At 43.6% G+C, this 1,141,735-nt stretch overlaps 6 protein-coding genes across 11 annotated transcripts; 4 read left to right on the forward strand and 2 right to left on the reverse strand.

The window, feature by feature from the left end:
- Positions 1-21,364: 21,364 nt before the first annotated feature.
- Positions 21,365-703,909, reverse strand: arhgap39 (Rho GTPase activating protein 39). The gene is given in 17 exon segments (XM_072252088.1): positions 21,365-21,559; positions 25,866-26,035; positions 53,016-53,107; positions 60,897-61,096; positions 128,306-128,379; positions 150,939-151,031; positions 207,444-208,005; positions 220,044-221,439; positions 277,715-277,721; positions 313,893-313,917; positions 377,131-377,146; positions 379,739-379,774; positions 391,240-391,322; positions 408,704-409,061; positions 439,114-439,161; positions 445,185-445,261; positions 703,774-703,909. Coding segments are annotated over 15 exon segments (3,345 nt in total). The 5' UTR covers positions 439,152-439,161; positions 445,185-445,261; positions 703,774-703,909.
- A 39,021-nt stretch (positions 703,910-742,930) lies between these two features.
- Positions 742,931-758,738, forward strand: c3h8orf82 (chromosome 3 C8orf82 homolog). The gene is made up of 3 exons (XM_072254235.1): positions 742,931-743,080; positions 751,478-751,526; positions 753,053-758,738. The coding sequence occupies exons 1-3, from the start codon at positions 742,949-742,951 to the stop codon at positions 753,499-753,501; spliced, it is 630 nt and encodes a 209-aa protein (XP_072110336.1). The 5' UTR covers positions 742,931-742,948; the 3' UTR covers positions 753,502-758,738.
- A 44,506-nt stretch (positions 758,739-803,244) lies between these two features.
- lrrc24 (leucine rich repeat containing 24) lies at positions 803,245-859,347 on the forward strand. The gene is made up of 5 exons (XM_072254236.1): positions 803,245-803,363; positions 818,451-818,618; positions 834,527-834,805; positions 838,273-838,441; positions 854,589-859,347. Exons 2-5 carry the CDS (start codon positions 818,469-818,471, stop codon positions 855,539-855,541), a joined length of 1,551 nt encoding a protein of 516 aa, XP_072110337.1. The 5' UTR covers positions 803,245-803,363; positions 818,451-818,468; the 3' UTR covers positions 855,542-859,347.
- Positions 859,348-888,711: 29,364 nt separating this feature from the next.
- On the forward strand, positions 888,712-926,206 carry LOC140195605 (leucine-rich repeat-containing protein 14-like). 4 transcript variants are annotated; one of them, XM_072254237.1, is made up of 5 exons: positions 888,712-888,828; positions 893,279-893,654; positions 899,106-899,147; positions 915,108-915,749; positions 922,569-926,206. In XM_072254237.1, exons 2-5 carry the CDS (start codon positions 893,329-893,331, stop codon positions 923,140-923,142), a joined length of 1,584 nt encoding a protein of 527 aa, XP_072110338.1. In that variant the 5' UTR covers positions 888,712-888,828; positions 893,279-893,328; the 3' UTR covers positions 923,143-926,206. The 4 variants fall into 4 exon arrangements, with proteins under 4 accessions (XP_072110338.1, XP_072110339.1, XP_072110342.1 ...); XM_072254238.1 differs by having other exon boundaries at positions 888,712-888,823; XM_072254240.1 differs by lacking the exon at positions 888,712-888,828 and adding an exon at positions 892,564-892,736.
- Positions 926,207-945,601: 19,395 nt separating this feature from the next.
- Positions 945,602-1,054,509, forward strand: recql4 (RecQ helicase-like 4). 2 transcript variants are annotated; one of them, XM_072254242.1, is made up of 25 exons: positions 945,602-945,968; positions 950,561-950,695; positions 967,991-968,024; positions 969,301-969,431; positions 977,759-977,905; positions 979,469-980,667; positions 984,089-984,191; positions 988,536-988,662; positions 991,891-992,013; positions 999,798-999,926; positions 1,009,081-1,009,173; positions 1,012,812-1,012,948; positions 1,023,868-1,023,951; positions 1,025,962-1,026,150; positions 1,027,050-1,027,232; positions 1,035,635-1,035,836; positions 1,038,354-1,038,631; positions 1,040,053-1,040,190; positions 1,041,537-1,041,714; positions 1,045,136-1,045,265; positions 1,045,669-1,045,841; positions 1,046,605-1,046,791; positions 1,049,593-1,049,752; positions 1,051,594-1,051,702; positions 1,053,736-1,054,509. In XM_072254242.1, the coding sequence occupies exons 2-25, from the start codon at positions 950,612-950,614 to the stop codon at positions 1,053,858-1,053,860; spliced, it is 4,443 nt and encodes a 1,480-aa protein (XP_072110343.1). In that variant the 5' UTR covers positions 945,602-945,968; positions 950,561-950,611; the 3' UTR covers positions 1,053,861-1,054,509. The 2 variants fall into 2 exon arrangements, with proteins under 2 accessions (XP_072110343.1, XP_072110344.1); XM_072254243.1 differs by having other exon boundaries at positions 945,602-945,739.
- Positions 1,054,510-1,062,483: 7,974 nt separating this feature from the next.
- parp10 (poly(ADP-ribose) polymerase family member 10) lies at positions 1,062,484-1,120,631 on the reverse strand. Of its 2 annotated transcripts, none has more exons than XM_072254245.1 (11): positions 1,120,408-1,120,631; positions 1,104,951-1,105,142; positions 1,103,585-1,103,830; positions 1,099,403-1,099,633; positions 1,096,533-1,097,398; positions 1,086,308-1,086,520; positions 1,085,498-1,085,615; positions 1,084,308-1,085,333; positions 1,080,192-1,080,328; positions 1,075,322-1,075,490; positions 1,062,484-1,070,030 (listed from the first exon to the last, which is right to left on the reverse strand). In XM_072254245.1, exons 2-11 carry the CDS (start codon positions 1,105,123-1,105,125, stop codon positions 1,069,738-1,069,740), a joined length of 3,474 nt encoding a protein of 1,157 aa, XP_072110346.1. In that variant the 5' UTR covers positions 1,105,126-1,105,142; positions 1,120,408-1,120,631; the 3' UTR covers positions 1,062,484-1,069,737. The 2 variants fall into 2 exon arrangements, with proteins under 2 accessions (XP_072110346.1, XP_072110345.1); XM_072254244.1 differs by having other exon boundaries at positions 1,120,566-1,120,610.
- Between the last annotated feature and the right edge of the window lie 21,104 nt (positions 1,120,632-1,141,735).

Genomic DNA, 1,141,735 nt, shown 5'->3' on the forward strand with positions numbered 1-1,141,735 from the left:
GATCTCCTGGGATTTTCACACACAAAAGTCTCTAGAGTTTACAGAAAATGGTGTGAAAAACAAAAAAAAATCTAGTGAGTTCTGTGGGTGAAAATGCTTTGTTAATGAAAGACATTTGCATTAAAGTGTCTTGTTAATTGGTCCTGATGAAGGGTCTTGGCCCAAAACATTGACTGTTTACTCTTTTCCATAGAAGTTACCTGGCCTGCTGAGTTCCTCCAGCATTTTGTGTGTGTTGCTTGGATTTCCAGCATCTGCAGATTTTCTCTTGTCTATTAATGAGAGAGGTCAGAGGAGAATGGCCAGACTGGTTCAGGCTGACAGGAAGGTGACAGTAACTCAAATAACCATGTGTTACAACAATGGTGGGCAGAAGAGCATCTCTGAACGCACAACATATCGAACCTTGAATTGGACGGGCTACAGCAGCAGATGACCATGAACATACACTCAGTGGCCACTTTATTGTTACCTAATAAACTGGCCACTGACCGTACTGTATATTATCTGCCTGTTATGTGTTCAGACTGCCAAAGGCTCCTTGTCTCCACCCTTTGCCCTTCCCACCACTAATCTATGGGCTGCCTTTTTGTTCAATGGTTATTCCCCCTCCCCACAGGCTAAGCCCACTGCACTGTGTGACTCTGCCAGTTCTGTCGCCGTACTTCTCTTTCCTCCATCAGGGACTTCTGAAAAGGTGGTGCCCCACGATCAGGGTAACACACGCAAAACACCGGAGGAACTCAGCAGGTCAGGCAGCGCCTGTGGAGGGGAATGAAGAGTAGAAGACCCTTCATCAGGGACCCCACCATCCAGGTTCACGGTCTCTTCTCGATGCTGCTATCAGCCAGGAGGTCGAAGACTTTCAAGTTCAATAACAGCTTCTTCCCCACTGAACTGACCCGCGAAACCTTAACATGACCTCACACAATATTTCCCTCCAAGTCTCCTCCACGATCTCCCTCAGCACAGGTGCACCAGGGGAGCTGGCTGCTTTGCCCCTGCTCTACTCGCTTACAGTGGTCTGAGCAGAGCTCCAGTGCCATATTCGAGTCTGCTGATGACACTGCTGTTGTTGGCCAAAGATGGTGCTGAAGCAGCGTGTGGGAGAGAGACTGGAAACCTGGCTGAATGGTGCCACAACAACAACCTCTCACTCAATGTCAGCAAGACCAACGTGATGATTACTGATTACAGGGGGAAGAAACCGGGGCTCCATGAACCAGGGGTCCTCATTAGGGGATCGGAGGTGGAGAGGGTCAGTAACTTTAAACTCCCTAGCACAGGATCTGTCCAGTCCAGGGACCAGCACCAAGGTGCCATCAGAAAGAAGGCATAGCAGCACATAAACCATATAACCATATCCAATTACAGCACGGAAACAGGCCATCTCGGCCCTTCTAGTCCGTGCCAAACTCTTACCCTCACCTAGTCCCACCAACCTGCACTCAGCCCATAACCCTCCATTCCTTTCCTGTCCATATAGCTATCCAATTTAACTTTAAACGACAACATCGAACCTGCCTCAACCACTTCTGCTGGAAGCTCGTTCCACACAGCCACCACTCTCTGAGTAAGGTTCCCCCTCATGTTACCCCTAAACTTTTGCCCTTTAACTCTCAACTCATGTCCTCTTGTGTGAATCTTCCCTACTCTCAATGGAAAAAGCCTATCCACGTCAACTCTATCTATCCCCCTCATAATTTTAAATTCCCCCCTCAACCTTCTACGTTCCAAAGAATAAAGGTCCAACTTGTTCAACCTTTCTCTGTAACTTAGGTGATGAAACCCAGGTAACATTCTAGTAAATATTCTCTGTACTCTCTCTATTTTGTTGACATCCTATAATTCAGTGACCAAAACTGTACACAATACTCCAAATTTGGCCTCACCAATGCCTTGTACAATTTCAACATTACATCCCAACTCCTATACTCCATGCTCTGATTTATAAAGGCCAGCATACCAAAAGCTTTCTTCACCACCCTATCCACATGAGATTCCACCTTCAGGGAACTATGCACCATTATTCCTAGATCCCTCTGTTCTACTGCATCCTTCAATGCCCTACCATTTACCATATATGTCCTATTTTGATTAGTCTTACCAAAATGTAGCACCTCACATTTATCAGCATTAAACTCCATCTGCCATCTTTCAGCCCACTCTTCTAACTGGCCTAAATCTCTCTGCAAGCTTTGAAAACCTACTTCATTATCCACAACTCCACCTATCTTAGTATCATCTGTATACTTACTGATCAATTTACCACCCCATCATCCAGATCATTAATGTATATGACAAAGAACATTGGACCCAGTACGGATCCCTGAGGCAAACCACTAGTCACCAGCCTCCAATCCGACAAACAGTTATCAATCACTACTCTCTGGCATTTCCCATCCAGTCACTGCTGAATCCATTTTACTACTTCAATATTAATACGGAACGACTGAACCTTCCTAACTAATCTTCTGTGTGGAACCTTGTCAAAGGCCTTACTGAAGTCCGTATAGACAACATCCACCACTTTACCCTCATCAACTTTCCTAGTAACCTCTTCAAAAAATTCAATAAGATTTGTCAAACATGACCTTCCACGCACAAATCCATGTTGACTGTTCCTAATCCAGACCCTGTCTATACAGATAATTATATATATCATTTCTAAGGATACTTTCCATCAATTTACCCACCACTGACGTCAAACTCACAGGCCGATAATTGCTAGGTTTACTCTTAGAACCCTTTTTAAACAATGGAATCACATGAGCAATACGCCAATCCTCCAGCACCATCCCCGTTTCAAATGACATTTGAAATATTTCTGTCAGAGCCCCTGCTATTTCCACACTAACTTCCCTCAAGGTCTTAGGGAATATCCTGTCAGGACCCGGAGACTTATCCACTTTTATATTCCTTAAAAGCTCCAGTACTTCCTCTTCTTTAATCATCATAGTTTCCATAACTTCCCTCCCCCATCAGGAAGGTCTCAAAGCTCTACGCTTCTTTTTGGATTCCAGACCTAATCAGTTCCCCTCTACCACCACTCTGCTCCGTCTAGCGGAATTAGTCCTTACTCTTAATAATTTCTCCTTTGGCTCCTCCCACTTCCTCCGAACTAAAGGTGTAGCTATGGGCACCCGTATGGGTCCTAGCTATGCCTGCCTTTTTGTTGGGTTTGTGGAACAATCTATGTTCCGTGCCTATTCTGGTATCTGTCCCCCACTTTTCCTTCGCTACATCGACGACTGCATTGGCGCTGCTTCCTGCACGCATGCAGAACTCGTTGACTTTATTAACTTTGCCTCCAACTTTCACCCTGCCCTCAAGTTTACCTGGTCCATTTTCGACACCTCCCCCCCCCCCCTTTCTAGATCTTTCTGTCTCTGTCTCTGGAGACAACTTATCCACTGATGTCTACTATAAGCCTACTGACTCTCACAGCTATCTGGACTATTCCTCTTCTCACCCTGTCTCTTGCAAAAACGCCATCCCCTTCTCGCAATTCCTCCGTCTCCGCCGCATCTGCTCTCAGGATGAGGCTTTTCATTCTAGGACGAGGGAGATATCTTCTTTTTTTAAAGAAAGGGGCTTCCCTTCCTCCACTATCAACTCTGCTCTTAAACGCATCTCCCCCATTTCACGTACATCTGCTCTCACTCCATCCTCCCGCCACCCCACTAGGAATAGGGTTCCCCTGGTCCTCACCTACCACCCCACCAGCCTCCGGGTCCAACATATTATTCTCCGTAACTTCCGCCACCTCCAACGGGATCCCACCACTAAGCACATCTTTCCCTCCCCTCCTCTCTCTGCATTCTGCAGGGATCACTCCCTACGCAACTCCCTTGTCCATTCGTCCCCCCCATCCCTCCCCACTGATCTCCCTCCTGGCACTTATCCGTGTAAGCGGAACAAGTGCTACACATGCCCTTACACTTCCTCCCTTACCACCATTCAGGGCCCCAAACAGTCCTCCAGGTGAGGCAACACTTCACCTGTGAGTCGACTGGGGTGATATACTGCGTCCGGTGCTCCCGATGTGGCCTTTTATATATTGGCGAGACCCGACGCAGACTGGGAGACCGCTTTGCTGAACACCTACGCTCTGTCCACCAGAGAAAGCAGGATCTCCCAGTGGCCACACATTTTAATTCCACATCCCATTCCCATTCTGACATGTCTATCCACGGCCTCCTCTACTGTAGAGATGAAGCCACACTCAGGTTGGAGGAACAACATCTTATATTCCGTCTGGGTAGCCTCCAACCTGATGGCATGAACATCGACTTCTCTAACTTCCGCTAGGTCCCACCTCCCCCTCGTACCCCATCTGTTACTTATTTTTATGCACACATTCTTTCTCTCACTTTCGTTTTTCTCCCTCTTGCCCATCCTCTGGGTCGCCCCCCCCTTGTCTTTCTTCCCGGACCTCCTGTCCCATGATCCTCTCGTATCCCCTTTTGCCAATCACCTGTCCAGCTCTTGGCTCCATCCCTCCCCCTCCTGTCCTCCTGTCTTCTCCTATCATTTTGGATCTCCCCCTCCCCCTCCAACTTTCAAATCCCTTACTCACCCTTCCTTCAGTTAGTCCTGACGAACGGTCTTGGCCTGAAACGTCGACTGCACCTCTTCCTAGAGATGCTGCCTGGCCTGCTGCGTTCACCAGCAACTTTGATGTGTGTTGCTTGAATTTCCAGCATCTGCAGAATTCCTGTTGTTTCCATAACTTCCCTACCTGTTTCCCTTACCTTACATAATTCAATATCCTTCTCCTTAGTGAAAATCAAAATTGTTCAAAATCTCCCCCATCTCTTTAGGCTCCGCACATAGCTTCCACTCTGATTCACTAAGGGACCCTACTCTGCTCTCTACTTTCTCATCTCTACTTTCTTAGAAGTTTTTAAAGATTCAACATGTCACCTAAAATTTGGACAAACTTCTATAGAGAAGAACAGCCTGAATGATTACATCCTGGCCTGGTATAGAAACACCAATTCCCAGGACCATAGAACCCTAGAAACTACAGCACAGAAACAGGCCTTTTGGCCCTTCTTGGCTGTGCCGAACCATTTTCTGCCTAGTCCCACTGACCTGCACACGGACCATATCCCTCCATACATCTCCCATCCATGTATCTGTCCAATTTATTCTTAAATGTTAAAAAAGAACCCACATTTACCACCTCATCTGGCAGCTCATTCCATACTCCCACCACTCTCTGTGTGAAGAAGCCCCCCAAATGTTCCCTTTAAACTTTCCCCCCTCACCCTTAACCCATGTCCTCTGGTTTTTTTCTCCCCTTGCCTCAGTGGAAAAAGCCTGCTTGCATTCACTCTATCTATACCCATCATAATTTTATATACTATCAAATCTCCCCTCATTCTTCTACGCTCCAGGGAATAAAGTCCAGGGAATGGAAAGCCTCAGAGAAAATGGGGGATAAGCCCAGCCCATCACGGGCATACCTTCCCTACCATTTACATGGAACGCTCTCACAAGACAGCAGCGTCCATCTTCGAGGACCCCCACCATCTGGGCAATGCTCTCTTCTTGCTTCGACCAGGAGGAAATACAGGAGCCCTGGGCCCCACGCCACCAGGTTCAGGAACAGTTACTACCCCTCAACCGCCAGGCTCCTGAACCAGCATGGATAACTTCACTCACCATTACTCTAAAGTGATTCTACAAAGCCAAGGACATTTATTTTTGTTACTCATTTAGAGATACAGTGTTGATCAGGCCCTTCAGGCCCAACGAGCCGCACCATCCAGCAACCCACCGATTTAACCCTAGCCTAAGTCACAGGACAATTTACAATGACCAATTAACCTACTGACGTGTGTGCCTGTGGGAGGAAACCCATGCATTCCACTGGGGGAGTGTATAAACTCCTCACTGCAGCAGTGGGAATTGAACTCTGAACTCTGAACTCTGAACACTCTAAGCTGTAATGGTGTGGCGCTGACCACTATGCTTCTGTGGCGCCCTTCACCTTCGCTGTCCAATAAAACTCCGATAATCCGCTGTCCGATTACTTGGGAATTCTGGTGGTTTGGTATCTGCTTCCTACTGTAGTCCCTAAGAGACTCACCAGGGTCTTGTTATCCACACATCCTTAAAACTTACCGGGTTCATTGGAAAATTCTCAGTTTCACAAATGCATGCATCGTTTGCCTCTGGTTGCTCTTGTAATGGAACATAAAGTAGAACCCCACCCCCCCAATGGTGGAAATGCACTGTCCCTCCCACATCCAGTAATACCAGCCTTTGATACTATCTCCTCAGGAGGACTGAGGAGATATGACCGGGTCCTTCTGGGAGACTGTGGGTGGCTTTTAATCACTGCACAGAAGACTGTGTGTGGGAGCTGGCTACTTGGCAGAACCAATCCACAGAGTATTTCTTCTCCCCTCTTCTCTCTCCTACCTTCCAGGGGAAATGCAGGAGCTCAAAAGCCTTGCGGAGAAGACTCAAGAACAGATTCTTCCCCACTCACCTCTTTCACATCCCCTTCCTGGTGATGTTGTCATGTCTTTGAAAACTTGACTCAACCTCAGTGACACATACAAAATGCAGGAGGTGGCCATGGACCGACATGTTGAAATGGGAATATGAAGTAGAATAGAACTGGTGGTAAGGAAAATCCCTCCTTTAGTGGCAGACAGAGCGAAGGTGCTCAGCAAAGCTGTCTCCCAATCTACGTTGGGTCTCACTGATGTAGAGGAGGTGGCACTGAGAACACTGGATACAATAGACTATCCCGAAAGCCTCACAGGTGAAGTGTTGCCTTACATGGAAGGCCTGTTTGAGGCCCTGAATGGAGGAGAGGGAGGAGGTGAATGGGCAGGTGTAACATTTCTGTTGCTTGTAGGGATAAGTGCCGGGGAGATTAGTGGGGTGGGGCAAATGGACAAAGAAGTCATGGAAAGAGCAATCGCTGTGGAAAGGGGAGGAGGGTGGCGGGAGATATGATTCGTGGTAGGATCCAGTAGAAGATGGTAGAAGTTATGGAGAATTATGTATTTAATTCTACTTTAAAGTTACCACTTTAACATTTCTATTTAAAACATCTCACACTGCCCCATAACCTTGCACCGGCCTGCTGCTTTGTGCTCATCACTGTATTTAATGTTGAATTCATTATTATTGTGCACGCTGTCACCACCAAGAGGGAGAAACTGCTGGAAGTTGGAGAAATCGATGTTCATGCTATCAGGTTGGAGGCTACCCAGACGGGATACATGGTGTACCTTTCCCAGCCTGAGTTTGGCCTCATTGTGGCAGTACAGGAGGCCATGGACCAACATAAGACCATAAGACATAGGAGCAGAATTAGGCCATCTGGCCCATCGAGTCTTCTCCGCCATTCAATCACAGCTGATTTTTTTTCTATCTCCTCCTCAACCCCAGTTCCTGGCCTTCTCCCCGTAACCTTTGATGCCATGTCCAATCAAGAACCTAACAATCTCTACCTTAAATACACCCAACAACCTGGCCTCCACAGCTGCATGTCGTAACAAATTCCACAAATTCACCACACTTTGGCTAAAGAACTTTCTCCGCATCTGTTTTGAAAGGATGCCCCTCTATCCTGAGGCTGTGCCCTCTTGTCCTAGACTCTCCCACCATGGGAAACATCCTTTCCACATCTACTCTGTCTAGGCCTTTCAACATTCGAAAGGTTTCAATGAGATCCCCCCTCATCCTTCTGAATTCCAGCGAGTACAGACCCAGAGCCATCAAACGTTCCTCGTATGATAACCCTTTCATCCCTGGAATCATCCTTGTGAACCTCCTCTGGACCCTCTCCAATGCCAGCACATCTTTTCTAAGATGAGGAGCCCAAAACTGTTCACAATACTCAAGGTGAGGCCTCACCAGTGTCTTATAAAGCCTCAGATCACATCCTTGCAGAATGTCAGAATGGGAATCGGAAGTCAAACTGAAATGGGTGGCCACTGGGAAGTCATCTCTTTTGGCCATCTATTCCCGCCCAGCTTCTCACATCATCACCTGTTCCCCACCCATCCACCTATCTTTCCCCTCACCTGGTCTCACCTACCACCTGCCAGTCGGTACTCCTTCCCCTCCCACACCTTCTTATTCTGCCCCCTTCCTTTCCAGTCCTGATGAAAGGCCTCAGCCCAAAACATTGACTGTTTATTCCTCTCCAGAGATGCTGTCTGACTTGCTGAGTTCCTCCAGCGTTTTGTATGTGTTGTTCCGGATTTCCAGCATCCGCTGATTCTTTTGTGTCGATGGAGTCAGGTGGGAGAGGGAGGGTGGAGATAGAGACCGAGGCTGGGAGGAGGGAGGTGTGGGGGTGATAAAGGGGTGTAGATGGTGGGAGCTGATGGGACAGGAAGGCAGTGAATGGAACCAAACAGGGGAGGTGAAGGGGTGAATGGAGCAGCTTGTGTTTTGGCTCTTTAATGACACCTGCTGTTTGCTTTTATGCATGGCACTGAAATAGGAACTCTCCGGAGATGTTCCCCATCTTGCTGAGTGGTTCTGATCTCTCTTTTTATTTCAGTTTTCCACATCTGGCGCGAGATGCGACCCACGTTCCTCACTGCAGACAAGCGACTTCCAGTCACCAGGACAAAGGACACAAGATCTTCAGGCCAATCCACTCTGGGACTTGTGCTAATATTATTTTGTGACTGTATTTGCTGGACCGTAGTTACTATATTCAAGATTGTTTAATGTCATTTTCAGTCCATAAGTGTAAAGGAGAATGAAATAATTATTACTCTGGATCAGATGCGGGAGAAAAAAACACAATAAGATAAAGAACAGAATAATAAAAGCACAATAAATATAAATACATAGGATCGCTTATATATATAGATTGAGTGTATGGTAGTCATAGTCATAGTCATACTTTATTGATCCCGGGGGAAATTGGTTTTCGTTACAGTTGCTCCATAAATAATAAACAGTAATAAAACCATAAACAGTTAAATAGTAATATGTAAATCATGCCAGGAAATAAGTCCAGGACCAGCCTATTGGCTCAGGGTGTCTGACCCTCCAAGGGAGGAGTTGTGAAGTTTGATAGCCACAGGCAGGAATGACTTCCTATGACGCTCTGTGTTGCATCTCGGTGGAATGAGTCTCTGGCTGAATGTACTCCTGTGCCCACCCAGTACATTACGTAGTGGATGGGAGACATTGTCCAAGATGGCATGCAACTTGGACAGCATCCTCTTTTCAGACACCACCATCAGAGAGTCTTCCATCCCCACAACATCACTGGCCTTACGAATGAGTTTGTTGATTCTGTTGATGTCTGCTACCCTCAGCCTGCTGCTCCAGCACACAACAGCAAACATGATCGCACTGGCCACCACAGACTCGTAGAACATCCTCAGCATCATCCGTCAGATGTTAAAGGACCTCAGTCACCTCAGGAAGTAGAGACGGCTCTGACCCTTCTTGTAGACAGCCTTAGTGTCTGTCCATAAAGTGACATTAGACACAGGAGTGTCTGTACATAAGGTGACTGTGACAGGAAATGATAAAGTAGTGGTGGTTGGGGGTGTGGAGGGGTGGGTCAGTGGGTGGAGGTGTTGATCAGCATTACTGCTTGGGGAAAGTAATTGTTTTTGAGTCTGGTGATCCTGGTGTGGATGCTACATAGCCTCCTCCCTGATGGGAGTGGAACAGATAGTCCAGGAGCAGGGTGGGTGGGATCCTTCATGATGTTACTGACCCTTTTCCAGCACCTCTCTGTCTGCATGTCCTTGATGGTGGGTAGGCTGGTGTTGGTGATGCATTGGGCAGTTTTGACTACCTGTTGTGCAGAGCCTTCCTGTCTGCCACAGTGCAGTTTCCGTACCATGCAGTGATGTAGTGATGCAGCACATTAGGATGTCAATCTCGTGTCTGTGCAGGGACGTGAGTATAGATGTGCACAGTCCAGCTCTCTTTAGCCTCCTCAGAAAGTTGTTGAGCTTTCCTGATTCTGATGAGATGTGCTGTGTTTTGCACCTTGGCCCCAGAGGAACAAGGTTTCGTTTAGCTGTGTACACGTGTATGTTTAAGTGGCAATAAACCTGAAGTTGAACAAAGCAAGGCTTTCTTAACTTGTTTATTCATTATTCACACAACATGGAGCCTCTACATTTCCATGTGTTCTAATTACAGAGTCAGGCCGACACAACACGTTGCTTTAAACCCCGTCAGCCCTCTCCAGCCTGAGCTCGAAGGTCAAGCACTGTGCCTGAACATTCCTGTCCACCAGCAACTTGGGATCAGGTGCAGATCCAATATTTCCTCGCCAACCCCTCTGTATTTCTGCTGACATCCGTCTTAATAAATAATAAATTTCAATTCTTCAAAGTCAACATATAAAATTGGAGAAACTTTACAGTGAAATTAAACAACAAAACATTTACAAAGGTACATGTACTGTATAATCAGAATCTCCTTAAAAAATCCCCTTACATGCAGGTAATTGTTCATGTGCTTTCCCGTGGGATGAGAAACCTTCATTTTCCTTACACGATTATTCTGTGAGGAGATGTTATATTTGTTTTATACATTAAAAGACAAGGGTCACAGAGTTGTACAGCACAGAAACAGGCCATTCGGCCCACATTACCTGTGCTGACCTACTAATCCTATTGGCCTCCATTAGGACTGTGTCCTCTGAGGGGGCAAACCATCTGGCAATGCTGCATCTCAGTGGGAGAGAAAACAGGGTCTCCCAATTGCCACCCTCATTCCTTTGTTACACTCTGTGTGTTCACGCCCAGAATCGGCGGCTGTGCAGCAGACCTGAACAAGGGAAGCAGGCAGCTGTGGTCCTGGGCCAGGCAGGTCCCTCTTAGCGGTAAGAAACCATGGCCCAACTGCAACAAAACACACAGAGGATAGGAAGATCTGACACAAACACGCTTCAGATCTGACACCCCATGGAGTGAAGAATGGGTGATAACTGGGTTCCATCTGCATAGTCCCCCATCCCTTCATGCATTAAGGTGCTCGAGGCAGCAACTCTTTAAGGTCCAAATATATAAAACAACTGATCACTAGTGGTGATCCGTACAAGATCTGTTCTGGAACCCCCTGTTTATAAATGACTTGGATAAGGAAGCGGAAGGGTGGATGACAGGAAGGTTGGTTGGAGATATGGATAGTGTGGAAAGTTGCCAACAGGGCATTGACAGGATACAGAGTTGGGCTGAGAAGTGGCAACTAGAGATCAATCTGGAAAAGTGTGAAGTGATTCTGTTTGGAAGGTCGAACTTGAGGGCAGAGTACAGGGTTAATGGCAAGATTCTTGGCAGTGTGGAGGAACAGAGGGATCTTCAGTTCCATGTCCATAGATCACTTAAGGTTGCTGAGAAGGTTGATAGGTTGTTAAGAAGCCCTGTGGAGCGGTTGCCTTCATTAGTCAGGGGATTGACTTCAAGAACCGTGAGGTAATGTTGCAGCTCTATAATACCACATTTGGAATATTGTGATCAGTTCTGGTCACCTCACTAAAGGAAGGATGCGGAAGTGTTGGAGAGGGTGCAGAGGAATTTTACCAGGATGCTGCCTGGATTAGAGAACATGTCTTATGTACTGTAGGTAGGTTAAGGGTTTTTCTCTCTGGAGCAGAGAGGTGACTTGATAGAGGCGTATAAGATGATAAGAGGCATAGATTGAGTGGACAGCCAGAGACTTTTTCCCAGGGTAAAAGTGGCTAATATGAGGGGGGGACATACTTTTAAAATGTTGGAGGAAAGTAATGAAGGCTGTCAGAGGTATTTTTTTTTACGTATAGGGAGGTGAGTTGGATTGATCTTACAGTAGGTTAAAAGCTAGACACAACGTCATGGGCCAAAGGGCTTAATACTGTGCTGTAATGCTCTAAGTTCTGACTCCGCTGACACTCCCTGCCAGCATCTGTTCAGATGAGCTATGCCCGGCTGCGGGGTGAGGACTGCCTCTGTGTGCTTCCCACAATGACGGAGAGGCCATTACTGCTGTAAACGCGGCTGTGAAAATGGATGGTGACGACATGGGGACATGGTGAAGAGAAGAGGAAGGAGCAGGTGACGTTAAGGGTTGGGGGAGCCGTTAAAAGAGCTTTTATCTGCGTCAGGCTGGGCTCTGCCCTCTCAGTGTGAGGGGCCACAGGAGTTCTAACTGCATGAGTGATTGTGTTATTGTTGGTATATTTTCCCAGCCTTTAGGATATTTTGAGTGTTTATGTACACATATAAACTACTTTGATGTGATAGTCAAAATGTTTCATTAAATTGGCAATTCATGTACTGTCATGGTCACTGTAAACACCAGGACTGTTAATGAAGGGAAGTTCAAAGTTCTGTGAGTATCTCTGTATCAAAATTTGCTCCAAATATCAATGGTCACACTGCATATTTATGAAGAGTTTTTTAAAACCATTCTTGCTGTAATAAATTTCAATAGATATCATGTCTCCTAATTTCCACTGGGTTATTATTCACTCTGAGTTGCTCAAGATGTCACATAACCTCTGCTTGTCATAATTTCCAATTGTGCTCAAATTTTCTAAAATATTACCTAAACGAGATGAAGTACTACTTGGAACATATTGAAAATTCTGTTTATCCATGTTATTTAGGCCTGTTACTGGGGCTAATTGAAGTTACTCTGAAGAGGACAGTAACGTGCCACGCCTGAGAGCAGTGGGACTCTTCGGTAAAGGTCCAAGAAGCAAGGAGCAGGACTCCAATGGGTGGCGCAGTCACGGCGCCAGCTGTTAAGGTCGGGGTTCCATTCCTGCCACTGTTTGTAAGCAGTTTGTATACTCTCCCTGTGACCGCACAGAATTCCTCCGGGCGTTCCAGCCTCCTCCCACATCCCAAATACGCACGGGTTAGGGTTAGTGAGCCGTGTGCGCCACTAGTGTGGTGTCACTGGAGGGCTGCCCCCAGCACAATCCTCGCTGTCTGACTTCACTGTGTGTTTCGATGTATAAAGCTGATGAAGTTTAAGCTTGGGGCTAATGGTTCACTCTGATGCCCAAGCCAAATGTCACAAGGACAAAATGCTTGGGAGCTGTTGGGATTTGTCTGAATACCTTATACCTTGTTGCAGTTCCATTGCACTGGAATATGGGATGGGTAAGGCCACTCCTGCTGCCGGGCAGAGTGACTTCTGTGGACGAGGAGGAGATCATCGAGAGGCAGGAGTGAAACCCTGTCCATCAAAACTGGGTCAGTGAGCTGGATTTCTGGGTTTCCTTAGTCATCAGCACCCTGGCTAATCTGTGTCCCAGGAGCTGTGAGCGGAAGGGGTACCACTCCCTAGTGGGGCACGGCTGGCCTGGGCAACAACTGTCATATCCTGGGTACATACACAGCCCTACAAACAGAAACAGCCCTTTCGGTCCATCTAGTCTGTGCTGAACTGACCTTCACCTGGACTATAGCCTTCCCATCCAAGTACCTGTCCAAACCTCTCTTCAATGTTGCAATCGAACCCACATCTGCTGGCAGCTCATTACCCTCTGAGTGAAGAAGCTGTCCCTCAGGTTCCCATTAAATATTTTACCTTTCACCCTTAATCCACGACCTCTGGTTCTTGTCTAACACACCTGAGCGTGGGGGGAATAGATGAGAGGAGGGCCTCCTTTGTTTTGGGAGAGGGCACAGGGAGAGAGGGCTGGGGCAGAGAGTTAATAAGATACATAACAAATCTTCAATGTCTCCTGCCTCCAGTCTGGAGCCCCCAGTTACCTCTTGGCCCAGCCTGCATTGAATAGAGCTTATCTAAACTCAGGGCCTTAATCTTCAGATATGCCTATCAACAAGAAATCCAAGCTCACAATTCAATGGAGCTTCCAATCTTTTTTTTAAAACATTTCTGCTTCACGAAGGTGGATCTCAATAGCATCTGTTCCCAGCAGTGCATTGTGAATGTCAGCAAGGAGCCTCTCACTGGCAAGTTTATTTAACGGCTGCTCCTGGCTGTGCTACAAGAAATTTGACAACACAAACTGCAGTGTGTTTCCACGTCCTGTGGGTAAAGCCCTCAGATGAACTTTCAAGGACTGAGAAGACGGGGTGCCCTGAGCATCATTGGGTCATTTCCCCATACTCTCAGACTCCCACAGTTGTAGACTGTTGTTCTGAGGATGCTTTGCAGAGAGGTGGGTCCAATAAATCCTTGTACTTGACGAAAGAAAATGCAGCACTTGTAAATCCCTCTCTGTGATCTCAGGTTGTCCTCAAGTAGGGTGCTTTATGAGATAGAACAATTTATATATATTTTAAATACAATGATTTATGAAAGGTTTGTGGCTACAATGTACATGTGTACAATGCACATGCATTTAAACATGTCAATCTCAGCTAATTTCCCAGCTGCTGTTTAGAAGATTGGACGTGTAAACTATGAAATGTATACTGAATGTATATTTTGCTGCCAAGATGCAAAGCTTCAGAGGTCATTTGGTTAAAACCAATGATTTAAGTGTTACCATCAGGAGAAGTTGGGGACACACCAGACTACATATTCTGGAACCTGGAACTCGGGTCAGGAGTGAAATGGAGAGTTGATATTTCAGGTCGAGACCCTTCATCAGGACTGGAAGATAAGAGGGGAGATAGTGAGTATAACGAGGTGGGAGAAAGCGATGGAGCAAGAGTTGGCAGGTGAGAAGGGTGATGGGCAGATGGAGGAAGGGAGAGTAGAAATAGGGTGAGAGGTGGGGGTGTCAAAGGACTGCGGATGGTGGAATCTCAGGGGAAAGGAAGGTGGAAGATGGAACCAAAGAGGGAGGTGGGGAGGTAAGATGGGACAGTGTGGGAAAGGGATCCAGTGGGAGGAGTGCGTGGGTGACGGGCAGACAGAGTTGTTGGGAGAGGGGAAAGAAACAGGGTGATGAAGCTGGGGTGGGTGTAGGAGGAATTGGGATGTAGGAGATCAGGAGGACGGGGGGGGCGGTGAACAGGGGAAAGAAACAGGGTGATGAAGCTGGGGTGGGTGCAGGAGGAACTGGGATGTAGGAGATCAGGAGGACGGGGGGGGGGCGCGGGGAAGCAGGTTACCTGAAATTGGAGAATGCAATATTCATGCTGCCAGACTGTAGATGACCTAGGTGGAACATGAGGTGCTGCTACTCCATTAGGAGATGTGGACACTTTGTACAGGGAGAGTTAAGGCTAAGATGGAAAAAATACCTGAGGAAGAAAGGATTGTAAGAATATGGTGGTTGTAAAAGGCGATAGGAAGTGGCGGAAGACTCATGTATAGCTTAAATACTACCATGGCTAAATCTCTCTTTCTCTGCTACTAGTTGTGTGGAAGGAGGTTATTGTTTTGTATTGGTAGGACTGTAAGTGATTCTTCATCGTTACCTTGAACAAGTGAATAGTGACCAATTTCTTCCCATGTCACTACAGTCTCACCCTGTTTTAGAAGGTGAGCATTTTAAAACAATGTCACCAAAGTTTGCAAATCTCTGCTGATGTGCCGTGGAGAGCATTCTGACTGGTTTCATCACCGTCTGGTGTAGAGGGGCCACTGCACGGAATGGGAAAACGCTGCTGAAAGCTGCAAACTCAGTTAGCTCCATCATGGGCACTAGCCTCCCCAGCATCCAGGACATCTTCCAAATCCTCATTAAGGGCCCCCACCACCCAGGACATGCCCTCTTTGCCTTATTATCACCAGGAAGGAGAATCAGAATCCGGTTTAATATCACTCGCATATGTCATGGAATTTGTTGCGATGTGGCAACAGGAGGCACAGGAGCCTGAAGACACACACTTAACATCTCAGCTTCTTCCTTTCCACCATCAGATTTCCCAACGGACAGTGAACCCATCAACACTACCTCATTATTTTGCTCCCTTTTTTCACAACTTATTCAATTTTATATATTTATTATTGTAGTTTATAATAATATTTTAATATATTGCAGTGAGGACCATCGGGGTCTCTCTTCCACCCATCTGAGATACTTGCCAGGAGTGCTGTGTACACAGAGCTTTAGCATTGCTAAGGATCCCTCTCATCTGTCCCACAATCTCTTTGACCTCCTACCATTAGGCAGGAGGAACCACAGCATTAGCTCAAGAACTGTTAGGATGAGAAACAGTTTCTTCCCCCAGGCTGTTACTGAACTCTCTGTCACCACCCTGGCTTATCACGTTTGATCTGTTAGTAGCGTTATACTGTTTATTTTTAACTTGTGTCATAAATGCACTGTACTATTTATTTGTTGTAATATAACTTTATGTGTTGTGTCTGAGTTGTATGTACTGTGCTGTGCACCTTGGTCTGGAGGAATGTTGTTTCATTTGGAGGTATGGTTGAATGACAATAAACTTGAACTTGCACTGTATCGCTGCCACAAAACAACAAATTTCATGGCATACGTACGCCACTGATAATAAATTTGATTCTGAGGTGTCAGGCTCTCCTCTCTGTGTGAGTCTAGGCCTGACACACTAGATCACCACTCAGTGGGTGTTCAGGCCCAGTGTTGCTGAGGGGCAGTGCTACAATCGGATGAATTGTGTCGTCAAAGTATTTGGTCCTGATGGTCCAAAATGTTATTGCCCTCTATAGATGCTGCCTGACCTGAGTTCCTCCAACATTTTGTGTGTGTTTCTGTGGATTTGCCATATCTGCAGAAAGCTTTACAAAATCAATTCAGAAATATGTGGAGCTGAGAACATAGTATCCCAAGCCCTAGCAGACAGTTCATTAGTTATTTTCCCAGTCTCGCCCTGGGGAAGCTGAAGCCCAATGTCTGTAAGGCTGGAGGCTGGAGGCCGAAGATGGCCTGTCCTGAGAATAGAGGACTCTGTATTGCATTGGGTGTTGTTGTTTTGTCACTTGTGATTTGTGTTGCTCTGCCAAGCATTGTAGGCATAGTACGCTGGCATCAGAATGTGTGGTGAGCTGCCCCCAGCACATCCGCAGGTGTGTTAGTTGTTAATGCAAATGACAGATTTAACTTTACGTTTCGATGTATATGTGATAAATAAATCTGAATCTGGGACATCAGAAGTGGGTGGGGACAGATCAAGAGAGTGAGGGAGTGATTCAAATACCTGTGCATTATGGGTTGTGTGAAGTCCGACCGAGACAGTCCGGGTATCACGCAATGTAGATCACATGACCCAAGGTGCTTGTTGACCATGGACATTGACCCAAAGGATGAGGACTTGCAGAGGAGCCAATCTCAACTTCCACCTCATATCTCCCTCCCAAAGGACAGTCACTCTGATACAGCTTGTTCCCCACAGGGTGCACACCAGGTCTTAGACGCACACCAGGTCTTAGATACACACACACGCCAGGTCTCAGACACATACACGCCAGGTCTCAAACACGCACCAGGTCTCAGACACACACACGCCAGGTCTTAGACATATACACCAGGTCTCAGACACACACACCAGGTCTTAGACATATACACCAGGTCTCAGACACACACACACCAGGTCTGAAACACACACACACCAGGTCTTAGACACTGATGGCGGTGGTGGTGGAGGTGGATACAATAGGATCTTTTAAGAGACTCTTAGATAGATACATGGAGCTTAGAGAATAGAGAGCTATGTGTAGGGAAGTTCTAGGGTAGGTTACATGGTCAGCACAGCACTGTGGGCCGAAGGGCCTGCACTGTAATGTACTGTTCTAGGTTCTATAAATGGAGGAATTGGGGTGTGGGAAATGGAGTGACTAGCATGGACACGATAGGTTGAATGGCCTCATTTACGGCAGAATAGCAGATTAGATTTATTTATTTAGAGATACAGCACGGAACAGGCCCTCTGCCCCAACAAGCCACACCACCCAACAACCCACCGATTTAACCCTCACCTCATCACAGGACAATTTACAATGTTACAAAATTAATGATCTTTAGGCTGTGGGGAAAAACCAGAGCACCCGGAGGAAATCCACACGCAGATGGGAGGTAATGTACAGACTTGCTTATAGAGGACGTCGGAACTGAACTGCGAACTCTGTAAGAGTCATGCTAACTGCTATGTTACCATGGCACCCACTGGGGTATGGGGAATAATTCAGCTCAGCGTTCTGGTAGAGGTGCCTTACTGGTTCGGAGAACAGCAAAGTGATTTTAGCATTCAAATGTCAGTACATCATGCAACTTTTTGATATAAACGCTGGTGACAGGGTCCCGTGAGGAACACCTGCACATCTCTGTGTAACAAAGAAAAAAAACAACAACAGTGTTTCTTGTCTGGAACCTGAATGACTGGTAACATATCGCATGACAGCATTGCCAGGGTGCTGTTGGACAGTCTCTGTCTCCTGCAGGCCACATCCAATGAAATCCTGAAGTGACAGAGACAATTAGACATATAATTCATGTGAGAAACAGGGGCTGGGCTGAGAAGGTGCAGAAGACTTCCCTCGGTTATATTTACTCGACATTTTCTGCGGAACAGTGCCTGATTGCTTCAACCTCCATGGTTAGAAGGTCTTACACTGACTGTCAAAAGGCACAGCTGAACTTTAAAATGGCTGAACAGGGAAGGTAGGACTCAGGTGCTCCATGTTGCTGATGATAAAGTCTTTCAATCTAGGGGTGGCAATCTCTGCTTTGCTTAACTGTTTTGGGCATCAACAGTGGAGATCCAACCCCCAAATCTTGACAAAATTCACAATGTACTCATAGTTCCTTAGCCCATGGACAGTATTGGACAATGTGTCCACCTGAGCTGGTTCAGGCAGAAGAACCACTGTGGTACCTCTATAGTCATGACAGATAGGGGCCAGCTTAGCCCAAAGCCACATTTTGGTTCATGTTTCTGCAGGAACCTCTGTCTTTACAATCCAAGCCACCATGTTAGTGTGTAGTTTTCAGATGAGGGTGGACAGAAAAGGGAAAAATGGGAAAGCTTAGGTGGATGGCTAAAATCACACAGAAAGAAAGAACCTATGTTGGTCTCTAGTATTGGTTCCAGAAGCCTGCGGTGCGTCTAGGGAAGAGGATGTTTAGGATGGAGAGAGAATATTTAGGATGGGAAAGGGGATATTTAGATGGAATGGTTCATATTTAGGAACGGATGTAGATTTTAGGGTGAATGCTGATTTTTCGGTGGATGGGGATTTTAGGGTGGATGGGGATTGTAGAGTGGATGGGGATTTTTAGGATGGATGGGGATTTTTAGGGTGGATGGGGATTTTAGGGTGGATGGGGATTTTAGGATGGATGGGGATTTTAGGATGGATGGGGATTTTAGGGTGGATATAGATTTTAGGGTGGATGTAGATTTTAGGGTGGATGGGGATTTTAGGATGGATGGGGATTTTAGGATGGATGGGGATTTTTAGGGTGGATGGGGATTTTAGGGTGGATGGGGATTTTTAGGATGGATGGGGATTTTAGGATGGATGGGGATTTTAGGGTGGATGAGGATTTTAGGGTGGATGGGGATTTTAGGGTGGATGGGGATTTTAGGATGGATGGGGATTTTAGGATGGATGGGGATTTTTAGGGTGGATGGGGATTTTAGGGTGGATGGGGATTTTTAGGATGGATGGGGATTTTAGGATGGATGGGGATTTTAGGGTGGATGAGGATTTTAGGGTGGATGGGGATTTTAGGGTGGATGGGGATTTTAGGATGGATGGGGATTTTAGGGTGGATGTAGATTTTAGGGTGGATGTAGATTTTAGGGTGGATGGGGATTTTACGGTGGATGGGGATTTTACGGTGGATGGGGATTTTTAGGGTGGATGCGGATTTTTAGAATGGGTCCTTAGATAATCAGAATGGTTACAGTATGGAAGGAGCCACTGAGATATACCAGGTTTCCCTAAGAGCAATCTATTATTCTATTCCACTACATTCTCTCCATAACCCTGCTAATTCTTTGTTTGGCTACCATCAAACTCACCTCCACTTCCACAGCGGAAAATGTGTGTACACATATGCTGAGATAAGTCCCGACATGATCCCCCTCATTACAATTACATGTAAGTCAAGAAATCAGATTTGATCAATATTCTGATCTGTTCTGAAAACGAGGATCTGTGACCCACTGCACATACAGGGGACTTCTTGTGTGGGATCATCCCCTGAAGGAGAGTTGCAGAAACCTAGGAGGTAAGGGTAAGATTGACCTTGGAGTAAGTTAAAAAGTCAGCACAACATCGTGGGCATACGTAGAGTGGACAGCCAGCACCTTTTTCCCAAGACGGAAATGGCTAATACAAGGGGGTATAACTTTAAGCTGATTGGAAGAAAGTCTACGGGGATGTCAGAGGTCATTTTTTTAACAGACTGCCCTTCCAGGACTAATGGTAGAGGCAGATACGTTAGGGACATTTAAGAGACACTTAGATAGGCACATGGATGATAGAAAAATAGAGTTAGATTGATCTTAGAGTAGGCTAAAAGATTGGCATAACATCATGGGCTGAAGGGTCTGTATTGTGCTGTAATGTTCGACGTTCAATCGTTTACTTGCAGTTCTAGAAGTCTAATAGTGTGTGGAATGTTATTTTCCTAACTAAACACAGGGAGGAAATTGCAAGGAACCATTTTCGTATAAGATGTAGAATTCATTCATGATCAGCAAGCAAATGAGTTATGAGTTTACACCTGTGCCCAATTCCTAATAACCAGTATTAATACAAGGAAGTGTTGCATTCTCTCCAACAGCCTAATCTTGAAAACTCTGAATCGGGCCACTGGACATAAAGATAAACTACCAGACCCAATGGGAGTTGCACCTCACAGGGGCAATGCTCCATTACCAGAAACTCAAACCGGAAACAAATTCATACTTGGTCGAGGGAAGTTCCAGATTATTTAGATTGAACAAAATGGAATGAACCAATTCTCTTTAAAAAATAAAAGTCCAATACCTTGAACTTTGTACAAATAAGAGTAGGAACAACATAAGGCTTAGAATAATCTCAGCTAAAATTCACAGCAGAACATGTGGAATGGAAGAATTAACAGTGAAGAAAATGGAATGAGGGCATCTCTCCACATGAAGGGTGTCCTTTGTTTTGCTTTAGCCCTGTATAATTAAATGCTATAAAAATAAAGTTACTTTATAAAGTGGTTTAAAAACCCAAGTACGAATGCTAAACTAAAAAATAAACTATTAGTAAAGTTGGCGATGGACCTGGATGGGAGCATCATACACAGAGAACGAATAAAGCAGCTTCAAAACCAGCATCAAAATTTACATAGAATACTTTTTTTTCCATTTTTTCCCTTTTTTTTTTATAATTTAGACAACACCAACCAGTAAGGGACTGGCAAGAAGACCTCAATTCGGTATAAACAAATGCAGACACATTTTTATACAAGGCTTATCTTTGTACGTTTGTTGATGATATCTCTTCTGCTTTGACTGGCGAACTGGCCTCGCTATAGCACGTCTTCCATGAAACTTGTGTCCAGGTGTTGAATCAGCACTCGCAGGAAGGACATTTCTTTCCGAGTGTTCTCGAATATTATCCTGGGGTTGTTGGACTGGCAGCGCAGACAGTTGGGCGCCATGACCATTGCCAGGTTGTTGGCGTCCATCTTGGTAACAGAGACGTTGGCTGGCTGGGCAAAAATCTGATTGCCAGTGGTCGAGGAGAGAGGGGAAAACACAATTAGTAAGACCATAAGACATAGGAACAGAATTAGGCAGTTTGGCCCATCGAGTGTGCTCTGCCATTCAATCAAGGCTGATTTATTATCCCTCTCAACCCCACTGTCCTGCCTTCTCCTCATAACCTTTGACACCCTTACTAATCAAGAACCTATCAACCTCTATTTTAAATATGACTTGGCCTCCACAGCCGTCTGTGGCAATATGTTCCACAGATTTGCAACCCTCTGGCCAAAGCAATTCTTCCTCATTTCTGTTCTAAAAGGGAACCCTTCTATTCTGAGGCTGTGCCCTAGAGTCTCCCATTATTGGAAACACCCATTCTATCTTGGCCATTCAATATTTGATTGATTTTAGTAAGATCCCTCCTCATTTTTCTAAGTTCCAGCATCTACAGGCCCAGAGCCACCAACTCTCCACATAAGTTCACCCTTTCACTCCCAGAATAATTCTCGTGAACCTCCTCTGGACTCTCTCTGATGCCAGCACATTCCTTCTCAGATTAAAGGCCCAAAACTGCTCACCAATGAGCACATTTACAAGGTGCACTGCCACAAGAAAGCAGCATCCATCATCGCAGATCAGCACCATCCAGCCCATGCTCTCTTCTCACTGCTACCATCAGGTAGGAGATACAAGATACAAGAGCCTTAGGTTCTGTGGAATAACTTTGGATGTTGCAACTTGTCCAAGTGTGGTCTGACCAGTGCCTTATAAAGCCTCAGCATCACGTCCTTGCTCTTATATGCTAGTCCTCTCAAAATGGATGCTAATGTTGTGTTTTCCCTCTGTGGCATCTAAAAGTGCTGATTTCTTAGTTCTTCCAACTTGTGATCAGTTCAGAGTGCCATACATCAGGTAAACAGGCCCTTTGGCCCACTGAGTCTATGCTGACCATCAACCACCCATTTACACTGATCCCATTTTTTAATTTTCCATTCCCATCACTGGATCCTACCACTTGCATCCATACTAGGGACGAGTTAAAACACCTTGTGTTGTTCCACAGAACTGAAGGCACTTGTACCTTCGGCCCAATAGCTGTAGTGAGACGAGAGTTTAGCCTGGATGGTGGGGGTCCTTGATGATGGATGCTGCTTTCGTGTGCTGGTGCTCCTAGTAAATGTGCTCATTGGTGGGGAAGGTATGCCTGTGATGGACTGGGCTTATCCTCCACCCTATCTGAGTTTTTCCATTCCTGGGAATTGCTGTTTTTATACCAGGCCAGGATGTGATCATTTAAGGATATTCTCCTCTATACACTTATAGAAGTTTGTCAGAGTTTTAGATGACTTGCCAAATCTGTACAAACTTTTAAGAAAGTAGAGATGTTGTTGTGTTTTCTTTGCAATGACACTAAGGTGCTGGTCACAGGACAGATACGTTGATGCCAGTGAGTTTAAAATTACTTACCCTCTCCACCTCTGTATCCCTAACGGGGACTGGTTTGTGGACACTTGTAGCCAATAATCACCTCTTTGGTTTGGCTGATGCTGAGCGAGAGGTTTAAGCAGTATCTTACAAAGGTTCATCCTAATTCCTTGCCCTGTTTTTCCATGGCTCTGTTTCTAACGTCTGGACCCCTTGTGCCTCATTAACCATTTTATCGACTTGCTGTGCTGTTCCATTTTCAATGAATTCTGTACATGCGCTCCCCAGTCTGTTGAGCCTTTTTGGACTTGTGCCCCCCAGTTTGTATTACCTCATCTCATCCACCCACCAAAATGAAACACTTCTTTCAAGGATCCCACCCACCCAGGACACTCTGCCTTCTGCCTCCTTCCATTGGGTAGAAGATACAAAGGCTTGTGGGCACGTACCACTAGGCTGAAGGACAGCTTCTATCCCACTGTTATAACACTATTGAATGATCCTCGTTTGGTAAATAGACCCCTGAGTGTCCTTACGATCTCCCTCATTGTTGCTTTGCGTCCTATTGTCTGCCTGCACTACACCACTGCACTTGCTTTGCAACCGTAACACTTTGTTCTACGTTCTCTTACTGCTTTCCCTTGTACTCCCTCAACGCACTGTTGTGATGAAATGATCTGTGTGGCTGGCGCACTAACCTATTGTAAGTTTTTCACTGTACTTTGGTAGATTTGACAATAATAAACCAATTCCTGGGTGACAGGGTGGAGATACATCTCTTCCAAAGGAGATGTAAGGCACTCCTTCACTCCGCTAGCCTGCAGGTCACCCTTGGGCAAGGTGTAGCACCCGCTTAGCCCCCAGATCAGTGTCACGTGAAACCACGGGAACAGGTGGTGGATGGTCGTACGAGCAGCTGGTGCAGATCACAAGTCCTGATTATGTGACCCCTGACATGAAGAGTATTGATAATGGCTGGGGTCATCCGCCTTGTAAAGATTCTGCCCAGAAGAAGGCAATGGCAAACCACTTCTGTAGAAAAATTTGCCAAGAACAATCATGGTCATGGAAAGAGCATGATCACCCATATCATATGACACGGCACATAACAAACAAATGAAACCAATTCCAATTCTAAATCTGATTGCAAATGCCAATTAACTTTACTAATGTTGGGGAGTAAGCACAGCCTACAGGAGGAAGAAGCTGGAGGTCCACGAGCCAGTCCTCATCTGGGGATTGCAGAGAGTCAGTAGCTTTACATTTCTTGGCGTTAACAGATCAGAGGATCTGTCCTGGGACAGGCATATAAGCATCATCACAAGGACTTCTACTTTCTTAGAAATTTACGTAGATTCGGCATGTCACCAAAAGCTTCTATAGATGCACAGTGGAGAGTATCCTAAATGGTTGCATGATTGCCTACAACAGAAATACTAATGCCCAGGAATAGAAAAAGTCTACAGAAAGTAGTGCATACAGACCAGTAGATCACAGAGAGTACATTTACCCACCACTGAGTACTGTAGATTTACGAGAGGCGCTGTCAAAAGAAAGCAGCATCCATCATCAAAGATCCCCACCATCCAGGCCATGCACTTTTCTTGCAACTACGAGGAAGAGGTATAGGAGCTTCAGGACCCACACCACCAGGTTCGGGAACAGTTATTACCCCTAGACCATCAGGCTCCTGAACCAACGTGGATAACTTCGCTCACCATTACTCTAATCTGATGCTACAAGCTGCTCTTTACAACTCATATTCTCAGTTTTGTTTTTATTTGTCTTGTTTGCTCATTGGTGTTTGTCAGCCTTTGTCTGCTTATGCATAGTTTTTCATAAATTCTATTGTTTTTCTTCTTTTCCCTGTAAATGCCTGTAAGAAAATGAATCTCAAGGTAGCATACGCACTATGATAATAAATTTACTTTGAAAGGAGGGAACTTACAAAGTTGTTACTGGGACTTGGCACCTGAGTTACAGGGAAAAGTTGAATAGGTGAGGACTTTATTCCTGGAGTGCAGGAGAACGAGAGAAGATGTGTACAAAATTATGAGGGAAAAAGATAGGGTAAATGCAAGCAGGCTTTTTCCACTGAGGTTGGGTGGGACTAGAAATAGAGGTCATCAGTTAAGGGTGAAAGGTGAAAATTTTAATGGCAACCTGAGGGGGATCTTCTTCACTCAGAGGGTGGTGTGAGTGTAGCGTGGAATGAGCTGTCATCCCAAGTTGTAGGTGCAGGTTCGGTTGCAACATTTAAAAGAAGTTTGGGTAAGTTCATGGATGAGAGGAGTATGGAGGGCTATGGTCTGGGTGCAGGTTGATGGGAACAGGCAGAATAACAGTTCCCTGTGGACTAGAGAGACCAGGAGACCTTTGTGTGAGCTTTAGCACTGTATGACTCTGAAATTTTGAGATGTTTCTTGCTGAGATAAGGAAAACTGTTCTAACCAGAAACTTGCAATGCTAGTGGGTGATGGTTGTGGCTCTTCGGCTGAAGTGGGCAATTGGCCACATTAAGGGCCGGGTCTAGCCTCTTACCTCTTCTTCTCACCTGCCCCCTCCTTCCCTTTCTCCCATGGTCCACTCTCCTCTCCAATTAGATGGCTTCTTCTCCAGCTCTTTATCTTTCCCACCTATCACTTCCCAGTTTCTTACTTCATCCCCTCTCCCTCATCCCGCTAGCTTCACCTATCGCATTCTAACTTGTCCTTCTTCCCCTCCCGCCACCTTCTCATTCTGGCTTCTTCCCCCTCCCTTTCCGGTCCTGATGAAGCATCTTGGCCTGAAACATCGACCGTTTATTTATTTCCATAAATGCTGCCTGACCTGTGGAATTTTCCCACCATTTTGAGGGTGTTGCTTCAGGGCTGGGTGGTGTTATGACTAAGGTTTTACCTGGAGAAACCGGATGAGGTAACCGAGGACCAGGCGGTTGAGCTTGGGCAAGGAGTGGACGACGGCGATGGCTGCCTCCGGGTTCTCGTAGTGAGTGATCGACTGCTCGTAAAATTCGTGTGGGATGAGTGGATCCTCCAGTTCACGGTACCACAATTTCAACAACGAAGCTGTCAGAAAGTGTCACAGAGAAGAAGAACGAGGTGAGGAAATCCAATTTCAGTCTGTTTTCAGGTTTCAGTACCGTCAGCTGTATACAGACACCAGGTTCCACATACTCACTGATCCACATACTCAGAGACCACTTTATTAGGTACACCTGTACTCCTGCTTGTTAATGCAAATATCTAATCAGCCAGTCATGTGGCAGCAACTCAATGCATTAAAGCATGCAGACATGGTCAAGAGGTTCAGTTGTTGTTCAGCCCAAACACCAGAATGGGGAAGAAATATAATCTAAGTGACTTTGGCCATGGAATTATTGTTGGTGCCAGTTGGGGTGATATGAGTATCTCAGAAACTGCTGATCTCCTGAGATTTTCACATACAACAGTCTCTAGAGTTTACAGAGAATGGTGTGAAAAATAAAAAAAATATTCAGCGAGCAGCAGTTCTGTGGGTGAAAATACCTTGTTAACGAGAGACGTTGGAGGAGAATGACCAGACTGGCAACAGTAAAGGCTGATTTATACTTGTACGTACTAGCTTACGCCGTAGCCTACACTAGTGGGCTATGCCGTTGCGAGCATGCATACTTGTGCGTTGGTGTGTCTGCGTCGCTCTGCAATTCAGCGCCAAAACACGAGTTGGCGGTGGGGTTTTTATGTCACTGTGTTGAGTTTCTTGGTGTTGAAACTCAACACCAAGAAACTCAAACTTCAAACAACGGTGACTGAAACTGAAGGAGGGTGAATTTTCTGTGCTTGTCCGGCCACTGAGAGACATGGACGAGGAAATGCATTTCAAATATTTTCGGATGTCGGCAGGTAGATTTGATGATTTGGTTCATCGTCTCCAACCATTTATTTCGCATCAGCGTACACACAGTATACTCAGAGACTGGCAATCACCATTCGAGTTTCAGCTTCAGGTGGAAGTTAACAGGCTGTAGCAGCTAGCTACAAACTGGCGTCAAGCACAAGGTCCTCCATAATTTCGGAGGTCTGTAAAGCTTTATGGAAAGCATTGCAGCCAGAGTTCCTTCCCTGCCCTTCAGTCGCCCAATGGGAAGCTATTGCAGCGTAGGAGGAAATGCGGTGCTACCAAGCGGACCAGTCACAGTTGTTGCGGTCTGCGTCTCCATGACGCGTAGTTACATTTTTGGGGAGGTGCGCGTCAGGCTACAGCGTAGGGTACAGTGTAGGGTACACGGCTACGCCAAACCTAGGGCATCGATTTCACGCACAAGTATAAATTGGCCTTAACTCACCACATGTTACAATAGTGGTGTGCAGAAGAGCATCTCTCAACACACAATATGTTGAACCTTGAAGTGAATGGAGTGAACCTTGAGAAGAAGACCGGGAACGTACACTCAGCAGCCACTTTATTAGATGCAGGAGGTACCAAATAAAGCGGCCACTAAATTATCTGACACCTTAAATGTAAAACAAAATCCCTGGGCTTTGTTGGGGCTTAATAATCCAAATTACTTGACAGGGACATAAAGAGGCCATCAGCATTAACAGTAAATATTACTCAGAATTATATATGTAGAATTAATTACAAAGTAATTATAGATGAGGTATTGACCAGACAGAGAGATCCTGCAGGATTTTCAACGGATTAATTACAGAAGGCCCTTTCAAATCTTCTTACAGAACTTGAGATAAAGTTCCAGTGAGGAAAAAATAAACCATCTTTTCTCTCAGCATGAAGGGGTTTTCTATCAAGTGAAACAATCAGGAGTTTATTTTATCCCTGGGAGTCACAACAAGGCTGCAGTGAGCTGTTGCTGCAGTCTGTTCAGTCTGTTGTAGTCGAGCTTGAGATCACACTATGGTTTAGGTACAGCTAACCCAGAGGCTTTTACATGTTCCAGAAAACAATCATTTGTGTCAATACAGAACTGTTAACATTGTAGAAACTGCCAAGGTAATTCAGAGGCAGTAACAGGATGAGAGATAACAGTGGGTCACCAAGATCTAAAGCTAGGGGTAGGTGTTAAGGAAGGAAGAGAGGGCAATAGAGAGAGGAGGGAGGGAAGGAGAAAGGGAGAGAAGGAGAGAGGGAGGGAGACAGAGTGAGATATATATATATATATATATATATATATATATATAGAGAGAGAGAGAGAGAGAGAGAGAGAGAGAGAGAGAGAGAGAAAGAGAGAAAGAGAGAAGGAGGGAGAGGGGAAAAGGAGAGAGAGAGAGAGAGAGAGAGAGAAAGAAAGGGGTGGTTGGAAGAGAAGGGGTGAATTACAGAGTCCAGACAGCAGACAGCTAAAACTATCCTGCTATTTAACAAGATACTGTTTACACAATGAATAGCAACAAGTAATGAGAACAGAGGGACCTCAACATGAATGTCCACTAATCCCCGAGGCAGCAATACAGGTAGACAAGTTAATTACCAAGGCAGACTGGATATTTCCCTTCATTAATTGGGGCACAGAATATAAGAGCAGAGAGGTTATGTTTTGGTGTTAGGCCACAGGTGGATTATTGTGTGCTCACTCCACTACAGGAAGCACGTGACTGCACTGAGGAGGGTGCAGAGGAGCTTTACTGAGATTTATGGGATGGAACATTTCAGCTCTGCAAGGGTCGGTACTGGGACTGGCTCTTTTCATGTTGCATGTCAATAATCTGCATGACAGAATTGATTGATTTGTGGAGGGGTTGGTAGTGTCGAGGAAGCAGGGTGTCTGCAGAACGACTTGGATAGTTTAAGAGGGGCAAGGAAGCGTAGGGAAGTGTATGGTCATGCATTTTGGTAGAAGGAATAAAGATGCATACTATTTTCTAAATGGGGAGCAAATTTGGAAATTGGAAGTTTGGAACTTGGATACCTGATAGTATATAGATTATGAGAGGGATAGACAGGGTATAGGGTAGATAAGGTCTTTCTCAGGAGATAGAATTGTCAAGTATTGGAGGGCATCACATTAAGATGAGAGGGGAAAAGTTTAAAGGAGATTTGAGAAGCAAGTTTTTTTTGAACACGGAGTGTGAGGTGACTGGAATGGGCTGCCAGAGGGAATGATGGATAGAGGTATGACAGTAATATTGAGAGGCATTTAGATGCATACATGAATGGTGGGTATGGAGGAACATGGAGCATGGATAGGCAGATGGGATTCACTTAAATTGGGTCGTGGTCAGTATAGACATTGTGGGCTGAAGGGCCTGTTCCTATGCTAGTAGTGTAGTGCTTAGCGCGATGCTGCTATAGCTCAGGGAGTCAGAATTCAGAGTTCAATTCCAGTGCTGCCTCTAAGGAGGTTGGATGTTCTTCCTGTGACAGTGTGGGTTTCCTCCCACAGTCCTTTGATTTCTCAAGTGCCTTCGATACCATACAGCCTCATTGCTGGGAGGAAAGCGCCATTCAATGCAGGTTGGCAGTTCCATTGTATCCCGGATAATGGACTATCTGAATGGCAGACCACAGTTTGTGCAGCTTCAAGCTTTGTGTCAGACGGAAGACCATGAGACATATGAGCAAGATCAGGCCATTCAGCCCATTGAGCCCATTCCTGGCTGATCCTGGATCCCACTCAACCCCATACACCTGCCTTCTTACCATACCTTTTGATGTCCTGACCTATCAGGAAATGATCAACCTCCACTTAAAGTACACACACAGGCCTGGCCTCCACTGCAGTCTGTGGCAGAGCGTTCCACAGATTCACTACTCTCTGGCTAGAAAAACTCCTTATCTCCATTTTAAAGGGCTGCTCCTCAATTTTGAGGCTGTGCCCTCTATATCTGGATACCCCCAGCATCCTTCCACAGCCACCCTATCTAGTCCTTTCAACATTGGATAGGTTTCTTTTTCTTTCTTTTTAGGCGTGTGCCTGCGTGTGTGCGAGTCTGTGTGTGTGCGTCTGCGTGTGTGCGAGTCTGTGTGTGTGTGCCTGTGTGTGTGCGTCTGCGTGTGTGCGAGTCTGTGTGTGTGTGCCTGCGTGTGTGCGAGTCTGTGTGTGTGCGTCTGCGTGTGTGCGAGTCTGTGTGTGTGTGCCTGCGTGTGTGCGAGTCTGTGTGTGTGTGCCTGCGTGTGTGCGTCTGCGTGTGTGCGAGTCTGTGCGTGTGTGTCTGCGTGTGTGCGAGTCTGTGTGTGTGCGTCTGTGTGTGAGTCCATGATGACTTTTCATGGCTTTTACAAGGCGGGGAGGGAAGGGGGAGGGAGGGGGAGAGGGACTGAGTGGCTCGCCACTCCTCACACAGACATTTTTGCAGTATTTTTCCCTTTTTTATTTTACGAGGTCGAGTTGCGATCTCGACACTCAACCCGGCACAGATGGAAAGCGTACTCGGGAGCGGACCCGACTGGTTTTGAACCCGGGAACCTCCGCTCCCGGGTCTAGCGCCACTGTCGTTGCACCACCAGCCGGCCCAACATTCGGTAGGTTTCAATGAGATCCCCACGCATTCTTCTAAATTCCAGTGAGTACAGGCCCAAAGCTGCCAAAAGCTTCTTACATGTTAACCCCTTCATTCCTAGAATCATCCCCGTGAACCTCCTCCGGACTCTCTCCAATGACAACACATCCTTTCTGAGATATGGGACCGAAAACTGTTGACAATACTCTAAATGCGGCCTGACTAGTGTCTTATAAAGGCTCAGTATTATCTCCTCTATTCCCCTTGAAATAAATACCAATGTTGCATTTGCCTTCTTTACCACAGACTCAACCTGTAAATTAACCTTCTGGAAGTCCTGCACGAGGTCCCTCTGCACCTCTGATGTTTGAACATTCTCCCCATTTAGATAATAGTCTGCACTATTGTTCCTTTTACCTAAACATTTCCCCACATTATATTCCATCTGCCACTTTTTATGCCCATTCTTTTAATTTGTCCAAGTCCTGCTGTGATCGCATTGCTTCCTCAGCACTACCTACCCCTCCACCTATTTTCATACTCTGCAAATTTTGCCACAAAGCCATCAATTCCATTATCCAAATCACTGACAAACAATGTGAAAAGCAGCGGTCCCAATACTGACCCCTGAGGAACACCACTGGTCACCGGCAGCCAACCAGAAAAGGCTCCTTTTATCCCACTCGCTGTCTCCTGCATGTCAGCTATTCTGCTATCCATACCAGTATCTTTCCTGTAACGCCAGGCAAGATTTCCCTTTACAGAAACCATGCTGTCTTTGACTTATTTTATCATTAGTCCCCAAGTACCCAAAACCTTATTCTTAATAATAGACTCCAACACTTACCCAACTAAGGTAAGATTAAGTGACCTATAATTTCCTTTCAAGCAACACACATCAAAGTTGCTGGTGAATGCAGCAGGCCAGGCAGCATCTCTAGGAAGAGGTGCAGTCGACGTTTCAGGCCGAGACCCTTCATCAGGACTAACTGAAGGAAGAGTGAGTAAGGGATTTGAAAGTTGGAGGGGAGGGGGAGATCCAAAATGATCGGAGAAGACAGGAGGGGGAGGGATGGAGCCAAGAGCTGGACAGGTGATTGGCAAAAGGGATATGAGAGGACCATGAGACAGGAGGTCCGGGAAGAAAGACGGGGGGGCGGGGGACCCAGAGGATGGGCAAGAGGTATATTCAGAGGGACAGAGGGAGAAAAAGGAGAGTGAGAGAAAGAATGTGTGCATAAAAATAAGTAACAGATGGGGTACGAGGGGGAGGTGGGGCCTAGTGGAAGTTAGAGAAGTGGATGTTCATGCCATCAGGTTGGAGGCTACCCAGATGGAATATAAGGTGTTGTTCCTCCAACCTGAGTGTGGCTTCATCTTTACAGTAGAGGAGGCCGTGGATAGACATGTCAGAATGGGAATGGGATGTGGAATTAAAATGTGTGGCCACTGAGAGATCCTGCTTTCTCTGGTGGACAGAGCGTAGATGTTCAGCAAAGCGGTCTCCCAGTCTGCGTCGGGTCTCGCCAATATATAAAAGGCCACATCGGGAGCACCGGACGCAGTATATCACCCCAGTCGACTCACAGGTGAAGTGTTGCCTCACCTGGAAGGACTGTTTGGGGCCCTGAATGGTGGTAAGGGAGGAAGTGTAAGGGCATGTGTAGCACTTGTTCCGTTTACACGGATAAGTGCCAGCAGGGAGATCAGTGGGGAGGGATGGGGGGGACGAATGGACAAGGGAGTTGTGTAGGGAGCGATCCCTGCGGAATGCAGAGAGATGGGGGGAGGGAAAGATGTGCTTAGTGGTGGGATCCAGTTGGAGGTGGCAGAAGTTACGGAGAATAATATGTTGGACCCGGAGGCTGGTGGGGTGGTAGGTGAGGACCAGGGGAACCCTATTCCTAGTGGGGTGGCGGGAGGATGGAGTGAGAGCAGATGTACATGAAATGGGGGAGATGCGTTTAAGAGCAGAGTTGATAGTGGAGGAAGGGAAGCCCCTTTCTTTAAAAAAAGAAGACATCTCCCTCGTCCTAGAATGAAAAGCCTCATCCTGAGAGCAGATGCGGCGGAGACGGAGGAATTGCGAGAAGGGGATGGCGTTTTTGCAAGAGACAGGGTGAGAAGAGGAATAGTCCAGATAGCTGTGAGAGTCAGTAGGCTTATAGTAGACATCAGTGGATAAGCTGTCTCCAGAGAAAGAGACAGAAAGATCTAGAAAGGGGAGGGAGGTGTCGGAAATGGACCAGGTAAACTTGAGGGCAGGGTGAAAGTTGGAGGCAAAGTTAATAAAGTCAACGAGTTCTGCATGCGTGCAGGAAGCAGCGCCAATACAGTCGTCGATGTAGCGAAGGAAAAGTGGGGGACAGATACCAGAATAGGCACGGAACATAGATTGTTCCACAAAGCCAACAAAAAGGCAGGCATAGCTAGGACCCATACGGGTGCCCATAGCTACACCTTTAGTTTGGAGGAAGTGGGAGGAGCCAAAGGAGAAATTATTAAGAGTAAGGACTAATTCCGCTAGACGGAGCAGGGTGGTGGTAGAGGGGAACTGATTAGGTCTGGAATCCAAAAAGAAGCGTAGAGCTTTGAGACCTTCCTGTTGGGGATGGAAGTATATAAGGACTGGACATCCATGGTGAAAATAAAGCGGTGAGGGCCAGGGAACTTAAAATCATTGAAAAGTTTCAGAGCGCGAGAAGTGTCACGAACATAGGTTGGAAGGGATTGAACAAGGGGTGATAAAACAGTGTTGAGGTATGCAGAAATGAGTTCGGTGGGGCAGGAGCAAGCTGAGACAATAGGTCGGCCAGGACAGGCAGGTTTGTGGATCTTGGGTAGGAGGTAGAAACGGGAAGTGCGGGGTGTGGGAACTAGAAGGTTGGTAGCAGTGGATGGGAGATCCCCTGAGCGGATAAAGTCAGTGATGGTGTGGGAGACAATGGCCTGGTGCTCCTTAGTGGGGTCACGATCGAGGGGTAAATAAGAGGAGGTATCCGAGAGTTGTCACTGTGCCTTGGCAAGGTAGAGGTCAGTATGCCAGACTATCACAGCACCCCCCTTATCGGCAGGTTTAATAATAAGGTTAGGATTAGTGCGGAGGGAGTGGAGAGCAGAGCGTTCCGAAGGAGTGAGGTTGGAATGGGGACAAGGTGCGGTGAAGTCGAGACGGTTGATGTCCCGTCGGCAATTAGCGATAAAGAGATCCAGAGCTGGCAGAAGACCAGAGCGGGGTGTCCATGAAGAAGAGGAGGGTTGAAGACGGGAGTAGGGGTCATCGGTGGGGGTGGAAGAGTCCTTGCTGAAGAAGTAGGCTCGGAGACGGAGACGGCGGAAGAAAAGTTCCGCATCATGGCGAACACGGAACTCGCTGAGGTGTGGGCGAAGGGGGACAAAGGTGAGGCTCTTACTGAGAACAGAGCGCTCTGCCTCTGACAGTTGAAGGTCGGAGGGGATGGTAAAGACCCGGCACGGATGAGAGCTGGGATCAGAGGGGGGAGGGGGGAGGCTGGGGGTGTCAGTGGAGAGGGGAGGGTTGGGGTGAGAGGAAGGTGGAGCCTCTGAGGGCCCAGGAGTTGACGGTGGGATCCGAGGGAGACGGGGTTGCAGAGTATTGGTGGGGGAAGGGGAGACGGGAATCACAACAGCAGCACATAAAGACCCGGCCTGGAGTTCACGGCTGGCGTCGCAGTTGGTGGTTGCGCAATCGCTGTGAAGGTGTCCATGGTCGTTGCTGGAGTCCGGGTTTTAAATATGCCCTGAGGTGTTGGAGCCGCCGAGATCAATGGCAGGAGCTGCAATCTGAAGTTCATGCTTGCTAGCGTCGGGGCTGGCAGGCTCTGGAGTCCGTAGATGTAGGATCCCCCTTCCCCCTTTGCCCACACCTCAGCGAGTTCCGTGTTCGCCACGATGCGGAACTTTTCTTCCGCCGTCTCCGTCTCCGAGCCTACTTCTTCAGCAAGGACTCTTCCACCCCCACTGATGACCCCTTCTCCCGTCTTCAACCCTCCTCTTCTTCATGGACACCCCGCTCTGGTCTTCTGCCTGCTCTGGATCTCTTTATCGCTAATTGCCGACGGGACATCAACCGTCTCGACTTCACCGCACCTTGTCCCCATTCCAACCTCACTCCTTCGGAACGCTCTGCTCTCCACTCCCTCCGCACTAATCCTAACCTTATTATTAAACCTGCCGATAAGGGGGGTGCTGTTGTAGTCTGGCGTACTGACCTCTACCTTGCCGAGGCACAGCGACAACTCGCGGATACCTCCTCTTATTTACCCCTCGATCGTGACCCCACTAAGGAGCACCAGGCCATTGTCTCCCACACCATCACCGACTTTATCCGCACAGGGGATCTCCCATCCACTGCTACCAACCTTATAGTTCCCACACCCCGCACTTCCCGTTTCTACCTCCTACCCAAGATCCACAAACCTGCCTGTCCTGGCCGACCTATTGTCTCAGCTTGCTCCTGCCCCACCGAACTCATTTCTGCATACCTCAACACTGTTTTATCACCCCTTGTTCAATCCCTTCCGACCTATGTTCGTGACACTTCTCGCGCTCTGAAACTTTTCGATGATTTTAAGTTCCCTGGCCCTCACCGCTTTATTTTCACCATGGATGTCCAGTCCTTATATACTTCCATCCCCCATCAGGAAGGTCTCAAAGCTCTACACTTCTTTTTGGATTCCAGACCTAATCAGTTCCCCTCTACCACCACTCTGCTCCATCTAGCGGAATAAGTCCTTACTCTTAATAATTTCTCCTTTGGCTCCTCCCACTTCCTCCAAACTAAAGGTGTAGCTATGGGCACCCGTATGGGTCCTAGCTATGCCTGCCTTTTTGTTGGGTTTGTGGAACTATCTATGTTCCGTGCCTATTCTGGTATCTGTCCCCCATTTTTCCTTCGCTGCATTGACGACTGCATTGGCGCTGCTTCCTGCACGCATGCAGAACTCGTTGACTTTATTAACTTTGCCTCCAACTTTCACCCTGCCCTCAAGTTTACCTGGTCCATTTCCGACACCTCCCTCCCCTTTCTAGATCTTTCTGTCTCTGTCTCTGGAGACAGCTTATCCACTGATGTCTACTATAAGCCTACTGACTCTCACAGCTATCTGGACTATTCCTCTTCTCACCCTGTCTCTTGCAAAAACGCCATCCCCTTCTCGCAATTCCTCCGTCTCCGCCGCATCTGCTCTCAGGATGAGGCTTTTCATTCTAGGACGAGGGAGATGTCTTCTTTTTTTAAAGAAAGGGGCTTCCCTTCCTCCACTATCAACTCTGCTCTTAAACGCATCTCCCCCATTTCACGTACATCTGCTCTCACTCCATCCTCCCGCCACCCCACTAGGAATAGGGTTCCCCTGGTCCTCACCTACCACCCCACCAGCCTCCGGGTCCAACATATTATTCTCCGTAACTTCTGCCACCTCCAACTGGATCCCACCACTAAGCACATCTTTCCCTCCCCCCCCTGTCTCTGCATTCCACAGGGATCGCTCCCTACACAACTCCCTTGTCCATTCGTCCCCCCCATCCCTCCCCACTGATCTCCCTCCTGGCACTTATCCGTGTAAGCGGAACAAGTGCTACACATGCCCTTACACTTCCTCCCTTACCACCATTCAGGGCCCCAAACAGTCCTTCCAGGTGAGGCAACACTTCACCTGTGAGTCGACTGGGGTGATATACTGCGTCCGGTGCTCCCGATGTGGCCTTTTATATATTGGCGAGACCCGACGCAGACTGGGAGACCGCTTTGCTGAACATCTACGCTCTGTCCACCAGAGAAAGCAGGATCTCTCAGTGGCCACACATTTTAATTCCACATCCCATTCCCATTCTGACATGTCTATCCACGGCCTCCTCTACTGTAAAGATGAAGCCACACTCAGGTTGGAGGAACAACACCTTATATTCCATCTGGGTAGCCTCCAACCTGATGGCATGAACATCCACTTCTCTAACTTCCACTAGGCCCCACCTCCCCCTCGTACCCCATCTGTTACTTATTTTTATGCACACATTCTTTCTCTCACTCTCCTTTTTCTCCCTCTGTCCCTCTGAATATACCTCTTGCCCATCCTCTGGGTCCCCCCCCCCCTTCCCGGACCTCCTGTCCCATGATCCTCTCGTATCCCCTTTTGCCAATCACCTGTCCAGCTCTTGGCTCTATCCCTCCCCCTCCTGTCTTCTCCTATCATTTTGGATCTCCCCCTCCCCCTCCAACTTTCAATCCCTTACTCACTCTTCCTTCAGTTAGTCCTGATGAAGGGTCTCGGCCTGAAACGTCGACTGCACCTCTTCCTAGAGATGCTGCCTGGCCTGCTGCGTTCACCAGCAACTTTGATGTGTGTTGCTTGAATTTCCAGCATCTGCAGAATTCCTGTTGTTTGCGTTTATAATTTCCTTTCTTTTGCTTTCCTCCCTTCTTAAAGAGTGGAAAGACATTTGTAATCTTTCTGTCTTCCGGGACCATGCTAGAATCAAGTGATTCTTGAAAGATCATGACCAATGCACCCATTACCTCTTCAGCAACTTCTCTCAGGACTCCGGGATGTAGTCCATCTGATCCAGGGCACTTATCCACCTTTGAGTCTGCCTAGCACTTTCTCCTTTGGAACAGCAATGGCACCCACTCTTGCTCGCTGACACTCACGGATCTCTGGCACACTGCTAGTGTCTTCCACAGTGAAAACAGATGTAAAGTACCCATTAAGTTCATCTACCATTTCTTTGTCCCCCATTACTACCTCACCAGCATCATTTTCCAGTGGTCCAATATGAACTGTCACCTCCCTTTTACTCTTTATATAACTAAAAAAACTCTGGTATCCTGCTTTATATTATTGGCTAGTCTGCCCTCATATTTCACCTTTTCCCTTCTTATAGCTTTTTAATTGCCTTTTGTTGGATTTTAAAAGCTTCCCAATCATCCAACTTCCCACTCACTTTTGCTACCTTATGTTACAAGAACCAACACTTATATGCCCTTTCCGTGGCTTTTATGCAGTCCTTAACTTCCTTTGTCTGCCACGGTTGTTTATCCCGGCCATTTGCGAACTTCTTCATCTGCGGGACATATCTATCCTGCACCTTGTGATCTATTCCCAGAAACTCCAGCCATCTCTGCTCTGCTGTCAGTATCCTCCTCCAATCCATGTGGGAAAGCTCCTCTCTCATGCCTCTGTAATTCCCTTTATTCCATTGTGATACTGATACATTTGACTTATGCTTTTCCCTCTCAAACTGCAGTACGAATTCAATCATATTATGATCACTGCCTCCTTAAGGGTTCCTTTATGTTAAGCTTCCTAATAAGATCTGGGTATTATACAACACCCAATCTAGCTCTTTACTCTGTCTGCATTTGGATCCAATCATTGGCTTGTCCTTCCTTACATTTATGTTACACCCATCATCTGCTTGTAAACCTGCTGGCTCATCCTCAGTTCTATCATACAGGTTTCCATCCCCCTGCCATATTAGTTCAAACCACTCCCAACAGCTCTAGTAAACCTGTCTGCAAGAATTTTGGCCCCCCTTGGTTTCAAGTGCAACCCGTCCCTTTTGTACAGGTCCCACCTACCCCAGAAGAGATCCCAATTATCCAGAAATCTGAATCCCTGCCTCCTGCTCTAATTCTTCAGCATCATATTTATCTGCCACCTCATTCTATTCCTATCCTCACTGTCGCATGGCACAGGCAACAACCCTAAGATTACCACCCGATAAGTAGCACTGGGGCCCCACAGAGGACTGCATTGGCTCCCTTCCTGTTTACCCCGTATACCTCGGACTTCAGATACAACATTGAGTCACGTCATCCTCAGAAATTATCTAATGACTCAGCAAGAGAGGACAGGAGTTTGAATAAAGGGCACGGGTGGAGGAATTTGTCAAATGATGCAAGCTGGATTGTCTGTTGCTCAGTATCAGTAAGACAAAGAGACGGTGATGGACTTTAGGAAGACTAACTCTGCACTGCATTGCTCCCTGTTTTACTAGTGGTGAGGATGTGGATGTGGTGAGGGCCTACAAGTACCTGGGGGTGCACCTGGATGACAGACTTGAGTGGAGTACCAACACAAAGGCTGTGTACAAGAAGGGTAAGAGTGGCATCTACTTCCTGAGGACACTGAGGTCCTTTGTAGTATGCAGGCCTCTCCTTCACATGCTCTACCAGTCTGCTGTTGCCAGTACAGTCTTCTATATGGTGGTGTGCTGGGGCAATGGCATCAATACAGGTGATGCCAACAGGCTCAATAAACTGATAAGAAAGGCTGGCTCTGTTATAATCAAACTGGTCACACTGGAGGTTATGGTAGAACAAGACACCCTATGGAAAATTCTGGACAATATTCTTCACCCTTTGCATGCCACCTTGGTTGAACGGAGGAGCACTTTTAGTAAAAGAATAAGACAACTGTGCTGCCCTGAAGAGCTCTATATGAGATAATTCTTTCCCTCGGCATCAGGCTCTATAATGAGTCAATATAGAACCAGGAAATTGATGACCTCCTCCAATCAGACTGTCTCAGGTAACTTATTTTTTTATTCTTACTTCTCTACTAATATTTGTATATTTGTATATCTGTGCACTTGTAATGGTACTGTGACACTGTAACTTCCTTTGGGATCAATAAGGTATCTATCTATCAATCACAGACGTACTGGCTGTAGGTTAATTGGTCATTATATATTGGCCCATGATTTGGCTCGGGTTAAATGGAGGATTGCCGGGTGGTGCGGCTCAAAGGGCTGGAAGGGCCGATGCTGCGCTGTATCTCAATAAAAAAATAGTTTGTTATTGTAAATCGTCCTGTGATTAGGCTAGTATTAAATAGCTAAGTTACTAGGTGATGCAACTCATTTGGCAAAAGGTCCTGTTCCGTGCCATAGCTTTAAATAAATAAATTTAAAAAATGAAAACATGTTCTCTGAAATCAAGTCCCAATCCTGCTGAAGGCAGCTGCTGCAGCCCTAATTTGCCCATCCACATTTCTGCCGAGATTGTGACTTCACTCACCACAATTCCACAGCCTAGACTCATTTTCAATGACTCTGCAACCCATGTTCTCAGTATCTCTTTGTACACTGTTTGTCCTCTTTTGTGCACTGGTTATTTGCCAGTCTTTGTTGATATATAGATTTTCATAAATTCTATTGTATAACTTTCCCACAACCTATGGACTCACACTCAAGGGCTCTACAACTCATATTCTCAATACTATCTGTTTGTTTGTTTATTTATTTATTTATCTATTTATTTCTTCTATTTATTTACTTATTTTTGTATTTGCACAATTTGTCTTCTTTTGCACATTGGCTGTTTGTCAGTCTTTGTGTGTAGTTTTGATTCTATTGTATTTCTTTGTTCTACTGTGAATGCCTGTAAGAAAATGAATCCCAGGGAGTATATGGTGATATACATGTACTTTGATAATAAATTTGGTTCCTTGAGGTTGATGCAGTTGGGGTGGTAATGGGGACAAGCTCCCACTGCCTATTAAGTGCTCCCACTAGCATGCTTTCAAGTAGCCTCTGACAACCAAGTCCAGCTCCTGGCCTTCACGGGTGGCTTAGCTATTAAGCCCGGCAGAACTGTTCCTACTAACAGGAGAAGGCGGGTTACTGGCGCCTTAAAACCAGTCACTCCAGGCAGATGGGGCTCATCAGCTGTGGTTGGCAGCTCACCTAGGAGAAGGATAACTCTGATTTCTAACTTCTGCTGCCTTGTAGCTATACCCACTCATGGTGAAGGGTTCGTGAGCATACCCCAAGAAAAATCCGCAGCTGGAGTCCCTAAGGCAGTCCTACGTTGAGTTGACTGTTGACTGGCAACTCCTGCGATGCTGCTGATACCAAACTGTTCCTTTGGATTCTTCAGATGTGAGGAGAGGGAGAGCTTGCTACATGGGCAACAGCTTGCTCTCCATATCATACTGCCCAGGCTTGCATACCTAGACAGCTAGGACACAACATCCATGGTCAACTCTGCCTAACAGAGATTTCAGAGTATAAATTTACTTTGAACTTTGAAATGTTTGCAACTTCGCCATGGACAGTCCCAAGCCCGGCTGTGAAAGGAGGAGGTTTGGGCATGGGGCTAGCAACCCATCCTGCAAAAACCCAGAGCTACAGAAACACCAACAGAAGCTCATCTTTCCATGGGAGAGAAGAGATCCAAGAAGATGGGCTACACCTAGGGACAATTGGAAGGACAGAAGACTCTGGTGAGCTGCTGTTGGCAGCCTATGCCCCAGTAGGGTTGATGGGCGTTGAAATGCTTGTAAGAAAATGAATCTCAGAGTGGTATATGGCAACATACACGTACTTTGATAACACATTTACTTTGACTTTGAGATGCCTTAGCACACATCTAATCTGGCAGAGAGGGGAAGGTAAGTGGTGTGCTGCTCGCTGCATGTCTACACCTAACGAGGAAAGAGAATCTTCTCTGGGACCTAAAGAGTTATTACAGAAGCAAGAATCAAAATCACGGCAGGAATTCTAAGCAGCTGTCTAACTAATTGCATCAGCGCTATACAGTTACTTAATACCTTCAAATGCAAAGCAACTCCTTCTGAGCTAATAGTGTCTCGGGGGAAAGCACATGCCAAAAGGTGCCTTATATTTAATTTGTTAAGAGTGACAACAAAGCACCAACTTCTTTAATAGTGCACACTTCGAACAGAAGAAAAGCAATGCAATGTCGTGCCATTTCTGAGCGTACCGCTCTCTCATCTCTAGCAGGATGACACGATTGCCGTTCTATTTTCAATGCAGCTGCTGCTAGTTTCTGTGAGTGATTGTCCTCACTGCAATCTACTCTGGAAGGCAAAATCTGCTTCCCTTCTTTCCCTGCCATCTCCCCCTCATGAAGGCACAGTCCCCACAGGAAGAACAATACTGTTCTGACTGCTGTTGTCTCTGCTATTCCCCTGCCTGATTCGGCGAAGAATTTTATTTTATTTATATTATTCAGCAGGAAAGGCCCGTCTGGCACACTGACCTGTGCCACCCAGCAACCCATCTATTTAACCCAAGCCTAATCGAAGGGCAATCAACCCACCAATTAACCTACGAACCAGTATGTCTTTGGACTGTGGGAGGAAACTGGAGCACCCAGGAGAAACTCACGCAGTTATGGGGAGAATGTACAAACTCCTTACAGACGGCACTGGAATTGAACTCTGAGCTGCAATAGCATTGTGCTAAACAGAGCCCAATCTGGACTCATCAATCTCAAAGTCTTAGATCAAGACCGCTGAATGTTTTGGCCATAAACATACAAAACTTTGTACTGCATTTATAATTCCTAAAAAATTATGACTAAAGTTTACTTTTGAAATAAAAAAGCTACTTCAGCCCATCATACAACTTCAAAAACCACTAACAAATGACCTCACTTTCATAAATCCACATTGACTCTACTCAATCCCTAGGTACATTTAAGGGGTAAACAGTTCAAGGTTTAAGGGAGATAAGGGGTGGCACGGTAATGTAGTGGTTAGTGCTAAATTTTATAGAGTTCACTGATTGTGATTCAATTCACGCCACTGTCTGTAAGGAGTTTGTACATTCTTCTGGTGACCATGTGGGTTCCCTCCGGGTGTTCTGGTTTCCTCCCACAGTCCAAAAACGTTCAGTTAGTAAATTGTGGGCATGCTACGTTGGCGCTGGAATTGTAGGGACATTTGCAGGCTGACCCCAGCTCAATCATTGGACTGTGTCGATCATTGATGCAAACAACACTTTTCACTGTATGTTTCGATGTACATGTGACAAATAAAACTAATTTTTGGGGGGATCCGAGGAGAGCTTTTTTTCATTCATTGCTTGAGAGTGTGTGGCAGAAAGTTAATCATTTAGGAACCACAACTGGTCCTTGTATACCGGTGGAAACACAAGACACTGCAGGTGCTGGAATCCAGAGCAAGAAATAACCTGCCGGAGGAACTCAGCGGGTTGAGCAGCATCTGTGGGAGAAAAGGAACTGTCAACACGTTGGGTTGAAGCCCTGCATCAGGACTAAGATTGGAGAGGCAAGGTGGCCAGTGTAATGAGGGGAAGGGGAGTGGTGCGATGGAGCCCCAGGTGAGCGGTGCATTGAATAAGGGTGCAAGATAATGGGTCGGTACTGCCATGTAAGAGAGAGCAGCCAGAGGTTGAGTTGGGAGACAGTAAAACCTTGAGATTTGTTTGATCACAGGTAGCCACAAAGCAAGAAACTTGAAAGAACCTAATTAAAAAAAAGAACAAAAAATAAAAATAAAAGACCAATGCTCGATGCGCAAAAGAGAAAAAAAATTACACAAGCAATTAAAGTGAACAACAGCATTCCGATTCAAAACTAGAGCAGCCCAGAGTAGGCCAAAAGCCCTGTTTATCAGTTCATCATATTAGCGGACACAGAGCACAGCAGCCAGGGCAGCTTTCATAGCCTCAGCGACCATCACAGAGAAGCAGCGAAATCAGCTCTCATCTGGACGGACACTCTGTCTTTTCAGTCTACCTGAGCTGGCATTTAAATTGACCCAACAACAGAACACTGAAAGGCTCTGGCAGCCTGGAGAGATGAGTGAACATCGTGGAGAGCGACTGGCTCTCACCTCCGATCCCAACTCTGGTGTCCTTAAGAGAGGAGTGAAGATTGCACAGAGCGAGCGAAAATGGCTCTTGCCTCTGATCTGGACCAGTGTTTAAATTGTCTAAACAGCATATCATACCTCACACTGGGACCCAGCTACTGTGAAAGGTTCAGCAGCTAGACCACCCTGTCCAGAGACCTGTTCCTGGCCCAGGTTTTGTCACCCAGCCCGAAGCCATTCTTAAGTCTTCAAGCAACACACATAAAAGTTGCTGGTGAACGCGCAGGCCAGGCAACCTCTCTAGGAAGAGGTACAGTCGATGTTTCAGGCCGAGTCCGAGACCTTCCCAGAGATGCTGCCTGGCCTGCTGCGTTCCACCAGCAACTTTTATGTGTGCTGCTTGAAATTCCAGCACCTGCAGATTTCCTCGTGTTTGCGTCTCAAGTCTTCAAATTAGTTTTGCACCCAGACTGATCCAACCTTGCGCCCGGGCCAATTGTACGGGCATCGAAACTTCCCTGCCCAGACCCCGACTTCCCTGACAGAGGCAAACAATGAGAGAAAAGAAAACCTGAGAGGCAGATGGAGTAGGGGGAAGGGAGGGGAAGGGAGGCTACGTCCACACTACACAGGATAATTTTGAAAACACCGGTTTTGCGTAAAAACGATAGGCGTCCACACCAGGCGTTTCTGAAAATACCTCCGTCCACATCAGAATGGGTATTTGGGTGAATCTCCTCCTACTGGGCATGCGCAGGACACACAGAAAACAAGCGAAGAGGAAACGGTATACTTGGTGCGCGTTTGTCCAGTTACAGACCAGAAAAACTTAAAAGGAAATTGCCAAACGAAAGACTTGGTGCATGTTTGTCCAGAAACATTTCCTACAGCCATAGTCTCTTCACCGATGAAAGGGACGACAGCTACAACTAAATGCAATAAGGCTTGTTACTGGGCAACAGTGAAATTTGCTGTTACCTAATTTGCTTGCCTTTACTTTTGCCATGTCTTTGTGTATTATTTTGCTGTATTTAACATGTGCAATAAAACGAGTTACTGGGCAAAAGTGACAATTGCATCTATTGAATGTTTGCACAAGCAATACATTAATAAAGCACCTTGTTAAATGTATAAAACATGTCTGCATCAGTGTTATCTTGTATTTCCATACAACGTTACATTAGGATGTTACACATCTATTGTCAGATATTGTTGTTATGGCAGGGGTCCCCAACCCTTTTTTGCACTGTGGACCGATTTAATATTGACAATATTCGTAAGGTATATTTAACTATCGGGTTAGACACCTGTTTAAGGCGTTTCAAATCAAAAGGAAGAGAGGAACCTAAAATAGAGCCAAGTGTATAGCCCTGAACAGATTGTAATTCCAATGCTACCCATTTAGGAATGGATAGTATATCCTGGTCAAGTAACCAAAATTTCATATGTCGAATATTAATTGCCCAATAATAAAATCTAAAGTTAGGTAATGCTAAGCCTCCATCTCTCTTAGCTTTCTGTAAATGTATTTTACCCAGTCTCGGGTATTTATTTTGCCAAATAAATGAAGAAATTTTGGAGTCAACTTTATCAAAAAAAGATTTTGGAACAAAAATTGGTAATGCCTGAAATATATATAAAAATTTTGGCAAAAAAAAATCTTAACTGCATTAATACGACCAATCAAAGTTAAATATAAAGGAAACCATTTAGATGAAAGTTGAATAATATGGTCAATTAAGGGTAAAAAGTTAATCTTAAATAAATCTTTGTATTTACAAGTAATTTTAATCCCAAGATATGAAAAATAATTATTAATCAATTTAAAAGGAAAGTTATGATATAAGGGAAGTTGTTTATTAATCGGGAAAAGTTCACTCTTACTAAGATTTAATTTATAACCTGAAAAAAGACCAAATTGTGCTAATAGCTCTAAAACAGCAGGTATGGATTTTTGGGGATTAGAAATATATAAAAGTAAGTCATCAGCATAGAGTGATATTTTATGGGACTTTAAGCCCCGAGTTATCCCAGTAATATTTGGAGATTCTCGAATGGCAATTGCAAGAGGTTCTAATGCAATATCAAATAATAAAGGACTAAGAGGACACCCTTGTCGAGTGCCTCGAAAAAGAGGGAAAAAAGGTGAGCTTAAAGAGTTAGTACGGACCGAGGCCACAGGAGAATGATATAACAATTTAATCCAGGATATAAATTTTGAGCTAAAATTAAACATTTCAAGCACCTTAAATAAATAAGGCCATTCTACTCTATCAAAAGCTTTCTCAGCATCTAAAGAGATAACACACTCAGGAACATTTTGTGAGGGGGTATAAGCAATATTTAACAGTGTGCGAATGTTATAAAAAGAGTAACGACTTTTAATAAAACCCATTTGGTCTTCCGAAGTAATAAAAGGAAGTACTTTTTCTAATCTGTTTGCTAATAACTTAGAAAAAACTTTAGAATCAACATTTAATAAAGATATTGGTCTATAAGATGCACATTGAGCAGGATCTTTATCCTTTAATATTAGAGAGATTGACGCTCTATTGAAAGATTCAGGAAGTTTACCAAGTTTTAATGAAGCCTCAAAAACCCTACAGAGCCAAGGGATTAATAAAGGTGCGAAACATTTATAAAATTCTACGGTAAACCCATCAGGGCCAGGAGCTTTCCCCAAATTCATAGAGAAAATAACATTCTTAATCTCATCCGTGGTAATGGGAGTATCTAACATAGAAGACATATCCTGTGAAATCTCAGGGAAGTCCAGATTATCTAAAAAAATCATTCATATATTTAGAATCTTGAGGAGACTCTGATTGATATAAGGAAGAATAAAAATCACAGAAAGTTTGATTAATCCCCACATGGTCAAGTATCAGTCGGTCATTTTGGTTATAAATCTGATTAATTTGAGATTTAGCATAATTAGACTTCAGTTGATTAGCCAACAGTTTGCCAATTTTGTCACTGTGTACATAAAATTCACCTCTTGTTTTCTTTAATTGGTTTACAATCGAGGACGAAAGTAATAAACTGTGTTCCATTTGAAGTTCAGTTCTTTGTTTATATAACTCCTCAGAAGGAGCTATAACATATTTCTTATCAATTTCCTTAATCTTGTCCACGATTACCAACTCCTCCTGCTTCAGCTTCTTCCTCAAAGCAGCAGAATACGAGATAATCTGACCACGAATATAAGCTTTAAAAGTATCCCAAAGAATGTTCACAGAAATATCCTCTGTATAGTTAATTGTAAAAAAAAATCAATCTGTTCATTCATAAAGTTAACAAAGTCCGAGTCCTGAAGCAACAACGAATTAAAACGCCATTGTCTATTATTTTGTGTATTGGCCTGAATTTTAATAGAAAGCTTAAGTGGAGCATGATCCGAAATGGTTATAGAGTCATAATCACATTTAATCACTGAAGAAATAAGACGAGAATCAATAAAGAAATAATCAATTCTTGAATAGGAATGGTGAACATGTGAAAAAAAAGAAAAATCTTTTTCCTGGGGATGCAAAAAACGCCAAATGTCCGTCGACCCAGAATCAGAGAGGAATGAATTAATCAAAGTTGCAGATTTATTAGGTAAAGTCCATAGAAGGGCCGAACGGTCCAAAGCTGGAGATAAACAGGTATTAAGATCTCCGCCTCAGATCAATGAAAACTCATTCAAATTCGGGAACTGATTGAATAATGATTTATAAAATTCTGGACAGTCCATATTAGGAGCATAAACATTAACCAAAACTACCTTTTTATTAAATAGTAGACCACTAACCAATAGAAATCTACCATTCGGATCAGAAATAATATCATGTTGTATAAAAGTAACTGAGGAGTCTATAAAAATAGAGACGCCTCGAATCTTAGCATTGGAGTTCGAATGAAACTGTTGTTCCTTCCAGAATTTAAAAAAACATAGTCTGTCCCCCCTCCACACATGGGTCTCTTGTAAAAATAAAATTTGTGCTTTAAGTCTCCGGAACACTTTAAAAACTTTTTTCCTTTTAATAGAATGATTAAGACCATTAGTATTCCAGCAGACAAAATTAATAATAGACTCCATAAACCCTAAAGTCAACCCACATCAAGGAGGATTGACGATAGGCTCAACCCACGAACCCGGAAAGGGAACAGAACAAATAAGAGATACCGGGAAGAAGAACGCAACCAATACTTCAATAATGTACATAGCCCAAGAAGAAAGAAACTAAAACGTGAAGCCCCTCCCACCACCCCCCACCCCATGACCCCAAGGCTAAATCTAACGCAGACCAGCCCGAAAGAAGCAAGCACTAAAACTACCCCCATGACTTCCGGTATACGCTCCCTAAAAAAAGTGTAAATATAAAAAAAGATCAGCTAATTATAAAACAGTAAGAGAATAAAAAAAAGGTAACTCAATTAAAACAAACACATAATATAACAGAGTAAAAGCCAGAAAATGTAAAAAAAACGCATCAAACCCCAGACCCTATAAGTAAACAAAACAAAAAAAATGAGATTATTAACATAAACTAGTTATGAAGACCTACAAAACAAAGTTGATTTAAAAAAACTACAAAATTTAAGGCCACAAAGGAAATACGTAAAATGACAGTGAGGGAATAACCACCCAGAATCCCCTGGGAAAAAGAAAGGAATGACGCAGTTAAAAGGAAAGTTTAGCAACCATATTAAATAATCAAAAATAAACTTTTCTGCCCATATAGGACAAAAAAAAATTAAGACTGACAAATTCACAACCTCCGCTCAACGGAGATAGTTCAGAAAATTTTTTGATCTTAACCAATTTGGGCTAGCGATTCCTATTTTAGGTAACATATTTTTTCCTCCCTCTTTTATGGATTGTGCTTTTCAAATTTGGAAGACTAAGGGTATTTCACAGTTTTTGGATTTATTTTTAGATGGTTCCCTTATGTCTTTTGAACAATTATCTAATAAATATAATTTATCAAGAAAACATTTTTTTAGATATCTACAAGTTAGAAATTTCCTAAGTACTATACTTTCTTCCTTTCCAATGCTTCCTCCTACATACATTTTAGATACTATAATTAACCTTAATCCATGTCAGAAAGGTGCATCAGCTATTATTTATAATATCGTTATGAAACTTAGGAAAGCTCCATTTGATAAGATTAGGTCAGATTGGGAACAAGAATTGGGATCTATTATTTCCGTGGATGACTGGGGGCAGATTTTACAATTAGTCAATACTTCCTCTATCTGTGCTAAACATTCCCTAATTCAATTTAAAGTTGTTCATAGAGCTCATATGTCCAAAGATAAATTAGCTCGCTTTTATTCTCATATTAATCCTTTTTGTGATAGATGTCCGGGGCAGATAGCTTCTTTAACTCATATGTTTTGGTCTTGTCCTACTCTGGAAACTTTTTGGAGAGACATTTTTAATATTATTTCCAAGGTATTGAATATAGATATCTCTCCTCACCCTATTACTGCTATCTTTGGACTACCTAAAATTTCCAGTAATCTTTCTCCTTCAGCCCGTAGAATGATTGCATTTCTTACTTTAATGGCGAAAAGATGTATTTTACAACATTGGAAAGAGCTTAATGCTCCAACTACCTTTTTTTGGTTTTCTCAGACGATATTATGCTTGAATTTGGAGAAAATTAGAAGCAATCTTTATGACTCTTCATTTAAATTTGAACAGACCTGGAGATCTTTTATTCAATATTTTCATTTAATGTAATATATACCCTTCTTGTTTTTTTTTACTGTTTTTAATGGAGGTCGGGATTGAGGACGTGATTTTAAGTTTTTTAACTCTGTTTGGTTTCAAGTTAGCCCATTGCTTTGCTTTGCTTTTAGTTAGTTGCACGGTGGGTTTTTTTTGGGATTTTTTTTTCCTTTTCTCTATTGATATATATAAAAATTAGTATACTATTATGTTACCTTGGTACGTTATGTTTAAATTACATTGTTTGTATTATTTTTTTTGTATTAATATCTCCTGTAATTTTATTATATTCTAACAGTGTATTAGTGCCTATATGGCTTACCTTTTTGTATACTTATTCAATAAAAAGATTTAAAAAGAAAGAAAGACAATATTCTTGAGGACCGGCCGACCCGGGGGGGTGGGGTGGTTGCAGGGGGTGGTGTTCAAGTGGAGTTAAGCTCACCTCAACATGTCTTTTACAGTTAGGGTTGCCAACTCCCAAATAAGGGACAAAAGTAGCAGTCAAATCCCAGGACACTTGTATTTACCCCAGGAAAGACTACCATAACCATGAAGCCTTGTGCGGGCACCTGTGTGCACATGCGTGATGTGTGCATGCGTGTACGTGCCGATTTTTTTCCACAAATCAGTTTTGGCTTAATCTTCCCGACTATACTGTGCATACATTATTTCTTCTTTATATAGGCTGTGTATTTATCATATCATTCCTGCTTTTACTATATATTAGTGTTATTTTCGGTTTTATGTGTTATTTGGTATGATTTGGTAGGTTATTTTTTGGGTCTGGGAACGCTCAAGAATTTTACCCATATAAGTTAATGGTAATTGCTTCTTCGCTTTATGCCATTTCGGCATGAAAGGTTTCAAAGAAACGCTCTACCTTAAGGGGGAAATACGGGACAAGGGCAGTCCTGTATGGGACAAACCAATTTAGCCCAATATACAGGATGTCCCAGCAAATACGGGACAGTTAGCAACCCTATGTTCAAGTTCAACAGTGCATGACAGGGAATGAGGAAAGGTGCAGCTGACTCATATCGTTTCCTCACAGCCCGGTAGCACATGCTTTGTGGCCCAGTGGTTGGGGACCGCTGTGTTATGGTGTTGGAGGTTGTGTTAAAGAAAACAACGAAATGCTGCGCTGCCACCACCATTTGTTCCGGCACGTCATGACAGCGGTTTTAAAATTAGCCAGTTACCCCGTACACACTACAATGGCCAACTGGCGTTTTCAGATTTAAATACTCTGGAGAGTGTTTTAGAAAGCTACGTTTTCGGGGGAGGAAAACGCCGTTTCAGTGTGGATGGAGGGTCAAAACAAAGAGAAAAATCTTCGGTTACGGATTTATCTGGTCTAGTGTGGACGTAGCCAAAGTTGGAGACAGCTGCAAGAGGGAAATAAGCAGGATCACAGCTACCAGTGCTGGATTCTGCAAAGGAGGTGAGAATGGGGACCATTAGAGGAGAGGTGAATGGCAGTTGCTGAAAGCAAGAGTTCATATTTAAGTTTGGTGAAACAGTAATGGTGTCAGGCGTAGGGTCTGCTTAAGCTTGGTTGCCAATGATAGAGAAGCAGTTTGCACAATGCTTTACAATGCCGGCAATCGGGGTTCAATTCCTGCCACAGCTTGTAAGGAGTTTGTACATTTTCTTCGTGACTGCATGGGTTTCCTTGGGGTGCTTATATTTCTTCCCACAGTCTAAAGATATATGGCTACTGAGCTGTGGGCATGCTATGTTGGCACTGGCAGCGTGGTGACACTTGTGTGCTGCCCAGCACAATTCTATCATCTAAATAATCAACATATAATGTAAAAAGAATCGATTCCAACACAGAACCTTGTGGAACACCAGTAGTCACTGGCAACCAACCAGAAAGGCTCCCTTTATTCCCACTTTTTGCCTTCTGCCTGTCAGCCAAGGCCTTATCCATGTGAGAATGTTTCCTGTAATACCATGGGCTCGTAGCTTGTTAAACAGCTTCATATGTGGCACCTTGTCAAAAGCTTTCTGAATGTCCAAGTACACAACATCAACCGATTCTCCTTCGTCTATCCTGTTGTTACTTCTTCAAAGAATTCCAACTGATTTGTCAGGCAAGACTCTCCCTTGAGGAAACTATGCTGACTACAGCCTATTTTACCATATTCCTCCAAATACCCTGAAACCTCATCCTTAACAATCGACTCCAACCTCTTCCCAACCACTGAGGTCAGACAAACTGGCCTATAATTTCCTTTCTTCTGTCTCTCTCCTTTCTTGAAGAGTGGAGTGACATTTCTAATTTTCCAGCCTTCCGGAACCATTCCAGAATCTCGTGATTCTTGGAAGATCATTACTAATGCCTCCACAATCTCTTCAGCCACCTCTTTCAGAACCCTGGGGTGTAATCATCTGGTCCAGGTGACTTACCTACCTTCAAACCCTTCAGGTTCCCAAGAACCTTCTCTCTGGTTATGGTAACTTCACACGCTTCATAACCCCTAACATCTGGAACTTCCGCCATACTGCTAGTGGCTTCCACAGTGAAGACCGATACAAAATACGTATTCAGTTCATCTGCCATTTTCTTGTGCCCATTACTGCCCCTCCAGCAGTTTTCCAGTGGTCTGATATCCACTTTCACTTCTCTTTTACACTTTATGTATCTGAAGAAACTTTAATGTTATTGGCTGGCTTAAATTCATATTCCATCTTTACCTTCTTAATGACTTTTTTAGTTGCCTTCTGTTGATATTTGAAAGCTTCCCAATCCTCTAACTTTCCACTAATTTTTGGTCTCTTTGGCTTTTATGTTGGCTTTGACTTCTCATTAGTCATGACTGTGTCATCTTGCCTTCAGAATACTTCTTCCTCTTTGGGATGGATATATCTGGTGCCTTCCGAATTGCTTCCCGAAATTCCTGCCAATGCTGCTCTGCTAGTGTTAGAAACACAGAAAGCCTACAGTGCAATACAGGCCCTTCGGCCCACAAAGCTGTGCTGAACATGTCCCTACCTGTTCTTTACCAATCAATTCAGGAGAACTCCTCTCTCATGCCTCTGTAATTCCCTTTACCCCACTGTAATACGGATCAGTACGTATGACTTGTCTTGTATGCAAGACAAGTTTTCACCCATCAACTTCCCAGCTCTTCACTTCACCCCATCCCCATCTCTGGGTTTCAATATCACTTACCACCTTGTACTTCTTCCTTCAGTCCCCCACCTTCTTACTCTGACTTCTCCTCTTCCTTTCCAGTCCTGATGAAGGGTCTCGGCCCAAAACATCAACTGTTTATTCTTTTCCATAGATGCTGCCTGACCTACTGAGTTCTTCTAGCATTTTGAGTGTGTTGCAAGACAGGTTTTTCACTGAACTTCAATACATGTGACAATAATAAACCAATTTACAATTTAGGCAGAAATTCTTTCTTTGGGATTTGCCTTCTGTAGATAGAGAATACTTGGGCAATTTTCCACATTGCTGGACAAATGTTAATGTTGCAGCTGTTCTAGAACATCATTAGAATCAGAAACAGGTTTATATTTGTTGTTTTGAGGCAGCAGTAATGTAAAGACAAACAATCATTATAAATTACAAAATGCATAGTTGCAAAAGAAAGGAATGATGAGGTGGTGCACGTGGGCTATTCAGAGATCTGATGGTGGAAGGGAAGAAGCTGTTTCTGAATCACTCAGTGCATGCCTTCAGACTCTTGCACCTCCTCCCTGATACACTGAAATAATGGGTTGCCGAGTCCCTGAAAGTGCGTCCGTATGTTCAAGGTAGTAATGAGAAGAGGCATGTTCTAGATGGTGAGGTTACTTAGTGATGGATGCCACCTTCTTGAAGCACAGCCTCTTGAAGATGTCTCCAGTGGTGGGGAGATACTGGTCATAAGAGATCAGAACTACTATTATACCTTTTAATACTACTTAATTGAAACACTGAATGTGACCTCAATGTCACTGGATCAGTAACCTAAGACTCTTGGGCTGAAACGTTGAATGTTTATTTCCCTCCATAGATGCTGCCTGGCCTACTGAGTTCCTCCACCATCTTGTGTGTGTTGTTCTGGAATACACATTCAGTAATATTACCATTATGCTCCTGGTCTAAGGTATATTCTGGACAACTCTTTGAAGGAAGGAACTTGGTGTTGACTGGTCAACATGGGGCAATGATTGTGGCACTAATGCTGAAACATTCCTGTGCAATTTCGAAGGTGCCACTGACATTAGGTTGAAAGTGGATGTCCTTCACTTCAACCAGCACAGCCCTGAAACGTGGTATTACCTGGTACGTGGGGATCCGTCAGCCCTTGAGGGATAACCCACTGATCCACTTGCAGCTTGAGAGCATTGACCTCATCAATGTCACCAGGGACCCTGCAGAGAGAAGGAGGTGCACACAGGTCTCAGCAGAGCTAGAATTTTATTCTGAGCTTTACGTCAATGAGCAGCTCCCCTATTACGACCCTCCCCTGCATCCCCCCATGCAAGCATTTCAGCTAACCACCTTTAGTCAACCGCAACACCCCCCCACCACCACTCTCCCTTCCCAACCGAATGTGAAACATGACTGTGGGCCACAGCATTGCTAATAGCAGATTGATAGGCCAGTACAGGGAGAAACATTGCAAGTCATAAAACAAACAGTGAAACTGATGTGTGTCTGAAATAATTTTTCATTTTTAAAAGACTTTGCATCTCTCTAATGCTCAGAATCAGAATCAGGTTTATTATCACTGACATACACATGTTGTGGAATTGTCATTGTGAGGCAGCAGTACAGTGCAAGATGTAAGAAGTATTATGTTACAATAAAAATATAAAAAATAAATATGTAGCACAGAAAGAGAGCAATGTAGTGATTAGTGTTCGAGGGTTCATGGATCCTTCAGAACACTGATGGTGGAGGGGAAGAAGCTGTTCCTAAAATGTTGAATGTGTATCTTTGGGCTCCTGTACCTCCTCCCTGATGATAGTAATGAGCAGAGGGCATGCCTTGGAAAGTGAGGATCCTTACTGATGGATGCTGCCTTCCTGAGGAATTGCCTTCTGAAAATGTTCACAATGGTGGGGATGCTAGTGCCCATAATGGAGCTGGCTGAGGTTACAACCCTCTGGAGCTTCTTCTGATAGTCTTGACTCTTTATTCCTCTCCTGTCACAATGGGGGCACTGGTATCGGGCCCAAATGCAAGACACAGACACTGAAATACAAGGAACAGGACTTGACTAGAGTAGGGACGTAACAGGATATAGACAAGGAGCAGGAACAAGAACGCAGACTTGGGCTAGGAACATGGACTAGACAGGGAACCCGGACAAGGAACTATGAACTAGGAGCCTGGGCTAGGGAAAGCGGGACCAGGACTTGGAACCATGAACTTGGAGTCTGGGCTTGGGACTCCGAGTCACAGACTAGACAAGGACCCAGCACCTGGGTCTGGCCTCGGGGTCGGACCCCAGAATTTAGGCAAGGACATGACATGGCTAAAGGACAGGATGTGGCTGGGATCTTGGATCTTGAGGCTGCAGGCTGGAACCTGGGGTCTTGGAATGTGGAGGCTGATAACTCGGAGGCTGGAGCTCAGAGACAGACTGGGAACTGTGGATCAACAGAGAGCCGGGACTTATCCTTCGAAAAGCCAGGACTCATCTTTAACTTGACACTAACATGAGACTGGACAGTACACAGACATAGAGCTGGGACTCATCCATAGACAAGCTAGGACTCAACTTTATCTCCACACCAAGGTGGGGCAGGTCCACCTGTTGGTTAACGGCAGAATGGCCAGACTTACCCAACAGAGGCAAAGACAAGACAAGACAGATCCCCCCACAGGGCAACGGGAAAACAGCCTGACCTACCCCACAGAGGCAAGGACAAGACAAGACAAGGCAGGAACCCCCTGCAGGGCAACGGCAAAACGGCCTGACTTACCCCATGGAGGTGAGGACAAGAAGAGACAAACACCAAAGAACAACAGACAGTTTCATCCCCCCTTTGGGGTAGCTCCAAGTCTCAGTTCGGCCAGCAACCTCAGCTGGCTATGGAAACAGCCGGATCCCTACCTAGCTCGGAGTGGCTGACAGGCACTCAGCTGGCCCAGGAAACAGCCAAATCCATATTGCAAAGACAGCTCCGACTACCGACAGCAAGGCTCCATGGAGCAATGGTTTTCTAACGTGGCCTAAAGATGGCAAGTGGCCGCTCTAGCCTTCCACGGGCAGGTTGCTCCCAGGGAATCTTGACAAGACAAACCAGCAGCTCACACTTGACCCCAAGGCTCCTTATATCCCAAGCTCCAAGATGGGAATCAGGTGCCTATGATTAATTCAACCAAAACAAGGGACAGCTGGAAAATCCAGTGTCCTGAGTCCACAGACCGGACCGCAAACGGGACTGCAGACTTCACGGACCGGACCATAACATCTCCATAGATGTTGCCTGACCGGCTGAGTTCCTTCAGCATTTGTTTATGTGCTACTCTGTATTTCCAGCATCTGCAGAATCTCATCTGATCCTGTGCAGTGGCTCCTTCATACAAGATGGTGATGCAACCAGTTAGAATACTCTCCAGGGTACATCCATGGAAATTCACTGGAGTCTTTGGTGACATTCCTCAAACTCCAAATAAAAGATAGCCACTCGTGTGGTTTCTTCATAATAATTGCAGGACGGTGAGCTGTATCTCTGCATTTGGGTCTGTTGGTTCTCCTGTAAAGAACCCCTGGGATATGACTAAGTGTGACATGTGGGAAATGTCATGGGACATTGTATAAGCACTTTTCCGTTTTTGTTGAAAAATTTGATGTCTAGTTACAGCATTGTTGTAGATGGGGACCCTCACCATGCAGACCATGCTCTCTTCACACCGCTGCCATTGGGAAGGAGGCACAGGAGCCTTAGGTCCCACACCACCAGGTTTAGAACAATCAGGCTACTGAACCGGCATGGATAACTTCACTCACCTGAACTCTGAACTGATTCCACAACCGACAGACTCTACAGGTCATGTTCTCAATATTATTGATTGTTTACTTATTTGATTTTTTTTTGTATTTGCAAAGTTTGTCTTCTTTTGCACATTAGTTGTCTGTCTTTGTGTGTAGTTTTTCATTGATTCAGCTGTATTTATTTGCATCCACTGTGAATTGCCACAACTAAGTGAATCTCAGGGCTGCATATGGTGACGGATACACACTTTGATAATAAAATTATTTTGAACTTTGAACAGGATTGCAAGAGGCTGCAGAGAGTTGGAGAGTAAGCCAGTTCCTTCACAGGTGCAATGCTCTCCCACGATCAAGAATACTTTCAAAAAGCAACACACACTAAATGCTGGAGGAATTCAGCAAATCCAGCATTTTGTGTGTGTTGCTCAAGATTTCCAGCATCTGCAGAAGCTCTTGTGTTTATGATCTTCAAAAGGCGATGCCTCAAGAAGTCAGCTTCCATCATTAAAACTGTCACCACCCGGGGCATGCTCCCTTTGCCTTGCTACTGTCAGCTAGGACTCACACTCCGCACTTTAACAGCTTTTTCCCCTCCACCGTTGGATTTCTGAACGGTCCATGAGCCCATGAACACTGCTGCAGTATTCCTCTTGCACTATTTATGTACTTATTTTAGTGACATAATAATTTTACATCTTGTACTGTCACAGCTGCTGTAAATTTCATAATATATGTTAGTGATAATAAACCTGATTCTGATTCAGTTTGACTGACCAATCAATTGCCTAGGGGAGAGAGGCTTGCTGACTACCTGCAGAAGGGAGTGTAGGGTGAAACAACAGGTGGGACATGTGATAAAGGTGAATCCTCCAGGAGTTCATCAAATGGGAGTTATGCAGTCCTGGAGATGTTACGTTATGGGATGTTGCGTTAAAGTTGTATAAGACTTTGGTGAGTATTTTGTGTAGTTCTGGTCACCTACCTACAGGAAAGATATCAATAAGATTGAAAGAGTACAGAGAAAATTTACAAGGATGTTGCTGGGACTTGCGGACCTGAGTTAGAGAGAAAGAATACACAACAGTACAGCACAGTACAGGTCCTTCAGCCCATGATATTGTGCTGATCTTTTAAACTACTCTAAGATCAAACTAACCTGTCCTCCCCACATAGCCCTCCAATCTTTTATCACCTAAGTTTGAAAGAAAGCACCCCTAACCATTGAGCACATCTACATTGTAGGAAAGCAGCATTCATCATCAGAGATCCCCACCACCCAGGTCATGCTCTTTCTTGCTGCTGTCATCAGGTAGAAGGTACAAAACCCTCAGGACTCACACCACCAGCTTCAAGAACAGTTTCTACCCCTCAACATAAAAGGGTATAACTGCACTCACTTGCTCCATCATTGGAATATTCCCATAACCAATAATCTCACTTTAAGGACTCTTTATCTCATTATCTCATATTCTTGTTATTTATATTTGTAATTTCACAGTTTGTTGTCTTCTGCACTCTGGATGATCTTTCATTGATCCTGTTATAGTTACTGTACCATTCTATAGATTTGCTGAGTATGCCCACAGGAAAATGACTCTCAAGGTTGTATATGGTGACATATATATACTTTGATAATAAAACTTACTTTGAACTTTGAATAGATTAGGACTTTATTCTCTGGAACGTAGGAGAATGAGGAGAGATTTGTTAGAGGTATACAAAATTATGTGGGGTTTAGATAGGGTAAATACAAGCAGGCTGTTTCCACTGAAGTTGGGTAAGACTAGAACTAGAGGTCATGGATTAAGGGTGAAAGATGAAATATTTAAAGGGAACCTGAGGGGGAACTTCTTCACTCAGAAGATGGTGTGAGTGTGGAATGAGCTGTCAGTGTGGATGCAGGTTTGATTTCAACATTTAAGAGAAGTTTGGATAAGTAATGGATGGGAGGGGTATGAAGGGCTACGGTCAGAGTGTGGGTTAATGCTATTAGACAGAATAATAGTTCAGAGCCAGACTAAATGGGCTGAAGGGCCTATTTTGGTACTGTAGTGTTCTATGATTCTACGAGTTGGATGCATCAGTGACTGAGAAGCTGGACCTTCTGGATTTCGGTATAGATAAGTACAAGGTAATGCATTTTGGAAAGTCAAACTGGCGTAGGACTTACACTATAAATGTTGGGGCTCTTGCAAGTACAATGGAGCAGAGGGACTTAGCTATGCATGTACATTATTCATCGAAGTGGTGTCACAGGTAGACTGGGTGGTGAAAAAGGTGCCTAGCATGCAGGCCTTCATCAGTCAGGACACTGAGCATAGCAGTTGGGATATCTTATTTGAGTTGTGTAAGCTTTTGGAGTGCTGCGTACAGTTTTAGACGCCCTGTTGTGGGAAGGACATGGTAAGACTGGAAAGAGTGCAGTGAACATTTACAGGAGTGTTGCCAGGACTTGACCGCCTGAGTTACAGGGAGAGGTTGGTCAGGCTAGGTCTTTATTATTTGGAATGCAGGAGAACGAGGGGCAACTTCGCTGGTATTTAAATCTATGAGAGGTATAGTTAAGGTGGATGGTAACAGTCTTTTCCCCATGCTGGGGGAGTCCCAACATGAGGGGCTTAGTTTAGAGCAGGGGTGGCCACCCTACGGAATGCATGCCCAAGATGGCACGTGAAAAGTTTTGTTGGCATGAGGCTTGGAGAAACTCTGTGTTGCGTAGACAGCTACTCTGGTAATACCTATAAAACTTTGCAAATACCATTGAATGTTTGGTGTGCTGGGATCTCATATAATATGTGGAATATTATGAAATTATACATTTCGGAAGCCAGAATAATGTCGATTGAGTAGGTCCACAGATCAAATACATTAAAGGTATGTCTTTTGTAAACGGATATTGGAAAATGGACAGTACTAGTTCTTTGACATCCCACACCTTGATTAGTTCTTATCTCAGTCGATTATTCTCTTCATTTGGTCAGTGAATTTGAACTTGGGTGTGATGATGGGGTTAGGTGAAGAGGGGTTGGAGGAGGCTCATTTGAAACGTTATCCAAGTTGTCCTGATAACCTTCAATGGCTTTAACCAAAATCAGCAGAGCTATCTCTCCTGTCCGTGTGCTCTAACCCCCACTGCAAACGTACATCGGGAAGAGATGCTTAGTCTCGGAATATTACAGCTCTAAATCAATAGTGGTAGCTATCTTAGGTCGGAGATTGATCAGCCATAGTCTAAGGCTACGTCCATACTACACCGGATAAGTTTGAAAACAAAGCTTTTTCTCTTCATTTTGACCCTCCGTCCACATTGAAATGGCGTTTTCATCCCCCGAAAACGGAGCTTTTCTAAAACACTCTCCAGAGTGTGTAAATTTGAAAACGACTGTTGCGCGTCGTAGTGTGGACAGGGTAAATGGAGAGAATTAAAAATGCTGTCATAATACCACCAGAACAACAATGCTTTTTCTGCTTCTGCTTGGTACTGCGCAAGCACTGCCGGACGGCTGTTATAACGCGCAGTTTGTGTGAACGGCGTGAGAATTAAATTGTAAAGTGAGCTTTTTTGACTAGATCCCCTAAATTGATTTGATTGAGTCTATTTTTAAAATTATTAATGTCAGAAATACTGCGTAAGTCTGGCGGCAGAAGATTCCACTCTCTTGTTGATCTTGGGTAGAGGACAGCTTCATGTGTGTGTTGTTTACTTTATTGTCTACGTTAATAGCTTGTTTGGAGTTAAACATCTCCACGTTCTCCACTGCTTTGCTGACTTTGTCGTCGTTTGTAACTCGCAGAAACAGCTCAACTTCATTGTCTGTCTAAATGAAGAAGTCCGGTCTGCTTTTTCCAGCAGAGGTATTCTTTATATTCCTCGAAGACATTGTTGTAAACTTTCTTTCGCTGTTGTTGTTGGTACTCTAGTTTTTGACCAATAGAAATAGTACAACCCCGCCGCGGAAACGTAAATATTATACCGTTTCCTCTTCGCTTGTTTTCTGTAGATGTGTTTGCGCATGCCAGTAGGAATAGATTCGCCCAAATATCCATTTTAACATGGACAGAGATATTTTGAAAAATGCCTGGTGTGGACACCTGTCGTTTTTACTCAAAACCTGTGTTTTCAAAATTATCCGGTCTAGTGTGGACGTAGCCTCAGTTCGTGGTGGAGCAGAGTCAGGAGATTGCACAGCCTCCACCAGTCCCTCTGTTCATGGCCCATGTGCTGGGAGGATTGCCAAGGGAATCCAAGTGACGGAGTTTAGATGCAGTTCTTTCCCCAGTGCTGTAAGACTTCTGAACAGTTACCTCTTTCACATCCCTTTCCCAGTGGCACTACTATATTCTTGAACCCTTCATCCTACCTTTCTGTTTTAATCATTAGCCTTATTTGTCACATGTACACGAGAACACGGAAACGTACAGTGAAATGTGTTGTTTGCATCAATGACCAACACAGACCGAGGATTGTACTGGGGACAGTCCACAAGTGTCGCCATGCTTCCAGTGCCAACATAGCATCGCCTCTACTTACTAAGAGGAGGGCCAACTCCGTGCTGTATCTCTGAATAAAATAGGTAATCTTAACCCATACATCTTTGGAATGAGGGAGGAAATTGGAGCACTTGGAGGAAACCCATGTGGTCATAGGGAAAATGTACAAACTCCTTACAGACTGTGGTGGAATTGAACTTGTGACGCTGGTGCTGTAAAGCGTTACACTAACCACTACGCATCACTTTAGTATTTCTCCTTGTACGTCTTCACATAGTGTTACTATTTTTGCAGTGTTGCTCTAGTTATTTCTGAATTTATTACACAGAATAACTATTGGGTGTCACGGTAGCGATAGTGTGACGCTATTACAGCTCAGAGTATTGGAGTTTGAAATTTAAACCTGGTGTCCTCTGTAAGGAGTTTGAACGTCCTCCCTGTGAATGTGTGATTTCCTCTGTGAGCTCTGATTTCCTCCCACAGTCCAAAGATATACCGGTTAGTAAGCTAATTGGTCATTGTAATTTGGACTGTGATTAGATTAGGGTTAAATTGGGGGCTGTTGGGTGCTGGAAGTTGTAACTCTAATTAAAATAAATATTATTACCATGTAGACTCATTTGAGTAAGGAATTTTATTGCACCCTGAGGTATATGACAATAAACGAATCCAAAGACAAGTTTGAAATGAACAAACGGGTTAGTGGAGCCACAAAAAGCTACCTGAAGATGCCCTCAGTCTGTGCTCCATTGAGCTTCAGCACCTCCTCTGAGAGCCGGGTTTGCACCCACGGTAGCTGTCGGTCTGTGTAATGCTCATTCTGCATGTTCATGATCTCTTCCAGGGAGCTGCCGAACATGGAGGGGCAGAAAACGGCATTGGTGGCATGTCTGATCTCATCTGCACTTGGTTTACGGAGACCCTGTGGGGATACAAAACAAACAGCAATGGTTCCTTTATTCTGGAGCAATAAACAACCGGCTGGACAAATTCAATGGCATAAGCAGCATTGAACACAGAACATTACTGCACACTACTGGCCCTTCGTCCCATGATGTTGTGCTGACCTTTGAACCTTCTCTAAGATCAATCTAAGCATTCCCTCCCACATAGCCCTCCATTTTCCTGTCACCCATGTGCCTATCTATGTCCCAATTGTATCTGCCTCTACCAACACCCTGGCAGCACGTTCTAAACACACACCACTTTCTGTGTAAAAAAAACCTACCTCTGACAGCCCCTATACTTTCCTGCAACCACCTTAAAATGATGTTCCCTCATATTCACCATTTTCATCCTGAGAAAATGTCTGGCTATCCACTCGATATTTGCCTCTTATCATCTTGTACACTTTTATCATGTCAAGTCTCATCTTAATTTGCTCCAAAGAGAAAAGCCCTTGCTCGCTCAACCTATCCTCATAAGCGTCCCTGGGAGGAACTCATTACCACCGTCAGGGAGGAGGTACAGAAGCTTGAAGACCCATACTCAAAAATTCAGAAACAGTTTCTTCCCCTCTGCCATCAGATTTCTGAATGGTCCATGAACCCACGAACACTACCTTATTATTCGTTTTTAATATATAATTTATCAATTTTGTATGTTACTAATTGTTCACTAATGATTTTAAAAATATTTCTTATGGTAACTTGTAGTATTTTTTATGTATTGCTGCTATAAAACAACAAATTTCATGACATACATGCACTGACCATTTTATTAGTTACTCCTGTATATCTGCTTGTTAATGCAAATATCTAATCAGCCAATCACCTAGCAGCAACTCAATGTGAAAAAGCACGTGAACATTGTCAGGACGTTCAGTTGTTGTTCAGACCAAACACCAGGTTGGGGAAGAAATGCAATCTAAGTGAATTTCAATGTGGAATAATTACACTGGAAAACAAAGATTTTGCTTCCTGATTACTTTTGGGTGTACCTTATGGATTTTGGGCTGTTGATCATGAAAATCACAATGAAATTGCCTATTTTTGTTATTTCAATTCATAATTCAGGTCAATTAAAATGATGCCCAGAATGTAAGCTGAAAAGTTTTCTGTCTTGTCCAGGCATGCTTAGGCAGGGCAGATGCTGCATGGCAGGGCAGGTTTTAAAAAGGCTGTTCTGAGCATTGTGTTTGCACGTATATCAGTTTGTGATCACATTGATGTGAATGCTCTAAGCGCATAGCATATTGTGTGTACTCATTATAATAAAGTAATTGTATTTTCAGGAGTGCTGTAATAGTAAAATATCTCCCAATGTTGCAACAGCAGTGATACTTTCTGTTATATTTGTGGTGAGTATAAGCTTAAGTCTCAAAGATGGAGCATGACTCCTCTTTTTAAGAAATCCTGTGAGTTCTACTTTGGGTGTAAACTTGGCGACTAAGACAAAGCCTGGGCTCCTCACATTTGTTGCGCAGAATGCGCTGTCGATCTTAGAGCTTGGCTTAGATGTGCTCGGAAGTCAATGCCATTTGCTGTCCCGATGACATGACGAGAGCAGAAGGATCATGTGACAGACTGCAACTTCTGTCTGACATGTGTATCTGGTTTATATACTCAGGACAAGAAATCCATTGAATACCCCAATCTCTCTTCAGCCATGAGACCTGCGGCACATGATGATAGTCTTCCAGTACTGAAGCCACCAGAGACATGGAGTCTAGAGGAGGCAAATGAAGATGTCGTGATGCACAAGTCAGGAATGGAAAACGACACTGATACTGATACAGAACTTGAACACCTTATGTCGAGTGAGCCTCATCTGATAACTCAATCTGAGTTAAGTAACCTGGTCAGAGACTTGGGTTGGTCAAAGGCTCTGCTCTCTGTGTACACATGACTGTGTGGCTTGGCATAGCTCAAATGCCATCTATAAGTTTGCTGATGATACAACCATTGTTGGTAGAATTTCAGGTTGTGACGAGAGAGCGTACAGGAATGAGATATGTCAACTAGTGGTGTGGTGCCACAGCAACAACCTGGCACTCAACGTCAGAAAGACAAAAGAGCTGATTGTGGACTTCAGGAAGGGTAAGACGAAGGAGTGCATACCAATCCTCATAGAGAGATCAGAAGTGGAGAGAGTGAGCAGCTTCAAGTTCCTCAGTGTCAAGATCTCTGAGGATCTAATCTGGTCCCAACATATCAATGTAGTTATAAAGAAGGCAAGACAGTGGCTATACTTTATTAGGAGTTTGAAGAGATTTGGTGTGTCAACAAATACACTCAAAAACTTCTATAGATGTACCATTCTGACAGGCTGCATCACTGTCTGGTATGGAGGGGCTACTGCACAGAACTGAAAGAAGCTGCAGAGGGTTGTAAATCTAGTCAGCTCCATCTTGGGTACTAGGGGTGTATGGGGTGTCAGGGAGGGGTAGCACCTCTGGTGGGGGAACATGTCGCGTCCTTTTCAGGGCGGTTAGTCCACCTTTGGTCCCCACCTGGCACTCAGCTCTCACCTGTGGCTCCCCATAGCTGTTTGCATGCGACAGCGGCCACACCCCAGGCAACGGCTTCGACAAGCCGGCTAAACCAGGTGAGGGTAGCCGATGGGTCTCAAACCCTCGGTGTGATAGGGAGTCGTCTATCCCAGCATGTGAAGACAGACTCCGGCGGATTGAGCGGATGAGACCTATGGAAGGTCCAACGGTCAAGAAGGCGGTCTCTGCAAGCATCGTGGAACGTGTAGAGCAGGACAAGACACAGACGACGTCCTGGTCATCCACTGCACCTAGTCCCATCTCCAGCCGTCTAGACTCTGTCTTGCCACAGGATCCAGACGGGAATTGGGAAGAGAGAGCGAGGCTGACGCTGCACAACTCTCCCACACTTAAATACAAACCACGCGCTAGTCTCGACACCATCATAATGGTGTCGAGGTCCTCATCGACGTCAACGATGGACGAACAACAAACCAACTAGCCTACAAAGTACCCAGGACATCTTTAGGGAGCGGTGTCTCAGAAAGGCAGCATCCATTATTAAGGACCTCCAGCACCCAGGGCATGCCCTTTTCTCACTGTTACCATCAGGTAGGAGATACAGAAGCCTGAAGGCACACACTCAGAGATTCAGGAACAGCTTTTTCCCCTCTGCCACCTGATTCCTAAATGGACATTGAAGCTTTGGACACTACCTCACTTTTTTTAATATACAGTATTTCTGTTTTTTGCACATTTAAAAAATCTAGTCAATACACATAATTGATTTACTTGTTTATTTATTAGTATGTTTTATTTTATTTTTTTTTTCTCTCTGCTGAATTATGTATTGCATTGAACTGCTGCTGCTAAGTTAACAAATTTCACGTCACATACCGGTGATAATAAACTTGATTCGGAAGCAGAATTACTAGATTTAAGACTGCAAGGATGGAATCTGCAGTCACAAAACACAAAAATTTCCTTGAAAGATTTCGATATTTGATACAGATGTTTCCCAGAATAACTAATGCCAAAATTAAGGAAGGCATTTTTGCTGGTCCACAAATCAAACAGGTCAACAATGACAGGCAATTTGAAGAACTTCACGTGGGACCGGAGAAAATCACACGGAAGGCATTCAAGGTTTTTGATGAAAATGTCCTTGGCAATTACAGAGCACCAAACTATATGTTGACAACATGCTTCAAGCACACAAGACATATGAAGTGCAATATGTCACTAAAGATTTTTTTTCTGCATTCAAATTTAGACTTCTTCCCTGCAAATCTTGGGTTGTCAGTTTCAAGCATGGTGAAATGCTGGCTAATTATTGTTGGACACTTAAGCGAAAAGCCTCAGACACTGAGTACAAATGAAAATCATCAACAAAACATTTTTAGCTTAATTGGACTAATGCAAAGTGTCAGCACAGTTATGCAATTAGATGCATTATAGTCAATAAAAATTAATTTCTTGTTTCTCTAAATTTCTACATGATACAGGTAGTCTGAAATTATAATTGTATTCAGCTTCAAGTGGCCTATCATAACCACAAAACATCTCTGAGGGAGCAACACTTTCAAAAAAATTTGCCATCCAGTATCATTGGTGCCAGACAGGGTAGTTTGAGCACCTCAGAAACTACTGATCTCCTGGGATTTTCACACACAATAGTCTCTGGGATTTACAGAGAAAGGTGTAAAAAAGCAAAAAAAATCATGAGTGGCAGTTCTGTGGGTAAAAATACCTTGTTAATGAGAGAGGTCAGAGGAGAATGGCCAGACTAGTTCATGCTGACAGAAAGGAGACAGTAACTCAAATATCCATACATTGCCAACGGTGGTGTGTAGAACAGCATCTCTGAATGCACAATGCTTTGATGGGCCACAGTAGCAGAAGACCATGAACGTACACTCAATGATAATAAGCAACACACAAAATGCTGGAGGAACTCAGCAGACCAGGCAGCATTTATGGAAAAGAATACAGGGCCAAGATTTTCAGGATCTGCAGATTTTCTCTTTTTCCTCAATGATAATAAACCTGATTCTGAAATGTCGAAGTTTCACGTCAAAGCCCTACAACAGGACGGAGTGCAGAGAGGGGAGATGGCCAGCACAGGGAGGGAATGATGAGGGGTGTGATGGGGAGGGGGTGGTGGGTAATTGGTGGAGCTAGGGAGGTTGAAGGATGAATGGCAGATGGAGCTAGGTAGGGGAGCGGGACGGGTAAAGTGGCTGATAGATGGGAGGCAGGCAACAAAGAAAAAGAAAATGGAGCCGTGTGTAGAGAGGGTAAGGTGAAGGCTGAGGCAGATACTGGAAGGAGATAAGCAGGAGTATAAAGATCACCAGTGCTGGGGTGTGATAAGTAAAGGAGGTGATAAGGGGAAAGGTGTGGTAAACTGGATCAGCAAATTTGTGGGTGACATCAAGATTTGGGGTGTAGTGAACAATGAGGAAGACTATCAAATCTTGCAGCAGGATCTAGTCCATATGGAAAAATGGACAATGGAATTTAATACAGACAAGTGTAAAGTGTTGCACTTGGGAAGACTAACTAGGGTAGGTCTTATGCAATGAGCAGTAGGGCACTGAGGTGTGTGATAGAACAGGGGGATCTGGGAATACAGATTCACAATTCCTTGAAAGTGGTGCCACAGGTAGATAGTAGAAAGAAAGCTCTTGGCCCATTGGTCTTCAAAAATCAAAGTACTGAGTACTGGAGTTGGGATGTTATGTTCAAATTGTATAAGGCATTGGTGAGATCTAACTTGGAGTATTGTGTGCAGGTTTGGTCACATACCTATAGAAAAGATGAAAGAGTGCAGAGAAGATTTGCAAGGATTTTGCTGGGATTTGAGGACCTGATTTATAGGGAAAGGTTGAATAGGTTAGGCCTGGAATGTAGAAGATTGAGGGGAGATTTGTTAGAGGTATACAAACTTATGAGGGATATAAAAGGGGTAAATGCAAGCAGGCTTTTTCCACTGAGGTTGGGTGAGACTAGAACTAGAGGTCATGGGTTAAGGGTAAAAGGTAAAACTTTTAAGGGAACATGAGGGGGAACTTCATCACTCAGAGGGTTTTGAGTGTGTGGAACAAGCTGCCAGTGGATGTGGAATCAATTTCAACACATAAAAGAAAGTTGGATAGGTATATGGAAGAGAGGAGGATGGAGGGTCATGGTCCAGGTGCAGGTCAATGGGACTAGGTAGACTAATGGCTTGGCACAGACTAGATGGGCTGAAGGGCCTGATTCTGCGTTGAAGTGTTCTGTAACTCTATGAAATCAGGACTACATAAACGAGGGAGAAGAGCAGAACAGAATAACAAAAATCTACAGTGCAGAGACTGGACATGGGGCTCAACTAGAGGGTTAGAGTCATGACTACTGGACTGGTAATCCAGAAACCAGCAGCAATGATTGAGAGATGTGTTAAAAGTTAATAAAATAAATCTGTGATATAAAAATGAATCTGAGTGATGGCGATCATTAGACTGCTAAGGAATCCGTCACCATCATCCTTGTGGGAACATTGATCTTCAGTGACATAAGTTGCCCTCAGCTATTCTCTGCAATGGCCAAGTATAATCACTCAATGGTGTCAAAGTGTCATCACAAAAGACAGATTAAGAAGAAAGTAGGACCAGCAACCAAGTGCTGGTCTAACCCATTGGAGCAGACACTACAAAGCACACACTGGTGTTCTATTATAAGACATGTTAGCATTCATTTTGAGAGAACTGAAATATAAAAGCAAGGTTGTAATACTGAGAGTTTTTTGGTCAGACTGCAATTGGAGAATTGGGAAGTTTTGGTCACCTCATCTAAGAAAGGTTGTGATGGCATTGGAAAGGGTCCAGAGGAGGTTCAGAAGAAAGATCCCAGTAATGAAAGGGTTAATGTACGAGGAGTGCTTGATGGCACTGGGTCTGCACTCGCTGGAGTTTAGAAGAGTGAGGAAGGGTCGCAGAGAAACATATCAAATATTGACAGGCCTAGCTAGAGTAGACGTGGCGAGAATGCTTCCTGTAATGGGGAGTCTAGGACCAGAGGGCAAAGCCGCAGAATACAAGGATCACACATAAAAGTTGCTGGTGAACACAGCAGGCCAGGCAGCATCTCTAGGAAGAGGTGCAGTCGACGTTTCAGGCCGAGACCCTTCGTTAGTCCTGACGAAGGGTCTCGGCCTGAAACGTCGACTGCACCTCTTCCTAGAGATGCTGCCTGGCCTGCTGCGTTCACCAGCAACTATTATGTGTGTTGCTTGAATTTCCAGCATCTGCAGAATTCCTGTTGTTTGCGTTTTTAGAATACAAGGATGTTTCTTTAGAACAGAGGTTAAGAGGAATTTCTTTAGCTAAGCAGAGGGTGGTGATTCTGTGGAATTCATTGCCATAGATGGCTGTGGACGTCAAGTCATTTGGTATATTTAAGGTGGAGCTTGTCAGGTTCTTATTTGGTACGAGTGTCTAAAGTTACAGGGAGAAAGCAGGAAAAGGGCTGAGAGGGATAATAAATCAGCTATGATGGAATGGCGGAACAGGGTCGATGGGCCGAATAGTCTGATTTTGCTCCGACAGTATGTCTAATGGGTCTAATGCCTAGAGTAGGAATGATATATGTGATTAGTTCACACCATAGGTGTTAAAGTCTGGTTGTTGGAGATGGAAGAAAAGGTGGAAATTCAACTGTAGCATTCAAAAGGGAGGTGGATGTGTGTCTGAAATGAAAGAATTTAAGGAGCCATGGAAGGTAGTTGGGATCCAGCTGAAATCAACTGAGTGGTTACAGACCCAAGGTGTCTTATCCCTGTCATTTCACCACTTTGTGATTCAGTTGTTCCACAGTGATATGCAAGGCTGGAGTGGCATTGCATTAATAAGCCTGGTGCAGGAATACTGCAGCACAGTGCTATAGGCCTGCATCAGGAAGGAAACATAGGAGCACATGAAGGTGGATAAATCCCCATAGCCTGACAGCAGAGGAGGACATTGCTATGTCTGGGATGGAGAATTCTGCATCATAGTTTTCGATGGGTGAGATATCAGATGACCAGGAGATGGCTAGGTATTGTCCCATTGTTCAACACAAATACAGGATCTGTCCTGGGACTGTTCTGTAAGGACCGTTACAAAGAAGGCATAGGAGTACCTCTACTTTCTTCAATGTTTGCGCAGATTGGGCATGTCACCTAAAACTTTGACAAACTTATATAAATGCCCGGTAGTTGCATCATGGGCTGGTATGGAAACACCAATGCCCAGGAATGGAAAAGCCTACAAAAGGTAGTGAATACAGCCCAATCCATCTCTTGAAAGGCCCGCCCCCACCGTTGAGCACATCTAGATTGAACGCTGCCACAAGAAAGCAGCATCCGTCATCAAGGACCCCCACCATCCAGGCCCGGCTCTCTTCCCGCTACTACCATAAGACCATAAGGTATAGAGCAGAATTAGGTCATCAAGCATGCTCCAGCATTTCATCATGGCTGATCAAATTTTCCTCTCGGCTCCAATCTCCTGCCTTCTCCCCATGACCCTTCATGTCCTGTTTTCACTGATTCTAAAGTGTTTCTTTGAATTTACTGTGAACTCCCACATAAAAAGAAATCTCAGGTATATGCTGACCTATACATACTTTGATAATAAATTTACTTTGAACTTTTGAAGTAGGGGTAAAGCCCCGAAAGTGGAGGCTGATGAGCCTTACACCAAAGGTGGGATAGATGAGGTTAGTTTTATTTGTCATACGTACATCGAAACATACAGTGAAATACATCATTTGCATCAATGACCAACACAATCCAAAGAAGTACTGTGGGCAGCTCGCAAGTGTCGCCGGTATCTACATAACGTGCCCACAAACTTCTACATCTTTGGAATGTGGGAGGAAACCAGAACACCTGAAGGAAGCCCATGCAGTCACAAGGAGAATATACAAATCCTTACAGACAGTGGTGCTGTGAATTGTTGTGCTAACCATTACACTACCGTGCCATGTTTGTTGGAGAAGAAATTGCGAACCCTAACTCTTTTCACTTGCTAATCCCCTTCAGTAATAGCTACTTACTTTTTTTCCCTAAAAATGGCTTAGGTCTCTGGCACTTTGATGGTGCAGACCATTTTCGGGGGTAAATTTGTTCCTCAGACAGGAGGACGTAGTTGGAGAAGATTCTGAGTGACAGGATTTATGTTCATGTGGAAAGGCAGGGTCAGATTAGGAGGAGTCAGCATGACTGTGTGCAGGGTAGGTCACGTCTCACAAACCCAGTGAATTAGATTAAGAGGGCAAATGGGTTTAGAGTGAAATGGCGTCAGGGTTAGCATGAACGAGGTGGGCTGAGAAGGTACAGGAACATCAGGACTAGGACTGCCAGACTGAACATAGAATAGTACAGCACAGTACAGGCCCTTCAGCCCACAATGTTGTGTCGACCCTTAAACCCTGCCTCCCATATAACCCCCTACCTTAAATTCCTCCATATACCTGTCTAGTAGTCTCTTAAATTTCACTAGTGTATCTGGCTCCACCACTGTCTCAGGCACTGCCTTCCATGCACCAACCACTCCAAGTGTGGCCTAACCAGAGTTCTATAGAGCTGCATCATTACCTCGCAACTCTTAAACTCTATCCTTCGACTTATGAAAGCTAACATCCCATAAGCTTTCTTAACTACCCTATCTACCTGTCAGGCAACTTTCAGGGATCTGTGGACATGTACCCCCAGATCCCTCTGTTCCTCCACACTACCAAGTATCCTGCCATTTACTTTGTACTCTGCCTTGGAGCTTGTCCTTCCAAAGTGTACCACCTCACACTTCTCTGGGTTGAACTCCATCTGCCACTTCTCAGCCCACTTCTGCATCCTATCAATGTCTCTCTGCAATCTTTAACAATCCTCTACACTATCTACAACACCACCAACCTTTGTGTCGTCTGCAAACTTGCCAACCCACCCTTCTACCCCCACATCCAGGTAGTTAATAAAAATCACGAAAAGTAGAGGTCCCAGAACAGATCCTTGTGGGACACCACTAGTCACAACCCTCCAATCTGAATGTACTCCCTCCACCACCACCCTCTGCCTTCTGCAGGCAAGCCAATTCTGAATCCACCTGGCCAACCTTCCCTGGATCCCATGCCTTCTGACTTTCTGAATAAGCCTACTATGTGGAACCTTGTCAAATGCCTTACTAAAATCCATATAGATCACATCCACTGCACTACCCTCATCTATATCAGGCTTGTTAGACACGATCTGCCCTTCACAAAGCCATGCTGACTGTCCCTGATCAGACCATGATTCTCTAAATGCCCACAGATCCTATCTCTAAGAATCTTTTCCAACAGCTTTCCCACCACAGATGTAAGGCTCACTGGTCTGTAATTACCCAGACTATCCCTACTACCTTTTTTGAACAAGGGGACAACATTTGCCTCCCTCCAATCCTCCAGTACCATTCCTGTGGACAAGGACGACATAAAGATCCTATCCAGAGGCTCAGCAATCTCTTCCCTCGCCTCGTGGAGCAGCCTGGGGAACATTCCGTCAGGCCCCAGGGACTTATCTGTTCTAATGTATTTTAATAACTCCAACACCTCCTCTCCCTTAATATCAACATGCTCCAGAACATCAACCTCAAGCTGATCATCAAGCTGAATAACAGCTTCTTCCCTCAGACTGTGAGAGTAATGAATACTCTGCCATCACTGAAGTCTCATCACTGGGAAAGCGAGCTGTTTACTGTTTACCTGTGCTGTGCTTTTCAACATGCATTTTGAATTATATTTTATGAACTTATTTATAGAAACATTTTGTCTTAGGTGCTATGTGTGATATATGCACTGTGGGACACCTTGGTCTGGAGGAAGGTTGTTTCGTTAGGTTGTATAGATGTACAGTCAGATGACAATAAATTTGAACTTGAACGGACTTGTTCCTGTGCCTGATTCCAGTGTTCCACTGTACTGTGACAGGACAGGCAGAGAAATAGGGTTCTACAATGTGGACTTTAATGCAGCAGTCTCAAAGTCCTGGCATAACGGCAATAATAAATCTTTACAATGTGCATCACAACCGTTAGAGAGCCATAAGTACACTTGAGACTGGAATCCAATCTTTATCAATGAGGGGAAACCATTCTTGGTGATTTATGACATCGTTGGAAGGCCCTGACTTACTGCTTGGTAATATACCGGACTGATAAATGTAGGGGGTCCAGAGCTTGCAAAGCAATAAACAACTCTGCAGTTTATTAATCCAGAGGAACTGCCTATTTCCCCAGTGTCTGCCAGTAAATAACAATCAGCAAGTCCCTTGTATGTGCCCAGCTTCAACTCAGGCCAACGTTGCAACGTGGAGCACTAATCTCCTATGGAAAGGGACCAGAGGGGGTTATTTGGAGACAATAAGCCTGGGCTATTAAACATCTGGGATAACAGTATGGAGACAGGAGTAAACAGCTGGGGGCAGCAAGGGGAGAGGGGTGTAGCAAGGACTTCCAAAAATATCACTTCCTAATAAGTAACAGTTATGTGATAAGCCCATCATGGGTAAAGCCCTCTCCACCATTGAGCACATCTACATGAAATGTTGTCACAGGAAAGCAGTTTCCATCATCAGGACCCCAGCACCCGGACTGTGCTGTCTTCTCACTGCTGCCATCAAGAAGAAGGCGCAGGAGCCTCAGGACTCACACACCACCAGGTTCAGGAACAGTTATTAACCCTCAAACATCAGGCTCTTGAACCACAGGGGATAACTTCACTCAACTTCACTTGCCCAATCATTGAAATGTTCCCACAATATAAGGACTTGTATGCAATATATATGAAGATCACTTCAATTCATATTCTTGATATTTATTGCTGGTTTATTTATTATGATTATTTATTTCTTTTTGTATTTGGACAGTTTGCTGTCTTTTGTATTCATGTTGAATGCCCAAGTTGGTGTGGGCCTTCATTGATTCTATTATGGTAATTTTTCTATTACGGATTTATTGAATATGCCTGCAAGAAAATGAATCTCAGGGTTTTATATGGTGACATATATGTACTTTGATAATAAATTAACTTTGAACTTTGAACAGTTGGAGGAAAGGGGTTTACTGATTCTAGTTCCAGATTCATTTAATTAACTGCATCTTACTGACTGCCTACACCTCACTTTCTCTGTCAAATAGTGACCAAAGCTGTAGAGATCGGAGAGACTGAGTAATAACCAGAGGCTGAGGGGAGACCTTATAAAATTATGAAGTGTCATCACACTTCCAACACCAATTCAATAACCCTAATCCAACTTTACATCTTGGGTGGCAGGGTAGAAACACATCTCTACCAAAGGAGATGTAAGACGCTCCTTCCCTTCACTAGCCTGCAGGTCACCCTCAGCCAAGGTGTAGCGCCAGCTTAGCCCCCTGATCAAGGTCACGTAAGGCCATGGGAGCAGATGGTGGATGGCCGTATGAGCAGATGGTGTATATCACATCCTGGTTATGTGACCACTGACACCAGGCAGACAATCTCTGAAGGGTATTGATAATGGTTGGGGTCACCTGTCTTGCAAAGACACTGCCCAGAAGGAGGAAATGGCAAACCACTTCTGTAGAAAAATTTGCTGAGAACAATGATGGGCAAAGACCATGATCGCCCATGTTGAACGACAGGGCACATAAGGAATGAATGAACTGTGTGTCTTTTGGAACGTGGGAGGAAACTGGTGCACATGAGGAAACCCACACCATCACAGAGAGAATGCACACACTCATTACAGGCAGTGTCAGGAACTGAAACCCAATTAGTGATCTCCAGCGCTGTAATAGTGTCGGACTAACTGCTATGCTACCATGTATGTTACAGCTCAGGAGGACTGGGTATAATGCTGCAGAATATCCTCTGTCTTCCATGTGATGAATTTGTTCCCAGGTAAGCTACTAAATGACCAAATAAGTCCAAATGTTTATTTCTTAGTTGGTAAGGACAGGATATCTGGAATGGTGACATACAATAAGCACTTCTAATTAAAGTCTGCCTTTTTAGAACAACAGTCACATTCTATGTGCACACTCCCAAATGCTCATACTGCAGAAGAAACATTTGCCAAAACAGATTAAAATGAGGAGTTATCACTGTGATCTCGTTTGAATCCAGAACCAAGAAGCTGGATTCATTCTTCAGGGATCCAAGTAGTAATCCAGTCTGGCAGTTCTGGAGCGGTTCCTGGGGTGGAGGGGGGTGGTGGCTGCACTTCCTCCGTGGGGCAATTTCTGGTGACGCCTGTCAAAGTGCTCCGCTCTGGTCACCTCATTACAGGAAGGATGTGGAAGCATTGGAGAGGGCACGGAGGAGAATTACCAGGATGCTGCTTGGATTAGAGGGCATGTCTAATGAGGAAAGGTTGAGCAAGCAAAGACTTTTCTCTTTGGAGTGAAGGAGGATGAGAGCTGACTTGACACAGCTGTACAAAATGATAAGAGACATACTGTAGATAGACTGGACAGCCAGCAACTTTTTTCCAGAAATGACTAATACAAGAGGGCATAATTTTAAAGTGATTGGAGAGAAGTATACGGGAGATAGAAACATAGAAACATAGAAAATCTACAGCACAATACAGGCCCTTCAGCCCACAAAGTTGTGCCAAACATGTCCCTACCTTAGAAATTACTAGGCTTACCCATAGCCCTCTATTTTTCTAAGCTCCACGTACCTATCCAAAAGTCTCTTAAAAGACCCTATCATATCCACCTCCCCCACCATTGCCGGCAGTCCATTCCACGCAGTCACCACTCTCTGTGTAAAAAACATCTCCTCTGTACCTACTCCCCAGCACCTTAAACCTGTGTCCTCTTGTGGCAGCCATTTCAGCCCTGGGAAAAAGCCTCTGACTATCCACACGATCAATGCCTCTCATCATCTTATACACCTCTATCAGGTCACCTCTCATCATTTGTCACTCCAAGGAGAAAAGGCCGAGTTCACTCAACCTGCTTTCATAAGGCATGCTCTCCAATCCAGATGTAGAGGTAGTTTGTTATACAGAGAATGACGGGAGTGTGGAATGTGTCTCTTAGATAGGCATAAAGATGATAGAAAATTGAGTGTTATGTGGGAAGGAAGGGTTAGATTGATCACCGAGTGGGTTAAATGATCAGCACAACATTGTGGGCTGAAAGGCTTGACTATGCTGTACTGTTCTATGTTCAATGTTCTGTGAAGCTATCAGCTACATATCAGTATGGCTGGAAGCTGGGAGGTACTGAACCCTGTGGAATCTAAGCAACACACATAAAAGTTGCTGGTGAACGCAGCAGGCCAGGCAGCATCTCTAGGAAGAGGTACAGTCGACGCTTCAGGCCGAAACCCTTCGTCAGGACTAACTGAAAGAAGAGTGAGTAAGGGATCTGAAAGTTGGAGGGGGAGTTTTGGATGGCTGGTCGCGGAATCAAGCCATAGACGCACAGGGTGGAAAGGCACGATCGGCGGGAATCTGGTGTGTGTGCACCCTTGCCTGGGTGCCAGGTTCACCGCAGAGAAACGATCGTATCTGGAAACGGAGGGGTCACGGTCGGTGACCTCAGATGACATCACAAAGGGCTCGCCTGAAAGCTGACTGCGAAGGTCTGTGTGTGGAAGCCGTTTGAATATTCATTCGTTTTTGCTCTCTTTCTCCTTCCCCCCACTGTCCATCTCCCACAGCAGCGATTACTGTGAACTGAACTGAACTAAATTGAACTGAACTTTGCGTCACTTTGAAACTGGTCATTTACCCCTAGACAACGATAGAGCTTGATTGATCTTGTTATCCTAATTCTGTGTACATGTGTGTTTATCATCGCTGAACTGTTGCATTTATTATCCTTTTGATTAGAGTACTGTGTTGCTTGTTTCTTTAATAAAACTTTCTTAGTTCTAGTAATCCAGACTCCAACTGAGTGATCCATTTCTGCTGGTTTGGCAACCCAGTTCACTCTTCCTTCAGTTAGTCCTGACGAAGGGTCTCGGCCTGAAACGTCGACTGTACCTCTTCCTAGAGATGCTGCCTGGCCTGCTGCGTTCACCAGCAACTTTTATGTGTGTTGCTTGAATTTTCAGCATCTGCAGAATTCCTGTTGCCTGTGGAATCTAAATTAGTTTGCAGAGTGACAGAACAGAAGCCTGCTTGACGTCCTCAACAAACAAAGTTGGAGTTAATACTCACGCATTTTGTGTGTGTTGCTTTGGACTTCCAGCATCTGCAGATTTTCTCCTGTTTATCCGTAATTTTCCAAACTGTTGAACCCACCCCACTTCTTTGTCTGTTTATGTGTAGTTTTTCTGGTAAATTATATTGTATTTATTTTTTCCCTGCAAATGCCTGCAAGAGGTGGTACACTTTCGAAGGACAAACTCCAAGGCAGAGTGCAAAGTAAATGGCAGGATACTTGGTAGTGTGGAGGAGCAGAGGGATCTGGGGGTACATGTCCACAGATCCCTGAAAGTTGCCTGACAGGTAGATAGGGTAGTTAAGAAAGCTTATGGGGTGTTAGCTTTCATAAGTCGAGGGATAGAGTTTAAGAGTCGCGATGTAATGATGCAGCTCTATAAAACTCTGGTTAGGCCATACTTGGAGTACTGTGTCCAGTTCTGGTCACCTCACTATAGGAAGGATGTGGAAGCATTGGAAAGGGTACAGAGGAGATTTACCAGGATGCTGCCTGGTTTGAGAGTATGCATTATGATCAGAGATTAAGGGAGCTAGGGCTTTACTCTTTGGAGAGAAGGAGGATGAGAGGAGACATGATAGAGGTGTACAAGATAATAAGAGGAATAGATATAGTGAATAGCCAGCGCCTCTTCCCCAGAGCACCACTGCTCAATACAAGAGGACATGGCTTTAAGGTAAGGGGTGGGAAGTTCAAGGGGGATATTAGAGGAAGGTTTTTTACTCAGAGAGTGGTTGGTACGTGGAATGCACTGCCCGAGTCAGTGGTGGAGGCAGATACACTAGTGAAGTTTAAGAGACTACTAGACAGGTATATGGAGGAATTTAAAGTGGGGGCTTATATGGGAGGCAGGGTTTGAGGGTCGGCACAACATTGTGGGCTGAAGGGCCTGTACTGTGCTGTACTTTTCTATCTTCTATGTTCTAAAATTAACCTCAAGGTAGCATATGTTAGCATAAGTACACTTACTATAATAATAAATTTACTTTCAAGCCCTTCCATTCCTTTGGTATTGAGTACTGCCTCAGGAAGGTGACATTTATCACTAAGAATCCCCACCACCTATGTCATGCCCTCTTCTCCCTGTTACCATCAGGCAGGATGTGGAGGAGCCTGAAGTTCCTCACTGCTAGGTTCAGAAACAGCTACTTTCCAACGACCTTCTGATCCTTGTCGATCTGCCTCAGCAACCCTAACCCTACCTCAACAACAGAACACTACAGGCCACCTCTTGCACTTATGTTCAATTCATTCATTTTTTTTGTATAATGGATGTGCTCTAAATTCATGGAACAATTTTAAGGTGCTTGGAAGTAGGTACAGAGGGGATGTCCAGGGGTAAATTTTTTATGCAGAGTGGTGTGTGCGTGGAATGGGCTGCTGGCGACTGTGGTGGAGGCGGATACAATAGGGTCTTTTAAGAGCTTCCTGGATAGGTACATGGAGCTTAGAAAAATAGAGGGCTATGGGTGACCCTAGGTAATCTCTAAAGTAAGTACGTGTTCGACACAGCCAAAGGGCCTGTATTGTGCTGTAGGTTTTCTATGTTTCTATGAAGAGTAAAAGAGAAAGAGAAACATTAGCTTTATTTGTCACATCTATTAGTGTGATTACTCAAGTCGAGTATGAGGTTATTCCCTTTAATGCAGTATGCCTGTGTGTGGCTTTATTTTAGTCCGATGCATGGCAGTCACCACATGGTCCTTCACAGATTGGGGTCAGGACCCAGTGGCATGGGATGCAAGATGACAGTGGACCCTTTACTGCTGCAGCGTTCCTCTGCCTCATTGCCATTGTAATGTGTCATCATCTGTCAGCTCCACCGTTGACCTAACCACCACTGGTGACCCTTCCAGGAGCTAAACTCCAGACGGCATTGTTCTCAGGATCTAGGAATTCACAAGTTACTGCACCATGACAAGGTGACAATCCTCAGAGAAGTTGTCACATGTACATCAAAACATTGAAACATACACTGAAATGCATCATTTGAGTCAATGACCAATATGATTGCTGGGGACATCTTACAGGTGTTGTCACACTTTTGGTGCCAACAAAGCATGCCAACATCTTACTAACCCCTACTCTCACCCATATGTCTTTGGAATGTGGGAGGAAACTGAAGCACCCAAAGGAAACCCATTTAGTCAAGGGGAGAATGAACAAACTCCTCACAGATGACAGCGGTAATTGTACCCGAATCCCAAGCGCTGTAAGGCATTGTGCTATCCGCTATGCCACATGCCGCCCAGAGTCGCCTATGTGGAATTCTGTTGTTCTAGGCAGTCAAATGCAAAAAAATACTGCCTTGCCTTTGTCAGAAAATGTTTCCCAAATTGCTGTGGACTGACAATAATGGGTTTATAAAGAGAACAATTTCTGAAAAATCCTTCACTTTGGATTCTATACATCATTTTCTGTACAACAGCTGGCACTGATTAAGTACTATGTGCTCCACAATGAGAGCCTTGTGACTTTTATATATAATATATATATATTCCCTAAGCAGCAATCTGAGCTTGAGTTGTTATATGAACACAAATCCTACTGGAGCCCAAGTGTTGAAGCAATATGATACAGCACAAGATGAAATACATTCTCCCTCTTTCATATAGTTGCAAGGGTGCTGACTGCGAAAGGATTTAGGCAAACTTGATCTGGTTGCTGAAATAGATGTGGCATCGTAATGTTCTGGGAGGGACATGTCACCACATGACACCAAGATTGGCGGTGTAGTGGACAGTGAGGAAGACTATCAAAGTTTGCAGCGGGATCTAGACCAGATCAAAAATGGGCTGAAAAATGGTAGATAAAATTTAATGCAGGCAAGTGTGAGGTGTTACACTTTGGGAGGACAAACCAGGGTAGGGCTTCCACGGTGAATGGTAGAGCACTGAGGCGTGCTGTAGAACAAAGGGATCTGGGAATACAGATCCATAATTCCTTGAAAGTAACGTCACAAGTAGATAGTCATAAAGAAAGTTTTTGTCATATTGGCTTTCATAAATCAAAATATTGAGTACAGGAGTTGGGATGTTATGTTGAAGTTGTATAAGACATTGGTGAGAGCTACTTTGAAGTATTGTGTGCAGTTTTGGAAACCAACCTCCAGGTAAGATTGAAAGAGAGTAAAGAAAATGTACAAGGATCTTGCCAAGATTTGAGGACTTAAGGTGTGGGGAAAGGTTGAACAGGTTAGGACTTTATTCCTCAGAACACAGAAGACTGAGAGGAGATTTGATAGAGGGATACAAAATTATGGGGTGGGGGGTATAGATAGGGTAAGTGCAAGCAGGCATTTTCCATTGAGGTTGGGTGAGACTAGAACTAGAGGTCAAATCACAAACATGAAAAAATCTGCAGATGTTGGAAATCCATGCAACACACACAAGATGCTGGAGGAACTCAGCAGGCCAGGCAGCATCTATGGAAAAAAGTACAGTCAACATTTTGGGCCGAGACCTTTCGGCAGGACTGGAGAAAAGAAGCTGAGGAGTAGATTTGAAAGGTGAGGGAGGGGAGAGAGGAACACCAGGTGATAGGTGAAACTTGGAGGGGGTGGTACGAAGCAAGGAGGTAGGAAGTTGATTGGTGAGAGAGACCAATCAACTTCCTAGAAGGCCATGGGAATGGGAAGTGGTCCCGACAGTGGAGGAAGCCATGGCTAGACATATTGGAATGGGAAATGGGAAGTGGTTCCCTCCACTGTTGAGGCCACACTTAGGCTGGAGGATCAACACCTTAAATTCCGTTTGGGTAACCTCCAACCTGATGGCTTGAACATCGATTTCTCAAAATTCCAGTAATGCCTCCACCACCCCACCCCACTTCACCATTTCCCATCCCCTTGTCCCTCTCTTATGTTATCTCCTTGCCTGCCCATCACCTCCCTCTGGTGTTCCCTCCTCTTTCTTCTTTCTTCCATGGTCTTCTGCTTCCTTCACCAATCAACTTCCTAGCACTTTGCTTCATCCCTACCCCTCCAGGTTTCACCTATCACCTGGTGTTTCTCTCTCCCCTCCCCCACCTTTTAAATCTACTCTTCAGCTTTTTTCTCCAGTCCTGCTAAAGGGACTTGGCCCAAAACGTCGACTGTACCTTTTTCCATAGATTCTGCCTGGCCTGGTGAGTTCCTCCAGCATTTTGTGTGTGTTGTTAGAACTAGAGGTTATGGGATAAGGATGAAAGGTAAACTGTTTAAGGGGAATCTGAGGAAGAATTTCTTTATTCAAAGGTGGTGAGAGTGTGGAATGAGCTGCCAGCAGAAGTGGTGGATGTGGGTTCAATTTCAACATTAAAGAGAAATTGGGGATAGGTACATGGATGGGAGGGGTATGGAGGGCGATGGTCTGGGTGCAGGTCGATGGGACTAAACAGAATAATAGTTTGGCACAGACTAGATGGGCATCTGTGCTGTAGTGTTCTATGACTCTATGAATCTAAGTCATCAGAATGGTTAAGTCGTCAACCAGAAAGTTGACCTGGAATGCTGATGTATTCATCAATCCACTCCATCTTACCAGTGTTTTCCTGGCCAGGTCACTCCACTTCTCAGTGTCCGCACCACACAACCTGCTTCCTTTTGGCTGGTCACGGAGAAGAGGCACTGGGGAAGGGATAAAATCTGTTCCATGGTGGATCAGCTGGGCTCAGTTTAGGTGAAGGCTCCAGTGAAGCACGGTTTTAAAGTGGGGAAAGGAGGTCACTTCTCAATACAAAGAGCAAGGGAGTAAGATTTCATTCTCCTATGTAAACATGTGCAACTCAAAGACATAGAGAGGAGCCTAAATCTTTCTTTGATTCTCTTGACTCTATTATATCTTTTTATATATGGAAGAATAAGCATTCTAGATTAAATAAAATTCATCTTCAGAAAGATAAAAAGAATGGAGGATTAGCCTTCCCAAACTTTAGATTTTATTATTGAGCAGTTAATATAAGAAATCTTACATTTTGGTTATATTACATTAATCATGAGGATTGCCCGATGTGGGTTTTTTGAGAAGCTAACTCTGTTAATAAATTTTCTATTATTTCTCTTCTTGGATCCTCACTTCCTTTGTCTCTGAGTAAGTTAACTGATAATCTGGTAGTTAAACACACTATGAGAATTTGGATACAATTCCGAAAATACTTTGGCTTATTGAGATTTTCTCTTTTGAGTCCCATTTTTTCTAATTATGTTTTTAAACCCTCTATGATTGATGTGGCTTTTAAAGAATGGGATAGATTAGATATTAAATGCTTTCAGGATTTGTTTGTAGAGGGAAGTCTCTTTTCGTTTGAAGAACTGTCAACTAAATATAGTTTACCTAAAACTCATTTTTTTCGATACCTACAAATAAGAGATTTTTTACGGTCTCAAATAAGTACATTTCCTAAAAGTCCTGATAAGAATCTACTAGGTGTAATTTTTAATTTGAAACCTTTTTATAATGGATCTATATCTAATATTTATAATATGCTGTTGGGAATGAGAAGTGTTCCTTTAGATAAAATTAAAAATCTTTGGGAACAAGTTTTACAGACTTCAATTCCTGAGGAAACTTGGAATCAAATTTTTTAATTGGTTAACACTTCATCGTTAAGTGCCCGCCACTGTCTCCTACAATTTAAAGTGGTCCACAGGGCCCATATGACCAAGGATAAGTTGTCTCATTTTTATTTAGATATATCTCCATATTGTAATAAATGTAACAATGGAGAAACTTCACTTATTCATATGTTTTGGACATGCCCGAGTCTTGGAAAATATTGGAAAGAAGTATTTCAAACTTTCTCGATACTTTTCAAAGTAAACTTTAAGCCTAATCCTTTGACCCCTTTATTTGGTATTGTTGGAGGAAAGGATATTATTTTGGAGTCATCTGACTTGTACATTTTGGCTTTTATTTCTCTTATGGCCAGAAGGACGCTCTTGCTTAAATGGAAAGATGCGGCCCCTCCTATTCACACTCAATGGTTACGTGATGTGATGTCATGTTTAAATTTAGAGAAGATTTGATCTTCAATCTCTGAATCTAGCCAAGACTTTCAAACATTGTGGGGACCTTTTCTGAATTATTTTCAAAACCTTTGATTTGCTGTTAAAGCTCAGATGATGACTAATAATTTTTTTTCCCTTATTTTCTTTACTAATCAGCTTCAGTCTTGGCAGTGGGTTAGATTTTTTTAATATAATAAAATTACTATATCTCAATGTTACGAATTAATTAATCTGTATGAATATAGGGTAAGGAGTCTTTATATGCGTTTTAGTATAATGTATTGATATATTTTTTTGTGTACTCTGTATTCTTATATGTAAAATTAACAATAAAAATATTGGAAAGAAAGGCTTGGTTCTGTTATAGGAGTCAAACTGGACAAACTGGAAGCTGTGGTAGAACAAAGGACCCAATGGAAAATCCTGGCAATTCTGGACAATGTTTCTCACCATCTGCATGCTGCCTTGGCTGAACAGAGGATACTTTTAGTTATAGACTAAGACAACTGTGCTGCTTCAAAGAGTTTATTCTTACCCTTCACCATTAGGCTCTATAATGAGTCAAACTATAGCAGGAGAAGTGATGACTCCCTCTTGTTAGCCTAAGGAGACTGTTTGAGGTAACTTATTTTTTATTCTTTCTTACTTCTCTTCTAACCTTTGTATATTTGTATATCTGTGCACTTGTAATGCTATTGTGACACTGTAATTTCCTTTGGGATCAATAAAGTATCTATCTGTCTGTTCCCTGTCCATCCTGAGGCAGATTTTTCTTCTCCTTACGAGGTCCACCAGAGCAAGATAACTGTTGTTGAGTTGACAGTGGTGCAAGGGCACCAATCCAATGATGGACTTCCTGGCTCGTGTAACTAATTAGACCATTAGAACATTCACCAATGGAGCAGAATTAGACCATTCGGCCTGGCTAGTCTGCTCTGCCATTCCATCATGGCTGATATATTTTCCCTCCCCGTCCCAGTTTCCTGCCTTCTCCCTGTAACCTTTGACACCCTGACTAATCAAGAACCTAGCAACCTCCAAAGGAATTGGCCTCCATAGCCATCTATGGCAATGAGTTCCATAGATTCACCAGCCTCTGGCTAAAGGAATTCCTCCTCATTTCTGTTCTGAAGGGACGTCCTTATGTTCTGAGACTGTGCCCTCTGATCCTAGACTCTCCCATTATTGGTAACATCCTCTCCAAGTCCATTCTATCCAGGACTTTCAACATTTGGTCGGTTTCAATGAGATCCCCCTCATTCCTCTCAACTTGATTGCCCAGAACAATCAAGTGCTCCTTGTACGTTAGCCTTGGGATCATCCTCGTGAACCTCCTCTGGACCCTCTCCAATGCCAGCACATCCTTTCTTAGATAAGGGGCCCAAAACTGATCACAATACTCCAAATGCAGACTGACTAATGTTTCATAAAGCCCCATTTTTCTACTCCCTTCATGAGCCTGCGGTAACGAGATAACTGCTGTTGAGTTGACAGTACCACAGGGTATCAATCCAATCAGGGACTTCCTGGCTCATAGAACTAATTAGTAGATTAGTCTGTGATGGCTGTTAACCAAGCAGATCATTGTGACTCTGTACATGTTGTGTACAGGCAGGTGTTGAGTGCTAACAGGCCCAGCATTTTGATAGGCGATGACGGATAAATGAGCTTCATGAATCTGCTGCAGCTTCGTGGCAAAGTAATTTGCAGCTGATTCCAGTCAAATTGCACGTCTGCTCGGGTGAACTGCTTATTAGGATGCAGTCAGCGCATCTGCCCCTGCCAGTGAAATGGTTACAGTGTAAATGACTTGCAGCTGGGACGACAGGAGGCTGCTTTCTATGTTCATTTATGTACCGTGACCTACAATAAGTACACACTGCCTACAGAATGTTGCAGCCAGATTACATTCTCCAGCGATGTCTGGTTAATCTACAGAATGGGGTCACTTTACCAGCACTGGTCTCAAGCACACACTTGGTATCATAAGACCATAAGGTGTAGGGGCAGAATTAGGTCATTTGGCCTATTGTGTCTGCTCTGCCATCCCATAATGGCTGATTTATTATCCCTCTTGACCCATTCTCCTGCCTTCTCCCAGTAACCTTGATGCACTTACTAATAATGAACCTATCAACCTCCACTTTGGATATACCCAATGAGTTGGGCTCCACAGCCATCAGTGGCAATAAATTCCACAGATTCATCACCATCTAGCTAAAGAAATTCCTCCTCATCTCTGTGCTACAGAGTCATCCTACTATTCCGAGACCGTGCCCTCTGGTCTTAGACTTTCCACCCCCCCCCCCCCCACTATAGGAAACATCCTCTCCACATCCACTCTATCTAGGGAGGCCCTTTCAGTATTCAATAGGTTTCTGAGAGATTCTCCCTCATTCTTTTAAATTCTAGTGAGTACAGGTCCAAATCAATCAAACACTCTTCATACGTCAACCCTTTCCTTCCCAGGATCATTCTCATGAACCTCCTCTGGATCCTCTCTAACGCCAGCACATCCTTTCTAAGATAAGGGGCCTAAAGCTCCTCACAGTACTCCAAGAGCAGTGCCTTATAAACCCTCAACATTATATCCTTACTTTATATTCCAGTCCTCCCAATTTGAATGCTATCACTGCGTTTGCCTTCCTTATCACCGAGTCAATCTGCAAGTTAACCTTTCGGGAATCCTGCACGAGGACTCCCAAGTCCCTTTTCATCTCTAATTTCTGAATTAGAAGATCATCTAAACTTTTATTGCTTCTACTAAAGTGCATGACCATATATTTCCCGACACTGCATTCCATCTTCCATGCCGTTCTTGAACAGACGAGCATAACCTGAATCACTACCTCAGTATAGCAACACGATGATCACTTTGCACTCTCCAAATTGTGTTTTCTTGTAAAAGTTGTGTATAGTTATAAACATACAGCAGGTCAGGCAGCACCTATGGAAATGAATAAACAGTTGATGTTTTGGGCTGTGACCCGTCTTAGGACTGGAAAGGAAGGGGGAAGATGCCAGAATAAAAAAGTGGGGGGAGGGGAAGGAGGATAGCTAGAAGATGATAGGTGAAGCCAAGTGGGCGAGAAAGGTAAAGGGCTGGAGAGGAAGGAATCCGATAAGAGAGGAGAGTAGACCATAGGAGAAGGGGAAGGAGGACGGGACCCAGGGGAAGTTGTTAGGTAGGTGAGAAGAGGTAAGAGGCGAGAGTGAGGAATAGATGAAGTGATGAGAGGCCAGAGTGGGGATTAGAAGAAGAGGGGAGTTGAAGAGATTTTTTTACTGGAAGGAGAAATTAATATTCATGCCATCAGATGGGAGGTTATCTCGATGGAGTTGCTCCTCCACCCTGAGGATGGCCTCATCGCAATTCTTGGAAAATTTATGTTTTTCTTGTGAATGCTGCTTATCTGATGCTGTGTGCCTTTGATGCTGCTAAAAGTAAGTTCTTCAAATGCAACCTGACCTGCTGTGATCCTCCAGCATTTTGTGTGTGTTACTCTGGGTTTCCAGCATCTGCAGAATCTCTTGTGTTTGTACTTGGTTAATGACAGAATCACCTTGGTTTCAAGGTTAATGGAAAGATAATTAGCAGTGCGGAGGAACAAAGGGATTTTGGGATCCACATCCGGAGAAGACTCAATGTTGTCCTGCAATGAAACAGGGTGGTTAAGCAGGCTTTTGTTCTGGTGGTGAACAAAGGAGATGGAGCGGAAACATTGGGGAGGGGAGTTATGGGATGTGGAAGATAGACTGAAGAGAGATGGTGGCCTATTTGGGGGGGCAAGAGTGGGGAGGGGGTGATCATGGGGATGGAGAAACACTGGGAGTTCATGCTTGGGAAGGAGAGACTGAAGACGAAGAGTAGTCCAGTGGACGTAGGAATGAATGAGGAGGGAGAAATGGTGGTGGGGGGGTGAAGGACCTGCGGAGGAGGGGGCCCGAAGATGCAGGAGGTACTGAAGATGAGCACAGGGTGAAAAACAAAAGGCAAAAACATGTGGAATGTGAAGTAGGATAAAAAGGATTCAGAAGATGGGAGGGTGTGTTGAACAGTGCCTCAGTTGTCCTTTCAGGAAGCTATGGAATTAAAAATCACAGAGACGTGAGGATAAACATTGAGGAAGGGATGTCAGCACAGAGAGTGATTTACGTTTTGGAGGTGAGAACTCAGGCCCGTCTGTGGTGTCAGGTTTAAGTCACAAATTCCATGGCACCAATTCAGAGAAGATCAGAAGAGTTTCTCCTTGTGCTTTGGCCAATGTTTATTTCCCAGTCAACATCACTAAAACCTTTACTCTGGTTATAATCACACTGTTGATTGTGGAACTACGCCGTTTTCAAACTGGCGGCCAACTTTCCTACTTTACACTGGGAGCACACGTCAAAAGCATTTCTTCTGCAGCCTGTGCTTACGGGCTGGTCAAAGATATGAAAGGTGCTCCATAAATGGGTCTTTATTTTGTAAAAGAAAAAGCATTCTGTTTCCCTTCACCTGTCATGGAACTGAATGTAAGAACATTATACATGGGAGCAGGAGTAACCTTTCAGTCCTCATTTATAGATTAATTTCTGATTTCTTTCTTCAATGTTCTCTTGCATTTCTTGTACTCTCCATAAGCACCTCGTTAGTTCCTACTTGCCTATACTTGCTATATACCTTTTCCTTCTCCTAACCAAGGCCTCAATATCCCTTGAAAACCAAGGTTCCCCACACCTGTTATCTTTATCTTTTATTCCGACAGGCACACACAAGCTTTGTACCCTCAAAGTTTTGGTTTTGAAGGCCTCCCCCTTACCAAGTACACCTTTACTAGAAAACAGCTTGTTGTGGCGGCTCGCCCACGCGGCAAGCGAACCGGCTCCAGCAGTCGCGGGTGAGTCCGCAGCCAGCGGCAACCGAGAGGGCTCTGAGTGCGGGGCAAACTTTGGCCCGGAAGCCGACGTCACTTCCACCCCACAAAGAGAGGGGGATGCTGGGAGTGGGCACTTAAGCGCACGGGGATTGAAACAGTAAATAGTTCAACCAGACCCTGCTCGATTCAGTGTGTTGCTTTCACTCGTTGAATATCAGTGCGACCACATTGGTGATCCCAATGGTCCAACGGCATTTGGACCCAGCATGAACGACTTGGCTCTGCAGAATGCAGTTTCCCTTAAACTGCCAACCTTCTGGACCACTCAATCCCTGGTCTGGTTCGAGCAAGCGGAGGCCCAGTTCCAGGTCAGGCGAATTGTCTCAGATGCCACCAGGTATTACTACGTGGTGGGCACCCTCGAACAGGAGACAGCGGGCCACATTATCGACTTTCTGCATCAGCCCCCGGCAACAGACAGGTACGAGGCACTCAAGGCCCTGTTAATCCGCACATTTGGCCTCTCCCGCCGCGAACGGGCCGTGTGGTTACTGCATATGGACGGCCTGGGCGACCGCGCGCCATCAGCCCTGATGAGCGACATGCTAGCACTGGCAGACGGCCATAAGCCTTGCCTGCTTTTTGAACAGATCTTCTTGGAGCAAATGCCACAAGACATCCGCCTCCTGCTAGCAGATGAAGACTTCAGAGACCCGTGCAGGGTGGCTGCCCACGCGGACATGCTTTGGTGCGCCAAACAAAATGGCAGAACCACCATCAAAATTAGTGCTGCGGCACGGCCGAAAGTCCAGCCCTCCCACACCCCAGCAGTGGAGCACCGAACACCCACACCAAGGGACGGCACCACTTCTGAGTCTTGGTGCTCTTATCATCAAAAGTGGGATTCTGGGGCCCGCCGCTGCCGACCACCATGCTCGTTCCAGGGAAACGCCGGGACCAGCCGTCCCTGACGGCTACGGCGGCTGGTCACTGTGATAGCCTCCTCTATGTTTGGGACAAGCACTCCGGGCGTAGATTCCTGGTGGACACGGGGGCGGAAATCAGTGTCCTACCCCCCTCGAGCCATGATACCTGAACTAGAAGAACAGGACCGGAACTTACGGCAGCCAACAGCAGCACCACCTGTACCTACGGCACAAGAACCATCCCCTTGCAGTTCGGTTCCCGCCGCTTTACATGGACATTTACGCTGGCTGAAGTATCACAGCCATTGCTAGGTGCGGACTTCCTCCGCGCGCACTGCCTGCTCGTGGATTTGAAAGGACGACGATTGGTCGATGCGAAGACCTTCCAGACTTTCTCCCTCGGTGAGGCCAGGTTACCGGCCCCGCAGCTGGACTCTGTCATTTATTCTCACAACGAGTTCGTCAGAGTGTTATCAGAGTTCCCATCTATCATCACGCTGCAGTTTTCCTCAACAGACCCCCAAGCACAGTGTAATGCACCACATCCCCAAACGGGGACCTCCCCTTCATGCCCGGGCCTGCAGGCTACCGCCCGACAAGCTCCGCCTCGCGAAAGAGGAATTCAAGAAGATGAAGGAGATGGGGATTGTGCGGTGTTCTGACAGCCCGTGGGCCTCCCCACTCCATATGGTGCCCAAGTCCATGGGAGAGTGGAGACCGTGCAGCGACTATAGGAGGCTGAACGACACGACCACATCTGATCGCTATACGGTACCACACATCCAAGACTTTACAGCCAACCTGCACGGGCGTGCATCTTTTCGAAGATTGACCTGGTCCGAGGGTATCATCAGATCCCAGTCCACCCGGACGATATATCCAGGACAGCCCTCATTACCCCCTTTGGCCTGTTCGAGTTCCTCAGGATGCCATTCAGGCTCAAAAATGCGGCGCAGACATTCCAGCGCCTGATGGACGCAGTAGGGCGAGGTCTGGACTTTCTGTTCATCTACCTGGATGACATACTTATCGCCAGCCGCTCCTGCCAGGAACATCTCGCACATTTACACCTGCTCTGCCGCCGCCTAAGCGACTACGTCCTGGCTATCAACCCCGCCAAGTGCCAGTTCGGCCTACCCGCCATCGACTTCTTGGGACACCGGATTGACTGCCATGGAGCTGTGCAAAAGTTGAAGCCATCCACCAATTCGCCAGACCCAGCACTGTTAAAGGCCTGCAGGAATATGTTGGGATGGTTAACTTTAGAAATATAGAAATATAGAACATAGAACAGTACAGTACAGTACAGGCCCTTCGACCCGCAATGTTGTGCCGACCCTCAAACCCTGCCTATCCATATAAGCCCCCACCTTAGATTCCTCCATATACCTGTCTAGTAGTCTCTTAAACTTCACTAGTGTATCGGCCTTCACCACTGACTCAGGCAGTGTATTCCACGCACCAACCACTCTCTGAGTAAAAAACCTTCCTCTAATATCCCCCTTGAGCTTCCCACCCCTTACCTTAAAGCCATGTCCTCTTGTATTGAGCAGTGGTGCCCTGGGGAAGAGGCGCTGGCTATCCACTCTATCTATTCCTCTTAATATCTTGTACACCTCTATCATGTCTCCTCTCATCCTCCTTCTCTCCAAAGAGTAAAGCTCTAGCTCCCTTAATCTCTGATCATAATCCATACTCTCTAAAGCAGGCAGCATCCTGGTAAATCTCCTCTGTACCCTTTCAAATGCTTCCACATCCTTCCTATAGTGAGGTGACCAGAACTGGACACAGTACTCCCCAGTGTGGCTGAACCAGAGTTTTATAGAGCTGCATCATTACATCGCGACTCTTAAACTCTATCCCTCGACTTATGAAAGCTAACACCCCATAAGCTTTCTTAACTACCCTATCCACCTGTGAGGCAACTTTCAGGGATCTGTGGACATGTACCCCGAGATCCCTCTGCTCCTCCACACTACCAAGTATCCTGCCATTTACTTTGTTACCTGCCTTGGAGTTTGTCCTTCCAAAGTGTACCACCTCACACTTCTCCGGGTTGAGCTCCATCTGCCACTTCTCAGCCCACTTTTGCATCCTATCAATGTCTCTCTGCAATCTTTGATAATCCTCTACACTATCTACAACACCACCAACCTTTGTGTCATCTGCAAACTTGCCAACTCACCCTTCCACCCCCACATCCAGGTCGTTAATAAAAATCACGAAAAGTAGAGGTCCCAGAACCGATCTTTGTGGGACACCACTAGTCAGAATCCTCCAATCTGAATGTACTCCCTCCACCACGACCATCTGCCTTCTTGAGGCAAGCCAATTCTGAATCCACCTGGCCAAACTTCCCTGGATCCCATGCCTTCTGACTTTCTGAATAAGCCTACCTTCTATCGCTGTTTCCTGCCCTCAGCGGCCCGGATCATGCGGCCCCTTTTCGGCTTGATGTCTGGCAAGGTCAAAGAGGTCACCTGGACAGAGGAGGTGACGGTGGCTTTTGAACAAGCCAAGAACATACTAGCAAACGCCAGGAGGTCCACCCCCGGGTCGACGTCCCCACTGCCCTCACTGTGGATGCCTCTGATGCGGCAGTTGGCGGCGTGCTCGAGCAGCTCATCGAAGGCCAGTGGAAGCCGCTTGCCTTTTTCAGCCGGCACCTACGACCCCTGGAACTTAAGTACAGCGCTTTCAACAGGGAGCTGCTGGTCCTGTACCTTGCCATCCGGCACTTCAGGTATTTCCTGGAAGGGAGGGAATTCACGGTCTTCACAGACCACAAGCCCCTCACTTTCACGTTTGCCAAAGTGTCGGACCCATGGTCGGGCCACCAGCAACACCATCTGTCGTACATCTCGGAGTTTACCACCACGATCAAGCACATCTCAGGGAAGAACAACGTGGTAGCCAACGCGTTGTCACGCACCTCCGTCCAATCAGTGCACTCTCTGTCTCCAGGGGTGGATTATGCAGTGTTAGCTAAGCGCAACGACTGGACAGCGAGACGCCGGCGTACCGAATCGCAGTCTCAGGACTCCGCCTCGAAGACATACCCATTGGGCCCGAAGGTAATGAGCTCCTTTGCGATGTGTCCACCGGGCAACTTCGGCCCATTGTCCCGACCGCTTGGAGGTGCCGTGTTTTCGACGCCTTGCATGGTTTAGCCCACCCTTCCATCCGGGCGACCATTCGGCTGATCACAGACAGGTTTGTGTGGCACGGCCTACGCAAGCAGGTCGGGCACTGGGCCAGGACATGCACACACTGTCAAACCTCCAAAATCCAGAGGCACGCGAGGGCCCCACTGCAACCATTCCAGCCGACACATAGGAGGTTTGAACATGTCCACGTGGACATCGTCGGCCCACTGCCGTTTTCGAGAGGAGCGAGATACCTGTTCACCATGGTAGACAGGTTTACGAGGTGGCCGGAAGCTATCCCATTCGCTGACACGGCCACGGAGACATGTGCCGGAGCCCTGATTACCACCTGGGTGGCACGGTCCGGACTCCCAGCCCATGTCACTTCAGACAGGGGTGTGCAGTTCACATCGGCTTTGTGGTCTGCACTGACACAACTCCTCAGAACCCAGCTCCACCGAACGACTGCTTTCCACCTGCAGTCTAACGGCCTGGTGGAACGTTTCCACAGGCACTTGAAGTCAGCCCTGATGGCACGCCTCCGAGGGCCAGACTGGGTTGATGAACTCCCCTGGGTGCTGCTTGGCTTCCACACGGCACCCAAGGAGGACCTGGCCGCATCATCGGCCGAACTGGTTTACGGTGCCCCGCTCACAGTTCCCGGTGAGTTTGTGCCAGCCCCCCATGGCCTGGAGGACACACCTGCTGGGGTCCTAACTAAACTCCAGGAGCGGCTTGGAACACTTTCCCCAGTCTCAATGTCCTATCACGGAACAAAACTGTCTTTTGTGCCCGAGGACCTACAACAGAGCGAGTATGTTTTCGTTCGCCGAGGCGCGCACAGACCACCCCTGCAGCGGCCATACGAAGGACCCTACAAGGTGGTGCGCCATAATGGGACGACCTGCATTCTTGACATCGGCGGTCGTGAAGAGACTTTTACCATTGACCGTCTCAAGCCAGCGCATCTAGACCTTGAACGCCCGGTTGCGGTGCCACCCCCACGACGACAAGGTTGGCCACCTAAGAGAACTGACAGTGTGCAGGCTGTGGACTCTGCACCTCCTAGCACCGGTTCTGGGGGGGGGCGGGGTCATGTGGCGGCTCGCCCACCCGGCAAGCGAACCGGCTCCAGCAGTCACGGGTGAGTCCGCAGCCAGCGGCAACCGAGGGGGCTCTGAGTGCGGGGCAGACCTCGGTCCGGAAGCCGACATCACTTCTGCCCTGCAAAGAGCGGGGGATGCTGGGAACGGGCACTTAAGCATGTGCGGATTGAAGCAGTAAACAGTTCAACCAGACCCTGCTCAACTCAGTGTGTTGCTTTCACTCGTTGCGTATCAGCGCGACCACACTGTCCTCATCCACACTTGCCAGATCATTTCTGATACCTTCAAAATTGGCCTTTCTACAATTTAGAGTCTGAACCCACGGACCAGACCAATCTTTTTGCATATTTATTTGAAATTAATGGCATTGTGGTCACTAGATGCAAAATATTCCCTTACACAAAATTCTGTCTCCTGTCCTGTCTCATTCCCTAATACCAGTACCACATGCTCTCTCATTGGGACCTCTACGCCCTGATAAAGGAAAATTTCCCGTATACATTTGACAAACTCTATCCCATCTAGTTCTTTTATAGAATGGGAGTCCCAGTCAACATGTGGAAAATTAAAATCACCTGCTACAGTGTCTTTAAAAAGTATTTACCACACCCCCCCCTTGGAAATTTTCATGTTTTATTGTTTTACAACATTGAGTCACAGTGGATTTAAATTGGCTTTTTTTGACAATGATCAACAGAAAAAGACTCTTTCATATCAAAGTGAAAGCATATCACTACAAAGTGATCAAAATTAATTACAAATATAAAACAGAAAATAATTAATTGCAAACAAGAAAAAATTTGCAGATGCTGGAAATCCAAGCAACCCACACAAAATGCTGGAGGAACTCAGCAGGTCAGGCAGCATCTATGGAAAAGAGTATAGTCAACGTTTTGGGCCAAAACGCTTTGGCAGGACTCAATTTCATAAGTATTCACCTTCACTACACAAAATTATCACTGGTGCAGCCAATTTGCTTTAGAAGTCACATAATTAGTTAAATGGGAGATCACCGTGTGCAGTCAAGGTGTTCCAACTGATTGTAGTAACAATACACCTGTATCTGGAAGGTCCAACTGATGGTGAATCAGTATCCTGGCAAAAACTACACCATGAAAACAAAGCAACACTCCAAGCAACTCAGCAAAAAGGTTATTGAAAAGCACAAGTCAGAAGATGGATACAAGAAAATTTCCAAGTCACTGAACATCCCTTGGAGTACAGTTAAGTCAATCATCAAGAAATGGAAAGAATATGGCCTGTAGGCTGTAAATCTGCCTATAGCAGGCTGTCCTCAAAAACTGAGTGACTGTTAAAGAAGGGGACTAGTAAGGGAGACCATCAAGAGACTGTTGACAGCTCTGGAGGAGTTACAAGTTTCAGTGGCTGAGATGGGAGAGACTGTGCGTACAACTGTTGCCCAGGTGCTTCACCAGTCGCAGCTTTATGGGAGAGTGGCAAAGAGAAAGCCACTGTTGAAAAAACTCACATGAAATCTGGTCAGTTGAAACCAAAATTGAGCTTTTTGGCCATCAGGCTAAACGCTACGTTTGGTGTAAACTAGAGACGGCACATCATCAAAAACACACCATCCCTACCATGAAGCATGGTGGTGGCTGCATCATGCTGTGGGGATGCTTCACTGCAGCAGGCTCTGGAAGGCTTGTGAGAGGGTAAAATGAATGGAGCAAAATACAGGGAAATCCTAGAGGAAAACCTGATGCAGTCTGTAAGAGAACTGCGACTTGGGTGATTTGTTTTCCAGCAAGACAATGACCCCAAGCATAAAGCTAAAACTACATAGGAATGATTTAAAAACAACACATTTAAAGTCCTGGAGTGGCCAAGTCAGAGGTCAGACCTAAATCCAATTGAGAATTTGTGGCTGGACTTGAAAAGGGATGTTCACTCATGATTCCCATGCAATCTGACAGAGCTTGAGCAGTTCTGTAAAGAATGGGGAAAAACTGGAGGGTCCAGATGTGCAAAGCTGATAGAGACCTATCCACACAGGCTCAAGGCTATAATTGTTGCCAAGGGTGCATCTACTAAATACTGACTTGAAGGGGGTGAGTAATTACGCAACCAATTATTTTATGTTTAATAATCTCCCTGCAAACTGGTGCAGCATTAACAAATCCTCCCACTAGGATATTAGGACCCCTCCAGTTTGGGTGCAAATTGTCCCTTTGGTTCAGATCTCATCTTCCCTGGAAGAGAGCCCAATGATCCAAAAATCTTACGCCCTCCCTCCTACATGAACTCCTTGGCCATGCGTCAAACTGCGTAATCTTCCTAGTTCAGGCCTTACGAGCCAGTGGCATGGTTAACAATCCCGAGGTCACATTCCTGGAGGTCCTGCCCATTAATTTAGCACAGATGTTCCTTCTAAGGTGTGCATGTGGGCATGCACACACATCTTTTGTTACTAGCGCATAAAGTAATTTAAACTGCGCACAAAAGGTTGTCACCCTCTACCTCATTGGCATGTTAAGCATATTTCACAACTGCACACAATTACATTTCCTTTTCCGGCTTCTGATGTTGACAACATGGAGGTTGTGATGATTTGTCTATGGAATTTAGAATTGCCTTATTTATTCTGTTTTTATTGAAGAAATTATTGAATCACTATGTTGAATTCCAAAGAAGCAAAGAGCATGAAGCAGAAAAGAGCAGATAGTTCAATTAAAGCAGAATGGTTTAACAAAACAGTAGAAACTGCTATCTCGATATTTTGTCAACTAGCTTTGTAATTTTGTTTGACCATTTCAAACAATTGTAATAACACATGAAAAGATTGATATTATTACATGCTGTTGTATAGCATATAAGAAATAAGACTCACTGATGTGCATTATTTTTATTTTTTTTAAACAATGAACAAAAACTGGACTTGGTAATTTATTATCCTCAGAATAGCTTCAGGTTTGCTTCCACTTGAAAGTTCACTGTGCACAAATGTTGTCACCCAGCAAAAGATTGCACAGCACAAGATTTTTGTGTACACTGGTCATTACAAATTAGAGGAAGCATTGCTTAGCACCTAACTCCCTGAACACCCTATGCGGAACCTTGTCACTTGTCCTACCCGTGGCTTCTGGCTACCCACCCTTCCACGTAAGAATGCTGAGGACTCGATCTGAGATGTCCTGAACCCTGGCACCCATGAGCATCATACCATCTGGGAGTCTCCTTCTTGCCCACAAAACTTCCTGTCCATAAGACCATAAGATACAGGAGCAGAAGTAGGCCATTCAGCCATCGAGTCTGTTCTGCCATTCAATCATGGGCTGATCCAATTCTTCCAGTCATCCCCACTCCCCTGCCTTCACTCCATACCCTTTGATGCCCTGGCTGATCAAGAACCTATCTATCTCTGCCTTAAATGCATTTAATGACTTGGCCTCCACAGCTGCTCGTAGCAACAAATTCCACAGATTTACAACCCTCTGACTAAAGTAATTTCTCCGCATCTCAGTTCTAAATGTACGTCCTTCAATTCTATCTCAGAAGACCTTACATGGTCCACTAACACTACTACAATAGTTAAGAAAGCACAGCAACGCTTGTTTTTCCTCAGGACGCTGAAGAAAGCTGGTCTACCTGAACAGATGCTGGTGACCTTTCACCGCTGCACCATAGAGAGCACCTTAACGTACTGCATCTCTGTGTGGTATCTCAGTTGTACAGCAGCTGATAGGAAAGCACTTCAGTGCGTCGTCTCTAGCGCACAGAAGATCATGGAGACACAGCTCCCAGCCCTGGAGAACACCTACAGCTCTCACTGCCTAAGGAAAGCTACAAGCATCTGTAAGGACAATACACACCCATGCAGTCATCTGTTTGAACTTCTTCCATCTGGCAGATGTTATAAGATTTTCTGTGCCCGCACCTCCAGACTGAAAAATAGCTTTTTCCCCAGATCTATAATTGCTCTGAACCAATCGATCAAGCATCATCCATAAATTTGTTATATTGCTACTTTAATACTGGTTTTATGTCTGTCATGCATCTGAGTTGTGCTTTTGTACTGCTGGACATTGCTTGTACTGGCTGGTTACTTGATTTTATTTATTGTTTATTTATTTTATTTGTTGTTTTACAGCATTGAGTATGAGAGTTGCTAACTCATTTTCACTGTATTGGTGCATGACAAATTGTACTATGCAATGACAATAAAGATATTTCAATTTCTATCCTGAAGTCGTGCCCTCTTGTCCTAGACTCCCCTACCATGGGAAATAACTTTGCCATATCTAATCTGTTCAGGCCATTTAACATTTGTAATGTTTCTATGAGATCCCCCCTCATTCTCCTGAACCCCAGGGAATACAGCCCAAGAGCTGCCAGACATTCCTCATACAGTAACCCTTTCATTCATGGAATCATTCTTGTGAATCTTCTCTGAACCCTCTCCAATGTCAGTATATCCTTTCTAAAATAAGGAGCCCAAAACTGCACACAATACTCCAAGTATGGTCTCACGTGTGCCTTATAGAGCCTTAACATCACATCCCTGCTCTTATATTCTATACTCCTAGAAACGAATGCCAACATTGCATTCGCCTTCTTCACCACTGACTCAACCTGGAGGTTAACCTTTAGGGTATCCTGCACAAAGACGCCCAAGTCCCTTTGCATCTCTGCATTTTGAATCCTCTCTCCATCTAAATAATAGTCTGCCCGTTTACTTCTTCCAATAAAGTGCATGACCATACACTTTCCAACATTGTATTTCATTTGCCACTTCTTTGCCCATTCCCCTAAACTATCTAAGTCTCTCTGCAGTCTCTCTGTTTCCTCAACACTACCCGCTCCTCCAGCTATCTTTGTATCATCGGCAAATTTAGCCTCAAATCTATTAGTCCCACAGTCCAAATCATTGACATACATGGTAAAAAGCAGCGGTCCCAACAGCAGGATTTTCCTGGCTTTGGCCTATCTTGTCATGTGTCTCCAGGTACTCTGTAATCTCATCCCTAACAATCGATTCCAACAACTTCCCAACCACTGATCTCAGGCTAACAGGTCTATAGTTTCCTTTCTGCTGCCTCCCACCCTTCTTAAGTAATGGAGTAACATTTGCAATTTTCCAGTCATCGGTACAATGCCAGAATCTATTGATTCTTGAAAGATCATTGTTAGTGCCTCCGCAATCTCTCCAGCCACTTCCTTCAGAACTCGAGGGTGCATTCCATCAGGTCCAGGAGATTTATCCACTCTCAGACCATTAAGTTTCCTGAGCACCTTCTCAGTCGTAATTTTCACTGTACATACTTCACTTCTCTGACACTCCTGAATGTCCGGTATACTGCAGGCATCTTCCACTGTGAAGACTGATGCAAAAGTCGCATTCAGTTCCTCTGCCATCTCTGCGTCTCTCATTACAATATCTCCAACGTCATTTTGTATTGGTTATTGGTCCTATATCGACTATCAACTTTCTTTTACCCTTTATATACTTTAAAAAAAGCTTTCAGTATCTTCTTTGAAATTAGTTGCCAGCTTCCTTCGGAATTCACCTTTTCCTTCCAAATGACCTTATTAGTTTCTTTCTGCAAGTTTTTAAAAACCTCCCAATCCTCTATCTTCCCACTAGTTTTCGCTTCCTTGTATGCCCCCTCTTTTGCTTTTACTTTGGCTCTGACTTCACTTGTCAGCCACAGTAGTGTCCTTCTTCCATTTGAAAATTTCTTCTTATTTGGAATATATCTGTCTTGTACTTCCCTCATTTTCGCAGAAATTCCAGCCATTGCTGTTCTGCTGTCCTTCCTGCTAGTGTCCCTTTCCAGTCAACCTTGGCCAGTTCCCCTCTCTTGCCATTGTAATTTCCTTTATTCCACTGAAATACCGACACATTGGAATTTAGTTTCTCCTTATCAAACTTCAAAGTGAACTCGATCATATTGTGATCACTGTTCCTTAAGGGTTCCTTAACCTTAAGCTCTCTTATCACCTCCGGATCATTACACAACACCAAATCCAGCACAGCTGCTCCCCTAGTGGGCTTAACAACAAGCTGTTCTAAAAAGCCATCCCTCAGACATTCTACAAATTCTCCCTCTTGAGGTCCAGTACTGGCCTGGTTTTCCCAATCCACTTTCATGTTAAATTCCCCAATGATTATCATGATATTGCCCTTCTGACGTGCCATTTCTATCTTCTGCTGTAATTTGTAATCCATATCCCAACTGCTGTTTGGAAGCCTGTATACAACCGCCATTAGGGCCCTTTTACCCTTGCCATTTCTTTATTCAACCTATAGAGACTCTGCACCTTCCGATCCTATGTCATTCCTCTGTAATGATTTAATATTATTTCTTATACACAGGGTCACACCACCCCCTCTGCATACCACCTAACTAATGAATCCCCTATCAGCACAGCTCACCTCTTCTACCCATCTTCCCTTCTGAGTCACAGAGCCAGAGACCTGAGACTGGACACAATTGAAAAGGGTGAATACAGGACTGAAGGTTGTTTCGAAATGCACGCAGTATATGGAATAAGGTAGATGGACTTGCGACACAGTTGCAGATTGACAGGTATGATATTGTGGGCATCATGGCTGAAAGATTATAGCTGGGAGCTAAATGTCCAAGGATGCACATTGTATTGAAAGGCTAGGCAGGAAGGCAGAGGGAGCAACATTGCTCTGTTGGTAAAAAAATTAAATCAAATCATTAGGAAGAGGTAACATAGGGTTAGAAGGGGTTGAATCATTGAGGACAGAGCTGAGGAACTGCAAGGGTAAAAAGACCCTGATGGGAGTTGTAAACAGACCCCCAAACAGTCGTAAGGATGTGGCCTACAAATTACAATGGGAGATGGAAAATGCATGCCAAAACGTCAATATTACAATAGTCATGGGGGGACTTCAATATGCAGGTAGGTTGGGAAAATCGGGTTGGTGTTCGATTCCAGGAGGGGGGATTTCTTGAGTGCCTACAAGATGGCTTTTTAGAACAGCTTGTGATTGAGCCCACTAGGGGATCAGCTACTCTGGATTGGATGTTGTGCAATCCAGAATTGATTAGGTAGGTTAAGGTAAAAGAACCCTTAGGGGAAAGTAATCATAATATGATCGAATACAGCCTGAAATTTGAGAAGGAGAAGCTAAAGTCAGATGTATCAGTATTACAGTGGAGTAAAGGGAATTACAGAGAGAGGAGTTGGCCAGAAATGATTGGGAAAAAACACTGGCAGGGATGATGGGAGGGCAGCAATGGCTGGAATTTCTGGAAGTGATTCAGAAGGCACAGGATATATACATCCCAAAGAGGACGTAGTATTCTAAAGGAAAGATGACACAACTGTGGTGAACATAAGAAGTCAAAGCCAACATCAAAGCCAAAGAGAGGGCATATAATGGAGCAAAGATTAATGGGAAGTTAGAGGATTACGAAGCTTTTGAAAACCAACAGAAGGCAACTAAAAAAGCCATTAAGAAAAGGATGGAATACGAAAGTAAACTAGCCAATAATATTAAAGAGGACACCAAAAGTTTCTTCAGATACATAAAGTATAAAAGAGAGGCAAGAGTGGATGTCAGGCCACTGGAAAACGATACTGGGTAGTAATGGGGGACAACAAAATGGTGGATTAACTGAATAAGTATTTTGCATCAGTCTTCACTGTGGAAGACACTAGCCGTATGGTGGAAGTTCCAGGTGTCAGGGGGCATGAAGTGTGTGAAGTTACCATTACTAGAGAGAAAGTTCTTGGGAAACAGGCAGGTCTGAAGGTAGATAAGTCACCTGGACCAGATGGTGTACACCCCAGAGTTCTGAAAGAGATGACTGAAAAGATCGCGGAGGCATTAGTAATGATCTTTCAGGATCACTAGATTCTGGAACAGTTCCAGAAGACTGGAAAAATGTAAATGTCACTCCACTTTTCAAGAAGGGGGAGAGGCATAAGGAAGGAAAGTATAGGTCAGTTAGTCTGACCTCACAGGTGTTGGAGTCAATTATTAAGGATGAGGTCTCAGAGTACTTGGAGGCACATGTTAAAATAGGCTGTAGTCAGCATGGTTTCTTTAAAGGAAAATCTTGCCTGATAAATCTGTTGGAATTCTTTGAAGAAATAACAAGCAAGATAGACAAAGAAGAATCAGTTGATGTTGTGTACTTGGATTTTCAGAAGGCTTTGATAAGGTGCCACACATGAAACTGCTTAACAAGCTATGAGCCCATGGAATTACAGGAAATATTCCAGCATTGATAAAGCAGTGGTTGATTGGCAGGAGGCAAAGAGTGGGAATAAAGGAAGCCTTTTCTGGCTGGTTGCCAGTGACTAGTGGTGTCCCACAGGAGTATGTGTTGGGACCGATTCTTTTTATGTTACTTGATTTGGATGATGGAATTTTTAGCTTTGTTGCAAAGTTTGCAGATGATATGAAGATAGATGGAGAGGCAGGTAGCCTAGAAGAAGTAGAGAGGCTACAGAAAGACTCAAGACAGATTAGGAAAATGGGAAAAGAAATGGCAGATGGAATACAGTGTCAGGAAGTGTATAGTCATGCACTTTGGTAGAAGAAATGAAAGAGTTGACTATTTTCTAAATGGAGAGAAAATACAAAAAATTGAGGTGCTAAGGCACTTGGGAGTCCTTGTGCAGGATTTCCTAAAGGTTAATTTACAGGTTGAGTCTACGGTGAGGAAGGCAAATGTAATGTTAGTATTCATTTTAAGAGGACTAGAGTATAAAAGCAAAGACATAATGTTGACATTTTATAAATCACTGGTGAGGCCTCACTTGGAGTACTGTGAGCAGGTTTGGGTCACTTATCTTAGAAAGGATGTGCTGAAACCGGAGAGGGTTCAAAGGAGGTTCACAAAAATGATTCCAGGATTGAATGACATCATATGAAGAGTGTTTGATGGCTCTGAGCCTATATTCACTGGAATTCAGAAGAATGAGGGGTGACCTCATTGAAACTTATCGAATGGTGCAAGGCCTTGATTGAGTGAATGTGGAGAGGATGTTTCCTCTGGTGGGAGAGTCTAAAACCAAAGGACACAGCCTCAGAATAGAGGGGCGTCCCTTTAGAACAGAGATGAAGAATTCTTTTAGCCAGTGAGTGGTGAATAGAACATAGAACATAGAACAGTACAGCACATTACAGGCCCTTCAGCCCACAATGTTCTGCCGACCCTCAAACCCTGCCTCCCATATAACCCCCCCACCTTAAATTCCTCCTTATGTCTGTCCAGTAGTCTCTTAAACCTCACGAGTGTATCTGCCTCCACCACTGACTCAGGTAGTGCATTCCACGCACCAACCACTCTGAGTAAAAAACCTCCCTCTAATATCCCCCTTGAACTTCCCACCCCTTACCTTAAAGCCATGTCCTCTTGTACTGAGCAGTGGTGCCCTGGGGAAGAGGCGCTGGCTATTCCTCTTATTATCTTGTACACCTCTATCATGTCTCCTCTCATCCTCCTTCTCTCCAAAGAGTAAAGCCCTAGCTCCCTTAATCTCTGATCATAATGCATACTCTCTAAACCAGGCAGCATCCTGGTAAATCTCCTCTGTACCCTTTCCAATGCTTCCACATCCTTCCTATAGTGAGGTGACCAGAACAGGACACAGTACTCCAAGTGTGGCCTAACCAGAGTTTTATAGAGCTGCATCAATACATCACGACTCTTAAACTTTATCTCTCAACTTATAAAAGCTAACACCCCATAAGCTTTCTTAACTACCCTATCTACCTGTGAGGCAACTTTCAGGGATCTGTGGACATGTACCCCCAGATCCCTCTGCTCCTCCACATTACCAAGTATCCTGCCATTTACTTTGTACTCTGCCTTGGAGTTTGTCCTTCCAAGGTGTACCACCTCACACTTCTCCGGGTTGAATTCCATCTGCTACTTCTCAGCCCACTTTTGCATCCTATCAATGTCTCTCTGCAATCTTCAACAATCCTCTACACCATCTACAACACCATCAACCTTTGTGTCGTCTGCAAACTTGCCAACCCACCCTTCTACCCCCACATCCAGGTCATTAATAAAAATCACAAAAAGTAGAGATCCCAGAACCAATCCTTGTGGGACACCACTAGTCACAACCCTCTAATCTGAATGTACTCCCTCCACCATGACCTTCTGCCTTCTGCAGGCAAGCCAATTCTGAATCCACCTGGCCAAATGTCCCTGGATCCCATGCCTTCTGACTTCCTGAGTAAGCCTACCATGTGGATACCTTGTCAAATGCCTTACTAAAATCCATATAGATCACATCCACTGCACTACTCTCATCTATATGCCTGGTCACTTCCTCAAAGAACTCTATCAGGCTTGTTGGACACGATCTGCCCTTCACAAAGCCATGCTGACTGTCCCTGCTCAGACCACGATTCTCTAATCTGTGTAATTTTTTGCCACGGGCAGCTGTGGAGGTCAAGTCTTTATGTATATTTAAGGCAGAGGTTGATAGATTCCTGATTGGTCAGGGCATGATGGATACAGGGAGAAGGCAGGAGATTGGGGCTGAGAGGATAATTGGATCAGCCATGATGAAATGGCAGAGCAGACGCAATGGGCCAAATGGCCTAATTCTGCTCCTATAGCTGATGGTCTTATGGATCCGACCTCTGTTAGGTCAACACCCCCGAGAGTATCCAAAGTGATATACTTGTTATTGAGGGGAATAGCTTCAAGAGTACTCTGCACTGGCTTCCTAATCTCTTTCCCCTTCCTGACTGTCACCCAGTTTCTTGTGTCCTAGACCTCGAGTGTAACTACCTCTCTATACAGTATGTCCTATCTATCACCTCCTCAGCCTCTTGAATGATCCTGAATTCATCCAGTTCCGGCTCCAACTGCTTAACATGGTTTGCTGGAAGCTGCAGCTGGATGCACTCCTTGCAGTTGTAGCTGTCAGGGACAAATGAGGTCTTCCTGTCTTCCCACATCCCATAAGAGGAGCATTCAACTATCCTGCCTGGCATCTCTACTGTCCTAACTGTGCAAGTATAAAGAAAAGAAGGGAGAAAAGGCTAAACTAGAGCTTTCTTTGCTTTCCCTGACTGAAGCCTCTCTTCGCTGAAGCCTTGAAGAACTAAAGCCTCAAGATCACCACACTGTCCACTCCTACGATGACTGCTCTGCTTGCCCCTGCCTGCCTTTAATTTGCTCTTAATAGCCAATCTCAAACGTGGACTGCCTTTTTCTACCCAGACAGTGGACCTGAGTGAAATCCCCTCCTCAAACTTCTGGTGTCTGGATTGGTGGCTGGTCAAAATTATTTCCAAGGATGGCACAAAATTGGAGATTATCAGTTTAAGGCAAGAATGACAGGTTTGGGCCTAGTTTCTCAAGCAAAGAGGCTCATATTCATCTTGAGGTCTGAAAAACATTTTTTTCTAAGGTGTTCACAGGATATGGATGAAGTTGGCAAATGCCTATAACTATTATCAGTCCTAATTAGCCCAACTCGAGGGGCTAGTTAGGACCTGCACACATTGCTGGTTCCAGAGTCACATATAGTCATACATCATAGAAATGGGCACCTATGCCCAGCATGTCCATATCAACCATCAAGTACCTATCCATGCCTAGATAGAGTGGACATGCAGAAGATGTTTCCAATAGTGAGAGTCTAGGACAAGAGAGCACAGCCTCAGAATGTCTCTTTAGAACAGAGATTACAGACATTTCTTTCGCTGGAGGGTGATGAATCTGTGGAAATCATTACCATAGATGGCTGTGGAGGCCAATAATACTTTACTTTATTGTCCCCAAACAATTGATACTAGAGTGTACAATCATCACAGCGATATTTGATTCTGCGCTTCACACTCCCTGGATTACAAATCAATAGTAAATATTAAAAATTTAAATTATAAATCATAAATAGAAAATAGAAAAGGGAAAGTAAGGTAGTGATAAAAAAAACGAGAGGCAGGTCCAGATATTTGGAGGGTACGTCCCAGATTCCGGGTCGGGATCCGTTCAGCAGTCTTATCACAGTTGGAAAGAAGCTGTTCCCAAATCTGGCCGTACGAGTCTTCAAGCTCCTGAGCCTTCTCCCCGAGGGAAGAGGGATGAAAAGTGTATTGGCTGGGTGGGTCGAGTCCTTGATTATCCTGGCAGCACTGCTCTGACAGCGTGCGGTGTAAGGTGAGTCCAAGGATGGAAGATTGGTTTGTGTGATGTGTTGGGCTGTGTTCACGATCTTCTGCAGCTTCTTCCAGTCTTGGACAGGACAACTTCCATACCAGGTTGTGATGCACCCTAGAAGAATGCTTTCTACTTAAAGTGGAGACTAACAGGTTCTTGATTAATAAGGGTGTCATAGGTTAATGGGAGACAGCAGGAGAATGGCGTTGAGAGGGCAAATAAATCAGCCATGACTGAATGGAATAGCAGACTGGATGGGCCAAATGACCTAATTTGTTCCTATGCTTTATGTTCACCTGTTATGTAACAATGAGGTGTTTCAGCAACAATATTGCATTAACATCAGGAGGACTGTTACAAGCAACAATTGATTGTGGACTGCAGTAAGGGGAATTCGAGGGAACACACACCCATCCTTCTTGAGGGATCAGCAGTGGAAAGGGTGAGCAGTTTCAAGTACCTGGGTGTCAACATCTCTGAGGATCTATCCCAGGCCCAACATATTGATGCAGTTACAAAGAAGGCACGTCAATGACTATATTTAATTCAGAGTTTGAGGAGAATTTTATGTCATCAAAGACAACGGCAAATTTCTACATCTGTACCATAGAAAGCATTCTAAATGGTTATATCACCATCTGGTATGGAGGGGTCACTGCACAGGATCAGAAAAAGGCTGCAGAAAGTTGTAAACTCAGCCAACTCTATCATGGGCAACAGCTTCTCTAGCATCCAGGACACCTTCAAAAGGAGATGCTTTAGAAGAGCAGCATCTATTATACAGGATCCCCATCATCCACGATGTGCCCTCTTCTCATTGTTACCATCAACGAGGAGGTTCAGGAGCCTGAAGACACTCAACGTTTCAGGAACAGTTTCTTCCCCTCCACCATCACAGCTCTGAATGGACATTGAACCTGTGAGCACTCCCTCACTATATTTCCCCCTCTTTTGCACTACTTATGTAATTCTTAAAAATATATAGTTTTTACTACTACATATTGCAACATACTGCTGCCGCAAAACTACAAATTTCACACAACATATGCCAGTGATATTAAACCTGATTCCAATTCTAAAAGCAGATTTGTTTGTTTTAAGCACATCAATCAACCAGATGGACATTAATGACAATCTGATGGCTTCGCAGTTGGGGGTACTGATACAAACTTGGTAATTCTGGATTTTTAATTACTTTAATTTAAATTTCTAGCAGCAATGATGGGATTTGACCTCATCTGTCAGGTTCAATGTTCCAAGAATTAGAGGGCATAAGTTTAAGATGAGGGAGGAATGATTTAGTAGGAGTTTGACAAGCAACTTTTTTATACAGTGCCATGACAGTGTAATGGTTAGTGAGAAGCCATTATAGCTTGCGACGCCGGTGTCCTCTGTAAGGCGTTTGTACGTTCCTTCACGTATGCACGTGGGTTTCCTCCAGGTGCTCCCACAGTCCAAAGATGCACCAATTAGTAGGTTAATTGTAAATTGTCTGGTGATTAGGCTATGATTAAACTGCTGGCAGGACAGCACCAAAGGCTGGAGGGGCCTGTTCTGTGTTGTATCTCTAAATGAATAAACAAACAAACAAGAAAACAAATACACACACACACACAGAGTCTAAGGAATGAGCCGCCACAGGAAATGGTTGAGGTACGTTCAATAACAATTTTTTAAAGATAGGCAGATACATGGATTGGAAAGATTTAGAAAGATTTGGGCCAAACGCTGCCAAATGGGACTACCTTGGATGGAGCATATTGGTTAGCATGGACAAGATGGATGAAGGGTCTGATCCACGTGTGGGTCAATGGAACAAGGCAGAGTAACAGTTTGGTAGGGACTAGATGGGGTGAAGAGCATGTTCTGTGACATAGTGCTCTATGACTGTATGACACAAACTCACACCACACTGTGAAGGAGAAATGAGAGAAAGGAGGCCTCTCACTAATGCCCCTTGAGTGTGGTGTCTGCAGGACGTGTACTGGACTCCATAACTGCAGTTGCATCTTTTGAACCTCAAAAGAGACTCATTCCACCGAGATGCAGCATTGAGCGTCATAGGAAGTCATTCCTGCCTGTGGCCATCAAACCTCACAACTCCTCCCTTGGAGGGTCAGACACCCTGAGCCAATAGGCTGGTCCTGGACTTATTTCCTGGCATAACTTACATATTACTATTTAATTATTTATGGTTTTATATTGCTCTATTTATACTCTATTCTTGGTTGGTGCAACTGTAACGAAAACCAATTTCCCTCAGGATCAATAAAGTATGACTATGACTATGATCAGTTTGATCTGTATTGGAAATAAGTTGTGTAAAGTGGTAAACAAGTAATCCACTGGGTAATTATTTAAGCCCCTAGAGCTGTTTAACTAGTTCAGAAAGCATGCAACAAGGGAATATAACACCATGGGCTCTGCAGAGGCAAACATGATTCAGTGCAGTGTGCAGTGCCCACTCAGTGCTTTGTCTATGGCCAGGGGACCATGATATGCAATGGACAATAGTGAAGATCCATCTTTAAAAGATAAATTACTACAATTAATTATGTTAATTAGGGCAAAGCAGGCATGGTTGGATAAGCAACATCTCATATTCCATCAGGGTAGCCTCCAATCTGACGGCATGAACATCAATTTCTCCAACTTCTGATAATCGTTCTCTCTCCCTTCCCTCTTTTTGAATTCCTCATTTCTGACCCATCTCTTACCTCTTCTCTTCTCCCCACCTGCCTATCAACTCCCCCTGGTCCCCCTCCTTCTTCCATTTCTCCCATGGTCCACTCTCCTCTCCTGTCAGATTCCTTCTTCTTCAGCCCTTTTACCTTTTCCACTTATCACATCCCAGCTTTTTACTTTATCCCTCCCCCACCCTCCAAGATTCACCTATCACCTTCTAGGTTGTACTCCCTCTCCTCTCCCCCACCTTCTTATTCTGACATCTTACCCCTTCCTTTCCAGTTCTGATGAAGGGTCTCAGCCTGAAATGTTGACTGTTTATTCTTCTCCATAGATGCTGCCTGATCTGCTGAGTTCCTCCAGCATTTTGTGTGTGTTGCTCTGGATTTCCACATCTGCAGAATCTCGTGTGATTATGGCTGGGCTGGAGATGTGTAGCAGCTGTGGTACATGGGGTCTGATGGAAACGCTTGATATCCAATTACTACATGTTTACCACTGTAAAACGAAGCTTACATGTTAAGCAAATTTAACGGGGCCGCAGAAATTCAAAAAATAAATAGCAGAAGCTGGAAATCTAAAAGTTCAGGGAATGAACTTAGTATAGTGTACATAGGGGGATTGATACTGCCTGTTCTGGTTGCCAGGATGAGTATAATGCTTTCCTGAGTTAAGGACATCTCCTTGGCACTCAAGAGGTACTTGGGGTGGGTAGTTGTCATGCTCACTGTGGGAATTAAAAACTTATATAGAAAAAAAGTTAACACTACTGAATATTATGACCATGAATGTTAAGTTTTGCACTAGTTCTTCTTTAGATTCAAAATTGTTTAATGTCATTTCCAGTACACAAGTGTAAAAGAGAATGAAATAATTGTTACTCTGGATCTGATGTAGGAACCCACCCCCCACAAAAGACAAAGAACAGAATAATAATAATAGAACACAATAAATATAAAAGTCTAAGATAGGTTATGTATATAGATTGATCGTATGTTTATAAAGTGACACTGGCACAAGAGATACAGACTGACAGGACATGACAAAGTAGTGGTGGTTGGGGGTGTGGAGGTTTGTGTTAGTGGGTGGAGGTGTTGATCAGTCTCACTGCTTGGGGAAAGTAACTATAGCAAGCAGTATACATGAGACCACCTTGGATACTGTTGGTGGAGAAACAACTTACCAGGGGGAATGCTGCAGCAGCCAGGTCTCTGGCACTTCGTCTGGCTCTGTGGCTCAGAGGGGAAAGGGGGAGAAGAGGGGGCAGCAGTGATAGGGGGTGGTTAATGAAGCAGACAGGGGATTCAGTGGGGAAAGGGGATAAGAGGAGGCAGCAGTGATAGGGGTAGTTAAAGAAGCAGACGGGGATTCAGTGGAGATAGGGGAGAAGAGGGGGCAGCAGTGATAGGGGTAGTTAAAGAAGCAGACAGGGGATTCAGTGAGGAAAGGGGTGAAGAGGGGGCAGCAGTGATGGGGTGGTTAAAGAAGCAGACAGGCGATTCTTTGGGGAAAGGGGAGAAGAGGGGGCAGCAGTGATAGGGGTGGTTAAAGAAGCAGACGGGGATTCAGTGGGGAAAGGGGTGAAGAGGGGGCAGCAGTGATAGGGGTGGTTAAAGAAGCAGACAGGGGATTCTGTGGGGAAAGGGGCAGAAGAGGGGGCAGCAGTGATAGGGGTAGTTAAAGAAGCAGACGGGGATTCAGTGGGGAAAGGGGTGAAGAGGGGGCAGCAGTGATGGGGTGGTTAAAGAAGCAGACAGGGGATTCAGTGGGGAAAGGGGTGAAGAGGGGGCAGCAGTGATAGGGGTGGTTAAAGAAGCAGACGGGGATTCAGTGGGGAAAGGGGTGAAGAGGAGGCAGCAGTGATAGGGGTGGTTAAAGAAGCAGACGGGGATTCAGTGGGGAAAGGGGTGAAGAGGGGGCAGCAGTGATAGGGGTGGTTAAAGAAGCAGACAGGGGATTCAGTGGGGAAAGGGGTGAAGAGGGGGCAGCAGTGATAGGGGTGGTTAAAGAAGCAGACGGGGATTCAGTGGGGAAAGGGGTGAAGAGGGGGCAGCAGTGATAGGGGTGGTTAAAGAAGCAGACGGGGATTCAGTGGGGAAAGGGGTGAAGAGGGGGCAGCAGTGATAGGGGTGGTTAAAGAAGCAGATGGGGGATTCAGTGGGGAAAGGGGTGAAGAGGGGGCAGCAGTGATAGGGGTGGTTAAAGCAGACGGGGGATTCAGTGGGGAAAGGGGCAGAAGAGGGGGCAGCAGTGATAGGGGTGGTTAAAGAAGCAGACGGGGATTCAGTGGGGAAAGGGGTGAAGAGGGGGCAGCAGTGATAGGGGTGGTTAAAGAAGCAGATGGGGGATTCAGTGGGGAAAGGGGTGAAGAGGGGGCAGCAGTGATAGGGGTGGTTAAAGCAGACGGGGGATTCAGTGGGGAAAGGGGCAGAAGAGGAGGCAGCAGTGATAGGGGTAGTTAAAGAAGCAGATGGGGGATTCAGTGGATGTGAAAGAGACAGCCAAATGGGATTTTGCCTCCATAGGTGTCAGGGTCTGGGATGTCTCAGATGGGGTCCAGAGAATTCTAAAAGGGGAGGGTGAACAGCCAGTAGTTGTGGTACAATACATATTGGTACCACAATAGGTAGGAAAAAGGATGAGGTCCTAAAGATAGAATATCGGGAATTAGGTAGAAAGCTGAAAAACAGGAATCTCAGGATTGGTGCCTGTGTCAGGCCCCACTGAAAGTAAGAATAGGATGATTGGGCAGATGAATGCGAGGCTGAGGAAACAGTGCAGAGGGCAAGGTTTCAAATTTTTGGATCATTGGGATCTCTTCTGGGGAGGTATGGACTGAACAAAAAGGATAGGTCTCACCAGAAGGGGACCAATATCTTTGAGGGCAGGTTTGATAGAGCTGTTGGGGAAGGTTTAAACTAATTTGACAGGAAGCCGGGAACCGGAGTGATAGGGCTGAGGATGGGATAGTTGGTGCCAGTGTGTGAGACTGTCAGAAAGGTCAGGCAGATGATAGGGCTAAGTTGTTGTCAGTGGGATGGTTTGAAGTGTAACATGGGGACAAAATTGAAAGGGGTGATGAATACAGGACTGAAGGTGTTATAATTGAATGCACATAGTATTCAGAATAAGGTAAATGCTCTTGTGGCACAGCTAGACATTGGCAAGTAGTTTGTTGAGTGATTGGCATTACTGGGTTGTGGCTGAAAAAAGATCATAGTTGGGAGCTTAACATCCTGGGATATACATTGTATCTAAAGTACAGGCAGTAGGCACAGGATCTGAATGGTGGCCGATTAGGAAAAGGGGAGGTGCAACGAGACCCGGGTGTCATTATACACCAGTCATTGAAAGTGGGCATGCAGGTACAGCAGGCAGTGAAAAAGGCGAATGGTATGCTGGCATTCATCGGAAGAGGATTCAAGTACAGGAGCAGGGAGGTACAACTGCAGTTGTACAAGGCCTTGGTGAGACCACACCTGGAGTATTGTGTGCAGTTTTAGTCCCCTAATCTGAGGAAAGACATCCTTGCCATAGAGGGGGTACAAAGAAGGTTCACCAAATTGATTCCTGGGATGGCAGGACTTTCATATGATGAAAGACTGGATCGACTAGGCTTATACTCTCTGGAATTTAGAAGATTGAGGGGGGATCTAATTGAAACATATAAAATTCTAAAGGGATTGGACAGGCTAGATGCAGGAAGATTGTTCCCGATGTTGGGGAAGTCCAGAATGAGGGGTCACAGTTTGAGGATAAGGGGGAAGCCTTTTAGGACTGAGATTAGGAAAAACTTCTTCACACAGAGAGTGGTGAATCTGTGGAATTCTCTGCCACAGGAAACAGTTGAGGCCAGTTCATTGGCTATATTTAAGAGGGAGTTAGATAAGGCCCTTGTGGCTAAAGGGATCAGGGGGTATGGAGGGAAGGCAGGTATAGCGTTCTGAGTTGGATGATCAGCCATGATCATACTGAATGGCAGTGCAGGCTCGAAGGGCTGAATGGCCTACTCCTGCACCTATTTTCTATGTTTAGGAGGTGGGGTGGCTCTGTTGGTAAAAAATGAAATCAAATCCTTAGATGTGACATAGGATTGGAAAATATAGGATCCTTGTGGGTAGAGTTAAGGAACTGCAAATGTAAAAAAGACCCTGATGGGAGTTATATACGGGCCTCCAAATAGTAGCCAGGATATGCGTTACAAATTCCAACAGTTGTTAGAAAAGGCATGTAAAAAAGGCAATAATCATGGGGGATTGCAACATGCAGGGAGATTGGACAAATCAGGTTGGTGCTGGATCTCAAGAGAGGGAACCTGTAGAATGGTTATGAGATTTTTTTTAGAGCAGCTTGTGGTTGAGTCCACTAGGGTAAAGACAATTTTGGATTAGATGTTGTGTGATGAACCAGATTTTATGGTACTAGTCTCTGTAGTATCCAGGACATCTTCAAGGAGAGATGCCTCAAAAAGGCACCATCCATCATTAAGGATCCTTGTCACCCAGGACATGCCCTCTTCTCATTGTTACCGTCAGGAGCAGGTACAGAAGCCTGAAGGCTCACACTCAACGATTCAGGAACAGCTTCTTCCCTCTGCCACCCAATTCCTGAATGGACATTGAACCCATGAACAATACCTCATTGTTTTTTTATTTCTATTTTTATATATATATTTATTGTAATTAAAAGTTTTTTATATTATTATGTATTGCATTGTAGCACTGCTGCAAAGTTAACACATTTAATGATGTATGCTTAATGTAAAGGAACGCTTAGGAGACATTGAACATAATTTTATAGAGTTCACCCTTCAGTTTGAGAGGGAGAAGCTAAAATCAGATGTATCAGTATTACAGTTGAGTAAAGGGATCACAGAGGCTTGAGAGAGGAGCTGGATGAAGTTGATTGGAAAGGAACACTAGAAGGGATGGCGGCAGAACAGCAATGGCTGAAGTTTCTGGGGGCAGTTCAGAAGAGATATTACATTACTAGATTATGAGGACACTCAGTCCTCATTTATTGTCATTTAGAAATGCATGCATTAAAAATGATACAATTTTCCTCCAGAATGATATCACAAGAAAAACGGGACAAACCAAGACTAAAACTGATGAAGATATGCCCCAAAGATGAAGTATTCTCAAGGGAGGATGAGGTGGACAAGGGAAGTCAATGACAGCATAAAAGTAAAAGAGAAGGCATGTAATATAGAGAAATTAGTGGAATGTCAGAAGATTGAGAAACTTTTAAAAACCAACAGAAGGCAACTAAAAGGGACATAAGGAGAGAAAAGATGAAATATGAAGATAAGCTAGCCAATAATATAAAAGAGCATACAGAAAGTTTTTTTTCAGATATACGGTATAAAGAGTAAAAGAGAGGTGAGAGTGGATACTGGACTGCTGGAAAATGAGTTAAAAGGTAGTAAAAGGGGTCAAATAAATGGCAGATGAACTTAGTTGAAGTTTGCATCAGTCTTCACTGTGAAAGACACCAGCAGTATGCCAGAAATTCGAGAGGGGAGAAGTGAGTGTATTTGGCATTACTAAGGAGAAGGTACTTGAGAAGCTGAAAGGTCCGAAATTCGACAAGTCACCTAGAACAGATGGACTACATCCCAGGGTTCTGAAAGACATATCTGAAGATATTATGGAGGCATTAGTACTAATCTTTCAAAAATCAATATTTTGCAAATGTCACTCCACTCTTCAAGAAGGGAGAGAGACAGAAGAAAGGATATTATAGGCCAGTTAGCCTGACTTCAGTGGTGGGAAGATGCTCAAGTCCATTATTAAACGATGGAGTTTCAGGGTACTTGGAGGCTTGAGATAATATAGGACAAAATCAGCATGGTTTCCTTAAGGGGAAGTCTTGCCTGACAAATCTGCTGAAATTCTTTGAGGACACAGCCTCAGAATAGAGGGGCATCCTTTTAGAATGGAGATGAGGAGGAATTTCTTTAGCCAGAGAGTGGTGGATCTGTGGAATTCTTTGCCACAGACAGCTGTGGAGGCCAAATCTTAATGTTTATTTAAGGCCAAGGTTGATAGATTCTTGATTGATCAAGACATGAAGGGATATGGGAGAAGGGAGGAGACTGGGGCTGAGAGGAAAAGTGGGTCAGCCATGATGAAATAGTGGAGCAGACTCAATGGGCCAAATGGCCTCATTTACTCCTATATCTTATGGTCCTATGGTCTAAATAATGGTAAGGTGGACAAAGGAGAGTTAGTGGATGTTGTTTACCTGGATTTTCAGAAGGCCTTTGACAAGATAAGAGCCCATCATATTACAGGAAAGATACTAGCCAGGACAGAAGGTTGGCTGACTGGAAGGAAGCACAGAATGGGAATATAGGGGGCTTTTTCTGTTTGGCTGCCGGTGGCTAGTGGTGTTCTGCAGAGATTGGTGTTGGGGTTGTTTCTTTTCACATTGTATATCAATGATTTGGATGAAGGAATTGATGGTTTTGTGGCCAAGTTTAAGCATGATATGAAGACAGGTGGAGGGGCGGGTAGTGTTGAGGAAGCAGGGGTTCTGCAGAAGGATTTGAACACATAAGGAGAAAAGGCAAAGAAGTGGCAGATGGAATTTAGTGTAGGGAAGTGTATGGTCATGCACTTTGGTATAAGGAATAACGGTATAGACTATTTTCTAAATGGGAAGAAAATTCTAAATCAGAGGCACAAAAGGGACTTGGGTGTCCTCATGCAGCATTCCCTAACGGTTCATTTGCAAGTTGAGTCAGTGGTAAGGAAGGCAAATACAATTTTAGAGTTCATTTGGTGAGGACTAGAATATAAAAGCAAAGGTGCAATGCTGTGACTTTGTAAGGCATTGGTCAGACCCCACGTGGAGTATTGTGAGCAGATGAAGGCCCTTATCTAAGTGTAACCCTCAGGTTGGGCAACTGCGTTAATCTAGGGGAAGACAGCCTCTGGCCCGGCCAAACTTGAGAAATCCTCATTGGGTGGATGCTATGTGATGTGTTCCCCTGTTACAAGTCGGTACTGTACCACGAAATAACAAACATTTTCAATATGCAATTAAACAACTGAGCTTTATAATTCTTAATTTGACTACAGGGTTAGTAAAGCAAACAGGAAGAAAAAGGGCCAATTTTCATGAAACAGTCTAATGTGCACGTTGGGGCACACTGTTTCCCTGTATGTTCATTCTCCATCAATTTCCCCTGGGCATCGTCGACTCCCAACCCTGCTTAGTCCTGCGGTCTATGATTTCCCCGTTCTGACATCTTCCCTCTCCGTCTTCTCCCGAACAAAAGCCCGCGAATACCTCACTCTCGGGCACACAAGAAAGAAAACCACTCCCCTCATGGGATGCTGCACATTCCAAAGCCCCCGTTATCTCTAGTCATAACCCAAACACCCTGCTGCTACAGAGAAACCATTAAATTAGCAGTGAAACTTTTCCCAGGGCATTACGTAAGCAAGATGTGCTCGCATTAGAGAGAGTCCAGAGGAGGGTCACAAAAATGATTCTGGAAATGAAAAGGTTAATGCATGATGAGCATTTGATAATTCTTCACCTGTCCTCAACTGGAGTTTAGAAGAATGAGTAGAGATCACATTGAAACCTATTGAACATTGAAAGGCCTAGATAGAGTGAATGTGGAAAGGATGTTTCCTATAGTGGGGAGTCTAGGACTGCAGGGCACAGCCTCACGATAGAAGGTCATTCATTTTGATTGAGATGAAGAGGAATTTCTTTAGCTGGAGGGTGGCAAATCTGTGGAATTCATTGCCACGGGTGGTTGTGGAGGACAAGTCACTGGGTATATCTCAAGCAGGGCTGACAGGTTCCTGATTAGTCAGGACCGTCAAAAGTTATGGGGAGAAGGCAGGAAAATGTGGTTGAGAGGGATAATAAATCAGCCATGATGGAATGGTGGAACAGACTTGATGGGCCAAATGGCTTAATTCTGCTCATGTCAATGGTCTTATATAAAATGATGTGTGTGTTTGTGTGTGTATATGTATATATATACACATACACACACACAGAATATTACACCTATAATCTATATGTATACTGTATATGTATAAAATACGATGAATAAAGTTTAATTAATTAATTAATTAATTAAGTGTTACGGTGCAGAACAGGACCTTCTGGCCCTTCGAGCCGTGCTGCCCCAGCAGCCACACAAGCCCGGTTAACCCTAACCTTCATCACAGGATAATTTACAATGACCAATTAACCCACCCAGTATGTCTTTGGACTGTGGGAGGAAACCAAAGCATCTGGGGAAACCCAAGCATTCCACGGGAAGGACTTGGAGAACAGCGCTGGAATTGAACTCCGAAATCCTGAGCTGTAATAGTGTCACACTACCATGGGATAATTTATATATTTAATAAGAGATACTGCAGAAGTAATATCAGCAACTAGGGCTCAAATTAAACACAGAATCACAAGAGCACGATGATAATCTGACTTTGGAATGACATCTCATTAGTTTTAGATATTAGAGGTGTATAAAATGATGAAGGATATAGATAGGGTGAATGCACACAGTCTTTTCCCAGGCGTTGTAGAATCAAGAACTAGAGGATATAAGTTTAAAGTGGGGGGGGGGGAGGAGGAGATTTAATAGGAACTTGAGGGGAACCTTTTTCCACCCAGAGGGTGATGAGTGTATGGAACAAGCTGTCAGAGGAAGTGGTTAAGTCAGGTACATTTAAGCATGTAAAAAACACTTGGCCTGCATGGATAGGAAAGGATTAGAAGGATATGGGCCAAATGTTGGCAAGTGGGACTATAGGTTGGATGGGCAACTTGGCTAGCATGGACCAGCTGGACCAAAGGGTCTCCTTTCCTGCTTTAGATCTATATGCAGCCTAGAATGATAAGCTGAAGTGATCCGAAGTACAAAGGTTTGATGAATCTCAACACTATATTACAAAAAGAAGACAATTACGTGTTCTGTTTATTTTCTCATTGTTCAGTTTGTTCCATGACAGACTGTCATCCTTCACTAGAAGGCGTATCCAACGACTTTGCCTTCCTGTACCACTCTGCGTTCTGGGTGCATCACTGTTTCAACTTCTGATCTCCCTCACAGTGAACCTTTCAACTGTTCACACAATAAAATTGTCAGCAATTTCCCCTATATCCTCTGAGTGCCTGGAACAATCTGGAACAAGATGGCGCCAGTGATCAACGTGACCATTGACGACATTCTGCAGACAGCTCACAAAACCACTGCTTCTTCGTTTAAGCAACACACATAAAAGTTGCTGCGTTCACCAGCAACTTTTATGAGTGTTGCTTGAAATCCCAGCCTCTGCAGATTTCCTCGGTTTGCTTCTTCGTTTAAATATGCTTCTGCTCCTGAACTGTAATCTATTTTAATGATGCATTTTTGTCCCAACTGAGTGATCTGGTGCTTTTGCTACCTCCTGGGGAATTTGGCGAGGTTGAGAGCAGAGCATGTGGCCATCATCTCCTAATGAACCCATGGTCGGCTCTGTCACTTCTTGCCAATTAAAATGATGAGCAAAAGTGAAATTGATGAGGACGGGAGTGGAAGGCAAACAGGTGTCCAGTGCCATCTGCCTGCATTTGACAGGCCTTCTTCATGCTCCTGCTGGAGACAGGCACAGGTGTCTTGGGTTCAATCGCGCCTGTGGCACGGCTCTTGGCATGGGATTCTTTTCAGGGGGAACCTATGGTTTGGTGTTTCATGTCCTCAGTGTTGAATACATTCCACGGACTCACTTTTGGAAGACTCTTTGGTTTATGTTCTATGTGTTTCTGCTTACTCTTTTTGGCTATTTGCATGATTTGATCGAGGTGCTTCGGTCGGCACAAAAATATGTAATTAAAATAGAAGTTACAGACTGTAATTGATCGCAGATCAGGAGAGGTATATTTAAAAGAAGTAGTTTGGTGAGCTGCCTGCAGGATGTCTACGTTGGTCACGTTGGTTCTGCGGCTGAGGTCTACAGATATCGATACAGCACCAAACTGAACTGACTCAGTGGCTGTCACTCCTGGACTGTTTCGGGGACTGTGGTTTGATGTTTAATATTCTGTGTGTTATTTGCTTGCTGTTTGCACAATTTGTTTTTTTTTGCATGTTGGGTGTTTGATGTTTCAGTGGGTTCCATGATGTTTCTTGTTTCATGGCTGCTTGCAGGAGGACATATCTCAGGGTTGTATACTGTTTTCGTACTTTGATAATAAATAAACTTTGAATTTTGAATGTCTTCCAGGACAAAGTGCTGAACAAGACAAGCCATCAACATGAGGCTACAGTCCACAATTCCAACAGTTTAACCAGCAAGAATTCAGTTTGACAGGATTCTTGCAGTACAGTGATCAGCACTGCATTGAGCTGGTTAGAATTGATGGATAAACAGGTTTTCAAGTGTTAACAATTGATAAAACTATTAAATTATTCACAAAGGTAGTGTAGCAGTTAACGCAATACTTTATCATGCCAGTGGTCATTGTTTGGGGTACAATTCCCACTCCTGTGTGTAAGGAGTTTGTACATTCTCCCTTTGGCCGTGTGGGTTTCCTCCCACATTCCATAGACATCCACATTAGGGTTAGTGAAATATGGGCAAGCTATGTTGGCGCTGGAAGCATAGCGACACTTGTGGGTTGTCCCCAGCATATCCTCACTGATCTGACTTGATGCAAACAATGCATTTCACTGCGAGTCCTGATGGGGGGTTTCAGCCTGTAATGTCAACCCTTTATTCCTTTCTACAGATATTGGCTGACCTACTGAGTTCCTTCAGCATTTTGTGCGTGTTGCTTTGGATTTCCAGTATCTTCAGAATCTCTTGTGTCACTGTACGTTTCAGTGTTTCGATGTACATGTGACAAATAAAGCTAATCTTTATCTTTCTTGAATATACACAGGTTCATCCACACATCACTCTGGATTTAGATCCCTTCATACTCCAGTAACTAGCTAAAGATGCCATCCAGACATTTAAGTTAAAAAACAGAAGCCACAAGCAATTCCTTTGCTTATTTCACTGTCTTCTCATGACAATAATTCTCTTCCCATTAATAAAACACTCATTCTATCCTTTGGATATTATTCTTAAGTACACACAATACTGTCTGTACTGGGTGTACATTCAGAAATAGAACATAGAATGGTACAGCCCTTCTGCCCATCACGTCTCTACTGACCATGATACCAATTTGAACTGCACATGATCCATATCCCTCCATTCCCTGCCCATACATGTGGCTGTCTGGATTCCTCTTAAACGTCGCCATCATATTTTGTAACATGTGATGTTATAAAATGAATTAGAACAATTTTATTTATTGTCTTTTAACTCCTAAATAACATTGCTGCTCCATCCAGTGTCCATATGTACTGCATGTAAGGAAGTACAAGAGAAAACTCTGGGTATAAATTTGCCAACAGCAAGTGCATTTGGGAATTCAGAAAGACACTCCTGTCTGTTACACACCTTATATGGATTAAGAAGAAGCTGGTTTAGAGCATGAGAGGGGAATGAATGGGTGGTGAAGTGATGAGATAGGAGAGGACTGTGGAAAACAAATGGGCTGAATAGCTCAATTTCTGTGTTACCCCTTCTATCCGCACTAATAGTGAATTATACAGATCCTCATGTTACATCCTTTGGGATGACATATAATTTGTTTTAGATACTACAGGTCATAAGGGACATAGTCTTTTTCTCAGGAATGTGGAATCAGCAACTAGAGGGTATAGGTTTAAGGTGAAAGGGACAGGATAGCTTCCTGATTAGTGAGGTGGTCAAAGGTTACAGGGAGCAGGCAGGAGAATGGGGTCGAGAGGGATAATAAATCAGCCACAATGGTATGGTGGAGTAAACTTGATGGGCCAAATGGCCTAATTCTGCTCCTATGATCTTATGGGTAAATTCTTCCTTGTAAATCTGAATCAACTCCTAAACCTGGCCAAGTAACTCAGCAAGATTGTGTCTAATTCAATTCCCACTTCTGCTTTGAATAACCAATTAAATGCCATAAATCCAGTGTGCAGTCTCAGGTTCTGCGGGATGAGCCTTTTGCTCCTCATTACAGAGGGCCTTTATAAACTCGGATTAAAGGCAACTCCCAGGTCAGGGATTTCAATCACTCTCTCTCGTTTGATGTGTAGGAAATTGGCATTCAAAGTGTCGAATGTGGGATGACAGGATTACATCGGCTGTTGGAGAGGATAACTTTTCATTGATTTTGGCGGCCAGCTGCAATCCTCTGCATCAGTGTGCCTCACAGAGAGCAGGTTAATCACTTCCCCCATAAACATCAGAAAGAGTTACAGGGTTAAATTGTTCTGCTGCTTCTGCCATAGCGCCAGGCAGCTGGGGATAACTGAATCCTATCCAGGACATCTGGGACAAGTCATCTTAACAAGAAAACAGATCAGCTTGATTTTTCCCATGTGCATCGAAACATACAGTGAAATGCATCATTTGTATCAGCAACCAACACAGTCCAAGGATGTGCTGGGGGCATTCTGCAAGTTTTGCCATGCTCTCAGCACGTGACGTGACCTCAAACTCCTAACCCTAATCCACACATCTTTGGAACATGGGAGGAAACCGGAGAGCTTGGAGGAAACCCATGCGGTCTCAGAGAGAACGTACAAACTCCTTACAATCTGTGGTGGGAATCGAACCTTGCTCGTTATCACTGTAAAGCATTATGCTGACTGCTACGCTACCATGCCGCCCCTAGAGAGGACATATAGTACGTTTTGTTGATAGTAATAAGAGAAGAGCCTAAAGACCCACGATATTTAGTAACAGCTTCTTCCCTTGTGCCATCAGATTTCTGATTGGTCCATGAACTCATAAACAACGCAGCTTCCTTTTTTCCTACTACTTTTGTACTTTATAGATTTTTATTCTTTTCATTTGCCTGTCATCTGTCAGTGATAAGAAACTTTGGGGTTGCATGGCAGCGTAGCAGTTAGCATAATGCTATTACAGTGCCAGCTGCAAGATCGGAGTTCAATTCCACCACTGTTATTCAGAAGTTTGTACATTCTCCCTGTGACCATGTGGATTTCCCCTGGACTCCCTGGTTTCCTCCCACGTTCCAAAGATGTACGGGTTAGCACTAGTGAGTTGTGGGCATGCTATTTTGGCACTAGAAGCATGGTGACACTTGTGGCTGCCCCCAGCACAATCCTTGCAGCAACACACATAAAAGTCACTGGTGAACGCAGCAGGCCAGGCAGCATCTATAGGAAGAGGTACAGTTGACGTTTGGGGCTGAGACCCTTCATCAGGACTAACTGAACTAGTAAGAGATTTGAAAGAGGGGGGAAGGAGAGATCTGAAATTATAGGAGAAGACAGGAAGGGGAGGGATAGAGCCAAGAGCTGGACAGGTGATTGGCAAAAGGGATATGAGAGGATCATGGGACAGGAGGCCTAGGGAAAAAGAAAGGGGGAGGGGGGAAAGCCCCGAGGATGGGCAAGGTGTATAGTGAGAGGGACAGAGGGAGAAAAAGGAGAGAGAGAATAAGAATGTGTATATATAAATAAATAATGGATGGGGTACGAGGGGGAGGTGGGGCATTAGCGGAAGCTTGACAATAGACAATAGACAATAGGTGCAGGAGTAGGCCATTCGGCCCTACGAGCCAGCACCACCATTCACTGTGATCATGGCTGATCATCCACAGTCAGTATCCAGTTCCTGCCTTCTCCCCATAACCTTTGATTCTGCTATCTTTAAGAGCTCTATCCATCTCTTTCTTGAAAGCACCCAGAGACTTGGCCTCCACAGCCTTCTGGGGCAGAGCATTCCCTATATCCACCACTCTCTGGGTGAAAACGTTTTTCCTCAACTCCGTTCTAAATGGCCTACCCCTTATTCTTAGACTGTGGCCTCTGGTTCTGGACTCACCCATCAGCGGGAACGTGCTTCCTGCCTCCTGCGTGTCCAATCCCTTAATAATCTTATATGTTTCAATAAGATCCCCTCTCAGCCGTCTAAATTCCAGACTATACAAGCCCAGTCGCTCCAATCTTTCGACATATGACAGTCCCGCCATCCCGAGAATTAACCTTGTGAACCTATGCTGCACTCCCTCAATAGCAAGAATGTCCTTCCTCAAATTTGGAGACCAAAACTGCACACAGTACTCCAGGTGTGGTCTCACCAGGGCCCTGTACAGCTGCAGAAGGACCTCTTTGCTCTTATACTCAATTCCCCTTGTTATGAAGGCCAGCATGCCATTAACTTTCTTCACTGCCTGCTGTACTTGCATGCTTGCTTTCAGTGACTGATGTACAAGAACACCTAGATCTCGTTTGAGAAGTCAACGTTCATGCCATCAGGTTGGAGGCTACTCAGACGGAATATAAAGTGTTGTTCCTCCAACCTGAGTGCAGATTTGATTTGATGCAAATGACACATTTCCCTGTATGTTTTGATGTATATGTGACAAATAAAACTAATTTCTTAACCTCTTAGTCCTGATTCTGATTTGTTCACCCCAACTGGCTCTGACTATGTGCACTGACCCAGTTTCCCTCAGCGGGCTGATTACAGGTTTCCTGCAATTAAAATCCTGAAAAAAAAATAGAAGATACTGAAAAAACTTGGAAGGCCAGGCAGCATCAGTGGTTCTTTTTGTTTTGGATTTTCATCGGCAGAATCCAAGTTTTGTGAAGCCCTTGGAGAGTAAATGGAGGTAACTTCAACTTGAACTGTCGAAGCTGAGAGTAAATGCAGAATAGAATCTGGGGATACGCGAACAAGTATATATCCATTTGCTTCCTAAAACTTAATCCACAATTATATTCATTCATTCATTTTGTCCCGTGCTGTATGACATGGGCAATCATGGTCTTGACCATGATTGTTCTTGGCAAATGTTTCTACAGAAGTGGTTTGCCATTGCCTTCTTCTAGACAGTATCTTTACAAGATGGGTGACCCCCAGCCATTATCAATACTCTTCAGAGATTGTCTGCCTGGTGTCAGTGGTCACATAGCACCTACGCTCTGTCCTGATCTCCCTCCTGGCACTTACCCTTGCAAACGGAACAAGTGCTATATATGCCCTTACACTTCCTCCCTCACCACCATTCAGGGCCCCAGACAGTCCTTCCAAGTGAGGTGACACGTCACCTGTGAGTCGGCTGGTGTGATATACTGTGTCCAGTGCTCCTGGTGCGGCCTTCTGTATATTGGTGAGACCCCACCCAGACTGGGAGACCGTTTCGCTGAACACCTACGCTCTGTCCGCCAGAGAAAGCAGGATCTACCAGTGGCCACACATTTTAATTCCACGTCCCATTCCTATTCTGATATGTCAATCCATGACCTCCTCTACTGCAAAGATGAAACCACACTCAGGTTGGAGGAAAAACACCTTATATTCCGTCTGGGTAGCCTCCAACCTGATGGCATGAACATTGACTTCTCTAACTTCAGCTAATGCCCCTCCTCCCCTTCTTACCCCATTCCCTATTTTATTTATCTATTCATTTATTATTTCCACCCTCCCCCTTTTTCTCTCTCTCTTTCCCTCTCACAATCACTCCTTACCTGCTTTCCATCTTCCTCTAGTGCTCCCCTCCCCCTTTCGTTCTCCGGTGTCTCCAGCTTTGTTTCGCTTTAGCCAATCTACTTTCTAGCTCTTGGCTCCATCCCTCCCCCTCCTGTCTTCTCCTATCATTTTGGATCTCCCCCTCCCCCTCCCTCTTTCAAATCTCTTACTATTTCTTCTTTCAGTTAGTCCTGATGAAGGGTCTCAGCCCGAAATGCCAACTGTACCTCTTCCTATAGGTGCTGCCTGGCCTGCTGTGTTCTACCAGCATTTTGTGTGTGTCACATAACCAGGACTTGTGATGTGCACCAGCTGCTCATACAACTATCCACCACCTACTCCCATTGCTTCATGTGACCCTGACTGGAGGACTAGGCAGATGCTACACCTTACCCAAGGGTGATCTGCAGGCTAGTGGAGGGTAGGAGTGCCTTACACCTCCTTCGGTTGAGACATATCTCCCCCCTGCTACCCACAATTACATGAGCATATCATAAACAGAAAAGATTCTGCAGATGCTGGAAATCCAAAGATCCTGAAGAAGGATCTCGGCCTGAAATGTTGACTCTTTCCACAGATGCTGCCTGACCTGCTGAGTTCCTCCAGCATTTTGTGTGTGTTACACCACAATTACATTAGGAGTTGTGGTGACTAAATGAATGTCAAATATCTAATTCTGAATAGCTTTAGTCAAAAGAAGTCCAACCTTCTCAATTGTGACATTTTCAACTGATCTCACACTTCACTTACTACCCTTGTGTGAAGAAATGATTGTGACGTCACCCTTCAACAGCCTGGTTTTAACTTCATGTTATGGTCGGAACACACTCACCCAGGAAAGAGCTTTTCTTGACACCATTAAGTTGTTTATTTGTCTAAAATTCTTTAATTAAATCACCTCATATAAGCCTAGTTGACTGCCTAGTTCACTGTTATAATAGAACATAGAAATCTACAGCACATTACAGGCCCTTTGGCCCACGATTTTGTGCCGACCACGTAACCTACTCTGGAAACTGCCTAGAATATCCCTAGTGCATAGCCTTCTATTTTTCTAAGCTCCATGTACCTACCTAAGATGCTCTTAAAAGACTCTATTGTACCCACCTCCACCGCCACAGACAGTGCATTCCACGCACCCACCACTCTCTGTGTGAAAAACTTACCTCTGACATCCCCTCGGTACCTATTTCCAAACACCTTAAAACCATGCCCCCTCATGTTAGCCATTTCAGCCCTGGGAAAAAGCCTCTGTCTGTCCACGCGGTCAATGCCCCTCATCATCTGATACACCTCTATCAGGTCATTTCTCATCCTCTGACGCTCCAAGGAGAAAAGGCCAAGTACACCCAACCTATTCTCATAAGGCATGCTCCCCAATCCAGGAAACATCCTTGTAAATCTCCTCTGCAATCTCTCTATATTACCCACATCCTTCCTGTAGTGAGGCGACTAGAACTGAACACATTACTCCAAGTGGGGTCTAACCAAGTTCTTATATAGCTGTAACATTACCACATGGCTCTTGTACTCAATCCCACGGTTGATGAAGGCAACACACCATACACCTTCTTAACACCACTGTCAACCTGTGCAGCAGCTTTGAGTGTCCTATGGACATAGACCCCAAGATCCCTCTGATCCCCCACACTGCCAAGAGTCTTACTATTTATATTATATTCTGTCTTCAAATTGGACCTACCAAAATGAACCACTTCACTCTTATCTGGGTTGAACTCCATCTGCCACTTCTCAGCCCAGTTCTGCATCCTATTGATGTCCTGCTGTAACCTCTGACAGCCCTCCACACTATCCACAACACCCCCAACCTTTGTGTCATCAGCAAACTTACTAACCCATCCCTCCACTTCTTCATCCAGGTCATTTATGAAAATCACAAAGAGGATTCCTGCAGAACACCACAGAATATGCAGAATACGAATTAATAAAAATGTTGGTATTCAATTAATGATGATGACATGGTAGAATAGTAGTTAGCATCATCACTTTACAGTGTCAGATGTAAGGTCGGGGTTTGATTACCACTGCTGTCTGCAAGGAGTTTGTACATTCCCTCTCTGACCTCAGATGACATTCCATTTTCTTCCTACCTTCCAAAGATGTATTGTTAGGATTATTGAGTTGGGGGCATCCCATGTTGGAGGCGGAAGCGTGGGTTGCTAAGCACAATCCTTGTTGATTTGATTTGATACAAAACGACACGCTTCACTGTTATGTTTTGATGTACGTGTGACAAATAAAGCTCATCTCTAAAAAACACAATTTGCTTCTTCTAACTAAAAATTCAAAGTTCAAAGTAAGTCTATTACCAAAGTACATAAATATTACCATCTACAACCCTGAAATTCATTTTCTTGAGGATATTCACAGCAAATACAAGAAACACGATAGAATCAGTGAAAGGCTACACCCAACAGGATGGTCAAACCACCAGTGTGCAAAAGACAACAAACTGTGCATATACTAAAAGAAAGATATAATAATAATAATAATAATAACTATACATTGTCCCAATCGTAATGTCTACAACTGGTGTCATCCCAAAGTCACTACATAATAGCATTAAACAATTAGGGCTACACAGCAATATCTATGTAAATCTTCAGGAAGCCACAATATTAAACATCACTAGAATAGTCCGAAAGTTCCTAGTAATTGACAAATGAGTGTGCTTGGCTATGCCTGTATCTCAGGTTTTACCAACTTGAGCTGAGAAAAAATAAACAGTAAAAACAATAATAAATAATTACATAAGCAATAGATATCAAGACCATGAGATTAAGAGTCCTGAGGTTGTGGGATGCCTGATGGCTGAGGGGTAATAACTGTGGTGTGGGTCCTGAGGCCCCAGTAGCTTCTTCCTGATGGAGCAGCGTGGAAAGAACATGGTCTGGATGGTTGAATAGTTCTAGATTAGAGGTAACTGGGGACTATAAATTGACGAGGAAGGAATGTGGCTTGTTTGTTGTCCCATCCTGTCTCAGTTTACATAAGAGGATTGGCCACTCTGACGAGTTCCTAGACTGCCTGTTCTTCCTGGAACTGCACAGGATCAAGAGTTACCCAAGGAGAGGGAATATAACAGACCATTGAAGTTTTGAAATACTAGCAACTTGTATCGACAGATCTTAGCCTTAGCAGTGTGGATGACCAGCGTGGACATGTAGTTCAACAAAAGACTGTGGGCCGAAGGGCCTGTACTGTTCTATATTCTATGTTTTATCTATCAACACCTCAATGCTACTGTTGTCACCGGTTAATTGAACTCTGAGGACTCATGCCAATTCCTCAATCCTACTGTGCACAAGGCTCCTGTCACTGCATTGCTCAAAATTTTGAGTAGAGAAATGCTATTTTTATACAGAGTTGACCAACTGGTAATCTGTATATGTTCAAATTCCTTATTTGCAAGATCAATCCATTATTCACAATGCAGCTGTCAAAAGTCAATAGAAACTACAATCAAAATGCTACTTTGAAATTAGTAAAGTAATTGTCCTCTAGTTGGAGTACGTCTTGCATCATTCGATTACATCCTTATCTTGCCAAATGGCGCCAGTCCCCTGCTGTGCAAAGGGAACCCACACTCTTCAAAGACCTCTCTTCAGAGGCCTCACTTGTCTGGGTTGACTGCATACTATCTGTAAACTATCCTTGCCTGGACATGACCTTAATCCTTATCTTGCTGAAATTTTCACACTACCACTCAGGCCAATTCACAATTTCACTCAAGCTATTGTGCAGAAAGCAAACCTGACTCCCAAAGCATATTAATTTATTATCCAAGTATGTATATGTCGCCATATACAGCCCTGAGGTTCATTTTTTGCAGGCATACTCAATATACATAGAATAATAACCATAATAGAATCAATGAAAGACTGCACCATCAATCTTGGTGTTCAAGCAGTGTTAAAGAGACAAACTGTGCAAATACAAAAATAAATAATGATAATAATAATAAATAAGCTACACATATTGAGAATATGAAATGAAGGATCACTGAAAGTGGAAACAGTTTAGTGATGGGGCGAGTGAAGTTATCCTCTTTGGTTCAAGAGCCTGATGATTGAGGGTAGTAACTGTTCCTGAACTTTGTCGTGTGAGTTGTAGGGCTGCTGTACCTACTTCCTATTGGCAGCAGCAAAAAGAGAGCATGACCTGGGTGGTGGAGGTCACTGATGATGGATGTTGCTTTCCTGCAACAGTGTTTCATGTAGATGTGCTCGATGGTGGGAAGGGTTTTACCGGTGATGGACTGGGCCATATCCATGACTTCTAGTAGGATTTTCCATGATGCAGCCAGTCAATATATGTACAGGTTAGGGTTAGTAAATTGCGTGCATGCTATATTAGCACTAGGTCATTGAACCAAGCAAAACATTTCAGTGCATGCAACACACATCAAAGTTGCTGGTGAACGCAGCAGGTCAGGCAGCATCTCTAGGAAGAGGTACAGTCGACGTTTCAGGCTGGGACCCTTTGTCAGGACGAAGGGTCCCGGCCTGAAACATCGACTGTACCTCTTCCTAGAGATGCTGCCTGAGTCCTGACGAAGCATCCTGGCCTGAAACGTCGACTGTACCTCTTCCTAGAGATGCTGCCTGGCCTGTGGCGTTCACCAGCAACTTTGATGTGTGTTGCTTGAATTTCCAGCATCTGCAGAATTCCTCGTGTTTGCATTTCAGTGCATGTTTGTTTTGATGTACGTGTCAAATAAAGATAATCTTTAATCCTTAATGTTTATAGGGATAGGACTGACTCACATTTGGAAATGTTCTATGGTTGAGCGAGCTGGGGCTTTTCTTTTTGGAGTAAGGAGGATGAGAAGTGACTTGGTAGAGGTGTAGAAGAGGATAAGAGGCATAGAGTGAACAGCTAGCCCTTTTTACCGGAAACTGAAATGGCTAATACAAGGGGGCATAATATTAAGATGTTTGGCGGAAAGTATAGGGGCAATGTCAAAGGTAAGTTTTTTACGCAGAGTGTGGATGTCAGGGGTGGTAGTAGAGGCAGATGCATTAGGGACATTTAAGGGACTCTTAGATAGGGACACACATGAAAGAAAAGCAGACGGCTATGTGGCAGGAAAAGTTTAGATTAATTTTGGAATAGGTTAAAGGGTTGGCACATCCTCGTGTGCCATAAAGGCCTATACTGGGCAGTAGTATTCGATGTTCTATGAACTTAATAGAGATAGTGGGCATGGTTTTGTACAGGATAGGTCGTGTCTTAAAAATTTGATTGAGTTTATCGAGAAGGTAGCAAAAATGACAGATGATGGTAAACTAGTGGATGCTGGTAGGCTGACCCAGATTAAAGTCCATGAAATCCACACAGACTGGATTCAGAATTGACTTGGCAGTAGAATACAGGGGCAATAGTGGAGGGGCGTCATTTTGACAGGAGGTCTGGGACCAGTGGTGATCAGTGCTGGGACCTCGGTTGTTAGTGATATACCTTATATAAGTGACTCGCATGAAAACGTAGATGTGTTGATTCATAGATAACACAACATTTGGAAGATTGTCAAAGGTTACAGAGCAGGATACAGAGCAGATAGAAATTTGGGCGGAGAAATGGCAAATGGAATTCATTCTGACACAAGGTATTAGGGAAGTATACAGTAAATGGCAAAACCCTTAGGAATATTGATGGACATTGGGATCTTAGAGTGTAAATCTATAGCTCTCTGCAAGTGTCAACACAGGTAAGTAGGTTGGGAAAGAAGGAGTATTGTATACTTTCATCTGTCAGGATGTTGAGTATAAAAGTCGGGAAATCATGTTGAGGTTATATAAACCTGAAAGTTCTTGAGCTGTACTGTTCTATGTTCAGACTGAAGTGCAGAATCCCTTGCTCAAATTGCCATCAAGGTGATCACCTCCTGGACATTAACCAACATGTCCCAAAAGCCATCTCCATTTTCGCCTCCCACATAGTGAAGGTCTTTTCAAACCTTTGGCAGCTTTGACCTCCCAGAGATACAACAAAAAAGCCAACAAAACAAGTCTACATGTGCATTTCAACACAGTACAATGCATATCAGGAAGGAGAATAAGGAAACACATTTACCTTCTTTGCTCCAGTCAGAGCTGATTTTTGTAGCTTCCGGTAGCAGTATTTGGCATACGTGCTAATAGCAACACCTATCAAAGAAAAACATGAGACTATTAGATATGAAAATTGAAAATTGATGTGAGATTTAATGAGGAGGAGAATAAAAAGGTGCATGTGTGTTGTACCTGTAAGAGCATTGAGCACATCTAGATGCAGCATTTATCATCAGGGACCCCCACCACCCAGGCCATGGTCTTTTCTCACTGCTGTCATCAGGAAGGTGGTCCAGGAGCCTCAGGACCTGCACCACCAGGTTCAGGAACAGTTATTACCACTCAACCATCAGGCTCTTGAATCAAAGGTGATGACTTCACTCAACTTCACTCGTCCCATCACTGAACTGTTCCCACTTTCAAGGACTCTTCATCTCTTGTTCTCAATATTTATTGTTTATTAATTATTATTATTTCTTTTTTTTCTTTTGTATTTGCGCAGGTTGTTGTCTTCTGCACACTGGTCGATTGTCCTTCCTATTAGGAGCGGTGTTCTATTGATTCTATTATGGTTCTTGGATTTACTGAGTATGCCCACAAGAAAAGAATCTCATGGTTGTACATCTATTGTACTTTGATAATAAATTTACTTTGAACTTTAAACTTTGACTATTTTTGCTAAAAGATTATTGATTTCTGTACAGCCATTGGCTGGTTTAACACTGATAAGCGATCGGCACCAGGCTCGACAACGCTGGATCAGTAGACTCCCTGCATCAGAGGCATGGCCTAAATCTGTGCACTGTGGTACTCCAGGACATCGGAGTCACCTGCGGTTGCAGTAGGCTCATTAGGCAGCAGATGAGGTAGTTAGATAGAAACTTCAGGGGACTGGTAGGCTATTGGGAGCCTCTGATAGACTCCTGGCTCCCTACAGCTACTAGAGAAAGGATGATTCTGGGAGTGAACTAGCAGGAAGAATACCTTATCCTGCTCCAGAATGGTGGACTACACATTTCCCTCCACAGATGCTGCCTCAACCACTGAGTATAAGACAATAACACCATAAGACATAGGAGAAGAATTAGGCCATTTGGCCCATTGAGTCTTGAGTCTGCTCTACCATTTCATCATGGCTGGTCCATTTCCCTCTTAAACTCATTCTCCTGCTTTCTCCCCATAACCTTTCAAGCCCTGACTAATCAAGAACCTACCTCTGCCCTGAATACGCCCAATGATTTGGCCTCCACAGCCGTCTGTGGCAATGAATTCCACAGATTTACCACATCTGGCTAACGAAATTCCTCCTCATCTCTGTTCTAAATAGGCATCCCTCTATTTTGAGGCTGTGCCCTCTGATCTTAGTCTCCCCCACCAAAGGAAACATCCTCTTCACACCCACTCTATCTAGGACTGTTAGCATTTGAGCATCTCTAGTGTCTTTGTGTACTTCTCCTGATTTACAGTACAGGCAGTCCCTGAGTTACGAACATCTGACTTGTACTTATGAACGGAGGATGGAGAAAGCCGTCCGCCATTTTAAGTCAGATCACGAGGCTGTCCGCCATTTTAAGTCATTGCGTTAACACTGTGTTGAGTGTGTAACTTTGTACTTGACTTAAATTTTTCTTAGCAAGATTCACCCTGACCCCCACCCCCCTTTTCCAGTCAGCACCGTCCCCACTTGTCCCATTTAACCTGTCTCAGTGCGGGTGGACTTTAGGACCCGGCGGAGCTCGGGACCTGCCGCCCATGGCTGCTGCTGAATCCGCAGTGTTTCTGTTCCGTTGACGGAAAACGATCATGATTGAAAATAAAGTGGAAATAATAAAGCGATCGGAAAGAGGTGAAATGCCATCGGTCATTGGAGAAGCTTTAGGCTACAGTTGGTCAACGATCGGAACAATTTTAAAGGATAAAGGATAAAGGATAAAGTGAGAATAATGGAGCATGTGAAAGGCCCTGCCCTGATGAAAGCTACAATTATTACTAAACAACGCAGTGGTTTAATTATTGAAAGACATACATTTCTTACATGTTTTATATGCATAGAAAGGTAAAATATATATTACATACTAAGTCAAACTTTTGACTAACTGACACTAAGTAATACCGGATGTATCTGTTCCGACTTACGTACAGATCCGACTTAAAGGCAGACTCAGGAACGGAACTCGTTCGTAACCCAGGGACTGCCTGTATCTGCATATCTTGTGTCTCCTGTAATAGCCACTCTCTTCCTCTCCTGCCTTTTCTTTTTGGCGTGTGCCTGCTTGCGTGCGAGTCTCTGCATGTGCATGCGTGTGTGTCTGTGCGTGTGTGTGTGTGTGTGTGTGTGTGTGTGTGTGCGTCCGTGATGATGTCTTTTTCATGGCTTCTACAAGGCACGGAGAGACTGTGTGGCGCGCCACTCCCCACACAGACATTTTCGCAGCATTTTTCCCTTTATTTTATGAGGGCGAGTTGCGATCTCGACACTCAACCCGGCATGGATGGAAAGCGTACTCGGGAGCGGACCCGCATGGTTTCGAACCCGGGAACCTCCGCTCCCAGGTCCGGCGCCGATGTCATTGCGCCATCAGCTGACCCCTCTCCTGCCTTTCTAATCTCTATTGATTACACATCTTTTTCCTCTTCTGAACATAAATTATCCATCCTATCCTAGCTTGTTCCAGTGGAAACACTGACAGTCAGAAAACCATAGAACATTACAGCCCAGTGCAAGCCCTTGTGATGACCTTTTAACCTACTCCAAGATCAGTCTAACCATTCCCTCCCACATAGTCCTCCATTTTTCTCTCATCCATGTGCGTATCTAAGAGTTTCTTTACTGCCCCTAATGTATCTGCCTTTATCAACCCCCTCAGGCAGAGTTTCCCATGCACTTACCATTTTCGGTGTAAAACAACTTACCTCTGACACCACCCCCTCCCATACTTTCATTCAATCACCTTAAAATTATGTCCCTTCATATTAGCCATTAGCCTGGGAAAAAGTCTCTGATTATTCACTCTATCTATGCCTCTTATCATCTTGACACCTCTATCAAGTTGCCTTTCACCTCCTTTGCTGCAAAGAGAAAAGCCTAGATCCTCATAAGACATGTCCTTTAATCCAGGCACCATCCTGGTAAATCTCCTCTGTACCCTCTCTAGAGCTTTCACATCCTTCCTATTATGAGGTGACCAGAACTGAATGCAATATTCCAAGTGTGGTCTAACCAATGTTTTTATAGAGCTGCAATATTATCACGTGCTTATTGAACTCAATCCTCCAACTAATGAAGGTCAACACAGCATGCACCTTCTTAACCTTCCTATCCATAGGTGTTGAAATACAGGAGGTTATAATATTCCCCTCCCCGGGTTGGTGCTTTCAAGTAGTACTGGAGACACTGACTTTTAGATGTAAGATTCAAACTTGTTATTGGTTCAGAAGGAGCAACAAGCTTTCTCTCAAGAAGAAACAAAGGCGAGTCACCACACTTCTGGCATCAACATAGCGTGTCCAGTATTTACTAATGCTAACTCGTAAGTTGTTGAAATGTGGGAGAAAACCAGAGCGCCCAGAGCATACAAAATCCTTACAGACAGGGGTGGGAATTGAACCCTAATTTTACAGCTGGTGCTGGAAAGCATTATGCTAACCACTATGCGACCTTGCTGCCCTGTGTCAAGCAGGTAGATACATTAATGCAAATTGTTTTGTTACCTGTAATGAAATCAAAACTCATTACATTGCTCTTAGAAGCTAAGCTAACACCCTGGCTGTTGTCCAACTTCCTTTCTCTTCTATGGCAACTTGGGTTATACTGGCAAATTTGGTAAACTGTTTTATTACTGTCATATTTACCAATGTACTGTGATGAAGTTTGTTTATTATGCCAACCATACAGACCATTTATTACAACGGTACATTGAGGTATTTATTTATTTTTATTTACAGATACAGTGTGGAACATCCCTTCTGACCCAATGAGCCTACTGCCCAGCAAATCACCTATTTAACCCTAGCCTAATTACAGTGACCAATTAACCTATTAACCGGTACGTCTTTGGAAATTTGGAGGAAACCAGAGCACCCAGAAGAAACCCACACATTCAAAAATGCAGAATAAATAAGTTGGCTAGATCATAGGGGGCTAGTCTTGATGAAGGGTCTTGGCCCAGAACGTCAACTGTTTATTCCTTTCCATAGATGCTGCCTGACCTGCTGAGTTCCTCCAGCACCTCACTCAAACCTATCGAATGTTGAAAAGCCTTGGTAGAGTGGATGCGAAAAAGATGCTTCTTTTGGTTGGGGAGCCTAGGACCAGAGAACCCAGCCTCAGAAAAGAGGGACTTCCATTTAGAATGCAAATGAGGAGGAATTTCTTTAGCCAGAGTGGTGAATCTGTGGAATTCTTTGACACAGGTGGCTGTGGAGGCTAAGTTGTTGTCTGTATTTAAGGCACAAGTTGATTAGTCAGGGCATGAAGGGTAATAGGGAGAAGGTGGAAGATTGGGGCTGAGAGGGAAATGGATCAGCCATGGAGCAATGGCGGAGCCTAATTCTGCTCTTCTATCTTATGGTCTTATTTTGTATGTGTTACAGAGGGCTGGCTCATCTCACTTAAGATGTTATCTGTAGAATTATAAACATTGTGATTGTTAGAGTGGATTTCTTTTTGGGTAGATGATTTGTTAACACTTAAATGACTTTGGCCACCAGACTCCTATTTTAACGGTTTGACAAAGGACTGTGGATTGAGTCCACCACAATGGGCTTCCTAAAAGGTGTAAATACCAGATGCTTCTGATAGTTTGACCTGATGCTGTAGTTTCGAAGGCAGTATCACCTATACATCATAAATATTAATTGTATTAATTGTCTTCTATGTTAGCACGGGAAATGCCAAATAAATTTATCGTAGACTTAACTTACATTCCTAAAGGCTGTAGATACCAACCCAGACATGTTGGCATCGGGAGGAAAGGATGGTGTGAGATTTTGTATGTAGCTTCAATAGGAAGCATCGTCTATGCATTGTCTGTAACTTTTTAAGTAGCGATTGCCTTTGTGTTTAGCATACAAATATCGAGCCCACATTTAGCTAGCAGACCTTTCTGCGGAAAGCATCTCCGTCCGTAAGATGTCCACTGTACCTTGTTGTGTCGAATAAAGAAGCTGCTTTTTATCTACCAGCGACTGTCTCTCCAGTAATTTCATCCACGCTACAACAGGGATTACGCGTGTTTACAGTTCCAACTGTGATCAAGACAGAACAGGGCAGACCTACAAACAAGGTCCATCCAGTACGACACCAGAAAACAGCGTTCAAGGAAAGATTCTGAAGGTCAGTGCTGGTTCAATCTTTGTAGCAGAGACTGGGTGAGTGTCTGCTTTATAGGGACATTAGCCACTGGTGTGACATTAAAGTGACTGTGCCAGATATGGATGAATAGTTGCTTCCATTAATAGCAACTGGAGCACTCTCTATCGGACTGCTTCACTGGACACGTCACATTTGTTTACAGTTCAACCCTTTCCCATTCCCAGGATATTACATCAGTACATTGTTAAACAAAGATGTCAGGCTCTCATAATGATGGCATTCCTTCAGGTCCCTCAGAAAAACTCTTGTGGCTGCCCAGTTTGAAACCTGCCTTAAGCTTGTTCCTTTGTGAGATAGTTTTCCATTTATCCAGCACTGGACTAATGGCACTTAGAATGCTTATGTCCCAAGATGCCCTCCAGTAAGGACTTAGGGTGGAAGAAGAGCATGAACAAAGCTCCACATTTCAAACAGAAGAAGAAACCAGATTAAAGAGCTTCGGTTCAACTGAGATGTGACCATAAGACGTAGCAGAAGAATTAGACCCATCGAGTCTGCTCTGCCATTCCATCACAGCTGATCTATTTTCCCTCTCAACCCCATTTGACTGCCTTCTCCCTGTAACATTTGATGCTCTGACTAATCAAAAACCTATCAAATTTGCTTTAAATATACCCAATGACTTTGGCTCCACAGCCATCTGTGGCAATGAATTCCATAGATTCACCACCCTCTGGCCAAGGAAATTTCTCCCTATTCTAAAGGGATCTCCTTCTATTCTGAGAAGATGCCCTCTGGTCCTAGACTCCATCATTATAGAAAACATCTGAGTACAGGCCCACAGCCATTAAATGCTCCTCATATGTTAAACCTTTCATTCCCAGGATAATTCTTGTGACCTTCCCTTCTTCAATGCCAGCACATCCTTTCTCAGAAAAAGGCCAATAACTGCTTACAATACTCCAAATGGGGTCTGGCCTATTGGTTCTAAAGCCTCTGCAATACAACCTTGCTTTTATATTCTAGTCCTCTCAAAATGAATGCTAACGTTGACTAATAAATGGCACGGTATACTGGCTGGAATGGCAGAGGAAGAAGCTATGTAATCATTTCCTGGATGAACATACGGAATAGATATGGGAAGCATACAAACAGCCTAAATGGTCAATCAGGCCTTAACTCCATGTTCCCATCCTCTTATCTTTCAATTCCTTGAGAGTTTAATACACCCATTGGTTTTTATCCTGAATCTGTGATGAAGACAAAACAGAGCACTTCCACAATAAGGTCCACGTCAACTACAACAGTGGCAACCAACATTAAATGGCACTCTTGGATGGAAGGTTCCAGAAAATGTCCAATCTTCGCATAGCTGTGGGCGGCATGGTAGCGTAGATGTTAGTTCAACACTTTATGGTACATGCGATCCGGGTTCAATTCCGCCACTGTCTGTAAGGAGTTTGTATGTTGTCTCTATGACCACCTGGGTTTCCTCCAGGTGCTCTGGTTTCCTCCCACAGTCCAAAGACATATTGAAAGGTAGGTTAATTGGTCATTGTAAATTGTCCTTTGATTAGGCTAGGGTTGAATCAGGGGTTGCTGGAACAGAAGGACCTATTCCGTACTGTATCTCAATTAATAAATAAAAAAAATTTAAATGATTTTTTTTTCTCATTTTAACCCATGTGGATGAGACTCACTAGCTTCAGACACACAGCCTCTTGGCAACTACCCTCTCAAACCCTGTCCAAATCTTCTAAGTCTCAGTGAGAGAATCTTGCATTCTACCAGACTCCAGTGAGTATGGGTCAATGTTACTTAATGCAACAATCCCATCATCCCACAAATCATGTCCTCCAGATGTGGTTGGACATGCCACATCTGGAGTATTACATTCAATTCTGGTTGCCTTGTTGTAGGAAGGATGCACAGATGGTGCAGAAAAGGTTCACCAGGACTCTGCTTGCATTAGAGGGCAGGCACTAAAAGGAGAGGTTGGACAAACTAAGTTTGTTTTTTCTGGAGCGATAGAAGCTGAAGGAGAGACCTCACAGGTTTAAAAAATAATGAAAGACATAGATAAAGCTGACAGCAGGTGTCTTCCTCCCCTCCCCCCACCACCAGGTCAAAATGTCGAATACCAGAGAACATGCATCTAAACTGGGGGGGGGGGGGGGGGAGTTCAAAAAAAGATGTGTGGGGCAAGATTTTATACAGAGAGTGGTGGTGCCTCGAATGCACTGAATAGAGTATTGCTGGAGGTAGATACAATAAAAACTTTTAAGAGGCTCTTAAATAAGACAATAAGGCTGTAAGACATTTACGGCAGAATGAGGCCATTTGGCCCATCGAGTCTGATCGACCATTCAGTCATTGCTGATTCTTCTCTTACCCTCCTCAGCCCAACTTCCCAGCCTTCTCCCCATAACCTTTGATACCATGGCCAGTCAAGAACCTATCGATCTCTGCCTTAAATACAGCCAACAACCTGGCCTCCACAGCTGCCTGTGATAACAAATTCGACAAGTTCACTACCCTCTGGCTAAAGAAATTTCTCCACATCTCTGTTTTAAATGGACATCCCTCTATCTTGAGGCTGTGCCCTCTTGTCCTAGACACCCCTCCCCCAGCATGGGAAACATCCTTTCCACATCTCCTCTGTCTAGACCTGTCAACATTTGAAAGGTTTCAATGAGATCCCCCCTCATCCTTCTGAATTCCAGTGAATACAGACCCAGAGCTATTAAACATTCTTCATATGATAACCCTTTCATTCCCAGGATAATCTCTGAACCCTCTCCAATGTCTACACAACTTTTCTTAGATAAGGAACCCAAACCTGTTCACAATACTCAAGGTGAGGCCTCACCAGTGTCTTATAAAGCCTCAGCATCACATCCCTGTTTTTATATTCTAAACCTCTTGAAACGAATGCTAACATTGCATTTGCCTCCCTCATCACCGACTCTACCTGCAAATTAACCTTTAGGGTGTTCTGCACAGGGACCCCCAAATCTCTTTGCTTCTCAGATTTTTGGATTTTCTCCCTATTTAGAAAATAGTCTACACATTTATTTCTACTGCCAAAGTGCATGACCATGGAGTTTCCAACATTGTATTTCATTTCCCACTTTCTTACCGATTTTTCTATTCTGTCTAAATCCTTCTGCAGCCTTCCTGTTTCCTCAGCACAATCTGCCCCTCCACCAATCTTCGTATCGTTTGCTAACTTGGCAAGAAAGCCATCTAGTACATCATCTAAGTTATTGAACTACAGCATAAAAAGAAGTGGTTCCACCACCAACCCCTGTGGAACACCACTGGTCACTGGCAGCCAACCAGAAAGGATCTTTTTATTCCCACTTGCTGCCTCCTATCAATCAGCCAATGCACTAACCATGTTAGTAACTTTCCTGTAATACCATGGGCTCTTAACTTGGTAGTAGCCTCATATGTGGCACCTTGTGACAGGCCTACTGAAAGTCCAAATATTTAACATCCACTGTAACCCCTTTATCTATCCAATCTCCTCAAAGAATTCCAGCAGGTTCGTCAGGCAATATTTTCCCTTAAGGAAACCATGCTGACTTTGTTCTATCTTGTCCTGTGTCACCAAGCACGCCGTAACCTCATCCTTAAAAATTGACTCCAACATCTCCCCAACCACTGAGGCCAGGCTAACTGGTCTATAATTTCCTTTCTGCTGCCTTCCTCCTTTCTTGAAGAGTGGAGTGACATTTGCAATTTTACATTCCTTCAGAACCATGCCAGAGTCCAATGATTCTTGATAGATCATTATTAATACCTCCACAATCTCTACTGCTATCTCTTTCAGAACCCTAGGGTGCAGTTCATCTGGTCCGTGTGACTTATGCATCTTTAGATCTTTCTGCACTCACTTCTCTCTCTTCACACCCTTCAACACCTGGCACATTGCTGGTATCTTCTACAGTGAAAATTTTGCAAAATACCCATTTAGTTCATCTGTCACCTCCTTGTCCCCCGTTATTATTTCTCTGGCCTCATTTTCTCGCGGAACTATATCCACTCTCATCTCTCTTTTTTTTATATACAGTACTTGAAAAAAGTTTTTTTTATCTAACTTGATATTGTTTGCTAGCTTGTTGTCATATTTCATCATTACCCTCCTAATGATTCTTTTAGTTGTTTTCTAATCCCCTATCTTCCCGCTAATTTTTGTTTTGCTGCATGCAATCTCTTTTGCTTTTACATTAGCTTTGACTTCCCTTGTCAGCCATGGTTGTACTCTTTTGCCATTTGTGTATTTCTTTGGTTTTGGAATACGCCTAGTCTGCACCTTCCTCATTTTTCCCAGAAACTCAAGCCATTGCTGCTCTGCTGTCATCCCTGCCAGTATCTCCTTCCAATTTACTTTGGCCAACTTCTCTCTCTTACAACTGTAATTTTCTTTACTTCACTGAAATACTGCTATGTCAGACTTTACTTTCTCCTTATCTAATTTCAAGTTGAACTCAGTCATATTGTGATCACTGCCTCCTAAGGGTTCCTTTACTTTAAGATCCCTAATCGCCTCTGATTCATTACATAACAACCAATCCAGAATACCTGATCCCCTAGTAGGCTTAATGACAAACTGCTCTGAAAAGCCATCTCATTGGCACTCAACAAAATCACTCTCTTCATTACCAAACTAATTTTCCCAATCTACCTGCATGCTGAAATCTCCCATGACTATCATAACATTGCCCTTTTGACAAACCTTTTCTATTTCCCATTGTAATCAGTAGTCCACATTCCAGCCACTGTTTGGAGGCCTGTATATAACTGCAATCAGGGTCCTTTTATCCTTGCAATTTCTTAACCTATCCAACAAGGATTCAGCATCTTCCTATCCTACATCATATCTTTCTGCTGATTTGATGCCATTCTTTGCCAACAGAGCTACCCCCTACTGCCTACTTTCCTATCCCTCCAATACAATGTTAATCTTGGACATTCAGCTCCCAACTACAATCACCCTTCTGCTATGATTCAGTGATAACCATGTCATACCTGACAATCTGTAAAAGTGTAACAAGATCATCCTCCTTATTTCTTATACTCTGTGCATTGAGATATAACACTTTCAGTGCTGTATTTGCTACCCTTCTTTGTTCTGCATCCCTAATACACTGATACTCACCCTGCTGACTGCAAATTTGTCCTATCATTTGCCTGCCCTTCCTGACAGTCTGACTGCATGTCATATTTGTTTTTTTTTACCATCTGCCTATTCTGAGTCCCTTTACTCCAGTTCACACCCCCCTGCCAAATTAGTTCAAACCTTTCCCAACAGCTCTAACAAACCTGCCCGCAAGAACATTGGTCTCCCTCGAGTTTAGGTCCAACCTGTCCCTTTTGTACACATCATACCTCCTCCCGAAGAGATCCCAATGAGCCAAGAATCTGAAAACCTGCCTCGTGCACCAGCTTCCCAGCCACACATTTACCTGCCAAATCATCCTGTTTCCACCCTCACTGGTGCGTGGCACAGGTAGCAATCCAGAAATTACTATCCTGGAGGTCCTGCTTCTCAGCTTTCTACCTCGCTCTCCAGATTCTCTCTTCAGGACCTATTGCTTTTCCTTCCCATGTCATTGGTACCATTATGTACCAAGACATCTGGCTGCTCTCCTCCTTCCTCCAAAATGCTGTGGACATGATTTGAAACATCCCTGACCCTGGCACCTGGGAGGCAACATACCATCTGGATGTCCTGTTCACGTCCACAGAATCTCCTGACTGTTCCTCTGACTATTGAATTCCCTATCACTTCGCTCCCCTCTTCTCCCACTTCCCCTTCTGCACCATGGACCCATGCTCAGTGTCAGTAACCTGGTCTCCATGGCATTCCCCTGGGAGGTCACCTCCCCACAACAGTATCCAAAACAGGATACCTCTTATTGAGGAAAATGGCTACGGGGTGCTCTGCGCCAACTGCCTATTTGCCTTCCCATTTCTCCTCCTGACAGTCGCCCAACTACCCGCCTCCTGCAACTTAGGGGTGACTATTTCCCTGTAACTCCGATCGATGATCTCCTCACTCTCCTGTACAAGCCGAGGGTCATCCAGCTGCTGCTCCAGATCCCTATATGCGTGTGAATATGCAGATATGTGGACCATAAGCAGGCAGAAGAGATTGGGCTTCTCACAATATTGTGGGCTGAAGGGCCTCTTCCTGTGCTGTACAGTTTTCTGTTCTAAGTCAATGAATGCAATCTGTACTGCCTCTCAGTCAGTGGGTCAGGCAGCATCTGTAATGGGAAATGGACTTTTCCCTCTACAGATGATATCTGATCTGCTGAGTTCTCCAGTAGAATGTTTTTTTTGCTCCAGATTCCAGCTCTGCAGTCTTTGTACCTCCTGAAATCTATTCAAACTTTTGTGCCTAATCTATAGAAATGTAAGTCCAGGTTTACCTGCAAGGTTGGTGGTTAAATACACTGTAGGTTAAAACGGGACATTGAGCTGGCCTGAGAAGAAGCAGATGGAGTTTAAAATGGAAAAGTATGGAGTGATACACCTTGGAAGGTCGAAGTTGAAGGCAGGGTACAGGGTTAATGAAGGATTATTAGTAGTGTGGAGGAACAGAGGGATCTTGGGGTCGACATTCATAGCTTCCTCCAAGTTACCATGCAAGTTGACAGGGTTGTTAAGAATGCATACACTGTGTTACTGACTTCATTAAAGCCTGTATGGATGAGTGTGCGCCCACAAAAACTTACTGTACATTCCCAAACCAAAAGATGTGGATGAACCAAGAGGTACATCATCTGCTGAAGGCTAGATCTGTGGCATTCAAGTCTGGTGGCCCAGACCTGTACCAGAAAACCAGGTATGAGGAGAGCAATTATCGGCCTGTGAGTTTGACGTCAGTGGTGAGTAAATTGATGGAAAGTATTCTTACAGGTGGTATATATAATTATCTGTATAGACAGGGTCTGATTAGGAACAGTCAACATGGATCTGTGCGCAGAAGGTCATGTTTGACAAATCTTATTGAATTTTTTGATGAGGTTACTAGAAAAGTTGACGCGGGTAAAGCGGTGGATGTTGCTTATATGGACTTCAGTAAGGTCTTTGACAAGGTTCCACACGGAAGATTAGTTAGGAAGGTTCAATCGTTAGGCATTAATATGGAAGTAGTAAAATGGATTCAGCAGTGGCTGGATGGGAGACGCCAGAGAGTAGTGGTGGATAACTGTGTGTCAGATTGGAGGACGGTGTGTAGCGGTGTGCCTCAGGGATCTGTACTGGGTCCAATGTTGTTTGTCATATATATTAATGATCTGGATGATGGGGTGGTAAATTGGATTAGTAAGTATGCAGATGATACTAAGATAGGTGGTGTTGTGGATAATGAAGTAGGTTTTCAGAGCTTGCGGAGAGACTTAGACCACTTAGAAGAGTGGGCTGAAAGATGGCAGATGGAGTTTAATGCTGAAAAATGTGAGGTGCTACATTTTGGTAGGCCTAATCAAAATAGAACATACATGGTAAATATAACCATATAACAATTACAGCACGGAAACAGGCCATCTCGGCCCTTCTAGTCCGTGCCGAACTCTTACTCTCACCTAGTCCCACTGACCTGCACTCGCCCCATAACCCTCCATTCCTTTCCTGTCCCTATATCTATCCAATTTAACTTAAAATCACAACATCGAACCTGCCTCAACCACTTCTGCTGGAAGCTCGTTCCACACAGCTACCATTCTCTGAGTAAAGAAATTCCCCCTCATGTTACCCCTAAACTTTTGCCCTTTAACTCTCAACTCATGTCCTCTTGTTTGAATCTCCCCCATTCTCAATGGAAAAAGCCCATCCACGTCAACTCTATCAATCCCCCTCATAATTTTAAAAACCTCTATCAAGTACCCCCTCAACCTTCTACGCTGCAAGGAATAAAGACCTAACTTGTTCAACCTTTCTCTGTAACTTAGGAGATGAAACCCAGGCAACATTTTAGTAAACCTCCTCTGTACTCTCTCAATTTTATTGACACCTTTCCTATAATTCGGTGACCATTCGGTAAATGGCAGGGTAGTTAAGAATGCTGTAGAACAGAGGGATCTAGGAATAATGGTGCATAGTTCCCTGAAGGTGGAATCTCACTTGGATGGGGTAGTGAAGAAAGCTTTTGGTATGCTGGACTTTATTAATCAGAGCATTTAGTATAGGAGTTGGGATGTAATGTTGAAATTGTATAAGGTATTGGTAAGGCCAAATTTGGAGTATTCTGTACAGTTCTGGTCACCGAATTATAGGAAAGATGTCAATAAAATTGAGAGAGTACAGAGGAGGTTTACTAAAATGTTGCCTGGGTTTCATCTCCTAAGTTACAGAGAAAGGTTGAACAAGTTGGGTCTTTATTCTTTGGAGCGTAGAAGGTTGAGGGGGGACTTGATAGAGGTGTTTAAAATTATGAGGGGGATTGATAGAGTTGACGTGGATAGGCTTTTTCCGTTGAGAATGGGGGAGATTCAAACAAAAGGACATGAGTTGAGAGTTAAAGGGCAATAGTTTAGGGGTAACATGAGGGGGAACTTCTTTACTCAGAGAGTGGTAGCTGTGTGGAACGAGCTTCCAGCAGAAGTGGTTGAGGTAGGTTCGATGTTGTCATTTTAAGTTAAATTGGATAGATATATGGACAGGAAAGGAATGGAGGGTTATGGGCTGAGTGCAGGTCAGCAGGACTAGGTGAGAGTAAGAGTTCAGCACGGACTAGAAGGGCCGAGATGGTCTGTTTCCTTGCTGTAATTGTTATATATGGTTATATTTGCGGAAGACTATTTCAAGGGCAAAGAGACAATTTCGAACAAGGTTGAAGACGACATCGGATGCACAGCATCTCTGGTAGGGTCTGCAAGACATTACTTCCTACAAAGCAAAACCCAATAGCATGAATGGCAGCGACACTTCACTACCAGATGAACTCAACAACTGCTATGCACACTTTGAAGGGGAGAACACAACTACAGCTGTGAAGATCCCTGCTGCACCTGATGACCTTGTGATCTCTGTCTCAGAGACCGATGTTAGACTGTCTTGGAAGAGAGTGAACCCTCGTAAGGCGGAAGGTCCCGATGGAGTACCTAGTAAGGTTCTGAAAACCTGTGTCAACCAATTAGCGGGAGTATTCAAGGACATTTTCAATCTCTCACTGCAACGGGCGGAAGTTTCCACTTGCTTCAAAAAGGCAGCAATTATACCAGTGCCTAAGAAGAATAATGTGGGCTGCCTTGATGACTAACGCCCGGTAAAACTCACATCGACAGTGATGAAATGATTTGAGAGGTTGGTCATGACTAGACTGAACTCCTGCCTCAGCAAGGATCTGGACCCATTGCAATTTGGCTATCACCACGATAGGTCAATGGCAGATGCAATCTCAGTGGCTCTCCACATGGCTTTAGATCACCTGGACAACACAAACACCTATGTCAGGGTGCTGCTCAACGACTATAGCTCAGCATTTAATACCATCATTCCCACAATCTTGATTGAGAAGTTGCAGAACCTGGGGCCTCTGTACCTCCCTCTGCAATTGGATCCTCGACTTCCTAACCAGAAGACCACAATCTGTGTGGATTGATGATAACTCCTCCTCACTGATGATCAACACTGGCGCACCTCAGGGGTGTGTGCTTAGCCCACTGCTCTACTCTCTATATACGCATGACTGTGTGGCTAGGCATAGTTCAAATACCATCTATAAATTTGCTGACAATACAACCATTGTTGGTAGAGTCTCAGGTGGTGACATGAGTACAGGAGTGAGATATGCCAACTAGTGGAGTGGTGCCGCAGCAACCACCAGGCATTCAACCTCAGTAAGATGGAAGAGCTGATTGTGGACTTCAGGAAGGGTAAGACGAAGAAATACATACCAATCCTCATAGGGGGATCAGAAGTGGAGAAAGTGAGCAGTTTCAAGTTCCTGGGTGTCAAGCTCTCTGAGGATCTAACCTGGTCCCAATATATCCTTGTAGTTATAAAGAAGGTAAGACAGCGGCTTACCTTATTAGGAGTTTGAAGAGATTTGGCGTGTCAACAAATACACTCAAAAACTTCTATAGTTGTACCATGGAGAGCATTCTGACAGGCTGCATCACTGTCTGGTATGGAGGGGCTACTGTACAGGACTGAAAGAAGCTGCAGAAGGTTGTAAATCTAGTCAGCTACATTTTGGGTGCTAGCCTACAAAGCACCCAAGACATCTTTAGGGAGTGGTGTCTCAGAAAGGTAGCATCCATCATTAAGGACCTCCAGCACCCAGGCCATGCCCTTTTCTCACTGTTACCATCAGGCAGGAGATACAGAAGCCTGAAGGCACACACTCAGCAACTCAGGAACAGCTTCTTCCTCTCTACCATCCGATTCCTAAATGGCCATTGAATCTTTGGACACTACCTCACCTTTTTTTAACATACAGTATTTCTGTTTTTGCATGTTTTTAAAAAATCTATTCAATATACATAATTGATTTACTTGTTTATTTATTATTATTCTTTTTAAAAATTTATTTATTTTTTTTCTCTGCTAGATTATGTATTGCATTGAACTGCTGCTGCTCAGTTAACAAATTTCACATCAGATTCTGATTCTGTTGGTTTTCATTAGTCGAGGGATTGAGTTCAAGAGCCATGAGGTAATGCTCCAGTTCTAAAAAATTCTGGTTAAACTACATTTGGAGTTTTGTGTTCAGTTCTAGTTGCCTCATTATAGGAAGGATGTGGAAGCTTCAGACAGGGTGCAGAAGAGATTTATCAGGATGCTGCCTGGATTAGAGAGCATGCCTTGTGAGGAAAGTTTGAGTGAGCTAGGGCTTTTCTCTTTGGAGCGAAGGAGGAATGAAAGATGACTTGATAGAGGTGTAGAAAATGATAAGAGGCGTGGACAGAATGGACAGCCAGCACCTGCTTCAATGGTAGAAATGGCTAATATGAGAAGACACACTTTTAAGGTAATTGGAGGAAGGTATAGGGATGTGAAAGGTAGGTTTTGTTTACAGAGAGTGGTGGGTGTGTGGAATACGCTGCCAGGGGTGGTGTTAGAGGCAAGCACATGAGAGACATTTGAGGGACTCTTAGATAGGCACATGAATGGTAGGAATATGGAGGGCTATGTGGGAGGGTAGGGTTAGATTGATCTTAGTGTCGGTCAAAAGGTCAGCAGACATGTGGGCCGAAAGGCCTTTACTGTATTACACTGTTTTACATTTTATGTTTAAGCAGAAGGTGGCATCAGTGAGATCTTCTTAGAGAGATCTTTCTTTATTTTCTTCTGCCACACCCATTTGGACAGGAAGTCGTGGCTCTTGGGGTTAATGAAATATTCTTTCTCACTTTTCCTGGAAAAGTACGTGCAGGACTAGCCAGGGGAAGCCGGAAAGACAGCAAAGCGAGAACAAAAAGCAAGGTGGTACAGTTGATGCATTGTGGAAAGGGTAGAGAAAAAATAAGTATAGAATGACTTCTTGTCACATTGTAAATAAACAGATCTTTAAATAGGGGAATGGTCTGGCAAACCAGACTTTATTTCATACATTGCAAAGCAGGCAAAATAATCAGTGTTCTATCAGCTAGAGGTCAGCTGTCATGATATGACCCTTTGTAAGTCCCAAAGCTGTCTCATCTAATACTCCACAACTTCGTCAGATTAAACAGACACTGAAAGGGTTGCTCCTTTTACCAGAACAGTCCATTTCTTGGAAAGCAGACAAAGATTGTGTTCCACAGGGAAAGAGAAACAGGCTTGCTTTTATATTCTGACGTTCAAAGCTGGTGCTTTCTTAAAGCCCATTCACTGTTTTAAAGCAGGAAATAGAGTGGATGTGTACACAGGAAACTCCAAAAAATCCAACAAGATATTGACAAAGTAATATTTTGGTTTAGGGTCTCATTGGAAAGTTAGCACTTTCTATAAATTCTACATACCAATGTTCCCTCAGAATGTGGGTTTCGATTTTGCATTGACACTTCCAGAATCACAGACTCATATAGCATGGAAGCAGGCTCTTCGGCCCAGCCGGTCCATGCTGACCAACATGCCTGTCTAATGTAGTTCCATTTGACAGAGATGACATGAACACACAACATTCTGAGGCTTGCATTCACTTACAGTGGTGCTAGAAAGTTTGTGAACCCTGCAGAATCCTCTGTATTTCTGTATAAATATGACCTAAAATTTGATCAGATCTTCACAGAAGTCCCAAAACTAGATAAGGAAAATCCAGTTAAATAAATAACACAAAACACAGTATACTTGTTCATTTATTTATTGAGAAAAATGATCCAATATTACATGTATTTGTTAGAAAAAGAATGTGAACCTCTGGGGTAATGCCTTCTACAAAAGCGATTTGGAGTCGGGTGTTCCAATCAATGAGATGAGATTGGAGGTGTGGGTTGTAGAGGTGCCCTGCCCTTTAAAAAAGACACACAAAGTCAGGTTACTGTCACAGCCTGCTCTTCTGAAGAAAGATCTGTTTATGTGCACTATGCCTCAATCAAAACAACTTTCAGAGGACCTTAGAAGAAGAACTGTAGAGATGCATGAAGCTGGAAAAGGCTACAAAAGCATTTCTAAAGACCTGAGTGTTCATCAGTCCACAGGAAGAGAAACTGTCCACAAATGGAGGAAACTCAGTACTGTTCCTACTCTCCCCAGGAGTGGGCATCCTGTAAAGGTCACACCAAGAGCACAATGTGCAATGCTGAAGGAGGTGAAAAAGAACCCAAGGGTAACAGCAAAAGACCTGCAGAAACCTCTAGAACTTGCATGTTCATGTGTTCACTAAAATAGAAACACTGAACAAGAATGGGTTCATGTAAGGAGACCACGGAGGAAACCACTGCTCTCCAAAATAAAAACATTGCTGCAAGTCTCAAGCTTGCAAAAGACCACCTGGATATTCCACAACACTTCTGGGACAATGTTCTGTTGACAGATGAGACAGAAGTTGAACTTCTTGGCAGAAATGCACATTGTTAATGCTTAGAAGGAAAAGGGCACTGCACACCATCCTAACTGAAAAGCATGGTGGAAGGGGCATCATGGTTTGGGGCTGCTTTGCTGCCTCAGGGCCTGGACAGCTTGCAATCGTTGAAGGAACAATGAATTCAAAATTGTATCAAGACATTTTGCAGGAGAATGTCAGGGTAGCAGTCTGTCACCTGAAGCTTAATAGAAGTTGGATAATGCAACAAGACAATAATCCAAGAGACAAGAGTAAATCATCAGCAGACTGGTTTTAAAAAAAGAAAATTCGTATTTTGGATTGGCCCGAGTCCAAGTCCTGACCTTAATCTTACAGAAATGTTGTGGAAGGACATGAGGCAAGCAGTTCATGCAACATCCCACCAACATCCCAGAGTTGAAGCAGTTTTGTAAGGAGGAATGGCCTAAAATTTCTCCAAACCAATGTGCAGGACATATCAACAGTTACCAGAAACATTTGTTTGAAGTTATTGCTGTACAAGGGGGTCACATCAGTTACTGGAAGCAAAGGTTCACATACTTTTTCCAACAAATACATGTAACATTGGATTATTTTTCTCGATAAATAAATGAACAAGTATAATGGTTTTTTGTGTTATATTTATTTAATTAGGTTCTCTTTATCTAGTTTTAGGACTTATGTGAAGATGTAATCACAGTTTAGGTCATATTTGTGCAGTAATTGATAAAATTCTACAGGGTTCACAAACTTTCTAGCGTCACTGTACAGTCAGTGAACGCTACCTCACTATTTTGCCTTCTTTGTGCACTGCTTATTTAATTTTTTTCATATATGTGACTTATAGTATATTTTATATATTGCACTGTACTGCTGCAAAAAAGCCCACATTTTCTTATTGTGGTGGTGGTTGCCGGTCATATCCGACAATGACAGGAAACCTGTGTGAGAGGTTTTTAACGTGGAAAAGCTGTTGCACTGGGGCAGTTCCACTCTCTTGACCTTGGAAGTCCGGGTGCAGTGGTACGAGTAGTCTTCACAACCGGCATTTTCCTTGTTTGTAGTGAATGACCATGATCTCTTCTGTGCCTTTTTGTGCCCTCCGTTCTCCACAGAGCACTGCAAAACTGTCCTCCCGGTCATTGGATCTTACTGTAGACCTCATCGAGAGCTGACTTCATATGCTAGGACAGGTGTGTCTCTGTCTGACCAGAACTGAGACCTGCTGGTTACCCTCACCCGGCTTGGCCCACTTGTCAAAGTGACGTAACATGCAGACAGGTATTGGAGCCACAGGAATGTCAGTGATAATAAATATGATTCTGACATTGTTAAAATCCATCTAGTAATAGCTGACAAACTCAATTTAGCTGAAGACAAGTAGGACATGATTCTGCACAGGCAGTAAGCCTGGACTGTGAGGAAACCCTTCATTTAATGATTCCCTCTCTAAAAACGACCTTAGCAGGATAAGGGGAATCTGATTTTATTTCCTTGCCTCCTTGCTGAAGGTCAACATAAAGACGATGTGTCGGGTTCATAAAATCTTCCACCAATCAACAAGTATTGACGTTTATAAAAGGGTCGACCCACTCATCGTCCTGATCCAGACTGGGTGGTTAGAAATTGCAACAGCATACAGACAAAGGCAAATTTACAGAGATTATAGAGGAGAAACTGACATCTGAGACAACTCATGCATCAATTAGGATATCCTTTCATCAAGCCAGTAAATTAATCCTGCAAATTATCTTTAACAATGGACTTTCAATTCCATTAGACAAACTACCCAAGCGTTACTTACAATATCACCCCCACCATCTCCCCGGGATCCCACCTCACCACCCCCAACCTCTCCCCAACTTGCAAATTGCCAAAGTGCAGAAATGGCAACAGATTTGGAAAGAGTTACTCGCCGATAAAATGCCAAGCTGAGACAAACACAGGGACACATGGACACAATGTCGAACAGAATCAAAACACGGAACTATTCCATTGTTTTACCACGGCTCAACCACCACAGGCCTGAGAAAAGCAGCAGAGACTCCATAAAATATGCAGCGACAGATGGATGGCTGGGTGTGCACAAAGGGTTTGGATTTCCCACTCGAGTTTGTCTTTCACACACAGTTCTCTTCAACCACAAAATGAAAGTGAAACTTTTTCTTTGACGGGACATCACAGTTGTGTAATGCTATTACAGTGCCAGCAACACTGGTTCAATTCACGCTGCTGTCTGTGAGGACTTTGTCTGTTCTCCCACATCCCAAAGATGTAAGGGTTTGTCAGGTGTGGCTATTCTATGTTGGAGGCAGAAGCATAGCCACTCTTGCGGGCTGCCCCAGCACATCTTTGGACTCTGTTGGTCGTTGATGCAAACGACGCATTTCATTGTATGTTACATGTACGTGTGACAAATAAAGATAGTCTTAAAAATCTTAATCCTATATTCTTCATTTTATATTCCCACTGAAAAATGGCTCCTGGCTCACCAAGAAAGCTGCACTGGACTGTCCCCAGCTGGGGAAGAGAGATGGTGGTGGAGGGGAATAGTTTTGGGGAACGATTTTGGAGAAGGAGGATGAGTTAAGGGGAGAAAAATGATGAGGAGTGGCATCCAGTTTTTGTGTCAATGGAGAAATTTGCCAGCCAGTAAATAATATTGTGTGGATCTCTGCATCTAGTCACCCTAATACCATTCTGCTTCCATTACAGGAAGGATGTGGAGGCTTCGGTGAAGGTGCAGAAGAAGTTTATCATGATGCTGATCGGATTAGAGGGTATCAGCTACAGAGAGAGTGAATCAAACTTAGGCTGTTTTCTCAGGAGCCTAAGAGGCTGAGGGGAGATCTGATAGAAGGGTATCACAGACGGCTGTGGAGGCCAGTAATTTGGTGTATTTAAAGCAGAGGCTGATAAGTTCTTGATTAGTCAGTGTGTCAACGGTTACGGGGAGAAGGCAGGAGAATGGGGTTGAGAGGTATAATAAATCAGCCATGACAGAATGGGAGAGCAGATTTAATAGGTTGAATCCTTTGTCTTATGGTAAAGAGTCAGAATCCTATACCCTGGGTAGAAATGTCAAATTCATTTAATTCATGCACTTAAAATGAGAGGAGGGAAGTTTAAAGGTGTGTGGGCTATTTTTTAATGTACAGAGAGTGAAGGGTGCCTGGAATGGGCTGCCAGGGGTGGTGGTGGCAGCATATACATTAGTGGTGTTTACAAGGCTGTTAGACACATGAATATTCAGAGAATGAAGAGATATGGATTATGTACAGGCAGATGAGATTTTGTTTAATTCAGCATCATGTCAGCTAAAGGGCCTTTTCCTGTGCTGTACTGTTTTATAATGGCAAAACTGACACTAAACCTACAAGTTTTGCTGAATTTAAGATAAACGGACCTTCTTAATTTGGCAAGCTCACTAATACAATATCACCTCTGTAGAAATCCAGCCTTCCTAAGCAATACACTTCTCTAATGAAAATATCGACGTCCAGCATGCTTGGAATTCCCACCTCTCACTACCAGCCTAATCTTTACAGATGGATCTCTGAATTATTTCGTGATGTTTTAGCATTTCTTTGAAATGGTTTTCTCTTAATTCCACTTTGCTTTCAGAAAATGAATTATCAGTACCAAAGGGAAAACCAGAGAGAAAGGGAATTTGAGGCAATATTAGAGCATGTTATTTAAGGGGAGAAGAGGGAATTTGAGGTGATGTTAGAGAGTGTTACTCGTGCAGAGAAAAAGGAATTTGAGGTGGTGTTAGAGACCATTATCCATGTGAGGACAAGGGAATTTGAGGCGATATTAGGAAGCATTATCCATGTGGAGAAATGGGAATTTGAGATAAAGTTAGGGAGCATTATCCATATGGTGAAAAAAGCAATTTCAGGTGATGTTAGGGAGAATTATCCATGTGGGGAAAGGGAATTAAGACAATTACAGAGATTACAGTGGAAAAGATTTCAATTTGAGATGCAAATGACATCTTCCTATCAGGACTCCAGTTTGTGACAAACTTCTTTTTGAGGATATAAATGAACATTATGGTGAAATTATTTCCTGGAACAATAACATTTTCAAGATTGTCTCAAAGAAGAGATCACATCTCACCATCTGGCTCAGGAAATCCAAAACCTTTCAGCAATACCTTAAATTAGCAGAGGGGCTAATCAAGATTTGCTTCACAGCCCTGGCTGCGTGCCTTCAGGGCGGGCCGTCCCTCTACCCTGTTGCCCTGTGACCCTTGCGCTGCATCGTAAGATGGTGCAAAGCGAAAGGAAGAGCAGTGCAAGCACATGCAGATGGACACTGGGCCGAATCACGCTGGCTTTCAGCCTCAAGGCCTACCATCAGCATCCGCAATACAAGGCTTTGATTTCTTTCGCAATTTCACTCTCTTCTTATCTTTCCTTTCCTGGAGCTCTGTTATGTGCTGTGTCACTGGCAAAATAAATGAAAGTTTCAACAAAATGTAAAAACCCCCCCAAAAAATACAGGATCTGCTGTTTGAACAGGATATCACAAAATGAAATAGAGATAAATCCTTTTGACGTTGCTACCAAATACATCCAAATATCCTGCTTCTTCCTTGTTAGCCCTCCGGTACCCAGACCCCACAAATATTTATCTAATATATTTCAGAATCCACTCTTTTAAAAAAATATTCAAGACGTTAATCACAAGCAAGACTGGCACTTTCCTCTTCTAAAAGTGGTGAGCAACATCCTATCGAGGGTTCCCAACCTTTTTTATGCCATGGGGACCCCTACCATTAACTGAGGGATCCATGGACGCCGGGTTGGGAACCCCTGCTCTCATGGTGTGTCTGCTTCTTCTACTTCAGTGGGCAGATCAGAATTAATCACTTAGAACCCGGGGTCACATTAATGCCAGTCAGGGTAAGGAGTACAGATTCCCTTTACTAAAGGTGGGATGTTACAGCTGCCTGATAATAAACAAAGTCATTAATGATGTGAGATTTTAAATTCAGATTTATTTTACCACTTAAATTTTGGGCGGCACAGTAGTGCAGTGGTTTAGATAACACTTTACAGTATCAGTGACCGGGTAAAATTCTTGCCAATGTCTGTAAGGAATTTGTATGTCCTCCCTGTGGCCACATGGGTTTCTTCTGGGTGCTCTGGTTTCATCCCACAGTCCAAAGATGTACTGGCTGGTAGGTTAATTGGTCATTGTAAATTGTCCCGCGAATTAGGCAAGGGTTAAATTGGTGAATTTATGGGTGCCGCAGCTCGAAGGGCTGTTCTGCATTGTATTTCAATAAATAAATAAATAAGCAAATTTAAATTCCTCAGCAGCATTAACATGATCAAACTCATGTTTCCAGATAATCAGTTGTTGGATTAGATTGTAAAATTGTTATTTTTCTTGTATTTTAACTTTTCCTCTGTTTGCTTGTAATTTTATATAATTACCTATATGTGCGTAATTTTTCAGTGAATTTGTCATTTAGTTGATTCTGTATTGGCATTGTCCATCACAGGAAAAGCCTCCCCACCACTGAGCACTCCCCACAAAGGAGCACTGCCACAAGAAAGCAACATCCATCATCCAGGGCCAGGCCTCTCTTCTCACTGCTGCCGTTAGGAAGGAGGTACAGGAGTCTGAGGGTCCCACATCACCAGGTTCAAGAACAGTTCTTACCCCTCAACTATAAGGCTCCTGAATTGTTATGGAAGATTTCACTCATCTCAACACTGAACTGATTCCATAACATATGGACTCATTTTCAAGGACTCTACAACTCATGTTCTTAGTGTTATTTATTTACTTATTGATTAATATTATTATGTGTATTTGCGGTTTGTCTTGATTTTGCATTGGCTATTTGTCAATCTTTGTGCATAGCTTTTCATTGATTCTATCGTATTTCATTTTATTGTATACATAATTTGATAATAAGTTCACTTTGAATTTGTCTCTACATTTCTCTGTATGTGTCACACCACTAAACCTGACTACTTCATGGGCTGCTACTTACCACTGGAGTGTACTTTATCTCTTCAGTGAGCTGGTTTTAGTATGAGACGATCATGACTTTGTTGTTTCAAAGGTTCAAAGGTTCATTTTATTGTCAAAGTATGCATGTACAATACCACTCTGACATTTGTCTTCAGATAGCTACTAAATACAGAAAGACCACGGGTCTTGATGAAAGAAGACATCAACTCTCTCCACAGCACAAAAAAGAAAAGAAACAAAATTCACAGACCCCAAAAATCCCCCCTGACCCCGTCACTCACAGCGACAGTAATAATCCTGACCCCTTCACTTGCAGAAAAGAACAGCGACAATAGCTCCAAACTTTCATCCGCCCCTATTACACACAAAAAACTAACAAATCTCCCAATCAGCCACAAGAAGGAAAACACTGAAATACTGAAGGAAACCAATATAAAGTACAGACATAAATCTCAGATTGTCAGAAACATACGAGGAGAGCAGCCGTATGAACTCAGTCCTTCCGGAGGGTAACTGCCGACCTGGGTCTGAATGTCGCCGATCCTGGGCTGAATGTGCCGATCCAGCTGTTGACCCCCTCCACATTCACCTCGATACTTCAATCTTCCGCTTCACTTTGAGATGGAGTCGTTCATGACCCCACTCCTTTTCTCTGGCCTTTTCCACGAGTCCTTGGTTCTTTTTGGTCCCCCGTCCCAGCTCTCTGGACACAGCATCACGCTGAATTCTTCGGTTAAGTTCCAAACTATACATCACAGGCTCCAGTAGGTTTCGTAACACAAACAAGATAAGAAGAACAAGCAGAAGGAGGAGAAGAAGTGAAATAATGGGAAAGGTTTCCTATCTGAAAGATGTCACCTGAGAAATTGTTGTCCCCTGGCACCATCTTGACCGGAAGTCCTTTTCTTTGAGAATCTCCTTCGCTTTTTCTCACTCTCTTAGAGTGAGTTGGTTACTGTTACCTCTTATTGCTATGAATTCCTAATATAACAACTAATTACAAGAAGTACGCCTCATTCTTGACCTCCAGATCCAATATGGGCCAGACATCTGGGTTAAAGATGCAGTTCTTAACCACTTTGTCACCATACCTATACAAAGCAAGAATGTAATGCTGAGGCTTTATAAGGCATTGGTCAGACCACACTTGGAATATAGTGAAGAGTTTTGGGATGAAAGGATGTGCTGGCATTGGAGAGAGTCCAGAATAGGTTCACGAAAATGATCCAGGAATTAAAGGGTTAGTGTAGTGGAGCATTTGATGGCTCTGGGCCTGTACTTCCTGGAGTTTAAAAGAATGAAGGGATCTCACTGAAAACTTTTGAATGCTGCAAGGCTGCGATAGAGTGGACCTGGAGAAGATTTTTCCTATAATGGACGATAAGGCATAGACTCAAAATAAAAGTACATCCCTTTAGAACAGAAATGAGAAGGAATTTCTTAAGCCATGGGTTGGTGAATCTCTGGAACTCATTACCACAGGTGGCTGTGGAGGCCAAGTCTTTGGGTATATTTAAAGTGGAGGTGAAGGGTGTCAAAGGTTATGGGGAGAAAGCAGGAGAATAGGGTTGGGGGGGAATAAACCAGCCATGATGGAATGGTAGAGCAGATGGCTTAATTTTACTCTGATGTCTTATGGTCATACTAAACTTCTTCCGCACTCCTTTCAGGGCAGTGATTGCAGATTACGAGTTGTTTCACATACAACTTTGACTGTTTTCTGTGTGAAGGGCAGACTTTTAAACAGTATGTCTGGAACTGTTGCAAGTGGACCACATCTTAACTGGGAGAATGATAACTTCTTGTTTCTCGACATTTTTCAGCACATTATTAATAAGTAATGAAAACAGAGATCACTGGAAATACTCAGCAGGTCAGGCAGCTTTTGCAGAGAGAGAAAGAGAGTTTTATGTCAGTGGCCTTTCATGTGACTTTCATATGTTCTTTGGAAGCTGGAAGCCGAGAGAGATGGCTTGTCCTATGGTTAGGGTGTGGAAGTTGTGGAAAGGCAATGGTTAAAGACAATATTCAGACAAGACTAGCCTTGGGCAGTTGCAGTCAAGTGAGATCTTTGAAGGGACACCACTACTACCTACAGATGAGATAGATGGGGTTGACTGCAGTAGTGTGTACTCAAGTCATACTCAGGTGTACTCAAGACTTTTGACCAAGATAGCAAAAGCAAACAAAGTATCCTCAGGTGACATCTTCCACATGGCCAATTATTTCACTTTTTCTATGTCTTCTGCTTGTTCTTTTTATCTTAAATGTGTTTCAGAAACTGTTGGAACATGTGACTTACAGTTTGGAGATTGATCAAGTGATCTAGCGCTCTACTGTCCCAAAGAAAATTCCAGGAGAGGACCCTGCGCACGGGCTGCCTCAAGGAGAATTCCAGAGATCTGCTGGGGTCGTCTATTGTGTTTGGTGTTCCTGACGTGGCCACTTCTACGTTGGTGAGACCCATCATAAATTGGGAGACAGCTTCGTTGAATACTCTCCTCCATCTGCCAAAAGTGGAACTTCTCAGTAGTCAAACATTTTAATTCCAATTTCCATTCCCGTTCTGACATGTCAGTCCATGGCCTTCTCTTGTGCTAAAATGAGGGTACCCTCAGAGAGGAGGAGCAACATCTTATATTTCATCCAAGTAGCCTCCAACCTGATGGCATGGACATCTATTTCTCTTTCTGGTAAAAAAAATTCTCTCCCCCTCCCTCTTTTTCTATTCCCCACTCAGGCCACTTACTTCTCACCTGCCTATCACCTCTCACTGGGTTCCCTCCTTCTTCCCTTTCTCCTATGGTCCATTCTCCTCCCCTATCAGATTCCTTCCTCTCCAGTCCTTTACCTTTCCCATCCACTGGGCTTCACTGTTTATTCATTTCTATAGATACTGCCTGTCCTGTTGAGTTCCTCCGGCATTTTGTGTGTAATGCTTTCCAGTTATTTTATTATTTGTGTTATTTTATTGTTGGCGACAACAAGACAACTGTGTATGTGTGTGGGTGCGTTGGAAGGAGGAACTTGGCTTGCTTTGACATTTGTCATGCTCTGTGTTCTGCTGAACACTGTGGGCATGATACGTTAGCGCTGGATGTATTGCGACACTTATGGGCTGTCACCAGCACATCCTTGGGTGTGTTGGTTATTAATGCAAATTATGCATTTCACTGTATATTTCGATGTACACCTGACAAATGAATATAATTCTGTTCTGACTGGGGAGAGATTTAAATGAAACACAATTAACGTTGCAATGAGATGAGTGACAGAAGGAGGAAAAAGTTGGGGAGACTGAACGTTGCAAGGAGTAGTTATGCCAACTCGGAGAGCATGAAAATCTGCATTCTGGAAAGTCAAACCACTCTAGAACTTATACTATGAAATTACGATGCCACGCTAGCGTAGTGGTTAGCGTGATGCTATTATAGCTCAGGACATTGGAGTTCAGAGTTCAATTTCAACATCATCTGTAAGGAGTCTGCACATCCTTCCTGTGGAATGCATTTGTTTCCTCTGGGTGCTCTGGTTTCCTCCCACATTCCTAAGATGTACTGGTTGGTAGGTTATTGGTCATTGTAAATTGCGTCATGACCAGGCTAGGGTTGAGTCAGGGGCTGCTGGGGCAGCGTGACTTGAAGGGCCAGAAGGACCTATTCCACACTAACTCTAGGGCATTAGGGAATGTAATGGAACAGAGGAACCACTGTATATGAGTGCATAGTTCATTGAAAGCAGCATTGTAGGTAGACAGGGTGGTGAAAAAGGCCCTTAGCTTGCTGGCTTTTACTATTCTGAGTATTGGAGTTGGGACATTATGTTGCAGATATAGAAGTTTTTGGTGTGATCACACATGGAGTACTGTGTACAATTTTGGTTAAACTGGAAAGAGTGTAGAGAAGATTTACGAGAACACTGCCAGGAGTTGAGGGATTGAGTTATAAGGAAAGGTTGGTAAGGTGGATGGTAACAGTCTTTTCCCCAAGGTAGGGGAGTCCAAAACTAGAGAGCAAAGGTTTAGGGTGAGAGGGGGAATATTTAAAAGGGAACTGAGGGGCAACGTATTCACTCAGAGGGTGATCATACATGGAATGAGCTGTCAGTGAAGTGGTTGAGACATTAGAATCATTTAAGAAGCTCTTGGATAGTTACATGGAGGGGTGGGGCTTGGAGAGATAGTTGTCCGAACACAAGAAATTTGGACTAGCTGTGCGGGCAATGTGGTCAGCATGGACTGGTTGGGGCAAAAGGCCTGTATCCATACTGTATTGCTCTATAACACTATGAAGTAGAACTCTAAATAGGAGGTGATGAACAGATATGAGGAGGAATTTCTTTAGCCAGAGGGTAGTGAATCTGTGGAATTCATTGCTAAGTCATTGACTATATTTAAAGTGGAGGTTGAGGAGGAGGAGCTAAAGACGGCGCCAGAAGTCAACTTCTTCCAGTTCATCTGCGAAAAAGTTTAAGTCCTTCTCCTTAGTGTCTCCTCTTTCCTTTACAAGGTGGCTGGGGTCCTGTCAGAGTCTGTAATCTACATCTGCACTCAAACTGCAGTTCTTCATGGTGGTGGGTTCCTGCTCTCGAAGTTCCCCTAGCAGCCTAGCATTTTCAATATCTCAAGGAGCAGCCTGGAAGACATGCGTCTTCAGGTTGTGGTCTTGTGTGGCTCTGTGGATGACCCAATCCCTTGCCAGTGTTGCCGACTGAAGTGTTGTGGGAGATGGGAATATCGAGACAGCAGTGTACACTGCTGTTGAAAGAAGCGGTGCTGCAGACTGTAACACCGAAACAGCAAGCTGTTGGTCTCCCCTCTTGCTGTGGCATGCATGATCCCTTTCTCTCCCTCGTCAGTGAGAGAGAGGGAGCCTGTGGGATGTCAAAGTGTTGGGATGAACAGTGTTTTTTTGGATAGACTCTAGATCATGGTCTCTTTGGGGCTTTGTTATTGATGGTGGGGGCTGATGCTTTTGCTGAGGCAGGTGGGGAAGGGGGAGGGGGAGGGGAGCTTTCAGGTTCTAACATTTTCTTGTCATTCATTCTTTGAGTTTTTCTCGTTTCGAGGATGTCTGCAAAGAGTAAGAATTTCAGGTGTAAACTATGTACATTCTCTGATATTAAATGGAGCCATTGAACCACTGATTAGGTTCTTGACTAGTAAGAGTATCAAAGATTATGGGGAGAAGGCAGGAAAATGGGGATGAGGGAAAATAAATCATACATAATCAAATGGCAGAATAGACCCAATGGGCCGAATGGCCCAATTCTGCTCCAGTGACTTATGGTCTGATGGAAATCAGAAATACCAGAATTCAGAAAAAAATCATAATGGCAGAAATGTGAGGCATGAGAATGGAGTGGAAGGTTGTCTGAAATCACTAAAACAGTCCAGAGGGCAGCTGGGAGATGAGGTGCTGTTCCTCGGACTTACAAGTGGAACTGGAGTCATCAGAGTCAGAGGTCAGAAATGAGGAATAAGGTCTAGACAGCCCCGCAGACTGAACACCCCAGTACAGAATACTCTGTATGCAATGAATGCAGTACATTAAACTGGCAGTTACACCAGCAGGTCACCACATCACCTGGAAGGACGTATGAAGCTATGGCTCTAGGAAAGACAAAGGGAAGTAAAAGGGTGGTTGCATAAAAAGATGCTAAAAAAAAGGAATGGCTATTGGTGGTATTGGTGGAAAAGTAAACAAAGGAGGACTGAGAATTTATAATGGGAGATAAGGAAATAACACAGGAGTTAAACGACTATTTTGTGTCTCTCTTCACAGAAGCCACAAAAATCTGCTGGAAATACTAGAGTTTACACACATAAAATGCTGGAGGAACTCAGCAGGCCAGGCAGCATCTATGGAGAGGAATAAACAGTCAACGTTTCAGGCAAAGATCTTCATCAGGGCTGGAAAGAAAGGGGGAAGAAGCCAGAATAAGAAATTTAGGGGAGAGGAAGGAGTACAAGCCAGCAGGTGATAGGTGAGACCTGGTGAGGGGGAAGGTGGATGGGTGGGGGAGAGGGGATGAAGTAAGAAGCTGGGAGGGGATAGTTGAAAATGGTAAAGGGATAAAGAAGAAGTACTGTGACAGAGGACAGTGGAGTAAGGAAATGAAGAAAATGTTTGAATAGGAAAAAGCAAAAGAAAAGCTGGTGAGACTAAAGGTTATAAATTTCAAGGACCTGATGACATACAGTACTGTACAAAAGTCTTAGGCACATACATAGAGCTAGCGAGCCTATGACTTTTTCTCAGTACTGTCATAATTTTATGTATAGGTGTCCCCCGCTTTTCAAACGTTCGCTTTACGAAACCTTGCTGCTACGAAAGACCTGCATTAGTTACCTGTTTTCGCGAACAGAAGGTGTTTTCACTGTTACAAAAAAAGGCAGCGCACGCCCCGAGCAGACAAGCTCCTCCCCCGGAATGGCATTCTAGCTGGCATTGCTTAAACACGTGCCTGTGAGCAGCCATTAGCAAGATGAGTTCTAAGGTATCGGAAAAGCCTAAAAGAGCTCGTAAGGGTGTTACACTTAGAGTAAAACTAGACATAATTAAGCGTTTCGATCGTGGTGAATGAAGTAAGGACAAAGTGAGTTTGGCTTGTGGAAATTGACGAAGATGATGTTGAAGAGGTTTTGGCATCCCATGACCAAGAACTGATAGATGAAGAGCTGATGCAATTGGAAGAGGAAAGGATAACAATCGAAATTGAATGCAGTAGTGAACGGACCCAAAGTGAAGTCGTCCAGGAACTGAACATGAAGCAACTGCATGAGATTTTCGCTGCAATGACTGCAGAAAAGTACGACTTTAATTTTGAAAGGGTACGTAGCTTTAGGGCATATTTGCAGGATGGTTTGAGTGCTCACAAAGAACTGAATGATAGAAAAATGCGTGAGGCTAAGCAGTCAAGCATACTGTCGTTTTTCAAGCCTTCCACATCAGCCACAGCAGACAATGAACCTCGACCTTCGACATCGTGGCAGGCAGACATAGAAGAAAATGACCTGCCTGCCCTGATGGAAACAGACGACGATGAGATGACACCTCAGTGTCCCACCACCCCAACCCCCGGGCCGTGGACCAGTACATTGCCGCAGAGAAAGCAGTGGTAGCCGGGACGCACCCAACACATCTTTAAGAAAAAAGTGGAAATAAACAAGCTAATTAATTAGGTGCCGCCCGGCATGTAAATGTCAGCCCAGATCAGAGGCGATTGCCGATTGCGTCACCTCTGATCTGGGCCGACATTTACGTGCCGGGCGGCACCTCATTAATTAGCTTGTTTATTTTGGCTTTTTTCTTAAAGATGTGCTGGGTGCGTCCCGGCTACTGCTGCACCACTGCATGCTTCGTGGATTGGCATCGGCCAATGGCCTGGAGGTTGGGGTCCACTGCACCACCCCAACCTCCGATGACACAGCCTAACACACCATCACCAGTGTGCTCACTGCCTTCCCGAATCCGGTAAGTGATACTACACTGTACATACATTATTTCTACTTTATATAGGCTGTGTATTTGTATGTGTTATTTGGTATGATTTAGCAGCTTCATAGCTTAAAGGTTACTGGAGAGAGTGTTTCTGCTTGGTGAGATTTTCGCTACGGAGAACGGTGCGGCAATGATTATAGAAAAGTATTTCTACTTTATGTAGGCTGTGTATTTATCATATCATTCCTGCTTTTACTATATGTTACTGTTATTTTAGGTTTTATGTGTTATTTGGCATGATTTGGTAGGTTATTTTTTGGGTCTGCGAATGCTCACAAATTTTTCCCATATAAATAAATGATAATTGCTTCTTCGCTTTACGACATTCCCGCTTACGAACCGTTGCAAAGGAACACTCTATCTTCGGATGGCGAGGGAAACCTGTATTGCACTATACTGTTGCCCCCAAAAAAAACAAATTTCATAACATATGTCAGCAAAGATAAATCTGATTCTGATATGGGAGTGCCAGGGGTTGGGGGGGGTAATTTACATAGAACATAGAATAGTACAGCACAGTACAGGCCCTTTGGCCCACAATGTTGTGCCGACCATCAAACCCTGCCTCCCATATAACCCCCACCTTAAATTCCTCCATATACCTGTCTAGTAGTCTCTTAAACTTCACTAGTGTATCTGCCTCCACCACTGACTCGGGCAGTGCATTCCACGCACCAACCACTCTCTGAGTTAAGAATCTTCCTCTAATATCCCCCTTGAACTTCCCACCCCTTACCTTAAAGCTATGTCCTCTTCTATTGAGCAGTGGTGCCCTGGGGAAGAGGCGCTGGCTATTCTCTCTATCTATTCCTCTGATTATCTTGTACACCTCTATCATGTCTCCTCTCATCCTCCTCCTCTCCAAAGATTAAAGCCCTAGCTCCCTTAATCACTGATCATAATGCATACTTTCTAAACCAGGCAGCATCCTGATAAATCTCCTCTGTACCTTTTCCAATGCTTCCATATCCTTCCTATAGTGAGGCAACCAGAACTGGACACAGTACTCCAAGTGTGGCCTAACCAGAGTTTTACAGAGCTGCATCATTACATTGCAACTCTTAAACTCTATCCCTCGACTTATGAAAGCTAACACCTCATAAGCTTTCTTAACTACCCTATCTACCTGTGAGGCAACTTTCAGGGATCTGTGGACATGTACCCCCAGGTCCCTCTGCTCCTCCACACTACCAAGTATCCTGCCACTTACTTTGTACTCTGCCTTGGAGTTTGTCCTTCCAAATTGTACCACCTCACACTTCTCCGGGTTGAACTCCATCTGCCACTTCTCAGTCCACTTCTGCATCCTATCAATGTCTCTCTGCAATCTTCGACAATCCTCTACACTATCCACAACACCACCAACCTTTGTGTCGTCTACAAACTTGCCAACCCACCCTTCTACCCCCACATCCAGGTCATTAATAAAAATCATGAAAAGTAGAGGTCCCAGAACCGATCCTTGTGGGACACCACTAGTCACAACCCTCCAATCCGAATGTACTCCCTCCACCATGACTTCCTGCTTTCTGCAGGCGAGCCAATTCTGAATCCACCTGGCCAAACTTCCCTGGATCTCATGCCTTCTGACTTCCTGAATAAGCCTACTGTGTGGAACCTTGTCAACTGCCTTACTAAAATCCATGTAGGTTACATCCACTGCACTACTCTCATCTATATGCCTATATGCAGTACAGTGCAATACACAAAATTACTACAGTACTGTGCAAAAGTTGTCGGCTCTCCAGCTATATATATTATATATATATACACACACACACACACTTGAGACTTCTGCACAGAACTATACATACTGGATTCATCGTTTCTCATCCACCTGTCTGTGACATTGGTTGAGTTTGCCTCTCTCCAGTCACATGGCCTGACTTGCTGGGAATTTTACAACTTCTACATTTCTTTGTATTAGAGATACTCAGCACGAAAACAGGCCTTTCGGCCCAACTCATCCATGCCAACCAAGGTGCCCATCGAAGCTAGTCCCACTTACCCATGTTCGACCCATGTCACTCCCTCTCAACCCTTCCTGCCCATGTACCTCTCCAAATAACTTTTAAAGTCCAATGAACTTTGTCTGGCAGCTCATTCCCTCAGGTTCCTATTAAATCTCTCTCCTCTCACCTTAAACCTATCCCTGCTAGTTCTTAACTCTTCACGCCTGAGATAAAGACTGCATCCATTCACTCTGTCAATGCTCCTCATGATTTTATACACTTCTATAAGATCACCCTGCAAATTTCCTATGCTCCGAGGAATAAAGTCCTAGTCTGCCCAACCACACCCTGCAACTCATTCCTTATGCCCTGGCAACGTCCTCGTAAATGTTTTCTGCACTCTTTCCAGTTTAATGGCATTGCTCCTATAGCAGCAAGACCAAAACTGAATACAGTACTCTAAGGGTGACATCGCCAAAATCTGTTCAACTGCAGGTAATATCCTAACTGCGATACTCAGTGTCCTGACAGATGAAAGCCAGTGTGCCAAAAGCTTTCTCCACCATCCTGTCTACCCGTGACACTGTGGGTATTCTCAATCCCTCACCACAGTTCTTGTGACCGTTCTCTCTTGTTTAACCACCCCATTAATCTATTGACTCAGTGATATCTGCAACTGAACTGAACCGAACCATATTGAAATAAGCCTTTTGTGTTTTATATTCTGTTTTCGATTGTTTTTTTTGTTGCCGTTTTGTACATAGGGGTGGAGGAGTATTTGATGTTTTTCTACGAACAGGTTGGTTCCATGGTTTTTTGCTTTGCGAATGTCTGTGGGGACGATGAATTTCAGGGATGTATAATGCATATACTTTGATAATAAATGTACTTTGAACTTTGAACTCATCTCCAGAACCACCCTGGTCTCACCTTATCAGAGATATTTCCTTTGTCCTATCCATCCCACCCTCTTTGTCCTAGTCATAGAGCACTACAGTACAGAAACAGGCCCTTTGGCCCATCTAGTCCATGCTGAACAATTATTTTGCCTAGTCCATTGACCTGCACCTGGACCATTGCCCTCCATACCCTTCCCATTCATGTACTAATCCACACTTCTCTTAAGTGTTGAAATTGAATAGACATCTACCACTTTTGCTGGCAGCTCATTCCATAGTCAACACCCATAAAACCATAGAACCATAGAAAGTACAGCACAGAAACAGGCCCTTTGGCCCTTCTTGGCTGTGCCGAACCATTTTCTGCCTAGTCCCACTGACCTGCACACGGACCATATCCCTCCATACACCTCTCATCCATGTATCTGTCCAATTTATTCTTAAATGTTAAAAAAGAACCCGCATTTAACACCTCATCTGGCAGCTCATTCCATAGTCCCCCCCCCAATGTTCCCTTTAAACTTTTCCCCCCTCACCCTTAACCCATGTCCTCTAGTTTTTTTCTCCCCTTGTCTCAGTGGAAAAAGCCTGCTTGCATTCACTCTATCTACACCCATCATAATTTTATATACCTCTATCAAATCTCCCTTCATTCTTCTATGCTCCAGGGAATAAAGTCCTAACCTATTCAACCTTTCTCTGTAACTGAGTTTCTCAAGTCCCGGCAACATCCTTGTAAACCTTCTCTGCACTCTTTCAACCTTATTTATATCCTTCCTGTAATTTGGTGACCAAAACTGAACACAATACTCCAGATTCGGCCTCACCAATGCCTTATACAACTTCATCATAACATTCCAGCTCTTATACTCAATACTTTGATTAATAAAGGCCAATGTACCAAAAGCTCTCTTTACGACCCTATCTACCTGTGACGACACTTTTAGGGAATTTTGTATCTGTATTCCCAGATCCCTCTGTTCCACTGCACTCCTCAGTGCCTTACCATTAACACTGTATGTTCTACGTTGGTTTGTTCTTCCAACGTGCAATACCTCACACTTGTCAGTATTAAACTCCATCTACCATTTTTCAGCCCATTTTTCCAGCTGGTCCAAGTCCCTCTGCAGGCTCTGAAAACCTTCCTCACTGTCTACTACACCTCCAATCTTTGTATCATCAGCAAACTTGCTGATCCAATTTACCACATTATCATCCAGATCATTGATATAGATGACAAATAACAATGGACCCAGCACTGATCCCTGTGGCACACCACTAGTCACAGGCCTCCACTCAGAGAAGCAATTCTCTACCACCATTCTCTGGCTTCTTCCATCGAGCCAATGGCTAATCCAATTTACCACCTCTCTATGTATACCTAGCGACTGAATTTTCCTAACTAACCTCCCATGCGGGACCTTGTCAAAGGCCTTACTGAAGTCCATGTAGACAATATCCACTGCCTTCCCTTCATCCACTTTCCTGGTAACCTCCTTGAAAAACTCCAACAGATTGGTCAAACATAACCTACCACGCACAAAGCCATGTTGACTCTCCCTAATAAGCCCCTGTCTATCCACATGCTTGTAGATTCTGTCCCTCCAATAACTTACCTACTACCGACGTTAAACTTACTGGCCTATAATTTCCCAGATTACTTTTCGATCCTTTTTTAAACAACGGAACAGCATGAGCCACTCTCCAATCCTCCGGCACCTCACCCGTAGACAGCGACATTTTAAATATTTCTGCCAGCGCCCCCGCAATTTCAACACTAGTCTCCTTCAAGGTCCGAGGGAACACTCTGTCAGGTCCCGGGGATTTATCCACTTTAATTTTCCTCAAGACAGCAAGCACCTCCTCCTTTTCAATCTGTACAGTTTCCATGGTCTCACTACTTGATTCCCTCAATTTCACAGATTTCATGCCAGCTTCCTTAGTAAATACAGACGCACAAACCTATTTAAGATCTCCCTCATTTCCTTTGGTTCCGCACAAAGCCGACCACTCTGATCTTCAAGAGGACCAATTTTATCCCTTACAATCCTTTTGCTCTTAATATACTTGTAAAAGCTCTTTGGATTATCCTTCACTTTGACTGCCAAGGCAACCTCAAGTCTTCTTTTAGCCCTCCTGATTTCTTTCTTAAGTATTTTCTTGCACTTCTTATACTCCTCAAGCACCTGATTTACCCCCTGTTTCCTATACATTTCATACAACTCCCTCTTCTTCTTTATCAGAGTTGCAATATCCCTTGAGAACCAAGGTTCCTTATTCCTATTCAATTTGCCTTTAATCCTGACAGGAACATACAAACTCTGCAATCTCAAAATTTCCCCTTTGAAGGCTTCCCACCTACCAATCACATCTTTGCCAGAGAACAACCTGTCCCAATCCACGCTTTTTAGATTCTTTCTCATTTCTTCAAATTTGGCCTTCTTCCAGTTCAGAACCTCAACCCTAGGACCAGATCTATCCTTGTCCATGATCAAATTGAAGCTAATGGTGTTATGATCACTGGAACCAAAGTGCTCCCCTACACAGACTTCTGTCACTTGCCCTAATTCATTTCCTAATATTGCATCCCCTCTAGTTGGTCCCTCTATATACTGATTTAGAAAACTATCCTGAACACATTTTACAAACTCTAAACCATCTAGACCCCTAACAGTATGGGTGTCCTAATCAATGTATGGAAAATTAAAATCCCCTACCACCACAACTTTATGTTTCCTGCAGTTGCCTGCTACCTCTCTGCAGATTTGCTCTTCCAAGTCTCGTTGACTATTGGGTGGTCTGTAGTACAATCCCACTAATGTGGCCATACCTCTCCTGTTTCTCAGCTCCACCCATAAGGACTCAGTAGACAAGCCCTCTAATCTGTCCTGCCTGAGCATTGCTGTAATATTTTCCCTAACAAGCAATGCTACACCCCCCCCACCTTTCATTCCTCTGCCTTGATCACATCTGAAACATCGGAACCCTGGAATATTAAGCTGCCAGTCCTGCCCCTCCTGTAGCCAAGTTTCACTAATTGCTACAACATCATTATTCCACGTGTCAATCCACGCCCTCAACTCATCCGCCTTCCCCGCAATACTCCTAGCATTGAAATATATACACCTCAGAAGATTTTTACCACCACTCACAACCTTTCTATCAGCGGATTTGCTTAAACTTTCAACATCATTTATTTTCACTCCAGCCACACTGTCAGCTCTGGCACTCTGGTTCCCATCCCCCTGCAAATCTAGTTTAAAGCCTCCCCAATAGCACTAACAAACCTCCCTGAAAGGATATTGGTCCCCCTGTGGTTCAAGTGTAACCCGTCTCTCTTGTACAGGTCCCACCTGCCCCAGAAGAGGTCCCAATGATCCTGAAATCTGAAACCCTGCCCCCTACACCAGTTCCTCAGCCACTTGTTCCTCCTCCAGAGCATCCTATTCCTACCCTCACTGGCACCTAGCACAGGTAGCAATCCTGAGATTACCACACTCTGAGTATAGAAGTTCTCCTTCATGCTCCCCTTAACTATTTCACCATTCACCCTTAAGTTAAGACCTCCAGTTCTAGTCTTACCAATCTCAGTGGAAATACCTTATTTGTGGTGACCTTACCTATACCCCTATAATTTTATATACCTCTATCAAATCTCCTCTAATTCTCCAGGGAAAAAACTCTTAACGTATTCAACCTTTCCTTACAACTCAGATCTTCAAGTCCTGGGAACACCCTTGTAATTATTTAGTTACCCCCCACCCTTCCTCTGTTCCTCAGTTAGTTGAGTGGTGTCAAAACAACAACCTTGCACTCAACATTAGTAAAGACCAAGGAATTGATTGTGGACTTCAGGAAGGGGAAATTGAAGGGGAAATTGAAGGGGAAACACACCAATCCTCATCGCGGGATCAGCAGTGGAAAGGGTGAGCAGTTTCAAATTCCTGGGTGTCAACATCTCTGAGGATCTATCCTGGGCCCAACACATTGATGCAGTTAAAAAGAAGGCAATATTCCATTAGGAGTTTGGCGAGACTGGTATTCCATGAAAGACTCTCGCAAATTTCTACAGATGTACCATGGAGAAAGTTGCAAACTCAGCCAGCTCCATCATAGATACTAGCCTTCCCAGCATCGGGGACATCTTCCAAAGGTGATCCCTCAAAAAGGTGGCATCCATCATAAAAGACCCCTATCAACTAGGACATGACTTCTCTTCGTTAACATCAAGGAGAAGGTATAGGAGCATGAAGACACACATTCATTGTTTCAGGAACTGCTTCTTCCCCACCTCCATCAAATTTCTGAATGGACAATGAACCCATGAGTACTACATCAGTTTTATTCCGTCTCTTTTTGCACTGCATATTAAATTTATTTTTATACATATTTCTTATTGTAATTTATAGTTTTTATTATATATTACAATGTACTGCTGCTGCAAAACAACATATTTCACAACATATGCCAGTGATTTTAAACCTGATTATTATTCTAATTCTAATTCTAATACTAAACTAACTGGTTTACTCTCTTTCCCAGTACAGGTGAAAGGTCTTTGATCTGAAACATTAAATCTGTTTCTCACTGCACAGATGCTGCCTGACCTGTTGGTGTTTCCAGCATTATTTGTCTTGGTTTAATTGTCACAACATTGAGCCAAGCTTGTAACACCCAGAGAAGGGTTAACTACGCACTCAAACTGCTCACACAGGTCACTTCAGACCAGAAATTACAATGTTTAATGCAGTTCGTAATCAATGAGATTATCACAAGGTCACAAAAGTACTCTGGGCAATACCCAGTCTTTAATCTTGTGGTCAGCACATCATTTCCTTAAAAGTCAAGACTAAAATTAAGAACTTGGCAACTTTGAAAAACATTTGTCTAAAAGAAAGGAATAAGCTGCATCAATAAAAATGAAAAACAGACAAGGGAACAGGATATAGCCAAGTACAAAAAGCTCATTTTGAAACTGCTTACAATCTTCTCTGTTTGAATTAGAACAAAAGTAGTCTTGTACTTTCTTGGAAAAAAAGTGGAAGTTCTACAATGGTATGTATGAGGAATAGAGGAGAGAACATTTTTGGAGAACAGATGTTGTGGAGGTGGGGAGAGTGGGATAGGGAAGGAATTCTAATGCTCTTTCAAAATCAATCCCGACAATGGGGTTAGCAGAGGGTGTAGGAACGTCAGTACATTGCCAGAATTATTAAGCACTTCTGAAACATCACAAATGGTAAAATGTGCTGCATTCTTGTGCCCCATATACGAGGAAATCCCTGCCTCATGTTTACAGCAACTCACACAAACTGCTGGAGGAACTCAGCAGGCCAGGCAGCATCTATAGGAAAAAGTACAGTTGGCATTTCGGGCTGAGACCCTTCAGCAGGACTGGAGTAGATTCAGAAGGTGCGGGGAGAGGAGAGAGAAACACAAGGTGATAGGTGAAACCTGGAGGAGGAAGGATGGATTACAGAGCTGGGAAGTTGATTGGTGAAAGAGATACAGGAACCTGACAGAAGAGGACAAAAGGCCATGCAAGAAAGAAAAGGGGGAGCAGCACAAGAGGGAGGCGATGGGTGAGTAAGGAGATGAGGTGAGAGAGGGAAAACGGGATGGGGAACACATTAACAGAAGCTCAAGAAATTGATGTTCATGTCATCAGGTTGGAGGTGACCCAGATAAAATATAAGATGTTGCTCCTCCAACCTGAGTGTGGCTTCATCATGACAGTGGAGGAGGCCATGGATAGACATATCTGAATGGGAATGGGAAGTGGAATTAAAATGGGTGGCCACTGGGCGATTCCACTTTTTTCTGGCAGATGGAGCAGAGGTGCTTGGTGAAGTCAGGTGAAGTCAGGCTAAGTCAATCTAAGTCAGGCCTCACCAATATACAAGTGGCCACATGAGGAGCCACGGACACAGTATACGATCCCAACAGACTCACCTGGAAGGACTGTTTGGTGCCCTGAATGGCAGTGAGGGAGGATGTGTTGGACAGGTGTAGCACTTGTTCCACTTGCAAGGATAAGTACCAGGAGGGAAATCAGTGGGGAGGGGCGAATTAACAAGGGAGTCGCGTAGGGAGTGATCCCTGTGGAAAGCAGAAAGTCGGGGGGGGGAGAGGGAAAGATGTGCTTGGTGGTGGGATCCCATTGGAGATGGCGGAAGATGCAGAGAATTATGTGCTGGACCGTGGAGGCTGGTGGGGTGGTAGGTGAGAACAAATGGAACCCTATCCTTGGTAGGGTGATGGGAGGATGGGGTAAGGGCAGATGTGGATGAAATGGAAGAGATGTGGTTGAGGACCCTCGCAAGGCAGAAGGACCCGATGGAGTACCTGGTAAGGCTCTGAAAACCTGTGTCAACCAACTAGCGGGAGTACTCAAGGACATTTTCAACCTCTCACTGCTACGGGCAGAAGTTCCCACTTGCTTCAAAAAGGCAACATTTATACCAGTGCCAAAGAAGAATAATGTGCGCTGCCTTAACGACTACCGCCTGGTAGCACTCATATTGGCAGTGATGAAATGCGTTGAGAGGTTGGTCATGCCTAGACTGAACTCCTGCCTCAGCAAGGACCTGGACCCATTGCAATTTGCCTATTGCCACAATAGGTCAACGGCAGACACAATCTCCATGGCTCTCCACACTGCTTTAGATCACCTAGGCAACACAAACACCTATGTCAGGATGCTGTTCATTGACTATAGCTCAGCATTTAATACCATCATTCCCACAATCCTGATTGAGAAGTTGCAGAACCTGGGTCTCTGTACCTCCCTCTGTAATTGGATCCTTGACTTCCTAACCAGAAGACCACAATCTGTGCGGATTGGTGATAATACTTCCTCTCCGCTGACGATCAACACTGGCGCACCTCAGGGGTGTATGCTTAGCCCACTGCTCTACCCGCTGTATACACATGACTCTGTAGCTAGGCATAGTTCAAATGCCATCTACAAATTTGCTGACGATACATCCATTGTTGGTAGAATCTCAGGTGGTGACGAGCGGGCGTACAGGACTGAGATATGCCAACTAGTGGAGTGGTGCCACAGCAACAACCTGGCACTCAACGTCAGTAAGACGAAAGAGCTGATTGTGGACTTCAGGAAGGGTAAAATGAAGAAACACATACCAATCCTCATAAAGGGATCAGAAGTGGAGAGACAGAGCAGCTTCAAGCTCCTGGGTGTCAAGACCTCTGAGGATCTAACCTGGTCCCAACATATTGATGTAGTCATAAAGAAGGCAAGACAGCTGCGATACTTTATTAGGAGTTTGAAGAGATTTGGCATGTCAACAAATACACTCAAAAACTTCTATAGTTGTACCATGGAGAGCATTCTGACAGGCTGCATCACTGTCTGGTATGGAGGGGCTACTGCACAGTACCGAAAGAAGCTGCAGAAGGTTGTAAATCTAGTCAGCTCCATCTTGGGTACTAGCCTACAAAGTACCCAGGACATCTTCAGGGAGCGGTGCCTCAGAAAGGCAGCCTCCATTAATAAAGACCTCCAGCACCCAGGGCATGCCCTTTTCTCACTGTTACCATCAGGTAGGAGGTACAGAAGCCTGAAGGCACACACTCAGTGATTCAGGAACAGCTTCTTCCCCTCTGCCATCCGATTCCTAAATGGACATCGAAGCTTTGGACACTACCTCACTTTTTTAAAAGTACAGTATTTCTGTTTTTGCACATTTAAAAAAAAATCTATTCAATATACGTAATTGATTTACTTGTTTATTTATTATTATGTTTTATTTTATTTATTATTATTTTCTCTCTCTCTGCTAGATTATGTATTGCATTGAACTGCTGCTGCTAAGTTAACAAATTTCACGTCACATGCCGGTGATAATAAACCTGATTCTGATGGTGGAGGAAGTGAAGCTCCTTCCTTTGAATAAGGAGGACATCTCCTTTGTTCTGGAATTTTAGTTCCACTTCCCATTCCCATTCAGATTAAGTCTATCCATGGCCTCCTCCACTGTTGTGATGAGGCCACACTTTGGTTGGGGGAACAACACCTTATATTAGGTCTGGGTAGCCTCCAACCTGATGGCATGAACATTAACTTCTCGAACTTCTGGTAATGCCCCCCGACCCCCCCCCCCGTCACCTTTCCCCATCCCTTTTTCCCTCTCTCACCTTATCTCCTTGCCTGCCCATCGCCTCCCTCTGGTGCTGTTTCCCCCTTTGCTTTCTTCTATTGCCTTCTGTCCTCTTCTATCAGACTTCCCTTTCTCCAGCCCTATATCTCGTTCACCAATCAACTTCCCAGCTCTTTACTTCATCCCTCCTCCTTCACGTTCTACCTATCACCTTGTGTTTCTCTCTCCTCTCCCCCACCTTTTAAATCTATTCCTCAGCTTTTTTTTCTCCAGTCCTGCTGAAAGGTCTTGACCCAAAACATCGACTGTACTTTTTTCCATAGATGCTGCCTGACTTGCTGAGTTCCTCCAGCATTTTGTGTGTGTTGCTTGGATTTCTAGCATCTGCGGATTTTCTCTTGTTTGTCTCATGATTACAAGTCTGTCCTGCAATCATATCTCTATTTGGACATTACAAAGCACTGCTGAATTGGATGCATTGCACTGTCTAGGGTATAGAACAGTAATATTATCCAATAACCCCTGTTGGAAAGTGCACTGTATACGGCAACCTTTCTCATACCCCAGTGTATGATGCCAGCATCACCTGGTTTGCCAGTGACTTCCAGGAAAGACTGGATGGCAACCAAGAAAGGTTGGTGGCGTTGGAAAGATAGCTGACCTCCAAGAAAGACTAGCATGGGTGCACAAGTCTAGCAAACTTGTGTGCAGCACTACAAGGTACAGATGAATGAAATATGTAATACCCTCAGAGTCTCCCAAGAGGTGGGGAGGATAAGAGACTGAATAGGACAGACATAACTTCAATGGCCAGGACTGTGAAGGACAATAACAAGAAGGCTCAAGCAAACAACACTGACCGGGGAGGCATTCACTGCAAAATGCAATTGCGGCAAAATCTGCAAAAACATCAAAGGCCTCAAGATACACCAAAGTATGTCCAGCTGTGGAACGAAGGCAACTCAAGTGCAAGGCATGTATTCAACATCCGGTGAGACAATGGAGAACTCCAGCCAAGAAGCACTCCATAGACCTGAAGGTCTCTGCACCTGAGCTGGCCTAGTGCCAAACAGAGTGCCCCCTCTGACATCCTAATCCACTCATCAAAGAAGAGATCACATGAGTGCCCCCTCTGACACCCTAATCCACTCATCAAAGAAGAGATCACATGAGTGCCCCCTCTGACACCCTAATCCATTCATCAAGGAAAGAGTGGATCAGATGGCCCAGATCATCAGATAATGTATCTTGGAAGCAGTTTGATGATGACCTGGATTGTATTTTGGAAGCTACATTGGCAGGACCTGCCTACAGGAAAATGGACTCCATCACAGCCATTGTGTTCAACTTTGCTAAAGAGCTATTTGGCCCAATGGAGAAGAAAGGGGATCTTAAACCATCATGGCAACCAAACAGGAGGGAAAGAGAGATTTGCCACCTGAGGAGCGAGATAAAGACCCTGAACAAAAAATTCAAAAACACTTCTCCTGATGAAAAAGGTGGTGTCAAAGATCTAACCAGCAAACTGTGGGAACAGACATTCAAGTTCAGGAGGGTGGAGTAGCTGTGAAATCAAAGAAGGGAGAAAGAGAGAAGGAGAGTGCAGTTTGTTAAAAACCAATTCAGGTTCACCAGGCTCTTCTCAGCCAGCGAAAATCTGGCATCCTAACCAGCTCAAAGCAGGAGATGGAAAAAATTCTGCAGGAATCACACAGTGATCCCCATAGAGGTCAGGGACTAGAATTCAAACCCAAAGTCCCCCAACCAAGAAACCCAGCAACTGAGCTGAACAGGGCAGAGCCCACATGGCAGGAGGTCCGGGATATCATCAAGACAGCAAAGTCATCTGCCACTCCAGGACCAAGTGGTTCACCCTACAAGGTATGTAAGAAATCCCCAAAACTCTTCCGGAGGTTGTAGAAGATAACGAGGAAGATTTGGACTAAAGGCTCTATCCCACCAAGCTGGAAAATGGCTGAAGGATACTTTGTTCCCAAGGAAGAAGATCGACAATCTCCCAGTTTAGGTCAATCCTCCTGAAGGAGGAGGAGAAGATGGCGGCGCAATGCAGCGCGCACAGCCACTCCAGTGAATGATATCTGTAATCCGTCAAGTAGGGTACCGTGCACAATTCTGATTTGATGGACACAGACGTGAGAGTATGGAGGAACGTCTGGAGAAACTTCTGAAATGCCTGCTTTGCTGTCGCTGCTACTGTGTGGTCCAGAATCTCCGGAGGAAAAGGCCCCGAATTCTCGGCTTTGCTTGTTTTAGTGGCTGGGTCGAGGACGAAGGCGCTCGGCAGAGGATGGCACTCGGGAGGCTGTATCGGAGGGGTTGGTCGGAGGCTTGAAGTTTTCGGATGGACGGACTCAGTGTCAACTGTAGTCGGGTGTTTCCAATGCATCGGCAGTTGTTGGTGCCTGGAGGTTTATGGCAGGGAGTTTCTCCCTTTTGCTGCCTGCTATCGGGGACTCGGGAGTCGATCGGGACTTTGAGACTTTTTTTTTATCATGCCCATGGTCTGCTCTTCATCAAATTATGGTGTTGCTTTGCACTGCTGTAACTATATGTTATAATTAAGTGGTTCTGTCAGTGTTAGTCTTTAGTTTGTCCTGTTTTTCTGTGATATCACTCTGGAGGAACATTGTATCATTTCTTAATGCATGCATTTCTAAATGACAATAAACGAGGACTGAGTGTTCTCATAATCTAATCTAAAAATCTCCCTCCCTAGTGCAATATAGTCTAAGACACAATTTTATACAAGACTTTGAAAAACATTATCTTACTAAGTGACATGATCAGGCTCAAATATAGGCCTAGCATGTGAAACCTGTGCTTGGTTTTTGCTGCACAAATACTCAATTCTGGGTCGAACTTGACATCAGTGCATACAGATTTCACCTTCAACTGAAATGAGACGATTTCTATCCTTGCTCTTGATGCTTGTTAAACAAGAAAAAAGCTTGCTCACACATGTAAGAAGTTGAAAACTGCAGCAAAATGCTCATTGAATGGTAGGATGCTTTTCTTTCACAGAAATCCAGAACTTATCCAGGGGCAGGTTAGTAAATCTCATTTTACGTGCACAATCAGATTGCAGCTCACAAAGTTTTCCCACTTCTCTCAAAGTCAAGTTCTCAGGCTGAGCAGAAGGTTCAGAGAAAGAGTCCCTTATCCAGTCATACATTTGTGTTGAAAGGGAGGAAAAATACTGTTTAATTTTCTGCAGTTCTTCCAGGAGATTGGTGTGCTCTTTGTCCAGGTTTTCACACAGTTTTTTAAACATTCTTGAGTTAACTGGTCTTTGTTTAATAAAGTTAATCATTTTCACAGCATCACCCAGAATCTTTTCCATTTCACTTCCAAGAGTTTTTGACATGACACCTCTCTGTGAAGAAAGTAGTGTGTTGTGACACCATCAGGAATTTCATTTGTACAAGAGAAATGAAACTTCTCATGGAGCCAACCATTGATGGGGCACCATCAGTACAGATGTCAACACAGTTCCTCCAAGACAGACCTTTTGTTTCCCAGATATGAATACAAAACATTAAATATATCTTGGTTTTTGCTTGTTTCAGGTAGCTCTTTGCAACAGAAAAAGTTTTCTTGAATTTCACCGTCATTTACAAATCTTTACAGATGCTACAACATAACATTTATTGGTGAAATCTGTTGACTCGTCAACCTGAATAATTCGAGAGAGAGAGGCTAACATCACAGTTGGGCAAGACCATTCAATGCTTGGAAAATGCACTTCGTGCTCCCAATCAACCTACAGTCCTCCCCTCCGTGCAATACAGCACTCACCAATTTTCAATGGCCTTCTCCATCTTGCATCAAAAATTGAGAATGGACTGAAGCAAATAAACACTGTCCTACTGTGCACTGCCATACTGGGCCGAGAGACCTCTAATGAGATTGCTAACATCCAATAATCCCCGGAAAGTGCCCTGTCTAGAGTTTAGAGCAGTGATATTATCCAACAATCCCTGCCAGGAGGTATGAGGCTATTGGCATGGGGCTCAAAGATGAAAGGGTGGCAGAGCGATGCAGCTGGTGGAGCCGCCACCGACAACCACACTCAGGTGCTGTCTGTGGGGAGCTTGCACATTCTCCATGACACCACATGGCTTCCTCCCACTTCCAAAAGACACACAGGTTGACAAGAAAATTGGCCACTGTAAATTGTCCCAGGGTGAGTTGAAGGGTAGAATCTTGTGGGGCGGGGGGAAGGAAGAATGCGAGAAGAAGAGAAGATGGGATTGATGTAGGACGAGTGTTACAGAGTCATAGAACACTACAGCACAGAAACAATCTAGTCCATGCTGAACCATTAATCTGCCTAGTCTCACAGACCTACACCTGGACCATAGCCCTCCATATCCCTCCTACCAATGTACCTATCCGAACTTCTCTTTAATGTTGAAATGGAATCTGGATTCACCACTTGTGCTGGCAACTCATTCCACACTGTCACCCCCTCTGAGTGATTAAGTTCCCCCAACATTTCACCTTTCATCCTTAACCTATTATCTCTAGGTGTAGTTTCACCCAGCCTCAGTGGGAAAAAACTGCTTGCATTTACCCTTTCTTCACTAGATACACTAGTGAAGTTTAACAGACTACTAGACAGGTATATGGAGGAATTTATGGTGGGGGGGTTATATGGGAGGCAGGGTTTGAGGGTTGGCACAACAATGTGGGCCGGAGGGCCTGTACTGTACTGTACTATTCTATGTTCTATATCTCATAATTTTGTATACCTCTATCAATTTTCCCCCCAATTTTCTACGTTTGAGGGAATAGAGTCCAAACTAATTCTACCTTTCCCTATAATTCAGGTCCTCAAGTCCAGCAAAGTCCTTGTAAATTTTCTCTGCACTACTTCAATCCTATTTACATCTTTCCTGTAGGTAGAAAACTGTACAAAATACTCCAAATTAGGCCTTACCAGTGTTTTATACAATTTCAACATAACATCCCAACTCCTGTACTCAGTAATTTCGTACATAAAGGCCAATGTGCCAAAAGCTTTCTTTACAAACCTATCTACCTGTGATGCTAGTTCAAGGAATTCTAGATCTGTATTCCCTGACCCCTCTGCCCTACCATTCACTGTGTAAGACCTATACTGGTTGGTCCTACCAAAATGCAAAAACTTGTGCTTGTCTGCATTAAATTCCACCTGCTGTTTTTCAGCCCATTTTCCAGCTGATGCAGATCCCACTGCAAGCTTTGATAGTCTTCCCCACTGTTGACTACACCCCAAATCTTGCTGTCATTCACAAATCCGCTGATCCATTTTGCCACACTGTCATCCAGATCATTGATAAAGATGACAAATACCAATGGACCCAGCACCAAATCCTGCAGCACTCCACCAGTTAGAGAGGCAACCATCTACTACCACTCTCTGGCTTCTCCCATGAAGTTAATGTCTAATCCAATTTATTACCTCATCTTGAATGCCAAGTGACTGAAACATCTTGACCAACCTTCCATGCAGGACCTTGTCAACGCTTTACTAAAGTCTAAGTAGACAATATCCACTATCTTGCCTTCATCAATTTTCCTGGTAACTTCCTTGAAAAACTTTGTCAGATTGGTTAGTCATGATCTACTACGCACAAAACCATGTTGACTATCCCTAATCAGTCCCTGTCTATCCAAATAATTATATATATGGTCCATTAGAATACCTTCCAATAATTTTCCCACTACTGGTGTCAGGCTCACTAGCCTATAATTTCCAGGCCTATTCTTAGAGCATTTCTTAAACAACAGAACAACATTAGCTATCCTTCAGTCCTCCAGCACCTCACCCCTGACTAAGGGTGTTTTAAATATAGTACCTGCTACAGCCCATGCAATTTCTGCACTTGCCTCCCACAGGGTCCGAGGAGAAACCTTGTCAGGCCCAGTGGATTTATCCACCCTAATTTGTCTCAAGCCAGCAAATGCCTCCTCTTTTGTAAACTGTATAGCGTCCATGGCCTCACTGCTGCTTTACCTCACTTCTTTTGACTCTGTGCCATCTTGATGCAAAAAAATCCATTTAAGACTTCCCCCATCTCTTTCAGCTCTACACATGGATTACCATTCTGATCTTCCATAGGACCAATTTTGTCCCTTACAATCTTTTTGCTCTTAAGATATCTGTAGAAACCCTTAGGATTCTCCTTCATCTTGACTGCTAGAGCAATTTCATGCCTTCTTTTAGCCTTCCTGATTTCTTTCTTAAGTGTTCTTTTGCATTGCTTATACTTATCAAGTACCTCATTTGTTCCTACCTGCCTATACCTGCCATGCTCCTCCTCCTTTTTCTTAACCAAGGCTCAGTATCTCTCAAAAACCAAGGCTCTCTAAACCTGCTATCCTTGCCTTTTATTCTGACAGGAACATACAAACTCTGTTCACTCAAAATTTCACTTTTGAAGGCCTCCCACCTTTGGCAGAAAACAATGTGTCCCAAAACACACTTGCCAGATCCTTTCTAATACCATCAAAATTAGCCTTTCTCCAATTTAGAATCTCATCCCAAGGACTAGAGCTATCCTTTTCCATAATTACATTGAAAGTAATGACATTATGAACACCAGATGCAAAGTATTTCCCTACACAAACTTCTTTCTCTTGCCTTGTCTCATTCCCAATAGGAGATCTAGCATCACAAGTCAAGTCAAGTCGCTTTTTATTGTCATTTCGACCATAAACTGCAGGTACAGTACACAGTAAAAACGAAACAACGTTCCTCCAGGACCATGGTGCTTTCTCTGGTTGGGATTTGTATGTAGTGATTAAGGAAACTTTCCTGAACACATTTGACAAACTGTTTTCCATCCAGCCCTTTTACAGTATGGGAGTCCCAGTCAATATGTGAAAAGTTATATTCACTTACTATCACAACCTTATGTTTCTTGCAACAGTCTGCAATCTCTCTATAAATTTGCTCCTTTAAATCCAGTGGATTGTTGGGTAGTTCAGAATCAGAATCAGGTTTATTATCACCAGCACGTATCGTGAAATTTGTTAACTTAGCCGCAGCAATTCAATGCAATATATAATATAGAGAAAAAAATAAATAAGTAAATCAATGACAGTATACATATATTGAATAGATTAGTTTATAATATAATTTCAATAACGTGCCCACCCATAAACCTCACTAGTTGAGCTCTCCTGTCTGAGCTCTGCTGTGCAATTTCCCTGACTAGTAATCCCACCCCTCCCTCTTTCTTCTTCCTCATGTGCCTTGCGCGTTACACGCTTGGGCAATCATGGCTTTCCACGTCGAACGATCCCTCACAGCGTCAATGATATCACGCACACTTAGATCTGTTAGTTCTTTCACAGTGTCCATATATTTTCTTCTTTGCCTCCCTCTTCCACGTTTCCCAGGCATACGGCCTTGTAACGTAAGGCATTCTATTTTTCCCTTTCCGATGACATGGCCCAGGAATTTAAGTTTCCTCTCACTTAATATTCTCATTAAAGATCTTTTTGTATGGGCACGTTGGAGTACTGTCTCATTAGTTACCCTGTCTCTATATGATATTTTCAGCATTTTTCTAAGAAACCATATTTCTGTTGCTTCTAAGTTTCTTTGGAGTTCTGGTGTTTCGGAAGCATACATCAAGATTGACCAGATCCTCCCTCTTTATCACATCTAAAACAATGGAACCCCAGAACACTGAGTGGCCAGTCCTGCCCCTCCTGCAACCAAGTCTCACTAATGGCTACAATGTGATAATTCCATGTGTCTGTTTTGGCACTCGTTTCCATTCCCCTGCAACTGTGGTCTTAATCTCCACCACCGTGCAGCATTAGCAAACGTTTCCACTAGGATATTAGTCCCCCTGGAGTTGAGGGCAAACCATCCATCCCTGGACGAGAGCCCAATGATCCAAAAATCTAAAGCCTTCCCTTGTGCATCATCCCTTTAGCCACATGTTAAACTGTATATTCTTCCAATTTCTGGGCTTACTAGCATGTGATAAGGGTAATAATCCTGGAGGTTCTCTCCTTTAACTTAGCACTTAACTCCCTGAACTCACTTTGCAGGACCTTGTTACCCTCCTACCCATGTCATTGGTCTCAATCGGTGACTGATGGAGTGTCGACTGCATACGTTGAAGGGCCTGTTTTTGTGATGTATCTGTCTATGACTCTACAATTGAGAATCAGTTTACACATGCAGAAGGGATACTTGTCAAAGCAGAGGAGGAAGCTCCAATTTCAGGTACTGTTTCCCAGCAAGAGTCAGAGCGGATTACAACTGTTGGTCACACTGGGATGAAGCAAGGGAATGCATTGGATGTTGTGCTGGTCATTCAATTTATTATGGACAATTCCTGACCTACAGACACCTGTCCAAACTAGCTGCCATAATATTATTAAATTTAAAAGTCCAACATGTAGGTATGTATAATGTTAAATTCTGCAATGGTAAGTTCTCTCTCCCCACTTCCCTTTCCCTGTCTGTCTCTCTCCCTCCCTCCCAAAGTTTCCTCTGATTATTTTTTACAGCTGTGTAGACCGACCATTCCTCTGAGCAGGAAATTATTACAAGGCCTGAAAACTGTATGGCTCTTTAAATGAACACATAATTATATAAAAGAAAATTCCAGCTGTGCAGCAACAAAGGCTATCTGTGCGGGAGCATTTCAGGTACTGCATGGCCGCACACTGAGCAACTTAGAGGCATCAGAGCTCCCTCCCTTCCTCCCTCTCTGTGTCGCCTTTGGTAGTGGTTCTTTCTTAACAATTCTATGTACTTTGATTCTTCTCATTCCTCTGAGATGGTATGGTTACAGCATCGACCGATCTTGTGTATTTTCTAACTTATGAATTCAAATCCTCTGATGACTTATTTTTCTCTAGCTCTCTGCTTTCTGATTTAAATCATTCAATTAAAATAATTGGTTAATCCATTTTCCAAAGTGTGAAAAAAGCACTTGATTATCAGCAGTAGAACATGGGACTCATTGACGCACACCTCTCTCTCTGCCGCTTTTCTGTCGTCCACATGCTCTTACTTTGAAATTCACAAAGGAGAAACATTTTAAAATACTTCTCCCTCCCCTTACATTCCATTACAAACAGCAGAAGTGAAAGCCTTTCTCTGAAAGGAGCTCTTCTGAGCATTGGGTGGGTTTTCATACTTTATAATCTGGTTAGGAAATCAAGAGTACTCAGAGGAAATCTACATGAGGAAACATACAAAATGGGATGGCACTGTAGGGTAGTGGCTAGCATGATGCTATCTCAGTGCCAGTGACCTGTGTTCAATTCCCATTGCTCTCTGCAAGGGGCTTGTATGTACTCTCTGTGACCGCGTGGGATTCCTCCCACATTCCAAAGATGTATGGGTTGTAGGCCAATTGGTCATGTGGGTGTAATTGGATAGCATGGACCCATTGGGCCAGAAGGGCCCGTTACCATACTGTATCTCCAAATTAAAATAAAATAAATTTCTGACAGACAACAGCGAGAATTAAACCTGGGTCGCTGGCATTACACTAACTGCTACGCAACCCACACCAGATATGTTCTTGAAAAACTATCACATTTATAGAGGGACAGTCAAAAATTCCAAAAACTGAGTGTACTGATCCTCAACATTAGTGAACTTGTTGGCACTAGCTAGTACAGCAGTCAATAATTAAAGTCACACCTCAATCCCGCACTGATTGAAATAGTTCAGAGCTGCAGATGTTGGTGAGTGTAATGTGCAGGCACTTGTTGATTACACGGTAAATTTGAGGGGCATAGTGACACAATAGACTTACTTAGACTGATCCTCCGGAGCTGTGGCAGTGAGAGCGTACAGCAGGATGGGGCTGATTGTCAATACCACCAAGACAGAAGTGGTTTGCCAATGGAGTACCAGTGTCCCATCCACTCTACCTGCCTTCACTGTTGGTGTTGAAAAGCTGTCAGTAGTGTCGTCTTTCAAATATCTGGAGAGTATTCTCTCTGAGGATAGCAGCATTGACAACGACATCCATAGCCGCATTAAACAGGCATCAGCTGCCTTTGGGAGACTTCGGCGTAGAGTCTTTCAGAACAGGAGCCTTCGTCCCTCCACGAGGGTCACCGTATACAAAGCGGTCTGTGTCACCACCTTCATTTATAGCTGTGAAGCTTGGGTAACCCACAGCCGTCACATCAAGTCCTTGAAGCACTTCCACATAAACTGCCTCCAGCGCATCCTGGGAATTACCTGGCATGAGCAGGTGCCTCACACTGAAATACTTGTAAAGACCAACTGCAGGAGTATTGAGGCCATGATCACCCAGCGTCAGCTGCAGTGGCTGGGGCACGTGATAAGGATGCCCCCATGTCGGCTACCCCGCAGAGTGTTATACAGCCAGCTACATCATGGTCGACACTCAGCTGGAGGGCCGAAGAAGCGCTTTAAGAAGAATGCTTTAAGAAGTGCAAGATTAGACCCGAGGACCTGGAGGATGTTGCTGCTGACCGTACCACTGTGTAGGGACGGGGTTCATGTGCTGCGATGGAAAGAACAACCAGAAGACAGCAGAAGAGGGCCAGGAGAAATGCAGCCATGGTTGCCACCACTACCATATACACACGTCCCACCTGCAATAGAGCTTGTGGGTCCAGGATAGGACTGTATAGTCATCAAACATCTCACTGTTAAAGGAGTGGACATCGTCATCGGATTTCGATGGACAACCGAAGAAGACTTAGACTGAATACTAACAGAAGGCGTAGATTAACCTGTGCGAGATACAGGACTGTGTACAGATTAACTTAGAAGAGGTAAATAGGATTGCCATTGTGAAACGTCGCTTAATAATGTGGGCAAGACTCCCTCGGTCCGAGGCACAGATATGAGAACATTGTGCAATGGCGATAGCAGTATGGACTGTTTCTTTGTGGGAACCTGGACACATGAAAGTTAAAGTCATTTTTATTGAGAATGTAGTCAGCCGTGTGGTCATGTAAGGCAAGACGCCTGTAAGTCACATGATTTCAGAAGGCGTACATCAATACGCGTCTGAACAAGCAACAACAGAATGTACTGGATCAAGACAACTTACCATCAATTCTATGGTCATGCCACTCAGGGACTTTGGTTATAATTTTTGTCTTTGTGACTGTTTTTCTGAAATTGTAACCCATATGTGCTGTTTGTGCTACTAGGTACCGTGTGCTGGTAATGTGTTTTACACCTTGGCCCTGAAGAACACTAATTCATTTGGCTATATTTATGTATGGTTGAATGATAAATAAATTTGAACTTGAATGAGATCAACATCTTGCACAAATCCGCAAAGAGCTGGAAATATTTAACAAATATTGAAGGTTATAGTCTGCATATCTCATAGGCAAGGGAACAAAAGTACCGAGCAAACCCAGAGGAATGCTTTGAACATCACAGAGGTAAATAAAGACAAGGATGAGAGCAATTTAAATGGTATTGATGGCACAGACAGTGAGAGAGGAGAAGACAGCAGTGAATTTAAAACTACCAGCAAGGTAAAGGTTCAGCATGCTGTAATGAATATTGATACTGCATCAGTTTGCACAGTAATGGGGCAAGACACCTTCAGGCACCATCTTATCCAATTTCACTAACTAACAGAAATTTCTTACTGTGCACACTCTCCAGAGAGACAGAAGAGAGATGAGGTGCATTGTTGCTGAAGGCGACAGGGCAATCAGGCTGGTGATAACTGCTGCAGACTAAACCAGGAAACTGACAGTGTTGGGAAGGGACTGGTTCAGATCTCTTGTTTTGCATGCCAGTCTATTTCATAATCGTCAATAAAGATCCATTCTAATACTGATTTCTCTGTGAATAACTAAGGACATTAAGGATGGTATCAACTTGAAAGGAAGACATATAATATTGTGAAGATTAGCAGGAAGGTCAGGGGAACCCTACAAACAGATAGTTTTTAAACAAAATAAAAGATGGGGGGGAATAGATAACGATAGTAAACTAGTACTATCGAAAGAGTGATGGGAAATCTCTTTGAAACCTACCAAATATTGCAAGGTCTAGATAAAGTGAACTGTAGTGAGGGAGTCTAGGATCAGAGGGCATGGCCTCAGAATAGAAGGACATTCTTTTAGAACAGAGATGAAGAGGAGTTTCGTTAGCCAGAGTGGTGAATCTGTGGAATTCACTGCCACAGATGGCTGTGGAGGCCAAGTCATTGGGTATATTTAAAGCAAAGGTTGATAAGTTTTTGATTAGTCAGGGCATCAAAGGTTACAAGGAGAAGGCAGGAGAATGGGATGAGAGGGCTAATAAATCAGCCATGATGGAACGGTGGAGCAGACTTGATGGGCCAAATGGCCTAAATATCTATCTTCCTAAGTCTTACGGTCTAGAAGAATAACAAAAGCAGCTTCTGCAAGTATATGAAAGGGAAGGCGGTAAACCCATAGAGCATCAGGCTAGGAAATCAGGAAATAGGAGAGATGCTGAACAACAGTCTATACCTGTCTCCAATTTGGAAGATACAAAAAGCTCTCTAAGTATTCCAAAGGCACAAGGGAAGGAGGAAATCCAAATACAATCTCTAGAAAGAAGATAAATACAAAATGATAAATCGAGAGCCTGGGATGTCCTCAGACCCAGGACCTGCATCCCAGGGTTTTAAGAGGAGAACAGGAAAAAACAGAGTATGCACTGGGTCCTGATATTCCAAAAGTTACCCCAGTTCTGGGAAAATTGCTTCAGACTGGACAACTGCAGTGTAATGCTCCCCTTCAAGGAATGAGAGAAACCATAAGACAACAGGAGCAGAATTAGTCCCTTGACCCATCAAGTCTGTTCCACCATTCTATCATAGTTGATTTATTATCCCTCTCAACCCTATTCTCCTGCCTTCTCTGTGTAACTTTTGATGCCTTTACTAATCAAGAACCTGTCAACCTCCACTTTAAATATATCCACCTTCTGGCTAATGAAGTTCCTCTTCATCTCTGTTCTGAAGGGACATCTTTGTATTCTGAGGCTGTGCCCTCTGGTCCTAGACTTCCCCACTATAGGAAACATCCTCTCCACATCTACTGTATGTAGGACTTTCAATATTTGATAGGTTTCAATGCGATCTCATCCCTCGTTCTTCTAAACTCCAGCGAGCAGTCAGAGTCATAGTCATACTTTATTAATCCCGGGGGAACTGGTTTTCAAGCAACTGTAACGAAAACCAATTTCCCCCGGGATTAATAAAGTATGACTATGAGTACAGGCCCAGAGCCATCAAATGCTCCTCATACATTAATGCTTTCATTGCTGGGATCATTCTTATGAACCTCCTCCGGATCTCAAGGCCAATGCCTTATAAAACCTCAATATGTCCTTGCAGACAGAAAGAAAATAGAAACAGAAAGAATATTATAGACTAGTTAGCCTACCATTGAAAAAATGCTGGAATCCCTTATTATGGCAGTCGTGGTGGGGCATTTATAAAACATAAATTTAGCACAATAAATGGTGTTAAGCAGAGTCAACATGAATTAATTTGTATTTGTTTACATTTATCAGTGTTCTTGGTGGAAGATTAAACAGGTTGAATAAGCAACATCAGCAGAACTAAAGAGCTTATTGTTGACTTCAGGAGGGGGAAAGATGGTGAATATGCTGCAGTCCACATTGGTGGTGGAGAGAGTCAGCAGCTTTAAATTCTTGGGAGTTAACATATCAAATGAACTTTCCTGGGCTCGGTCATAATGATAAGTACAACAGCATCTTTATTTTCTTAGGAGGTTGAAGAGCATGGACTTGTGATTAAGCACTTCAGCTTCTGCAAATGTACTGTTGAAAGTATCCTGACCAGTTGCATCACAGTCTGGTATGGCAATTCAAAAGCACAGGAACGTACGAAGCTGTAGAGAGTTGTGGACTCTGCCCAATACACATCAAGAGCACATCCCTCCCCACAACCGGGGGTATCTACAGATGGCGTTGTCTCAAAAATCACCATCATCTGCTCACATCTCCCATCAGGCAGAAGCACAGAAGCCTGAAGTCCCACACTGCCAGGTTCAGGGACGTCTACTTTCCTTCAACCATTCCGTTCTTGAACTCAGTGGCTAAACCTGAATGGCTACCTCACTACGGCCACTTTGCACTAAAATGGTCATTGTTTTCTTTTATTCTAATTATGTTTTCTTGTAAAAACAGTGTATAATTTATATTTTTTCTTGTGAATGCTGCTTACCTGATGCTATGTGCCTGTGATGTTGGTGCAAGTTCTTCATTGTACCTAGGCATACATGTACCTGTGACGCTCTGGCTAATCAGGAATCTATCAGCCTCCGCATTACATTTTCAGGGCACCGTGGTAGCATAGCAGTCAGCGCAATGCTGTTACAGCTCTGTGCATTCCTGAGTTTGCAGTTCAATGCTGGCACCATCTGTGAGCAGTGTGTATGACCTCCTTGTGTGAGTTCTCCACAGGTGCTCTGCTTTCCTCCCACAGTTCAAAGACACACTGGGTGGGTAAATTGTCCGTGATTAGGTTAGGTTTAATTGGGGTGTTGGGGGTTGCTAAGGTAGCATGGCTCGAAGGGTCAGAAGGCCTCCTGCACGCAGTATTGCCAAATAAACAAACAAACAAACACAGCCAATGAGCTGGCCTCCAAGCTGTGATATGTTGATAATTTTCAGGTTTATGATTAGTGAGATGCCACAAAGATCATTGCTGGGACCTCAACACTATTGATACTGAGATGAAGAAGCTAAGTTTGCTGGAGCCAAATTTGCTGATGATGTGGTGGACAGGTCACTTTGAGAGAGATGAAAAACACCTGAAAAGGCAGATAGGCATGTAAAACAACTGAACAAAATTCTGGCAGGGATTACAATGTAAAGGGGCTAACTTCAGTCAAGCAACAGACACAAAGTGCTGGAGGAACTCAGCAGGCCAGGCAGCATCTATGGAAAAGAGTAAACAGTCGATGTTTCAGGCCGAACCCCTTCATCAGGACTCATTTGTTCACACTTTTCTATAGATGCTGCCTGGCCTGCTGAGTTCTTCCAGCATTTTGCGTGTTGCTTGGACTTCCAGCATCTGCAGATGCTCTCCTGTTTGTGATTTAACTTCACTTGCCCCATCACTGAACTGTTCTCACAACCAATGGACTCACTGTCAAGGACTCTTCATCTCATGTTCTCGATATTTATTGCTTATCTATTTATACTGCATTTGTATTTGCACTGCTTGTTGTCTTCTGTGCTCTGGTTGAGCACCCTAATGGGCAGTCTTCCATTGATTCTAATATAGTTATCATTCTATAGATTGTTTGAGCATGCCCACAAGACACTGAATCTCAGGGTTGTTAATGGTGACATATATGTACTTCGATAATAAAATTTACTTTGAACTTTAAAGATATCCACTTCAATAGGAAGAATATAAAAGCTAACTACTGTTTAAGTGGAGAGTACTGTTTAAGAGTGGCTGGGTAGTGTAGCATTTACCGTAACAACTTACAGTGGCAGAGACCTGGGTTCAATTCCTATCGTCTGTAAGGAGTTTGCATGTTTTCCCCGTTACCAGGTGGGTTTCCTCCCACGTTCCAAAAACATATGGGGTAGGGTTAGCGAATAGCGGGCAGATCACCGATGACAGCCTGACTCACTGGGTTCTGCCAGCAATGTGTATTTTGGTTGGAGTGGTCACGGGTTTGGAAGGTTTTGACTGAGTTTCCCAAATGAGCAGCAGCAGCAGCACGTTTCCACACTGTGTGCTGGTAGCGGGTGGAACGCCAGTGGAAATTACTTCTCTGTCCTAGATTGTGTTCAGCATCTTCAAGAGGCAGTGCCTCAAGAAACCTACATTATGATGGTGACCTTAGATTTATTCTTCTGTCAATGCTGGCAAAAACATAGAAACGTAGAAAACCCACAGCACAATACAGGCCCTTCCGCCCACAAAGCTCGGCCGAATATGTCCTTACCTTAGAAATTACCTAGGGTTACCCATAGCCCTCTATTTCTCTAAACTCCATGTACCTATTCGGAGTCTCTTAAAAGTGCCCACTCCATGCACTCGCCACACTCTGCGTAAAAACTTACCCCTGATGTCTCCTCTGTACCTACTTCCAAGCATCTTAAAACTGTAACAGACACAACACGCTGGAGGATCTCAGCAGGTCGGGCAGCATCCGTGGAAATGAACAGTCAATGTTTCGGCCCGAGACAGTGTGTTGTGCATGTTGCTTTGACCCCAGCATCTGCAGAGTATCTTAAAACTATGCCTTCTCATGCTAGCCATTTCAGCCCTGGGAAAAAGCCTCTGACTCTCCACATGATCAATGCCTCTCATCATCTTATACACCTCTATCAGGTCACCTCTCATCCTCCATCGCTCCAAGGAAAAAAGGCCAAGTTCACTCAACCTATTCTCATAAGGCACACTCCCCAATCCAGGCAACATCCTTGTAAATCTCCTCTGCACCCTTTCTACAGTTTTTAAATCCTTCCTATAGTGAGGCAACCAGAACTGAGCACAGTACTCCAAGTGGGGTCTGACCAGGGTCCGAGATAGCTGCAACATTACCTCTTGGCTCCTAAACTCAATTCTGTGATTGATGAAGGCCATGCACCGTATGCCTTCTTAACCACAGAGTCAACCTGTGCAGCAGCTTTGAGTGTCCTATGGACTCAGAACCCAAGATCCCTCTGATCCTCCACAATGCCAAGAGTCTTACCATTAACACTATATTCTGTCATCATATGTGACCTACCAAAATGAACCACCTCACACGTATCTGGGTTGAACTCCATCTGCCACTTCTCAGCCCAGTTCTGCATCCTATCAATAACAAAGGCCAACATTTATTGCCCATCTCTAACTGCCTTTGAACTGAGGATGACAAACCACCTCTAGGTGCAACAATCATTCTGGGACTCCCATAGTCCCACCACTCACCTTCCTCCTCACCTGTTCTCAACTATCACCTGCCAGCTTGTACTCCTTCCCCTCCCCCCATCTTCTTATTTTGGCTTCTTCTCCCTTCCTCTTCAGTACTGACAAAGAGTCTTCGACCGACATGTTGATGGTATATTCCCCTATATATATCGGCTAACCTGCTGAGTTCCTCCAGCATTTTGTGTGTGTTGCTCCCATACTGATGTCAGCTGGGAGCTCGAAGGGTTAGAATAGTTAAAGGAGTGACAAAACTTTTACATATCAGGAGCATTTTTTAAAAAACTCCAGTGAGTACAGGCCATTTGCCAATGCTGCCTGGGTGCTAACTCTGTGGGCTTTGTCTTGGTGCTCCAGTTTCTTTCCACATCCCAAAGATGGTTTCTGTAAAGGGAAATCTTGCCTGACAAATCTGTTAAGAGTTCTTCGAGGAAGTAACAAGCAGTATAGACAAAGGAGAGGCAGTGGATGTCACTTACTTGGACTTTCAGAAGGCTTTTGATAAGGTGCCACATGAGGCTGCTTAACTAGATAAAATACTATGGTGTTACAGGAGAGATACTGGCATGGATAGCAGAATGGCTGACAGGCAGAAGGCAGTGAGTGGGAATAAAAGGAGCCTTTTCTGGTTGGCTGCCGGTGACCAGTGGTGTCCCTCAGGGGTCAGTATTGGGACCGCTGCTTTTCACATAGTTTGTCAATGATTTGGATAATGGAATTGAAGGCTTTGTGGTAAAGTTTGCTGATGATACGAAGATAGGTGGACAGGTAGGTAGTGCTGAGGAAGCAATTCGATTGCAGCAGGACTGAAAGAATGGACGAACAAGTGGCAGATGGAATACAGTGTTGGGAAATGTACGATAATGCATTTTGGTAAAAGGAACAATAATGCGGGCTAATATCTAAATGGGGAGAAGGTTCAAACATCAGAGGGACTTGGGAGTCCTTGTGCAAGACTCCCAGAAGGTTAATTTACAGGTAGAGTCTGTGGTAAAGAAGGCAAATGCAATGTTGGCATTTATTTCAAGGGGAATAGAATATAAAAGCAAGGAAATAATGCTGAGCCTTTATAAGATACTAGTCAGGCTGCACTTAGAGTGTTGTCAACAGTTTTGGGCCCCATATCTCAGAAAGGATGTGTTGTCATTGGAGAGAGCCCAAAGAAGGTTCACGAGGATGATTCCGGGAATGAAGGGGTTAACATATGAGGATTATTTGGCAGCTTTGGGCCTGTACTCACTGGAATTTAGAAGAATGCAAGGGGATCTCAATGAAACTTACTGAATGTTGAAAGGACTAGATAGGTTGGATGTGGAGAGGATGTTTCCTATGGTAATCCAGGATTAGTGGACACAGCCTCAAAACTGAGGGGTGACCCTTTAGAACAGAGATAAGGTGGAATTTTTTTAGCCAGAGAGTAGTAAATCTGTGCAATGCTGTGCCACAGACTGCAGAGGAGGCCAAGTCCGTGCATATATTTAAGGCGGAAGTTGATCGTTTCCTGATTGGTCAGGGCATCAAAGGATACAGCGATAAGGCAGGTGTATAGGGTTGAGTGGGATCTGGGATCAGCCATGATAGAAAGGCGAAGTAGACTCGATGGGCTGAATGGCCTAATTCTGCTCCTATGTCTTATGGTGTTATGATTAGTGATGGTTTAATTGGCTGCTATAAATTGCCAATTGCATCTCTGTCCTAGTGAATGGTACAATCTGGGAATGGGAGTAGGGGGAGGAGGTAACAAGTTGATGGCAATGTGGGAAGATTAAAATGGTTTTGGTGTAGCTGAGTGATTGACGGTCAGGATCTTGGTAGGCTGAAGGGCCTCTATCACACGTGTTGATGTTTCAAGCCAAAACCTGCATCAGGACTCAGGACAGCTACAGATGAAGGGTCTCCGACTGAATTGTCGACTGTTCACTCATTTCCATAGATGCTGTCTGACCTGCTGAGTTTCTCCAGCATTTTGTGTGTGTTGCTAATGGAGGTGGACCGTGATTCAACTCTATGCAGTAATGTTGGAAGATGACTGCTCTATAAGCCATAAGTTTTGTTTGGACCTGTAGGTCATGGTCTTCAAAGACTCTTTTCCTTAATCTTGGATAGGCTCTAGTAGCACTACTTGTGGTGGTTGATCTCTGAGTCGATGTCTGCTTTTGAGGAGAGAACGCTGCCAAGGTAGGGAAAGTGGTCTACATTTTCAAGGGTAAAAATGTGACTAGAAATGTTAATCACATTTTGGGCTGAGACCCTTCATCAGGACTGGAAAAGAAGGGGAAAGAAGCCAGAATAAGGTGGTGGGAGAGGAGAAGAAGTACAAGCTGGAAGGTGATAGGCCTCTGTGCTGTCTCTATCTGATTCCAGGTAGCGATGAGAAGAAATCTCTTTATCCAGTGGTTGCTGAATCTTTGGTATTCTGTACCCAAGAGGCCTGAGGAAGTTCAATTGGATGGAATAATCAAGGCAGAAATCGATAGACTTGTAGATATTAATGGAATCAAGGGATAGTGTAAGCATGTGGTGGAGATGAAAGGTGAGTCACAATCATACTGAACTGTAGAGCAGACACATTTTTTAATGCTCTTATTATAAAGCTAATGCAAACAGCAGGATCGACATATGGAAAATTTTACAGGAAAAACATTAACTATTAGTTCCCTCTACATGTAATACCACATTTTTCTAATTCAATTCGCTCACTTACTTTTATTATCGTCACTTTCAATTGACACCCCCAACTACTTCTCTTAAAAAGGCAGCTGGATGATAGAAAAATGGAGGGCTATGTAGGAGGGAAGGGTTAGATTGTCTTGGAGAAGGTTAAAAGGTCAGCACAACATTGTGGGCCAAAAGGCCTGTACCGTCCTACAGTCACCACCACGGTACATTATTGCTTAAAGACGTTTAAACAACGTTTAAACAGGACGGTTCAGAAGATCCTGCTGAAGGGCCTCGACCCAAAACGTCAATAGTACTTTCTTCCATAGATACTGCCTGGCCTTCTGATTTCCTCCAGCATTTTGTGGATGCAATTACAAAGAAGGCATGGCAGTGGCTCTATTTCAGTTGGAGTTTGAAGAGACTTGGTATGTCACAAAAGACTCTAGTAAGATATACCGTGGAGAGCATTCTTACTGATTGCATCACCGTTTGGTATAATACAGGATCAGAAAAAGCTGCAGAATGTTGTAAGCTCACCCAGCGCCGTCGTGGGCACTAGCCTCCCCAGCATCAAGGACATCTTCGAAAGATGATGCCTCAAAAAGACAGCACCCATCATTAAGGGCCTTCACCATCCAGGACATGCCCTCTTCTCATTGCCCATAAGGGAGGAGGTGAAAAAACACACACACACACACACACACACACACATTCAACATTTTAAGAATACCTTCTTCCCATCCTCCATCAAATTTCTGAAGGGAAAATGAGCCAATCCATGAACAGTACCTCACTAATTTTTTTGCTCTCTTTTTGCCCTCCTTATTTAATTCAAATGTTAATATATGCATATATTTCTTATTATATTATACATATCATATTAATAATCTATATTATATCTTAATATACATTCCTATTATATCAATATATATTTCTTGTAATTTATAGAATTTTTATGTATTGCACTATATTGCTGCCACAACACAACAAATTTCACGAAATATGTCAATAATTCCGATTCTGGTGATTCTGATTCTACATTCTACATTCCATGTACTTGAACCCCTTAACACAATGAGCAATGGACATCAAGGAGGACTGTCGATGATTCACCATCTTGAAACCTCTACCAAAGGAAACAAACTAAATGTTTTTAACTTGTCCTCAAATAGATACTTGAAATCAACTGTGGCAGTAAAAATTGCAAATTAGAGTGCTTCTAAATAGAGCAAGTAGCTTGATGGCATTAGAAGGAAGTTGAGTGCACATGAATCACAAAGCTAACATACAGTCACAGTAGGCAATTAGTTAAAACAAATGATATGTTAGGCTTTATTATGAAGTACTGGAGTACAAATTTAAAGACAAATTCCCTCAACGACACAGGGAAACTATAACTAGAGAATTCTGCATAGTTTTGGTCTCCATGCTCAAGGAAGGAGATAGAATTAACTCAGAAGGAATGAAACAACAGTTGACCAGATTGGCTCCTGGTATTGAGGCATGGTCCAATGGTTCTCAAAAAGAAAACAAAGCCTCTCCAGGCATTTGATGTTTTGCTTTGGCTGGGGAGCAGAACTGACATGAATATACACTCAGTGACTACTTTAAGTACACTACCAAATAGTGGCCGCTGAGAGTATTTTTGTATGTTCATGTGTTCATGTTCTTCTGCTCTTGTAGCCCATCCACTTCACGATTTGGTGTGCTGTGCATATAGAGACACCCTTCTGCACATACATGTTGGTGAGACCTGATATAGATTGGGAGACCGCTTTGCCGAGCATCGACACTCCATCCGCCAGAAAAAGCGGGATCTCCCAGTAGTCACCCACTTTAATTCCACTTCCCATTCCCATTCCAATATATCCATCCAAGGCCCCCACCACTATTGGGATAAGGCCACACTTAGGTTGGAGGAACAACACCTTATATTTCATTTGGGTAGCCTCCAACCTGATGGCATGAACATTGATTTCTCAAACTTCCAGTAATGCCTCCACCACCCAACCCCCCCTTCACCATTTCCCATCCCCTTGTCCCTCTCTCATGTTATCTCCTTGCCTGCCCATTGCCTCCCTCTGGTGCTCCCCATCCTTTTCTTCTTTCTTCCATGGTCTTCTGCTTCCTTCACCAATCAACTTCCCAGTTCTTTGCTTCATCCCTCCCCACTCCCAAGTTTCACCTATTGCTTGGCGTTTCTCTCTCCCCTCTCTCCACCTTTCAAATCTACTCGTCAGCTTTTTTCTTCAGTCCTGCCGAAAGGTTTCAATAGACAATAGACAATAGGTGCAGGAGTAGGCCATTCAGCCCTTCGAGCCAGCACCACCATTCACTGTGATCATGGCTGATCATCCACAATCAGTACCCTTTTCCTGCCTTCTCCCCATATCCCTTCATTCCACTATCTTTAAGTTATCTATCTAACTCTTTTTTGAAAGAATCCAGAGAATTGGCCTCCGCTGCCTTCTGAGGTAGAGCATTCCACAGAACCACAACCCTCTGTGTGAAAAAGTTTTCCCTCAACTCCGTTCCAAATTGTCTACCCCTTATTCTTAAACTTATTCTAAAACGTTGACTGTACTTTTTTCCATAGATGCTGCCTGGTCTACTGAGATCCTACAGCACTTTGTCTGTGTTGCTTGGATTCCCAGTATCTGCAGATTTTCTTTTGTTTGTACATACATGGTTGTTTAAGTTACTGTTGCCTTCCTGTCAGCTTGAACCAATTTGGCCATTCTCCTCTGGCCCCGCTCAAGATATTTTCACATACAAACCTGCTGTTCACTGGATGTTTTTTCTTTCTTGCATCATTCTCTATAAACTCTAGAAACTTGTGCATGAAAATCCCAGCAGATCAGCAGTTTCAGATAAACTCAAAGCACCCCATCTGGCACCAACAATCATTCCACAGTCAAAGTCACTTCGATCCCATTTCTTCCTCATTCTAATGTTAGTTTTGAACAACACCTGAACCTCTTGACTGTGTCTGCATGCTTTTATGCATTGAATTGTTGTCTTTTCTAGTTAAGCCCTTGTTCCTTAAGGCTGTTATAGCCCGGGGTGGTAATGGGGACAAGCTCCCACTACCTAGTAAAAGCTCCCAAAGGCGTGTGACTCAAATAGCCTCTTACAACTAAGCCCAGCTCCTGATCTTCAGGTGTGGTTTAGCTACTAAGCCCAGCGGAACTGTTTCTACTGACAGGGGAAGGGGCAAAGATGGGTTACTGGCACATTAAAACCAGTCGCTTCAGGCAGATGGGACTCGTCAGCCGTGGTTGGCAGCTCATCTAGGAGAAGGAAAACTCTGATCTCAAACCTCCACTGCCTTGCAGCTATGCCCACTCATGGGGAAGGCTTCGGGAGTAAACCACGAGAGAAAAATCTCTAAGGCAGTCCTATATTGAGTTCAATGTTGATTGGCAACTCCTGCAATACTGCTGGTACCAAACTATATGGGTCTCTGCCATTCCTTTAGGTTCATCAAGTGCGTGGAGAGGGGGAGCTTGCTACATAGGCAACAACTTGCTCTCCATATCGTACTGCCCAGGCTTACGTATCTAGACAGCTAGGACACAACATCCATGGTCAACTCTGACTGACTGAAGCCTCAGAAGCCCTTGTGTTTTCTGTTCAATCTGGCATGGGTTTTCAGCATGCTGTGATTACTTAAAGCAGTCTCCCAGTTAGCACTTATTGCAGGGTCCTTGTGTTTCGAGAATGATTCGTGTCGCAATGTTGCTCGGTCAAGTCATTGATGTTCTTATAGAATTCCTATGAATAATCTCTTATTTCTGTTTCTACATGGGAGTGTTGCTCCGCTGTATGCCTTTGGAACGTGGGAGAAAACCTGAGTACATGGAGGAAACCCATGTGGTCACAGGGAGAATGTACAAACTCCTGACAGAGAGCAGCGTAATTCAACCAGGGTCACTGGCACTGTGATGGTGCTATGCTAACTACTACATTACCGTGTCACAACTTTCAATTCAATGCACCTCTTCCAATCTGTAATATGGCATTCAGTGCTTATGGTGTGCCCATTAGGAAAGCCCAATGCATATAAGAAATGCACTTTGAAGAATACCCAGATTCAGCTGCAAGGTGATCCCCATCTTGCAGATAATCTACCTTACCAATTTTCTTTTCTTTGGGCCTCACATGAATAATTCCAGGAATGAGAGGGTTAATGTACGAGTTGCATTCGATGGCTCTGGGCCTGTACTTTCTGGAGTTTAGAGAAATGAGGGTGATCTCATTGAAACCTATTGAATACTGAACAGCCTAGATAGACTGGACATGGAGAGGACGTTTCCTATAGTGGGGAGGTCTAGCACCAGAAAGCGCAGCCTCAGAATAGAAAAATCTTCCTTTATAACAGAGATGAGGAGGCATTTCTTTATCCAGAGGATGGTGAATCTGGGGAATTAATTGCCACAGACGGCTGTGGAGGCCAAGTCATTGGGTATATTTAAAGTGGAGGTTGATATGCTCTTGATTCGTCAGCGTATCAAAAGTTACAGGGAGATGGCTGGAGAATGAGGTTGAGAGGGATAATAAATCAGCCATGATGGAATGGCAGATCAGACTCAGTGGGCTGAATGGCTTAATTCCTTCCTATGTCTCACGGTCTTATAATCAGTCTTACTTATTTTCTTTCCTTTGAGATCTGGACATGATTGGCATACACAATTTTATTTATCTTGAGAACAGGCTGATTATCTTGCTGCCATCTTGAACTCCTTCAGCTTTTATGATGATGTGTTATCGGGGAGACTCTTTAAACTACTCCCATACCCAATGGCTTGGGAGCACTAGGAGCGACATCTCACAGACCCTGTCTGATGGTAAAGGGATCCAGAATTTACAGCAAACCACTGTGAAAAATTGACTGTGAACAATACTAGCACCAGAAGAAACTCTCCACAATCCTGCTTGAAATAATATCAGAATGAGGATCACCTTTATTTGCCATATACATTTATAATGTATTAGGAATTTACTGTGGTGTGTTGGTGCAACAAAAAAACAATGACCAACAATTAAATAAAGAAAAAAAGAATTCTATAAAGAATTATAAATAAATAAAAGATGATGAAGTTAATGGTTAAAGGATGAATATGGAATAAAATGTGCATAAATAAATAAACAGCAACATGTATTTACAGTGCAAGCAACATTATAAAAAGTGGATTAAAGTGTTTACTGTGCACTGCAGACACTGAGGTAATAGATAGAGGGGGTGGGGTAGGTTAACTAGAATGGTTGGTCAGTAACTGCCTGGGGGAGGAAACTTTTAAATTGGTATGAGGATTTATTTCAATAGCCCTTTAGCACTTTGCAGAAGGGAGCTTTAGCAAAAGGCAGTTTGCAGGGACAGTAGTGTCAGCAATGACTTTTCCTACACACTTCTTTGTCCTGGGCACATACAAGTCCCACAGTGATGGTAGACTGCAGCCAATAACCTTTTCTGCTGACCTGAGTTATAAGGAAAGGTTGAACAGGTTCGGACTTTATTCCCTGGAGTGTTGGAGAATGAGGGGAGATTTGATAGAGGTATACACAATTATGAGTGGTATAGATAGGGTAAATGCAAACAGGCCTTTCCCCTCAGGTTGGGTGAGACTGCTGCCACAACAACCACCATTCAACATGACCAAAGCTTCACATGAGAGTTGTAATTTTCAATGTGTATTTTATAGGGGTGACAAACTTGACCATATAGCACACACTCAGGATACAAAGTGGAACTCAAATTCACAAACCATTGAGACTGCTGCAGCTGAGTCTCCACTGACATAAAAACAAGAACACAGTAAAAAATGGAGAAAATTAGGGGAGAAATTAATCCCCTTTACAGCAGTGAAATGGTTAAGCTTTTAATCTTGGTCTTGTCCTGCGCCACGGTGCTGTAAGAAGTGAACAATGACAACCTGAAAGACTTTTCCTTCACCAAGGACGAGGAACAAGAATTGATTTTAACGTTCAGTCAAGGGGTCCCAGACAGCTGAAGCCCATTGATTTTTCATTGTTTTACAGATCACGATTTCAATGAGAAAAATAGAGCAGCCAGTATGAAATTAAAGCTTAGAAGAAAGGAAAGCTTGATAAAAGAACCACAGTGAAAAGCAATAAATTTGCTTCTGATATAGTCTCACATTTACCAGTTACAAGTACAGTAAAATTTAAAAATACACTCAATGACCACTTTATTAGGTACACCTAATCATTAATGCAAATATCAGCCAATTGTGTGGCAGCAACTCAATGCATTAAAGCATGTAGATATGGTCATGAGGTTCAGCTGTTGGTCAGACTAAACATCAGAATGGGGAAGAAATGCTTATTTGTCTGTTATTTGTCAAGTAGGGTGCCGTGCACAATCCTGATTTGATGGAGATGGATGTGAGAGCATGGAGGAACATCTGGTGAAACTTCTGAAATGCCTGCTTCGCTGCTGCTGTTACTGTCCCTGAGTCCTCAGCTTTGCTTGTTGCTCGGTGGCCAGGGCAGGGTCGGAGTGCTCGGAGAGGTTGTGTTGGAGGGGCTGGTCGGAGGCTCGAAGTTTTCGGATGGACTCAGAGTCCGCTGCGGTCGGGTGCTTCCAATGGTGCTGCATCAGCAGGTTGGTGGCGCTTGGGGGTTCATGGTGGGGAGAGTTTCTCCCTTCTGCCACCTGCGTGAGATGATGAGTCTATCGGGACTTTGAGACTTTTTTTTACTGTGCCCATGGTCTGCTCTTTATCCAGTTATGGTATTGCTTTGCACTGTTGTAACTATATGTTATAATTATGTGGTTTTGTCAGTTTTAGTCTTGGTTTGTCCTGTGTTTTTCTTGTGATATCATTCTGGAGGAATGTTTTATCAATTTTTAATGCATGCATTTCTAAATGACAATAAACAAGGACAGAGTGTCCTCATAATCTAAAAAAAAATGCAATCTAAGTGATTTAGACCGTGGAATGATTGTTGGTGCCATTTTGGGTGGTTTGAGTATCTTAGAAACTGCTGATCTCCTGGGATTTTCATGCACAACAGTCTAGTAGAGTTTACAGAGAATGGAATGAAAAACAAAAATCATCCAGAGAGTGGCATTTCTGTGGGCGGAAAAGACTTGATAATGGGAGAGGTCAGAGGAGAATGGCCAGACTGGTTCATGCTGACAGGAAAGTGACAGTAGCTCAAATAACCATGTGTTACACAGTGGGGTGCAGAAGAGCATTTCTGAACACACAACACGTCAAACCTTGAAGTGGATGGGCTACAGCAGCAGAGCTATAGTAGTGTAGCAGTTTGCTCAACACTATTACAGCTCGGGGTATCAGAGTTCAGAGTTCATTCCAGCACTGTCCCTGAGGAGTTTGTATGTTCTCTCCATCAGCCTTGTCATTTTAGCTTCCAGTTCAAAGTTGAACACATGTTGTGTAATTTTAGTTCTGAAAAAGCAAACACATCCCCATGTGGCAGAATACTGTCAGAATTTACAAATGTCTTGTTCCTCACTTTGAATGAATAACTAATGGAATCGTTTCAAAGATGCTCCTCAGTTATCCTATCAGTAAAAACCGAGAGAGCAGATGGGAAAAAGGATGGTCTTTGCCAAAGTACCAGCACTTCCTTTTTGTTACACAGAGGATCATTTGTAGAAAAGCAAGTTACTGAAGGAGGAGGGACACCGGGGAGAGGTGATGGGCAGGTAAGTAGAAGAGAAGGGGCAAGAGAGGAGCCAGAATGGAGAATGGCAAAAGACAGAAGGGGGAGGGGGTAAGTTAGAGAAATCGATGTACATGCCATCAGATTGGGGGCTACCTAGATGGAATATGAGGTGTTGCTCCTCCAGCCTTAGTGTGGCCTCATTGTGGCAGTGGAATAGGCCCTGGACAGACATGTTGGATGGGAATAAGAAGTTGAATTAAAATGGGTGACCACTGGGAAATCCCATTTTTTGTGGTTGACAGAGCAAAGGTGCTTGACGAAGCAGTCCCTCATTTTACGTTGGTTCCCCCTGATGCAGAGGCCGATGCGTTGGGGGACCAGTTATAGTAGACGATCCCGACAGACTGTCAGGTGAAGTATCACCTCTCCTGGAAAGACTGTTTGGGGCGCTGAATGGTGGGGAAGGAGGAGGTGTAGGGACTGATCTAGGAATTATCCTGCTGGCAGGGATAAGTGCCAGGAGGGAGATCAGTGAAAAAGGACAAACAGACAAATAGATAAGGGAGTCACATACAAAAGTACTTTGGCAGCATCCTGTTTAACAAGGAAGTGATAAATGCAAGTACTGCCATCCACATAAATATATGTAGACAGCGGCCACTTTATTTGGTACCTCCTGAACCTAATAAAGAGGCCACTGAGTGTACGTTTGTAATCTTCTGCTGCTAAAACCCATTCACTTCAAGGTTCAGCATTATGTGCACTTAGAGAAGCTCTTATGCACATCCTGGTCGCAACACATGGTTATTTGAGTTATTGTTAACTTCCTGTCAGCTTGAACCAGTCTGGCCTTTCTCCTCTGACTTCGCTCATAACAAGGCGTTTCACCCACAGAACTCCTACTTGCTCAATTTTTTTTTTGTTTTTCACACCATTTTCTGCAAATTCTGGGATTTATGCATGAACAACCCAAGACAGCAACAGTTTCCGAGATACTCAAGCCACCCTGTCTGGCACCAACAATCATTCCACAGTCAAAGTCACTTAGATCACATTTCTTCCCCATTCTGGTGTTTGGGCTGAACAACAACTGAACCTCTTGACCATGTCTGCAAGCTTTTATGCATTGAGTTGCTGCAACATGATTGGCTGATTAAATATTTGCATTAACAAGTAGGTGCACACATATACCTAATAAAGTGGCCAATGAGTGCATTGTTCCATGCCTCAGTTAGAACATTTCTCAACTTCAAACTAGCACTAGATCAATTACTAAAACTGCTTTCCTTCTGCAAATATCAAAGTAAATTTGGTATCAAAGTACATATATGTCGACATATACAACCCTGAGGTACATCTTCTTGCAAGCATACTCAGTAAATACAAGAAAGATAATAGAATCAATGAAAGTCTGTACCCAACAGGATGGACAAACAACCAATTTGCGAAAGACAACAAACTGTGTAAATACACAAGAAGAAAATAAACAATAAATGTTGAAAATCTGAGATGAAGCGTCCTTGAAAGGGAGTCCATAAGTTGTGGGAACAGTTCAGTAATGGGGCAAGTGAAGTTGAGTGAAGTTATCATTGAGTGATGGTTGAGGGTCAAGTGAGGAATTCTCTGTTTCTTGGTACGTGTGGTTAGAAATAATTTCTAGAGACTGAGTGGAAAATTAGTCCAGCTTCTCAATGGAAGAAGCCAAAGAGTGGTAGTAGAGAATTGCTTCTCCGAGTGGAGGCCTGTGACTAGTGGTGTGCCACAGGGATCAGTGCTGGGTCCATTGTTATTTGTCACCTATATCAATGATCTGGATGATAATGTGGTAAATTGGATCAGCAAATTTGCTGATGATACAAAGACTGGAGGTGTAGTAGACAGTGAGGAAGGTTTTCAGAGCCTGCAGAGGGACTTGGACCAGCTGGGAAAATGGGCTGAAAAATGGTAGATGGAGTTTAATACAGACAAGTGTGAGGTATTGCACGTTGGAAGGACAAACCAAGGTAGAACATACAGGGTTAATGGTAAGGCACTGAGGAGTGCAGTGGAACAGAGGGATCTGGGAATACAGATACAAAATTCCCTAAAAGTGGCGCCACAGGTAGATAGGGTCGTAAAGAGAGCTTTTGGTACATTGACCTTTATTAATCAAAGTATTGAGTATAAGAGCTGGAATGTTATGATGAGGTTGTATAAGGCATTGGTGAGGCCGAATCTGGAGTATTGTGTTCAGTTTTGGTCACCAAATTACAGGAAGGATATAAATAAGGTTGAAAGAGTGCAGAGAAGGTTTACAAGGATGTTGCCGGGACTTGAGAAACTCAGTTACAGAGAAAGGTCGAATAGGTTAGGACTTTATTCCATGGAGCGTAGAAGAATGAGGGGAGATTTGATAGAGGTATATAAAATTATGATGGGTATAGATAGAGTGAATGCAAGCAGGCTTTTTCCACTGAGGCAAGGGGAGAAAAAAACCAGAGGACATGGGTTAAGGGTGAGGGGGGAAAAGTTTAAAGGGAACATTGTCGGGGCTTCTTCACACAGAGAGTGGTGAGAGTATGGAATGAGCTGCCAGACGAGGTGGTAAATGCGGGTTCTTTTTTTAACATTTAAGAATAAATTGGACAGATACATGGATGGGAGGTATATGGAGGGATATGGTCCGTGTGCAGGTCAGTGGGACTAGGCAGAAAATGGTTCGGCACAGCCAAGAAGGGCCAAAAGGCCTGTTTCTGTGCTGTAGCTTCTATGGTTTCTATGGTTTCTCGTACTCAAATAAATTATTTAAACAGTGGTGGAACAAAAAGCCATTCCAATAACCTGTATGAGCAGTGGCATCAAAGTGTGGATGTATAATAAGACATGGGACACATGTATAGTGCAGGATGGACCGAGCTGCCCTGATAATTCATCATCCAAAACATACAGATGTGGAAATTAAAGCACTCTTGAATTAATGCCCCATTCTAGGTAGGGAAATAAAATCGAAGGAAATTTCAAGCTTGAATCAAGGATTAAAAAAAGGACTTAACAGATGCTTCTCTTACAGAGCTGATCAGACGAAGTGGCAACAGAAGCTTTGAATCATCCAGCCTTGTCTACATTTAATTATAATAATCCTTATTAGACATCTTAGACATTTACAAAGGCAGCTGCTTCAGGTCAAGAAACCAAAGGGTAAGTGTTGAAGTTGGGAGAACATATGCCAGTCCTCATCAAGAGGTCAGTAGTGGAAAGAGCGAGCAGCTTCAAGATCCTGGGCATCAACATCTCTGAAGATCTATCCTGGGCCCAATATATTGATGCAAATATGATGCAGACCCAATGGGCCAAAAGGCCTAATTCTTCTTCTATAGCTTATGGTCTTATTAAGGACCCTCAGCATCCAGCATACGCCCTGTTCTCATTACTACCATCAAGGAGGAGGTCCAGGAGTCTGAAGGAACAACCTCAATGTTTTAGGAAAAAGCAGCTTCCCCTTCGCCATCGGTTTTCTGAACTGTCTAAGAACCCATGAACACTATGTCACTATTTTGCTCTCCTTCTGCAGTACACATATATTTCATATTGTAACACAGTAATTTTTTAATGTGTAGCTGTTGCAAAATGACACATTTCATGACATATCCCAGTGATATTAAACCTGATTCTGATAAATGAACAAATGTGTTTTGTATTCATTTATGAGATGTGGGTGTTGATAGTGCGCCCAATAATCATCTCCTATTCCCAAATGCCCCTTGAGAAGGTAGTGATGAGCTGCTGTGGCTTGCTGAAGGGACTCTCATTGTGTTTTTTGACAGGGAGTTCCAGGATTTAGATCTAAGACAGGAAACAGTGCAATCTGAAGGGGAACCTGCTAGTGACGGTGTCGTCCTGAGCCAGCTGCCTCTGCTCTCTTGATGGTAGATATCACAACACTTGGGAAGCTTTGATCTGCAAGCCTTGTACCGCTTTTTAAAAAACAGGTAGAAAGGGATAAACCAAGTACTTAAACTTTAATGGTGGGTAAATTATTGGAATCCATTATTATGGAAAGAATAATTCTTCATTTAAAAAAGGCACCATGTTAATTAGTAACAATCAGTATGGATTTATTAAGGGAAGACTGAATGATTACCGACTGACATCTTTGAGAAAATACCAATGAGAATACTACGTTTGCTGTGGTCAGAAACATTTTTGCAACACTTCTGACAAGGTCCTAAGTTACACCTTAATGGGATTTAAGGGATTAGATCAGATTTATTTGTCACATATACATAGAAACATACAGTGAAACGTGTCATTTTGCATTAAGTTAAATCTGTGTAGGTAATGTTCAGCAGCCCACAAGTGTTGTGACACTTCCGGTGCCAACATGGCATACCCACAACTTACTAACCCTAACCGGTATGTCTTTGGAATATAAGAGAAAACCAAAGTGCCTGGAGTAAACCCAAGCAATCAAGGGGATAATGTAGAAACTCCTAACCGAGAACGGTGGAAATCGAACCCCGATCTTACAGCGTGCTATAAAGTGTTGCGCTAACCATGTCACTCAACAGGTGAGTAGTAAATTGGCTTCAAATGTGCCTCAATGACAGGAAGCAAAGGGTAATAATTGGCAGGTAATGGTATGACTGGAAGGTTGAGTTCATTTGGGCTCAGTACTCAATCAATCTCAGACAGCAGCAGGAGTTTGGGATTCACCTCCTAAAGGATGGTGAAGGCAGGCACCCCTACCACATTTGAAGAGTACTTGGAAGTATAATTGAAAAGGTGTAACCTGCAGGACTGCAGACCCAGTGTTGGAAGATGGGGTGGGGTGGCAGCTCTTTCTCAATTCTCCTGTGACCCCTATGATCATATACATTGGATGAAGTCAACAGACAGAGAAAAATTGTAAGTAATATACACAAAGTGCTGGAGGAACCCAGCAGATAAGGCAGATTTTATGGAGGGGAATAAACAGTTGATGTTTCAGGCCAAGAACCTTCATCAGGACTGGAAAGGTAGGAGGCAGAAGCCAGAGTGTGGTGGTTAGCACAATGTTTTACAGCACCAACGACTGAGTTCAATTCCGCTGCTGTCTATGAGGCGTTTGTATAGTCTCCCTGTGGAATGTGTGGGTTTCCTCTGGGTGCTCTGGTTTCCTCACACGGTCCAAAGATGTACCGGCTGGTAGGTTAAATGCCCCATGATTAGGCCAGGGTTAAATTTGGGGGGGGGGTCGCTGGCCAGCGTGGCTCAAAGTGCCCATTCTGTCCATCCTGTATCTCAACAAATAAATAAATAAATAACAAGGTGGAGCAAGGGGAGGGAGTACAATCTGCCAGGTGATAGTTAAGACCAGGTGAGCAGGAAAATTATGTCTGAAGTTAGAGTGTGGGAGGTGAACAAAACATACACAAAATCAGGCAGTATCTATTGGGGGGGTGGGAAGGAAAGATAATCAATTGACATTTCAGGTCGAGTCCCTTCATCAAGATTACAAAGGGAGCAGTCAGAAACTAGAATAAGAAGGCAGGGATCGGGTAAGAGGTATAAGCTGGCAGGTAGTAGGTGAGACCAGCTGATTCTTGGTGGTGAAAGGGCAAGATAAATACATGCTGAGCACTCGATTATCATTGGCCCTGCGCTCAAGAAGGCAAGTAGAGATGACTCCACTATGCTGCTAACTTGTGCTTTGTAGAAAGTGGTGAGGGCTAGGGGTGTTGGAAAGGTGTGGGTGTGTGTTATCACCGTAGCTCCTGTCGCAGGTAAGCGGCATCCATCATCAAGCTCCCCCTCCATCCAGACCACACTCTCATCTTGCTGCTGCCATTGAGAAGAAGGTCCAAGAGTCCTGGGTCCCACACCACCAGTTCGGGAACAGTTATTAACCTACAACAATTTTGGCTCCTGAACCAAAGTAGATAACTTCACTCACCTCAACTCTGAACTGATTTTACAACCTATGTACTCATTTTCAAGGCCTCTACAACTCACATTCTCGATATTATTTATTTATGTAGTTACTTACTTATTTACTATTTTTCTTTTTGTATTTCGTCTTTTGCACAGTGGTTGTTTGTCCGCCTTTGGCTGTGTATAGATTTCATTGATTCTATTGTGTTTCTTTGTATTTACTGTGAGTGTCTGCAAGAAGATGAAGTAGGTACCGTGCACAATCCTGATTTGATGGAGACAGCCATGAGAAGCATGGAGAAACATCTGGAGAAACTTCTGAAATGCCTGTTTCGCTGGCGCTGCTACTGTGCGATCAAGAATCTCTGGAGGGGAAGGCCCCAAATCTTCGGCTTTGCCTATTGCCTGTTGCCAGGGCCGGGGTTGAAGCGCTCGGCAGAGATGGTGCTCGGCCCTCAGTGTTGGAGAGCTGGTCAGAGGCTCGAAGTTTCCGGACGGACTCGGAGTCAGACCGTAGTCGGGTGCTTCCAGGATGTCGCATCGGCAAGTTTGCGGCGCTGGAAGCTCATGGCAGGAAGAGTTTCTCTTCCTTCAATTGTCTGCGTGAGATGATGGGACTTTCAAGAGACTGAGATTTTTTTTACCGTGCCCATGGTCTGTTCTTCTATCAAATTACAGTATTGCTTGCACTGTTGTAACTATACGTTATAATTATGTGGTTTTAGTCAGTTTTTTTTAGTCTTGGTTTGTCTTGTGTTTCTGTGATATCATTCTGGAGGAACAAATTGTATCATTTCTTAATGCATGCATCACTAAATGATAATAAAAGAGGACTGCGTATCCTCATAATTTAATCTAAGCTAATCTCTGGGTTGTATATGGTGACATGTATGTACTTTGATAATAAATTAATTTTGAACATTGAACTTTGTAACCATGTGTGATTGGTGTGGTTACGTTACTGGTCCCTCAGATAACGGTTGCGGGATCTCAGCAACAGTCATACCACTGATCATCTAGGGTTAGTGTTGTTGAGATGTCTATTGCCCAGTGCTTGTGTGGTATGAATTTTACTTTTCCATTACCACATTCTGTTTGAATCTTGTCTACGTCTTGCTACGTGTTCTGCTTCTTCATACTGTACAAGTGGATGGAAATGGAACATCTCCACTTCTGATCTAGACTGTATGTAGCTGAACATGGATGGCTTTAGACCAAAGAGTAATTCCTGTGGCTAGGGTGCATAACATCCAACAAGTATATCCACCTTCCTACCTGCTAAATACATTGCAGATTTATTCAGAAGTTGCCTTGATACCAAGGGCACTCATTCTCCCTTACCTCCAGTGATCGATTTAAGGAAATAGAGTGAATACTGACAGGACTCAGCAGGTCAGACAGCATCTAGGGGCAGCACCGTAGTGTAGCGGTTAACATAATGCTATTACAGTGCCAGCCAGTTCAATTCTGTCGCTGCCTGTAAGGAATTTGTACTGTATGTTCTCCCCATGACTGTCTGAGTCTCCTCCAGTGCTCCTGTTTCTTCCCACATTCCAAAGATATACGGGTTATCTGGTTAATTAGTTACTTGGGTATAACTGGGCAGTGTGGGTTCATTGGGCTGAAAGGGCCTATTATCATACTGTATCTCTAAATAAGATCTGGTGTGAAAATAAATCAGAATTAATGTTGCATATTAACTGTGTTTCTTTCGCTACAGATGCTGCTTGACCTGCTGAGTATTTCAAATAATATCTGCTTTTAGTTTGGATTCCAGTTTTAATTTTTTAGTATTCGGTCCTTGCCCATGCTTGGACCAAGGCTGAAGTATGTATGTTCTGGAGGTTGTTGTCCTGGCAAAACCCGGGCTGTACTCTGGGGAACCAGAGGAGATGACTTGGTACTGTTAGGATAGTTGATTTATGCTAATGGTGGGAGTTTTAATTTAATCAAAATAAATAGCTAGATTTCATTTACTCTACCATATTAAGAATTTATATGTTGCTTATGTGACCCCATAAATTTAAACTAGTTTGCCAGACAGAATGAATGAATGAATTCTTAGGTGAAACCTGTTTAAAATGATTAATTGTTTTGATAGGGTTTATAGTGGGGAAACTATTTCCTCACATTAGAGAACTCCAGAAATGGAGGCATAATTCCTGAACGGGAGAGAGGCCCCAACAGTGAGATCAGGAAGTACATCCTCACACAGGCGAAAATTTATGACTTAGTTCTTCCCAAAAAACTGCATTCTGGAGGGACTAAAGTTTTTGTTAAGGGAGGGTGTTGAAGCCAAGAGAGACGAGAAACTAAAATATGAAATTAAATCAATGCTGGATGAGTCATTTCTATCTTAACAGAGGATAATATCTCACTTAACCCAGAGCTGGATCCCCCACACTCGACCCTCCTGTTAATTCCTGGACACATTATGGGCCAGCTGGCCTGGGTGCAGTCGTAGGCCACCTGTTTTAATTCTATTTCCCATTCCTATTCTGACAAGTTGGTCATGAACTCCTCTACTGCTACAATGATGCCTATCGCAGGATGAAGAAACAACCTTTTGTCTGGGTAGCCTCCAATCTGATGATATGAACATTGATTTCTCCAGCTTCTGGTAATTTCATCCCCTAGCTCCTTTTCAATTCCCCATTCTGGCTCCCCTCTTACCCCTTCCTTTCTCCTCATCTGCCCATCACCTTCCACCAGTTCCCCTCCACCTTCCCTTTCTCCCATGGTCCACTCTCCTCTCCTGTCATATTCCTTCTTTGTCGGCCCTTTACCTCTTCTACCTATCAATTCTCAGCTTCTTACTTCATTCCTCCTCCCCCGCCCACCCACTTTCCCCCTCTCCTGGTGTTACCTATCACCTGCCAGCTTGTACTCCTTCCCCTCTCTCCCACCTTCTTATTCTGTTTAATTACCTCTTCCTTTCCAGTCTTGATGAAGGGTCTTGACTTGAAATGTCGACTGTTTACTCCCCTCCATAGATGCTGCCTGACCTGCTGAATTCCTCCAGCATCTTGTGTGCAATACTTATATAGATATTAGGCAAAAAGAAGACCATAACTATTGTAACCTATCAGTGTCTAATGACTAATATAGGGAGCTAACTATTACCACCCAGTGGAGATGTAGCAGATAAAGCCACCGAAAGATGTAATATTTTTAGTGCGTTGTGCATTTTCGAGAGCTTACAACAAAGAGGATTCTCAGTGATCTTGTGAGGTTGGGAGACTTTCCAGTTACAAGGGACTTACCTTTAGCGTCATTCACAGGATCCATGTGCCTGTAGATGTAGCCTTCCAGGTAAGAGTGGAATTTGGGAGTCGGAGGGAAGAAGGCCAGGCAGATGGCCATTAATTCCCAGCCCCTGGCGAGGCTCTCATATCTAAAGTTCTCAGTCGTTTGCCGGCACAGCTGGATGTAGAGCTCGTCCCTCAGACCCTGCATGCTCCAGCCCTTCGTGGCGATCTCCAGCGCCACATTAAGCTGATCCGCCTTGGTCCGCCGGTCACCCATGTACATCTGAATGAGCTTGAACACCTCACAGGCCTCCTTCTTCACGCTCCGGTCAGCGGTCATTATCATGGGCTTCTTGATGGACTCGCTACTCCAGGCTAGCATGTTGGCGATGGAGACCTTGCGGCGGAAGATGCCCTGCGTGTGCTTGTTGAAGTGCTTGGAAGCCCAGTTCTCGATGTCCGTCTCGGAGGAAGGCTTACGCAGCATGAAGCCGGGGAAGACGCAGCTGGCGCTGGGCATCATGTTCCTGTTCTGCCTCCCAACGTCGTACTGACTGCAAGTGCCCAGGTCCTCGGACTGCGGGGAGAGAAATGATTCATCAATGTTTCAGATAATGTGATAGAGTCCATTAGCATAAGCCACATTCCCGCTGAGAAATCATTAGAGTATGGAGAAAAGGAAATGTAAAATAAAATGTGAATGCACAGCAGGCCAGTTAGCATCTGTAGAGAGAAAGGCTGGTTAAATACTTGTCCTGTTGACAAATTACACATGAAACATTAACAATCTTATCTCTCCTGATGGAAGATGCTCGACTCACAGCATGCTTCCAGCAGTTTTTGAAACAGTTTCAAACCTTAACACCTTTCCACTGAAGTCCAAGGTGTCGCAGATTCATGCGCATATCTTCCCCTTCAATGCAATATGACAAGCTGCTGGAATTGGTCTCCTCCCACCTAAAATAAGAACTACGCCAACGCATACAATCAAATGACTCACAAAATCACCCACCGAGAGAAACCATTCAACAGCTCCTGCTGACTTGGATTAACCTTTATCCTGGTTTTAGCCAGTAGTAATAAACTGCATTGTTAAATCAGGACCACAGGGATTACTGCCTCTTCCTGTGGGACAAGAAATGGAGCAAACGACCCTCAACCCAAATCTGGTTAAATGGCACAGGAACGTTCCTTTTGAAGTCTTAGGAAAAATGGTCATGTTGCATTCCGGATTGTAAATTGTCCTGTGATTAGGCTAGGGTTAAATAGGTGAGTTGCTGGATGGTGCGACTTGTTGGGCTGGAAGAGCCTATTTCATGCTGTATCTCTAAATAAGTACATAATAATAATAATTATTATTATGACACATTTCACTGTATGCTTTGGAGAATATGTGATAAATAAGTTTATTTGAACCTGAGGGCAAAGCTGAAGGAATCTAACAAAGCAATGAGTTGTACCAGAAAGATCTGATCATAAAGGTGAGGGGAAGGTTCCAGCAGAAGGGAATTAGATGAAGGATCGATGTTTGATGAGGGAAGTGTGCAAGGCAAGAATGGGCCAAGGAAGAGGAAGTGTGACTCAAGTGGTCAGCACAGCCACAATTAGCCAAATTGCCTCTTTTGTGCCCCTGGCTTACGTTTTAGACAGGAATCATTTCACTTTGTCAGCACAAAGGGCCATTGAGGACAAACTCTGGTCAGTTTTGACTGATATTCTATTGAGAAAAAAATCATCAGTAAAAACATTTTCTGACCTGAAACCATTACTCAGGATTGAGGCCAGCTGTAATGAGACATGGAAACATTATGGTGTGACTGTGAGGAACCTCTTGAGAACAGCATTCAGAGATCAAATAGAATTTAACTTTCACTTGGTGGTTGTTTGGTGTTTTTTTGATGCTGACGATTAATAGTAAAGTCGGGTTCTGGCGTTAACAAAATTAACCACGGGGTGAACCACAACCAGCAACTGCTAGAGTCATAGAAGGAAACAGCAGACAACTGGGCCTTCAGCCCAACTTCTCCATGCTGGACAAGATAATCCCATATGCCTGTATTTGGCCTGTATCCCTCTAAAGCAAGATTCCTTCAGATTTTTAGATTAGATTAGCTTCATCTGTCACATGTACATCGAAACATACAGTGAAATGCACCACTTGCCTTAATGTTACATCCCTTCAACCATTCAATTCCTGAACCAGCCGGCACAACCCTAATCAGTACAGTTTAATTCTCTATTCTACTGCCCATTAGGCTGCTGGTGATTAGGGCAGAATTGGAGGTCGTCTATCTCTGGTGGTGTTCACCATGTCAGTAGCTCGGTTTTTACTGCTGTCAGCCATGCTAGTCCTGGAGTAGACTCTGGAATACCGTCACACTCAGACACGGAAGGATTCTTCATTGCTGTTTCTGTGTCAGTTTTGTTTTACTAGTCGGGGTTGTTAGAGTCCTCAGCCGAACCCCTGAACCTGGAGGACCAGTGGACCACTCTTAGACTGGGCTCTACCCTTTGACCTTGTTGGCATGGGTGACTCTACCAAGAGCGGAAGCATAAAGCCCTGACTCCAGTCAACATAGCCCTCCGGGTCACTGAGGCACACAAGCCTCCAAACCTGACAACAAGGTTGTGGTCCTCTTGGAGGAATTCAGCTTAAAGATTAGCTTTGTTTGTCACAGTTACATCAAAACATAGTGAAGTGTGTCATTTGAGTCAAAGAGCATCACAGTCCAAGGATGTGTTGGGGCAGCCCACAAGTGTCGCCACACTTCCAGCACCAACATAGCATGCCCACAACTTACTAACCTGTACGAATTTGGAATGTGAGAGGAAACCGAAGTACCCAAAGGAAACTCACGTGGTCACGGGAAGAACGTAGAAGCTCCTTACAGACAGCAGAATGAATTGATCACTGGTGTTGTGAAGTGGTACACTGACAACCACACCAACCTGTCATTCTATTTAGTTGATTCTAAATTTGTTGCGCCAGAGCCTCTAGTGTAGTTTCTTTGGAATCTATGATGAGACTGATGACATTTTGTTGAGTTAGGAACAATTAAGTATTGACCAACAGGCAGTTCCGTACAGAGCCACAAGTGACACCAAACGGAGCCTCAGTAATGATAGATGGCACTACAATGAATCACAGGTTAGTGTGAGCTTGATATGCAGTCATTCACTGCAGAGCTTTGTACAGTATAGTACGTAGCATGGTAGTGTAGCAGTTAGTGCAGCATTTTACTGTGCCAGCGGTCAGGGTTTAATTCCTGCTGCTGTCTGTCAGGAGTCTGTTAGTTCTCAGTACGTTTTCTCTTCTCAGTACGTTTTGCCCGGGTTCTCTGGGTTCCTTCCACATTCCAAACACGTACGGGTTAGGGCTGTAAGTCGTGGGCATGCTATGATGGCACCAGACACTTGTGGACTGCCCCCAGCACATCCTCAGGTTGTGTTGGTCATTGATTCAAATGACACATTTCACTGTATGTTTTGATGTACATGTCACAGGTAAGTCTGATCTCTCTAATCTCTTTAGATGGCATTGCATTGAGCCACAGTTTTGCTGGAGATTGCACAGACTCAGTACAGAGCTTTACGTACACTTCCCTCGCACACCCACAATAAGGATGCAAACCTGAAGCAGCAGGTGCTTGTTTTCTTCACACACAATAGTCAGCTCCTCACAAACTCATCTCCCACAATAGGCAGCTCCTCACAAACTCATCTCCCACAATAGTCAGCTCCTCACAAACTCATCTCCCACAATAGTCAGCTCCTCACAAACTCATCTCCCACAATAGGCAGCTCCTCACAAACTCATCTCCCACAATAGTCAGCTCCTCACAAATTCATCTCCCACAATAGGCAGCTCCTCACAAACTCATCTCCCACAATAGGCAGCTCCTCACAAACTCATCTCCCACAATAGGCAGCTCCTCACAAACTCATCTCCCACAATAGTCAGCTCCTCACAAACTCATCTCCCACAATAGTCAGCTCCTCACAAACTCATCTCCCACAATAGGCAGCTCCTCACAAACTCATCTCCCACAATAGTCAGCTCCTCACAAATTCATCTCCCACAATAGGCAGTTCCTCACAAACTCATCTCCCACAATAGTCAGCTCCTCACAAACTCATCTCCCACAATAGTCAGCTCCTCACAAACTCATCTCCCACAATAGGCAGCTCCTCACAAACTCATCTCCCACAATAGGCAGCTCCTCACAAACTCATCTCCCACAATAGTCAGCTCCTCACAAACTCATCTCCCACAATAGGCAGCTCCTCACAAATTCATCTCCCACAATAGGCAGCTCCTCACAAATTCATCTCCCACAATAGGCAGCTCCTCACAAATTCATCTCCCACAATAGTCAGCTCCTCACAAACTCATCTCCCACAATAGGCAGCTCCTCACAAATTCATCTCCCACAATAGGCAGCTCCTCACAAACTCATCTCCCACAATAGTCAGCTCCTCACAAACTTATCTCCCACAATAGTCAGCTCCTCACAAACTCATCTCCCACAATAGGCAGCTCCTCACAAACTCATCTCCCACAATAGGCAGCTCCTCACAAACTCATCTCCCACAATAGGCAGCTCCTCACAAACTCATCTCCCACAATAGGCAACTCCTCACAAATTCATCTCCCACAATAGGCAGCTCTTACCCTTTCCAAACACTGGAACCACGGAGCTAAAGCTGCGACGGGAAAGTAACATGATATTTACTTCAAATAACTAAATTGAGCTCTGAGAAACGCAGGAGAGAAGGTGTGTTGTTGATTATTCACACTGAGCTTGGTGGGAGAAGCACCTAGCGACACTTTATGTACATGAAGCCAGTCAATGATTGCAAGCTAATCTTATGTATGAAAGGCCAAATAGCCTACTCCTATTTTTATGTTCTGAGACATTACCTCAGTTTTAGTCCCTCTGTAGAAAGTGCCTGATTTGTTCAGTATATTAGAATTTTATTTTTATTTCCCATTTACAGAATCTGCAGTTTTTAGCTGTTTTGATTTTAGAATTAAACTAACATTATAAGGCTGGACTCACCGTTGTTAAAATAAAACCTTATACCTTTCATTCTGCCTGGTTGGAGGCTATCCAGCTCCAACCTGAGAGTGGCCTCACCGTGGCAGTAGAGGAGGCCATGGATGGGAAGTCATATTGAAATGGGTGGTCACTGGGAGATCCTGCCTTTCTCTGTTGTTGGAAGAACTGCATTCTTAAGCAATTTTGCTCTGTCTACCACAACCAGGATCTCCTGGTGACCATCCATCTCCCTTAAGCTTATAAACACAAGAAATTCTGCAGATACTAGAAATCCAGAGCAACACACACAGAATGCTGGTGGAACTCAAGTCAAGCAGTGTCTATGGAACTGAATAAACAGTAGACATTTTGGGCCGAGATCCTTTTTCAGAACTGGAAAGGAAGGGAGAGACACCAGAATGACAAGGTAGGGGTAGGGCAAGGGGAAATCGGATAGCTCTAAGGTGATAGGTGAAACCAACTGGATAGGAAACATTAAAGGCTGGAGAGGAAGGAATCTGATAGGACAGCAGAGTGGACCATAGAAGAAAAGAAAGGAGGTAGGGTTGCCAACTGTCCCGTATTAGCCGGAACATCCCGTATATTGGGCTAAATTGGTTTGTCCCATATGGGACCGCCCTTGTCCCGTATTTCCCCCGCTAAGGTAGAGCGTTCCTACGAGACCATTCGTAAGCCGAAATGGTGTAAATCAAAGAAGCAATTACCATTAATTTATATGGAAAAATTTTTGAGCATTCCCAGACCCAAAAAATAACCTACCAAATCGTACCAAATAACACATAAAACCTAAAATAACACTAGCATATAGTAAAAGCAGGAATTTTATGATAAATACACAGCCTATATAAAGTAGAAATAATGTATGTACAGTGTAGTTTCACTCAGACAGAATCAGGAAGATTAAGCCAAGACCGATTTGTAGCAAAAAATCAGGACGTACACGCATGTGAAACAGGTGCCCGTGCAAGGCTTCATGGTCATGGTAGTCTTTCTCGAGGTAAGCACAAGTGTCCCGTATTTGACTGCTACTTTTGTCCCTTATTTGGGAGTGAGAAAGTTGGCAACCCTAGAAGGAGGAGTGGACCGCGGCAGAAGGGGGTGATGGGGGCGATAGGCAGGTGAGAAGCGGTAAGAGGCCAGAGTGGGAAATAGAAGAAAACCTACTCTCTCACCTTAAAAAAGACAGGGTAGAGTGAGATTGATCATGGAGTAGGTTAAAAAGTTGGCACAACATCATGGACTGAAGGGACTGCACTGTGCTGTTTGTTCTATGCTTGAGGAAATGTAAATTATTTGGTGAGACAAATAAGACCAGAAACAAGCCATAGTAATAGCAGAAAATAGGTGGGTGGTAACAGTTTTCTCCCCAGGGTAGGATAGAAGAGAAGAAAATTAGGGGGTACAGGGTTAGGGTGAGAGGGGAAATATTTAAAAGAAAATCTGAGGGGAAATTTTTTTGCCGATATAGACTGAATATATGGGATGAGCTGGGAGGAAGTGGTTGAGGCAAGTAAGAGAGTATAATTTATGAAGCACTTGGATAGGTACGTGGAGGGATAAGGGCCGGACACAGGAAGGTGGGACCAGCTGTATGGACACCATGGTCAGCACGGACTGGTTGGGCTGAAGGGCCTGTATCCATGCTGTATTACTCTCAAACTCTAAAACATACCTGACTGCAGTTTAGCAAATTGAAATAACTAGAAAACAACGGCAAGTATTCAGGAACAAACGAAGAATCAGAATCAGGTTTATTATCACTGATATTTGTTGTGGTGTGGCAGCAGCTTCTTCCCCTCTGCCATCAGATTTCGGAATGGACAATGAACCCATACACAACCTCATTATTTTTGCTCTTGTTTTGCACTACTTATTTAATACCTTATATATTTCTTATTGTAATTAATGCTGTATTTTATGTGTTGCACTGTACAACAAATTTTAGGACATTGTCAGTGACAATAAACCAGATTCTGAGATCTCTGAAGTGATTAAAGTCTTCAACCAGTACCAGTCTTCCATCAATATTCCTTGAGATGTTCCACCATCTTCAGTAACTATAGCAACTTAGCACATTGGTTAGTTGTAACAAATTCACCTTGTAATAAATGAGGTGACTTGAGATGCAATTCTATTTCAAAAACAGAAAATTCTGGACATATTCACTCTTGCAGAAGTGATTAAGTTCTAAATCTACAACACTTGCTTTGTGCAATGAAGTCTCATATCCTGTACGGTCATTTCCTTCCTTGGTTATTTTAAAAAGGCAACTACATGATACAAGAGACACCAAGCTGGAAGACCAAGAAACCCACATTTAGTTCAATATCTCAGTGGCACCTCCCCGTGGAAGAGCTCAGGATAAGAAGTCAAAGGAAGTTTGATCACACTGATCAAAGAGAATATAAGCCCCCTCAGGAGGTTCCCTTTAAATATTTCTCCTTTCACACTTAACCTATGACCTTTAGTTCTAATTTTACACAACCTCAGTGGAAAAAGCCTGCTTCCATTTACCCTGTCTGTACCTCGATCGAATCCCCCCCTCATTCTCCTGTGCTCCAGGGATTGAAGTTCTAATCTATTCAACCTTTCCCTATAACTCAGGTCTTCAAGTCCTGGCAACATCGTAAATTTTCTCTGTACTCTTTCAATCTTATTGATATTTTTCCTGTAGGCAGGTGACCAGAACTGCACTCAATACTCCAAATTCGGCCTGTGAATCACCCCAGATATTTATCAGGAGCACTGTGTACACAGGGCCTTTAGGTTTGTCAATGATTCCTCCCATCCGTCCAACGATCTCTGACTCCCTACCATCAGACAGGAGATATCATAGCATTAGAACAAGAACTGCTGGGATGGGAAACAGCTTCTTCCCCTAGGCCATAAGACTACTGAACTCCCTGCCACATCACGTATGAAGAGTGAGTAGCGTTATACTGTTTGCTTTTTAACTTGTGTCGTATATGCACCTTATTATTGTTTAATTTACTCGTGGTAATGTTACTTTATGTATTTCGTGTGAGTTATATGTACTATGTTGTGCACCTAAGTCTGGAGAAACATTGTTCATTTGATGGTATACATGTGTACGGTTGAATGACAATAAACTGAACTTGAACTTGAACCAATGTCTATACAACCTCAGCATAACATCCCAATTCCTGTACTAAATACTCGGATTTATGAAGGCCAATCTGCCAAAAGCATCTCTCAAACAGGCAGCCAATTCAAGTCATCAACTATACCACTTAGGAACTATCTATACAATAGCTCTGGTTGACAGTCATTATTCACTAATAAATTGCAATTAAAACAATACTTTGATATACTTTCATGGATGTTATGCTTAAAAAGAAGACACTTTACTTCCCTCCTTCAATTATCCACTGGGCCGTGCCAACTAATTAAATATCCAAACACAAAGTTAATAATAGTTAAAAATCAAAACATGCAAGTAGGAGAAGACTGGATAGCGTGGCTAAGGTGTGCTGTGGTAAGGTAGTGGTTAGTGTGACGCTATTACAGCTCGGGGTGTCGGGGTTCGGAGTTCAATTCCGGCATCTTCTGTAAGCAAGTATGTACGTTCTTTCCCATCTGAGCATGAGTTTCCTCCAGGTTCTCCAGTTTCCTCCCAGAGTCCAAAGATGTGCAGGTCAGTAGGTTAATTGGTCATTGTAAACTGTCCTGTGATTATGCTAGGGTTAAATCCATGGGTTGCTGCATGGAGCAACTTGAAGGGCTCCTTAGAGCGATATAAATAAGCGATTAACCATTAACCATTACTGGTTGAATCAAGTTAAACACTGGCCTTCATAAGTCAGAGTACTGAGTACAGGAGTTGGGATGTTATATTGAAGTTGTATAGGATGTTGGTTCAAGTTGAAGTTCAAGTTCATGAGCAAACCATTGTTACTGGTTCAGTGCAGAAAAATGTGACATAACACATTCTGAGTGGACAGATGGACACTTAAAACATAAGTGGACAAATTCTCAGATGCCCAAATCCTTAATAAAGGTAAGTAGTTGAAGCGGTTTAAAACAATATGTTGAAGCTTGGTTAATGGTCAGGGTGTATTTAATCTGCCATTTTTAGACACCTCCGTTGACTGATAACGGGGAGGTACGAGGATATTGAGAATCACAGGTATTAGTAATGAAAATGGACCAAGAGACCTTCCATGATAACAGTGCTGATAAAAAAATATATTGCAAGTTATGACAGCTTTCATAAGGTTAAGGGGGAAACTCTCATTTTCAAGTTACTGAGTTGATAACTAGAGGTCATAAATTCCAGAAGCATAAAGTGAAAAAGAAGGAGAGTTTACTTCATGCTACACATTAGGTGCTATCAGAAACAGCAGAGGAAACAGAAACCAAAACGCTCTTTAAACCTTCTTAGTAAGGATCCTGATGAAGGGCCTTAGCACAAAACGTCGACTGTTTATTCCTCTGCACAGATGTTGCCCGACCTGCTGAGTTCCTACAGAACTCTGTATGTCATTTCCAGCATCTGCAGAAGCTCTTGTATTTATGTTTTTTAAAAAGAGATTGGATAAACATTTGAAACATTTAAAAATAAAAAGAAATTCAACTGCTCTGGGAAAGTGCTTATGGGAAAGCTGTGCCGTGAATGGGCTGAACAGCTTCTAATGGTTCTTGGTTTGCCATCTATAATATTAACCTATGTAGGCACAATTCAGAGCTGAAGAATGGTCTGGAACCATCAGTCTAGCATAGCAAGGCTCCTCTAAGGATCTTACTTAGGTCAAGTCATGAGATTACTTCAGATTTAAACTGCATTTACAAGGTGAAGAGTGACAGCCAAGCGGCAATAAGAGCCTATATAAAACAGTTAATGGAATCTCAGTCAGACAACTGCTCATCACCACCCATCAACCAGGACATGCCTCCTTCTCACTGCCACCATCAAGGAGGAGATACAGAAGCCTGAAGACACACACTCAACATTTTAGGAACAGCTTCCCCTTCACCATCAGATTACTGAATGGACCATGAACCGATGAATACTGTACTACCTCACTATTTTTTTTGCTTTCTTTTTGCACTACAGTTTTTTTTAATGATTATGCGTTGCAATGTACTGCTCTGCAAAACAACAAATCTTACGACAGATGCTGGTTCTCATTCTGCTTCTGTTTCCGCTTTTACTGTGGGGTTTCACAGCATCAGAGTCACTGGAATACAGTCAAGAAGAAGGAAACAGAGCTATAATACAGCCTCTAAAACTTCAAAGAAAATAATCCATGTCGACCAATCTCTTCTTAAAGCTCAAGCCCTCTAATCCAGGCAGCATCCTGCTAAACCTGTCCTGCATCCTTTCCAAAGCCTCCACAACCTTCCCGAAATGGGGCAACCATAAATGCATAAAAAACTCCAAGTGTAGCTGCCACATGACCTCTTGAATCTTACACTCAATGCCTCGGCCACTGAAGGCTCACCAGAAATCTTCTTCATAACCCAATCTCCTTGTCTGTCCACTTTCAGGGAGCTATGGGCACGGACATCAAGTTATCTCTGTACATCTACAAATATGCAGCTGAAGGTATCCTAGCTGGTTGCAGTATGGTATTGGACAGCAATTCAGATGAGCAGGAGCGCAAAAAAGTGGCAGAGAATAGTTGGCTCTACTTTCAGCATCACAGGTATATCCCTCCCCACCATGGGTAGTGTCTACAGGAGGCACTGTACCAAGAAAGGAGCATCTATAATCAAAGATCCCCACCATCCGGACCATGCTGTCTTATTTCATCTACCATCGGGCTGAAGTTACAGAAGCCTAAAGTCCCACACCAACAGGTTCAAGAACAGCTGCTTCCCTTCAACCATTCAGTTCTTGAACCAGACAGCAAAACCCTAATCACTAAACTTCAGCAACACTATGCACTGAAATTAACATTTTTTCTAATTGTGTTCTTGTAAAAATTGTGTATAATTTATGCTTAATTGTTGTTTTTCTTGTGAACGCAGCTTATCTGATGCTGTGTGCCTGTGATACTGCTACAAGTAGGGTTTTCATTGCAGCTGTGTAGACATATTTTAAGCATCTGACAATAAGCTCCACTTTGCCTTTGACATGACTTCTTGACTCATACACTCAGTGCCCTAACCAACAAAGGCAAGCACAGCATTAGCCTTCTTTACCACACTGTTTGCATGACTACTTTCGGAGACCTACTGCTGTCTGTAGCGTTTTTATGTACTCCCCCTGACAGCGTGGGTTTCCTCCCACATTACAAAGACGTTAGGGTTAGTAAGTTGTGGGCCTGCTATGTTGGCACCAGAAGCATGGCAATGCTTGCAGGCTGCCCCCAGCACATCCTCGGACTGTGTTGGTCACTGATGTAAACAACACATTTCACTGGATGTTTCAATGTACAAGTGACAAATAAAGCTAACCTTTCCTCCTTGAACACAAGAGTTTCTGCAGATGTTGAAAATCTGGAGCAACACACAAAATGCTGAAGGAATTCAACAGGTCTGGCATTATCTGTAGATGTTAGTAAACATTTCAGGCTGAGGCCCTTCATCAGGATGCACACAATGTACATTCAGTGTTTTGGGAACAGCTTTTGCCATCAGATTTCTGAAAGGGCAATCGACACTACCTTACTATTTTTGCTCTCTTTTTGCACTATTTCTAGGCAGTTTCTAGAGTAGGTTATGTGGTCAGCACAGCATTGTGGGCTGAAGGGCCTGTAATGTGTCATAGATTTCTATGTTCTATGTTCTACTTATTTAATTTTTAACTCAGTGACCACCTTATTAGGTACAGGAGTGGAACTCGGTGAGGTCAACTGCTGTTGCTCATCCACTTCAAGATTCGATATGTTGTGTATTAAGAGATGCTCCTCTACACACCACTGTTGTAATGTGTGGTTATTTGAGATACTGTTGCCTTCCTGTCATCTTGACCAATTTAGCCAATATCCTCTGGTCTCTCTGATTAACAAGGCGTTTTCACCCACAGAACAGCACTCACTGGATTTTTTTTTGTTTTTGCTCTATCAATGCTAGACTGTTGTGCATGAAAATCCCAGGAGATCACAGTTTCTGAGATACTGCAACCACCCTGTGGCACCAACAAACATTCCACAGTCAAAGTACCTGGATCACATTTCTTCCCCTGTCTGATGTTTGGTCTGAACAACAGCTGAACCTCTTGACTATGTCTGTATGCTTTTAGGCATTGAGTTGCTGTCACATGATTAGTCAATTAGATTATTTGTATTAACGAGCAAGTGCACAGGAATATATAATAAAGTGGCTACTATGTATATTTTTTCTATAAATTATTTGTTTCTTATTGCAATTTAGTATTTTAAAGTATTGCACTGTACCGCTGCTGCAAAACAACAAACTTCGTGGCATATATCCATCCCTGATTCTGATTCTCGTGTCAACTGTTTATTCCCCTCCACAGATGCTGCCTGACCTGCTGAGCTCCGGCTTTCTATGGGCATGGCCCAGATGATCTCTCCATACACCACCTTTGCAATTATTATGAGGTTACTTGTGCTGTGCGAAGGCCTACCTGTGATGGGTGTAAGTAAGGCTCCGGTGAAGCCAGGTTGGTCTGCACAGACACACTCTTCTCCAACAGCACCTGGGGAAAGCCGAGCTTCTCAAACGTGTTCCTCTTCCAGTGCTTGCTGTCCTGTTGGGCGAGGGCCTCGTCCTCGCTGAAAGCCCGCACCACAGGACCTGGCATTGGCAGCGGCAGGGCCCCGTCACTCTCGTAGCCCGACACCTCCTTCTGCGAGTCCCAGCTGCTGCGCTGCTTGACGTGGTGGAGCTGTTGAGCCTCGCGTGCGAGGCGGCTCTGGGCTGTGTGCACATCTGGGTAGCCCCGCAGCGAATCCACCTCCGCTCCCTTGCCCTCGGCCTGGCCCGGCGAGGGCTTCTCCAGGGGCGAGTGCCTCTCCTCCGCTAGCAGATGCTCGGGTGCTGGGCTCGCCTCGCCGCAGCTTTCCCCTGCCACACCGCACCCCTCCTGCGTAAGCGAGGGCTTCCTGCTCTTCCTCTTCCTCGTGCTGGGCGAGTAACCCATTGAGGACAGTGAGTCGTGCTGGCTGGACCATGACATCGAGTCCTCGTGGATCAGTGGGCCACCCTGGTGGACAAACCTGGCCTCGGACTCCTCCAGACCGTTGTAATCAGCCGATCTTGACTCTGACCGCTGGAAGTCCCTCCCCAATGACGGGCTATGTTGCAATGTGTAAGAAATAGTGGAGGCAGCACTTGGGGAATACCGATGTTTTGTGCCTGACTTGAATTTCGGGCTGGAGCCAGACTGCTCCACGTACACCAGCTGCTTCACAAGCTCCTTGCCCGCTGGGCTGTACTCTAGGCTCATAGATCTCTCTGCACATTTCTGCTTTGTTAACACGAGGTGCTGGTAGGGGGAATTCTGGCCTTGTTTGGGGGAGTGAAGCATTGGGTGCGGTTTCCGAACTGGGGACTTCTGAGGTGACCCTGCTTTATAGCTTATTCCCTCACACTGTACCTCCATAGGGGGCTCATCGTAAATAGGAGCCTGGTATTCCATGGGGGGCTCCTCATAGAGCGGAGGCTCATAGCCGTAGCGAGGAGACGATGGCTGGGATTCAAAGGAATACTTGCGATGTTGATAATGGATCGGGGAGTGATAGGGCTCCCCTCTGGCGAGCACTGGGGAGCAGCCGCCGATGTGCTCAGCCCTCTTCAGGTACGGGGATGGTTTGCGCTCCGTGAAGAAGACCTGGTTGTCGCTGTCTGACGCAAAGCTGTGAGCGTGAGGCAGCTGGTGGCCCGAGGGTCTCCGTGGCCGTGTTCCGGGCTGGTTTTCCACATTCCCATTACCCTGATGCAGGAGGTAACTTGGTTCCCGGTCTGTGACTTTGATCAACATGCGCTCCCTAGTGCCTGTCATCCATCGGTGAGGCGATGTCCTGCACAGAAAGAGCACAGAGGAGGGAAGGCGTTAATACCAGTGGAACTGATTACAGCCATAGTATATGAAACTACTGTCACATTGGTGCCTGGAGGGCGTTAGGGTTAGAGTTGCACGTTAGCGTTAGGGTGGCACCGCAGTGCAGCAGTTAATTGCAACACTTTACAGCGTCAGCAATCAGCTTTCAATTCCCACCACTATCTGTAAGGAGTTTGACTACGCGGGTTTCCGCCCACATTCTAAAGACTTACAGGTCAGGGTTAGTAAGTTGTGGGCATGTTACACTGGCACCTGGAGCATGGCAACACTTGTGGGCTGCCCTCAGCACATCCTCAGACACAAACAGCGCATCTCATTGTATACCCCGATGTTTCAATGTTCATGTGTAATCTCAGCCAGCTCCATCATGGACACCAGCCTCCCCAGCAACAGGGGTGTCTTCAAAAGGTGATGCCTTAAATTTCAAGTGTAATTGTCATTCAACCATACGTGAATACAGCCAAACGAAACAGCTTTCCTCCGGGGCCAAAGTGCAAAACACAGTTCCAACAGTCACACACAGCTCAAGGCACATATAGATCATATAAAATACAAACCCACAAAAAAAAAGGCAGCATCCATCAAGAAGGATCCCTATCAACCAGTACAATGCCCTCTTCCCATTGTTACCATCAAGGAAGGAGGGAGAGGAGCCTGAAAACACACACTCAACGTTTTAGGAACAGTTTCTTCCCCTCTGCCTTCAGATTTCTGAACAGACTGTGAATCCATGAACACTACCTCACTATTTCTGCTTTCTTTTTGCACTATTTAATTTAATTTTTAAATATATATTTCTTACTGTAATTTATCGTAATTGTTATGTATTGCACAGCATTGCTGCTACAAAACCACATATGTCAGTGATAATAAACCTGATTCTGATTCTGATCTGAGAAATAAAGCTGATCTTTTTAAGATTAAACGCTTCTCCACCCGTGCCAGTCTGCAGCTCGTATGCTTGATTGAACCACTTGGCACAATCTCAACAAACATGTTGTTTACTTGTATCATGATGTACAAAAAATAATTCTTTAACTGGATTTGTTTTGTTTCAGATTTAGATCCATGTTGCTTTGTTCTTCCTCATCATTTGATAGAACCCTCAATTACACCACCATTTCCATCATGAGGACAGATCTAAATTTAGATTAAAACATGCTCTTTTTTAAAGTTATTTGTAGACTGCACTGAGAACAGTCGCAGGAGAAAACCACTTCTTTTTTTACAGGGAGTGGAAATTAAAGGTCTACTTTTGAAAGGATATTTAATTTTAAAACAGAGTCAATCATCTTAAGATGAGGCTTTGGGCTTCTTCCTTTGTTACTGTCACCCAAATCACTGACTGATAAAACTCAGAAGGAGACCATTCAGTCCATCATACCTATGACAGCTCATTGTAAGAATTAATACAAGAGATTCTGCAGATGCTGGAAATCCAGGGCAACACACACAAAATGCTGGAAGAAGTCAGCAAGTCAGGTATTGTCTACGGAGAGGAGTAAACCACTGGCGTTTCAAGACCAGGCCATTCTTTAGGACAGGAAAGGAAGGGGACAGAAACCAGAATAAGAAAGCGGAGGGAGGGGAAGGAATACAAGCTGGCAGGTGATGGTTGAGACCAGGTGAGGGAGAAGGTGGGTGAGTCAGATGAAGTAAGAAGGTGGAAGGGCATAGTTACCTGTCAATTGATGCAAATGACGCTTTTCACTATACACTTCAATGACTCAATGTACATGAGACAAAGATCATCTTTAATCTATATCTTGTTGCACTTCTCCATACCATTGTGGATCAATCTCTTTAGATCTAGCCTGTGGCATACTAACGTCCAGTGCAACCCATGATTGAACAATAATGTCTTATCATGGGCTATATTCCTTTTACCTTTCCTGCAACCCTGAGGCACTTGATATCCTTGTAACTCCTTGTATTTATTTGTCATTTCTCTGATCTTCCTTGGGTTTCATGGTGTTACAATGATTACGCATTTTCACATCTAGACCTCTTGTCTAATGCTTCTCCTGTGGCAACAGACGAGATAAATGCATCTGTTAGCACCATTTCTTTTTATGGATTATATTTCACAGTGAAGTCATTAGTCTGAAGCCGTAAGATTGATCTTTACAGCCTTGCTAACATGTTAATCAGGTTTTTCTTGTACATTTGTTCCAGCAGTCTGAAATCACTTTGTCATCGCGCAGTCTGGGCCCTTTGGCCAACGATGTTGTGCCTACCTATTAAGACCATAAGACCAGAACAAAGAGGAGCAGAATTAGGCCATTTCACCTATTGAGTATGCTCTGACATTTCATCAAGGTTGATCCAATTTTCCTCTTGGCCTCAATCTCCTGCTTTCTTCCTGTATTCCTTCATGCCCTGACCAAGAAAGAATCTATCAACCTCTGCCTTAAATATACATATAGATTTTGCCTCCACAGCTGCCTGTGGCAAAGAATCCACAGATCAGAATCAGAATCAGGTTTATTATCACCGGCATGTGATGTGAAATTTGTTAACTTAGCAGCAGCAGTTCAATGCAACACATAGTCTAGCAGAGAGAAAAAAATAATAAATAAAATAAAACATAATAAATAAACAAGTAAATCAATTATGCATATTGAATAATTATTAAAAAATGTGCAGAAACAGAAATACTGTATAAAGCTTCAATGTCCATTCAGGAATCTGATGGCAGAGGGGAAGAAGCTGTTCCTGAATCACTGAGTGTGTGCCTTTAGGCTTCTGTATCTCTTACCTGATGGTAACAGTGAGAAAAGGGCATGCCCTGGGTGCTGGAGGTCCTTAATAATGGAGGCTGCCTTTCTGAGACACCGCTCCCTAAAGGTGACCTGGGTACTTTGTAGGCTAGTACCCAAGATGGAGCTGACTAGATTTACAACCTTCTGCAGTTTCTTTCAGTCCTGTGCAGTAGCCCCTCCATACCAGACAGTGATGCACCCTGTCAGAATGCTCTCCACAGTACAACTATAGAAGTTTTTGAGTGTATTTGTTGACATGCCAAATCGCTTCAAACTCCTAATAAAGTATAGCTGCTGTCTTGCCTTCTTTATGACTACATCAATGTGTTGGAACCAGTTAGATCCTCAGAGGTCTTGACACCCAGGAACTTGAATCTGCTCACTCTCTCCACTTCTGATCCCTCTATGCGGATTGGTATGTGTTCCTTTATCTTACCCTTCCTGAAGTCCACAATCAGCTCTTTCGTCTTACTGACGTTGAGTGCCAGGTCGTTGCTGCAGCACCATTCCATTACTTGGCATATCTCACTCCTGTACGCCCTCTCGTCACCACCTGAGATTCTACCAGCAATGGTTGTATCGTCAGCAAATTTGTAGATGGTATTTGTACATTCACCATACTCTAGCTAAAGAAATTCTTCCCCATCTCCATTCTAAAAGGACACCCCTCTATTCTGAGGCTTCTGGTTTAGACTCTCCCACCATATGAACGATCTTCTCCACAGCCACTCTATCAAGGTCTTTCACTATTCAATAGGTTTCAATAAGGTCACCCCATATTCTTCTGAATTCTATTGAATACAGCCCTAGACCCATCAAGCACTCTTCATATGCCAAGCCATTCAATCCTGGAATCATTTTTGTGAACCTCATTTGAACCCTCGCCAATTTCTGCACATCCTTTTGAAGATAAGGGGCCTAAACCTGCTCACAATATTCCAAGTGTGGTCTCACCAGTGCTTTAAAATGTTTCAACATTACATCCTTGCTTCTATATTCTAGTCATCTTGAAATGAATGTTAACATTGCATCTGCCCTGCTCACCACAGATTGAACAAGCAAATTAATTTTGGGAGAATCCTGCACCAGGACTCCCAGGTTGCTTTGCACCTCAGTTTTTTTTGGATTTTCTCTCCATTTAGAAAATAGTCAACCCTTTCACTTCTTCCACCGAAGTGCATGACAATATACTTCCCAACATTGTATTCCATCTACCATTCTTTGCCCATTCTCCTAATCTGTCTAAGTCCTTCTGTAGCCTCTCCACTTCCTCAAAACTACCTACCCCTCCAACTATCTTCATATCATCTGCCAACTTTGCAACAAAACCATCATACAAATCATTGACATATTACGTAGAAAGAGTCAATCTCAACACAGACCCTTGTGGAACACCACTAGTCAGTGATGGCCAGCGAGAACAGGCTCCTTTTATTCCCACTACTTCTTTTCTGCAAATCAACCACTGCTTTATCCATGCGAGAATCTTTCTTGGAATATCATCAGAATCAAGTTTATTATCACCGGCATATGATGTGAAATTTGTTAACTTGGCAGCAGCAGCAGTTCAATGTAATACATGGGCTCATAGCTTGTAAAGCAGTCTCATGTATGGCATCTCGTCAAAGGTCTTCCGAAAATCCAACATCAAACAATTCTCCTTTGACTATCCTGCTTGTTATTTCTTCAAAAAATTCCAAAAGACTTGTCAGGCATGATTTTCCCTTGAGGAAACCATGCTGACTATGTCCTGTTTTATCAAGTAGCCTGAGACCTCATCCTTAATAATCCACTCCAACATCTTAGAACATAGAACATACAATAGTACAGCACACTACCGGCCCTTCGGCCCACAATGTTGTGCCGACCCTCAAACCCTGCCTCCCATATAAACCCCACCTTAGATTCCTCCATATACCTGTCTAGTAGTCTCTTAAACTTCACGAGTGTATCTGCCTCCACCACTGACTCAGGCAGTGCATTCCATGCACCAACCACTCTCTGAGTAAAAAACCTTCCTCTAATATCCCCCTTGAACTTCCCACCCCTTACCTTAAAGCCATGTCCTCTTGTATTGAGCAGTGGTGCCCTGGGGAAGAGGCGCTGGCTATCCACTCTATCTATTCCTCTTATTATCTTGTACACCTCTATCATGTCTCCTCTCATCCTCCTTCTCTCCAAAGAGTAAAGCCCTAGCTTCCTTAATCTCTGATCATAATTCATATTTTCTAAACCAGGCAGCATCCTGGTAAATCTCCTCTGTACCTTTTCCAATGCTTCCACATCCTTCCTATAGTGAGGCAAGCAGAAATGGACACAGTACTCCAATTGTGGCCTAACCAATGTATTATAGAGCTGCATCATTACATCGCGACTCTTAAACTCTACCCCTCGACTTATGAAAGCTATCACGCCATAAGCTTTCTTAACTACCCTATCCACCTGTGAGGCAACCTTTAGGGATCTGTGGACATGTACCCCCAGATCCCTCTGTTCCTCCACACTACCAAGTATCCTGCCATTTACTTTGTACTCTGCCTTGGAGTTTGTCCTTCCAAAGTGTACCCCCTCACACTTCTCTAGGTTGAACTCCATCTGCCACTTCTCAGCCCACTTCTGCATCCTATCAATGTCTCTCTGCAATCTTCGACAATCTTCTACACTATCTACAACACCACCAACCTTTGTGTTGTCTGCAAACTTGCCAACCCACCCCTCTACCCCCACATCCAGGTCGTTAGTAAAATTCACGAATAGTAGATTCCTAGAACAGATCCTTGTGGGACACCACTAGTCACAATCCTCCAATCAGAATGTACTCCCTCCACCACAACCCTCTGCCTTCTGCAGGCAAGCCAATTCTGAATCCACCTGGCCAAACTTCCCTGGATCCCATGCCTTCTGACTTTCTGAATAAGCCTACTGTGTGGAACCTTGTCAAATGTCTTACTAAAATCCATATAGATCACATCCACTGCACTACCCTCATCTATATGCCTGGTCACCTCCTCAAAGAACTCTATCAGGCTTGTTAGACACGATCTGCCCTTCACAAAGCCATTCTGATTGTCCCTGATCAGACCATAATTCTCTAAATGCCCATAGATCCTATCTCTAAGAATCTTTTCCAACACCTTTCCCACCACAGACGTAAGGCTCACTGGTCTATAATTACCTGGACTATCAACAAAACCATTAAGACAGTAAGACAAAGGAGCAGAAGTCAGCCATTCGGCCCATTGAGTCTGCTCTGCCATTTTATCATGAGCTGATCCATTCTCCCATTTAGTCCCACTCCCCCACCTTCTCACCATAACCTTTGATGCCCTGGCTACTCAGATACCTATCAATCTCTGCCTTAAATACACCCAATGACTTGCCCTCCACTGCTGCCCGTGGCAACAAATTCCAAAGATTCACCACCCTCCAACTAAAAAAATTTCTTCGCATTTCTGTTCTAAATGTTCTAACTTCAATCCTTAAGTCATGCCCTCTCGTACTAGACACCCCCATCATGGGAAACAACTTTGCCACATCCACTCTGTCCATGCCTTTCAACATTCGAAATGTTTCTATGAGGTCTCCCCTCATTCTTCTAAGCTCCAAGGAATACAGTCCAAGAGCGGACAAACATTCCTCATATGTTAACCCTCTCATTCCCGGAATCATTCTAGTGAATCTTCTCTGTACCCTCTCCAACGTCAGCACATCCTTTCTTAAATAAGGAGACCAAAACTGCCCGTAGTACTCCAAGTGAGGTCTCATCAGTGCCTTATAGAGCCTCAACAACACATCCCTGCTCCTATACTCTATTCCTCTAGAAATGAATGCCAACATTGCATTCGCCTTCTTCACCACCAACTCAACCTGGAGGTTAACCTTAAGGGTATCCTGTACAAGGACTCCCAAGTCTCGTTGCATCTCAGAACTTTGAATTCTTTCCCCATTTAAATAATAGTCAGCCCCTTTATTTCTTCTGCCAAAGTGCATAACCATACACTTTCCAACATTCTATTTCATTTGCCACTTCTTTGCCCATTCTTCCAATCTATCCAAGTCTCCCTGCAGACTCTCCGTTTTCTCAGCACTACCGGCCCCTCCACCTATCTTCGTATCGTCAGTAAACCTAGCCACAAAGCCATCTATTCCATAATCCAAATCGTTGATGTACAATGTAAAAAGAAGCGGCCCCAATACGGACCCCTGTGGAACACCACTGGTAACCGGCAGCCAACCAGAATAGGATCCCTTTATTCCCACTCTCTGTTTCCTGCCAATCAGCCAACGCTCTATCCACGTAAGCAACTTTCCTGTAATTCCATGGGCTCTTATCTTGTTAAGTAGCCTCATGTGTGGCACCTTGTCAAAGGCCTTCTGAAATTCCAAATATACAGCATCCACTGCATCTCCCTTGTCTAACCTACTGGTAATTTCCTCAAAAAATTGTAATAGGTTTGTCAGGCAGGATTTTCCCTTAAGGAGTCCATGCTGAGTTCTGCCTATCTTGTTATATGCCTCCACGTACTCTGTAACCTCATCCTTGACCATCGACTCCAACAACTTCCCAACCACTGATGTCAAGCTATCAGGTCTATAATTTCCTTTTTGCTTCCTTGCCTCCTTCTTAAATAGCGGACTGACATTTGCAATCTTCCAGTCCTCCGGAACCATGCCAGAATCTATCGACTTTTGAAAGATCATCGCTAATGCCTCCGCAATCTCCACAGCTGCTTCCTTCCGAACACAAGGGTGCATTCCATCTGGTCCGGGAAATTTACCTACCTTTAGCCTATTCAGCTTCCTGAGTACTTTCTCTGTCGTAATTGTGACTGCGCACACTTCTCTTCTCTGCCACCCTTGAGTGTCCGGTATACTGCTGATGTCTTCCTCAGTGAAGACTGATGCAAGATTCTCGTTCAGTTCCTCCGCCATCTCCTTATCTCCCATTACAATTTTTCCAGCATCATTTTCTATCGGTCCTATATCTACTCTCACCTGTCTCTTACTCTTTATATGCTTGAAAAAGCTTTCAGTATCCTCTTTGAAATTATTTGCTAGCTTCCTTTCATAGTTAATCTTTTCCCTCTTAATGACCTTCTTAGTTTTCTTTTGTAAGCTTTTAAAAACTTCCCAATCCTCTGTCTTCCCACTAATTTTTGCTTCCTTGTATGCCCTCTCCTTTGCTTTAACTTTGGCTTTGACTTCTCTTGTCAACCACAGATGCATCCTTTTTCCATTCGAAAATTTCTTCTTTTTTGGAATATACCTGTCTTGTACCTTCCTCACTTCTCGCATAAACTCCAGCCACTGCTGCTCTGCTGTCTTTCCCGCCAGCGTCCCTTTCCAGTCAACTTTGGCCAGTTCCCCTCTCATGCCACTGTAATTTCCTTTACTCCACTGAAATACCGACACATCAGGTTTCGGCTTCTCTTTTTCAAATTTCACAGTGAACTCAATCATGTTAGGATCACTGCCTCCTAAGGATTCCTTCACCTCAATCTCTCTAATCACCTCCGGTTCATTACACAATACCCAGTCCAGTACAGCCGATCCCCTAGTGGGCTCAACAACAAGCTGTTCTAAAAAGCCATCTGGCAGACATTCTACAAATTCTCTCTCTTGAGATCCAGTGCCGACCTGATTTTCCCAATCCACTCGCATGTTAAAATCCCCCACAATTATCATAACACTGCTCTCCTGAGAAGCCTTTTCTATCTTTATATCCCTACTACCTTTTTTGATCTTTCCAACCACTGAGGTCAGATTAACTGACCTATAGTTTCCTTTCTTCTGCCTCTCTCCCTTCTCTTCCGGAACCATTCCAGATTCCTGAAAGATCATTAATAATGCCTCAACAATCTCTTCAGTCACTTCTTTCAGAACTCTGGGGTGTACACCATCTGGTCCAGGTAACTTAGCTACCTTCAGACCTTTCAGTTTCCCAAGAACCTTCTCTCCAGTTATGGCAACTTCACACACTTCATGTCCCTGACACCTGGAACTTCCACCATACTGCTAGTGTCTTCCACAGTGTCCGCCATTTCGTTGTTCCCCATTACTACCTCTCAGGTATCATTTTCCAGTGGTCTGATATCCATCCTCTCTTTTACACTTTATGTATCTGAAGAAACTTTTGGTATCCTCCTTAATATTACTGGTTAGCTTACTTTTGTATTCCATCTTTACCTTCTTAATGATTTTTTTCATTGCCTTCTGTTGGTTTTTAACTTCCCACTAATTGTTGCTCTATTATGTGCCCTCTCCTTGGCTTTTATGGTGGCTTTGACTTACCTTGTTAGTCACAGTTCTGTCATCTTTCCTTCAGAATACCTCTTCCTCTTTGGGATATATATTTCTTGTGCCTTCTGAATTGCTTCCAGAAATTCCAGTCATTGCTGCTCTGCCTTCATCCCTGCCAGTGTTCTTTTACAAACCCTACTGGCCATCTCATCTCTCATGCCTCTGTAATTCCCTTTACTCCACTGTAATACTGATACATCTGACTTTAGCTTCTTCTTCTCAAATTTCAGGGTGAATTTGATCATATTACGATCACTTGACGCTGAGGGTTCTTTTATGTTAAGCTCTCTAATCAATTCTGGTTCATTGCACAACACCCAATCCAGTATATCTGAACCTCGAGTGGGCACAACCAGGAGCTGCTCTAAAAAGCCATCTCATAGGCATTCTAGAAATTTGCCCTTTTGGAATCCCGCACCAACCTGATTTTCTCAATCTACCTGCATTTCGAAGTCCCTCATGACTACTGAAAAACTGCCCTTTTGGTATGCATTTTCTATCTCTCATTATAATTTGTAGACCACATCCTTACTACTGTTTAGGGGATCTGTATACAGTATAGCTCCCAACAGGGTCTTTTTACGCTTGCAGTTCCTTAGCTCTATCCACAATCATTCAACACCTTTCGACCCTATGTCACCTCTTTCTAATGATTTGATTTCATTTTTTACCAACAGAGCAATGTGGCCCTCTCTGCCTTCCTGCCTATTCTTTTGATACAATGTGTATTCTTAGACATTAGGCTCCCAGCTATAATCTTTCAGCCATGATTCAATGGTGCCTACAGCATCACACAGCCAATCTGCAAATGTGCTGCAAGTTCATCTACCTTATTCTGTACATAGCGCATATTTAGATACAACACCTTCAGTCCTGTATTCACCCATTTTGATTTTGTCCGCCTTTTATGTTGCAACTCATCCTGTTGACTGTAATTTTGCCCTATCAACACTCTCTTCACTACACATTGCCTCTGTTTGTAAACCAGCTGCCTCTTCTTCAGTGCTATCGTTGGCCTTTCTGATGATACTTCTTGCATTGAGGTACATGCAGCTCAGGACAATGGTCACATCATGCTTAACCTTTCGATTCTTAACTTTGTCTGAGGTCTTACCAACATTTGCCTCCACAAACTCTCCACTAACTGTTCTGGCACTCTGGTTCCCATCCCTCTGAAACTCTAGTGTAAACCGCACCATGCAGCCTTAACAAACCTTCCTGCTAGGATATTAAACTGTAAATCTTGCTTGTTCTAGCCTCACTAGCACGTAGCACGGGTAGCAACCATGAGATCACAACCATGGAGGTCCTGACATTTAACTTAGCACCTAACTCCTGAACTCCTTATGCAGAACCTTGTCACTCACCCTACCCATGTCATTAGTACTGTACCTACATGGACCATGTCTTCTGGCTATTCACCCTCCCACTTAAGAATGCTGAGGGCTCGATCTGAGATATCCGGGGACTCTGCCATCTGAGAGGCAACAAACCATCACGGAATCTCGCTCTCACCCACAGAACCTCTTGTCTGTTCCCTAACAAATCCTCTGTCTCCACAGACTGCCTCTTCTTCCCCCTTCCCTTCTGAGTCATGGAGGCAGACTCAGCTCCAGAGGCCTGACCACTGTGACTTTCCCCTGTTAGGTCACCCACCATCACCTCCCCCACTACACTATCCAAAGTGATTTAACAAGGTGTTGAGGGGGATAGCCTCAGAGGGACTCTGCAATGTCTCCTTTCCCCCTCCTGTCACCCAGTTTCCTGTGTTCTGCACCCTGGGTATAACTACCTCTCTACATGTCCTATCTATCACCCCTTCAGCCTCTCAAATGATCCAGAGTTCATCCAGTTCCAGCTCCAACTCCTTAACATGGATTGTTAGAAGCTGAGGTTGGATGCAGTTGTAGTCATCAGGGACACTGGAGGTCTCCCTACCTTCCCACATCCCGCAAGAGGAGCATTTCACCATCTTGCCTGCCATCTCTACTGTCCTAGCTGAGCAGATATAGAAAAATGAAGGAAAAAACTTGAGCAACATACATCAAAGTTGCTGGTGAACGCAGCAGGCCAGGCAGCATCTGTAGGAAGAGGTGCAGTTGACGTTTCGGGCCAAGACCCTTCGTCAGGACTAACTGAAGGAAGAGTGAGTAAGGGATTTGAAAGTTGGAGGGGGAGGGGGAGATCCAAAATGATAGGAGAAGACAGGAGGGGGAGGGATGGAGCCAAGAGCTGAATAGGTGATAGGCAAAAGGGGATACGAGAGGATCATGGGACAGGAGGTCCGGGAAGAAAGACAAGGAGGGGGGGGGGACCTAGAGGATGGGCAAGAGGTATATTCAGAGGGACAGAGGGAGAAAAAGGAGAGTGAGAGAAAGAATGTGTGCATAAAAATAAGTAACAGATGGGGTATGAGGGGGAGGTGGGGCCTAGCGGAAGTTAGAGAAGTCGATGTTCATGCCATCAGGTTGGAGGCTACCCAGACGGAATATAAGGTGTTGTTCCTCCAACCTGAGTGTGGCTTCATCTTTACAGTAGAGGAGGCCGTGGATAGACATGTCAGAATGGGAATGGGATGTGGAATTAAAATGTGTGGCCACTGGGAGATCCTGCTTTCTCTGGCGGACAGAGCGTAGATGTTCAGCAAAGCGGTCTCCCAGTCTGCGTCGGGTCTCGCCAATATATAAAAGGCCACATCGGGAGCACCGGACGCAGTATATCACCCCAGTCGACTCACAGGTGAAGTGTTGCCTCACCTGGAAGGACTGTTTGGGGCCCTGAATGGTGGTAAGGGAGGAAGTGTAAGGGCATGTGTAGCACTTGTTCCGCTTACATGGATAAGTGCCAGGAGGGAGATCAGTGGGGAGGGATGGGGGGGACAAATGGACAAGGGAGTTGTGTAGGGAGCGATCCCTGCGGAATGCAGAGACAGGGGGGGAGGGAAAGATGTGCTTAGTGGTGGGATCCCCTTGGAGGTGGCGGAAGTTACGGAGAATAATATGTTGGACCCGGAGGCTGGTGGGGTGGTAGGTGAGGACCAGGGGAACCCTATTCCTAGTGGGGTGGCGGGAGGATGGAGTGAGAGCAGATGTACGTGAAATGGGGGAGATGCGTTTAAGAGCAGAGTTGATAGTGGAGGAAGGGAAGCCCCTTTCTTTAAAAAAAGAAGACATCTCCCTCGTCCTAGAATGAAAAGCCTCATCCTGAGAGCAGATGCGGCAGAGACGGAGGAATTGCGAGAAGGGGATGGCGTTTTTGCAAGAGACAGGGTGAGAAGAGGAATAGTCCAGATAGCTGTGAGAGTCAGTAGGCTTATAGTAGACATCAGTGGATAAGCTGTCTCCAGAGACAGACACAGAAAGATCTAGAAAGGGGAGGGAGGTGTCGGAAAAAACTTGAGCATGTATTTCCTTTGCTTTCTCTGACTGAAACCTCTCTTTGTGGAACCCTCAAACAGCAAAAGCCTTAAGATGACGACTCTAACTTTGTCCACTCAGACGACAGCCACTGTGACGATGGCCACTAGGCTTGCCCCTACCTTCCTTTAATTTCCTCTACTAATCAATCCCAAATGCCGACTGGTCACTGGTCAAAGCTTTACCATGCTGCCATGACCTGCTGCTGCCTTTTATCCTTGGCAGTGGACCTGATTGAAGTCCCCTCCTCTCCAACCTACTCTAAGATGAATCTAATCCTTCCTTCCCACATAGCCCTCCATTTTTCTATTATTTATGTGCCTATCTAAGAGTCTCTTAAATGTCCGTAATGCTTCTGCCTCTACCACCATGCTTTCAGCGCATTCCATGTACCCAGCCTTCTTTGTGTAAAAAAGACCTGCCTCTGACACCCCCTTATACTTTTCCCAATCACCTTAAAATTATGCCCCCTTGTATAAGCCATTTCCATCCTAGGAAAAAGTCTCTATCTGGCCACTCAATCTATGCTTCTTATCATTTTATACACCTCAATCAAGACATCTCTCACCCTCCTTTGCTCCAAAGAAAAAGCTCTAGCTCACTCAACCTTTCAAATAATCCATAATAATCCCAATAATCCATTTTGGTTGATTGCACAATGGAATTGTACAGCACAGAAACTGGTCTCTTTGGCCTACCTTGACACCTAGCTACGTTCATCCCATTTTCCTTCACTGGAACATTTCCCCTATGCCTCTCTTGCCTAAGTATCTGTCTAAATACCTTTCAAACCTTGTAACTGTATCTGCTTCTGTAGAAGCCATGAATCTATTTCTGTCTGTCCGTCTGTATTGTTTTTGTGTTGCTCATTTATTATGGGTAATTTGTCACGTCGGTTGGGGCATGGTAGAAATGATTAAGAATAGTAACATATTCACACTTTGTCAAAGTCAATTTAGTCTGTTTAGAGCTCGGGAGTATTCCAGGGAATTATATGATTTTGTTGAATGCTTAGATCACTTATTTCATTATATCGCTATTTTTAGATTCATTAGTTTTTTTATCATTACATGATTATTCATTTTTTTATCGCTTCTTATCAAAGGATTCAACGTAGTTTCTTTGACTTAGACTTCGTTACTGTGGATAGCGTGTCATACAGTGTCAACCCCTGTGCATAGGCTCTGAATGGCTTTGGTTCATTTTTAATTAACACTACAGCCTCTATACCAGGGTTCCCAACCTGCGGTCCATGGACCCTTCGATTAATGGTAGGGGTCCATGATATAAAAAAGGTTGGAAACCCCTACTCTATACCCTCCTCTGGCTATTTGGTCTGAATTAACCACCACCTTCTGTGTGAAAAATTGTCCCTGTGCCCTCCAGTTCTAGATTCCCCTACCCTGGGAAAATGACTCCATCTATCCTATCCACACCCCTCATAATTTTATAAACTTCCATCAGATGCTAATGTTCCAGTGAGAATGAATTTTGACAATCCAATCTCTCCTTATAACTACAGTTCTCCATTCCAGGCAACATCCTGGTGAATCTCTTCTGTACTCTCTCTTTTATTACCACATCTTTCTTGCAGTAGAGCAGGCACATCTATGCACAATTCTCCAAGTGCAGTGTAACCAATGTTTTGTATAAAATGATGTTCCAACTCTTATACTCAATGGCTTAGCCCATGAAAATACCAAATGCCTTCTTCAGAATCAGAATCAGGTTTATCACCATTATCTGAAATGACATGTAATTTGTTGTCTTGCAGCAGTCTTCACTACCCTGTGCACGATTCGCCATCTTCACTGAGTTGTGGCCGGTGAAGGCAGCACGGGAGTGTAGCAAAGTCGCTTTTCACTGCCAGCGATCACCAGTCGAGGTTTGATTCCCACTGCTAACTGTAAGGAGTTTGCATGCTTTCCCTGTGTCTATGTGTATTTCCTCCAGTTCCTCCGGGTTTCCTCTCACATTCCAAGGACATACGGGTTAGGGTTCGTGAGTTGTGGGCATGCTATGTTGGAGCTGGAAGCAGTGGCAACACCTACAGCTGCCCCTTTACAATCCTTGCTGAATTGACTTGACACAAATGAAGCATTTCACTATATGTTTTGATGTTTCAATGTACAGCACATGTGACAAATAAATCCAAACTCTTGTCCTGTGAACTTTCACCACTTTCCTCCTAAGGTCCCTCCTACTTACTTCAGACACATTAACCCTTGTCTGGATTAAACTTCATCTGCCACCCATCTGCCCAACTTTCCAGCTGATCTATGTCCATTGTATCTTTACATAACCTTCTGTTACCCATAATTCCACTAATTTTTGTGATCAGTAATCAGACCATCAACATTCTCATTCTGTCATTTATATATATTACAAATAACAGAGGTCTCAGCACTCTTGAGGTCTGTGAAGATAACATCCTAGTATCAATCCCCTGAAGTAGACCACCCATTGCAGATGTCGGGTCAGAAAAACACCCATTCACCACTACTCTTTGTCTCTAATCATTAAGCCAATTTTGGATGCGAGTTTGCCAACTTGCCTCAAATTCCTTGTGCCTTAATGTTCTGGATCAGCCGACCATTCATGTAAACCTGATGAGAAGTGACCTGATAGAGGTGTATAAGATGATGAGAGGCATTGATCATGTGGATAGTCGGAGGTTTTTCTAAGGGCTGAAATGGCTAACACAAGAGGGCACAGTTTTAAGGTGCTTAGAAATAGGTACAGAGGAAATGTCAGGGGTAAGTTGTTTTTTTTTACGCAAAGAGTGGTGAGTGCATGGAAAAGGCTGCCAGTGACGGCGGTGGAAGCGGATACAATAGGGTCTTTTAAGAGACTCCTGGATAGGTACATGGAGCTCAGAAAAATAGAGGGTTATGGGTAACCCTAGTTAATTTCTAAAGTAAGTACATGTTTGGTACAGCATTGTGGGCCGAAGGGCCAGTATTGTGCTGTAGGTTTTCTATGTTTCTAAATCTCATCTACACCTCACCTATTACTTTGCCATCACGTATTTTCTTCATTGCTCCATTAAAAAACTCAATCAGATATGTGAGGCACAATCTGCCCTGCACAAAACCATGCTGACTCCTGATCTGTTCCCACCTCTCCAAGTAAACATAAACCCTGTGCCTCAGAATCTTCTCCAACAAACTTCCCTACCACTGAAATAAGGTTCACTGGCTTGTAGTTTCCAGGCTTTGTCTCTGCTGGCCATTTTGAACAAAGTGATAACTTTGTTAGCAGGTGTGATAGAATCGGAGGGACAAGAGGGGGAGGTGTTGCATTGCTTGTCAAGAGAAAATATTACAGCGGTGCTCTGGCAGGATAGATTAGAGGGCTCGTCTAGGGAGGCTATTTGGGTGGAATTCAGGAATGGGAAAGGTGTAGTGACACTTATAGGGCTGTATTATAGACCACCAAATGGGAAGCGAGAATTGGAAGAGCAAATTTGTAAGGAGATAGCAGATATTTGTAGTAAGCACAAGGTTGTGATTGTGGGAGATTTTAATTTTCCACGCATAGACTGGGAAATCCATACTGTAAAAGGGCTGGATGGTTTGGAGTTTGTAAAATGTGTGCAGGATAGTTTTTTGCAGAAATACATAGAGGTACCAACTAGAGAAGGGGCAGTGTTGGATCTCCTGTTAGGAAGTGAGATAGGTCAGGTGATGGAGGTATGTGTTGGGGAGCACTTCAGGTCCAGTGATCACAATGCCATTAGTTTCAGTATAATTATGGAGAAGGATAGGTCTGGACCCAGGGTTGAGATTTTTGATTGGAGAAAGGTTAACTTTAAGGAGATGTGAAAGGATTTAGAAGGAGTGGATTGGGACAATTTGTTTTATGGGAAGGATGTAATAGAGAAATGGAGGTCATTTAAAGGTGAAATTTTGAGGGTACAGAATCTTTATGTTTCTGTTAGGTTGAAAGGAAAGGTTAAAAGTTTGAGAGAGCCATGGTTTTCGAGGGGTATTGGAAACTTGGTTTGGAATAAGAGAGATATCTACAATAAATATAGGCAGCATGGAGTAAATGAGGTGCTTGAGGAATATAAAGAATGTAAAAAGAATCTTAAGAAAGAAATTAGAAAAGCTAAAAGAAGATACGTGGTTGCTTTGGCAAGTAAGGTGAAAACAAATCCAAAGGGTTTCTACCATTATATTAATAGTAAAAGGATAGTGAGGGATAAAATTGGTCCCTTAGAGAATCAGAGTGGACAGCTATGTGTGGAGCCAAAAGACATGGGGAAGATTCTGAACAATTTCTTTTCTTCGGTATTCACTAATGAGAAGGATATTGAATTGTGTAAGGTAAGGGAAACAGGTAGGGAAGTTATGGAAACTATGATGATTAAAGAAGAAGAAGTATTGGCGCTTTTAAGGAATATAAAAATGGATAAGTCTCCGGGTCCTGACAGGATATTCCCTAGGACCTTGAGGGAAGTTAGTGCGGAAATAGCACGGGCTCTGACAGAAATATTTCGAATGTCATTGGAAACGGGGATGGCACTGCAGGATTGGTGTATTGCTCATGTTGTTCCATTGTCTAAAAAGGGTTCTAAGAGTAAACCTAGTAATTATCGGCCTGTGAGTTTGACATCAGTGTTGGGTAAGTTGATGTAAAGTATTCTTAGAGATGGTATATATAATTATCTGGATAGACAGAGTCTGATTGGGAACAGTCAACGTGGATTTGTGCGTGGAAGGTCATGTTTGACAAATCTTATTGAATTTTTTGAAGAGTTTACTAGGAAAGTTGATGAGCGTAAAGCAGTGGATGTTGTCGATATGGACTTCAGTAAGGCCTTTGACAAGGTTCCACATGGAAGGTTAGTTAGGAAGGTTCAATCGTTAGGTATTAATATTGAAGTAGTAAAATGGATTCAGCAGTGGCTGGATGGGAAATGCCAGACAGTAGTGATTGATAACTGTTTGTCAGATTGGAGACCAGCGACTAGTGGTGTGCCTCAGGGATCTGTACTGGGTCCAATGTTGTTTGTCATATACATTAATGATCTGGATGATGGGGTGTAAATTGGATTAGTAAGTATGCAGATGATACTAAGATAGGTGGAGTTGTGGATAATGAAGTAGGTTTTCAAAGCTTGCAGAGAGATTTAGGCCAGTTAGAAGAGTGGGCTGAAAGATGGCAGATGGAGTTTAATGCTGATAAATGTGAGGTGCTACATTTTGGTAGGACTAATCAAAATAGGACATACGTGGTAAATGGTAGGGCATTGAAGAATGCAGTAGAACAGAGGGATCTAAGAATAATGGTGCCTGAAGGTGGAATCTCATGTGGATAGGGTGGTGAAGAAAGCTTTTGGTATGCTGGCCTTTATAAATCAGAGCATTGAGTATAGGAGTTGGGATGTAATGTTAGAATTGTAAGGCCAAATTTGGAGTATTGTGTACAGTTCTGGTCACTGAATTATAGGAAAGATGTCAACAAAATAGAGAGAGTACAGAGAAGATTTACTAGAATATTACCTGGGTTTCAGCACCTAAGTTACAGGGAAAGGTTGAACAAGTTGGGTCTTTATTCTTTGGAGCGTAGAAGGTTGAGGGGAGACTTGAGGTATTTAAAATTAAGAGGGGGATAGATAGAGTTGATGTGGATAGGCTTTTTCCATTGAGAGTAGGGGAGATTCAAACAAGAGGACATGTTTGAAGGGGCAAAAGTTAAGGGGCAAAAGTTTAGGGGTAACATGAGGGGGAACTTCTTTACTCAGAGAGTGGTAGCTGTGTGGAACAAGCTTCCAGCAGAAGTGGTTGAGGCAGATTTGATGTTGTCATTTAAAGTTAAATTGGATAGCTATATGGACAGGAAAGGAATGGAGGGTTATGGGCTGAGTGCAGGTTGGTGGGACTAGGTGAGAGTAAGCGTTCGGCATGGACTAGAAGGGCCGAGATAGCCTGTTTCCGTGCTGAAATTGTTATATGGTTCTAATAGTTGTCCTCCAGTTGTCTGGTACCTCACCTGTGACTAACAAAGATACAAAAATTTCTATCAGAGCATCAACAAAGTCCTTCCTTGTTTCCCTTAGCATCATGGAATAGATCTGGATAGGCCCTAGGGATTTACAGTATCTATCCTAATGAGTGCCAATATTTTTCTAATACTTCTTACAGACGTAGATACCCTCCCTTCACTCTCCAGCCTCTGCATTCTTCTTCCTTGTGAATACCAGTGAGAAACGCTAATTTAGAGGCTCACTTGTATTCCCTAGTTTCACCCCTCAGTCTGTTAAGGGAGCTATTCTTTCCTTAGCTCCCCTCTGCTTCTAAAAAAAGCCTCAGATTTTCCTTGATCTTACTTGCCAAGGTCATTTCATGGCTCCTTTTTCGCCCTAATTTATTTCTTAATTTCTTTCCTATATCCCCCGTAAACCTCAAGGATTTGTTTGACAGTAGTATCCTATATCAATCCCCTAAGTCAAGTTTATCTTATCATATTTGTCAAGTGAAGTGAAGTGAAGTTTATTGTCATTTCCACGATAAGCTGCTGGCACAGTACACAGTAAAAACGAAACAACGTTCCTCCAGGACGCTGGTGCTACATGAAACAACACAAAACTACATTAGACTATGTGAGACAGCACAAGGCTCACTAGACTACGTAAAACAACATAAAAACTGCACTAGACTACAGACCTGCACAGGACTACATAAAGTGCACAAAACAGTTCAGGGCAGCACAATAACTAATAAACAAAACAACCTTTTTTGTGCATCTTTTAATGTTCTTATCATATAAGACTTTGAATGGTCCACTTGTACAATAGTTGTGGGATCATTTGAATAGGGTATGATATTCTCCTAAGGCACAGATTCCCAACATGGGTTCCATGGACCACTTACTTAATGGTATTGGTCAACGGCATAAAAAAGATTGGGAACCCCTGTCCTAAGGGATTGTCTATTGGTGGGTCCTCAGGTGGCTGTAGAGGCCGATTTGGCACCCATGTACTCTGGTGCAGTGTGGGTAAAAAGATGGACTCTTAACCTCACAATCTACCTCATTATCTGACTGCACTAAACTTTCTCTGGAACTGAAACACTTTAGTCTGCATTATGATATTGCTTTGCCTTGTGCTACCTCCATGCATTGACAGGATGAAATGATCTGTAAGGATGGCATACAAAACTAAGCTTTTCACTGCATCAGACTGAACTGGTGGAACTCAGCATTTCAGGTAGCATCTATAGGGGTGGGAGGTGGTAAGGAGGGTTATAGTCTGGGTGCAGGTGAATGGGATTAGGCAGAGTTATAGTTTGGCACAGACTAGATGCTGTAGCATCCTATGACTCTATAACACCACTACCTTGCCCAGGATAATCAGGAGGTTGGCTGTCCTGCATCCTGCATCCTCAGCTAACTACCGTGGCTTCCTTAATTTATGGCTGTGGACCAATAGTCTGTCCTTCCTGGATAAACTGAAAAGCACCAGCACAGCAGTATTTCATCCATTTGCTTTTATTGGCTGGGTTTCTCAGTCTCGTAAGAAATTCATGTGGTTCCAGCCTCTGGCTTTGAAACTCATTTCTAAGATTCTGATTATTTGATTTTGTCTCAAGATGTGCACTGAATCTTTATGGAAGGTCTCGTCAGAACTACATTGTCTGACTCATTTATTTCCCAAATGCTGAAAAGATCTGATCCAATCTCTCCAATCACCCCCTTCATTTGATGCAACTGACCTCCACTTCATCACTCGTGCTTTTCAAGAGACTGTTGAACTTCGGTTTATCCTTTGTTAACATTTTCCAAATGGGAACACAGGACAGTGGTGATCTTAAATTCAGTTGGCATTCTTTGAAGAAATAACAAGCAGGATAGACAAAAGAGAATTGGTTGATGTTGTGTATTTGGATTTTCAGAAGGCCTTTGATAAGGTGTCATACATGAGGCTGATTAACAAGCTATCAGCCCATGGTATTACAGGGAAGATTCTAGCATGGATAAAGCAGTGGCTGATTGGCAGGAGGCAAAAAGTGGGAATAAAGGGAGCCTTTTCTGAGTGGTTGAGTGGTATTCCACAGGGGTCTGTGTTGGGACTGCTTTTTTAGTTATATATCAATGACTTGGATGTTGGAATTGATGGGTTTGTGGCAAAGATTGCGGATGATACGAAAATAGGTAGAGGGGCAGGTGGTTCTGAGGAACTTCCCTGAAGGTTAATTTGCAGGTTGAGTCAGTGGTGAGGAAGGCAAATGCTATGGGGGTGTGCGAAGGACTTGCTAGAAGGTGAAGCCAGGTGGGTGGGAAAGGTAAAGGTTGGAAAAGAAGAAATATGATAGGAGAGGAGAGTGGACCATGGGAGAAAGGGCAGAAGGAGGGAACCCAGGGGGAGGCAAGGAGGAGAGTTAAGAATTCTCTCTCTCATTTATGGCTAACATGAGAGAGCAGTTTTAAGGTGCTTGGAAGAAGATACAGAAGAAATGTCAGGGGTAAGTTTTTTATGCAGAGAGTGGTGAGTGCGTGGAATGGGCTGCCAGCAACGGTGGTGGAGGCAGATACGATACGGTCTTTTAAGAGACTCCTGGATAGGTACATGGAGCTTAGGAAAATAGAGGGCTTTGGGTAACCCTAAGCAATTTCTAAAGTAAGTACATGTTCAGCATAGCATTGTGGGCTGAAGGGCCTGTATTGTGCAATAGGTTTTCTATGTTTCTATGTCAGAGTGAGTAATAGAAGACAAGGGAAAGGGGAGGGGAAAAAATTACTGGAAAGAGAAATTGACGTTCATGCCATCACATGGGAGGCAAAGGTGATTTTTTTAGAGTTGAATTTAGCATTCACATTAAGTATTATGAAACGGGACCACTGCACTGTGTTACATCTTGTTCCTGTACCTCTGTTTTGTAATTACACTTTCATGCTCAAATCTGGCTCCCATCACATTTATTTTTAGACTACAAGCCACATGCATCACGTGACTTCTATACTGAATTATAGTGCATCAGTGACTGAGTGCAAGTGCAAAGAACTTATGTGCCTATGATGGAGTAGGCCTTATTTGTAATTGCAAACAGATAAGTTAGATTGAATAGGTGGATGAAGGAAAAGATGAAAGTACTAGGAACATAGGACTTGGATATCCATTTGCAAAAGAAGTAATGGCACAAAGCTGGTAAGCCAAAGAGCCTTGATTGCTGCAAACTTTCCATGCATATGCCAAATAGGGCATGGTAGTATAGTGGATAGCGTAATGCTTTAAGTGCCAGCAACCTGAGTTCAATTCTGGCCACTGTCTGTAAGCGGTTTGTATGTTCTCCTTATGACTGTGGGGATTTCCTCTGAGTGCTCTGGTCTCCTCCCGCATTCTATAGACATACGGGCTAGGGTTAGTAAGTTGTGGGTATGCTATCAAGCTCTTCTGCCTTGCTTTAGAACAACATGCTCCTAGAGATGAATTAATACTCATGTTGAAACCAGTCACCTAGCAGCCATGTTACTACGGTCACGTAAATGTTATAAGAATAGAAGCAGGAGTTTACCTGATTTGTCATTAGCAAATCATCACCCTAACTCCACTCTCCCACTGCTCTTTTACCAGAATGTTGTCTCAAATAAAAACAAACCATTCTGTCCTATTCTGAGAAACAATTCATCCTGTTTTCCCCCGTGACTTGTTACCGTGGTCTCTGGAATTTGGAGAACAAGAGGAGTGTGTTTTAAAACAAGATAATGAAAGGCATTTACTAATTCAAAGCAAAACGGTGATGTTCTCTGGTTGAAGTAGAGACCCAGAGACACAGTCTCAGGTTAAGAACGTCCAGCCTGAGGTAAAAGGGCATTTTTTCAATCAGGAGATTGTGCATCCTGGAGAGCTGTGTAAGCTTAGTTATTGAATACATTGAAGGTTGACTTTGATAAAAGTTTGGACACTTAATAGAATTACAATAGAATTTGACCACTCAGTGGAACTACAACCAAAGTAGATGAGGTGAGGGCAGAACACTAGAATTCCTCATTTCAACACAACCTGACAATAAAACAACCATGCCCAGGAACATAAAAGTCTACAGAAAGTGGTGAATACAGCCTAGTCCATTACAGGCAAAACCCTCTCCACTATTGGGCAAATTTATAAGGAGCACCACCACAAGAAAGCAGCAACCATCATAAAGGATCCCACACTGCCAGGATCAGAAACAGTTATTATCATACAACCATCAGACTCCTGAACCATAGCTTCACTCACCTCCACTCTAAACTGATTCCATAACATACAGACTCACGTTTCAGGGACTCAACAACTCATCTTCTCAGTATTATTAATTTTTTTTATTCGTACAATGTAACTTCTTCATCAAGAGAGTCTGGCTGGAAACATTGACTGTTTATTCTCCTCCATAGATGCTGCCTGACCTTCTTAGTTCCTCCAACCTTTTGTGTGTGTGTTACTCTGGATTTCCACCATCTGCAGAATACCTTATGCTTATATTAAACCATTTGACTAAAGCAAATTGGAATTCAAAGTTGTTTTTGCAAGCTGGGCTGAATGTTAATGAGGTTTGATCCAAATGGAACTTAATGCAGTTTTAAAATTTAAAGCAACATTTGAGAGAAGTAGTTTATTTTCTCAAACATAGGGATCTGGGAACACAGATCCATAATTCTTTGAAAGTAGTGTCACAGGTCAATAGAAATGTAAAGGAAGCTTTTGGCACATTGGCCTTCATAAATAGAAGTACTGAGTACAAGAGTTGGGATGTTATTTTAAGTTGTATGAGACATTAGTGAAGCCCAGTTTTGTGTGCAGTTTTGATCACCAACCTACAAGGAAAGTTATCAATAAGATTGAAAGGATGCAGAGAAAATTCATAAGGATGTTGCCAGGACTTGTGAACCTAAGGTACAGGGAAGGGTTGAACAGTTTAAGACTTTATTCCCTAGAGCGTAGGAGAATGAGGGGGGATTTGAAAGAGGTAATACAAAACTATGAGGGGCATAGATAGGGTAAATATACTGTAAGCAGGATTTTTCCACAGAGGATGTCATGGGTTAAAGGTTATAAATGAAATGTTTAAGGGGAACGCAAGGTGAAATTTCTTCACTCAGAGGATAGTGAGAGTGAAATGAGCTGTCGGTGGAAGTGATGTTTGCGGGACCAATTGCAAAGTTTAAGAGAAATTTTGATAGGTACATGGATGGGAGGGGTACGGAGGGCGATGGTCAGGTGCAGATCAATGGGTCTAGGCAGATTAATAGTTCAGCACATACTGGAAGGGCAGAAGGGCCTGTTTCTGTGCTGTAGTCTTCCATGACTCTATAACTCTCTTAAAATGGACTAACATTCAAACTGCAGTTAGGTCCGTTGTGATGCTACTGACCTGTGCTGAAAAGGATTTGTTTGCAATCTATACACTTGCAGTAATATTTGAAGGAACATGCAAGAAAGAAACGAGGTCTACAACGTGCTGCTGGAATGCAGCCAATTTAAATATAAGGCACAAGACCCAGGACTCTGCTACGCCTTTGCGTCACTTAAACCCACATGCAGAAGCTTAATCAGCGCTCTCAGGAAGCAAGTGTCTCCTGTTGTCAATGGCCACATTGTGTGTCTCTGAAAGGCTCTTATTACAGCTTCCACGTCGCTCTCCTTGATGCACGGTTTGAGATCTGCTCATCATAAATAAACTTTTTTTTGTTAAAGGAACAATTTGGAAGCTGAAAATCAGCTTGATTTACTGTATCCTGCATACTTACTTGCCATTGCCAAAAAGAAACAAAACTGAGAAAGAGCAATCCCTTAATGCACAGCAGGGACGGAGCTGGTTCTGAAACAGCTCAGGGCGAGCTTCTCATTGAAACTTACCAAAGCTGTGGTCTATGGATCTCACTGAAACCTACAGAATATTGAAAGGCTTAGAGAGAGTGGACATGGAAATGATATTTCCTATAGTGGGACAGTCTATGACCAGAGGGCATAACCTCAGTATACAAAGACGTCCCTTTACAACAGAGATGAGAAGGAACTTCCTTACCCAGAAGGTGGTGAATCAGTGGAATTCATTGCCACAGACAGCTGTGGAGACCTAGTCAATTGGGTATCTTTAAATTGGAGGTTGACAGGTTCTTGATTAGTAGGGGTGTCAAATGTGATGGGGAGAAGGCAGAAGAATGGGGTTGAGAGGCATAATAAATCAGCTGTAATGGAATGGCAGAGCAGCTCTGACAGACCAATGGCCTAATTTTTCTGGTCTTATGGTCTTCTGTACTGGAATTCATCTGAAACAAACATGGCATCATGCAAGGAGCACTCAGTAAAGTCAGAACTGACCTTCACCTGATTAGTTACGTCACCTGTGGGGAAGGCTCACAGTGTGCGTTCAGAGCTTTCTGCTCACGCCCATGCCGCAATGTTACAGTCAGGTGCAGGGTCTGACCTGAAATGACCACAGTGGTCTAACCTGCTCACACTATTTGGCTCAAGAAGTTTGGAAGTTATGTTACTGGATTAGCAGAGCAGAGGTTTGCAATAACAATTCAGGAGATCCGGAACCCTGGGTGTGCGCTCGGTGTCTATAAACCCGTGAGTCTGCTGGAGGCTGGAGGCAGCTTGTCCTGGGATTGAAGAACTGTGGGTGTGCCTGTGTGTATATGTTACTCTGTGAAGTTCTGCTGAACATTGTGGGTATGCTATGTTGGTGACGGAACGTGTGGTTCCACTTGCAACCTTGGGTGTGTTGGGTGTTAACGCAAGGATGCATACCACTGTACAGATGATGTATAAATCTGAATCTAAATCCGAAACTAATTCAATGATTTTGAAATTGCTTCAGTCATCAACACTACTCATGCCAAGAAATAACCAAGATGCTGAATTGTGGTAAAATCAAATTGGTTCTCTTATTGCAGAACAAGGGCATACAGCAACCTTCAGCAATGAAGATTTAACTCTCCATATTAACTCAGATAAACATCTCCTCTGAGGAAGGATCTCAGCCCGAAACATCAACTGTTTACTCTTTTCCATAGAGGCTGCCTGGCCTGCTGAGTTCCTCCAGTATTTTGTGTGTGTTGCTTGGATTTCCAGCACCTACAGATTATCACTTGTTTGTAAACGTCTCCTTTGTTTTTTCCCATTGTCATGCTTATCCTCCCATTCTCATGATATACCTCCCTGATGGTCAGTACTCATGCTCCATATCACCTGATCTGTCAAATAGCCATGTAGACTTTTCCTTTGCACCTCATTCCTACCCCAAGATGTGTGGTAAAAACAATAAAAACCCCACTCTTTCCCCAATTAGCACAGCAGGGACAACACGATAGTTTAGCTGTTACCATAACGCTTTACAGCACCAGCAATTGGGGTTCCATTCCCACCACTGTCTTTAAGGAATTTATACGATCTCCCCTTGACCGCGTGGGTTTCCTCTGGGTGCTCCAGTTTCCTCCTACGTTCCAAAGACATATGGGTTAGGGTTAGTGAGTTGTGGGCTTGCTATGTTGGCAGCAACTCTTGCAGGCTGGCCCTAGCGCATCCTTGGGTTGTGTTGTTCATTGACTCAAAGCATTTCATTGTGTGTTTTGACATCTCAATGTACATGTGACAAATAAAGCTAATCTTTTTTTTCTTCTATCTCCATCCCTCTCTGGTTCTCCCTTTCTTAATGATTTCCTGCAGATTCTTCATTTATCTTAATAACCCCTGAACAATCAGCTACCATTTCTAGACACTATGTTGACTGACAAGGGGCATAATTTTAAGGTAACTGGAGGAAAGTATAGGTGGGTTGTCTGAATATCCTTCAGGAGGATGAACCCTGATGATATACCTGGTAGGGCTCTGAAAACCTGTACCAATCAACTGTTGAGAGTGTTCAACACAACTATACCCTGAGTTCTAAGCAACAAACTCCAAGACCTGTGCCTCTGTACCTCCCTCTGTAACTGGATCCTTGACTTCTTCACCGGGACACCACAGCCTGTGTGGATGAGAAATGACAACAGTCCAAATCAAATCCTGCACCTCAACAATGGGTGCTTAGCTCACTGCACTACTCTCTCTTCACCATGACCATTTGGCTAGGCACGGCTCAAACACCATCTATAAATTTGCCGATGACACATCTATTCTTGGCAGGATTTCAGGTGCTTCTGAGGAAGCACCTCAGAAGGTAGATCAACTCAGAGAGGTAGATCAACTGGTTGTGTGGTGTTGCAATAACAACCTTTCACTCAATGTCAGGAAGACCAAAGGATTGATTGTAGACTTCAGCAAGAGAAAGTCGACGGAACACTTACCATTCTTCATCGAGGGATCCACAAGTGGAAAGGGTGAGCAGTTTCAAGTTCCTGGATAACAACATGTCTGAGGATCTATCCTGGGCCCAACATATTGATGCAGTTACAAAGAATGTGTGAAGAACAGTGGCTATATTTCATTAGGAGTTTGAGGAGGCTTGGTACGTGACCTATAACACTCACAAATTTCTACAGATGTACCAATGGAGAGCATTCTAACTAGTTGCATCACTGCCAGGTACGGAGGGGCCGCTGCATAGGATCAGAAAAAACTACTGGAAGTTTTACTCAGCTAGCTCCATCATGGGCACTAGACTCCCCACCATCAAATTCATCTTCAAAAGGCGATGCCTCAAGAAGGCAGCATCCATTATTGATGACTATTTTCACTTTTCCTAGATGCTGCTTGGCCTGCTGAGCTCCTCCAGCATTTTGTGCATGTTGCTTGGATTTCCAGAATCTGTAGATTTTCTCTTGTTTCTGATTCTGAGGTAGGCTTTTTATGCAGAGTGGTGGGTGTGTGAAACGCCGCTGCCAGGGGTATTGGTAGAGGCACATACATTAAACACCTAGATTGTTCTCAGAGTAGGCTAAAAGGTTGGATCAACATTGTAGGCTGAAGGGCCTGTACTGTGCTGTAATGTTCTACGTGGTTATCACAGATAAATTACATGTCCAAGAATGGTGCTTCTGCTAATGGCCCAATTCAGATCCTAATTATGTAAAGCCAAATGCTATTCTTATTAAAACTAAGAAAGAAGTAATTCTGCCCAACCTGCCTCAGCCAGTGATCATCCTCCACATAACCCTCCTCACCGTATCCATGTTTCTTCAACCAGCTTCTCATTAAATACAGCCAATTCACCTAGACTTCCCAGGAGAAACAAGTTGCATACTGTAAACTAGACAATCTCTGGAAAAAGAGATTTATTAAGGACTATCTAATAGTTATGAACACCAGCCTCTCATTCATCCCTCTAAGCACCAACTCTACATCTACACTACCAGTTCTCTCTATAATCTTAAATTCAAGTTTATTGTCATCTGACTGTACATATATACAAACAAACGAAACAATGTTCGTCCAGACTACGGTGCACCCACGAAACACATATCACATACAACACACAGAACAAAATATTACCATGTTATGAATATAATTTAAAATGCATGGAGTACGCAACACAGTAGGCAGTACAGTAAATAGTAAATAACTCGCTATCCTCGTGATGAGACCTCAATGGTAGAAGGGTATTCATTAGCCCCACAACCAGGGGTAAGAAGCTGTTGACACAAAATGCTGAAGGGACCCAGCAGGCTAGGCAGCATCTATAAAACAAGTACAGTTGACATTTCGGGCCGAAACGCTTCAGCAGGACTGGAGAAAAAAAGCTGAGGAGTAGATTTAAAAGGTGGAGGGAGGGGAGAGAGAAAACAAGGTAATAGGTGAAACCTGAAGGGGAAAGGATGAAGTAAAGAGCTGGGAGGTTGATAGGTGAAAGAGACAGAAGGCCATGGAAGAAAGAAAAGGGGGAGGAGCACTAAAGGCAGCATACAAAAGATTAACAAGCAAAACTGTAGCTAATGGAGCACGCCAAGCAGCTTGGATGAAAAATATGGCTTGAGGATGGAAATTTACCTTATATTTTTAATTATATTTGGGAATACAGTACAGAACAGGCCCTTCCAGCTCAACGAGCCACACCACCCAGCAACCCACCTTTCTAACCCTGACCTTATCACAGGACAATTTACAATGACCAATTAACCTACCAACCTGTAAATCAATAGACTGTGGGAGGAAACCGGAGCACCCGAAGGAAACCTAAGTACTCTTAGGAAGGAGGTACAAACTTCTAAAGAGGATGCTGGAATTGAACTCCAAACTCCGATGCACCTAGCCGTAATAGCACTGCGCTAACTGCCACATTACCATGGTGCCCACATTGAAGTGATGCTGGGGGCTGAACTCGGGACCTCATACACGTGTAGCATGCACTCTCCCACTGAGCTACAGACCCAACGTGTTAAGCTATAGCGGTTGATTGGCTTTTTGTTCAGGCTGGAGGAGCAGAGACAGTGCAGTTTCTAATCAGTTCCAGTAAAACATTTTGGATTCAAGATTATTTAATGCCATTTCCAGTACACAAATGTAAAGCAGAATGAAATAATTGTCACTCTGAATCCGATGCAGCACAAACAAAAACACAAAAAGATAACGAACAGAATAATCACAATAAAACATAATAAATATAAATATATAAGATATCCTATATACACAGATTGATTGTATGTCCATAAGGTGACGCTAGGCACAGGAGTGCCTGTACATAAGGTGACTGACAGGAAATGATAAAGCAGTGGTGGTTGGGGGTGAGGAGTGGTGGGTTAGTGGGTGGAGGCCTTACTGCTTGGGGAAAGTAACTGTTTTTGAGTCTGGTGGTCCCGGTGGTCTGGTGGTGATGCCTCTTTCCTGATGGGAGTGGGACAAACAGTCCATGAACAGGGTGGGTGGGATCCTTCATGATGTTACTGGTCCTTTTCCAGCACCTTTCTGTATATATATCCTTGATGGTGGGCAGGCTGGTGCTGGTGATGTGTTGACTGTTAGAGAGCCTTTTAGGGAAAGTATGCAAGTTCTTGACAGTAGAGGTTTACCAGTATGTTTTGTGATGTTTCTAAGTCAGCAATTTAGTGGTGGTGGGGACTGGTAAGGGTGCCGGGTGGGGAGGGGAACTGTGATGACAAACAAATGAATTTTTTTTGCTGATCAGTGCCTTTGGTGGAACTAGCACTCTGTAGAAGAAGCCACTGTGTCATTGTGGGAAGCATTAAGATATTGGCTGGGAGGTCACAAACGGCATGTGCCCTTAGCTTCCTTGTAAGCTGGTTGTCTGACTGCAGTAGTGCTCTGGAATTGAATGCAGCCTTAGACAGGAAAATGCATGTGATCCCATGTAGCTTTCGTGCTTTCCCTTTGTTCCCATTGTTCACCTGGTTTTGTTCTTACTCGCTCCGTTACCATGGTAACACATTTTTAAAGGGTTTCTTTTTGCAGCTAAAGCAGCAACAGCTCAAGCTGCCCAGAGATATTCACAGTCAGTGTTACCTTATAATTGTGAGGGACCAGTAAATAATGAAGCCTGTCATGTAATGACACATGACTACTACTGATACAATACTTCCACAAACCAATTAGCTATCCATTAGTTCCATTCCCTATTCATTCCTTAATAGTCTTGCCGTTTCTTTTCCTTTCGCTGCCTGTCGAATTCGCACCTAAAACCCTTGACTGATCTGTTTCCATTATCGTCCATGCAGTCAACGTTCAGCGTCACCAGCAATCTCTCATGGAAAACTGTTACCACACAACCCCCTGTATCTTAACATAGAACACAGAACAGCGCAGGCCCTCCATCCCATGATGTAGTGACGACCTTTTAACCTAGTCGAAGATCAATCTAACTCTTCCCTTCTACATCTCTCTTCATGTTTCTTTCATCCATGTTCCTATCTAAGAGTTTCTTAAATGTCCCTAATGTATCTGCCTCCAGCACCACCCCAGGCAGCACCTCCCACATATCCACCATCCTCTGTGTAAAAAAACATACGTCTGACATCCTCCCTACACTTTTCTCCAATCACCTTAAAATGATTCTCTGGAAAAAGCCACTGGCTGACCATTTGATTGGTGCCTTTTATCATCTTGTAGACCTCTGTAAAGTCACTTGTCAGCCTCCTTCTCTCCAAATAGAAAAGCATCTTCTGTACATCCCTTTAAATTTATGTCATGTCCTTGAGCAGCCTTCAAAAAGTGTTAGATACAGTCCAGTCCCTCACAGGAAAAGCTTTCCCCACCAATCTACACGGGGTGCTTTCACTGGAAAGCATCATTCATCATTGAGGACCCCCATCATCCAGGCCATGCTCTCTTCTCGCTTCTGCTACCATTGGGTAGGAGGTACAGGAGTATTAAGTCTCACACCACCAGTTCCGGAACAGTTATTACCTTTAAAGTATCAAGCTCCTGAACCAGCGTGGATAACTTCATCACTTCAACACTGAATTGATTTCACAAAAGTATGGACTCACTCTGCCTGCACATGATTCATCTTTCTCCAGTCCCTGCTGGTGCAGGTGCCTGAATAAATAAATCCCTCTTAAATGCCATTTTTGCGTCTGTTTCCATTATCACCCCTGACAGTGTTTTCCAGATACTTACTACGCTGCATATCTCCTTCAATCCTCCCTGCCCCCAAGACTCCAGAGAAATAATGGTAAAATAAGCTCACACAAAATGGTGGAAAAGCTCAGCAGGTCAAGTAGCATTCACGGAGGGGAATAACATTCAACGCTTGCTGCCGAGTCTCTTCATCAGGACACTTCATGTGTATTTAAGATTTCCAGCATCCGCAGCATCTTGTGTTTATAATGGCAATGTAATGACATTGGTTCCTTGAAGTTGATGTAGCCAGGGGTGGTAATGGGGACAAGCTACCACTACCTATTAAATGCCCCCAGTTAGCGTGCACCTCAAATAGCCTCTGACAATTAAGTCCAGCTCCTGGCCCCTCACGAGTCGCTTAGCTACTAAGCCCAGTGGAACCATTTCTACTGACAGGAGAAGGGCCAAAGCCAGGTTACTGGTGCCTTAAAACCAGTTGCTTCTGGCAGATGGGGTTTGTCAGCCGTGGTTGGCAGCTCATCTAGGAGAAGGAAAACTCTGATCTCAAACCTCTGCTGCCTTGCGGCTGTACCCACTCATGGGGAAGGATTTGGGAGTAAACCCTGAGGAAAAAATCCACAGCTGTAATCCCTAAAGCAGTCCTATATTGAGTTCAATGTTGACTAGCAATTCCTGCAATGCTGCTGGTACCAAATTGTTTTGGTCTCTGCCGTTCCTTTGGGTTCATCAGATGCATGGAGATGGGGAGTTTGCTACATGGGCAACAGCTTGCTCTCCATATCATACGGCCCTGGCTTGTGTATCTAGACAGCTAGGACATAATATCCATGGTCAACTCTGACCAACGGAGGCCTCAAACGTCATTAAGCCATTCAGTTCTGCCGATTTCCCCAAACCAGATTAAACACTTAGAAAACAATGCCAATGATCTGATATTACAGTCATTATGTACAATTGGCCAAGTAAAGTTCAAAGGTCAAAGTAAATTTATTATCAAAGTACATATTTGTCACCATATACTGCCCTGAGATTTATTTTCTTGTGGTCATTCAATTTAAATAGAAAAAAAAACACAATAGAACCAATGAAAAACCACACATGACAGAGACAGACAATGTGCAAATACAAAAAGGGAGGAAAAATAATAATAAATAAACAAGCAATAAATATTGAGAACACCAGTTGTAGAGTCCTTAAAAGTGAGTCCATCGGTGTGGAATCAGTTCGTTGTTGGGGTGAGTAAAGTTAGAAATCTGGTTCAGGAGCCTGATGGATGAAGGGTAATAACTGTTCCTGAACTCGGTGGTGTGGGATCTAAGGCTCCTGTACCTCCTTCTTGAAGGCAGCAGCGACAAGAGAGCTTGGTCTGGATGGTTAGAGTCCTTGATGATAGATGCTGTTAGTCTGAAACTTTTAACATATGATATGCCCACAGTTAGAGAATTATTGAATGAGAATTCTGATAAGGGACACAATAATTTGTTTCTGTATTAAATTAGATCTATAAACTGGGGAGTGTAGTGAAGTTGAAATAAGAGAATTCAGTATATTTAGATTGGCAAACAATGAAAGCTTAACACTTGGCTGCCTTAAAGTCAGTCACAGATTCTAATTACTCTGTCAAAACCTTTCACTGTATGGAAGCTACTCTGTCCTTTTGATTTATTGGAACCCTAAAAACTTAACAAGACAGCAGCACAACCACACATATATCTAACTAGTTCCAGTTCATACACAGTCACAATAGGTCACCCAAGCTACAGCCTAATGATACCCTTATTTGCAGTCTGTCATGCATTTGTGCCCAAGGTTAGTCCTTCAATCGAGCAAGCAAGTGAATTATCATCCTCCAACAGAAACCCGTGATGATGTACCAGGAAGCAGGAAACTGCATCGGAATGCAATTAACTACATGGTGAAATATGTTCTGATATGTTGATGAAATATGCAAATGCTTGACAAGCCTTGCGTGGCCATTGGAAAATAAATCCAGAGATTGGATAAAGAAAGATTAGCTTTATTTGTCACATGTACATTGGAACATACAGTGAAATACGTTGTTTTTCGTCAACGACCAACACAGTCTGAGCATTGCGTTGAGGGCAGCACGCAAGTGTCACCACACTTCCTTTGCCAACATAGCATGCCCACAACCCACTAGCCCTAACCCATATGTCTTTGGAATGTGGAATGAAACCTATGCAGACATGGAGCAATGTACAAACTCCTTACAGACAGCAGTGTGAATTGAACCCCAACTGGTGATCACTGATGCTGCAGTTATCCGCAAACCACTATGCTACTGTGCTGCCCAATATATGTATGGACTTAAAGTCATACAGCACAGAAATAAGCCAACAATCTGCTGGAGGAACTCAGCCCGTCAAGCAGCATCTGTGAGGAAAAGGAATCATCAACGTTCAGGGTCAAAACTATCAGGATTCTGACCCAAAGCAGGCCATTCGGCCCAGTACGTCTGCACCAACCAGTGATGACCCATCCAAATTAATCCCATCTGAAAGCATCAAGTTTGTAGCTTTCTGCGTCTGGGTGAGTCAAGTGGTCATCTAGAAATGTCATAAATGGTGTCAGTGACCCTGCTTTCTCTATTCGGCTGCAGTTAAATGTCTACATTGAATTGTACATGATTCTTACCTAAAAGTCATGCACTGAGAAAATGTTTTTGCTTCCAATCTGTTGCTTAGTAGTGAACACTGGGCTAGTGAAGCCTGGCAGCTTGGTGTTTGGAGTTTAGATTCACTGGTCGGCATGACTACACCCAACCAATAGCATCAGCCTTCTGCACCCTCTGCCTCTCACTGTCTGACTGTCTTTGCATCAGCCCGGAGAAAGAGGAAAGTGTCTCCCCACGTTCAACAGTAAGCACATGGAGACATTCCCTTTGTGTGCCCTCTACTCTGAATGTGAAAAATAGAACATACAACAGTACATCACTGTACAGACCCTTTAGCCCACAACCTTTTAAGTGACTCCAAGAACAATCTAACATTGCCATTCCATACAGACCTCCATTTCTCCTTCAACCATGTGTCTAGCTATGAATCTCTTAGATTCTCTAATGTATCTGCCTTTACCGCCAACCCTGGCAGAGCCTTCTGTGCACCACCACTCTCCGTGTAAAAAAGTCTACCTCTGACATTCCCACCCCACTCCACACTTTGTTCCAGTCACCTTAAATGTACCATCAGTGGCCACTGAGTGTACCTTCGTGCTCTTCTGCTGCTGTATCCCATCCACTTCAAGGTTCAGCATGTTGAGCATTCAGAGAAGTTCTTCTGCACACCACTGTTGTAACACGTAGTTATTTGAGCTCCTGTACCTTTCCTGCCAGCTTGAAGCAGTCTGGCATTCTCCTCTGACCTCTCACATTAACTATGCATTTCACCCACAGAACTGCTGCTCACCGGATGCTTTTTGTTTTTCGCACCATTCTCTGTAAACTCTAGAGACTGCTGTCACAAAAATTCCAGATCATCATTTTCTGAGATACTCAAACCACCTCATCTGATACCGTGGTCAAAGACACTGATATCACATTTCTTCCCCCATGGCAATGTTTGGTCTGAACAACAACTAAATCTCTCGACCATGCTTGCATGCTTTTATGAGTTTCTGCCATGTGATTGGCTGCCTAGATATTTGCATTAACGAGCAGGTGTACAAGTGTACCTAATAAAGTACTGTATGTCCTCTTGATTTAGCCATTGCCACTCTGGAAAAAAGCATTGATGCATGAATGAATGGAGAGCTATGGAGGATTGGAGGATTGAAGGATTGCTCGTGGAGTAGATTAAAAGGTCAGCATACATCATGGGACAATGGGACTGTGTTCTGTGTTAGAGCCTTCCCAAAATTTAACCCCTGCACATTTTGTGGAGCATCTTTCTGGTTTCCATGAGACACTAGCTGCAATTTCCCCATCAACTGAAGGATATTGTGGTGTTCAGAGCATCTGCTAGGAAATTTAGTAATGAACGTAGTTCAATTACACTCTAGCAGCTGTCAGTTCAGATGGAGAAGATGAAGCTCTGAGTTCCTGATCCACTCCAGAACCTTAAGTAAAAAAGATGAGATTTTCATTTCCAGTTCAGCTCTGTTTGAAAATGGCTGTCCCTCAGCAGATTAACCCGAGTCCTGAATGCACCCATAGAACGATATACACTCAATGGCTAATTTATTAGCTAAAGTGCTCGTTAATGTAAATATCTAACCAGACAATCATGTGGCGACAACTCAATGTATAAAAACATGCAGACATGGTCAAAAGGTTCAATTGTTGTTCAGGTCAAACATCAGAATGGGGAATGAATGTGATCTAAGTGAATTTGACCGTGGTATGATTGCTGGAGCCAGACGAGATGGTTTGAGTATCTCAGAAATTGCTGATGTCCTGGGATTTGCATGCACAACAGTGTCTAGAGTTTACAGAGAATGGTGTGAAAAATAAAAACCATCTGAGTGGCAGTTCTGTGGGCAAAAAGACCTTGTTAATGAGAGAAGTCAGAGGAGAATGACCAGACTGGTTCAAAATGACAAGGAGGTGGCAGTAACTCCAATAACCACATGTTACAACAGTGGTATGCAGAAGAGCATCTCTGAATGCACAATACGTTGGACCTTGAAGAGGTGGGCTACAGTAGCAGAAGACCATGCCAGGTTCTGAGACGTACCTAATAAAGTGGCCAATGAAGGTATTTTACAACAGAGCAGGGCAATTACCTGAAATACCCTGGTCAATATTTATGACACAACCATCTCACTGACGTCAATTAGCAAGTCCATATCTTATCGTCATCTGCCAAAATGTCCTGTACTAAACCAGCTGCACCATATCCTCATACAAAAGCCATGGGCCAGAATACTTTGGATTTATTACTTGCCTTATTAAAGTTTATATATATTTTTTAGAGGTACAGCATAGTAACAGACTTTTCCGAGCCAACAAGCCCATGCTGCGTGACCAATTAACCTACTATCTGTATGTCTTTGGAACGTGGGAGGAAACCGGAGTACAGTGAGGAAACACAAGTGGTCACAAGGATAACATACAGACTCCTTACAGACAGTGGTGGATTTGAACCTGGGATGCTGGTGCTGTGATAGCATTGTGTTTACCGAATGCCATCCTAAATTATTTAATACTTTTTAAAATCCACTTTTCACATTCTGAGCATCATCACAGAGGCCAGCATTCACACCCCCACTTAATATTACAGTCATAGAGTTATACAGCATAGAAACAGGCCCACCTTGTCATGCCCACCTATTTCCCTATATGTGCTAGTGCCATTTGGCCCATATCCCTCTGAACCTTTGTGGTTTAAACCTCTAAACCTTGCTGCCTGTTCTCAGACAGAGGGCATTGATAAGCTAACCATACCGCAGGGATGTGGAGTCACATGTGGGCCAGATTGGCCAATGGCAGCAGATAACCTTCCCATCAGGACAAGGGATAGGAGTGTTGCTGGTAATGGCCACCTTTTATGATTACTCTGCAACAGCTTTGGAATGAAGGAGTACGAGGGGTGACATGATTAAATTGAATTGAATTGAATTGACTTTATTTCTTACATGCTTCACATATGTGAAGAATAAAAATCTTTACATTATGTCTCCATCTGAATGTGCAATGTGCAAATTATAGCAATTTGTATTAAATAGTATACACAGCAAGATATACAACAGAACAGTCAATATAGCTTAGAAATACAACTGTGTCAGTCTGATGGCCTGGTGGAAGAAGCTGTCCCAGACCTTATTGGACCTGGCTTTAATGCTGCGGTACCGTTTTCCGGATGGTAGCAGCTGGAACAGTTTGTGGTTGAGGTGACTCGGGTCCCTAATGATCCTTTGGGCCCCTTTTTTGTACCTGTTGCTGTAAATGTCCTGAATAGTGGGAAGTTCACATCAACACTTTGAAAGGGAGAACACAACTACAGCTGTGAAGATCTCTGCTACGCCTAATAACCCTGTGATCTCCATCTCAGAGGCTGATGTTAGGCTGTCTTTAAAGAGAGTGAACCCTTGCAAGGCGGAAGGTCCCGATGGAGTACCTGGTCTGAAAACCTGCGCCAACCAACTAGCAGGAGTATTCAAAGACATTTTCAACCTCTCACTGCTATGGGCAGAAGTACACACTTGCTTCAAAAAGGCAACAACTATACCAGTGTCTAATAAGAATAATGTGGGATGCCTTAATGACGATTGCCTGGTAGTACTCACATCGACAGTGAAGAAATGCTTTGAGAGGTTGGTCATGACTAGACTGAACTCCTGCCTCAGCAAGGACCTGGACCCATTGCAATTTGCCTATCACCACAATAGGTCAATCTCAATTGCTCTCTAAACGGCTTTAGACCACCTGGACAACACAAACACCTACATCAGTATGCTGTTCATCGACTATAGTTCAGCATTTAATACCATCATTCCCACAATCCTGATTGAGAAATTGCAGAACCTGAGTCTCTGTACCTCCCTTTACAATTGGATCCTTGACTTTCTAACTGGAAGACCACAATCTGTGCGGATTAGTGATAACATATCCTCCTTGCTGACAATCAACACTGGCGCACCTCAGGGGTGTGTGCTTAGCCCACTGCTCTACTCTCCATATACACATGACTGTGTGGCTAGGCATAGCTCAAATACCATCTATAAGTTTGCTGATGATACAACCATTGTTAGTAGAACCTCAGGTGGTGACGAGAGGGCGTACAGGAGCGAGAGATGCCAACTAGTGGAGTGGTGCCGCAGCAACAACCTGGCACTCAACGTCAGTAAGATGAAAGAGCTGATTGTGGACTTCAGGAAGGATAAGACAAAGGAACATATACCAATCCTCATAGAGGGATCAGAAGTGGAGAGAGTGAGCAGTTTCAAGTTCCTGGATGTCAAGATCTCTGACGATCTAACCTGATCCCAACATATCGGTGTAGTCATAAAGAAGGCAAGACAGTGGCTATACTTTATTAGGAGTTTGAAGAGATTTGGCGTGTCAACAAATACATTCAAAAACATCTATAGTTGTACCGTGGAGAGCATTCTGACAGGCTGCATCACTGTCTGGTATGAAGGGGATACTGCACAGGACCGAAAGAAGCTGCAGAGGGTTGTAAATCTAGTCAGCTCCATCTTGGGTACTAGCCTACAAAGTACCCAGGACATCTTTAGGGAGCGGAGTCTCAGAAAGGTAATGTCCATCATTAAGGACCTCCAGCACCCAGGGCATGCCCTTTTCTCACTGTTACCATCAAGTAGGAGGTACAGAAGCTTGAAGGCACACACTCAGCAATTCAGGAACAGCTTCTTCCCCTCTGCCAACCGATTCTTAAATGGACATTGAATCTTTGGACACTACCTCACTTTTTTTAAATATACAGTATTTCTGCTTTTGCACATTTAAAAAAATCTGTACTTGTTTATTGGTTATTATTTTTTTATTTAACTTATTATTATTTTTTTTTCTCTGCCAGATTACTAGATTATGTATTGTATTGAGGTACTACATTAAAAAATTTCACATCACATGCCAGTGATAATAAACCTGATTCTGATTCAGATGCACTGGGCTGTCCACATCACTCTCTGCAGAGTCCTGCGATTGAGGGAAGTACAGTTCCCATACCAGGCGGTGGTACAGCCAGTCAAGATGCTCTCAATTGTGCCCCTGTAGAAAGTCTTTAGGATTTGGGGGCCCATACCAAACTCCTTCAACCATCTGAGGTAACAGAGGTGCTGTTGTGCTTTTTTCACCACACAGCCGGTATGTACAGACCAAGTGAGATCGCCGGTGATGTGTAAACTGAGGAACTTGAGGCTGTTCACCTTCTCAACCCCAGATCCACTGATGTCAATAGGGCTTAGTCTGTCTCTGTTCCTCCTGCAGTCCACAACCAGCTCCTCTGTTTTTGTGAAATTGAGGGAAAGGTTGTTTTCTTGACATCACTGTGGCCAGCTAATGATTTCTTCTCTGTCGGCTGTCTCGTTATTATTTGAGATAAGGCCAATCAATATAGTATCATCTGCAAATTTAATTAGCACAACTCTGGGGGGCTCTTGTGTTGGGGGTCAGAGGAGCAGAGGTGAAGGAGCCCACTCTTCCCACCTGCTGGCTATCTGACAGGAAGTCCAGGATCCAGCTGCACAAGGCAGGATCAAGGCCGAGGTCTCTGAGCTTCTTGTCAAGTCTGGAGGGACTTATAGTGTTGAATGCTGAACTGTAGTCCAAGAACAGCATTCATACTTAAGCATCCCACCTCTCCAGGTGTGTACAGACGGTGTGCCAAGCTGTGGCTATTTCGTCATCTGTCCATCAGTTTTGTCAGTAGGTGAATTGTAGGGGGTCCAGTGTGGGTGGTAGCAAGCTGCAGATGTAGTCCTTGATCAGTCTCTCAAAGTATTTGTCTATCATTGAGGTCTGTGTGACGGGCTGCCAGTCATTCAGACATATTACCTTGATCTTTTTAGGTATAGGGACAATGGTAATAAAGATGTACAAGATGATAAGAGGCATACATAGAGTGGACAGTCAGAGAATTTTACCGGGGCGGAAATGGCTAATATAAGGGGACTTAATTTAATGGCGAGTGGAGAAAAGTATAGAAGGGTTGTCAGAAATAGGATAAGGATATTCAAGAGAAATTTTAAACCTAGTTCAGCTTTATTTGTCACATTTACATTGAAATATAGAATGAACTACATTGTTTGTGTCAAATCGAATCAGAGAGGATTGTGCCACATTTCTGGTACCAACATAGTATGTCCACAACTCACTATCTAACCCCTATGACTTTATGCCCCCAAGCACACAAACAGACTGTTTGTCGTTGACGCAAATGATGCATTTCACTGTATGTTTTGATGATTCAATATATATGTGATAAATAAAGCTAATCTTTATCTTTAGATATTTAAATCAGAGGATTCTAGGTATTTAATTAATTAATAAGGACATCAGAGGTTATGGGGAGAAGGCAGGAGAATGTGGCTGAGAGGGAAAATAATAATAATAATAGGCATCCGTTAGTCTCGTGAGACCACAGATTTGCGCCTTGGAAGGTTTCCAGGGCGCAGGCCTGGGCAAGGTTGTATGGAAGACCAGCAGTTGCCCATGCTGCAAGTCTCCCCTCTCCACACCACCAATGTTGTCCAAGGGAAGGGCATTGAGACCCATACAGCTTGGCACCGGTGTCATTGCAGAGCAATGTGTGGTTAAGTGCCTTGCTCAAGGCAAGGCTCGAACTAGCGGACCTTCAGATCACTAGACGAACGCCTTAACCACTTGGCCGCACGCCAACACAGAAAATAAATCAACTATAATGGAATGGTGGAGAAAACTCGATGGGCCAAATGGCCTAATTTGTCTTATGGTCTTTTTATTGGCCGTGGTCTCAAGATCAATAGCCCATGCCTGTGGATACTAGTTACTGACCCGCTGTGTGACCATTAAAGCTGCACAAATCATTCTATCTTCACAATCACTAAACAGTGAAGAAACCAGGGCTTTTGTACTGAGCTGCCAGTCCAGAACCGAGCCTGGATTAGAGGTTTATCATTTAATCTGAAAACTTAGCATTCAAATGATTGCAGTTCTCCTCAATTCCCCAAATGCCGTGGATCATCTACATAATCGATATATACCACCAGGCTCCTGAACCAGCATGGCTAACTTCACTCACCTCAACATTGAATTGATCACTGCACATAGCCTATGGATTCACTTTGAAGGACTCTACAATTCATAATCTCAATATTATTTGTTTGCTTTTTTGTATTTGCACAGTCTTCTTTTGCACATTGGTTGTGTGTAGTTTTTCATTGATACTATTGTTTTTCTTTGCTCTACTGTGAATGCCTGCAAAAAAAAAAGAATCTCAAGGGAGGAAATGGTGACATTTACATACTTTGATAATACATTTACTTTAAACTTTGAACATAGTTCCTTCAAGAGGACCACAATCTTGTCATGGTTTGCACGCTTTCGTGCCTCAGTGACCCAGACAGCTATGTTGGCTGGAGCTAGGGCTTTATGCTTTGGCCTTTGGTTGGGGCATCCATGCCAAACAGGTCAAAGGGTAGCAGCTAGACTAAGAGTGATCCACTGGTCCTCCAGATTCAGAGTTTCAGCTTCAGGCTAACAACCCATTCTGGTAAAACAAAGTTGTTACGAATACAGCAATGACGAATTCTTCTATATCTATGTGCACTGGTATTCCTGAATATCCACCTGGGACTTGCATGACTGAAAGTAGTGAAAACCAACAGGAAGCTATCTACATGATGAAGGAAGCCCTGAACACCACCAGAGATGGAGGACCTTCATTGCTGCCCTACATGATAGTGGCGTAATGGGCAGGAAGAAATTTGAACATAATTGATGACTGAGATGGGCACAGTTTTTAGCACTGGTCAGCCTTATCTTCAAAAGCTTATTCCCTTCAAATAACCAGAGGTCGCTTCTACACTAAAGATGCAGCGTACAGTGAAGTTGTAATTAACATTCAGCTAGTAATTAACTGCTGTGCTACCTGGGCCATGACGGGTAAAAGGAATTTGTAACTTTAAATAATTTTTCTCCTCCTTACTTCTGAGGTTTTCACACCAGCCCTGTTCCCCTACCCACCCATCACCGTTCCCACAACCACCCACCTTCCCTCTCAGCTGGTTTCACCATTCCCCACCCACCCACCCACCTTCCCTCTCAGCTGGTCTACCCTTCCCCACCCACCCACCCACCTTCCCTCTCAGCTGGTCTCACCGTTCCCCACCCACCTTCCCTCTCAGCTGGTCTCACCGTTCCCCACCCACCTTCCCTCTCAGCTGGTCTCACCGTTCCCCACCCACCTTCCCTCTCAGCTGGTCTCACCGTTGCCCACCCACCCACCCACCTTCCCTCTCAGCTGGTCACACCATTCCCCACCCACCCACCCACCTTCCCTCTCAACTGGTCTCACCATTCCCCTGCCTGCTTCAGAAGTTCAAAGTAAATGTATTATCAAAGTACACTATATGTCACTAAATACAACCTTGAGATTAATTTTCTTGCGGGAATTCAGAGTAAATGCAAAGAAACACAATAGAATCAATAAAAAAACGCACCCAACAAAGGTGGACAAATAACCAACGTGCAAAGAGAACAAACTGTACAAATACAAAAAGAAAACAGAATAATAATAAAGAAATAAGCAATAAATATTGAGAACATGAGATGGAGATTCATTGCTCATAGTGGCTTTTACAAAAATGTGTTGATGCCTGTTTTAAACATATTTTTTTGGTCACAAGACCCTGCTGGTCATTGAGAACTTAAAGTACTGCAGGTCAAACCCATCAGCAAGTTGCTCATTGGTGGAGAAGCTGAAAGAGGTGGATCTGGTGCAGACCGTGATGCTGTCTGCACCAGAGTGTGAAGGAGGTGTCCAGTCTAACAGCGAGGGACCATTTTAGCTGCTTTTCTTTTTATCGCAAGACCCCTTTGAATATTGTTAATTTGGAGTACTGCAAGTCCAATTCATTGGTTTATTGGCAAATGGTGGGGGTAGTCTGCGGGAGAGCTGTGTGGCCTGGGCTGTAGCAGGGACTAGGCCAAGGCCTCTGGCCCTGGTGTCAGCTGCCTAGGGGGAGGCGGTATGGCATAGCATCCATGGCCCATGCTGGATTCATGCTGCACCCTCCCCCCAACCGTGTTCTCTCGGCAGAAGACAATCTATATTTTGTTTGACTGCAGATTGCTGCAACAATCATGCACTCAGGGACTTGGACTATATTTTTCTTGTGTGACTGTATGTTACTGCTATCTCGTAAGTGCTAAATAAGCCTTATGCTGTGTATGACTGTTGGTACCATGATTTACACCTTGGCCATGGAATAACACTGTTATGTTTGGCTGTGTTCATGAAGGGTAAATGACAAACTTGAACTTGAACTTGACTTGAACATAAAAGGGAGTCCATAGGCTATGGGAAAAGTTCACTGATGCCGTGAGTAAAGTTGTCCCATCCGGTTCAAGATGGTTAATAACTGTTCCTGAACCTGGTGGTGTGGGACCTGAGGCTCGTTGTACTGCCTCCCTATAGGCAGCAGTGAGAAGAGAGCATGGCCTGGATGACTTCTTCTCCCACTTTCTTATTCTGGCTTCTGCACCCTTACTTACCAGTCTTGATGAAGGGTCTCAGACAGAAACGTTCGCTGCTTATTTCCCTCCAGAGATACTGCCTGTATTGCTAAGTTCCTCCAGCATTATCAGTGTACGTTACTCTGGACTTCCGGCAGCTACAGAACCGCGTATCTATGAGTTGTTTCTCCACTGTTGCTGCTCCACTTGCTGCTTATTTCCTGCTGCTATTTCAGATTTAGAATGTGGGTCTATTTCTCATTTTATGTACACTTCCTACCCTGTTGTTACCGATTGTGCGTCAGTGGCTGAATCATCACCGAGTGTTGTCACAGGCTCTATGACAACAGCCAATACGGCAGAATGGGGCCATTTTCTCCATGTAAAAGAAGAGCCTTATTTGTCACACATACAGAGAACTGTGTTGTTTTATGTCAAGGACAACACAGTCTGAGGATGTGCTGGAGGGTAGCCCACAACTGTTAACATGTTTCTGGCATCAACACAGCATTGCCCACAACTTACTGACCCTAACCTGATCTCTGGAACGAGGAGGAAACGGAGCACCCAGAGAAAACCCAGTCATGGGGAGAATGTGCAAGCTGCTTACAGACAGCAGCGGGATTTGAACCCGGATCTTACACCTGATGCCTGTGTAAACAAACTGAACGGCAAAATCTACAACTGATCCTTCCAAATCCCACAGTGAAATAACTCTGGGTACTCAGTCTCCTATCAACCTCCAATCAATAGCTCTCTTCATCAAAAACTCACAGAATTCTGCAAATGCCAGAAATTCCAAGCAACACACACAAAATACTGGAGGATCTCGGCAGTTCAGGCAGCATCTATAGCGAGGAATAAACAGTCAACACTTTGGGCCGAGACTCATTATCAGTCCTGTTTATTCCTTCCCATAGATTCTGGTACTCATCTCATTCTACAGATGATATTGCAGAAGCAATACCACAATTACTGTACACTCAGTGGCCAGTTTATTAGGTACTCCTGAACACCTGCTCATTAATGTAAATATCTAATCAGCTAATCATATGATGCCAACTCAATGCATTAAAACATGCAGACGTGGTCAAGAAGTTCAGTTGTCGTTCAGACCAAACATCAGAATAGGGAAGAAATGTGATGTAAGTGATTTTCACTGTGGAACGATTGTTGGTGCCAGATGGGGTATTTTGAGTATCTCAGAAACTATTGATCTCCTGGGATTTTCACACACAACAACTTCTAGAGTTTACAGAGATGGTGTGAAAAGCATAAGATATTCAGTGAGCAGCAGTTCTGTGGGTGAAAATGCCTTGTTAATGAGAGAGGTCAGAGGAGAATGGCCAGTCTAGTAAAAGCTGATAGGAAAGCAACTCAAATAACCACGTTACAACCGTGGTGTGCAGAAGATCATCTCTAAATGCACAATATACTGGACCTTGAAGTCAGTGGGCTACAGCAGCAGAAGACCACACCAGGTTTCAAGGTGTACCTAATAAAGTGGCCACACAGCGTACTTTGCTACAGAGCAGGGCAATTAACAATGATAAGATGGCCTTCAGAAGAGGTGGAAGAGCTCAAGGCCTGGTGCCAGGCAAATAACCTCTTCCTTAATGTCAGCAAGACAAAGGAGATGGTTATTGACTTCAGGAGAACTTGCATCATTCACATGCTTCTTTACGTCGGTGGCAGAGCAGTGGAAACTGTGAGCAGTTTCAAACTCCAGAAAGTGCACATCTCACACAACCTCGCATAGTCCCAGAATACATTTTACACAATCAGGAAAGCTCACCAACTCTTCTACTTTCTGAGGTGGCTGACAAGAGCCAGACTATGCACATCTGTACTCATGTCATTCTACAGATGCTCAGTAGGGATCATCCTAAAAAATTGCGTCACTGCATGGTACGGAAACTGCACTATGGCAGATAGGAAGTCTCTACAACTGGTAGATTAAACTGCCCAGTGCATCTCCAGCACCAGCCTACCTGCCAATAAGGGCATTTGTATTTACAGAAAGGTATGAGAAAAGGGCCAGTAACATCATGAAGGATCCCACGCACCCTGCTCATGGACTGTTTGTCCCACTACCATCAGGCAGGAGGCTACATAGCATCCACAACAGGACCACCAGAGTCAAAAACAGTTACTTTTCCCAAGTGGTAAGGCTGTTCAACACCTCCACCCCTCCACCCCTCCACACCCCAACCACCACTATTTTATCATTTCCTGTCAGTCACCTTATGCACAGACACTCCTGTGCCAGTGCCATTTTATGGACATTCAATCATCTAATTATAGAATTCTATGTACAGTATTTATATTTATTGTGTTTTTAAAATTATTGTTATGTTCTTTATCTTATTGTGTATTTTTTGTGCTGCATCAGATCCAGAGTAACAATTATTTCATTCTCCTTTACACTTGTGTACAGGAAATGACATTAAACACTCTTGAATCTTGAATCTTTATACCCTGGCTTCTGAGTGTATACGACATAACCATCTCACTGAAGTGGATTAGTGAGTCAATATCTTATTGTCATTTGCTGAATTGTGCTGTGCAAAACCCGCCGCACCATTTCCTCATACAAAAGTCACATGTCAGAAAATTTTGGACTTGTTATTCGCCTTAATATTATTCCTCAATAATATTAAAGAGGATACAAAAAGTTTCATCAGATACATCAAGTGTAAAAGAGAGGCGAGAGTTGGACCGCTGGAAAACACTGTTGGAGAGGTAGTAATGGGGTCAAGGAAATGGCGGACAAACTGAATAAGTATTTTGCATCAGTCTTCACTGTGGAACACATTTAACAGTATGGTGGTCATGAAATGAGTGACGTTACCATAACTAGAGAGAAGGTTCTTGGGGTAGCTGAAAGATCTGAAGGTAGATAAGTTACCTGGACCAGATGATGTACTCCCCAGGGTTCTGAAAGAGGTGGCTCAAAGGTGGCATTGGTAATGATTTTTCAATAATCACTAGATTCTGGATTATTCCTCAGGAGTCTGTTAGGACTGATTCTATATACGTTAATGATTTGGATGACAGAATTGGTGGATTTTTTGCAGACAATACAAAGATAGGTGAAGGGGCATATAGTTTTGAGGAAGTTAAGAGGCTACAGAAGGATTTAGACAGATTAGGAGAATGGGCAAAGAAATGGCAGATGGAATACAATGTTGGGAAGTGTATGGTCATGCACTTTGGTAGAAAAAACAAAGAGTCGACTATTTTCTAAATGGAAAGAAAATACAAAAATCTGAGGTGCAAAGGGACTTGGGAGTCCTTGTGCAGGATTCCCTAAAGGTTAATTTGAAGTTTGAGTCTGTGGTGAGGAAGGCATTCATTCATTCATAGTTAGCATTCATTTCAAGAGGATTAGAATATAAAAGCAACGATATAATGTTGAAACTTTAGAAAGTACTGGTGAGGCCTCACTTGGAGTATTGTGAGCAGTTCTGGGCTCTTTATCTTGGAAAGGATGTGCTGAAACTGGAGAGGGTTCAAAGAACATTCACGAAAACTATTCCAGGTTTGAACGGCTTGTCATATGAAGAGTGTTTGATGGCTCTGGGCCTGAATTCACTGGAATTCAGAAGAATGAGGGGTGGCCTCATTGAAACCTATCAAATGGTGAAAGGCCTTGATAGAGTGGATGTGGAGAGGACATTTCCTATGGTGGGAGAGTCTAAGTCCAGAGGACACAGCCTCAGAGTCAAGGGGCATCCTTTTAGAACGGAGATAAGAAGGAATTTTTTTAGCCAGCGAGTGGTGAATCTGTGGAATTCTTTGCCACAGGTAGCTGTGGAGGCCAAGTCTGTATGTATGTTTAAGGCAGAGATTGATCGATTCCTCATTGGTTAGGGCACGAAGGGATACGGGGAAAAGATAGGAAATTGGGATTAAGAGGAAAAATGGATCAGCCATGATGGCTCATGGTTTTATTATTTCTAATTATTAGATTTTGTTTAATCCATTTTTCACATTCTGAACATCACCACAGAGGCCAACATTTACTGCCTCGCCCCCTCCCCATCCCTAAATGTCACAGAGTCATAGGGCATAGAGTTAAACAACAAGGAAACAAGCCCTTCAGTCCACCTTATCAGTACCCACCTACAGTAAATGTGCTAGTGCTATTTGGCCCATATTCCTCTGAACCTTCTGGTTCAAACCTCTAAACCTTGCTGCCTGTTCTTGAACAGAGTGGGATCTCAGACAGAGGGCATGTGGAGTCACATGTGTGCCAGATTGGCTGACAACAGCAGATGACCTTCCCACCAGCACTCAGAATAGGAGTGTTGCTAGTAAATGTCATCTTTTATGGACCATCACTGATTGCTGTGCAAGGTCTTAGGAGCAAAGGAGGATTGGGGGAGGCGGGGGGGGGGGGTGACATGACAGAGGTGTACAAAATCATGAGGCATAAATAGAAAGGTCAACCAGAGACTTTTTTCAGGGCAGAAATGGCTAATACAATGGGGCATAAATTTAAGGTGATTGTTGGAAAGTATTGTGGGGGGGGAATGTCAGAGTATTTTTTTTCACAGAGAGCGGTGGGTACGTGACTGCCCTGCCAGAGGTGGTGGTAGAGGTAGATGCAATAGGGGCATTTAAGATATTCTTAAATTGGCACTTGGATGAAAGAAAAGTGCAGGGCTGCGTGTGTGTGTGTGTGGGGGAAGGTTAGATTGATCTTGGGGTAGGCTGTAGGTTCAAAGATTGGCACAACATTGTGGGCTGAACGGCCTGGACTGTGCTGCACTACTTTCTAGGTTCTATGAACTTCCTTACTGGATCTTTCAGGGGGCATCTATGAATTGTTTCTCCACTGTTGCCGCTCCACTTGCTGCATATTTCCTGCTGCTATTTCAGATTTAGAACGTGGATCTATTTCTTGTTTTATGTACACTTCCTACCCTGTTGTTACTGATTGTGCGTCAGTGCCTGAATCATCACCAACAAGCCTTGTCACAGGCTCTATGACAACAGCCAATACTGCAGAATGGGGCCATTTTCTCCATGTAAAAGAAGAGCCTTATTTGTCACATGTATAGTGTTTTGTGTCAATGACAACACAGTCCGAGGATGTGCTGGGGGCAGCCTGCAACTGTCACCACGCGTCTGTCACCAACTTAGCATTGCCCACAACTTACCGACCCTAACCTGATCTCTGGAATGTGGGAGGAAACTGAGCACCCAGAGAAAACCCACACAATCATGGAGAGAATGTACAGACTTCTTACGGACAGCCGTGGGAATTGAACACCAATCTTTCAGCTGGTGATTATTTGAACAATCTAATGGCTAAATCTACAATTGATCCTCCTAAATCCCACAGTGAAATAGTGCTGCGTACTCAGATCCCAATCAACTCCTGATCAATAGCTCTGTTAATCAAAACCACAAGAGATTCTGCAGATGCTGGAAATACTGAGCAATACACACAGAATGCCTGATGAACTCAGCAGGTCAGGAACCAGATCAGGAACTCAGCAAGTCAGGAGGCTGACACTCTTCACCAGTTCTGTTTCTTCTTTCCCCTAGATTCTACCTGACCTGCTGAGTTCCTCCGGTGTTTTGTGTGTGGTGCTCTCTTAATCAATGTGCAAGAGGCAATCCCACAATTATATCAGCAACATGACATCCAATTGAATATCTGTGCCACAAACTTGGAAGCCTTGCAGGTTTGATTCCAGTTGGTGCCCAGCACAGCAATATTAAGAGTGTCTGAACCAGCCTCAGCAGTGCGAGATCAAATGGGGTTCAATACCTAACAGAACCCTTACAGAGAAATATACCTGTCTGGCAGCCGAGAATATCATCAGACTTGGTGTGAAGCCTACGCTGTGTAAAAGGATGCCAAAACTTAATGACAAGATTCATGCTAAAATGGATATCTGTGCACTGCAGGTGCGGGCAGCTCAAGCTGCACCGATCCATGCAGCAGTGAGGTGTGATCAACTGTTAAAAGTTATCTTCAGTATCTATTATGTAGTGATATGGTGCAGAATATAGACTCTTCTGGCCCTTCGAACCATGCTGCCCATCCATCATCCCCTGACAATCCCTGATTTAACCCTAACCTGATCAATACAATGACCAATTACACTTGGGAGGAAACCAGAGCACCCGGACAAGTCCCATGCATCCCACGGGGAGAATGAACAAACTCCTTACAGAGAATGTAGGGATGAACTCCAAACTTGGACACCCGAGCTGTAATAGCTATGCCACAGTGGTGCTCTCTATGCTACCTTAGTTCCATTTAAGTCACCAAGCCAATCAAAAGCAAGTTTCATCCAGGAGTAGTAAGGAATGATTTTTGGACAACTAAGTGTGAACAACCTCACACTCAGTGCTAACAAGACCAAGGAAAAGACTGTGGCCCTCAGGAAGAGGAAGTCGAGGGAACACACACTAGTCCTCATTGAGGGGGTCAACGGTGAAAAACGTGAGCAACTTCAGGTTCCAAGGCATCCACATCTTGGAGGTACTGTTCTGGGTCCAACACATTGATGCAATCCTCTAGCTGCCTTACTTTGAGAGGGGTACCAGAAACTTCTACAATTTTCCATTATCGCATGGTGGTGAGCATTCTGACTGGTTGTGTCACAGTCTGGTATGGGTGCTGTAATGGACAGGATCACAAGACGCTGCAAAAGGTTATAGACTCAGCCAGCTCCATCATGGGTTTAACCAACCCCACCACTGAGGACACCATCAAGAGGCAGTGCCTCCAGAAGGTGGCATCAATCACTGAGAAACCTCACCATCCAGAACATGCCTCTTCCCCGTATTACCATCGGCGGGAAGTATCGGAGCCTGAAGACACACACTTGTTGATATAGGAACAGCTTCATCCCCATTTACCATGAGACTTCTGAGTGGTCTATTAACCTATGAACTCTACCTCTATAATTCTTTTTAATTTTGCATTATTTATTTATATTTGCAATTTATAGTAATTTTGTCTTTGTACTGTCCTACTGCTGCAAAACAACAGATTTTAGGTAATATAATTCATTGGTAGTAAATCTGAATGTGGTGGGGCTACAGGGTTGAGGGATATGGTTGAGGAGAGTGGTGTGCGTAAGCTGGGAAGGTGGCGTATTGGTGGGGGAGAGTCAGAAGTGACACGGTGGTTCTGGGCCCCTCATCTAAGAAAGGCTGTGCTGGCTTTGGACAGAGTCCAGAGGAAGTTCACAAGAAAGATCCCAGGAATGAAAGGAGAAATGTATGAGAAGCATTTGATGGCTATTGAATATTGAAAGGCCTAGATAGAGTAGATGTGGAACTGATGTTTCCTATAGCAGGAGAGTCTAGGACCACAGAGCATAGCTTCTGAAGAGAAGGATGTTCCTTTAGAAAAGAGATGAAAAGGAATTTTTTCAGCCAGAGGGTTGTGAATCTGTGGAATCCACTGCCACATACATCTGTGGAGGCTAAACCATTGGATGCTGCAAGGAAGAGATACATTGTCTTGGACTAGATTAAAAGTTTAACACAAAATCATGGGCCGAAGGGCCTGTACTGTGCTGTGATGTTTTATGTTTTATATTTAAAGTGGAGGTTGATAGGTTCTTGATTAGTCAGGGCATCAAAGATTCTGGGGAGAAGGCTGGAGAATGGGGTTGAGAGGCATAATAATTCACCCATGATGGAACGGCAGAGCAGACTCAATGGGCCAAATGACCTAATTCTGCTTCTCTGTCTTATGGTCTAATCCAGTGGAATGGGGCAGGTTGACATGTCCCATGAAAATTTAGATCATAAGACCATAAGACATAGGCTGATTGAGTCTGCTCCACCATTTGATTACGACTTATTATCCCTCTGAACCTTATTCTCCTGCCTTCACCCTGTTTACTATGGAATCCTCCATGGCCACCCCTCATCCCAGATTTCATACCACAAAAGCTGCTGAGTAAATTCCGTCCCCACTGCTTCATTCACCAATTATATTTAATTGGTATCTGCTGATTCATGAGTTGCTGCTATTAGAAATGGTTACCTCCATCTATTATATTGACCAAATTTCCCCTTTACCTTCAGTCTGGCCCAAGGGAAAGGTTTTATTTTTATTTATTTTTAAACAATAAATTTAAATTCTTAAATCTGGCCACACTGGATAAGGGGAGAAAGGGGCTGGGGTGGGAGGTTGGTGGTGAATTTGTCTTCTTTAAATTACAAGGCTAAGCCTCAATATTACTAAAGCCTGGAGGATTGAGTATTTAAAGCTGAGTTCAGCCAAAAACAGCAGAAGACCCCGTACATCCTAAAGACTGGATACAGAAAGGCTAATGGACAACGATTTAATTACCCTTGCTGAAAATGGGAAAAGAATAAAGGTCATATGCCTCCAAATGTAATACCATAAGACTATAAGATATAGGAGCAGAATTAGGCCATTTGGTCCATCAAGTCTGCTTTGCCATTTCAGCGTGGCTGATCCAACTTTCCTCTCAGCCCCTATCTCCTGCTTTCTCCCCGTATCCTTTCATACCCTGAGCAATCAAGAATCTATCAACCTTTGCCGTAAATATACATAAAGACTTGGCCTCCACAGCTACCTGTGGCAAAGAATTATATAGATTCACAACTCTCTGGTGAAAGAAATTCCTCCTCATCTCCGTTCTAAAAGATCAGCTCTCTGTTCTGAGGCCCTGTCCTCAAGTCTCAGACTCTCCCTTCATAAGAAACATCCTCTCCATATCCACTCTATCAAGGCTTTCACCATTCAATAAGATTCAATGAGGTCACCCTTCATTCTCCTGAATTCTAGGGAATACAGACCCAGAGCTATCAAACGCTCTTCATATGACAAGCCATTCAATCCTGGAATCATTACTGTGAACCTCCTTTGAATCCTCTCCAGTTTCAGCACATCCTTTCTAAAATAAAGGGCCCAAAACTGCTCACAAAACTCCAAGTGAAGCCTCACCAGTCCTTTATAAAGCTTCAACATTACAACTTTACCTTAATATTCTAGCCCTTTTGAAATGAATGCTAACATTGCATTTGCCTTCCTCACAAATTCAACCTGCAAATTAACCTTTAAGGAATCCTGCACAGGGACTCCCAAACCCCTTCGCACGTCAGATTTTCGTATTTTCTCCCCATTTAGAAAATAATCAACCCTTTCATTTCTTCTGCTGAAGTGCATGACCATACACTTTCTGACTGTATTCCATCTGCCATTTCTTTGCCCATTCTCCTAATTTGTCTAAGTCCTTCTGTAGCCTCTCTACATCCTCAAAACAAAATCATCAATTCCATCATCCAAACCATTGACCTATAATGTAAAAAGATTTGATCCCAACACAGAACTCTGTGGAACATCACTGATCACTGGTGGGTAACCAGAAAAGTCTCCCTTTATTCCCACATTTCGCTTCCTACCAATCAGCCACTTCTTTATCCATGCTACAATCCTTCCTGTAATACCACGTGCTTGTGGCTTGTTAAGCAGCCTCATATGTGGCACTTTGTCAAAGGCCTTCTTAAGTCCAAGTACACAACAACCAATTCCCCTTTGTCTATCCTGCTGACTATGGCCTACTTTATCATGTGCGTCCAAATATCCTGAGACCTCATCCTTAATAATCAACTCCAACATCTTGCCAACCCCTGAGGTCAAACTAACTGGCCTATAGTTTCCATTCTGTTGACCATTTGTCAATGGAACTAGGTTAGGAAATTCACTACGCAACTCACAATTAATCGAAATTCATACTTTATTGGCTCTGTACAAAAAAACAACCTAACTATGTTAACCCCGGGCCAACAACTTAAAGATGAATTCTACTGTTCTCCCTGTACCAATACTCACTCAGACCACTTGTCCAATTTATAGCACTGAAATAGGGGATCTCTGCTGGCCAGACGATTGATCCTTCCTTCTCCCAGCCCCTGGTGCAGGGGTTCTTCCTCACAATGGTGATTCTCTGGAGTTATCACAGATAGCACAATCGAAGTGACCGTTGGTAACTTGTGGCTTTTTGTTCTTAATCAGCAATGAGCTCAAAGCATTGCAGGCAGGCACCAACCCCAACATTCACAGACTTGCATGTTATATCCAAACAAAGAATATTTCTCAAGTAACTCCTTTTTTGGAAATGATCTCTAGTCCTGCAGATTACCTGAAGCATCATTGCACCTTCTTTAAACCACTGAAAGTAAAGTAACTTAACATCTCACAAAATGGAGGACATAAAACAGTTCCACAAAATGGCAGTCTCCATCTCCAAGTACATGGCAGGAACAAAGACATATTGATCTGTTTGCTTCCATTGTCCTTGGCTCATTCAAATTCAATGTTTTCTTCTATATTTCAGATCCACAATGCCCAACAATTCTTCTTCCTCCCTAGAAGAGTGGAATGACATTTGCAGTTTTCCAGTCTTCTGGAACCATTCCAGAATCGATTCGTGAAAGATCTCCATGATCTCTTCAGCCACCTCTTTCAGACCCTGTGGTGTATACCATCTGGTCCAGGTGACTTAATTACCTTCAGATTTTTCAGTTCCCCAAGAATCTTCTCTCTCGTTATGGGAACTTCACACAATTCATGACTCCTGACACCTGGAATGTCCATAATACTACCAGTGCCTTCCATAGTGCTTCCAGAAACTCTAGCCATTGCTGCTCTGCCATCATCCCTGCCAGTGTTCTTTTCCAATCAATTCTGGCCAGCTTCTCTCTCATGCCTCTGTAATTCCCTTTTTTTCACTGTAATACTGAGACACCTGACTTAAGCGTCTCCTTCTCAAATTCGAGTGAATTCAATCATATTATGATCACTTTCCCCTAAAGGTTCTTTTACCTTAAGCTCTCTAGACAATTATAGTATACTGCACAATACCCAATCTAAAAAAGATGATCCCCTAGTGTGCTCAGCCACAAGCTGCTCTAAAAAGCCATCTCGTTGGGACACTAGAAATTCCTCCTCCTGGACTCTAGGACCAAACTGCTTTTCCCAATCTACCTGTGTATTCCCAGGACTATTGAAACACTGCCCTTTCGGCATACATTTTCTATCTCCCATTGTAACTTGTAGACCATACCCTTACTACTGTTTGGGGGTTTGTATACAACTCCCATCAAGGTCTTTTTACTCTTACAGTTCCTTAGTTCTATCCACAATGATTCAACACCTTCCAACCCTATGTCACCTCCTTCTAATGATTTGATTTCATTTTTTACTAAAAGAGCAATGTGACCCCCTCTGCCTTTCTGCCTGTCCTTTCAATACAATGTGTATCCTTGGACATTAAGCTCCCAGCTATAATCTTTCAGCCATGATTCAATGATGCCTACATCATCACACCAGCCAATCTGTAACTGTGCTGCAAGTTCACCTACCATACTCTGTACACTGAGCGCACTTAAATACAGCACCTTCAGTTCTGTATTCACTCTTTTTGATTTTGTCCATATTTTCCATTGCAGTTCATCCTGTTGACATCAATTTTGCCCTATCAACAGCCTCTCCTCACTACACATTGCCTCTGTCTGTTGTAAAACAGCTAACTCATCTTCAGCACTATCATCTGCCTTTCCTATGATACTTTAGCATGGAAATATAGTATAGGCAGCTTAGGACACTAGTTGCACCATGCTCAATCTTTTGATTCCTAACTTTGTGTGAGATCTTACTAACATCAGCCTCCACAAACTTTCCACTAACTATTCTGGCACTCTGGTTCCCAACCCCTGCAACTCCAGTTTAAACCCCACTGTGCAGCATTAACAAACTGCTAGGATATTAGTCCCTCTCCAGTTCAGGTACAAACCATCCCTTCTGTACAGGTCCCACTTTCCCTGGAAGAGAGCCCAATAATCCAAAAATCTTGTGCACTCCCTCTTACACCAACTCCTTAGCCACATAATAAACTGTATAATCTTTCTAGTTCTGGCCTCACTCACACATGGCATGAGTAGTAATCCTGAGATCACAACCCTGGAGGTTCTGCCCTTTAACTTAGCACCTAACTCCCTGAACTCCCCATGCAGAACCTCATCACTCATCCTACCCATGTCATTGGTACCCACATGGACCATGACTTCTGGTTGTCCTCCACCCCCCCCCCCGAAGAACATGGAGGACTGGATTGGAGATATCCTGGACCTTGGCACCCGGGAGGCAACATACCATCCGGGAATATTGTTCTTGACCACAGAACCTCCTGTCTGTTCTCCTAACTAAGGAATCTCCCATCACCACAGTGTCTCTCTTCTTCCCCCGTCCTCCTGAGTCAAGAGGCAGACTCTGTGCCAGAGACCCAACCATTGTGACTTTGCTCTGTTAGGTCACCCTCCTCCCGACAGTACCCAAAGTAGTATATCTGTGGTTGAGGGGAATGGCCACAGGGGTACTCTGCACTGGCTCCTTAACCCCTTCCTCCCTTTGGCTTAAGTTTCCTGTGTCCTGCACCTTGAGTGTAACTACCTCTCTATATGTGCATCTGGATGCACCTCACAGCTGCAGCTGTCAAGAACCCTGAAGGTCTCCCTGCCTTCCCACATCTTGCAAGAGGAGTATTCTACTATCCCCTCTGGCATCTCTACTATCCTGGCTGAGCAAATATAAAGAAGGGAAGGAAAAAAAAACTTAACCTTGAGCTTTTCTTTCCTTTGCTTTCTCTGACTGAAGCCTTGAAGAGCAAAAGCCTCAAGATCACCCCTCTGACTCTGTCCACCCAGATGACGGCTGCTGTGTTTGCCCCTGACTTCCTTTAATTTGCTCTTGCTAATCAATCCCAAACGCCGATTGCTTGCAGGTCTAAGCTCGTTTTTCGCTGTAGTGACCCACTGCTAAATTTTGTACTCGGGCAGTGGACCTGATTGAAGTCCCCTCCTCTCAAAACTTCTGATGGTCGCTGGTCAAAGCTTTTTTTTCAAACAGTTAATTGTTTGATCAGTTTGCTGTTGTCTCACATCCCTCTGTCTGAGTCAACTTCTCACCACTTATACTTTGCAGCTTTTAAAATTATTTCCCTTTTTGGATAACTTTTGTTGATGACAAGGCTTCAAAGAGCATGACAATGCTTGCTCCAATTACTGATTGGATTGAGGTTACATCACAGAACGTAGAACATTGCAGCACAGTACAACTTTGGCCCAGGACAAGGTACCAATCTTTTAACCTACAATCTAGCCCTTCCCTCCCACATAGCACTCCATTTTTCTATCATTCATGTGCCTGTCCAAGAGTGTCTTAAATGCCCCGAATATATCTGTCTCTACCACCACCCTGGCAGTGCATTCCACGCACCAACCACCCGCTGTAAAAAGCTTAACCCTGATATCCTCCCTATACTTTCCACCAATCACCTTAAAATTATGCACCTAGAATTAGCAATTTCAACCCTCGGAAAAAGTCTCTGACAATCCACTCGTCTATGCCACTTATCATCTTGTATATCTCTACAGAGTTATCTCTCATCCTCCTCTCCAAAAATAAAAGCCTTACCTCACTCAACCTATCGTCATTAGGAAGAGGTGCAGTTGACGTTTCAGGCCAAGACCCTTCGTCAGGACTAACTGAAGGAAGAGTGAGTAAGGGATTTGAAAGTTGGAGGGGGAGGGGGAGATCCAAAATGATAGGAGAAGACAGGAGGGGGAGGGATGGAGCCAAGAGCTGAATAGGTGATAGGCAAAAGGGGATACGAGAGGATCATGGGACAGGAGGTCTGGGAAGAAAGACAAGGAGGCGGGGGGGGACCCAGAGGATGGGCAAGAGGTATATTCAGAGGGACAGAGGGAGAAAAAGGAGAGTGAGAGAAAGAATGTGTGCATAAAAATAAGTAACAGATGGGGTACGAGGGGGAGGTGGGGCCTAGCGGAAGTTAGAGAAGTCGATGTTCATGCCATCAGGTTGGAGGCTACCCAGACGGAATATAAGGTGTTGTTCCTCCAACCTGAGTGTGGCTTCATCTTTACAGTAGAGGAGACCGTGGATAGACATGTCAGAATGGGAATGGGATGTGGAATTAAAATGTGTGGCCACTGGGAGATCCTGGTTTCTCTGGCGGACAGAGCGTAGATGTTCAGCAAAGCGGTCTCCCAGTCTGCGTCGGGTCTCGCCAATATATAAAAGGCCACATCGGGAGCACCGGACGCAGTATATCACCCCAGTCGACTCACAGGTGAAGTGTTGCCTCACCTGGAAGGACTGTTTGGGGCCCTGAATGGTGGTAAGGGAGGAAGTGTAAGGGCATGTGTAGCACTTGTTCCGCTTACACGGATAAGTGCCAGGAGGGAGATCAGTGGGGAGGGATGGGGGGGACAAATGGACAAGGGAGTTGTGTAGGGAGCGATCCCTGCGGAATGCAGAGACAGGGGGGGAGGGAAAGATGTGCTTAGTGGTGGGATCCCCTTGGAGGTGGCGGAAGTTACGGAGAATAATATGTTGGACCCGGAGGCTGGTGGGGTGGTAGGTGAGGACCAGGGGAACCCTATTCCTAGTGGGGTGGCGGGAGGATGGAGTGAGAGCAGATGTACGTGAAATGGGGGAGATGCGTTTAAGAGCAGAGTTGATAGAGGAAGGGAAGCCCCTTTCTTTAGAAAAGGAAGACATCTCCCTCGTCCTAGAATGAAAAGCCTCATCCTGAGAGCAGATGCAGCGGAGACGGAGGAATTGCGAGAAGGGGATGGCGTTTTTGCAAGAGACAGGGTGAGAAGAGGAATAGTCCAGATAGCTGTGAGAGTCAGTAGGCTTATAGTAGACATCAGTGGATAAGCTGTCTCCAGAGACAGAGACAGGAAGATCTAGAAAGGGGAGGGAGGTGTCGGAAATGGACCAGGTAAACTTGAGGGCAGGGTGAAAGTTGGAGGCAAAGTTAATAAAGTCAACGAGTTCTGCATGCGTGCAGGAAGCAGCGCCAATGCAGTCGTCGATGTAGCGAAGGAAAAGTGGGGGACAGATACCAGAATAGGCACGGAACATAGATTGTTCCACAAACCCAACAACAAGGCAGGCATAGCTAGGACCCATATGGGTGCCCACAACTACACCTTTAGTTTGGAGGAAGTGGGAGGAGCCAAAGGAGAAATTATTAAGAGTAAGGACTAATTCCACTAGACGGAGCAGAGTGGTGGTAGAGGGGAACTGATTAGGTCTGGAATCCAAAAAGAAGCATAGAGCTTTGAGACCTTCCTGATGGGGGATGGAAGTGTATAAGGACTGGACATCCATGGTGAAAATAAAGCGGTGGGGGCCAGGGAACTTAAAATCATCGAAACGTTTAAGAGCGTGAGAAGTGTCACGAACATAGGTCGGAAGGGATTGAACAAGGGGTGATAAAACAGTGTCGAGGTATGCAGAAATGAGTTCGGTGGGGCAGGAGCAAGCTGAGACAATAGGTCGGTCAGGACAGGCAGGTTGAATTTCCAGCATCTGCAGAATTCCTGTTGTCTATCGTCATTAAAGAGGTTCTGTAATCTAGGAAGCATCCTGGTGAATCTCCGCTGTTCTCTAAACTTTCATATCCTTCCTACAATGATGTGACCAGAACTGAACACAATGCTCTAAGTGAGGTCTTGCCAGGCTTTTATAGAGCAGCAACATTACCTTGTGGCTCCTGAATAGCAAGACCCTGGGGTACAGGTCCTGAAAGTGGCAACGCAGATGCAGAGTGTTGACGAAGGCAACTGGTAACCTTCCTTTCATTGGTGTGGCACTGGATGCAAGATCTGGAACATCATGTTCCAGTTGTACCAAGATAGAGATTGGTTTTGTTTGTCATATGTAGTTTGAGGACAATCTGTGAATTTCTACAAGAGCTAATGAAATCTGGTCATGCTACATTTAAAGACCATAAGACATACGAGCAAATTAGGCCAGTATGCTCCACTATTCTTTCAATGGCCAATTTATTGTCCCTATCACAACCCCATTCTCCTGTCTTCTCCCTGTAACCTTAGACACCTTTACTAAATAAGAACGTATCAATCTCTTGCTTTACGTATACCCAATGACTTGGTTTCCACAGCCATCTGTGGTAATTAATTCCACACCATCTGGTGAAAGAAATTCCTCCTCATTTCTGCTCTAAAGGAATGTCTATTCTGTCAAAGAAGAGGAAGGAGAGAACAGAATGGTGAGGCAGATATGACACAGCAATGCTGTGATCTGACCTACACGGAAGTAGAACAAAAACCCCAGCCTTAATGTCGAAATACTTTCAACCCTGCTTAAATCCTTTCTGCTGGGAATCTAAGGAAATTTACTAAAGCAAAACTCCACAATTGAAATGGAAGACATCTGTGTTTGGCTCTGCCCCACACACACAAAGCCACAAGTACACATACTGGCTCTGTTCTGTAGCCCAAGATAAGAATAAATTTGCTGCTATACAGAGCACATTAATCCTCTTAATGAAGAGGTTAATCCTTTTGTTACATTCAACAAGAAGGCTGGTGACCTGTTGGAACCTGAGATTTATACTGTTTCTCTGGTTGTCATCTGAAATTCAAGAAGTGATCTGCTGATAGTAGGGGTTGTCATTTACCTTTCATAGGGGAAGGAGATACACAACAGCACAGCAGTGTGTCATAATCCCTTCAATATTTCACTTCCGAATTCCTGCATTAAGAGCTGTGAAGGGAGACGGAGAGGAGGAATTGTCCCAGGAACTCAGCCAGTGCAGCAGAAAGTGCACTGTTGCAATCACAGTGGAACAAAGAAATACAAGAGAAGCAATGAAAAACTACACAACCAATGCGCAAAAGACAAATTGTACAAATAAAAATAAATAATAAGACATAAATGCAGAAAATGCCAAGAGAAACCAGAAACAATCCAAAACGTTACAGGATCTTGCAGCAGTTTAGCAGAATCTGATTACTTATATAGGCACAATCAAGTGGCAAACACCATTCATCAAAATCTTGCCTTAAAATACAAACTTACAAATATAATCACACCTTACTATAAGTACAAGCCTGATCCAGTTTTAGAGTCAGAATACCACAAATTATATTATGACCCATCAGTATTACAGCTAGGACAATCCATAATAACCATCCAGATATAATAATACGGGATAAACAAGCAAGAACAATTTATTTAATAGATATAGCCATTCTCAAACGCACATAACTTAGAGAAATCAATACATGAAAAACACCAGAAATATGCTAAATTAAAAGAAGAAATTGAAAGTCTTTGAAACATGAATAAGGTATACATTGTCCCGATAGTAATATCTACAACTAGTGTCATCTCAAAGTCACTGCACAATAGCATTAAACAATTTAGGGCTACACATAATATCTACGTAAATCTTCAGAAAGCCACAATACTAAACACCACCAGAATAATCCGAAAGTTCCTAGCAGTTGACAAATGAGTGTGCTTGGCTATGCCCATACCTCAGATATTACCTGAGAAAAAAATAAATAAAATAAATAATACTGAGAACGTGAGTTGTAGAGTCCATGAAAGTGATGCTATAGGATGTGGAGTCTATTCAGTGTTGAGCTGAGTGAAGTTATCAGAAGCCTGATGGTGGTAGGGTAATAACTGTTTCTGAACCTGGCGGAGTGGGAACTAAGGCTCTTGTACCTTCCTGCCAGTGGCAGTAGTGAGAAGAGAACATGGAACCCCAATGAGAGATGTTGCTTTCCTGTGGTGGCGTCCCCTGCGGATGTGCTGAATAGTGGGGAGGGCTTTTCCTGTGATGGAGTGGGCTGTGTCTACTACTTTTTGTAGGCTTTTCCGTTATACATTCACAGTGAAAATGCTGGTGGAACTCAGCAAATTTGGCAGCATGTATAGAAGGGATTAAGCAATCAATGTTTCAGGCCAAGATCCTTCATCAGGACATCAGAACTGATGAAAGATTAGAAGAAAGAAAAAAATAGCATTATTTATCATATGTACATTGAAACATGCAGTGAAATGTGTCATTTACTTCAACAACCAACACAGTCTGAGGATGTGCTGGGGGCAGCCAGCAAGGGTCTCCATGCAACATAGCATCCCTGAAATGTCGAATGTTTATTTCCCTCCATAGATGCTGCCTGACCTGCTGAGTTTCTCCAGCACTTTGTGTGTGTTGCCGAAGATTTCCAGCACTTGCAAAATTTGTGTTTTCCTTACTCCAATTGTGTTCCTGCTTATAAAAAAATGAGTATAATTTGTATCTTTCTTTTGAATTCTGCTTACATGTGACTATGTGCCTGTGATGCTGCAGCAAATAAGTTTTTCATTGCGCCTGTGCAACCATGCACTTGTATGTGTGACAATAAATTTGACTTTGAGTTTGATTTCAGAACAGCATTTTAGACTATGAGGAATTTGTTGACAGACCATCCTGAATTCTGTATCTCAGTGAGTGTGAGAGGCAGAGTTACTAAACATCTTCACAGTGGAGATTGACAGGTATTTGAAGAGCTGACAGGGCAAGGAGTAAGGGGAGAGAGGGGAAAAGTTGTGTTGAAGACAAGACTGAATCAGCTATGATCTTATTAAATGGTGGAGTAGTTTCAAGGAGGTGGTTAGCCTGCTCTGGGGCACATATATAACAATGCTCACTTTCTAAATTTCATGATCATGTTGCATACTTATTTGTCTTCTTGTGCCTACTGTTCTCTCTCAGCCCAAACATGAGAAACACACTAAAAACAACTTGGGAATCATAATCATGTAATACTGAAAAATTGATTTAAAAAAAATACTCAGGCAGCCGAATATAAAAATGTAAATTCTCAATATCAAGGTCCAGAGTTAAAAAAATCATTGTTGAAGTACATATATGTCACCGTGTACTACCTTGACATTCATCTTTTTTTGCAGGCATTTAAAGGAAAATAAAGAAATACAGTAGAATTTTGCAGAATGTTGGTAGTTTGGGTTGATTATTTGGAAGTTTGCGCTCTGATGATGGTTTCTTGATTGGAGCTGAAACGTCTGCAAACATTTTGCCAAGCTCGTCGATCCACCAAACTTCCAATTGCAATACAATTTATGGAAGAACGATACATAAACAAAGACTAACAAACAACCAACGTGCAAAAGAGGATAAATTATACACATTAAAAGATAAGGAAAGAAAGAAAGATTGGCTTTGCTTGTCACTTGCGCATCAAAACATACAGTGATATGTGTTATTTATGTCAAATCAAATCAGCGAGAGTTGTGCTGGGTCCCGTCGTTCTCATGTTGCCATGCTTCTGCTGCAACACAGCATGTCCACAACTCCTGAGATGTGCGAATGTGAGTCATAAAAAGTCCTTGAGAGTGAGTTTGCAGGTTGTAGAATCAGTTCAGAATAGTGGTGATTGAAGTTAAGGAGCATAATGGGGGAATGGTAATAACGGTTCCTGAGCAAGATAGACCTTGCAGCAAACAAAAATGCACTCAATCTCAGTTTAATAACAAAGAAATGATTGTGGACTTAGAAGACTAAGATGAGGGAACACACCAGTCCTCATAGAGGGATCAGAAGTGGAGAGAGTGAGTAATTTCAAGTTCCTGGCTGTCAATATCTTGGAGGACCTAAACTGGACTCAACATATCGAAGCAGCTATAAAGGAAATTCAGTGGCTATACTTCATTAGGAATTTGAGGAGATTTGGTATGTCACCAAAAATACTGGCAAATTTCTACAGATATACCGTGGAGAACATTCTAACTGGCTGCATCACCATCTGGTATGGGGGTGGGGGGTGAGGGGTGGGCAGAGCTACCGTATAGAACTAGTCAGTTCCATCATGAGCATCAGCCTCCATAGCATAAAACCATAGACCATAAGACACAGGAGCAGAATCAGGCCACTCAGTCCATCAAGTCTGCTCCGCCATTCCATCATGGCTAATCCCAGATCCCATACAACCCCAGACACCTGCCTTCTTGCCATATCCTTTGATGCCCTGACCGATCAGGAAACAATCAGCTTCCACCTTAAGTATATCCATGGACTTGGTCTCCACTGCAGTCTGTGTCACAGCATTCCACAGATTCACTACTCCCTGGCTAAAAAAAATTCCTCCTTACCTCTGCTCTAAAAGGTCGCCCCTCAATTCTGAAGCTGTGCCCTCTAGTTCTGGATACCCTCACCATAGGAAACATCCTCTCCACATCCAGCTTATCTAGTCCTTGCAACATTCTGTAGGTTTCATGAGATCCCCACACATTCTTCTAAATTCCAGTGAGTACAGGCAAAACGGTCAAATGCTCCTCATATGTTAACCCCTTCGTTCCCAGAATCATGCTCGTGAATCTCCTCTGGATTCTCTCCAATGACAACACATCCTTTCTGGGGCTCAAGACTGTTGACAATACTCTAAAGTGCGGCCTAACTAGTGTCTTATAAAGGCTCAGCATTATCTCCTTGCTTTTATATTCTATTCCCCTTGAAATAAATGCCAACATTGCATTTGCCTTCTTTACCACAGACTCAACCTGTAATTTAACCTTCTGGGAGTCTTGCACGAGGACTCCTAAGTCCCTCTGCACCTCTGATGTTTGAAACTTCTCTTCCATTTACATAATAGTCCGCACTATTGTTCCTTTTACCAAAATTTATTATCATACTTTTCCCAACACAGCACAAATGAGAGCATCCTGACTGGCTGCATCACTGCCTGGTATGGGAACTGTACTTCCCTCAATCACAGGGCTCTGCACAGAGTGGTACAGTCAGCCTAGCGCATCTGTAGATGTGACTTCCCACTATTCAGGAAATGTACAAAGACAGGTGTGTAGAAAGGGTCCGAAGGATCACTGGGGATCCGAGTCACCCAAACCACAAAACTGTTCCAGCTGCTACCATCTAGGTAACGGTACTGTAGCATAAAAGTCAGGACCAACAGGCCCCAGGATAGCTCTTTCCACCAGGCCATCCGATTGCTTAATTCATGCTAACACAACTGTATTTCTATGTTACTTTGGCTGTTCATATTTAACCATCTTGTTACTGTCCTGTTGTACATACTATTTATTATAAATTACATATTGCACATTTAGACAGAGATGTAACATAAAGATTTTTACTCCTCATGCATTTGAAGAACGTAAGTAATAAAGTCAATTCAGTTCAATTCAATTCAATTCCATCTGCCACTTCTTTGCCTGTTCTTTCAATTTGTATAAGTCCTGCAGCAATTGCATTTCTTCCTCGGCATTACCTACCCTTCCACCTATCTTTGTATCATCTGCAAACTTTGCCACAAAGCCATCAATTCCGTGATCCAAAGCATGGGCCAACAATGTGAAAAGTATTGGTCCCAATACTGGCCCTGAGAAACACTACTAGTCATTGGCAGCCAAACCAGAAGAGGCTCCTTTTATTCCCACTCACTGCCTCCTGCCTGTCAGCTATTCCTCTGTCCATGCCAGTATCTTTACTGTAACACCATAGAATTTTATCTTGTTAAGCAGTCTTGTACGTGGCACCTTATCAAGTGCCTTCTGAAAATCCAAGTAAATGACATCCACTGCCTCTCTTTTGTCCACCCTGCTTGGTACCTCCTTGAAGAATCTTAACAGATTTGTCAGGCAAGATTTCCCTTTACAAAAATCATGCTGACTTTGACTTATTTTATCATTAGTCTCCAAGTATTCCAAAACCTCATCCTTAAAAATAGACTCAAACACTTTCCCGAGCACTGAGATTAGGCTATCTGGCCTAGAATTTCCTTTCTTTTGCCTTCTTCCTGTCTTGAAGTGTAGAGTGACACTTGCAATCTTCAAGTACTCCGGGACCATGTCAGAATCAAGCAATTCTTGAAAGATCATGAGCAATGCATTTGTTATCTCTTCAGCAACCTCTCTCAGGACTCTGGGATATATTTCATCTGGTCCAGGTGACTTATCCATCTTAAGACCTTTCAGTTTGCCTAGCACTTTTTCCTTTGTAATAGCAATGGCACTCACTCCTGCTCCCTGACACTCATGGACATTGCTAGTGTCTTCCACAGTGAAGATAGATACAAAGTACTCATTAGGTTCATCTACCATTTCTTTGTCCCCCATTACTACCTCACCAGCATCATTTTCCAGTGGTCCAATATCAACTCTCGCCTCCCTTTTACTCTTTATATAACTGAAAAAGCTTTTGGTATCTTGCTTTATATTATTGGCTAGTTTGCCCTCGTAGTTCACCTTTTCCCATCTTATAGCTTTTTAGTTGCCTTTTGTTGGATTTTAAAAGCACCCCAGCCATCCAACTTCCCACTCACATTTGTGACTTATATGCCCTTTCCTTGGCTTTTATGCATTCCTTAACGTCCCTTGTCAGCCATGGTTGCCTAACCTGCCATTTGAGAACTTCTTCCTCTGTGGGACATATCTACCCTGTGTCTTGTGAACTATTCCCAGAAGCTTCAGCCACTTGTGCTCTGCCGTCATCCCCACCAGTATCCTCACCAATCCACCTGGGCAAGCTCCTCTCTCATGCCTCTGTAATTCTCTTTACTCCGTTGTGATACTGATACATATGACTTGTGCTTTTCACTCTCAAATTGCAGTATGAATTCAATCATATTATGATCACTGTCTCCTGAGGGTTCCTTTACATTAAGCTCTCAAATAAGATCTGGGTTCTTACACAATGTTTAATTTAAGATAGCTTTTCCCCGAGCAGGCTCAAGCTGAAACTGCTCTAAAAAGCCATCTCATAGGCCTTCAACAAATTCTCTCTCTTGCGATCCAATACCAACCTGATTTTCCCAATCCCTTTGCATACTGAAGTCCCTCATTACAATTGTGTCATTACCCTTATTACATGCCTTTTCTAGCTCCCTTTGCAATCTAAACCCCACATCTTGGCTACTATTTGGAAGCCTATGTATGATTCCCATAATGGTTTTTACCCTTGCAATTTCTTAACTCCACTCATAAAGATTCAACATTCTCTGACACTATGTTACCTCTTTCTAAAGATGTAATTCCATCTCTTACCAACAGAGCCACACCACTGCCTATGACTTCCTGCCTGTCCCTTCGATACAAAGTATATCCTTTGATGCTAAGCTCCCAACTATGGCCTTCTTTCAGACACAACTCAGTGATGACCACAACATCATACCAAACAATCTGAAATTGCGCCACAAGTTCGTCCACTTTATTACGAATGCTATGCACATTTAAATACTGCACCTCCTGTCCTGTATTCTTCGCCCTTTTGAATTTTGCCTCTGTGATACAATTTAACTTTTTGCTCTGTATGCATTTGTACCCAATCATTGCCTTGTCTTTCCTTAGTTCATGTTACAGCAGACATCCCACTCTGCAAAAACTCATTTCAGGGAGGTAGCACCATCAATTTGCGGGAGACTTCTGGGAGAGGTGGGATGTCTGCAATAGAGTAGCTCTTTAGCAGTTGGCCAGCTAGTTTAAATAACGTCAGCTATGCTAATGAATGAATGACACCTGTTAAACTCACCTCAACATGTCTTTTATAGTCTTAACCCACCATGGGCAATAGAAAAGTCACTGTTGCAAACAGTGCAGCGAACAACACTGTCATTATTTTTGACCCCTATTAGGCAGGGGTACACTTTAGTGTAGTCTGGGGTGACGTACATTTTATATTTTCTTTTTTTTTCTGGAACACTCTGCCATGGTGCTCTCGCTCTCTCTCTCTCGTGGTCGCTCTCGCGTTCTCGCTTGATTTCTTTCTTGCGCTCTCGCTTACTTTCTCTCGCGCTCTCTTGCTTGCTTGCTCTCGCGCTCTCTCTCTCGCTCGCGCACTCTCTCGTTTTCGCTTGCTTTCTCTTGCTCGCTCGCTCTCAAAAAAATTGATTTCCGTGACATTGTATATAATTTGCAGGCATCAGGGAGCCACTATTCATATGCAGGAGACTCCTGGAACTTCCGGGAGAGGTGGGATGTCTGTTACAGCCATCATCTACTTGTAAACCTGCTGGTTTATCCTCATCTATATCATACTGGTTCCCATACCCCTGCCATATTAATTAAACCACTCCTGCCCGCAAGAACATTGGTCCCCCTCAGATTCAAGTGCAACCCATTCCTTTTGCATACGTCACACCCACCCCAGAAATCTGAATCCCTGCACCCTGCTCCAATTCTTCAACCACGCATTTATCTGCCACCTTATTCTATTCCTATCCTCACTGTTGCATGGTACAGGCAGAAATCCTGAGATTACTACCTTCGAGGTCCTGCTTCTCAGCTTCCTTCCTAACTCCCAGTATTCCTTTTTCAGGACCTCCTCCCTTTTTCTATCTATGTTGTTGGTACCATGTCTACCACGACTTCTGGCTGCTCACCTTCCCATTTCAAGGTATTGTGGACGCATTCAGAAACATCATGCACCCTGCAACTAGGAGGCAAACTACCATCCATGTTTCGTTTTTGTGTCCACAGGATTGCCAATCTGTCCTCCTGACTACAGAATCCTCTGTTACTGCTGCCATCCTCTTCAGTTCCTTACTCTTCTGAGCTACAGGGCCAGACTCGATGCCAGAGGCAGGTAGATCCTTACCCCCTCTCAACAGTACTCAAAATGGAGTACTTATTGTTGAGGGATGGCCACAGGGGTGCTCTCCACTATCTGATGTTCTCCCTTCCCTCTCCTGATACAGAGCATCTTCAAGGAGCAATGCTTCTAAAAGGCGATATCCATCATTAAGGACCCCTATTGCCCAGGACATGCCCTCTTCTCATTGTTACCATCTGGAAGGAGGTATAGAAGCCTGAAGTCACCCACTCAGTGATTCAGGAACAGCTATTTCCCTTCTGCCAATGATTTCTGAATGGACACTGAACCCATGAATGCTACCTCAGTATTTTCTTATTATTTTTTTTGCATTACTTATTTAAATATATTTACTGTAATTCACAGTTGCTTATCATGTATTGCATTGTACTGCTGCTGAAAAGTCAACAAATTACACAACATATGCCGAAGATATTAAACCTGATTCTGATTCCGAACCTGGTGGTAGGCTTCTGTATCTCCAGTCCAGCGGTAGTAATGAGAAGAGAGCATGACCTGGATGGTGGAACATCGCTGATGAATTGAATTGAACTAAATAGGACCTATTTTGACAGCTTTCACACCTTGAAGACATCACAACATCCCAAATTGTCTTACAACTAATAAAGTACCTCCTGTATGCTGTTGTAGATCTAATGTAAGAAGTATTTCTTATAAATTTGTTTCTTGAAATCACTGGATGTGACTCCTTGCAATAAAATGTTTCTCGGCCCAATGGAGTGCTAATAACGCAGCATCTTGGGACTCTATAGCACTTCTCTAATACAGAGAAGAGTAGCTGATTAATGTTGGAAGAGTCTCTTCTTTATCAGATCTGTTCTGCCCATTATAGATGTATGCAGTGCAGAACATGCATACTCACTTTGAATGGTTAAGTTGTATTTGTAATATTAACATGACCTTGAAGAAATAACTGAATAACATCAGTGCATTTAACACTAAGGAACTCCCAAATCTCATAGAGACTGCAGTTCAATCCTTTCGTATTCTGATTCTTGAGAGCTGACAATTGTTTGGGAAGTTGATGTCACAGAAGATGCTTTAATATTCGTTGCAACCAAAGGCCAAGTTACCTGTAAAGCCCTAGGCCAAGCTCTTCACACTATTACAAGCAGACTCTGCTGGCAACATTTAACTTTCTAACATTGAAATTATCTCCAGATACCACAGGCTATATTTATAAATCTCCTAGGAATCATGCAACGCTATTTTCTGGACATGGCAATCAAACCAGAACTGCCTTTACGTGAATAGAACTGATAAGATTAGCTTTATTTGTCACATATACTGTATATTGAGGCGGATGAACATTTGGGAAGAGAAATGGCGATTTCTTTAGTTCGCCCAACGGAAGGCAATAGCAAACCACCGTTGCTAGATACTAGGTTTCCTAGAATCTATTTGCAAAGAAAACCATGGTCAAACTCACAAAACGTATCACACAACAACAGCGTCAAGAGGATTTTCAAGACAATTCTGAAGATGCTTCGGTTGGTAGGGTTGATTCTGGGCAGCAGGGGATCCCCGACCGTCATCAAGCTACTGCTCATAAAATTCAAGTAACACAGAAGAAAATTATTGCCACCTGAAATGTAAGACCCCTATATCAAGCAAGAAGATTGGACAATGTGGTAAATGAAATGGAAAGACTAAAAATTAACATTATGGGAATTAGCGAAGTTCGTTAGACAGGTGCTGGAACATGTCAGAATAGAAATAAAACACTAATTTATTCTTGAGAAACATTCCATACTAATGGAGTAGGAATTCTTATGGATGAAAACATGGCAAAAAGTGTTTTAGGACATTGGGCAATATCAGAAAGAGTGCTCCTTGTTAGATTCAGAGGACAACCATTTGATTTAGCAATTACACAGGTATATGCAGCCACAACAGATGGAACAAATGAGGATATACAAAAGTGGAAATAAATTCTATGAAGAGCTTGAATAAGCAAAGAATGGATGGAAATCTCAAGATATTGTTATTGTCATGGGAGATCTAAATGCTAAAGTAGGACAAGGTGCTGATGGAAATACCATAGGAAAATTTGGACTAGGGGAAAGAAATGAAAGAGGTGAGAAATGGGCAGAATGGTGCATGATGAATAATTAGGTCATTACGAATACCTACTTTAGAAACCATCCAAGATGCTTGTGGACCTGGAAAAGTCCAGGTGATAACACCAGAAATCAAATTGACTTTATTACTATAAACCAAAGATTTAGAAACTCAGTGACTCAATGCAAAACATATCCAGGTGCAGACTGTAATATTGACCATAACCCAGTAGTATGTCATGTAAAAGTAAAACTTTAAAAACTAAAGAAGTAAAAACCTGAACAATCCCTTGACTACTCGCAATTAATTAAAAGAAGAAAACTTAAAACAAAAATTTACAATTGAAGTAAGGAATAGATTTCAAAGTCTAGAAATAGAATCTGTTGAAGATAATAGCAATCATGTAGAAATGAAGTTTAACTCTCTGAAGGATGCCTTGGTAGAATCAGCAAAGTCAGTGATTCCTAAAAAAGGAAAAAGCACAAAGAGTAAATGGATGACAGGTGAAATCAAAAATCTGATGGAAGAAAGGAGACCGAAGAAAGCAAATCCTATAGAATATAAGTTCTTAGATAAAAAAGTTAAAAGCTTATTTCAAAAAGCCAACGAAGCATGGTTAAACCAGGAATGTGAAAAACTAGAAAGAATCCCTATTATTGATCCAAAAAGATTACATCAACAAATCAAGAATATCACTGGTAAAAAGCCCCTCTGTTCTTCAGGTGGATGTTTGAAAGCAAAGGACGGTACCATTATCATGGAAAAAGATGAGATTATGAACAGATGGACTGGGTATATTCAGGAATTGTTTGAAGACGATCAAGGTGAAAAACCAGAAATTAAGAAGAAAATTGAAGGTCCAAGTATTTTAAAATCTGAAGTTCATAATGCAATAAATAAGATGAAGAAAGGAAAGGCAGCAGGTCCTGATGAATTAGTAATAGAACAAATTATCGCCCTTGAAGAAAATATTGAATTGAAAAACTTACTGATTTAATCAATGACATTTATGAGACTGGAATAATACCAGAAGAGATGAAAAAATCAGTATTTATCACTCTTCCTAAGAAACCTGGAGCAGTAGAATGTGAATTACATACAACCATAAGTTTAATGAGTCATAGCACCAAGATACTTATAAGAATTTTGATGACAAGAGCTAAAAGTAAGATACAAGCTGAAATAGGTAAAGAACAATGTGGTTTTGTGAAAGACAAAGGTACAAGAAATGTAATATTGATGTTAAGGGTACTATCTGAACGAGCTATTCAAGTGCAAAAAGATCTGTTTGTTTGTTTTATCGACTACACAAAAGCATTTGATAAAGTGAAGCACAATAAGTTATTTGAAATATTACAGGAAACTCTAGATCTAGGTTCGAAAAACCTCCGCCTAATCAGAAATCTGTACTGGGAACAAACTATCGCTGTAAGAATAGATGGAGAAGTGAGTCAGTTTACAAAAATCAAGACAGGCGTTAGACAAGGGTGTGTTTTCTCCCCTGATTTATTTAATGTGTACAGTGAAACAATATTACAAAAAATAAGAGACATCTTGGGAATCAAAGTTGACGGTGAAAACATCAATAATTTCAGATATGCAGATGACACTGCGTTAATTGCAAGTACGGAGGAAAAACTACAAAACTTAATTGATATTGTTGTTGAAGAAGGTGCAAAAATGGGTCTATCTATCAATTGCAAAAAGACAGAATTTGTGGTGATATCTAAAAAGAAGGAGAATCCTATCTGCAGGCTGAAAGTAAACGGGGAAGACATAAAACAAGTACAGAACTTTTTCTACTTAGGAAGCTGGGTGACATCAGATGACAGGTGTGACATGGACATCAAAAGAAGAATAGGGACGGCAAAAGACACCTGTACAAGAATGAAGAGGATACTGACCAACACTAAACTAGGCACGACAACCCGCCTCAGAGTAGTGAAATGTCACTTTTATCCAGTTATGTTATAGGGATCAGAATGTTGGACAATATCTAGTACCATGAGGAAACAAATTGAAGCAGTAGAGATGTGGTTTTTGAGGAGGATGCAAAGAATATCATGGACGAAACAAATATCTAACGAGGATGTCATGAACAGAGCAAGCACAAGAAGAAAAATATGTATGAGATCATGAAAAGGCAACGTAACTTCATTGGACATGTGATTAGGAAAGAGGAATTAGAATGCGTGGTAATTATGGGAAAGATTGAAGGGAAGAAAGTAAAAGGAAGGCAAAGACAAATGATGATGGAGTCAGCAGCCAGAGAACTGGAAACGAATACCAATGAATTGATCCACTTGACCCGAAACAGGAGTGTGTGGGCCATGGCAGTCAAAGCTCAAACTGGGCACGGCACCTGATGATGATGATGATGACTGTACATTGAAACATACAGTGAAATGCCAATTGTATGGGAAGCTGAAGTCAAGTATGACAATTTAATTTTCAATGCAACATATGTTCTCTGTTCTCTGGATTGACAAATAGTCTTTATTTATGATTCAATATCATTAATGGTTACTCTGCCTTCTATTAAACTGGGTGACGTGAGCAATCATTTCAACTATTCACTGACTCAGCATACTTGCCAGAGAACAACGTCCTAAATGGGTGGACAATTAGAACCTGCTTTGAACTGCTTTAGAGTTCAGCCAAAATATTATTTTGAATCCGCTCAAATTCAAGGGATGAAACAAAAAGTTTCTTGGTGAGGACCTCGGGGATTAAGAAATTATACCACAGAGTGGTACAGAACCTTACAGGCTCTTGGGCCAACAATGTTATGCCGAACCTTTGACCTGCTCCAAGATCAATCTAACCCTTCCCTCCCACATGGTCCTCTATTTTTCTATCACTCATGTGCTTATCTAAGAGTCTCTTAAATGTTCCTAATGTAACCAACCATGTGGCAGAAATTCAATGCATAAAAGCATGTTGACATGGTCAAGAGGTTCAGTTATTGTTCAGAACAAATATGAGAATGGGGAAGAAATGTGGTCTGTGACTTTGACCTTGGAATGATTATTAGTTCCAGACAGTGTGGGTTGAGTATCTCAGAAACTGCTGATTTCCTGGGATTGTCATGCTCAACAGTCTCTAAAGTTTACAGAGAATGGTTTGAGAAATAAAAAAAAACATCCATTGAGTGGCAGTTCCATGGGTGAAAACACGTTGGTAATGAGAGAGGTCAGAAGATAAAGTGCAGACAGGCTCAAACTGAGGGGAAGTGACAGTAACTCAAATAACCACGTGTTACAACAGTGGTGTGCACAAGAGTATCTGTACCTTGAAGTGGGTGGGCTACAGCAGCAAAAGACCATGAACATACACTGAGCAGCCACGTTAGTAGGTACCTCCTGCACCCAATAAAGTGATCACTGAGTGTATATGTGTGTAAGTTGTGTATATATTGTTGACAACAATGTGAGTTTTACGTAAAACCAAAGTTCAGAATTATTTATAGCACTGGAGAAATACATAAAAGAAATAATAAACTTTAGCTTTATTTTTATAGAACCATACAACGATAGAAACTACAGCACAGAAACAGGCCTTTTTTGGCCCTTCTTGGCTGTGCCGAACCATTTTCTGCCTAGTCCCACTGAGCTGCACACGGACCATATCCCTCCATACACCTCCCATCCATGTATCTGTCCAATTTATTCTTAAATGTTAAAAAAAACCCCGCATTTTCCACCTCGTCTGGCAGCTCATTCCATACTCCCACCACTCTCTGTGTGAAGAAGCCCTCCCCATGTTCCCTTTAAACTTTTCCCCCCTCACCCTTAACCCATGTCCTCTGGTTTTTTTCTCCCCTTTCCTCAGTGGAAAAAGCCTGCTTGCATTCACTCTATCAATACCCATCATAATTTTATATACTTCTATCAAATCTCCCCTCATTCTTCTACGCTCCAGGGAATAAAGTCCTAATCTATTCAACCTTTCTCTGTAACTGAGTTTCTCAAGTCCTGGCAACATCCTTGTAAACCTTCTCTGCACTCTTTCAACCTTATTTATATCCTTCCTGTAATTTGGTGACCAAAACTGAACACAGTACTCCAGATTCGGCCTCACTAATGCCTTATACAACCTCATCATAACATTCCAGCTCTTATACTCAATACTTTGATTAATAAAGGCCAATGTACCAAAAGCTATCTTTACGACCCTATCTACCTGTGTATACCTGTGTATTTATACTGTCCTCTGCACACTTAAAACAAAGTAAGCTCAAAGTTCAAAATAAATTTGTTAACAAAGTACATATAAGAACCCTGAGATTTGGTTTCTTGCGGCATACTCAGTAATTCAGCAACCATACTAGAATCAATGAAAGACCACACCAACAGGGCAGATAACCAATGTGCAAAACTGCAAATGGAAAATGAATGAAACTCACTTAAGTGATAATGAGCATGGAAAACTAAAGAGAATGGGCTTCACTAATTTGTTTTTCTCCTCATATAAATCAGGACACGGGAGAGGAGTTGCTATTCTTACCTCAAGCAAGCTAAATTATGAAAAAGTATTCTAAATGGGAGATAAGGAGGGCAGATATATTCTGGTAAGGGGGAATATAGACGGAAATTCAGTTACTCTATTGAATGTATATGCACTCCCAGGAAATGGTATTAGTTTCTTTCAGAAAATTACTAATATTATGGTAATGGAAACAGAAGGTCTCCTGATATGTGGGGGAGACTTAAATTTACAATTACAAACAAAGTTAGACTCTTCCAACAGAAGAACCTATGAAACAAAATCCTTACATAAGAGAGCTAATACACTTTTTGAGGATGTTGGTCTGACTGATATATGGAGGGACCTTTTCCCTGACAGAAGGGATTACACTCATTATTCTGCATCCCCGCCCCCATTCTGTATGTAGCTTATTTCAGAACACTTGGAAAAGACAAAGACAAAATAAACACCTGTGGAATTGGGACAATAAATGTAAGTGACCATGCATCTATATATTTATCTGTCGATTTTCACCTACAACCAAAGAATATTATTTGGAAACTAAATTCAAGTCTACTCAATGATCCCTACTTTAAGGAACAAATTAAAAAAGAAATTGGTGCTTACTTAGAATTCACTGATAATGGAGCAGTTTCACCTCCCATTCTATGGGATACTCTGAAGGCTGTTTTAAGAGGGAAAAATATAGCGATATTTTCATATAAGAAAAAAAATAAGGAATTAAACATTAGAGGAATTACAAAATAGGCTGAAGGAACTAGAAAGAAAACACAAATTGAATTTGGCATAGAATACATTAGAGGAAATTTTAAAAATTAAGAATTAAATTAATAATTTGCTACTCAAGAAATCAGGAAAAATTTAATGTTTCTGAAACAGAGACATTATGAAAGTGGATCTAAGTCTATGAAAATACTGGCGTGGAAACTGAAAAAAAAAGATAGCAGAAAATACAATTCATAGAATTAGGGATCTAAGAACAAAAAAGATAAAAAAAATAAGCTAAGTGAAATTCAAGAAGCTTTTAAAGTGTTTTACAAAACTGTATATTCCACAGTTCCAGGGGGAAGCATAACCCAAACTGACACCTTCCTGAATTCTCTAGAGTTATCCACTTTAAGCGAAGAACAAAATAGAACGATGACTGCTGACATAGCTGAAGTTGAACTAAAAGCTGCAATCAGCAGGCCTAAATTAAGCAAGTCACCAGGATACGATGGGTATACCATAAACCAAAGGAGCAGAAGTCGGCCATTCTCCCCATCGAGTCTGTTCTGCCATTTTATCATGAGCTGATCCATTCTCCCAATTAGTCCCACTCCCCTGCCTTCTCACCATAACCCTTGATGCCCTGGCTACTCAGATACCCATCAATCTCTGCCTTAAATACACCCACTGCCGCCTGTGGCAACAAATTCCATAGATTCACCACCCTCTGGCTAAAAAAATTTCTTCGCATTTCTGATCTGAATGGGCGCCCTTCAATCCTTAGGTCATGCCCCCTTGTACTAGACTCCCCATCATGGGAAACAACTTTGCCACATCCACTCTGTCCATGCCTTTCAACATTCGAAATGTTTCTATGAGGTCTCCCCTCATTCTTCTAAACTCCAAGGAATTTAGTCCAAGAGCGGATAAACGTTCCTCATATGTTAACCCTCTCATTCCCGGAATCATTCTAGTGAATCTTCTTTGTACCCTCTCCAACATCAGCTTATCCTTTCTTAAATAAGGAGACCAAAACTGCCCACAGTACTCCAAGTGAGGTCTCACCAGCACCTTATAGAGCCTCAACATCACATCCCTGCTCCTATACTCTATTCTTCTAGAAGTGAATACCAACATTGCATTCGCCTTCTTCACCACCAACTCAACCTGGAGGTTAACCTTAAGGGTATCGTGTATGAGGACTCCCAAGTCCCGCTGCATCTCAGAACTTTGAATTCTCTCCCCATTTAAATAATAGTCCACCTGTTTATTTCTTCTGCCAAAGTACATAACCATACACTTTCCAACATTGTATTTCATTTGCCACTTCTCTGCCCATTCTTCCAGTCTATCCAAGTCTCTCTGCAGACTCTCTGTTTCCTCAGCACTACCGGGCCCTCCACCTATCTTCATATCGTCAGCAAACTTAGCCACAAAGCCATCTATTCCATAATCCAAATTGTTGATGTACAACGTAAAAAGAAGCAGCCCCAACATGGAACCCTGTGGAACACCACTGGTAACTGGCAGCCAACCAGAATAGGATCCCTTTATTCCCACTCTCTGTTTCTTGCCAATCAGCCAATGCTCTATCCACGTATGTAACTTTCCCGTAATTCCATGGGCTCTTATCTTGTTAAGTAGCCTCACGTGTGGCACCTTGTCAAAGGCTTTCTGGAAATCCAAATATACAACATCCACTGCATCTCCCTTGTCTAGCCTACTTGTAATTCCCTCAAAAAATTGTAATAGGTTTGTCAGGCAGGATTTTCCTTTAAGGAAGCCATGCTGAGTTCTGCCTGTCTTGTCATATGCCTCCAGGTACTCTGTAACCTCATCCTTGACAATCGACTCCAACAATTTCCCAACCACCGATGTCAAGCTAACAGGTCTATAATTTCCTTTTTGCTTCCTTGTTCCTTTCTTAAATAGCGGAGTGACATTTGCAACCTTCAGGTCCTCCGGAACCATGCCAGAATCTATCAACTTTTGAACGATCATCGCTAATGCCTCCGCAATCTCTACAGCTACTTCCTTCAGAACATGTGGGTGCATTCCATCTGGTCCGGGAGATTTATCTACCTTTAGACTATTCAGCTTCCTGAGTACTTTCTCTGTTGTAATTGTGACTGCGCACACTTCTCTTTGCTGCCACCTTTGAGTGTCCGGTATACTGCTGATGTCTTCCTCAGTGAACACTGATGCAAAATACTTGTTCAGTTCCTCCGCCATCTCCTTATCTCCCATTACAATTTCTCAGGCATCATTTTCTATCGGTCCTATATCTACTCTCATCTGTATACTGCAGAGTGGTACAAAGAATTTAAAAATGACTTAGTTCCTGTCTTACTCCCCATACTGAACTGGGCTCTAAAAAGGGCACAAATGCCACCCAGCTGGAAGGAAGCGATAATCTCAGCTATACCAAAAGAAGGTAAGGATAAAATGGAATGTGGGTCATTTAGACCAATATCTGTTCTTAATGTAGATTATAGATTACTTACCTCCATCATGGCCAAATGATTAGAAGAGTTTCTACCCACACTGATACATAATGATCAGACAGGTTTTATACAACAACACCAAACACAAGACAATATATGAAGGACACTTCACATTATGGATCATATACAAAAAAATAAAATTGAAGCAATAGTGATAAGCGTGGACGCTGAAAAGGCATTTGATTCAGTTAATTGGAATTTTCTTTACAGAGTTTTACATAGATTTGGTTTCCATGACACAATTATTAAAACTATACAGACACTATATGACAACCCTGCTGCTAGGATTAAAATCAAAGGATATTTATCAAATAGTTTTACCCTAGAAAGGGGCACGAGACAGGGTTGTGCATGGTCACCTCTACTCTTCGCATTATATCTGGAACTATTAGCTCAATACATCAGACAAAATGAAGATATCAGGGGAATTACTATTAAAGGAACAGAGCATAAATGGGCCTGTTACGCCGACAACATTTTGATCTATCTAGGGCAACCAACATACTCTTTACCTAAATTGATGCAATCCTTTGAACAATATGGTCAATTAGCAGGATACAAGATTAACATAGATAAAACCCAACTACTTTCATATGACTATAGCCCTCCAAGAGAAATTGAAAGTAGATATCCCTGGGCATGGCAAACAGAGTCCATCAAATATTTAGGCATCATTATGCCAAAAGATTTGGCAAAATTATCAGAATGCAATTATCAGCCATATATAAAAAAATTAAGGAAGATATAACAAGATGGAACCTAATTCCTTTTTTAGTCTCAGTTGAAGGATTGAATCTATTAAAATGAATATACTGCCCAGACTATTATATCTCTTTCAGACCCTACCAACAGAGACTAATCAAAATCAATTCAATGAATGGAACAAAATGTTATCATGATATATATGACAAGGTAAAAGGCTTAGAGTTCATCTCAAAACTTTGCAATTAGCCAGAGAAAAGGGGGGATGGGGCCTACCTTCTCTTAGAGATTATTATTTTGCAGCACAGTTGAGAGCTGTGATACGTTGGTGCAACCCATCGTATGACGCTCAATGGAAAAACATTGAGGAGGGGATGCTTCCCATCCCCATACAGGCAAATTTGGCTGATAACAACCTACAAAGGTACATAAATACTATTGATAACCCAAGGGTGAAATGGACTCTTAAAATATGGAAAACTATTATAAAAGAATATAAACTAGAGAGAGATATTGCCATTCTTAAATAGTGTGCATATGACTTGGATTTTACGCCGAATAAACTGGATGCTAGATTTAAGGACTGGACAGTTAAGGGAATAACAGTTCTTTACAATATAATGAAAGAAGGAACACTGTTCAGTTTTGAAATGCTTCAAGAGAAACACTTACTAGAAAAACATGACTTTTATTGGTATTAACAGATGCGACAGTATGATAATAGGATGGTTAAAAATGTAACCAACATGTTTGATAGAGCTATTGAGAAAAGCATTTAATTCAGATAACGGTAGTAGAATCATTTCAAGTGTGTATAAGGGTTTGTCAAATCTTAAAACATATTCGACTTCATACATTAAAACAAAATGGGAGAAGGAAGGAGGGATAATAATATCTAAGGAAGAATGGACAATAATATGGAGGTATCAATGGAAGTGTACCAGTTCACATAAATGGAGGGAGTTCAGATTTAAAAACTTGATAAGGTATTTTATTACACCCATAAATCCCATTATGATAACCTCCCTGTTTGCTGGAGAAATTGTGCAAATCAAAATGCAAACCATTATCATATTTTCTGGGAATGCCCCGTTATCAAAGGCTATTGGAGTGGGATACACAATGCCCTACAAGACATCTTTAATTGTGAAATACCCTTAGAAAGTAAGACCATATACTTTGGGTATATACCTCAAGAATGGCTGAAAAGAGATAAATATTTAATTAATATACTGCTGGTGGCTGGTAAAAAAACTCTTACCAGGAAATGGTTATCACAGGAGAGCCCAACTCTAAATGCATGGACAGAAATTGCAATGGACATTTACAAAATGGAGAAGATAACAGCATCTGTTAATCATAAGTTGGAACAATTTGATTCATACTGGGAAAAATGGTTTAACTGCATAACACCTCATAGGCCTGATTTTATTCTCACAAATCAATGAATATGTTGTAAAAAAAAGATCACTTCCTACTTGTACATAGTTTTCTCCTTTTGCTTGTTCTTTCTTTCCTCTCTTTTCTCTAGGTGTATACCTCAGATAAATATTATGTGGAGATTTGTGGCATATATGACTATATGATATATATGTACAATATCTGAAATACATCTTATGGAAATGTTTGTTTGATGATGAACTTCAATAAAAAATAAATTACAAAAAAAAGGAAAATGAATGAAAAAAAGAAATTAAAAAAAATAAATGAACAATAAATATCAAGAATATGAGATGAAGAGTCCTTGAAAGTGGGAATAGTTCACTGAATGGGCAAGTGAAATTGAGTGATCTCTTCTGGTTCAAGAGCCTGATGGTTGAGGGGTAATAACTGTTCCTGAACCTGGTGTGTGAGTCCTGAGGCTCCTGCACCTTCTTGCTGATGGCAGCAGTGAGAAGAGAGCATGTCCTGGGTGGTGGGGGTTCCTGGTGATGGATGCTCCCTTCCTGCGACAGCACTCCATGTAGATGTGCTCCATGGTGGGGAGGGGGAGGAGGAGGAAGGGTCTTTTCCCTACTGGATTATGATCCTGTACACATTTACTAACCTCCTCCATTTTCATAAAACACATAGTTAAATTTTAGGACAGTTCTAATGACCAATGGGAGAACTGAATTAAGATATAATTTCAGTGGCTCCAGTATTCCTTGTGGTTTATGTAAAGTTTTGGTATTGTCAAATTTCAACCCTTGATATGATTCTGACTAGGAGGCATACATCACGATAGCACAGCGATTAGTGTAGCACTATTACAGTACCAGTGACTCAGGTTCAATTCCTGCCACTGACTGTAAGCAATTTGTACATTCACCTCATGACCACATGGGTTTCCTCCAGATGCTCTGGTTTTCTTCCACATTCCAAAGATACATGGGTTAGTAGGTTAATTAATCTCATGGGTATAACTGGGCAGCGCCGACTCATAGGGCCAGAAGGGCCTGTTACCATGCTGTATCTCTAAATAACTGAATAATAAATTTTGGTAATATGTATTAATAATTGTCAGTACTTTCATAATTAATCTATAATGCAGCTGAAGTAGATGTACTAGCATTAACTACTCAATAGGTGTGTCAAAACTTGACAAGATTTCTTTTGGTGAACTCAATAAACGAAGGAAGGCGTTAGTAATACAGTGGATACTGAGTGGGGCCATCGATTAATCAGTGCAGTTGCTTATTTGGGACAACTCTTGAAGAGCTAAAAGTAATTGAGAAAATTGTCAGGATTCTCTTTACTTGGATACTATGTCACTTAATTGGGACAGGAAACTGTTGCCAAACAGTTTCTAACTAATGTCAGTCACATGCACTTGTGTGGCCATTAGACACTACACTGTGTTAGAGTGAACAGTTTTTAAATAGCGTCAGCTGTGTGTGTTTGTATTCACAAAACTGATTTTTTCACTAGGAGTTGGCAAGAAATAAGCAGTAAGACAATTCAGAACTGCTTTGCTCACTACGATTTCAGCATTCAGGCCAGCATTGAAAATGAAACCATTTCCTGCTTCAACAAGTTAAGAAATATAAAGAATTTGAAGGTATTGACAATCAACTTGAATGTTACAATGAAAATGAAGATTTGGGGGATGCAATCATTGATAAGATCATATGAAGGTAGTCTATTATCTGTACTAGGTGTCTGTGCTGATTTTATTCATTTACAGTCAATCAAAAGAACACAACAGCATTGAATTCCTTCTTCGATAACTATTGAAAACTAATATACAGTTTTATGGTACTATAGAGGTACTGGGTAGTGCTCTAATTTATCCTGTATTTCAATTGAATACATAATTTGTTACTGAGTTTGCCTTTTTTTTATACCTTTTTAACTAGTTCTATGAAACTTCGGTTAATTGGGGCAAAATGTACTGGTCCGGATGTGTCCAAATTAACCGGAATCCACTGTGTATATTGAGTATATTATAAAATTTCCTCAAGCACATATTAACTAATAAGCAATATAGCATAACTTCTCAAGGGAGGGTGAATGTCAGACTGTATGCTTCATATGTTTTTAGATAGTTGAAATAAAATTTTCACATGGAAAGAAATTGATCCCACTATTTTTCCAATCTTCATCAGTTACTGTCAGTTTTAATAACCTGAAATCCAAATCCAAAATATTACAGTCAATTTCAGAAGGACTTCTGAAATTGCTTCCTGGTCAATTATAATAACTCAATTACCCAGTCAGGGCTGTCTGTGAAAGCCAATCAGCCACTCAGAGAGAGGACAGGCTGACCGCAACCTTCTTGACATCCACTCTGCCATTCAACTCCAGGATGATACTCGGTGCAATTTAATAAAAAGTAGTCTTCAACACAATCCTGTTCTGCTTTTTGAAGGTCAATGCTCAATAGTGAAGAGTCTACAGATGGTGAGAAAAACAGCATTATTGCTGATATCATAAAAATGCTGATAGAAAATGCCGATGACCACTGGTTAGTTAGATTTAATATACTTTCTGTGGCTTTATAGCATTTTCAATATTGGTTGCCCTATGGCATACAGATGCCTTGTACTAATTTATACTCTCTTCACTTTCATACATCTTATTTATATGAACAAAAAGATGTATGGGTAACATAGAGCTACACAGGCCCTTCAGCCCACAATGTTGTGCCAACCTTTTAACCTAGTTGAAGATCAATCTCACCCTTCCCTCTCATATTAGCATCCATTTTCCTTTCATCTATGTGCCTATCTAAGAGTCTCTAAAATGTTGCTAATGTATCTGCCTCTACCTCCAGCCCTGGCAGCACATTAACTTACCTCCGACATATGCCCTGTACTTTCCTCCAATCACCTTAAACTATGCACCCCCCCCCCCAACCTATATATTAGCCATTTCCACACTGAGGGAAAAATTCTGAAGTTTCTGGCTGCCCACTTAATATTTACCATTTATCATTTTATACAGCTATATCATCTTCCTTCACTTCAAAGCGAAAAGCTGTAGAATGCTCAGCTACATCTCCTCTGCATCCTCTGTAAAGCTTCCACTCTTTTCTGTAATGAAGTGACCAGAACAGAACACAACATTCCAAAGTTAAATAGAGTAGCAACGTTTTAAATGGCTTTGAAATATTTTATGGCAGGGATAAAATACAAAACTGGACAAATTCAGTCAAAATAATGGGATAGAAGAGTCAGACGAGGGCAGCAGCAACACACCCAAAGACTTTGGACAGGGAAGGAAGGTGGCAATTGTAGCAGTAGTTAGTAGTACAGATTTGTAAAGAGTGACGATACCACTTTAGAAAAGAAAGGGGGCTGTATCCAAGGAGAGGAGAGTACTACAATATCAGCTACCATGGCCATCAGGAAAGGCTGTACAGGAGTCAGTTGTATGATGGAACTGAACCCAGGGAAGTAGGAAATGTGTTTCTCTTTCATTTGTTGATTTTCTAGTTATGTGGTCACCGCCAGCAAGGCCAGCATTCATGGCCCATTATTAAATACCCTTGAGAAGGACATGGTGAACTTTCCTACTGAAGCACTGCAGTCTTCCTGGTGAAGGTACTCCAGTAGTGCCATTGGATTGGGAATTATAAAATTTAGACCCAGCAATGATGAAAAAAATAGCAATACAATGGATTCCAGTTAATTGAACCATCAGTTAATTGGGCAGCCATTTATTTGGGAAAAATCTTGAAGCACAAAAGCTAATTGAGAAAATAGCCAGGATTCTCTTAACTTATTTGAGACATTATGCTGCTCAATAGGGACAAGAGACTGCTGCCAAACAGTTTCCGACTTGCATTAGTTGTGTGCACTTGCATAGCCGTTAGACACTACACTATGCTTACAGTGAACAATTATTACATTGCATCATTCGCAAATGTTTGGGTTCAAACAACAATGATTTTTGTTACTGATAGTTGGTGAGAAATAAGCAATAAGACAATTCAGAACTGTTTTGCTCACCAGGGTTTCAAGCATTCAGGCTTGGAGGTGCCAGAAATGTCTGGGAGTGAAAATGAAATGATTTCACTACTTCAACAACTTAATAACTGCAAAGATTTTGAAGGTATTGGCAGTCATTTTGAATGTTACACTGAAACTGAATATTTGGAGGATGCAATCACATGACAGCAGTGTATGAAGGCATTCCATTATCTGCACTAGGTGTCCGTGCTGATTTTGTTAAATTACAGTCAATCAAAAGAGCACAGCAGTGTTTTATCGTACTGTAGCGGTTCTGGTAGGGTTCCAATTGGTTCTAAATTTCATTTAAATCTATAATGTGTTACACAGTTAAACTTTAGTTTTTCTTTTTTATACCTTTTTAATTATTTCCATGAAATCGGTTAAGTGGGGCAGCCGCTTAATTGTACCAAAAATATACTGGTTCCAATTAACCGTAATCAACTGTATTTCCAAGTCAGGATGATGGGCAACCATATATGGTAGTGATTCCAGATGCCTCCTGCTTGGTGGTATAGGTTAAGGATTTGGGAGGGGATATCAGAATAGCCAAGCCAATGCTTGCTTTGCTGACCAGTGCACATTGCAGTCTCTATGTATCATTGGTAAACAGAATGGATAGATTAGTCACAAGTACATTGAACTATTCAGTGGAATGTGCCGTTTGCGTCAACCACCGACACAGTTCGAGGATGTGCCAGGGCAGCCTGCAAGTGTTGCCATGCTTCTGATACCAACAGAGCATGCCCACAACGTACTAAGCCTAACCCAAACACCTTGGGAATGTTGGAGGAAACCAGAGCATCCAGAGGAAAGCCACGCGATCCCGAGCAGAACGTACAAACTCCTTACAGACAGCGGTAGAATTAATCCCAGGTCAGTGGCTCTGTAACAACGTTACACTAACCACTATGCTATTACCCACCCACAGTGTTGGTGCTCAACAGTTCTAGTTAGCTCCCGTTATCTGTCTGGGTGCCAAAATCTCCGAATGCAACTCACTCCCAGGCAACGTGAATGAGTCAATTCAAGACAGCATGCACTTTACATATAGGCAAGAAAAGAAATTTTCATTTCACAATTGTTTGTGCCTGGTAGTCATATCATTTAAACTGTCTTGCAATATTTCCCTAAGTTTTTGAAAAGATACTTTCAGTTGTCCCAAGTATTTTTATTACTCACATTCCGAGAATTTTATGGTACAATATTACAGAAGAATAGGGCCATTGATCACCCTGGGAAAGCTAAGATATTCATTTCTGATTCTCAAGAAATTCACTTGAGGAATGTGATACATACAATGAAAGAGAAATAATGTTTAAACATCCTAATACAAGTGAAACATAGATTAATAAAGTTGGTTGAACAATTGTTCCCAGTGACCATAATTACATAATTCAAGCACCTTACCTTACACAAGCACCATCCAGAAAGATGTGTTTTATATACAGGTTGAGTCCACTTGCAAACCAGGTTCTTTACAGTGAAGCAAATTACATATAGGAGAGCAATAGAATTGTCATCCCATAAATGAAGTGAAGGTGCAAACTAGGTGTACACAATGTGAAGTCCAAATAGATTCAAATTTTCAAGAAAAACTAGTACATGCCTTCCAGAACATTCCAATCCTTGGGCTATAAATTCACTTAGGCAGCTTCACAATAAGTGCTATGCAACTGAAAATCGGGTTAACTCAGAAGACAGCAATTTTGCACAGATTTCTCTCTGCTAAAAGGGAAACCTATCTACTCATTTCCCAGTTTGATTTTTGCTCTTTTTGGCACATTTTTTGGTATAAGACCATAAGACCATTAGATATAAGAGCAGAAGTAGGCCATCTTCCAATCCTATATCACTTCTTTCTACTGATTTGATGACATTCTTTTTCAGCAAAGCCTCGCCACCCCCTCTGCTTACTTTCCTATCCCTCCGATACAATGTGTAACCTTGGACATTCAGCTCCCAACTACAACCATCCTTCAGCCATGATTCAGAGATGGCCATAGCATCATACCTGACAGTCTGAAATTGTGCAACAAGATTGCCCACCTTATTTCTTATGCCCTGTGCATTGAGATATAACACTCTGAGTGCTGTATTTGCTACCCTTTTTGATTTTGCATCCCTAATGCATCGATACTCACCCTGTTGGCTTCAATTTTATCTTATCATCTGCCTGCCCTTCCTGACAGTCTGACTGCATGCTATCTTTGCTTTTTTACCATTTGTCCTATCCTGAGTCCCTTCATTCTGGTTCCCACCTCCTTGCCAAATTAGTTTAAATCCTCCCCAATAGCTCTAACAAACCTGCATGGAGAATATTGGTCCCCTCGGGTCCAGGTGCAACCTGTCCCTTTCGAACCGGTCATACCTCCCCCTGAAGAGATCTCAATGATCCAAGAACCTGAAGCCCCACCTCTTGCACTAGCTTCTCAGCCACACATTTATCTGCCAAATCATACTATTTCTACCCTCACTAGCACATGGCACAGGTAGCAATCGAGAAATTACTACCCTGGAGGTCCTGCTTCTCAGCTTTCTGCCTAGCTCTCCAAATTCTCTCTTCAGGACCTCTTTGCTTTTCCTTCCTATGTCACTGGTACCAATACATATCAAGACATCCAGCTGCTCTCTCTCCCTCTCTAATCTGCTGTGGATGCGATCTGAGATGCCCCTGACCCTGGCACCCAGGAGGCAACATACCATCTGGGTGTCCCATTCACATCCACAGAATCCCCTGTCTATTTCCTCTGACTATTGAGTCTCCTATCACTACTGCCCCCCTCTTCTTCCTCTTTATTCTCTGCACCACGGAGCCATGCTCAGTGCCAGTAACCTGGTGTCCGTAGCATTCCCCTGGAAGGTCATCCCCCACAACAGTATCCAAAACAGTATACTTATTTTTGAGGGGAATGCCCACAGGGGTACTCTGGGCTAGCTGCCTATTCACATTTCGATTCCTCCTCACAGTCACCCAGCTACTTGCCTCCTGCAACTTCAGGGTGACTATTTCCCAAAACTCTGATCAATGATCTCCTCACTCTCTCGCACAAGCCGAACATCACCCAGCTGCTGCTCCAGATCCCTAACACAGTCTTTAAAGAGCTGCAGCCAGATGCTCTTTACACAAATGTATTTCCCTGGGAGTCTCTGGGTCTCCCAGGACTCCAACATCCGGCATGAAGAACACATAACGGCCATTTACTACACTAGGTACAGTAAGAGCAAAAGAGAGGAAACTTAACAGAAGCTTACCAAGAGCCAATGCCTCCTTTGAGTCAAAGCCTGACACTCCCACTCTCATCACTGGCCTACTGCCAACAATGGCTGCCCTGCTTATCCTTTCTGTACTTTTATTTAATTCGCTGTGCTGTGCTCCCACCACTGATTGAGCCTCCGGAATGTCCGAATGTCTGGGAAGCTCTCCTTTTAAACAAATATTGCCAACCTGCAAGAAATCTCGATGCTGTGCTCTGCTTCCACCGCTGATTGGGTCTCTGAAAATTAAACCGAGCTCCACACAAGAAAAATCATCTTCAGTGAATTCTTTGACCCCATAGTTCTTAAATAATAACAGTCCATCTCTACTTACAGAAAAGTTAGGTTTTATTGACCTGTTTCCCTAAAACTCTGCTGTTTAAAGTACCAAATATCAAGCTACATTCCTAATCCTCAGTGAGCTCCCTGATCTTCTAAATAACCTTCTAAATCAAATATAACCTACACGTGCCATATCAGCTTTGCCCAAAGTCTAGGCTCCTCAACTCAGAACCATTTCTGAGGCTGCTGCTGAGCTAGACTGTAGTTTAGTTTTCTGCTCATTGCTGCTCAGTGTGTCAAGTCAAATCAACAAAATTGTGCTGCGGACAGCCCACAAGTATCACCACACATTCTAGCACCAACATAGCATGCCCACAGTTCACTAACCCTGACCATACATCTTTAGAATGTGGGAGGGAAGTGCAGAACCCAGAGGAAAACCAAGTGGTCTAGGGGAGAACATACTAACTCCTTACAGAGAATGGCATGAATTGAACCCCAATCAATAATCACTGGCACTGTAAAACGTTGCACCAACTGCTATGCCAGCGTTATGTATTTTATGTATCCAGTTATTCAGTCTTTATAACAACTAAAATTTTCCACATGGCAGATTTTAAGCAGTTTCCCCGTATCCTCCCTTTTCTGAATAAAAGTACACATTGAACGGATCCTTCCCTGAATATGGGAAATTCTCTCACTGGTTATTTACGTTAGGAACCAAGGAGGAAATCCATCAGGGTCCAGAAACCTGTCAGCCCAGAGCTCAGTGCCACAGCCCCAGTATTTATATTTCCTTACTGCTACATCAGGTATGTTGCTTCTAGTCTCCACGGTAAAGAATGATGCAAAATAGCTGATTAATTGATCTGTCATTGACTTGTTTTCCATGATTAAATCCCACACTCGCTCCCTGTAGGACCAGTAGTGCACTCATTGTTAATGCTTTCCATTTTCAAATATCTAGAGGTGTTTCTTCTATATGCTTTTATATCTCTGGCTAGCTTTGTCTCAAACTTAAATTTTTCTTCCTTTTTAATCTTCTGATGGGTCATACTTTGTGGTGGGGTAGAGATACATCTCTAGCAAAGGAGGTGTAAGGCACTCCTTCCTTCTGCTAGACTGTAGGTCACCCTTGGGCAAGGTGCAGCACCTGCTGAGCTCTCCCCTTCCTGATCAGGGTCACTTGAAGCCATGCAAGCAGGTCGAATGAGCAGTTGGTACATATCATAAGTCCTGGTTATGCGACCACTGACACCAGGCAAACAATCTCTGAAGAGTATTAGTAATGTCTGGGATCACCCATCTTATAAAGGCTGTCCAGAAGATGGCAATGGCAAATGATTTTTGTAGAAAAATTTGCCAAGAACAATCATGGTCATGGGAAGACCACGATCGCAAACATCATATGACACGGCACATAATGAACAAACAAACAAATTAGTCAGACAGCATGGAAACAGGCCTTTCAGCCCAACCAGTCCATGCCAACCAAGATTACAATCTAAGCTAGTCTCAGTTTCCCGCATTTGGCCTATATCCATATTATACTATTAAACTGAACCATTTGAACTAACTTTTCCAGTCCAAGTACTTGTCCAAATACTTTTTACATCTTGTTTATGTACCAGCCTGAACTGCTTCATCTGGCAGCTTGTTACATATACTGTCCAACTCTAGGTGAAACAGTTATCCCCAGGTTCCTGTTAAATTGGGTGACACAGCAGTCAGCATAACGCTATTAAAACACAAGTGAACCGGTTCAATGACACCACTATCTGTAAGGAGTTGGTACGTTTTTCCTGTGCCTTGGGTGCTCCGGTTTCCTCGTATGTCCCAAAGATGTATAGGTTAGTATTGGTCACATGGGTGTAATTCAGTGGCAGGGACTTGTTAGGCTGGAAGGGCCTGGGTATCCCTAAATAAAAAATAAATAAATTTCTCCCCCCTTATCTTAAACCTGTGCCCTCTGGTTCTTAATTCTCCAACCCTGGGAAAACTGTGTGCATTCACTCTATCTATTATAATTTTTTAATTATTCTGTCTTGCCACCTCTCTGCACAATTACATATGTCTCTTTAAATCAGACATCTCCTCCTTCATTCAGATCATCCAATACATTGTAAGCATTGGAGAGGATCCAGAGGAGGTTTGCAAGAATGATTCCGGGAGTGAAAGTGTTAACGCATAAGCATTTGATGGCTCTGGCCTGTACTCATTTGAGTTTAGAAGAATGAGGGGCGATCTCATTGAAATCTATCAAATATTGAAAGGATAGATAGAGGATGTGGAGAGGATGTTTCCTATAGTGGGGGAATCTAAGACTGGAGGTCACTGCCTCAGAAAAGAAGGAAGTCCATTTAGAACAGATATGAGGAGGAATTTCTTTAGCCAGAGGGTGATGAATCTGTGGAATTCATTGGGTATATTTGAACCAGAAGTTAATGGGTTCTAGATTAGTAAGAGTGTCAAAGATTACGGGGAGAAGGCAGTAAAATGGGGTTGAGATGGATAATAAATCAGCCATAATAGAAGGGCAGAACAGACTTGATGGGTCAAATGGCCTAATACTGCTCTTATGTCTTATGATCTTATGGCCTTCTATTCAAAGCCAGCAGCAGGAATCAAACCCAATGTTACAACTGGCACTGTAAAGTATGGCACTAACTGCTGCACTACTGTGATAAATTACGTCTCTCAAACCCATTACATGCTCTAATACATGAGAAAAATAAGAGAAATGCAGATATTTATCAATATTGTGGTTAAATCATTGAAATCTGGATGCACCAACTCATTACCTTCACTCATTTACTCAATAACTGTCTTAACATGCCATTCACTTAGAAACTGTGATAATCACCCGTTTCTGGAAATGTTACTCACCAATCAGATTAGTTACAAATTATTTAAAGGATGTCATGAATTACTACATTTTAAAGTTTGAAGGATGGTGCAAATTTCCTTTGGTCAACAAGTTTATTTTCAGAACTATTATGAATAAAGCGGATGAGCTTAGAACGTGGATCAGCACTTGGAGCTATGATGTTGTGGCCATTACAGAGACTTGGATGGTGCAGGGGCAGGAATGGTTAGTTCAAGTACCAGGCTTTAGATGTTTCAGAAAGGACAGGAAGGGAAACAAAAGAGGTGGGGGCGTGGCACTGTTGATCAGAGTTAGTGTCACAGCTGCAGAAGAGGAGGAAGTCATGGAGGGGTTGTCTATGGAATCTCTGTGGGTGAAAGTTAGGAATAGGAAGGGGTTCAATAACTCTACCGGGTGTTTTTTATAGACCACCCAATAGTAACAGGGACAGCGATGAGCAGATAGGGAGACAGCTTCTGGAAAGGAGTAATAATAACAGGGTTGTTGTAGTGAGAGATTTTAATTTCCCAAATATTGATTGGCATCTCCCTAGAGTCAGGGGTTTAGATGGGGTGGAATTTGTTAGGTGTGTACAGGAAGGTTTCTTGACACAATATGTAGATAAGCCTACAAGAGGAGAGGCTGTACTTGATCTGGTATTGGGAAATGAACCTGGTCAGGTGTCAGGTCTCTCAGTGGGAGAGCATTTTGGAGATAGTAATCACAATTCTATTTCCTTTACCATAGTATCGGAGCAGGATAGGAACAGACAAGTTAGGAAAGTGTTTAACTGAAGTAAGGGGAAATATTAAGCTTCCAGGCAAGACCTCGGAAGCATAAATTGGGAACAGATGTTCTCAGGGAAATGTACAGAAGAAATGTGGCAAATATTCAGGGGATATTTGCGTGGGGTTCTGCGTAGATATGTTCCAATGAGACATGGAAAGGATGGTAGGGTACAAGATCCGTGGTGTACAAAGGCTGTTGTAAATCTAGTCAAGAAGAAAAGAAGAGCTTATGAAAGGTTCAAAAAACTAGGTATTGTTAGAGATCTAGAAGATTATAAGGCTAGCAGGAAGGAGCTTAAGAATGAAATTAGGAGAGCCAGAAAGGGCTATGAGAAGGCCTTGGCGGACAGGATTAAGGAAAACCCCAAGGCATTCTACGAGTATGTGAAGAACAAAAGGATATGATGTGAGAGAATAGGACCTATCAAGTGTGACAGTGGAAAAGTGTGTATGGAACCAAAGGAGATGGCAGAGGTACTTAATTAATACTTTGCTTCAGTATTCACTACAGAAAAGAATCTTGGTGATTGTAGGGATGACTTGCAGTGGACTGAAAAGCTTGAGCATGTAGATATTAAGGAAGAGGATGTGCTGGGGCTTTTGGAAAGCATCAAGTTGGATAAGTCACCGGGACCGGATGGGATGTACCACAGGCTACCGTAGGAAGTGAGGGAAGAGATTGCTGAGCCTCTGGCAATTATCTTTGCATCATCAATGAGGATGGGAGAGGTTCTGGAGGATTAGAGGGTTGCAGATGTTGTTCCCTTATTCAAGAAAGGGAGTAGAGATAGCCCAGGAAATTATAGACCAGTGAGTCTTACTTCAGTGGTTGGTAAGCTGATGGAGAAGATCCTGAGAGGCAGGATTTATGAACATTTGGAGAGGCATAATATGATTAGGAATAGTCAGCATGGCTTTGTGAAAAGCAGGTCGTGCCTTACGAGCCTGATTGAATTTTTTGAGGATGTGACTAAACCCATTGATGAGGGTAGAGCCATAGATGTAGCGTATATGGATTTTAGCAAGGCATTTGATAAGGTACCCCATGCAAGGCTTATTGACAACCTAGAACATAGAATAGTACAGCACAGTACAGGCCCTTCGGCCCGCAATGTTGTGCCGACCCTCAAACCCTGCCTCCCATATAAGCCCCCACCTTAGATTCCTCCATATACCTGTCTAGTAGTCTCTTAAACTTCACTAGTGTATCTGCCCCCACCACTGACTCAGGCAGTGCATTCCACGCACCAACCACTCTCTGAGTAAAAAACCTTCCTCTAATATTCCCCTTGAACTTCCCACCCCTTACCTTAAAGCCATGTCCTCTTCTATTGAGCAGTGGTGCCCTGGGGAAGAGGCGTTGGCTATCCACTCTATCTATTCCTCTTATTATCTTGTACACCTCTATCATGTCTCCTCTCATCCTCCTTCTCTCCAAAGAGTAAAGCCCTAGTTCCCTTAATCTCTGATCATAATGCATACTTTCTAAACCAGGCAGCATCCTGGTAAATCTCCTCTGTACCCTTTCCAATGCTTCCACATCCTTCCTATAGTGAGGTGACCAGAACTGGACACAATACTCCAAGTGTGGCCTAACCAGAGTTTTATAGAGCTGCATCATTATATTGCGATTCTTAAACTCTATCCCTCGACTTATGAAAGCTAACACCCCATAAGCTTTCTTAACCACCCTATCCACCTGTGAGGCAACTTTCAGGGATCTGCGGACATGTACCCCGAGATCCCTCTGCTCCTCCACACTACCAAGTATCCTGCCATTTACTTTGTACTCTGCCTTGGAATTTGTCCTTCCAAAGTGTACCACCTCACACTTCTCCGGGTTGAACTCCATCTGCCACTTCTCAGTCCACTTCTGCATCCTATCAATGTCTCTCTGCAATCTTTGACAATCCTCTACACTATCTACAACACCACCAACCTTTGTGTTGTCTGCAAACTTGCCAACCCACCCTTCTACCCCCACATCCAGGTTGTTAATAAAAATCACGAAAAGTAGAGGTCCCAGAACAGATCCTTGTGGGACACCACTAGTCACAATCCTCCAATCTGAATGTACTCCCTCCACCACCACCCTCTGCCTTCTGCAGGCAAGCCAATTCTGAATCCACCTGGCCAAACTTTCCTGGATCCCATGCCTTCTAACTTTCTGAATGAGCCTACCATGTGGAACCTTGTCAAATGACTTAAAAAAATCCATATAGATCACATCCACTGCACTACCCTCATCTATATGCCTGGTCACCTCCTCAAAAAACTCTATCAGGCTTGTTAGACACGATCTGCCCTTCACAAAGCCATGCTGACTGTCCCTGATCAGACCATGATTCTCTAAATGCCTATAGATCCTATCTCTAAGAATCTTTTCCAACAGCTTTCCCACCACAGAAGTAACGTTCACTGGTCTATAATTACCTGGACTATCCGTTCTACCTTTTTTGAACAAGGGAACAACATTCGCCTCCCTCCAATCCTCCGGTACCATTCCCGTGGACAACGAGGACATAAAGATCCTAGCCAGAGGCTCAGCAATCTCTTCTCTAGCCTCGTGGAGCAGCCTGGGGAATATTCCGTCAGGCCTTGGGGACTTATCTGTCCTAATGTATTTTAACAACTCCAACACCTCCTCTCCCTTAATATCAGCATGCTCCAGAACATCAACCTCACTCATATTGTCCTCACCATCATCAAGTTCCCTCTCATTGGTGAATACCGAAGAGAAGTATTCATTGAGGACCTCACTCACTTCCACAGCCTCCAGGCACATCTTCCCACCTTTATCTCTAATGGGTCCTACCTTCACTCCTGTCATCCTTTTGTTCTTCACATAATTGAAGAATGCCTTGGGGTTTTCCTTTACCCTACTCGCCAAGGCCTTCTCATGCCCCCTTCTTGCTCTTCTCAGCCCCTTCTTAAGCTCCTTTCTTGCTTCCCTATATTCCTCAATAGACCCAGCTGATCCTTGCTTCCTAAACCTCATGTATGATGCCTTCTTCCTCCTGACTAGATTTTCCACCTCACTTGTCACCCATGGTTCCTTCACCCTACCATTCTTTATCTTCCTCACTGGGACAAATTTATCCCTAACATCCCGCAAGAGATCTCTAAACATCGACCACATGTCTATAGTACATTTCCCTGCAAAAACATCATCCCAATTCACACCCGTAAGTTCTAGCCTTATAGCTTCATAATTTGCCTTTCCCCAATTAAAAATTTTCCTGTCCTCTTTGATTCTATCCTTTTCCATGATAATTATAAAGGCCAGAGAGCGGTGGTCACTGTCCCCCAGATGCTCACTGACTGAGAGATCTGTGACCTGACCCGGTTCATTACCTAGTACTAGATCTAGTATGGCATTCCCCCTGGTCAGCCTGTCCACATACTGTGACAGGAATCCCTCTTGGACATACTTAACAAATTCTGCCCCATCTAAACCCTTGGAACTAATCAGGTGCCAATCAATATTAGGGAAGTTAAAGTCACCCATGATAACAACCCTGTTATTTTTGCACCTTTCCAAAATCTGCCTCCCAATCTGCTCCTCTGTATCTCTGCTGCTACCAGGGGGCCTATAGAATACCCCCAGTAGAGTAACTGCTCCCTTCCTGTTCCTGACTTCTGCCCATATTGACTCAAAAGAGGATCCTGCTACATTACCCACCCTTTCTGTAGCTGTAATAGTATCTCTGACCAGTAATGCCACCCCTCCTCCCCTTTTTCTGCCCTCTCTATCCCTTCTAAAGCACTGAAATCCAGGAATATTGAGAATCCATTCCTGCCCTGGTGCCAGCCAAGTCGTTGTAATGGCCACTACATCATAATTCCATGTATGTATCCAAGCTCTCAGTTCATCACCTTTGTTCCTGATGCTTCTTGCATTGAGGTACACACATTTCAGCCCTTCTACCTTACTGTCTTTACACTGTTTATTCCGCTTCTCTTTCCTCAAAGCCTCTCTGTATGTTAGATCTGGCTTTACTCCATGCACTTCTTTCACTGCTCTATCACTCTGGGTCCCATCCCTCTCGCAAATCAGTTTAAACCCTCCCGAACCATGCTTGCAAACTTACCTGCAAGGATATTGCTCCCCCTCGAGTTCAGGTGCAACCCATCCAATCTGTACAGGTCCCACCTTCCCCAGAAGAGATCCCAATGATCTAAAAATCTAAAACCCTGCTCCCTGCACCAACTCCTCAGCCACGCATTCAACTGCCATCTCCTCCAATTCTTACCATCTCTGTCACGTAGCACTGGCAGCAATCCAGAGAACGTCACCCTTGAGGTCCTGTTCTTCAGCCTTCTGCCTAATTCCTGAAACTCACACTTCAGGACCTCATCCCTCTTCCTGCCTATGTTGTTGGTCCCAACATGTATCACGACTTCTGGTTGCTTTCCCTCGCGTACCAGGATGTCGTTCACCCGGTCAGAGACATCCTGGACCCTGGCACCCAGGAGGCAACAAACCATGCAGGTGTCCTTCTCACGTCCACAAAATCTCCTGTCTGCTCCCCTGACTATAGAGTCTCCAATGACGACAGCTCTCCTCTTCTCTGTCCCACCCTTCTGCACCACAGGGTCAGACTCAGTGCCGGAGGCCCTGCCACCGTGGCTCACACCTGGTCGGTCGTCCCCGCCAACAGTATCCAGGACGGTAAACTTATTATTCAGGGGAATGGCTACAGGGGTGTTCTGCACTACCTGTCCGCTCACCTTCGCTTTCCCCCCTCTGACTGTCACCCAACGACCTGCTTCCGACAGCCTAGGTGTGACTACCTCCCTGTAGCTCTCATCTATGACTGCCTCATTCTCCCTTATGAGTCGAAGGTCATCCAACTGCTGTTCCAGATTCCTTACACGGTCTTCCAGATCACCCAGCCGTGTGCACTTCTGGCAGATGTGACTCTGCGGGAGAGGGGCGTTCCCCCAAGACTGCCGCATCTCACATGAGAGGCACATCACCGTCTCAGGGGGCATTGTAAAAACTAACTGCGAGCTAGCTTGTCCTCCGCCTCTTCTCGTCGAAGCCTCTCGAGTCAAAGCCTCAAAGCTCCACTCCTTCACTGGCCCACTCACGCTCTGGCCGCTTTAGAAAGTAAGGAGGCATGGGATCCAAGGGGACATTTCTTTATGGATCTAGAACTGACTTGCCCACAGAAGGCAAAGAGCGGTTGTAGACAGGTCATATTCTGTATGGAGGCTGGTGACCAGTGGTGTGCCTCAGGGATCTGTTCTGGGACCCCTACTCTTTGTGATTTTTATTAATGACCTGGATGAGGAAGTGGAGGGATGGGTTAGTAAATTTGCTACTGACACAAAGGTTGGGGGTGTTGTGGATAGTGAGGAGGGCTGTCAGAGGTTACAGCAGGACATTGATAGGATGCAAAACTGGGCTGAGAAGTGGCAGATGGACTTCAAACCAGATAAGCGTGAGGTGGTTCATTTTGGTAGGTCAAATATGATGGCAGAATATAGCATGAATGGCAAGACTCTTGGCAGTGTGGAGGATCAGAGGGATCTTAGGGTCCGAGTCCATAGGATACTCAAAGCTGCTGCGCAGGTTGACTGTGTGATTAAGAAGGCATATGGTGTATTGGCCTTCATCAATTGTGGGATTGAGATTAAGAGCCAAGAGGTAATGTTGCAGCTATATAGGACCCTGGTCAGACCCCACTTGGAGTACTGTGCTCAATTCTGGTCGCCTCACTACAGGAAGGATGTGGAAACCATAGAAAGGGTGCAGAGGAGATTTACAAGAATGTTGCCTGGATTGGGGAGCATGCCTTATGAGAATAGGTTGAGTGAACTCGGCCTTTTCTTCTTGGAGTGACGGAGGATGAGAGGTGACCTGATAGAGGTGTACAAGATAATGAGAGGCATTGATCGTGTGGATAGTCAGAGGCTTTTTTCCAGGGCTGAAATGGCTAGCATGAGAGGGCATAGTTTTGAGGTGCTTGGAAGTAGGTACAGAGGAGATGTCAGGGGTAAGTTTTTTTACACAGAGAGTGGTGAGTGTGTGGAATGGGCTACTGGTGGCAGTGGTGGAGGCGGAAACGATAGGGTCTTTTAAGAGACTCCTGGATGGATACATGGAGCTTAGAAAAATAGAGGGCTATGGGTAAGCCTAGGCAGTTCTAAGGTAAGGACATGTTCAGCACAGCTTTGTGGGCCAAAGGGCCTGTATTGTGCTGTAGGTTTTCTATGTTTCTATGTTTCTAACTCACAGATCAATCTCGCGTGATCCTTTCTCCTCTGGTCTACTCTCCATTCCTATCAGTTTTCTTCTTCATCAGCCCTTACCTATCTCCTCCCAGCTTCTCACTTCATCTCCTCCCCCATCCACCCACCTATCTTCTTCTTACTCTCACCTATCACCTGCCAATTTGTACTCCTTTTCTTTCTCCACCTTCTTATTCTGGCTTTTTCTCCCTTCCTTTTCAGTCCTGCTGAAGGGTCTTGGCCTGAAATGTTGACTGTTTATTCCCTTCCATTGATGCTGCCTGACCTGCTGAGTTCCTCCAACATTTTACGTCTATTACTTTGGATTCTGTCACATTCAACACCACAGACAAAGAAGATTCAGAAACAGCTATATCTTCTTTTATCCCTCAAATGTACAGAGCCATTGTACCTGACAAATGATCATCTACATAGACTTAACTAACTTAAAAGTTCATTGACCTGATAAGTTAACTCTCTTTAGTCTCTTCAGACTTCCCTGATCTGGTGAATACTTCCAGCATTTTCTGTTTTTAAGCTCAAATAAAGATTAGCTTTATTTGTCACCTCTACATCGAAACATACAGTGAAACATGTCGTTTGTGTCAAACGACAATGTGCTGAGGGCAGCCCATAAGTGTTGACATGCTTCCAGTGCCAATATTGCATGCCCACAACTTACTAACCCTAGCCCTAATCATACGTGTTTGGAATGTGGGAGGAAACCAGAGCACCCGGAGGAAGCCCACACAATCATGGGGAGACTATAAACTCATTAAGACAGCAGCGATATTGTTCAGGGCACTGTATTAAGGTCCTGACCGTTGATGGTACATAGAGCATTAATAGTGACTTGTTACAATTATTTGGATAACATTGTCAGACTTTCACACAAGAGGGATATTCACAGCTGGGATACCTCATCTTCATCGAATAATCTGTACAAAGTTGGAGATTCATCAGAGACAGATTCAGGTCATGACGAAGGGCCGAATGTCGTATTTCTTCAGGTCTTATGATGAAAAGCTTGCAAGACCTCATACAGTTATTAGCTAATCTTAAGGACCCAGGTGGCGGGGGGGGGCAGGGTACACCAATGCAGATGCTTAATAGTTCACTGTTCTAGGTGCCCAGGGGAGATGCTTGAAAATCAAATAAATATGCCAGGTAGCAACCTCAAAATTTTCTAATAGAATTTAAACATTAATACTCTTGGGTGAGCAAACATAATTCTCTTTATGTATAAATAAATTAGCTCCAGTTCTCTAACAAACAGTAATTTTTTATAACATATCACTTTATGCCCTGTATCATGTTCTTATGATATCCATTTTGGTACATTTCCAATAACATGGTGCAGAAAGACTTTTAACATTCTGATGCACAACCGAGTGTACCTATTGGGACTGCCTGTCTCAATAATGATTACATGGCATTGGAGTGATCCACAGCTCAGAACACTTTTAAGTTCATGACTGCAGTCGGATTCAATCTTTAACAGTCTATACTCAGATCAGACTCAAATTCATTTATTTATCACACGTACATCGAAACACAGTGAAATCCGTCATTTGTGTTAACAACCAACACAACCCAAAGATGTGCTGGGGGCAGCCTGCAACTGTTGCCACATATTCTGGCATCAGTATAGCATGCCCACTATGTCCAGTAGAATAACAGAGCACAACAACAATACTATATACTACGAACAAAATAAGCCCCTTTCCCACCCTTCCACCTACTCCACACACACAGACAGGTCTCCAAGCTCGGAACAAGCAGCCTCTGGAGTCCTTGGCCCTGGACCCTCAGATTTGCAGACATTGGGCCCAGACTCGCAGACACAGATCACACACATCGAAATTCCAACTTTCAGACAAGCTAACTTTGGATTACCCCTTCTGGGCTTCTGTACTTGTCAAATTCAGTCTGTGACCTTCAGTATTTACACAGGGACTCGCTGATCACTCATATTTCTTTTACTCTGAGCCATTCTCACCACAGCAGTCACTGATCAGGTCATTTGTGGAGACAATAATTGATATGGAATCCAAGCTGCAACTAAACGTTGCACCTAACATCCCTGTTCAGTACCAATAATCACAATCGCAGTATATGTCCCTTGTGAGCTGTCACAGGGAAGTTCCTAGTATGCGTCCATGACATTCCCAAAGCAGTGAACCATAAAGCATCTGCGTCAGTGTTCTTTCTCAGAATGACCAGTGGGTCAACGAGGTTGGTCAGCAACTGAACCAGATTTCTCAAACACCTAATCTCAATGTCATATCTTCACAAACTCACCAACCAGAACAGCATGGATGAAAATAGCGGTAAATTTGAGGGACTAAGGGAAAGGCAAAGGAAATTTGTTAAATTGGATAGCTCTTGCAGAAAGTCTTTGTCTTTGTCAAGATGCAAAGACAAAGGCTAGTGTAACGCTTCACAGTGCCAATGATTGCACTTCAATTCCCACTGCTATCTGTAAGGAGTTTGCAATTTCTCCCCTTTTATATTAATATTAATTCCACACAGAGAGTGGTGGATACATGGAATGCACTGCCAGTGAAGGTGGTAGAGGTGAATACAATAGGGTCTTTCAAGAGCATCTTAGATGGGTACATGGAGTTTCGAAACATAGAGGGCTAAGCGTTAGGGAAGTTCTAGGCAGTTTCTAGAGTAGGTCACATGGTCGGCACAACATTATGAGCTGAAGGGCCTGTAATGTGCTGCAGATTTTTATGTTTTTATGTTTATCTATTGCTCTTTTTGTTTTTTGTGCTCTTTGTGTTTATTGTGCTTTATTTACGCTACATCAGATCGGAGTAACAAACATTTCATTCTCCCTTGCACTCATGTACTAAAGAATGACAATCGACAATCTTGAATCTTGAATGACTGCGTGGGTTTCCTCCAGGTGCTCTGGTTTCCTCCCACATTCCAAACACGTACGGGTTAGGGTTACTAAGTTGTGGCATGCTACGTTGACACCAGAGGTGTGGTGACACTTGTGGACTGTTGATCATTGACTCAACAATGCATTTCACTATATGTTTCGAAGTAAGTGTGAAAGATAAAGCTAATCTTTATCTTCAGAATCAAGGTTGGTCACACAGGCTACACGGGCCCTATGCAGCCTGATCTACGACATTGTTCCTTTTCATTTGATTTACTCACCACACTTGGAGATAGGATGGAAGCTGCAACGTTTACTAATCTAGCACCTTCTACCGAGCAATTACCAACCATTAGAAGAGGTGTTTTCTTATTCACAATAGTTGTGAAGGTGTACAATGATGACTTTTCACTGAGGGCTGCATCTTTTTTTATTTTAATAATGAAGGTTGCTAGGAGAGCATTACTACATGGTAGAATAGGCTGAATCTGTCCATTCACAAATTTCATTTATATAATATGGTTAATGAGGCAAAATACTTTGCTTCAGGGCTGCACAAGCAATTAAAAAAAATAAAAACTTAGCTAGAGTGAGGAATCTGTGGAATTCATTGTCACAGACAGCTGTGGAGGCCATGCCACCTGGTATCCCCCTATTTAATCCAAGCTGACAATTTACAATGACCAATTAATCTACCAACTGGTACGTTCTTGGACTGTGGGTGGAAACACACATGGTCACAGGGGGAACATACAATATCCTTACAGGCAGCTATGGAACTGTAAAGCATTGGGCTAACCATTACGCTACCGTGCCGCCTTAATCGGAGGTGTATGGGCTATTGATTAGTCATGATGTCAAAGATTATGGGGAAAAGGCAGGGAGAGTGGGGTTGAGAAGGATAATAGATCGGCCATGATGGAATGATATAGCAGACTCGAGGTACTGAATGGCCTAATTCTGTTTCTATATCATATGGTCTATTGAAAGAGAATGCCAGAGGACCAAATAGTTGGTCAAGCAAATAGGTTTTAAAGAACAGCATAGAGAGGGCAAGAGAGGCAGTGCATATTGAAAAGAATTTGGTCTTTATGGCATGCTGGCATGATTAAATTAAATGGTCAAGCGGTCAGCAACAGAGGATTGCTGTCATCTAGATGGGTTCCAGAGGGAACCAAACAGAGTTTACAGAGTTAGTGAAGGGGAAATCCATGGAGATAACTGTAACATGTGGGATCAGATCAAAAGCCAGAAGAGATCAACACCAATTGTGTGATGGGTGAATAGGGCTTGGCAGGCTCACGTGCCAACAGCGGACTCTTGGATGAACAGTTCTTCAAGGGTGGAAGTTGACAGGTTGGTCAGGAGGATTTTGGAAGGAAGAGGTATAGAGGAAACAATGGGACGGAGGAGGTTTCTGTCTGTCAGGCAATGTTATAGAAGAAAACCAAGGTGATAGATTGGCATTGAATTTGACCCCAACAAACATACCTAATGTCTTTTGAGTCTAGCTTATTCCCAATACCCAAGGATAAATTCAGTGGCATCAATAAAAAGAGTCCAAGCAAAGCATCTTCAAAACCATAGATACTTTTTCTCTATAGAATTTAGAGGCCATGGCATCTTTCAGTAGCTGCAATCAGGCAGAAGGTACAGAAGCCTGACGTTCCACACCATTGGGGTCAAAAACAGCCACCTTCCTTCAACCATTTGATTCTCGAGCCAAATAGTTGTAAATATTATGTATACTTTTTGTTTATGTTTTTTTTATGAATGCTGCATATATGATGTCATCACAATCTACCTCACTATGATCTTGCACTTTATCATTTACCTGCGCTGCATTCTTTCAGTTCCTTCATCATCGTTATCAGGTGCGATGCCCAGTTTGAGCTTTGACTGCCATGGGCCACACACTCCTGTTTCGGGTCAATTGGAGCAATTCATTGGTATTCATTTCCAGTTCTTTGGCTGCTGTCTCCATCATCATTTGTCTTTGTCTTCCTCTTGCTTTCTTCCCTTCAATCTTTCCCATAATTACCATGCATTCTAACTCCTCTTTCCTAATCACATGTCTAATGAAGTTACATTGCCTTTTCATGATCTCATACATTATTTCTCCTTTTGTGTTTGCTCTGTTCATGACATCCTCGTTAGATATTCGTTTTGTCCATGATATTCTTTGCATTCTCCTCAGAAACCACATCTCTGCTGCTTCAATTCATTTCCTCATGTTACTAGATATTGTCCAACATTCTGAGCCATATAACATAACAGGATAAATGTAACATTTCAGTACTCTGAGGTGGGGTTGTCATGCCTAGTTCAGTATTGGTCAGTATCCTCTTCATTCTTGTAAAGGTGTCTTTTTGCTATCCCTATTCTTCTTTTGATGTCCATGTCGCACCTGCCATCTGATGTCACCCAGCTTCCTAAGTAGCAAAAGTTCTGTACTTGTTTTATGTCTTCCCCGTTTATTCTCAGCCTGCAGATAGGATTCTCCTTCTTTTTGGATATCACTATACATTGTCTTTTTGCAATTGACAGATAGACCCATTTTTGCACTTTCTTCAACAACTATATCAATTAAGTTTTATCGTTCTTCCTCCGTACTTGCAATAAACACAGTGTCATCTGCATATCTGAAATTATTGATGTCTTCACCGCCAACTTTGATTCCCAAGATGTCTCTTATTTTTTGTAATATTGTTTCACTGTACACATTAAACAAATCCGGGGAGAAAACACACCCTTGTCTAACGCCTCTCTTGATTTTTGTAAACTGACTCACTTCTCCATCTATTCTTACAGCGGCAGTTTGTTCCCAGTACAGATTTCTGATTAGGCGGAGGTCTTTCGAATCTAGATCTAGAGTTTTCTGTAATATTTCAAATAACTTTTTGTGCTTCACTTTATCAAGTGCTTTTGTGTAGTCGATAAAACAAACAAACAAATCTTTTTGCACTTGAATAGCTCGTTCTGATAGTATCCTTAACATCAATATTGCATTTCTTGTACTTTTGTCTTTCACAAAACCACATTGTTCTTTACCTATTTCAGCTTGTATCTTACTTTTAGCTCTTGTCATCAAAATTCTTAGAAGTAAAAATTCTATTGCTCCAGGTTTCTTAGGAAGAGTGATAAATGCTGATTTTTTCATCTCTTCTGGTATTTCAGTATTCCAGTCTCATAAATGTCATTGATTAAATCAGTAAGTTTTTCAATTCCATAATCTTCAAGGGCGATATTTTGTTCTATTACTAATTCATCAGGACCTGCTGCCTTTCCTTTCTTCATCTTATTTATTGCATTATGAACTTCAGATTTTAAAATACTTGGATCTTCAATGTTTTTCTTAATTTCTGGTTTTTCGCCTCAATCGTCTTCACACAATTCCTGGATATACTCAGTCCATCTGTTCATAATCTCATCTTTTTTCATGACAATGGTACCATCCTTTGCTTTTAAACATCCAGCTGAAGAACAGAAGAGCTTTTTTTTATCAGTGATATTCTTGATTTGTTGACGTAACCTTTTTGGATCAGTAATAGGGATTCTTTCTAGTTGCTCACATTGCTGGTTTAACCATTCTTCTTTGGCTTTTTGACATAAGCTTTTAACTTTTTTATCTAAGGACTTATATTCTATATGACTTGCTTTCTTCCATCTCCTTTCTTCCATTAGACTTTTGACTTCATCTGTCATCCATTTATTCTTTGTGCTTTTTTCATTTTTAGGAATCACGCTGATTCTACCAAGGCATCCTTTAGAGCAGGGGCCGGCAACCTTTTTGCCTCTGTGGGCTGGATCGCGTATTAATGAGCGGACGGTGGGCCAGATAAATGCCATAAAAAACTTGAAATATGGGAATTATCCATTTAAATACATCTAGTTATGTTTTGCCTTAAATTAATGAATAATGCATGCTAGAAAATCAATTGTGCTTAAGGTTGCCTACCCCCACTTTAGAGAGTTAAATTTAATTTCTACATGATTGATATCATCTTCAACAGATTCTATTTCTAGACTTTGAGATCTATTCCTCACTTCAATTGCAAATTATTTTCTTAAGTTTTCTCCTTTAATTAATTGCAAGTAGTCAAAGGATTGTTCAGGTATTTGCTTCTTTAATTTTTTTAATTTTACTTTTACATAACATGCTACTGGGTTATGGTCACTATTACAGTCTGCACCTGGATATGTTTTGCATTGAGTCACTGAGTTTCTAAATCTTTGGTTTATAGTAATAAAGTCAATTTGATTTCTGGTGTTATCACCTGGACTTTTCCAGGTCCACAAGTGTCTTGGATGGTTTTTAGAGAAGGTATTCATAATGACCTGATTATTCATCTTGCACCATTCTACCCATTTCTCACCTCTTTCATTTCTTTCCCCTAGTCCAAATTTTCCTATAGTATTTCCATCAGCACCTTGTCCTACTTTAGCATTTAGATCTCCCATGACAATAACAATATCTTGAGATTTCCATCCATTCTTTGCCTGTTCAAGCTCTTCATAGAATTTATCTATATCCTCATTTGTTCCATCTGTTGTGGGTGCATATACCTGTGTAATTGCTAAATCAAATGGTTGTCCTCTGAATGTAACAAGGAGCACTCTTTCTGATATTGCACAATGTCCTAAAACACTTTTTGCCATGTTTTCATCCATAAGAATTCCTACTCCACTAGTATGGGATGTTCCTCAAGAATAAATTCGTGTTTTATTTCTATTCTGACATGTTCCACCAGCTATCTAACAAACTTCGTTAATTCCCATGTTGTTAATCTTTAGTCTTTCCATTTCATTTATCACATTATCCAATCTTCCTGCTTGATATAGGATTCTTACATTCCAAATCGCAATAATTCAGTTCCTTAAAGTTGTTATAGCTGAGAATGGTAGTGGGAGCAAGCTTATTAAATGTTCCCAATGCCGTGCAACTCAAATAGCCTCTGACAACCAAGTCCAGCTCCTGATCTTCACGTGTGGCTTCGCTACTAAGCCCGGCGGAACCGGTTCTACTGACACGAGAGGGGGTAAAGGCCGGTTACTGGCACCTTAAAACCTGTTGCTTTGGGCAGATGGGGTTTGTCAGCCATAGTTGATAGCTCATCTAGGAGAAGGAAAGCTCTGATCTCAAACTTCTGCTGCTTTGCGACGATACCCACTGATAAGTAGACCTTGAGAGTAAACCCGAGGGAAAAATCTGGAGCTTCACCCTCTGCAGGCCACTTTGGCTGAACAGAGGAGCACTTTTTGTAGATGACTAAGACAATTGCGCTGCTCCAAAGAGTGCTATATGAGGTCATTCTTACCCTCAGACATTAGGCTCTATAATGAGTCAACCTATAGCCGGGGAAGTGATGACCCCCCCTCCTGTTAAACTGTTTGTGGTAACTTATTTTTTATACTTTCTACTTCTTTTCCAATACTTATATCTGTGCACTTGTAATGCTGCTGTGACACTGTAATTTCCTTTGGGATCAATAAAGTATCTATCTATCAAGGCAGTCCTGTGTTGAGCTCATTGTTGACTGGCAACTCCTGCGAAGCTGCTGGTGCCAAACTGTATCAGTCTCTGCCATTCCTTGGGGTTCATCAGATACAAAGAGAGGGGGAGCTTGCTACGTGGGCAACAGCTTACTCTCCATATTGTATTGCCCTGGCTTGGATATCTAGACAGCTAACACGCAATATCCATACAACAGGAATTCTGCAGATGCTGGAAATTCAAGGAACACACATCAAAGTTGCTGGTGAATGCAGCAGGCCAGGCAGCATCTCTTGGAAGAGGTGTATATCCATGATTGACCCTGACTGACGGAGGCCCCATAAACTCTTTTAGTAGTTTTCACGGTTTATTCTGCATTGTGGTTCTCAATGCACTGTGTAATAATCCAATCTGTGTGAACAGTATGAAAGACAAGCCTTTGACTTTGACCAAGAGTGAAACAAACAATTAGCATATTTGCTGTAAGTCTAAGACAATGATATTGTCCTGGGAGCTCTGAATGATAGGCGCGCCTAGGACAATATCATCCCAGTCTACAATGTTCTAAGTACAGCGTTATACAGAAATGATGTTGCTTTAACATTCCTAATGTGGAGCATTAACCCTATGAGGGGCACAAGGATGACAGATATCGACAAGTGTTCCCACCAGAGCTCTGGATCAATGCAAAGTTTCTAAGAATGTATTTATTTATTTGTTTAGAGATACAGAACGGAATAGCCTTTCAGTCCTTTTGAGTCGTGCCACTTAGAGATCCCCAACAACCCCTGATTTAACTCTAACCTAAGCACGGGACAACTTACCATGACCAATTAACCTACTAACCGGTATGTCTGTGAGAGCACCTGGAGAAAACTCACATATTGCACAGGGAGGGCATAGAGGATGAAGGGATTGAACTCCAAACTCTGACACCCCGAGCTGTAAAGGCATCACACGAACTACTATGCTACTGATAGTTGCTGGAGACACAAGAGACTGCAGATGCTGGAAGCTGGAAGAACAGAAAATCTGCTGTAGGAACTCAGTGGGACCAACAGTATCACTGGGGGAAAGCAACTTGAAACAAGGTAATGAGGATTTATAACACATGGTCAGACTGCAACTGGAGTACTGAGAACAGTTTTGGGCTCCTTATTTAAGAAAGAATATGCTGGGATTGGAAAGAGTTCATGAGAATGACTCCAGGAATGAAACAATTAATGTAAAAGTGGCATTTGATGGCTCTGAGTCTGTCCTCACTGGAGTTTAGGGAAATGAGGGGGCATCTCATTGAAACTTCTGAAAAACTGAAAGGCCTAGACAGACTGGACATGGAGAGAATGCTTCCGTTATTGAGAGAGTCTAGACCAGAGGGTACAGCCTCAGAAAAGAAGGACATTTCTTTAGAACCTAAGATAGCTGTGGAGGCCAAGTCATTGGGTATATTTAAAGTGGAGGTTGATAGGCTCTTGATTAGTGAGGACATCAAAAGTTATGGGATGAAGAGTTAAGAGGGAAAATAAATCAGCACTGATCGAATTGTAGAGCAGAGTTGTTGGAACGATTGACCTAATTCTGTTCCTATGCCTTATGGGCTTACAGAATTCCTTCTCTCCCATTCACTCCACAAAGACAACCGATTGAGTTCCTCCAGCAGATTGTTTGTTGCTCTGGAAATAGTTGTCACTCTGGAAAAAAATCTATTGTTAGTGGCATAACTCTGAAATAAACAGCATTATGCAAATGAATTTCTGGGCACTGATACAACTACTCAGTGAAAAATCCTTATTTACTATTCCATTTCACACACTGGTTCTTTGCTTTAATCCTTGAACCATGGGCTCAAATTGAAAAACAGCTTCTGGATACACAAAGTAACTTTTCATTTTGTATGACTTGAAGGCTCCACTTTGAAATATTTGCAAATATTTTACTTTACCTAGTCTATTATGTTAGAATCTGGAGGTAGGAGGTGAAATGCTTTAACGGCCACATTGTAAAATTTCACTCAGACAAGTGCGAAGAGTTGTATATTGGAAAGTAAACTGAGGGCAGGGCATACAGAGTAAATTGGACAGTACTGTAAAACAGAGATATACTCAGTGGCCACCTTATTGAGTGCAGAAGTACCAAATGTTACTGTCAACTTCCTGTCAGCTTGAACCAATCTGGCCATTCTCCTCTGACTTCTCTCATTAACAAGGTGCTTTCACCCACAGGACTGCCACTCACTGAATTTTTTTTTGTTTTTTGCACTCTGGAAATGGTTGTGCGTGAAAATCCGAGATCAGCAGTTTTTTAGATACTCAAAACACCTTGTCTGGCACTGACAATCATTCCATGGTCAAAGTCACTTGGATCACATTTCTTCTCCATTCTTATCTTTGAACTGAACTTCTTGACCATGACTGCATGCTTTTATGCATTGAGTTGCTGCCACATGATTGGCTGATTAGACTATTTGCATTAATGAGCAGATCGACAGGTGTACCTAGTAAAATGGCTACTGTGTATGTACATAGTTCCCTGAAAGTGGTGACACAGGTAGAACAAGTGGTGAAGAGGGAACTTGCCTTCATCAGCCAGGGCACTGAATATGGAGTTGGGATATCTCATTTCCACTGTACAAGTCATGGAGTGAGAGCCTTATTCAAAGTTCAATGTCAAGTCCAGTACACAGTACTGAAATAATTGTTACTCTGGGTCCAATACAGCACAAAAAAACACATTCAATAAGACAAAGAACACAATAATTAAAAAAACACAATAAATATAAATACATAATGTACATAAATACAGTAGCGCTAGAAAGTTTGTGTACCCTTTAGAATTTTCTCTATTTCTGCAAAAATATACCTGCAATGTGATCAGATCTTCATGTAAGTCCTAGAACAAAATTAAGAGAACCCAATTAAATAAGTAACACAAAGAACATTTTTCTTGTTCATTTATTTATTGAGAAAAATGATCCAATATGACATATATTTGTTGGAAAATGTATGTGAACCTTTGTTTTCAGTAACTGCTGTGACTCCTCTGTACAGCAACAACTTTAACCAAATGTTTCTGGTAACTGTTGATCGGTCCTGCACACTGGCTTGGAGGAATTTTAGACCATTCCTCCATAGAAAACTATTTCAATTCATCAGTATTTCTGGGATACCTTCATGCCACAGGATCTCAGTTGGGTTCAGATCTGGACTCTGACTCAAACACAAATTTTCTTCTTTTTAAACTATTCTGTTGTTGATTTACTCTTGTGTGTTGGATCATTGTCTTGTTGCATCATCCAACTTCTATTAACCTTCAGGTGACAGACCGTGACCCTACATTCTCCCGTAAAATGTCTTGATACAACTTTGAATTCATTGTTCCCTCAAGGATTGCATGCTGTCCAGGCCCTAAGCTAGCAAAACAGCCCCAAGCTAGCAAAACAGCCCCAAACCATGATGTTCCTTCCACCATGCTTCACAGTTTTTTTATGAGGTTTTGGTGTTGGTGTGTAGTGCCCCCTTTCCTCCAAACATAGCAGTGTGCATTTCTGCCAAAAAGTTCAACTTTTGTCTCATCTGTCCACAGAACATTGTCCCAGAAGCATTGTGGAATATCCAGGTGGTCTTTGCAAACTTGAGACAAGTAGAAATATTTTTCTTTTGGAGAGCAATGGTTTCCTCCATGGTGTCCTTCCACGTACACCATTCGTGTTCAGTGCTTTTCTTATATTGGACACATGAACAGAGACTTTAGCAAGTTTTAGAAATTTCTGCAGGTCTTTTGCTGTTATCTTTGGGCTCTTTCTTACCTCCCTCAGCATTGCACATTGTGCTCTGGGTATGACCTTTGCAGGATGCCTGCTCCTAGGGAGAGTGGCAAAAGCACTGAATATCCTCTAAAAATAAAAATAAGAACAAAAATCGAATCTCCTCTATTTGTAGATAATTTCTCTTACTGTGAACTGATGAACATTCAGGTCTTTAATAGTGCTTTTGTAGCCTTTTCAATCTTTGTGCATCTCTACAGTTCTTTTTCTAAGGCCCTCTGAAAGTTGTTTCGATCAAGGCATGGTGCAAATAAAGAGGTCTTTCTTGAGAAGCGCAGGCTTCGTCAATAACCTGACTTTGCATGTTTTTTTTAAAGGGCAGGGCACCTCTACAACCCACATCTCAATCTCATTTTCATTGATTGGAACACCTGACTCCTTTTGTAGAAGGTGTGACTGCAATTGTTTAAATGGTGCATTCAGTAATGTCGAGAAGTACGATAGTTTGTGTGCTATTAGCTTAGGCAGATTGCGTTAGTCTATTATTGTGACTTAAATGAAGATCAGACCAGATTTAATGAGGAAATGAGGAATTAATGCAGAAAATCAGGTCATTGCAAAGGGTTCACAAACTTTTTCTTGCAACTCCAGACAAAGTGACACTGGGCACTAAGGTAACTGAAAGGAAATGATAAAGTAGTGGTGGTTGGGGGTGTGGGAGGGGCTGGTGCAGGTACTGATCAGCCTTACTGTTAGGGGAAAGTAACTGTTTGAGTCTGGGGGTCCTGACATGATGTTACATGGCCTCCTCCCTGATGGGCTGTCCCTAAGCGCCATAGCGGTTAGTGCGACACTTCTACAGCTTAGGCCATTCCAGAGTTCAGAGTTCAATTCCAGTGCCATTCTGTAAGGAGTCTCTGTACATTCTCCCCGTGGAATATGTGGGGTTTCCCCAGGTGCTCCAGTTTCCTCTCACAGTCCGAAGACGTACTAGGTAGGTTAATTAGTCATTGTAAATTATCCCATGGTTAGGTTAGGGTTAATCGGTCTGGGTACTGTAACTTGATGACTGAAGTTGTAGTGACCTCAGTTCTGAAACGGAGGCAACAGAAGTTGAAGAGTTTCCAACTTATATTATGGATGGGAGCTTGATGGGTGTGAGATTAAATACTAGATTGAGGAATGATCCTTATCTCTATTTATTTATATCTGCACTTGCAATTTGTTATTCATTGGTCTATAGATTTGCTAAGTATGCCCACAGAAAAAGAATCTCAGGGTAGTATGTGGTGACATGTACGTACTCTGGTAATAAATTTTACTTTGACTTTATAGTTTTTATTGTAATTTATAGTTTTTTAAATTATGTACTGCAATGCAATGCAGCCACAAAACAGCATATTTCATGACATACTGTATGTTAGTGATATTAAACCTGATTCTGATTCTGGGTAATCAAACCTCCACCCCAACCTTGTGCACTCCTGTGCAGTAATGTTTTATGTGGCACCTTATTGATTGTCTCCTGAAAATCCAACTACATCACATCCATTTTACCTACACTGTGAAACATCCTCAAATTTGTCAGACATGTTTTTCGCTTTGATGACTCTGCTTGACATTCCGACTATTGATGACCTCTTTAATAATGCATTCCAGCAACAGATGTTAGGCTGGAGAATTAAGAGACTGCAGATGCTGAAATTTAAAAAAAACACACAGACTGCAAGAGGAACCCAGTGGGTCAGGCAGCATCTGTGGAAGGATATAGACAGTCATCTTTTTAGGTCAAAACCCTTCATCTGGTCCCCCCTATGGTATCCTGTTTTCCCCATTTCTTGAATAGTGACATTAAATCTGAGACTTTTCAATCCTCATTCAGCATTGTTCTTCTTTTACTTTGCTGTATCTCAATCCACTGTGTAATGAATTAATCTGGATGTGTGGTATGCAAGCTTTTCACTTACCTCGGTACAAGTGACAATAACAAATTAAGCTATCAATTTAACTACATTAGTTTGTTATTCGAATGATAGAGATTTTAAGAGGTGAGGAGGCCTGGTACAGTTGGCATCCTGCCAGCATGACATGTCTATTCTATATTTAATGTGGGGCTCAGGGAAAAAGTGCATATTGTAAATTCATAAACTAGAGTCATGGAGCACTATAGCACTGAAACAGGTCCTTCAGCTCATCTTGTTTGTGCTGAACTATTAAACTGCCTAGTCCCATCAACCTGTACCCAGATCATAGCTCTCCATACACCTCCCCTACATGTACCTATCTAAATACCTCTTTAATCTTTGAAATCAAAACTGCATCCACCACTTCTGCTAGCAACCAGTCCATACCTGGCACCACCCTCTGAGTCAATCAGAATAAGAATCAGGTTTAACATCACTGGCATATGTTGTTTCATGGCAGCAGTTCATTTCGCACCATAATAATAAAAAAATACAAATTATTATTATTATATAGAAAGAAAATAAACTAAATAAGTAGTGCAAAGAGAGAGGAGAAAATACTGAGGTAGTGTTAATGGGTTCACTGTCTATTCAGAAATCTGATGGCAGTGGATTGGGAAGAAGTGTGCCCAATGTTTTCCTTAAATAGTTCACCTTTCACCCTTAACCGATGACCTCTAATTCTAGCGTCACCCAACCTCAGTGGAAAAAGCCTGCTTGCATTTACCCTATCTATACCCCTCATAATTTTGTTTTCAAATTTCACAAATACACCAGTGATAGTAAACCTGATTCTGATTCCTCTATCAAATCTCCCCTTCTCCTATGTTCTTGGGTATAAAGTCTTAATCTATTCAACCTCTCCCTATAACTCAGGTTCTCAATTCTTTGTAACAACTTTCTAAATTTTCTCTGCACTCTTTCAATTTTACTGATATCCTGCCTATAGGTATGTAACCAGAACTGAGCACAAATTAGGGCTTGCTAACGTATTATACAACTTCAACATAACATCCCAACTCCTGCACTCAGCACTTCGATTTATGAAGGCCAAGGTGACAAAGGTTTACTTTGCAACCTTATCATAATATGATTGAATTCATACTGCAATTTGAGAGGGAGGTCTTAAGGCGGATAAGTCATCTGGACCAGATGGACTACATCCCAGGGTCCTGAGAGAGGTTGCTGAAGAGATAACAGATGTATTGGTCATGATCTTTCAATAGTCACTTGAGTCTGGCATGGTCCTGGAGGACTGGAAGATTGCAAGTGTCACTCTACTTTTTAAGAAGGGAGGAAGGAAAAAGAAAGGAAATTACAGGCCAACACACACAAAATTCCAGAGGAATTCAGCAGGCCGGGCAGCATCCATGGAAAAAAAGTACAGTTGGCGTTTCAGGCCGAAACCATTTGAAGGCTCCTTGCCTGATAAATCTGTTAGAGTTCTTCGAGGAAATAACAAGCAGGGTGGACTAAAGAGGGGCAGTGGATGTCATTTACTTGGATTTTCAGAAGATAATGTGGGTATAATCTGGTTACATACCTAGTGCACATGCGCCGGTCGTGCATACAGCCTGGTACAGCCGTTTCCATCTATTCTTACTTTCTTCTTCTTACTTTTTAATTTATGTTATTTTTTGTTTTTTTTTCTCACAGTAACACGTTGAAGCTGCACCCTCTCTAACATGCTGGTAGATAGAGTTTTATTTGGGTTTTCTTTAGCACTGGAAATGGTTACATCGGGACAGAAGCAAGGTCGCATTGTGTATTCCACGGACCAGCAAAGACCGGCCGGCTTAGCGAACAGAGTGGTGGACACCCCTGCTGAAATGCTGAAATCCGGAGGAAAACACACAGAGGGGGATCACAAAGCCGAGGAAAGAGGACCGGGTTGAGACAACAGAGACTTATGGAGGAGAGGAGTTCGGTGGGTAATACTGTTCTGGCTGACTGGAAGTGCATTGAGAGCGGTAAGCGTAAAAGAATTGGGTGCTTACTGTTCTGCCTAACAACGGATGGTGCAGTCCGGGGTATATTACGATCGAGGAATGTGTTTGCAGAGTGGATATTGAACTTTTTACTGTTGGACTTTGGCCACATTCCACCGTGATACAACACTTGGCGGCACGGGAGGTCGTTCCTGTCTGTGGCCATCGAACGTGCAGCTCCTCCCCTGGAGGGTCAGACACCCTGAGCCAATAGACTGGTCCTGGACTTATTTTCCATCTGGCGCAGTTTGCATTTTGTTGTTTGATTGTTGGGGTTTTTCGTATTGCTATATTTACGCTCTACTCTTGGTTGGTGCGGCTGTAACGAAACCAAATTTCCCTCAGGATTAATAAAGTATATCTACCTATCTATCTATAAGGAACCATACATGAGGCCGCTTAACAAGATAAAATCCTATAGCATTACAGGAAAGATACTAGCATGGATAGAGGAATGGCTGACAGGCAGGAGGCAGTGAGTGGGAATAAAAGGGGCCATTTCTGTTTGGCTGCCAGTAACTCGTGTTCCTCAGGGGTCAGTATTGGGACTGCTGCTTTTCACATTGTTTTATCAGTGATTTAGATAATGGAATTGATGGCTTTGTGGCAAAGTCTGCAGATGATACAAAGATAGGTGGAGGGGTAGGTAGTGCTGAGGAAGCAATGCGATTGCAGCAGGACTTAAGATAAATTGGAAGAATGGGCAAAGAAGTAGCAGATAGAATAAATGTTGGGAAGTGTATGACAATGCATTTTGGTAAAAGGAACAATAGTGCGGACTATTATGTAAATAGAGAGAAGGTTCAAACATCAGAGGTGCAGAGGGACTTAGGAGTCTTCATGCAAGACTCCCAGAAGGTTAATTTACAAGTTGAATCTGTGGTAAGGAAGGCAAATGCAATGTCAGCATTTATTTCAAGGGGAATAGAATATAAAAGCAAGGACATAATGCTGAGCCTTTATAAAACACTCGTTAGGCCACACTTGGGAGTATTGTCAACAGTTTTGAGCCCCATATTTCAGAAAGGATGTGTTGTCATTGGAGAGAGTCCAGAGGATGTTCACAATGATGATTTCAGGAATGAAAGGATTAACATATGAGGAACGTTTGGCAGCTTTGGGCCTGTACTCACTGGAATTTAGAAGAATGCGTGGGGATCTCATTGAAACCTACCGAATGTTGAAAGGACTAGATAGGGTGGATATGGAGAGGATGTTTCCAGTGGTGGGGGTATCCAGAACTAGAGGACACAGCCTCAAGATTAAGATGCAACCTTTTTAACAGAGGTAAGGAGGAATTTTTTAGCCAAAGAGTAGTGAATCTGTGGCATGTTCTGCCACAGACTGTAGTGGAGGCCATCCATGAGTATATTTAAGGTGGAAGTTGATCATTTCCTGATTGGACAGGGTGAGAAGACAGGTGTATGGGCTTGAGTGGGATTGGGATCAGCCATGATTGAATGACAGAGCAGACTCGATGGACTGAATAGCCTAATTCTGCTTCTATGTCTTATGGTTTTACCTGTGATGCCACTTTCAAGGAATTATAGATCTGTTTTCCCAGATCCTTCTGTTCTACAGCACTTCTCAGTGTCCTGGCACTCTCTGTTTAAATCCGACCTGATTTGTCCTCCCAAAGTGCAATACCTCACACTTTTCTGCATTAAATTTCATCTGCCATTTTTCCAGCTGGTGCAGATCCCTCTGCAGATCTTGATAGCCTTTCTCACAGTCCACAAATTTGCTGATTCAGTTTACTACATTATCATCCAGATTGTTGATATAGATGACAAATAACAATAGACTTGGCAACAATCCCTGCAATACACCACTAGTCACAGGCCTCCAGTCAGAGAGGCAACCATCTACCATCATTTTCTGTCTTCTCCAGCAAAGCCACTGAGTAACCTAATTTACTACTTCATCCTGAATGCCAAACGACTGAACCTTCTTGATCAACCTTGCATGTGAAACCTTGTCAAGTGCCTTGCTGAAGTCCATGTAGACAACATCCACTGTCTTGGCTTCATCAACTTTCCTGGCAGCTTCCTCAAAAAGTTAGGTGGAGGGGTAGGTAGTTTTGAGGAAGTAGAGAGGCTAAAGAAGGATTTAGACAGATTAGGAGATTGGGCAAAGAAATGGCAGATGGGAATACAGCATTGGGAAGTGTGGGGTCAAGCACTTTGGTAGAAGAAATGAAAGGGAGACTATTTTCTAAATGGAGAGAAAATACAAAAAACTGAGGTGCAAAGGGACTTGGAAGTCTGCGGTGAGGAAGGTAAATGCAATGTTAATATTCATTTCAAGAGCATTAGAATATAAAAGCAAGGATGTAATGTTGAGACTTTATAAAGCACTGGTGAGGCCTCACTTGGAGTATTGTGAGCAATTTTGGGCCCCTTTTCTTAGAAAGGATTTGCTAACACTGGAGAAGGTTCCAAGGAGGTTCACAAAAATGATTCCAGTATTGGAATGTCTTGCCATATGAAGAGCATTTGATGACTCTGAGCCTGTGTTCACTGGAATTCAAAAGAATGAGGGGTGACCTCATTGAAACCTATCAAATGCTGAAAGGCCTTGATAGAGTGGATGTGGAGAGGATGTTTCCTATGGTGAGAGAATCTAAGATTACACAACTTCAGAATAGAGGGCTGTCCTTTTAGAACAGAGATGAGAAGGAATTTCTTTAGCCAGAGAGTGGTTAATCTGTGGAATTCTTTGCCACAGGCCGCTGTGAAGGCCAAGTCCTTATGTATATTTAAGGCAGAGGTTGATAAGATTCTTGATTAGTTCGGGCATGAAGGGTTATGGGGAGAAGGCAGGAGATTTAAGCTGAGAGGAAAATTGGATCAGCCTTGATGAAATGGCAGAGCTCACTAGGTGGGCCAAATAGCCTAATTCTGCTCCTATATCTTATAGTGTGATGAAAGAGGGTTACAAAAGTACACATAGACTAAGATGTTAACTGTCCTGTGCTAGCACCAGTGGGATCAACAGTTGATCTGCCACCTGTCTTCAGGAGAGAGAGATAAGTAAGACAATGGAGCAGCATTTGGAAATGTTAATGAAGAGACGAGAGAGTTTAACAGAAGGAGACACCGGTCTGAATATTGTCAAGACCGGCTCCTTTTGAACCCTGAACTGTTTGAAGTGTGATGGACAGGTGATACCCCAGCAGGGGGATAAAAAAGGGGCAGGTTCGCTAAGGCACCACACACACGACACCACAAGGTAACGAGAACCTGGAAGCGGTGCGCCCCCACAAGTCGGTGGGAGTTTTGGAGGTCTCATCGCGGGACCAGCCATAGTCGCACAGTGTGAAAAGATACGGTCGGCGGGAACCTGGTGTGTGCTCGCCCTTGCCTGGGTGCTGGGTTCACCGCTGAAGAACGATCGTGTCTGGAATGGAGGGGTCACAGTCGGTGACCTCAGAAGACATTACAAAGGGCTTGCCCGAAAGCTAACTGCGAGGAATATCGAAGGTCTGTTTGGAATCCGATTTGCATATTCATTCGTTCTCTCTCTCTCTCTCTCCAACGGCACAACGGCGATTACTGCGAACTGAACTAAACTGAACTCTGTCACTTGTGAACTTGTGATTTAACATTTTACCCCTAGACTGCGATAGAGCTGATTGACCCTATTATCCTAGTTCTGTGTACGTGTGTGTTTATTCATTGCTAACCTGTTGCATTCATATCCTTACTATTAGAGTACTGTGTTGCTTATTTCTTTAATAAAACTTTCTTAGTTCCAGTAATCCAGACTCCAACTGAGTGGTCCATTTCTGCTGGTTTGGCAACCCAGTTACGGGGTACGTAACAATAGTTTTAAAACATTGCTAGCCTAACCTTGTAAAATCCTGGCAACTACATTTCAAAATGTGTTTTGTACATGGACCTCCAGGTACTCCACTAGCCTTAGCTTCCCAATTATTATTGGTGTCCTTGTTTTATTTATTATTGTAATGCCAATTAATAACACAAATTTATAGTTTCATTTTGGATCCTGCGAGACTTAATTTCAGTAAATCCTCAGTAAGGACTCAAATGATTTCACAATGCACTTATTAGTCAGGTATTAAATCCAACATCGTGTCCTCAAAGAATTCTAATAAATTTATACAGCGTGGTCTGCCTTTCATAAATCCATGTTGGTTTGGATTTAATAACTTAGTGGAATTAAGTTGTGTTAATGTCCAAGTGCACACTGATGTGTGAACTAGAGGCTATTAAATTACAAAATGGCCACAGGGTCTGGAGCACTTGTAGTACACGTCTTGGTAATCGGTCAGAACATACAAATGTAATTCTCTCAACTCTCATCACCTTTAAGACAAATAAGACGATTAAATTTTCTCCTTTTATTTGTGTTATCAAATAGAACATTATGGTCTTATGCATATCTAGGAACCATTTAAATCCTTCTATCATATTTGCATCCATCACCACCCTGGTAGCGTATTCTAAGCACCCGCCACACCGTATTAAAAAAATTGCATCACACCTTTCCTTTGAACATGCCCTCCTCACTTTAAATCACTAAAAGACCATAAGATATAGGAGTAGAATTAGGGCATTTGATCCATCAAGTCTGCTCCGCCATTCCACCACGGGCTCTTTATTATCCCTATCAAACCCATTCTCCCGCCTTCTCCCCATAACCTTTGACACCCTTACTAATTAAGAACCTATCAATCTCAGCCTTAAATATACCCAATGACTTAGTCTCCACAACCATCTATGGTAATGAATTCCACAGATTCAACATCCTCTGGTTAAAGAAATTCCTCCTAATCTCTGTTCTAAAAGAATGTCCTATTCTGAGGCTGTGCCCTCTGGTCCTAGACTCTCTAACTATAGGTAATACCTTCTCCATGACCACTCTATCTGAGCCTTTCAATGATCATTAGATTCAATAGGATTCTTCCGTCATTCTCCTAAACTCCTGCAAAAGTAAACTTATAACCTACACTCTGTTCATAACAGGGTCGCTAGGGTCCTGAAACATCTCATGCCAAGTTCACTTGTTTTAGGTATTTATTCAGATGCTTTAAATTAGTGACCCAGAGTCATCAAAAGCTCTTCATACTCAAACCTTTTCATTCTCATGAACCTCCTTTGGACCCTCATCAACACCAACACAATTCTTCTTAGATAAGGGGCCCAGAACTGCTGACAGTCCTCCAGGTGTGGTCTGACCAAATGCATGCCCTCTAATTCTCTTTCAATGAGTCATGAATCTTCAGAAATTCATTCACCCTAGAAGCTGGTGAAGACTTAGTCAGATATTAGGAAACATTTAAACTAGAAGAGAGTCAAAGGACATGGAAAAGCACAGGAAAGAAGAAGTGAGGCTAAAACTGAACTAACCATAACCTTATTGAATGGCAGTGCAGATGGGAAGGACTGACACTCTGTTCTTGTTTTTGTATCTTAAGGATTCAAAGTTCAAATTAAATTTATTATCGAAGTCCAAATAAGTCACTATATATAACCCTGAGATTCATTTTCTTGCAGGTATTCATAGTAAATAAAAAGAAATACAATAGAATCAATGAAAAACCACACATGACACAGACAGAGAACCAATGTGCAAAAGCCAAAAAACTGTACAAATACAAAAAGAAAATAATAATAATAATAATATAAGTAAATAAGCAATAAACATCGAGAACATATATCCTCAAAGTGGGTCCATAGGTTGTGGAATCAGTTCAATGTTGAGATGGGTGAAGATAGCCCTCTAGTTCAATGGCCTGTTGGTGTTAGTCCTGAAGCACCTGTACTTCCTTCTCTTCCTGAGAAGAGAACGTAGCCAGGATGGTGGGGGTCTTCGATGATGGATACTGCTTTCCTGCGACAGCGCTCCATGTGGATGTGAGGTAGAGAGATTGTTGTGCAAGGACATAAAGAATAATTTAAATGGTGGAAGCTTTTCAAGTGCTGCTCTCAAACACATAATATTGTTATAGTGCTATTGCCTATGGGGAAGACGTCTCTTCAACAACCTTCATATATAATAAAAAAAATCACCTGCAGCTTTAGACTGTCTCAAGGGGTTGAAGAGCCTTTCAATTAGAAGCCCACCATTGATGCTGAATGGCCAATTTCAACTGAAATTTATATGCTTCAATTATATGGAAGGCATTCACAGTTACAATGTAGGAAATGCGACAGCAGTCTTGCTCTCAGCACACTCCCATAAATTGTTATGTAACAGTAATGAAATAAGCTGCGCTGTAAATATTATTTGAGGAATAAATATTGGCCATAACACTGGCGAGAGCTCTCCTGCACTTCGTCAGAATAGCACCAAGGGATACTGGTATCGGCCCAAGCAAACAGATAGGGGATCAGTTTAACCTCCCATTTGACTGGTGACATTACAGTTGAGTGCCCTCTCAGACTTCCACTGTTTAAGGGATATGTGTGCACTGTATCTTGGCAGTGGGCCCAAAACCTGCATCTTTTCAACTCAGTAGCAGAAAGATTACATGCAGGGCCGCAGCTGATACAGACAAAGCATCTCGAATTGTGTACAATGAGCCAAGATATTCTAGGAGTGTAATCAAAAAAATAAGAGTAATATGAATTTCCACAAATGTGAAAGCAAAGAGGTCCAGTGCTTAAAACATAGAACAGTACTGCACAGTGCAGGCTCTTTGGTCCACAATGTTGTGCAGATCTTTTACCATGCTCTAAGATTGATCTAGCCTGCCGGTGGTTTAGTGGCATCCGCATCAGACTTCAAGGCAGTGTTCCTGGTTTCGAATCCAGCCGGCTCCTTGCATGCTTTCCATCAGTGCTGGGTTGAGTGCTGAGCTAGCAACCCGGCCTCGTTAAAAAAAAAGACGAATGCTAAAGAAACAGCAAGGTTGCCACCCGATGCACCACCAGACGCGGAGAGGAGCAACAAGATTGATCTAACCCTTCCCTTTCACAGAGCGCTCCATTTGAGGGCTCACCCTCAGAATACAAGGACATCCCTTTAGAACAGAGATGAGGAGGAGCCAAGGGGTGATGATTCATCTCCAAGGGGAGATGGTTCTGGAGGCCAGGTCATTGGGTGTATTTAAAATGGATGCTCATAGGTTCTTGATTAGTAAGGGTGACAAAGGTTACGATGAAAAGGCAGGAGAATGGGGTTGAGAGGGATAGTAAATCAGCAATGATGGAATGGCGGACCATAGTTGAAGGGCTGAATGGACTAATTTTGCTCCTATGTTGTATGGTCTTATTTTTCTATCACCCATATGCCTATCTAACAGTTTCTTAAATGTCCTTGATGCATCACCCTGGCAGCAGATTCCAGCACCCATCACTCTCTGTGTAAAGAACTTATCTCTGATATACCACCTATCCTTTCCTCCAATCACCTTAAAATTATACCTCTTCATGTTAGCCATTTCTGCTCTGGGAAAAAGTCTCCGGCTGTCCACTCAATCAATGCTTCTTATCATGTTGTAAATCTCTATCAAGTCACTTCTTATCCTCTTTTGTTCCAAAGAGAAATGCCCAAGCTCGCGCAACCTATCCTCATAAGACATGCTCTCCAATCAAGGCAGTATCTGAGTAAATCTTCTCTGCACCCTCGCCAAACTTCCACATCCTTCCTATCATGAGGCAACCAGAACTGAACACAATATTCCAAGTGTGGTCTAAGCAGGGTTTTAGCAGGCTGTGATATTACATTGGTGCTCTTAAACTCAATCTCCTGAATAATGAAGGCCAACACACCATACACCCTTCTTAAAAACCCTATCAACTTGAGCAGTAACTTTGAGGGATCTATGGACATATGCCCCAAGAGCCTTCTGTTCCCCTACGCTGTTATGAATTCATTCTATCCTAGAAGCTGTCCTTGAGCCTGGTGTTACATGCTTTCAGGCCCGATGGGAGAGGAGAGAAGAGAGAATTTCCAGGGTGGTTTGTTCCTATGATTTGCACACCTGTATTCACAACTCTTTGCAGTTTACTGCATGTAAGGGAAGAGCATTTGCTATACCAAACTGTGAAACTTTCTATGGTGCAGCAATAAAAATTGGTGATGGACAAACAGGACACATTGATGGTTAGGTTGAGTTGTTCTCTGATCTTGGCAATCCACTGCAAATGTTTCATCACCGTATGAGGAGGCATCATCAGTGCACTGTTCATTCTCAAGATATGTTGAATTTCCAAAATGGATCCAAAATGAAAACAAAAATGTCTGCTTTGATGCTAACGGATCAGAAGTTAAAGAAAATCCAACACGCTTTTTATTCATGATCCTTGTAAACAATCAGAAAGGAGTATTCCAAGTTTATGCAAAATACTTTTATTCAAGATATCCAAATGCATTCTCTTCCAGACGTCAAGCTGATCCCTTGGGCCACTGACATTTGATAACCTTAGTGAAGATGTGCATGGCAAATAACAATCGAAACAATCAAGCTGCAATCTGGGAATCCAAACGAGCAGTTCATAATGATCAGAGGCCATTACCACACAAATTAATATATCCTTCTGTCTAAGGATAGATCCAATACTCTCAGCATCAGCAATAAACACAACATGGGTGTGTACTGTTGCAGACTGGATTTTTATGTCTTTACACTGCACTGCTGCTGTAAAAACAAGAAATTTAACATCACACTTTGGTGATAATAAACCTGATTCTCATTCCGATAAATGGAACTGCAGATGAGTAAGAGAAACAACATTAATTTTTTTTCACAGCAAAACCAGATTGATCTGTTTTAATGTAGCTGGGCTGAAAGAGATTTATTTTTTTGTAGCAGATTGTTTTCTTTTGGAGTGAACCTTTTGAAAAGATGGTGCAAATTAACTTAATAACTTTCAGAGTGAAATTAGATCATCACATTCAGGAATAAAGAATAAGATTTATTCTCACTGACTTAAATTTGTTATTTTACGGCAGTAGACTTAAAATTACTATAAATTACAAAATAAATAAATCATGCAACAAAAAAGAAATTGAGGTGGTATTTAGTGACTGTTCAGAAACCTGATGGCAGAGGAGAAGAAGCTGTATCTGAATCAGTGATTATGGATCTTCAGACTCCTGTTCCTCCAGTCTGATGGTAGCATTGAGAAGACAGCATATCCTGGACGGTGAGGGTCCTCAGTGATGGATGCCGCCTTCTTGAGGCACGACCTTTTGAAGGGGTCCTCATGGCTTTAAAATGGATAGAGAAGGGGGAAAAAGGGGAGGAGGGGTGGCATTACTGGTCAGGCATACTATTACAGCTACAGAAAGGGTGGGTAATGCAGCAGGATCCTCTTTTGAGTCAATATGGGTGGAAGTCAGGAACAGGAAGGGAGCAGTTACTCTATTGGGGGTATTCTATAGGCCCCCTGGTAGCAGCAGAGATACCGAGGAGCAGATTGGGAGGCAGATTTTGGAAAGGTGCAAAAATAACAGGGTTGTTATCATGGGTGACTTTAACTTCCCTAATATTGATTGGCACCTGATTAGTTCCAATGGTTTAGATGGGGCAGAGTTTGTAAAGTGTGTCCAGGATGGATTCCTGTCACAGTATGTTGACAGGTTGACTAGGGGGAATGCCATATTAGATCTAGTACTAGGTAACAAACCGGGTCAGGTCACAGATCTCTCAGTGGGTGAGCATCTGGGGGACAATGACAACAGCTCCCTGGACCTTTAGCAGTATCATGGAAAAGGACAGAATCAGAGAGGACAGGAAAATTTTTAATTGGGGAAGGGCAAATTATAAGGCTATAAGGCTAGAACTTGCAGGTGTGAATTGGGATGATTGTTTTGCAGGGAAATGTTTAGGGATCTCTTGCAGGATGTTAGGGATGAATTTGTCCCAGTGAGGAAGATAAAGAATGGTAGGATGAAGGAACCATGGGTGACAAGTGAGGTGGAAAATCTAGTCAGGTGGAAGAAGGCAGCATACATGAGGCTTAGGAAGCAAGGATCAGATGGGTCTATTGAGGAATACAGGGTAGCAAGAAAGGAGCTTAAGAAGGGGCTGAGAAGAGCAAAAAGGGGGCATGAGAAGGCCTTGGCGAGTAGGGTAAAGGAAAACCCCAAGGCATTCTTCAATTATGTGAAGAACAAAAGGATGACAAGAGTGAAGGTAGGACCAATTAGAGATAAAGGTGGGAAGTGTGCCTGGAGGCTGTGGAAGTAAGCGAGGTCCTCAATGAATACTTCTCTTCGGTATTCACCAATGAGAGGGAACTTGATGATGGTGAGGACAATATGAGTGAGGTTGATGTGCTGGAGAATGTTGATATTAAGGGAGAGGAGGTGTTGGAGTTGTTAAAATACATTAGGACGGATAAGTCCCCGGGGCCTGACGGAATACTCTCCAGGCTGCTCCATGAGGCGAGGGAAGAAATTGCTGAGCATCTAGCTAGGACTTCTATGTCCTCGTTGTCCACGGGAATGGTACTGGAGGATTGGAGGGAGGTGAATGTTGTCCCCTTGTTCAAAAAAGGTAGTAGGGATAGTCTGGGTAATTATAGACCAGTGAGCATTACATCTGTGGTGGGAAAACTGTTGGAAAAGATTCTTAGAGATAGGATCTATGGGCATTTAGAGAATCATGGTCTGATCAGGGACAGTCAGCATGGCTTTGTGAAGGGCAGATCGTGTCTAACAAGCCTGATAGAGTTTTCTGAGGAGGTGATCAGGCATATAGATGAGGGTACTGCAGTGAATGTGATCTACATGGATTTTAGTAAGACACTTGACAAGGTTCCACACGGTAGGCTTATTCAGAAAGTCAGAAGGCATGGAATCCAGGGAAGTTTGGCCAGGTGGATTCAGAATTGGCTTGCCTGCAGAAAGCAGAGGGTGGTGGTGGAGCAAGTACATTCGGATTGGAGGGTTGTGACTAGTGGTGTCCCACAAGGATCGGTTCTGGGACTTCTACTGTTCATGATTTTTATTAATGACCTGGATGTGGGGGTAGAAGGGTAGGGTGGCAAGTTTGCAGACGACACAAAGGTTGGTGGTGTTATGGATAATGTAGAGGATTGTCGAAGATTGCAGAGAGACATTGATAGGATGCAGAAGTGGGCTGAGAAGTAGCAGATGGAGTTCAACCCGGAGAAGGGTGAGGTGGTACACTTTGGAAGGACAAACTCCAAGGCAGAGTACAAAGTAAATGGCAGGATAGTACAAAGTAAATTGGTAGTGTGGAGGAGCAGAGGGATCTGGGGGTACATGACCGCAGATCCCTGAAAGTTGCCTCACAGGTAGAAAGGGTAGTTAAGAAAGCTTATGGGGGCCGGCTGGTGGTGCAACGACATCGACGCCAGACCCGGGAGCGGAGGTTCCCGGGTTCAAAACTAGTCGGGTCCGCTCCCGAGTACGCTCTCCATCCGTGCGGGGTTGAGTGTCGGGATCGCAACTGCAAAATGTCTGTGTGAAGAGTGGCGCGCCACACAGTCTCTCTCTCGCTCCACGCCTAGTAAAAGCCATGAAAAAGTCATCATCACGGACGCATGCACGGACACACCGACACACACACAGAGACGTGCACACATGCACACACACAGACTCGTATGCATGCAGGCACACGTCAAAAAAAAAGTAAGCTTATGGGGTGTTAGCTTTCATAAGTCGAGGGATAGAGTTTAAGAGTCGTGAGGTAAAGAGGCAGCTCCATAAAACTCTGGTTAGGCCACACTTGGAGTACTGTGTCCAGTTCTGTTCGCCTCACTATAGGAAGGATGTGGAAGCATTGGAAAGAGTACAGAGGAGACTTACCAGGATGTTGCCTGGTTTAGAGAGTATGCATTATGATCAGAGATTAAGGGACCTAGGGCTTTATTCTTTGGAGAGGAGGATGAGAGGAGACATGATAGAGGTATACAAGATATTAAGAGGAATAGATAGAGTGGACAGCCAGCGCCTCTTCCCCGGGGCACCACTGCTCAATACAAGAGGACATGGCTTTAAAGTTCAAGGGGGATGTTAGAGGAAGGTTTTTTACTCAGAGAGTGATTGGTGCGTGGAATGCGCTGCCTGAATCAGTGGTGGAGGCAGATATACTAGTGAAATTTAAGAAACTACCAGACAGGTATATGGAGGAATTTAAAGTGGGGGCTTATATGGGAGGCAGGTTTTAAGGGTCGGCACATAGAAACATAGAAAATAGGTGCAGGAGTAGGCCATTCAGCCCTTCGAGCCTGCACCACCATTCAGAATGATCATGGCTGATCATCCAACTCAGAACACTATACCTGTCTTCTCTCCATACCCCCTGATCCCTTTAGTCACAAGGGCCATATCTAACTCCCTCTTAAATATAGCCAATGAACTGGCCTCAACTGTTTCCTGTGGCAGAGAATTCCACAGATTCACCACTCTCTGTGTGAAGAAGTTTTTCCTCATCCTAAAAGGTTTCCCCTTTATCCTTAAACTGTGACCCCTCGTTCTGGACTTCCCCAACATCGGGAACAATCTTCCTGCATCTAGCCTGTCCAATCCCTTCAGAATTTTATACGTTTCAATAAGATCCCCCCTCGATCTTCTAAATTCCAGCGAGTATAATCCTAGTTGATCCAATCTTTCTTCATATGAAAGTCCTGCCATCCCAGGAATCAATCTGGTGAACCTTCTTTGTCCTCCCTCTATGGCACAACATTGTGGGACGAAGGGCCTGTACTGTGCTGTACTATTCTATGTTCTATTGATGGTGTCGGTCGTGGCTATGAGCCTACAATCCTCTTGCGATCCTGTGCATTGGAATCTCGAACCAGTCAGAAAGCTGTTAGGGTCTCCTACTCTCTTGTCATTTTGATTCTATGCAGACGTGGAGGGCCCAACATTGAAGTGGTTGTGCGGTCAGGGTGGATGGATGAGTTAGAGGTGTGAATGCAGTGGTGACCAACTGCAGTAATCTATTTCTATAGTTCAAAACATATTTGTAATGCTCACACACTTCCATTCTTTGACAACTTCAACAGATGCACAGTGGGGTATCCTGAATGGTTGCATCACGGTCTGGTATGGAAACACCATGCCCGAGAGCAAAAAAGCGAACTAAATGTAGTGGATACAGACAAGTCCATCACAAGAAAAGCCCTTCCCACCACTGAGCACATCTACAAGGAGTGCTGTCACAAGAAAGCAGCGTCCATCATCAAGGACCCACAGCATCCAGGCCGTGCTCTCTTCTTGCTGCTGCCACTGAGAAGGAGATGCATTAACCAGGTTAATGAACAGTAATTTCCCTACAACCATCAGCCTCTTGAACTGGGGTAATTAATTTCACTCACCCCAACAGTGAACTGATTCCACAACCTACAACTCAAGCTCTCAATATTATTTATTGTTATTATTTGTATTTTCATAGTTTATCTTCTTTTATACATTGCTTGACAGTCTTTGTGTGTAGTTTTTCATTGATTCTATTGATTTCCTTTGTTCGACTGTGAAGCCTGGAAGAAAATGAAGCTCACTGCAGTATATGGTGATACATACAAACTATGACACTGCATTTATTTTGAACTTTTGAATATGGCTGCTTTCATCTCCTATTCTACAGCCCCTTTCTTTCCCCAACAGTTTTCTGCCCTCCTTCACAGTCCTTCCTCCAAAACCTCACCCTCCACTCTGTCTTTTATCCCCCTCCCCTCTTGCTTCTTCCCTAAACCTCACCAATGACTGCATCCCTCTATTTCTCTTCCCAATAGGATGGGTTTTATCTGGAGAATGTTGTCACGAGATGCTTGAATTTAACACCCTCTCCTGTACTGTGAATCCAGGCAGGTGTGAAGTGTGCAGCAGTGAAGTGGTTTGTAGAGAGGGCAGTTGGGTGGGGCAGACAACTGGTCTACTAACCAACTAACAAACTACCGCATATCCAGTTCTGCAGTGTGGGACTGGGTCCCCATTTCCACAGTTCCCTTATTCCCAAAAAACTCCACTCCATGTCGTTCCTCATCCATGACTTTGGACGCGATCAACACTTTAGTGGTTGGAAAGATGATGGAGAGAGACAATTATTAAGGATGAGGTTTCAGGGTACTTGGAGGCACATGACAAAATAGGCCAAAGTCAGCATGGTTTCCTTAAGGGGAAATCTTGTCTGACAAATATGTTGGAATTTTTTGAGGAAATAACAGGCAGCATTGACAAAGGAGAGCCAGCAGATGTTGTTTACTTGGATTATCAGAAGGTGCCACACATGAGGCTGCTTAACAAAATAAGAGCCTATGGTACTACAGAAAAGGTACTAGCATGAATAGAAGATTGGCTGACTAACAGGAGGAAAAGAGTGGAATAAAGGGGGCTTTGTCTGGTTGGCTGCCAGTGACTAGTGGCGAGCCGTAGAGGTTGGTGTTGGGACTGCTTCTTTTCATGTTATACGTCAATGATTTGGATGAAGGAATTCATGGCTTTTTGGCCAAGTTTGCAGTTGTTAAAAAGATAGTGGAGGGGCAGGTAGTGTTGAGGAAGAACAGTGTCTGCAGAAGGATTCAGACAAACTGGGAGAATGTGGCAGATGGAATATAGAATCGGGAAATGCATGATCATGCACTTTGGTAGAAAGAATAAAGGCGTGGTCTATTTTAACCTGGACACAACATATTGATGCAGCAATAAAGAAGCAACATATTGATGCAGCAATACAGCAGCTATATTTAATTAGAAGTTAAGGAGATTGGGTTTGTCAACAAAACACACAAAAATTTCTACAAATGTACCACGGGGAACATTCTGACAGCTGCATCATTGGGGAGGAGGGGGGAGCTTCTGCACAAGATCGAAATAAGTTGCAGAAATTGTAAAATTAGTCAGCTCCATCGGGGTATTAGGCTCAGTAGAATCCAATACAGCTTCAAGGAGCGGTGCCTTGGGAAGGTGGCATCCATCATTAAGGATCCCCACCACCCAGGAAATGCCCTCTTCAGACCTATACCATCAGGAAGGAGCTACAGAAGCCAGAATGCAAACACTCAACAATTCAGGAACAGCTTCATGTAGCTCAGTTTTTTTCTCTATATTTATTTATCTTGTAATTCATTCTACTGCTGTCATAAAGTTAACAAATTTCACGACATATGCCAGTGATATTAAATCTGATTCCGACTCTGATTCTAAATGGGTAGAAAATTCAAAAATCAGAGATGCAAAAGGGATTTGGGAGTCTACATGCAGGATTCCTTAAAAGTTAACTTGCAGGTTGAGTCAGTGGTAAGGAAGGCAAATGCAATGTTAGTATTCATTTTGAGAGGATTAGAATATAAGAGCAAGAATGTGGTACTGAGGCTTTATAAGCATTGGGCAGACCACAGTGGAGTATAGTGAGCAGTTTTGGGCACCTTAACTAAGAAAGGATGTGTTGCCATTAGACAGCGTCCAGAGGAGATTCACAAAAATGACCACAGCAATGAAAGAGTTAACATAAGAGGAGCATTTGATGGCTCTGGGTCTATACTCACTGGAATTTAGAAGAATGAGGGGAGATCTTATTGAAATCTATCGAATATTAAAGGCTTAGATAGAGTGGATGTAGAGAGGATATTCCCTATAGAGGGAGAATCTAAGAGCAGAGGGCACAGCCTCAGAACAGAAGAAACCAATTTAGAACAGAAACGAGGAAAAATTTCTTTGGCCAGACGGTGGTGAACCTGAGGAATTCAGCGTCACAGGATATATTTAAAGTATAGGTGAGAGGTTCTTGATTACTCAGGGTATCAAAGGCTACCGGGAGAAGCCAGCAGAATGAGGTTGAGAAAGATAATAAATCAGGAAGGGTCTTGACCTGAAACGTTGGCTCTTTATTTCTCTTCATAGATCCTGCCTGACCTGCTGAGTTCCTCCAGCATTTTGTTTGCATTGCTCTGGATTACCAGCATCTGCAGAATCTCTTGTGCTTTGTGCCTTGGACATAAGTTCCTTACCCCATCATAGCCATTTCTTGGACTAATATACCCCTCTCTCCTTGTTTATCATCTTGAAATTTACAGCATGCTGTTGTTACTTGCTATCGTAATGCTTTACAGCACCAGTGATCACTGATCAGGGTTCAATTCCTACTGCTGTCTATAGGGAGTTTATATATTCTCCCCATATCAGCAAGGGTTTCCTCTGAGTGCTCTGGCTTTCTACGACTTTTCAAAGACATATGGTTAGGGTTATTGGGCATGTTATGTTGAGTCTGGAAGCTTGTTGACACTTGCAGACTGCTCTCCACAGGTGCTGCCCTAACCGGCTGAGTTCCTCCAGCATTTTGTGTGTGTTGCCCAAAGCTCGGAGAAATAGGTTAAAGGTGGAAAGATTTAAACGGGACCCAAGGGGCAACTTTTTCAAATGGAAAGAAGTGAGTATATGGAACGATTTGCCAGAGGAAGTGGTTGAAACAGGTACAATAGTATCATTTCAGAAGCACTTGAATAAATGGAGGGGTGGGGACAAACAAAAGAAAATTTGGACTTGCTGGTTAGGCACTGTAGCTGGTGTGGACTAGTTGGGGCATGCTGTATTGGTCTATGACTCAATGACTGAAAAACATTAAACACCTTGAGAAATACAAGAAAACTGGACAATGCAATGGATATTTATTTTTTTGTTGAGCTATGGGAAAAGAAAAGATCAAAGAGCCAGTACAGCCATAATGGGCCAAATAGCCTCCTTATGTTGTATATCACTATATGATTTGAGAAATTCATCACCCATGTCATACCACAATACTGTAGTAGTAGCTCAATTGCTCCCTCTAGGCACAGCCTACGCTTGGAAAAAAAAATCTACAATTGTACCCGTGGGTCCTTTTCACACTTCAGATGAACCATGTCATAAAAATTATGCCCACTTTGATTTATACTTCAGTGTCATCCTATTGATAGCACCTTTGCTAAATACTCTGCAATGCTGGAGAGGTTCTAGTAGGAATTAGAAATGGTTCTGAAAATTAAGCTAAAATTATGAGTGAATTATCAGTTTTATATAAGGTGAACTAATGTTCAAAACTAGAAATGTAGCTGGTCTAGCATCGTCCTCTACTTCATATTATCTTGTAATGATTACAGACCAGCAGAGCAATAATAGATCTTAGTCTATAATTTCTATTGCACTAAAGGGAAATAAATTTATTAGATGTGTTACAGTATCACTTGAAAAAGTGTTCAACAAGACACCACTTTCTGTGAATGTTAAGGCCCAGAATACTAAAGATAAAAATCTCAATGGAGTAGTATGAAAGTCAATCCCTTCGGAATATGCAAAAAGGAATCTGGGCCAGAGAGGAGCTGAATACAAAGATGAATGATAAAGGACCTGTACAACAAGACAGATAGAGCCTTTCTTCAATTACCAAATACAGATTGAACACCTTCTCACAGAAAATATATTGAAACATGAACATAATCAATAAACAGGTAAAAAAAAAGTCACAGTTTTTTCAGAGATACAACATGGTAACTGGATCTTCCAGCCTAATGAGCACATGTCGCCCAATTATGTGACCAATTAAGCTTACTAATCATACTTCTTTAGACTGTGGGAGGAAACCAGAGCACCTGGATGAAACCCACGTGGTCATGGGGAGAACATGAAAACTCCCTGCAGACAGTGGCGGCATTGAACTTGGGTCGCTGGTGCTGTAATAGCGATATTCTAACCGAATTTGAGAAAGTAAGCAATGAAAGATTAATGAACCAGATTATCAGAATAACGGTGTTCAGAAATGGGTTGAATTCAGCAGCTGAGAAGTTTTTTAGGAAAAAATAAAGACACTTCATTCATGATGATTAGGAATTCAGAGATAGTTGATTCTCTCCATACCTCTGTTCCCTAATGTTTCTACCAAACAGGTGCCTAACTCACCTCTCCCCAAACAGATTCTTTACTCCCAGTTGAAGGGCGTCAGCGAGCCCCCAGTGGGCAAAGGAAACACTTCAAAGATAACATCAAAATCAGCCTGAAGAAATTCAACATATCTAAAACCTGGGAAGACATTGCAATCAATAGAGGTATCTGGATGAAATCTGTTCAAGTGGGAGCTGCGTTACATGAGAATGACTTCACTGTCTCGCAGAGAACAAGCTGCAGCTGTGAAAGGGGAGACTGAACAACCAATAAACCCAACCTCTAACCACAGTCACCACTTACTCGTGTCCACACTGCACCAGAATACGTGGACCCCAGATCGGCCTCTACAGCCACCTGTGGACCCACCAATATGCAACCCCTTAAGGGAACACCTTACTCAACTCGAGTGATTGCATTACTACCAAACACTGGATTTAAATTTTAAAACTTCTTCAAGGTCATCTAAAAGCATGAGCCACTCATTTATTTTGTTGTTAATTCTGGGTTCTATAATCCTAAAATATGAAAGAATTACTTGAAAAAACGCAAAGCTCACTCAGTAGAATTAAGAAAACTCAAATGATTCAGATTAAAAGCTGAAACCTGAACCCTTCATTTCTCTCTGTGCAGAAGCTGTCCAATTTGCTGAACTTAATTTATATTTGAGATTTCCAAATTCCACCGCTTACTGCTTTCCACCACCAATCACACCCCCATTATCTTCCGCTTCTGATCAACTCAATTATCTACTACAACATGACTCTTAATTGATTCCAACTCAGTCTGAGTTGGTAGTTTAAAAAGATAGGCCTCTGATTTTTTACATCAAAAGAGAAAACCTTATTCTAAGCTTAAATAAGACTTCGGGTCTAGTGCACTCAAAGTTATACATTCTAAATGGAAAGAGAAGGGAAAATTCTGGGAGAGCTGCCTGATTCTTTAAATTAGCCTTAGAGGGTAATTACAGCCATGGACTTTTAGAGCTGAACAGATAAACAATCCCTTCGACCCACCACATCTATGCCAACCATCATGCCTGTATTAATTCCATATCCCTCTATGCTCAGCTCATTCAAGTACCTGTCTAGATGCCTCTTAAATAAGATCATAAGACAGGAGAAGAATTAGGCCATTGGGCCCATCAAGTATGCTCTGTCATTCTAACATGGTAGAATTATCATCTCTCTCAACCCCATTCTCCTGGCTTCTCCTGACACCCTCACTAATCAAGAATCTATCAACCTCCACTTTAAATATACCCAATGACCTGTCCTCCACAGCTGTCTGTGGCAATGAATTCTACAGATTCACTACCATCAGGCTAAAAGAAATTCCTCCTCACCTCTGTTCTAAAGGGATGTACTGAGGCTATTCCCTCTGGTCCTAGGCCCTCTGACTATTGGAAGCTTCCTGTCCACAGTCACTCGATCTAGGGCTTTGAATATTCAGTACATCTTTTCTTACATAAGGGGCCCAAAACTGCTCACAATACTCCCAACACCATATAAAGTCTGACCAAAGCCTTATAAAGCCTCAGCATTATATCCTTGCTTTTATATTTTAGTCCCCTCAAAATGAATGCTAACATTGCATTGCCTTCCTTACTACTGACTCAGCCTGCAAGTTAACCTTTAGGGAATCCTGCACTGGGAATCCCAAGTCCATTGGAATGTCCACCACCTCCTCATCCAGAACTACTCTTGTGAAATTTACCCCTCAATTCCCCTTTGTACCTCCTCCCTCTCACCTTAAACCTATGCCATTAAGTTTTAGACACCCCTACAATGGGAAACAGGTTTAAGCTATCTACCCTATCATAATTTCTTATGTTACACATGCCTCAGCCTCCTTTGCCCCAGGGATGACAGACCCTTACAGCTCAAGCCCTCTAAAGCCTGATCTATACTTCTGCGTGAACTCGATGCCGTAACCTACGCAAGTGACTACGCGCCTTGTGAGCATTTATACTTGTGCATTGGTGTGTCTGCATCGCTCTGCAATTCGGGCACATCACACATGCGCACACACCTGCCCACGCAAGGCTTCATGGTCATGGTAGTCTTTCTTGGGGTAAGCAAGAAGCGAGCGTCTTTTCTCGTAAAAGCGAAATATGTCCTTCATAATTTCGGAGGTCTGTAAAGCTTCATGGAAAGCATTGCAGCCAGAGTTCCTCCCCTGCCCTTCAGTCGCCCAATGGGAAGCTATTGCAGCGTAGGAGGAAATGCAATGCTATCAAGCGGACCAATCACAGTTCTTATGGTCTGCGTTGCCGCGACGCGCAGTTACATTTTGGGAGAGGTGCACGTCGCAGCAATGCAGGCTCTGACATAGGGATCTGCGTCGGCTTTGCGGTGATGCAGTACTTACGGCGACGCGTTGACACAGAAGTATAAACCAGGCTTAATCCAGGCAACATACTTGTGAATCTTTTCTGCATCCTCTCTACCCTAATCATGTCCTTGCTTTGTGGGGTGACCAAAGCTGCACTGCAATAATCCGAGTGTAACTTAGCCAACATTTTACACAAGTGTAACATGACGCCCCAATTCTTGTTCTCAGTTACTCAGCCAATGAAGTCAAGTACTTAAGAGTCAACTTATGCACTTCAGCACCTCCAACACCACCTTAATAATGTTGATATGCTCCAGAATATCATTGTTACCTTCCCTGAACTCACTATCCTACTCATCATCTGGTTCAGAAACAGTTATTATTCCTCAACCATGAGGCTCTTGAACCAGAGGGGATAACTTCATTCACCCCAATACTGAACTGTTCCCAAGACCTATGGACTCAGTTTCAAGACTCTTCGTCTCATGTTCTCGATATTTATTGCGTGCATATGTATGTATGTATTTATCTATTAATTATAATCTTTTTTTTGTATTTGCATAGTTTGTTGTCTTTTACACATTAGCTGTTTGTCCATTTTGTGTGCAGTCTTTCATTGATTTTATTGTTTCGGTATATTTACTGTGAATGCCTGCAAGAAAGTTAAACTCAAGGCTGTACGTGGTGACATAGATAGATGATACTCTATTGATCCCAAAGGAAATTACAGTGTCACAGTAGCATTACCAGTGCACAGATAGACAACTATTAGAAGAGAAGTAAGAAAGAATAAAAAATAAGTTACCTCAAACAGTCTAACAGGAGGGGGGGTCATCACTTCTCCAGCTATAGGTTGACTCATTATAGAGCCCAATGTCTGAGTGTACTTTTATAATAAACTTACTTCGAACTTTAAACATTCTTCTCCATGGTAAATACAGATGAGAGATATTCTTTTAAAAGGTCACCTATTTCTGTTGGCTCCACACATCAATGACCATGTTGATCCTTAATGGGATCTACTCTTTCCCTGAATAGATAAATTTAGAATCTTTCAGAATCATATGCAACCTGACTATAGAATCAGGTTAAAGAAAATGCAGTATTCTCTCACTGAGGACTTAGCTTGATAATGTACCAAGTTTCTGTGGTAGGATGTCAACGCAGTGATCGAAAGATCAGGGTTCAAATCCTGCTCTTGTCTGTAAGGTGCTGAGGATGGGACGTTACCAAGTGTGTGGCTCTTCAGGTAGGTTCAGTAAATGCAGCCCTGCCTGCCTGGTATCACAGCAATCAGGATAATAAGGTGAATTAGCTCAGCTACCTGAAGGAGATAAAAAATACAAAGGGGGGGTGGAATTCTACTATAATACCACACCATGAGTAAGTCAAGCTGACATGGTGACACCAACGTAGCATAGTATAATGTAGCAAGGTAATGCAGTGGTTAGCCAGTGATTGGGTTTCAATTCTTGCCACTTTCTAAAAGGAGTTTGCACGTTCTCCCTGTGACCATGTGGATTTTCTCCCATAAAGACATAGAGGTTAGGGCTAGTGATTTGTGCGATGTTGGTGCTGGGAGCATGGCGTCACCTTCGGGCTGTCCCCAGCACATATTCAGACTGTGAGGGTTGTTGACACAAGCAACGCATTTCTCTGTATGTTTTGAAGAATATATGATAAATAAAGCTAACCTTTAAAAAAAATCTTTACCTGCCAATGAACAGCAGAAAGTAAACAGGTTAAATTATTCCAAGAAAAATCGCCCTTTCACATCTATCAGTTGGATTTGAATCCAACCGAGCTGACAAAACAGCTTTGTTTTGTTGCCAACTGCAATCATCTGTAGCGAATGAATGTGCAGAACTCTCAATAAGGCCTAATGAGAGTGGGTCTAAGCATAAAATTGTCCATAATTCAGCAAAAAATTGTCTCTAGATTGACAGTCTTCCTCATGGCTGGTGAGGGAGCCAGAGGAGGACAGGGAAATATCATCCTGGCGTAGCGGAAAGGCTCTAATGAAACAAGCATAACATAAAGGAGATCTGCTTTGTACCTCACAGCACTGCAATAACAAAAGTGGGAAAGCATTGCTTACCCAGGAGACGAGCACAAAACTCCACTCAGAAATGTTCTATTATACAAAGGACAAAACCATACTGATCAGTCAAAACAGAGGAACTGAATTGTGCGAGAGGAATTTGTTGAATATAAATGCATTCTATACCCATACATGGATGACATACATATGCTGATGCACTCCAATTGCTGGCTGATTGATTTCAAGTATGCGTCGTTGATGAGAAAGCTGGTTTGAAAAAGTAAACGGCAAGCTGTTTGAAAGCTGTTTTGTAAAAAGGATACATACCCCTCCAAGAGATGTTTTGTATAAAAGATTGTATAAAAAGGAATAATGATACAATCAGCCACTAACATCAGTTGAGATGGATAGCACAGTGTTAAGTCGAGGAAAATTGGACTCTGAGACAGACCGTGCCTCCTGCTGACAACAATCTGTCACTTCCAAGACGTGAGCACTCAGAAGCACCAACGATTCAGTAAAAGAAACAGCTGACACAAACATAAACTGCTACACCCTACAAAAATGCGCATTTACAATGGGCAACAAGGTCAGCCCCCAGTTATGGGTTTCTTTCTGGAATCTGATTCAGCCAAGAACTGCTTGGGGGCCATATGCCAATGACATTTCTTTCCTTCCAGGTGCTTTCTTGGACAGAGGACAAGGGAAAAAGGGAAAGCCAGTGCCTGATATCACAAGGGGCACAAACCTGTGCTTGTACTTCATCCATATCTAGAAATTTCTACAGGTGTATCATCCAGAGCATTTTGACAGGTTGCATCACCATCCAGTATGGGGGTGCCAATGCACAGGATCGGAAATAGGTGCAGATAGTTGTAAACTCATCTAACTCCATTGTGGCCACTAGCCTCCCCACCACTGAGGACGATGTCTCAAGAAGGTGGTATTCATCATCCTTACCCTCACCATTCAGGACATGCCCTATCATTACTACCATCAAGGAGGAGGCACAGGAGCTGAAGACCCATACCCAATGTTTCAGGAACAGCTTCTGCTCCTCTGCCAGATTTTTGAACAATCCATAAACACTATCTCACTAATTTGTTCTCTTCTTGCACTACTTTTTAATATATTTCTTATTGCAATCTATTGTTACGTACTATACTGGTTCAAGATTCAAGATTGTTTCATGTCATTTCCAGTACACAAGTATAAAGGAGAATAAAATAATTTTACTCCAGATTTGATGCGGCAAAAAAAACACAATAGATATAAATACATATGCCCATACCTGATTATATGCCCATAGAGTTAAGCTAGACACAGGAGTGTCTGTACATAAGATGACTGACAGGAAATAATAAAGTAGTGGTGGTTGGGGGTGTGGACTGGTAGGTTAGTGGCTGGGGGTGTTGATGAGCCTTACTACTTGGGAAAAGGAACTGCTTTTACTGTTTCTGCTGCTGCTAAACAACAAACATCACGACGTATGACAGTGATAATAAACTCAATTCTGATTCTGAACCCAGTAACAGCATCCAAGTTTAATGTGATTACTGAACAGGGCACTGTAAAATGCTTCGCAGATTTGCTTATGCATTTCATTGTTCAACCAGGGCATCTATATTACACACTTTAACTAATGCTGCTATAGCCACCCAAACATCAGAAAGTAACTATAATTGAAAGATATGATTTGGCCATTTAGAGGTACCAAATCTCCTCCATTGCAACATCAGTTGTTCTATATAATCACAAGGATTTTTCATAACACCACCCTTACCTACTGATCATTACCGTGTCTTGATAACTATGTGTGAAGAAAATAATTCCAAGTATCTCAATTTTTATATAAAAAATATATTTGGTTTACTTTTCCTGATCCTTTAAGCATTCTTACGCAAAAGCAGAACAAATCCAATCTCATAAGTATATCTGAATCATTGAACCACCAGTTTCAGGAACAGTTATTATCCATCAACCATCAGGCTCTTGAACCAGAGGGGATAACTTCATTCATCCCAACACTGAACTGTTCCCACAACCTATGGGCTCACTTTCAAGGACTCTTCATCTCATGTTCATGATATTTACTGCATATTTATTATTATTATCAGTGTTTTGTTTCTTTTGTATTTACTGTGAATGCCTACAAGAAAATGAATCACAGCGATATATATGGTGACATATATGTTCTTCAATAATAAATTTACTTTGCACTTTGAAGAAAAGGTCAGAGATTTTGCCAACAGAACTTACGAACTCCTTACCGACAGCAGCAGGAACTGTTTTCATTTGTACTACTTCAATGCACAGTTGTAATGAATTTGTCTTGTATGGTCAGTAGGTAAGACAGATTTTTCACTGTGCCTCAGTACATGTGACAATAATAAACTAACTTTCCTCGTGACATTGCCCACAACCAATTTGTATTCCACATGACTCCAAATTTCAAAACAGTCACTGTCCAAACACAGGCTGAAGTGCTGAATTCTAGTGGGAAAATATGAGCGACATCAAGGCGAAATTTAAACTAGATTCAGATTCAGATTTATTTGTCACATGTACATCAAAGCATACAGTGAAATGTGTCATTTGCGCTAACAACCAACACACCCAAGAATGTGCCGGGGGCAGCCCGCAAGTGTCGCCGCGCATTCTGGTGCAAACCCAGCGTGCCCACGTTGTTCAGCAGAACAAGCAGCAGCACTCACACCCAGCCCACACAGTACGGGTCCTGCAGTCCCCGACTCTGGAGTCTGAGACTCACAGACATTGGGCCTTCAACCTCCAGTGTCCAGAAGCCCTGAAGTAAAGAGGAATCAGGGGAGAAAATTCACCCTCCACTGAATTCAACTCTTGCTCAACGCTTTTGCTTGTTGGAAGTTCAGTCACTTCAGCCACAGTACATTGTCACTGGGGTTCTTGGGGCAGTACCACAGGATCAATTATTTTTATCAGTTAATATAGTAAGTTAATAAATTATTTTATTATTGTCATCCATTAAAACCGTTTTATTACAATAATATATTGAGGTAGTACAAGGGAAAGCAAGAATAAAGTGTTACATGAAAAAACATTGCAGGCAGACAATAAGGTGCAAAGCCACTACGAGGTAGATTATGAGGTCAAGAGTCCATCTTATCATCCCAGGGGATCATTCAATAGTTTCATTATAGTGGTGTGGAAGCTGTTTTGAGCCTGGTGGTATGTGCTTTCACAGGGTGGGAGGGGTCTTTAATTATGCTGGCTGCTTTACTGAGACAGAGTGCATGGAGGGGAGACTGGTTTCTGTTAATAGATAAATCACAAGGGGAATAATGGGATATACAATGAGGGACAGAGAACGTTGCAAAGTGGTTACAGGCAGTCCTGACGGTAATGTCTCTCGGAAATTATTTGCCCCATCTATCCCTCCAATTGATCATAGCCAAAATAGTAGTTCAAGTACTTCAAGGCAGAGATATTTTTTGATATTAAGGGCATCTATGTATATGACATTAACACAGGAAGGTGGTACTGAGTAGAAGATCACCTGTGATACAGAGCTGAATGGCTGAATCTTACTTCAGTTCCTTTGCTCTATGCAGTTACTGCAATTTTAAGGGCAAAGCGCTGAGTTCTGTGGTCTGCATTTTTCCACAGTTGTGCTCTTAATATCCTCACACATTATAATAAGGCATCGATTACCTGCTGTGAGAATTAAATGAATATCACTCCCGAGGAGGATTTCTCCAGGGGTAATATGCAAGTGTTGAAATACTGACATTCATTGATCAGTTTATAAACATTTTGAATTTGTATTTAAGAGGGGTGATAGATAAGTTTGTGGCCTAAAGTAGAAGGAGTTAATTTTAGAAAACCTAGCACATTTATTTTTCAACATAGTCCCCTCCTACATGTACACACTTGTGCATGTAACGAGAGCGTCTTGGACCTCGAGGTGGTCCACAGCAGGGGTGATTGATAAGTTCGTGGCCTAAGGTAGAAGGAGATGAGTTATTCAGCTCTCGTTACATGCACATGCAGTTCAACTCCTTTGAGTGAAAATGCCGAAAGTGTGAAGTTAATAACTCATCTCCTTCTACCTTAGGTCATGAACTTATCAATCACCCCTGCTGTGGACCACTGCCTGGAGGTCCAAGACACCGATTTCTACAAAGAAGGGATCCGTATGTTCCACGACTGCTGGACTAAGTTTGTAAATGTAGGAAAAATAAGTGTGCTAGGTTTTCTAAAATTGACTCCTTCTACCTTAGGCCACAAACTTATCAATCACCCCTCGTAGAAGTAGATCAATAATACAGTGTACATAGAAAACCCTCCCTCACACACTAATCCTGGATGAGGCTAAAACAAAAATTCTGAAGCACAAAAGCAAAATCACCTTGCTAGAAATCAAAGCTGTTTTGTCTATTATAATTTTAGAAAATCACTAATGACAATTTCATTTGTGCAGGTAATTTCTACAATGCACATCTTAAGACTTCTAATAGAGAAAACACAGAATATAGAAAAGTACAGCAGAGGAACAGGCCCTTATTGTTGTGCTGAATCAATTAAATTAGTAATCAAATGGCCAATTAAACTAATCATTTCTGTCCATATGTCCAATGTCCATACCCTTTCTAACATTCATGAACCAATCTAAACTTCTCTTAAAAGTCCCTAATTCATCTGCTTCTACCACTACCTCAGACAATGCATTTCAGGCAACCACCACTCTAAAAAAAAACTTCACCTCACATCTCCTTTGAACTTACCCCCTCTCACCTTAAACACCATAAGATACAGAAGCAGAGTTAGGCCATTTGGCCCATCGTCCCCTCTGCCATTTCATCATGGCTGATCCATTTTCCCTTTCAGCCCTAATCTCTTCCCTTCCCCCCATATCCCATCATACCCTGATCAATCAAGAATCTATCAACCTCTGCCTTAAATATACCCAAAGACTTGGCCTCCACAGCTGCCTTTGGCAACAGACTCCACAGATTTACCACTCTCTGGCTGAAGAAAATCCTCAACTCCAATTCTAAATAGACATCCCTCGATTCTGACGCTATGTTCTCCGGGCTTAGACTCTCCCACCATAGGAGACATCCTCTCCACATCCACTCTATCAAATCCTTTCAACATTTGAAGGTGTTTAATGCATGCCCTTTGGTATTAGACATTTCAACCCTGGGAAAAAGATGCTGTCTTATCTACTCTATGCCTCTCATAATCTTATAAACCTCTATCAGATCTCCCATCAGCCTCCACTACTCCAGAGAAAACAACCCAAGTTTGAAGCACATGCCCTCTAATCCTAGTAAACCTCTTCTGCACCCTCTCCAAAGCCTTGTCGTCCTTCCTATAATGGGGCAACCAGAGCTGTACACAATACTCCAGGTGTGGCCTAACTAGAGTTTTATAAAGCTGCTATATAACTTTCTGACTTTTGATAACTTGGCTGAAAGATGCCAATGAGAATTGTGCTAGTTTTATTACAGAGCCAACACTTAGTCTCATTTCTGCACCAACTCCAAATCAGAATTAATCAGCTCCAATATTCTGGTTTTATAAACACAAAATAATCTGCAGATGCTGGGGTCAAAGCAACACTCACAACACGCTGGAGGAACTCAGCAGGTCTGGCAGCATCCGTGGAAAAGATCGGTCGACGTTTCGGGCCGGAACCCTTCGTCAGGACTGTAGGGGGAAGGGGTAGAGGCCCTAAGGCGGCCCTTCTGCATAGAAGGTTTTGAGTTCTATGCAGAATCTAATTCTCCATTAAAGATTGACTCAGTTTGATATTGCTTATTTTGCCCCCACGGAACCATTGGCTCTTTTATACATGTTGTATGGGAATGTCCAGGGGTTTTTGGTTTGTGGGGGAAGGTTATCAGTACTCTTACAGAACTAACGGGGGTACAATTACCAATGGACTCCGTTGTACACCTTCTAAATGATGAATCCCACCTTTCCCTTACGGAAAAAACACGCAAAGTCTGGCTGGCAGGCCTGACTGCAGCTAAGAAGATTATAGTCCAGCGTTGGAAACCTCCCCACGATATTTCAAATACTCATTGGCTTTTTGGACATTTCTTACCTGGAACTTTCATCAGCAAGAGTAAATGATGCACAGCCAAACACAATCTTAATGTGGACAAATTTGATATTTAATTTAAAAAATCTTCTGTTAAAATAGGAATATTTTGTCTCTGTATGCACTACTATTCAATTGGTTGGTGGAGGGGAGAGAGGGGTGGAGAGGGGGGTGGGGATGAGGAAGAGGTGGAGGGGGGATGGTGATGAAGGTTGAGGGGTGGCTGGGTTAAACAGTCAAAACGTAATTGGCAACTAGTTGTATTGAATGTAATTTGTTGGTGTTGCAATAAAAAATTAGTGTAAAAAAATTGACTCAGCTTCAATAGCAGCTCAAAGTAAGGAAAAACTGTTTTTTCTTAGGAAGTCTTGAGGCTGATATGGAGATGATATTAAAGATGGTCACTGAGCTTGCAATTTGTGCAGAGCTATTAAGCATGCACAGGAACATCGAAGAAATTGTAGGATGTAAGCCCCTCAAGCTTGTTCTGCCAAGCAATGAGATCACAATTGATTAGCATCATAACTATAAACCAGAAATCCTCACCACACTACACATGTACTAGGACAAGCACTGGAAGGACCAATGCTGAAAAACATGTTAGGAAGAACTGATAACTTAGACAGAGAATCTACTTCTGTTGATTGGAGAGTCTTGGTCTCTATAAAAGCTAGAGCTATGCACACAAAATGTTGGACGAACTCAGCAGGTCATGCAGCATCTATGGAGAGGAATAAAGAGGGAACATTTCGGGCAGAGATATGTCCTGATGAAGAGTCTTGGCATGAAACATTGGTTCTTTATGCTTTTCCGCAGAAGCTGCCTGACCAGCTATGTTCCTTCAGGATGTTTTGTGTGTGTTACTCTGGATTCCCAGTCTTTGAAGAATCTCTTGTGTTTAAAAGTTAGAGCAAGATCTTTCAGGAATTAAGTTGGAAATCACAGTAGAAGTTTGGAACACCCTTCTGCAAATGCATTTGTTAGTAGGTATAGCAGTGCTTGAAGATTTGTGAACCCTTTAGAATTTTCTCTATTTCTGCATAGATATGACCTAGAATGTGATCAGATCTTCACACAAGTCCTAGAACTAGTAACACAAAAATATTATACTTGTTAATTTATTTATCAAGAAAAAAAATCCAATATTACATGCATTTGTTGGAAAAAGTATGTGAATCTTTGCTTTCAGTAATTGGTGTGGCCCCCTTGTACAGCAATGACTTCAACCATATGTGTCCGGTAACCACTGAGGCATGTTGCACATAAAGAGTTCTTTCTTGTGAAGTGCAGGCTCTGTCAGTAACCTGACTTGGTGTGTCTTCTTTCTAAAGGGCAGGGCACCTCTACAACCCACACCTCAACGAAGATCAGACCACATTTTATCAGTAATTAATGCAGAAAAGCAGGTAATTGCAAAATGTACACAAAATTTTTGTTGCAACTGTAAGTTATTGATTGCTAATGTGAAACTGATAGATAGGACCAAAACCGACAGTTTATTTGGACAGATACATGGATAGGAAAGGTTGAGAGAGATAAGGACCAAAAGGCCTGTAGCTGTGCTGAAATACTTTACGGCCTCTCAGTCTGCTGCCCTTGTCATGTGTTAAAATTTGCATTTAATATCATCCATGTTTCCTGACAAACATACAGTTAACCAACAGTTAATCTATGTTTTAAATCTTTCTAACAACACCTGTCACTGTCTCTTCAACCTGCTATAGATCAACACTTCTCAGTAACATCACCTGTTTGATCCGCAGTCCTGATTTTGATAGCCAAAGGCAGAGCATCACTACTGAAACCTCTCTATCTCTTTTTGTCTCTCTTCTCCTTTCAGACATTCTCTGAAAGCTCCTTTATTCAGTGTTTGGACAGTTGCTCTAATATCATACTATATAGATGTTAAAAATAGTTTGTTAATGCTGCCATGAATGCCTGAGGATGGAAGGGGATAACATAACAGAGGATCTATGCAGGGACCAACACATAAGTGTCATCACAAACAGCACCTCTACTTTCTTACCAGCTTGCGTAGACTTGGCATATCATATGACCGTAAGATATAGGAGCAGAATTAGTCCATTTGGCAGAGTCCACAGATTCACCACTCTCTGGCTGAAGAAATTTCTCCTTATCTCTTTTCTAAGTGTTCCCCCTATTCTGAGGCTGTGTCCTTTGGTCTTAAACTCTCCCACCACAGAAAACATCCTATCCACATACGCTCTATCAAGGCCTTTCACCAATTCGATAGGTTTCAATGAGATCACCCCTCATTTTTCTGAATGCTAGTGAATACAGGCCCAGAGACATCAGACACTCTTCATATGACAAACCATTCAATCCTGGAATTACTTTCGTGAATCTCCTTTGAACCCTCTCCAGTTTTAGCACACTGTTACCCTTGGGTTTTTTTTCCCACTTCCTTCACATTGCACATTGTGTTCTTGGTGTGCTGAGGCTTTATAAGACACTGGTGAAGCCTCACCTTGAGTATTGTGAACAATTTTAGGCTCCTCATCCAAAAAAAAAGATGTACTGGCATTGGAGAGGGTCCAGAGGAGGTTCACAAGGATAATTCCGGAAATGAAAAGTTGATCCTTCAAGGAACGTTTAATAGCTCTGGGTCTGTACCCACTGGAATTTAGAAGGATGAGGGGGGATCTCATTAAAACCCTTTGAACTTTTAAAGGCCTAGACAGAGTAGATGTGGAAAGGATATTTCTCATGGTGGGGGAGTCTAGGACAAGAGGGCATTGTTTCATGATAGAAGGGGGTCCATTTAAGACAGGGATGCGAGAAAGTTCTGTAGCCAAAGTGTGTTGATTTTGTGGAATTATTACCACAGGCAGCTGTGCAGGTCAGTTTGTTGTGTGTATTAAAGGCAGAGCTTGGTAAGTTCTTGATTGGACATGGTATCAAAGCTTACAGGGAGAAGGCTGGGGAGTGGGGCTGAGGAGAGGGAAAAAGGATCAGCCATGATTGAATGGCGGAGCAGATTCAATGGGCCAAATGGGTTAATTCTGCTCCTATGTTTTATGGTTTTATTACATTTGATGCCCTGACTAATCAAGAACCTAGCAACCTCCACTTTAAATATACCCAATGACTTGGCCTTAAAAGCCATCTGTGGCGGGCCGGCTGGTGGCGCAATGACATCGGCACCGGACCTGGGAGCGGAGGTTCCCGGGTTCGAACCCGGACAGGGCTGCTCCTGAGTACGCTTTCCATCCGTGCTGGGTTGAGTGTCGAGACCGCAAGTCGACCTCATAAAATAAAGGGAAAATACTGCGAAAATGTCTGTGTGAGGAGTGGCGCGCCACACAGTCTCTCTCTCGCTCTGAGCCTTGTAAAAGCCATGAAAAAGACATCATCACGAACGCACGCACGCACACGCAGACGCACATGCACAGACTCGCACTCACGCAGGCACACGCCAAAAAAAAAGCCATCTGTGGCAATGAATTCCACAGATTGAGCACCCTCTAGCTAAAGAAATACCTCCTCATCTCTGTTCTAAATTGACATCCCTCTATTCTGAGGATGCGACCCAGACTCTCCCATGATTGGAAACATCTTCTCCACATTCACTCCATCCAGGGGCCTTTCAATATTTGATGGGGTCCCCCCCGCTTCTAAAATCCAATCAATACAGGCCCAGAGCCATCAATTGCTACATTAACCCTTTCATTCCTGGGATCATTCTTGTGAACCTCCTCCAATGCCAGCGCATCTTTTCTTAGATAGAGGACCCAAAACTGCTCTAAGTGTGGTCTGACCTATTTCCTTCAAGCTTCAGCACTGGATCAGCAAATTTGCTGATAACACCACGATTGGGGGTGTAGTGGATAGTGAGAAAGATTATCAAAGCTTCCAGCAGGATCTGGACCAGCTGGAAAATTGGGCTGAAAGATGGCAGATGGAAGTTGGTACAGAGAACTGTGAAGTGTTGCACTCTGGGAAGACCAGCCAGGAGATGGGTACTGCACTGAGGAGCACAGTAGTACGGGGGATCTGGAAATGCAAATCCATAATTCCTTGAAAGTGGCATCACAGGTGGATAGGGTCATAAAGAAAGCTTTTGGCAGATTGGCCTTGGTAAATCAATGTATTAAGTACAGGAGTTGGGATGTTAAGTTTAAATTCTAAAACATGTTGCTGAGTCCTGATTTGGAGTAGTGTGTGCAGTTTTGGTCACCTACCTATAGGAAAGATGTCAATAAGATTGAATAAGTACAGAGAAAATTTACAAGGATGTTGCCAGAACTTGAGAACCTGAGTTATACGGAAAGGTTGAATAGGTTAGGACTTTATTTCCTGGAATGTAGAAGATTGAGGGAAGATTTGATAGACATATACAAGATTATGAAGCGTATAGATAGAATAAATGCAAGCAGGCTTTTTCCACTGAGGTTGAGTGAGTGAGATTACAGTTAGAGGTCATGGGTTACGGGTGAAAAGTGAAATGTTTAAGGGGAATACGAGGGGGGACTTCTTCACTCAACAGGTGGTGAGAGTGTGAAATGAGCTGCAAGTGCAAATGGTGGATGCGGAGTTGATTTCAATACAAGAGAAATATGGATAGGTACATGGATGAGAGGGGTATGGTGGGCTATAGGCCAGGTACGGGTCGATGGAACTAGGCAAATTAATGGTTCAGCACAAACTGGATGGGTCGAGTGGCCCGTTTCTGTGCTGTAGTGTTCTCTTACTCTATGACATTACAACTTTTCCTTTAGATTCTAGTCTTTTTGAAATGAATGCTAATGTTCTATGTGCCTTCCTTAGCACTGACTCAATCTGCAAGTTAACCAAGAACCCTGCACGAGGACTCCCAAGTCCCTTTGCGCCTCTGATTTTTGCATTTTCTCCCCATTTGAAAATAGTGTATGCCTCATACACAGGAACAATGAAAAAAATTACTTGCACCATTATCACAGGCACAGAGCATTAGACTCCCAATATTCACAAGAAAAAAATAAATTAGACCATAAGATTATAAGATTTAGGAGCAGAATTAGGTCATTTGGCCCATTGAGTCTGGTTTATCATTCAATCACTGATTATCATTTTCGACCCCATTATCCTGCATTCTCACTGTACCTCGTAACCCCCCTTACCAGACAAGTGTCTAATCCCTGTTTTAAATACACCCAGTGACTTGGCCCCCACAGCCCTCTGTGGCGATGAATTTCACATTATTCAAAAAAATATAAATGATATAAAATTATAAAAGAAAGAACACAATTAAAGCAAAAATAGTCCATTCTAGTGCAAAGTGGTCACAGTGCCACTATATCGAGGTAGTGATGAAATATGAATTTGAATGAGGCCCACAACACATAAAAGCCTGTTATCTTCAAGGAGTTTCTAATTGGACGCAAAAAGATAGGAAGCAGTGAATGATACCAGACAGCTGCTTCTGCCACCAGAAGGATTCAGCAGGGCTCAGAGCTTGTTTTTATGCTGCATAAATTTACGAGTCAGACACAGATGTAGGAAGGACGATAAAAGAGGCATGCTGATGCATTTGGCTGACAGGGAGAAGAAAAGATTAGACATCAGTTAGTTACAGATCAGTGGAAGGGTAAATGGGATGTAATCCAGAGAAAAGTGAGAGAATGCTTTATGGGAGGGGCAATAAGGGAGTATACAATAAATGGAGGGGGGCAATTACTACAGGCAGACTGCGCAACAGGTTCAACAATTGTGCTCGTGAGTACTAATTCATCTCCCTTCTCTATGCCATTCCTTTTAACGATTGCAGATTTCTCTTCCACTCCATTTCGCCTGCCTCAGATACATGGCCCCATTCCCTTCAGAGAGCTCTTATTGAATCAATTTCTTCTGCCCTCTCAGGCAGTGAATGCCTTAATCTTCCAGCGCTGGTGCCACTACCATCTAGAATGTTTTATAGTGAACCAGCTCCCCACCCTGCCCGACATCCCCCTATAATTGACATGAGACTCATCAGTCCATAGTTCCCAGGATTTTCCCCTGTTCCCTTCTTAAATAGAAGTACATTAGCCACTTGTCAGTCCTCTGGGACCTCGCTTGTGGCTAGAGAGAACATGAAGAAATTCTGAACAATTAATCTGCTTGCCTCTGAAATGTGTTGTGAAATTTGTCAATTTGTGGCAGCAGTACAGTGCATTACATAAAATATACTACAAATTACAATCAGAAATATATTTAAGTAAATTAAATAAGTAGGGGAAAAAGAGAATAAAAATAGGAAGGTAGTGTTCATGAGTTCATTTTCAATCAGAAATCTGATGCCAGAGAGGAAGAAACTGTTCAAAAACACTGAGTGTGTATCTTCAGGCTCCTGTACCTCCTCCCTCATGGTAGTAATGAGAAGAGAGCATGCCCTGGACGGTGAGGGTCCTTACTCATGGATGCTGCCTTTGATGTCCTTGATGGTGGGGAGCTTGTGCCTGTGATGGAACTAGCTGAGTTTGATTGTTACCGGTGGGATCGCACCTTCCCTATAATGTGGTGACCAGAAATCCATCCATTCCTCAAGCTGAGCTGTGCAGGATGGGTTGTATAATTAGCTAGCTACGCGAACTCATTTCAATGTTCTCAGCTGCGACTAACAAACGAATCAATCTTTGAGGCGTAAATAGAAAGCTGCTCATGAATTTGCTGAATACATTGTTTATTCCACTTATGAAGTAAGTACATACAAAATGCATCATGTACAAATATTTATCAGGACCAACGAGCAGCTCAATGAAGGAATTCCATAAGACGATAGGACACTACACACTACCCTGAGATTCATTTTCTTACAGGCATTCACAGTACATACAAAGAAACACAACAGAATCAATTAAAAAAACGCACACAACAAAGACAGACAAATAACCGATGAGCAAAAGACAACAAACTACAAATACAAAGGAGAAAAAAAACAATAAATATTGAGAACATGAGCTGCAGAGTCCTTGAAAGTGACACCACAGGTTGTGAAATCAGTTCAGTGTTGGGGAAGTGAAGTTATCCCCTCTGGTTCAAGAGCCTGTTGGCTGAGGGGTATAAACTGTTCCTGAACCTGTTGGTGAGTCCTGATGCTCCTGTACCTCTTTCCTGATGGCAGCAGTGAGAAGAAGGCATGGCCTGGATGGTGGTTGCTGCTTTCCAGCAACAACACTCCTTGTAGATGTGCTCAGTGGTGGGAAGTGCTTCACTTGTGATGGACTGGGCTGTAATCACTTTTTTTTGTAGACTTTTCCATTCAAAGGAGAAGGCAAAATGCTAACAGCTGCTAGTTTGCTTCACAGTCCTAACTGTGCCTTAAGTGCCACGAATGGGCCAGACAAAAATGAAGTCACCATTCACTTTAACTATGCTCCTCATTATCTTATAAGGTTCACCCTCCAATCTCCTTTGCAACAGGGAAAACAGTCCCCACCCATCTATTTCTCTTTATAATTCAAGCCTTCCACTCCAGGCAACATTCGCATAAATCTTTCCTGCTCCCTCTCTAAATGCATCTTTCCTACAAGTGTGGCTAGCAGAACTATGCACAAAACTCCCAACATAACGTCCCAACTCTTATACTCAATACCCTGTCCAATGAAGACAAGTCTGCCATATGCCTTCACTACTCTGAATACCTGTGTAACTAATTTCTGGAAACAGATTACTTGTACCCTTAGGTGTCTGTTTTACATCACCACATAACCAACTCCCACTTCCCCAGATCCTGTCATTGTCTGTGTAAGTCTTGACCTGGTTTAACCTGCTGAAATGCATCACTTTGCATTTGCTTGGTTTGAATTCCATCTGCCATTCCCCTTGCTCACTTACCCAGTTGATCAATTTCCTACTGTAATCTTAGACAACCTCCTTCAATGTCCAATATACCATCAATTTTGGTGTTACCTGCTATCATACAAATCATGCCAGCTAAATTCTTAATTTTCCAAAATCAGATTTATTATCATTCCTAAAGTGGCAATGAACTCCACAGATTCCACCGCCCCCTGGCTAAAGAAATTCCTCCTCATCTCTGTTCTAAATGAATGTCCCTCTATTCTGAGGCGGTGCCCTCTGGTCTTAGAGTCCCCCAGTACAGGAAACAACCTCTTCACATCCACTCAATCTTGGCCTTTCAATATTCAATAGGTTTCAATGACATTCTCCCCCCATTCCAGAGTCAGAAATTTACAGATGTGCAATGTCAGGTCTAACCTTTAGATAATGCTTATCTGGCTACTCTGTACTGCAGTTTCTGTGTTCAGCAGGGAATATACCAGGAGAATTTAAAAAAAAGAAGAAAAAAACTGTCAGGAATGGAGTGAAGCAGTTTTGTGGATGGACTGGTAATTAAGAAGCCTGTATCTTCCTCTGTAGCTCTGTTGTAAGGATCCATGTCTCACATGCGTACAGGAAGATGGAGAATACCAATGCACGGAGGAGTCTGATCTTGTACTTCATGGTGATGTTGCAGTCCCTCCATATTGTCTTGAGTTTGGATAGTGCAGTCATTGCCTGTGCAGTTCTTGCCAGGACTTCTGGTCTTGATCCTTCAACACTGATGATTGCCCCCAGGTACTTGAACTGCTGCATTGTCTCACGTTTCTGACCATGGACTGAAATGTCTGTTGTGATAACACCATTGGCATTTGCCATGAGCTTGGTTTTCTCGGCACTTATTTCCATTCCAAACTTTGTGAAGGCTCCGTCAAGATCCCTGACCAGGTTGGCCAATTCGTCCTCTTTTCCTGCAAGTCCATCAATGTCGTCAGCAAATCTTAGGTTTGTGATGTTCCTCCCTCCGATGCTGATTGTGCCCACATGATCTTCAAGGGCAACACTCATGATTCGTTCCAGGAAGACGTTGAAGAGAGTGGGGGAGAGGAGGCAGCCCTGACGGACTCCTACAGAGGTATGGAACCACTTCCCGATGGTGCCCTGAGCAAGCACTGCACTGGTTGCCTTGGTGTAAAGCTGATGGGTTGTGTGAATCAGCTGCTGCCTCATGCTGAATTTCTTCATGGTGGCCCATAAGGCATCACGCCAGACTCTGTCAAATGCCTTCTTGAAGTCTATGAAGATGTAGTAGAACTCTCTCTGGTGCTGAAGGTGTTTCTCACAAAGGGTGCAGAGGTTGAAAATCTGCTCAGTGGTGCTTCTACCCTTACAGAAGCCTGCCTGTTCCTTGGCAATGATGTCTTCTGCCTGAGGTCTCAGTCTGTTCAAGATAATTCCGAGCATTACCTTGCTTATATGGCTGATCAAACTGATGGTACGGTAATTCTGGCAAAGTTGGAAATTGCCTTTCTTGGTGATCGGTGGCTGTCGGCCATTCACCTGTCTGCCAGATCTTATTGCAGATAGTGGTAAGCATGTCTATCGTGGCCTCTCCTCCTTGCTTCAGCAGTTCAGCAGGGATGTTGTCAACTCCTGCTGACTTCACGCACTTCAGTGATCGTATTGCAGCTTCAACTTCTTCACGCGTGATTGCATAGTCATCCTCATCGAAGATTCCTGCACATTCAGCACGCTTGGATCCCCTTTGCTCTGGTAGTTGTACAGTTCTGAACAGTACTCTGTCCATCTTTCCATTATTTCCTTTTCTTCTGTGAGACTTTTGCCATTTTTGTCTCGGATGATGTTCAATTTGGCTTGTTTTTCTTTGGTAAGATCTTTCACCAGTTGGAATGCCTTCTTTGTGTTGTTGTTGGAGAGGCTGTCTTCAATGTCCGCACATTGTTCAGTTATCCACCTTTGCTTTGTTTCCTTCATTTCCCTCCTGATTTCCTTGTTGATTTTCCTATATTCTGTTCTTCCCTCTGCTGTGTTTTTATCTTTCTTTAATTTCCTTCTTGTGTCATACATATCCAGTATCTTGTTAGTGACCCATGGTTTAGACTTGTGGCAACTTTCCCCCAGAATCTTGCTTGCTGTTTCCATCATCACTGTGTTAAAGTTATTTGTGGTGGTCTCCAGGTCTTCTCCAAAGAGGAGTAATGGTGCAAACTTCCCCTCAATTACTGCCTGAAATTCTTCAGAGATGGCGGGGTCTTTCAGTTTTTCAAGGTCAAATCTCAGCCAGCTGTTCTTTGGCTTGTACAGAGGAAGATACAGGCATTGGAAATGAGATGCTATCGCAATATCTTGGGCATCTCATATTTGGACCACATCACAAACGAGCAGGTCCACAAGACCATCCAGCACCACAATGGCCCCCATGAAGACCTCTCACAACGGTGAAGAAAAGAAAGCTGAGATGGTACGGCCACGTAACAAGATCCAGTGGCCTTGCAAAGACTGCTCTACAAGGAACTGTGGAGAGGAAAAAAAGGAGAGGTAGACAGAGGAAAAGATGGACAGACAACATTAAAGAATGACCAGGGAAACATTTGTGGTGATTCAGGCTCTGGCGACATATGGAACAGACTGGTGCAAAGCTTGTCATGACGGCGCCCCGACAATTCCACCAGGAGTTAAGGGCGCAAGGAAAGGAAAGGAAGGAATTAAGAAGCCTGGACTAATAATCTGGATATTGCACTTTCAAAACTCAGTGTGACTATTTGAGAATCTGAATTCAGTTTAAGTAAAGTCATAGAGCACTACAGCACTATGCAGTTTAAGAGATTTAAATGGGACCCGAGGGGTAACTATTTCACAGAGGATGGTGGATATATATAACAGTAGATTCATAGAGTACTACAGCACAGAAGCAGTACCTTTGGCTCATCTAGCCTGTGCCAAACTATTATTCTGCCTTGTGGCATACCCCTTACCCATTTACTTAGCCAATCTACCGTTAAAATGCTGCAATCAAACTGACAGCCACTCCTGCTGGGTGTTCATTCCATACTCACACCACCCTCTGAATGAAGTTGTTCCCTCTCAGGTTCCCCTTAAAATATTTTACCTTTTACCCTTAATCTATGACCTCTGGTTCTAGTCTCAAGGAACCTCAGTGGGAAAAAATCTTTTACCCCATCTCAGAATTTTGCACATCTCTATCAAATCTCCTCTCATTCCTGTGTACTCTAGGGAATAAAGTCTTAACCTATTCAGTCTTTCACTATAACTCAGGTCCTCAAGTCCCGGCAACATACTTATGAAAATGTTTATCATCCTGATGCGAATTCCAAAAATAAAAAGCTAACAACAGTAAAAATGAAAATAAAGGGTTTGCATAGTCATTACAATCCAGGATGCTCATTAATTCCCTTTTAGGAAGACACCTTGCAGTTTTTAGCAGCTATGTCCATGATGCAACTCTGAGCTGACACTAAGTCGTAACTGTTCACTGAATTGGACATGGATTGTCCCTCTGGGAAAACTAACAACAGCAATAACGCTTACTTTAGCGATGAAACCTAGCTCTTGAGAGTTAATTTCATTAAACAGCCTATGAACTGCAACAAAAGTTCTTTTTTTAAGCCAATAGCCTCTGGTTTCACACTGCAGAAGGACGCATGCGAGCATTCTCGCACCTTTCTACAGGAGCATCATCGAGTGTCCTGTCTGACTGCATCATTGTGTGGTACGGAAGCTAAAAGGCATTGGACTGCAAGACCATACAGGGGATAGTAAAAACTACTGAGAGGATCAGCGGGGTCTCCCTCCCCCTCCATTTGTGATATTCTCTGGGATCATTGTTGACAAAGGACCTGAAGCATTGTTGAGGATCCCTAACACCCATCACACAATCTCTGTGACCCACTACCATCAGCAAGGAGGTACAGGAGCATCAGGACTAGGACTGCCAGACTGGGTAACAGCTTCTTCCCTCAGGCTGTGAGACTAATGAATACACTGCCACCACCAAGGTCTCATCACTAGGACACTGAGCTGCTTACCTGTGCTGTGCACTTCATATGCATTTTGAATGATGCATATGAATTAACTTATCTGTGGTAATATTTTGTTCTATGTGCTGTGTGTGATATATGCACTGTGGGACACCTTGGTCTGGAGGAAGGTTGTTTCGTTTGGTTGTATAGATGTACAGTCAGATGACAATAAACTTGAACTTGAACTTGATTGGGAGAGGCAGTGATCAGAGAATAAAATCACTGAACAAAACAGCATACAATGCAAAGACATCATCACAACTCACACTTTATCAACTAAAACAATATAGCATTCCCTGTGTGATATGCCCACTGTCAATGAAGTGCTTAAAACACTGCATGTAGTTTTGAGACAAGGAAAAAATGTTTTAGGAGCTTGCGAAAGTCTTCAACATTCTAGCCTGTATCTGACAGACACTGTCTAACTTAGAACAGTCCATGTTCCAAGCCTTCCCTGGTAATGCTCCCCAGCTTTTTCTATGCTACATTGATGACTGCATTGGTGCTGTTTCATGCACCCATGCTGAACTCATCAATTTCATCAACTTTACCTCCAACTTCCACGCTGCTCTTAAATTCACTTGGTCCATTTCTGACACCTCCATTGCCTTTCTTGATCTCTCTGTCTCCATCTGTGGAGACAATCTGTCTATTGACATCCTTTATAAACCTACTGATTCCCACAGCTATCCTGACTATACCTCTTCCCACACTGTCTCCTGTAAAAATGCTATTCCCTTTTATCAGTTCCTACATTTCCACCACTTCTTTTGCCAGGATGAGGCTTTCCTTTCCAGGAGATAACCTCCTTCTCCGAAGAACAGGGTTTCCCTTCCTCCACCATTAATGCTACCCTCACCTGCATCTCCTTCGTTTCCCAAACATTTGCGCTCATCTCATCTTCCTGCCACCTTAACAGGGATAGAGTTCCTCTTATCCTCACCTACCACTCCATGAGCCTCTGCACTCAACACATCATTCTCTGCAACGTCCACCATCTCCAAAGTGACCTTACCACCAAACATATCTTTACTTTCACCCACTCTCCGCTTTTCATAGAGATCACTCCCTCTGTGATTTTCTTGACTATATATCCCTCCCCACTAAATCTCCCTCTTAGCACATGTCCCTGAAAGTGACAGCTATTGTACACTTGTCCATTTACCTCCTCTCTTACCTCCATTTCGGGTCCCAGACAGTTCTTCCAGGTGAGGAAGCACTTCACCTGCAATCTGCTAGGGTCGTCTATTGTATCTGGTGTGCCCCCTCTACATTGGTGAGACCCGATGTAAATTGGGGGACCACCTTGTGGAACACATCTGCTCCATCGTCAGAAACAGAATTTCCTGGTGGCCAGCCATTTTAATTCCTATCTCCATTCCCACTCTGATGTGTAGGTCCATGGCCCGCTCTTTTGCCACCATGAGCCACTCTCAGGGTAGAGGAGTAACACCTCATACTGTCTGAGTAGCCTCCGACTCAATGGCATGAACAATGATTTCTTCTTCCAATGATTTTTTTCTTCCCCCTTCTCTCTTCTTCTATTCCCACTCTAACCTCTTACCTCTTATCATCACCTGCCTATCACCTCCCCTAGTACACCTACTTTTTCTCTTTCTCCCATAATTCACTCTCTTCGCCTGTCAGATTCCTTCTTCTCCAGACCTTTACCGATCAAACACACCTGGCTTCACTTATCACCTTCTAGCTAACTTCCTTCCCCTCTCCCAAACTGTTTTATTCTGGCGTCCTCCCCGTCCCTTTCCAGCCTTGAAGAAGGGCCTTGGCCTGAAACATTGACTGTTTATTTCTATCCGTAGAAGTTGCCTGACCTGCTGAGTTCCTCCAGATTTTTGTGTGAGTTGTTCTAGATTTCCATCATAAAGCAGGATCTCTGGTGTTAATGTCTAAGTAAACATGTTGGGAGGGGTCATCTCTGGAAGAGATTTAGGTTTTTATTTATTAGTTCTTAAACTTTCAATCTTGATGCTATGGATAATCCCCACAGATAACTGGAATGTGCTTCTTGGCACAGCTGGTTTCCTCACACTATTGTAACAAACAGCTCATTACAATTCAGTGATCAGACTCTTCCCCTAAAACATTTTAATTTTGAAGTCAGCAGCAGACATGTTCCAGAAGAAAGCTTAGCCCAAAATTTTAAAAGCCAGTTTTACATTCTTCCTAAGATGTCTAAAAGAAATCATCACATCCGATGGTGTACTGTGATTACACATGGCATGGCAGAGTTGCGGTTACAATTTACAGCACCAGCAGTAGGGTTCAATTCCCGCCACTGTCTGGACGTTCTCCCGGTGACTGTATGGATTTCTTCCGGGTGCTCCGGTTTTCTCCCACATTCCAAAGATGTATGATTTAGAGTTATTAAGTTGTGGGCAAGCCACGTTGGCCCTGGAAGCATGGCAAATCACTATGGCTGCCCCAGCACACCCTCAGTCTGTGTAGGTCATTGACACAAACGTACATGTGACAAACAAAGCTAATCTTTAAATCTTAAAAGGCAGGAGAGTTGGATGTATGGTGACATTTGCCAACTATCCATTTACAGAGTTTCCCACATCCCTGTACATCAGACTCCAATGTAGGGCTACAGCCCCATGCTCCAGGGCTAGTATAACTACACTAGCAGCCAAAACTCTGCAGAGCTTTGAGCCAGCTTACTCTGTTAGACAATCCACACCAGGGATGCATGAAAAGAGTTATTTTTTAATTAGGATGGTGATCGAGATTTCGAAAGCAGAGTTTCGTGGCAGTTTCTCTGGTTTGAGGAATGACCAATCAGGCAAGAGGGATTCATTAGAAAAGTCCAATAAGAATAATAAAGTTCAAGCGAGCAGTCATTATTTTGAATGTGCCGGTCTTTAGAATGGTTTTGACTTATCAGGCTTGGGCGAGGTAGATTGCCTTGTAAGTTATTCTCTCCGTGTTCTTATTTGTTCATTCCTCATCTATTAGTGCACAGTGTAGTGAGAATGGCTCCAGGAGCAGTATTTTGTACTGCATGTGAGATGTGGGAAGTCTGGGGGAACTCCAGTCTCCCAGATAAACACATCTGCATCAGGTGTACCAAGCTACAGGTCCTGAGAGAACATATTAAGGAATTGGAGTTGCAGCTCAATGATGTTTCACTCATAGGGGAGAATGCTGAGGTGATAGATAGGAACTACATAGATGTAGTCACCCCTAGACTGTCGGAGACAGGTAACTAGGTGACTGTCAGGAGAAGGAGGGGAAGTGCACAGCCAATGCAAAGTACACCTGTGGCCATTGCTATCAATAAAAAGTAGATAACTTTAGATACTATTGAGGAGGATGACCTACTGGGGGAGGAAGACACAGTACTGTAATCGGGTCTCTGGCACTGAGTCTGGTGCTGAGTCTCAGAAGAGCAGAGAGGTGAAGAGGACTGCAGTGTTGAAAAGAAATTTGTTAGTCAGAGGAACAGAGACGAGGTTCTGTGGGCACAATAGAGGCACCCAGGTGGTATGTTGCCTCGCTGGTGCTAGGATCAGGAATGTCTTGGATTGCGTCCATGGCATTCTCAAGGGCAAGAGTAAGCAACCAGAAGTCTAGGTACATATTGGCACCAATGACGTGGGTAGACAAGGTGAGGAGTTCTGAAGAGAGATTTTAGAGAGCTATAGGTAGAAAGCTGAGAAACTTAGTTGGGAGCTAAATGTTCAAGGATACACATTGATCGAAAGGAAAGGCAGGAAGGGAGAGGGGGCATTACCCTGTTGGTAAAAAATGAAATCAAGTCATTAAAAGAAGTGACATAGGGTTGGAAGGTGTTAAATCTTCAAGGATAAAAAGATCCTGATGGGAGTTACATACAGACCCCAAAACAGTAGTAAGGATGTGCTCTACAAGTTACAATGGGAGATAGAAAATGCATGCCCAAAGGGCAATGTTACAATAGTCATAGGGGATTTCAATATGCAGTTAATCGATTGGGAAAAATCGGGTTGGTGCCGGATTCCAAGAGGGCGAGTTTCTAGAATGTCTATGGGATGGTTTGTTTTAGAGCAGCTCATAGTTGAACCCACTAGGGCATCAGTTATTCTGGATTGGGTGTTGTGCAATGAGCCAGAATTGAATAGAGAGCTTAAAGTAAAAGAGCCCTCGGGGGAAAGTGATCATAATATGATCAAATTCACCCTGAAATTTGAGAAGAAGAAGCTAAAGTCAGATGTATCAGTATTACAGTGGCGTAAAGGAAATTACAGAGGCATGAGAGATGAGATGGCCAGCATTGTTTGTAAAAGAACACTGGCAGGGATGAAGGCAGAGCAACAATGGCTGGAATTTCTGGAAGCAATTCAGAAGGCACAAGAAATATATATCCCAAAGAGGAAGAAATATTCTAAAGGCAAGATGACACAACCATGGCACAACAATAGAGACGAGAGAGAATATCAGACTGCTGGAAAATGATGCTAGAGAGGTAGTAATGGAAGACAGCAAAAAAGGCGGATGAACTGAATAAGTTTTTTGCATCAGCCTTCACTGTGGAAGACACTAGCAGTATAGTGGAGGTTCCAGGTGGCAAGGGGCATAAAGTGTGTGAAGTCACCATTACTAGGGAAAAGGTTCTTGGGAAGCTGAAAGGTATGAAGGTAGGTAAGGCATCCGGACTGGATGGTATACAACCCAGGTTTCTGAAAGAGGTGGCTGAAGCGATCAGGGAGGCATTAGTAATGATCTTTCAAGAATCACTTTATTCTGGAATGGTTCCAGCAGACTGGAAAATTGCAAATGTCACTCCACTCTTCAAGAATGGAGAGAAGCAGTAGAAAAGAAATTATAGGCCAGTTAGTCTGATCTCGGTGGTTGAGAAGATTTTGGAGTCGATTGTTAAGGATGTGGTTTCAGGATACTTGGAGGTACATGATAAAATAGGCCGCAGTCAGCATGGTTTCCTCAATGGAAAATCTTACCGGACAAATCTGTTGCAATTCTTTGAAGAAATAACAAAGGAGATTCAGTTGATGTTGTGTACTTGGATTTTCAGAAGGTTTTTGACAAGGTGCCACACATGAGGCTGCTTAACAAGCTACAAGCCCATGGTATTACAGGAAAGATTCTAGCACGGATGAAACAGTGGCTGATTGACAGGAGGCAAAGAGTGAGAATAAAGGGAGCCTTTTCTGGCTGGCTGCCGGTGACTAGTGGTGTTCGACAAGGGTCTGTGTGGGACTGATTCTTTTTATGTTATATGATTAGGATGATGGAATTGATGGCTTTGCTGCGAAGTTTGCAGATGATACGAAGGTAGGTGGAGGGGCAGGTAGTTTTGAAGAAATAGGCTACAGGAGGACTTAGGCAGATTAGGAGAATGGGCAAAGAAGTGGCAGATGGAATACAATGTCAGGAAGTGTATGGTCATGCACTTCGGTAGAAGAAAGGAAAGGGTTGATTATTTTCTAAATGAAGAGAAAACAGAAAATTTGAGGCACAAAGTAATTTGGGAGTCCCTGTGCAGGATTCCCTAAAGGTTAATTTGCAGGTTGAGTCTGTGGTGAGGAAGGCAAGCACAATGTTAGCATTCAATTCAAGTGGACTAGAGTATATAAGCAAAGATCTAATCTTGAAACTTCATAAAACACTGGTGAGGCCTCACTTGGAGTATTGTGAGCAGTTTGGGGCCCCTTATCTTAGGAAGAATTTGCTGAAACTGGAGGGGATTCAAAGGAAGTTCACAAAAATGTTTCCAGGATTAAACATCTTATCATATGAAGGCCGTTTGATAGCTCTGGGCCTGTATTCACCAGAATTCAGAAGATGAGGGGTGACCTAATTGAAACCTATCGAATGGTGAAAGGCCCTGACAGAGTGGACATGGAGAGGATGTTTCCTATTGTGAGAATGTCTAAGACCAGAGGACACAGCGTCAGAATAGAAAGGCATCCTTTTAGAACAGAGATGAAGAGGAATTTCTTTGGCCAGAGAGTAGTGAACCTGTGGAATTCATTGCCACAGGCAGTTGTGGAGGCCAACTCTTTATGTATATTTAAGGCAGAGGTTGATAGATTCTTGATTGGTCAGGGCATGAAGGGAAATGGGGGAAGGCATTAGATTAAGGCTGAGAGGAAACATTGATCAGCCATGATGAAATGGTGGAGCAGACTTGATGGGCCAAATGGCCTAATTCTGCTCCTATATCTTACAGTCTTAAATACCCATGACCATAAGGAGGAAAATTGGGCCATTCAGTCCATCAAATCTGCTCAGCCATTCCATCATAGTAGATTCATTATCCCTCTCAACTCCATTCTCCTGCCTTCTCCTGTCATATAAGAAATAAAGGTGTAGACTGTTTTTGAATGGATCTGCCATTAACCCTGTAACATGAAGTGAATTTCCAATGTGGCAGCTGGGGAAACCAAATCCCATTAAAACAAATCTAGCCTCAGCAATGGTGACCTTGAAATTATAAAATTTGTGGGGAGAAAAACCTAGCTCATTAATATTTAGCTGGAAGGGAAGGCCTCCATCCTTACCTAGTCTAGACACTTAGATCAACTGATGTGATCGACTTCTAACTGCCTCCAGGGGCAACAGTGAATCGATTATGATGGCATTGTCAATGAGAGAATCGGAATCATATGTCATGATATTTGTTGTTTTGCAGCAGTCCTATATTGTAATACACAAAAATACTATAAATTACAACAAGAAATATATTTAAAAATTCAATTAAATAAGTAGTGCAAATAGATAGCAAAACTAGAGAGGTAGTATTCATTGTCCATTTAGAAATTTGGTAGTGGAGGGTTAAGAAGCTGTTCCTAAATCATTGAGTGTGTATCTTTCGGCTCTATTATCTCCTCTTTGATGGTAACAACAGGGTATGTCCTAGATGATAGGAGTCCTCAATGATGGATGCTGCCTTTTGGAGGCATCACCTTTTGAGAATGTCCTCAATGCTGGGAGGCTAGTGCCCCATCCACATTCTGTGAAATAAAAATCCCAGCGGATGCATAATCTGCAGCTGACAATGAGCTATATGTACTATGTAGGTAGATAGATAGATAGACATACTTTATTGATCCCAAGGGAAATTGGGTTTCGTTACAGTTGCACCAACCAAGAAGAGAGCATAAATATAGCAATACAAAACCACAAACAATCAAACAACAATATGCAAACTATGCCAGATGGAAATAAGTCCAGGACCAGCCTATTGGCTCAGGGTGTCTGACCCTCCACAGGAGGAGCTGCACGTTCGATGGCCACAGGCAGGAACAACCTCCCATGATGCCCAGTGTTGCATCTCGGTAGAATATGGCCGGAGTCCAACAGCAAAAAGTGCAATATCCGGTCTACAAACACGTTCCTCGATCGTAATATGACCCGGATTGCACCATCTGTTGTTAACCAGAACAGTAAGCACCCAACTCCTTTACGCTTACCGCTCTCAGTGCACTTCCGGTCAGCCCGAACAGTCTGGAAGCCCTCCATGGAAACGTTTTGGTCGGGTATGTCCTTGTGCAACCAAGTTTCAGTAAAACACATAACACTGTTCTCCCGAAATGTTCTCTGACTCCTGGCTAGTACTGTCAACTTGTCCATTTTATTACCCAGCGATCTCACATTGCCCATAATGAGAGAGGGAAGACATGGCTTATAACTCCTTTTCTCCATAAGTCTCTGTTGTCTCGACCCGGTCCTCTATATTACAAATAGTATCACAAATGTATCAGATGGTCTACCCCCTCTACTCCCCCATCGATATATTAAGTCCGTTACATGCGGGGGCTACAAACTCAATATGTACAAGCAGGGCTGTAAATATAGTATTTTCAAAAGATAAAGAAAAACTTGAAAATAAAATTAACCACAAAAAGGTCAAAGCAAGCAGCTGAGAAGAAGGGTGTGAAGAAATCGGGTAGAAAAAGTCTTTTTTTTAAACACTGCTCGGGGAGAAGGGTCTGCACTGCGCAGGTGCGTGACGTAGCGTGCCAAGGTTTAAAAACAGACCACCATATACAGCGGCCATCATTGGAGTGGACTGAGTCAGAGTGGGACGGCTTTGGCTCAACAGGCTTCGGCAAAAACAGGCAGAGGCCAGGGTAGGTTCTGGTAAGTTTTTTGTCCAGTTTGTTTAGAGTAGACAGAATGCCAGGCAGGATGTTGGAATGCTCCTCTTGCAGGATGTGGGAAGTCAGGGAGCCCTCCGGTGTCCCTGACAACGACACCTGCAAGAAGTGCATCCAGCTGCAGCTCCTAACATACCGCATTAGGGAACTGGAGCAGGAGCTGGATGACCTCCGGATCATTCAGGAGAATGAGGAGATTATAGAAAGTAGCTACAGGGAGGTAGTTACGCCAAAGGAGCAGAGCACAGGTAATTCGGTTACCGTCAGGTGAAGGAAGGGGAAAGGGCAGGCAGAGCAGGGTTCCCCTGTGCCCATTCCCCTCAACAAATATACCGCATTGGATACTGTTGGGGGGGTTGACTTAACTGGGACAAGCTGCAGCAGCTGGATCTCTGGCACTGAGTCTGGTTCTGCAGTGCAGAAGGGAGGGTGGAAAAAGAGGAGAGTGGTAGTGATAGGAGACTCGATAGTTTGAGGTGCAGATTGGAGGTTCTGTGGTCGTGACAGAGAATCCAGGATGGTTTGTTGCCTCCTGGGTGCCAGGGTCAAGGATGTCTCTGATCGCTTGCATGACAATCTGAAGTGGGAGGGTGATCAGCCAGATGTCGTGGTGCACATTGGTACCAATGACATAGCAAGGAAGAGTGAGGAGGGCCTGGAGAGTGAGTATAGTGAGCTTGGTAGGAAGTTGAAAAGCAGGACCTCGAGGGTGGTAATCTCAGGATTGCTACCTGTGCTACGTGCCAGTGAGGGTAAGAATAGGATGCTCTGGAGGATGAACAAGTGGCTGAAGAACTGGTGTAGGGGGCAGGGTTTCAGATTTCAGGATCATTGGGACCTCTTCTGGGGCAGGTGGGACCTGTACAAGAGAGACGGGTTACACTTGAACTACAAGGGGACCAATATCCTTTCAGGGAGGTTTGTTTGTGCTGTTGGGGAGGCTTTAAACTAGATTTGCAGGGGCATGGGAACCAAAGTGCCAGATCTAACAGTGTGGCTGGGGTGAAAATAAATGATGTTAAAAGTTCAAGCAAAGCCGCAAATAGAAAGGTTGTGAGTGGTGGTAAAAATCTTCTGAGGTGTATATATTTCAATGCTAGGAGTATTGCGGGGAAGGCGGACGAGCAGAGGGCATGGATTAACATGTGGAATTATGACGTTATAGTAATTAGTGAAACTTGGCTACAGGAGGGGCAAGACTGGCAGCTTAATATTCCAGGGTTCCGATGTTTCAGATGTGATAGAGGCAGAAGAATGAAAGGTGGGGGGGTGTAGCATTGCTTGTCAGGGAAAACGTTACAGCAGTACTCAGGCAGGGCAGATTAGAGGGCTTGTCTACTGAGTCCTTATGGGTGGAGCTGAGAAACAGGAAAGGTATGGTACGTTAGTGGGATTGTATTATAGACCACCCAATAGTCAGTGAGAATTGGAGGAGCAAATCTGCAGAGAGATAGCAGGTAACTGCAGGAAACATAAATTAGTGGTGGTAGGGGATTTTAATTTTCCACATATTGATTGGGACTCCCATACTGTTAGGGGTCTAGATGGTTTAGGGTTTGTGAAATGTGTTCAGGAAAGTTTTCTAAATCAATATATAGAGGTACCAGCTAGAGGGGATGCAATATTGGATTTCCTGTTAGGAAACGAGTTAGGACAAGTGACGGAAGTGTATGTAGGGGAGCACTTTGGTTCCAGTGATCATAACACCATTAGTTTCAACTTGATCATGGACAAGGATAGATCTGGTCCTAGGGTTCAGGTTCTGAACTGGAAGAAGGCCAAATTTGAAGAAATGAGAAAGGATCTAAAAAGCGTTGATTGGGACAGATTGTTCTCTGGCAAGGATGTGATCGGTAAGTGGGAAGTCTTCAAAGGAGAAATCTTGCGAGTGCAGAGCTTGTATGTTCCTGTCAGGATTAAAGGCAAAGTGAATAAGAATAAGGAACCTTGCTTCTCAAGGGATATTGCAACTGATAAAGAAGGAGAGAGAGTTGTATGACATGTATAGGAAACAGGGAGTAAATAAGGTGCTTGAGGAGGATAAAAAGTGTAAGAAAATACTTAAGAAAGAAATCAGGAGGGCTAAAAGAAGACATGAGGTTGCCTTGGCAGTCAAAGTGATGGATAATCCAAAGAGCTTTTACAGGTATATTAAGAGTAAAAAGATTGTAAGGAATAAAATTGGTCCCCTTGAAGATCAGAGTGGTCGGCTATGTGCGGAACCAAAAGAAATGGGGGAGATCTTAAATGGGTTTTTTTGTGTCTGTATTTACTAAGGAAACTGGCATGAAGTCTATGGAATTAAGGGAAACAAGTAGTGAGATCATGGAAACTGTACAGATTGAAAAGGAGGAGGTGCTTGCTATCTTGAGGCAAATTAAAGTGGATAAATCCCCAGGACCTGACAGGGTATTCCCTCGGACCTTGAAGAAGACTAGTGTTGAAATTGCAGGGGCCCTGGCAGGTATATTTAAAATGTCAGTGTCTACGGGTGAGGTGCTGGAGGATTGGAGAGTGGCTCATGTTGTTCTGTTGTTTAAAAAAGGCTCTAAAAGTAATCCAGGAAATTATAAGCCAGTAAGTTTGAAGTAGATAGTGGGTAAATTATTGGAGGGAGTACTAAGAGACAGAATCTACAAGCATTTGGATAGACAGGGATTTATTAGGGAGAGTCAACATGGCTTTGTGCGTGGTAGGTCATGTTTGACCAATTATTGGAGTTTTTCAAGGAGGTTACCAGGAAAGTGGATGAAGGGAAGGCAGTGGATGTTGTCTACATGAACTTCAGTAAGGCCTTTGACAAGGTCCCGCATGGGAGGTTAGTTAGGAAAATTCAGTCACTAGGTATACATGGAGAGGTGGTAAATTGGATTAGACATTGGCTCAATGGAAGAAGCCAAAGAGTGGTGGTAGAGAATTGCTTCTCTGAGTGGAGGCCTGTGACTTGTGGTGTGCCCCAGGGATCAGTGCTGGGTCCATTGTTATTTGTCACCTATATCAATGATCTGGATGATAATGTGGTAAATTGGATCAGCAAATTTGCCGATGATACAAAGATTGGAGGTGTAGTGGACAGTGAGGAGGGTTTTCAGAGCCTGCAGAGGGACTTGGACCAGCTGGAAAAATGGGCTGAAAAATGGCAGATGGAGTTTAATACAGACAAGTGTGAGGTATTGCACTTTGGAAGGACAAACCAAGGTAGAACATACAAGGTAAATGGTAGGGCACTGAGGAGTGCAGTAGAACAGAGGGATCTGGGAATGCAGATACAAAATTCCCTAAAAGTGGCGTCACAGGTAGATAGGGTTGTAAAGAGAGCTTTTGGTACATTGGCCTTTATTAATCAAAGTATTGAGTATAAGAGCTGGAATGTTATGATGAGGTTGTATAAGGCATTGGTGAGGCCGAATCTGGAATATTGTGTTCAGTTTTGGTCACCAAATTACAGGAAGGATATAAATAAGGTTGAAAGAGTGCAGAGAAGGTTTACAAGGATGTTGCCGGGACTTGAAAAACTCAGTTACAGAGAAAGGTTGAATAGGTTAGGACTTTATCCCCTGGAGCGTAGAAGAATGAGGGGAGATTTGATAGAGGTATATAAAATTATGATGGGTATAGATAGAGTGAATGCAAGCAGGCTTTTTCCACTGAGGCAAGGGGAGAAAAAAACCAGAGGACATGGGTTAAGGGTGAGGGGGGAAAGTTTTAAGGGAACATTAGGGGGGGGCTTCTTCACACAGAGAGTGGTGGGAGTATGGAATGATCTGCCAGATGAGGTGGTAAATGCAGGTTTTTTTTAACATTTAAGAATAAATTGGACAGATACATGGATGAGAGGTGTATGGAGGGATATGGTCCGTGTGCAGGTCAGTGGGACTAGGCAGAGAATGGTTCGGCACAGCCAAGAAGGGCCAAAAGGCCTGTTTCTGTGCTGTAGTTTTTCTATGGTTTTCTATGGTTTTTCTAAATGGAAAGCATTACTCACTCGCTACATGCAGATTTATTGTAATTAAATATGACCATAAGACATAGGAACTATTTGGGCCATCAAGTCTGTGCTGCCACTTGATCATGGCTGAATTATTTTCCCTCCCAACTTCATTTTCCTGCCTTCAAACAGATTCCTTTAGTGTAAAATCAGTTCAAGTTCAGTTTATTGTCATTCATCTGTACACATGTATACAGTCAAACGAAACATTGCTGCTCTGGACCAAGGTGCACAACATAGTACCTATAATTCACACACACAACCCGAAGTAATATTACCATAAATAAATTAACAAGTAATAAAATGCATATGCCATACAAGTTAAAATGTAAACAGTATAATGCTACTGGCGCTTTATCAGTGATGCAACCTGCGTGGCATCAGGGAGTTCAGTAGTCTCACACCGTGGAGGATGAAGCTGTTTCCCATCCTAAGAGTTCTTGTCTTTATGCTACGGGACATCCTGCCTGATGGTAGGAGATCAAAGAGATTATTGGACATAGGGGAGGGATCCTTGACAATGCTAAGGACCCTGCGTACGCAGCACTCCTGATAAACATCTCGGATGGGTGGAAGAGAGACTCCGATGATTCTCTCCCTTGTAAGGACATGTAGTCAGACGAACACTACAGATTACACATCAAACCAGAAAGTGTACAGAAGCAAGTCTTAAACTCTGAGTTGTACTTAGGGCAAGCTACTGCACTACGTTTGGTCTTAAAGAAATGTTTATGTGTGGGGGGGGGGGGCGAGAGAGGGAAAACAATGCAGCCAAACATCAACAATGTATGAATTATACCTCAGCCTATCATTCAGAATACAGCTTGACAGCACTGTTCCCCTCTCAAACCAAGCTGCAGTCTCCAAGGGAACAGCAGCAGGCTGGAAGCTATGAAAAGCCCACATTAGATAAAACTGCCAGCACCCACGCATTGTCAGTCAAACCACAGGGCTCTGCTAACCTGTTGCTAAATGCACGGCTCTTTCCAACTCGTCTATTGTTTCTCAACATGAGTGGGGCTTGAGAATAAATAGTTGAGGTCCTACTCTGCCTGCCCAGAAAGGGGCATTCATACAGATCATTCACCACCTTTAAATGCCCTCTTGTCAAGGAGGAGCTACAGGATCCTGAAGATAGGAACAGCTTCTTCCCTACCACCATCAGATTTCTGAATGGACAATGAACCCATGTACACTACCTCACTATTTTTTTTTATTTTGCTCTCTTTTTGCACTAGTTACTCATTTTATTTTTATATATAAGTACTGTGCAAAAGTCTTAGGCACATATATATATATAGCTAGGGTACCTAAGACTTCTCAGAATCAGAATCAGAATCAGGTTTATTATCACTGGCATGTAATGTGAAATTTGATAACTTAGCAGCAGCAGTTCAACGCAATACATAATCTAGCAGAGAAAATAATAATAATAAATAAACAAGTAAATCAATTACATACATTGAATAGATTTTTAAAAACGTGCAAAAACAGAAATACTGTATATTAAAAAAAATGAGGTAGTGTCCAAAGCTTCAATGTCCATTTAGGAACCGAATGGCTGAGGGGAAGAAGCTGTTCCTGAATCGCTGAGTATGCACCTTCAGGCTTCTGTACCTCCTACCTGCACAGTAGTATAGTAATTATATGTATTGCATTGTACTGCTGCCACAAATATAAACAAATTTCATGACATAAGACCATAAGATATAGGAGCAGAGGTAGGCCATTTGGCCCATCGAGTCTGTCCTGCCATTCAATCATGGCTGATCCAATTATTTTAGTCATCCCAACTCCCCTGCCTTCTCCCCATATCCTTTGATGTCCTGGCTAATCAAGAACCTACCTATCTCTGCCTTAAATGCACCCAATGACTTGGCCTCCACAGCCGCTTGTGGCAACAAATTCCACAAATTTACCACCCTCTGACTGAAGTAATTTCTCCACATCTATGTTCAAAATGCACGTCCTTCAATCCTGAAGTCATGCCCTCTTGTCCTAAAATCCCCTACCATGGGAAATAACTTTGCCATATCTAATCTATTCAGGTCTTTTAACATTCGGAATGTTTCTATGAGATACCCCCTCATTCTCCTGAACTCCAGGGAATACAGTCCAAGAGCTGCCAGACGTTCCTCATACAATAACCCTTTCATTCTTGGAATCATTCTCGTGAATCTTCTCTGAACCCTCTCCAATAACAGTATATTCTTTCTAAAATAAGGAGCCCAAAACTGCACACAATACTCCAAGTGTGGTCTCACGAGTGCCTTATAGAGCCTCAACATCAATCCCTGCTCTTATATTCTATACCTCTAGGAATGAAAGCCAACATTGTATTCATCTTCTTCACCACCAACTCAACCTGGAGGTTAACCTTTAGGGTATCCTGCACAAGGACACCCAAGTCCCTTTGCATCTCTGCATTTTGAATTCTCTCTCCATCTAAATAATAGTCTGCCCATTTACTTCTTCCACCAAAGTGTATGATCGTACACTTTCTAACATTGTATTTTATTTGCCACTTCTTTGCCCATTCCCCTAAACTATCTAAGTCTCTCTGCAGGATCTCTGTTTCTTCAACACTACCCGCTCCTCCACCTATCTTTGTATCATCGGCAAATTTAGCCACAGATCTATAAATCCTATAGTCCAAATTATTTACATACATTGTGAAAAGCAGCGGTCCCAACACCGACCCCTGTGGAACTTCACTGGTAACGGCAGCCAGCCAGAACAGGATCCCTTTATTCCCACTCTCTGCTTTCTGTCGATCGACCAATGCTCCACCTATGCTAGTAATGTCCCTGTAATTCCATAGGCTCTTATCTTGCGAAGCAGCCTCCTGTGCAGCACCTTGTCAAAGGCCTTCTGAAAATCCAAGTACACCACATCCACTACATCTTCTTTATCTACCCTGCTTGTAATTTCCTCAAAAAATTGCAGTAGGTTTGTCAGGCAGGATTTTCCTTTCAGGAAACCATACTGGCTTCGGCCTATCTTGTCATATGCCTCCAGGTATTCCATAATCTCATCCCTGACTATCAATTCCAACAACTTTCCAACCACTGATACCAGGCTAACAGGTCCTTTCTGTTGCCTCCCACCCTCCTTAAACAGTGGAGTAACATTTCCAATTTTCCAGTCACCCGGTACAATGCCAGAATCTATCGATTCTTGAAAGGTCATCGTTAATGCCTCTGCAATCTCTCCAGCTACTTCCTTCAGAACCCGAGGGTGCATTCCATCAGGTCCAGGAGATTTATCCACCCTCAGACCATTAAGCTTCCTGAGCATCTTCTCAGTCATAATTTTCACTGCACACACTTCACTTCTCTGACACTCTTGAATGTCTGGTATACTGCAGACGTCTTCCACTGTGAAGATTGATGCAAAATATGCATTCAGTTCTTCTGCCATCTCTGTGTCTCTCATTACAATATCTCTAGTGTCATTTTGTATTGGTCCTATATCTACCCTCAACTCTCTTTTACCCTTTATATACTTAAAAAAGCTTTTAGTATCTTCTTTGATATTAATCACCAGCTTCCTTTCATAATCCATCTTTTCCTTCCTAATGACCTTCTTAGTTTCCTTCTGCAAGTTTTTAAAAGCTTCCCAATCCTCTATCTTCCCACTAGCTTTGGCTTCATTGTATGCCCTCTCTTTTGCTTTTACTTTGGCTCTGACTTCACTTGCCAGCCACGGTAGTGTCCTTCTTCCATTTAAAGATTTCTTCTTATTTGGAATATATCTGTCTTGCACTTCCCTCATTTTTTGCAGAAACTCCAGCCATTGCTGCTTTGCTGTCCTTCCTGCTAGTGTCCCTTTCCAATCAACCTTGGCCAGTTCCCCTCTCATGCCATTGTAATTTCCTTTATTCCAATGAAATACCGACATATTGGAATTTAGTTTCTCCTTCTCAAACTTCAAAGTGAACTCGATCATATTGTGATCACTGTTCCCTAAGGGTTCCTTAACCTTAAGCTCTCTTATCACCTTCGGATCATTGCACAACACCAAATCCAGCACAGCCGATCCCATAGTGGGCTCAACAACAAGCTGTTCTAAAAAGCCATCCCTTAGACATTCTACAAATTCTCTCTCTTGAAGTCCAGTACTGGCCTGGTTTTCCCAATCCATTTTCATGTTAAAATCCCCAACGATTGTCATGACATTGCCCTTCTGACATGCCTTTTCTATCTCCTGCTGTAATTTGTAATCCACATCCCGGCTGCTGTTTGGGGGCCTGTATACAACTGCCATTAGGGTCCTTTTACCCTGGCCATTACTTAACTCAATCCCTAGAGACTTCACACCTTCCGATCCTATGTCATCCCTTTCTAATGATTTAATATTATTTCTTATACACAGGGCCACACCACCCCTCTGCCTACTAACCTATCTTTCCAATACACGGTATATCCTTGGACGTTCAGCTCCTAATGGCAGCCATCCTTTAGCCAAGTTTCAGAGATGGCCACAACGTCATACTTGCCAATTTGTAGCTGAATTTCAAGATCGTCCATTTTATTTCTTATGCTGCGTGCAGTCAAATGTAACACTTTCAGTCCAGTTACTTGTTGCTTTCTGTTTTAACTGCACCACGTCTGTATTGCCCTGCAACTCATCCCACTGGCTGTGATTATGCCTCATCTCCTGCCTGTCCTTTCTATCATCTCTTTGACTTATTTGTTTTCCCCTTCCTCAGCCCTATCACTCTGGTTCCAATCCCCCTCCCAAATCAGTTTAAACCCTCCCTAACAGCTCTATTAAACCTGGCTGCTTGGATATTGGACTCCTTTGGGTTCAGGCGTCACCCGTCCTTTTTGTACAGCCCATACCTCCCCTGGAAGAAGCCCCAGTGATCCAGGAACCCAAAGCCCTGCCCCTACACCAGTCTCTCAGCCACACATTAATATGCCTGATCATGCTATTCTTGCACTCGTTAGCTTGTGGCACAAGCAGCAATCCTGAGATTGCGACCCTGGAGGTCCTGCTTTTCAGCTTCCTACCCAACTTCCTGAATTCTCTCTTCAGGACCTCCTCCCTTTTTCTACCTATGTCATTGGTACCAATGTGTAATAAGACTTCTGGCTGTTCACCCTCTCCCTTCAGAATAATCTGCACCTGATCTGAGACATCCCATACCCCGGCACCTGGGAGGCAACACACCATGCGGATATCTCTGTCAGTCTGACAGAACCTCCTGTCTGTTCCCTTCACCATGGAATCCCCTATGATTACTGCATTCGCCATGGTCGTCCTCTGTCGTCACCCCCCCCTCAACAGCATCCAAAACGAGATAAGGATTACTGAGGAGGATGGCCACAGGGGTGCTCTCTACTATCTGAGCTCTTCCCTTCCCTTCTCTGATCATCACCCACTTATCTAACTCCTGCAGCCTCACATATATGACATATATATGTGAGTGATGATAAACCTGATTGTGATATGGGACTCTATTGTGGTCTGAGAATGGGAAGGGGACAGAGAGAGGGGCATCATATAACCATATAACAATTACAGCACAGAAACAGGCCATCTTGGCCCTTCTAGTCCGTGCCAAACTCTTACTCTCACCTAGTCCCACCGACCTGCACTCAGCCCATAACCCTCCATTCCTTTCCTGTCCATATAGCTGTCCAGTTTAACTTTAAACGACAACATCAAACCTGCCTCAACCACTTCTGCTGGAAGCTCGTTCCACACAGCCACCACTCTCTGAGTAAAGAAGTTCCCCCTCATGTTACCCCTAAACTTTTGCCCTTTAACTCATAAACTCATGTCCTCTTGTTTGAATCTCCCCCACTCTCAATGGAAAAAGCCTATGCACGTCAACTCTATCTATCCGTCTCATAATTTTAGGTACCTCTATCAAGTCCCCCCTCGACCTTCTACATCCCAAAGGATAAAGACCCAACTTGTTCAACCTTTCTCTGTAACTTAGGTGATGAAACCCAGGTAACATTCTAGTAAACCTTCTCTGTACTCTCTCTATTTTATTGACATCTTTCCCATAATTTGGTGACCAAAACTGTACACAATACTCCAAATTTGGCCTCACAATGCCTTGTACAATTTCAACATTACATCCCAACTCCTATACTCAATGCTCTGATTAATAAAGGCCAATATACCAAAAGCTTTCTTCACCACTCTATCCACATGAGATTCCACCTTCAGGAAACTATGCACCATTATTCCTAGATCCCTCTGTTCTACTGCATTCTTCAATACCTTGGACTTCAACAACTGCACAGAATCTTGTCATCTTCAGAAGTTTTCAGATAACTCTGCCATAGTTGGATGCATCAGCAAGGGAGATGAGGCTGAGTACAGAGCTACGGTAGGTAACTTTGTCACATGGTGTGAGCAGAATTATCTGCAGCTTAATGTGAAAAAGACTAAGGAGCTGGTGGTAGACCTGAGGAGAGCTAAGGTACCGGTGACCCCTGTTTCCATCCGGGGGTCAGTGTGGACATGGTGGAGGATTACAAATACCTGGGGATACGAATTGACAATAAACTGGACTGGTCAAAGAACACTGAGGCTGTCTACATGAAGGGTCAGAGCTGTCTCTATTTCCTGAGGAGACTGAGGTCCTTTAACATCTGCCGGACGCTGCTGAGGATGTTCTACGAGTCTGTGATGGCCAGTGCTATCATGTTTGCTGTTGTGCGCTGGGGCAGCAGGCTGAGGGTAGCAGACACCAACAGAATCAACAAACTCATTCGTAAGGCCAGTGATGTTGTGGGGATGGAACTGGACTCTCTGACGGTGGTGGCTGAAAAGAGGATGCTGTCCAAGTTGCATGCCATCTTGGACAATGTCTCCCATCCACTACATAATGTACTGGGTAGGCACAGGAGTACATTCAGCCAGAGACTCATTCCACCGAGATGAAACACAGAGCGTCATAGGAAGTCATTCCTGCCTGTGGCCATCAAACTTTACAACTCCTCCCTTGGAGGGTCAGACACCCTGAGCCAATAGGCTGGTCCTGGACTTATTTCATAATTTACTGGCATAATTTACATATTACTATTTAACTATTTATGGTTCTATTACTATTTATTATTTATGGTGCAACTGTAACAAAAACCAATTTCCCCCGGGATCAATAAAGTATGACTATGACTATGACTACCATTTACCATGTATGTCTTATTTTGATTAGTCCTACCAAGGTGTAGCACCTCACATTTATCAGCATTAAACTCCATCTGCCATCTTTCAGCCCACTCTTCTAAATGGCCTAAATCTCTCTGCAAGCTTTGAAAACCTACTTCATTATCCACAACTCCATCTATCTTAGTATCATCTGCATATTTACTCATCCAATTTACCACCCCATCATCCAGATCATTAATGTATATGACAAATAATACTGGACCCAGTACAGATCCCTGAGGCATACCACTAGTCACTGGCCTCCAATCTGACAAACAGTTTTCTACCACCACTCTCTGGCACCTCCCATCCAGCCACTGCTGAATCCATTTTACTATTTCAATATTAATACCTAACGATTGAACCTTCCTAACCAACCTTCCGTGCGGGACCTTGTCAAAGGCCTTACTGAAGTCCATATAGACATCATCCACCGCTTTTCCCTTGTCAACATTCCTAGTAACCTCTTCAAAAAATTCAATAAGATTTGTCAAATGTGACCTTCCACGCACAAATCCATGTTGACTGTTCCTCATCAGACCCTGTCTATCCAGATAATTATATATACCATCTGTAAGAATACTTTCCATCAATTTACCCACCACTTACGTCAAACTCACAGGCCGATAATTGCTAGGTATACTCTTAGAACCCTTTTTAAACAATGGAACAACATGAGCAAAATGCCAATTCTCTAGCACCATCCCTATTTCTAATGACGTTTGAAATATTTCTGTCAGAGCCCCTGCTATTTCCACACTAACTTCCCTCAATGTCCTAGGGAATATCCTGTCAGGACCCTGAGACTTGTTCGAGTTCAGGCTGGCATTGACGAGTTGGAGGTGGCACTCCGGGCTGTCCATGTGGTTGGGAGAGAGAGGAAAGAGTGGTCTGATTTGGAGGTATTGTCTGTGAATAAATGTTCTAGCTCTGGCAGGCTCCGCCTGGCACTTGAGATAGTGTCCACCCCAAGAGGGGCGGAGACTTGCGAGACGTGGGTGGAGTGGATGAGTGGCAGTGCTCGGTTGAGGGAGAGCGACAGGGATTGGTTGAAAGTTTGAGTAAGCGGGCTGGTGACGGTGTTAGAGCTGTCAGGTTCACTTACACCGTAGTGACAGCTGTCAGTTATTTGAAAGAGGAGGAAAAGTTTTCAGTGTGTCTTCTCTGGCGAGGAGGGTGGCTAAATTGCTTGCAGTGCCAGGGGGATCATTTCAGGGGATCAGTTGTTCAGCTGATCAGAGAGGTGTCAGGAAACTTAGTGGAGGCCCGGTGGGGGAACGGCTTAGGGTCTTTGGGGAAGCACATTCCCAGCAATGTACCAATGAACTTCCGAAAGGAAAAGACCCTATTCCTGAAGGCTTAGAGGGGCCACGCCCCAGGGTGTCGCTATGGATAGAGGGAAGCGATGCTAAAGCTATCCTCGACCCCGGGGCACAGATCAAGTTGTTGTACAGTTCGTTTTACAACCGGTGTCTGAAGCATTTATCCTTGACAACCGCAAGGGCACCGGAGACTTTGGGTACTAGTGGCAGTAGTTATCCAGAAGACAATGATTGGTTAATGACCCTGGAGCTCATGGGGGCATTGTCTGGGCACCCAGCGTGTCGAGTTGCTTCTGAGGACGTGTGTAGCAGCCTTGAGCAAGTACCAAATTTAAACAAGACCCGGCGGTGGTACGGCCTGGGGAAAGTAGCTGAGGGTGAGACCCTTTTAGTAGATGCTCCGAACTACCACGAGGGAGGGGAGTTGACCGCTGAAGACACCTCAGTGAGAGAGAGGTCACGGCAACCGGACCTTAGCGGCGTGGAAGATGAAGGGAGTGTGTGTGTGGATTATGCGATGTGGTTTAATGTGCTGCATCTGAGGGGTGGATGTTGCCAGATCCTGAGGAGTGCGGCTGTTGAGCTAAAGATGGCCTTTACTAGATCCCTAGGATTCTTCTGATCCAAAAAGATGCCCAAGGGCATATCCGGAGTCCCTGCATCCTTCCCGCGGGGCATGAGGAAGACCATGGGGTAAGTGAAGGTGTGTGGAGTTCTGACGTATGTGGATGACCGCCTAGAACTTGGATTCGCCTGGGGGGACTATGAGGCGAGGCGAGTGGCTGAGCCCGGGCGACAGAAGCGAAGTGTCAATGTGGAGGAGTTTTTGGCCAGAGGAGTTTGGTGCAATGTGAGGAAAATGACCCGACATACCAGTTGAACTTCCTGGTGTTGGGACAGACGGTGGTGGACCGGGGGATGGAAACCCAGGTCGTCAATCTGAATGAGACACAGGGAAGAGAGGGGATTTGCACCGCATTGCGGTCATGTACTGATGAATTAATCCAGCGAGAAGAAACAATGACCCACCTTCGAAGGGATCAGCAGAAACTCAAGATGTCGATTCAGAACAGATTGGAAGACTTGCAAGTTGGGGAAGATCAAGGAAGTGTTCTGACTAAGGTCAACAGAAAACCGAGAGCCCAGGGAGGGGAGTTTGACTACACTCCCGAGGAGGTAAAGAAATGGAGGACAGATCTCGGAAAAGGGAGGTGGACGCTTGAAAGGAACCTGAAGATGACTATCGCGAGTTTAACTGAAGTGGAAAAACTGAACGTTGACCTGGAGGACGCCTTCAGGAAGAAACAACCGGAGGCTGAACATCCTTTAACTGCTGCTTTTCAGGTCAGGGTGGAAGAAGCTGGTGGGGTAACTGCGTCCCAGATTGAGATGGCCAGGAACCCTGAGTCAGAACTGCTGAGGCTGTGGCGAGAGTTGAAGGAGTCCCCGAAGAAGCTGACGTCTTGACTGCAGGAGGCTGAAGGGGTAGCCCCGGCTAAATGTTTCAGTTTGGAGAAACTTAAACAGCAGCTACCGATCGAGGGAATGAGGAAGGATACGGATTCGAAGGATGATGTGCTGCACATGTGGTACATGCTGCCTTTCGCTAACTTCCCCGGGATTGAGGAAGAGACCTTTGGCCCTTCTCCCACTGAGTCAGGTGTAGTGGGAAGGGCTAGCTGTGGGCAGTCTGAGTTACGGCAGGATCAGGAAGGAGGAAAGGCGGGGCCCCGGACATGGGACTGGGGGCTCCGAGCCGTAGTGGTGGCCTGAGTGAGAGAGGAGTTGGCAAGCAGGCCCGAGGTATCCCTAGTTGTGTCCGAGCCTTTTGGGTTTAGGTGAGAGGGTACGGAGGTCCCAGAGGGTTAAGAAGCTCCCAGATAGGTTGGCCTATGTAGCGCCCATGGGACGGGAGTAAGGTCCACTGTTTGGGGAGCACTGTCACTGTGTGTCTCTGTGTGTTGTGTGTCTGCAGGACTGGTTGGCGAGTTATTTAGAAGTCATGAGGACATGACTTTATTTGGTGGGGGGAGAGTGTAAGGGGGTTTCAGTTTTTATGTTACTGCGGAGGCTAATTAAAATGGCGTCTTTGTTATGTTAATCTGGGGAATGCGGCTTTGTTGTGTTAAACGCTGAGAAAGTTTGCGCTAGCAGCTTGTTTTTGCTTTAGAGTCTGATAAGAGAGTGCTATTAACCAATTGGGGAAGTTGTTATGGTTTTGGTTTATTTGAAGATACTGTATGCGCGGGGTTTTGGGGCAGAAGGCGGGAGAGCGAGACAGAGGATGGACGAGGTGTTGTGAGTCCGCTAACGGGGTCGGACCACGAGCGGGACGTTCGGCGAGGAGACGGAGACGGACTCGTGTGGAGCGTCTGGTCAACCACCGTCGTTGGTCCCAGGCAGCCGGTCGAGGTGGTCCGAGGGGGTCGCAGGGTGAAGAAGGTGGTCCTTGAGCTCCAACGGTTTTTGTGCACGAAGAGATTGAACTTTGATAAGTGTGGCGCCTTTTATTTTCCTTTTATATTTTATTCTCTTTTAACTATATAGTTCCAGTAATACCTATAAACTGTAAATCATTTAATTGCATCTGGTGTATTGTCTGTTATTTGGGTGGGGTGGGGTACCTCACACAGCATCCACACAAACTATTACCCAGTTTGGCGGGGCCGAGGCTGTTTCCCTAGACGACAGCGAGCCAAGCGACCCTGAGGGTGGCCAGGGGGTCTACACACAATTCAATATCCTTCTCCTTAGTGAATACTGAAGAAAAGAAATTGTTTAAAATCTCCCCCATCTCTTTTGGCTCCGCACATAGCTGTCCACTCTGATTCTCTAAGGGACCAATTTTATCCCTCACTATCCTTTTGCTATTTGTATAACGGTAGAAAGTCTTGGGATTTATTTTCACCTTACTTGCCAAAACAACCTCATATCTTCTTTTAGCTTTTCTAATTTCTTTCTTAAGATCCTTTTTACATTTACATGGATGGGAAAAGGGGAAAGGACAGGGAAGGAAGCAGGAAGCCCACAGAGACATTCTGTAACGATCAATAAACCAACTGTTTGGAATCTAACGACTTTACCTTTTGCCTTTAGAAGAATGTCCCTTTTGAACAGATATCAGGAAGAACCTGTTTAGCCAGAGAACAGTAAATCTGTGGAATTCCATAAGACTCAAGAGCAGAGTTAGGCCATTCAGCCCACTGAGTCTACTCCACTATTCCATCATGGCTGATTCATTATCCCTCTCAACCACACTCTCCTGCCTTCTCCCCATAACCTTTGGCACCCTTACTAATCAAGAAACTATCAACCTCCACTTTAAATATACAAAATGTTTTGGCCTTCACAGCTGTCTATGGCAATGAATTCCACAGATTTACCACCCTCAGGCTAAAGAAATTCCTCCTCATCCCTGTTCTAAAGGGACGTCCTTCTAATCTGAGGCTGTGGCCTCTGGTCCTAGACACCCATATAATAGGAAACATAAACATCTGAACATTTGCGCTCTCAATATCTGGGACATGCCTCCTTCTCATTGCTACTATAAGGAAGAATCTATTGCTACAAGATCTGGAAGACCCACACTCAATGTTTTAGTGCAAAGTTCAAAGTAAAATTATCCAAGTACATATAAGTCACCATATACACCCTCAAGATTCATTTTCCTGTGATCATACTGAAGTACAGATTTTTCCACTCCACCATAAAATTTCATAAACTCACTAGCACTTTTCTCCTCAGGCTGTGAGACTAATGAATACTCTGTCACCACCGAAGTCTTGTCACGAAGTTAGTGAGCTGTTTACTGTTTACTGTGCTGTGCACGACATGCATTTTGAATTATATTTTATTAACTTAACTGTGGTAATATTTTGCTTTATGTGTTGCGGGTGATACATGTATTGTGTGTGCTCCAGAGGAAAGTTGTTTCATATGGCTATACTTACGTACAGTCGGATGACAAACTTGAGCTTGAACACAAACGCTACCTTTTCTTTAGCTTTATTTTATTTTTGTAATTTATCATGATTTTCTGTCTTTATTCCGTACTGCTGCCATAAAACAACAAATTTCACATCGTATAATAAGTGAAAACAAAATATGATTCTCATTCATCATTTTCAGTTTTTATTTTAAATATTTTAGTATCGTGTTCCATACCGTCTGGATGAGTTTAGTACACAGTAATTTAGTTTTCAGTTTGAATTTTCTACAAATAAACCACAGTGCTTAATTTGTATTTTATGGCTTTGTTGACTTGCCTTGTTATTCTAAACAATTTGCAGCCCTACCTTTCGGCTTTAGGCTGCAAATTCCCCTCTCCACCACTCAAGGAAAACTGGGTCTCTTTAATTCTGAGACCCCAATGCACCATCTTGCAGTTATCTATACTGACACATCCATTCTTCTTGCCAGCTGTAAGCAGTCTGTGCACCCCAGGCTTGTAACTCTCCCATCAGGTGTAACCTTGTCCCTACAACTATTCTGTCAACCCCTTAAAGATTTAGTATATTTCAATAAGGCCTCTCATTCTTACAAACCAGATGCTTAGGCCCAGTCTTTCTTGTTTCGTTTGGGCAGCATGGTAGCAATGCTTTACGGCACAAGTTATTAGACTGTGGTTCAATTCCCGCCTGTCTGGAAGGAGTTTATATATTCTCCCAGTGACTGTGTGGGTTTCCATGAGAGCTCCAGGTTCCTCCCACATTGCAAAAGATGTACAAGTTAGGGTTAGTAGGTTGCGTGCATGCAGTGTTGGTGCCAGAAGCATGACATGCCCAAATCTTACTAACCCAAACCCGGACTGTGAACGGCACATCCTTGGACTGTGTTGGGTGTTGACACAAACAACGCATTTCGCTCCATCTTTCAATGACTCGATTATATATAATAAAGCTAATCTTTTAATCTAATCTAATCATACAACCCTTCCCAAGAGTCATTCTGCTGAAAGTCTACGGTCTCCCCCAATTGCAAGAATAATTTTGCCTTGGGTAGGGATACCAGAGAGGTACATAAAAATTGAAAACTTTCTAGTTGTCTCAGCTTTAAGGGCAAGTTTCATATCATCATTACATCTTGTGTGAAAAGTTTCGCAAATTTAAATAATAAGCTTCTTGCAGAGTATCTTATGGTTTAATGTTCAAAGTACATATCTGTCACCATACAACCCAAAGATTCATTATCTTGCAGGCATACTCAGTAAATCCAAGGAACATAATAGAATCTATGAAAGACTGTATCCAACAGGACAGACAAACAACCAATGAGCAAAAGGCAACAAACTGTGTAAATATATAAGAAAAAAAATTAATAGCGAAAATAAATAATTAAACCAGACAGCAAGCTTGAGTGTTAATTCTAGCAGCTGTGATATTAAAGCTTGAGCAGATTACAAAACGAGAGCAGAACTTCAGGCTGAATCACGTCCCGAAACCAGCTGCCAAATTGTAATGTATAATTATTCCTCAGAACTAACAAGGATCAAGACTACTGTTCTGCCATTTTAATGGCTTGATCTTCAAAATTATTTTGACTGGGAACTCTGGAATTTGATTTATACACTCAGTGGCCACTTTCCTAAGTACCTCTTGTACTGAGGGCATGTTCATGGTTTTTTGCTGCTGTAGCCCATCCATTTCAAGGTTTGACATGTTGTGCATTCAGAGATGCTCCTCTGCACACCACTGTTGAAACACGTGATTATTTGAATTACTGTCACCTTCCTGTCAGCTTGAACCAGTCCGGCCATTCTCCTCTGATCTCTCTCATTAGCAAGGTGTTTTCGTCCACAGAACTGCTGCTCACTGGATATTTTTTTTTGTTTTTTGCACCATTCTCCATAAATGCTAGAAACTGTTGTACATGAAAATCTTAGGAGATCAGCATTTTCTGAGATACTCTAACCATCCCATTGGCACCAACAATCATTCCACAGTCGAAGTCACTTACACCACATTCCTTCACCATTCTGATGTTTGGTCTGAACAACAACTGAACCTCTTGACCATGACTGCACGCTTTTATGCATTGAGTTGCTGCCACATATTTTCCTTAACGAGCAGGTGTACAGGTGTACCTAATAAAGTGGACACTGAGTGCACATTTTGCAATAATGATTTGATACATCTCTTCCAGAGTGGTAAACGACAAAATATGGCTCTTCAGCTCAGCTTTGAGTCCCATCAATGAAGAAAATGTAACTTCAGAGGATCAATTACTGAGATTATTCTGGAGGTACATTGCATTTCAGCCTCAATCAATTTGCTACAGGTACAAAGCTGTCCAGAAAAGCATTGACAAATTAACAAGAGAAACCTTGGTTTCTCATTCCTTTTCTGCAAGCAAAAATAGAATATTAAAAAAATAGATTGCAAAAATATTGGATTGCCCTTTGTGGCGAGGGGTCGTGTCAAATAATGAATTAAGTTATCTTAAAGGTTAGTAATAGAGCAGCTGTAACTCCAAGGAAAAGTAGACGGTCAGAACACTAAATGAAAAACTATTCGATTTTAAAACACTGTTTTACTAAAGATCTCAAAGTGTTGCGTTTGTGTTCATTCAGAAAGATGATGCATTTTCCAAGGGTTAAGGAGGAATGGGTATTGATGGAAAGCAGTGATCCTTGTGTATGGTTTTCACTAGTGTGCTTGCACAGCCCCACAGTAAGGTTGCAGTTAGTGCAAAGCTATTGCAGCTTGGAGCGTTCCGGAGATCGGAATTCCATTCTGGAGCTTCTGTATATCCTCCCCATGGAACACATGGATTTTCCTCGGGTGCTCTGACTCCCTCCCACAGTCCAAGGATGTACTGGGTAGGTTCATTGGTCATTGTAAATTGCCCCATGATTCAGTTCGGATTAATCAGGGTTGTGGGGTTGCTGGGGTTCAAAGGGTCAGAAAGGACCATTCTGCGCTGTATCGCTAAATAAATGGATAGTGCACAGTCTGAGGCAGCTAGGACAGAGAAGTCCACAACTATAGAAAAATAACTTTTATATCAAACAAGAGATTCTGCAGATGCTGGAAAATCAAGGCAACACACACAAAATGCTGGAGAAACCCAACAAGTCAGGTAGTATCTTTTGGACTGCCTGACTGCTGAGTTCCTCCAGCACTTCATGTGTGTTCTTCTATTTCCAGAGTGCCTTTTCTGATCTGTAGACACACAAAAACATTTTAAGGCCCAAGTGTGTGTGTTTTTTTTCGAATATACCCTCAGTGGCTACTTTATTAAGTACACCTGTACACCGATCGTTAATGTAAATATCTAATCAGCCAGTCATGTGGCAGCAACTCAATGCATAAAAGCATGTTGACATGGTCAAGAGGTTTAGTTATTGTTCATACCAAACATCAGAGTTTTGGGAAGTAATGTGATCGAAGTGACTTTGACCATGGAATTATTGTTGGTGCCAGACAGGATGGTTTGAGTACCTCAGAAACTGCTGATCTGGGGTTTTCATGCACAACACTCTAGAGTTTACAGAGAATGGTGCGAGAAACAATATCCAGTGATTGGCAGTTCTGCAGGTGGAAACGCCTTGTTAATGAGAGGTCAGAGGAGAACAATCAGACTAGTTCAAGATGACAGGAAGGCGACAGTATCTCAGATGACTACACATTACAACAGCGGTGTGCAGTAGAGCATCCCTGAACACACAATACATCAAACCTTGAAGTGGATGGACCGCAGCAACAGAAGACCACACCAGCTTCCACTCCAGTACTTAGTAAAGTGGCCTCTGAGTGTATGATGTCCTGATGAAGAGTCTTGGCCCGAAACGGCGACTGTTTACTCTTTTCCACAGATGCTGTCTGGCATTTTGCGTGTGTTGCTCAAAAACAGTAATTCTGGATTATTTCCTGAGCTACATGTAAAACAACATAGAGCATTACAGGACAGTACAGGCCCTTCAGTCCATGATGTTGTGCTGACCTTTCAAACTACTTTGAGATCAATGTAACACTTCTCTCCTGCATAACCCTCCATTTTTCTATTATCCATGTGCCTATCTGAGTCTCTTAAATGCCCCGAATGTATCTGATTCTACCATCACTCATCTACCCACATACCCTCCAATCCGTGTAAAAAGCTTAATTCTGATATTTCCTCTTATTTTCCCCTAATCACCTTAAAATTATGACCTCTTGTATTAGCCCTTACCATCCTGGGGAAAAGTCTCTGTCTATCCACTCAGTCTATGCCTCCTATATTCTTGTACACTCTGTCAAGGCACATCTCGTCCTCCTTTGCCCCAAAGAGAAAAGCCCTAGCTCACTCAACCTAACTTCATAAGACATGGACACAAGTAGACTCAAAATAACAAATTCCATGACATACTGTATGTTAGTGAAAATAAACCTGATTCTGTAATGAATAAGCAGAGCTTACCTTGACAATTTGATTTTTGTAACAGTTCTTCTCTCTCTTTACTGAATATTGAAAGTCCTAGATAGAGTGGATGTGGAGAGGATGTTTTCAACACTGGGAGAGTCGAGGACCAAAGGGCACAGTCTCAGAATTGAATTACATCTCTTTAGAACAGAGATGAGGAGGAATGTCTTTAGCGAGAGTGTGGTGAATCTGTGGAGTTCATTGCCACAGACGGCTGTGGAGACCAAATCATTGGGTGTATTTAAAGTAGAGGTTGATATGTTCTTGATTTGTAAGGGTGTCAAAGGTTACAGGATGAAGGCAAGAGAATGGGATTGAAAGGGAAAATAACTCAGCCATGTTGGAATGATGGAGCAGACTCAATGGGCTGAATACCAAATTCTGTTCCATGTCTTATGGTTTTAAATTGTCACATCAATGGCATTTTCAAGACTCAAGATTCAAGATTCAAAAAACTTTATTGTCATTCTAACCGTACATCAGCTGTGCAGGGCAGAATGAGACAGCGTTTCTCAGGGGCAGTGCAATCATAACATAACAAATGCAACACCAAATAATAAACATAACAATAAATAGTAAAACACAACAGGCACATGTCAGTTAAAATCAGTTATAAGTGTCCAGTGCAAGTTAAAAGTGTCCAAAGCAGAGTCAGGTGGAGCAGCTATTTAGCAGTCTGACTGCCTGTGGGAGGAAGCTGTTTAGTAGCCTTGTGGTTTTAGTTTTGATGCTCCTGTAACGTTTGCCTGATGGCAGAAGAACGAACAGTTCATGGAGAGGGTGTGAGGGGTCTTTAATGATGTACTGTGTCTTCTGGAGGCATCGACTCTGAAAGAGGTCTTGGACAGAAGGTAGGGAGACCCCAATAACCTTCTCTGCTCCCCTAATCACCCTCTGCAAGGCTTTTTTGTCGACAGCACTGCAGCTGGAGAACCAGGTTGTCCAGTTGTCCAGAATGCGAATATCACCTAAGTACCAATCAGGCTGACAGGTGGTTGACGTTATAATGTAATCAGCAAACTCCCTTCTTAACTCCTGAAAAACCCATAACAGATTGGGAACTGTAATCGTTTTGTCGCCTTCCCACTCTTAACATAACTGGCCTTTAGCTTATTTTTTTTAAATGTGATGATATCATTTTGCAGTGGCCTAGCAAGAACCACATTTACTGTCTTTACTCTTGGAGACTGAAGCCCTTTTCCTGAAGTTTACAGAAACAATTTTTAAAACTTACACCTAAAATTACACAGCTGATGACTCAAACAATCAAATCCTTTTCTTTACAGATGTGGATAACCAAGAGAATTTCTCCCATTCACAAAATGGCCTGCAGTCAAAGTAACACTTTACAGTGTTAGCTGTAAGACTGGAGTTCAATTCCCTCTGCTGTCTATAAGGAGATTGTAGGTTCTCCCTGTGATGCATGGGTTTCCTTTGAGTGCTGAAATAAAGGTTAGGGCATGCTACAATGGCACCAGAAGCATGGTGACACTTGTGGACTGCCCCAGCACATCCTGAGTGCTAACAACGCATTTCACTGTATGTTTCAATGTACATGGGAAAAATAAAGCTAATCTTTAAAATGATTCCATTGCTTCATCATACTGCATCTTCAAGAAACCTGCGGCCCCCTTCCACCAACCTCAGCACAAAGCACCAGTCCTAAAAGATCTGAGTGTCAAAAGAATCAGACTCCCTCAAAATGCTCTTCAGCTTTTTGCTGGGCACTGCATTAGAGCAGGCTTGGTGGTTTTCATTTTCTACTCCTTGTAGCCTGGTCACCACAATATGCTTACACAGGGGCATGACCAAGATTGGGAATTTATAACTGGAGAAATCTTGGACATTTGAATAGGTGCTTAGCGCAGAAAGACGTGGAGGAATACAGGGTGAATGAGATTAATGTAGGTCAACATCAAGGTCAAAATGGATGAGGGCTTTTTCTTTATCAGGATTTATGAGGATGCGGTCTGAATTAAAGGAGCATGTCTTATGAGGATACATTGAGTGAGCTAGGACTTTTCTTTTTGAACCGAAGGTGAATGAGAGGTGACTTAACAGAAGCGTACAAGATAATTAGGGATATACAGTAGATCAAGTGGACAGCCAGAGACCTTTTCCCAGGGCGGAAATGGCATAATTTTAAGGTTATTGGGGGAAAGTACAGGGGATTTATCAGAGGTAGGTTTTCTACACAGAAAGTGGTCGGTACGTAGAATGCACTGCCACGGTTGGTGATAGACGCAGATACAATAGTGGCATTTAAGACACTCTTAGATAGGCACATGGATAAAAGAAAACTGGAGGGCTATGTGGGAGGGAATGGTGCGATTGTTCTTGGAGTAGGTTAAAATGTCAGCCCAACATCATGGGCTAAAGGGCCTGTACTGGGCTACTCAATGTTCTGTTGCCTATGTTTTACGATCTATGTTCTAAGTTCTAGCTTCTTAGTTGTACATAGTAAGTTCTACATTCTAAGTGCTACTCTGATTTTATGGATTTTGGAAAGTTCAAAGGAGATTCAAGAGGGAATACAACATCGATCAGTTTTCCTATCAGTAAAGTATAAACCTGCAGTCAAAATAATTCAGTGAGTCCTAACAACACACATCAAAGTTGCTGGTGAACGCAGCAGGCCAGGCAGCATCTCTAGGAAGAGGTGCAGTCGACGTCTCAGGCCGAGACCCTTCGTCAGGACTAACTGAAGGGAGAGTTAGTAAGAGATTTGAAAGTGGGAGGGGGAGGGGGAGATCCAAAATGATAGGAGAAGACAGGAGGGGAAGGGATATTTTAGATTTAAGAGGGGAAACATTTTACACAGATAAATGGACAGAAAAGGTTTAGAGAAATTTGGGCCAAAAACAAGTAAATGGGACTAGCTTGGTTAGACATCTTAGTCAGCATGGACCAGTTGGGCAGCAGGGCTTGTCTCCATACTCTATAAATCTGTGAGTTTGAGAACACTCACAGCTCTGAGCAATAGATCTTCTGGCACTCAGGAGAAGTAGAAACACATTTATTATCACTGTTGTTCTGTAGCAGCAGTGCAATGAAAAACATAAAGAGTCGATGAATTACAAAAATATAGATAGTTTTAGAAAAAGGAATAATGAGGTGTGTTAATTGGTTCATGAACCAAATCTAATGGCGGAAGGGAATAAACTGTCCGTGAATCGGAACAACATTTATGGAGAGAAACAAACAGTCGACGCTTCGGGCCAAGACCCTTCATCAGGACTGGAAAAGAAGGGGGAAGATGCCAGAATAAGAAGGTGGGAGTAGGGGGAGGAGGACAAGATAGAAGGTGATAGGTGAAGCCAGGTCGGCAGGGGAGAGCGGATGAAGTCAGAAGCTAGGAAGTGATTTGCGTAAAAGGTAAAGGGTTGGAGAAGAAGGAATCTGATAGGAGAGGAGAGTGGACCATAGGAGAAAGGGAAGGAGGGGGGGAACTGGGGGAGGTGACTGGCAGGTGAGGAGAAGAGATAAGAAGCCAGAGCGCAGAATCGAAGAAGAGGGAAGGAGAAGGGGGAATAAAGTACTGTGTTGGAGAAATCAATGTTCATGGTGGAATACGAGGAGTTGTTCCTCCAACCTGAGAGGAGCCTCATTGTGGCAGAAGAGGAGGCCATGGACCAACAAGTCAGAATGGGAATGCGGAGAGGAATTAAAATAGTTAGCCACCAGAAATCTCACTTTTTGTGGATGGAGCGGAGGTGCTCAACAAAGCTGTTCCCTGACCTGTATCAGGTCTCACCAATGAAGAGGAGCCTGCATCGGGAGATATTGTACCTCCGCTCTATCTCAAAAACCAGGATTTCCCAGTGGCTAAGCATTTCAATTCCATGCTCCACTCTCTCCTCTTCCATCAGGTTCCTTCTTCACAAGCCCGCTACAGTTAACACCTATCACCTCCCAGTTTCTTAAATCTTTCCCCCTCCGCCACCAATCTGGCTTCACCTATCACCTTCTAGCTTGTCCTCCTTCCTCTCCCCCCCACAAACCTTCTTATTGTGGCATCTTCCCCCTTCCTTTCCAGTCTTGATGAAGGGTCTCAGCCCAAAACGTCGACTGCTTATTCATTTCCACAGATGCTACCTGACCTGCTGAGTTCCTCCAGCATTTTGTATGTGTGTTCATATATCTGCCTAAATGCATCTTCATCATTGCTATTGCATGTGCTTCTACCACCTCCCCTGGCAATGTATTCCAGACAACTACCACTCCTGTGTAAAAAACTGCCTCGTGGACATCTCCAATTCACATTATTCTCTTATTGTGGAAAGCTAGTTGTACTAAAAAAAGAAACCTGTGCAAACAAATCTACATTGATCCTCAGGGTTCCCTTACACATCTTTCAGCTTCTGATATACTGAGTTGTATCTCAAAAGAACATCACAAAAAATGCACTCTGTGGCATAACATCAGTTCCTGAAGTTGTTCACTGGCACATGTGACTGAGTCCCAAGCATGAACTAATTAAATGCACAGGTATCATCAGCTTTCACACTTAGCCATTTAAAAAAATATATTTATTTACTGATACAACATTGTATCAGAGACTTACTGCCCAATGAGCCTAATCCACCCTATTAAACCTACGTGACCAATCTAACCTTCAGAACATAGGAGGAAACGGAAGCACCCAGAAGAACTACGCATGGGGACAATATACCTACTCCTACAGACAGCGGCAGATTTGAACCTGGGTTACTGACGCTGTAATAGCTTTCCGTTAACTACCACGCTTACCATCAAATAGAGGAAGGCTGTGAGCCCAACTATTGGTGGCCAATATTAACCCTCAGCACATCCTAACCCAAAGGTATTTCTGGCAACATTTATCTGGTCCTTTATCATATGCAGTCCAACAACCAATGTCAACCCTTACCAAATCCGGTTCTTCATCTTATGCATTCCAACAACCAAACAGAAACCAACCTTCTGTTCACTGAGTGGCAAGTTATCATAAATTATTTTGGTAACGAGCTGTAGAAGGGCTTGGTTAGTTTGTGGAACGAGTACGTAACAGCAACTGCATACACATACCATAAAGAGCATACTGGAGCTCTTAATCTTACCTCTCCGTATCCTCTTTCCCGATGATCTGCTGGGCTTGTTTTGGCCGTGCTTGTTCTTGAGTCCGATCGGCCTCCAGCTCCTGCTCTAGTGAGGAGCTGGTACTCCCTTCTCTGCTGATGTTGCTACTGCGGCCAGGGCTGTTGTCGGCAGAAGCTCGGCTTGGTGAGTCAGTGTTCTGCTTTAATGTCTGCAGTTTGGCTAGCGGAATGATGTCACAGTTCTGAGGCCTGTGCCAGACTGTCCTCTGAGTGGTGGCATTGTAATAATAAAACCTAGAGGTGTTGGGATCAAAGAGCTCCCACCACTGATTCTCATTGGTACGCTTTATTCGGACTCCAGAAGGTGGATCCCAGACACATTCTCCAGTGATGAGGTTCGCGTACATACGCTCTCGAGTTCGAGGCTCAATGATCTCCACCCATTCCAGCCTTAAAGATAAATGAAAGGTTTATTGCAGCATAGGTACACACACACACACACACAAAATGAAGAATCCCTCCCACCCCGCTCATAGACTGTTTGCCCCACTCCCATTGGGGAGGAGGCTACACAGCATCCACACCAGGACTGCCAGACTCAAAAACAGTTTCTTTCCCCAAGCAGTAAGGCTGATCAACACCTTCACCCACTAACTCCACCGCTACTTTATCATTTCCAGTCAGTCACCTAGCATCACACTATGGATATATAATCAGTCTATGTATATAAGCTATTTTATACAGTATATTTATATTTATTGTGTTTTTATTATTATTGTGTTCTTTATCTTTTGTGCTGCATTGTATCGGGAGTAACAATTATTTAATTCTCCTTACACTTCTCATTAAGCAATCTTGAAAGTTGAATATACATGCCAATGTTCTTTAAAGCAAATGCTTTTTGCGAAATATATCACGTCTAGTGTGGCTGCAACCCCACTGTTAACGTTTATGCATGAAGACAACTTGAAATTCCAGATGGTGATGTAATTACCAGATCTCGTTGGATCACAAGCTCACATCAGGATCCTGATAGATCACAAGAAAGTGAGCACCAGAGCTTGAGAGATCATAATAGACCATAGTCTTAGAAACTGCAGCTCAGAAACAGGCCCTTTGGCCCATCTAGTCTGTGCCAAGCTGTTATTCTGCCTCACCCAATCGACCCACACCCGGATCATAGCCCTCCCATCCATATACCTACCCAAACCTCCCATCCATATACCTACCCAAACCTCCCATCCATATACCTACCCAAACTTCCCATCCATATACCTATCCAAACCTCCCATCCATATACCTATCCAAACCTCCCATCCATATACCTACCCAAACCTCCCATCCATATACCTACCCAAACCTCCCACTCAAAGTTCAAAGTACATTTATTATCAAAGTACATACATGTCACCATATACTACCCTGAGATTCATTTTCTGCAGGCATTCACAACAGAACAAAGAAATACAATAGAATCAGTTGAGTACTACACACAAACAGCCAGTGGGCAAAAGAAGACAACTACGTAAATTCGAAAATAGACAGATAGATACATAATATTGAGAACATGAGTTGCAGAGTCCATGAAAGTGAGTCCATAGGTTGTGGAACCTGTTCAGTGTTGAGGTGAGTGAAGTTCTCAATGTACCCATCCTGAATAACAATATTAAAATAGATGAACCTTCATGGATACAATAACTTTTCAGCATAGCCTGTCACCTCCATACTGATGTGCTTTCTTCACGAGCTATTTAAACTTAATCCTGTTCTGCTTGCTCCCTAAAGACATCAGTATTCCCTTAAGTAATGCTTTAGTTCTATTAATCTATGGATTCAGCTAAATCAAGAAGGACATAAGGAACACGAGTGGCTCAGAGGGCAAGTTGGATCTGCTCTGCCAGCCAATAGATCATACTGATTTGATCCCTGCTTCAGCTCTCCTCTCTCTAACCTTCAACTCTCCTATTAACCAAAGAGCCTGTGATCTCAGCCTTGAATATATTTAACGATTCAGTCTCAAATGGCTTTTTTTTAGCAGAGAAATCGACACAGTCACAACCTTGCAGAAACGTAGCAGGACAACATCCCATACACCATCAATCTACAGACCACGACACTCAGGGACTTGGGCTATATTATTTTTTTGTGTGACTGTACGTTTTATTGCTACATGTGCTTTGTGCTATGTGTGACTGTTGGTACTGAGTTTTACACCTTGGCCTGTGGAACACAATTTAGTTTGGCTGCATTTGTGTGTATGGTTGAATGACAATTAAACTTGAACTTGAGATGAAATTCTCCTGCATCTCAGATTTAAATGGGTCGCCCTATACCCTGAAACTCTGCACACCAATTTGCCTCCCCTCTACCCTCTGCAACCTGCCACTCCCCACCCACCCCGACATCCAGCAGTTATACATTTCCCTGGAAGGAGATACATTTGCTCAGAATCCTCTAATGCTGCATAGTCTTCTACGTGGCATGGTAACGTAGCGGTTAGTGTAACACTATTAAAGCACAAGTGAGCAGGGTTGAACTCTCACGGCTGTCTGCAATGAATTTGTACGTTCTCTCCATGACTGTGTGGAATTCCTCTGGATGCTCCTATTTCCTCCTGCATTCCAAAGATGTACGGATTAGGGTTGTGAGTTGTGGGCATACTATGTTGGTGCAGGAAGCATGGAGACTCTTCCGGGCTGCCCCCAGAACAATCATTGCTGATTTGATTTGACACAAACAACACATTTCACTGTATGTTTCATGCACATATGACCAATAAAGCTAATTGCTAATTAATTAGATATGCTAACTAAAGTGGAGATTTTTTGAAGGTAGTCAGAGTTGGAAGTCTCTGTAATGACTACCAATATTCAAACCTAATGGCTATGAGGGCTTCTACAATGTGCTAAAGCTTGTAAGCAAGAGCACAACCCTCTTAAACTGCTTTCACAGTATTATGTGATTTATTAGAAGCCTTTGCAAAACATTTTTGTCTTGAATCATTGCCAAGCAAAACTCATGTAAGGTAGTTTTGACAAGAGGAATCAGTATGATAGAGCTGAGGATGAGCCAACAGGTTTACAAGTAGATGATGGGTGTAATATGAATGTAAGGAAGGAAAGGTTAATGATTGGGTACAAATGCAGACAGAGCAAAGAGTTAAATTGTACCACAGAGGCAGAATTCAAAAGGACAAAGTATGCAGGACTGAAGGTGCTGTATTTAAATGTACGTAATATGTAGAATAAGATGGACGAACTCGTGGCACAATTAGAGATCGGTCAGTATGACATTGGCATCACTGAGTCGTGGCCGAAAGAAGGTCATAGTTGGGAGCTTAACATCAAAGGATGTAGTTTGTATCGAAAGGACAGGCAGGAAGGCATGGGCGCTGTGTGGCTCTGTTGGTCAGAGATAGAATTACATCTTTAGAAAGAGCTGACATAGGGTCAGAGAATGTTGAATCTTTGTGGGTGGAGTTAAGAAACTGCAAGGGTGAAAAAAAACATTATGGGAATCATATATAGGCCTCCAAGTAGTAGCCAAAATGAGGGGTTGAGATTGCAAAGGGCGCTGGAAAGGGCATGTAATAAAAGTAATGTCACATTTGTAATGGTGCACTTCAATATGCAAGGGGATTGGGAAAATCAGGTTGGTGTCAGGTCGCAAGAGAGGAAGTTTGTTGAATGCCTACAAGATGACTTTTTAGAGCAGCTTGTGCTTGAGCCAACTCAGGGAAAGGGCCATCTTATATTGGGTGTTGTGTAATAATCCAGATTTTATTAGGAACTTAAGGTAAAGGGACCCTTAGGAGGCAGTGATCATAACATAATTGAATTCATATTGCAATTTGAGAGGGAGAAGCACAAATCAGATGTATCACTATTGCAATTGAAAGAAGGGAATTATAGAGGCCTGAGAGAGAGCTTGCCAGGTGGACTGGAGAGGGATACTGGTGGAGATGATGGCAGAACAGAGGTGCTTGATGTTTCCGGGAATAGTTCACAAGGCAGAGGATATATATGTCCCACAGAAGAAGTTGTTCTCAAATGGCAGGGGTAGGCAATCGTGGCTGACAAGGGAAGTTAAGGATAACATGAAAGTCAAGGAAAGGTAGCAAAAGTAAGTGGGAAGTTGGATGATTGGGAAGCTTTTAAAATCCAACAAAAAGGCAACTAAAGAAGCCGTAAGAAGGGAAAAGATGAAATACAAGGAAAAACTAGCCAATAACATAAAACGCAAACACGAGGAAATCTGCAGATGCTGGAAATTCAAGCAACACACACAAAATGCTGGTGGAACGACTTCCAGGTGAGGCGACACTTCACCTGTGAGTCGGCTGGGGTGATATACTGTGTTCGGTGCTCCCAGAGCGGCCTTCTATATATTGGTGAGACCCGACGCAGACCGGGAGACCGTTTCGCTGAATTACTACACTCTGTCCGCCAGAGAAAGCAGGATCTCCCAGTGGCCACACATTTTAATTCCACGCCCCATCCCCGTTCTGATATGTCTATCCATGGCCTCCTCTGTCAAGATGAAGCCACACTCAGGTTGGAGGAACAACACCTTATATTCCCTCTGGGTAGCCTCCAACCTGATGGCATGAACATTGACTTCTCTAACTTGAGTTAATGTCCCTCCTTCCGTTCTTACCCCATTCTTTCTTTCTTTATCTATTTATTTATTTATTATTTTTCCCTTTCTCTCTCTCTTTTTTCTCTCTCTGTCCCTCTTGTAATAACTCCTTGCCTGCTCTCCATCTTCCTCTGGCACTCCCCTCCCCCTTTCTTTCTCCCTAGGCCTCCTGTCCCAAGATCCTCTCCCTTCTCCAGCCTTGTATCCCTTTTGCCAATCAACTTTCCAGCTCTTGGTTCTATCCCCTCCACCTCCTGTCTTCTCCTATCATTTCAGACCTCCCCCTCCCCCTTTCAAATCTCTTACTATCTCTTCTTTCAGTTAGTCCTGATGAAGGGTCTCAGCCTGAAACGTCAACTGTGCTTCTTCCTATAGATGCTGTCTGGCCTGCTGCGTTCACCAGCATTTTGTGTGTGTTGCTCCAATAATATAAAGTAGGATACCAACATTTTTTTTTCAGTTAAATAAAGAGTAAAAGGGAGGTGAGAGTTGATATTAGACCACTGGAAAATGATGCTGGTGAGGTAGTAAAGAGAGACAAAGAAACGGCAGATGAACTTAATAAGTACTTTGCATCTGTCTTCATTGTGGAAGACACTAGTAGATGCATTGGTTATGATCTTTCAAGAATCACTTGATTCTGGCATGGTCCTGGAGGAATGGAAGATTCAAATGTCACTCCACTCTTTAAGAAGAAAGGAAATTCTAGGCCAGTTAGCCTAACCTCAGTGGTTGGGAAAATATTGGTGTCTATTATTAAGGATGAGGTTTTGAGGTACTTGGAGACTAATGATAAAATAAGACAAAGTCAGCCTATTGTCTGTAGAGGGAAATCTTGCCTGACAAATCTGTTAAGAGTTCTTCGAGGAAGTAACAAGCAGGGTGGACAATGCAGAGGCAGTGGATGTCATTTACTTGGATTTTCAGAAGGCATTTGATAAGGTGCCGTACCTAAGGCTGCAAAACAAGATAAAATCCAGAGGCATTACAGGAAAGATACTAGCATGGACAGAGGAATGTCTGACAGGCAGGAGGCAGTGAGTGGGAATAAAGGGGGCTTTTTCTAGTTGACTGCCAGTAACTAGTGGTGTTCCTCGGGGGTCAGTATTGGGACTGCTACTTTTCACATTGTTTATCAATGATTTCAGATAATGGAATTGATGGCTTTGTGGCAAAGTTTGCAAATGATAGGTGGAGGGGTAGGGTGTGTGCAGGAATGCCTATCGAGTCTGGTCTATCATTCCATCATGGCTGAATTGTTATCCCTCTCAATTCCATTCTCCTGCCTTCTTTCTGTAATCTTTAATGCCCTGACTAATCAAGAACCTATCAACCTGCACTTTAAATATAGCTAATGAATTGGCCTCCACAGCCGCCAGTGCCAATGAATTCCACAGATTCACCACCCTATGGCCAAAGAAATTCCATCTGCTGTCTGGTCCTTGACTTTCCCACAAATAGAAAATTTCACTCCACGTCCACTCTATCTAGGCCTTTCAATAAACGCTATTTCCAAATACAGAGTGCAAGTTGCTGGACTATGTCTATCTGGACCACATTAGAATACACACACGAGACACAATTTCCCAAATGAACAATTTCTAATGTAATTCTCACTAGCTGGGAATGCACTGGTGCATTCACAATGTTTCTCCAACCAACAAGTTTAACAGATGTAAAGTTTGGGGAGTGTTCTTGCACTCCACCAATAGATGAAGCTACGCACCTGGGCCAGGCATTGTGTCAATAAGTCAGTGCTCAGGGGTGGTAGGACGTTGAAGCAAATATAAAAATAATCATGAGATTGATGAAAAATAATGATGGGTGAAAGGTAGTAACTGTTTCTGAACCTGGAGTTGAGGGGCTTGAGGCACCTGTACATCCTTCATGAAAGCAGCAGCAAGAAGCCAGCCTGGCCTAGATGGTGGGCGTCCTTGATGATAGATGCTGCTTTCTTATGGCAGCGCTCCGTGTACATGTGCTCAGTGGGGAGGGCATTTCCTGTGACAGACTGGGCTGTATCCATACTTTTTGTACGCTTTCTTTCCCCTTTCCCCTTGTCTCTCCTATCCTATCTAGTGCGTACTGAAGCCATGGTCACTTCTAAGAATTACACGTCCCTGAAGAGTTTCCATTTGTAGAACATCAGAAACCTCCCCACAGCACAGCTCAAGAAAATGCCAAACAAGATCTGACAATGCTCTACTTGAGAAGATATCAGAACAGGTGGACAAAGTTGGAAGCATTAGGAAATCTGACAGGAAGAAAGGCCTAGGGAGTACATTCATGGTTTAGAACCTTGGTAGCTGAAGTAGTGGAGTGAATAAAGCTGCTTACATGCCAGAGTTTGAAGTTAAAGAGCAAACAGGACAGTTTTGAGGCAAAAAGTTCTTGGAACTTTGTATTTATGTTTTGTAATTATTTTGTATGCAGCATCAATAATCTTCCAGAAAGATGGAGTACAGACCAACCTACAATGGTGGATGTATATCCAAACATCATTTATGTGAACCAGGTGACCCTCAACACAGGTGTCCCTCAGGGCTGTGTCCTAACGCCTCCTTTACTATTTGTATACCTATGACTGTATCACCACTCACAGCTCCAATCTGCTAATTAAATTTGTTGACGATACTACAATGATTGGCCTAATCTCAAATAATAATGAGTCAACGTACAGAGAAGAATCCATCACCCTCACACAGTGATGTCAAGAAAACCTTTCCCCCAATGTCGCAAAAACAAAGAAGCTCCCTGGCCTACAGCATTATCATGGAAAAGGACAGAATCAGAGAGGACAGGAAATTTTTTAATTGGGCAAGGGCAAATTATGAGGCTATAAGGCTAGAACTTGGTGGTGTGAATTGGGATGATGTTTTTGCAGGGAAATGTACTATGGACATGTGGTCAATGTTTAGAGATCTCTTGCAGGATGTTAGGGATGAATTTGTCCCGGTGAGGAAGATAAAGAATGGTAAGGTGAAGGAACCATGGGTGACAAGTGAGGTGGAGAATCTAGTCAGGTGGAAGAAGGCAGCATAAATGAGGTTTAGGAAGCAAGGATCAGATGGGTCTATTGAGGAATATAGGGTAGCAACAAAGGAGCTTAAAAAGGGGCTGAGGAGAGCAAGAAGGGGGCATGAGAAGGCCTTGGCAAATAGGGTAAAGGAAAACCCCAAGGCATTCTTCAATTATGTGAAGAACAAAAGGATGACAGGAGTGAAGATAATTAGAGATAAAGGTGGGAAGATATGCCTGGAGGCTGTGGAAGTGAGCGAAGTCCTCAATGAATACTTCTCTTCAGTATTCACCAATGAGAGGGAACTTGATGACAGTGAGGACAATATGAGTGAGGTTGATGTTCTGGAGCATGTTGATATCAAGGAAGAGGAGGTGTTGGAGTTGTTAAAATACATTAGGACGGATAAATCCCCGGGGCCTGACGGAATATTCCCCAGGCTGCTCCACGAGATTGCTGAGCCTCTGGTTAGGATCTTTATGTCCTTGTTGTCCACGGGAATGGTACCGGAGGATTGGAGGGAGGCGAATGTTGTCCCCTTGTTCAAAAAAGATAGTAGGGATAGTCCGGATAATTACAGACCAGTGAGCCTTACGTCTGTGGTGGGAAAGCTGTTGGAAAAGATTCTTAGAAATAGGATCTACGGGCATTTAGAGAATTATGGTCTGATCAGGGACAGTCAGCATGGCTTTCTGAAGGGCAGATCATGTCTAACAAGCCTGATAGAGTTTTTTGAAGAGGTGACCAGGCATATAGATGAGGATAATGCAGTGGACGTGATCTACATGGATTTTAGTAAGGCATTTGACAAGGTTCCACACAGTAGGCTTATTCAGAAAGTTAGAAGGCATGGGATCCAGGGACGTTTGTCCAGGTGGATTCAGAATTGGCTTGCCTGCAGAAGGCAGAGGGTGGTGGTGGAAGGAGTACATTCGGATTGGAGGGTTGTGACTAGTGGTGTCCCACAAGGATTGGTTCTGGAACCTCTACTTTTCGTGATTTTTATTAACAACCTAGATGCGGTGGTAGAAGGGTGGGTTGGCAAGTTTGCAGACGACACAAAAGTTGGTGGTGTGGATAGTGTAGAGGATTGTCGAAGATTGCAGAGAGACATTGATAGGATGCAGAAGTGGGCTGAGACATGGCAGATGGAGTTCAACTGGGAGATGTGTGACGTGGTACACTTTGGAAGGACAAACTCCAAGGCAGAGTACAATGTAAATGGCAGGATACTTGGTATTGTGAAGGAGCAGAGGGATCTGGGGGTACATGTCCACAGATCCCTGAAAGTTGCCTCACAGGTAGATAGGGTAGTTAAGAAAGCTTATGGGGTGTTAGCTTTCATAAGTCGAGGGATAGAGTTTAACAGTCATGAGGTAATGATGCAGCTCTATAAAACTGTGGTTAGGCCACACTTGGAGTACTGTGTCCAGTTCTGGTCGCCTCACTATAGGAAGGATGTGAAAGCATTGGAAAGGGTACAGAGGAGATTTACCAGGACGCTGCCTGGTTTAGAGAGTATGCATTATGATTAGAGATTGAGGGAGCTAGGGCTTTACTCTTTGGAGAGAAGGAGGATGAGAGGAGACATGATAGAGGTATACAAGATATTAAGAGGAATAGATAGAGTGGACAACCAGTGCCTCTTCCACAGGGCACCACTGCTCAATACAAGAGGACATGGCTTTAAAGTAAGGGGTGGGAAGTTCAAGGGGGATGTTAGTGGAAGGTTTTTTTTTACTCAGAGAGTGGTTGGTGCGTGGAATGCACTGCCTGAGTCAGTGGTGCAGGCAGATACACTAGTGAAATTTAAGAGACTACTAGACAGGTATATGGAGGAATTTAAGGTGGGGGGTTTATATGGGAGGCAGGGTTTAAGGGTCGGCACAACATTGTGGGCGAATGACCTGTACTGTGCTGTACTATTCTATGTTCTATGTTCTAGCTGGTTGTGGACTACAGGAGGAATGGAGACAGGCTAACCCCTATTGACAGCAATAGATCTGGGTTTAAGAGGGTGAACAGCTTTAAAGTCCTCAGCATATATATCACTGAGGATCTCTCATGATGGGGAAAGAACAGTGAGGGCTAATAACTAGTAAATAGGGATGTGGATTGCACTACTGTGGTAAGAGGGAACCTTGGAACTAGAGACATGGAACGCAGCAGAGGCAACACTCACGTTTCAGTAACTTCAGTAATTATGTTATGGTGTGAGCCCATTGTTGTGATGGAAAATTGGATTTGTTGTTTGACCTGTAGACAATCATTTTATTCTGTAATCAGGACCTAGTGTGTTACTTAATTAAGTATTTTGGCAACCACTATTCTGTTATCAAAATGTCATTTTATTGGTAATCTCATCACTGAGAATGTAAAAGCTATACCGAATTCATGCTCAGGTAAATCAGCTTTGACTGAACACACAACCTCCTTACAGACAACAGAAGGAATTGAACTCGAGTTGCTGGCACTGTAATAGCACCATATAACACGACACTACCAAGCCGCCCCATTATTACTGACTCTTTGTAACTGTCATACTTTTTGGAACCGTAGCTTCTTAGTTTTTCTGCAGCAGATATCATGCCACTTGAATCTGGCTACTTTACACTGGAATGTTGTTCTCTCTAGTCTGAGTATGTGACAAACATGGCTTCATTTTCCTTGTTTTTTTTTCTTTGTTTTTCCTTTGTTCTTGTAACTCTTAATAAAATGGTCACAACCACCAAGTTTAATGCCTCATTCTTGACTTCTGAATAACCTGTGGATGAATATTGATCCAACAATATGAGAGAGACCATGTTGTGGGGTGGAGGGAAATATAGAGGGAGGAATGGGATTCCTCTTCTGGGAACCAACATGAAGGCAATAGGCTGACTAGGATTATTATGTTATTATAAGCATAAGAAAAATTAAAATCTTAACTTTAAAATGTACCAAGAGGACATGACATCAGAAGGTAAGATTAGAAATGGCATAATCTTATTGAAAAGTTGAGAAATGTTAAACAAACCGAGTCCCAGACAGGATTAAAGTCATTGGTCGTGATTGATTGCATTTTGATCCATGCATTTTAAAATATTTAGGGAAGAGATGGCGGAGGTACAATTAAATATATTTAATAATTCATTGGGAATTGGGCAACATCAAAGAATTAGCTGATAGACAACTATATTACTGTGTATTTGCAACAGGAATTAGAATGTGTCCAGGAAATACATAGAGCCTTAGTAACTGTATCACTATACCCAGCAAGGTAGATCACCTCACCGAGGATCTGCAATAGAAAACATACTGAGCTGGGATCAAAAGGTGGAAAATTAATCTTAAACCAGTATCAAATATTACCTAGACTACATAAGGTAATAACAGATAATATTGATTGCTATATTATTTACAAGGATGTCGCCTGGATTGGGGAGCATGCCTTATGAGAATAGGTTGAGTGAACTCGGCCTTTTCTCCTTGGAGTGACGGAGGATGAGAGGTGACCTGATAGAGGTGTATAAGATGATGAGAGGCATTGATCGTGTGGATAGTCAGAGGCTTTTCCCCAGGGCTGAAATGGCTAGCATGAGAGGGCATAGTTTTAAGGTGCTAGGAAGTAGGTACAGAGGAGATGTCTGCTAAGTTATTTTTTAATGCAGAGAGGGGTGAGTGCGTGGAATGGGCTGCCGGCGGTGGTGGTGGAGGCGGAAACGATAGGGTCTTTTAAGAGACACCTGGATGGATACATGGAGCTTAGAAAAATAGAGGGCTATGGGTAAGCCTAGGTAGTTCTAAGGTAAGAACATATTTGGCACAGCTTTGTGGGCCGAAAGGCCTGTATTGTGCTGTAGGTTTTCTATGTTTCTATTATAGGGTCATAAAAAAGGTTTTTGGCACATTGGCCTTTATAAATCAAAGTACTGAGTACAGGAGTTGGGATATTATGTTGAAGTTGTCTAAGTTATTGATGAGACCTAACTTGAAGAATTGTGTGCTGTTTCGGTCACCTACCAACAGGAAAGATGTAAACAGGATTGAAAGAGTGCACAGAAAGTTTACAAGGATCTTGCCAGGACTTGAAGAGCTAAGTATAGGGAAAGGTTAAATAAGTTATACTTTATTTGCAAGAGCATTGGAGAGTGAGGGGAAATTTGATAGAGGTATACAAAATTATGAGAGATAGGGTAAATGCACGCAGGTTTTTTACACTGAGGTTAGATGAAACTGGAACTAGAGGTCATGGATTAAAGGTAGAATATTTAAGGGGAACCTGAAGGGAAACTTCTTTACTCAGAGGGTGGTGAGAGTGTGGAAGAAGCTACCAGTGGAAGTAGTGGATGCAGGTTAGATTTCCACATTTAAAAGAAATTTGGATAAGTATGACTGGGAGGGATATGAAGGGCTATGGTCCAGGTGTAAGTCGATGGGACTAGGAAGATGAATAGTTTGGCATGGACAAGATGGGCCAAAGGTCCTGTTTCTGTGCTGTAGTGTTCTATGAATCTATGACTCTAGAAAAATAGATGCATAGAGAGGGAGCAAACAAAAAATGGGAAGCATAATCATTTGGATAGGATGAAAAGGGTGGGACTATTTTCTCAGGGATAGGGAATCAAAAACAAGAGCACATAATGAGAGGGGAGGTTAAGAGACTTGAAAGGCAAGTTGTTCACATGGAGGGCATTACAGATAGGGAGCAAGCTGCCAGAGAAAGTAATTAAAGTATGTACTACAACAACTTTTAAATAGCGTATAGAGAATTACATGGATTGGAGAGGTTTAGAGGGATAGGGGCCAAATACAAGCAATAGAACTAACTCAAGTAGGCACCTTGGACAGCATGTATGAGTTAGGCTCACCCCTTAATTAACCCCTGCTGAATGATCAACCCCAGTCTCTCCAGGTTAATAATGGTAGATTAATTCTGTCCCTCAGAATTTTTTTCAATAATTTTCCTATGACTTACAAAGCTAAAACAAAGGACAGATACAAATTGTCACTAATAAGGAATTCCAAAAAAACTCTTTGAATGGTGAACATGTGGAACTTGCCACGATTGGAGTGGCTTAACAAATGGTATTGCTATCTCTTAGAATCTTAAGGGTAGTACAGCATGAAATATTAGATTTTGAGAGGACAGAATATAAAAGCAAGGATATAATGCTGAGGCTTTACATGGCAATGGTCACACTGCACTTGGGGTATTGTGAGCAACTCTGGGCCCTTTATCTAAGAATGGATGAGCTGGCATTGGAGAGAGTTTAGAGGAGGTTCAAGAGAATTACCTCGGAAATGAAAGGATTAACGTATTTGGAGTGTTTGATGGCTCTGGGCCTGTACTTGCTGGAGTTTAGAAGACTGAGGGGAGATCTCACTGAACCTTAATGAATATTGAAAGATCTAGATAGAGTGGATGCGGAGAGGACACTTTCAACGGTGGGAAAAGATTGGACTGGTGGGCACAGCCTCAGAAAGCAGAAGCTAGGTGATTGGATATATTTAAAGCAGAAGTTGATAGGTTCTTCGTTAGTAAGGGCATCAAAGATTATGGGGAGAGGGCAGGAGAATGCAGTTCAGAGGGATAATAAATCAGCCATGATGGAATGACAGAACAGACCCAATGGGCCAAATGGCCTAACTCTGCTCCACATTTTATGGTTTTATGGAAGCGACAGCACTGACCCCTGCTGTATCGCACGATTAGTCCTGAAATTTACTCATTTAATTGTACTGGAACATGCTGCCCGGGAAAGTAGTGGGAGCAGATACAAAAGCAAAATTTATAAGGCCTTGAGTAGACAGGGAATGAAGGGATATGGGTAATATGCAGCCAGATATGGCATGCAAGCTAGTCAGCACAGGCATGATGGGCTGAAGAGCTTGTTCATATTATAATGTTCTATGTTCTCTGCCTCTCCACTGTGCCAATTCTTGGCCTGTATAATATCTTTAGGCCGAATGCCATGAACTCCTACTTTGTTCAAAAACCTTTTATGTGGTACATTCTTTTGAAAATCTAAATTCCAAATATTAGACAAATTCTATGCAACTTTATTCATACATCTATAAACTTCTATTGGGTGACCTTTTAGTATTATCATTTTGAGAATATAATCATGCAAGCAGTATTTTTTATACAGGACAGTGGAGGCGAGGTCAGACAGACACTGCAGTATAATCCCTTTCTTTGCTTCACTGTCAGCTGAGAGGAAAGAACGAATAACAGTGAACTCAGAGGGGTAGAATTTATCAGGGACAAAGGTAGTTTGGGCGGCCTTCTGAAATTAAAGAAACAAAGACATCTGTATTTAAGTGATATGCTAAGTTCTTGGGTGTTCCGTTTAAGAGTCTTGAACGTAATGATTACACTTACAAGGCACTGTAAAGTGAACAAAGTACATCATTTGAACATTGCACATTTGGAACACGCTCAGCTTTTCCAAACAGCACAACTGGAACAGCTGGCTGGTGCACAATGCTCACTATTGAAAGAGAATCAAAAAGTAAACCACACATTTAAAAAAGTAATTGGGAAAATGTCACCCACATCAAACAATATCCTGATTTTTAACCAGTGTTATGTCAGAGAACACCGTTCTGTCCATTCTACCTGTGTCAGCTCTTAAAGAGTCATTCAAGCAGCTCTACTCTTTTCCAAAGGCCCTGCAAGCATTTCCTTTTCAACAATTTATCTACTTCCACCATTAAATCTCCACCACCTATCTTTCCCCCTCTCATCTGGATCCACCTACCACAGTTTGTGCTCCTCCCCCTTCCCCACCCTTTTATTCTGACTTCTGCCATCTTTCTTCCTATCTTCTTGATTTCTTTCTTTCTGGTGAAGGATGCTGGCCCAAAAAGGTGACTGTTCATTAGAGTGTAAAATTGTTATTTTTCTCGTGGTTTAACTTTTCTCTGCTAGTTTATATTATAACAATCACTTATATGTGTATAATTGTTCAGTGAATTTTCAATAATTGTAGAATGGCTGATTCTGTATTTTCTACAAGCTTCTTGGTTTTGCTGCAGCAGGTGCCACACCACTTGAACCTGAATATTTCATAGGCTACACACACAAAATGCTGGAGGAATTCAGGAGGCCAGGGAGCATCAATGGAAAAGAGTAAAGTCGACGTTTTGGGCCGAGCTGGAGAAAAAAGATGAGGTCAGAGGAGGAGGTGGGGGAGGGAAGGAAGAATTACAATGTGGTAGGTGAAACTGGGAGAGGGGGAAGGGTGAAGTAAAGAGCTGGGAAGTTGATGTGAAAGAGATAAAGGGCTGGAGAAGGGGGAATCTGATAGGAGAGGGCAGAATTCCAGGAAGGGGGAGGGAGCTGATGGGCAGGTAAGGAGATAACGTGTGAGAGGGAAACAGGAATGGGGAATGGTTGGAGGGGGGGAAGAATTACCAAAAGTTCGAGAAGTCAATGTTCATGCCATCAGGTTGGAGACTACCCAGACAGAATGTGTGGACAATGAAGTCACATAGGGAGCAATCCCTGCAGAAAGCAGCAAGTGGGAGGGAGGGAAAGATGTGCTTGGTGGTGGGATCCCTTAGGGATGGTGGAAGTTACGTAGAATTATGTGCTGGTCGTGGAGGTTAGTGGGGTGGTGGGTGCGGATGAGGAACCCTACTCCTGGTGGATAGCAGGAGGAGGGGGTGAGGGAAGACATGCAGATAAGGGCAGCGGTGATAGTGGAGGATTTCATAGGCTACCTCTTATTGCTGGAATGAGCTTCATCTCTTTACTTAAGTAATTTTTAGTATAGGATGACCACGATTTGCTTATGTTCATTCTTCTATTTTTCTCCTTCACTTTCTCACTCATCCTTACTACAAAGAGAGTTGGTTACGATATTGTGTGAACACCTTCAATAATTAAACGGCAATAGAACATTGACCAGTGCAGCACAGGAACCAGCCCTTCAGCCCACAATGTTGTGCTGACCCAATTAAATTAATAACCAAATGGCCAACTAAACTCATCTCTTCTGCTAACACAACATCCATAACCTTCCATTTTCCTCACATTCATGTGTCTATCGAAACATCTCTTAAAAGTCTCCAATGTTTCTGCCTCTACCACCACCCCAGGCAGCTCATTCCAGACACCCACCACTCTGTGTAAAACAATTTACCCTTCACATCTCTTTTGAAATTACTCTTTCGAACCTTAGATGCATGCTTCACAACAAGATTTATGCCTCATAAATCTTCTGAAGAATATCACTGTATCCAATTTACCCCTTGACATTTTTTATACACTTGAAGAGCAGCCACCATTTTCTGTCCTCAATAACTGCCATGTCTCCCCCTCTCAATATCCCTTGGAATGTAGAATTTCTTTGACTTACAGTCCTTCCTTTTCACACATATGGAAACACTTAAAAAATATATTGTCTATATATTAAATGTAAATATAGCCAATATTTACCATTGTGAACCAGATCCCCAGCTATGGTTAAGCAGCCTCACAACCTTGTCAGCAGCCTCGGGAGAGACAAAGGCTGTGGGAGTAAACCCGTACAAAAAATCCGGAGTGGTGCCCCTAATGCAGCTGGACGACACTGAACATCCTTCCGACAGTCCCTGCAGCCAAGCTGGTGCTAAACGCATTACTTCATAGAACACAGAACATAGAATAGTACAGCACATTACAGGCCCTTCGGCCCACAAAGTTGTTCCGACCCTCAAACACTGCCTCCCATATAAGCCCCCACCTTAAATTCCTCCATATACCGGTCAAGTAGTCTCTTAAAATTCACTAGTGTATCTGCCTCCACCACTGACTCAGGCAGTGCATTCCACGCATCAACCACTCTCTGAGTAAAAAAACCTTCCCCTAATATCCCCCTTGAACTTCCAACCCCTTACCTTAAAGCCATGTCCTCTTGTATTGAACAGTGGTGCCCTGGGGAAGAGGTGCTGGCTATCCACTCTATCTATTCCTCTTATTATCTTGTACACCTCTATCATGTCTCCTCTCACCCTCCTTCTCTCCAAAGAGTAAAGCCCTAGCTCCCCTAATCTCTGATCATAATGCATACTCTCTAAACCAGGCAGCATCCTGGTAAATCTCCTCTGTACCCTTTCCAATGCTCCACATCCTTCCTATAGTGAGGCGACCAGGACTGGACACAGTACTCCAAGTGTGGCCAAACCAGAGTTTCATAGAGCTGCATCATTACATCGCGATTCTTAAACTCTATCCCTCGACTTATGAAAGCTAACACCCCGTAAGCTCTCTTAACTACCCTACCCACCTGTGAGGCAACTTTCAGGGATCTGTGGACATGTACCTCCAGATCCCTCTGCTCCTTCACAATACCAAGTATCCTGCCATTTACTTTGTACTCTGCCTTGGAGTTTGTCCTTCCAAAGTGTATCAACTCACACTTCTCCGGGTTGAACTCCATCTGCCACTTCTCAGCCCATTTCTGCATCCTATCAATGTCTCTCTGCAATCTTTGACAATCCTCTACACTATCTACAACACCACCAACCTTTGTGTCGTCTGCAAACTTGCCAACCCACCCTTCTACCCCCACATCCAGGTCATTAATAAAAATCACGAAAAGTAGAGGTCCCAGAACAGATCCTTGTGGGACACCACTAGTCACAATCCTCCAATCTGAATGTACTCCCTCCACCACGACCCTCTGCCTTCTGCAGGCAAGCCAATTCTGAATCCACCTGGCCAAACTTCCCTGCATCCCATGCCTTCTGACTTTCTGAATAAGCCTACCGTGTGGAACTTTGTCAAATGTCTTACTAAAATCCATATAGATCGCATCCATTGCACTACCCTCATCTATATGCCTGGTCACCTCCTCAAAGAACTCTATCAGGCTTGTTAGACACAATCTGCCCTTCACAAAGCCATGCTGAATGTCCCTGATCAGACCATGATTCTCTAAATGCCCATAGATCCTATCTCTAAGAATCTTTTCCAACAGCTTTCCCACCACAGACGTAAGGCTCACTGGTCTATAATTACCCGGACTATCCCTACTACCTTTTTTGAACAAGGGGACAACATTCGCCTCCCTCCAATCCCCCGGAACCATGCCCATGGACAACGAGGACATAAAGATCCTAGCCAGCATTCTTCCCTCGCCGCATGGAGCAGCCTGGGGAATATTCCATCAGGCCCCGGGCACTTATCCATCCTAATGTATTTTAACAACTCCAACTTCTATTACTATTTATTATTTATGGTGCAACTGTAATGAAAACCAATTTCCCCCGGGATCAATAAAGTATGACTATGACTATGACTATGACTATAACACCTCCTCTTCCTTAATATCAACATGCTCCAGAACATCAACCTTACTCATTTTGTCCTCACCATCATCAAGTTCCCTCTCATTGGTGAATACCGAAGAGAAGAATTCATTGAGGACCTCGCTCATTTCCACAGCCTCCAGGCACATCTTCCCATCTTTATCTCTAATGGGTCCTACCTTCACTCCTGTCATCTTTTGGTTCTTCACATAATTGAAGAATGCCTTGGGGTTTTCCTTTACCCTACTTGCCAAGGCCTTCTCATGCCCCCTTCTTGCTCTTCTCAGCCCCTTCTTAAGCTCCTTTCTTGCTTCCCTATATTCTTTAATAGACCCATCTGATCCTTGCTTCCTAAACCTCATGTGTACTGCCTTCTTCCACCTGACTTCACCCTACCATTCTTTATCTTCCTCACCAGAACAAATTTATCCCTAACATCCTGCAAGAGATCTCTAAACATCGATCACATGTCCATAGTACATTTCCCTGCAAAAACATCATCCCAATTCACACCTCCAACGGGACCCCACCACTAAGCACATCTTTCCCTCCCGCCCTCTCTCTGCTTTCCACAGGGATCGCTCCCTACGCGACTCCCTCGTCCATTCGTCCCCCCCATCCCTCCCCACCGATCACCCTCCTGGCACTTATCCTTGTAAGCGGAACAAGTGCTACAGATGGCCTCACACTTTCTCCCTTACCACCATTCAGGGCCCCAGACAGTCCTTCCAAGTGAGGCGACACTGGGGTGATATACTGTGTCCGGTGCTCCCGATGTGGCCTTCTATATATTGGCGAGACCCGGCGCAGACTGGGAGATTGTTTCGCTGAACACCTATGCTCTGTCCGCCAGAGAAAGCAGGATCTCTCAGTGGCCACATATTTTAATCCCACGTCCCATTCCCATTCTGACATGTCCATCCACGGCCTCCTCTACTGTAAAGATGAAGCCACACTCAGGAAGTTGGAGGAACAACACCTTATATTCAATCTGGGTAGCCTCCAACCTGATGGCATGAACATTGACTTCTCTAACTTCCGCTAATGCCCCATCTCCCTCTCGTACCCCATTCGTTATTTATTTATATATACACATTCTTTCTCTCTCTCTCTCTCCTTTTTCTCCCTCTGTCCTTCTCACTATACACCTTGCCCATCCTCTGGGTTTTCTCCCCTTCCCCCTTTTCTTTCTCCCGGGGCCTCTTGTCCCATGATCCTCTCATATCCCTTTTGCCAATCGACTGTCCAGCTCTTGGCTCCATCCCTCCCCCTCCTGTCTTCTCCTATTATTTTGGATCTCCCCCTCCCCCTCTCACTTTCAAATTTCTTACTATCTCTTTTTTCAGTTAGTCCTGACGAAGGGTCTCGGCCAGAAACGTTGACTGTACCTCTTCCTAGAGATGCTGCCTGGCCTACTGCGTTCACCAGCAACTTTAATGTGTAGTCCCAATTCACACCCACAAGTTCTAGCCTTATAGCCTCATAGCCTCATAATTTTCCCTTCCCCAATTAAAAATGTTCCTGTCCTCTCTGATTCTATCCTTTTCCATGATAATGCTAAAGGTCAGGGAGCAGTGGTCACTGTCCCCCAGATGCTCACCCACTGAGAGATCTGTGACCTGACCTGGTTCATTACCTAGTACTAGATCTAGTATGGCATTCCCCCTAGTCGGCCTGTCCACATACTTTGACAGGAATCCGTCCTGGACACACTTAACAAACTCTGCCCCATCTAAACCCCTGGAACTAATTAGGTGCCAATCAATATTAGGGAAGTTAAAGTCACCCATGATAACAACCCTGTTATTTTTGCACCTTTCCAAAATCTGCCTCCCAATCTGCTCCTCTGTATCTCTGCTGCTACCAGGGGGCTTATAGAATACCCCCAATAGAGTAACTGCTCCCTTCCTGTTCCTGACTTCCACCCATACTGACTCAAAAGAGGATCCTGCTACATGACCCACCATTTCTGTAGCTGTAATAGTATCCCTGACCAGTAATGCCACCCCTCCTCCCCTTTCCCCCCCTCTATCCCTTTTAAAGCACTGAAATCCAGGAATATTGAGAATCCATTCCTGCCCTGGTGCCAGCCAAGTCTCTGTCATGGCCACTACATCATAATTCCATGTATGTATCCAAGCTCTCAGTTCATCACCTTCGTCCCTGATGCTTCTTGCATTGAGGTACACACACATCAGCCCTTCTACCTTACTACCTTTACACTGTTTATTCTGCTTCTCTTTCCTCAAAGCCTCTCTATATGTTAGATCTGGCTTTACTCCATGCACTTCTTTCACTGCTCTATCACTCCGGGTCCCATCCCCCTTGCAAATTAGTTTAAACCCTCCCGAACCATGCTAGCAAACCTACCTGCAAGGATATTGCTCCCCCTCGAGTTCAGGTGCAACCCATCCAATCTGTACAGGTCCCACCTTCCCCAGAAGAGATCCCAATGATCCAAAAATCTAAAACCCTGCTCCCTGCACCAACTCCTCAGCCACGCATTCAACTGCCATCTCCTCCAATTCTTACCATCACTGTCACATAGCACTGGCAGCAATCCTGAGAATGCCACCCTTGAGGTCCTGTTCTTCAGCCTTCTGCTTAGTTCCCGAAACTCACACTTCAGGACCTCATCCCTCTTCCTGCCTATGTCATTGGTACCAACATGTATCACCATTTCTGGTGGCTTTCCCTCCCGTACCAAGATGTCGTGCACCCCGTCAGAGACATCCCAAACCCTGGCACCCGGGATGTCGCTTTCTTTTAGACTACACCGGGGAGGCCAAGAGCGGGATCTTGATGACCAGGCTTCCCAGGATCTCCATACCTTTTGCCCAGGCTTGTGACCTGGAGAATTCACTCCAGTGCCACATTCCATTGTCCTTCAAGACTTACAGATACCATCATCATAGCCAATAATTCAGTTTCAATGTACCATGGAAATTCCATTAGATTTGGCATGGACTAGATGGGCCAAAGGGCCTGTTTCTGTGCTGTACTTTTCTATGACACTAGTTTTATGTACTCATCACCCAAGGATGTTGCCAGAGCTCAAGGGCCTGACTGAAGTGTGACCTTACAGAGCTGCTTAAAGTCGTGAGAAGCACAGATAGAGTGAATATAATGCATCAACGTTTCTTTCTTTTACTCCAGGGAACAGGGACCAAAATCTAGAGGACATAGATTTAATATAAGATGTGAGAGATTTAAAAAGGACTTCAGGGGAACTTCTTCACACAGAGGGAGATGCATACATGGAATGAGCTTTTAGAGAAAGTGATTGAGGCAGGTACAATACTACTACTACTATGTCGACTCAGACCTAGGGGGCTGGCATCGGGCAAATCAGGTACAATAAGAACATTCAAAAGACCATATCATAAGATATAGGAGCAGAATTAGGCTGTTTGGCCCATTGAGCTTGCTTCGCAATTTTATCATGACTGATCCAATTTACCTCAGCCTCCTGCCCTCTCCCCATATCCCTTCATGCCCTGACCAATCAAGAATCTATCAAGTTCTGCCTTACATATACACAAAGTCTTGGCCTCCAGAGCTGCCTGTGGCAAAGAATTCCACAGACTCACCACTCTCTGGCTAAAGAAATTCCTCCTCACCTCCATTCTGAAAGGATACTCCTCTATTCTGAGGCTGTATCTTCTGATCTTCGAGTGTCCCACGATAGGAAACATCCTCTCTACATCCACTCTATCAAAGACTTTCACCTCATTCTTCTGAATTCTTGTGAATACAGGTTCATATCCATCAAACACTCTTCATATGACAAGCCATGCAATCCTGCAATCATTTTCATGAACCTACATTGAACACTCTCCAGTTTCAGCCTATGCTTTCCAAGATAAAACTACTCTCAAATCTCCAATACACCAGTGCTTTGTAAAGTCTCAACATTACATCCTTGATACTTGATAAGTACATGGATAGGAGAGGTTTAGAAGGATATGGGGCAAAAACAGCCAAATAGGATGAGTTGGGCAGAAAAGACAGCTTCCATTCTGTATCACCTCTATCTCAGCTTCAAGCCCCTTCATGTACTGTGTGTTAATCAGAAATCTGGTAAAACGGGAAAATAGTTTGAAGTGTTGTGAATTCCCTCATCTTTTATTTGCATACCGATTATTTCATTCATGACAACATCCAATCCAAAGGGAATTTTTAAAGACGAGTGGGTTCTAAATGGATACTTCTAACTTATCAGGGTAGTGATTTTAAAAATATTAACCAAATAGCACAGGACTGTAACAGGAGACTGTAGATTAAGTCTGAAGGAAAATGGTTAGGAGATTCTGCTGCTGGGACTGAAAACAAACATTACAACTAGTGTATCTCTTCTTTTTCCTAGAGATGCTGCCTGGCCTGCTGCATTCACCAGCAACTTTGATGTGTGTTGCTTGAATTTCCAGCATCTGCAGAATTCCTGTTGTTTATCTCTTCCTTTGCAAGTTTTCTTTGAAATGGGGATGACCTGTGGAATGGCATGAGTATATTTCAAAGAAATTCATAACCTTGAATCTGCAATAAAATATTTAATACAAGTGAACTGGAAACTATGAAATTACATGCGGGGAGAAGAAATAAAAGACTTGTTGCATTGCAGATTACAGACTATATATATTTTTAATGTCAATTTATGGGGAAGTGGGTGGTAATTTTAAATTCTGTTACTGCCTGTTGCAAAGCGCTCAGCTGCCTGTTGTCCAGCTGATTTGTTTTTGCTTGGCTGAAGATGATACACAGTGTTAGCTGGTATGCAGAATGTCACTTCAAAGACATTTTTCCTTTCTAATCAATGCAAAGCAAATGGAAACAACTTCTTCTTAAGCATAGGTCACCAACAACAGCTCGCCAGAGTCTTCTGTCCTGGGCCAGTCTTTTCATTTGTTCTCAGGTATAATCCATCTTCGAAGATCCTTCCTCCCCCAGGGATGAGGTCTTTGGAGCTTCTGTTGCCATTTCTGTCACACTGGGTTTTTTTACAAGCTGGGGTCCCTAGCTCTACGCCCAACCCTCCTCCTTTCCCAGCTGGGCTTGGGACTATCCATGGCAGAGTTCATATGGAAACTGCTCAACACAAGCTCTTTGCTTGGTCCTGAATTAAACTGATTTAAGGCAGAGGGCTAAAGTCAGATGGTTCAAGAGGCCTTCAGCCTGGTATCTGGTTTAAATTTGGATATCATTTACACACAGCACTGCCACAAGAAAGCAGCATCAGTCATTAAGGATCCCCACTACCTGGGCCATGCTCTCTTCTTACAACTACCATTGGGCAGGAGGTACAATAGCCTTGGGTCCCACACCACTATGTCCACGAACAGTTATTACCTGACAACCATCAGGATTCTGAACTGGCATGGCAAACTTCACTCATCACAACTCTAAACTGATTCTACAACCTACAGACTCACTTTCAAGGACTCTTTATAACCTATGTTCTCAGATTATCTTTTTTTATTTCACAGTTTGCCTTCTTTTGCACACTGGATGTTTGTCAGTCTTCATGTATAGTTTTTCCTCATAAATTCTATTGGATTTCTTTATTTTCCTGTCAATGCCTGCAAGAAAATGAACCTCAAGATAGTATATGGTGATATATGTGTACTTTGATAATAAATTTTACTTTGATACTTAGATTATTTTATGACCCTTATTCAGATACGGATGGCACCTGTTGGCTCCCTCTATTTAAAAGATACAATCGGCAGAAAGGATAGAGTCAGCCCTGGCTCAGTTGATTTCACCCTCACCTTTTGTAAGGCAAAGGCTTCAAATTTTAATGTGGACACTTAAGCCTAAAATCTCGGCTGAAATCCCAGGACAGCAGTAAGGTGTTCCAATGTGTGGAGATTTTGGATGAAAGTTTAAACCAAGACCTTGACTGCTCTTTCAGATAGACACAAAAGGAAAACAGTAGGGTAAGTAGCTCAAACATAAGATGCTGGAAATATAGAGCAACACACACAAAATGCTGATGGCACTCAGCAGATCAGGCAGCATCAATGGAGAGGAAAACACGGTCAAGACTTTTAGCCAATACTTTCCATCGGCATAGGGTAAGTAACTTGGTGTCCAGGTCAATTTAACTCTCCTTTTGGGTCATCATCTCCACCTCTCCTTCCTACCTACCTCTGCTCCTCCCTCTTTTGTTTCCTTTCCAATACCTTCCCTCACCCATCACCTATTTATGTTCCCCATCCCACAACCTGTTCCGTCTATCTAACACCCACACACTTTACCCATCATATCTCCTCCCCCATCTGGTTCCATTTGCCTGTCATCTGGACAACTTGCTGGGCAACTTGAGTAAGATACACAAAATTCTGGAACAACTCAGCAGTTCATACAGCATCTATGGATGGGAATAAACAGTCAACATTTTGGGCCAAGAACTTTCATGGTGGTGGGAAGACGATAGGAATACAAGCTTGCAAGTGATAGATGAGGCCATGTGAGGGGGAAGGCAGGTGTGTGGCTGGGCGAGGGAGGATTATGAGAGGAACTGGGAGGTGATAGGTGGAAAGGGTAAAGGGCTGAAGAAGGAGGAATCTAGCAGGACAAAGGACAATGGAAGAAAGGGAAGGAGAATGGGAATCAGAGGGAGGTGATGGACAGGTGAGAAGAGGGTGAGAGGGTAACCAGAATGGGGAATGAAAAAAGAGACAAAGGGTAAGTGAGGGGGAGAAGTTGCCAGAAATGGAGAAACATGCCATCAGATTGGAGGCTACCCAGACAGAAAATGTGGTGTTCTTCCTCTAAATTGAATTAGGCCACATCATTATCACCACCCCTACTTATCAGTTTCTAGCATTGTGAGCCTTTGTTTCCCCACATGTTGCTCTTCAGTCTCTGTCTCCACCTTCACCCACCCCTCCCCCACTTAGCTCCTTCTGCCATCATCCCTCACCCCTTCCCGGGTCCACCTGTCACCATGGGCCATCATGTCACCCCTCAATCTCTCCTCTAAATAACAAATATCTTCACTCTCCCTTTAGTTCCAATGCAGGGCAACAACCTGAAACACCAACCATCCTTTTGTCTCCATAGAGCCTGCCCAAGCCACTGAGTTCCTCCAGCAGCCTGTCTGTTGCTCTAGATTCCAGCACCTGCAGTCTTCAAGATTCAAGTTTATTTAAAGTCATTTACAGTAGAAAAGTGTAAAGAACAAAATAATTGTTACAACAGATACCAGATCCAGAGCAGCACAAAAAAAACAGTAAGATAAAGATACAATAATAATAAAAACACAATAAATATAAGTACATAAGATAGCTTATATACCTGTACATAAACTGATTCTATGTCCATAAAGTGACACTAGGCACAGGAGTGTCTGTACATAAGGTGACTGACAGGAAATGATAAAGTAGTGGTGGTTGGGGATGTGGAGGGGTGGGTTAGTGGGTGGAGGTGTTGATCAGCCTTACTGTTTGGGGAAAGTAACTGTTTTTGGTCTGGTGGTTCTGGTGTGGATGCTATGCAGCATCCTCCCTGAAGGGAGTGGAACAAACAGTAATGAGCAGAGTGGGTGGCATCCTTCATGATGTTACTGGCCCTTTTCCGGCACCTTTTTGTATACACTGTATATCCTTGATGTGATTTTCTGTCCAACAGCATCACTGAAATAGATTATCTGATTACTGTCACACAGGTAAGAGAATCACAAACAAGAGAAAATCTGCTGATGCCGGAAATCTAAGCAACACACACAAAATGCTGGAGGAACTCAGCAGACCAAGCAGCATCTATGGAAAAGAATAAACAGTTGACGTTTCAGGCCAAGACCCTTTATCAAGACTCCTGATGAAGGGCCTCGGCCTGAAATGTCGACTGTTCACTCTTTTCCATCGATGCTGCTTGGCCTGCTGAATTCCTCCAGCATTGTGTGTGTTACTGTCACACAGGTGTTTGTTAAAGTATTCACTGTGGTTCCTAATTTATAACATTTACTACATTTCAAAAGAACAAAGATGGTTGTGAAATCCTTTTCAATGCCCTGAGGGTGTAAAAATTCTATAAATAAGTGAGACTTTCTTTATAATAAAGTATGCTACTCAGGCTATTAGTTCATACCCCTAGGAATAGCTTAACATACTAATGAGTTCTTACAACTATTCCATTACTTTTCACTACAATAGAGTCTACTCAGTGTTGCTATTGTAAGAATATCTCAATGACTTCAGTCTTAAATTTAACACACACAAAATGCTGGAGGAACTCAGCAGGTCATGAGCACCTATGGAAAGGACTAAAGAGTCAATGTTTCAGGCTGAGACCCTTTGACAGGTCCCGATGAAGGGTCTCAGCCCGAAACATTGACCTGTTATTCCTATCCATAGAGACCATATGACCAACTGAATTCCTCAAGCATTTTGTGTGTGTTATTCCAGATTTCCAATATCTGCAGAATCTGTGTTCAGTCTTAAATTTGCCTTTTTTTGTTTAAATCTGTCTAACTCCCAGTTTAATTCAAAGTCACTCTCCCTATTGACCTTTCACTTACATACACAGTGGCCACTTTATTAGGTACACCTTCTCACTAATGCAAATATCTAATCAGCCTATCATGTGGCAGCAACTCAATGCATAAAATCACGCAGACAACATTTGCTGTTCAGACCAAGTATCAGAATGGGGAAGAAATGTGATCAAAGTGACCTTAACCGTGGAATGATTATTGGTGCCAGACGAGGTGGTTTGAGTATCTTGGAAACTACTGATCTCTTGTGATTTTCATGCACAACAGTCTCTAGAGTTTACAGAGAATGGTGTGAGAAACAAAAAACTTCCAGTGAGCAGCTGTTCTGTGGGTGAAAACACCTTGTTAATAAGAGAGATCAGAGGAGAATGGCCAGACTGGTTCAACCTGACAGGAAGGCAACAGTAACTCAAATTACCACAAATTACAACAGTGCTGTGCAGAAGAGCATCTCTGAATGCACAACACATTGAACCTAAAAGAGGATGGACTACAGCAGCAGAAGGCCACAAACATACACTCAGTGGCCATTTTATTAAGTTCAGGAGGTTCCTATAAAGTGGCCACTGTATGTATTTACCCTGTCATTTTCGATGAGTCTTTGATCACCTCAGGCAACATGCTGAAATTGTTCACCAGTGCTGTTGCAAGATGGAAGAAGATGGAGGTGCATAGCTGCCAACCCCAGATTCGGGACGGCACCCACTGACTGACTGACTGACTGAAGTAGATACAAGATACTGTCCTTGTTGTTTATTCAAAGCTGTGGGTATAAATATCAGGTCACAGGCTGACTTTGCTTCACATTACCAAGCGATTTACTACTGAAAAACTGGTGTTATCTGAGGTACCTGAAAAAGTGTAGTAGCTGCATTTCTTTATAACAGAGACTCTGCAACACCGATGATCTGATGAGGGTCAAAGTTTACTTGTGATAAACCAGATCTGAGGTTCTATCCCAAATAATGTAGTCTTGTAAAGACATTTATTATTCCATTGGCTAAACAGTCAGGAAACGGAAAGTTTATTAGAGAAGTTTCTGTGTGACCCTTAGGCTAACAGATACACATTAACAGAAATTGTTCATAAGAAGTTACATTATATGAACAATGTAATATTCATATAATGTTAGGGGACCATTTCACCCTAAGTCTATTTGCCATTCAGCTGCATTACAATAGATCTGATACTTCAAATCCACTTAGAATACAGGACAGCACAGGAACAAACCAGTCAGCCTACCACGTCCTCTTTCACTACTATCATCAGGCAGGAGGAGAAGGCCTAAGGTCCCACACCACCAGGTTTAGGAACAGCTATTACCCCTCAACCATCAGGCTCCTGAACCAGTGTGGATAACTTCACTCATCTCAACACTGAATTGATTCTACAACCTACAGACTCACTTTCAAGGACTCTTTGCAACTTATGTTCTCAGTATTAGCTTTACATTTGCAAAGTTTGTCTTGTTTTGTATATTGGTTGTTTGTCAGTCTTTGGCTGTTTGTAATTTTTTGTAAATTCTATTGTATTTATTTGTTTCCTGCGAATGCCTGCAAGAAAGTGAATCCCAAGGTAGTTTCCAGTAACATATAGAGTATGTACTTTGATATTAAGTTCACTTTGAACTTTGAACCATGTATCCTTCCTTTCCATGACAATGGCTAGCTTTCTCACTGCCTCAAGGAAGCTGCCATTCAGGGGTTCCCTACCTTTATATACCACTGACCAATACAGTATCATTAAGCAAGATGTCCATGGACCCCAGGTTGGGAACCCCTGAGCCAGCATAATCAAAAACTTCACCCACACCGGACATCCTATCTTCTCCCCCCACGCCAATCAGGCAGAAGATACAAAAGCCTGAAAGCACGTACCCTCAGGGTCAAAGACAGCTTCTATCCCGCTGTTGTAAAACTACCGAACGGTCCCCCGTTGACCCCACAATCTAATTGTTCTGACCTTGCACCTTACTGTCTACCTACACTGCACTTTCTCTGTACTGTAACACTTCAGTCTGCATTGTTATTGTTTTATCTCATACTACCTCAATGCACTGTGTAATTGATCTAAGTGGGTGCTATGCAAAACAGGTTTTTCCACTGTAGCTCAGTATGTGTGACAATAATAAACCAAATTACCATGTCTGTGATGACCACGATGCAATTCCAGACTAATTCCATCTGCCTGAACATGCTCTCGATTCCCTTATTTGCTGCTTGTCCATATGCCTCTTAGACAATGCTACTGATTCTGCTTTCACCACTTGCCCTAGCAGTACATTCCAGAATCTGTATAAATAAAAATGTGGCTTGTAAATCCCCTTGAAGTTTTCCCTTTCTCACCTTAAAGCTATTCTCCAAGAGGACCAAAACTTTTCGTGGTTTGGAGGTTTGTCTACCTCAATGAACTGGGTAGCTATGCTGGCTGGAGTCAAAGTTGTATATGCCTTGGCCCAAGGTATGGTCACCCATGCCAAACAGGTAGAGGCCAGACTAAGAGTGGTCTACCAGTCCTCTAGGTTTGGGTGTTCAGCTCAGGGTTAACAACTCTTAACTCATAAAACAAAATCCTTCTGTGAACAGAAATCCTTCCACATCTGAGTGCAACAGTATTCTTGAGTCTCCACCCGGAACTTGTACGGCTGACAGTAGTGAAAACTGAGAGAAAGCTACTGGCACAACGATGGAAGCCCTGAACACCGCCAGAGAGGGGGACCTTCACTGATGCCCTAAACACCAGTGGCGTAACAGACTGTAAGTACCTTGAAGCTATGCCCTCCAGAATTTGAACTTTCCAGCCTGGGAAAAAGTCTATCTATGGCTCTTACAATTTTCTAAACCTCTATCAGATCTCCTCTCAGCCTTCGCAGCTCCAAAGAAAACAACCTAAGTTTGACCAACCTCTCCTGAAAGCACATGCCCTCTAATCCAGGCAGCACCCTAATAAACCTTTTCAGAGGCTTCAATATAAACACAACAGATTCTGCAGTTGCTGGAAATCTTGACCAATACACACACACACACACACAAAGTGCTGGAGGAACTCAACAGGTCAGGCAGCATCTATGAAAGGGACTAAATAGTCGACGTTTTGGGTCGAGATCCAACTTCAGGACCCTCAGCTTCTGCATCCTTCCAATAATGGGGCAACCAGAATTGAATGCAATAACCAGCCACATCTGGAGGACATAATTTGCGGTTATTTACCTCCAACTGCTCCATTTGATCTCATTCCCTTATCCAAGACACAGTGTGGCAATTTAAACTCACGAATTATCAATCACTAGCAATAACACCAAAAATCTAAATATTGGAGCTGATTCAGCCTCAGAGACTGTGGTCAATAAAAAGGGCACATACACTCAGTGGGCATGCGGCAGCAACTCAATGCATAAAAACATGCAGACTTAGTCAATTCTTGTTCAGGTCAAACATCAGAATGGGAAGAAATGTGATCTAAATGACTTTAATGATTGTTGGTGCCAAATGGGGTGGTTTTGAGTATCTCACAAACTGCTGATCTCTTGAGATTGTCACGCCCACCAGTCTCATAGAGAATGGTGTGAAAAACAAAAAAACATCCAGTTCTCTGGGTGAAAATGCCTTGATAATGAGGGTCAGAGGAGAATGGTCAGACCAGTTCAAAATGACAAGAAAGTAATAGTAACTCAAATAACCACACATTACAACAGTGGTGCGCACAGAATGTCGAGCCTTGAAGTGGAGCAGAGGACCACATCGGGTTCCATTCCTGTACCTAATAAAGTGGCCACTAAGCGTCGGCTGTGATGGTGGCCTATGGCAGCTAACCAGCTGATGTGGGCTATCTTGCATGTAAATGATATCTCAGGTCTGTGGGATTACCATGATACTCAGTAACTCAAGAGCCTGTTAATCCATCTGGGTAGAGCCAATCACAAAGAGTTTAAAATTGGGAATCAATTGACATTTGGTGAATTGGTGAAAAAATATGCTTTATTACAAATTACAAAACTGTAAGGTATAATTTTATTGACATCATAAATCACATAAAGAAATAGCCTGAATCTTTCTTTGCCATCTTCTTACCATGTGGTAGCACTTTCTGTCTCACTTTCAAGCTGCATGTCGTAAGACCTGAAAGAACATTGATTTCATAAACTTAGTATATGATTAGCACACTATTTTCTTAACAGCATATAATAATTAAGCTACTAAATCAAATTATAACAACTAGTTAGAAAAGACTTCTAAATATAACATTCTAATCTAAATTACACGATATATCTTCTTTATTGGGCAAATGGTAGGAGCTCCATGGTACAGGGAATGGAGCTGTTCAAAGCCCACAAATTCAAGGCAGCCTTAACAACATCAGCCATGACACAGGAGCAAATCTGATAAGAGTATTTATTTTCATATGAAGGGGTGAATGTATGGACAAAAAACTGAGGTGCAAAGTACTTAGCAGGGCTTGTGCAGGAGTCCCTAAAGGTTAATTTGCAGTTTGAGTCTCTGGTGAAGAAAGCAAATGCGATGTTAGCATTCATTTCAAAAGGACTAAAATATAAAAGCAAGGATTTAACGTTGAGAATTTATAAAGCACTGATGTATTGTGAGCAAAACACTTTTGACAAGGACAGGCCATTTGGCCCAACAATGCTCACCAAATGTGCTGAAACTGGAGTGGTTTCAAAGGAGGTTCACGAAAATAATTCCAGGATTGAACTGCTTGTCACATGAAGAGAATTTGATGGCCCTGGAATTTAGAAGAATGAGTGGTGACCTCACTGAAACCTACTGAACGGTGAAAGGCCTCGAGTGGATGTGGAGAGATATTTCCTATGGTGGGAGAGTCTAAGACTAGAGGACACAGCCTCAGCATAGAGGGGCATCCTTTTAGAATGGAGATGAGGAGAAATTTCTTAAGCCAGGGAGTAGTGAATCTTGGAATTTGTTGCCACAGGCAGCTGTGGAGGCCAAGTCTTTACGTATTTTTAAGGCAGAGGTTGACAGGGCATGAAATGATACGGGGAGAGGCAGGAGATTGGGGTTGAAAGGAAAAATGGATCAGCCATGATGAAATGGTGGAGCTGACTCAATGGGCCAAATGGCCTAATTTTGCTCCTATGTCTTATAGTCTTATAACAATGAGAGGGTTGAAATGTCTAATACTAAAGGGCATGCATTTAAGGTGAGAGGGGATAATTTCAAATGAGATGTGAGGGGCAATTTTTGAGAGTGGTGGGTACCTGGAATGTGCTGCTTGGGGTGGTGATAGAGGCAGATATATTAATTTTAAGAAGTGTTCAGATAGGCACATGAATGTGAGGAAAATGGACGGAAATAGATATAGTATAGGCCGAGGGGATTAGTTTAGTTGGTCATTTGATTACTAATTTAATTGGATCATCAAAATATTGTGGGCCAAAGTGCCTGTTCCTGTGCTGTACTGTTCTATGTTCTATGAGGTTGTAGATTTAAAGGGGGGTACAGAGGGTGGTGGGTATATGAAACAAGCAGACAGAGGAAATGGTAGAGATGGGCACAATTACAACACCTTTAAACAGGCTTATGGATAGTAAAGATTTAGAGGAGCACAGGCAAATAGGGCTAGTTCGGGAAAGCAATGGATGAGTTGAGCCATAGGATCTGTTTCAATGCTGTATAATTCTAAGACTCTATGAATCCATGAATCAAACTCTTTCAAAAGTCTGCTGTTATTGTTTTGTTGTTTTTGTGCTCTGTTTTGATGTGTCCTGTGTTGTTGTGCTGAGCATTGTGGGAAAGCTATGTTGGCACTGGTATGTGTGGCGACACATCCTTAGGTTGTGCTAGTCGTTAATACGAATGACACAGTTCACCACATTTCCATGTACATGTGATACCTAAACCAATGTGAACTCCTGTCTGTTAGAACCAGCGCTGCTGAAAATCAACTAGTCAATGAAAGGAAATAACATAACAGAGGACAAAAGAAATTATCAAAGAAAAACAGTCATTTAGGTTGCTTTTCATGTGATATATCACAATTAATGAATAAAAAGTAATGCAGATGCTAGAAAACTGAAACAAGGACAGGCAGCATCTGTGGAAGCAAAAACAGTTAATATGTTGGGTGTGTGACCTATAATCAAAAGAAGGGCCCTGGACTGGAAACATTAATTGTTTCCCCTTCCACAGATCGGAATCAGGGTTTATTATCCCTGACGATGCTGTCAAAGTTGTTATTTTGCGGCAGCGGTACAGTATAAGGCATTAGAAAATTTGTGTAAGTTGCAATCAATAGGTGGATAGATAAATAAATAATGCAAGAGAAGGATAGCGAGGTAACAGATGCTCCCTGCACATTGTTTCTATCACTTTCTATTTTCATTTAATCAATAAAATCCTATGAACACCTTCTTATATACAGAGGCTAAACCTCTCACAGGCAGTATTCCAGTCAAGGTTTATTGGTGACCCAAATCCCATGATGGAAGGATTGTCTGCAGAAAACAAATTTGCATTTATAAAGCATATATTGTAACCCCAGCTCACCACAAAATGCTTCTCAGCCAGAGAAATTACCCTGAAGAGTAGTCTCTGTAAAACTGCAACAAATAGACAAATACTGCAAGATTCCGCAGTTACTTTCGGTGTTAGTTGAGGAATGGTGGATTTATTTATTTAGTCTTTCAGTTAGAGATACAGCATAGTAACAGCCCCTTCTGGCCCAGCAATCCCACGCCACCCAATTACACCCCAAGTGACTAGTTAACCAACTAACCTACACGTCTTTGGAACGTGGGAGGAAACCGAAGGACGTAGAGGAAATCCATGTGGTCATGGTAAGAACACAGAAACTCCTTACTGACAGCAGCAGGTATTGACCCAGGGTTGCTGGTGCTGTAATAGCATTATGCTAACCACTAAGCTACGGTGCAGCCCAGCAATAGCAAGATCCCTCTACTTTTCTATGAAATAGTACTAAATGATTTTTATACCCACATGACAGGACAAAAACTACAATAATTTAGCACAAGATTTGAAAACTAGCACGTCGACTGCGTAGGGCTTCTTCATTAGGAACTATTGAACCAGAGCTTATATTTTTCTCCTTGAGTCTCTGGATCAGAACTTGAATGATGTGATATGACAAAACATTTGACTGATTAGGTTTACCACCTTTTGAGAAAAGGACAGGACATGACAGAGCAGAATATTGAATTGAAAAAGAAAGCAAAAATACAGAGAAGCCCCCAGAACAAAATCAGTGGCAATTCTGGTCAGTGTGAAGGACGCTAGGATGTAATACCAGCACTAAAACTGAAAAGCTAGTTAGGTTTAACAAACAATTTGAATTTAAGATTTGGACATTATTGTGTAGATATATAAAACATTATTTTATTCATTTGAACTTTGAACTTTATTTATTTTTTATTTAGAGATATAGTACAGAACAGGGCCTTCTGGTCTAACGAGCCATACCACGCAGCAACCCATCAATTCAACCCTACCCTAATCACAGGACAGTTTACACTGACTGATTAAGCTACTAACTGGCAACACACATAAAAGTTGCTGGTGAACGCAGCAGGCCAGGCAGCATCTCTAGGAAGAGGTGCAGTCAACGTTTCAGGCCAAGACCCTTCGTCAGGACTAACTGAAGGAAGAGTGAGTAAGGGATTTGAAAGTTGGAGGAGGAGGGGGAGATCCAAAATGATAGGAGAAGACAGGAGGACAGGAGGGGGAGGGATGGAGCCAAGAGCTGGACAGGTGATAGGCAAAAGGGGATACGAGAGGATCATGGGACAGGAGCTCCAGGAAGAAAGACAAGGGGGGGGGACCCAGAGGATGGGCAAGGGGTATATTCAGAGGGACAGAGGGAGAAAAAGGAGAGTGAGAGAAAGAATGTGTGTATAAAAATAAGTAACAGATGGGGTACGAGGGGGAGGTGGGGCATTAGTGGAAGTTTGAGAAGTCGATATTCATGCCATCAGGTTGGAGGCTACCCAGACAGAACATAAGGTGTTGTTCCTCCAACCTGAGTGTGGCTTCATCTTTACAGTAGAGGAGGCCGTGGATAGACATGTCAGAATGGGAATGGGATGTGGAATTAAAATGTGTGGCCACTGGGAGATCCTGCTTTCTCTGGCGGACAGAGCGTAGATGTTCAGCAAAGTGGTCTCCCAGTCTGCGTTGGGTCTCGCCAATATATAGAAGGCCACATCAGGAGCACCGGACGCAGTATATCACCCCAGCCGACTCACAGGTGAAGTGTTGCCTCACCTGGAAGGACTGTTTGGGGCCCTGAATGGTGGTAAGGGAGGAAGTGTAAGGGCATGTGTAGCACTTGTTCCGCTTACATGGATAAGTGCCAGGAGGGAGATCAGTGGAGAGGGATGGGGGGGACGAATGGACAAGGGAGTTGTGTAGGGAGCGATCCCTGCGGAATGCAGGGGGGGGGGAAGATGTGCTTAGTGGTGGGATCCCGTTGGAGGTGGCGGAAGTTACGGAGAATAATTTGTTGGACCCGGAGGCTGGTGGGGTGGTAGGTGAGGACCAGGGGAATCCTATTCCTAGTGGTCTGGCGGGAGGATGGAGTGAGAGCAGATGTACGTGAAATGGGGGAGATGCGTTTAAGAGCAGAGTTGATAGTCGAGGAAGGGAAGCCCCTTTCTTTAAAACAGGAAGACATCTCCCTCATCCTAGAATGAAAAGCCTCATCCTGAGAGCAGATGCGGCGGAGACGGAGGAATTGCGAGAAGGGGATGGCGTTTTTGCAAGAGACAGGGTGAGAAGAGGAATACTCCAAATAGCTGTGAGAGTCAGTAGGCTTATAGTGGACATCAGTGGATAAGCTGTCTCCAGAGACAGAGACAGAAAGATCTAGAAAGGGGAGGGAGGTGTCGGAAATGGACCAGGTAAACTTGAGGGCAGGGTGAAAGTTGGAGGCAAAGTTAATAAAGTCAACGAGTTCTGCATGCGTGCAGGAAGCAGCGCCAATGCAGTCGTCGATGTAGCAAAGGAAAAGTGGGGGACAGATACCAGAATAGGCACGGAACATAGATTGTTCCACAAACCCAACAAAAAGGCAGGCATAGCTAGGACCCATATGGGTGCCCATAGCTACACCTTTAGTTTGGAGGAAGTGGGAGGAGCCAAAGGAGAAATTATTAAGAGTAAGGACTAATTCCGCTAGACGGAGCAGAGTGGTGGTAGAGGGGAACTGATTAGGTCTGGAATCCAAAAAGAAGCGTAGAGCTCTGAGACCTTTCTGATGGGGGATGGAAGTATATAGGGACTGGACGTCCATGGTGAAAATAAAGCGGTGGGGGCCAGGGAACTTAAAATCATCGAAAAGTTTAAGAGCGTGAGAAGTGTCACGAACATAGGTAGGAAGGGATTGAACAAGGGGGGATAAAACCATGTCGAGGTATGCAGAAACGAGTTCGCTGGGGCAGGAGCAAGCTGAGACAATAGGTCGGCCAGGACAGGCAGGTTTGTGGATCTTGGGTAGGAGGTAGAAACGGGAAGTGCGAGGTGTGGGAACTATAAGGTTGGTAGCAGTGGATGGGAGATCCCCTGAGCAGATAAAGTCGGTGATGGTGTGGGAGACAATGGCCTGGTGCTCCTTAGTGGGGTCACGATCAAGGGGTAAATAAGAGCTTTGAGACCTTCCTGATGGGGGATGGAAGTATATAAGGTTCAGGTAGGTATTTGCTCAAGGACACAAATTTCAGGAAACAGAAGAAGAGATAAGTTCTGGAAAAAAAAAGTGTCTGCGATCTGTAACCCACCATCTGAAAAAGAGGCTCAAACAGAAATCTTCAAACAACTGAACAAGTACATGATGTGCCACAACGTAGAAGGCGAATTACTGAGAGCTGCAAAGGAGGTGTAGACTCAGGAATGTAGACTTGCCATTGTGAGTTGAAATTTCTCCTCCTGTGTTGTACTTTCCCTTGAAATATCTCAGGTTCCCTCCTAGTGGGAGTGTTACAAACACCTCAGGCATTGGATAGGGGCATGTAAAATCCATTCAACTCATTGCTACTGAACAAGCCTGTCCCTTTCACTGGGCGTCAAGCAATGGCAAGATCAGGAGGGGCAGCAATACCCACTTTGGCAGAAAGGCCCACCCTCCCGGGGTTCACACAGGAAGAACACCGAGATACCTTAAGCGAGATTCCAGAGGGCAGCCAGAAACTGTGAACTCGGACCCCAGCAGAAGTCGACGCCCTCTGAAGCATTCCTGAGGGGAGAAAATTTGCAAATAAAAAAAAACATTTAAAGGAAGAGCTCTTCCTGCCAGAGGCAAGAAGATGAGCTATGCATCCTAATGTTGTTGCAAAGCCTCTGTCACAAAGATGTAGATTGAACTATGTGACTGACATTTTTAGTCACATTTTTACCCTTGAAAATGTAGACCACTTTCCCTACCTTGGCAGCGTTCTCTCCTCAAAAGCAGACATCGACTCAGAGATCAACCACCACAAGTAGTGCTACTGGAGCCTATCCAAGATTAAGGAAAAGAGTCTTTGAAGACCATGACCTACAGATCCAAACAGAACTTTTGGTTTATAGAGTGGTCTTTCTTCCTACGTTACTGTATAGAGCTGAATCATGGACCTATACACAAAAAATGCTGTAGGAACTCAGCAGGTCAGGCAGCATCGATGAAAAACAATAAATAGTCGACATTTTGGACCAAGACCCTTCAGCTGTTGCTATACTGAGTCCTGATGAAGGGTCTTGGCCCAAAATGTCGACTGTTTTGGCTTGACTTGCTGAGTTACTTGAGCATTTTGTGTCTTTTTACTCTCCAACAGAGTTGATGTTTTGGGCGAGACCCTTCATCAGGACTCAAGAAAAGTGCAGATAGGTCTTAGAAATCTGAAAATGTAAGAGTTGGACAAACTGAGGAAAATTGCAATCACCAGAATAAAAGACAGCCCTTCACCTCTTTTATGCCCTTCAGCCAACCACGCCTACATATACCAATTTCATTTGTTTGCATTAATTCCATATATCTCTCTGCCGTGCTCAATAAATAATTCTAAGGAGGATGGACACACTAACACCAGTGTACTGGAGAAGCCCAACATAAACAGCAGCTGCACCATGAAGCAACACCAATCCCAATGGAGAGGTCATGTAATCATGTCTACTCAATCAGATCCTTTACTCCCAGTTGAAGGTCAGCAAGCCTCTGGTGAACAAACAGAACACTTCAAAGATAACATCAGCATCATAAGACCATAAGACCATAAGGCAAAGGAGCAGAAGTCGGCCATTTGGCCCATTGAGTCTGCTCCGCCATTTTATCATGAGCTGATCCATTCTCCCATTTAGTCCCATTCCCCCGCCTTCTCACCATAACCTTTGATGCCCTGGCTACTCAGATACCTATCAATCTCTGCCTTAAATACACCCAATGACTTGGCCTCCACTGCTGCCCGTGGCAACAAATTCCATAGATTCACCACCCTTTGACTAAAAAAATCTCTTCGCATTTCTGTTCTGAATGGGCACCCTTCAATCCTTAAGTCATGCCCTCTTGTACTAGACTCCCCCACCATGGGAAACAACTTTGCCACATAAGCCTGAAGAAATTCAACATTACATCTGAAAACTGGGAAGACACTGAACTCAATAGATATACCTGGAAGACATCTGTTCAAGAGGAAGCTGTACTACAGGAGAACAACCTCCATTGTACTGCAGAGAATAAGTGGCAGCTACAAAAGATGAAAATAAACAACCAAACAACCCAACCACTAACCACAGCCACCACTTACTCTTGCCCACACTGCACCAGTATATGTGCATTCTGCATTGGCCTCTGCAGTCACTAATAAACAACACCTTTGGAGCACATCATACTCGCACCACTTCTATTCCAGACACATGATGTGCAGCCTTATGAGAGAGTGCGAGGGAGCCTACAGCACATAAAGATGGGCAGAATGTGAAACAGCAGGTCAGAAGCTGGGTAGCCTCTGGTAAATGACTCACTTTCTGGAACCCTAGTTTTCCTGCCATCTCCAGGGAATAGGGCAACAGTGTGATGGAACAACATCACACGTCCGGGTGATTTGGAAGGAAGCAGTCCCGTTGATTGGTGTCCCATCCACCACACTAAGTCTTTACTCTCTCCATTACCAATGCAGTGGTGCAATGTGCACTATTCACCGTGCACTGCAATTCCCAGTCACAGTCACTGTCACTGGGACAACACCACATAACTCAGGGACTTCTGACACAAACACACGAGATTCTGCAGATGCCAGAGATGTCTCAGTGGGTTATAGTAGCATCCCAGCTGGTGCAGTCACTTTAGGTCGCCAGCAATGACTGATCAGGGTTCAATTCCTACCTCTGCCTGTACGTCTCCCTGTGACTCCATGGTTTCCTCCATGTGAAACATAGGAGCAGAATTAGGCCATTTTGCTTCACCATTCCACAACCCCATTCTCTTGCCTTCCCATAACCTTTGACACTCCAACTAATCAAGAACATATCAACCTCCACCTTAATTGCATTCAATGAACTGGCCTCCAGTGCCATCTGTGGCAAAGACCTCCACAGATTCACATATCCTCTAGCTAACCCAGCCTCCGGGTGCTCTGGTTTCTTCACACTTTCCAAAGGTGCCTGGGTAAGGTTATCGAGTTGCAGATATGCTATACTGACACCAGAAACATGGCAACACTTGTGGCCTGCTCCCAGCACAACCCCTGTTGATGCTGCCTGACTTGTGCGATACTCATGGACTTCCAGTGCCAAGAACAGGAGTAGCAACTGCAGTGGAGCACATCCATTGGCACGTTCTCCAGCATGTCAACCTGATTTGGAAATATGTCAATAGTCCTTCGTCAACTCTAGCTGTAAATCCCTGAACTCACTACCAATAGCACTGGGCGAGGACTTTCACCAGAAAGGCTTCACAATTCAAGATGGCAGCTCATCACCAATTAAGGGTGCACAGTTAACCTTGCCATTGATGACGGAGCCTAAAAACCAGTAAAATAAAATAAATCATAAACACAAGAGATTCTGCAGATGCTGGAAATCTTGAGGAACGCCTACAAAGTGCTGGAGGAACTCCGCTAGTCAGGCAGTATAATGGAGAGGAATAAACAGTCAACCTTTCAATCCAAGACCATTAGGGGTCTCAGCCTGTAATTTCGGCTGTTTGTTCCAATCCACAGATGCTGCCTGACCTACTGAGGAGTTAAGATGGCACCAAGATGGGCAGAATTAAGATGGTGCCATGTAAGTGCCTCTTCAAGCTCATCTGCAGAAATACCTTAAGTTCCTCTCCTTAAGGTCTCTTTTTCCCTTTTCAAGGTAGCTGGGGTTCTATCGAGGTCTCTGAACTGCAAACGTCACTCAAAACTGTGGTTTTTCACAGCAGGTGAGTCCCTGTTACTGAAGCTACCTGGCTGACTGCTTTCCAACATTCTCCAGGTGAGGCATGGAAGACGGTGTTTCTGGGGTGCAGCCCTGTGGGCAACCGATTCCAGCTACTGTTGCCAACCGAGGCATTATAGGAGAAGGAACATCAAGATTTCTCTGTGGCAGATGTGTGGACAGAGGTCTCTGTAGGTGAGCGATCATACTCTCTTTCTTTCTCTCAATGATGGAGAGATTTTGCTGCCGATTCTCGAGTCGGAGAATCTTGGAATAAAAGCGATGCAGCACACCATAATATTGTAACAGCAACTGGTAAAGTCTCCTCTCTCGCTATGAAATGGGTGATATCTCTCTGTCCATTGAGAGAGCCTATGGCATGTCGAACTGTTGGGTCAGCAATAGTTTTTGTTGACTGCAGATCATGGTCTCTGTTTGGGTGCCTTACTATTTCTCGTTGAGTGGTGGATGCTGGCGCTTTTGCTGGGGGTCGGGGGGAGAGGGGAGGTTGATGCATTGATGCTTGTGCAGGGGAGGGGAAGAGGGTGCTTTGGGGTTCTTTATAAACCATTGCAGGAACTGGTGTCTTTATAGGAGTTTAGACAGGTAAACACCAATGTAAATAAGCCTCAACCAGCTGCGTCTCTGGTGACATGCGTTAACTCTCTCTGTTGAGCGAGAAAGCTATTCTGTGGATATGATGGGCGTCAAACTATCACACAAATTGTACTGAATGGGGTATCAAGCCTAAATGAGATTTCAGCATTGTTTCAATCTCTGCCTGACCAACTGAAACATAACCCATTCTCAGTATGCTTTGCTCCCTTCTGTGAATTTCTCGTGGCTATAGCTGTCTTGGAATTTAATTTCTTCCATCATCGAATGTCACAGATATGGACAGGGCTAAGAGACAGATAAGTTTTCTAGACTGTTAACTCATTCACTATCGAGATGCTTTACTGTCAGGAGATGTTTGTTGAGGACATTCCCTAAAGCAGGGGTTCCCAACCTTTTTTATGCCATGGACCAATACCATTAAGCAAGGGGTCCATGGACCCTGGGTTGAAAACTCTACTCCAAAAGGACCAAAAAAAAAAGCTGTATACTTGGGATCCAGTGATGAAGCCCAAATGTTCGGTCTTCTATACCTCTGAGCGCAGGCAACCACAAACCAAACAGCAGTATGTGTTCACCACCAGAAACTGCCTCCAAATGAAAGGAATCAAGACACAGGAGAATACAGATGCTGAAATCTGGAGCAATACAAAAAGCTCTGGAGAAACTCAGTGCTGGCATATGTCGTGAAATACTATAGTCAGGTTATATACAGTAACCTAATTCTAAACACATTCTGTACAGTGGATTCCAGTAATTGGACCAACAGTTAATCAGGACAGCCGCTTATTTGGGTCAAAACTAATCGAGAAAATAGACAGGATTCCCTGTCACAACCACGGATTCAGCAGCACAGTAGATACGGCAATTGCGCTTGTGAATTTGCACATGTCAGCTAATTATTTAACCTTGATAGTATTTACTTCCATACTCGTCGTCGTAGTGCTTGTCAAAACTTGGACAGAGCACAGCAACACTTTGCTGCCTGTTTGCTTTCGGCCTTCCCTGAGAAATTGGACTTTCGAGTCAACTGACTCTGAAGACTAGCGGTATTCATTTAATGTTTCTTTGCAGCCACAGTGTAGGCTTCATTTTCCATTGAGAGTTTTAGTTAATGGCCCTATTTGGCCTAGCATTTATTGTTTTATTTTCACTTTAACACTGTTCACATTAAAGTTTGTGAACCATCGACCTGCTTCAGTGTCTCTCACTCCGCACTTGGGCCATACCTGATCCTGGTAACATTCCCTTTGTTTATTTGGGAAATGATGCCACTAAATTGAGAAATCTGTTGCCAAACATTTTCTAACTAATCCCAGTCATGTGCACTGGTATGGCTATTAGATGTTACACCGTGCTTAGAACAAAGTTTTAAAATAGTGTGTGTTCAAAAACTGGTGATTTTTGTCACTGATAGTTGGCGAGAAATAAGCAGTAAGACAATTCAAAAAATCAAAAATTCAAAACCGTTTTGCTCACTATGGTTTCAAGCACTCAAGTTTGGAGATGCCAGAAACAGCTGTCAGACATTACTGAGTGAACAGTTTTTAAATAGCGTCAGTTACATGTGCTTTTGTTATGTTATCTATTTGGGACGATGGATGCTGATTCAAAAAGCAGCGATTTTTCATCATTTTCTTTCTTTTTCAATCTTTTTATTAAGTTTCAAGATTAATAAACGTAACGATAATAGTAATGATACATAGAGATCAGGATTACAATAATAACAGTTAACATGTACAAGCACAAATTCCAAGTAACAAGTATAGTTTAATCTCCCAATCTCATAGTAACTGACCATGAAAAAGATATTTTATAAACAAAGAAAAAAAAAAGAAACCCCCTAAAACTAAAAAAAAAGTAAACTAAAAAAAAAAGAAACAAAGATTGGGCTGTCATATTACATCGGGTAACATTATTATTTGTCGTTAACTCCGCTCCTCTATTCTTGAACAAAAAATTACTACAAAGGATTTAGAAAGGGTCAACTGACATCATATGAAAATATTGTATAAATGTCCTCCAAGTTTCTTCAAATTTAACCGAAGGATCCACAGTACCACTCCTAATTTTTTCCAAGTTTAGGCATGCTATCGTTTGGGAAAACCATTGAAATGTAGCGGGGGGATTAGAATCTTTCCATTTAAATATAATGGATCTTCTGGCTATTTATGTAACAAATGCAATTAGATGACAAGCTGACAAGGAAAAACAACTAGAGTCTATCACTGGTAGTCCAAATATTGCAGTAATAGGATGAGGTTGTAGATCAATACGCAGAACTACTGAAATAATATCAAAATTATCTTTCCAACATTTTTCTAGAAGAGGACGAGACCAGAACATATGTGTCAAGGAAGCTACCTCGGAATTACATCTATCATAAACAGGATTTATATGGCAATAAAAACGAGCTAACTTATCCTTGGACGTATGAGCCCTGCGAACCATCTTAACTTGTTTCAAGGCGTGTCTGGCACACATTGAGGAAGTATTAACTAATTGAAGAAATTTTTCCCATTTCTCTGTAGATAAAGATATTTGAAGTTCTCTTTCCCACTCATACTTAATTTTATCAGATGTACCTAAACGTATTTTTGTAATCAGATCATAAATAATTGCTATTAAACTCTTCTGATAGGGGTTTAAACCTAAAATTTTTTCTGTAACTTCAATTTGATGCGATATCAGAAAGGTCGATAAAGTAGCGTTCAAAAAGTTTCTAATCTGTAAATATCTGAAGAAGTGTAAGTTTATTAGATAACTGTTCAAAAGACATAAAACAATCATCCATGAATAAATCACGAAAACATGTTATTCCCTTTGTTTTCCATAGAAGAAAAGCTTGATCAATTCTAGAAGGTCTGAAAGAAAAAATTAGATATAATAGAACTTGACAGGATAAACTTGTTCAATCCAAAGAATTTACGAAATTGAAACCATATTCATATTGTATGTTTAATTATTGGATTTATCATTTGTTTATTCAATTTAGTAAGTGCAAAGGGAAGCGCAGCTCCTAGAATAGAAGCCAGCGGAAAAACCCTGTACAGACTCACGCTCGAGGTTCATCCATCGTGGACATTGAGTTTCATCCAATTCTTGTGTCCAAAACATTAAATATCGAATGTTGATTGCCCAGTAGTAAAATCCAAGATTCAGCAAAGCCAAACCACCTTTTCTTTTAACCTGGGATTTCTATTCTGCCAAATATATGAAGAAATTTTAGGATCAATAATATCAAAAAAAGATTTAGGGATAAAAATTGATACCACCTGAAGTAGATATAGAAATTTAAGTAAAATAATCATCTTAATGGTATTAATTCAACCAATTAAAGATAAAGACAATGGGGACCATTTAGTAAACAATTGTTTAACATGATCAATTAAGGGTAAAAAATTAACTTTAAATAGATCCTTATGCTTCTCAGTAATTTCAACACCCAAATAAATAAAATAATCAGTAACTAATCTAAATGGTGATTGTCTATAAATTGGAACTTGAATATTTAATGGGAAAAGCACACTCTTTTCAAGATTCAGTTTATAACCAGAAAAAAATACTAAACTGAGCAAATAGTGTTATTACTGCAGGGATGGATTTCTCTGGGTTAGAGATATATACTAACAGGTCGTCTGCATATAGTGATACCTTATGCATCCCATTCCCATGAATAATGCCAAATATATTAGGTGAGTCATGAATAGCAATTGCCTAGGGCTCCAGGGCAATATCAAAAAGTAAAGGGCTTAAAGGACAGCTCTGTCTAGTACCTTGAAAAAGCCTAAAAAAACGGGGATCTCTGATTATTGGTAAATACAGCAGCCAGAGGTGTACGATATATCAATTGAATCCAGGATATAAATTTTGAGCTGAAATTAAATTTCTCAAGTATATCAAATAAATATTCCCGTTCAAATCCGATTTTTCATCATTTTGTTTTTTTTTATTTTGACTTTATGCAGGAAGGCAATGAAGGCAGTCCATTACCCGCACTAGATCATCTTCACTGATTTTGTTCATTTAGAGCAAATCAAATGAACACACTGTGATGAATTCTTCCGTTGATAACTATGAGGAGCTTATACTTTTTTTTAACAATACTATAGTAGTATTGGTAATGTTCTAATTTGCTCAGTATTTCATTTAAATATATTATTTGTAACTCAGTTAAACTATTCCTATGTTTAGACTATTTCTATGAAACTTCAGCTAATTGGGACAGCAGGTACAAAATGTACAGGTCCCAAGCTATCCCAATAAACCAGAATCCACTGTGTAAATATATAGCACCCAGAACTATTTTCACATTTTACTATCTCATTTTCTAAATTTAAAATATATCCAAGTAGGATTTTTTGAGTTAATCTGCAAAACATTGCACTTAATATCAAATAAAAAATCCAAAAACTTGTCAATAATTTGCTAAAAATTAAAAACAAAAATTGAGGGTGAAAAAAGCATTCATCCTCTTTATACTTACTATGCTAACCTTCCTACCTTACCAACTTACCCTTTTTGTTGATCTAGAAAATTGGAGGATCATCTGTTTTCAATTAATTCATAAGAGTAAATGCCCTCTCTCACTGTAAGGTCCAACAGTATTAGATTATGAGAACACTCAGACCTCTTTTATTGTCATTTAGAAATGCATACATGCATTAAGAAATGATACAATGTTTCTCCGGAGTGATATCACAGAAAACAGGACAGGCCAAAGACTAACACTGACAGAACCACATAATTATAACATATAGTTACAGCAGTGCAAAGCAATACCATAATTTGATGAAGAACAGACCATGGGCACAGTAAAAAAAATGTATAGCACAGTATGGCAGATATTCAACAGACCAAACCAAAATAAAGACAAAACAGCATTTAAGACAAATCATAGAAATAATAATAGGGAAGCACGAATCTGGGGAAGAGTACAAGACCATCTCAAAGGCACTGAATATACCTCAGAGCTCACTGCAGTCATAGAAACATAGAAAACCTACAGCACAATACAGACCCTTCAGCCCACAGTGCTGTGCTGAACATGAACTTACTTTAGAAATTACCTAGGGTTACCCATAGCCCTCTATTTTTCCAAGCTCCATGTACCTATCCAGGAGTCTCTTAAAAGACCCTATTGTATCTGCCTCCACAAGCGGGGCCGGCAGCCCACTCCACGCACTCACCACTTTTTGCGTAAAAAACTTACCCCTGACATCTGCTCTGCACGACCCGCATCAGAACGACCCCATGTCACTAGCCAAGAAAGATGCCTTTACCAATGCAAGAAGAAAGGTGCAGAAAAAACTTCGCGAGATGCAGGACAGCTGGTTCAGCAAGAAGGCCGATGAAATCCAGGGCTATGCAGACAGCCACGACATAAAGCGCTTCTACGATGCGCTTAAGGCTGTATACGGACCCCAGTCCTCCGGCTCCTCACCCCTCCTCAACGCATATGAGACGCAGCTGCTGACAGAGAAGAAGCGAATTCTGGATCGGTGGGCTGAGCACTTTAACAACGTCCTTAACCGCCCTGCCGACATCAACGACGAGGCCATTGCCCGCCTGTCCCAGGTAGAGATCAACAAGAACCTCGACACCCTCCCCACAGTAGATGAAGTCAGGAAGGCAGTGAAGCAACTCTCCTGTGGCAAAGCGTCAGGACCCGATGCAATCCCTGCTGAGGTATACAAAGCAGGAGGCCCTGTCATGATGCAAAAGCTGACTGTACTCTTCCAGTCCATGTGGAAAAAGGGACAGGTCCCACAACAGCTGAAAGATGCCAGCATAGTCCACATCTACAAGAGGAAAGGCAACCGCCAGTCTTGCGACAACCACCGAGACATCTCCCTCTTGTCCATTGCGGGGAAGATTCTGGCCCGCATCCTGCTCAACCGCCTTCTCCAACATCTTGAGCAAGGTCTGCTCCCAGAAAGCCAGTGCGGCTTCCGTGCTGAACGTGGGACCGCGGACATGATTTTTGCTGTGCGCCAACTCCAGGAAAAATGCCAGGAGCAACACAGCGACCTCTTCGTGACCTTGTCGATCTAACCAAGGCTTTCGATACGGTCAGCAGAGAAGGCTTGTGGAAGATCATGGAGAAGTTTGGCTGCCCCAGCAAGTTCATCACAATTGTCCGGCAGTTCCACGACGGTATGATGGTGAAAGTTCTGGATGACGGCGACGAGTCAGAGGCCTTCCCAGTGACAAATGGCATCAAACAAGGCTGCGTTCTTGCCCCGACTCTGTTCAGTATGGTATTCTCTGCCATGCTGACAGATGCCTTCCATAACTACGAAGAAGGAATCCACGTCAGATACAGGACTGACGGCAGGTTGTTCAACCTTAGGCGCCTGCAGGCAGTTACAAAGGTGCGAGAAACTGTCATCAGAGACTTGTTGTTTGCTGATGACTGCGCATTCAACGCCAGCACAGAGCTGGAGATGCAGCGTGAAATGGACTGCTTCTCACAAGCCTGCGACAACTTCGGTCTCAATATCAGCACCAAAAAGATCGAAGTTATGTACTAGCCTGCCCCAGGAAAGCCATACCAGGAGCCGCGCATCACGGTGAAGGGCCAGAACCTCCAGGCAGCCGACAACTTCACCTACCTGGGCAGCATACTCTCTCACGCAGTGAACATAGACGCTGAGGTCAACAACAGGATTGCCAAAGCCATCGCCGCCTTTGGGAGACTCCATGAGAACGTCTGGGAGCAGAGAGGACTCAGCCTTACCACCAAGCTGAAGGTCTACTGTGCAGTGATCCTTACCACCCTCCTTTACGCCAGCGAGACCTGGAGTGTCTACAGCAGACACGCCAACCATTTTCACCTGAGCTGTCTCCGCAAACTCCTCCACATCAGGTGGCAGGACAAAGTCTCCGACACGGAAATCCTGGAATGAGCTGGGCTCTGCAGCGTCTACACCCTCCTGCTGAAAGCCCAAGCCAGGTGGGCTGGACATGTGGTCAGAATGCCAGACAGCTGATTGCCTAAGCAGCTGCTGTACGGAGAACTGTGTCAGGGCAAGCGCTCAGTCGGGGGGGCAGAAGAAACGTTACAAAGACTGCCTGAAAGCGTCCCTCAAAGGCCTGGGTGTCGACATCAACACGTGGGAGACGCTTGCCCGCGACCGTCCAGCTTGGCGCAGCAAGATCACCACAGGAGCCCGTGCAGCTGAAGTCAGGCGCATCATCGAGGCGCAATGAAAGCGTGCTGTGCGCAAGGCCCGAGCAGCATCCACTGCCACGACAGCACCCGCCCACTTGTGTCCCACATGTGGGCGAGTCTTCAGGGCCCGGATTGGCCTCATCAGTCACCTCCGGACCCACAGCCACCAATCTCCCATTTGACTTTGAAGCCATGGTCATCTTCGACTACAAAGGACGAACCACAACAACAACAACCTACTTCCAAACACCTTGCAACTGTGCCCTCTCGTGCTAGCCATTTCAGCCCTTGGAAAAAGCCTCTGATTATCCACACGATCAATACGTCTCATCATCTTATACACCTCTATCAGGTCACCTCTCATCCTCCGCCGCTTCAAGGAGAAAAGGCCAAAATCACTCAACCTATTCTCATAAGGCATGCTCCCAAATCCAGGCAACATCCTTGTAAATCTCCTCTGCACCCCTTCTGTGGCTTCCACATTCTTCCTGTAACGAGATGACCAGAACTGAGCACAGTACCCCAAGTGGGATCTGACCAGGGTACTATATAGCTGTAACGTTACCTCTTGGCTCTTGAACTCAATCCCACGATTGATGAAGACCAGTGCATCGTATGGTTTCTTAACCACAGATTCAACCTGCGCAGCAGCTTTGAGTGTCCTATAGACTCGGACCCCAAGATCCCTCTGATCCTCCACACTGCCAAGAGTCTTACCATTAATACTATATTCTGCCATCATATTTGACCTACCAAAATGAACCACTTCACACTTATCTGGGTTGAACTCCATCTGCCACTTCTCAGCCCAGTATTGCATCCTATCGGTGTCCCGCTATAACCTCTGACAGCTCTCCACACTATCCACAACACCTCCAACCTTTCTGTCATCAGCAAATTTACTAACCCGTCCCTCCACTTCCTCATCCAGGTCATTTATAAAAATCACGAAGAGAAGGAGTCACAGAACAGATCCCTGAGGCATACCACTGGTCACCAACCTCCATGCAGGATATGACCTGTCTACAACCACTCTCTTCCTTTTGTGGGCAAGCCAATTATGGATCCACAAAGCAAGGTCCCCTTGAAACCCATGCCTCCTTATGTTTACAATAAGTCTTGCATGGGGTATCTTATCAAATGCCTTGCTGAAATCTGTATACATCACATCTACTGCTCTACCTTCATCAATGTGTTTAGTCACATCCTCAAAAAGTACAATCAGGCTTGTCAGACATGATCTGACTTTGACAAAGCTATGCTCACTATTCCTAATCATATTATGGCCTCTCCAAATATTCGTAAATCCTGCCTCTCAGGATCTTCTCCATCAGTTTAGCAACCACTGAATTAAGACTCACTGGCCATAATTTCTTGGACTATCTCTACTCCCTTTCTTGAATAATGGAACAACATCTGCTACCCTCCAATCCTTCGGAACGTCTCCCGTCCCCATTGATGATGCAAAGATCATTGCCAGAGGCTCAGCAATCTCCTCCCTCGCTTCCCACAATAGCTTGGGGTATATCTCATCTGGTCCCGGTGCTTTCCAAAAGCTCCAGCACATCCTCTTTCTTAAAGTCTATATGCTCAAGCTTTTCAGTCCGCTGTAAGTCATCCCCATAATCGCCAAAGTCCTTTTCCACAGTGAATACTGAAGCAAAGTATTCATTAAGTACCTCCACTATTTCCTCCGGTTCCATACACACCTTTCCACTGTCACATTTGATTGGTCATATTTTCTCACGCCTTATCCTCTTGCTCTTCACATACTTGTAGAATGCCTTGGGGTTTTCCTTAATCCTGCTCGCCAAGGCCTTCTCATGGACCCTTCTGGCTCTCCTAATTTCATTCTTAAACTCCTTCCTGCTAGCCTTATAATTTTCTAGATCTCTATCATTACCTAGTTTTTTGAACTTTTTGTAAGCTTTTCTTTTCGACTAGATTTTTAACAGTCTTTGTACACCATGATTCCTGTACCCTACCAACCTTTCCCCCTCATTGGAATGTACCTATGCAGAACGCCACACAAATATCTCCTGAACATTTGCCACATTTCTGCCATACATTTCCCTGAGATCATCTGTTCCCAATTTATGCTTCCAAGTTCCTGCCTGATAGCTTCATATTTCCCCTTAATCCAATTAAACGCTTTCCTATCTTGTCAGTTCCTATCCCTATCCAATGCTATGGTAAAGAATACAGAATTGTGATCACTAGCTCGAAATGCTCTCCCACTGAGAGACCTGACACCTGACCAGGTTCATTTCCCAATTCCATATCAAGTATAGCCTCTCCTCTTGTAGGCTTATCTACACATTACATAGAAAACCTACAGCACAATACAGGCCCTTCAGCCCATAAAGTTGTGCCAAACATGTCCCTACCTTAGAAATTACTAGGCTTACCCATAGCCCTCTATTTTTCTAAGCTCCATGTACCTATCCAAAAGTCTCTTAAAAGACCCTATCGTATCCACCTCCACTACCATTACCGGCAACCCATTCCACGCACTCACCACTCTCTGAGTAAAAAACTTCCCTCTGATATCTCCTCTGTACCTACTCCCCAGCACCTTAAACCTGTGCCCTCTTGTGACAGCCATTTCAGCCCTGGGAAAAATCCTCTGACTATCCACATGATCAATGCCTCTCATCATCTTATACACTTCTATCAGGTCACCTCTCATCCTCTGTCGCTCCAAGGAAAAAAGGCCAAGTTCACTAAACCTCTTTTTCATAAGGCATGCTCCCCAATCCAGGCAACATCCTTGTGAATCTCCTCTGCACCCTTTCTATGGTTTCCACATCCTTCCTGTAGTGAGGTGACCAGAACTGAGCACAGTACTCCAAGTGGGGTCTGACCAGGATCCTATATAGCTGCAACATTACCTCTCAGCTCCTAAATTCAATTCTACGATTGATGAAGGCCAATATACCATATGCCTTCTTAACCACAAAGTCAACCTGCGCAGCTGCTTTGAGCTTCCTATGGACTCAGACCCCAAAATCCCTCTGATCCTCCACACTGCCAAGAGTCTTACCATTAATACTATATTCCGCCATCATATTTGACCTATCAAAATGAACCACTTCACACTCACCTGGGTTGAACTCCATCTGCCACTTCTCAGCCCAGTTTTGCATCCTATCAATGTCCCGCTGTAACCTCTGACAGCCCTCCACATAATCCACAACAGCCCCAACCTTTGTGTCATCAGCAAACTTACTAACCCATCCCTCCACTTCCTCATCCAGGTAATTTATAAAAATCACGAAGAGTAAGGGTCCCAGAACAGGTCCCTGAGGCATACCACTGGTCACTGACCTCCATGCAGAATATGACCCGTCTACAACCACTCTTTGCCTTCTGTGGGCAAGCCAGTTCTGGATCCACAAAGCAATGTCCCCTTGGATCCCATGCCTCCTTACTTTCTCAATAAGCCTTGCATGGGGTATCTTATCAAATGCCTTGCTGAAATCATATACACCACATCTACTGCTCTTCCTTCATCAATGTGTTTAGTCACATCCTCACAAAATTCAATCAGGCTCGTAAGGCACACCCTACCCTTGACAAAGCCATGCTGACTATTCCTAATCATATTATATCTCTCCAAATGTTCATAAATTCTGTCTCTCAGGATCCGCTCCATCAATTTACCAACCAATGAAGTAAGACTCACTGGTCTATAATTTCCTGGGCAATCTCTACTCCCTTTCTTGAATAAGGGAACAACTTCCGCAACCCTCCAATCCTCCAGAACCTCTCCCGTCCCCATTGATGATGCAAAGGGCATTGCCAGAGGCTCAGCGATCTCCTCCCTCGCCTCCCACAATACCCTGCGGTACATCTCATCCTCATTGTGTCAGAAAACCTTCCTGAACCCACCTAACAAAATCCACTCCATCTGAATCCCTTGCTCTACGGAGATGTCAATCAATATTGAGGAAATTAAAATCTCCCATCATGACAACCCTGTTATTATTGCACATTCCAGAATCTGTCTCCCTATCTACTACTCGATGTCCTTGTTACTATTGGGTGGTCTATAAAAAACACCCAGTAGAGTTATTGACCCCTTCCTGTTTCTAACTTCCACCGACAGAGACTTAGGAGACAATCCCTCCATGACTTCCTCCTTTTCTGCAGCTGTGACACTATCTCTGATCAGCAGTGCCATGCCCCCACCTCTTTTGCTCCCCTCGCTGTCTTTTCTGAAACATCTAAAGCCTGGCACTGTAAGTAGCCATTCCTGCCCCTGAACCATCCAAGTCTCTGTAATGGCCACAACATTATAGCTCCAAGTACTGATCCATGCTCTAAGCTCATCCGCTTTGTTCATATTACTCCTTGCATTAAAATAGACACATCTCAAACTATCTGTCTGAGTGCATCCCTTCTCTATCACCTGCCTCTCTCTCCCTCACACTGTCTCCAAGCTTTCTCTACTTGTGAGCCAACCGCCCCTTCCTCCGTCTCTTCAGTTCAGTTCCCACCACCCAGCAATTTTAGTTTAAACTCTCCCCAATAGCCTTTGCAAACCTCCCTGCCAGAATATTGGTCCCCCTCGGATTCAAGGACAACCCGTCCTTTTTGTACATATCACGCCTGCCCCAAAAGAGGTCCCAATGATCCAGAAATCTGAGTCCCTGCCCCCTGCTCCAATCCCTCAGCCACACATTCTTATCCTCCACCTCACTTTATTCTTATACTCACTGTCGCGTGGCATAGGCAGTGATCCCGTGATTACTACCTTTGTGGTCCTGCTTCTCAACTTCCTTCCTAACTCCCTGTAGTATGCTTTCAGGACGTCCTCCCTTTTCCTGCCTACGTCATTGGTACCAATATGTACCGCAACCTCTGGCTGTTCTCCTTCCCACTTCAGGTTATCATGGACGCGATCAGAAACATCCCGGATCCTGGCACCTGGAAGGCAAACTACCATCTGTGCTTTTTTTCCTGCGTCCACAGAATTGCCTGACTGACCCCCTAACTATAGAGTCCCCTATCACTGCTGCCATCCTCTTCCTTTCCCTGCCCTTCTGAGCCACAGGGCCAGACTCTGTGCCAGAGACATGGCCACTGTTGCTTCTCCTAGATAGGTCATCTCCCCCAACAGTACTCAAACAGGAGTACTTATTGTTAACTTATTGTACTTATTGTCTATTGTGAAAAGTGGAAAATATCTGAAACCACAGCCACTCTGCTTAGGTCAGGCCACTGCTCTAAACTTCATCACTGAAGAAGAATGGCACATGTAAGAAAGGCTACTGTGATGCCAACAGTCACTCTGAGTAAGCTGCAGAAGTCATTTGTTGCAACTGGAGCTGAAGTTCACGGCTCCACAATCTTGAAAGTCTTGTACAAAAAGGGTATTTACGGAAGAGAGGCAAGGAAGAAGCCCTGGCTAAAGAAAAGCATTTCCCCTGTCTGTTAAGACATTATAAGGCATCACTTTGAAGCTACTGTAAAGATGTGGAAGAAGGTCTTGTGGCTGGATGAGACATAGGTGGAAATTTTTGGTCTCAGCACTAAGTGGTACGTGTGGCATAAACCAGGTAACACCAACTCTACTGTTGAGCATGGTGGAAGTAGCATCATGCTTTTCAGCAGCAGGGACTGATAGTGTGGTCAGCATTAATGGGAAGATGAATGCTGCTGCATACAGAGAGATCCTGGATAAAAACTTGCTAGCCTCTGCTGAACAGCTTAAACTAGGGAGGAAGTTCATCTTTCAGCAGGACAATGAACCAAACCACACTGCCAGAGCAACCGTTTATCACATGTATATCAAAGCATCGAAATATCCAGTGAATTGCAGCGTTTGCATCAACATCCAACACAGACCAAGATGTGGAAGGGGAATCCCGCAAGTGTCGCCATGGTTCTGGTGCCGGTGCCAACATAGCAAGTTCACAACTGACTAACCCTAACCTGTACGCTGCAACATATTGTCCTGATCATTGAAGTTTCCTTTTCTGTGAATTTCTGCATTGATAAGCCAAAATAAGAAAATGTTAGGTTTAACCAAGGATTACATTGCATGTGTTCAAACTGACACCAGTTCAAAAAGACATGCTAAACCAACAGACACAGGGATTTATTTCATAGTCATAGACATACTTTATTGATCCCGGGGGAAATTGGTTTTCGTTACAGTTGCACCATAAATAATAAATAGTAATAGAACCATAAATAGTTAAATAGTAATATGTAAATTATGCCAGGAAATAAGTCCAGGACCAGCCTATTGGCTCAGGGTGTCTGACCCTCCAAGGGAGGAGTTGTAAAGTTTGATGGCCACAGGCAGGAATGACTTCCTATGGCGCTCTGTGTTGTATCTCGGTGGAACGAGTCTCTGGCTGAATGTACTCCTGTGCCCACCCAGTACATTATGTAGTGGATGGGAGACATTGTCCAAGATGGCATGCAACTTAGACAGCATCCTCTTTTCAGACACCACCGTGAGAGAGTCCAGTTCCATCCCTACAACATCACTGGCCTTACGAATTTCCAGAATACTACAACACATAGGAGCAGAATTAGGCCATTCAGCCAATTTAATCAACTCTGCCATTCCACCATAACTGATTTATTTTCCCTCCCAACCCCATTCTCCTGCCTTCTCCCCATAATCTTTGACATCCTTAGTAATCAAGAACTTATCAACCTCTGCTTTAAATATACCCTATGACTTGGCCTTCACAGCCACCCGTGGCAATGAATTCCTTAAATTCACCTGCCTCGGCTAAAGAAATTCCTCCTCTTTTCTGTTCTAAAGGGATGTCTTTCTATTCTGAAGCTGTGTCTTCCGGACCTAGACTCTCCCACTATAAGACTCTCCTGTCAACATTCAGTTGATCCACGCCTTTCAGTGTGACAAGTCAGAGTGGGAGGGGATGGAGAATTAAAATGGCAGGCAAGTAGAATCTCAGAATTGCCCCTATGGACTGAACACTGGTGATACACAGAGGGGCCATCTAATGTTTAGTAGGTTTCAAAGACAGTTCATCTCACGTGCTGCAAGTAGAATCCCTAGAGATCCATTGCATTCACCACCACCGCCCCCAACCCCCAACTCCCAGCTGCTTTGAAAAGGTAGTGGTTTGGGACATCTTTGTTACGTGCTATATGGACGTGCCCCCACTTGGAGTACTGTGGGCAGTTTTGGTCTCCTTATTTAAGAAAGGATGTGCTGACGTTGGAGAGGGTACAGAGAAGATTCACGAGAATGATTCCAGGAATGAGAGGGTTAACATATGAGGAACATTTGTCCGCTCTTGGACTGTATTCCTTGGAGTTTAGAAGAATGAGGGGAGACCTCATAGAAACATTTCGAATGTTAAAAGGCATGGACAGAGTGGATGTGGCAAAGTTGTTTCCCATGATGGGGGAGTCTAGTACGAGAGGGCATGACTTCAGGATTGAAGGGCGCCCTTTCAGAACAGAAATGCGAAGAAATATTTTTAGTCAGAGGGTGGTGAATCTATGGAATTTGTTGCCACGGGCAGCAGTGGAGGCCAAGTCATTGGGTGTATTTAAGGCAGAGATTGATAGGTATCTGAGTAGCCAGGGCATCAAAGGTTATGGTGAGAAGGTGAGGGAGTGGGACTAAATAGGATAAAATGGATCAGCTCATGATAAAATGGCAGAGCAGACTCGATGGGCCAAATGGCCTACTTCTGCTCCTGTGTCTTATGGTCTTATGGTCTATAGAAGTGGTTCAGATAGCTCAGCTATTTAAGAGGAGATGAGTTAAGCAGGTGGTCTGTGACTGAAGGCACCAGTCGGCCAGACTGTTCGCAGGTACATCAGTGAGGTTTATTTTTAATATTGTCGCAATTTTGCAACAATCTACAGCTTCATGACAGAAATCTTAATGAGTTTTAAGCTCCTGGGTGTCAAGATCTCTGAGGACCTAACCTGGTCCCAACAAATCGATGTAGTTATAAAGAAGGCAAGGCAGCGATTATACTTCAATAGGAGTTTGAAGAGATTTGGTATGACAACAAATACACTCAGAAACTTCTATAGATGTACCATGGAGAGCATTCTGACAGGCTGCATCATTGTCTGGTGTGGTGGGGGGGGGGGGGGGGGGAAACTACTACACAGGACCGAAAGAAGCTGCAGAGGGTTGTAAATTTAGTCGGCTCCATCTTGGGTACTAGCCTACAAAGTACCCAGGAGCAGTGTCTCAAAAAGGCAGCATCCATTATTAAGGACCTCCAGCACCCAGAGCATGCCCTTTTCTTACTGTTACCATCAGGAGGTACAGAAGCCCGAAGGCACACACTCAGCAATTCAGGAACAGCTTCTTCCCCTCTGCCATCCGATTCCTAAATGGACATTGAACCCTTGAACACTACCTCACTTTTTAAATATATATAATCTCTGCTTTTCTGCACAATTTTTAATCTATTCAATATACATATACTGTAATTGATTTTATTATTATTACTAATATTTTAATTTTTTTTCCTTATATATTATGTATTGCATCAAACTGCTGCTGCTAAGTTAACAAGTTTCACGACACATGCCAGTGATAATAAAACCCGATTCTGATTAATGTTGAAAATTACATTTTTAAATTACAATAGTGGCTTTGAACGCTATTTATTCACAACAAAACGAACTGAATAAGTATCTTACATCAGTCTTCACTGTGGAAGACACTAGCAGTATGTTCCAGGTGTCAGGCAGCATGAAGTGTGTGAAGTTACTATTACTAGGGAGAAGGTTCTTGGGAAACTGAAGGTAAATAAGTCACTTGGACCAGATGGTATACACCCAGGGTTCTGAAAGAGGTGGCTGAAGAGATCATGGAGGCATTACTAATGATCTTTCAAGAATCACTAGATTCTGGAATGGTTCTGGAAGACTGGAAAATTGCAAATTCCACTCCACTCTTCAAGAAGGGAGACAGGCAGAAGAAAGGAAACTATAAGCCAGTTAGTCTGACCTCAGTGGTTGAGAAGATGTTGGAGTCGATTATTAAAAATTATGTCTCAGGGTAATTGGAGACATTATAAAGTCGGCTATAGTCAGCATAGTTTCTCAAGGGAAAATCTTGCCTGATAAATCTGTTTGAGTTCTTTGAAGAAGTAACAAGCCTTGGATTTTCAGAAGGCCTTTGACAGAGTGCCACACGAGGCTGCTTAACAAGCTACAAGCCCATGATATTACAGGAAGAAAACAACAGGAATTCTGCAGATGCTGGAAATTCAAGCAACGCACATCAAAGTTGCTGGTGAACGCAGCAGGCCAGGCAGCATCTCTAGGAAGAGGTGCAGTCGACGTTTCAGGCTGAGACCCTTCGTCAGGACTAACTGAAGGAAGAGTGAGTAAGGGATTTGAAAGTTGGAGGGGGAGGGGGAGATCCAAAATGATAGGAGAAGACAGGAGGGGGAGGGATGGAGCCAAGAGCTGGACAGGTGATTGGCAAAAGGGGATACAAGAGGATCATGGGACAGGAAGTCCAGGAAGAAAGACGGGGGGGTGGGGGAGGACCCAGAGGATGGGCAAGAGGTATATTCAGAGGGACAGAGAGAGAAAAAGGAGAGTGAGAGAAAGAATGTGTGCATAAAAATAAGTAACAGATGGGGTACGAGGGGGAGGTGGGGCCTAGTGGAAGTTAGAGAAGTCGATGTTCATGCCATCAGGTTGGAGGCTACCCAGACGGAATATAAGGTGTTGTTCCTCCAACCTGAGTGTGGCTTCATCTTTACAGTAGAGGAGGCCGTGGATAGACATGTCAGAATGGGAATGGGATGTGGAATTAAAATGTGTGGCCACTGGGAGATCCTGCTTTCTCTGGTGGACAGAGCGTAGATGTTCAGCAAAGCGGTCTCCCAGTCTGCGTCGGGTCTCGCCAATATATAAAAGGCCACATCGGGAGCACCGGACGCAGTATATCACCCCAGTCGACTCACAGATGAAGTGTTGTCTCACCTGGAAGGACTGTTTGGGGCCCTGAATGGTGGTAAGGGAGGAAGTGTAAGGGCATGTGTAGCACTTGTTCCGCTTACATGGATAAATGCCAGGAGGGAGATCAGTGGGGAGGGATGGGGGGGACGAATGGACAAGGGAGTTGTGTAGGGAGCGATCCCTGCGGAATGCAGAGAGAGGCGGGGAGGGAAAGATGTGCTTAGTGGTGGGATCCCGTTGGAGGTGGCGGAAGTTACGGAGAATAATATGTTGGACCCGGAGGCTGGTGGGGTGGTAGATGAGGACCAGGGGAACCCTAGTCCTAGTGGGGTGGCAGGAGGATGGAGTGAGAGCAGATGTACGTGAAATGGGGGAGATGCGTTTAAGAGCAGAGTTGATAGTGGAGGAAGGGAAGCCCCTTTCTTTAAAAAATGAAGACATCTCCCTCGTCCTATAATGAAAAGCCTCATCCTGAGAGCAGATGCGGCGGAGACGGAGGAATTGCGAGAAGGGGATGGCGTTTTTGCAAGAGACTGGGTGAGAAGAGGAATAATCCAGATAGCTGTGAGAGTCAGTAGGCTTATAGTAGACATCAGTAGATAATCTGTCTCCAGAGACAGAGACAGAAAGATCTAGAAAGGGGAGGGAGGTGTCGGAAATGAACCAAGTAAACTTGAGGGCAGAGTGAAAGTTGGAGGCAAAGTTAATAAAGTCAACGAGTTCTGCATGCGTGTAGGAAGCAGTGCCAATGCAGTCGTCGATGTAGCGAAGGAAAAGTGAGGGACAGATACCAGAATAGGCACGGAACATAGATTGTTCCACAAACCCAACAAAAAGGCAGGCATAGCTAGGACCCATACGGGTGCCCCTCAGAATAGAGGGGTGTCCTTTTAGAATAGAGATGAGGGGGAATTTCTTTCGCCAGGGCGTAGTGATTATGTCGAATTCTTTGCCACAGGCAGCTGTGGAGCATAAGTCTTTATGAGTATTTAAGGCAGATGTTGATAGATTCTTGATTGATCAGGGCATGAAAGATTTGCGGAGAAGACAGGAGATTGGGACTGAGAGGAAAATTGGATCAGCCATGATGAAATGGTGGGGAGACTTGATGGGCCAATTGATCTAATTCTGCTCCTATATCTTATGTCTTATTATTAGTCCAGGCCTTGGGACCACTACTTAAGTAACACAATCACTGCACTGTAATTTTGCACCCACATCCATGCTGTAGTACAATGACAACACAAAGAAAGAGTCCTGATGAAGAATGTCTCCCTGAAACATTGACTGTTTATACCCCTCTATAATGTTGCCTGATGAAGAGGCTAGAAGGTAATGTGGAGACACAAGTCTGCCGATGTTAGAATCTGTTTATAAGAAAAGTGACAAGTGGTACCAGGTAAGGAAGGAAAATAAAAGATAAAGATTCTTTTTGTGCAATTCTCCTTGTTTCAGGACAGATAAATGGGACTAGGCAGAAAACCAGATTTGCATGAACTAAATGAGTCCAAGGGCTTGTTTCTATGTTGTACTGCTCTGTGATAGGGTTGAAATGCATTGTGTGCATGCAAACACACCTCCAATGGAAGGCCCAAAAAACAAACTTTTATTTAAATAAGAGCTTCCTTCAACTTTGAAAACATTATCTTTTTATTCAATGAATTTTTCGGTACGATTGGGATTTGCCACAGGTAAATGCATGAGGAGAATTAAAATGAATTCAAATCCATAAAAAGTGGCAAAAACTGAATGGTTTACTCTGACTTAGATTCAGATTCCTTAACAGTGATTTTTAAATAAAAAGAATGAAAATAATAGCCAAATAAGTCCTCAGCAGAGCACCAAGCTGGGTAAATATGACACAAAACCAGCAACTCCGTTATTTATCATAAATTGATTACTGTTCATGTGCGAGTCTGAAAAGAAACCAGTAGCCAGCTTCAACAGGTAATATCATTGGCAAGCTCAATCCTGCCCTAAATGAACTTCTAAATACACCCTTCCAAAATGGAAGTGTTAGAAGAGTGATAAAGGAACCATAAGTAATGTTTCTACTACCCAAACTGTGCTGAACTATTTGTGATCACTCGAGTATGATGTTATCCAAAGCAGTTATCTATTGGTGAGACTTCAGGTAGCTGTAGGTCCAAAGACGTTAGGGTAGATTCCCTTAATGGGAACACCTATGCATGATTTTGCTTAACATGGGGAGGTTGGTGCACAGTCAGTATCCACACGGTCGTTGACAGATCAGTCACAGTGCAGCGGCATGGCATCCTAGATGACTGGAGACCTTTCACAGCTGCAGCCTTCCTCCACATTCACTGCCATTGAGATGTGGCATGCTGTTCCACCAACTCCACTGCTGAGGTCTTCATTGGATTACTCTTTGTGTGGAACCTACCCCTTGAGCTACTGCCATGGGTGGCCCTACCAGGAGTTAAGCTCCAGCAGGCATCACTGTCAGGATCTCGGGAACTCATAAACCTCTCCAGCTTGACAAAGTGACATTCTTCAGCAAACGCTGAGCTATTACATCAGTATGACTGTTGCCACCAGCAGGATCGTCTCTGGCTAGAACTGCACCCATCTGGTTCCTTTTCTTCATTGTAGTACAAAATATTGAGCTCCAGAAATACATAAACCCTGGCTTAATGGGGCGTCACATAACATCATCTACTAGCAACAGAAGCAAGTATGGACGTGATCTGAATATGTGGGTCACTGCTCCCTCACCAAAGACGAACTTCAACAGATTACCTTAAAGCCTACATTCCATCAGAAGGAACTTTTAATTAAGCTGTTACATAAATAAAATTCCAATCACTTTTGACTCATAACCAGTGCTCTAAACTAACTCAAAACAAACTGCTGGAAGAACCAAGTAGGTCAGACAGCATCTATGGAGGCAGAGGGATGGCTGATGTTTCAGGTTGAGACTCTGCATTGGGACTGAGAATGAGGAGGGGAGATAGACAGAAAGGAGTGACACAGGGGTTGGAAGGTAATAGGTGGACCAAGGAGGACTGAAGGGTGAAGGTATGTCGTGGAGGGGAAGGGGCAGAGTTGAGAAATAGTGATTGGGAAAAAGTTGCTGGCTATCCACTCTATCTATATTTCTTATCATCTTGTATTCCTCTGTGAAGTCACTTCTCACCCTCCTTCATTCCAAAGAGAAAAGCCCTAATTTGTTCAACCTATCCTCATAAGACATGCTCTCTAGTCCAGACGCCATCCTGTTAATCTCCTCTGCATCTTCTCTAAAGCTTCCACATCCTTCCTAGAATGAGGCAACCAGAAATGAACACAATACTCCAAGTGTGGTCAAACAAGATTTTTATAGAACTCTAATATTACCTCACAACTCTTGAACTCAGTCCCCCGACTCATGAAGGACACCACACCTTAGAGCATCTTAAGCACCCTATCAATGAGTGGGGTAACTTTGATGAGGTCAATGGATTTGGATCCCGGACGGTCTCTGTTCCTCTACACTAACAAGAATCCAACCTTCAACCTTGTATTCCACCTTCAAGTTTGATCTTCCAAAGTGAATCACTTCACACCTTTCTGGACTGAACTCCAGTTACCATTTCTCCACCCAGCTCTGCATCGATGTCCCTTTGTAACTTACAACAAATTCAAAGATTCAAAGTGCATCTATTATCAAAGAATGTATGAATTATACAACCTTGAGATTTGTCTGCTTACAGGCAGCCACAAAGCAAGAAACCAGAAAGAACCCAATTTAAAAAAAAAGACTTCTCCCCTACCGATTTGCAGAGAAAGAGAAAAAAAACACAAATCATACAAACAATAGAAGCGAGCAACAACAGCATTCCAAACCAAATTGAGTGCTTCGATCCAATTCCTCAGAGCAGCCCGGAGTACCCAAAGTCTCAGTATCAGTTCATCATATCAGTGGGGCAAGTCGCTGCAAAGCTCGCAAACACAAAGCAGAGCAGCCGGGGCAGCCGGCTTTCTACATTATTCACAACATCATCAATCTTTGTATCATCTGCCAACTTAGTAACCTGCCCTTCCAGTTCTTCATCAAATACATTTATAAAAATCCCAATTATAACTTGCAATTATGACTCTACAAATTTTATAACCCTGATGGCTTTAACTGCTCAAGCACTGAATGAATTTAAAACACAGACAAATGGATTTTTGGAAACTAAGTGATTTGGGACATGACAGGTAATTAGACTTGGTTAGTCATGATCTAATCACATGACCAAGTGGCCTTCTCCTGCTACTACATCTTACGTTCTTTAACCTTATCATACTATGACCATTTCTTCCCCAGGATACTTTCCTATTACCAATTAAACTAATCAATGAGGTCCTGATAAAGGATCGTAGCTCAAAATGCCAGCTCTTTATTCCTCTCCATAGATGCTGCCTGACATGCTGAGTTCCTCTGGCATTTTTTGTGTATCATTAAGGATGTCCAAAATCTGCAGAATCGTCACCTTCCCCCTCCCCCCCCCCCACTCCGCTTTCTTCAGGAATTGCTCCGTCTTTGATTCCCTTGTCCATTCAGCTTTCCCAACTAATCTCCCTCCTGGCACTTATCCACGCAAGCGACAGAAATGCTACATCTCACCCATTCAACTTCTCCCTCACCTCCACTCAGAGCACCAAACAGTCCTCACAGGTCAGGCAGCATTTTATCTGCAAATCTGTTGGGGTCATCTACTGCATCTGGTGCTCCTGATGTAGCTTCCTCTACATTGGTGAAACCCAATGTAAACTGGCAGACCACTTTTCTGAACACCTCTGCTCTATCTGTGAAAAGCAGAATACCCTGGTGGCCAACCATTTTAATTTCTATCCAGTTTCCTATTCCAACATGTCAGTCCATGGCCTCCTCTCCTGCCACAATGAGGACACTCTTAGGGTGGAGCAGCAACACCTCATCTTCTATCTAAGTAGCCTCTAACCCGATGGCACAAACATCGACTTCTCCTTCCAGAAATATTTTTCCTCCCACTTCCCTCTTCTTCTATTCTCCACTCTGCACTCTTACCTCTTCTCCTCTCCTGCTTGTCTCCTCCCCCTGGTACCCCTCCTCCTGGTGATCCACTCTGCCCTCTTCTATCAGATTCCTTCTTTCCCAGACCTTTACTTTTTGCACCTATCACCTCCAAGCTTCATACTTTATCCCTATCACCTTGTCCATCCGGCTTCTCCTATCACCTTCTAACTTGTTCTCCTTCCCCTCCCCCTACCTTTTTATTCTTGCATCTTCCCCCTCCTTTTCCAGTTCTGAAGAAGGGTCTCAGTTCAAACCTGTTGACTATTCATTATAATAGATGCCGCTTGACCTGCTGAATTTCTCCAGCATTTTGTGTGTGCGCGTTGCTCTGGTTTCCTGGCTTCTGCAGAATCTCTCATGTTTACCAATTAATCTCATCTCATTACACAACGCTAAACCAAAAATAACCTGTTCTCTCTTTACTTGCTTGACATTCGGGAGATGGGACTAGGCTGAAAGGCCTCCTTCATCTTCATAAATGTTCAATGATATTGTGCTTGGAAGCATTTTATGCGACAAATGCACCACACCAATACAAACCCTCTGAACAGAGCTTGGGTAATGTGTAAGAAAACACTAGTCTTCTCAGCAACCCAAGAAAGAATGAATAGAAATTAATTCCCAGGATCACAGATATAAAGACTCGGTGATACTTTATAATGGATCACCAGGTCTTTAATTGTTTTAATATTGGCTTTAGTGGGTTGTTGTCCTGCCCAGACTTAAAAGGCACATCCTGTGCAGCTGGCAACAACTCTAGACATTAAAGCCAACCACGGAGATGACCCATTAGCAATCCAGCTGCACAGGGAATAACAAAAAGCTTTGGGAGTGAAGACATCAGCCACTAAACCCTTTACAAAAGCAGCCATTGTTGCTAAAGAACAATACATGGCCTTTGAGCCATCATGTGACTTTAGTCAGAGCTGACCACAGTTGGAAATAAATATCACAGGGGACTTGACAGGGTTTAAGAATCAGCAGCAAATGACCAGAAACTTAATGAAGAGGGAGTGGACATATTTTTACTGTAAAATATGGAGAACAGATTCTACAAGAGATAAGGAGTTAAAAAGGTGTGGGTCCCAGTGACAATGAGGTAAAATTATTTATAAAAGTAAAGAAATCACTTGGCTATCAATCATTTTTCCCCATGTTTTGGATAAACCAAATAATTACTGCTTCACTTCTGTGGTGACAAATTATAGAAATCTATTTTCTCAGAAAGAATGATCCTTTATTTACAAAAGCATAAATGAAATTAGAAACAATTCACAACATGTTGGAGGAACTCGATGAGTCATCCATGGAGAAAAATGAAGAGTCGAATTTCTGGTCAAGACCCTTCATCTGGACAGTTGACTATCCATTTTCCTGCATAAATGCCGCCTGACCTACTGAGTTCCTCCAGCACTTTATGTGTTGATCTAGGGTCCAGCACCTTCAATCATCTGTCATACCTCCTTGAATCAGCAATTTGATCCAGAAAGGTCTTAATAATGTGAGTGAACTGTATGTAATGTGAAAATAATTGATGATGTCTGATTGGATGCAATCTCTGTTTTTAAATGGGCCCCACAGGCTGTTTATCAAAAAGTCCATGTTGTTCAAAGTTTGGCAAACCTGATCCAAAGCTGACAGTAGCATGAAGCAAAGAACAATAATTGCTATGAGTTTTTAATCCTGAAAGGAAGTTACCAGTGGAGTGTAGTTTAAAACATACCTTCGCTCCACATTGTTGTGGTAACCTTTCAACCTATGAATCTGACCTTCCCCCCCACCACATAGCCCTCCATTTTTCTTTCATCCATGTGCCCATCTAAGAGTCTTTTAAATGCCCCTAAATGTATCTGCTTCTACCTTCATGCCAATGATGGAGCAGAACAACCAACAAGGGACCAATTAGGAAAAGAGATCAGCTATTTAGGATTTGAGGGAAATTTCCTTTGGAAGATACTATCCAGTGAAATTCTCCACCTTTTAAGGACTGCAGCCATTCAGTCGATATTTACTTATTTGGAGCTATCACATGGAGTAATAAACCCTTCCGGCCCACAAAGCCTGTGCCACCCAAATACCAATCAATTTCAGAGTATCTAAATGCACCTAATGTATCTGCCTCTACAACTACCCCAGAAGTTCCATACACCCACCACTCTCTATGTAAAGAATTTACCTCTCCCGTCCCCCCCACACCTTCCTTCAATCACTTTAAAATTATGACCCCCATGTATTAGCCATTTTCGCTCCAGGGAAGTAGTCCCTAGCTGTCCAATCAACCTATGCCACTTATCATCTTGTACACCACGATCAAGTCACCTCTCATCCTCCTTCAGACGGTATAAAACCATAAGACATAGGAACAGAATTAGGCCATTCAGCCCATCAAGTCTGCTCCACCATTCCATCACAGCTGACTTATTATCCTTCTCAACCAAATTCTCCTACCTTCTTCCAGCAGCCTTTCAAATTAAGAACCTATCAACTCCCACTTTCAATATACCCAAATGACCTGGCCTGCACAGCCATCTGTTGCAGTGAATTCTACAGAATCACCACCCTCTAGATAAAGAAATTTCTCTCCATCTCTGGTCTAAATGGATGTCCCTCTATTCTGAGGCTGTGCCCTCTGGTCTGAGACTCCCTGAATTTAGGAAACAACATCTCCGTGTTCAATCTATCTAGGCCTTCAATATAAGTAGATTTCAATGAGATTCTTCCCCCCAACCCCCATTCTTCTAAACTGCAGCAAGTACAGGCCCAGAGCTATTAAATGCTCCTCATACATTAACTGTTTCAATTTCAGGATCATTCTCATCACTCTTGTCTGGACCCTCTCCAATGACAACATATCTTTTCTTAGATAAGGGGCCCAAACTGGCTCACAATACTCCAAGTGCAGTCTGACCAATGCCTATAAATCAGTGAATTATATTCCTTGATTCAATTATCTTTCAGTGAGTTACACAGTATTTTAAAAGCAAAGTTCAATGTGCTGACATAACAATATAACTCATTTACATAGTCAGGAGTCTGAATATGTGCCACATCCATCGCCTTTTCAATGGATACCACCCAATCTGTTGAGGATTTCCATCATTTTCTGTGTTTCTGATTTTTGATTTTTTTCTTAAATACATCTTTAACGTTATGGTTATTTACAGCCAATTAAGTCAATAATCTAATTAGGGTGCATGGTAGCACTGAGGTTAGAGTGAGGCTATTACAGCTGGGGTGTCAGAGTTTGGACTTCACTTCTGGTGCAAAGGGTTTCCTCCAGTTTTATTCCACATTCCAAAGATGTACCGGCTAGTAGATTAATTGGTGATTAAATAGGTGGGTTGGTGTAGGAGGTATGGCTCATTGGTCTTAAAGGGCCTGTTCCACGCTGGATCACTAAACAAATAATAAATGAGTCTAACTATAGACCAGTCCTGGGTCCCTGTACTGTGCTATATGGTTCTTTTATGTACTAGACACATATTAGAGGAAAAACAACTCATACTCTGCCTTGGTAATCTTCAGCCTAGTGGCATCAACAATGAGATCTTGACCTTCCAGTAAACACTCCTCTTTGTCTTCTCATGCCCAGTACAACTGCCCCACTCCTCCAACATTTTGTTTTCTCTTATCTCTCTGCTCCTATCACCCTTTTTCTTTGCTATCTCCCACCCTCACAGACTGCCCATCACACACACCTTTTTCCGTTTACTCCATCTTGGTCAAACCTTCACCTCTTCCAAGTACCACCTCCCATTTTCTTATATCATTCGCACTTACCCTTCCCCACCTAGATACCATTAGACCATAACATATAGGAGCAGAATTAGTCCACTTAGTCCATCAAGTCTGCTCCACCATTACATCATGGCTGATCCAATTTTCCCTCAGCCCCAGTCTCCTGCCTTTTCCCCATCTCCCCTCATGCCCTGATCAATCAACCTCTGCCCTAAATATACCTAAAGACTTGGCCTTCACAGCTGCCTGTGGCAAAAAATTCCACATTCACCACCCTCTGGCTAAAGAAATTCCTTCTCATCTCCATTTTTTTTTATTACTTATTTTTTATTCCAACACCAACAAATTACATTCAATACAACCAGTTGCCAATTATAATTTGACTGTTTATCCCAAACAACCCCAAACCTTCATCACCATCCCCCCTCCACCCCTCTCCCCTCCACCAACCAACTGAATAGTAGTGCATACACGTAGCATTCCTATTTTATACAATAGTAAGATTTTCTAATCTATCCATGTTGCTCATCTTCCCCTGAATCTGTTGTTGTAAGTTGGTGGTGGAGCCCTGAGTTACCCCCTTCCCACCCCCCCATCACCCCTCACATTCAACCCTTTACTTTATAACATCTGTGAGTGTCACTTAGCAACGTCAGACACTCAACAATAACCGCCCCCCTCTAGCACCAACAAATCAGAAAGGCAAAGCAGTTCTCAAAGACAATCACATCAAAGAGACAAGAAAAAAAAACTGGACAAATCCGTTAACCTATATAATTAAAACCATTTCCGTCTCAAATATAATATACCACGTAATCAAGACCCCAACAGTACTCTTGCGAGAAACTGCCGCTTTAATAGACCGTCGCTTAGCAATGGCGCCAGTGACGTCTTATCTGGCGCCCAGGAACGAAAACAAGTCTGCTGGAGACATAACCCGAAATGAACATGTGCAACTAAAGTTATTCAGAATCAGAACAAACTGCTGTTTTTCAGCTTCATTCTTGTTGAAGTATGACATTTGGGTATATTGAATATCACCTTCGAAAGTAAAAGATAAAAAGTATAAACCTAGGTGGATTTATACCACCTTACCATGTTATCCGTGTACTAACAAGTTAACTGAGCCATTACTTTAAAACTTTGACCTGCAATACCCAGAGACAAATTGTCCCCTTAATTAACTAAATACAAAAGTGCAATGAATGACCTACCAATAAAAGAATAACCAGAAATCTTCACACCTAGGACGTTAACTTGCCCGTGCCTGTTAGATTGTGCACACAGGCTGGTCCGAGCTCTTAATGCAGTTCCATCTTCTCCCGAGGGGCGTGTGGACTCTGCCCAGGGTCTTCTTCCATATCCCCCAGCACCGATGAATTCAGAGCTTCTTTCGCTTCCTCTGCCGAGTTAAACAACATCTTCATGCCCTTGATATTCACTCTCAAAATCGCCGGGTATATGAGGAACGAGTCGATCCCCTTCTGTTGAAGTTTTGCGCTGATCTTCTTGAATCCCTGCCATTCCTGCATCGTGCTGGGGCTGTAGTCGGCGAAGAACTGTAGCTGGGTGCCATCTGGGAGAGTGGGTGTGGGTTTGGCTTTCCTCACGCCCTCCAGGATAGCCTGCCGGTCGGTGTACTGTAGAAACGGTCTGCGGTCTTGAGATGTTGTTGGAAAAGATCCTATGTGCTCTATCGATCTGCAATGGAGTGCTGTGGGAATTCTTGAGTGCTGGAATCCAATTAGGCAGCATCTCCTGGAGATAGCCTCTTGGATCGTCGCCCTCAGCGCCTGTCGGTAAGTTGACCAGCCGCACATTGTTTCTCCTGGATCTGTCCTCCAAGTCATTTAGCTTCTTCCATATCTTGGTCACCTCCGTGAGACAGGAGTTAGTAACTTTCTCATTCTTATGTAAGCAAACCTGCATGTTGTCTATTTTGTTGAAGACCATGCTAAGTTTTTTAGCATGAATATCCGCTTGCTCCTTTAACGACCAGAGAATGTTGCCATTCTCTGCCATATGCTTCTGTATGGGGTTGAGAGCCTTTTCCAGCAACTCCTTTAGCATGTGGGCTACCGTTTCTTGCAGCGATTCCATCTCCGTTGCCATTGTTTGCCTAATCAGCATAGCTATTTCCTCAGATGTATTGCTAGCTTGGTGTCGTCTGCTGGTATCTTGTTTCCTAGTTGAATTTCGAACTTATTTTGAGGTCATGTCTTTAGTTAGATCTTTCTCCAGCTCAATCTTGTATTAAGACCATCTATGAGCCCTAAAGAACTTGAAAAAGGAGGGTTATATGTCAGCGCTCAGTGCTGTGCTGCCATCTTACCTCGTGCCTCACCGGAAGTCCCTTCTTATCTCCATTCTAAAACGACACCACTCTATTCTGAGGCTATCCCCTCTGGGCTTAGACTCTCCCACCATAGGAAACATCCTCTCCACATCCACTTTATCGAGGCCTTTCATCATTCAATAGGTTTCAATGAGGTCACCCCTCATTCTTCTGAATTCTAGCAAATACAAGCTCAGAGTCATCAAACACCATGTGACAAGCCATTGCAGACATCCCACCTCTCCCGGAAGTTCCGGGAGTCTCCCGCATATTGATAGTGGCTCCCTGATGCCCGGAAATTATATACAATATCCCGGATATCAATTTTTTTTCGAGCGAGAGGGAGAGCAAGAGCAAGCATCTCTTCATGTTAAGTGGGGGGGGGGGGTGATACAGGGTTGCTGGGGGGCTGGGGTGCTACCTCCCTGAAATGAGTTTATGCAGGGTGGGACGTCTGCCATTGAATCTTGGAATCATTTTCATGAACTTCCTTTAAGCCCTCTCCAGTTTCAGCATATCCTTTCCATGATAAGGGGCCAAAATACGGCCCTTGTGGCTAAAGGGATCAGGGGGTATGGTGGGAAGACTGGTACAGGGTTCTGAGTTGGATGATCAGCTACGATCATACTGAATGGCGGTGCAGGCTCGAAGGGCTGAATGGCCTACTCCTGCACCTATTTTCATTGTTTTCTAAAACTGCTCACAATACTTCAAGTGAGGCCTCACTAGTGCTTTATAATACCTCAACATTACATACTTGCTTTTATAGTCTAGTCCTCTTGAAATATCATTTGCCTTCCTCACCACAGACTCAACCTGCAGATTAAACTTTAGGGAATCCAGCACAAGGATCCCAAGTCCCTTTGCACCTCAGTTTTTTGTATTTTCTCTCCATTTCACCCAAGTGCATGCTTCTCCCCCTCCTCCAAAACTTTTATTCTGCCATCTTTCTTCCCAGTCCTGATGAGGGGTCACAGCCCAAAAAGTTGAATCTCCATTTCTATGCCAAGATACTGCCTGACCCGCTAAATTCCTCCAGCATTATTTTTTGGTTGTTCCTCCAGGAGATTATCTTTTGCCTACATTGGCCTCACTGTTTGCATGAGAACTCACAGTACAGGAGAGAAGTTACCCTCCAGCCTAAAGATTTTCCCAAGAAGAAGAATGCCATTGCCACTAGGATGCTGACCTACTTTGTCACTTTTCCATCTTCAATTAACGTAGCGATGTTATTCTAAAGAAGGGCCTGTGAACTAGACCTGGGTCTGGTCAAGTACCAAAGTTAAGGACTAACTCACAGAACCATCTTTCCGTCAACAAGGGTCAGAGTCACTGAGCACTACAGCACTGAAACAGGCTCTTTGGCCTATCCAGTCCATGCTAGTTTGGTTTTCTGCCTAGTCCCATCTATCTGTACCCAGACCATATACCTCCATACCTCTCTCTCTTTAGGTATGTGAAGAGGAAAAAATTAGTTTAGACCAAAGTTGGGCCCTTGAAGACGGAAACGGGTGAATTTATTATGGGGAACAAAGAAATAGCAGACGAGTTGAACAGGTACTTTGGATCTGTCTTCACTCGGGAAGACACAAACAATCTCCCAGATGTAATAGTGGCCAGAGGACCTAGGGTAACAAGGAACTGAAGAAAATTCACATTAGGCAGAAAACGGTGTTGGATAGACTGATGGGACTGAAGGCTGATAAATCCCTAGGGCCTGATGGTCTGCATCCCAGGGTACTTAAGGAGGTGGCTCTAGAAATCGTGGATGCATTGGTATCATTTTCCAATGTTCTATAGATTCAGGATCAGTTCCTGTGGATTGGAGGGTAGCTAATGTTATCCCACTTTTTAAGAAAGTAAGGAGAGAGAAAACAGGAAATTATAGACCAGTTAGCCTGACAACAGTAGTGGGGAAGATGCTGGAGTCAATTATAAAAGATGAAATAGCGGCACAGCTGGATAGCAGTAACAGGATCGATCCGAGTCAGCATGGATTTACGAAGGGGAAATCATGCTTGACTAATCTTCTGGAATTTTTTGAGGATGTAACTATGAAAATGAACAAGGGAGAGCCAGTGGATGTAGTGTACCTGGACCTTCAGAAAGCCTTTGATAAGGTTCCACATAGGAGATTAGTGGGCAAAATTGGAGCACATGGTATTGGAGTTAGGGTACTGACGTGGATAGAAAATTGGCTGGCAGACAGGAAACAAAGAGTAGGGATTAATGGGTCCTTTTCAGAATGGCAGGCAGTGACTAGTGGGGTACTGCAAGGCTCGGTGCTGGGACCGCAGCTATTTACAATATACGTTAATGATTTAGATGAAGGGATTAAAAGTAACATTAGCAAATTTGCAGATGACACAAAGCTGGGTGGCAGTGTGAAATGTGAAGAGGATGTTATGAGAATGCAGGGTGACTTGGACAGGTCGGGTGGGTGGGCAGATGCAGTTTAATGTGGATAAATGTGAGGTTATCCACTTTGGTGGCAAGAACAGGAAGGCAGATCACTACCTGAATGGTATCAAGTTAGGAAAAGGGGAAGTACAACAACATCTACCTTGTTCATCAGTCACTGAAAATAAGCATGCAGGTACAGCAGGCAGTGAAGAAAGCTAATGGCATGTTGGCCTTCATAACAAGGGGAGTTGAGTATAGGAGCAAAGAGGTCCTTCTGCAGTTGTACAGGGTCCTGGTGAGACCACACCTGGAGTATTGTGTGCAGTTTTGGGCTCCAAATTTGAGGAAGGACATTCTAGCTATTGAGGGAGTGTAGCGTAGGTTCACGAGGTTAATTCCCGGGATGGCAGGACTGTCATATGTTGAAAGATTGGAGCCACTGGGCTTGTATCCGCTGGAATTTAGAAGGATGAGAGGGGATCTGATTGAAACATATAAGATTATTAAGGGATTGGACACGCTACAGGCAGGAAACATGATCCCGATGTTGAGGGAGTCCAGAACCGAGGCCATAGTTTAAGAATAAGGGGTAGGCCACTGAGAACAGAGTTGAGGAAAAACCTTTTCACTCAGAGTTGTGGATCTGTGGAATGCTCTGCCTCAGAAGGCAGTGGAGGCCAATTCTCTGGATGCTTTCAAGAAAGAGTTAGATAGAGCTCTTAATGATAGTGGAGTCAAGGGATATGGGGAGAAGGCAGGAACGGGGTACTGATTGTGGATGATCAGCCATGATCACAGTGAATGGCGGTGCTGGCTCGAAGGGCCGAATGGCCTACTCCTGCACCTATTGTCTAATCCATGTATATTTGTTCGTTATGTGCCGTGTTGCATGATGTGGAGGATCATGGTCTTTCCATGACCATAATTGTTCTTGGCAAATTTTTCTACAGAAATGGTTTGCCATTGCCTTCTTCTGTGCAGTGCCTTTACGAGATGGTTGACCCCAGCCATTATCAGTACTCTTCAGAGATTGTCTGCCTGGTGTCAGTGGTTGCATATCAGGACTTGTGATATGTACCAGCTGCTCATACAACCATCCACCACCTGCCCACATGGCTTCTTGTGACCCTCTTTGTGGGGGGTGGGGGGGTGGTGGCTGAGCAGGTACGACACCTTGCCCAAGGGTGACCTACAGGCTAACGGAGGGAAGGCACGCCTTACACCTCCTTTGGAAGAGATGTATTGCCACCCTGCCAACCACCCATAAGAAAATATACTTAAGAAGACATGAAATGGAGAATTTACAAACTTTCATTTTTATATTTATCCACACCTCTTAATATCTTGTACCACTCAGCACAAATAGCTCACTGTAAGAGATCAGTGCAATTGCCCCACAGTCAACTACATAACTCTCAGACATAGGAATGCATGCACAGCAGACATAACAAACAATTGATAGAACTACAAAGAAAATCATTTCAGCAGCTAAGATAGTAGAGCTTATTAGCTTTTTTTTGCATGGTGCAAAGTACAGGTATATAACAATAGAGTTCTGTATGGTTTTACATAATGTAACTATACACGTTATTGAGTCATTGTTTTGTGAATCAATAGTGTTCATCTGTCCTTTGATATGCTTAACACACATGTTCCCACACATATCTTTTTAATATTTGGCAGAGTTCACAACTACAGATATATAAAAGATAATTTGTTTTATTGTACATAGGACTAGATTAAACTGTACTAGTTCTATAGAAACCACAGTCTGTCCCTGCAGCAAGCTGATTATTTTCACCGTTGCATCAGTGAACCAAGCATTGTGGAAAGTTGTTGCAAGTTACAAAGGAATATAAACAGGAAGAACAAACACCTTCAGCATGTGGACAGGTGGATGGAAAACAACACATAAGGTTATTTAGAACAGAAATGTGGAAGAATTTCCTTAGGCAAAAGGGTGGTGAATCTACACAATTCATTGTCACAGATGGCCATGGAGGCCAAGTAATTGGATATATTTAAAGTGGAGGTTGATAGGTTCTTGATTAGTAAGAATATCAAAGGTTAGAGGGAGAAGGCAGCAGAATGGGGTTGAGGGGGGATGGTAAATCAGCCATGACGGAATGGCAGATCAGACTCAATAAGCTGAATGCCCTATTTCTACTCCTATGTCTTATGACTTCTTCTCAGTTTAGACACAGGTATTCAGCAGCTCATCACATTCAAAGCCTTTCCTGCAGAGACAGATGGATTTCTAGTCAGTGCAAGTTATGAGAAAGGGTTGGAAAGTAGATTTGAGGAACATCAGATCAATCATGATTCTCTTGAAGAGTGAACCAGGCACAAGGAGCACAATTGCTACTCCTGATCGCACTTCTGGTCTTACAACAGCATTACAATAATAATGTTAAAACCTCAGGTTAAGTTTTTTCTCTCTATTACTTCTCAGTTTCTATCTGCTGCTCCTAAGGAAGTGGTCAGTAATGCAGATGCAATCCCATGGATGCTGGTGAATCTTCACTACCTTCCCTGACCTGCTGAGATCCTCCAGCATTTTGTGTGTGTTGCCTTGGATTTCCAGCATCTGCGGATTTTCTCATGCTTGTGACCTTTCCCGAGTCCCCAAAACAGATTTTGTTTTATAAACGCAAGAGATTCTACAGATGCTGGAAATCCAGAGCAATGCACACAAAATGCTACGGTAACTAATCAGGCCAGGCAGCATCTATGGAAATGAACAAACAGCTGACATTTCAGGCCAAGACCCTTCATTAGGACTGTAAAGGAAGGTGGAAGAAGCCAGAATAAGAAGCGGGGGTGAAGGGAAAGTGTACAAGCTGGCAGGTAATAGGTGGAGGTGGGGGGAGGGGGGGATGGGAGGAAGTAAGAAGCCAGGGATTGATAGTTGGAAAAGATAAAGGTGTTGGAGAAGAATGAATCTTATAGGAGAGAAGAGTGGACCATGGGAGAAAGGAAAGGTGGAGGGCACCAAGGGGAAGTGAATCGGCAGGTGAGGAGAAGAGGAGAGGTGAATGGGAGGGAACCAAAGTGGGGAGTGAAAGAAGAAGGAAGGGGGTGTTGGAATAAACACTGGAAGTTAGAGTATGCGACGTTCATGAATTCAGGTTGGTGGCTACACAGACAGAATACAAGGTGTTGCTCCTTTAACCTGAGAGTGGCCTAAGGCCTCCCTGCTGCCGCAGTCAGTAGAGATCTATCACCTTCCAGCTTCTTTCCTTCTCCCCCACCCACCTGGCTTCACCTTCTGGTTTGTACTTCTTCCCCTCCCTCTACATTCTTCTTCTGGCTTTTTCCCCCTTCCTTTCCAATCCCAATGAAGAGTCTTGGCTTGAAACGTTGACTATTTGTTCATTTTCATAGATGCTGCCTGACCTGCTGAGTTTTGTGTGTGTTGCTCCATCCAGATTATAGTGCCTTTCCATTTCCTGCCATTTTTTGGTCCATCTCAAAACCAATGACTTCAGTTAAAAAAAAGGATGAAGTCCTATAAGCCAGGGGTCCCCAACCTTTTTTGCACTGCGGACCGGTTTCATATTGACAATATTCTTGCGGACCAGCCGACCGGGGTGGGTGGGGGGGTGGTTGCCAACGGACAAGAGTAGCAGTCAAATATGTTGCGTTTACCCCAAAAAGACTACAATGAACATGAAGCCTTGCGCGGGCAGCAGTGCGCATGCGTGACTTTCACGTGCCTTTTTTATAAATCTTTTTTGGCGATTCTGTTCGCGCAGGATGGGGTAGTTAATCACGACCGGAATATCGGTGATAAGTGGCTAATACACTCGATTTTGTTTCTGAAAGGGTTTATCTAACGAATTTAATATTAAACACACAGCGCATATTTTCGTCGCATGAATATAGTGATAAGTCAGTTATCAGGGGAGGACAGGAGAGCTTGAAGTAAGTGTTGAATGAACTTCCAGTAGAAGTGGCAGAAGCAGGTTCTATAATCATCATTTAAAGTTAAATTGGATAGCTATACGGACAGGAAAGGAATGGAGGGTTATGGGCTGAGTGCAGGTCGGTGGGACGAGGTGAGAGTAGCGTTCGGCACGAACTAGAAGGGCAGAGATCGCCTGTTTCCGTGCTGTAATTGTTATATGGTTATTCAGTCAGTCAATAGCATCATAACATTTTAAGTAACGTTTGGATATTAATCACACAGCACATATTTTCCCCGTATGAACATATAAAATCATTGCAACACACCAATATCGCTGAATCAGTGGGAGCCCTGGGCTGAATACTTGTTTCCCTGCAACAAGACGGTCCCATTGAGGTGTGATGGGAGACAGCAATACTCGAACGGGTTCCTTATGTCCAGTCTATTTCGCAAGTTTAGTTTTTGTTGCATTCATCGTAGAGATATGTTGGAAATAGAAGCAACGTTTTCAGTGCTTCCGTGGCTACCTCAGGATATTGAGCCTTGACTTTGATCCAGAATGCTGGCAGAGATGTTATGTCAAACATACTTTTCAGCCCGTCGTCATTTGCAAGCTCGAGGAGTTGATCTCCTTCCCGCACTGACATGGATGACGTGCGGGTAATGATCTCGCGTGTGTTCAAGCTCAGCAGTGGGTGTGACAGGGAATGAGGAAAGGTGCAGCTGACTCATATCGCCAAATCATATTGTTTCCTCACGGCCCGGTGGTTGGGGACTGCTGCTATAAGCAGATTTTTAACATGTAGTGTGATCACCAGATCACTCCCTATGCCTTACACCTGATAAGAAATCACAGGCGAGCTAGCTTAACATTAATCATGAGCTATTATAGCAAGACTCTAAAACAAAAATTAAGGTAATAAAGCAAGGCCAATGATTTTTTATGAAAAAGGAAAAAGAAGCTTAAGTAATTTATTATAATTATTTAAGGAAGTCTAGATCAATAAAAAGTGTAGGAGGGCATGCCGGGAGCAGTACCAGCCGCACAGAAAAATAATGAGCTGCCAGCCCGGCGAGGCTGCAATAAAGAACAATTTATGAGCAAAACAGTAAAACCAGCATAGACAGAGGAAAGTAATCGCACACCAGCAGATGAGATCTAAGCTCCACATTTAGTCAGGGAACAGCCTAAGAGCATCCCCATCACAACGGCGGGGCTCGGCATGTCAGTTCTAAAGGCTGGAGTATTCTCAGCTATGTTTCGTCAGAATTCTCTATCCATCTTAACTTCCTCTCAAGATTTCACAGAAACCAACCTTCAGATAATTCAATTAATTACACATAATATCAAGAAATGGCTTGCAGCACTGGAAACTGCAAAGGCTACTGGACCAGAAAACATCCCAGCTGTAGTACTTCAGATCTGCACTGAAGAAATAGCTTCACCTCCAGCCAATTAGAAACACTAATATCCCACAAAAAATATGGATTTTGGCCTCGAATTCCAGAGGTGAGGCTAGAGTGACTGCCCTTAATATTGAGGCTTCATTTGACCGATTATGGCATCCAGGTAACCTGGGAAAAATGAGTCAAGGGATATTCAAGAAGAACATCCCAGAGATGGGAGTCATATCCAAAGGAAAAATGTCAGAGTCAAATATCCCAACCCCAGGACATCCTGCAGAAATCCTCAGTTCCACATCACAGGCCCACCATTAAGGATTGTCCTTCCTGTATAAAGCCAGAAACTGGGGATACCCTCTGATGTTCAACGTTCAGTTCCATTGACAACTCTTCAGCGAATAAAGTGACCCATGCCTGCACTCAATGAGATCTAGACAAAATTCAGGCCTGCCAAGTAAAATTTTATAATGTAAAAGTACCAAACAATGACTACTTCCAGTGAGTCCTCCATCAGTGGTGGGGAGGTTGCTGTAGAGTAGGGATACCTAACCTGGGGTCTACATAAGGGGTCCATGGCGGGCTGAGTGCAGGTTGGTGGGACTAGGTGAGAGTAAGAGTTTGGCATGGACTAGAAGGGCCAAGGTGGCCCGTTTCCCTGCTGTAATTGTTATATTATCAGATCAGAGGCCATATGTTATATGGTTGTATGGTATTACATAAATACAGGAATAGGCTCTTCAGCTTTACATTAATATGGTTTACCTTTTAGCTCAGAATCACCATTCCTGCACTAATCTTATATCCACCATTTCCATTAATTTCTACTGACCTTGTTTCAAGTATATTCAGAAGAATAGAACATAGAACAGTACAGCTCAGAATGGGCCCTTCAGCCCACGATGTTATGCTAACCTTTTACCAACTCCATGATCAAACGAACTCCTACACAGCCCATAACCCTCCATTTTCCTTTCATCAATGTGCCTTTCTAAGAGTCTCTTAAATGTCCCTAATGTATCAGCTTCTACCACCACTCTCTGTGTAAAGAACCTACCTCTCTTATCTCCCCAGCACTTTCCTCCACTCACCATAAAAGGATGCCCTCTGGTACTAGCTATTGCTGACAGGGGTGAAAAATGTTGACTATCCACTCTATCCAATCAGAGTTTTATAGAGGTGCAACACTCCTTCGTGGCTCTTGAATTCAATCCCCCACGTAGCGAAAGCCAAAACACAATATGCCTTCTTAACCACCCTATCAATTTGCATGGCAATTTTAAGGGATCTATAGACTTGGACCTGAAAATCCCTCTGTTCCTCAACACTGCTAAGAATCCTGCCATTAACTTTGTACTCTGCCTTCAAGTTTGACCTTCCTAAGTGTATCACTTCATACTTTTCTAGATTGAACTTGATCTGCCATTTCTCAGCTCAGCTCTGTATCCTGTCTATGCCCCATTGTAACCTACATCATCTGCCTATTACTACCAGACCACTACAATTACTGCAATATTGCATTCCTTTCTCCAAATTGGAATACATCCACCTTCCCAGTTTGTGGTCAGTGTACTCCCACCATGCAGCCTCATTCACAGAGTCTGCAAAAACATAGAAGCTGATGGCAATGCTTCATCAGAAACTGACCAGAATTCTGGTGTAGGGTCCTCAACCTGAAATGTTAAACTGTTTCTTTTTGCACTGTTGCTGTCTCACCTGTTGACTTCTTCTAGCATTTTATGCTTGTTTTTGGATCCCTATACCTGCTTCACTTGCAGCCAAACTTTCCCATTTCAAAGTCAAGATTCAAGATTGTTTAATGTCATTTCTAGGACACAAGTGTAAAGGAGAACAAAATAATTGTTACTCTAAAACCAATCTAACACAAAAATACACAATAAGATAAAGAACACAATAATAATAAAAATAAATAAATTCATAAGGTAGCTTATGTACATAGATTGAATGCATGTCCATGAAGTGACACTAGGCACAGGAGTGTCTGTACATAAAGTGATTAATGGGAAATGATAAAGTAGTGGTGGTTGGGGGTGTGGAAGGGTGGGTTAGTAGGTGGAGGTGTTGATCAGCAATACTGCTTGGGGAAAGTAACTTTTTTAGTCTGACAGTCGTTTGTAGATGCTATGTAGCCTCCTCCCTGATAGGAGTGGGACAAACAGTCCATGAGCTCAGTGGATGGGATTCTTTATGATGCCACTGGCCCTTTTCCAGCACCCTTCTGCTTTATATGTCCTTGATGTCAAGGTAAATTTCTTACCAAAAAAATGTTTATGTCACCGTACACTACCTTGAGATTCATTTTTTTGCAGGCATTCACAGGAAAATAAAATATAATAGAATTTATGAAAAACTATACACAAACAAAATGTATATTTTGTTTTATGTGTGTGTGTATATATAACCATATAGCAATTACAGCACGGAAACAGGCCATCTCGGCCCTTCTAGTCTGTGTCAAACTCTTACCCTATCCTATTCCCACCAACCTGCACTCAGCCCATAACCCTCCATTCCTTTCCTGTCCATATATCTATCCAATTTAACTTTAAACGACAACATAGAACCTGCCTCAACCACTTCTGCTGGAAGCTCGTTCCACACAGCCACCACTCTCTGAGTAAAGAAGTTCCCCCTCATGTTACCCCTAAACTTTTGCCCTTTAACTCTCAACCCATGTCCTCTTATTTGAATCTTCCCCACTCTCAATGGAAAAAGTCTAACCACATCAACTCTATCAATCCCCCTCATAATTTTAAACACCTCTATCGAGTCTCCTCTCAACCAAAGAATAAAGACCTAACTTGTTCAACCTTTCTCTGTAACTTAGGAGATGAAACCCAGACAACATTTTAGTAAACCTCCTCTGTACTCTCTCAATTTTATTGACATCTTTCCTATAATTCGGTGACCAGAACTGTACACAATACTCCAGATTTGGCCTTACCAATGCCTTATACAAATTCAACATTACATCCCAACTCCTATACTCAATGCTCTGATTAATAAAGGCCAGTAAACCAAAAGCTTTCTTTACCACCCTATCCACATGAGATTCCATCTTCAGGGAACTATGCACCATTATTCCTAGATCCCTCTGTTCTAAGGCATTCTTTAATGCTCTACCATTTACCATGTATGTCCTATTTTGAATAGTTCTACCAAAATGTAGCACCTCACATTTTTCAGCATTAAACTCCATCTGCCATCTTTCAGCCCACTTTTTAACTGTCCTAAATCTCTCTGCAAGTTTTGAAAACCTACCTCATCATCCACAACACCACCTATTTTAGTATCATCTGCATACTTACTAATCCAATTTACCACCCCATCATCTAGATCATTAAAATATATTACAAACAACATTGGACCCAGTACAGATCCCTGAGGCACACCGCTACACACCGCCCTCCAATCTGACACACAGTTACCCACCACTACTCTCTGGCGTCTCCCAACTAGCCACTGCTGAATTTCTAACTAACATTCCGTGTGGAACCTTGTCAAAGGCCTTACTGAAGTCCATATAGACAACATATATATATTTTGCTGGGAGTTACCTTGGTGACTCCACTCCTCCCTGATGTACCCCAGTATCTGAATCTTAGACTCCAGCTCATCAGCTCAAAGTTCCCTAGCTATAGATATAGCTTATGGATCCCAATGGTTATCATCACCTCCCTCATATTTGATTGTGCTACATTAGCAACCTGCAAAGTCTGCTCCAAACATTTAATTCAATTAATTTATTTCATTCTGTCACCTTTGGCCTTATCTCACCAAGGCCCCTTACTTGAAACCCACACATCATGGATCACTCACAGGATGCAGTGGGTTTTGGTGGGAGTATACTTGAATCACTTTACTTCAATTAACCAGTTCCAGCTACATGTACCTACCTGATTAACTGAGAGACTACCAGTTTAAAGTTTAAAAAGTTCAGTGAACGTAACAATAAAATTAAAGGAAACAAAAAGTAAGCAAAAACAATTTTAAATTAAATTAAAATGTCAATGGGTGATTATAATTTCCAATAAATGATGATCTAAAGTTCAGAAGTTTAAAGTACATGTATGTCACCATATTTTCTTGTGAGCATTCACAGTAAGTGCAATGAAACACAATAGAACCAATGAACAAACTTTTGTTTCTTTGTATTTACTGTGAATGCCCGCAAGAAAGTTAATCTCAGGGTAGTATATGGTCACCACCAACCTCTATACTGTGTATACTGCACTCAAGAATAAAACTTCAGCTGCAGCAGTGTTGAGAGAAAAATATTCTCTTTTCCATCAATGCACTAGAGTACTGTAATGAGTTGTAACTGGATCTTGTCTTAACCATGTGCTAACTGTCTGAATACTCTGCACCCTGACCAACAAAATAAAATTACAAACAAGACATCTGAGCTACTAAACAGATCGGAATTGGGTATATTTTTACTTAACTACTTCTTATTTCAACTTGCCAAATCCAATTACTCTGTATTCAACCACAGCTGGCAATGGTTTTATTATTCATGACTAATCTAGGAAAGTTCCAGTCACATTGTTCAGGAGCGCACAGTAGCATACTGTTATTGCAGTGCAAGCAATTGGGGTTCAATTCTTATTGCTGTATGTAAGGAGTTTGTATGTTCTCCCCATGACCATATGGGTTTCCTCCAGATCACAGGTTCCTAACCTTTTTTTATGCTATAGATCCCTACTATTAACTGAAGGGTTTGTGGACCCCAGGTTGGGAACCCCTGCCCTAGATTCTCTGGTTTTCTCCCACATTCCAAAAACATCTGGTTCAACTTAATAAATCGTGGGCTTGCTGTATTGGCAATGGAAGTACGGTGACACTTGCAGGCTGCCCCAGCACATCCTTGAACCATGTTGTTCGTCGACACAAATGACACATTTCACAGTATGTTTCAATATATATGTGGTAATTAAATCTTATCTTTATCTCTTTTATTGGAGGCTGCATATGTAAATGAGTCAGTACTGTCCAGATATGGAATGGGAATGCTGGAAGGGAATGGAGAAAACTGAATTCATTGTTCTTGTTATACAATTGCTTTGTAAAAAAGTGCATTGTATTCAATGTTAGTGAATAGGCTTCTTAAATGTCATTTTCAGGAATTATTTCACACATATATTCCCCATATTAAGGATCAAGGACCAACTTTATTCATCATATTCATTTACACACATTAGGAATTTGCTGGACTTTGTTTTGTTGCATGTTGCACCAACACACTCCAACAATTATAAAAAAATAAAGAATTATATTAAAATAACTTAGAGGTTAAAATGCTGATATGGAATATATGTGCATAAATACATAAATAATTGCATATATTTACAATCTAAACAGTATTATAAAAATAGTCTACATGTTTACAGTGCAGTGATAGGGCAAATAGATAAAGGGGGTGGGGGATAACTAGAATGGTTGATCAGATTAACTACCTAGTAGAGTAGTTTAATGATGGCGTGAAGTTTTCATTCTAATAGCCCTATAGCACTTTCCAGAAGGGAGCATTTGGAAAAGGCAATTTGCAAACTGGGTAGTGTCAGCAATGATTTTTCCTGCCTGCTTTTTTGTTCTGGACACATACAAATTCTGCAGTGACGGTAGACTTTTTCTGCTGACCCGTCGGTTCACTGTTATCAGGACAAGTTTGATCTTTAAAGTTATTGGCTCGGTACTCCTCTTCAGCACCAGTCATAGAAAAGAATGGCCTGCATTACCCTTGTAATTTTCCCTTCTGATGTTCCAAGTGCTTTATGCCAATAAACCAAGGACAGCCTTCAATGCAACAGAAAGACCTGGAGGCTCAGCCATTAAATCCATTCAAAGCAGACATTGACAGATTTGTGGAGTGCTTGGAAAAAAAAGGGTGCTGAGGTCAAATACTAGCCACAATCTTGGTGAATGGTGGAAGAGAAATGAAGGACTTGATGGCCTGTCTCCAGATTCGGATGAAACAGTGACAACCAGGGTCAGCAGTGAACAAGAGTGTGAGCTATTCAGTATACATTTGCTTACCCACAGGCACCATGATTTACAGTGCCTAGAAAAAGTATCCCCCGCCCCAGAAGTTTTCATGTTTTATTATCTTACAATATTGAATCACAGTGGATTTAATTTGGTTTTTTTGAAACTGATCAAAGAAAAATGACTCTTTTGTGTTAAAGCGAAAACAGATCTCTACAAAGCGATCTAAATTAATCACAAATATAATACACAAAATAATTGATTGCATAATTATTCTCCCCCTTCAAGTCAGTATTTAGTAGATGCACCTTTGGAAGCAATTACAGCCTTGAGTCTCAATGGACAGGTCTCTATCAGCTTTGCACATCTGGACACTGCAATTTTTCTTCATTCGTCTTTTCAAAACTGCTGAAACTCTGTCAGATTGCACGGAGATTTGTGAGTGAACAGCCCCTTCCCACTGTGAGCTCTTTTCAAGTCCAGCCACAAAATCTCAATTGGATTGAGGTTTGGACTCTGACTTGGCCACTCCAGAACATTAATGTTGTTGTCTTTAAGCCATTCCTGTGTAGCTTTGGCTTTATGCTTGGGGTCATCATATTGCTGGAAAACAAATTTTCTCCCAGGTCGCAGTTCTCTTGCAGACTGCATCAGGTACTCCTTCAGGATTTCTCTATCATTTGTTGCATTTTTTTACCCTCTACCTTCACAAGCCTTCCAGGGCCTGCTACAGAGAAGCATCCCCACAGCGTGGTGTAGCCACCACCATTCTTCGCGGTAGAGATGGTGTGTTTTTGATGATGTGCAGTGTTGGCTTATGCCAAATATAGTGTTTATTCAAGCCAAAGAGCTCAATTTTGGTTTCATCGGACCATAGAACCCTCTTCCAGCTGACTTCAGAGTCTCCCACATGCCTTCTGGCAAACTCTAGCTGAGTTTTTATGCGAGTTTATTTCAACAGTGTCTCTCTTTGCCACTCTCCATAAAGCTGCCACTGGTGAAGCACCTGGGCAACAGTTTTTGTGTACGCAGTCTTTCCCATCTTGGCCACTGAAGCTTGCAACTCCTCCAGAGTTGACATAGGTCTGTTGGCCTCCCTCACTAGTCCTCTTCTTGCACAGTCACTCAGGTTTCTGAGGTTGGTCTGCTCTAGGCAGAATTGCAGCTCTGCCATATTCTTTCCATTTCCTGACATGCTATACTCCAAAAGACTTGGAAATTTTCTTGTATCCATCTCCTTACTTGGGCTTTTCAATTACCTGTTCGCGGATTTGCTTGGAGTGTTCTTTTGCCTTCATGGTGTAGTCTTTGCCAGGATACTGACTTCAGCAGCAGGGGTATTTACTAGAATCAATTGAAACACCTTGACTACACACAGGTCTCTAAAAGCAGATCTCCATTTAACTAATTATGTGACTTCTAAAACCAATTGGCTACACCAGTGGTGATTTGGTGTGTAAATACTTAAGCAATTAATTATTTTGTGTTTTATATTTGTAATTAATTTAGATCACTTTGTAGTGATCTGTTTTCACTTTGACACAAAAGAGTCTTTCTGTTGATCAGTGTCAAAAAAAAGCCAAATTAATGTTGTAAAACAATAAAACATGAAAACTTCTGGGGGGGCGAGTGAATACTTTTTATAGGCACTGTACAGTGAGTAAAGTTTAAACTGCATGGTACCATTCAAAGGAGATTTGGGACATGTGTGATTAGGCAGGCAAGGCCAGAACTCATCAATCAGACTGAACAACAGACTTTAAATGTCAGATGGAAAATTAAATTCTTGTCTGAAATTGAAATATAGGAAAAGGAAATTGGCAAGAGAAAGAGAATTTTTCTTCCCAGATTTCCTAAGATTACTGCCAAAAATTAAATCTGAAGTAATAACCCCAAGTCACTTAAAAGATCTAAATCTTGATCTCACAACTTAAAGTGAGATGGCTTACATTGAACCTCTCAGAAATAATCCTAGAACTTCAAAAGGAAGTGTGGTGTCATTAGAAAATGAATCATCTGCAGATAGTAATTGTTTTACAAAGTCAGAATCAGATATGATTAACATTAGTCTATATTTTGGCAGTGTCGTTGGAGGGTGAAATTTTGTCCATGAGAATTTGCTTTTATCCCTTAGGTTCCTTTTAAATCTTTCACCTCTCACCTTAAACCTATGCCTTCCGATTTTAGATCCCCTTTCCTGGAGAAACAGACTGCGTGCATTCACCTTATGTATACTGTACCCCTTATTATTTTACACATCTTTATAAGGGCAGCCCTCAATCTCCTATATTCCCTGCAATAAAGCTTTAGCCTGCCAAACCTCTCCCTATAACTTAGGCCCTCAAATCATGGCAGCGTCCTAGTAAATCTGTTCTGCACTCACCGCAGTCTAATGATGTCTCTCCTAATATGGGACGACCAAAACTATACACCATATTCCAAGTACAGACTCACTAATGCCTTGCACAATTGCAATATAATATCACAACTCCTCTACTCAATGTGCTGACTGAAGAAGGCCAGCATGCCAAACACTTTCTTCATCCCCCACCTCCGTCTACCTCTGAAGTCGCTTTCAGCAATGTACATACTTGTACTCCAAGGTCACCCTTCAGTCTCCTACACTCCAAGGAATAAACTCTAGCCTGTCCAACCCCTCCTTTCAATTCGGTCTCAAATCTTGGCAACATTCTCAAATCTCCACAGATCAAGTTGGGCTGCAGGAAAACAGGCTATTCAGCCCACTGAGTTTGTGCTCCCCAAATCACATCAACTCCCCCAATTCTACAGTGGATTCCAGAGATCCCTTTTCACTCTTTCCTGTTTAATATTGTCCATAATAGGGTGATCAAAGCTGTACACAATCCTCCAAGTAGACTTGAAAGTAGGGCCACTTAAGTTGTGAGGATAATACCGTACTGCTATCCAAATTCACCAATTTGTTTAAGGAATCCTAATTAACAGCTTTAAAATATGAACATTTGAAGGAAAATGAACCAACATCAAAGTAATCAGACCATTACATTCGAGGTTTAACAAATAACAAACTCCTAACAGTTGTTTTCCCATTACATACTTGTACATATCAAAAATCGCCTTCACTCATCCTACTTCCCCCCACCCCACCCAACATAGATGGGACAGAGCAAAAAAAATTGTGGATCATTTTTCCCACACAAAAACCAGTACTATTCCTCTCCTACACACCTTCACCCTTGCAATATCAACACACTGTTACCATCCCACTATGGAAAAGAGAATGGGAAAGGGTAGGGTAGAAGGTAAATTTATAGCTATTGTCAAAATCCTGCTGAGATAACACAGAGCCACAGGCTTTAAGTAGAACAAAGACAAGCAAGTAAGAAATTGGAACACAAGTACTTTCATTCCAATTCTCTTGAGCATCTTCTCCAGTGAAAGCATCACTAAAATCCTATTCTTCAACAAGGCCACCATGTGTTTACTGAAGGACCACAGACTCAACATGATAAAGTGGTGTCCCTGGCCGTATCCTTAGATCCTGTGTGGATCAACTGGCAGGGGTATTTGTAGACAGTTCTAACCTTTCCCTGTTTTAAGCAGTGGTTCCCTTCTGCTTTAAGAAGACCACTATCATGCAGTACCCAAGAGGAACAAGATAACATACCTTAATTATGGCCCACTAGCTCTAACATGAAATGCTTCAAGAGTTGGGTCATGGCACACATCAGTTTCAGCTTTCCAGACAACCCTGACTCATTGCAATTTGTCTACCACCAGAACAGGTCCATCTCTCTGGCCCTAAACTCAACCCTGGAGAATCTGAACAGTAAAAACACCTACATCAGAATATTATTTATTGACTACAGCTCTGTCTTCAATATTATTATTCCAAGAAAACTCATCAACAAACTGTAGACACTGGGAGTCAATACCTCCCTCTGCAAATGTATCCTTGACTTCCTGACCAACAGACCACAATCAGTAAGAACAGGCAGCAACACCTCCGCTACAATTATTCTCAACACTGATGCTCCACCAGGTTGTGTTCTCACCCCCTACTTTACTCCCTGTGTACTCATGACAGCGAGGACAGGTCCTACTACATGTTTGCTAATGATACCCCTACAGTGGACCATGTCTCATAACGATGAGTCAGAGTACAGGACAGAGATAGAGAGCTTAGTGACATGTTGTTATGACAACAACCTTTCTGCGAAGGTCAACAAAACCAGAGCTGGTCATTGACTTCAGGAAGGTCGGGGGAGGGGGGGTGGTTCAGTGAACATATTGCTGTCTACATTAGCAGAGTTGAAGTTGCAAGCTTCAAGCGTCTAGTGAGAACATCACCAGTAGCCTGTCCCGGCCAGGAGAGCTTACCAACACCTCAACTGCCTCAGAGGGGGCTAAAGAAATTTGTCCCAGTCAGTTGGGATTAACAACAATATCACTTCCACAATCTCCATCAGCCATGCTCGCTTTACACTTATGACTGTATGGCTAAGCACAACTCCAATGCCATAATTAAGTTTGCTGACAGCATTGCTGTTGTCGGCCGAATCAGAGGTGACGACAAATCAGCACACAGGAGGGTGACTGAAAATCTGGCTGAATGGTGCCATAACAACAACCTCTCACTCAATGTCACCAATACCAGGAAGCTGATTATTGACTCAAGGAGGAGGAAACCGGAGGGCCATGAGCCACTCCTCATCAAGGGGTCAAAGATGTAAAGGGTCAGCAACTTTAAATTCCTTGGTGTTAATATTTCAGAAGACCTGTCCTAGGCCCAGCATGTAAGTGCAATTACGAAGAGAACACGGCAGCGTGCTTTCTATTTCCTTAGAAGTTTGCAAAGAGTATATCCACCAGCTGCATCACAACCTGGTATGGAAACACCAATGCCTTTGAACATAAAATTTTACAAAAAGTAGTGGATATGGCCCAGTCCATCATGGATAAAGCCCTCCCCACCACTGAGCAATCCACACAAAGTGCTGTTTCAGGAAAGCAGCATCCATCATCAAGAACCCACCACGCAGGACATGCTCTCTTCTCAGTGCTGCCAACAGGAAGGTGATACAGTACAGAAGCTTCAGGACTCTCACCACCAGATTCGGGAATATTTATTACTTCTCAACCATCAGGCTCTTGAACCGGTGGGGCTGACTTCAGTCAACTTCATTTGCCCCATCACTGACTGAAATTAACAAATTTTATGACATATGTCAGTGATATTAAACCTGATTCTGATTGTTCCCACAACATATGGACTCATTTTTGATAACTCATCATCTCATGTACTCAATATTTATTGCTTTTTTTATTCTTCTCTCTTTCTGTATTTCAGTTTGTTGTCTTTTACACACTGGTTAATGCCCAAGTTGGTGTGGTCTTTCACTGATTTTATTATGGTTATTATTCTATTATTGATGTATTGAGTACGCTCCAAGAAAATTAATCTCAGGGTTGTATACGGTGACATAAATGTACTTTGATAATAGATTTACTTTTAACATTCCTGTCAAACCTTATTAATTTTTCTCAATATACCATAGAAAGCAATCTCTCTGGATCCATCATGGTTTGGTATGGTAACTGCTCTGCACATGACCTCAAGAAACTGTAGAGTAGGACAGAGCTCAGCACATCACAGGAACTAGCCTTCCCTTCATGGATTCTGTCTACACTTCTCACTGCCCCAGTAAAACAGTCAGCATAATTAGAGCCCCCACCCACCCCGGACATTCTCTTTTCTCCCCACTCCCAGCAGGCAGAGGATACAAAAGCTTGATAGCATGTACTGCTAGGCTCAAGGACAGCTTCTATCCCACTGTTATCAGACTCTTGAACAGACCTCTTGTACGACAGCTACCCTGTTATGATCTTGCACTTTATCTTTTACCTGCACTCCACTCTATCTGTAGCTGTTACATTTTATTCTGCATTCTTTTATTGTTTTACCTTATTCTAGCTCAATGCATTGGGTAATGGTTTGATCTGTATGAACAGTATGCAAGACAAGCTTTCCACTGTATCTTGGTACATGTGACAATAATAAACAAATAACAATTCAATTTCAGGGAACATTTCATTCCTCAAAAACACGCCAGCCTGATAGCAGCTCTCTGCTGAACCCAAAGGGGCTGACAGAAGAGGTTACGCTGCTTTCAAATTAGGTGGCCAAGAACAATCTCAATTTATAAACTCTACAACACGGGAGTACGTAAATCATTTAGGTTTCTTTAAAAAGAACTACCTATAACTACCAGACCATACAACTACTATTTATTCTGTGGTCTCAGTGGATAACATTAAGTGAAAAAGTGAAGTTGACATGTGCTGGAGTACAAAGGTAATTCTTTGCCCAAAATTATACACCTTAAACCAACGCACAAGTTAATTATGTGTGAAAGTGGGTTAGTTAGCTGTGTGCATAAAACCCAGAAAAAAAATCCAATATTCCTCTGAGTTTTAAAAGGAATTTGGACAGTTTAACTGCTGAAAGGTTGGCTCCATTCTGACTGCAGTGGGTATGGATTCTAGTTAATTAAAACCAGTCTTCAGTAAACCCAAAACAAACTGTCACCTCCCAGGATTCTCTCTTCAGAAGGAAACAAAGCATTTTAGCCAATTAATGTGCCCAGATAATGTATAGCCTGACGGTCACTATAAACACAACTCTATTTTTGGAATTGCTTTTACTCTTTGCTGTCATAATGATGACACTAAATTTGAAAGCAGAACATTTTTCTAATTTTTGCCACTTTGGCTGGCATCACACAGAGTAGCTGTCGACTATAGCAATCTGTACACAATTTATCGCAACGTGATACCCACACTGTACCAGCAACATTTGCATTTGCTAGACCAGTTAACCATGACCTCTTTGTGCAGAAGACAATTACTGTGGTAATTATGGGCAATGCCCCGTTGATCATTATTCTGTATTGTGCTTAGCTTTCTTACATGCATTTAACAAGCACTTCACAGCTAGAAAGCAAGTAGAATTTTATTCCAGAAACTGTACTCAACACAAAACACCTCCTAATAAGGCTTCAGCTCTTCAATGTGTAAGCAAAATTATAGTTGGTTAATATTATAAATTTTAGAATTATTCACAAATCCTCTGATTCATCAGCTACTTACTTGCTGAGCAGCACTTGGGAAATCTTATACAAATTACAAAAATCACAAAGAATTAATTAATTGACAAGTAAGTAATGAATTACTGACCTAGACCTGAATCACATCATCTTCTAGCTTCTTTCATATCTTCCCTTAAAGCCCCTTTGAGCATGTCATGTCATGGAAACCACTTCCACCCTCTCACATAATCACCATACTTCATTACATACAACCTCCCTTCCTAGCTCCTATATAACCATCAACTCTAACGCTCTCCTCAAATCTAAAAAAATAACCACTTGGGGAAAAAAAAACTCTTAATCCCTCCTCAAATGTGTTAAAGCTGCTGTCATGCCCATAATTATATGAATTCCATTTCTGAATTCCACCAAGCCCAAACCCATATCCTCATTTTTGAGCTTCTGTTTGCATCTGTGATGATGATAATAGATTTGAAGGACAGGGAGTAGTCCTGAGGTGAAAGAACCTCAGCAATAGAACTGTTCTTATCAAAATAAAAATCTAAGTGATTGCATGTCTCACAAATTTGATTGTATGGTGTCACAAACTTAATTTGAGTTTCTTTTGAGGAGATAACAGACGAGTTTGAAGAGGCAGTGGTAGATAATGTCCATATGAACTATAATAAAGCATTTTGCAAGTTCCCATACAGTCTGCTGGTCTAGAAGGTTAAGGCACAAAGCATCCAGGCAAGTTAACTAATTGAATCCAAAACTTGCTTGGTGATGGGAGGCAAAGGGTAGAAATAAAAGAAGCTTCTCTGATTAAAAGTCTGCTACTAGTGGTGTATCACAAGGATTGGTGCTGAGGTGTTTATTATTTGTGACTCAAATGTTAGTGCAAGAGAGCGCATAGTAAGTTTGCAGATGACATGAAAACTAAAGATGGGCAGATAGGGAGGAAGGTTGTCTAAAGTTACATTAGCACATACATCAGATGTAAAGCTGGATGAAGTATTAACAGATGGAAATTAATTCCAAAAAATGCAAGTTAATGCATTTGAGAAGGTCATACAGGGGTAAGATATACAGCGAATTCTGGTTAATATGGACACATTGGGACTAGTACATTTTGATCCAATTAAGCAGCTGCCCCAATTAGCCAAAGTTTCATGCAAATATTTTAAAAGATATAAGAGTAACAAGTTACATATTTAAACAAAATACAGAACAAATTAGAACACTACCAATACCATTACAGTAATATAAAGCTGTATTAGTTCCTAATAGTTACCAACGGACAAGTTACCCAGTGTACACTGCTGTTCTTTTGAGTGGCCGTAAATAAACAAAATCAGCACAGACACTGATTGCAGATAATAGCCTGCCTTCATACAATGCTTTTGATGATTGCACCTCCAAATCTTTACTCTCATTGTAACAGTCAAGATGATTGTCAATACCTTCAAAATCTTCATAGTTCCTAACTTGTTGAAGTAGTGAAATAATTTAATTTTCACTCCCAGCCATTTCTGACATCTCCAAACCTGAATATTTGAAATCACAATGAGCAAAACAGTTCTGAATTGTCTTACTGCTTATTTCTCACATCAGTAACAAAAATCACTGCTTTTTGAACACACACACAACTGACATTATTTAAAACTGTTCTAAGTATGGCATAGTGTCTAACAGCTACACAAGTGCATGAAACGGACGCTAATTAGAAACTGATTGGCAACAGTCAGCTGTCCAATTAAACAGCATAGTGTCCCAAATAAACAAAGGAAACCCCAGCTATTTTCTTGATTAGTTTTTGAACTTTAAGAGTTGTCCTAAATCAGCGGCTGCTCCAATTAACCAATGCTCCAACTAACTGGAACCCCCTGTATACAGTGTACCCTACGGAGCTTCCCCAGATTCAAGGACATCTTCAAAGGGTACCATCCATCATTATGGACCCCCATTACACAGGACATGCTCTCTTTTCACATTACTCCCATCAGGGAAAACCCAGATGCAATGTATTAGGAACAGCTTCTTCCTCTCTGCCACTAGGTTTCTGAATGATTCATGAACCACAAAGGCTAATTCATTATTCCTCATTTTTGATGTATTTATTTAGTTTATAGTAATTTTAAGTCTTTCCACTGTACTGCTGCCATATACAACACATTTCACATTACAAGGCAGTGATAATAAATCAGATTCTGATTCTAAATGCTAGGGCACTAAGGGAATGCTGATGAACAGAGGCCTGGGGATCCATAGTTCCCTGACAGTGGCAACATAGATCGATAGGGTGGTGAAGGTGGCACATAACATGGTTGCCTTCATAGGTTGAGACATAGAATATAGGAGCTGAGACATTATCACTAGAGAATCTACAAATGCTGAAAATCCAGAGCAGCAACACACAATGTACTGGAGGAACTCAGCAGGGCAGGTAATAATCTATGGAGAGGAATAAACAATCAACATTTCAAACAGAGATCCTTCATCAGGTACGCTTGATGGGACATTATGTTGCAACATTACAAAACACTGGTTAGGACACACTTGAACTATCACGTGAACTTTTAATCAGCATCTCATCCATATTTCTGCTGCATCTAGAAATGGCTATTTCAGGAGGTGCTTGACCTACCTCTTACATTCTACACTCAATAAAGCATCCAAAACACTGTTGCAAGCATCTTATTACTGGCTCTTGATGGGCAAGATTCAAGATTGATTAATGTCATTTCCAGCACGCAAGTGTAAAGGAAAACAAAATAATTGTTACTCCAAATCTGATCCAGAGAAAAAAAAGACAATAGGATAAAGAACATGAGAATAAAAACACAATAATGAATAAATACGTAAGATAACTTATGATACAGATTGTATGTTCAGAAAGGAATGCTAGACACAGGAGCATCTGTACATATGGTGACCATGACAGGAAATGATAAGGTAGTGGTGGGTGGGTGGGGGTGATGGCGAGTGGAGGAGTGCATTAATGGCTGGAGGTGTTCATCAACCTTAATGCTTGGGGAAAGTCTGTTGGTTCTGGTGTGAATGCTATGTAGATACAATTCCTCCAATTTAAAATTCTGATTTCTTTTAACCACTTTTTTTAAGCCTATTTTCAAACCACTCTGTGGTCTCACTCCTCCTATGGTTTCTGGGCTTCTCCCTTCTAGCCTCAGGCATCCCCCATTTTAGTTGCTCCACAGGCTGCCATGCCTTCAGTTACTAAACCCCTTCTATTGCCTTTTAGCTCTTAAGGTGTTTTTTTGAAACCAATCTAGCTTTTGGTCAGCTGCAAGGATAGATCATAACATGATGGCCTTCAGGTTCACTTCAAAGTAAATTTATTATCAAGGTATATATATATGTTACCATATACTACCCTGAAATTCGTTTTCTTGCAAGCATTTACAGGAGAAAATGCAACAGAATTTATGAAAATCTATACATGAACAAAAACTGACAAACAACCAAAGTGCAAAAGATGACAAATTATGTAAGTAAAAATAAATAATACTGAGAACATGAAAATGAGTTTGTAGATTGTGGAATCAGCTCATTGTTATGGTAAGTGAAGTCATCCACGCTGGTTCATGAGCCTGATGGTTGAAGGGTAATAACTGGTCCTGGATGTAGTGGTGAGGGATCCAAGGCTCCTATACCTCCTACCCAAGGGTAGTAGCAACACAAGGGCACAGCCTGGATGGTGGGGTCCTTGATGATGGATGCATTTTTCTTGTAGCAGTGCTTTTTATAAATGTGCTTAACGGTGGGGAGGGGTTTTCATGTGATGGACTGGCTGTATCACCACTTTCTGTAGACTTTTCCATTCCTGAGCACTGGTGTTTTCATACCAGGCCATGATACAACCAGTTAGGAAACACACCACTGTGCATCTCTAAAAGTTTGCCAAAGCTTTAGGTGACATACTGAATCTACGTAAACTTTCAAGAAACTTCAAAAGCTTCACAGCAAACTTCAACATACTAATAGATGATATACAAAAAGCATAACCATTTTATTCTTTTTATGCAGTGATATTATAGAATGGAAAACTTTTAAGACTTCATCTGAACCTCATTTGGCTGATCTGATGATGTTGCAAATCTTTCTTTGCACCGATAAATCTAGATTTAAATGTCACTACAACAATCCACAACCAACAATTGCAGATGCTGGAAACATAAGCCCATAAGACTATAAGATATAGAAGCAGACTTCAGCTAGTTGGCCCATCAAGTCTATTCTGCCATTCTATCATGGCTGATCCAATTTTCCTCTCAGCCCCAATCTCCTGCCTTCTCCCTGTATCCCTTCATGCCTTGACCAATCAAGAATCTAATCAACCCCAGCCTCGGAGTTGGAGGAAGTGTATTGGCATGGACAGTGGATTGGATAACCCATAGAAAGCAGAGGGTTGGCATAAATGGGTGTTTCTCCGGTTGGCAGTCAGTATTGAGTGGGGTGCCATAGGGGTCGGTGCTGGGCCCGCAGCTGTTTACCATTTACAATGATGATTTGGAAGAGGGGACTGAGTGCAGCATAGCAAAATTTGCTGATGACACTAAACTAAGTGGAAAAGCAAATTGTACAGAGGATGTGGAGAGTCTGCAGAGGGATATAGATAGGTTAAGTGAGTGGGGGGCCAAGGTCTGGCAGATGGAATACAATGTTGGTAAATGTGAGAACATCCACTTTGAACGGAAAAATAGAAGAGCAGATTATTATTTAAATGGTGAAAGATTGCAGCATGCTGTTGTGCAGAGGGACTTGGGAGTGCTTGTTCAGTGCAGAGGGACTTGGGAGTGCTTGTTCATGAATCGCAAAAAGTTGGCTTGCAGGTACAACAGGTTATTAAGAAGGCAAACGGAATGTTGGCCTTCATTGCGAGAGGGATTGAATTCAAGAGCAGGGAGGTCATGCTGCAACTAATCAGGGTACTGGTGAGGCCGCCCCTGGAGTACTGTGTGCAGTTCTGGTCTCCATACTTGAGGAAGGATATATTGGCTTTAGAGGCAGTGCAGAGGAGGTTCACCAGGTTGATTCCAGAGATGACGGGGTTAACCTATGAGGAGAGATTGAGTTGCCTGGGACTATACTCTCTGGAATTGAGAAGCATGAGAGGGGATCTTATAGAAACATACAAAATTTTGAAAGGGGTAGATAAGATAGAAGTAGGAAAGTTGTTTCCATTGGTAGGTGAGACTAGAACTAGGGGACATTGCTTCAAGATTCAGGGAGAAGATTTAGGACAGAGATGAGGAGAAATCGTTTTTCCCAGAGAGTGGTGAATCTGTGGAATTCTCTGCCCAGGGAAGCAGTTAAGGCTTCTTCACTAAATATATTTAAGATACAGTTAGATAGATTTTTACATAGTAGGGGAATTAAGGGTTATGGGGAAAAGGCAGGTAGATGGAGCTGATCAGCCATGATGTTATTGAATGGCGGGGCAGGCTCAACGGGCCAGATGACCTACTCCTGCTCCTATTTCTTATGTTCTTATGTAAATATACATAAAGACTTGGCCTCCACAACTGCCTGGGGTAAAGAATTCCACAGATTCATCACTCTCTGGCTAAAGAAATTCCTCCTCATCTACGTTCTAAAAGTACGCCCCTCTATTTCTGAGGCTGAGTCCTCTGGTCTTAGACTCTCCCACCATAGGAAACATCCTCTCCACATCCACTTTATCAAAGCCTTTCACCACTCGATAGGTTTCAATTAGGTCACCCCTCATTCTTCTGAATTCTAGTGAACACAGGCATAGAGCAATCAAATGCTCTTCATGTGACAAACTATTCAATCCTGGAATCAGTTTTGTGAACTCCTTTGAACTCTCTCCAGTTTCAGCACAGCCTTTCCAAGATAAGGAGCCCAAAACTGCTCACAGTACTCCAAGCGAGGCCTCTACATACCATCCTTGCTTTTATATTCTAGTCCTCTTGAAATGAAAGCTTACATCACATTTGCCTTCCTCACCAGACTCAACCTGCAAATTAACATTTAGGGAATCCTGCACAAGGACTCCCAAGTCTCCTTGCACCTCAGATTTTTGTATTTTCTTTCCACTTAGAAAATAGACTACCCTTTTATTTCTTCTACCAAAGAGGATGACCATACACTTCCCAACACAGTATTCCATCTACCACTTCTTTGCCCATTCTATTAATCTGTTTAAGTCCTTCTATTGCTTTTCTACTTCCTCAAAACTATCTTCATATCACCTATCTTCATATCATCTGCAAACCTGAAAACAAAGCCAGCAATTCCATCATCCAAAGCATTGACATATAACATAAAAAGAACTGGTCCCAAAACAGAACCCTGTGGAACATCACTACTCACCATAAGCCAACCAGAAAAGGTCCTCTTTATTCTCACTCTTTGCCTCCTGCCAAACAGCCACTGCAGTATCCATGCTGAAATCTTTCCTGTAACACCATGGGCTTGTATCTTGTCAAGCAGCCTCATGTGTTGCACCCTGCTTGTCAAAGGCCTTCTGAAAATCTAAGTACAGAACGTCAACTGATTCTCTGTTGTTTATCCTTCTTGTAGTTTCTTCAAAGAACTCTAACAGTTCTGTCAGGCTAGTTTTCCCTCTGAGGAAATCATGCTATGGCCAACTTTATCATGTGCCTTCAAGTACCCTGAAACCACATCCTTACCAATTGACTCTATCTTCCTAACCACTGATCTTCCCAAGAACCTTCTCTCTAGTAATGGTAACTTCAAAATACTTACTCAGTTTGTCTGCCATATCCTTGTCCCCCATTACTGCCTCTCCAGCATAGTTTTCCAGTAGTCCGATATCCACTCTTGCCTCTCTTTTACACTTTATGGCTATGAAGAAACTTTTGGCATCCACTTTAATATTATTGGTTAGCATACTGTCATATTCCATCTTTGCTTTAATGTTTTTAAGCTGTCTTTTGTTGGTTTTTAAAAAGCTACTCAATCCTCTAACCTCCCACTAATTTTTGCTGTATTATATGCCCCCTTTTTAGCTTTTATATTGGCTTTGACTTCTCTTGTTAGCCATAAAGGAAAGATGATACTCCTCTTGTGTCATCTTGCCTTTAGAATTCTTATTCCTCTTTGGGATATATATATCCTGTGTCTTCTGAATTGCTTCCAGAAATTCTAGCCATTGCTGCTCTGCCGCCATCCCTGCCAGTATTCTTTTCCAATCAGTTTTGGCTAACTCTTCGCTCATGCCTCTATAATTCCCTTTACTCCACTGTAATGTTGATACATCTGACTTCAGCTTCTCCTTTTCAAATTTCAGGGTGAATTTCCCCTAAGGCTTCTTTTACCTTAAGCTCTCTATTCAATTCCTGTTCATTGCAAAACACCCAAACCAGAATAGCTGATCTCCTAGTGTGCTCAACCACGAGCTGCTATAAAAAGTCATCTTGTAGTCATTCGAAAAATTTCCTCCTCTTGGGATCCAGCATGAACCTGATTTTCCCAATTGACTGTATATTGAAATCCCCATTGACTACTGTAACACTGGTCTTTTGCCACACATTTTCTATCTCCTGTTGCAGTTTTTAGATCACATCCTTACTACTGTTTGGGGGTCTGTGTACAATTCTCATCAGGGTCTTTTTACCCTTGCAGTTCCTTAGCTCTACTCACGATGATTCAATAACTTCTGACTCTATGTCACCCCTTTCTAATGATTTGATTTCATGTTTTTAAACCAACAGAGCCTCACTACCCCTTGCCTACCTACCAGTCCATTGGATACAACATGTATCCTTGAACATAAAGCTCCCAGCTGTAATTTTTTTCACCCATGATTCAGTGATGCCAACATCATACATGCCAATCTATAACTCAATGTTTATTTAATCTGCATCACTTTTTCAAAGCCCTCCCATTATTAGAATACCCTCATGCTCTATTCTTCTTCAATATCTCCTAACACATCTCTTAATCTTTGCACTGTCAAATGATTTTGGCTCTTTTGATGACTAAACATTCAACATTTCCCTTTATGACCCCAGAAAGCTTTAAAGCCATCAAATGAAACATTCATATCTCTACTCATTTAAACTGTTCTAAATATTCTCAGACCACGCTGTAGATTTTATCCTGCCAAATCGGAGCTGTGTTGGTAGAGGATATTGAGATCCACACAGCACTAAAGTGAGATTCAGGAGGTGAGAACATTGGTGAAAGGAATTTGGAAGTGGTGAATTAACATCTTGCAGGAAGATCTGACAAACCAAAGAGTTTTCCTTTATGATTCAACATCAGTTCCACCAAATAAATGAATGCTCAAGACAAACATTCCGTGCTATTTACAGTAGAACAGCACCAAATACACACATGATAACAGCAGTCAAAGGGACATCTTTGGAAAACAAGTAAATTAATCTTGTTTGAAAAAGACAATCAAATAGTTTAATGCTAGTGCAGGAGAATTAATCAGCTACTGTATTATCAGTCTCTGAATTGCATCCAGTATTAGATTGCTGGCCAGGGCTATATTATCAATAATAGGTTATAATTACACCTATCATTTGAAAAGCAATCTTTCAATCTTTCAAAGAAAAAAGCAAAAACCATAACAACTTTATAATTTTATCCCACTCCCATCAGGGAGGAGGCTACATAGCATTCACACGAGGACCATCAGATTCAAAACCAGTTACTTTCCCCAAGGAGTAAGGCTGATCAACACCTCCACCCACTAAACCACCCCTCCACACCTCCATCCACCACTACTTTATCATTTCCTGTCAGCGTCACCTTATGTACAGACACTCCCGTGCTAGCGTCACATTATGGACATTCAATCAATTAATGCAATATAAGCTATCTTATGTATTTATATTTATTGCTCTTTATTATTATGTTCTTTTCTTATTGTGTTTGTTTGTGCTGCATCAGATCCAGAGTAACAATTGTTTCATTCTCCTTTATACTTGTGTACTGGAAATTACATTAAACAATCTTGAAATGCTTTGTCTGGTTATTTGCCCAGAGGAATGATTGAAAAGTCAGATACTTCAGTGCTCTTTCTTTGAACCAAGATGCAGGATCTCAGATCAAGACCCAACTTCACATCTGTACAAACAATGGAATCTCAAAGTCAGCACCAGGATATGGGGAGAAATCAATAACACTTTAATCAAATCATCTAGCCTTTGAAAGAGCAAAAAATGTCAGCATGTATTGCAAAATGATACTTTAAATTAAGGATGAGGGGATTGAGGGAGGGAGAATGAGTAGGAAACACGATTGTGTGAAACAAGGGAGAAAGTAAGGGGTAAGAGCAATAGGGTGAGGGATGTGAAAGAAAATGTTAGCTAACTGCATGCCCAAGTATGTCAGTGAATTAACTCCAGACAGAGAGCCATTGTTTTAGGCCTCTGCAGTTCAGTCAGTATCTATAGGGAGGAATAAACATAGAACATACAATAGTAAAGCACAGTACAGGCCCTTCGGCCAACAATGTTGTGCCGACCCTTAAACCCTGCCTCCCATATAACCCCCCCCCATCTTAAATTCCTCCTTACCCCTGTCTAGTAGTCTCTTAAATTTCACTAGTGTATCTGCCTCCACCACTGACTCAGGCAGTGCATTCCACGCACCAACCACTCTCTGAGTAAAAAACCTTCCTCTAATATCCCCCTTGAACTTCCTACTCCTTACCTTAAAGCCATGTCCTCTTGTATTGAGCAGTGGTGCCCTGGGGAAGAGGTGCTGGCTATCCACTCTATCTATTTCTCTTAATATTTTGTATACTTTCGTCATGTCTCCTCTCATCCTCCTTCTCTCCAAAGAGTAAACCCCTAACTCCCTTAATCCCTGATCATAATGCATACTTTCTAAACCAGGCGGCATCCTGGTAAATCTCCTCTGTACCCTTTCCAATGTGTCCACATCCTTCCTATAGTGAGGCGACCAGAACTGGACACACTACTCCAAGTGTGGCCTAACCAGAGTTTTATACAGCTGCATCATTACCTCACGATTCTTAAACTCTATCCCTCGGCTTATGAAAGCTAACACCCCATAAGCTTTCTTAACCGCCCTATCTACCTGTGAGGCAACTTTCAGGGATCTATGGCCATGTACCCACAATTGACATTTCGAGTCAAGACCCTTCATCAGGACCTGATCAGGTGCTAAAGACAGGTCTTGACCGAAAACATTGACTGTTTATTCCTTTCCATAGATGTAGTCTATCCTGCCGAGTTCCTTCAGCATTTTGTGTGTTGCTCTGGATTTCCAGCATTTACAGAATCTCTTAAGTTTTTTGCTTCAGACGTTCCTGCCATTGAACCAAGACCTTACCCTGCCAAGACAAACATGATAACTGGTGTGCAATCACAATTCCACACTAATGAAAATCATACACAGACATGCTCAACTCTCCGAAATTCAGAAACTCAGATGCGTTAACCACCATTTCACTACCTTTTATGAGATGTGAAGAGCAGAAGGATAGCTCAAAGAATAACTCAGTAGATACTCCTTCTGGAAGTGCAAATTGAAAGAGAATGCCATCATTGAGACATGACCAACAGATTCTTTCTGGAGGAACTTGGCAAGTCAGGCAGCATCTATAGAGGGGAATAAAGATCTCAAGGTTTCTTTATTCCCCTCCATTGATGCTGCCTGACCTGTTAAGTTCATCCAGGATTTTGTGTGTGGTACTATAAGTTTTCAGTATCTGCAGAATCTCTTGTATTAATAACTTCTTTCCTTCCACAGATGCTGCTCAACTCACTGAGTTCCTCCAGCAGATTGTTTGTTGCAATATCTTTGTTTGTTTGTGATCTTTGGCACCAGTCACTTAAATGGTCTTTCTCACCTTCAGAATTCTTTGACTCTGTCAACCAGGAGAGGTGATCAAAAAACCTTTTTCGATTTAACCAATCTCAGGAATTCTTGTCTATTCTGCATCTGCAACACTATGACATGCAACTATTCTAACAAACAGGCATACCACAAAAAGTAATCAAGGATCATCAAGGACTCCCACCATCCAGGCAGGCCATGCTCTCTTCTCACTGCTGCCATTGGCCAGGAGTTAGAGGAACCTTAGGTCCCATACCACCAGGATCAGGAATACTTAGAAACACAGAAACCCAACAACAAAATACATGCCCTTCAGCCCATGATGCTGTGCTGAACATGTACTCTTTTTAGAAATATCCTAGGATTACCTACAGCTCTCTATTTTTCTCAGCTCCATGTACCTATCCAAAGTCTCTTAAAAGACCCTATTGTAATCCGCCTCCACCGCCGTCGCCAGCAGCCCAGTCCACGTACTCACCACCCTATGCATAAAACACTTGCTTCTGACATCTCCTCTGTACCTACTTCCAAGCACCTTACAACTGTGCCCTCTCATGCTAGCCATTTCAGCCCTGGGAAAAGGCCTCTGACTATCCACATGATCAATGCCTCTCATCATCTTATACATCTCTATCAGGTCACCTCTCATCTTCCGTCACTCCAAGGAGAAAAGGTCAAGTTCACTCAACCTATTCTCATAGGGCACACTCTCCAGACCAGGCAAAATCCTTGTAAATTTCCTCTGCATCCTTTCTATAGTTTCCACATTCTTCCTGTAGTGAGGTGACCAGAACTGAACACAGCACTCCAAGTGGGGTCTGACCAGGGTCCAATAAAGCTGTAACATTACCTCTCGGCTCTTAAACACAATTGCACAGCTGATGAGGGCAAATGCACAGTATGCCTTCTTAACCACAGAGTCAACCTGTGCAGCTGCTTTGAGTGCCCTATGGTCACAGACTCCAAAATCCCTCGGTCCCTCCACACTGTCAAGAGTCTTACCATTAATACTATATTCTGCCATCATATTTGACCTACCAAAATGAACCACCTTACACTTAGAAACATAGAAAACCTACAGCACAATACAGGCCCCTTGGCCCACAGAGTTGTGCCGAACATGTCCCTACCTTAGAAATTACTAGGCTTACCTATAGCCCTCTATTTTATTAAGCTCCGTGTACCTATCCAAAAGTCTCCTAAAAGACCCTATTGTATCTGCCTCCACCACCATTGCCAGCAGCCCATTCCAGGCACACACCACACTCTGAGTAAAAAACTTACGCCTGACATCTCCTCTGTACCTACTCCCCAGCACCTTAAACCTGTGTCCTCTTGTGGCAACTATTTCAGTCCTGGGAAAAAGCCTCTGACTATCCACACCATCAATGCCTCTCATCATCTTATACACCTCTATCAGGTCACCTCTCAACGTCCGTCGCTCCAAGGAGAAAAGGCCGAGTTCACTCAACCAATTCTCATAAGGCATACTCTCTAATCCAGGCAACATCCTTGTAAATCTCCTCTGCACCCTTTCTGTGGCTTCCACATTCTTCCTGTAGTGAGGAGACCAGAACTGAGCACAGTACTCCAAGTGGGGTCTGACCAGGGTCCTATATAGCTGCAACATTACCTCTCGGCTCCTAAATTCAATTCCACGATTGATGAAGGCCAATACACTGTGCCCCTTCTTAACCACAGAGTCAACCTGCGCAGCTGCTTTGAATGTCCTATGGACTCGGACCCAAAGATCCCTCTGATCCTCCACACTGCCAAGAGTCTTACCATTAATACTATATTCTGTCATCATATTTGACCTACCAAAATAAACCACTTCACACTTATCTGGGTTGAACTCTATCTGCCACTTCTCAGCCCAGTTTTGCATCCTACCAATGTCCCGCTGTAACTTCTGACAGCTCACCACACTATCCACAACACCTCCAACCTTTGTGACATCAGCGAATTTACTAACCCATCCCTCCACTTCCTCATCCAAGACATTTATAAAAATCACAAAGAGAAGGGGTCCCAGAACAGATCCCTGATGCACACAACTGGTCACCAACCTCCATGCAGAATATGACCCATTTACAACCACTCTTTGCCTTCTGTGGGCAAGCCAATTCAGGATTCACAAAGCAATGTCCCCTTGGATCCCATGCCTCCTTACTTTCTCAATAAGCCTTGCATGGGGTACCTTATCAAATGCCTTGCTAAAATCCATATACACTACATCTATGGCTCTACTCTCATCAATGGGTTTAGTCACATCCTCCAAAAATTCAATCAAGCTCGTAAGGCTCGACCTACCTTTGACAAAGCCATGCTGACTATTCCTAATCCTATTATGCCTCTCCAAATGTTCATCAATCCTGCCTCTCAGGATCTTCTCCATCAACTTACCAACCACTGAAGTAAGACTCACTGGTCTATAATCTCCATAAGACTATAAGACAAAGGAGCAGAAGTCGGCCATTCGGCCCATCGAGTCTGCTCCGCCATTTTATCATGAGCTGATCCATTCTCCCATTTAGTCCCACTCTCCCGCCTTCTCACCATAACCTTTGATGCCCCAGCTACCTATCAATCTCTGCCTTAAATACACCCAATGACTTGGCCTTCACTGCTGCCCGTGGCAACAAATTCCATAGATTCACCACCCTCTGACTAAAAAAATTTCTTCGCATTTCTGTTCTGAATGGGCGCCCTTCAATCCTTAAGTCATGCCCTCTCGTACTAGACTCCCCCATCATGGGAAACAACTTTGCCATATCCACTCTGTCCATGCCTTTCAACATTTGAAATGTTTCTATGAGACCTCCCCTCATTCTTCTAAACTCCAAGGAATACAGTCCAAGAGCAGACAAACGTTCCTCATATGTTAACCCTCTCATTCCCGGGATCATTCTAGTGAATCTTCTCTGTACCCTCTCCAACGTCAGTACATCCTTTCTTAAATAAGGAGACCAAAACTGCCCACAGTACTCCAACTGAGGTCTCACCAGCGCCTTATAGAGCCTCACCATCACATCCCTGCTCCTATACTCTATTCCTCTAGAAATGAATGCCAACATTGCATTCGCCTTCTTCACTACTGACTCAACCTGGAGGTTAACTTTAAGGGTATCCTGTACGAGTACTCCCAAGTCCCGTTGCATCTCAGAACTTTGAATTTTTTCCCCATTTAAATAATAGTCTGCCCATTTATTTTTTCTGCCAAAGTGCATAACCATACACTTTCCAACATTGTACTTCATTTGCCACTTCTCTGCCCATTCTTCCAATCTATCCAAGTCTCTCTGCAGACTCTCCGTTTCCTCAGCAGTACCGGCCCCTCCACCTATCTTCATATCATCAGCAAACTTAGCTACAAAGCCATCTATTCCATAATCCAAATCGTTGATGTACAATGTAAAAAGAAGCGGCCCCAACACGGACCCCTGTGGAACACCACTGGTAACCGGCAGCCAACCAGAATAAGAACCCTTTATTCCCACTCTCTGTTTCCTGCCAATCAGCCAACGCTCTATCCACGTATGTAACTTTCCCGTAATTCTATGGGCTCTTATCTTGTTAAGTAGCCTCATGTGTGGTACCTTGTCAAAGGCCTTCTGAAAATCCAAATATACAACATCCACTGCATCTCCCTTGTCTAGCCTACTGGTAATTTCCTCAAAAAATTGTAATAGGTTTGTCAGGCAGGATTTTCCTTTAAGGAATCCATGCTGAGTTCTGCCTATCTTGTCATATGCCTCCAGGTACTCTGTAACCTCATCCTTGACAATCGACTCCAACGACTTCCCAACCACCAATGTCAAGCTAACAGGTCTATAATTTCTTTTTTGCTTCCTTGCCTCCTTCTTAAATAGTGGAGCGACATTTGCAATCTTCCAGTTCTCCGGAACCATGCCAGAATCTATCGACTTTTGAAAGATCATCACTAATGCCTCCGCAATCTCCACAGCTACTTCCTTCAGAACACGCAGGTGCATTCCATCTGGTCCAGGAGATTTATCTACCTTTAGACTACTCAGCTTCCTGAGTACTTTCTCTGTCGTAATTGTGACTGCGCACACTTCTCTTCCCTGCCACCTTTGAGTGTCCAGTATACTGCTGATGTCTTCCTCAGTGAAGACCGATGCAAAATACTTGTTCAGTTCCTCTGCCATCTCCTTATCTCCCATTACAATTTCTCCAGCATCATTTTCTATCGGTCCTATATCTACTCTCACCTGTCTTTTACTCTTTATATATTTGAAAAAGCTTTTAGTATCCTCTTTAATATTATTTGCTAGCTTCCTTTCATAGTTAATCTTTTCCCTCTTAATGACTTTCTTGGTTTCCTTTTGTAAGGTTTTAAAAACTTCCCAATCCTCTGTCTTCCCACGAATTTTTGCTTCCTTGTATGCCCTTTCCTTTGCTTTAACTTTAGCTTTGACTTCTCTTGTCAACCACGGTTGCATCCTTTTTCCACACGAAAATTTCTTCTTTTTTGGAATATACCTGTCTTGCACCTTCCTCATTTCTCGCATAAACTCCAGCCACTGCTGCTCTGCTGTCTTTCCCGCCAGTGTCCCTTTCCAGTCAACTTTGGCCAGTTCCTCTCTCATGCCACTGTAATTTCCTTTACTCCACTGAAATACCGACACATCAGATTTCGGCTTCTCTTTTTCAAATTTCACAGTGAACTCAATCATGTTATGATCACTGCCTCCTAAGGATTCCTTCACCTCAATCTCTCTAATCACCTCCAGTTCATCACACAATACCCAATCCAGTACAGCCGATCCCCTAGTGGGCTCAACAACAAGTTGTTCTAAAAAGCCATCTCGCAGACATTCCTGGGCTACCTCTACTCCCTTTCTTGAGTAAGGGAACAACATCTGCAACCCTCCAATCCTCTGGAACCTCTCCTGTCCCCATTGATGATGCAAAGAGGATCAGTAATCTCCTCCCTTACCTCCCACAGTATATCTCGTCCGGTCCCGGTGACCTATCCAAACAATGCTTTCCAAAAGCTCCAGCACATCCTCTTTCTTAATGTCTATATGCTCAAGCTTTTCAATCCGCTGTAAGTCATCCCTATAATCGCCAAAGTCCTTTTCCATAGTGAATACTGAAGCAAAGTATTTATTAAGTACCTCTGTTGTTTCCTCTGGTTCCATACACACTTTTCCACTGTCACACTTGATTGGTCCTATTCTCTCTGTCTTATCCTCTTGCTCTTCACATGTTTGTGAATTCCTTGGGGTTTTCCTTAATCCTGCTCGCCAAGGCCTTCTCATGGCCCCTTCTGGCTTTCCTAATTTCATTCTTAGGCTCCTTCCTGCTGGCCTTATAATTTTCTAATCTCTATCAATTACCTACCTTTTTGAACTTTTCATAAGCTTTTCTTTTCTTCTTGACTAGATTTTCAACAGCCTTTGTACACCACGGTTCCTGTACCCTACCATCCTTTCCCTGTCTCATTGGAACATACCTATGCAGAACGTCGCTCAAATATCCCCTGAACATTTGCCACATTTCTGCCGTAGATTACCCTGAGAACATCTGTTCCCAATTTATGCTTCCAAGTTCCTGCCTGGTAGCTTCATATTCCCCCTTACTCCAATTAAGCGCTTTCCTAACTTGTCTGTTCCTATCCCTCTCCAATGCTATGGTGAAGGAGATGAAATTATGATCACTATCTCCAAAATGCTCTCTCACTGACAGACCTGACATTTGACCAGGTTCAGTTCCCAATACCAGATCAATTACAGCATCTCCTCTTGTAGACTCATCTACATATTGTGTCAGGAAACCTTGCTGAACACACCTAACAAACTCCACCCCATCTAAACCCCTTACATTAGAAAGATGCCAATCAATATTTGGGAAATTAAAATCTCCCACCACGATGGCCCCGTTATTATTACACCTTTCCAAATCTGTCCCCCTGTCTGCTCCTCTATACCTGTTATTGAGTGATATACCTACTGTTGAGGGGGATAGCCTCAGGGGTACTCTGCAGTGGTTCCTTTACCCCTTTGTCCTTCCTTATTGTCACCCACTTTCTTGTGTCCTGCACCCTAGGTGTAACTACCTCTCTATGTGTCCTATTTATCACCCCTTCAGCCTCCCAAATGATCGGGAGTTCATCCATTTCCAGGTCCAATTCCTTAACATGGTTTGTTAGAAGCTGTAGCTGCACGCACTTCTTGCAGTTGTAGTGGTCAGGGATACTGGAGGTCTCCCTGTCTTCCCACGTCCCACAAGAGCAGCATTGCACTGTATGCAAAACTATGAGCATATAGCTAGGGTAAATGCAAGCAGGTGTTTTCCCCCTGGGTTGAGTGAGACTTGAACTAGGGGTTATAGTTTTAGGGTGAAAGGTGAAATATTTAAGGGAATATGAGGGGGAACTTCTTCACTCAGAGGGTGGTGAGAGTATGAAACAAGCTGCCAGTGGACGTGGTGAACACAGGTTCAGTTTCAACACTTAAGAGAGGTTTTGATAAATACATGGATGGGAGGTGTTTGGAGGGCTATGGTCTGAGTGCAGGGAGATGAAACGAGCAAAAGACCAGGCTGGCACATTGAGATGGGTGGAAAGGCCTGTTTCTGTGCAGTAGTGCTCTATGAATCTACACAAATCAAAAGAAATGGAGTGGAAGCAGGTCATGACAGACCCAGGGACTGCCCAAGAAGAAACAATAGGATTCTCATCAAGACTATGTGGATTTACAGAAGCAATCAGAAACCTGATTAGACAACATACTGTACCTGGGGAATAAAGAACAAGTGAATCCCTCAATAATTGCAAGAAGTGTAAGAATACACTTAAGAGGAAAACCCAGAGGGCAAAGAGAGGTTATGAGACAGATCTGACATACAGGGTTAAGGAAAGTTACAAGAGATTCGATTACATTAACAGTAAAAGATTTGCTAGGAAGAGAAAAGGTCCACTTAGAGATCAACAAGGGCATCTATGTGTGGAGATTTTTTGTGACTATTTCTCACCAGTTGTTACTGTGGGGAAAAAATGATGGATGCTAAAGAAGTGAGGGAAATGATATCTTGGCCACATATGAATTACCAGGGAGGAAGTTCTGGTGGCTTTAAAGTGTACTAAGGGCCTCAGGGCCCGATCAAGTGCATCCTCACACCTCGTGGGAAGCTAGGGAAAAATATTGTACAGGACCTTGCAGAAATATTTGCTCCATCATTAGCCAGCATTAAAGCTCCAGAAGAGGGTGGCTAATGCTGTATCAATTTTTAAGGAGGGCAGCAAATACAGACCAATGAGTCTGACATCAGTGGTGGGTAAGTTACTGGAGGGAATTCTGAGGGACAGGATCAATCAATATTTGGATTAGCAAGGTATTAAGGGATAATCAGCACAGCTTTATGCATGAGAAATGGAAACCCTTTTAGAGATTTGTTAGACATGAAGATGTAACCAAGGGGATAGTGAGGGTCAGACAATAGACATAATATATATGGACTTCAGCAAAGCCTTAGACAAATCCCAAATGGCAGACTAGTCTGGAAGGTTAGATCATGAGATCCAAGGAGAGGAAGCTATTTGGATTCATAATTGGCTCAATCACAGGAAGCAGAAATTGTGCAGAGAGATTCTTTCTCAGATTAGAGGCCTGTGAATAGTGGTTCACCACAACAGCCCATGCTGGAACCTTTGTTGTACAAAGCTCAAAGTAAATTTCATTATAGAAATACATACATGTCACCAAATACAACCCTGAGATTCATTTTCCTGCATGCATACTCTGCAAATCTATAGAACAGTATCTATAACAGAATCATTGAAAGATCAGAGTGCAGAAGACAACAAATTGTATAAAGGCAAATGTAAATAATTAGCAGTAAATAACAAGAACATGAGATAACAAGATGAAGAGTCCTTAAAGTCAGATCATTGGTTGTGAGAACATCTCAATGGATAGGCAAGTGAGAGTACTTATCCCCTTTTATTCAAGAGCCTGATGATTGAGGGGTAGTAACTGTTCTTGAACCGGTTGGTGCGAGTTCTGAGGCTCTTGTACTTTCTACCTGATAGTAGCCGTGAGAAAAGAGCATGGCCAGGAGAGTGAGAATCTCTGATAATGGATGCTGCTTTCCTTTGACAGCATTTCATGTAGATGTGCTCAATGGTTGGGAGGGCTTTACTTGTGATGTACTAGGCCAAATCCATTACCTTTTGTAGGATTTTCCATTCAAAGGCATTCGTGTTTCCATATCAGGCCATGATGCAACCAGTTAATAGACTTTCCACTACATATATACAGAAGTTTGTCAAAATTTTAGATGTCATGCCACATCTCCACAGGCTGCTAAGGAAGTAGAGGCGCTGCTGTATTTTCTTTGCAATTGCACTTACATGCTGTTTCCAGGACAGACCCTCAGAAATATGAACACCCAGGAATTTAAAGCTGATAACCCTCTGATGAGGACTGGTTCATGGACATCTCGTGTCCCTATCCTGAAGTCTACAATCAGTTCCTTGCTCATGCTGATATTGAGTGAGTGGTTGTTGTAATGACACTGTTCAGCCAAATATTCAATCTCCCTCCTGTTTGCTGATTCACCTTTAATTCAGCCTACACCACTGGTGTCATCAGTATACTTGAACATGGTATTGGAGCTATGCTTAGCCACATAGTCATGAGTGTAAAGTGGGAGGCTAAACACACAACCTTGTGGTACACTTATGCTGATGAAGATCATGGAGATGTTGTCGCCAACCTGAACCGACTGGGGTCTCCAAGTGCGGAAATCCAGGATCTAATTGCTCAAGGAGGTATTGAGGCCAAGTTCTTGGGCCTTATTGATTAGTTTTCAGGAGATTATGGTACTGAATACTGAGCTGTAGTTGATAAGGAGAAACCTTTGCTGTCCAGATGTTCCAGGATTGAGTGAAGAGCCAATGAGATGGCATCTGCTGTGGATATGTTGCTCCTGTAGGCAAATTGCAGCGGATCTAAGTCACCTCTCAGACACTAGCCTCTCAAAACACTTCATCACTGTGGATGTAAGTGCAACTAGGTGATAGTCATTGAGGCAGGTCACCAGTTCTCCTCGGGCACCGGTATAATTGAAGCCTGCTGAAGCAAGTGGGTACCACATATCGCCAAAGCGAGATGTTAAGGATCTCAGTGAACACACCAGCCAGATGGTCAACACAGGTCTTTAGTATGTGACCAGGTACCTTGTTTGATCAGGATGCCTTCCTTGGATTCACCCTCCTAAAGCTTCAAATACTGAGATCAAAGGATCATTGGGAGGTGTGGTGGTTTGCGATGGTTTCTCTATGTTCTACTGTCAAGGGAGCATAGAAAACATTGAGCTCACCTGGAAGCGAAGCCCTGCTGCTTCCCAGGTTGCTTGAATTATCTTTGTAGGAGGTGATAGCATTCAAGTCCTGCCATAGCTGTCGAGCATGCCTCATTGGTTCAAGTTTGGTCCAGAAGTTTTGTTTGCTATTTATATAAATGATTTGGACATACATGTACAAGGTACAGTAAGCTATTTTGAACGATGAAATATAATTAAAAATTAAAGGAGGATCTGGATCATCTAGGTAAATGGAGCAAAGATTGGCAAACAGCTTTCAGGAAGTGCAAAATGTGTTATGGGAAGTCAAACAAGGGTAGGATTTGTACAGTGAATGGTCAGGCCCTGATGATTGATGCTGAACAGAGGGATCTTGAAGTACAAGTACTTAGTTCACTGAAGTGACTTCACAGGTAGACAGTGCAGTGAAGGCAGCATTTGGGATGCTAGCCTTCTTCAGTCAGCACATTGAGTACACAAGATAAGATGTTATATTGTAGTGGTGCAGTATAAGACGTCATTGTGACTATACTTGGAGTATTATGTACAGTTTTTGTCATCCGATTACAGGGAAAACATCATTCAACTAGAGAGTGCAGAGAACATTTATGAAGATATTGTCAGGACTTGAGAGCCTGAGTTATGGGGAGACGTTTAAAAGCTAAGTCTTCATTACTGGGTATGTAGGAGATTAGGGGTGCTTTTCCAGAAGTGTATAAAACATGAGAAGCATAGTTAGGATGAATATACACCAATCTTTTTCCTAGGTTTAGGGAAAATCAAGAACTAGGGGGTATGGATTTTCGGAGATAGGTGAAAAATGTTAAAGACACCGAGAGGCAACTTCACACAGAATGTGGTGCATATGTGGAATAACCTGCCAGAGAAAGTGGTTGATGCAAGTACAATAACAACATTCAAAAGACAAATGGCCAAATACATGGATAGGAGGGGTTTGGAGGAATATGGGCCAAACACAGGCAAGTTGAACTAACTTAGTGGCACCATATTCAGAATGGACGAATAGCACTGAAAAGTCTGCTCTCGTGCGGTAACTTCAAAGTAAATGCATTATTAGAGTATATATACTGAATGTCACCTTATACTACTCTGAGATTCATTTTCTTGCTGATATTCACAGAATCAGAATCAAGTTTATTATCACGGCATATGACGTGAAATTTGTTAACTTAGCAGCAACAGTTCAAAGCAATACATAATATAGAAGAAAAAATAATAAATAAATCAATTACAGTATACGTATATTGAATAGATTAAAAATCGTGCAAAAATACTGTATGTTTTTAAAACTGATGTAATATCCAAGGGTTCAATGTCTATTTAGGAATTGGATGGCAGAGGAAAAGAAGCTGTCCCTGAATTGCTGAGTGTGTGCTTTCAAGCTTCTGTACCTCCTACCTGATGGTAACAGTGAGAAAAGGGCATGCCCTGGGTGCTGGGGCTCCTTACTAATGGACGCTGCCTTTCTGAGACACCGCTCCTTGAAGATATCCTGGGAAAATATTACAGCAGTGCTCAGGCAGGACAGATTAGAGGGCTGGTCTACTGAGTCCTTATGGGTGGAGCTGAGAAACAGGAAAGGTATGGCCACATTAGTGGGATTGTATTGCAGACCACCTAATAGTCAACGAGACTTGGAAGAGCAAATCTGCAGAGAGGTAGCAGGTAACTGCAGGAAACATAAATTTGTGGTGGTAGGGGATTTTAATTTTCCATATATTGATTGGGACTCCCATACTGTTAGGGGTCTAGATGGTTTAGAGTTTGTAAAATGTGCTCAGGAAAGTTTTCTAAATCAATATATAGAGGGACCAACTAGAGGGGATGCAATATTGGATCTCCTGTTAGGAAATGAGTTAGAACAAGTGACGGAAGTCTGTGTAGGGGAGCACTTTGGTTCCAGTGACCATAACACCATTAGTTTCAATTTGATCATGGACAAGGATAGATCTGGTCCTAGGGTTGAGGTTCTGAACTGGAAGAAGGCCAAATTTGAAGCAATGAGAAAGAATCTAAAAAGCGTGGATTGGGACAGGTTGTTCTCTGGCAAAGATGTGATTGGTAGGTGGGAAGCCTTCAAAGGAGAAATTTTGAGAGCGCTGAGTTTGTATGTTCCTGTCAGGATTAAAGGCAAAGTGAATAGGAATAAGGAACCTTGGTTCTCAAGGGATATTGCAACTCTGATAAAGAAGAAGAGGGAGTTGTATGAAATGTATAGGAAACAGGGAGTAAATCAGGTGCTTGAGGAGTATAAGAAGTGCAAGAAAATACTTAACAAAGTAATCAGGAGGGCTAAAAGAAGACATGAGGTTGCCTTGGCAGTCAAAGTGGATAATCCAAAGAGCTTTTACAGGTATATTAAGAGCAAAAGGATTGTAAGGGATAAAATTGGTCCTCTTGAAGATCAGAGTCGTCAGCTATGTGCGGAATCGAAGGAAATGGGGGAGATCTTAAATAGTTTTTTTGCGTCTGTATTTACTAAGGAAACTGGCATGAAGTCTATGGAATTAAGGGAATCAAGTAGTGAGATCATGGAAACTGTACAGATTGAAAAGGAGGAGGTGCTTGCTGTCTTGAGGAAAACTAAAGTGGATAAATCCCCAGGACCTGACAGGTGTTCCCTCAGACCTTGAAGGAGACTAATGTTGAAATTGCAGGGGCCCTGGCAGAAATATTTAAAATGTCACTGTCTACAGGTGAGGTGCCGGAGGATGAGACAGTGGCTCATGTTGTTCCATTGTTTAAAAAAGGATCGAAAAGTAATCCGGGAAATTATAGGCCGGTGAGTTTAACGTCGGTAGTAGGTAAGTTATTGGAGGGAGTACTAAGAGACAGAATCTACAAGCATTTGGATAGACAGGGACTTATTAGGGAGAGTCAACATGGTTTTGTGCGTGGTAGGTCATGTTTGACCAATCTATTGGATTTTTTCAAGAAGGTTACCAGGAAAGTGGATGAAGGGAAGGCAGTGGATGTTGTCTACATGGATTTCAGTAAGGCCTTTGACAAGGTCCCGCATGGGAGGTTAGTTAGGAAAATTCAGTCGCTAGGTATACATGGAGAGGTGGTAAATTGGATTAGACATTGGCTCAATGGAAGAAGCCAAAGAGTGGTAGTAGAGAATTGCTTCTCTGAGTGGAGGCCTGTGACTAGTGGTGTGCCACAGGGATCAGTGCTGGGTCCATTGTTATTTGTCATCTATACCAATGATCTGGATGATAATGTGGTAAATTAGATCAGCAAATTTGCTGATGATACAAAGATTGGAGGTGTAGTAGACAGTGAGGAAGGTTTTCAGAGCCCGCAGAGGGACTTGGACTAGCTGGGAAAATGGGCTGAAAAATGGCAGATGGAGTTTAATACAGACAAGTGTGAGGTATTGCACGTTGGAAGGACAAACCAAGGTAGAACATACAGGGTTAATGGTAAGGCACTGAGGAGTGCAGTAGAACAGAGGGATCTGGGAATACAGATACAAAATTCCCTAAAAGTGGCGTCACAGGTAGATAGGGTCGTAAAGAGAGCTTTTGGTACATTGGCCTTTATTAATCAAAGTATTGAGTATAAGAGCTGGAATGTTATGATGAGGTTGTATAAGGCATTGGTGAGGCCGAATCTGGAGTACTGTGTTCAGTTTTGGTCACCAAATTACAGGAAGGATATAAATAAGGTTGAAAGAGTGCAGAGAAGTTTTACAAGGATGTTGCCAGGACTTGAGGAACTCAGTTACAGAGAAAGGTTGAATAGGTTAGGATTTTATTTCCTGGAGCGTAGAAAAATGAGGGGAGATTTGATAGAGGTATATAAAATTATGATGGGTATAGATAGAGTGAATGCAAGCAGGCTTTTTCCACTGAGGCAAGGGGAGAAAAAAAAACAGAGGACATGGGTTAAGGGTGAGGGGGGGGAAGTTTAAAGGGAACATGGGGGGGGGCTTCTTCACACAGAGAGTGGTGGGAGTATGGAATGAGCTTCCAGATGAGGTGGTAAATGCGGGTTCTTTTTAACATTTAAGAATAAATTGGACAGATACATGGATGGGAGGTGTATGGAGGGATATGGTCCGTGTGCAGGTCAGTGGGACTAGGCAGAAAAATGGTTCGGCACAGCCAGGAAGGGCCAAGAGGCCTGTTTCTGTGCTGTAGTTTCTATGGTTCTATGGTACTTTGTAGGCTAGTACCCAAGATGGAGCTGACTAAATTTACAACCGTCTGCAGCTTCTTTCGGTCCTTTGCAGTAGCACCTCCCTCCATACCAGACAGTGATGCAGCCCGTCAGAACGCTCTCCACGGTACATCTATAGAAGTTTTTGAATATAATAGTAGAACAAAGAAGCACAATAGAATCAATGAAAAAGTACACCTAAACACAGAAACAACCAATGTGCAAAAGACAAACTGCAAATACAAAAACATACAAACAATAAATAAATAATACAGAGATTATGAGTTGCAGATTCCTTGAAAGTGAGCCTGCAGGTTGCAAAATTAGCTCCAAGTTGAGGTGAGTGAAGTTACCACACAGGTTCAGGAGCCACTGTATGATTTTACTCTGATGACTCTGTCCTGTCTCTTAACTCCATAAGACCATAAGATATAGGAGCAGAAGTAGGCATTCAGCCCATCGAGTCTGCTCCGCCATTCAATCATGAGCTGATCCAATTCTTCCAGTCATCCCCACTCCCCTGCCTTCACCCCATACCATTTGATGTCCTGGCTAATCAAGAACCTATCTATCTCTGCCTTAAATACACCGGATGACTTGGCCTCCACAGCCGCTCATGGCAACAAATTCCACAGATTTACCACCCTCTGACTAAAGTAATTTCTCCACATCTCAGTTCTAAATGGACATCCTTCAATCCTCAAGTCTTGCCCTAGAATCCCCTCCCATGGGAAATAACTTTGCCATATCTAATCTGTTCAGGTCTTTTCACATTTGGAATATTTCAATGAGATCCCCCCTCATTCTCCTGAACTCCAGGAAATACAGCCCGAAAGTTGCCAGGCGTTCCTCAAACAGTATCCCTTTCATTTCTGGAATCATTCTCGTGAATCTTCTCTGAACCTTCTCCAATGTCAATATATCCTTTCTAAAATAAGGAGCTCAAAACTGCACATAATATTCCAAGTGTGGTCTCACGAGTGCCTTATAGAGCCTCAACATCACATCCCTGCTCTTATATTCTATACCTCTAGAAATGAATGCCAACATTGCATTCGCCTTCTACACAACCGACTCAACCTGGAGGTTAACCTTGAGGGTATCTTGCACAAGGACTCCCAAGTCCCTTTGCTTCTCTACACTTTGAATTCTCTCCCCATCTAAATAATAGTCTGCCCGTTTATTTCTTCCACCAAAGTGCATTACCATACACTTGCCAACATTGTATTTCATTTGCCACTTCTTTGCCCATTTCCCTAAACTACCTAAGTCTCTCTGCAGGCTCTCTGTTTCCTCAACACTACCCGCTCCTCCATCTATCTTTGTATCATTGGCAAATTTAGTCACAAATCCATTAATCCCATAGTCCAAATCATTGACATACACTGTAAAAAGCAGCGGTACCAACACTGACCCCTGTGGAACTCACTGGTAACCAGCAGCCAGCCAGAAAAGGATCCCTTTATTCCCACTCTCTGTTTTCTGCTGACCAGCCAATGCACCACCCATGCTAGTAACTACCCTGTAATTCCATGGGCTCTTATCTTGCTAAGCAGCTTCATGTCCTGCACCTTGTCAAAGGCCTTCTGAAAATCCAAGTTCACCCCATCCACTGCATCTCCTATGTCTATCCTGCTTGTAATTTCCGCAAAGAACTGCAGTAGATTTGTCAGGCAGGCTTTTACCTTTCAGGAAACATTGCTGGCTTTTGCCTACCTTGTCATGTACCTCCAGGTACTCTGTAATCTCATCCCTAACAATCGATTCCAACAACTTTCCAACCACTGATGTCAGGCTAACAGGTCTATAGTTTCCTTTCTGCTGCTTCCCACCATTCTTGAATAGCAGAGTAACATTTGCAATTTTCCAGTCATCCGGTACAATGCCAGAATCTATCGATTCTTGGAAGGTCATTGTTAATGCCTCCGCAATCTCTCCAGCTACTTCCTTCAGAACCCGGAGTGCATTCCATCAGGACCAGGATATTTATCCACCCTCAGACTATTAAGCTTCCTGAGCACCTTCTCAGTCATAATTTTCACTGCACATACTTCACTTCTCTGACACTCTTGAATGTCTGGTATACTGCAGACGTCTTCCACTGTGAAGACTGGTGCAAAATACACATTCAGTTCCACTGCCATCTCTGCATCTCTCATTACAGTATCTCTAGCGTCATTTTGTATTGGTCCTATATCTACCCTCAACTCTCTTTTACTCTTTATATACTTAAAAAAGCTTTTAGTATCTTCTTTGATATCAGTTGCCACCTTCCTCTCATAATTCATCTTTTCCTTCCTAATAACCTTCTTAGTTTCCTTCTGCAAGTTTTTAAAAGCTTCCCAAACCTCTAATCTTGCCATTAGCTTTGGCTTCATTGTATGCCCTCTCTTTTGCTTTTACTTTGGCTCTGACTTCTCTTGTCAGCCATGGTAGTGTCCTTCTTCCATTTAAAAATTTCTTCTTATTTGGAATATAACCATATAATCATAAGCTGTGTACATACATCTAATGATGCTTCTGGACACATCTTCAGTGATGTTCCTGGAATCATCGGGTGTTTCGGGTCTTTCAACATCATACAACCTCCTCCAGGTGACCCAGCCGGGGCTGATCAGACCCCAGCTTGTGTCCAGATGGCTAGCTACTTATGACTCCCCTCTTTTGAGCCACAGCCATCTTGAGGCCCTCTCTGCCACATCGGTGGTACTGCGGATAGCTCTCCTCTTCCTCTCTCCCTCGATGCCCAAAATGCCGAATGCTCTAACTAAAGAACGGGCTACGAATCCCCTATAACCAACCTCCACTGGGAGACACCTCGCTCGCCATCCAGCCTGCTGACAGTTGCTGACCAAACAATTACCGCACGGAAACAGGCCAACTTGGCCCTTCAGGTCCAGGCCGAGCTCCTACTCTCACCTAGTCCCACCGACCTGCACTCGGTCCATAACCCTCCATTCCCTTCCTGTCCATATAGCTATCTAATTTAATTTTAAACGACAACATCGAACCTGCCTCAAGCACTTCTGCTGGAAGCTCGTTCCACACAGCCACCACTCTCTGAGTAAAGAAGTTCCCCCTCAAGTTACCCCTAAACTTTTGCCCTTTAACTCTCAACTCATGTCCTCTTGTTTGAATCTTCCCCACTCTCAATGGAAAAAGCCTATCCATGTCAACTCTATCAATCCCCCTCATAATTTTAAACACCTCTATCAAGTCCCCTCTCAACCTTCTACACTCCATAGAATAAAGACCCAACTTGTTCAACCTTTCTCTGTAACTTAGGAGATGAAACCCAGGCAACCTTTTAGTAAACCTCCTCTGTACTCTCTCAATTTTATTGACATCTTTCCTATAATTCGGTGACCAGAACTGTACACAGTACTCCAAATTTGGCCTTACCAATGCCTTATACAATTTCAACATTACATCTCAACTCCTATACTCAATGCTCTGATTAATAAAGGCCAGCAAACCAAAAGCTTTCTTCACCACCCTATCCACATGAGATTCCACCTTTAGGGAACTATGCACCATTATTCCTAGATCCCTCTGTTCTACTGCATTCTTCAATGCCCTACCATTTACCATGTATATCCTATTTTGATTAGTCCTACCAAAACGTAGCACCTCACATTTATCAGCATTAAACTCCATCTGCCATCTTTCAGCCCACTCTTCTAACTGGCCTAAATCTCTCTGCAAGCTTTGAAAACCTACTTCATTATCCACAACGCCACCTATCTTAGTATCATCTGCATACTTACTAATCCAATTTACCACCCCATCATCCAGATCATTAATGTATATGACAAACAACATTGGACCCAGTACTGATCCCTGAGGCACACCGCTACACCTCGTCCTCCAATCTGACAAACAGTTATCCACCACTACTCTCTGGCGTCTCCCATCCAGCCACTGCTGAATCCATTTTACCACTTCCATATTAATGCCTAACGATTGAACTTTCCTAACTAACCTTCCATGTGGAACCTTGTCAAAGGCCTTACTGAAGTCCATACAGACAACATCCACCGCTTTACCCTCATCAACTTTCCTAGTAACCTCATCAAAAAATTCAATAAGATTCATCAAACATGACCTTCCACGCACAAATCCATGTTGACTGTTCCTAATCAGACCCTGTCTATCCAGATAATTATATATACCATCTCTAAGAATACTTTCCATCAATTTACCCACCACTGACGTCAAACTCACAGGCCGATAATTGCTAGGTTTACTCTTAGAACCCTTTTTAAACAATGGAATCACATGAGCAATACGCCAATCCTCCGGCACCATCCCCGTTTCTAATGACATTTGAAATATTTCTGTCAGAGGCCCCTGCTATTTCCACACTAACTTCCCTCAAGGTCCTAGGGAATATCTTGTCCGAACCCAGAGACTTGTCCACTTTTATATTCCTCAAAAGCACCAGTACTTCCTCTTCTTTAATCATCATACTTTCCATATCTATCGTTCTTGTTTCCTTTACCTTACGCAATTCAATATCCTTCTCCTTAGTGAATACCGAAGAAAAGAAATTGTTCAAAATCTCCCCCATCTCTTTTGGCTCCGCACATAGCCGTCCACTCTGATTCTCTAAGGGACCAATTTTATCCCTCACTATCCTTTTGCTATTTATATATCTGTCTTGCACTTCCCTCATTTTTCACAGAAATTTTCCAGTTCTGGCTCCTGCCAATAACTCAAAGATATTCAGCAAGATAAACTATAATGTTGATGCAATTCAATAAGTTACAAAGTAGAAAAGCTGTGATTGGATCAAGGGACACATACAAGTATTAGCATGGTTGAATTATTTTAATACTAACGATACCTTTCTAGCAAGCTCGGCTTTCATATAAACCACATCAATATGGATTTTCCAGTCCAAACACTCAACAACTGAATAGCTGTTTCAGCTGCAGTAATTTGCTGGAAGATTTGTGCAATTTGTATGCATGTAGGAGGCAGTCAGGGCTACAGCTAGAAGAACTGACAGTTTGAAGAGTAAACATCACACAATTCTGCACACAATAAGAAGTCTGTTTTGCAGCTCACTGCACACATTTACTATATTTACTTTGTGTCACTTGCTCGCACCTTAGAATCTATCTATTACCCGAGAAGAAGTATCCAACAATGTAATATCCAGCACATTGAGGACTCTATAATGCATAAAGCAGTTACCAAACTGCTCTTTTCATTTTTGTTCAGGACTAGAACCTAACCAACCCAATCTACCAATGGGGATTTTGAGAACTTCAGAATGTCTACTTCACAGAAGTTGTCCTCCATAGCCTCCTGTGGCAATGAATTCCACAGATTTACTACTCTCTGGCTAAAGAAATTCCTCCTCATCTTTGTTTTAAAGGGGCACCCATCTGTTATGAGCTGTGCCCTCTGGTCCTAGAACTCACCCACTATCAGAAACATCATCTCCATGTCCACTATCTAGATCTTCTCCCTTTTAATAGCAACTGCATTCATTTCTGCCCTCTGACACTCTCAAAATTCCAGCAAACTGTTGGTATCTTCCATGGTGAAAATGGATGAAAAATACTTATTTAGTTCACCCGCCATTTTCTTGTCCCCCATTACTACCTCTCCAGCATTATTTTCCAGCAATCTGATATCTATTCTTGCCTCTCTTTTACTCTTTATATATAAGAAAAAGACAAAGGAGCAGAAGTCGGCCATTTGGCCCATTGAGTCTGCTCCGCCATTTTATCATGAGCCGATCCATTCTCCCATTTAGTCCCACTCCCCCGCCTTTTCACCATAACCTTTGATGCCCTGGCTACTCAGATACCTATCAATCTCTGCCTTAAATACACCCAATGACTTGGCCTCCACTGCCGCCCGTGGCAACAAATTCCATAGATTCACTACCTCTGGCTAAAAAAAATTTTCACATCTCTGTTCTGCATGGGTGCTCTTCAATCCTTAAGTCATGCCCTCTCATGCTAGACTCCTCCATCGTGGGAAACAACTTTGCTACATCCACTTTGTCCATGCCTTTCAACATTCGAAATGTTTCTGTAAGGTCCCCCCTCATTCTTCTAAACTCCAAAGGATACAGTCCAAGAGCTGTATTTAGCTCCTCATATGTTAATCCTCTCATCTTATCTCTTATCTTGTTAAGCAGCCTCATGTGTGACACCTTGTCAAAGGCCTTCTGAAAATCCAAATATACAACATCCACTATATCTCCCTTGTCTAGCCTACTTGTGACTTCCTCAAAAAATTGTAATAGGTTTGTCAGGCAAGATTTTCCTTTAAGGAAACAATGCTGAGTTCTGCCTGTCTTGTCATATGCCTCCAGGTACTCCATAACCTCATCCTTGACAATCGACTCCAACAACTTCCCAACCACCGATGTCAAGCTAATAGGTCTATAATTTCCTATTTGCTTCCTTGCCCCCTTCTTAAATAGCAGAGTGACATTTGCAACCTTCCAATCCTCTGGAACCGTGCCAGAATCTATCGACTTTTGAAGGATCATCGCTAATGCCTCCGCAATCTCCACAACTACTACCTTCAGAACACGAGGGTGCATTCCATCTGGTCCGGGAGACTTATCTACTTTTAGACTATTCAGCTTCCTGAGTACTTCCTCTGCTGTAATTGTGACTGTGCACACTTCTCTTCCCTGCCACCTTTGAGTGTCTGGTATACTGCTGTCTTCCTCAGTGAAGACAGATGCAAAATACTAGTTCAGTTCCTCCGCCATCTCCTTATCTCCCATTACAATTTCTCCAGCATCATTCTCTATCTGTCCTATATCTACTCTCACCTGTCTTTTACTCTTTATATACTTGAAAAAGCTTTTAGTATCCTCTTTGATATCTGAGAAAACTTTTGGTATGGTATCCTCATTCATATTATTGGTTAGCTTACCTTCATATTTCATCTTTTCCCTCCTTATGGTTTTCTTACTTGCCTTCTGCTGTTTTTTTAAAAACGTTTCCTAATCCTCTAACTCCCCGCTAATTTTTTTACTCTATGATACTCTCTTTTTGCTTTTATGGTGCTCTCTTTAGCTTTCTGTTTTTGACTTTCCTTGTCACCCATGGCTGTGTCATCCTGCTTTTAGAATATTACTTCTTTGGGATGTATGTATCCTGCATCTTCCAAATTTCCCCAGAAACTACCTCCAGCCATTGCTGTTCAGCTGTCATCCCTGCTGGTATACCTTTCCAATCACACTTAGCAGTTTCTCTCTCATGCTTTCACAATTCCCTTTGCTCCAATGTCATACTGATAAATCCAACTTTAGCTTCTCCCTCTCAAATTGCAGGGTGAATTCTATCATATTATCACTGTCTCTTAAGAGTTCCTTCACCTTAAACTCCCTAATCAAATCTGGTTCGTTACACAAAACCCAATCCCAGAATAGCCTTTCCCCAAGAGGGCTCAACAACAAGCTGCTCTAAAAAGCCATCTTTCTCTTGGGATCCTACAACAATTATGATTTTACACAATCCACTTGCATATTGAAATCCCCCCTGACTATTGTAACATTGCCCTTTTTTTTTGCAATTTATTTTTTATTGAAGTTCATCATCAAACATTTCCATAAGATGTATTTCAGATATTGTACATATATATCATATAATCATATTTGCCACAAATCTCCACATAATATTTATCTGAGGTATACACCTATAGAAAAGAGAGGAAAGAAAGAACAAGCAAAAGGAGAAAACTATGTACAAGTAGGGAGTGATTTTTTTTTTACAACACATTCATTGATTTGTGAGAATAAAATCAGGCCTATGAGGTGTTATGTAATTGAAACATTTTTCCCAGTATGAATGAAATTATTCCAACTTATGATTAACAGATGCTGTTATCTTCTCCATTTTGTAAATGTCCATTGTAACTTCCATCCATACATTTAAAGTTGGGCTCTCCTGTGATAACCATTTACTGGTAAGAGTCTTTTGACCAGCCACCAGCAGTATATTCATTAAATATTTATCTCTTTTCAACCATTCTTGAGGTACATACCCAAAATATATGGTCTTACTTTCTAAGGGTATCTCACATTTAAAGATATCTTGTAGGGCATTGTGTATCCCACTCCAATAGCCTTTGATAATGGGGCAATCGCAGAAAATACGATAATAATTTGCATTTTGATTTCCAGAATTTCTCCAGCAAACAGGGAGGTTACTATCATAATGGGATTTCTGAGAGGGTGTAATTAACATTGCCCTTTTAACATGCGCTTTCTATCTCCCTTTATAATGTTATAAACTCAAGAGATTCTGCAGATGCAGGAAATCCAGAGCAACACACAAAATCAGTCCTAATAAAGGGTCTTGGCCCAAAATGTTTGACTTTTTATTCCCCTCCCTAGATGCTGCCTGACCTGCTGAGTTCCTCAAGCATTATGCGCATAAAGGCCAAGGACATAAGTGTGCATTAAGCATTCTGCTCTCTTGCCCTTGGGAATAAAATGATGCATGGCATACAAAAATCTTCTCTCCTCCCATTTTCTTTCTTTGTACACTCAAAGTTCAAAGGTAAATTTATTATCCAAGTACATATATGTCACCATATATTTTCTTGCAAATCATAACAGAATCAATTAATGAAAGATGGCACCAAAAGGATGGAGAACCAGTGTAAAAAAGACAAAAAAAAAACAATCTGTGCAATACAAAAAGGAAAAAGAAATAAAAATAAATAAATAAGCAATAAACATAGAGAACATGAGATGAAGAGTCCTTGAAAGTGAATCCATAGGTTGTAAGAACAGTTCAGTGATAGGGCAAGTGAAGTTTAGTGAAGGTATCTCCCCTGGTTCAAGAGCCTGATGGTTGAGGGATAATAACTGTTCCTGAACCTGGTCCTAGGTCCTGAGGCCCTTATACCTTGTTTCTGATGCCAGCCGCGAGAAGAGAGCATATCCTGGTGATAAAGTAAGTAAAAGGGTTAACACTTCGTTAAACAATAGCAGCCTGTTTTTCTTAAAGAAACCGCTGATGATCAACAGATGTGCTAATTTTGTTATTCAATGCTGAGCAATATTTCTTTTCGAAGGTAGCCAGCTAGGGTTTCAGGATGCTTATCTCCTTGTGCAGTCATGCGTAGAGATAGGACAGCTCCAGTTTGTTTTGTGTCTGTGAGGCCATTATGCCTATTCTGTAATTTGTCAGTTTGGACTGTCATGTAGTAGATAACTTTGGTTCCAGCCTGTCTTGTGTGGGGGTATATGAACGAATATATCCATTCAGAAGGGGAATTGTGAGTTAGTTGGTGGATCGGGCAGGAACAGTCAGACTGTTCCTGTTTGAGCGACTAACTGAGTAAACCCCGGGTGCTTTGAATAAAGAGTTTGTACTTATTCGGACTCTGAGTCACTTTATCCGAATTCGACTTCCACACTGGGTGGTGGGGGTCCTAGATGATGGATGCTGTTTTCCTGCAGCAACATTCCGTGTAAATATGCTCAATGGTGGGAAAGTGTTACCCATGATGGACTGGGCCATATCCACTACATTTTGTAGAATATTATGTTCAATGGCATTGGTGTTTCCATGCCAGGTTGTGATGCAGCCAGTCAACATATTCTCCATTACACCTCTATTGAAATTTGTCAAAGCTTTAGATGTCATGCTGAATGTTCATAAACTTCTAAGGAAGTCGAGGCACTGCTGTGCTTTCTTCATAATTGTACTGATGTGCTAGGCCCAGGACAAGTCTTCTGAAATGATAACATCAAAGAGTTTAAATTTGCTGACCCTCTCCGCCTCTGATCCCCTGATGAAGACCGGCTCATGGACCTCCCGTCCCAGACAAGTCCTCTGAAATTATAACACCGAGGATCTTCTTCCTACCTCTCCTGAAGGCATCAACATTGCTGTGCTCTTACTGCATAGAAGCAAGGAGACCTTCAATATCATTCCGTGCTCCATTGGTGAACTATAGCAGTGAGTGCTGTAGGCTATCTGCTCAGTAATGTGTGTCGATAAATCTAGAATTCAAGGCCTGAGGTTCAGGATCCCTTCATTAGCTAACCCTGGGGTCAATAACGAAGATTGAAGCCCAAAGGCTGATTGAAAGTCTGGAACTTGAAGCCCAATAGTTGACCTCCTGAGTCTACGAGACTGTAAGTCTACAGGGAAAGTCAGAGGCCTGTTCTCTGCAAAATCACAAGTCCACCGGAGCCTGGAAGCCTGGAGACCTGTCCTGGGGGGATAAAGAACTGTCTGTGGGGAGGTAGTTGGGAGGGAGGAAAGGGAGTAATTTTGCTGTTGTTTTTTTACTTGTTGTGTTTTGTTTTGTGGTGTTCTGATGTTGTTATGTTGGTTGTTAATGCAAACGATGCATTTCATTGTATGTTTCAATGTACATGTGATAAATAAATGAATCTGAAACTGAAAACTTGGACAATTGCTTCCTTTTCCCTCGAACTAGATACTAAAGACAACTATGGCCTATTAAGTGGCAGTTTCACAGAGGTCAAATAACTCAGTAAACGACAGAAATCGAGCATGCACTTTCCAGTCAGGAGGAATTAGCACTAGAGACGTCTTCAAGACACAGCCATCCAAATGTGCAAGTATCGCGTAGTTAATGCAGGGCAGTGTAGCTCTGTACCTTTTGCTTAATTTGCATAAATGCTTTTGAAATGAAGAAAAATTGCTGATGACACAAAACTAATCACTCAACCTCTATTTATCACGCTCTTGTCACTAGCACATTCAACAAGTCAGTCTTCCTGGTAGTCATCTCCTCTAACTAGGTGAACGAACTCTATCCTTTTTTCTCCCCAGAGTTGGCAAATCAAGAACTATAGGCATCATTTTGAGGTGAGAGAAAAGATTTTTGAGGAACTTGAGGGGCACATTTTGCTTAACATAAAGGGTGGTATTCACGTGGAAAGAGCTGCCAGAAGAAATGGTTAAGGCTGGTTCAATCATTTTTCAGAGAGAGTTAGACAAGGACATGAAATAGGAAGATTTAAAAGGTTATAAACCGATCTCTGGCAAATGGGACTAGCTTGATCGGCATGGACCAGCTGGCTGAAGCTGTGTGTGTTTGCGTTTGTCTTTGTTTTATATATGCATAAAAGAAAGATATTCTGTAGGGCAAGATTCTCAGCAATCACTAATCACTCCACAACATAGCATCTTACTCCTGCCTCATTATTTCCTACAGTACAATTCATTACCTGATCACCCAATGGAGGGTTTTAGTTCAATAAATGTAGTATAAAGAAACTCCAGCATGTTACCTCCCCTGATGCAAATGTTTTCAATAATCAGGGACTTATTATTTTTTTAAACCGGAGTTTTAAAAACTTTTCTCTCACTTCCAAACCTAAAAGGATTGGTTATATTTAATATACATAGTGATCAAGTGTAAAATTTTAATGACAGCACTTTGTGAAACATTGCTTAAGTCTGAGCCACATGAAGAGATGTGAACATACATTAATATATTGTGCTTCTATATATCGTGCTTGCGTTAAATCATTCGTTTAATATGGTGTGTTCTACTCAGTGTAACTGATAACCCAGGAGAATATTTGTAATCAGTGTTATAGTGTGAAATCCACTCAATCTTCCATAAAGCTCTTTGCCTCCACACAAGTTAAAATGTTATCAGAATTGTGAAGTTTACCATTTTATTTTGTTGTAATTATAAAATTCAGATTGTCAAGTGCTGTTATTGATGTAACTGAGGGACACTGCCGTAATCTCCACAACTGGATAGAGGCATTACCCTAATTGAGTTTGATGGTTACTGCACTAGCAAAAATATTCATTAGCTTCAGACTTATCTTTCCCCGTTTAAGGCATTGAAAAAAATAGTTTAGAATAAAACTATTCAAATCTCAGAATCTGCATATCATAGAGACAAACACCACAGAAACAAGCCCTTCAGTCCAACTGATCCACGCTGACCAAGATTCCCACCTAAACTAAGTCCAATTTGCATGTATCTATCCATACCTTTCTTATCCATGTACCCTTTAATGTAACATACAAAATGCTGGAGGAACTTAGCAGGTCAGGAAAGGAATAAACAGTCGATGTTTTGGGCCGAGACCCTTCATCAGGACACTTCAGGATTTTTAATGTTAATGTACCCACCTCAGCAATTTCCTCTAGCAGTTCATTCCACATTGATACCACCCTTTGAGTAAAAAAAAGTTGTCCCTCAGGCTTCTATTAAATGTCCCACCTCTCACCTTAAACCTACGTCCTCTAGTCCTTGATTCACCAGCCTTGGGGAAAAGAATGGCACAAGAAAGCTTCCAGATGCCCTAAAAATTGCAATTGTAGAGCCTGGAGAGAAAAGAACTGACATCAAGTATGGATAAGAGTTCAAACACCTGGCCACACAGAACAAAGACATGGTAGAAATGTGTTTTCAAAGTTGAAGCTGCTTTGGTATTGTTCTAAGACCTACACTCACATCACCACCTGCCACAAAAATGATTCTTGAATTCTTGCAAGCTTAAGAGGGGGTGCAGAGGAGATTTACCAGGATGCCACCTGGATTAGAGGACCTGTCTTGTAATGACAGGTTAAGCAAGCTAAGGCCTTTCTCTCTAGAGTGAAGAAGGATGAGTGGTGATTTGAAAGGGTGTACAAAATGATCAGAGGTATATAAAGAATGGACAGCCAGAGACTTTGTTCCCAGAACAGAAATGGCTAAAACCAGGGGGCATAATGTTACAGCAACTGGAGGAAAGTATAGTAGGGGGCGATGTCACACAGAGAGTGGTGATTGCATGGATTGCTCTACCAGGTGTGGTGGCAGAGGCAGATACATTTGAAGCATTTAAGAAACTCTTTTTCCTTTTTGTATTTGTCATCTCAAAATGCACCATCTCATGTTTTAAGATTAAATTCCGTATTTCATTGCTCTGCATATTTTATGAACTCATTCTGTAACGTACAACTACCTTCCTCACTCTCAATAATCATAATTTTTCTATAATATCTGCAAACCTGCCAAATGGGTGCCACAGTAGTGCAGCGGTTAGGACAACACTACTACTACTTGAGGCTTCCGGAATTCATAATTCAATTCTGGCACCTTCTGTAAGGAGTTTGTATGTTCTTCTCATGACTGCATGGGTTTGCTCTGGGTGCTCCAGTTTTCTTTCACTATCCAAAGACATACAGCTTAGTAGGTAATTGGTCATTGTAAATTCTCCTGCAATTAGGCTACGGTTAAATAGGTGAGATGCTGGGCAGTGTGACACGTTGGGCCAGAAGCGCCTGATCCACATTAAAACTTGAATTAAAATGAAATAATTAAACTAATCATACCTGCATTAAAAAGCAAGGACCCTAGTACTGGTCCCAATGGAACAATAGGCTTCCAATCACAACATGACTCTCAACTGTACTCTCTGACTCTTATCACTAAGCTGACTTCAGAACCAAAACAAAGAGCAGGGAACACAGAATAGATCAGGCAGCATCTGTGGAAAGAGACACTGTTAATGCTTCAGGTTAATTATACTTCATCAAAATCGGGAAAGGAAGAAAACAAGTTAGACATAAGCTGTAGAGATAATGAAAACAATTTGGGACTCACAATCAAGGACTTTTCATCTCACGTCCTCAGTATTTATTGGTTATTTATTTATTATTATTATTATTATTACTACTACTACTACCTTTTTCTTCACTTTCCTTTTGTATTTGCACAGTTCGGTTTTTTTTCGCATATTGGTTGTCTGTCTGTCTTGCTGGGTGCGGTCTTTCACTGATTCTATTGTGTTTCTTGGACTTCCTGTGAATGTTTGCAGAAAATGAACCTCAGGATTGTATATGGTGACACATATATATACAATTTGAACCTTAACTGAATTTGTGGAGGCTATCCATTCAACGGATTAAGTGGGGCAGTGTGAGAGTGAAATTACATGCAAAGGAAGGTAAGAATTGCAGAGTGTGAGGCTAAGTTTTCAGGCTGTGCTAATGGAGAAGGAAAAGCTGAGCCATTTTTGAACAATTTCTACTGTTTGATGTAAAATGTGTAGTATAAACATGGGAAATAAAAAGTCAAAAATTCATCCCCAGTCACCTTCAAATCATTGGACTCATAAGTGCATCTGAAGTATTAATGGACTCCAAATCATGCAAGATGCCCTCCGCACTGGTATCTTACTGGTACATGCAAATCAGAAGCACTAATAGGGTAAAGAAGCAACAGAATTGTATTTCAACAAAATCACCACTATTGGGACTAGATAAAGAAACTAGCAAGAAAAATAAAATGTGTGAGCTATGATTAATATATTTCAACATGATAGCTTATAAGAAACCGAAGTCAGGTTCTAGTAAGTACTGTAAGTGGGATACAAATTATATCACAACACAACTGTTTATACCGCACATTAAAAATGAAATGGTACAGTCAGATTAAAGCCAATTAGGTACAAGTACGAAGAGATGTTTTGTAGGTCACTGCATTCCCATGGGATAGCTTCCATTAAAATGAGTGCAAACATCTTGGCTGTGTGGGTTTGGAGTGCTTTGATTTTGAGTAGTTCTTTTAGAGTTTTTGAAGGAAAAGCAATTAGATCAGCTCCGTCAGACTTAAAAATCATTTTATAGCAGTTCCACAAATCCAATGGACCATCACATTCCATTTACTCTTACCTACAGAATTACCAGCTCAGTGTTTCACATAAAATCCATATTCAAACAAATAAAATATTCTCATGGAGCCCAGTCATACAGCTCTTTGACTGTGTTCATGTCAACTAGAGTGATCCAATTTATCAGTATTTGGCCTATAGCCTTTTATCCCATCAAGTGAAGTGCTCACCCAGATATTTTTAAAACGTTGTGAGAGCACCTGCTTTCATCAAACAGTTAGAGAGTGTCATCTACCTTGGTTAAAAATAGCTGTTCCTCAAATCCCCTCTAACCTCTTACCCTCAACAATCTTACACTCAGTCAGTAAGACCAAGGAATTGATTGTGGACTTCTGGAAGGGGAAGTTGAGGAAACACACACCAGTCCTCATCAACGGATCAGCAGTGGAAAGAGTAAGCAGTTTCAAGCTCCTGGGTGTCAACAAATCTGAGGATCTATCCTGGGGAAACATATTGATGCAATTACAAAGAAAGCACAGCAGTGGCTACATTTCATTAGGAATTTGAGGAGAATAACACATAAATTTCTACAGATGTACTGTGTAGAGCATTCTAACTGGTTGCATTATCATCTGGTGTGGAGGGGCCAGATGATAATGTGTAGAGACACATAAATTTCTACAGATGTACTGTGTAGAGCATTCTAACTGGTTGCATTATCATCTGGTATGGAGGGGCCACTGCACAGGATCAGAAAACACTGCAGAAAATTGCAAACTCTGCAATCATGGACACTAGCCTGCATTCCCCCCCCCCCCCACCCACTGCCAAGCATCCAGGACACATTCAAAATGTGATGCCTCAAAAAGGCAACATCCATCATTAAGGACTCCCATCACCCAGGACATGCCCTCTTCTCATTGCTACCATCAAAGAGGAGGTATAGGAGCTTGAAGACACACAATCAACATTTCAGAAACAGCGTATTCTCCTCCACCTTCCATACCAGAAGGGGAAGAATAACCCCTTCCGTACCGGATGCAGCTATTCAGATCAATGGGTTTACTATACACAGGATAGATCTATAGAGTCTCTCAAAAGCAGAGGTGGAGGAGTATGCCTCATGATCAATTCTTCTTGGTGCACAAATATATCAGTGCTGTCCCAATTCTGCTCACCAGACCTGGAATATCTAACAGTTAAGTGTTATCCTTTTTACCTACCACGGGAGTTCTCTGGGGTCATTTTGGTAGCAGTTTACATTCCACCTCAGGCCAATGTCAAGCAGGCTTTAGGTGATCTGAGCAATGGGATCAGCATGCACGAAACAGCGCACCCTAACGCCTTCACCATCGTTTTGGGAGATTTCAACAAACCAGTCTGGAAAAAAAATCACTAAGCAACTACCATCAACAGATCACTTGCAATACCAGAGATAACAACACACTGGACCATTGCTACACCACCATCAAGAATGCCTACTGTGCTATTCCACACCCTCACTTCAGGAAGTCTGATCACCTAGCTGTATTTCTACTCCTCGAGTATAGGCAGAGACTGGCAACAGCAGTGAGGACCAAGAAGGTTTGGACAAAGGAAGCACAGGAGTGCCTACAGGATTGCTTTGAATTGGTGGACTGGACTGTATTCAGGGATTCATCTTTGAAGCTGGATGAGTATGCTGTAGTTGTTACTGACTTCATTAAAATCTGTGTGGATGAGTGTATGCCTACAAAGACTTACTGTACATTCCCAAAACAAAAGCTGTGGTTGAAACAGGAGGAACATCGTCTGCTGAAAGCTAGGTCGGTGGCATTCAAGTCTGGCAACCCAGGTATGACTTGCAGAGGGCTATTTCAAGGGCGAAGAGACAATTTCAAATGAGATTGGAGGCGATAACAGATGCACAGTAACTCTAGCAAGGTTTGCAAGATATTACTTCCTACAAAGCGAAACCCAGTAGTATGAATGGCAGCGATGCTTCACTACCTGACGAACTCAACGCCTTCTATGCACGCTTTGAAAGGGAGAACACAACTACAGCTGTGAAGATCCCTGCTGCACCTGATGACCCTGTCATCTCTGTCTCAGACACCAATGTTAGACTGTCTTTAAAGAGAGTGAACCCTCGCAAGGTAGAAGGTCCCAATGGAGATCCTGGTAAGGCTCTGAAAACCTGTGCCAACCAATTAGCGGGAGTATTCAAGGACATTTTCAACCTCTCACTGCTACGGGTGGAAGTTCCCACTTGCTTCAAAAAGGCAACAATTATACCAGTGCCCGAGAAGAATAATGTGGGCTGCCTTAATGACTATTGCCCAGTAGCACTCACATCAACAGTGATGAAATACTTTGAGAGGTTGGTCATGCCTAGACTGAACTCCTGCCTCAGCAAGGTCCTGGACCCATTGCAGTTTGCCTATCGCCACAATAGGTCAATGGCACACGCAATCTCAATGGCTCTCCACACAGCTTTAGACCACCTAGACAATACAAAGACCTACGTCAGGATGCTGTTCATCTACTATAGCTCAGCATTTAATGCCATCATTCCCACAATCCTGATTGAGAAATTGCAGAACGTGGGCCTCAGTACCTCACTCTGCAATTGGATCCTTGACTTCCTAACCGGAAGACCACAGTCTGTGTGGATTGGTGATAACATATCCTCCTTACTGACAATCAACGCTGGTGCACCTCAAGGGTGTGTGCTTTGCCCACTGCTCTACTCTCTATATACACATGACTGTGTGACTAGGCATGGCTCAGATATCACCTACAAATTTGCTGACGATACAACCATTGTTGGTAGAATCTCAGGTGGTGACGAGAGGGCGTACAGGAGTGAGATATGCCAACTAGTGGAATGGTGCCACAGCAACAACCTGGCACTCAATGTCAGTAAGACAAAAGAACTGATTGTGGACTTCAGGAAGGGTACGATGAAGGAGCACATACCAATCCGCATAGAGGGATCAGAAGTGGAGAGAGTGAGCAGCTTCAAGTTCCTTGGTGTCAAGATCTCTGAGGATCTAACCTGGTCCCAACATATCGATGTAGTTATAAAGAAAGCGAGACAGCGGCTATACTTTATTAGGAGTTTGAAGCGATTTGGCATGTCAACAAATACACTCAAAAACTTCTATAGTTGCACCGTGGAGAGCATTCTGACAGGCTGCATCACTGTCTGGTATGGAGGGGCTACTGCACAGGACCGAAAGAAGCTGCAGAAGGCTGTAAATCTAGTCAGCTCCATCTTGGGCACTATCCTACAAAGTACCCAGGACATCTTTAGGGAGCGGTGTCTCAGAAAGGCGGCGTCCATTATTAAAGACCTCCAGCACCCAGGGCATGCCCTTTTCTCACTGTTACCATGAGGTAGGAGGTACAGAAGCCTGAAGGCACACACTCAGCGATTCAGGAACAGCTCCTCCCCCTCTGCCATCCGATTCCTAAATGGACGTTGAAGCTTTGGACACTACCTCACTTTTTGTAATGTACAGTTTTTCTGTCTTTGCTCATTTTTAAAAATCTAATCAATATACGTAATTGATTTACTTGTTTATTTTTTTTCTCTCTCTCTGCTAGATTATGTATTGCATTGAACTACTACTGCTAAGTTAACAAATTTCACATCACATGCCGGTGATAATAAACCTGATTCTGATTTCTGAATGGACAATAAACCCATGAACACTATCTCACTAGTTTTCCCTCTCTTTTCGCGTTACTTATTTAATTTTCCTTTTGTGTGTATCCATACACACATATATAAAATTTCCATAAGACATAGGAGCAGGATTAGGTCATTCTACCTATTGAGTCCGCTCCACCATTGCATCATGGCTGATTCCAATCCCACTCAACCCCATACACCTGCCTTCTCACATATCCCTTGATGCCCCAACAAATCAGTATTGTATATTCAAACAAGTATATTCAAACTTCTGCTTTGAATATACCCACGGACTTGGCTTCCACCAAAGTCTGTGACGGAGCATTCCAGATTCCCAACTCTTCAGCTAAAAGAAATTCCTCCTTACTTCTGTTCTAAAAGGTCACCCCTCAATTTTGAGGCCGTGCCCTTTAGTTCTGTATACCTTCACCACGGAAACATCCTCTCCACATCCACCTTATCTAGTCCTTTCAACATTCAGTAGGATTCAATGAGATCCCCATGCAGTCTTCTAAACTCCAGTGAGCCCAAAGCTGCCAAATGCCCCTCATATGTAAACCCCTTCATTCCCAGAATCATCCTCCAGGTAAAAGAGTTATTTTATTATTTATTTAGAGATACAATGCAGAACATGCACTTCCAGCCCAACAAACCGTGCAACCAGCAAGCCACCTATTTAACACTAGCTTAATCACAGGACAATTTACAATGACCAATTAACTTACTAACTGATACATATTTGTGCTATGGGAGGAAATCCAGAGCACCCGGAGCGAACCCACAAGTTCTTGGAAAGGACGTACCAACTTTCTACAGAGGATGCTGGAATTGAACTCCAAACTCTGACACCCTGAGCAGTAATATTGTTGCACTAATCGCTATGCTACCATGGTGCCCACAAATCTTCCTCAGATCTCCTCTAAACCCTTAAGTGAGAAAAAGTTTCTTGCTATCTACCCCTCACAAATGCTTCTATCAAATCACCCCTCAGTCTCCTCCATTCCAAGGAAAATAAACACAGCCTATCCAGCTGTTGTTCAGCAAATCTTTTGTGAATTTGTGTCTGCATATCAGTAGATGAAGCTAGAGTTGGACTTAAATGTTAGAGGTGGGCACAATTACAAAATTTCAGCGATACTTGGACACGTGCATTTCATGGAGGGGAAATACATAGAACACGGGTTCCCAATCTGGTGTCCACGGATCCCTTGCTTTATGGTATTTGTCCACAGCGTAAAAAAGTGTGGGAACCCCTGGCTCAGAGGGATACAGGCTAAATGCAGATAAATGAGATGAACTCAGGTAGGCAATTTGTTCTGCATGGATATTTCTGTGCTGTATGTATATAACTATGCTGTATGGCTCCAGTGAGGAAATAATCTACCACCACCACACATCTCACAGCTGAAGAATGTATTTCAGTGCAATATTAGTCCTCAGCAAAACTGTCCAATGCAGCAGCCTACTCACCGTCAAGGACATGTACACAGAAAAGAGCTGGAAAAAGGCCAGCAACATCGTGAAGGATCCCACACATCCTGCCCATAAACTGCCTGTCCACTCCCATCAGGAAGGAGGACACGTAGCATCCAAACCAGGACCACTGGACTCAGTAACAGTTACTTTCCCCAAACATTAAAGCTGATCAACACCTCCAGCCACTCCTCTACTCTTCCCACCATCACTACTTAATCATTTCCTGTCAGAGTCACCTCACAAACAGACACTCCTGTGCCTAGCATCAATTTATAGATATGCATTCAACTTGTGGACCATAAGATCACAAGACATCAGAGCAGAATTAGGCCATTCAGCCCATTGAGTCTGCTCTTTCATTTCATCATGGCTGATCCCGGATCCCACTCAACCCCATATACCTGCCTTCATTGACAAATAACATGAAAACTAGTGGTCCGAATACTGATTCCTGAAGGACACTACTAATCACTGGCAGCCAACCAGAAGATGCCCCCTTTTTTCCTTCTCGCTGCCTCCTGCCTGTCAGCCATTCCTCTGTCCATGACAGTATCTTTCCTGTAACGCCTTTGGATATTATCTTGTTAAGCAGCCTCATGCATGGCACTCTAAATGACATCCACTGCCTCTCCTTTGTCCACCCTGCTTGTTACTTCCTCAAAGAACTCTTAGCAGATTTGTCAGGCAAAATTTCCTTTACAAAAACCATGCTGACTTTGACTATTTTTTCATTAGTCTCCAAGTACCCTGAGGTACTACTACTACGATGTCGACTCAGGCCTAGGGGGCCGGCCCCAGGCACGATGACGGACTCTCCATTTCTCCCTCTCCCTCATCGGTGTGTTCAGTTCATCTACATCAGCCACGCCGCTGTCTTCTAGGAGCGTCTTGACCATAATCTTGGGAGGGTGCCCGGGGTTCATCCTCCCATGCTTGGGCTCTCATATGATGACTAGGCTGGCAGGTAGCTCAGGGTGGTATAGACAGTGCCCCGCTAGTTGCAGTCTTCTCGCCTCGATTTTAGTGGTGAGCATCAGTAGGTCATCATAGAGCTCGACGTTCATCATGTGCTGTTGCCAACTCACGTCAAGAGCCATCCAGAGCATTCGTGTATAGCAACCATCTAGAGACTTTCACATAGTCTTGGTGAGTGTCCATGTCTCGCATCCGTACGTGAGAATGGACTCTATGACTACTATGAAGATCCTCTTTTTAAGCCCTCTGGTCAGGTTCGACTTCCAGCTTTCCTTCATGTCGTTCATAGCCCTCACGCCAGCGCCTTCTGTATCTTTATGTCCTTCTCCGAACTCATCATTCTTGACCCGAGGTACTTGTAGTCAAAGACTTTCTTAATGGTATCATTCTTTACGGTCTTGAGAGTACATTCGTCGCAGTTAAGCACCATGTACTCTGTCTTTTTAGCATTTAGGTGAAGTCCAACTTTATTGCACTCAATTTCCACTTTTGTCAGTAGCTGCTGTGCTTCCTCCATCTGGTCAGAGAGCAGGACTATGTCATCTGCAAAATCGAGATCTGTGAGCGTAACTGGTCTGACCCTTTTGGTTCGTCCTGGTTTTATGGTAAAACCAAGCTTGTCATGATCTTTTGTAGCTTGACGTAGAGCGTAATCAAGGACAATTATAAAGATGTAGGGTGCCAGAGTGTCTCCTTGCAGCACACCAACTAGGAGCTCAAACACTGCTGTTTCTCCATCTAGTGATACACCTTTCGCCGTGGTTTTGGTATAGCTGGACTCTATTGCTCTCAGTCTGGTATTCCGTAAGCTTTCAGGATCTTCAGCATTTTACCTCAGTGAATGGAGTCAAAAGCTTTGCAAAAATCGATGTAAGTAAGCACAGTTGGTAGGTTGTTCTTCTTGACTTCCTTGATGACTCTACGGAGAGCAAGTATTTGTATTACTGTTGTGCATTTCTGCCAAAAACCATTCTGATTGAATCTTAGCTTAGGGTCAATGGCGGTGCGAATCCAGTTCAAGATCATCTGATTGTATAGCTTTGCTAAGATGCAGGTCAAGCTGTTACCATGGTGGTTATCTGTCTTCATGAGGGAGCCAGACTTGGGGACTGGGATAATGTTTGAGAGTGACCACTATTCTGGCTTGTTGTCTTTCATCAGTGCCATATTACATATGTCCAGCAGGATGTTGTCCAGGTCGCAGTTCTTCAGGACATCTGGTGGTATCCCACCTGGTCCAGCGCTCCTGCCCTGTTTGAGTGCATATTTAGCCTTCTTCAGTTCCTCAAAGGTGAATGGGCCGTCATCGATGTTGACTTGCGTTAGTATCGTGGGTATGTCCTCTTCTTCTTCCGTGATTGTTGGAGGGCTTGTTGGAGGGCTTCCCAGCAGGTTCTTAAAGTGAATAAACCATGTCTGGACATGGTCCTCTGCTGTTTTACCACTTATTTGACCTGATGGGGACTTCTCCTGTCTGCTGATCTCGTTGATTAGGCACCATGCTTCTCCATGCTGCTTGTCTCATCCTGAAGCCTCATCCTTAATAATAGACTCCAACACTTTCCCAACCACTAAAGGCGAACTGGACTTTAAAACACCATATCATACACTTCCTTCTTCAGAGTCCACCAATCTAGATTGAGTTATGTACTAAAAGGAGGTAAGAATCAAGATAATGGGATTGCTGGGATACTTCACCCTCCCACCCCCAGAAAAGAAAAATCTCCAAGTCAAAACCTCCCCATGGAGAGCGGTTCTTTCTACTTTGATAACGGTGCAAAAACTATTTTCGACTCAAGAGAGTCTCCCCGAGGAAATAAGATGATTATGCACAATGTTCTAACAGAATGGCTGCAAGGTGAAGGAAATCGATCGGGCCCTTAAAAGGGCAGACAGAAAAAGCAGGAAACCTAACGAGGAGGAACCCATCACTACCGCCTGTCTTCCCTATATTTCCAGGTTTGAGCCATCAAGATCATGATGGTGCCAGCGAACAACGATTCCACAGGCGACATCTTCTAGATAGCAAAACTTTGCTTTTCTCCCCCCACTTTTTCTATGCTTTCTGCTTGTTTTTTTTGTCTTGCTTGTGTTAAGGAAACTGTTGGGAGCCTGTGACTTACAACTTGAATCTCATCAAAGAAACCTGCCCTGTGCTGAGTCCGGAGAGCTGTGTCATGGAAAACATGGGTGGGGGGTGGGGAACGTGGGCATTAAGGGTCTAAGAAAGCTAAATTATTTAAGGAGAATCTGAATGGGAACTTTTCACTCAGGGAGTGTGGAACGAGCTTCCAGCAGAAGTGGAAGATGCAAGTTCCATTGTAACATTTAAGAGGAGCTTGGATAGGTACATGGATGAGTCCTGGCAGATGAGATACAATGTTAAGAAATGTACAGTTGTACATTTTGGAAGAAGAAATAATCAGGCAGGTTATTATTTAGATGGGGAGAAAATTCAAAAATCGGAAGTGCAAAGGGATTTGGGGGTCCTTGTGCAGGATACCCTAAAGGTTAACCACCAGGTTGCATTGGCAGTAAGGAAAGCAAATGCTATGTTGGCATTCATTTCAAGAGGAATAGTGTATAAGAGTAAGGAGGTGTTGATGAGGCTCTATGGGGCACTGGTGAGACCTCATTTGGAATACTGTGTGCAGTTTTGGGCCCCTTATCTTAGAAGGGATATACTGATTTGGAGAGAGTTCAGAGAAGATTTACGAGAATGATTCCTGGAATGCAGGGGCTAACATATGAGGAGCATTTGTCAGCTCTTGGATGTATTCATTAGAGTATAGAAGAATCAGAGGGGATCTCTTAGAAACATTTCGAACGTTGAAAGGGTTGGACAGAGTAGATGTGTAAAGGCTGTTTCCCTTGCTGGGTGAGTCCAGGACAAGAGGCCACAGTCTTAGAATTAGAGGGTACCCATTTAAAACAGAGATGAGGAGAAATTTTTTTAGCCAGAGGGTCGTGGATTTATGGAATTCGTCCACATACAGCTGTGGAAGCCCGATCATTAAGGGTGTTTAAGGAGGAGATTGATAGGTATCTAATTAGTCAGGGTATCAAGGGGTATGAGGAAAAAGCCGGAAATTGGAACTAGATGGGACAATAGTTTAGCTCATGGTGGAGTGGCAGAGCAGACTAGATGGGCCGAATGGCCTGCTTCTGCTCCTTTGTCTTGTGATCCTCTCTTCTCCCCCACCCCCCAATCCCAATGAGCAGCGCACACGAACGCCTGAATGCACATATCACCAGGCTCAAGCACAACTTCTATCCCACTGTTACAAAGCACTATTGCAATGAGATTATTTGTACGGATGGTATGCAAGACAAGTTTTTCCATTGTACCTCGATACATGTGACAATAACCCATTTTACCCAAGCAGCTCAGTCGCTTCATTCCTCTGGCTTTTTTTTTAATCCAAGTATCTGTCTGAATGGTTCCTGAAAGTTGTCATAGCTGTGGGCGGAGTGGTTAGTGGCGATGAGTCCAACTACCTATTAAACGCTCCCACTGGTGTGTGTCTCAAACCTCCGCTGCCTTGCGACAATACTCATGGGGAAGGTTTTGGAAGTAAGCCCTGAGGAAAATTCCAGAACTAGAATACCTAAGGCAGTCCTGCATTGAGTTCAACACTGACTGGCAACTCCTGCGATGCTGCTGTTGCCAAACTGTATTCCTTTGGATTCATCAGCTGCATAGAGCTGTACGGACAACAGCTTGCTCTCCATATCGTACTGCCCTGGCTTGCATACTGGCTTGACAGCTAGGACGCAACATCAACAGTTGACCCCGACCAGTGGAGGCCACCACCCGTCTGAATCTTTTTATATTGAATCTATAATTGTATCTGTCTCCACAGCGTTGTCCAGCAACTCTTCCCAGAAATTTACTATCCTCTGTGTGCCTTGTGGTTTTCTGTTCAGATCTCCTATAACTAATTTGTCTCCTCACCATACATGTGTGCCCTCCACTTTTAGACTCCCTTACTTTAGAAAAAAGGATTCCGAGTACCTATCCTATCCATGCCCCTCATGATTTTATCATCTATAAGATCACCCCTCAGCCTCCTATATTCCCGTCCCTCATTTATGTATTAAACTGAAGCAGCAAAATTAATTTTAGATGTATTCTTTTAGAACTCAAAATATCACAGGAATAGGTCTTTCAGAAGGAAGATATTAAAACTGGCCAGTAATCATCTGATTGAGTGATGTCATGGGCTTGTGCAAGCTCAATGCTAATATCATGTGGAGTTTGATGGTTTTCTAAAGCCAAGTATGCAAAAAAAATCTAGTCCTCCTTTAGCATTTTAAACTCTAGGTTTCAAAGTATATCATTATAATCTGAATCTATCTTGATAAAAATACACTTTCAGATCATAGCCCTCCATACCTTGCTCATCCATGTACCTATCCAAGCTTCTCTTAAATGTTACAATGGAACTTGCATCTTCCACTTCTGCTGGAAGCTCGTTCCACACTCCCTGAGTGAAAAGTTCCCATTCAGATTCTCCTTAAATAATTTAGCCTTCTTAGACCTTTTTAGCCCACGTCCCCCACCCCTCACCCCGTCTCTATTTCCCGTGACACAGCTCTCCGGACTCAGCACAGGGCTGGATTCTTCGATGAGATTCAAATTGTAAGTCACAGGCTCCCAACAGTTTCCTTAACACAAGCAAGACAAAAAGAACAAGCAGAAAGCATTGAAAAAGTGAAAAAAAGCAAAGTTTTGCTATCTGAAAGATGTCACCTGTGGAATCATTGTTCGCTGGCACCATCATACCTGAGATGGGTATGGTCTTTGGTCTTTGATTATGCTGCCTGCTTTACTGAGACAACGAGAGTAGGCAGAGGGCATCGAAGGGGAGCTGATTTCCATGATGAGCTGGGCTGCATCCACAACTCTCTGCTGTTTCTTACAGTCACATGCACAGCAGTTGCCATACCAAGCTGTGATGCATCCAGATGATTTCTATAGTGTATTGATAAAAATTAGTGAGGGTCAAAGGGAGCATACTAAATTTCTTTAGCCTCCTGAAGAAGTAGAGGTACTGGTGAGCTTTTCTTGGCCATGGTATGAACAGGGTTGAACCAGGCTACTGATGATGTTCACTCCTAGGAACTTGAAGTTCTCAACCCTGTTAACTTCAGCCTCTTTGATGTTCCAGAGATATTGCTGCCCATCCTTAGCTGATTGCAGTCTGTCGGTCAGGAATTCAAGATTCAGTTGCAAAAGGAGGTGATGACTCCCAGGTGTAGGAGTTTGGACTTGAGTTTCCTTGGATTTTTAGTACTGAATGCAGAGCTGTAGTTGTTAAGCAATAGTCTAACATGGGTATCTTTACTGACCAAAAACTCCAGAGATGAACGTAGGCTCAGGTAGAGTTCATCAACCATAGTCCTCCCTTGGTAGTAAGTAAATTGCAGTGGGTTGAGGTTTTCTGGGAAGGCGGAGTCAGTAAGTACCATAACCAGCCTCTTTAAGCACTTCATGATGGTGGATGTCGGAACCACCAGGGTGTAGTCATTAAAGCACATTGCCTTATTTGTCTTTGGCACTGGGATGATGGCGGTTTTCTTAAAGGAGGTAGAGAATTCCAAAGATTCTCCACCAACTGCATGAAGAAATTTCTCCACACCTCAGTGCTGAGTGAAGAATCTCTCATTCTGAGATTGTGACTCCTGGTCCCAGACACCCCAACCTGAGAAAAACATCAACTCTCTGTTTTGCCTGTTAGGCCCCTTATTAATATCTTACATTTCAAAAAGATCAACTTTCATCTTAACTAGTACCCACCACTCTGTGTAAAGAAAAACCTTCCCTCTCACATATCTTTGAAATTAAATGCATGCCCTCCGCTATTCATTATTCTAAACTCAACAGACTATATGCCTATCCTGTGTAATGTCTCCTCATAAGACAAATCAACCATTCCAGAAATCAATCCAATGAATCCTCTCTGCACTCTCTTGACAGCAAGTCTACCTATCCATGGGTAGGGGGCCCAAACCAGATAATATTCCATGAGGGCTCTGTACAATTGAAACAAATTCTCTGTTTACTTTTCCAATTGTTTGCAGTTACTGCACATTAGGGTTTCAATGATTCTGTACCAGATCACAGGGTCTCTCTGAACCTTTCACTCACTGACCATTTAAAAAATGCTCCATCTTTCAAAATGAATTAACTTAAAATTTTCAACATTATATTCCATCCACCACACCCTCACCTATCCCCCAGCCACTCTACACTCACAGGCCACTTTATGAGGTATACCTGTAACCATCTCATTAATGCAAATATTTAAATAGCCAATCATGTGGCAACAACTCAATGCATAACAGCATGCAGACAGAGTCAAGAGGTTCAGGTGTTGTACTAACCAAATACCCGAATGGGTAAGAAATGTGATCCAAGTGATTTTGACATGGAATAATTGCTGGTGCCAGACAGGGTGGGTTTGAGTATCTTAGAAACTGCTGATCTCCTGCAGTTTACATGCACAACAGTCTCTAGAGTTTACAGAGAAAGGTGAGAAAAAAGAAGTGTGAAAATGGTTTGTTAACAAGAGAGGTCAAAGGAGAACGGCCAGACTGGTTCAAACTGACGGAAAGGAAACAGTGACTCAAGTAACTATGTGTTGCAACAGTGGTGTGTGGAAGAGCATCCCTGAACGCATAACATACCAAACCTTGAAAAGGATGGGCTATAGCAGCAGAAGACCACGCACATACACTCAGTGGCCACGTTATCTGGTACCTCCTGTACCTAATAAAGTGACCACCAAGTAAGGCTATCGCTGAAGCCTCTTCATTTAGTACCTCCTAAGCTGTAAAACTATTTATAAAATATACATTCAAAAGCAGAAAATCATCCCAGGATGCCTCAAAGAAGAATGGAAAATTCATGTACCAAATCTATACTCTGTGGTTTCTGAATTTGTGCTGATGCTAATAAGTCCTTCCTACTTATACTTTTGCTTTGTCCTTGAATTCTATACTCCTCAGTTAAGTCTCCTCTCATTCTGAAAAGAAGACAACCCTAGCTTATCCATTCTTCCCTCATAGCAACAACTTTCCACTCCTGGCAATCCCTTTATAAACTCACTCCATGCGCACTTCAGTGCAATTATGCTGCACACAGGACTGAAGCTGCAGTCAAACTAGTGCTGTATACAGTTTAAACAGAACCACTCTACTGTTACGTTCCTTGCGCTGGCTTACTAAAGAAAGTACCTGTTTTCTTAAGCACTTTATTGACCCATCCCACTGTTTTAATGCATTCCAAATCCCTTTGTGCGCTCCAGACAATATCCTTCCCCAGGAACATTACCTCCAGTCACTTAACCTCCTTAAATGCATCACCTCGAACCTCGCTGCTCAGATGGTGAGAGATAATGGAATGTACAAACTGTAATTCAGAGTATTAACATGTTCCTGCAGTTTTTCTCTTGGCCATCAAAAACAAAGATATTTTGTTTTACATCATGAGCAGACTTCTCTAATGTGCTCACTACATTTAGAAATACAGGTGTCCCCCGCTTTTCGAACGTTCGTTTTACGAAACCTCACTGTTACGAAAGACCTACATTAGTTACCTGTTTTCACTGTTACATAAAAAGGCAGCACGCACCCCGAGCAGCCAAGCTCTTCCCCTGGACTTGCATTCTCGTCAGCGTTGCTTAAACACGTGCCTGTGAGCAGCCGATAGCAAGATGAGTTCTAAGGTATTGGAAAAGCCTAACAGAGCTCGTAAGGGTGTTATACTTAGCATAAAACTAGACATAATTAAGCATTTTGATCACGGTGAACGAAGTAAGGACAAAGTGAATTCGGCTTGTGGAAGTTGACAAAGATGATGTCAAAGAGGTTTTGGAATCCCATGACCAAGAACTGATAGATGAAGAGCTGATGCAATTGGAAGAGGAAAGGATAACAATCAAAACCGAATGCAGTAGCAAACGGACCGAAAGTGAAGTCCAGGAACTGAATGTGAAGCAACTGCGTGAGATTTTCGCTGCAATTGACAACAATGCTCGCAGAAAAGTACGACTTTAATTTTGAAAGGGTACGTAGGTTTAGTGCATATTTGCAGGATGGTTTGAGTGCTTACAAAGAACTGTATGATAGAAAAATGCGCGAGGCTAAGCAGTCAAGCATACTTTCGTTTTTCAAGCCTTCCACATCAGCCACAACAGACGACGAACCTTGACCTTCAATATTGAGGCAGGCAGACATAGAAGAAGATGACCTGCCTGCCCTGATGGAAACAGACGATAATGAGAAGACACCCCGGTGTCCCACCACCCCAACCCCCGGGCCGCGAACCAATACATTGGAACGGAGAATGCAGTGGTAGCTGGGACACACCCAACACATCTTTAAGAAAAAAGCCGAGAAAAACAAGCTAATTAATTAGGTGCTGCCCGGCACGTAAATGTCGGCCCAGATCAGATGCAATTACGGATCAGTATCGGTCAGTGGCCTGGAGGGTGGGGGCCACTGCACCACCCCAGCCTCTGACGACTCAGCCTAACACATCACCATCAGTGTGCTCGGCGCTGTCTTCCCAATTCCGGTAAGTGATACTACACTGTACATACATTATTTCTACTTTATATAGGCTGTGTATTTTTATGCATTATTTGGTATGATTTGGCAGCTTCATAGCTTAAAGGCTACTGGAGAGAGTGTTTCTGCCAAGAGCGCTTGCGTGAGATTTTCACTACGGAGAACAGTGCAGCAATGATTGTAGAAAAGTATTTCTACTTTATATAGGCTGTGTATTTATCATATCATTCCTGCTTTTACTATATGTTACTGTTATTTTAGGTTTTATGTGTTATTTGGCATGATTTGGTAGGTTATCTTTTAGGTCTGCGAACGCTCACAAATTTTTCCCATATAAATAAATGGTAATTGCTTCTTCGCTTTACGACATTCCAGCTTATGAACCGTTTCATAGAAACGCTCTACCTTCGGATGGCGGGGGAAACCTGTATAGAAATAGGGATAGGAGCAGGTCACTCTCCCTTCAAGCCCGCACTGTTACTCATAGTTGATCCTGAATCTCAAAACAAAATTTTTGCTGTCTTCCCTCACTCCTAGGGACCTTTTAGGTCCAGAGATCTCTCTATTTCCTTCTGAAATAAATCCAGTGGTTCTCCAGTGGCACAGAATGCCTCAGGTTTGCCAGACTCTGAACTTTAGGGACATTTAGGACTTCACCTAAAGTTCAAAGTTATTATCAAAATATGTTTGTCATATACTACCCTGAGATTCATTTTTTGTGGGCATTCACAGTAGAAGAAATATAATAGAATAAATTAAAAACTACAAAGACTTTCCAACAAACAATGTCCAAAAAGAGTGCAATTACAAAGAGAGCATGGTAGCACCTCTACTTCCTTAGGAGTCTACAAAGATTCAGCATGACATCTAAAACTTTGACAAACTTCTACAGATGTATATGGAGAGTATATTGACTGGCTGCATCACTGCGTGGTATGGAAACACCAATACCCTTGAACGGAAAATCCTCCAAAAAAAAGTAGTGGATACTGCCCAGTTCATCACAGTTAAACCCTCCCCACCTCCCCAAATCTACATGGAGCATTGTTGCAGGAAAGCAGTATCTATCATCAGGAACCTCCACCATCCAGGTCATGTTCTCTTATCGCTGCTGCCATCAAAAAAAAGCAACAGGAGCCTCAGGACTCAAGCCACCAAGTTCAGTAACAGTTATTACTCCTTAGCCATCAGGCTCTTAAACCTCTTGCCCCATCACCGAACTGTTCCCACAACCTACAGACTAACTTTCTAAGGACTCTTCATCTGTTCTCAATATTTTTGCTCATTTATTATTATTCTTTCTCTTTGTATTTGCACAGTTTGTATCTTTTGCACATTGGTTGTTTGTCCTGTTGGGTGCAGTCTTTCATTATTTCTATTATGGTTATTATTCTATCATGGATTTACTGAGTAGGTCCACAAGAAAATGAATCTCAGGATTCATTATAGACCAGTGAGTCTTACCTCAGTGGTTGGTGAGTTGTTGGAGAAGATCCTGAGAGGCAGGATTAATGAACATTTGGAGAGGTATAATATGATTAGGAGTAGTCAGCATGGCTTTGTCAAGGGCAGGTCATGCCTTACGAGCCTGATTGAATTTTTTGAGGATGTGACTAAACACATTGATGAAAGAAGAGCAGTAGATGTAGTGTATGTGAATTTCTGCAAGGCATTTGATAAGGTACCCCATGCAAGGCTTATTGAGAAAGTAAGGAGGCATGGGATCCAAGAGGACATTGCTTTGTGGATCCAGAATTGGCTTGCCCACAGAAGGCAAAGGGCCATATTCTGCATGGAGGTTGGTCACCAGTGGAGTGCTTCAGGGATCTGTTCTGGGACCCCTACTCTTTGTGATTTTTATAAATGGATGAGGAAGTGGAGGGATGGGTTAGTAAGTTTGTTGATGACACAAAGGTTGGGGGTGTTGTGGATAGTGTGGAGGGCTGTCAGAAGTTACAGCGGGACATTGATAGGATGCAAAACTGGGCTGAGAAGGGGCAGATGGAGTTCAACCCAGATATGTGTAAAGTGATTCATTTTGGTAGGTCAAATATGATGGCAGAATATAGTATTAATGGTAAGACTCTTGGCAGTGTGGAGGATCAGAGGGATCTTGTGGTTCGAGTCCATAGGACGCTCAAAGCTGCTGCACAGGTTGAATCTGTGGTTAAGAAGGGGTACAGTGTATTGGCCTTCAACAATCGTGGAATTGAATTTAGGAGCCGAGAGGTAATGTTGCAGCTATATAGGACCCTGGTCAGACCCCACTTGGAGTACTGTGCTCAGTTCTGGTCACCTCACTACAGGAAGGATGTGGAAGCCATAGAAAGGGTGCACAGGAGATTTACAAGGATGTTGCCTGGATTGGGGAGCATGCCTTATGAGAATAGCTTGAGTGAACTCGGCCTTTTCTCCTTGGAGCAACGGACGATGAGAGGTGACCTAATAGAGGTGAATAAAATGATGAGAGGCATTGATCGTGTGGATAGTCAGAGGCTTTTTCCCAGGCTGAAATAGTTGCCACAAGAGGACACAGGTTTAAGGTGCTGGGGTGTAGATACAGAGGAGATGTCAGGGGTAAGTTTTTTTACTCAGAGAGTGGTGAGTGTGTGGAATGGGCTACCGGCAACGGTGGTGGAGGCAGATACGATAGGGTCTTCTAAGAGAATTTTAGATAAGTACATGGAGCTTAGTAAAATAGAGGGCTATAGGTAAGCCTAGTAATTTCTAAGGTAGGGACATGTTCAGCACAACTCTGTGGGCCAAAGGGCTGTATTGTGCTGTAGGTTTTCTATGTTTCTATTGTATATGGTGACATATATATACTTTGATAATAAATTTACATTGAACTTTGAAGTCAAACTGTGCAAATGTAATAAAAACAAAAATATCAACAAATAAACAAACAAATAAATAAATAGCAGTGAGAACAGGAGCTGTAGAATCCTTGAAAGTGAGACTGTAAGTTGCGGAATCTGGTGGTGGGGGACCCAAGGCTTCTGTACCTCTTGCCCAAAAATAATAGTGAGAAGACAGCGTGGCCTGCATGTTGGAGCTCCTTGACGATGGATGCCGATTTCTTAAGGCAGTGCTCCTTGTAGATGTGCCTAATGGCAGGAATAGTTTCTCCTGTGATGGACTGGGTTGTATCCACCACTTCTTGTAAGTTATACCGTTCTTGGGCATTGGCATTTTCCAGACCAGGCTGTGATGCAACTATCCGTAACCAGAGGCGGTGGCCACTTGTTCTAGTTTTCACATTCCCAGCCATGGGGAAAATCTTCCTCACATCTAGTCAATCTCTTCCCGTCAGAATTTTGTACATTTCTATGAGATCTTTTTCATTCTGCTCAGCTATACAGTACATAGGTCTAGAAATGGTATTATAATCTAAAGAAATTTTGAAAATGACAATCAATATATCTATGATTCCCCATGGCTACTCTTGTTAAAAAAAAATCATAATGTAGATTATCAGGTCCTGTAATAGATTCATTCCATTTCAGTGCTATTAGTTTCTCCAGCACTATTTTTCTTACTCATACTAAGATACTAAGTGTCCTATAATTTATTCTTTTCATTAGACCATCGGCTGCCTAGCACATCTGGAAAGCTATTTGTATCCTCTTCTGAAAAGAAGGACTGAAATATTTGTTTAAGAAATCTTGTTCTCTTTGTTTGGCATTATACATTCTCAGACTTTTCCTCTTTCTTTGCATTCCCCATGAAGGGTCTCGGCCTGAAACGTTGACTGATTACTCTTTTCCATAGATGCTGCCCGGCCTGCTAAGTTCCTCCAGTATCTTGTGTGTGTTGTTTTGGATTTCCAGCAACTGCAGATTTTCTGGTGCTTATGAGACTTTATTAATCATTTTCTTTTTATCTATTTCAAGTTCAAGTTTATTGTCATCTGACTGTAATATATACAACCAAATGAAACAATGAAAAAGGATCTGGTGCTTTAATGGCGTATATGATGAATAAACTCTTCTCAAGCTTCCAGCTGGGTACAGGTATCAATTTTAACCAATGCTTTGATGACAAACTCTGCCATCTTCATTAAGGATAATGCCTGGACACATCTAGTCCAGTGGTATATAGACTCCCATCGTGAAAGTAGTCTTGTGTCGTGAAAGTCAATCCTACAGCCATTGCAAATGGAATGTTCTGCTACCGTTGATTTCTCCAGATAACCCAAACAGATACACCCCCTAGGCCCCTTGATGCGGGTTTCCACCGTGCGTCCTGTCTGCCAATATACACTGCTCCGCATTCACAGGAAATCCCGTAAACGCCAGCTGTCCTGAGTCCCAGATCATCTTTGACCCTCATAAGCTGTGACTGGAGCTTCCTTATGAGTCTGTGAAGCAATGTTCCTCCAGGCCACAGTGCAACACATAAAACTAAATATTACAACCAGTAAGTTAATAAAATATAATTCAAACTGCATGTGAAGTGTGCAGCACGGATAAACAGGAAACTTGCTGTCCTAATGACGAGATCTCGGTGGTGGCAGAACATTCGTTAGTTTCACAGCCTGAGGGAAGAAACCAGTCTGGTAGTCCTAGTCCTGATGCTCTTGTATCTCCTTCCTGATGGCAGTGGGTCATTCATTCATGAAATGTTAGTCATCACCTATCCTCACTTGGTCACCACAGTAGCATACTGGTTAGCGTTCTTAGATATTATTTTAGAGTTCAATTCCGGCACTGTCTATATGGAATTTTTGCAATACATTCTCCCTGCGACCACGTGATTTTCTCTGGGTGCTCCGGTTTTCTCTCACATTTCAAAGATGTACTGGCTGATAGGTACATTGTACATCGTCCTGTGATTAGGCTATTAAATAGGTGGGTTGCTGGACAGTGCAGGCCAGAATGGCCTCTAAATAAATCAATAAATAATGGGTCTCTCAAATAATAGCCAATAATGGCTTTCTCTTGTTGAAGACAGTCACTGCTTTTCAATTATCAGCCATTCTGAAAATTTTCAGAGTCTTGCTGCATGTAGGCATGGGACTGTTGTTTCCTGAGGAGATGTGAATGGTATGGAAGATTCATGAACAGCCCCATTTTGTATTGTGGAATAAAGATTATTAGCAAAGCAGCTGAACACTGTTGGCCTTAGGAAACTGTCCTGAAGATCACTTGTGGTGTTGCCCCGAGCTGAGATAAATGACCTTCAACAACCTTCGTGTGTGTATGACTTCAGCGATTGGATTCTGTTCCTCTTTTTTCCAATTTTATCTGGACTCCTCTCCTCCTCGTCTTTCTTGCTCACCGTCAAATGTTGTACAAATGACATAGGCCTTTAAGTCAACTCTATCATATATCCCCCCACCTATAGATGGGGGAGGAGCTTGTCACACTCCTTGGAGGGGCTCATCATCTATTGGTCCCCACCAATGCCCAGCTCTCGCCTGTGGCTCCTCGTAGCTGTTTGCATGCGACAGCGGCCACACCTTGAAACAACGGTTTCGACGGGCCGGCTAAACCAGGTGAGGGTAGCCAACGGGTCTGAAACCCTTGGTGAGATAGGAATTTGCTTATCCCAGCATGCGAAGACTGCTTCAGTGGATCAGGCGGCGGAAACCCCGGGGGGTTCAACAGCCGAGAAGGCGTTGCAGCAGCGCATTGTGCAGTGCATAGGGCGCGGCAAAGCACTTAAGACGCAGCCATCCAATGCAGCCAAGGAAGTTGCCAGACATAACGATTTTTCATGCCACTGGATCCTGACTTCTGAGGTCGAGAGAATGGGATCGTCTCTGTGCAAGGCTTTTCTACTTTAATATCTTTCATGCACTGGTTACATTGTGCAACATTCCTCTCCCAACTTTCAATTCCTACCAGTCTTCTACAAGTCCTACGGCGATGGGGGAGTGGCAAAGCAACAGCTGGTGGTGACCACTGGGAGTTGCAGTCAAACACCTGCACGTAGGCGGCCTTTGGACAAGTGGTCGTTCTTCTCTGTACCCAGGGCAGCAGGGAAGTCCAGCAGCACCACTGGCGACTGAGCAGCCCCTTTCAGGACAGCACTGCTCACTCTTTGATAGGGAGGGGCCTAGAAAAGGGGGCCTAAACATTGCCTGCCCTACAGACAGGTATCTGGCCAGCTTGCCGCGGCTGGCAGTTCATCCGCCAATGCGGTTACACTCAAAGGAGAAGAAAGAAACTTCTGTTAGGATCATGGAACGACCGCGCACTCGTGGACAGAGAGAACTCAGCAAGACCCCAAAGAAGAGCAGCCCTTGTTGCCAAGGAACTTTCACGCTACAACATCAACATTGCAGCCCTCAGTGAAACCAGGCTCAGCGGCTACACTTTCTTTTGGAAAGGAAAAGCGCAAGATGAAGAGAGGATTCATGGAGTTGAATTTGCAGTCAAGTCTAGCTTCCTGAAACAACTCTCCGACCTGTCCATGGGAAATAGCGAAAGGCTTATGTGGCTCGTCTGCCCCTCAGCCACAAACGTCATGCAACAGTCATCAGCGCTTATGCCCCCACCCTGACCAGAAAATACGAGACCATTGAACAGTTCTACACTGACCTTAGCTCTGTTCTGTGCTCAGTCCCTGCCAACGACAAACTAATCCTGCTCGGTGACTTCAATGCCCGAGTAGGCTGCGATCACAGTCGCTGGGAAGGGGTTCTAGGCAAACATGGTATTAGCAATCTGAACAGCAACGGCCTCTTGCTCCTTAGCAAATGTGCAGAATACAACCTTCTCATCACAAACACAGTGTTCAGGCTGGCGAACAAGTACAAGACAACATGGATGCATCCAAGATCCAAACATTGGCACATGATCGACTACATTACAGTACGTCGCCAAGACATCCGGGATGTCCTCATCACCAGAGCCATGCAAGGAGTAGAGTGCTGGACTGACCGCAGGCTTGTCCACACCACACTGAAGCTACGTATTGCTCCCCACCATCCCAAGCACCCTAGATTCATCAGAACAGCTTTTAACACTGCCAGACTCCAAGAGCTGCTGTATCTTCGCAAGTTTCAGACCATCTTTGATGAGAAGCTGTCTGCCAACAGACCACTAACTGGTGGGCCAACCCAGAAGTGGAATCAGTTTAGAGAGATGGTAACGGAGACAGCAAAATCAGTCCTCAGCCCCAAGGACTGGAACCACCAAAATTGGTTTGACGAGAATGATAATGCCATCAAAGATCTCTTGGCCAGGAAGAACAAAGCATTCATGGAGTGGCAAAACAACCCAAGCTCCATTTCCAAAAAAAGAGCGGTTCAAGTCCCTTCAGGCCCATGCCCAACGGGAAATTCGCAAGATGCACAACCTGTAGTGGGATAGGAAAGCTGAAGAGGTGCAATGCTTCGCCGACATCAACAACTCGCAGCTGCTCTTCAACTCCATCAAGATGATCTTTGGCCCCTCAAGATCTGTCTCATCTCCACTGTTGCCCGCTGATGGAACCACACTGCTAAAGGACAAAGAGAGCATCCAACACAGATGGAAAAAGCATTTCAACCAGCTCCTGCACCGTCCTTCATCGGTCAACCAGTCTGCTCTGGACCAAATCCCCAAACAGCCTATTCACGAGGAACTAGATGATCCTCCCTCGACAGATGACGTCAAGAAGGCTGTCACGCAGATGAGCAATGGCAAGGCGCCCGGCAAGGATGGAATACCTGCTGAATTGTACAAGGCACTCAGCAAGGAATCACTTGAGGCTTTCCACAGCATCCTAACTAGCATTTGAGAAGAAGAGATGCCCCCTGACCTCAGAGACTCAACGATAATCACCCTCTACAAAAATAAAGGTTCAAAGACTGACTGCGGGAACTACAGAGGCATCTCACTATTTTCCATTGCCAGAAAAAACATCGCCCGCATCATCCTCAACAGACTGATTCCAACAGTGTCAGAAGAGAACCTTCCCGAGTCACAATGTGGCTTCCATCCCAAACGCAGCACTGTCGACATGATCTTCGCAGTGAGACATATATAGGAAAAGTGCCTGGAACAGAACATGACATTATACTCTGTCTTCATTGATCTGATGAAGGCGTTTGACACGGTCAACAGAAACGCACTGTGGATCATCGTTAGAAAGCTTGGCTGCCTGCAGAAATTCACTACACTTATCCGCCTGCTCCACGATGGCATGACAGGAGAAGTGTTCTCAGATGGTTCCCCATCTGAGACTTTCAACATCTCAAATGGTGTGAAGCAAGGGTACGTTCTAGCACCAGTGCTCTTCAACCTCTTCTTCACCCAAATCTGAAGCATGCTGGGTATTTACATAAGTTATCGCCTAGACGGATCGATGTTTGACCTGAGATGCCTTGACTAAACGTTGAGGAGGCTCATCACTGAAGCTCTGTTTGCCGATGACTATGCCCTCATGGCCCACCAGGAGAACCATCTGCAGACGATTGTCGACAAGTTCTCCACAGCCTCAAAGCTGTTCAGCCTGACAATCAGCCTTGGTAAGACAGAAGTTCTCCTACAACCTGCACCAAACAGTCACCCTCCTCAGCCATGCAACACCATCGACAGCACTGCCCTGAAGAATGTGGAGAGCTTCAAGTATCTAGGAAGCACCATCTCCAGTGATAATCCCTTAACAAAGAGATCATAGCAAGGATCCAGAAAGTCAGCCAAGCACTCGGGAAACTCCGTGTCAAAGCTCTGGAGCACAAGGACATTCAGCTTTCAACCAAGCTCAAGGTGTACGAGGCTGTGGTCCTCACCCCTCTCCTGTATGGCTGCGAGACCTGGACCCTGTACCGCAGGCACATCAAACAGCTGGAGCAGTTTCACATGCACTCTCTGCAGTCAACCATGAGGGTTCGATGGCAGGACCAAATCACCAACCAGGAAGTCCTTGACAGAGCCAACAGCACGATCATTGAGGCAAGGATCCTCCAGGCTCAGCTACACTGGACTGGCCATGTAATCCACATGGGTGAAACAAACAATCCCCAGGCAGCTGCTCTACAGTGAGTTTGAGCATGGCAGTCACAATCAGGGCCGCCCCAAAAAAAGATTCAAAGACAATCTGAAATTGCACATCAAATGGGCAGACCTCCAGACTCGACAACTTGAGGAGTCTGCAGCCGACAGGGCTGTGTGATGCATCCTGACCAGAAAAGCTGCACCTGACTTTGAGGATGACCGAAATCAGCGCCTTGCAGCAGCATGAGACCAACACTACAAAGCTGTGTATACACCTGTTCTAACAACCGCAATTCCATGTCCAACCTGCAACCGCATGGGTGCTTCGGCCTTTGGCCTCCGAAGCCACATGCGTGTCCACAGATGACTGCACAATGTTTAGTCTTCCTCGGACCCCAAGAGATAACCACCACTACTATCATCTATCATAACCATTGCTGATCTCCTACTGTATTGCCACTTTCTTCATTTTCATTTTAAAATCTTTTTATTATTAAAGATCAACAAAAAAAATACATTAAATTAATCAAGTCAATATGTCAATATGTACAATGAAGAATTAAATTACCAAATAACTGATTAACAAAACTAAACAATATATCAATAATAAGAAGAAAAAATAAAGTGTTAAGAATATTTTTTTGAAAGAAAAAAAGGGGGAAAAAAGATCCCCTACTCACTAAAACAAAGAAAAACCCCTACTAGCTCAAAAAAAAGGGAAAAAAAACACCACTGGGAGCACATCCCCGGAGATATACGCGAAACAAGCTTCCATAAAAGAGAAACATCAATCTGCCAACTCAAATCCATTTAAATAAAAATCAGAAGGAAACCATCTTAATTAACTCAAATCAGATGATAGTAGCAGGCAAATGAACCCCACTTTTTCTCAAAATCAAATCGAGGATCAAAAGTTCGACTTCTGATTTAGTCCAAACTAAGACAGAGCATCACCTGACAGAACCATTGTATTAAAGTGGGAGCAGAGGCATCTTTCCATTTCAATAAAATAGCCCTTCTAGCCAAAAATGTAACAAATGCAATTACATGTTGATCTGATATAGCAGCGTTCCCCAACCACTGGGCCGCGGACCGGTACTGGCCCGCAAAGCATGTGCTACCGGGCCGCAAGGAAACGATATGATTTGGCGACATGAGTCAGCTGCACCTTTCCTCATTCCCTGTCACACCCACTGTTGAACTTGAACGCACACGAGGTCATTACCAACGCGTCACTCATGTCAGCGCGGGAAGGAGATCAACTCCTCGAGCTTGCAAATGAAGACGGGCTGAAAAGTATGTTTGACATAACATCTTTGCCAGCATTCTGGATCAAAGTCAAGGCTGAATATCCTGAGGTAGCCACGAAAGCACTGAAAATGTTGCTTCCATTTCCAACATATCTCTGCAATGAATGCAACGAAAACTAAATTGCAGAATAGACTGGACATAAGGAACTCCCTTCGAGTATCGCTGCCTCCCATCACCCCTCAATGGCTCCGTCTTGTTGCAGGGAAACAAGCCCAGGGCTCCCACTGATTCAGCGATATTGCTGTATTGCAATGATTTTATATGTTCATACGGGGGAAATATGTGCTGTGTGTTTAATATCCAAACGTTACTTAAAATATTATGATACTATTGACATAAGTGACTTATAATTGACTTATCACTATATTCATACAAGGAAAATATGTGCTGTGTGTTTAATATTAAGTTCGTTAGATAAACCCTTTTAGAAACAAAGTTGAGGGTACTAGCCACTTATCACCTACATTCCGGTCGTGATTAACACCCCCCCCCAGAACAGAATCGCCAAAAACGATTTGTAGAAAAAAAATCGGCATGTACACGCATGTGCACTGGTGCTCGCGCAAGGCTTCAGGGTCATGGTAATCTTTCTCAGGGTAAACACAACGTATTTGACCACTACTCTTGTCCGTTAGCAACCCTACCACCCCGCCCCCCCTTCCCCTGCCGGGTCGGCCAGTCTGCAAGAATATTGGCAATAATAAACCGGTCTGCTGTGCAAAATAGGTTGGGGACCCCTGCTATATAGAAATACCATGAATATATTGAGGGATTATACCGAACAAAACTGTCAATTTATTAGGTTGTAAATTAACTTTTAAAACTTTAGAAATTGTAGAGAAAATAGATTTCCAAAAATGCTTCAATACAGAACACGACCAAAGCATATGTGTCAATGTAGCTGTCTCGGTTTTACATCTATCACACTGACTATCAACATTAGGAAACATTTTAGACAGTCTCTCCTTTGTCGAATAGTAACGATGTACAATTTTAAATTGAATTAAAGAGTGACTGGCACAGATCGAAGAAGAGTTAACCAACTTCAAAATTCGCAACCAATCCTCTGTTATCAAGGTCATGTTAAGCTCTCTTTCCCAATCTTGCTTAATCTTACGTGAAGGGCAATTGTGCTGTTGTAACAGTAAATTATAAATTTTCCCAATAAAACCTTTCACTAAAGGGTTCATTTTTAAGATAATATCTAACAGGTCAGAATCCTGTATATATGGAAAATTACTCAAATATTCTTGTAAGAAATGTCTGACCTGAAGATATTGCAGGAAATGTGAATACGAGAGAGAGTATTTAGTTACTAATTTCTCAAAAGACATCTTAGAACAGATCCATGAAGGAATAAACTTCTTTATTCCTCCAAAGAAGAAAGGTAGGATCACTTAATGAAGGTTTAAATAAATAATTTCAATAAATTAAACTAAGAAGTCTAAATTTTTTGAGATTAAAAAAATTACGAAACTGGTAATACCATTTTCTTGCCTCATCCCATATTCCTCGCTTCCCTCAATATACAAAATTCTATTGATCTGAGTTTCAAATTAGCTCAAAGACAAAGACTCGACAGCCATTCGGTATAGAGAATTCCAAAGTACAACTTTCTGTATTTAGATTCCCATCTGAGTTCAGCTCTCAATCATTCCCTCCCCTCACTCAGGATGGGCTTTCATTTCCTTCTTTTTTTAAATGTGGAGGAACTTCTTTAGCCAGAAGGTCGTACTGTATGTCTGTGGAATTCATTGCCACAGACATGGAGGCCAAGTCACTGAGTATATTTAAAGCCGATGTTGATAGGCTCTTGATTCATGAAGGCATCAAAGGTTAATCAGAATCAGAATTAATATCACTGGCAAATGTCATGAAATTTGTTAACTTTTACAGCAGCAGCACAATGAAATACATGATAAATAAATATAACCATATAACAATTACAGGACGGAAACAGGCCATCTCGGCCCTTCTAATCCGTGCTGAACTCTTACTCTCACCTAGTCCCACCGACCTGCACTCGGTCCATAACCCTCCATTCCTTTCCTGTCCACATAGCTATCCAATTTAACTTTAAATGACAACATCGAACCTGCCTCAACCACTTCTACTGGAAACTCATTCCACACAGCCACCACTCTCTGAGTAAAGAAGTTCCCCCTCATGTTACCCTTTAACTCTCAACTCATGTCCTCTTGTTTGAATCTTCCCCACTCTCAATGGAAAAAGCCTATCCACATCAACTCTATCTATCCCACCTCATAATTTTAAATACCTCTATCAAGTCCCTCCTCAACCTCCTACGCTCCAAACAATAAAGACCGAACATGTTCAACTTCTCTCTGTAACTTAGGTGATGAAACCCAGGTAACATTCTAGTAAATCTTCTCTGTACTCTCTCTAATTAGTTGACATCTTTCCTATAATTTGGTGACCAAAACTGTACACAGTACTCCAAATTTGCCCTCAGCAATGCCTTGTACAATTTCAACATTACATCCCAACTCCTATACTCAATGCTCTGGATTTATAAAGGCCAGCATACCAAAAGCTTTCTTCACCACCCTATCCACATGAGATTCCACCTTCAGGGAACTATGCACCATTATTCCTAGATCCCTCTGTTCTACTGCATTCTTCAATGCCCTACCATTTACCATGTATGTCCTATTTTGATGAGTCCTACCAAAATGTAGCACCTCACATTTATCAGTATTAAACTCCATCTGCCATCTTTCAGCCCACTCTTCTAACTGGCCTAAATCTCTCTGCAAGCTTTGAAAACCTACTTCATTATCCACAGCTCCACCTATCTTAGTATCATCTGTATACTTACTCATCCAATTTACCACCCCAAATATAGAGGGGAAAAACTGAGTTATGTTATATGTGCCTATTAAATAGTTACCATAATTTAAAATAAGTAGTGCAAAATAACAGAAATAAACAAGTAGTGAGGTAGTGTTCATGGGTTCAATGTCCATTTAGAAATCAGATGGCAAAGGGGAAGAAGCTGTTCCTGAATCGCTGAGTGTATGCCTTCAGGCTTCTGTACCTCCTTCCCAATGATAACGGTGTGAAGAAGGTATATACTAGGTGGTGGGGGTCCTTAGTGATGGATGCCGCCTTCCTAAGGCACCGCTCATAGAAGACATCATGGATCCTACAGCGGCTGGTATCCATGGCACTGCTGACTAATTTTACAAGTTTCTGCAACTTATTTCGACCTTGTGCAGTAGCCTCCTTCATACCAGATGGTGATACAGCCAGTCAGAATGTCCTGCATGGTACATTTGTAGAGGTTTGAATGTTAAGGGGAGAAAGTAGGAGAATAGGGTTGAGAGGGATAATGAATCAGCCATGATGGAATGCTACAGCAGACTTGATGCACCTAATGGCCTAATTCTGCTGCATGTCTCATGGTCCTAAAGGCCTTCTCTTATTCTGAGACTACAAATTTGCTTCCAGACACAGGAAGTATCTCCTCTGCAGCTACCCTATCAAGCTCTGTGAGAATTTTAACATAGAACATAGAACAGCACAGCACATTACAGGCCCTTCGGCCCACGATGTTGTGCTGACCCTTAAACCCTGCCTCCCATTTTCTTTGCTTCAGTGGGATATCTACAGAACACCAGTCAAGCCTGGTCAAATTCTCATTCAACAAACCCACCACCCCTGAAACAGTCAAGTGAATGTTTACTGCACTCTCTTTATAGCAACCAATTCCATGATGGATAAGAGGACCTAAGCAGTTGACGATACTCCCTTCTTGGCAGCTTCACCAAGCCTTAGATAATGTACAACAGTAAAAGGCTAGATAGAGTAGACATGGAGAGGATGTTTCCAACAGTGGGTCGATTGAGAACTAGAGGGCACAGCCTCAGAATAAAAGAACATCTCTTTAGAACAGCGATGAGGAGAAATTTATTTACCCCAAGAGTGGTGAATCTGTGGAATTCATTGCTACAGATGGCTGTGGAGGCCAAGTCATTAGGTATATTTAAAGCAGAGGTTGTTAGGTTCTGACTTAATAAGGATGTCAAAGGTTATGGGAAGAAGGTATGTGAATGAGGTAGAGAGGGATAGTAAATCAGCCATGATCAAATGCAGAGCAGATTCAATAGGCCAAATTGTCTAATTCTGTTCCAGTGTCTTATGGACTTATCCACACCAAGTTTGTAAGAACATGGCACAATACATTCAGATTATCTGTACTCTTGAAGCCTCTTTTTTATCCCACCTTGTTATAGAAACATAGAAAATAGGTGGAGTAGGCCATTCGGCCCTTCGAGCCTGCACCGCCATTTATTATGATCATGGCTGATCATCCAACTCAGAACCCTGCCCCAGCCTTCCCTCCATACTCCCTGATCCCCGTAGCCACAAGGGCCATATCTAACTCCCTCTTAAATATAGCCAATGAACTGGCCTCAACTGTTTCCTGTGGCAGAGAATTCCACAGATTCACCACTCTCTGCGTGAAGAAGTTTTTCCTAATCTCGGTCCCAAAAGGCCTCCCCTCTATCCTCAAACTGTGACCCCTCGCTCCGGACTCCCCCAACATCGGGAATAATCCTCCTGCATCCAGCCTGTCCAATCCCTCTAGGATTTTATATGTTTCAATCCGATCCCCCCTCAATCTTCTAAATTCCAACGAGTACAAGCTGAGTTCATCCAGTCTTTCTTCATATGAAAGTCCTGCCATCCCAGGAATCAATCTGGTGAACCTTCTTTGTACTCCCTCTATGGCATGGAAGTCTGGAGAGAAAGTAGAGACATTGAAGTCTGTCAAAACTCACTGTTACAGAAAGGTCCCAGTGGAGTTGAAAGCCATTGTTGAAGAAGGGTGGAAGATGAAAAGCAGGTAACTGTAGTCCAGTTAACTTCACTACAGGCACTGGACTCTATAATCTATGAAGAAATAATGTCATTTAGAAAAGTTTAATGTCATTGAAATAAGTCACCAGGGTTTACAGTCCAATTCACACAGCACAGAAACGAGCCCTTCAGCTCAAATGGTCCATGCTGACCAAAGTTCCCATCTGAGCTCGTGGTCTGTAACCCCCTCACCACCACATTATGATCAAGGTTATCCTCCTCCTTGTCGCATTTCTTTCCATTTGACCCACATCCTTCAAAACCTTTCCTTTCCATCTACCTGCCCAAGTGCCTTTTTAATGTACCTGACTCAACCACTCCCCATAGCAGCTCATTCCATTTACTGACCAGTCTTGTATGTGGAAAAGTTGCCCTTAATCAGCCAACTTCAAAATATGACATTTGGTAATTTGGTCCCTTTAAATCAGGAGTTCTCAACCTTTTTTTACACCATGGACCCCTGCTTTAAATGGATCTTGACTAACTGGAGCCTAAGCACTGACCCCTGTGGTACCTCTCCAGTCACAGGGCTCAATGTTAAAAGCTGTCACTCCTACTTCTGGAATTCAACTCTTTGATCCATATTTTGACAAAGAGATCCAGAAGCCAGGGGAAATCAAAGACCAAGTTATTGGCGAACAAACATTGTTTGATGGAACTTTTTCACTGGAGATCAAAGGAGATTCCTAAGTCTAACTCCTGGGATGATTAGACTGTCCATTGAAGAGGAGCCATATAATTTGGGTCTCTATTCCTTTGATATAAAAAAATAAATAACTTTATTCAAACACACAAGTTCCTTCAGGGTCATGACAGGATAAACATTGAGATATTTTCACCAGTGGAAAAGTCACAAACAAGAGGATATGGTTACAAGGAAACTGAGGGGGGCAGCTATTTTAATTCCACTTCCAATTCCACACCAACTCATCTGTCCGTGGCTTCCTCTACTGCTGAGTTGAGGCCAGATGCAGAATAGAGAAAGAGCAGCTCATGCTGGGCTGAGAAGTGGCAGATGGACTTCAACCCAGATAAGTGTGAAGTGGTTCATTTTGGTAGGTCCAATTTGAAGACAGAATATAAATGGTGAGAGTCTTGGCAGTGTGGAGGATCTGAGAGAGCTTGGGGTCCGTGTCAATAGGACACCCATAATTGCTGCACAAGTTGACAGTGTTGTTGAGAAGGTGTATGGTGTGCTGAGTTCAAGAGCCGTGAGGTAATGTTACAGTTATACAAGAGCTTGGTCAGACTTCCCTTGGAGTACTGTGTTCAGCTCTGGGTTCTGGTCATCTCAGGACAGGAAGGATGTGGATACTATAAAGAGAGTGCAGAAGAGATTTACATGGATGTTGCCTGGAATGGAGGGCATACCTTATGAGAATAGGTTGCGTGTACAAACTCCATTTCCAGAAAAGTTGGAATATTTTCCAAAATGCAATAAAAACAAAAATCTGTGATATGTTAATTCACATGAACCTTTATTTAACTGACAAAAGTACAAAGAAAAGATTTTCAATAGTTTTACCGACCAACTTAATTGTATTTTGTAAACATACACAAATTTAGAATTTGATGGCTGCAACACACTCAACAAAAGTTGGGACAGAGGCATGTTTACCATTGTGTTATATCACCTTTCCTTTTAATAACACTTCTTAATCGTTTTGGAACTGAGGATACTAATTGTAGTAGATTTGCAATTGGAAATTTTGTCCATTCTTACTTGATATAAGACTTCAGCTGCTCAACAGTCCGTGGTCTCCGTTGTCTGATTTTCCTCTTCATGATGCGCCATACATTTTCAATAGGAGATAGATCTGGACTAGGCCAGTCAAGCACACGCACTCTGTGTCTACAAAGCCACGCTGTTGTAGCCTGTGCAGAATGTGGTCTGGCATTGTCCTGCTGAAATAAGCATGGACGTCCCAGGAAGAGGCGTCGCCTTGATGGCAACATATGTCTCTCTAAAATCCTAATATATGCCTCAGAGTCAATGGTACCTTCACATACATGCAACTCACCCATGCCGTGGGCACTGATGCACCCCCATACCATCACAGATGCTGGCCTTTGCACCTTTCGCTGATAACAATCTGGATGGTCATTTTCATCTTTGGCACGGAGAACTCGACACCCGTTTTTTCCAAAAACTAGCTGAAATGTGGACTCATCTGACCACAGAAAACGGTTCCACAGTCTTTCGGTCCATCTGAGATGAGCCCGGGCCCAGAGAACTCACCGGTGTTTCGGCATAGAGTTGATGTATGGCTTCCTCCTTGCGTAATACAGTTTCAAGTTGCACTTCTGGATGCACCGACGGACTGCGTTGAGTGACAATGGTTTTCCGAAGTACTCCCGAGCCCAGGTGGCTATAATTGTCACAGTAGCATGACGGTTTCTTAGGCAGTGCCGCCTGAGAGCTCGAAGATCACGCGCATTCAACAGTGGTTTCCGACCTTGCCCTTTACGCACTGAGATGTCTCTGAATTCTCTGAATCTTTTCACAATATTATGTACTGTAGATGTTGAAAAACCTAAATTCTCTGCAATCTTGCGTTGAGAAATGTTCCTTTTGAACTGACTAACAATTCTCTCACGAATTTTGGCACAAAGGGGTGAGCCATGAACCATCCTTGCTTGCAAAGACTAAGCCTTTGATAGATGCTACTTTTATATCCAGTCATGATACTTCACCTGCTACCAATTAGCCTGCTTAACATGGAGTCTTCCAAACCGGTGTTACTTGAATATTCTCTGCACTTTTCAATCTTATTTTAACTCTGTCCCAACTTTTGTTGACTGTGTTGCAGCCATCAAATTCTAAATTTGTGTATATTTACAAAATACAATTAAGTTGGTCAGTAAAACTATTGAAAATCTTTTCTTTGTACTTTTGTCAGTTAAATAAAGGTTCATGTGAATTAACATATCACAGATTTTTGTCTTTATTGCATTTTGGAAATATCCCAACTTTTCTGGAAATGGGGTTTGTACTTGGCCTCTTCTCCTTGGAGTGACGGAGGATGAGAGGTGACCTGATAGAGGCGTACAAGATGATGAGGGGCATTGATCGTGTGGATAGCCAGAGGCTTTTTCCCAGGGCTAAAATGGCTAACATGAGGGGGCATAGTTTTAAGGTGCTTGGAAATAAGTACCAAGGGTATGTCGGGGGTAAGTTTTTCACACAGAGAGTGGTGGGTGCATGGACTGCACTACCAGCAGCAGCAGTGGAAGCAGATACAATAGGGTCTTCTAAGAGCATCTTGGATAGGTACATGTAACTTAGCAAAACAGAGGGCTATTCTCTAGGGTAATTCTAGGCAGTCACTAGAGTAGGTTACATGGTTGGCACAACATTGTGGGCCGAAGGGCCTGTAATGTGCTGTAAATTTCTATGTTCTATATTCCGGCTTTGTAGATTCCAACCTAATGGCGTGAACGTCGATTTCTTTAAATTCCTGTAAGCACTGCCCTGTCTTCCCTTCCCCCCTTATTTATCTTACCCCAATGGCCCATTACTCTGTTTCCCCTCTCCTGCCTGCTCAATCTGCCCATCACTCATACATTCCTCCTTCCAGTTCCCCTCCTCACTTCCTTCACTTTACTCCACTGTCCTCTCCTGTCAGATTACATCTTTTTCTGCCTTTTGACACTTCCACCTATCATCTCCCAGCTTTTTACTGAGTGTGGATTGACAAAGACCGTTCAGTGTGTGGGGGAGAGATGGATACACATGGGGTTGTAATTACACAAGACAAACACAAATGAATTAATCCAGACCTCTTTTTTTCTTCCTAGTTTCTCATTTTGTCTTTAGAACACCTTGGTGTTGTCATTGTCCCTTTTAGCTTGCAGACAATATGTTCTTGGAGAAATTACACTTAAACTAATCCACAGCGATACTAAGCAATGTGTTGTGGAGCACACATTTCATCAATTCAGCTTTCTCACAGCTACACAACTAGCATCAAATCACTCTACTACCTCCACCCTCTACAATCAACTCAAATTTAAATAAAAGGGCCATTCAAAAATCCTGCCGCTGAGTATTTCCTTGCCAATCCAGCGGAATTGCCACAAATCTCCTGAGGTTCTTTGGTGGAGTATAGACCCACTGAGCACTTTAATTAGGTACAGAAGTGGAAGCCAGTGTGGTCTTTTCCTGCTGTTGTAGCCTATCCACTTCAAGTTTGACATGCTGTATGTTCAGAGATACTCTTCTGCACACCACTGTTCTAACTCGTGGTTATTTGTGTTACTGTCACCTTCCTGTCAACTTGAACCAATCTGGCCATTCTCCTCTGACCTCTCATTAACAAGGTATTTTTGCCGACAGAACTGCCTCTCACTAGTTATTTATTTGTTTCTCACATGATTCTCTGTAAACTCTAGAAACTGTCGTTCATGAAAATCCCAGGAGATCAGCAATTTCTGAGATACTCAAACCACCCCATCTGGCATCAACAATCATTCCATGTCAAAGTCACTTAGATCACATTTCTTCCCCATTCTGATGTTTGGTCCAAACAACAACTGAACCTCTAGATCATGTCTACATGCTTTTATGAACTGAATTGCTTTCACATGATTGGCTGATGAGGTTTTGTATTAACAAGTTGTATGGGTGTATCTAATAAAGTGGCCACTGAGTGTTGTCTATACATCTTGCCAACTGCTTCCTCCTTCCTTCAGAGGTTTGTCTTTTACTCTGGCTTCCAAAGTAAAAACTGCAGAACACAGGCAGATTGCTGCAACCCCACCCAAACCCAGGAGCAATTTATGAAGGCGTACAATGCTTTGGTTTGTAGAATATTGTACCTTGAGAAGGATTTAATTTATTTATTTAGAGGTGCAGTGTGAAACGGGCCCTTCTGGCACAATGAGCCACACCACGCAGCAATCTACCTGCAGTATTTAACACTAGCCTAATCACAGGAAACAGGAGCACCCAGAGAAAACTCATGCAGTCACAGGAGAACGCACAAAACCCTTGCAGTTCTTTAATCCTACCACAAGGATTCTACACCTTGTGATCCTATGTCATCTCTTTTGGATGTGATTTCATTTTTTTTTAAACCAACAGAGTTAGCCCATCCCCTCCGCCTACCTGCCTGTCCTTTCAATACAATATGTATCCTTGGATGTTAAGCTCCCAATTATAATCTTCCTTCAGCCTTGACTCAGTGATGCCCACAACATTGTACTTGCCAATTTCCAACTGCTCTACAAGATCACCTTCCTTATTCCCAAAACTGTGTGCATTCAAATACAACACCCTCAGTCCTGTATAGAAACATAGAAACATAGAAAATAGGTGCAGGAATAGGCTATTCAGCCCTTCGAGCCTGCACCGCCATTTATTATGATCATGGCTGATCATCCAACTCAGAACCCTGCACCAGCCTTCCCTCCATACCCCCTGATCCCTTTAGCCACAAGGGCCATATCTAACTCCCTCTTAAATATAGCCAATGAACTGGCCTCAACTGTTTCCTGTGGCAGAGAATTCCACAGATTCACCACTCTCTGTGTGAAGAAGTTTTTCCTAATCTCGGTCCTAAAAGGCTTCCTCTTTATCCTCAAACTGTGACCCCTCGTTCTGGACTTCCCCAACATCAGGAACAATCTTCCTGCATCTAGCCTGTCCAATCCCTTTAGGATTTTATACGTTTCAATCAGATCCCCCCTCAATCTTCTAAGTTCCATTGAGTATAAGCCTAGTTCATCCAGTCTTTCATCATATGAAAGTCCTACCATCCCAGGAATCAATCTGGTGAACCTTCTTTGTACTCCCTCTATGGCAAGGATGTCTTTCCTCAGATTAGGGGACCAAAACTGCACACAATACTCCAGGTGTGGTCTCACCAAGGCCTCGTACAACTGCAGTAGTACCTCCCTGCTCCTGTACTCGAATCCTCTTGCTATGAATGCTAGCATACCATTCGCCTTTTTCACCGCCTGCTGTACCTGCATGCTCACTTTCAATGACTGGTGTATAATGACACCCAGGTCTCGTTGCACCTCCCCTTTTCCTAATCGGCCACCATTCAGATAATAATCTGTTTTCCTATTTTTGCCACCAAAGTGGATAACCTCACATTTATCCACATTAAATTGCATCTGCCATGAATTTGCCCACTCACCAAACCTATCCAAGTCACCCTGCATCCTCTTAGCATCCTCTTCACAGCTAACACTGCCGCCCAGCTTCGTGTCATCCGCAAACTTGGAGATGCTGCATTTAATTCCCTCATCTAAGTCATTAATATATATTGTAAACAACTGGTGTCCCAGCACTGAGCCTTGCGGTACCCCACTAGTCACTGCCTGCCATTCTGAAAAGGTCCCGTTTATTCCCACTCTTCGCTTCCTGTCTGCCAACCAATTCTCTATCCATATTAAAACCATACCCACAATACCGTGTGCTTTAAACTTGCACACTAATCTCCTGTGTGGGACCTTGTCAAAAGCCTTTTGAAAATCCAAATATACCACATCCACTCGTTCTCCCCTATCCACTCTACTAGTTACATCCTCAAAAAATTCTATGAGATTCGTCAGACATGATTTTCCTTTCACAAATCCACACTGACTTTGTCTGATGATTTCACCACTTTCCAAATGTGCTGTTATCACATCTTTGATAACTGACTCTAGCAGTTTCCCCACCACCGATGTTAGGCTAACCAGTCTATAATTTCCCCGGTTTCTCTCTCCCTCCTTTTTTAAAAAGTCGGGTTACATTAGCTACCCTCCAATCCTCAGGAACTAGTCCAGAATCTAAAGAGTTTTGAAAAATTATCACTAATGCATCCACTATTTCTTGGGCTACTTCCTTAAGCACTCTGGGATGCAGACCATCTGGCCCTGGGGATTTATGTGCCTTTAATCCCTTCAATTTACCTAACACCACTTCCCTACTAACATGTATTTCACTCAGTTCCTCCATCTCACTGGACCCTCTGTCCCCTACTGTTTCTGGAAGATTATTTATGTCCTCCTTAGTGAAGACAGAACCAAAGTAGTTATTCAATTGGTCTGCCATGTCCTTGCTCCCCATAATCAATTCACCTGTTTCTGTCTATAGGGGACCTACATTTGTCTTAACCAATCTTCTTCTTTTCACATATCTATAAAAGCTTTTACAGTCAATCTTTATGTTCCCTGCCAGTTTTCTCTCATAATCTTTTTTCCCTTTTCCGAATTAAGCCCTTTGTCATCCTCTGCTGAACTCTGAATTTCTCCCAGTCCTCAGGTGAGCCACTTTTTCTGGCTAATTTGTATGCTTCTTCTTTGGAATTGATACTGTCCCTAATTTCCCTTGTCAGCCATGGGTGCACTACTTTCCTTGATTTATTCTTTTGCCAAACTGGGATGCATAATTGTTGTAGTTCATCCATGCGATCTTTAAATGCTTGCCATTGTATATCCACTGTCAACCCTTTAAGTGTCATTTGCCAGTCTATCTTAGCTAATTCTCCTCTCACACCTTCAAAGTTACCCTTTTTTAAATTCAGAACCTTTGTTTTTGAATTAACTATGCCACTTCCCATCTTAATGAAGAATTCCACCATATTATGGTCACTCTTACCCAAGGGGCCTCTCACAACAGCCTGGGGCAGCCTGCAATAGTCACAATGCTTCCAGCAGCAGCATAGCATACCCACAACTTGCTAACCCTAACCCATACATCTTTGCAACATGGTAGTAAACTGGTCACAAGAAGAAAATATCACCTCTGACTGACAGAATTGAACCTAGATTGGTGATCACTGGGGCTATAAAGCAATTGTACTAACCATTCGGCAACGTTTGACCATTTGTGACTTTTTACAGCCTGGTGGTTCCTACCAATTAAAATGTTTTGAAGTTTTCAATGAAAGTCTTGTTTATAAATAAAGCTGTGATTAAATTCAAAATGAGTTGAATTTGTCTACCTGCTTTACATTGTGACAGTTTCTGAATAATTTACATAGCTAGATTCCTTCTTTCTCATTTACTCCCCCTTACAACTCACACTTGGGTATAACAGACATACTGGAACAGTTGCCAGATACATGGCAAAAGAGATTATGCTAGAGCCAGAGTAGAGAATTAACAAACTGAGCATAGATTTTCACTAGAGTCAAACCTTCTCACTGCCATCCAATCCTCTCTAGATACCAAGACAACAATGATACCCACTCTGGAAGTCAAATCAAATCAAGTTTATTGTAATTTAACTGTATACGTGTATATAATGTATACAACCATATAATGCATATAGAAACAAGACAACATTTCTTTGAACCAGGGTGTCAAATACAGTACACATAGCACCCAATATCTTATGAATGCAAGGATAAAATCTACAGATGAGTCACACATAAGTAACAAACTAAAGTGCATTACAGGTTTTCCCTGCCATCCGAAGGTAGAACGTTCCTATGAAACGGTTCGTAAGCCGGAATGTCGTAAAGCGAAGAAGCAATTATCATTTATTTATATGGGGAAAAACTTGTGAGCGTTCGCAGACCTAAAAATAACCTACCATATCAAGCCAAATAACACATAAAACCTAAAATGACAGTAACATATAGTAAAAGCAGGAATGATATGATAAATACACAGCCTATATAAAGTAGAAATAATTCTCTACAATCATTGCCGCACTGTTCTCCGTAGCGAAAATCTCACGCAAGTGCTCCGGCAAAAACACTCTCCAGTAACCTTTAAACTATGAAGCTGCCAGATCATACTAAATAACGCATAAAAATACACAGCCTATATAAAGTAGAAATAACGTATGTACAGTGTAGTATCATTTACCGGAATCGGGAAGACAGCACAGAGCACACTGATGATGGTGTGTTAGGCTGAGTCATCGGAGGTTGGGGTGGTGCAGTGGCCCCCACCCTCTGGGCAGCAAATCGATACCGATACACAAAGCATGCAGTGGTACAGCGGTAGCCGGGACGCACCCAGCACATCTTTAAGAAAAAAGCCTAAAAAACAAGCTAATTAATTAGGTACCGCCTGGCACGTAAACGTCGGCCCAGATCGAGGCGACGCAATCAGCAATCACCTCTGATCTGGGCCGACATTTACATGCCGGGCGGCACCTAATTAATTAGCTTGTTTATTTCAGCTTTTTTCTTAAAGATGTGCTGGGTGTGTCCCGGCTATCGCTGCATTCTCCACGGCAATGTATCGATCTGCGGCCCGGGGGTTGGGGTGGTGGGACACTGGGGTGTCATCTCACTGTCGTCTGTTTCCATCAGGGAGGCAGGTCAGCTTCTTCTATGTCTGCCTGCCTCGATTTCGAAAGTCGAGGTTCATCGTCTACTGTGGCTGATCGTAAGGCTTGCTTGACTGCTTAGCCTCGCGCACTTTTCTATCATACAGTTCTTTGTAAGCACTCAAACCATCTTGCAAATATGCCCTAAACCGACATACCCTTTCAAAATTAATGTCGTAATTTATTATTGCAGCGAAAATCTCAGGCAGTTGCTTCACGTTCAGTCCCTGGACGACTTCACTTTCGGTCCGTTCACTACTGCATTCGGTTTCGATTGTTATTCTTTTCTCTTCCAATTTCATCAGCTCTTCATCTATCAGTTCTTGGTCATGGGATGCCAAAACCTCTTCAACGTCATCTTTGTCAGCTTCCACAAGCCAAAGTCACTTTGTCCTTACTTCATTCACCATGATCGAAACGCTTAATTATGTCTAGTTTTACGCTAAGTGTAACACCCTTACGAGCTCCGTTAGGCTTTTCTGATACCTTAGAACTCACCTTGCAAATGGCTGCTCACAGGCACGTGTTTAAGTAATGCTGGCTAGAATGCAGTTCCGAATCCAGGGGAGGAGCGGCTGCTCAGGGCGCGCGCTGCCTTTTTTTTGCGTGCTGCCTTTTTTTGTAACAGTGAAAACACCTTCTGTTAGCGAAAACAGGTAACTAATGTAAGTTTTTCGTAACAGTGAGGTTTCATAAAGCGAACGTTCGAAAAGCGGGGGACACCTGTAATATTAAATATTGCAAGTTATGGAATAAATTAACCAATGACACTTCGAATACAATGCAGCAGGGAGTTCAGCAGCCTAATGTCCTGGAGGAAGAAACTGTCTCTCATTCTAACTGTTCTTGTTTTTATGCATTGTAGTCTCCTGCCTGATGATAGAAAGTCAAAGAGAATGCTGGATGGATGGGTGGGATCCCTAATACTAAGGGCCCTGCTTATGCAGTGCTCCTGATAAACGTCCCTGTTGGATGGTAGGAAGACCCCCATGATCCCCTCAGTTGTTCTCACAGTTCTTTGTATGGTCTTCGGGACCAATGCTCAACTGCTCCCATACCAGATGGAGATGCAACTTGTCAGAACGCAGTCAATGGTGCTCCTGTAAAAATGCTGTTAAGATGGGAGAGAGGGTTCACAAACATAATGACATGTTTTAAGCTGGATCCTGCAACACAGTCATGCGTCAGCACACAGCCTTGGGGAGGACCAGTGCTCAATATAATGGGGCATGAGATGTTGCTACCCACATGGACTGACAGTGGCCTTCCTGTTAAGAAGTCCAGTATCCAATTGCAGAAGGATGTGTTGAGACCCATTCAGAGTTTCTCTAGCAGCTTCTGGGGTATGTTGAACACCATACTAAAGTCCATAAACAGCAGATTGGCATATGGGACAGGACAGAGTGGAGGGTAGAGGTTATTGCATCATCAGTGGATCAATTTGAGTGATGAAACAAACTGGAAAAGGTCCAACGTAGCTGGGAGAAAGGCTTTAATGTGCTCCATGACCAGCCACTCAAAGCACTTCATAATGGTTGATGATAATGCCACCGGACAATTGTCATTTAGGCAGGTTACTGTCACCTTCTTTGACACTGGAATGATGGTTCCCACCTTGAAAACTGAAGGGACAATGGATTGTTCCAAAGATGTTGAATATATCTGTTAGCTGGGCTGAGCAGTCTTTCAGAACCCGACCTAGTATATTTTCGAGCCCCACAGCTTTGTGTGGGTTGACTTTGTCCAGGGTCTTCCTCACTCAGCTTCAGCCAGACGGAGTGTCTGCTCCCCTGGGGGCGGGGAGAGAGAGAGAGGGGTGTGTCTTCCTCGCCCACACTTTGTTCTGCACATCAAACCGTGTGTAGAAGTCATTCAGCCTCTCAGGGAGTGAAGCATCCTAGTCACTGACACGCACGGTTTGCTTGTAGTCTGTAGTCCTCTGAATTCCCTGCCATATATGCCTCATGTCTCTGGTATCAGAAAAGTAGCTGTAAATTCTCCGAGAATGCTCCCATTTCACCTTCCTGATGGAGCTGAAAAGCACAGTTCTTACTTCCCTGACAGCTGACATAGACCCAGATCTAAAGGCCTCGTCACGATCCCTCAGCTTGGCATGGACCTCTGCAGTAAGCCATGGCTTCTGATTTGCCCTCACTCGTCAATGCAACACAGAAGACAGCTCAGCTAGTACCATGCAGTGAGTGCTTATTCAATGCAAAGTAAGGGTGTTCACACACTAGTGGAACTCCACTACAGAATTTGAGACAGGAGAATCACCAAAGTTTCTAAGGCCAGTACAATTAAAAAACAAGTACAAACAGAGAGGAACTAATGCTTCTGTCCATTCCAGGTGATGGAATTTTATCAAAATTAGCAAATCCAGCACATTCACTTTGGAATCTCATTCACCAGTGGGTAAAGAAATAAGATATTTGGTCCCTCAAGATTGTTCAGTCACTTGATAAGGTCCCAAGGGAGGAAGGAGTGGAGGCTGCCCAAGAGCAGAAGAGGCTGAAGTACTCAGACCTGGCAACTGAGTGTAAGAAAGCTGGCTGGAGGACCATCATCTACCCTGTGGAGGTAGGATGCCGAGGCTTCACCAGTACATTGACAACAAGGTTAGATTATGAGAACACTCAGTCCTCTTTTATTGTCATTTAGAAATGCAATACATGCATTAAGAAATGATACAATGTTCCTCCAGAGTGTTATCACAGAAAACAGGACAAACCAAAGACTAACACTAACAGAACCACATAATTAAAACATATAGTTACAGAAGTGCAAAGCAATACCATAATTTGATAAAGAACAAACCATGGGCACCATAAAAAAAAGTCTCAAGTCCCGATTGACTCCCGAGTCCCCGATAGCAGGCAGCAAAAGGGAGAAACTCCCTGCCATAAACCTCCAAGGCACCGACAACTCTGTTACTCTGTGATATGGCAGTGACTGGAGTGAGGCTCAGAAGGGCCACCATAGAATTGGACGGCTTTTGGCTGTGTCTGATGAGGAAGGACAGAAATTGGGAGACTGGATACTGAAAGCTGCAGGGTGTGGCAGGAAACATCCCTGCCACTGCTCTGCCACCAGATGTACCAGAACTGTGGAAGTGAAACATTAATAAATGGTGTGCCCTGGCTGATGACCCTACAGCTGACCAAAGGGCACTACTAGAGGTGCAGCAGGCAGCATTGCCAAGCAGGAAACATGTTCCGGTAAATCTCATTGATGCATCTGATCATAACCTCAACTCCCACCTCGTCCTGGTAACCTTTCCACTCTGTTCCCCCTTACTTTAAAATATTCAAAGACCTTGCTTTCAGTGCCATTTGTGGCAGAGAACGCCAGGTAACATTCAGAAAAAAAAAACACCCTTCTGTGTTAAATGTCCGACCTTTGAAACAGTGATGCCTAGTCACAGATTGTTCCACAGACAGCAGCCACTTAACAGCACTACTAAGGTATCATAGGAGCATGCATCTCAATTAAGTTTCCCCCTCACTCTTCTAAACTCCAGGGATTAAAGCCGTCTCCTCCACCTTTCATTTTCAAGATAATCTGTCTGCTCAGATATTAGTAGATGGAGACACCTGCCAGCCCATATATCAGTCATTAAAATGAACATTTTAGCCCACATTAATTTTATCAGCTCAATGATCCCACTTGCACCTCCAGCAGGATATTGGCAAAAACTGGACTCCTTACTACGATGCTATGTTTGGAACAGTAAACGACCCAATATAAAGTGGTCAGCTCTACAATTCAAAAAGTCGGATGGGGGATTGGCATGTCCAAATTTTAAACTGTATCACTGGGCATTTGTATTAAAAAGTCTTAGCTAGGATGGAGGAGAATAAAGTTTCATCATGGAAAAATACAGAACAAGAGCTAATAGCACCAATAAGGTTGAAGGACTTTCTCCTTATAGACATGTCTACCAAAAAATCTGATTTGTATTACAGTCCAATTTTAACCCATATGCTACAAGTGTTTAGAGCAGCAGAAAAATTCCTAAAATTTAAAAGCGTATGGTGCAAATCATCTCCATTATGGAACAATAATGATTCCGTGCTGTAATTGTTATATGGTTATATGGTTAATAATCATTTTCTATCTGGGGGAAACCTTTCACTAACAGAACTTGGGAGGATAACGGTATTACTGCTCTTCAAGATATTAATGGGGCAAGTACTATCCTTAGCTTTCAAGAACTGGTATCTTGATATAATATTGATAAACACTCTCTTCTACTTTAGAGTAAGATCAGCTTGTAAAGCCCACGGCGTTCCCTGGGGGTCAGATTTAAAGGACATTTTAAGTTGGATACAGAGTGCTCTAGGACAGATAGTGGCATATATCTATGATAAATTAAACTCCCAGAAATACACGCCCACATCAGGAATGAAAGCCTGGGATAGGGACATATCTGAATTGGGACAAGACTTAGACTGGGATGCGATTTGGGATAATGCTGCCAGTGCTTCGAAAAACCCAAATCATCGGTATATACACTTGAAATTTTGTCATAGACTATATTTAACACCGAGAATTAGACATCAAATGGGACTGGTTCCGGACCCATATTGCTCATTTTGCCCCCACGGAACCATTGGCTCTTTTATACATGTTGTATGGGAATGTCCAGGGGTTTTTGGTTTGTGGGGGAAGATTATCAGTACTCTTACAGAACTAACGGGGGTACAATTACCAATGGACCCCGCTGTACATCTTCTAAATGATGACTCTCACCTTTCCCTTACAGAAAAAACACGCAAAGTCTGGCTGACAGGCCTGACTGCAGCTAAGAAGATTGTAGTTCAGCGTTGGAAACCTCCCCATGATATTTCAAATACTCACTGGCTTCGGAGCTTTCTGAACATTTCTTACCTGGAACTTTCATCAACAAGAGTAAATGATGTAAGACCAAACACAATCTTAATGTGGACAAATTTGATATCTAACTTAAAAGATCTTTTGTTAAAATAGGAATGCTTTGTCTGTGTATGCACTACTATTCAGTTGATTGGTGGAGAGCAGAAGGATGGGGGAGAGAGGGGTGGAGGGGGGATGGTGATGAAGGCTGCAGGGTGGCTGGGTTAAACAGTCAAAATGTAACTGGCAATTGGTTGTATTGAACGTAATTTGTTGGTGTTGCAATAAAAAAATTAGTAAAAAAAGAGTCAGTAGATGTTATTTATTTGGATTTTCAGAAAGCCTTTGGTAAGCTGCCACATATGAGGCTGCTTAACAAGCTAAGAGCCTGTGGTATTACAGGAAAGATACTAGCATGGATAGAAGATTGGCTGACTGGCAGGAGCAAAAGAATGGCAATAAAGGGGGTCTTTTCTGGTTGGCTGTTGGTACTGAGTGGTGTTCCACTGGGGTCTGTGTTGAAACTGTTTCTTTTCCTGTTATAGATCAATGATTTGGATGACAGAATTGATGGCTTTGTACACAGCTTTGTGAATGATATGAAGGTAGGTGGAGAGGCAGGTAGTGTTGAGGAAGGGGAGAGAAGCACGAGACTTCAAAGCATTGAAATAAGATGAAAGAACGAAAATGACAAAGACACCTAACTTATATCTAAATGAGTCAGTGTGTGTTGAACTGAACATATTGGTAGAAGTATTAAAAAGGACTGGGGGAATTTTTTAAATACAGAAACTTGTTATTAGATGATCTGAAACTCACTACGTGAAAACCTTCAGCAGATCTGGAATGTACTTGAGGTACATGTTTATAATCTACAAAAAGTCTAAAACAAATACTTCAACACAAGAGAATCTATACATGCTGGAAATCCAGAGCAACACATACATGTACTGGAGGAACTCAAGTCAGTTTTCAAAACAAAATGCATGTTTACTTTCAGCAAATGGAGAAATGGGATTCACTCAGTGTTTAATATCGGCAGGCACAGACCAACTTCCAAATCTATATTTCAATATAAGAGAACATCAGGAAAGGAGAGTACAGCTTCAAATGAGAGAAGGAAAGAAAGTGATGACAACTAAGATGGTCTAAGATAAAAAGGAGTCATTTATATCCAACTTGATGTCTCTGGAAATGTAATTAAACACCCACTAATTCATCATTTATTCTTTACTTGCCACTCTTCATGATGACTTTAAGGAAACTGTGTCATTAAAAAAAAAAGGCCATGCTATCTACATAAAGAAATAAAAGAAAATATGTGATTTGTTTAATAAATGATTGAATTCGCATGCTGAATACAGCAAATCCAGGCTATCTGAATGAGAACTTGGGCCAACATCTAGTCTGATGCATTATTCAAGTAAAATAGTCAAGGTTTCTTCCATAAATTGAGTCTCTCCACTTCCACTGAATTACAGGACAGCAGCCTACCCATTAATTCTAACAAGGCAAGATGCATCAAATTATAAACTGTGCATACAAGAGAGAGAACAAAATACGTTTTCCATGTGCCTCGAGACCAATGAATAATGAATGGTCCACCTGGGCAAAATCCTTAAATGCCGAAAATTATGGTCAATGCTCTTTTTAAAAAGGAATAAAAATAACAAAGGAAGTGGAAAAATTGCAGAGGCCCATAGCATGTCATTCGTCATGCTTTCCACTGATGCAGTAGTCACAGAACATGACAGCACAGAAAAACTGCACTTCAGTCCACCATTGCCAAACCATTAATCTGCCTAGACCCATCGACCTGCACCCGGACTATAGCCGTCCATACCCCTCACATTCATGTACCTATCTAAATTTCTGCTAAATGTTGAAATCGACCCTGTATGCACCAATTGCGCTGGCAGCTCATATCGGACTCTCACAACCCTCTGAGTGACAAAATTTCCCCTCATGTTCCCCTTAAATATTTCACCTTTCACCCTTAACCCATGACCTCTAATTGCAGTTTCACCCAACCTCAGTGGGAAAAGCCTGCATACATTTACTCTATCACTACCCTTCAAAATTTTGTATACATCTAACAAATCTCTCCTCAATCTTCTACGTTTCAAGGAATAAAGTCCTAACCTATTCAACCTTTCCCTATATCTCAGCTCCTCCAGTCCCAGGAACATCCTTTTCAATTTTTTCTGCATTCTTTCCATCTTATTTGCATCTTTCCTGTAGGTAGGTAACCAAAACTTGACACAATACTCCAAATTAAGCCCCATCAATTTCTTATACAATTTCAATATGACGTCCCATCTGCAACACACACAAAATGCTGGAGGAACACAGCAGGCCAGGCAATATCTATGGACGAGAGTAATGATGGACATTTCGGGCCAAGACCTTCATCAGGACTGGGAAAAAGTGAGAAGTTACAGCAAGAAGGTGGGGAGAACATAGAACATAGAATAGTACTGCACAGCACAGGCCCTTCGGCCCACAATGTTGTGCTGACCCTTAAACACTACCTCCCATATAACCCCACCCACCTTAAATTCCTCCATATACCTAACAGTCTCTTAAATTTCACTAGTGTATCTGCCCCCACCACTGATTCAGGCAGTGCATTCCACGCACCAACCACTCTCTGAGTAAAAAACCTTCCTCTAATATCCCCCTTGAACTTCCCACCCCTTACCTTAAAGCCATGCCCTCTTGTACTGAGCAGTGGTGCCCTGGGGAAGAGGATCTGGCTGTCCACTCTATCTATTCCTCTTATTATCTTGTACACCTCTATCATGTCTCCTCTCATCCTCCTTCTCTCCAGAGAGTAAAGCCCTAGTTCCCTTAATCTCTGATCATAATGCATACTTTCTAAACCAGGCAGCATCCTGTTAAGTCTCCTCTGTACCCTTTTCAAAGCATCCACATCCTTCTTATAGTGAGGCGAGCAGAACTGGAATCAGTACTCCAAATGTGGACTAACCAGAGTTTTATAGAGCTGCATCATTACCCCGCTACTCTTAAACTCTATCCCTCGACTTACGAAAGCTAACATCCCATAAACTTTCGTAACTACCCTATCCACCTGTGAGGCAACTTTCAGGGATTTGTGGACATGTACCCCCAGATCCCTCTGCTCTTTCACACTTCCAAGTATCCAGCCATTTATGTTCTACTCAGCCTTGGAGTTTGTCCTGACAAAGTGTACCACCTCACATTTCTCCAGGTTGAACTCCATCTGTCACTTCTCAGCCCACTTCTGCATCCTATCAATGTCTCTCTGCAATCTTTGACAATCCTCTACACTATCCACAACACCACCAACCTTTGTGTTGTCTGCAAACTTGCCAACCCACCCTTCTACCCCCACATCCAGGTCATTAATAAAAATCACAAAAAGTAGAGATCCCAGAACAGATCCTTGTGGGACACCACTAGTCACAACCCTCCAATCCAAATGTACTCCCTCCACCACGATCCTCTGCTTTCTGCAGGTGAACCAATTCTGTATCCATCTAGCCAAATCCCTGGATCCCATGCCTTCTGACTTTCTGAATAAGCCTACCGTGTGGAACCTTGTCAAATGCCTTACTAAAATCCATATAGATCACATCCACTGCACTACCCTCATCTATATGCCTGGTCACCTCCTCAAAGAACTCTATCAGGCTTGTTAGACATGATCTGCCCTTCACAAAGCCATGCTGACTGTCCCTGATCAGACCATGATTCTCTAAATGCCCATAGATCCTATCTCTAAGAATCTTTTCCAACAGCTTTCACACCACAGATGTAAGGTTCACTGGTCTATAATTACCTGGACTATCCCTACTACCTTTTTTGAACGAGGAGACAACATTCGCCTCCCTCCAATCCTAGCCAGAGGCTCAGCATTCTCTTCCCTTGCCTCGTGGAGCAGCCTGGGGAATATTCCGTCAGGCCCCGGGGACTTACCCGTCTTAATGTATTTTAACAACTCCAACACCTCCTCTCCCTTAATATCAACATGCTCCACAACACAACCTCACTCATATTGTCCTCACTTTCATCAAGTTCCCCCTCATTGGTGAATACCGAAGAGAAGTATTCATTGAGGACCTCGCTCACTTCCACACCCTCCAGGCACATCTTCCCAACTTTATCTCTAATTGGTCCTACCTTCATTCCTGTCAACATTTTGTTCTTCACATAACTGAAGAATGCCTTTGGGTTTTCCTTTAGCCTACTCGCCAAGTCCTTCTCATGCCCCTTTCTTGCTCTCCTCAGCCCCTTCTTAAGCTTCTTTCTTGCTACCCTATATTCTTCAATAGACCCATCTGATCCTTGCTTCTTACACCTCATGTATGCTGCCTTCTTCCACCTGACTAGATTTTCTACCTGACTTGTCACCTATGGTTCCTTCACCCTACCATTCTTCATCTTCCTCACCAGGACAAATTTATCCGTAACATCCTGCAAGAGATCGACCACATATCCACAGTACACTTTACTGCAAAAACATCACCCCAATTCGTACATGCAAGTTCTAGCCTTATAGCCTCATAACTTGCCTTTCCCTAATTAAAAATTTTCCTATCCTCTCTGATTCTATCCTTTTCCATGATAATGTTAAAGGCTAGGGAGCGGTGGTCACTGTCCCCCAGATGCTCACCCACTGAGAGATCTGTGATCTGACCCGGTTCGTTACCTAATACTAGATCCAGTATGGCATTCCCCCTAGTCGGCCTGTCAGCATATCGCCCTTTGCCAAAAGGTTCTATTTTAACTTCATCAGTCCACAGGACTTGTTTCCAAAATGCATCAGGCTTGCTTAGATGTTCTTTTGAACTTTTTGAATAGAACTTTTTGGCCGCAATGAGCAAAGGTATGTTTGGAGAAAATAAAGGGTGCAGAATTTCATGAAAAGAACTCCTCTCCAACTGTTAAGCTCGGGGGTGGATCGATCATGCTTTGTGCTTGTGTTGCAGCCAGTGGCACGGGGAACATTTACTGGTAGAGGGAAGAATGAATTCAATTAAACACTGTGATTCTTGCCAAAGGGGGTGTTACTGCCATGCAGGGTGCCCAAACTTTTGCTTCGGGCCCTTTTCCTTTTTTGTTATTTTGAAGCTGTAAAAGATGGAAATAAAAAAAGTTTTCTTGCTTAAAATATTCAAGAAATGTGTCACCTTTAACTTTATGCCTTTTGGAAATCAGTTCATCTTTTACTCGTTTAGCTATTCACAGTTACTGAAATTTTGACCGGGGTGCCCAAACGTTTGCATGCCACCTTATGTCTTGCACCTTCCTCATTTTTCCCAGAAACACACACCATTGCTGCTCTGCTGACATCCCTGCCAGCAGCTCCTTCCAATTTACTTTGCCCATCGCCTCTCTCATACCACTGTAATTTCCCTTACTCCACTGAAATACTACAACATCAGACTTTACTTTCTTCCTTATCAAATTTCAAGTTGAACTCAATCATATTGCGATCACTGGTTCCTAAAGATCCTTTTACCTTAAGCTCTCTAATCGTCTCCAGTTAATTACACAACACCCAATCCAGTACAGCTGATCCCCTAGTAGGCTCAACAACAAACTGCTCTAAAAAAGCCATCTCTTGGGCTTTTTGGCAGATAATAGCACTGACGATGAGGTACCTGGTTTACAAACAGAGGCAATGTATAGCGAGAAGAGGCTATTGAGAGCAAAATTGCAGTCAACAGGATATGTTGCAACATAAAAGGCGGTCAAAATCAAAAAGGGTAAATTTAGGACCAAAATTGTTGCATTAGAATGCACACAGTATACAGAATAAGGTAGATGAACTTGCAGCACAGTTGCAGATTGGCAGGTATGATGTGGTAGGCATCACTGAATCATGGGTGAAAGAAGATTGTAGCTGGGAGCTTAATGTCCACAGATACACATTGATCAAAAGGACAGGCAGAAAGGCAGACGGGGCAGCATTGCTCTGCTGGTAAGAAATGAAATCAAATCATTAGAAAGAAGTGACATAGGGTCAGAAGGCATTAAATCATTCTGGATAGATCTGATCTTCCAGAGGACCAATTTTGCCCCTTGCTATCCTTTTGCTCTAAATATATCTGTAAAAGTCCTCAGGGTTTTCTTTCTCCTTGTCTGCTAGAGTAACCTCATGTCTTCTTTGAGCCCCCCTGATTTCTTTCTTAACTGTTCTCTTTCATTTTTTTATGTACTCAAGTACCTTATTTGTTCCTGCCTGCCTATTTCCAACATGCATCTTTTTTTAAAACCAGGGCCTCAACATCCCTGAAAAACTAAAGTTCCCTAAACCTTTCATCCTTGCCTTTTATTCTGACAGAAACATACAAACTCTGTACTCTCAAAATTTCACTTCTGAAGGCCTCTGACTTACCAAGAATACATTTGCCAGAATATAGCTTGTCCTAATCCATACTTGCCAAATCATTTCTGATACCATCAAAATTGACCTTTCTCCAAATTTGAATAATCTCGAGGACAGACCTATTCTTTTCCATAATTACCTTGAAACTAATGGCATTGTGGTCACTGAATGCTAAGTGTTCCCCTACACAAACTTCTGTCACCTGTCCTGTCTCATTACTCAGCAGCAGATCCCATATTCCACATCCTCTTATTGGGATTTCTATGTACTGATTAAGGAAACTTTCCTGAACACATTTCACAAACTCTATTCCCTCTAGTCCTTTTACAGTATAGGAGTCACAGTCAACATGTGGAAAGTTTAAATCGCCTATCACAACCTTGTGTTTCTTGCGACTTTCTGCAATCTCTCTACAAGTTTGTTCCTCCAAATCCCACAGATTGTTGGGTGGTCTCTCAGGTAATCCCATTAACATGGTCATACCTTTCTTATTCCTCAGTTCCAACCATAAAGCCTCACTAGACAAACCCTCTCCAGTCAGTCTTAACTAAGCACTGCTGTGACATTTTTCCTGACGTTAAACGCAATCTCTCCTCCTTTATTCCCTCCCACTCTATCACGTCTAAAACAACAGAACTCCAGAACATGGAGGGGCAGGACTGGCTCTCCTGCAACCAAGTCTCACTAATGGCTACAATGTTGTAATTCCACGTGCTGATCCATGCCCTAAGCTTTCCTACAATACTCCTTGTATTGAAATAACTGCAGCTTAGAACATTAGTCCCACCATGTTCCACCTTTCGATTCCTGACCTTGTATGTAGGCCTAACAACATAAGACCATAAGACATAGCAGCACAATTAGGCCATCTGGCTCATCGAGTTTGCTCCCCCATTCAATCACAGCTAATTTATTTTTGTTAATCTCCTCAACCCAGTTCCTGGTCTTCTCCCCATAACCTTTGATGCCATGTCCAATCAAGAACCTATCGATCTCTGCCTTAAGTACACCCAGCGACCTGGCCTCCACAGCTGCATGTGGCAACAAATTCCACAAATTCACCACCCTTTGGCTAAAGAAATTTCTCCGCATCTCTGTTTTGAAAGGGCGCCCCTCTATCCTGAGGCTGTATTCTAGAGGACAACTTTCTCCACAACCACTTCACCAACTGTTCTGGCACTCTGGTTTCCTCCTGCAAATCTAGTTTTAACAACACCGCCCCCCAGCATGCAGCACTAGCAAACCTGCCTCAAGGATATTAGTCTCCCTCCAGTTCAAGCACAAACCATCCCTGGAAAAGAGCCCACTGATCCAAAAATCTGAAGATCTCCTTCCTGTACCAACTCCTTAGCCACATGTTAAACCATATGATTTTTTTTTTATTTCTGACGTCGCTATCATGTGGCATGGGTAGCAATCCTAAAATCACAACTCTGGTGGCCCTGTCCACCTAACTCCTTGAACTTATTTTGCCAAACCTTATCACCTTTCCTTTCCATGTTATTGGTACAGACATGGACCACAACCTCTGTCTGCTCATCTTCTCTCTTAAGAATGCTGTAGACTCTATATAAGATGGCCCTAACCCTGACACTCAGGAGGTAACAAACCATCCAGGAATCTCAATCTTGTTCTTGTCCACAGAATTTCCTTTCTGTTCCCCAAGCCAATGAATCCCTATCATTTCAGCTCATCTCTTCTTCCTCCTTCCCTGTTCAGCCACAGAGCCAGACTCAGTGCCAGACACTGTGGCTTTCCTCTGCCATGTCATTTCCTTCCCCTACTCCCTCTGCCTCCCCCCCCCTCCCCCCGCAGTATCCAAAGCAGTATACCTGTTGTTGAGGGGAATAACCACAGGGGTACTCTGGAATGGTTGCCTAAGCTCTTTCCATTTTCTGACGGTCACTCAGTTACCCGTGTTCTGCGCCTTGGGTGTAATTACCTCCCTGTATGTCCTATCTATCAACCCTTCATCCTCCCAAAGATCTGGAGTTCACACAGTTCCAGCTCCAACTTCTTAACATAGCCAGTTAGAAGCTGCAGCTGGATGTAGTTCTTACAGGTGTTGTCATCAGGGACACCAGAGGTCACCCTACCTTCCCACATCCCACAAGAGGAGCATTCCAGCATCCTGTCTGGAATCTCCACTGCTCTAAATGTGCAATAGGAAATAAAGAAAGAATAAATAATGAAAAAGTAATGATCGGCCTATGGCCTAGCCTCTCCTCACCAAAGTCTCAATGAACTAAATCCTCAACTCCCCACTTAAAACAATGACCGCTCCACTCATACCTGTTTTTTAAATTGGTCTTCGCCAAGTGCCTAATTATCCACAAACCAATGCACCTTCAGGACTGTGGCACACAAATTATCACTTTCTATAGTACTTTCTGTGACTGGTTTGTATCTAACATTAGAGGACTTGATAGTGCTAAGATCATTGCCATAATTATATATAAAAAAAAATAAAGATTTGTTTTATTTCGCACATGTATATCGAAACATATAGTGAAATGAGTTATAATCAAAATCAGGTTTATTATCACCAGCATGTATCATGAAATTTGTTAACTTAGCAGCAGCAATTCAATGCAATACGTTATACAGAAGAAAACAAATAATAGATAAGTAAACCAATTACAGTATACCTACGTATAATGAGATTTTTAAAAATCATACAAAAACAGCAATAATAATACATATTAAGGAAGTGAGGTAGTGTTAACGGGATCAATGTCCATTTAGGAATCGGATGGCAGAGGGGAAGAAGCTGTTCGCGAATTACTGAGTGTGTGCCTTCAGGTTTCTGTACCTCCTACTGGATGGTAACAGTGAGAAAAGGGCATGCCCTGGGTGCTGGGGGCCCTTAATAATGGACTCTGCCCTTCTGAGACACTGCTCCTTTGTAGGTTAGTACCCAAGATGTCGCTGACTAAATTTAAGATCCTCTGCAGCTTCTTTCGGTCCTGTGCAGTAGCTTCCTCCCCCACCCCCCCACCCCGGACCAGACAGTGATGCAGCCTGTCAAAATGATCTCCACCGTACATTTATAGAAGTTTTTGAGTGTATTTGTTGACATGCCAAATCTCTTCAAACTCCTAATGAAGTATAATCACTGTCTTACCTTCTTTGTAGCTGTATTGATATGTTGGGACCAAGTTAGGTCCTCGGAGATCTTGACACCCAGGAACTTGAAACTGCTCACTCTCTCCGCTTCTGATTCCTCTATAAGGATTGTTATGTGTTCCTTTGCCTTAGCTTCCTGAAGTCTACAATCAGCTCTTTCAGCTTACTGATGTTGCCATATCAAATCAGTGGGGATTATGCTGGGTGCCTGCAAGTTTCCACTGCACACATAGCATGTGCACAACTCAAAATTGCATTCTACTAGTCCATAGGACCCGGTAGTAAAATAAAAGTAGCTCCACATCTAATCATGTTTACTTAGTCCTTTAATCACCTGAATAAACACAGAAATGTGGGAAATGCTCAACACGTCCAGCAGAATCAATAATAAAAAAAACTAAAAGGTTACTTTTCTTAACACAAGAGATTCTGCAAATGCCAGAAATCCAGAGCAACACACAAAATGCTGCCTGACCTGTTGAGCTCCTCCAGCAATTTGTATGTGCTACTTTTCTTAGACTACTATTATTGGGCGGGGGGTGAGGGAGAGGAAATGAGGGAAGGAACTGTGGTCTCAGGAAACTATGTAAATTTTGATTTTCCATAACACAAAGTCATGTCAACTATACATGTATCAAGAAAAATGAGATGCTAATAAAAATAATATACATAGATTCCAAAAGAGTGAATTTTATTTTGTTATTTTTGTGTAGCGATCTGTACATTAAGGGCAAATTTCCATCATCCGAACAGCCATAACAGGCGGGAAATTGCCTGCATTCTCTTGCTGCAGGAAACATTTATAGGCACTTTCAGCCTTCCCACAATCCTGGAAAGCAGCAACAGAAAATTGAGCTACATAGTATCATATCTGATTGTGTGCATCCAGTAACGATCATCGGCGAACAATAAGGAGATATAGTAACACTGGCTTATTGATCATCTTCCATATTTGAAAACAGCATAACTGAGAACCAGAAAGCAGAATACAAGGACATTCCTTTAGAACAGAGATGAAGAGGAATTTTTTTTTAGCCAGACGGTGGTGAATCTGTGGAATTCATTGCCACAGATGGTTGTGAAGGCTGAATCATTGGGTATATTTAAAGTGAGTTTGACAGGTTCTTGATTAGTCAGGACACTAAAGATTAAGGGGAGAAGGCAAGAGAATGGGGTGGAAAGGGATAATAAATCAGCCATGATCAAATGACAGAGCAGACTCAATGGGCCCCTTGCCTCATTGTCTTATCCAGACTTTCGCCCTGCATAGAAAGAGGCTATTTGGCTTATTGAGTGTATGATGGCTCTCAGAACAACCCTATCAGTTCTATTTGCCAGCAGTTATCCTCTCTCACATACCCATCAACTCCTTGGTATTCCTACTACCCACCCACATTAGAGGCAATTTACAATAGCCAATTACATAATCATCCAGCACATCTTTGGGACGCAGGAGAGACACAGCAAGATGACTTGTGCTGTTTGTAGCGGTCTCTTGCAGATGTCAACAGAAAAATTATTGAGAGGGGAATAAATGAAAGGTTTTTGTTCCAGTCACCTCCCACCATCGTGCAAGTTTTAGGATCCAGCCTTTTCAATTAGCTTTCTTTCCCTAAGTACAACCAGACTTAAATTTACTTCAGAACCTTGGTGGCCAGACATGTCTTTTGGTTGTGGGCCAGTTTCCAAGTATGTACTGTAAGTGTTAACAGTCTATCGGTAGGATAAATAGAGCGAGCTTTGTGGTTGCTAAGCTTTATTCCTCCGCAGGATTTCTGCAGTGTGTTTGAGACAGATGGCCTTTTTTAATGTACATATGGCTGTTTCATATGTGCAGACCACTTTACTTTCCTTAATAAACTGAATCTAGCTAACCCCCACCCCCCGAAAAGAACTCAAATTTCTTGCACCTTTTACAACCTTAGAATGCCTTTATGGTTAATGAAATGCTTTTGAAATAATGTGCTCTTGAATTATAACCAGCAAAATCGCAGAAAAAGCAATAAAATAATATTGTCAGTAATTTTTAAGGGGAGTTATTTGAAGGACAAATGTAGGTGAATTATCCTACTAATTTTGAAAACGGTGCAATGGGAATTTTTTTAAGACTCTCGAGATGATGGACTATGTGCATATGCTCTGAAGATAGTTGGGTAAGAGTTAACATTTATAATCATCTGAGTGCCTTAACGCTCAAGCTCTAAGAGGAGGAGGAATGTTCTCAGATAAAAATTTTATACATGATTTTTTAAATGAGGAAACCATGCAAAAAAAAACCTTTACATTTGTGATTGTGACATTTACATTACCAAAAGTATTTGATATGAATTCAAGATTGTTCAATCTCTCATTTCGAGTACACAGTGTAAAGGAGAATGCAGTAATTCTTACAACAGATCCAATGCAGCGCAAAAAAAACACAAGATAGAGAACACAATAAATATAAATACATAACACCCAGCCAAGATGTGGATTACAAATTACAGCAGGAGATAAAAAAGGTGTGTCAGAAGGGCAATATCATGATAATCATTGGGGATTTTAACATGAAAGTGGATTGGGAAAACCAGGCCAGTACTGGACCTCAAGGGAGCGAATTTGTAGAATGTCTAAGAGATGGCTTTTTAGAACAGCTTGTTGTTGAGCCCACTAGGGGATCAGCTGTGCTGGATTGGGTGTTGTGCAATGATCCAGAGGTGATAAGAGAGCTTAAGGTTAAGGAACCCTTAGGGAACAGTGATCACAATATGATTGAGTTCACTTTGAAATTTGAGAAGGAGAAACTAAATTCCAATATGCTGGTACTTCAGTGGAATAAAGGAAATTACAATGGCACGAGAGGGGAACTGGCCAAGTTTGACTATAAAGGGACACTAGCAGGAAGGACAGCAGAGCAGAAATGGCTGGAGTTTCCATGAAAAATGAGGGAAGTGCAAGAGAGGTATATTCCAAATAGGAAGAAATTTTTAAATGGAAGAAGGATACTACCGTGGCTGACAAGTGAAGTCAGAGCCAAAGTAAAGCAAAAGAGAGGGCATACAATGAAGCCAAAGCTAGTGGCAAGATAGAGGATTGGGAAGCTTTTAAATTTGCAGAAGGAAACTAGGAAAGTCATTAGGAAGAAAAAGATGGATTATGAAAGGAAGCTGGTGACTAATATCAAAGAAGATAATAAAAGCTTTTTTAAGTATATAAAGGGTAAAAGAGAGTTGAGAATAGATATAGGACCAATAGAAAATGGCGTTGGAGATATTGTAAGGAGAGACGCAGAGATGGCAGAGGAACTGAATGCGTATTTTGCATCAGTCTTCATAGTGGAAGACATCAGCCGTATACCAGACATTCAAGAGTGTCAGGGAAGTTAAGTATGTACAGTGAAAATTAAGACTGAAAAGGTGCTCGGGAAGCTTAATGGTCTGAGGGTGGATAAATCTCCTGGACCTGATCGAATGCACCCTTGGGTTCTGAAGGAAGTAGCTGGAGAGATTGCGGAGGCATTAACAATGATCTTTCAAGAATCAATAGATTCTGGCATTGTACTGGATGACTGGAAAAATGCAAATGTTACTCCACTATTTAATAAGGGTGGGAAGCAGCAGAAAGGAAACTATAGACCTGTTAGCCTGACATCAGTGGTTGGAAAGTTGTTGGAATCGATAGTTAGGGATGAGATTACGGAATACCTGGAGGCTCATGACAAGATAGGCCAAAGCCAGCATGGTTTCCTGAAAGGAAAATCCTGCCTGACCAACCTACTGCAATTTTTTGAGGAAATTACAAGTAGGATAGACAAAGGAGATGCAGTGGATGTGGTGTACTTGGATTTTCAGAAGGCCTTTGACAAAGTGCCACACAGGTGGCTGCTTAGCAAGATAAGAGCCCATGGAATTACAGGGACATTACTAGCATGGGTGGAGCAATAGTTGATCGGCAGAAAACAGAGAGTGGGAATAAAGGGATCCTATTCTGGCTGGCTGCCGATTACCAGTGGAGTTTCACAAGGGTCACTGTTGGGATCGCTGCTTTTTACGATGTATGTCAATGATTTGGACTATGGGATTAATGGATTTGTGGCTAAATTTGCCAATGATACAAAGATAGGTGGAGGAGTGGGTAGAGGAAACAGAGAGACTGCAGAGAGACTTAGATAGTTTAGGGGAATGGGCAAAGAAGTGGCAAATGAAATACAATGTTGAAAAGTGTATGGTCATGCACTTTGGTGAAAGAAATAAATGGGCAGACTATTATTTAGATCGAGGGAGAATTCAAAACGCAGAGATGCAAAGGGACTTGGGAGTCCTTGTGTAGGATTCCCTAAAGGTTAACCTCCAGGTTGAGTCAGTGGTGAAGAAGGTGAATGCAATGTTGCTATTCATTTCTAGAGGTATAGAATATAAGTGTAGGGATGTGATGTTGAGGCTCTATGAGGTACTCGTGAAACCACACGAAGTATTGTGTGCATTTTTGGGCTCCTTATTTCAGAAAGGATATACTGACATTGGAGAGGGTTCAGAGAAGATTCATGAAAAAGATTCCACGAATGAAAAGATTACTGTTTGAGGAACATCTGGCAGCTCTTGGGCTGTATTCCCTGGAGTTCAGGAAAATGAGGAGGGGATCTCATAGAAACATTCCGAGCATTAAAAGACCTGAACAGGTTAGATGTGGCAAATTTATTTCCCATGGCAGGGGAGTCTACGACAAGAGGGCACGACTTCAGGATTGAAGGACCTCCGTTTAGAACACAGTTGCGGAGAAATTATTTCAGTCAGAGCGTGGTATATCTGTGGAATTTGTTGCCATGAGTGGCTGTGGAGGCCAAATCATTTGGTGCATTTAAGGCAGAGATAGGTAGTTTCTTGATTAGCTAGGGAATCAAAGGGTATGGGTAAAAGGCAGAGAAGTTGGGATGACTGGAAGAATTCGATCAGCCATGATTGAATGGCAGAGCAGACTCAACGGGCTGAATGGCCTACTTCTGTTCCTATATATTATGGTCTTATCAATATAGACATATACATATATACACACACATATAAACACATACATATAAATATACACATACATCTATACATACACGTCTGTAAGGGAATGCAGAGCCACTCAATAAGCCTTTCCATGCAAAGTGAAAGTCTGTATAACACCACAAGATATAGAACCAGAATTAGGCCATTCGATCCATTAAGTTTGCTCCCCCATTGTATCATGGCTGATTTATTATCTGTCTCAACTCCATTATCTTACCTTTTCCCTGTAATCTCTGATGCCCTTAATAACCAAGAACTTAACAACCTCTGCTTTAAATATACCAGTGACTCCCTCCAGAGCCATCTTTGGCAATGTTTCTAGAAGTAAAAATAGAAAATGCTAGAAAGGTCTCAGACTTTTCTTTCACTTTGCTGCCTGACCCACAGAGTCTGTTTTATTTCAGATTTCCAGCTTCTGCATTTTAAAAATTTTTTCATGTAAATTTCCATCATCTATCACATTCTGATTTTATGCTCTTGAATGACATTGTTATGAAGCATGTGGCAAATTGGAATTAAAATAGCTTCAGTTGCAGAAAGCACATTTGTATCCTCTAGCGTTGTAAACAAGACAAAATCTGCAGATACTGGAAATCCGAGGAACACACACAAAATGCTGGAGCAACTCAGCAGGCCAGGCAGCACCATGGAAAAGAGTACAGTCAATGTTTTGGGCCAAAACCCTTCTGCTGGAATGGAGAAAAAAAACTGAGGAGCAGATTTAAAAGGTGGGGGGAAGGGAGAGTGAAACCTGAAGGAGGAGGGATGAAGTAAAGAGCTGGGAAGTCGATTGGTGAAAGAGACAGAAGGCCATGGAAGGAAATAAAGGGAGAAGTGAAAGGAGCACCAGAGGGAGGCGGTGGGTGGGCAGGGAGATAAGATGAGAGAGGGAAAAGGGGATGGGAAATCTTGAAGGAGGGGGGAGCAATACCAGAAGTTCAAGAACTCGATGTTCATGCCATCAAGTTGGAAGCTACCCAAAGAGAACACAAACAAGAGGAAATCTGCAGATGCTGAAAATTCAAGCAACACACATCAAAGTTGCTGGTGAACGCTGCAGGCCAGGCAGCATCTCTAGGAAGAGGTACAGTCGACGATTCAGGCCGAGACCCTTCGTCAGGACTAACTGAAGGAAGAGTTAGTAAGAGATTTGAAAGTGGGAGGGGGAGGGGGAGATCCAAAATGATAGGAGAAGACAGGAGGGGGAGGGATGGAGCCAAGAGCTGGACAGGTGATTGGCAAAGGGGATATGAGAGGATCATGGGACAGGAGGCCCAGGGAGAAGGAAAAGGGGAGGGGGAACCCAGAGGATGGGCAAGGGGAATAGTCAGAGGGACAGAGGGAGAAAAAGGAGAGTGAGAGAAAGAATGTGTGTATAAAAATAAATAGCGGATGGGGTACGAGAGGGAGGTGGGCATTAGCGGAAGTTAGAGAAGTCAATGTTCATGCCATCAGGTTGGAGGCTACCCAGACAGAATATAAGGTGTTGTTCCTCCAGCCTGAATGTGGCTTCATCTTTACAGTAGAGGAGGCCGTGGATAGACATGTCAGAATGGGAGTGGGATGTGGAATTAAAATGTGTGGCCACTGGGAGATCCTGCTTTCTCTGGTGGACAGAGCGTAGTTGTTCAGCAAAGCCGTCTCCCAGTCTGCATCGGGTCTTGCCAATATATAGAAGGCCACATCGGGAGCACCGGACGCAGTATATCACCCCAGCCAACTCACAGGTGAAGTGTCGCCTCACCTGGAAGGACTGTCTGGGACCCTGAATGGTGGTAAGGGAGGAAGTGTAAGGGCATGTGTAGCATTTGTTCCACTTACAAGGATAAGTGCCAGGAGGGAGATCAGTGGGGAGGGATGGGGGAGGGATGGGGGGGACAAATGGACAAGGGAGTTGTGTAGGGAGCGATCCCTGCGGAAAGCGGGGGGGGGGGAGGGAAAGATGTGCTTAGTGGTGGGATCGCGTTGGAGGTGACGGAAATTACGGAGAATAATATGTTGGATCCGGAGGCTGGTGGGGTGGTAGGTGAGGACCAGGGGAACCCTATTCCTAGTGGGGTGGCGGGAGGATGAAGTGAGAGCAGATGTGCGTGAAATGGGGGAGGTGCGTTTGAGAGCAGAGTTGATGGTGGAGGAAGGGAAGCCCCTTTCTTTAAAAAAGGAGGACATGCCCCTCGTCCTCCCCCAAAGAGGACACAAGTAGTTGAATTGAATTGACTTTATTTCTTACATCATTCACATACGAGGAGTAAAAATCTTTATGTCACGTCTCCATCTAAATGTGCAATGTGCAATCACAGTAATTTATAATAAATAGAACAGTCAATGTAATATAGAGTACACTCAAATCAGCGTGAGTTCATCAGTCTAATGGCCTGGTGGAAGAAGCTGTCCCGGAGCCTGTTGGTCCTGGCTTTTATGCTGCGGTACCACTTCCCGGATGGTAGCAACTAGAATAGATTGTGGTTGGGATGGTTTGGGTTTCCAATGATCCTACGGGCCCTCTTTACACACCTATCCTTGTAAGTGTCCTCAATCATGGGAAGTTCACAACTACACATGCTCTGGGCTGTCCACACCACTCTCTGCAGAGTCCTGCGACTGAGCGAAGTACAGTTCCCATACCAGGCAGTGATGCAGCCAGTCAGGATGCTCTCATTTGTGCCCCTGTAGAAAGTTCTTAGGATATGGGAGCCCATACCAAACTTCTTCAACTGTCTGAGGTGAAAGAGGCGCTGTTGTGTCTTTTTCACCACACAGCTGGCGTGAAGAGACCATGTGAGGTCCTTGGTGATGTGGATGCCGAGGAACTTGAAGCTGTTTACCCTCAAACAACAGGAATTCTGCAGATGCTGAAAATTCAAGCAACACACATCAAAGTTGCTGGTGAACGCAACAGGCCAGGCAGCATCTCTAGGAAGAGGTGCAGTCGACGTTTCAGGCCAAGACCCTTCGTCAGGACTAACTGAAGGAAGAGTGAGTAAGGGATTTGAAAGTTGGGGGGGAGGGGGAGATCCAAAACAGCTATTGAACTCAATTCCACGGTTGATGAATGCCAACACACCATACACCTTCTTCAAAACACTGTCAACCTGCGCAGCAGCTTTGAGTGTCCTATGGACATGGACTCCAAGATATCTCAGACCCTCCTCACTGCCAAGAGTCTTACCATTAAAATTATATTCTGTTTTAAAATTTAAGCTACCAAAATGAACCAACCTTGAGGCTGTCCTGGTGGGGGATGGGGGTGTATAGGGAATGGACATCCATAGTAAAAATAAAATGATGGGGGCCAGGGAACCTGCAATTATTGAAAAGATCCAAAGGGTGTTAAGTGTCACAGGTGTAGATAGGAAGGGACTGAACTAGGAGGGAAAATCAAACAGAGTCAAGGTATGCAGATATGAGTTCAGTGGGGCAAGAACAAGCTGAAACAATGGGTCTACCTGGACAAGTGGATTTGTGGATCTTGGGTAGATGGAGGTAGAAAAGGGAGGTGCGGGGTGCGGGAACTATGAGGTTGTTGGCGTGGATGGGAGATCCCCAGAGTCAATAAGGTTGGTGATGGTATGGGAGACAATGGCCTGGTGTTTCTTGGTGGGATCTGTTCGAGGGCTAAGTAAGGGGAGGTGTCTGAGAGTTGGCGCTGTGCCTCAGCAAGGTAGAGGTCATTACGCCAGACCTTTGTTTATAGCATTTGGACTTATTTTGGAAAAAGTCACAAAAGCCGACCAACAATACCAAATTCGGTAGTGTAAATTGATGATGAGAAGCCAAGAACCAGGCTTCGGGCAAGGGAGTACAGGATAAACATTAGAGTCCAAGTATGCAGGAACAGAAGGATTTGGGGTGCATGATCATAAATCTCTAAATGTAGTAAGGTACACAGACAAGTTCTTTAAAAGGGTATGAGGTTGGACAAACTTGGGTTGTTCTTTCTCAAGCTGGAGGCTGCAAGGAGATCTAATGGACTTTTTTGTCTTTTTTTAAACTATGAGTCATAGCCTAGATAAGACAGTCAAAATCATTTCCCCCAGGTTGACACACCAGAAGACATTCTTTGAAGGGTGGGGAGGGGGGTAAATTTAAAGGCAGCATGGGGACAAGTTTTTTGTTGCTTTTTTTTATTGCAGAAAGACAGGTGCATGGAATGCGTTAGTGAGGGGAGAGGAGAGAGGGAAGCAGGCAGCTTGGTGGAGTTTGAGATGCTTTTAGAAAGGCACATGAATATGAAGGGGAGGGTGGGAGGGAGAACTGACATCAAAATTGGCTAAATGGCCTGTCCAGGACTAAAGTGTTCTGGGTTATACAAGAGTATAAAGTATACTTAATAACAAACAAGAGAAAATCTGTCAATGCTGAAAATCCGAGCAACATACATAAAATGCTGGAGGAACTCAGCATGCCAGGCAGCCTCTGTGGAAAAGAGTACAGTCGACGTTTTGAGCCAGAACTCGAATTGTACAAAACATCACTTGGGCCACAGCTTGAATCCTGAATGCTAGTCTAGGAAAATATCATGAGAAACAGTAATAGCATTAGAAAAGGTGGAAAAGAGATTTCCAAAGATGTTGCCAGGGTTAGAGAATTAAAGTTGAAGAAATATTGACAGAGGCATTTTCCCCTTGGGAACATGAGAAATTTCATTAATATATATAAAATTATGAAAGGGACCAATTTTCCTCAAAAGAAAGTCAGAAATGGGTGGGGAGTCCAGTTAATTGGGAAGATCAAAGAAAAAAATATTTCACTCAATGAATAGCAGGATCTTGAAGTCACTAACTGAAAAAGAGGTAGAGGCAGAATCCCCTGTCACACACTTCTTTTAAACACTGTACCTGGAAGACAGCCAGAACCTGTAAGCTCTCTCGACCAGAGACTTGGGAGGAGAAGTTACAGTAGAGTCCACTGTCAGCCAGCATGAAAATGATTGCTAAAGAGCCTTCTTCTGTGGCATAAAAGTTTAATGATTCTGCAATTATATGCTTGCAGGAGCTTCATTCACATGTGCTGCCTTCCCGACATTAGATAGGCGCAAAGCACACAGTCTTTGTTCCATAGTTGGGGAATCAAGAACTAAAAGACCAAAGTTTGGGGGTGAATGGGGAGAGATTTAATAGGAACCTTTGGGCTACAATTTCACCCAGTGAGTGATCGGTATATGGTCAGAGGAAGTGGTTGAGGCAGGTACATTAATAACATTAAAAAGGCAATTGCAGATACACAGTTAGGAAATGCTGAGAGGGAGATGGGCCAAACACACTTAATTGGGGTTAGCATCTTGGTCGACATGGGCCATTTGAGTCAAAGGACTTGTTTCATGCTGTATTCCTCTCTGACAAGGGTGTCTGAACTTCAAGGACATCACAGAACCATTTTGAATCAAACTTTCAAACTTAGGTTGTCAAAGTTGCTATACAAATGCAAATTTCTTTAGAAATATCTAGCAATTTCAAATTTATAAAAATTAGTGGACCTTCTTTCAAAGAATTATGAACTGTCAAACTATAAACAATACTACAACTAACCTTGTTAGTTTTTTTTCTAAATTCAGGAGTTCAGAAGGAAGTTACGTCCCTACTCAATCTCTCCTACAACAAACTTATTAATTCCAGGAACTGGTCTGGTGAATCTTTGCAAGTATAAAGCAAGTATATTCCCTTTAACACACGAAGACTAAAACTGTTACAAAATACACCAGGTGAGTTCCGTGGTTTCTCAAGACATTTAATTACACAACCTGTTGAAGCAGAGATGATGGTGTTAACAACCATTTCTGCTAAGTGATACAAATTTTCCTCTATTTTAATTACACAACCTGTTGAAGCAGAGATGATGGTGTTAACAACCATTTCTGCTAAGTGATACAAATTTTCCTCTATTTTAAGTGCATTTGCCACTACCTCATTTAATGCTGAAATGTAACATTATTGCAATCTCTTTACACAGCCTGTTATTCTGACTTATTCTTAATAGGATCATAAAACTGTAATATATTTACTTCCACCTCAAAAATTTTTTCTTCAAATCCCAAAAGAAAGCTCAGTTTGATTCTATCCTTTTCCATAACTACTAGACACACTTCTCCAATTTAAAAGACACTGCACTAGTTCGAGGGAAGATGCCTGCATAGCCATCAAGAACAGTCATAAATGTATTGCACATATCCCACCCTCAGAACCAGGTTCATTATCACTGGTATATATCATGAAATGTGTTGCTTTGCAGCAGCAGTACCTAAAAAATACCTTAAAAAAAACGAAAAACAACAGTGAGGTCGTGTTCATGGGGTGTTCAGAAATCTGATGGGAAGGGGAAGAAGCTGTTCCTGACACATTCTGTGTGTGTCCTCCCTAATGGCAGTAATGAGAAGAAGGCATGTCCTGCATGGTAAGGTTCCTTAAAAATAGATGTCATCTTCTTGATACATCACTTTTTGAAGATGTCCTTGATGGAAGGGAGGCTAGTGCCAGTGATGGAGGTGGTTGAGTTTACAACCCTCTGCAGCTTTTCTGATCCTGTGCAGTGGGCCTCCACAACATGCAGTGATACAACCTGTTAGGATGCTCACCATGGTACAGCTATAGAAATTTGCTGGAGTCTTTACTGACATATCAAACCTCCTCAAACACCCAATGAAATATAACTGCTCTTGTGCTTTCTTCATAATTGCACCTATATGTTAGGACGGGATAGATAGACCAATGTGCAAGAAAATGCAGACTGTACAAACACAAAAATAAACAAACAAATAATACTGAGAACACTTTTGTTGAGTCTTTGAAAGTGAGTCCATGGGTCATGGTATCAGTTCAGAGTTGAGGTGAATGAAGTTGGCAGTGCTGGTTTAGGAGCCTGATGGATGAAAGTTGTGATTCCTCTCTGTTGGACATTTTCTTAGGTGTCAAAACATCCTGACATTGCTTTGCCGTTGCTGGGAAAACCCGTGAACTCCCTCCTTAGTTCAGTGTGGTACTCCCTTCAGTACTAATCAAGAAGACAATGCCCCCCCCAATCACATCCACTCAAGAGCAGATGAGGCATAAACATCAGCCTTGTGCACATTTTGAAATGACAATAAAGGAAGGGTGGGGAAATAAACAAATGGGTCAAGGTTGATGCTGAGATCCAAGTTCACAATGCTGCCAGGAGCAAACTTACAGGTATTGCAAAATTAAAAACTCAACCCAAGAATGGCTGATAACCTGGACAGGAACAGAGTAAAAAAATTATAGGTTACCTTCCCAATTCAATTCAACTATTCATCTGCCAAAAAAAAACACAAATCATCCAGAAAAAAGCTGGTTGCAGGCCTAATTGCCTTTATATCAAAGCAGCAGCCACATCATTACATTTCCTCAATGAATCTGCCCAGTACAGGCTATTCTAGATAATGAATGGAAAAAGTTCAAAGTTTAATGTACATTTATTATCTAAGTATGTATACTATATACAATCACAAAACAAAGGCTTGCTTAGAACATAAACACTATCACAGAGGCATGGAAATTAATGACTCTGCAATTACTATTCAACATTTTCTGAAAGCGGACTGTCTCGAAGGTACTTTAACTGGATCTCTGCCACATTCCTGGGTCACTCAATCAGAGACATATCAACTTATAAAACACCCTATCCTCGCTATATGCATCTTCAGACAATGCGGATTCACAGTTATGCGAGGAACCTATTTCTACCAACTTCTCGTTATATGAGTCAAAAACTCAGTTATGCCAGGAGCACTGCTTTCCCACCAATACAAGTCACGTGCACACACTTCACAGTCTCACTGTTGGGAGAGAAGCACCGCTTTCCCGCCAGAACAAGTCACGTGCACACGCCTCACATTCTCACTCCCGCCAGTCTCGCATTGGTTTTGGCAATGTGTGGATATGTGATCTTGCGCTGTTAAACTTTTGTGTTTTTACCTAAGGAGCAGTGATTTTGTGCTTGAAATATTTAACTATACCTCCTAAGTATCCGATGTCAAGTCCTGGGCCATCAGCCAAGCGGCAGAGAATTGCTTTAACACTTGAAAAAAAGTTGGAAATTATAAATAGGGCGGCGTCAGGTGAAGGTAACACAGCTCTGGGATGCTACCCTGTGCAGTTGCGGGCTATGATAGCTGAGTTAGGCATCATACCAAAGCAGGTGTTTAATGCAGACGAGACCAGGCTTTTTTGGAAGCGTATGCCGAAACGCACTTACATAAGTAAGGATGAAAAAACTGTGTCAGGTTTCAAGGCAGCAAAGGATAGATTGACTTTGCTCTATGTGTTCCAGTGCCGAAGGAGACTATAAGATGAAGCCTCTCTTAGTTTACCATTCACCCCCATGCTCTTAAGGGTTTGAGTATGAATATGCTTCCTGTTCACTGGGAAGCTAACAAGAAAGCATGGGTCACTGGTCAAATCTTTGAAGATCGGTTTGCTAATCATTTTGCTGTTGAGGCTGAACGCTACTGCCGGGAACAGAATCTTGCCTTTAAAGTTCTTTTGTTGCTTGACAATGCGCCAGCCCACCCTAAACATTTGGACAGCATTCATCCTAACATAACTGCGTTTCCTGCCGCCTAAAACAACATCGCTGATTCAACCACTCGACCAAGGTGTGATATCCACATTCAAGGCATATCTTTTTTACGGCGAACTATCTCTCAGATGCTGCAAGCGAAAGACGATTTTGAAAATCTCGGGAGTTTACAACGGTGAGGGAATGGTGGAAGTCCTTCAACATCAGACATGCCATCAACAACTCTGATGAATCCTGGAAAGAGGTCAGGTCTTCCACTCTCAACGGAGCGTGGAAAATTTGGGCTTTTTAAAGCTGCGGAACACTTGGCACAAATGGCAATGGACATGGACCCAAGTTTAGAAAAGAGTCAGTCATTCCCTGCAGTCAAGCCTTCTTCCCTACAAGCAAATTTATGCTGAAAAAGAAAATGCTGCCAAGTAAACAACCCTCACCACTTTCTTCAAACCGGTGTCATCTCCTGCTGCCGGCAGTACTGAGAGTTCTGTGAGTCTTCCTTCACCCCTTGCTGTCCTTGATGATCCTGACGACACACAACCATCCACCTCATCCATGTACAGCTGCCCGACACCACAATAACCACTCATCTCCCGGAGCGAACACACCTGCCACTGTTGGTGAGTACTGTACACCCTAGTATGTTAACTTTCTATGATTTATTACATTGAATATTACCTTAAATTGATTAAATATAATACGAATGTTGCCTTGTGGTACTGCTTTCGTGTCGTACTGGTATGAAAATGTGAATAAATTACAGAAAAAACATATTTAGGAAGCCCTCCAGAATGCATCCCCATTTTCTCCATTTAAATAATTACTCACATTATGCATCGACTTCGAGGAACGTATCCCCCGCATATAACGAGGATAGGGTGTACTGATGAGAATGGATGAGCACTTGGAGACAGAATCAGAATCTGCAGATACAGAGTGGAGATGCAGAGGTAATCAAAAGAGCTCCATTTCTGACAGATGTGGACATAAGCTGAAATATTGCACCGTGTCATGAATTTTGACAATAGACTTGTGATAGCTGTGATTAACAGCTGAAAACCTATCCCTTGAACAAGTCCTACCTGTAGATAGTCAAACTGAAATGATTTCAGGTTCATTTACAGTATTTATCACATGTACATCCAAGACATACAGTGAGATGCGCCATTTGCGTTAACAACCATCACACCAAGGATGTGCTGGAGGCAGCCACACAAGTGTTGCCACACATTCTGTTGCCAACACAGCATCCCCACAATGTTGAGCAAAGCAACACAATCAACAACAACAAAACAAGAACAGCAAAATAAGCCTCTTTTTCAAGAGAGCAAATCTGACGTTCCCAGTAGACTCTCACAAAGGAATTTGCTTTCAGGCCTCGACTTAAAGACTCGTTGACTTCAGGCTTCAATTTTCAGTACAGGACTCACCACTAATGGGGGCCTGATCTCAAGACGTACTGACCTTGGGGGTCATTTGCCCTCATGCCTCCTGTCTACATGAACCTCAGATCCCAGGACCTGCTAACCTGGGGGTCACCAGCCTTTGAGCTCAATGGTCTTCATCACTTACCATTCAGGGAGGGGGAAGTGTATGGGGTGTCAGGGAGGGGTAGCACCTCTGGTGGGGAAACATATCACGTCTTCTTCAGGGCGGTTTGTCCACCTTTGATCCCCACCTGGAACTCAGCTCTCACCTGTGGCTCCCCTTAGCTGTTTGCATGCGACATTGGCCACACCCCGGGCAACGGCTTCGACAAGCCGGCTAAACCAGGTGAGGGTAGCCGATGGGTCTCAAACCCTCGGTGAGATAGGGAGTTATCTATCCCAGCATGTGAAGACAGACTCTGGCGGATTGAGCAGACGAGACTAATGCAAGGTCCAACGGTCAAGAAGGCGGTCTCTGCAAGCGTCGTGGAACAGGTAGAGCATGACAATACACAGAAGATGTCCTGGTCATCCACTGCGCCTAGTCCCATCTCCAGCCATCTCGACTCTTGCCTTGCCACTGGATCCAGATGGGAATTGGGAAGAGAGAGTGAGGCTGACGCTGCGCAATTCTCCCTCACTTAAATCCAAATCAAGCACTAGTCTCGGCACCATCAGCCAGCTGGTGGGGCAGTGACATCAGCGCTGGACTCCAGAGCAAAGGTTCCCGAGGTCAAATCCAGTCGGGCCGCTCCAGGGCACACTTTCCATCCATGCCGGGTTGAGTGTCGAGCCAGCAACTCGACCTCATAAGAAGTACTAATGGTGTCAAGGTCTTTATCGATGACGATGGACGAACCTTATACCATTCTGATATCCATCCACAGAGATCACTGGCCTTCGAGCCGTGAAAAGCTCAGACCTGGACTCCGGTATGAACTGTCACACACTTGCTGTTCCTCAATCCTAATCTGACCCTTAATTCACCATTCTGTCCCCAAAACCATCTCTACAAAATCTAAAAAAAACACTAAGTCTGAGCCATGACATCAACAGAAACTGCAAATGAGTAGCATCTTAGAAACAGAGAAAACCTACAACAGGCCCATCGGCCCACAAAGCTGTGCCGAACATGTCCTTACCTAAGATATTACCTAGAGTTACCCATAGCCCTCTACTTTTCTAGGCTCCATGTACCTGTCCAGGAGTCTCTTAAAAGACCCTATCATATCTGCCTCCACCACCATCACCAGCAGCCCATTCCACACACTCACCGCTCTCTGCATTAAAAATAAATTTACCCCTGACATCTCCTCTGTACCTACTTCCAAGCATCTTAAAACTGTGCCCTCTCATGCTAGCCATTTCAGCCCTGGGAAAAAGCCACTGACTAGCCACACAATCAATACCCCTCATCTTATATACACCTGTCAAGTCACCTCTCACCATCCATCGCTCCATGGAGAAAAAGCCAAATTCACTCAATCTATTCTCATAAGGCATGCTCCCCAATCCAGGCAGCACCCTTGTAAATCTGTTCTGCACCCTTTCTATAGTTCCCACATCCTTCCTGTAGTGAGGCGACCAGAACTGAGCACAGTACTCCAAGTGGGGTCTGACCAGGGTCCTATAGAGCTGCAACATTACCTTTTAGCTCTTAAACTCAATCCCACGATTGATGAAGGCCAATGCACCTTATGCCTTCTTAACCACACAGTCAACCTGCGCAGCAGCTTTGAGTGTCCTATGGACTCAGACCCCAAGATCCCTCTGATCCTCCACACAGCCAAGAGTCTTACCATTAAATGCTATATTCTGCCATCATATTTGACCTACCAAAATGAACAACCTCACACTTATCTGGGTTGAACTCCACCTGCCACTTCTTAGCCCAGTTTTGCACCCTATCAATGTCCTGCTGCAACCTCTGACAGCCCTCCATACTATCCACAACACCCCCAACCTTTCTGTCATCAGCAAACTTACTAACCCATCACTCCACTTCCTCATCCAGATCATTTATAAAAATCACGAAGAGTAGGGATTCCAGAACAGATCCCTGAGGCACAACACTGGTCCTGGTCACCAATCTCCATGCAGAATATGACCCATCTACAACCACTCTTTGCCTTCAGTCGCAAGCCAATTCTGGATCCAAAATGCAATGTATCCTTGGATCCCATGTCTCTTTACTTTCTCAATAAGCCTTGCATGGGGTACCTTGTCAAATGCCTTGCTGAAATCCATATACACTAAATCTACCGCTCTACCTTCATCAATGTGTTTAGTCGTATCGTCCAAAAATTCGATCAGGCTTGTAGGGCACAACCTGCCTTTGACAAAGCCATGCTGACTATTCCTAATCATATTATGCCTCTCCAAATGTTCACAAATCCTGCCTCTCAGGATCTTCTCCATCAACTTACCAACCAATGAAGTAAGATTCACTGGTTTATAATTTCCTGGGCTATCTCTACTCCCTTTCTTGAATAAGGGAACAACATCTGCAACCCTCCAATCCTCTGGAACCTCTCCCGTCCCCATTGATGATGCAAAGATCATCGCCAGAGGTTCAACAATCTCCTCCCTTGTCTCCCACAATAGCCTGGGTTATATCTCGTCCGGTCCCGATGACTTATCCAACTTGATGCTTTCCAAAAGCTCCTGCACATCCTCTTTCTTAATATCTACATGCTCAATCTTTTCAGTGCCGCTGCAGGTCATCCTTACAATCGCCAAGGTCCTTTTCTGCAGTGAGTACTCAAGCAAAGTACCCATTAAGTGCCTCTGTTATCTCCTCCGGTTCCATACACACTTTTCCACTGTCACACTTGATTAGTCCTATTCTCTCATGTCTTATCCTCTTGCTCTTCACATACCTGTAGAATGCCTTAGGGTTTTCTTTAATCCTGTCCGCCAAGGCCTTCTCATGGCCCCTTCTGGCTCTCCTAATTTCATTCTTAAACCCCTTCCTGCTAGCCTTATTTTCTGGATCTCTATCATTACCTAGTTTTTTTAAACCTCTCGTAAGCTCTTCTTTTCTTCTTGACTAGATTTACAACAGCCTTTGTACACCACGGTTCCTGTACCCTACCATCCTTTCCCTGTTTCATTGGAACGTACCTATGCAGAACACCAGCAAATATCCCCTGAACATTTGTCACATTTCTTCTATACATTTCCCTGAGATCATCTGTTCCCAACTTATGCTTCCAAGTTCCTGCCTGATAGTCTTATATTTCCCCTTACTCCAACTTAACACTTTCCTAACTTGTCTGCTCCTATCCCTCTCCAATGCTATGGTAAAGGAGATAGAATTGTGATTACTATCTCCAAAATGCTCTCCCACTGAGAGATCTGACACCTGACCAGGTTCATTTCCCAATACCAGATCAAGTACAGCCTCTCCTCTTGTAGGCTTATCCACATATTGTGTCAAGAAACCTTCCTGAACACACCTAACAAACTCCACCCCATCTAAATCCCTCACTCTCGGGACATGCCAATCAATATTTGTGAAATTAAAATCTCCCACCACGGTAACCTTGTTATTATTATACGTTTCCAGAATCTGTCTCCTTATCTGCTCCTCAATGTCCCTGTTACTATTGGGTGGTCTATAAAAAGCATCCAGTAGAGTTATTGGCCCCTTCCTGTTTCTATCTTCCACCCACAGAGACTCTGTAGACAATCCCTCCATGTCTTCCTCCTTTTCTGCAGCCGTGACACTATCCCTGATCAACAGTGCCATGCCCACACCTCTTCTGCCTCCTTCCCTATCTTTTCTGAAACATCTAAAGCCTGGCACTCAAAGTAACCATTCCTGCCCCTGAGCCATCCAAGTCTCTGTAATGGTCACAACATCTTAGTTCCAAGTACTGATCCACGCTTAAGCTCATCCACTTTGTTCACAATACTCCTTGCATTAAAATAGATACATCTCAAACCATCAGTCTGAGCGCGTCCTTTCTCTGTCATCTGCCTATCCTCCCTCTCGCACTGTCTCCAAGCTTTCTCTATTTGTGAACCAACCGTCTCTTCCTCTGCCTTTTCAGTTTGGTTCCCACCCCACAGCAATCCTAGCTTAAACTCTCCCCAAAAGCCTTAGCAAACCTTACCACCAGGATATTGGTCCCCCTGGGATTCAAGTGCAACCTGTCTGGAATCTTGACCGGAACAATCTGTAACAATTATCTTATACTAAAATAATACTAGCAATGTAAAATGCATTTGAAAAATATGAAAAAGACACAAGTTTTAAAATCATAAACAAGAGAAAAATCTGCAGATGCTGGAACTCCAAGCAACACACACAAAATGCTGGAGGAACTCAGCAGGCCAGGCAGCATCTATGGAAAAGAGCTGGAAAATTGATTAGTGAAAGAGACCATGGAAGAAAGAAAAAGGGGAGTGAAGCACCAAAGGGAGGCGATGGGCTGGCAAGAAGACAAGGTGAGAGAGGAAAAAGGGGATGGGAAATGGAGACAGAGGGGGGTTGGGAGGCATTAGTGGAAATTTGAGAAATCAATGTTCATGCCATCAGGTTGGAGGCTACCCAAACGAATACAAGGTGCTGTTCCTCCAGCCTAAGTGCGACCTCATCACGACAGTGGAGGAGGTCATGGATGGACATATTGGAATGGGAATGAGAAGTGGAATTAAAATCGGCAGCCACTGGGAGATCCCACTTGTTCTGATGGATAGAGTGTAGGACTTCAGCGAAGTGGTTTCCCAATCTATGTCGGGTCTCACCAATATACATGAGGCCACACCAGGAGCACCAGATGCAGTATATGACCCCAACGGACTCACAGCTGAAGTGTTGCCTCACCTGGAAGGACCACTTAGGGCCCTGAATGGTAGCGAGGGAGGTGTAGGGGCAGGTGTAGCACCTGTTCTGCTTGCACGGATGAGAACCAGCAGAGAGATCAGTGGGGAGGGACAAATGGACAAGGGAGTTATCCCTACGGAAAGCAGAAAGTGGGGGAAGGGAAAGATGTGCTTGATGGTGGGATCTGTTGGAGATGGCGGAAGTTTGGGAAAATTATATGCTGGACGCACACACTGGTACAGTGGTAGGCGAGGACGAGGAACCCCCTTGACCCTGCCGTCTGCAGCTAGATCCTGGACTTCCTGTCAGATCGCTGGCAGGTGGTAAGAGTAGGCTCCCTCACCTCCACCCCTCTGACAGTCAATACAGGAGCCCCTCAGGGCTATGTACTAAGTCCCCTCTTTCACTCCCTGTATACCCATGACTATGTCGTCACCAACAGCTCTAATCTGCTGATTAAATTTGCCCACAATACTACATTGATTGGTCTAATCTCAAACAATACCGAGGTGGCTTACAGGGAAGGAGTCATCTCCCTGACACAGTGGTGTCAAAAAAACAACCTCTCCCTCAATGTCGCAAACACAAAGGAGCTGGTTGTGAATTACAGGAGGAATGGAGACAGGCTAACCCCTATTGACATCAATGGATTTGGGGTTGAGAGGGTAAACAGTTTTAAGTTTCTCAGCATCCACATCACCGAGGACCTCACATGGTCTCTTCACACCAGCTGTGTGGTGAAAAAGGCACAACAGCACCTCTTTCACCTCAGACAGTTGAGGAAGTTTGGTATGGGATCCCAAGTCTTAAGAACTTTCTACAGGGGCACAATTGTGATCATCCTGACTGGCTGCATCACTGCCTGGTATGGGAATTGTACCTCCCTTAATCACAGGACTCTGCAGAGAGTGGTGTGGACAGCCCAGCGCATCTGCAGTTGTGAACTTCCCATGATTCAGGACATTTACAAATACAGGTGTGTAAAAAGGGCCTGTAGGATCATTGGGGACCCAAGTCACCCCAACCACAATCTATTCTAGCTGCTACCATCCGGGAAACGGTACTGCAGCATAAAAACCAGGATCAACAGGCTCTGGGACAGCTTCTTCTACCAGGCCATCAGACTGATTAACTCACGCTAATTTGAGTATATTTCTATGTTACATTGACTGTTCTATTTATTATAAATTATTACAAATTACTATAAATTGCACATTTAGACGGAGACATAAAAAAGATTTTTACTTCCCATGTATGTGAAGCATATAAGAAATAAAGTCAATTCAATTCCTATCCCTGGTAGGATGGCAGGAGGATGGGTTAAATGGAGACTTAGGAAGACACCTCCTTCATTCTGGAATGTCTATTATAATCGCACGAACTCTCACAGCTACCTGGACTATACCTCTTCCCACCCTGGTACTTCTATAAATGCCTTCCCCTTCTCTCAATTCTTCTATCTCTGCTGCATCTGCTCTCAGGATGAGGCTTCTTCCATTCTAGAACAAAGGAGGAGTTCATCTTTTTCAAAGAAAGGGGCTTTCCTTTCTCCACCATCAACACTGCCCTCAACCGCATCTCTTCCACTTCACGCACGTCTGCTCTTACCCCATCCTTCTGCCACCCTACCAGGGACAGGGTTCCTCTTGTCCTCACCTACTACCCCACCAGCCTTGGGGTCCAGCACATAACTCACCAAAGCTTGCACCATCTCTAATGGGATCCTACCACACGCACATCTTTCCCTACCCCCCACTTTCTGCTTTCTGCAGGGATCGCTCCCTACGCAACACCCTTGTTCTTTTGTCCCTCCCCACTGATCTCCCTCCTGGCACTTATCCTTGCAAGCAGAACAAGTGCTACACCTGCCTCCACACCTCCACCCTCACTACCACTCAGGGCCCTAAACAGTCCTTCCAGGTGAGGCGACACTTCACCTGTGAGTCTGTTGGGGTCGCCTATTATGTCTGGTCCTCCTGATGTGGCCTCCTGTAAATTGGTGAGATCTAATGTAGACTGGAAGACAGCTTCGCCAAGCACCCACATTCCGGCCACCGGAAAAAGCGGGATCTCCCAGCAGCCACCCATTTTACTTCCATTTCCCATTCCCATTCCAATACGCCCATCCATGACCTCCTCCACTGTTGTGATAAGGCCACACTTAGATTGGAGGAACAATACCTTATATTCTATTCAGGTAGCCTCCAACCTGGTGGTATGAACATCAATTCCTCAAACTTCCAGTAATGCCCCTCACCCTCCACTCTCCTTCAGCATTTCCCATCCCCTTTTCCCTCTCGCCTTATCTCCAGGCCGGCCCATCACCTCCCTCCGGTGCTCCTCTCCCCTGCTCCTCTCCCCTTTTCTTTTTTCCATGGCCTTTGTCTCTTTCACCAATCAATTTCCCAGCTCTTCACTTCATCCCTCCTCCTCCAGGTTTCACCTATTACCATGTGTTTCTCTCTCCCCTTCCCCCACCTTTTAAATCTACTCCTCAGCTTTTTTTCTCCAGTCCTGCAGAAGAGTTTCGGCCCGAAACATCAACTGTACTCTTTTCCATAGATGCTGCCTGGCCTGCTGAGTTCCTCCAGCATTCTGTATGTGTTGATAAGTTTTAAAACTTTCCTGCAAGGATATATCAGACTCTCAGCAGCCTACTCAAAATGCAAGCTATATTTCACTGTAAAAATATGAAGTGTACAAACATAGCAATAAATAACTCAAATGATTTTGTTAAGTGAAGGCTGATTATTGCTGCCTTAATTAAATTATCCCCATTAATTATAACTGGACAAAAAACCTTCAATGCATAGCTTGCAAATAGGAAATTCCAAAGTGATATCACAGAGTTTATGGGTTTCTAGGCAATAATCATAACACATAAAATGAGACAATCTAAGGGAGAGAAAATCAAGATGGCTTATGGCTGGAGTGAGCATTTAAGTATCAGCAGTACATAAAACTATTTTTATATAATCCAGGAACTGTTGGCAAGAATAGTATTTATTGCCCATCCCTATCTAAGTAGCTCAATGGGCCATTTCAGAAAGAATCAATGATTCTAGGTGTACTAGAATCACATACAAGACCATATGATATAGAAACAGAATTAGGCCATTCAGCCCATTCAGTCTGCTTTGCCATTCCATCATGGCTGATTTATTATCTCTCTCAACCTCATTCTCCCTGGAACCTTTGATACCCTTACTATCAAGAACCTATCAACCTCTACTGTAAATATATTGTCTGTGGCGATGAATTCCACAGACTCACCACCCTCTGGCTAAATAAATTCCTCTTCATCTCTGCTCTACAGGGGCATCCTTCAACTCTGAGGCTGTGCCCTTTGGACCAAGACTCTCACACTATTTGAAACATCTACTCTATCTTGTCCTTTAACTCTAGAGTTGATGTTGCAGCTCTATAAAACTCTAGTTAGACCACAATTGGAGTAGTGTGTTCAAGTCTGGTTGCCTCATTATAGGAAGGATGTGGAAGCATTAAAGAGAGTGCAGAGGTGATTTATCAGAATGCAAACACGAGGAAATCTGCAGATGCTGGAATTTCAAGCAACACACATAAAAGTTGCTGGTGAACACAGCAGGCCAGGCAGCATCTCTAGGAAGAGGTACAGTCGACGTTTCGGGCCGAGACCCTTAGTCAGGACTAACTGAAAGAACAGCTAGTAAGAGATTTGAAAGTGGGAGGGGGAGGGGGAGATCCAAAATGATAGGAGAAGACAGGAGGGGGAGGGATGGAGCCAAGAGCTGGACAGGTGATTGGCAAAAGGGATATGAGAGGATCATGGGACAGGAGGCCTAGGGAAAAAGAAAAGGGGGAGGGGGGAAGCCCAGAGGATGGGCAAGGGGTATAGTGAGAGGAACAGAGGGAGAAAAAGAGAGAGAGAGAAAAGAAAGTGTGTATATAAATAAATAACTAAATAAATAGATAGATAGATAGATAAATAGATAAATAACTAACTAACTAACGATTGGGGTATGAGGGGGAGGTGGGACACTAGCGGAAGTTTGCAAAGTCAATGTTCATGCCATCAGGTTGGAGGCTACCAGATGGAATATAAGGTGTTGTTCCTCCAACCTGAGTGTGGCTTCATCTTGACAGTACTAGAGGCCGTGGATAGTCATATCAGAATGGGAATGGGACATGGAATTAAAGTGTGTGGCCACTCGGAGATCCTGCTTTCTCTGGCGGACAGAGCGTAGGTGTTCAGTGAAACGATCTCTCAGTCTGCGTCGGGTCTCACCAATATATAGAAGGCCCCATCGGGACCACTGGACGCAGTATATCACCCCAGCCGACCCACAGGTGAAGTGTCACCTCACCTGGAAAGACTGTCTGGGGGCCTGAATGGTACTGAGGGAGGAAGTGTAAGGGCATGTGTAGCACTTGTTCCGCTTACAAGGATAAGTGCCAGGAGGGAGATCGGTAGGGAGGGATGAGGGGGACGAATGGACAAGAGAGTTGCGTAGGGAGCGATCTCTTGATCATGATCCCACTAAGGAACACCAAGCCATTATCTCCCGCACCATCATCGACTTTATCAGCTCAGGGGATCTCCCATCCACTGCTACCAACCTTATAGTTCCCACACCCCGCACTTACCCTTTCTGCCTCCTACCCAAGATCCACAATCCTGCCTGTCCAGATAGACCCATCGTCTCAGCTTGCTCCTGCCCCACCGAACTCATTTCTGCATACCTTGACATTGTTTTATCCCCCCTTGTTCAATCCCTTCCTACTTATGTTCATGACACTTCTCACGCTCTGAAACTTTTCAATGATTTTAAGTTCCCTGGCCCCCGCTGCTTTATTTTCACCATGGATGTCCGGTCTCTATATCCTTCCATCCCCCATCAGGAAGGTCTCAAAGCTTTCTGCTTCTTTTTGGATTCCAGACCTAACCAGTTTCCCTCTACCACCACTCTGCTCCGTCTTGCAGAATTAGTCCTTACTCTTAATAATTTCTCCTTTGGCTCCTCCCACTTCCTCCAAACTAAAGGTGCAGCCATGGGCATCCATATGGGTCCCAGCTATGCCTGACTTTTTGTTGGCTTTGTGGAACAATCTATGTTCCAAACCTATTCTGGTATCTGTCCCCCACTTTTCCTTCGCTACATCAACGACTGCATTGGCGCTGCTTCCTGCACGCATGCTGAGCTCATTGACTTCATTAACTTTGCCTCCAACTTTCACCCTGCCCTCAAGTTTACCTGGTCCATTTCCGACACCTCCCTCCCATTTCTAGATCTTCCTGTCTATCTCTGGAGACAGCTTATCTACTGATGTGTACTATAAGCATACTAACCCTCACAGCTATCTGGACTATTCCTCTTCTCACCCTGTCTCTTGCAAGAATGCCATCTCCTTCTCACAATTCCTCCGTCTCAGCTGCATCTGCTCTCAGAATGAAGCTTTTCATTCCAGGACGAAGGAGATGTCCTCCTTTTTTAAAGAAAGTGGCTTCCCTTCCTCCACTATCAACTCTGCTCTCAAACGCATCTCCCCCATTTCACGCACATTGCTCTCACTCCATCCTCCCGCCACCCCTCTAGGAATAGGGTTCCCCTTGTCCTCACCTACCACCCCACCAGCCTCCGGGTCCCACATATAATTCTCCGTAACTTTCGCCACCTCCAACGGGATCCCACCACTAAGCACATCTTTCCCTCTCCCCCTCTGCTTTCCGCAGGGATCACTCCCTACGCGGCTCCCTTGTCCATTCATCCCCCCCATCCCTCCCCACTGATCTCCCTCCTGGCACTTATCCTTGTAAGCGGAACAAGTGCTACACATGCCCTTACACTTCCTCCCTCAGTACCATTCAGGGCCCCAGACAGTCCTCCCAGGTGAGGCGACACTTCACCTGTGAGTTGGCTGGGGTAATATACTGTGTGCGGTGCTCCCGATGTGGCCTTCTATATATTGGTGAGACCCGACGCAGACTGGGAGATCGTTTCGCTGAACACCTACGCTCTGTCCACCAGAGAAAGCAGGATCTCCCAGTGGCCACACGTTTTAATTCCACGTCCCATTCCCATTCTGATACGTTTACCCACGGCCTCCTCTACTGTCAAGATGAAGCCAAACTCAGGTTGGAGGAACAACACCTTATATTCCGTCTGGATAGCCTCCAACCTGATGGCTTGAACATTGACTTCTCAAACTTCCGTTAATGCCCCACCTCCCCCTCGTACCCCATGTTATTTATTTATATACACACTTCCTTTTTCTCTCTCTCTTTTTCTCCCTCTGTCCCTCTCACTATACCCCTTGCCCATCCTCTGGGCTTCCCCCCTCCCCCTTTTCCTTTTCCCTAGGCCTCCTATCCCATGATCCTCTCATATCCCTTTTGCCAATCAACTGCCCAACTCTTGGCTCCATCCCTCCCCCTCCTGTCTTTTCCTATCATTTCAGATCTCCCCCTCCCACTTTCAAATCTCTTACTAGCTCTTCTTTCAGTTAGTCCTGACTAAGGGTCTCGGCCCAAAACTTCGACTGTACCTCTTCCTAGAGATGCTGCCTGGCCTGCTGCGTTCACCAGCAACCTTTATGTGTGTTGCTTATCAGAATGCTGCCTGGATTTTTTCTCTTTGGAGCAAAGGAGGAGGATGAGAGGCAATTTGATAGAAGTGTATAACATAAGAGGAATAGATAGAGTAGATAGCAGTTCCTCAACTTGAAAATGACTGTTTATTCCCCTCCATGGAAGCCTCCTAACCTGCTGAGTTTCTCTAGTATTTTGTGTTGTTGCTTAAGATTTCCAGCATCTGCAAATCTTATGTCAATGTATGAGAGGGTTGTCCTATCAAGTGAAGCTAAACAGGTTGGGATAATATTTTTGGTGTTTAGAAGAGTGAGAATTGATTTTATTTTATTTCCTTTTTAATTTTTTTAAATTTAGAGATACAGCATGATAACAAGCCAATCAGCCTGTGCAATCCAATTACAACTCATGTGACCAAATAACCTGTTATCTGCATGACTTAAAATCTGGGAGGAAATCTGAGTGCCCAGAGGAAACTCAAGTATCCTCCACTCCAGGATACATCCTTTCCACACTCACTCAATCCAGATGTTTCAATATTCAATAGGTTAGAATGAGATGCACCCACTCATTCTTCTAAATCCCAGCAACTACAGGCCCAGAGTCATCAAATGCTCCTCATATGTTAACCTTTTCATTCCTGGGATCATTCTCATGAACCTTCTCTGGACCCTCTCCAATGCCAGCATATCTTTTCTCACACAAGGGGGTCCAAAACTGCTCACAATATTCCAAGTGCAGTCTGACCAATGTCTTATACAGCCTAAGTATTGCATCCTTGCTTTTGTATTCTAGTCCTCTCAGAATGAATGTTAACATTGCATTTGTCTTCCTTACTACTGACTCAACCTGCAAGTTAAGCTTTAAGAAATCCTGTACAAGGTCTCTTGCATGTCTGACTTTTGAATTTTCTCCCCATTTAGAAAATAGTCCTTTATTTCTTGTACCAAAATGCAAGACAAAACACTTCCCAACATTATATTCCATCTGCACTTCTTTGTCCATTCCCCCAACCGTACTGACTTTGGCTTATTTAATCATGTTCCTCTGAGCACCCCAAAGCCTCATCCCTAACAGCAGACTCCAACATCTTACCTGAAGTCAGGCCAACTGGTCTATAATTACCTTTCTTCGGCCTCTTTCCCTTCTTGAAGAGTGAGCTGACATTTGCAATTTTCCAGTTCTTTGGAATCATTCCAGAATCTAATGACTCTTGAAAGATTATGAGTAGTGCCTCCATAATCTTTTCAGCTACCTCGTTCAGAATCTGTAGTCCATTTGGTCCAGGTGATTTATCTACTTTCAGGTTCTTTAACTTCCCAAACACCTTCTGCTTAGTAATAGCAACAACATTCACTTTTGCCCAGACACTCTTGCATTTCTGGCACTCTTAGTATCTTCCACAGCGAACACTGATGGGAAATACTTAATAAGTCCATCATTTCTTTGTCTCCCATTACTACCTCTCCAGAACAATATTTTTTAGCAGTCCAACATCCACTCTTGCCTCACATTTACTCTCCTCATCCTCTTTACCTTTGGGACATACCTATCATGCACCTTCCAAATTTCCCCCAGAAACTCCAGCCATTGCTATTCTGCCATCATCCTTGCTAGCATCCCCTTCCAATCAACTTTGGCCAGCTCCTCTTTCATGCCTCTGTAATTCCATGTACTCCATTTAATACTGATACATCAGATTTTAACTTCTCCCTCTCAAACTGCAGGGTGAATTCTCTCATATTATGATCACTGTCTCCTAAGGGTTCCTTTACCTTAAGCTTCCTAATCAAATCTGGGCATTACGTAACACCCAATCCAGAATTGTCATTCCCCTAGTGGACTTAACTACAAGCTGCTCTAAAATAAAAGCCATCTGATAGGCATGCCAAAAGAAATTCCTTTCTTTGGATTCAGCACCAACCACATTTCCCCACTCTACTTCCATATTGAAATCCCCTATGATTATTGTATCATTGCCCTTCTTACATGCCTTTTCCATCTCCCATTGTAGTTTGTAGCCCACATCTTAGCTACTATTCAGAGGCTAGTATACAATTCCCATCAGGTTATTTTTGCCCTTGTAGTTCTTTAATCCTACCACAAGGATTCTACACCTTGTGATCCTATGTCATCTCTTTTGGATGTGATTTCATTTTTTTTTTAAACCAACAGAGTTAGCCCATCCCCTCCGCCTACCTGCCTGTCCTTTCAATACAATATGTATCCTTGGATGTTAAGCTCCCAATTATAATCTTCCTTCAGCCTTGACTCAGTGATGCCCACAACATTGTACTTGCCAATTTCCAACTGCTCTACAAGATCACCTTCCTTATTCCCAAAACTGTGTGCATTCAAATACAACACCCTCAGTCCTGTATAGAAACATAGAAAATAGGTGCAGGAATAGGCCATTCAGCCCTTCAAGCCTGCACCGCCATTTATTATGATCATGGCTGATCATCCAACTCAGAACCCTGCACCAGCCTTCCCTCCATACCCCCTGATCCCTGTAGCCAAAAGGGCCATATCTAACTCCCTCTTAAATATAGCCAATGAACTGGCCTCAACTCTTTCCTGTGGCAGAGAATTCCACAGATTCACCACTCTCTGTGTGAAGAAGTTTTTCCTAATCTCAGTCCTAAAAGGCTTCCCCCTTATCCTCAAACTGTGACCCCTCATTCTGGACTTCTCCAACATCGGGAACAATCTTCCTGCATCTAGCCTGTCCAATCCCTTTAGGATTTTATACGTTTCAATCAGATCCCCCCTCAATCTTCTAAATTCCAACGAGTACAAGCCTAGTTCATCCAGTCTTTCTTCATATGAAAGTCCTGCCATCCCAGGAATCAATCTGGTGAACCTTCTTTGTACTCCCTCTATGGCAAGGATGTCTTTCCTCAGATTAGGGGACCAAAACTGCATACAATACTCCAGGTGTGGTCTCACCAAGGCCTTGTACAACTACAGTAGTACCTCCCTGCTCCTGTACTCGAACCCTCTCGCTATAAATGCCAGCATACCATTCGCCTTTTTCACCGCCTGCTGTACCTGCATGCCCACTTTCAATGACTGGTGTATAATGACACCCAGGTCTCGTTGTACCTCCCCTTTTCCTAATCGGTCACCATTCAGATAATAATCTGTTTTCCTATTTTTGCCACCAAAGTGGATAACTTCACATTTATCCACATTAAATTGCATCTGCCATGAATTTGCCCACTCACCCAACCTATCCAAGTCACTCTGCATCCTCTTAGCATGCTCCTCACAGCTAACACTGCCGCCCAGCTTTGTGTCATCCGCAAACTTGGAGATGCTGCATTTAATTCCCTCATCCAAGTCATTAATATATATTGTAAACAACTGGGGTCCGAGCACTGAGCCTTGCGGTACCCCACTAGTCACTGCCTGCCATTCTGAAAAGGTCCCGTTTATTCCCACTCTTTGCTTCCTGTCTGCTAACCAATTCTCTATCCACATCAATACCTTACCCCCAATATCGTGTGCTTTAAGTTTGCACACTAATCTCCTGTGTGGGACCTTGTCAAAAGCCTTTTGAAAATCCAAATATACCACATCCACTGGTTCTCCCCTATTCACTCTACTACTTACATCTTCAAAAAATTCTATGAGATTCGTCAGACATGATTTTCCTTTCACAAATCCATGCTGACTTGGTCCGATGATTTCACCGCTTTCCAAATGTGCTGTTATCACATCTTTGATAACTGACTCCAGCAGTTTCCCCACCACCGACGCTAGGCTAACCGGTCTATAATTCCCCGGTTTCTCTCTCCCTCCTTTTTTAAAAAGTGGGGTTACATTAGCTACCCTCCAATCCTCAGGAACTAGTCCAGAATCTAACGAGTTTTGAAAAATTATCACTAATGCATCCACTATTTCTTGGGCTACTTCCTTAAGCACTCTGGGATGCAGACCATCCGGCCCTGGGGATTTATCTGCCTTCAATCCCTTCAATTTACCTAACACCACTTCCCTACTAACATGTATTTCGCTCAGTTCCTCCATCTCACTGGACCCTCTGTCCCCTACTATTTCTGGAAGATTATTTATGTCCTCCTTAGTGAAGACAGAACCAAAGTAATTATTCAATTGGTCTGCCATGTCCTTGCTCCCCATAATCAATTCACCTGTTTCTGTCTGTAGGGGACCTACATTTGTCTTTACCAGTCTTTTCCTTTTTACATATCTATAAAAGCTTTTACAGTGAGTTTTTATGTTCCCTGCCAGTATTTTCTCATAATCTTTTTTCCCCTTCCTAATTATGCCCTTTGTCCTCCTCTGCTGAACTCTGAATTTCTCCCAGTCCTCAGGTGAGCCACTTTTTCTGGCTAATTTGTATGCTTCTTCTTTGGAATTGATACTATCCCTAATTTCTCTTGTCAGCCACGGGTGCACTACCTTCCTTGATTTATTCTTTTGCCAAACTGGGATGAACAATTGTTGTAGTTCATCCATGCAATCTTTAAATGCTTGCCATTGCATATCCACCGTCAATCCTTTAAGTGTCATTTGCCAGTCTATCTTAGCTAATTCACGTCTCATACCTTCAAAGTTACCCCTCTTTAAGTTCAGAACCTTTGTTTCTGAATTAACTATGTCACTCTCCATCTTAATGAAGAATTCCACCATATTATGGTCACTCTTACCCAAAGGGCCTCTCACGACAAGATTGCTAATTAACCCTTCCTCATTGCTCAAAATCCAGTCTAGAATAGCCTGCTCTCTAATTGGTTCCTCGACATGTTGGTTCAAAAAGCCATCCCGCATACATTCCAAGAAATCCTCTTCCTCAGCACCCTTACCAATTTGGTTCACCCAATCTACATGTAGATTGAAGTCACCCATTATAACTGCTGTTCCTTTATTGCACACATTTCTAATTTCCTGTTTAATACCATCTCCAACCTCACTACTACTGTTAGGTGGCCTGTACACAACTCTCACCAGCGTTTTCTGCCCCTTAGTGTTATGCAGCTCTACCCATATCAATTCCACATCTTCCCGGCTTATGTCCTTCCTTTCTATTGCGTTAATCTCCTCTTTAACCAGCAACGCCACCCCACCTCCCCTTCCTTCATGTCTATCCCTCCTGAATATTGAATATCCCTGAACGTTGAGCTCCCATCCTTGGTCACCCTGGAGCCATGTCTCTGTGATCCCAACTATATCATAATCATTAATAACAATCTGCACTTTCAATTCATCCACCTTGTTACGAATGCTCCTGGCATTGACACACAAAGCCTTCAGGCGCGCTTTTACAACTCTCTTAGCCCTTATACAATTATGTTGAAAAGTGGCCCTTGTTGATGCTTGCCCTGGATTTGTCGGTCTGCCACTTTTACTTTTCTCCTTACTACTTTTTGCTTCTACCCTCACTTTACACCCCTCTGTCTCTCTGCACTGGTTCCCATCCCCCTGTTGTGAACTAACCTCCTCTCGCCTAGCCTCTTTAATTTGATTCCCATCCCCTAACCATTCTAGTTTAAAGTCACCTCAGTAGCCCTTGCTAATCTCCCTGCCAGGATATTGGTCCCCCTAGGATTCAAGTGTAACCCATCCTTTTTGTACAGGTCACGCCTGCGCCAAAAAGAGGTCCCAATGATCCAAAAACTTGAATCCCTGCCTCCTGCTCCAATCCCTCAGCCACGCATTTATCCTCCACCTCATCGCATTCCTACTCTCACTGTCGCGTGGTATTCATCACCCTTTTTGATTTTGGCCTCCTGTTATCCCACTGACTGCAATTTAGCCCCATCATATTCCTGGCTTTCCCCACAGTCTCACAACACTTTGCATCTACTTGTATACCAACTACCCAATCCTCAGCCCTATTACTATTGTCAAATTCCCATCACCCTTGTCAAATTAGTTTAAACAATCACAAACAGCTCTAGCAAAACTGTCAGCAAGGATATTGATACCCCTTGGAATTCAGGTGTAACCCATCATTTTTGTATAGGTCATACCTTCCCCAGAAGAGATCCCAGTGATCCATAAATCTGAAACCCTTTCCCTGCACCAATTCTTAAGTCAAATCATCCTATTCTTACCCTCACTGGCACGTGACAGATAGCAAACCACAGATTACTGCTCTGGGGGTCCTGCTTATCAGCTTTCTGCCTAACTCCCTATATGCTCTCTTCAGGACCTCCTCTCTTTTCCAACCCATGTTGTTGGAACCAATATGCACCATGACTTTCAGCTGTTCACTCTCCCTGTTTGGGTGCAGAGCATTCTAATTTAAGACATCCCTGATGCTGGCACCTGGGAGGTAACATACCATCCGGTGTCTCTTTCATGTCCACAGAATCTGCTTTCTCTCCTCTAATTATGGAATCCCCCATCACTAATACTCTCCTCTTCTCCCCCCTTCGTTTCTGAGCTACAGAGCCAGACACAGTGCCTGAGACCTAGTCACTGCAGCTTCCCCCTCGTAAGTGCCCCTCCACACAACTGTATCCAAAGCAGTATACTTTTTATTGAGGGGAATGGCCACAGGGGTAACATAGAAACATAGAAATGTACTCTGTACTGGCTGCCTATTTCCTTTCACTCTCGACAGTTACCAAGGTACCTGCCTCTTGCACCTTCTTGGGAGCCTCAATACACTTTTGGAACTGTGCCCATAAATTTTCAGAAGCTTAAGATTATTATTTCTTCAATTTATTACTACCCAGTTTAACAATATGTCATTTCATATCAATGCCCAATAAAATTTTAAACACTTCAAATTAGGTAACACCCAAAATAAAACCTACCTTTATTCATTATATTTTTTTGCCTTCATCTCAACATCATCTTGGTGAGTCATTTTCTGAAACTTGGGGGAAAACATACTGGTCTTATAGAGAAAATTAATGCTTGACTTTACATTCTTGTAAAGCTATAACCAATCAAATGTTGTTTTCAAAGTTCAAAGTAAATTTATTATCAAAGTACATATACGTCACCATATACTACCCCGAGATTCATTTTCTTGCAGACATTCACAGTAAATACAAAGAAACACAACAGAATCAATAAAAAACTGCACAAGACAAAGAACCAATGTGCAAAAGACAAAAAGTGTAAATACAAAAAGAAAATGATAATAATATTAAATAAATATGCAATAAATAGAGAACATGAGATGAAGAGTTCTTGAAAGTGTGTTCAGTGTTGGGCTGAGTTAAGTTATCCCCTCTGGTTCAATAGCCTGTTGGGTGAGTGACAATAACTACATTAAGAGCTAGCTTTTAAAAAATCACCTAGAGTTGTGAATCACTTTAGTTATCTTTCCTCATTTCCAGCATTTTTCTTTCCAGAGACTACTTTCCTTGCACCAAGAAAACCATTATGATAAACTCAAAGCAATACACACAAAATGCTGGAACAACTTAGCATGTCAGGCATCATCTATGAAAATTAATAAATAGTCAATGTTTCAGGCAGAGGCCCTTCATTAGGACTGGAAAGGAAGGGGAAAGATGACAGAATAAAAAATGTAGGGGATGGGGAGGAAGACTAACTAGAAGGTGATAGGTGAAGCCAGGTGGGTGGGAAAGGTGAAAGGCTAGAGAAGAAGGAATCTGATGGGAGAAGAGTAGGGCATAGGAGAAAGGGAAGAAAGGGGAGCATTAGGGGTAGTTCTGAGGCAGATAAGGAGAAGAGGTAAGGGGCCAGAGTAGGGAAATTGAAGAAGAGGAGTGGGAACAGTACTCTCACCTGATGGTAATTAATCCCATTTCTTTTTAGGATTAAATGTGACTGCTCAGAGTAGTAATTTACTCAGAAATAGCAAGTTCCTTGATGCAAGTGGGAATTAGATTATGTAGTATAGGTTAATGTGAATCAAAGTTATATCAGATGCCAGAAAGCATTGCTGAGGATTCGAACCACCCATCCCACCATCTCTTTGACCCACCACCATCAGGGAAATGATACAGGAGCATCAAGATTAGAACTGCCAAACTAGGTAACAGCTTCTTTCTTCAGGTTGTGAGACCAATGGATATCTTGCCACCACCAAGGTCTCGTCACTTGGACAGCGAGCTGATTACTGTAATGTTTACCTGTCCTGTGCATTTTGAATTATATTTTATTAACTTTGAACTGTATTTTGTTTATTGTGGAAATATATTGTTTTAAAAGCTGATTGTGAAAAACAAGGAACTAATGTTGAGGCCTCTCTTGGAGTACTGAGCAGTTTTGAGCCCCTTTCTGAGAAAGGATGCACTGACATTGTAAAGGGTTCAAAAGAGCTCACAAAAATAATTCAGGGATTGAAATCTTGTCATATGAGGAGTATTTGATAGCTCTGGCTCTCTACTCACAGGTACTCAGAAGAATGAGGGTGATCCTCATTGAAACCCTTTGAATGTTTAAAGGACTCAACAGACAGATACTGATATCTTTTATAAACCTACTGACTCTCACAGCTATCTGGACTATACCTCTTCCCACCCTGCCACTTGTAAAGATCCATTCCCCTCCTCTCAGTTCCACCACATCTGCTCTCAGGATGAGACTTTTCATTCCAAAACAATTGAGATGTCCTCCTCCTTCAAAGAAAGGAGCTTCCCCTTCTCCACCATCAATGCTGCCCTCATCACCATCCTCCCGCCGCTACACCAGGGATAGGGCTCCCCTTCTCCTCACCTACCACCCCACGAGCCTCTGCAGCCAGTACATAATTCTCAGTACCTTCCAGCACCTCCAATGGGATCTCACCACCAAACATATCTTCCCGTCCCCTCCATTTTCCACAGGAAATCACTCCCCACGTGACTCCCTTGGCCACTTGTATCTCCCCATTGATCTCCCTCCAAGCACTTATCCTTGCAAGCAGAACAAGTGCCACACCTGCCCCTACACCCCCTCCCTCACTACCATTCAGGGCCCCAAACAGTCCCTACAGGTGAGGCATCACTTCACCTGTGAGTCTATTGGGGTCATCTAATATAGTGCTCCCGGTGTGTGTGGTCTCATGTATATTGGGAGACCATTTTATCGAGTGCCTTCACTCTATGCACCACAAAAAATGGGAATTTCTTGTGGTCACCCATTTCAATTCCACTCCTATTCTGAGATGTCAATCTGTGGCCTCCTCTACTGCCACAATGAGGCCATGCTCAAGGTTGGAGGAGCAACACCTTATACTGTGTCTGGGTAGCCTCCAACCTGATGGCATGAACATAAATTTCTCGAACTTCCAGTAATTATCCCCACCCCTTCACCATTATTGTTTCCCTCACCCACCTTGTCTACTTACCTGCCCATCATCTCCCTCTAGTGTTCCTCCCCTTCCCTTTCTTCCATAGTCTTCTGTCTTCCTTCTCCAACCCTTTATCTCTTTTACCAATCAACTTCCCACCTCTTTTTTTCACCCCTCTTCCCCAGTTTCACCTGTCACTTGCTACCTTGTACTCCTTCTTCCTCCCCTCCCCTCACCTTCTTAGTCTGACTCTCTCCCCTTTCCTTTGAAGCGCTGACGAAGGATCACAACCTGAAAAGTCGACTGTTTACTCTTTTCCATAGATGCTGCCTGCATAAATGCTGTGTTCCTCCAGCACCTTGTGTCTGTTGTTGGTATTCCAGCATCTGCAAATTTTCTCATGTTCCTCAATTGAGTGCATGTGGAGAAGATGTTTCCGATGGTGGGGGAGTCCAAGACCAGAGGACACAGACTCAGAATAGAGGGACGTCCTTTTAGAATGGAGATCTGTGAAATCTGTTGCCACCAGCAGCTGTGGAGGCCAAGTCTTTATGTATTTTTAAGGCAGAGGTCGATAGATTCTTGACTAGTCAGGGCATGACTAATTCACCAAAACCAAGGAGATGATTGTCGATTTCAGACGGTCTCAGCCTGAGCACACACCCCTCAGCATCAGCGGCTCCACAGTGGAGAGAGTGGAAAACATCAAGTTCCTTAGGGTGCAGATCTCAGACAATCTCACCTGGTCCAGAAACACCACTGGGATTGTGAAACGGGCCCAGCAGAGATTGCACTTTCTGAGGAAGCTTAAACAAGCATCACTCCCCTAACATCTTAACTACATTCTACAGAGGCGTAGTTGAGAGTGTGCTGACCTTTTGCATCACAACCTGGTACTCCAGCTGCAGTGCTGTGGACAAAAAAGCCTTGCAGAGGGTGGTTAGGGGAGCTGAGAAGGTTATTGGGGTCTCCCTACCTTCTGTCCAAGACCTCTTTCAGAGTCGATGCCTCCCGAAGACACGGTACATCATTAAAGACCCCTCACACCCTCTCCATGAACTGTTTGTTCTTCTGCCATCAGGTAAACATTACAGGAGCATCAAAACTAAAACTACAAGGCTACTAAACAGCTTCCTCCCACAGGCAGTCAGACTGCTAAATAGCTGCTCCACCTGACTCTGCTTTGGACACTTTTAACTTGCACTGGACACTTATAACTGATTTTAACTGACATGTGCCTGTTGTGTTTTACTATCTATTGTTATGTTTATTATTTAGTGTTGCGTTTCTTATGTTATGATTGCACTGCTCCTGAGAAACGCTGTCTCATTCTGCCCTGCAGAGCTGGTTAGAATGACAATAAAGTTTTTTGAATCTTTGAATGAAGGGATATGGAGAGAAGGCAGAAGACTGGGGTTGAAAGAGAAAATAGATCAGCCATGATGAAATGGCGGAGAAGACTTGATGGGCCAAACGGCCTAATTCTGCTCCTATAGCTTGTGTATTATTGGTGCACCATGGTCCAGAGAAACAATGTTTCATTTGGTTGTATATATGTGCAGTCAAGATGACAATAAACTTGTGATTAAACACCATGAACTGGAATTGCTGTTCCTTTGATCAGGATTGATCAACATTCCATCTTCAAGGAAATTAGCAACGTAAAGCACAGAATTCATTCAACAATCAGTCGTCCTGACATCTGGCATGGATATGCTCAGGAACATGGCAAATGTATGGGCAAAATATAGGGCCAAGAAAGCTCACCTATGCATCTACTTCCTCAGGAGGTTAAAGAAATTTGCCACATCCAATTTGACTCTCACCAATTTTTCCCTTTTTTTTAAATTGATGCACCAGAGAAAGCATCCTATCCGGATGTATCATAGTTGCTATGGCAATTGCCCTGAAAGAAACTGGTGTGGATGTAGTTCAGCACATCACAGAAACTAACCTCCCATCCATGAACTCCAACTACACTTATTGCTATCTCCACAAAGCAGCCAGCATAATCAAAGACCTCTTCCACCCTGGACATCATCTCTTCTCCTCTGTCCAATTATGCAGAAGATTCAAAAGTCTGAAAGCATGTACCATCAGACTCAAGGAATACCTTTATCCCACTGTTATAAGACTACTGAGCTGTCCCACAGTACAATAGGATTGGCTCTTGACCTCACAATCTACCTTGCTCTAATTTTGCACCTTACTAAATGACAGCACTTTCTTTGTAACCATATCATTTTATTCTGCATTATTGTTTTCCTTGGTACTACCTCAATATACTGATTTAATGAACTCCTGACTGTACGGCTCAAACACCATCTATAAATTTGCAGATGAGACCACTGTTGCTGACAAAATCTCACATGGTAACAAAGAAGTGCACAGGAGTGAGTTAGATCAGCTGGTTAAGTGGTGTCACAACAACAAACTTACAGTCAACCTCAGCAAGAGCAAAGAATTGATTGTGGACATCAGGAAGAGGAAATCAGGAAAACTCCTGCCCTCATTGAGGTTCAGTGGTGAAAAGGATGAGCAGCTTCAAGTTCCTGGTTGTCAACATCTCAAAAGATTTATCCTGGGCCTAACACATTGATGCAATCATGAAGAAAGGAGGCAAGTAGCTCTACTCCTTTAGGAGTTTAAGCAGATTTGCTACATTACCAGCATTCTGACTGTCTGCATCACTGCCTGGTACGGAGGCTTCAGTACATAGAATTACAAGAGGCTGCAGAGGGTTGTAAAGTCAACTAGCCCTACCCACTATCGAGGACATCTTTAAGATGCAGTGTCTCAAGAAGGTGGCATCCATCACTAAGAGGGCATGTCATCATCTAGGACATGCCCTCTTCTCATTACCACCATCACAGAGGAGGTACGGGAGCCTGAAGACCCACATTCAATGATTCAGAAACCGTTTCTTCCCCTCTGCCAATAGATTTCTGAATACTTTGTAAGCATTACCTCATTATTGAATTTTTTGCACTATTTATTGTTAATTGATAGTAAACTATGTCTTTGTAGAACAACTAGTTCAATGTCAACACACACAAGTTGCTGGAAGAACTCAGCAGGTCAGGCAGCATCCATGAAATGAATAAATAGTCGATGTTTCTGACTGAGGCCCTTCTTCAGTCCTGTTCATTTCCATGTATGCTGCCTGAACTACTGAGTTCCTCCAGCATTTTGTATGTGTTGCTATGGATTTCCAGCATCTGCAGAATTTCATGTGTTTATAATTTCATGTCATACAGGACAGTGACAAAAAACCTGATTCTGATCTGTATGAATAGTATACAAGTCAGGCTTTTCCCTGTACCTCGGTATATGACAATATTTACCATTGTTCTACCTCACCGGAAAATGCACTTCAATTCAAAGAATAAAACAGGAATCTACCAATTCACTCAAGAAAAGACATTTTATGGGTTTGGTCCATTTAAAGACTGAGATGCGAGAGGAATAAAAAGAAACACCTGCAAGCAGTTTCTGCTGACCATTATTGTAACATGCAGCATTAATTTGGTAGTATAGATTCTTCATTAGTAAATAACTGGAATTAATAATCCTCAGGTTCTAAGTGTGTTATTTTTCCACCTTTCAGATTGACAAGTGACAAGGCAAGGATACTATGCAATTTCAAGTGCAATATTTTGCTGTTAAATGGGGTAATTATCACCCCAGGCTATTCGATTCATATACATTGCCAGCTTTGAACAGGCACAAACCACTCAAGTAGAAAATTTTACAACCATTAGAGTACAGTGTTTAAGAAGCTTAGACTGTTAGACATTTATTATTTTCTCTGGTGCTCAAGAAAATTTTGGATGAAAGACAGATGAGAATGATAACGTGAAAATAAAGCCTAACAGCTTCACTTTACCATCACTTCACACATAAAAAGGCTCCGTCGTAGCTGTTCTGGCAACCTCAGTCACTGCTCAACCATCACCCAAAGACATAGACCCTCACTGGAGTATTATTCCAATGTCAGTCAATGAGCCATTGAACAGATTCTGATCCTAGCCTAGTTTGACAGTGCAGAGTCCTGATCCTACACTCAGCCAATTCAGATGTCTAATCCCAGCAGGAGTCACTGCAGAGTAATTCATGGTGGGAATTCTGATTTCCTTCTCCTTCACCCTCAATTTCCACTTCCAAAGTATAAATTATTCCTTCTGATTATTACACATTCTTTATGTTGATTATAGAATATGCATTCAATTCCAGTTTAGGTCAATGTAATGAAACATACCTTATTCTTTCCCCTCAAATTTTCTTGCATCATTGGAGGGGACCATTTGGCCCATCTATTCTATCTCCCACATTCCCAACAAATCTACCACACACATACGCACCTAGCAGCAAAGTAACCCGTATGTCTACTGTAAGTCGGACAACACCAGAGCACTGAGAAAATCCCATAAAATCATAGGAACCACCTGCAGACTCCACACAGATAACAATAAAAGTCAGGAATGACACCAGTCGCTGAAGCAGCAGATTCTACTAGCTACATCACTGTGTCACTCCATAGATGTTGTATTTCCTATTTTACAACAAGTATATTTTTGAAAGTACCTTTTACTTTAAAACCTTTCACATAGTGGACATATGAAGAGTCCTGGATAAATAGAAATTTGCCTTTACATTTCTCCATTAAGCTTTCCAAAGAAGTCTGTGGTCAGTTGCACTACACAGTGCAAGACCAAGTCAGGCACCAGAGAAGTCAGTAGCTTGAGGGACAAGCACAGAGCCAATGCCATATTCAAGTTTGCTGATGACACCATTGTCACAGGCCATATCAAAGGTGGTGGTGAATCAGCATATAGGAGGAAGATTGAAAAACTGGCTGTGCAGTTCCATAACCACAACCTTTCACTCAGTGTCAGCAAGACCAACGAGCTGACTATTGACTTCAGGAGAAGGAAACAGCAAGCCCATGAGCCAGTTCTCATCGGAGGAAGAGAGGGTAAGCAACTTCAAATTCCTCAGTGTTACTATTTTGGAGGAGCTGTCTTGGGCTCAGCATGCAAGTGCAATTACGAAGAAAGCACAGCTCTGCCTCTATTTCCGTAGCAGTTTGTGGAGATTCGGCATGATATCTAAAACATTGACAAATTTCTAAAGCAACACATGCAAAATTCTGGAGGAATTCAACTGGTCAGGTAGCATCTAGGGAAAATAGCAAACAGACGAGGTTACAGGCAGTAACTCTTCTTCAGGGCTGAGAGGGAATTTTTGTATTTGCACAGTTTTTTTGTCTTCTGCACACTGGTTGAATGCCCAAGTCAGATGGTCTTTCACTGACTCTGTCTGGTTATTATTCCATAGATTTATTGAGTATGCCAAGAAATTGAATCTCAGGGTTGTATAGGGTGTCATATATGTACTTTAATAATAAAGTTACTTTGAAGCTTTGAACTTTGAATAATTGATTTTTGATTAATGGTAGGGGAAAAATGATTCCAGAACCCCAAAGCCATGCACGCGATGAAAGACAAAATTCACTAAGGCAGTTCTAAAGATGGAAGCAACGATGAAAACTATAGATGTTTATTTTCCAATTAATAGGAATTAAACTTCTCTGGGAATTAGACATTTCAGAATCAGAATCAGGTTTAATATCACTGGCATACGTCATGAAGTTTGTTAACTTACCAGCAGCAGTACACTGCAATACATGATAAATATAGAGAAAAAAAATAAATGAATTACATTAAATATATACGTGTGTGTATATATATATATATATATATATATATATATACACATACATACACACACACACACACACATATAATAAATTACTGCTGCAAAACAACAAATTTCATGACATATGTACTGATATTAAACCTGATTCTGATCTCAGCAGGATGCTGTGCATTGGTCTCAAATATGGATTCCACAAGCAACAAACACCCACTAAGCAAGCCATAAACAAAATTTCACCAGACTCCTTAACACCTCTTTAAGCAGTACAAAGATACAAAATGGTTTGAGTGCTCAGAATCTCAAAAATTTTGCAGGTTTAGAAAGAAGGCTACTTACAACTGGAGGAAAAATATTCATTTTTTCTTATTAAACAATGTGCATCTCAAAGATATCTGTTGTTGGAGTAGTCTATTAACAAAAGAGGAGTACAAAACGGAAATACATGGCCATATGCAAGTAGCTTGTCATAGCGGCACATACTGGCATCTTCCCAAATCCTGGTGTCAGGCCCAGACATTTCAAGCAATTTAAATATTCAGGAATGATTAAGTCTGACACTTTTGTTTCACAAACTGGTAACAGCAAGGAAGGAGACCATTTGACCGTACATACCAGCTCTATGCAAGAGCATTTCAGCTCGCACTATTTCCCCACCCTTTCCCACAGCCTTACAAATTCTTTCTTTTCACATACTTACCCAGCTCCCTGGTTAGTCGAATCTGCTTCCATCACTACTTCTGGCAGCATATTCTAGACCTGAACCACACTTGCAAAACAACATTTCTCATGTCACACTCATTATTTATTCTGTCTCCAGATTCAATCCTTCAATCAATGGGAATAGTTTCTCTCCACCTACACCCCGTAACTTCAAACATACCAGTCACATTTCTGCACAAATTCCTTTGTTCCAGTTTCTCCAGGATATTCACATAATGGAAGTATCTCATCTCTGAAACCTTTTTGATAAATCTCTTCAGCACCCTTTCCAGCTTTTCTACACTATTGTGTTCAGAACTGGACACAATACTTCTGTTGTAGCTACACTATTGTTTTAAAAAGATTCATCATAATTTTTTGCTCTTGTATTCTTTGTTTTAAAGAGATAAAGATTAACTTTATTTGTCACAAGTATACCGAAACATGCAGCGAAATGTGCAGTTTGTGTCAACAACCAGCACAGTATGCAAGTATCACCAATGCTTCGGGCACCAACAGAGCATGCCCACAATTTCCTAATCCTAACCCGCACATCTTCACAATGTGGGAGGAAATCGGAGCACCTGGTGGAAACCCACACTTTCATGGGGAGAATGTACAAACTCCTTTCAGACAGCAGCGGGAATTAAACTCTGATCGCTGGTGCTGTCAATCATTACACTGCTGCTACACAGAGTGCCACCCTTAACGTCTTCATATATAATGCCCAGGATTCCAAACACTCAGTCACTTTCACAACCTGCCTTTACATTACCTCATTACTAGGCCCCCAGTCTTCAAGTTTATTGTCATTTGATTGTACAACCAAACAAAACAATATTCCTCCAGGCCATGTTACACCCAGAAAACACATCACACACAGCACATAAAACAAAATACGACCACAAATAAGTTAATAAAATATATCTCAAAGTTCATGTAGTGTTTAGATCCCTGACTAAGTGATGAGACCTCAGTGGTGGCAGGCATTCATTAGTTTGTTCTTGTGAACAATATGGCTCAATCCAAAACAATATTCAGAGAGGGATATGGAAGTAGTACCACGATGATGACACAAAATAAAATGATGACAGTGATCATTTGAGAGAGCTGCCAAACACCATCGACTTTGCCATCCCATATTTCAGTGTCAGTGGCTGTGGCTTTTCTAGCTTGGATTGTTAAACAATCAGTCAAGCACAGAAGGTACAAAGAGGAGGTTGAGAGAAAAAACAGGAAGAAATATAATTGTGGAATCTGCCTCCTCCTCTCCATCTCTGAATAATGACACCAAGAGAAGATGACATGGATTTATCTTAAAAGTTACTGGTGAACGCAGCAGGCCAGGCAGCAACTATAGGAATACGTACAGTCGACGTTTCAGGCCGAGACCCTTCATCGGGACTAACTGAAAGAAGAGCTCGTAAGAGATTTGAAAGTGGAGGGGGAGGGGGAGATCCAAAATGATAGGAGAAGACAGGAGGGGGAGAGACGGAGCCAAGAGTTGGACAGTTGATTGGCAAAGGGGATACGAGAGGATCATGGGACAGGAGGCCAAGGGAGAAAGAAAGGGGGAAGGGGGAAGCCCAGAGGATGGGCAATAATGGATGGGGTACCAGGGGGAGGTGGGGCATTAGCGGAAGTTAGAGAAGTCCATGTTCATGCCATCAGGTTAGAGGCTACCCAGATGGAATATAAGGTATTGTTCCTCCAACCTGAGTGTGGCTTCATCTTGACAGTAGAGGAGGCTGTGGATAGACATGTCAGAATAGGAATGGGACGTGGAATTAAAATGTGTGGCCACTGGGAGATCCTGCTTTCTCTAGCGGACAGAGCGTAGGTGTTCAGCAAAACGGTCTCCCAGTCTGTGTCAGGTCTCGCCAATATTTCGCTGAACACTACGCTCTGCACGCCAGAGAAAGCAGGATCTCCCAGTGGCCACACATTTTAATTCCACATCCCATTCCCATTCTGATACGTCTATCCACGGCCTCCTCTACTGTCAAGATGAAGCCACACTCAGGTTGGAGGAACAACACTTTATATTCCATCTGGGTAGCATCCAAACTGATGGCATGAACATTGACTTCTCAAACTTCCGCTAATGCCCCACCTCTCCTTCATACCCCATCCGTTATTGCCCATCCTCTGGGCTTCCTCCCTCCCCCTTTCTTTCTCCCCAGGCCTCCTGTCCCATGATCCTCTCAAATCCCTTTTGCTAATCAACTGTCCAGCTCTTGGCTCCATCCCTCCCCCTCCTCTCTTCTCCTATCATTTTGGATCTTCCACTTTCAGTTAGTCCTGACGAAGGGTCTCGGCCCGAAATCTCGATTGTACCTCTTCCTATAGATGCTGCCTGGCCTGCTGCGTTCACCAGCAACTCTTATGTGTGTTGCTCGAAATTCCAGCGTCTGCAGATTTCCTCGTGTTTATGGATTTATCTTGACACCTTTCAGGAGGCATTGTTGTGTGGTCACAAGTGGTATTCTTGCCAGAAATACAATTAGATAAGCAACACAGAAACCAAAAAAGAGCAGCTCTGGGTCTCCTCATATTTCAACGTAGATTGATTCTGTGGATTTATTTTTTCCCCATTCAGTGGTCAAGTCACTTCATAACGCCCAGTAACACAAATATCTACCAAAAAAAAAAGTAGTGGATACAATCCAGTTCATCACAGGAAAAGCCTCCCCACCATTGAGCACATCTACAAGGAGAGGTGCCACAAGTAAGCAGCATCCATCAGCACCCCCACCATTCAGGCTATGCTTTCATCTCTCTGCTGCCATCGAGGTGGTGGTACAGGAGTCTCAGGACTCACACCAACAGGTTCAGGAATAATTATTACTCTTCAACCATTAGGCTCCTAAACTGGCATGGATAACTTCACTGACCTCAGCAATGAAGTGTTTCCACAACTGATGGACTCACTTTTAAGGACTCTAAAATTTGTGTTCTCAATATTGCTCATTTATTACTATTATTACCATTTTTGTATTGCCGTGTCACAGTTTGTTTATCTTTTCATTGATTTTTGTGTTTCTTTTTATTTACTTTGAATGCTCACAAGAAATGGAATCTTGTATATGGTGACACATATATACTTCAATAATAATTTTACTTTTAACATAAACTTACTCTACAGGCCAAACCAATTCTCAAATGTTAAATCTCCAGAACAAAGAATCAGCCTAGTAACTCTTACTGCAGTCTTTCCAACCAGCACTCGAGTATCTTGCCAAAGCCTTACAGGACAAGATACTCAAAATATTGTCACATGAGTGACAAGCAGTGATTAGGATTAAAGTTTCAGCAATGTGGATTGCACACTCAATCGCATGGAAATTTGGAGAAGGCCACTTTGGCCTTTCAAGCCTGCACCACTATTTAGTAATGATAAGGCTAATCATCCCCAATTCACATTCTGTTTCTGCTTTCTCATGAAATTCCTTGATTTCTTCAGCTAGTAAATATATTCAAGGATACAGTTCCAATGAAGCTGCAGAGGGTAGAGTCCACTACGCAATAAGTTACAAGGCCATTCTTCCACACCACTGGTAGTATCTACAGGAGGCCCTGCCTCAAGCCAACAACATCCATCAAAGATCCCCACCATCCAGGCCACGTCATCTTTTTGCAGCTACCATCAGGCAGATGCCTGAAGTGCCACATCACAAGGATCAAGAACAACTACCGGTTGACCTTCACTAATCCGGCACCATTGGGACCTGAAGAGTGCTGGATTAGTGAAAATGCCGGATTACAGAAGGATCACATTAAGCATAATCAGTGCTGGAGTATCGAAGGAACCGGAATACAGGTAGTCCGATTAGTGAAGGTCGACCTATACTACCTTTCAACCATTTAGTTCTTAAACCAACTTGCACAACCCTCATCACTAAAGTTTAACAATGTTTTGATCACTAAAATGACTTTGATTCTGTTGTAATTGTGCTCTTTCTTGTAAAAACTGAGTATAATTGTTTAATTTCGGTTTTTCTTTCCTGCATCTAATCTGCCCAGTCCTGTCAAAATGAGTTTCAATGAGATTCCGTCTAGTCAAAGTAAACCCAATTGTCCCACTCCGTCTTCACATGTTGGTCCTGCCATCTCAGAAACTGACCCACTGAATCTCTGCGGAACTCCCTACATAACTAGAACATACTTCCTCAAATATAGAGACAAACAATATTCATAAGATTGGTCTCACCAAAGTCTTGTATAATTGCAGCAAGACATCCTTGTATATATACTTTAATTCTTCTTGCAATGAAGGTCAATATACCACTTTTAAATTAACTACCTGGCTGGTTTATTATCCCTCTCAGAGAGGTTAAACACTGCAGCACAGAAACTTCCAATCCCATACTTCTGCCTTCTCCTGTAACCTTTGACACCCTTACAAATCAAGAACCTGTCAACCTCCATTCTAAATATACCCAATGAGTTGGCCTCCAAAGCCATCGGTGGCATTGAAATCCACATTCACCACTCTCTGGTTAAAGAAATTCTTCCTCATCACTGTTCTGAAGAGATGTTCTTATAATCTGAGGCCGTGTCCTCTGGTCTTAGATTCTCACACCGTCTATGGAAAAGATGGTCTGCCGAAGGGTTTCGGCCCGAAACATTGACTGTACTCTTTTCCAAAGATGCTGCCTGGCCTGTTGAGTTCCTCCAGCATTTTGTATGTGCTGCTCGGATTTCCAGCATCTACCGGTTTTCTCTCATTTGTGATTGAACATCCTCTCCACATCCACTCCATCTATGCCTTTCAACACGATCACCCCTCATTCTTCAAAACTCCAGTGAGTACAGGCCCAGATTAATCAAACACTCTTCATATGTTAACCTTTCATTCCCAGGATCATTCTCATGAACCTCCTCTGAACTTTCTCCAACACCAGCACATACTTTCTTACAAAAAAGGGCCGAAAACTGCTAATAATACTTCAAATGCAGTCTGACCAATGCCTTATAAAGCCTCAGCATCACAGTCTTGCTCTTACATATATTCTAGTCCTCTCAAAATGAATGCTAACATTGCACTTGCCTTCCTTACCACCAATTCAGCCTACAAGATAACTTTTAAGGAATCCTACAAAAGGACTAACAACTCCATTTGTACCTCTGAATTTTGAATTTTCTCCTTGTTTAGAAAACAGTCCGCACCTTTATTCCTTCTACCAAAGTACGTGACCATACACTTCCCCACACTATACAGGTGTCCTCCGCTTTACAAAAGTTCGCTTTACACCACCTCGCTTTTACGAAAGACCTACATTAGTACCTGTTTTCGCTAACCAAAAGAAATCCGAAGAGGATTTTCGCTTTTATGAAAAACAGCGAAAAACGAAAATAGCATTCAGCGTTTGTTTTGCAGCAAGCCGTTATAGAGGCAGCATGCACCCCGAGCAGCGAGAGTGGTGAAAAGCGAAGCTCCTTTCCCGGGAACTACACTCAGCATCAAACCATCAAAGCTTTGAACTGCGTGAGATTTTCGCTACAACTGACAGTGCTGCAATGATTGCAGAAAAGTATGACTTTAATTTTGAAAGGGCACGTAGGTTTAGGGCAGGTTTGCAGGATGTTTTGAGTGCTTTCAAAGAAATGTATGATAGAAAAATGCGTGAACCTTCCAGTGTGCTCGCTGTCTTCCCAATTCTGGTAAGTGAAACTACACTGTACATACATTATTTCTATTTATATAGGCTGTGTATTTATCATATCATTCCTGCTTTTACGATATGTTAGTGTTATTTTAGGTTTTATGTGTTACTTGGTATGATTTGGTAGGTTATGCAAGATTTGGGAAGTCAGGGTGAGCACAATCGTCCCTGATAACTACACCTGTGAAGGGTGCTTCCAGCTGAAGCTCCTGACAAATCCAGTTAGGGAACTGGAGCTGGAGATGGATGAACTTCAGATCATTCGGGAGGCAGAGGCAGAAATGGAGAGGAGTTACAGGGAGATAGTCACCCCTAAGAGTCAGGAAACAGGTAGCTGGGTGACTGTCAGGAGAGGGAGGGGGAATAGACAGAATGAGCAGAGCATCCCTGTGGACGTTCCCACCAATAATAAGTACATCGTTTTGGATACTGTTGATGGGGACGACCTACCAGGGACAAGTTGCAGTGGTTGCGTCTCTGGCACCGAGATGGGATCCTCAACTCAGAAGGGAAAGAGGGAAAAGAGGAGAGCAGTAGTGATAGGGGATTCGATAGTTAGGGGGACAGATAGGAGGTTTTGTGGAAGAGATCGAGAATCCCGAATGGTCTGTTGCCTCCCTGGTGCCAAGGTCTGCGATATCCCAGATCATGTTCTTGGTATTCTCAAGAGGGAGAGTGAGCAGCCAGATGTCGTGGTCCATGTAGGGACCAACAACGTCGGTAGGAAGAGTGAGGAGGTCCTGAAAGGTGAGTTTAGGGAGTTAGGCGCCAAGTTAAAGGACAGGACCTCCAGGATAGCAATCTCAGGATTGCTACCAGTGCCACGTGCAGGCGGGTTTAGAAATAGTAAGATAGCACAGATCAACACGTGGCTGAAGACATGGTGCAGGAGAGAGGGCTCCAGATTTATAGATAATTGGGCAGTTTTCCAGGGAAGGTGGGACCTGTTCCCGCGGGACAGTCTACATCTGAATTGGAGGGGGACAAATATTCTTGCGGGTAGGTCTGCTAGGGAGGCTCCGGTGGATTTAAACTAGATACGAGGGGGGGGGGGGGACCAGAGTATAGGAACAGATGTAGGGAAGAAGGAAGAAAAAGAAAATAGTAAAGTTGTTTGCACCGTGAGTGATAAACAGAGAGAAAGAGGTGGAAAATTTCTTAAATGCATTTATTTTAATGCTAGGAGCATTATAAGGAAGGTGGATGAGCTTAAAGCATGGATTGATACCTGGAAGTATGATGTGGTAGCTATTAGTGAAACATGGTTACAGGAGGGGTGTGATTGGCAACTAAATATTCCTGGATTTAATTGCTTCAGGTGTGATAGAATCAGAGGGACAGAGGGGGAGGTGTGGCATTGCTTGTCAGAGAAAATATCGCAGTGGTGCTCTGGCAGGATAGATCAGAGGGCTCGTCTAGGGAGGATATTTGGGTGGAATCGAGGAATGGGAAAGGTGTAGTAACTCTTATGGGGGTGTATTATAGACCACCAAATGGGGAGCAAGAATTGGAGCAGCAAATTTGTAAGGAGATAGCAGATATTTGTAGTAAGCACAAGGTTGTGATTGTGGGAGATTTTAATTTTCCACACATAGACTAGGACTGGATGGTTTGGAGTTTGTAAAATGGGTGCAAGATAGTTTTTTGCCGCAATACATAGAGGTACCAACTAGAGAAGGGGCAGTGTTGGATCTCCTGTTAGGGAATGAGATAGGTCAGGTGACGGAGGTTTGTGTTGGGGAGCACTTCGAGTCCAGTGATCATAATGCTATTAGTTTCAATATAATTAGGAGAAGGATAGGTCTGGACCCAGGGTTGAGATTTTTGATTGGAGAAGAGCTAACTTTGAGGAGATGCAAAAGGATTTAAGAGGAGTGGGTTGGGACAATTTGTTTTATGGGAAGGATGTAATAGAGAAATGGAGGTCATTTAAAGGTGAAATTTAGAGAGTACAGAATCTTTATGTTCCTGTTAGGTTGAAAGGAAAGATTAAAAGTTTGAGAGAGCCATGGTTTTCAAGGGATATTGGAAACTTGGTTCGGAAAAAGAGCGATATCTACAATAAATATAGGCAGCATAGAGTAAACGAGGTACTCGAGAAATATAAAGAACGTAAAAAAAATCTTAAGAAAGAAATTAGAAAAGCTAAAAGAAGATAGGAGGTTGCTTTGGCAAGTACGGTGAAAATAAATTCCAAGGGTTTCTACCGTTATATTACTAGCAAAAGGATCGTGAGGGATAAAATTGGTCCCTTAGAGAATCAGAGTGGACAGCTATGTGTGGAGCCAAAAGAGATGGGGTAAATTCTGAACAATTTCTTTTCTTCAGTATTCACTAAGGATATTGAATTGTGTAAGACAGGGGTCTCCAACCTTTATTGCACTGCGGACCGGTTTCATATTGACAATATTCTTGCGGACCGGCCAACCTGGGGGGGGGGGTTGGTGGTAGGGTGCCAATGGACCAGAGTAGCAGTCAAATACGCTGGGTTTACCCCGAGAAAGACTACAATGACCATGAAGCCTTGTGCGGGCACCAGCACGCATGCGTGTATGACTTTTTTCTACAAATCATTTTTGGCGATTCTGTTGGGGGGGGGGGGGGGAGGTGTTAATCATGACCGGAATATAGATGATAATTAGCTAATACATTCAAATTCGTTTCTAAAAGGGTTTATCTAACGAATTTAATATTAAACACACAGCGCATATTTTCCTCACATGAATATAGTGATAAGTCAATTATCAGGGGAGGACAGGGGAGCTTTAAGTAAGTGTTGAACTAACTTCCAGTAGAAGTGGTAGAGGCAGGTTCGATATTATCACTTAAAGTTAAATTGGATAGCTATATAGACAGGAAAGGAATGTAGGGTTATGGGCTGAGTGCAGGTCGGTGGGACTAGGTAAGAATAGCGTTCGGCACGAACTAGAAGGGGAGAGATGGCCTGTTTCCGTGCTGTAATTGTTATATGGTTATATGAGTCAATAGCATCATAACATTTTAAGTGTCATTTGGATATTAAACACGCAGCACATATTTTCCCCGTATGAACATATAAAATCATTGCAACACACCAATATCGCTGAATCAGTGGGAGCCCTGGGCTTGTTTTCCTGCAACAACACGGTCCTATCGAAGGGTGATGAGAGACAGCGATACTTGAACGGGGTTCCTTATGTCCAATCTATTCCGCAATTTACTTTTCGTTGCAAAGATATGTTGGAAATGGAAGCAACGTTTTCAGTGCTTTCGTGGCTATCTCAGGATTTTTAGCCTTGACTTTGATCCAGAATGCCGGCAGAGATGTTATGTCAAACATACTTTTCAGCCCGCCATCACTTGCAAGCTCGAGGAGTTGATCTCCCTCCCGCACTGAAAAGCATGACGCGCGGGTAATGACCTCGCATGCGTAATGACCTCGCGTGCATAATGGCTCAACAGTGGGCATGACAGGGAACGAGGAAAGGTGCAGCTAACTCATATCGCCAAATCATATCGTTTCCTCGCGGCCCAGTAGCACATGCTTTGCGGCCCGGTGGTTGGGGACCGCTAGTGTAAGATAAGGGAAACAGGTAGGAAAGCTATGGAAACTATGATGATTAATGAAGAGGAAGTACTGGAGCTTTTAAGGAATATAAAAGTGGATAAGTGTCCGGGTCCAGACAAGATATTCCCTAGGACCTTGCGGGAAGTTAGTGTGGAAATAGCAGGGGCTCTGACAAAGATATTTCAAATGTTATTTGAAACAGGGATGGTGCCAGAGGATTGGAGTATTGCTCATGTGGTTCTATTGTTTAAAAAGGGTTCTAAGAGTAAACCTAGCAATTATCAGCCTGTGAGTTTGACGTCAGTGGTGGGTAAACTGATGGAAAGTATTCTTAGAGATGAATAGACAGGGTCTGATTAGGAACAGTCAACATGGATTTGTGCATAGAAGGTCGTGTTTGACAAATCTTATTGAATTTTTTGAAGAGGTTACTAGGAAAGTTGACGAGGGTAAAGCAGTGGATGTTGTCTATATGGACTTCAGTAAGGCCTTTGACAAGGTTCCACACGGAAGGTTAGTTAGGAAGGTTCAATCGTTAGGTATTAACTTTGTAGTAAAATGGATTCAGCAGTGGCTGGATAGGAGACGCCAGAAAGTGGTGGTGAATAACTGTTTGTCAGATTGGAAGACGGTGACTAGTGGTGTGCCTCAGGGATCTGTACTGGGTCCAATGTTCTCTGTCAGATACATTAATGATCTGGATGATGGGGTGGTAAATTGGATGAGTAAGTATGCAGATGATACTAAGATAGATGGAGTTGTGGATAATGAGGTAGGTTTTCAAAGCTTGCAGAGAGATTTAGGCCAGTTAGAAGAGTGGGCTGAAAGATGGCAGATGGAGTTTAATGCTGATAAATGTGAGGTGCTACATTTTGGTAGGACTAATCAAAATAGGACATACATGGTAAATAGTAGAATGCGGTAGAACAGAATGATCTAGGAATAATGGTGCATAGTTCCCTGAAGGTGGAATCTCATGTGGATAGGGTGGTGAAGAAAGCTTTTGGTATGCTGGCCTTTATAAATCAGAGCATTGAGTATAGGAGTTGGGATGTAATGTTAAAACTGTACAAGGCATTGGTGAGGCCAAATTTGGAGTATTGTGTACAGTTCTGGTCACTGAATTATAGGAAAGATGTCAACGAAATAGAGAGAGTACAGAGAAGATTTACTAGAATGTTACCTGGGTTTCATCACCTAAGTTACAGAGAAAGGTTGAACAAGTTGGACCTTTATTCTTTGGAACGTAGAAGGTTGAAGGAGGACTTGATAGAGGTATATAAAATTATGAGGGGGATAGATAGAGTTGACGTGGATAGGCTTTTTCCATTGAGAGTAGGGGAGATTCAAACAAGAGGACATCAGTTGAGAGTTAAAGGGCAAAAGTTTAGGGGTAACATGAGGGAGAACTTCTTTACTCAGAGAGTGGTAGCTGTGTGGAACGAGCTTCTTGCAGAAGTGGTTGAGGCAGGTTCGATGTTGTCGTTTGAAATTAATTTGCATAGCTATATGGACAGGAAAGGAATGGAAGGTTATGGGCTGAGTGCAGGTCCGTGGGACTAGGTGAGAGTAAGAGTTCGGCACGGACTGGAAGGGCCGAGATTGTTATAAGGTTATATGGTTATTTTTTGGGTCTGGGAATGCTCAAAAATTTTTCCCATATAAATTAATGGTAATTGCTTCTTCGTTTTAGCCATTTCGGCTTACGAAAGTTTTCATAGGAACACTCTACTTTCAGATAGCGGGGGAAACCTATATTCCATCTACCATTTATTTGCCCACTCTCCCAATCTGTTCAAGTCCTTCTGCGGACTCCCTGCTTCTCCAACACTACTTGCCCCTCCACCTATTTTTGTATCATCTGCAAACCTGGCCACAAAACCATGAATTCTGTCATCCAAATCGTTGACATGTAATATGAAAAGAAGCGACCCAGTACCAACCACTGCAGAACACCACTTGTCACCAGCAGCCAACCAGATGAGGCCCCCTTTATCCAACTCTTTGCCTCTTGCCAATCAGCCATTCCTCTATCCATGCTAGTATCTTTACTTAAGGTCATTATGCTCAAATATCCATGACATTCTTGGTACAAACCATTCGATCCATGCAACACATGGGAAGAATGCTGCAATTTCCTTGTCATACACTACACTGAGCTTTATGAGACTTTGCAAGTGCAATTGGAGGAAACTGAGAAGGCTGCCTTTGATGAATTGGAGCCCAGAGCAGTACAGCAATAGAAAAGGCCCTTCAGTCCACAATATCTGTGCTGACCAAAATGTCATAGTCTACATCCCTAACAAAAAGTGCTGGTGAACGCAGGCCAGACAGCATCTATAGGAAGAGGTACAGTCGATGTTTCGGGCCGAGACCCTTCGTCAGGACCGAAACGTCGACTGTACCTCTTCCTATAGATGCTGCCTGGCCTGCTGCGTTCACCAGCATTTTGTGTGTGTGTTGCTTGAATTTCCAGCATCTGCAGATTTCCTCGAGTCTACATCCCTGCCTGTTCATGAACATTTCTAAATGCCTCTTAAATATTGTTATTATATCTCCTTCCATCAACTCTGCTGGCAGTGTGTTCCAGGCAATTACCACTCTCTTGAACATACACCATTTCATCTTAAAATTATGTCTACTAGTACATGACATTTCCATCCTGTTTTGTACATGTTTTTTATACATTTGCCTTGTTCTACATGATGCACTGGGGATTTAGGAAATAATTTTTTAAAAATCTGTAACATAAAACAAATAGGATGCATTCTAAAAAGAAAAATATTGTTTATTTTTGCTTGCTCTTTTTTTTACGCTGGACAAAAGACTCTGACTATCTATCCCATCTATGGCACTTAAAATTTGATATACTTCTCCACAACTCCAGAGAAAATAACCTAAATATGTTCAACCTCTCCTAATGCTCTCCATTCCAGGCAGCATCTATATGAACCTCTTCTGTACCCTCTCCACAGTCTCCACATCCACCTAGTAATGCAGAAATTGGAACTACAGGCAATACTGGAAATATGGCCTCACCTAAATGTTACACAGTTGCAACATGACTTCTCAACTATTAACTCAATACCTTGACTGATGAAGCCAATATTCTACCCTTACCACATAATCGCTTCTATTGCAGGGAGTTATGGACTTCCACTCCAAGATGCCTCTGTAAATGAACGTTTCTTCCACTTTTGTTCAGGTTACAATAAAAGAGGTATTCCAGAGTCACAGACCACTACAGCACAGAAATGGGCCCTTCGGCCCATCTAATCTAAGCCAAACTGTTATCCTGATAGTCCCACTGACCTGCACCCACAGCATGGCCCTCCATATCCCTCCCATTTAGTTATAAACTAATTGAGTCGATTTCAAAAACAAAGTAATCAGTGATTTAAAAAGAAAGTTATTTAACTTAACCTCTAGTAATTAATTACCTGAACCAGGAGATGAAAGACCCAGTGAATTGATATGAAATATTAATACTTGCCCTGCAACTTTTCTGTAGAAAGTTACAAAAATTCCCAACTTCTTTGACAGTTGCTCTAAATCCATGGCTTCATTGCTTTTTAGTTGCTAGAAGTTTAAACTTTAAAATGTTATTTTTCTTTTTAGAATGCATCCCATTTGCTTTGCCCCAATCTACCTTGGATATTTTCTCATCTCCCCCTACCATAAGGCAACAGATACAAAAGTTTACAAGCACATATCACTAGGTCCAAGAACAGATTCTATCTTGCTATTATAAAACTACGGAATAGTTCCCTAGTATGAAAAGATTTACTCTTGACTTCACAATTTACCTCATTACGCCCTTGCACCTTATGGCCTTCACCTACTGCACTTTCTCTGTAACTGTAACACTGTTATTGGTTTTACCTTGAACTACCTAATAAAATGATCTGTATGAACAGTACATGTAACAGTAATAAACCAACTTATCAATTAATTTCCAAGTTGGGAAGGATTGCAACTGTGATGATATGTAAGTGGTAGTTTTTCCCCAATTGCCTTGTCCTTTTGAGGCTAGGAGTCATGGGTTTTAAAAGATTAGCTTGTCTGTCACACTGTTATCAAAAGATACAGTGAAATGCGTCCTTTGTGTCAATTCAATTCACTGAGGGTTATGCCATGCTTCTGCTGCCAACATAACATGTCCACAGCTCATCTTCAGAACGTGGGAGGAAACCAGTGCACCCAAAGGAAATCCATGCAGTCACAGAATATACAAAATCCTTACAGGCAGCAGCGGGAATAGAACTGAATTCCAATCAGTGATCGTTGGCACTGTAATAGCGTTATGCTAATCACCATGCTACCTGCCGGCCAAAACTTCGAGAGGTTGGAAGTGCAATCAGAGTGTATATGGGAGTAACTATGATGCATTGTACTCTGCTTAGACTGATAAATAAAACAATTAAGTGGGCTGCTTTGCCTCGACTGTGTGCAACTACCTGATAGTTCTGAGTTAAACTAATTTAGGCATGTAAAGAGTATTTCCTTACTCATGTCATGTAGACAATGGAAAGGCTTGGTACAGCACAGCCTCAGACCTGCTGTTGTAACCAATGTTTCCATATGGCTGGACAAGATGAGGTTTCAAATCACTGTTGAAACTGAAAATCCTGGGACTGGAAAAGAACTGATGCAAGGGTAGAAGATGTAGTATTTGTTAGACTCCCAGGACATGCCCTCGTTGCATTGCTACCATCAGGGAGGAGCTACAGGAGCCTGAAGACACAAACATAATGTTTGGGAACAGTTTCTTCCCCTCCACTGTCAGATTTCTGAACTGTCAATGAATGAATGGACACTACCTCACTATTTTTGCTTGCTTTTTGCACTACGTTTAATTTTTTATATGTTTCTTTTTGTAATTGATTATATATTTCATGTATTGCACTGTACCTTTGCTGCAAAACAACAATTTCATGACAATTGTCAGTGATAATAAACCGGATTCTGATTTGTTAGCAAAGACGAATAATAATGAGTGAGGATAGGGAGAAAATATGTTTGCCAGTATTGTTGATGAGACTGCTGCTGATTTCAGGAATATAAATAATGTAAAGTAGAATTTGTTTGAAAATGGTACCCTTATAAAGCTTGACAGAACTGAGGACAAGTACAGAATTTAAAAGATAAGTTTAACGCAGATACTTCCAAATATATAGAAAAATCATCAGTACATCCTCAAAGAATGGTGGTAACATAGTTCAGCATAAAAGTGACTGGTTGGGCAATGTGAGCTGCAGAGAAGCTCCAAACGATCTAGAACAGGGATTCCCAACCTGAGGTCCACAAACCCCTCAGTTAATGGTAGGGATCCATGGCATAACAAAAAGTTTGGGAACCCCTAACTTTAAAAATTAGAGTATCTGCAAAAAATTGGATGTAATCTCATTGTCTGAACAGTAATAGAGTATAAAATGGGAGGGGTGTTAGAAGATTGAAGAGGAATCTGATTGAAACCTATTGAATACACTGGACAACAAAGATTTTGCTTCCTGAATACCTTTAGGTGTATCTTATGAATTTTGGGCTACTGATCATGAAAATCACCATGAAATTCCCCTATCAGGCACCATTTTAATAAACTTATGTTTATTATTTCAATTCATAATTCAAGTCAATTAAAATGTTGCCTACAATGTAAGCTGGAAAGTTTCCTATCTTGTCCAGGCATGCTTGGGCATGCTTAGGTGGCACAGCTGCTGCATGGCAGGACAGGTTTTAGTAATAATTATTGGGTTCAAGACTATAAGGATGGAATTTGCTATCACCAGGCACAAATATTTCTATGAAGGATTTTGATATTTGAGACAGATGCTTCCCAGAATAACTGATGCCAAGATTAAGGAAAGCATTTTTGTTGGTCCACAAATCAAACAGGTCATCAATGACAGGTAATTTGAAGAATGTCTAGTGCAACCGGAGAAAATCACATGGAAGGTATTCAAGGAAGCTGTTGAAATTTTTCTCGGCATCTACAGAACACTCTCTCTCTGGCTATCCATCCCATAGGGTAATGATGGTTCCTTTCAGTCAATCAGTGGGGTGGTACCCCACTCTTCAGAAAGGAACGGCATGTGCGCGAGTGGATTTTAGGTGAGTAGGGGGCTGCACAGGTCCAGACCCACCCCTCTCAACATCCCCTCCTGGATCCAGTGGCATGGTGGGGTCCAAGACAGCTGGGGGAAATTCTGTTGCAGTGAATGGCCAGACCAAGCTTTGATGCAAGGGATGCCCTTTCCGCACTTCACGGCACGTGTTTGCTAGATGGCCATTGACCCTACGAGAGGGTTCATCCGCCCTTTAACAGGTCTTGTTTTTCATCCTGCAGGGTGTCTAGCCACCCTCCTCACCAGGTAAGCCTGGTGAGGGAGCCGGTTTAGTCGCCCACCAGCCGACCATGCGACAGGTAGTACTGGGTTACATGGTACCAGTAGACTTGACATTACAGAGCACCAAACTACATGCAGCTGGTTGAAAGCATGCTTCAAACATATAAAACCATGAAATGCAATAGGTCACTAAAGATTCATTTTCTGCATTCCCATTTAGACTTCTTCCCTGCAAATCTTGGTGCTGTTAGTGACGAGCATGGTAAAAGGTTTCACCAGGACATTGCGGTCATGGAGAAAAGATACGAGGGCAACTGGAATTCATCAATGCTGGTGAATCATTGTTGGACACTTAAGCGAGAAGCCTCAAACATTGAGTACAAATGGAAGTTATTAACAAAATATTTTTAACTTAGTTGAACTATTGAAAAGCATCAGCACCATTATGCAATTAAACACATTATATTCAATAAAAGTTAATTTGTTGTTTCTCCAAATTCCTACGTGATACAAGTAACCTGAAATTATATTTGTGTTCATCTTCAAGCAGTCTATCATAAACAAAAAAAATTCCGAGAAAGCAACACTTTAGAAGAAATTCGTTGTCCAGTGATATTGGAAGGCATAGATAGAGTGGACGTGGAGAGGATTTCTCCTCTAGTGAGAGTGCCTAGGACCAGAGGGTACAGCCTCAGATTATATGAACACCCCTTCAGAACAGAGATGATGAAATTTTTCCATGAAATATTATTCATTTTACAAAAAAGATTTCAGACAAACACACACAAGATCAGCCATGATCACAGTGAATGGCGGTGCTGGCTCGAAGGGCCAAATGGCCTACTCCTGCACCTATTGTCTATTGTCTGAAATGCTAGAGGAACTCAGCAAGTCAGACAGGATCTATGGAAATGAATAGATGGTTGATGTTTCAGGCTGAGACCCTTCTTTGGGACTGAGAAGGAAAGGGGACGATGCCAGAATAAGAAAAAGGTGAGGGGAGAGGAAAAGGCTAGCTGGAATGTGATAGGTGAAGCCAGATGAGTGGGAAAGGCCACGGGCTGGAGAAGAAAGAATCTGATAGGAGAGAAGAGTGAACCATGGGAGAAAGAAAAGAAGGAGGGGACCCAGGCGGAAGTAATAGGCAAGTGAGAAGTGAAAGGTCAAAGTAGGGAATGGGGGGGGGGGGGGTGGAAGTTTATTTACCGGAAGGAAAAATCAATATTCCTACCTTCAGGTTGGAGGGTACCCAGACAGAATATCTCAGACAAAACTATTAGCTGTTAGCAATTTATTCCCACTAAACCCCACCACAAGGAAATGTTAATTGCAGAAGCTACTCCAATTCCTTAACAAATAGAGTTGATAAATTACAGATTTATAAACCTCATCTTGTATAGGACTAGTTCCTAATTTTTTATTACCTTGCAATGAAAAAGTGTTCAACTATGTGTCAGTATCATCACCAGGATAGAAAATGAAAAGATGTAGAGTTCAGGTAACATATTATCAAGAATATACAGAGTCAAACAGATTCTGACCCTCTTTAGAAAAAAGATAAATACAACAAAAAATATTACTGACAGAGTTTTCAATTGTGCCTCTACTATATAAAATCTCAAACACAAAACATGTTTCAGAACAGTGATCTACTGTGCACAAAAATTGCTAAGGTCTAAAATAGCATCATTCCTTCCCTCCCTCAATGTAATGAAAGACTAAAAAAAATCAAGTCTGTTAAATCTGTTTCACTCTGATTGAAGTTTAATATCAAATAAACCTACAACACAACAGCATTGTAGCAGATCCTCTACTACATCAGTTGTTACAAGGTAGTGTTTAAGTAGTAATATTAATTTTAAAAACATACCACATGCTGGATATATAATTTGACAGGATATTTTGTACTTATGACAAATTTCAGACGTCTTCCACTTTTTGTTATTTTTATCCATGAGGTTACTCTGGAGTTTTCTTTTCAGCCATTCACGTACTAAAGCTGCAAACAAGAGGAATTCTGCAGATGCTGGAAATTAAAGCAACACACATCAAAGTTGCTGGTGAACACAGCAGACCAGGCAGCATCTCTAGGAAGAGGTGCTGCCTGGCCTGCTGCGTTCACCAGCAACTTTGATGTGTGTTACTTACTAAAGCTGCAATGTTTTGATTAGTGAGATTGAGAGAAGAGGTAACTGGATCGGACAATTTAATCTTACAAAACACCACAGCAGGACCACAGCAGTACTGCTTTCACTGGCAGGCACACATAACCTGTTATATCATCAACCCACTAGCGAGGGAGGAACTTCGTGCCATACCTTCAGGTACAAGGTAAAGAAGTTCAAGTTCAAAGTAAATTTATTATCAAAGTACATACATGTCACCATATACTATCCCAAGAATCATTTTCTTGCAAGCATTCACAGTGAAACAAATAAACACAATATAATCAGTGAAAAGGCAAACTGCAAATACAAAACTGATAATAATAATAATAATAATAATAATAACAACAAATAAAGTAAATAAATAACAGAAAAATTACAAGGAATTTGCCGGGACGAGAGGATCTGAGTTATAAGGAAAGGTTGAATAGGTTAGGACTTTATTCCTTGAAACATAGAAGATTGAAGGGAGATTTAATAGATTTGTACAAAATTGTGAGGGGTATAGATAGGGTAAATGCAAGTAGGCTTTTTCCACTGAGATTGCAACTAGAGGTCATTCATTAAGGTAAAAGGTGAAATGTTTAAGGGGAACATGAAGGGAAATGTCTTCAGTCAGAGGGTTGTGAGAGTGTAGAACGAGCCGCCAGCTCAAGTGGTGCATGTGAGCTCAATTTCAACATTTGAGAGAAGTTTGGATAGGTACATGGAAGGTAGGGGTTCAGAGGGCTATGATCCTGGTGCAGGTTGATGGGAGTAGGCAGTTTAAATGATTCGGCATGGACTAGATGGGTCAAAGGGCCTGCTTCTACGCTGTACTTTTCTATGACTCTAAATAACACTGACAACATGAATTGTACAGTCATTGAAAGTGAGTCCATAGGTAATTATATATTATTAAAAGGTAACTAATTATATATTTACAATCTTTATTTTGTCACCTATCTGTACAAAATCAGAGCCCGGAATGTGTATTGATATCTAAGTCAGCTTGGTTGATTCCCAATAACACACAAGTCCCATATTTGTGTTCAATGAAATAGTAAGTGACTGGATAACATTAACAATATTTAAGCCCATACTAAACAGTGATCACAGACTGCTTCAAACACGCTCAGTTTATACATCTACAACACTGCACTTCCAATACAAGTACAAAACAGTGTATGGAGTTAAGAATGATTTGCATTTATATTGTCCTTTAATAAAAGGAAACACTGAGGGGAGAAATAAGACAAAACAAATAACAGATTGACAGCAAACCTCAGAATGTCAGTAAAAATAACTGAAGGTTTAACCAAACAGGTAAGTGTTAATTTGTGTATTAAGGAGTGGAGACCCATTATAAAGTGGAGGAAATCCCCAAGATTTGACCCTAGCTATCGGAAGACATAGCCACCAATAATGGGAGAAAGAAGACTCATTCAGAGTAAAGTAGGTGGTTCCATAAATGCAGGCTTTGATGAGGATGTGAAGCAAATACCGAAATCTGTATTTTAATATTGGTTTTGCTCTACCAGGATCCAGAGTGAGCCAAGGGATGAGAAACAACAAGGATATAAATAAACAAGAGTAAATCTGCAAATGCTGAAACACACACAATGCTGGGGGAACTCAGCAGGTCAGGCAGCATCTATGGAAGAGAGTACAGATGTCTCTGCCCAAAACATCGACTGTACTCTTTTCCATAGATGCAGCCTGGCCTGCTGAGTTCTTCCAGCATTTTGTTTGTGTTGCTCGGATATAAATAGTAGTGTCACATATACACATTCTTCCTCTATCTCTCTGTGACGATACTTAACTCTGCACACAATGAGAATCACCTCAAAGAAATGTCCATAATTCACATGCGCAACTTGATGAACTACTCAGTCACAAAGGCCAACTTGATTTGCTTCTGAGTCCAAACCTATTTCAGTGGAAACAAGAGAATATAGTTTCTGGAACCTGAAGTGGGAATCTCTGTAGATCAAGGCATGGAAATAATCAAGACCTCTCAAACCAAAATGTGACTATCCCTCTCCCTCTACAGATACTGCTTGACCTACTGAGTTTCTCCAGCAGTTTGTTCTTTGATCAATTTCTGGTGGGGGGGGTCAACAAATAGCAATGTTATATGGACAGTTTTCAGCCAAAACACAGAATGCAGGGGCATTAGTATAATCACAACTACTTTTATTAATATCTACATGGACCAAGGAGTAAAATTACTTTCTTGTCTGAATGGTACGATACTGCACTGGGTAACATCTTCACTGCTGTGCCTACATAAACCAGTAATTACTTGGTCAACATCTCATATTCCATCCACATATCCCTGCAAACAACAGAAATATTACACCTGCCCATTCACCTCCTCTCTCAGCTCCATTCAGGGCCGCAGGCTTTCCAGGTGAGGCGACACTTCACCTGCAAATCTGTTAGAGCTGTCTACTAAATCTGGTGCTCCCAATGCAGCCTCCACAATGTAAATTGGGGATTCCTTTGTTAAGCACCTCAGCTCCATCCACCAAAAGTAGAATTACCCAGTTGTCAACCATTTTAATTCCTAATCCCATTCCCGTTCTGACATGGCGGTCCATAGTCTCCTCTTCTGCCATGATGAGGCCATCCTCGGGGGGAGGGGCAACACCTCATATTCTGTCTAGGTAGCCTCTAACCTGATGGCATAAATGTCGATTTCTCTTGATCATTTTTTTTTCTTCTTTTCCCCTCCCCCTTACCTCTTCATTTCCCCAATGGCCTCTTACCTCTTGTCCTCACACCTCTTGTCCTCACCTCCCTATCACCTCCTCCTGGTGTCCTTCCTTCTCCCCTTTCTCCCATGATCCACTCTCCTCTCCTATCATATTCCTTTTTCTCCAGCCCTTTACAATCATATATAGAAACATATAAAATTATGAAAGGGATAGATAAGATAGAGGCAGGAAAGTTGTAGGTGAGACTAGAACTAGAGGACATAGCTCAAGATTCGCAGGAGTAGATTTAGGGTGGAGATGAGGAGGAACTGCTTTTCCCAGACGCTGTTAGAGTCTGTGGAACTCTCTGCCCAATGAAACAGTGAAGACAAGGTTTAAGACAAGGTTGGATAGATTTTTGCATAGTAGGGGAATTAAGGGTTATGGGGAAAAGGCAGGCAGCTGAAGATGAGTCCATGGTCAGATCAGCCATGATCTTATTGAATGACAAAGCAGGCTCGATGGGCCAGATGGCCTACTCCTGCTCCCATTTCTTATTGTCTTATGTTAATCCCTATCCACTTGGCTTCACCTATCACCTTCTAGCTTGCCCTCCTTCCTCTCCCTCCACCTTCTTACTCTGCATCTTCCACCTTCCTTTCTAGTCTTGATGAATGGTCTAGGCCTGAAACATTGACTGTACATTTTCATAATTCCTCCAGCATTGTGTGCATGTGGCTCTAGGTTTCAGCATTTGCAGAATCTTTTGTATTAACTATTTGGTCAGTCAAGTAGAGGCTCAATGAAATAACATCCCTTTGTCTGAATGCAGTTCTAACAACTGTTCAAGTTAAATTTTATCATTCTATCATATAGATATACCGCCAAACAAAACTATGTTCCTCCGGACCGAGGTGCAGAACACAATACAAATAATTCACACAACACATTTGTGGTAATATTACAACTAAAGGAACAAATAAGGTGCATTTACCAAACAAGTCAAAAAGTTGCAGTAGGCGCTACTGGTGCTACATAAGTGATTTGACCTGGGTGGTGGCAGGAAATACAGTAGTCTTCCAGTCTGGGGAAAGAAGCTGTTTCCCATCCTAATAGTTCTCCTAATGCAGGTACCTCCTGCCTGATGGTAAGGAGTCAAACAGATTGCTGGATAGGAGAGATCACTAACAATGCTAAAGACCCTGTGTGTGCAGCACTCCTAATAAATATCTTGAATGGGTAGAAGGAGGACCCTGAGGATCATCTCAGCAGTCCTTGCAATGCTTCACAGGGTCTTGCAGTCAGATGTTTTGCAATTCCTGAATCAGATGGTGATGCAGCTGGTCAAGACACTCCCAACTGAGCACGGCACAACACCATTTAGGACAAAGCATGCTGATCAACTCTCCTATTCTGGACTTTGCACCCTATTCCATCAAAGAATACCATGACTGCAACTTGCTATCCAAGACAATGAACTCACTTCAACAACACAACCCTCTCTGAATCAAAAAGAGAAATGGTCTCAAGACATTATCATCACCTTCAAAATAAACATCAGTCCATTCTAGGCATGCTGAATCAAAATCCTGCAATTATTTTCTGAGAAAGAGCCTCCATTTGCAAAGGTTTTACCTGGAAGAAACACAACTTCCCAAATTAACAATAAATAGTTATTACTTAATGTAATCTTTCTGGCATCATCTATATTGAGAGGTTATAATTTTTTTTAAATCCTTCCTCAAACAGTAAGGCAAAACAAAAAATGATTGTCCCGCCTAAAGGCCTGTAGAATCTGGAATTTCAAATCATCTTTAAGTCATTACTCTGTGTCACTTTTCCAATCACTTCATTTTTGAGAAGCTGGTAGGACTCGTTTTAATCATAGTTAATAAAATCACAGCTCAAATAGACATACCTGTGAATTACTCTGGGCAGTTTTATGATGTTTTAAATCCAAATACGTGTTTCACCAGGGCTATAAACTAAAGCAGCTATTGATTCTTCATGATTCTTCAACAACTCTTTGATATCATAGCGTTAAGGGAACTAGCTGGAGAAGATTTTACAGAAATTAATAATCCTAAAATTCAAATCTTAGGTGTTTTTCAGAAATTGGTTACAACCATCCTATTCCCCAATGATTATGAAAGATTACATACGACTTCTGAAACAACAAAGATTTGAAGCATTAATCGTTTCTCTTTCCTCAGATGCAGCCCAACCAGCATTTTCAGTTTACATTTTAAATTTCCAACAATTGCAGGGTTTTCTTTTGCACAATATTTGTCTGACTGCTGAGAAACTACTCTGAAAGCTCAACAAACTGCTCAAATGTTCATTATGTTTGACCTTCTAGCAATAGAGTTTGGAAAAATGTTGTTCCTTCAGAAATAGACACAGTTCATCTTTCTGGTGAACGGTTTTGACCCAAACCGTCACATGTTCATTTCCTTCCACAGAGGCTGTCTGACCTGCTGAGTTCCTCCAGCTCCTTTGTGTGCTGTTCATCTTTCAAAGGCAGTTTTTAATTACATATTTTGTAGTGCTGCACAAATGAACCTTTATAAGAATTTTTTTTATTTATTCATTTACAGGATATGGGCATCACCAGCTAAGCCGGCATTTATAGCCCACCCCTAGCTGCCCTTGAGAAAGTGGTGATGAGCTGCCTTCTTGAACCACTGCAGTCCCCAAGGTGTAGGAACACCCACGGTGCTGTTAGGAAGGGAATTCCATGATTTTGACACAGCGACAATGAAGGAACGGTGATATGTTTCCAAGTCAGGATGGAGGGGGATTTCCAAGTCAGGATGGAGGGGGATTTCCAAGTGGTTCTAAGTATCTGCTGTTCTCATCCTTCTAGATGGTCGTGGTCGTGAGTCTGGTCGTGAGCCTTAGGAACTTTGGTGAGTTGTTGCAGTGCATCTTGTAGATAGTACACAATGTTGCCACTGTTCATTGATGGTGGAGGGATTGGATGCTTGTGGAAAGGGTACCAATCAAGTGAGCTGCTTGAGTGTTGATAGAGCTGCACTCATCCAGGCGAATAGAGAGTATTCCATCACACTCCTGACCTGAGCCTTGAAGATGGTGGACAGGCTTTGGGGAGTTGGGAGGTGAGTTACATGCCACAGGATTCCTAGCCTTTGATCTGCTCTGGTATCGCCAGGTAGACTGGAAGTATCCCCAGTAGTGTCTGAACCTGAAGAGTTAGGTCAGGGGATACGGTGATCTCAGAGAATTAGGAGACCCCTGGATAGGCTGGCCTACGTAGCACCAGGGGAACAAAGTGTGACCCCCTACTGTTTTGGGGAGCTATGTCACTGCCTTTTACACCTGGATTGGTCGTGTTTTGCAGGAAGGGTTGGCGAATTATCTCAACGTCATGAGTTGATAACTAAATTTGGTGGGGGGCGGGGGGGAGAGAGTGTAACACGCTGTAAAGTTTCACTGCTAATGTAATAGCCTCTCTGTACTGTTTCACTGCTAAGGTAATTGTTTCTCTGTAACAGCAATGTTTGGGTTATGACTAGAGATAACGGGGCTTTGGAATGTGGGCTATCCAGTGAGAGGCATGTTGATCTTTCTTGTGGGTCTGGGAGCAGGGATTTCACAGCCTTTGGTCAGCGAGAAATGAAGGGAGAAGAAACGAACGGAACGAGTTGGTAGACCGGCGGACGGAGCGGACTCGGAGGGAGGAGCCAATGGTCAGTGACGCTTGGAGGAGGTCGATGGGGAAGGAATGGACGAATCCGTGAACTCCAATGTGCACATTAGACTGTTTCATTAAAATGGGCCCTTTTTCTTTCCATTTTCTTTACTAACCCTATAGTCAGATTAAGATTTATAAAGTTCAATTGTTAAATCGCATATGATGTACTGTCTGATATTTTGCGGTTCGGATTTATAACTGGGCAACACATCACGCACCATCCACACAAACGAGATTTCTCAGTTGGCTGGGTCAGAGGCCATCTTCCCCTAGACAAATGCATGCTGGCCGACCCTGTGGGTTACACTGCACAATGTTCTGCACCATTCATGACTCCTCAGATAGTGAAGTAGTTCATACCCAAATGCAGCAGGACCTGGACAATATCCAGGCTTGGGTTGACAAGTGGCAAGTAACATTCGAGCCATGCAAGTGCCGGACAATGACCATCTCCAACAAGAGAGGCTCTAACCATTATCCTTTGACATACAGTAACACTGCCATCACTGAATCCCCTACTATCATCATTCTGGGGAGAGGTTGGGATACTTCCAGAGGTGGGATACTTCTAGTCTACCTGGCGAGGCCTCCTCCGATCTATCACTCGTGCTCACCTGCAACTCAGACCCCTCTGTCTCGTGGCCAAGCCCCGCTTCCTCCCCTGCAGTCCCCACTGCAACCCAGACTGCCCACAGATAGCACCTCCCCCCACTTCACCTGACTCAGCGGGAGAAGGGCCGGGCGTCTCTACCTCAGTCAATGGGGAGTTTGCACAAGGGAGTATATACTACACGTCCAGGTCCTCATCCTTCCAATCAGTATCCCTCTCAGGGGTGGAAGCCAGCCTAACCTCTCCTGCTGTGGGCACTGCAGTCATCCAGCATTTCCACAGAGTCCTCTTACTAGGTGTAGGCTCCAAGTCTAGCTCTGGGTCTACCCGCACTTCTTGTCCCAGAGGCAGCAGGTGGTTCTGATGGAGAATTCTGACAGGCCCGTTCCCATCCTCTGGTTTCACCTGGAAAACTGGTAGATTTGGCATTTGACTCTCCACCACATAGGGCTTAGCTGCCAGCAGTCCACCAATTTATGTTTCCCAGGTAGCCCCAAATTCCTTATGAGGACCCGGTCTCCCAGCAGGAGTTGGGAGAACCTCACCTTTTGACTTTACCTCCTCTTATTTCCTTGATTCTGCTTGGCAGCTGCGACCCCAGCTAAATCATAAGCCCTTTTCAGCTCTCATGTCAGACACATACTTCAGATAAGTCTTCGGTGGTTAGTCACCCTCGTCAGTTCCAAAACAAAGGTCAATGGGCAATCTTGCTTCGTGCCCAAACATCAGATAATACAGCGAGTACCCAGTAGTTTCATTTCATGTACAGTTGTAACTGTGAACCAGATGTCCAATGTGTTGACTCCACCTGCTCTTTTTGCTGATCTCCAAGGTCCCAAGTAAGTTTAGCAAGGTCCAATTAAAGCTCTTGGGCTGGGGATCACCCTGCGGATGATAGGGCGTGGTCCTCGACAACTCGACTCCAAGCATGCCCAGTAACTCATGGATGAGTTTGCTCTCGAAATCCCGTCCCTGATCACTATGTATCTGCCTGGGGAGGCCACAATAAATGAAATACTTTTCCCATAACACTTTGGCCACCGTGAATGCCCTCTGGTCCTTGGTAGGAAAAGCCTGCACATATCTGATGTAGTGGTCCATGACAACTAAGATATTCACCGTGTTGCTGGCATCAGGTTCCATTGACAGGAAATCCATACACACCAGGTCCAGGACCCCCACACTCTGCAAGTGGGACAAGGCAGCTGCCCATGTAGGCAGTGTCTTCTGCCATTTGCATCGAATGCACGACTTACACTATTCTTCGACCTCCAACTTCATTCAGGGCCAGTAAAACTGGTCTCTGAGCAATCCATAGGTCTTTTCAACCCCCACATGTCCAGAATCATCATGAAGTGACTTCAACACAATCCTCTGATACTTCTCCAGCAGAAGCAGCTGGCAACGCCAAGGTCAGTCCAGGAGTGACGTGACCCGGTATAGGATCTGGTACCGCAACTCCAACCGAGGCCATTCTCTCAGTAATGGAGGGACCGCCACACGCTTTGTCTTCTCGGCCTGAGCCACGTCTCCCTTTTCGACCACTGACCAAATGATACCGATGCCTGGTTCATCTCGCTGAGCAGCTGCCACTTCCCCAGAACTCAATTCTGGCAGCTGATTTGTCTTCAGAGCAGTCAGGTTACAGTAAACTTGGGGAATGGTGTCATCAGAAACTCCCAATTGATCTACAGCTCGATCCTGCCCCTTCTTTCCCTCTGCCTTCACAGTGATGGCAAACTGACACATGATCTTCACCCCCGGGGCAGGAACACTCTCCCACTCCCTGTCCAATCCCTCATGCACCCGTCAGGATAAAGCATCAGCATCAATGTTCCTGCTTCCCAGCCAGTACTTCAGGCTGAAATCATAGGAAGACAACACCGCCAACCACCAATGGCCTATGGCATCCAGTTTCGCCGAGGTCAAGATACAAGTTTGGGGGTTGTTGTCCATCCTCACCTCAAACTTCACCCCGTAGAGGCAGTCACTCAGCTTATCCACCACTGCCCATTTAAACCCCAGAAATTCCGACTTCTGCGTGGGATAGTTTTTCTCGGAGGGCAAAAGACTCCGGCTGGCAAACGCAACAGGTCTCAACTGGTGCTGATCCTGATACAGGACATCCCCTAAGCCCTCTCAGCTGGCACTCATGTCCAGTACATATGGCAATTAGGGGTCTGCAAAAGCCAGACCGGCGCCTGGGTCAGCAGCTCCTTCAGCGACTGAAAAGCCTCCTCACATTTTGCATCACACCTTAGTCCAAAGGGCTCAGATGGGCTAAGATACTCTCCACCCTCCTATCCTTTTTCCCCCTCCCTTTTTTCCCCAAGGGAGGGTAACCGCACAGAAGCTTATTCAACGGGTGACTCACTGTCGTGTAGCCTTTCACAAACCTCCAATAGTAACCACAGAACCTGAGAAATGAGTGCAGAGCGCTCACAATCTGGGGTCTTGGCTAAGTGGTCACTGCCTCTATCTTAGCCGGATCTGTAACTACTCCATCCCGAGACTACGTGCCCGACATAGCTAACAGATATTAACAGAACTGGCACTTGTCCAGGGAAAGTTTTACTGAAGGCCCAGCACCTTCAGTAGCCTTGCTTCATGTTCTTCCAAGGTGGATCCAAATACAATCAGGTCATTCAGATATACCAATACCTCAAGCATGTTCATATCCCCCACTGTTTTCTCCATGACCCGCTGGAAGGTTGCTGAGGCTCCCGATATGTCCTGGGGCATCCTTTCGAACTGGAAAAATCCCAGTAGACGTATAAATGCCGTCTTCTCTTTATTGGCCTCACTCATGGGGATCTGGTAATATCCACTCCTTAAGTCCAGCACACTGAACCACTTCGCACCACTCAGACAGGCCAGTGCATCTTTGATCCTCGGGACCATATACTGGTCAGGGACGGTGCACCTATTCAGGGTTCTATAGTCCACACACATCCGTACCTTCCCATTCTTCTTTCGGGCCACTACTATTGGGAATGCATAGGGGCTTCAGAACTCAGTGATGATCCCAGCTTCCTACAACTTACATAAATGCTACCGAGCATCTTCCACCTCTGTGGGGGCCAGACTCCGTGACCTCTCTCTAAATGGGGTGTCTTCGGTCACCCAGATAGTGTGACAACTGCTCTTGGAACCCAAAGTACATTCTGTGCCCTTGTCACCCTCAATGCCTCCTCCAAGTGCTGCTCAACATGAAGAAGTACTGATTTATCAGTTGAGGGAGGACAGAATCATTAATTCGAGTCTTGGCCAATGTATACCCCTCAGTCAAGAGTAACTAATCTATTTTGGTAACGCACACAAAATCATGGAGGAACTCAGCAGGTCAGGCAACATCTATAACGGTCCTGACGAAGGGTTCCGGCCCAAAACGTCGACCGATCTTTTCCACTGATGCTGCCCAACCTGCTGAGTTCCTCCAGCGTGTTGTGAGTGTTGCTTTGACCCCAACATCTGCAGATTATTTTGTCTTTACAACATCTATAACTAGTATAAACAGTTGATGTTTTGGACCGAGATCCTTCATCAGGACCTGATGAGGGGTCTTGGCCCACAACGTTCAGTGCTCATTCCTCTCCCTAGATGCTCCAGCATCTGCAGAATCTCTTGTTCATCTATTTTGGCACCATCATACTATTGTCAAAGGGGGTTTTCTGTGCATAAATTGGCTCCTTTATTTCCTATATTACAGCAGTGATTATACATTAAAATCATTTCACTGGCTTTCAGATATCCTGACTTTATTAAAAGGAGTTATAAAGATGTAAACCTTTCTCCTCATTTAAATTCTACCCAGATTTCCTATTCCCAGGCCTACAGCTACACAACTGGGTAGAACAAATCTTTTAGATAGCTATGGTGACACTATTAAAATGCAAATAGCTTCTGCATTCTTCCCCTTCCTGTGAAAGCACTAATTAAAGCAAAGTACATGGGCCAAGGGTGCAGAATGACCAGGATCTCACAAAAGAATAGTTAAGGAATAAGTATGGATGCCAGTGGAGAGGGGGGCAATGCAAGATAGATTTAGTACACATGCACCTGCTGAAGCATGCTGTATAAATGTCGATAAGAGTCATACAGTATAAAAACATGCCCTTTCCAACCCTATGCTGACTATCAGGCCCATTGATGCCAACCAAACTTACCTGCATTCATTCCGAATCTTTCTATGCCCTGCTTATCCAAGCACCTGTCCAGATACTTCTTAAATGTTGTTACTGTTCCTGCTTTCACCACTGCCTCTGGCAATCAACTCCAGATACCAACTACTCCATGTGCGACAAGTTTACCTCTCAAGTCCCATTTAAACCTCCTACCCTCTCATCTTAAACTTAAGACCAGTAGTTTTGGACCCTTGATCATGGGAAACAGATTCTGGCTATAAATCTATTTCACTCCAGGGAAAACTAAGCCAGTGTATCAAATCTCTCCCAATAACTCAAGCTCTCCAGTCCAGGCAACATATGTATGAATCTTTTTCTGCACCCTCTCTTGCTAAATCACATCTTTCCTGTAGTGTGTCAACCAGAATTGCACACAATACTCCAGCCTAACCAACTCGAGAGTTTACATGCATCATTGCTGTCGCAGTTTATGTTCCACCGGATGCTAAAGTAGCCACGAAAGACCTCAGTGCCGCTATTAGCAAGTTGCAGACATTGCATCCAGACGGAGCCCTTATTGTCGCTGGGGACTTTAGTCATTGTAACCCACCTACCGTGCTTCCAAGATTTCACCAAAATGTATCATGCACCACAAGGGGTAATAAAACCTTAGATCATCTCTACACAAATGTGGCTAACGCTTACGAAGCCACTACCCTCCCCCACCTGGGACAGTCCGACCATCTTTCCCTGTTTCTGCTTCCCAAGTATAGCCCGGTCATTAAACGTGTGAAACCCACAATGAAGACTATTAACATCTGGCTGGAGGGTGCTGACTCTGCTCTTCAGCACCAATTCCAGCACACAGACTGGAGTGCATTTGCTGCCTATGCCAACACAGACTCACAGATTAACATTGATTTATATACCAACTCTCTCCTTGAGCACATCAACAAGTGTGTAGATAGAGTGACATCACAAAAACAAATAAAAGTTTTCCCCAATCAGAAACCATGGATGAACAGAGAGGTTCGCCTCCTGCTCAAAGCCAGAGATTCAGCCTTCAAGTCTGGAGACCGGGAGGCTTACAGCTCAGCCAGGGCCAACCTGAGGAGGGGAATCTCTCAGGCTAAACACACATACAAACAGGGAATGGAGGAGCATTTCAACTCCTCGGACCCCCGGCGCATGTGGCATGGCATACAGGTCATTACAGACTTCAAACCACCTAGTACTGTGCCCCCTTCCAGCTCTGCTTCCCTCCCTGATGAGCTCAATTACTTCTACGCTCGCTTTGACCGAGGGAACAAGGAGGTCACCCTCCAAGTGGATCTCCCACCTGGTGAACTGCCTCTCTCACTTTCCAGCTCCGATGTTTGCACCACCCTGAGCAGGATGAATGTACGGAAGGCAGCTGGTCTGGATGGAATACCTGGCCGTGTGCTCAGAGTCTGTGCAGGGTAGTTGGCCGGGGTCTTCACGGACATTTTTAATCTGTCCCTGGCCCAGGCAGTTGTCCCCACAAGCTTCAAGATTGCCACCATCGTGCCAGTAACGAAGCATTCCACTGCCATGGGCCTGAATGACTTCTGCCCAGTTGCACTCACCCCCATCATTGCAAAATGCTTTGAGAGACTGGTTCTATCACATCTGAAATCCCGTCTGCCCACTACCCTGGACCCCTATCAATTTGTCTATTGCACCAACAGGTCAACAGAGGACGCCATCTCCACGGCACTTCACTCTGCCCTGACCCACCTGGACAGCCCCAACTCTTACGTCAGAATGCTGCTCATTGACTTTAGTTCCGCATTCAATACTGTGATCCCCTCCAAGCTGATCGCCAAACTTCACCAGCTTGGTATCAGCTCATCTCTCTGCAATTGGACCTTGGACTTTCCGACTAACAGACCCCAATCAGTTAAGTTAGACAACCTCTCCTCCTCCACTCCCACCTTGAACACCAGCGTGCCTGAAGGCTGTGTGCTGAGCTCTCTTCTGTAATCCCTTTTCATCTATGACTGTGTTCCTGTACATGGTTCTAACTCCATAATCAAGTTCGCAGACGACACCACGGTAGTTGGCCTGATCAGAGGGGATGACGAGACGGCCTGCAGGGACAAGGTCCAGCACCTGGCCACGTGGTGTGCCAACAACAACCTGGCCCTTAACACCCAGAAGACCAAGGAGATCATTGTGGACTTCAGGCAGGCTAAGAGCCACACTCACGTCCCCATCTACATCAACGGAGCTGTAGTGGACTGTGTATCAAGCTTCAAATTCCTTAGTGTCCACGTTTCCGAGGATCTCACCTGGTCCCTGAACCCCTCCATCCTGATCAGAAAAGTGTAACAGTGCCTTTATTTCCTGCGGAGCATCAAGAAAGCTCACCTCTGTCCCAGGATACTGACGGACTTTTACTGCTGTACCATTGAGAGCATACTCACCAAATGCATCTCAGTGTGGTATGGCAATTGTCCTGTATCGGACCACAAAGCACTCCAGTGTGTGGTGAAAACTGCCCAGCGGATTATCGGCACCCAACTGCGCACCTTTGAGAACATCTACCATAAACGCTGCCTGGGCAGGGCGAAAAGCATTATCAAGAATGCATCTCACCCTAACCATGGACTTTTTACTCTCCTCCCATCCAGTAGGCTCTACAGGAGCCTCTGCTTCCGCTCCAGCAGGCACAGGAAGAGCTTTTTCCCTGAGGCTGTGACCCTGCTGAACCTCACATCATAGCGCTAAGCAGTATTGCACCCATATTGTACTGTCTCAGTACTTTTATATTTGTGTGCTGTAACACTTACTTTTTATTTGCAGTTATTTTGTAAATAACACTACTTTTTGCATTTCTGGTCAGATGCTGACTGCATTTCATTGGCTTTGTATCTGTACTCAGCACAATGACAATAAAGTTGAATCTAATCTAATCTAATTTGTATTTCTGTAACATGCCCCCCCAACTCTTGTATTCAATACTCTGGCAGATGAAAGCAAGCACGCCATGCACCTTTCCCCCCAACTTGTCTATTTGCGTCATCATAAGTAACTATGTCAGATTATAATATAGTGCAGAAAAATGGTAGGCATGACCAACCATCAACTATTACCTTTTTCATCTCACAAAAGCCATTTATAGCTATCTTTAGAAATTTGTTATCAATCTATTCACACACAAACCAATACCTATCCAATGAATCCCATCATTCCAGCCCAGACTGGCACCAAGTTTGAATCTGCTTCTCATATTTTTCTCACTCCAATATTCCATCTCATTTCCAACAAACTTCCTAGTGATGTTGACAACAGGAATTCTGCAGATGCTGGAAATTCAAGCAATACACATCAAAGTTGCTGGTGAACGCAGCAGGCCAGGCAGCATCTCTAGGAAGAGGTGCAGTCGACGTTTCAGGCCGAGACCCTTCGTCAGGACTAACTGAAGGAAGAGTGAGTAAGGGATTTGAAAGTTGGAGGGGGAGGGGGAGATCCAAAATGATAGGAGAAGACAGGAGGGGGAGGGATAGAGCCAAGAGCTGGACAGGTGATAGGCAAAAGGGGATACGAGAGGATCATGGGACAGGAGGTCCGGGAAGAAAGACGGGGGGGGGGGGGGACCCAGAAGATGGGCAAGAGGTATATTCAGAGGGAAAGAGGGAAGTGAGAGAAAGAATGTGTGCATAAAAATAAGTAACAGATGGGGTACGAGGGGGAGGTGGGGCCTTAGCGGAAGTTAGAGAAGTCGATGTTCATGCCATCAGGTTGGAGGCTACCCAGACGGAATATAAGGTGTCGTTCCTCCAACCTGAGTGTGGCTTCATCTTTACAGTAGAGGAGGCCGTGGATAGACATGTCAGAATGGGAATGGGATGTGAAATTAAAATGTGTGGCCACTGGGAGATCCTGCTTTCTCTGGCGGACAGAGCGTAGATGTTCAGCAAAGCGGTCTCCCAGTCTGCGTCGGGTCTCGCCAATATATAAAAGGCCATATCGGGAGCACCGGATGCAGTATATCACCCCAGTCGACTCACAGGTGAAGTGTTGCCTCACCTGGAAGGACTGTTTGGGGCCCTGAATGGTGGTAAGGGAGGAAGTGTAAGGGCATGTGTAGCACTTGTTCTGCTTACAGGGATAAGTGCCAGGAGGGAGATCAGTGGGGAGGGATGGGGGGGACGAATGGACAAGGGAGTTGCGTAGGGGCGATCCCTGCGGAATGCAGAGAGAGGGGGGGGAGGGAAAGATGTGCTTAGTGGTGGGATCCCGTTGGAGGTGGCGGAAGTTACGGAGAATAATATGTTGGACCTGGATGCTGGTGGGGTGGTAGGTGAGGACCAGGGGAACCCTATTCCTAGTGGGGTGGCGGGAGGATGGAGTAAGAGCAGATGTACGTGAAATGGGGGAGATGCGTTTAAGAGCAGAGTTGATAGTGGAGGAAGGGAAGCCCCTTTCTTTAAAAAAGGAAGACATCTCCCTCGTCCTAGAATGAAAATCCTCATCCTGAGAGCAGATGCGGCGGAGACGGAGGAATTGCGAGAAGGGGATGGCGTTTTAGATGGAGTAGGTTTGTCTCTGTCTCTGGAGACAGCTTATCCACTGATGTCTACTATAAGCCTACTGACTCTCACAGCTATCTGGACTATTCCTCTTCTCACCCTGTCTCTTGCAATGGGTCCTAGCTATGCCTGCCTTTTTGTTGGGTTTGTGGAACAATCTATGTTCCGTGCCTATTCTGGTATCTGTCCCCCACTTTTCCTTCGCTACATCGACGACTGCATTGGCGCTGCTTCCTGCACGCATGCTGAGCTCATTGACTTCATTAACTTTGCCTCCAACTTTCACCCTGCCCTCAAGTTTACCTGGTCCATTTCCGACACCTCCCTCCCCTTTCTAGATCTTTCTGTTTCTGTCTCTGAAGACAGCTTATCCACTGATGTCTACTATAAGCCTACTGACTCTCACAGCTATCTGGACTATTCCTCTTCTCACCCTGTCTCTTGTAAAAACGCCATCCCCTTCTCGCAATTCCTCCGTCTCCGCCGCATCTGCTCTCAGGATGAGGCTTTTCATTCTAGGATGAGGGAGATGTCTTCCTTTTTTAAAGAAAGGGGCTTCCCTTCCTCCACTATCAACTCTGCTCTTAAACGCATCTCCCCCATTTCACGTACATCTGCTCTCACTCCATCCTCCCGCCACCCCACTAGGAATAGGGTTCCCCTGGTCCTCACCTACCACCCCAGAAGCATCCGGGTCCAACATATTATTCTCCGTAACTTCCTCCACCTCCAACGGGATCCCACCACTAAGCACATCTTTCCCTCCCCCCCCCTCTGCATTCCGCAGGGATCGCTCCCTACGCAACTCCCTTGTCCATTCGTCCCCCCCATCCCTCCCCACTGATCTCCCTCCTGGCACTTATCCGTGTAAGCAGAACAAGTGCTACACATGCCCTTACACTTCCTCCCTTACCACCATTCAGGGCCCCAAACAGTCCTTCCAGGTGAGGCAACACTTCACCTGTGAGTCGACTAGGGTGATATACTGCATCCGGTGCTCCCGATGTGGCTTTTTATATATTGGCGAGACCCGACGCAGACTGGGAGACCGCTTTGCTGAACATCTATGCTCTGTCCGCCAGAGAAAGCAGGATCTCCCAGTGGCCACACATTTTAATTCCACATCCCATTCCCATTCTGACATGTCTATCCACGGCCTCCTCTACTGTAAAGATGAAGCCACACTCAGGTTGGAGAAACGACACCTTATATTCCGTCTGGGTAGCCTCCAACCTGATGGCATGAACATCGACTTCTCTAACTTCCGCTAAGGCCCCACCTCCCCCTCGTACCCCATCTGTTACTTATTTTTATGCACACATTCTTTCTCTCACTTTCCTTTTTCTCCCTCTGTCCCTCTGAATATACCTCTTGCCCATCCTCTGGGTTCCCCCCCCTTGTCTTTCTTCCCGGACCTCCTGTCCCATGATCCTCTCGTATCCCCTTTTGCCAATCACCTGTCCAGCTCTTGGCTCTATCCCTCCCCCTCCTGTCTTCTCCGATCATTTTGGATCTCCCCCTCCCCTCCAACTTTCAAATCCCTTACTCACTCTTCCTTCAGTTAGTCCTGACGAAGGGTCTCGGCCTGAAACGTCGACTGCACCTCTTCCTAGTGATGTTGGTTCATTTACTGAACAATTGGGGATATTTTTACCATCCAAACCAAGATAATCAAATTGCAGCATGCTGATGACATGTGCAATGCACTTTCACAAGCCAACTTACAATAACTCCATTGAGAGGATAGGCCTTACCCTAAACATCCAGAACAAACTCTGGAAAAATTGAATCACTTCTCCAGGTCAGCAGTATCTCTCAGCTTTATATCATCAAGGTATTTCCTAATGCTCCAGTACAGCACTTGAACATTAGAGACTAAAGACCTTGCACCAAGGCAAGCAGTGATCTACACCCTCCTGGACAGTGCATCAATGTGATCTCTGCAAAACCCTCTGTACCTCATCATCATCGAGGACATCTTCAAATGGTAATGCCTCAAAAAGATGGTATCCATCGTTCAAAAACCTCCATCACCCAGGACATCCCTTCTTCTCATTACTACAGGAGTCTGAAGACATACACTCAATGATACAGGAACAGCTTCTTCCCCTCTGCATCAGTTTTCTGATCGGTCCATCAACCCATGAACACTACTTCTCTTCTTTGCTCTCTTTTTGCACTACTTTTTTTTTCATATTTATTATTGTAACTTTTTTTTAAATGTATGACATGGTACTACTGCCACAAAACAACAAATTTTAGGACATACATCCATAATAGACCTGATTTTGATATCCATTGCCGGAGTAAATTATAATCTGCTTGTGCTTGCCAGTCACTAACAAGAGAAAATCCGCAGATGCTGAAAATCCGAGCAACACACACACACAACATGCAGGAGGAACTCAGCAGGCCAGACAGCATCTAGGAAAAGAGTACAGTCGATATTTCAGGCGGAAACGTCAACTACGTGGCCTGCTGAGTTCCTCCAGCATGCTGTGTGTGCAGATAGGAAACCAGCGACATTATTCTCATAGATACCACCACCCTCCTGAAATAAGAGCTTCTTCACTGGAGATAATTTCAGGGAGAATAGAGAAAGTGATTCAAGGACATTCCCGAAGTCCCTTTGGAATCAAGTGACAAATCTCATGGGAATTCCTGGCTCACGCACACTCAGTGGTGAAAGAACATCTAGGAAGGCACTGAGCACCTTCGGTCTCTGCAATTGGAGGCTCAGCACAAACAGCAGTTGCAGTACATTATGTCCCAAACAACCAATCCACTTGGCCGTCTCATCAAGTATCACCCGCCTACCCCTGGAGCCAGCAAATTCTGCAGAACATCCTTACCTTCAGAGCAATAAAAGGAATAATATAGTTGAGCGCTCAAAGAAATAGCGGTATCATGGGATATAGGATTGGCTACGATGTAAAGGGAAGGATTTAGAAAAGCAATATTTATATCCAAATCTGTAACTTTGACATCTTTAACTCTGACTAACTTCTATATATGTATGGTGGAGAGTAAATTGATTGGTTGTATCACAGCCTGTTATGGAAACACCAATGGTCCTGAACCAAAAATCCTATAAAATGTAGTGGATACCACCTGGTCCGTCATGGGTAAAGCCCTTCCCCCTGACGAAGGGTTCCGGCCCAAAACGTCGACTCATCGTTTCCACGGATGCTGCCCGACCTGCTGAGTTCCTCCAGCGTGTTGTGACTGAATTGTTCCTGCAACCTGTGGACCCACTTTCAAGCACTCTTCCATCTAATGTTCTTGATATTTATTCTTTATTATTATTTATTTCTTTTTGTATTTGCACATTTTATTGTCTTTTGCACACTGGTTGTCCACCCCGTTGGTGTGCTCTTTCATTAATTCTATTATGGTTACTGGATCTATTCAGATTGCCCATATGAAAACGAATTTCAGGGTTGTATATGGTGACACCTATGTACTTCGATAATAAATTTTCTTTGAACTTTAAATTGTAGGTGGATGCAAGAAATGAGAGCAGAGGTACTTCAAATATCCAGCTATAAAAAAAATGTAGGATAGATGATGTTATTAAAGGATAATCCAAAAAAGGTAAACATTAAAGAAAAAGTCGCTACACTATAGGATGGATGTGATTAAGCTAGAGAGGCTAAAGATAAAGATAAGCTTTATTTGTCACCCATACATTAAAACATAGTGAAAATACATCATGTGTGTCAATGACCAACACAGTCCAAATATGTGCTGGAGTCAGCCCGCAACTGTTGCCATGCTTCTGGCACCAACATAGCATGGCCACAACTTACTAGCCCTCACCCATACATGTTTGGAATCTGTGCGAAAACTGCAGCACACAGAGCAAATCCACATAGTCACGTGGAAAAGTTACAAATTCCTTAAAGACAGCAGTGGGAATGAACCCTGATCACTGATGCCGTAACAACGTTATACTAATTGCTACACTACCATGCCGCCACGAAAAGATCCACAAGGATGTTGCTGAGGCTGGAATGCTTGAGTTCAGAATCAGGTTTATTATCACCAGCATGTGTTGTGAAATTTGTTAACTTAGCAGCAGCAGTTCAATGCAATACATAATTTCGAAGAAAAAAATAAATCAATTACAGTATACATATAAAGCAACACATACAAAAGTTGCTGGTGAACACAGCAGGCCAGGCAGCGTCTACAGGAAAAGGTACAGTCAACATTTCAGGCCGAGACTCTTCGTCAGGACTAATTGAAAGAAGAGCTAGTAAGAGATTTGAAAGTGGGGGGGGGGGGGGGGGGAGGAGATTCAAAATGATAGAAGACAGAAGGGGGAGGGATAGAGCCAAGAGTTGGACAGTTGATTGGCAAAAGGGATATGAGAGGATCATGGGACGTGTTTACTGTATACATATATTGAATTTATTAAAAATCATGCTAAAAACAGAATACATATTAAAAAATGAGGTAGTGTTCACAGGTTCAATGTCCATTAGGAACCGGATGGCAGAGGGGAAGAAGCTGTTCCTGAATCATTGTGTGCGCCTTCAGGCCTCTGTACCTCCTACCTGATGAGAAAAGAGCATGCCCTGGGTGCTGGAGGTCCTTAAGAATGGACACTGCCTTTCTGAGACACCACTCTTTGAAGATGTCCTGAGTACTTTGTAGGCTAGTATCCAAGATGAAGCCAACTAAATTTTCAACCCTCTGCAGCTTCTTTGGCCCTGTGCAGTAGCCACCCACCCTCCGCACCAGACAATGATGCAGCCTGTCAGGATGCTCTTTATGGTACATCAATAGAAGTTTTTGAGTGTATTTGTTGTCATACCAAATCTCTTCAAACTCCTAATGAAGTATAGACACTGTCTTGCTTTCTTTATAACTGCATCGATATGCTGGCACCAGGCTAGGTCCTCAGAAATCTTGACACCCAGGAACTTGAAACAATAGATTCAATAGGCTGGGACCATATTCCCTAGAGCCAGTGTGGCTGAGGTGTAACCAATGGAGGAAATCAGAGAGGTATTAATAAGATAGATGGACAGTCTTTTTTCCCAGGGCAGGAATGTCTAAAATGAGGCATAGGTTTAAGGTGAAAGGGAGTTTGGAACAAGCTGCCAGAGGAAGTGGTAAAGGCGGGCACATTTTTAATGGTTACAAGATATTTAGATAGATTCATGGATAGGAAGGGTTTAAAGCAGGGGTTCCCAAATTCTTACGCCATAGACCCCTGCCATTAAACCATGGGGTCTGTGGTTAGGAACCCCTAGTTTAGAGGGATATGGGTTAAATGGGACTAGCTCAGGAAGACACCTTGGGTGGCATGATTGAGTTCCAGAGGGTCTGTTTCCATGCTGTCAACTCTTGTACCCTATACCTCTAGTGTGCAGTGTTTACACGATAAAAAGATCTCACTGAAGTAGAATGAATTGTACATCTTCAATAATGAGCAAGATGCTACTGATATCAGAAAAGGGCAGCGACAGAAATGGTTTGGATAAGACTACCCAAATGATTTAACAGAACATTCAAAGTATAATAGTTACCCAGTATCGGAAGTACTAAGAGACTGAGAAGTGGAAGTTCCAAACACTCTGGCTATATCCTTCCAACCCTCCTTAAGAACAAAGGTATTGCCAAAGGATTGAAAATTATTCAATTCAATTCAAGCTCAAGTGCTACTTAACCATGAATGAGGACCACCTACAATTCACCTCCTGACAGAACCAATGACACCATAGCCATAGCCTTATGGGGATACGCATGTTAGAATGCTGTTCCTGGAATACAGTTCAGCATTCAACACCATAATTCTCTCCAGACTTGACAGGAAGCTCAGAGACCTTGGCCCGCACCCCAGCTGGATCCTGGACTTCTTATTGGATCACTGACAAGTGATAAGGATGGGCTCCCTCATCTCTGCCCCTCAACACAGGTGCCCCCCAGGGTTGCATCTGGACCCCCCTCCTCTACTCCCTTTATACCCACAACTGTGCTGCCACACACAGTTCTAATCTGCTGATCAAATTTGCAGATGACACAACATTGATCCACCTTATTTCTAGCAGTGATGAGGCAGCCTATAGAGGAGAGATTAACACCCTGATACAGTGGTGCCAAGACAACAACCTCTCCTTCAATGTCAAAAAAGACAAAAGAGCCAATTGTGAATGACAGGAGGAACTGAGACCAACACGCCCTGATCAACATCAGTGGGACTGCAGTTGAGAGGGGTAGTAGTTTCGAGTTTCTCTCAGTATATACATCACTGAAGATCTCACCTGGACTGTGCACACTGGCTGTGTGGTTAAAAAAAAAGCACAACAGCATCTCTTCCACATCAGGTGTCTGAAGTAGTTTGGTATGAGCCCCCAGATCCTCGAGACCTTCTACAAGGGCACCACTGAGAGCATACTGACTGGCTGTATCACCTCCTGGTACGGGAACTGCACCAACCTTGATCGCTGGACACAATAGAAAGTGGTGCAGACAGCCCAGACAACTGTGGATGTGAACTTCCCTCTATTGAGGACATTTACAGCAGCAGGTGCGTAAAGAAGGCCTGGAAGACCATCGGAGTCACCAGTCACCCCAACCATAAATTGTTTCAGCTGCTTCTGTCTGGCAAGTAGCACCACAGCATTAAAACCAGGACTAACAGACTATGGGACAGCTTCTTTCTACAAGCCATTAGACTTATAAATTCACATGTGTGTACACTGCGACAAAGTCATAATGCAAAGGTTTTCACTCCTTCATGTTGTGGGATGGATATAAGATTTAAAATTCAAATTCAAATATATGAATACTCATGAATATAGCCAAATGAGACAGCGTTTTCTCTGATAGAACTAGATTTCCAAGTATTAATGTTAATTTATTTAGATCATTTGCTGTTTTCAAATTGAGTTCTGCTGGGAAATGATCTTTAAAAAGAACGTTTTAAACTGAGCAGTAAGGGTAAAAATACAAAAAGGTTGTGGAATTATTCCACTTGCACCTGGTGATTCATCTCTGACCACCACCAACCTTTTGACATTTCTTTCTAATCAATTTCTTGACTTACTATTCCTTTAAATATTTACACAAAGCAAAGAGGGGAGGCAAATGTAGAACAGTCAGGCTAATGTCTCTCAATAGTGGTAAAGCCTTCAATGATAATAATATGAGCAAATATTAAATAGCATTTGTAAAACTGTGGACTAGTATAGTACACAAGACATAGGATCAGAATTAGACTATTCAGCCCATCGAAACTGCTCTGCCATTTGATAATGGCTGCTTTATTTTCTCTCTCAACACCATTCTCCTGCCTCCTCCCTGTAACCTTTGGAGCCCTGACTCATCTGTCTTCTAAAGGGGCACTCTCGTACTGAGTTTGTGCCTTTTAGCCTGAACTCTCCCACTGAAATCTATCAACCTCCATCTTAAATATACCAAATGATTTGGCCTCCACATCAATCCACACCAATGAATTCCACAGATTCACCACCCTCTGACTAAAGAAATTTCTCATCTCTCTTCTAAGGGACATCCTCGTATTGAGGCTGTGCCTTATAGTTCTGGACCCTCCCACTATTGAAACATCCACTTCACATCCACTCTCAATATTTGACAGGCTTCATTGAGATACCATTCTCCCCCATGCAACCCTTCCTCTGGTAGCACATTCCCCACCCCACCCCACCCCCATTCAAGATATCAACACTGATTTGTTAAGGGAAATCACGGTTTCCCAAATAGCTCAGCATTTTGATGAAGTAACAGTGAATAGGATACAGTTGATACTCTGCATATGCATGCAAAGGTGTTTGATAAAGGAATTCCAAATAGACATCAACAACATTGAAATCTACGAGATTATAAGGGGTAGTAGCAGCATAGATGAGAAAAGAAAAAAAATGGAAAAGTTGAGAGATTCTTTTACTGACTCGAGGAAAATAGAAGCCCCAAAGGTTAGTGTTGGGACTATTGCTCTCTAATAGATATTAATAGTCAGGGTTCAGTATCTGTGAATTCACGAAGACGGCCTGCCCTGGAGTTAGAATACTGTTTATGTGTGTAGGAGGGAGGAATGGGACTTGTATCACTATCATTGGTTCTGTTGCTTTGTTGTCCAAAGTTCAAAGTAAATTTATTATGGAAGTACATAAATATCACCATATACAACCCTGAGATTCATTTTCTTGTGGGCATACTCAATAAATCTAAGGAAAAATAACCATAGCAGAATCAATGAAAGGCTGCACAAACTTGGGAGTCCTTGTTCTAAGTTGTGCTGTCAGGCATTGTGGACATGTTATGTTGGTGCTGGAGTGTGTGACGACACTTGCAGGCTGCCTCCAACACACTCTTGGGTGTGCAGTTGTTCTCTTGGGTGTGCTGTTGTTAACGCAAATGAGGCATTTCACTACATGTTTCGATGTGATAATTAAATCTGAAGCTACACTAGGGCACCGTAACAAAAGCTACAAATGACAATAAGGTCAGATATGATGTCCAGAGCAAGAGAAATACTCAAGACTTAAGCGATCATCAGACTGACAAAATGATTAGATACGTGGGGGATGAGCATAGATGTGTGAAGTAATTTTGTAGAAGCACATTAATATGAATTAAGTGCCATGATGTTTAAAAATGCAATGCAACAAGAAATGTGCCATGGAAGCAGATTCACTCGTAACTTTCAAAAAAAAAGGGAACAGGGTCAAAATCCAAGGGGGAAAGAAATGCAAGTGTGGCATACCTCAACCCTATTCTCAGAGGATACAAAACTGGTTCAGCTCAATAATTAATTGAGAAAGCCATCGACATGGCTGTGGTTGCACAATTGCAGGTAAAATATAAAAATAGACCAGATAATCCATCAACCTGACTCCTTCCACAGATCACGTATATTTCTTATCTCCTTGCTCTCACTAGAATATGATTCAATTTGGAACAGACACAGAGTTGCAATGGTTTTCATTCAGTAAAAGATAAGAGAAAGAAGTGTTGCGGAGGTAGAGGTGCTGGAGTGCATGTATTGATGGCAGAAGGAAGGAAGAGGTGGTTTAGGGTGCCTCAACACACCAAATCAAATTTTTAAATTGCAGCTATTTAAAACTCAAATGTATTCTATTCTTCCTTTCTTTGAGGCCCTGTCACTCAGATCAAGAGTGATATTGACACCAAGACCATAGGCAATATTCTTCTACATCCATCAACTATACTGAAAGTGCATTCTATAATCTCAACCTGACTGACTTCCCCCCAGATTTATTTATTATTTATTTTGATCTGCCGCGCTGAATGGGCCCTTACCACCCAACGAGCTGCACCACCCAGCAACCCACCACTTAACCCCAGCCCAATTACTGAACAATTTACAATGACCAATTAACCTACTAACCGGTATGTCTTTGGAATGTGGGAGGAAACCAGAGCATCCGGAGCAAACCCACGCACACACGGGAAGGGACGTACAAACTTGTTTACAGAGAACGCCAGAGTCCAACTCTGAACTCCAACACCCCGAGCTGTTGAAGCATTGTGCTAACTAGCTACACTTCCATGGTGCCCTTTGCAAAAAGGTAAAGGAAAACCAGACATACATTCACCTGACTTCAAGTGCAACACCGGCCACACCACAGCACAGCATGGCTCCACACCAAATCCACATTTATATATCCATTTCATCACCCCACACCCTACCATCAATTTTCCAAGATCTAAATACATCATGGAAAAAAGAACAGTTAGATAACATTCAACCAAACTACAATTGTTTTTTAGCCATTGGCATAAAATAATTCAGAAATATTTTAATGAATTATATTTTAAAAGATTTGAAAATTGATACAGCACTAAAAGCAGCATCTGCAGTCACATCGCTATGCAATATTCAGCAGTGAAATCAACGCCACACTATTGCAATCTGCTACATCTACCCAAGACTGATTAGAACAATCTTGAAAAAACAAAAATCCATCAACAGCTAATCAGTTTCCCATTTACAGTATTTACAGATTGAAAATACTTTACCAAGGTGCACAGCTGAGATGCCACATCTCATTTGCAGGGTGGTGACTGCATGGAGCTCTTCCAGGCAGCAGGCACGCACACTGCCGGCATTCACACAAAAGGTGGTTGGAACTGCACAATCCAAGAACCTGTGTGCTTATCGGGTACCGTAAAGTACAGCACATACATCGCATACATATCCATTGGAAAAATTGATTTCTACACCCCAGGTCATGTTGAAACATGCAGAGTTACACACTGTGGATAATCTCTGACCTAATCAACAAATGTGCAACAATTTAGAAAATGTAACACATAATCGTGGAAAAATTGTCACTCATGAGGATAGTCAAAAATAATTATTTTGTCACAAGTTTTAATTAATGTACCTTGAGCATGCAGAGGTCAAGAGACATAAGCATCAGTAAGAATTTTCCTGTATCTGCCAAAACAAAAGGGCAGGCTATTTACAAAAATGTTTCCCAGTCTCCAGTATTTTGCATCTTCCCAGTCAGGGATATTATGAACTGACAAATGTAAGGAAATATTCTAAATAATGAACAAATATTTTCTCGGATAGAAGACTCCACTAATTAACTTATGAAAAATATTTTAAATAAACCTTCTGCATTGCCAGCAGTGCGACATCTCCCTTGGTACCATACTGATGTTCACAGATCACAAAGGCAGACAGAACCAGTAATACGCTGGCTCAAGACAGCTTTGATACCATCCGAGCCAAAATGGCTAAATTTAATTTTGTGGAGTGTCATGTGAAAATTGGAGACTCGTTCTTTTAGGTTTCTAGTTCAGTACTGATACATTCCAGGCTCCCCACATCCCAACTGGCTGCATAGAAATCTGACAATGAACATTTCACACTGGTGTACCACGGAGAGTATAACTGCTCTTTTTAGGACAGGGGTCCACAACTTTTTTTTGCACCGCGGACAGGTTTAATATTGACAATATTCTTGCGAACCGGCGGGGGCGGGGGGGTGTTAATCACAACCAGAATATAGGTGATAAGTCAACTATAAGTCACTTATAAGTGGCTAATACACTCAATTTCGTTTCTAAAAGGATTTATCTAATGAATTTAATATTAAACACACAGCGCATATTTTCCGTGCATGAATATAGTGATAAGTCAATAGCATCATAACATTTTAAGTAACGTTTGGATATTAAACACACAGCACATATTCTCCCCGTATGAACATATAAAATCATTGCAACACACCAATATCGCTGAATCAGTGGGAGCTCTGGGCTGAATACTTGTTTCCCTGCAACAAGACGGTCCCGTCAAGAGGTGATGGCAGACAGCGATACTCGAAGGGGGTTCCATATGTCCAGTCTATTCCGCAATTTAGTTTTCGTTGCACTCATTGCAGAAAACCCCGCTTCGCAGAGATATGTTGGAAATGGAAGCAACATTTTCAGTGCTTTCGTGGCTATCTCAGGATATTCAGCCTTGACTTTGATCCAGAATGCCGGCAGAGATGTTATGTCAAACACATTTTTCAGCCTGTCATCATTTGCAAGCTTGAGGAGCTGATCTTCTTCCCGCGCTGACATGGATGACGTGTGGGTAATGACCTCGCATGCGTTCAAGTTCAACAGTGGGCGTGACAGGGAATGAGGAAAGGTGCAGCTAACTCATATCGCCAAATCATATCGTTTCCTTGTGGCCCGGTAGCACATGCTTTGCGGCCCGGTGGTTGGGGACCACTGTTTTAGGAGACTCCAGGCTGCCACTAAGCAATTTTACATTGCCTGCATTTTAAAAAAATCTACCTCTGACATTCCCCCTAAATTTTCAATAACTCACCTTAAAAGGATGTTCTCTGGTATTCACCATTGCTGCTTGAAAAAGAGGTCCCCAACCAGCAAAAAAATAGGATCTCTCAGCGGCCAACATTTTAATTCTTATCTCCATTCCCCTTCTGAAATGTCAGTCCATAGCCTCATTTTCTGTCATATAGAGGCCCCTCTCAGGTTGGAGGAGCAACACCTCATATTCCATCTAGGTAGCCGCCAACCTACATCATGAACATCGATTTATCCAACTTCCGGTAATTATTTTCACCCTCCCCCTTCCCTCTTCAATCCCCTACTCTGGCCTCTTACCTCTTCTCTTCACCTGCCTATCACCGTCCCCTGGTGCCCTTCCTCCTTTCTTTCCTCCCATGGTCCACTTTCCTCTCAGATTCCTTCTTCTCCAGCCCTTTGTCTTTTCCACCTATCACCTCCCAGCTTCTTACTTCTTTCCCCCTCCCCCATCTACCAGGCTTCACCTATCACCTTCTGGCTTGTACTTCTGGTTCTGCTCATACCTTCTTACTCTGGCATCTTCCCTCTTCCTTTCCAGTCTTGAAGAGTCTCAGCCTGGAACGTTGACTGTTTATTCATTTCCATTGATGCTACCTGACTTACTGAGTTTTTCCAGCATTTTGTGTGTGTTGCTCTGGAGAAAAGGTGCTGGCTATCCACTCTGTCTATGCTTCCTATGTTAAATGCCTCTATCAAGTTGCCTCACATATTCCTTCACTCCAAAGAGAAAAGCCCTGGCTCCCTCAAACTTTCCTGATAAGTCATGTTCTCTCATCCAGGCAGCATCCTGCTAAATCTCCTCTGCACCCTCTTTAAATGTTTCCACATCTTTCCAGTAATGATGCAACCAAACCTGAACACACGACTCCTAGTTTGATCTAACCAGAGTTTTATAGAGTTGCAACATTAACTTTAGAGTTAAAGGCCGAGATAGAGTCGATATTTCAAATAGTGCAAGAGTCTTGGTCCAAAGGGCAGTCTCAGAATAGAAGGATATCCCTCAATTACAGCATACATATACTGAATAAATTAAAAATCGTACAAAAACAGAAATAATATATATTTAAAAAGTGAGGTAGTGTTCACGGGTTCAATGTCCATTTAGGAATCCGATGGCAGAGGGGAAGAAGCTGTTCCTGAATCGTGTGTGTTCCTGAATCATTGTGTGTACATCCTACCTGATGAGAAAAGGGCATGCCCTGGGTGCTGGAGGTCCTTAATAATGGACACTGCCTTTCTGGAGACACCACTCCTTGAGGACATCCTGAGTACTTTGTAGGCTTTATACAAGATGGAGCCGACTAAATTTACAACCCTCCGCAGTTCTTTCAGTCCTGTGCAGTAGCGCCCCCCCACCCCATACCAGACAGTGATGCAGCCTGTCATTGGATATATTTAAAGCAGAGGTTGATAGGTTCTTGAGTTGTAGGTTCTGGGGAGAAGTTAGGTGAATGGGGTTGAGAGGCAAAATAAATCAGCCATGATGGAGTGGCAAAGCAGACTTGATGAGCCAAGTGACCTCGTTTTGCTCCAGGTTTTATGGTTTTACTGGATACTGATTCACTAGCTAGCCTTTGGTCTGCAGAGGCAATACTGGTGACACTAAAAGTCTGCTGCAATCCCAATCTTTTCAATTCCTCTCAAAATTCCATGTCTAGCATTTAATGAGTCTGACAAACCTCAGCAATTCAAAAAGCAAATAAAAGCTAAAAGTAAGTCAGCCATTCCCAATGAACTTCATAAACTGAGTTCTTTTTTCCCCTAATGTTGAGCCAAAGGATTTGCAATTAAAGTCATCAGAATCAGGTTTATTATCATATACAGTATTTTGTGAAACTTGTTGTAAGCTACAATAAGAAACATACAAAAATAAATAGTGCAGAAGGAGAGAGCAAAATAGTGAGGTAGTGTTCGAAGTCCAGAAATCTGAGAGTGGAGGAGAAGAAGTGGTTCCTCAGGGTCCTGTTCCTCTTTTCTGATGATAGTAATGAGAAGAGGGAATGTCCTGGATTTCCACAGTTAATCAGTCCCTGGATATACACATCTCAGAGTGAACTTTCAACAGGGAAGCTTTATATTAGTAGATAAATATCAGAACTATGCTCCAGTCCTCCTCCTAGAGAGCAACTGGTCCACTTTTAAAATGTCATTGACTGACCTGGTTTTAACAGACATTTGCAATGATGTGTTCTATCTAACTTTGACAACAAGACTCGTTACTGTGGAGGGCATAAAACCTTTTCGGCATGAAACAAGAAGGCCTGCGAACATTTTTTTTAAATGCATGCAACACTGATTTTAAATCCAATTTTTCCTCAGACCCAAATATTAAATCAGGATCAAGTCATTAATATTCATTATATGAACATAATATTTAAACATTAAATACAAGCTAGATTTCCTCCCTTAAGTAAACAAACCTCACATCACAACTATTCTCAGCACAGCTCAGTTCTGAGCACTCAGTTAGAGGGCTGTAGGTACAAACCTTACTGCAGTGATTCCAGCACTGAAATTTCTCTGGCACACCCAGTGTGGAATGCTCATTGTCAGTGGTGCTAATGGCTCTTTCAATGAGATCAAGGCAAAATTCTGTTCAGCAAGTAACACAAATAGTTAAAAAAAACTCATTGTAACTGTGGATGAAAGACTTAGATGTGGAGATGATGTTTCCTATAGTGGGGAGTTGAGGGCCAGAGGGAACAGCTTCAGAATAGAAGGACATCTCTTTAGAACAGAGATGAAGAGATGTTTTTTTTAAATAGAGAATGGCAAGTCTGTGGAATTTACTGCCACAAACAGCTGTGGAGGTCAAATCATTGGGTATAATTAAAGCAGAGGTTAATAGGTTCTTGATTAGTCAGGGTTTCAAAGAATACAGGGAGAAGGCAGGAGAATGGGGTTGAGAGGAATAATAAAAATTGGTCATGATGGAATGGTGGAGCAGGTTAGATGGGCTAAATGGCCAGATTCTGTTCCCTATGTCTTATGAAGAATGGAAAAATAGCTTTACTTCACATTCAACTAACCATAATCATCAAGCAACAGGATTGAATTAAAATTAACTGGTCACTTTTATTTTGTTGATTGTGAGGGGCTGCTGACCATCACGAATGTCCATACTCGACTGTAACACAAGAAATAAAAATGGATAATGTCAAGAAATGCAGAAGATTTTGGCTTTTTGGTTTAACTAAGAAATTGTACATTCAGAACCTGTACTCATAATTTTTCTCCAGACAGGCATAATGTTACAGACTTTACGTAAGCTTACATCTTTCTTAACACAGAATTTCTTTCTTTAAAACACAAGCTTAAAATATGCGCTGGCGTCTTTAGGATGCAATAATATTATAACAATAATAACTCTTCACCTCTTCTACTCACCTGCCCCTAATGCCCCTCCTTCCCTTTCCCCTGTGGTCTACTATCCAATCAGATTCCTTCTTCTCCAGCACTTTACCTTTCTCACCCAACCTGACTTCACCTATTACCTTCTAGTTTGTCCTCCTTCCTCCCCTCCACCCTTTTCATTCAAGCATCTTCCCTTCTTTCCAGTCCTAATGAAGGACCTCAGCCCAAAAACGTCGACTGTTTGTTCATTTTCATAAATACTACCTGACCTGCTGAGTTCCTCAAGCATTTTCTGTGTTGCAACCAATAACAATGTTTACAAGATAAAATTATCATATTTCAAAAGTGCTAAATTTCACCTCTAAAATATTCAACACTGTTCAAATTACAACTCTGAATTTTGCAATTCATTTCTCTACACCCCACTACCTCAGGCAACTGTATCACAGAATATAAAATATTCCTGCTGTATAAGGTTTCTTATAGCAGGAACATAAAAGTAGTACAAGCTCTGATGAAAAAATCCAAAGCATCAATTCCTTCGATCCTCCACCCCCCCCTCCCCAAACAGATGTTGCTTAACCAACTGAGTTCCTCCAGCAGTTTGTATGTCGCTCCAGATTCCAAAATCATTGGTTCAGTCATGTTGATGCTTTACCAAAGCTGCTTCACACTGTCTTAGTAAAGCAGCCAACATAATCAAGGATCCAATCGGGACATTTTCTCTCCTATCCCCTACCCCCATCAGCCAGATCAAAAATCTGAAAGCATGTACCATCAGGTTCAAAGACATCTTCTATCCCACCATTAAATTAGGAATGGTCTCCTTGTCAATAAAATGGGCTCTTGACCTCAAAATCTACCTCACCAAGACCTTGCACCTTATTTCCTGAATGCAATTTCTCTTTAACTGTCTCGCTTTATTCTGCATTCTGTTATTGCTTTATTAATGTACTGATGTGATGAAGTATCTGTATTAGTGGCATAAAAAAAAGTATTTCAGGGCACGCAACAACAATAAATTAATTTCTTGTCCCAGTCCCTCCTCTCAAAAGATGTACTGTTTAAACACAAATTGCTTCAGGTGAAGATGAGAGATTCTGCAGATCTTGAGTAACACACACAAAATGCCGGGGGAGCTCAACAGACCAGGCAGCATCTTTGGAGGGAAATGAACAATCGATGGATGAAGGGTCTCTGCTTGAAACGTTAACTGTTCATTCCCCTCCACCAAAGCTATTTGGCCTGCTGAGTTCCTCCAGCATTTTGTGTATGCTGATTCAGATGAATGAACATACTGTAGAATGGAGATAAGAATTCAAGACAGCCTTTCAGGTGTCTACAACCCTTTTCCCGGATCTCTCACCTAGCAAAAACTTGAGGTTGCACAGACAGGAGGAAAGACATTGAAAATTTCAAAACTGCTCAAGGACATTAATGGTTAATGACAAGATAGGATGGAGCTTAGAAGGAGACAATGACCCTAATGACAACTCCTTTGCTTGCATCTTTGGAAACAGCTCCATTTCTATCTTTAATATCTCTATTTTTCTCTTTCAGGGTCCTTTTAAAAACCCTGACTTGTTGTTACAGGCTGACTTTGGTTCTTTGCGGTACTGGGACCCACTCTCAGGGTTTCACGACTGGCCATTATTCAATACGCCAAGAATGCAGCCTAGGAGATTAGCCTGCCTTCGGAGTTCTGGGATCTCCTGGCTCTGGAGATGAGCAGATCGAAGATCAGTGTCCCAGCAGGATATCGGTGTGTCATGGGAGACGGAAGACCTCTGGCCAGAGACCTGAGATCTTTGGGCACAGAGCTTGGAAAAAGCGGCAACGGACTTTTAACATCATGAATCAGTGAGATGTTTGTTATGTCTCCCTTCTTGCTATGAAACGGAGCCACCTCTTTCTCCCTTATTAGGGGGAGAGAGAGAGAGAGAGCCTGTGGTATGTCGAATACCAGGTGAATGAGTAGTCTTTGAGGTAGTGTCCTTACTGTTCCTTTACTGCACGCTTGAGTGCTTGGTGGTGGGTGCCGATGCTTTTTTTTTGCTGGTGGGGAGGAGGGGGGAATCGTTGCTTTGCTGCTGCTTATGCGTGGGAGGGGAAAGCTGGGGTGGGGGGTTCTAACATTTAATTGTCATTCATTCTTTGGGAGAACTCTTCTGTTTTTGTGGATGGTTCCAAAGAAAAAGCATTTCAGGATGTATATTATACACATTTCTCTGACATTAAATGTACCTTTCAAACCTCTAAGACCTTTAAGGTTCAAGTGAACTGACTTGAGAAAGCCGTACAAGATGCAAAGCATGCATTGACTGACAGCCAAGGAGATTTTTTTCCAAAGCGGAAATGGCTAACATGAGTGGACATAATTTTAACGTGATTGAAGGAAAGTAGCAAATAATATAATACTTTATAACACCAGCTATTTGGGTTCAATTGCCACCATTGCCTAGAAGGACTTTTGTACATTCTCCCCGTGACTGTGTGTTTTCTTTCGGGTGCTCCAGTTCCCTCCCACATCCAAAAGACATTTGGATCAGCGAGTTATTCAGACACATCAGTGTAGTTGGGCAGCACAGGCTTGTTGGACCAGAAGGGCCTGCTACGGTGCCGCATCTCTAATAAATAAAATATAGGGTGTATGTCAGAGTGAGTGTGAACACACACACACACACACACACACTTAAGAAAATGGGGTTTTAAACTCCCTATACCAACTATCTTGCAGGAAAACATGAAGAAAATCGATGATCTCAGCACTAGGGTGCTGAATCAGAGGGACATTAGGACCTCATGTGTCCTTTGTTTCACGGAATCCTGGTTAACCCCTTCCGTACCGGATGCAGCAATTCAGATCAACGGGTTTACTATACACCGTCAGGATAGATCTATAGAGTCTCTCAAAAGCAGAGGTGGAGGAGTTTGCCTCATGATCAGCTCTTCTTGGTGCACAAATACATCAGTGCTGTCCCAATTCTGCTCACCAGACCTGGAATATCTAGCAGTTAAGTGTTATCCTTTTTACCTACCACGGGAGTTCTCTGGGGTCATTTTGGTAGCAGTTTACATTCCACCTCAGGCCAATGTCAAGCAGGCTTTAGATGACCTGAGTAATGGGATCAGCATGCATGAAACAGCGCACCCTAACGTCTTCACCATCATTTTGGGAGATTTCAACAAGCCAGTCTGAAAAAAATCACTAAGCAACTACCATCAACATATCACTTGCAATACCAGAGGAAACTACACACTGGACCATTGCTACACCACCATCAAGAATGCGCTGACCATGCTATTCCACGCCCTCACTTCAGGAAGTCTGATCACCTAGCTGTATTTCTACTCCCTGAGTATAGTCAGAGACTGTAGACTGCAGCACCAGCAGTGAGGACCAAGAAGGTATGGGCAAAGGAAGCACAGGAGCACCTACAGAACTGCTTTTAATCAGGTGGACTGCACTATATTCAGGGATTCATCTTCGAACCTGGATGAGTATGCTGCAGTTGTTAACAACTTCATTAAAACCTGTGTGGATGAGTGTGTGCCCACAAAGACTCACTGTACATTCTCAAACCAGGAGGCCGCTGAAGGCTAGATCTGTGGCATTCATGTCTGGCAACCCAGGTCTGTACCAGAAAACCAGGTATGATTTGTGGAGGGCTATTTCAAGGGCGAAGAGACAATTTCGAACGAGGTCAGAGGCGACATCGGATGCACGGCAACTCCGGCAGGGTCTGCAAGACATTACTTCCTACAAAGCAAAACTCAATAGCATGAATGGCAGCGATGCTTCACTACCAGATGAACTCAACGCCTTCTTTGCACACTTTGAAAGGGAGAACACAACTACAGCTGTGAAGATCCCTGCTGCGCCTGATGACCCTGTGATTTCCATCTCAGAGACCGATGTTAGGCTGACTTTAAAGAGACTGAACCCTCGCAAGGAGGAAGGTCCTGATGGAGTCCCTGATAAGGCTCTGAAAACCTGTGCCAACAACTAGCGGGAGTATTCAAGGACATTTTCAACCTCTCACTGCTATGGGTGGAAGTTCCCACTTGCTTCAAAAAGGCAACAATTATACCAATGCCTAAGAAGAATAATGTGGGATGCCTTAATGACTATCACCCGGTAGCACTCACATCAACAGTGATGAAATACATACATGGAAAGCCGCCAGTGCGTGAGTGGGCCAGTGAAGGAGTGGAGCTTTGAGGCTTTGACTCGAGAGGCTTCGACGACAAGAGGCGGAGAACAAGCTAGCTCGCAGTTAGTTTTTACAATGTCTCCTAAGACGGTAATGTGCCTCTCATGAGAGATGTGGCAGTCTTGGGGGAATTCCCCTCTCCCGCAGAGTCACATCTGCCAGAAGTGCACATGGCTGGGTGATCTGGAAGACCGTGTAAGGAACCTGGAGCAGCAGCTGTATGACCTTCGACTCATAAGGGAGAATGAGGCAGTCATAGATGAGAACTACAGGGAGGTAGTCACACCTAGGCTGTTGGGAGCAAGTCGTTGGGTGACAGTCAGAGGGGGGAAGGCGAAGGTGAGCAGACAGGTAGCGCAGAGCACCCCTGTAGCCATTCCCCTGAATAATGTTTACCGTCCTGGATACTGTTGGCGGGGACGACCGACCAGGTGTGAGCCACGGTGGCAGGGCCTCCAGCACTGAGTCTGACGGGTGGGACGGAGAAGAGGAGAGCTGTCGTCATTGGAGACTCTATAGTCAGGGGAGCAGACAGGAGATTTTGTGGACGTGAGAAGGACACCCGCATGGTTTGTTGCCTCCCGGGTGCCAGGGTCCAGGATGTCTCTGACCGGGTGCACAACATCCTGGTACGAGAGGGAAAGCAACCAGAAGTCGTGATACATGTTGGCACCAATGACATAGGCAGGAAGAGGGATGAGGTCCTGAAGTGCGGGTTTCAGGAACTAGGCACAAGGCTGAAGAACAGGACCTTAAGGGTGGCGTTCTCAGGATTGCTGCCAGTGTTACGTGACTGTGATGGTAAGAATTGGAAGAGATGGCAGTTGAATGCGTGGCTGAGGAGTTGGTGCAGGGAGCAGGGTTTTAGACTTTTAGATCATTGGGATCTCTTCCAGGGGAGGTGGGACCTGTACAGATTGGATGGGTTGCACCCGAACTCGAGGGGGAGCAATATCCTTGCAGGTAGGTTTGCAAGCATGGTTTGGGAGGGCTTAAACTAATTTGCGAGGGGGATGGGACCCAGAGCGATAGAGCAGTGAAAGAAGTGCATGGAGTAAAGCCAGATCTAACATACAGAGAAGCTTTGAGGAAAGAGAAGCAGAATAATCGATGTAAAGACAGTAAGGTAGAAGGGCTGAAATGTGTGTGTCTCAAAGCAAGAAGCATCAGGAACAAAGGTGATGGACTGAGAGCTTGGATACATACATGGAATTATGATGTAGTGGCCATTACAGAGACTTGGCTGGCACCAGGGCAGGAATGGATACTCAATATTCCTGGATTTCAGTGCTTTAAAAGGGATAGAGAGGGCGGAAAAAGGGGAGGAGGGGTGGCATTACTGGTCAGGGATACTACTACAGCTACAGAAAGGGTGGGTAATGTAGCAGGATCCTCTTTTGAATCAATATGGGTGGAAGTCAGGAACAGAAAGGGAGCAGTTACTCTATTGGGGGTATTCTATAGGCCCTCTGGTAGCAGCAGAGATACAGAGGAGCAAACTGCGAGGCAGATTTTGGAAAGGTGCAGAAATAACAGGGTTGTTATCAGGGGTGACTTTAACTTCCCTAATATTGATTGGCACCTGATTAGTTCCAAGGGTTTAGATGGGGCAGACTTTGTTAAGTGTGTCCAGGACGGATTCCCGTCACAGTATGTGGACAGGCCGACCGGGGAAATGCCATACTAGATCTAGTACTAGGTAATGAACCGGGTCAGGTCACAGATCTCTCAGTGGGTGAGCATCTGGGGGACAGTGACCACCACTCCCTGGCCTTTAGCATTATCATGGAAAAGGATAGAATCAGAGAGCACAGGAAAATTTTTAATTGGGGAAAGGCAAATTATGAGGCTATTAGGCTAGAATTTGCGGGTGTGAATTGGGATGATGTTTTTGCAGGGAAGTGTACTATGGACATGTGGTCGATGTTTAGAGATCTCTTGCGGGATGTTAGGGATAAATTTGTCCCAGTGAGGAAGATAAAGAATGGTGGGTGAAGGAACCATGGGTGACAAGTGAGGTGGAAAATCTTGTCAGGAGGAAGAAGGCAGCATACATGAGGTTTAGGAAGCAAGGATCAGATGGGTCTATTGAGGAATATAGGGAAGCAAGAAAGGAGCTTAAGAAGGGGCTGAGAAGAGCAAAAAGGGGGCATGAGAAGGCCTTGGCGAGTAGGGTAAAGGAAAACCCCAAGGCATTCTTCAATTATGTGAAGAAAAAAAGGATGACAGGAGTGAAGGTAGGACCGATTAGAGATAAAGGTGGGAAGATGTGCCTGGAGGCTGTGGAAGTGAGCGAGGTCCTCAATGAATACTTCTCTTCGGTATTCACCAATGAGAGGGAACTTGATGATGGTGAGGACAATATGAGTGAGGTTGATATTCTGGAGCATGTTGATATTAAGGAAGAGGAGGTGTTGGAGTTGTTAAAATACATTAGGACGGATAAGTCCCCGGGACCTGACGGAATATTCCCCAGGCTGCTCCACAAGGCGAGGGAAGAGATTGCTAAGCCTCTGGCTAGGATCTTTATGTCCTCGTTGTCCACGGGAATGGTACCAGAGGATTGGAGGGAGGCAAATGTTGTCCCCTTATTCAAAAAAGGTAGTAGGGATAGTCTGGGTAATTATAGACCAGTGAGCCTTACGTCTGTGGTGGGAAAGCTGTTGGAAAAGATTCTTAGAGATAGGATCTATAGGCATTTAGAGAATCATGGTCTGATCAGGGACAGCCAGCATGGCTTTGTGAAGGGCAGATCATGTCTAACAAGCCTGATAGAGTTCTTTGAGGAGGTGACCAGGCATATAGATGAGGGTAGTGCAGTGGATGTGATCTATATGGATTTTAGTAAGGCATTTGACAGGGTTCCACATGGTAGGCTTATTCAGAAAGTTAGAAGGCATGGGATCGAGGGAAGTTTGGCCAGGTGGATTCAGAATTGGCTTGCTTGCAGAAGGCAGAAGGTGGTGGTGGACGGAGTACATTCAGATTGAAGGATTGTGACTAGTGGTGTCCCACAAGGATCTGTTCTGGGACCTCTACTTTTCGTGATTTTTATTAACGAGCTGGATGTGGGGTTAGAAGGGTGGGTTGGCAAGTTTGCAGACGACACAAAGGTTGGTGGTGTTGTAGATAGTGTAGAGGACTGTCAAAGATTGCAGAGAGACATTGATAGGATGCAGGAGTGGGCTGAGAAGTGGCAGATGGAGTTCAACCCGGAGAAGTGTGAGGTGGTACACTTTGGAAGGACAAACTCCAAGGCAGAGTACAAAGTAAATGGCAGGATACTTGGTAGTGTGGAGGAGCAGAGGGATCTCGGGGTACATGTCCACAGAACCCTGAAAGTTGCCTCACAGGTGGATAGGGTAGTTAAGAAAGCTTATGGGGTGTTAGCTTTCATAAGTCAAGGGATAGAGTTTAAGAGTTGCGATGTAATGATGTAGCTCTATAAAACTCTGGTTAGGCCAAACTTGGAGTACTGTGTCCAGTTCTGGTCACCTCACTATAGGAAGGATGTGGAAGCATTGGAAAGGGTTACAGAGGAGATTTACCAGGATGCTGCCTGGTTTAGAAAGTATGCATTATGATCAGAGATTAAGGGAGCTAGGGCTTTACTCTTTGGAGAGAAGGAGGATGAGAGGAGACATGATAGAGGTGTACAAGATAATAAGAGGAATAGATGGAGTGGATAGCCAGCACCTCTTCCCCAGGGCACCACTGCTCAATACAAGAGGACATGGCTTTAAGGTAAGGGGTGGGAAGTTCAAGGGAGTTATTAGAGGAAGGTTTTTTACTCAGAGGGTGGTTGGTGCGTGGAATGCACTGCCTGAGTAAGTGGTGGAGGCAGATACACTAGTGAAGTTTAAAAGACTACTGGACAGGAAAATGGAGGAATTTAAGGTGGGGGCTTATATGGGAGGCAGGGTTTGAGGGTCGGCACAACATTGTGGGCCGAAGGGCCTGTACTATGCTGTACTATTCTATGTTCTATGAAATGCTTTGAGACGCTGGTCATGACTAGACCGAACTCCTGCCTCAGCAAGGACCTGGACCCATTGCAATTTGCCTATCGGCACAATAGGTCAACGGCACATGCAATCTCAATGGCTCTCCATATGGCTGGACAACACAAACACCTACGTCAGGATGCTGTTCATTGACTATAGCTCAGCATTTAATACCATCATTCCCACAATCCCAATTGAGAAGTTGCAAAACCTAGGCCTCTGGACCTCCCTCTGCAATTGGATCCTCGACTTCCTAACCAGAAGACCACAATCTGTGTGGACTGGTGATAACATATCCTCCTCGCTGACGATCAACACTGGCGCACCTCAGGGGTTTGTGCTTAGCCCACTGCTCTACTCTCTATATACACATGACTGTGTGACTCGGCATAGCTCAAACACCATATATAAATTTGCTGACGATACAACCATTGTTGGTAGAATCTCAAGTGGTGACGAGAGGGCGTACAGGAGTGAGATGTGCCAACTAGTGGAATGGTGCTGCAGCAACAACCTGGCACTCAACATCAGTAAGACAAAAGAACTGATTGTGAACTTCAAGAAGGATAAGACGAAGGAGCACATACCAATCCTCATAGAGGGATCAGAAGTGGAGGGAGTGAGCAGCTTCAAGTTCCTGAGTATCAAGATCTCCGAGGATCTAACCTGGTCCCAACATATCGATGTAGTTATAAAGAAAGTAAGACAGCAGCTATACTTTATTAGGGGTTTAAAGTGATTTGGCATGTCAACAAATACACTCAAAAACTTCTATAGTTGTACCATGGAGGGCATTCTGACAGGCTGCATCACTGTCTGGTATGGAGGGGCTACTGCACAGGACCGAAAGAAACTGCAGAAGGTTGTAAATGTAGTCAGCTCCATCTTGGGCACTAGCCTACAAAGTACCCAGGATATCTTCAGGGACCGGTGTCTCAGAAAGGCAGCGTCCATTATTAAGGACCTCCAGCACCCAGGGGATGCCCTTTTCTCAGGTAGGAGGTACAGAAGCCTGAAGGCACACACTCAGCAATTCAGGAACAGTTTCTTCCCCTCTGCCATCTGATTCCTAAATGGACATTGAATCCTTGGACACTACCTCATGAATTTTTTTTTAAATATACAGTGTTTCTGTTTGTGTACATTTTTAAAAATCTATTCAATATACATAATTGATTTGTTTTTTTCTTTGCTATATTATGTATTGCATTGAACTGCTGCTGCTAAGTTGACAAATTTCATGTCACATGCCAGTGACAATAAACCTGATTCTGACACACACACACACACACACACAGTAAGTGGTAAGTATGTGGCATGCATTGCCAGGGGTGGAGGTAGAGGCAGATAAATTAGGGACATTTAAAAGACTCTTACATAAGCACATGGATGAAAGGGCAAAAAATGGAGTATGTGAGAGGGAAATGTTAGGTTGGTCATGGAATAAGTTAAAAGGTCGGTTAACCATTATTAGCCAAAGTGCCAGTACGGTAATGTACTGTTCTGTATTCTATTTGAGTACGTTTTAAACAAATCAAAAATTGTTGTGAGTAGATGATTTAAAAAACTTTCCGGTTGATTTTGTAAGTTATTGCTATTACAGTGGAAACCTTATTTCAATTGTTAGTGATTCCACCTTTGGGAGAAAGCAAAATTGCAATTAAAGAATGCAAAGAACTGTTTTCCCAGCCTTTTATTTGCAAACCTTGCTGAATGTAGATGTTTAATCAACATTTGCATTGGCTCTTGTACTTCACAGATTGCTTTTTCTAATCAACATACTTATATTTACACAAGAATTGGAGTGAACCATACACAAGACCATTAGACATAGGAGCAGAATTAGGCCATTTGGCCCATTGAATTTGCTCTGCCATTCCATCATGACTGACTTATTACCCCTCTCAGCCCCATTCTCCTTCCTACCTATGAACCTCCACTTTAAACATACCCAATGACTTAGCCTCCAGAGCTGTCTGTGGCAATGAATTCCACTGATTCACCACCCTCTGGCTAAATCCACCTAGTCATTCAATAAAATCAGGATTGATCATAAACTGGTACCACTTTCATGCCCAATCTCCATAACAATCAACTCCTCTTTGACCCAAGTTTATACTTTAGCCTTATAACCATGATATTAAATATCTTGACCTCCACATTTCTCCAAAATAGAGAATACCAAAGATTTGCAACCTATTGCAAAGAAACAGGGAATAGTCGTTTAGTTACCCTTCAGATTTTCATTTACATAGCAGAGGAGTTAGCAAGACGCTATTACAGCTCAGAGTGGAGGCCGGAGTTTAATACCGGCACCCTCTGAAAGAAGTTTGTACGTCCTCCCCATGAACACATGGGTTTCCTCTGGGTGCTCCAGTTTCCTCCCACAGTCCAAAGAGGTGCTGGTTAGAAGGTTAATCGGTCATTATACATTGTCTTGTGATTAGGCTGGGGTTAAAATCAGTGGGTTGCCGGAAGCTCAGCTTGAAAGACCAGTGGGGCCTGTTCCGCACTTATCTCTTTTTTTTAATCTAGAGGGGTAATTTAGTTAGAAGAAATGATTTTAAAAACTGAATATAATGGGGAGCAGGACGAGTGATTGTTAGTTCCTTCTTTTCTTATCTGTAAAGATGCAGTTTACTAGGGAAAGGAAGGAAAAGAAATGGACAAAGGCCAATATGTAGCTCACTTGTAATTCTATGGGTTCATTTAGTTAGCCTGTATGGTCAAGAAAGCTCACCAATGCCTAAAGGAGGCTAAAGAAATTTGGCATGCCTCTGCTGACCCTTACCAATTTTTAATCAACACACCATAGAGAGCATCCTATCCAGATATATCCTTGCTTGGTATATCAACTATGCTGTCCATGACAAGAAAACAGAATTGTGAAGATGACTCAGCTCACCACAGAAACTAACCTCACCTCCATGAACTCAGCCTATACTTCCTGTAAAGCAACCAACAAAATCCAAGCTGCCATCCACCCTGGGCATTCACTTTTTCCTCTTCTGCACCCTCCTGTCAGGCAGAAGACACAAAAGCCCGAAAGCACATACCACCAGTCTCCAGGACAGATTCTGTCGACAATTGAATGGTCCCCTAGTAATTGGACTCTTAGCTTTGCAACTTACTGTCTAGTGGCACTGCACTTTTTCTGTAACATTATATCCCACATTGTTGCTTTCCCTTGTACTACCTCAATGCCCTGTTGTAACACAATGATCTGTATGGATGGCATGCAAAACAAAGTTTTTCACTGTACCTGGGTACATGACCAATAATGAACAATTTACACATAATGCAAGTTATTGTTATGAAAGAGTAAAATTGAAGCAAATGAAAAATGACACAAAATTAAGTGCACACTGCAGTCAAAGAACAAGAGATTTGTTGAAGATTTTTTTCATAAAAAAAGAACCAACTTTTAATTAGCAATTTAATCTCACAGTCTAATTAGTGGATTTAGTGTTATACAAATTACAAAGCCAACCGGGAAAATTGAAATAAGCACCTTATGGGACGTTCTAAAAGTAATATCGCAAAGACATTAAAGTAATGACATAAATTCAGGGATGTATTACCTTAATCTGGAGAGTAGGACATTTAATTAGATACCAAGTTTCCAGTAGCAGCCCAGCAATAGACTCCAAGGATTTTTAAGTAAAGAGTGATCTTTTTAGTGCCATGTTCAATTAAAATAATGATACACCATAATTAAAAGAAACTCTAGCAATTTGAAGTCCATATCTTGCCTCAATAAACTATGAGAAAAGTGTTTTGAGTAAAGGTTTCAAAACTGACCAACTTCACTGACCTGATGTATCCTTACATGAGCAAGCTGACTAGATGGCATCCCAAAACTAGACACACCCATTACATATTCTGGTTTCAGGCATTTAAAGTACTACACGTGTTAAATAGTACAAGGCAGCCTTCATTGGGAAATACGCTCAGTAAATTAGTACACTGTTCTTTATTGAAGAACATGTATTTATATAAACTCTTTGTCAATCAAGAAGGTGCCGAGCTAGAATATCCATTGATATCATGTATCAGACGTAGTTTTTTTTCAGGTTTTTTGGTATGGTTTTGAGGACAAGGAGGTGAGTTAGGAGACAGGTTAGGGTTCAGGGACAAAGAGAGCTCAAGGTCAGGGGCAGTAAATAAAGAGTTAGGGGCTAGAGCTGGTTTTCAGATCAAGATGGTGCCGAGTTGCAACATTCATCGATGTAATGGCTCACTCTTAGTTATTTTCTTTAGGTGTGTAGGGATACTAGGGGACAGGTTAGGGCTTAAGGATAAGGGAGAACGATAAGCCCTGTGGCTAGGGTTGCCAACTGTCCCGTATTAGCCGGGACATCCCGTATATTGGGCTAAATTGGTTTGTCCCATACAGGACCGCCCTTGTCCTGTTTTTCCCTCACTAAAGTAGAGCGTTCCTATGAAACCTTTCACATGCCGAAATGGCGTAAAGCAAAGAAGAAATTACCATTAACTCATACGGGAAAAATTTTTGAGCATTCCCAGACCCAAAAAATAACCTACCAAATCATATCAAATAATATATAAAACCTAAAAATATGATAAATACACAGCCTATATAAAGTAGAAATAATGTATATACAGTGTAGTTTCACTAAACAGAATCGCCAAAACCAATTTGTAGAAAAAAAATTTGGCATGTACATGCATGCGCACATCATGTATGCGCACACAGGTGCCCACACAAGGCTTCATGGTCATGGGAGTCTTTCTCGGGGTAAACACAAATGTCCCGTATTTGACAGCTACTTTTGTCCCTTATTTGAGAGTGAGAAAGCTGGCAACCCTACCTGTGGCCTGTGTTCGAAGTCTAGTTTGAAAGGTTTGCAGCAGAATGTCACTGTTCCTGGATGTTGTTTCTAGTCTAGATGAGACCAGTGATTCCCAGGCAAATCCTATATGGGAGGTCCACATATGCATGAGTCACAAGGGCCCATGACCCCCCCTCCCCCACCCAGGCCTTCAGGATCAGAGGTTCACTTGAGTCCAGAAATCAAGGCCCAAACCACTCTGCAATCAAAAACACAAAATACTCTGCAGATGCTGGGGTCAAAGCAACACTCACAACACGCTGGAGGAACTCAGCAGGTCCGGCAGCATCCATGGAAACGATCAGTCAACGTTTCGGGCCAGAACCCTTTGTCAGGACTGAAAAGGGAAGGGGCAGAGGGCCTATAAAGAAGGTGGGGGGAGGGTGGGAAGGAGAAGGCTGGTAGGTTCCAGGTGAAAAACCAGTAAGGGGAAAGATGAAGGGGTGGGGGAGGGGAAGCAGGGAGGTGTTTTCCCCTATTCCTTCTTCACTTTTCCTGCCTATCACCTCCCCCCACCTTCTGTATAGGGCCTCTGCCCCTTCCCTCTTCAGTCCTCACGAAGGGTTTCGGCCCAAAACGTTGACTGATCTTTTCCACGATTGCTGCCCAACCTGCTGAGTTCCTCCAGCGTGTTGTGAGTGTTACTCTGCAATCGATCCTGGAGTTTGGATCAGTCAAGACCAGAAGGTCAAGCCAGCTATTGATGAGTCCTCTGTTCAAGGCTTAGAGGTCAGCGAAGTCCAGAGGGCAAAGCCATAGGTCGAAGTTCAAAGCTCACAAATCTGGTGGTAGAAAGCCCAAAAGGTCATAGGTAGAAGTCGGCCAGTCCAGAGGTAGAAGACCCAAAAGGTCAAATCTAAGAGTGTGGATCAGGGACTGGAGGATGGAAGCATAATGTCTGCAAGTCTGAGACTCCACAGCCAAGGACCGGAGGCCCAGTGGCAACCTATACTGGGGTTGGAGGCGATGTGTGGGAAAGAGGCTTCTTTTGTTCTGTTGTTGTTTCTGCTGTGTTTATATTATTCTGCTGAAGATAGCCGGCATGCCATGTAACGCTTGCAGGCTACCCCCAGTACATCCTTGGGTGTGTTGATTCTTAACTTAAAAGATTCATTTCACTTCTTGATTTGATGTACACTGGATAAATAAATCTGAGTCTTCACATCACAGGTCCCAAATCATTTGTATAAAATTTAACAGTGGCTTTCACAATCTTAACTCTGCATTATTCACATTACATACACACCTGTGAAGTGGAACCTGAATTTACAAGTGTTGCTTTCATCCTACCCAGTTAACATTTCTCAATCTGCAATGCGAAAATATCCCAGTGTGGAAAAAAAAGGTCTGTCAGAATGGTAAATATTGAATTTGAGATAATAACAGAAAATGCTCAATAATACTCAGCAAGTCAGGCAACATCTATGGAGAAGGAAGAAATTCAGATCAATGATCTTTCAAGGAATTAATGTCACTTTCTCTCCACAGAAGTCCTCTGACTTGAGATGTCCAGCATTCGGATTTATTTCTGACTTCTTGTATCTGCAGTATTTTGCTCTTGTATTCTTGAATCAGAAACATCAGGTCAAGTTTATTGACATACGCACAAGTACAGTCCAGTGCAGTGAAAAACTTACTTGCAGCAGCATCACAGGCACACTGCATCAGATTAAGTAGCATTCACAAGAAAAACATAAATTACACACATTTTTACAAGAGAGAACACAATTAGAACAATAAAATTGTTTCTACCTCCAGATTTGCCCTATTTAGTGCAAAGAGCACTGCTAAACTGCAGTAAAAAGGGTTTTGCCAGTTGGTTCGAAAACCAAATGGTTGAAGGCAACCATTCTATCTCTGGAGACAGCTTATCTACTGATGTCTACTATAAACCCACGGACTCTCACAACTACCTGGACTATACCTCTTCCCACCCTGTTACTTGTAAAAATGCCACCCCTTCTCTCAGTTCCTCCATCTTCTCTGTATCTACTCTCAGGATGAGGCTTTTCATTCAGAACTCATGAGATGTCCTCCTTCAAAGAAAGGGGCTTCCCTTCCTCCACCATCAACGCTGCCTTCAACCTCATCTCTTCCATTTCACGTACGTCTGCTCTTACCCCATCCTCCCGCCATCCTACCAGGGACAGGGTTCCTCTTGTCCTCACCTACCACACCACCAGCCTCCGCGTCCAGCGCATAAATCTCCAGAACTTCCGCCTTCTCCAATGGGATCCCAAACACATCTTCCCTCCAATCCCACTTTCTGTCACTCCCTACACGATTCCTTTGTCCATTCATCTCTCCCCACATATCTCCCTTGCAAGTAGAACAAGTACTACATTTGCCCCTACACCACCTCCCTCACTACTATTCAGTGCCCCCCAAACAGTCCTTCCAGGTGAGGCAACATTTCATCTATGAGTCTGTTAGGATCATACCCTGTGCCCTGATGTGGCCTCCTGTACATCAGTGTGACCTGACGTAGATTGGGAGACAGTTTTGCTGAGCACCCACGCTCTGTCCACCAGGACAAGTGGGATCTCCCACTGACCACCCATTTTAATTCCACTTCCCATTCCGATATGTCATGGCCTCCGACCTAATGGCAGAAGCATCCATTTCTCAAACCTCCTCCCATCCTCTCCTTCACCAGTCCCCATTCTCTTTTCCCTCACTCGCCTTATCTCCTTACCTGCCAATTACCGCCTTCTAGTGCTCCTCCCCCCTTTTCTTTCTTCCATGGCCTTCTATCCCCACCTATCAGACTCCCCCTTCGCCAGCGCTGTATCTATTTCTCCAATCAACTTCCCAGTTATTTATTTCATCCCTCCCCCTCCCAGTTTCACCTGTCACCTTGTGTTTTTCTCTCTCCCTTCCCCCATCTTTTAAATCTACTCATCCTTTTTCTCCAGTCCTGCCAAAGGGTCTCAGCTCAAATTGTTGACTGTACTTTCTCCCCACCATCCATAAATGCTGTCTGGCCTGCTGAGTTCCTCCAGCATTTCGTGTGTTGCTTGGATTTCCAGTAACTGCAGATTTTCTCTTGTTTGTGGTTGAAGGCAAGAACTGAACTATACTGTCAATGTATATTTAGCAAAAGGAAGCAATTCCAGAAATATTGATGCATTTAAGGATCAGTGGTGCTACTTCACAGTTCTAGTGACCAGAAGACAGATGAGTTCCTCCATCTGCAGATTTTATCTTGTTTGTGCTTGGTACATTAACTGTATATAGTAAAATTAGCCCCAGTATAGGTGAATGGTGGTAGAATCAAGGGCTGTTAATGTGCATGTGCACAATTACTGGGATAATGGGTTGCTAGAATTGCTCCAAGAACTATCATGGATTTGAAAGGCCAAATGGACCCCTTCCAAATCAAAAGGAAATATGAAATAAGCAGGATTTAGCTGACACTATCCACCAAAATCACAACCAGCAATATTTACTGCAAAGACTTCACCTTATAGTTCAAGCAATCCTGATCCTTAAATTTCCAGCAATGTTTCCCTGTCCATTGTTAACACTCTTTAATGCTTCTCACTGTTAAATATTTAACCAATTCCATTTTGAAAGTTATTATAATCTCAAGTTCAACAGGTACTAGAAAAGAATTCTAATAACCCATGAGAAGATCAGCTTCAGTCACCTGGAGATAATTCTTGTTTAATGCTTCTTTGTAACCAATTGAAATAACCTGCTTTCATTCTTTCTAATCACAAAAACCTAAATTTCACTTGACTGTACATTCTAGCAAAAACTTTGATCATAACCACATGCAGTCAATCTAGATTCATCTGAACCCTTCCAATATTCTTTCACTGGATCAGACATCCTTCCTGTAACATGGCCGCTCACATCAGTGCTACCCTCCAGCGTTTGCTTTCAAGAAGACAAGCTGGATTGCCTTTGTCTGTGGCTGCACTTGCGCAAGATAAGGAACTGTTGTGGGCTTGTTCTTGAGGAAACATGGCTCCAGGACAACATCCATGCACTATCAATCTACAGGCCATGACTTGGGCTACATTATTAGTTTTTTTTAAAAACTAAGTTTTTCTACTATCGTAATTATATATGCACTATATGTGCTTTGTGCTGTGTGTGACTGTTGGTTCTGTGTTTTGCACCCTGCCCCCAGAGGAACTTGCCTATTCATGTGTATGGTTGAACAATTAAACTTGAACTTCTGATACATGCAGTGTAGCTTGAACTCAGAATGTTAGTCTTGGCTAAGCAGTCGACCCTTTGAATCAAAATCCAAGATGTTAGACCAAAAACTCAGCTCCATCACAGGTGTATATAAAGGATGCTGCAGCATTGAAAGCAATGTTGGAAATTTCAATACCCAAACCAAAGTGCCTGGATGTGGCTCACTACCGTTATAGGAGTCTGTTGTAAAACAGTTCACACACATCTACAAATTGTTGGATTCTGATGTTTTTCCAAGGTTCTTTCAGAAGTCAGGAAAGAGACACATAATTTGTCGCTTCACAATCGTTTTATTGAGTGTAAATAGAACAAAGTAAACTTTAAAACAGACAGTAACAACAGAAGCTGGTAGCAGAAGGCAGAAGTCAAAGCAAAAGATGGCTTTGCCTCATGATCAGATCTTTTTATACTCCATTGGTAAGAAAAATTCCATTTAAATTCACAGGTGAGAGTCAGCCAATCAGATCACCCCTATTCAAATAACGCAATTCGAAGAGAAGCTTCTAGAGCTTTCCAGAATCATACAAACTTAACCACTGGGGTCTACACTCCATATCCATATGGTGGCCACTAGGAAACATACTAAACAGCAGATAATTATTAGTAAAAACTGCAACGAAAATAACGATTACATTGTGCATATCACTACATCTGACTATCATTTCAAAAGCATGTCACTGGCTATGAAGCAAACTGGAGCACCAGAGGTTCTGAAAGACACTGCAGATTTTCAAGCTGTTCCTTTTCTCTGGACCAGGGGTTCCCAACCCAGGGTCCACATGACTCCTTGCTTCCTTGCTTAATGGTATTGATCCATGGCATAATAAAGGATAGGAACCCCTGCTCTTGACATTTTATTTTAATTACTTCCACATAATACAGTTGTGTTTTTTTTTCAATGTCCTCATGGATAAACCCAGAAGCTATGGTACTTTCTATACACCAATAGATACAGAACTACCTGGATGTTACCATCACATTAATCAATTTATTCAAATCTATTTATCGCATACACATGGAAACATCCAGGAAAATGTATCACTTGTATTAACAATCAACAAATTCAAGGATGTGCTGAGAGTGTCACCATACATCCCAGCACCAAATGTACTCTTGTTTGGGCTTTGCAGTTCACTATTTTTATGTTTTTACAGAAAGCAAAAATATAATCCCAACCAGGAATGGCTAACCAACTTCCAAGAAGGTTGACAATTTTAATACTTTATTGAGCTTCTAGTTTAACCTGGTCAGTTGGTTTTACCAAAAGATTGGTAAGTTTCCCATCTTTTGGGGGAAGTAGAGTGAATGAGAAACTTCAGGTAAAGGCAGACAACTAGATACAATTGCTTAAGAGCCAGTTGGAGCAGCGGTCTCACCTCGCCCCCCCCCCCCCAACACCTGCTTTCAACTCATCCATAAGTTGCTAAGTTTGTTAATTAGTTTCACATCTGAACAGAAAAGGTGTCAATAACCAAGAATGATGGAAGAACAAGTCTACACAGAGCCATGATTCTGGTCTGAAATTTTGCCTGCACACCCAGTTGGACCTTTCCTCTTCTGTCCTTAATCAGACCTATTCAAAGTTATGCCATGGTTTGTACTAGAAAGAACATCACTGCAAAATAATCATTTAGGTTTTTAAAAAATACATTTTCTTGCTGTCTTCTATCATTTCCAAATGGAGGGGAAGCCAGGAAATGCAGTAATTGATTTACTAATAAACAGCGATAAAAATGTACAGACTATCAAAGAACATGCACAGAATGCCAAATGTTTTCTTCTCAAAAGACTATAACCTTGCATCACGTTAATTTTTAAAAGGTCAGCAGAATGAGGAATGGTTCACCAGAGCTGTTAAGCATTATGCATTAAGCACAATATCTGCAAAAATCTCAATAATCCACTGCAAATTAATTGCTCAATCACTTGCTGAAATGAGGTCAGAATCTTCCTGCTAAATTGATTACACATGTGACAATAAAGAAAAGAACTGCAAAAGATCAACAGGACTGAGATTAAGGAAATGGCAATAAACTCATCCATAAATTACAATGTACAACGAATAAACCAACCATCGAAATAGTGGGATATCATAATAATCACAATATTTTATCACTTTCACTCACGACTAAAGTAACTAACTCAGCTCCAAATACAAGACTGCTTAGAAGACAATCATGTTGTCATTGTCACAAAATAAAATCATTTCAGAGAGGTTACTACTGAGGGAACACAGCACAGGAACTGGTCCAGAGAGCGGTGCCAATCCAATCAAATGGGCAACCTAACTAATCCCTTCTGCCTACACAATGTCCATATCCTTCCACAAATGTCCTTATCTAAATGTCTCTTAAAACAAATAACTTACTCTGGAACTGAAACCAATAGCTCAGATGTTCAGGTGCATTAGTTGGACTGCTACATTATGGAATCGGGTAACTAAACTGAAGCCGGCTGGTGGTGTAGCGGAATCCACACAGGACTTCAAGGTGAGTGGTCTCAGATTTGAATCCAGCTGGCTCCCTGCACACTTTCCATCCGTACAGGGTTGAGCGTCAAGCTAGCAACCCAGCCTCGTAAAAAAAACGAACGTAATAAAGAAACGGCAGGGTTGCTGCCCAATGTGTGGAAAGGAACAACAATAACTAAACTGAAGTTCTCAATAAGTATTGAGACAGGAACAGTTTTGTACCAGGGGCATCCAGCAAGTGTTCAAAGTAGTTTATCACCATAGGCTATATCATTTGATCTCGGACACAGATGCAAGAACAAGAAGCATTTCTTTTCTCAGTAATACAAAGCCTTTCCTGCTGTGACAGCTTTAAAAGCAAATTAGGTTTAAATAAATTATGGACTTGGTATGTGAGGGAGAGCAGGTCAGCCATCTTGCCACTGATGTATATGGCAGACCAAGACCTGGAAAAGGTGAGGTGGAGAATACAGAGTGAGAGAGTCTTGTAGTCAAGGAATGGGATCAGAATATTCTATATTTGTTCAGGTTCAGATTATAATCATTCAACCATACACACACATACTGCCAAGTAAAACAACATTCCTCTGGACCAAGGTGCACAACACAGTACATACAACTCACACATAACACAAAGTAATATTACCACTAGTAAATTAACAAATCATAAAGTGCACAAGTTAAAAAGTAAACTGTATAACACCTCTGACACTTCATACATCATAAGACATGGGTGATGGCAGAGGGTTCAGTGGTCTTACAGCCTGGAGGAAGAAGCTGCTTCCTATCCTAACAGTTCTTGTCCTAATGCTACGGTACCTCCTGCCTGATGATCGAGAGTCAAAGAGGTTGTTGGACGGATGTGAGATATCATTAACAATGCTAATAGTCCTGCATATATTCAGCACTCCTGATAAATATCTCGAATAGGTGGAAGAAAGATCCAATGATCCTCTCAGCAGTCTTTACAATCCTTTGTGAGGTCTTGCGGTCAAGATGCCTTGGCATTTCCGTATAGCCGATTATTCGGTTCAACAGATCTTTCCTCGGGTTACCATCATGAACAATGTTTTCCATCTTTGCCAATATATCAGTCATTGTGTTGCATTCCTTGTGAACTACTCTGAGATTTCATAGTGACACCGTCAGGCACAAGATAAAAGCTATTTCCTAAGGGCAATATTTCTCTACCTTTTGACATTAAGCAGATCACAATTTGTGATTACAACTGTAACATCAGTGCTTAATATTCACAAAAGACAACGGCATCATTCACATGAACCTTTGGTTTTGTGACTCAAGACACAGAATGCTTAAACAAAAGGTTATATTCAATATGTTGCAGGCCCAGTGTGCTTTATATTTGATAACATTACAGTAGAGAGAGAAAAGCTGCAGGGTAGATTGACTACAGTCTTACCAAAGGTAAGAAGAATCAACAGCAAAGACTCAAGAATCAAGACTTACTCCTACCCACACTGAACAGAAAAGCTTTAAAGCAGAACTCCATAGAGGGATTTGCATGCATAATACATCAATTAAATCATGATATATTATTTACATTATCAATATAAATAGTGCCACAGTAATGTAGCAGTTAGCACAATGCTATTATAGCTCAGAGCATCGGAGTTCGGAGTTCAGTTCCAACGTCATCTGCCAGGAGTCTGTACATCCTCTCCATGGAACATGCGCGTTTTCTCCAGGTGCTCTGTCCCCCCCCCCATCTAAAGATGTACGGGTTAGTAGGTTATTTGCTCATATAAATTGTCCTGTGATTAGGCTAGGATTAAATCAGGGGTTGCTGGGTGGCCTGTTCTGTGATGTATCTCAATAAAATAAAAAACTAAAATACCCAAATTGAAGACATCAGAAATTCACGTTAGATTTTTTAATATATACTTCTGATCAGAACGTATTGAGTGTGTAGTGTGGCAGGGCATCTCCTGAAAGTCTGTGGTACCTCTGCAGAAGTGATTATGCAAGCCAATGATGTTCTCTATGGAAGAGAGATTACATTGTGAAATGATTGCTGTTTTAGATTCTTAAGAGGCTCAGGCAGTAGAATTGGTGGATGATATGGTGGAGGGGCCATAGTTCATATTTCAAGACTTATCTTTAGAAGCAGTATTCATTAGAGCTCAAATAAGAAAAGCTGAAGACGGTGGTAATTAGTACCATTTCATTCAAATGCAAATTAGGCAACTTATGTTTTTCTTACACAATCAATTTGAGACATAACATGTAGAAGATGAAGCATGCTTGGGAGAAATAGCGCTCGATGAATGTGATTCCCACATTCTGTATTCCCTTTGCCTGTGTCTTCTGCAGACTAGTGGATGGAGTGTTTGGCTGGATTATCTATCAACCCTGTTATTGATGCATCATGCTGCAATTCCCCAATCCAACGACACAAATCGCTGCTCAAGCAATAGATATTCGTTCCAAAACGGGACTGAGTGCGTGTTTCAAACTGATATGCAGACTGGTCTCAGGCTCACTAGCTCACGTGGAGGTGGTTCGCAGACACGGGCTCTAATGGGTAAAACGGGATGCTCCAGCACCGCAACCTTGCCTGAAATCCACCAGCAGCGATGCCACGCATGCGCATACCGCTGCACCTGTTCGAGAATCGCGCAGGCCCAGTGGGAGGCTGGCGCCTACGCCTGCGCAGTCGCTCCCGCCAGGGATGCAGGGCTGATGCTCGGTGTCAAGCGCGCTCGGCATCACCGGATCGGCGACCGAGCCCCCTACGCCGCCCATTCCCTGCACCTTCTCCAACCCCCCAGCTCCCACAGCCTTCACCGAGGACCTGCTCGCCACCTGCAAACGTGCCAGTTGCACAAACATCGCATCTGAGGGGTTAACGGGAAAAGTCACAGAAAACCCGGGCAAAAAATATTAAATCACCTCAGATGAAATAAAAGTCGGATACATTTGCACTTAAAAATCAACCGACCTCTCTGCCATCTTCACATCAGCGCAAGTAAAGTTCAGAGACAGCAAGGAACGGATCCATCCGAGACGCCACTCTCCTCAGCCACCGGCTCGAGCATCATTAATATTAGAGCCGCGTTTACAACCGTCCCTACAACAACCTGACGTCAGCACGCCGCTCACAGCCCCGCCCGACGTCGGCACGCGACTCCGGGCCCCGCCCATCCTCAGTGCGATGATCCCGGCGCCCTGCCTGGCTCGCCCATCACTCGATGCGCCATCTCGTCCGCAAATGCTCTCCTGCACGGTGTTCTGGGAGTTGTAGTCCGAAGACCTCCAGAAATTTTAACTCAGCTGGGAGCGAGTATAAGAGATCCTGATATGAGGTAGACAGGGACTCACTCACACCTCTGTGGTTATTCCTGCTGCCTTTCTTGGAAAAGGGGAATCGCCTTTTTGGTTGTTTTCTGCTACCTCAGCGAAGATGTGAAAATCTCAATCAGAGCTCCACCGATCTCTTCCTGTCTCCTAGATTAGTCCCAACCGGCCTTGAGAATTTATCCAACTTAATAACCGCTAAGTAATTCTTCTTTATTAATGCACCAGAACATCACTTTCCCCTTCGCCATTCTCCAACTACAAAGCCTGCTTCCCTCGGAATACCAATACAACATTGTCTTTGCGGACCTTACCGATAACTTCTGGCTCCAGATTGCCCTGCTGTTCTCAGTGGACCCATTCTTTCCCTAGTTATTCTTTAATCCTTAATATATTTATAAAATGTCTTTGGATTTACTTTAATCCTGTCTGGAAAAAATAGTTTGTTATCTATCTTTGACATCCCAGATTATGTTTTAAACATTTCCCTACACTTTTTATACACTTTATAGGACTCCCTGTCATTGGTTCTGTATACCTGGCGTGTACGTCCTCACACAAAATGTTGGGGGAACTCAGCAGGTCAGGCTGCATCAATGGGAATGAATAAGCAGTCAACGCTTCGAGCCAAGAATCTTCTTCAGGACTGGAAAGGAAGGGTGAAGACACCAGAATAAAAAGGTGGAGGGAGGGGAAGAAGGAGAGCTAAATGATGATAGGTGAAACCAGGCAGGTAGGAAAGGTAAAGGACTGGAGAGGAAGGAATCTGATAGGAGGGGAAAGTGGACCATAGGAGGAGGGGACCCAGTCGGAGGTGATAGGCAAATGAGAAGAGGTAAGAGGCCAGAGTGGGAATAGAAGAAGAGGAGAGGGGAAGGGATTTTTGATACGTCCTTATTTCTCTTTATCTATATGCCCCTTTGATGTCCAGGGTTCCTTGCACTTGTTATCCTTGGCTTTCACCCTTAGGGGAACATGTTGAACTCTTGCTATTTCCCCTTCTAATGCTTTCCAATGTGCAGATGTGGACATATCTGTGAGAAGATTCTCCCAGTCTATCCTTACCTTTTTTCATATCCACTTTGAAATATACAGAGTTATGATCACTATTTCCAAAATGCTCCCCCACTGACATTTCCTCCACCTAACTGGCTACAGTCCCAAGGCTCCAAAAGTGTTTCTTTCCTTGTTTCTCTATCTACATACTGCGTCCAAACGCTCTCCTATGCACACCTCACACATTCCAGCCCCAGTAAGCCTTTTACACCAAGGCAGGGGTGGTGAACTATGACACACATACCCAAGATGACACGCTCAAAAATTTTGTTAGCACATGGCACACAGTGCTGCCCCTCAATTCCTTAAAATCCACCCTTAATAAAAAGATGCATAGTGATTATCTTTACTGTCAAATGAAGCAGTGGATGATTTTTTACAACATAAAAGCAGTGTGATGTTTTCACAGGAAATGTCTCATGCCAACAGCTAGACAGTTGTGAAAAAAAGTGATGTTGGATGATTTCAGGGGTGCAGTGCCGCCAGAGCTCACCGGCACACTACTCCAGCACCTCCGTAAAAAAAAGTCAAATAAACAAGAAAGGAATTTAACAGCGGCCACATATTAAATACAGGGAATTTTACGGAAGCGGGGTTGGGGAGAGGGGGTGGTGGCTGATGGGGAAAATACCACTAATAACATTAGGATATTTGATCATTTTTGGGTGAAATCCTGGAGCTGTGACTGTTTTTTATTTAGGTATTTGTGAAATTCCTCCTCGCTCGACCCGTTGTTTTCCCAGCATACCCTGCTGTAGCCTCCCGCCATTTCACAGATCCTCAGTCTCTCCCCAGCACTCATTGTTTGAGTATTGTTCACCGAGAAAATAAAAATCTTAGATCCCCCAAGATCTACGCCTGTTACTGAGCTGTTCACAAGTTATTCCTATTAGTACTGCTGAGTGTGAGAGAGGATTTAGTCACATGAACTTGATAATAACAACAACATACTCAAGAACTCTCATAAATCATGTATCAGCACTTATGTTTGTTGAACTACACGGACCTCCTCTAGTTCAGTGGAATCCTGAGCAGTATGTCACATCATGGCTGTGGTACCACAGATCAGCACATGACACCAGGACAAGAGTTGCTTCAGACCCCCCAAACACATATTACACCTGACCCTTTGTGGAAATTATTGTGAAACTTCTCATTGGTGGCATTTGGTAGGTAGGTAATTACTTTTAAATTGGTAAAATACATGATTACCGTCTTTTTCTTTACTTGCTTGATAATTATAATTTCTGATAATTAGTGAGTGCAACCGTGCAATACTTTGTCATATTATTAGATTATGTATTATATGTTTTATTGTACCGGTTATACACTGAAATGTAGTGATAGGCTATAATCTTGTTAATGTCTTAACTATCACTATATTTCTGTGGAGCTCTGGAATTCATGTGTTTCTTTCATCTTGGTTTAGTGCTTGACATTATAAGAAGTCCTATTCATATATATATATATATATATGTCACACCCAATTTGTGTACCTCTTCATTACACGAATGGGGCAAGGAAGATGCCCAGTACATGAAATAAGCAGGTACACAAATTGGGTGTGACATATATAGAGAGAGGATATAGGAAATGGCAAGCATTTTGTCAGCTCCAGCACCTAAAAGGTTAGCACTGAACCCCTGGATGATTTGTTCTGAAATCCTCACAGACCTGGTGTACACTTCAGTGTTTCAGTAGTAAATGGTTACAATAACAATCCTATTTGGAAATTATATTATTTTCAAATGTATTTTTTAAAATAATGTTAATAAGTTTTGAACAGGTTTTTTTAAAAAAATATTCCTTATTTAATCTATCTCTATTATACTTTTGTTATTAGTAAAGCATGAATACTCATAAATAATCAAAAGAATTCATCCTTTTTTTCTTAAAAAAAGTCCACAGTTGTTGTTAGTCAATGATAATCTCTGCTCAAAATTACCATAGCATGCAAGAGAATTTTTCAAAGTTCAGAGTTCAAAGTAAATTTATTATCGAAGTACATATATGTCACCATATAGAACCCTGAGATTCATTTTCCTGTGGGCATACTCAATAAATCCATAATAGAATAATAACCATAATAGACTCAATCAAAGACCGACCACCAACTTGGGTGTTCAACCAGTCTGCAAAAGACAACAAACTGCAAATTAAAAAAAGAAAGAATGATAATAAATAAATAAGTACTAAATATCAAGGACATGAGATGAAAAGTCCTTGAAGATGAGTCCTTGAAGGTTGTGGGAACGGTTCAATGATGGGGCAAATGAATTTGAGTGAAGTTATCCCCTTTTGTTCAAGAGCCTGATGGTTGAGGGGTATTATCTATCCTTGAACCTGATGGTGTGAGTTCTGAGGCTCCTGTACCTTCTGCCTGATGGCAGCAGTGAGGAGAGAGGATGTCCTGGGTGCATCTTTGCACTACAGTTGGGTACGTGCTCCCAGAAAGGTCCCCCAGCCCTACAATAAGGCATCGAGGTTTGAGCTGAAATAAACCACAGTTGCAACCTTCACCACGTATGAGTTAGGATGAGTAAGTTATGGGCACGCTATGTGTGGCAACACTTGCAGGCTGCCCCCAGCACATCCTCGGACTGCTTTGGTTGTGACGTAAATGAAGCATTTCACTGTGACAAACAAATCCAATCTTTATTTCTTTCTTTCATCACCAACCAAATCCTATTCATATATATATGAATTAAGTAAGTAGTGCATAAATAGTGAGGCAGTGTTCGTGGGTTCATGGTCCATTCAGAAACCTGATGGTGGAAGGGAAGAAACTGTTCCTAAAACGCTGAGTGTGTGTCTTCAGGGCCCCGTGCCTCCTCTCTGATGGTAGTAATGGGAAGCGGGCATGTCGTGGGTGGTCCGGGTCCTGAACAAAGGGTGGCACCTTTTTCACGCATTGCCTTTGGAAGATCAGAATCAGGGTTACTATCATCAGCATATGTTGTGAAATTTGTTAACATTGTGGCAGCAATAGAATGTAATACATAATAATAGAGAAAGAAAAAGCCTAAATTACAGCACACACACACACACACGCACACGCGCACGCACACACACACGCACACACACACACACACACGCACATGCGCGCACACACACACACACACACACGCACGCACACACACGCACACACGCACGCACACACACACGTGCACACACACACGCACACACGCACGCACACACACACGTGCACACACACGCACACGCACACACGCACACGTGCACGCACACACACGCACGCACACACACACGTGCACACACACACGCACACGCATGCACACACGTGCACACACACACACACGCACACACACACACGCACACGCACGCACACACACGCGCACACACACACACACACATGTCAAACAAGAGCAGAACTGCAGATGCTGGAAATCCAAGCAAGACACACAAAATGCTAGAGGAACTCAGTAGTGAAGTAGTTTTCACGGGTTCAAAGTCCATTCAGAAATCCGATGGCAGAGGGAAAGAGCTATTTCTGAATCGCTGAGTTTGTGCCTTCAGGCTCCTGTACCTCCTTCCTGATGGTAGGAATGAGAAGAGGGCATGTCCTGGGTGATGGGGGTCCTTAATGATGTACACTGCCTTTCTGAGGCACCGCTCCTTGAAGAGGTCCCCGATACTATGGAGGCTGAACTGACTAATTTTTCTACTCTCTGCAGCTTACTGTGGTCTGTGCAGCTCCCTCCCCCACCACACCAGACAGTGGTGCAGCCAGTTAGAAAGCTCTCCACACTACATTCGTAGAAATTTGCGAGCGTTTTTGGTGACGTACCAAATCTCCTCAAATTCCTAATGAAACATAACCGCTGTTACGCCTTCTTTGTAGCTGCATGAATATGATGGGTTCAGACGTCCTCAGTACTGGGGAGGCTCGTGTCCATGATGGAGCTGGCTGAATTTACAACCCTCTGAAGCATTTTCCAATCCAGTGTAAGACAAGGGTGCAACCAGTTAGATGGCAATCAAATCCTCCAAAGAAAATAGGTTGGCAGAGGGACGGAAAGGTAAGTTATTGATGAATTCTGAGATGGAACCTGTATTGAAGGGAGAAGAGAAGGGATGCATTTGGAGAAGAAAGCCATACAGTCATTCTGTTACTGATAATGTATGTTGCCTCTTTGTGTTTGCACTGAGCACATGGTGGGTCGTCTTCAGTGGCTGTGGTCCTTGTGCCCCACAATTATAAAACTGTGAGAGGTATAGATAGAGTGAATGAGCAGTCTTCTGCAAAGCACACCAAATACTGGAGAAACTCAGCAGTGTCTATGGAGAAGAATATCAAACACCTCTACAGAACCAGGCGGTGAGGTGAAGGAGTTTCTTCATCAGCTGGCCCAGGAAATTGGATGGGAAATCAGAAATACTGAGGTCAGGAGAATCCGCGGAAAACATCGTCTACTTATTCCTCTCCGTAGATGCTGCCTGTCCTGCCAAGTTCCTGGAGCATTTTGTGTTGTTGCTGAAGAATTCCAGCATCTGCAAATCTTGTGTCAATGGAGTTGACTTATAAAGTGAAGCTAAGCAGGTTGGGTTTATATTCCGATGTGTTAGCAGAATGGGGGGTTGATCTCATTTCTTTTCTTTATGCTATGTAGAGATTCAGCGTGCTCACAGGCCCTTCCAGCAACCGCAGAATCTCCCGTGTTTATGATGAGAAGTCCCCTTTCCCAGGTTGGGAATCAAAAGCTGGAGGCCATAAGTTTAAGGTGAGAGGAGAGAGGTTTAATGAGAACTGGAGAGGTAACTTTTCCACGCAGGTGGTGGTCAGTATATGCAACCGGCTGCCAGAAGAAATGGTTGAGTCGGGTCCGTTAACAGCATTTAAAGGGCCCGTTAGTCAAGTACATGGAAAGGAAAGGTTTAGAGAAAGGGTTCGCAACCTTTTTTATTCCATGGACCAATACCATTAAGCAAGGAGACCGTGAACCCCCAGGTTTAGAAGGACATGGGCAAGTGGAACTTGTTTAGATGAGAATCTTGGTTAGCATGGATCAGTTGGGCCGAAGGGCCTATTTCCATGCTGAATTACTCTGTAACTTTCTGGTGTGAGGGAACTCTAGGAATTTTACTGATGGATGAATGTTAGTTTGAGGATATTTGGTATCTCGCCCAAGACTTGCAAATTTCCGTCAATGTATGGAGGAATGGTTTTTGTCTGGTTGCATGACCGCCTGCTGTGGAGGCTGCAACACACAAGAAGCTGACGAGGGTTATAGACTCAACCCAGCTCCATCTCGTGCACAACCCCCCCCCCCGGTTCCCATTCTGAAGGGTACCTCAAGAAGTTAGCATCCATCACCAAAGATCCTCGCCACCAGAGACAGGCTTCCTTTTCATTACTGCTTATCGTGGGATCGGTACAAGACCCTGAAGACCCACAAAGTAAATTTCACATTATAAAAAAGAGTGATAATAAATCTGATTCTGATTTGTATCCAAATGTGACCTTAAGATATTGGAGCAGAATTAAGCCATTCAGCCCATCGAGTCTGCTCCTCATCCCATCATGGCTGGTTCCCTCTCTCAACCCCATTCTCCTGCCTTCTCCCTGTAACCTTTGACAAACTTTAGCAGAGTTGCTTCCAGTTCAGTTGATGTTGCGAAGTTGTTTTCAGAAACAATGGAGGACTGGCATCAAAATGGGAGGGAGAGCTGTTTCACAGATGTCATGCAACAGTCTGAAAAATAGTTGTACTCATAGAATTATATCTTACAGCCAATTTCCCAGTGCCATCCCTTACAATCCCTGATGAGATCATAAGACATAGGATCAGAATTAGGCCATTCGGCCCATCGAGTCTGCTCCGCCATTCCATCATGGCTGATTTATTTTCCCTCGCATCTCAGTTCTTCAGCCTTCTCCTCAGACCTCATGTACAGGCTCTCCTATGCCTAGTGTCGCTTTATGGAAATTCAATCAATCCACATATATAAGCTATCTTAATTATTTATATTTGTTGTTTTTTTATCTTTACCTCATTATGTTTTTTCTGTTCTGTGTCGGATCTGGAGTAACAATTATTTTGTTCTTTATTATTTTGGGTACTGGAAGTGACATGAAACAATCTTGAACACGAGCAACAAACCAGAGTATTGGGAAGGTTTCACAATTCTACGAAGAAGAATGAAATTGTTATTTGGTATTGGTTTATTATTGTCAAATGTACCGAGATACAGTGAAAAGTTTGTCTTGCATACTGTCCATACGGATCAGATCATTACACAGTGCATTGAGGTCAGCCAGTCAGTCAGTGGGTGCCGTCCTGAATCTGGGGTTGGCGGCTATGCACCTCCATCTTCTTCCATCTTGCAACAGCACCGAGGCAGAACAAAGTAAAACAATAACAATGGAGAATAAAGTTCAAAGTTGCAGTAAATTTCATTATCAAACTACGTATATGTCACCATATATAACCCTGAGATTAATTATCTTACAAGCATTCACGGTAGATAAAAAGAAACACAATAGAATGAATGAAAAGTTACACACAAACAAAGATGGATGTAGAAACATAGAAAATAGGTACAGGAGTAGGCCATTCGGCCCTTCGAGCCTGCACCGCCATTCAGTATGATCATGGCTGATCATCCAACTCAGAACCCTGTACCAGCCTTCCTTCCATAACCCCTGATCCCTTTAGCCACAAGGGCCATATCTAACTCCCTCTTAAATATAGCCAATGAACTGGCCTCAACTGTTTCCTGTGGCAGAGAATTCCACAGATTCAGTACTCTGTGTGAAGAAGTTTTTCCTAATCTCGGTCCTAAAAGGCTTCCCCTTTATCCTCAACAAACAAACAATGTGCAAGAGAAGACAAGTTGTGCAATTACAAAAATAAATAATACTACTGGTTAATAAATAAGTGAGAAATAATATTGAGAACACAAGTAAAAGTGACAGAGAAAGTGCAGTGCAGGAAATTAATTAAGAGCAAGATCATAATGAGGTAGACTTTGAGTCCGAGAGTCCATCTTATTGTACAGGAGGTCTGTTCAAGAGTCTGATAGAATTTGTCATTGAGCCTGGTGGTATATGCTTTCAGACTTCTATATCTTCTCCTCGATGGGGTAGGGAAGAAGAGAGGATTGTAGTCTTTAATTGTGCTGGCTGCTTTACTGAGTCAACAAGAAGTATGGACAGAGTTGGTGGAGGGGAGGCTGGTTTCTGTGATGTGCTGAGCTGTGTCCACAACTCTGCAGTTTCTTACAGTCATGCACAGAGCAGTTGCCGTAGCAACCATTATGCATCCAGACAAAATGCTTTCTCTGGTGCATCAATAAAAATTGGTAAGGATCAATGGGGACATGCTGAATTTATATAGTCGCTTGAGGAAGTAGAGGTGTTGGTGAGTTTTCTTGGCCCTGGTTGGACCAAGACAGTCAACTGGTGAAGTTTACTACTCGGAACTTGAAACTTTCAACCCTCTCAGTCTCAGCATCGTTGACGAAGACAGGTGCATGTGCACCCCACCCCTTCCTGAAGTCAATGACCACCTATTTTCTCTTGTTGACATTGAAGGAAAGGTTGTCGTCATGACAACGTGTCAGTAAGTTCTCTATTTCCATCCTGTACTCCAAGTCATCATTGCTTGGGTACCACGGTGGTATGATCTGCAAAGGTAGAGCAGGACCTGTCCTCGCTGTCATGAGTACACAGGGAGTAGAGGAGGGGGTGAGAACACAACCTGGTGGAGCATCAGTGTTGAGAATAATTGTAGCGGAGGTGTTGCTGCCTGTTCTTACTGATTGTGGTCTGTTGGTCAGGAAGTCAAGGATCCTGTCACATAGGGAAGCATTGACTCCCAGGGTCTGGAGTTTGGTGATGAGTTTGCTCAGAGTAGTAGAATTGAAGGCAGAGCTGCAGTCAATAAACAATAGCCTGACATAGATGCCTTCACTGTCCAGATGCTCCAGAGATCAATGCAGGGCCAGGGTGATGGATTCAAAATAGTTCATTGTCATTTTCAGTACAGGAGTGTAAAGGAGAACAAAATGATCATTACTCGGGATCTGATTCACCACAAAAAGACACAATCAGCATAAAGACACAATAAAAAATACACAATGGAAGTGCAGAAGCTGGGGATGCAATCTTGTGGAGCACCAGTGTAATTAACTGCATTGCTGGGGAAGTGGAATGTGTGAATTATCAAAACACCTGTCGAACAATGAAATTAGCAAAAACGGACAAGGAGACCTGTCTTGGAACACAGGAAGATTCACTATTTGCATTAACAACCAACACAGCCCTAAGATGTGCTGGGGGCAGCCCACAAATGTCGGCACGCATTCCGGCACCAACGTACGATGCCCACAATGGTCAGCAGAACAACAGAGAACACAACAAGCAACAAAACAACAACAGCAAAACGAGCCCCATTCTTCGCGCCTGCACACACATGCACAGTCCTTTAACCCCAGGACAGCAGACCTGCTGGATCTGTGAGTCAGCAGCCCCACCAACTGGAGACAAAAGGCATTGCACATGCTGCGGTAACATGCAGCTGTTGAAAGTTAATGGAACACACACAAAGCTGGAGGATCTCACTTAGCAGATCAGGCATAACAATTACAGCTGGTGATTTATAATGATTATTTGCAATAAATATTTGGTGCTGGAATGTGTGGCAACACTTGCTGGCTGCCCTCAGCACATCCTTGGTTATGTTGTTAACTCAAACAATGCATTTCACTGTACTGTACGTATGTTTCGATGTACGTGATAAATAAATGAATCTAAATCTCAATATTAATCTAAATCTCAATCTGGTGTTTTAAGAACATAAGTCATAGGAGCAGAATTAGGCCAGTCAGCCTGTCAAGTCTGCTCTGCCATTCCATCATGGCTGATCCCAGATCCCAGTCAACCCCAGACACCTGCCTTCTCGCCATATCCTTTGATGCCCCAACTGATCAGGAAGCTATCAACTTGTGCCTTAAATATACCCACGGACTTGGCCTCCACTGCAGTCTGTGCAGAGCATTCCACAGATTCACCATTCTCTGGCTAGAAATATTCCTCCTTACCTCTGTTCTAAAAGGTTGCCCCTCAATTTTGAGGCTGTGCCCTCTAGTACTGGATACCGTCACCACAGGAAACATCTTCTCCACAACCACCTTACCTAGTCCTTTCAACATTCAGTAGGTTTCAATGAAACCCCCCCAACCCCCCGCCCCCCGATTCTTCTCAATTCCAGTGAGTACAGGCTCGGAGCTGCCAAACGCTCCTCATATGTTAACCCCTTCGTTCCTGGAATCATCCTCGTGGACATCCTCTGGACTCTCCAATGAGAGCATATCGTTTCTGAGGTATGGGGCCCAAAACTGTTGACAATACTCCAAGTGCAGCCTAACTAGTGTCTTATAAAGCCTCAGCATTATCTCCTTGCTTTTATGTTTTATTCCCCTTGAAATAAATGCCAACATTGTATTTACCTGGTTTACCAAAGACTCAACCTGTAAATTAACCTTCCGGGAGTCTTGCACGATGACTCCCAAGTCCCTCTGCACCTCTGATGTTTGAACTTTCTCGCCATTTAGATACTAGTCTGCACTGTTGTTCCTTTTACCAAAATGCATTATCGTACATTTACCAACACTGTATTCCATCTTCCACTTGTTTGCCCATTCTTCCCATTAGTCTAAGTCCTGCTGCAATCACATTGCTTCCTCAACACTACCTACCCCTCCACCTATCTTCATAGCATCCACAAACTTTGCCACAAAGCCATCAATTCCATTAATAAAATAATTGATAAACAATGTGAAAAGTAGTGGTCCCAATACTGAGAAACACCACTAGTCGCTGGCAACCAACCAGAAAAGGCCCCCTTTATTCCCACTTGTTGCCTCCTGCCTGTCAGCCACTCCTCTATCCATGCCAGTACCTTTCCTGTAACACCATAGGATTTTATAACCATATAACCATATAACAATTACAGCACGGGAACAGGCCATCTCGGCCCTTCTAGTCCGTGCTGAACTCTTACTCTCACCGAGTCCCACCGACCTGCACTCGGACCATAACCCTCCAAGTGCAGGTTGGTGGGACTAGGTGAGACTTACCTTGTTAAGTAGCTTCATATGTGGCACTTTATCAAACGTCTTTCTGAAGATCCAAGTAAATGATACCCACTGCTTCTCCTTTGTCCACCCTGCTTGTTACTTCCTTGAAGAACTCTAACAGATTTGCCAGGCAAGAATTCACTTTACAGAAACCATGCTGAGTTTGACTTATTTTATGATTAGTCTCCAAGTACCCCAAAACCTCATCCTTAATAACAGACTCCAACACTTTCCCAATCACTGGGATTAGGTAACTGGCCTATAATTTCCTTTCTTTTGCCTTCTTCCCTTGTTAAAGAGCGGAGTGACATTTGGAATCTTCCAGTCCTCTGAGACCACGCCAGGATCAACTGATTCTTGAAAGATCATGACCACTGCATCCGTTATCTCTTCAGCAACCTCTCTCAGGACTCTGGGATGTAGTCCGTCCGGTCCAGGGGACTTATCCACCTGCAGCCTTTCTCCGCGTTCACTTCTTTGTGACGTGTCATCATCGTCTGCCAGGTTCACCGTTGAGGTTTTGGTCGGATCGCTCTTTGGAACCTCCCCTGTGGGATGGCACGGTGGTGTAGCAGTTAGCACAACGCTAACCGGGTTCAATTCCTGCCACTGCCCGTAAGGAGTTTGTACGTTCTTTCCGTGACCGCGTGCATTTCAGTTTCCTCCCACAGTCCAAAGGCGTACCGGTTGGTAGGTTAATTGGGCATTGTAAGTTGTCCCGTGATTAGGTGGGGTTAAATCGGGGGTTGCTGGGCAGTGTGGCTCACAGAGCCAGAATCTCAATAAAAATAAAAATTAAAAAAATAAAGTTGCCCTTACCGCTGTGGGTGGCCCTCCCAGGAGCTGAGCTCCCTACAGCATCAGTCTCAGGATCTCGGGAACTATCCACCAAGCCTCGAGAAAGAAAGCTGACTATCAAGTAACACTAATCCCAAATTGTGATCAATGCTCACTGCTTGCAGTAATCGAGTGCCACGGCACCCACCCAGCGGGAACCCACTGAGTGTGTGTGCTGTCATCTAATTATTCTCAAGTCCTCTGCTAACAAGGGAACGCAGCTTTACATTCTGATTAGTTGCAACAATCACCAGAGCCGCGGTTTGCCAGCAATAAGCTGGAAATTAGCTCCTTAATGATGTTGTCAGGATCATTATCGTCCTCCCATGCCACAACAGCACAGAGCATGCTGACAACTGAATTCGGCACTGAGAGACACCACAGCCTCAAAATGTCTCCCATTCAGCCTGTAAACCAGTAGAAGCCCACATTTGATTAAAGATAATAGGTTCATCCCAGTGAACTGAGCTGCGACTCTAATTTTAAGATTAGTGCTTGAAGTCTGATGTCAGTGATCTGAGTGTTTCAGCGATATTTTGCCCAAAGCATTACTGAGGATCCCTGCTACCCATCCCATGGTCTCTTTAACCCACTACTGTCAGGAAGGAGGTAGGCAACAGCTTCTTCCGCTGGGCTGTGAGGCTAACGAATACCCTGCCATCTCCGAGGTCTCGTCACCCGGACAGCGGGCTGCTTACTGTTCACCTGTGCTGCACACTACATGCACTTTGAATGATATTTTATTAACTTATCTGTGGTAATATTTTGTTTTATGTGCCATGTGCAATATATGTTGAGTGGGCGCACCGTGGTCTGGGGGAGATTGTTTCATTTGTTTGTATATACTGTACGTACAGTCAGATAACGATAAGCTTGAACTTCAGCTTGATAACTGGGAGATTAGGTTTTGAAATTATCAGCCTTGCTTTCCAATCTGTTGTGCCCCCCCCCCACTGACCCAATCGCTAGCCCTCGGCCCTCTGCATTCCTTCAATTCCAGACTCATACATGTTACCCATTACTGAGTACAAATCATAAACATAGAAAATCTGATCATATAACTCCTACAAGATAGATTTCAAATGAGTCTTTTAATAAATTAGCTGAGGAAGGGGTCGGTGGGAGGAGGAGGGTAAGTGTACAACTGGGACTCTGTTGCAAGTACTTGCGATCTCTGGAAACTGTAGATGAGGAATTGGGTTTCATCCACATTTAGTGTGCTGCCATGGAGATGTGGTTGCCACAGTGACGAGAGAAATGGAAGAGGGGGGCAGGGAGAATGGGAAGTTGTATGGACGAGGTGGGATGAGGCTGTGTAATTTGACATCCTGTGTTGGTTTTCAGTTCCTCCCTTGTATCTCATGAGAGAGATGATATCATCAACACATGTGGTTCGTAACCTTGTGCAACACCTCCATTCATAGTGTTTGTGTGGATGCTGTGTAATTCGCTACCCTGTTGCAAATTAATGCCCCAAAATAGCAGACAGCACACTGCATATGATTAAAGGAATTAAATTAATGAATCTTAACTCAAGGGTTAGTAGAGAATAACAAAAAGTAAAGGGCCCATTCTAATTAAACAGTCAAATGTGCTCATCTTGAACTTCTCTGTCACTCACACGCTGGGCCCTCGGTCAACAGGAAAGCACACACCGCCTTCTGAACATCGCTCACAATTCATCTCGAACAAACGGGTCTCCCACTGGATCGTATGCTACGACCAGTTCTCCCCAACGTCCTCTCTCTTCATCTCCTCTTGAACCACAGCTCCAAACTCAACCTTAGTGTCCCTCACCAGAGAAACCTCCCCTTAGTCCGACCATCCTAATTGGATGGCACACATTTCTCCTCTCTCTTATCTTCAACAGTAACCCAAACATAACCCAAACAGGCAGCTCTCACAGAACACCTCAAAATGAAATACATACAGCATAACAGTAAAAAATATGAACCTGGGCATTATATAGAACATAGAACATTGTCAGGACTCCAGGACCTGACAGGGTGTTCCCTTGGACCTTGCAGGAGACTAGTGTTGAAATTGCAGGGGCCCTGGCAGAAATATTTAAAATGTCACTGTCTACAGGTGAGGTGCTGGAAGATTGGAGAGTAGCTCACGTTGTTCCGTTGTCTAAAAAAGGATCGAAAAGTAATCCGGGAAATTATAGGCCAGTAAGTTTAACGTCGATAGTAGGTAAGTTATTGGAGGGAGTACCAAGAGACAGAATCTACAAGCATTTGGATAGACAGGGACTTATTGGGGAGAGTCAACATGGCTTTGTGCGTGGTAGGTCATGTTTGACCAATCTATTGGAGTTTTTCGAGGAGGTTACCAGGAAAGTGGATGAAGGGAAGGCAGTGGATATTGTCTACATGGACTTCAGTAAGGCCTTTGACAAGGTCCCGCATGGGAGGTTAGTTAGGAAAATTCAGTCGCTAGGTATACATGGAGCGGTGGTAAATTGGATTTGACATTGGCTCAATGGAAGAAGCCAAAGAGTGGTAGTAGAGAATTGCTTCTCAGAGTGGAGGCCTGTGACTTGTGGTGTGCCACAGGGATCAGTGCTGGGTCCATTGTTATTTGTCATCTATATCAATGATCTGGATGATAATGTGGTAAATTGGATCAGCAAATTTTGCTGATGATACAAAGATTGGAGGTGTAGTGGACAGTGAGGAAGGTTTTCAGAGCCTGCAGAGGGACTTGGACCAGCTGGAAAAATGGGCTGAAAAATGGCAGATGGAGTTTAATACAGACAAGTGTGAGGTATTGCACGTTGGAAGGACAAACCAAGGTAGAACACACAGGGTTAATGGTAAGGCACTGAGGAGTGCAGTGGAACAGAGGGATCTGGGAATACAGATACAAAATTCCCTAAAAGTGGCGTCACAGGTAGATAGGGTCGTAAGGAGAGCTTTTGGTACATTGGCCTTATTAATCAAAGTATTGAGGATAAGAGCTGGAATGTTATGATGAGGTTGTATAAGGCATTGGTGAGGCCGAATTTCGAGTATCGTGTTCAGATTTGGTCACCAAATTACAGGAAGGATATTAATAAGGTTGAAAGAGTGCAGAGAAGGTTTACAAGGATGTTGCCGGGACTTGAGAAACTCAGTTACAGAGAAAGGTTGAATAGGTTAGGATTTTATTCCCTGGAGCGTAGAAGAATGAGGGGAGATTTGATAGAGGTATATAAAATTATGATAGGTATAGATAGAGTGAATGCAAGCAGGCTTTTTCCACTGAGGCAAGGGGAGAAACAAACCAGAGGACATGGGTTAAGGGTGAGGGGGGAAAAGTTTAAAGGGAACATGAGGGGGGGGCTTCTTCACACAGAGAGTGGTGGGAGTATGGAATGAGCTACCAGATGAGGTGGTAAATGCGGGTTCCTTTTTAACATTTAAGAATAAATTGGACAGATACATGGATGGGAGATGTATAGAGGGATTATGGTCCATGTGCTGGTCAGTGGGATTAGGCAGAAAATGATTTGGCACAGCCAAGAAGGGCCAAAAGGCCTGTTTCTGTGCTGTAGTTTTTCTATGGTTTCTATGGTTTCTAAATCATCCCTCCTACACTTGCACCCAAATCATTCATGTATATAACAGACAGTAAGGGCCCCAATGCTGGTTTTTTGTTGTACGCCACGGTCACAGACTTCCAATCACAAAAGCAACTTGCCACAATTACTCCCTGTCTCTGATGACCAAACCAAATTTGATTCCAACCTGCCTTGGCTCTGACCTTTGGTATCAGCCTCCCATGTGGGGCTCTGCCAAAGAGCCCACCAAAACATAGAAACATAGAAAATAGGCGCAGGAGTAGGCCATTTGGCCCTTCGAGCCTGCACCGCCATTCAGTATGATCATGGCTGATCATCCAACTCAGAACCCTGTACCTGCCTTCTCCCCATACCCCCTGATCCCTTTAGCCACAAGGGCCATATCTAACTCCCTCTTAAATATAGCCAGTGAACTGGCCTCAACTGTTTCCTGTGGCAGAGAATTCCACAGATTCACCACTCTCTGTGTGAAGAAGTTTTTCCTAATCTCTGTCCTAAATGGCTTCCCTTTTATTCTTAATCTGTGACCCCTCATTTTGGACTTCCCCAACATCGGGAACAATCTTCCTGCATCTAGCCTGTTCAATCCCTTTAGGATTTTATACGTTTCAATAAGATCCTCTCTCAATCTCCTAAGTTCCAGCGAGTATAAGCCTAGTCGATCCAGTCTTTCATCATATGAAAGTCCTGCCATCCCAGGAATCAATCTGGTGAACCTTCTTTGTACTCCCTCTATGGCAAGGATGTCTCTCCTCAGATTAGGGGACCAAAACTGCACACAATACTCCAGGTGTGGTCTCACCAAGGCCTTGTACAACTGCAGTAGTACCTCCCTGCTCCTGTACTCAAATCCTCTCGCTATAAATGCCAGCATACCATTCGCCTTTTTCACCGCCTGCTGTACCTGCATGCCCACTTTCAATGACTGGTGTATAATGACACCCAGGTCTCGTTGCACCTCCCCTTTTCCTAATCGGCCACCATTCAGATAATAATCTGTTTTTCTGTTTTTGCCACCAAAGTGGTTAACCTCACATTTATCCACATTAAATTGCATCTGCCATGAATATGCCCACTCACCTAACCTATCCACGTCACCCTGCATCCTCCTCACAGCTAGCACTGCCGCCCAGCTTCATGCCATCTGCAAACTTGGAGATGTTGCATTTAATTCCCTCATCTAAGTCATTAATATATATTGTAAACAACTGGGGTCCCAGCACTGAGCCTTGCGGTACCCCACTAGTCACTGCCTGCCATTCTGAAAAGGTCCCGTTTATTCCCACTCTTTGCTTCCTGTCTGCCAACCAATTCTCTATCCACATCAATTCCATAGCCCCAATACTGTGTACTTTAAGTTTGCACACTAATCTCCTGTGTGGGACCTTGTCAAAAGCCTTTTGAAAATCCAAATATACTACATCCACTGGTTCTCCCCTATCCACTCTACTAGTTACATCCTCAAAAAATTCTATGAGATTCGTCAGACATGATTTTCCTTTCACAAATCCATGCTGACTTTGTCCGATGATTTCACCACTTTCCAAATGTGCTGTTATCACATCTTTGATAACTGACTGTAGCATTTTCCCCACCACCGATGTTAGGCTAACCGGTCTATAATTCCCTGGTTTCTCTCTCCCTCCTTTTTTAAAAAGTGGGGTTACATTAGCCACCCTCCAATCCTCAGGAACTAGTCCAGAATCTAATGAGTTTTGAAAAATTATCACTAATGCATCCACTATTTCTTGGGCTTCTTCCTTAAGCACTCTGGGATGCAGACCATCTGGCCCTGGGGATTTATCTGCCTTTAATCCCCTCAATTTACTGAACACCACTTCCCTACTAACATGTATTTCCCTCAGTTCCTCCATCTCACTGCACCCTCTGTCCCCTACTATTTCCGGAAGATTATTTATGTCCTCCTTAGTGAAGACAGAACCAAAGTAGTTATTCAATTGGTCTGCCATGTCCTTGTTCCCCATGAGAAACCACTTCCACACTCACCTTCCTTCCCTCCCCATCACCTGCAAGAAAATGAACTTTGATAATAAATTTACTTTGAACTCTAAGGATGTGATAGCTGGAGAGAAGGCGCAGAGAAGATTCACCAGGAAGTACGGATCAGCCATGATGAAATGGCGGAACAGACTCGGTTGGCCAAATGGCCTAATTCTGTTCCTATATTTTGTGGTCTTATGGTCTCCTGTTGCCTGGGATGGAGCAGTTCAGTTATGAAGAGAGACCACAGAGGCCAAGTCCGTTCTCCCTGGAGCAGAGGACATTAAGAGGAGACGTGACTGAGAAACACAGAATTAGATAGGGTAAACTACTGGAAATGCTCCCCTGTGTCCGAGGGAGATGAAACTACCTTTGATATAGGGCAGCACGATACCGTAGCGGTTAGCGTAACACTATTACAGTGACAGCGACCCAGGATCAATTCCCACCGCTGTCTGTGAGGAATCTGTACAGCCTCTCCATGACTGCATGGGTTTCCTCCGGGTGCTACAGTTTCCTCCCACGTTGCCAAGACGTCCAGGTTCATAGGTTAACTGAGTGGCACGGGCTCACTGGGACAGAAGATCCTGTCACCGTGCTGAATAAATTCCGGGTAAAAGGGAAGAGATTTGGAGATGATCTGAGGGGGAGCGCTCCTTACTCAAAGAGTGGTGAGAACGTGGAACACGCTGCCTGAGAGACCAGTGGAAGCGGAGACGCTAACAGCATTTAGGAAGTTTCTATGATCACCGAGTCACCCAGGTACAGGAGCTGACGGTCCAAGTGCTGGGAGGTGATATTAATACAGATGGGTGTCCAATGGATGAGGTGGGCCAATTGACCTGTTGTATCATTCTATGACCCTTCCGCTTCCCATCCTCCCCTCCCCAATCACCTTGCTGCCCCTGTGTCAGTCCCATTTCCAATTAACCCAGTTGCCAGTTTAATTGGCCTGTTACGAAAGCCATGGTGCACCTGAGCTGCCTACCCCACGCTAAATGAGAAACTCATTTGCATCTAAATTGTCCTCTCCTCTGCACCAGCTTTAATAGGAATTCACACTGAAATATTTGGCATGTGAGCTTTAGCAAAGAAAATATCTTCTAAGCCGTCAAAGACAATTAATGAATGCACCAGTTACAACAGCAGTCGCTGTGTTTTCTTCCCAATTAAATCCAGAAGCACATCAACAATAGTTCACTCACAACAACACCCCGTTTCTTTCTCTCCCTCTCCCTCGCTCTTTTTCCCTCTGCTCTCTCTTGCCTTCTTTCTCTTCGTCTCTCTCTCCTTCACCCAGTCTCTACATCTCTCTCTCTCTTTCACTCCTACCTCTTTTTCATTCTCCCTCTCCTTCTCTGATCTGATCTGACAGTGTCCCACTGGAACCAGGTCTCCTGTTGTGGCTTTGTTCATGCCGAGCAGGTGATGAATGTGGGACCGGGGAGGGGAACCAAGGGCTCGCACTGTGCAGCCTCTGAACAGCCGCCCTCGCAGTGCTTCATTGACAATCTGAGTCCTGCAGGAGAAACCAGGCCGGCTATTGCCTGTCACTCCTCCCCTTGTCGATGGATGAGATTGGTCAGGCCTGGGAATGTAGGAGAACGAGGGGTGACCTCAAGGAAGAGTTCAAAATTGTGAAGCATAGATAAGGTGTAAGGAGACAATCTTCTTCCCTGGGTAGGGAAGTCCAAAAATATAGGACATAGGCTTAAGCTGAAACGGGAAAGATTTGAATGATACCCAAGGGACAACATTGTCATCGGCACTCGGCTCACACTGCCAGTTAACCTGCAGGATATCTTACTTACCATATCCCTGCCTTCCCTATCACGGAGGCAGGGGCTTCTGCTTTTTGGAACTCTGCTGCCCTCTCGTGGTTTGGGTCTGTATTGATTAAAGTTAGCTTTTTTGCCACATTTATTGCGGTGAAATGCATCATTTAAGGCAACAACCAGCACAGTCCAAAGGTGCCTAGGGGCAGCCCACAAGTGTCTCCATGCTTCCGATGCTAACATACCACGCCCATAACTCATTAACCCTAGCCCATACATCTTTGGAATGTAGGAGGAAACCAGAGGACCCGGAGGAAACCCACTTGAGTCAGGGGGAGAATGTACAAATGCTTTACAGACAGTGGTGGGAATTGAACCCTGATTGGGATTGCTGGTGCTCTAAAGTATTATGCTCACCAAGATGGTGCCGTGACAGTTCCTGTCTGATATATAATGGGCCCATTTAGGGAATCAGAATCAGGTTTATTATTACTGACATTTATGGTGAAATTTGTGGTTTTTGCAGCAGCCATACAGTACAAAGACAGAAATTTACTGACAATTAAATAGTGTAAAAAGACAGAAACAAAGGTGAGTGGTCTCAGCCTGAAATGTTGACTTGTTCATTCCTCTCCATAGAAGCTGCTGAGTTCCTCCAGCATTTTCCATGTGTTACTGAAGAAGTAATGGAGCAGTTTGTAATAGTCTCCTACAAAACCCTACCTTGGCGCCTCACCGTGGCGTAGGAGTGACACTGGCCGAGCCTCAGCGAAGTACGGCGGAGATTCGTTCTCTGGCAGGTCCAACCGAGCCGTGAAGGTGATGTTCCATCGGTACACTACTAGACTAGATCTAGTAAGACCATAAGACAAAGGAGCAGAAGTAGGCCATTCGGCCCATCAAGTCTGCTCTGCTATTTTATCATGAGCTGATCCATTCTCTCATTTAGTCCCACTCCCTCGCCTTCTCACCATAACCTTTGATGCCCTGGCTACTCAGATACCTATCAATCTCTGCCTTAAATGCACCCAATGACTTGGCCTCCACTGCTGCCCGTGGCAACAAATTCCATAGATTCACCACCCTCTGACTAAAAAAAATTCTTTGCATCTCTGTTCTGAATGGGTGCCCTTCAATCCTTAAGCCATGCCCTCTCGTACTAGACTCCCCCATCATGGGAAACAACTTTGCCACATCTACTCTGTCCATGCCTTTCAACATTCGAAATGTTTCTATGAGGTTTCCCCTCATTCTTGTAAACTCCAAGGAATACAGTCCAAGAGCGGACAAACGTTCCTTATACGTTAACCCTCTCATTCCTGGAATCATTCTAGTGAATCTTCTCTGTACCCTCTCCAACGTCAGCACATCCTTTCTTAAATAAGGAGACCAAAACTGCCCACAGTACTCCAAGTGAGGTCTCACCAGCGCCTTATAGAGCCTCAACGTCACATCCCTGCTCCTATACTCTACTTCTCTAGAAATGAATGCCAACATTGCATTCGCCGTCTTCACCATTGACTCAACCTGGAGGTTAACCTTAAGGGTATCCTGCACGAGGACTCCCAAGTCCCGTTGCATCTCAGAACTTTGAATTCCCTCCCCATTTAAATAATAGTTTGCCCGTTTATTTCTTCTGCCAAAGTGCATAACCATACACTTTCCAACATTACATTAGTAGGATCGTGGCTAGCTAAGTCAAGGAGGTAAGCATGCCTGTGCTACTCTGTAGTTAATGCCTCTTCAGGCAAAGGCTGCACCCAACGAGGACGCTGGCAGCAGGGCGTCTGATGGTGTCTGTGGCAGATGAATCCATAAGGGTCGATGGTACAGCCACCTTGGTGGCATGCGGAGGAACCAGAGTGCTGGTCATCGGGTGGCACCACTGGACTGGTTAGTTGTCACTGCAGGGCAGCGTCCTTATCCGCTAAGTCTGTTATACTCCTGTGTACCACTTAGCATCAGATCTGGAAGCCCAGAGAGACTGTATGGTGGGGGAACAACACCGCCTGTCTTATTGGAGTAGAAAACTCTCAGCACAGTCAACATCGAAATCGGTGGACAGCCGAAGAAGAAGAAGAATGGAGCAGTGCTCATGGGTTCAAGGACCATCCAGATGTCTGATGGCAGAGGGGAAGAAGCTGTTACTGAATCACTCAGTGTGGGTCTTCAGGCTCCTGTAGCTCCGGCCCTGCATTTCGCCAAGGTGTCTCTAGAAGGCAGCATCTATCATTAACGATCCTCACCATCTGAGACATGACTTCTTCTCATTATAGCCAATAGAGAGGCTGTGTACAGGAGCTTGAAGAGCCACACTTGATGTTTGAGGAACAGCTTCTACCCTTCTGACATCCCCTTCATTAGGAGTTCGAGATTAAAGACTCTTGTGAATTTCTACAGAGGTACCGTGGGGAGTATTCTGGCTGGTGACTGGTCTGGTGTGCAGGCTCCCAAGCACAGGGTCAGAAAAGGCTACAAAGGGTTGTGGACTCAGCCAGCTCCATCTTGGGCACAACCCACCCCACCATCGAGGGCATCTTCAACAGAAAATGCCTCAAGAAGGCAACATCCACCACCAGGGACCCTCGTCATCCAGGACATGCCCTCTTCTCATCAGTACCGTCAGGGAGGAGGTACAGGAGCCTGAAGACACACACTCAATGATTCAGAAACAGCTTCCTCCCATCTGCTGTCAGATTTATGAATAGCCTGTGAACCCATGAATTGTTATTCTGCTTTTTTTTTGCAAAATTTAGTTATTTTGTCATTTATAGTAGTTTTATGTCTTTGCATTGCTGATTTCCCTTGTTTGAAATTTCATGTCATATAAGACAGTGAAATAAACCTGATTCTGATTCTGAATGAACCCAGATCAGCTGGCCGAATGGCTTTCCTTGATGCATTTTGAATAGCTCGTTCCTCTCTTTCTCAGTTCTACCGAGGGGTCCTGGACCTGACGCAGTAACTCTGTCTCTGACTCCATGGACAACGTGTGGTAGCAATGAGATGAGGATTCTTAATGATGGATGGCACCTTTTCGAGGCCTCACTCCTTAAAGATATCCCGGATACTATTAGTCCTTGTATCCATGTTGGAGCTGACTGAGTTCACAACTTTCTGCAACCTCTTTCGAATTTGCGCAGTATTCTCCCACCCCCACTTCAGCCCCATATCAGACAGTGATGGAGGTCAAACAGATGCAGTTTGTTGTGTATTTAATATTTCAGTCATATTTGAGTAATATTGTAAATATATTGTTTGATTAAGCATGTTTTGTTTCTTTACATAATTCATTATGGGTTATATGTAAAAGTATGTGAATGGCACACGTCATCACGCCAACGCGTCATAACTATACGCCTCACTAAAAGTAAAAATGAAGTTTACACACATCTCTCAGGCTTCCTTGTTTTTATTTCAATTAGTTTAATGTTTTGGAGTTACAAAACATAACAGTGGCAACAAGGAAGTGTTAAGTAAACCCGAGACGACTACCTATCTGTTGAAGTGCAGCAAGATGTTTAAGCTAAAAGAAAAAAGCAGAATGGTTAAGTTAACAAAAAGAACATAAGAAACAGGCCATCTGGCTCTGCCATTCAATAAGATCATGGCACTTCTTTTTGTTCAGAAGGAGAGACAGTGATGATTCAGTTTCAAAAAAGGCAGAAAAAGGACTAAATTCACAGGTTCATAAACAATGAGTACCAGGTGATAATAATCATAAATAAAAAAAGAGTAGGAATACCTAGCTACATTGGAAAGACAGATGCAGTTGATTGCACGATGGATAACTGGCTGATGTATATAGAACACATTGAGCAGTAATTTGAAGCAAATGAAATAGCCAATGAGAAACGAATGCCAACTTTACTGAGTGTAAAAGGTGGGAAAGCATACAGTTTGCTTAGGAGTTTAACCATTCCAACCAAACCCACCAAAATGAAATTAATGATATCGTAAAAGTAATGCATGAACACTTAGAGCCGAAACCATTGCTGATTGCAGAATGCTTCATAAGCAGAATCAAAAGGAAGGGGAGTCTATTTCAACATGTATGGCTGAATTGAAGAGGTTGTCTGAACATTATCATTTCAGTGATGGGCTTAATGATGCACTGAGAGATTGTTTAGTTCATGGAAGCTTAGAAGAAAACATTCAAAAATGGCTTCTAACTGAAGCACAGCTCATATTTAAAAGAGCAGTTGAAATCACTGTATCGATGGAAACCGCAGACCAAGATCCATTGAGGAATGAAAGTGCGTGTGAACAAAATTGCAACACCTAAACAGAAACCTGCCTGGCTGAACAAATAGTATTACCATTATGGCAGGGGCTCACACATCAAACCGATGAAGGTTTAAAGGCAAAACTTGCATGTCAAGCAGACTAAATAAATGAACTACACAGGGAAAAGAGAAAGATAAAAAGTCGAGTTGTAGTTTCAACAATAACAATTATCTGCATGCTGCTGATGAAAAATCTGATAATGAGAGTGACATGGGACTGGGTAGCCTTGAGATTTACAATGTGAACACTAACACTAACAATAGACAAGCAATATGGCTTACACCAGAGTGAATGTCAAATTAAATAAAATTCAATTGGACACTGACTCGGCTGTTTCAGCCATTCCACAAAATGAGTGAATGGCATTTCAGAGATACTGACCTTACATTGAAGAAAAGATAACTCCTGTGGGAATGACATTCATAACCATGAAATACAACAGCCAACAAGGCCAATTGGGGTGTATATGTAAAAAAACAGAAGGGCCAGCATTGTAGGACCATGATTGGCTGAGACAACTACAACTTGATTGGAGATCCATCCACCACCTGTATGCAACATCCCCGTAATAGAGCCGATGGAAATCAAATTCAGAAAGGTTCTGGATGATGCCACATCAGTGTTCAAGGATCACACGAGAAAACTCAAATGTGTCAAGGGTAAAAGGGTGTTCAATGAAAATGCCATACCAAGTTTTACAAAGTACACCTAGTTCCTTATGCCATCTGTGATAAAGTAGCCAGTGAGCTAGATCGCTTGGAGGATGAAGGAGTTCTTTCCAAGGCTGAGTGGAGCCCATGGGCGATGCCAGTGGTCCCAGCAGCCAAGAAGGATGAGTCTGCGCAGATCTGTGGTACTGAAAACAGATCTATACCCTCTGCCCAAGATAGAGGATGTCCTTGCAAAGCTTTTTCGAGGAAAACATTTCAGCAAAGTGGACTTAGCTGAGGCTTATTTACAGATGGAAATGGAAGATGAGTACAAAGTATTTCTCACCATAAGTATTCACAAAGGGTTTTATCACTACGTTACATGCCTCAAGGAGATTTGTGTTTTTTTGTGAGAATAATGTAATGGTCTTTCGGAGGTCACCTGATGCAATTTCCCCGCCGATGTGAGGTCACGTGATGACATGTGCACCGTGGGTATATAAGGGGAGACCCCAGATGACGCAGTCAGTTTTTAGTTTGTAGATTTCCAGGTAGAACGTGCTGTGTCTCCGTTTCTGTTGCGTGTTTGTTTTTGAACGCAGTTTCGTTTTTGAAACGCTTGTGCATTCTGTTGCAAGGTACAATATTTCTGGACTGGAAATTTTTGCTAGATGTGCTGATGTACCTTATTCCAGCAGCAGTAGAAGGGAGAGTGAAGACTTTATCAAAGTACAGGACCGAAGGATTGAGAGGAGTCGGTATTGTTCAGCAGTTTAACAAAGGATCAACCTTACTGAGTCTTCGTTGAAGGAGTAGCGACCTGCATCGAAGATAACTCTTGCCAAAAGAGATAAGCATTCATGCAAAGGTTTGCTCTCTCTAAAAGAAATTAAGGTCAGTTGTTTTAAACTGTTAATTTACCGCATCGTGAATCCTATGGACAGAACCAGCAGGAAAGTCGCGTCTATGAAGAAATCCTTCTCCAGAGAAGTCTCTCCCAATTGAACGTATAAATCTGTTGGACTTTCGAATTTACCATTTTAAGAACTATATCTGACTTTATCGCTTTATGAATTGTTTTTGCATTTAACGCTTTAAGAACCAGTGCCGAGTGACGATTTGTTGAATGGCTGCGTAACGGTTAACTTCCGGTTAAAGTTTTTGTTCGTTTTTTTTATCATTTATCTGTGTTTAATAAATATCTGGTTGTTTTTATATAACCTGTCTCGATTGATATTCATTGTTGCTGGTTACATAACAACTATAATAGGCTTATTTTTGGAGTAGCATCTACACCTACACTCTGGCAGAAAGCTGTGGATCAGGTGCTGAAATGCTGCCCAGGCACTCAGTGTTACCTAGATGACAGCATCGTCACTGGTGAGGAGGACAAGGAACATCTCCAAAATCTCAAGACAGTGTAAAAAATATTAAAAGATTATGGACTCAGAGCACAATGTAACAAGTGTAAATTCTTTAAACCAAGCATCACTTACTGTGGTCGCACCATTGACACACAAGGATTACACAAGTGTGCTGAGAAAATTCCAAGCAGTGGTGGATACCTCAAGGCCAAAGGACGTGTCACAGTTCTGGTCCTTTTAAGGATGTGTCAATTACTATAACAGGTTCCTGCCAAACCTGGCTACTGTGTTCCACCTCTCCAACTCATTACTACAGATCGGGAAGAAATGACAATGGACAAAGCAGTGTGAGGTGGCTTTCCAAAAGGTAAAGGAAATGGTGCTAGCAGACACTGTACTCACACATTAGATCCAGATTGTCCAGTGAAGCTTGCCTGTGATTCCTTACCTTAGGTGTAGGTGTAGTCATGTCACATGTAATGAGTGATGGAAATGAGCCTTGGCATCACGTTCCCTTACTGCTGCAGAGAAAAAATTATGCACAAATTGACAGAGAGGCCTTGAGTCTGGTTTGGGGTGTAAAACGTTTTCTTTCTTTCTTTTTCAATATTTTTATTAATTTCTACATAGAAGAATACAGAGTCCAAGAAAATATATATTACAAAACAAAAGAAAAAATATAATAATACCAGATACATTATAGAACATAGAATAGTACAGCACAGTACAGGCCCTTTGGCCCACAAGGTTGTGCCGACCCTCAAACCCTGCCTCCATATAAGCCCCCACCTTAAATTCCTCCATATACCTGTCTAGTAGTCTCTTAAACTTCACTAGGGTATCTGCCTCCACCACTGACTCAGGCGGTGCATTGAATCACATTAATTATATCAATTATATTGAATCACATTAATGAATTCCTTACCCTATATTCATATAGATTAGATTAATTCATATGTTAGAATATAAACAATTTGATATTAAAAAAATCTATACCCACTACCAAAGTCGAAGCTGTTTGGTAAAGAAAAAAAGAGAAAAAAACCTTATCAGATAATAAAATATGCTATTAACCAGCTTCTGTACTTTAATGAGAAATAATAGATTACGAAAATAATTTTAAAACAGCGCCCACAAATTTTGAAAATCTTGGTTAGATTCAGAAATTGAACAACGTATCTTTTCTAAATTTAGGCATGCCATAACTTCCCGTAACCACTGAGCATGGTTAGGCGGAACAGCATCCTTCCATTTAAACAAAACCGCCCTCCTGGCCATAAGAGAGAGAAAAGCCAGAATGTGCTAATCAGATGTCCTCAAAATGACCTCTTTGCCTCCAACAATACCAAATAGTGCGGTCAAAGGATTAGGCTTAAAATTCACTTTAAAGAGTACAGAAAAAGTTTGGAATACTTCCTTCCAATATTTTCCAAGACTTGGACATGTCCAAAAACATATGAATAAATGAAGCTTCTCCATTGTTACACCTATCACAATAGGGAGACATATCCATATAAAAACGAGATAACTTATCCTCGGTCATATAAGCCCTATGGACCACTTTAAATTGTAGGAGGGAATGACAGGCACATAACGATGAAGTATTAACCAATTAAAAAAATTCATTCCAAGTTTCTTCAGAAATTGAAGTCTGTAAATCTTTTTCCCAAAGATTTTTGATTTTGTCTAAATAATCATTTCTCATTCTCAGCAACGCATCATAAATATTGGATATGGAACCATTATAAAAAGATTTCATATTAAGAATTTCATCTAATAAATTCTTATCAGGACTATTAGGAAATGTATATAATTGAGATCGCAGAAAGTCTCTAATTTGTAAGTACCGGAAAAATGGGTTTTTGGTAGACTATATCTAATTGACAGTTGTTCGAACGAAGAAAGACTTCCTCTAACAAACAGATCCTGGAAACGTGTGATGCCCAATCCTTCCCATTGTTTAAAATCTTCATCAGTTATAGAAGGCTTAAAAATAATTTTTAAAAATGGGACTAGAAAGGGAAAATCTCAATAGACCAAAGTGTTTTCACAATTGTATCCAAATCCTCAAAGTATGTTTGACTACCACATTTTCAGTTATTTTACTTAAGGATAAAGGAAGTGAAGATCCCAAAAGAGAGATAATAGAAAATTTATTAACAGAATTAATAAAGAAACCCACCCTGGACAGTCCTCATGATTAATATAGTATAACCAAGATGTAAGATTCCGTATGTTAGCTGCCCAGTAATAAAACCTAAAATTTGGTAAAGCTAAACCTCCATTCTTTTTAACTTTCTGGAGATGGACTTTATTCAATCGAGGATGTTTATTTTTCCATATATAGGAGGATAAAATAGAGCCCAGAGAGTCAAAAAAGGATTTACGAATAAAAATGGGTAAAGCCTGAAAAAGGTATATAAATTTAGGCAAAACATTCATTTTCATAGAATTAATTTAACCAATCAATGATAACGAAAGGGGTGACCAATTTGATAATGTTCTTTTTGTATAATTTAATAAAATGAGAAAATTTTCTTTAAATAGGTATTTACAATTCTTAGTAATTATTACACTCAAGTAAGTAAATTGGTTTCTTACAATTTTAAAAGGAATGTTAATATCAGTTGATACCAAATTATTCAAAGGAAAAAGTTCACTCTTGCGTAGGTTCAATTTATATCTAGAAAACTGACTAAAACAGAGAGTAAAGAAAGTACAGAAGGTAACAAAGTTTTGACATTAGAAATGTAAAGCAACAAGTCATCTGCATAAAGTGAAACTTTGTGGGTAGTACCCTTCCGTAAAATACCAGTGATATCATTAGATTCTCGAAAAGCAATAGCTAAGGCCAGGTCAAAGAGCAAAGAACTCAGAGGGCAACCTTGTCTGGTTCCACGTTGAAGTTTAAATGGTTTAGAATTCTGAGAATTAGTAAGAACCCGAGCAGAAGGAGATAAATACAGTAATTTAATCCATTGAATAAAATTGGACTCAAAATTAAATTTTTCTAAAATTTTAAATAAATAATGCCATTCAACCCGATCAAAAGCCTTCTCAGTGTCTAAGGGTATCACACATTCCGATATCTCCTTAGAAGGAGAATAGATTAACATTTAATATCCGGCAAATATTACAATGGGAATATCAATTTTTAATAAAACCAGTCTGATCGTCAGAAATGATAGATGGTAAGATATTTTCAATCCTACGAGCCAGAACTTTAGACAGGCTTTTAGCATCAACATTAAGTAAGGAAATTGGTCTATATGAAGAACATGCAATTGGGTTCTTATCTTTTTTAAGGATAAGCGAAATAGAAGCTTTGTAAAAAGATTGCGGCAAACTATCTGACTTAAAAGAATCTGAAAAAACTGAACATAAATGAGGTATAAACAAAGAAGAAAAAGCCTTATTAAATTCTCCAGAAAATCCATCAGGACCTGGAGCTTTCCCTGAATGCGGTGAGCGTACAGCCTTGGCAACTTCTTCATGGGAAATACATTGATCCAACTGTTTTCGGTTATCAACAGAAAGCGTAGGAATATTTAATTGGTCTAAAAAATTATTCATTACAGTATTATCTATAAGAGGATCAGAACTATAAAGTTTAGAATAAAATTCTCTAAAAGTATCATTTATTTCTAAATAATCAGTTGTCCTAATACCATTAGCTTTATAAATTTCTTTAATCTGTTGCTTAGCAGTAGAAGTTTTAACTTGGTTAGCCAATAATTTACCTGTTTTATCTCCATGAATATAAAATTGACTTTTATCCTTTAGGAGTTGAGTTTCAATAGGATATGTTAATAAAAAAATCATAGTTAGTCTTAATTTCAACTCGTCTTTTATATAAACCAGGATCTGAAGTCAAGGCATATTCTTCGTCTAATTGTTTCAACTGATTAGCTAAATTAATTCTCTCTTTATTAACTTTTTTCTTAACACTTGCAGTATAAGAAATAATTTATCCTCTAATATATGCTTTAAAGACATCCCATATAACGAGGCTGGAAGTCTCCTCTACCATATTCCCTTCAAAAAAGAGAGTAATTTGCCTCTCCAAGAACTTCTAAAAATCCTTGTCAGATAACAAAGTTAGATTAAAACGCCAGAATCTGTTTGTTTGAGGAAAACCAGGAAGATTTATGGATAAAAGCACAGGAGCATGGTCAGAGATAGCAATCTCTTTATATTCACAAGATCGAACTAATGGAATCATTTGGTTATCAATAAAACAATAGTCAATTCTGGAATATATATGATGAACATGAGAGAAAAATGAATATTCTCTATCTGCTGGATATTAAAAAATGCCATATATCAACAATACCACATTTCATTAGAAATGAGTGAATAAACAAAGCTGATTTATTAAGTGTTGCTGGTTTAGAAGAAGACTGATATAAAACTGGATCTAGCCAGCAATTAAAGTCTCCTGCCATCACCAATGAGTACAAACTCAGGTCAGGCAGAAATGAAAAAAAATGCTCAAAGAATCCTGGGTCGTCTATATTTGGAGCATAAACATTAGCAAATACCAACAATTTATTCTCTAATTTCCCTGATACTATAACAAATTGCCCATTAGTATCAGAGACTACCTTGTGTTGAACAAAGGGAACTGTACTTTCTATAAAAATCGAAACTCCTCTAGATTTGGCCTGAAAACAAGAATGAAAGTGGAATTCTCTCCATCGGCTAAAAAGGCATCAGTTATCAGAGTTATGTATGTGAGTTTCTTGTTAAAAAAATAACTGGGACCTTAAGTTTTTTAATATAGGCAAAAATCTTATTTTGTTTGAAAGGGTGGTTTAACCCTTTCACATTAGGACTAAGTAAATTAATATTATAATCCATTTTATTACTATTTAAAAGAAAGGTTAAAAGAATAATCCTTGAGATGATTAATAAAACTAAACAAAGACCTATGAGGTAAGGTAACCAAGCAACAGGTTTGACTAAGAATCCAAAACAGCTTCCAGGAAAAAAAACCTAAGCACCCCCACCCCCCGGGCCACCAAAGAGAAAAAGTCGACCAAAGGGAGTCGACGCCTACAAATAATAACAACATCCCCCCAAAAATCCTGCTGGCTTAGCTCCAAATTAATTTCAAGGTTAGAAGTATTCCAAACTAGTCAAAACAACAGATAATAAAGAAACAGTTAATTCTGATATCAAAAACTCTAGAAAAATAAGTATAATATAAAATATTATGAACACACAGAGTATTAACTCATTAAAGTCTTATTCTCAAAGTAAAACCTTAAAGGGTTCAAAAAGAGAGTTGACTACAAGGTTCACCAGAGGTAAAATACACAGTTATTCATGTAATTTTTTGTTGAACAGCTCTAGCATGATGCTTTTAAACTTAGTACACAAAGTATTAGCACATTAAAGTCTTATTCTCAAAATAAAACCTTAAAAAGTTAAAAAAAAGAGTTAATTACAAGGTTTACCAAAGGTAAAATAGGCAGTTATTCATGCAAGAAATAATAAACAGTCAGTTTACCGACTCTAAAAATTTCTGGGCCTGGACACTCGAACAGAAGCATTCCTTCAATCCATCCTGCAGCGTAATTCTGAGCTGTGCCGGATACCGTAGAGATGGTTTAAAATTCTTGTTGTACAGCTCTGACATGACACTTTTAAATTTAGCACACTCCCTCGTGATCTCTGCCGAGAAATCTTCAACAATTCCAATCTTCCTATCATTATAATCGATCATACCTTTCCGACGGGATTCACAAATTACACAGTCCTTTGTTTGAAATTCATGAAAACAGATTATTACTGAACAAGGTTTGCTTCCAGACATTCTGTTCCCAGGTACTCTATGCGCTCGGTCGATCATTGGTGTTGATTTTAAAATATCAGAGAATAACTGAGCCAGAAAGTTTGCAAAAAATTCCGTAGGACGATCACCTTCAGTTAATTCTTCAAGATCAAGAATTCGTACATTATTCCTTCTACTTCTGTTTTCTAAATCAGTAATCTTCTGTCTTAGTTCGTCGTTAACCTCGGATTGTTGTTCATAACGCTTTCGCAGGTCGTCCATTTTCCCATCCAGAATCGACAGGAATTCTTCATTCTCTTTTATTCGTTTATCGTGCTCACTTAAGGTTTTTTGAATAGAATCCAGTTTGTACTTAATTGTTTAATTTCAGAGCCAAGTTGTTGAAACTCTTCGGAGGTTTCCTTTCTGAATCGTTGAAGTTCCTCAGACGCTTCTTTTCTCGGTTTCTGCAGCAATTCAATAATAGAATCCAAAGGTGTAGAAGTAGAAAGATCTTTTTTCTTAGTACCTTTAGCAGTTCTTGTAGTCATGGTAGCCATGGTAGAACAATATCACGTTCAAAAGTAAGGTTTCAAATCAGCTTAGAAAGTAAGAAAAGTAAAGAAAACTAGGAGCAACTACAAAATGCTGTTATTCCGTCCACAGCCAGCAGGAGGTGATCAAAATGTTTTAACTAGTACTGTATGGGAGAGTCTACCCTCATTGCTGATCAACCACTGGTGTCCATTTTCAATCCTCAGAAGGGTGCTCCACTGACAGCAGCACAAGTACAGAGATGGGCCCTGTTTCCTGGAGGACACAGTTACGAGGTCAACTACAAGAGGAAGGCTAATCATGGAAATGCTGATGGATTGTCACGTTTTCCCTTGGTAAAGGAAATACCTGAAAATTTTACAAAAGAGGGCACTTCTCTTGACCTATTCTCCCCAACGCCAATCGAAAGTCTCGCTTTTAAACAGAGATGATCCAAAGAGAAATCAGAAAAAAAAACTACACAATCTCAGGTCTACATAGCCACCCAAAATGATTGGAGAGTGCAGCAGAAATCCCAGTTCCCCCATTTTTACCAGTGCTGGGATGAACTTGCCCTTGACAGGGGTGGCCTTACGTGGGGTTTGAGAGCTGTTGTACTATCCAAGCTGAGAGCTAAAGTGTTGGAGGAGCTACATGCTGGTCATCTAGGCATGGTCAAAATAAATCCATTGGCTCGAAGCTTTGCCTGGAAGCCTGGAATAGATCTGTAGATCGAGCAGCTAGCCATACATTTATCAGGATGCCAACATGTCCAGAAGATGCCAAGAGCAGCTCCTCTCCATCCTTAGGAATGGCAGAGGATTCATGCGGATTTCACCAGACCATTCACAGGCACAGGTTTCTTGGTAGTTGTGGATGCAGCTCCAAAGTGACCGGATGTGTTCCCAATAGACTCCACTACAGCCTCACCCACTGCTGATGTGTGGAGAAGCCTCTTCTCAGGGACTGGTGTTCCAGACACTTAGTCGGTGACGATGGACCACAGTTTGTTGTGGAACAGTTTCAGTCATTCCTGAAAATGATTGGAATGAGATATATTACATCTGCACCGTACCACCCAGCTACAAATGGCTCGGCAGAAAGGTTTGTTCAGAGTCTAAATAATGAACTGCGGGTAATATGAGCGGAACACGCTACACTGACGCTGAATCAGAAACTCACCAATTTCCTCCTTGCACACCCCAATCCAGCACACTCCACAGCCAACAACTCACCAGCGACCCAGCACCTGGGTCGTCCCTTGCATTCCTGCATGTAGCCCTTCAAACCCAGTCTCTGAAGGAATAGGCAAGACAAACCACGGAGACAAGTTGAGGGCTCCTCGAACAAGGAGGTTTGGTGTTTCACTCCCGGACAAGCAGTCCTGGTGAGGGACGACAGAGGAGATCAGGAGTGGGTACTTGGAAAGATTGAGGACAGAATCGGTCCACTCTCCTACACAGTGGAGATTGTGTCTGACGTTATCTGGAGAGGACACGTTGATCTGTTGAGGAGAGCAGAGGCAAATGTTCAAGTAGAAAGCTGTCAGGACCACTTACTGCAGCCCCAGAGTCGACTCCTACCACTAACCATGGAGGAGGCCCCAGAACCCGAGATCGTTTCACAGCCACAAGTCTCATTTTCCATGCAGAGTAGCCCTCTCCCCCACTTGTCAAGAAGGACTTTAACCCACACGAGTAAGAAATTCTCCACAGCGATTACATCTTTGGCCTGAATGAGACAATTTAAAATTTACTATGCCGTGAGTTCTATATTGTGGTTTTATTATATAGGATACTGTGTATATTTAACTATATTGAAATACATTCTATGCTAAGTTGGATTATATAGCTAAGCAGGGAGGAATATTGTGTATTTAATATTTCAGCAATACTTGAGTAATATTGTAAACGTATTGTTTGATTAAACATTTTTTTGTTTATATAATTTGTTATGGGTTATATGTAAAAGTATGCGACTACATTATAAGTGTGCACCTGACTAAAAGTAAAAACAAAGTTTGCACACATCTCTCAGACCCCCTTTATTTGCAATTAATTTTATGTTTTCGAGTTACAAAACATAACATGTAATGTATGGATCTATTGCTTTTAGTGCAATTACTCCCCGTAGCACAATGTATTGATCTGTCATCTGTGCATGCACACTGTTCTCTCTCTCTCTCCCGCTGCAAAGTGAATACACCAGTTAAAGCCATCTCCCGCATGCAAGCTTTTATTTAATCGATACGTAGTTGCAAAGACATAACAAATTGGCGACGAGTAGGAACCTGAATGTCAGAGACGATCACCAGCTGCACCGATAGTTAACAGAACAATTATGGGACACAACAGTGAGAGGAAAGAGTTAAATAGTCCAGAGATGGCTGTCACAGATGCTGACAAAGGGATGTGTGAGTACACAGCAAAGGACATAACTAGTAAATTTAAAGTGAAAATAATGTGCCAGTGGCTTCAGTTGGGAAAGTTGACGAATTTGATGGTGCTAATGAAGACTGGGAGTCACATATTAAGAGGGCTGAACAGTATTGTAAGGCGAATGATGTGGTTGAGTAAAAGAAAGCCCCCCAAACTCCTTAGCTTAAGGGGTGCAAGAACGTATAGTCTCTTACGCAACTTAGTAACCCCTGCAAAGCCAGCACACAAGACGTTTGGCAAAATTGTTACAATTTTGCAATATCACTTGAGCCCTAAGCTGCTGGTAATAGCTGGGAGATTTAGATTTTATAAAAGGAACCAGTCAAAGGATGAAAGCATTTCTGAATACATTGGAGAACTGCACAAACATTCGCAGTACTGTAACTTTAGAGGTAGACTTCCTGATGTATTATGAGACAGGCTTGTATGTGGCATGCATAGTCAAAACACTCATACAAGGCCACTGGCAGAAAGAGACCTAACTTTAGAATGGGCATTGAGCATTGCAATATCGCCAGAGACTGCAACAGAACTACAGAAAAGTTAAGAATGTGAAATGCACAAAATGTCCCTGAATGGAGCAAAAAGCCAAAAATGTTATCAATGTGGCAAATCCTCCCATGATGCAAATGGCTGTGGGTTCAAGGAAAAGGTTAGCAGGAAGTGTCACAGACAAGATTACATAGAGAGTGTGCAAGGCAGATGAAAGGCACAACCAAAGAGAAAAACCACACTGAGTGAAGAGTTTCACACACAAAACTAAGCAAATGCCTACCTTTTTGCCCTGGAAATATTTCACCATTGGAAATAATTTTCTGGACTCAGGGAACCTGAGCTATATCTACAGCTCACAGTATGTTAGTGAGATCAGTAAGTTGTAAATATAATAATCCAACAACAATTGTCAATGCTCTTTTGAATTCAGAATGAATTTTTAGCCAACCTTTCTAAAAAAACAGACAGATAAGCTTAGCTTAGTCTTCTTGAAATTAATCTCTACCTTTCCCTTTCATAAATTTTAAAAACTCATAAGACAAACATAATAAATTTCTGTTAAATAACTAGCTTGTAAATCTAATTTAAATAAAGTTTGAAAATGGATTTTAATTAATGCTATTTGCAACATGAACATTTATTGACAATGTTGAAGCAGTGTGTTCTGACAACGTCAGAGTTTTGTCTTACAAGAGAAATGAAATCTCTCATGGAGCCAACCATTGATGGGGCACCATCAGTACAGATGCCAACACAGTTCCTCCAAGACAGACCTTTTGTTTTCTAGATATGAAGATAAAACACGAAATATAGCTTGGCCTTTGCTTGTTTTGGGCAGCTCTTTGCAACAGAAAAAGTTTCTTGAATTTCACCATCACTTACAAATCTTACAAATTCGATGGGCCAGATGGCCTAATTCTGTTCCTATGTCTTATGGTCTATGTTCTTATAAGGGGCTATGTTGTTCAACTTAGGAATGATGTGTCAGCCAATCAGGATGGTGGAACTGGGAGAAGGTTCTAGAGAATGCTGGGTGGAGAGGTTTTTGTGATGGACACTGGTGTGGGTTGAGGTATTTTTAGTGGGAGCCAGGAGACGACAGGGGGAGTGATGGCTGAGGACGCCATCCCTGTTGCACAAGGTGATTTGTGCAGATGAGTGGCTTCAAGGAGGAAGGACCGGTATTCCCGTGGGGGAGCCCATTTGTTCCAGGTGGATTTCGGGTAACGTTCGGAAGGTAGTGTGTGCTTTCATGCAAACGGTGAGTCCAGCGTGTGAGTTAAAGACACAACTTCAGGATGAGCTCTGACTCCTGTGCACATTTGGGCTGGGTTAATTGTAATGGGCCCTTTTTATTTTTTTTTTCCTTTTCTTACTCCTACTCACTGTTTGATAAAGCTGAAATTTGGAAGTATACTTTCTTTATGGTTGTATGCAGTGTACGATTTGTTATTTCTTGCCAATGGTAATTTGCACGGGGGCTGTAATTACATTGTATTCACACAGATTGGGGATTGGTTGGTTGAGACATCCCAACTTCCTGGTTTTGTTGAGACCTAAGTCATACTGACTCCAGACGTACAGGGCCTGAGAAAGGTGATTTTTTCACCGCAGAGTCCGATGGTTGTTTGCGGGGTCTAACGAGCTGCATCTCTAGAGACATCTGGATAAAAGAGGTTTCATAAACTACTAGCACCAGTTTCTCCCCAAATGTTGCTACAGTGGCGCACCCATTGAACGCACTCTTGCAGACAGGAGTAAGGTGGGAATGGTCAGTAAGATGTGAAGGAGCATTCAAGAAAATACAGAGATTAATAATATCAGGTGAACTGTTTACCCATTTTGACCCATCTCTGCCCATAAGACTGGTGTGCAAGGCGTCCCCTTATGGTATTGGTGCCATTTTGTCACACACTATGAAAGATGGATCTGAACATCCGACTGCATTTGCTTCAAGATTACTGACGAGTGCAGAATGCAATTTTGCATAGATTGACTGAGTGGCCCTAGTTTGGGGAATAAAGAAGTTCCACCACTACCTCTGTGGACAAAAGTTTTCGCTGGTGACAGATCACCAGCTCCTTGTGACCATTTTCAATCCCAGGAAGGGAATTCCAGTGATGACTGCTACCCGGTTACAACGTTGGGCGCTATTCCTAGGAGCCCACTCTTATGACATAGAGTTCAAGGGTATCAAACAACACAGCAACACTGATGGCTTGTCACGTCTTCCACTGCTGGCAACTGAAGAAGAAAAGTCTTCATACTGTGACCCAGTAGAAGTGTTCCACACAGCATTGGAGGACCAGTTGCTGGTTACAAATTCAGAAATACAAAGGGAAACAAGCAATACCCGAAATTGTCAAAAGTCTATGGCATCACGATAAGACCATAAGACACAGGAGCAGAATTAGGCCGTATGGCCCATCCACAGGGGTCGGTGTTGGGACCACTTCTTCTTATGTTGTATATAAGTAATTTAGATGATGGAATAGATGGCTCTGTTGCCAAGTTTACAGATGATACAAAGATTGATGGAAGGGCAGGTAGTGTTGAGGAAACAGGTAGGATACAGAAGGAATTAGACAGATTAGGAGAATGGGCACGAAAGTAGCAAATGAAATACAATGTTGGAAAATGATGGTTGTGCACTTTGGTAGTAGAAATAAATGTGCGGACTATTTTCTAAACGGGGAGAAAATCCAGGAATCTGAGATGCAGAGGGACTTGGGAGTCCTTGTGCAGAACACCCTGAAGATTAACTTGCAGGTTGAGTCAGTAGTGAGGAAGACAAATGCCATGTTAGCATTCATTTCAAGAGGTCTAGAATACAAGAAAAGAATCCTTTTATTCACACTCGCTGCCTCCTACTAATCAGTCAATGCTCTAACCATGTTAGTAACTTTCCTGTAATACCATGGGCTCTTAACTTGGTAAGCAGCCTCATTTGTGGCACCTTGTCAAAGGCCTTCTGAAAGTCCAAATGTACAACATCCACTGCATCCACTTTATCTATCCTACTTGTAATCTCCTCAAATAATTCCAACAGGTTTGGCAGCAGGATTTTCCCTAAAGGAAACCATGCTGACTTCGTATTATCTTATCCTGTGTCACCAAGTTCTCCATCACCTCATCCTTGACTCTAACATCTTCCCAACCACTGAGGTCAGGCTATCTGGCCTATAATTTCCTTTCTGCTATCTTCCTCCTTTCCTAAAGAGTGGAATATCACCATGCAAGGATGGCCAGCTCATGGTAACCCTACTTTTCCGGCGTTCGCTGCATGACGAGACCAATTGTTTGTATGTGAAAGAACGCTGATGTGTGGATCTCGTGCTGTGCACCAGAGTGTTAGAGAATCTGAATGAAGGACACCTGGCCACAGTCAGGGTGAAGAGTCTCACCCGGAGCCACATGTGGTGGCCCGGAATAGATAACGGATCGAAGACAATCAGCAAGAGAATGTTGTCTTGGCAAGTCACCTGCCAAACCTGATGCCATTCCAGAGTGCTACAACAATGCGTGCATGTTTTTTATTTAATTGATATGTAGTTACAAAGATATAACAACAGTTTTTGTTTTTGTTCAGACTTTGTTTCAACTTCGCTCATGTAAAATGACAATGTGAAGAAATCATCCTATAATTTATTGTATTTACAACGACATTCTGGTCAGTGTTTAAACCGACGCCGCTCTGTGAGGACGAGCAAGTCTCTGTGGAATGAAACACTGATTTTCCGGGACTCCGTTCCGAACTTTTCCCAGTCGGACTCACTCCCCAGCGACGGGGCTGAAGTGAAAGGGAAAGAGGGCGGGTCGCGGGCTGGAGGGAGCCGCCAATCAGGAGCCTCGGCTGGGATGACGCGGAGGGCGTGGCTGACGCGCGCGGGTTGAACGGCGGGTGAGGGGGGCGTGGCCAGGACCGAGGTCAGAGGTCGGGGCTATGGCGCTGCTGGTGAAGGTGGGTGGCTGCGTGTTGCGGCCCGCTCTGTGTCGGTGGGCGAGTTACAGCCAGGGCCAGAGCCCGGAACCCCGCATCCGCGAATACTTCTACTACATTGACCACCAGGGCCAGGTAAACTGCGGGGAGAGGGGGCAAATATCGACATACACACCCGCGGAGAGGTGTCACAATGGGAGGGTTATGGACTGGCAGATTGGGGAGCTTTTTCACCCAGGGGGTGTGCAGGTCGATGGGAGTAGGCAGTTTAAGTGTTTCTGCATGGACCAGATGGGCCGAAGGACCTGTTTCTCTGCCGTACTTTTCTATGGCTGTATACACCAGGGCCAGGAGAACTGCAGGGAGAGGGGGCAAATATGCTCCCCTATTGTGTTTACATTAGGGGAGAAGGTTTATCTACTGAAAGCTATCCCTAGAGAGAGGAGGAAAATAGATATAAATTCCTGGGGAAAGGGGATTCGTAGAGACATACACCACAGGAGAGGAGTTGTACGCTGATATATGCTCTCGGGGAGAAGGGTTAAGTAGATATAAACCCTTGGGGGAGGGAGGGGGTTCATATGGATGTATACACTGGACGGGGGGGTAAATACCAACTTGTACACCAGGGAGGGGGAAATACTGACATCTACACTAGGGAGGGGGTAAATACCAATGTATACACTGGGGACAGGAGTTATATACTGAGGAATTAAACAGACATAAACTCTGGGGGAGGGGGAGAGTTCACACGGAGATCTATACTGGAGGGAGGAGTTACATCTCACATCCACAGAAGGGAGGAGGTAAATACCGACTCTGCAGATACAGTGCTTCAAGCCACGTCACACAGCAACCCCTGACTACCCCGATTTAACCCTACCCTAATCTCTCTCACTGGGTAGGGATTATACGCCCTATGGCTCATCCAGTCTGTGCTGAGTCACTTAATCTGCCTAGTCCCATCAACCTGCAACAGGATCTCTCCTCCATGTACTTATCCTAAAGGTTGAGAAGATCGAAATCACATTCACCACTTGTGCTGGCAGCTCGTTCCATACCTTCACCACTCTGAGTGAAGAAGTTTCCCCTCATCTTCCCCTTAAGCATTTCACCCTTCACCCTTAACCCATGACCTCTAGTTGTAGTCCCACCCAACCTCAGTGGAAAAGGCCTGCTTGCATTTACCCTAGTTATACCTGACATAATTTTCAATATCTCTATCGAATCTTCTCTCAGTCTTCTATGTTCTAGTGAACCTAACCTATTCAATCTTTCCTTATAACTCAGATCCTCCAGACCTGGCAACATCCTTGTAAATCTTCTCTGCATTATTTCAACCTTATTTACATCCTTCCTGTAGGTAGGTGACCAAACCTGCACACAGTATTCCAAATCAGTCTTCACCAATGTCTTGTATATCTTCAACATAACGTCCCATCTTCTGTACTTAGTACTTTGATTTATGAAGGCCAACGTGCCAAAAGCTTTCTTTATGACCCTATCTACTTGTGTCTCCACTTTCAATGAATTATGGACCTTTATTTCCCGATCCCTTTATTCTTCCACTCTCTTCAGTGCCCTCCTGTTCACTGTGTAAGACCTTCTGAAGTGCGAAGCCTCACACTCGTCTGCATTAAATTCCATCTGCCATTTTTCCAGCTGGTCCAGAACCCACTGCAAGGCATGATAGCCTTCCTCGCTGTCCACTGCACCCCCAATCTTGGTGTCACCCGTAAATTTGCTGATCCAGTGAACCACGTTATCATCCAGATCATTGATATAGGTGACAAATAACAAAGGATCCAGCACTGATCCCAGCGGCACTCCACTGGTCACTGGCCTCTGGTTAGAGAGGCAACCATCTACTACGGCAAAAGCAATGTCTAATCCAGTTAACTACGTCATTTTGAATGCCAAGCAACTGAACCAGAGGATTATGAGGTATAGCTGCAGAATTTGGCCATTCGGCCCATCGAGTCTGCTCTACCATTTTATGTCAGAGAAATGTATACAATATACATCCTGAAATACTTTTTCTTTGCAACCATCCATGAAAAAAGAGGAGTGCCTCAAAGAATAAATGACAATTAAATGTTAGAACTCTATAGCCCCCCCAAGCTCCCCCTTCCCATGCGTAAGCAGCAGCAAAGCAACGATCCCCCTCCCCACCAGCAAAAAAAAGCATTGACACCCACCAACGAGCACTCAAGTGTGCAGCAAAGCAACAGCAAAGACACTGACTTGCAGTACCCCAAAGATTACTCATTCACCCAGTACACAACATACTACAGGCGCGCGCTCTCTCTCTCTCTCTCTCTCCCTAATAAGGGAGGAAGGGGTGTCTCCGTTTCACAGTGAGACGGGGAAACATAACAAACAACTCACTGGTTTACGATGTTAAAAGGCGTTGCATTGTTTTTTCCAAGCTCTGTTGCCCAAAGATCTTGGGTCTCATGGCTGATTCAATTTTCCTCTCAGCCCCGATCTCCTGCCTTCTCTGCAAATCCTTCATGCTCTGACCAATCAAGAATCTATCCACTTCTGCATTAAATATACAAAAACACTTGGCCTCCACAGCTGCCTGTGACAACGAATTTCACAGATTCACCTCTCTGGCTAAAGAAATTCCTCCTTATCTTTGTTCTAATAGACCGTCTCTCTGTTCTGAGGCTGTTACTCCAATCTTAGACACTCCCACCGTAGGAAACGTCCTCTCCACATCCACTCTGTCAAGGCCTTTCACCATTTGATAGGTTTTAATGAGATCACCCCTCATTCTTCTAAATTCCAGTGAATATAGGCCCAGAGCCATCAAACGCTCTTCATATAACAAGCTGCTTAATCCTGGAATCATTTTCGTGAACCTCTTTGAACCCTCTCCAGTTTCAGCATATCCTTTCTAAGATAAAGGGCCCAAAACTGCTCATAATACTCTAAGTGAGGCCTCACCAGTGCTTTATAAAGTCTCAACATTATTGAATCTTCTTGACCAACCTTCTTCCATTCAGGGCTTTAAAGGTTCATTTTATTGTCAATATGTACGATACAACTCTGATACTTGTCTTCTCCAGATAGCCACTAAATACAGAAAGACCATGAGTATTGATGAAAGAAAAGACATCAACTCCCCCCCCAACCAGCATGAAAAAGAAAAGGAAACAAATCTCGCAGACCCCAAAAATCCCCCCCTGCAGCAAAAAACAGCCACGATAACAATCACTAACCCCTCACTTGCAGAAAAGAGCAGTGACAGTAACACCAAACCTCCAACCCCCCCCACACAAAAAATTAATAGATCACCCACCCGCCAGTTGTCCACAAGAAAGAAAAAGTTGAAGGAAACCAATATGAAGTACAGTCACATAAATCTCAGAATATGGGAAATGTATTTTTGTCTGCATACGAGGGGAGTAGCCGCACAGAATCCTCCCATAAAGAGTGACTGATACCCGAGTCCGAATGCTGCCGGTACGGGGCTGAACGTGCCGACTCGGCTGCCGGCCGCCATGTGCCGAGCCATCGCTGACCCCCTCCACGTTCACCTTGATGCTTCAGTTTTCCTCGCCGCTTGGAAATGGAGTCGTTCGTGACCCTGTGGCTCATCTCTGGTCTTTTTCACGTCAGCTTGTGTTCTTGGTCCTTTTCGCCCCCCCATCTCTGATCTCCGCATGGCAGCTCTCCGGATGTAGACTCGCACTGGGTCCTTTGATGGAGTTCCAAACTGTACGCCACAGGCTCCACCAGTTTCCGTAACAGACACCAGACCAAAGGAACAAGCAGAAGGCAGAGAAGAAGTGAAGTCATTGGAAAGATTTGCTATCTGGAAGACGTCACCCGAAGATTCATTGTTTGCTGGCGCCAAGTTGACTGGAAGATGTCAACTGCATGCCAGCTTGTCAGCTGCCTTGCTGAAGTTCATGTAGACAACATCCACTGCCTCATCTTCGTCAGCTTTTCTGGTAGCAATCTTGAAAAGCTCTGTAAGGTTGGTTATGTGCAGTCAAAGAGTACAATTCCCACTGTGGAACCCTGGGATATATAATGCTGGCGGCTGGACGATCCGAGGAAGGTTCAAGCGAGCAGCAGGTCTTGTCCCTCTTTCCAAATCCCTCCCGGCCCCCCCCCCCCGTGGAATTCAACATCATGGTTACTTTCTGAAGCTGCTTTATTTAGGAGTATGCCTCAGAGAAGACTGCTGATAGACAGGTATAATGAGCCACACACGTCTATAACTATGCATTAGTGACAAAACTACCACAAAGACGAAAGCAAGATAATGCAAGGGTCATAATATGAAGGTGATTGGATGAAAATATAGGGGGATGTCAGATTTTTTTTTAACATAGAGTGGTGGATACATGGAACCCAATGCCAGATTTGGGGTTGATTGGAGACCTTAAGAGACTCTTCGATAGTCACATGGATGATAGAAAATTGGAGGGCTCGATGGGAGGGAAGCATTGAATTTAGAGCAGGTTAAAAGGTCAGCACAACATCGTGAGATGAAGGGCTGGTACTGTGTTGTAATTTTCTATGTTAACACTGTGTGTAAAATTCAAAGGAAAATCCTTTGAACAATTGGGATTGCTGACCAATTCATCACTGAGCTACTACACGCACGAAACTTCTGTATTTTGTTTTTAAAATAGGTCTTGTCTGACTGTCACATCTGGCCCACAGTTCTCAAAAGCCCCTTTCATTTCATCTTCTAAGAGTGGGTTAAAGGGTCAGCACGATGTTGTGGGCCGAAGAGCCTGCACTATGCTGTAGTGCTATTGGTGCTAAGGCAAGCCCCAGCAGGGTGCCAACCGGACTGCAAGTGGGAGAGTAGCTGGCATCACCCCCATGCGGAAAGTAAAGTTTAAACTCTGTGGTTGTCTGTGGGGTGCATGGGGTGCCCAGGGAGGGGTAGCACCTGTGGTGAAGGGGCTTTTGTCCATTCTGGGCAGCACACTCACCATTGGTCCCCACTGGGCACTCAGCTCTCAACTATGGCTCCAATAACACCATAAGATACAGGAGCACAATTAGGCCATTTGGCCCATCAAGTGTCCTCCGCTATTTACTCGTGGCTAATCCAGTTTTCCTCTCAGCCCCAATCTCCTGCCTTCTCCCTGTATCCCTTCAAGCCCTGACCAATCAAGAATCTATCAACCTCTGCCTTAAATATACACAAAGACTTGGCCTCCACAGCTGCCTTTGGCAAAGAATTCCACAGATTCACCACCCTCTCACTAAAGAAGTTACTCCTCATCTCCATTCTTAAAGGACGGCCCTCTATTCTGAGGCTGTGTCCTCTGGTCTTAGACTCTCCCACCATAGGAAATATTCTCTCCACATCCACTCTGTCAGGGCCTTTCACCATTCGATAAGTTTCAATGAGGTCACCCCTCATTCTTCTGAATTCCAGTGAATACAGGCCCAGAGCCATCAGACACTCTTCACATGACAAGACATTCAACCCTGAAATCATTTTCGTCAAATGGCTGCTTGTGTGTGACAGCGGCCACACTGCTTTGACAGGCTAAACTGGGTGAGGGTAGCTGGTGGGCCTCACCCCCGGAGAGATGGGGTCATGCCTTTCCCAGCTTGTGAAGTCAGCTCTGGCAGTCTATGCATATGAGATCAACAATGGAATTCAGCAGCCTGAAGGGCAGTTCTGCAACACTTCCTGGGGAGTGAAGGACATGACAAGGCACGGAAGAAGTCACGGTTAGCCACTGCAACCAAGGAAGTTCCCAGTAGCGACGACTACTCGTACCACTGGACCCAGGCTTCCAAGGTCAAGACAGTGGAACTGCCCCAGTGCAGTGGTTTCTCCACTTTAAAAACCCTCCTGCACCGGTTTTCTGTCATTGCCAGGCACAACGAACACAACCAGCCATCTCTAGGTTCAACATTATCAGCTTAAAGTTTTCCACATTGGGTTGTTGGACTGTGGAACATCATTCCTGGTGTGTTTGAGGCAGAGATCATTGCATCCTTTCAGGCAGAATTAAATAAGCAGTGAGAGCAGAGAAAATGCAGGTAGAGTTGGGGAAGTGGGATTAGTTGGAAGCTGTTCGAGAAAATAACTGTCAGGAATAGTATGGACAAAGTGGGCTCCTGTGACGTGGTTCTGTGGTTTGAGATGAAAAGTACACATTGGCGTGAAGTATGTTTGAAATAGTTATGTTGTACAGAAGTAGCTGAAGTAGATTATTCAAACTGGTGGGACAGTAGCGTAGTGTTTAGAGTAACACTGTTACAGTGCCAAGGCGTGGCTTCAATTCCTGCTGTTCCCTGTAAGGAATTCTCCCCAGCTGGTGGTTGTTGTTTGAGTGCTGCGGTCTGCTCTCTCATTCCAGAGACATACAGTGAGTTCTGGTCACACTGTGTTGGTGGCAGGAGCAAATCCTCGCTGATTTGCCGCAAACAATACATTTCACTGTGTGTTTCGATGTATGAAGTTAATGAAGCTGGAGGAACTCAGCAGATCAGACCGTGTTTATGGAGGGGAATAAACAGTCAACGTTTCGGGCTCAGACTGCTCGCCTCTTTCTTATGCTCCATTGTTGCTGACTGACCTGCTGAGTTCCTCCGCCATTTTATTTATTTCGAGGTACAGTGAGGAACAGGCCCTTCTGGCCCTATGAGCCACTCCTCCCAGCAATCTACCTAGTTAACCCTTGCCTAATCACAGTTCAGTTTACAATGACCAGTTAACCGCAACGTCTCTGGACTGTGGGGGGAGACCGGAGCACCCGGAGAAGTCCCACACGGTCACGGGGAGAACGTACAGACTCCTTACAGACAGCACTGAATTGAACTCCAATTAGGCTGGGGTTAAATCGGGGGATTGCTGGGCAGTGTGACTCGAAGGGCTGGAATGCTGTATCTCAACAAACAAACAAATAAATAAATCAATAATATCGATTATTGTCCTGCCTGACCTGCTGAGTTCCTCTGACATGTGTGTTAAACTGGTATGCAGAGTAACAGTATGGATCAGTGTATTTCATGCATTGCCAGTAGAGGGAGCTGTGGTGCTGTAGCCACCAGGAGCAGGGCAGTCGTGTATCATTAACCAGGCAGTGAATGTCACTGAGTTAATGATAAACCACCACACTATCAATGGGTTACACTGTATTTCAAGTTCAAGTTTATTGTCATTTCAACCGTAAACATGTATATATCGCCGAACAAACATTCCTCCAGACCAAGGTGCACAACACAGTACACATAACTCACACCCACAACACATGAAGTAATGTTACTACAAATAAATTAACAAATAGTTGCACTTATGACACAAATTAAAAAAATAAACAGTATAACGCTACTTGTGCTTCATGTATGATGTGATCTCAGAGGTGGCAGGGAGTTCAGCAGTCTCTTCGGCTGTCCATCGGTTTTCGATGTTGACTGAGGCCTGGGCAAGGTTGTATGGAAGGCTGGCAGTTGCCCATGCTGCAAGTCTCCACCCTCCACGCCACCAATGTTGTCCAAGGGAAGGGCATTAGGACCCATACAGCTTGGCACTGGTGCCGTCGCAGAGCAATGTGTGATTAAGTGCCTTGCTTAAGGACACAACACACTGCCTCAGCTGAAGCTCGAACTAGCGACCTTCAGATCACTAGACCGACGCCTTAACCACTTGGCCACGCGCCAACACAGTCTCACGGCCCGGGGAAAGAAGCTGTTGCCCTTCCAACAGTTCTTGTCCTAATGCTACGGTACCTCCTACCTGATGGTAGGGATCAAAGAGATTGTTGGACGGATGGGAGGGATCATTGCTCAGGGCCCTGCGTACACTGCACTTCTGATGGGTGGAAGAAAGACCTCAATGAACCTCTTAGCAGTCCTCACAATCCTCCGTGGATCCTCTGGTCAGATGTTTTGTAATTCCCATACCAGGCAGTGATTTCTCAGGCTGCCTGATTAACAGGGTTTCAGCTGAAACGTCAACAGTTCCTTTTACCACATCTGAGGGTGTGCTGAGGGCAAGTGTGGCCGCACATTCCAGCACCAACATCGCATGCCCACAGTGTCAAGCAGAACAACATAGAACACAACACATCGTTAGCAAAACAAGCCCCATTCCTCCCTCCTACTCACCCACATACACAATCCTTTAACCGCAGAACAGGCCTCCAAACTCCGCTGGACACTGACTTGGGCTGCAGACACCAGGATCAATGGGCCTGCAGAGATTTGCAGACCCGCCTGAATTTCCGCAACTCCGATTCGTCCTTGGGCCTCAGTCCTCGGCATCGATCCCAGGGCATGTCGATCACCAAACTCTGTTCTCACCATTGATGGGACTCCGAACACTAGGCCTCAAACTCCAGTCTCACCGACTCACGAACCAGAATTGGTGTGCTGAATGACACACTCTTAAGTGTGAAGAGTTTTGGGGTTGTAGGGAGTGTGTTTGAATGTCGGAGTGTGGAGATACGTCAGAACCAACAGCTAGCTGCGTGTGTCCTGATGTTCAGTTGATTCAGTGTGTGTGAGATACAGTGTGACTTCCTGACTTCTCTCTTGCAGCTCTTTCTTGATGACACGAAAGTGAAGAATTTCATCACCTGCTTTAAAGGTGAGTGTTCCCTCAGTCGGCTGACCCCACGAGACCTGAATCAGAGTACCGAAGGTTTTATACCAGAATTGAAAAACAGGAACAGACATCCTAAGATTTCACATGTTTACCGAATCAGACTAACAGTCTGAGATAAAGAGTTGGAGAGCTTTTGCACATTGACCTTCAGAAATTGGTTACAGGAGTTGGTGTGTTTTGTTGAAGGCCAGTGATGTTGTTTGGGGCTAATTTTGAAGTTTGTGTCCACTTCTGGTCATCTGTCTGCAGGAAAGATATCAATATGATTGAAAGAGTACCCAGAAAATTTACAAGGATGTTGCTGGGACTTGGGGACCTAAGTTATTGGGAAAGATTGAATAGGTTAGCACTTTATTCTCAGGAGCTTAGGAAGATGAGGGGAGATTTGATTTAGGTATACAAAATTAAGTGGGGTATAGATAGAGTAAATTCAAGCAGTCTTTTCCACTGAGGTTGGGTGAAACTAGAACTAGAGGTCAAGGGTTAAAGGTGAAAGATGAAATATTAAAGAGGAAATTGAGGGGTAACTTTTTCACTCAGGTGGTGATGCGAATATGGAATGAGCTGTCAGCAGAGGTGGGTGTGATTGAGTTTGATTTCAACAATTAAGAGATGTTTGGATAGGTAGATGGATGGGAGAGCTGTGGTCGATGGGAATACACAGAATAACAGTTTGGCATGGACTAGGTGGGCCGAGGGGCCTGTCTCTGCTGCAGTGCCCTTTGAACCTGTTTGTATGTATAAAGCAACGACTAACCTGCGGGGATTCAATAATAAACAGTGCAGGTCACCTGGAGATACAAAGTGAGAAAAAGACCCTGGCAGTATCTGATCCAGTGCTGGAACAACTGCCCGCTTACCTTGTGTACATCCACCTCCGTTCCTCCTTGGTCATTGCGTTTATTGACACCTGAATCAAATGAGCTGCTTTATGGTGGCAACTGGAAATTAGAACCAAAATCACGTTTATTGTCACTGACATTTGTTGTCTTTGCAGCAGCAATACAGTGCAGTGTATAATAATAGAGAAAAAGATGTTAATTACAGTATGTGTGTGTGTGTGTGTGTGTGTATATATAGTAGTTAAATAAGTTGTGCAAAAATAAAAATGAGGTAGTGAGGTAATGTTCATGGATTTAATGTCCATTCAGAAATCAGATGGCAGAGAGGAAGAAGGTGTTACTGAATCATTGAGTGTGGGTCTTCAGGCTTCTGTACCTCCTCCCTGACGGTAGCAGTGAGAAGAGAGGATGTCCCAGATGGTGACGGATATCAACCTTTTGAGACGCTGGTTCTCGGAGATTCCTTGATGGTGGGGGGGGGGGGGGTGGTTGTGTCCATGATGGAGCAAGTTGAGTCTACGATCCCCTGCAGGTTCTTGCAGATCTTTGCATTGGAGCCTCCACATCAGGCTGTGATGCAACCAGTCAGAATGCTGTCCACCATAGATGTCTGTCTGTTGACTGCACCACCTTCGCTTAAACCTCTGTCTCTCTGTTGGTCATTAGATAAAGAGTTTCTGATTTTTTTCTTCAAGCAACTCAGGAAGAATGCCACGGGACGCTACCAGGAGTTCCCGTACCTCTCTCCCTGTGGGAGGGAGCGGAATTTCATTCGCTGTGAAGATCTGCCGATTGTCTTCACCCACCTGATCAGAGGCAAGGGTCCGGAGGGAGAGCGCCTGACCTACTGTGGCGGGGGCGACAAGTTGGCAGTGAGATTTGAACCTGAGAGGCTGTTCATGCCGGTGAATGGGAGAGTGTACCATCCAGCCCCAGAGAGGGCAGGCAGCGTGGGGCTGGTCAAATCGTCTCTGGCCTTTGAGCTCAGTGGCCATTTTGAGTATGCCAGCGGCCGCCCCGAGAGTGGACCACCATCCCATTTCCAATGGAACGGGCAGCAACACACGTTGACCAATGAACTGGCTGCCTTCGTTCAGATCGAAAAACCCACTTAGGATCATCTCTCCGGGGAGCTTACGGTCAGCTGGTGGTAAGATTGGAAGCGTGTCATTATTTTGTAGAGTTTTATACAGCACAGAAACAGGGCCTTTGGTTCAACTCATCCACACCAACCAAAATTATAACCAGAATAAGCCAGGGTTAGTGCAGCAGTTAGTGTAACAGTATTCAATGGTTTCGTTTAATATCAGAGAATGTATATAGTGTACAACCTGAGATTCTTACTCTCTGCAAACGTCCACGAAACAGGAAAAAGACCCCAAAGAATGAATGACAGAAACCTTTAGAACCCCCCAAAGATCCCTCTCCTGTGCTCAAGCAGCAACAGAACTGTGTCCCTACTTGCTCAAACAAAAGCATCAACCCCCACCCCCAGCCTCCCACTATGTAAGCAATAGCAAAGTCCCCAAAGAGACCACGAGCCAGAGTTCGTCGAAAACTGGAGTCCCTCCCAACACTTTGACATCTCAACCAGGCTCTCTCTCACACTAGCGAGGGGGAGAGAGAGATGCTGTTCCTGCAGCAACGAGATGGGAGACCAACAGCTCACTGCTTCAGTGTTACAGTCTGCTGTGTAGCTTACAGTGTTCGCCATCTGGGTTCAATTCCTGCTGCTCTCTGTAAGGCGTTTGTACTCTATGTTCTCCCTGTGACCCCGAGGGTCCGCCGGTTTCTTCCCACAGAATCGGAATCAGGTTTAATGTCACGAGCATAGGTCATGAAATTTATTGTTTTGTGACAGCAGTATATTGTAATACATAATAAAAAGCTGCAAATGACAGTAAACATTTTAAACGATAAATAAGTAGTGTAAAAAGAGAACAAAAAAAAAGCAAAATAGTGAGGTAGTGTACACAGGCTTGTTGGCGCGTGGCCAAGTGGTTAAGGCGTTCGTCCAGTGATCTGAAGGTCGCTAGTTCGAGCCTTGGCTGAGGCAGCGTGTCGTGTTCTTGAGCAAGGCACTTAACCACACATTGCTCTGCAATGACACTGCTGCTGAGCTGTATGGGTCCTAATGCCCTTCCCTTGGACAACATCGGTGGTGTGGAGAGGGGAGACTTGCAGCATGGGCAACTGCTGGTCTTCCATACAACCTTGCCCAGGCCTGCGCCCTGGAAACCTTCCAAGGCGCAAATCCATGGTCTTGTGAGACTAACGGATGCCTATAAAATGCATAGGTTCAATTTCCATTCAGAAATCTGATGGCAAAGGGGAAAAAGTTATTCCTAAATCGTTGAGTTTGTGCCTTCAGGCTCCACTACCACCTCCGTGAGGGTAGCAATGAGAAGAGGGCATGCCCTGGGTGATAGATGCTCCCTTTTCGAGGCATCACTTACTGAATTTCAGAACTCCTATGTTCCGAAGTTGTGTGGGTGAGCAGGTTAATTGATCACGTGGGTGTATCTGGCCGGTGCCATTCCCTTTGGGCCTGAAGGGCTTGTTGTGCTGTATCTCAAAAGCAAAAATGCTCATGTGCACTGGGCCCATTTGCCACATGTCCCTCTGAACCCTTCCTGCCCATGTGCCTGTCCAAATGGCATTTGAATGTCGTTATTGTACCTGCCTCAACCACTTCCTCTGACAGCTCGCCTCATATACCCACCATCCTCAGGGCTCCTTAAACCATTTCCCTTTCAATTTAAACCCGTCCCCTCTACTTTCAGATCCCCCTATCCCGAGGGGGGAAAAAAGACAAATCAATCCTGTGAGTAGTCCTCACGACTTTATAAAACTCTATTTGGTCACCATTCAGCCTCCTTTGGCTCCAGGGAAAACAGCCCTAGACCACCAAGTTTATGTCCTGACATTTCTCGCCCCATAGACACAAGAGAATCTGCAGACGCTGGCAATCAGCAATACACGTAATGCTGGGGGATCTCAGCAAGTCGGGCGCTGTCAATGGAAATGAACATTTTGGGCCAAGACCCTTCTTAAGGACTAGAAAGGAAGAGGAAAGATGCTAGAATAAAATGTGAGGAGGGAAGGGAGACAAGTTCTGTCTTCTCCTATCATTTTGGATCTCCCCCTCCCCCTCCCACTTTCAAATCTCTTACTAACTCTTCCTTCAGTTAGTCCTGATGAAGGGTCTCGGCCTGAAACGTCGACTGTACCTCTTCCTAGAGATGCTGCCGGGCCTGCTGCGTTCACCAGCAACTTTGATGTGTGTTGCTAGTTAGAAGGTGATAGGTGAGTGGGAAAGGTAAAGGTTTGGAGAGCAAGAAATCTGATAGGAGAGCAGAGTGGACCATGGGAGGAAGGGCAGAAGGGGGGTTTGTGCCAGGGGGAGGTGAAGAGGCCAGAGTTGGGGAAAGTATAAAAGAAAGAGGGAAAAAACGGATCGAGGTATTGATGTTTATGCTATCAGGATAGAGGCTGCCTAGGCAGAATATGAGATATTGCTCCTCTCCCCTGAGGGTGGCCTCAATGTGGCAAAAAACAAGGCCATAAACGGACAAGCTGGGATGGGGATGAGGATAGGAATTAAAATGATTGGCCACCGGAAAAATCTGCTTTTGATGGACGGAGCAGAGTTGTTCAACAAAGCAGTCCCACAATTTACATCGACTCACCAATGGAGAGGATGCCAGATATAATACACAACCCCAAATGATTGGCAAGTAATGTGTTGCCTCACCATAAGATATAGGAGCAGTATTAGGCCATTTGGCCCATCGAGTCTGCTCTGCCAGTTCATCATGGGGCTGATCCAATTTTCCTCTCAGCCCTAATCTCTTGCCTTCTCCCCATTTCCTTTCATGGCCTGACCAATCAAGAATCTGTCAACCTCTACCTTAAATATACATAAAGACTTGGCCTCCACAGTTGTCCGTGGCAAAGAATTCCACAGATTCACCACTCTCTGGCTAAAGAAATTCCTCCTCATCTCTGTTCTAAAAGGATCCTCTGGTCTTAGATTTTCCCGCCACAGGAAACATCATCTCCAGGTCCACTCTATTGAGGCCTTTCACCATTTGATAGGTTTCAATGAGGTCACCCCTCATTCTTCTGAATTCCAGAGAATACAGGCCCAGAGCCATCACACGCTCTTCATGTGACAAGCTATTCAATCCTTGAATCATTTTTGGGAACCTTCTTTGAACCCTCTCCAATTTCAGGACATCCTTTCTTAGATACGGAGCCCGAGCCTGCTCACAATACTGCAAGTGAGGCCTCACCACTGCTTTGTAAATTCCCAACATTACATCCTTGCTTTTATATTCTAGTCCTCTTGAAATGAATGCTAACATTGCATTTGTCTTCCTCACCACAGACAACCTGCAAATTAACCTTCAGGGAATCCTGCCCAAGGTCTTGCAAGTCCCTTTGTGCCGCAGTTGTTTGTATTTTCTTTCCATTTAGAATATAGTCAACCCTTTCATTTCTTTTACCAAAGTGCATGACCATGCACTTCCCAACAATGTATTCCATCTGCCGTTTCTTTGCCTATTCTCCTAAACGTTCTAAATCCTTCTGGAGCCTCTCTAAGTAAACTACCTGCCCCTCCACCTATCTTCATATCATCTGCAAACTTTGCAACAAAGCCATCAATTCCATCATCCAAATCATTGACATATAATGTAAAAAGAATTGTCCCAACGCAGACCCACTAGTCAGTGGCAGCCAACCAGAAAAGACTGCCTTTATTCTCACTCTTTGCCTTCTGCCAATCAGTCACTGCTTTATCCATGCTAGAATCTTTCCTGTAACTCCACAGGCTCATAGCTTGTTAAGCAGCCTCACGTGTGGCACCTTGTCAAAGGGCTGCCGGCAACGGTGGTGGAGGTGGTTACGATAGGGTCTTTAAAGAGACTTTTGGATAGGTACATGAAGCTTAGTGAAATAGAGGGCTATGGGTAAGCCTAGTAATTTCTGAGGTAGGGACATGCTCGGCACAACTTTGTGGGCCGAAGGGCCTGTATTGTGCTGCAGGTTTTCTATGTTTCTGAAAGTCCAAGTACACAACATCAACCGATTCTCTTTTGTCTATCCTGCTTGTTATTTCTTCAAAGAATTCCAACAGATTTGTCAGGTAAGACTTTCCCTTGAGGAAACTATGCTGACTACAGCCTATTTTATCATGTGCTTCCCAGTACCCTGAGACCTCATCCGTAACAATCGACTCCAACACCTTCCCAACCACTGAGGTCAGGCTAACTGGCCTATAGTTTCCTTTCTTCTGCCTCTCTCCCTTCTTGAAGAGTGGAATGACATTTGCAATTTTTCATTTTTCTGGAACCATTCCAGAATCTAGTGATTCTTGAAAGATCATTACAGGTCCACAGTCCCTTATCTGAAATTCTGAAATCTGGAAACCGAAGTTTTTTTCGTGGACTGTGGAGCGTGTCATAACAAGGCCAACAGCTGATGTCACTCAGGTGTGACGTGGCAGCACGAGCAGAGGCCGCCAGACGACAGTTGTGGCTCAGCGCTCGTGCTGGTTATATAGGCATTTGCTGTTCGCTGATATTTTGTGTTTAACTTCACTGTGAAAATGTCAAAAAGAGCTGCAGATACCCCTATGGGTAACAATGAGGAAAAAGAGAAGGAAGCATCTATCATTATCAATAATGCAGAAAATATTCAGAGGGTTGGCTGCAGAAATTTAAGAAGTGTCATGGTGTAAAATATCTGAAAATCTGTGGTGAAAAAGCTTCTGCTGATCATGAAGCAGCTGAAAACTACATTGACGAAGTTGCCAAGATAATATCTGACAAAAATCTTCGCCCTGAACAAATTCACAATGCCGATGAAACAGCTTTGTACTGGCACTACGTTCCTAGAAAAACATTAACCATGGCTGATGACGATATACTGAAAATGTGTGATCAGTTAATTGCTGGCCTTCAACAACATGCATTTTGCAAGAGATTATGGCAGTTTACTCAGTTAATGAGAGATTGCTTAGACATAAACCTATGTTAATAAGAGAGATGACACTTGAAGAAGTCTTTAAAAACGCCATCTGTCGTGCTGCTTCATAACTTGAGAATCCTGTTCCTGGCCCATCAGGTACCTGTAGAGTATTTAGCTTTGTTTGCCAGACATAATGCAACTTAACTAGAGGTACCTGTACGTGTTTAGCTTAGTTTGAACCTGTATATGTCCCAGAGTATTTACGTTCTACATTTATTTCATTTACCATGTGTTTGATTTGGTTCATTTGAAGCTGTATATTTTTATGTTTTATTGAATGTTTTTGTTGGAAATAAAATGTGCTAGTGTATTTATGGTCTATAGTTACCCCACAATTTCATTTATCAGTACATTACTCTATAAATAAACTGTAATAGTATTTGTAAAAAAACCATGGATTGGGAAAACCCGGCAGTTCTCTCTCCAGCACTCATTGTTTCAGCATGTACAGACTTTTTTTCTTGTCATTATTCCCTAAACAATACAGTATAACAACTATTTGCATAGCATTTACATTGTATTAGATATTATAAGTAATCTAGAGACGATTTAAAGTAAACGGGAGGATGTGTGTAGGTCCGGAGCTCCCCCGGGTCCTAAAGTCCACTGCATCGAGACAGGTTAATTATCAATATAATTATCAATTTTCTGAAATACGAAAAGTTCTGAATTTGAAAATGCAACTGGCCCCAAGGATCTCGGATAAGGGATTGTGAATCTCTACTAATGCCTCCAAGATCTCTTCAGCCACCTCTTTCAGAACTCTGTGGTGTACACCATCTGCTACAGGAGACTTATCTACCTTCAGACTTTTCAGTTTCCTTAGAACCTTCTTCCTAATAATGGTAACTTCACACGCTTCATGGCCCCTGACACCTGCAACTTCCACCATACTGTTAGTGTATTCCACAGTGAAGGCTGATGCAAAGTACTTATTCAGTTCGTCCGCCATTTTGTTGTCCCCTATTACTACCTCTCCAGAGTCATTTTCCAGCGGGCCAATATCCACTCTCACCTCTCTTTTACACTTCATGTATCTGGAGAAACTTTTGGTATCCTCTTTAATATTATTGGCTGGCTTATTTTCGTTTTCCATCTTTAACTTTATATTGACTTTTTTAGTTGCCTTGTGTTGGCTTTTTAAATTTTTATTGAAGGGATGACACAATACAGAATATATAATGGATTACACTTTCCTCCATTTTGCTTTTATATCGTACCCCCAAACAAACCTCCCCCCACCCGCCCTCCCCGAGCATATCATGGCAGCTAATATATTTACAACACAACAATTCACAAATACAAGTACGGACATTTCACAACCATACCCCCACACTACTTCAAGACGACGGCTCATACACATCTGCAATATGTCAGATGATCCAAAATACACTCATACTTACAATTCATCAACCACCCTGTGAGGTAAATTATAAGCGTGTTAAATGGGAGGCAACTTCCCAAGTACAATCAAATGCCCTCAATTAGTAGGTAATTCCATAAGACTCCAAAATATGAGAAGAAAGGTCCCCATTTCGAAAAGAACTTTTTCACAGACCCCCTCAAGGTGAATTTAATCTTTTCTAATTTCAGAAAAGACATTACATCTTCTAACCAAGCAGCAGCAGTTGGGGGAGTGGCAGATTTCCAAACCAGCAAAATTCTCCTACGGGCGAATAGCCATGTAAATGCAATGATATCCGACTGGCTTGCATTTAAACCCAAATCATCATCTGCCACACCAAATACAGCTATAAGCGGGCAAGGTCTCAGGGTCACCCCCAAAACCTCACTGATAATTTTAAAAACCAGTGCCCAATAGTCATCAAACCGAGGGCATGACCAAAATGCATGTACTAAACCAGCCGGAGAGAAGGAACACCTGTCACAGCCAGCGTCTGTCCCAGGGTATATGTCTGCAAGTCTGGCTTTACTTAAATGTACCCTGTGTAAAACTTTGAATTGTATGAGCCCCAGTCTAGCACATGATGATGAGAAATGAACCCTATTCAATACTCTTGCCCAATATTCCTCAGCCAGATCCATACCGAGGTCATCCTCCCACCTACTCTTAGTTTTGTTTAGATCTTGAACTCCCAAAGACATCAGCTGAGAGTATAGTACAGAAATCAGCCCCTTATTGTTAAAGCTGAGAGTGAGTTTTTCCCCATAACATAGCAGGCGGTAGATCAGGAAAAGAGGGAAATTTTTCCTTGACAAAGTGGCGAATCTGCAGGTATTTAAAAAAATGATTATGCGGAAGGCCATACTTACTGCACAGGTTATCAAAACTATCAAATACGTTATCAGTATACAAATCCTTAATGCGCGTAAGACCGTTCAAACCCCACTGTCTAAAAGCTGAATCGAATGTGGAGGGAGGAAATAAATGGTTTTTATGAATGGGGCCCAAAACTGAAGCTGATATGAACTTATAGTGGCAGCGAAATTGATTAAAAATTTTGAGGGTGGAGAGCACGACCGGATTAGATGTGAATTGAGAGGATTTCAATGGTAAGGAAGAATACACTAAAGCTGGGAGAGACGAGGAGTGGCAAGACCGTGACTCAAGCAGGCACCAGATTATATCTGGCCAGTGGAGCCAGAATAATACTTTTTGAATGTTGGATGCCCAGTAATAATGAATAAAGCTGGGAAGACCCATTCCACCTACGTCACGACCTCTTCGGAGAGTGTACTTATTAACCCTTGGGACCTTATTTTCCCAAATAAAGGAGGTTATAGCTTGGTCGACTGAATTAAAAAATAACTTAAATAAGAAAACTGGCAAACACTGAAACAAATAAAGAAATCTAGGAAGTATAGTCATTTTCACTGACTGAATTCTCCCAGCTATAGTAAGGGGTAAACTGCACCATCTCTCGAAATCAGCCTTCATTTGGCTAACATCTGGCTAACCTGAGGCCTGTAGTTAGCTTCAAACAGAGATGTAAAAGAGCGACTAATATGTTTTCCTAGGTATACAAAACCATCTTGAGATAAAGGAAAAGGCAAAGATTCCTGTCGGATCTGTAGGGCCAAGTTATTAATGGGAAAGCATTTGCTTTTTTGAAAGTTCAGTTTATAGCCAGAGAAGGCTCCAAATTGACCTAATAATGACACAATAGCAGGACTACTACCTACAGGGTCGCTAACATAAAGTAAGAGGTCATCAGCATATAGGGAAACACGGTGTTCCATGTCCCCTCTTCTAACACCTTGAAATAATGTAGTTGACTTAAGTGCAATAGAGAGAGGCTCAATTGCAATTGCAAAAAGAAGAGGGGACAGTGGGCAGCCTTGGCGAGTGCCATGTGTTAATGGGAAATAGTCAGATCGAAAATAATTTGTCTGTATACATGCTAAAGGCAAGTGGTATAATAGCTTAACCCAAGCTATAAATATTCTGCCAAATCCAAACTTCTCCAAAACACTAAACAAGTATACCCATTCCACTCTATCAAATGCCTTCTCTGCACCCAAGGAGATAACGACTTCCAGACTTGGAGAATCGCTGGGTGAATAAACCACATCAGCCAGTCGACGGATATTAAAAAAAGAAGTGATTTTTAATAAAACCTGTTTGATCATGTGAAATTATCTTGGGAAGGGGACGTTCTAAACGACATGTAAGCACTTTAGCCAAAATTTTCACATCTGCATTCAAAAGTGAGATGGGGCGATATGATCCACATTGAGTCGGGTCCTTGTCCTTTTTAAGAAGTAGTGAAATAGCTGCCTGTGAAAGAGAAGGGGGTAAGGAGCCGTTCTCCAAAGATTCCTGAAACACTTCTAGAAGGACTGGTATGAGCTGATCCTTAAATTTCTTATAAAATTCTATTGGATAACCATCAGGACCTGGGGACTTACCACTCTGCATAGCCATAATGGCATTATTAATCTCTTCCTGCCCAAGAGCCCGATCTAGGTTCTCCACCTCCTCTGGTTCAAGAGTTGGTATTTCCAAATTATCTAAAAAGCATTCCATATTTGTTTTATCTGAGGGGAACTCTGAGGCATACAGAGAAGAATAAAAAGTGGCAACAGTGTTATTAATCTCTTTTGAATTGCTTGTCAAGTTTTGGTGCGTGTCTCTTATCTGGGGAATAAGTCGTGATGCAGTTTGACGTTTCAACTGATGAGCCGGCTTATCAACTTGACAAGTGTTGGTTTTTAATAGCTTCTCATTCCTCTAACTTCCCACTATTTTTTGTTCTATTATATGCCCTCCCTTTAGTTTTTATGTTGGCTTTGGCTTCTCTTGTTAGCCACAGTTGTGTCATCCTTCCTTTAGAATACTTCTTCCTCTTTGGGATGTATATATCCTGTGCCTTTCGATTTGCTTCCAGAAATTCCAGCCACTGCTGCTCTGCCACCATCCCTGCCAGTGTTCTTTTCCAAGCAACACACACAAAATGCTGGAGGAATTCAGCAGGCCAAGCAGCATCTATGAAAAGCAGTAAACAGTTGATATTTCGGGCCGAGACCCTTCATCAGGACTGAAGAAAAAAGGTAAGAAGGTGGGGGGTGGTAGGGGAGGAAGAAACACAAAGTGATAGGTGAAATCAGGAGAGGGGAACGGTGAAGTAAAGAGCTGGGAAGTCGATTGGTGAAAGAGACAAAGGGCTGGAGAAGGGGAATCTGATCGGAGAGGGCAGAAGACCATGGAGGAAAGGGAAGGGGGAGGAGCACCAGAGGGAGGTGATTGGCAGGAAAGGAGATAAGGAAACGGGGATTGGTGAAGGAGAAGGAGCGGCAATTACTGGAAGTTTGAGAAATCGATGTTCATGCCATTGGGTTGGAGGCTACCCAGACAGAACATAAGGTGTTGCTCCTCCACCCTGAGGATAGCCCCATTCACTTCCAATCAATTCTAGCCAGCTCCTCTCTCGTGCCTCTGTAATTCTCTTTACTCCACTGTAATACTGATACATCTGATTTTAGCTTCTGTTTCTCAAATTTCAGGGTGAATTTGATCATATTATGATCACTTTTACCTTAAGCTCACCAATCAATTCTGGTTCATTGCACAACACCCAATCTAGAATAGCTGATTCCCCTAGTGGACTCAACCATAAGCTGCTTTAAAAAGCCATTTTATAGGCACTCTAGAAATTCACCCTCCTGGAATCTAGCACCAACCTGGTTTTCCCAATCTACCGGCATATTGAAATCCCCTATGACTATTGTAACATTACCTCTTTAGTGTGCATTTTCTAATTCCTGCTGTAACTTGTAGGCAAATCATTACTACTGTTTGGGGGTTTGTATACAACTCCCATCAGGGTCTTTTTACCCTTGCAGTTCCTTAGCTCTATCCTCAATGATTCAACACCTTCTGACCCCATGTCATCAATTTTAATGATTTGGTATTATTTTTGTGGCTGCCCTGGCAAGCATCAGGGTCGCTCGGCTTGCTGTCGTCTAGGGAAGCAGCCCTCAGCCCCATCAAACTGGGTAATCAGTTGGTGTGGATGCTGTTTGATGTACCCCACCCCGCCCAAATAACAGACAATACACCAGGTACGATTAAATGATTTATAGTTTATAGATATTACTGGAACTATATAATTAATAGAGAATAAAATATAAAAGGAAAATAAAAGGCGCCACACTTATCAAAATTCAATCTCTTCGTGCACAAACAGTTGGAGCTCAGGACCTTCTTCTTCACCCTGTGACCCCTCAGACCACCTCGACCGGCCACCTGAGACCAACAACGGAGGTCGACCAGACGCTCCACACGAGTCCGTCTCCGTCTCCTCTCCTTGCTGAACGCCCCACTCGGGGTCTGACCCCATTAGTGGACTCACAGCACCTGGTCCATCCTCTGTCTCTCTCTCCCACCTTCTGCCCCAAAACCCCGCACATACAATATCTTACAGACACACCAAAAGCATAACAACTATCCCAATTGGTTCATAACATCTTCTTATCAGTAACGTGATCCAAGCAAACTGCTAGCGGGAGGACTTTCTCAGCAGTTAACATAACAAAGAAGTCCTTCCAATTATAACATAACAAAGAAGCCATTTTAATTAGACTACGCAGTGACATAAAAAAAGAAACCCCTTACACTCTCCCCCCACCAAATAAAGTCATGTCCTCATGACTTTTAAATAACTCGCCAACCAGTCCTACAGACACAGAAACCCATCCAGATACACACAGTGACATTGCTCCCCAAACAGTGGATCTTCCACCTGTCCACGGGTGCTACATAGGCCAACCTATCTGAGAGCTTCCTAATCCTCCGAGACCTCCGTACCTCCTCACCTAAACCCTAAAGGCTCAGACACTACTAGGGATACCTTGGGCCTGCTTGCCAACTCCTCTCTCACTCAGGCCGCCATTACAACTCGGAGCCTCCTGTCCCGTGTCCGGGGCCCCGCTTCTTTTCCTTCCTGGTCCTGCTGCAACTCAGACTGCCCACAGCTAGCCCTCCCCACTACACCTGACTCAGTGGGAGAAAGGCCAAAGGTCTCTTCCTTAATCGCAGGGAAGTTAGCGAAAGGCAGCATGTACCACATGTCCAGCACATCATCCTTCGAATCCGTATTCTTCCTCATTCCCTCAATCGGTAGCTGCTGTTTGAGTTCCTCCAAACTGAAACATTTAGCTGGGGCTACCCCTTCAACCTCCTGCAGTCGAGACGTCAGCTTCTTCAGGGACTCCTTCAGCTCTCGCCACGGCCTCAGCAGTTCTGACTCGGGGTTCTTGGCCATCTCAATCTGGGATGCAGTTACCCCACTAGCTTCTTCCATCCTGACCTGAAAAGCAGCAGTTAAAGGATGTTCAGCCTCCAGTTTTTTTTTTCCTGATGACATCTTCCAGGTCAACTTCCAGTTTTTCCACTTCATTTAAACTGTCGATAGTCATCTTCAGGTTCCTTTCAAGCGTCCACCTCCCTTTTCCGAGATCTGTCCTCCATTTCTTCACCTCCTCGGGAGTGTAGTCAAACTCCCCAACCTGGGCTCTCGGTTTTCTGTTGACCTTAGTCAGAACACTTCCTTGATCTTCCCCAACTTGTAAGTCCTCCAATCTTTTCTGAATCGATGTCTTGAGTTTCTGCTGATCCCTTCGCAGGTGGGTCATTGTTTCTTCTTGCTGGATTAATTCATCAGTACATGACCGCAGTGTCGGCTCGGAATTCCGTTGCTCCTTCTCCACGTTGACGAGCGCAAATTCCAAGTCTGCAATGGTCGTCCCACAAGTGCGGCACTCAGTCTCCGGCTGGCATTTCTGAGCACTCAGTTCAGTGGTGCAAATCCCCTCTCTCCCCTGTGTCTCATTCAGATTGACGAACTGGGTTTCCATCCCCAGGTCCACCACCGTCTATTCCAACACCAGGAAGTTCAACTGGTATGTGGGATCATTTTTCTCACATTGCACCAAACTCCTCCGGCCAAAAACTCCTCCACATGTGACACTTCGCTTCTGTTGCCCGGGCTCAGCCACTCGTCTCGCCTCATAGTGCCCCCAGGCGAATCCAAGCTCTAGGCGGTCATCCACATACGCCAAAACTCCACACACGCCAAAACTCCAGACACCTTCACTTCCCCCATGGTATTCCTCCTGCCCCGCGGGAAGGATGCAGGGGCTCCAGATATGCCTTTGGGCATCTTTTCGGATCAGAAGAATCCTAGGGAACTAGGAACGGCCGTCTTCAGCTCAACAGCCGCACTCCTCAGGATCTGGCAACATCCACCCCTCAGATCCAGTACATTAAACGACGTCGCATAATCCACACACATGCTGCCTTCATCTTCCACGCCGCTAGGGTCCAGTTGCCGCGACCTCTCTCTCACTGAGGTGTCTTCAGCGGTCAACTCTCCTCCCTCGTGGTAGTTTGGAGCGTCTACTAAGAGGGTCTCACCCTCAGCTACTTACCCCAGGCCGTACCACCGCTGGGTCTCGTTTAAATTCGGTACCGGCTCAAGGCTGCTACACACATCCTCAGAAGCAACTCGACACGCTGGGTGCCCAGACAATGCCCCCATGAATTCCAAGGTTATTAACCAATCATTGTCTTCTGGATAATTACTGGCACTATTACCCAAAATCTCCGGTGCCCTTGCTGTTGTCAAGGGTAAATGCTTCAGACACCGGTTGTAAAACGAACTGTACAACAACTTGACCTGCGCCCCGGGGTGGAGGATGGCTTTAGCATCGCTTCCCTCTATCCATAATGACACCCTGGGGCGTGGTCCCTCTAAGCCTTCAGGGATAGGGTTTTTTCCTTTCATAAGTTCATTGGTACATTGCTGGGAACGTGCTTCCCCAGAGACCCCAGGCCGTTCCCCCACTGGGCCTCCACTAAGTTTCCCAACACCTCTCTGATCAGCTGAACAACTGAAGGAGGGGCTGATCCCCTGAAATGATCCCCCTGGCACTGCAAGCAATTTAGCCACCCTCCTAGCCAGAGAAGGCACACTGAAAACGTTCCCCCCTCTTTCAAATAACTGACAGCTGTCACTACGGTGTAAGTGAACCTGACAGCTCTAACACCGTCACCAGCCCGCCTACTCAAACTTTCAACCAATCCCTGTCGCTCTTCCTCAACCGAGCACTGCCACTCATCTAACAACTGAGAGATCCGCTCCGCCCACGTCTTGCACGCCTCCGCCCCTCTTGGGGTGGACACTATCCCAAACACCAGGCGGAGCCTGCCAGAGCTAGAACATTTATTCACAGACACTACCTCCAAATCAGACCACTCTTTCCTCTCTCTCCCAACAGCATGGACAGCCCCGAGTTCCACCTCCAACTCGTCAATGCTAGTCTGAACTCGAACAAAGACCTCACCCACCACACATGCAGCAATAACCAGCAAATAACCCACAGAGACACACATTACTGATTTAAACAGGGCAACCACACAGCATACCAGTAGATCCAATCCGGGACGAACCCCCACAATGTAGCCCCCCGGCCAGCCTCAGGGTGGCTCGGCTCGCTGTCGTCTAGGGAAACAGCCTCGGTCCCACCAAACCGGGTAATCAGTTGGTGTGGATGCTGTGTGATGTACCCCACCCCACCCAAATAACAGACAGTACACTAGATACAATTAAATGATTTACAGTTTATAGATATTACTGGAACTATATAATTAATAGAGAATAAAATATAAAAGGAAAGTAAAAGGCGCCACACTTATCAAAGTTCAATCTCTTCGTGCACAAACAGTTGGAGCTCAGGACCCTTCTTCTTCACTCTGCAACTCCTCGGACCACCTCGACCGGCCGCGTGGGACCAACAACGGTGGTCGACCAGACGCTCCACACTAGTCCGTCTCTGTCTCCTCTCCTCGCCGAACGCCCCACTCAGGGTCTGACCCCATTAGTAGACTCACAGCACCTGGTCCATCCTCTGTCTCTCTCTCTCTCCCGCTTTCTGCCCCAAAACCCCGCACATACAATATGTTGCAGACACACCAAAAGCATAACAACTATCCCAATTGGTTCGTAACATCTTCTTATCAGTAACGTGATCCAAACAAACTGCTAGTAGGAGGACTTTCTCAGCAGTTAACATAACAAAGAAGCCCTTTCAATTATAACATAACAAAGAAGCCATTTTAATTAGACTACGCAGTGACTTAAAAAAAAAGAAACCCCTTACATTTTTTTTACCAATGCCGCCACCTCTGCCTTCCTGCCTGTCCTTTTGATACAATGTGTATCCTTGGACATTGAGTTTCCAGCTATCATCTTCTTTCACCCATGACTCAGTGATGCTCACAACATCATACCTGCCAATCTGCCACTGTGCTGCAAGTTCATCTACCTTATTCTGTATACCACACACATTCAAATATAACACCTTCAGTCCTTATCGATTTTGTCCATCTTTTATGTTTCAACTCATCGTGTTGACTGCAATAGTCAACAGCCTCTCCTCACTACACATTGCCTCTGTTTGTAAACCAGCCACCTCATCTTCAGCACTCTCAGCCGCCTTTCCTACAATACTTCGTGCATTGAAATATACACAGTTTAGGACACTAGTCACACCATGCTCAACCTTTTGATTCCTGACTTTGTCTGAGGTGTTAACAACATCTGCCTCCACAATCTCTCCACTAACTGTTCTGGCACACTGGTCCATATCCCCCAGCAACTCTAGTTTAAACCTCACGGTGCAGCATTAACAAACCTTCCCACTAGGATATTAGACCCCCTCTATCTCAGGTGTAAACCCTCCCTTCTGTACAGGTCACATCTTCTCTGGAAGAGCCCAATGATCCAAAAATCTTATGTCCTCCCTCATACATCAACTCCTTAGCCACATAATAAACTGTAAATCTTCCTAGTTCTGGCCTCACTAGCACATGGCACAGGTAGCAATCCTGAGATCACAACTCTGGCGGTCCTGCCCTTCAACACCTAAACTCCCTGAACTCCCCATGCAGAACCTCATCATGTCCTACCCATGTCATTGGTACCTACGTGGACCACAACTTCTGGCTGTTCACCCTCCCACTTAAGAATGTTGAGGACTCGGTCCAAAATATCCTGGTCCCTGCCACCCGGGAAGCAATGTACCATCTGGGAGTTTTGTTCTTGTCCGCAGACGCTCCTGTCCGTTCCCCTAACTAACGAATCCCCTGTCACCGCAGCATGCCTCTTCTCTCCCCTTTAATTCTGAGTCACTGAATCACAGAGCCAGACTCAGTGCTTGAGACTGGACCACTGTGACTTTCATCTGTTAGGTCATTCCACACCCCCATCCCAGTGGCATCCAAAGTGATATACCTGCTGTTGAGGAGGGGGATGGCCTTGGGCAATCTGGCTCCTTAATCCCTTCCCCTTTCCTGACTGTCACCAATCTCCTGTATCATGCACCTTGCGTGTAACTACCTCTCTACAGTAAGTCCTATCTATCACCCCTTCAGCCTCCCGAATGATCCAGAGTTCATCCAGTTCCAGCTCCAACTCCTTAACGCGGATTGTTGGAAGCTGCAGCTGTATGCACTTCTGGCAGTTGTAGTGGTCAGGGACCATGGAAGACTTTGTGCCTTCCTACATCCCACTATCCTGCCTGACATCTCTACTGTCCTGGCTGAGCAGACATAAAGAAGGGAAGGGGATAAAAAACTTCACCTTGAACGTTTCTTTCCTTTGCTTTCTCTGACTGAAGCCTCAAGATCACCACTCTGACTCTGTTCACTCAGACGATGGCTGCTGTGCTTGCCCCTGCCCTCCTTTAATTTGCTGTTGCTAATCAATCCTCAACAGCAGTCGGTCGCTGGTCAAAGCTTTTTTTCACTGTAGTGACCTGCTGCTGTTTTTTCTATGTGGGCAGTGGACTCCTCTCAAAGCTTCCGACGTCTGGATTGGTTGCTGGCCAAAGCTCTAGTTTTTTTCCTTTTTTTATATATAGTGAAGATAGCCGTGTGAATCAGTAGGTTTACAAAAGATGTAAGTTGATGGTTTATTTTGAGATGGAGAGAGAGATAAAGAAAGAGGCGTGTCAGAAATGGAGCGTGAATTTAAGGGCAGGGTGGAAGTTGGAGGCAAAGTTGATGAAATTGACAAACTCAGCATAGATGCATGGGTCTACCCAGACAGTCAGGTTTGTGGATGTTGGGTAGGAGGTAGAAACAAACAGTGTAGGGTAAGGGAGCAGTGAATTTGGTGGATCTGGGTAAGGAGGTAGAAACGAGTAGTGTTGGGTAAGGGAGCAGTGAGTTTGGTGGATCTGGGTAGGGGGTAGAAACGAGCAGTGAGTTTGGTGGATCTGGGTAGGGGGTAGAAACGAGCAGTGTAGGGTAAGGGAGCAGTGAGTTTGGTGGATCTGGGTAAGGGGTAGAAACGAGTAGTGTTGGATAAGGGAGCAGTGAGTTTGGTGGATCTGGGTAGGGGGTAGAAATGAGCAGTGAGTTTGGTGGATCTGGGTAAGGGGTAGAAACGAGCAGTGAGTTTGGTGGATCTGGGTAGGGGGTAGAATCGAGCAGTGTAGGGTAAGGGAGCAGTGAGTCTGGTGGCAGTAGAGGGAGATCTCCATTGTTGATGAGGTTAGGAATGGTGTTGGAGACAATTTTCTGATGATCCGGATAGGGTCTTTTTCAGGAGTTAAGTAAGAGGAGGAATTGGGGATTTGCCACCTGGCCTCAAAGTAGAGGTCATTCCGCCACACGAAAGCAGCACCCCCTTTGTCTGCAGGTTTGATGGGAAGGTTGGGATTGGTGTGGACAGAGTGGAGGGCAGTACGTTCAGTGGGAATAAGGTTCAAGGAGGAAAGGGGGATGCTGAAATTGAGCCAGTTGATCTACCCGAAGAGAGACCCATCTATCTGAGGGAATCAATTACAGGTTAAGATGCTGCCCATGCCTGTTTGTAAATAATGAATCCCTAATGCAGCCCCACTCTCTAAATGACTGTAAGAACAGAATTAGGCCATTCAGCTCATTGGGTCTGCTCCACCATTCCATCATGACTGATTTATTATCTCTCAATTCCATTCTCCTGTCTTCTCCTCGTAACCTTTGACACTCTGTCTAATCAAGAACCTATCAACCTCCACTTTAAATGTACTCAGTGACTTGGCAATGAATTCCACAGATTCACCACCCTCTGGCTAAAGAAATTCCTCCTCACCTCTGTACTAAAGGGATATCCTTCTATTCTGAGGCTGTGCCCTCTGGTCCTAGACTCCCTCACAATAGGAAACATCCTCTCCATGTTAACTCTGCCTCAGCCTGTCAATATTTGATCAGTTTCAGTGAGATTTCCCCTTTTCCTTTGGAACTCCAGTGAGTACAGGTCCAGAACCTTCAAATGCTCCTCGTACATTAACTCTTTCATTTCCTTTCAGTCTCTGGTAGGTTTCAGTGAGATCCTGCCTTTTAAAACATAGAACTTGAACAGTACAGCACACTACTGGCTCTTCAGCCGATGGTGTTTTACTAATGTTTTAAATCCACTCTGAGATCAATCAAATCCTTTCGTCCCACATACCCCTCCATCTTTCATCCATGTGCCTATCTCAGAATCTCTTAAATATCCCTAATGTATCTGCCTGAACCACCACCCCCGGCAGTGAGTTCCATACCCCTACCAATAAACTTACCTCTGACATCCCTCCATACTATGCTTAAAATAATGCCCCTCATATCAGCCATTTCTGCCCTGTCCTCTCAACCTGTCCCTGTTATCATCTTGTACACCTCTATCAAGTCATCTCTCTAAATAGAAAAGCCCCAGTTAGCTCATGAGGCATGCTCTCTAATCCAGGTAGCATCCTGGTAAATCCCTGCACCCTCTGTAAAGCTGCCACATCCTTCCCATAACAAGGCGACCAGAACTGAGCACAATACTCCAAGTGTGGTCTAACCAGAGTTTTATAGAGCTGCAGCATTACTTCGCAGCTCTTGAACTCGATCCCCCGACTAATGAAGGCCAACGCACCATACACCTTCTTAACCATCCTATCAAGTTGCATGGTAATTTGTAATTCAGCTTGTGCTGCAACTCCAAGTGATCTGTGGATCTGCTGTCCTTTATTACCCCTTGAGAGCCCCTATGACCACCGCAGCAGTGTCAGAACCTTGTCCTCTAGTGTGAACAGGATGTGTTACACCTTGGTAAGCGTGTGGTGATGCAGCCACAGAAAGGACAGACAGCCTGCACCCTCTGATGTGTGCCTGTGTGTACCACTGGACAATGTTTACCACGATTAGTGACCCTCTGATTTCCCACATCAGTTTAAAGTTCCAAGTAAATTTATTACCAAGGTGCGAGTATGTCGCCCTCTGCTACCCTGAGATTCATTTTCTTGCGGGCATTCGCAGTAGAACGAGGAAATACAATAGAATCAGTGAAAAACTACACCCAAGCAAAGACTGACAAACAACCAGTGTGCAAAAGAAGACAAACTGTGCAAATAGAAAACCAAACTAAAAATAATAATAAGTAAATAGATGATACTGAGAACATGAGTTGTAGAGCCCTTGGAGGTGAGTGGAATCAGTAGATCATGTTCATTTGTAGGTGGTGGAATCAGTTCAGAGTTGTGGTGAGTCCTGGTTCAGGAGCCTGAAGGTTGTTGAGTGATGACCATTTGTGGACCTGGTGGCGTGTGCCTCCTCTCTGATGGTAGCAGCGAGGAGAGAGCCTGGACTGGGGGGTGGGGATCCTTTTTGATGGATGCTGCTTCCTTGTGGCAAAGTCTCTTGTAGATGTGCTCACTGGTGGGGAAGGGCTTTTCCAGTGGCGAACTGGGCCGTATCCACTTTTTGTAAGCTTTTCTGTTCCCGGGCCTTGGTGACTTCCATACCAGACCGTAATGCAACCAGTCAGAATACCGCTCATCATCCTCCCGTCACCTCAGAGTAGATCAGAAGGTCAGCATAACATTGTGGGCTGAAGGGCCTGCCCTGAACTGTGTTCTGTCTCCAGACACTTTGCCTCGATATTGATTGCAGGTCTCCTGACATTGGGAGTTACGGTGATCCAGACCGAGTCTACCAGGACTAACTTCAGCTGCGACGTTACTCTGAAGGGATGGTTCCAGCTCACTGTGGATTTATTTTGGCTGGTTTCTCAGCTCTCAACCCTGTTCCTGACTGACGTATTGATGTCAGTCCCTGGAGACCGTCTCTCAAGCAGGCAGCAGACAGGAGTTGAAACTCTTTTCTCACAGTAGCTGCCTGTTCAGACAGCCCTGGTTAGTGCTTCACTGGTGTAATAAAGGAAATCATTTTAATATTGAATGCCACACTAATTTGTTTATTCAGTGATGCAGAAAGTGAATATTTGCATAAAAGTTATGCTAATTAGCAGCTGAGTAATGGAGTGATCAGCACAGCTGTGGCTGGAGCAGCGTTGTGTGTGACCTTCTATTCTGAAGCAAAGTTGGTGGAATTGGAATAGTCTTATTGTTGCCTATTCCCCAATCGGGCTCCCCTTTTACCCCTTCTCTTCACCTCACCTGCCCATCCCCTCCATCAGGCGCCCCTCCACCCCTCCTTCCTTTCCTCCCTTGGCCCACTCTCCTCTCCTGTCAGATTCCTTCTTCAGCCCTTTGTCTTTTCCACCATCACCTGCCAGCTTCTCACTTCATCCCCCCACCCACACACCTTCCCCCTCACCTGGTCTCACCTATCACCGGTCAGCTACTCACTTCATCCCCCCACCCACACACCTTCCCTCTCACCTGGTCTCACCTATCACTGGTCAGCTACTCACTTCATCCCCCTCACCTGGTCTCACCTATCACCTGCCAGCTTCTCACTTCATTTCCCCACCCACACACCTTCCCCCTCACCTGGTCTCACCCATCACCTGCCAGCTTCTCACTTCATCCCCCCACCCACACACCTTCCCCCTCACCTGGTCTCACCCATCACCTGCCAGCTTCTCACTTCATTTCCCCACCCACACACCTTCCCCCTCACCTGGTCTCACCTATCCCCTGCCAGCTTGTTCTCCTTCCCCTTTCCCCCACCTTATTCTGGCTGCTGTTCACTTCCTTTCCGGTCCTGATGAAGGGTCTCGGCCTGAAATGTTGACTTATTGTTCCCCTTCATAGACACTGCCTGACCTGCTGAGTTCCTCCAGCATTTTGTGTGTGTTACTCAGGTTTATTTATTATTGGGATTAGTTTATTATTGAACAGTGAAAAGCTGTTCTTGCATACTGGTCATACAGATCAGATTATTACACAGTGCATTGAGCTAGAATAAGGTAAAACATTAAAAGAATGCAGAATAAAGCGTAACAGCTACAGGGAGAGTGCAGCGCAGGTAACCGATAAAGTGCCATATCAAAATGTAGATTGTAAGGTCAAGATGTAGAGATACACCTCAGTAACAGGCCTTTCGACCCAATGAGCCCACATTGTCCGATTACACCCATGTGACCAATTAACCTGCTGAGGGGTGTGTCTTTGGAATGTGGGAGGAAACCAGAGCACCCAGAGGAAACCCACATAGGCACGAGGAGAACCTGCAGACCCCTTCCAGACAATGGCAGCAATTGAATGAGGCGCTGGTACTGTAAACGTGTTCTGGTAGCCACTACGCTCCCACGCTGCCCACAGATTTGTTTATTCTTATCAAACGAGGTGCATTTAAGAGCCTAGTGTGCTGGGAGCTGTCCTTCAGCCTGGTGTGACATGTGTTCAGTCTTTTGTACCCTCTGCCCGATGGGAGTGGGGAGAAGAGGGTATGTCCAGGCTGAGTATATCCAGCACTGATGTTTCACATACACAATGTCCACTTTATCAGGTACACCTGCTCACTAATGCAAATATCTTATCAGCCAATCGTGGCAGCAACTCAGTGCATAAAAGCATGGTGACCTGGTCAAGAGGTTCAGTTGTTCAGACCAAATGAGAGAATGGGGGACAAAATGTGATCCAAGTGACTCTGACCATGGAATGATTGTTGGTGCCAGACAGGGTGGTTTGTGTAACTCAGAAATTAGAACTATAGAATCGTCAAACACAACAGCACAGAAAACAGGCCATTCGGCCCTTCTAGTCTGTGTGGAAACATTATTCCGCTAGTCCCATTGACCTGCACCCAGTCCATAACCCTCCAGACCTCTCTCATCCATGTATCCATCCAATTTATTCTTAACACTTAAGAGTGAGCCCGCATTTACCACGTCAGATGGCAGCTCATTCCCCACTCCCACCACTCTCCGAGTGAAGAAGTTCCCCCTAAACCTTTCCCCTTTCACCATAAAGCCATGTCCTCTCGTATCTATCTCTAGTAATCTAAGTGGAAAGAGCCTACTCGCATTTACTCTGTCCATACCCCTCATAATTTTGTCAACTTCTATCAATTACCCCTCATTCTTCTACGCTCCAAGGAATAAAGTCCTAACCTGTTCAATCTTTCCCTGTAACTCAAATCCTGAAGACCCAACAACATCCGAGTAAATTTTCTCTGCACTCTTTCAATCTTACTGATATCCTTCCTATAGTTAGGTGACCAGACCTGTACACTTGGTAACCTCCTGGGATTTTCACACACAACAGTCTCTAGAGTTTACAGAGGATGGTGTGAGAAACAGAAAACAATCATTGAGTGGCAGTTCTGTTAACGAGAGAGATGAGAGGAGAATAACCAGACGGGTTCAAGCTGACAGGAATGCGACAGTAACTCAGATAACACGGATTACAACAGTGGTGTGCAGAAGAGCATCTCTGAGCACCATGTCAGACCTTAAAGTGGATGGCTACAGCAGCAGACCAGGAACATACACTTTGTATGTATCACTGACATACGATGTGAAATTTGTTGTTTTGCAGCATCTGTACTGTGCAAAGACGTAAAATTACTATCAATTACAAAGCTAAGTGCACAGTGAAAAAAATCAATTACAAGGTAGTGTTGATAGATAATTCAGAAATCTGATGGCAGAGGGGAGGAAGCTGTTCCTGAATCATTGAGTGTGGGTCTTTCGGCTCCTGTACCTCCTCTCTAGTGGTAGTAATGAGAAGAATGCATGTCCTGGGTATTGAGAGTCCTTAGTGAGGTACACTGCTTTCTTGAGCCAATCTGTAGTTTGGAATGGAGTTTTCCATAAACTTCTGTTGGCACATCCGTTAGGGTCCTGTCCCAGCCATGGTCAATAATATTTATCCTCTGACTTTTCAGAGACTAAGGTTTCTGCAATGCACTGGGAAACATCATTGGGAACAAAACAGCCTCTGGAACTTAGGCAGATAAATGAATCAAAAACAACTGGAGAGAATGGAATCCCCTCCCCCCAGTGGGGCATCACCGCTACACCAGGGTGGACTGGTCCCACTCCCACTTAATTACAAGCACAATGTCTGTCAGATCAATTATTTATCTGCATGGGTTCTCTCTCCTCTCCTCTCCCTCCCCCCTCTCCTCCATCACCTCTCCCGCTTCTCCCCCTCCCCTTTCCTCCCCTCCCTCTCCTCCCCTCCCCTCCTCCTCCCCTCTTCCTCTCCTTTCCTCCCCTCCCCCTCCCCCTTCCCCCCCCATTATCATCTCATCTTTGCTCATTCCTGGCGTTACTGCTTCCAATGACCTAATTTCCAAACATCTGTCACCCTTCAGTAAAGTAGCATTTTAAACCAGTTTGTTGTAAAATCATTGTGCACGTTTTCATTGCTCCTTCAGAAAATGAGTTCTCAGATAAGGGAAAACAGGCATTACGTTAAACTATATTAATATGTGAAAGAGGAGAGCTGAGAGGGCATTGATACCTGTGAATCCTGGCTGCTACGTTGCATCGCATTAACCTGATGGATCGTGTAACCCCCATCGCTCCAGTGTCAGAATCAGGTTTACTATCCCTGACGTTTGTGGCAGCAGTACAGTGCCGGGCATAAAATATCACTGTAAGTTACAAAGGCAAGTGCAAATGTGGAATTGCGAATTAGTGCACGTAGTGCATTTAGAAATGTGGCAGGTAGCAGTGGGAATTGGACCAGGATCTTCCAATCTGTTGATCACTTGGTGCATGGTTATTTTGTAAGATCTGTTGGAAGACTGTTATGTGGACTCCATTCTTTTAGTAACCTGATGGCTGAGAACAGAAGAGGTAAACACACCAGCAGCTCCACTGTGCTAGGGCACCAAGGACTCTTTGGAGTCTCTGTCAAAGTAGAGTGGAGAGCTTTCTGACTGGCTTTGTCACAGACTGGTGTGGCGGTTCCAATACGCAGGCTGCAGAGTTTTATATACTCAGTCAGCTCCATCACGGCCACAACCCTCACTGCCATCAAGAGCACCATCAAGAAGCCAGCATCCATTGCTGAGGAGCCTCACCATTGGGACAAACCCTTTTCTTGCTGTTACCATCGGAAAGGAAGCACAGGAGCCTAAAGACCAATACTCAATGGTTCAATATAGGCAGAGAGCACTACAGGCCCAAAGGATTTAGGAAAAGCTTTTGTCCTTCTGTCATCAGATTTCTGAATAATCCATGAACATTAATTACCTTGTCACTGCTTTTTTGCACTATTTATTTACTTTACTGATTTGTAGTAATTTTTGTACTGTACTGCCACAAGACAAGTGTCACGTCACATAAGATGGTGACAATGAACCTGGTTCTGTGATCTTTCAGTGGGTACATTTAATGTCAGAGAAACGTCTTCAAAATACATCCTGAAATTCATTTTCTTTGCAAACATCCACAAAAACAGAGTAGTGCCCCAAATAATGAATGACAGTTAAACATTAGAACCCCAAAGCCCCCCCAGCTCCCCCCCCACGCACAAGTAGCAGCAAGGCAACGACCCCCCTTCCCCCACCAACAAAAAAGCGTCGGCATTTCCCGCCCCCCCACCAAGCATGGAAGCGTGCAGCAAAGCATCAATCTGCAAACAATGAAGAAAGCTTTCACAGTTTTGAGAAGTGTCAACACAAGAGAATCTCCAGATGCTGGAAATCCAGAGCAACGCAAACAAAACCCTGGAGGAACTTGGCAGGTCAGGCAGCATCTGTGGAGGGAGTAAACGGTAAATACTTTCTGCTGAGGCCCTTTGTCAGAACTGGAAAGGAAGGGGGAAGAAGCCAGAATAAGATGAAATGGGGGTGGGGGGGGGAGGACAAGCTGGAAGGTGGTAGATGAAGCCAGCTGGGTGGGGAAGGTTGGGGGGGGGTAGTAAGAAGCTGGGAGGTGATAGGAAAAGGGTTGGAGAAGAAGGACAAACACAAGAAAATCTGCAGATGCTGGAAATCTTATGCAAAACACACAAAATGCTGAAGAAACTCAGTATATCAGGCAGCATCCATGGAGAGGTATAAACAGTCACAGACTATCATGAGGAAGCGTTTCAACCCAAAAGAATGACTGTTTATTCATATCCACAGATGCTGCAGACTTGCTGAGTTCTCTGGCATCTTGTGGAGAAGGGGGAATCTGATAGGAGAGGAGGGAAGAAGGGAGAAAGGGAAAGAGGAGGGGCACCAGGTGAGGTGATTGGAAAGTGAGAAGAAGAGGCAAGAGGTCAAAGTGGGGAATTGAAGAAGGGGGAAGGGGGAGAGGATAACAATCGCCGTAAGTTTTAAAATGTGATGTTCATATCACCAGGTTGGAGGCTACCTACAGAACACAAGGTGTTGCTTCTCCAGTCTGAGAGTGACCTCATTGGGGCAGAAGAGGAAGCCGTGACCTGACGTGTTGGAACGGGAATGGGGATGGGAATTAAAATGGTTACCCACAGAGAAATCCCACTTTTTGCTGATGGAGCAGACGTCCTTGGATGTAGCTTCTTATTCTGGCACCTTCCCCCTTCCAGTCCTGCTAAACGGTCTCGGCTGAACGCACTGGCTGTTTATTTATCCCTCTCCACAGATGCTGCTTGACCCGTTGAGTTCTTCCAGTATTTCGGGTGTGTCGTTTGAGAGGTGTAAGCTTGTCGACGTCTCACTGTACACGAGCCTCAATATAAGAGAAGCATCTCATGGTTAGCACGACACTTCACCATACCAGCAACACAGTCTCAATTCTGCCCCTGTCTGTTAGGGTTTTGTACGTTCTCCCCGTGACTGTGAGGGTTTCCTCCCACAATCCAAAGATGTACTGGTTGATCATTGTAAATCGTCTCGTAATTAGGCTAGGTGTAAATCAGTGAGTTGCTGCACGGCTTGTCTCAACATATATCTCAATAAATTTTTTTTTAAACTTATACATATAATCCCACGAATGGTTCATTGGAATAATACCAGACTTATTTGACCCTGAAGGTGCAAGTAACCGGAGATGCTGGAAATCTAGACCAACACACAAAACGCTGGTGTGTGATGTCTCTGCGTTTGTGCCTGTGTATGCTCCTGCTTGTGGTTGAGTGTCACTCAAGTCGAATATGATATCCTAAACGGTTGTCTTTTGGTGGGTGGAATGTTAAGGTAAATTCCCTTATTGGAGAATTCCTGTGCATGACTTTGTGTAACGTGAGGAGGCTGATGCACGGGCGGCCACCACAGGGTACAGGACAGACCGGGGTCAGGGTAGGGGTCCAGTGGCATGGCTTGCAAGATGACTGGGAACCCTTCGCTGCTGTAGTCTTCCTCCACCTTCACTGAATTGAATTGACTTTATTTCTAACATCCTTCATGAGGAGTAAAAATCTTTACTTTTCTGTCTGAATTTGTTATGTGCAAATTATAGTAATATGTAATAAAAATATAAATACAAGATAAACAACAGAACAGTCAATATAGATTAGAGATAGAATTGTGTCAGTGTGAATTAATCAGTCTGATGGTCTGGTGGAAGAAGCTGTCCTGGAGCCGGTTGGCCCTGGCTTTAATGCTGCTGTACCGTTTGCCAGATGGTAGCAGCTGGAACAGTTTGTGGTTGGGATGACTCAGGGCCCCAATGATCCTTTGGGCTCCTTTAATGCACCTGTCGCTATAAATCTCCCGAATAGTGGGAAGTTCACATCTACAGATGCGCTGGGTTATCTGCACCACTCTCTGCAGAGTCCTGTGATTGAGGGAAGTACAGTTCCCATACCAGACAGTGATGCAGCCAGTCAGGATGCTCTCAATTGTGCCCCTGTAGAAAGTCCTTAGGATTTGGGACTCGTGCCAAACTTCTTCAACCATCTGAGATGAAAGAGGCATTTTATGCTTTTTTCACCACACAGCCGGTATGTACAGACCAAATGAGGTCCTCGGTGACGTGTATACTGAGGAACTTGAAGCTGTTCACCCTCTCAACCCCAGATCCATTGATGTCAATAGGGGTTAGCCCATCTCCATTCCTCCTGTAATCCACAACCAGCTCCTTTGTTTTTGTGACATTGAGGGAGAGGTTGTTTTCTTGACACCACTGTGTCAGGGTGATGACTTCTTCCCTGTAGGCTGCCTCGTTATTATTTGAGATAAGGCCAGTCAGTGTAGTGTCATCTGCAAGTGTAGTATCAGTGCTGTTGCGATGTGTCATCATCCTCTGCCAGCTCCACTGCCGAGGTGGTGGTTGGGTCACTCTTTGTCTGGAACCCGCCCCTTGGCCTGACCGCCAGGGGTGACCCTACCAGGAGGTAAATTCTAGAAGGCATTGCTCTCGCGATCCCAGGAACTCACCATGACATGAACTCAACCTTGGAGAAGCATGAATATACAATTGTGAAAGTGTGTATGCACATGGTTGTGTAAGCAAACATGAAGTATGTTTGTATTTTCCTCTGGAGTTAGGGCATCGAGTCTGTCCCACCATTCAATTGTATTATTTTCCCTCTCAACCTCATGTGTACCCCTGCTTGTGGTAGTATGATCATATTGGTGTGTCTATATGTCCATCGTATCTCGCAATGACAGGAAACCTGTCAGGCAGAGTTTCTGAAGTGGAAAAGCAGTTACATTGTGCCTCTCTCGGCTTCAGCAGTCTGAGTCCAGTGGTACGATCAGTCGTCACAGCTGGGATCTTCCTTGTTGCAGTGGATGACCATGACCTCTGTGTCTCGTCCTGCCCTTCGAACCCTGTGGAGCGTTGCAGAACTGCCTTCCTGACCGTTGAATCTCATTGATCTCATCTCCCCAGTCCGCCGGAGCTCAGGCAGGCATGTCCCTATCTCACTGGGATGTGAGGCCCGCCCATGTACCAGAGTGTGGCAGCTGTTGCGGGCAAATGGCTACTTGAAGCCACAGCTGAGAGCTGAGGACCAAAGGTAAGTAAGAAGCCCCTTCACCAGAGGTGCTGTCCATTCCTGTCTATAAACGCTTCATAAATGTTGCTATTGTTCCTGCTCCCACTACCACCCCTGACACTTACCACACTCTGTGCCCTGATGGCTCCCTTAAACTTTCTCCCGCTCACCTTAAAGTGATATCCTATATCATTCAACATTTCTGCCCTGGGAGAAGTATACTGTCTACCCTATCTATGTTTCTCATCATTTCCAGATTCAGATTTATTTCACACATGTACATTGAATCACACAGAGAAATGTGCTGTTTGTGTTAATAACCAACACACCCAAAGGTGTGCTGGGGGGCAACCAACAAGTATCACCCCATCTCTCCCTGGATGGGGGAGGAGTGGAGGGCTATGGTCCAGGTGCAGGTTGGTGGGGATAGTTCGGCACAGATTAGGTGGGCCGAAGGGCCAGTTTCTATGCTGCTGTGTTTTATGAATCTATGACATTCTGGTGCCAACCTAGCATGCCCACGATGCTTGGCAGAGCAACACAGAACATACCAAGAAGCAAAGCAGCAACAAGGCCCATTCCTCCCTCTTACCCACCCACCTACACACATAGAGTACATAGTCCTCCAGCGCCTTTAGCCTCCAGTCTCCAACAGATGTGTGGATTCGCAGGCACAAGGCCCTGAATTCCCCAGTGGACTTCTATCAGGACTCCCCTCTGCACCTAAAGGCTGGTTTATACTTGTACGTCAAATGTACGACGTAGCGGCGCACCCTACACTGTACTCTACGCAAACCGTACACCGCAGCCTAACGCGCACCTCTCCCAAAATGTAACTATACGTCGCGGTGTCGCAGACCGAACAACTGTGACTGGTCCGCTTGGTAGCATCACATTTCCTCCTACGCTGCAATAGCTTCCCATTGGGCGACTGAAGGGCAGGGAAGGAACTCTGGCTGCAATGCTTTCCATAAAGCTTTACAGACCTCCGAAATTATGGAGGACCCTGTGCTTGACGCCAGTTTGTAGCTGCTACAGCCTGTTAACTTCCACCTGAAGCTGAAACTCGAATGGTGATTGCCAGTCTCTGAGTATACTGTGTGTACGCTGATGCAATATTAATGGTTGGAGACAATGAACCAAATCGTCAAATCTACCTGCTGACATCCAAAAATATTTGAAATGCATTTCCTCGTCCATGTCTCTCAGTGGCCGGACAAGCACAGAAAATTCACCCTCCTTCAGTTTCAGTCACCGTTGTTTGAAGTTTGAGTTTCTTTGTGTTGAGTTTCAACACGAAGAAACTCAACACAGCGGCATAGAAACCCCACCGCCAACTCGTGTTTTGGCGCTGAATTGCAGAGCAACGCAGACACACCATCGCACAAGTATAAATGCTCACAACGGCATAGCCCACTAGTGTAGGCTACGGCGTAAGCTAGTACGTACAAGTATAAATCAGCCTTAATGCTCCAAGTCAAAGAACTCCAAGTTTGGAGGGCTGCAGTGGCTGGGAGAGACAAATGTGGTGGAACAGATGGGGTTACTGATAGAGTCTGTGGCACTGACACTGAATTAATTCAAAGTTCAAAGAAAATTTATTATGATATTGTCACCATATACTACCCTGAGATTCCTGCAGGCATTCACAGTAGAACCAAGAAATACAGTAGAATCAATGAAAAAGTACGCTCAAAGGCTGACAACCAACTGAGCAAATACACAAATACAAATAAGTAAACAACAATAAATAAATAAACGAGTTCTGGCAAGGCTTCTCCGGTTTGTGAGCTGTTATAATCACGCTCCCTGCAGCCCCCCCCCCCGCCTTCTCTATGACACTGTCTCCTTCGAGCCACGAGATAATCGCATTCCCCTCCGCCAGTGAGGTGTGACATGAAATTGCACAGTCCAGTTGCTCTCAGTATTGAGATATTTTCTGTGACCAATTCCATTTGTGGCGATCTTATGTCAGCAGAGTCCTGCCCCGTCTCTCTTTTCTGCATCATAATCAGTTTAAAACCCTGTAACAGGTCTCTCTTTAATCTCCTTAGCTCCAGTGGGAAAATATTGATTTCTCCAAACCATCCTCCAATCTTTAATCTTTCCTCTGTGATCCCAGTGTGCCTTTCCTCATCTTTTCTGGTTTCACCTTAAAAGCAGCGTCTGAAGTTGTATGCCTTTATTTAAATTCCCTCTTAATTTGCCATATTTCCCTTCCCAAAAGGAGACCATTTGGCCCTTCAAGGGTTTTCCATCAACCCCATTCTGCCTCTTTATTCTCTCCCCGTGCTGTTTCTTCTGTCACCCGTCCACACCACGGCAGCAGCAATTAAGTTAACAACCTGCGTGTCCCTAGGGTTGAGATGAAACTAGAACTCCTGGCGGAAACCCTTGTGGTGAGGGGGAGGAAATGCAAATTCCACACAGACGGCAGCAGACAACAATATTGAACCTGGATTGAAACCACTAAAATGATGATAAAGATTAGCCTTATTTGTAGCAAGTACATCAAAATATACAGTGAAATACATCACTTTGTAAGCTATATAGTGAAATTCATCATTAAACAACAAGGGTTGTGCTGGGCAGCCCACAGGTGTCACCAGCATAGCATGCCCATGGCTCACTAACCCTAACTTGTACGTCTTTGGAATGTGGGAGGGAACCGGAGCACCCAGAGGAAACCCACAGGGTCACGTGGGGAACATACAAACACCTCACAGGCAGCAGCGGAATCGAACCCTGGTCTTACAGCTGTCGCTGTAAAGCATGGCGCTAACCACTACGGCAGCAGTCCCCAACCACTGGACGCGGACCGGTACCGGGCCACAAAGCATGTGCTACCAGGCCGTGAGGAAACGATATGAGTCAGCTTCACCTTTCCTCATTCCCTGTCACGCACTGTTGAACTTGAACGTAGGGTTGCCAACTGTCCCATGTTAGCCGGGACATCCCGTATATTGAGCTAAATTGGTTTGTCCCATATGGGACTGCCCTTGTCCTGTATTTCCCCCGCTAAGGTAGGGTGTTCCTATGAAACCTCTCATGCCGAAATGGCGTAAAGCGAAGAAGCAATTACTACTAATTTATATGGGAAAAATTTTTGAGCGTTCCCAGACCCAAAAAATAACCTACCAAATCATACCAAATAACACATAAAACCTAAAATAACACTAACATATACTAAAAGCAGGAATTATATGATAAATACACAGCCTATAGAAAGTAGAAATAATGTACGTACAGTGTAGTTTAACTTAACAGAATCGGGAAGATTAAGCCAAAACTGACTTGTAGAAAAAAAATCGGCACGTGCGCACACAGGTGCCCGCGCAAGGCTTCATGGTCATGGTAGTCTTTCTCGGGGTAAACACGAATGTCCCGTATTTGACAGCTACTTTTGTCCTTTGTCCCTTATTTGGGAGTGAGAAAGTTGGCAAACCTATTTGAACACCACCACCCCCCGCCCCCGGTCGGCCGGTCCGCAAGAATATTGTCAACATTAAACCGGTCCGCGGTGCAAAAAAGGTTGGGGACCCCTACACTACAGTACCGTGCTGCACATGGGTGATAGAAAAATGAGAGCTATGTGCGAGGGAAAGGTTATATCGATCTTGGAGTGGCTCGAAGGCTGGCACGACACTGGACCGATGTGCCCGCACTGTGCAGTAGTGTTCGATGTTCTATGAAAATGACCCTTCCAAATTTCAAATGGGTGGCACAGTAGCGTAGTGGTTATTTAGCAAATGCTCTACAGTACGGGTGACCAGGGTTCAATCCCCGCTGCCTGTGACGGGTTTGTATGTTCTCCTCACGGTCATCTGCGTTCCTCCCACATTCCGGAAAGGATGTGTTAGCAGCTTACATGGTTGTAATTCGGAGGCGCGAGCTTGTGGACGAAAATAATTTAATTAAATAAAGTTCAAAGTAAATACTGTATATATCACCCAATACAACGCTGAGATTTATTTTCCTACAGGCATGTTCACTAAGTCAAGAAACGTAATAGAATCAGTGAAGGGCCGCACTGAACCGGATGGACAAACAACCAACGTCAAAAGACAAACTGTGCAAATACAAAGAAAAACAGGAAATATTAATAATAATAAACAATAAATAATGAGAACATGAGGTGAAGAGTCCGTGAAAGTAAGTCCATAGGTTGTGGGAACAGTTCAGTGATGGGGCAAGTGAAGGAAAGAAGGAATCTGATAGGAGGGGACAGTGGACCAAAGGAGGAGGGGAACTAGAGGAAGGTGATGGACAGGTGGGGAGAAGAGGGGTTTTCAGAATGGAGAAGGAAAGAAGAGGGATTGTGGAGAGACTTCTGAAAATTAGAGAAATCGATGCTCACGCCTACCCATTTCTCTTGTAGCTTTTCACACTCCTCACAATCTTCCACAGAATCCTATTTCGGAATCCTGAAGGACTTCAAACAGGTTTCATCAAGCCAGGATTATTTGCACTGTCTGTCGGAACCTGAGAGATGGTGATCAGGGAACCAACAAATGTTAAAATATCAGGCCTACACAATGTGTCTCAGTGTGTGGAACATTCACAGTGAGGTGGATAAATTAATCATACAAGGATGAGATATAATTAAGTTTATGGAGGTGTGGTTGCCAGAAGACCAGTAGCAGGAACGCAATCTTTTGGAAGGACAGGCAAGAAGGGAAAGGAGGTGGGATAGTGTTGTTGATTAAATGTATTAATCCAGTAACTGAGTTAAGGTGTTTAGATTGGATGATGTGGTATCTGTGTGGGTAGAGTTAAGAGGGACCAAGGGGCAGAAAACACCCACAGTTATATATTGACCCCAAACTGTCATGTCATTGATGATGGGATTAAACAGGGAATTGAGGTGGGTACAATAAGGGTAACTTTAACCTTTACATCGATTGGATTAATCAAGTTAGTGATATAGGTTGAGCACCCCTTATCTGAAATGTTTGGGCGGGGCTGGAAGTGTTTTGGATTTCAGATTTTTTGGATTTTGGATTATTTGCATCGATGAGATACCTTGGGGATGGGACCGAAGTCTAAACACAAAATCCATTTATGTTACATATACAGCGTATACAAACACACTGAAGGTAGTTTTATATAATATTTCAAATAATTTTTTGCATGAAACAATAGTGTGCACATTGAGCCATCAGAAAGTTGGGCTATCACTACCTGGGCTGCCCAAGTGGACAGTCAGAGGCTGTTTGGCATCGCCATCATTCCTGACTGTGAATTTATGTGCTCCCAGTAAGCAGTCTTTGTCTTGCACTTGTTCATCACACACAGGTACTGGTGCAGTCGTTCAGCGTATTAGATTTTCATCAGCGAAGCGACAACCTGGCAAACTCATCAATGAATTTCTCTGCTGCTTCGAGATGAGCGGACGCATAGTCACCACAAATCTTTACAAATTTAATACTGTGCCTTTTCTTCATTTCTGCAACTAGCCTGCTGAATATTCAGTTGCCTTCAGTTTTCAGTTCATTGTGATAGATCTTTGCTTGTTTCATGATCAATATACCGTTATGTTCACTCTGATCTTTTGTCTTATGCAGTGCTTTTCTATTTTTCATTAACTTCTCTTTACTATATCTGTGAGGTCACTTCTCAGAACTATCTGCGGTGCACAGAGACCTGCATATCGCTTGGGAACTTTCTCAGCACCTTGTGGAATTTGTCATTTGTGTCGTCATGTCAGCGATCAAAATGATTTCAGATTTCGGAGGTTTTCGTATTTTGGATCGGGGTGCTCAGCTTCGACTAGCCTGCTTCTGCAAATCTCTGCCAGTCCACTGGAGAAGCTGGAGGACCAGTGTGTGTGAACCCACACGTCTGCTGGAGGGTGGAGGCCGGAAATGGTCAATCCTGGGTTTACAGCACCGTGTGTGTGCATGGGTGGGTGGGAGAAAGAAACAGGACTTGTTTTGCTGTTGCTGCTGTGTCGGTGGGTATGCTCTGCTGAACATTGTTGTGTTGGCACCAGCATGTGTGGAGACTCTTTACAGGCTGTCCCCAGGATATCCTTAGGTTGTGTTGATTGTAACACCAATGATCACTTTATTAAGTACACCTGCTCATTAATGCAGAATCTAATCAGCCATTCAGTGCATAAAAGCATGCAGACATGGTCAAGAGGTTCAGTTGTTGTTCAGCCCAAACATCAGAATGGGGAAGAAATGGGATCCAAGTGACTTTGACTGTGGAATGATTGTTGGTGTCATAGAGGTGGTTAAGTATCTCAGAAGCTGCTGATCTTCTGGGCTTTTCACACAAAACAAAGCACAAAGTAAATTTATTATCAAATTACATACAGTGCTTATAAAATGTATTCAACCCCCCCTTAGAAGTTTTCATGTTTTATTGTTTTACAACATTAAATCACAAGGCAATTAATTTGACTTTTTTGACACTGCTTTTTCCATTGAGAGTGGGGGAGATTCAAACAAGAGGACATGAGTTGAGAGTTAAAGGGCAAAAGTTTAGGGGTAACATGAGGGGGAACTTCTTTACTCAGAGCTGTGTGGAACGGAACGAGCTCCCAGCAGAAGTGGTTGAGGCAGGTTCAATGTTGTCATTTAAAGTTAAATTGGGTAGCTATATGGACAGGAAAGGAATAGAGGGTTATGGGCTGTGTGTAGGTTGGTGGGACTAGGTGAGAGTAAGAGTTTGGCACGGACTAGAAGGGCCAAGATGGCCTGTTTCCGTGCTGTAATTGTTATATGGTTATATAAGACTTTTGTGTCAAAGTGAAAGCAAATTTCTACAAATTGGTCTTTTTTTTTACAATTATTAAACACAAAATAATTGCTTGCGTAATTATTCACCCCCTTCAAGTCAGTATTGAGTAGATGCAACTTTGGCAGCAATTACAGCCTTGAGTCTATGTGGATAGATCTCTATCAGCTTTTCACATCTTGACACTGCAATTTTTTCCCATTCTTTACAGAACTGCTCAAGCTGTGACAAATTGCATGGGGATCATGAGTAAACAGTGTTTTTCAAGTCCAGCCTCAAATTCTCAGTTGGATTGAAGTCTGGACACTGACTTGGCCACTCCAGGAAATTAATTTTGTTTTTAAACCATTCTTATGTAGCTTTGGCTTTATTCTTGGGGCCATTATCTCGCTGGAAAACAAATCTCCCAAGTGGCAATTCTTGTGCAATCTGCATCAGGTTTTCCTCCAGGATTTCCCTGTACTTTGTTGAATTCATTTGACCCTCTACCTTCACAAGCCTTCCAGGACCTGCTGCAGTGAAGCATCCCCACAGCATGATGCAGCCACCACCATGCTTCACGGTAGGGATGGTGTGGTTTTGATGATGTGTGGTGTTTAGTCTAATGGTCAAAAAGCTCAAATTTGGTTCCATCACACCATAGAACCTTCTTCTAGCTGACTTCAGAGTCCCCCACATGCCTTCTGGCAAACTCTAGCTGAGATTTCATATGAGTTTTTTTCCGACAGTGGCTTTCTCTTTGCCACTCTCCCATAAAGCTGTGACAGTGTCAAAAAAGCCAAATTAAGTCCACTGTGATTCAATGTTGTAAAACAATAAAACATGAAACTTCTGGGGGGCTCGGGGGGGTAGATTGAATACTTTTTATAAGCACTGTATATTATATCGCACTATATAAACTCTGAGATTCATTTTCTTGCAGACATACTCAGTAAATCCAAGAAACATGACAGAATTAATGAAAGAGCGCACCCAATAAGACAAACAGCTAATTTGTCTGTTGTTAAAAACAACAAACTGCAAATACAAGAAGTAATAAATAAGCAATAAATATCGAGAACATCAGTCCTTGAAAGTGAGTCCGTAAGTTGTGGGAACAGTTCAGCGATGGGGTAAGTGGAGCAGAGTGGAGTAATACCTGTTCCTGAATCTGGCTCCTGTACCTTCTGTGTAAATGTGCACAATGGTGGGGAGGGCATTAGCCATGAATGACTGGGTTATGTCCACTAGTTTTTGTAGGATTTCCATTCAAGGGCTTTGGTGTTTCCATGACATAACCAGGCTATATACTCTCGACCACACATCTATAGAAGTGTGTCAAAGTTTTAATGCCATGCAGAATCTTCACAAACTTCGAAAGAAGTCTCTAGTGCTTACAGAGACTGGTGTGAAAAACAAAAAAACATCCATTGAGTAGCCGGAATCCCTTGTTAAGTGAGAGAGGTCAGAGGAAAATGGACAGTCTGATTCAAAATCAAATGGAGTTTAATTGTCATTCAAACTATACATGGATACAGCCAAACGAGACAGTGTTCCACTGGGGCCAAGGTGCAAAAGCATGCACGCGCATTCAAAGTAAAAAGAAAGAAGACTGGTCACTGAAGAAAACACATTTTTAATCCAAGATCCTGAGCAACAAGACACATATATTGATGGTTCCCAGCAATCCAACCTGTAATTCTGCCAATCCAACACTGGAGGGCAGCACCAATAGGAGAGGCTACCCCCAACCGAACCCTGACACAGAGCCTCAATGCAAGCCCACGGCTTGAGGCCTAGTCCTCACTACAACCGAGGCAGCCCTGCTGTCTCTTTCCACCAAACAAGGGAAGCAGGCCTGCAGCAATCAATATCCAACAGGGTCTTGTGATCACAAAAGAAGCATCCAAGACAGCCACTCACGGTTTCACTACCCCCTGCCTTTGCACCATCTCCGGTAGCTCCAAGAAGCAGGCAGCAGCATGGTCTGCACCCAGGTCAGTTCTCTGGAACCCAATCCGGCTCCTCCTGTGGCCCGAATCCCTCACCCCAGCGGCCTGACCCAACCCTCTCAGTCCAACTCATCTCTGAACAGCTGGCCAGCTGTCACGTTACTCCAGCTGTCTACTTCAAACAATGAGCAGCTCGCTGATGCAGTAGACCTGCTGTACACATAGTTATTGGAGCCAAGAATAGTCCTGCTCTATATAAAACACATTTAACTGTCATGGTCTGGTCTGTAAAGTCCGCATTCCAATTCACGGTCCGGTCCCTGGACTCAAGACTCCGGATCTTCCAGCTGTCTCTTGTTTTGATTGAGTTAAGCATAGGCACCTGATTCCCATCTTGGGGCTTGGAATGTAAGTAGCCTTGGGGTTGAGTGTGGGCTGCTGGTTTGTCTTGTCAGTCCCCCTTGGAGCAACTTGCTGATGGAAGGCTAGTGAAACCATTCGTGATCTCTAGGCCTGGTTGGAGGACCACCGCTTCATGGAGCCATGTTGCCACTGGTTGGAGCAGTCATCGTGATATGGATTCGGCCGTTTCTGTAGCCAGCCAAAGTTTCTGGCTGCCCCAAGACTCAGAGCCACCCTGGATTGAGCTCCTTTCCTGTCCTTGCCTCTGTTGGGTAAGCCAGGCCGTAATTGCCTTTACCCTGTGGTTGGTTCTGTCCCTTCCTGTCCCTTGCCTCCGTCGGGTAAACAGGCCGTTTGCCGTTACCCTGTGGTTGGGTCCATCCTTCCCTGTCCCTGTCCAGGTTCTGGGTCCTTGTCCAGTCTATGGCTCAGAGCCCAAGCCCAGGCTCCTTTTCCGGGTTCCCTGTCTTGTCCATGCCCGAGCTCAAGTCTGCGTCCTTGTCTGTACCCTGTCATGTCCCTACTCTAGTCAAGTCCTGTTCCTTGTACTTCAGTGTCTGTATCTCACATTTGGGTCTGTTCCCAGCACCCCCCCATTGTGACATTAACAAAGGGAAAAAATACCTTTGGTTGGCCCCCACTGTTGCCACCATTTTACTGGAAGTTGACACCCGACAGGAAAGTGACAGTAACTCAAATAACCACGTGTTACAACAGTGGTGTGCAGAAGAACATCTCAGAACACACAACCCAATGAGGTGACCAATAAGTGTTTGTTTTGACATACATGTCATAAATAAATCTGAACTTGTAGAGGAGTCAGAGAGTGGTGGAGAGACAAGCATGGAAGCAGCCCCTTCTGACCACCAACCACCCTGTCACACCAATCCTACATTAACCCCACTGTTTTTTTTTAATTTTCCCAACACTTTCATCAATACCCTTCCTCCCCCCCCCCCACCCCCGAGATTCAATATGGCACCTCCTACCATATTGCAAAGTGATGCTGCAGCTCTACAGGTCAGACCACACTTGGGGTAGTGTGTTCCGTTCTGATCACCTCATCATAGGAAGGATGTGGAAGCTTTAGAGAGGGTGCAGAGGAGATCTACCAGGATGCTGCCTGGATTAGAGAGCATGTCTTATAAAGATAGTTGGAGCGAGCTAGGGCTTTTCTCTCTGGAGTGAAGGAGGGTGAGATGTCACTTGGTAGAGGTGTACAAGATAAGAGGCACAGATAGAGTAGACTGGACAACAAGAGACTTCTCCCAGGACAGAAATAGCTAATATAAAGAGACATGATTTTAAGATGATTGGAGGAAAGTATGGGGGGGGGTTGATGTCAGAAGTAAGGTTTTTACACAGAGAGGTGGGTTTGTGAAACGCACTGCCAGGGGTGGTGGTAGAGGCAGATACATTACGGACATTTAAGAAACTCTTAGATAGGCACATGGATGATAGAAAAATGGAGAGCTATGTGGGAGGGAAGGTCCTGTACTGTGCTGTAATGTTCTATGTTTTAGGTACTCTGGCCGAGCTCAACTTGTCCACAAGACCCAGTTCATCTTCCCCTTACATTAGTCATGGAGTCAGAGCTATATAGCACATAAGCAGACCCTTCACCCATTGAGTCCACACTGACCATCAGCTGATCCTCCCCAATGCATTTTGTTCCCTCCACGTTCCTACAAGCTTCCTCAGGTTGGTCCTTCCACCCACACATTAGGGGCAATTTATCAGGACCTACTAACCGGGTTGTCATTGGGGTGTGCCAGGAAACCAGCCCTCACCATCTAGGAGATATTCTCTTCTTGTTACCACCATCAGGGATGAGGTACAGGAGCCTGAAGATCTACACTCAGTGATTCAGGAACAGCATGTTCCTCTCTGCCATCAGACTTGAAAATGGTCCATTAACCCGTGAGCACTACCTGGGCAGATTCCCACTGCTGTCTGCAAAGAGATCGGAATCAGAATTAGAATAAGGTTTAATATGTTGTTGGGATGTGTGAGGAGACTGGACCCTCACGTCTGTACGTTCTCCCCGTGACCCTGTGGGTTTCCTCCAGGTGCTCCAGTTTCATCCCACAGGTCAGGGTTAGTAGATCATGGGCATGCTGTCTTGGCACCATAAGCACAAGCTGTCCCAGCATAATCCTTGCTGGTTTGATTTGATGCATTCAACTGTATGTCTCAATGTACATGTGAAAATAAAGCGAATCTGTTCTTTTTTGCACCATTTATTCTTTTTGTTGTATTTTATGGGTCTTTATGATTTGCGCTGTACTGCTGCCACAAAACAAGACATTTCATGTCGCGTATCAATGATAATGGATTGGATTCTGATAAAGTTAACTTGAGTTTCCAAAAAGCAATAGGGGATTGGCAGGAAGATGAAAGGCTTGTTGAAGTAACAACAAATCATCTGGCTGAGCTTGATGGTGGAAATGTAATGATTAGTGGGGAAAAAAGCACTGTTTCTGTGGAGCCAGAGACTGGTGATGTGTGTCTTGGGACATCAGCCAGTCACACGCAGTGAATGATAAGGAGACGCTCTCTACCTCTGCTGCACTGTCACCGAATGAGACTAATAGGATTTCAAAGGATCTGGATTAATGAAGTGGGGGGTGGGGAGGATGACAGATGGATCAGACAGAGACACAAGGCAGGGTGCGTATGCATAATGAAGGAGCAAAGAGAGAGAATCACTCAATGCAGACCTTTGTGAGCTGGTTACAAGAGACCAACTTTATGCCAAGGGTATTGGGTTATGTTTCATCATTTACTGAGCTTTGAAGTGGTGTTTTGTGAAATACAGAACTCTGCACAAGTCTTGGCTAGGGTACCTAAGACTTTTTTGCACAGTACTGCATTTGTCAACGTGGAGCAGAGAGCGAGTTTGTAAATCTGGTGGGAGTGAGGTACGTTTGGGAATGGCGAGGGTGGAGTGCCAAAGGAGGGGTGGGGGACAGGTGGCAGAGAGGGAGTGCCAGGGTTGGAGGGTGGCACGGGTGCAGACACACCCAGCCCTGAGACAAGGTCATTTGATTCCAAACAATTGGTTTATTGATCACTACACAATGTCTCTCTGGTGCTTCTCACTCCCTTCCCCTCTCCCTGCCTCCTTCACACTCACAGTCCACAATAGAGACTCGCATCAGAATCAGGTTTACCATCACTTACATATGTCATGAAATTTGTTTTTTTTTTGTGTGGTGGCGGTACAGAGCAATACATAAAATTACCACAGTCCCGTGCAAAAGTCTTGGGCATCCCAGTGATATATCTGTGCCTCGGGCTTGTGCAGAGTTCTGTACTTGTTCCAGTTTTCATTCAGGCTGATGAACGATGGGTGTTCGAGGACTGTGGACTGAGCTTCCAGAGAAAGCTTTTGAGGCCGATACAGTAACGGCACTTGGATAAATCAAATTAGAATCAGCTTTATCATCTCCAATATAGGTCATGAAATGTGTTGTTTTGTGGCAGCAGTACAGTGCAGGACATAAAAGTAACCGTAAGTGAGTAAGTAAATAAAAAGGAGATAGATGCAAAGTAAAATATATAAAAAGTGTAAATGAGAAAAGAACTACAGTGCCAGCTGTAAGATCGGGGTTCAATTCCTGCCACTGTCTATGAAAGGAGTTTGTACATTCTCCCTGTGACTGTATGAGTTTCCCCTGAGAGCTCCAGTTTTCTCCCACATTCTAACCATATATGATTAGCGCTAGTGAATTGTGGACATGCTGTATTGGTGCCAGAAGCGTGGTGATAATTGCGGGCCGTCCTCCGCATATTCCCGATGCAAGCCATACATTTCACTGTATGTTTCAATATTTCATGTTCAAAGTAAATTTATTATCAAAGCACATATATGTCACCATATACAACCCTGAGTTTCATTTTCTCACAGGCATACTCAATAAATCCATATTAGATTAATGACCATAATAGAATCAATGAAAGACCACACCAGTTTGGGCATTCAACAACAAACTGCAAATACAAAAAGAAAGACATAATAATGATGATAAATATCGAGAACATGAGATGAAGAATCCTTCAAAGTGAGTCCCTAGCTTGTGGGAACAGTTCAGTGATGGGGCGAGGGAAGTTATGTGACCGATAATGTTAATCTTTAGCAAGTTAATGTTCATTGGTTCATGATGACAAACTGGAAGAACCACCAAGCCTGGCTGTGAAAGGAGGAGGGTTGGGCCTGGGGCGAGCAGCTCCATCCCATAAAAACCCAGAGGTCCAAAGACCTCATCCCTGGGAGAGCAAGGATCTTGACCTAGAGCACGTATGAAGTCATGTGGTGAAACCGGAAGCCACAGGGCTGATCAACCTTCTATCGGCCAGGACAGAAGACTCTGTCAGCGGCCTTTGCCTCAGAATAAAGGAGTGATGGGCTTAAGAAGAAGAAAAAGGGGAAGAAGTTGTTCCTAAATTACTGAGTGTGGGTGTTTGGATTTCTGCATCTTCTCTCAGATGGTAGTAATGAGAAGCGGGCACATGATGGTGAGAGTCCTTAATGATGGATTCCACCTTCTTGAGGCATGCCTTTTCAAGATTGCCTCGATGGTGGGGAGTTGTTTGTACCCCTCTGCAGCTTTTTTCCAATCCTGTCCATTTTCCCATCATGCCCCTTCTGAACCTTTCCTATCCACGTACCTCAATGATTATTACTTCATTCGGAGTTTGAGGAGGTTCAGTATGTCACCAAAGACTCTTTACAAATTTTGACAGGCGCACAGTGAAGGGAATTCTGGCGGGCTGTGTCACTGCCTGGTATGGAGGTTGCAGTGTGCAAGACTGCAGAGGATTATAGAGTCAGCCAGCGCTCATCATGGCCACCAAGTTATGCACACTCAACGTTTTAGGGACTGCATCCAACATATCAAAGCAACTACAAAAAAGGCATAACAGCAGTTCTATTTCTTTAGGACACTCGCAAACTTCTACAGATAACCGTGGAGAGCATTTTTACTAGTTGCATCACTGTCTGATTTGTGGGGTAGAGGGCTACTGCATAGAATCAAAATAAATAAACTGCAGAGAGTTGTAAACCCAGTCAGCTCCATCTTGGGTATCAGCTTCCGCAGGATCCTGGACGTCTCCAAAGAGTGATGCCTCAAAAAGGTGGCATCCATCATTAAGAAACCCATCACTTAGGACATGCCTTGTTCTCATTGTTACCGTCAGGAAGGAGGTACAGAAGCCTGAAGGCACAGCAAGGATACTGCGCTGAACCCTTCAGCTGCCAGGCCTCAGGTAGAGAACCTGAGACTGAGGGAAAATATACATTCACACACCCCATAAGGGGTGAGAGAGAGAAAAGAATTAAATATAAAAACACACTTACTGAAGCTGTTGAGAGTAGTGAACTCAGCTCAATACATCACAGACACAGCCCTCGCCACCTTCGGTAGTATCCACAGGAGCTGCTGACTCATGAAGGCAACATCCATCATCAGAAAGATCAAGGATCAACCTCATTCGCCCTTTACAGTACGTTTACGTGTATTCGGAATTTGCTGGTCAGGGCACAACGTGCTACAAAATACAACATTCAACAATTATAAAGAATAAAGAATTATTTTAAGTTTAGAGGTTAAAGAATGCATACAGAATAAAATGTGCTTAGATACATAAATACCAGCGTGTACAGGATTTACAATGTAAACATCAGTATGAAAAGTGATTTAAAGTGTTTTACTGTGCAGTAACAGGGGTAATTGATAGAGGAGGGTATGGGCTAACTAGAAGGGTTGATCAGATTAACTGCCTTGGGGAAGAAACGTTTAAGATGGCATTAAGTTTTTGTTTTAATAGCCTTATAGCACCTTCAAGGAAGGGAGCTTTTGCAAAAGGCTATTTGCAGGGTGGGTAGTGTCCCTAATGACTTTTCCTGCCCGCTTTTTATCCTGGACACATACAAGTTCTGCAGTGATGGTAGACTGCAGATGATGACCTGTTCTGCCGATCTGACAGTTCTTGTACATTGTGAGAGGGTGCTGCACCAAATCAGACAGTAATGGCTGATGTCAGGATGCTCTCTGTGATGGCAGTGTGGAATTGCATCAGTATGTTCTGGGGAGATCTGGGTCATGATAAATTCTTGCAGCTCCCATCGGGCAGGAAGTAGAGAAGGCTGAAGTGCTCACCACTGGATTCAAGAACAGCTGCAGCCATTCTATTGTTGGGCCAGCCGGCACACAACCCTACTCACTTCAGTTTATTGATATTGGATTTGGTTTATTATAGCCACAGCGAAAAACTCACCTTGCAAACTGTTCATACAGATCAGATCATCACACAGTGCATTGAGGTAGGACAAGGTAAAACAATAACAGAATGCAGAATAAAGCGTAAAATCTACCAAAGAAAGGTGCAGTGCAGGTAACGATAAAGAGAAAGATCATAACAAGGTAAGTGATGAGGTTAAGAGCTCACCTTACTGTCTGAGGCACCATTCTATATAACAGCTGGGTAGAAGCTGCCCTTGAGCCTGGTGGTATACATGCTTTCAGGCTTTTGTATCTTCTGCCCAAAAGCAGAGGGAGAAAGAGAGAAAGTCTGGGTTGGGTATGTTCTTCGAATTATGTTGACTGCTTTACTGACGCAGCAAGAAGTGCAGATAGAGTCCATGGAGGGGAGGCTGATTTCTGTGATGTGTTGAGCTGTGTCCACAACTCTCTGCAGTTTTGTGTGGTCACAGTGGGGGCAATGGGGGCATGACAAATATCTGTAACCTCCTGAGGAAGTAGAAGATGTTGGTGACATCAGTGTGGTTGGACCAGGAAACTAGGAATTTGAAGCTCTTAACCCTCTCACCCCGCAAACACTTTGCACTCAAAACGGATTTGGGGTTTTTTTGGTAAATATTGTGTATCATTTACGTTTATGTTTTTGTTTTCTGGTAAATGTTGCTTATGTCCCTGTGATGTTGCTGCAAGTAATTTTTTCATTGCTGCTGTCATCAGGGACCCCCACCATCCCAGCCATGCTCCCTTCTGGCTGCTGCCATCAGGAAGGAGGTGCAGGAACCTCAGGACCCATATCACCAGGTTCAAAAACAGTTATTACCCAACCATCAGACTACTGACCCAGAGGGGATAACTTCACTCATATTCACTTACCCCATCACTGAACTGTTCCCACAACCTATGAACTCACCTTTAAGGTCTCTCCATCTCATGTTCTCAATATTTATTTTTATTATGTATTTATTTTTTCTGAGTTAAAACCTGATGTATGGGCATAGACAAGCACACTCATTTCTCAATTGCTAGGAACTCTCAGACTATTCTCGCGGTGTTTAGTATTGTGGAAGAAGTCTCCCACTCCATCTCTGAGCCAAGTGCTCAACGCTTCCTTATCAACATCTGATCTGCTCAGATCGTGGGGAGGGTCATGTTCTTCCATTGGTTAACTTTTTCCTTCTACAGTGATAATTTCATTTTTCTGGGTTGTGCTTTCATTTAAGTTCTTAAGAGAATTGCATATGCTCATGTGGAGTGCTGAATTCTGTTTTCATTAATGAAAATATATCCTTATAAGTTTTATCTGACTGTTGTGTGAATTTTTTATGTCTATTATTCCTCTTCCTCCTTCTGTCCTGAGTAGCGTTAATCTAAATGCATTCGAGTATATATCGTGTTTTCTAAAATTTGTCATTTCAGTTCTTATTTTTCTGTGTAATTATTTCCAGATCAGTTTCGAACCAAGATATTATGCCAAAAGAATGCGTTAATATGGATATCGAGAAAATATTTACTGTCTTTGATATATTTTTATTATTGAGCGTTGTTCGTCAGATTTTCTTAAGCCTTGAAGGAAATTCTGTAGAAAGCTTTCCTTTATCACACTATGATCTATTTTCTTTGCTTGTTGATATCCCAAATACATGTATGATTCATATTCATCCATTGGTTGTATTGTATCCTGCTGCTCCATTTTGTATTCTAGTAGCTCTATTGCACCGTTCTTTATGCTTAATGTTCTGCATTTATCCAGTCCAAAATTCCTGCTTATATCTTTAAAAAAATGGTTCTACTATTGCTCTAGCTTTACTGATGAAGGAGCATATAATTTGAAATCATCCATGTATATATGGGAAGTGTGTCAAGATGTAATTCATCTAGCCGTCTCTGATTTGATAATCGATTTTCGTCAGATTCAGTAAATTAGAGAGCAGGTTTAAAGCTAGACAAAACCATAGTGGGCTTAGAGAGTTGCCCTGGAAAATGTCTCGGTTTATTTTTATAACGGTGGTTGTTCTTTTTTTGGTTATTTATAAATAGAGTGATTATAGTACGCCAATATTTCATCAGATGTTGCAGGAATTTCACAAGTATTGAGTGTAGTTTATATACAGTGCCGATAAAAAGCTCCCCCCCCCATTGGAAGTTTTCATATTTTATTTTACAACATTGAATCACAGTAGATTTAATTTTGTTTTTTTGACACTGGTCAACAGAAAAAGGCTTCTTTCATGTTAATTACAAATATAAAACGCAAAATAATTGATTGCATAAGTATTCACCCCTCTTTAATATGACACACCAAATCATCACTGGTGCCTCCAATTGGTTTTAAAAGTTACATAATTAGTTAAATGGAGTCAAGATGTTTCTGATTTTCCTCCAGACTTGATTTAGAGTTACAGAATATATATTATCAGCTGTTCTTGACATCCTTTCTGCTCCTCTGTAACTACAAAGTATATTGTGGTTATCTAAGTGTGTGGTTATCATTTTTTTTTACTTCCTCTCTTTTTGTAATTGCAGTTTGCTGGGGGGGTGGGGTTTGCACATTGGTTGTGTGCGGTCTCTCATTGCTTCTATTGTGTTTCTTGTATTTACTGTGAATTTTAAATTGCATGCAATTGTGGTTGTTGTGTACATCCCTCCCTCTGCCAACCCGATGTCGGCGTGTAACATCATTTACACCGTCATAGCCAGATTACAAACCCAGCACCCGAGTGCCCTCATTACCATCTCAGGTGACTTCAACCAGCTTACCATGGCTAGAACACTGCCCAACTTCACGCAGTATGTGAGCTGTACAACCAGAGGGGAGAGGACTCTGGATTTGATATATGCTAACGTTAAGGATGCATACAGCTCCTCTCCCCTCCCCTCAATGGGAAGGTCAGATCACAACCTGGTGCATCTAAAACCCTGCTACGTGCCTCTGGTGAAGAGTAAACCTGCAACCTCGAGGACAGTGAGAAAATGATCAGAGGAGGCTTATGAGGCACTCCAGGGTTGTTTTAAGGTGACAGACTGGCAGGCACTCTGTGAGCCACATGGAGAGGATATTGATGGGCTCACAGAGTGCATCACTGATCACATCAACTTCTGTGTGGACTGCAATGTTCCGACAAGAACTGTCCTTTGTTATTCAAATAACAAGCCATGGGTGACAAAGGACATTAAGGACATCCTGAACACTAAAAAGAGGGCATTTAGAGATGGAAATACGGAGGAGCTGAGGGTAATACAGAGGGACCTGAAAGCCAGGATCAGGGAGGCTAAAGTCAGGTACAGGAGGAAGCTTGAGTGGAAACTCCAGCAGAACAACATGAGAGAGGTCTGGAGGGGGATGAGGACCATCACTGGGTTCTGGCAAACTTGCAACAGAGGAGCAGAAGGCAGTGTAGAAAGGGCCAATGAACTTAACCTGTTCTTTAACAGATTTGACATTGTGACCCCTGCCCATCCCCCACATGAGCCACCTGTTGTCGGCCCCCAACCAACACTCTCCCCTCCTACCCCTCTTCACAGTCCCCCACGCTGCTCTTATGACTATACCCCTTCCCCACACGAAACCACCACGGTGGACTTCACAGATGAACAGGTGAGAAGACAGCTGAAATGTCTCAACCCAAGCAAGGCTGCAGGACCGAATGGTGTCAGTACCAGGGTGCTCAAAGCCTGTGTCCCTCAGCTATGTGGAGTACTTCACCATGTATTCAACATGAGCCTGAGGCTCCGGAGGGTTCCTGTGCTGTGGAAGACGTCCTGCCTCGTCCCTGAGCCGAAGACGCCGTGCCCCAGCGGCCTCAATGACTACAGACTAGTGGCATTGACCTCCCACATCATGAAGACCCTGAAGATACTTGTTCTGGAGCTGCTCCCGCCTATGGTCAGACCACACTTAGATCCCCGCCAGTTCGCCTACCAGCCCTGACTAGGAGTTGAGGATGCCATCGTCTACTTGCTGAATCATGTCTACGCCCACCTGGACACCTGGACAAGCCAGCGAGCACTGTGAGGGTCATGTCTTTTGACTTCTCCAGTGCGTTCAATACCATCCACCCTGCTCTGCTGGGGGAGAAGCTGACAGTGATGCAGGTGGATGCTTCCGTGGTATCATGGATTCTTGATTACCTGACTACCTGACTGGCAGACCACAGTACGTGTACTTGCAACACTGTGTGTCCAACAGAGTGATCAGCAGCACTGGGGCTCCACAGGGGACTGTCTTGTCTCCCTTTCTCTTCACCATTTACACCTCGGACTTCAACTACTGCACAGAGTCTTGTCATCTTCAGAAGTTTTCGGATGACTCTGCCATAGTTGGATGCATCAGCAAGGGAGATGAGGCTGAGTACAGGGCTACGGTAGGAAACTTTGTCACATGGTGTGAGCAGAATTATCTGCTGCTTAATGTGAAAAAGACTAAGGAGCTGGTGGTAGACCTGAGGAGAGCTAAGGTACTGGTGACCCCTGTTTCCATCCAGGGGGTCAGTGTGGACATGGTTGAGGATTACAAATACCTGGGGATACGAATTGACAATAAACTGGACTGGTCAAAGAACACTGAGGCTGTCTATAAGAAGGGTCAGAGCCGTCTCTATTTCCTGAGGAGACTGAGGTCCTTTAACATCTGCTGGACGATGCTGAGGATGTTCTATGAGTCTGTGGTGGCCAGTGCTATCATGTTTGCTGTTGTGTGCAGGGGCAGCAGACTGAGGGTAGCAGACACCAACAGAATCAACAAACTCATTCGTAAGGCCAGTGATGTTGTGTGGATGGAACTGGACTCTCTCACGGTGGTGTCTGAAAAGAGGATGCTGTCTAAGTTGCATGCCATCTAGGTCAATGTCTCCCATCCACTACATAATGTACTAGGTGGGCACAGGAGTACATTCAGCCAGAGACTCATTCCACCGAGATGCAACACAGAGCGTCATAGGAAGTCATTCCTGCCTGTGGCCATCAAACTTTACAACTCCTCCCTTGGAGGGTCAGACACCCTGAGCCAATAGGCTGGTCCTGGACTTATTTCATAATTTACTTGCATAATTTACACATTACTATTTAACTATTTATGGTTCTATTACTATTTATTATTTATGGTGCGACTGTAACAAAAACCAATTTCCCTCGGGATCAATAAAGTATGACTATGACTATGAATGCCCGCATGAAAATGAATCTCAGGGTTGTCTACAGTGACATAGATGTACTTCGATAATAAATTCACTTTGAACTTTAAACATACATGTACAATGACAATAAATTGAATTGACTTCATTACTTAACATGAGGAGTAAAAATCTTTATGTTAGGTCTGTCTAAAACTGCAATGCGCAATTTATATTAAATATTATGTACAACAGGATAGACAATATAACATAGAAATACAGTTGTGTCAGCATGAGTTAAGCAGTCTGATGGCCTGGTGGAAGAAGCTGTCCCGGAGCCTGTTGGTCCTGGCTTTTATGCTGCGGTACCATTTTCCAGATGGTAGCAGCTGGAACAGTTTGTAGTTGGGGTGACTCGGGTCCCCAATGATCCTTTGGGCCCTTTTTGCACACCTGCCTTTGTAAAGACCATAAGACATAAGAGCAAAATTAGGCCATCTAGCCCATTGAGTCTGCTCCGCCATTCAATCATGTCTGATCCTTTTTTCTATCTCCTCCTCAACCCCAGTTCCGGCCTTTGTCCAATCAAGAATCTATCAATCTCTGCCTTAAATACATCTAACGACCTGGCCTCCACAGCTGCATGTGGCAACAAATTCTACAGATTCACCACCCTTTGGCTCAAGAAATTTCTCCGCATCTCTGTTTTGAATGGACGCCCCTCTATCCTGAGGCAGCGCCCTCTTGTCCTAGACTCCCCCATCATGGGAAACATCCTTTCCACATCGACTCTGTGCAGGCCTTTCAACATTTGAAAAGTTTCAATGAGATCCTCCCTCATCCTTCTGAGTTCCAGCGAGTACAGACCCGGAGTCATCAAATGTTCCTTGTATGATAACCCTCTCATTCCTGGAATCATCCTTGTGAACCTCCTCCTGACTCTCTTCAATGCCAGCACATCTCTTCTAAGATGAGGGGCCCAAAACTGTTCAGGATATTCAAGGTGAGGCCTCACCAGTGCCTTATAAAGCCTCAGATCCCATCCTTACTCTTGTATTCTAGACCTCCTGAAATGAATGCTAATGTGGCATTTGCCTTCCTCACCACCAACTCAACCTGCAAGTTATCCTGAATAGTGGGAAGTTCACAACGACAGATGCGCTGGGTTATCCGCACCACTCTCTGCAGAGTCCTGCGATTGAGGGAAGTACAGTTCCCCAAACAGGCAGTGATGCAGCCAGTCAGGATGCTCTCAATTGTGCCCCTGTAGAAAGTCCTTAGGATTTGGGGACCCATACCAAACTTCCTCAACTGTTTGAGGTGAAAGAGGCGCGGTTGTGCTTTTTTCACCACACAGCCAGTATGTACACGTGAGATTCTCGGGGATGTGGATGCTGAGGAACTTTAAAGCTGTCACCCTCTCAACCCCAGATCCATTGATGTCGATAGGGGTTAGCCTGTCTCCATTCCTCCTGTAGTCCACAACCAGCTGCTTTGTTTCTGTGACATTGAGGGAGAGGTTGTGTCGACATCACGGAGTCCGACAGCGAGACGGGCTGTGGGTAAGGACATAGCCCCTGGGCAAAGAGGGATGAAACTCGCCGGAAGCCATCTCCCTTCCTCAGGCGCAGGACGGTTGCCTGGTAACCGTCACCTTCTCCGCGAGGTGCGGGGCTCTGCTGACGTCACCGCGGGAGCCTACAGTAGGCAGCGATGAAGGAGATTGCCACGGGCGTCCGCCAATCACAGAGGGGGGAAGGCGGGACGTTTGGTGGCATGAAGCGGGGGCGGCGGTGAGGGAGAGTTAATGCGATGGAGGGAGAGGATGGAGCCGGGGACCGGCCCCGAGACATAATGGGAGCCGCGGCCGATTAACGAGCACGCAGCGCTCCAGACAGCTGCGCAGGTAAGGGCTGTGGGGTCCGTGTCCGTCTCTGTCTGTGCGCTGACACGACGCGGGCGGACGGGCGGTTCACACCCAGGGTCCGGGACACCGGGCGTGCGGGCAGCGCCTTGTGTGCAGCCCCCCGCCGCCCTGACCGGCCTCCGCGCTGACTGTCCGCACACCGGCAGCGCATCCGATTCGGGCGCGCAGTGCGAGTGTGTGTGTGTGTGTGTTCTCCGCGGGGAACGGGGGACTGCGGTGGGGAGATGTAACGAGGCAGCGCTTCGTGCAGGGGGCAAGGGTGTACCCCATGGGACAGGGCACGGTAAAACTTCCTGCTCTGGGCGCAGGAAATTTTCCAGGTGTTGGGTGTGGGAATATTTTATCCGCAGAGAGCGGGAGGTTGTCATGTGGGAATATTCCACGCTCAGGGTGTATAACGCTCAGTGACCACTCTGTTAGGTATCTCCTGTGATACTGAGGGGGGGAGAGGTCTTCGTGGTCTTCTGCAGCAGCTTCGAAGTGCTGTGCGTTCAGAGATGCTCCTGCACACCACTGTTGTAACGCCAGGTTGTTTTAGTTTCTATCGCCTTCCCGTCAGCTTGAACCAGTCTGGCCACTCTCCTCTGAACTCTTTCAAATTAACGAGGTGGTTTCACCCACAGAGCTGACGCTTACTGGATGTTTTATCGCAACATTCTCTGTGAACCCTACAAAATCACGGGAGATCAGCAGTTTCTGAGATACTTGCACCACAATCATTCCACGGTCAAATTCGCTTGGATCACATTTCTTCCCCCTGTTCTGATGTCTGGTCTGAACAACTGAACCTCTTGACCATGTCTGCATGCTTTAATGCATTGAGTTGCTGCCTCATGATTGGCTGATTAGATATCTGTATTAATGAGCAGGTATACCTAATAAAGTGGCCAGTGAGTGTATTTTCAACAGTGTACAGGGTGTGGGGTTTTGGGTGGGAATATCTCATGGAAATCATTTGAATATTCCCTGTACAGGTAGTGGGAATGCCCCAGATTTAGGACATGACAATGTGCTGTGTACAGAATATGGAAAAATTCCTGGAGTAGGGATTGTTGACAATATGTGAGCAGGTGATGGGAGCTGTCTCTATGTAACACATGAGGTGTTCCAAACCCAGAATGTACAGATTGTCACTGCTGAGGAGATGGAATACACAGTGAGCAGACAGTGGGAACATGACAAGTACAGGGTGTGGAATTTTTTTATGCACATGGACCTGAAGTTCCAAGTACCAAAGTTCAAAGTCAATTTATTAACAAAGTACATATTTGTCACCATATACAACCCTGAGATACATTTTCTTGTGGACGTTCACAGTAAACACAAAGGAAACAAAATAATAATAACAAATAAGCAGTGAATGTCGAGAACATGAGACGAAGTGTCTTTGAAAGTGAGTCCATTGTTTGTGGGGCCATTTCAATGATAGGGGCAAGTGAACTTGAGTGAAGTTATCACCTCCAGTTTGAGCGCCTGATGGTTGAAGGGTGATAATTGTTCCTGAACCTGGTGGTGTAAGACTTGAGGCTCCTGTACCTCCTTCCTGATGGCAACAACGAGAAGAGAGCACGGGCTGGGTGGTGGGGGTTCCTGATGATGGATGCTGCTTTCCTGCAGCAATGCTCCCTGCAGATGTGCTGAGTGGTGGGGAAGGTTTTACCCGTGATGGACTGGGGCCTATCCACTACCGTTTGTAGGATTTTCCATTCAAGGGCATTGATGTTTCCATACCAGACCATGATGTAGCCAGTCAATATCCTCTCCACTGCACTTCCATAAAAGTTTGTCAAAGTTTTAGATGACATGTTAAATCTTTAATAACTTATAAGTAGAGGTGCTGCTGTGATTTTTTTCTTACATTCTGAACCCTGAAATGATAACACTGAGGAATTTAAAGTTGCTGACCCTCTCCACCTCTGATCCCCGATGAGGACTGGCTCATGGACCTCCAATTTCCTCCTCCTGAAGTCAATAATCAGCTCAACTTATCGACTATAGCTCAGCATTTAATACAGTCATTCCCACAATCCTGATCGAGAAGTTGCAGAACCTGAGTCTCTGGATCTCCCTCTGCAATTGGATCATCGACTTCCTAACCAGAAGACCACAATCTGTGGAGATTGGTGATAACATATCCTCCTTGCTGACGATCAACACTGACGCACCTCGGGTGTGTGTGCTTAGCCCACTGCTCTACTCTCTACATACATGTGACTGTGTGGCTAGGCATAGTTCAAATACCATCTATAAATTTGCTGACAATACGACCATTGTTGGTAGAATCTCAGGTGGTGACGAGAGGGCGTACAGGAGTGAGATATGCCAACTAGTGGAATGGTACCACAGCAACAACCTGGCACTCAACATCAGTAAGATGAAAGAGCTGATTGTGGACTTCAGGAACGGTAAGACGAAAGAACACATACCAATCCTCATAGAGGGATCAGAAGTGGAGAGAGTGAGCAGCTTCAAGTTCCTGGGTGTCAAGATCTCTGACGATCTAACCTGGTCCCAACTATCGATGTAGTCATAAAGAAGGCAAGACAGCAGCTATACTTTATTAGGAATTTGAAGTGATTTGGCATGTCAACAAATACACTCAAAAACTTCTATAGTTGTACTGTGGAGAGCATTCTGACAGGCTGCATCACTGTCTGGTATGGGGGGGGGCTACTGCACAGGACCGAAAGAAGCTGCAGAAGATTGTAAATCTAGTCAGCTCCATCTTGGGCACTAGCCTACAAAGTACCCAGGACATCTTTAGAGAGCAGTGTCTCAGAAAGGCAGTGTCCATTATTAAGGACCTCCAGCACCCAGGGGATGCCCTTTTCTCACTGTTACCATCAGGTAGGAGGTACAGAAGCCTGAAGGCACACACTCAGCGATTCAGGAACAGCTTCTTCCCCTCTGCCATCTGATTCCTAAATGGACATTGAATCTTTGGACACTACCTCACTTTCTTTTTAATATATAGTGTTTCTGTTTTTGCATGTTTTTAAAAATCTATTCAATATATGTAATTGAATTACTTGTTTTATTATTATTATTATTTTTATTTTATTTTTCTCTGCTGGATTACGTATTGCATTGAACTGCTGCTAAGTTAACAAATTTCATGTCACATGCGGGTGATAATAAACCTGATTCTGATTCTGAATTTTTAAAGTGTCCCTAATCTATCTGCCTCAACCACCACTCTGTGTTTTTAAAAAAAACCTACCTTTGATGTTCCATACATATTATATAGAGGCGTCCGTTAGTCTCATGAGACCACGGATTTGCACCTCGGAAGGTTTCCAGGGCGCAGGCCTGGGCAGGGTTGTATGGCAGTTGCCCATGCTGCAAGTCTCCCCTCTCCACGGAAGAGCATTAGGACCCATACAGCTTGGCACCGGATTTGTCGCAGAGCAATGTGTGGTTAAGTGTCTTGCTCAAGGACACAACACGCTGCCTCAGCCAAGGCTCGAACTAGCAACCTTCAGATCACTAGACGAACACCTTAACCACTTGGTCCAGGCGCAGATCAATGGTCTCACAAGACTAACAGATGCGTTTACTTACGCGCCAACACTCCTTAGACGTCTCTAAACCATGGTTAAAAGGATGTCCTGCGGTATACCTGGCTAATGAAGGTTTTATCTACCTGTGCTGCCATCTCCAGGGTCCTTTGTGCTTTATACTGTAGAAAGGTCCCACTGCTTCTCAGTGTAGGGTCTCCATGTGTTGGTGATTGATGCACATATCACACTTCTCTCCATTATTCAGTGACGAGTAAAGTTAATGTGAAGGACCACAAGATGAAGGGGGCAGAGCTCCAGAGTGGAGGGTGGGGTAGTTGAAGAACTATCAGAGCAGTTGTGAGGGAAGGCTGTTGATCGAGCTGCCTGCCCGCCATCAAGAACATGTGCAGGAAAAGGGCCGGTAACACCCTGCTCATGGACTGTTTGTCCCACTCCCATCAGGGAGGAGGCTACGTAGCATCCACACCAGGACCACCAGACTCAAAAGCAGTTTCTTTCCCCAAGCAGTAAGGCTGATCAATGCCTCCACCCACCAATCGACTACTACTCTATCATTTCCTGCCTGTCGCCTTATGTACAGACACTCCTGTGGCTAGAGTTACTTTATGGACAGACTGATATATTTATTGTTTTTATTATGATTATTGAGTTTCTATCATACATTGTTTTATACTGCTTTGGACCTGGAGTAATGATTATTTTGTTCTTTTGTACTGGAAATGATATTAAACAATCTTGAATTTATTAGACACACTCTCCCAGCTGGTGCTCACTAAACTCAGCTCCCAATGGAGCCTGTCACAATAAAACCACTCTACTCTTCTATACACGAGCCGTTTGAAAGGAGTGTCTCAGCCTGTCAACTCAAACCTACGAGTGTTTCCCTTTGACAGGTCCTTCTGGGACTGGCACTTTCAATCTCCTCGTTCATCAGCTCTCCTGCTGTGGTAACACATGAACTTATTGGAATTGGTTTATTATTGTCACATGTACCTAGATGTGGTCAAAAGTTTGTCTTGCATACTGTTCATACAGATCACATCATTTCACACTGCTTTGAGGCAGAACAATAACAGATTGTGGAATGAAGTGTTAAAGCTACCTGCACTGCACTGTTTGGTGAACGGTCAAGTGCAAGATCGTTATGAGGTAGAGTGTGAGATGAAGAATGCAGTTTAAGATTAAGAAACCCACCGCCCAGGTCATGCTCTCTTCTTGCTGCTGCCATCAGGAACCTGGGGACCCACACCACCAGCTTCAGGAACAGTTATCACCCCTCAACCATCAGGCTCTTGAACCAAAGTGGATAGCTCCACTCAACTTCACTTGCCACACCACTGAACTGTTCCCACAATCTATGGACTCACTTTCAAGGGCTTTTCATCTCATGTCCTTGATATTTATTGCATGTTTATTTATTATTATTGTTTCTTTTTTGTATTTTCTGTTTCCACAATTTGTTGTCTTTTGCACATCGGTTGTCTGTCCTGTTGGGTGTGGTCTTTCATTGATTCAGTTACGTTTCTTCCATTTAAAAAACATAGAATAGTACAGCACAGTACAGGCCCTTCGGCCCTCAATGTTGTGCCAACCCTCAAACCCTGCCTCCCATATAAGCCCCCACCTTAAATTCCTCCATATAGCTGTCTAGTAGTCTCTTAAACTTCACTAGTGTATCTGCCTCCACCACTGACCCAGGCAGTGCATTCCACACACCAACCACTCTCTGAGTAAAAAACCTTCCTCTAATATCCCCCTTGAACTTCCCACCCCTTACCTTAAAGCCATGTCCTCTTGTATTGAGCAGTGGTGCCCTGGGGAAGAGGCGCTGGCTATCCACTCTATCTATTCCTCTTAATATTTTGTACACCTCTATCATGTCTCCTCTCATCCTCCTTCTCTCCAAAGAGTAAAGCCCTAGCTCCCTTAATCTCTGATCATAATGCATACTCTCTAAACCAGGCAACATCCTGGTAAATCTCCTCTGTACCCTTTCCAATGTTTCCACATCCTTCCTATAGTGAGGTGACCAGAACTGGACACAGTACGCCAAGTGTGGCCTAACCAGAGTTTTATAGAGCTGCATCATTACATCGCGACTCTTAAACTCTATCCCTCGACTTATGAAAGCTAACACCCCATAAGCTTTCTTAACTACCCTATCCACCTGTGAGGCAACTTTCAGGGATCTGGGGACATGTACCCTGAGATCCCTCTGCTCCTCCACACTACCAAGTATCCTGCCATTTACTTTGTACTCTGCCTTGGAGTTTGTCCTTCCAAAGTGTACCACCTCACACTTCTCTGGGTTGAACTCCATCTGCCACTTCTCAGCCCACTTCTGCATCCTATCAATGTCTCTCTGCAATCTTTGACAATCGTCTACACTATCTACAACACCATCAACCTTTGTGTCGTCTGCAAACTTGCCAACCCACCCTTCTACCCCCACATCCAGGTCGTAATAAAAATCACGAAAAGAATATTTACTGAATATTCCTGCAAGAAAATGAATCTTGGTCGTATATGGTGAAATAGGTGTACAGTACTTTGATAATAGATTTACTCTGAACTTTGATCTAATTGTACAAGTGGGATAAAAGCTATACTTGAGCCTCACAGTACGCGCTGTCAGTCTTTTTTTCTCTCCTGCCTGATGGGAGGAAGTAGGAGAGAGAATATCAGATGCGGGGAGAGTCTTTGATTATGCTGGCTGCTTTACTGAGCAGTCTAGACAGTTATTTACTCTGATTGTATTTATTTATTATCCCTCACAGCTCCGTTGTCCAGCCTTCACCCTGTAATCTTTAACACTCTTACTAATCAAGAACCCATCAACCTCTGCTTTAAATACACCAAATAACTTAGCCTCCATAGCCATCTGTGGAAACGAATTCCACAGATTCACCACCTTCTAGCAAAATAAATTCCACCTCATCTCTGTTCTAAAGAGGCATCCCTCTATTCTGATGCTGTGCCCTGTGGTCCTCAACTCCCCCACTATTGGAAACGTAAGATCCATCTGGAGCTTTCAGTATTCCGCAAAGAGGAGAGAGTGGTGGGGTTCAGTAGAAGTGGGAGAAGTAAAGGGAAGGGGTTGTAGAATGTTCTATGACTGGAAACAGGGAGTGGGAGGGGAGGGAGTGGAAGAGAGTGGGATGGTGGGAGAGAGATGAAAAGAGGGGTAAATGGGCGTGGGCTGGCACCTTGGGGTGGCATGGCAGCAGTTAGCACAACACTTGACTGCCCAAGTGACCCAGGTTCAATTCTTGATGCTGTCTGTAAGAAGTTTGTAGATTCCCCCATGATCACGTGGGTTTCCTCTGGTGCTCCAGTTTCCTCCCACATTCCAAAGATGTACAGGTTAGGGTTAGTGCACTGTGGGCATGTCATGTTGGCCCGGAAGCACAGTGAGACTTGCCGGCTGCCCCCAGCACATTCTTGGACTGTGTTGGTTGTTGACACTAACAGTGCATCTTGCTGTTTGTTCGATGTGCATGTAACAGATAAAACTAATGTTTCAGGAAGATAGGTAGGGAGAGCTGGGGGAAATGTTTTGTGTGTTGGGTAGGATAGAGGGACGTGGCCAAGTGGTTAAGGCATTGGACTAGCTACCTGAAGGTTGTGAGTTTGAGCCCCAGCTGAGGGAACATGTTGTGTCTTTGAGCAAGGCACTTAATCACACATTCTCTGCGACGACACCGGTGCCAAGCTGTATGGGTCCTAATGCCCTTCCCTTGGCCAACATTAGTGTCATGGAGAGGGGAGACTTGCAGCATGGGCAATTGCTGGTCTTCCATACAACCTTGCCCAGGCCTGCGCCCTGGAGAGTGAAGACTTTCCAGGCGCAAATCCATGGTCTCGCAAGACTAACGGATACCTTTACTTAGGATGGAGGGAAAGGGGATAGAGGGGTGGGGAAGAAGGAAAAAAGGTTGGGAGGCTGAATTTGGAGAATTATGTGCAATTATGGCCACATACCTACAGGAAGATGTAAATAAGGTTGATAAAGTACCAAGAAAATTTGCAAAGATGTTGCTGGGACTGGAAGACCTGAGCTATAAGCAAAGATTGAATAGGACTTTATTCGTTTTGAATGTAGAAGATTGAGAGGTGATTTGATTAAAGATATAGAAAATTGAGGGGTATGGATAGGGTAAATGCGAGTAGCCTTTTTCCAGTGAGGTTGGGTGAGACTACAACTAGAGGTCATGAGTTAAAGGGTGAAAGGTGAAAGGTTTAAGGGGAACATGAGGGGAAACGTTCACTCGGAGGGTGGTGAGAGTGTGGAATGAGCTGCCAGCACAAGTGGTGCATGCGAGCTCAATTTCAACATTTAAGAGAAGTTTGGATAGGTACATGGATGGTTGGAGTATGGAGTGCAGGTCGATGGGAGCAGGGTATTTGAATGGATTGGCATGGACTAGACGGGACAAAGGGCCAGTTTCTGTGCGGTACTTTCCTATGACTCTGATGCAGAGTAAGAGAGGAGGGGAGGGAGAGGGAACAGAAGAGGCAGGGGTGAGGGCAGCAGGTGGATGGGGAAGAGTGAACGGGTTAAAGGAAGGCAGTGGGGACGGGTGCGATGCTTGGTCAGGTTTGCTGTCATTCATTATCATTTATGACCTGTGTCACTAAGTTTGTATTTTTTGTGACAGCAGTACAGTGCAAAGAATTAAAAATCACAGTATGTTACAAATACTAACATGGCAAAGGGGGAATAGTGAGGGAGTGTTCAAACGTTCAGAAATCTGATGCCGGAGGGAAAGAAGCTGTTCCTAGATTGTTTAGCGTTGGTCTTCAGAGATTGTAGAGGGGAGGGGGAAAGCGATTGGGGAGGGGGAAAGCGATTGGGGAGGGGGAAGCGATTGGGGAGGGGGAAAGCGATTGGGGAGGGGGATTGTGGAGGGGAGGGCAGGGCAGGAGGATTGAGGAGGGGAGGGGGCTTGTGAGGGTAGGGAGGGTGATTGGGGAAGTGAGGGGGATTGTGCTGCGGAGGGGAGGGGTGGGATGTCGATTGGGGCGGGCATTTGGTGAGTGGAGGGTGATTGGGAGTGTGTTTGTGAGAGGAGAGGTGGGTGATTGGGGAGGGGAGGGTGATTGAGGAGAGGTGGTGTAGGGTACGATGATGAGAGGGAGGGGTGGAGACTGAAAGGTGTGTGTGAGTGGAGGGGTGGGTGATTGAGGAGGGTGATTGAGGAGATGTGTAGGGTACGATGATGAGAGGGAGGGGAGGAGACAGGGAAGGGTGTGTGTGAGAGGGGAGGGTGATTGAAGAGAGGTGGTGTAGGGTACGATGATGAGACGGAGGGGTGGAGACAGTGAAGGTTTTTTATGAGGGGGTGGGTGATTGAGGAGAGGTGGTGTAGGGTATGATGATGAGAGGGAGGGGTGGAGACTGTGTGTGAGAGGACGGGTGGGTGAGAGACACGAGAGGAAGGAGTGGTGTGAGCTGCCATTCGATCCTGCCGGTTGTTTGTCAGTAACGCTGAGCTCTGAGATCAGAAGGGTCCCTGTGGAATTGAGCAGACACTGAGCCCTCTGTCTCAGCACTGCGTGGTGTGACGGGCCTGGACTTTGAGACAGGGCGAGGTCCTGTGCTGCTGGCGGAGCCTGCCAGAACAAAACCATCAATTTCTGGACAATCCATAGGGCTGGGCGAAAAGGCAAAGTTCTCCACAAGGAACAGGCAAGCAGACTATACTCTTTAAGATAATTTTTTCTCCTTCTCGTAGTACGTGCTGCACAGTTCCATATCTATTAGCATAAAGCTTTACTGTGCCAGTGATCAGAAATTTGGGGTCCAATTCCAGCTGCTGTCTCTAACAAAGTTTGTACATTCTCTCTCTGACTGTGTGGGTTTCTTCCGGGTGCTCTGGTTTCCTCCCACAGTCCAAAGACGTACAGGTTATGGTTAGTAAGTTGTGGGCGTGTTACGTTGGTGCTGGAAGTAAGGTGACGCTTGCAGACTGCCTCCAGCACGTCCTCAGACTGCATCAGTCATTAACAAAAACAATGCGTTTCACTGTGTGTTTTTAACGTACTTGTGACAAATAAAGCTAAGCTTTCTAATCTTCCATTATTGGGTGTGAGGGAGCAATTGGTCAAAGATCAGGATCTTTCAAGAAGAGCCGGTACAGGAAGAGGCATCAGACTCTCCCAGAGGAGGGAGGTCCAGGCAAGTTTCAAGTGTCTGTGATGGTGGGGGTGGGGGTGAAGGAGGGAGAGATAGGCACTGTCATGGATTTACAGACCCTGTGTAGTGTGGGTTGGTTCAGTCCGAGTCAGACACTTCAGTTGCTGAGGTCGGCGAGGCTACACAACAAAACAAATCAGAATCTGGATTATTTCCACTGTTTTATATCACATCTAATTTGTTGTTTTGCAGCCAATAAATGAGGGTAGAGTGGATGATTTTAGAGTACCATTGAGCAGTACAGGCCCTTCGACCCACAATGTTATGCTAACCTTTAAACCTACCCCAAGATCAAACTAACCCTTCCTTCCCACATAGCCTCCATTTTTCTATCATCCATGTGTCTAAGTTTCTTAAATGTCCCTAATGTATTTGCCTCTACCACTGCCTCTGACAGTGTAATCCACACACCCACCACTCTCCACGTAAAAAAAACGTAATCCGACTTCTATCATACCCCTGCTCCCTATAATTTCCTCCAATCATCTTAAAAATTATGCCCTCTCGTATTAGCCATTTCTGCCCTGTGAAAAAGTCTCTGGCTGTCCAATCTATCTATGCCTCTTATCATCTTGTACACCTCTATCAAATCACTTCTCATCCTCCTCCACTCCAAAGAGAAAAGCCCTCACTCATTCAATCTGTCCTCATAAGACATGCTCTCCAAATCCAGGCTGCAAGTATCCCGGGGTATCTCCTCTGCACCCTCTCTAAAGCTTCCTTATCCTTCCTATAGTGAGGCAACCAGAACTGAACACAATAATCCAAATGTGGTCTAACCAGAGTTTTATAGAGCTGCATCATTACCTCTCGAAACTTGAACGCAATCCCTCTGACTGATGAAGGCCAACACGCCGTATGATTTCTGTGCAGTCTGAATCCAGTTCTTGTGAGAGAAGTGTGGTTAATGTAGGCCTTGTTTTTACACAGAGAGTGGTCGTGCCTGGAATGGCATAGGGTTTATTTTTGTCTTTGAATTGCACAACAAGAGAACAGGCCATTCAGCCAGCGCATTCACTGACCCATTGTGCACCTATGGTGGAATCCTTGGGTGTTAATGGACTGAGGGATCTTATGGTCCAGGTACATGCCCCCTAAAAGCAGCGTGCTTAAAACTTCAAAATTAGGCCATTCAGCTCATTAAGTCTGTTCCATCATGACTGATCTACTACCATCTGTATCCTTTGACACCCTTACTATTCAATAAGCTATCAACCTCTGCTTTCCCAATGACTTGGCCTCCACATCCATCTGTGGCAATGAATTCCATAGATTCACCATCTTCTGGCTAAAAAAAATACTTCTCATCTCTGTTCCAAAGGGACGTCCTTGAATTCTGAGGCTGTGCCTTGTGGTCCTACTTTCTCACTATTGTATACATCCTCTCCACATCCACTGTATCTGGGCCTTTTGGTATTCAATAGATTTCAATGTGATTTCCCACCCCACCCCACCCCCGCCATTTTTCTTACTCCAGTGAGTACAGGCCCAGTGCTATCAAATGCTCATCATTAATCCTACCATTCATGGGATCATTCTTGTAAACCCCCTCTGGACCCTCTCCAATACTAGCACATCTCTTTCTCAGATAAGGGGCCCAAAACTGTTCACATACTCCAAGTGTGGTCTAACCAATGCCTTCTTAAAGCCTCAGCATTACATCCTCCTGTATTCTAGCCCTCTCGAAGTGAATGCGAACATTGCATTTACCTTTCTCACCGCTGACTCAGTGCCTTCATTAGTCAAGGCATTAAGTTCAAAAGTCAATGTTATAGTTTTTAAACAAAACTCTAGTTCTGCTCCATTTAGAGTATTGGTTTTATTTCTGGTCGTCTCGTTATAGGAAGGGTGTGGAGATGATGCTTACAGGGAGGCTGCCTGGTTTGAAGGACTTTTGGAGGAGAAGTTGGACAAACTGTCTCTGTTTTCTCCTGAGTGGCAGAGACTGAGGGAAAATTAATTATGAAAGGCATAACAAGAGTAGACGGCCTGTATCTTTTCCCCAGGATTAAAGCGTTGAAAGCTCGCAGGCATGTATTTAAGGTGAGAGGGGGAAAGTACAAAGGAGATGTGTGGAACAGGTTTTTTTTAAACAGAGAGTACATTGTCAAGGACACACAATCTCTTTAATCTCCTACCATCAGGCAGAAGGTACCACAGAATTAGAACAAGGACTGTCAGGCTGGCTTAAAAACGTCTTCCCCCAGGCAGTGAGACTCCTGAACACCCTGCTACCACCCTGGGCACATTTTAATGACAGTGCCTGTAGCATTGTACTGTTGTACATTTAACAAAATGTCAAATGTACTTTATGTCAACTTGCACATCCACAGAATATTTGTATTACCTGTTAATATTTTTTAAGTGCTGTATGTGATCTGTGCTTTGCACCACCTTGATCCCAGAGGAACATTGTTTTGTTCTCACTGTATAATGTGTACAGTTGAATAAACTTGAACTTTGAGTGGTGGGTTCCCGGAATGCACTGCCAGATACGGTGTGAGGGGCAGATAGCACTGGAGCATTTTGGAGGCTCTTGGATATACAGAGAAGGATATACACGCACAAAATGCTGGAGGCACTCAGCAGGTCAGGCAGCATCAGTGCAGGGAATAAACAGCCGACATTTCAGGCTGAGAGCCTTCATCACAATCGGAAAGAAGCCAGAATAAGAGGGTGGAGGGAGGGGAAGCAGGACAACCTGGCAGGTGATAGGTGAGACCAGGTGAAGGGGAAAGTGTTCAGGTGAGAGAGGAGGGGGGATGATGTAAGAAGCTGAGAGGTGATAGGTGGAAAAAGTAAAGAGCTCAACAAGGAGGAATCTGATAGGAGAGGAGAGTGGACCATGGGAGAAAAGGAAGGAGGAGGGGAACCAGAGGGAGGTGAGAGGAAGCGAAATGGTGAGAGGGGAACCAGAATGAGGAATAGAGAGAGAGAGGGGAGAGGGGGAGAAATTACAGGAAGTTGGAGAAATCGATGTTTACGCCATCCGACAGAAATAAAATTGACTTGCGCTATGTGAGAGACTTATCAAACCTCGTGATGGTTTGTGTGATAACACCACCTATTAAATCTGACATTCAGAAAGAGGATGTTGCAGTGACAGTTTGGACATGCAGGAAAGGAAGTGTGTGAAACCAGCGGACAGAATTAGAAGTGTAAATCTCCTCATTCCCGTCAGAGGGAATACCAAACGGTAACGTGATCGTGAGTGTATTTGATAAATCAATCCAGTGGAGGATGGAAAGGACAACACAAGTTTCTGCTGAATTTGCTCAAGACGTCAAAATTATTAAACCAGTGTACCAATTTTTGTAATGCTTCCTTCAAGTCGGGAGCTGGATATATGGAAAGGTGGAAGTTCGTTTGAAAGAAAATCTGCAGAGAGATTCATTTTTTATAGATTATATTTAATTTTGACCCTGAATTTTATCTTTGGGTGGCACCGTTATAACACTATAACAGTGTCAACAATTCAAGTTCAATTGAACCGCGATCTGTAAGGAGAAATCTGTGCGGTCTTCCTCCAGGTGCTCCGGTTTCCTCCCACGCTCCAAAGAGTCCAGGTCCACAGGTTAATTGGTTCACGTGCTGTAACTGGGCAGTTGGGCTTATTGGGTCGGAAGGCCCTGTTATCATGCTGTATCTCTAAGTAAAGTAAACATTATACTGAAGGGCGTTGAGAGCAATGTTGTAGTAGTAGTCATACTTTATTGATCCTGGGGGAAATTGGTTTTCATTGCAGTTGCACCATAAATAATAAATAGTAATAAAACCATAAATAGTTAAATAGTAATATGTAAATTATTTATGCAGGAAATAAGTCCAGGGCCAGCCTATTGGCTCAGTATGTCTGACCCTCCAAGGGAGGAGTTGTAAAGTTTGATGGCCACAGGCAGGAATGACTTCCTATGACGCTCTGTGTTGCATCTCAGTGGAATGAATCTCTAGCTGAATGTACTCCTGTGCCCACCCAGTACATTATGTAGTGGATGGGAGACATTGACCAAGATGGCATGCAACTTAGACAGCATCCTCTTTTCAGACAGCACCGTGAGAGAGTCCAGTTCCATCCCCACAACATCACTGGCCTTACGAATGAGTTTGTTGATTCTGTTGGTGTCTGCTACCCTCAGCCTGCTGCCCCAGCACACAACAGCAAACATGATAGCACTGGCCACCACCGACTCGTAGAATATCCTCAACATCGTCCAGCAGATGTTAAAGGACCTCAGTCTCCTCATGAAATAGAGACGGCTCTGACCCTTCTTGTAGATAGCCTCAGTGTTCTTTGACCAGTCCAGTTTATTGTCAATTCGTATCCCCAGGTATTTATAATCCTCCACCATGTCCACACTGACCCCCTGGATGGAAACAGGAGATCCGCCAGGCTGGGAGAGATGGAAAGTCAGCCATTGCCAGAGACCCAGAGGTGGGGAATTGACTGAGGGTACCAAAATCTCTGAACCCTCCTGAAGGCAATCTCTAACTCGCTCAGCATCCTGCCTGGGATATCACTTACTTACCTACTGCCCATTACACCACTGGCGTACATTCTCCACTGCCAGAGATGGAGCCAATGAAGGTCCCCCATCCCTGGCGGTGTTCAGGGCTTCCTTCATCGTGTCAGTAGCTTCGTCTCGGTTTTCACTGCTGTCGGCCATGCAAGTCCCAGGTGGACACTCAGGAATACTGTCACACACAGACGGAGAAGGGTATTTCATTGCTGTTTCCAAAACAGTTTTGTTTTACCCATCAAGGTTGTCAGCCCTGAGCTGAACCCCCAAACCTGGAGGACGAGTGGACCACTCTTACTCTGGCCTCTACCCTTTGACCTGTTTGGCAGGGGTGACCCTACCAAGAGCCAAAGCATAAAGCCACGATTCCAGCCAGCACAGCAAGCCTGGAAACCATGACAAAGTTGTGGTCCCCTTGGAGGGCTGGGGTGTCAGAATCAGGTTTATTATAGAACATAGGACAGTACAGGCCCTTCAGCCCACAATGTTGTGCTTGTAACCTACTTGAAGATCAATCTAATGCTTCCCTCCCATGTAGCTCTCCATTTTTCTATCACCTGCGTGCCTATCTAAGAGCTTTTTAAAAAGTTTCTGAAGTGTCTGCCTCCTCCACAAGGTGTTCCATGCACCCACCACTTTTGTTGCTTTTTTAAAAAAAACTCACTCTGATGATTCCCCCCCCACCATACTTCCTGCAAGTGACTTAAAATAATGCCATTTGCACCCTGGGGAGAAAGATTTCTGGCTATCCACTCGATCGATCCCTGTAATCCTGTTGTTCACTTCTATCTGCATGGAAGTTGGAGAACTCAGCTGTTAATTTTTCACTCAGGCCCTCTATTCTGACTGGATGGATTTCGTCACCACACTTGTATTACTCAGTGTCCAGGTCTTCAGGTCCTGGGGCTGCCTCGCGGGATGCCGGTGCTACAGTACCACGGTGGAATGTGGATCTCTGGGTCTGACGGCAGTTCCAACCAATATCCCTGCTTTTACCCAGGTAAGGTCCTGAGGTGAGTGATGCGCCCTGCCATTAACGACCCGGAGGAGCGGACCGAGTGTAGTGTATCTTAAGTTTGTCGATGACACTAAATTGCGTGGAAAGGCAAATTGTGCAGAAGATACGGAGATTCTGCAGAGAGATATAGATAGATTAAGTGAGTGGGCAAGGGTCGGGCAGATTGTGTATAATGTTGGTAAATGCGAGGTCATCCACTTTGGAAGGCAAGATGAAAGAGCAGATTATTATTTAAATGGTAAAGGATTGCAGCATGCTGCTGTGCAGAGGGACTTGGGAGTGCTTGTGCATGAATCACAAAAGGTTGGCTTGCAGGTGCAGCAGGCTATCAAGAAGGTAAATGGAATGCTGGCCTTCATTGCGAGAGGGATTGAATTTAAGAGCAGGGAGGTTATGCTGCAACTGTACAGGATACTGGTGAGGCCGCACCTGGAGTACTGTGTGCAGTTCTGGTCTCCTTACTTGAAGAAGGATATACTGGCTTTGGAGGTGGTGCAGAGGAGGTTCACCAGGTTGATTCCAGAGATGAGGGGCTTAGACTGTGAGGGGAGATTGAGTCGCCTGGGACTGTACTCACTGGAATCCAGAAGAATGAGAGGAGATCCAGTAAGGACATATAAAATTATGAAAGGGATGGATAAGATAGAGACAGGAAAGTTGTTTCAACTGGTAGGTGAGACTAGAACTAGGGGACATAGCCTCAAGATTCAGGGGAGTAGATTTAGGATGGAGATGAGGAGGAACTGTTTTTCCCAGCGGCTGGTGAACCTGGTGAACTCTCTGCCCAATGAAGCAGTTGAGACTATCTCAATAACTATATTTAAGACGAAGTTGGATAGATTTTTGCATAGTAGAGGGGTTAAGGGTTATTGGGAAAAGGCAGGTAGGTGGAGATGAGTCCATGGCCAGATCAGCCATGATGGCAGAACAGGATCAACGGGCCAGATGCCCTCCTCCTGCTGTTTCTTATGTCTTATTAGGCGAGAAAGAATGCAGAGATTTACCAGGACTCAAGGGGGAGAGCTTGGGCAGGTTGGGACAACTTTTCCTCTTTCAATATTTTTATTAATATTATATAAATTGCATAAATCCAAATACAGAATTCTTAAGGATACAAGTAATACGAATTATATTACATTTAAATCACAGTAATATGATCACAGTATCCCATATTCCAAATCAATCATGTAGAAAAAAAGATTGAATTATGAAATGAAATAAAATAATTGTATTTTAATTTAAAAAATCTACCCCCACTACCAAAATGAGCTGGTTGGTAAAAAGAAGAGAAGGGAAAAAAAAAGAAATACCTTACCATATGATATAATAATAATAATAATAATGGCTCAGATCCATACTTTAATAACAGTTCAAAGATTGTGAAAATAACTCAGAAAGCGTCCCCATGACATTAGAAAATCATGTTTGGAATCAGAAATCGAACAACGAATCTTCTCTAGATCAAGGCACAACATAACAACAGACAGCCATTGAACATGAATGGGTGGGGCAGCCTCCTTCCACTTGATCAAGATCACCCTTCTGGCTATAAGAGACATAAAGGCCAATACCCACAAATTAGATGGCTTCAGTTTTGTAGCACTACCCTCAACAATACCAAACGTGGCAGTCAAAGGATTGGGCTTAAAGCTGACATTGAAATGTACAGTAAAAGTTTGAAATACATCTTGCCAAAATTTTTCGAGGCTTGGACATGTCCAAAACATATGAATTAGTGTGGCCACTCCATTAGTGCATCTATCAAAGTAAGGGGAAATATCTGCGTAGAAACGAGAGAGCTTGTCTTTGGACATATGAACTCTATGTACCACTTTGAATTGTAATAAAGAATGATGAGCACATAATGATGAAAAATTAATCAATTTTAAAATAATCTTGCAGCTCTCTTCAGATATGGAAATCTGTAAATCCTTTTCCCCGTCTCCTTTAATTTCATCTAAAGAGGCATTTTTCAGTCCCAACAGCAGACTGTAAATGTAAGATATTGAACCATTGTCAAAGGGTTTCAGATTAAAAATTGTATCTATTATATTCTTATCTGGACTTGTAGGAAATATATGTAATTGAGATCTTAAAAAATCTCTAATCTGTAAGTATTGAAAAAAGTGGGCACTGGAAAGGTTAAATTTTGTTGAAAGTTGCACAAAAGAAGAGAGATTCCCTCCATCAAACAAATCCTGAAATCGCTTAATACCCAATCTATCCCATTCTTCAAAAGATAAGTCAATTAAAGATGGTTTTAAAAAAAAATTAGAAAAGATGGGACTCGAGAGGGAGAATCTCAATAAACCAAAATATTTTCTCAACTGTAACCAAATCCTCAAAGTATGTTTGACCACCGCATTGTCGGTTAGTTTATTTAAAGATAAAGGAAGTGAGGATCCAAGTAAAGAAATAATGGAAAATTTCATAACAAAGTTGACTTCCAAAGAAACCCATATAGGGCAATTGTCATGGTTAATGTAATATATCCAGAATGTAATATTTCGTATATTAACTGCTCAATAATATAACCTAAAATTGGGTAAGGCAAAGCCTCTGATCTGTGTGGTTTTTTGAAGGTGAGCTTTATTTATTCGAGGTTTTTTATTCTTCCCATATAGAGGAAGAAAGAATTTAATCCAAAGAGTCAAAAAAAGATTTAGGAATAAAAACAGGCACAGCTTGAAAAAGGTATATAAATTTATATAGATACTCATTTTAATAGAATTAATTTTGCCAATCAGTGATAAAGAGAGAGATGACCAATTAGAGTTTTTTTAAAACATAATTCATTAAAGTTAAAACATTTTCCTTAAATAAATCTTTATAATTCTTAGTAATTGTTACTCCTAAGTATGTAAATTGTTTTCTTAAAATTTTGAAAGGTTAATATCAGTTGATATTAAATTGTTTAAAGGAAACAGTACACTCTTATGTAAATTTAATTTATATCCTGATAACTGACTAAAATTAGTCAGTAAACAGAACACAAATGGTAAAGAGGTTGTAACATTAGATGTAAAAAGCAATAAGTCATCAGCATAGTACCTCTCCTTAAAATACCAGTAATCTCTTTAGGCTCTCGAAAAGCAATTGCTAAGGTTTCTAATACCAATCAAAAAGCAGAGGGCTCAAAGGACAACCTTGTCTAGTTCCACGATGGAGTTTAAAGGGTTTAGAATTCTGAAGATTAGAAAGAACCTGAGCGGAGTAATTTAATCCAATAAATAAAATTAGGTCCAAAATTAAGTTTTTCTAAGGATGTAAATAGATAATTCCATTCAACTCTGTCAAAGGCCTTCTCCACATCCAAAGATATCACACATTCCGATATTTCCTTGGATGGAGAGTGCATAACATTTAACAAATGCCGTACATTAAAATGAGAATTTTGATTTTTAATAAATCCTGTCTGATCATCCGAACCTATAGAAGATCTAATATTTTCAAGTCTGCGAGCCAACACCTTAGATAAAATTTTAGTATCAAAACTGAGTAAAGAGATGGGTCTATATGAAGAACATTCAGTAGGATTCTTATTCTTTTTGAGAATAAGCGAAATGGAAGCTTCATAAAAAGACTGCGGTAATCTTCCTACCTTAAAGGAATCTGTAAGGGTAGAACATAAGTGTGGTATAAGAAAGGAGGAAAAAGCCTTATAAAACTCTCCAGAGTATCCATCGGGTCCTGGGGATTTCCCAGAATGCAATTCTCGAATAGCCTGAGCAATTTCCTCCTGGAAAATGGGTTGATCCAATTGCCTACGATCATCTATCGAAAGATTAGGAATATTTAATTGATCTAAAAAATTATTCATTGCAATATTATCATTGACAGAGTCAGAGCTATACGATTTGGAATAAAATTCCCTAAAAGTGTCATTAATTTCAAAGTGGTCAGTTGTCATGTCCGTATTAATTTTACGTATTTCTTTAATTTGTCACTTGGCTATAAATGGCTTCAATTGATTAGCCAGTAGCTTACCAGTTTTATCTCCGTGAATATAAAATTGACTTCTATCTTTTAAAAGCTGGCTTTCAATTGGATACATTAAAAGAAGATCATATTTAGCTTTGGTTTCAATACGTCTCTTATATGTTTCAGGATCAGGTACCGAAGCATATTTATGGTCCAGTTGTTTTAACTAATTAGCTGGTTCGTTTCTCTCTTTGTTAACTTTTTTAATGATGTTTGCAGTATAAGAAATAATTTGACCCCAGATATATGCTTTAAAAGTATCCCATATAATAAGACTAGACGTCGCTTCCTTTTTTTTAAATTAATTTTTTTATGCATTTCTACAAGAAACTACAGAAGGAGAACCCAACAACAAAATGGAGATTTATACAGTGCAAAACAAACAAATCCAATATGTAATTCATAAAAATAAGGGAAAAAAAGCACCCAAAAGAGAAGTATGTAAAATTAGTATCCACCCCAACCTCCCACTGAAAAAAGAAAAACCCAGGCCAACCATTGTGCATATAAAAGAAAAAAATCAATTGGAGCATTCAGCCCCAGAGAACTGTAAATATATATAGGAAAAAAGAAAGTATAATGCCAACTACCAAAAGTATAATGTAATTCACAACAAAAAACTGTATAACTTACCAAAAAAAGCTGGAAGTAAGGGATTGTAGCAACAAAAAAAAGGATAAACTTACCCTAAAGAAGAACTGTGAAAATATTCAAGAAAAGGTCTCCACACCTTATGAAACTTTATGTCCAAATTGAGAAGTGAATAATTAATCTTTTCAAGGTCTAAACAGGCCATAATATCACTCAGCCATTGAGCATGAGTGGGTGGGGCAGCATCTTTCCACCTAAGGAGAACCAACCGTCTAGCCAAGAGAGAGGCAGAAGATAATGTTCGGCATTTATTGGGACTCAAGTGCAAACTTACATCACCCAAGATGCCAAAAAGAGCAACCAGAGGGTTAAATTCTAAATGACAATTAAGAATATGAGATAGGGTTGAAAAAACTTCTCTCCAAAATTTCTCTAGGTGCAAAACATATGAATAAGGGAAGCCTCAGCCCCTTTACACTTATCACAGACAGGACTAATGTCAGGATAAAACCGTGATAATTTAGTTTTAGATATGTGAGCCCTGTGTACAACCTTAAACTGCAAAAGGCAGTGGCGAGCACATGGAGAGGTTGAGTTGACTGACTTAAGAATTAAAGCCCAAACCACATCAGATAAGGAGATAATTACATCTTGTTCCCAGGCAGTTCTAATTTTATCAAAAGGGGCACGCCTCAAAATCACTAACTTATCCCAAATAGAAGAAATTAAACCTTTACCCAATGGATTGATACAAAGAAACAAATCCAGAACATTTATCTCAGGAATGTTTGATATCAAAGTGTTAATGAAATGTCTAATTTGAAGATATCTAAAGAAATGAGTATTAGTTAGATTAAAGTTTACAGACAATTGTTGAAAAGTTGCAAAATGGTTACCAATGAAAAGATCTTCAAAGTGCCTCATACCCTTTCTATGCCAGTCGTAAAATGTTGAATCCTGCATAGAAGGTAGGAAAAGATAATTGTGTAAAATAGGGCTAAAGAGAGAAAAACCATGAGGACCATTACATTTTCTGAACTGAGCCCATATTAAAGTGTGTCTGAAAAGAGGAATAACAATATGCCTAGGCAAATGACAAGGAAGTGCGGAACCGAGAAGTACAGAAATAGAAAGGTCCTTAGAAGAGTTCAACTCCATTGCTACCCATTTTGGGCAGTCAGACTTGTTATGGAAGAAAGACCAAAAAATAAGACAACGAATATTGGTTGCCCAATAATATAAATGAAAATTAGACAAGGCAATACCACCTTCTCTTTTAGATTTTTGAAGATGAGATTTATTAAGTCTAGGGCGTTTATCCTCCCATAGATAAGACGAAATAATAGAATCTAACCCATCAAAAAAAGCTTTAGAAATAAAAATTGGTAAAGACTGAAATAGATACAAAAATTTAGGAAGGATATTCATTTTAATAACATTAATTCGACCTACAGGAGACATAGACAAGGGTGACCACTGTGTCAAACTCTGTTTTGCAGAGTTTAGAAGATTAGTAAAATTTTCTGGAAAAAGATTCTTGAAGTTCCTTGTTACTGTAATACCAAGATAAGTGAATTGATTGTTAACTACTTTAAAAGGGAGGTCGTGGAATACTAAAGCCTGTGCTTCTCTATTGATGGGAAAGAGTTCAGTCTTATGTAAATTAAGTTTATAACCAGAAAGTTGGCTAAGTTTATTAAGAACTGAAAACATTGAGGGTAAGGAGGTAGTTGGGTTTGATATAAAAAGTAAAAGACCATCAGCATAAAGGGAAACTTTATGCTCAACACCTCCCCTCCAAATCCCCGTCACTTCAGCACAACTATGAAACACAATGGCAAGTGGCTGTATAGCCAAATGGAAGAGTAAAGGACTGAAAGGGCAACCGTGACGAGTGCTGTGTTTAAGACTGAAAGACTGGGATAGCTGAGAGTTGGTCAAAACAGGAGTGGTGGGACATGAATATAGCAACTTCATCCATGTAGTAAAACCTTGTCCAAAATCAAATTTATCTAAAACCACAAAAAGGTAATTCCACTGGACGCGATCGAACACTTTCTCCGCATCTAGAGAAATAACATGTTCAGGAATCCCAGCTGAGGGTGAATATAAGATAGTAAATAAGTGCCATATATTAAAAAAGTGAAGATGATTTTTGATAAAACCAGTTTGATTTTCAGAAATAATAGAGGGTATGTTTTCTAATCCACGAGCCAAAACTTTAGCCAACATTTTAACATCGACATTTAATAAAGAAATCGGCCTATATGAAGAACACTCTGTCGGATCTTTACCTTTTTTGGCTAAAAGAATGATACATGCCTTGTTAAATGATGCAGGCAATTTACCATGCTTAAACGAATGGGATAGAACTAAGAATAATTGAGACAAAAGCAGTGAAGAAAATGATTTATAGAATTCTGCTGAAAAGCCATCAGGTCCAGGAGATTTACCCGACCGTAATGCAGAGATGGCAGATGATATTTCCTCCAATGATAATGAGTTTTGCTTTAAAGTCAGAAGAGAGCGAAGGAATATTTAAACTATTTTAAAAATGCTCAACCAAGATATTCTCATTTAAAGATTCAGAAGTATAAAGTTGAGAATAATAGTTCTTAAATGTGTCATTGATATCAGAATGATTCGAAGTAATGTTCCCATTTCCCATTCGAATTTTTGTGACTTGTTTAGCTTTAGAGCGTCTTAGTTGGTTAACTAAAAACTTACTGGACTTATCCCCATGAATATAAAATTGGCTCTAGTTGGCATTCAATTGGCCGAGTGGAGATGAAGTCAAACTTAGTTTGAAGTTCTACTCTCTTCTTATACAATTCAGGATTTTTGGTCTGGGCATATAATTGGTCTGTTGCTTTAATTTGACCAATCAAGTCTAAACGCTCTAAATAGGTCTTTCTTTTCAGATTCGTAGTATATGAAATTATTCGATCCCTCAAATATGCTCTCATGGCATCCCAGACGACCTGGGATGAGATTTTAGATGACATGTTAGTACTTATTAAAAAAAAGTTATCTGGTCCTTCATAAATTTTACAAACTCATTATCCGACAACAAGGTCAGATTAAAATGCCGATGCTTGTTCATTTGAGGAAGACCAGGGAAATTTATGGACAGGGTAACTGGGGCATGATCCAAAATCACTATACTCTGATAGTCGCAAGAGCGAACAGATGGAATCAGCTGATTATCCATTAAGAAATAATCAATTCTAGTAAAAGTATGATGGACATGTGAAAAAAAGGAATAATCTCTCTCAGGATGGAAAAAACGCCACACATCAGAAATACCATAATTAGAAAGGAAAGAGTGAATAGATAAAGCAGATTTACTAGGGAGTCTAGGAACAGAAGAGAATCGATCCAATACTGGATCGAACCAACAATTAAAATCACCATCCAATATGACAGAATATAAACTCAAGTCAGGCAGTAAAGAAAAAAAACCGTCAAAAAAATCCACATCATCTGAAAAGGGAGCATAGAGGTTAGCCAAGACTACCCTATTATTATACAATTTCCCAGAGACAATAATAAAATGACCATTTGTATCCGAAATTTTGTTGTGAAGCTCAAAGGGAGCACTCTGGTTAATAAGAATTGGAAACCGCCCCCCACCCCACCGGCTTTAGCTGAAAAAGCAGAATGGAAATGCTATCTCACCCACCTAGACATAAGGCGAGAGTTATCAAAACTATAAATATGTGTTTCTGGCAAAAAAGCAATGTCAGCTTTGAGCTGCTTGAGATGTGAAAACACCTTCCTTCTTTTAACAGGATGGTTCAATCCCTTAACATTCCAGTTTATAAGATTCAACGGGCTAACCATTGTCATACAAAAAACATCTAGGGTAGTAGGCATAAATATGGACAAACATTCTAATAACAGCTCTGGGGCAAAAGTAAGAAACAAGAAAATCAGGACAAAAAAAGTCCTGAATAACTAAGGGTTGTTTAAATAGTGTTGGCACTAGGAAACCCTCCCCCACTCAGAACCCAAAGCAAGAAGGCTACCAAAGAACAGCAGCAAACTCTTCAGGAAAAATCTACCCCTAACCCCAACTTTCAGTTTCTGTATAGCTTCATGAGCTCCATTTTATTAACAGTTTAAAAAAAACAGAGAGCTTATGCACTTGGAATTAAAATTGTACATAAAGAAGAAAAAGAAAACAATACTATCAAAAGGTGTTAGACTTAACTTGAAATAATAATCCAGATTACCATACCTGTGAAGAAAAAAAATTTAAAAAGAAAATGGAAAAAAAAACAAAGAAAGGAAAAAAAAAGTACCAATCGGTCATTTTAAATAATCATATCGAGTCTGAAGGAGACACCGTAGCAAGGAGACTTTCAAAAAAATTTCTGAACTTCTTATAGCAAGAGTTAAACCATTTTCAGTAATTTAAAAATTAAATTTAAAAGGAAAACAAGAAATATTTTTTAAAAAAGAGAGAAAAAATAGCAATTGGCTATCTTAAGTAATCAAATGGAGCCTGAAAGAGACACCATGGCAAGAAGACTTTTGCTAAAGTTCTAAACTTCTTATAGCAGAGTTAAACCATTTTCAGTAATTTAAACATTAATTAAGAAGAAGTCACCATAGCAAGGAGACTTCCAGTAAATTTCTGAATTACTTATAGCAGAGTTAAACCATTTTCAGTAATATTAAAAATTAAATTTAAAAGGGAAACAAAAAAAAAGAAAACAGAGGAAAAAAAACACTCGGCCATTTTAAATAATCAAATCGAGTCTGAAGAAATCACAATGACAAGGAGACTTCTGATAAATTTCTAAACTTCTTATACCAGAAATAAACCATTTTCAGTCATTTTAAAAATTTAATTTAAAAGGAAACCGAAAAAATAAGAAAAAAACCAAGGAGAGAAAAAAAATAGTAATCAACCATTTTAAATAATCAGATTGAGTCTGAAGAAGTCGTAACAGCAGGAGATTTTCGATGAATTCCTGAGCTCCTGTAACAGAGTTGAACCATTTTTTGTCCTCAGTACTAAGATTTATTCGAAGATGGGTGGGGTAATTTGGCGAGGGCCTAAGTCCACGATTGTAAAACTCTTTCATTACACCTTTGTATTTGGCGCGCAGCCTCAAAACTTGAGCATAATCTTTTTTTAAATTTTTTATTTTTATTTGGATGAGGAACTCACAAGTATCATGAACTTTTTTCCACATGTATAACCTTTTCCATTTTTTTAATATATGTATAAATCTATAATTATTTATACATTCCTAAGTACACATTGAGATGATATAAAAAGTAATTAGGCACTTGAACAGGTAATTATGTGCAGTTGTAATTCTACTCTATTAGGCTAAGTAATGATATTAGTTGTTAAGAAAAATAGTAGTAATAGTGGATTAATAATAATTTCCATATATCTCTTCTGGACCTTTTCTGGTCCAAAATATTGTATGTAGGCCTATGTAACTACCATTGTAGGTGTTTATGTCCTAACTCGTTCATGTTTGCTCCTACCCCCAAACATAATTATCCAATCCCTATGTACTTATTTACTTAATTTTATCATTTTTTCCCTTTCCCAAATCTTCTCCTTTACTTGTGTTAGTTCTCCTTTTTCCAAAAAAAACAGTAAACATTTGGACCAAGGGTGCTTACGTTAGCAATATTACTGTGTTGATGAGGAGAGCAGTATAAATCATTAGGAGAGTCATCTAAAGTCTGCTCGCTTTGGGGTTATATATTCAATCCATTTATTCCAAATTTGATAAAATTTTTCTTTTTGAATTTTCAGAGAGTAAGTCATCTTTTCCATTTTAAATATTTCCAAGATAATTTTGTGCTAATCTTCTAATGTAGGTGGTATTGGATTTAGCCACTTTCTAGTGATTGATTTCTTACTTGCCACTAAAAAGGCCTGCAGCAACTTTATTTCTTTCTTCTGTTCAAGAAACAATACATGCCCCAAATAGAGCATCTCAAAGTTCAGATGTATCTGGGTCTTATGTTCTATGAATACCTTTCCAATATAAACTTAATTCAGGGCAATCCCAGAAAATATGGAAATGATTTGCCTCCTTGGAGCTGCCACCTTCTCCAACACGTCACGTTTGTGTCTTTATATTTTTCCTGATATGGGGTCTTGAAGTATCTTATAATATTTTCCAACAATGTTCTCTCCAAGTCAAAGAGTTAGTCAAAGACCACTGAAAGCTGCGTATTTTCCCCCAAGCCTCCTCTGGAAGTACCAACCTCACTTCTTTCTCCCACTTCTCTTTAATGTACAATGTGTTTACATTTTTAGCATGGGAGAGTGCATTACATAATCGAGAAGCTGATTTACTTGGTATTGAAATGTAAGCCAAATTCAGAATCTTGAAAAATTCTAATTCTACTGTTGATAAGTCTATATATCTACAACTCTGGTTAACATAGTGTCATATTTGAAGGTACCCAAAAAAGTCATTGTGTTCTAGGCCATGTTTGTCCTGCAGGAATTGGAAACTTTGTAATACTCTTTTATGTGTAAATGAGAGGTAGGTTGTAAGACCTTCCTTTATCCATAGTTCAACTCTTTTATCTCCTCTGTTGGGAAGGAATTCGGTATCATATGCACACCATCTGAAAAGTTTTAACATGTTATTGATTTCACATGAATTAACCACTTTCTGCCATGCTTTTAATGTAAGATTTATCCAGCTGTTTTTAAACTTTTCCAATTGGGCCATCAATCCTTTGTGTGCTATTGAGGTGGGAGCATAATCTTCAACAATACGAATGGGATGGCCCTGATAAAGCAATTTTCCTCTTCGACATGCTTCCACAATCAAAAGGTTTTTCACCTGATAGCAATGAAAACAAAGCATAACTGGGCATGGCCGGGAGCCCAGTTCAGGTTTAGAATGAAATACCTGTATACGGTGGGCTCTGTCTAACTCAGGTAAATTCGGAAGAGCATCTTTCCCAAAAACCTCACAAAGTAAGGAGGAAAAAAGTTCAACAGAAGCTCTGCTTTCGATAGCCTCTGGCAGACTGAGGATATGTAAATTGTGCCTTCTGCTCCGACCTTCGAGATTAGCTATTTTGGATGATAACTTGGTGTTATTCTCACTCAAATTAGATCAAACCTCTTCCAGCTGCTGAACATGACATTTTAAATCTCTGGTTTCTGAATCAAGATGAGAAAGACGAACGGCATGTTCCTCCACTTTGGAATTAATTTGATCCAATTTTGACTCCAACGAACTGAAGGAAGACTTAAATTCAGATATAATCTCTCGGCGGTGCTGGTCCAGAATGGCGATAATGTCAGCAGAGCCAGAGGCAGTCAGAGAAACTTATTTTTTCCCAGCTTTAGAGGGCTTGAAGGCCATTGTAAAACAGACGTATTCGCAGGCAGGTAGGAGAATAAAAAAAAATTAGCAGTCTAGAGTAGAAAAAGGAAGATAAGAAGTGCGGAGGTAAGAAGTAAAATGGAGCGACAATTTTAAGCGATTAACCTATCACCATCTTACCAGAAGTCCCAACTAGACATCTCTTCCAACGTATTTTCTTCAAAAAAAAGAGTAATTTGATTCTCCATAAATTTATAAAAGTCCTCATCGGATAATAGAGTTAAATTAAATTGCCAGAATCTACTCATAGGGATAGGACCAGGGAGATTTAAAGATAGAAGTACAGGAGAGTGGTCAGAAATAGCAATCTGTATATTCAGTCGATCGAACCAGTGGAATCATTTGACTGTCAATAAAAAAAAAATCAATCCTGGTTTAAGAATGATGGACATGAGAGAAAAAAGAATACTCCCTGTCCGTCGGATAAAGGAAACGCCAAGCATCAACTATACCACATTTAGTTAGAAAGGATTGGATAAGCAAAGCTGATTTATTAAGTGTGGCGGGTTTGACAGATGACCGATCTAATACTGGATCTAACCAGCATTTTAAATCTCCTCCCATCACAAGAGAGTAAGTACACAAATCTGGCAAAAACGAAAATAGACGTTCAAAAAATCCTGGATCATCTACATTGGGGGCATATACATTAGCAAAAACAATCAATTTACTGTCTAAACTCCCTGATACAATACCAAATTGACCATTAGGGTCCGAAACAACTTTATACTGAATAAAGGAAACTGTATTATCTACAAAAATCGAAACTGATTTTGCATTAAACGAAGAATGGAATTGCATATCCTTCCACTGGGTAAAAAAGCGTAAGCTATCACAGCTGCGTATGTGCGTTTCTTGTAAGGAAATAATGTGTGCTTTTAATTTTTTAATATAAGCAAACACTTTGTTCCATTTAATGGGGTGATTCAGCCCTTTCACATTCAAACTAAATAAGTTAATGTTTCGAACCATTTTAAATACAAATCATCATGTAATTAAAAGATCTAGCCATAAGTTATTAAGACTAGTAAGCTAACCGTAAGGTAAGATGGTCAAACAGGCAATCATATAATCAACCCAACACAGCTCCTAGAGAGAAATCAGCCCTAATCCTCCCCCACCCAAAGCCAGAAAGCTGACCAATATACTGTCAGCGAGCTAACAACTAAGTTCCGTCCCCAAAAAATCCTGTTGACAGAAACTCTGGTCCTACAAGATCAAATATGTCCCTACCAAGACACAACATAAAAAGAAAAATAACTCAGTATTCGAAAATATAAAAGGATCAGTTTAAACAAATTCAAAGAAAGCTATATTAAAATAAAACCTCAAAAAGGGATATAATAAAAAAGTATCAAAAAAAAACAAAAGACAATATATGATCAGCCAAAACATAAGCTTATTGAAACCTTATTTCAAATTCATATTACCAGAGGAAAAAATTGATCAAATAAGAAATATAACAGTTTTAGACTTCATCCTTCAGAAACTCTTTTGCTTCTTCAACCGATTTTATTCTTTTTCGCAATCCACTTTCAAAACAATACTCAGACGGGTGGGAAACCAAAGGGATGGTTTAAAATCCATTATTATAAGTTCTGACATAACTTCTTTATATTTGATACGATCAGCCATAACTTCAGGCGAGTAATCTTCCACAAATCTGACCTTATAACCATGGAAATCGATCATTCCTTGTTGACAGGTGTGGCGAATTAAAAGGTCCTTAATACGAAATTCATGAAAACTTAGAATGACCGACCTGGGTCTTGCTGCCGATGACAACGGCTTCGAAGTCGGCGAGCGATATGTTCAATCGAGCTTCGGCTCAGGAGTGAATAGAACAGGGAATAGCTGTTTCAGAAAGTTTGCAAAGAACTTCGTAGGGTCAGCGCCTTCAATTGATTCTTCAAGACCCAGAATTCGCAAGTTATTTCTCCTGTTTCTATTTCCTGGACTGATAATCCTTTTCATCATTTTTTCATTGGATAAGGATAACTCTTTGCAGAGTTTAAATGTGTCTTCAAGATCCTCTTCAAGTGTCACCAGCTTTGCAGATATTCTCCTGAATTCGGTTCTCATGCTCAGTTAAAATTTGTTGGATTGTATCCAATTTGCCATTAAGTCATTGAAACTCCTTGGAAAATTCCGATTTTTGCCATTTAAGGAAGTCACTAATTGAATCCAAAGTGACTGGGGATTCATCTTCTGTTTCCCTTTCTTTTGCAAAAGCTTTTGTTCTTTTCCCAGCCATAGTAGAGCAATATTAAAGTATTATAATAAGGTTTCAAAAAAAAAACTGGTAGGAGACAACGAAGTAAATATGGTAGGAGCATGAGTTCTCCTTGTCTGTGGAGGTCCTCCACAGACCTCCTTGCTTAATGGTATTGGTTCATGGCATAAAAAAGGTTGGGACCCCTGGTTTAGAGGGATGTAAGAAACATAAGAAAAGTTTCTGGCCCATCGAGCCTGTTCTGCCATTCAATAAGGTCATGGCTGATCTGACCATGGACTCATTTTCACCTACCTGCTTTTTCCCCATAACCTTTAATTCCTTTACTGTGCAAAAATCTATCCAACCTTGTCTTAAATATATTTACTGAGGTAGGCTCTACTGCTTCATTGGGCAGAGAATTGTACCAAATGTGACCAAGTAAGATGAGCTGAGACGGGAATCTTGGTCAGCATGGACCAGTTGGGCCTAAGGGCCTGTTTCTATGCTGTCTGGCTCCACGCAGAACTTCAAGAACTCCAAAATCATTGACCACCTTAAAAATCCACCTCACTCACCCAAGCTCATTAATGAGTCCCGATAATACGTAGCGCCAAGCATACAGTAATGGGGAACACAAGAGATTCTGTAGATGCTGGAAAATCCAGAGCAACACACACACAATACTGGAGGAACTCAGCAGGTCAGATGATTCTGCAGATGCTGGAAAATCCAGAGCAACACAGGAACTCAGCAGGTCAGGCAGCATCTCTGGAAAAGAGTAAACTGTCGATGTTTCAGGCCGATACCCTTCATTCATGATCCAGATGAAGGGTTTTGGCCAAAACATCGACTGTTTATTTTCCTCCATAGAAAACGGTGAAAGATTAGTTTTATTTGTCACTTTGACAGTGAAATGCATAGTTTGTGTCAATGAGCATCACGGTCCGAGGATGTGCTGGGAGCAGCCCGCAAACGTTGCTGTGCTTTTGACACCGACAATGTTCAAAGTATATTTATTATCGAAGTATATATACTATATACAACCTGGAGATTTGTCTTCTTGCAGGCAGCCACAAAACAAAGAAACCCGATAGAGCCCATTTGAAAAACCCCCACACAACAAAGGCAATCAAGCCCCCAAAATGTGTGTGTGTGGGGGGGGAATCGTGCAAAGCATAAACAGTTAACAAATAACACACAGAACGTGAATTGCAGAGTCCACGGCCATGAAGCCAGTTCATTGCTGTGGCCGGTCCGGGAGCCTGTGGTTGCAGGCCACGGCCCCGGAGTCAGTTCAGCACAGAGGCGAGTAAGGCTTGTGGAGCAGTGAGCTGAACACCAGCCCGGCACTTCAATAACGTGCCCACAGCAACCCGAACCCTGCGTCTTTGGAATGTGGGAGGGTACTAGAACATCCGGAGGAGACCTACGCGGTTGTGGAGAGAGCGTACAAACTCCTTACTGGCAGTGGCGGGAATTGAACCCCGGTTTTCTAATCGCTGGTGCTGTAAGATGTTATGTTCACCCTATGCTATGGTGTCACCCTACCATTGCTGAGTTTCTGCAGCAATTTGTGTGTGGTACACAGAAACGTATTTGGTTTGATAGCCGATCAGCCTCTCAGTCCAGGGTCACTGGCATGGTCGATCGCTAACAATAACCTACTCCCGTAAACAGATAATTAAAAGGAACATTTTATCTACTTTGGATTTCTTCAGACCATATTCCTGCAAGACAATAATATCACTCGCATCAGCCGGAGGGACTTTTCCCATCTTACCAAGCTCCAGAACCTCTACATCCAGAACAACAGCCTGGACACCATCGAGGCAGGAGCCCTGACTCAGCAGTGCTCCCTGGTGGAGCTCGCCCTCAATGGCAACCGGATCCAGCAGCTCGACCGCAGCATCTTCCAGGGGCTGGGCCACCTCCGGGTCCTCTACTTGGCAGCCAATCAAATCAGCCGGCTGGCGGGCTTCACCTTCCACGAACTTCAGGTACATTGGGGGAGGGAGGGGGGCGATTGGGTGTCAGGAGCGAGAAGGGGTCAGGTGAGAGACTGGTGTGAGGAGAGTGTGGGTCAGGGGAGAGACTGGTGTGAGGAGAGTGTGGGTCAGGGGAGAGACTGGTGTAAGGAGAGTGTGGGTCAGGGGGAAGACTGGTGTGCGGAGAGTGCGGGTCAGGGGAGAGACTGGTGTGAGGAGAGTGTGGGTCGGGGAGAGACTGGTGTGGGGAGAGTGTGGGTCAGGGAGAGATTGGTGTGCGGAGAGTGTGGGTCAGGGGAGAGACTGGTGTGGGGAGAGTGTGGGTCAGGGGAGAGACTGGTGTGAGGAGAGTGTGGGTCGGGGAGAGACTGGTGTGAGGAGAGTGTGGGTCAGGGGAGAGACTGGTGTGAGGAGAGTGTGGGTCAGGGGAGAGATTGGTGTGAGGAGAGTGTGGGTCAGGGGAGAGACTGGTGTGAGGAGAGTGTGGGTCGGGGAGAGACTGGTGTGGGTCAGGGGAGAGACTGGTGTGAGGAGAGTGTGGGTCGGGGAGAGACTGGTGTGAGGAGAGTGTGGGTCGGGGAGATATTGGTGTAAGGAGAGTGTGGGTCAGGGGAGAGACTGGTGTGAGGAGAGTGTGGGTCAGGGGAGAGACTGGTGTGAGGAGAGTGTGGGTCAGGGGAGAGATTGGTGTAAGGAGAGTGTGGGTCAGGGGGAAGACTGGTGTGCGGAGAGTGCGGGTCAGGGGAGAGACTGGTGTGAGGAGAGTGTGGGTTGGGGAGAGACTGGTGTGGGGAGAGTGTGGGTCGGGGAGAGATTGGTGTGAGGAGAGTGTGGGTCAGGGGAGAGACTGGTGTGAGGAGAGTGTGGGTCGGGGAGAGACTGGTGTGGGTCAGGGGAGAGACTGGTGTGAGGAGAGTGTGGGTCGGGGAGAGACTGGTGTGAGGAGAGTGTGGGTCGGGGAGAGACTGGTGTGAAGAGAGTGTGGGTCAGGGGAGAGATTGGTGTGAGGAGAGTGTGGGTCAGGGGAGAGACTGGTGTGAGGAGAGTGTGGGTCAGGGGAGAGATTGGTGTAAGGAGAGTGTGGGTCGGGGGGAGACTGGTGTGGAGAGAGTGTGGGTCAGGGGAGAGACTGGTGTGAGGAGAGTGTGGATCGGGGAGAGACTGGTGTGCGGAGAGTGTGGGTCGGGGAGAGACTGGTGGGAGAGTGTGGGTCGGGAGAGATTGGTGTGAGGAGAGTGTGGGTCAGGGGAGAGATTGGTGTGAGGAGAGTGTGGGTCAGGGGAGAGACTGGTGTGAGGAGAGTGTGGGTCAGGGGAGAGACTGGTGTGGGTCAGGGGAGAGACTGGTGTGAGGAGCGTGTGGGTCAGGGGAGAGACTGGTGTGGGGAGAGTGTGGGTCAGTGGAGAGACTGGTGTGGGGAGAGTGTGGGTCAGGGGAGAGACTGGTGTGGGGAGAGTGCGGGTTAGGGGAGAGATTGGTGTGCGGAGAGTGTGGGTCAGGGGAGAGACTGGTGTGGAGAGAGTGTGGGTCAGGGGAGAGACTGGTGTGAGGAGAGTGTGGGTCGGGGAGAGACTGGTGTGAGGAGAGTGCGGGTCAGGGGAGAGACTGGTGTGAGGAGAGTGCGGGTCAGGGGAGAGATTGGTGTGCGGAGAGTGCGGGTCAGGGGAGAGACTGGTGTGAGGAGAGTGTGGGTCGGGGAGAGACTGGTGTGGGGAGAGTGTGGGTCGGGGAGAGATTGGTGTGAGGAGAGTGTGGGTCAGGGGAGAGACTGGTGTGAGGAGAGTGTGGGTCGGGGAGAGACTGGTGTGGGTCAGGGGGGAGAGTGTGGGTCGGGGAGAGATTGGTGTGAGGAGAGTGTGGGTCAGGGGAGAGACTGGTGTGAGGAGAGTGTGGGTCGGGGAGAGACTGGTGTGGGTCAGGGGAGAGACTGGTGTGAGGAGAGTGTGGGTCGGGGAGAGACTGGTGTGAAGAGAGTGTGGGTCGGGGAGAGACTGGTGTGAAGAGAGTGTGGGTCAGGGGAGAGATTGGTGTGAGGAGAGTGTGGGTCAGGGGAGAGACTGGTGTGAGGAGAGTGTGGGTCAGGGGAGAGATTGGTGTAAGGAGAGTGTGGGTCGGGGGGGAGACTGGTGTGGGGAGAGTGTGGGTCAAGGGAGAGACTGGTGTGAGGAGAGTGTGGATCGGGGAGAGACTGGTGTGGGGAGAGTGTGGGTCGGGAGAGATTGGTGTGAGGAGAGTGTGGGTCAGGGGAGAGATTGGTGTGAGGAGAGTGTGGGTCAGGGGAGAGATTGGTGTGAGGAGAGTGTGGGTCAGGGGAGAGATTGGTGTGAGGAGAGTGTGGGTCAGGGGAGAGATTGGTGTGAGGAGAGTGTGGGTCAGGGGAGAGATTGGTGTGAGGAGAGTGTGGGTCGAGGAGAGACTGGTGTGTGGAGAGTATGGGTCGGGAGAGACTGGTGTGTGGAGAGTGTGGGTCGGGAGAGACTGGTGTGGGGAGAGTGTGGGTCGGGAGAGACTGGTGTGCGGAGAGTGTGGGTCAGGGGAGAGACTGGTGTGAGGAGAGTGTGGGTCGGGAGAGATTGGTGTGAGGAGAGTGTGGGTCAGGGGAGAGATTGGTGTGCGGAAAGTGTGGGTCAGGGAAGAGATTGGTGTGAGGGGAGTGTGGGTCGGCAGAGCGTAGGTGCGGGGAAGGGGGTCAGTGGAGTGAGATGTTTGGGGAGAGAGTGTGGATTGTGGAAGAGAGGAGGTCAAGGTGGGTGTGCGGGAGCAATGAGCCAGGGTAAAGAAAAGTGGGAGAGTGAGGCAAAATGAGAGCACAGGAAAGGTGGGAGGGAGAGAGAGAAGCAATTCACACAGCTGGGAGCATGCCCGGAACCCACTAACCTAACCTGTACACCTTTGGAATATGAGAGGAAAAATTGAAGCACCTGTAGAAAACACACTCAGTTCTGGGGAGAACGTACAAACTCCTGCAGACGGTGGTGGGAATTGGACCCCAGCTGCTGGCTCTGTAGAGCATTACTCCAACTACCTCCTTCTCACACTCTCTCAATTTTATTGACATCTTTCCTGTAGGTAGATGACAAGAACTGCATACAATACACCAGATTCAGCCTCACCAACATCTCATACACCGTCAACACAACATCCCATCTCCTGTACTTAGTGCCCTAATTTATGAAGGCCAATGTGCCAAAAGCTCTCTTTATGACCCTATCTCCTTGTGATGCCACTTTCAAGGAATTATGGATGAACTATCTACCCGTGATGTGGTTCCTTGACAAATTCCATGTAAACTCCTTCTACCACCCTACTCTTATTGACCCTCCTTGTTACCCTCTCAAAAGAAACTCGGTCACATCAGTTGGATGTGAACTTCCCTCCAGCATCAGTGACGAGACCCTACACAGAGTAACGTCCAGTTTGCTTTATTGAAGCCAGAAGATAATCTTTTTTTCTCAACAGCGTCTGTGTTTGGCTTTCAGAGGTTACAGGAGCTGCACCTCCAGCAAAACAACCTGCAGTCCTTAGACGAACAGGCTTTTGTGGGGCTCTCCTCGTTGGCCTTGCTGGACCTGAGTGACAACTGCCTGCATACGCTGCATCACGCATCCCTGCAACCCCTGAGGAGTCTGCAGGAGCTACGACTGATTGGTGAGAACATGGCCCCTAGGTGGGGGTGAGGAGTGAACATTGAACATTACAAGCCCATAATGTTGTGCCCAACTCTTAACCTGCTCTAAGATCAATCTAACCCTTCCCTCTCACTTAGCCCCCCATTTTTCTATCATCCATGTACCTATCTAAGAGTGTCTTAAATGCCCCTAATGTATCTGCCTCTACCACCACCCCTGGCAGGGTGTTCCACACACCCACCACTATCTGTAAAGAACTCATCTCTGACATCCCCTATACTTCCCTCCAATCACCTTAAAATGTACCGCCTTGTATTGTCCATATCAGTACTGGGAAAAAGTCTCTGGCTGTCCACTCTCTCCATGCCTCTTATCATTTTGTACTCCTCTATCAAGTCACCTCTCATCCTCCTTCACTCAAGGAGAAAAGCCCGAGCTCGCTCAACTCATCTTCATAAGACATGCTCTCTAGTCAAGGCAGCACCCCGGTAAATCTCCTCTGCACCCTGTGTTCCACGTCCCGGGTGATGAGATTCACATTCATTTATCACACGTACATCGAAACAATTTTAAGTCTTTTTGTCTCACCTTAAACCTATGCTCTCTTGCTTTAGACATCCCTACCCTGGGGGAAAAGGCTGCCACAGTTCACCATACCTTCTTCCCTCAGGATTTTATACACCTCTATTCGGTCACCCTGAATCGCCTTCACTCCGGGAGGGAAAAGACCCAACCTATCCAGCCCCTTCTTGTAGCTCAAGCCCTGCAGTCCTTGTGAATCTCTCCAGCTTGGTGGACGACCAGAACACAAATGGTTCCAGTGGTTCCATTGATTGTCAGAGAATGTCTACAGTATACAACCTCAAATACTTGGCTTCACAAACATCCACGAGAAGCAGAAGAACCCCAAAAGAGTGAACTACAGAAAAGTGTTAGAACCCCAAAGCCCCCCTGTACCCCCCCCACTCATGCAGCAGCAATGCTCCCGGTGTGGTCTCGCCGACACAAGTTGCACAGTTGCAATGCTCCCGGTGTGGTCTCGCTGACGAGTTGCACAGTTGCAATGCTCCCGGTGTGGTCTTGCTGACATGAGTTGCACAGTTGCAATGCTCCCGGCGTGGTCTCGTCGATGAGTTGCACGGTTGTAATGCTCCCGGTGTGGTCTCGTCGATGAGTTGCACGGTTGTAATGCTCCCAGTGTGGTCTCGCCGACGAGTTGCACAGTTGCAATGCTCCCGGTGTGATCTCGCTGACTCAAGTTGCACAGTTGTAATGCTCCCGGTGTGGTCTCGCCGACACGAGTTGCACGGTTGCAATGCTCCTGGTGTGGTCTCGCTGACACGAGTTGCACGGTTGTAATGCTCCCGGTGTGGTCTCGCCGACACGAGTTGCACAGTTGCAATGCTCCCGGTGTGGTCTCGCCGACACGAGTTGCACGGTTGCAATGCTCTCGGTGTGGTCTCACCGACACGAGTTGCACAGTTGCAATGCTCCTGGTGTGGTCTCGCCGACACGAGTTGCACGGTTGTAATGCTCCCGGTGTGGTCTCGCCGACACGAGTTGCACGGTTGCAATGCTCCCGGTGTGGTCTCGCCGACGAGTTGCACAGTTGCAATGCTCCCGGTGTGGTCTCGCCGACACGAGTTGCACAGTTGCAATGCTCCCAGTGTGGTCTCGCCGACAAGTTGCACAGTTGCAATGCTCCCGGTGTGGTCTCGCCGACAAGTTGCACAGTTGCAATGTTCCCCGTGTGGTCTCGCCGACACGAGTTGCACAGTTGTAATGCTCCCGGTGTGGTCTCGCCGACAAGTTGCACAGTTGCAATGCTCTCCGTGTGGTCTCGCCAACACGAGTTGCACAGTTGCAATGCTCCTGGTATGGTCTCGCCGACATGAGTTGCACGGTTGTAATGCTCCCGGTGTGGTCTCGCCGACGAGTTGCACAGTTGCAATGCTCTCGGTGTGGTCTCACCGACACGAGTTGCACGGTTGCAATGCTCCTGGTGTGGTCTCGCCAGCGAGTTGCACAGTTGCAATGCTCCCGGTGTGGTCTCGCCGACGAGTTGCACAGTTGCAATGCTCCCGGTGTGGTCTCGCCGACGAGTTGCACACTTGCAATGCTCCCAGTGTGGTCTCGCTGACACGAGTTGCATGGTTGCAATGCTCCTGGTGTGGTCTCACCGACACGAGTTGCACGGTTGTAATGCTCCCGGTGTGGTCTCGCCGACGAGTTGCACAGTTGTAATGCTCCCGGTGTGGTCTCACCGACACGAGTTGCGTGGTTGTAATATGGTGCCCCAACTCCTGTACGCGGTACCCTGACACATGAAACCAAACGTGCTGAACACCTTCACCGTCCTGTCTCTCACAATGAAGCCACACTCGGGTTGGAGGAGCAACACCTCATATTCTGTCTGGGTAGCCCCCAACCTGATGGCACGAAGACCGATTTCTACTGCCTCTGGTTATTTCTCCCTCCTCCCCTTCTCTCATTTTCGATTTCCCCATTTTTGCTTACTCTCTCACTCCTCCTCTGCTCTTCGCCTACCCATCATCTCCCTCTTCCTTCCCTTTCTCCCAGAGTCCACTATCCTCTCCTATCAAACTTTTCCTTCTTCAGCCCTTCAGCTCTTCCACCTATCACCTCCAGCTTCTTTCTTCATCTCCTCTCCCCCCAGTTTCCTGCTCACCTGTCACCTATGGTGGTGTATGCAGTGCAGGATATATATAAGCTAGAGTAGGTGTATAGTGGTATGTAATCTAGAGTGGTGACGAGCAGAGAGTTTAGTGATACAGTGCGGTAACAGTCCTTTCTGGCCCAACGAGCCCGCGCCGTCCAGTTACACCTGTGTGATTTGCTAACACGTCTGTCTCTGGAACGTTGGAGGCAACTGGAGCACCCAGAGGAAACCCACAAGGAGAAAGTGCAAACTCCTCACAAACAGCAGTGGCAATTGAACCTGGATCACTGGCACTGTAAAGTGTTACGCTGACCGCTACGCCCCTGCGCTGCCCAACACGGGCGTTTCACTGGCCTTGGACGAGACTATCCAAATGTCACTTTGGCCACCTGGCCACCAGAGCAGGGATGTCATGGAGCGGCTGCGGAACACTCGGGAAGGGAGAGGGCGGTAGTCCACGTCGATACCAATGACCTCGGCATAAGCAGGGATGACACCCTGCAGAGTGAACTTAGGGGGGCAGGTAGGAGGTTAAAAGCAAGATCACCAAGGGCTGCAAACTCTGGATTGCTTTCTGTGCCATGAGTTAGTGAGTGTTGAAATAGGAGGGGATAAAGCGTCACAGAACTCCACACAAACAGGGCAGGTCACGGCTGAAGCATGGTGCAGGAAGAACAGCTTCCAGTATTTAAAGACAAGATGCAGATTGTCTTTATTTGTCACATTTACGTCAATACATACAGTGAAATGTGTCACTTGTGTGAAATCATATCAGCAAGGGTTCTGCTGGGGGTTGCCCACGAGTGCTGCCGTGCTTCTGGTGTGCCCACGTCTCACTAATCCTAACCTAACCGCACACCTTTGCAATTGGAGAACTGGAGCACCTGGGGGAAACTCACACGGTCACAGAGAGAGCATAAAAGCTCAGTGCCGGGGACTGAACCCGCGGCATTGCTGCTGAAATTGAATTGTGCTAACCTCTATGTACTTGGATCACGGGGACCAGTTGTGAGGTGGGGCTGGGCTGGACCTGTGCAGCACCTGGACTGGAAGGGGTCTGATGTCCCGGTGGAGGGGTTAGCTTGTGCTGTTGCAGTGGTGGGGTGGGGGGAGGAGAAGGAATTAAACCGATTTGACAGTGGGAAGGGATGTAGGGTAGCAGTGAGAGATGAGGTCAGATATAAAGGATAGGTCAAGTAGGGGGTACAATGACAAACTGATCAGTAGGTCACGGCTTGCAGCAGGAGCTGGACCAGCTGGAAAAATGGGCTGAAAAATGGCAGAAGGAATTATAGAGTAAATGCAAGCAGACCTTTTCCACTTGGGTTGAGTGGGACTGCAACTAGAGGTCATGGATTAAGGGTGAAAGGTGAAAAGTTTAAGGGGAACATGAGGGGAAACTTCTTTACTTAGTTTCTAACATGGAAGTAGGTGAGAGCTCACCAACACCTCTACTTCCTGAGGAGTCTGAAGAGAGCTCAAGTTTTATGAGGCCCCTCTTTGGTCAAGGTCAACTGTGGACGTCCTAGTTGTCTACGTGATTCAGAACTAGGTCAGTACGATATGGATGACAAACTGTTGCCCGTGCAGCTGATGAATCCAAAGGAACAGCAGAAATCGATACAGTTTGGCACCAGCGGTGTCGCAGGAGTTGCCAGTCAGTGTTGTTCTGCTTTAGGGACTGCAGCTCTGGATTTTACCTCAGGGTTTATTCCCGAAGCGGTCCCCGTCGGTGGGTACAGCTTCAAGGCAGTAGAGGTTTGAGATCCGATGATCTGCCAGCCGCGGCTGATGAGTACCATCTCCTTTCAGTAGAAACTGTTCTGGCAGGCGAAGTAGCGGAGCCATGTCCAGAGGCCAGGAGCCGGATCTGGGTGTCAGCGGTTATTTGAAACACGCAAAATTGGGAGCATTTAATAGTGGGAGCTTATCCCCACCGCCCGTCCCCCCAGATATAACAACCTTCAGGAACCAGGGAGCTGGACTGTGCACATTTATACAGCATCCTAACATGCTGCATCACTGTTGGCACAGAAACTGCACTGTGGTAGACACGAAGGCTCAACAACGGATCATCAAAACTGTCCCAACCCATCACCGGCACCAGCCTTACCCACCATCAAGAACATGTGGACAGAAAGGTGCTGGAGAAGAGCCAGTAACATCATGAAGGATCCCACCCACCCTGGTCACGGATTGTTGGAGTCTGTTGTTAACGATGAGGTGATGGAGTACTTGGTGAAACAAGACAAGATAGTACAAAGTCAGCATGGTTTCCTTCAGGGAAAATCCTGCTTGACAAACCTGTTGGAATTCTTTGAGGAGATTACAAGCAGGATAGATAAAGGGGATGCAGTGGATGTTGTATATTTGGACTTTCAGAAGGCCTTTGACAAGGTGCCACACACGAGGCTGCTTACCAAGTTAAGAGCCCATTGTATTACAGGAAAGTTACTAACATGGTTAGAGTATTAGCTTAAACACGAGGAATTCTGCAGATGCTGGAAATTCAAGCAACACATATCAAATCTGCTGGTGAATGCAGCAGGCCAGGCAGCATCTCTAGGAACAGGTACAGTTGACGTTTCGGGCTGAGACCCTTCGTCAGGACTAACGAAGAGTTAGTAAGAGATCTGAAAGTGGGAGGGGGAGGGGGAGATTCAAAATGATAGGAGAAGACAGGAGGGGGAGGGATGGAGCCAAGAGCTGGACAGGTGATTGGCAAAGGGGTTATGAGAGGATCATGGGACAGGAGGCCCAGGGAGAAGGAAAAGGGGGAAGGGGAGAAAAACCCAGAGGATGAGCAAGGGGTATAGTCAGAGGGACAGAGGGAGAAAAAGGAGAGAGAGAAAAAGAATGTGTGTATATAAATAAATAACGGATGGGGTACGAGGGGGAGGTGGGGCATTAGCGGAAGTTAGAGAAGTCAATGTTCATGCCATCAGGTTGGAGGCTACCCAGACGGAATATAAGGTGTTGCTCCTCCAACCTGAGTGTGACTTCATCTTTACAGTAGAGGAGGCCATGGATAGACATATCAGAATGGGAATGGGATGTGGAATTAAAATGTGTGGCCACTGGGAGATCATGCTTTCCCTGGCGGACAGAGCGTAGGTGTTCAGCAAAACGATCTCCCAGTCTGCGTCGGGTCTCGCCAATATATAGAAGGCCACATTGGGAGCACTGGGTGCAGTATATCACCCCAGCCGACTCACAGGTGAAGTGTCGCCTCACCTGGAAGGACTGTCTGGGGCCCTGAATGGTGGTAAGGGAGGAAGTGTAAGGGCATGTGTAGCACTTGTTCCGCTTACAAGGATAAGTGCCAGGAGGGAGATCAGTGGGGAGGGATGGGGGGGATGAATGGACAAGGGAGTCGCGTAGGGAGCAATCCTTGCGGAAAGCAAGCGGGGGGGGGAGGAAAAGATGTGCTTAGTGGTGGGATCCTGTTGGAGGTGGCGGAAGTTACGGAGAATAATATGTTGGACCCAGAGGCTGGTGTGGTGGTAGGTGAGGACCAGGGGAACCCTATTCCTAGTGGGGTGACGGAAGGATGGAGTGAGAGCAGATGTGCATGAAATGGAGGAGATGCGTTTGACAGGAGAGTTGATGGTGGAGGAAGGGAAGCCCCTTTCTTTAAAAAAAGGACATCTCCCTCATCCTGGAATGAAAAGCCTCATCCTGAGAGCAGATGTGGCGGAAATGGAGGAATTGCGAGAAGGGGATGGCCTATCATTTTGGATCTCCTCCTCCCCCTCCCACTTTCAAATATCTACCAGCTCTTCCTTCAGTTAGTCCTGACGAAGGGTCTCGGCCTGAAATGTCGACTGTACCACTTCCTAGAGATGCTGCCTGGCCTGCTGCATTCACCAGCAAATTTGCTGAGTGTTGCTAGAGCATTGGCTGATTGGTAAGAGACAGTGAGTGGGAATAAAAGGATCCTTTTCTGGTTGGCTACCAGTGACTCATGGTGTTCCACAGGAGTCGGTGTTGGGACCACTTCTTTTTATGCTGTATATAAATGATTTAGATGCTGGAATAGATGGCTTTGTTGCCAGGTTTGCAAATGATATGAAGATTGGTGGAGGGGCAGGTAGTGTTGAGGAAACAGGTAGGATACAGAAGGAATTAGACAGATTAGGAGAATGGGCAAGAAAGTAGCAAATGAAATGCAATGTTGGAAAATTATGGTTGTGCACTTTGGTGGTAGAAATAAATGTGCGGACTATTTTCTAAACAGGGAGAAAATCCAGGAATTTGAGATGCAGTGGGACTTGGGAGTCCTTCTGCAGAACACCCTGAAGGTTAACTTGCAGGTTGAGTCAGTGGTGAGGAAGGCAAATGCCATATTAGGATTCATTTCAAGACGTCTAGAATATAAGAGCAAGGATGTGATGCTGAGGCTTTATAAGGCACTGGTGATATCTTCAAATTAGACATTTTATTAACCCTTTAATACCAAACTTTCCTGAGATGCCTGAAAGAAAACATGGTGGACTTGTTTCTTTGTATAAATCCATTGGGTAAAGGCTTAACATCTACTATTTGTGATAAGTTAGCGACCTTGAGGCGTGCCCACTTTGATAAAATTAGAACTACCTGGGAGCATGATTTAAATATGTCTCTGTCCGACGAGGTTTGGGATTCAATTCCTAAGTCAGTTAACTCAATCTCTTTATGTGCTCGCCACTGTCTTTTGCAGTTCAAGATTGTACATAGGGCTCGTATGTCTAAAGCCAAATTATCATGGTTCTATCCTGATATTAGTCCCTTTTGTGACAAGTATAAGGGGGCAAGGCTTCTCTTATCCACATGTACTAGGCTTGTCCTAGTTTGGAGAAAGTTTGGAGAGGAGTCATTTTAACTTTATCCCATATTCTTAATTGCCGCTTAGAACCTAACCCTTTGATTGCTCTTTTTGGCACCTCGGGTGAAGTTGACATGCATTTGAGTCCAACTAAACATCGAACGTTATCTTTTGCCCCTCTTTTGGCTAGATGTTTAGTTCTTCTTAAGTGGAGAGATGTTGCCCCAACCCACTCATGCTCAATGGCTTAGAGACATTATGTCCTGCTTAGACCTTGAAAAGATTCATTATTCACTTCTTAATTTGGACATTAAGTTCTGTAAGGTGTGGGGACCTTTTCTTGAATATTTCCATGATTCCTCTTTAGATTAAAGGTTTATCCTCCTCTTTTTTGTATTTTATTCCCTTACTTTCAGCTTTTTTCTGGTTAAGTTTTACGGTTTTTTTCATGTGAAATATATTACAGTTTAGATAGTAGGCAATATACTTATATTTACAGCTCTGTAGTGACAAAAGCTGTGTTTAACTTTTCTTTACATTGAAATGGTTGGTTTGGAGTTGCGTAGTGGGAGGGTGGGGAGGATGCTAACTTCATATGATTTTATTTTGGGTGCTTTTTCTTTACTGCTATGAATTATATATTAGACATGTTTGTTTTGCACTGTATAAATCTCTTATTTGCTCATGGGTTTTTCTGTTGTAGAAACATTTAAAAAATTAATTAAAAAATTAATTTAAAAAATATAAGGCACTGGTGAGGCCTCACCTTGAGTATTGTGAACAGTTTTGGGCCTCTTATCTTAGATGTGCTGGCATTGGAGAGGGTCCAGAGGAGTTTCACAAAGATGATTCCAGGAATGAAAGGGTTATCATACGAGGAACATTTGATGGCTCTGAGTCTGTACTCGTTGGAATTCAGAAGGATGAGGGGGGGATCTCATTGAAACCTTTCAAATGTTGAAATGCCTAGACAGAGTAGATGTGGAAAGGATGTTTCCCATGGTGGGAGAGTCTAGGACAAGAGGGCACAGCCTCAGGATAGAGGGGTGTCCATTCAAAACAGAGATGCGGAGAAATTTCTTTAGCCAAAGGGTGGTGAATTTGTGGAATTTGTTGCCACATGTGGCTGTGGAGGCCATGTTTTTGGGTGTATTTAAGGCAGAGATTGATGGGTTCTTGTTTGGACATGGCATCAAAAGTTATGGGGAGAAGGCCAGGAACTGGGGTTGAGGAGGAGACAGGAAAAAAAGGATCAGCCATAGAAACACAGAAAACATACAGCACAATACAGGCCCTTCAGCCCACAAAGTTGTGCCGAACATGTCCCTACCTTAGAAATTACTAGGCTTACCCATAGCCCTCTATTTTTCTAAGCTCCATGTACCTATCCAAAAGTCTCTTAAAAGACCCTATCGTATCTGCCACCACCACCGTTGTCAGCAGCCCATTCCACACACACACACACACCACTCTCTGAGTAAAAAACTTACCCCTGACATCTCCTCTGTACCTGCTCCCCAGCACCTTAGACCTGTGTCCTCTTGTGGCAACTATTTCAGCCCTGGGAAAAAGCCTCTGACTACCCAACGATCAATACCTCTAATCATCTTATACACCTCTATCAGGTCACCTCTCATCCTCCGTTGCTCCAAGGAGAAAAGGCCGAGTTCACTCAACCTATTCTCATAAGGCATACTCCCTAATCCAGGCAACATCCTTGTAAATCTCCTGTGCACCCTCGCTATGGCTTCCACATCCTTCCTGTAGTGAGGCAACCAGAACTGAGCACAGTACTCCAAATGGGGTCCTATATAGCTGCAATATTACCTCTCAGCTGCTAAATTCAATTCCACGATTGATGAAGGCCAATGCACCATATGCCTTCTTAACCACAGAGTCAACCTGTGCAGGTGCTTTGAGCGTCCTATGGACTCGGACCCCAAGATCCCTCTGATCCTCCACACTGCCAAGAGTCTTACCATTAATACTATATTCTGCCATCATATTTGACCTACCAAAATGAACCACTTCACACTTATCTGGGTTGAACTCCATCTGCCACTTCTCAGCCCAGTTTTGCTGTATTGATGTCCCGCTGTAACCTCTGACAGCCCTCCACACTATCCACAACACCTCCAACCTTTGTGTCAATAGCAAATTTACTAACCCATCCCTCCACTTCCTCATCCAGGTCATTTATAAAAATCACGAGGAGTAAGGGTCCCAGAACAGATCCCTGAGGCACAGCACTGGTCACCGTCTCCATGCAGAATATGACCCATCTACAGCCACTCGTTGCCTTCTGTGGGCAAGCCAGTTCTGGATCCACAAAGCAATGTCCCCTTGGACCCCATGCCTCCTTACTTTCTCAATAAGCCTTGCATGGGGTACCTTATCAAATACCTTACTGAAATCCATATACACTACATCTACTGCTCTTCCTTCATCAATGTGTTTAGTCACATCCTCAAAAAGTTCAATCTGGCTTGTAAGGCATGATCTGCCCTTGACAAAGCCATGCTGGCTATTTCTAAACATATTATGCCTCTCTAAATGTTCATAAATCCTGCCTCTCAGGATCTTCTCCATCAACTTACCAACCACTGAAGTAAGACTCACTGGTCTATAATTTCCTGGGCTCTCTCTACACCCTTTCTTGAATAAAGGAACAACATCTGCAACCCTCCAATCCTCCGGAACCTCTCCCGTCCCCATTGATGATGCAAAGATCATCGTCAGAGGCTCAGTAATCTCCTCCCTCGCCTCCCACAGTAGCCTGGGACACATCTCATCCGGTCCCAGCAACTTATCCAACTTGATGCTTTCCAAAAGCTCCAACACATCTTTTTTATTAATATCTACATGCTCAAGCTTTTCAGTCTGCTGAGAGTCATCACTACAATCACCAAGATCCTTTTCCATAGTGAATACTGAAGTAAAGTATTCATTAAGTACCTCTGCTATTTCCTGTGGTTCCATACACACGTTCCCTCTGTAACACTTGATAGGTCCAATTCTTTCACGTCTTATCCTCTTGCTCTTCGCTTACTTGTAGAATGCCTTGGGGTTTTCCTTAATCCTGCCCGCCAAGGCCTTCTCATGGCCCCTTCTGGCTCTCCTAATTTCCTTCTTAAGCTCCTTCCTGTTAGCCTTATAATCTTCTAGATCTTTCACATTACCTAGCTCTCTGAAACTTTTGTAAGCTTTTCTTTTGCTCTTGACTAGATTTACAACAGCCTTTGTACACCACGGTTCCTGTTCCCTACCATAACTTCCCTGTCTCATTGGAGCGTACTTATGCAGAACTCCACACAAATAACCCCTGAACATTTGCGACATTTGTTCCGTACTTTTCCCTGAGAACATCTGTCCCCAATTTAAGCTTTCAAGTTCCTACCTGATAGCCTCATAATTCCCCTTACTCCAATTAAACACTTTTCTAACTTGTCTGTTCCTATCTCTCTCCAATGCTCTTGTAAGGAGACAGAATTATGATCACTATTTCCAAAATGCTCTCCCACTGAGAGATCTGACACCTGACCAGGTTCATTTCCCAATGCCAAATCAAGTACAGTCTCTCCTCTTGTAGGCTTGTCTACATATTGTGTCAAGAAACCTTCCTGAACACACCTAACAAACTCCACCCCATCTAGGGAGATGCCAATCAATATTTGGGAAATTAAAATCTCCCATCATGACAACTCTGTTATTATTACACCTTTCCAGGATCTGTTTCCCGATCTGCTCCTCAATATCCCTGTTACTAGTGGGCGGCCTATAAAAAACACCCAGTAAAGTTATTGACTCCTTCCTGTTCCTAACCTCCACCCACAGATAGTCCGTAGACAATCCCTCCATGGCGTCCACCTTTTCTGCAGCTGTGACACTATCTCTGATGAACAGTACCACGCCCCCACCTCTTTTGCCTCCCTCCCTGTCCTTTCTGAAACATCTAAAACCCAGCACTTGAAGTAACCATTCCTGTCCCTGAGCCATCTGAGTCTCTGTAATGGCCACCACATCATATCTCCAGGTACTGACCACACTCTAAGCTCATCCGCTTTGTTCATAATACTCCTTGCGTTAAAATAGACACATCTCAAACCGTCGATCTGAGCACGTCCCTTCTCTATCACTTGCCTATCCTCCCTCACACACTGTCTCCAAGCTTTCTCTATTTGTGAGCCAACCACCTCTTCCCCAGTCTCTTCAGTGCAATTCCCATCCCCCAACAACTCTAGTTTAAACTCTCCCCAGTAGCCTTAGCAAACCTCCCCGCCAGGATATTGGTCCCCCTGGGATTCAAGTGCAACTCGTCCTTTTGGTACAGGTCACACTTGCCCCAAAAGGGTTCCCAATGATCCAGAAATCTGAATCCCTGCCTCCTGCTCCAATCCCTCAGCCACGCATTTATCCTCCACCTCATTCTATTCCTATACTCACTGTCACGTGGCAGAGGCAGTAATCCCAAGATTACTACCTTTGTGGTCCTGTTTCTCAACTTCCTTCCTAACTCCCTGTAGTCTGTTTTCAGGACCTCTTTTCCTACCTATGTCATTGGTACTAATATGTCCCACGACCTCTGGCTGTTCTCCCTCCCACTGCAGGATATCTTGGACAATTAAATGGCGGAGCAGACTCGATGGGCCAGATGGCCTAATTCTGCTCCTATATCTTATGGTCTTGTGGTCTTAAGAGGCTATGTAGCATCCACGACAGGACCACCAGGCTCAAAATCCGTTTCTTTCCCCAAGCAGTAAGGCTGATCAACACCTCCACTCACTAACCCACCCCTCCACACCCCCGACTTTATCATTACTTTATCATTTCCTGTCAGTCACCTTATGTATCGACTTTCCTGTGCCAGTGTTACTTTATATACAATCAATCTATGTATATAAGCTATCTTGTACTTTTATACTTACTGTTTTTTTTTCATTGTGTTTTTTGTGTTGCATCAGATATTGATAATGATCAGGGAAAATATAATAGTCATAGTCATATTTTATTGTTCCCGGGGGAAATTGGTTTTTGTTACAGTTGCACCATAAATAATAAATAGTAATAAAACCATAAATAGTTAAATAGTAATATGTAAATTATGCCAGGAAATAAGTCCAGGACCAGCCTATTGGCTCAGGGTGTCTGACCATCCAAGGGAGGAGTTGTAAAGTTTGGCCACAGGCAGGAATGACTTCCTATGATGCTCTGTGTTGCATCTCGGTGGAATGAGTCTCTGGCTGAATGTACTCCTGTGCCCACCCAGTACATTATGTAGTGGATGGGAGACATTGACCAAGATGGCATGCAACTTGGACAGCATCCTCTTTTCAGACACCACCGTGAGAGAGTCCAGTTCCATCCCCACAACATCACTGGCCTTACGAATGGTCTTTGGAGGGATGGTTTGGGAAATCTCTTCCAAAGAGATCATATGTGTGGAACTTAAAAATGAGAAAGAGGCAATGGTAATGAGTTTCCTAGAGTTTTATTACTGCCAGCAGCTTCTATAGATGAGTGGCAGAGAGTATATTGATTGGCTGCGTTACAGCCTGGTACAGAAACACTTGAATGGAAAGTACTACAAAGAGTAATGGATACGGCCCAGTACATCACGGGTAAAGCCCTCCCCACCATTGAGCACATCCACAAGAACTGCTATCACAGGAAAGCAGCATCCATGCTCCCTTCTCATTGCTGGTACAGGAGACTCATGATTCACAAAAACAGGTTCAGGAACAGTTATTACTCCTCAGCCACCAGGCTCTTGAACCAGAGGGGATAACTTCACTCAACTTCACTTGCCTCATTGTAAGGTGTCTGTACGTTCTCCCTGTGACTGTCTGTAAGGTGTCTGTACGTTCTCCCTGTGACTGTCTGTAAGGTGTCTGTGTGTTCTCCCTGTGACTGTCTGTAAGGTGTCTGTACGTTCTCCCTGTGACTGTCTGTAAGGTGTCTGTGTGTTCTCCCTGTGACTGTCTGTAAGGTGTCTGTACGTTCTCCCTGTGACTGTCTGTGAGGTGTCTGTGTGTTCTCCCTGTGACTGTCTGTGAGGTGTCTGTGTGTTCTCCCTGTGACTGTCTGTGAGGTGTCTGTGTGTTCTCCCTGTGACTGTCTGTGAGGTGTCTGTACGTTCTCCCTGTGACTGTCTGTGAGGTGTCTGTACGTTCTCCCTGTGACTGTCTGTGAGGTGTCTGTGTGTTCTCCCTGTGACTGTCTGTGAGGTGTCTGTGTGTTCTCCCTGTGACTGTGAGGTGTCTGTACGTTCTCCCTGTGACTGTCTGTGAGGTGTCTGTACGTTCTCCCTGTGAGGTGTCTGTACGTTCTCCCTGTGACTGTCTGTAAGGTGTCTGTACGTTCTCCCTGTGACTGTCTGTGAGGTGTCTGTGTGTTCTCCCTGTGACTGTCTGTAAGGTGTCTGTACGTTCTCCCTGTGACTGTCTGTGAGGTGTCTGTGTGTTCTCCCTGTGACTGTCTGTGAGGTGTCTGTGTGTTCTCCCTGTGACTGTCTGTGAGGTGTCTGTGTGTTCTCCCTGTGACTGTCTGTGAGGTGTCTGTACGTTCTCCCTGTGACTGTCTGTGAGGTGTCTGTGTGTTCTCCCTGTGACTGTCTGTGAGGTGTCTGTGTGTTCTCCCTGTGACTGTCTGTGAGGTGTCTGTACGTTCTCCCTGTGACTGTCTGTAAGGTGTCTGTGTGTTCTCCCTGTGACTGTCTGTAAGGTGTCTGTGTGTTCTCCCTGTGACTGTCTGTAAGGTGTCTGTACGTTCTCCCTGTGACTGTCTGTAAGGTGTCTGTACGTTCTCCCTGTGACTGTCTGTGAGGTGTCTGTGTGTTCTCCCTGTGACTGTCTGTAAGGTGTCTGTACGTTCTCCCTGTGACTGTCTGTGAGGTGTCTGTACGTTCTCCCTGTGACTGTCTGTAAGGTGTCTGTACGTTCTCCCTGTGACTGTCTGTGAGGTGTCTGTGTGTTCTCCCTGTGACTGTCTGTAAGGTGTCTGTGTGTTCTCCCTGTGACTGTCTGTAAGGTGTCTGTACGTTCTCCCTGTGACTGTCTGTGAGGTGTCTGTGTGTTCTCCCTGTGACTGTCTGTAAGGTGTCTGTGTGTTCTCCCTGTGACTGTCTGTAAGGTGTCTGTGTGTTCTCCCTGTGACTGTCTGTAAGGTGTCTGTGTGTTCTCCCTGTGACTGTCTGTAAGGTGTCTGTGTGTTCTCCCTGTGACTGTCTGTAAGGTGTCTGTGTGTTCTCCCTGTGACTGTCTGTAAGGTGTCTGTACGTTCTCCCTGTGACTGTCTGTAAGGTGTCTGTACGTTCTCCCTGTGACTGTCTGTGAGGTGTCTGTGTGTTCTCCCTGTGACTGTCTGTAAGGTGTCTGTACGTTCTCCCTGTGACTGTCTGTGAGGTGTCTGTACGTTCTCCCTGTGACTGTCTGTAAGGTGTCTGTACGTTCTCCCTGTGACTGTCTGTGAGGTGTCTGTGTGTTCTCCCTGTGACTGTCTGTAAGGTGTCTGTGTGTTCTCCCTGTGACTGTCTGTAAGGTGTCTGTGTGTTCTCCCTGTGACTGTCTGTAAGGTGTCTGTGTGTTCTCCCTGTGACTGTCTGTAAGGTGTCTGTGTGTTCTCCCTGTGACTGTCTGTAAGGTGTCTGTACGTTCTCCCTGTGACTGTCTGTGAGGTGTCTGTACATTCTCCCTGTGACTGTCTGTGAGGTGTCTGTGTGTTCTCCCTGTGACTGTCTGTGAGGTGTCTGTACGTTCTCCCTGTGACTGTCTGTAAGGTGTCTGTACGTTCTCCCTGTGACTATCTGTAAGGTGTCTGTACGTTCTCCCTGTGACTGTCTGTGAGGTGTCTGTGTGTTCTCCCTGTGACTGTCTGTGAGGTGTCTGTACGTTCTCCCTGTGACTGTCTGTGAGGTGTCTGTACGTTCTCCCTGTGACTGTCTGTGAGGTGTCTGTGTGTTCTCCCTGTGACTGTCTGTAAGGTGTCTGTACGTTCTCCCTGTGACTGTCTGTGAGGTGTCTGTGTGTTCTCCCTGTGACTGTCTGTAAGGTGTCTGTACGTTCTCCCTGTGACTGTCTGTGAGGTGTCTGTACGTTCTCCCTGTGACTGTCTGTGAGGTGTCTGTACGTTCTCCCTGTGACTGTCTGTAAGGTGTCTGTACGTTCTCCCTGTGACTGTCTGTGAGGTGTCTGTACGTTCTCCCTGTGACTGTCTGTGAGGTGTCTGTGTGTTCTCCCTGTGACTGTCTGTGAGGTGTCTGTGTGTTCTCCCTGTGACTGTCTGTGAGGTGTCTGTACGTTCTCCCTGTGACTGTCTGTAAGGTGTCTGTGTGTTCTCCCTGTGACTGTCTGTGAGGTGTCTGTGTGTTCTCCCTGTGACTGTCTGTGAGGTGTCTGTACGTTCTCCCTGTGACTGCACGGGTTTCCTCCGAGTGCTTTGGATTCCTCCAGGTCAGTAGCTTAATTGGTGTGTGATTAGACTTGTTGTGCTAGAACAGCCTGTTACTGTTCTAAATCTCGAAAAAATATATATATATTTAAATCTACAGTATGTGTTTGGACCACGACAGCCTGCTCGTGACATTCAACTCCTGGGGACTTGAACCTCTCCTCCTCAGCACCGTTGATAGGGGCTGAAGAGGCTTTATGACTGTCTAACCCTTTTCCTTTCTCCTCCCTGCTACAGGCAACCACTGGCGGTGTGACTGCAGCCTGCACTGGCTCCGGGCCTGGATCGTCAGGGAAGGCCACAGGCTGCTGCTGGGCAGGGCCCTGGTGTGTGCCGAGCCACCACGGCTGGCCGGCCACAGCCTGTCGGACGTCCCCAGCACCAGCCTCGTCTGCATCCCACCATCAATTCAGCTGGACCGCAGTGAGGCGGTGGCCCGGCCAGGGGACGAACTTCACGTCGCCTGCCGGGCCTCCGGTTACCCACCACCCGTGCTGGGCTGGAGGAGCCCGGGTGAGGCTCGGGCGGCGGCGATGGCTCCACCTTCTCCTCGCTCCAGCGGAAACTCGGCTCAGCTGGTGCTGCGCAACGTGACGGCCTCGCAGGCGGGCAGCTACGTGTGTGAGGCCCACAATGCCGGCGGTCGGGCTGCTGCCACCTTCGCCCTGCTGGTCAACACGTCAGGGCCGCTTGGGCCTGCTCTGCCGCCGGGCCTCAGTCGGCAGCCACTGTCGGAGGGTGTGGACTTTGGCACGCTGGGCACCGCTAGCCAGACTGGCATTGCGGCTGGCATCGGCCTGCTGGCCCTCACTGCCCTATTGCTGCTGCTGGCTGTGATCTGGCGGAGGCGCGGCTGGCGGGGCAAGGCGGAGTGGGCGGGCGCCGAGGGCCCAGGGGCGGCAGGTGGCCTTTACCTCAATGACTACTCGGATGGGCCCAGCACCTTCGCCCAGCTGGAGGAGTACCGAGACGACGCTGGCCGGGAGATGTTTGTCATCGACCGCAGCAAGAGGGACATCCGCACCTACAAGGACACCGCCGAGCCGGGCAGGTCGCTGCAGCCATCGCCCCCTCAAGACCGGGCCACACAGACAGCCGAGGCCGAGGTCCGGAAGCCACAGCAGGCTGACGTCTTCGAGAACCGCGGGGCAGTGTTCAAGGAGGAGATCGAGTATGAGATCCACTGCTGAGCTCGGCCTCTAGGGGGGCTAAGTTACTTTGCTGAAGTCTGGGGAAGGAGGCCTCTCTGTATGCTCACACAGGGCACACGGAGAGCAAGGTGGACCGAGCCAACGTTCATCCCTTTTTAAACCACTTTAAGCAGCATTACAGACAAGTTATTTGTCGTCAGCTCACGACCGGCTGTGGGATCTTGCTGTGCTCTAGCTAGCTGCAGCCCTCCACCCCCCTAGTCTGGCCTTGCAAGTGGTTAGTCAGTTGTGAGAGACCCTGAAACGCCCAAAGTCCAGGAGAAATGGGGTGAGAGCAATGCATGGCCTGCTGGAGGACCTGGGCTGGTCAGGCAGCATCCACGGAGGGACAGATAATGTGCTGGAGGAACTCGGCGGGTCAACAACATCTGCAGAGGGAATTGGACAGTTGACAGTTGGGGACAAAACCCTTCATCTCCCTCCACAGCTACCACCCAGCCCGCAGAATTCCTCCGGCATCTTGAGTGTTGCTCCAGATTCCGGCATCTTCAGAGAAGGTGCAGAGGAGACTTACCAGGATGTTACCTCGCATAGAGAGCATATCTTATGAGGAAAGGCTGAGTGAGCTGGGGCTTTTCTCTTTTGGAGCGAGGCGGGGTGAGAGTTGACGAGAGAGGTGTACAAGATGGTAAGAGATAGAATGGATAGACATTTTTCCAGAGAGGAGACTTGAGCAGGCATAATTTGATTGCGGCAAAGTATAGGAAGGATATCAGAGGCAAGTCCTTTACCCAGAGAGTGGGGGTGGGTGTGTGAAATGTCCTGCCAGGGGTTGGTGGTAGAGGCAGATACATGGCGGATATTTAAGACCCTCGTAGATAGGCACATGGTTGAAAGAAAAATGGAGGGTTATGTGGGAGGGAAGGGTTGATCTTGGAGTAGGTTACAGGGTTAGTACAACATTATGGGCTGAAAGGCCTGCACTGTGCTGTATCGTTTGATGTTCTGTCTTCTATCTGCAGTCTACCGTGTCTCAAAACAGGAGGCCGCATCTTTCTAGAGCTGGGCCAGACAGTCAAAGCAGATTTATTATTCAAGTACATGTATGAGATTCCTTGAGATTCATCTTCTTGCCGGCATTTACAGGAAAACAAAGAAATACAAGGGAATTATGTAGAACGTTACATAAAGAAAGATAACCTAGTGAATATTGAAAGGCCAAGATAAGAGTGGATGTGGAGAGGATTTGGACTTTGGAGGCTAAATCATTGGGTATATTTAAAGTAGAAGTTGATAGGTTCTTGAATAGTCAGGGTATCAAAGGTTACAGGGAGAAAGTAGGTGTATGGGGTTGAGAGAGATAATAAATCAGCCATGATGGAATGGCAGAGCAGATTCAATGGGCCGAATGGCCTAATTATGCTCCTATGTCTTATGCTCTGACACTGAATGCACTATATTAGACTCTTCCTAACGTAAATTTGGTTGCTAATAAAGTAGTGATTTTTCTTAAACTTTCTGATCTGTCTTATTTCATAGTCAGCATCTAAAATGTTCCTGGGTCGAGCCTATTGTCAATCCACCTTGTTGCGGGTTGACTTTAGGGTTTATGGAGTCTATTATTAATTTCATCTCCTGGAATACTAATGGTCTTAACCATCCTATTAAAAGGAAAAAAGTTTTTAAAGTGTTCCGGAGACTTAAAGCACAAATTTTATTTTTACAAGAGACCCATGTGCGGAGAGGGGACAGACTACGTTTTTTTTTAATTCTGGAAGAAATAACAGTTCCATTCGAACTCTAACGCTAAGATCTGAGGCGTCTCTATTTTTATAGACTCAGTTACTTTTATACAACAAGATATTATTTCTGATCAGAATGGTAGATTTCTACTGGTTAGTGGTCTACTATTTAATAAAAAGGTAGTTTTGGTTAATGTTTATGCTCCCAATATGGACTGTCCGGAATTTTATAAATTATTATTTAATCAGTTCCCGAATTTGAATGAGTTTTCATTGATCTGGGGCGGAGATCTTAATACCTGTTTATCTCCAGCTTTGGACCGTTCGGTTCCTCTATGGACTTTACCTAATAAATCTGCAACTTTGATTAATTTATTCCTCTCTGATTCTGGGTCGACGGACATTTGGCATTTTCTGCATCCTCAGGAAAAAGATTTTTCTTTTTTTCCACACGTTCACCATTCCTATTCAAGAATTGATTATTTCTTTATTGACTCTTGTCTTATTTCTTCAGTGATTAAATGTGATTATGACTCTATAACCATTTCGGATCATGCTCCACTTAAGTTTTCTATTAAAATTCAGGCCAATACACAAAATAATAGACAATGGCGTCTTAATTCGCTGTTGCTTCAGGACTCGGACTTTGTTAACTTTATGAATGAACAGATTGATCTTTTTTTTACAATCAACTATACAGAGGATATTTCTGTGAACATTCTTTGGGATACTTTTAAAGCTTATATTCATGGTCAGATTATCTCATATTCTGCTGCTTTGAGGAAGAAACTGAAGCAGGAGGAGTTGGTAATTGTGGATAAGATTAAGGAAATTGATAAGAAATATGTCACAGCTCCCTCTGAGGAGTTATATAAACAAAGAACTGAACTTCAAATGGAACACAGTTTATTACTTTCGTCCTCGATTGTAAACCAATTAAAGAAAACAAGAAGTGAATTTTATGTACACAGTGACAAAATTGGCAAACTGTTGGCTAACCAATTGAAGTCTAATTATGTTAAATCTCAAATTAATCAGATTTATAATCAAAATGATCGACTGATACTTGATCATGCGGGGATTAATCAAACTTTCTTTGATTTTTATTCTTCCTTATATCAATCAGAGTCTCCTCAAGACTCTAAATACATGAATGATTTTTTAGATAACCTAGACTTCCCTGAGATTTCACAGGATATGTCTTCTATGCTAGATACTCCCATTACTACTGATGAGATTAAGAATGTTATTTCCTCTATGAACCTGGGGAAAGCTCCTGGCCCTGATGGGTTTACCGTAGAATTTTATAAATGTTTTGCACCTTCATTAATCCCTTGGTTCTGTAGGGTTTTCGAGGCTTCATTAAATCTTGGTAAACTTCCCGAATCTTTCAATAGAGCGTCAATCTCTCTAATATTAAAGAAGGATAAAGATCCTGCTCAATGTGCATCTTATAGACCAATATCTTTATTAAATGTTGACTCTAAAATTTTTTCTAAGTTATTAGCAAACAGATTAGAAAAAGTACTTCCTTTTACTATTTCGGAAGACCAAACGGGTTTTATTAAAGGTCGTTGCTCTTTTTATAACATTCGCACACTGTTAAATATTGTTTATACCCCCTCACAAAATGTTCCTGAGTGTGTTATCTCTTTAGATGCTGAGAAAGCTTTTGATAGAGTAGAATGGCCTTACTTATTTAAGGTGCTTGAAATGTTTAATTTTAGCTCGAAATTCATATCCTGGATCAAACTGTTGTATCATTCTCCTGTGGCCTCGGTCCGTACTAACTCTTTAAGCTCACCTTTTTTCCCTCTTTTTCGAGGCACTCGACAAGGGTGTCCTCTTAGTCCTTTATTATTTGATATTGCATTAGAACCTCTTGCAATTGCCATTCGAGAATCTCCAAATATTACTGGGATAACTCGGGGCTTAAAGTCCCATGAAATATCACTGTATGCTGATGACTTACTTTTATATATTTCTAATCCCCAAAAATCCATCCCTGCTGTTTTAGAGCTATTAGCACAATTTAGTCTCTTTTCAGGTTATAAATTAAATCTTAGTAAGAGTGAACTTTTCCCGATTAATAAACAACTTCCCTTATATCATAACTTTCTGTTTAAATTGATTAATAATTATTTTTCATATCTTGGGATTAAAATTACTTGTAAATATAAAGATTTATTTAAGATTAACTTTTTACCCTTAATTGACCATATTATTCAACTTTCATCTAAATGGTTTCCTTTATATTTAACTTTGATTGGTCGTATTAATGCAGTTAAGATGTTTTTTTCTGCCAAAATTTCTATATATATTTCAGGCATTACCGATTTTTGTTCCAAAATCTTTTTTTGATAAAGTTGACTCAAAAATTTCTTCATTTATTTGGCAAAATAAAAACCCGGGACTGGGTAAAATACATTTACAGAAAGCTAAGAGAGATGGAGGTTTAGCATTACCTAACTTTAGATTCTATTATTGGGCAATTAATATTCGACATATGAAATTTTGGTTACTTGACCAGGATATACTATCCATTCCTAAATGGGTAGCATTGGAATTACAATCTGTTCAGGGCTATACACTTGGCTCTATTTTAGGTTCCTCTCTTCCTTTTGATTTGAAACGCCTTAAACAGGTGTCTAACCCGATAGTTAAATATACCTTACGTATTTGGTTTCAATTCAGAAAATTTTTTGATCTTAACCAATTTGGGCTAGCGATTCCTATTTTAGGTAACATTTTTTCCTCCCTCTTTTACGGATTGTGCTTTTCAAATTTGGAAGACTAAGGGTATTTCACGGTTTTTGGGTTTATTTTTAGATGGTTCCCTTATGTCTTTTGAACAATTATCTAATAAATATAATTTATCAAGAATACTTTTTTTTAGATATCTACAAGTTAGAAATTTCCTAAGTACTATACTTTCTTCTTTTCCAATGCTTCCTCCTACATACATTTTAGATACTATAATTAACCTTAATCCATGTCAGAAAGGTGCATCGGCTATGATTTATAATATTATGAAATTTAGGAAAGCTCCATTTGATAAGATTAGGGTAGATTGGGAACAGGAATTGGGGTCTATCATTTCCGTGGATGACTGGGGTCAGATTTTACAATTAGTCAATACTTCCTCTATCTGTGCTAAACATTCCCTAATTCAATTTAAAGTTGTTCATAGAGCACATATGTCCAAAGATAAATTAGCTCGCTTTTATTCTCATATTAATCCTTTTTGTGATGGATGTCTGGGGCAGATAGCCTCTTTAACTCATATGTTTTGGTCTTGTCCTACTCTGGAAACTTTTTGGAGAGACATTTTTAATATTATCTCAAAGGTATTGAATATAGATATCTCTCCTCACCCTATTACTGCTATCTTTGGACTACCTAAAATTTCCAGTAATCTTTCCCCTTCAGCCCGTAGAATGATTGCATTTCTTACTTTAATGGCAAAAAGATGTATCTTACAACATTGGAAAGAGCTTAACGCTCCAACCACCTTTTTTTGGTTTTCTCAGACGATATTATGCTTGAATTTGGAGAAAATTAGAAGCAATCTTTATGATTCCTCACTTAAATTTGAACAGACCTGGAGATCTTTTATTCAATATTTTCATTTAATGTAATTTTTTTCTTCTGTTTTTTGCTCCATATTTATATACCCTTCTTGTTTTTTTTTTACTGTTTTTAATGGAGGTCGGGTTTGAGGACGTGATTTTAAGTTCTTTAACTCTATTTGGTTCCAAGTTAGCCCATTGCTTTGCTTTGCTTTTAGTTCGTTGCACGGTGGGTTTTTTGGGGGTTTTTTTTCCCTTTTCTCTATTGATATATATATATATATATTAGTATGCTATTATGTTACCTTAGTATGTTATGTTTAAATTACATTGTATCACTTTTTTTTCTGTATTAATATTTCCTGTAATTTTATTATATTCTAACAGTGTATTAGTGCCTATATGGCTTACCCTTTTGTATACTTATTCAATAAAAAGATTTAAAAAGAAAGAAAGCATCTAAAATGCTCCATCTGACCAAAAGGCAATTCAGGAGGGACTTCTGCAACCAGGGTGCCGTTGCAGTATGGATTTTTTTTTTTCCCCAGTGAAGAAAACAGTTATTCGTGTATGTCGGGAAAGTTGAAGAACCGAAGAGAAGGTTGATTTAAAGCACTTGTGCTCATTAGTCTACTCTGTTGGTTTATGTGGGAGAGCGAAACTTTCAAGGACTGCTGTTGTCACACGAAGAGCCTGAAGTTGTCTGTCAGCCTTCCATTCTGATACTTAAATGCCTCAAAAAGAGAGTATCCATCACCAAGGACCCTCTCCACGCAGAAAATGCCCTCTTCTCATTGCAACCACCAAGGGGGAGATACAGGAGCCTGAAGACATACACACTCAACATTTTAGGAACAGCTTCTTCCCCTGGGCCATCAAATTTCTGAACGGTCAATGAATGAACCGTACCTCATGTTTTTGCTCTCTGTTTGCACTACAGTATACAATTGTTAAAATATTTAGATTATGAAGACACGCAGTCCCCTTTTATTGTCATTTACTAGTGCATGCATTAAGAAATGATACATTATTTTCTCCAGTGTGATATCATAAAACACAGGACAGACCAAGACTGAAAAAACTGACAAAACCACATAATTATAACATATAGTTACAACAGTGCAACAATACCATAACTTGATGAAGAAGGTCCATGAGCACAGTAAAGTTCAAGGTTTCTCAAATGTCCCACATCTCATGCAGACGGGAGAAGGAAGAAAAACTCTCCCTGCCAAGCCGACCACAATCCGACTCTGAGTCATCCGAAATCTTCGAGCCTCCGATCAGCTCTCCGACTCTGAGTACTGAGCGCCATCTCTGTCTGAACGATTAGACCTCCTTCTCGGTTGCCAAAAGCAGGCAAGGCCGGTGATTTTGGGGTCTACCCTCCAAAAGATTCCCAACCACACAGTAACAACAGCAGCGGATGGGTGTTTCAGAAATTTCTCCAGATGTTCCTCTGTACTTTCACGTCCCTCTCCATCAAATCAGAATTGTCCACTGCCCCTATTTAACAGATACAACATCATTTTTCACCTGTTACGTAACCGGCAACAATGAATATTAATCGAGACAGGTTTTATAAAAACAACCGAACATTTATTAAACATGTATAAACGATAAGAAAAAAAACAAAGGAAAACTTTAACCGGAGGTTAAACAGGTACGCAGCCATTCACCAACTCCACTCGGCTCTGGTTCTTAAAGCGTTAAATGCAAAAACAGTTCTTAAAGCGATACAGTCAGATATAGTTCTTAAAGCGATAACTTCGGAAGCCCAACAGTTTTACACATTCAATTGGGAGAGACTTCTCTGGAGAAGGATTTCTTCACAGACGCACCTTTACTGCTGGTTCTCTCCACAGAATTCCTGATGCAGAAAATAAACAGTTTAAATCAACTGACCTTAAATTCCTTTAGAGAGAGAGAGAGCACCTTTTTGTATGAACTCATTGCCTTTTTGCAAGAGTTATCTTGATGCAGGTGCTCTCCAACGAAGACTCAATAAGGTTGATTCTTTATTAAACTGCCAAACGATGCCGACTTCTCTCGATCCTTCACTTCGATGAATTCTTCACTCTCCCTTCAAAACTGTTGGAATTGAGTAAATTGGCACTTCCAGCCACAAATTTCCAGTTCAATAATACAAATCTTATAAGAGAACGCACCTTCCGTTTTAAAAATGAAACTGCGTCACAAAAAACAAACACGCAACAGAAACGGAGATACAGCACGTTCTACCTGGAAATCTACAAACTCAAAAACTAACTGCGTCACCTGGGTCGACCCTGGGGCACATGTCATCACGTGACCTCACATCGGCGGGAAAATCACATCAGGTGACTTCCAAAAGACCATTACGTCATTCTCACAAAAAAACAGATCTCCTTGAGCATGTAACACACCGGAGAGCCATCTTCTCCTCCCGCCAATTTTTCTTACTCTATAGTATACTGTATGTAATACCCCAACATGAAAAAGAAGTAGTTATAGGTGTTGGCCATTTGGCCCTTCACCCCGACTGCCCCATTCAAAAAGATCAGGGGTTGTCTAACAAAACATGCAAAGGTGCAAGTATAAAGAGGGGAGGGACGAGGTGGATCCAGAGCTGGTGGTGGTAGGTGGTTCCAGCTGAGGGAGTGGGAGAGTGGAAATGTTCGAAGAAGCTGCAAAGTGACAAAGTCTGAGGAAGATGGACTCTGATGGAAGGGAACTGTGGACCATGCCAGCATGGTAGTGTGGCACCCTGTGGAAAGATAAAGATTAACGATTAGCTTCATTTGTCATATACATTTTTTTTTAGATTATGAGAACACTCAGTCCTCTTTTATTGTCATTTAGAAATGCATACATGCATTAAGAAATGGTACAATGTTTCTCCGAAGTGATATCACAGAAGCAGGACAGACCAAAGACTAACACTGACAGAACCACATAATTATAACATATAGTTACAGCAGTGCAAAGCAAAACCATAATTTGATGAAGAACAAACCATGGGCACGGTAAAAAAAAGTCTCAAATTCCCCGAGTCGATCGACTCCCGAGTCCCTGATAGCAGACGGCAAAAGGGAGAAACTCCCTGCCATAAACCTCCAGGCACCGTCAACTTGCCGATGCCTTGGAAGCACCAACACTCAGTCCATCCGTCCAAAAACTTAGAGCTTCCGACCAGCCTCTCCGATACAGCCTCCCGAGCACCATCCTCTGCCGAGTGCCTTCGACCTCTCCCCAGCCGCTGAAACTCGCAAAGCCGAGGATTTCGGGGCCTTCCGCTCCAGAGATTCCAGTTACCACACAGCAGCAGTGGCAGCGAGGCGGGCATTTCAGAAGTTTTCCAGATTTTCCTCCACACTCTCACGTCTGTCTCCATCGAATCAGGATTGTGCACGGTCCCCGACTTGACAGATTACAGACATCACCACCGAAGTGGCTGCGCGCGCTGCCATCTTCCCCCCCCTCCTGGGAAACATACAGTGAGATGCATCAAATAAAATCAGCGAGGACCGTGTCGGACAGCCCACAAGTGTCGTCCTTCCGGTGTCAACGTGACATGCCCGCAATTTACTAACACTGACCTATACGCCTTTGCAATGTGGGAGGAAACCCATGCGGTTATGAGGAGAACATACAAGCTGCTTACAGACAGTGGCAGGAATCGAACCTCGATCTTACAGCTGGCTGCTGTAAAGCATTATATTAACCGCCATACTACCGTGCCGCACCATACGTTTACAGTGTCAGCAATTTCCGCCACTGTCCCATTTGAGCCGTGGCTCCAAGCCTTTCCGATCCATGTACCGCCCAAGTTTTCACTGAACCTGCCTCAGCCACTTCCTCTGGCAGTGTATTCCCATATACTGAGCCCTCACTGCCCCTCAGTTCATCTTTAAGGCAGATATTGTAAGATTTTAAGATTAGCTTTATCACGTTTAGGTCAAAACAGACAGTGAAATAATGCATAGTTTTGCATCAACAGTCTGAGGCTGCGCTGGGGGCAGCCCACAAGTGTCGCCATGCTTCCAGCGCCAAAATAGCCTGCCCACAACGTACTAACCCTCAACAGTGCATTTGTTTTGGAATGTGGGAGGGAACTGGAGCACCCAGAGGAATCCCGCACGGTCACGGGGAGAATGTACAAATTCCCTTCCAGACAGCGGCGAGAACGGAACCCTGTTCGAGCTTGAGACTCAAATTCATTTATCGCTGACATGTACAGTGAAATGCATTGTTTGTGTTACAAACCAACACGACCTCCCCCTCCCCCCACGATATAACAGTGTGCTGGGGGCAGCCTGCAAGTGTCACTGCACATTCCAGCACCAATTTAGAACATTACACTAGCTTACCATTAGACCACAGGAGCAGGAGTAGGCCATTTGGCCCGTCGAGTCTGCTCCACCATTCAATCATGGGCTGATCCAATTCTTCCAGTCATCCCCACTCCCCTGTCTTCTCCCCATACCATTAGTTGCCCTGGCTAATCAAGAATCGATCTATCTCTGCCTTAAATACACCCAATGACTTGCCCTCCACAGCCGCTCACAGCAATAAATTCCACAGATATACCACCCTCTGACTAAAGTAATTTCTCTGCATCTCTGTTCTAAATAGAACCATAGAACATTACAGCACAGAACCATTTTTCTGCCTAGTCCCACTGACCTGCACCTGGACAATATCCTTCCATACACCTCTCATCCATGTACCTGTCCAAGTTTTTCTTAAATGTTAAAAGTGAGCCCGCATTTACCACTTCATCTGGCAGCTCATTCCATACTCCCACCACTCTCTGTATGAAGAAGCCCCCACTAATGTTCCCATTAAACTTTTCCCCTTCACACTTAACCATGTCCTCTGGTTTTTTTCTCCCCTTGCCTCAGTGGAAAAAGCCTGCTTGCATTCACTCTATCTATACCCATCATAATTTTATATACCTCCATCAAATCTCCCCTCATTCTTCTACGCTCCAGGGAATAAAGTCCTAACCTATTCAACCTTTCTCTGTAACTGAGTTTCTCAAGTCCCGGCAACATCCTTGTAAACCTTCTCTGCACTCTTTCAACCTTATTTATATCCTTCCTGTAATTTGGTGACCAAAACTGAAGCAATACTCTAGATTCAGCCTCACCAATGCCTTATACAACCTCATCATAACATTCCAGCTCTTATACTCAATACTTTGACTAATAAAGGCCAATGTACCAAAAGCTCTCTTTACGACCCTATCTACTTGTGACTCCACTTTCAGGGAATTTTGTATCTGCATTCCCTGATCCCTCTGTTCTACTGCACTCCTCAGTACCCTACCACTTACCTTGTATGTTCTACCTTGGTTTGTCCTTCCAACGTACAATACCTCACACTTGTCTGTATTAAACTCCATCTGCCATTTTTCATCCCATTTTTCCAGCTGGTCCAAATCCCTCTGCAAGCTTTGAAAACCTTCCTCACTGTCCACTACACCTCCAATCTTTGTATCAGCAAATTTGCTGATTCAATTTACCACATTATCATCCAGATCATTGATATAGATGACAAATAACAATGGACCCAGCACTGATCCCTGTGGCACACCACTAGTCACAGGCCTCCACTCTGAGAAGCAATCCTCCACTACTACTCTCTGGCTTCTTCCACTGAGCCAATGTCTAATCCAATTTACCACCTCTCCATGTATACCTAGCGACTGAATTTTCCTAACTAACCTCCCATGCGGGACCTTGTCAAAGGCCTTACTGAAGTCCATGTAGACAATATCTACTGCCTTCCCTTCATCCACTTTCCTGGTAACCTCCTCGAAAAACTCCAATAGATTGGTCAAACATGACCTACCACACACAAAGCCATGTTGACTCTCCCTAATAAGTCCCTGTCTATCCAAATACTTGTCGATCCTATCTCTTAGTACTCCTTCCAATAATTTACTTACTACCAATGTCAAACTTACCAGCCTATAATTTCCCGGATTACTTTCAGAGCCTTTTTTAAACAACGGAACAACATGAGCCACTCTCCAATCCTCCGGCACTTCACCTGTAGACAGCGACATTTTAAATATTTCTGCCAGGGCCCCTGCAATTTCAACACTAGTCTCCTTCAAGATCCGAGGGGATACCCTGTCAGGTCCTGGAGCTTTATCTATTCTGATTTGCCTCAAGATAGCAAGCACCTCCTCCTCTCCAATCTGTATAGGTTCCATGACCTTACTGCTTGTTTGCCTTATTTCCATTGACTCCATGCCAGTTTCCTTAATAAATGCAGATGCAAAAAACCATTTAAGATCTCCTCCATTTCTTTTGGTTCCATACATAGCTGACCACTCTGATCTTCAAGAGGACCAATTTTATCCCTTACAATCCTTTTACTCTTAATATACCTGTAGAAGCTCTTTGGATTATCCTTCACCTTGACTGCCAAGGCAACCTCATGTCTTCTTTTAGCCCTCCTGATTTCTTTCTTAAGTTTTTTTTTTGCACTTTTTATACTCCTCAAGCACCTTATTGGCTCCCTGTTTCCTATACATGTCATATATCTCTCTCTTCTTCTTCATCAGAGTTCCAACATCCCTTGAGAACCAAGATTCCTTATTCTTATTCACTTTGCCTTTAATCCGGACAGGAACATACAATCTCTGCACTCCCAAAATTTCTCCTTTGAAGGCTTCCCACTTACTGATCACATCCTTGCCAGAGAACAATCTGACCCAATCCACGCTTTTTAGATCATTCCTCATTTCTTCAAATTTGGCCTTTTTCCAGTTTAGAACCTCAACTCGAGGACCAGTATCTTTATCCATGATCAAGTTGAAACTAATGGTGTCATGATCACTGGAACCAAAGTGCTCCCCTACATACACTTCCGTCACCTGTCCTAACTCGTTTCCTCACAGGAGATCCAATATTGCATCCTCTCTAGTTGGTACCTCTATGTATTGATTTAGAAAACTTTCCTGAACACATTTTACAAACTCTAACCTGTCTAGACCTTTAACAGTATGGGAGTCCCAATCAATATGTGGAAAATTAAAATCCCCTATCACAACTTTATGTTTTCTGCAGTTGTCTGCTACCTCTCTGCAGATTTGCTCCTCCAATTCTCGCTAACTATTGGGTGGTCTATAATACAACCCCATTAATGTAGTCGTACCTTTCCTGTTTCTCAGCTCCACCCATAAGGACTCAGTAGACAAGCCCTCTAATCTGTCCTGCCTGAGCTCTGCTGTAACATTTTTCCTGACTAGCAATGCTACTCCCCCACCTTTCATTCCTCTGCCTCTATCGCATCTGAAATATCGGAACCCTGAAGCATTAAGCTGCCAGTCCTGCCCCTCCTGTAGCCAAGTTTCACTAATGACTATAATGTCGTAATTCCATGTGTCAATCCACGCCCTCAGCTCGTCTGCCTTCCCCACAATACTCCTTGCATTGAAATAGACACACCTCAGAAGATTATTACCACCACACACAACCCTTCTATTTGTGACTTTGCATGAACTTTTAACATCATTTATTTTCACCCCCACTCCACTATCTGCTCTGGCACTCTGGTTCCCATTTCCCTGCAAATCTAGTTTAAAGCCTCCCCAATAGCACTAACAAACCTCCCTGAAAGGATATTGGTCCCCTTGTAGTTCAAGTGTAACCCGTCTCTTTTGTACAGGTCCCACCTGCCCCAGAAGAGGTCCCAATGGTCCTGAAATCTGAAACCCTGCCCCCTACACCAGTTCCTCAGCCACGTGTTCAGCCGCCAGAGCATCCTATTCTTACCCTATCTTACCCGTCACTGGCACGTGGCACAGGTAGCAATCCTGAGATTACCACCCTCCAGGTCCTGCTTTTTAACTTCCTACCAAGCTCCCTATACTCACTCTTCAGGACCTCCTCACTCTTTCTTCCTACGTCATTGGTACCGATGTGTACCAGGACATCTGGCTGATCACCCTCCCACTTCAGAATGCTGTGCACGCGATCAGAGACATCCCTGACCCTGGCACCCAGGAGGCAACAAACCATCCGGGAGTCTCTGTCACGACCACAGAACCTCCTTTCTGTACCTCTAACTATCAAGTCCCCTATCACTACCGCTCTCCTCCTCTTCCACCCTCCCTTCTGCACTGCAGAACCAGACTCAGTGCCAGAGATCCGGCTACTGCAGCTAGTCCCAGGTAAGTCATCCCCCCTAACAGTATCCAATGCGGTATACTTGTTGTTGAGGGGAATGGCCACAGGGGAACCCTGCTCTGCCTGCCCTTTCCCCTTCCCTCACCTGACAGTAACTCAATTACCTGTGCGCTGCTCCTTTGGCGTAACTACCTCCCTGTAGCTACTATCTATAAACACCTCATTCTCCCGAATGATCTGGAGGTCATCCAGCTCCTGCTCCAGTTCCCTAACGCGGTTTGTTAGGAGCTGCAGCTGGATGCACTTCTTGCAGGTGTCGTTGTCAGGGAGACTGGAGGTCTCCCTGACTTCCCACATCCTGCGAGAGGAGCATTCCAACATCCTGCCTGGCATTCCCTCTACTCTAAACAAACAAAATAAAACTTACCGGAACCTGTCCTCACCTCTGCCTGTTCACACCGAAGCCTGTCGAGCCAAAGCCGTCCCACTCTGCTGCCCGCTGTATATGGTGGTCTGTTGTTTTTAAACATTTGGCACTCTACATCATGCGCCAGCACAGTCTAGTCTCTTTTCCCCGAGCAGCGTAAAACAAAATGACTTTTCTCCGAAATTCCTTTACTCCTTCACTCTCAGCCTCTTGCTCCAATTTAAAAGATCCTGAAGTCATGCCCTCTTGACCTAGACTCCCCTACCACGGGAAATAACTTTGTCATATTGTTACATACCTACATACCTCATGGAGATCTTGTGAGAATGATGTAATGGTCTTTTGGAGGTCACCTGATGTAATTTTCCCACCGATATGAGGTCACATGATGACATGTTCACCATGGGTATAAAAGGGAAGACCCCTGGTGCCGCAGTTAGTTTTCCAGTTAGAACGTCAATGAGATACTCTGCTCCGCTGCGTATTTGCATTATGACGCAGTTTTGATTTAAAACAGAGTTTTATGTTCGATTGCAAGGTACAGAAGTCTCAGCTGGCAGTTTGACCAATCGCTGCCAGGTTTGTTAATGTATCTTTTCAGTAACATTGGAGAGTGAAGACGGGACCCTGAAGGAGACGTTCGACGGTTTGGAAAGGATCGACCATTATTGAATTTGTTCTAGAAAGAGTGATCTGCATGAGATAGCCTCTGCTAAAAGTGGCAGAAAAGGCTGTGCAGGATCTATTCTACAGAGGAGGAAGGTCAGTGCCTTTAAAACTGTTTTATTTCCGTTGCCATGAATCCTGTGGACAAGGCAGGATCCGTATGGGAGTGGCAGTGACGTCGTGTCTTCGAGGAATTTGTTACTTCATGAAAGTCTCTCCTAATTGACTATATAAATCTCTTGGACTTTAAAATTTACGATTTGAAGAACTGTGTTTGAATTTATCGCTTTAAGAGCTGGTTTCGCATTTATCACTTTAAGAGCTAGTACTGAGTAGCGGTTTAATGAATGGCCGCATAGCAGTTCAGTTCCGGTTAGGGTTTTCGTTAGTTTTTTTTCATTGTTTATCAGGGTTTAATAAATGCTTGTTTGCTTATAAATCCTGACTCGATATATTCATTGCTGCCGATCACGTGACAATATCTAATCTGTTTAGGCCTTTTAACATTCAGAATGTCTCTATGAGATTCCCCCCTCATTCTTCTGAAAGTTATGGAGAGAAGGGTGGAGAATAGAGTTGAGAGGTATAATAAATCAGCCATGATGGAATGGTGCAGCAGACGTGATGGGCTGAATGGCCTAATTCTCCTATGTCTTAGGGTCTTATGGTACGGACAAGTTGGGCTGAATGGCCTATTTCTGTATTTCATAACTCCCCAAGTCTCTCAGAATCTAAATCTTTCCCCTCATCTCTTAAACCTATACCCTCACATTTTTGATTTGCTTTCCCTGAAGAAAGGACTGTCTCTGCCCCTCAAGGGCTTACATGCAAACTCACAGATGTTGTGACTGGCTATTCATCTCATCAGATCCAGTCTGGCTCCCATCAGCACACACCCATATGATCTGTGAACCCCCTTATTTCTCTGTAGCCCAGCAACTTGCTCAGTCTCACAAACCCATCAGCTCCCATTTGATTCATTAACCTATACCACAGAGTGAGTCAGTGCAGCCAAACTTAGAGCTGTCTTTGGGGTGTGGGAGAATTCTCCCTGCAGTCATTGGGAGAACGTGCAGACTCTGGCAGACAGCAGCAGACGATGGGATTGAACCATATCACATTGGTTCTGTGAAGCACCAGTGTTTTCCCTGAATCAGAATCAGGTTTAATATCACTGGCATATGCCATGAAATTTATTGTTTCGTGGCAGCAGTACTGTTTAAGGCATCCGTTAGTCTTGCGAGACCATGGATCTGCGCCTGGAAAGTCTTCACTCTCCAGGGCGCAGGCCTGGGCAAGGTTGTATGGAAGACTGGCAGTTGCCCATGCTGCAAATCTCCCCTCTCCACGACACCGATGTTGTCCAAGGGAAGGGCATTAGGACCCATACAGCTTGGCACCAGTGTCGTCGCAGAGCAATGTGTGGTTAAGTGCCTTGCTCAAGGACACAACACGTTCCCTCGGCTGGGGCTCGAACTCACGACCTTCAGGTCACTGGTCCAATGCCTTAACCACTTGGCCACGTGCCCACACAGCAGTACTGTGCAAAACATTAAAATACTATAAATTACAAAAAGTATATCTAAAAAATTAAATATGTAGTACAAAAAGAGAGCAGAAATAGTAAGGTAGTGTTCAGGAGTGCTCTGTCCATTCGGAAATCTGGTGGAGGCCAAGAAGCTGATCCTAAAACATTGAGAGTGTGCCTTCAGGCTCCTGTACTTCCTCTCTGCTGGTAGCAATGAGAACAGGGCATGCCCTGGGTGATGGAGGTCCTTAATGATTGATGGCAGCCTTTTGTGCCATCTCATTTTGATGATGTCTCAGTTTTGGGGAGGGTTGTGACCGTGATGGAGCTGCTGAGTCCACAACTGGCTGTAGCTTCTTTTCCCATCCCTCTGCACCAGATGGTGATGCAACCAGTCAGAATCCTAACCAGTTGCATCACCTCTAATCTCCACTTCATTGGTCTGCTTACATTCTGTTTCCCCTGTCGAACTGAAAATCTTTTGATCGTCACTGAAAGCCCAAGACAAAACCAATAACTGCTGGAAACACTCAGCCTCTGTGGAAAAAGGCCAGATAACGGTTCAAGGCCCTTCATCAGAAATCTGTCGATTTCAGGGATCCACCCAGAACCCTTGGATTACTGGTGAGGGAGGTGTAGATTTTGTGTGACTTCCACGTCACTGATCTCCAGGGTGGTTGATAGAAGTCAAGTCAAGTCACTTTTATTGTCATTTCAACCATAACTGCTGGTACAGTACACAGTAAAAACGAAACAACGTTCCTCCAGGACCATGGTGCTACCTGAAACAACACAAAACTATACTAGATTATGTGAAACAACACAAAACTACACCAGACTACCTGAAACAACACAAAACTACACCAGACTACCTGAAACAACACAAAACTACACTAGACTACGTGAAACAACACAAAACTACATTAGAATCCTAGGGGGACCAATATCCTGGCAGGGAGATTAGCGAGGGCTACTGAGGTGACTTTAAACTAGAATGGTTGGGGGGGGTGGGAATCAAATTAAAGAGGCTAGGCGTGAGGAGGTTAGTTCACAACAGGGGGATGGGAACCAGTGCAGAGAGACAGAGGGGTGTAAAATGAGGGTAGAAGCAAAAAGTAGTAAGGAGAAAAGTAAAAGTGGCAGACCGACAAATCCAGGGCAAGCATCAAAAAGGGCCACTTTTCAACATAATTGTATAAGGGCTAAGAGAGTTGTAAAAGCACGCCTGAAGGCTTTGTGTGTCAATGCAAGGAGCATTCGTAATAAGGTGGATGAATTGAAAGTGCAGATTGTTATTAATGATTATGATATAGTTGGGATCACAGAGACATGGCTCCAGGGTGACCAAGGATGGGACCTCAACGTTCAGGGATATTCAATATTCAGGAGGGATAGACATGAAGGAAGGGGAGGTGGGGTGGCGTTGCTGGTTAAAGATGAGATTAACGCAATAGAAAGGAAGGACATAAGCTGGGAAGATGTGGAATCGATATGGGTAGAGCTGCATAACACTAAGGGGCAGAAGACGCTGGTGGGAGTTGTGTACAGGCCACCTAACAGTAGTAGTGAGGTCAGGGATGGTATTAAACAGGAAATTAGAAATGTGTGCAATAAAGGAACAGCAGTTATAATGGGTGACTTCGATCTACATGTAGATTGGGTGAACCAAATTACCAAATTGGTAAAGGTGCTGAGGAAGAGGATTTCTTGGAATGTATGCGGGATGGTTTTTTGAACCAACATGTCGAGGAACCAACTAGAGAGCAGGCTATTCTGGACTGGGTTTTGAGCAATGAGGAAGGGTTAATTAGCAATCTTGTCGTGAGAGGCCCCTTGGGTAAGAGTGACCATAATATGGTAGAATTCTTCATTAAGATGGAGAGTGACATAGTTAATTCAGAAACAAAGGTTCTGAACTTAAAGAGGGGTAACTTTGAAGGTATGAGACGTGAATTAGCTAAGATAGACTGGCAAATGACACTTAAAGGATTGACGGTGGATATGCAATGGCAAGCATTTAAAGATCGCATGGATGAACTACAACAATTGTTCATCCCAGTTTGGCAAAAGAATAAACCAGGGAAGGTAGTGCACCCGTGGCTGACAAGAGAAATTAGGGATAGTATCAATTCCAAAGAAGAAGCATACAAATTAGCCAGAAAAAGTGGCTCACCTGAGGACTGGGAGAAGTTCAGAATTCAGCAGGGGAGGACAAAGGGCTTAATTAGGAAAGGGAAAAAAGATTATGAGAGAAAACTGGCAGGGAACTTAAAAACTGACTGTAAAAGCTTTTATAGATATATAAAAAGGAAAAGACTGCTGAAGACAAATATAGGTCCCCTACAGACAGAAACAGGTGAATTGATTATGGGGAGCAAGGACATGGCAGACCAATTGAATAATTACTTTGGTTCTGTGTTCACTTAGGAGGACATAAATAATCTTCCAGAAATAATAGGGGACAGAGGGTCCAGTGAGATGGAGGAACTGAGCGAAATACATGTTAGTAGGGAAGTGGTGTTAGGTAAATTGAAGGGATTGAAGACAGATAAATCCCCAGGGCCAGATGGTCTGCATCCCAGAGTGCTTAAGGAAGTAGCCCAAGAAATAGTGGATGCATTAGTGATAATTTTTCAAAACTCGTTAGATTCTGGACTAGTTCCTGAGGATTGGAGGGTGGCTAATGTAACCCCACTTTTTAAAAAAGGAGGGAGAGAGGAACCGGGGAATTATAGACCGGTTAGCCTAACGACGGTGGTGGGGAAACTGCTGGAGTCAGTTATCAAAGATGTGATAACAGCTCATTTGTAAAGCGGTGAAATCATCGGACAAAGTCAGCATGGATTTGTGAAAGGAAAATCATGTCTGACGAATCTCATAGAATTTTTTGAGGATGTAACTAGTAGAGTGGATAGGGGAGAACCAGTGGATGCGGTATATTTGGATTTTCAAAAGGCTTTTGACAAGGTCCCACACAGGAGATTAGTGTGCAAACTTAAAGCACATGGTATTAGGGGTAAGGTATTGATGTGGATAGAGAATTGGTTAGCAGACAGGAAGCAAAGAGTGGGAATAAACGAGACCTTTTCAGAATGGCAGGCAGTGACTAGTGGGGTACCGCAAGGCTCAGTGCTGGGACCCCAGTTGTTTACAATATATATTAATGACTTGGATGAGGGAATTAAATGCAGCATCTCCAAGTTTGCGGATGACACGAAGCTGGGCGGCAGTGTTAGCTGTGAGGAGGATGCTAAGAGGATGCAGGGTGACTTGGATAGGTTGGGTGAGTGGGCAAATTCATGGCAGATGCAATTTAATGTGGATAAATGTGAAGTTATCCACTTTGGTGGCAAAAATAGGAAAACAGATTATTACCTGAATGGTGGCCGATTAGGAAAAAGGGAGGTGCAACGAGACCTGGGTGTCATTATACACCAGTCATTGAAAGTGGGCATGCAGGTACAGCAGGCGGTGAAAAAGGCGAACGGTATGCTGGCATTTATAGCAAGAGGATTCGAGTACAGGAGCAGGGAGGTACTACTGCAGTTGTACAAGGCCTTGGTGAGACCACACCTGGAGTATTGTGTGCAGTTTTGGTCCCCTAATCTGAGGAAAGACATCCTTGCCATAGAGGGAGTACAAAGAAGGTTCACCATATTGATTCCTGGGATGGCAGGACTTTCATATGAAGAAAGACCGGATGAACTAGGCTTGTACTCGTTGGAATTTAGAAGATTGAGGGGGGATCTGATTGAAACGTATAAAATTCTAAAGGGATTGGACAGGCTAGATGCAGGAAGATTGTTCCCGATGTTGGGGAAGTCCAGAATGAGGGGTCACAGTTTGAGGATAAAGGGGAAGCCTTTTAGGAATGAGATTAGGAAAAACTTCTTCACACAGAGAGTGGTGAATCTGTGGAATTCTCTGCCACAGGAAACAGTTGAGGCCGGTTCATTGGCTATATTTAAGAGGGAGTTAGATATGGCCCTTGTGGCTAGGGGGGTCAGGGGGTATGGAGGGAAGGCTGGTGCAGGGTTCTGAGTTGGATGATCAGCCATGATCATAATAAATGGTGGTGCAGGCTCGAAGGGCCGAATGGCCTACTCCTGCACCTATTTTCTATGTTTCTATGTTTCTAGACTTCAGACCAACACGAGACTGCATAAAGTGCAGAAAACAGTGCAAGACAGTACAATAATTAATAAACAAGACAATAGGCACAGTAAAGGACAAATTACAATATAATAATAAGTAATGTAAATGTAAACAGCAGGAATGGAGAAAGAAATGAGCAAAAATTGCAAATGGAGTGGAGTGGAGTGGTGTTCAGTTTAGTGTGTGTGTGTGTAGGTTGGTGTCAGACTAGACTCTGAGTATTGAGGAGTCTAATGGCTTGGGGGAAGAAACTGTTACACAGCCTGGTTGTGAGAGCCTGAATGCTTCGGTACCTTTTGCCAGATGGCAGGAGGGAGAAGAGTTTGTATGAGGGGTGCGTGAGGTCCTTCACAATGCTGTTTGCTTTACGGATGCAGTGTGTGGTGTAAATGTCTGTAATGGCGGGAAGAGAGACCCTGATGATCCCTTCAGCTGACCTCACTATCCGCTCCAGGGCCTTGCGATCCGAGATGGTGCAATCTCCGAACCAGGCAGTAATGCAGCTGCTCAGGGTACTCTCAATACAGCCTCTGTAGAATGTGGTGAGGATGGGAGGTGGAAGATGTAATACAGAGCCGGCCACTTTAACTCATACGTATTGGTCTTGTGTAAAGCTAGATAACTTGTGGAAAGATGTTTTTAAAACACTATCAGAAGTTTTGGATCTGGATCTACAATCTAATTTGCTTACGGCAATTTTTGGGATTATCCCATCGGAAGCAGGAAATATTCCTGTTTCCGCTCAACGTATGATAGCCTTTTCGACCTTACTGGCTAGGAGAGCCATTTTATTGAAGTGGAAGGATTCTAATCCACCTACTGTCTTTTACTGGCGCTCCTCCAATATGTCCTGTTTAAGTTTAGAGAAAGTAAGAAGTCTGATATTTGATACATCCTTTAAATTTGAGCAAATCTGGCGACCTTTTATCCAATATTTTCATTTAATTTGATTTATTACTCTTTCAATCTTTTTTCCGAAGTTTTAGATTTGATCAGAAAGTCTTTCTTTCTTTTTTTTTGGTCGTATACTCAAAATGGACTGCCCCGTCCCTTTTTTGGGGTTTTTTTTTGCTTTTTTTATATAGTATGGTGGGTTTTTTTTCTTTTCATTTAAAACCCAATGTTTTTTCTTTTCTCTTCATAAACTGATAAGAGGAGAATTGGTATTTTAATTTTTTTAATGATATGTTTTATACTAGGATAGTGGAGAGGGCAGTTTGCTCGGGAGAGCACGCGCAAAGTCGCCAGTTACTGGCGCCATCTTATTAACAATATCTATGATTTTGACAATATCTATCTCAATCTCGGTTTATATTGTTATTGATATATATATATTTGAGATAATTCTCCTCTTGATTGTATTTATGCTCCTTTTAAATCAATAAAAAGGTTAATAAAGGGAGGTGGAAGATGGACTTTTCTCAGCCTTCGCAGAAAGTAGAGACGCTGCTGGGATTTCTTGGCTATGAAGCTGGTGTTGAGGGACCAGGTGAGATTCTCCACCAGGTGAACACCAAGAAATTTGGTGCTTTTAACGATCTCTACGGAGGAGCCGTCGATGTTCAGCGGAGAGTGGTCGCTCTGTTTCCTCCTGAAGTCAACAACCATCTCTTTTGTTTTGTTCACATTCAGAGACAGGTTGTTGGCTCTGCACCAGTCCGTTAGCTACTGCACCTCTTCTCTGTATGCTGACCCATCGTTCCGGTTAAGGTGACATTTTTGTCACACTTTTCCATTTATGTCACTGAAGCCCACTTAATATTTTAAACCTCTCCATGAAATCTTCCTTCAGTCCTGATGAAGGGTCTCGGCCCAGAACGTTGACTGTTCATTCCCATCAATAAGGTGTAGGAGCAGAGTTAGGCTACCTGGCCCAACGAGGTTGCTCCACCATGGCTGATGCTTTTTTTCTGCTCCTCAACTTCAGTTCCCGGCTTTCTCCCCGTAACCTTTGATGCCATGTGCAATCAAGAAGCTATCAATCTCTGTCTTAAATACACCAAATGTCCTGGCCTCCACAGCTGCCTGTGGCAACAAATTCCACAAATTCACCACCCTTTGGCTAAAGAAATTTCTCCGCATCTCTGTTTTGAAAGGGCGCCCCTCTATCCTGAGGCTGTGCCCTCTTGTCCTAGACTCTCCCACCATGGGAAATATCCTTTCCATATCTACTCTGTCTAGTTCTTTCAACATTTGAAAGGTTTCAATAAGCTCCCTCCTCATCCTTCTGAGCCGTCAAAAGTTTCTCCTATGAGGTTCCTGGAATCATCCTTGCGAACATCCTCTGGACCTTCTCCAATGCCAGCACATCTTTTCTAAGATGAGGGACTGAAAACTGTTCACAATACTCACGGTGAGGCCTCACCAGTGCCTTATAAAGCCTCAGCATCACATCTCTGCTCTTGTATTTTAGACCTCTTGAAATGAATGCTAACATGGCATTTGCCTTCCTCACTACTGACTCGGCCAGCTGGTGGCACAATGGCATCAGCGCCGGACTCCGGAGCGAAGGTTCCCAAGTTCGAATCTAAGTCGGGACACCCCCCGGGCACGCTTTCCATCCATGCTGGGTTGAACGACGAGCTAGCCACTCAGCGTCGAGTCAGGAACGTTCATATCGTGACCTGGTTAATCCAAAAGGAGACCAATCCTGGGACCACGCGCCAGACAAGTATGGCTGACTGTCTGGTGCGACACGCAAAAAAAACACTGACTCAACCTGCAAGTTAACCTTTAGGGTGTTCTGCACAAGGACTCCCAAGTCCCTTCACATCTCAGATTTTTGGATTTTCTCCCCGTTTAGAAAATAGTCTGCACATTTATTTCTACTACCAAAGTGCATGACCATGCATTTTCCAATATTGTATTTAATTTGCCACTTTCTTGCCCATTCTCCTAATCTGTCTCAGTCCTTCTGTATCCTACCTGTTTTCTCAACACTACCTGCCCTTCCATCAATCTTTGTATCATCTGCAAACTTGGCAACAAACCCATCTATCCCACCACCAAAACCATTTATATACAGCATAAAAAGAAGTGGTCCCAACATCGACCCCTGCAAAACACCACTACTCACTGGCAGCCAACCAGTAAAGGCTCCCTTTATTTCCACTCGCTGCCTCCTACCAACCAGCCAATGCTCTAACCATGCCAGTAACTTTCCTGTGATACCATGGGCTCTTAACTTGGCAAGCAGTCTCATATGTGGCACCTTGTCAAAGGTCTTCTGAAAGTCCAAATATATAACATCCACTGCATCCCCTTTATCTATCCTACTTGTAATCTCCTCAAAGAATTCCAATAGGTTTGTCAGGCAGGATTTTCCCTGAAGGAAACCATGCTGACTTTGTACTATCTTGTCCTGTGTCACCGAGTACTCCATCATCTCATCCTTAACAATTGACTCTAACATCTTCCCAATCACTGAGGTCAGGCTAACTGGTCTATAATTTCCTTTCTGCTGCCTTCCTCTTTTCTTAAAGAGTGGAGTAATATTTGCAATTTTCCAGTCCTCTGGCGCCATGCCAGAGTCCAATGATTTTTTTTTAAAAGATCATTTCTAATGCCACCACAATCTCTAATGCTACATCTTTCAGAACCCTAGGGTGCAGTTCATGTGGTCTGGGTGACTTATGTACCTTTAGGTCTTTCAGCTTTGCTCTTGTAACAGTAACTGCATCCACTTCTCTTCCTTCACACGCTACAACATCAAGCGTACTGCTAGTGTCTTCCACAGTGAAGACTGACGCAAAATACTCATTTGTTCATCAGCCATCTCCTTGTCCCCCTTTCTCCTGCCTCATTTTCCAGCAGTCCTAGATCCACTCTCATTTCTCTTTTATTATTAACATATTTGAAAACAACTTTTACTATCCACTTTGATATTATTTGCTAGCTTGCTTTCATATTTCATCTTTTCCCGTCTAATGATTATTGTACTTGCTCTCTGTAGGCTTTAAAAATCTTCCCAACCCTCTATCTTCACACTAGTTTTTGCTTTGTTGTATGCCCTTTCTTTTGCTTTTACAATAGTTTTGACTTCCCTCGTCAGCTTTGTTGTACTATTTTACCATTTGAGTATTTCTTCATTTTTGGAATACATTTGTCCTGCACCTTCCTCGCTTTTCCCAGAAACGCACGCCATTGCTGCTCTGCTAGCCGCCCCTTCCAATTTACTTTGGCCAACTCCTCTCTCATACTGACTTCACTGAAATACTGCTACATTAGACTTCACTTTCTCCCTATCAAATTTCAAGTTGAACTCAGTCATGTTGTGATCACTGTTTCCTAAGGGTTCTTTTACCTTAAGCTCTCTAATCGCCTCTGGTTCATTACATAACACCCAATCCAATATAGCTGATCCCCTAGTAGGCTCAACGACAAACTGCTCTAAAAAGCCATCTCTTAGGCATTCAACAAACTCACTCTCTTGAGATCCATTACCAGCCTGATTTTCCCAATCAACGTGCATGTTAAAATCTCCTATGACTACAATAACATTGCCATAACGTCCATGGATGCTGTTTGACCTGCTGAGCTCCCCAGCATGTTGTGTGTACGTACTGCTTCAGTATTGAAACCTTGATGGAATCAATGGCAAATTCATAGAGATCATAGAGATAGAAGACCATAAGACCATATGATATAGGAGCAGAATTTGGCCATTCAGCTCATCGAATCTGCTCCGCCATTCCATCATGGCTGATTTTAACTCCCTCTCAACCCCATTCTTCTGTCTGCTTCCCCTAACCTATTGCACCCTTACTAATCAAGAACTAATCAACCTCCACTTTAAATGTACCCAGTGATTTGGCCTACACAGCCGTCTGTGGCAATAAATTCAAACAATACCTCCTAATCTCTGTTCTAAAGGGTCATCCTTCTATTCTGAGGCTGTGCCCTCTTGTCCTAGACTCTCCCACTATTGGAAACATCCGCTCTATCTCAGCCTTTCGATATTTGTTATGTGTGGCAAGGACTTGGCCTCAAGCCGCAGTGTTGTCTGTGCGTAGCTGTCCAGGAGAGAGGCATTGTAATTGGTGCCAGAGGGGTAGTGTCCATGCTGGCGTCAGTGCTGCCCTTCAGTGGAAGACTAGGCCTCAAGCTGCCCAGGAGAGAGTCGTCAGAGTCGGTGCCGGAGGCGGTTGGCACAGCGTGGCATCGGTGCTGCCTTCCTGTGTTCGCTTGGTGGAAGACAAACTGCATTGTGTTTGAATGCAGACTGCTGCCACATTCATGAACTCAGGGACTTGGACTACGTTTTGTTGTGTGACTCTATTTTATTGTTATCTTACATGTACTATATATACCTTGTGCTGCGTATGACTGTCGGTACCATGTTTTGCACCTGACCCTGGAGTAGCACTGTTTCACTTGGCAGTATTCATGTATGGTTGAATGACAATTAAACTTGAACTTCAGTATGATACCCCCTCATACTTCTAAACTCCAGTGAGTACGGGCCTAGAGCCAGCAAATGCTCCTTTTAATTCCTGGGGTAATTCTCAAGAATACGTACTTAGAATAAGAAAGGAAAGATACATCGCATCCGGAGCTTCTCCGGTTAGCGGACGATTTCCCTGCTCACCTCTCTGACGTAGTGGGGAGCCGCGTACGAGGCAAGTTACAGCAGTGGTTTGCCATTGCCTTCTGTCGGGTGAGTTTCCAAAGAGATCACCAGCTCGTAACCCAGCACGGATGGAAGGTGTGCAGGGGAGCCGGCTGGATTCCAACTCAAGACCTTTCACCCCGAAGTCCGGCACTGGTGCCACTACGCCACCAGCCGGGTCATGTGCTTAGGATACTTGATGGTTTTCAAAGTACGTACTGTATATGTTACCCTGAGATTTATTTTCGTGCAGACATTCACATTAAATACAAGAAACACAATAGAATCAATTAAAGACCGCACACAACAGAGAGGACGACAACCAACTTGCAAAAAAAAGACACTAACAAACTGTGCAAGTACAAAAAAAAAGAGAAAAATTATATAAATAAAAATATATAGACAATAAATATAGAGAATGTGAGATGAAGAGTCTTGGAAAGTGATTTCATAGGTTGTGGGAAGAGTTCAGTGATGGGATCAGTAACACTGAATGAAGTTACCCCTTCTGGTTGGACTACACCGGATCAGTGAGTGGGAGCACAAGTAGAAGTGATGATTGTGCTTAGGTCCGTGGCTGAAGATTTAAAAGGCAGCCCTTCGCAGCAGTTTTCAGAGATGGACTGCGCCCAATCAGTGAACGGGCAAATAAAAACAAGACATGCAAGTGGAGCGGCCATTGTGTGAGTGGGCCAGTGTTGGAGTAGCTCATCAGGCAAGGGCCGGGGATGCTTCAGATTTGATCCCTGGCATTCTAAAGGCTGTTGGTGAGCAACCAGAAGTCTTGGTACATATTGGCACCAATGACATGGGTAAGAAAGGTGGGCAAGGCCTGAAGAGAGATATTAGGGAGATGGTAGAAAGCTTTCCAAGGTAGTAATCTCTGGTTTGCTGCCCATGCCATGCACCAGTGAAGGCAAGAATGGGATGATTTGGCAGATGAATGTTGGCTGAGGAACTGGTTCAGGGAGCAGGGGTTCAGATTTCTGGATCATTGAGATCTCTTCTGGGGAAGGTATGACCTGTACAAATCGGACTGATTACATCTGAACCGAGGGTGACCAATATCCTTTTGGCCAGGTTTGCTAGAGTGTACGGGACTGTTTAAACTAATTTGACAGGGGGATGGGAACCAGCGTGATAGGGCTGAGGATAGCTAATTTATAAACAGAGACATTGTGTATTAAGACTGCTAGCAAGGAGAGGCTGATGATAGAGCAAAATTGGCATCAGTGGCATGTTGCAATGTAAAAAGGGGGACAAAATCAAAAAGCATGATAATACAGGACTGAAGATGTTATACGTAATGCATGCAGTATACGGAGTAAGGTAGATGAACTCGTACCACAGTTATAGATTGTAATGTATGACATTGTGGGCATCACTGAATTGTGGATGAAAGAAGATTATAGCTTAACATCCAAGGATACAGATTGTATCAAAAGGACAGGCAGCAGGTATGGGGATGGCATGGCTCTGTTGGTAAAAAAAAATGAACTCAAATCATTAAAAAGAGGGGACATAGGATCAGAAGGTATAGAATCATTGTGGATAAAACTAAGAATCTGCAAGGATAAAACAACCCTAAATTACAAACAGTACAGACCTCTACAAATTACAATAGGAGATAGAATACACATATCAAAAGGGCAATGTTATAATAGTCATGGGGGAATTCAATGTGCAGGTAGATTGGGGAAATCAGGTTGGTGCAGGATCCCTTGGAGGGGTGGCGGAATTTGTAGAATGGCTGAGGGATGACTTTTTAGAGCAGCTCGTGGTTGAGCCCACTTGATCAGGTATTCTGATTTGGGTGCTGTGCAATGAACTGGAATTGATTAGAGAGCTTAAGAGAAAGGAAACCTTAGGGGACCAGTGATCATACTCTGATAGAATTCACACTGCAATTTGAGAAGGAGAACAGCTCCTCCCGTGGAGGGTCAGACACTCTGAGCCAATAGGCTGGTCCTGGACTTATTTCCATCTGGCATCGTTTGCATTTTGTTGTTTGATTGTTTGTAGTTTTTGTATTGCTATATTTATGCTCTATTCTTTGTTGGTGTGGCTGTAACAAAACCCAATTTCCCTCGGGATCAATAAAGTATATCTATCTATCTAAAGTCAGATGCATCTGTATTATAGTGGAATAAGAGGAATTACAGAGTCATGAGAGAGGAGCTGGCCAAAATTGATTGGAAGGGAACACTAGCAGGGAAGACGGCAGAGCAGCAATGGCTGGAGTTTCTGGGAGCAATTTGGAAGGCACAGGATAAACACATACCTAAGAAGAAGAGGTATTCTAAAGGCAGGATGATGCAACCTTGGCTGACAAGAGAAATGAAAGCCAATATAAAAGTCAAGGGGAGGGCACATAATAGAGCAAAAATTAGTGGGAAGTTTTTGTGTTCGTCCATCGTCGACATCGATGAGGACCTCGACACCATTATGATGGTGTTGAAACTAGCATGTGATTTGGATTTAAGTGAGGGAGAGTTACGCAGCGTCAGCCTCACTCTCTCTTCCCAATTCCCATCTGGATCCAGTGGCAAGACAAGAGTCGAGACGGCTGGAGATGGGACTAGGTGCAGTGGATGACCAGGACGTCTTCTGTGTCTTGTCCTGCTCTACACGTTCCACGATACTTGCAGAGACCGCCTTCTTGACCGTTGGACCTTCCATTGGTCTCGTCCGCTCAATCCGCCGGAGTCTGTCTTCACATGCTGGGATAGACAACTCCCTATCACACTGAGGGTTTGAGACCCATCGGCTACCCTCACCTGGTTTAGCCAGCTTGTCGAAGCCGTTGCCCGGGGTGTGGCCACTGTCTCATGCAAACAGCTACAGGGAGCCACAGGTGAGAGCTGAGTTCCAGGTGGGGACCAAAGGTGGACAAACCGCCCTGAAAAGGACGCGACATGTTCCTCCACCAGAGATGCTACCCCTCCCTGACACCCCATATACCCCGAGCTTTTAAAAACCAACAAAAGGCAACTAAATAAATCATAAAGAAGAAAGAGGTCAAATATGAAGATATGCTAGCCAATAATATTAAAGAAGATTCAAAAAATTTCTTCAGATATATGAAGCATAAAAGAGAGGTGAGAGTAGATATCATACTGCTGGAAAAGGATGTTGGAGAGGTAGTAATGGGGGGGATTTCACTCAGGTCTATCGCCCACGTAGAAAAGGCAGCAGCGGATCACTATGGTGAAAAGGAGCTTTGACCAGCAACCAATCATGGTTTGGAATTGATTAGCAATAACAAATTAAAGGATGGTGGGGCAAGCACAATGGCTGTTGTCTATGGTCTGAGTCAGAGCAGTGAACTTGAGGCTTCAGCCAGAAAATGCAAAGAAAAGAAAAGCTCAAGGTTAAGTTTTGTTTCCCCTTCCCTTCTTTATATCTGCTGAGCTAGGACAGTAGAGATGCCAGGCAGAATAGTGGAAATCTCCTCTTGTGGGATGTGGGAAGGCAGGGAAACCTTAATTGTCCCTAACAACTACAACTGCGAGAAGTGCATTCAGTTGCGGCTTCTAACAATTTGCGTTAAGTAGTTGGAGCTGGAACTGGATGAGTTCCGGATCATTCGGAAGGCTGAGGGGCTGATAGATAGATCATATCGTTACACCCAAGGTGCAGGACAGAGTGGAAAGGGGTTATGCAGCCAATGCAGTGTACCCCTGTGGCCATCCCCCTCAACAACAGGATACTGTTGGGGTTGGGGATTGACTTAACCAGAGGAGAGTCACAGTGGCTGGGTCTCTGGAACAGAGTCTGATTCTGTGTCTCAGAATTAAAGGGGAGAGAAGAGGCACGCTGTGGTGATAGGGGATTCATTAGTTAGGGGAATGGACAGGAGGTTCTGTGGGTGAAAACACTATTCCTAGATGGTATGTCACCTCCTGGGTGCCAGGTCCAGGATTTCTCAGATTGAGTTCTCAGCATTCTTAAGTGGGAGGCTGAACAGCAGATGTTGTGGTCCATGTAGGTACCAATGACGTGAGTAGAGTGAGTGATGAAGTTCTGCATGGGGAGTTCAGAGAGTTAGGTGCTACGATAAAGGGCAGGACCTCCAGGGTGGTGATCTCAGGATTGCTACTCATGCCATGTGCTGGTGAGGCCAGAACTAGGAAGATAATACTGTTTGATACGTGGCTAAGGATCTAGAGTAGGAGGAAAGGCGTAAAATTTTTGGATCATTGGGCTCTCTTCCAGGAAAGATGAGACCTGTACAGAAGAGACAGTTTGCACCTGAACTGGAGGGGGACTAATATCCTAGTGGGAAGGTTTGTTAATGCTGCACAGAGGAGTTTCAACTGGAATTGCAGGGCATGGGAACCAGAGTGCCAGAGCAGTTAGTGGAGAGGTTGTGGAAGCAGATGTGGGTAAAACCTGAGACAAAGTTAGGAATCAAAAGGTTGAGCATGGTGCAACTGGTGTCCTGAGCTGCATATATTTCAATGTAAGAAATATTGTAGGAAGGGCAGATGATAGTGCTGAAGATGAAGTAGCTGGTTTACAATCCAAGGCAATTTGTAGTGAGGAGAGGCTGATGATAGGGCAAAATTGCAGTCAACAGGATGAGTTGCAACATGTAAGGCAGAAAAAAGTGAAAAGGGTGAATACAGGACTGAAGGTGTTATATTTGAATGTGCACAGCGTGCAAAATAAGGTAGATGAACTTGTAGCACCGTTGCAGATTGATATATATGATATTGTACATGGCTGAAAGAAGATTATAGCTGGGAGCTTAATGTCCAAGGGGAGAGAGAGAAGGACAGGTAGGAAGGCAGAAGAGGCAGCATTGCTCTGTTGGTAAAAAAAAATGAAATCAGATCATTAGAAAGAGGTGACATAGGGTCAGTAAGTGTTGAATCATTCTGGATAGAGCTAAGGAACTGCAAGGTTAAAAGGAACCTGATGGGAGTTGTATACAGACCCCCAAGCAGTCATAAGAATGTGGTCTACAAATTACAATGCATGCTAAAAGGACAATGTTGCAATAGTCATGGGGGTTTCAATATGCAGGTAGATTGGGAAAATCAGGTTGGCACTGAACTCCAGGAGGGGGCATTTCTAGAGAGCAGTTCGTGGTTGAGTCCATCAGGGGATCAGAAATTTTGGATTGGGTGTGGTGTAATGAGCTGGAATTGATTAAACAGCTCAAGGTAAAATAACTCTCAGGAGCAGACTCGATGGGCCAAATGGCCTAATTCTGCCCCTATAGCTTATGGACATAATATGATCGAATTCACCCTTAAATCTGAGAAGGAGAAGCTAAAGTCAGACGTATCAGTATTACAGAGGAGTAAAGGGAATTACAGAGATATGAGATAGGAGTAAGCCAGAATTGACTGGAAAAGAACACTGGCAGGGATGACGGCAGAGCAGCAATGGCTGGAATTTCTGGAAGCAATTCGGAAGGCACAGGATATATACATCCCAAAGAGGAAGAAGTATTCTGAGGGCAAGATGACGTAACCATGGCTAACAAGAGAAGTCAAAACCAACATAAAAGCCAAAGTGAGGGAATATAGTAGAGCAAAAAATTGTGAGAAGTTAGAGAATTGGGAAGCTTTACAGAAGGGAATTGAGAATACCAACTGAAGGCAATGAAAAAAAATCATTAAGAACGTAAAGATGGAATATGAAATTAAGCTAGCCAATAATATTAAAGAGGATACCAAAAGTTTCTCCAGACACATAGAGTGTAAAAGAGAGTGGATATTGGGCTGCTGGAAAATGATGCAGGAGAGGCAATACTGAGGGACAAGAAAATGGTGGATGAACTGAATAAGTATTTTGCATCGATCTTCACCGTGGAAGTACGCTGGAAGTTTGAGAATGTCAGGGAGCAGAAGTGACTGAAGTTGCCTTTACTCGGGAGAAAGTGCTTGGGAAACTGAATGGTCTGTAGGTAGATAAGTCACCTGGACTAGATGGTGTGCACCCCAGGGTTCTGAAAGAGGTGGCTGCAGAGATTGTGGAGGCATTAGTAATGATCTTTCAAGAATCAATGGACTCCGGTATGGTTCCAGAAGAATTAAAATTTGCAAATGTCACTCTGCTCTTCAAGAAGGGAGAGAGGCAGAAGAAAGGAAATTATAGGCTTGTTAGTCTGACCTCAGTAGTCGGGAAGATGTTGGAGCCATGAGGTAATGTTACAGCTATATAAGACCTTAGTTAGACCCCACTTGGAGTACTGTGTTCACTTCTGGTCACCTCACTACAGGAAGGATGTGGATACTATAGAGAGAGTGCAGAGGAGATTTACAAGGATGTTGCCTGGATTGGAGAGCATGCCTTATGAGAATAGGTTGAGTGAACTTGGTCCTTTCTCCTTGGAGTGACGGAGGATGAGAGGTGACCTGATAGAGGTGTATAAGATGATGAGAGGCATGTCCTAACAATGCCTCTCATGTCCTAAGATGATGAGAGGCATGTCCTAACAAGGCCAAACTCCCTGTGGACTTGTTTAAAGTTGTAATAAAAAAACGACTCCATAACTGTGAATCTTGTGAATCTGATGTCTTGCAAAATTAACAAATTCATTGACAGACACTGCTATGAGGTTGAGACTTCCGGCAAAATGCTCATACCTGTCAAGCAAGTCACACCACAGTACAAGGAAAGTTTGCAAAAGAAATAGAAAAGCATTAACATTGAGACTGACAACAAGGAATGTATATATTATATATATATATGTGTGTGTGAGTGTGTGTGTGTGTGTGTGTGTGTAAGTAGTTTCAATATGTGATCAAACAAAATGTTGTGCTCTTTCATAATCAAATGTCCTGTATATATACACCCTTGGAGGTCGACGCCGGGGTGTGGGGGGGTGATGCTACCTCCCTGAAATGAGTTTTTGCAGGGTGGGATGTCTGGGTATGTTTAAACCAGAGGTTGACAGATTCTTGATTAGTCAGGGCACGAAGAGATACGATACGTTCAGGAGATTAGAAGAAAATGAATCCGTCATGATGGAATGGAGGCGGAGGCTCGACGGGCCAAATGGCGTAATTCCGCTCCTCCAGCTGATGGTTCGGGAGCCTGGCGGCTGAGGGGTAGTGACTGCTGCCGAACCAGGCGGTGTGAGCCCTGGGGCTCCTGAGCAGCGGCGAGAAGACAGCCCGGCCGAGATGGTGGGCGCTGCTCTCTCCGTGCAGATGTGCCTGTCAGTGGTGGGAGGGCTTGTTCCGTGAGGGTGGGAGAAATGAGGGTTTTAGAGTCCGGTGATTTCAATGGAAAGGTTCGTCTTGTGCACCATTTGTTTATTTATTATGATCCGCGGCGGGCGGCGGAGCGGAGCGGGGGAAGACGGACGGACACCACGCGCGCCCGCCCGCCCGCCGCCGCTGACGTCACAATGCGGAGAGCAGGACGGGAAGGAGATGCCTGTGCGTGCGCAGGCGCGTCGGCTGCGGGACATGGCAATGGTCAGTCTCCAAGCAGTCTCGGCACTGACCCGCCCGATTCCGAGTTCCAGTCGCGGCCTTACCACAGGCAAGGTGGGGCCTGCTAGCGGGGGAGGCTTGCGAGGCGGAAGGACGGGCGCTCCGTTTGGGGGGCAGCTTCAGCGGCGTTGGGGAGGGAGGTGCAGAGTTGAGGCCTAGGGTTGGGGGGGCGTGTATGGCGGGTGGGGGGCAAGAACGGGGGGCAGAGATCGGTTGGACAGGCCCCAGGGCCGGGCCTGGAGAACGGATCAGGGGAACGTGTGGGGCGGGCGGTCCCCTCTCCCCGAGGAAAAGGTGTGGGGTGGACGCCCTCCCTCCCCTCCCGAGGAAAAGGTGTGGGGCGGGTGGGACTAGTGGTCGGTGGGGGTGGAGTGGATGTTCAGTATTTGTTATTGTTAACTGATAATCATTAATAGTTGCATTAACAAATTGGAAGTGATTGTCGGAGGACTGATGTTTGCAGAATATTTAAAAATTAGTGGGGTGCTGATACTGAGGATTATATTGATGGTTACGACAATGGCCTATGGATTTTAATTCGGTGAAGTGTTAGCCGATGTGACTAAAATTCAAGATTGTTTAATGTTATTTCCAGTGCAGAAGTGTAAAGGAGAAATAAATAGTTGTTACTCTGGTTCTGATGCAGCACAAAACATAATAAGATACAGAACACAATAATAGAAACACAATAAATATAAATACATAAGAACTTATAATTAAAAATCTATAAATTACAGTAAGAATATATATATATATAGGAATAATAATAAAATTAGATTAGTGCAAAAAGAGAGCAAGAAAAGAAGAAAGTGAGATATTGTCCATTGTCATTGGACAGTTCTTTGTCCATTCAGAAATCTGATGGTGGAGTGTCAGCTTTGGTGATGACATGAGCAGCTGGGAGAGCAAGCTGTGATGAAGATATTTGGATTCTGCAATGGAATATGGATAGGTTGAGTGAGAAGGTGAAAGCTTACCAAAGGGAGTTAAATGTAGGGACATACAGGCACTTCAGTTGGAGGAATCAATAGAGGGCAATTGGTAAGGTTGTTTTACAAGGAGTTGGCATGAATGAAGTTTCTGGTTTCTGTGTGGACATCATGGTACACATCATGGAAGCCAGCCTCCCTGCATTGAGTTATCCAGTATTAACATAACATACAGCACATTACAAGCCCTTCAACCCACAATGTTGTGCCGACTATGTAACCTACTCTAGAAACTGCTTAGAATTTCCCTACTGCATAGCCCTCTATTTTTCTAAGTTCCATGTACCTATCCAAGAGGCTCTTGAAAGACCCTATTGTATCTGCTTCCACCACCGCTGCCGGCAGTGTATTCCACGCACCCACCTCTCTCTCTGTGAAAAACCTACCCTTGACATCGGCAATTCCTATTTCCAAGCACCTTTAAACTATGCCCCTACGTGTTAGCCATTTCAGCCCTGGGAAAAAGTCCCTGGTGGCTATCCACACGATCAATGCCCTTCATCATCTTGTACACCTCTCATCCTCCATCGCTCCAAGGAGAAAAGCCCAAGTTCACTCAATCTATTCTCATAGGGCATGCTCCCCAATCAACATCCTTTAGATCTCCTCTGCACTCCCTCTATTGTATCCACATCCTTCCTGTAGTGAGGTGAGCTGAACTGTACGCACTACTCCAAGTAAAATGCTATGTTAAGTTATCCAATTTTCAAATTCTTTGATGTCAGGTTAAGATATTTTTAACGTGCTTTATTTGTCAGTTGTGCTTCAAAATAATGTGTCATTTGTATCAACAGCCAACACAGTCTGAGGATTGTGCTGGAGACGGCCCACAAGTATCACTGTGCTTCTGGCACCAGTATTGCATGCCCACAACTTACTAGCCCAAATCCGTAGATGTTTGGAATGTGAAAGGAAACCCAAGTAGTCACTGGGAGATCGTACAATCTCCTTACAGACGGTGGTGGGAATTGAACCCTGAGCAGTGATTGCTGGCATTGTGCTAACCACTACTTTCCACTTGGATGCAGTGTTTAATAGTATATCCCTGAGTTCCCCAAGATCGTGGTGGGCTTTGTACATGCTCCATTTTGGAGATGATGTTGATGCTCGGTTGGGAATTCCTGGAATATGGCCCATGGTGATGTAGAAATGATCAGGAACAGGGGGTATGGGAGCCTTAGGACCCATGCTATCAGGTTCAAGAACAGTTATTACCTTCAGCCATTGGCACCATTAATATAATTTTGAAATTATGCTAATATAATTTTGAAAAATGTTAATATAATTGTGAAATACTCTATGTGTTAATGAATATAATTCATAAATGTTCTAAATAATAAATGTACCACAACCTTTACTTTGAAACACTTTAGAGCTTCAATGTATTTATATTGTCAGTTTCAAGTTACAACACTGTTACAAATTGGAACAGTAAACACAGAACGGAAGTCGCTAGCTCATTGTCAATAAACCCCTGGCTTACTGAACGTTGATGCCATCTAAGTTGAATAGTTTATAAAATGTGAAAGATTTTCTTCGTGCTGTATTTCATTATACCCTTCAATTAATAATTAAAGTCAAAGGAATGTGATTTTTCAATTTTCATTCTAAATAATTATAGTTTGCATATTACAGAAAAAAAAACATTTAAAGTGCCCCTTGAACCTACCTTCTCTCACTTTCAATGCATGCCCTCTGGTATTAGACACTTTACCCTGGGAAACATACTCCCTGCCTCTCATAATCTTATAAACCTCTATCAGGTCTCCCCTCAGCTTCTGCCACTCCAAAGAAAAAATGCAAGTTCATCTGAACTCTTGTGATAGCACATGCACTCTAAACCAGGCAGCATTGCAATAAACCTCTTTTGCACCCTCTCCTAAGCCTCAACATCCTTCCTATAGTGAGGTAACCAGAACTGTACGCAATACTCCAGATGTGGCCTAACCAGAGTGTATAAAGTTGCAACGTAGCCTCCTGACTTTTGAACTCAGTGCCTCAACTAATAAAAACAAGAATTCCATAAGCTGCCTTAACCACCTTATCGACCTGTGTAGCCATTTTCAAGGAGCTATGAACTTGGGTCATGAGTTGTAGAATCAGTTGAACTTTCAAGGACTCTACAACTCACGATCCAAGATTATGGATTATTTTGTCTGACTGTATTTTACTGTTGAAATGTCTAATAGCAGAGGTATGCAGCAGGTTCCTGGAATGCACTGCCTGGGGTGGTAGTAGAGACAGAAACATTAGAAACTTTTAAGATATGTTTAGAAAGCCATATAAATGTAAGGAAATTGGAAGGACATTATATAGGCAGAAGAGATTTCTTGACCATTTAAAACTTTTAAAAAATTCATTCTTTCTTTTCTAATATTTATATATCTGTGCATTTGTAATGTGATGTAATTTCCTTTGGGATCAATAAAGTATTCATATTTGAATGCTAATTGGGTCAGCACAACTTTATGGGCAGAAGGGCCTGTTTCTGTCCTGTATTATTCTATGTTCAGCACATCTGTCACAGCTCTTTTAGTCAACACAGGAAACCTGTTTAAGACAAGTAATATGTAATTAACAATGTCCACTAGTAGGCTGTATGGTTTCTTCTTGCCTGTATGTAGTCCAAGTACAAAATCCAAGGGAACTGTGCCAGTGCATTTTCTTTCTCGGGAGGTTGAGATTTAGCTTGTCACCAAACACTCTTAACAAACTTTTACGGATGTGTGTTGAAAGTATCCTGACTGGTTGCATCATGGTCTGGTACGGTAGTTCAAAGGCACAGGAACGTAAGAAGCTGAAGAGAATTGTGGACTGTACTCGGTGCATCACAGGCACATCCCTCCTTACCTTTGGCCGTATCTACAGGAGGCGCTGATGAAGGCAATATCCATCATCAAAGATCCCACCATCCGTCTTCTTGCAGCTGCCATTGGGCAGGAGTTACAGAAGGCTGAAGTCCCACGCCGTCAGGTTCAAGAACTTATTTCCCTTTAACTGTTCGGTTCCTTAAACCAACCCTAATCACTGCAGTTTAGCAACACTTTGATGCTTGAATCAGGGTTATTATGGTGTGAAATTTGTTCTGTGGCAGTAGTGCAGTGCATGTGTTGAAAATTACGGTAGGTTACAAAAAATATAAATAAGTAATGCAAAAAGAGGGGGAATACTGAGGTGGTGTTGAGATACTGTTCAGAAATCTGATTCCAGAGGGGAGGGAATTGTTCCTGGATCGTTGAGTGTGTGTCTTCAGGCTCCTGTACTTTCTCCCTGATGGTAGCAATGAGATGGGGGCACGTCCTGGGTGGTGGGGGTTCTTAGTGATGAAACTTACGTACTTGTACTTTAACTCTGATTTGTACCTGCATCACTTTGCACAAAAACTGAGTGTTTTTGTTCTTATTGTGTTTACTTATGACTTTGGAAAAAGCAAAGAGAGACAGTAGTATAAAAATGAGTTTTATCTGTGGTCTGACCGTGATCTTCTCCACCTTCCACCTATACCCTTGCTGCAGGCATCCCTTGAAGGTGACTCCAGCGAGACCTGGACTATTGGTTTGGAAGAATGCATTCTCTAGTCTTCTTCTGCGCGCAGAAAGTGATCTCAGACCACGCCTCGACTCGCAAAGCCCTGGACTACATACCTAATGAAATCTACCCGGTATTGTTCAAAGCAGCGTTCCTGGACCTACGCACACTGGTGCTGCGCGACTTGGTACAGCGATGGCCCTTCAGCGTCCTCAACTTCTCCGCCATCCTGAGGAGCTGCAAGCACTGCGACCGCGATGTGATCCGGGAAAAGCCCAACAAACAGTGCCTGCAGGCAGTCATAATGGGAGTGAAGGACTATCTGATAAGTGAGTTACGACAGAGCAGAACCCTTGGCAGCAGGTACTTGTTTTTATTTATTTATGCAATTGGGCAAAGCTGGTGTTTATCGCCTGTTTCTAGTAACCTTTAAACAGAGTGGTCTGAGAACCCATGTTGAGGGGGGGTTGGGGGGGGGTTCAGAGTTGGCTACAATGCTAAGGATGTGGATCTGGAGCTGGATGTAAGCACACTGCATAAGGATCAGCTTCTTTGGTAGTTCACCATCCCGAATGATTGCTTTTTATTCCCGTTTTATTTAACTTCAGCAACACTGACAAAATGCTGGAGGAACTCAGCAGGTCAGGCAGCATCTGTGGAAAGGAAGGGGGAAGACACCAGAATAAAAAGGTGCTGGGAGGGGAAGGAGGATGGCTAGAAGGTGAGAAGTGAAGTTGGGTAGATGGGAAAGGTAAAGGGTTGGAGAGGAAGGAATCTGATAGGAGGGGAGAATGGACCATTGAGAAAGGAAACGAGGTAGAGCACCAGGGAGAGGTGATAGGCAGATGAGGAAAAGAGGTAGGAAGCCAGAGTAAGGAATAGAATAAGGGAAAGGGAGGAAAAAGATTACTGGAAAGAGGAGGAGGAGGCTATATCGGAAGTATCAGATATAGTGGACAACCCTAGCAGATTTGCAGGTGAAGTGTTGCCTCACTTGAAAGGACTATTTGGAGCCCTGAGTGGAGGTGAGGGAGGAGGTGAATGGAAAGGACCCTGGCAGGGATATGTGCCAGGAGGGAGATTAGTAGGGAGGGGTGAATGGACAAGGGAGTCATGGAGAGAGCGATCCCAGCGGAGAATTTGGGGGGTTGGGGTGGAGATAAAGGTGTGATAAAGGATCCTGTTGAAAATGGCGGGCGTTGCGGAGAATGATGTTTTGGATGCAGAGGCTCATGGGATGGTAGGTGAGGGCAAGAGGAACTCTATCCCTGTAAAGGTGGCAGGAAGATGGGTGAGTGTGGATGTCAGGAAGTGGATTAGCTGCGGGTGAGGGCAGCATCAACAATGGAGGAAGGGAAACTCCGTTCTTTGAAGAAGGAGGACATCTCTGATGTCCTGGAAAGGAAAGCCTCATCCTCGGAACAGATGCAGTGGAGATGAAGGAACTGAGAAAAGGGAATAGCATTTTTACAGGAGACTGGGTGGGAAGAGGTAGTCAAGGTAACTGTGGGAAGGGGTAGTGTATGAAAGATGTCGGTAGACAGTTTGTCTCCAGAGATTGAGAAAGGGAAGGGAGGTGTGAGGAATGGGTCAAGTGAATTTGAGGGCAGGGTGGAAGTTGGAGGCAAAGTTAATGAAATCAACAAGCTCAATGTGGGTGCATGAAGCAGCACCAATGCAGTCATCTGTGTAGAGCAGGAAGGGTTAGGGAATATTTCCCTGGAAGACTTGGAACATGGCCGAAGAAAAGGCACTCATAGGTTGGGCCCATGCAGGTGCCCATGGCTACCCCTCGAGTCTGGAGAAATTGTTGAGGGTGAGGATCAGTTCTGCTTGACAGAGGAGGGTGGTGCTGGAGGGGAACTGGTTGGGTATTTTGTTGAGTAAGAAGTGATGCTGATGTAGGTGGGAAGGATCTGAATCAAGGGAGATAGAATGGAGTCGAGGTATGTGAACATGTTCGGTGGAGCAGGTAGAGACAATAGGCCTACCCAGACAGTGAGATTTGTGAATCTTGGGTCGGAGGTAGAAGTGGGCTGTGCAGGGTAAGGGAGCAGTGAGTCTGGTGGCAATTCTCCAGAGCTGATGAGATTAGTGTTGGTGTCCAGAGTGGAGTCCTCGTCAAGGAATAGGTTTGAGGAGGTGACAGAGTTGCCACCTGGGCTAGGCAAGGTAGAGGTCAGTCTGCCACATGACAACAGCACCCCTTTTTGTCTGAGGGTTTGATGGTAAGTTTGGGATTGATGCAGAGAGAGTGGAGGGCAATGCGTTCAGAGGAGGTAAGGTTCTAGTGAGGAGTGCTAAAGTTGCTGCCTCATCGGCAATCAGAGATGAAAAGAGCCAGAGTGGGGTGTCCAAGCTGAGGAGGAGGGCTGGAGTTGGGAGAAGGGGATTGATGCTGGGTGGGGAATTCTTGCCAAAGTGGGCTTGGCGACAGAGGCACAGAACTCACTGAAGTGTGGGCAAAGGAAAGGCTCTTGCTCAGGACAGAGCGTTCTACCTCGGGGAGTTGTGGTGTCAGAGGAGGGGGGAGGATTGGGGTGTTGAAGGTGGGAGGAAGATTGAGGCTCAGCACTCAGTATCTGGTGCCGGTGGTGCCAAACTCATCACCGTCACCAGCCTACCCGCTATCAAGGACATAGATACAGAAGGTATTGGAAAAGGGCCAGTAACATCATGAAGGATCCCACCTACCCTGCTCATGGACTGTTTGTCCCACTCCCATCAGAGAGGAGGCTACGTAGCAGACACATCAGGACCACCAGACTCAAAAACATTTTTACTTTTCCCCAAGCAGCAAGGCTGATCAACACCTCCACCCACTAACCTGCCCCTCTACACCCCCAACCACCACTACTTTATCATTTCCTGTGTTTAGTGTCACTTTATGGACATACTATCAATATATGTATATAAACTATCTTATGTATTTATTGTGTTGCATCAGATCTGGAATAACAACTATTGCATCTCCTTTATACTTGTGTACAAGAAATTCCATTAACCAATCTTAAATCTGTATGTCTAGACTAGATTACTATGTTACTAAAACAGGAATATTACGATCTATTGTTGATTTGCACAAAGCAAAAATAATCTTTTTAAAAATCAAAACCATTTTGCTTGTTTCCACAAGCAGGTGAACTATATCATGGTTCCCCAATCATCCCTCCCTCTCCCTTCTATCGTTTCCTAGACTGTTGTAGTCTAGGACCAGAGGGCACAGCTTCAGAATGGAGGGACGTCCATTTAGAACAGATGATATGGAATTTCTGAGCCAGGAGCTGATGAATCTGTGGAATTCATTGTCACAGACCTCTGCTGCAATGCTCCCTTGCCTTATGGTTTTCTTTCCTGCTTCGCTATCAACAATCCCTGAGTTCAGAAGTTATTTAGTGAGGCCACTGACTAATGTTCATACAGCACGGGAACAGGCTCTTTGTCACAAATGGACAATCTAACCAAGGTTCCCGCCTCAGCCATTTCCATCTGCCCTCTAAACCTCATGTATCCACGTGCCTGCAAATGTTGTTAATGTACCACCTCAACCACTTCAGCTGGCAGCTCGTCACAGGTACTGGCCACCCTCTGGGTGAAAAGGTTGCCCCTCAAAGGTTTCTATTAAATATCTCCCCCTCACTTTAAACCTTTGATCTCTGGTTCTTGAATGACCATTGCTGGGGGCGTGGGGAAACACTGTGTGCAGTCACACATCACTAGATTTACCTGCTGCTGAAATTTTCCTCTCTCCTTTTCCTCTTCTTCAGTCCCCACTTACCTCTTCTCCGTACTTGTCTATCACCTCCCCTTGCTGCCTCTCCTCCATCTTTTTCTTCCCTGGTCCACTCAGAAATTAGATTCCTTCTCCAGCCCTTTGCCTTTTCCACCTGTCACCTCCCAGCTTCTTTCTTCATTCTTCCCTCCCCCACCCACCTGGCTTTACCTAATCACCTTGTACTCCTTCCCCTACCATGTTCTGGCATCTTCCTCTTTCCTATCCAGGCCTGATGATGGGTCTCGGTCCAAAACGTTGACTGTTTATTCCTCTCCATAGATGCTGCCTGACCTGCTGAGTTCCTCCAGCATTTTCTGTGTGTTGCGCTGAAATTCCCTGAGAGTGTACATGAACTGTGAAGCCAGTACATCCTTCCTCAGAAACCCTGTTAATGGTGGATAAACAAGGGACCTTTACTCTCTGCTTACACATGAGGTGTCTTGGCTGATATGACCTTTGCTGCCACAGTTCTGAGAGCTTGTATCGTGGCAAACAGCTTAATAGGACCATTAGCACTAGAAATAGTACAGAGACTTGGGTTGGATTAATGTTTTGATTACGGGTGGGACCTGCACTCCCCTTGCAGCCAGTCACGATGGAGGCAGGCGAATTTTCAAGTGTCAGTTGAATTGCCGTATGTTCCAAGTCAGGGGCAGAATTAGGCCATTCAGCCCATCGGGTCTGCTCTACATTTCATCATGCCTGATTTATCATCCCTCTCAAACCCACTCTCCAGCCTTCTCCCCATAGTCTTTGACACCCTTACTAATCAAGAACCTATCAATCTGTGCATTAAATATACCCAACGATTTGGCCTCCACAGCCGTCTGTCACTGAATTCCACAGATCCACCTCCCTCTGGCTAAATAAATTACTCTTCATCTCTGTTCTAAATGGACATCCTTGTATTCTGAGGGTGTGTCCTCTGGTCTTCGACTTCCCCACTATAGGAAACATCCTTTTCTTGTCCACTCTATCCAGCTTTTTCAATATTTGATTTGTTTTAATGAGGTCCTCTCTCAGTCTTCTAAACTCCAGTGATTACAGGCCCAGAGACTTCAAACACTCCTTATAGGTTAACCTTTTCAGTCCAGGAACCTCTGGACCCTCCAGTGCCAGCACATCCTTTCTTAGATAAGGGTTCTGATACTGGCCATGGTCAGGCCATTTTCTCTCTGCCTCTCTTTCAGGCATAGTGTGAGCTTGCTATTGCTCCTTAACGTTCCCCCCCAGTCATGGTCTGACGTACACAAATTCCCTCTTGTCTTGGTCATTGCTTAATGACTCAGCTGAAGCGTGCAGTTGCTGTGAAGTGGCCTTGTGTTCTCTGCTGCTGTCCAGCTTGGCCATGCTGTCTTGGGGAAATGCTGAGGTGAGAAGGAGGGAAAGAAATGTGGAAGGTACCTAGCCCTGAAATCACAAATATGCGACCTAACGGGCTCAGCTGCTTTCACTTTCCAATGTGAGGAAGGTTAATGGATGGGGTGTAATAAATAAAAAATTCTGACTCTTTCTCCTAAAATAACCTACATATTTCTGAGCTTAATGTTGCATACATTCAGTATTGATCAAAGGATAAAAGATTAGTTGTGAATGTGCAGGTTCAGCAACCAGTGCAGACCAAGCATGTGTCCATACGTTTCTGACGCCAACATAGCATGCCCACAATTTACTAACCCTAACCAGTACGTCTTTGGACTGTGGGAGGAAACCGGAGCACCCGGAGGAAACCCACGTGATCACAGGGAGAACGGACAAACTCCTCACAGACAGTGGCTGGAATTGAATACGGATTGCTGTCCTGCAGAGTGGTTTGCTAACCACTACTCTGCTGTCTCACCCTTGCTATCTCTGGCTCTACAGGGTGACGCGGTAGCATAGCGATTATTTATTGTATATTTGGCCAGGGTGTAGAAGCTGGTGTTGGGAGATGGGTGTGATGGAGGGAGCTTAGGGTGTGTTGCTGAATTTAGGGGAGGAATTGTGGGGAGCAAAAGAGATGGGCTAGAATTGTTAATTTTATTTTTATTATTTTTCAGAAAAACAAAAGCATCAACGTCTCAGAAAGATTTCAAGCTTAGGTACAGCAAATATTCTTAAAATCTGCACGAGAAAGAAAGCACAGAATGATCTTTGCATGTCTCGTTCCTGTCAGTTGTTTGTTTTTTTTTTTGAGGAGATCCTTTGGTTCTTTCACTGGATACGCCATTCTCCGTATTCTACTTGGGAGAGTCAAAGGTCCCTCTCTTTCCTATTGCGAGAGTCATAAAACCTCTGAATCCTCACTACAGGATTGTTCTAGACCCTCTCCTTCATCCCTGTATTCTCCAGAAGAGCAGTGTGGGAGAGTAACGGGCGTTACTTCAATACCTTGCCCTCCATTTATTCCAGCAGGACCCTCTAGACCCTTTCCTTCATTCCTTCAACACCTGGACCCTCCATTCATCCATGCTGGATTCTCTAGACACTCTCCTCCATTCCCATAACAACTGGACCATCCATCCATTCCAGCTGGACCCTCTAGACCAGGAGTTCCCAACCTGCGCTCCATGGACCCTTTGCTTAATGGTATTGGCCTTTCTCTAGACCCTTTCCTCTGTCCCTGGATTCTCCAACATAGCCCTGTTGAAGAGTAACAGCCGTTCCCTCAATTCCTCGGCCTCCAGTAAGCCTAGATGGAGAATGATGGTTCCTTCCCCCTGCCCCAACCCAGGAGCCACTGTAAAGATAATTATGTGAGTTGTGGATCTGGATTGCCAGAGAGAGTTGGTGTCCTACACAAAGACCCTCGAAACCACTCTGCCAAAGAGTCATTTCTGCTTGGACAGTTTAGTGGCACGATTAATAGAGTTGCTCCCTCGTAGCGCCATCAGTCTGGGCTCAGTCCCACCTTCAGGTGCTACCCCATGACGGTGTGGGTTTCTCTCCGTGCTCTGGTTTCCGCCCACATCCCGAGGATGTGCAGCTTGGGAGGTTAATTGGCCACTGTAAATTGCCCGTAGTGTACAACTGAATGGTACATTCTGGAGGAGTTGATCACAAAGCAGGGAGAGTGAAAATGGGATTGTTAGAGGAAATGGGTGGCTGATGGTCGGGGCTGATTCAGTGGGAAATGGGTGTCGGATGGTCGGGGCTGATTCAGTGGGAAGTGGGTGGCTGATGGGTCTGGGTATATTAGTTCATTGTTATATAGAGTTACAGCGTGGTAACAGTTTCCTCTGAGTTGACAAACCCATGCCACTCAGTTACACCCATGGGAGCAATGGAACCCATGTCGCTGGTGTTGTTAGAGCGTTATGCGACTGTGCCACCCCATTACGTGCCTAACGTCTCTGTCTCTGCAGCCACACGGAAGGCTCAGGGATCTTCGTTTTGCACACAGAGGCCTCCACATGTACCTGTGAGAGAGTGACAGCACTTCTCCATCCCAATGTGGGTCAAGGGGAGAATTGTGATCCTTTCAGCACAGAAACAGGCCCTTTGGCCCATCTAGTCTGTGCCAAACTATTAATCTGCTTAGTTCGATTGACCTGCACCCGGACCATAGCCCTCCATACCCCTCACAATTGTGTTTACCTCCAGGAAATTTACCCTCATTCTCCTGTACTCCAGGGAATGAAGAGTTAACCTATGTAATCTTTTCCTATAACTCAGGTCCTAAAAATCCTTGTAAATTTTCTCTGCAATTCTTCAATCTTATTGACACATCTTTCCCGTAGGTAGATGACCAAAACTGCGCACAATGCTCTAGCTTAGACCTCACCATTTTATACGACTTCAACATCACATCCCAACTCCTCTGCAATGTCATGCTTTGGGCTAGTGTACTTTAGCTGTTTCATGCCCAGTTAGCTTTACCAACCTGTTTCAATTTGTGTCGCTCATCTCCCACTGCAATCACAAATGGATTGAAGAAAGTGAGTCTAAAAGGGTGGAATATCAAATACCTGGGAGTGGGGGCAACGTTGGTAAGGTCAATAAAATGATTGTAAGGACGCATCGCGTGGTGTATGACTGTTAAGCGAGAGATGATCTCATAGAACTCTGTTAAAATCTGACAGGACTAAATAGATTCGGGGAGGATGTTCCTCGTGACTGGGTAGTTGAGAAACATCGGTCACTACCTTGAGGCATGAAGTTTACCATTTATGAATAACACCAGCAGAGAAATTTTCACCTCTGAAGTTGCCTACCACAGAATGAGTTAGTTAAACATTTTCAAGAAGTGGACAGATGTATTTACCAGTGGATGTAAATTTTAGCAGTTTGAGAGCGGTTCGTCATGAAGCGTATCTGTTCCCGTCTGAGGGGAGAACTGGATCCGTTCCAATTTGCCTACCATCACAACAGGTCAACAGCAAATGCCATTTCAATCAGCTCTGGAACAGCTGGACAATGAAGATGCAATCATCAGGGTGCTCTTCGTTGACTACAGCTCAGCATTCAACACTATCAACCCCTCAAAACTAATCACAGAGCTCCAAGACCTGGTCCACGATGCCATCTTGTGCAACTGAATCCTCGATTTCATCATCTGCGGACCCCAGTCAATGCGGATTGGCAACATCTCTTCCACAATCACGGTCAGCACAGGTGCATTGCAAGGCTGTGTGCTTAACCCCTTTTATGCTTGCTTTATACCTATGATTTTCTGGCTAAGTACAGCTGCAGTGCTGTGTTTAATGTTGCTCATGACATCACCGTTATTGACTGGATCAAAGTTGGTGATAAATCAGCAGAAAGAAGGGAAATTGTAAATCTGGTTGAATGATACCACAACAACAACAACCCCACACTCAGCGCCTGCAAAACCAAAGCACAGATTATCGACTACAGGAGGAAGAAGCTGAAGGTCCGTGAGCATCATCAGGCGATCAGAGGTGGAGGGGCTCAGTAACTTTGAATGATGATATCAGAGGATCTGTCCTGGGACCAGCACATAATTTGCAAGACAAAGAAGGCACATAGCGCCTCCACTTTTCTTAGAAGTTAACATAGATTTGGTATGTTACCTAAAACTTTATCAAACTTCCATAGATGCACAGTGGAGAGTATCCTAACTGGTTGTATCAATGCCCAGGAATGGATGAGGTGTACAGGAAGTAGTAGATCAAGCCCAGTCTATCAGAGGAAAAGCTCTCCCTACTATTGAGCAAATTTACAAGGAGCACTACCACAAGAGCAGGAAATTTTTACATGGTCTGTAAATTGCCTGGCACTTTAAATGGTGTCAACATTCAGCAGGCCGGCAGTTTATCAACAATGAGCTACCAACGTCCATTCTGATTATTGTTACAATTTGTAACAAGTGTTGTAACTGGAAACACTGACAATGTAAATATGTTGAAGCTCTAAAATGTTTCAAAGTAACAGTTGTGGTGCATTTATTTATTTAGAGAATGTGGATTATATTCATTAACACAAGATTATATTAACATTATACTCTACCTCCTCAGTGGGAGGAGAAGATGGCGGCGCGACGCAGTGCGCGCAGCTCTCCGGTGAAATGATATCGTATTTGTAAGTAGGATGCCGTGCACAATTCTGATTTGATGGAGACAGACGTGAGAAGCACAGAGGAACATCTGGAGAAACTTCTGAAATGCCCGGTTTGCTGCCGCTGCTACTGTGCGATCGAGAATCTCCAGAGAGAAGGCCCCAAAATCCTCGGCTTTGCCTGCTGCTGGTGGCCGGGGCTGGGGTCGAAGTGCTCGGCAGAGATGGTGCTTGGTGTCGGAGGGCTCGAAGTTTTCGGACGACTCAGAGTCGGACTGTGGTCGGGCATGGCAGGGAGAGTTCTCTTCCTTCTCCCGTCTGCGTGAGATGTGGGACTTTCGAGAGACTTTGAACCTTTTTTACTGTACCCATAGCCTGTTCTTCATCAAGTTATGGTATTGCTTGCACTGTTGTAACTATATGTTATAATTATGTGGTTTTTGTCAGTTTTTCAGTCTTGGTCTGTCCTGTGTTTCTGTGATATCACACCGGAGGAATATTGTATCATTTCTTAATGCATGCATTACTAAATGACTATAAAAGAGGACTGCGTGTCCTCATAATCTAATCTATATACTACTAAAACTCTCATGCTCTGTCTGTCTGTTTGTGACCTCCAATTAGCGCAAACGCTGCATTACAGCGGCACTTTTTTTGGCTAAATCAAATTAAAATGCGCTAACTTACAGAATGCAGGCAAAGTTCAGGGTTATATATTTGTATAAAATTGCTCATTCGCCAAAATCAACAGGCTCCCTTTTAACCCGAGACCCAATCGGCCATCATGGAAATTGGGACGCGACAGCCCGACGCATGCGCACAGCCAGTCTCAGCAGCGACACCTACCGGAGCAAAAGGGCAGGGCAGCTCTATTTCACGGGTCACATTCTGCTAATCACCATCAGAATGTGCAGGACTGGGACAGATCTAACTGCCACCCATCAATAGCAGATAATTAAATCTTATTGTAATGTCATACTTCGAGACACCCATAAAACCCTTTGCTGCAGTCAAAAGACAGCGGTGACTATATCACGTCTATTTAGGAGAGTGCCAGCCATATCATCAAGAATAATCTTCCTTTGGTGTTATTGCTTCGTATCTTCTATCCAGCATTAGGGTAAAAAAAAAGGTCAGCCTAATTATGCCGCGTGGAAAGGGAAGGGGAACATTATGATCGAGATGACGCCAGACGTTGTCAGAAAACAGCAAGGAGAGGGAGGGAACAATAATCGGATGAGCCGCACGACTCCAGGATCAGAGAGTCAGGACAAAAAAAGATGAGAGAAGAAGAGACAGAGGAGGAGAGGCATACAGGTCTCCAGAATCAGAGACAAACAACAAACAGCAGAAGAGATGAAGAGACGGGGGATGAAAGGGCTGCGTGTCTCCGGAATGACAGCGAGAGGCACAAGGGTGGCAGATAAACCAGAAATGATGCCATCAAAAGTGCCCTTCGTTAAATGAGGAGGAGCTATATTTGCTTTGCTACGCGTTGTTCTTTAATAAACTGAGGTTTTTGACTTCAGTTTCCAAAGCAAAGCGATATCAGTGGCATTCAGGAAAATTTAATGTTCATTCTGGTCACATCAGACTGCACTACCCTTCTCTCAAAGGGTGCCCCAACCGGTCACCCCGTTGTCTAGTATTTTAAAAATTCCATCTACAAGGCAACAAAGGTTATGTGCGTGGGAGCATTTCAGTTTACTGGCGCCCATACGGCTTACACTCTAAACAGTATATATACTCACTCTTTCAAGGACTCTACAACTCGTGTTCTCAGTATTGTTTTTGTATTTGCACAATTAGTCATCTTTTGCACATTGTTTATGTCAGTGTTTATAGTTTTTTTGATAAATTCTGCTGTATTTCTTTATTTTCCTGTAAATGCCTTCCAGAAAATGAATCTCAGGATGGTATATGGTGACATATACATACTTTGATTATAAATTTACTTTGACTTACTCCCTAAGAGGATTAAGGGATACATGGAGAAAACAGGAACCGGAAACTGAAGTGGACTTTCAGCTTTGATCCTGCTGAAGGGCGTGGCAGTGCTAAATAGTGTAACCCTGCAGTAATGATCTCTATATCTGCAAACATGAGGGAGAGAACTGTGAATTTAAGATGTAGATTTTTGCTTTGTGGTTCAGCAATGACCCAAAAACAATTACTTTTCCCATGCAGCAAGGCTGGTCAAACCACTACCCACTAACCCACCGCTCCACACCCGCCCTGCCCCCCCAACCACCCCTACTCGATCATTTCCTGTACAGACACCTTATGTGCAGACACCCATGCCTTGTGTCACTTTATTGACATACAATCAATCTGTATAAAATCTGTCTTATGTATATCCAGCATCTGCAGATTTTCTCTTGCTTATGTATTTATATTTATCATGTAGTTTATTATTTTTATTGTGTTCTTTATCTTTTGTGTGGTTTTTTTGGTGCTGCATCTGATCCGGACAGCAGTTAGTTTGTTCTCCTTTACGCTTGTCTACTGGAAATGACATTAAGCAATCTTGAATCTTGAAATGGTTGGGGGTTGGTTGGATGAAGTAGATTCTACATATGTGCTGAGCCTTGAGGTTGTCATGCAGTTGTAGATCTGATGATTTTTCTTCAGATGTTGACTATATTTTCTGCTTAAAGTTTGAGGCATTAATTAATAAGCAGAAATTTGTAAAATAACTTGATACACTTTTGTTTACTAAAACTGCATAGAATCTCGGCAGAAGCAGATTCTTTGACCAGTCTTTTTACACAATAGGAAACATAGAAACATAGAAAATAGGTGCAGGAGTAGGCCATTCGGCCCTTCGAGCCTGCACCGCCATTCAGTATGATCATGGCTGATCATCCAACTCAGAACTCTGTACCATCCTTCCCTCCATACCCCCTGATCCCTTTAGCCACAAGGGCCATATCTAACTCCCTCTTAAATATAGCCAATGAACTGGCCTCAACTGTTTCCTGTGGCAGAGAATTCCACAGATTCACCACTCTCTGTGTGAAGAAGTTTTTCCTAATCTCAGTCCTAAAAGGCTTCGCCTTTATCCTCAAACCGTGACCCCTCGTTCTGGACTTCCCCAAAATCGGGAACAATCTTCCTGCATCTAGCCTGTCCAATCCCTTTAGGATTTTATACGTTTCAATCAGATCCCCCCTCAATCTTCTAAATTCCAACGAGTACAAGCCCAGTTCATCCAGTCTTTCTTCATATGAAAGTCCTGCCATCCCAGGAATCAATCTGGTGAACCTTTTTGTACTCCCTCTATGGCAAGGATGTCTTTCCTCAGATTAGGGGACCAAAACTGCACACAATACTCTAGGTGTGGTCTCACCAAGGCCTTGTACAACTGCAGTAGTACCTCCCTGCTCCTGTACTCGAATCCTCTTGCTATAAATGCCAGCATACCATTCGCCTTTTTCACTGCCTGCTGTACCTGCATGCCCACTTTCAATGACTGGTGTATAATGACACCCAGGTCTCGTTGCACCTCTCCTTTTCCTAATCGGCCACCATTCAGATAATAATCTGTTTTCCTATTTTTGCCACCAAAGTGGATAACTTCACATTTATCCACATTAAATTGCATCTGCCATGAACTTGCCCACTCACCCAACCTATCCAAGTCACCCTGCATCCTCCTCACAGCTAACACTGCCACCCAGCTTCGTGTCATCTGCAAACTTGGAGATGCTGCATTTAATTCCCTCATCCAAGTCATTAATATATATTGTAAACAACTGGGGTCCGAGCACTGAGCCTTGCGGTACCCCACTAGTCACTGCCTGCCATTCTGAAAAGGTCCCGTTTATTCCCACTCTTTGCTTCCTGTCTGCTAACCAATTCTCCATCCACATCAATACCTTACCCCCAATACCCTGTGCTTTAAGTTTGCACACTAATCTCCTGTGTTGGGACCTTGTCAAAAGCCTTTTGAAAATCCAAATATACCGCATCCACTGGTTCTTCCCATCCACTCTACTAGTTACATCCTCAAAAAATTCTATGAGATTCGTCAGACATGATTTTCCTTTCACAAATCCATGCTGACTTTGTCCGATGATTTCACCGCTTTCCAAATGTGCTGTTATCACATCTTTGATAACTGATTCCAGCAGTTTCCCCACCACCGACGTTAGGCTAACCGGTCTATAATTCCCTGGTTTCTCTCCCTCCTTTTTTAAAAAGTGGGGTTACATTAGCCACCCTCCAATCCTCAGGAACTAGTCGAGAATCTAACGAGTTTTGAAAAATTATCACTAATGCATCCACTATTTCTTGGGCTACTTCCTTAAGCACTCTGGGATGCAGACCATCTGGCCCTGGGGATTTATCTGCCTTTAATCCCTTCAATTTACCTAACACCACTTCCCTACTAACATGTATTTCGCTCAGTTCCTCCATCTCACTGGACCCTCTGTCCCCTACTATTTCTGGAAGATTATTTATGTCCTCCTTAGTGAAGACAGAACCAAAGTAATTATTCAATTGGTCTGCCATGTCCTTGCTCCCCATAATCAATTCACCTGTTTCTGTCTGTAGGGGACCTGCATTTGTCTTTACCAGTCTTTTCCTTTTTACATATCTATAAAAGATTTTACAGTCAGTTTTTATGTTCCCTGCCAGTTTTCTCTCATAATCTTTTTTCCTCTTCCTAATTAAGCCCTTTGTCCTCCTCTGCTGAACTCTGAATTTCTCCTGGTCCTCAGGTGAGCCACTTTTTCTGGCTAATTTGTATGCTTCTTCTTTGGAATTGATACTATCCCTAATTTCTCTTGTCAGCCACGGGTGCACTACCTTCCTTGATTTATTCTTTTGCCAAACTGGGATGAACAATTGTTGTAGTTCATCCATGCAATCTTTAAATGCTTGCCATTGCATATCCACCGTCAATCCTTTAAGTGTCATTTGCCAGTCTATCTTAGCTAATTCACGTCTCATACCTTCAAAGTTACCCCTCTTTAAGTTCAGAACCTTTGTTTCTGAATTAACTATGTCACTCTCCATCTTAATGAAGAATTCTACCATATTATGGTCACTCTTACCCAAGGGGCCTCTCACGACAAGATTGCTAATTAACCCTTCCTCATTGCTCAAAACCCAGTCTAGAATAGCCTGCTCTCTAGTTGGTTCCTCGACATGTTGGTTCAAAAAACCATCCCGCATACATTCCAAGAAATCCTCTTCCTCAGCACCCTTACCAATTTGGTTCACCCAATCTACATGTAGATTGAAGTCGTCCATTATAACTGCTGTTCCTTTATTGCACACATTTCTAATTTCCTGTTTAATACCATCCCCGACCTCACTACTACTGTTAGGTGGCCTGTACACAACTCTCACCAGCGTTTTCTGCCCCTTAGTGTTATGTAGCTCTACCCATATTGATTCCACATCTTCCCGGCTTATGTCCTTCCTTTCTATTGCGTTAATCTCCTCTCTAACCAGCAACGCCACCCCACCTCCTTTTCTTTCATGTCTATCCCTCCTGAATATTGAATATCCCTGAACGTTGAGCTCCCATCCTTGGTCACCCTGGAGCCATGTCTCTGTGATCCCAACTATATCATAATCATTAATAACAATCTGCACTTTCAATTCATCCACCTTGTTACGAATGCTCCTTGCATTGACACACAAAGCCTTCAGGCGTGCTTTTACAACTCTCTTAGCCCTTATACAATTACGTTGAAAAGTGGCCCTTTTTGATGCTTGCCCTGGATTTGTCGGCCTGCCACTTTTACTTTTCTCCTTACTACTTTTTGCTTCTACCCTCACTTTACACTCCTCTGTCTCTCTGCACTGGTTCCCATCCCTCTGTTGTGAACTAACCTCCTCTCGCCTAGCCTCTTTAATTTGATTCCCACCCCCCAACCATTCTAGTTTAAAGTCACCTCAGTAGCCCTCGCTAATCTCCCTGCCAGGATATTGGTCCCCCTAGGATTCAAGTGTAACCCGTCCTTTTTGTACAGGTCACGCCTGCGCCAAAAGAGGTCCCAATGATCCAAAAACTTGAATCCCTGCCCCCTGCTCCAATCCTTCAGCCATGCATTTATCCTCCACCTCATTGCATTCCTACTCTCACTGTTGCGTGGCACAGGCAGTAATCCTGAGATTACTACCTTTGCGGTCCTTTTTCTCAACTCCCTTCCTAGCTCCCTATATTCTCCTTTCAGGACCTCATCCCTTTTCCTACCTATGTCATTGGTACCTATATGTACCACGACCTCTGGCTCCTCACCCTCGCACTTCAGGATATCTTGGACACGATCAGAGATATCCTGGACCCTGGCACCAGGGAGGCAAACTACCATCCGGGTCTCTGGACTGCGTCCACAGAATCGCCTGTCTGACCCCCTTACTATCGAGTCCCCTATTACAACTGCCCTCCTCTTCCTTTCCCTACCCTTCTGAGCTACAGGGCCGGACTCTGTGCCAGAGGCACGGCCACTGTCGCTTCCCCCGGGTAAGCTGTCCCCCCCAACAGTACTCAAACAGGAGTACCTATTGTTAACAGGCACAGCCACCAGGGTACTCTCTATTACCTGAATCTTCCCCTTCCCCTTCCCCTTCCTAACCGTGACCCACTTGTCTGCCTCCTGTGGCCCCGGTGTGACCACCTGCCTATAACTCCTCACTCTCCCTGACCAGACGAAGGTCATCGAGCTGCAGCTCCAGTTCCGTAACGCAGTCCCTTAGGAGCTGCATCTCGATGCACCTGGTGCAGATGTCGACGTCCAGGAGGCTTGGAGACTCCAGGGCCTCCCACATCCGACACCGAGAACAACAAACTGCCCTCACACTCATACTGCCCCTCTCCTCAAATAATAACAGAAAATGAATGCCAAACCTTCCTCACCTCGCCCGTTTCCGCCTAAGCCTGGTGAGCCGAAGCCCTTAAGCCTTCACTCTGCTCCTGGCTCACTCCGCTACCCGCTGTATGAGGCTCTGTTCCTTTTAAATCTGCCGCGCTGCACTGCCCGACGTCACACGCCTGTGCAGTCCCCCCTCTCTGAACGCGATGGAGGGAAAAAAAAAGGAAAATTTCAAAGATGTCTTCCTCCGCACTCCCGCTCCGACTCTCAGGCTTCCTTCTTCGAATCAAACCCGAAGCAGGATTTCTGCCCTTTTAAATCTGCCGCGCTGCACTGCCCGACGTCACACGCCTGTGCAGTCCCGCCTCTCTGAACACGATGGAGGAAAAAAACCCGAAAATTTCAAAAATGTCTTCCTCCGCACTCCCGCTCCGACTCTCAGACTTCCTTCTTCGAATCCAACCACATCAGTATCCTCTTTAAATTGAAGTATTCTCTCTTGCCTCTTCAATATTCTTTAAAGTCCTCTTGAAATATATTTCTTTGATTATTATGAGTGTGTAAAGGATTATTATGGCACAAAAGGCATTGTGTCTATGTAAGCACCTTGTAGGCATCTGGATCAGTCACATTCTCTATTTTACCCATGGCCTTGCACATTCTTGTTTCTTATACTTAGCCAGTTCACACTTGAAAGTTACAATTGACTCTTTTCACCATTCTTATTGTCACAGTTTGCTGACCGTGAAGTTCTAAACTCAGATGAAGAGCTTAAGCCCTATTAGATATAAATAGCACGAGTCCTCACACTAAACCTTAAAGAGGACCACAACCTTATCATAGGGTTTGGAGGCTTGTGTGTTTTAATGACCCAAAGAGCTATGTTGGCTGGGATCAAGGCCTTGCGCTTTGGCTCTAGGTAGGGTCACCCATGTTAAACGGGTCAAAGGGTAAAGGCCAGACTAAGAGTGGTTACCAGTCCTCCAGGTTAAGGGGTTCAGCTCAGAGCTAACAGCCCTGACTGGTAAAAAAAAAAAATTGTTCCGGAACCAGCAATAACAAATCCTTCTCTATCTGTGTGTGTGTGGACAGACAGATGGAGGACCTTCTTTGCTACCCTAAACATCAGTAGTGTAAAAGGCAGCAAGTAGTACTCTCACTAAAGGGAGATTATACTGTAACTACACAACCTTCAAAGACTCGTTCTCTTCCCTGTTTATTCTTCACGATTAGTTGCCAGTACCCACTATTCGATCATTGGGTTCCTTTTCCCTATCAAGTGAGATTAGTTGCCAGTACCCACTATTCGATCATTGGGTTCCTTTTCCCTATCAAGGAGAAAGTACTTCCAGCTAACAAAGTACTTTAAATCACAGTTCATTTATTTTCAGTGATACACATTTATTCCACATATTCTTAAAACACATTTAAAACTCAGGATTTCTATCTTAAACATTTCCCAATTACAAACCATTTTCAAAGTACAAAGCATTTCTCAAACAAAGGATTAATGATTTCCAAAACACAGGTACAGTTCCTATCAACTAAAAAGACCAACAAATTATCCATTGCAGAAACCAAAGTTGGTGGAATAGATTCTAGGTCTACCAAGTTTCTTGATGTTCCTTACTCCATTCTACCTAAGCCTGAACAGATCTCTATGTATATACTGTTTCTTTGCCACTTGTGTGACTTCACATGTGGATGGTATTTCTTGTCTTTGCCCATTGCTTTGACTCTATCCCCTGTTCCTTCTACCCCACCCCCAAACTCATTGATCTTATACACCTCTACCAATTTTTCCACTTGCTCTTTCCCACACGCAGTTTCTCTAACCTAACCTTTTAACTGAAACCCCTCATTCTGAACCCTCGCTGAAACCCCTTGAAGGAGTATTTACTTGAGTATTGGAGAATACTGATACTGAAGTACTATATGGAATACGCAGTCGGGGTGGTAGTTGAGGCAGATACATTAGGGACATCGAAGAGACACTTGGTCACATGGATGAAAGAAAAATGGATAGCTACTTGGAATTGGGATGTTAGATTCATCTTAGAGTAGGCTAAAGGGTTGGCACAATATTGTGGGCCGAATGGCCCGTAATGTGCTGTGATATTCTGTGGATTCACTGCCCTGACCCACTGCTGCCTGCTGTGGCTGGAGAATTCTCCCTTATTCCAGAATTTTCCATTTGCCTTGCTCTTCAAGTTCTATGTACTCAGCAGATGAGGCGTCAGATAAATAGTCACCGACCTGAAATGTGAATTTGATTTCTCTCTCTACAGACACTGCCCGATTTGCTGAGTATCTTCAGTTCCTTTGTTTTTATTTCATATTGTTAACATCTGCATTTCTTTTTCATTTCAATAGATCAAGCTGCTGTCATTGGTTTGCAAAAGCTCAGTATAATCTTCCCTTGCACTTTTGAAGACCGGGAGCTTGTATGCTTAACTAACTTTTCAAAAGAACATACCATAAGACATAGGGGCAGAATTAGACCATCTGGCCCATCGAGTATGCTCCACCATTCTATCATGGCTGATCCTTTCTTCCCCTCCTCTGAATCCTCTCCAATGCCAGCACATCTTTTCTTCGATGAGGAGCCCAAAGTTTTTCACAATACTCAAGGTGAGGCCTCTCCAGTGCCTTATAAAGCCTCAGCATCACATCCCTGCTCTTGCATTCTCGACCTTTTGAAATGAATGACAACATTGTATTTGCCTTCCTCACCTGCAAGTTAACCTTTAGGGTGTTCTGCACAGGGACTCCCAAGTCCCTTTGCATCTCAGATTTTTGAATTTTCTCCCTGTTTAGAAAATAGTCCGCAGATTTATTTCTCCTACCAAAGTGCATGACCATGCATTTTCCAACAGTATATTTCATTTCCTTGCTCATTTTCCCAATCTGTTTGTCCTTTTGCAGCCCACCTGTTTCCTCAGCACTACCTGCCCCTCTAACAATCTTTGTATCCTCTGCAAACTTTGCAACAAAGCCACCTATTCTATCATCTGAATCATTGATATACAGCATAAAAAGAATCAGTCCCAACACCGACCCTTGTGGAACACCACTACTCACTGGCAGTCAACCAGAAAAGGGTCCTTTTATTTCCACTTGCTCCCTCCTACCAATCAGCCAATGCTCTAACCATGCCAGTAACTGTGCTGTAATACCATGGGCTTTTGGTAAGCAGCCTCGTGTGGCACCTTGTCAAAGCCCTTCTGAAAGTCCAAATATATAACATCCACTGTTTCTGCTTTATCTATCCTACTTGAAATCTCCTCAAAGAATTCCAGCAGGTTCGTCAGGCAAGATTTTCCCTTAAGGAAACCATGATAACTTTTCCCTATCATGTCACATCTTTCTACTGATTTGATGCCATTCTTTTCCAGCAGAGCCACACCACCCCCTCTGCCTGCCTTCCTATCCCTCCAATACAATGTGTAACCTTGGATATTCAGCTCCCAACTACAACCATCCTTCAGCCACGATTCAGTGATGGCCACAACACCACACCTAGCAATCTGTAATATGCAACAAGATCATCCACCTTATATCTTCTACTCTGTGCATTGAGATATAACACTTTGAGTATTGTATTTGCTATCCTTTTTAATTCTACATCCCTCATGCACGGATACTCACCCTGCTGGCTGAAATTTTGTCCGATCACCTGCCTGCCCTTCCTGACAGTCTGACTGCACGCTATCTTTGCTTTTTTACCATCCGTCCTATCCTGAGTCCCTTCACTCCAGTTTCCAGCCCCCTGCCAAATTAGTTTAAATCCTCACCAACCACTCTTAACAAACCTGCTCGTGAGAACATTGGCCCCCTTTGGGCTCAGGTGGCAACCCTTTACTTTTGTACAGTTCTCGCCTCTCCCAGAAGAGATCCCAGTGTTCCAAAAGCCTGAAGCCCTGCTCCCTGCACCAGCTTCTCAGCCAGGCACATCTGCCAAATCACCCTCTTTCTAATCTCACTCGCACGTGGCACAGGCAGCAATCCAAAAATTACAACCCTGGAGATCCTGCTTCTCAGCTCTCTAAATTCTCTTTTCAGGACCACCTTTGCTTTTCCTTCCTATGTCATTGATACCAACACGCACCAAGACATCTGGCTGCTCTCCCTCCCCCTCCAAAATGCTGTGGACATGATCAGAGATACCCCTGACTCTGGCACCTGGGAGGGAATGTACAATTCGGGTGTCCTGTTCACATCCACACAATCTCCTGTCTGTTCCCCTGATGGAATGGCGAGGCAGGCTCGATGGGCCAAATGGTCTAATTCTGCTCCTGGCCTTATGGTCTTACACCTCCCTATGCTAATCCTCATATACAACTGTGGTGTTGTCCACAAATTTTGACCTTTACCCTGCGTGTCCATAGCCAAGTAAATGCAACAAAGCTGCACTCTTGACTCGCCTTCCAGTCTCAGAAACTGCAGTTTACCATTATTTTCTTTCAGGTTTTGGGGAAAATCTTTTCACTAACATTATCACAATCCCTTGTACTCCGTGGGGTTAAATTGTGATAGCCAGTGTTTGGTGTGGAATTTTGTCAAGTGTGTTCTGGATATTGAGACTTCAGTTACTACATTCCCTTTGCCTTTCTCTCACTTCAGGAAGATAATGCCTTTAGTGCAATGCCTTTGTGCTGGCTGTCCATTATACTGTTGAAACTTCCCACACTCTATGTCATCAGATTTCAGAATAGTCCATAAACCGATGAACACTACCTTGTTAGTTCAAGTTGCCACAGACGGATCATTGGGTATATTTAAGGCAGAGGTTGACAGATTCTTGGTAATTCAGGGCGTGAAGGGATAGGGGGAGAAGGCTGGAGATTTTGGCTGAGAGGGAAAATGGATCAGCCGTGATGAAATGGTGGAGCAGACTCGATGGGCTAAATTATCTAATTCTTATGGTCTAAATTCAAGTTTAATTGTCATTCAACCTACACATGTATACAGCTAAACAAAACAACATGCCATCCAAAATGCAAAATGCAGCGCATAGTCCATGCAGTGGCAGACAGCATCCAGCAGGTATAGTTACGATAACTCATACAACCACAACAAGTCCCTGAGCGACATGGGCTGAAGATTGATGGTGCATGTGATGTTGTCCTGGAGCCATGTTTCTGCAGGAAGAAGCGTCAGACCGTTTTGCGTTGGGTCAGCCGCAGATGAAGTCAATCCAGCCTGTTTTCTGGGAGCAAACACTGAAACGCGGCACTAACGGAGTGCTAGTGCCCAACCCAGCTTGGATTCTAGCACAGCCACCACGCGCCTGTTCTCTCCCACACCAGTCTACAGATCACTGCGGGCTTGTTCTTGCCAACAATATCCATGCACCATCTATCTATGGGACACATCACTCAGAGACTTGGCCTATACTTTCTGTGTGTGACTTTTTACTGCTGTCTTATGTGTTACATGTGCCTTGTACTGTGTGTGACTGTTGGTACTGTGGTTTGCACTTTGGACCTGGAGGAACACTGTTTCGTTTGGCTGTATTCACGGGTATTCATATATGATTGAATGACAATTCAACTTGAAAGAGCCTTAAACTGTTTATGCTACAAACTTCAGTGCAGAATATTGTTTTCTCGTACTCATTCATAGAGTGTGATTATGACTAATTAGATGAATTATTACAATACGGTTATGTCAAGCCTTAACTTAAGTCTCATGGCTTCAATCCTTAATCCACAGGAAACATCGATCGCTCCGTGTCGTGGATCTCACAGGTCTGCAAGATGATGGGGACAAGCAAGATGCAGATACCATCGGACAGTGGTCCCGAACAGTGGCTCTGGCTAAAGCCTGCATTGAAGTATCCCGGACTAGCAGGAGGGATGAATTAAGTTCATCTAAACGGAGGAAGGGGAAGAGTGGGGTTCCTTTGGAAGGTGCATGTGAAAATCCGATTTGTGTGGAGATACATGCCAATCTCTTTGTCACAAGTAACTCTTACGGGACGGTGAAGGATGCGCTGCAGGTGGGGAAGACCTCTCCCTTGTGTCTGAAATGCCGTGACCTTCGGGCGGAAGAATTATCTGCCAAGAAAACCATCAGTATCTTGGAGCTTTTGGACACCGTGGTTCTCAGGAAGCTTGAGCTACGCTATAACAACCTTGGTCTTTGCTGTCTGAGCACGGTCTTCCCTTCCTTGCCCATGTTTGAGAATCTGATCAGTCTGAAGCTCCCCTACAGTAATATTGACGTAAGAAACATGACTCCAGAAATAGAGGAATCCTTCCAAAGCATGGTGTCTGTGTTCGGTCAGCTGCCTAATGTGAAAGAGTTAAATTTGGCATCCTGCAGACTGTCAGGAAGAATCAGTGAACTGCTGAGGTAAATATTTGATGTTGTTTTCTCCCACTTCCTTTTATTGAGTGCTGCTGGTTGACCATGGTAACCACATTCAATGTAACGGTGTGTCACAGTGGATTGTTACCATTACAGTTCAGGGCTCAGGGCGTCAGAGTTCAATCCCAGTGTTCTTTGTAAGGAGCCTCTGTATGTCCTCCCTGTGGAATGCATCGGTTTCTAGACCATAAGACAAAGGAGCAGAAGGCCATTCGGCCCATTGAGTCTGGTCCGCCGTTTTATCACAAGCTGATCCATTCTCCCACTTAGTCCCATTCCCCCACCTTCTCACCATAACCTTTGATGCCCTGGCTACTCAGATACCTATCAATCTCTGCCTTAAATACACCCAATGACTTGGCCTCCACTGCTGCCCGTGGCAACAAATTCCATAGATTCACCACCCTCTGGCTAAAAAAATTTCTTTGCATCTCCGTTCTGAATGGGTGCCCTTCAATCCTTAAGTCATGCCCTCTCGTACTAGACTCCCCCATCATGGGAAACAACTTCGCCACATCCACTCTGTCCATGCCTTTTAACATTCGAAATGTTTCTATGAGTTCTCCCTCATTCTTCTAAACTCCAAGGAATACAGTCCAAGAACGGACAAACGTTCCTCATCTGTTAACCCTCTCATTCCTGGAATCATTCTAGTGAATCTTCTCTGTACCCTCTCCAACGTCAGCACATCCTTTCTTAAATAAGGAGACCAAAACTGCCCACAGTACTCCAAGTGAGGTCTCACCAGCGCCTTATAGAGCCTCAACGTCACATCCCTGCTCCCATACTCTATTTCTCTAGAAATGAATGCCAACATTGCATTTGCCTTCTTCACCACCGACTCAACCTGGAGGTTAACCTTAAGGGTATCCTGTACGAGAACTCCCAAGTCCCGTTGCATCTCAGAACTTTGAATTCTTTCCCCATTTAAATAATAGTCTACCTGTTTATTTCTTCTGCCAAAGTGCATAACCATACACTTTCCAACATTGTATTTCATTTGCCACTTCTTTGCCCATTCTTTCAATCTATCCAAGTCTCTCTGCAGACTCTCTGTTTCCTCAGCACTACCGGCCCCTCCACCTAGCTTCGTATGGTCAGCAAATTTAGCCACAAAGCCATCTATTCCATAATCCAAATTGTTGATGTACAATGTATAAAGAAGCGGCCCCAACACTGACCCCTGTGGAACCCCACTGGTAACTGGCAGCCAACCAGAATAGGATCTCTTTATTCCCAATCTCTGTTTCCTGCCAATCAGCCAACGCTCTATCCATGTATGTAACTTTCCTGTAATTCCATGGGCTCTTATCTTGTTAAGTAGCCTCATGTGTAGCACCTTGTCAAAGGCCTTCTGAAAATCTAAATATACAACATCCACTGCATCTCTCTTGTCTAGCCTACTTGTAATTTCCTCAAAAAATTGTAATAGGTTTGTCAGGCAGGATTTTTCTTTAAGGAATCCATGCTGCATTCTGCCTATCTTGTCATATGCCTCCAGGTACTCTGTAACCTCATCGTTGACAATCGACTCCAACAACTTCCCAACCACCGATGTCAAGCTAACAGGTCTATAATTTCCTTTTTGGTTCCTTGCCCCCTTCTTAAATAGCGGAGTGACATTTGCAATCTTCCAGTCCTCCGGAACCATGCCAGAATCTATCGACTTTTGAAGGATCATCGCTAATGCCTCCGCAGTCTCCACAGCTACTTCCTTCAGAACACGAGGGTGCATTCCATCTGGTCCAGGAGATTTATCTACCTTTAGACTATTCAGCTTCCTGAGTACTTTCTGTGTCGTAATTGTGACTGCGCACACTTCTCTTCCCTGCCACCCTTGAGTGTCCGGTATACCGCTGATATCTTCCTCAGTGAAGACTGATGCAAAATACTCGTTCAGTTCCTCTGCCATCTCCTTATCTCCCATTACAATTTCTCCAGCATCATTTTTTATCGGTCCTATATCTACTCTCACCTGTCTTTTACTCTTTATATACTTGAAAAAGCTTTTAGTATCCTCTTTAATATTATTTGCTAGCTTTCTTTCATAGTTCATCTTTTCCCTCTTAATGACCTTCTTAGTTTCCTTTTGTAAGCTTTTAAAAACTTCCCAATCCTCTGTCTTCCCACTAATTTTTGCTTCCTTGTATGCCCTCTCCTTTTCTTTAACTTTGGCTTTGAGTTCTCTTGTCAACCACGGTTGCATCCTTTTTCCATTCAAAAATTTCTTCTTTTTTGGAATATACCTGTCCTCACTTCTCGCATAAACTCCAGCCACTGCTGCTGTGCTGTCCTTTCCGCCAGTGTCCCTTTCCAGTCAACTTTGGCCAGTTCCCCTCTCGTGCCACTGTAATTTCCTTTACTCCACTGAAATACCGACACATCGGATTTTGGCTTCTCTTTTTCAAAATTTCACAGTGAACTCAGTCATGTTATGATCACTGTCTCCTAAGGGTTCCTTCACCTCAATCTCTCTAATCACCTCCGGTTCATTACACAATACCCAATCCAGTACAGCAGATCCCCTAGTGGGCTCAACAACAAGCTGTTCTAAAAAGCCATCTCGCAGACATTCTACAAATTCTCTCTCTTGAGATCCAGTGCCGACCTGATTTTCCTAATCCACTCACATGTTAAAATCCCCCACAATCATCATAACACTGCCCTTCCGACAAGCCTTTTCTATTTCCTGTTGTAATTTGTAGTCCACATCACTGCAGCTGTTTGGAGGCCTATAAATAACTGCCACCAGGGTCCTTTTACCCCTGCGATTTCTTAGCTCAACCCATAAAGATTCTGCACCTTCTGATCCTATATCACCTCTTTCTAATGATTTAATGTCATTTTTTACCAATAAAGCCACGTCTCCCCTTCTGCCTACCTTTCTATCCTTCCGATACACCGTGTATCCTTGGACATTCAGCTCCCAGAGACGTGCATCCTTTAGCCACGTCTCAGTGATGGCCACAATATCATACCTGCCAGTCTGTAGCTGTACGACAAGATCATCCATTCCTTATGCTGCGTGCATTTAAGTATAACACCTTAAGACCAGTATTTGGTACTTTTTGCTTTGATTTCACTGCAACTTTATTTCACTGCAACTCATCCCAATGGCTACAAATTTGCCCCATCACCTGCCTGTCTTTCCTGACATCTTTACTGCCCACTATCTTAGATTTATTTCTGTTTTCCCCTTCCTCTGCTCTATCATTCCGGTTCCCATCCCCCTGCCAAATTAGCTTAAGCCCGCTCTAATAGCTCTATTAAACCTTTCCGCCAGGATATTAGCCCCCTTCGGGTTCAGGTGTAACCTGTCCATTTTGAACAGGTCATACTTCCCCCAGAAGAGATCCCAATTATCCAAGAATCTGAAGCCCTGCCCCCTGCACCAGTCTGTCAGCCACGCATTCATCTGCCTGATCCTACCATTCTTGCCCTCGCTAGCACGTGGCACAGGTAGCAATCCCGAGATTACTATCCTGGAGGCCCTGCTTCTCAGCTTCCTTCCTAACTCCCAGAAATCTCTCTTCAGGACCTCCTCCCTTGTCCTATCTACGTCATTGGTACCAACATGTACCAAGACAACTTGCTGCTCGCCCTCCCCCTTCAGAATATTCTGGATCCGATCTGAGACATCCCGTACCCTGGCGCCTGGGAGGCAACACACCATGCGGGTACCTCTATCAGGCTTACAGAATCTCCTGTCCGTTCCCCTGACTATGGAATCCCCTATGACTACTGCATTCCTCTTTTCCCTCCTTCCCTCCTGCACAACAGCGCCAGGCTCAGTGCCAGAGACCCGGTCACCGTGGGCATCCCCTGTCAGATCATCTCCCTCAACAGCATCTAGAACAAGATATTTGTTGCTGAGGGGGACACCCATTTCTATGGGTGCTGCAGTTTCCTCCCACATTCTAAAGACGTACTGGGTAGGTAGATTGGTCATTGTAAGTTGTCGCGTGATTAGGTTAGGGTTAAATTGGGGTTGCTGGGTGAAGGGCCTATTACACACTGCATCTCCAAATGAAATAAATAAATCAAAATTTTTATAATAAAGAATAGGGCTCTCTAACGAGGCAACTACAACTGCACCTTATAGTGGATAATAATGAGTAGAATTCAAGAATTTGCAGGTGGGAGCTCCTTTTCCCAAATCAACTCAACTGTCAAGACACACAGAATGCTGGTGGAATTCAGCAGGTCAGGCAGCATCTATGCTAGTGAATAAACAGTCAACATTTCGAGCTGAGACCCTTCATCAGGACTGGAAAGGAAGGGGGAAGATGCCAGAATAAATTCGGGAAATGGGAAGGAGGTTTAGCTAGAAGGTAATAGGTGAAGCTAGGTCATAGGTAAAGGTTTGGAGAAGAAATCTAATAACAGAGGAGAGTGGACAATGAGAGAAAGGGAAGAAGGCAGAGCACCAGAGGGAGGTGATGGGTGAGAAGAAGAGGTAAGAGGCCAGAGTAGGAATATAGGAAGGGGGAAGGAAAAAAAAATTCCAGGAGAAATCATTGTTCATGCCATCAGGTTGGAGGCTACCCAGGTGGAATATGAGGTATTGCTCCTCCACCCTGAGAGCGGCCTCTCTGTGGCAAAAGAGGAGTCGGAACGGGAATGGGAATCAGAATTAAAATTGACTGCTGGGAAATTCCACTTTTGGTGGATGGAGCAGAGCAAAGTAGTCCCCCAATTTCTGTTGGGTCTCACCAATGTAGAGGAGGCTGCATCAGGAGCACCGGATACAATATGCAACCCCAGCAGTTTTACAGGTAGAATGCTTCCTCGCCTGGAAGGACTGTTTGAGGCTGTGAATGGAGGTGAGGGAGGAGATGAATAGGCAGGTGAAGCAGTTTGGCCACTTGCAGAGTTAAGTGTCAGGAAGGGGATTTGTGGGGAGGGACAAATGGACAAGGGAATCATGGAGGGAGTGACCCTTGCAAAAAGCAGAGAGAAGTGGGAGGTAAAGATATGTTTGGTGGTCGGATCCCTTTGGAGATGGTGGAAGTTGCAGAGAATGATATGTTGAATACAGAGTCTCATGGGGTGGTAGGAAAGGATGAGGAACTCTATCCCTGTTAATTAAGGCAGCAGGAAGGTGGGGTGAGCGCAGATGTCTGGGAAATGGGGAGGAGGTGCAGGTGAGGGCAGCATCAATGGTGAAGGAAGAGAAACCCCATTCTTTGAAGGAGGAGGACATATCTAATGTCCTGGAAAGAAAAGCTTCATCGTAGGAACAATTGCAGCAGAGATGAAGGAACAGAGAAAAGGGAATTACATTTTTACAGGAGATGGTGGGTATAGTCAAGATAGCCGTGGAAATTGGTAGGTTTATAAAACATGATTACATTTCTTTTTTCCTTCCACAAGTTTCCCTATTTAGCTTTCAAAATGAGTTTTGGAAAGAAAAGCTTCTAGGTTGAGTGTGCTAGGAATTTTCTTTTTGGAGCAAAAAGATAGAGGTGTACAAGATGATAGACAATGATAAGAGTGGACAGCCAGAGACTTTATCTCAGGGAAGCAATGCCTAATACAAGAGGCATAGTCTTAAGATGATTGGAGGTAGGTATCGGTGGGGTGTCTGAGGCTGAGTTTTTTTTTACAGATGTGGATGCTTGGAATGAGCTGCTAGGTATGGTGGTAGAGACGGATGCATTAAACACATTTAGAGACTCGTAGATAGGCACTCTTAGAAAAGTGGAGTGCTATGTGGGAGAGAAGCTGTATATTAATCTTGGAGTAGTGTAAAGGCCAGCACAACATTGTGGGCTGAAGGTCCTGTACTATGCTGTAATGTTATGTGTACTAAATGGCTTGGTGATAAAGGCCCTTAATCTTGACTGACACGTTGGTGAGTTAGAGTGTACTCGGGATTTGTGATATGCACTGGCTGCTCCCATACAACCCTGGTCAGGTGGGGGAGAGCGTTAGGCGGATGCTGGACCTTGCAGAAGGGTGACCTGCAGGCTAGTGGAGGGAAGGAGCGCCTTACACCTCCTTTGGTAGAGATGGATCTCCACCCTACCACCCTAGAGTGTACTCTATCTTTATCCTTCTTCAGATATGAAAATACCTTGGTTTTTAATAAAGATGAGATGTCGCTGTTTTGGGCTCAGACCCTTCATTGGGACCAATGTTGCTCGTGTGCAAATAATACACTGATGGATTTATTGTTCCTCATGACAGTAACTTGGCAAAGGAACCAGTTTGGAGGGATTTTTGTACACTGTCATCTTGTATGTTCTGCTTGAAAAGGCAGAGAAGTAGATGCAGTAACAGCCTAGAAAAAGGAACAGTATTTGAAGGAAAAATTTGCAGGTACAAAGAACAGGGGAAAGATCAAAACAGCAAAAAAATTTAGACCATCAGACATAGGAGCAGAATTGGGCTATTTGGCCCATTGAGTTTGCTCTGCCATTCCATCATGGCTGATTTATTATCCCTCTCAACGCTATTCTCCTCCCTACTCACTGTAACCCTTGACACCCTTACTAATCAAAAACCTATCGACTTCCGGTTTAAATATACCAACGACTTGGCCTCCACAGCTGTATGTGGCAATGAATTTCACAGACCCACTGGCTAAAGAAATTCCTTCACATCTCTGTTCTAAATGTATGTCCCTCTATTCTGAGGCTGTGCCCTCTAGGCCAAGATTTCTCCCATTATCGAAAACATTTTTGTTTGAAATTTACTTCCAGCTCATTCCACATTTTGTAGATTGTTTGATTCACGTGTGGTGCAGAATTATTGTCTCATATTAATTGTATTGGTGAAATTGAAATGATTTGGTGCAAATAGTGTTTTGCAGAAGCCATTGGAAAGCTTGGAGCTGCCCTACTGCTTCCTCCTTCCAGCAGATGCAACCTATCTGGCCAATAGCCATCATGCCCCTTTCCTGAGAAAGTTGGATTTGAGTGGCAACAACTTGTCTGATGTCCTCCTGGGCCCCTTTTGCCAGATTTTGCAGCAGGCCTCTAACTCATTGGTGTACCTGGATATCATGGAGTGCAGGGTGATGGACCAGCAGCTCACCTCTTTCCTGCCCGCCCTCAAGCACTGCTCTCAGCTTCAGTACCTGAGCTGTTTTTGCAACCCGATCTCCAGTCAGGGTCTCAAGACGTTGCTTCACACTGCCGTGCAGTTGCCATCTCTTAAAATTGTCGTGCACCCTATTCCAGTCGACTGCTACGAAGAAGGACTTCCTTGGCCACCGTCTACATATGACCTTATTGACTACAGTATTGATCAACAGAAGCTCAGTAGGGTCGACGCAGAGCTGAACGAGATACGTTTAAAGGCAGTAAGGACAGATATCGTAACCACAGTCGAGCTATACAATGATTTCTCACTCGACATGTTGCAATTGTACTGAAGCAAACCCATCTTCATTTTTAACAACTGGAACAGCTTGTATTAAATGCGTTTGAGACGATGCCACTTACATGAATACTTATATATTCACAAATGTCTGCTTAAAGGTATAAAAAGAGTAATTACATTGACACCTTTTAAAGGAGTTCGTAAAGTTGAACTAATTTATTTAATGCCTTCCCCAGCTTAGCCTGCACGTAATGCACGACGCTAAAGGAAGTATCTTGTTTTTCACTCCCCATCCAGATGGGCCATTAAGTAGTGGGTTTGGCTCAAAGATGTGAAGTGCCTACTACAGGAGTAGGCATCATGTTGAAGTCCAAACAAGAGCACTGACTTGTTTTGTAAGATTGGGGAAGTGTAGCATGTTTTTAAACAGACCTCTTTGCAGTGAATTTCCACTCAAGAGCTGATTGAGTAAGAAATATGCTTGTTTCTGTCATTTTGGATAGATGTGGAAGTGATTAAATTTGTGTTTCCAACATTCCTGTACAGTCCAGGGGTTCCCAACCTGGGATCCATGGATCCCTTGCTCAATGAAATTGGTCCCTGGCATCATAAAAGGTTGGGAACCCCTGCTCGACACCTCCGGGTCAATATTTTGCAGAACATCCGAACAATCTGTGCATTTTGAGATACTAAAAGTGTAAAAAAAAATCTCAAACGTCCACAGTGATTCACCAGCTCGGAGAAGAAGCTTACTGGTGCCCCTAATCTGTTTATCGATTTGCTGCACAACTATTTACAACTGAAGCTGCTAAACTGTTGCTGACAACCTGTTTGTTCTTCACCCGGTTAGGGGAATCAGCTGGATGTTAAGTAGCAGCTTGCTATTTGCCTCCCTGGCTTGCGCAGGTGGGATGCAACGTCCATGGTCGACTGCGACCAACGGAGGGCCTCAGGTATTTTGAGGAGAATAATGAGAAGAGCCTCTGTATTGATAAACCGTGCATTTCTGCCGGGTGTATTTTATGTTCTGGTGAGAGTTGGCCTTGTTGCTGACAAATGCTTTAAGTAGCTAGTGCTACGGTTGATCCTTGTTCATGTCAAGAGGTATTGAGTTGTAATTATTTAGGGAAAGAGTCATTGCATCTGCTGAGAGTGGAATATGTCAGTATTTCCTAGTGGTAGTGGTAGTAGTGTGGAATGTTTGGAACAGAGGTTGGCCTCCAGTGACAACACAGTGCTCTGCCTTGCAGCGGGTTCATGCAGATTAGAGAAGGAGGTAGCAACTGGCATTTCGGAGACCCCAATCCAACCAGGAATTTACTCAGTTGGAAGTTCTGGACACAACGTTTTAAATACATTCACAGTTTCAGAGAAAGTAGTGAGGCCCAGAAGGAATATAGAAATTCTGTAATCAGTTGTGGGATCCTGGCAGGATATTTAACTGTTGACTATTCATCCATTAAAAAAAATTAGCCAGACTACCCGACTGAGACAAAAGTTCTGATATTCTGACATAAAGAGCTATTATTTCTTCATCACTAGGGCTCTGGATTGGAGTTTACTGCTCTTTAACAGTTGAATGCAAAGTTCACCAAATGGGTCAGATTTGCAGGTTAAATGCATGCTCTTGCATCTTCTCAGAAGGGCATGTGAGCTGGGTTACAACTGCCCAGAAATTGTGGATCCAGAACTGGCTTGCCCACAGAAGGCAAAGAGTGGTTGTAGACGGGTCATTTTCTGCATGGAGGCCAGTGACCAGTGGTGTGCCTCAGGGTCTATCCTGGGACCCTTACTCTTCGTGATTTTTCTAAATGACCTGGATGAGGAAGTGGAGGGATGGGTTAGTAAATTTGCTGATGACAGAAAGGTTGGGGGTGTTGTGGATAGTGTGGAGGGCTGTCAGAGGTTACAGTGGGACATTGATCGGATGCAAAACTGGGCTGAGAAGTGGCCGATGGAGCTCAACCCTGATAAGTGTGAAGTGGTTCATTTTGGTAGGTCAAATACGATTGGCAGAATATAGTATTAATGGTAAGACTCTTGGCAGTGTGGAGGATCAGAGGGATCTTAGGGTCCGAGTCCATAGGACGCTCAAAGCAGCTGCACAGGTTGACTCTGTGGTTAAGAAGGTATACGGTGTATTGGCCTTCATCAATCGTGGAATTGAGTTTAGGAGCCGAGAGGTAATGTTGCAGCTATATAGGACCCTGGTCAGACCCCACTTGGAGTACTGTGCTCAGTTCTGGTCGCCTCACTACAGGAGGGATGTGGAAGCCATAGAAAGGGTGCAGAGGAGATTTACAAGGATGTTGCCTGGATTGGGGAGCATGCCTTATGACAACAGGTTGAGTGAACTTGGCCTTTTCTCCTTGGAGCGACGGAGGATGACAGGTGACCTGATACAGGTGCATAAGATGATGAGAGGTATTTATCGTGTGGATAGTCAGAGACTTTTTCCCAGGGCTGAAATGCTTGCCACAAGAGGACACAGGTTTAAGGTGCTGGGGAGTAGGTACAGAGGAAATGTCAGGGGTAGGATTCTTACTCAGTGGTGAGTGCGTGGAATGGGCTGTCGGCAACGGTGGTGGAGGCAGATACGATAGGGTCTTTTTAAGAGACTTTTGGATTGGTACATGGAGCTTAGAAAAATAGAGGGCTATGGGTAAGCCTAGTAATTTCTAAGGTAGGGACATGTTCGGCACAACTTTGTGGGCTGAAGGGCCTGTATTGTGCTGTAGGTTTTCTATGTTTCTAAATAAGGCCACTGCTCTTTCTTTGAAAGTCGGTTAAAGGTGACATAGGCACCCAAATCATCCCATGGTTTAAAAGAAGACCTGAAACAAGGATGATGTTCTGCCACTTGAATGTCAAGCACCAGCGGGGAAGTACTTAATCCTCTACCTTGGATGTCAAAGTAAGCTGACGCTGGGAATATGAAAATGCTGGAAATGTTCAGGAAGAAAAACATGGCAAGAGAAACAGCTGTCGTTTCAAATGTTGTCATTGTGACTTTACCTGTTACCCCCTCCCTGCATCTCACTTGCTGAACTGTATCCCCCAACTTTTCCAGGGCTTTGATCTGAAATGTTAGATGCTATGTGACCTTCTGTGATTTTCCAGCAATTTGTAATTTTATATTAGCTGTAGAATAAAACCCACTGTAGTGGTGAACCATCTGAATTAGAATCTTGAAGTTAATGGGGAGGTTCATTCCCATTAGATCTATCATGTTGTAAGTGAAAATAAAAAATATGGATGCTGGAAATCTGAAATAAAAACAGAAGAGTTGTAAATACTCTGCAGGTCTGGGGCCCATCTGAGTGAAGCAGAGCTGATGTTTCTGACGAAGCGTCTTTGACCTGTGAAACTTCAGCCCTGTTCCACTGATGGGATCAGACCTACTGAGTATTTCCAGCACCTGCTGTTTTTATTTCAGATTAATCATCTTGTTTGCATATAGTGCATGTTTCTGTTTAAATGGGCCAAAAGCATTTAGCTGTATAAAGAAATGTGTGTTAGATTTGAGCCCTTATCCTTAAGTGTCCTTGTCCATTCATGTTGTACCACTTCAGAAATGTATCTATTAAAATTCAACTTCTATTCTGTTTTGTTATTTCATTTAATTTTTATTTTTATTCCATTTAGTTATTGTACTAGAAATTCTGATTTGGTGGTATATTACTACTGGTTGTTAGTGAGGAATCAATGATTTTTACACACAGCAAGAAAGACGATCACCGTGATACATTAAATCAACTGAGAATAATTGCCAGTTTTGAATAGAATTTGTTCGTTACTATACCTCTATGAGGTTTTGAAAAAAATTGGAATGGGAGACAAATTAATAACTTGGATTAAGCTACTGTACAGTAACCCTAGTGCTAAAATGCTAACTAATCAGACCCTCTCGGAACCATTCAGTTTGCACAGGGGCACAAGACGGCTGTGCATTAAGTCCTTTATTGTTTGCGTTGGCCCTGGAACAACTGGCGGAGACTATATGTCCTCACCCCGAAATTTATAGGTACAATACAGAATATACTATCAAGAAAATTTCCCTTTATGCTTTGTTGTTTGTAACGAAACCATATATTACTATTCCAGTTTTGCTGGAAATAGTCAATTTATTTGGCTGTTTCTGGGGTATAAGATTAATTGGGGGAAAAGTGAATTATTCCCAGTCCAAGTAGAACAGGAGGGTCTTAAACAATTTCCATTCAAAATAACCCTCTAGAAGTTTACTTATCTTGGAATTGTAATAACCAAAAAGTATAGTTCTCTAACAACAGGAATTCTGCAGATGCTGGAAATTCAAGCAACACGTCAAAGTTGCTGGTGAACGCAGCAGGCCAGGCAGCATCTCTAGAAAGAGGTACAGTCGACGTTTCAGGCCGAGACCCTTCGTCAGGACTAAAGGCCTCGGCCTGAAACATCGACTGTACCTTTTCCTAGAGATGCTGCCTGGCCTGCTGCGTTCACCAGCAACTTTGATGTGTGTTGCAAGTATAGTTCTCTATTTGAAGCAAATCTTATCCCTCTAATTGAAAAGATTAAAAAGGAAATAGAATTTTAGAAGACACTCCCAATTTCTTTAGTGGGTAGAGTAAATGCAGTCAAGATGATCTTTCTTCCCCAACTGCTCTATCTATTTCAGAACCTGTCCCTTTATCTTACCAAAACCTTTTTTACCTTTTATATGGAATTGTAAAGCCCATCGAATTAGGAAAGAACATCTCTGCGAGAATAAGTCTAGTGGGGGGTTGGCACTACCCAACTTTATTTTTTATTACTGGGCGGCTAACGTTAGCCATATAGCATACTGGATAGATGATACAGTTGTACTTCCCAGATGGTTGGAGAGGGAGTGTGAGGATTGCCTACCATATTCCATAGGGGCAATCATTATGTCCCCTATTTGGTTAAATAAAGCCTGTTATAGAGGCAATCCCATTATCCATAGCACCATACAGATGTGCAGACAAATGGGGAAGCATTTGAAACTCAGAACATGATCTTTTCTTGTACCTATATCAGCAAACCCCTCTTTTATCCCCTCATGTATAGATGGGGTCTTTGATGCATGGTGAGAATTAGGGATATGCAGCGTTGGAGACTTAGACATACAAGGGATTTTTGCGTCATTTCAGCAGCTCCAGGACAAATTTAGATTGCAAAAGAGTCATCTTTTCAGGTATCTCCAGCTAAGACGCTATATAAGATCACATCTTTCTGGTTTTGAGACGGCAGAACCTGATACTTTTAGATAATCATTTAAGATCATGTTTAGGGACAGAACACATAATCGCCTATCTGTATGATGCCATACAAAACAAGTGTCATACAACAATGGATGATATTAAAAAAGAGTGGGAAAAGGAGTTTAAAAAAGAGATAGAGGAAGTTATATGGAATGAGGCTTTGGAGTATGTTAATTCCTGTTCCATCAATGCCAGGCATTGTTTAATACAATTTAAAATCCTACATAGACTACATTACTTAAAAGTAAGGATTCATAAGATATTCCCAGAGGTGTCCCCAATGTGTGAGAAATGCAAGTCCTTGGAGGCAAATTTGTTAGATAGTTATGCTTTATGTCCCAGGATACAAGAGTATTGGAAGCAAATATTTGAGGTCCTATCGAAGGTGCTAAAGGTTCAGATAATACCAGACCCTATTTTAATAATTTTTGGAACTTTTGCGAGGTCAAATAAATTCCAGGCTACCCAGCAACAACTCCTGACCTATGGCATACTTAATGGAAAGAAACTCATACTGATGTTCTGGAAAAAGGAGGAAACTCCATCACTCAGACAATGGCTGGCTGCATTAATGGATACTCTGCATCCAGAGAGGATAAGATACGTTATCAAGGACAGACTCAAGGAATTTGAAAAAATCTGGCCACCATTACTGTTGTATTTAGAAGAGACGGACAGCTGAACTAAGTGTGGGGGGGCGGTAGGACCTAAACAGCACATACGGGAGAGGGGAGGGGAGGGGAGGGCTGGGAAGGGGGAAGGAGACGGGGTGGTAGGGTTTCCTCTGCTTTTTGCTTGTTTACTATACATACATTCATTTGACTTTCACTATGTTATAAGAAAGAAAAGAAAAAAGAAGCATTGTACTTTAGGATATTGTTGGTTGTGGTTAAGCTGATGTTGCTTCACAATAAAAACATTTGAAAACAATTCTTGAAAAAAAATTTGTTCATTACTGCATATTCTGAGTAATTACTGCACTAGCTGATCAAGGTATCACCTTATTCTCATATTTTAGATCTTTTTCATTTAGTGCTTCAATGTAAACGTACTGGTGGTAAATTTCCTGGGTTTTTTTGCCTTTGGGTTCTTCTTGCATTCTACGGCTTATAGAGCTAAGTACTAGGGAAACTCTCTCCTTGCTATGTTCAGGAAGAAGAGGGGTGAGATTATGGATGTGATAGATAAAAAATAAACGTCATTCTGTGAAAACTAGAAACATTTTGAAAAGTGGAGGGCTTAATGAGATGGAAGGGTTACATTGATCTGGAAGTAGGTTAGAAGGTTAGAGCAACATTGTGGCCTGAAGGGCCTGTACTGTTCTATGGTCTGTGTTGTGTTTTTATATCCCCACATACAATTCTTCCCTATATCAATCCTGGCTTCCACCTATCACCGATATTTATTTATTTGTTTATTGAGCTACAGCATGGAATTGCCCCATCCAGCCCTTTGAGCCACACTACCCAGCAACCCTCCCAATTTAACTGTATCCTAATCATTGAACAATTTACAATGACCAATTAACCTACCAACTGGTAAATTGGAAGGAAACCCATACGGTCACTGAGAGAGCTTACAAACTCCTTTCACAAAGCGCGGAAATTGAACCCGGGTCACTGGTATGGTAAAGCATTGTGCAAATCACCACGCTACTGTGGCCTCCACTGCAGTCTGAGGCAGAGCATTCCACAGATTTACTACTCTCCAGCTAAAAAGATTCCTCCTTACATCTTTTCTAAAGGGTCACCCCTCAATTTTAAGGCTGTGTTTTAATTCCGGGAACATACTCTCCACATCCACCCTATCTAGTCCATCCAACATTCGGTAGGTTTCAATGAGATGCCCACCACCACCACGCGTTCCTCTAAATTCCAGTGAATACAGGCCAAAGCTGCCGAATGCTCCTCATATGTTAACCCTTTCATTCCCAGAACCATCCTCCTAAACCTCCTCTGGACTCTCTCCAATAACAACACATGCTTTCTGAGACATGGGGCCCATATAAGATATGGGATAAAGCTACAAAGAAGGTAAGACAGCGTCTATACTTACATTAGGAGTTTGAAGAGATTTGGCATGTCAACAAATACACTCAAAAACTTCTATAATCGTACCGTGGAGAGTATTCTGACAGGCTGCATCACTGTCTGGTATGGAGGGACTACTGCACAGGACCGAAAGAAGCTGCAGAAGTTTGTAATCTAGTCAGCTCCATCTTGGGTACTAGCCTACAAAGTACCCAGGACATCTTCAAGGAGTGGTGTCTCAGAAAGGCAGCGTCCATTATTAAGGATCTCCAGCACCCAGGGCATGTCCTCTTCTCAATGTTACCATCAGGAGGTACAGAAGCCTGAAGGCACACACTCAGTGATTCAAGAACAGCTTCTTCCCCTCTGACGTCCGATTCTTAAGTGGACAATGAACCCGTCACACTACCTTACTTTTTAAATATAAATAAATATATATTTTCTGATTTTGCACAATTTTTGTTTATTCATTATATGTATACTGTAATTTATCAATTTTTTTCTTTTATATCATGTATTGCATTGAACTGTTGCTGCTAAGTTATGGCAAGTGTGGATTACAACAGGCTGTTATCTGGCAAATGTGTACTTGGAGGCCTTCAGAAGTGAAATTTTGAGAGTACAAAGCTTGTATGTTTCTGTCAGAATTAAAGGTAAAGATAACAGGTGTGGGGAACCTTGGTTTTCAAGGGATATTGAGATTCTGGTTAAGGTAAAAAAAAAAAGGAGGTGCATATCAGGTAGGAACAAATGAGGTACTTGTGGAGTAGATGTATAAGAGGTGCGACAGAACACTGAAAGATATCAGGGGCTAAAGAAGGCATGAGTTTGCTCTAACGGACAAGGTGAAGGAGAATCCTAGGGTATTCTACAGATATCTTAAGAGCAAAAGGATTGCAAGGGACAGAAGTGGTCCTCTGGTGTGGAGCTGGGAGAGATGGGATGATTTTAAATGGCTTTTTTGCATCTGTATTTACTCACAAGACTGACACAGGGTCTGTAAAAGTGAGGCAAAGCAGCATGGATTTCATGGACCCTACATACATAGGAAGAGGTATTTGCTGTCTTGAGGCAAATTAGGGTGGATAAATTCCCAGGGCCTGACAAGGTGTTCCCTCGGACCCTGTGGGAGGCAAGTGAGTGAGTGGGCCAGTGAAGGAGTGGAGCTTTGAGGCTTTGACTCGAGAAGCTTTGACAAGAAGAGGCGAATGCCTCCTGAGATGATAAAGTGCCTCTCGTGTGAGATGTGAGTCTTGAGGGAACTTCCCTCTCCCACAGAGTCACATCTGCCAGAAGTGCATACGGCTGGGCGATCTGGAAGACCGTGTAAGGAATCTGGAGCAGCAGCTGGATGACCTTCGACTCATAAGGGAGAATGAGGCAGTCACAGATGAGAGCTACAGGGAGGTAGTCACACCTAGGCTGTCGGAAGCAGGTCGTTGGGTGACAGTCAGAGGGGGGAAAGCGAAGGTGAGCAGACAGGTAGTGCAGAGCACCCCTGTAGCCATTCCCCTGAATAATAAGTTTACCGTCCTGGATACTGTTGGCGGGGATGACCGACCGGGTGTGAGCCATGGTGGCAGGGCCTCCAGCACTGAGTCTGACCCGGTGGTGCAGAAGGATGGGACAGAGAAGAGGAGAGCTGTCGTCGTTGGAGACTCTATAGTCAGGGGGGGCAGACAGGAGATTTTGTGGACGTGAAAAGGACACCCGCATGGTTTGTTGCCTCCTGGGTGCCAGGGTCCGGGATGTCTCTGACCGGGTGCACGACATCCTGGTACGAGAGGGAAAGCAACCAGAAGTCATGATACATGTTGGGACCAACGACATAGGCAGGAAGAGGGATGAGGTCCTGAAGTGTGAGTTTCAGGAACTAGGCAGAAGGCTGAAGAACAGGACCTCAAGGGTGGCGTTCTCAGGATTGCTGCCAGTGCTACGTGACAGTGATGGTAAGAATTGGGGAAGATGGCAGTTGAATGTGTGGCTGAGGAGTTGGTGCAGGGAGCAGGGTTTTAGATTTTTGGATCATTGGGATCTCTTCTGGGGAAGGTGGGACCTGTACAGATTGGATGTGTTGCACCTGAACTCGAGGGGGAGCAATATCCTTCCAGGTAGGTTTGCTAGCATGGTTCGGGAGGGTTTAAACTAATTTGCGAGGGGGATGGGACCCAGAGCGATAGAGCAGTGAAAGAAGTGCATGGAGTAAAGCCAGATCCAACATATAGAAGGCTTTGAGGAAAGAGAAGCAGAATAAACGGTGTAAAAGACAGTACGGTAGAAGGGCTGAAATGTGTGTACCTCAATGCAAGAAGCATCAGGAACAAAGGTGATGAACTGAGAGCTTGGATACATACATGGAATTATGATGTAGTGGCCATTACAGAGACTTGGCTGGCACCAGGGCAGGAATGGATTCTCAATATTCCTGGATTTCAGTGCTTTAAAAGGGGTGGGGAGGAGGGGTGGCATTACTGGTCAGGGATACCATTACAGCTACAGAAAGGGTGGGTAATGTAGCAGGATCCTCTTTTGAGTCAGTATGGGTGGAAGTCAGGAACAGGAAGGGAGCAGTTACTCTATTGGGAGTATTCTATAGGCCCCCTGGTAGCAGCAGAGATACTGAGTAGCAGATTGGGAGGCAGACTTTGGAAAGGTGCAAAAATAACAAGGTTGTTATCATGGGTGACTTTAACTTCCCTAATATTGATTAGCACCTGATTAGTTCCAAGGGTTTGGATGGATTCCTGTCACAGTATGTTGACAGGCCGACTAGGGGGAATGCCATACTAGATCTTGTATTAGGTAATGAACTAGGTCAGGTCACAGATCTCTCAGTGGGTGAGCATCTGGGGGACAGTGACCACCACTCCCTGGCCTTCAGCATTATCATGGAAAAGGACAGAATCAGAGAGGACAGGAAAATTTTTAATTGGGGAAGGGCAAATTATGAGGCTATAAGGCTAGAACTTGCGGGTGTAAATTGGGATGATGTTTTTGCAGGGAAATGTACTATGGACATGTGGTCGATGTTTAGAGATCTCTTTCAGGATGTTAGGGATGAATTTGTCCCGGTGAGGAAGATAAAGAATGGTAGGGTGAAGGAACCATGGGTGACAAGTGAGGTGGAGAATCTAGTCAGGTGGAGGAAGGCAGCATACATGAGGTTTAGGAAGCAAGGATCAGATGGGTCTATTGAGGAATATAGGGAAGCAAGAAAGGAGCTTAAGAAGGGGCTGAGGAGAGCAAGAAGGGGGCATGAGAAGGCCTTGGTGAGTAGGGTAAAGGAAAACCCCAAGGCATTCTTCAATTATGTGAAGAACAAAAGGATGACAGGAGTGAAGGTAGGACCGATTAGAGATAAAGGTGGGAAGATGTGCCTGGAGGCTGTGGAAGTGAGTGAGGTCCACAATGTATACTTCTCTTCGGTATTCACCAATGAGAGGGAACTTGATGACGGTGAGGACAATATGAGTCAGGTTGATGTTCTGGAGCATGTTGATATTAAGGGAGAGGAGGTGTTGGAGTTATTAATATACATTAGGATGGTTAAGTGCCTGGGACCTGACGGAATATTCCCCAGGCTGCTCCACGAGGTGAGGGAAGAGATTGCTGAGCCTCTGGCTAGCATCTTTATGTCCTTGTTATCCACGGGAATGGTACCGGAGGATTGGAGGAAGGCGAATGTTGTCCCCTTGTTCAAAAAAGGTAGTAGGGATAGTCCGGGTAATTATAGACCAGTGAGCCTTACGTCTGTGGTGGGAAATTTGTTGGAAAAGATTCTTAGAGATAGGATCTATGGGTATTTAGAGAATCATGGTCTGATCAGGGACAGTCAGCGTGGCTTTGTGAAGGGCAGATTGTGTCTAATAAGCCTGATAGAATTCTTTGAGGAGGTGACCAGGCATATAGATGAGGGTAGTGCAGTGGATGTGATCTATATGGATTTTAGTAAGGCATTTGACAAGGTTCCACATGGTAGGCTTTATGCAGAAAGTCAGAAGGCATGGGATCCAGGGAAGTTTGGCCAGGTGGATTCAGAATTGGCTTGCCTGCAGATGGCAGAGAGTCGTGGTGGAGGGAGTACATTCAGATTGGAGGATTGTGACTAGTGGTGTCCCACAAGGATCTGTTCTGGGACTTCTACTTTTCATGATTTTTATTAACGACCTGGATGTGGGGGTAGAAGGGTGGGTTGGCAAGTTTGCAGATGACACAAAAGTTGGTGGTTTTGTAGATAGTGTAGAGGATTGTCAAAGATTGCAGAGAGACATTGATAGGTTGCATAATTGGGCTGAGAAGTGGCAGATGGAGTTCAACCCGGAGAAGTGTGAGGTGGTGCACCTTGGAAGGACAAACTCCATGGCAGAGTACAAAGTAAATGGCAGGATACTTGGTAGTGTGGAGGAGCAGAGGGATCTGGGGTTACATGTCCACAGATCCCTGAAAGTTGCCTCACAGGTAGATAGGGTAGTTAAGAAAGCTTATGGGGTGTTAGCTTTCATAAGTTGAGGAACAGATTTTAAGAGTCACAAGGTAATGATGCAGCTCTATAAATCTTTGGTTAGGCCACACTTGGAGTACTGTGTCCAGTTCTGGTCACCTCACTATAGGAAGGATGTGGAAGCATTGGAAAGGGTACAGAGAAGATTTACCAGGATGCTGCCTGGTTTAGAGAATATAGATTATGAGGGAGCTAGGGCTTTACTCTTTGGAGAGAAGGAGGATGAGAGGAGACATGATAGAGGTATACAAGATATTGAGGAATAGATAGAGGAGATAGCCAGCGCCTCTTCCCCAGGGCATCACTGCTCAATACAAGTGGACATGGCTTTAAGGTAAGGGGTGGGAAGTTCAAGGGGGATATTAGAGGAAGGTTTTTTACTCAGCGAGTGGTTGGTGCATGGAATGCACTGCCTGAGTCAGTGGTGGAGGCAGATACACTAGGGAAGTGTAAGAGACTACTAGACAGGTATATGGAGGAATTTAAGGTGAGGGGTTATATGGGAGGCTGGGTTTGAGGGTCGGCACAACATTGTGGGCTGAAGGGCCTGTACTGTGCCGTACTGTTCTAAGTGCAGAAATTGCAGGGGCCTTAACAGATATATTTAAATCATCCTTAGCAATAGGAAAGGTACTGGAGGATGGCTACTGTTGTTCCATTGTTTAAGAAAAGCTCTTAAAAAATAAACCCGGAAATTATAACCCAGCGAATCTGACATCAGTTTTGGAAAAGTTCTAAGTGACTAGATATATGGGTGTTTGGATAGACAGACTCATTAGGGATAGTCAGCATGGCTTTGTGCATGTTAAGTTGTGTCTAACCAATCTTATAGAGCTTTTCCAGGAGGTTACCAGGAAAACTGATGAAAGCAAGCCAGTACATGTTGTCTACGTGGACTTTAACAAAGCATTTGGCAAGATCCTGCATGGGAGGTTGGTCAGAAAGGTTTGGTCGCTTGGCATTGAAGATGAGGTAGTAAATTGAATTAGACATTGGCTTTGTAGGAAAAGCCAGAGAGTGGGAGTAGATGGTTGCCTCTTTGACTGGAGGCCTGTGACTAGTGAAGTGCCACTGGGATCAGTGCTGGGTCTGTTGTTGTTTGTCATCCACATCAAGGATCTGAATGATAATGTGCTTAACTGGATCAGCAAATTTGCAGATGACACTAAGACTGGGGGTAGAGTGGACAGTGAGGAAGACTATCAGAGCTTGCAGTAGGATCTGGATCAGCTGAAAAATGTGTTGAAAACCGGCAGATGGAATTTAATGCAGACAAGTGTAAGGTGTTGCACTTTTGTAGGACAATCCGGGGTAGGTCTTACATAGTGAATGGTGGGGCACTGAGGAGTGTGGTAGAACAAAGGGATCTGGGAATATAGGCTGTAAGTGTTGTCACAAGTAGATAAGGTCATAAAGAAAGCTTTTGGCGCTTTGGCATTCATAAATCAATGTACTGAGTGCAGGAGATGGGATGTAATGTTGAAGTTGTATAAGACGTTGGTGTGGCCTAATTTGGACTATTGTGTGCCGTCTTGGTCACCTACCTACTGGAAAAATGTAAAGATTGAAAGAGTACAGACAAAATTTACAAGGATGTTTCTTGGTCTGGAGGACCTGAGTTATAAGGAAAGATTGAAGAGGTTAGGATTGTATTCTTTAGGACATAGCATATTGAGAGGTGATATGACAGGTATACAAAATTTTGACAGGTATAGATGGGGTAAATGCAAGCAGGCTTTTCCCACTGACATTGGTTGGGATGAGAACCAGAGGTCATGGGTTAAAGGTGAAAGGTGAGAAGTTTAATGGGAACATCAGAGGAAACTTTCTCACCAGAGGATTGTGAAAATGTGGAACGAGCTGCCAGCACAAGTGGTACATGAGAGCTTGATTTCAACCCTTAGGAGAAGTTTGGATAGGTACGTGGATGGCAGGGATATGGAGAGCTATGGTCCCGGTGCCGGTGGATGGGAGTAGGCAGTTTAAAAGCTCTAGATGGACCAAAGGGCCACTGTGTGCTGTACTTCTCTATGACTCCAAACTTAGTGTGGAGGATGATAGGTACTTTAGTTCTAAGTCCAGGGACAAAGGCCAAGGTTAGCTCGACCTAGATTCAGATTTATTTGTCACATGTACATGGGAACATACAGTCCATTAACAACCAACACAATCCAAGGATGCACAGAGGACAGCCCACAAGTGTGACCACACATTCTGGTGCTGACAAAGCAAGCCCCTTTTCTCCCTCCCACCCACCTAATGAATAATCCCATTTCTTAAGATCTGTCTCTGCTCCTCTACCATGGATGCTGCCTGACTTGCTGAGTGTTCTTGGCATTTCCTGATTTTAATTGGTCAGGGCATGAAAGTATATAGAACATAGAATAGTACAGCACAGTACAGGCCCTTCGGCCCACAATGTTGTGCCAACCCTCATATGGGGAGAAGGTAGGAGATCTGGCTGAGAGGAAAATGGATCGGTAATGATGATTGGCAGAGCAGATGTGATGGGCCAAATAGTCTGATTCTGCTCCCATATTTTATGGTCTTATGGTTAATGATATTGTAAGAGGTATACTAAAACAGTTGCTTTTAAGATGCCAAATGTGAACTTCCCCAATATAGTCTGCACTATCTGTCTCTGCAACACATTTTCAGGTAAGGCGGCTATAAGTACTCGGCTGAAGGGTCTCGGTCCGAAACAGCGCCTGTATTCTTTTCCATAGATGCTGCCTGGTCTGCTGAGTTCCTCCGGCATGTTGTGTGTGTTGCTTGGATTTCCAGCATCCGCAGATTTTCTCGTTTGCGATCAGTACTCGGGCTCCACCGACGGCCCCTCCTCAATAGCCAATCGAACCGCTGTTTCCCGAGCTTTTATTATATCCCTCCTAAACCCTCGACTCACACCAGATGATTGCCAGGGTTTCTGTTTATAACCGAATGTCCCTCCCCCGTATCCAGTAAAGTTTTGTCTGTCCCCACATCCCAACCACGGCCCCCTTAGCTGAAAGGCTACATTCGGCACAGCATTATGGGCCGAAGGGCCTGTATGGCGCTGTAGTTTTTCTATGCTTCTGTTACTGACTGCGTGGGGACCCTGGGCCCACCCCTATATGAGAGGTTGGGCAGAGGATCGGGCCACTCCGAACCCCTGATGTCCCATCACTCGCTCTCTCGCCCCTCTATCCCTGTCTGCACCTCAGCCCCTGGGGAGGCACACCGTTTTGGGTTATTACAATGATATTTTCACAAGGCATACATGCCCCCCGTGGGCATATCATCAATCTTCGCCTTACCCACCCCTGCCTTTAACGGGGCTTGGAACTTTTTTTCTGCGAGTAGGATGGAGCTACAGACCGCGTTATTTTAATACTTCCCGACCCCTCCTTTGATTTAAAAACATTTTCCTCTCGTCAACCTCCATTGTGTCCAACTTGCACACCGGATTTCCCTTTAAATATGAGTGCGCATATTGAGACACCCTGTTCACATGCTCCTGATTCAATCTCTCCCCATCCGGGCCATCCCACCCCAATCGGCGGTAAACTGTATCTGTAACTACTGTATTGTACAGCAGGAAGCATCGCAATCCCTTCGTCTACAATGCCGAGGCGCATCCTGCAGAGGTCCCCAGTCAACCGCAGAAGGATAAATCCTTAATCAGGAGAGAGTCAGCAGATGCTGGAAATCCAGAGCAGCACACGCAGAATGCTGGAGGAACAGCGCAAGTCAGTCAGCGTCTCTGGAAATGAATAAACAGTCGTCGTTTTGAGCCGAGACCCTTTTTCAGGACTGGAAAGGAAGGGGGAAGATGTCAGAATAAAAAGGTTGGGAGGAAAGGTAAAGGGGTGGACAGGAAGGAATCTGAAAGGAGAGGAGAGTGGACCTTAGGAGAAAGGGAAGGGCGGGGGAGGGATCCAGGAGGAGGTGAGAAGGGGGAAGAGGCCGTGGTGAGGAATAGAAGAAGAGAGGAGATTTTTTTTAACTGGACGGAGAAGTCGATGTTCATGCCATCAGGTTGGAGGCCACTCGGACGGAAAATAAGATGTTGCCCCTCCACCCTGAGCTCATCTTGGCTCAAGGGGAGGTCATGGACCGACATGTCGGAACGGGAATGGGGTATCCAAATTATAATGTTCGGCCCGCTTTCGGCGGATGGAGCGGTCCCCTGATTCACGACGGGTCTGAAAACCGCGCGTCGGACCCGCGATAATAAATCTGCGGGGCCGCTATTGTCATGTCTGGTTATTAATACCACTTTGTGTTGAGAACGGGAGCAAATCATTCGCCTCCTCCATGCACCATGCCGGCGCCCGAGCTAACCGTACAGCAAGGCACTCTCCGCTCTTCTGCACATACAAATCTCGGAGACCTCAGTCTCCCATGCCCTAGTCATTCCTTCCTCCCGTTTTGTCTGAACAGCCCATGGCGTCCTTGTAGTCTAATAACTGCTCACTGTACCGCCGGGTCCTCACATATAACGCTCTGCTCAGGTTTCGGGGCCGTCACCACACCGGGTATGAGAGCCATCACAGATATCAGGGTCCCTCCCCTTAGCCATTAATGCGCTCATGTTGATGGGCCCCGGCTGCTGATCGCTGGGCTTTGCCCAGTGCTCCTGCCGTTCTCTAAAGCAACTTACACGCTAGGGTGGTTTGCCGGATCTCGACTTTGTCAGCTCGTTCGCGGGCCGACCTAGCCGATTCAACTAAAGTAACATTTAGCTGATGTATGATTCCAGTTTTGCCATTAGCAGCAGGCAACATTTGCTCTGCCACTCTATACATGTCAAATACAGTTTTCAAAGCGTAGGGTATAACAAAATCCAACAGGCCACATTCCCTTGGTCGCTTCCCATTTGGGAAACCCTACCTTATTTATCAGAGTGGCTACCATGCCCAGAACGTCAAATCCACTGTCCTCCATTTCAGCTCCCCAACATGAGGGAGGGCAACATGCAGGCCACAGCACCAAAACTATGGGTGATGTCCATCCACTCCGGTGCTTTAATCTCAGTCTCACCCTCAGATTTGTCCTGTTGTTTGCAAAGCACGGCGCCCATTATGCTGGCCCTGGTCGCAGTGCCAAGTTGTAAACGAAAATTGTTTAAGAATTCGTTATCTGTTCTTTTCCTGGATCAGCTGAGTGTTCCCATACAGTGTGTGTTCACAAACAAAAGGAGGCGATGCACATGTTCAAGGCCACAAGAATACACGATTAGAACTAGCACAAATGTGATACAAAAGGAAAAACAAATCTCTGTAGCAGTAAGTAGTAGCCATACAGAAATCAAAATAATATTTATCATACTCTAAGTGAGCAGATCTGCGGAATGCTTCCACCCAGCCTCTCCTCGGTCTTTCTCAATCTAACCCCGACTTGACATACTCTACTCTCTCGCCTTGTTGTTCCTAGTCACCAGCTGTGACCTAGCCAAGGACAAACCTCTCCCCTCTTGCTCTTTTATACCCTTCAAAACCCCTTACAGTGATACTTTTTCATGCAGTTGGCCCTTCCTCTGCACACTGACCTTGTCTTCCCCTGAAAAACATTTTTCACTATCTTCCACTGTTACGGCTGTAGACTTGCACTCCCTTAACATTCTTAAAACATTACTGTGCACTGGTTCTCTTGTACTTTCCAAAACAATCCCTGTCCAAGTTAACACCATTTTGTCTACAGACTTCCATTTTCATAGTCATAGTCATACCTTATTGATCCGGGGGAATTTGGTTTTCATTACAGTTGCACCATAAATAATAAATAGTAATAGAACCATAAATAGTTAAATACTAATATGTAAATTATGCCAGTAAATTATGAAATAAGTCCAGGACCAGCTATTGGCTCAGGGTGTCTGACCCTCCAAGGGAGGAGTTGTAAAGTTTGATGGCCACAGGCAGGAATGACTTCCTATGACGCTCTGTGTTGCATCTCTGTGGAATGAGTCTCTGGCTGAATGTACTCCTGTGCCCAACCAGTACATTATGTAGTGGATGGGAGACATTGTCCAAGATGGCATGTAACTTGGACAGCATCCTCTTTTCAGACACCACCGTCAGAGAGTCCAGTTCCATCCCTACATCACTGGCCTTACAAATGAATTATTTTAGTCTATACCAAGGAGGAATAACAATAAACCGATACCAAACAGAAAACATATCCTAGGAAGAGCATGACTTGCAAAATAAAATCAATGTTTACCGGGTCTTTGCTCCACCAGTGTATGGGGTGTCCGGGGAGGGGTAGTGACTTTGGTGAAGGGGCTTGCCGTGTCCATTCTGGGTCAACCCACTCAGCTTTGGTCCCCACCCGACATTCAGCTCTCACTTGTGGTTCCAGGTACCTGTTTACCTGTGACAGTGGCCACACCCTGGTACACCGTTTCGACAGGTGGGCTAGATCAGGTAAGAGTAGCCGGTGGGCCCCATACACCAGTGAGATAGGGATGTGCCTGTCCTGGCATGCCAGACTGAACAGATGAGATCTGCAGTGAGATCCTATGGCCAGGAAGGAGATTCTTCAACAAAGGGCATGACAAGGCACTGTAAACAAGGAAGACCACAGTTTGTGACAACTACTCGTTTGGATAGTAGGGACATGGAGGCTATGGTCCAGGTGCAGGTTGATGGGAATAAATAGATTTTGTCTGGACTAGACTTTCTACAAGAAGGGTCAGAGCTGTCTCTATTTCCTGGGGAGCTGAGGTCCTTTAACATCTGTCGGATGATGCTGAGGATGTTCTATGAGTCTGTGGTGGCCAGTGCGATCATGTTTGCTGTTGTGTGCTGGGGCAGTAGGCTGAGGGTAGCAGACACCAACAAAATCAACAAACCTATTCGAAAGGCCAGTGATGTTGTGGGGATGGAACTGGACTCTCTGACGGTGGTGTCTGAAAAGAGGATGCTGTCCAAGTTGCACGCCATCTTGGACAATGTCTCCCATCCACTACATAATGTACTGGTTGGGCACAGGAGTACATTCAGCCAGAGACTCATTCCACCGAGATGCAGCACAGAGCGTCATAGGAAGTCATTCCTGCCTGTGGCCATCAAACGTTACAACTCCTCCCTTGGAGGGTCAGACACCCTGAGCCAATAGGCTGGTCCTGGACTTATTTCCTGGCGCAATTTACATATTACTATTTAATTATTTATGGTTTTATTACTATTTAATTATTTATGGTGCAACTGTAACGAAAACCAATTTCCCCCGGGATCAATAAAGTATGACTATGACTATGACTAGATGGGCCAAAGGGCCTGTTTCTGTGCTGTACTTCTCTGTAACTCAATTTTTTAAATGTTATATTTCTTGTTGTAATTTATAGCTTTTTAATAAATATTTTGTATTGTAATGTAGTGCTGCCGCAAAATGATGAATTTCAGGACATATGCCAGTGATATGAAATGTGATTCTGATGCGGATGACACACAGATCAGAGCACCACTTTAACTAATCACAACATGAGTAGAGAATGAAAATGAAAAAAAAAGATCCAAACAAACTTGAAGAGGACAGTGAAAGATTTAAAACACAATGGGATAGCTGCTGCCAGCGCAGGATCACAGCAGACTGAGGGCGGTGAAGTCAGGTACAGCAATTAAAATAATGGACAAGGACAATCCTTAGCATGCAGGTCAAGTTGGTAATCTGCTATATCTGGCTCAGCTACCAGCTACCTGACCAGTTCAACTCAGGCGTTCCAGGAGTGGCCAAAGTGACACTTACACCTCAGACAATATTGGAGCAAGTGGTGGAGCTAGTCAGAGGGAATGGGGGAAGGGTGAGGGAGAAATGAACAGATTAACCCTGGTTTCCCAAGGTTTTATGAAATTGTGACTATTCTGATATTGCTGGTGGTACAGAGAAATCCTGATGTAGAGCTGGAGAGGCATGTGTGGAAAGAATTCATGTGAAAGAATCACACTCAGCGATTCAGGAACAGCTTCTTCCCCTCTGCCATCCAATTCCTAAATGCCTTGGACACTACCTCACTTTTTTAATATACAGTATTTCTGTTTTTGCACATTTTTAAATAATCTATTCAATATACATAATTGATTTACTTGTTTATTTATTATTATGTTTTATTTTATTTACTATTATTATTATTATTATTTTTCTATCTCTGCTAGATTCATTCATTCGGGTGCCTTGCCGTTCGGCGTGGACAATCATATCTCTCCATCCATCACGGTCCCTGATCCTCCGAATTGTAGTTGTTAACTCCCGTTTCTAACCATGATGTTATTCCATCCATCATTTTCATTCTCTGTCTGCATCTGCTTCTTTTTCCTTCCAGCTTTCCAGTTGTAACTAAATGTTCTAATGTCTCTCTTCACATGATGTGTCCAGAGAATTTTGATTGCTGTTTTCTGATTTTTTAAGTAATGTACGTTTTGTTTTCGTTCTCTGTAGAATTTCTTTGTTGGTTATCATGTATATGATATGCATAGCATTCTTCTGAGGAACCACATCTCTGCTGCATTGATTCTTTTTTGCATTGCATTTGTGATGGTCCACGACTCGCAGCCATTAGATTAGATTAGATTATGAGGATACCCAGTCCTCTTTTATTGTCATTTAGTAATGCATGCATTAAGAAATGATACAATGTTTCTCCAGAATGATATCACAAAAACACATGACAAACCAACTTAAAAACTAACAAAAACCACATAACTATGACATATAGTTACAACAGTGCAACAGGGTCAGAGCCGTCTCTATTTCCTGAGGAGACTGAGGTCCTTTAACATCTGCTGGAGGATGCTGAGGATGTTCTACGAGTCTGTGGTGGCCAGTGCGATCATGTTTGCTGTTGTGTGCTGGGGCAGCAGGCTGAGGGTGGCAGACACCAACAGAATCAACAAACTTATTCATAAGGCCAGTGATGTTGTGGGGATGGAACTGGACTCTCTCACGGTGGTGTCTGAAAAGAGGATGCTGTCCAAGTTGCACGCCATCTTGGACAATGTCTCCCATCCACTACATAATGTACTGGGTGGGCCCAGGAGTACATTCAGCCAGAGACTCATTCCACCGAGATGCAACACAGAGCGTCACAGGAAGTCATTCCTGCCTGTGGCCATCAAACTTTACAACTCCTCCCTCGGAGGGTCAGACACCCTGAGCCAATAGGCTGGTCCTGGACTTATTTCCTGGCATGTTACATATTACTATTTAATTATTTATGGTTTTATTACTATTTAATTATTTATGGCGCAACTGTAATGAAAACCAATTTCTCCCAGGATCAATAAAGTATGACTACTACTACTACTACACTCTGGCTATGCTCTTTTCTCACTGCTGTCATCAGGTAGAAGGTACAGATACCTCAGGGCTCGCACCGCCAGGTTCAAGAACAGTTACTACCCCTCAACCATCAGGCTCTTGAATCAAAGGGGATAGCTAAACTCATGAGGACTCTGTTATATTGTTATTTCATGCTTTTTATTTCATGCATTTATTTATATCTGCATTTGTACAGTTCATTTAGTTAACAGTTCCTGATGTTTACAGTTACTGTTCTACAGATTTGCTAAGTATGCCCGCAGAAAAGGAATCTCAGGGTTGTGTGTGGTGACATGTATGTACTCTGACAATAAATTTTACTTTGAACTTTAGCATTCTTGTGCTAATGTTATTTTGTGACTATGTGCTATATGTGGCTGCATGTACTGGGCTTTGCACCTTTGCCTGGAGGAATGCTTTTTTTTAGCGGTACACATACGTATGGTTGAATGACATTGAACCTGAACTTGATAGTTTGAAAAGCAATTCTGGTCAAACTGACAGAGTTAAGATCTTCCATAATAATGTTATTTCTATACTTGATTTATCTGTAAATTTCTTCCTCCCTCCTGTAAAAGTTTGTCCAAAAGATGATGTATTTTATTCCACATTCGAACAGGAACAGTTGTTATAAGTCAGGAAACAAGGATGCTTTACAAATAATTTTTTATTTTAAAATTTTTATTTATTGAGATACAGCACAGAATTGGCCCTTCGAGCTGCACTGCCCAGCAATCCCGTTTTAATCCTAGCCTCATTACAGGACGATTTATAAAGCCCAGTTAGCCTACCAACCAGCACGTCTTTAGAGAATGTGGGAGGACACTGGAGCAGCTGGTGGAAACCCACGTGGTCATGGGGAGAACTCCTTACAGGCAGCGGTGCAAATTGAATCCAGGTTGCTGGTACTGTAAAGCATTGCGCTAACCACTAAGATACTGTGCCCACCCCCCCACAAATCCAAGGAAGTAAAAAAAAATCTTCTTGGGGAAAGTGGATTAGAAATCTGCTTCCAGGACCCTAAGGCTACAATGGGAGGATTTAAAAAGTTCTTCAGTCTAAAGGAACACACAGGACAGAAACCAACTATAGAAGACTCAGCACAAAATTTGTAAAAGTATAGAAAGCAAGGAATGCCCAAGGCCTTGTGACTGTACGTGGCCTTCAGAAACAGGATGAATGACTATTTTTAAAAATAAAACTATTTTTGCGAACTGTGTGGTTAATTTGAAAGCACCATTAAACCAACTGCGTGTATTTTTAAAGCTGTATTAATTTTTGCCAATGTGCATACTGATGATCCGCAAGTTCCCCTGCGCTGCTTTCAGGGAGATCCCGGCTTTGTGATGGACAAGCGGATTCCGCGTCACGTGATCCACACCGTGACGTAACCGCGGTAGTGACGGAATCACGTGACGCGGACGGCGCGAAGCTCAAGCAGTGGCGTCCCGCTCCCGGCCGCTAAGTGTCCTGATGAAGGGACTCATCTCCAGATTTGTGCTGCCTGACCTGCTACGTTTGTCCGGCATTCTGTGTGCATCGCCGTGTTTCCACTGACAGGTGGGAATCTTACGGAGCAAGTGCTTGCATGGAAAGTTAATAAAACGGCCATATCTTCTGGCTCCTCCGGCCTAGTCTACCATCGCTTGCCCGGGGTAAGCGAGGCGAGGGAAAAGAGCGGCGCATGCGCGTTGCCAACGTGACGGGGCCGTTACTATGCCGACGAGTGACAGGTGACGCGCGGACGGTGCAGGGAAATTGTTTCCCATATTGCCTCTGATTACCTTCGGTAGGTCCTGTTAAAACTCATTAAAACTCAATTTCCCCCGGGATCAATAAAGTATGACTATGACTAAACTAATAGTTTTGTTTCATCAATTTATAACAATATTTAATCCTTATATTAAAATACTTTTAAAATGAAGTGCAATGTGCTACTCTTAAATAACATGACATTATGTAGCAAACATCACCCTCCTCGCCACTAATAAAACTTTTGACAAGTTTAGTTTAAAAAGCTGAGAAAAATAGAGGGCTATGTGCTAGGGAAATTCTAGGCAGTTTCTAGAGTAGGTTACATGATCAGTACAACATTGTGGGCCGAAGGGCCTGTAATGTGCTGTAAATTTCTATGTTCTATGTAGGTTTAGGCTTAAAGTTCAAAGTAAAATTTATTTTTGTCAGTGTTACCGTGTGTCACCATATACTATCTTGAGATTCATTTCCTTGCAGGCATTTACAGGAAAATAGAATACAATATAATTTACAAACCTATACATAAAGACGGACAAGTAAGTAACCAATGTGCAAGAGAAAACAAATCGTGCAAATAAAATAAAATAATACTTACGAACAAGAGTTGCAAAGAGTGCTCGAAAATGAGCCTGTAGTTTGTAAAATCAATTCAGAGCTGGATGGGTGAAGTTATTCAGAAGATAAGATTAAATGGTATCCAGGGTGGGCAGAATTGGCTTTAGGAGTTAGAGGGTTGTTTTTCTGATTGGAGATCTGTGATCAGTGGAGTACCACAGGGATCTGCTGGGTCTACTGTAGTTCGTCTGCTATAGATGAGAATGTATATAGGTTCTGCAGATGCTGGAAATCCAGAACAACGCATACAAAATGCTGGAGGAACTCAGCAGGTTTGGCAGCAACTATGGAAGCATCAATTTCTCCATCTTCCTTCATTTTTCCCTCTTTTTTTCAATTTCCCACTCTGGCCTCTTACCTCTTCTCATCACCTGCCTGTCACCTCCCCTGGTGCCCCTCTTCCTTCCCTATCTCCCAAGATCCACTGTCCTAACAGATTCCTACTTCTTCAGCACTCTACGTTTTTCCACTCATCACATCCCGTCTTCTCACTTCATTCCCCCCTGCCCACCTACCGGTGCTTTCCCAACCACCTTCCCCTTCCCCCACCTTCTTATTCTGGCTTCCTCCCCTTTCCTTCCAGTCCTGATGAAGGGTCTTGGCCTTTATTTGTTTCCATGCATTTTGTATATGTTGAAGTGATTAGTAAGTTTGGTGGGGTGGCATAAAGTGAAGGTTCTAGATCTACTGAGAAAGTGGGCAAGGGAATGTCCAGTGGAATTTAACTCGGGCAAGTGTAAAGTGATGTTGCCTCTGGGATGGTCCCACATTCTGAAGATGTACACGTTCTGGTTAGTAAGTTGTGGGCATGCTGTGTTGGCGCTGGAAGCATGGCAACATGTGTGGGTTGTGTTGGTTGTTAACACAAGTGATGCGTTTCACTGTATGTTTTGGTGTTTCAATGCATACAGTAATTGTGCAAAAGTCTTAGGCACACTAGATTTTTTATATGGTCTCAGGTGGTATGGCCTCTACAGAGCCCTGATCTCAACGTCATTGAGGCCCTCTGGGGTTACCCGGAGAGACAGAAGCAAGCGAGACAGCCAGAGTCTCAAGAGGAACTGTGGCAAATTCGTCGAGATGTTTGGAACAACCTATCAGCCGATTTTTCTTATAAAACTACTTGGCAGTCTACCTAAGCAAATTGATGCAGTTTTAAAGACAGAGGGTGGTCATACCAAATATTGATTTGATTTAGTTTTTTTTTAAACTAATAAACACTTCTCAGACTTCCAGTCAGGCACAGGTATTGATTTTAACTGATGTTTCAATGACAAACTCTGCCATCTTCATCAGGGATGATGCCTGGGCATGTCTAGACTGGTGGTTGTCTGTTCCCCCTGACTGGTTAGTCCTCATCCAATCAGGTTTCTGCTCTCTCATCTTCTTAACAATAGAATTCCAAGTCTTACTTGGAGCGAGACCTTCATCTTTGTTAAAATTCTTTTTCTCTAGTTTTATTTCAATGGCTTCATTCACCAGGTGGTCTCAAAAACATACAGTAGTTTTGTGCCGTTGAAGTCAATCCTATGGCCATTGCAAATGCAATGTTCTGCTACCACCAATTTCTGCTGGTAATCCAAATGGATAAACTTCCTGTGCTCCTTGATGCAGGTTTCCACCATGTGTCCCGTCTGGCTGATATACACTGCTCTGCATTCACAGGGAATCCTGTCAACGCCAGCCAACCTGAGTCCCAGGTCACCTTTGACCGACATAAACTGTCACTTGAGCTTCCTTATGGGTTTGTGGATGCCGTTAATCTGGTATTTCTTCAGGATCCTGACGATCCTTCCAGAAACAGGAAGTTTAGAGGAATTTTTAAATTAGTATTTTTTTTACTGTTTACTGCTCTTTATAGTAAATTTTCTGATATTTAGAAACTTTTCATTATAATTGAAAGCACCTTTGCTTTACAGAATTTTTTTTTTACATGTTCCTAGGACTCTTGCACATTGGAGTACTGTGTCCAGTTCTGGTCGCCTCACTATAGGAAGGATGTGGAAGCATTGGAAAGGGTACAGAGGAGATTTACCAGGATGCTGCCTGGTTTAGAAAGTATGGATTATGATCAGAGATTAAGGGAGCTAGGGCTTTACTCTTTGGAGAGAAGGAGGATGAGTCGAGACATGATAGAGGTGTACAAGATTATAAGAGGAATAGATAGAGTGGATAGCCAGCACCTCTTCCCCAGGGCACCACTGCTCAGTACGAGAGGACATGGCTTTAAGGTAAGGGGTGGGAAGTTCAAGGGGAATACTAGAGGAAGGTTTTTTACTCAGAGAGTAGTTGGTGCGTGGAATGCACTGCCTGAGTCAGTGGTGGAGGCAGCTACACTAGTGAAGTTTAAGAGACTACTAGACAGGTATATGGAGGAATTTAAGGTGGGGGCTTAAATGGGAGGCAGGGTTTGAGGGTCAGCACAACATTGTGGGCCGAAGGACCTGTACTGTGCTGTACTATTCTATGTTCTATATGAGAGAAATAAAGCTGATCTTTAATAAAACTAATAGATCTTCAATCTTAGTTTGGGAAGTTAAACCAAGGCAGGACATACACAGTGAAGGGAAGGACACTGGGGAGTGTTGTAGAACAGAAGGACCCAGGGATACAATTACAAAATTGCCCGACAATGGTGTCAGAAGTAGATGTGGTAGTGAAAGGGCATCATGGCAAGCTTGCCTTCATCAGACAAGGCACTGAGTACAAGAGAAGGGACATTATACTACATCTGAACTATATGTTAGTGAAACTGTACTTGGAATATTGTACACAGTTTTGTTGTCCATTATAGGAAAGAAATGTGTTTATGGTAGAGAGGGAGCAGAAAAGGTTCATGGAGATGTTGGGGTTGCAGTGAGAAGGAGAAAGCAAACAGGCTGGGACTATTCCCTGGAAAGGAACACTGTAGTTTCCGGCTGTATGCTGACATTGCATTGATAACTGGTGAGTGTTGTGTGGAAATATGATCACTATAAGTCATGATTTTTTATCTGGGATATTGTGTATATCTTGACCCCTTATCCTATTTATGGAACGATACACTTGCAAGCAAATCTGCAAAAGTTTGCTAACTTAATATCTAGAATGGTAGGTTTATCCTTTGGGAAGCTTCAGGGACCCAGGTACAGCACTGTCCGCTTTCTCTGTGATGCCCTGGGTCATTTGGTTTCTTCTGTGTCCCAAAGGCATTGTCACTGTAAATTATCCCTGGTGTAGGTGGATGCTTAGTGGATTGGGTCAGTGGAGCGAAAAAAGCTGCAGGGAAATGGGGTATGCAATTGATGATATTGCTGTTGGAAATGGCTTAAAACTTCTTCAACCTGAAATGATAACTGAAGGTCACTGGGTCAGCGGGTCTGAAAGTTGGACGTCTGATTTCTGCGAGTCTGGGCCAGGGACTGGAGGTTGGAGAGGTGTGTGTGTGTATGCGAGAGGGAGGGAAGGCGATTGTTTTGTTGTTGTTGCTCGTGTTCTGCTGAACATTATGGCCATGCTATGTTGGTGACAGGATGTGTGGCAACACTAGCAGGCTGTCCCCGGGATACCCTTTGGTAGTGTTGGTTGTTGACACAAATGACACATTTCAATGTATGTCTAACTCTGCTCTTGAAACATGAATGTTCCCTGCATTTTGTATTTTTATTTACAGCATCCACAGCATTTTGTTTTTCATACTCCAGTTTTTTTTGTTTTGTTCCCAGCTGAAGGTTGCTGAGGCACGACTGCAGACTCTGGAACGTGGCACAAAAATGTTGGTGGAGGACCTCAGAGGGTCGGGCAGCATATGTGCAGGGAAATGGACAGTCAATGTTTGGACTCTGGATGCAGTGTGATAAGCTCTATGTTCCACATACGGATACACTCATTGGTGCACCTGTAGGGGAATGTTTATCAAAATTGGAAAATAGCTTTTTAACTATCGGATACACTTTCCAACTCCCAGACCTAAACTTTCTGAAACTAGCATAATGATATTTGAAATGAAACATTTTATTTCTTTCTCTGCAGAGATATGTCACATGGTGCAGGAGGGAGACCTGTGCAGACGGTTGCTGGGAGATGGATCGATACAATGAGCTAAAGCTTCTGCTGAAGAAGTGGGAGACTTTATTCTTTGAGGAACATAAGCGTAAGCCAAATAAGGTAAAGATTAGTTTTATTTGTCATGCGTACATTAAAACATACAGTGAAATGTGTCATTTTGTGTCAGGTTAAATCAGTGGGAGTTGTGCTGGAGCCAGTTCACAAGTGTTGCCACATTTGCGGTGGCAACATAGCAGGCCCACAATTTACTAACCCTAACTTGTATGTCTTTAGAATGTGGGTGGGAACCGGAGCGTGCGGAGGAAACCCACGCAGTTATGGGGAGGACGTACAAACTCCTTACACACAGCAGCAGCAGGAACATAATCCCAATCTGTGATTGCTGTCACTGTAAAGTGAATTTTGAACCGCCTCTGCCAGCAGTAACAGACCCTTGTATGAAGACATTGGTCCCAGATGTCCACCTGGTCTGTAGAGGTCACACCATCCACCAGATCTAGGTACAAAGATCAAAGTAAATTTATTATCAAAGTTCATATATATCACCATATGATACCTTGAGATTTATGTTCTTGTGGGCATTCAGAGTAGAACAAAGGACGCGGTGGACTCCGATTAATAGGGCCATCGATTAATCAGGGTAGCCGCTTATTTTGGACAACTCTTAAAGAACAAAAGCTAATCGAGAAAATAGCCAGAATTCCCTTTGTTTATTTGGGACACTCTGCTGTTTAATTGGAACAGGAGAGTTGCTGAAGGGTTTTTAACTAGTGTCGGTCGCATGCACTTGTGTAGCTGTTAGAAAACTACGCTGAGCTTAGAACTAACAGTTTTTAAATAGCAGCAGTTGCGTGTGTTTGTGTTCAAAAAGTAGTGATTTTTTTCACTGATAGTTGGCGAGAAATAAGCAGCAAGACATTTCAGAGCTGCTTTGCTCTCTCTGGTTTTGAGCATTCAGGCTTGGAGATGCCAGAAATGGCTGGGAGTGGAAATGAAACCATTTCACTACTTAAACAAGTTAGAAACTACAAAGAATTTGAATATATTCACTATCATCTTGAATTTTACAATGAAAATGAAGATTTGGTGAATGCAATCATAAGACTATAAGACATAGGAGCAGAATTAGGCCATCTGGCCCATTGAGTCTGCTCCACCATTCAATCATGGCTGATCCATTTTTTTTCTCCTCCTCAACCTCATTCCCAGCCTTTTCCCCGTAACCTGTGACGCCATGTCCAATCAAGAACCTCTGTCTTAAATAATCTGGCCTAATAATTGATCTGGCCTCCGCAGCTGCATGTGGTAACAAATTCCACAAATTCACCACCCTCTGGCTAAAGAAATTCCTCCGCATCTCTGTTTTGAAAGGGCGCCCCTCTATCCTGAGGCTGTGCCCTCTTGTCCTAGACTCTCCCACCCTGGAAAACAACCTTGCATATCTACTCTGTCTGGGCCTTTCAACTTTTGAAATGTTTCAATGAGATCCCCCCCTCACCCTTCTGAATTTCAGTGAGTACAGACCCAGAGCTAGCAAATGCTTCTTGTATGATAACCCTTTCATTCTTGGAATCATCCTTGTGAACCTCCTCTGGACCCTTTCCAATGCCAGCACATCTTTTCTAAGAGGAAAGAAATTTGGATGGTAGTTTGCCTCCCAGGTGCCAGGGTCTGGGATGTTTCAGATCGTGTCCAAGATATCCTGCAGTGGGAGGGAGAACAGCCAGAGGTCGTGGTACATATTGGTACCAATGACATAGGTAGGAAAAGGGAAGAGGTCCTGAAAAAAGACTACAGGGAGTTAGGAAGGAAGTTGAGAAACAGGACTGCAAAGGTAGTAATCTCGGGATTACTGTCTCTGCCACGCGACAGTGAGAATAGGAACAGAGTGAGGTGGAGGATAAATGCGTGACTGAGGGATTGGAGCAGGGGGTCTGGATCACTGGGACCTCTTTTGGGGCAGGTGTGACCTGTACAAAAAGGACGGGTTCCACTTGAATCCCAGGGGAACCAATATCCTGGCAGGGAGATTTGCTAAGGCTACTGGAGAGAGTTTAAACTAGAATTGTTGCGGGGATGGGAACCCAACTGAAGAGACTGGGGAAGAGGAGATTGGCTCACAAATAGAGAAAGCTTGTAGACAGTGCGAGAGGGAGGATAGGCAGGTGATAGAGAAGGGACGCGCTCAGACCGGAGGTTTGAGATGTGTCTATTTTAAAGCAAGGAGTGTTGTGAACAAAGCGGATGAGCTGAGAACGTGGATCAGTACTTGGAGATATGATGTGGTGGCCATTACAGAGACTTAGATGGCTCAGGGACAAGAATGGTTACTTCAAGTGCTGGGTTTTAGATGTTTCAGAAAGGACAGGGAGGGAGGCAAAAGAGGTGGGGGCGTGGTACTGTTGATCAGAGATAGTGTCACAGCTGCAGAAAAGGTGGACGCCATGGAGGGATTGTCTACGGAGTCTCTGTGGGTGGAGGTTAGGAACAATAACTTTACTGGGTGTTTTTTATAGGTCTCCCAATGGTAACAGGGATATCGAGGAGCAGATCGGGAAACAGATCCTGGAAAGGTGTAATAATAACAGAGTTGTCATGATGGGAGATTTTAATTTCTCAAATATTGATTCACATCTCCCTAGAGCAAGCGGTTTAGATGGGGTGGAGTCTGTTAGGTGTGTTCAGGAAGGTTTCTTGACACAATATGTAGATAAGCCTACAAGAGGAGAGACTGTACTTGATTTGGCATTGGGAAATGAACCTGGTCAGGTGTCAGATCTCTCAGTGGGAGAGCATTTTGGAAATAGTGATCATAATTCTATCTCCTTTACAATAGCATTGGAGAGAGATAGGAACAGACAAGTTAGAAAAGCGTTTAATTGGAGTAAGGGGAATTATGAGGCTATCAGGCAGGAACTTGAAAGCTTAAATTGGGAACTGATGTTCTCAAGGACAGGTACGGAACAGATGTGGCAAACGTTCAGGGGTTATTTGTGTGGAGTTCTGTATAGGTACGTTCCAATGAGACAGGAAAGTTATGGTAGGGTACAGGAACCGTGGTGTACAAAGGCTGTAATAAATATAGTCAAGAAGAAAAGAAAAGCTTACAAAAGGTTCAGAGAGCTAGGTAATGTTAGAGATCTAGAAGATTATAAGGCTAATAGGAAGGAGCTTGAAAAGGAAATTAGTAGAGCCAGAAGGGGCCATGAGAAGGCCTTAGCAGGCAGAATTAAGGAAACCCCCAAGGCATTCTACAAGTATGTGAAGAGCAAGAAGATAAGATGTGACAGAATAGGACCTATCAAATGTTACAGTGGGAAAGTGTGTATGGAACCGGAGGAAATAGCAGAGGGACTTAATGAATACTTCAGTATTCACTATGGAAAAGGATCTTGGTGATTGTAGTGATGACTTGTAGCAGACTGAAAAGCTTGAGCATGTAGATATTAAGAAAGAAGATGTGCTGGAGCTTTTGGAAAGCATCAAGTTGGATAAGTCACTGTGACCAGATGAGATGCACCCCTGTCTACCTTGGGAGACGAGGAAGGAGATTGCTGATCCTCTGGCGATGATCTTTGCATCACCAATGGGGACGGGAGAGGTTCCGCAGGATTGGAGGGTTGCAGATGTTGTTCCTTTATTCAAGAAAGGGAGTAGAGATAGCCCAGGAAATTATAGACCAGTGAGTCTTACCTCAGAGGTTGTTAAGTTGTTGGAGAAGATCCTGAGAGGCAGGATTTGTGAACATTTGGAGAGGTATAATCTGATTAGGAGTAGTCAGCATGGGTTTGTCAAGGGCAGGTCATGCTTTACAAGGCTGATTGAATTTTTTGAGGACGTGACTAAACACATTGAAGGTAGAGCAGTAGATGTAGTGTATATGGATTTCAGCAAAGCATTTGACAAGGTACCCCATGCAAGGCTTATTGAGAAAGTAAGGAGGCATGGGATCCAAGGGGATATTGCTTTGTGGATCCAGAACTGGCTTGCCCACAGAAGGCAAAGAGTGGTTGTAGACGGGTTATATTCTGCATGGAGGTCGGTGACCAGTGGTGTGCCTCAGGGATCTGTTCTGGAACCCTTACTCTTAGTGATTTTTATAAATGACCTGGATGAGGAAGTGGAGGGATGGGTTAGTAAGTTTGCTGATGACACAAGGGTTGGATGTGTTGTGGATAGTGTGGAGGGCTGTTATAGGTTACAGCGGGACAATGATAGGCTGCAAAACTGGGCTGAGAAGTGGCAGATGGAGTTCAACCCAGATAAGTGTGAAGTGGTTCATTTTGGTAGGTCAAATATGATGGCAGAATATAGTATTAATGGTAAGACTCTTGGCAGTGTGGAGGATCAGAGGGATCTTGGGGTCCAAGTCCATAGGACACTCAAAGCAGCTGCGCAGGTTGACTGTGTGGTTAAGAAAGCATAAGGTGTATTGGCCTTCATCAATCGTGGAATTGAGTTTAGGAGCCGAGAGGTAATGTTGCATCTATATAGGACCCTGGTCAGACCCCACTTGGAGTACTGTGCTCAGCTCTGTCGTCTCACGACAGGAAGGATGTGGAAGCCATAGAAAGGGTGCAGAGGAGATTTACAAGGATGTTGCATGCCTTATGAAAACAGGTTGAGTGAACTCAGCTGTTTCTCCTTGGAGCGACGGAGAGAGACGGAGGATGAGAGGTGACCTGATAGAGGTGTATAAGATGATGAGAGGCATTGATCGTGTGGATAGTCAGAGGCTTTTTCCCAGGGCTGAAATGGTTGCCACAAGAGGACACAGGTTTAAGGTGCTGGGGAGTAAGTACAGAGGAGATGTCAGGGGTAAGTGTTTTACTCAGAGAGTGGTGAGTGCGTGGAATGGGCTGCCGGCAATGGTCGTGGAGGCGGATATGATAGGGTCTTTTAAGAGACTTTTAGATAGGTACATGGAGCTTAGTAAAATGGAGGGCTATAGGTAAGGCTAGTAATTTCTAAGGTAGGGACATGTTTGGCACAACTGTGGGCCGAAGGGCCTGTATTGTGTTGTAGGTTTTCTATGTTTCTATGAGGAGCCCAAAACTCAAGGTAAGGCCTCACCAGTGCCTTATAAAGCCTCAGCATCACATCCCTGCTCTTGTGTTCTAAATCTCTTAAATTGAATGCTACCATTGCATTTGCTTTCCTCACCACTGACTCTACCTGCAAGTTAACCTTTAGGGTGTTCTGCACAAGGACTCCCAAGTCCCTTTGCAATTCAGATTTTTGGATTTTCTCCCCGTTTAGAAAATAGTCCTTGAAGAACCCTGCTGGCAGCTGATGGAGTAACATATTTTTGATCTTGCTCCCTCCTTAACTGTCTGTTTGTTTCCTACCAGTTTTTTGAAACCTTATTACAGGTTTCCCCCGCCATCCGAAGGTAGAGCGTTCCTATGAAACGGTTCATAAGCGGAAATGTCGTAAAGTGAAGAAGCAATTACCATTTATTTATATAAGAAAATTTTGTGAGCGTGCGCAGACCCAAAAATAACCTACCAAATCATGCCAAATAACACATAAAACCTAAAATAACAGTAACATATAGTAAAAGCAGGAATGATGTGATAAATACACAGCCTATATAAAGTAGAAATACTTCTCTACAATCATTGCTGCACCGTCTACCGTAGCGAAAATCTCACGCAAGCGCTCTCGGCAGAAACACTCTCTCCAGTAACCTTTAAGCTGTGAAGCTGCCAAATCATACCAAATAACACATAAAAATACACAGCCTATATAAAGTAGAAATAATGTATGTACAGTGTAGTATCACTTACGGGAATCGGGAAGACAGCGCCGAGCACACTGATGATGGTGTGTTAGGCTGAGTCGGAGTTTGGGTGGTGCCGTGGCCCCCACCCTCCAGGCCGCTGACCGATACATTGCCATGAAGCATGCAGGGGTCCAGCAGTAGCCGGGAGGCACAGGGCACATCTTTAAAAAAAAGCCGAAACAAACATGCTAATTAATTAGGTGCCGCCCGGCACGTAATTGTCAGCCCAGATCAGTGCCAGTTTTCGATTGTGTAGTCTCTGATCTGGGCCGACAATTACGTGTTGGGGGCACCTAATTAATTAGCATGTTTATTTTGGCTTTTTTCTTAAAGATGTGCTGTGTGCCTCCTGGCTACCGTTGCATTCTCCATGAATCGGTATCTGTCCGTGGCCTGGGGGTTGGGGTGGTGGGACACTGAGGTGTCATCTCGTCGTCTGTTTCCATTAGAGCAGGCAGCTCATCTTCTCCTATGACTGCTCGCTGCGATGTGGAAGGTCGAAGGTTGAGGTTTGTCGTCTGCTGTGACTGATGTGGAAGGCTTGCTTGACTGCTGAGCCTCGTGCATTTTTCAATCACACAGTTCTTTGTAAGGACTCAAACCATCCTGCAAATATCCCCTAAGCCTACGTACCCTTTCAAAATTAAAGTCGTACTTTATCATTGCAGCAAAAATTTCACGTAGTTGCTTCACTTTCGCTACTGCATTTGGTTTCGATTGTTATCCTTTTTTCTTTCAATTGCATCAGCTCTTCATCTATCAGATCTTGGTCATGGGATGCCAAAACCTCTACAACATCATGTTCGTCAGCTTCCACAAGCCAAACTCACTTTGTCCTTACTTTGTTCACCACGATCGAAACGCTTAATTATGTCTAGTTTTATGCTAAGTGTAACACCCTTACGAGCTCTTTTAGGCTTTTCCGATACCATAGAACTCATCTTGCAAACGGCTGCTCACAGACACGTGTTTAAGCAATGCCGTTTCGCATCCGGGGGAGAGCGGCTGCTCGGAGTGCGTGCTGCCTTTTCTCGTGCGCTGATTTTTTTTCATAATAGTGAAAACACCTTCTGAAAGCGAAAACAGGGTACTAATGTAGGTCTTTCATAACAGTGAGGTTTCGTAAAGCGAACGTTCGAAAAGCGGGGGACACCTGTATAAATCTCAATATTGCTCTATTATGTCTATGAGAAAGACTAAAGCCTCTGCAAAAGAAAAAGAAGAGGATTCTCCAACCACTTTGGAATCAATTGGAGATTTCCTTAAAAAGCAAAGAACAGAACTTTCTGAGGAATTTCAACATCTTAACGTCAAGTTGGACACTATTCAACAAACTCTGATCGAACATGAAAAGCGAATTAAGGAGAATAAAGAACTTTGTTGATACTGGAAGCGGACTTAGAAGACATGGGTAAGCTCTGCAAAAAATTATCATTATCTAATGAAAAATTAACAAAGAAGATTACCAATCTGGAAAGCAGAAGCAGAAGAAACAATCTACGTATTCTGGGTCTTGAAAAATCAATTGAAGGTGCCCACCCCACGGAGTTCTTTGCAAGCTTTCTGAAGCAGCTATTCCCTGATTTATTGTCGTCTATGTCCAAGTTGGACCGCGCCCACTGGTCACTGGCCCCGAAACCAAAGTCGGGGGAGCAACCTATGTCGGTTATTTTATGTTTTCATGAATTTCATACTAAGGAGCTTTTAATCCGTCATACCCATCAAGTAGGAATGATCGATTACAACAGGAAGATGATCAGATTCGTGGAAGATTATACACCGGAGGTTATGGCTGAACGTGCCAAGTATAAAGAGGTCATGTCGCTGCTTTATAACAAAGGGTTTAAGCCCTCCCTTTGCTTCCCCGCACGTCTTAGAATCGTTTAGAAAAATGGTATGCAAAAATAGCTGGGATCAGTTGAACACGCACAGAAGTTTTTGAAAGCAGAAGATTAATTGCGTTATATCTCTTAGAAGAGCAATTATCTTTTTAATGTTGGATAGAATAATGTTTTAATAAACTTACATTTTGACAGTTTATGTATCTTTTTGGTATTTTTGATATTTTTTATTTTTATTGAAGTTTTTCTATATATATATTTTTTTTGAAATTGTTAAAATGAATCTGCTTACGTTTTGGATTTCTGATCTAAGTTTATTTTGTCTGTCTTCTCTTGGTAGGAACATAATAACCTTGAATGATTGGAGTTTTGCCAGCAGGATTTCTTCGGGACGGTTGTCTTTAGGGTTTAGCATGCTGACTGTCCTTTGGCCGGCTTTTTGGCTTTGGGAGGGGAAGGTGGGGTGGAGTTCCTTTTATCTCTGGAAGCTGGGTTGGGCTTCCATCCAAATTTTATGTTTGAATACCTTATTTTATGGTTCATTCTCTGGTTCTAAAAATTTATGGTCAGATCTTTTAACTCTTCTGTTAATTAGTATTTAAAATGGATCAAAATATTAATTTACTTAGTTTTAATGTGAAAGGGTTAAATCATCCTGTGAAATGGAATCAGATTCTTGCTTGTATTAAAAAGTTAAGGGCCCCCATTATTTTTCTACAAGAAACGCATGTATGTAGTTGTGACAATGCATGCCTTTTTAATCGGTGGAGGGGTTTACAATTCCATTCTTCATTCAGAGCAAAATCACGAGGGGTCTTGATTTTTATAGACAATACAATTTCTTTTTGTTCAACATAAAATCGTCTTTGACCCTAATGGGCGATTTGTCATAGTGTCAGGGACACTAGATAATAAATGAATTGTACTTGCTAATGTGTACGCCCTCAATGTGGACGACACAGGATTTTTTGAGCATTTCTTTTCATTCCTGCCAGATTTGAGTCTTTATTCTTTAGTGATGGGAGGAGATTTTAATTGTTGTCTAGACCCAATATTAGATTGTTCTTCTCCTAAATCAGCCACACTTAATCAGCTTTATTTATTCAATCCTTTCTAATGAAATGTGATATTGTTGATGTCTGGCATTTTTTTTTTCACCCAGCAGAAAGGGAGTATTCATTCTTCTCTCATGTCCATCATTTCTATACCAGGATTGATTTTTTTTTATTATTGATAGTCAAATGATTCCATTAGTTTGATCCATTGAATATAAAGAAATAGCTGTATCCCACCATTCTCCTGTATTTCTATCTTTAAATCTTCCTGGTTTCACTCGTATGAACAGATCCTGGCGTTTTAATTTAACTTTGTTATCTGATAAGGCCTTTCTAAAATTTCTGGAGAATCAAATTATTTTTTTTTTTGAAGAAAATGCTTAGGAAGAGACTTCTGGTCTTATCATTTGGGATGCTTTTAAGGTATATATTAGAGGACAAATTATCTCTTATGCTGCATATATTAAGAAAAAAGCTAATAAAGAGAGAACTGACTTAGTTAATCAATTAAAACAGTAAGACCAGAAATATGCTTTGGCATCAGACCCTGAACTATACAAAAGACGTATTGAAATTAAAACTAAATATGATCTTCTTATAATGTATGCAATTGAAAGCCAGCTTTTAAAAGATAAACTATTGGCTAATCAATTGAAGACCTTTATAGCTAAACAGCAAATTAAAGAAATTCGCAAAACCAATGGTGATTTGACAACTGACCATTTTGAAATAAATGACACATTTAGAGAATTTTATTCTGAACTGTACAGTTCTGATTTTGTTTAAGATAATACTGCAATGAACAATTTTTTTAGACCAATTAAATATTCTTGGACTTTCCGTTGATAAGCAAAAGCAGTTGGATCAACGTATTTCTCAGGAGGAAATCGGTGAGGCTATACGTTCATTGCATCCTCGGAAATCTCCAGGATCTGACGGATTCGCTGGAGAATTTTATAAGGCTTTTTCTTCATTACTTATACCTTATTTATGTTCTACCCTTACTGATTCCTTCAAGGTGGGTAGGTTGCCACAGCCTTTTTATGAAGCTTCCATTTCGCTTATTCTTAAAAAGAATAAGAATCCCACTGAATGCTCTTCATATAGACCAATTTCTATATGTTGATGCTATGATCCTATCTAAAGTCTTGGCCCGTAGACTCAAGAATATTATACCTTCTATAATATCTGATGATCTGACAGGAATTATTAAAAATCGATATTCCCATTTTAATATACGGCGATTGGTAAATGTTATGCATTCTCCATCCAAGGAAATATCAGAATGTGTGATATCTCTGGATGTGGAGAAGGCTTTTGACTGAGTTGAATAGAATTACCTATTTAAAACCTTAGAAAATATTAATTTTGGGCCCAATTTTATTCTTTAGATTAAATTACTTTACTTATCTCCCTCCGCTCGGGTCCTTACTAACTTTCAGAATTCTCAACCAATTAAACTCCAACGTGGAACTAGACAAGGATGTCCATTGAGCCCTTTGCTTTTTGATTTGGTATTAGAACCTTTCGAAATTGCCCTAGTGCCCTTCCCTTGGACAACATCAGTGGCGTGGAGAGGGGAGACTTGCAGCATGGGCAACTGCTGGTCTTCCATACAACCTTGCCCAGGCCTGTGCCCTGGAGATCTTCTAAGGTGCAAATCTATGGTCTCACGAGACTAACGGATGCCTATAAGATAAGGAAAGGTACTATTCATAAAGTTTCACTTTATGCTGATGACCTATTGCTTTTTATATTTAATGTTACAACTTCTGTACCCTCTATGTTTCTTTTACTGACTAATTTTAGTCAGTTCTCAGGAAATAAATTGAATTTACATAAGAGTGAATTGTTTCCTTTAAATAATTTGATACCAACTGATATTAACCTTCCTTTTAAAATTGTAAGAAAACAATTTACATATTTGGGTGTAACAATCACTAAGAATTATAAAGATCTATTCAAAGAAAATTTTCTAACCTTAATGAATTATATAACCATATAACAATAACCGCACGGAAACAGGCCATCTCGGCCCTTCTAGTCCATGCCGAACAGTTACTCTCACCTAGTCCCACCGACCTGCACTCAGCCCATAACCCTCCATTCCTTTCCTGTCCATATTATGTGAAAAAGACACTTTCTAATTGGTCGCCTCTCTTTTTGTTGAATTAATTCTATTAAAATGAATATTTTACCTAAATTTATATACCTTTTTCAAGCCTGATTCTTTCTTCCTATATATGGAAGAATAGAAAACCCCGATTAAATAAAGCCCACCTTCAAAAATTTTAAAGGAATGGAGGCCTTTCTCTACCCAATTTTAGGTTATATTATTGGGCAATTAACATACGAAATCTTACGTTCTGGTTATATTAATTGTGAGGATTGTCCAATATGGGTCTTTTTGGAAGCCAACTCTGTTACAAAATTTTCTATTATTTCTCTTCTCGGATCCTCTCTTCCTTCATCTTTAAATAAATTAACTGACAGTTTGGTGGTTAAACACACTTTGAGGATCTGGCTACAGTTTAGAAAACATTTCGGTTTATTGAGATTTTCTCTTTCTAGTCCTATTTTTTCTAATTTTTTTTAAACCATCTCCGACCGATCTGTTTTGTAGAGAATGGGATAGATTAGGCTTTAAACTATTTCAGGATCTGTTTGTTAGAGGGCATCTTTCTTCTTTTGAGCAGCTCTCAGTGAAATATAATTTATTGAATACCCACTTTTTTTGATATCTGCAGATTAGAGATTTTTTAAGATCTAAGCTGCATATATTTCCTACCAGCCTGGAAAAGAACATAATAGATGTAATTTTTAATTTGAAACCTTTTGATACTGGCTCAATATCTTATATTTATGGTCTGTTGTTGGGACTGAGAATGGCTCCTTTAGACAAAATTAAAAAAGAATGGGAAAAGGATTTACAGACTTCATTATCTGATGAGACCTGGAGGGCTATTTTCAAAATGGTTAATTCTTCATCATTATGTGCTCATCATTCCCTCCTACAATTTGAAGTGTTACACAGGGCTCATATGTCTAAAGACAAGCTCTCTCGTTTTTTTGCAGATATATCTCCTTATTGTGACAGATGTAATAATGGAGAGGCTTCATTAATTCATGTGTTTTGGTCATGTTCAAGCCTTGAAAAATATTGGAAAGATGTATTCCAAAAATTTTCTGTACTTTTTAAAGTTAATTTTAAGCCCAGTCCTTTGACTGCCTTATTTGGTATTGTTGAGGAAAGAGCTGTAATTTTGGAGTCTTCTCATTTGTGGGTACTGGCTTTTATTTCTCTTATGGCTAGGAGGGCAATCTTGCTTAAATGGAAGGAGGTTGCCCCCCCCCACACACACACATGCTTAATGGTTATGCGATGTTATGTCATGTTTAAATTTAGAGAAGATTCGTTGTTCGATTTCTGATTCTAATCAAGATTTTCAAACGTTATGGGGACCCTTTCTGAACTATTTTGAAAATCTTTGAATTGTTATTGAAATATAGATCAGGGCTGTTATTATAAAACACTATATGGTAAAGTACTCTATTTTTTCTTTTTTTTTTACCAACCAGCTTTGTCTTGGTAGTGGGTGTAGATTTTTTTAATCATATAATTAACCATATTGTATTTCATAATTCAATTTATTTTATTTGATTGATCATGAATATGGGATACCGTGATTGTATCAGTGTGATTTATATATAGTGCATTTTGTGCTACCTTATTTTAATTTATAATAAGTATCCTTATGAATTCTGTATTTATGTATATAAAATTTAATAAAAATATTGGAAAAAGAAAGAAAATAGTCCACATATTTATATTTACTACCAAAGTGCATGACCATGCATTTTCCAACATTATATTTCTTTTACCACTTTCTTGCCTATTCTCCTAATCTCAGTCTTTCTGCATCCTACCTGTTTCCTCAACACTACCTGCCCCTCCACCAATCTTTGTATCATCTGCAAACTTGGCAACAAAGCCATCTATTCCATCATCTAAATAACTTATATACACCATAAAAAGAAGTGGTCCCAACACCAACCCCTATGGAACATCTCTAGTCACTTGCAGCCAAACAGACAAGGTTCCTTTTATTCCCACTCGCTGCCTCCTACCAATCAGCCAATGCACTAACCATGTTAGTAACTTTCCTGTAATACCACGGGCTTTAACTTGGTAGGTAGCCTCATGAGTGGCACCTTGTCAAAGGCCTTCTGAAAGTCCAAATATACAACATCCACTGCATCCCCTTTATCTATCCTACGCGTAATCTCCTCAAAGAATTCCAACAGGTTCGTCAGGCAAGATTTTCCCTTACGGAAACCATGCTGACTTTGTCCTATCTTGTCCAGTGTCATCAAGTACTCTATAGCCTCATCCTTAACAATTGACTCTTAACATCTTCCCAACCACTGAGGTCAGGCAAACTGATCTATAGTTTCCTTTCTGCTGCCTTTCTCCTTTCTTAGAGAGTGGAGTGACATTTGTAATTTTTCAGTCCTCTGGCACCATGCCAAGGTCCAGTGATTTTTGAAAGATCATTTCTAATGCCACCACAATCTCTAGTGCTACCTCTTTCAGAACCCTAGTGTGCAGTTCATCTGGTCCAGGTGACTTATGTGGCTTTAGGTTTTTAAGCTTTTTAAGCACATTCTCCCCTGTAACAGTAACGGCACCCACTTCTCTTCCTTTACACACTACAACATCTGGCTAACTGCTCATGTCTTCCACAGTGAAGACTGATGCAAAATATTCATTTCGTTCATCTGCCATCTCCTTGTTCCCCATTAGTATTTCTCCTGCCTCATTTTCTAGTAGTCCTATATCCACTCTCATCTCTTTTTTTTACATACTTGAAGAAACTTTTACTATCCACTTTTATATTATTTGCTAGCTTGCTTTCATATTTCACCTTTTCACTTCCAATGATTCTTTTAGTTGCTCTTTGTAGGTTTTAAAAAAACTTCCCAATCCTCCATCTTCCCACTAATTTTTGCTTTGTATGCCCTCTCTTTTGTTTTTACATTAGCTTTGACTACCCTTGTCAGCCACAGTTGTGCTATTTTACCATTTGAGTATTTCTTCATTTTTGGAATACACATGTCCTGCACCTCCCTCATTTTTCCCAGAAATGCACGCCATTGCTGCTCTGCTGACATCCCTGCCAGCAATTTACTTTGGCCAACTCCTCTCTCATACCACTGTAATTTCCCTTACTCCACTGAAATACTGCTACGTCGGACTTTACTTTCTCCCTATCAAATTTCAAGTTGAACTCAATCATATTGTGATCACTGGTTACTAAGGGTTCTTTTACCTTAAGCTCCCTAATTGCCTCTGGTTCATTACATAACACCTACTACAGTTTAGCTGATTCCCTAGTAGGCTCAACGACAAATTGCTCTAAAAAGCCATCTGGCAGGTATTCAGCAAACTCGCTCTCTCGAGATCCATTACCAGCCTGATTTTCCCAATCAACCTGCATGCTGAAATCTCCCATGACTATCATAACATTGCCCTTTTGACACGCCTTTTCTATTTACTGTTGTAATCTGTGGTCCGCATCCCAGCCACTGTTGGGAGGCCTGTATATAACTGCCATCAGGGTCCTTTTCCCCTTGCAGTTTCTTAACTCAACCCACAAGGATTCAACATCTTCTGATCCTATGTCACATCTTTCTATTGATTTGATGCCATTCTTTACCAGTAGAGCCACGCCTCCCCTTTTGCTTACCTTTCTATCCCTCCGATACAACATGTAACCTTGGACATTCAGCTCTCGTCAAAAGTATTGCATGAAGGCAGTTCATTGTCTGCGCTGATTTTGTTCGTTTATGGTCCTTCAAAAGAACATGGCAGCACACACTGAATGAATTTCACTGTTGATAATTATTAGAAACTAATACCGTTTTATAGCACTGTAGTAGTATTGGTAGTGTTCTAATTTGTTCTGTATTTTATTTAACTACATAATTTATTACTCAGTTAAGCAGTAAGTTATCTTTTTTATATGTTTTTAACTATTTCCTTGGAACTTTGGCTAATTCCAGCAACCACTTAATTAGGCCAAAATGTACTAGTCTCAATGCGTTCCAATTACTCGGAATCTACTGTACAATAAAATAAGTGAAAAAACTACACACAAAGACAGACAAACAACTAATGTGCAAAAGAAGGCAAACTGTGCAAACACAAAAATAAATTTTAAAATACTGAGTATTATAATAAATATTTGCCACAAAGGGTCCAAATACATAGTTCTCTGAAAATGGCAACACAGGCAGACAGTGTGATGTTGAATCCTGTTTGCATTCACTCCCCAGGTTAGTGAACACAGGAATTAAGACTGTATGTTACAGCTTTACAAGATGTTGGTGAGCCAGCACTTGAAGCATTGTGTGCAGCGTTGGTCACCTAGTTCTAGGAAGGATGCTATTAAGCTGGAAAGGGTGCAGAAAAGATGCGCAGGGTAGTTTCCAAGACTGGAGGGCTTGAGTCATAGGGAGGTACTGGATGGGCTGGGGCTTTTTCCCTGGAGTGTAGGAGGCTGAGCAGTGATCTTATGGAGGTTTATAAGATCATTAGGGGCACATAGGAGATGAATGGTCACATCCTTTTCCCAAGGTCTAGGTGCAGGTTGATGGAATTAGGCAGAATAATAGTTTGGCATGGACTAGATGAGCTGAAAGAACTGCTGTAATGGTCTATGACTATAATACAGAATCTAAAACTAGAACATAGATGTAAGATGAGAAGTGAAAGATTTAAGAGAGACCTGAGGGGGAATGTTTTTGTAGAAAAGGCTTTGAGTATATGAAGTAAGCTACCAGAGGTGGTGGTAGAAATACAATTAACAACACTTAAAAGACATTCAAGCAGTTTCATGGATATGAAAGGTTTCGGGAGATGGGCCAGATGCAGACAGATTGGACTTTCCCAGGAGGACACCTTGGTTGGCCTGGACAAGTTGGGCCAAAGGGCATTCTTCTATGCTGTATAACTATAGATCTTCTGCTTTTTTTCATCTTGGAATCCTTTAACACCAGGTAAAGTCAGATCCTGCAAATGTAGTTGGAGAATTTACATAATATAAGCTTATATTTTTTTTATATAATGTTAAGATAACAGGAACAGAATACTGGTTTGTGTAACACTATTGCAGTGCCAGCGACCCAGATTCAATTCTTCCACACTCTGTGATGAGTTTGTACTTTCTCCCCGTGACCACCTGGGTTTCCTCCGGGTGTTCCAGTTTTCTCCCACATTCCAAAGATGTATGCGTTAGTAGGTTCATTGGTTACATTGATGTAATTGGCAGTGTGGGGTCATTGGGCTGGAGGGTCTGTTACTGAGCTGTATCAGTAAAACAAATAAAAAATGTCTCCTTAAGCTTGGTCCCTTCGGTCCAATTGGCGTAAGTAAAACCAATTTCTCATGCTCTTTTCATACTCTTAAGTGAGGGAAAAGTTGAGGTGTAATAACATTGTTCATTCTTGGGATGTGGACGTATTTCCCTGAGCTGTAGGGGTAGTTAAAGAGCATGGATCTGGAGCCACATCGAGGCCTGACTAGATAGGGACAGCAGATTTCCTGTCCTGAAGGACGTCAACGAGCCAAGTAGGTTTTTACAAGAATACGGGAGATCTGGTGGTTATCATGATTGATGATTTTTTAGTGTTGATTTTATTTAATTACTTGAACTGTCGTGGGATTCAAGTTCATGTCTCTGCATTGATAGTCGTGAGATTTAGCTGCGATGGTCAGAGATATGAATACTCGTTCAGGACTCTGCCTACAGTTTTACCAAGGCTACGGAGACTCTGTTTCTATCCTCATGGTTGCTGCCTGAACTGCTGAGTGCTTCCAGCATTTTATTTTTGCTTTGGATTTCCATCATTTGCAGTTTTTTGCTCCAATTTCAGAATCAGAATCAGGTTTTATTATCACTGATGTATGTCATAAAATTTGTTGTTTTGCGGCAGCAGGACAGTGCAATATTTAAAATATACTATAGTGCAAAAAGAGAGCAAAAATAGTGTTCATGGGTTCATTGACTGTTCAGAAATGTGATGGTGGAGGGGAATTAGCTGTTCCTCAAACGTTGAATGTGGGTCTTCAGGCTCCTGTTCTTCCTGAAGATAGTAATAAGAAGAGGACATGTCCTGGGTGATGCAGGTCCTTCATGATGGATTCTTGAGACATCGCCTATTGAAGATGTCCTCGATAGTGGGGAGGGTTGTGCCCACGATGGGAGCTGGCTCAGTCTATAACCCACTGTGGCTTTTTCCAATCCTGTGGCTCCTCTATACTGGACGATGATGCAAAACAGACTGGTTCCTTGTGGGGTAGCTTTACCCTTCTCACACAGCCCATTTTGAGATGTGACCTGACCATTATAACCTATAAAATAATTACATTCCTCCCCCCCCCCCAAATATTACATTTCATAGTTATTTAAAATCTGTTTTCTGTGTTTGTCCATTGCCTATCAAAATTCCTCCACATTATTATTGTGATTTGAGAAGATTATTTGGTATAAAACTTGGTAAGAGTGTTCAATACTTGCTTGTGTGAAGATTAAATAGTGTGTGATAGCACAGGGGTGGCAATTTCTATTTCCTGTTGCACATATCATGAGGATGCTTCTATACACAGCATCTTCACGGAGAGATCATGTTCCCCTGTTTTTCCCTTGTTTAGGTGGATGTGGCCAGTGCTTCGGAGGAGACACAAGGTAAGTAATAAATGAAAGACGAAGTATTCATTCTTTTGAGTCTTTTTTATTAAACTGAGGATTGGTAGGGGTGAGTGAAGGGAATCTCTTTCTTTCCAAAACAAATATTGAATCTGTAGAACAGGATATTGGTTGTGTTTCATGATACATAGTGGATGCATGCAGGAAAGATCTGGAGTTAAAATTAAACAGCATTCTATTTCTCCGACATCCTATTCTTATTAGTTGATCACAGAAACCAAATTTCCTTGTTAGTGCATTGCCACGTTTACAAGCATTTGTTGGTCTCTAAATACAACATATTCACATTGTTGAAAGAGCTACTTCTAATGATGGAATGAAGGAGTTAGGAACAGAGGTCAGGGGTGGTGGTAGAAGCAGATATATTAGGGACATTTAAGAGACTCTTAGATAGGCACATGGATGAAAGAAAAATGGAGTCTATGTGGGAGGGAAGGGTTAGATTGATCTTAGAGTAGGTTAAAAGGACGACACAACATGGTGGGCTAAAAGGCCTATACGTTGATGTTGCACCTTAGGATATGGAGTCTTCTCATGAAGAATTTCTTCCAAATTTTTGGAAGTCTCTGTGTGAAAGGGCTATGAATGTTATAGGCTGAAGGGGAAAAAATTACAGGAAATCTGAGGGCAGGTTTTTCACACTGAGAGTGGTGGGTATACAGTCTGAGCTGCCAGAGGAGGTGGTAGAAGTACAGTAAGTAGAACCGTAGAGTTTAAAACGTTTTCGGATAGGTGCCTGGATTAGAGAGCACAACCTACAAGGATAGCTTAAGCGAGCTCGGAGAGCCTTTCTCTCTGTTGCAGCAATAGGGGATGATAGACAACTTGTTAGAGATGTATAAGATTATGAGAGGCATAGATAGATTCAACAGCCAGCATCTTTCCCCAGGGCAGTAATGGACATTAAGAGAGGATATTTGTTGAAGGTGAGTGGTGGAAAATTTATGAGATACGTTACAGAGAAATTTTGTGGGTGCCTGGAATGAACTGACAGGGCTGGTGAGGGAGAAGCGTACATGAGGGCCATTTAAAAGCCTTCTAGGCACGTAGAGATACAGTAAGAGAAACCGGGGTTATGAGCGGTCTTGGAGAGAAGGGTTAGATTGATCATGGAGTACGTTTATATGTCAGCACAACGTTATGGGCCGAAGGGCCCACGCTGTGATGTACTGTTCTACATTCTAAGTTAGTTCTGTGTTAAATTAAAACTTTGTACACTAAGCCACAGTGATAACTATACCTTTTGAATTCACAGAATTATACAGAGAGTACAGGGCTATAAAGAAAAGCAGAGAAAGCCTTGCTACGGAATATCATCAAAACCCACACTTGGAATCTGTGAGTAAGTGCTCACAGGGCAGTAACCAAGATGAGAGGAAAGAAAAGGTAAAGCTGGTTTTCACAGTCCTATATCAAGTCTCTGTGTTATTCTGTAACATTTTCTCATTTAGAATTACTCTCACTGCAGTGATGATCCTGATCCCTCTTGTATCCAGATAAATGGTGATTCATTATTGTAACTAAGCAGCAGACTGAGCTAGGAAAACTGACACAACAACAGTGGTTAATGTGAGCGACAGTGCCTATAAAAAATATTCCCCCGCCCCCGGAAGTTTTCATGTTTTATTATTTATAACATTGAGTCTCAGTGGATTTAATTTGGCTTTTTTTGACACTGATCAACAGAAAGCAACCCTTTTATGTCAAAGTTAAAATAGATCCCTACAAAGAAATCTAAATTAATTACAAATATAAAACACAAAATAATTGCAAAAGTATTCACTCCCTTCAAATCAGTATTTATCAGATGCACCTTTGGCAGCAATTACAGCCTCGAACCTATGTGGCTAGGTCTCTATCAGCTTTGCACATCTGCACACTGCAATTTTTCCCCATTCTTCTTTACAAAACTGCTTAAGCTCTGTCAGAGTGCACGGGGATCGTGAGTGAACAGCCCTTTTCAAATCCAGCCACAAATTCTCAATTGGCTTGAGGTCTGAGCTCTGACTTGGCCACTCCAGGACATTAACTTTGTTGTTTTTAAGCCATTCCTGTGTAGCTTTGGCTCTATGCATAGGATCATTGTCTTGCTGGAAAACAAATCTTCTCCCAAGTCGCAGTTCCACTACAGACTGCATCAGGTTTTGCTCCAGGATTTCCCTGTATTTTGCTGCATTCATTTTACCCTCCACCTTCACAAGCCTTCCAGGGGAAGCATCCCCACAGCATGATGCAGCCACCACCATGCTTCATGGTAAGGATGGTGTGTTTTTGATGATGTGTAGTGTTTGGCTCAATTTTGGTTTTATCAGACCATGGAACCTCCTTCTGGCTAACTTCAGAGTCTCCCACTTGCCTTCTGGCAAATTCTAGCCAAGATTTCATGTTTTTTTTTCCCAACGGTGGCTTTCTCTTTGCCACTGTCCTATAAAGCTGCAACTGATGAAGCACCCAGGCAACAGTTTTTTTTTTTAACATTCAGTAGGGCAAAGCCACCTGCTTCCTTGGGCTTTGACAAGTGTTTTTTAGTAATTCTAATGGCTTTATAATTCCAAATGAAGGGTATAATAATTGAATCCAATTGCTTCAAATATGACAGAGGAATAAAACATGGATTTGACTGGATATACAGTCTCTCCCATCTCAGCCACTGAAGCTTGTAACTCCTCCGGAGTTGCCGTAAGTATCTTGGTGGTCTCCCTCACTAGTCCCCTTCTTGCACGGTCACTCAGTTTTTGAGGACAAACTGCTCTAGGCAGATGTACAGCTGTGCCATATTCTTTCCATTTCTTGATGATTGACTTAACTGTACTCCAAGGGACATTCAGTGTCTTGTGTCCATCTTCTGACTTGTGCTTTTCAATAACCTTTTTGCGGAGTTGCTTAGAGTGTTCTTTTGTCTTAATGGTGTAGTTTTTGCCAGGATACTGACTCACCAGCAGCTGGACCTTCCAGATACAGGTGTATTTTTACTACAATCACTTGAAACACCTTGATTGCACACAGATTTCCATTTAACTAGTTATGTGGCTTCTAAAACCAATTGACTGCACCAGTGATGATTTGGTGTGTCATTTTAAAGGGGGGTGAATACTTATGGAATCAATTGTTTTGTGTTTTATATTTGTAATTAATTTAGATCACTTTGTAGAGATCTTTTTTCACTTTGACATAAAAGAGTCTTTTTCTGTTGATCAGTGTCAAAAAAGCCAAATTAAATCTTGTGATTCAACGTTGTAAAACAATGAGACATGAAAACTTCCAAGGGGGTGTGAATACTTTTTATAGGCTCTTTAATTCTTTCCCAGCTGCCCACCAGTTCCAAGAGCTGCTACAACCGTGGATAGAAAATGAAAAACGATGCGGAAGCTTTAGGGAGGGAACAGAGGTGATTTAAGTTCAAGTTTAATTGTCATTCAACCATACATGAATACCCATGGATACAGCCAAATGAAATAGTTTTCCTCCTGGGCCAAGGTGGGAAACAAAGGACCAACAGTCACATGCAGCACAAGCCAAACATCGTTCATGTAAGGTAGCAGTCACACACAAAAAAAATATAGCCCAAGTTCCTAAGGGTCATGTCTTGTAGACCAGGAGACCAGGATGCTGACTGACTTAAAGAGCTTTTCCTAAGAGGAGAGGTTGTCTGAGCTAGGGTTTTTCTTTTTGAAGTGAAGGAGGATGAGAGATGATTTGATAGAGATGATAAGCATCACAGAGTAGACAGCTGAAGACTTTCCCAGAGCGGAAATGGCTAAAACAATGGGACATAAGTTCAAGTTATTTGCATCTTAAGATGCTGGTTTGTCACTAGCACGTTGATATTGCTCCCAGAGGTGAAACTACACCAGACCTGGTTTATACTAACATACCAGGAGCCTATAAAGCAGTACCTCGACTCCACATTGGACTCTCAGATCACTTATCTGTCCTGTTAATTCCAGCATACAAACCAGTAATCAAATGGGTCAAACCAGTTGTAAAGGTGGTGAAAAGGCCTGAGGGTACAATTTCTGCACTGCAGGTCTGCTTTGATAATATAACTGAAGAATGCTCAGGGAGGCTGCTACCTATGGCGACCTCACTTCGAGGAATATGTAGGTTCTGTGACCAGCTACGTAGAGAAGTGTGCTGAGGATGTTACTATCACGAAACACATCTGGGTGAGGGCAGCGTAAGAAATAGGAGCAGGAGTAGGCCATCTGGCCTGTCGTGCCTGCTTCGCCATTCAATAAGACCATGGCTGACCTGGCCATGGGCTCATCTCCACCTACCTGCCTTTTCCATATAACCCTTAATTCCCCTAAAATCACAAGTCATGGCTTACTGCAGAGGTCTGTGCACGGCTGAGGAATTGTGATGCTGGCTGTGCTGGGGGATGCGACAGCTCTTGGGGAAGCAAGAACGCGATACGAGGCGCATGTGGCAAGGAACTCAGACTAAAAGTCTACTCTGTGTGTCAGTGACTGGGATGCTTCTGTCCCCGAGAGGCTGAATATGTTCAACGCAAGGTTCGATGTGCAGAATGAAGTGTTGCCGAGGAAGGCACACCTTCTCCCCACCCCCACCCCCTGGGGAGCAGACACTCTGTCTGGCTGAAGCTGAGGTGAGGAAGACCCAGGCCAGAGTCAACTCACACAAGGCTGTGGGGCTCGAAAATATACCAGGTCGGGTTCTGAAAGATTGCTCAGCCGAGCTGACAGATATATTCAACATCTCTCTGGAACAATCCATTGTCCTCTTGGTTTTCAAGACGGTAACCATCATTCCAGTGCCAAAGGCGATGACAGTAACCCGCCTAAATGACTATTTTCCAGTGACATTATCATCAACCATTATGAAATGCTTTGGGTGGCTGGTCATGGAGCCTACTGAAGCCGTTCTGCCAGCTACATTGGACCCTTCCCAGTTTGTTTAATGCTCAAATCAATCCACTGATGATGCAATAGCCTCTGACCTCCACTCTGTCCTGTCTGACCCAGAAAATGGGGTCTTGTGTCAGACTGCTGTTAATAAACCAGTTTGATTTTCAACACCATCATACCCCAGAAACTGGTGGGAAAACTGTCCTCACTGGATCTCAACACCTCCCTCTGCAACTGGATACTGGACTTCTTAACAGGAAGGCCACTGTCAGTCTGCATGCGCAGCAATGTCTCTTGTCCCATTATGCTGAGCACTGGCACTTCCCAAGACTGTGCACAGCTTCCTGTTCACACTGCTGACACATGACTGTCACAGGGTACAGTTCAAACTGTGTTATCAGGTTTGCGAATGACACAACAGTGATTAAGGCCGAGTATAGAGAGGAAGTGGAGGGACTGGTGGATTGGTGTGAGAAGAACAACCTAAGCCTGAACGTGGAGAAGAAAAAGGGAATCTTTGTGAAATTCAGGAAGGTGCAGGCGAACGAACCATTCCCCTCTGCCAATACATGAATACATGGCTCCTCTGTACACCAAGTTCCTGAGAGTTCACATATGAAATAACCTCACCTGGTCGCTTAATAGCACTCCCTGAACAAGAAGGCACAGCAGCCACCACTTCATAAGAAGATTCAGGCAAGCAATGTTTCCCTCCGCCTCCCCTCCCCCATCTTAACTGCGTTTTATAAGAGCACCATTGAGAACTGGTGACTCATTGTGACAAGTTGCACCTCCCTCTCGTATGGGAGAAAAAGAATTTAATGCTGATTCACTTTGTAATCTTGTTTTAAATATATACTCACAAACAAAAGAATATCTGCAGATGTTGGAATCCAAGCAACAAACACAAAATGCTGAAGGAACTCTGCAGGTTAGGCAGCATCTATTGAAAAGAGTACAGGCCGAGTCCCTTCATCAGAACTGAGGAAAAAAAGACGAAGCGTCAGAGAAAGAAAGTGGGGGGGGGAGGGATGGCAAGGAGGAAGAACCACAAATTGATAGGTGAAACTGGGGAAGGGGGAGGGGTGAAGTAAAGATCTGGGAAGTTGATTGGCAAAAATTAACCATCATGTTCAGGTGTCATTGACACCTTTTGAGGTCCCTAAGCTGGTCCTCTTCCCCCCTCCCATGGTTTCATCACTTTCTTACCATGGTTGTCCATACCACCAGGTGGCCAGATGTTCTTCCCCTGACATCGATAACAGGCATTTAACAGCACCTGGGTTGCTCGGTTTGGAACCCCATCTGATATTTCCTCTGACTGCAGTCCCCAATTCATATCAAACCTCTAGGCTGCAATGGTCCAGGACCTCGGTCTTGGGCTACATCACACCATGGCACATCACCTGCAGTCCAATGGCCTATCCATGCAGTTTCACTACTCCTTAAAGGCTGCTCTGAGGGCTGCCCTAACCAATGAGTGCTGGCATTGTCATCTCCCGTGGGCCCTTCTGGGGCTCAGAACAGCTCCAAAATAGGACCTGCAGACATCCACCACTGAGTTGGTATATGGCCAGCTGTTAGGACCATAAGATATAGGAGAAGTAGGCCATTCAGCCCATCGAGTTTTCTCCTCCATTCAATCATGGGCTGATCCAATTCTTCCAGTCATCCCTACTCCCCTGCTTTCACCCCACACCCTTTGGTGCCCTGGCTAATCAAGAAACTATCTATCTCTGCCTTAAATACACCCAATACTTTATACTTATTATACTTTATTGTCACCAAACAATTGATACTAGAACGTATAATCATCACAGCGATATTTGATTCTGCGCTTTGTCTCCCTGGAGTACAAATCAATAGTAAATATTAAAAATTTAAATTATAAATTATAAATAGAAAATGGAAAGTAAGGTAGTGCAAAAAAACCGAGAGGCAGGTCCGGATATTTGGAGGGTACGGCCCAGATCCTGGTCAGGATCCGTTCAGCAGTCTTATCACAGTTGGAAAGAAGCTGTTCCAAAATCTGGCCGTACAAGTCTTCAAGCTCCTGAGCGTTCTCCTGGAGGGAAGAGGGACGAAAAGTGTGTTGGCTGGGTGGGTCGTGTCCTTGATTAGCCTGACAGCACTGCTCCAACAGCGTGCGGTGTAAAGTGAGTCCAAGGACGGAATATTGGTTTGTGTGATGTGCTGCGCCGTGTTCACGATCTTCTGCAGCTTCTTTCGGTCTTGGACAGGACAACTTCCATACCAGGTTGTGATGCACCCTAGAAGAATGCTTTCTACGGTGCATCTATAAAAATTAGTGAGGGTTTTAGGGGACAGGCCAAATTTCTTTAGCTTTCTCAGGAAGTAAAGGTGCTGGTGGGCCTTCTTGGCAGTGGACTCTGCTTGGTTGGACCAAGTCAGGTCACTTGTGATATTGACCCCGAGGAACATAAAGCTTTTGACCTGTTCCACTTACGCACCACCGATGTAAATTGCATCGTGCAGTCCGCCACTCCTTCTGAAGTCAACAACCAATTCCTTTGTTTTGCTGATGTTGAGGGATAGGTTATTGTCTTCGCACCATGCCACCAAGTTCTTAATTTCTTCTCTGTACTCAAACTCATCATTACCCAAGATATGGCCTACAATTGTGACTTGGCCTCCACAGACACTCAAGGCAACAAATTCCACAAATTTACCACCCTCTGACTAAAGTAATTTCTCCACATCTCAGTTCTAAACGAATGTCCTTCAATCCTGAAGTCATGCCCTCTTGTCCTAGAATCCCCTACCGTGGGAAATAACTTTGCCATATCTAACCTGTTCAGGCCTTTTAACATTTGGAATGTTTCTATGAGATTCCCCCTCATTCTCCTGAACTCCAGGAGAATGAGCTGCCAGACGTTCCTCATACGGTAACCCTCTCATTCCTGGAATCATTCTCGTGAATCTTCTCTGAACCCTCTCCAATGTCAGTATATCCTTTCTAAAATAAGGAGCCCAAAACTGCACACAATACTCCGAATGTGGCCTCACAAGTGCCTTATAGAGCCTCACATCACATCCCTGCTCTTATATTCTGTACCTCTAGAAATGAATGCCAACATTGCATTTGCTTTCTTCACCACCGACTCAACCTGCAGGTTAACCTGTAGGGTATCCTGCACAAGGGTTCAGAGGTTCATTTAATGTCAGAGAAATGTATACAATATACATCCTGAAATGCTTTTTCTTCGCAGCCATCTACAAAAACAGAGAAGTGTCCCAAAGAATGAATAACAGTTAAACATTAGAACCCCAAAGTCCCTCCCAGCTCCTCCCTCCCGCGTGTAAGAGGCAGTGAACAACAATCCCCCTCCCTCCACTGCCAAAAACAAAGCGCACCCGCTACCAGCACTCAAGTGTGAGCAAGGCAATGGCAAAGACACAGACTTGTGGTTACCCCAAAGACTACATTGTTCACCCGGTAACTCGACATGCTGCAGGCTCTCTCTCTCCCCTAATAAGGGAGAAAAAGGTGACTCCATTTTCCAACTAGTGGGGAGACATAACAAACAACTCTCTGGTTTACGATGTTAAAAGTCTGTTACGCCGCTTTTTTCAAGCTCTGTGCCTTGAGATCACAAAGATCCCGGGTCCCCAGGCACAGAGCAGATGTTCTGACTCCCCCAACGACACACGGATACCCTGTGGCGGCACCGACCCTTGATTCGCCCGTCTTCAGTTACTTGAGATCCTAGGCTTCTGAAACCATGCTGAAATCTTAGGCCGAGACTTTGGCATGCCAAATAGCGGCCGATTGTGGAACCCCGAGAGCAGGTCCCATTCCTGCAAAGAACCATAGTCACTGTGTAACTCCAGGTCAGGGTCTTCAAAAGAACCCTGAAAGGGAAAAATAGAGATATTAAAGATGGAAATAGGACTGTTTTCGAAGATGCAAGCAAAAGAGTCACCGTTGGGCGCCATAACTACTTAGCTCCACCTCTCTGTTAAGGGACTCCCAAGTCCCTTTGCATCTCTGGATTTTGAATTCTCTCCCCATCTAAATAATAGTCTGCCTGTTTATTTCTTCCGCCAAAGTGCATGACCATACACTTTCCAACATTGTATTTCATTTGCCACTTCTTTGCCCATTCCCCTAAACTATCTAAGTCTCTCAGGCTGTCTGTTTCCTCAATACTACCCACTCCTCCACCTGTCTTTGTATCGTTGGCAAATTTAGCCACAAATCCCTTAATGCTGTAGTCTAAGTCATTGACATACATCGTAAAAAGTAACAGTCCCAACACTGACCCCTGTGGAACTCCACTGGTAACCGGCAGCCGGCCAGAATAGGATCTGTTTATTCCCACTCTCTGTTTTCTGCTGACCAGCCAATGCTCCACCCATGCTCGTAACTTCCCTGTAATTCCACGGGGCCCTTATCTTGCTAAGCAGCCTCATGTGCGGCACCTTGTCAAAGGCCTTCTGAAAATCCAAGTACACCACGTCTACTGTATCTCCTTTGTTTGCCCTGCTTGTAATTTCCCCAAAGAATTGCAGTAGGTTTGTCAGGCAGGATCTTCCTTTCAGGAAACCATGCTGGCTTTGGCCTATCTTGTCATGTGCCTCCAGGTACTCTGTAATCTCATCCCCAACAATCCATTCCAACAACTTCCCAACCACTGATGTCAGGCTAACAGGTCTATAGTTTCCTTTCTGCTGCCTCCCACCCTTCTTAAATAGCAGAGTAACATTTGCAAAAGAAGGGGTTTTTGTGGGATTAGTGTAAATAGGTGGCTGATGGTCAGCATGGACTCATTGGGCTGAATGGCAGGGTCTTTATGACTATAATCAGCTGATTTCTATTTCTAGACTTGTGGATCTAGTGTCTGGGGATCTCACCTGAATCGGCAGAACAACCTTGCTCAGGAGCTTACGCTACAGGAGCACATAACCATTGCCACATCAGCCCAGTATTATGGAATGAAACTGAAGGAGAAGCTTGGAGCATCAGGAAAAGTAAGTCCTTTATTTCCTCTTTCTTGTTTTCCTTCTCATCCCCAGCTTCTTACTGTGATGTGATTTCATGGTACCATCCTACTAGCCTTATCACAGCCCAATTGAGTATACGGCAGCCACATGTAAATTGTCAATAAAGACTGAAAGATTAATATAATTGCCAGATAAACACTGAAAAATACAGTGAGATGTGTCGTTTCGTCAAATCAAATAGGCGAGGATTGTGTTAGGGGTAACTCGTAAGTGTCACCATGTTTCTAGCACCAACATATTCCCACAACTTGCTAACCCTAACATTAGCCGTAAGTGTTGAGACTGTGAGGGGAAATGTGTAAGCTCCTTATAGACAGTGGTGGGATCAATCCCCGATTGATGATTGCTGGCCCTATAGTGTGATTGTGCTGTCTGCAATTTCACGATCTTAATAATGTGTTACAGCTGCCCTAATGTGAAAAAATCAGTAGGGTTGTTCCAAAAACACTTAGCCTTACAGAGATAGATAAAATATAAGGAGGAACTGGGTGGGCTGGGGGAAATGCTGAGGCTTTATAAGGCATTGGTCAGATCACATCTGGAGTATTGTGAACAGTTTTAGGTCTCTTATCTAAGAAAAGATGTGCAGGCATTGAAGAAGGTCCAGAAGATGTGCACGAGAATTATTCTGGGTGTGAAAGGGTTAATGTGAGGAATTTTTAAATGGCCCTGGGCCTGTATTCACTGGAGTTTAAAAGAATGAAAGGGGATCTTATTGAAACCTACAGAATATCGAGAAAGGCGAGAATGAGTGGATAGGAAGATGATGTTTCCAGTAGTGGCGTTGACTAGGGCCGAAGGGCACAGCCTCAGAATAGAAGAATGCCCCTTTAGAACAGAGATGAGGAGGAAGTTCTTTAGCCAGAGGGTGTTAAACCTTGGAATTCATTGCCACAGACAGCCGTGGAGGCCAAGTTATTGGGAATATTTAAAGTGAATATTGGTAGGTACTTAATTAAAAGGTTATCGGGAGAAGGCAGGAGAAGGGAGTTGAAAGGGATGTTAGATCAGCCATGATGGAATGGTGGAGCAGATTTGATGGGCCAAATGGCCTAATTCTGCTTCTATGTCTTATGGTCTTCTGGCTATTCTTTTCTCTGGAGTACAGGAGGCTGATGAGTGACCTTTTTGATGTTAATAATATAAGGAGCATCGATAAGGTGAATAGCCATAGTCTTTTCCCCAGAGTTGGTGAGTTCCAGAACTATAGGCCATAGGTTTAAGTTGAGATGGGAAAGATTTAAAAGGGACCCGAGGGACATTTTCACACCGAGTTATGAGTATGTGGAACAAGCTGCCAGAGGAGGTGACAGAGCTGTCAAATGAGTTAGTAAAGCTGATAGGTGGTAGATGTAATTACAGCATTTTAAAATCATTTAGACAGGTTAATAAAAAGGAAAGATTTGTAGGGATATGGGCCAAAACAGGCAAATGGGACTTGCTTGAAAATGTGGAGGGCTTGGATGAGTTGGGCCAAAGGGCCTGTTTCTGTGCTCTACAACTCTGACTTTAAATGTTACCTTTTGAAAGGAGAAGCCAGTCTCCCTACGTAAGTCAATAGCTTCAAGAAGACCTCGCATGCCCAGAGAGATTAAGGACAACAAGATTAATCAGGTTGTTGGAACAGAGGCTGCCACATTTGAGGTGTCACCAAGTCTGCAGGCTGCAAGCAAAGATTCTCCTGATGGGCCTGAAAAGCTTGACTTACTGCTCCCAGCCATGAAGATGATTACTCCTTCAAAAATTCTCCTAACTCAGGCACAGTCCCCTCAGCCGGTGAATAAATTACGACAGTTGCAGCAGAGTGTATCAAGAAGAATGTCCTCGCTTGACCTTGACTGGTTAGATAGGTGCCAGGAGAGAACGCAGCTGGATGCAGGGCTGCCCATTTCGTCACAAGCCAGTGGAACAAACGTTGGGGTGTGTTATCCTGTTTTAGGTCACAGGAAGACATCAGCCAACAGCAAGTCCCTGTCCTTAAGTGACTCCACAGCAGAAGCCAATGACACGCCTCTGGGCGTCAATGACAGCAATCAACTGGCTAATGAAGTGCACCAAAGTGACGAATTTCCTTCAGTCAATAGACGATCAAATCCAGTGAGCTACTTTTCTACAGTAGTTGATGGTGCCGCAAAGTTATTGGACAAAGACCCTTTCAAAGATGCCATTGACTCTGGACCTCATGTAACTGGTCTTGGAAAACCTGCAGAATTGGGAAACGACTATTTAATGGATGCTGCTTCTCACCAAAGAAAGCTTCCTGAAGTGAAAATCCAAAAGCCAATAGAAAATGTGCTGGAGTGCCCATTAAACCATGATTCAGTGACCATGGGGCAGAGAACTTCTTATGCTCGAGATTGTTCCCAGGACATCAGCGACTCGGGCACTGGGTTAAAGGAGTTGCAGGCTGGCTGTGAGGGTGAACTGAACAATATAAAAACAAGGGGCAAAAAGAGACAGAGAACAGAGGCGAAACAGAGTGCTGGAGCTTGCCGGGGTGAGATCAAGAAACGTAGAAGGACAGCCAAGCCTTCAGGCACTTGCTCAGCTCAGGCAATAGAGAAGAGGCAAGCACTCAAAGCTGGTTCCAAGCCTGAGTCAGATGAAAGCTCTGGCGCTGAGGATGATGGCAAGAATAAGCCAAAATCTGGGATACCCCAGGAGAATCTTTACGGGGACGTAGAAGAGGGGATCCTCCATTCAGAATCTCGAAGGAGCAATGCAGCAAGGTACGTACTGACACTGTGGCTTTGCACTGAGATATCAGGAAACATGAATAATATTTGTTATGCTTTTTTTCTAATTAAAGAAATAAAATCATAGTATGATTGTAGAGCAACACACACACAAAATGTTGGAGGAACTTAGCAGATCAAGCAGCATCTATTGAGAGAAATAAAGAGTCGACATTTCAGGCTGAGACCCTTAATCAGGACTGGAAAGGAAGGGGGCAGAAGCCAGATTAGGAAGGTTGGGGAGGAGGGGGAGGGAGTAAATACTGGCAGGTGATAGGTGGGATCAGGTGAGGGGGAAAGTGGGTGTGGTGGATGAAGTCAGAAGATGGGAGGTGTTAAAAGGCTGAAGAAGGAATCTGATCGGAGAGCAGAGTGGTCCTGATGGAGGGCCTCGGCCTGGAACATCAAATGTTTATTCTTCTCCTTAGATGCTGCCTGATCTACTGAGTTCTTCCAGCATTTTGTGTGTGTTGCTCCAGATTTCCAGCACCTGCTGGATTTCTTGTGTTTGTACCATGGTTGTACTTTTATCACTTTGATTAACTTAGTATTGAGGTGCAACCAATTGTTTTACTGTGGTTAAGAGGAGTTGCAGTGGGAATGAACTGCAGGGTAGGGGATATTCATTTAATGTTTATTTCCATCATTCCTGTCTGTAATTTTTGACTTTGGTTCAATCTGAAGTTAGCACACTTAAGGCAGTCCTGACGAAGGGTCTCGGCCGAAATGTCGGCTCTTTATTCCTTTCCACAGATACTGTCTGGCCTGCCGAGTTCCTCCGGCATATCGTGTGTGTTACACTTAAGGCCCCTTGGAGTTACTGAATCAGCTTTCTCCCATCAGATGTCATTAAGCAAATTTCCAATATCACTGGCATTGGGTAACAAGGCGTTCTCAGAATAACTTGCTTCTCACTTGTTTTTCTGGAAGCATTCACTGCATTTCTTAAAGACTTCATATGACAAATCACAACGGCAGTGGCAAGGCTATTCAGTGATGGAACATCTTGGTGTAAGAGCATGCACTGTGTCGTAGACCGTAGAACAGTCTGTGCTTGAAGGCAGTCTTTAATTTGTTCAGCATCCTGCCTGGGGTAACAGAATCAGAATATAGAACAGTACAGGACATTACAACCCTTTAACCTACTCCAAGATCAATCTAACCCTGCCCTCCCACATGGCCCTCAATTTTTTGTCATCCATGTGTCTATCTGAGAGTCTCTTAAATGTCACTAATGTATCTGCCTCTACCACCACCCAGGTAGGGCATTCCATGCACTCACTACACTCTACCTTTCATATCCCCATATAGTTTCTTTTAGTCACCTTAAAATTATACCCCCTGATATTAGCCATAAGCACCCTGGTAAAAAGTTGCTGGCGGTCCACTCTGTGTCTCATAGAGGTATATATCACAGAACCAGGTCCTTCAGCCCATTGAGGCTACACTGACCATCAAACACCCATTTATGCTCCAAGGCCTGTGTTGGTCAGAGTTAACCATGGATATTGCATCCTAGCTATCTCGATATGCAAACTTGGGCAGTACGATATGGAGAGCCAGCTGTTGCCTGTGTAGTGATCTACCCCTCTCCACACATCTGGTGAACTCAGAGGAACGGCAGAGACCGATACAGTTTGGTACCAGCATTGTTGCAGAAGTTGCCAGTCAACATTGAACTCAATATAGGATTGTCTTAAGGACTCCAGCTCTGGATTTTTCCCTCGAGAGTTTACTTCCCAAAGCCTTCCCCATGAATGGGTATAGTCGCAAGGCAGCAGAGATTCGAGATCAGAGTTTTCCTTTTCATAGAAGAGCTGTCAACCACAGCTGACGAGCCCCGTCTGCCTGAAGCGACTGGTTTTAAAGCACCAGTAACCCGCCTTTGCCTCTTCTCTTGTCAGTAGAAACAGTTCCGCTGGGCTTAGTGGCTAAGCCACACGTGAAGGCCAGGAGTTGGACTTGGTTGTCAGGGGCTATTTGAGGTGCGCACTATTGGGAGCATTTAATAGGTAGCGGGAGCTTGTCCCCGTCACCACCCCTGGCTATATCAAACTCAAGGAACCATTTATACTAAATCTACATTAATCCCAGAGGGTCCTCCAGGTGCAGGGTTTGACACAAAAACATTGACGGTCCCTTCCCATCCAACCCAGATGTTACTTGACCTGGTGAGTTCCTCTAGTGGATTGTTCATATCTATCCTAATCCCTAATTTTTAATTATTCTCCCAAATTCATCAATGTGTTCTTAGAATTGTCTGGATTCAAGTTAGTGACATTTGTGTCTCTTCCCTTATGAGAATAAAAATTGGTACAGCCCAGGTGCCTTTAGAAAGGTTATTTTGGTGTTAATTTTGGAGGAAACAAGTGATTTGCATCCAGGAGATCTGACCAGCTTCTTGGATTAGATTTACTTGATGATTAAGGGGTTATCTGTGGAGAAATGGATAGATCAGGCATGTAAGTGAGGTTCCCCAGCACAGCTAAACCATTATTTTTTTGTGCATTGCTTCCTATAGAATGTTCACTCCTATAGCAACACACACCAAATACTGGAGAAACTCAAATGGTCAGACAACATCTATGGAGGGGAATAAATAGTCGATATTTTGGGATGAGATCTTTCATCAGGACTGGAAAGGAGAGGCGCAGAAGCCGGAATAAGAAGGTGGGGGAGGAGCACAGGTTGACAGGTGATAGATGAGACCAGGTGAGGAGGAAGTTGGGTGGGTGGGGGAGGGGAGGAGAAACCAGCTTTATTCCTGAAATGTCAACTATTTATTTACCTCCATCGACGCTGCCTGATCTGCTGAGTTTCTCCAGCATTTTTTCTGCATTGCTCAAGATTTCTAGCATCTGCAGATTATTTGTGTTTCTCATTTCTAGAGTGCCCCAGATTTTATGAACTTGTAGAACCATTAACATCAGTAGAAGGGAACAAGAGCATTAGGGATGAAATCTGTTGCTTTTTGAGCTGATGGTTTCACAAGTAAGACATCATCCTGTGGTTCACTCAGTGGAAACTTGAAATCTAATTGCTGAAAGTATCTGACACAGTGTCAGTCAGCACGGTAGTGTAGTGGTTAGCGTAACGCTATTACGGCATTAGTGACCTGAATTCAACATCAACTGCTCTCTGTAAAGAGTTTGTATGTTCTCCCTGTGACCGCATGGGTTTCCTCTGGGTGCTCCGGTTTCCTCCCATATTTCAAACACGTACAAGTTAGTAGGTTAATTAGTCACATGGGTGTAATTCAGTGGCTTGGATCTGTTACTGTGCTGTATCTCTTTAAAAAAAATAAGGTAGTGATACTAGCTTCAATGTTTTATCCCGAATGTTAACATATGACTGAATTATCAACGGGCATAACATTTTGCTCAATTTATGGAAATTTTTATTTATGTTTATCCAGGGTCGCACCTCCTAAAAAGGATGGAAACTTTGTGAAGATCAACTTGAAGAAGAAATCACACATTAGGGGCGGTGTGTTAAGAGGAACATTTCTTCGCAAACAGGTACAGTGCTTTAATGAGTGTTGGGGCAGAAGAGTTCAAAGTTCCAAATAAATTTATTTTTTAAAAAGGTTATTTTTGTAAATTTTGGCTTTTGTTCTTTGCATAAAAATAAAGTTTACATAGGTATTTTAAAAAAGTTCCAAATAAATTTCTTATCTAAGTACATCCTGTATATGTCACCATATACATACTGTACTGAGGTTCATTTTCTTGTGGGCACTCACAGTAAAATAAAATACAATAGAGTCAATGAAAAACTACATGCAAAGACTGAAAACAACCAATGTGCATAAGAAGACAAACTGCAAATACAATCAATCGATCAACAAATAAATAGTTCTGAGAACATGAGTTGCAGAGTTCTTGAAATTGAGTGCATGGGTTGCGGAATCTGTATAGTGTTGAGCTAAGTGTTTAATATGCACAAGTCGGGTACTTTAGTTGTTGTTTAATCTTGAAACGGTTCTTATGGATAATTTCTTTACATAAATTGGAAATAATACGATTTGGAAATGCAATTTTTTGTTCTGCTTTTCAAGTTTACAGCTATAACGTTTTAGTTTCCTTTGGAGAGCTGCAGAATACACTTATACAAATAGTGTAACTGCTGCCTCATTGCCGTAGATACTCTGGTTCAATCCTGCCTATGGTTCTGTCCATGTGGAGTTTGCAAGTTCTCCCTGTGACTGTTTAGGCTTCCTCTGGCTACTCTGGTTCCCTTCCCTTGTTCCAAAGACTTGCAGGTTGGTGGGTTAATTGGCTGTTGTAAATTGCCCCTAGTGTGTATATGGCTGGCATAATCTGAGGGAACTTAGACAAGTCATACAGCTTACGGGAAGTTGATGGACATGTGCAGAGATTAAAAAATAGAATTTCTGTAAATGGATGACTGAAGGTCGGGGTGGACTTGATAAACACAAGAAGTTCTGCAGATGTTAGAAATCTTGAGCATAAAATGTTGGAGGAACTCAACAAGTCAGGCAGGATTTACAGAGGGGAATAAACAGTTGACATTTCGGGCGATAGCCCTTCATTAACACTGGGAAGGAAAGGGACAGAAGGCAGAATAAGAAGCTGGAGCAGGTTGGAGGAGTACAAGCTGACAGGTGGTGGGTGAAGCCAGGTGGATGGGGGAGGGGGATGAAGTGAGAAGCTGGGAGGTACAATGTGTGACCTTGGACATACAGTTCCCAACTACATTCATCCTTCAGCCACAAATCATTGATGGCCACAACGTCATACCTGACAATCTGTAAAAGTGCAACAAGATCATCCACCTTATTCGTTATCCTCCGTGCATTGAGATATAACACTTTGAGTACTGTACATGCTACCCTTCTTGACTCTGCATCCCTAATGCACTGATACTCACCCTGCAGACTTCAGTTTTGTCTTATCATCTGCCTGCCCTTCCTGACAGTGTGACTGCACGCTATCTTTGCTCTTTTACCATCCATCCTATCCTGAGTCCTTTCACTCTGGTTCCCATCACCCTGCCAAATTAGTTTAAATCCTCCCAAACAGCTTTTTCAAACCTGCCCGCTGAAATATTGGTCCCCCTCGGCTTTAGATGCAACCCGTTCCTTTTGTACAGGTCATAGCTCCCCCAGAACCTGAAGCCCTGCCCCCTGCACCAACTTCTTAGCCACACATTTATCTACCAAATCATCCTGTTTCTACCCTCTCTGGCGCGTGATGCAGGCAGCAGTCCAGAAAATTGTTATCCTGGAGGTCCTGCTTCTCAGCTTTCTGCCCAGCTCTCCAAATTCTCTCTTCAGGACCTCTTTGCTTTTCCTTCCTAGGTTATTGGTACCAATACATACCAAGACATCTGGCTGCTCTCCCTCCTCCTTCAAAATACTGTGATCGTGATCTGAGACACCCCTGACCCTGGCACCTGGGAGACAACAACCATCTGGGTGTCCCATTCACATCCACATAATCTCCTGTGTGTTCTGCTGACTATTGAGTCCCCTATCACTACTGCTCCCCTCTTCTCCCTCTTTCCCTTCTGCAGCACGGACTCATGCTCAGTGCCAGTGACCAGGTCTCTGTGGTAGTCCCCTGGGAGGTCATCCCCCACAACAGTGTCCAAAACAGCATACTTACTATTGAAAGGGAATGGCCAAAGGGGGTCTCTGCACTAACTTCCTATTCACCTTCCCATTCCTTTCCTGACCAGTCACCCAGCTACCTGCCTCCTGCAACTTAGGGGTGACTACTTCCCTGCAACTCCGAACAATGCCAAAGGTCATCCAGCTGCTGCTCCAGATCCCTAACGTGGTCTTCAAGGAGCTGCAGCTGGATGCATTTCGTACAAATGTAGTTCCAACATCCAGCATGAAGAACACACCACTGCCAGTTAAACTACACTAAGTACCCCTGACGCAGTAAGGAAAAAGGGAAACTGAACAGAAACTTACCCAGAGCCAACACCTCTTCTGAGCCAAGGCCTGACACTCCAAAGCCTCTTACTCTGCAGATTGAGCCACTGGAATGACACCCAACTACCGCGAAGCTGTCCTTTTAAATGAGCGTCGCCAACCCGCGAGAAACCTCCTCGCTGTGCGCTGCTCCCGCTGCTGATTGGGTCGCTGGAATGATGGCAGTAAAGGGATGGAGATGAAGGAATCTGATAGGAGAGAGTGGATCATGCGAGAATGGGAAGGAGAAGGGGCATCAGGGGGTGGTGAGAAGAGATAAGAGGGGAGCCAGACTGTAGGATGGGGTAGAGGGGAAACACTACCAGAATTTTGAAAACCTGATGCTCATTGACAGGGTGGACTTGATGCTGTTTCTATGCTCTATCTCCCTTTGCGTCTACGATGTTATACAGGACAATGTTTGTTAAATGTTCCAAACAGACTGTAATGGGGTCTATCTTTCTTTGGGCAAGGTGAGATTTAGTGAATTACGTTATTGAAATGTATACAGGAGCTATTAATTGGATACATAAATGTTTGGCTTTAAACAAACCGTTTTGCCATTTGTATCAGTGTCACGTACCCCGTGACGGGTTAAAGAACCAGCAGAGATGGAAAACACTTTGGAGTCTGGTATTGCTATTAACTAATGGTATTTATTAGTAACTACGCAATACAGTAATATAAATTCAGATATATCAAACAGGTTAGCAATAATTTTATATATAACAAACCAAGCTTCTTCAAGTCTAGGGGTAAATGGATACAGTCTTAGGATGATGAGTAAAGTTCAGTTCAGTTCGTGGTATTGAGTTGAGTAGTGATGGAGAGAGAGGTGTTTAGTTCTTCAGGGGAGCTGATGCCGTCGATCTTCCCGTTGTCCTCCAAAACTTCCAAGTTAGGCAGACTTGACCAACTTAAGAGCCCCGTCTTCAAGTGATAGTCTACCAACCCAGGCGAGGGTTAGACACACTAGTAGACTCCACAAGGTTGCTCTTTCATGCACTAATAGTCACAGATCGATCCCTCAGTATCGATCCTCAGTCCCACACTCGTGGGCACCTGGACGGGATAGTGGTAACTTCACCACACCCTTGTGCGTCTGCGTGTCCTCTGTGTGAAACAAGCTGTTACGCTGGTTTAAATACTGTTGTGCTGAACACCAGCTGTCCATCAAGTAGCTCCTCCCTTCTCTCTCTGTAGGAACTTAGAAGCTGGCAGTGTCCTTGCAGAAGTGTAAACACGCTGCAGAGCAGTCTTTGCGCCTCTCTCTCTCTCTCTCTCTCACTCACTCACTCTCTCTCTCACTCTCTCTCTCTCTCTCTCTCTCACTCTCTCACTCTCTCTCTCTCTCACTCACTCTCTCACTCTCTCTCTCTCTCTCCCTCTCTTCCCCCCCCCCTCTCTCTCTCTCACTCTTTCTCTCTCTTTTTAAAAAGCACAGTTCATGAGGGATAATTCGGGATCCCGTCACATCAGTCATAAGGAAATGCAGCACAAAAAAGCCCTTCTGCCCTCTGAGTCCATGCCGACAATCAACCAGCCAGTCACACTACTTAAGACCACACGACATAGGAGCAGAATTAGTGCATTTGGCTCATTGAGTCTGTTCTGCCATAACATCTTGGTTGATTTGTTATCTCTCTCAACCCCATTCTCCTGCCTTCTCCCAGTAACTTCTAACACCCTGACTAATCAAGAGCCTAACAACCTCTGTTTTAAATATACCCAGTGACTTGCCGTTCACAATCGCCTGTGGCAATGAATTCCACAGATTCAGCACCCTCTAGCTAAAGAAAGTCCTCCACTGCTTTAAGTATATTCAATATAAGACCATAGGAACAGAATTCTATGTGAGAGAGTTTTGTGTTCCACTGTAATTCACCCACTAACACCTTGTGCATGCTGTGGACTTCCACAGGCCTGGAAGCAGAAATTCCAGATGAAAGGAGAACGTTTTGGTGGTGGAAGACGATTGAGTCGGAATGGTGACACGTGTTTCCGCTGTGGAGCAACAGGCCATTGGGCAAAGGACTGCAGGGCTCAGGGTAGGTAGACGCACTCATTACTTTTTTCCATTTTAGAATTTTTGATTTCACTGCAAGTACTAGACTGAAAATTATTCCTTGTCATGCCTCAGTACACAAGTGTAGGGGAGAACAAAGTGTTCATTACTTCAGATCCGATGCGGTCTAAAAACACAGTTAAAATAACACAATAAGTATAAAAGCAATTCTATAAGAAGTACAATGTTCAAAGTAAATTTATTATGGAAGTACATATATGTCACCAGATACAATCTTGAGACTTAGTTTCCTCCAGACATACTCAGTAAATACAAAAACCATAATAGAATCAGTGAAAGATCACAGCCGCTTCACTGTCATTTCACCTGTGAGTCTGTAGAGGTAATATACTGTGTTCGGTGCAAAGACCCTTCCCTTTCTTCCATAGATGCTGCCCGACCTGCTGAGTTCCTCCAGTATTTTGTGTATGGTGCTTGAGATTTCCAGCATCTGCAGTATTTCTTGTGCCTCCATTAATTAAGGGGGTGTGGGAAGACCGCAGTCTGCAGCAAGGATTCAAGGAAACGGCAGGGGGATGTAGCAGGCATTAAACATTTAGTGTATTTTACTCGATTCTGGAACTCCCCTCCCTGTTCCTGCTAGTCCTCTGGTTTAGCTGCCAAGGGAAGTAGTGGAGGCATACATGATAGCAATGATTAAGAGGCTTTTAGACAAGCACAAGAACAGGCAGAGAACAGAAGGATATGGACTATGTCTAGTCAGAGAGCAATACAGCACTGATACAGGGCTCTCAGCCCAATTAGGACATGCTGACCACTGGGACCAGCCAGTTACTCCCAGTTTCTTGCATTCGGCCTGTAACCCTTCAAGCTCGCCCCTCCTTGGATCTGTGCTTCTTAAGTAATTCTATTGTACCTCCCGATTGTACTTCCTTTGGCAGCTCATTCCATATACTCACCACCCTCTGTGTAAATGAGCCCCTTTGGCCACTTTTTAAATCTTTTCTCTCTCACTCTAAGTCATTGTCCCCTAGTTTTGGTCTGCCCTACTCTGAGGAAAAGATTGTTACCTTCACCTTATCTATGTCACCCCTTATTCTCCTACATTCCAAGGAATAAAGACCCAGTCTGGCCATCCTCTCCCTATAACTCGAGCTCTCTAGTCCTGGCAAAATCCTCGTAAATGTGAAGGCAGATGGGATTAGTTTACTTTGGCATATTGGTTGGCACAGACATCATGGGCCGAAGTGCCCACTCTGATTATGTTCAGAATATCATCAAAGGTGATCTGCAAAATATAAAATGGGATCTGATTCCTCCCTGCTTGGTGCAGCGTCTCAGGGAGGAGGAAGAGGGATCAATTGAAGAAATTGATTATCTGTTACTGTTTTCCCCTTCTGTTACCTCTTCCACAAGCCAGGCTTGAATTCTGCCAAACAACAGCAGTTAAAATGTGATCTAGTGCTTCTCCCTCGAAACCACTTGTTAATAAACATATTGATTGTTCCTGTAACTTGTGTTGGTCATATTTCATGCACCCGTCGCCGCTGAGGCGGCTCTTCTAATGGTGAAGTGAATCAGAATTGGAATGATTATAGCTGATGTATGTTTTGTTTTGTGGTAGCAGTATGGTGCAAGACACAAGAAATTGCAATAAAAATTAAACAGCGTAAAAGAGGAGTAGCTGGGTAGCGTTCACTGACTGTTTAGTAACTGTGAGGCCTGATGAAGGGTGTTGCCTGGATTGGAAAACAAGTCTTATGAGGCAAGGTTAGCAGAGCTGGGACTTTTCTCTTTGGAGTGTAGAAGGATCAGAGGGGACTTGATAGAGGTCTACAAGATAATGAGAGGCATAGGTAGGGTGGATAGCCAGTACTTGTTTCCCAGGGCATGAAAAGCAAACACCAGAGAGCATATGAACAAAGTTAAGGGAGGGAAGTTTAGGGGAGACATCAGGGGTAAGTTTTTTACACAGAGGGTTGTGGGTGCCTGGAATGACTTGCCAGGGATGGTGGTGGAGGCTAAAACATTAGGGATATTTAAGAGCCTCTTGGACAGGCACATGGATGAAAGAAAAATAGAGGGTTACGGGGTAGTGTGGGTTTAGTAGTTTTTTTAAGGAATATATGGGTCGGCTCAACATCGAGGGCCGAAGGGCCTGGGCTGTGCTGTAGTATTCTAGTGTCTAGTGTCTAATGGCCCAAAACATCGATTGTTTATTCTTTTCCATAGATGCAGCCTGACCTGCTGAGTTCTTCCAGCATTTTGTGTGTGTTGCTTTGCACTTCCAGTATCTGCAGAATTTCTCATGTTCGATTCAGTCATTTGATTGCAGAGAGGAGAAGCTGTTCCTAAAATATTGAGTGTGGGTCTTCTGGGTCTTGTATGTCCATGGTGGTAGTGATAAGAAGAGGGGATGTGTCGGATGGTGAGGGTCCGTAATAATGGATGCCACCTTGTTGAGGATGTTCTGGAAAGTGGGGAGGTGAATGACGTTTCTGAATGAGAATCTAAATTTAATATTAACTTGTGCATAGTTTCATTTTGAGACTGCCTATATTGAGTTGAGCACATGAGATTATGCAGATGCACTTTCACTTTTTCTGACACAAAAGGTGGAATTTCGTGTTGGCCACTTATTTTAATTCTGTTGCCATTCCCATTATGATATGTCGGTCCATGATGAGGCATTCTTAGGTTGGAAGAGCAACACCACCTATTCTGGCTGGGTTGCCTCCAACCTGACAGCATGAACATGTTTCTGTAACTTTTGGTAATTTCTCCCTTTTCCCCTTCTCCCTTTTTCCATTTCTCATTCTGGCTCCCCTGTCACCCCCTTCCCTTCTCACCTGCCCATTACTTCCCTCTGATGCCCTTCGTCCTTTCTCCCGTAGTCTACTAACTTGCTATCATATTCCTTCTTCAGTCCTTTACCTCTTTCACTTATACCCTCCCAGCTTCTCACTTTATCACCCCTCTCCCATCCACCTGGTCTCATCCATCACTTACCAGCTTATCCTCCTTCGCCACTACCTTCTTATTCTGGTACCTTCCCTCTTCCTTTCCAGTTCTGTTGAAAAGTCTCGGCCTGAAACATTGACAGTTGACTTTTCCATAGATGCTACCTGACCTGCTGGGTCCCTCCAGCATTTTGTGAGTGTTGCTCTGGATTGGGTTGAGAGTGCCTTAGAATCCCCAGGCCAACATGGTTATAGCCAAATGACCTTAGTTACATCACTTGTTCCCTCAGGGCATAACACTGGGTTGGGAGCAGTATCCAAGGAGAAGGTGGAGACCGCTGAGGTACTGGATGATGACAGTTCTCCGCTGCCAACTCTAGAGGAAGTGGCTCGTATGACATCCACAACTAAAGGTAAGAATGCATTTGAAAGATCGCTATTCTTTTGCTCAGAAAAATGCCTTTTTTTATTATGTTGAGTCAGCAGACATGAAGGAAAAGAGATAATAGCTTAGGAGACTACATGAGCTGTGCATGGAATGGAAAGAGATGAACTAATTCACTGATATGACAGTGGGCTGCCTTGTTAGCGTAATGCTTTACAGTGCCAGCGGTGTGGTTTCAATTCCTGCTACTCTCTGTAAGCTGTTTGTACATTCTCTCCATGACTGCTTGGGTTTCTCTGGGTGCTCCCATTTCCTCCCACATTCCAAAGACGTATGGGTTAGGGTTAGTAAGTTTTGAGCATGTTATGTTGATGCTGGTAGTGTTGCGACACTTGCAGGCTGTCTCCAGCACAGTCCTCGGACTATGTTGTCCATTGACACAAACAGCACGTTTTATTGTATGTTTTGATGTACGAGTGACAAATGAAGCTAATTTTTAATCAGCTAACCTTTTATCAACGGCACACATTAATTGCTTATAATTGATGAAGTGTAAGGTTGGTTATCCTGTAAAAGACCATAAGACGTAGGAGCAGAATTAGGCCATTCAGCCCATCGAGTCTGTTCTGCCATTCCATCATGGCTAATCCCAGGTCCAACTCAACCCCATACACCTGTCTTCTCACCATATCCTTTGATGCCCTGATCGATTGGGAAACTATCAACTTCTGCATTAAATATACCCATGGACTTGGCCTCCACCACAGTCTATGACAGAGCATTCCACAGATTCACTACTCTCTGACTAAAATAAATTCCTTTTTACCTTTGTTCGAAAAGATTGCTCCTCAATTTTGAGGCTGTGCCCTCTAGTTTTGGATACCCCCACCACAGGAGATATCCTCTCCACATTCACCCAATCTGGTCCTTTCAATATTCAGTGGGTTTCAATGAGATCCCCTGCATTCTTCGGAAAAATGGTTGATATTTCTATTTAATCAAAAATCCGAGGTAGGTTCCATTTATGGAGAGGGCAGGTAAGCTTTGGTAATATTAGTAAGATCAATTAGGTCTAGGAGCAGATCAGACTATTCGGCCTGTCAGGTCTGCTCTGCCATTCAATCATGGCTGATTTTTTTTTCGAACTCATTCTCATGCCTTCTCCCTGTATCACTTAGATAGATAGATAGACATACTTTATTGATTCTGAGGGAAATTGGGTTTCGTTACTGTTGCACCAACCAAGAATAGAATATAAATATAGCAATATAAAACCATAAATAATTAAATAATAATATGTAAATTATGCCAGATGGAAATAAGTCCAGGACCAGCCTATTGGCTCAGGGTGTCTGACCCTCCAAGGGAGGAGTTGTAAAGTTTGATGGCCACAGGCAGGAATGACTTTCTATGACACTCAGTGTTGCATCTTCTTGGAATGAGTCTCTGGCTGAATGTACTCCTGCGCCCAACCAGTACATTATGTAGTCGATGGGAAACATTTTTCTGAGATGGCATGCAACTTAGACAGCATCCTCTTTTCAGACCCCACCATGAGAGAGTCCAGTTCCATCCCCACAACATCACTGGCCTGACGAATGAGTTTGTTGATTCTGTTGGTGTCTGCTACCCTCAGCCTGCTGCCCCAGCACACCGCAGCAAACATGATAGCACTGGCCACCACAGACTCGTAGAACATCCTCAGCATCGTCCGGCAGATGTTAAAGGACCTCAGTCTCCTCAGGAAATAGAGACGGCTCTGACCCTTCTTGAAGACAGCCTCAGTGTCCTTTGAACAGTCCAGTTTATTGTCAATTCGTATCCCCACCTTACCAGTCAAAAACCTATCAATCTCTGCCTTAATTCCACCCAGTGACTTGGTCTCCACAGCTATGTGTGGCAACAACTTCCACAGATTCACCTCCCTCTGGCTGAAGAAGTTCCTTCTCATCTTAGTCCCTTAATTTCGATGCTGTGCCCTCAGATCTTAGGGTTTCATCCTAATGGAAACATCTCCGGGACTTTCAGTATCTGCTCTGTTTTTATTAAGATTTGTTTTATTTGTCACATGTGCATCGAAACTGAAATGCATTATTTGTGTCCATGACAAACACAAATCGTGCTGGGACAGTCTGCCAGTGTCGCCACGCTTCTGGTGCCACCATAGTGTGCCCGCAACTCACTAACCCTACCATGGGATGAAACATACGCTGTCATGGGGAGAACTTACAGACGGTGACGGGAAATGAACCCTCATGATAAACACTGGTGCTGTAAAGTATTGTGCTAACCACTACGCTATTGTGCCGCCACAGTTCCATAAGATATAGGAGCAGGAGTCGGCCATCTGACCCATCGAGCCTGCTCCGCCATTCAATAAGATCATGGCTGATCTGGCCATGGACTCATCTCCACCTACCTGCCTTTTCCCCATAACCCTTCATTCCCCTACTATTCAAAAATCTATCCAAAATTGTCTTAACTGCATTTACTGAGGCAGCCTGCTCTGCTTCATTGGGCAGAGAATTCCACAGATTCACCACTCTCTGGGAAAATCAGTTCCTCCTCATCTCCGGCCTAAATCTACTCCCGCAAATCTTGAGGCCATGTCCTCTAGTTCTAGCCTCACCTGCCAGTGGAAACAACTTTCCTGCCTTTATCTTATCTATCCCTTTCGTAATTTTATATGTTTCTATATGATCTCCTCCCACTCTTCTGAATTCCAGCGAGTACAGTCCTAGGCAACTCAATCTCTCCTCATAATCTAACCCCCTCATCTCTGGAATCATGGGACAGGAGGCCCAGGGAGAAGGAAAAGGTGGGGGGGGGGAACCCAGAGGATGGGCAAGGGGTATAGTCAGAGGGACAGAGGGAGAAAAAGGAGAGAGAGAAAGAATGTGTGTATATAAATAAACAACGGATGGGGTACGAGGGGGAGGTGGGGCATTAGCGGAAGTTTGAGAAGTCAATGTTCATGCCATCAGGTTGGAAGCTACCTTTTCCTTCGCTGCATTGGCGCTGTTTCCTGCATGCATGCTGAGCTCATTGACTTCATTAACTTTGCCTCCAACTTTCACCCTGCCCTCAAGTTTACCTGGTCCATTTCCGACACTTCCCTCCCCTTTCTAGATCTTTCTGTCTCTATCTCTGGAGACAGCTTATCGACTGATGTCTACTATAAGCCTACTGACTCACAGCTATCTGGACTATTCCTGTTCTCACCCTGTCTCTTGCAAAAATGCCATCCCCTTCTCGCAATTCCTCCATCTCCGCCGCATCTGCTCTCAGGATGAGGCTTTTCATTCCAGGACGAAGGAGATGTCCTCCTTTTTTAAAGAAAGGGGCTTCCCTTCCTCCACCATCAACTCTCCTGTCAAACGCATCTCCTCCATTTCACGCACATCTGCTCTCACTCCATCCTCCCGTCACCCCACTAGGAATAGGGTTCCCCGGTCCTCACCTACCACCCCACCAGCCTCCGGGTCCAACATATTATTCTCCGTAACTTCCGCCACCTCCAACGGGATCCCACCACTAAGCACATCTTTCCCTCCCCACCTCTCTGTGCTTTCCGCAGGGATCGCTCCCTACGAGACTCCCTTGTCCATTCGTCCTCCCCCATCCCTCCCCACTGATCTCCCTCCTGGCACTTATCCTTGTAAGCGGAACAAGTGCTACACATGCCCTTACACTTCCTCCCTCACCATCATTCAGGACCCCAGACAGTCCTTCCAGGTGAGGCGACACTTCACCTGTGAGTCGGCTGGGGTGATATATTGCGTCCGGTGCTGCCAATGTGGCCTTCTATATATTGGCGAGACCCGACGCAGACTGGGAGATCGTTTTGCTGAACACCTACGCTCTGTCTGCCAGAGAAAGCAGGATCTCCCAGTGGCCACACATTTTAATTCCACATCCCATTCCCATTCTGATATGTCTATCCACGGCCTCTTCTACTGTAAAGATGAAGCCACACTCAGGTTGGAGGAACAACACCTCATATTCTGTCTGGGTAGCCTCCAACCTGATGGCATGAACATTGACTTCTCTAACTTCCGCTAATGCCCCACTTCCCCCTCGTACCCCATCCATTATTTATTTATATACACTCATTCTTTCTCTCTCTCTCCTTTTTCTCCCTCTGTCCCTCTGACTATACCCCTTGCCCATCCTCTGGGTTTTTTCCCCCCCTCCCCCTTTTCCTTCTCTCTGGGCCTCCTGTCCCATGATCCTCTCGTATCCCTTTTGCCAATCACCTGTCCAGCTCTTGGCTCCATCCCTCCCCCTCCTGTCTTCTCCTATCATTTTGGATCTCCCCCACCCCCTCCCACTTTCAAATCACTTACTAGCTCTTTCTTCAGTTAGTCTTGACGAAGGGTCTCGGCCTGAAATGTCGACTGTACCTCTTCCTAGAGACGCTACCTGGCCTGCTGCGTTCACCAGCAACTTTGATGTGTGTTGCTTGAATTTCCAGCATCTGCAGAATTCCTTGTGAGGTAGAAATAAATCTGTTGAATTCATTTTTTTAAAATTTTGAGTCTTTTAACCTCCTAGCTGGTTCAAGCTGAATACCGTACTTTGTAATCTTACCCACTTCAGTTCAGCAAACATTGCTGGTTCACTGTGCTGAATTGTGCAAGTTACAGAAAAATGTCCTTGTCTTCCATTTCTCCAGGCACTTCCCTTTAGACTTATGAAGTGGACAAAGTACCTGAAGAAATATTCAATCTGTCCAGCCAATGTGAAAGAGAAAGGTGGCGAAGCAGTCTTTCTGATAAAGTATGGGCAGAGTGCTATCGAGTGAGGAATTGCAGGATTAGAATGGCAACTATTTCCAACCCAAAGATGGCGTGTGGTATTTGAAGAAAATAGCAGGTCATGATATTCGAAAACACCTGAGACTGTTCTGTTGCTTGCTAGCAGAGATTGTGGACGAGAGATGTTACATGATATGAGGCATCAAAGTTTCACTTGGCAGGTAGTAAACACTAACACTGTTGCCCACTACTTGTGGAAGCTGTTGATATCATATCATTCAAGACAGCTGCTTTGTCTGAAAGAGTGCTCAGTGCTTGAGTGTTATTGGAACTGTGCTAATCAAGGCAAATTGTCAGTATTCTGTTAAACTCCTGATTAGGAAAGGATTCGGGAAGGATAAGTCCTTCCCCTGACTCGCTAGTTTAGCAATAGTCTTCATGTTGTAGCCTGGATAAGTTTGTAATATTGATGAATTAGTTTCTACACTTTTGATGATTGTCCTCCCACAAGCTCAGCCATTTTGCTTTCTATGTACATTCAATTCCCATTAGTGGAATGACTTTCCCTCAGAGGACAGAGCTGAATTTTATTGATGCTTTCTGATGTAGAAACATAGAAAGTAGGTGCAGGAGTAGGCCATTCGGCCCTTCGAGCCTGCACCACCATTCAGTATGATCACGGTTGATCATCCAACTCAGAACCCTGTACCAGCCTTCCCTCCATACCCCCTGATCCCTTTAGTAACAAGGGCCATATCTAACTCCCTCTTAAATATAGCCAATGAACTGGCCTCAACTGTTTCCTGTGGCAGAGAATTCCACAGATTCACCACTCTCTGTGTGAAGAAGTTTTTCCTAATCTCGGTCCTAAAAGGCTTCCCCTTTATCCTCAAACTGTGACTCCTCGTTCTGGACTTCCCCAACATCGGGAACAATCTTTCTGCATCTAGCCTGTCCAATCCCTTTAGGATTTTATACATTTCAATAAGATCCTCCCTCAATCTTCTAAATTCCAATGAGTATAAGCCTAGTCGATCCAGTCTTTCATCATATGAAAGTCCTGCCCTCCCAGGAATCAATCTGGTGAACCTTCTTTGTACTCCCTCTATGGCAAGCATGTCTTTCCTCGGATTAGGGGACCGAAAACTGCACACAGTACTCCAGGTGTGGTCTCACCAAGGCCTTGTACAACTGCAGTAGTACCTCCCTGCTCCTGTACTCGAATCCTCTTGCTATGAATGCTAGCATACCATTCGCCTTTTTCACCACCTGCTGTACCTGCATGCCCACTTTCAATGACTGGTGTATAATGACACCCAGGTCTCGTTGCACCTCCCCTTTCCCTAATCGGCCACCATTCAGATAATAATCTGTTTTCCTCTTTTTGCCACTAAAGTGGATAACCTCACATTTATCCACATTAAATTGCATCTGCCATGAATTTGCCCACTCACCCAACCTATCCAAGTCACCTTGCATCCTCTTAGCATCCTCCTCACAGCTAACACTGCCGCCCAGCTTCGTGTCGTCCACAAACTTGGAGATGCTGCATTTAATTCCCTCATCCAAGTCATTAATATATATTGTAAGCAACTGGGGTCCCAGCACTGAGCCTTGCAGTACCCCACTAGTCACTGCCTGCCATTCTGAAAAGGTCCCGTTTATTCCCACTCTTTGCTTCCTGTCTGCCAACCAATTCTCTATCCACATCAATACCTTACCCCCAATACCGTGTGCTTTAAGTTTGCACACTAATCTCCTGTGTGGGACCTTGTCAAAAGTCTTTTGAAAATCCAAATATACCACATCCACTGGTTCTCCCCTATCCACTCTACTAGTTACATCCTCAAAAAGTTCTATGAGATTCGTCAGACATGATTTTCCTTTCACAAATCCATGCTGACTTGGTCCGATGATTTCACCGCTTTCCAAATGTGCTGTTATCACATCTTTGATAACTGACTCTAGCATTTTCCCCACCACCTATGTTAGGCTAACCAGTCTATAATTCCCCGATTTCTCTCTCCCTCCTTTTTTAAAAAGTGGGGTTACATTAGCCACCCTCCAATCCTCAGGAACTAGTCCAGAATCTAAAGAGTTTTGAAAAATTATCATTTATGCATCCACTATTTCTTGGGCTACTTCCTTAAGCACTCTGGGATGCAGACCATCTGGCCCTGGGGATTTATGTGCCTTTAATCCCTTCAATTTACCTAACACCACTTCCCTACTAACATGTATTTCCCTCAGTTCCTCCATCTCACTGGACCCTCTGTACCCCTGCCCTGATGTTAATGGCAATCATTCTTACCTTGCATGTTAAATTAGTTTCTTATTAATATTTGGATCAAGCTTGTTATAAGATCAAGACTCAATTAGTTTTGGCAAAACCCAAAATCCAAATTAAGCATTGTTAAATAATGATATCCCTCCTGGCACTTATCCTTGTAAACAGAACAAGTTTCACACTTGCCTTCAGGCCTCCTCCCGCACAACCATTCAGGGACTCCAAACAGTCCTTCCAGGTGAGGCAACACCTCACCTGTGTGTCTGTTGGGGTCACCTACTGTATCTGGTGCCCTGGTGTGGCCTCTGTATATTAGTGAGACCCGACGGAGATAGGGAGGCCACTCTACCGAGCACCTATGCTCTATCTGCCAGAAAAAGTGGCACCCATTTTAATTCTACTTCCTATTCCCACTCCGATATGTCAGTCCAAGGCCTCCTCTACTACCGCGATGAGGCCACACTCAGGTTGGAGGAGCAACATCTTTGGAGGAATACGTAGGAGGGAAGAATTAGCTTTACCTAGAGTAGATTAAAGGGTCAGCATGATATTGTGGTCTGAAGGGCCTGTACTATGCTGTAATGTTCTGTTTGTTGCTCCAGATTCCAGCATCTTGTCTCTTGTGTTTCCATTTTAACCTTGTCTCCCTTTCCACAGGTGCTACCAGACCTGCTGTGTGTTTCCAACGTATTCCGTTTTTGCCTAATGTAGAAACTTTGTCATTAAGCTGTGACGCGGGCATGAGTATAAGTTACATTTTCGTTGCAGGTTTCTCTACTCCAGAGGAGCCAGCCGCTGGGGTAATCTTGAACACCATTCATCCCTCATTCGAACAGTCGGAAGCTCCACCAGCTGTGGAACCTTTGTACAATCTTGGAGACGATGGAAATGTTATAGGTATGTCATCTAAATGAGGTATAGAATTGTATGGCATGGAAGCAGTCCCTTTTGCCCAACCTGTCCCATCTGCCAAGGTGTGGCCCATAGCCCTCTAAACTCCTATACTAATCTCAATAGCTTTTAAACATTGCTTATGTACCCTGCCTCAACCGTTATTTCTGGCAGCTCATTCCAAATAGGCACCACCCTTTGTGTGAAGAAGTGGGCCCTGATGTCCCTTTTAAACCCCTCGCCTCTAATCTTAAACCTATGCCCTCTTGTGTTTAGCACCCCGCCACTCTCTCTTGGAAAAAAGACTATGTGCTTTCACTCTGCCTGTGCCCCTCACGATCTATCAGTTTACCCTTCAATCTTCAAAGTTCCAGGTTCCGGTCTACTCAACCTCTCCTTGTAATTTAGGCTCCCAAGTCCAGACAATATCGTGGTAGATCTTTTCAGCATCTTTCTGATTTAATAACAATTTACCTATAACAGGCTGAAAATGTACACAATGTTCCAAGTGTCTTGTACAGCTGCAACTTAATTTTCCAGCTCCTATTCTCTTTGCCCAGGCTGATGAAGGCCAGTGTACCAGACCACCCCTTCGATTTATGATGCTGCTTTCAGTGAACTATGCACTTGCACACCTTGGTTCCCCTGTTCCATAACACTCCCCAAGGCTCCTCCATTCATTGTACAAGCCCTACCCTGTAAATTCCTTACCGGATGGTGCCTATGAACCTTGTATAAATGTGGAAAATCCTAACGCTGAATTATACACTCTGCCTGACTTATTTGTGTGATGGCTAGTGTTGGTTTCAATGTGCCCAGGATATTACATTCAATAGTTATGCAATGTGTGGGCATGTGGCCAAGTGGTTAAGGCATTGGACTAGCGACCTGAAGGTCGTGAGTTTGAGCCCCAGCCGAGGGGACGTGTTGTGTCCTTGAGCAAGGCACTTAATCACACATTGCTCTGCGATGACACTGGTGCCAAGCTGTATGGGTCCTAATGCCCTTCCCTTGGACAACATCAGTGTCGTGGAGGGGGGAGACTTGCAGCATGGACAGCCGCTGGTCCTCCATACAACCTTGAGTGAAGACTTTCCAGGCGCAGATCCATGGTCTCGCAAGACTAACAGATGCCTTTAAGTTATGCAATAGTAATTCAGACTGGAGCTATCGCTATATCATTTAATGAAGATACTGGTTAAATTCTGATGAGGGAATCTTCCCTCAACTCCTTCCAAAGCATCAACAAACTACAATAAAAGTACCTTTTGATTTATAGGCTTTATTTGTCACAAGTATGTTGAACACTGAAATGCATTGTTTGCATTTAATCAAATCAGTGAGGATTGTGCTGGGCAGCTTGCAAGGTTTGCCATGCTTCACTTGCCAGTGCCCAGAACTCACTAACCCTAACCATATCTCTTTGGAATGTGAAAAGAAACTGGAGCACCAGGAGGAAAACGTACAAACTCTGTACAGACGGCGCAGGAATTGAACCCTGACCTCACAGCTGAAGCTTTAATAGTGTTACACACCCCCAACTCACCTGATGAAGGCTCTCAGCCTGAAATGCTGACTGTTTATTCCCTTCCACTGATGCTGCCTGATCTGTGAGGTTCCTCTGGCATTTTGTTTGTGTTACTCTAGATTTCCAGAATCTCATGTTTATTATTTAACTGCAATTGTTTCAAACATTTGTTTCTGTCTTATTAATTCTGTTTATTTTAAATTCAAAATCCACTTCCTAAAGCATAGGAAGCTCAGGGACTAAATCCTGATGTTGTCACTGACTGAGCAAGGTTAAGTAGTAGATTTGCTCTGAAAGATTAGTCTGGAGTTTGTAGGCAGGCTGTGCTGGGAGAAATAGTTGGTCTCACTTCTTCAACCAGAAATATGGAGAGTGTCAGCTTCCAATTGCTGCAGTTCTCTTTCCAACCCTTCCCACGCTACAGACCATAACTCAGTGCTGTTGTATCCACTCACTCTGTAATATTTGAGTAATCGCGTGTGTGTGTGTGTGTGTGTGTGTGTGTGTGTATATATATACGTGTGTGTATATATATATATATATATATATATATTTTTTTTTTTGGTTGATTAAGCTTTCTTCTTCATTTAAATAATTCATTATGGGTTAATGTGCGAATTGCACACGTCATCATGCTACAATGTGATACGCATGAACCTCGCTGAACTTCAACAGGCCGCTAGCCATCTCAGGCTTGTTTTTAAAATACCTTATTGCCACTGTTATGTTTAATAACTTCAAAACATTAGATTAATTGGAAGAAAAACAAAAGAGCTGGGAATGTGAATCTGACTTGTTCCACTAACAGCAGCAGCTTAAGTGCAGAGGTGGGCTCTGTTTCCTGGAGAAGACAATTACAAGATTACTCAACTATTACTGAAATATTAACTACACAGCACTCCCCAGCTGCCTTCCCTTCAGCTTGCTTTTATAAATGGAGGCGTCTCTTGAACTTTTGTGAGAACTAACTGCAGTGCTGGCCAATCCCCACCTCAGGAGCTCCTAAGGTTGGGTGGCAGAGTGGCACAGCTAATAAAACCACAACTTTACAGTGCCAGAGACATGGGATCAATCGTGATTTGGAGTGCTGTCTGTGTGAACTTTGCACATTTGCTTTGTGACTGTATGTGTTTTATTCAAATGATTATCCCAAAGATGTGGTTGGTGAAGATTAGGTTTTTTTTGGTCACGTGTATATCAAGGCATACAATAAAATGCGTTGTTTATGTCAAGGTCCAACATAGCATGCCCACAAACTTACTAACCTTAACCCGTATGTCTTTACAAACTCCTTAAAGACAGCATTTGGAATTGAACTGGATCGCTGATCACTGGCACTGTAAATCAATATGCTAACTGCTAGCTGCCATGCACCCACTCTCCCTCCCCCCCCATCCCCCATAGGTAGGTTAATTGGATGCTGTGAGTTGTGTTGGCGCGTGGCCAAATGGTTAAGGCGTCGGTCTGGTGATCTGAAGGTTGCTAGTTCGAGCCTCAGCTGAGGCTGCGTGTTGTGTCCTTGAGCAAGGCACTTAATCACACATTGCTCTGCGACGACACCAGTGCCAAGCTGTCAGTCCTAGTGCCCTTCCCTTAGACAACATTGGTGTCGTGGAGAGGGGAGACTCCCAGCATGGGCAACTGCCAGTCTTCCATACAACCTTGCCCAGGCCTGCGCCCTGGAAACCTTCCAAGGCGCAAATCCATGGTCTCATGAGACTAATGGATGCCTATAAAAGTGTGCAGGTGAGTGGTAGAATCTGGGAGGAATTGATGAGAATGTGAGAAGGATAAATGGGATTAGTGTGAAGGAATAAATACACGGAGTATTATGAGCAGCTTTGGGCCCCTTATTTGGAGCGGGTCCAGAGAATGTTCATGAAGATGATCCGGGGAATGAAAGGGTTAATGTATGAGGAGTGTTTGATGGCTCTGGGCCTGTACTTGCTGGAGTTTAGAAGAATGGGGGGGGGGGGATCTTATTAAAACCTATTGAATATTGAAAGGCCTAGATAGAATGGACGTGGAGAGGATGTTTCCTGTAGTGGGGGCCTACAGTCTCACAACAGAGGGATATCCATTTAGAACAGATATGGGGAGGAATTTCTTTAGCCAGAGGGTGGTGAATCTGAGGAATTCATTGCTCTAGACAGCTGTGGAGGCCAAGTTATTGGGTATATTTAAAATGGAGGTTGATATGTTCTTGGTTAGTTGGACGTCAAAAGTTATAGGAAGAAGGCAGGAGAATGTGGTTGAGAGGGATAATAAATCAGCCATGATGAAATGACAGAGCAGACTCGATGGGCCGAATGGCCTAATACTGCTCCTATGTCATGGTGTTATGGTCTTATGATTAGTTATAATTGGCGCAGACTTAATGGGCCAAAGGGCCAATTTGCAGAAATTCCGTCTCATTATTTGACATCTGTTAATTCCCCATGCATTTTATATCTTGTAACTATGTCATTATATGGAGTCTCTATGATTTTCAGCTGGGGAGCAAGATATTTGATTTTTTTTTTAATATGTGAAAACATACAGGTAACTTGGAAACAACCTGAGAACTTATAAACCAGACTGAAAACCAGTTACTTTCCCCAAGAAGCAAGGCTGATTGACACCTCCACCCACTAACCCATCCCACCACACTCCCAACTACCACTACTTTATCATTTTCTGTGAAAGTCACTTATGGACAGGTACTGCTATGCTTAGCATCACTTTTGGACATAAATTCAACCTATGTATATATGCTATCTTATGTATTTATATTTATTGTGGTTTTACTATTGTGTTCTTTATCTCATTGTGTTTTTTTGTTTTGTGCTGCATCAGATTAGGAATAACAATTATTTTATTCTCCTTTACACTTGTGTACTGGAAATGACATTAAACTAGTGGTTCTCAACCTTTTTTCTGCTCATGGCCCATGTCCTCCGAAACTTCCAAGCTAGCCAAACTTGACCAACTTAAGAGTGCTGACTTCAAGTGATAATCTACCAACCCAGGCAAGGGTTAGACACACTGGTAGACTCCACAGGGTCATTCTGTCACGCACTAGTAATCACAGATTGATTCCTCTTAATCGATCCTCAGTCCCACACCCGTGGGCACCTGAACAGGATAATGGTAATTTCACCACACCTTAGTGTGTCCTCTGAAACAAGCAACTATGCTAGTTTAAATACTGTTATGCTGAACACCAGCTGTCCATCATGTAGCTCCACCTCTCTCTCTCTCTCTCTCTGTAGGAACTCAGAAGCTGGCAGTGTCCTTGCATAAATCCCAAACAAACTGTGAGCAGTCTTAGCCCCTCTCTCTCTCTCTGTAACAAGCTGTTGGTGCTGTACAGCTGCACGCTCACTCTCTCTCTTTTTAAAGGCACAGTCCATAATGATAACTCAGGATATTGTCACACCACAGAACCTTCTTTCAGGTGACTTCAGAGTTTCCCACAAGCCTTCAGGCAAATTCTAGCTGAGATTTCAAGTGAGCTTTTTTTCAAGAGTGGCTTTCTCTTTGCCACTCTCCTGTAAAGCTGCAACTGATGAAGTACCTGGGCAACAGTTGTTGTATGCACAGTCTCTCCCATGTCGGCCACTGAATCTTGTAATTCCTCCAGAGCTGTCAACGGTCTCTTTGGTGGCCTCCCTCACTAGTCCCCTTCTTGCACGGTCACTCAGTTTTTGAGGATAGCCTGCTCTAGGCAGATTTACAGCTGTGCCGTATTCTTCCCATTTCCTGATGATTGACTTAACTGTACTCCAAGGGATATTCAGTGACTTGGAAATGATCTTGTACCCATCTCCTGACTAGTGCTTTTCAATAACCCTTTTGCGGAGTTGCTTGAAGCATTCTTTTGTCTTTGTGGTGTAATTTTTGCCAGGATACTGACTCACCAGCAGCTGGATCTTCCAGATACAGGTGTATTTTTCCTACAATTAATTGACACGCGTTAACACAAAATACTCTGCCGCTGCTGGGGTCAAAGCAACACTCACAACACCCTGGAGGAACTCAGCAGGTCAGGCAGCATCCATGAAAACAATCAGTCAATGTTTCGGGCCGGAGCCCTTCGTCAGGACTGAAGAGGGAAGGGGCAGAGGCCCTATAAACCAGGGGTCTCCAACCTTTTTTGCACTGCGGACCGGTTTATTATTGACAATGTTTTTGTGGACCGGCGGACCCCGGGGGGGGGGGGGGGGGGTGTAGGATTGCCAATGGACAAGAGTAGCAGTCAAGTACGCTGTGTTTACCCCGAGAAAGACTACCATGACCATGAAGCCTTGCGCGGGCACCAGTGCGCATGCGTGATTTGCTCATGGGTGTACGTGCTGATTTCTTTCTACAAATCGTTTTTGGCGAGTCTGTTCTGGGGGGTGTTAATTACGACTGGAATATAGATGATAAGTGGGTAATACACTCAATTTCATTTCTAAAAGGGTTTATCTAACGAATTTAATATTAAACACACTGCATATTTTCCTTGCATAAATATAGTGATAAGTCAATTATCAGGGGAGCTGGAAGTAAGTGTTGAACGAACTTCTAGTAGAAGTGGTAGAGGCAGGTTCAATATTATCATTTAAATAAAAATTGGATAGGTATATGGACAGGAAAGGAATGGAGGGTTATGGGCTGAGTGCAGGTCGGTGGGACTAGGTGAGAGTAGCGTTCGGCACAGACTAGAAGGGCCAAGATGGCCTGTTTCCGTGCTGTAATTGTTATATGGTTATATAAATCACTTATAAGTCAATAGCTTCATCACATTTTAAGTAACGTTTGGATATTAAACACGCAGCACATATTTTCCCCGTATGAACATATAAAATCATTGCAACACACCAATATCGCTGCATCAGTAGGAGTCCTGGGCTTGTTTTCCTGCAACAACACAGTCCTATAGAGAGGTGATGGGAGACAGCGATACTCGAAGGGGGTTCCAGATGTCCAGTCTATTCCGCAATTTAGTTTTCGTTGCATTCATTGCAGAGATATGTTGGAAATGGAAGCAACGTTTTCAGTGCTTTTGTGGCCGTCTCAGGATATTTAGCCTTGACTTTGATCCAGAATGCCGGCAGAGATGTTATGTCAAACATACTTTTCAGCCCACCATCATTTGCAAGCTCGAGGAGTTGATCTTCTTCCTGCGCTGACATGGATGACGCGCGGGTAATGACCTCGTGTGCGTTCAAGCTCAACAGTGGGCGTGACAGGGAATGAGGAAAGGTGCAGCTGACCCATATCGCCAAATCATATCGTTTCCTCACGGCCCAGTAGCACATGCTTTGCGGCCTGGTGGTTGGGGACCGCTGCTATAAAGAAGGTGGGGGGAGGGTGGGAAGGAGAAGGCTGGTAGGTGCCAGGTGAAAACCAGTAAGGGGAAAGATAAAGGGGTGGAGGAGCTGAAGCAGGGAGGGAATAGGCAGGAAAGGTGAAGAAGGAATAGGGGAAAGCACAATGGGTAGTAAAAGGCGGCGGAACCATGAGGGGGGTGTTAGGCAGCTGGGGGAGGGGGCGAGAATTACCGGAAGTTGGAGAATTCAATGTTCATATCAAGGGGCTGGAGACTACCCAGAGGGTATATGAGATGTTGCTCCTCCAACCTGAGTTTAGCCTCATCGTGGCAGTAGAGGAGGCCATATATGTACATATCCGAATGGGAATGGGAAATGTGCATGCGTACGCACACACACACACACGCACACCCACACCCACCCGTTTTACTGCCTTATTTGCATCATCTAGCGTATTTTCCATTCATTTCATTCAGGGTTCCAATTAAATTACATTACAGTCTATATTAATTTCTTTTTTATTTATATATTTTAGTAATATTTCATTAAAACAGTAATCTTATCATGGCCCATTCAGAAACTCCTGTGGCCCCAGTTTCTTGTTTTTTAATCATGGCCCCTGTGAAATCTGGCATGGTCCCCAGAGGGCCATATGGCCCATGTTGAGAACTAGTGCGTTGAGTGATCACGGATCGTATACCAGAGTTACTGTCCAGAATTTCTGAGCTACAACTGCTACACAATGTTACAAGCCTTGATCACACTTTGTAATTACTGACCTTTTAATTTATATCTTTTTAACTGGCATCTCTCAACACAGATAGCAAGTTTGGTTTGGTGCGTGTTGTCTAAAACCTACTAGCTTGAGTGACAGCTGACAGTTATTTCCCATGGTAGAGGATTCTAGGACAAGGGGCCAGGACGACTTCAGGATTGAAGGATGTCTATTTAGAACGGAGATGCGTAGAAATTACTTTAGTCAGAGGGTGGTATATCTGTGGAATTTATTGCTGTGAGCGGCTGTGGAGGGCAAGTCATTGGGTGTATTTAAGGCAGAGATAGATAGGTTCTTGATTAGCCAGGGCATCAAATGGTATGGGGTGAAGGCAGGGGAGTGGGGATGACTGGAAGAATTGGAACAGCCCATGATTGAATGGCAGAGCAGACTCGATGGGCCGAGTGGCCTACTTCGGCCGCTATATCTTATGGTCTGATGATCTAATACAGTGGATTCCAGTTAATTAGGCCATTGACTAATTGGTACAGACGTTTATTTGGGACAACTCTTAACAAAAACAAATCAAGAAAATTGCCGGGATTCCTTCATTTATTTAGGACAGTATGCCACTTAATTGGAGCAAGAGATTTGCATAACAGGTTCTGACTAGTGTCAGTTGCCCACACTTGTGTAGCCTGTAGAAGCTACACTGTGCTTGAAGCTAACAGTTTTTTAAATAGCGTCAGTTGTGTGTGTTTGTGTTCAAAAAGCAGTGATTTTTGTCACTGACGGTGAGAAATAAGCAGGAAGACAATTCAGAACTGTTCTGCTCACTGCGGTTTCAAGTATTGAGGCTTGGAGATGCCAGAAACAGCTGAGAGTGAAAATGAAATGATTTCTCTACTTCAAGAGGTTAAGATCTCTGAAGAATTTGAAGGTATCGACAATCATCTTGAATGCTACCTTTAGTCCCCACTGAACTTTCAGTTCCCACCTGTGGCTCCAAGCATGAGACAGTGGCCGCAGTCCGGTATACTGCTTTGACAGGCGGGCTAAACCGGGTGAGAGTAGCCGGCAGGTCTCAAACCACAGTGAGATAGGGACACACCTGTCCTTGCATGTGAAGTCAGTTCCAGCAGACTGGGTAGATGAGATCTACAGTGAGATCCAATAGCCAGGAAGGTGGTTTTGCAACGCTCCGTGGACTGTAACCATCCACAGTAACCAGGGAAGACCAGAGTTGTGACACTCGTAACACTGGACCCAGACCTCTGAGGTGTAGAGAATGAAGTTCCCCGGTCTAATTGCTTTTACACTTTAAAAACTCTCCAGCACAGGTTTCCTGTCATCGTTAGATACGATGGACTACCACCAGTAGTATTGGTAGTGTTCTAATTTGTTATGTATTTCATTTAAATGCGTAATTTGTTACTCAGTTAAATGGTACTTTGTCTTTTTTATATCTCTTTAACTATTTCCATGAAACTTTAGCTAATTGGGGCAGTACTTAATTGGGCCAAATGTGCTGGTCCTGATGTGTCCCAATTAACCGGTATCCACTATGTTAAGAATTTGGGTTCCTTTCGGTTTAACGATGCGTCTTACTCTCCCTGTCAGCTACTCCGCCAGAGGTTCAGGAGGCCCTTTTGGAGCTTGGGTACCAGTCTTTCAGACCAGGCCAGGAATTAACGGTGATGAGAATTTTGTCAGGTATGTGAGCAAAGGAGTTTCTTGCTCTGTGCATTTCCATTTCTGTGCCGTGGGAGTGGAGCCTGTGAATGATTTCTGGTTAACCTGAGTCAGCGGTTGCACACCAGCTATCTCAAGGGATGGATCCAGTGGCAAGCAGTTCTAAAGAGACCAGACTTTGCTGCACGGATATTAATGCCTACATGTATGAAGGCACTGTTAGCATATATTCTTACATATTTATACACTCTTGTGTGCCTATGTGGCCTCTCTCACGTGCGTGCATGTGCTCTTGGGACTGATCCCGGTGCTTCTCCCTCATCCTCCTACCTGATCATTCACACTCCCATCGACCCCTCTTGGTTCTTCCTGTCCAAGGTTCTCTTCTCCTTCAGCATGCTCCATGTTTGCTAAACCTCTGATCCCCTTCTCCCCCACCTTCATCCTTCCCCTTCAGCATGCTCCATGTTTGCTAAACCTCTGATCCCCTTCTCCCCCACCTTCATCCTTCCCCTTTCTTGTGAGAGTTGTGTCTCTGATGCTAATGCATTACAGCACAGAAACTGGCTGTTTGGCCCAGCTCGTCCATGCCAAGCTGTTACTCTGCTTAGTCCCACCCACTCATACATGGACCTTAGTCATCCATACCCCCCATCTGTATACTTATCCAACCATCTCCTGCGTCGCAATTGAACCTGCATCCACACTTCTACTGGCAGCTTGTTCTACACTGTCACCACCCTGAGTGAAGAAATTCCCCCTCAGGTTTCCCTTAAATATTTTGCCTTTAACCCTAAACCTCTGACCTCTAGTTCTAGTCTCAACTAACCTCAGTGGAGAAATCCTGCTTGCATTTCATTTCAAAGTTCAAAGTAAATTTATTATCGAGGTATGCATATATCACCATAAACTACTCTGAGGTTCGTTTTCTTGCAGGCATTTACAGGAAAATTAAAAAATACAATAGAACTTATGAAAAACTATAAATAACAATGACTGACAAAACAACCAATGGGCATATAATAACTAACTAACTAACTAACACTGAAAACCTGAATTGTGAAGTCCTTGAAAGTGAGACTACAGGTTGTGGAGTCAGTTCAGCATTAAGGTGAGTGAAATGAGCATTTAGCACTTCATGATTTTGTAATTTTTATCATTTAGCCCCTCTATTAAATCTCCCCTCATTCTCCTGCACTCCAGAGGAAAAAGTCATAATCTATTCAACCTTTCCCTATAACTCAAGTTCTCAAGTCCTGGCAATATCTTTGTAAATTTTCTCAGCCATATTGACATCTTTCTTGTAGGTAGGTGACCAGAACTACAAATAATACTCCAAATTTGGCCTCATCAATATCTTATGCAACTTCACCACAACATCCCAACTCCCGTATTCATTAAGAATGTGCCCGTGATGCTGTGGCAAATAGGTTTTCCACTGCAACTCTGCATGCATGTACTTGTGTTTTTGACTTAGAGGAATCAGGTAGCGTCTGTGGTAAAAAAAAAAAATGGAAAGAGATCGTAACTATATATGGTGTGTGTGACTTTATGTTTTGTGTTTTGTGTCTTGGTTCCAGAGGAATGCTATTTTATTTAGTTGGATATATGTCTATGGTTGAATGACAATTAAACTTGAACATATACTTGAATTTAAAATAAAAGTCCACAGGTAACCTGCTGGAGGAACTCAGCAGGCCAGGCAGCATCTATGGAAAAAAAGTACAGTCAACGTACCTGGCCTGGACCCTTTGGCAGGACTGGAGGGAAAAAGATGAGGAGTAGACCTAAATGGTGGGGGAGGGGAGAGAGAAACAAGGTGATAGGTGAAACTGGGAGGGGGAGGGATGAAGTAAAGATCTGGAAGTTGATTGGTGAAAGAGATACATGGCTGGAGAAAGGGGAGTCTGATAGGTGGGGATAGAAGGCCATGGAGGAAAGAAAAGCGGGGGAGGAGCACCAGAGGGAGGCGATGGGCGGGCAAGGAGATAAGGTGAGAGAAGGAAAAGGGGATGGGGACTGGTGAAGAAGAGGGTGGGGGAAGCGATACTGGAATTTTGAGAAATCGATGTTCCTGCCATCAGTTTGGAGCCTGCACAGACGGAATATCAGGTATTGTTCCTCCAACTTGAGTGTGGCTTCATCGCGACAGAAGAGGAGGCCATGGGTTGACATATCAGAATGGGAATTGGAATTAAAATGAGTGGCCACTGGGAGATCCTGCTTCTTCTGGCAGACAGAGCATAGAGGAACACTTTCAAGGACTCATCTTCTCAGTATTATATGGTCACATACAGTATATGTATTTTGAAAATAAATTTCTAAGTACGTACATGTCTGAGAACTACTGGTAAGATGGCAGTGTGCTTGGATGCAGCAGCCACTCTGGGCCCAATCAAGGATGTGTTTGTTCATCCTGTATATCTTTTTATGATCACAAGTCAATACTGGATACTAAGCATATCGAGTATTGCAGGACAATCCCATCAGCAGGCTGCTTGATAGCGATGGAGTTAGACTTATTGCATACCGTTGTGTTGATGCCTGGACTTGTATACTGTATATCACCATATAATACTGAGAAGATGAGTTCTTGAAAGTGGGTCCATGCACGTTCAGGAGCCTGATGGTTGTAGGGTAATAACTGTTCCTGAACCTGGTGGTACGGTACCTCCTTCCCGATTGCAGCAGCGACAAGAGAGCACGGCCAGGGTGGTGGGTGATGTTGGTGATGGATGCTGGGTGGAGTGTGTGGCAGTCAGGGGTTTAGAGGCAATCTGGGGTCAATGAATGTGGATGAAAAAGAATAGGCAGTGCTGAAGCATTGGAAGAAAACTACTTCTGGAATTGTGGAAGGGAATTTCCAAGGTTTGAAAGCTTTGGGAGTCAGAGCATGCTTGAGTTCTGGTGGTAGAGGCAGATAGATTAGGGACATTTAAGAAACTCTTTTGATCTTAGAGTGGGTTAAAAGATCGGCACAATGTGGGCTGAAGGGCTGTACTATGCTGTTATGTTCTATGCTGCCACACCATCAGATTCAGGAACAGTTACTACCCCTCAACCATCAGGCTTTTGAACCAGAGGGGATAATTTCATTCAACTTCACTTGCCCCATCACTGAACTGTACCCACAATCTATAGTCTCACTTTCAAGGACTCTTCATCTCATGTTCTCAATATTTATTGCTAGTTTATTTGTTATTATTTATTTATTTTGTATTTGCACAGTTTATTATCTTTTGCACAGTGGCTGTCTGCCCTGTTGGTGATGTGGTCTTTCATGGATTCTGTCGTGGTTGTTGTATTTACTGTGAATGCCTGCAAGAAAATGAATCTCAGGGTTGTATATTATGACATATATGTACTTTGATAATAAATTTACCTTGAACTTATATTGAGATATGGGAGAATTGGCTTGGTACTAGGAGCCAAATGATGAATTCTTTCTGTGAACAAACTGAGAAGGACTATGCTTGATGGGGATCATGAATTCTAAACTGCTCCTAATTCTGTATATCTTACATTGAGTAATATCTATAGCACTTGAACATACTTCAAACCTACCAGGTAATTAAAAGCCTAAGTTATACTTAAATATAAATTTGGAGATACTGATATCATTTCAAGCCAACCATTTGATTTTTTTTACTACAAACCAGGTCTTTCCACCTTGGTTGTACTTTCCACTGGAATGGGGAAATCACTTTGCTACCAGCTACCTGCATACCTGTATGCCAAGAGGTCAAGGTGCATCACCTTGGTGATTTCACCTCTTGTCTCGCTTATGGATGACCAGGTAAAAATTTTGTTCTTTATTTCCAATTTTGTACATCTTTTTAAACAAGCAACTCAGGCTGCGTTCTGAATTCTCCGTGCCATCAGAAAGGCGTGGAAGATTGGGAGATCAAAGATTAGATTAGATTTATTAGTCACATGTACACACAGTGAAATGTGTTGTTTGCGTTAACAACCATCACAATCTGAGAAAGTACTGGAGGCAATTGGCAAGTGTCACTACATATTCTGGCACCAACATAGCATGCCTGAAAAGTTTAGCAGAACAACATATAGCAAAGCAAACACAACAACAGCAAATCAAACCCCTTCCTACCCCCCCTCACACCCCTCCCCCTTCATTGGGGATAACCAGCCCTCTTCACCAGGGCCCATTGACCTTGGGTAATCACAGGTCTTTGCTCTCAGTGCCTGCCGACTCGACCTCTGTCCTCAGGATCGCTGGAGTCCAACCTGCCCAGTAAATCCCAGCCTCCATAGATCTTCAAGCCAGGTAGTTGCCAACCTTGTGGATCACTGGCCCTCATCCTCGGGGCCCATCAACCTTGGTCCTTGACTACAAAAATCGCTGGTTTACATCCTCATTATCTGCTGACCTGACCTCTGTCTTTGGGTATCACTGGCCTTCAACTGTGGAACTCTCTTACTGTTGGCTCCGTCCTTGACTCTTCATTTATTATCCTTGACCTCTAACTCGCCCTCATCTCTGTCCCTAAATCCTAACTTGACTCCAACTTCCCGCGCTGTCTCTGAACCTGAAAAGCTACTAAGCCTGAGCCATGACCTCAGGTGTTTTCACTGCTCGGCGCCAAAGGATAGTATATTTCTAGGGCATGTTGATGCCAAGAAGGTGGAGGTGTTGGGTCTCTCAAAGAATTCTGAGGCTGGTAAATGGCTAGGATCTGATGAGATCCATCTCAGGTTACTGAGGGAGGTAAAAGAGGGGATTGCTCAGGTGTTGATAGAGATCTTTGTATCCTCTTTAGCTACAGGCAAGGACCCAGAGGACTGGAGACTAGCCAACATAGTTCTTTTGTTTAAGAACAATAATGGGGAATAACAGGAAAGTATAGGCCAGTAATGGGATTCTTAAGGATAGGATTTACTCCCATTTGGAAAAGCATGGACTTATTAGAGATCATTAGCATGACATCATTTAGGCAAGTCCAAGTTTGTGAACTTGAAGTTTTTTGAGGAAGTGATGAAGATGATTGATGAGGGTAGGGCAGTAGATAATATCTACATGGACCTCAGCTAAGCATTCAACAAGTTGATCAAGAAGATTAAGGCTCATGGTATCCATACTGAATCAAATTCTAATTATTTATCACACTTAAGTCAAAGCATACATGACAATGCATCATTTTTTTAACAACCAACACAACCCAAAGGTGTGCTGAGACAGCCCACAAGTGTCGCCACACATTCCAGCGCAGCGTAACGTGGCCAGCATGTTCACAGAACAACACAGGCACCAACAGCAACAAGAACAGAACAACAGCAACAAATCAACACCAGCATACATACATACACATGTACAACGCGCGCACACACCTTCAACCTCAGGACAGGCGATCATCGGCCTGCAGTAGATCCGGACTCTCAGATTGAGGTCTCCGACGATTGGATCCCAACATCCAGACCCTCAGTTGATTTGTCGGTTTCAATTCAGGACTCACGGATGATGGCGAACAAGGAGCTGGAACTTCAGGCCTCAGACTTTGGATTGGTTTGGCCATAGTAGACCAGGGGTAGTGGTGGAAGTTGTATTCTAAAGGTTTGTACTCTATGGTGGTGTTGGTAATATATATAAAAGATTTGAATGAAAGTGGAGGTGGTGTGTTTGTTAAGAATTTGTGGAATTGTGGATAGTGAGGAAGGCTGTCACAGGATATAGATTGGTTGGAAATTTGGGTGGAACAGTGGCAGATGGAACGTAATCTTGACAAGAGAGAGGCGTTGCAGTTTGAGAGGACTAATGCAAGAGGAATGTATACAGTGAATGGCAGAACCCCGAAGAGCATTGATGTACAGAGAGTACAATCCATAGTTCCCTGAAACTGGAGAGGGTGGCAAAGAAGGCAAAAAAACATGCTTGTCTTCATTGGTTAGATCGTTAAGTATAAAAGTTGGAAAGTCAGGTTGCAGTTGTATAAGAATTTCTGTTAGCCACATAGGACACTGGAGCAGAATCAGACCATTTGGCCCATCCAGTCTGCTCTGTCATTCCATCACGGCTGATTTAATATCCCTCTCAACCCCATTCTCCTGCCTTCTCCCCGTATCCTTTTTTGTCCTTACTAATCATGAACCTATCAACCTCCACTTTAAGTATACTCAATGGCTTGCGTTTCACAGCCGTCTGTGGCAATGAATTCTACAGATTCACCAGCCTCTGGCTAAAGCAGGTCGTCCTTCTCTCTGTTGTAAAGAGACATTGCCAAATTTCCCTCGGGATTAATAAAGTATATCTATCTATCTATGTTGTTGTATTCTGAGTCTGTGCCCTCTGGTCCTAGACTGTGTGTTATTCTGGTCACAGGAAGGATGTAGAGGCTTTGGGATGCACAAAACGTTCACCTGTATTGAACAGTTTTAGCTATAATGAGAGATTGGACAAACAGGGATTGTTTTCCCTGGGGTGTCACGGGGCTGAGGGGTGAATTGATATAAGTTTACACAATTATGAGAGGAACAATGTCGTCACTGATTAATTATACTCTGACAACTTATACTCGTTTCTCAGTCATGCTTTATTCACAAGTGCACGAGGAGAACTGTTCAACCCATGTTACCAAACTACTCCTGAAACTTCAGCAGCGACAACCTCACCTATCATCATCATCAATGGGGTCTTAGATCGATACCAAAGGTCAAAGCCTAAAAGTGGATTGGAAGTTCAGGCTCAATGGTCAGAGCCCTGGGTCTGCAAGTGCACTGCGGAAGTCTATGAGTCGGAGTCCACTGGACGCTCAGAGACGGCCTGTCCTGGGGTTAGACGACTGTCTGTGTGTGTGCGTGGGTGGAAGGCACAGAGTTGTTTTGCTGGTGTTGTTTTATTGTTGTCTGTTAAAATGGTCTAATTTTATACAGACATTGATCCAATAGAAACACTTTGCACTTTCCAATCCCGTTATTTGCAATTATAACTACCAATCACATTAAGTATTTTAAGTATTAATAACCAAAAAAATGAAGGCATTAATGGCCAATAATACAATAGAATTTGTAAAATAACTGTCCAGTAGCTAGTATGTGCTCTAAAGTTATTTGTTTACATCCCTATCTTGAGATGTATGTGATCTTGGGTCCCAGGCTTGAACAAAGAGGCTGTGTCATGAGGAGCGAGGTTTGGCTTGGTTGACACACAATGCCTGATTGCTGTCTCTGTCAGCACATCATCTTAACCCTCACCTTGCCGCAAGCTCCACAACAGATAGGGTAGGCAGTCAGAGTCCCTTCCCCTGGTTAGAAATGTCAAGTACTAGGGAAAAGTTTGAAGGAGATTTGTGAGGCATGTATTGTTTTTCTTTCATATGAAATGGTAGGTGCCTGGAATGCACTGTAGGGGTAGTGGTAGAAGTCAATATAACCATATAACAATTACAGCACGGAAACAGGCCATCTCAGCCCTTCTAGTCCCTGCCGAATGCTTACTCTCACCTAGTCCCACTGACCTGCACTCAGCCCATAACCCTCCATTCCTTTCCTGTCCATATAGCTATCCAATTATATAGTCCTTAACTTCCTTTGTCAGCCACGGTAGCCTAGCCCCGCTGTTTGAGAACTACTTCTGTGGGACATATCTATCCTGTACATTATGAACTATTCCCAGAAACGACAGCCATTTCTGCTCTGACGTCATCCCCACCAGTATCCTTCTCCAATCCACCTGGGGAATCCCCTCTCTCATGCCTCTGTAATTCCCTTTATTTCGATGCATGTGACCTATGCTTCTCCCTCGCAAATTGCAGTCGGAATTCAGTCATGTTATGATCACTGCCTTCTCATGGTTCCTTTACATTAACCCCCCTAATAAGATCCTGTAGTTCCCCGAGTAGACTCAACCATCAGCTGCTGTAAAAAGCCATTTCGTAAGCATTCAATACATTTCCTCTCTTGCGATCTGACACAAATCTGACTTTCCCAATTCTCCTGCAGACTGAAGTCACCCACTACGTTGGTGTCATATGATATCAGAGTTTTAAGAAGCATGACGGTACAAGACAGGCAGTGAATTGAAACATATAGACTATATCATGTGCAGAGAGTTGTGGACACAGCTCAGCAAATCATGAAACCAGCCTTCCCTCCTTGGGCATTCTCTACACTTCTCACAGCCTCAGGAAGGCAGCCGGCATCATCAAAGATCCCACACACTGTGGATATTCTCTCTCCTTACCCTCCATCAGGCAGAATTTACAGTTGCAAGAAAAAGTTTGTGAGCCCTTTGCAATTGCCTGGTTTTCTGCTTAATTACTCATAAAATGTAGTTTGATCTTCATCTAAGTCACAATTATAGATAAACACAATTTGCCCAAACTGGTAACACACAAACAATTGTGCTTTTCATGTCTTTATTGAACACATTGTTTAATCATTCACTGAGGCTGGGAAAAGTATGTGAACCCTTGTATTTAATAACCGATAGTTCCTTCTTCAGCAGCAATAACCTCTATCAAACATTTCCTGTAGCTGCTGATCAGACTTGCACAATGGCAAGGAAGAATTTTAGACCATTCCTTCATACAGAAGTGTTTTAGTTCATCAATATTTCTGGGATATCTTGCATGAACAGCTCTCTTCAGGTCATGTCACAGCATCTCAATTGGATTAAGGTCTGGACTCTGACTTGGCCGTTCCAAAACACAATTTTTTAAAAAACCATTCTGTTGTTGATTTACTTTTGTGATTCAGATCATTGTCTTGTTGCATCATCCAACTTCTATTAAGCTTCAGTTGATGGACTGCTTCCTTGACATTCTCCTGTAAAACGTCTTAGTACAATTCTGAATTTATTGTTTCCTCAACAATTGCAAGCTGTCCAGGCACTGAGGCAGCGAAGCAACCTGAAACGATGATGCTCCTTCCACCATGCTTTTCAGTTGTTGTGAGGCTTTGGTGCTGGTGTGGAGTGCCCCTTTTCCTCCAAACATAGCAGTGTGCATTTCTGCCAGAAAGTTCAACTTTTGTCTCATTTGTCAACAGAATATTGTCCCAGAAGCGTTGTGAAACATCCAGGTGGTCTTTTGTAAACTTGAGACATGGAGCAATGTTTTTTTTTGGAGAGCAGTGGTTTTTCCTTTGTGGTATCCTTCCATGAACACTAATCTTGTTCAGTGTTTTTCTTATAGTGGACACATGAATAGAGAGTTTATCAAGTTCTAGATATTTCAAAGTTCAAAGTACTTTATTATCAAAGTATGTGCTTATTGTACAACCTTGAGATTCGTATCCTAACAGGCAGCCACAAAACAAATAAAAACCCAGAAATAAACCCCATGTACGTGAAAGAAGACTAACACCCAATGTGCAGAGAATAAAAATCCACATCATGCCCATAAGAAAATAAGAGGATAAAATAACCCATGAAGAAGACTGTCGAACACCCAATGTGCAATGAAAAAAGAATCATGCAAACAGTAACAGCAAGCAAATAGTGTTTCTGAACTGCAGTACGCAAAGAGAGTCCGAGACCCATTGTTTAGCACAAAGCTGAGTAAGCATCATAGGGCAGCAATCTTAATCAGCCCATACCTCACCTCAGGTCCCAACACCATGACCTTTTCAATGTGGCTTGGCGCTTAACTCTTCACTGAAGTTCAGGTTCTGCGGCTTCGAGCTGTGATCTGAACCGGCCCATACCTTGCTTCAGGCCACGACACCCTGATCTTTTCAATCTGGCCCACTGCTTTTTTTCAGAATCGGAATCAGGTTTATTATCACCGGCATGTGACGTGAAATTTGTTAACTTAGCAGCAGCAGTTCAATGCAATACATAATCTAGCAGAGAGAAAAAAGTAATAACAAATAAAATAATAATAAATAAATCAATCAATCAATTATCTGTATTGAATAGATTTTTAAAAATCGTGCAAAAACAGAAATACTGTATATTTGACTGGCAGGCACTCTGTGAGCCACATGGAGAGGATATTGATGGGCTCACAGAGTGCATCACTGATCACATCAACTTCTGTGTGGACTGCAATGTTCCGACAAGAAATGTCCTTTGTTATTCAAATAACAAGCCATGGGTGACAAAGGACATTAAGGACATCCTGAACGCTAAAAAGAGGGCATTTAGGGATGGAAATAGGGAGGAGCTGAGGGCAATACAGAGGAACCTGAAAGCCAGGATCAGGGAGGCTAAAGACAGGTACAGGACGAAGCTTGAGTGGAAACTCCAGCAGAACAACATGAGAGAGGTCTGGAGTGGGATGAGGACCATCACTGGGTTCCGGCAAACTAGCAACAGAGGAGCTGAAGGCAATGTGGACAGGGCCAATGAACTTAACCTGTTCTTTAACAGATTTAACATTGTGGCCCCTGCCCATCCCCCACATGAGTCATCTGTTGTCGACCCCCAACCAATACATATTCCACTCTCCCCTCCTACCCCTCCTCACAGTCCCCCACCCTGCTCTCATGACTATACCCCTTCCCCACACGAAACCACCACGGTGGGCTTCACAGCTGAATAGGTTGACAGCTGACAGGTTGAACAGAAGACAGCTGAAACGTCTCAACCCAAGCAAGGCTGCAGGCCCGGATGGTGTCAGTACCAGGGTGCTCAAAGCCTGTGCCCCTCAGCTATGTGGAGTACTTCGCCATGTCTTCAACCTGAGCCTGAGTCTCCAGAGGGTTCCTGTGCTGTGGAAGACGTCCTGCCTCGTCCCTATGCCGAAGATGCCGCGCCCCAGCGGCCTCAATGACTACAGACCGGTGGCATTGACCTCCCACATCATGAAGACCCTGGAGAGACTTGTTCTGGAGCTGCTCCAGCCTATGGTCAGGCCACACTTAGATCCCCTGCAGTTCGCCTACCAGCCCCGACTAGGAGTTGAGGATGCCATCATCTACCTGCTGAACCGTGTCTACGCCCTCCTGGACAAGCCAGCGAGCACTGTGAGGGTCATGTTTTTGACTTCTCCAGTGCTTTCAACACCATCCGCCCTGCTCTGCTGGGGGAGAAGCTGACAGCGATGCAGGTGGATGCTTTCCTGGTGTCATGGATTCTTGATTTACCTGACTGGCAGACCACAGTACGTGTGCTTGCAACACTGTGTGTCCGACAGAGTGATCAGCAGCACTGGGGCTCCACAGGGGACTGTCTTGTCTCCCTTTCTCTTCACCATTTACACCTCGGACTTCAACTACTGCACAAAGTCTTGTCATCTTCGGAAGTTTTCGGATGACTCTGCCATAGTTGGATGCATCAGCAAGGGAGATGAGGCTGAGTACAGGGCTACGGTAGGAAACTTTGTCGCATGGTGTGAGCAGAATCTGCAGCTTAATGTGAGAAAGACTAAGGAGCTGGTGGTAGACCTGAGGAGGGTTAAGGCACCAGTGACCCCTGTTTCCATCCAGGGGGTCAGTTTGGACATGGTGGAGGGTTACAGATACCTGGGGATACGAATTGACAATAAACTGGACTGGTCAAAGAACACTGAGGCTGTCTACAAGAAGCGTCAGAGCCGTCTCTATTTCCTGAGGAGACTGAGGTCCTTTAACATCTGTCGGACGATGCTGAGGATGTTCTACGAGTCTGTAGTGGCCAGTGCGATCATGTTTGCTGTTGTGTGCTGGGGCAGCAGGCTGAGGGTAGCAGACACCAACAGAATCAACAAACTCATTCGTAAGGCCAGTGATGTTGTGGGGATGGAACTGGACTCTCTCACGGTGGTGTCTGAAAAGAGGATGCTGTCCAAGTTGCATGCCATCTTGGACAATGTCTCCCATCCACTACATAATGGACTGGTTGGGCACAGGAGTACATTCAGCCAGAAACTCATTCCACCGAGATGCAACACAGAGCGTCATAGGAAGTCATTCCTGCCTGTGGCCATCAAACTTTACAACTCCTCCCTTGGAGGCTCAGACACCCTGAGCCAATAGGCTGGTCCTGGACTTATTTCCTGGCATAATTTACATATTACTATTTAATTATTTATGGTTTTATTACTATTTAATTATTTATGGTGCAACTGTAACGAAAACCAATTTCCCTCAGGATCAATAAAGTATGACTATGACTATTTTTAAAAAAAGTGAGGTAGTGTCCAAAGATTCAATGTCCATTTAGGAATCTGATGGCAGAGGGGATGAAGCTGTTCTTGAATCGCTGAGTGTGTGCCTTCAAGCTTCTGTACCTCCTACATGATGGTAACAGTGAGAAAAGGGCATGCCCTGGGTGCTGGAGGTCCTTAATAACGGATGCTGCCTTTCTGAGACACCGCTCCTTGAAGATGCCCTGGGTAGTATGTAAGATGGAGCTGACTAGATTTACAACCTTCTGCAACTTCTTTCAGTCCTGTACAGTAGCCCCCCAACCCCCATACCAGACAGTGATGCAGCCTGTCAGAATGCTCTCCACGGGGAATCTCCTTCTGGACAACAGGTTCTGTCGCTTGGATATACTGGACTTTACCACCTTGATTTGGCATTGTAAATCCTGTCCAAACATTGTGTTCAGCCTTGTCGATAAGCTCTGGTGCCTGGATCTCGCGGCTTCCATGCTCTTCCATGCTCTTGGCAATGGACCCGCCACCTCGCCTCGCTTCAGTTCTGCCACATTGAATTGCCTCCAAGTCCAAAGGGAAGTCACAGACTATTACTTACAATGATTGTTTGCCAGATAAAGTGTGGTTAACAAGTAATTTGGTTGTTATCCTTGTTTTATTAGCCACCAGCCAGAAGTCACTGAGGTTCACCAGCACCAGCTTAAATTATCGCTCTTGTGCTTCTTAATCTCGCCGTTCAAGATTCAGTGTCATGCAACCCTGCCACTTTGATCTGGCCCATGCTTTCATTAACTAGGTCCAACACTTGCCTTTATTGGGATCTTCCTCCTCCTAACACAAATTTTAAGGTTTATGGTTACGGTTATAAATATGCTAGGGTGATTGGATGATTATTTATGATTGGTGTGGGGAGTGATGTTGGACGTATGGAATGAGCACTGAGGTGTGGAGCTAATGTAACCTGGGGTCTTTGGGTGTTTCATGTCTTTAATCATGAGAGACCCTCACCCAGGCAACCCAGCCAGAGTTGATCAGGCCCAGCTTGTGTTCTTTCCATGGACCAAGATAATGAAAGGCATGTCACTTTGAGGGCTAGGGTATTTTAGACTTCGTTATTTGGTTTTATTTTGGAGTAGAATATTTTGAGGCCTAGTTTTGATGTTTTGAGGCTTCATCTCAAAGTAACTTCCTTACTTTAAATTTATACTGGTCTTTATTTTGCATCTGGGTGTGTGAGGATCCTATGGATTAAAGTAAAAGGGCTTTCCTGAGATTCAGTGTCACTCCGCCCTGTAACTTTGAACTTAGTGGTGACTTGTTTTCTGTGGTCCAAGCTTGGGCACAACTTTCTGGTTTCTTTTCGCCTTCTTGGTATCTTGACTTTTTTATTGGCATTTTGTGGACCAGGAAAATGAAAAGCGTGTCACAGTTTGGTTAGGTTATGATTATGCAGGCAGTGGGAAAATCATCCCTTTTGTGCTACTTGGTCTGGTTTCTCGAGACTTCTGCAGGTCTTTTGCTGTTACCCTTGGGTTCTTTTTCACCTCCTTCAGCATTGCATGTTGTGCTTTTGGTTTGATCTTTGCAGGATGCTCATTCCTAGGGAGATTAGCAGCAGGACCGAATTTCCTCCATTTGTAGACAATTTCTCTTACTGTGCACCCTCAGGTCTTTAGAAACGCTTTTGTAGCTTTTTCCAGCTTCATGCATCTCTACAGTTCTTCTTCTAAGGTCCTCTAAAAGTTGTTTTGATTGAGGCATAGTGCACATAAACAGATCTTTCTTCAGAAGAGCAGGCTGTGACAGTAACCTGACTTTGTGTGTCTTTTTTATAGGGCAGTGCACCTCTACAACCCACACCTCCAATCTCATCTCATTGATTGGAACACCCGACTCCAAATCGCTTTTGTAGAAGGCATTACCCCAGAGGTTCACATTCTTTTTTGAACCTAGACTGTGATAGTTTAAATGGTGTACTCAGTATTTGACAAGAACCGTTTGTGTGTTATTCGTGTAGGCAGATTGTGTTTGTCTTAGATGATCAGACATTTTATGAGTAATTAATGCAGAAAACCAGGTTATTGCAAAGGGCTCACAAACTTTATTTTTGCCGTTGTATATAAGCCTGAAAAAACATACCACTAGGCTCAAGGACAGCTTTTATAAGACTACAGAACATTCCCCTTGTATGATAAGATAGAACGTTGACCTCACAATCACCTTATTGTTAGGGCCTTGCATCTTCTTGTCTACCTGCGCTGCACTTTCTCAGTAACTGTAACTCTTTATTCTGCATTCCGTTATTGCTTTACTTGTACTATCTTAATTGTAATGGATGGTATACAACTTTTTCAGGTGAAGTTTTTCACTTTACCTCAATACATGTGACAAAAATAAACCACTTTACCAGTTTATCAGTTTATTAACTACATATTCTAATTGTGTTATTTCCTGTAAAACTCATGTATGGAATATGTTTAATTATTGTGAATAGCACTAGCTGCTGCAAGTAAGTTTCATTGCACCTATGCAGATATGTACTTGTGCATTTGACAATAAACTTGACTCTGACTTTATATAGGAAGTATCCACAAAAAACTTAAGTTGTCAGAATTTCTGTTATTCTGGTCATTGACAAAGAGCTGCTAATTTGCATTACTTTGTATCTTTACAACAGGTATCCGGGCTCCCTTCCAAATTAAAGGCTGTTTGTATCCACTCCGGTATGACAAGAACACAGAGAGACGCAGCTGTGCAAAAGGTCAGCTGGAGATTTGGTTGTTAATAGTGATTCTTTAATGCAGTTGACTATTACTGCAGATGTATTTTGCCCTTTTAATAGTTATTGCATACAGAGGACAAGTGACGAGTCTTTCACAGCGGTGACAGCACGTTGAAGGAGCTGTTTAATTAGTCTCCCTTCCTGCATCTATGTCCATAAGCTCTTATTTATACTATTCAATTATGTAATTAATTCCCTATGGAAGCTACATCCACCAGGAGTATCAAGCAACACACACCAAAGTTGTGCTGGTGAATGCAGCAGGCCAGGCAGCATCTCTAGGAAGAGGTACAGTCGACGTTTCAGGCCGAGACCCTTCGTCAGTATCAAGTAGTTTTATCAAAGTCAAGGTAAAATTTATTATTAAAGAATGTAGATATCACCATATATTACCTTGAAATTCATTTTCTTGCAGGCATTTGCAGGAAAATAAAGAAACGCAGTAGAATTTATGAAACACTACAGACTCTTTGAAAATGAATCTGTAGGTTTTAGAATTAGTTCAGGGTTATGGTAAGTGAAGTTATTCACCTCAGTTCAGAAGCCTAGTGGCTGTAGGGTATTACTTGTTCCTGAACCTGGTGGTGTGAGATCTAAGGCTTCTGTACCTGCTGGTAGTAGTGAGCAGAGGGCATGGCCTGGGTGGTGGGAGTCCTTGATGGACATTGCTTTCTTGTGGCAGTGCTCAATGATGGACTGGTCTGAGCCCACCATTTTCCATAGCCTTGTTTGTTCCTGTTTCCGTACCAGACTGTGATGCAACCAGTAAGGATACTCCTCACTTTGCATCCGAGAAGTTTGCCAGGGTTTTTGATGACGTGATGAATCTTCTAAGAAAGTAGAAGCACTGTCATACCTTTTTTGTGCTGGCACTTGTGTGCTGGTGCAGAACAGGTCCTACGATACAGTGAGGCCAAGGAACTTAAAGCTGCTGATCCCCTCATGATGACTGGATCATGGACTTACAGCTTCGGAGTTGGTAGGTTCTCCCCATGACCATGTGGGTTTCTGCTGGGTGCTCTGGTTTCCTCCACATCCCAAAGATGTATGGGTTAGTAGGTTAGTTGGTCACATAGGTGTAATTGGATGGTGCAGGCTCATTAGACTGGAAGCTTCTGTTACCATTCATCTCTGCATGAAATAAATTTGCAGTCAATAAAATTGACACTTTTTAATTCTCCTCTAATTCCTATGAAACTCTCTTTTTACCAGGCGTCTCTAGAGATGGGGCTCGTTAGCCCCTTGCCAACAGCCACTGGAATCAGTGATGAGAAGACCACCTTTCTCAGACTCCCCACGTCTAGGGGCGATATAACATAGGTCTACCAAACTCAGGAGGTTGGGGTGTCTTGCCCATCAAAACCCCAATCTTTGTGAATACTGTGTAATTACTGCCCCCATGGAATCACCCATCGGCAAGAAATAACTGACTGTGCACTGCATACAATTATAAAGAAAGTATATTTATGAATGTTAATTTAACCAAACACTTATTAAAGAAGAAAGAGAAAAAAAGGGAAAAAAATCAAAAGGGCTCATCATAATTTAAGGCAGTCAAATGTGCACAAGTTGGAGCTCAAATCTTCCAAACGTTGATATGTCCGATGTACTCACGGCACCAACTCATATTCACTGATCACCAGTAGGACTTCTCCGCTTGGAATCCATTGAATCGCGCATTCTCGTTGCATCAAATCCTATGGCAGGTTCTCTTGAGCTTCCTGTCTCCATCTCCTGCCAAGAAGACTTCAACCCACCCCAGTGTCCATCACAAAACCTCTCTAGAACCTTCTCCCAATTTCACCATCCTGACTGGATGACACTACATTCCTAAGCATGAGCGTCACAACCCCTTATCTTTAACGGTAACCCAAATACTATCTGCAGAACACACTGCTTCTACAGAAAGCCATCATGTGAAATACCCTACAACATTAGCAGTAAAATCTTAACCATGGCATTACACCTATATTTACTTTTGACCCACAGGTGAAAGAAGGAAAGGTCCACGTTCTGTTGCTCTCCCCTGAAGCGCTTGTTGGGGGCGGCCAAGCTGGCTCGAGCTGCCTTCCACCTGCACGCGATCTTCCCCCAGTGGCTTTTGCTTGTATCGATGAGGCACACTGTGTCTCTGAGTGGTCGCACAACTTCAGGCCGTGCTACCTGCGTCTCTGTAAGGTAAGAGAGGTCAGCTCGGTGTAGCCATCTTGAAGGTGAAACGTATGTGAATAATTGATCTGAATGAATCACAGAGCTGGTATCAGGAGCGAAGGATGAGAATGAGATGAAATTGCACAAGTAATTCAGTCCGAAAAGAAAAAATGAATAGTCACCATGAAATGACCAGTTGGTTGGGAAAACCCATCTGGTTCATTCATGTCCCCTCAGAGAACAAACTCTGCCTTCCTTAACCAGTCCAGTTGATATATGATAGACCCGTTGTAGTTTTGGTGGTATTTAAGTTTCTGTTTAGGATTACCAACATCTACAGTTTATTTTGATTTTCATTAGATCTGCCCCTCTCCTTGCACGTTGAGTCGAAATTATTGTTGTATGCACAAGTACTCTGTCTGTACTTCTCACTGCCCCAGTAAAGCAGCCAGCATAACCAAACAGTCCTTCCACCCTGCACACACTTTCTTCTCTCTCAGCAGGTAGAATATACAAAAGCTTGAAAATACGTAGTACCCAGCTGAAGAATGGCTTCTATCCCACTGATTGGGTTCCTGAACAGAGCTCTTGTATGCTGAGATGGATTCATGGCCTCACAATCTGCCTTAAGTAAACAGTCAATGATGAAGGCTCTCAACTCAAAACATCGACTGTTTATTTTCCTCCATAAATGTTCCCTGACCTGCTGAATTCCTCCAGCAGTTTGTGTGGGTTGCGTGGAATTGGGAGAGTGTGACCCACCAACTCGTAGCTGATGCTGTTAGCCTGCAGACTAATTAAAATTCATTTCAGTAATTAGTGAAAGCTCTCCAGCTATTGCCTTAACAGTTTAAGTTGTGACCAGTGTTTGCTGAATTCTCTGTAATTTCATCACAAGATATGTATATATTTTTTGTGGTAAATAGGTGCTGAAGGAACGTTTAGGGGTGAGGTGCCTGCTGGGACTGACAGCTACGGCCACACAAGCAACAGCCCGGAGCGTAGCTCATCACCTCGGGATCCAGGAGGCAGAAGGGTTAGCTGTACGCTCTGCTGATGTGCCAGCCAATCTTTTCCTCAGCGTATCTACGGACCGGGATAGAGACCAGGTGCAGGCTTCTGTTCACACTGGGGTGGAAAGAAGGGAAAATCAAACTGATTTTTTTGTGCATTAGTTCCACTGTGAAATGAAAATCCATAAGGCATAGTAGAATTAGGCCATTTGGCCTATAGAGTCTGCTCCATCATTCAATCATGGCTGTTCCTTTTATCCCCTCCTCAGCTCCACTCCCTGGTCTTCACCTGTAACCTTTGATGCCATGTTCAATAAGAACTTATTAAGCTCTGCCTTAAATACATCCAACGACCTGGCCTCCACAGCTGCCTGTGGTAACAAATTCCACAAACTCACCACCCTCTGGCTAAAGAAATTTCTTCGCATCTCTGTTTTAAATGGACACCCCTCTATCCTGATGCTGTGCCTCTTGTCCTAGATTCCTCCACCATGTGAAACATCAATTCCACATCTACTCTGTCTAGGCCTTTCAACATTCGAAATGTTACAATGAGATCCCCTCCCACCCCCCATTCTTCTAAATTCCAGTGGGTACAGGAACATTTCTGGTATGACCACCCTTTCATTTCCGGAATCATCCTTGTGAACCTCCTCTGAACCCTCTCCAATGCCAGCACATCTTTTATTAGATGAGGAGCCCAAAACTGTTCACAATACTCAAGGTGAGGCCTCACCAGTGCCTTATAAAGCCTCAGCATCCCATCCCTGCTCTTGTATTCTAGACCTCTTGAAATGAATGCTAACATTGCATTTGTCTTCCTCACCACCAACTCAACCTACAACTTAACCTTTAGGGTGTCCTGCACAAGGACTCCCAAGTCCCTTTGCATCTCAAATTTTTGGATTTCCTCCCTGTTTAGAAAATAGTCTGCACATTTATTTCTACTACCAAAGTGCATGACTGCGTTTTCCAACATTGTACAAACGTTTGTATTACATTTGCCACTTTCTTGTCCATTCTCCTCATCTGTTTAAGTCCTTCTGCAGCCTACCTGTTTCCTCAACACTACATGCCCCTCCAGCAATCTTCTTATCATCTGCAAACTTGACAACAAAGCCATCTATTCCATCGTCTAAATCATTGACATACAGCATAAAAAGAAGTGGTCCCAACACCGACCCCTGCAGAACACCACTAGTCACTGGCAACCAACTAGAAAAGGATCCTTTTCCCCCCACTCCTTGCCTTTTACCTATCTGGCAATGCTCTAACCATGCCAGTAACTTTCCTGTAACGCTCTTAACATGGTAAGCAGCCTCATGTGTGACACCTTATCAAAGGTCTTCTGAAAGTCCAAACATCCACTGCATCCCCTTTATCTATCCTACTTGTAGTCTCCTCAAAGAATTCCAACAGGTTTGTCAGGCAAGATTTTCCCTTAAGGAAACCATGCTAACTTTGTCCTATCTTGTCCTCATCACCAAGTGCTCCATAACTTCATCCTTAACAATTGACTCCAACATCTTCCCAACCACTGAGGTCAGGCTAACTGGTTTATAATTTCCCTTCCGCTGACCTTCCTCCTTTCTTAAAGAGTGGAGTGACATTTGCAACTTTCCAGTTCTCTGGCACCATGTCAAGAGTCCAATGATTTTTGAAAGATCATTACTAATGCCTCCACAATCTCTAGTGCTACCTCTTTCAGAACCCTAGGGTGCAGTTCATCTGGTCCAGGTGACTTATATACCCTTAGGTCTTTCAGCCTCTTGAGCACCTTCTCCCTTGTAATAATAATTGCACCCACTTCTCTTCCCGCACACCCTTCAACATCTGGCACATTGCTTGTGTCTTCCACGGTGGACTGATGCAAAATACTTATTTAGTTCATCTGCAGTCTCCTTGTTCCCCATTATTATTTTTCTGGTGGTTCCATATCCACTCTCATCTCTCTTTTATTTTTTACATACTTGAACAACCTTTTACTATCCACTTTGATATTGTTTGCTAGCTTGCTTTCGTATTTCACCTTTTCCCTCCTAATGATCCGTTTAGTTGCTCTTTGTACAGTTGAAGTGAGAAGTTTACATACACCTTAGCCAAATACATCTAATCTCAGTTTTTCACAATTCCTGACATTTAATCCTAGAAAACATTCCCTGTCTTAGGTCAGTTAGGATCACTACTTTATTTTAAGAATGTGAAATGTCAGAACAATATAGAGAGAATGATTTATTTCAGCTTTTATTTCTTTCTCATCACTTTCCTAGTGGGTCAGAAGTTTACATACACTTTGTTAGTATTTGGTAGCATTGCCCTTAAATTGTTTAACTTGGGTCAAACGTTTTGGGTAGCCTTCCACCAGCTTCTCACTGTAAGTTGCTGGAATTTTGTTCCATTCCTCCAGACAGAACTGGTGTAACTTGAGTCAGGTTTGTAGGCCTCCTTGCTTGCACACGCTTTTTCAGTTCTGCCCACAAATTTTCTATTGGATTGAGGTCAGAAAATGATGGCAAATCTGGTTCATCCTTGGGAGCAACTTCCAAAGGTACCACGTTCATCTGTACAAACAGTAGTACTCAAGTATAAACACCATGGGACCATGCAGCCGTCATACCGCTCAGGAAGAAGACGCATTCTGTCTCCTAGAGATGAACGTACTTTGGCACGAAAAGTGTAAATCAATCCCAGAACAACAGCAAAGGACCTTGTGAAGATACTGGGGGAAACAGGTAGACAAGTATCTATATACACAGTAAAACAAGTCCTATTTCTTTTTTTCCAATATTTTTATTAATTTATATATAAGAATACAGAGTACAGGAAAAAAATATGTCAATACATTAAACTAAATTGCATATAAAGACTTCTTACCCTATATTCGTACAAATCAATTAGTTCGTAACATTGAAAAATAATAATTTTTAGAAAAAAAAGAAAAAAGATTGCTTGTCATCATCTGTGCTTTAACAGCAAATCAAAGGTTTTGAAAATACCTTTGTAAGCGGAACAAGTGCTACACATCCCCTTACACTCCCTCCCTTACCACCATTCAGGGCCCCAGACAGTCCTTCCAGGTGAGGCGACACTTCACCTGTGAGTCGGCTGGGGTGATATACTGCGTCTGGTGCTCCTGTTGCAGCCTTCTATATATTGGCGAGACCCGATGCTGGCTGGGAGATCATTTCGCTGAACACGTACGCTCTGTCGGCCAGAGAAAGCAGGATCTCCCAGTGACCACACATTTTAATTCCACATCCCATTCCCATTCTGATATGTCTATCCACGGCCTCCTCTACTGTCATGATGAAGTCACACTCAGGTTGGAGGAACAACACCTTATATTCCGTCTGGGTAGCGTCCAGCCTGATGGCATGAACATTGACTTCTCTAACTTCTGTTAATGCCCCACCTCCCCCTTGTAACCCATCCGTTATTTATTTATTTACTTTTCTCTCTCTTTTTCTCCCTCTGTTCCTCTCACTATACTCCTTGCCCATTTTCTGGGCTCCTCCCCCCTTCTTTCTCCCTAGGCCTCCCGTCCCATGATCCTCTCCCTTCTCCAGCCTCGTATCCCTTTTGCCTATCAACTTTCCAGCTCTTGGCTCCATCCCTCCCCCTCCTGTCTTCTCCTATCATTTCAGATCACCTCTCCCCCTTCCCACTTTCAAATCTCTTACTATCTCTTCTTTCAGTTAGTCCTGACGAAGGGTCTCGGCCCGAAACGTCGACTGTACCTCTTCCTATAGATGCTGCCTGGTCTGCTGCGTTCACCAGCATTTTTTGTGTGTGTTGCTTGAATTTCCAGCATCTGCAGATTTCCTCGTGCCAGGGATCAACAATGCCACATTTCATTAAAAAAGGTTTGATAAACACAGCTGATTTATTTGGTATCATTGATTTAAAAGATGAACGATCTAAAACTGGATCTAAGCAACAATTAAAGTCTCCACCCATCACCAATGAGTACAGACTTTAGTTTCCCTGATACTATAACAGAACGCCCATTAGTATCGGAAATTACTTTATGTTGAACAAAGGGTACTTTCTTATCTTTGAGGATCAAAACGCCTCTTGCTTTGGCCTGAAACGAAGAATGAAAATGAGACTCTCTCCATCGATAAAAAAACCTGAATTATCATACTTACGTATATGTGTTTCTTGAAGAAAAACAATGGGTACCTTAAGTTTTTTTAATATAGGCAAAAATCTTATTTCTCTTCACGGGGTGATTTAATCCTTTTACATTAAAACTAAGTAAATTAATACTTTGATCCATTTTAAGGCTCTTTATAAGAAAGATTAAAATAGCAATCAGAAAAATGTATATCAAACCCAAATAATAAACCTTGAATAATATTAACTAAGCAACAGAATTGACTATATTCCCAAATCAGCTTCAAGAAAAAAAGACTCCCCATCCGTCCTCCCCCTCCCAAAGAGAGGAACTGGGTCAACCGCTATCTACTTCTCCTAAACACATTCCCTCAGAAAGCCTGTTGGAACTGCTCCAAGAATTCAAGGTTATTTACTATTCCAACCAAGACCAAATAACATACAGTGAGAAACAAGCTTAGACAGGTTTATCAAACAGAAATAGCAATTATTCATACTAAAAAATATTAAACAGTCACTTTTTAATATGTGGTATTTCTGTTTTTGCAAGATTTTTAGTTTATTCAATATATATACACACACACTGCCATTCTTTTTTTTTAAAGTCTAAAAATTCTTGCACCTGTTCCTTTGTATAAAACCACTTAAATGATGCGTCTTCCAATGTAATCCTCAGTCGAGCCGGAGAACGAAGAGAGGGTTTAAATTTTTGACTGTATAACTCCATCAAAATTTTTTTGAACTTAGCACGTTCTGCCATAACTTCTGATGAAAACTCTTGAATAATACGTATCTTTTGATCTTGGTAGTCAATCATACCTTTTCCACGGATAGCACAAATCAGACGATCCTTTATTTGAAATTCATTGAAACATATAATGACTGATCTTGGTTTAGATTTGAAGCCGATCCATAGATAGGTGACCTGTGAGCACAGTCAATCAAAGGTGGAGACTTTATAATATCAGGGAATAATTCAATCAAAAGATTTACAAAGAATTCTTTAGGATTATCTCCTTCTGTTTGTTCTTTAAGTCCAAAGATTCATAAGTTGTTCCTCCTACTTCTGTTTTCCAAATCAATAATCTTCTGTCTCATTATTTTGTTGGTCTTAAATTGTTTTTCGTATAGCTTTTGCATAACATCCATTCTCCTGTTCAGTAAAGTAATAACATCTTCATTTTCCTTTATCTTCTTATCATGTTCGGTTAGAATTGCTTGAATATCTTCTAGTTTCGTACCTATTTGTTTAATTTCAGCGCTGATTTCTTTTCTAAAATGTTGAAACTCCTCAGTAAGCTTTTGAATTGAACTCATAATAGCTTCCAAAGCTGCTTTAGTAGTCATATTAAAATTATATCCTGTCTTAACAATAGTATTTCAAAAGGTTGGAGAGAAAAGTAAATAAATTAGGAGCAGCAGTAAAGAGCTGTTACTCCGTCAGTGGCCAGCCGGCAGTCTCGACATGAGTCCTATATCAACATAACCTGAAAGGCTGCTCAGCAAGGAAGAAGCCACTGCTCCAAAACCACCATAAAAAAACCAGACTACAGTTTGCAAGTGCACATGGGGACAAAGATCTTACTTTCTGGAGAAATGTCCTCTGGTCTGATGAAATAAAAATTGAACTGTTTGGCTATAATGACTATCGTTATGTTTGGAGGCAAAAGGGTGAGGCTTGCAAGCCGAAGAACACCATCCCAACCGTGAAGCATGGGGGTGGCAGCATCATGTTGTGGGGGTGCTTTGCTGCAGGAGGGACTGGTGCACTTCACAAAATAGATAACATCATGAGGAAGGAAAATTATGTGGATATATTGAAGCAACATCTCAAGACAGCAGCCAGGAAGTTAAAACTTGGTCACAAATGGGTCTTCCAAATGGACAATGACCCCAAGCATACCTCCAAAGTTGTGGCAAAATTGCTTAAGGACAACAAAGTCAAGGTATTGGAAGTGGCCATCACAAAGCCCTGACCTCAATCTGATAGAAAATTTGTGGGCAGAACTGAAAAAGTGTGTGCGAGCAAGGAGGCCTACAAACCTGACTCAGTTACACCAGTTCTATCTGGAGGAACGGAACAAGATTCCAGCAACTTACTGTGAGAAGCTTGTGGAAGGCTACCCTAAACGTTTGACCCAAGTTAAACAATTTAAAGGCAATGCTACCAAATACTAACAAAGTGAATGTAAACTTCTGACCCACTGGGAAAGTGATGAAAGAAGTAAAAGCCGAAATAAATCATTCTCTCTACTATTATTCTGATATTTCACAGTCTTAAAATAAAGTAGTGATCCTAACTGACCTAAGACAGGGAATGTTTTCTAGGATTAAATGTCAGGAATTGTGAAAAACTGAGTTTAAATGTATTTGGCTAAGGTGTATGTAAACTTCTGACTTCAACTATATGTTTTTAAAAACTTTCCAATCCTCTATCTTCCCAGTAATTTTTGTTTTTACATTAGCTTTGACTTCCCCTGTCAGCCACGTTTGTACCATTTCGCCATTTGAGTATTTCTTTGTTTTGGGAATACACTTATCCTGCACCTTCCTCATTTTTCCCAGAAATTCACACCATTGCTGCTCTGCTGACATCCCTGCCAGCATCTCCTTCCAATTTACATTGACCAACTCCTCTCTCAGACCACTGTAATTTCCCTTACTCCACTGAAATACTGCTTCATCAGACTTCACTTTCTCCCTATCAAATTTCAAGTTGAACTCAATCATATTGTGATCACTGTCTCCTTGGGTTCTTTAACTTTAAGCTCCCTAATCACCTCTGGTTCATAACATAACACCCAATCTGGAATAGCTGATCCCCTTGTAGGTTCAACGACAAACTGCTCTAAAAAGCCATCTTGTAGGCATTCAACAAACTCATTATCTTGAGATCTGTTACCAACCCGATTTTCCCAATCAATGTGCATGTTGAAATCTCCCATGACTATCATAACATTGTCTTTTTGAACACCTTTTCTATACCCTGTTGTAATCTGTGGTCAACAACCCAACTACTGTTGCGAGGCCATCAGGGTCCTTTTACCCTTGCAGTTTCTTAACTCAACCTACCAAGGATTCAATATCTCAAACAACAGGAATTCTGCAGATGCTGGAAATTCAAGCACCACACATCAAAGTTGCTGGTGAATGCAGCAGGCCAGGCAGCATCTCTAGGAAGAGGTACGGTCGACGTTTCAGGCCGAGACCCTTCATCAGGACCCTGTACCTCTTCCTAAGGATTCAATATCTTCTGATTTTATGTCATATCTTTCTACTGATTTGATGCCATTATTTACCAGTAGACCCACGCTACCCCCTCTGCCTTTCCTATCCCTCCAATACAATATGTAACCTTAGACATTCAGCTCCCAACTACAACCATCCTTCAGCCACGATTCAGTGATAGCCACAACATCATACCTGACAATCTGTAATAGTGCAGCAATTTCTTATTTCTTATACTCCATGCAATGAGATATAACACTTTGAGTGCTGTTTTTGCTACCCTTTTTGATCCTGCATTCCTAGTGCACTGGTACTGACTATCTAGTATGTTGGCAGGGCATAAAATTGCTTTCTTTCTCTGTGCAGGTCTCTATAAGCAAATTCAAAAGCATATTATGCCCTGTACTTGGTGTGGGCACTTTGAGTGGACTGTTTAAGAGGATGTTGGAGGAAGTATTGTTAATGTACAATGAAAGGAATGGTAGACAAGGTGGCATTCTCAGACAGAGTATAAGAAGACAAGTTAAATAAGATCAAGAGTTATAGTGGTAGAAATTAGATAAGCACTCAGGAAAATTAAACAGGCTTACGAAGCTGGACGGTGGGGATCTTTGATGATGGATGCTGCTTTCTTGCGGCAGCACTCCATGTAAATGATGGGGAGAGCTTTGCCCGTGACGGACCGGGCTGTATCCACCAGTTCTGAAGGGGAACGGAGGAAGACGGAAGGGGTGGTAAAGATGTGTTTGGTGGTAGGATCTCGAAGCTGATGGTGGAAGTTGCAGAGAGTGATCTGCTGGGTGCAGAGGCTCATGCAGTAGTAGGTAAGGACTAGAGAAACTCTATCTCTCCCTGTTAAGGCAGCGGGAAGATTGGGTGAGGGTGGATGTCTGGGAAATAACAGAGATGTGGGTGAGGGTAGCATCAATGGTGGAGGAATAGAGACTGCCCTTTGACAGGAGGACAACTCTGATGTTCCGGACATATTAAATTTGACTACATTAACTGAAGTTATGACATTTCCAGGGCCATAGATTTAAGGAGTTAGATCACATGTGGATTGGTCTAGAGTAGGTACCTGGTCCACTCCTGCTGCTGTACTGTGTTGCCTGTTGATGCACCAGCTTTCAGTAAATACTTGATTCCTTGCCTAGGCCCTGGTGACCTTGATCCGAGGTGAGCGGTTTGCCTCCTTGGACTCCATTATTGTCTACTGTACTCGGCGGGAGGAGACATCTCGCATTGCCGCCCTGCTTCGGACCTGCCTTCAGGGAGTAACGCTGAAGGAGCCAACGTCAGAACCGAATAAGGGTAGGATGCCTGAAGAACTCATAGCGGAAAGGAAGAAAGCAGTGGGTAAGTCCACCAGACCCCTGGAGCAGGAGATACCGAGGAAAGAATCAGAATCTGGTTTAATAAGTAGTGCAAGGGAGAGAGCAAAAATAGTGAGGTAGTGTTCATAGGTTCGTGGACTATTCAAAAATAAGACCATAGAACATAGGAGTACATTAGGCCATTTGATCCACTGCGGCTACTCTGGCATTCCATCATGGCTGATTTATTATCCCTCTCAACCCCATTCACCTGCCTTCTCTCTGTAACCTTTGATACCGTTGCTAATCAAGAACCTATCAACCTCCGCTTTAAGTATGCAACGATTTGGCCTTCCGCCGATTCACCTTTCTGGCTAAAGAAATCCCACCTCATCTCTGTTCTACAGGGATGTCCTTGTATTCTGAGCCTGTGCCCTCGAGTTCTGGATACCCCCACCATGGGAAACATCCTCTCCACATCCACCTTATCTAGTCCTTTCAGTATTTGGTAAGTTTCAATGAAATCCTCCCGTATTCTTCCAAATTCCAGTGAGTAATGGCCTAAAGCTCCCAAATGCTCCTCATATGTTAACCCTTTCATTCCCAATGGGGCAGTTGCTGCTCTGAAGGGAAAGGAGAATGTGATTAGCTGAATGGGCTTTGTACTCATTTTGCGATAAACCGGCAGAATGAGCAATGAGCATTACTCAGGTGTTGGAATCCTGCTACAGTATTGAGCTCATGGACTAGAAGCTAATAGATGGACGCTGACAGGAAGGAGGGAGAGAGAAAACTGGGTAGATACTGTGGTCTGGCATCTCTTAGTTCAAAGATCAATCAATTTTGGGGTGCTAATAGGGCAGGTAAGTTGGCATTTAAGTTCAGTGAGCACCTTATTGAACTATGGAGCAGACAGCACATCGTCAGACTGTGTTGGTCATTGACACAAACGATGGATTTCATTGTATGTTTCAAAGGTCAAAGTGGAGCAGACAGCACATCGTCAGACTGTGTTGGTCATTGACACAAACGATGGATTTCATTGTATGTTTCAAAGGTCAAAGTGGAGCAGACAGCACATCGTCAGACTGTGTTGGTCATTGACACAAACAATGTATTTCATTGTATGTTTCAAAGGTCAAAGTAAATTTATTATCAAAGTATGTACTGTATATGTCACCATATACTACACTGAGATTAATTTTCTTGCAAGCATTTACAGGAAAATAAAGAAATATAATAGAATCTATGAAACATTGGACATAAAGATTGACAAAAAAACTCCAAAAAGACAAACTGCAAATAAAAACAAACAATAATAATTAATAAATAATACTGAGATGAGTTGTAGAGTTTTGATGTGCATGTGACAAATAAAGCTAATTTTTATCTTTTAATAGCAAGCCTCAGTTGTTAATTCCCATGTAAACCAGTTCCAGATGCAGAGTGAACTTTGCATAGAACATAGAACAGTGCAGCATAGTACAGGCCAGTTGGTGGACAATGCCACAGGTTCTTCTGGGTCCTAAATGCTTTACCCTGTATCGCCCACCCCGCCAGCCAGAGGAAGTGTCCTTTCCGCATCCAGTAGGTTGAGACCTATCAGAATTTTGTGAAGAATTCATTCCGGCCTCCCAACTGCTTCAGCTGTAGAATATATTGCCTGGAAGATAGTTCTGAGCCTCTGCAAAGCATGCATCTGGAAAAGTGTGAAGTGATACAGTTTGGAAACTTAAACCTGAATGCAGGACATAGGGTTATTGGCAAAATTCTTAACAGTGTGGAGGAACAGAAGGATCCATAGATCTCTCAAAGTTGCATCAGTAGCTGATTGGATGGTTAAATGGGTTAGTCTTAATTAATCTGCGATTGAGATTAAATCTGGTTAGACCACTCTTGGGAGCATAGTGTTCAGTCACGGTCCCTCATTTTGTAAGCACATGAAAGCTTTATAGAGGGTCCAGGGGAGATTTACCAGGATGCTGTCTGGATTAGAAAACATGTCTATGAGGATAGGTTGAGCGAGACAACTTTTCTCTTTGGAGTGACGGAGGATGAGAGGTGATTTGATAGAGGTGTATAAGATGATAAGAGACATAGATTGAGTAGATAGCCAGAGACTTTTCCCCAGGGCAGAAATGGCTAATGCAAGGGGGCATCATTGTAAGGCGGTTGGAGGAAAGTATAGGGGGGGATGTCAGAGGCAGGCTTTTTTTTTTACACAGAATGGTGAGTGCATGGAATTCGCTGCCGGGAGCGCTGGTAGAGACAGATACATTAGGGACATTTAAGAGTCTCTTAAATAAGCTCCAATTTTTCCTTCGTCTGTGTGCCTGTGTGGAAGGGAAAGGTTAGATTGATCTGGAGTAGGATAAAGGGTCGGTACAACATTTTGTATCATATTGTATGGAAGAACAGGTTCGAAGAACTTTGGCTTTGTGGTTCTGTTTTTTAGATATTAATTGCATTATAATGGGTACACATTCCTTTTTTTCTTTCAATGAAGGTTATCAATGGAGAAATTTCCTTGTTTAATCTTTCTTTCTGTGAAACTACTAAGCCAGGAGGAAGGTGAGGCAGCCTTTAAAGTGGATTGTCGATTGCTACCATGCTGGAATGTCTGCAAGCGAGCGAAGGAGAATTCAGAACAACTTCATGAGCGGGCAGCTACGGATTGTTGTGGCCACAGTGGCATTTGGCATGGGCTTGGATAAGTCCGACGTCCGAGGGATCATTCACTACAATATGCCAAAGAGCTTTGAGAGCTACGTGCAGGAGATCGGCCGGGCTGGGAGAGATGGAAAACCAGCCCATTGCCACCTTTTCCTCGACCCAGAGGTGGGGAACTGACTCTCAGTACCAAAAACTCTGAACCCTCTGAATCGTTCAGCACCCTCCCTGGAATATCAAAATCTAGTTTATTATAGAACATAGAACAGTACACCACCGCACAGGCCCTTCAACCCACAATGTTGTGCCAACCTTTTAACCTACTCCAAGTTCAATCTAACCCTTCCTTCCACGTAGCCTTCCATTTTTTCTTTCATCCATGTGTCTATCTAAGAGTCTCTTAAGTGTCCCTAATATATCTGCTTCTACCACCACCCCTGACCTCTGTTCCTAACCCCTAGCAATCCTCAATTAAAAAATGTGTTTCTTCCCTCTTTCATAGACCTCTATTTTTCTAAACATCAAAGCCTGTAATGGGAGAGAGCTGGAGTGTGAGGCCTCTAAGTAATTTCCTTCCCTCCCTCATAGTCCTCCATTTTCTTTCATCATGAGCCTATCTAAGAGTCTTTTAAATGTCTGTAATGCCTCTACTACTGTGTTCTATGTACCCACCAGTCTCTATGTATACCTCTGACATTTTCCCAATACTTTCCTCCAATCACCTTCAAATTATGCCCTCTCTTATTTGTCATTGCTGCCCTGGGAAAATGCCTCTGGCTTTCCACTCTTGTCTATGCTTCTTATCATCTTGTACACCTCTTCCAAGTCATCTCTCATCTGCCTTCGCTTCAAAGGCAAAAGCCGTAAATCACTCAACATAGAAGCACAGAGGGCAATGGACCAAATGTTTGGTGATTGGGCTATGTACAGAAGGGTGCTCACTGGTCAGCAGGGGTGAATAGGGCCAAATGGACTATTTCTGTGCTGTTCGACTCAATGAAATGTTCTCCAGTTGGACGAGAAAACAGATTGCTGTTGACTGGTGGAGAAGATGGTAACTCTACCATGTTTTAAAAAGTGGCAGCAGAGGTAATGTGCTGAATTGTCCATTTGAAAGTCAGTAAAATGTGTGTTGTACTGTGGAAAACTGAAGAAGGATTTAGTTTTGTTTTTGTGCACATGTGCATTTTCACCACTGAACTGTCAACCATATGACATAGAACCATTTGGCCTACTGAGCCTCCTCCGCCATACAATCATGGTTGGTTTATCACCCCTCTCAATCTTATTTTCCTGCTTTCTCTGACACCCTTACTAAACTAGAACCTATCAACCTCTGCTTTAAATATACCCAATGACTTGGCAACCACAGTCATTTGTGGAAATGAATTGCGCAGATCACTGCTCTCTGGCTAAAGAAATTCCTCCTCACCTCTGTTCTAAAGGAATGTATAATGAGGCTGTGAACTATGGTTCCAGACTCCACCACTATTGGTAACATCCTCCCCACGTCCACTCTATCTAGGCCTTTAAGTATTTGTTTTGATATTTCAACAATGGAATCACACTATTCATCACCTTGTGCACAGGGCGAGGATATGAATGAGCTGAGACGGCACATCTACGCTGACACCGTGGATTATTACACTGTCAAAAAACTGGTCCAGAAAGTATTTCCTCCATGCAAGTGCAGTGACGTCCACCAGAAACGGCAGGACATCAACAGCGTAAGTCAAACAAGCTAGTAGGCAGCATTTCCCTTTGATTTCAATTATAAATAAATCTTCCTAATTAATATATTTATGCTTGTTTTTAAAATTTAGTTCAGTTTGCATGTTCATTTTTATATAACATTTGAAACAAAATCCCACTACACATGGGAGACCATATGACATAGGAACAGAATTAGATTGTTGGGCTGAAATGAGTAAGCTTCACCATCCAGTCAGGGCTGATTTATGATCACAGTCAACCCCATTCTCCTGGTTCCTCCCCATAACCTTTGAAGCCTTTACTAACCAAGATCCTATCAACTTCCGCTTGAAATATACCCAATGATTTGGCCTCGTTCATGTGCAATATTTTTATAGGGTGAGTATAGATGTATACTTTGATGATAAATTTACATTGAGCTTTGAGAATGATAAGAGTTTACTGCTGATTTTAGTGGCCCTATGAAGGAACAATCCTTAATTTTCTGGTTTATACCTGCCGAATTTTATTATATCATTTACAGTTCTAAATGTGATAAAGGTCTATACGATCATGAAAGGCTATCAGATTAGTTTAATGGTAAAATATCTGTATTATGTTTAAATTGCTGGATTAGTAACTAAAGACTTCGGTTACTTATCTGAGACTGAATTCAAATCCCACCACCAAGGCTGGAAAACTTAAATTCCCATAATTAAATAAATCCAAAATGAAAGTTAGCATTGCTAAAAAAAAAAAGGCAGTACGGTAGCGTAGCAGTTAGCTCAACTCTTTACAGGGCCAGCAGTCACTAATCAGTGTTCAATTCTCTCCGCTGCCCATAAGGAAGTTGTACATTCTCCCTATGGTCATTTGGGTTTTCTCTGGATGTTCCGGTTTCCTCTCTCACATTCCAAGGATGTACGGGTTAGCGTTAGTGTACGGGATGAATGTTGTGCGCATTCTATGTGTCGCTGGAAGCATGACGACACTCATGGGCTGTGTCCCAGCACAGTCATCAGGACTGTGTTGGTCATTAATGCAAACAAGGCATTTCACACTATGATGTACGTGTGACAAATAAAGCTAATCTTTAATCTTTATTCGTCAGTGATAATCTACCAACATTCCCGCATCTGGTCAGTGTGTGACTCAACCACAGCAGTCATAGAGTCAAACAGCATGGATACAAGCCATTCGGCCCATCATGTCCATGGTGGCCAATGGCAGCTTGTTTCATGTACCCATCACCTTGCATGTGAAAAACCTGCCCCTCATGTCCCCTTTTAATCTTTACCCCCTTTAACCTCGAACTTAAGTCCTCTAATTTTAGACTCTGGTACCCTGGGAAAGAGACTGTGCCCATATTTTCCTCCAACAGTGTGGGGAAATTGCAGACGATGAGATGATGGACATCCCTGACCCATCTGATGAGGTGTCCCTGGAGGAAAGTCAGCCTTTCAAAGAAGATGACAGGACTCTTCTAAGGATCTGCCCCAAGCACGAGAGAGCATTGCCGATACAGAAGACAGTGGAAATGTTGGATATCCGGGAAGAAGGTAAGCAGCTGGACTTAATATTTTAGGAATTACATCTGACTTTCACAACTTCATCAATTTTCATGTCATCTACAGACAATAATCAAATGACTGCATTTGTATCCAAGTTATTAATATATTTAAATGCAAGAAGTATCGCAGGAAAGGCAGACAATAGTCTGAAGATGGTTTACAAACAAAGGCAATGTGTAGTGAGGAGAGGCTGTTGATAGGGCAAAAATACAGTCAATGGGGTGAGTTGCAAGTAAAAGGCAGACAAACGGTAAAGGATGAATACAGGACTGAACGTGTTGTATCGGAATGCACAGAATAAGGTAGATGAACGCAGCACAGCTGAAGGTTAGCAGGTATGATGTTGTAACCATCACTGAATCATGGCTGAAAGATTATAGCTGAGACGTTAATGTCCAAGGATGTATGTTGCATCTGAAGGACAGATAGGAAGGCAGAGGAGGCGATGTTGCTCTGTTGGTAAAAAATGAAATCAAATCATTCTAAGGAGATGACATAGGTTCAGGAAGTATTAAATCATTGTAGATAGGGCTAAGGAACTGCAAGGATAAAAAGACCCTGATGGGAGTTGTATACAGACCCCCAAACAGTAGTAAGGATCTGGCCTACAAATTACAATGGGAGATAGAAAACGCATGCCAAAAGGGCAATGTTACAATAGTCATGGGGGATTTCAAAATGCAGGTAGATTGGAAAAATTGGGTTGGTGTTCGATTCCATGAAGGGGATTTTCTAGAGTGCCCACAGGATTGCTTTTTAGAGCAACTCGTGGTTGAGCCTGCTAGGGGATCAGCTATTCTGGATTGGATGTTGTACCAGAATTGATTAGGGAGCTTAAGGTAAAAGAACCCTCAGGGAAAAGAGATCATAATATGATCAAATTCACCCTGAAATCTGAGAAGGAGAAGCTAAAGTCGGATGCATCAGTATTACAGTGGAGTAACAAGAATTACAGAGGCACGAGAGAAGAGTTGGCCAGAATTGATTGGAAAAGAACATTGGCAGGGATGACGGCAGAGCAGCAATGGCTGGAATTTCTGGAAGCAATTCAGAAGGCACATGATATATACATCCCAAAGGTGAAGTCATATTCTAAAGGCAAGATGACACAACCAGGGCTAACAAGGGAAGTCAAAGCCAACATAAAAGCCAAAAAGAGGGCATATAATAGAGCAAAAATTAGAGGAAAGTTAAGGATTGGAAAGCTTTTAAAAACCAGTGCAATACACTAGCAGTATGTTTGAAGTTCCAAATATCAGCGGTCATGAACTGTGTGAAGTTACCATATCTAGGGAGAAGGCTCTTGAGAAACTGAAAGGTAGGTAAATCACTTGGACCAGATGGTGGACAGCCTAGAATTCTGAAAGAGATTCTGAAAGCACTAGTAATGATCTTTCAAGAATTACCAGATTCTAGAATGGTTCTGGAAACTGGAAAATTGCATATGTCGCTCCACTCTCAAGAAGGGAGAGAGGCAGAAGAAAGGAAACTATAGGCCAGTTAGTCTGACCCGAATGGTTGGGAAGATGTTGGAATTGATTATTGAGGTTGAGGTCTCAGGGTTCTTGGAGACGCATGATAAAATATGCCGTAGTCAGCATGGTTTCCTCAAGGGAAAGTCTTGCTTGACATAGCTGTTGGAATTCTTTGAAGAAATAACAAGCAGGATGGACAAAAGAGAATTGGTTGATGTTGCATATTTGGATTTTCAGAAGGCCTTTGACAAGGTGCCACACATAAGGCTGCTTAACAAACTACAAGCCCATGGTATTACAGGAAAGATTCTAGCATGGATAGGATATGGTTGATTGGCAGGAAGCAAAGAATGGGAATAAAGGGAGCCTTTTCTGGTTGGCTGCCTGTTCCACAGGGGTCTGTGTTGTGACCGATTCTTTTTACGTTATTCTCAATGATTTGGATGATGAAATTGATGGCTTTGTTGCAAAGTTTGCAGATGATATGAAGATAGGTGGAGGGGCAGGTATTTTTGAGGCAGTAGAGAGGCTACAGAAGACTTAGGTTAGGAGAATGGCCAAAGAAACGGCAGATGGAATACAGTATCAGGAAGTGTATGGTCATGCATTTGGTAGAAGAAATGAAGGGGTTGACTATTTTCTGAATAGAGAGAAAATACAAAAAACTGAGGTGCAAAGGGACTTGGGATCCTTGTGTAGGATTCCCTAAAGTTTAATTTGCAGGTTGAGTCTGTGGTGAGGAAGGCAAATGCAATGTTGGGGTTCATTTCAAGAGGATTAGAATATAAAAGCAAGGATGTAATGCTGAGACTTTATAAAGCACTGGTGAGGCCTCACTTGGAGTACTGTGAGCAGTTTTGGCCCCCTTATCTCAGAAAGAATGTGCTGAAACTGGAGAGAGTTCAAAGGAAGTTCATGAAAATGATTCCAGGATTGACTGGCTTGTCATATGAAGGGGGTCTGATGGCTCTGAGCCTGTATTCACTAGAATTCAGAAGAATGGGGGTGACCTCATTGAAACCTATCGAATGGTGAGAGGCCTTGAGAGTGGATGTGGAGAGGATGTTTCCTGTGATGGGAGAGTTTTAAGACCAGAGACACAGCCTCAGAGGTCCCAGCACTGATCACAGCATGGTGACATTTGCAGGTTGCCGCAGCACAACACAATCGTCATCAACACAAACAATGCATTTTACTCTATCTTTTTATGTACCTGTGACAAATAAAGTTGGCCTTTTAAAACAGGATGTTCATTAATTATTCCACATCAATTTTCCTGGGGTCAAATTTCTGCATTTAAACAACTTATATTCAATATAAAAGTGAGCTAAAGAAACCGACCTGATTACGATCCGTTTTCTGATGTTATACTCCTGTGTTGTGTGAGAGTGTAATTTTAATTCCAGTTCCCATTCCTGTTCCGACGAGTTGGTCCGTGGCCTGCTCGTGTGCCAGGATGAAGTGTCCCTCGAGGTGGAGGAGCAACACCTTACAGTCTGTCTTGGTAGCCTCCCACCTGATGGCATGAATACTAATTTCTCCTTCCGGTAAACAAATTTAACTCCCCCTCACCTTCCTCTATTACCCACTCTGGCCTTCTCACGTCTATTACTTCCTCCGGGTTCTCTTCTCCTTCCTTTTCTCCTATGATCCACTCTCCTCTCCTATCAGATTCCCACCAATCTCGTTTCACTATCACCTTCCAGCTAACCTTCCCTTCCCGCCACCTTTTAATTCAGGCATCTTCCCCCTTTCTTCTCGGTCCGGAAGAAGGGTCTCCTCCACCCAAAACGTTGACTATTTATTTCCATAGATGCTGTCTGACCTGCTGGGTTCCTCCTGCACTTTGTGTGTGTGTTGTCAGGGAGAGTGGTGTTTGATGGAATGAGCAGTTTTTCAGTGCTGTGGTAACTCCCGCGCACTTTGTTCTGCAGGGATTGAGACTTTGCTGTGCTACTTGGAGCTTCACCCCCAACACTGGCTGGAATTGATCTACCCAACCTATTCAAACTGTCGCCTCACCTGTTACAATGGACCCTTACAGCTCAGAGCCGTGGCGAGAAGGTAGGCATTGTCCCTTCATCAGGGTCTCGGCCTGAAGTCTAGACTACTTATTCCTCTTTGTAGATGCTCCCGCACCTAATGGGTTTCTCCAACATTTTGTGTGTGCTACTTTGGCTTTTTAGCATCTGCAGAATCTCACGTTTTATGATGTTGTCCCTGCTCTGTTAGGAGATAATAGGAAAAACCTGCAGAGTTGGGCATTGTGAATTGTAAACCATAATTCTATTAGTTCTAAAATAGTCATGGAAAAAATTAGGGTTGATCCACAAAATGAACTTACTTATTCTAGGTAATTTGTCTATTTTATGATTTTTTTGTCCCATGAGAAATTTGTTGCTTGTGAAGTAACTGAGCACATTGATGGTTTGATAGCCCAGGTGACAATTCACATCTTTGTTTGAAGGTGTCCTGCTGTGGCCGTGGTGCTTGCCAAAGCCCAGTTGTCCGGCGTCGATCATTCCCACTCCAGTTCAATAGAATTTGATGTGGTGGAGCTGGCGGATTCAATGGGATGGGAGCTGCTCACAGTCAAACGAGAACTAAGGCAACTACAGTGGATGACTGATTGCAGACAAGGTGAATACCCAGAAGGCTCAGTTGGGTTCAGCCAGTGTCTATTTGTCATATCTCTGAGATTACGTTCCATAATTTTCATATCTCAGGCTGTGAAATAACTCAGTATGTTCTTTCCGTGGATTTCTGACCTTTCCTTGTGATTCTTTCAACAACCACTAACCTATTGTTTGTCCTTGCAATTTGTTTCCAACTGATGCCACAAAGTCCTTTACCACAGGAGCCTGGGGTACATCCTCCTACTTGGGATACAGAGACGGTCACAGACTCGGGTTGCTGGCAGTGTAATATCATTACGCTAACCGCTACACGACGTTATAAAATATGTTATATATATTTCCATATGAGCACCACCCTTGGGTCCCTTTTTAATCTTTCCCTTCTCACCTTAAACCTATGTCCCCTGGTTTTAGTTTTTCCCAACCCCAGGGAAAGCATACATTTCTGTAGTTTCACCTTTTATCGTCTTGTACCTATCAGAGAACTCTAGTCGTTCTTCCAGTGGGTGTAGGCGAAACACTCTTCATCTCTCCTCAGAGTGTAACCATCTCTTCCAGGAATTGGTCCCAGTTGTGGCCTCTTTGAGCTGTTAGTTACGTGTTTCTCAAGGAGATCCATCAACTTCAGTCAGGCCCCCTGATTCTGGGCTTCCTCATGGCAAAGCCTTTTTCCCTTTGGCAAAATCTCAGGAACTGCCCCACCTTGGGGTCACCTTTTGTTCACTCAGGCATCTGCTATTCCTCCTGCTCTGATTTTTTTTTTCTAGGAATTCCGGGCACTGGGAAGAGCGGAGTACTGGTGGAGTTCAGCGACCTTGCCTTCCACTTCCGGTCCTATGGAGATCTCAACCACCAGGAACTGGATGGGATCTGTGAATTCCTGCACCAGCGGGTCCTGTCCCACGAGAAGTCTGCCCTGCTCTCCCTCAAGGCTTCCTTCAAGTCTTTTCACAGGTGAGGGTGGTGCTCCTCCAAGAGGGATGCTGGCTGCGAGTGAGAGGCTGCAGAGATAAATGTAGCTTTCTGTGGGGTTAGTGTGATGAATGGGTGTCAGTGCAACTGTATGACTTTCTCTGTTGAAGTTGGCATAGAACAACACATTGCAGGAGCAGAACAACTGCTCATTAATGCAAGTATCTAATCAGCCAGTCATGTGGCAGCAATTCAGTGCATAAAGGCATACAGACATGGTCAAGTGGTTCAGTTGTTCAGACCAAACATCAGAATGAGGAGGAAGTGGGATCGAAGTGACTTTGACCATGGAATGATTGTTGGTGTCAGACGGGGTGGTTTGAGTATCTTAGAAACTGCTGATCTCCTGGGATTTTCATGCACAACAGCCTCTAGAGTTTACAGTGAATGGTGCTAAAAGCATCCAGTGAACAGCAGTTCTATGGGCAAAAATGCCTTTTTAATGAGAGAGGTGAGAGAACAATGGCCAAACTGGTTCAAGCTGACAGGAACGCAACAGTAACTCAGATAACTACATTTTACAACAGTGGTGTGCAGAAGAGCATTTCTGAACACACATGTCGCACCTTGAAGTGGACGGGCTACAGCAGCAGCCTAACAAGCTGCATCACTGCATGGGGTGTAAACTGCGCTTTGGCAGACAGGCAGGCTCCTACAACAGGTAGTCAAAACTGTCTGACACACCATCAGCACTAGCCTGCCCGGCATCAAGGACAAATATACAGAAAGGTTCTGGAATGGGCCAGTAACATCATGAAGGATCCCACCCACCCGGTTCATGAATATAAACAGTTACTTTCCCCAAGCAGTAAGGCTGATCAACATTTCCACCTACTAACCCATCCCTCCACATTCCCAACCACCATTACTTTATCATTGTAGGGCATTGAGGAATGCAGTAGAACAGAGGGATCTAGGAATAATGGTGCATAGTTCCCTGAAGGTGGAATCTCATGTAGATAGGGTGGTGAAGAAAGCTTTTGGTATGCTGGCCTTTATTAATCAGAGCATTGAGTATAGGAGTTGGGATGTAATGTTAAAATTGTACAAGGCATTGGTGAAGCCAAATTTGGAGTATTCTGTACAGTTCTGGTCACCGAATTATAGGAAAGATGTCAACAAAATAGAGTACAGAGGAGATTTACTAGAATGTTACCTGGGTTTCAGCACCTAAGTTACAGAGAAAGGTTGAACAAGTTGGGTCTTTATTCTTTGGAGCATAGAAGGTTGAGGGGGGACTTGATAGAGGTGTTTAAAATTATGAGGGGGATTGATAGAGTTGACGTGGATAGGCTTTTTCCATTGAGAGTGGGGAAGATTCAAACAAGAGGACATGAGAGTTAAGGGGCAAAAGTTTAGGGGTAACATGAGGGGGAACTTCTTTACTCAGAGAGTGGTAGCTGTGTGGAATGATCTTCCAGCAGAAGTGGTTGAGGCAGGTTCAATTTTGTCATTTAAAAAAAAATTGGCTAGGTATATGGACGGGAAAGGAATGCAGGGTTATAGGCTGAGTGTCGGTAAAGTAAGCATACAAGGGCTTACAAGGGACTACAAGGGCCAAGATGGCCTGTTTCCGTGCTGTAATTGTTATGTGGTTATACTTCCTGTCAGAATCACCTTATGTACAGACACTCCTGTGCCCAGCGTCACTTTATGGACATACACTCAATCTATGTATACTGTATAAGCTATCTTATATATGTATATTTATTGTACTTTTTTATTATTTTCTTCTCTTTCTCATTGTGTATTTGTGCTGCATTGGATCCAGAGTAACAGTTATTTCGTTTTCCTTTACACTAGTGTACTGGAAATGACATTAAGCAATCTGGAATCTTGAAAGGTGAAATATTGTGTTTTTGTTTGAGGTCATTAAGGAAGTGGGCGGCTGTCATAAAGTTGCACAGGACCATGACAAGCCTTCTGGCCCACTGAGTTCATTCTGCCCATTAAGCATCCATTTACACCAGACCCATATTGCCGTCAACTCCCCACCCCCACCTACATGCGGGGGGGGGGTGAAATTTCCATTGGCCAGCTACCCTACCAATCCGCACGTCTTTAGGATGTGGAAGGAAATCAGCATCAGGAGGAAACCCAAAAGTCACGGGGTGAATGTACGAACTCTAGGCAGGATCAGTCCTGGGTCTCTGGAGCTGTGAGACAGCAGCTCTATCCGCTGCGCCAGTGTGTTATAACAACGAGGATGAGTTAATGGACACTTCCTGCTGCGGCTAGTCATGCTCCTCACTCCCCACCTGCCCGTAATTTGGTGAGGGTTCTCTAGGATGGTAGTAGAAACTGACATTCAGTGAAGTGTTCTAATTCATAAAATATAAAGGTTAGCTTTATTTGTCACGTGTACATTGAAATATACAGTAAAATCTGTCATTGCCCAACACAGTTGAGTATTGTGCTGGGGGCAGCCCACAACTTCGTAACCCTAACTGTATGTCTTTGGAATGAGAGAGGACACGGGGGCATCCATTAGAAACTCATACGGTCACACGGAGAGGACATACAAACTCCTTACAGACAGCAGCGAGAATTGAAACCAGATCCCTGCTACTGCAAGGTGTTGTGCTAACCGCTATCCAACCATGCCATCCTTAAAGAGGATGAGTTAATGGACACTTTCTGCCCTGGTTAGGTGGTTAGTCATGCTCCTCACTCCCCCTCTGCTTGTCGTTTGGGGAGAATTCTCTCTGTTGGTGGTATAAGGTCACGGAAGTGTTCTCGTTCATGCCTGGGCCTCTCCATTTCTCTGTGTCCCTGTTTTCCAGTGTGGCCTTTAGGAACTGCGGTATGTGTGCCGATGCCATTGACTTGGTGAAGAGCTCACAGTTAAAGCAGTTGCTGAAGGATTACTTTGACCAGAACAACCAGCATCAACTGGCTACCTACCCAGAACTGGAGGAGGACAATGACCTGGACAGGGTGAAGGTTGGTGCCTACTCTAGGCTTTTGGGTGTTGCCATGGCTATAAGTGTGCTGACATACATTACATCTCACTGATATACTCTGTACAGTTCTAGTCGCCATATTACACCAAGGATTTGCAAATAGAGGATGTGGCTAAGCCTAAATCTATTTACCAGGAAAGAATGGAGACACAAGCAACTGCAGATCCAAGAATTTGAAACAAACTGCTGGAGGAACTTCGCAGTTCAGGCAGTATCTATGGAGGGAAATGGACAGTCAATGTTTCAGGTCAATGCCCTTCATCTCGACTGTTGTTTCCCTCTATAGATGGCACCAGGAAAGATTTGGGACACAAGTGATACTGGAATCTGGAGCAACAAACAAAGCACACCTCATACTCGCATCTCTACACCCCTCATAAATTTGTATACCTCTATCAAGTCTCTCCTCAGTCTTCCACGTTCTAGGGAATAAAGTCCATGTCTTTTCAACCTTTCCCTATAACTCAGGTCCTCTAGTCCCGGCAACATCCTTATAAATTTTCTTAGCACTCTTTCAACTTTAGTTACATTTTCCTCTGGATAGGTGACCAAAACTCCCAAGTTAGGCCTCACCAGCGTCTTGTATAACTTCAACATAACATCCCATCTCCGTGAACTCAGTGCATTAATCAATGGAGGCTAATGTGTCAAAAGCTTTCTTTACAACCCACTCTTACCTGTGACGGCATTTTCAGTTAATTATGGACCTGTATTCCCCGATTTCTTTGTTCTACTGCACTCCTCAGAGCTCTATTTCTCACTACCCCGGTTGGCCCTCCCAAAGTAACATCTCACACTTGTCTGCAAGTGCTATTTTGCAGCACATTTTTCCAGTTGGTCCAAATCCCACTGCAAACTTTGGTAGTCTTCCTCACTGTCCACTACCACCCCCAATCTTGGTGTCATCTGCAAATTTGCTGATCCAATTAACCACATTATCATCCAGATTGGTGATATAGATGACAAACAAAGATGGACCCAGCACCGATCCCTGGGGCACCCCAGGCCTCCAGGAAAAAAAGAGGCAACCATCTACTACCACTCTGGCTTCTCCCACAAAGACAATATCTAATCCAATTTACTACCTCATCTTGAATGGTGAGTGATTGTACCTTCTTGACCAACCTCCCTTGCAGGACCTTCTAAAGTGCTTTACTGATGTCCATGTAAACAATATCCACTGCCTTGCCTTCATCAACTTTCCTGGTAAATTCCTTGAAAAATGCTATAAGATTGGTTAAACATGACCTACTATGCACAAAGCCATACTGACTATCTCTAGTCAGTCTGTCTATCCAAATACTCATATATCTGGTCCCTTAGAATACCTTCCAGTAACTTTCCCACAACCAATGTCAGGCTTCTTGGACTATAATTTCCTGGTTTATTCTTACAGCCTTTCTGAAACAACATTAGCTATCCTCCAATCCTTCAAATCCTCACCTGTTGCTAAGGATGATTTAAATATCTCTGCTAGGGCCCCTGCAATTTTTGCACTTGCCTCCCACAGGGTCTGAAGGAACACCTTGTCACTCCCTGGGGATTTGTCCACCCTGATTTGTCTCAAGAAAGCAAAGACCTCCTCCTCTATAATCTGTATAGGAACCATGACCCCGAAGCTGCTGCTGTGCCTCACTTCCATAGTCTCTGTGTCAGTATCCCAAGTGCAAAATATCTATTTATGATCTTCGCCCCATTTCTTTTGGCTCCACACATAGTAGTTTCCCTCCATAGGTGCCATGAGGAGAGGTGGGTTGGACTTGGGCTCACACAGGATGAAAGTATTGAACGGCTTTACCTAAATGTATTTATCTGTTTCAGTTCAGTGACTGGGAGAGTCACATCCGTGCTGACATCCGCCTCCTGTTGTCCCTTCGCCTCGACGAGAAGTTCTCGGGCAGATCTATCGCAAGGATATTTCACGGGATTGGTAAAAATAATTGATTTCCATTCCTCTCTTATCAAGATTAAATGAGCTTTATTTGTCACATATACCTCAAAACATACAGTGAAACGTGTCGTTTGCATCGACAGTGAACACAGTCCAAGACTTGTGCTGGGGGCAGCCTGCAAGTGTCTCCACACTTCGGGTTTTGACGTAACATGCCCACAACTCACTCACCCTGACCTATACATCTTGAATTGAATTTACTTTATTTTTTTTACATCCTTCAAATACAGGAGGAGTAAAAATCTTTACGTCTGTCTAAATGTGTTCTATTTATAATAAATAGAACAGTTAATGTAACATAGAAATTACAGTTGTATCACTGTGAATTAATCAGTCTGGTGGTCTGGTGGAAGAAGCTGTCCTGGAGCCTGTTGGTCCTGGCTTTTATGCTGCGGTACCGTTTCCCGGATGGTAATAACTGGAATAGTTTGTGATTGGGGTGACTTGGGTCCCTAGTGATCCTACAGGCCCTTTTTTCACACCTGTCTTTGTAAATGTCCTGCATCATGGGAAGTTCACAACTACAGATGCGCTGGGCTGTCCACACCACTCTCTGAAGAGTCCTGCGATTAAGGGAGGTAGCATTCCCATCCCAGGCAGTGATGCAGCCAGTCAGGATGCTCTCAATTGTGCCCCTATAGACAGTTCTTAGGATTTAGGGGCCCATACCAAACTTCCTCAACCGTCTGAGGTGAAAGAGGCGCTGTTGTGCCTTTTTCACCACACAGCTGGTGTATACAGACCACGTGAGGTCCTCAGTGATGTGGATGCCGAGAAACTTAAAGCTATTTACCCTCTCAACCCCAGATCCATTGATGTCAATAGGGGTTAGCCCGTCTCCATTCCTCCTGTCGTCCACAACCAGCTCCTTTGTTTTTGCAACATTGAGGGAGAGGTTGTTTTCTTGACACCACTGTGTCAGACAGATGACTTCTTCCCTGTAGGCCACCTCGTTATTGTTTGAGATTAGGCCAATTAATGTAGTGTAGTTAATTAGCAGATGAGAGCTGTGGGTGGTGACACAGTCATGGGTATACAGGGAGTAAAGGAGGGGGCTTAGTACACAGCCCTGAGGGGCACCTGTGTTGAGGGGCAGAGGTGAGGAAACCCACTCTTACCACCTGCCGGTGATTTGACAGGAAGTCGAAGATCCAGCTGCACAAGACAGGGTGAGGGCTGAGGTCTCTGAACTTCCTGTCGAGCTATGTAAGGACAGTATGTAGAACAGTGGCTATTGCATCATCTATCGATCGGTTGTGGCGGTAGGCGAATTGTAGGGGCTCCAGTTTGGGTGGTAGCTTTGGAATATGGGAGGAAACTGAGCACCCAGAGTAAACACACATGGTCACAGGGACCAGATTCTGGTTCATTGCACAACACCCAATCCAGACCTGATCCTCTTGTGGGTTCAACCACGAGCTGCTCTGAAAAGCCATCTTGTAGCCACGCTGGAAATTCCCCCTCCTATAATCATGCACTAACCTTGTTTTCCCAATCTACTTGCATATTGAAGTCCCCCATGACTATTGTAACACTGCCCTTTTGGCATGCATTTTCTAGCTCCCGTTGTAATTTGTAGGCCACATCCTTACTACCATTTGGGGGTTTGCATACAACTTCCATCAGGCTCTTTTTACCCCTGCAGTTCCTTGGCTGTATCCACAATTGATTCAACACCTTCTGACCCTATGTCACCTCTTTCTGATGATTTGATTTCATTTTTTACAAACTGAGCAATGCCGTCCCCTCTGTCTTCCTGCTGCTCCTTTCAATGTGTATCCTTGGGCATTAAGCTCCCAGCTCGAATCTTTCAGCCATGGTTCATTGACTTAAGAGATGTTCAGAGAGGCACATGAATGTGAGGGAAGTGAAAAGATATGCATATTGTGTGGGGAGAAGAGATTAGTTTAGTTGGCTATTTGATTACTCATTTAATTGGATCAGCTGAAGGGCCTGTTTCTGTGTTGTACTGGTACTATTATTAACTCTTTCCTGACCACGTCCCTCCACAGAGAGTCCCTGCTATCCAGCTAAGGTTTATGGACGGGATCGAAGATTCTGGCGAAAGTATCTGAAATTTGACTTCAATCAAATAATACAGATTGCAACAGAGGAAATAATTGCGATGAAATGCTGAGGGATGCCCATTGCGAAGGATTCTGCAATGTCTAACACTACTGGCAGCTGCAGTAAATGTTCTGCGAGTTTGCTGAGGGGTTTGGCAGCAGTCTTCAGAGGTGGTAATACAGGTGATTTCAGAGAGCTGGACGCTTCCTCGCCTCTACTTTGTAGTAACTAACGAATTTCGACAGTGGCTCCTGTTCTCTTCTGTCCATCCACCCGCAAAAAAGGCAAAGGAACATCAGTGGAAGCAAGACCCACCTTGGTCAGGATGGAGCAGGAGGAAGGATCCTGATAAAGTGGAAATTGTCAGTGAGACTCTGGTTCCATCCTGGCCACCTGACCGATGGTATCCAGTGAGGTGTGGGTCAGATTGGGAGCTGAGGGGTAACATGGCACAGCCTCCAGCACCAGGTCCCAGCTTCTGATCAAAATCTGTGTTGTAATGGTGAAACTTGACATCGCTGTGTAGTTGGCAGGAACTATTAAAAAGAGGAAAACACAATGAAATACAAGCTAATTTTACCGCGAACAGATCTTCCATCTGATGTTGAGGCACAGGTTCAAATCAAAAACATTCTACACATAGAAATATCTTCCTTTTCTCCTCAATTTGGACAGTTATTTTTAATAATCTTTTTAAGAATAAAGAGTTTTTAAAAGCCTCCTGATCTCTTCCAGCTTTGGTTATTCAGTTGCCTCCTTCACTGTGGTAACAGAGAGACAGTATGAATGTGTGTGAATAGAACAAACAGCAAAGTGTCTGAAGACAGCTTGTGTTACAGTGGACTGTCTGCTATTATTTCAGTCATGTCCTCCTTCTACAAAGCTCTTATGCCTTTGCTAAGCTCTCTCTCAAAAGAAACTGTTTTTGTAGCTTTTTAAATAAATTTTGCTATGATTGTTTTCTCTCTTTCAGCAATGGTTTTTGTATCAGTAGCTTACTATAGGGCCATCCAGTGCTTCTCTTCTGGAATTTTCGAATTGACTAATTCCACCTTTCAAGCCTGTTTCGTGTCCCCCAACAATTGAAGCGTTTGAAGGCTCTGGGCCTGTATAGAAGAATGAGGGGATATCATTGAAATCTATAGAAAGGCCTAGATTGAGTGGATGTGGAGAGGATTGTTTCCTATATTAGGAGAGCCCAAGACCAGCAAGCACAGCTTCTTCAGAGCAGAGATGAGGAGGAATATCTTTAGCCACAGGGCGGTGACTCTCAGAATACCTGAGAGTCTGAATACCTCAGAATTTATGTATTTTATATAGTTTTAAAATTTTGGGCGTAAGTATTGACTTTGGGCAGATAAAACGTAGAAATCTACAGTACATTACAAGTGCTTCAGCCCACACTGTTGTGCCGACCATGTAACCTACTCAAGAAACTGCTTAGAATTTCCCTACACATAGCCCTCTATAAGCTCTATGTACCTATCTAAGAGTCTCTTAAAATACCATAGAAAAACTACAGCACACACACAGGGCTTTTGGCCCTTCTTGGCTGTGCCGAACCATTTTTCTGCCTAGTCCCACTGACCTGCACACGGACCATATCCCTCCATACACCTCCCATCCATGTACCTGTCCAAGTTTTTCTTAAATGTTAAAAGTGAGCCCGCATTTACCATTTCATCTGGCAGCTCATTCCATACTCCCACCACTCTCTGTATGAAGAAGCCCCCACTAATGTTGCCTTTAAACTTTTCCCCCCTCACCCTTAACCCATGTCCTCTGGTTTTTTTTCTCCCCTTGCCTCAGTGGAAAAAGCCTGCTTGCATTCACTCTATCTATACCCATCATAATTTTATATACCTCCATCAACTCTCCCCTCATTCTTCTACGCGCCAGGGAATAAAGTCCTAACCTATTCAATCTTTCTCTGTAACTCAGTTTCTCAAGTCCCGGCAATATCCTTGTAAACCTTCTCTGCACTCTCTCAACCTTATTAATATCCTTCCTGTAATTTGGTGACCAAAACTGAACACAATACTCCAAATTCGGCCTCACCAATGCCTTATACAACCTCACCATAACATTCCAACTCTGATACTCAATACTTTGATTAATAAAGGCCAATGTACCAAAAGCTCTCTTTATGACCCTCCACTTTTAGGGAATTTTGTATCTGCATTCCCAGATCCCTCTGTTCCACTGCACTCCTCAGTGCCCTACCATTAACCCTGTATGTTCTACCTTGGTTTGTCCTTCCAACATGCAATACCTCACACTTGGCTGTATTAAACTCCATCTGCCATTTTTCAACCCATTTTTCCAGCTGGTCCAAATCCCTCTGCAAGAAAACCTTCCTCACTGTCCACTACACCTCCAACCTTTGTATCATCAGCAAATTTGCTGATCCAACTTACCACATTATCATCCAGGTCATTGATATAGATGACAAATAACAATGGACCCAGCACTGATCCCTGTGGCACACCATGAGTCACAGGCCTCCACTCAGAGAAGCAATCCTCTACTACCACCCTTTGGCTTCTTCCATTCAGCCAATGTCTAATCCAATTTACCACCTCTCCATGTATACCTAATGACTGAATTTTCCTAACTAACCTCCCATGCAGGACCTTGTCAAAGGCCTTACTGAAGTCCGTGTAGACAACATCCACTGCCTTCCCTTCATCCACTTTCCTGGTAACCTCCTCAAAAAACTCTAATAGATTGGTTAAACATGACCTACCACGCACAAAGCCATGTTGACTCTCCCTAATAAGTCCCTGTCTATCCAAATACTTGTAGATCCCATCTCTTAGTACTTCTTCCAATAACTTACCTACTACCAACGTCAAACTTACTGGCCTATAATTTCCCGGATTACTTTTAGAGCCTTTTTTAAACAACAGAACAACATGAGCTATCCTCCAATCCTCCTGCATCTCACTGGTAGATACAGACATTTTAAATATATCTGCCAGGGCCCCTGCAATTTCAACACTAGGCTCCTTCAAGGTCCAAGGGAATACCCTGTCAGGTCCTGGGGATTTATCTACTCTGATTTGCCTCAAGATAGCAAGCACCTCCTCAATCTGTATAGGTTCCATGACCTCACTACTTGTTTGCCTTATTTCCATTGACTCCATGCCAGTTTCCTTAGTAAATACAGACGCAAAAAAACCATTTAAGATATCCCCCATTTCTTTTGGTTCCACACATATCTGACCACTCTGATCTTCAAGAGGACCAATTTTATCCCTTACAATCCTTTTACTCTTAATATACCTGTAGAAGCTCTTTGGATTATCCTTCACTTTGACTGCCAAGGCAACCTCATGTCTTCTTTTAGCCCTCCTGATTTCTTTCTCAAGATTTTTTTTTGCACTTTTTATACTCAAGCACCTTATTTGCTCCGTTTCCTATACATGTCATACATCTCTCTCTTCTTAATCAGAGTTGCAATATCCCTTGAGAACCAAGGTTCCTTATTCTTATTCACTTTGCCTTTAATCCTGACAGGAACGTACAATCTCTGCACTCTCAAAATTTCTCCTTTGAAGGCCTCCCACTTACCAATCACATCCTTGCCAGAGAACAACCTGTCCCAATCCACGCTTTTTAGATCATTCCTCATTTCTTCAAATTTGGCCTTTTTCCAGTTTAGAACCTCAACCCGAGGACAAGATCTATCTTTATCCATGATCAAGTTGAAACTAATGGTGTTATGATCACTGAAACCAAAGTATTCCCCTACACACACTTCCGTCACCTGTCCTAACTCGTTTCCTCACAGGAGATCTAATATTGCATCCTCTCTAGTTGGTACCTCTATGTATTGTTTTAGAAAACTTTCCTGAACACACTTTACAAACTCTAACCCGCCTAGACCTTTAACAGTATGGGAGTCCCAATCAATATATGGAAAATTAAAATCCCCTACTATCACAATTTTATGTTTCCTGCAGTTGTCTGCTATCTCTCTGCAGATTTGCTCCTCCAATTCTCGCTGACTATTGGGTGGTCTGCAATACAACCCCATTAATGTGGTCATACCTTTCCTGTTTCTCAGCTCCACCCATATGGCCTCAGCAGACAAGCCCTCTAATCTGTCCTGCCTGAGCTCTGCTGTAACATTTTCCCTGACTAGCAATGCCACCACCTCCCACCCTTCATTCCTCTGCCTCTATCACATCTGAAACATCGGAACCCTGGAACATTAAGCTGCCAGTCCTGCCCCTCCTGTAGCCAAGTTTCACTAATGGGTTTAATGTCGTAATTCCATGTGTCAATTCACGCCCTCAGCTCATCAGCCTTCCCCACAATACTCCTTGCATTGAAACAGACATACCTCGGAAGATTATTACCACCACACACAACCCTTCTATTTGTGACTTTGCATAAACTTTTAACATCATTTATTTTCACCCCCACTCCACTATCTGCTCTGGCACTATGGTTCCCATCCCCTTGCAAATCTAGTTTAAACTCTCCCCAAAACCACTAACAAACCTCTCTGCAAGGATACTGGTCCCCTTGTAGTTCAGGTGTAACCCGTCTCTTTTGTACAGGTCCCACCTGCCCCAGAAGAGTCCCAATGATCCTGAAATCTGAAACCCTGCCCCCTACACCAGTTCCTCAGCCACATGTTCACCTGCCAGAGCATCCTATTCTTACCCTCACTGGCACGTGGCACAGGTAGCAATCCTGAGATTATCACCCTCGAGGTCCTTTTTAACTTCCTACCAAGCTCTCTATACTCACTCTTCAGGACCTCCTCACTCTTTCTTCCTATGTCATTGGTACAGATGTGTACCATGACATCTGACTGATCACCCTCCCACTTCAGAATGCTGTGCACGCGATCAGAGACATCCCTGACCCTGGTATCCGGGAGGCAACAAACCATCCGGGAGTCTCTGTCACGACCACAGAACCTTCTTTCTGTACCTCGAACTATCGAGTCCCCTATCACTACCGCTCTCCTCCTCTTCCACCCTCCCTTCTGCACTGCAGAGCCAGACTCAGTGCCAGAGATTTTCTACATCCTTTGTACACTATGGTTTTTTTGCCCTACCCTCCTTTCCCTGCCTCACTGGAACATACCTATGCAGAACATTATGCAACATTTCCCTGAACATTTGCCACATTTCTGCCATGCATTTCCCTGAGAATATCTGCTCCCAATTTGTGTTCCCAAGTTCCCGCCTAATAGCATCATATTTCCCTCTACCCCAATTAAACATTTTCCCAAATTGTCTGCTACCATCCTTCTCCAGTACTAAAGTGGTAAAGGAGGTGGAATTGTGATCACTACCTCCAAAATGCTCTGCCACCGAGAGATCTGATACTTGACGAGGTTTATTTCCCAGTACCAGATCAAGTACAGCCTCTCCTCTAGTTGCCTTATCTACATATTGCATCAGGAAATCTTCCTGAACACACCTAACAAACTCCCCCCACATCTAAACCCCTTGCTCTAAGGAGATGCCAGTCAATATTAGGAAAGTTAAGATCACCCATCACAACAACCCTATTATTATTGCACTGTTCCAGAACCTGCCTATCTGCTTCTTGATGTCACTGTTACTATTGGGGGGTTCATAAAAAACACCCAGTAGAGTCATTGCCTTGTTCCTGATTTCCACCCACACTGACTCAGTAGACCATCCCTCCATGACTTACTCCTTTTTCTGCAGCCATGACACTATTCCTGATTAGCAGTGCCATTCCCCCACCTCTTCTGCCTCCCTCGCAGTCCTTTTTGAAGCCTGGCACACTCAGCGGCCATTCCTGCCCTGAGACATCCAAGTCTCTGTAAAGACCACAACATCATAGTTTCACGTATTGACCCACACTCTAAGTTCATCCGCCTTGTTTATGTTACTCGCATTAAAATAGACATTTCAGACCATCTAGTTGAGTGCATCTTTGCTCTATCCTCTGCTTATCCTTCCTCTCAAACTCCCTATAAGCTGTCTCTACATGTGCGCCAACCGCCCCATCCTCTGCCTCTTCCCTTCGGTTCCCAAACTCCTGCAAATCTCGTGGGGCTCATCAGCCATGGGTGGTGGCTCATCTAGGAGAAGAAAAACTCTGATTTCTAATCCCCGTGCCTTGCAGCCATATCCACTCACAGGGAAGGCTTTGGGAGTAAACCGAGAAAAAATCCAGACCTGGACTCCCCGAGACAACCCTACATTGAGTTCAACGCTGACTGGCAACTCCAGTAATGCCACTGGTGCCAAACTGTATCAGTCTCTGCCGTTCCTTTGGATTCATCATCTGCTTGGAGAGAGAGAGCCTGCTACATGGGCAACAGCTCGCTCTCCATATCATACTGCTCTGGCTCGTGTACACTGACAGCTGGGATGCAACGTCGGTGGTTGACCCAACCAAAGGAGGGCCTTGATACTCTTTACCGGTTTTATCACGCCCGGCTGTGAACCCACTGTCTCCCCCATTTCCTTCCAGCAGCTCAGGCGATGGACAGGAGCCAGGAATGAACATTTAAATCAAAGAACCTTTGCTTTTCTTGTGAATGCATAGGGAACAGGATAGACAATATGTTCAGGGAGAGGGGATTAGTTAGATTGACATCACGATACAGACATAGTGGGCTGAAGGGCTGTTCCCTTACGGTACAATGTTCTTATAACGCTCAACTGCCAATCTGAGCAACTAATCTATCTTTTAAGATTAGCTTTATCTGTCACAGGTAAACAAAAACATACTATGAAATGCATTTTTTTTTGTCATTGACCAACAAGGCTCAAAGATGTGTTGAGGACAGCCTGAGGATTACTGGGGGAAGCCCACAAGTATCACCATGCTTCTAGCACCAACAGAGCATGCCTATAAATTACTAACCATAATCCACGTCTTTGGGACATGGGAGGAAATTGGAGCATCTGGAGCAGGGTTCCCCAATTAGTTTTCCACAAGGGCCAAGTTATGTCAAGCATGCCAAGCCAAGGGCCAAAACGTCCAGGGTTTGTTTCCATTGCGCCAGTAAGCTGTGTTATGGGCAGATGTTGTTGTTGCTGCTATTACCATTGGTAGTAGCAGTAATAGTAATAATTTAGGCCTGGGATTCTCAAAGCCTGTGTTGTGGGTCACACAAGAAAAAAAAATGCACTCTTGAAGCAAAAATAAGTCCAAAACCAACCATTTAATTATGGCTCTAGCTGTCACAACTGTCAGCTGTCACATTGAGAACTCATCTGGGACTTAAAATACATGCGCGCGTGCGCACACGCACACTGTAAACATGGTAGTCTTCACCACTTCTCTTCCACACAAAGAGTTTTAGTAGTACTGCCTTTTCCACTGTTTCTGTTCTCTTATTTAATCTATTTGGTCTTTTTAATTAAGTTATGTAGCATTTGAAGTATTAAGTGTAGCTATAAATGAAATTATCAGTACTATTGTTGTAATATTATTATACAATAAGATTGATAAACGGACAAGAATTGATTCACTCACCGATCAGTGAGAGAAGTGACAGCGACGGGATGAGGCAATCCTTCCGATGTCGGGCCTGTATTCTGTTGCGGCAATCCTGAGGCACTGGCCAAGATGTACATTGGAGAGTCTGTTTCTGTCCTGGTTCCTTCTTTAATAGCTTCACAACCATTTTCTTGGTTTTCTCATCATGACTTAAAACTTCGCCAACCATACCAATTGTACACGTTTTAATCAACTCAGCATCAGCGTGTGGCTTCTTAGCTTTGGCAAAATTCCATGACACATGCAATGATGCAGCTGTTGTGCTCTCTTGTGCAGATGTTGACTTACAGATTGTAGAAACGAAGTGCTTGTATGATGTTATAATATTTGCAATTTTTTGTTTGCGTTGATCTGATTTTGCAGGGTAGTTGGCATTAAAACTGCCAGCATGCAGAGTGTTGGAAATGCCACTTTAGATTTTCTGATTTGCAGACAGCTACAGACTGCATGCATATTAAGCATGTTGGTTTAGCGTTGGCATGGTCCGGTAAAATAAAACAAAACTGATCAGTCCAGTCAGATTTGAACTGACGGTTTTCCTGGTCAACTTTGCGCTTTTTTGCGCAGGCCATGTTGTTCTTGGTTTAGGGTCCGTGACTTACTGCTGGTAACAATTCGCTTAGATGATAGATTTGCTTTTAGATAACAGATTTGCTTCTTAGATGACAGGCAGGTAGCTGGTGCGTGCCGCTGTCTAGTCGAGGACCGTAGAGAGCGCACAATAGGTCACGCGCTCTATGGGGGCGTAGGTCAAGTGTACGGTGTGGGATGAGGTTAAAATAAATTAGAGCAGTGTGCACTTTATTTACGTTATAACAGGTGTGTTCACGAGTGCCAATGGGTTGGCGCGGTCCAGACCTGGCCCGCGGTCCACCTATTGGGGTTGTCTGATCTAAAGGAAACCCTTACAATAAAGGGGAGAGTGTTGAAACTCCTTTCAGACATGCGTGGGAATTAAACCCTGATCGTTGGTGCTGTAATAACCTCTAGACAACTGTGCCACTTTAAGATGTTGGACTCCCTCAGTACCACTGGCTGGCAACACACAGAAGTCCATGCCTTGCTAGAGGCTGCAATACTGAACCTCTCTTGGAGGGTCACTTCCACGGTAATAAACCTTTGAACCTTATCATCCAGGAACTGGGACCCAGGCACGAAGAAACAAAACTCCACAGAAACAGCCACAATTCAGTTTGAAAATAAACCTTTAATGCATCAATTAGGTTAGAATGGCTCCAATGATCAAACTTGCTGCATAGAGAAGGCCTTAAGAGCAAAATCCTTGGAAACCACTTACAGGTGCCATTTCTCTATCAGCCTTCCATCCCATCTCTTCACCTTCTACCTACTCTACAGAGCAGCAGAAGCTGAGGGCACATCTGATAACGTTCATAAGATTGTGACAGGCATAGATAGAGTAGACAGACAGTATTTTTTTCCCCAGGGTTGAAATTTCTAATACCAGAGGGCATGCATTTAAGGTGAGAGGGGGTAAGTTCAAAGGAGGTGTGAGGGACATTATTTTTTTTAACAGTGGTGAGTGCCTGGCATGCACTGCCTGAGCTGGTGGTAGAGGCAGATATATTAGGGACTTCCAAGAGACATTTAGGTAGGCACATGAATGTGAGGGAAATAGACATTGTGCAGATAGGAGAGATTGGTTCGCCATTAATTTATTTGGCTTGAACTGTTCCTGTGCTGTACTGTTCTGTGTTCTACGAGCTAGAATCTTGACTGTTCAGTATCTTCAAGCATATGGCTTTTAATTTATTTCAGAAGATTAGCCGAGAGTATTTCAGCAATTACATACAAACGTCTGGTTATTACTTACGATTTTTCCTTTGGTTTCATCACAGTGCAGGGTCTTGCTGTAGTGATCCAGTCACATCACTTCTGGTAAGATGGCAGCACGTTCGAACACAGCGGGCTCTCGGGGGTAACCACAGGTGCACTTTTCTTTTTAAAATGTGTTTTTTATGATGGTAAGGGAACACTGGACTCCAAGAACAACGGGCGCAGCAGGTCGACCACATCTGGGGCAGTCGGCCAGGGTGTCAGAGCCGGCCGGCAGTTCAGAGAAGGTGAGTCGGGCATCGGGTCGAGAGAGGCGAGTCAGGCCATTGGGCATCAGGAAGAGCCAGAGCTGACCTGTGTGGAGGCCATGCTGCTGCCTACTACTCAAAGGCACCAGCGTTGGTGGCGTGTGGTGGAACCGTGGATGTTTCTTTTGTGATTGCAAGACCCTGTTGGACATTCATCGCCGAGGGCCTGCTTCCCTTGTTTGGTGAGGGAACACTGAGGAAGCAGGGTCGCCACAGGTGTACCGGGGGCTAGGCCTCAAGCCTCAGGCTTGCGTTGTAGCATGGAGTCAGTGTTCAGCTGGGGGCAACCTCCTGTCAGTGCTGCCCTCCAGAGTTAGATCGGTGGAACTACAAGCTGCACTGCCAGGAACCATTAATTTGCAGGACGTCGCTCAGGGTCTTGAACTAAAATGCGTTTTCTACTATGTTCTTTTTTTTCCCCCTCCCGTGCTATTTTAAAATGTATGTTCTTGCACCTTGGCCCCGGGGAAACACTGTCTCATTTGACTGTATCCATGTGTGGTCTGAATGACAATTAAACTTGATTTGATACAGATTCCAGAAGTAGAGGTCATGTGGCTAAACTTAAATGTAATACGGTAGGGCCTTTGAGTAATAGATACCAGAGGGCTAAAGTTCACACATGTGACTCACCAGTATAGGATTGGTAAAATAAAATATATGCTGCTTTCATCAGGGGATTGAATTCGAGTTGCGAGGTAACATTGCAGCTCAGGAGAACTCTGGTTAGACCACACTTGGAGCATGTTGCTCAGTTCTGGTTGCCTCAGTATAGGAAGGATATGGAGGCTTTACAGACAGTACAGAGGAGATTTATCAGGATGCTGCCTGGATTAGAGAGAATGTCTTATGAGGAAGGATTGAGTGAGCTCAGGCTTTTCTCTTTGGAGTGAAGAAGGATGAGACAACTTGATAGAGGTGTACAAGATGATAAGGGGCAGAGATAATGTAGAAAGCGGCACCTATTTCCGAGGGTGAAAATGGCTAATACCGGGGACATACATACAAGTTGAGTGGAAGAAAGTACAAGATATTGGTGGAGACATTAGGAAACGCTTAGCCCTCTCTTTAGCCATCATCCATGTGCCCGTCCATGTGCAAGGGAAGGGTTAGACTGATCTTGGAGCAGGTTAAAAGATCGGTACAAAATTGTGGGCTATGTTGCAATGTTCTGTGTTCTAAACCAGTGACCATATGGGCTGCCCCATTCACAGTCCAGACTCAGCCCATCCGATGAGATAGAAAAGTGAAAGCAATACAGATGAATCAAATGCACTGAAACCAAAACTGCAGAGGTTGGAAATCTGAAATAAAACAGTCTGATTGTGATCCTGAATGCCTTTAGCTCAGGCAGCATCTATGGTAACCAAGTTAATATTTCAGGATGATGATCATTCAGGGAAAGGCAGCTGGCATTTAAAACTCAGCACCAAATGACTGGGCTGAATGGGCCAGCCCTGCTTTCTTATCATGGCTTGGTAACATTAACATCGAACAGTCTAATCAATGCATCAACTATAAATTTGACAGAGAGATTGCAGATGCTGGAATCTGGAACAAAAGTCCATCCAGACCAGAAACATTGACTGTCCATCTCCGTCCACAGATACTACCTGACCCCCTGCGTTCCTCCAGCACTTTTTTTGTACTAAAAGAGATTGAAAGGAATATTGGCCTTCCTCTTGACAGAACACCATGTACACTTACAGAAATTTACAGCCATTTCTGGGCAACTTAGGAAGAAGGATTCAGTCAGTGAATCTTCTCCATGATTCACCAGGACTGGATCAAAGCTAAAATGGATAAATAATGAGAATAATTTTGGTTTTTTCTCCAAATGAATTAGATTAAGGGATAATATAGTGAAGCGATTGATTAAAAATATGAAAGGATATGATAGAAACCATCTTCTCTGCTGGGAAGATCCAGGCATCATTACAACTGGCAGCAGGTCATTTGCCACGAAAGATTTACCAAGGCTTGTGGACACTCCACAGCCTTGGCTGGTTTTTGAGAAAGTAACACATTCAAAATGCTGGAGGAACTCAGTAGGTCAGGCAGCCTCTATGGAAATAAATAATCAATCGATGTTTCAGGCTGAGACTCTTCATCAGGACTGGAAAAGAAGGGGAAAGAAGCCAGAATAAGGTGGTGAGGGGAGGGGAGGGGGAAGGAGGACAAGATGTATAGTGATTGTGAAGCCAAATGGGTGGGGGAGGGGGAATTAAGTGAGAAGGTGGGAGGTGATAGGTGGAAAAGGTAAAAGCCTGAAGAAGAAAGAATCTGATGGGAGGGGAGGGGAGAGTGGGCCATGGGAGAAAGGGAAGGAGGAGGGCAACTGGGGGAGGAGATAGGCAGGTGAGAAGAAGCAGTAAGCATCCAGAGGGGTGAATTGAAGAGGGAAGGGAGAGGAAGAAAAAGCCTCCTACTGCTCCTCTGCCTCAGGCTCTGTGTTTCACTTTTCCTTACAGCAGAATTAGTCCATTTGGCCCATCAAGTACATGCTAGCACGCATATCCCGACTAATTCTCCTCAGGTTTCTACCATTTTCACTGCAGACCCTACCTGCACACTAGGGGTAAATGAACAGCAGTTGATTAACTTACCAACTGCAACTGCAAACCAATAGCGCCCGAGTTCAGCAGCCAACCTGCATGACTGGAGCCATCAGGCAGGTGCTCTGCCAGTTCCAACACTCAGCTACCCGGGGGCCGAACGATCCACAAAGCAGTTACAACGGGTTGGATGGATGGCTGCTCCTCTGTTTTGACTTTTCCTTTATACTAAATAACTCGGACTGTGATCAAATCACACCCGAATCTTCAGCTCAACAGTTTTCACCTCATTGCTGAATGTGCGCTGGCTTTGGAAACCTGTTCATAAACTGCCCAAAGGCTGGGGCTTTATTCCCTAGGAGCAAAAGAGGCTGAGGGGTGGTGTTCTAGAGGAGCATAGATAAGATGGGTGGTTACAATCTTTGTGCCAGGGTAGGGGAGTCTAAATCTACAGAACACAGATGTAAATCTTTCTCCTTTCACTTTCAGGGGATGGTGGGAAGGCAGGTACAATTAAAGACATTTGGACAGAAACATTCCAAATGTTAAAAGGCCTGAACAGATCAGTTATGGCAAGGTTGGGGATTCTAGGACAAGAGGGCACGACTTCAGGATTGAAGGATGTCCTTTTAGAACTGAGATGCAGAGAAATTACTTTGGTCGGAGGGAGGTGAATCTGTGGAATTTGTTGCCATGAGCGGCTGTGGAGGCCAAGTCATTGAGTGTATTTAAGGCAGAGATAGGTAGTTTCTTGATTAGCCACTGCATCAAAGGGTATGGGGTGAAAACAGGGGAGTGGGGATGACAGGAAGAATTGGATCAGCCCATGATTGAATGACAGAGTAGATTCAGTGGGCCGAATGGCCTACTTCTGCTCCTATATCTTATAGTCAGGTACATGGATAGGACAAGGTTGAGAAGGAAATGAGCCAAATGGGACTGGCTCCTGTAGACAACTTGGGCCAAAGGGTCTGTTTCCACATGGGTATGACTGACTCTAATGTTAAACTTGGCTGAATTTTCCTTAGTCTGCAGCGTGTGGAGGTTCAGCTTTTATCCCTTCTTCCACAGAGCAGGAGGGCAAATTGTACTTTAGCATCAGATACAGGAGCAGAATTAGGCCATTTGGCCCATTAAGTCTGCTATGCCATTCAATTGTAGTTTATTTATTTTCTGTCAACCCCATTCTCTTGCTTTCTCCCCATAACCTTTGACACCCTTACAAATCAAGAACCTTTCAACCTCCACTTTAAATATACCCAAAGAATTGGCCTCCACAGCCAAGCATGAATTCCCTTTTCATCTGTTCTAAAGAGACATCCTTCTATCCTGAGGCTGTGCCCTCTGGTCCTAGATGTTCCCCGCTACAGGAAACATCCTCTCCATGACCACTCTGTCGAGTTCTTTCAATATGATTTTGCACTTTATCTTTTACCTGCACTGCACTCTTTTGGTAGCTGTTACACTTTATTCTGCATTCTGATATTGTTCTACCTTATTCTACCTCAATGACCCAATCTGCATGAACAACATCAAGACCAGCTTTTCACTTTATCTTGGTGGATGTGACAATAATAAACCAATTCCAATATTCATGGTGGAATGCTGAAGAAAGAGGCAGTGTTGGAGCTTCTGTAAAACACTAGGATAGACAAGTCCCTGGGACAGATGGGATATATCCCAGGTGACTACGGGAAGCGACTGGTGCACTGTTGGCAAATGTTGTTCTGTTCAAGAAGGATAATCGGGATAATGCTAGGAATTATATACAGTCAATCTTACAACTACTAATGGAGAGGATTCTCAGGGGCACGATTTACAAGCATGGCTGAATTCTTTGAGAACGTGACAAAGCACATTGATGAAGGTAGAACAGCGGATGTGGTGTGTATGTGTTTGACAAGGTTCCCCTTGGAAGGCTAATCCAGGGAAACCTGGCAGTATGAATGTGGAATTGGCTTGCCCACAGAAGGCAAAGTTTGGTAGTAGGGGAAGCAATTTTGTCTGGAGATTGGTCATCCATGGTGTTCTGCAGGGATCTGTTCTGGGATTCCTGCTCTTCGTGATTTTTTATAAATGACTTGGATGAGGAAGTGGAAGGGTGGGTTAGTAAGCTTGCAGATGACATGAAGGTTGGTGATGTTGAGGATAGCGTGGAGGGTTGTAGGTTACAGCTGGGCAGAGACATGGCAAATGGGAGTTCAATACAAAAAAGTGTGAGGATACACTTTGGAAGACCAAACCTGAAGGGGGTACAAGGTTAATGGCAGTGTGGAGGTTCAGGGAGATCGCGGAGTCAACGTTCACAGATCCCTCAAAGTTTTCACATAAGATGATTGTCAAGGCAGCAAATAGTGTAAATCCTCATATCCTCTAGAGCCACCAGGTAATGTTACAGTTCTATAAAATCCCGGTTAGACCGCACTTGGGAGTTCTATATTCGGTTCTGGTCCCCCATTATAGGAAGGATGTGGAAAATTAAGAGAAGGTGCAGAGGAGATTTCGAAGAATTGGATCAGACCATGATTGAACAGTGGAGCAGACTTGATGGGCTGAATGGCCTACTTCTGTTCCCATATCTTATGGTCTTATGGAAATTTATCAGGATGTTGCCTAGATTAGAAAGCGTGTCTTACGAGGCAAGGGTGAGCAAGCTAGGGTTTTTCTCTTTGGAGTGAAGGAGGATGCGAAGCAAGTTGAAGAGGTCTACAAGATTATGAGAGGCACAGATCAAGTAGGCAGCCAACACCTTTTCCCAGGACAGCATGGCTAATATCAGAGGACATCCTTCAAAGGTGAGTGGATGAAGATTTTAGGGGAAAAGTTAGAGGTAGTTTTGTTCTTAACAGAGTGGTGGGTACGTGGATAGACTGTTAGATAGGTTCATGGATGAAAGAAAAATGGAAGATTATGGCCCATCACATTGGTCATGGTGTAAGATTATAAACAACAGATTGTGCAGATGCTGGAAATCCAGAGCAACACACATCAAATGCTGGAGGAACTCAGCAGGTCAAGTAGCATTTATGGAAATGAATAAACAGTCGATATTTTGGGCCAAGACCCTTCATTAGGACTGGAAAAAAAGGGGGGGAGATGCCTGAATAAGAAGGTAGGGTGGGGGGGGGGTAGAAAGGAGCATGAACTGGTGAAGCCAGGTGAATGGGGGAAGGGATGAAGGAAGGAACTGGGAGGTGACAGGTGGAAAATGCAAAGGGCTGCAGGAGAAGGAACTGATGGTGTAGGATGATAATGGGCCGAAGGACCCATACTGTGCTATACTGTTCTGTTTTATGAAATTGGCGAAGATACAGCAGGGACCCAAGATGTGCCAGAGCAGCAGAACAACCTCACCATCCAACCCCATCACGAAAAGCCCAACTTCAATTCTAAAAACACAAATATTTGCAGGTATTCTATTTCGTAAACTTCCAAAATGAACAGAAAAACAACAGTAAGGCAGGAGCTTTGAACTCTATTGAGTGTCCCAGCCCTGTGACAATCTACCATTTGCACCCGCCATGACGTAGAGGGTCCAGCTTCACACAAGGTTGGGGCTTGTGGTGGAGAAAGTTAACCAAGTCCAAGGATCGATGGGCTCCTGGCAACATCATATTCTGCTCTTCACCCCTACGGGGCAGTGGATTAAGGCTGGATGAAGTTCTCCAGGCAGCTGACAAGGCCTGGACAGCTGGAGTTAGAACAGCAACAGGATAATCTTCATTCACAGGGCAGGCACGTTCATTAGTGCAATCTTCGTGGACGATTCAGGCAGAGATGTGGGTCACTTCCACTGGCATGTTATGAGGTACTGAGGATAGGCCTGAGTGTCATGGAAAATCACAAATATCTTAGGATTGTCGCAGTTGTCTACCAGGGAGTCGTACCTGAGCAACGTATTGCTGTTCTCTTTCAGCGGTGGGGTCTTCATCTTGACATCCCCCTTTGTGTAGGATCCCACCAGGACGTTCACCACAAACACAAACTTATACCCATCGGGGTTGGGCGGGGAATACTGGTCGTCCGCTGAGACAATGGAGCTCGCTGCAAAATAAACACCTTGCCCGTAGACGGCCGCTGAAAGATAAGCACAGAAAACCGTTCAGACACTTCCTGCTCTCACTCCTCTGTCAGTTCCCTCCCTCCCTCAGCAGGGGCAGGGGCTCTGCAGTGGGTCAGGGAAGACAATGGCTGTGGAGAGGTGAGAACCAAGTTAATTCATGGTACGAGATGTTGGTGAGGCCACTCTGGAGTATTGTGTACAGCTTTGGTCACCATAATGGAACGCCTGCTTCGACTCACCAAGTTTTTATTGATGCACCATAGGCGGCATCACCGCTTGGTATGGCAACAGTGCTGCCCATGGCTGTGATACACTGCAGAGTTGTGCACACTTCATGAAAACCAGCCTCCCCTCTATGGACTCTTGTCTACTCTTCTCACTGCCAGCATAATCAAAAACCCCACCCACCCCGTTAGGGTGAGTCAACTTATCCTCTCTGGTTCAGAAGCCTGATGGTTGAGGGGTAATAACCTGGTGGTGTGGGGTCTGAGGCTCCTGTACCTGCTTCCTGATGGCAGCAGCATGAAAAAAGCACGACCTGGGTGGTGGGGGTCCTTGATGATGGATGGTGGTTTCCTGTGCCCTGTGCAGATGTGCTTAATGATGGGGAGGACTTCATCACTTCCTCTGGCAACTTGCCCAGTCCATCACTGGTAGAAGCAGTTACAATAACAAGACTGGAAAGACACCAGGACAGGAAGAGTCCAGTGGATAGGAGAGGAAGAGTTTGGAGGAATATTGGTCAAACGCGGGCAAATGGGACTAGCTTAGATGGACATCTTGGTCAGCACAGATAAATGGGGCTGAGGGCCTGTTTCCATGCTGTGTAACCATCACCCTAACCAGAGTGATATTGGCGACCACAGGCCAGATTGTGAGGAAAGGTCAGTGTCAATAGGCTACATGGTCGGGGTTTCGGAAGTGGAGGGTAGACCAAATTAGGAGCGTACAGCCCAGAATCCAGTTCGAACATGCTGCCAGTGGTGAGTATAATTACAATGTCCAAAAGACATTTGGATGGGTACCTGGACAGGAAAGGTTTTGAGGGTTAAGGCAAACTAGACTAAGGAAGGCAAGTTGGCTGGCATGGATGAGTTGGGCCGAAGGGCCTGCTTCTGTGCTGTATAATCCTATGACTAATCCACTCACAGTTACATCAATCCACTAACTTTAAACTGAAACCGGAGGACAATTTGGGGGGGTGGGGGGGGAGGGCTGATATCAGAAGCAGGTTTTTTGCACTGCGGTGAGTGTGCTGAACACACTATCAGGTGTAGTGGTAGAGGCAGACACAATAGGCAGAGTTAACAGACTCAGGCACATGGATGAAAGAAAAGTGAAGGCTATGGGAGAGGGAAGGGTTAGCCTGATCCGAAGTAGATTAAAAGTCGGCACAACATTATGGGCTGAAGGGCCTATACTGTTCTGTGTTCTAAGGATCTTGGAATATTGAGTTCTCCTTTGCTCCAAAGAGAAAAGCCCTAGATCACTCAACCTATCCTCTTAAGACTAGCCCTGTAGCATCCTGGTAAATCTCCTCTGTCCCCACCCACATCCTTCCCATAATGAGGTGACCAGAACTGAACACAATATTTCAACAACTGTGCCATGATGTTCTTTGTTCTAGGATCTCAGGTGCAAATGAAGGAGGTAGGAAAACATTCTCGGAAGTCGGCAAAGAAGACAAGTCGGGAAGTGCTGGGTCAAACAGGGAAGCAAATTCCAGGCTGAGCTGCTGGATGGATTCAGATTTCCAAGACAAGTGACCATTGGAGTTCTGTTTACTAAGAGAGTAAGGAATAGGGTGAGGCGGTAGATAGAAGGGACCCAGCCAAGGTTGACTGTATGACAGGTCAGCTCAGGAGCTTTGACCAGCGACCAATCTGGTCATTCGGAAGTTTTGAGAGGAGGGGACTTCAATCAGGTCCACTGCCCGAGTACAAAAGTTAGCAGTGGGTCACTACAGCGAAAAAGAGCTTAGACCTGCGACCAATTGGCGTTTGAGATTGATTAGCAAGAGCAAATTAAATGAAGGCAGGGGTTAGCACAGCGGCCGTCGTCTGAGTGGACAGAGCCAGAATAGTGATCTAGAGACCTTAGCTCTTCGAGGCTTTTGTCAGAGAAAGGAAAGGAAAGAAAAGCTCAAGCTTAAGTTTTTTTTTAAATCTGCTCAGCTAGAACAGTAGAGATGCCAGGCAGGACAGTTGACTGCTCCTCTTGTGGATGTGGGAAGCCAGGGAGACCTCAAGTGTCACTGACAACTACAGCTGCAAGAAGTGCATCCAGCTACAGCTTCTAACAATCCGTGTTAAGGAGTTGGAGCTGGAACTGGATGATCTCCGCATCATTTGGGAGGCTGAGGAGGGTGATAGATAGGACACATAGAGAGGTGGTTACACCCAAGGTGCAGGACACAGAGACTGGGTGACAGTCAGGAAGGAGCCAATGCAGTGTGCCCCATGGCGATTCCCCTCAACAACAGGTAGATCACTTTGGAAACTGTCAGGGTGGGGAAAAAGGATGACCTAACAGAGGAAAGTCACAGTGGTCAGCTCTCTGGCACAGAGTCTGCCTCTGTGACTCAGAAAGGAAGTGGGGAGAAGAGGCACACTGTGATGATAGGAGATTCATTAAGGGAACAGAAAGGAGGTTCTGTGGGCAAGAATGAGATTCCTGGGTGATATTTTGCCTTCTGTGTGCCAGGGTCCGGAATATCTCAGATCAAGTCCTCAGCATTCTTAAGAGGGAGGGTGAACAGCCAGAAGTTGTGCTCCATGGAGGTACCAAGGATGTGGGTAGGATGAGTGACGAGGTTCTGCATAGGGAGTTCAGGGAGTTAGGTGCTAAGTTAAATGACAGGACCTCCAGGGTTGTGATCTCAGAATTGCTACCTGTGCCACGTGCTAGTGAGGCCAGAACTAGGAAAATTATACAGTTAAATACTTGGCTAAGGAGTTGGTGTGGGAGGGAGGGAGGACATAAGATTTTTGTATCACTGGGATCAAAAATCATTAGAAGATAAAGATGAAATACAAAAGTAAGCTAGCTAATAACATTAAAGAGGATACAGAAGTTTCTTCAGATACATAAAGTGTAAAAAAAAAAGAGGCTAGAGTGGATATTGGACTCCTGGAAAACGATGCTGGAGAGGTAGTAATGGGTGACAACGAAATGGCAGACAAACTGAATGAGTATTTTGCATCAGTCTTCACTGTGGAAGACACTAGCAGTCTGGTAGAAGTTCCAGATATCAGGAGTCATGAAGTGTGTGAAGTTGCCATTACTAGAGAGAAGCTTCTTGGAAAACTGTAAGGTCTGAAGGTAGATATGTCACCTGGACCAGATGGTGTACACCCCAGGGTTCTGAAAGAGGTGACTGAAGAGATCATGGAGGTATTACTAATGATCTTTCAAGAACCACTAGATTCTGGAATGGTTCCAGAAGACAGGAAAATTGCAAATGTCATTTCACTCTTCAATAAAGAAAAGAGACAGAAGAAAGGAAACCGTAGGCTAATTAGTCTGTTGGGAAGATGTTGGAGTCCATTATTAAGGATGAGGTCTCAGGGTACTTGGAGGCACATGATAAAAAAGGCCGTAGTCAGCATGGTTTCCTCAAGGGAGAATCTTGCCTGACAAATCTGTTGGAATTCTTTGAAGAAATAACAAGCAGGATAGACAAAGGAGAATCAGTGTTGTGTACTTGGATTTTCAGAAGGCTTTGATAAGGTGCCACACACGAGGCTGCTTTACAAGCTACCAGCCCATGGTGTTACAGGAAAGATTCTAGCTTGGATAAAGCAGTGGCTGCTTGGCATGAGGCAAAGAGTGGGAATAAAGGGAGCCCTTTCTGGTTTGCTGCCAGTGACTAGTGGTGTTCCACAGGGGTTCTGTGTTGGGACCAATTATTTTTACATTATATGTCAATGATTTGGATGCTGGATTTGATGGCTTTGTTCTCAAGTTTGCAGACGATATGAAGATAGGTGGAAGGGCAGGTACTTTTGAGGAAGTAGAGAAGCTACAGAAGACTTAGATTAGGAGAATGTGCAAAGAAATGGCAGATGAAATACAAGGTTGGGAAGTGTACGGTCATGCACTTTGCTAGAAGAAATGAAAGGATTGACTATTTTCTAATCAGGGGAAGGCACATTCAATGTTAACATTCATTTCAAGAGGACTAGAATATAAAGGCAAGAATGTAATGCTGAGACCTTTATAAAGCCCTGGTGAGGCTTCACTTGGAGTACTGTGAACAGCTTTGGTTCAAAGGAGGTTCACGAAAATAATTCCATGTTTGAATAGCTTGTCATGTGAAGAGCGTTTGATGGCTTGAGGCCTGTACTCACTAGAATTCAGAAGAATGAGGGGTGACCTTATTGAAACCTATTGAATGGTGAAAGGCCTTGATAGAGTGTATGTGGAAAGAATGTTTCCTATGGAGGGGTGTCTTTTTAGGATGGAGATGAGGAAGAATTTCTTTAGCCAGAGAGTAGTTAACCTATGAAATTCTTTGCCAAAGGCAGCTGTGGAGGCCAAGTCTTCATGTATATTTAAGACAGAGGTTGATAGATCCTTGATTGGTCAGGGTATGAAGGGATACAGAGAGAAGGCAGGAGATTGGGGCTGAGAGGAAAATTGGATCAGCCATGACGAAATGGTGAAGCTGACCTGATAGGCCAAATGGCCTAATCCTGCTCCTATATCTTATGGTCTTTTGGAATAGACTACTCTCTTCTTACTGTGGTCAACTGACAGGTCTGGCCAAAACCATATAGGTCACAATTATTTTCATCCCTCATTGCACCAACTTAACCAAATGCTGATGGACAGTGGTTGTAGACCTCACTGGTAGAGCTGGTGGAACATGAAGACACATCACAACAGTCGTGAAGCCAGAGGAAGGCTACAGCCATGAAAGGTCCACAGTCCTCTTGCATTCCATGCCACTGGACACTAACCCCGACTTGTCAAGGGAGTTGCCCATGCATCAGCCTCCCCATGTTAAACAAAATCACAGAAAGATGTTCTCCATTATGGGGAGCAGCCCCTTAGAAGACCATTATACTGACTTGAGTGATCACACTACTACCAGTGGTCACGTTCTGGTGACCTCTTTCTAAAGGACATTGGCAAACCAGGTGGGTTCACAGCAGCAGATCATTTTTGTTACCAGTGCAGGAAACCAAACATGGCACAAGGAAAATTCCGTAAAATTAGGAACAACCAGATTCCCTTCAGCACCCCATCCCCACTCCTCCCCTCCCTGGAGTGGCCTCGCTCTGTCAAGTTCTTTAATCCTTACCGTTCTTCCCACAGAAGCTCCTGTTAAAGCCATGCACATAGATCTCTTTGGCGCTCTCTTCGCTCGTTCCATGGTACAGGACTCGCTCAACATTGGTCTGGGTGGCCTCCATGCTGGTCTTCTTCAGCATGTACTGTTGGTACAGCAACGGATTATGTACCTTTTCCACCTGGGTGACAAGCACAGGGTAAATCTTACTAATCTCTTGGACTTCAACTCAGTCCTCCAGTACTACTTCATTAATGTCAGTTTCACTGAGCCATTAGTCCCTCTTCACCCCCACCTCAAAATTTAAAGGAAATTTATTATCTGCTGTAATTACATATATGTCACCATGTGCAACCCTGAAATTCATTTTCTTGCGGGCATACTCAATAAATCCATTAACCACAATAGAATCAATAAAAGACCACGCCAACTGGGTGGACAACCAGTGTGCACAACAAAACTGTGCTAATACAAAAAGAAGAGGGGTAATAACTGTTCCTGAACCTGTTGGTAGGTGAGCCTTGAGGCTCCTGTACCTTCTTCCTGATGGCAGCAGTGAGAAGAGAGCATGATCTGGGTGGTAAGTGTCCCTGATGATGGATGCTGCTCTCCTGTGACAATGCTCCATGTAGATGTGCTCAATGCTGGGGAGGGCTTTACCTGTGATGGACTCGGCCGTATCCACTACTCTTTGGAGGATTTTCCATTAAAGGACATTGGTGTTTCCATACTAGGCTGTGATGTTTGTCATACTTTGAAGTTTGTCAAAGTTTTAGATATGTCGAATCTTCACAAATTCCTAAGGAAGTGAGGACACTGCCATGCTTTCATTGTAATTACCCTCAGGTACCAGGCCCAGGCCAGGTCCTCTGAAATGATAACACTGAGTAATTTAACATTGCTGACCCTCTTCCCCTCTGATCCCTTGATGAGAACCAGCTCACAGACCTCCGGTTTACCTGTTCTGAAGTCAAAATCCAGTTCCTTGGTCTTCCTGACATTGAGTAAGAGGCTGTAATAATGACACCACTCACAGATTTTCAATCTCACTCTGGCAAGCTGATAGGTCACCACCTTTGATTTGGCCTACAACGGTAGTGTCATCAGCAAACTCGAATGTGGCATTGGAGCTGTGCTTAGCCACATGATCATAAGTGTAAAGTGAGTAGGGCAGGGGGCTAAGTGCACAGCCTGTGATACAGCCGTGCTGATGGGAATTGGAGAGATGTTTTGCCTATCTGAACTGACTGGGACCTGCAAGGGAGGAAATCGAGGATCCAATTGCACAAGGAGGTATTGAAGTCTTGAAGCTTATTGATTTGTTTTGAGGGGATGATGGTATTGAATGCTGAGCTGTAGTCGATAGAGATCATCCTGATGTAGCCATCTTTGCTGTCCACAGGTTCCAGAGTTGAGTGAAGAGCCAATGAAATGGCATCTGTTGTGGACCTGTTGCGCCGGTAGGCAAATTCGAGCTGATCCAAGTCGCTTCACAGCCAAGAGTTGATATATTTCATCACCAACCTCCAAATCACTTCATTACTGTGGGTATAAGTGGACGATAGAGGGTGGGTTACCATGTTCTTCTTAGGCATTGGTATAATTGAAGCCTGTTTGAAGCAGGTGGGTACCTCAGACTGCTGAAGCGAGAGGTTAAAGATCTCAGTGAACATTCCAGCCAATTGATCAGCACAAGTCTTTAGTACTTGGCCAGGTACCCCGTCTGGGCTGATGTTTTTTGTGGGTTCACTCCCCTGAAGGCTACTCGCACGTCGGCCTCAGAGACTGAAATCGATGGCTGTGGGAGTTCATGATGGTTCTTCCATGTTTTGACAGTCAAAGCGAGCACAGAAGGCATTGAGCTCATCTGGAAGCAAACCCCTGTTGTTACCTGTCATTTGACTTTACTTTATAAGAGGTGGTAACTTTCTGTCCCTGCCACAACTGACTTAATTAATTGAGGTTTAGTCTGGAATTGCCACTTCATCCATGAGATGGCTTTCTGGAGATCGTACCTGGACCTCTTGGAACTTTCTTGGTCACCAGACTTGAATACCTCTGATCTGGCCCTCAGCAGATTACAGATCTCATGGTTCATCCAGGACTTCTAGTTGGAGAAGACTCTGGATGATTTTGTGGGGTCACACTAGTCTAACAACTGTTCTGATAAAGTCCATGACAACCATGATGTATTCATTCAGATCCACAGATGAGTCCTTGAACATGACACAGTCCACCAACTTGAAGCAATCCTGTAGCGGCTCCTCTGCCCCCCTCAACCATCTCTTTGTTGTGCTAATCTCTGGAGTCTTGCTCTTTAGACTCTGCCTGTATGCAAGTAGATGGTCAACCAAGTGATCAGATTTCCCAAAATGTGGTCTGCACTGGAACAGCAGGCATTCCTTACCTTCGTATAACAGCAGTTTAGTACCGTGGAACCTCTGGTGCTACAGGTTATATGCTGATGGTAATTGGACAGGGATTCCTTGAAACAAGCCTGATTGAATCTCTGACTGTGATATGAAATGCATCAGATTGGACTGTTTCTTCTTTGGTGACTGCATCACGTAGTATCTCAAGCTCTTGATTATAGTTGGCCACTGGTGGCATGTAAATTGCAGTCAGGATCATGGATGAGAACTCCCTCAGTGAGTAGAATGGACAGTATTTGATCATTAGGTGGTCAAGGTCAGGGGGTCACGATTTCTCCAAAACCACTACATCGGGGCACCACAATGTTTATCATGAAACACACACCTCCACCTTTTGCCTTTTCCAAATCAGCAGTTAGGTCCATCCCGTGTATCGAGAAGCTTTGGGTCTGCTCTCCTGTCCTCTTTATACTGACCATCTCTCTCTCTACACTCTCAGTCACTATGTAGGGTTTCAACTTGAAATACTGACACTCCCTCTGCCTCCAGAGATGCTGCCTGACCCCGGGTTCCTCGAGCAGTTTGTTTCCTGTTTCAGGTTCCAGCATCTGAAAGCTGCAGAGAGTTGTAAACACAGCCAGCACCATCATGGGTGCTAACCTCCCCAGCATCAAGGACATCTTCAAAAAGCGATGCCCCAAGGCGGCATCCATCATTAAGGGTCCCCATCACCCAGGACATGCCCTCTTCTCATTGCTAACATCAAGGAGGTGGTACAGGAGCACACTCAATGTCTCGGGAACAGTTTCATCTCATCCACCATCAGAATTCTTAATGGATAATGAACCCATGTACACTTCCTCACTATTTTTTTGCTCTTTTTGCACTACTTATTATAACTTACAGCTTTTAAAAAAATATTTTGTATTGCAATGTACTGCTGCCGCAAAACAACAAATTTCACGATGTATGCCAATGATATTAAACCTGATTCTGATTCCTGAGGAACAGATTCTAACTTTTTACCCATGTCAATGAAATTTTAAAAACCTTCATTAAGTCTCCACTCGGCCTCTAACGCTCTAGGAAAAACAACCCAAGTTTGTCCAATCTTTCTTTATAGCTCATGCCCTGTAAACCAGGAAGCATCCTAGTGAACCTCTTCTGAACCCTCCCCACGTCCTTCCTACAACGGGGAGGCTAGAACTTCACACAATGCTCCAAATGCTGTATGACTAAAGGTTTATATAAGACCATGTAACCATAAGACATAGGAGCAGAATTGGGACATTTGGCCCACTCAGTCTGCTCCAACATTTCATCATGGCTGATTTATTTTCCCTCTGAACACCATTCTCCTGCCTTCTCCCTGTAACTTTCGACACCCTTACTAATCAAGAACTTATCAACCTCCACTTTCAATACACCCCCAATGACTTGGCCTCCACAGCCTCGTGTGGCAAAGAATTCTACAGATTCACTAGCCTCTTGGCTAAAGAAATCCCTCCTCATCGCTGTTCTAAAGGGACACCCTTGTACTCTGAGGCAGGGTCCTCTGGTCCTAGACTCCTGTAGGATTTTGTGAGTAAACATGCAAGAGTTGTTTTATGTGCTTAATGAAAGCCACAGCCTTTAACTTCCATTACGAACAAAGAGCCATCGCTTTTCACTGACATCATTACATCAGAAGCATCTCTTAAAATGAACACAACTCAATGACTGCATTTGTGAATTATGTAGGACAGTGTGAATTATGTATGAACAATGTGTGTCATTTGTCAACCATTATGTTACCCTACGCTCCCCCACTATAGGAAGCATCCTCTCCACATCCACTCTATTTAGGACTTTCAATATTCAATAGGTTTTAATCAGATCCCTATGAGTCGTGGGCAGATTCAAGCCCACATCCTAGAAGTGAAAATTTTTTTAAAAAGATAAAAATTAGCTTTGTCACATGTACATTGAAACATACAGTGAAATATGTCAATTGCTTCAGAGGCCAACACAATTCAAGGATGTGCCGGACACAGCCCACAGGTCACCGTAACAACATAGTATGCTCACAACGTGCTAACCCTAGCCTGTTCATCTTTGGAACGTGAGATCACCCAGAGGAAACCCACATGGTCATGGGAAGTATGAACAAACCGCTTACAGTGGCGAGAACTGAATCTGGGTTGCTGGCGCTGTGGAGCGTTACACTAACCACTCCACTTCCATATAGTAAAGTCAACATTTGTCCTACGCCTGTTCTTCACTGGCAGCAGACTCACAGAGCACTACAGAACAGTACAGGCCCTTTGGCCCACGATATTGACCCAATCTTTTAACCACTCTTAACCCTAGCTCACTCAAACTTTCCTCATGTGACATGCTCTCTAATTCAGGTAGCACTCTGGTAAATATCCTCTGCACTCTCCCTAAAGCTTCCACACCCTTCCCATAATGAGGTGACCAGAACCGAACACGCTACTCCAAGTGTGTTCTAACAGGGAACTTCATCTGACCTTTATAATTTTGATCTTGTCATGCAGGTCCTTCAGGGTTTTGAAGAAGTGGGGCATAATCTTGGTGTATTCCTCGGCGGATTCATTCAACTGGACCAGTTCGACGTACCCAGTGGCCAGAGGCAACGAGTCTACACCTGTGGGGAAAATGACATTGGTGTTTCAGTAAACAAATGCACCAGTCTAAGATCGTGACATCGATTGTCTCCATACCCACCACAACCTCTGTCCCTCAGGCAAAGCTGTTAACAAGACATACAACACAAAGCAGCAGAAGAGTGGTGGATGGAAGTTCAATCAAAGGAGGTTTGGATACGGACAGGGATGGGAGGGGTTTGGAGGATTTTGGTCTGGATGAATGTAAATGGGGCTAGGCAGAAACAAGGTCGGCAGACACTAGATGAGCCGAAGGGCCTGTTTCTAAGCTACAGTGTTCTTCAACTATCAGATTCAAAACCAGTAACTTTCCCCAAGCTGATCAACACCTCCACCCACTCACCCACCCCCCCAAAAACTTTTCCTCATTTCCTGTCAGTCACCTTATGTACAGACACACCCGTGTCTAGCGTCACTTTATGGACATACAATTAATGTACTTTATGTATTTATATTTATTGTGTGTTTTACTATTATTACGTTCTTTATCTTATTCTGTGTTTCTTTATCATGCTGCATTGGATCCACAGTAACAATTATTTTGTTCCCTTTATACTTGAGTACCAGAAATAATATTAAAGAAACTTGAATCTTGATTCTACTTCCGGCATCTTGGTCCATGATATCTGTGCCAACCATGATATCAATTTAAATTTATCCTATCTGCCTCCAGATGGTCCATATCTCATCATTCCAAAGAGGTTGTGTTTAATCTTGATAAAATACTGGTTAGGCCACTACTTGAGGTATACAGTGAAACAGCACAGAAACAGGTCCTTTCACCCACTGGTCCATGCTGACTAAGATTCCACCTAATTAGTCCCATTTAACCCATATCCCTCTAAACCCGGGGTTCCCAACCTTTTCTATGCCATGAACCACTATCATTAACCGAGGGGTCCATGGACCCCAGGCGAGGAACCCATTCTAAACCTTTCCTATTCACCTCCCTGTACCTTTGAAATGCTGTTAATATATTTGCCTCTTCCACTTCCTCTGGCAGCTCATTCCATCTACTGACCACATTCTGGGTGGAAAAGTTGCCTCGTGTCATTATTAAATCTCTCCCCTTTCTCCTTAAAGCTATGCTCTTTAGTTTTTCATTCCCCAACCCTGCACATTCACCTTATCTTGGCTTCTCATGATTTTCTACAATACTATAAGGATTTTCCCTTATTCTCCTACTCTAATGAGTAACATCCCACCCAGTTCAACTTCTCTCCACAGCTCAGTCCCTCAAATCCTGACAATGCCCTTGTAAATCTCCTCCATATTCTTCCCAGCTTAATAACATAATGATGTACTATGTTGTATGATGTGGGCAATTATGGTCTGATGACCATGATCATTCTTGGCAAATTTTTCTACCATTGTCATTGGTTTGCCATTGCTGTCTTCTGGGCAAGATGGGTGACCCCATCCATTATCAACACTCTTCAGAGATTCTCTGCCTGGCATCAATGGTTGCATAACCAGAACTTGAGATCTGCACCAGCTGCTCATACGACCACCCATCACTTTCTCCCATGGCTTCACGTGACCCTGACTGGGTTGGGGGGGAGGGTGGAAGCAGCTAAGCAGGTGCTACACCTTGCCCAAGGGTGGCCTGCAGGCTAGTGGAGGAAAGAAGTGCCTTACACCTCCTTTGGTAGAGATGTATCTCCACCTTGCCGTCCTTAATAGCACCTTTCCTAATAACAGGCAGCATGGTAGTATAATGGTTAGCATAACACCACCACAGTGCCAGCAATCCAGCTTCAATTTCAGCTGCCGTCTGTAAGGAATTTGTACGTTCTCCCCACGAATGCATGGTTTTCCTCTGGGTGCTCCGGTTTCCTCATACATTCCAAAGATGTACAGATTAGTAGGTTAATTGGTCACAATGGGTGTAAATGGGCGGTGCTGTCTCATTGGGCTGGAGGAGCCTGTTAACGTGCTGTATCTCTAAATAAGTACAATTTAGGGATTAAAACTGAACACATTAATTCAGCCTCACTAATGTCTTATTCAACTGCAACATAACATCCCAACTTCCACACTCAAGTGCCCTGACCAATGAAGTCCAGCATGCCAAAAAGTATCTTCAGCACCCTATCTCAGTTCTCCCCACTCCCACTGGGCAGAAGATACAAAAGCCTGAAAGCAAGTACCACCAGGCTCAAAGACAGCTTCTACCCCGCTGTTATCAAACTCCTGAACGGACCTCTTGTATGATAAGATGGACTCTTGGCCTCACAATCTACCTCATTATGATATTGTACTTTATCATTTACCAACACAGCACTTTTTTGGAAGCTTTTACACTTTATTCAGTTTTGTCACTGTTTCACTTTGTTCTACTGCAATGCACTGTGTAATGATTTGATCTGTATGGACAGTATGCAAGGCAAGCTTTTCACTGAATCTTGGTACCTGTGACAATAGTAAGCCAAAAGAAACCCAAAAAACAATTCTGTATTGCAACCAATTCTAAACACTACTCTTTCGGATGCAAAGGCAGTGAAAAATAAATTACTGAAATGGCTCCAGGGATGAAATAATTGAACCAGAGACTCATTAGAGGAAGCCAGAACAAGGTGACCAAGGGAAACTTGAAGCATGTCTACAAGCATGACCTCAACCTACCGACTCACTTTCAAGGGCTCTTCATCTTATGTTCTGAATATTTATTGCTTATTTATTATTATTCTTTCTTTCTTGTTGTATTTGGACAGTTTGTTGTCTGTCCTGTTGGGTGCAGTCCTTCACTGATTCTATTGTGTTTCTTGTATTTACTCTGAATGCCCAAAAGAAAAAGAATCTCAGTGACATATGTACTTTGATAATAAATTTACTCTGAAGCCTAGTCCTTGAGCGATTTGTTAATGGAAACAACCCGTTTCCAAACCAGAGGCCACTGATTTGAAGTGTTGGCCAAGAGGTGCAAGACAAGGTAGGAGGGTAACACAACACAGAATGCTGGAGGAGTTCAGCAGGTCAGGCAGCATCTACAGAAGTGAGTAAACAGTCGACGTTTTGGGCCAAGGCCCTTCATCAGGACTGGCCAGGAAGGGAGAAGAAGCCAGAATAAGGTGGTGGGGAGGGGAAGGAATGATAAGTGAGGTGAGGTGGGGTATGAAGCAAGAAGCTAGGAGGTGATAGGGGGAAAAGGTGGGTAAACTATGTCTCTCAGAGAGCAACGATGGTGGTGCCATCCAGGTTCTTGAGGGAGATGGACAAGCACTCGAGAGAAACCAATTTGCACGCCTACAAAAATGACTTTTCCAGCAACATCAGCTAGTCCTCTCTGTATAGATATTGGTTGACTAGTTGAGTTTATCCAGAATTCTCTAACACGGCATGAAAGAAGGTGAAAGTAGGTGGAAGTTTTTCTAATCTGATTTGATATCTTCCTGTCGGTAGGTGACCAGAACTACACAGAATAATCCAAATGTGGCCTCACTAACATCTTGTACAACTCCACCATGCCCTTCAAGCCCGGCTGTGAAAGGAGGAGGGTTGGGCATGGGGCTAGCAAACCCATCCTGTGAAAACCCAGAGCTACAGACATACCAGTGGAAGCTCCGAAGATCTCATCCCTGGGACAGGAAGGATCTCAGAAGATGGGGACAATTTGAAAGACAGGCTCAGGACTGAGGACCCTGGCAAGCTGCTGCCAGCAGCCTATGGGCGCCTGGACTCAAGTAAATAAGCAATATCTTATACAATTTCAGCGTAACATCCCAACAGAGTACCGAAAACTCTGACTTATGAAGGCCATTGTGCCAAAAGATCTATCTATGACCCCATCTACCTGTGACAACGCTTTCAAGGAATTATGGATCTGTACACAAGAGATTGCAGATACTGGAAATCCAGAGCCACACACACAAAATGCTGGAGCAACTCAGCAGGTCAGGCAGTTATCTATGGAGAGGAAGTCAAAACTCTGATTTAGAGAGACACAGAAATCATAATTACCAGAAGGACTGGTCAGAGATTTCCTCTCAATTTTAAGGGACTCTGTTGCCCCAACACTGTATTCTGTCATTTGTTCGAAGTCAATGGTGAATGGCTGGTTGTCAAATATCACATCAATCTTCTTCTGCTTGCACTGGAAGGCTTTCTCAATGAAAGCATTGGCTTTCAACGTGTAAGGAGTAGCAACACCTTGCCAGCTATGCCTTACCCACTGGACTGATTTGGCTAAGGAAGCTTCTTCCGCTCCGGCCACCTCATCTTGGACCATCCACTGCACAAGTTGAGTAATGTTCTCCTTGGCGGGCACGACATAGTCCACAAATCCGCGGACTGTGACTTCACTCCCTTGCCCAACGATGGAGACAGCATGCTTGCGCTGAAGATACTCCAGGTAACTCTTGTAGTCACCGGGCAGGTTCTGAAGGCAGGAGTGCTGGACCGATTGTTCACACGTAAAAGATCGGATTTTCCTCTCCAGTTCGTCCACCAGCTGGTTGAAATCCATGTCAACGCTGCCGTAGATTGTTAAGTGGGCAGAATTGGAAGCTCGTAGGGCATCGGCCATAGACATTTTGATGGCCTCTTCGAGCCCAGCTTCAGTGGACTCAATTTTGGACGCATGAATTGCACGTTCCAGGTCTCTTTCGTCGATCTTTGAGAGCTCTAGGACCCTCTGAAGATCCTCCTCTTCCTTGGTCCGCTGTAACCTGCTGTCCATGGAATACTGCAGCGCGAGGTACAACTGAGCATCATCATCGGCATCCACCACCCCAGGACCAAAGCCGCAAGCGCCATTATTGTTGTCATCTCCATCCTGGGATTTTCTGTTGCCATTGTCAATGACAGCTTCCTCCATGCCATTATCTAGATCAGGAGGCACGTTAGAAATCTGGTCAGTGTAGATATCCTCATCATCCAAAACATTTTCACCGACATCTGCTGTTCTTTGAGAATTCAAAGTGGTTGCATCTTCACCTCTTTTCTGATCAGTGTCTTTGATTGATGCAAGCAAACTTCGGATCTCATCTGTAAAACATGGGCAAAGCAGTTAGTTTTGTGACTCTTTCTCTGCAATTATTAGCACCATCGTTTATTGTCCCAAAACCATAAGATCATAAGCACGTGCTGGATTATTGCTTCATGGTCATTGATAAAATCTGAGCATCTCATATGAGTAACTTTGTGCTCACCGAGGTCCGGGAGGTTCTCATTCGCTGACTGTTGTTGGAACACTGTGAATTCTGTAGAAATGGGAGCATTTCTCTCAAACCTCGGTGTTCCCTGGTTCTGTTGGGTTTCCAGAGGATGCTGGTGGAGAAAGGCAGATTCAGGGTTAGAGACGGTGAGGTGAGAGGGTTGGGTCTAGGCCATCATAGTTCACTCAGTCCCAGCACAGCTGCTGAGGAGCTCAAGGTCCAGCACTGGTGCAGACTCTCACGATCGGGACTATACAGCTTAAGTTAGACCATAGGACATAGGAACAGAATTAGACTATCAAATAAGCGCTACCATTCCATCATGGCTGATTTATTATCCCTCTCAACTCCATTTAAAGGAGAGACTGGGTAGTCAAGAGTATCACAGCACAGAAACTGGCCCATGGGCCCATCTATACTGTGCTGGCCTGGTGTTCTGCTTAATCCCATCTGCCTGAATGGTTGGGTGAGACGAGAACTGAGGTCAGAGGTGAAAGGTGGAATATTTCAAGGGGAACTTCTTCACTCAGAGGGTAGTACACGTGTGGAATGAGTTGCCAACAGAAAGTGGTGGACATGGGTTTGATTATAACGTTTAAGAGAAGTTTGGATGGAAGGGTATGGAGAGCTATGATCCGGGTGTAGGTCGATAGAACTAGGCGGGTAACAGTTCAGCATGGACTAGATGGGCCAAAAAGCCTGTTCATGTGCTGTAATGCTCTATGACTAGTAGGTTAGTTGAGCGGAGCGGGCTCTTAGGGTCGAAAGTGCCTGTTACAGTACTGTTTCTCTAAAATACTCTACCTCCGACTGTGGCTTTATCCAGCAAGCTCTTTCCAGCCCGATCGTACACCGATACTTCCCCTCCAGCTGCTTCAAGATGTCGGCTCCTGTCCTCTCTAGTAGGAAGCGAGAGACACCGGGTTCCTGCAGGGTGACAGTTCTGGAGCAAATGGTAGAGATGATGCTGCGGAGGAGCTCGTCCATTATCTGACAGGCGCTGGCCTGACCAGTCACCTGCCAAAGGGAGGGAGAGGAACTTGTTCAATTCACCACTGGCATGATCTGTACAGGACAAATTCTCTCCTAAACCTCGGGATAAACAAATTATGGATTACACTGATGTAGTAAGATATCTCAAGCGCACAAAAACAGATATTGTTAATGTAGGCACTAACGACTGGCTTCAGTGCATCTGAAGGAACTATAATGGAGTTTTTCCAGGGCTTGGCATCTGGAATTCCAAGATTTAGGGGAAGTGCAAAAGGCCAGAACTGGGGGAACAAGGACGCACAGAAAATTCTGGAGGAACTCAGTAGATTCGAAGCAAGAAGGCTGCGAGTGAACAGCTAATTTTTCGCAGCGAAGGAAGCTTTTTACTACTCGGGGTAAAAGAGAGGCGAGACTGTGCAGGCGCGTGACATCAGCCAGTAGCATGCGAAGGGTTTAAAAAGAAGACCGCCATATCTAACAGGCAGCGGAGTGAGAGGCAGCAGAGTGGTGGGGTTTTGGCTCAACAGGCTTAGGCTGTAACAGGACGAGGCGAGGTAGGTTTAACTGTGTTAATTGCGGAAAGCAGGTAGTATGAGTGTGAGGCCAGTTTTCTGTACTCGGTGTCAGATGTGGGAGGTCCTGGAGTCTCCCAGCCTCCCGGACGGTCATATCTGCACCAGGTGTGTCAAGCTGCAGCTCCTGAGGGACCAAGTTAGGGAACTGGAGATGCAGCTCCATGACCTTCACTTGGACAGGGAGAGTGAGGAGGTGATAAAAAGGAGTTATAGGCAGTTGGTCACACTGGGGCCACAGGAAACAGACAGGTGGGTCACAGTCAGGAGGGGGAAGTGGAAGAGTCAGATACTAGAGAGTACCCCTGTGGCTGTACCCCTTGATAATAAGTACTCCCATTTGAGTACTGTTGGGGGGGGGGGGGGGGGACAGCTTACCTGGGGGAAGCAGCAGTGGCCATACCTCTGGCACAGGGTCTGGCCCTGTAGCTCAGAAAGGTAGGGAAGGGAAGAGGAAGGCAGCAGTGATAGGGGACTCTATAGTTAGGGGGTCAGACAGATGATTCTGTGGACACAAAAAAGAAACTCGGATGGTAGTTTGCCTTCCGGGTGCCAGGGTCCGGGGTGTTTCGGATCGCGTCCAAGATAAACTGCCGTGGGAGGGAGAACAGCCAGAGGTTGTGGTGCATATTGGAACTAATGACATAGGTAGGAAAAGGGAAAATGTCCTGAAAAAAGACTGCAGGGAGTTAGGAAGGAAGTTGAGAAGCAGGACTGCAAAGGTAGTATCTCAGGATTACTGCCTGTGCCACGCGACAGTGAGTATAGGAAAAGGATGAGGTGGAAGATAAATGCGTGGCTGAGGGATTGGAGCAGGGAGCAGGGATTCAGATTTCTGGATCATTGGGACCTTTTTTGGGGCAGGTGTGCTCTGTACAAAAAGGACGGGTTGCACTTGAATCCCAGGGGGACCAATATCCTGGCGGGGAGGTTTGCTAAGGCTCCTGGGGAGAGTTAAACTAGAATTGGTGGGGGTTGGGAACCGAACTGAAGAGACTGGGGAAGAGGCGGTTGGCTCACAAATAGAGAAAGCTTGTAGACAGTGCGAGAGGGAGGATAGGCAGGTGATAAAGGAGGGACGCGCTCAGACCAAAGGTTTGAGATGTGTCTATTTTAACAGAAGGAGTATTGTGAACAAAGCGGATGAGCTTAGACCATGAATCAGCACTTGGAGATATGATGTGGTGGCCATTACAGAGACCTGGATGGCTCAGGGAGGGAGGCAAAAGAGGTGGGGGGTGTGGCACTGTTGATCAGAGATAGTGTCACGGCTGCAGAAAAGGTGGACGCCATGGAGGGATTGTCTACGGAGTCTCTGTGGGTGGAGGTTAGGAACAGGAAGGGGTCAATAACTCTACTGGGTGTTTTTTATAGGCCACACAATAGTAACAGAGATATTGAGGAGCAGATAGGGAAGCAGATCCTGGAAAGGTGTAATAATAACAGGGTTGTCATGATGGGAGATTTTAATTTCCCAAATATAGATTGGCATCTCCCTAGAGCAAGGGCTTTAGATGGGGGTGGAGTTTGTTAGGTGTGTTCAGGAATGTTTCTTGACACAATATGTAGATATGCCAACAAGAGGAGAGGCTGTACTTGATCTGGTATTGGGAAATAAACCTGGTTAGAATCAGATCTCTCATTGGAAGAGCATCTTGGAGATGGTGATCATGATTCTGTCTCCTTTATAATGGCACTGGACAGAAATAGGAACAGACGTTAGATAAGCATTTAATTGGAGTAAGGGGAATTATGAGGTTATCAGGCAGGAAATTGGAGGCTTATATTGGAAACAGATGTTCTCAGGGAAAAGTACGGAAGAAATGCGGCAAATATTCACGGGATATTTGTGTGGAGTTCTGTATAGGTACGTTCCAATGAGACAGGGAGGTTATGGTAGGGTACAGGAACCGTGGAGTACAAAGGCTGTAACAAATCTAGTCAAGAAGAAAAGCTTACAAAAGGTTCAGAGAGCTAGGTAATGTTAGAGATCTAGATGATTATAAGGCTAATAGAAAGGAGCTTAAGAAGGAAATTAGGAGAGCCAGAAGGGGCCATGAGAAGGCCTTGGCGGGCAGGATTAAGGAAAACTCCAAGGCATTCTACAAGTATGTGAAAAGCAAGAGGATAAGACATGAGAGAATAGGATCTATCAAGTGTGACAGTGTAAAAATGTTTATGGAACTGGAGGAAATAGCAGAGGGACTTGATGAATACTTTACTTCAGTATTCACTGTGGAAAAGGATCTTGGTGATTGTAGTGATGACTTTCAGCAGACTGAAAAGCTTGAGCATGTAGTTATTAAGAAAGAGGATGTGCTGGAGCTTTTGGAAAGCAGCAAGTTGGATAAGTCGCTGGGACCGAATGAGATATACCCCAGGCTACTGTGGGAGGCAAGGGAAGAGATTGCTGAGCCTCTGGCAATGATCTTTGAATCATCAATGGGGACGGGAGAGGTTCTGGAGGATTGGAGGGTTGCGGATGTTGTTCCTTTATTCAAGAAAGGGAGTAGAGATAGCCCAGAAAATTATAGACCAGTGAGTCCTACCTCAGTGGTTGGTAAGTTGATGGAGAAGATCCTGAGAGGCAGGATTTATGAACATTTGGAGAGGTATAATATGATTAGCAGTCAGCGTGGCTTTGTCAAGGACAGGTCGTGCCTTAAGAGCCTGAATGAATTTTTTGAGGATGTGACTAAACACGTTGATGAAGGAAGAGCAGCAGATGTAGTGCATATGGATTTCAGCAAGGCATTTAATAAGGTACCCCATGCAAGGCTCATTGAGAAAGTAAACAGGCATGGGATCCAAGGGGACATTGCTTTGTGGATCCAGAACTAGCTTGCCCACAGAAGGCAAAGAGTGGTTGTAGATGGGTCATATTCTGCATGGAGGTAACTGACCAGTGGTGTGCCTCAGGGATCTGTTCTGGGACCCTTACTCTTCGTGATTTTTATAAATGACCTGGATGAGGCAGTGGAGAAATGGGTTATTAAGTTTGCTGATGACACAAAGGTTGGAGGTGTTGAGGATAGTGTGGAGGGCTGTCAGAAGTTACAGCGGGACATTGATAGGATGCAAAACTGGGCTGAGAAGTGGCAGGTGGAGTTCAACCCAGAGCTGGTGCGAGCTGGTTCATTTTGGTAGGTCAAATATGATGGCAGAATATAGTATTAATGGTAAGACTCTTGGCAGTGTGGAGGATCAGAGGGATCTTGGGATCCGAGTCCATAGGACACTCAAAGCAGTTGCACAGGTTGACTCTGTGGTTAAGAAAGCGTACGGTGTATTGGACTTCATCAATCGTGGAACTGAATTTAGGAGCCGAGAGGTAATGTTGCAGCTATACAGGACCCTGGTCAGACCCCACTTGGAGTACTGTGCTCAGTTTTGGTCTCCTCACTAGAGGAAGGATGTGGAAACCATAGAAAGGGTGCAGAGGAGAGTTACAAGAATGTTGCCTGGATTGGGGAGCATGCCTTATGAGAATAGGTTGAGTGAACTTGGTCTTTTCTCCTTGGAGCGACGGAGGATGAGAGGTGACCTGATAGAGGCGTATAAGATGATGAGAGGCTTTGATCATGTGGATAGTCAGAGGCTTTTTCCCAGGGCTGAAATGGTTGCTACAAGAGGACACAGGTTTAAAATGCTGGGGAGTAGGTACAGAGGAGATGTCAGGGGTAAGTGTTTTACTCAGAGAATGGTGAGCGCTTGGAATGGGCTGCCGGCAACGGTGGTGGAGGCAGATACGATAGGGCCTTTTAAGAGACATTTAGATAGGTACATGGAGCTTAGTAAAATAGAGGGTTATAGGTAAGCCCAGTAATTTCTAAGGTAGGGACATGTTTGGTACAACTTTGTGGGCCGAAGGGCCTGTATTGTGCTCAAACAGGAATTCTGCAGATGCTGGAAATTCAAGCAACACACATCAAAGTTGCTGGTGAACGCAGCAGGCCAGGCATCATCTGTAGGAAGAGGTGCAGTCGACGTTTCAGGCCGAGACCCTTCGTCAGGACTAACTGAAGGAAGAGTGAGTAAGGGATTTGAAAATTGGAGGGGGAGGGGGAGATCCAAAATGATAGGAGAAGACAGGAGGGGGAGTGATAGAGCCAAGAGCTGGACAGGTGATAGGCAAAAGGGGATACGAGAGGATCACGGGACAGAAGGTCCGGGAAGAAAGACAAGGGGGGGGGGACCCAGAGGATGGGCAAGAGGTATATTCAGAGGGACAGAGGGAGAAAAAGGAGAGTGAGAGAAAGAATGTGTGCATAAAAATAAGTAACAGATGGGGTACGAGGGGGAGGTGGGGCCTTAGTGGAAGTTAGAGAAGCCGATGTTCATACCATCAGGTTGGAGGCTACCCAGACGGAATATAAGGTGTTGTTCCTCCAACCTGAGTGTGGCTTCATCTTTACAGTAGAGGAGGCCATGGATAGACATTTCAGAATGGGAATGGGATGTGGAATTAAAATGTGTGGCCACTGGGAGATCGTGCTTTCTCTGGCGGACAGAGCGTAGGTGTTCAGCAAAGCGGTCTCCCAGTCTGCATCGGGTCTCGCCAATATATAAAAGGCCACATCAGGAGCACCGGACGCAGTATATCACCCCAGTCGACTCACAGGTGAAGTGTTGCCTCACCTGGAAGGACTGTTTGGGGCCCTGAATGGTGGTAAGGGAGGAAGTGTAAGGGCATGTGTAGCACTTGTTCCGCTTACACGGATAAGTGCCAGGAGGGAGATCAGTGGGGAGGGATGGGGGGGACGAATGGACAAGGCAGTTGTGTAGGGAGCGATCCCTGCGGAATGCAGAGAGAGGGGGCGAGGGAAAGAAGTGCTTAGTGGTGGGATCCCGTTGGAGGTGGCGGAAGTTACGGAGAATAATATGTTGGACCTGGAGGCTGGTGGGGTGGTAGGTGAGGACCAGGGGAACCCTATTCCTAGTGGGGTGGCGGGAGGATGGAGTGAGAGCAGGTGTACGTGAAATGGGGGAGATGCGTTTAAGAGCAGAGTTGATAGTGGAGGAAGGGAAGCCCCTTTCTTTAAAAAAGGAAGACATCTCCCTCGTCCTAGAATGAAAAGCCTCATCCTGAGAGCAGATGTGGCGGAGACGGAGGAATTGCGAGAAGGGGATGGCGTTTTTGCAAGAGACAGGGTGAGAAGAGGAATAGTCCAGATAGCTGTGAGAGTCAGTAGGCTTATAGTAGACATCAGTGGATAAGCTGTCTCCAGAGACAGAGACAGAAAGATCTAGAAAGGGGAGGGAGGTGTCGGAAATGGACCAGGTAAACTTGAGGGCAGGGTGAAAGTTGGAGGCAAAGTTAATAAAGTCAACGAGTTCTGCATGCGTGCAGGAAGCAGCGCCAATGCAGTCGTCAATGTAGTCTCCCACACCATCACCGACTTTATCCGCTCAGGGGATCTCCCATCCACTGCTACCAACCTTATAGTTCCCACACCCGGCACTTCCCGTTTCTACCTCCTACCCAAGATCCACAAACCTGCCTGTCCTGGCCGACCTATTGTCTCAGCTTGCTCCTGCCCCACCGAACTCGTTTCTGCATACCTCGAAACGGTTTTATCACCCCTTGTTCAATCCCTTCCTACCTATGTTCGTGTGGGTCTTTATGTGCTGCCGTTGTGACTCCCGTCTCCCCTTCCCCATCCACTACTCCGCAGCCCCGTCTTCCTCACATCTCACCGTCAACTCCTGGGCCCTCAGAGGCTCCACCTTCCTCTCACCCCAACCCTCCCCCCTCCCCCCTCCGATCCCAGCTCTCATCCGTGCCGGGTCTTTACCATCCCCTCCAACCTTCAACTGTCAGAGGCAGAATGCTCTGTTCTCAGAATGGGCCTCACGTTTGTCCCCCTTCGCCCACACCTCAGCGAGTTCCGTGTTCGCCATGATGCGGAACTTTTCTTCCGACGTCTCTGTCTCTGAGCCTACTTCTTCGGCAAGGACTCTTCCACCCCCACCGATGACCCCTTCTCCCGTCTTCAACCCTCCTCTTCTTCATGGACACCCCGCTCTGGTCTTCTGCCTGCTCTGGATCTCTTTATCGCTAATTGCCGACGGGGCATCAACCGTCTCGACTTCACCGCACCTTGTCCCCATTCCAACCTCACTCCTTCGGAACGCTCTGCTCTCCACTCCCTCCGCACTAATCCTAACCTTATTATTAAACCCGCCGATAAGGGGGGGGCTGTTGTAGTCTGGCGTACTGACCTCTACCTTGCCGAGGCACAGCGACAACTCGCGGATACCTCCTCTTATTTACCCCTCGATCGTGACCCCACTAAGGAGCACCAGGCCATTGTCTCCCACACCATCACCGACTTTATCCGCTCAGGGGATCTCCCATCCACTGCTACCAACCTTATAGTTCCCACACCCCGCACTTCCCGTTTCTACCTCCTACCCAAGTTCCACAAACCTGCCTGTCCTGGCTGACCTATTGTCTCAGCTTGCTCCTGCCCCACCGAACTCGTTTCTGCATACCTCGACACAGTTTTATCACCCCTTGTTCAATCCCTTCCTACCTATGTTCGTGACACTTCTCACGCTCTTAAATTTTTCGATGATTTTAAGTTCCCTGGCCCCCACCGCTTTATTTTCACCATGGATGTCCAGTCCTTAGATACTTCCATCCCCCATCAGGAAGGTCTCAAAGCTCTATGCTTCTTTTTGGATTCCAGACCTAATCAGTTCCCCTCTACCACCACTCTGCTCCGTCTAGCGGAATTAGTCCTTACTCTTAACAATTTCTCCTTTGGCTCCTCCCACTTCCTCCAAACTAAAGGTGTAGCTATGGGCACTCGTATGGGTCCTAGCTATGCCTGCCTTTTTGTTGGGTTTGTGGAACTATCTATGTTCCGTGCCTATTCTGGTATCTGTCCCCCACTTTTCCTTCGCTACATCGACGACTGCACTGGTGCTGCTTCCTGCACACATGCAGAACTCGTTGACTTTATTAACTTTGCCTCCAACTTTCACCTTGCCCTCAAGTTTACCTGGTCCATTTCTGACACCTCCCTCCCCTTTCTAGATCTTTCTGTCTCTGTCTCTGGAGACAGCTTATCCACTGATGTCTACTATAAGCCTACTGACTCTCACAGCTATCTGGACTATTCCTCTTCTCACCCTGTCTCTTGCAAAAACGCCATCCCCTTCTCGCAATTCCTCCATCTCCGCCGCATCTGCTCTCAGGATGAGGCTTTTCATTCTAGGACAAGGGAGATGTCTTCCTTTTTTAAAGAAAGGGGCTTCCCTTCCTCCACTATCAACTCTGCTCTTAAACGCATCTCCCCCATTTCACGTACATCTGCTCTCACTCCATCCTCCCGCCACCCCACTAGGAATAGGGTTCCCCTGGTCCTCACCTACCACCCCACCAGCCTCCAGGTCCAACATATTATTCTCCGTAACTTCCGCCACCTCCAACGGGATCCCACCACTAAGCACATCTTTCCCTCCCCCTCTCTCTGCATTCCGCAGAGATCGCTCCCTATGCAACTCCCTTGTCCATTCGTCCCCCCCCCATCCCTCCCCACTGATCTCCCTCCTGGCGCTTATCCGTGTAAGCGGAACAAGTGCTACACATGCCCTTACACTTCCTCCCTTACCACCATTCAGGGCCCCAGACAGTCCTTCCAGGTGAGGCAACACTTCACCTGTGAGTCGACTGGGGTGATATACTGCGTCCGGTGCTCCTGATGTGGCCTTTTATATATTGGCGAGACCCGACGCAGACTGGGAGACCGCTTTGCTGAACATCTACGCTCTGTCCGCCAGAGAAAGCAGGATCTCCCAGTGGCCACACATTTTAATTCCACATCCCATTCCCATTCTGACATGTCCATCCACGGCCTCCTCTACTGTAAAGATGAAGCCACACTCAGGTTGGAGGAACAACACCTTATATTCCGTCTGGGTAGCCTCCAACCTGATGGTATGAACATCGACTTCTCTAACTTCCGCTAAGGCCCCACCTCCCCCTCGTACCCCATCTGTTACTTATTTTTATACACACATTCTTTCTCTCACTCTCCTTTTTCCTCCCTCTGTCCCTCTGAATATACCTCTTGCCCATCCTCTGGGTCCCCCGCCCCCCCGTCTTTCTTCCCGGACCTCCTGTCCCATGATCCTCTCGTATCTCCTTTTGCCTATCACCTGTCCAGCTCTTGGCTCTATCCCTCCCCCTCCTGTCTTCTCCTATCATTTTGGATCTCCCCCTCCCCCTCCAACTTTCAAATCCCTTACTCACTCTTCCTTCAGTTAGTCCTGACGAAGGGTCTCGGCCTGAAACGTCCACTGCACCTCTTCCTACAGATGCTGCCTAGCCTGCTGCATTCACCAGCAACTTTGATGTGTGTTGCCTGTATTGTGCTGTAGGTTTTCTACGTTTCTAGGTCAACTGCTAGCTGTCAGCATCTGCAGAACCTTCTGTGTAAATGGAGGCACAGTGAGCTTTGTAGATCTGGTGCAGGTTACAGGGTTAGGGACATCAGCACAGTCAGAAATCAGCTTCTCAGGCTGAAACAGCAATCTGAGATGTGCAGGTCAGAGAAGGATCAAGTCTCTTCCTTGTATGCAGAGTACTAGTGTTATTTGTGAGACACTATTGCTTAACATAAGTTATGGGGAGGATCTGCCACGGGGGAAGGTGCAACCAGTACTCGGGCAAGAGGGGTCACCCTGGGTTGCCATGGCGCTCAGTGCGAGAGGGGTCACCCCACATTGCCATGGCGCTCAGGGCGAGAGGGGTCACCCCGAGTTGTCATGACATTAAGGGTGGGAGGGGTTCCTTATGTTGCCATGGTGCTTGGGGCGGGAGGGGTTCCCTTGTGTGGTCATGGTCTCCCTGCTTTCCAGTGGTGTTAGGGCTGACAATTTTCAGGTGGAGAGCATTGCTCCATCTCTGACGACCACAGTATTCTGGAGATTTCCCAGAACCGGAAATGGTGGAAGATGAAAGGTCTCAGGATGCAGGGGAGGAGGAGAGGAAGGCGTGAGACCAGGTGGGAGCCGGGAGAGACAAGAACAAAAGGGCACAATGGTAGCACAGCCATTAGCTCAATGCTATTACAGTTCAAGGCATTCCAGAGTTCGAAGTTCAACTCCAGCACTGTTGGTAGGAAGTTTGTACGTTATTCCTGGGTGGGTGGGAGTTTCCTCCCGGGTGCTTCAGTTTCCTCCCACAGTGCAATGACGTAAGAGTTAGCTGGTTAATTCATCAGTGTAAATTGTTTCCTGCACAGGCAAGGGTTAAATAGATGGGTAGCTGGGTGCCACTGGTCATTGGGCCGGAAGGCACTGCATCTCTACATAATTAAGAAATGATGGTACACAAGCATAATGGGACAGGAAACAGACAAGGGGCGGATCTAAAGGAGGACCAAATTCATTAAGACAACTGTAACCTCAAAAAAGAAATACAAGGAAAGTTGATCAGCTGGATGAAAGCCTACCCGTAGTCCAGAGACGTCACCTTCCAGTGGGAAGATGGCGACCTGCCCGTCTCCGGTGAGCAGGTCGTGGTTGTAATCCTGCAGGTATCTCAGCTTGCCAGGCTCCATTGCTATCACCGATTCCTGAAGTACTGCCTCGTTCAGCAGGTTCTCCACCCGTTTCTCATTCTCCGCTCTGAAGCGGGCAACGGATACGAACCAGACTTGGTCACCAGCATCAGTCAGCCGGGTACTACAGTACTTCAGCGACGACAGCAGACTCTCCCACTCTGGAGAGGTCAGCACGTGGAGCTGCTGGTCCTTGACTGAGATGCTGAACTGGGACACTTGCTGCTCGATCAGACAAGCAGCCTCACGGGCAGCCGGGACTGACGGGCCAGCCACCGACAGCGTACGGTCGCAGACACAGAAACAAGACCAAGGTTCCTTTGTAGCCAGCAAGTCCTGGAAATAATCCTGAATGTTGTTCTGGGAAAGGAATTCCGACAGGTCCTGGTTGATGTGGACATCCACTTGTGCCACATTGTTGAGGAATTCCAGAATCCGGCTCTTCACCTCCTGGACCTGCTGAGAGTCCGTTCCGCTTACACGGATGAGATTATTGTTGTCTGCCTCTACGGACAGGTCCTGGTAGTCCTTCTTAAGATCTTGCAGCAACCTACCCGAATGCAGGGCTTTCATTTTCAGAGCGTCGGGGACATTTATCGTGCCCGAATGTCCAGTGGCCGACGCTGCCGGTCCGACATTCTCCCCGCTTTTGTCACTCTGCTGGACAGCGTTGAGGGAGTGGAGGAAGCTGTAATAAGGGCGTACGATCAGTTTCTGTTGTTGAAGCACGTGCTCCTTCTGCAGAACTCTGTCCACAACTGCAAGACAGGCAGAGGACTCAGTGAATCGTAAATACAAAGTAATCTGCAGATGCTGGGGTCAAAGCAACACTCACAACACGCTGGAGGAACTCAGCAAGTCGGGCAGCATCCATGGAAATTTGCCCTCAAATTCACTTGGTCTATCTCAGACACTTCTCTCCCCTTTCTCGATCCTTCGGTCTCCATCTCTGGAGACAGACTGTCCACTGACATCTTCTACAAGCCCACTGACTCTCATAACTATCTCGACTATACCTCTTCCCACCCCGCCACATGCAAAAATGCCATTCCCTATTCCCAGTTCCTCTGTCTCCGCCGCATCTGCTCCGAGGATGAGGCTTTCCGTTCCAGGACATCTCAAATGTCCTCTTCCTTTAAGGATCGTGGTTTCCCTTCTGCTGTCATCAATGATGCCCTCACCTGCATCTCCTCCATTTCCTGCACTTCGGCTCTCACCCCATCCTCCCGCCACCACAACGGGGACAGAGTTCCCCTTGTCCTCACCTACCACCCCACTAGCCTCCAGATCCAACACATTATCCTCCGCAACTTCCACCACCTTCAACAGGACCCCACCACTAAGCACATCTTTCCCTCTCCACCCCTCTCCGCTTTCTGCAGGGATCGGTCCCTCCGCGACTCCCTGGTCCACACGTCCCTCCCCACAGATCTCCCACCTGGCACTTATCCCTGTAAGTGCAAGTGCTACACCTGTCCCTACACCTCCTCTCTTGCCACCATTCAGGGCCCCAAACAGTACTTCCAAGTGAGGCAACACTTCACTTGTGAGTCTGTTGGGGTCATCTATTGCACCCGGTGCTCCCGGTGCGACCTCCTCTACATTGGTGAAACCCAACGCAGATTGGGGGACCGCTTCATCGAGCACCTCCGCTCAGTCCGCCAAAACAGACAGGATCTCCCAGTAGCCACCCATTTCAACTCTGCTTCCCACTCCCATTCAGATATGTCCATACATGGTCTCCTCTACTGCCAATGATGAGGTTAAACTCAGGTTGGAGGAGCAACACCTCATATACCGTCTAGGTAGCCTCCAGCCCCTTGGTATGAACATAGAATTCTCCAACTTCCGGTAATTCCCTCCCCTTCCCCTATCCCTATGTCACTCTGCCCCCTCCCCCAGCTGCCTACCACCTCCCTCGTGGTTCCGCCTCCTTCTACTACTCACTGTGTTTTCCCCTATTCTTTCTTCACCTTTCCTGCCTCCCTGCTTCCCTGCCTCCGTTCCCACACCCCTTTATCTTCCCCCTTACTGGTTTCTCACCTGGAACCTACCAGCCTCCCCCCACCTTCTTTATAGGGCCTCTGCCCCTTCCCCCTACAGTCCTGACGAAGGGTACCAGCCCGAAACGTCGACTCATCGTTTCCACAGATGCTGCCCGACCTGCTGAGTTCCTCCAGCGTGTTGTCAGTGGACTCAGTGAATACTTACAAGCACACAACAGCATTCAGTGCAAGGTGAAGGACCCAGCCCAGAAGTGAAAGTCATTTAAAATTCCTTACACATTACTTTAGAGAGGATACAGAGGAGATTTACCAGGATGCTGCCTGGGAACAGACAGCATGTCTTATGAAGATAGGTTGAGCGAGCCAGGGCTTTTCTCTTTGGAGTGAAAGATTAAGAGGCAACTTGATAGAGGTGTACAAAATGATAAGAGGCATAGAGAGAGTGGACAGCCAGAGACCTTTTTCCCCAGGGTGGGAATGGTTAGTACAGGGGGACATAATGTTAAGGTGTTGGGAGGGACATCAGAAGCAGGAAAAGTGGTATATGGAATGTACTGCCAGGGGTGGTCTTAGAGGCAGATACATCAGGGACATTAAAGGGACTTTCAGATAGACACATGGATGAAAGAATAATGGAGGGCAATGTGAGAGGGAAGGGTTAAATTGATCTTGGAGTAGGTTGAAGGTTCAGCACCAAAATTATGGGCCGAAGGGCTGGACTGCACTGTTCTATGTTCCAAGTTCTATAATTCCCACCTTCCCAATCCTGGAATTCAACGATGGCTTTTCCTCCTGCAATCATGGTGACGTTGAGTACAGTCCCCCCGCTGCTCCGCCGGCTCTCAAAGTACAGGCGCACGAGCTCCTCATCATCGGCGGGGCCGAGATTTTCCACCAGGATGCGGTCTGTATGGGGAAGCTGATCCATTTGTACCAGGGCACCTTGCAGATGTTTGGTGCTAGTTTTTCTCTTCGCTTCTTCAAACGCTGAAACATTTAAAAGTTGGTTGAAAGTTTTCCAATGGCATGTAGTGCAGTCGTTTGAAAATACACTCAATGGCTACTTTACTAGGTACTCCTGCTCATCAATGCAAATGTCTAATCAGCCAATCATGTGGCAGCAACACAAAGCATAAAAACATGCAGACATGGTTACGAGTTTCAGTTGTTGGTCAGACCCAACATCAGAATGGGAAAAAGATGTGATCTAAGTGACTTTGACCTTGGAATGATTGTTGGTACCAGACAGGCCGGCTGAAACTGCCGATCTCCTGGGATTTTCACACACAACAGTCTCTAGGGTTTATAGAGAATGGTGCAAAAAGACAAAAATCTTCCAATGAGCGGCAGTTTTGTGGGCGGAAAGGCCCTGTTAATGAGAGAGGTCAGAGGAGAATGGGTACAGTGGTTCAAGCTGACGGGAAGGTGACAGTAACTTAAATAACCACACGTAACTACAATGGTGTGCAGAAGAACAACTCTGAATGTACAACATAATCGAACCTTGAACTGGATGGGCTGCAGCAGCAGACCAGGAACATAAACTCAGTGGCTACTTTGTTAAGATACAGGAGGTACACGATGAAGTACCCACTGTGTTTATGTGAAGTATGGGTGTGGTACCATAAACATAGCAGTACCTGTGACACAGGCATACATGCTCCAAATCTAGCATAAGGGGTTGACACATGTTCCAAAGCTCCCACTGTCATATTGATTCCTACAGCATAGGAATAGGCCATACAGTCCAACATGACTATGGTGACCATCAAATACCCACTTATACTAATCACATTTACTACCATCTAGTCCAGGGGTCCCCAACCTTTTTTGCATTGCGGACCGGTTTATTATTGACAATATTCTTGCGGACCAGCAGACCCCGGGGGGGATGGGATTGCCAACGGACAAGAGTAGCAGTCAAATACGTTGAGTTCACCCCGCGAGACTACAATGACCATGAAGCCTGGTGCGGGCACCAATGCGCATGCGTGTACGTGCCGATTTTTTTCTACAAATCGTTTTTAGCGATTCTGTTCGGGGGGGAGGGGGGGGGTGTTAATCATGACCGGAATATAGGTGATAAGTGGCTAATACACTCAATTTTGTTTCTAAAAGGGTTTATCTAACGAATTTAATATTAAACACACAGCGCATACTTTCCTCGCATGAATATAGTGATAAGTCAATTACCAGGGGAGCTTGAAGTAAGTGTTGAACGAACTTCCAGCAGAAGTGGTTGAGGCAGTTTCGATATTATCATTTAAAGAAAAATTGGACAGCTATATGGACAGGAAAGGAATGGAGGGTTATGGGCTGAGTGCAGGTCGGTGGGACTAGGTGAGGGTAAGAGTTCGGCACGGACTAGAAGGGCTGAGATCGCCTGTTTCCGTGCTGTAATTGTTATATGGTTATATAAATCACTTATAAGTCAATAGCATCATAACATTTTAAGTAACGTTTGGATATTAAACACACAGCACATACTTTCCCCGTATGAACATATATAATCATTGCAACACACCAATATCGCTGAATCAGTGGGAGCCCTGGGCTTGTTTTCCTGCAACAAGACGGTCCTATCGAGGGGTGATGGGAGACAGCGATACTCGAAGGGGGTTCCAGATGTTCAGTCTATTCCGCAATTTAGTTTTCGTTGCACTCATTGCAGAAAACCCCGCTTCGCAGCGATATGATGTTGAAAATGGAAGCAACATTTTCAGTGCTTTCGTGGCTATCTCAGGATATTCATCCAGAATGCTGGCAGAGATGTTATGTCAAACACACTTTTCAGCCCGTCATCATTTGCAAGCTCGAGGAGTTGATCTCCTTCCCACGCTGACATGGATGACACGCGGATAATGACCTCGTGTGCGTTCAAGCTCAGCAGTGGGCGTGACAGGGAATGAGGAAAGGTGCAGCTGACTCATATCACCAAATCATACCGTTTCCTCGTGGCCCGGTAGCGCATGCTTTGCGGCCCTGTGGTTGGGGACCACTGATCTAGTCCATAACCCGATGAAGGGTCTCGGCCCAAAACGTAGACTGTTTATTTCCCTTCGTAGATGCTGCCTGACTTGCCGAGTCCCTCTAGCGTTCCATGTGTCCATAAGCTTCTCTGCCCATTCTCATTTAGTTACTTCTTGTATGAAGCTCTCTGTCTCCACCTCCTCCTCAAGCTGTGTGTTCCAGATTCCAATCACCCTCTGGGTGAAAAAATCCTTCCTCAGACCCCCTCTAAACCCCCTTCTTCCATTAACCTATAAAGATTAGCCAGCTCCATCATGGGCACGAGCCTTCCCCCCACCACCAACCATCAAGGACATCTCTAAGGTGGCATCTCAAGAAGGCAGCATCCATCATCAAGAACCGGCACCTCCCACGACACACCTTCTTCTCGTTGCCAGCGTCAATGAAGAGGTACAGAAGTCTGAGAACACCCCCCCCCCCGACATTCACCGCTGACCCCTCATCATGCAGTCACACGGTGCGGAACCAAGCCCTCTGACCACATCAATGGTGACATGTTTACCAGATGTGACTGAGGAGCTTGCTGGGTAAGTTCAGGAGCACTTAGTAACCGGGACTCAAATCACACATGACCAAGACTGGGTGAAGAGGGAATGTCCCAGAGTGACGGACATGTGTCACAGCTAAATCATTTCAACATCACTGTAATCACTGTTATCATCATCAGCTTACTTCAGATTAGGTGTGAACATCACCAATAACTTGCTCTGGTCTAGCAACACAGACGCTATGGCCAAGAAAGTGCCCGAGCCTCTACCTCCTCAGGCGGAGGAAGAAATTTGGCATTTCCTCATTGAATCTCACCAATCATTTTATTTATTTATTTATTTATTTATTTATTTATTTTTACAAGCACAACATGGAAAACAAGACATCCAGATGCATTTGACGTTTCAGGCCGAGACACTTCAGCAGGGCCGCAGAAAAAAGATGAGGAGCAGATTTAAATCTGCTCATCTTTTTCTCTCCAGGTCTCGGCCTGAAATGTCGACTACTCTTTTCCATAGTTGCTGCCTGGCCTGCTGAGTTCCTCTAGCATCTTGTGTGTGTTGCTTGGATTTCCAGCATCTGCAGATTACCTCGTCTGTCCAGATGCATCATGGCAACTGCTCTGCCCAAGACCACAAGAAAACTCAGCAAGTTGTGGACGGAGCTCAGTGTGTCACAGGAACCAGCCATGCCTCAGTGATACCCGACTACATTTTGCGCTGCTTCAGTAAAGCAGCCAACATAATCAAAGATCCCTCCAACCCAGACAATTTCTCTTCTCTTCCCTCTTCCATCAGGCAGAAGATATAAAGGCCTGAAAAGCACACACAAGGCTCAAGGACACCTTCAGTCCTGCTGTTATAAGGCTTTTGAATGGACCTATTGTATGATAAGATGCATCTTGACCTCACATCTACCTCATTATGACCTTGCACCTTATTGTCTGCCTGAACTGCACTTTCTCAGTAAGTGTTACACTTCATTCTGCATTATTGTTTTACCTTGTTCTACCTTAACGCACTGTGTAATGATCTTTTCTGTATGAACAATGTCTAAGACAAGCTTTTCATTGTAACTTCGTACATGTGACAATAATAAAGCAACTCCAATACCAATTCCATGTCCTTCCTCAATGCACCGATGTACTGGAATGATTCTGATGTGATGAAAGCTGTTTGGCTCCGTAGGGATAACAAAGTATTCAGGAGATGGGAGGCATATGGGGAGCTATGATCCAGGTGCGGGTTGATGGGCCTTGACAGGAAAACAGTTCCGCAAGTACATGATGACTCCAATTTTCCAGGGGTTTTTTGTTAAGAACAGAATTCAAATTCAATGTCTGGTCTTATGGGAATTGAACCTGGGGTTTAAAGGCAGGCGTTCAGTGTTACCGGAGTCCACTCTTATTGATACACTTACCCTCTGTACACAATGCTTCCTGGAAGTGAACAAGCACTTGTGTCCTGTCTGGGCTGAAGTGCATTGTGAACTGATCACTGTCTATCCCTGTGATATAGTCCACGAAGAGCGACAGGATGTCATCTGAAACCTCCGTGCCCAGGTTGCGTATCAGGAGGGCTCTCGGATCGGGTGGTGGAGCTTTCTTCACAATGAACCTGAAGTCTTGGAATGTGTGCTCTGGCTTTGACAAAACTTGCTGAGCATCTGTAACCAGTAAGAAGAGGGGACACCTCAGGATGGAATGGAGAATCAGAATTGTACAGCACATAAACAAGTCCTTTCAGCCCAGCTCATCCATGCTGACTGCAATATCCACCTTCACTGAACCCATTTGCCTACATTAACCTCGTAATCCCCTACAACTACCCATGAACCATCCAGCACAACCCTAATCACTACAGCTTAGCAGCACTATGACCGCTTTGCATTCAAATGGACTTGGATTTAAGATCCCCTTTATTTATCAGAGCTACACGGAAACATAGTGAAATGCCTCACTTGTCAAATGCGCCGAGGGCAGCCCGCAACTGTCACCACGCTTCCAGCACCAACGTAGCATGCCCACAACTTACTAACTCTAATGATACATCTTTTTGCAAAGCCGGGAGAAGCCCGAGCACCTGGAGATAACATACTACCTCATTACAGACAGCAGCAGAAATTGAGCTCTGTTCTTCTGATTGCTGGCATTGTGAAGTTTTACAGTAACTATTATACTACAGCACTGCCCTCATGTTCTTTCTTGTAAAAATTGTATGTATTATATGCTTTGGTTGCAAATGCTGCTTACCTGATGCTATATGCCTGTGAAGATGTGATGTGCATCTGTGTACTTATGTATACGATAATAATCTCAATGTTTGTATGTTCATCCCATGCTCCAGTTTCCTGCCACATTCTAAAGATGTACATTAATAGGTGTCAGCATGCCCTCAACTTACTATGTTGGCACCAAAGCAAGCCCCTCCAATCTCCTTAAAATTTTGCCCCCTCATATTAGCCATTTCTGCCTGGGGAAACATAGAACAGAGAACCAGCACTCTTTCCTCCCAGGGTGGAAATGACTAATACCAGGGAGCATAATTTTAAGGCGATTCTGCCTGCGAAGTTCCTCCAGCTCAAGATTTCCAGCATATGCAGAGTCCCTTGTGTTTGTGGGTCAGTCCCTGAAGTCTGTTCCCACATCCAACAAGAACCGATATTTGACCACAGCTTGACTTTTTACTCTGATCTCACTTCTCCCATGCGTACACCATTTTTGCCTACTATCCAACAACCCCGTTCCACATCTCCGCCTCCTGAACTCCTCTCCTCGGCATTTCACCTGCCGGGTCCTCGAAGGTGATCACAGCACGGTCTCCTTCCCGATTGATGTGTGAAATGGCTCCTCCCCCTGAGCGTCGCTTGGACTCGAAGTACAAGGTGAGAACGTCATCGGGTGTGTTTTCGATGCCACACACCTCCAACACCCAATCATCACTCAAACGTTGCTCCCCCATCTTGGCTTCCTGTGACACTAAGGGTGGTGACAAGTTAGTCAAAAGGCTCTCTTTGCTGCCATTTGAAATCCCAATACTGCCTGTTGAAGATGGACAGCATAATGCAGCTAAAGAACACAATAATATTGAAAGGCCCATATAGATTGGAAAACAATATCTAGGCAGAATAGTGTGTAAAACCTACCAAAAGAGTGCAGTGCAGGTAAAAGATAAAATGCAAAATCATAACGAATATTGAAAGGCTGAGATAGACTTGGATAGTAGAGGAGTCTAGGACCGGAAAGCACAGCCTCAGAATAGAAGGACATCCCTTTAGAACGGAGATAAGGAGGTACCATGGTAGTGGGGTGGTTAGTTTAATGCTATTACAGCGACATTGACCCAGGTTCAATTCTAAGACGCAGAATAAAAAACATTAACTCACAGAGTCCTTGAAACAGTCTCTGAATGTTTGGTTTAGTTGAGTTTAATTTAGCGCTGTGCATATCCTTCGTTGACTACAGGCCAATCAAAATCACGCAAAATAGCAATTTTTTTTTTAAAAAAAAAGGAGAAACCAGAAACGCAGATACCATGAACTACAGAATCCTCTAAAAATGAGTCCAATCTTCAAACCGCGCTAATCAATCCTTGCCCACGACTCCAGACTCCTGCATCTTCCTCTGGCAGCAGAGAGGGAGAGGGAGACCAGTCAAACACAGGCAGTAGGAGATTCAAAGATTCAGACTGGACTGAACACTGGCTCTCATCCTCATTGATTTAAAAATAGCCCACATTGTGAGATTAGTTTTAGAGAATGGCAGCTCAGTTACACCAAGCACATTCCAGTCCAACCTCAATGCAGGCTATTTCACACAACAAAAAAAACAATTGGGGCATAAAAAGCAAGAAACTCCCTCAACAAAAAAACCTTTGGTGAACCAGGAACTGGTAAGTGATTGATCTTTTTGGGAAATGGGGAAATCCCTTTCATCGTAAACCGGAAGGCACACCAGCACATGGGTGAATTTAGTCCAATCAAGCTATTTTATTATCAAAGTACTCATAAACCTTGATTAAATATTTCCTAGTAAACACCCACCCCCCTATCACTCGTCACTGAACTGTATACACTTTAAAAACTTTCTACAATGCTGTTTACATTGTAAATAGATGCTATTTATGTAATTATGGGGACAAATTACCCCATATCCATATGTTAACCTCTAAATTTAATTTATACTATTCTTTATTATTGTTGAATGTTGTGCCCAGACCAACACAACAAATTCCTAAGACACGTAAGAGTATGTGGTGAATAAAGTTGACCCTTGATACCATATACAGTGGATCCTGTTAATTGGGCCATCAATTAATCAGTGGCAGCTGCTTACTTGGGACAACTCAAAGAACAAAAATGAATTGAGAAAATAGCTGGGATTCCCTTTGTTTACTTGGGTCACTTTGCCACTTAATTGGACCAGGAGACGGTTGCCCAACAGCTTCTAACTAGCAACACACATCAAAGTTGCTGGTGAACGCAGCAGGCCAGGCAGCATCTCTAGGAAGAGGTACAGTCGACGTTTCAGGCCGAGACCCTTCGTCAGGACTAAATGAAGGAAGAGTTAGTAAGAGATTTAAAAGTTGGAGGGGGAGGGAGAGATCCAAAATGATAGGAGACGACAGGAGGGGGAGGGATGGAGCCAAGAGCTGAACAGGTGATTGGCAAAAGGGGATACGAGAGGATCATGGGACAGGAGGTCCGGGGAGAAAGACAAGGGGGGGGGGAACCAGAGGATGGGCAAGGGGTATAGTCAGAGGGAGAAAAAGGAGAGTGAGAGAAAGAATGTGTGTATAAAAATAAATAACGGATGGGGTACGAGGGGGAGGTGGGGAATTAGCGCAAGTTAGAGAAGTTGATGTTCATGCCATCAGGTTGGAGGCTACCCAGACGGAATATAAGGTGTTGTTCCTCCAACCTGAGTGTGGCTTCATCTTTACAGTAGAGGAGGCCGTGGATAGACATGTCAGAATGGGAATGGGTTGTGGAATTAAAATGTGTGGCCACTGGGAGATCCTGCTTTCTCTGGCGGACAGAGCGTAGGTGTTCAGCAAAGCGATCTCCCAGTCTGCGTCGGGTCTCGCCAATGTATAGAAGGCCACATCGGGAGCACCGGGCGCAGTATATCACCCCAGCCAACTCACAGGTGAAGTGTCACCTCACCTGGAAGGACTGTTTGGGGCCCTGAATGGTGGTGAGGGAGGAAGCGTAAGGGCATGTGTAGCTTCTAACTAGTATCAGTCACATGCACTTGTGTGGCCATTAGACACTATATCATGCTTTGAGCAAACAGTTTTCAAATCGCATCAGTTAAGCATGTTTGTGTTCAAAAAGCAGCGATTCTTATCACTGACAGTTGGCGAGAAACTAGCAGTAAGATGATTTAGAATGGTTTTGCTCACTGCAGTTTGAAGCACACAGGCTTGCAGATGCCAGAAATGACCAGAAGTGAAAATGAAATAATTTCACTTCTTCAATAAGTTAAAAACTACAAAGAATTTGAAGGTACTGGCAATCATATTGAATATTACAATGAAAACAAAGATTTGAGCATGCAGTCATCGATAGCATCGTATGAAGGTGTCTGCGTTGATCTTGTTCAGTTGCAGTCAAAAGAACGTGGCACAGATAAATTCCTCTATCGATATGTATTAGGAACTAATGCACAGTTTTATAGTACTGTAGTAGTATTGATAGTGTTCTAATTTGTTCTGTATCTCATTTTAGGTACATAATTTGTAACTTTTGTCTTTTTTTTTATACCTTTTTAAACTACTTCCATGAAACTGGCTAATTGGGGCAGCTGTTTAGTTCAGCAAAATGTACTGGTCCCAAGGTGTCCCAATTAACCGGAATACATGGTACTATCATGAGATTTAATTTCTTGCAGGCATTTATGAAAAACAAAGCGATACAATAGAATGCGTGAAAAACTACACATAACAAAGACTGACAAACAATGTGCAAAAGACAAATTGTGCAAATAATAAAAAGTATTACTAAGAATATCTGCTTATTAAAACGACCCAAGGCTCCTGTACGTTTTTCCCCCAATGGTAACATGGCCTGGATGGTTGGGGGGGGTGGGGGGGTTCCTTATGTTGGACGCTGCTTTCTTGTGGTAGTGCTCACTGTAAATCTGTTCAGTGGTGGTGAGGGCTTTGGCTGAAATGGACTGGGTACAGGAATGCATATTGCTGGGAAATCCCATTTGTTTACCACATACCTTCATAGCAGCAGGTCCAGCAAGACTGAAAGTGGAACTCTCCAGCTCACTAGCTGAACTTTGGAGCTATTTCAGAGCTGTGCTGACATTGGACTTCTTGCTCAGCCAACAGCAAAGTGGGAAATTCCCAACACCTGCACTTACGAACTTGCCCTCATAAACAGGTTACTACCATCAGGAAGGAGATTCAGGAGTTTCAGGTCCCACACCACCACTTTACTTTATTGTCGCCAAACAATTGATACTAGAGCGTACAATCATCACAGCGATATTTGATTCTGCGCTTCACGCTCCCTGGATTACAAATCAATAGTAAATATTAAAAATTTAAATTATAAATCATAAATAGAAAATAGAAAAGGGAAAGTAAGATAGTGCAAAAAAAATGAGCAGCAGGTCCGGATATTTGGAGGGTACAGCCCAGATCCGGGTCAGGATCCAATCAGCAGTCTTATCACAGTTGGAAAGAAGCTGTTCCCAAATCTGGCCGTACGAGTCTTCAAGCTTCAATATTTTCAACGGTTCTTGTTTCAGTCGAAGCAAGCAGCTGAGAAGGGAGTGAAGAACTCGGGGAGTGAAGAACTCGGGTAGAAAAAGTCGTTTTTTTTTAAAACACTGCTCGGGGAGAAGGGTCTGCACTGCCCAGGCGCGTGACGTAGCGCGCCAAGGTTTAAAAACAGACCGCCATATACAATGGCCATCGTCGGAGTGGACTGAGTCAGACTGGGACGGCTTTGGCTCAACAGGCTTCAGCGAAAACAGGCAGAGGCCAGGGTAGGTTCCGGTAAGTTTTTTTGTTCAGATTGCTTAGAGTAGAGAGAATGCCAGGCAGGATGTTGGAATGCTCCTCTTGCAGGATGTCAGAAGTCAAGGAGCCCTCCGGTGTCCCTGACAATGACACCTGCAAGAAGTGCATCCAGCCGCAGCTCCTAACAAACCGCGTTAGGGAACTGGAGCAGGAGCTGGATGACCTCCAGATCATTCGGGAGAATGAGGAGATTATAGATAGTAGCTACAGGGAGGTAGTTACGCCAAAGGAGCAGAGGACAGGAAATTGGGTCACTGTCAGGCAAGGGAAGAGGAAAGGGCAGGCAGAGCAGGGTTCCCCTGTGGCCATTCCCCTCAACAAGTATACCGCATTGGATACTGTTAGGGGGGATGACTTACCTGGGACTAGCTGCAGTAGCCGGATCTCTGGCACTGAGTCTGGCTCTGCAGTGCAGAAGGGAGGGTGGAAAAAGAGGAGAGCGGTAGTGATAGGGGACTCGATAGTTAGAGGTGCAGATAGGAGGTTCTGTGGTCGTGACAGAGAATCCAGGATGGTTTGTTGCCTCCCGGGTGCCAGGGTCAAGGATGTCTCTGATCGCTTGCATGACATTCTGAAGTGGGAGGGTGATCAGCCAGATGTCGTGGTGCACATCGGTACCAATGACATAGCAAGGAAGAGTGAGGAGGTCCTGGAGAGTGAGTATAGAGAGCTTGGTAGGAAGTTGAAAAGCAGGACCTCCAGGGTGGTAATCTCAGGATTGCTACCTGTGCTACGTGCCAGTGAGGGTAGGAATAGGATGCTCTGGAGGATGAACAAGTGGCTGAGGAACTGGTGTAGGGGGCAGGGTTTCAGATTTCAGGATCATTGGGACCTCTTCTGGGGCAGGTGGGACCTGTACAAGAGAGACGGGTTACACTTGAACTACAGGGGGACCAATATCCTTTCAGGGAGGTTTGTTTGTGCAGAGGCTTTAAACTAGATTTGCAGGGGGATGGGAACCAGAGTGCCAGAGCTAACAGTGTGGCTGGGGTGAAAATGAATGATGTTAAAAGTTCAAGCAAATCCGCTAATAGAAAGGTTGTGAGTGGTGGCAAAAATCTTCTGAGGTGTATATATTTCAATGCTAGGAGTATTGCGGGGAAGGCGGATGAGTTGAGAGCGTGGATTGACACGTGGAATCATGACGTTATAGCAATTAGTGAAACTTGGCTACAGGAGGGGCAGGACTGGCAGCTTAATATTCCAGGGTTCTGATGTTTCAGATGTGATCAAGGCAGAAGAATGAAAGGTGGGGGAGTAGCATTGCTTGTTAGGGAAAATATTACAGCAGTGCTCAAGCAGGACAGATTAGAGGGCTTGTCTACTGAGTCCTTATGGGTGGAGCTGAGAAATAGGAAAGGTATGGCCACATTAGTGGGATTGTATTACAGACCATCCAATAGTCAACGAGAATTGGAAGAGCAAATCTGCAGAGAGATAGCAGGCAACTGCAGGAAACATAAAGTTGTGGTGGTAGGGGATTTTAATTTTCCACATATTGATTGGGACTCCCGTACTGTTAGGGGTCTAGATGGTTAAGAGTTTGTAAAATGTGTTCAGGAAAGTTTCCTAAATCAATATATAGAGGGACCAACTAGAAGGGATGCAATATTTGATCTCCTGTTAGGAAACGAGTTAGGACAAGTGATGGAAGTCTGTGTAGGGGAGCACTTTGGTTCCAGTGATCATAACACCATTAGTTTCAACTTGATCATGGACAAGGATAGATCTGGTCCTAGGGTTGAGGTTCTGAACTGGAAGGCGGCCAAATTTGAAGAAATGAGAAAGGATCTAAAAAGCATGGATTGGGACAGGTTGTTCTCTGGCAAAGGTGTGATCGGTAGGTGGGAAGCCTTCAAAGGAGAAATTTTGAGAGTGCAGAGTTTGTATGTTCCTGTCAGGATTAAAGGCAAAGTGAATAGGAATACAGAACCTTGGTTCTCAAGGGATATTGCAACTCTGATAAAGAAGAAGAGGGAGTTGTATGACATGTATAGCAAACAGGGAATAAATAAGGTGCTTGAGGAGTATAAGAAGTGCAAGAAAATACTTAAGAAAGAAATCAGGAGGGCTAAAAGACACGAGGTTGCCTTGGCAGTAAAAGTGAAGGATAATCCAAAGAGCTTTTACAGGTATATTAAGAGCAAAAGGATCATAAGGGATAAAATTGGTCCTCTTGAAGATCAGAGTGGTCGGCTATGTGCCGAACCAAAGGAAATGGGGGAGATCTTAAATAGGTTTTTTGCGTCTGTATTTACTAAGGAAACTGGCATTAAGTCTATGGAGTTAAGGGGAACAAGTAGTGAGATCATGGAAACTGTACAGATTGAAAAAAAGCAGGTGCTTGCTGTCTTGAGGAAAATTAAAGTGGATAAATCCCCGGGACCTGACAGGGTGTTCCCTCGGACCTTAAAGGAGACTAGTGTTGAAATTGCAAGGGCCCTGGCAGAAATATTTAAAATGTCGCTGTCTACAGGTGAGGTGCCGGAGGATTGGAGAGTGGCTCATGTTGTTCCGTTGTTTAAAAAAAGATCGAAAAGTAATCCGGGAAATTATAGGCCGGTAAGTTTAATGTTGGTAGTAGGTAAGTTATTGGAGGGAGTACTAAGAGACAGAACCTACAAGCATTTGGATAGACAGGGACTTATTAGGGAGAGTCAACATGGCTTTGTGCGTGGTAGGTCATGTTTGACCAATCTGTTGGAGTTTTTCGACGAGGTTACCAGGAAAGTGGATGAAGGGAAGGCAGTGGATATTGTCTACATGGACTTCAGTAAGGCCTTTGACAAGGTCCCGCATGGGAGGTTAGTTAGGAAAATTCAGTCACTAGGTATACATGGAGAGGTGGTAAATTGGATTAGACATTGGCTCAATGGAAGAAGCCAAAGAGTGGTAGTAGAGAATTGCTTCTCCGAGTGGATGCCTGTGACTTGTGGTGTGCCACAGGGATCAGTGCTGGGTCCATTGTTATTTGTCATCTATATCAATGATCTGGATGATAATGTGGTAAATTGGATCAGCAAATTTACTGATGATACAAAGATTGGAGGTGTAGTAGACAGTGAGGAAGGTTTTCAGAGCCTGCAGAGGGACTTGGACCAGCTGGAAAAATGGGCTGAAAAATGGTAGATGGAGTTTAATACAGACAAGTGTGAGGTATTGCACGTTGGAAGAACAAACCAAGGTAGAACATACAGGGTTAATGGTAAGGCACTGGGGAGTGCAGTGGAACAGAGGTATCTGGGAATACAGATACAAAATTCCCTAAAAGTAGCGTCACAGGTAGATAGGGTCGTAAAGAGAGCTTTTGGTACATTGGCCTTTATTAATCAAAGTATTGAGTATAAGAGCTGGAATGTTATGATGAGGTTGTATAAGGCATTGGTGAGGCTGAATCTAGAGTATTGCTTCAGTTTTGGTCACCAAATTACAGGAAGGATATAAATAAGGTTGAAAGAGTGCAGAGAAGGTTTACAAGGATGTTGCCGGGACTTGAGAAACTCAGTTACAGAGAAAGGTTGAATAGGTTAGGACTTTATTCCCTGTAGTGTAGAAGAATGAGGGGAGATTTGATAGAGGTATATAAAATTATGATGGGTATAGATAGAGTGAATGCAAGCAGGCTTTTTCCACTGAGGCAAGGGGAGAAAAAAAACCAGAGGACATGGGTTAAGGGTGGGGGGGGGCGGAGTCTAAAGGGAACATGGGGGGGGGCTTCTTCACACAGAGAGTGGTGGGACTATGGAATGAGCTGCCAGATGAGGTGGTAAATGCGGGTTCTTTTTTAACATTTAAGAATAAATTGGACAGGTACATGGATGGGAGATGTATGGAGGGATATGGTCCACGTGCAGGCCAGTGGGACTAGGCAGAAAATGGTTCGGCACAGCCAAGAAGGGACAAAAGGCCTGTTTCTGTGCTGTAGTTTTTCTATGGTTTCTATGCTCCTGAGCCTTCTCCCCGAGGGAAGAGGGACGAAAAGTGTGTTGGCTGGGTGGGTCGTGTCCTTGATTATCCTGGCAGCACTGCTCGGACAGCATGCGGTGTAAAGTGAGTCCATAGAATATAGAACATAGAACAGTACAGCACATTACAGGCCCTTCGGCCCACAATGTTGTGCCGACCCTCAAACCCTGCCTCCCATATAACCCCCCACCTTAAGTTCCTCCATATACCTGTCTAGTAGTCTCTTAAACTTCACGAGTGTATCTGCCTCCACCACTGACTCAGGCAGTGCATTCCACACACCAACCACTCTCTGAGTAAAAAACCTTCCTCCAATATCCCCCTTGAACTTCCCACCCCTTACCTTAAAGCCATGTCCACTTGTATTGAGCAGTGGTGCCCTGGGGAAGAGGCGCTGGCTATCCATTCTATCTATTCCTCTTATTATCTTGTACACCTCTATCATGTCTCCTCTCATCCTCCTTCTCTCCAAAGAGTAAAGCCCTAGCTCCCTTAATCTCTGATCATAATCCATACTCTCTAAACCAGGCAACATCCTGGTAAATCTCCTCTGTACCCTTTCCAATGCTTCCACATCCTTCCCATAGTGAGGCGACCAGAACTGGACACAGTACTCCAAGTGTGGCCTAACCAGAGTTTTATGGAGCTGCATCATTACTTCGTGACTCTTAAACCCTATCCCTCGACTTATGAAAGCTAACAACCCATAAACTTTCTTAACTACCCTATCTACCTGTGAGGCAACTTTCAGGGATCTGTGGACATGTACCCCCAGATCCCTCTGCTCCTCCACACTACCAAGTATCCTGCCATTTACTTTGTACCCTGCCTTGGAGTTTGTCCTTCCAAAGTGTACCATCTCACACTTCTCCAGGTTGAACTCCATCTGCCACTTCTCAGCCCACTTCTATATCCTATCAATGTCTCTCTGCAATCTTTGACAATCCTCTACACTATCTACAACACCACCAACCTTTGTGCCGTCTGCAAACTTGCCAACCCACCCTTCTCCCCCACATCCAGGTCGTTAATAAAAATCACGAAAAGTAGAGGTCCCAGAACCAATCCTTGTGGGACACCACTAGTCACAATCCTTCAATCTGAATGTACTCCCTCCACCACGACCTTCTGCCTTCTGCAGGCAAGCCAATTCTGAATCCACCTGGCCAAACTTCCCTGGATCCCATGCCTTCTGACTTTATGAATAAGCTTACCGTGTGGAACCTTGTCAAATGCCTTACTAAAATCCATATAGATCACATCCACTGCACTACCCTCATCTATATGCCTGGTCATCTCCTCAAAGAACTCTATCAGGCTTGTCAGACACGGTCTGCCCTTCACAAAGCCATGCTGACTGTCCCTGATCAGACCATGATTCTCTAAATGCCTACAGATCCTATCTCTAAGAATCTTTTCCAACAGCTTTCCCACCACAGACGTAAGGCTCACTGGTCCATAATTACCTGGACTATCCCTACTACCTTTTTTGAACAAGGGAACAACATTCGCCTCCCTCCAATCCTCCGGTACCATTCTCGTGGACAACTTCCAAAGATGGAAGATTGGTTTGTGTGATGTGCTGCGCCGTGTTCATGATCTTCTGTAGCTTCTTCCGGTCTTGGACAGGACAACTTCCATACCCGGTTGTGATGCACCCTAGAAGAATGCTTTCTACGGTGCATCTATAAAAATTAGTGAGGGTTTTAGGGGACAGGCCAAATTTCTTTAGCTTTCTCAGGAAGTGAAGGTGCTGGTGGGCCTTCTTGGCAGTGAACTCTGCTTGGTTGGACCAAGTCAGGTTATTTGTGATATTGACCCCAAGGAACTTAAAGCTTTTGACCTGTTCCATTTGTGCACCACCAATTTGCTCAGTATTATTTATTTTTCATTTGCACAATTTGCCTTCTTTTGCACATTGGTTGTTTGTCAGTCTTTATGTATTGTTTTTCATAAATTCTTTATTTTCCTGTAAATGCCTGAAAGAAAATTAATCTCATGGCAGCATACATATGGTGACATATGTACTTTGAAAACAAATTTACTTTGGCTACTTTGAAGTTTCAGGGTTTTTCTATTTTTTTTAAAAAATATATTCTTTAATAAGAACATCCTTACACTAAACTACAATCAAAGGCACAGTTACCATTTCCATCCCTTGTCACCAAACTGGTTGCTCTACAATTGGATAACAGCCAGAGTGCCATTTTGTAAATGTGGCAATAATGATTAAATCAAAGTCAAAGTAAACTTATTATCAAAGTATGTATATATCACCATAATCAAACCTAAGATTCATTAAATGAGAGTACAGCCAGAAAAATGCATTGAGGTAGACACAGAACTCCAGTATATTAAATGTGTAATCATAAAATATAGAACACTACAGACTCTTCACTCCCAATGTTGTCCTGACCTTTTAACCTGCTCCAAGGTCAATCTAACCCTTCCCTCCCACACAGCCCTCCAATCAAGAATTGAGGAACAAGGGAACTGGAGGTGGGGAAAGAAATATCTCAGAAGAGAGCATTATTATTTTCTGAATATCAATAGGCAAAACTTGCCTTGAAACGTTTAGCATTAAGCTTAATGCCGAGACAGATAGCATTTGCACAGAAAGTAGAGCTGAGCTTTCAAATGTACAGCTATTCAGAAGAATATTGCTGGTGTTTTAGATGATATTTGGATGTAAAAATATATTTTCAGTCAAATGTCTAAAATTACAGTCACTCACAACTTCGTGCATTAAATCTCCTCTCTGCCTCCTCTATTTCAAAAAGAACCACAAGGCCAGTACTTATTTCATGACCAAGTCCCTACAGCCTTGTCAACATGACCAGTCACATTGTACCTAGAACTGTAAGTGGATATCCATAAGGTTGAAAGAGTATAGAGAAAATTTGCAGGGACTTATCGCCGTCCACTATACCACCAAGATTTGGGGTGTAGTGGACAGTGAGAAAGTCTATGAAAATTTACAGTGGGATCTGGACCTGCCAGTCTTATGGGAATTAAACTCTGCCTCTGGGGTTTAAAGGCAGGCCTTTAGGGAACACTTTTAATTCCTTGAAAGTGACATCACAGGTAGATAAGATCCTAAGGAAAGCTTTTGGCACATTGAATCAGAGTACTGAGTACAGGAGGGGGAACGTTATGTTGAGGTTGTACATGACGCTAGTATTGTGTGTAGTTCTGGAATGTTATGTTGAAGTTGTACATGACGCTATTGTTGTGTGTAGTTCTGAACACCCAAGTACAGGAAAGAGGTCGATAGGACTGGAATAGGACGGCAACAGTTTCCTGCACCAATTAAGCAGCATAGCTCCCAAATAAATGAAGGGAATCCTGGCTATTTTCTCAATTATTTATTCTTCAAGAGTTGTCCCAAATAAGCGATTAACCGATGGCCCGCTGTATTAACCTTGCTAACTCAGGCGACAAGGGGGAGATTTCATTTCTTAGACCAAACGAACGTACAAGGATTTTACAGCACTAGGGAGGTCCTTACCGGTAAAGATACTGCCAAAGCAGAAGAATTTCAATTATGAGCAAAGACTGGCCTGATCTGAATTGTTTTCTTTAAAGATGTAATCAAGCCTCATAAAATGAGTTACCTGGAAAGTAACCATGATCAGAGAGGAACACAGTAAATGCGGGGAGATCTCAGCAGGTCAGGCAGCGTCTATGGAGGGGAATAAACAGTCCATGTTTCAGGCCAACACCCTTCATCAAGGCTAATCTCAGCCCACCTATCTCCATAGATGCTGCCTGACCTGCTGAGTTCCTTCAGCATTTTGTGTGTGCACTGATCTGGATTTCCAGCAGCTGCAGAATCCCTTGTGTTTATAATCAGGGAGGATAACTTTCTTTCGGTGGCAGATAAATCCATAATAAACATACGGGATTAGAGGTGAGCTGGACGAGGAAAAGATTATTTTACTCAGTAAGTGGTGAGGGTGAATGCCCGAGACAGTGAAGGGGCAGGAACCCTCATCATCTTTGAACAGTATAACGATGAGCCCGTCCCTCTACAGATTCTATAGATTAAGAACTACAATGGAGAGCATTGGGCAGTATTGGTAAAGACATAGGAGCAGAATTATGCCAGTCTGGTCTGCCATAATCCCTCTCAACCCCATTCCCCTGCCTTCTCCACGTAACCTTTGACACCCTTACTATTCAAGAACCTATCAGCCTCTGGTTTAACCCAATGACTTGGCCTCCACAGCCATCTGTGGCATTGAATTCCACAGATTCACCAACCTCTGGCTAAAGAAATTCCTCTTCATTTCTGTTTTAAGTGGATATCCTTGTATTCTGAGGCTCTGCCCCTGGTCCTGGAAACATCTTCTCTACATCCACTCACAAATAAGAGAAAATCTACAGATGCTGGAAATCCGTGCAACACAAAATGCTGGAGGAACTCAGCAGGCCAAGCTGCATCTTGGAAGAATGTATAGACAACGTTTTGGCCCAAAACCCTTTGGTAGGACTCCGAAGGTTTCCAAAGGGTCCCGCCTTAGGGTTTCGGCCCAAAACATCAACTGTATTCTTTTCCTAGATGCTGCTTGGCCTGCTGAGTTCCTCCAGCATTTTGTGTGTATTGCTCTCTATGTCCACTCTAGGCCTTTCAATATTCAAAAGGTTTCAATGAGAACCCTCCCACATTCTTTTAAACTCTAGTGAGGACAGGCCCAGAGCCATCAAGCACCCCTCATACATTTGTAAATTGTTAAATTGGTTTATTACTGTCACATTGAAAACTTTGTTTTGCATGCTATCCATACAGATCATTTTATCAGTGTATTGAGGTAGCGCATGGGGAAAGACAGAATGCAGAGTAGAGAGTCTTAGGGTAATATAACACAGAAACAAGCCCTTTCAGTAAAACCGGTCCATGTGGACCACAACATACTCTCTACTTGTCCCAGTTGCCTGCACTTGGCCCATAACCCAACCGGCTCTTCCCTCCAGTGTTACAGTTACAGAGAAAGGGCCGTGCAGGCAGACATTACAGTGCAAGGCCACGACAGGTCCATTGTGAGGTTGAGTTCATCTTATTCAATAGAAGCTGTCCATGAGCCTGATAGTATGTGTTTTTGGGCTTTTCTATCTTTTGCCTGATGGGAGAGGGGAGAAGAGTGAATGCCCAAGGTGGGAAGGGGTTTTTTGATAACATTGCAACACACACAAAATGCTGGAGGAACAAACAGGCCAGGCAGCATCTATGGAAAAAAAAAGTATAGTCGACGTTTTGGGCCAATTACGTTGGCTGATTTACCTCAATGCAACAAGAAGTCCACGGAGGACAGGCTGGTTTCCATCACATGGACGTAACGTGGAGAGATAGGTAAAAGGACTTGCGAAGAAAGTCACTGCTTCCATCACGTCACACTTCCAACCCACACCCGTCTCACCTCTGGACCTCAAAAAAAAAATCCAATGTGCAGATCTACAGGCATGCACAAGTCAGAACTCCATTTGCAAAGATCAAGCTCTTGCTTGCTCGAGGACTCTTTCCCGTTCTCAAGACACACACTCAATGTTTCAGGAACAGTTTCTTCCCCGCTGCCAACAGATTTTTGAATGGACAATAAACTCATGAACACTACCTCACTACTTTTTGTTATGCTTTCCATTTTGTGCTACTTAATTTTATATATATTGTAATTTTCTTAATTTATTATCTATTGCAATGTGCTGCTGCTGCACGCCTTTGGGGAGCATTTAATAGGTAGTGGGAGCTTATCCCCACTATCATCCCCCGGTTATGACAACCTTAAGGAACTTAAGCTCGCACTGCCTATTAAATGTTCCTAATGGTATACGTCTCAAATAGCCCTGACAATCAATTCCAGCTTCTGGCCTTCACATGTGGCTTAGCTAACTAAGCCCAGTGGAACCGTTTCCATTGACAGGATAAGGAGCAAAGGCAGGTTACTGGTACCTTAAAACCAGTCACTTCAAGCAGATGGGGCTTGTTAGCTGTGATAAGCAGCTCATCTAGAAGGAAAACTCTAATCTCAAATATCCACTGCCTTTCAGTTATACCCACTTATGGGAAAGGCTTTGGAACAAACCCCTCCTCCCCCGGAAGAAAATGGGTCTGGAGTTCCTAAGGCACTCCTAGGGTGACTTCTACACAGACTGGCAACTCCTTATGCCAAACCGCATCAGTCTCTGCCGTTCCTTTAGATTCATCATTATATGGAGGGACAGTCTACTGCAAGGGCAACAGCTTGCTCTCCAAATTGTGCTACCATGGCTTCCATACTGTTGCCACGTAACAACAAATTTCACAACATATGTCAGTGACGTTAATCCTGACTGTGATTCCAGTGTTTCAGGTGGAGGGAACGGTTTCGACCTGAATCATCCCTCCATAGGTGCTGCTAACTGGCTGAGTTCTTCCAGCAAACTGCACATTGCTCCAGATTCCAGCACTTAGAGACTTCTGACCCTCTGTCCACAACTCATCAACATACACTGCAATGTCTTTGGAAAACCCTTTGCATGGACCCTCTTCACCAGGGAGCTGGGACACAAACACATCTTTGCACCATTGGCACTCACTCAGGCTGGGGGAGGGGGCAGGGGGGGGGGGGAAAGAGGACAACCACAGTCATCTATTGAGATGTTCCCACAACCAGTGATCTCACTTTAAGGACTCTCCCTCCTGTTATTTCATGCTCTCCTTATTCATTGTTATTTATATATGCATTTACACCGTGTTGTTTTCTCTGCTCCTGCTCTTTCATTGATCCTGTTTACAGCTACTATTCTAAAGATTTGCTGAGTATACCCGCAGGAAAAAGAATCTCCGGGTTGTATGTGATGACTTTGATAATACATTTTACTTTGAACTTTGAGAAGAGGAGACGGAGGTGGAGGGCCCAATTATTCATAACTTCACCTACTCCTCTATCCCAACACTTCACCTTATCCCTTCCTCCTCCTCCCCTATATCTATATCTTCCACCAAATTGCTCCTTCTCCCCCCCCTTACACCCTCTCCCCTCCCACACATGAGGCTCCCGTTCGGTACCGATGAAACGCAAACCAAGAAGCCCGGAAAAGGAGGGAAAACGAAACCGAAAGTAAAAGTACAGGAAAGCGGGACACTCTATAAGTTTCAGCTGAAGAGAAGACCCCCACCCCCCCGAACCTGGCCGGTAACAGCCCCATCCCCTCGCCAACACCATCCCCCCGCCGCCGGCAGCCCGTCCTCGCCTCCCTCCCTACCTTTCCGCCGAGGGCGTAGGGTGACAGTGAAACCGATCCCCTCCGCCCTAACGACCAAACATCCCGCCGCTTTGGTTCCGGCCTGAGCGCCGGCGCAATTTCATTCCCCCACGCCTGGAACCGCTCGGCCCCGTTGCCCGGGTGTGACGGACACTCACTGAAGGAAGAGCCGGAATCTGGGCCGCAAAGCGGCAGCGGCGATTTCCAGCGCAGCACCGACAGCAGCGACGTAGCCGGGGGCGGGGACCTTCCCGCCTTCTTCAGCAAGAGCAAACACTCCCACAGACTCGCAGGCCATTCAGCCCACAGCGCCTATCTCAGCCTCGTTCCACAGCGCCAGGGTTGTTGTATTCCTCGGAGTTTCAGAAAAGTGAGAGATGTAACCAAATGTGCAAAATACCAAGGGAGGCTTCACAGGGTAGATGTTAAAAAATTCAAAGTTTTGAACTTCTAAATGTATTTTAATATCACAGTACATATATATCACAATGTACTGCCCTGAAATTCATTTTCTTGTGGGTATTCACAGTGGAAGAACAAGCTGGAGTCGGACAACATCCCATGCACCATTAATCTACAGGCCACGCCATTCAGGGAGTTGGGCTGTATTTTCTTTTGGTGATTGTGTGTTTTCTGCTATCATAACCAGATGTGCTATGTGCCGTTGGTAGTGTGTTTTTCACCTTGCCCCCAGCAGAAAGCTGTTTCATTTGGCTATATTCATACCTGTGTAAGGGGTTTCTTCTTTTATGTTATTGCAGACATCCCACCTCTCCCGGAAGTTCCGGGAGTCTCCCGCATATTAATAGTGGCTCCCTGATGCCCACAAATTATATAAACTGACCCGGAAATCAATTTTTTTGAGAGAGGAAGCAAGCGAGCGCGAGAGAGACCACGAGAGCGCGGGAGCGAGAGAGAGAACGTGGGAGTTTGAGTGAGTGAGAGAGAGAGAGAGAGAGCGCACACACGAAAGAGAAAGAGAGCCATGGCAGAGTGTTCCAAAAAAAAAGAAAATATAAAATGTACATCACCTCAGACTACCCTAAAGTATACCCCTGCCTAGCTCGCTGCACTGTTCGCAACAGTGACTTTTCTTTTGCCCATGGTGGGTTAAGACTGTAAAAGACATGTTGAGGTGAGTTTAACAGGTGTTACTCGTTCATTAGCATAGCTAACGTTATTTAAATTAGCTGGCTAGCTGCGGAGCTACTCTATTGCAGACATCCCACCTCTCCCAGTCTCCCGCAAATTGATGGTACTATCTCCCTGAAATGAGTTTTTGCAGGGTGGGATGTCTGTTATTGCTAAGGCTAATAAAATGGCTTCTTTGTTATGTTAAAAATAAAATGGCTTCTCTGTGATGTTAACTGCTGAGACAGTGGTGCTCTCTCTAGCAGCTTGTTTAGGTTATATTACTGATAACAAGAATTATATTCATTTGCCAACCAATTGGGATAGATGTCATTCTTTCTTGTGTGTCTGTAAGCTATTGTTTTCACGGGCTTTGGGGCAGGAGACATGATGCTGTAAGCTGGGCGGCGGGAAAGACCCCGAGCGGGAGTCCGAGACCCAGGGTCTTCGGCGAGGAGAAGAGACAAGGACAGACTCGTGTGGAGGGTCTGGACGACCACCGTGGTTGTTCCCAGGCAGCGTGTCGAGGAGGTTGGAGGGGATCAAATGGTGGAAAGAAGACTCCGTTAATTGAGCTCCAACGGTTGTGCATGAAGTGGTTGAACTTTGATAAGTTTGGCGCCTTTTACTTCCCTTTTATATTTTATCTCTATAAATTACATAGTTCCAGTAAGATCTATAAAGTGTAATCATTTAATCACATATGGTGTACTGTCTGTTATTTGGCGGGGCGGGGTGGGGTACATCACACAGCCTCCACACAAACTTGATTACCCCGTTTGGTGGAGCCGAAGGCTGCTCCCCCTAGACGAAAGCGAGCTGAGCGAGCCTGAGGCTTACCAGGGGGCTACACCTGGTTGATTAATAATTAAACTTGATCTTGAATTAAATACAAAGCAACACAATAGAATCAATGCTTATGGATTAGCAGAGGTATTCAGCAAGGAAACAGCCCTTCAATCCAATACTTCCATTCCAACCAAGATGTCTGTCTTAGTCTCATCCAAATTTTCACTAGCACTTCCTAGTCCCCAATACCCTGCCTCTTTCCCCTCCACAACCCATGCAATCCGCTTGTCACCCCCCTTCTCCTACTAGTTCCCTTCCTTTATGTGAATCAGCATCAGGTTTATTATCACCGGTATGTGTCATGAAATTTGTTAATTTAGCAGCAGCAGTTCAATAGAATGCATAATATAGGAGAAGATAAGTAACAATATACTTATATTGAATGGATTAAAAATGTGCAAAAAGCAGAAATAATATATATTAAAAAGGTGAGGTGGTGTTCATGGGTTCAATGTCCATTTAGGAATCGGATGGCAGAGGGGAAGAAGCTGTTCCTGAATCACTGTGTGTGCCTTCAGGCTTCTGTACCTCCTACCTGATGGTAACAGTGAGAAAAAGGCATGCCCTGGGTGCTGGAGATCTTAATAATGGACGCTGCCTTTCCGAGGCACCGCTCCCTGAAGATGTACTGGGTACTTTGTAGGCTAGTACCCAAGGTAGAGCTGATTAAATTTACAACCCTCTGTAGCTTCTTTCGGTCCTGTGCAGTAGCCCCTCCATACCAGACAGTGATGCAGCCTGTCAAAATGCTCTCCATGGTACACCTATAGAAGTTTTTGTGTGTATTTGTTGACATACCAAATCTTTTCAAACTCGTAATAAGGTATAGCCGCTGTCTTGCTTTCTTTATAACTACACCGATATGTTGGGACCAGGTTAGATCCTCAGAGACCTTGGCACCCAGGAACTTGAAACTGCTCAGTCTCTCCACTTCTGATCCCTCTATGAGGATTGGTATGTGTTCTTTCCTGAAGTGTTCTTACCCTTCCTGAAGTCCACAATCAGCTCTTTTGTCTTACTGACATTGAGTGCCAGGTTGTTGCTGCAACACCACTCCACAAGTTGGCATATCTTGTTCCTGTACACCTTCTCGTTTCCATCTGAGATTCTACCAACAATGGCTGTATCAGCAAATTTATAGATGGTATTTGAGCTATGCCTAGCACACAGTCATGGGTATAGAGAGAGTAGAGCAGTGGGCTAAGCACACACCCCTGAGGTGCGCCAGTGTTGATCGTCAGCAAGGAGGAGATATTATTACCAATCCACATGGATTGTGGTTTTCCGGTTAGGAAGTCGAGGATCCAATTGCAGAAAGAGGTACAGAGGCCCAGGTTCTGGAACTTCTCAGTCAGGATTGTGGGAATGATGGTGTTAAATGCTGAGCTATAGTCCATGAACAGCTTCCCGGCATAGGTGTGAAGAGCCATTGAGATTGCATCTGCCGGTGACCTATTGTGGCGATAGGCAAATTGCAATGGGTCCAGATCCTTGCTGAGGCAGGAGTTCAGTCTAGTCATGACCAACCTCTCAAATCATTTCATCACTGTCAATGTGAGTCCTACCGGGCACTAGTCATTAAGGCAACTCACATTATTCTTCTTAGGCACTGGTATAATTGTTGCCTTTTAGAAGCAAGTGGGAACTTCTGCCTGTAGCAGTGAGAGGTTGAAAATGTCCTTGAATACTCCGCCAGTTGCTTGGCATGAATCCTAACAGCCTTACCAGGTACTCTGTTAGGGACTTCGGCCTTGCGAGGATTCACCCTCTTTAAAGACAGCCTAACATCGGCCTCTGAGCCAGAGATCACAGGGTCATCAGGTGCAGCAGGGATCTTCACAGCTGTAGAAACCATAGAAAAACTACAGCACAGATTCAGGCCTTTTGGCCCTTCTTGGCTGTGCCGAACCATTTTCTGCCTAGTCCCACTGACCTGCACATGGACCATATCCCTCCATACACCTCCCATCCATGTATCTGTCCAATTTATTCTTAAATGTTAAAAAAAGAACCCGCATTTACCACCTGGTCTGGCAGCTCATTCCACACTCCCACCAGTCTCTGTGTGAAGAAGCCCCCACTAATGTTCCCTTTAAACTTTTCCCCCCTCACCCTTAACCCATGTCTTCTGTTTTTTTTTCTCCCCTTGCCTCAGTGGAAAAAGCCTGCTTGCATTCACTCTATCTATACCCAACATAATTTTATATACCTCTATCAAATCTCCCCTCATTCTTCTACACTCCAGGGAATAAAGTCCAAACTTATTCAACCTTTCTCTGTAACCAAGTTTCTCAAGTCCCGGCAACATCCTTGTAAACCTTCTCTGCACTCTTTCAACCTTATTAATATCCTTGCTGTAATTTGGTGACCAAAACTGAACACAATACTCCAGATTCGGCCTCACCAATGCCTTATACAACCTCATCATAACATTCCAGCTCTTATACTCACTACTTTAATTAACAAAGGCCAATGTACCAAAAGCTCTCTTTACAACCCTATCTACCTGTGACACCACTTTTAGGGAATTTTGTATCTGTATTCCCAGATACCTCTGTTCCACTGCACTCCCCAGTGCCTTACCATTAACCCTGTATGTTCTACCTTGGTTTGTCCTTCCAACGTGCAATACCTCACACTTGTCTGTATTAAACTCCATCTGCCATTTTTCAGCCCATTTTTCCAGCTGGTCCAAGTCCCTCTGCAAGCTTTGAAAACCTTCCTCACTGTCCACTACACCTCCAATCTTTGTATCATCCAGATCATTGATATAGATGACAAATAACAATGGACCCAGCACTGATCCCTGTGGCACACCACTAGTCACAGGCCTCCACTCGGAGAAGCAATTCTCTACTACCACTCTTTGGCTTCTTCCATTGAGCCAATGTCTAATCCAATTTACCACCTCTCCATGTATACCTAGCGACTGAATTTTCCTAACTAACCTCCCATGCGGGACCTTGTCAAAGGCCTTACTGAAGTCCATGTAGACAACATCCACTGCCTTCCCTTCATCCACTTTCCTGGTAACCTCCTCGAAAAACTCCAACAGATTGCTCAAACATGACCTACCACGCACAAAGCCATGTTGACTCTCCCTAATAAGTCCCTGTCTATCCAAATGCTTGTAGATTCTGTCTCTTAGTACTCCCTCCAATAACTTACCCACTACCGACATCAAATTTACTGGCCTATAATTTCCCGGATTACTTTTTGATCCTTTTTTAAACAACGGAACAACATGAGCCACTCTCCAATCCTCCGGCACCTCACCCGTAGACACCGACACTTTAAATATTTCTGCCAGGGCCCCTGCAATTTCAACACTAGTCTCCTTCAAGGTCCGAGGGAATACCCAGTCAAGTCCTGGGGATTTATCCACTTCAACTTAATCCACTGTAGTTATATTTTCCCCTTCAAAGTGGGCATAGAAGGCGTTGAGTACATCTGGTAGTGGAGCATCAAGAAGGAAGCATGCTCTTCCTTCCTTTCATAGAACATAGACCACCACAGCACAGTACAGGCCCTTCAGCCCGTGATGTTATGCCATCCCTTTAGCCTAATCTGAGATCAATCCAACCTTTCTCTCTCAGATAACCCTCCATTTCTCTTTTATCCATATGCCTGTCTAATAGTTTCTTAATGCACCTAATGTGTTTGCCTCTATAAAACCTCAAGACATAGCAGCAGAATTACATCATTCAGCCCATCGAGACCACTCTGCCATTCCATCATGGCTGGTCCAGGACCCCATTCAACCTCATACACCTGCTCTCTCACCAGATCCATTGATGCCCTGACTAATCAAGAATTTATCAACTTCCACTTTAAATATATCATGGGCTTGGCCTCCACTGCCGTCTGTGAAAGAGCATTCCACAGATTCACCACTCTTTGGCTCAAAAAATTCCTCCTTACCTCTGTTCTAAAAGGTCGCCCCTCTATTTTGAGGCTGTGCCCTCTAGTTCTGGATACTCCCACCAGAGAAAACATCCTCTCCACATCCAACTTATCTAGTCCTTTCAACATTTGGTATGTTTCAATGAGATCCTCCCGCATTGTTCTAAATTCCAGTGAGTACAGGCCCAAAGCTGCCAAACGCTCCTCATATGTTAAACCCTTCATTCCCGGAATCATCCTTGTGAAGCTCCTCTGGACTCTCTCCAATGACAACACAACCTTTCTGAGAAAAAGGGCCAAAAACTGTTGACAATACTCCAAGTGCAGTCTGACTACTGCCTTATAAAGCTTTGGCATTATCTCCTTGTTTTTATATTCTATTCCCCTTGAAATAAATGCCAACATTGCATTTGCCTTCTTTACCGCAGACTCGACCTGTAAATTAATCTTCTGGGAGTCTTGCATGAGGACTCCTAAATCCCCTTGAATCTTCTCCGCATTTAGATAATAGTCTGCATTATTGTTCCTTTTACCAAAGTGCATTATCATACATTTCCCAACACTATATTCCATCTGCCACTTTTTTGCCCATTCTTCCAATTTGTTTAAGTCCTGCTGCAATCAAATTCTTCCTCAGCACTATCTACCCCTCCACCTAAGTTTGTATCATCAGCAAACTTTGCCACAAAGCCATCAATTCCACTATCTAAATCATTGACAAACAATGTGAAAAGCAGTGGTCCCTATACTGACCCCTGAGGAACACCACTAGTCACTGGCAGCCAACCAAAAATGGCTCCCTTTATTTCCCTCGCTGCCTCCTGCCTGTCAGCCATTCCTCTATCCATGCCAGTATCTTTTCTGTAACACCATATGATTTTATCTTGTTAAGCAGCCTCATGTGAGGCAACTTATCAAATATCTTCTGAAAATCTGAGTAAATGACATCCACTGCCTCTCCTTTGTCCACCCTGCTTGTTACTTCCTCAAAGAACTCTAACAGATTTGTCAGGCAAGATTTCCCTTCACAGAAACCATGCTGACTTTGACTTATTTTATCATTAGTCTCCAAGTACCCCAAAACCTCGTCTTTAATAACGGACTCCAACACTTTCCCAACCACTGAGGTTAGGCTAACTGGCCTATAATTTCCTCTCTTTTTCCTTTGTAATAGCAATGGCACTCACTCCTGCTCCCTGACACTCATGGACCTCTGGGATACAGCTAGTGTCTTCCACAGTAAACACTGAGCAAAGTACTTATTAAGTTCATCTGCTATTTTATTGTTCCCCATTACTACCTCACCAGTATTATTTTCCAGTGGTCCAATATCAACTCTCACTTCCCTTCTATTTTTTATATAACTGAAAAAACTTACAGAATTCTGTTTTATATTATTGGCTAGTTTGCCCTCATATTTAATCTTTTCCCTTCTTATAGCTTTTTTATTAGCCTTTTGTTGGATTTTAAAAGCTTCCCAATCATCCAACTTTCCACTCACTTTTGATACTTTATATGCCCTTGGCTATTATGCAGTCCTTAACTTCTCTTGTCAACCACAATTGCCTACCCCTGCCATTTGAGAACTTCTTCCTCTGTGGGACATATCTATCCTGCGCCTTGTGAACTATTCCCAGAAACTTCAGGCACCTCTGTTCTGCTGTTATCCTTGCTAGTATCCTCCTCCAATCCACCTGGGCAAGCTCCTCTCTCATGCCTCTGTAATTCCCTTTATTCCATTGCGATACTGATACATGTGACTTGTGCTTCTCCCTCTCAAACTGCAGTAGGAATTCAATCATATTATGATCACTGCCTCCTAAGAGTTCCTTTACACTAAGCTGACTAAGAAAATCTGGATTATTACACAATGCCCGATCTAAGATAACCTTTCCCCAAGTAGGCTCAAGCACAAGCTGCTCTAAAAAGCCATCTCGTAGGCATTCCATAAATTCCCTTTCTTATGATCGGACACTAACCTGATTTTCCCAATCTCCTTGCATGTTGAAGTCACACATTACAATTGTGCCATTACCTTTATTACATGCCCTTTCCAGCTCCCTTTGCAATCTCAACCCCACTCCTTGGCTACTATTTGGAGGCCTATATATGATTCCCATAATGGTTTTTCTACCCCTGCAGTTTCTTAACTTCACCCACAGATTTTCATCATTCTCTGACCCTGTCACCTCGTTCTCAAGATGTTATTCCACCTCTCACCAACAGAGCCTCACCACCCACTATAGCTTCTTGCCTATCCTTCCGATACAAAGTACATCCTTTGATACTAAGCTCCCAACTATGGCCTTTCAGCCATGACTCAGTGATGGCCACACTTCATACCGACCAGTCTCTAATTGCACCACCTTATTCCGAATCCTACGCACATTTAAATACAGCACTTTCAGAACCACATTCTTTGCCCTTTTGAATTTTGCCTCTGTGGTACAATTTACTCGTTGCTCTCTCTGCAGTTGGACAATCATTGGCTTGTCCTTTCTTACATTCATTACACACATCATCTACTTGTAAACTGCTGGCTCATCCTCAGCTCTATCATCCTGGTTCCCATCCCCCTGCCCTATTAGTTCAAACCACTCCCAACAGCTCTGATAAACCTGCCGGCAAGAATATTGGTTCCCCTCAGATTAAAGTGTAACCCATCTCTTTTGTACAGGTCACACCTGCCCCAGAAGAGGTCCCAATTATCTAGAAATCTGAATCTCTGGCCCCTACTCCAATTTTTCAGCTGCGCATTTATCCGCCACCTCATTCTATTCCTATCCTCACTGTTGCGTGGCACAGGCATCAATCCCAAGATTGTTACCCTTGAGGTCCTGCTTCTCAGCTTCTTTCCTAACTCCCTGTATTCTGTTTTCAGGACCTCCACCCTTTTTCTACTTATGTTGTTGGTAACATATTTACCACAACTTCTGGCTGCTCACCCTTCCTTTCAGGATACTGTGGACGCATTCAGAAACATCACAGACCCTGGCACCTGGGAGGCAAGCTACCATTTGTGTTTCCTTTTAGCATCCACAGAATCACCTATCTGTCACCCTGACTATACAGTCCCCTACTACTGCTGCCATCCCCTTCAGTTTCCTGCCCTTTTGAACTACAGGGCCAGACTCAGTGCCAGAGGCACGGTCACTGTTGCTTCCCCCAGGTAGGTCTCTCTGCACCCCCCCCACCAGAACTCAAAATGGAATACCTACACTAGACAACAAAGATTTTGCTTCCTGAATACCTTAAGGTGTATCTTATGAATTTTGGGCTACTAATCATGAAAATCACTATGAAATTTCCCTATCACCCACCATTTTTAAAAATAAACTTATACTTATTATTTCAATTGATAATTCAAGTCAATTAAAACATTGCCTACAATGTAAGCTGGAAAGTTTCCTATCTTGTCCAGGCATGCTTGGGCATGCTTAGGTGGCACAGCTGCTGCATGGCAGGACAGGTTTTAGTAATAATTATTGGGTTCAGGACTGTAAGGATGGAATTTGCTATCACCAGGCACAAATATTTCTATGAAGGATTTTGATATTTGAGACAGATGCTTCCCAGAATAACTGAAGCCAAGATTAAGGAAAGCATTTTTGTTGGTCCACAAATCAAACAGGTCATCAATGACAGGCAATTTGAAGAATGTCTAGTGGGACTGGAGAAAATCACATGGAAGGTATTCAAGAAAGTCGTTGAAATTTTTCTCGGCATCTATAGAGCACCAAACTACATGCAGCTGGTTCAAAGCATGCTTCAAGCATATAAAACCATGAGATGCAACATGTCACTAAAGATTCATTTTCTGCATTCCCATTTAGACTTCTTCCCTGCAAATCTTGGTGCTGTTAGTGACGAGCATGGTGAAAGGTTTCACCAGGACATTGCGGGCATGGAGAAAAGATACCAGGGCAACTGGAATCCATCAATGCTGGTAAATTATTGTTGGACACTTAAGCAAGAAGCCTCAGAAACTGAGTACAAATGGAAATCATTAACAAAATATTTTTAACTTAGTTGAACTATTGCAAAGCATCAGCACCATTATGAAAATAAACACATTATATTCAATAAAAGTTAATTTGTTGTTTCTCCAAATTCCTACGTGATACAAGTAGTCTGAAATTATATTTGTGTTCATCTTCAAGCAGTCTATTATAAACAAAAAATAATTCTGAGGAAGCAACACTTTTGAAAAAATTTCTTGTCCAGTGTTATTGTTGAGGGGGACGGCCATAGAGGTGCTCTCCACTGTCTGAAGTTCTCCCTTCCCTCTCCTGACAGTCACCAATTTATCAGTCTCCTGTAGCTTTGGGGTGACCAGCTCCCCATAGGTCCTATCACTGCCTCACTCTCCCAAATAAGCTGAAGGTCATCGAGCTGCAGCTCCAGTTCCCTAACTCTGTCTCTAAGGAGCTGCATTTCGATGCACCTGGTGCAGATGTGGCCTTTGGGGAGGCTGGTAGTCTCTTGGAAATCTGACACCCAGAACAGAAGACTGACTCTGAAGACATAACCCCTATTCTCTCAAGAGTTAATTCAGAAAAAAAAAGAAATAAGGAATGAACTTACCTATTTACCTTGCCTCTGCCTGTTCCCGCTGAAGCCTTGTTGAGACAAATCCTTACTACTCTGACCACGCCCACTCCCACGATGACCTCTCCACTCGGTAGTACTTCTCTTTTTCGAGACTGGGTTCCTAAAGCTCTTCACTGGATCTGCACAGGAACGCTTCTGTTGTGTTTGCGCAGTACTCCAATCAATGATTCCCACCAAAAAACCTCCTGCTTTTTAAAGCTCTACCAGCACCCCGGCAGAGCCTTCTATGCATCTACCACTCCATGTGTAAAAAATCTAACTCTGACATCCCCCTTGTACTTTTGTTCAAACAACTTGAAGTTATGCCCCTCTTCTTAGCTATTTCTACCCCGGAGTAAAAGTCTCTGGCTGTCCATTCTGTCTATGCCTCTTATCATCTTGTACATCTCTATCAAGTCATCACTCATCATTATTCTCTCCAAAGGGAAAAGCCCGAGCTCACTCAACCTATCCTCATAAGACACGCTCTCTAATCCAGGCAGCATCCTGGTAAATCTCCTCTGCTCCCTCTCTGAAGCTTCCACATTCTTCCTATAATGAAACAAAAACATAAAAAACCTACAGCACAATACAGGCCCTTCAGCCCACAAAGTTGTGCCAAATTTGTCCTTACTTTGGAAGTGACCAGAAATGAATACAACATTCTAACTGTAGTCTGTAAGGAAAAAGTTGCACATGATTCCTCCTTGGTATAGTCTAAAATAAAATGGAAGTCAGTAAGACAAAATAGTGTTAGCTTGGGGAGAGATTGTTTTAGGAAGTACAAGAGAGCCAGTGCACAGCAATGTTCTGAGAAAGTTAGGGGAGTACAATTCTATAGCCATAACAGTGGAAGATGTGTTTTTTCTAAGGCAAGGTCACTGTGCAGGTGCAGATAACAAATGTACGGAAAAGTAGCAGGGTAAGGGGTTTTGAAGGGTATAAAAAGGGGCATTCTCTTTCTGTAGTGAGGCAGTGTTTTGTCAGGCTAATGACTGGTGGCTAGTGTATGTCAAGTCAGAATTAGACAGACAGAGAGAGGACAGTCTGTGTGAAAGTCTGTTGGCATTCCGCAGATCAGCTCATTTAGAAGATGATAAATATTATTTTGATTTCTGTACGGCTACTACTTACTGCTACAGAGATTTGTTTTTCCTTTTGTATTACATTTGTGTTAGTTCTAATCAAGTGTTTTCGTGTGGCCTTGAACATATGGGTCGTCTCCGTTTATTTGTGAATACATACTGTATGCAAACACTCAAAGCTGAACCAGGAAATACACAAATTTTAAAGTAGTTTTCATTTACATGGTCTAACCAGGGTTTGGTGGATTGCAATATTACCTCACAGTAATGACACCAGGATCAGGTTATTCCAATCACAAGAGCAGTCTCAGAAACCTACTTCTTCTACCACATAGAGAGAACAAAGACATTATTGGTTTAGTATTGTCACATGTACTAAGATACAGTGAAAAGCTTGTGTTGCATACTATTCATACAAATCAAATTATTACTCAGTGCACTGAGCTCGAGAAAGGTAAAACAAAATAAAGATTAAAAGCTTCTGAAAAAGTGCAGTGCAGGTAAATACTAAACCTCTGCTATGGACAGTCCCAAACCGGGCTAGGAAAGGAGGAGGGTTGGGCATGAGACTGGAGACCCCATCCCATCTAAAACCCAGAGATACAGAAATGCCAACTGAAGCTCCAAAGACCTCATCCCTGAGAGCGGAAAGATCTTCGATGGGCTACACCTTGAAAGACTGGAAGACTGGCCCAAGACAGAGCACTCTGGTGAGCTGCTGTTGGTGGCCTCTGCCCCAGTGGAGGTCATGGGCTTAAGAAGAAGAAGTGAATGATAAAATGCAAGATCATTATGAGGTAGATTGTGAGACTGAATCCATCTTATCGTACGAGAGGTCCGTTCAAGAGTCTGATAACAGCGGGAACGGTATTTTGTCTACTTGTTCGTTGCCCATGACTTGTCTAGCTTGCTGCATTGCAGACGTTTAATTTCTTCAGGCCAGCAAGCCTTAGCTCTGCAATAGATGTAGTGGAGAAGGAGCAATGGAGAGAACGAGATGGGGGATTGCATTCTCAGTCCTCATGTTGGCTCTCAACCCTAAATGTCAACAAACCCTTTGCTGAGTTCCTCTAGCAGTTTGATTTTAATTCCAAATTCCAGCATCTGCAGTGTTGTATTTCTATACGTTAACAAGCTTGTTTAAAAGTAACATAATAATAACCAAATAATATTTGTATCAGTTATGTTATACTGGAGACTTAACCCCTTCTGATCAGATTTATTATCACTGGCATAGGTTGTGAAATGTGTTGTTTTGTGGCAGCAGTACAGTGCAAGACATAAAAAGGCCTTTTCATGCCCTTTTCTCTCCATGTAGCGTTGCAGAACCACCTTCATGGCCGTTGGATCTCATCCGCCCAGTCTGCTGGAGCAGACTTTGCGGGCTAGGAACAGGCATGCCACTGTCTCACTGGGGTATGAGGCCACTGACTACCCTCACCTGGTTTAGCCCGCCTGTCAAAGTGTTGTACCGGGGTATGGCCGCTGACATAGGAAAACAGCCTGTTGGGTTGGGGCCACAAGTGAGAGCTGAGTGTCCGGTGAGGAGCAAAGGTGAGTGAGCTGCCCCAGAATGGACATGACCAAGCCCATTCACCAGAGATAATACCCCTCCCTGGACTCCCCATACACTCCATTATTATAAGATAAAAATTTTTTTAAAGTGCAAAAAAGGTAATGTTCCTAGGTTCACAGACCATTCAGAAATCTGACAGCAAGGAAAAAGAAGCTATACCCAAAATGTTAATATTTTTAAGAGATACAGCAAGGTAACAGGCCGTGCCACCCAATTACACCCATGTAACCTAATAACCTACCATCCCATACGTCCTTCCGATGTGGGAGTCATGGGGAGAATGTACAGGCAGTGACAGGAATTGAACCTGGATTGCTGGCGCTGTAATAGTGCTACCATACCACCCCACACTCTTCCCTGACCAGGAAACAAACCTGGGCCGCAGGGGAATATAACATAAGAACATAAGAAATAGGAGCAGGAGTCGGCCATCTGGCCCATCGAGCCTGCCCTGCCATTCAATAAGATCATGGCTGATCTGGCCATGGACTCATCTCCACCTACCTGCCTTTTCCCCATAACTCTTAATTCCCCTACAGTGCAAGAATCTATCCAACGTTGTCTTAAAAATATTTACAGAGGTAGCCTCCACTGCTTCATTGGGCAGAGAATTCCACAGATTCACCACTGTCTGGGAAAAGCAGTTCCTCCTTATCTCCATCCTAAATCTACTCCCCCAAATCTTGAAGCTATGTCCCCTAGTTCTAGTCTCACCTACCAGTTGAAACAGCTTTTCTGCCTCTATCTTATCTAGCTCTTTCATAATTAGAAACCATAGAAAAACTACAGCACAGAAACAGGCCTTTTGGCCCTTCTTGGCTGTGCTGAACTATTTTCTGCCTAGTCCCACTGACCTGCACACGGACCATATCCCTCCATACACCTCCCATCCATGTATCTGTCCAATTTATTCTTAAATGTTAAAAAAGAACCCGCATTTACCACCTCGTCTGGCAGCTCATTCTACACTCCCACCGTTCTCCGTGTGAAGAAGCCCCCCCTAATATTCTCTTCAAACTTTTCCCCCCTCACCCTTAACCCATGTCCTCTGGTTTTTTTCTCCCCTTGCCTCAGTGGAAAAAATTTTATATGTTTCTACTAGATCTCCTCTCATTCTTCTGAATTCCACTGAGTACAGTCCCAGGTGACTCAATCTGCCCTCGTAGTCTAATCCCCTCATCTCTGGAATCAACCTGATGAACATCCTCTGCACTGCCTCCAAAGCCAGTATATCCTTCCTCAAGCAAGGGGACCATAACTGCACGCAGTACTCCAGCTACGGCCTCACCAGTACCCTGTACGTTTGCAGCATAGCCTCCCTGCTCCTAAATCCAATCCCTCTAGCAACCAAGGCCAACATCTCATTTGCCTTCTTGATAGCCTGCTGCATCCTGCAAACCAGCCTTTTGTGATTTGAATCCCAACCACTAGACCGCCAGAGATTAATCAACTTGTTAAATGTGTGTCCTCAGACTCCTGTACCTGCTTCCTGATGGTAGTAATGAGAAGAGCGCTTGTCCCAGATGGCAAGGGTCAATAATAATGGATGCTGCTTGCTTGAGGCAGCACCTTGACGGTGGAGAGGCTCGTCTCCGTGCTGGAGCTGGCTGAATCTACAACCCTCTGCAGCTCTTCTGGATTCTGTGCATTGGAGACTCTTTATCGGGTGGTGATGTTCTCATTTCTATCAGAATTTATACTCCGAACCAGGATCCTGAAAGAGGCTTGGCCAAAGTTCCAGAAGACTGAAAATAGCCAATGTTTTTCCTGTTTTAGAAAGGTAAATGGGATTATCCAGTGAGTCTCACATCCATTGGAAGGAAATTATTAGAGAAAAATCTCAGAGCAGGATTTATTAACATTTAGACAAGCATTGTTTTATTAGGGATAGACTGGACATGGAGAGGACGTTTCAAATAGTGTGAGAGTCTAGAAACAGAGAGCAAAACCTCAGAATATAAGGATGTCTTATGGTCTCATATTAGTAAGGAAGTCAAAGGTTATGGGGAGAAGGCAGGAGAATGGTGTTGAGAGGGATAAGTCAGCTATGATCAAATGTCAGAATAGACTCAATGGGCAGAATGGCCTAATTCTGCTCCTGTGTCTTATGGATGTCCCTTTAGAACAGAGATTAGGAAGAATTTCTTCAGCCAGAGGGTAGTGAAGCTGTGGAACTCACTGCCACAGACTACCATGGAGGCCAAGTCATTGGGTATGTTTAACGCGGAAGTTTACAGGTTCTTGATTAGTCAGGGCATCAAAGGTTACAGACAGAAGACAAGAGAATGGGGTTGAGAGAGATAATAAATCAGCCATGACTGAATGTTGGAGCAGACTCGATGGACTGAATGATTCTGCTCCTGTGTTTTATGGTCTTTTGATCGTCAGCAGGAGAAGGTCATGTCTCACAAGTTTTTTGAGGAGACAATGAAGATGACTGATAGGGATAGGATAGTGGATGTTCTCTACATGGGCTTTAGTAAAGCATTAGACTAGGTTCCTCATGGTAGGCTGATCCAGAAGATTAAGCTATATTGGAAGTAAGTTGATTTAGAAACATAGAAAACTTACAGCACAATACAGGCCCTTCGGCCCACAAAGCTGTGCCGAACATGTCCCTATCTTAGAAATTACTAGGCTTACCCATAGCCCTCTATTTTTCTAAGCTCCATTTACCTATCCAAGAGTCTCTAAAAAGACCCTATCGTATCCGCCTCCACCACTGTTGCCAGCAGCCCATTCCACACACTCATCACTCTCTGCATAAAAAAACTTACCCCTGACATCTCCTCTGTACCTACTCCCCAGCACCTTAAACCTGTGCCCTCTTGTGGCAACCATTTCAGCCCTGAGAAAAAGCCTCTGACTATCCACACGATCAATGCCTCTCATCATCTTATACACCTCTATCAGGTCACCTCTCATCCGCCGTCGCTCCAAGGAGAAAAGGCCGAGTTCACTCAACCTGTCTTCATAAGGCACGCTCCCCAATCCGGGCAACATCCTTGTAAATCTCCTCTGCACCCTTTCTATGATTTCCACATCCTTCCTGTAGTGAGGCGACCAGAACTGAGCACTCCAAGTGGGGTCTGACCAGGGTCCCATATAGCTGCAAAAGGGCAATCGTCGTGGGGGATTTCAATATACAGGTAGATTGGGAAAATCAAGTTGGTGCTGTATTCCAAGAGGGGAATTTCTGGAATGCCTACGAGATGGATTTTTAGAGCAGCTCACGGTTGAGCCCTCCTGGGGATCAGCTATTTGGGTGTCGAGCAATGAACCAGAATTGATTAGGCAGCTTAAGATAAAAGAACCCTTATGGGCAAGTGATCATAATATGATCAAATTCACCCTGAAATTTGAGAAGGAGAAGCTGAAGTCAGATGTGTCAGCATTACAGTGGAGTAAGGGGAATTACAGAGGCATGAGGGACAAATTGGCCAGAATTGATTGGAAAAGAACACTGGCAGGGATGACAGCAGAGCAGCAATGGCTGGAATTTCTGGAGGCGATTCAGACGGCACAGGATATGTACATCCTAAATAGGAAGGAGAATTCTAAAGGCAGGATGACACAACCGCGACTAACAAGAGAAGTTAAAACCAACATAAAAGCCAAAGAGAGGGAATAAAATAAAGTGGGAAGTTAGAGGATTGGGAAGCATTTACAAACCAACAGAAAACTACTAAAAAAGTTATTAAGAGGTAAAGATGGAAAATGAAATTAAGCTAGTCAATATTATTAAAGAGGATACCAAAAGATTCTTCAGGTATGTAGAGTGCAAAAGAGAGGCAGGAATGGATATCAGACTGCTGGAAAACAATGCTGGAGAGGTAGTAATGGAGGACAAGGAAATGGCAGATGAACTGAATAACAATTTTGCATCAGTCTTCACTCTGGAAGACACTGGTAGCATAGTGGGAGTTCCAGGTGTCAGGGGTCATAAAGTTACTATTACTAGAGAAAAGGTTCTTGGGAAACTGAAAGGTCTGAAGGTAGATAAGTCACCTGGACCAGATGGTGTACACTCCTGGGGTTCTGAAAGAGGTGTTTAGAGAGATTATGGAGGCATTAGTAATGATCTATCAAGAATCACTAGATTCTGGAATGGTTCTGGAAGACTGGAAAATTGCAAAGGTAAATCCACACTTCAAGAAGGGAGAGAGGCAAAAGAAAGGAAATTATAGGCCAGTTAGTCTGACCTCAGTGGTTGGGAGGATGTTGGAGTCAATCATTAAGGGTGAAATCTCAGGGTACTTGGAGGCTCATGATAAAATAGGCCACAGTCAGCATGGTTTCCTCAAGGGAAAACCTTGACTGACTAATCTGTTGGAATTCTTTGAAGAAATAATATGCAGGATAGAGAAAGAAGAACTGGTTGATGTTGTGTACTTGGATTTTCAGAAGGCTTTTGACAAGGTGCCACACATGAAGCTGATTAACAAGATATGAGCCCATGTTATTACGGGAAAAATTCTAGCAGGGATAAGGTAGTAGCCGATTGGCAGGAGGTAAAGAGTGGGAATAAAGGGAGCCTTTTCTGGTTGGCTGCCTGTAACTAATGGTGTTCCACAGGGGTCTGTGTTGGGACTAATTCTTTTTATGTTATATGTCAATGATTTGGGTGATTGAATTGATGGCTTCGTTGCGAAGTTTACAGATGATGTGAAGATAGCTGGAGGGGCAGATAGTTTTGAGGAAATAGAGCTGCTACAGAAGAACTTTGATAGTTTAAGAGAATGGGCAATGAAATGGCAGATAGAAAACAGTGTCAGGAAGTGTATAGTCATGCACTTTGGTAGAAGAAATGAAAGGGTTAACTACTTTCTAAATGGAGAGAAAATAAAAAAAACAGAGGTGCAAAAGGACTTGGGAGTCCTTGTGTAGGATTCCCTAGGACACAGCCTCAGAATAGAGTGCCATTGTTTTAGAATAGAAATGACGAGGAATTTCTTTTGCCAAAGAGTGGAGAATCTGTGGAATTCTTTGCCACAGGCAGATGTAGACGTGAAAGGTTATGGGGAGAAGGCAGGAGAATGACGTTAAGAGGGAAATGGATCAGCCCTGATGAAATGGCAGAGCATACTCGATGGGCCAAATGGCCTAAATCTGCTCCTATGTCTTATGGTCAGATATTAGCTAGAATTAAACCCCGATCTTAAAGTTGACACTGTAAAGCATTGCACTAACAACCGCTCTGCTATCCTGCAATCCTCCATGCTACCATGCCATCCTGCTGGAGTATTCTGACTGGACAGCTGTGAGTAGTAGTGACTGATTAGCAAGTTTGCAGGCGACACTAGATAGTGAGGAAGGTTACCAAAGGATTCAGCAGGATATGCAGTCGGTTCATTGGAAATTTGGGTAGAGAAATGGCAGGTGGAGGTTAATCCAGACAAGAGTAAAGTCGTGTATTTAGGGAGGTCAAATGCAAAATGAAAGTGTACAGTAAATGGCAGAACTTGCAGAAGCATAAAGCTACAGAGCAACCTCCCGGTGCAGGTCCATAGCTCTGTGAGTCTGAAGTCCACTGGGGAAGTCACAGGCCCATTGCCCACAAGTCCGCCCGTCCTGGGTTTGGAGGACTGTCTGCGTGGAAGGGAGAAACGGGACTTGTTTTTGCTGTTGCGTTTTGTTGCTTGTTGTTCTGTGAACATGATGGCCATCTTATGTTGGCATCGGAACGTGTGGTGGCACTTGCGAGCTGCCCCCCCAGCGCATCCCTAGGTTGTTTATTTTTTTATTTATTGAGACATATTGTGAAATAGAGCCTTCCAGCAATCCCCCGATTTAACTCTAACCTAATCAGGGGACAGGTTACAATGACCAATTAACATACCAACCAGTATGCCTTTGGACTGTGGGAGGAAACCCACGCGGTCACGAGGAGAAAGTACAAACTCCTGACAGGAAGTGGTAGCAATTGAGCCAGAGGTCCAATCAGCTTTGAGAGCAGAGCACTGCAAAATAAATAAAAGTACAGAAGGGGCAAGTGGGGCAGCCATTGTTGGTAACAGGCCGGCGGTGAGAGTAGGAACATCAGGCTTGGACTCAAGAGGCTTTGACGAGAAGAGGCTGAGGTCAAAGAAACATGTTAGAGGATTTGCTCTTGGTTGCCCGTTGTACAGTGCAGGCAGGAGGGCAGATATGGCAGTGGAATGCTCCTCCTGTGGAATGTGGGAATTCAGGGAACCTGATAGTCTCCCTGATAACTACACCTGCAGGAATTGCAGCCAACTCCAGCTCATGGATGAACTTAGGATCATCTGCGAGGCAGAGCAATTGATAGATATGACTTTTGAGCAGGTGGTTACACCCAGAGTGCAGAATTTGAGGAGTAGATGGATCAACATTGAGAGAGGTAAAGGGAGAAGGAAGTCAATGCAGGGTCCCTCTGTGGCCATTCCCCTCAGCAACAGGTATATCCTTTTGGATACTGATGAGGGGGATGACCTAACTGGGCAGGCAGCAGCAGCCAGACCAATAGCACTGTGGTCAGCTCTGAGCCTCAGAGGGAAGGGTGAAGTCAGGCAGAGCAATAGTTATAGGAGACTCAGTAGTTAGGGGGACAGATAGGAGATTCTGCAGCAGCAAAAGAGACGCCAGGATAGTGTGTTGCCTCCCTGGTGCTATGGTCCAGGATGTCTCTGAGCAGTTGCAGAATATTCTTGAAGGGGAGGGTGAGCAGCCGGAGGCCGTGGTACATGTTGGTACCAATGACATAGGCAGGAGAGGGGTGGAGGTCCTGCGCAGTAAGATTAGGGAGTTAGGAAGGAGTCTGAAGAGCAGACCTCCAAGATGGTAATCCCCAGATTACTCCCAGTGCCATGAGCTGGTGAAGGTCAGAACAGGAAGACAGCGCAGATGAATGGGTGGCTGAGGAGATGGTGCTTGGACAGGGTTTCAAGTTCTTGGATCATTGGAACTGTTGCGTGTGTGGCTGTTTACACAACAATATTATTAATAAAAATGCTGGAGACTGGAGCTACGTTAACAGGGTTCTTTACAAACTAAAACTGAACTGAACACATATATACAGATCAATACGTGCCCAATAGCGAATGCTCAATAACGTGATACTACGACATAAAAATGGTTCCATATTATACAGTAGGCTATATGGTACACTCCTCCCCTTTTATTTAAAAAGTGTATCAACCTTTTTTTAATGCTAAAATACTGTATATGTACCCTTAATATACAAATGCCCACCTACTGTTTAATTAGTAACTTAATAATATGAAATTACAACAAAGTAACATAATCTATATACCACTAAAACTCTCATGCTCTGTCTGTCTGTTTGGTTGTGACCTCCAATTAGCGCGAATGGTGCATTACAGTGGCACTTTTTTTGGCTAAATCGAATTAAAATGCGCTAACTTACAGAATGCAGGCAAAGTTCAGGGTTATATATTCGTATAAAATTGCTCATTCGCCAAAATCAACAGGCTCCCTTTTAACCCGAGAGCTGATCGGCCATCATGGAAATTGGGACGCGACAGCCCAACTCATGTGCACGGCCAGCCTCAGCAGCAACACCTACTGGAGCAAAAGGGCAGGGCAGCTTTATTTTGAGGGGTCACGTTCTACTAATTACCATCAGCATGTGCAGGATTGGGACAGATCTAACTGCCACCCATCAATAAGAGATAATTAAATCTTATTGTAATGACGTACTTCGAGACACCCATAAAACCCTTTGCTGCAGTCAAAGGACAGAGGTGACTATATCACGTCCATTTAGGAGAGCGCTAACCACATCATCAAGAATAATCAGCATCCTTTCGTGTTACTGCTTCGTATCTTCTATCCATCATTAGGGTAAAAAAAAATGGTCAGCCTAACTATGCCGCGTGGAAATTATGCCAAACGTCATCAGGAAGCGGCAAGGAGAGGGAGAGAACAAAAATCGGATAAGGCCAGAGCCGCATGGCTCCAGGATCAAAGAGTCAGGACAAAATAAGACGAGAGAAGAAGAGACAGAGGAGGAGAGGCATGCGTGTCTCCAGGATCAGAGACAAACAACAAACAGCAGAAGAGATGAAGAGACGGGGGATGAAAGGGTTGCATGTCTCCAGAATGACAACAAGAGGCACAAGGGTGGCAGATAAACCAGAAATAATGCCATCCAAAGTGTCCTTCGTTAAATGAGGAGCAGCTATATTTGTTTTGCTACGCGTCGTTCTTCTTT

The sequence above is a fragment of the Mobula birostris genome, chromosome 3, assembly GCF_030028105.1.
Source record: "Mobula birostris isolate sMobBir1 chromosome 3, sMobBir1.hap1, whole genome shotgun sequence".
Classification (NCBI taxonomy): domain Eukaryota; kingdom Metazoa; phylum Chordata; class Chondrichthyes; order Myliobatiformes; family Myliobatidae; genus Mobula; species Mobula birostris.

Coding starts and splice junctions, on each gene's coding strand:
- lrrc24 (XM_072254236.1), top strand. CDS start 818,469: ATGGATTTCGTCACCACACTTGTATTACTCAGTGTCCAGGTCTTCAGG. Junction 818,619..834,526: donor ATATCCCTGCTTTTACCCAG/GTAAGGTCCTGA, acceptor GGATTTCTTCAG/ACCATATTCCTGCAAGACAA. Junction 838,442..854,588: donor GCAGGAGCTACGACTGATTG/GTGAGAACATGG, acceptor TCCCTGCTACAG/GCAACCACTGGCGGTGTGAC.
- c3h8orf82 (XM_072254235.1), top strand. CDS start 742,949: ATGGCGCTGCTGGTGAAGGTGGGTGGCTGCGTGTTGCGGCCCGCTCTG. Junction 743,081..751,477: donor ACATTGACCACCAGGGCCAG/GTAAACTGCGGG, acceptor TCTCTCTTGCAG/CTCTTTCTTGATGACACGAA. Junction 751,527..753,052: donor TTTCATCACCTGCTTTAAAG/GTGAGTGTTCCC, acceptor GTTGGTCATTAG/ATAAAGAGTTTCTGATTTTT.
- LOC140195605 (XM_072254237.1), top strand. CDS start 893,329: ATGCATTCTCTAGTCTTCTTCTGCGCGCAGAAAGTGATCTCAGACCAC. Junction 893,655..899,105: donor AGCAGAACCCTTGGCAGCAG/GTACTTGTTTTT, acceptor ATTATTTTTCAG/AAAAACAAAAGCATCAACGT. Junction 899,148..915,107: donor CAGAAAGATTTCAAGCTTAG/GTACAGCAAATA, acceptor CTTAATCCACAG/GAAACATCGATCGCTCCGTG.
- parp10 (XM_072254244.1), bottom strand. Junction 1,103,831..1,104,950: donor CACCTTCGAGGACCCGGCAG/GTGAAATGCCGA, acceptor TACTGGTTACAG/ATGCTCAGCAAGTTTTGTCA. Junction 1,080,329..1,084,307: donor ATCTCTGACCAGTCCTTCTG/GTAATTATGATT, acceptor TTTTCCCCACAG/GTGTAGACTCGTTGCCTCTG.
- recql4 (XM_072254242.1), top strand. CDS start 950,612: ATGGATCGATACAATGAGCTAAAGCTTCTGCTGAAGAAGTGGGAGACT. Junction 968,025..969,300: donor TGCTTCGGAGGAGACACAAG/GTAAGTAATAAA, acceptor TTGAATTCACAG/AATTATACAGAGAGTACAGG. Junction 1,049,753..1,051,593: donor ATGACCTGGACAGGGTGAAG/GTTGGTGCCTAC, acceptor TATCTGTTTCAG/TTCAGTGACTGGGAGAGTCA.